Here is a 1,141,615-nt window from a genome sequence, read left to right as displayed (position 1 = left end):
AGCATATTTGCTTTATCAAGTGTAGCACTGAGGAGGAGAGGCAGGTACCTCTATGAGTGCAGCAGGGAGGTGGGAGCACAGGACTTTCTCTCTGTGTGCCTCCCAGCCCAGCAAGAGGTATGCTCACGTCTTGTTTGGGGATTTCCCCATTGCTCTTGACTGGGGAGGGAAGGATGTTGCAGAGCTGCAGCCTCATCCCCTCTGTGGGATGAGGAGAGGGGCTGGAGAGAGCAGAGAGCATGACTTTGGGTACCAGCTGCCTCTGCTGGCTGCTTTGCTCCCTTTTTGCAGATCAAAATCTGCATGTATGTGAACGGATGGGCTACTTACCTTATGCTCTCCTTGGCTTAGCTATTCTTTTCCAGGATTACTTTCTATTCCCTCTTGCTACTAAACCCAAGAGCTTCTCCTCCTGGAACTTTTTAAGAGCAGCAACAATCTGTGTTTCAATATTAATATCTGGTGCCAATTGTCCCATCATCCATCAGTGCATACATCCTTAGTGTGAAGATTTGGATTTTGTTAGCATTTTGCTATAACATTTTAGTAGTTGAGCAGGGGGAGCATCCCTTTTGTCGCATTTAGCAACCGGTTTCTTTTCTTACATTTTTATTGTTGTGTCTTTCTTTAATAAGATTTTCCGTTTTTAATGAGTAGAGCTGCCTTTTTAAAGTCTAATCGTCCTTTAGTAAAATGTGTCTCAGAGGGAAGGTTATTTGGTAATAATATTTTCAGACTTCACACTGAAAATGAATGCCATACCAAAATGGTTGGGATCGTGCCTTATATCTTTTTCATGTTAGATCTTCAGAGGCAGCGAGGGAGCTGGTTGCCTGCATGTCAAGGACCCCCATGGCCTCTGAGCTCCCCAGCAGCCCCACGGGAAGCATGAGCAGATTTTGGCCTGTGCTATGCGCCACGTCTGAGAAGTGCCTGGGCGTGCGATGACAAACGATGTTTCCCTGCAGACAGCCTGCTTCTAATAGCTTTTCTTAAATGGCATTTTACCTGCTCTGCCTCAGCAGTGGGATTCATTAACATTTTATTCTTTCGTGGCCCCAGAGCTCGACCCCAGGCTGAGCACCACACACCATCTCCTGTGTATGGTGGGGAGATGGGCTGAGGTGTCCGTGCCTCCTGGATGGGGACCTCTCCTTGGTCAGTCCTAGGTTCAGGTTTTGCACAGGCTTGCGTTTTGTTTTCTTCTGGATGCTTAGCAGCATGTGAGCTCAATAAAGGCGATCAGGAAGCCTCAGCAGGAGGCTGGTGTCAGCTTTACTCTCCTTCTGTTGGGCTGCCTTTTTTGTTTCCCTCTAGAGGCAAAGTGTCCTTGTCTCCAGGTAAAGGCTCCACCTGGAAAAGTCCCCAGAGCAGGCTGCCGTGGTCCCACAGCCACCACAGTGCTAGGATTGAGCCCATGGAGCACCAGATGGTCCTGGCTCAGCCTGCACAGTGAGACCTGGGGGCATCACGTGGGGGCTTCCCATTCCTCACCCTTTGGGGGAAAAAATTAACATCAGGTAAGATCAAAATGACCACGTTCTGCTCACAAAGAAATCAGGCTGTTAGCACCCTGGGTGCAAGTTAGCAACGCTTCTCCTGCAGCTCCTGGAGTGTCTCTGCAGCTTTGGGCACTCCCTTGTGCCACCGCCCCTGCCCCAGCACGGGCAAGCTCACACCTGCCTCTGGCCGCTGTTGTAGGGGCATCACTAAGGGAGCCAGGACTCCGTGCACACAAGTGTTTTGCAACATAAACTGTCCTGAATGGCAGGAAGTTCTTAGAAGGGATGGGAAAACTCTGGGAAAGTACCAAAAAGGAAGGGGAGGCAGAGGCTTTCTGCAGCGCTTGCAAAATCTGAACTGAACTGCATGTAAAGATTGTGTAGCCGTAAGCATCAGGTTGCATATTTTGTGCAGACAATATTGTTAATGTGTGAAATGTGCTAAAAATTGCCTGATAGAAGCACCTGGATATCTCAAACATAAATAGAGTGGATCAAAATAGATACAGAACAGATGGCCCCGCTCCCTCACACCTTGCTGACCAGAATACTGCACCAACACACACAGCCAAAATCTTGCTGTCTTCAAAGCTGATCAACGCTTGCAAAAGCAAGGGTTATCCTTGTGCTACCCTGTGTCTGTAATGCACTAACGCTCCTGTGTACACTAATTAATACATCCTAGAGAGATAAAGTTTCCCAGGCTTGCCTGGGCTTGCTAATGCCCCAGCAAAGGAAATTATCTGCTCTGGAGAACAGGCTCCCAAAAGTCAGTTAAATGCAAAAAAAAATTAAAAAAAAAAAAAGGATTAAAATTGAGCTGAAATCTGATCTGCGATGGAAAGAGCCCAAAGCCCAGGGAGCTGGCTCTGCTCGGCAGCTCCCAGCACCGCCTGGAGCTGATAACCGTGCAACAGGGGCTGTTCCTCGCTCTCGTTTTTACCTCGGATGCTGAGACCAAACACCACCAGGATGGATTAACCAGGATGTAAGGCTTTTCATGCCTTCTTGTATGGTTCAACAGATGTAAAAGGGAATTATCACTTCAACGTGGTATCAAGACTTTTTTTTTTTAAGAGCTTATGGCAGATTACTAAGCCTGAATTCTTGTTTAATTTTAGTGTGTTAATTGATGGGATAATGAGCATTGATTATATGTGTTTTGGCTGCGTCATTGCAATTATAGGCTCTGTTTTATTCATGAGCCAGTCCTAAAGAACGCACTAGAGATCTAAGACAGCTTAAACCTCTCAGAAAAAGGCTCTGAATTGTTTGAGTAATGACACTCTTAGATGGAAAATTAAAGGTTCTCTTTTCCCATGCTTTTTAAGATAATTAAAATCCAGGAACAGTAAGGTGGTGAACATCCTTATTCATTAGCCTTCAGTAATTTAGCTTCTACTAAACGAGGAAAACATTTTAATTCTCTAGGCCATCTGTTGCAGTCTCCTTTGCGTGTCCTGTTACATAAAGTCTCATTCTGGGAAGTCTTGACATCGCCTTGTATCCTTTCCCCAGGAAGGATGTGCTGGGTGAGGTAGCTGAAGCCACCACCTTTTAACAGCCCCCCCAGGATGAAAATAGCCGCTCAGTCCTTTAGATCACTGTCACCCTGTCTGGACACCCCTCGGCAAAGGATGCGCGGCAAGAACGTGCCCAGAGACGGGCGGCGTGACAAGCTGTGTGTTTTCTGGTAGCGATATCCATGCCAACAAATAACAAAGTTCATCAGAGCCCTTCCAGTTCCTCCACTTCGTGGCTGCTCTGCCAGATGGCTCGGTGCTGCTTTTGGAGGCAGGCAGTGTCTGCTCGGGTAAAAACCCAAGCCAAGGCGTGGTGCTGGGCGCTGCCGTGCTAGTAGCTGGGGCACCAGCAGAGCTCTTTGTGCTGCTCTCCTAGGATGATGCTGGGTCAGGATTTGGGAGACACCTGGTTTCCGACTCTGCCTAAAGGAGCAGCTCTCTTCATAGCCTGGGGCAAGTTACTTTATCCCACACCAGGAAGGCTTCTGATTAAAATGATAATGGGTGCTGCTTTGGTGGCTGAGTTAGTCCTGGTACAACATTACATCCCACAGATGTAAGGGGATTCAGGCCCCATCCGAGTCTGGTTTGTTTCTATTAAGTTCTCACAGAAAATAAAGAGCAACTCTACCTGCCAACGTCACAGGGGCTGTTCAGACCCACGTACTTGCTGGTCCCGTGACCAGCAGGTAGCACTTACATTATTGATGGGGCACGGCTGCAGGCAGGCTGCTCACACGGGGCAGAGCCTGAATCCACCTGTTTGCTGTTACTCCAGTTGCTTAGAGATCACAAACAGCCTGCCCTCACGATGTGTGGCTGCAAGGCCAGCGTCCCCAGCACAAAGCACTACTCTGTCAATCCTGCCTCCCCCCAGAAGAGCCCTCCAGCCGCGGCAGGGATGTCCAAGCGGTAAGTGACTGCTCTGCTCTTTGCATCTCTGGTGATTTGTTTGTGAAAGGCTTTATCTGGATCTATTTATCTGCAAAAATGTTATATTTATTATCAATGTCTGCTCCCAAGTGGGAGCACCCTTGGGCAGGGGACGGCAAAGCCCTCTGAGCCCTGGGGACGGGCTCAAAACCGAGGAACTTCTTCAGAACATGAAAGAGCTCCAGGAAGAGACTTACCGCAGGCTGCAGTGCCTCTCTCCAGTGATCAAGTTATTTAATTATCATCTCTAATAAAAACTCCAGGCTACTTGCTTAGGTTAAGAACTGGGAACTGTGTGATGTTGTGTGCCGCTTGTGAGGGATGTTGATCTTCCTGCTGTGAAGGAAAGACAGTCTCCTTTGGGAAGCCCCAGGTTTCTGGGGGATTAAATAAAATAAAAGTGAGGAAGCTTATTATGGAGAAACTATATGCTTGCTCAATTCACCAGGTGATAACTGTGTGTCCTTTCTCTCTCCCTACCAGCATGCCTATAGCCAAGCAGCTGGCATCAATAAAAGGTAAGGGGACCTCACTGCCCCTGGATGCCCCAGCATTCATCCATGTCTCTTCTGCTTGTCTTTCCCTTAAAATCACAGCCCAAACCACCTCTGGTACCTGCTGGGAACTGTGGGCTGGGAAACTAAGGTCTTTAGGATGTGGTTTAGGAGGGGATGAACCCAGCCAAATATTTCAGCCCAAATCCTGAACACACTTCAACACTGGTGTGCAGCTCTGTCGCTGATACTCAGACATGGGCACATCTATTGGGCCACATTTCCCCTGCTGGAAGGCCCTGGGGGTCCCCACGCACCCAGGAGGTGTCTGGAGTGGCCTGTCCCCCGTGGTCCCCAGGAGGGGACAACCAGGCAGGTCTCACCCCCAACCCTGTGTCCCTGCCGGCTCCCACCCTGGCCATGTGAAACCTGCCTTCGGGTGTGTTTCCACGGGACAGGAGGTGTGTTGCTGGCCCACTCCAAATAAAATCTAGGCCAGGTCCTCTGTGGGTACAAACAGTTTCAGGCTTATTAACTTTAATGGAACTACACTGATTTCCACCCACTCAGGATGTTTCTGACACATTCCTTTCAATTATACCTCAAACACTGCTTTTTCTGATAGGCTGGCAACATTTTTCCCCCTAGCTCTAGAAAAAGGCTCAGACCTTGAAAAAGCTGTTGCTACTGCTGCGCTGGTGTATAACAACGCTGCTGACCCTGAGGGCAAACTCAGCAAAGCTGAAACCAAAAACCTGCTGCAGACCCAGTTTTTGAGTTTCATACAGGTGAGTTTGGGTGAGCGGGCATCTCAGGCTCTGTCTCACTGCTGTGTGTGCATCCATCCACAGGGTGATCCTAGGTGAGGAGCTGGTGAATTGGTAAAAATGCCTTTGGTGAATTAGTTGCTTAGTGCTGAGCCTGTGTCTGGTGTGGGGCTAAAGAGGAGCATCAGCAATAAACCATTGTTGACGTGCCTGTTTGTATTGTTGCTGAAAAAGGAGGGCAGTTGTAAGCAAACAAAGAAAAAAAAGCTCATATAATGACAAGTATTTGTGTGTTTATGGGATAAGAAACCCATTGCATTTAATTAGGGATTTGGGAGTTTGCCAGAGTGCTGACCCTGTGCTACAGAGCCATGAGTACCTCGCCATCCATCGCCCTCCCTCCAGTAAAACCAGCAGCCAGCTGTGGTGGAAAACCAGCTACATAAGTAGTGGTGGCTGCAAACTTCTTGCATTTTTTTTCTCTCTTTCTAACCCAAAAGAGAACAGGAGTTTTATCAAGTGGTAGGAATGCTGCAGTTACCAGCTGCATGCATCACTACCAGATTTGCAGTCGTGATTAGGTATCTTCTCGAAGACATATTCTGGATCCAGGAAACTTTGGGGACTAGTTGTTTTCCTGTCTGATTACAATAATATTTCTGTTTGAGTTTCTTGGGATAACTTTAGAAAAACTAATATGCATGTGAACATAAAACCCTGAATAGGAAGATATGAAACAAAAAATGCTGCTGCTTCTTTTTTCTTTACAGATGATACAATAAAAAAGGAATGTAACATCTTTTTTTTTTTTTTTTTTTTTTTTTTTCCCCTCCATTTAAAATTCTCCATAGGGCCAAGAAAACAAACCAAAATACCAGGAAGTAATCTCTTCCCTGGATGAGGAGACAGAGAACAAAATTGACTTTGAAGATTTCATGATCTTGCTGGTCAGTCTCACTCTAATGTCTGACCTGCTGCAGGAGATCAAAAACATGAAAACCACCAAATGACCAGTGCTTTAAAAGAAGAAATAGCTTTGCACTTTACAAGGAAAGCGGGAGTGAAACACGCACAGAGATAACACCGAGTGCCTGAATCCCCTCTGCTGTTCCCTTTCAAATGGAATAAAGTCTTGTCCAAACCCTCCCGACCTCACTTCTGTGCAGAGAAAGTGCCCGAGGGCGGTGTCCTGGCAGGAATGGATGTGAAATAGGGCCGAGGGCTTTGTGTCTGTCCCAGGGGGCTGAGCCTGGGGCCAGCTCTTGCCCTGCAGCCCCCAGGGAGGTCGGTGGAGCAGCACCCCTGGTGGGTTTGCTGTGCCACCTGTGGGGCAATCTGCTGCAGCCTTCAGTAAGAATTGAGTTTGGTCTGTGTGCTTTTCAACTAAACCTTCTGAATGGAGCTTTATTTATTTATTTGTATCTCCTCCTCCAGCTGGCCCGTTCAGTGAGCGATCACTGCAGAAGGAATTTCCAAGTCCAGCCTTTGCAATGCGTCCTTGGTAGAGGTGTGCTCGTGTGAACAGAGGGGTGACTTGGTTCAAAGAGTCAGTCAGCTGGGCCCGTTATTTTCTGAAAATGTGAAGAGGAGAGAGCAGATAAGGTCAGGACCAGGGGAGGTGGGAAAAGGGCAGCTAATGAAGTGCAGGTGTTGGAACTGGGTGGGATCCACCACCCTGCTTGGTTAGGGCCAGGGCCTCGGTGCCAAATGCTCATCATCCTCATGTTTGTTTTGGTTCCTTCCTATGAGGTCCTGGCTCACAGCCAGCATTTAGCCCCCTGTAATAGTACTCTGGGGCACAAAAAGCATTCTCATACCCCAGTAACAGAGCATCCTCGGTAAGAATTTAGCAAGCCTCTGGGCAAACCGACAAAATAGTGCAACTCCTTTCCTTTTCTCCTCTCCCTTGCTGGAAATGGTGACGTTGATTTAGCTTTGGTACATAAAAATATATATAAAACAGGATGGGATGAAAACCTTTGGTGCTCAAAGAGGGAAATTAATGTTAGCTGAGTGACCAGATTTAACTCCTTGGCATGAAAAGGTTCTTAGTGTTTCCAGAAATGAAGAGGATGTTTTGCATTGGATTTCGGTCAAGCTGCGGTAAGAGGACAGCAGCCAGCTGTTTGGAGAGAACAGGTCTGTGTCTTTCTGCAGCTTGGGAAGGAGCTGGAAGAAGTGATGTGAATGGGTTTGGGGATGGAGCTCAGCAGGGAAGGGGCTGGTCCCAGAGCAAGGGCCTGGCCTGACCTGGAGGCTAAATATTCACAGATCAAAGCAAGGCCTAATTCTGGTATCTTCATCCATGTGGGCATCAGAGCTTTGTACAGTTAATGTGTCCCCAGTCTCTTCCCCCAGCCCCTTGCTTTTTGCCCAGGCAGAAGATCTGTGGAAGCTTACAGAATAAGCAGATGCTCCTTCTCCAGGGTAGAAAGATTGAATGCAAGAGTCCCTAGAAGGCTTTTCCCATTACCAAAGTAAAGAAATCGTGGCATAGCCCTGAAAAGCTTGTTTGAGAGCCACTGATGACTTTGAAAACATGAATTTATTAATATCCCTCTGTTACAACAAAAAGGCAAAAGGAACAATATTGTGAAGCCAATTAAGAAAGTGTTCTCTGAAATCGCTAAGGTCCTAACACAGTTTCTGTTATTGTTGAAACATTTCTTAATCTTGCGTGACTTGAATTAATGACTTCAGAGCCTTTTGGCAGATCAATTCACTCTGTCGTCTCGCCATGTGCAAACCCTTCGTATTCTAATGCAGTCCCTGTTGTGCACTAGCATCCAGAGTGCCTGGCTTCCATCAAACGCCTGTTGTGCACAGCACAGCACAAATCCAGAGTAAGAAGTAAGTCCTCAACAGCATAGATATCGAAAGGGTAGGGAAAGAATCAGAGATGCAGAGAAACCAGTGTGTGTTCAGTGCGTGTAGCAGAGCTGGAACTGGGTGCCAGTCCGCACTGGGCTTCCCACACCAGCCTGGCTGGAAGAGCTTCTGAAGGAAGGGAATGGGATGTGCAAGGCTTGATCCACACCTGCCCTTGACAGTCCTGCCTGATGCTCAAAAGCAGGGGCATGCACTTGGAAGAGCCCCAGCATCTTCTTACAGGTAGGAGTAGGCAGAAGTTTGCAACTCGGCTGCGGAAGGTCCTCTTTTATTAGCTCAGACTATTTGTGGCTGCCCCGAGCACTCTCAGCTGACGGCTTTGAAGCTGATCTGGTGTAGACAGCATGTCTGCCTTCATCCTTGGGGAGCTGGCTAAAAGCTTGCTTAAAAGGCTGCTGTTGTGCTTTATTTTGTTCCTAGCTTGCTCCTATTGGAAGCGATGGGAGCTCATCATCGATTTCTCATAGCAGAGCCCACGCAAGTGCTCAGGAGACGAGCAGGCAGCTAAATTGATGAAAACTACAGACTCTTCTGTAAGTGTGAACATCGTATCAATATCTGATCCCGCTCCTGGAAGTGAAGGCAGCATGAAGCAGCTAGTCAAAACCTGACCTCTGTGGGCCTGGGCTGGGATTTTTACAGCTGTACTGCTCAGGTGGGCTCTGCAGGCTTTGGATCTGTGTCTCAAGGTCTGTTCGGAGAAGCCTGAGTCATCTCTGCAGGTCTGTGAGCTTTCAGATGACTGCCAGAGGAGAAATGGGGGTCAGGAGGGCTGGGCTGAAAGCTTCAGCCTCAGATCTTCAGCTTCTGGTTCCAACTGTTGTCTCAGAGAGGCAGCTTCATTCTCATACTCTGATTAGCTCACCTAGAGCTACTGCTTCTCCCCATGAGGCTTACTTTGTATCTGGCTTTAGTACAGCCTGCTGGACTTGGAAGGTTTTGAAAATCTGCTTTAGCCGAACCACTGAGGCACTCTCCCAGGGTGCAGGGGAGCTCTCACAGCCCAGCCCGCTGACTTTCGAGGGGTGAAGCACAGCAGAGGGTTGCACGGAGAGCTTTCTGCCAGGACCCTGAGGCCACACGCACTGTGCCAGCAAATTTTCATAAAACTTTTAGGAAAGAGAAATACGTTCTCCAACGGGCTCACTGTTATTGCACCTTCTGTCCGGGGCCTGAAACCTTGCCTGCTGAGGGACATGTTGCTCCGTCTCTTCTCCCCTCAAAGCGTTGTGTTACTTTTTTATGTAAAACAAAACTTGTCTGGGTTGCACGTCCCCAGCTGGGTCTAGTTGTGTGCCCACAAAAGCACCTTGCCAGCTGCCTGCCACGCGCGCTCCTGCCATGATTTCCACAGGTCACTGTGGAGGGGGCTCAGGTTTGCATGTCAGCCTACCAAGACAGCAGTTATCTCCTCTTCAGGAGTGCTGCCCTGACTCAGAGAGGTGCTACGTGGTGCATACCCTCGGGAGCTCGCTTCAGAGCGGGTGGAAAGCTTTGTCTTGGAATTACGTTCCTTCCGAAGTGCTATGGTTTGTGAGCCACAAAGGAGCACTCTGAAATGCCTTCTGGAAAAAAGAAAAGCTCTTTGTTTCAGGCTCAGTGAGGGAAGCTAGATAAAGAAGAAATGGTGTGGTTTTTTATGGCTTGCTGAACTGACAGCTTTTAATTCCTGCGCTGACTTTTACTGCAGCCAGTGCTTTACAAGGTTTCCAGCAGAGCTACGTCTCCTCTCCTCTCCTTGCTCATCTGCTGCTCCCTCACCCTCCGAGTGTTTATAGCCCTGGTCCCGAGTCCTCCTCCAGCAAAGGTAAACAGCAAATGATGCTCAGCAGCCAGATATATCGGGCTGTCTCTCCAATCCCCAACTGCACAAATCAGCCATTAGATTTAGATAGATTCAAAGCCATGGGACTTATCTTTTATTCATTATTATTGTAGGAGTGAGTTTATGTTATGTGTAGCCATAAAAAGTGCCAGCCCCAACCTCCCAGGCATACCGAGGGGGTGAAACCATGCTCCCCCAAACTGAACCAAGTCCAGAGTTGGGTGTCTGTAGCACAGGCTGGTTGTGCACAGCTGGAGCAGTGCCTCATTCGTCGTTCTTCCTTTCTTTCCCATTCACCCTTGATCTGGCTTTCTCAGCTGCTATGTGCTGGATTTTGATGGTCAGAGCTACACAAGGCACAGCACACGCTCCTGTGAAGCTGCTGAAATCGATGAGGCCAGGACCTCTCATTGGAGGAAAACCGCTCCTCAGGTGGGATGGTTTTCAACCCTCCAGTAAAACCAGCAGTTGAATAAATGCAGAAGTTCATCAGCGGGCAAAACCAAGCCCGTGTTTATCCTGAATGATCAATAAATGACATCTCAGGACCTCAAGAGCTTCCCCACCCTCACAACCCACCGAAAACGAGCAGCCTCTGGGCACCCTGCTGTCACCAGAGCAAAAGAGAACAAGTGTCACGGTAAGTGATCCTTAGTAGAAGTCTTGCCTTACTGCATATGATTACTGCGAGGCTCAATAAGTGTTAGTCAGTGTTACAGAACAATCTCTGAACTCCTTGAAAAGGCAGCTAAGGCCAGCATAGCTTTTTTGTCTGGATAGGTCGACATACACCAGCCCTCTTGAGTCTGTAAAGCAAAGCTGGGTACTGCTGGAGATGAACCAAATATTCCTTCAGTGGGAACAAGGAAAAAGATCTACAGCCCAGCCCTGAGACCTTTCATTCTCCTCCAGCAGTGGGCAGGAGCCCTCCAGTCTTTTCTCTGTTTCCTTTTTACAGGAGTACAAGCATGGTTTGTTTTGATACTGGGGAAAGTCTGTGTCCAAAGCTGACCTATTTCCCGCATCTGCTGGTGGATTATCCTTGAGCTAGTTGTTCTGTGCTTGGGTCCAGCCTCCACCTGATGCTCTTCTGGGGTTTATTTGGAAACCACATGTACTTACAGAGACACATGGGTTAGGCTTTAGATGAGAGAGTTTGTTTCTTGAGAGCTGCAAATACTGCTGTGCTTGACAGGTATGAAAACCACGTCAGGGACAGACCATCGGAGGTGGAACATCCCCTTTCCTCTGACACTGCAGTTGGTGTCACCATTTCCTTGGGTTTGTGCCTGGCTAGAAGGATTTTATAGGGCTTTGTCTAATTAATTAAAGAAAACAAATTGCAAAATTACCTTCTTATTAAACTGCTCTCACTACGGAAATAAGGCTGATTACTTCCTTGACAAACTTTAATTAGGCAGCTACAACAAGCTGTAATAAAGAGCACAAATTAAAAAGAGATCATATTAAAGGTGGCTTTGTCAAATCCTGTATTAATGCTGGGCAACACACACAGTGATTAAATGATATGGAGAAGCTCCTCTTTCCTACTCCGGTAAAAATCTATCATATTCCTGGAGGAAGAACAGTTTATATAAAAACATCACATTAATAGCCAACTCATCAATGAGTGTTTAGCAGCAGTTTCTTTCCATCAGCACCTCTTAACTTGCATTTTTTTGAGACTCAGCCTTTACAATGTTCTTTATCTTTATCTTTTCTCTAAATTTATGCTTGTACTACACATGACCCAAGGGTACTGCAAAGCCTCTGAGAAATAGAGAAGCTTTATTACCTGCACATTTATTCCCCAATTTGTCTTTCCTCTTCTGGTATTTTAGTGCTTGGATTCAGCTCAGCTGAAAACAGAACACAATTTGAGAGCAATTTGCATAAGAATTGTAAGCAGAGGCCCACACAAATTAGGCATTAATTAATGAGCACCTAAAGCCTTCTGCTGAATGCACCCTGAGGAGAAGCAATGCTGAGAGTGCTCAAGTATACGTGAGGGAAAAACAGGTAAGCATATCAATAGAACAAGCAATGCTTAATTCTTCTCTAATATTTATTGTAGCCCTTGGGAGCAGAAGGGAGCTGAGGCTCTTTGCCCCCCAGAGCATGGCAGGAGCTGCCCCTGCAGCAGAGCTGGGTTAGGAGGAAAGCTCGGTGTGTTTCAGGGAGCAGCTGGGAAGCTGGGCTGGGCTGGATGTTGGAGGCTGTGGTGTGGCAGAGGTGATGCCCTGGTGCCCTGAGGCATTGGACGTGTGCTGGAGGAGGCAGGTCTCTGCTGCCCAGTGTGGGATCTGGGGGGGTTTCCCACTATGGGATAAACTCTGCTGCTGGTCCCTTCCTGCTGCTCTGCATGACAGTTTCCCCTGGTCTGCCAGGTGCTGAAGCCAACAGGTCTCTGCACCCTGGCTCCTATCCCAGAGCTCTCTTGAAATCCAGTATTGTGCTAGTCATTCCTCATGCCTATGGTGTTGATCTCAGTGAGAGCAGGGGCATCCATCAGCAGCAGTAGTGAAATATGCTCTTCTGTTTGTTTGTGAGCTGAGGACTAGTTTCTTTGTGATAAGAGTGTAAAGAATACAAACCCATCCATTTTCCTAACTTAGTTTCGTCTTCTCTCCTTCCCTGCTAGTTAGAATCCAAAAGACATCAAATATTTAATGAAGGATGTTTTCTGATGTGTTGTTTGTTCAGAAACTCCTCCACCTTAGAGTCCATAAATTTATAGGGAGAATAATGAGGAAGGGGGCCCTGCTGACAACAGAGACTTGCTGCTTTGCCTTTTTTTTTTTTTTCTTCTGTAATACACTGCTGCATTGTAACTGCATCTCCCTGAAGGTAATTACCACAGAAGCCATCAGCTCACTCTCAAGAGATGCCTGTTCACAGGTGTGCATGGTGGGAGCCCAGCCCTGCCTTCCACGTGATGTGCACACAAGTGAGCTCTGAAACGCTGCTCTGAAATCAGGTCTCTCAATTACTCATTAGTTAATGGCTCCTTGGGGAGGGATGGGCTGGGACTGGGGAACCTGTCTAGCGATACAGGACCAAAACCATAAAGGTTTTATGTGAATTACAAGAACAGAGGCTGCTGGTGCTGCACTATTAGCCCAGCCACCTCCTAGCTCCCAGTGCTCTGCTGGTAGGTGTTTGCCTGTGTTCATGGTGCAGGCTGCAGACCCTCCCCAGTGCCCACCCCACAGCACATGTACCACCCCGTTTCCAAGCCTCCATGCACGTTGGAGCCCAGCTCCTGGCTATCTATGACCATGGTGTTTGGGGAGCCCACCTGCCCAGACCTTGGCCCATCCACTCCCTTGCGTGCCTGCTGGTCAAAGTAGCCAAAGCGAAGCTGCACAGAATACTTAAGCTCTTTTCCAACTTTTTTTTTCTCTGCTTTACTGCAGGGCTCTTAATTTGATGAATTCATGTAAGACATGCTAATGTAGCAGTAAAGACAGCAGGCAAAGCTCTGTCTGCTGATCCCAGACACAACAGACTTCAGCTGCACTGCTGAGCATGGTGCATGCTGATACCACTTAAAAACTGCCATAAAGAGAACAGCAGTGTCTGTGTCTCTGAAGAAGGCGATCGTGGCTTTTCAGTTCTCTTCTCCCCCTGTGAAAGGACTGCGAGCAGTTGTCTGTGCGACAGGAGAAGGCTGTGGGGCTCTGCTCCCAGGTGCTGAGGGCAGGCGCGTGTCCTACCCACGGGTACGGACGGGTCCCCCGCTTGGTGCCAGGCTCTTTCATGCCTGAGGATATCGGGGTTGATGCTGTGTGTCTGCAGCTCAGTACAATACAGCCACTGCAGTGTATACTTTGTGTGAAGTGTAGCAAAAAAAAAAAAAAAAAAAGGCTGAGACCACTTCTGACAGCACCACAGAGTCTGTGTCAGGCAGAGGTGATGGATATAGAGAAATGTTGCTGTAACTATAGTTATACATGTATACACTTCTTCTGTTTGACTTTTTCTAGTGTTATCAGTCCTTGAGCAGCTCAAACTTCCCACACTTTACCTATAGAAATAGAGGTCTGTTACTGGGTTACAGAAAACTCGCTTATTGTGTTTCCAGAAGCAGTTCTCCTGTGGCCACTGGGCATGGCGACGTGTTGGTACTTCCACAGCACACAATAATTGTCATGGTTTGCATGTTGAGAAGCAAACTTACAGTGTCACTGTCTGCTTGAACTTGCCCACAGCGTGTTCTCATGTGATGTAGATTGAAATGAAGCCACCTTGGGATGCCTGTGCCTAGAGAGAGCAGCTCCAGTGAGAGAGGACAAGATTGCTGGGTTGCTGTTTTGAAAGCAAAATCTTGCTAAATTTTTTGCTTAAATTTTTGCTCTATTTTGATAAATGACCTGACTGAGAATGGCTGTCTGCTCATACACAGAGCATTTAGTCATGTGGCATGAAGCAGCATATCTAGAGATTAAGGTGTGTGGTTTTGCAGTGCCTAAATAAGTCACAAATTAGATATTCTGTGTGGCTGCTCGCCCCTTGTGTGCAGCACTCCAAGTGATTACTGCTCTCCTCTTGGTCTAATCAAAGATCCTCAGCTCAGAGCAGGTTTCTAATTGAAACACTTGAGCACAACATATCTCACTAAATTAAATAACCTTTACCCAGACAAATCACTGTGTAGTTTTGAGTCTCATACACAACAGATTTTGCACCTACCCTATGTATTACTTTTTTTTTTCCCCCTTCCTATCTTTGTAAACAGCTTCTCCTGAAAGGTAAATACTAATAACCTGGACTCTGCAATATTGCATCTTCACACAGCTCCTTTCAAGATACCTACTAAAAATTATAGCAAGGCCTTTAACTTTAGATGAGATGCTTGGACACAATTTTGCTGGGAGGGAGGCTGCCCCTTGTCCTCCCTGTGGTTAAAGTGAATTAACTTAGCATGCTCTAACTTAGCTTGGGCTCTAACTCACATCTAAGGATGGCTTTGAAGGGCTTGTGGGCTTTCTTCCTCCCTCTGTCAGGGGCAGGGACATCTCAATCTGTTGCTGAGCTGCTGCAGCACGCAGCTGAGCATGTAAAAGCATGGCAAGCTGGCTGGATTTGCTGAGCTGGGGCTGCAGCCCCAGTAAATCAGAGCTGGCTGTGCATGCATGCAAGCATTTAAAGTCACAAAAGCAAGCTTGTGGCTTGTGCTTGAAGATACGCAGCCATGCTCTCATGCTGCCTTGAGTCTGCTTGTGTTTTAATGCTGCAGCCAGAAGACAGGCTTTATAGGTGGAGGTCAGTGGTTAAAGAGCTTATCCTAAAAGGATAGTAAAGCAGATCTCTATATGCAGGAAAATATTCAAATATAAGGCTGGAAAAGGTGCATAAAATTGTGTCTCAAAAGAGATTCTCTTTGTGAGGTTCTAGGAGGTGGGACCTTGTGTGGAAGGGGTCAGCCCCGTTCTCCCTCTTTAAGAGCTCAGCTGTTTGTTGTCTTGGGAAGAGCTGCTGATTTCTCTCTTTCTCTCTTGGTTCCTGTATAAAGGTGAAACAAAGTGGTGTGTGGCCAAGGCAGTCCCAGAGAACAACCTGCCCAACCCGCGTTTCCTCCCTCTAATAGAGCAGAGGGAGCTGGACTCTCTGCCCCTGCCTTGCCACCGTGGCCATTTGCCGTGCTCGCTGGCCCAGCTGGATGTATCTGGGCAGAAAGGGCTCAGCAGTGCTGTCTGTGCTCCTCTGTGCAAGGAACTCTAATGCTCTGGATAGCAGCAGCACTATTTTTTTGGCCAGGCTTTCCCCAGAATCATGACAGCAGCACCACGGGCTGGAGGAGAAGTGCCATCCATCAGTAACGCGGTGGCAGCTATTGATGGGAGCTGACACGGCCAGGTGATAAGCTGCAAATTAGATCTCTTTCTCAATAAGCAGTCATTTATAAGGCACTTTTGTATCTTTCTTTTTTTTTTTTTTTTTTTTTTAAAGTGTGATCAACAGCTCATCACTTATGGATGGGTATCCTCCAGACAAGGGACTGCTCACAGACAGTTCACTGGAATTGTTCCTGCTTTCTGGTTTTGATCTAAACCATCCGCTGATGAATTAGAAATATTTTTAAGGACAAGAGGATGGTCGATGCCATATTTCTGGTGTAAACTTTAAATAGGGAGGCATGTGTTAAAACTCATGGACTATTTGTGAGCATCTCTCAGACATGCCAATCTTTCCTTGGCATCCGAATCATCCTTAATAATGAATAAAGCTGCTGATATCCCCAAACAAATGTGAGCCTGGAGTTTGCCAAGCGAACAGATGCTGAGTTGCATCCCATTGTATGGTTAAAATCCCCAGAAAAGGTTTCTTAGAAAAACTACTAGCCACATAAAATTGTTCTTGGGGTGAACGTAAAGGGGACATGCAAGTATTCCCAATATACTTTGCAATGGTATAAATCAAATTAAAAATCTGCTGTAACAGCTGATAATCTCTGGAAAATGGCATCAAAAGGAAATGACTGGTCATCTTTGTGCTGGCTTGTTCATGGCTGCCTTGCAAGCTTTTTTTGGTCAGTCTGCATCCCGGTATTGCCCCCAGTTCATACAGAAATGTGTTAGCTCATGGGCAGAGCTTGCTGTGTGCCAAGGTGTGCTGAAGTGTCACCCCTGAAATCCAACCAGGCTGCCTGGGGCTCTGAGTGTGCACCCTGTGTCACAGAAGGACGGGTCTGTATTTCTTCCTTAAAGCAAGGTGTAAAAGAAGTGGCAAGTGCCTCTGGGGTAGTGATCAGGGCTGCTTTTGCCTGGCTGTGATTCACCCCTGCCACTTCTGAGGATCTGCACTGCACCCGGCAAAAGCTGTGCATTTTTTAATCATGATAACCTAAATGAAATTAATGCAGTTAATAGGCTCGTTATCTACTCCTTTTAATAAACTCGGCTTTCTAAATGGCATGACGGACCCCACTGTGTCAGACGTGGTGGAAGTTTACCCACAAGATGTGACCAATAGCCCCTCAAGCAGATGTGAGAGGGTCTGCTAATTACAGCATTGACGGAACTGCTGAAATGTAGGGGTTTTGTTTCTTTTCTCAACCTGATGCACGGGCTGCAGAGCATCGCTCTGTCACCATGTTGAAATGCAATTGTATTCCCCCACATGTGGAAATCCCTGTGTCTTGGCTCCTCCTGGAGCTCTGGAAGCTTTCCCTTCTGACTGCAGGGAGAAAGCAGAGCCTGGGGAGCCTTCCTCTGGTGCGATGCACCTCGCAGCCCCTGCCAGCTGGATAACAGATGTTGTCACCTTGATGTTCAGCTGCAGAACTTGATGGTTTTGTGGGTGGGGGGGAAAGCTTTTTATTCCCATTGATTTGTTTGCTGTGTTTTAAAGGACTGCTGTAGTTCAGTGTCTCCTAAAAGATGAAATACTGCTCGTGGTGCATCCTAATACCCAACCCTTATGCTTGTTTCCGTAGGGTACTGTTTGCTCAGGAAAATGGGATAGTAAAACGACAGACTGTGCTTGAGTGAGCTATTAGGAGAGTGGAGCTGTATCAGAAAAGTTGTATGGGGATGTGGGAGACTGACGGCAAACAAGTCTCTGGTTGTTCATAGGAACTTCTTCATCCGAGATTAATGACAGGAGGTTACTGGCATCTTGCTCCGTACCCTTTTTTGGCTCTGGGACACTTGCCAAAGTTTAGACTCCAGCTCTGAGTGTTGACAGGCGGAGAGATCGCTTCAAAATGTGTTATGGACATAATTAGTTACTGTTATCACAGTTTTCTTAATTAGAATATCATAAAAAGGGGAAGTGTGATGATTTACATGGGGAAGATCAGGAGAGCAGCGATTCTAAAGGCCAGAGACTGAATGTCAGATAGCAGCAGAAAGGTTATCTGCCTTTTGGATGAGTGATGGTGCTCACCTGGGATGTGCAGAGGGATGCCTGGAGGTGCTCTCGCTGGGCACTCAACTTTTTTTTCCCCCTACTTTCCACTAACTCAGCCAAATTGTGCGAGCCTTTGTTCAGCAATCGCCCATCCATCTCCTGCAGAACGGCTCACCCCTGCCAGGATCCTCTGCAATGCTGATAACTTGTAAATGGTAAAAGAAAGCTTAATTTTACAAAGGCAGCAGCTTCTTTCATAAGCTACATTTTCTTCCTGCTGCTTCTAGACAAGAGAACGTAAGACATCCAAGTTATTTATTTTTATAATTATGGGGAGGAACTAGAAACTTGTTCAGAACAAGAAAGGAAGCAAACTGAAGGAACTCAGTTATTTTACTGCTACCTTCCTTGGCAGAAATACTTAGAGCCCTGGCAGATCCTGTGCCTCCCCTCCCAGATCCCTCCTGGGGATCCTGGGAGGCCACGCGTGTGCCAAAATCCTGTCTTCCCAGTGTGTCCCCTAAACTTGGGGAGCCTGCAGCAATGCCAGGGCACGTTGCCTACTCATGGGAGCACCATGAATTCCTCCATGCACCTTGCAGAGAGCCGTGGCACTGGGATGCACAGGGGTTAATTAACCCCTGCCTCCCCTTCTTCCCTTGACAGATTCTGGTGAGACTGAACTTCAGGTGCTTAAAATTCAGTGCGACTCTCCTCCCACCCATCCCATGAAGTAGTGACTGAATCATAGTTCTCCTGAAGGCAGAAGCTATGTTTTTTCTGACTGGCTTTTCCTGTGCATGCGACTGCACCAACTCGCTCCTTTATATGCTCGGCTCCTCCGCCCCCTCAGTGAGCACTCACACACTTGTTGCTCTGACAAGTTATGATTGCAGGAGCCAGGAAGTGTTTGTACCCATCAGGGACAACCAAAACCACTGCTACAAATGCAAAGAATTGGGATTTTGGCTCTGAGCTCATCCCAGGGAAACGTCCCCATTTGCCCTTGGATGAGCGTGGGATGCTGCAGCAGCACCCCGTGCGCTGAGCTCCCAGCTGTGGTGCTGGCACCGCCTCACAGCAGCCCACGGGCGATAAGAAGGCACGGGAAAGGAGCCTGGCCTCATACACGGGTTGCTTTCCTCTGCCACTGTGCTGTTTCTTCTGCTCGGGAAGAATGGAAACGCAGCGCGGGTTAGCAACGCACCAAGCCCCGCACGTTTGTGCGAGGGGCCTGCAATTTTCACATTTAACACTCTGTTAGAGCTAATGGAAAGCTGGTATTTTTCTGTAGGTGTGAAATTAACCTTTCAATAAAACTAAGAGCTATCTCAAGTATTTTTTCCGAGCTGAAGTTTAAAATAGAGCAATTATGAAACTTGCTGAAAGACTGCCAAGTTTTCTTGTTGAAAACTGCTGCAAATGAATTATGTTTCCCTTGTGATTCACAGCATAGTGTGAGGCAACTTGAGTTTGTATTTAAATCTGCTTCCGCTGAAGACTATTTACAGCTTAAAGAAATCTAATTTTTTGGACAAAGTTGTCAGACTCCATCAAATAAAATGGGCTGCAATGTCTGATACTAAATTGATTTTAAAAAGCCATTAAAAAAGACATTGTTTTTATGAATGCCACATGTAGTAACTATATGCCTGTACAACAGAAGAATGTCTTTGAGCAAGAATGGCTGATGCTGAGCAGAGCGGCTCCTGTCCTTGTGGAGCCTGTTGCAAGCAACATGGAGAGGAGTGGAGGCTTTCTTTTCCTTAAATTCTAGCAAGGGGCAGTTACTGGGCCAGCCCCTTATCCTCAACGCCACGGTTTATTATTCCCATTTAGGTTAAAAAAAAAAAAATACATAAAAATAAAATAAAAAAAAGAGAGATGCTAAAGCATATATAGGTTTTGCACTCATAGTGCATAGGCCAAAGTACGCCAATGAGATTGCCATGGGACACTGGAAAACTAATAGAGCTCTCATCCTTTCTGGAAATTCATAGGGCTTTGCATCCTGCTCCTAAAAACAAAGGGTTAAACATTGCAGCTCAGTGCTCTTTTACCCAGTGCCATTCACTCTGGGCTGCAAGGAAGAAATTCCTGGGAAAATGGAAAATGTCAGCTCTGGTCTGTGGCAGTGCCACAGCTGTGGTGTCTCGAGTGAGCTGAGAGCTGCTTCGCTGGCCAGTTTGCTGGGAAAGGGATTGAACTTTGTGAAATTTGGCTCGCAGGATGTGAAAATAAAATGGGTCTGCAGAACGGATTTTAAATAAGGAATTAACATTCGAAATGTTTCTGTGCAGAAAGGCCTTACGTCACAAATATCTTCCTTTTGTGCGTACTGACACCTGCAGCTTGAGTTGGAGCCCCATAAACCAACTCCTCGTGACCTTGAGAGCCTGACAAAGTGATCCTTGCTGGTGCTTGGGGGTTATGGAAAATCCACGTGCCTAGAATCATAAATTCCATGTAATGGCAAGGTAATTCTTTGAGGTATTCATATCTGAGGTTAAAAGAGCATTTACCGATTTATTTTTCTAATTGCTTTCCAAAAATAATCCAGAGGAGGAAACAATCTCCTGCCTAAAGCAGCCCCAGCACTCAGAGGCAGCAGCAGCAGGTCTGAGGGCAGGTGACAAGGCAGCGCCTGGAGGCTCTGCTGCAACTTTTTGCTGGGTTCTGGCACAGAAACTGGGCAGGCTACCTCCTGAGGGTGGAGATGAAGCTTACAAGCCAGAGCTTAGAGCCTTGCTGCTCTTGGGACCCTGGCTGCTGCCCATTGTGCTTTCCCCACTGCCCAGGGACCCTGTCCCTGCAGAGGCAAGGCAGGGTCTGCTGTGACCCCATTCACAAAATCAAGGTATTTTGCCACTCACTATAGCTTAAATAATTACAGGTGTGACTGCTGCAGCTCACACACCACACAACTCTACTTTTATGGGAACATCGTGGTTTATCAGTGCATTGTGACCCAAACCCCATCCGCCTCGCCTCCGGTTTGGGCCAGGCTGGGGCACCACTATGAGCAGAGCAGGTTGGGATGAACAAGGCATGTAGGGCTGGGTTTTGGCTCCCAGATGGTGCTCCCAGCCTTGGTCTTGCTGAAGGACTTTCCTGTGCTCCGTGGGCTGCTCTTTGGTGCAGAGCGAGGTGCGTCTGGGGACCTGTCCTGGTAGAGAAATGTCAGCTCAGCAACAACTGAATTATTTGCAATCACCTCTGTGCCTGTGTATCTAATTAAAAAGAAACCATTAACATGTCAAAGTAACTGATATTCTAGCAATCTCCATAATTATCCTCTGGAAATGTCTGTCAGCTGTACCGGGTTCATATATTGCCATCCACCCTAATGGGAGGTGTGCTTGTGTAATGGGCTTGGTGCTAGCAGCTTGAGCAAGGTGAGGATGATTTACTTCGCTGGAGACCTGTTTTGATAAATGTAATAGCTAGTAGATAATTGATTTCTTGGTAAAATTCGGCTGAGTGTGTCATGATTCTTGAAAAATACAGCCAAGTGGCTTCTAAAAGTGATGAATAATGTTTCTGATCTCGTTTATGTCAGCCTTGCATCAGTGTAGCTGCAAGATCTGGAGGGCGAAGGCTCAGCACCAAAGTCAGCATTGATTTAAAGGATGCTGAAAGGAGGTCTGTTGTCCCACAGCCACCTGCACAGCCCCATGATGGGAACAGGCTCCCGAAGAAGCAGAGGACCTGGTGCACTGCTGATGGTGTTTGGAGACTCTCTGGAGTGAACCAACCACCCAGCACTGCTCCTGAGCATGAGAAACAAATCCTTACATGAGCAGAAAAAAGGACTTTTGTTGTTGTGGACGGTGTGTGAAGTCAGAGTAAATCACAGTGCAGAATTAAAAGCCACAGAGCAATGCTCACCCTGGGGGAGAGCAGTGGGCACGCAGGGAAGTCCAGGTTTTACAGCCAGAATATTGTTCTACAGGAGCCAAACCTCATAGTTGAGATTTTCTATGTACTTTTACCACAAAGAAATTCACTAGAGGTTTTAAAGGATAGAAGTATGGAAGTTCCTTTATATCATAAAGGGAAAAAAAAGTGTGATTTCCCCTCACGCTCATGTTCTGCTAGAGCTGGAACAGCAGGAGCTCTCTTCTCCATAGGTGTTCACATGGGAGGGTCCTGACCCAATGGATAATTCTGGGAAATTACCTTGTCTCCTGTCTGAAATCACTTAACTGCAATAATAGTAAGTTGTCAAAAAGCTGTAACATGTTGATTTTTATTTTTTTTGCCAAAGGTATTTTTGTAGAATGAGCTATGCCTGGACTTGTGCTAGAAACAGCAGCAAGAGCTCATCAGAAAATCCCCATTATAATATTGAAAGTGTGACCATGCTGATGATAGCAGAAGCCGTGGGTTTGAGCCCATCCTGGCTTATGGAGTGTTGTCAGTGCCAGGGGTAGTTTTGGGCTGTCATTTATTAAGGGGGAACTCTCAGCTGTCTTGTCTACGATTCTTTTCTTGCAGCTTGATCATAATCACCAAATTAGCTCAAATTAGTTGCTAATTTTTTATGTAGCCACTTTGTCTGAACAGTTTTCTATTGTAAGATGCAAGAGGGAAATATTTGTGCTGGGTTTCTGAAAGGATTAGGTTCTTGTACAGCTATTAATCTTGGAAGCTGATCAAAAGAAAATTGCATTTCTTATTTCAGTGTATAACACTGTTCCTTATGTAGTTAATAGCACCAGGGGCCTCGTGTTCATGGAAACCTCCAAACTTTTTAGCTGTCAGGTGCCAAGCAAGTAAGATGTTCTCCAGTACACCACCTCTCCCCAAGGTCCTTCAAAATTTCTGTTTAAATAAGAAAATTAATTTTACTCAATAATGCACAGTTGAGGGATTTCAACCAGCTCTCATTTTAGTCAAATAAATTAGCAGAACTCTCTCTACCTTGGATAAAAGAGATTTCTCTGGTAGTGAGTTACCTGCAGGTGCCAAATCCTTCTGGTTTTGAGTTACTTGAGTGTCATCGGTGGGGCCTGGTGGGGTTGTGCTATCTGGGGGGATGCTGAGCTGCAGAGAGGGCGAGTGGCTGCTGCAAGGTGCTTCAGACCTGTCACGTGCATTATTTGTCATCATTATTTCCTGTTCTCACCACCAGACCCTGATTATGACCTCATGTGAAAGAGAGAGAAAAATTCTGCCGGATTAAATTAAGTCTCCACAAAGTGGAGTAGAGGGTGTGCGGTGTGGGAGTTTCTAAATCTGCCACAAAAACAGGGGCAAAAGCACAATATCCATAGAGCTCCCCAGGAGGCTGCTTGGGGAATTTCACAGAGCTTCCAGAGGCAGGATAACTCATTAGGAAAAAAAATGCCTGTTAAAAACAGATCAAAAAAAAAGAATAGATTTCTCTACTTAACAAGGCCAGGCAATATTAATATGCAAGTGCAGGGAAATGGCTAATGAATAGGATTCATCCTTATGAAGGCAATCTATAACCTCTCTGAGTGCTACAAGTGGTGGGGAAGTCACTGCTGAAGTGACTGGAATTAATGAGCCGTCACAGGAATTTTATCAAGTTTTATAGAAAAGTCTTTCACTTGCTCCCGAGGAGATGGATATATTCAGCGAGAGGCGGAGAAAAAATTCCTTTGTATCTGCTTAAAGGTTGAGTGATCATGAAGGCTATAAAACCCATGAGCTTAGGAAGCTCTTGATGCTGAATTTTTATGGGAGCTTTGAACGGCATCAGTCCCATTAGTAAAGAAATACATTTAACCTCTTCAATCTGCTGGTTTACCTCCTACGGCTCCGATCCGTCAGGATTCCTCAGCGCATGAGCGCGTTCAGAATGCGAGCGGTGGCATGAATAGGCTGGACGGGGCGTGGGCTTTGATGGAGGTTTTTAATAAAGACGCTCGTCTGCAGCTTGCACAGAACTGTTATTGCTTAACGTTTTCCCAGGGCCAGGCAGATTGAAGCAGCCTGCTTTACTCTGATTAGCAATCATAATAGTTTTAGAGGAAAACAAAAGCTTGAAGGTCTAACGTGCTGTGTCGGTGACCAGGTGGCAGGTCAGGCTGCCTCAGTTCTCTGCCAGGTATGTTAGGGTGGAGGAGAAGTGAAACCCCGCTCTTTCTGTAGCTATAAGCTGAAGCTCACAGTTGCCATGCCAGGTAGTCACCATCTATGTGTGCTACCTTACATGAACTGGAGGGTAAACATTTATACCAGAGTGGCTGTGCTATCAAGGACAACTTATTCACATGCCTCTTTCATAAAAATACATGTCCTCTTGGATCAGAGCTCACGAGAAGTGCTCGAGTGTACATTCATCCCCTTCTTTGCTGCTGAGTCTTGGTTTGAGCTTCACCCTTCTCTAGAAGTATTTCCTTTGAGAAATTGAAAGACATCAAAGGATCAGGATGTGTTTGTGTATGCATACAACTGCTCGTAACTTCCTGTAGCAACGATCATCCTCTTTTTATTAAAAATCTCTCGCTCATATCTACAGTTATATACATATATAAATTGCATGTAGGAGTTGCTCTCAAGTATCCTAAGAAGAGTGCGGAATAAATAAGGGAGGACACCAGACAGAAATGTGCTTCCCTGACATTAACATTGTGCCTGTGTGTAAGAGCACTACAGATAATCAGACGGTGCAGGCAAACAGCAGCAGTCTTTCCCCTGCTTTTGCATGGGGTCAGTCCTCAGTGGCACAAGGAGCCAGCCCAGGATCTGCCCCAAGCTGGGATAGATCCAGACTGAGCTCTGCTCCAGCACTGTGCTGGATGCAGCAGGGAGCACTGCCAGGGGAAGGTGCTGCTGGCCAGGCAGCCGCATGTAACAGCAGAGACACGGGCAGAGGGGAAAATAAATCCTCTCACGGGGTCTTGATGAGGAAACTAAGCTGCTGCTTTTATTTCTGATATGAGACAGGGCACTTGAACAAAGAGCTGGGAGTATGTAGATAAGAACTGCGTGATACCTGGAGAGCTGGATGTGCAGAACAAGTGAATGAACTCAGGGTTTGCCCCGTCAGCCTTCTAGAGATGCAACTTCAAGGTTTTGGGAGGGTTTTTTCTAATTAGGGAAAAAAAAAAAAAAAGAGGCAGAAGCTGTTTTCATTGGTTGTTTATGGTTTTAGAAGGGAAATGCAAGCTGTTCAGGGAGGATTCTCTGAGGAGTGATAACCACTTTGTTGAAGCTAGTTGTAAAAAGAGAGCTAGCCGAAACACTTTTAGTTAGGGATAAAATAAATAGCTTCCAGACTGAAAGAGGATGCTGTACAAATGGTTCCAGTGTCATCAGCAGCAGATGCTTTGTTCCTGGATAAAAGCTCTAGGCAGTCCCGTCACATACACGGAAAAGAAAGATGCCACAAATCCCATAGACATAACCCCAATGTTTCTTAGTGTCTTATACAGAGAAGAAGCTAAGGCCAAGCACAGGTAAGAGTAATAACATGCCACCATTTACCCTTTGGAGAGAGCATTCTCTACTAGCATTGAAGATCTCTTCACCAGAGCTTGAAGCAAGGGCTGCACTGGAAAACTTCATTGTAAGGTTTTAATAACATGGAAGCTAAATCCCGTGTCAAACGCTGGGGCTGCCTGGTGTTCTGAGATGTCTTTATGCAAAATCTGCTGCCAGTTCAAATTAACATCTCGCATAAGCAGCCCTGGCATGAGAAGAGAAGAACAAGCTGTGGTTTCTGTCCTTGCTCGTGCCCTGCCCTGAGGCTCATCCTCCCGCCCTCAGCCCAGCTCCTCAAAAACTCCCATTCAGCTTATGGAAAAGGCACCGGGGCTGTGGTTTCTGGGGTTTCAATAGGGGTGCCATCCCCAGGCATGGAGCTAGGGCATTTCCAGGCCGCTACCATTGCATTGCTCTGTCCTGTTAAACCTCTCGCTGCCCAGCCTGACCTTGCTGGCAGTGCCTGGTGTGCTCGGAGACAGCTCTGCAGGGTCTCAGGAGCCCACCTGGGCAAGCACCCAGTGCCAGGTGGTGCTGGGGGAAGCTGCCACCCACCCAGCAGGCTTCGTGTCTCTCTTCCCGTGTCAGCAGTGCTAGGGAATACCGGCTCTGGGTAACTGAGACACAGCACACCTTGTTCAGCAGGGTTTTTACCTAGGTGTTGCCTCTGCTGAGCTCTGTGGAGACCCTTCCCTCGTGCCAGGCCTGAAGGACAGGAATCTGCTCTCAGAAACGTGTGCCAGTGTGGGTGGTGTTCCAGGTGGTGGATGTCTGCACAAAAACCGAGCATCTCCATGCACCCTGAGGCAGGGGGAAAGGGAAAGCCCGACCCTGGCCCCCCTTAGAGGCTGGTGCTGGGAAGGCAGGTGAGAGGGGCTGTGCCTACCTGGGGTTGTGCTTAATGAAGTTTTATTTAAAACATATTCTTAAATTTTAGATAAGGATAAATAAATGCTTGGTGGTGCTTAGGGCACCTTCTAGATAGAGTTCAGCAGCACTGAGCAATAACTGGTCCAGTGCTCTGAAGGCACAGAGTGTCACAGGCTTCAGTCTAATAGGAGACCCTGGAGGAAACTTAATGAGACACTTGGTGGCTTTGGGATGTCCCCACCCTGTGCCGGGATGTAGGAGTAATGGAAAGTTAAAGGAAAGCCACTATTCATTAACATAAGGACCTTGCTGAAATTTCCCCAATGCTTTTAGTAAGCAAGAAACACATCTTAATTAACAAGAAGTCGGAAAACTCCCTAAAACTTTAATTGCTGCTCTATAACTCTGGAACTGACAGTCTCATTTTTACCATTCCTGCTGTACAGCCGAATTGTCAGCTGCTGAAGATATTAGTTTATAATTATAACGCTGGCAGTTCCTTAATTATAGGCACTGCCACAACATCATTCATCACTGTAACTGTTTACCTTTCTGATGGGGAACATGACTAATTATTTCTCTTTGGGATCTTCAAATACAATATTGTTGGGCAGTGTACTGTCACCGTGCCATCTCCCTGCCAGTCTCCCCATTGGGCTGGTGCCATGCATGGTGTGAGCACTCAGCGGGGGACTGCAGGCAAAGCTGCTTCCAGAGGGAAAAGTGCAAGGGGAAGGTTTTCATTCACCCAGGGTGGTGCCAGTGTAACACCTGACGTGGTGAATCCTGGGGCTGTTCTCTGACCCCTGCTGTGGGAGGGCAGGGAGGTCATGATGCTGTCCAGGAGCTCAGTTCCTGCATTATACGAAGCCCTACCTTGTCATCTCCCCTTTCACTGCAAAAAAAAAAAAAATAAGAATGCTGCTCATACCATTGCTTTTTTTTTTTTTTAATTTTTATTTTTAACCTGTCCAGTGCTTTGGCTCAATGAGCAGTTGCAGAACTGCATGCTAACATCAGTGGCTGGATCCTGGCTGTGGCAAGCACAGCTGGCACTGGGGAGGGAGGTCACGTCCAGGCGATGCTCTCAGCTCTGCAGCAGCCCCTGGTTCAGGTGCCTTACCATTACCTGAAGGCTAGGACGAGGCACAGAGCAGGTTGGTTGGTGTGCAGGGCAGGAGGGATGTACATACCAGGTACTTTGGGTGCACACCAGGAGCTGCTCTGTTCTGTGGTCCTGGAAACAGAGACCTCGATGCATGTTTCTGGCTCAAACACACCAACCAAGGAGATTTACAGCATTACAGTGAACGCACACAACCTGCTCCTGGTGCACTCGCAGGGAATTGTTATTGAAATTAATGAGCAGAAGGAGAGCTGGGGGCTGGAGCCGGCCCATCGTTCACTGCCCCGCTGCAGCTGACATGGGTAATCAGGGGCACAGCCACCAGCAGGTAGCAATTTGAAGATAACACAACCAGGAATCTTTCTTGTCTCATTTGCACTGATGTATCCATGTAATCAGTTAATTTTGGTCTGTTACTATTATTTCTTGGTGAAATTGCTACTCTCTGCTCCCCATACCCAGTCTCTTCCCCCGCTGCTCCCCGAGAGATGAGTAATTGCGCAGCAAACAAGCAGAGGAAGTTTGACAATGGGTAATAACAGGACAATGCGAAATAGCAAGGTAGCATAACTTTCCAATGCTTCCTCAAGTGTCAAGACAAATAATAACAAGTATTTACTCCTCCACTGGGGCTCTGTTTCTGTATCGCTGGCAGAGGCATGAAAGCGCAGAAGCAGGGGGGCTGAAGGGTGGTGGTGCCAGGGCTGGCTCAGTCGAGAAGCTGCAATAATGTGTGTGAAGCTTTGAGATGTGGGTGGAAGAAAAAAAAGGAGCCACTGAGATTTGTGATTCCCTCAGTTTGAGTTTCCAGAGGTGCTTTTGTACAGTGTGCCCGAGTATCTGCAGGTTATGTGGTTGGAGGGATGTGTGTGCACATGCACCTGTGCCTACAGATGCACATACAGAGGCTAAAGGTCTAGTCCTGAAGAATGGGAACAAGGCAGGGACAAGCAGCTCACAGTTAATATTCTTGTCTTTTTCTTGCTGCTGCTTTTTTTTTTTTTTTTTCCCCTTATTCTTCTCCTTTCAGCTCTTCCAAGAAAATAAGCCCACTGGCTCGCCTCTCTTACTTTGTCACTCCCTGCAGGCAAAGCAGCACTGGAGTGCTACAGCCTGTCTTTGAGCACTCTGCTCTGAGGATCTGTTAGGTTTTAGCTGTCTCTCCCTATGGAGCAGTGTCCCACAGCTCCTTTTTGCACTCAGCCAGGCTTGGTTTGCAGCTCGCTGCACATAGGTTATAAGGTTTTCAAAGTTGTCTGCTTGCTGCTTGCATTAGCAGGAGAAAGTAAATATTCCCACTGCTCTTTAGCAATTCTCATCCTCAGGCACTGTTAATGGCATAAACCATCAATCAGCTGGCAGCAGGCTACAGGGGGAATTGGCACACTTGAAAACACCATGACATTGGATTAAAAAGCATCCATGGGCTAAGCAAAGCCCCTGCCCATGGGAAGAGGGAGCAGGCAGCTCCATGCCAGCAGCATCCCTGCAATCCCTCGCTGCAGCACCAGGGTTGGCCTCGCGCAGCTCAGCCTGCTGTCCGTCCTACAGTCTGAGCTGTGCGGAACAGTTGTGCTGCCAAAATGGCCTTTTTCCTTCCCTTGGGACCTTGCCCTCAAGCCATGCTATGATCTACAGTGTTTTCATTCTTTCTCACTTGGATTTCTTCTTCTGCTGAGTGGTTTTGCAGCCTCCTTGCATGGTTTTCAGCACCCAGAACATGGGATTAGTGTTGTTTCTTTCTTAAGATTTGTTCCTAAGGAGAAGTGCTTGTTGGGTGCTAACTACAGCTGTTAATGTCTAGCAGATCAGCATCATATGACAAGCCTGAAATATATGTGAACTGCTTGGTTTCATTACATATAACATTATTTAGTGTAGGAAGGCATAGGCATGTCAGGGTTAACTCATGTATTTGTAGATTTGGGGTTTCAATTTAGTCCTGCAAAGCTTTAGGGAATGTCTCTGCATCTTGGCACTGAGAGAGAGTGCACTGGAACACAAATCCCCTTTCAATGTCTATTTAAGTTTGGTAAATATGCTGGTTATTTACTGTGTTGGAGCAAGGAGATTATTGGGGGGGTGTTCTCTTGTGCCTTGGGATCCTTTGTCATTGTTTGGTGTACTTAGTCAAGCAGCTGGCAGGCTTGATGAGTTAGACAGCAAGGAGGAGAAAGGCAGAGAACTTGAGCACAATGTAAATACAAATATAATCATATAATCTACCCATTCAAAGAGGGATTTGCTGTCTCTTACAGAATCCTCCTGAATGGGTATTACTGAAAAGCCAAACCCCAAACACACCCCAAAACACCACTCTATTCCCCCAGCTCCTCTGCACTGTGCTGACACCCAGGCAGGTGTCTTGGAGAGCCTGATTCCCTGTCCCCCCCTTGCCGTCACCTCCTGCCCTGCGTGCACTAGTACAGGTAATCTTTTGGCTAATATGCTCTCTGTTCACCCAGGGGCCAGCTGAAGCTGCCTCTGTGTCAGACCTGCCTGTTGGTGCTCAGCAACTTGGGTGACTGCAGATGCTGGCCTAAGGTATGGAAGATGCACATATCCAGCAGGCAGTTTGGGGGTGGTTATAAGCAAAGAGGCCTACAGATGTTGCTGAAGCCCTCTCAGTGGATTTTACAGGGCCTGGAAAGGTTTGTCCTGTTTTTTTTTTTTTTTTTTTTTTTTTTTTTTTTTTTTTTTTCTCTCCATCAATGTGCTGGGAAGAAAGAACCTGCTTTTATGTATGATAAAATGAGTGAAAATGTGCACCTGACAGGATGAGTCCCAAAACACAGAAGTTACTTAATTCTTCCAGTGAATCATGCTGTTGTCAGATATGGGCAAATACTTCTAGGTACCGGGGACAGTAATGACACACGTGGCAGGAGTGGTAGCCATGATACTCCCCAGCCCCCATCTCTATCAGTCACAATAGCAGAGCAAAGCAGAATTGATTCAAAGGCTTTTTGCAAGTTCATGCAGAATTAAGTCAAAAGATACTAATGCTAATGGGGACTTCTAACAAAGATATTGAGACATGTTGTGTGTGTGTGTGTGTATATATATTTATATATATACATGGAATATATATATATTCCAGGCTTCTTATCCAATAAACTTAAATGCACCCACCTCTGAATTTCCACCCGGTTGTGGAAATTTCCTGACCGTTACTGGGAGAAGCTGCTCTGGGCAGTGTTTGTTTCCATATGTTGTGTCTAAACTCGTCCCTTGTGCTTGGTAAGCAGAGGCTTTTGTTTCCAGCTTTAGAGCTTTGTGGTGTTGGGAGTTTTGTCAGCAACAACACAATGCTTTAGGGAAAATGTTTAATTTGGAACGGGAGCTAATGTACGTGGAATTTGGTGCAGCAAGTTCAGTGTGAAGATGGATTTCACAGAGGCTCACATGAGGAGATTTAAGTGAAATGATACTTCATCTGAGGCAGTGGAAAGGTGGCTGCAGACAACTTGCCCTGCCATCTCATAAATTATATGTTGGGTTTTGTTCCAAAAGGGCTACTAATGGGGCCTATTTGTAACATGAAGTACACGCTGTTACTTCCAGCATGTACTTATGATGAAACTGTGTTTTGTTGAGAAGAGCACGATCCTTTTCTCCTCAGAGAAAAAAGCATCATTTTAAAATCTCTCGGTGGTGACTTTTTCATTACAAGGCAAATTGGAAAAAGCATAAAAAAGGTCGTTTAGTTGGTTTTGTTTTGTTTTTCTTTAATGTGAGAACAATTTTAAAAGCTTATGTCTCGGCTGTTGCCTATTTTAAGAGTTCTCACACAGTATAACACTTTCAGCAACTTTTGCCAGGTTTCTCATCGTGATGCTGCAAATTCTGAGCATCCCAGTAACAAATGATCCCCAAATGGCTCTTGCCTTGGCCTCAGGCTGCTGGGGCCGGGTGTGCTCGAGGCAGGAAAGCCTCGCACACCAACACGTTTGTGGGACCGGGCTTGGCCCCACTGCCGTGCTCTGCTCTTCTTGCCCTAATGTGGGAGAGACAGCTGGAGGATTTGCTCTCTGCTCTTTAACTTCAGTGGGAAAATGAACTATTGGTTACAGTCTGCTTATGTTGTGTCCAAGGGTGTTACAAACAGCAGTGGTTTTCGCATGGCACTGTGGTGGTTTTACTGTGCTAGGCAGCTAAACACAACAACCGCTCTCTCACTCCCCCTCCTCTTTCACAGGGAATAATTGCAATCCCCTTTCACACCTTCACAGCGTTTTATATGTTTGAGTGTTTTAGGAGAGGTTTTAGGGTATTTTAGTAGAGACTTTGAAAAAACTAGGGTCGTTTATGTGAGACACTGCAAACCAACCGCGCTGGGTAAGCAGAGAAAACCCAGCGTGGTTTTTTACGACTTCAGGCAGTGGTGTGGGACCGATGTCACACTGCAGGCTAAAGGCAGCACCGGAGCTCAGCTAGGACTCGCCAGGTTGTGGAGCAATGCCGATAAAACAACTTGTTCAGCCTGTTCCCAACGAGAGGCCGGGAGCACAGCAGCGTGTCTGTGGGGAGCCCAGAGCCGTTCACCACTCGGGCAAGGCTGGCGTCTGCTGCCCCCTGCCGCTGCCGAGGGGCCGTGCCGGAGACCCCCCAAACCCCAGGGTCCCCCGAAGACCCTGGGGACCCCCGAGCAGCCTCCCTGCTGGGTTCAGGGCCTCCTCCTGCCTGCTGTCCTCCCACTGCGGTTTGGGCCTGCCCGAAGAGGGCCACGTCTCCGCATGGAGACCAGGGGAAGGTGTGCCAGATAACAGGCTGTCTTGCAGGGGCTCAGTGGTTGGTTTTGTGCTGTTTGGGTGGAAACCGAGCACTCCCTAAGTCATCCTTCCTCTCCGGTACTTCAGTAAATGCTCGCCTGCATGGCGATGAATCATTTCAGGTGCGAATCTCAGGCCCGGCCATGAGCACAGGGCCCAACCCCAGCTTGCCTGGCTCCCAGTAGCTGTGAGACTTTTTTTTGTGTGTGGCTCCCTGTGAAAGCTACTTGAAATACAAACTTAAATTCATTTCAGAATCCTTCATTATGTGTTCCTCGGTTAATACCAGCTCCTGCCATGCAGGTAGCAACACCAGCAGTGCTGCCTTGCGTGAGGACGGAGCCACAGCTCCCATGAAACAAGCACTCCCTCATTTCATCCTGCACAGGGGTGTGAGGCCACTCATCCTCTTCAGGATGCCGCTAACCTGGACAAAGACCACAGCACACTGTGGTCCTTACTTCAGGGTTACTCTTGAATGGGTGGAGAATCTCTTCTTTAACTTGGGGCCAGGCTGCTGAGCCCCCTCAGTGGGTAGGTGCTAGCCCTGGTGCCCCCAAACGCACCCCCAAATTCAGCCATGGGAGGCTGGCAGCAGGCAGCTGAAGGATGCCAGGTCAGGGCAAACAGCAGGGTGTTTGCAGGTGAGCCACTGTGTGTGCTCTGCTCAGGGCACTGCTCCAAAATGGTTTTAACTGTGCTGTCCGGTGCCTTTGGGGCAGGAGTGGCTGTTTTGTTCTGCCTTTGCACAGCGCCTGGCAACACGTGGGCCTGGGCTGCGAGTGGCACTTCTAGGGACATCTAGACATGGATAATAAAGTTTATTAAAATAGACCTGGGAAATGAAGGTTGAGGTAACCCAAGAACATGTCTGGCAATTGGGATGAAGCATGAGAGATACAGAACTTCCCTACTTCTGACTTGTTTTCCCTGGTGTCTGTTGTATATATGTTTTCAGTGATCCATATACTAGTACAGGATTTCCCTGATGCATGTATTCTGTAAAATAAAAAGCACTCAGGTTCCCAGAGCAAAACTAATACAACTTGTACTTCTTTCGCTTTTCCTTTCCCACAAAAATCTTCTGAGACTTGAAATAAAGGAGTGGTGGAAAGGATGGTACAAGTCAGTTGTGACAGCTAGAAAGCTTGCATGACAAATATCTAGTATAATTAATTTCTATCATAAAATTTTGGGCTGTAGTTTTGCAATTTTCTTTACTGTCAGCAGCTGTCTTCAAATTACCATGGTTTCAGAGGGATCCCATCACTTTGCAGTGTGTCACTGTGACCTTCTTTCTCTCCCTTCTTGCTAAATCTTTGTCTAAAAAATTCTGCTCAAGTTACCAATTCTGTCCAGCATTCTGCTCTCCCTCTACCTCTCTTTTGTTTGGAGAGGACAGAAAAACAACATAGAAAATGTCAGCTTGTCACTTCAGCATCTCTTTCTGCCTGTATTTTTGCATCTGTATGGCAATGAAATTAAGATAAAGCATTTAGACAACGAGTAATCTTTCAGCTCAGATAGGGATGAGGCAGATCATAAAAACAGGAAAGATTTCTTATTTAAATGGCTTGGCTATTGAGATCTGGAGTTTATATGTGTACAGATCTTTATGTGTGTACATCGAGAATCAATGGAGGTAAGAAACATCATAGCAGGGCAGCTTTCCAGGCAGGGATGAAACAGTGACAATCATCTGTGCCTTGGAAATATGACAAATTAAAATTCATCAGAAGAATAAAGAGGGAGGCAAGTATGTATTTTCAACTTATGCAGAGCAGATTAGAACCTGGAACTTGTGCTTTAATAACGGAGTGGTTTAAACACTGCCTGGCGTTAGAGCCTCATTTGGTTTTGTTTCTCTTTGGGTACAAAACCAGTGCTCAAAAAGTTAGAGGTATGAATACTGGGAAAAAAAAAAAAAAAAGAGCGAAGATTGTGGGTGTCCCTCTGAGGCTGCATTTGCAATGAATTGATGTCATACTTTTTGTGGTTACTCTCCAAGGCAGTATGGTGACACCAACCTCTTGCTGCCACACTGCTCTAGGGTGAGTTGATTTTCTAGGGCAGTAATTTTTTTTGAGATTGCATCACTGTAATCCAAACTAGAATGTATTCCTTCCTTTGCCATACATTTGTATTGCTTCTCTTGAGTGCAAGTTTCAGTTCTGTGTATGTATTACTAGGTGGGCAGACTGACATGCTGGCATGTTTCTGGTCAGGTTCAGTGCAAGAACCTGAGATTAGTGAGATCAGTCCAAGTTCCCAGAGAAGATACTTGAGTGGTCCAAATAATTTCCAAAGAACAGTGTAAAATAATGAATAGGAAAACATGATTATTTTTTTCATGCTGCTGCTGTTATGGAAACCAGTTTTAGTTGTTAAATGTCACCCACTCCTGTGGCTAACAGAAGGCCTTTCAACAACAAAAAATTTAATACACTTTAAAAGTGTCTTCAGACTTTGTCATTTATGATCCTCATAATTCATGAAGGTGACTCCTCCCTGATTTAGCAATAATTTAGTATTGCTGCTTTACAAAATATTTTGCTGTTCACTGTTGTTAGGAGTGGGGAAAAAAACACAGAACAGTAAATACTTTGACAGCGTATTTTTCATATGAAATCCTTTTTGTTTGCTTACCACCACCCCCGCCCCAGTCTGCAAAACCTTAAGAGCACAACAAGCAGTGCATGTCTACACAGGCTCTATCATATCAGCAAACCTGAGCTTCCCCTGTGTTCTGAGTTGACCAGCTGTGAAGTGGAAGACTTTTGACAGCTTCTAAGTCCAGGGCTGCACCATGCTACTGAAGTTGTATGACTTCTTGTTCAGCTGGCTTGCCTTTAGCAAACTTGGAATGCAAGCAAAACAAGCTCAGATATGTCTGTGCAGCCCAATGCACGCAGATCCACAGCCACTGAGAGTGGGAATTACATGGCATTTAGACTACAGAAGTCCAACGCTCGAGCCCCAGAAATCCCTCTCACCTGCCACCCAGTTTGAGGAGTCTCCGTTCTGTGTAATGTTGTTTTACTTTAACCACATACACTTACATCACAGTCTAAGCAAGATCCAAAATGTGTTCCTTTACCCAAGCCACCGGAAGGGTTGATTTAACAGGTGATTTTAGAACACAGCTAACAGGTACTGACATGACCTGCTACTGCCCCTTGTTCCTTCCCCCTGTCTTACAAAATCTTACAAAGCGTGCTCAATTCTCTTCTCCTGATGGGATGGTAGAAACCTGTATTTCTTACCTCCCAGCAACCTGCTCAGCTGCAAGCTACAGGAGTCCAGGTGGATACATTCCACCTATTAATAACAAAAGTATCTAATATTCTTTAACATTACAATTGTAGCTCTACAGCTTACTTTTGTCATCAGGAGGAAGGAAGGGTTCCACCGTCAGCGTCTACTGTTCCTGTTTCAGGAACTATGATGCATTTCATAATATGTTTAAACAGAGAAAATCCAGAAGCAGATAACAAGTGTTATCAGGATTAGACTCCTGGTTCTACGAGAACAAAGCACTTACACAGCACTTTTAAACATATCAGTTTCAAATGTGACTTTTGACACGGTTGCACAGATTGCTGCAGTTCTTTGCATCGGCTTAAAAAACAGTACAGTACATTTTTTGTTGTCTTACACCCTTTGACAAATACTCATATAAAACAAATAGTCTCTACAGAATTAGATTAGCAAATGCTAGTCTAGTCACATACAAGTTCTAAAACGGCAACTCCTTCGAAAAATTAAGACCTTGGTTCTGTTTGAGATCACATTTGGACTACAGTATGGAAACCGGGACTCGTGCAAATGTGCACTGACACCAGAGCAATATCAAATAACAAAGAGAGCCCTTGCTATTAGACTCATGGCCTGCTAAATAATAGAAGAGTGTTTGTAAACACCTTTTATTGACACTGTTTTGCAAACACCTTAGTTCACAAATACTGTACAGAAGATTCACCCTTTGACAAGAAATGTGTTTTGGTTTACAAAGTTTGTGGACTAACACAAAGTATCTGCCTGTACAGACCTGGAACTATTTTTACCTGAAGCATAAGCAAAACAAAACATAAGCAAAACATTTTTGTATAAAAATTCACAGGAGCACTAGAAAAAGTTTTTAGCTCCTGCTCTTTCACTACTGGCTTGAACACAAAGTGAAGATATTTGGACATTCTTCAGTGGTTTTCACAATGTATCTACTGTTTGGTCTCTGTTTCCATCTGGGTTTCTTGAGATTCTTCAGCTTCTGAAAGTTTTTCATCATCTAAAATAATACACTATCGTTAGTCAAATATGCTTACATTATATTTATGGACTATATTGGGAAAAAAAATCCTCCTGAAGTTTAAGGCTGATATATGCTACAGCTATTACAGGAAAAATTGATTAAATTCTATAGGATCAGTTCAAGCAAATAGTGCCAGACTGCTTCAAATTACATGCCTTATCTTTGTTTATTGATGGTTTATTTATTTCATATAAAGTTGTGCCTTCCACTAAGCTGTTATTTCTTTAACAAAATTCTGGACGCTGAAAGGTAAACCATGCATCCATATGGAAATGTATTTTAGAAACTAATATTTAAGCAAGTGTTAGTAACACTTTAATAACAGTAACCTTCTGCAAAAGTGCACCTAGGATTAACTGTTCATTCTGCTTAAGAAGATCTAAAGGGCCTTATAGAATGAAAGTCTGCTCTTATAGCCACCTATGTATGTTAATCAGGTCACATTCCACAGACTATACCAACTATTGGGTCTTTAAAAGGCATGGCAAATATCCAGCAAACAATATTTAAAACAATATTGCCTATATTAGAGCATGAGCTGTAAACATTGATTTAAAAATATTCTTTGTACGATAAAAGATTAATGACTACATTCCTGAATTTAGCTCATGTTTGACAGTTTTAGTTTTCGCTCTATTACTGGATTCCTGCCTGAGTAGGTAAGTCATTTGGCTTTTCTATATTCCAATTTATTTTTAGTAATACCTCCAATGATACCATGAGGACAGTAACGTGTTCACTATTACTGAAACCTGAATTATACAAGAAAGTTTGGAAACTATGCACAAGATTATTTTTTTTGTAAAACAAAAAAAAAATCACACTTGAAATAGCTATTCTCAACCTCCACATTTTAAAGTTGAAAGAAGTCTGTTGCCTACAGCCTAAGGCTGGTCAGGAGATGACATAGTGGCTACCTCATAGAATTAAAAAAAAAAAAAAATATCTGAATAGACTCAGACTGGAAATAGATGTTGCCGATGCAAGAAGTCACCATCTTCAATTGCACTTAGCCAGTCCACTGCTAGAAGCTGTCATTACTTGTGATCTGCTGACACCCAACCCCTACGTATATCACTTAAGGACACCACTTACTTTCCAATGTTTGCTGAAGCTCATGGATAGTGCTCAGGAGAACATGAAACTGCTTTCTTCTCAGCTCCAACTGGAATGATAAAGTATATATTTAGAAATCTGAGAGCACATACAACCAACCAACTCATAGCAGATTATCAATTATTTATGTTCCTGTTAAATAATTATATAACAATCTCTATGAAAAACCTACCTTATCTTCAACATTTTCTTTAATGTGAGAAAGATGTTGAAGTTCTTTCCCCAAAGCTTCTAGCTGCCTGAAAAGAAATTGTCACAGTATTTTTAAAGTTCTGTGAACGTCTTGAAAAATAAATTTGAACTAAGTAGAGGAAAAAGAACCATTAAATAAATAGCATAGGTAATAGCAATGCAAAGGTAAACAAAGTATAATAAATTAAATGACATACAAGCAAGGCTACTTCACTTAAATGGTTAAACTATAATGTCATAAACTTATAATTTCATGACTTTTATAGAAAACAGGGCTACCAAGCTGGAATACAACTGCACACTGGGCATTCTGCCTGTATACATATTATTTCTTGACCATAAAATAAAATTTAAAGAAGCGGGTTACACTAAACACCTATGGTATTTTCCCAGGCCATGCTAGTTCACAGTTTCTCTATGTTGACAGGAGTAGATTAATAAAAAAACATGGCATCAGTGTGGAGAACATAACTGATAAACTGATATAGCCAACAAACACACACAACACTTGCTAGACTTGACTCAAACACATGGCCAAGTACCTTATCTCTAACAATGGCACACAGAGCAGTGGATAACATGCAAAATTCACAGCAGAATATGTAAAATAATCCATATTTTGGATGATACTGCATGATTTAGCTTATGTCACAGCAAACAAAATTTAATACTTTTATTAGTGTGATCCATATAAATACTTCCTTCTCCAAGCCCAGTTTTTATTTTAATGGAAAATTGAGATAATGGAATTAAGAGATAAAGGAAGCATGCAACATCTATATTCTTTGTTATTATTCTTATCCTTTTGACATGTAATCTGTCAAGACCTCTTGAGGACCTTTCTGCAAGTATTTGATTGGTTTTGATTCCTATTTGGACCCACTGTGGTCCACCAAAATTCCTTTCTGATAGAGTAAATAACATACTGTAAGTTGAATAGCTTTCAAATGCGGAAGAAGTCTCCTACACTCAAACCTCTAGCTTGGCCCTTCTCGATTTCCTGTAATGTCTACTATAATTTATGCTCCATAAGATGAGAACAATGTTTCTTTACAGGTCAGGTGGATTAAGGCTGACCATCCCTGATTAATTAGCAGGCAGAGACATATAGAGGTCAGCAAGGGAATAAAGGCTTTTTTTCTGGAGCACTGACAGCTATTGCAACCAGTCGGGCAGGGAATCACAACAGACCTTCCAGTCCAGAGTAACTCATGATGGTTGGGGAAAAGTTCTGGTTTAGTGCTACCTAAGGATATTGTCTTTTTCTTTTTTTTTTCCTTTTTTTTTTTTTTCCTGAAACTCTGTACCGGTATCTTGAAGGGAATGCTTGAAAGAGGGCTGGATGTCACATTTAAACCTTCCTATAATGGAAACAGGCTAACGGATTATGGACTTATTCAATTATTTCACTAGTATTTGGCTTCTGGTTTCTGAAAGGCTTCTATTTTGCCAAAGGTTGTTGTTTATGCCTTGCTGTCAGCTGTAAGACTATGAGAAGACATGTAATTTTCTAGCTACATCCAAGCTACACCTGGTGTTTTACTTCTTTTACTTTCAGCTCCAGAAAATCTTTGCCTAATCTTCTCATTTTTATATCTCCTTTTCTAAGACAGTGTCATTTCTCAGTGCTGTAACAGCTCTTCTGATACTGCAGCTAATTACACCGTGGGCACTATCATTTAGTGGTTCAGCTCCTGTCACTTCCTGAATTGGCTACTGTGCATTACTCTTGACTAAGTCAATAACTACTTCTCTTCTTTTGTGCTTCAGGACTGGTTGTTCCAAGAAATAGTCCCTTAAAAGCATTAAAAAATTATTTCTCTGAACTTTGTCCTATTGTGTCATATGACCTGCAAAAGCTATAAATGTAACTCTTGCGATAAAGTATGACATTTTTCCTCACCAGACATTTTCTCTAGTGTTTTCAGTGATTGAGTTCAAGACATTGTTAGCAAGGCTTCCTCCACTCTGATTTAAGGCTGGTCTTTCTTGATTAACAGTACTTGATTTTTCTGTACTTCCCTCAAACTGGAGAGAAAGGAAGCCTTGCAATAAAAATACTAGAGGAAAATTTCATCTAGCTTCTGTATGTAGTGTTCACTTGGAGAGGTTAGTTAAAGCTAAAATACCTTTGAAGCAAGTTCCCTTCAAACTTTTTTTTCTATTATGTTCCATTTATAAACTCTGTAAAATGGAGACTCAATCTGTTGTAGTTCAAGTCTGTATCTTTGGCTACAAATACAAAGGACTAAGGACAAAAGGGCATATATTGTAGACACTCTTACAATGCATGAGCATGCTGGTATTTCTAACAATATGTACCCTTCTAAAGAGAGGAGAAAATGACGTTTAAGAAAAAGACAAAATGCTAAATTTACTAGCTGTAAGTTACTGCCATTCCTAGCTTTGCTAAAGAAACTCACACCTGGATGTGTTGCACAAAATTAAAACTACCCCAAAAAAAATCGAAACAACCTGGAATTCTCATTTAAAAAAAAAAATATTGTTTAGTTATTTCCATTCTTAATCAATTGACTTATCTGAAAAAGCTTCACTTGTAATAATTCTTTATTACGAAGTGTCACTTGATAAATGGCATATGCTGACTAATGAAGTGAGAAGTAGCTCAGCCACACAAGAATGGACTGAAATAATCCAAATTGTGGTGGCAAAATCGAAAGAAAAAAAAAACATTCAAAAAAGAAGTGTGTGAAATAGTCCCAGAAGTTTATAGCCATAAAAATGTTTATATTAGGGTAATGATATGATCAAAAAGCTTCATTTTGCTATAAAACACCATGAAACGTGAAATAACAATTTTATTGAAAGAAGACATCAGGATAGGCACAAGTTGCATTTAAATGAGAAAGTAATCCGATGCTACATCTTCAATCATGTAAAGAACAAACTCACAGATGGAATGTTTTTGTGGCTTGATAAAGTTCAAAAGATGATCTCCCCATGATTATTCAAAATGACCCAAAAGCACAAGCAGTGATCCAAATCCAACTATGACACAGGTGGTACTGTAAGTTATAATCAGGACACACCGGACAGCAGGTAGGTCTAATCTACGTGCTAGGGCAGGTTATATTGTGGTATATAAGGTAGTAATTTATAACCGGGCATGCAGGAACAACTACTACAAGGAAAACATAGAACAAGCCTAAAAGCTTTCTCCTGCTTTCTCTAATTCTATCTTACTTGCCTGTACGATATATATTCTGCATAATTACTTGCTGGTGCACTTTAGAGTACTGCCGCGCTATCTCTCTTTCCTGATCAACTTGTCACTGATAAACTGTCGTGCATTTAGATCTGAGTTCACTCATTCACCTTAACAATGGAAAAATTTCAAATACAAAATTATTAGCAATGCTTCTGAATCCATACAGATGGAGATTAATTAAAGAAAGCTCATATGGGCACAATTTTAAAATGAAACCTAAGTTTTTCTGGTGTCAAATTATATAACAGTAAGGAAAGGTCAAACTGAAACCAAGGAAATGTCAAATCTCATGATTTGTAACTTTCTGGGTTATTATACTTTAATGCAGTCTCATACTTACTTCAGTGTTTCATGTCTGTCTGGATGGTGCTGTATTACTTTGGCCAGTGCATCATATTCTGAAAGAAATTTAAATGTTATTAGTCTAAGCAAGTCTGAAAATACAAATTGAAGAATTAAAACTTTCACACCATAGCATAGTACTAGTTCTTTCTACTTCCTGAAAAAGTGTTTTAATATTTTCAAATTTGTATGTAATATGCTATACACCTTAAAAAGTATTTGTGCAAATATACATATTAAAATGTATGTAATTTGTCATATATATTATATACGTATATAATATATAAATGTATATAATTTGTCGTACCATAACATTTAAAAGTAGATGATCACATCAAAAGCTGTTTTAAATAAACTTCAGATATGATTGTAAGCTATTATTTACTCACTCAAACTTACCCAGTACTAGAGCTTTGCAGAAGATGAGGCCAGAAAACATGATCTTTAGATAACTGCACTGTTGCACACTTGGTCTTTGTGTATGATTCAAAAATACTGCTTTTAGATACCATATTTTATATATATATTTTAAAAAATTGTGTTGATAAGATACTACACAAACATTTAGTTTTTTTTTAGAGAAAAATACAAAATTCTACAAGAGAAACAACTGAATGTATTTATTCAATATTTTGCATGTTAAGAACAACATTATGGTCATATAGGCAACTAACATAGACGTTTCCTAATGGTAATATTGTACGTATGCTGAACACCTCATTCAGATAGAAACAATTGTGTAGTAGGCCAAGACTGTATTACAAGGAAATGCTTTAAGTTTCAACTGAAATTACCAGCATATACTTTTAAGAGCAGGGAACACATATGCCTCTTGTACCTGGTTAAAAGGTATTTTGTAAGGCTACCTATGGAGATGGTAGGTGTGCAACTGGCACAATATTTTCAGTGTTGGATATGTCTTCTTTTTTTTTTGTTGTCTTGCTGTTAATAATATGCTTTAGGTCTTATGTCACCTGAATTGCCATTGGATGCTTTTGTTTTTGTTTTTTTCTTTGGCCTGTAAACAACTCCCTGAACTGCTCTTTAGGTTTTCCTGATGTTGTATGTCACCGAGATCTACTGGCTCATCCCCCAAACTTATACTAGCAGGTATGAAACCCACCAGGCTACATATAGTATTGACAATGCTAGAATTTTCCCCTGCATTTTCCAAAATTTATAATCTATTTTCTGGTACAATGTATGAAACCACACAGTGTAAATGTAGATGTTGCTTCTTACCCTGGCGATTTTTTCGAATTCTTTTTGCTTGCAGGATTTGTTTCTTGCATTCAGAAATCTTCTCGTGTGCTGCAGCTATACTATTTTCTTTACCAAAAAGATGTACAGAGTTAGACTGAAGTCAAATAACACATGTCAAAAAGCCATTCTACTAAACTATAAAAATATAAATAGCTGTTTTTGATATGGTGGCCTGCTAGTTCCTTAAGCTTCAAAACTACATACACTTCAATAGATTTAAAATGTTTTTATTTATAAGTATTGTACATGTGGATGAGAGGCTTACAAGGTAATCATGGGTGCTATTTAAAAAGAAATAAATTACTCATCATATGTATATATTACGTTCACCAGAACTGCCTCTAGTTTCTTCATGAAAGAGAAATAGTCAACAACAACAACAACAAAAAAAAACAAATAGTATTTTCTCATCTTTACCTATATCCTTATAGATTTTTTCATAATTTTCCATTTCTCTCAGGTTCATATCATATACCAGAAGAGTTTTTCCCATTGAAAATTCACACTGTGATAAAGTACTCAGCATCCGTTGGTACTGACTGTAACTGAAAGCAGACAAAATATTCATTCCTAAGCAGCATGAAAATACCTGTCTATATAACAAGAAAACAAAGCCTCAGGTAACGTAAGAAACAGTTAAACAGTAATTACTAAACAAAATATTTCAAAGATTCAATGTATAATTTTTGGAAGTGCAGTCAGAAACACTGTATCAAGTAATTCTATCATGATGTTCTATAAGGTTCAAAGTTGGTATTAAAGCACTGCGCAGGCTGATCCAGGCATTGTTCGCTCTGTGACCACCAAGATTCACATTTAAATACTCCAGTGCTTCACTGTACCTGCTATCCTTACCCGGTGTCCTCCTGGAATTTATATCTGTTCTTACAACAGCCCCCAAAGCAGAACACTGTCTTATTTCCCCCACTGCTTTGGTCTGATTTTTAAAAAATAAAGACCAGCAGAAGCAGACACAGGAACAGCACTGCCCTTACCTAGGGGAACAACTGCACAACCACCACCTAAACTATTCAAGTCACGATAGTGCTATGATATCGTGACTGCTGGATCATTAAGCAACAAGGCAATCTTGAGGACATTCAGAGCATTGTTAGATTTCGTGAGGGGGTTGTGGAGTAATTTTTGAACCATCTCCAGCCCTCATCTCCTACCCTAACACCCCGTCTTTGTTCTGGAAACACCACAGAGCCAAAGCAGAGCAGCAGATGCGTACATTTTAACATGGCAGATTTGCTTTTTCAAAGCAGATCAAGCCCCATTTCCCACCGAAACGCAGACTAATTAGTCCAAAACAAAAAAAAAAAAGACAACAAATACCCTTCCTCCTGAGATCCGGAATTGCACCACTTAATGAAACTCTTCACCAACAAATTGATCCGCCTGTCGTCACCCGCCCCGTCGCCATCGATTAGAAGCCGTTTGCGGATAACTTCATCTGAGGGAAAGAAAAAATAAAAAGAAAAATAAAAAGGTTTTGTTGTTTTTTTAGTGCCTGTCCCGGGCCGGGTTAACCCGGGAGGACCCGCGGAGGAGAAGCAGCGGGAGGGGAGGCCGCGGACAGAGGAGGGCGGCCGGGAGGGGGGGGGGGGAGAGAGGTTGGGGAAAGGGGCTGGGGGTTTGTGGGGTCGGCTAGGGCCGGAGGGGGGCACGATGAAGGGAAAAGGGCAGGAGGGAGGGCTCACCGTCGGTCACGGCCCCCATGGCGGCGAGCGGCGGAGGCGGCGGGGCGGCGGCAGGGAGTGAGGTCAGCTCCCACAATGCAGCCGGCGGGAGCGGCCGCCATGGAGGGGGAGGCGGCGGCGGCCGGGGCCTGAGCGGCGGTGGTGGTGGTGGCAGCGCCGGTGAAGGAGGACAGGGGACGGAGGAGGACGGGCGGCTGGGGAGGGCCGGAGGGCGACGTGAGCGGCCCCCTGGCGAGGGGCGGCCCCGCCAGGTGAGGGGATGAAGGGGGAGGGAAGAAAAAGGGCCCCGATTCCAACCCCCCCCCCCCCCCCCCGCCCCGAGCCAGGCTCCACCTCTCCAGCCCCGAGCCCCCCGGCACATGGAGCCCTGGCCTCGACGCCTCGCTGAGCCCCTCAAGACTTCATCCTGAGGCTTTCACCTCGCTGGCTTCGTCCTCTGGGTCCTGTGGACCCCGCTGTGGGGTCCTAGGGGTCGGGGTTCCTCGAGGGTGGCTGCAGCGGGGTGTGGGCATGGAGGTGCCCCTGGGGGGGTGTGGGGGCTGCTGGAGCCCTGGGGTTGTCCCTGTGGGGTGTGACACCGGGAGGGCAGGCAGCAGGGCTTGGAGCAGGACGGCCTGGTGTCACGGGATGGCTTGGGGTGGAAGGGACCTCCAAGCCCATCTGGTTCTAGGGATGCAGAAATCTTTTTTTCTGGTGCTTGGGTGTCTGGAGATACTACAGTGTGACCGGTATCAAGCGTTGAGTTTCAGCTTTTTGGACCACTGACTTGAATGCTTATGCCATGCTAAAGTTGGCAACATCACCGTAATATATGTCCCACTGTAGTAATGGTACAGCCAGGGTTGCCACCCTGGTACTCCCTGATGGTTTTGGCCTCAAACCTGCAGGTCTGAGGGCTCGTTCTGCGCAGGGCCTTGCACTGACAGCCCCAGGGTCATGCAGAAAATGGAGGTAAGAAAAGAACAAAATCACGTGCAGTGTCATCTGTTCTCCTGCTTTTAGAGCTGTGAGTGATTACCGGTTCTTTTTTGTTCTGGACAGAGGCATTTAACAGAAATTTACATATCGCTAGGTGGTTTCAAGCCACTACTTTGCCTTCAACGGTGGTAACTGATCAGGTTCTTTGGAAGGTGCTATTGGGAAAGTGCTTCAGTGAGGGGTCATTGAAACACCAACTGAACTTTTGAGAATAAACAATTTCCAACACAGAAAATCTAGATAAGTAATTCTGTTCTTGACATCTACGTGTATTACTCTATATATGAATCGTGAGTGATATACTTTTATGTGAAAATCTGACTATTCAGTTATACAACGTTTGGTCCAAAGAATGGACCGTACGTACGTGAACTGTGTTTGTGCTACAAAAAAAAAGTTCTTTTCTTCATTTGTTGCCATTTAATACACCTGATTTGACAAAACCCTTTGCTTTTCCGAAGACATCAGTCCCTCTGATACAGCCCTCATACTCTGGCACAGGATGAGAAGGCCGAGGTGAACTCCTCTACACAGGTTTTGTACAGTGCGGTTTGTTGCTGCCTTTCCCTCTTTACCCATTGGTTGCCTCTTGGAACTCGGATCTTCAACATCTTGAAGCATCCCAGTCTTATGAAGGCTTAATATTCTTCTCGACCTTCTCTATGCTCTTTCTGTTTCTACTGTCACGAGAAGTTGATCAGAACTGGAGAGTACTGTAGGTGAGAATCCACAGTTATCTGTTTTGTAAAGTTAGAATACTTTTGTGTTATTTTCTGTCTTTTAATCCAGTATAATCTTCTCTCACTTTTTGTTTGTCATTCCAGTGTTGGTCAGATAGTCTCCCTCCACAATGACAAATTTCTTGAGTAATTAATTTAGAACATAGCAGTCTGTATAATTAGTTAATAACACTGAATTACTTTTATGCCATTCTTGTCATCGTTCATATCACTGATTACAAAATTCTTGGAAGTTCTGTTCTGGGTCTTAAGGAATCAGTATCGCAGACTGATGCAGTAGGAAAAAATGTCTTGCGCAGGGTATATGGCACCTTCCTCCATGCCAGGTCATTTGGAATAAGTACCTGTGTGTGCAAGCTTTCAACCAAGCTAAATATGAAGTAGTTTTTCCTCTTGCCTTGAATTCCTTTATGTGTGCCATATGGTAAGACCTTGAAGCAGCTTATACATAATAATTTGTTACGCACCTGTCCTTGTCAGAAGTGTGAAATGATCCTCTGTAATGTTTCCAGGTAACTCTGGGTATGAGAAGTATAAGCTAGGTAAGTTTAGCACTGCAAGATTTTACACGTGTGTGGAACCGGCTCAGATTTTTCATCATTATCCTTTTTTTTTTTCCCTTGAAAAATGGCTTTTAAGTACACCTGATTTATTTTGTTTTAATTGAGGAAATCTGTTAATGTTGAGTTTCCTTTCTTGAAAAAAATCTCTGAACTTATTTCATAAAGTTTAAATTACCTTTATAACTTCTCCCCTTTATATATAATCTGTGTATATATATATTTTCCAACTGCAGAAAAAGTTAAAGGGGAAGAAGCTTTTCATAATATTCAAGGGTATAATGAGCTATGATTTTTAGAGCTAAGAAAACAGCTTTAACTATTGATGAGGTGGATTTAAAATATTTTTCCTAAGCCACCCTAATAATTTATGAGGTGGTTTTAGGTTCCAGGTTTTCTTCGTGTTGAATAACTTCTAAATCAGACTTGAGTGGCACTAAATCTTACAGAGATCTAAGTATAGTAGGTCAGAAACTACAAGGTATTTTTATCCAGTCCAACCTATATTCTTGTCAGAAAGCCACGCCGCCTTTATTTAGTGAGACCTATTTTCTGTAAGCCTATGTTTAGCGTTACTTTTTACCACCGTCCTTTATTTCTTTGTTGATTGTGTTCCATGATTTTGTGCAAGACAGCTGTCAAACTAACCTACTGGTGTCACCCTCTTTTCTTGTCTTAACTTAGTGCTGTGTTTTCTTTGCCATCGTCTTTGGCTTCTTTAGCCTCAGTGCTTACTGAAAATCAGCAGCAGTGTTTTCAGTGCTTGTCATCCCGTTCCGTAAAAATTCTTAGACACTTGCTGCTAGTTCTGCAGATATGAAAATATTCACTTTTGGCAGATAGAGCTGGATGTTTTCAGTCCAGTGATGGAAGGAAAAAAAAGTAGTAGGCTTTTTTTTTTAGACACTACACAGTGTGGTTCTTAGCCTTGTGAAAAGCTTTCCTAACATGGACCCTTGTGTTTCTGCAGAGCTAGCACATTTTCAGAGAATTACAACATAACAAGAGAAGGGAGAGTAAAAATGCTCATTGCAATTGGAGCGACAATAGCAATAATTAAAAAATGCTACGTTTTGTTATCTGAACAGAAATCAATTTTGCTGTCTACTGCTTGTGTTACCAAAATTGATTAAATGTATCGTTAACACTTTACATTATTATCTGATAGAAGGCTGGTTTTTAAAGTAACCACAAGTTGTGGCTATGTGTTTTTTTTTCCTTGTTTTGCTTTTTTATTTTATTTCATATTTTTTACTTCATTACTGAAACAAACATGTAAAATTCCAGATTTTTTGATAGAAGCACTTTGCAAATACAAGTCATGAAAATATTTTTTTGTGTTAGAAACATTTCATTACTACTGCTGCTTATTTGGGGAAACAAAATTTCTCTTAGTCATTTTTTGAAAAACCAGTGTGCTGCATGGTCCTTTTAAGTAACTTTTTCCTGAGTAAAGGCTCCGTGTCTTGGGGAACGTGGCTTCCACAGGTGGCATTCTGGTGCTGCCCTTTGGCAGAGGTCTTCTCAGGAATTATCTAACCACTCCCAGCATTTCATATCTGGATCCTACTGAATATTTAAGAAGCTTGAAGATCAAATATTGTGTGTTTTAAGGTGATCAGTCACTAATTGAGTAAAACTCATCAAACCCGAGTTGAAACTACGTGAAACTGGAAATTTAGGTGTTCAGTGTGGAAAGCAGAGCTTGCAGGTGCAGGGGTGCTGCCAGCAAAGGAAAGCATTCCTCACAGATGAACCAAAAGGTGCGTTAGTTGTGGCAGTGGAATCATCAAAGCTAAGGGCTTTAGGTGATTTAGGTGGTACGCTACATCGCGATGCTGCTACTGGGAACTCGATAGGCTCCTACCTGGTAAGGACGTCAGGGCGTTGTAGCAGGTAGCTCGTGGATGTCAAAGTATCATGAAACTGCAGCAAGATGTAGTGGATGGTTAGGTTTTGTTTTTAACCTGGAAATGATTAACAGCAGAGCTCTCAGCTGTGCGATGCAGAGGAGGTTCCGCGCTGTGCCTGCATTCTGTGGTTTAAAATGTCTTGGGGAAATTTAGGGTGGCACTTCGTGTTTCACGTATTTTGTAAGGAAGCAGCTATTTACGCTTTTGGAGCTGTTTTGACAGGTTTAGTCACTTATCTAATAGCCTCTTTGTTGGCAGGATGTTTTTAGTGTGGCCTTTATTATTATATTTATTTATTTATATGAAAAAGAGCACATGACAGATTTGGTGTCATTCATATTGTGCCCTGAAGATCACTGATGGCATTGCAGAGTTTTCAGAGGAAGAGGTGGGCGTTGAAAAAGATTTTCCCTCTGACTAAGAAGCAGAATTGTCCTTGCTGGCACTGGCCCAGCTGGTAAACGTTTATATTTAACCGTGCCTTTAAACAAGGGATGAACAACCAGCGGGTTGTGAATGCCATATTTACTCCTGTGACATCTAAATAAATAACTGTTAGTGCTCCTGAGGAAATTTTGCAAAAAGCTTCCGAGGAAAAGCCTCGGAAAGTTTCCTCCTGTGGCAGGCAGCTCGTGCCCGACCTCCATCATGAGCATCACGGTGCCCTGACTCGCCAGGAGAGCTGAATCAGAGCTATTGCGCAGCTTCTGAGTCAGCCCCTCAAGTTTATAGAAGGTGCTTGGTTGGTTTTCTTGTTTGTTCCAGTTTTGTTTTCCTTTTTAGAAGCAGTGCGGATCTGTGAGGGAACACCTAGAAATTTTTACAAGGCTTTGAGCTTGGCGAAGTAAGGCCCCATGCTGTGGAAAGGTGTTGGAAGAAGCACTTTTGTCTCAGGAGATGGAGAAAAAGAGTATCAGGTCTATATTGGTAATCTTGTGGTTCTGATTTTAAGATGGTTTTCTATTTTGCCTTGGATATTTTTATTGTTTAAGGTATATTTTCTTTTAATAGAGTAACTCTGTCCATTTGGGAGCAGCTACAATTTACGGTTCCTGTAAAACATGATACAGTGAAGCACGTGCTCATACCCCGATTTCTGGCTCTGAGCAATGAAACAGGCATGGTACACGCTTTGGTGATGCCTGCTCATCTTTATGCCTTTCATACATCACACGTTGAGTGGTAACACCGTGCTTTGTTCCTGAGCATTGTTACCCTACTGAGAGTGACTGGGAGCAGGGTAAAACTGCAAAGAGAGGCTGAGGCTTTCTTAGGGAGAAGGCAGGCTCTCCTCTGTCTCATCTTCTTTTGTGAGTGGGTCAAGTGTTGCTTCTAAAATACTGCTCCGGTTGCCGTGAAGACAGAGGGTTTACACTGATATTTTGGGAGATGTGCGTGGAGAAGATAAGGGGTCATCTCCAGCGGAGAGTCCCGGCCCCAGATGGGGAGATGCAGGGCGGGCAGCTCCTCGCTCTGCTCCAGCAGGGTGTGCCAAAGGGAAGACTCGGTCTAGCTGGGGCCAGATGGGTGGTGTTACCACGAGAACGGGGAGAGCCGAATGCCTCAGAATTTTCTGGTATTTCATTAGAATTGTACCAGCTGAAGCAGCTTGAAGGAGCTGATGAATCTGCACATTTTCTGCGCAGTAGCTGAAGAAGGAATGTGCTTAAATCCTGCCTATATCCAGAGCTAAGCACCTTCCTCTGGGGAGCATTTTGGATTCACGCTCTCTTGAAATTAGGATCATAAGCTCTTTCTTTCAAACAAGGAGTAAAGGTCAATCTTTGCTTTCAAAACCCAGGAGGTGGTAATGGTTCTGGTTCCCTTTTTGTCATTAGCGGGGCTGTTATCCGCTACAACGCTCACCACATGTGTGGGGGACTTCAACCCAGCCATCCTCCATCCGGAGGGGATTAATGCCCCTAATTCTTTCCATCAGAGTGAATTTTGTAATCACCGGGCTGTAGACTGGTATAAGGTGGTGTTGCTGTTGGAAAGTCAGAGTGAACACGGCTCTGTAGCCCAGCACGTAGTTATGAGACGGCTCAGGACCGAAGCATTTAAGGAAATAATCCATAAAAGCAAACCAGTGGTTTCAGAAGTGCAAGAGCAAAACATGTAAGCGTGGCATGGCATGAAAGATCACTTTCAGATTGAAGATCAGATTCTGTTCAAAGGTGTCTGAGTGCCTTTGTGGCCACTTCCAAATTTTATGTGCAAGCAGGAATAAGATTTGGGCTTGAAAAGTACAGGCAAACTGAGAAAAACACCTTGTGGGGAAAAAAATCTGCTTCATAAACTATTTCAGGGAATTGCAAAAGGTAAATAGAAAAATTAATTTCAAACTTACTGACAGAGGAGAGATTGGCCATAACATACGCTATATATGTGGAGTATGTATACATGTATATTTATTTCGATATATTGCAAATTTGCAATTGAGATATGAAGTGGTGATATGTGTGGCTATGAAAGCAACCATGTATGCAAACAAATGCATATGAAAGTCAATACATTCAGCCCCAAATGTTATTTCTCTTTAGGATTTACAAAACACCCAGTCCAACTTGTATTATGATAATATTTTAGTAGAGACTTGGTGTAAACAAACATTCTGTTTTGGTTTTGTTTTGCAAAACGGTAGTGTAGAATGTGTGAAATCCATGAGGGATTCTTTCTGGTCCTCTGCCTTTTGCATTTATTAAGATAAAAATGTACATGTTGATTACATGTGGATAGTAATGATCTAATAAAAGAAAAAAAAGCAGATAAATTGGATTTTACTACTGATATGAATAAAGATTGGCTTCTAAGAGTTGAAAGTAGAACAAAGCCATGCTACTAATAGCTACAAGTATGCACCTGTGATTTTGTGGTTCATTGTAAATATTTTCACTTCGGTTTCATTCCAAGATTGCTTTGGCAGTTACGTTTATTTAATGTTTTTTCTTTTTTCATTTTTGAGATCTGCTTGTGGTTTTTGGTGTGTGTGTGTTTATGTAAAGCTAGAGCAGTTTTGAACAATATAATATTCTAAAATAAACTTGTGCATATGTATATTAAAGCAAAACATATGGGATTTTTTTTACATGATGTAATGAGTTTGAATTTTTTATTTTTTTTTTTAAAGAAAAAACTAAATTGCACTTGAGCTGCAGCCGCTTTGCCAGGCTTGGAATAGGAGGGTATTTACAGGCCAGTTTCTAGTAAAGCTTTTCTTTCCTACTATTACGTGAAAGACTTGTACAGACAGGAGCAGCTAACTGTAACCGTAGATAAAATGTCATCAAACACATGGAAGGAAGTAGCTCACGAGCTGCTATTTTCAAATGTTTATGTTAAAGAAATCTGTCCTGGTCTTGCAAGCTCTTGAACTTGTTCTGAACTGTACTAGTGAAAGGCACCAAAGTGATTTCAGTGGGATTTTATGCAGTACTAAGGTAAATGACTAGCTTTTTTTAAAAACAAACAAACATTAAGCCCTAATTCTAGAATTAGCTCCTTTTTTTCTTTCTTTCTTTTTTTTTAATTGCGCATAACTTAAACTGCTGAGGTTGTACTTTTCTTTTGGATGAATTATTAACACCATGAGCTGCATCCTGTGTGTCACGATAATAATAGTGCAGGGCTGCGTGGTGTTTACATTTCAAAATAGCATTTATATTTGAAAACATCGACAATAAAATGTACTCACTCTATGTAATATTTTTGGCCCCAAGTGTGTAAGACTGTTGATTGATTTTCCCTTCAAACTGGTACAGTAAAGCACGGTGGTTACTTCTTTTGGAGTAGCAGGCATATGCCACCAGTGATCTCAAGCATTGGCATAGACTTGTAGTACGGCAGTAACCCAGGTATTGAGTTTCCTAATGGCTGGATTATTCATACTGAATCTTCTTTATTTGTAAGTGCCTCTTTATAGAGCCTGTTCCCCATCATGTCTTTCTAGGACTGGCTTCCTAAATTTGGCACAGAGATTGCAACTCTAAGAGAGCCATTTTGCAGCCTACGTTTTCTTCTCTTTCTGCTTGCATCAGTGAGTATGACCGCTGTTCTGGGTCTCTCTTGCTGCTTTTCTGTGGAGATGGGTGCTGCGAGAGGCGTTACTCCCTCGGAGAGATCTCTCTCACTAAATAGTTGTTCTCCTTGGCTTCTGTGCAGCTGCCATTGCTTGGGGAAAGATTAAAAATGACCAGCCCTAGCACAGGACAGCTTCTAATAGTTATGGGTAAGGACAGTTTGTTGGGGTTGCAGACAACATTACAGTAGTGAATATCAAAATGTAATTCTTTTCTTTGACAAAGCTGTAGAAATAGGAAAAAAAGATATTACCTTAACTACATGTCACTGTTGTTAAAGAGGAATGATTTCTGCTAATCCAGTTGTTGATGGGGCCCAAACCTTGCTAGGCTCCATTGTCCTGGTAATTGAGAAAGGGAAGAGTCATTTGAAATTCTGTTATTTCTTTTGCCAAAAATCATCTGTTGTCAAGTCAAAGGTCTTCCCAGACAAGTGTCTGTATTACGAGGAATTGGAGAACCTAAAGCTTAAAGGGTAAAATATGCCTTAGGACTACACGTGCTTCAAAAACTACAAACTGTAACTATTGGGAGGTTGTATGCAAAAATACAATGTGGCTACATTTTTCAAGGATCTACTTTGAAGCTTTCAGTTTAATTTTTGGCTTTTTATTTTTCTTCCCATTTTGCAAGCAGTTTTTTATGTTTCTAGTGCTTCACCAGCTCTTCTTTGTGCACCATCTGTGATGTCAACAGGAATGTGCATAGTTCTGCTGCTGGGCAGTGGGGCCAGCCTCCTTTTTCTATTTGTGCTCACACCATAATAATGACATTTTATTATCTTGGGAACAGGACTTGAGTTTTTAAAGTGATAGGAATATCACATACACTTCTGCTAGGTTTATTTATAAGTATGGACACCACATATGGAAGGAGTGACTATTGTGTTCCAGCTGAGTTTCCTAAATTTTGTTAGGCAATAAATAAATAAATAAATAAGGGTCCTGAGTTCATGAAAATCAGGCTGCTCAGTCTCCTTCTCCTTCAGTTTTGAATTAAAGTATTAATTAATAAAGTATTAATTAACTGCACACTTGCAGGAGACCAGAGTCTGTGTTGAATGAAATTAGGAAAGAGGAAGTGTGGAGATGCCAGTGAAATTGCTTCAAGAGTTGAAGAATGTGACATGTAAAGAAGTGCCTAAAGAATGTAATTCCTTAGTTTAAAGGAGATTTAGGGACTGAGAGAGTGAGAAGACAAATTTATTGCAGAGCATTGCAAAGTGGGGGGTTTATTTTTTTATACGGTATAATAAAAACCCTTTACGCTATGTAAGAAATCCTATTGGCTTAAGTGGGCTTTTGTAGGCATTTAAGTCATTAGTATGTTGGGGTCAGTATGGATATATTTCTTAAAAATGAAACAAGGTTTTAAAATTAACGTTTATGTACGAGAAAGACATTTTAATGTCATTAGTATCTCTAATGCCATCAATGTTAAAGTTTTTGTCAGTGTTTTTACACAGGTAGTCTTATAAAGGTGTGTATTGACTTACATTTTCAGCTGAGGATGAAAGTTCATATTCAGATTCTTAACATACAAACAGTCTTAACTTAGCAAACAGTCAGAAACACAGGATTTACTTGAAAAGCGGTGTAGCACTATTTTATATTGAAATATCATGAGAAAATATATATATTTTCTCCACATATACAAACAACTTGAGTGTTTACAACAAAATGAAATTGCCTTTTCACGTTTAAAAAGAAAAGCTGGGAGACATGGACCAAATGCTCATTAGCCAGAAGGCTCGTTAAGAAGAGAACCCCAAATAATTTTTTAAGGTAGATGTAAATTTCTAGAATATGAATTCTTGCCTTTTTTTAGTGGCTGGGATTAACATTTCTCTCATTGCTGTAACATTTTTCTCCTCTCCTGTGAGCCGGTGTCTCTGACTCTAGATGGCAGTCACTGGTAGGCGGAAGGGAAGGATCACTTCGGGTGGTTTGGCTTGAACCCTGCTAATCTCCGCACTGGCTGGCTTCTCTAGTTGGAATTTTTATGGTGTTGGGTAGCAATAAAACTGTCACCTCAGCTTCTCTCCCTTCTGAACTGAAACAGAGATGCTATGTAGAAAGAAAAAAAAAAAAAGAGGCATCGAGTAAGGGTAACTGAGGAAGTAGTGCAGTGAAACGTTCACAAAAGAGAGCTCTAGTAATACTGAAAATAGTGAAGTGACTTCTTTTTAGATCCACAAGACTCTTGTTCTACATTAACAGGAGCAGATTTCTGTTTGTAAGGGGAGGAATACTTGTCTCCCACTAAATTCCATTTCAGAGAGTAAGATAGTTTGAACAAGCTGCAACCAGGGATAACAGGAGTGGAGGAATGTGTGATTGTAATCTGATTTTAATTATTGAGGATTTCCTCACACTCTTCTGGGCACGTGGTGTTTGAGTAGTAGTTCTCTTCTTGCTTCAGACGCTGTCTTCCACCCCAACCCTGTCCCCCATCCTCCTTTTACAATGTCCATCCTCTCCTCTTAATTTCTAATCTTTCATTCTTTTACAGGTAATCTCTTTCCTTCATTCCTATTAACACTGTCTTTTGACTCTCAACTCTCTCTTCTTTTGATAGTAGGGTAGGCTTCCATTATTTCTCTCCTTTGCTTTACCTGGGTGCTGTTTGCATGCCTAACCAGTTGGATATAACACTGCAGTTATAAAAAAGGCAGCAGCACTCAAGCAAAGGAACAGCAATTTGTCAGTACTCGCTGTGTAGGGATGATTGCATTTCAGGAGATGAATACTGCTTGATAAGAAAGCTATTGTTATAATAAATACAGGTCAAAAGCAGGAATTAATCTATAAATTTTATTGATGTCTGGTTTCAAACTCAGTGCCAAATTACAGGCTTCTTTACGTATGTGCAAATCCCAAGAAACTCTTTGGAAAGCACTGGAGTCATTCTGGATTTACAGAGGTATACTTAAGATCAAATTTTGGCCTTCAGTCTCGATAATTAGAAAATGATTTACTGCTATATTGTATATATGTATGTATACTGCATTAGTAAAGGGGCTGTGATGCTGTAAGCACTTGGCAAATATTCTGCAAGACAGTACTTGCATTAAAAACAGTTACTGCAAATCAAAATACCTTGATTTTTGCTTACTACAGTCCTATCAACAAGCCTTAATTTTTTAACGTACTAGTTTAACTGTGGAAAAATGCCAATTTTTGAAAGGAAAGGCGATTTATTTGCAGAAAAATGAAAAGGCAACTAAGGCTGCAATTAGGTCTTTACTTTTACATTCTTATACTGAAAAATACCATTGGCGCTTTATGTCAAGCTTTGCAGTTCACAGTCAAGTGCATTTCCAGAGACAGCTTGACAAATGTGGTTTATCATTTGTAAAAGAAAGCTTTCTGAGAGTTAGCAGTAATCCAGTATGGTTTTTTGTGTGAGGATCATATGCGGGAGAGACATGATAGAGATAATTTTGGAATTATGTCAAGATTATATGTTAGTATGACAGGTATCACAGTCCCTAATAGATTGCACAGTGCAGAGATAATGAAGAGTGATGCTTTCTGTTCCCAGCCCTGCGCTGGGCCTGGTAACTGTGGCAAATCATTCTTTCTTCCTCGATATCTCTGTAAAAATTATGATAACGATGCGTATTATTTTGTCTTTCATTTTGATATCTAAAATGAATACATAAAAATGAAGTGTTATGAACATGATGGGAAATAAAAGGTGGCAAAATAAGCATCTGCATTACAGACAGCTTTATGCTGGCAATCGGTAACAAAATTACTGATCCTGCTGTTCTTCTCTCCTATTGGGGGTGTTGCTATTTACTTGTTCACAGGAATGTGGAAGAAAAAAATCTCACTATTTCTTATGCTACTCTATCCTTCAGCTTCTCATTGAGAATCTACCATGGTGTTATTCTGCCTTTATTCTTGTCCGTTACCGTCCTCATGAGGGACAGCTAAAGCTTTAGTTAATGGAGGATAAGGACAGAAAAGGTCTCTCTGTCTTTCTTTTCTCTATCTCCTCCCTTTCTATCTCTCTGTCTCTCTTTGGCCATTGAAAATGTAGGTCATATTGCATCACCATAAAATGGAACAGTCAGAAAGGTGTTTGAAAAATGCTGACATCCTTAGCCCCGGGTGCACGCCAGTGTCCTTTGTTTACATTGAGGATGGTGTTGGACCCGAGTAGGAACCAACGTCTCTGCTCAGGTTAGTGGTGTGCTACCTAAATTATGAGTCAGATTTTTAAGATGACTTTCATCTGCCTGCAGTGATATAAAATCAGACAGACAAAATGCAACCACTCACAATAATGATATACACGAGGAGATAATTTGTAATCTTTAATCTGCAATAACCATGACTGTGTAGTTTGAATAATATTATATTTAACAAGAGCTCAGTAATAAATTTTGCAAATCACGTTAATTGTGTGCTCTGCATTGTCTTGATTAGCTGTGCCTTTCTGTCTTGAATAATATCTGTTTATATTATATGTTTATGCATCCTTTGTAACACTATTGTCTTACTCTGTGAACAATTTTAAATGAGCTAATCGGGGTTTCATTTATTTTTAGAAAAATGGAAAATTCTGATGTCCGGAATCTTTTTTGCTTGCTACCAGTCTTTTGTTGCTTGTGTTTCTGATGTAATACAAGTTGTAACTGGTATAAAATGTTCCTATTATATAAAATACTGAACGTAGAATGTGTCTTTTTCTTCTCTACAGGTGTATACAAATACACTTTTTAAAGAAACATATAAATACAATTTCAACTGTCATTATTTATCTTAGCTTGCTGCAGTAAGCTAACGTGTTTTATAGATTGAACTTTCAGAGGGTGACATAAATCACAGTGGAAGAAGTAGGTATTTTGAAATGGAAGACAAGATACCTCCTTATAGAGTATTTTTATTTCTGAAACCAAGTATTTTTTAGCCTCTCTATTCTATGCTTTGTCTGGTTGCATTTCTGCAGTTGAAATGCAATATTCAAAGGCTTCTTATGACTTTGTTATTTGTACCGCTGAAGAAAACTTCTAAGATAAAAGAAAAATTGTTGCAAGATAAAACTAAAATTAGTGATGAGTTGCCGAGGAAAATAATGAATGCTAATCTTTTTTTTCTGTTGTAATTAGGCAAAGGAAAATGACACTAATCAAAGTTAAGATAGCTCAAGTACACTTTGCTGTGCGCAATTATTTTGCAGTTTTTATCAGTTTAGTGTGAATTGTTCCAAAGGCATTGTTACGTCTCCTTTGACTAAGGTATCAGTTATTAAATAAACTTAACTAGTATCTTAATTGACCCTTCTCATTAGCTACGAAAATGCCTATACACGTTTGACATAGTTTTAGAGTAACCGTGCATCATTACTGTGTTTAAGCACTGGATATTCTGTGACATTTGTGTTTTTATAAATACAGAGGAAATATTTAAGTACTTGTGAGAAATATTTAGTATTTGCATACATACTAATTATGAAGTCTTGAGAGGCTGCAACCTTCTAATTGGTATTTACAAAAGTTTTGGTATCTAGTCTCCATTTGAAACATGTAACTGGTACTTTGTTTTTCAATCTGTAAAGATGTAAAGAATTACAGCTCCTAAGGGATGTAGGAGGACCAGTTATGTAATTAGTAGAGTTTGTAGTTCTTTTTTCTTCTTTGACCCACTGATACTCTGTAATGGGCAGGTCAGGAGTCAGTTTCCAGCACAAATGAGATCAACCTCAGAATTGCTGTTTTACTCTTGAGCTACTTGCTAGCCTTAATGACAGCCCATAGCCTCATCCTAGCCATCTCGTGTTCTTTCAACACAGACCTCCCCAACCCACTTTCCTAAGGGGCAGAATAAGATCTCATTAGGTTATGGCCATAAGCATAATATATCAAAAATAAAGCCCAATTTTGGGATGATTATACCTAACACACCTAAATCTTTGTTTACATAAATGTAAATATATAAACATTTAAGACAAAATACAATTTTGTACCTAACAAAATAGAAAGAATGCTCCACAGCTCAGGTGTGTGCTGTTACATATTTCTGAGATTCTGTTTGTAAAGGAGTTAATGGCGTTTGGCTAGCTGAGGCATTTGTTTGGATACTTGCAGTAGTCAGGGATGCTTTATCACATATGTTTACACTTCTTTATTTTGATGAGTTGCTTTGCAATTTCAGTTTTCATGTAACTATATTTCCCCTTAAATGGATAATATTCATTAGTCATCATGACTAATTATGTCCCAGCCAAAGCTGTATATAAAGCTTTTACTCTGCTCGATTGTGGTTTCCTGTATCTCGTAGTATTAAGTAGCAATCACAACGAGATTTCTTTGATATACAGCCATATACACTAACTCCGCTTCATTGGTTTGAAAATGCCTTTTTTCATTTTCTTGGATTGCCACTTTGCCTGTTTTTGTCATCTCTCCATCCTTCAGCCAGCTCTCCCTTTCCCAGTGCACCGAAGTGCCTGCCTTCTGGAGAGTGAGCTCCTCCTGCCTTATTCTCAATCATCCCATCTCTTCCTTACAATACTCTTTGCTGACAGTTGTGGTTGTAATTGACCTGCTGTAAATCCTCAGTAAGAATCATTCCTGTTCTTTGCCACCTATCATCCAGAGAAAGAGCTCTCTTTAAGAGTCGTTAAGCTGTCACTTTATTCTTTTGAAATTTATTCTGTTAACTTCCTTCAAACTCCACTCCAGATGTAATCCCTACAGCAAAATTCACAGGTGGTGACATAGTGTGCTCTGTTCTCTTGTATATAGGAATAAAAATTTTACTGTTCCTTCCTTCACCCTCATCTGATTCATTGTTTGTACTTACCACTTACTTATTGCTCAATTCCTAGATTTTTAAGTCTTTGGAAAGCATTTTATTTTATAGGTAGCTTTTTTTGTTTTCATTATTGTGTGAAGCAATGGAATTCGCCTTTTATCCAACTAGTGCCATTTAAATCAGGATAAAAGAAAAGGCATTTTGCATGCAGAGCTCCCATATCCCCTGAAGAAATTAGGGTAGAGATGAAGGAGTGAGTTACCTTCACAGCAGGGAGATGATATGCTTGAAGGGATTGAGGCTCTGAGGCTGAGCACTGAATGATCTGTAAAGAGGAAGGTCTGTATGAATTCAGTCTTCATGCCCTGAACAGACAAAGGGAAAAAAAGACTTTTGACAAACACCACATTTCCTTTCCCAATGAGCAGCAGCAAGAGTTGAAGAGAAAGTTGTAATATTGTATTATTCAATGAGAGTTGTATGCGTAACAAGGAAATTAAATTTCTGAGAGATCTGGTGTAGAAATTTGTTAATGATCAGTTACCTCAAGTCCTATTAACCATAAAGCAGAATGATGCAGAGGAGAGAGAGAAGTAATACTGTAGTAGCTGTCAAGTGTTGTCCACTGAAGACATTATTTTATTTCACTGATTAACTAAAATATCCTAAAGCTCTGATGTGCTTCCTAGGATGAAGTACCTCACTGAGCAGGGTAAACCTCAGTAAAGGTTAGAAATAGTAAATATATCTGTAGGTGATCTCAGTCAAAGCAGTGTCAGCTGGTAAGCTGCAGTTTGAAAGGAAAAGAGGGTTTTATTCTCATTGCATTAAAAGAATTTAAAAGCATGAACTTCGTTTGCAGACGGCTTCGCAGAGAAGTAGCAGAAGCCAAGAAAAGCTTCGTTCTGCACCTTCCGTTGGGGCAGAGCCCTCCAGCCTGTGGGGTGGCTTGGGTGCCCTCTTGGACTGCATTCCTCTTGTCTGGACTTTAATCCTTGGAGGGGAAAAAAATAGTTCTCTCTGAAGTGTCATGCGTCCCCAGCACTAGATTGGCTTATTTATAGCTAACTTCATGACTTCTAAGAAGATGAAAAAAAATTGCTAGTTTAATTTCAAAACACTTACAAAAAAACAATTATTTGATCTTTAATATAACCCATGCACGAGGACGGATGAAAATAATTTTTAAGTTTTAACTGGGCTTTGGTTTAGCTTTACCAATTAAGCATTGATTTATGGTAAACCAAAGCAAACTGTGCTTAAATTTATGTAAACAGTAAGTTTATAAGCATTAAATGAAAGGATTTAAAACCCCCAAGCTTGCAATAATTGATGTTCCTCTTGCAGGAAGGGCCTCGGTTCATTTGTCTTCTTAATTTTTATTAAACTCTGCATCAGTTATAGAGTGATAGTCACCAATGACTTTTACGTGAGGGATCGTTTTCAGCTATCTACGTTGTATGACATGGGGGTAAAAATGTCAATGACTGCGTACCAAGAGCTCGTGTTGTTGGAGTCATGCTGTATTCTAGAAAAATCCTGAGCAGAAAACCCAGTGCAGTGGTGTTAGCAGCTTGTGATACAGACACAGCCTTCTGCTCTGAAATCTGGTCAGTAATCGGCGATGTGAGTGCAGTAACTGGGCTGAAGATTGAGATTTAAACCAATGCATACCTTTCTGGTAATGTCAGGCTGCCATTTAAAGAGCTGCTCTGTACATAGGAGTGTATAACGGTTCCCTGCTTACCTTTCAGTTTTAACTCCATTGCAGAAACTGTATTTGTAAGAATTGATAAAATGCTTCATATTAGCATTTAAATAGATAAAATCAGAGTTAGGGAACTGAGATAAGGTTCCAAATGTCTCACTGCTGTGCTCCTGTTTTGTTTCAGAATTAATCAGATACAAGTTAGAGAAAGCTTCCGAAATCTGAACAGATGAAGATCAATTGATAAATCAACCCAACGATTCACCGTAATTTCAAGGTACTGTGACATGCTTACCCACATATTTTCCTTAAGCATAATATTCACATACTTTAGAAGTGAGAAGCGTGGAGAACAGGATATTAACAGGGTTGCAAAGCAAGTCTGAAGTGTTACCAGATGCAGTGGGGAGACTTTAAAAAAAAAAAAAAAAAAATGCAGGTGTTTAATATATGTTTCAGTGGGAAATAAAGCGACCTTACAATCAATCTAAAGGGAGTTCAAGCATGGAACAGTCAAACCTCAAGATAAAATCAAGTTGTATGACATATTTTGGTCACTTAGATGAAGTGAGCTGGTCAAGGAAGGTTTGGCATACAGGCAATTTAACATTTTAGATTTATTTATTATATTTTAGAAGGCATAAACTTCTTCTAAATAGTTATTTTGTCTATTTCAACATTTCTGTGGTACTTCAAGGTATTTGAAGGCTGTTATACTCTAGTATAAATCACAGCCTACCGGCTTCGTCAGTGCCATTGTCTGACATGTTCAGAAAATAGAACTGTAAACTGAGGCAAGAACTGTACGGTTACTTGACAAAGAGAGAATTATGATGATAAAGTGAAGTTTTGGCTAAAAAGCTGGTATTGCAGATTATCAGGTACTGCAAATTCATTGATACAGTACCTATTTCTTTCCCTGTTTCCCCGGTGTTTATTTCTACTCTGTATCATCATGCACATTTCACCATTTTGTGTACTTTTTCTGATTAGAATGAAAGAAAAGATTTCATTCAGAGTCTTCATTTTTCTTATGCACAGACTTGGAGAATCCAGCCTGTTACAGTCTGACTAGTATTTGCTGTGCAAATCATCTTTTAATATATTTTTTAGAATAGATTGTAGCAGAAAGTACCATTACAGTTAGCATGGAGCTGGTCTGCAGAATTTATTTAAGTGGCAGAGTTGATCTGAGCTCGAGAAGAGTGAGGAATGTTTGTCACGGTGTGGCTCTTAAACTGCCCCGTTCTCTTGAACAGCTCAGCCAAAACTCTTTTTTTAACCTTTCATATTGCATTTGAAAATTCTTTTTGGAAAGTTTATGTGAAGCCAGGTGCTATTTCAGAAGGAGAAATATTATAAAACTGTTACCTTTGGGTACTGCTTGCAGGATTGTACAATTTTTGGCATGTGGAAATGGAAGGGCATTTAAGTCACATTTGATAAGTAAAGAAGGAAGTGTTTGCAAGGTTTTGTTAGATACAATATATTTTATAAAACAGAGAGTATAAATTTTAGAATAAATGGCAATGGCATACATTTATCATTTGGGTCTTAAAATGTTAAGTTATTTTAATATCACAATGTAGTCGTCATGAAGTTTAGTTAAACTTGTGGGGGTGTCCATTGCATTCTTATCCCAAGTCAGAACTCTTCTCAGATTTACTTACATTTATTTGCTTCCACTTCTTCTCCTCAGAAACAGATACTTCGAGTTAATTTCTAATCCTAACAATATTATTCTTTTCCCTGGTACACATAGGTTATAGTAAGTATCCACAGTAATTTCACTTTCAAGTATATAAGGTAGATGTATTCCAACACTTCTGAGCATCTTCAACTCCCTTTGAAGGGTTACTCATAAATAAAATTAAACACATCAACCTCTTTCCAGGATCTGTGGGAAAAGGGTAATAGATTGTTATGGTTTGGTGTTTGAGTTTTTATCACATGCTGCTCATGGTTATTATCCTGAGGGATCACAGTCCTGTGAATAAAGGGAGAAGTTGGTTGATTTCACTGGAGGTGAGATTGAACTACAGATTACCATAATGCATGTTAGTAACGTATTAATATTTTTTCTGTGGTGTGGCTTAAATGAAATGGTCTGTTTTGTTATGTCTGCGTAGTTTTCTCATCACCTGGACATGATGATTTATATGAACTTTTTATCTCTTGCCTCCCTGCTTGCCCAATTATATTCCTGCACATCTCAAACTGGAGACATATTTTAATACGCACGAAATGTGTTCCTAGTTCCACTGCTGTCAACAGGAGCTGACGCCAGGGTCAGGATATTGCTTCGGTGTATCAGCTGCTTGAGTTGTCATTTCAGCCTGAATCTCATTTACCAACAAGTCTTCGCTGATAGTATTTGTTCTTAGTTTTTAAGTCCCTCTTGATCACATCAGACTTTTTAGCTATAATTAACTTACTTGATTTTCTTTAGTGCTGTAATGCCCCTCAGATCTTTTCCTCAACAGACTTTTTTTATGAATTCACTTTCTTTTTTTTTTCTTCTAAGTACTGATAAAATGACACCCTTGCAGGCTCTCCCTGTCTCCCCCTTCACACTTTTAATTCATGCATCCTTTGCAGTCACTGTGGAAAATCACCAGCGACTCAATCGTATCGTTATCCTTCTGTTCGTAAAAGAGTTCAGCTGCAGACTCATCCTTGCTTTTTCATTCCAGATAAGAATTATCATATCTCAGGTCTTTTATGGTGGTTGTCTCATAGATTCTAACGAAACACCTGACTAAGGTGTTCCCTGTTTGAACAGCTTCCCAGGACCACCTGGCAAAAGGAGGAAACCTGCCAGTACAGGTGAAAAAATGCCTGCAGTGTCATGACACAAAATAACCATCCTCTGGAGTGTTAAGCAGTTGCATGCTGTCTGTAGGCATGCATGTCAGCAGAGCATTACCAGCCGTGGTTAATATGTCGTTAAATCTGTTTAGTGAGCTTTGAAGCTGTGGTTTTCCCTTTTTTTGTGTGTTTCCTTTCCTCTTCCTGACTTATTTCTTTCTTTCCTTTCACAGGCTGTGATGTATTTCTTTGTTTGTTTATGCTTTTTTCACCCCCACTATTTGTCTCTCTCCTCTACGTTATCTGCTGCTTTCTGTTTTCCTGCCTCACATTTCCTTCTCCACTTCCTCTCTCCCTGAACTTAACTTACTCCTCCATGTTTGTTTTGTGTTTTTTTTTTCCTCTCAGCTCTTTGATGAATGAGTTGGGTATGTGTTCTCACTCACACACACAAGCAGCGTGTGGTTGTTTGATCACAATCTCAGTCCCAGTGCTGCTCCTTGTGATGTTTTGCTTCCTTAGTTAAACCCCTGAAATTGTAGCATTTCTGGAAAACTTTGTTCTGTTAAAGGAGTGTGATTAAAGGAGCTATTCTTGACCAGATTCATCCCTCTTGACTCTGGGTGCCTAATAGAGGACCCTAATTCAGGTGCAGGGTCATCCTTGTCTTGCATGGTCTATGGGAAGAGAAGGGCTTCTTCAAAAACCGTTTGGGACCAGGAGGGACCAACCTGATCTCAAAAGTATCCCTGGCTCTCCACTGAGTGCCAAGGGAACTTTGAATGACCACGCTCCTTACCTGGGTGTCTCAGATTCATAACAGTCACCTGTTCAAAGTTTACAACGTTTTGAATTCTGTCCTTCTTCTAATGTGATGGATTTTCAGGGGTTTGCCCCTAAAATCATCAACGCATCCATGTATAGCACTACGGAAACAATATAATTGAACTTGTGTGCCTTAAAAAACAAACAAACAAAAAAAACCATATTCAGCATAGTGGGTTTGTGGAAAAGAATATTCTCTCCACCTCCAGTCCTTTTAAAAGGAGTTTTTCGTCTGTCCCTATTCCTGCTCTCTGACTAATCGGTCTTGTGCACTGAACTGATGAACTGATCTTTCTGCTGCCGCTTTCCTCCCTCTGCTGGAATACTGATGCATTCACGACACAGTGCAAAAAAAAAAAAATCACTACAGGAAGAAAGTTTACTAAAGGACAGCCTGAGGCCCAGGCAGCAGAATTAGATCTTGAGTGGGTATGTATAGGAAAAATAAGTTGTGAAAGAGGGACAGGAATAAAACACAACAACAGGTTTGAAAGAGGAAGAAGATCTTTGAAATAAAGGTACCTCTTTGGCTGGCACTTTTAAAGCAAGAGGCACTTCTGAGTAACTTGATGAGTATCAATGATAGAAACTGAAAATTTGATAATCTATTAGCTTGTTAAAGTACTTAGCTAATCAACAGTAATTTTGCCAAATTAAGCCATTTTACTTTTGTGTCATTTGATATACATACGTCAGTAATGATTAAAGAAAAGAGTCATGATGTAGAGCATTAATTAGATATATCACAGTAAAATCTATTGCTATTAAAAGGCAGGTGTTGGTGTCCTATGGCTCTGTATGGACACCCATCACTACTTGCATTAGGATCAATGTAAAATAAATAATAATAGAGGAATTTTTTTTGTAAATTTGAGAAACTAAGAATGAAGGAAATCAGTAGTAGATTTTTGTTTTCCTGTCTGGTTTTTACACCATAAAATTAGTTTAGGTTCTGCTCAGATATTCAAGATTTTGAATTTCAACGCCTGACAGACACGTCCCACTGATGTTTTTAGCCTTCATTATAAGTAGCTATTTATATTTTTAAGTATATTCTTGGATAATAAAGGAATAGGGTCCTTCATTCATCATTTATCTTTCAGCTCTGGCCCCATAAGCACCTCCTGCTCATGCTGAGACCTAAAATGAAGAGAGAGTCCATGGGTTTGGGCAACAGCAGTTCAGTTAGAAACAGGTGTAACCGACAGATCACGACCCAGCTCCAGAAGCTTTTATTAGTCCTGCTACAACTTCCTGCGATAGAAGTTGTTGTTTTTATCTAAATCTTGTAGAGTTTGAGTTATTTTAAGGAATTAGACTTGGAGTGACAGGGGAGAAGTTTCCCTCGCTGTTCTGCAGCAGATGAGCAGTTTTACAAGATACGTCCTGCGTGTGACAGAAGTTATCACTGGGGCCGAACACTGAATCTCCTTACAATTACAGCCTGTCCCATCCCCTGCCACGACTGCCCGATGTGCTTGTGTGTTCAGCTCCCTTACACGCGCAAACGAGGCAAGGCACATCCCTAGCGGGTCGCGGTGCCGCGCTCCCAGGCTTGTATTTCACCCAAAATAGCGAAGCCTGGGCCGAGCGTGCACGCACACCTCCGCAGCGCTGCAGCGGGGCCGTGCAAACCCTTCTGTTTACTGTTTGGCCTGCGGCTGCCTGGTTTTGCAAATACCAGCATACCACCTAGGGGACTGACGGGCAGCCCCCGGTGCTGCCGCCCGCGGTCCCACGCTGCCGAGATTTTTGTGTGGGATGCAGCAGGTTTGGGTCCCTGCGAGCGGGGTGGGTGCAGGGGGGGGGCACAGGAACCTGGGCAGCAGAAAGGGTGCAGGGAGAGAGCAGCTTGCAATTCATAAATTGATTTATTTTAATTTAAAATTATATTAATAAAATATAAAAATATATTAATAAATTAATATATTTTTAATAAAAATATAAAAAATAATAAAAATCTAAAAAAATAATAAAAATATAAATAAAATAAAATCTAAATAAAATAAAAAATAAATAAAATAAATTTAAAAAATCTAAATAAAATAAAAATCTAATAAAAACCTTAAAAAAAAAAAAAAACTTTTATTGAATATAAATTAAATTGTGCATAATCGCAGAACTTTGTTAGTGACTGTTTCTGGCCAGGAGAGCATTTTTCCCAAAACCTTCTCATTTTTAGTGCTTGACGAGGGGGTAATTAAGAAGAAAAGCAAGTGGGGCAGCAAGGCTGGGGGCCCGACCCGCAGCCCCGGGACCCGCAGCCCCGGGACCCGCAGCCCCGGGACCCGCAGCCCCGGGACCCGCAGCCCCGGGACCCGCAGCCCCGGGACCCGCAGCCCCGGGACCCGCAGCCCCGGGACCCGCAGCCCCGGGACCCGCAGCCCCGGGACCCGCAGCCCCGGGACCCGCAGCCCCGGGACCCGCAGCCCCGGGACCCGCAGCCCCGGGACCCGCAGCCCCGGGACCCGCAGCCCCGGGACCCGCAGCCCCGGGACCCGCAGCCCCGGCCCTAACGGCGGCGGTGCCGGTGCCGGTGCCCCGGTGGCCGTGCCCTTAAGGTGGCTCCGAATTTAAGGAGGCTCCGGCGGGGCGGGGCGGAGCGGGCGATCCCGGCCCAGCCCCAGGCGGCCCCGTCGCAGCGGGGGGCCGGGCGGGTTCGTGACGCGGTCGTTGTTTTTTTTTGTTTTTTTTTTTGTTTTTTTTGTAGGGTCGCCCCATGGAACCGGGGGATCCCCGCCGCTCTTGAGGCAGCGCCGCCGGCCCGACAGGCGCCTCACTCACCTGGGCGGCGGAGAGGGAGGCAGCGCCCCGCGCAGCATGGGCACCCGGCTCCGGGCCCTCGGGCCGCCGCGCAGGTGAGGTGTGGGGGGGCGGGGGGGGGCAGCGGGATTTGGGGCAGAACCGCGGGATTTGGGACTTGGAGGAAAGGAGGGGGGGGGGGGTTGAGGGGACTCGAGAACCCCGCGGCGCCACCTTAAGCGCGGCGCCACCTTAAGCGCCCGCCGCCTTGTCTCGGTGCATTGTAGCAGCGGAAAGAATGTCGGCGCGGGCCGCGGGTGACGTCAGAAGGGAGCAGCGCACAGCGGCGGCGGCGGCGCCCAGGCAGCGGCAGCGGCAGCTCCGGGCCCGGCCCCGGCCCCGGCCCCGGCCCCGGCCCGGCGAGGGAGGCGCGGGCGGAGGAGGCGGGAGCGGAGCCGGCCCCGCCGTCACCGCAGCGGCAATGGCGGCCGTCGGGGAGCGCAGGTCCCTGCCCAGCCCCGAGGCGATGCTGGGGCAGCCCTGGAGCCACTGGGTCGACGCTGCCAAACTGCACGGGAACGACGGTGAGAGCCCCGCGGGGGGTGGCCCTGCCCGGCCCCCGGCCCCGCAGCCCGCTGCCGTGCCCCCCAAACCCGTCCCCTTTTCCCTTCCCAGCGCACCGGGGCTTGGGGCAGCCCCAGCACGGCACGGCGGGGTCCCCCAACGCCACCCGGGTCCCCCAACGTCACCCGGGTGCCCCAACGCCAACGGGTTCCCCAGCACCGTGCCCCCAACGCCATCCCCTTCCGCTCCTCCGGCCCCACGGACGCCGCTTGTCACCGGGTGCCGTGCTCCCCGACCCCGTCACGGCCCCACACCTGTCCCTGTCCTCGTCCCGGGGGGCTGCGGGGGTCCCACCGTGCGGTGTCACTGAGCTCTGGGGGTTTTCTGCTTGCAGGGGCGGCGTTAGAAGAAAGTTTCAAGGAATACGGGAAAAATCGAGAAGCGATGCGACTCTGCCGAGAAGGTGAGTGTGGGGTGTTCTTGACCGAAAGCACCCCAAGAAGTTTTTCTGATGGCGACTCCTGACCAGAGGACACGTGTGGGGGAGAAAGGAGGCTTCTTGTCAGTGCTGGCGCTTCAGTTTGGGCACCTGTGGCCTGGCGACCAGGGACATGATTGGCGTTGTTATTAAGTTAACACCTAACCAAAACTCCGGGGTTGAACGTAGGTCACTTATCGCATGGCGTTTATCGTGTTTTCAGTGGGATTTTCTTTGGCCCTAAGCAGTCCCAAGGAAGTTGCGTGACCAGGGCCGCTAATATCTTCTCTTGAGCCAACCTATTTTCACTCGGAATATAATCCGTGCCGGTAGCTGGACGCAGGTCTCCCTCCCTGTCATGTCAGTGCGTTGTGTTTATTTGTTACTGCGAAGCGAGAGTGACCTTTCACCTGTGATTAGCAAAAGCACACGAAGGGCCGGGTTTGCTTCAAAAGTAGCACTGCTGCTTGAGCTTGTAACCAAATGATGAATGACACCGGTAGGGTATGGTAACTGTGTGGCAGGGAGTGGGAAAAGCAGCAACAGCCTGACTTTTGATGTATAATTTTCTTTCCTTTTTATTTTTTTCTTTTTCTTTCCAACTTCCTAAAACTTTCATGTTATTGTTAGTGCAAGTTCACTTCAGCAGACTTTGTTACTGAGAAGTGCAGGGTGCAATAGGCCTCGCTGCTTTAAATACTAGCTCAGTTACACTCGAGTCACTTATTTGACACTGTTTGAAATGGAAGACTGAGTTTGTAAACTTCCTTTACAGTTGTAGAAAGTGGGACTTGCCAGGGACCTTAGGGGACGATCTGATTCAGCACTTCTCTGCTTGTGAGCTACAAGCAGCAAGTGAAAATTACGGAGGCTGTGCCAGTGTGCTTTAAGATGGGGAGGCAGTAATCTGTACAGAAGCTGATTCAAAATGTCTACTTATTGTAGAATTTGTAACGTTGCTAAAATTTAGAAAAAAAATTATTATAGGACCAGATTCAGTGGGCACTGGGCTGTAAGAGTGATGCAGTAGAATCCTATGCTGCGGTATACAGAAACGTTTGTACCGTTTTGCCATCGCTTTTGTGTGTGTATAAGTTCTTGGGTGTTTGAAAAGCACCTTAATACTTTATTGCTGAGTTCTTGACTAGTATTTCTGTTGGATATTTAATTTATTTTTCTGAATTGGCAAATCACTCGTGCTAAAACAATGCTTGTAACAATAAGCGCACATTATCCTAGCAAAGATTTTGCTAATAAGGATTTTCAAACATTCTTTCTTATTTCTACCTCATAAAATACAAGCATCTAAGGTTTCCAGTTTTTAAAGATTAGCTGGCAGGGTGAGGAATAATCTTTTTTTTTTTTTTTTTTTTTTTTTTTTTTTTTTTTTTTTCCCCGGAGAGAGATCGTGAAACTGCTTTTTTTGCATAGGCTGACCACTGAGACACAGCTTCTCTCTACTGCCTCCAACCATGTGAATTGTAGGATTATGGCTAGAAGGAAGTTTGTAAAAATTATAAAAAAAAAAAAAAAAAAATCAAGATCTAGAAGTGGAACTTAGTAGCTCTGTCAGACATCCAACAGTCTTTTTGACTGCTGTATGACATGTGAATGAGACACTGACTTGGCATACACCTATAGTTGGTCTGCAGGGAGCTCAGCCTACAAATTAGAGCAAAAGATAAAGTTGTGCTAATTAAGTGTGCACTTAAAGAACTAGGGGAGTGGCAAAACGTGCTGGCATGTGTATGCATTGTGTTATCAAATAAGGTTTTGAGAACGCTGTAGCTGGTTTGATTTCCCAGGAAGAATTTTGCATTCAAAATTGAGGAACTGACATTTATTAAGTAATTGGGCTGTCTAAACAATGGATCTTAACATGGAAAATATGAATCAAATTATAAATTTTACCAAATCAATTCAAACTTCAAGATTTTTGTCATACCACACAGTATTTATGTAAGGTTAAATACACAACTCGCTGTATAGAGAAAGTTCCTTCTCTTCAGATTGGGCGTTGAGTCAGAGGCCCAACTCGACAAAAGGATTTCAAGGTTATTTAGACTAATTTAACCTTGTATTGCAACTCTTCCAGTTTGCATAAAAGAATTAAATATTCATGGCCTGGAGAGGGAGAGAAGAAGGGAACATGAATTTACAGTCCACTTATTTGAAGTGGGTTCAAAACCAAGAGCTGTTTTCTTTATTTAACAATTGTCAACTTCCAGATCAGGCTCCCACTGGCCTGTACCCACTGGCTTGTAGCTGTTTCCTTTCCCACATGGTCTTTCTCTAATTTCAGTCTTCTGGTGGGAATTAGCTTCAACATCAGTCTGCCTGATGGTGAGAGATGTGTTTCAAGCTTTCAGGCAGCGGAGCGTGGATCTCCTGAATGAGGAGTGAGTGTTCGCGTTGCCGTAAAGCTGTATTAAAAAGAGGGTTAAAAAAAGCTTGTGCTTTAACAGAAAAGAAGCATGCTTGTTATTCTTTTACAGGAATAAAGGACACGAATATGTAATTCCAGGACATACCTGTAAGCTTTGAAGAGAGGCAGGGTTTCAGGCGTTTGTCACTGGAATTTCCTACTTGCTGATCAGGCAGCTCCTCTCAACGTGCTGGTTGTTGCGTAGCCTGATGAATCCTTAATACCTGTCAGGAATGCCAGTTCCATGGAGGGATCAGGAAACCAAAATTAGTTCAAAGTCTCAAATGTGTTTATTATATCAAACCCTTCTTGACATACCCAAGCTTGCATTGAAGTAACAACTAGAAATTGGGTTGTCTTCCCTAATTCCCTGTGTTCCTCTTGTACTTCCCCAATCCACTGTTCTTATGTGCTTTCTCTTCTGCTAATCCATAATGTACAATCTTTCCTGCTGGGCTCCTTGAAGACCTTCACGAAAGTGAGAATTTCACTGGATGCTTTCCCACATGTCGCTTTCTGAGGCAGTAAGAGTCCATGCTGAGCTTTGATGTAGAAATTAGAACCACGGGAATATGGTACAGACCCAAAGCACTTGGCTCGCTTGTGGTATGGAAAATCCCCAACAGATGGAAACGAGAAACGGGCATCCTTCAGCATGGGAAAATCTTATTTTAAGGTACACTCTAGGCCTTACTTTGTCTTCGTACACTGAAATCATCTCATGACAAACTGCTATCAATGCACGGCCACGTTAGAAGCAATTGTACTGCAGTTATTTTCACAAGTAGTTCATACAACAGAACTTAGCTCATCCCAGCACTTAATTGCTTGCTATTTGCGAACCAGCTGAAGGTGTGACTTCTCTGCCACATGGTTTGCTGCGATGAATAAACAGAAACATGTTGCATTATAGTCTGTAAATGTGTTCTAAAATGAGGCAGAAAATCTAGTCATGTTCATTTGTCTTACATTTTAAAATACGACTCACGTTATGTATACGTGGTTCATCTTAGGGATGCAGTAGACATCAAAAGGAGGTTGATGCTTTTGTACCCTATGACACTTTCTTTTTTGTGTTAAATTCTTAGTGTTAAACTGTCATACTCTGATTACAGCAAACATAATCATTTTTCAGGAGATTCTTGCTGCCCATCGTTGGATTTGGTTTGCTTTTGAAAAACATTTTCTAACCTATTCTTGTTGCAAAGATGATCTTTAAATGGAACTGTGGATGCAGGCGCAGAGTTCATTCACCGTAACTTTGTCAGGCTCCAACAGAGCGAACTTTTGCTTCTTGCAAAATTTGACAACAGGTTGGTTCATTTCAATCTGTGGATCAGGAGAGCTTTGAGTAGAAATAACGTGGCCTAAACCTGGTCCTTGGACTGGGGCTTAGCCCTCCCATGGTCCCTGAGACTCCCCAAACCAACCAGCAACCCCCCACCCCTTCCAGTAAAGTTTCAGTTGCTACCAACTGTCTCGTACGTTATTTTAAAACCCCGCCCTTCAAAAAATAAACCAAAACCCACAAGGCTGTATTAGGAAGGCAGAGACAGAAAAAACATGTGTGCTCTTAGCAAAGATGTAATCATTACATTTGCAGTAATGCTTCTTAATGTGTGCCACCCCTTTGGAGTGGTTGGGGTGAAAGTCTGTCAGATTGCTGCAATGATTTATGAAATAATTTAGAAACATAGGTATAATAAGAAAAATGCTAAGGAAGCGATAGCATCTGAGGAGGAAAATAAAATAGTGGGGAAGAGAGATTGGGTTAGGCAATTTGAAGTTCTTTGAGTGCATGTGTTTTTGATAACGTATCCAGTGCATGCTGAAGTTTTGGGCAGTCTTTACTAGAGCTTAAGCATCTTTTTCTTTCTGTTACACATACAGACCTATTTCTTAATTTATTTTTCAATTGTGAACCCCTTGGTCCTATCTATATCTAGTGCTTCAGTGGTACTGTCACCACAGTTTACAGATAACTGGCAAGAAAGTACAGGAAGAGGAGGAAGGTGACAGCGTTTGTAACTTAGGTCATGAGCTGGGTTTGATCAATTACCATTGAAAGGCTGTTGCATCTTGTCTGACAGAACTCTTTGTCACCCTTACAGCATCCGTAAAGTCTGGCGGTGATGTAGCAGTTTGTACTCGAGGCTCTGAGGTTCCCGAGGAGGCTGTGGAGGTAGATGCTGAGGAGACAGCTGTGGTATCGTAGGCTGAGGCTGGTTCAGCGATGGTCCCTGATGTGTTAGGTGTGCTCGGAGGGCTCACAGCTCAGAACTGGTGCTGTCTGTGTGGCCGGGTGGCCTGGTACCACTCTTACAGTTTTTAGACTATACTTGTCTTACTTAGTAAAGCACATTCTGAATTTTCTGTGAGAGCACAGACTGTCAGTTTTTGGTAGGTGGCTTCAGAAGACTTTGTTACCATAGGGATCTATCAGGAGAGCAGGTGGGAACAAATTCTGTTCATCGTGTCACCTGATAGCAGTTGAACTTCTGGTCACGAACAGTTAGTATGTCCTGGGGAAGCAGAAGGGGGGGAAGGAGGAGGGCAAAAAAAAAAAAAAAAAGACTCTATGAACCTCTAGGGCATTCAGCAGACAGCAGAAGCTTTGGGATTTGATTATATTAATTGTTATTAATGGACGTTAGCAGAGCTGTGAGAGTACCAAGAACGGTGTGATGAACTCTTGTTCTTCTGGAGCCTGTGCTCAGAAAGGCTGAGCAGGGAAATCCAGGGCTGGGCCAGGAGGGTTCCCTGGAAGCATCTTTAGCACATAGACAGACCCAAGGTCTAGAATTTTCCCAGCAGCAGGTTTAATAAATAATTAAAGTGTTGGTGAAACTTTTATTCCAATATTAAGTTGTAAATACAAGTGAGAGACAGCATCTTATTTCAAATTTAAATTTGTTTTTATTCAGCCTTGGGAGGTGCTCTACTGAGTTGATTTTTGTTGTGTTAAATCATGTCAAAGATACTTAGAGGGCTCTATAGTCCTTGACTGCCTGCTAATACACTGTGAGAATTTTTAATAGACTGAAATAAATATTTCAAGGTAGCAGCACAACGTGCGATGCTTCTTTTTTGGCATTCTGCATAGCTATGCTCAGGCTGTAATCAGATAAATCTCTTCTTCATTTCATTGCATCTTAATTGACTATTTACACGAAGAATTTTAAGCATTTATGGACTGATTATTGTAAAACAGTTACAAGGAGACTTTAAAAGTGCATTGAGCTGTTTAAGAAAATTGTAGAGACTTTACGAGAGAGCTTGAAAAACACGGAATTTGAAAGGTTGCTAATTGTGAGAATATCTGCAGTGTCTGGCCCTGGTTTTCTTTCTCCTTGTTATTTTTTTCACTTAAAACCAAGTTCTGTTTACAATATTTAATTATTTCTGGTGAGATGAGTCACATGTTATAAATAGAATATTGTGATGTTAGCCTGCAAGTTAGAACTGTGTCATCCTATGCTGTGAAGCAACTTTGCAGGTTTTAGATACTACCAGAGTATTAGACTGTGATTGCAAGGCCTTGGAGACTTCCACTGGAAGTGCAGCTCCAAAACTGCCTCAATTCATCTGTTAAATTCCCGCTTCCTCACGTATTTTTTTAAAGAACCTTTGAAATAGCTGTCTGTGCACGTACAGCCAGGAGTTCACCCTTATCTACCACTTGTTAAGTTATGTATGATTAGCTAGGCTGTTCCTATGCAGGAGAGTTGATGTCTTGATAATAATTGATTAAGTATTGCTTTTTTCCGTAGTTTCTGTTCTGTATTTAATGACAAACGCACAGTAAGAGAAGAGCAGTGCAAGAAGTATTGCACAGAACTGTGATTTCCATGTGAGCTGGTAACACAACGCTCTTCTAAATAGAGCAGGAAAGACAAAAAGGCTTGGTGAAGGGTACTTCTAACTAAATTGGGTTAAGAGGATGCAGATTGCTCTCTCTCTAAGGTAACTATTTTAAAAGCTATTTCTTCCATTGCAGGGGAGCTAGAAAAGGAAATGCACGCAGTTCTTACACCTCTTCTCACTATGCATAGCCTATGGCTATAACGGCCAAGTGCCAGCTGGGGTTACGTGTGATCTCATCGCTTCTTAGACAGGAAAGATTTCAGCTTTCACAGGTCATGATAATATTTGATTCGTAATCAAGTATTCTAAATAATATTTAAGATGCCTAAAAAATATTTTCTCCTCTTTTAATGAAGGAAATCACCACGGCAGCGTAAGTTGCCCGTATATTGGATACTCATCATGATTCCCTAAATGTTCTTGGGGTGCATCACAGGGATGAATACAGCTTTGCATTTATACTTTGTAAGCAGCACTAAAATCTGCTAATTCAAAGTATAACGGAGAAGAGTAGCATGAATGTAAAACTGGTTGTCATGCAAGGGAAAGAATTTGTTGTAATCAGTGTTCCTGTTGCTAGAAAGCCTCCTGCAATCCAAAGTTGTCCCTGCTTGTGCAGGCTGTGTGTGATGTGAGCTAGGCTGGGTGGCACGCTGTCTCTCCTTGTAAGTTGGGTAACCCCAGACACTCCGAGGTGTGACTTCATCAAAGGAGCTTGCACGCACAGCTTTCCCACGTCACTTGGATCCCTAGCTTTGCAAACAGTCACTTTCCTGGTGAATGTACTAACTTACTTGGCTTGAGTAGAAGCGAAGTAAATACTCAGTTATTTGTGTGTAAACACTGCTGTCGGCCTTTGTGGAATAAGCTGTGCAGGGGTAACCTGCTTTCCCATGAGAAAGATTGTTTATTTACAAGCTCATTCCAGTCCTGATTTCTGCTGTGGACGATAGCTTCAGCCTAGCTAGCAGACAAACTTCACTGGTAATAAGAGGTGAAAGAGATAATTCGTTATGCCTCCCTTCTCTTCTGCTGGGATTACAGCAGTCAGAAAACTTACGCAGTATTCTTGATCTGCTTTTCTCTGGATAAGCAGGACTTTACTTGTACCTTTCATCAGCTACATTTGTAGTGTAATAGAGAAAGCAGCGTTCTCAAATGGCACTCTAAAAAAATGTATACAAAATGATTGAAGTGCTCAAATCCCATAGAGAGCAGCTGTGAGGTTGTAAATCTTTGATGTGCACTTTTTCTTAAATCCAGTGATCGTATGGTTTTATTTGCAAAACAGTTTGGACTATTTGACGTTGGTATGGTTGTCTGAATGTCCTACAGCAGCTTTCGTTAAAAGGAAGTTTAGAAGCTTTAATGAGTTAAATTTGAAAAGTAAATAGTAGACTGAATGCACAGTAAATGGGATGTTTGTTTTCCTTTACACTCACATTCCATTATGTTTTGGCCTTCATAAATGCAGTTTTATGTGTGCAGGGTTTTTTTTTTCACTGGCTGCATAAACTACATAGTATTTGTTGTCAGTGGGAAAACTGGACTGCTGCCAGCTTATAAAGTGGTATCTGGGGATGGGAGCTCTTGTCATGAGCCACTGAAGTCAACAAAGGTTTTGCTTGTGACCGGAGTGAGGACGCGGGATCAGGTTATTGGGCTCTGCAGGCGAGAGTTTGTGATTTTAAGATAGCCACATTCACTAGAATTTTGTGATCAAACAACCAGTAGAGAAATACTTCGCTATGCAAACATTTTAATTGTTCCCCCCTAGACGTTGTAGCCATCGCTTTGTCAAGGTGCCTATAGCCTGAATGACACCTTCTGGCCTTGGGCTCAGGCTAAAACAGCACCAAATCTGCACCAGTTTCCACCTAGGGTGTGGTTCTGTGATCTGCTTTCTCCCGGCAGTGCTGCTTAATGCAGCCCCTCGGTCTCTGCTGAATGAACCATTTGTGAAATAATGGTTGCATTCCAACTTTGAAGTTGTTTTCCAAAACATGATGGTTGCTTAATGAAAAAGAAAAAAAAAACACTTTTCCAGCACATATTTTGTTTGGTAATCCTAAAATCCATTGGGCCATGCTTGACTGTGTATGTTTTCAGAGTGAATCTGATCTGAGTTTTTCTTTGACTGCCTACATGGTTTTATCATATAGTAGATCTTGTATCTTGGTTATCTGTGAGAGTGTTAGAGATGTTATATCAGCGAATAACTACAGTACAAATCAGGATTAGTTATAATACATGAGTCTGTCGTTAAAAGTAAACAGCAAGTAAGAATTAGTTTGCATTGTTTAATGGTTAGTATTATCTATTTTTTAGCTAACGACTGAAAATAAGTTATTATGTCAGAAAACTAGGTATTAGAAATGATTTTTTTCTCTGAAATTCCTGAGGCAGTTCCCGGTAAGTTTGTGAACAGGAGGGACAGCATTCGAATCTAGGTTACTGCTGAGGAGGACTTGGTGTCACCTATGTCTGTCTTTTATCAGACAGATGTTGCAAATGATGCCAAAAGGAAAGAGAGACATCATCTGTATGGTATAGGTAAATGCAAACCATACCAAATACACTTCTAAACGAATCTGTATTGGTGTGGGATATCCAGAGATTTGGGTTAACTGACTTTATTTTTGGTGGATATGTCAAAGGAATGAAAATTGTGCCCAATAGTTGGACACTGTGTGTCAGATAATTAAGACAGCCTTGCAAAATCATTTGGAAAGCAGCTTTCAAAATAAGGCATTTTCCCAGGAAATGTTAAAATTGTCTGTTTCGTTCCTCTTTAATTAAGGTTACTCTTGAAACGTATTAAAGTAGTTTAACTTGCTTCGTACAGCTGGAAGGCTTTGTTGGCCTTTGGTCTGTAAAGAATATAATTCTGGTTTTTAGGATGCTCTGCTAGCTAATTTTTATTTTTAATATAGTATCTGTGTTTGAGTGTCTATGTTCCGCTCTGCTGGGAGAGATCACAGTCATCCAGTTCTCCCTGGTACTACGTGGAAATATTTGAGAGGAAAAGCTTAAACAAACCTCCTGATAGGCAGCATTTACTTCCAAAAAATACTTTAAAGGTGAATTTCAGTGGGGAAATTCATTTTCATGTCTGTGTAAGTTGTGCTGACCCAAAGCAACAGTCTAGAAATCGTGCTTGTTACGAAGCTCCTGTTCCATATTGCAGTTCATAATTTACAAAGAAGTTTTGAGCCAAAGCGAATATATCTGTATTGCTTACCCAAGTTAGTGTAATACATGCTTATGCAACAGATTGTAAATTTTTGCTCTAAATACTCTTTTTCTTGGCTGAATGATTGAAGGGGGACTTTTTATTACTGAGTCCGATCCAGGACTTGGGGAAATTTGTTGTCTGAAGTGCACCTGGTGCAGTTTGTGTCAGGTCGGCGGGCTGGCTGGAGCCCTTGCCTGTGCTGGGGCTCCTGCAGGAGCTGCCCCGATAGCCAGCTGCCTGGTTTGTGGGGTCTGGCCGTTTTAGGGCTGCTGTGCTGAATGGAGCGGGGACAAAGAACCCAAAACATGAAGGCCTCTGTCTGGGAAGTGTCCCTCTGGTTCCCCAGGCAATCAGCTCGTGTCCTGAAATGCAGGGGCCCGCACCGCTGTGTCGTTTGCTGGGATCAAACCAGCGAGTCCCTTCAGTCATTCCTGTGGCCCGAACGTAATGATCTGAAGCGCTGGCTTGATAGCCTTGGAGATAAGAACGCTATTTTTATCCGCCGAGTAGGTAGAGCACGGGAGAAGGGAGCGAAATGCTGAGAGCAGGCTGTCACTGTGCTCCTCCGAGCCTTGTGTGCGACTGCTGGGGATGGAAAAGGATTTGGGGTGCAGAGCTGCCCTTCTCTGCCACCTCTCCAGGATCCTTGGACATAGCAGTGGCCGTGTGCCGGGCTCCTCAGCGTGAAGGCGTGAGGGTCTGGAACACCACCAGAGGCTCCCCGTTGTGGGGAAGGCAAGGCAGGGGGGCTGTGTGCCGGCAGTGCCGGCTTGAGGGGAGCCCCCGGGGGTGTCCGTGCCCCCGTGCTGCCCTCACTGTGCTCCTGCGGTGTCCTTCCCGGGGTGCTCAGTGTGGTGGCAGGGAGCAGGAGCTGGGAGCCTGCTTTGGGAAGGTGGCCGTGTTTGTTTTCAAAAGCCAGAGGCTTGTAAACTCTACGCGTTTTTGAGGGTGTCAAAGGAGCCTGTTTACCTTTCAGTTTGCTGTTATCTTTTTAATCTCGTTCACCGTTGTCATCCTGTGTCATCTCTGAGCTGCTGCACTCACTGGCCTCTCTAATGCTGGCTCCGTGTGCTCCTTGCTGTGTGCTCCTCTTCCTTCTGACCCCGCTCATCCTCCGTGCCACCTCCCCGCAGGCTGGCGGCCGGGCCCGGCTCTGTGACACCGCTGCCCACAGCCCCTGCCCTGGATGTGTCTCCTCTGCTTCCATCTGCACAAGGATGATTTCTCTGGCTTGCTGCTGGTGTAAGCAGGTTTGTTCTTCTTACAGCCTTCTTGACCAGTTCAGGAGGATTTTTTCTCCACAAAAGTAGGATGTTCTACTGCTTTGCTGGCATACAAAAGAGAAGAGTGCTTTCCTTCATCCCCCTGTACGCCTGGGTCTGTTCATGCATGTCCATGTACCTTCCTCCCACGTGTACCCAGAGGACCTCTAGCTGCAGTGGGGCCAGAGGAGAGAAGTGGTCTTAGAAGTGTCTGTCAGAAGTGTGATTTAAACCAGCCCAACCAAATCAGTGTGTTACATAGTCCGAGTAAATTCTGCTTTCCTTTTCCAATACATCAACTGTGTGAAGTCTTACAGTTTACCAGTTCCTCAGGTAGACTTTTGAAATAATTCGGTCATCTTTATTTCTCTAGTCATGCAATGTCTAAGTTTTAAAGTAAGTGTCACTACCTGTGTGTTCAAACCTACTAGAAGTGGGTTAGCTCTCTTACTTTACTGTAACAACAAAAACGTTTTTTTATTTTCCACTTTATCTTTTAATCCTATTAAGTACCACAGTACTGTTGTGGGTTTTTTTGGCTATAGGACATTTATATGCCTGTTGCTGTGCAACTTGCATAATTATTTTTTTTACATCGTATCAAATTAACTGTTAGGAAATGTGTGAAGCAAAGGAAGTAAATTTTAATGGAAGAACTAAAAGTACTTGCCAAGCTGAGAGGGATGCAGAAATGTAAGGTGGTGTTCCAAAAACGACAGGCATCAGTTTCCTTATAGCTGTATGAAACAGGATTGAAACACATTTGTTTCTGAAGTGGATGTTCGAGTGTATGGAGAATGGGAGTGGCAGGGTGGGGTAGCTTTAGGTAACTAGATTACCTATAGATTGCCTAATAAAAGAAAATACTGAAATAGAATTCAGTTGACAGGTCATTTGTATTTTCCTTTTTTTTTTTTTTTTTTTTTTGGCGTATGCTGATGTGCTGCCTCAGGTATCAAGTGCGTGATGCAAAATGCATGCGCAGCATTCCCTGCAGAGGTGAGGAGCGATGCCCTGCTGCTCACCCGGGAGCTGCTGGGCTGCGGTCAGCAGGGAAGAGAGCAGAACAGGTTTGCAGGCGAGCACGGTGCGTGCACTGTGTGGGAGGGAGAGCAATGTCTCACCTGCTTGTTTGGTTTATAATATGGAGGCTGCTGTGATGCCATCGTGCACAGGATGCGTAACTGTCTCTAGTTCTTATTTTTATTGGCTTGAAAGACTTCATCTTTTAAAAAGTTAGATTGACTCCAGTGTTCCTGATGCCACTTCTCGAGTTGACATTCTTTTTAAATATTACGGTATGTTTCGTTGTTATTTTCTTACCAGAAATGACATAGTTGTCTTTACATTGTATTTGTCCAGTTCTCAGTTAGTAAGAAAATGTATGAATCTAGAAGGGAATGCTCCTTACTGCTCTGCTTCCTCAGTTGCTGAGTGCCAGGATCTGGCCAGCACCGAACAGCATTGCTGTGGTGTGGTGTGGGCAGGTAGTTACACAGGGAAAGATTGCAAGAACTTTTGTTGAGCCACACATGCCTTTTTTTTTTTTTTTTTTTCTTCAAAAGCACGTCTAGATAAGAGCTGGGAGAGGGTGAGGAACTTGGAACGCACTAACGATTTGCAGTCATAATGCATTAAAATGCTGCTGCTGCAATGAGCAGTTTTATGTAAACCGTAAGTTTAGATTTAAATAAAACAAACTTCCTTTTTCCTTCTACAAAAGTGCAGCTGCTGCAAAGTTCACAGAGAGCTGTATATAAAAGAAGATTAAAAAACGTGTTGATGTTAAAACAGTAGCATCCTTTGAGGTATATGAAAAGATATAATTTAAAATATTCACTGGATGATACAGTTAATTTTAATTGAGGCTAGGGTTGTGACTAATTGCTTGGCCAGAACTTTTTTTTCCCCACGTAAAAGATCCTGTTCTTCTGCATAGCAAGTGAAGTGTGACCCCTGATATTAGTATTACTGGGTAAACCTCTTTTTTTTTCTCCTTAATTCCATTTTTTATAATACAAATACTAAATTAAACTCAATGTTGAGAGTTCCTGAAGTTATTTAAGGATTAGATAAGTAACTATTTATTTATTTTTGCCACGGAAACACAAATAATAATTTTCTGGCTTCCCTAAAATTGCATGATGAGATCATGTCACCTAAAAATAATGTATGACTTTAAATGAAGATTTGTTATATGGAGAGCGATGACAAATTATATGTTCAGCATTTATGTAATATTATACAAATTGGCTGGAGAAGTTTAAAATATCCTCTGCTCTGAAAACTAATTAATGAGTAAATGGAATAGTTTTTGCAGATGACTGACTTCATTCAAATAGCTCATGAAAACCTAATTTAACAATACAATATGTACAGAGAGATTTTTTTATCTGCTGAAAAGCTTTAAATATGGTACTTGTATTTCATTGGGAAATTTAGAAATCGGTCTTTCTAAAGACAATCTGCTGGAAACGTGCTCACTGAAATTTTTTATTATTCCGTAGGATCAGCTTTGAAAAACTGTTTAATAGTTCTGAACTTTTGAATGAACAATTTAAAAATATGTTTTGTGTTAGATTTTTAAAAGATTAATTGCGTGTAGCTGAACTCACATACAAAGAATTTAACTCAATAGTTGGATGTCTGCTTTAGTGTGTTTTATATATAATTACAGGAACATTCAAATCTTGGCAGCCTAAAATTAGAACCCCCAGCTGCACACTAGGCTGCAGGTGCCTGCGTGCATGACACACTTCTCGCTGGTGATTGCTGCTCTGGCTTTTGCCAGTGGGCATGCTGTAGAAATACCCCAAGACTGCTAAATCTTGGAGAAGGTAACGATTGTCAGGGTTTCATTCTGCAAGGGAGAAAAGACTAGGGGAAGAGTTGCAGCAATCATGTGCTCATAACCTCGCAGAAGGGCTGCTGTTTGGATTTGCTGCTCGGTTATGCGAGGAGGAGTTTTGCTGCCTGCACGATGCTGGAGGGGAAGGCGGAGGGGGTGGTCCAGGGGATGCAGTATGGCTGAGCACGTGGAAAACGCGAGCGGTCGCAGGTAGGTCATCCTCTCCCCTTTCAGGTCTCGTGGTGTGAAGTTCTGCCTTAAATCTGGGGAAGCAAAATAATAAAAAACATACTTTAATTGATCCTCTCGGAATTGTAGCTTGTATTCCTTTAGAAAACTAGGCTGTTTTGTGCTCAAAAAGGAGGCTGGAGAGAAAGGACTGTGCTTTTAGAAATAAAGCGTTGTAATACTAGTAAAGATCTACAACTGATCAAATCTAGTAATGCAACTACTGCGCATGGTTAAACTAGGTTCTGTTTTCTTTTCTCTCAGAGTGAAAGTCACTTCTCTGAGCCAAAACTTTGAGGTTTGGGTATTCTTAGGACTTTTATACAAGCATATGTAATTGCTACATTTGCCAAAGAGGAAAATGCAATAAAAACATTTAATCAAGACTTCAGCTGTTCCCTCCTTCATCGTATCAGTCAGCAACTGCATGGTGAAACAAAGTTCAAACACACTTGTGCTCAGAGCCCAGGAAGAGCTGTGCCTTTCAAATGTCTCCTCAAATAGCTGTGCTTTGAAAACCGTGTGTGCAAAAAAAAAAAAAAGTAAGCTACATAAGGATGCACAGGGCGGAGTTGGAAATGAATTTGAAAGTTGGTAACTCTGCAGAAAATACTTTGGTAGCACCACTTCTCTTTGAGCCTAAATCAAGCAGCTTAGGGATCTTCTGGCTTTTCACTTTGGCAGTGTGGAGGCTGGGAACATCCATTTGTTTTGCTGTATTTTGTATTAAAAGTTCTTTTTTTTATCAGAGGCAACATGAGAGTAAGTTGTGCAGGCGAGGGTATTTTGATTTTGTTTTAAAGTGTTTCTATATGTAAATGGGATAGTTTTATGGTTAGCTTGTTTGATTATGCATTTATTCTTTGCAGGCACATATTTGTTGTGCCTGCATGTATGGTTCATAAAATGTGCTCTATTAATATGTATGTGTACGTTACTTGGAGCTCTGCACATACACCCTCAAATATGCATATTTTACTAGTATCTCTTATTTTGGTTTAAATCTTGCATAATTGGTCACCAGGCACTCTGAATATTATGCAATTTTATTTATTTTGATCATGATATCTCCTTGGGAATACTCTTCCTTCTTATTATTATCATCATCTAGCATAGTACCCAGTTAAAACTCCTTTGCCAGTAGTTTAATTTCATTTTAACATTGATAAGTCCACAAAAGCAGATGTGTGTTCGTGAATGATAAGTAGTTGGGTCTGTTTCTGGAAAACAGTTTGGAAAAATATTGGTTAGAAAATAATATTGTGGTTGCAGAAAGTTCAATGTGTTCATGAAAGGTACGTTTTGAGATGCTAACTTAGATAATGTGTGGTTGTTTTATTTTTAACATTCATATGAGTTAAAATGAGGGGGCTATGTGAACTGTTGGAGCTTTAGTTAAGACAACTTACCATGCAGTTGCTGTTTTTGTGTGGACAAGGCATAGCCTGGGGACAGCTCTGCTGTAGTGGTGTTGGAGCAGAAAGCTCAGTGCCCCAGGTTTACATCTCAGATCCTCCTCCCACCTGAAAATTGCCTGTTATTGACACCTGACGTCAGCAACAGATCGTGCTGACTCCTGTCGTGCAGATTTCTTGGCAGAATTGTGGCTTTTTGGACTTAGTGTAAGCCGTTAGTCTGATTTTTAACCAAGCTCAGCCCTGTTTGAAATCTGCCCTTGTGCAGCGCAGTCTGTTTCACGTGATCCTAAATGCCGCCTTAGTCGCCTTCCTTCTCCCTCCTCATGCCTCTTTCCTCAAATCACAGGCTTTTAAAAATTGTTGCTTGGGAGTTTTGTTTGCTTTCAGATATGAAATTGACATTCATGTTCTCCACAACTGGAAAGGGTAAGGCAGGAGAAATATTTTATTGCTTTAACAGGATGAGGCGGTACCTGGGGCAAGTGTCCTAAGCAGATTATGGGAAGTGGCACTACAACTTTTTTCCTTCTAGGTGTCAGCTAGTTTTAAAGGTACTGCACCTGTGTCTGAATTGCCCTGCCAAAAGTTATTTTAGTATTATTTTTTCCTCCCCTTTTTGACATTCTTTCAGACGTAAGTGATAGATTGTGTTATCTTAAGTTCTAATAAAAGCATGCCTTTAGAGAAAGAGATATAAGTCCAGTTAAAAATTATGTTCGTACACATTGTTTTACCTTAGCATGTTCAAGACAAATTTTGTTCTAACGAGGAGAAAACACAACAAGTGTGGAGTAAATGTATTCAAGATAGCTTTTGTGTACATTATTTGAACTTTAAAGTTTTGATTCCATGAAGTAATTCAAACAACTCAGATTTGGCAACATTTCAGAATAATTGGATATATGTGCAGTTTGTGGACATTATAGCTCCAAAACAATTCCCTGATACCTTATTGGAAAGCCTAGTAGATCAGTGAAAGTTGGGACGTTTACTCAAAGTGGATTTGGATCAGGCCCCAGTAAAAAGAAAAACAAATTCTGTGGCTGGGGAATTGTCAAGATAACAGGGAGTTAAAGCTGTTTTGAGCGTAAAGTTAGTAATCTAGCACAGTGCATTTTAATGGGGTTGCATCTGATATGAACTGGAGTTGATGAAAACACTCTGGAAGTGTAATGGGGTTGGTGCTGTGCTTCAGGCACGTTACGCTGTGCTGCGGACGTCTCTGTAGTCAAAACTTGTTACTGTCCGCGTTGGGCAGCAGCATGTGAAATGTTCCTTGTCAAGCAGTACATGTGTGTTATGATAAATCAGACACAGACATTTAAAAGCAATTCTCCTAAGCAGATGTTTGTGCTGGGAATGGATAGGGAAGAACTGAACATTAGCAGTGGTCTGTCTGGAAAACATTTATGCAGTACTTTTATGTATTCCTGCCACTTTTTTTTTTCCATCAAGCTTTCTGTTCTTTTACCATAACTCCGAGAGTTTATCTTTGCCCTTTCGTTTCTGTCCTCAGTAGCTTTTGCTTTCTCTTCCTGTGTTTCACTTTTCACTCTCCTTGTTTTCTTAACTGTGGTGAGCAGACTTCTGTAAAATAGGAAACCTGCCTTCTGGTCCCTGAAAACAGCCAGGATTTGGGCTCCTTTGACTGTCTTTCTGTAGAGATTACTGGTTTGGAGATTTTAACCTCACTTTTTTGTGATGTTTTTTCCATGGTAATCCCAGAGCGGATGTTGTCTCACTAAATGCTAGGAGAGGTGCATTGCACAACAGTCCCAATCGAAAAAGGGACAACTTTTGTAGGAAATTGGGTGAACTTGAAGGGTTAAAAAAAACAACTAAACAAAAAACTGTGCAGTGGAGCTGTGTTAGTCACTGAATTCCCTGATTCTAGTGACTCAGTAAACGCAAACTGTCGCCCTGTTATCGAACTGCATGTTGCAGTCTGTTTTATTTGTTCTGTTGTCTGTGACGTTAAGTAGTAGAACTGAGAGTACACACACAGGTACTTTTAGTGACGATGAGCATCTGTAGTGTTACAGTCCTGAAGAAGAATGCTGAAAACCCAATGACATTGCTCACTGGCTTGTGTGCTTCCACGTGCCGGGGTAGAGGAGGAGATGACAGCTCAGGGTATGAAAGTCTTTCAGAGTAGATATGCTGAGCTCCTTGTTACTTGACGTACGGTATGTCAGGTTGTCTGTTATTATTGTTTTTCCTTTTTTATCAGAAAATGTGCTGACTTGGCCCTTTCTATATAAAAAGCATTTCCCTTATTACATAGTCAGCAAATAACGCAGTTGAGGTATTTCCGAGGCATCAATGGCACGTGCTTGTACTATTCTTGGGAAAGAGTACAGGAATATATCGTTTAAATATATCTCCTTTTAAAACACTGTAGTTGAGTTACATTTAAATGAATTCTGGAGGTTGCAGTGTCCAGAGGTCTAATGTTATGGAGGTAAATGAAGTCATTTTTCTTTTAGTGCTAATAGAATTAATGCAACCAGCAGCTCCTGTAACACTATTTGTGTGTTGACACCATATAAATACCATGTTTATGAAAAATAAATTGAAAGGCTGAGGTCTCGCTTTAAGTTTCTCGTTTGACCTTGAAAAACATTCCCAGATGGAGAGAGTTAAATGAGGCCAGCTCTGAAAGAGGAACATATGAATCATGGTTGCTAGGCTCTTCCATCAGAGGCACGGGCTTTACATTTACAGCCAAGTATTTCAAAAAGTAATCTTTCAACTCAGAGGAACAGAGCATCTGAAATGATACTGGTGAAGTACCATAAACTTCATTAGACTTTTAAAATAGTGAATTTGCATGTCGTTAAGTGAAATAGGTATAAAGTACTAGGAGAATATCAGCTGCAAGACTTCTGAACTTGTACGAGGGGCGGGTTGTGGGGGGAGCAGAAACATTAAGCATCCATCTCCAAGTTCTGTTAAACTCTGCTGTATATCTCTAATATGTGCAAGGAATATTTCTTGTCATTCTCCTAGCAATTCCAGATCGGTGTTTGCTGCATTGGAGCGCAGAAACAGAAATAAGACTTTGCTGAACCCCGCTCTTGCTCTGCTTGACTAGAATGAAGTGAGGCACATTAAAAACGTGGGAACTTACGTGCCTAAGACAGGCTCTGTTGGGCAATGTGGATTCGGGTCGGAGCTCTTTTCTAGACGTCTTAGCTGGTCTTGGCTGGATAGCAATCTTTAGAGTGTCAAACCCATTGTTAAACTAATCTTTGGATCTCCGGGAGGTGTTCGTGCTCCTTGTTGCCCACTTACCCTTTGGACTGTCTGTGTGCGTCCGTGCAGTGCTCAGCATCGGCGGGTGCCATCCTTGCTTGGAGCCCTGCAGGTTACTCTAACAAAAAGATTTTCTGGCATCTATCTTAAATAAATGCTTTGATAATAAAAAGCTATAGTTTATTTACCAGGTAGGAGAAAACAAGGGATTTGCGTTGCCTTTTGGTACTCCCTCGCTGGCTGCATTAAATGATGCTCGGTTATCAGTGGTCGTGGCACTCTAGGGGGAGGAAGGTCTTTGAAACTGGCTCCCGTGGTCTGGCTGCAGCCTCCTGCCTGACTTCCTTTGAAATCACTTGTGATTTTGTGTGTGCAGCAAATCCTTTTTTCTGTGTCAACTGGTTTCACTGTTAGAATTTGATCTTTCTTATGAGTTTGTGTATTTAAGCGTTCTGGCAGTGGTTTCTATTGCTTGGAGCTTTGACTTTAAAATTCTAAAGAAGTGCTTCTTGGTGTAGGGGGGTGCTTCTAAACGCTTCAGATTTCTTGGGATCCCGAAACTGAAACGGGAAAACACTTGTTTACACCGATGTCTGCTAGTTTGCTTCACTTGTAGTGTAAAATGAAAGCTCTGTATTTCCAGCAAATCTTCGTAAGAAGGTGCTTGAATAGAGAGAGCGTGACTAATGCCAAGGAGGGCTTTGTCTTGGAAGATGCACAGCAGTAGGAAATCCTTCTCTTGGGTTAGAGGTTTTATTCCCCCAGCCTTGCGATCTGTATGAGCTGGTGTAGAGGCCGTGAGTTCAGTGTTGTCTGAAAAGGCTTGGTTATGGGAGCAGGTTACAGGGTGTGGATTTACACTTCGTTAGATATTATACAGTAGTAGCCTGTCTGTGTGCTATTACCAATGTAAATAGCAAGCAGTGTACACTGTTATTGTCCCATTCATCACGGCGTATTAGGAGTCAAATGGAAGTGACCGTGGAGTATTTGTGGAAACTTTCATGCAGGCGTACCCAAAGAACTCCTGAATGCAGTATTAACCAAAGGCAGCTAGGTTTATACACATATATTTTCCTTAACCAGCTTAATGTTAAATCACAGAAAGTAGACATTGAAAAACAGAAGTTTGCTGTTCCTATCTCATTTTCTCCTGGGGGCTGCTTACAGGGTTTTGCCTAGTTAGCAGTAAGATAGGTGTGCCTGAGGTCTTGAACCATTTCTCTTTGCAAAAATATCATACAAATGAAAAAACAATGGAAGACTCAGTACTCAATGAAGTGCAAATCAGTTTATAACTTTTTTTTAATGTAACCACAATTGCTTGAGAAGTGCCTGTGATTTAGATAAGCATAGCTGTCATCTGTCACAGCCACTTAAGACGTCCATGGTCATTGTATTTGGGCCCAAATGCAGAATCTGGTTGCAGCTGTTACTACAGGTATGGTATTTAATTGTAATATCGTGCTGATAAGGTTCTTGGAAAACCTGGGAGACCTCTTTATTTTTTTTAAAGAGAAATAATTAATTTTTTGAGGAAAATGGTTATCACAAAGGGAGCCCTTAGTTCTGGAAGCTGTTCAGTGTGGGTGCATTCTTTTGTCTGCGAGAAACAAAGTGGAGTCGGGGGGCTCTGCAGGGATGACAGCATTGTGCTGCCGTTGTTTACCTTGGGTTGTGTCACATTCATTCTTAAAATGTGTCCTACTCCAGTTATTTAACAATTACTCTTTCATTCATGAACAAAGATATTTTTCTTATCAAATATAGCATGATGCTAAAAATGCACATAGACAAATTAATAACTTCAAAACGAAACTCTGGGGTCAGCTCTAGCACACAGGTGCATAAATTTAACTTTCTTAATTTCTAACTTACTGTTAACTTATAAATTGATTGCTGAGTATTCTTAGAAAATAAGTTTTATTATATTGGTCTTAATTAAATAGTGCTGTAGATCTTAGCCATGCTCTTTGGCAGTAATGAATTTATACACTATTATGTGTACAGTTTCCTTTTTTTTGGTCTTCTAGTGAATAATATTTAGTTGTATTAATGCAATAGACCTTTAAGTTTTATAGTGAATGTTGTACATAATGCCTCGGTAATCTATGAATGCAGTTTTAAACGTTAAACTGTACTCTAAACAAACTGTATTCTTAAAAACAACATCGCAGAAACTTCTTTTTATTAGTAAAAGTCTGCAAGTATGTGTGTTATCTCCAAAATCCACACATGCTCAGACATACTGTTATCTCTCTATTTCTCTCTCATATAGCTGTTACACAGATCTCTGGCAGCAGATGGCTGGACTATAATGCACTGTTAAACAAATAAAACCATTAGGCATGTAATACTGCCTGGTAAATGACTGTTCATCTAAAATGGTTAAAAAATAAATAAATAGAAAATAAACTTCATTTTAGAACTCATTTAATGAAATTGGAATAAAATTCAAACCCGTTTCAGCACACATAAAGCATCCCCTCTTATGTTGTGTCTGCCATTTGAAGTCAGTCTTTTATTCCGTTCTTACATCTGGTATAAAATAATAAGTCCTAAATCAGATTTCTAATAAATGTTTTCTACAAATAATCGCTTATTTTACATTTATCTTTGTAGGAAGATTTTTGCTTTTGTAATACTCCAGCACAAAATTATCCATTGCATTATATGCTTTTTTCTCATTTTCAAATTTTAAACAAATGTATTAAAATTATGATTCAACACTAGTGTCATGGCTCTGTAATTAAACTGTTCTTCAATAATTGTAAGCAGCTGAGAGATATGCCATTTTGTCTTTTTGTTTTTAGATATGCCAATATTTGGTCTTTGCCCGGCTCATGATGATTTCTATTTGGTGATGTGTAACCACTGTAATCAGGTCGTAAAACCACAGGCATTTCAATCACATTATGGTAAGTGCTTAACTATTTTTAATAATTAAGGGTGAGGTTAAATCAGGATTAAGCCTGGCAATTTTTTTTTTAAATTGATGGTACATGGATCATTACGTTATAAATAATGTCAAAGAACATAACCTGTGTTTAATCATTTTATATACATTGTAATGCAGTTACGTGAAGATCTTGTTTCTTTTTAATTTTTTAATGTCTTGAAACACTGCAAGCCTGCAGTTCAATTTTGAAATGGCATATATAGTGTATTTCACAGATGGTTTGTGCAGTGTGCTTGTGTCTGAGTGTGTCATTTCTCCATGTCTATTTACACTGATTATTTCTACACGAGGTTCTGTTGCAGTGTGAACTTAGCTAAAAGCTAAGCTTACAAATTCTGCCCTATAACATAATACGTTTCCAAAGGAGTAGTAAGCTTATTTATTTATTTTCAGAAGTATCAATCTGTATTTGTTTTAATGGTCAGATGGTTTTGTATATAAACTGTGCTGGGAAGCTCTCATGTTGGTTGGTGCTAGCCAATGTTTACAGAGGACTGACAAAACGTGAAGTACTATGCAAGTTCAAGTGTTCTCTCACTTCCTACAGAATGTAACCGGGGGAGGTAGGCAGTTCTTCTTTTCCATACACCTCTCAAGCCTAGTAGAAATTAATATCACACATTTTCGTGTCAATATTTGAATAGGAGGTTCTCGGTGTTCAGCTTTTCGTTTCTTGAGAAATCGAGGAGATGTATTGGCACTTGGTTAGGAAACAAAAGATAGACAAATATTCTTCTGAACTACTCCCTCCTCCCTCTGTGTGTGTCTGTTTGTGCGTGTTCCCTTTCTTCCAAGCTTGTCTTGCTGCTTAAAAGGATAGAAGGTGCTGGATATGGGTGGGAAGCCTCTCCCAGAGCTCAGAGCAAGGCATAACTTTTCTTGCATCTTAAATACTCCAGCCCTTTGGCAAGAGATGTACTTGCTCCTGCTGCTTCCTAGAGACTGGGAAAGAGTCTTCCTGTGCTGTGCAGAGGGTGCGCTGCTTATTCCTTTCCACCTCTCCTTGGTTTTTGTGTTACGATGCCATGTGAATTATGTCCCTAACCTTGCTGCTGGATTTCTGCAGTCATGTTGCACAGAGTGACTCAGAGAAGAATCTGATAGGTGTTGTGACATAATTCTTACTGGTTTGCTTGTCATCTATGGATGGCAGTAGTAATAAAATAAAATATTAAAAAAAATAATAATAATAATAAAAACTTGTCTCCAGGGCTGCAGGGAGCCAGGAGAACAGAAGGCAGCATGCTTTTCTAACGCTGGGTGCTCTAAGCCTTTGTATCAGCTGAGAGTAAGTCCAGTCCTTGCCAGTGTGATTCCTCACCTGTCACTGAGTATCAGTTTGGGATGTCCGATAAGTCCTTCTAAAATATCATATTAAATTGATTCTGACAGTTAAAAATAAATGTATGGGGGAGGACTGGACGGTACCCAGTTCTGAGTGCTGGCATATTGAGTCTTCCGTCTCAAGGTCAGGAGTACAGGGCTGGCGCAGGTTGGTACTGATGGAGAGCTGCTGGCATCTGCAGACTCTTTGGGCTGACTTTCTGAAATGAGTTGATCTCCAACCACCCATCTTTGTAAGGGGGTATCCATGCTCTAGGAGCCAGTATTGCAGCTGCAGGCATGACAACCTTGTGGGCAGATTGAAGAAAGAGTTCAAGAACTGAACAGGCACAGCATTGCTCCTTGGCCATGGCTGGGTGCTGTAATGCTGCTTGTATCAGTGGTAAACACGTTACAAGAGGTTTACTTTATTCTAATTCAAACCCTTCTGTAAGCAATACTTGCAATTTGAAAGGAACAGAGTAAAGAGGAAAATACAAAGTGAAGGTGTAGAAAACATTTGTAAAAGATTAAAGAAATACTAACGTGATGTTTCTATTCTGTATCACATTGTAGGAGCACGATCTCTAAGTAGTAAGGTTTCTCGAATGTAAACCTATTAATGGCAGATTGATACTTAGAAGTGTAGAAGGAAGGGATAGAAATGACAAGGTTATTCTTAGTATTTCTTAAGCCCATTCTGAACAATGAAGACGCTAAACAAGTGCTGCAGCTTGCAGAGGAAATGGGAGGAGCCAATCTGATGAGAAAAACAGGCTTGGGTGGGGTGTAAATTATTAAAAGACCTTAGTTTGCCAAACTAATAGCCTCAAAAAGGTAAGAGGGCTGACTTTGATTTTGTATAGAGCTATCAATCTTGTCTCCTTTTTTATCAGTCTTCACATTCTCGAAACACAGTTGGCCCTCATTTTACCAAACCGAATGTGAAAGCTGGTAATAGGAGAGGTGATTGATTGCTTCAGCAGTGGAGTCTTTTGCTCAGTATACTGAGAGAAGGAAATTACTCAAGTGCTCAAAACATAACAGTTCTCCTAAAAGAAAAAGTACAATATCATGATACCAAGAGGGGAAAAAAAAAAAAAAAAAAGGATTCACCAGAGTCTGTTTTCCCTGAATGAGGTCTTCGTCTGTGGCTTTATGTCAGAGATTTAAAAAGGAGCGATTTCTTTTAGCATGTTCTCAAAAATCACAGTGCATCACTGAAGCTGTACCTTTCTGTAACGTTCTCAGTCTTCAGAAGTTATTTTAAATTGTTACCAGAGAAATGATAATCTCTTAAAATATTCTACAGTTTGCAGTGGTATGTGTTGCTTGTACTTGGTGTTCTTTAAAATCTGTCACATGGGGTTTTCTGAATTAGAATATTCTCTGTTAAAATGTCACTTATGTCAAAGGAATGGTAAACAAACTATTAACTAAGCCTAATGAGCTAATTAATTTCTTCCAAAGCATATTTGTGATAAACTGCTTAGGTAGGCTGAAAGTGCATTGCAGGACATTTAATAGTTCGCTTTTTTTCTAGAGAATGTGCAGTCAGAAATAATTTAAATGTAAATATCAGAATATTTTACCTGTTCAGTAAAATACTTTACTGATACAAGTCACATATATTTGTATAAAACACGCTTTTATATTTCATGTTTTTTAATGCAGCTAGAAGAGATACTAATTCAAAATTAAATTTCGCTTGAGGCAATCGAAGTATATGTTTGGAGTATGAATTGCCATTTTAACAACTTATTCTGTACTATGGATTTATGCTATCATTGATTTGTGAAATTGTGTGGTGTTTGGTATGCACGACACCGTGTGTAGTGGTCAAAATCTGTCAGCAGTTTTTAAAAGCAATTTGATACCAAGAATTATCTCAAGTCCACTTCTGATATTCCTTCGATATGGATGGGCCATTATTAAATGTAATTGCCTACACGGTAAACAGCCTGTTTTTAAGTACATAGAGCTAGATTTCTCCTGGTCTGTGTACAACAGCTGCCTGCCAGCATGCTCAAATTGCTTTCCCCTCTTGCTGTAGGGCGGTAGCAGGGCAGGGGAGCCAGCCGAGGAGGGGCTGGCCGGCTTTTCAGAACAAATCATCGCTCTGTCAGACCTCAGCTGCTTCATCCGCGGGACTGAACAGATGATTTCAGGACTTTACTGCCAGTATTCTTGCTGCTGCTTTTTGAATGGCTGCATTTTTGTGGTATCAGCATCTTCCTTGGATGAGTCAAGATCAATCAAAGGTGGAGGACTGACAAAGCTATAACGTGCAGGCTTTCTGTCCTATGGGCGAAGCACCTGAGATCTCTTATCATGCTGTCCTCTTCTGAAAAAACACAGTGTTTATCTTCAGTTGCATTTGTCAGGATGGTGCCAGCCTCTCCACCTTCCATGCAGCATATTCTCTCCTCCTGTATTTAAATTGGGTGTGTTTCTGGAGTGCATGCACAGTTTCCACTCGTACTATGTTAATTCTTACAGTAAACATGACTTTGCTGTCTGTCAAATTGCTCACCCTCATACTTGTCTGGAATACCTCCTTGGCAGCTAGCAGGATATGTCTGTGGTAGGACCAAATGTGTTCCTTTTGTTTCTTCTCTCTTTTTCCCATTAAAAGCCATTCTCTTTATGTAGATGGTTGCTGTATTACAGCAAAACATTGCTCTTTGTGGAAGCCATTGCTACAGCTAGTTCAGGTAGCTCATGGAAACCCTGAAGCGACATGTTTTGGGGGCCGTATGACCTTTTGCTGGTATTTCAGCCGTTCCACGGGTTTATCGTGTCTCTCTGTGGTTATCAGCTTCTCGTCTGGAAAGAGCTGCTTCTTTTCACCATCCGTGCTGGTTTGTGGCTCAGAGGAGCGAGGAGATAGCTCGCTGGTGTGGATGGAGCATCAGTTTAGAGATACAGATTTCCTTCCCTCTGATTTTTCCTTTTATTTCTTCCTTCTTCTGCAGAGTTTCTTGGTTCACTTGTGCTTTGGCTTCTGCAAACATGCAGTGGGGTTATAACTTCCCAGCAATCTGTAGGAAAACATAAGGAAGGCTACCTGTGAAACATAAGCTGATAGCGCTTGTGAGTCATGCGGTGATTGTGGAAACCATTAATTCAGCGAGCACTGGAAAGAGACCATTACAGTGTGTCAGGTTGTTGAGTCATTAAAGAGCTATGCCCAATGTTTTGATTAACTTTCATAGGTTTGGCATGCAGTAACAAAGGTGAGCACCTACCTGAGCATTGCTTTCTGCTGCTCTGTGAGCCAAGGGGAAACTCCTAAGCATTGGAGTTTCTGCTCAGGGCACATTTCAACCTGAAGGAGTAACGACACGGATTTGCACACCTGAGCTGTCTAGGAGGTGGTGGGACTGGAATAGAGAAGATCAGCACCCAGTCTTATTCTCAGCCTGGAGAGACGAACAGGGCAGATCCTGGCAGCAGGGACAGACGTTCACATGCTTGGATCCAGAAAATCACTGTAAAGTCTCACACAAATCTTTCATCTGTGTGTACCTCTGATTGTATAACCATATTCCTTCCTCCCTCCACCAGTTCTCACACCCACCCTTAGTTAGCAGGCTTACTGATATGGCTTGTCATAAGTAGTGGTGGTTTTTTTTGTTTTGTTTTGTTTTTGGGGGTGGTGGTGAGGGGAGTGTTAAGTGCTTGCATTCAGAGGGTGATAGTTGTTGTGATATTAATTGGGATAAGTGATCCGTTTACTATCCCTGATAATTGTCTGTTGTTTTTCAGATGTTATATCACAACTAATTTAAGTATTAAAGGCTCTGCAGCATAATGCACTTGGTTTCTTTTGACACAGTGTGAATTGAATATAAATTTGTCCTACCCTTTTTTTGTTATCTCAAATTTGGCAGCAGCTAATTGTTCTGGAAATCTGACATGAGTATTTAATAATAATTTTTTTTTTGAAGTTCTGCAGATGCTGCATGTTTAGAAAAGTATAGAGAGACTATCTAGCAAGTACTACAATCAAAGATAAAGTGTCTGTACAAGGCAGCGTTTGATGTAGATATGAAAAGAAAGGAATGTACTGAATCCTGTTCCAAAATCATTGGACCTGAGGATCGGGGTGTGGGGGGGTGTTGTTTGGTGGGGTTTGTATTGTTTTTTCTTTTTTATTGTAGGAGATTGCAGGAGCTCATCTGTGTTTTGGAAAGATAAGCCTTCATTATGGTTTGCATGCTTTTGGCAGCAAGTAATTTGTTTCAGTAAATAAGTGTCCAGTGTTCACTAATGACTTTTAAAGCAGTATGAAAATGCTTGATATAAATTATAGGAATCTTCATGGGTATCGGTAATCTTCTACAGTAGTCTAGTAGCCAAAATAAAAGTTTGATATTATCTGGTTGTTTCACAGATGTGCTGGAGCAATCTGCCAAGCATATTGCCAAACACGCACAGGTGGCATTTGGCGTATTATAGCCTGAGTTAATGTATATGATTTAACAAATTATCATTGGCAGCTTCATCAGCTTCTGTTCAAACACGGAGCCCTCTTGCAGCAGTTCACACAGTCTAAATTCCAGCAGTTGAATCTGAGTCTCTGGGTCCAGCAGCAACGAGTTTAATTTCTTGGCAGGGATAGGTGAAATTCTCTTTTGCAAAAACTTTTGCAAGAGTTGTCTTGGCATATTCCCAGAGAGGAATGGGCTCAGAGGTCAGTACAGGATTCATCCCAGAAAACTGTTTCAATTGATTATTTACTAATTTAAAATTAATGCATCATTAAATAAGAAAGTGTTACCACCTGGAAAGAAATTGTAAATATGTTTGGGGTTTGCAATGTGTACCCCAAAACCTTTGCTGAATGTGTGAGTTGGGATTTCAAGTCACTAGCACTTCTGCCACACAGGTTTTCAGGAGTGAAGAAGTTATGCCCTGTGGTTAATTGTACCATTGCAGGCAGTTCGTGTGCAGCAAGCTATTTGTGTAAGCATAATGGCTGTGGTCTTGTTTTATTACATGAAAACAGAGGGAGTTTAAGAAGTTGATGGCAGTTTTCTCTTAAAACTTCCTTTTTTTTTTTGTGGGCACCTAGATCTGTAGAGCTGAAGATGTAAAGCAATAATTAGTATCAATAAACGTTAAAATTATGGTGTTCAGCTTCAGATTAAAGGAAGAAATTTGTTCAGTTTACCACTTAGGATGTAACTCATTCTGTCTACAGCACCACATGTGCTGAAATACTGTGAACTTTAAAATGTTCTGGTGTGCTTTTGGCTTTTCTTACCTTCGGTTAGCATGAACCAAATTTCATGCTGTTCTGCCACAGCAGAAGGCCAATGTGCAGAAATTCTTGTGTTTTGTTACTGACTGGACAGAGAATATCTTTGCTATTCCGTTCTCACTGAAAGGCTGAAGTATGTTAAAACAAGGCTAACATAGATAATTACACAAGTGTTACATGGGAACCCTGCTCCTTTATAAGAATTACCTTGCTAAGGATGCAGGGACTGAGGCAGACTGCTCCCTTTTCAAGGTAGACATCAGCACGGGGAGAACAAGCAGAAAGAAAGAGAATAAAGATAGTTATCTTTGTGGGAAAAGAGGAAGCACGGCCGTGTTTGCTGCTGCTGTACAAAAGTACTCGCTCAGCGAGAGGGACCAAGTTAGTGTATTGATTGACAGCTTTAGTAAGATCTGAAGAAAACAAGTAGTTCTCATAAAGCAGCTGTTGAGTGTATTTGACTTCAGTTTCACCTTGGAAGAAGCCAGCTGGAATAGTCGCGTCAGGCTTATGGTTAAAAGTGATCCAAAATGAGAAATAACACACCTAAAATTCAATGCTAAGTTGCATCATTCAAAATTCATTTGGCCCGTGGAGCAGAACACAGCCCTCAGAACTAGTTCAGACTTTCTGCAGATGCAGAGAAGGCAATTCTGCATCGGTTTACATGCTCCACATCCTTGGAAGGTTTCCTGCCCAGCTAAAAGGGCTCTTTCTAGCGCCTAAGCCACTCCTTCAAGCTGGAGCTCGGCCAGAGGAGGTGGCATGCATTGCGAGGGCAGGCCATGGGCACGCAGGGCTTGGCACGGAGCCCTGAGCTGAGCACAGAAGAATGAAGCTGCAACCTGTTTAGGAGCTAGGGAGCTGAAAGGAGCCTGGATCGGTTTTTAAAAGCAGGATTTCTGCTGTCATGGAGGAGAGCTGGGAATGTGTCATAGCCATCGAGATGCGAACTGGGTGCTGGGGGTAGAGTGGGGCTAGTAGTAGTTTAATTTCAAAAGCCAACCGCATGCAAAGCACTTACTTATTTATTAGGACTTCCCCGTTTATTTTGAGGGAGAAGTTTGTGTTCTCATGCAGTGAGTAGATGATTCCAAGAATTGCAAACCTCAGATGAACACCGCAGCTCTTCGTAATTCCAGGGAGGAGTGTTCTGGGAAGCTCGTAAAACAGTGTGGAGTATTGAACTGTCATAAATAATATAGTTTTTCTTTTTTTTTTTTTTCATGACAGCACCTAGTTTCACATTGCACAGATTGTACCTCTCATCCCACCACCCACCTCTCAAACAACTGCCACGTTTGGAAGAGAGGGGATTTGCACTTAGCCTCTTTTTCTCTGCGAGCACAGCTATGGGTGGCAGATAGGTAATCTCAGCAGGACCCATCGGTCAGGTTAATTTTTTGCCAAGCCACCACTGCTCCCAGCATCCAGCCGTGGTGCTGGAGGAGGGCTGGGAGCTGTGCAGCACCTGCCTGAGGGCGCAAAGGGGCCGTGGTGGCAGTGGCCAGGCAGCACGGGCAGGAGGATTGCAGCTTGGCAGAGCTCTCCCTGCAGCCACAATGAAGTGGTGTGCAGTCTGGGGGGGGTGTCCGAGGGGGGGGAAGGAGAGAACACAGGGGAATTGCTAAAAAGGGAAATGTAAAACAAAGAGCCGAAGTAAAACATAGTTAAAAAGAAATAGATGGAGACAATAAAGAGGAAGCTAAGTAAGGAAAGTAGGGGAAAATGACCTCATAGACGGGAGCACAAAGTAGGTAGATTGCTGAGTTCATTACTCTGTATTGAGGGAAAAAGTGGAAGAAGGGAGAAGAAAACAGGAGAATTTTAACAAGAGGAAACAGAAGCTTTTTTAGTATTTTTTCTCTTAATGTTTTGGCAGCAATGTGTACTAGTGTGATTTGTGTAATGGCACTCACAGATTTGGTGTGGTTTGGTGGAGGAAAAAAAGCAACAGTTTTTACTTGGGACACCGCTCCCAGGTCTATGAGGTACTGACCATCAAGGAGGGGAATGAATAAATGCACGTGTGTGTATGTTGTCTTATGTTTGTTTTCTTCCCACACCCTCCTTTTTCTTTTCTGGATTTCTTATGTGTATTTTTAAAATCTTTTTTTCTATAATCTAAATAATAATTCTTAGAGGTGCATAGCATGTGTGTAGCTTTCACGCTGCTTTTGCAGTAGAACAGGAGGAGGAATGGCCACCAGTTCTCCAAGTGGATACACTTAAAATCTAACATTTGATACACAAAGCCTAGAAACTAGATTTCTTAAGATGTCACCAGAAGAGGGAGTGTGTAGCACCTTGTATATGGTGAAAATAAATGTATTGATGAGTAAAATCTATGAGGAAGATAAATATGCCATGAAATTGTACATAAGCGTGTGATGCTGTTGTTGACTGGATGGTGTTATCTGTTTCAAGCAGTAACAGCCAAAATACCTACAGCAAACCCTGTTATCTGCTGTTCATGGAACAACATCCCGAGGTACTGCTGGTGTAGAAAATTGAGATGTTTACCCTATAACTTACATAGATGTTCCTTTGCTTGTGCAGCAGAGCAACAGCTTAATCCTTTGAACGACAGCCAAGTGATGCAGGAGGAGAAGCCATCAGTGCCTAATACATAAGCTCCCAATAAACTCGCCTATTCTGCTCCCACGTAAACATTCTGCGATGTCTGAGGGAGCTGCTGGCCACAGAGATTACAACTGCATTCTAACTAGTTTCCCTAGGTTGTGCCAGAGAAAGACGCAGCATCATCAAGAGCCTCTAGTCCTCTTTCCTGTTCTCTGTTCCACCAGTAATGAGTTGTCACTGTTGGCATGAAACTCTCGCTCTTCCTGCTGGTTTCTAAAGGATGCAATTGGACAAGGCTCCAGGAGAGTTAAAGCACTTTCTACATAACTGGGTTTTTCTTCCCCATTTGGTAAGATTGTCAGAAAATCTTTCACTCAAAATTCTATATATAGTAGCTTCCCCAAGGAAGCCTTCCCTTTTAGCCAGATGATCCTCTAATGTTTCTACCCCGTAGGAGTTTCTTCCTCCTCCGGGCAGGAGTTGCATTGTGCTGTCTCCTCTGCCTGTGACCCTGCAGGTTCCAAAGCAGCTGCTTGTCGTGTCTGGCAGCCAGCAGAAGCCCTCGCTTCTGTGCTGTATTGCAGCTAATCCTGTGGGTTAGGTGGATGATGTACCCCTTAAGCCTTTGCAACTTGGGGTCTGAAGCTTTCCAGTGTTGGTGCTTTTATTTGTAGAGCTGCATTTGAGCGGATCAGAAGTTTGGCTTGGTGTATCTGGATGGTTTTAAAAGCTATTTGTAAGCGTCTGTAGATACTCACGTGGAGTTCATGACTTGTCTCCTTGCTAAGAGGAAAGCTGGCTGTGCCTCCTTTGTTACCACATGGCTAAGGCTTTGTTCGAGTTAGGCTAAGCATTTTGGTGTTCCTATAACTGTCAGCTGTATTAGGGTGAGCTTAGTGAAGTAATTGTTTTCATTTCTTCCGTATGTCTAGATCATAATGAGAAACCTTACAGTACCACTCTGGCCCTTCTCATTATTGGCGTGGGACTTGTTTTCTTCAGTTTGGTTTTGATTTACAGTCTATGACGAGCCACTCGTAACCATATATATGCCTGGAAGTGTGCCGTGTTGGCCCTCTCCTGCTCTGTAAGGTCAAAGGAAAGCCAGCTTCTGGAAATACTGATGACTGCTTTGATAGCCACAGAAATGTTATAAACCCATACACTCAGGTAGTATTGCAAGGTGTGATGGTCACATCTCAGTTGTCACAGAATGAGAGTGACAGATGGCATCACAGTTTTGGTAGTGACCAGTTCCTTTTTCTCTCCAGCCAGCTTTCCATGGGATTGATCAATATTCAGAACAAAGATGAGTACTGACGTTTAGGACCGTACCCATCGCTTTTTTTGTCATCAGGAGGTAGCGGGGGCAGCTGGATGCTTGACAGCTACTTAAGATGAACTGAAAGCCCTGACCAGCTCCTGGGCTGCTCGCTATTTCCTCTGCCCTGTCCCAGTTGTCCAAGTGGCGGCACTGAACAATAGCTGTGCTTGTACAATTGAAATTTAATGTACCAAATGTCTTTCTCTGTTTCTAATCTGTGACAAAGGCACAAGTCTATACAGAAGGTATTTTCAGTCTGTGCTCTGTGTACACACATACAATATGGGTAGCATTTATTTTTTGTATTTCTGATAGAAGCAAGCACCCTGTGTAAGTGGTGTTGATGCGAAGGCATAAAATGTTGTCACTTGATTGCGTACCGAGAAGCCTGTCAAGTTGTTCTCTGTACTCAATTTGTGCTCATTACATAAAATGTAATCCATTTTGTTTTGGACTCGTTCTGCTTTTCTAAAACCCAAGAAACCTCTAAGCACTCTGGTTTGGAAAAGAAAACACCAGAACTGGAAATCTTGCCAGATGTACGTGTGTTTTCTGCAGCACATAAGACGTGCTCCAAAGCAGCAGCTGTGCCAGATGAAAACACGCTGATTTCCAAACCCCTTGCCCCACGGTTCCGGAGGGCTGGAATGTCATTCATGATGCTCCTTCAGGGTGCTTCTTTCCAGCTTTGGGGGAAAAAAAGACACGCAAGACTTCAGAGACAAGTCAGTAGCAGTATGTTTTATATAATCCTGCTGCTCTGTATGCTGAGGTTGCTTTCAGGGTGTCACAGCGTATGGCAGGGTTCATTCGGTGCCTCCCCCCGAGCAGCACCGTGGGTTTTCCGAGTAACCACACAGGAGTTCTCAATTGACCAACTTCAAGAAGTTTGGTGCTGGCTCAAGGCCTGTCATTCTCTTCCTTCCAGGAAGAATAATAATAGTAACCAGTAACCAAACAATCTCTGTGAAACAAAATATTTACAACAAAATCATTTTAGAATGTCCTCAATGTAAATCTAAGCAGGCTGCAGTGTAAGCAAGCCCAGTTCATGCCGTCTTGATATCAATCAGATGAAATTCCTTGGAAGTCCAAATTTTTACGTATCCTTCAAAACTTTTAGGATCTAGTCAAAATAATCGTTACCGCAACTCCTGACCCGGTTCTTTGTCATTGCCAGCTGTTTAAAAGTTGCTCTTGCCTGTAGCCCTTTCCCTGTGATCAAGTCGCTTTTTAATACGTGCTAGTCCTCGCTCTGTTAATTGCTAGCTTTGGCACAATAAGGCATGTGGTTTGTGGGGCTGTCAGGTCTCTGAACTGATCATTTTGCTCTTTGTTAGGAGGAGAGCAGATGGTAGGAAGGCTCGAACCGAGTGGTCGGGATTGGGGGAGAGGGCAGGCACACTTTTTGCTGTGGCAGGACGAGCTTGCGCCAGCCAGCTCAGAGTGATTGTGAAATTGGTGCCTGAGATTGCTGAATTTTTAGAAAGGATAAATGAGTTAGTTCGTGTGCAGTGCAGATAATGAAGCCTAGTCGTCGCTGCCTTTGTCCTGTGTGTATTTTGCCATCACTTGCCCTCCCGTTGCAACACCTCCTGCCCCATGCGTGCACACAGTGTCAGGTTGCACGTTCTGTTTTGCATTTTCTTTCTTTTTTTTTTTTTTTTTTCCCACCAGTTTAATAAGACATTTGCATGCCAGGATCTGTGGGACCTGTGTCGGTAGTGGAGATGCTGGGGAGCACGTCAAATCCAGCTCTCAGTTCTTGATAAAATGCATTTATTTTAAAATACAGAACAGAATGCTAAAATGTGGACAGTGGAAGGAGAAATGGCAGAGTGGCATTTGCCTCGCTTTACAAGACCAGATGTGAAAATGCAATGTAAATTAAAGTTAAAATCCTTCAGCCAAGCTGAAGAAGTATTTTCATGGCAATGCAAGATATGCAGAACATTTCAGGTTGTAGCATGATTCGGGAGGGGGCTATTTTTTAAGGTTCTGCAGTACTCTTCCATGCTGGATGTGTGTGCTCAGTGATGGCATCACACGTGGTATAAATACTTTACGTTTCTGTTCAGTGAGTGAACGTAGAAAGGTGTGGTTAACACATTTCCAGTTGTCCTTCTCCTGGGTGATTTTGCAGCAGCAAAGACCTGGAAATTTGGTTCCTGATGTCCAGCAAGCCACCCTGGGCTGCTGCCCTCCCTGCAGGAGGCTGACGCTGTGAGCTAGCAGGCAGCAGTGCATGCCTCTCCACAGCCGTCTGTGTGTTCAGGCAGGTGGCTGGATGTGCATGAGGCATCCTTGCAGCTTTCAGGGCTAATTTTAAGCCTCTGAACTTGGATATTCACTGTTGATTTCAGTGTTTGTATTGAATCAAATGATGTTGCTTCGTTTGTGTTTTTTTTTTTAAATGACTTTTAAGTGGAGTTGCTAGAAAACAGAACTTAAAACCTTTGTAATATTTAGACCAGGAAAATGATTTTAGCATTCCCTTGCCTTTTATAACAGGCTGCTTTTACTTCAAGTAAAATTCCTGCTGCATTTGTCAGAATACACATTCCGACTTGTCGTTTAGCTGTGCCACACGCGTCAGTCTGCTTCAAGGTGAAATCCTATGAATGTTTACTGTATAAAGTCGCTCAGAAACCTTTGGTCCTTGGAAAACAATAAAAACACATGCAAAGATGGAGACAGCCAGCATGTATGCTGTGACATAGCAAAGCCTAAAACCCCACTGCATTTTCTCAGAAGTTGTGTGCCATCCGATGGGCCATCACAGTTTCCTCTCGGTGTGAATGTTCCATCGTGCCTCTTGCTTCCATCCCGGCCCTGCTCTGACACCCAGCTGCTGGGGTTTCTTAGCGATCAGACTCTTTGTCCTCGCTCTAACTCAGAAGGAAGACAGCTTACTACACTGTGCAGTACTGGAATTAAAAGGCCTGGTCCTGGTCGGTTTATTTGTGGAACAAGCAACCAAGTAAAAGTTACCCTCTTGGTCCCAGAATGAGAATAGACCAAATCAAAGGCTAAGGAAGGATAAATTCCAGTTGGTAAGAAAACAAACACATCAGTGCTGGTTTCCCACATGGTAGTTTCAAGTCAAGAATTTTGTGAACCACTAAAAGCTGTTAGGGACTTACCCGGCTTTAATTATAGGCATCACTTAGAATAGCATACAATAAAAACAAATCCTCCAAAAGCACGCGTGACTGGTGCTAATTTTGACAATGGAAGGAGATGTTTTTAAAACAGCGCGGCCCAAGGAGCTGTCTGTGTGTCCCTGAGCTGCCCTTTACTAGTGGATGGGCGATGGGAGCTGTCAGCTTCTCTTGAAATTCAGAGCGAAAGGGGAACTGATGGCTATCTCAGAGCCTCGCTGCAGAGGCATGGGAAAGCTGCTATTTGAGCAAAGTGTTTGAGGACGCAGTATGCGTTTCTCAGCTTGTTAATCGGAGGTGCAGTCTCCGGGCGTCTGTGTGCTCCTTTAAAAAAATAAAAAGCAAAAATAAATGCAAACCAACCGCCCCTCCTCAAGCAGTGCTCCCTGCTTCTGTTGGCCTGTTCTTTGCGTACGAGCAATGCGCTGATACCGATAGCTGAGGGCTTTTCCTCTCAGCAGCCTTTCTATTTCAGCAGAGAAAGGGTTGCTCAGCTTTAAACGTGACTTCGGTGAGTGAGGAAAGGCCAGAAATTTCAGCTCGGGTTATGGTAATTTAAAACAAGAGCGAAAGCCGCGTGAGCCGTTTCTTCCTCTTTTTTTTTTTTTTTTTTTTTTTTTCCCCTCAGCAGCTCCGCGTTTTGTTTTGCTTTGCCTTCGGCCGAGCGCTGACCTGTGAGGGAGCCCTGCACCCACCCAAACCCTCATTTGGGGGCTTCCAAATCCCAAATCCCCCTCCCCAGGGCCGCGGGGCGGCACGCGGGGGGCCGAGGCCTCTCATGGCGGCCAGGCCCGGCCTGTCAGCTCGCTGTGGCGAGGGGAGAGCGGCCTGAGGGCCGGCCCCGCCGCCACGGCCATCTCCGGGCGCCGCCGGAGCTAACGTCACCGGAGCCGCTTGGCCAAAGTCCAGCAGCCATTGGGGTCGTGCTGAGCCCTTTGGGGAGGGCCCGGCCGCAGCCCCAAGGCCGCCGTGTGCCAGCACCCCAGGGTGCTGCCCCGGGCTCGCCGCCTTCGTGGTTTCCGGAGGCTTCGCCGCGCTGCCATAAAGCTTTAATGGGTGCAGGGGGTTGGAGGCACGGAGCGGTTGTTTCGCACCGATTACGGTTGAGCGGTGTTAATGAGATAAGCTGCAACGAGCCTTGTCATGACTGAAAGCTGACCGGTGCCCACAGTCGTTCTATCAGGGTAAAATAACATCAGGATCCGACTTACAACCCCAAGACATCATATTTATTCTCTTTTCACTGATATTGCAGCCTGGGCAGTGAAGTTCCAAGAGAGTTCAAAATTTGGAGAGGTGTTGGACTTTTGAAGCATCTTTTGGAAAACCATCACAATTTACCTTACCTTAGGTTTGCACCCTTTCTTCCTTCACCCTCTTGAAATGTCGGTTTTAAGCTAAAATCTTGCATTTCAAGACCCAAACAGAAAACTCAGCATTCACCAGCATGCAGAGCCCCAGGCCTGATCCCCCGCACCCCTCTGGCTTCCCCCCATGGCATTTGGGTGCCCGGCCATCGCAGCAGCTGCCGGGGCTCGGTGACACTCCTGTCCCGGTCACCCTATGGAGCTCTGGGCTTGTCACAGCTACACAGCACGTGGTCGGTGCCGAGCACATGGAGGCAGGTGTGAGGAGCCTCGGTTGGTGTCTCTTCGTGTCTTCAGCCCTGGGGTGGAGTGGCTCTTAGAGTCGGCATTGTGGCTACTTCAATGCATCCTCGTACGCTTGTTTTTTTTACTCTTACAAGGCTTTCGTGTCAGGTGGCAGTGGATTTCCCTGGTTATTCATGTAGTAGAACATAAGAAAAATGTGTTCAGTGTCTCTTCTGTCCTGCAGCTGCTTAATGACAACACCGAGGAATCACATTTACTGATACCCACTTCCTTATACTCAGGACTTTGTCAGTTAGGCCATCAGCCCCTTTGTATTTGGGTTCTCTAATAGCTTTTAAGAAGTTTTCAGCCTCAGCGCATTATTTTGTATCAGAGCCGAGTCTGACAGCCAACCTGCGAGGATTAAAGTTGGCTACATGTAAAGGAATAGCTGCAGGCAAAACATTAAAATTCTGTAGTGTGGTGTGAATAGGAGCATCAGCAAGATGAAAGCCAGGCAGGCATCTGAACATGTGAAGTCATACGAATACATTACACCAGTAGCATAACATTATGCAATGAGGTCTTGTAAGAAGCTGTGTTGATCCTGAATGGGAAGAACATGATGGTAAAGGTGTGTCCTGACTGCTGGGCAGCAAATGGAAAATCAGGAAATTATGTGGGTCTTCTTACCTTAATTTCTTATTCCCATGCTCTCAACACAGTTTTCTGTTGAACTTCTGTTTATTCACCTTTTTATGAAACTCTGGAATAATGCCTCGTATTTTTAACTTGCTTTATGCCCGTTTTGAAAAATTGAAGTGTTTCTTTAATGTCACTTGGGTTAAACATACATGAGACTCTTCCCATGAGTTTTCCAGCTGTATTTTGGAAGAAGCTGACCAGTCCTGCATCTTGGTATGATGCTGGGTTGTACGGCCTACCTCTGTTAGTTTATGCTTTTGTTTATTATAATTTTAGTTTCTCCAAAGTTTATTCTAAAGAACAATTTTTAACAGCAAAAGTATGGTTTATTCAGCACCCATTTTTTAATCAGACAGCGCAGGTATTGTCATGTCGTCAACGGGCTACGCAGAGATTAGTGCTTATAGAGTGGACATTATAATCTCTGCATGGCCCGATTACCATCTAAGACACTCTGCTGTCTTTCCGTAATAACTCTGTGATATTTATATTCCCGTGCTTGGCAGATTTAGAAGCCAGCTACCTACCCGGAGGTCTAGGGCCAGTTCCCTGGTGAGAAACCCATGCTCTTGTCAGCCCCTTGTCAAATGGCTCAGGAAAAGTGTTCCAGAATTTCATTCTTGCATGTTATGCCTTAGTCTTTTTGAAATGTTAGGGCCCTTGCACTTGGGTATGCCTGGACAAAGGGGGATAGAGAAAGGTGGAGTGAAGTGTGATATGTCTGGAGAAACCACCAGCCTCTGGCACCTGCTTTTGTCGTGGCCCCATTTTGCTTGCGGTTCTGCTCCATCAGTAATTTAAGGTCCTGCCTCCATCAGCTTTCCCACGTTGCTCTTGAGAGTTTTACTCCTCTCCAGGAGGTTCTGAAGAGCTGAAATGAACCTGACGGGAGTGTCGCTAATTGCAGTTCACCACTGTGGATGAGAGCAGTAAGGCAGAAGGGTGCAAAGCAAAACCCTGGAGCCTTTTTGCTGGTTTGGGCTAACAGCACTGCGCTGGTGGGTGCTTCAGAGGTTATTTCCCATCTCTCAGGCAAAACCCATATATCGTAAAGAGTAATCTTAAATCTTGTTGAAATTGACGGCAGAACTATTCATGTGCTCTGAATACAAGGCTTTGGAAAGGATTAGTAAGAAATATGGAAAAATTGAAAAACTGGCATTAGTGGTGTACAGCGCCTTGTGGGAAGGAAGCGGTGGAAGAAGGGATGCGCTTGAAGGCTGTTTATTTAAATGCATTTCAGTGTTGCTATTTTTGTTCCGTTCTTAATACTGCTACTTGCAATCTGCTCCCAGCTCTCCTTTCTGTGGTGGTAATCTCGGGGGGATGGAGGGTGTGTTTGGTTTGGGGCAGTTTGCTGCAGTTTTTGTAGTGGAGAAAGCCATTTCTGCTGAGTTAGTGTTCTGCGATCAGAGAATTACATTGTCCTGCCTGTGCTGTAGTTATGTTCATAGCATTTAAAAAGCATTATTTAAATAGCCTCAGTTATGGTTAAGGAATTGTCTCCTTTTTGTCCTATGATTTTAAAGCATTAAAATTGGCGTTTGGATTCTTACTGGGGAAAATGAACTTTCTCCTACTCCCTCTGTTTTCTTCAACAACAGCAATAACAATGTAATCCTGCTTACACATCATTTCATACTCCCTTATCTAAAACATTTGCACAGCGATCACTTGTGAGTGGCTTTCACTTCTAGTAAGTAAATCTCTAGGAAATCTTTAAACATAGGCATTTAGAAATCAGAGAGCAATTGCTTTTGCAGTTTTGAAAGCAGACAGTGCTGCTCAGTAACTACTGTAATGAAACAAGCAGAATAATAATAGCTAACACTTGTATTCTGATTCTGCTCAAAGGGATGTGGTTAACTAACTACCCATCAAAACACCTCTTGGGACTTGAGTAAATAATTTCCAAATATTCAAATTTAAACGTTGGGAAATTTCAGAGGGCTGAAATAGCACACCTGATGCGGTGCAGCGAGGCCAGGGAAGAAGAAAGGCAGCGTCCTTCTCAAAGAATAGTTTGCTGGTTCCTGACTTTGCTCTTGTTTCCAATGTTAAGTGCTCTGGTAAACTTGTTTTTAAAAACAAACCAAAATGAAAGCAGAGCAAAAACCTTAAATACATCATTCAAAATGGTCAGTGGCTTTTGCTGAATATAAGTTTGGATTTCATAAGGAACCATAGTTAAGGGTGCTGGACCATCATAAACATGCAGATATGTTTTATTGAGTTGTCTTAAAGCAGTGCAAGTTAATATGGAGGGATTTCAGAGCTGAAACGATACACAAATAATGGATTTTTAGGGTATGCGAGAGCTTTGGATTCTGAATTGTGCATTTGTAACCAAAGCACTTCTTTAAAAAATGAAAATAATAATAATAAAAAACCGACTTTGTTCCCTGTAATTATGAATTTGCATAATAAATGTAAATTCATAATGCACTCCAATTAAAGCAGAGGCAGATTTTATATGCTCTTTTGGGAGACTTGTGTGTGTTTTTGAGATGATTGACAAGGGAATGTTTCAGGACGTCTGGAACAATGAGACCTTACCCATGCTTAGGAGTGCTGGACAGCAGAGCAGGAAATAAACACACTGATGCTTCTTTCAAACAAAGATGCAGAAAACAGATGACATGTGAAGCCTAGTGTTGATACCGTACTCATATGAGAAGTAAAAACATCCTCCAAACTGACAAGTAATTTTGGAGCACACCCAGTCAGGTCTGATGTGTGTGCTTTATTTGTCTTTGGCTTCAGCAAAGGATTTTCTGAGAGGAAAATGATTTTCTGAGCTGAGGGAGTGTAAATGTTTCATGCAGCATCCAAGTTGAAGCCTCCAAAAAGTGCATCAATGTGAAAGAATGTTTTAAAGGGAATTTTAAAAACTGCTCGTTTCTGCAGTTATATTTTGCTCTATAATGTATGATTTGACCTTAAATCCTATTTTTGCCTTAAGGAGATGGTTTTATCTTCTTAGGTAGTGCCATCTCAATGTAAATGTAGGACTGTCTTTGTGAGAACAATGCTGTAGCACCTGTGGGGCGCAGGTGCTGTGTAAACGTGCAGGAACCAGCACCTTTTAACCCTCTGCTAGGCACAGCAAACCTTTTAATACATCAAGTTGCAGAGGTGAACCTGGGCTTTAAAATAGCCTCTTCAAAATTGGTTAGGCATTGCATTTTGGTGGATTTTTGAAAACATCAAGAGACATACTTTAAGTTTTATTGTTGTCTCCTTAATTGTCTCGTTACGGGATGGTATGACTCACAGGCAGTAAAACATTCTCTGTATTGCAACGTGCTGAATAGCTTCAATGCGAGGAAGTGCGAGACACAAGGCTGCAGCAGTATGGCTAACGTGACCGTAATCTATATGAGAGATATTACATAAAACTATTTCTTAGATAAGCACTTTATGCCTATTACTACTTATTTACAATATCCAAGAACTCTGGTGGAGATAAGGAAGACCATTGTGGTAAGTGATGGAAATACAAAAAGACACGTGATGCGTTTGGATGTGCCGCCCTGACTTGCGTTTGGCATGCTGCAATATATTTATATACCTCCTTCGTTAATATTTTTTTCTCCTGCTAGAGGGTTGTGTTTCTGTGAATGGAGTGACATAAGCATGCATGACTCTCAGTCAGCCTGTCTTTGTGGTTTTGCTAACGCTGAGCGTTAAACAATGATATCAGCTGGTTGCAAGCACTATTCTTTTTTTTTTTTTTTTTTTTTTTTGAAACAAGAACTCTCTCTAGAGACATGACAGATTGTACTGGTGCCAATCAAACCGTGGCAGTCTGTCGTGCTGATAGCTTGCGCTCTTTAAATGTTCTCTTCTGCAACTTCCTTGCTGGAGAGAAGAATCTGACTTGGTTTAGATGCTGCCTAGTCAGCTAGGGGTGTAAGTTCAAACACAACACAATTGGATGTGCAGTGACCTCATCCTGACTTGAGGTGCAAACACAACTGATCAGATGATTAAAGGGACATCAGTGGAAGATTAGGGCGGAATCCTTGGTATCTGGGCCCAACGATTAGAGCAGGATAATGAAGCAGCAGTAAGGGAGTGAGCAGCAGATCAAGATCCTGCACGGGCGATTGCTCCCAAGCAGCTGCATGCTGCCAGGGTGGCATCAAAGGACGAGTGATTTGTCTGCTGGGCTGGTGATTGGTTTAGCTCCTGCCTTTCCTCTGTAAGATCTTCATAGACCTGTTTTTTTCTTTTTTTTCTTCAAGTATTTTTATTATTTTGTTATGGTGAGGTCATTGTTCAGCACAGGCATTTAGGTTAGGGCTGCAAAACGGAGCTTAGCTGGCTGCTGCACTAAAATCTGTAGCTGTGGTGAGATCCTCTTTCAGAGCAACTCCCAGTGCGGTGGCTGAGGACCTGAGCTGGCAAACAAACAAACAAACCAAAAAATGCAGGAGAGGGTTGCGTCTTAAAAACCCCTTTCAGAGCACAGGACTTCTGGTTTCCCTGGTCAAATCAAAATTTACTGCTCAAAATTCTCTTCTGGATCTGTGGCCTTCATTCATTTGTTGAAGATGTGGTGTAGGAGTGGCTCTTCTGCCTCCCTGTATGTTCCTTGTGATAGCGTCCACTTGGATTAAATTCTTCCGCCGTTAAGAAGAGTGCAGCCCAACAGTGTGGGGAGCTCCCTGACTTCCAGGCCCCTGGCTTTCATCTGCCAGTTTCAGTCTGTGCTGTGGAGGCATGGTGTCTGTGCCTCGTGATAAAATGTCCTGCTGTGAGCATTTTAGAAATACCTGCAGGTAAAAGATTCATCTAGCTGCCAGGCATGCTGGAATGGCAGCGATCCTGCACATGCACAGAAGCAGAATTGTCAGCATCTTGCAGCTTTTAATGTTCAAAACTTCAGCAGCTACAGACCTCGGATGTTTACCAGGCTGCTGCTGCACTTGTGTAAGTCACCTCTTCTCGCGTTCTCATGTCAAATCTGATCCTTCTGGAGCAATTAGAAGATCAGGTAAATTAGTTCTCCACAATTTCCGTAGAAATGTAATATTGATACTGACACAAAGTAAATTTTATCCCCACTTAAATGATGTTTGTTTTAGTAGGACTGCACTAACTGAAAAGTCAAATAATAGATCACTATGATGGAAAAAAATTAAGTAGCACTTCTGTCATGCTTTTACTTTGGTCAAGACATATGTTAAATAATAATTAGATAATCATGAACTTACACTTCGCTTCGATGCACATGTTTAATTCTATACTGAATAATGCTCTTACACCTAAACTAACCTATGGTAAAACTGTTTTTCTGAATGTTGACTGAAGTTACAACGTATTTCATTGAACTAAACTTGCTTGTGGTTTGAATGGGTGTGCTTTATTTTTAAGGATGGTTCTGCTAGCGCTGGCACAGGTCAGTTTGACTTTTTGCCCAGTACTTACGTAAGAAGACAGTATAAAAAAAAATGGGTTTATGAAACTTGATCTGTACATCTTATGTTTGCTGCCCAAAGCTATTAATTGATGCACACTGAGCGAACACCACGGGGCTCTTCCTAAAGTTTAGAAACTGTAGTGTATTTGTGAATGTATTGCACGTCTCCTGCAAGTCTGAAAGAGCTCAAGGGAAACTTTCCAATTCTTTGTCCAAAGCCGAAACTACTTCTTCCTTTAAAAGCAAACAACAACAAAGCAAAGGCAAACAAACAAACAAAAACAACCCTCTGAGATCTTAGAGCTTAGAACCATGTCAGGCAGGTGCAGTATTTGAGGGATCACTGCCCTGTGTTACAAAAAGCAATCATGGAGTTAAAAAGGAAAGAAAACTTTTTTTTTTTAAGAGTTATATGAAGGGAAGGGACACGGATGTTAACTTTAAAAATCTGAAAACTGAACACCTGGAGGTAATTATTTTTAAATATTTTCAGGCTGAGTCAGAGTTAATGGCAAAGGGGAACTACATAAGAAAGAACATTGGTATTCTTCAGGTATTTTACGAGAGATTAAACAGATCTCACTTAAAAACATGAATTTTATAAAAAGACTGAAGCACTAAACATGTTGAGCAAGCATTTGGCAGGGTTCAGCTGTGAACGGGACCGCTGTTCTTTCCCATGGTCTTCTCCCAGGCAGGCAGGCACTGCAGCAGCCCTGCAGGTCGGTCAGTGCCAGACAGGCCCAGGCAGGTCACCAACAGCGAAAGAAGAATGCTCACAATCAGTTAAAAACTCTTCTTTTTTTGTTGATAGACTTATCATGTGGATCGATAACACAGATTCGTATTTTGCCCAGTTTATTCCTAACGGAGGGAGGCAGGGAGGCACTGCGCTCAGTCTTATTCTAGCTCTTTTCTCCTCTGCCAAGTTTTCTCCAAGGAAGTAACACCCTTCTCTTCTTACCAAAGGGGAAAAAAAAAATCAAACTCCCAAAGATAACGTTAGTGATCCACTGGATTGTTAGAGATTATTTGTAACTCTGTTAGGTACTCAGACTTCAAAATGTATAAATATACAGAAGGTGACAGAGTATTGAGCAAGTTTTCTCATTATCTCACAGGGTAATCTCCCGGGGTGTAGCATCGCTGAACTAATGGCCCCCAAATAGCAACTTATCAAAGCCGCTCAGGGATTCTTGCCATTGCTATAAAAAGACATTTGGCAATAAGCTCTATGTCATATTAGAAGCGTGGTCATTTACTAGAATATAAATATGCTAATGTAGTAGAGAACTCTTCAATGGCATATGGTCCTAAAAATTCAAGGAGACGATACTGAATGCCAGGGATGCCAAGTCATCTGAAACCTTACCACTTTAAAGCAGTTATTTCTTGAGATAAAAATTACATTGCTGCATTTGTTATGTATTTATGTTGGGCATTTCGCCTGACCTCTCATAGCTTTTCGTAAATGCTAATTAAGGAGAGATGATTCTGTAGCTGAAGGCTCGTTAGGTAGTTTATGCCCATTTCACAGACAAACAGAAATGTGCATCACATGGCTCAGTCTTGGAGACCATTTCTTGACTGAAGTTCTTGGCTTCCAGTCTAAACTGTGTTTTTCATCTTTTTTTTTTCTTGTTTTCCCTGAGCTAATGAACATATTTAAAGTGCTTTTTCCCAGCTCTGTATGAAATTAGCTTGCCAGGACTTCAATTCATGTGCCTACATCTTGTGCTGCTTGAGCAGTGTGGCTTTTTGAATGGACCAGAGTGGTTCGGGGCTGATGAAGTCTTGTTCAACAGCTGCCAGCTACGAGTGGAGCCCCGCTCAGCCACCATCTCAGTGCCCTCTGATAGCTGTATTTAGGGCCAGAGGGAAAAAACAGGTCATATAAGCAGAATAGGGATGTATTACTTTACATTTTCCAGAGTGCCACAGACTCCTGTACAGGTTGTGCCAGACATGACTTTCCCTTTGTTGTAACTTGATGAGGAGGCTGCTTCCTCGACAGCTTAAGTAAATTCAAGTCAAAATCTGTAAGCTGTGTCTGGGATCGGTGGTGGGTTTGGGCACCGTTAATGATACCAGGTGGGAAAGAGGTGTTATCACTGGCAAGGAGAAGGTGCCTTTGGTCTTCACAGAGGGATCTGTTAATTCTTGGTTCTCTCTTAGATCCGTGGTTTGCGTGTACTTGATTGCCAGAGAGAAGTCTCTGAGCAGGAGTTGATGACATGCACAGGTCATCTAGGAATCACAGGTGTCCAAATATCAGTGGAGCAAATGGTCAATTACCATGTCCGTTTGTAGGCAGAGCCAGGTACTCCAGGAAGCTGTCAAGCGTACTGTGACTGAGAGTTCATTGTTGCAAAGAAACGTCTTTAAAATGTGTGCTGTTTTAACTGAAAGGGTGCTAAGATATTGCTGTTAGTGGCTAATGGTTAATGCCAGTGGTATAATGTTAATTAAATCATTTCTTCTCCAACATGTTCGTTGATGGAACCTGAGCATTCAAATGTTCAGATATACTTTTTCATAGCAGCACATCCATTACTGGACACAAAACTTAAAGTTTTTGCTCCAATATCATTTTGCCCCCTGGGTGACACGCTAACAGGTAATTGTTACTCCTTTAGGAGATCTGATATTCAGGCTTGCTTGGCCTGAGGATAGGGGTCTCTTTGCTTTGTGCGTCGGAGGTCTGGGTTTGATTCTCACTTTCTTGTTCTGCAAGATGGAAAGAGAAAGTGAGGAGCGTATATTAAAAGCTGAGCTTTAGTGGCTGAGGAATGTAGCTCACAAAGTTAAAAGAGACTCCTGTAACTGACTGGGGACCAACAATGAATGGAGCCTCATGGTTTATAGTGAGGCTTGAATCCTCTCTGCTCCGTGTGTGGCAGAGGACCTCCCAAGCCAATAAAGGAAAAATGTTAATGGAGTAAACGACAACATGAAGTATTAAAGAATTGTTTCTGCATGGGCCGTGGGAGTTTAAAGCCCCTTTTCTTTTCTCCTTTTCAGAAAGAAGACACAGCTCCTCCAGCAAGCCGCCTTTGACTCCTCCCTCCTCTTCAGTATTTTCCATCATTTCATCTTTCCCTTCAAAAAACAAAGGTAGCAGTGGAAGTGGTAGCAATCGTTCATCCAGTGGAGGTACTAGTGCATCGTCATCATCAAATTCCAAGTTGTTGAAATCACCCAAAGACAAGCTGCAGATCAGCGGAAACAACAGGTTAATGCATCCGGTACAGCATAGCAAAGTTCCCCATGATAAAATGTGAGTATACATTTTGACAAAGAATTACATATTACTACATGTGTAGAAACTGCTGTATCAGTAGAATTTGCCTTTGTTTCAGAGGACTTATGCTTTGAGAGAGACCACTTAAAACTCCCCCAGATCTTTTCCAGTAGCGTAGTCTAAGATTATAGCTATACTGATGAAACTGTCGAATGAGACATTTGCAAAGATGCAGCTTGAATCGTTATAAATAAAGGTCATTCTGCTAGGGGGTCTTTATTCTTTGATCCAGTCTGCATATTTTCACTGTAAGTGAGTTTCTGAAGTTTCTGTTGTCTCTGAAATACTTCCAAGGAAATGGGGACAAGAGCACAGAAGAGATAGTGGACATCACAAAAAATGTGAAAACAAATAAGAGAAAGAATAAAAATAATAAAACTGGGAATAAACAACAAAGGTCTAAAATTGAACTGTGAACAGATCAGTGTTGAGTAATATGTTTTAAGTACTTCTTGTAATTTATGACTCATGATACTATCATTTACAATTTTTCCCCTCTTTGTTTTTCATAAATAATAGTATGACTCCATCTGTCAAAGTGGAAAAGATTCATCCAAAGATAGATGGTGCCCAACTGAAAACTGCTGTTGGTCCAACTTGTTCTACTACTGTGAGTTCCTCAATAAAGACTGGCCTTAATTGTCCCTCAATACCAAAGCCACCCTTGCCTTCCCCTGGACAGATACTGAATGGTAAAGGTCTTCTCTCTGTGCCTCCATTTTTGGAAAAGAAACCTGAAGAAAATACGAATAATAGGAAATTTTTACATAAAAGATTGTCAGGTAATTGTTTTTAAATATTTTTTGCTATATTGTTCTTATTAGTGTATGCGTAAAAATACGTATGTAAGATATAAAAGTAAATATTTACTTCTGAAGCTTATTTTGTATAACATTAAGTTGTAATTATGTACATTTATGTACTGGAATTTAAATTTAGCTTGATGTGTTCATAAAGGATGCAATCAACATGAAACGTGTCTATTGCTTTCAGAAACCATCCAGGTGTTACAGGCCTATCAGTTCTTAGTTTTAAAATGTGTTATATTTGAAAACAATTTCCAGTATGGTTAAATTTTCTAAAGCAAATAAATGTCAGTATCTCAAGATGTCTTTATGAAAGCTGTTTTCAATAATTGGCTTATTTGTGCACCTTTGACAGAGAGAGAATTTGATCCTGATATATACTGTGGTGTCATTGATGTGGAAACCAAGAAACCCTGTACTAGGTCTTTGACATGCAAGGTAGGATGTCTTAATCAGAATAAAATTTTGTAAAGTTCACATTTAATTTCCCAGGGAATGTGACAGAAAACTACTAATTTCTCCTGTCAGTAATTGCCACTGTAAATGGTCCCTCTCAAAGCATATTATCTAGGACCATGAAGGAATTGTTTTCAAAGTTAAGCCAATTGTTTATTCAAAAACTTACTTCCCACAGTAACCTGGAGATCTTTATATTTGTGTAAACCTTTTACATGGATGCTGACATGGAAACAATTATGTTACTCCACATGTATGTACTAGAGGGGGCAGCATGTTCTTTTGAGGGATGATCTTTGGGTTACAGACCATGGATTTTTAAAAGTCCATCGTAAGCATTAGAGGCATTACTTGTTTATGTGTGATTCCAATAAATCAAGCTTCCCCCACTCACACCCTTTTCCTTTCCCCCACCGCAGCCTGCAGCAGATACTTAGCAGGTATTTGTGCAAATGCTGGTGCTGCTGGATTTATCTACACAGCTTACTCAGAAACGAGCCTTCTGAGAAAGCTGCAGAGTATGCCTGGAGGTCAAACTCTAAATTAAACTATCTTTTAAAAACTTTAGATCAGTTTAAATGTGTTCTTTTGCTGAAAAGTCTTGGAGAGTAGGGTGTATAAGTCTCAAAGAACGCAAAATCCACATCCTATGCAATTGTGTAATATTTAGCCTTTTTTATGCAAAGCAGCTAAACTGTCGGTAGGGGAAGCATCTGGTAAATAAACCACCTCCAGAACAAAGGTACACGAAGCTGGCACTAATGACCTGCAGGAACTGAACTTGAACACATTGCCCTTTTGGAATTACAGTGGGGAGGCAATCCTTTTGCTAATAGAGAAGGGGAAAAGTTTCAAGACTTTACAGGAGAATTAGAGAAACCAAAATTTTAATAGATAAAAGAAGTAAAAAAGTTTCTCAGCAATCGCTTATATTGCACCTACTCAAAATATTTTTTTGAGTTGCTATTTGTATCTAATTTACATGATAATATTTTTACCTATGAAAATTAGCCAATCAAACCTTTTATGCCATATGAAAATAAGGTATTGTATGTGACTTCAACAATTCAAAAAAAAAAAAAAACCAAAAAAAACAGGTTACACCTATCTCACTTTACCTAAAATTTGTACTATTTATGTCCAATTCTGTGTAGAGTTTGGGATGCTCAAAGTACTTAGAGTTCTGTCTGACTGTGGATTCTGCTGTATTTTTTTGCATTCTGTAATACCTACTCTGTTACATCGGAAGATACTTGTTTTCAAGGAATATATTAGTAAACAGAAGGAAGCAAATAATTTTTATAAATATTTGTAGTGTCTCCCGTTATAAGTCTGAGTTAAAGTTTTAAGTCTGATTTTAAGTTTTTTTGTGTTAAATATTTTAAGTAAAAGTAAATATTTGGTATTTTTTTGGTTATGCACGAGGGTGAGAAGAATAGATACCATATTGGCAATTAAAATATCAGAAACAATGTTAAAAAGATTTGAATTCCAGTCTTAGAGTAGTTTCTTTGGTAGTGTCTTCTTTAAAAAAAGAAAAGGAAGAACTTTGGAAGAAGTTTTGAACTCAAGTTCTGTTTTTCATTATTTTGTATCAGGAAGACATGTAATCATCCACCAAAAAAAAAGTCCAAGTTTGTTTTATAAGTCATTCTTCCATTTATTTACTAAACCACAAATGTGATTATTGTCTGTATTCTGGAGCTCTAGACATGTGTTTTGAGTGTTTAATTTCCACAGATCTAATAGGCTGGGATTAATGATTTATTCATGGATTTGCAGACACATTCCTTAACCCAGCGGAGGGCTGTACAGGGTCGAAGAAAACGATTCGATGTGTTGTTAGCCGAGCACAAAAGCAAAACCAGGGAAAAGGAACTTCTTCGACATTCGGATCATCATCAGCAGATGCCCCCTCTCAGGGAACCACATCCCTCACCTACTAAAACTTCCCAGGAGCTGCACCAAAATTCTCATGGAGTTACTCTTACAGAATCAAAGCCTTTATTACCTAATAAACCCAAACCTCACCCCCCCAGTCTTCCAAGGTAAGACAAATCTGCGTATCCAATAGTACGAAATTAATGCTGGTGGCTTCATCATGTGGATTTTGAAAGAGAGATAGGGATCTGTTGGATGGGGTAGCATTTTTGCTCTAGGCCTGGTGACTGTCTGTCTGCAATTAGCAATTATATGCTGGGCTGTAACTCATAGCAAGGAGGGTTTGGAGTCTGAAATAGCAGAGGCTGACTTGCATCAATTAAAGCAGTTCTGCAACAATTGGGCAATTCTGCTTTTCCAGGGGTACAATAACTCCTGGCCTTTCTCTCGGTAGATGTGTTATGAGATTCTTGAAAATATTGGGCATCAGTTAATGTAAATTTCCTTGTGTCAGTGTTGAAACACCCACAGTGAAGTGCTTGTTGACGAACCTTGCCTCAATAACACCTTTACTGCTTACCTTGCCCAGGCCTCCAGGCTGTCCAGCCCAGCACAGTGGAAATGCCCCTAGCGATTCTCCTTCTGTCCACGAATCCCCTCACCCTCCCTTGCCTGCAGCTGAGCCAGCATCTCGGTTATCCAGTGATGAGGGAGAATGTGATGAAAAAGAAGAGCCTGTTGAAAAACTGGATTGTCACTATTCAGGTCATCATCCTCAACCAGCCGCTGTATGTTTGAAGTAAAAGTTAACCTTGGTCTTTCACTGTCTCTGAATTTGTAAACAAGTAACTTGGGGGGCTTAAGGGTGGTTTTCTATTGTTTGTGGGTGGTTTTTCTTTTCAGATTTTAAGGAAATTATTTTGTTGGCTAATCAATAGTGATGTTATCAGTGTATTTGCAAAGTAAACATGCCAAAAAATATGTTTGGGCCTCCCTGCTGCCATACAAAAGAAATGAAATTGCCAGAGTACTGAAGATGAAATTGGTATCTGCTCTATAGGGCTGTAGTTTTGGGGTAGGAAGGCATATGAGATTTCCAGGAAATAACAGCTGTGGAATAAGGACATGCAAATACTGCCTTTTTAGTGAGATTTTGTTACGAGACTTCTTTTTCCCCTGACATTTTTACTCAAGGTGCCAGTTGTTGCAGTGAAGGTAGCGATAATGTGGTTTTAAATATTTAAATCTTGACAAAAGCTGGCATATATGGTGTACTTTTTTCAAATACAAAATATTGAAATATTTCTACATTTTGCAAAACTCGTAGATTCATTTTTTGAAGTATCAAATACTTTTTTATCATTGGAAGTTGTTTCTTGCATTATGCTAACTGACATCTTTCATGTGAGCCTGATCTATTATCATTGCCTTCAACAAAATGTTAACAGGCTACTTGAAGGAGTGAACCATAAGGTGCAGTAGATGAACCTTCCCTCTAATTTCTGTCTTCTTAAGCCATTTACTTTATCTAAAAGCCTAGCCTTCCTTTTTTTTTTTTTTTTTTTAAACTGGCTATGAGCAAATAGCTGACAGCTTCTCAGAAGGGAATGTTACAAGTGTGTATATACACCTGAGTGTGTACGTATACACATATATATAGAAATGTGAAATACACTATTGTCCTTCCCTGTTTTAATCAGAGGGATTCAAATCTAATTGCTGCATTCATCATAAATATGGGAATTTCAGATGGGGGAAGAAATGATCCCAATGTACTAAGGCCAAAAATTCAAAATAGTGTTTGTAATGTAGAAATTTGAAATCAAATGTGTATATATATATATATTTTTTATCCTGGGTTTAAACATCTAAAAATCATATTAGTCTAGCATATATATTTTATAAACAAGTGTGTTGTTGTTCAGAGAAGTTGTCACTGAAAGTAGAAAATGCCAATAAAAATCTGTCTTTCCAGTTTTGCACATTTGGTAGTCGGCAAATTGGAAGAGGTTATTACGTGTTCGACAAGCGGTGGAACCATATTCGATGTGCACTTAACTTCATGGTGGAGAAGCATCTTAATTCTCAGATGTGGAAGTGAGTAAAAATGGAAGAGTTCTGATCCTGGTAGTTGTAGAAATATGTAAGGCCTGCAATTCTAGTTACAGCAAAGTGCACTGTCAGATTAATGAAGATCAGAGGTTGATAGTGTATGCTTTACTTTTTTTTTTTTCTCGATAATTAACTATTGGTAAACTATTCTAGTGTCGTTTCAATCTCAATTTACAGTCACCTTTCATCAGTATTTACTGGACTGGGTATTGTTCCAGAGAATGGTTGCTACCTGGGTTTTTGTTTTTCTTTTTACCCGCAGGAAAATTCCTCCAGCATCTAGTAACACAACGTCAGTTCGTGCCCCACATCGGACAAACTCGATGCCTGCTTCACAGTACGGTGTCAGCGCAGCAGGTTTCCTCTTACCCACCACGGTTATGTCATCGCCAGCGCTGGTGTCTCCTTCCTGTATGTCCCTGAACAGCAAATCGGTACCATCACACGGAACTACACTAAATGCAAATCCTGCTACTCTGGGTGCAGTGGATCCTGTCTGCAGTATGCAATCAAGACAAGTGTCTTCATCCCCTTCAACACCTACAGTGCTTTCCTCTGTACCTTCACCTATGCCCAGCAAACCTCAGAAGTTGAAATCCAGCAAATCTTTTAAACCTAAGGAATCTTCTGCTGGCAGTGGCACCTGTAACAGTACCGGCAGCGTCAGTAGCAGCGGCGGCTCAGGAAAGAAGCGTAAAAACAGTTCCGCATTGCTAGCACCTTCTCATTCCACAGAGTCCTTTAGAAAAAACTGTGTGGTTAACTCTGGAAACTCTGGGACCTCCTATCATCCATCGGTGACGTCTTCGTCCCACAGTGTTGGCCTCAATTGTATGACTAGCAAAGCTAACTCTGTTAGCCTCAAACATGACCAATCAGGGAGGGGTCCTCCTACCGGGAGCCCTGCAGAATCGATAAAAAGAATGAGTGTGATGATGAACAGCAGCGATTCCACTCTTTCCTTAGGGCCATTTGTTCATCAGTCCAGTGAACTGACTGTAAACTCGCACAGCAGTTTTTCACATTCACATACTTCCCTAGACAAACTAATAGGAAAGAAAAGGAAGTGCTCACCTGGTTCAAGCAGCATAAACAGCAGCAGCAGCAGCAGCAGCAAGTCAAACAAAGTTGCCAAATTGCCATCGGTGAATAATGTTCACGCAAAACACACTGGTGCAATCCCAGGGACACAAGGACTGATGAACAATTCTCTTCTTCATCAGGTAGGAGCTCTTGTCTGGAAGTAAGCCAGTATGAGTGTGTCACTTCACGTGCTTAGATCCAATGTGTTCTCTTAATAAGTAATAGACAATTCCAGATGTTCTTCAGGTAAAAGACAGTTCTCTTATTTATTCAGTACTGTTTTTGAGTCTTTTTATAGTACATTTGCACATGATTTGTATAAACGCTTGATTCTAGTAGTGTATGTTTGTTTATTTACTTATTTTAAAGTAACCTTAAATATGACATCCCAAGTTCCCATAGACACTGCCTCTGAATCACTCTCAGATGAAATTCAGTTCTCGCATTTAAAAGTAAATAATAACAATAAAATCGTGCAGCCAGCCGTGGAACTGAGCTGAATGTCTCAGCTGAAAGACTTGTTTCTGTGTCAGTAATAAACATGCCACAAAGTGGAACATAACGATGCTGATAACAGAACTGTGATACTGTGATAAAATAAGCCTATTATCCCAAGGTGTCATTGACTAACTTCTTAGTATTAACGAGATTAAATGTTATAAATAAGATATAAAAGATAGAAACCTTTTTAGTCTGTAAAACAAACACTTACTATAAAGGAAGCAGATCTCATGAATATGTAACTTTTTTAAAGTTAGTTTGAAGGCTTGTTCTTTTAAAGTGATTGCACTGGGAAAGAAAGTTCTCGATATACTAGAATGAATTTAGACACAACTTGAAGGGTCATTTGGAGGGGTAAAATGATTTGATGTAGCTTTAAAAGAATACTGAAGATGGAATTTTACAGAGCAGATATGGAACTAAAATTTTCCGAAGTGTAAAGCAAGATACTTTTTGTTTCCTCTGGGACTAAAGCACTGAAACCCTAAAAGTCTCTGTGTGCCTGGAGAGGTTAGGAGGTCAGTGAGATGTTTTTCAGAATAGTTTCTGAATTTTCAGTTTCAGCCATAAAGGAAGATTTTCACCACTTGTGTTTTCTAAAACAAACCAAAAAAAAAAAAAAAGAAAGCATTCACATGACTAAAGAAACCTTGTTTTCGGCCTTACCTGATAGTTACTGCTTCAACTGTGCAATAGAAGTAAAGGAAAAATATCATTTGAATGAAGGAAGGAAATAATTTCTAAAACTATTACAACTTGAAAAACCCCAGCTTGAGAATCGTAAAGTTTTCAGTGGTGTGCCAGTTTCTGCCTGCTGATCCTCCCCAAAATATGCTCTCATTGTCCAGAAAATGTCTTTGAAGGGCATCTGCTATAGCAGCTTGGCTCACTCACTCATCCTTCTCTTCCATTTATTTGCTTAAAAGCCAAAGGCGCGTCCCTGACAGCTGACTAAACCATGGTGAGAAAAGAACTGGACACTTTTCACTACAAGCAAAACCTCCATCTGGAATTCTGGACTCCAAGATGCCTTGAGTTTTCCCAGCTTCCCATGGTCCTCAGGTGTGGAAATCTACTGGACTGTCACTCAAACAAGGAATTTCCCTGAAGCCATGTCTGTAGCAGTGAATATACTAGAAATGGACACTGGATGAAGTTCAGCCACATAATTGCTCTTATCAGTGTTAACGGTGGTCTGGACTAGTTTGCTACAAATCTGTGAGATTTTCCTTACAGGAGTACATCATCTTGCCACTATTTGACATAGATTGGCTGGGCAAAAGAATGTTTTCTGGGGGGCAAATAAACATTACTGTGGACTTATTTTTATACTGATGGTGTCTTTTATAGGTGATAGCTACCAGACAGACACTGTCAACAGAGAGGACCCCGCAACAAGGGGGAAAAAACAAACGTGTGAGGCACAATGGAAAGAAGCCCTCAAGAAGGGAATATGGCTTTAGTGTTTTTATAGCAATGTTCCTTTAATGGAATATAAAAATAGCACAATTCAAAAAATAGTCTTTGTTTTGCCCAGCCTTTTGCAAGTAATTTGGGATAAGAAGCTATCAGGAGTTAAAAATATAAAATATATTAAAAAAAAAAACTTTTAAAACAACAATAACAACAAAAAAAAAATCAAAAAACTTGTTTGAGGCCATTGCTTAAAAAGCAAGTATAAAAAGTTGTACTTGTGAGATACAAATATTATTTTCTATTCTTTTTAATAAGATTTGATTGCAGAAGAAAATTAAAGTTAATTGCTTTTTAAAAAAAATCCAAAAATATCAAACAAAGGCAAATAACCTCTAAAACTATATGCCCAAAGAACATATTTCCTGACCTATGCTGTATACCATAAGCCTTTGTTATTTTAAAAAATAACAACTGTATTGGTTGAATTAGGCTGGATTTGCCTTCCAGCCTGTATAAAAAATAAAAGAAAAAAAAGAAAAAAAAAAGAAAAAAAGCCCTTTTAAAACTAAGTATTTAAAGTATTTAAATATTTTCTAAAAAAAAAAAAGTAAAATAAAAGTCAGATATTTTATGCCTTGTTTGTATAACTAAATCATTAATGTGTTATGCTTTCAACCACTCAGTGAGGGTTTCCAAAATTCTGGAGCATTTGCCAATTTGACAGCCGAGTTCCACGTAAAGTGCAGCTGTATGCATCCCCGTCAGCTCACACCTCCCGAGGTTTTACGAATAAAGGGGGCTTGACACAGTTTTATATAGTCCAGTCAATTTTTACAAAGTATTTTGTCTTGCTTCAAAACACCTCCAAAGTGAATTCCGCTAAAGGGCTTATTGTAATAGGATTTGGTTCGTCTGGATGTTTTTTGTTAATTTTTTTTAACGTCAGGTAAAGTCTCAAAAACTGACTCAACTTTTATTAAGGGGCAAAGCAAAGGAAAGCAAATTACTGACCAAGAGGATATTTTTCTGCCTTAAAGGGGCACCAGCTGTCGCTGAGAACAGACAATCTGAGCCTGTCCAATAGTTCCTGTAGCCCAGCCTTCCCCCGTTTCTGGTGGCAAAGAGTACATCAGGGAATCCAAAGCCACTAAGAGTAGCAGTTGCTTAGCTGTTTACCTACCGATGCTTTCAGTTTCACCCGAACTTGCTACAAAATCCTTGCTATACAGCAAAACAACAAGAAGCCTCTATGCAGACACTTTAGCTTTTGAATTGATGCGAAAGATGACATTTAGAAAGCAATGTGTATAGACTCTTATTATGCAAACTTTAATCAAAAAACCAACAAAGATATTTTCAGGAACAAAAAGATTCATAATTAATAAGATGCCCTGTTGAAAGGATTGTTGCTGTGATTGGTTTAACATAAAAGGAGCCAAAGTAACATGCCACAAAATGAAATCAATATTTATTAAATCCTGCCCGTTTGGAGTGAAATCCGTGTTCTGATGAAGTCACTGGGGCAAAAATTTCACTTCAGGACAGTCTCAGTCACAAGTGCAATTTGACTTGATCGATGTAAATGTAAAGGAAAAAAAAAAAACTTGGCGAGAAGGAGCGCCGGGGAGTTGGTGACCGAACTCTCCTCTTTTTTTGAAGGTTCTGTTGATCTGAAAGCATAATGGCAAATTCACGCCCGTTCAATAGCACGCAGACCTTTTAAAAAGCTAATTCCTGAGCGCTGTGCTCATGTGGAGCCAGCCTCCACAGACACCTGCGTTGTGCAGTTCGAAGCCATTGGGAGTCGAGAATTAGAACATCATAAATTCTGCCTGCCCTTGAGCACAGACCTGCTCAAATATTATGTTTTAGATCCTGGTTACAAGCAGAACGTTGTTCCTGAAGCTTTTATTGTCACGTAGTTCTTACTGTAAATAACTAAGGAAGCTGAAATGCATTTTCCTTGCAAAATTGAATTTGCAGTGGCTGGGTTGTTTCTAGACAGATTTTGGTATTAATTTAAGAGATACAGTTTTTATAGTCTTTCCAACTTCTCGTTATGACTCCTGCAGTTTTCTTAACCTAAAAAATTGCTGCAATGATGAACAAAGAATTATACAAGAAAAAAAAAGCATACTTTTGTATCTTTATTTTGGAATTTCTTGTTCTATTATAAATATTGAAGTATCCCTATTTCAGAAGACATATTTTGTTAATTGATTGTACATATTTAAATATGTATTTTTGCACAGGTCTTTTTTTCTTATATCCAGTTTTGGTACAATTGAGATCATCTAGTATTTATTTATTAATTAATTAAAAAAAAGAAAAGGAAAAAAAAAAAAAAAGCAAATACCTTTTTATAATTTGAAGTGGTTCACTGCCAAGCCAATAGTATACCATGCCTACTTTTTGCAACGGGGAGGGGTGCCTCCGTTTTGTGAAAGCTGTGTCCCTTCTCACGTCTCGGGAGCTCTTGCCCAGGTCCTGCAGCCGGATCCAGGCGGCGGCAGCAGCCCAGGGAGCCTGCCTGCAGGGCCTGCGGCCGCAGGGTGGCTGCGGCGTTGCTTGGAGGTTGCCCGATTCCCAGAAGACTCCGTTTAGCTAAGTGACACACTGCTTCTCTTTTTGTAGTGCTCGTGTGCGTGCGTGCGCGTTCGTGTGGGTCTCACGTGGTTTAAAACTAACGGAAAAACTGAAAGTGCCTGATCTAACTAGTTTTAAGCTTGGACTGTTTAGACAGCTTCTCCTTAAAAGACTTGAATGTTCAGTTGAAATTTCGGAGCTTGCTTTTTCCACCTATATATTATATATGTGCGTGTGTATATATATGTGCGTGCATATATATACGCATCCACGTTTATACATATATTTTCTAAAATAAGATGGGTTGACAAAAGGAAGCAAACGATGCTGGTAACTTTTGTACAATGTTTTAATTGGAATACCTTGTGTCGGAACAATCCCATTGATAACGCGTATTTGAAATAATGCCAAGGGTTTGAAACGTGGTTTTAACCAGCAGTTTATTTATCTGTCCCATTTTGGGCAGGGAGCAGAGAGAGAAATGTAAATGAAATAATTTAGAAAATGTTCAGAATACTTCATATTCCAGGAAAACAAAACAAAAACCAAGTAAGTACCTCGGAAAACCTTTTTACAAAAAAAAGATGTGATTTCCAAATGACATTTCTAAGGCAGTTGTCTTCCTGTAAGAGTTCTCTTGCCAAGGAATCTCTCATCTTTCACTCATTCTGTCCTGGAGGAGGGAATTGGGCTTGGAAAGATTCTTAATGTTTCACTGTTCAGCGGAAAATAATCATTTTTACATTTTGTGCAAGATATTTTACGTTTTAAAGATAATTTTAAAATGAGCACTACATAATGTCAATGTGAATGTAGGCCTTGAAAGCATCTTGCTCTGTGTTGAGCCTGGTTCTAAAAGCAATCTCCTGTGTAAAATGTGTGAATAGTTTGATAATTTGTATACATAATCAAGAGCATCTGATCAGCTGAACTCTGTGTTGGCTGCTGTATAGTACATGAACAAATGTCATGGGATAGAAAAAATTACTTTGGATATTTAAAAGAAAAATAAATATATAGTCTATTTGTTTTGTAACAAGTTTCTGTAAATAAAATAATTTATACTATTTATAAGAAAAAGTTGTGCTTTGCTTCATGAAAAAGATTAGTTTGTTGAACAAACATGTTACTAAACAAGGCAATAAAATTAGGACTTTTCAATAAATGAGGTTGGTTGCATGGAATACATTATATGTTTCTGCTTCGTTATGAAATCATTCACCATTAAAGGAAAACATTATCTGTGTCGGTGCCTATGTGAACTAATTTCAGAGAATTGGGCAAATCCTGTCCTTTTGCCTCAGCACTGCGTCAGCTGCCCCAGGAGTCAGCCTGCTGCAATCTGAGCCTGACGTCCTGCGAGGTTTTGTGGCATCTGGGTTTTGAGAGGTGCCGGGAGTAACGCCGTGGTTTTTTCCCCTGCGAGTTCTGTCGCTGAAGGCTCCTGCTCTTTGGTTTTCTAAACAGAATAACAAGAAACAGCTTTTACAACACCAAATACTGTACATTGAAGGGTTGTGGGTTTTTGTTGTCGTTTTGGTTTGTGTTCGAAAAAAGCATCTTCCATTTTTCCCAGTTCAGGCGCCCAGGGTGTGAATTCAGCAGGTTAAATGCTCTTGCAGGCTTTTCTCTGCATGTGACTCAGGACGATTGCATGCGGTGGATGACTTCAGAGAACAGTCTGCAAAACCGGTAAAACTCCTGTTGGGGGGGTAGAACGTGCAGCCAAGGCAATGGGGTTTTTGTTTGTTTGTGGGGTTTTGCCTTTTTCTTCTTTTCTTTTTTTAACGCTAAATGTTTTCTTTAGTATTTGGGATAAATGCTGCAAGCTATAAGTGGGGGGTCAGGCAGCAAGCAGGTTCTGCTTTGTCTTTTTATACTGAGTACTTTTAATATTTCTCTATTTACATTACCTTTTGTATTGGCTGATTTTTTTTCGCCTTCCTGCAAATATGTATTTTTTCCTAGCAGTAATTCCTAGCTTCTGCTCCGTCCTATAAACTATTGGCACTGAAGTTGTTGTGCTGGGCTCTACAAGTGACTACAGCGTGAAGCATGCAGGAGACGTGAGTTCATGCAGCAGAGCTAGCGCTCCTTGGTTGTCATCAAATTCAGGCAAGTCCGTAACTGAGCCATCTGGTTCAGGATTGCAGGATTAACTCTGCATTTAACTGCATTTAAAATAGGGTTCTGTGTTCCCTGATGCTGCAAGGTGAAGAGGGAGGAAAGGTGAGGTCTGATTGTGTGTTGGAGGTGTCCCCGCCCATGGCAGGGGGGTTGGAATTCGGTATCTTTAAGGTCCCTTCCAACCCAAGGCGTTCCAAGAGGAAAACGTTTGCATTTATCCCATATTATCCCATATAACCGAGTTCCAGGGAGCACTGACTGCATGGGGAAAATTGCAGCTTATAATCAGGAAGAGTTTTTTGGTGGTGTGGAAGTTAGAGCCCAACAGTTGATGCGTGTTATGCAAATCCAGATGTCAGAGAGTCTCTGTGCATGCTTTTGAGTGCACGTACGTATTTTAGGTGGCTGCAGGAGCATGGAGCTGGCCCCAGCCTCTGTGAGGCACAGCGAGGCCAGCAGCGACCGCACCGGCCCCTGCTGCCTCTGCACGCTGCTGCCACTTCTGCCAGCTACTGAGCCAACCGATACAAGAGCCTGCCTTTGGCTTTATTTAAATGCAAATTTCTGTTGGGTCATTATTATCACGTTCTGCTGCAACAAATAATCAAACACACGTGGCTTGTATGATCCACCATGGGACTCTTAATTTGACTGAATGCTTTTCTCAGTGCTTTGGCTGAGTGCTGCATTAGCGATTGGATTTGTTCCTAACAACCAGCGTGGGATCTTTGTCGAAGAGAAGCAGTGTGTGCTTGTTTTATTTGTGTTGTTTTTTTTTCTGGCCCACCGAACTTTAGGGGACTCTCAAATACCTTTTCTGAAGTTGTTTAAATTAACCTGTATTCAAACTTCATTGTGAAGGATGAAAACTTGCCTGAGACATGCAGTCCAGGCCATGCTGTGTCCGAGCCAGAGATAAATGGCTGTAGTTGACATCTGTCACCAAATTCATGGAGAGACTTGAGCATCAACGAGGCCAGCAGCACACCAATGCTTTGGTTTAGCTGCTCTCCAACTGCTGGAAGTGTCCATCCATCTGCAGCCCTTCCTGAGCACAACAGGTAATTTATTTATTTTTTTCAAAAGCAAGTGACTTGTCTGAGAGCCCAAACTTTGGAGCCCAAACTCCAGCAAAAGAACAAGCGGAGTCTTTGATAGTCCAGCAGACCGGTGAGCCGAAGGATGTTTGCACACAAACTAGATTTCAGCTGTTTTGTAGAAGAGCTTTACCCACACAACCTGTAACACCCCCACCTCTTTTCCCTCCCTCCCGTGTTCCTGTGGTTTAACAGCGAGTGTCTTGCAGAGCGAGGCAGAAAGCATCGCTGGGGGGGGCTGCAGCTTGGTATCAATCTCTGCGTCTGGCTACTGCAGTGCTAGCGTCAAGTCAGCCTTCCAGAGGGAAATTGGAGAATGGCGTTAGTTCAGGGAGCTGCGCAGGATGAAATTACAAGACAGAATGTACAACTTTTGCATGTGGACTATAAATCCCCAGCAAAGCGTCAGGGCTGAGGCATGACTGGGTGTGTCAGAGATACAATCTGAATTAAATAAATTGAAAGAAATCAAGAGATTAAATAAGTCAGAGGAAAAAGTAGCATGATCATTGGACAATGAAAAAAAGTCACTTCAGGTTTTAAAGCAAGCAGAAATTCTCTCACTTCTGAGTGATATGGAAATTGAAGTAGGCAGTTAAAAATAATAGAGAACGTTATGCCCTTGATCATGGCTCTCACTTGATAATTTCAGGACCAGACCACCCTGGATCTCCCAGAACTCCTACTATTTGAAAAAAGGCTGACTATGTAGCAGATGATCACTTTTTCTTCTTTCAAGAGAGCAATGTAAGTAGCTGCTCTTGCTGTGTATCCAGCTGTGGACTCCAGGAGGTGTTACCTTTCTCTATGACCGTCCATTATTTGACACGGCTGAGAGGCCAAACTGCTGCCAAGAGTCTTAAAATTCTTCAGGTAAAATTGTCGTGACTATTTCCTGCCAGCTCTTGCCTAAAAAATTTTGTTAAGAAGCCCTGCAGGTTCCTTCTAGTTCCTCCTTCACAGGACTAGACTCAGATCATAAAATGACTGAGACAAGTCAAAATCTTTCTGAAAGGGGGTCTTTAAAAATCCTCTAGTGCAATTAGCATTTTCCTAGATAACACTAAGATCCTTGCTAGAATTAATTTATTGGAGGCAGACAAAAAAGACAAAACTATATTTATTCATTAGCACCTGTCAAGAATGAAACCATAACCCTCTACAGTATTTGATCAATTGCCTTAACCTGCAGTAGTATCTTGTGACAGCTGCAGATCGCTGAGGAAGTAATTTCAAATGTAATGCTTTGCTAATGGGCTAGCTTTCTTTTCAACAGCTAAAATGCCACGGTAAGGGAGAGGCTGTTTTAGTTCAAGGTGTTCCCAAAATTATAGCCTTTATGGTTTTCATGGTTGTATTAGTGCTCTACCAGTCATTTGCATCCTTAATCCTTTTCCCTTACACTGTAATCTTCTCATAGCAAGAATTCACACTGTCTGGATAGCATTCAAGCTCAACTACAATTTTTGGCTATTATTATGCAACTGTTTTTCATTTTTGATTCGAATACAGAAGTCTTAAGAATACAACCGTAGGATTGCCATTAGTTCTTTCTGTTCAGATCTTGACCTTGCTTTGCTATTAAATATTGAACACTGACTGTATAGTGGCAAGTAAAGGAACAAAATATATTCCAAGAGATCAATTGTATCATACATTTAATAAATGAACTGGGATCCGTACACCAAAACAGAACATCGCTTACATAATGAAGTGGAAAGTAAAAACACTACCTCTCCTGCTAGTTTTTTTTTTAACCTACAGTATACCAAGTTATACAATATATTTATAGGATACCTCCAAAATGTTTTAAACATCTACATTTTCCATTCCCTCGCATTACAAAAATTACATATTAATTACTCTGGAAAGTTTCTGAACTCTGTTTAGCAGCAAATCTCCTTTCTTGATGGTTTCTTGGTACTGCCAATTCTTGCTATCAGGCCTAAAAATTGTGAGAAAAAAAAAAAAAAGTGTTTAGATTTGAGATCATGTTTTACATGAAGAAACTTCCATTTATGTAATTAAGTGTGATCAAAACATACAGAATTCAAATGGGGTGTGAAATATGATTTCTAGGAATTGATAACGTACCTGTTAGTTTCTACAATCTCATTTACTTTGTCTATTTTGCAGTGTAATCGCCCAGCTGCAATAAATCTTGAAAGCTCCCTAAGAAAAGAGAAAAAAAGTTGGTTGAATGATACTTCACCAAGGAACTGCAGCCTAGCAGCACAGAACCTGCTCACATTGATAGCCTGCTGACAAAACAACACTGGCATCACACTATTTCTGAAGCAACAACCTATGTATTTTCATAAGGTAGCTTACACACCCTAATCTTACTAGTGCTTGGACATGAAACAAGAACAATCACTACAGCAAGCTGAATACAAAACGTCTTAATATTTTATTCTCAGGCCAAAATCTCACTCGAGTTAAAGTGAGACTCATTTAGCTTAGCATCAATTACTGCTCAAATTCAAAGGCAACAGTCACAGAACACACATTCAGAATTTATCCTGTAAATATCTTCACACCAGTCAATTCATTATAAAGGTCCCTTAGTAGTTTCTTATTTTCTACTAGTTCTAAATATACTTGTATAAATACGCTATACTTTTTAATACTTTTAAATACCTTTAAAATATACTATAATCAACTGGTGGCTCACAGCTCATTGATGTAAACAGACAAAATTTCTGGGATATACAGTAAGACAAGTTACAACTAATACTAAATTAACAAGAAGCTAGTATAACTTAAACATTTACCTCTGAATTGAATGGTATTTGGTTTCTCTTGAAAAACCTATTAATTCATTTCTGAATATTTCAAGTAGTACTCGTATTTCTGTAACACTTTTCTATGTTAGAAAATCTGAAATGTCTTTATGAAAGAAGAATGATTCCTGTGAAAGCATTTGAAACAAAGCGTTTCACATACATAATCAAGGTAAAAGTCAATCTCTCACTTCACAATAGTTCTCATCTAAACTAACTCGCTTCACATTAGTTCTCATCTGATCTAAATCTGACTTTCCCTTTTTTACCCTAGAAAAGGAATTAGAAACTGAGACTGCAATGTATGTCTGATTTAAGTGAAAAAAATCACGTCCTGCTCATGTACCAGAAAGCAAGCAAAGCTAAATGAAAGAGACGTGTACAGTAGATAAAATACATCATTCCCTGAAGTTGAAATATTTACTTTGGCATATCTGTGAACCAAGTTGTCTTCTAAAATATTAAGTTTCATGGCTTATGAAGGTCCACAGAAATATCAGTATAAAGAACAAAGCTACTAGTTAAAGATTAGTTTCTCAAATGGCCCTCAGAATGAAAGAAGTACTGGAAGAGTTGTCAGGAGAGACTGCTCTCAAACTGTTTTCTTTACTGAAACAAGATTCACTTATTTTTCTATGGAAGGAAGAGCTTGGCTAAACTTGGCAGGTTTACAGTCAAACACAGATTTTTATTCATGAGATCATTATAAATAATTAAAATGTGTAAAGTGAGATCTTTATAAACGTAAAAAGCTAAACAACTTACTGATCTATGAATTCTACGCTGACTCCAAATGCTTCCGCCATGTATCCTAATGTCAACGACCGGTAAGACTCAAGGAGCTGGCTGTATGCATGGATTCTCATTTCCCGTACATAGTATCGATAGTGAGGTGCAAACAGCCAATCTTTTTTCATCTCTTGCTCTACAATAGCTGGAAGGAGGAAAAAGAAGAAAAAAATCAATTTCTAATCTGTAAGAAATGTAAAATATCGTTTAGGTAAATTAAATATATATAACACCAGTTAATAAATAATCTGTGTGATCAAAACAACATTGCATTCTTGCATACTTCTGAGTATGAAAAGTATTCTACACTATGCATAAATAACTGTGTAAAACTGTATTAGTTCTAGAACCAGAAGCAGCAGTAAGATGCAAACAATATTGTGGCACAGCTAATTTGTCAGCACAGAATACTTCTAGGATGTCAGCAGCTCTCTCACGTGTACTGCAGGGGCATCACCTCACTAGAAGTCAGGGCTGAAGCCTGCAGCCACGTTGGTGTAACGTGGTGCTGAGATGCAAGCAGTCGTTGGTGTGTATCTACCTGAAGAAATGTTCTTACCCAAAGCTAGGTAATCAAGTAAGACTGTCTGGTTACAGGTAAGTTACTTACAGGGATTTCTAGGAACTATGACTTTTTCTCCTGCTGACACTTCGTTCTCAGCTTGTGGCAAGACCAGCAATAGAAAAACACTGGCCTTCATTTTAATCTCATCAGGCCTCGTCTTCCACAAAAGGAAGGGTTCTTTTTTGCTCTTTCTAAATACCTGATTTTCTTCTATTCTAAATAAAAGAATTGCCAAGAACGGAGAAAGTTTTCTGAAAAGACTTTCTTAAGCATCACCCTTTTACACACAAGCCAGACCAGAAAGCCTGGTAGCAGCACTTTCATAGCAATGAAAACTTCACATGTAATTTCTTTTACAGTCTGAGATTTTGGCGTCTTTATAAGGCCTGTAATTTATTTCGAAGATCAAACTTTCAAAACTTTCCCGTTTGGCCTGGTTTTTCACATAAGAGGGTGCTCCACAGCTAGGTGGAAAAGAATTTGAAAATAACCAGATGTGACCTTTCATAAGGCTCACTGTATGTGAAGATATATTTTTAAATTAGCAACAAATTTCAGGTCACTTTTTAAAAGAAAGATTTTTTGTTTTCTGCATAAAGTAGCTCTAGATCTAGACTGTAGCTACTCCACAGAAGTTGTGAATGATCTGAAACGAGCAACTGTAGCACCTGAAATACTGTTGTAAGAAACAACTTACCTAGTGACTGGAAAAAGGCTGCATAACTGCATTCGTAAAGGGAGAAGAGATACTGTCGTACAGCAGGCAAACTATGTAACACTTCCAGAATCTCTGCTCCTTTAATAACCTGAAAGCAGAAGAAGAAAAACCGCATTTAAATACTATTACTTTCAGCATGGAGATAGGAAGAAAGGCTGGGTTTGCTTGAACCCATGCTTACCTTTTCCCTAAGGTCAGGCCTGTCTAATGCAATCATGCTGACATAGACAGTGTATGTTACAAACGTTTTGTAATCCATAAGTTCATAGGACGTAAACGTTGAAACTGTGTCGAGGAAGAGCTCCGCTGCCTGTTTGAAATCTCGAATAGCTACACAGTACAGACCCTGGTACACTTTTAGACGATTTCTCCTATCCCAGTCCCCGCCTTCTTCTATTAGACTTAAAAGAGAAAAAAAAAAAACAAAAAATACTTATGTAAATGTATTATGGAATAAGTTATACGAAACATGTACAGTGAGTCAACTGACACTGTGATTTGAGCAAGAATAATCTACTTTATGGCACAACTTGCTGAAACAGACAAGGCTTCATACATCTGTCAGGGGCAGCAACAACACTTCCTGGGGGCAGGAGAAGCCAGCTGCTTTTGCACAGTGCACATCTCAACTTTAAAAAGTTTACAGCTTCTAAAGTTCAGACAACAGCTTTCTGAGATGCACACACAAATATTACTGCAAACCTCAACCGTGGCAACATACTTCTGCTGCTAAAATCAAAGCTGCCCAACTTGCAGCACATGAAGAAATTGTAACAGCCAAACTTTCAGGCATCTCATTAACATAAAATCAATGTGACCAGAAGCAAGAGCACAGGCCAAGACAAAATCCGTTCAGAAGGCAGTGCACGAGAAAATCAGTGCCCAAGGAGCAGTGTAATGGGGAAGAACCTCTAACATCACCTCCCGAGGCACCAGCACACACTGGAAGCTGCAGCTTGCTACAAGAACCAGTGAAACGTGAAATGTTGAGAACAGAGAGGGAACAGCTAGCAGTGGAAATGGGGGAAGGACAGCTGCACCAAGCACGCCGTGCTGACACTGGGCTCTCGCTCCCAGAGGAGACCCTGGCATTTTATCAGCCCAGCCGGATGGCGCTGGCGTCAGCTGAGTTCAGCTGAGTTCCTGCACTGCGCTTTGTTGTGTGGGGGAATCACACCCCAAGCTGTTTTCTAACAGCTACAGAACAGAGCAGTGGGGGGTACAGCTTCAAACCAAGGCAGCTGCTAGAAAATAACCGAAATAGAAATATTAACTTTTTTTTTCCTCTTCCCCTTCATAAAAATCCATGGTCTAGGAAGCTCTGTAGTACAAGGTAACACTGCCCGTTACTCTGTGACTCTGTCTGTCAACCAGCTGTTGTCACTGTGTGATAGTGAGGTGTTCACCTTCCATTTCTTCTTCCACAGTTTTTCTGAGCAGCCCCCCAGCCCAAACCATACCTTTTGGCCTTTTCGATGTTCCGCGTGATGAGGTCGTTGTCCATGTAGAACAAGCCAATTCTGAGGAGATAGAACACGATATCCAGGCGATGTCCCAGCGCCACGGTTTTGTCGTAAGTCTTGCGGAAGGCAGTCAGAGCTCCCTCCTAGCAAAGCATTTCACAGGGTAAGAACTTGAAACGCAGCTGGATTCATTGCAAAACATCTGTCAAATGTACATGCATTGTCTTCCAGGGACAGTTCTGGCAGTTTCACACAGAACTTTAACGCTGCGTATTCTGAATAATCTTAAAGAATCAAAGTTCAAACAGGAAGTTAAAAAATGTATGAGGAATGGCTTTTTTTAACTCTGAGGACTACAGCAATCAAGACTGTAACTTGAAATTAAGTTGCATTGTGTAACTAACTTAGGAAAGCCTAAAGACACAAGGTAAATGAAAACTAAAATCTACAAATGGAAAATAAACGTATCCCTTTTCAAGAAAAAATGTTTTAATAGCCTACTTGTTTGTTACTTGGTAATTTACGTTTCAATACCCCCTCTTCCATCTCCCACTCACAGAGAAACCACGATGCCAAACCAAACGTGAAGCCATCAAGCCTATGCCAGGAACCAACCTTGTCCCCGATCCTGCACAGGTACTCAGCTTTGGCCATCATGGCATCTCGGATTTCACTCTCCCCCAGGATCTTTTCAGCATCCTCTAATTCGTTATCAAGACGTTTCAACTCCTCCTCGTTAGCTTTCTTCATCTTGTTCAGCAGCTCCGTGTCTACCTGCCACTCAAGAGACTTGCAGAGCGCTTCGTAATACGGAGCCATGTCTGAAAGAAAAGCCAGGATGTTTGTTACTGCCTGCTGCGACGGGTGCGTTTGTGCAGCAGGGCACTGACGGACACCACAGCAGCTCACCAGTGCCAGCTGGGCTCTTTCTGCAGCCAGGTAGCTGTTAAGTCCACACAGCCAGCTGCGCGTTACCGAGATGCTTCAGCGGGCCTTGCCTCTCCTGGTTGTTTGTTCTGATCCTTCCTACCAGGGCTGCTTTTACACCTCTCCCACTCAGCACTTCCCTTACCATTTATTGAACCCTCAGCACACCCCAGGCACAGCTCCTTCCTCCTACACCACCAGCACCCCACTGAGAGCACTGAAAACCAGGGACGGGCACCGCAGTGATGCCTCCAAACCCCCTGGACCCTTCTCCTGACAGCACCCCAATCCTCCCTGCTGCTGTTGGGCTGCCCACGTTGGGGGCTGGTGGTGCCCTCCAGGCAGGCTGTGGGCACACAGACAGACACACAGATCCCCCAGGCCACCCCAGGGATCTCCCCACCCACCTCCTGCTCCTAGATAAGACACATCCACCCCCTGGCTGGCTGGCAAATGGGCAGACAGACTGACAGACCCACAGACTGTCAGACAGACAGGCAGGCTGTCAGATAGCCCATCAGACAGACTGACAGACCCATAGACAACAGGGTGTCAGTGCGTCAGACAGACTGACAGGCTATTGGACAGGCTGGGAGGCCGTCAGATAGACTGGGAGATCATGGGACAGACTGACACATTGTCAGATGGACCATCAGACAGAGGGGCAGGCCGTCAGACTGATCCTCAAGCCATCACACAGACCGGGAGACCGTTGGACAGACCAACACACTGTCAGATAGACAATCAGGCAGACGGGCAGGCCATCAAACAGACCCTCAGGCCATCAGACGGACGGGGAGGCCATCAGACAGACCGACAGACCGTCAGACTGCCCCTCAGACCGCCCGTTAGGCTGTCAGACAGACACACAGACCAGAAGACCGACGTGAGGCCGCCCCTCAGCCCGTCACACCACCCCGCAACCCCTCAGCCCACCCCGCAGGCCCTTACGCACCGTGCTGCCTCACGGCCGCCATCAGCTCATCCCTCGCGGCGGGGTCGGGCGCCCGGGGCCGGAGGCTGAGCAGGAAGCGGAGCTGCGCGATGCGCAGGTCGGGGTTTTTGGGCAGCCCCTCCTCCTCCAGGTTCTCCAGCGGCATGGCGGCGGGGCCCTGCTGAGGCGGCGGCGGCGGCGGCGCGGCCCCAGTGACTCAGCCGCGACTGCCGGAAGCGGCGCCCCGCTTCCGCTTCTACTTCCGCTTCCGGCCCCTCCGCGCGGGTCCGCACCGCCCCCTGCCGGCTCGGAGGGAAAGGAGGGGGCGGGGGGCGCGTTGCGCATGCGCAGTGTGGAGGGACGGGGGGGGAAGGGGAGGGGGGGAGCGGTGCGCGCGCACAGCGCGGGCTGCAGGGGGCGCGCGCGCACGCGGCCTGAGGGGGCTGCACTGAGGGGGGGGGGGGGGGGGACATGGGGACGGTGCCCACAGCCCCTGCAGCCGCCTCAGCGGCCTCCTGCACCCCATCCCTCAGCCCCTGCGCTGCCCCTTCCTCATGGGGCAAGTGGAGTGTGGAAATAATAAAAATAAATCGAAAAAAATTAATAAATGTTTTTGCGAGGTGGTGTTCTTGTGGCGCGCCGTGAGGGGAGCCCGGGTGCAGCTCAGTGGGGTTTTGATCCCCAAAGTGTGCCCCCACTGCCTCGCCTTGGGACGGGGTTGGGAATTTGGGGATGTTTTTTTGTCAGAAATAGCGGGGGGGTGTTGGGATGGGTCGCCCAGGGAGGTGGTGGGGTCACGGGGCCTGTGGGGCTGAAGGAAAAGGTTGGACGTGGTGGGAAAAAAATAAAATTCCTTGACTGGTGGTGGGAAAAAATAAAAAATAAATCAGCTTGTAGCCTTCGTGGTGGCGGAAATAAACTCGACTATGTTACCCAAGAGCATATTTGTGGCTCAAAAAGCCAGAAGGCAGACAAAAAGGGCTCTAAAAGCCCCATGTTTTGATGCCATCACATGCTGTGCGGGACTGTGACTCCTGGCTTCTCCACCACACTCCCACATACTTCTCATTTAGCTTTTTTTAGCATTTCTCCATCTCTGTGTTAAACACTTTGTTTTTATCTTTCCTGGCCTCGTGCTCTTTCGACACACCACAGTCCTGCAGGGCTGCTGCCCACCGCTCCTGCTGGGTCTCCCCATCAATCCCTCTTTGTGGGGATGGTGCGGTTCAGCACCGCTTGCCGCCCTAAATCAAGGCCCTTTCTCATCCTATAAAGCAAGGCGAGCATCAGCCCTCGTTTTCCCTTGCCTGTTTGTCTCTGTCATCCCTAACAGGATAACGACGCGGCTGGAGCCGGGCTGCTGCTCCTGCTTAACCAAGGATGCTCCTCCGGACATGCTTGGCTCTTAAATGATGCCTTTTGCTGGATCTGAGCTTTAAAAACAGTGCCTGGAATATTTTGGAGTTGGGTTTCCCTTCTAGGTCATGGAGAAATTGGTTCCTCCACTGTTTTAGCACCGCTTATTCCCAAGATTGGTTCCTTTGCATTGGTCATGAATTATTTAGAGGTTTGCCAGCAGACACTGTTGTCTGCCGCATTTTTGATAAGTGCTAATATTTGTTATGTTGATTCTCATCTTTTTGTTTGTTTGTTTGTTTCTCATTTAAATTGCTGGCTTGCACTTCTACAGCGTTTTACAATAAAAAAAAGGAGAACAAGTGTTTGGAGTTGGGCAATTCCTTTGTTCTTGAGGAGCAGCCTTTTTTTTTTTTTTCCTGTTTCTTTTTTTTGACTTGCAATCTCTTTTGTATTGATTGTGCCATCAGGAATTGCTTTGATGCTTTGCAAAGAGCTGTACATTGCAGTAATGCTGATGATATTTGCCTGGTGGCCTTTGTGTTTGCTCAGAAACCTATTAATTACTTGGTTGGTTTTTGTTTGTTTGATTAGGACAGACACCTTTAGACCCCCTGCAAATTATTGTGTTGGAATCTTGTCCCCAGATATGTCTCAGGATGACGTGCTCTGGAGCTGTGGCCTGCTGCATATTGCTAGTGTGCCACGGTTAGGAAGAAAAGTCTGGCTGGATCTCTCTGACGAGTCCTGTGCTCCAGGCGCTCTGCTCACCCCGTGGGTATTGCTCATGAGAGACATCAAGCTGAGGTTTGGTCACAAAAATTCAGTTCCTAATAAAGACTGGTCTTTTTTTTAAAGACCGTGCAGAACTACTGTGGCTCTGGTCACTTGTACTGTCTGCCCAAATCCCTCGCCCTTCTAATCCTGCTGCATTTTGGCATCCATGATGCGTTGTGAAGGGAAGAGCCAAGGTTTCATTACTGTGCCACATGAAGAAGCTTTTCATTTTCCCATTTCTGGATTTGCCACCTTTTACTTGGCCCCAGTGTCAGTTGTTAGGAGCGAGAAGAAAGTAAGGGAGTCGATTTTTAATTTTCTTGGGCTTAGTTACTGCTGAAATGTCATGTTTTGTTTTGTAACTGTATGAAACACTAGTTAATTAAAAAAGCCAACACTTCTCGTCTGTAAATATTTGCCTACACTTTGCATATTTATGTATATTTAAGCAATAACTGGGAGTAAGGGAGCCAGCTGCACGCATGTGACATTCACTGCTAAACACGGAAGGAAATTCAGAGAGAATATTTGGGTCTCAAATATGAGGAAATAAGGCCCCGTGGTGACTGTAATTCTCGTGTGGCCTTACAGCATTTAAAAGGATCCAAATTAATAAATACAGGAGGTGTGTTTTTTTTTTTTTTTTTTTTTTTTACCAAATGGACCTCAGCTGACTGCTTCCTTCCCAGCAAGGCGTGGTGGTGCTGTGGGCAGCCCCGTGATGGCCAGCAGAGACAGCAGGGCTTGGCTGCAGGCTGGGAAGTGCACGTTTCCACACCTGTGCCATGTCACCGGGCACAACCTGGGACACAAGAGGTCCCAGCTGAGCATCAGGCAGCACTTCTACATGCCGAGGGAGCTTTGGGAGCAGCGAGCACCCCCACAAACACCAAGCTGCCCACCCCAGCTCACTTGCCCCCTAGTCAGCTCCCCTACCACTCTCTCCTCTTTCACCGGCCATGGCTGAGCCCAAATATCACCAAATGTCCTTGCTTTCCAACTACAAAAGGAGTGAAGGGTCCTGTGAGTGGGCTGCAGTGTTTGTGCTGCAGCAAGGAGCTCTGCACACACCATCCCACCGTAAGCTGCAGGCTCACCTCCGTAGTGCCAATTACACCTTCTTACCTCACTTGAAGCCGTGCTGTGATCCTCAGGCTTTTTCATCTCGTCAGCTGGGTATCCGTTTCACTTTAATTGCTGCCCTTTATTTATTTATCTGGGTATTTTCAAATCAGTAGATCCTTCCCTGTTAGCGCACCGGGGGTGCTTTGAAGGGCAACATTTCCCTTAATCCGCGCATGAAGTCTTTTTGCAGAATTAAATCAGGGAGTTCCAGCAAACAGCCAGCTTAGAGGGAAGTTAGTACCCCGGGAGGACAAAACGAAACCACATCATTAGTCAGAGATGTGGGAAGCTGTTAGCATCTAATGGCCGTGAGACATCACAGGGCAGGTGGGTGGCTGGGGCTCTTCCTTCGCTCCACCACCTGCAGCAGCCCTGGGCACAGGGGCTGGCAGGGCGCTGAAGCTGTTGGATGCGGGTGCTCCAGGAATCTCCTGGGCAACTCCTGTTTAATAGGTGAGAAAGCACTTTTATTTGTTGCCAGGAAAGCATTCAGGAGGAGAAATTTCCTGGGTGAAAAGGGTGGCGGGAGGCAGGGCGTCCTCCTGCCCAGAGCCTGGCCCTGATTTGCCATGCAGAATTTTGGACTCTTGTCATGATCCAGGCTCTTGCCCTGAATTTATGCCATCATCAAACACAGCACCACTGCACTGACATTTGTAACAAACCCACGTGCAAATGGTTTACACTTGAACCCTAAAGGCTGCCTTTTATTTCAGGTATTGTGGCTTTTAACGCAGTCAGGTGGAGGCTGGTGTTGTGTGGCTGCTTGCTAACTGTACGAAATGGCAGACCGTGAGCCTGAATTCCAAAATGAGGTCCACTGACTGCATCTTTTCTCCTAAATGCAGATTTACTTTCAGAAAATTGGTGTTTTGGAGCGACCTACCGGTGCACTTGTTTCATATACAGCAGCAGCACCTGGGGTGTAACCAGCGCTGCTATGGAGAAACGATGGGAATATTCACAGCCTGCTGGTGGACCTGGCCCTCGCCTGCCCACGTGAAGCACTGAGATCGATACCTCCCACAGCCTGATGCCAGAGTTTTGTGGGGTGTGGGATAAGGTCTGCTGCCTTTTAAGACATCCCATTGTTTGCAGAAATCCACAAATCTTCATTAAGGTTTGTGGTCTCCAGCTGTGTGCCTGTGTCTGCCTTTGTTTTTTAGGTAATTTGTGCTGTACACTTTCACCAAATGATTGCTTTTATTGTATGCGGTTCCTTCTGCTGGGCACTTCTCTGTTGACTATGATTACTACCACGTCAACTGCAAATGCTCCTTTACTGTATAATTAACTTTATCTGCTTGGCTACAATGCCTCTCCCTGGTAATTACACACACTTCAGCTCTTTCATTGCATTTCTACAACTTTACGAAGTGCTGTGATTACTCTTGCCCGGTCTCTATCCAAACTGGAGGGTTTTCACGTCTACAATTACATCTTTTTCCTTGCAGCAGCCCTGCTGTAGTCTGGATATTGATGACGGTGCGTACCCGATCTTTAAATAAACCATCTGTTTGGACATTGGGCTTTGCATATGCTGGTAGCAAAAAGCTCAATCAAGTCCTCGGGTTGTTGAATGGTTGGCATTGTAGTTAGACCTGGGGAAATTTGAAATGGAGAGCAAGAATTTAAAAATCTTTCAGTGTTTCTGCTCCTTGGGATTTACTCTGTTTTCCTCCTTAGCTCAGTCTTATCAGCCTTTTTTTTTTTTGTATGGTGCATTAGTGACTTTTGTCCTCCATAGATTTTTTTAACCTCCTTTTTCTCAAGGTAATAGTCGGGTGCAATCATACTGTCTGCCCGTCAGCCTGCGCTTCTGCTCTCTAATGGATTTTAAACCTGGGTCAACTTGAACCAGATTTGTCAGCTGCCAGGAGGCCTCAGCAATGCACGATTGCTTGGATTTAGGTGCCAGCCAGGTGGGACTGACCCAGGCCAGGAAAGGCGCAGGGGTTCTGGCTAACCCGTGCCACCCTGCCCTGCAGCACCCACATCTCCGCCCCAGCACCAATGATTTCTGTGCAGCCCAGGCTAATTTTGTGGCCGTGGCAGGGAAGGGAAATGTGGGCAGCCATCAGGCATGTAGAAGGGAAATTAGGGAGTGTTGCAGTGGTGGGGATGGGGCAAACTGGGCAGAGGGGGGTCTGCGGGAAACCAGCCGTCGTGGGCGAGTGCGCACAGAGCGGCAGCTGACACCGTAATTACAAATATTGACGTGCTTTGCCAGGTCTTTTGCACAGCTTCTTTTCAAACACGCAGCCTCGTTTTCTTTTTCACTCTTTATAATGACAGGTCATTTTCACATCATGCGCAGAAAAGCGCTCGGCTGAGGAGTGTCATGTAACTTCTATTTAGATCTCGTAGCAAGTCAGTCAAACACACATTAATCAAGGGAAGCAGCCTTTGATGCAGACATGACTGCAGCGTTTTATCACGGTGCTGTCTTTTAAAATAAACACCGCGGTGAATGGATGCAGCCTGAGCATCCTGCTGGATTCACAGGGCACGATACCTCTCTGACCCATGTGGGAATTTGGCTCTGACCATCGCTGAGGACGGCTGCTGTACCTGGCAGCACCTGCTGGATGCCCACTGATGTGAAAGTCAAATCAGCTGAGGAAGCTGCTCCTGCTCCTTGCCCTGAGTGCTCTGAGTGCCAGGGTGGGGATGGGAGCGAGCTACACCTGCACAGCAGTGCTGCGAGGGAAAGTTTGGGTTTAATGAAAATAGATGGGTTATTGCTGCGGTGCTGCAGCCACCTTTTGGTTTCGGGTTTAATCTTCTTCAGCAGCAAGTTGACCTTTTAGTTCCTTGTGCCATCTCTTTGTATTGTAACCACCCTGAAGCAAAGAAACCGTGGTGGTACATCATGAACGAGCTCTTAGTGCCCTGCAAGCCCCTGGCTGGCTGGGTACAGCCCGTCCCCCTGCTTAACTCACACTTTGCAGCTGACCTACAGCATTGCCTGCTAGGTGTTGTTATTTTTCTCTCTGTTTCCATTTCCCTTTCATCCCTGACTTTCCCCTCCCCATCTCTTGCTCTCTGTACCTTTCCTTTTCCCTCGTGCTTTTTGTGCTTGAGGGTGGCAATTCACCTTGCCTGGTAAAGGAGATGGTTCTCCTGCTGTCGCCTCCTTTCAGCGTGCAGTTTGGGTTTATCATGTAGTGTATCAGATGCTATATTTTACACGGTGTGATTTACAACTCCTAAATCCTCCTGGTAACTCACATGAGCGGGGCGTGATGCCCAAGCCCTTCTCAGTTGTTCACCCTCTGAACCAACCTTTTTTTACCTTACCCTCCAAAGTGGTGTGGCAGCTACCAGTGCATGGACACCCATCTCTGCCACAGCATTATTCTCATTTATTCGCTGTTTATTGCAATTTGGCACAAAAAATGGAACGGGATTGTCCTGGCCCACAGCCAGCAGTGCGTGCTGAGGGGTGGCGCAGCACAGCCTGCTGCTTCTAACATTTTCCAGGTTAACGTTTTTCCCTGGTACAATTTAATCCCTTCCTCTCTAAAAGCATAAATCGCCTTTAATGCTTTCCTAGCGTGACCTGCACGACAGCACCTCCCCATCTTGCCCATTTTCTCCCATATTCACACCAAATCCTGCACTGCCACTGCTTCCAGCACCATCCCCATTATGCTGGGGCTCCCTCTGGGGCTGTACCTGCTGCTCTGCTTTTGGGGCTGGCACCCAGAGCTGTCCCCTTATTATGTTCCCTGATTCACGCCTTCCCCTGGATATTTCGGAGCTCTGGCACGAAGCCGCTCTGAATTTGGTGGCTTGGCTGCAATCTGTGCATGCTTCTAGTGATGGCCATCCCTGCTCAGATGCCATTTAGCCAGGGGTCTGACCATCAAACAGCTGGCCTGCTTGTCCAGGGCTTGGGCTGCAGTCGGGCTGAGCTCCCAGAAACTCTACCTGCCTCAGCCTGGGGCACCGAGCACTTGTTCTCTGCTGGCATCCTTCTAACCACATGTGTAGTAGCACTTATACATACACAGCACACAGAGCTATACATACAACTATACACACTGTGCTGTATACATGTAAACACACGTATGAATATATCTATCTGCAGATATATATATATATATATATATATATATATATATATATATATCTGTGTACGTAATAAGCTTGGCAGGAGTCTTACTTGCATTTTTTCTTACTCACATTTTTCTTTTCCCTTTCAGAGCATTTCCCTCCTGGAATTTTCTTTACAGCTGAGCCATGATTTTCTGTTTTGCTTCCCTTTTTCCCTCTAGACTCTATTTTTGAAGAACATCTAAAATTACTAAACTATTTATTCAATTGACTTTTAATGTCTAGAACCTTTGCAAGGAGACTTTCCTGTCTTCTTCTTTTTTTTTTTTTTCTCCCAGCTATTTTCAGCTATCTTTTTCCCACCTACCTTCTCTGGTGTTTTGTGCCACTTTACTTGTAGTTTCCATGACAATTCTCCTTAGAGTTGGAGGCAGCCTTGTCCTTGGTTGCTGTTTTGTGAAGCTGCCCTTGCTCATGCCCATCTAGAGCCCTGCCTGCAGCAGTGCCCGCCTGAATTCCTTACTTCCACATCCCCTGTGTGTCCCGGCAGTGCTGTACGGGTGCAGAAGGCTGATATAACACATATTGCATTCAGCACATTGCCTTGGAAGTGATTTGGAAGGCAGGGGCATAGATTAGTTGAAGGAATCAGCATGTTCTGGCCTTTGGAAAGGACACTTGAGTCACAGAAGGGCTGTTAGGATGGGTTCTCTTCTCCTGGCGCAAGGAAACTCGCTGCCCCTACTCGAATTCCCAGCAGCATGATATTACAGGTGTGCTCAGCCTGGTACAAACAGCTCCTGCCTTATTGCACAGCCTACTCAACCTTCCCATATGCACCCCTCCCTGGTCGTTTCTGCTCTTGATGCTGTTTTTTCTTCAGCTGGCTGTTTCCTTCCATTTTTCTGCGCACTGCCTCCCCTCGTGCTTACCTCCTCCAGCCTCCCCGGCTGCCCCCAGCTTCCTCCCGTGAATCCACGTCAGCATAACCTAAAACACACCGCGTGGAAGTGGGAGCCCAGAGAAATATTTGCTCTGGCTCTTGGTTGCACCCAGAGATGCCAGCGAGCTCGGAAACAGGTTCTCAGCCTGGTAGTAAACCGAGCCTTTCCCGTAAGCTGAAAATTTGAGTCTTTTGCACACGCTGCAGTCAAAATGATTGTCAGCTCAAACAGCGCCTTTTAACCAGATTCAAAGGAACGCATTCAGAGCAGATTTGGAGTTTGCCCCACGATCAAACTAATTACAATTACCAGCCCGTTACTGAAACAGAAAACACCCAGACTGCCACAATATTTGAAGCACTTCAGAAAAAAATGCTTTAAAGGCCAAAGTGATCATCTTTTAAACAGTCTTAATTGCCTGGAAGATAAATGGAAATGATGTGCTGGGGGAAGGGGAGAGTTCAGATAATCCACGTGGCTACGACGAAGGAGGAGGAAAGGGAGGAGGCTGCGATAGACGGGTGAGCCACCCCGGGGGGAGATGTCTGTCCCCAGCCAGCTAGAAAAGTCTGTGTCTCCCCCTGCAAAGCTGTGTCCTCCTCCAGCTTCTTTTTGGGAAATGAGTTTTCAATATCAGGTTGGTCAGGGCCTTGGCTTGTTCCTCCATCCCCAGCAGGTGAGCTCTGCTGGCACTGGGCAGAAGCAGCAGTGCTGGGCTCAGGGGAAACTGCCCACACTGAGCCATGTCCCTTGTGTCCCTCATGGCCCACTTGGGGCTCAGTTTTGTATTCATTTCTAGTAGAGAGGATGCCCTTTCTGCCCCTGAGTTCACGGCTGGATGTGCTCTATCAGGAATGCATGGGGCATTTTTCCAGGGAGCTGCTGTTTGCTGCATGCCCCCTGCCTCCATGCTCCCGCTGCCTGGGGCTGGACCCCCAAAAACAGAGCAGCGGGGAGTGAGACATGGGATGAGCCTGGGAATCGTGGCTGCAGCTCCCAGTCTGCATTTTTCCTCTGTATTTGGACTCTGCCCCATGCCCTGTGGATGCAGATCCAGGCGGTGTGGTCGCGGCTCGCTTCTCCTGCCGAGCAGTGGTGTTTATGGCTGGTTTTGGCACACGGGGCTCGTCTTGGCTTCACCCCAGACATGAGGTTTGGGGATGACAGTAACCTGCAGCACGGGGCTTTGTCCGAAGGTCTGGGAGCTGAGAAGGCTTGATCAGCAGTGGGTTCACCTCCCTGGTGGTGGGGTCCAGGTGTAGCTGCTCTGCAGTCCCCTCCTGGCATCTCATTTTATCCCAATCTAGGCTAACGATGGGAATGTTCTGGACACTGCAAAGAGATGTCTTGGGTACACAAAGCCACTCACAAGCCTGAGAAGAGAAGAGGGAATTTTTCATTTGGCAGAGAGATAGGCATGGTGAGCGCTCTTGTTTTTAATAAGCTTACAAAGCTCTCTTTAAAGCCAGGGCTTTTTTTTTCCATCCTGAACACATGAGGTATTTTCATTTCATAATGAACGCGTGTTATGTCCAACTTCCAGAAAGCCTTTCACATGAAAAAAAAAAAAAAAAAAAAAAAAGCAAAGGCTTTTTTAGATGCCGAAGTGAACGGGGTGGAAGTAATCATGAAACCAAATGCTGGGATATTTGCTGTGCGCTCAGAGATTGTGTGGCATCTCACATTGTCTGAACCAGAGCACCGGGTAATAATCATACGTGCAGATCTCTCAGGCTGGGGCAACAGGGAGAGAAGCCAATCTCTGCGTCTCCACAGAGCTGGAAGAAATCTCGGATATTTCTGTTTGTCTGCAGAACAGCTGGGGACTTCTCAGACATGAATCTAATTAAGCATATTCCTCACCACAAACACTTCAAGTCCTATTTCTGAGATCCGGATGTCTGTCCAAAATGAATCCTTAGGAATATTGCTTTCATGCAGTGTGTGTGTTTGTTGTTTTTTTTGTTGTTGTTTTTTTTTTCCTTTGGTCTGGGTGAAATTAAATTATATTTATAAGCTTGGCACAAAATTTACTGAAGTCAATAATACTGATTGATATCTGGCCATCAGCAGAACGCCCTGCATTAATAACAGCGGAGTTTAACACTGAGGGCTGGGGAGGCTGCTCTGGAGCCAGCCAGGCGGGGATGACATATCCACGTACATGCATTTTACACACCCAAAATGCTCAATCCTCTCCCCACAAGCACATCAACTGCCCCTGCTTGCAGGCAGTCAGGGGAGGACCAACCCAAAGGCAGCATTTTCTGTGCTCACCACAAAAAAATCTTTAAAATACAGCATTTACTTCCCGAGATGCAGGCACTGCTGGGGTCTCCCTCTCTGGTCCCTCGCAGCTCACCTGTGAGCCGAAGAGGAGGCAATTAGTGTAATTAGGGCTCGTTCGAAGTTTCGCCTTGCCTGCATTTTGCTCGTGGCTCATTTTCTTGTGCAGTGTTTAGCAACTGGGAAAAAAAAAGAGATAGAGCCCTGCATGGGTTGAGGCTCTAAAATGGGGATCTCTCCCTTAATAATAATAATAATAAAAAAAAAACACCCATTTTTAGAGAGAATTAATTCCTGGGTTTGCCGAAATCCTCCCTCAGAGGAGGCGAGGCTGGAGGGCGGGGAGCCCAGGACATCCTCCTCACCTGTGATTTCACCACTCACCCTCAGGTGGGCTTTCCAGGGCTGGTTCCTTCACAGATCATTCCCCTCTGGATTTTTGAGGATTTGGAGGAATTGTTTCCTCCTAATATTCCAGGGAATAAATTTGCCTGAGGAAAAATTCCGGTATTGATTCACTGAGGTTTTTATCCGTCCGCCTATTTCCTGCTACCTCTAATTTCATTCTTAAGCCATCTGTCACCAGGCACAAGGCTTGCAGGAATCCAGCCCTGGGCTCCAAGTCCTGCTTCATGATGCAGCTAAACTGCAGCTGTGGCGAGGCTGGTTGGTGCAGCCACATATCCTAAGCCCATCAAGGGGAAAAAAAAACACAATAAGCTTTCATCTCATAAGCTCCTCCTTGGGTCTCTTACATCCGAAGTTATTTGTCTGTGCTCCTCAGTGTGGTTTATGTTCATTTGCATACACGATGTATAGCTGCAGCCGGTGAATTCTCCTGGTACGTTTCCACTCTCGTAAGAAATGTGATGGGAAGTGGAAGATGTGATCATCTCTCTCCCTAGTGGCACCAGTAAATATCACACATATCAGATTAAACCCTTGACATTTTTCCAACAGTGTGAAATTTGCTTGAAGATGTTGGAAAATGAGTTATAGATGTGAAAGCAAGGCTCGGGAGATGAATGCAAACACGTTAACCCTAAAACCGAGGTGAGTTGCTCTCCCCGGTGTCCTGGAGCATGGGGAGAGGAGCTGGGGGGGCATGGGGTGAGCCGTGAGACAGAAATGCCCCCAGCTCTTGAGCAGCAGTGGGTGGTGAAGTCCTGCCCTAGGGTGCTGAGGGATGGACGCCAGCAGCAGCAGGGCCAGTGCCTGCCCCAGCAGCACAGCACTGAGTGAGCAGCGTTAGCAGAGCAAAACCTGGGAGAGCAGAGAAATATCGAGCATTTCAAGGAAGAGGCTGATCTTACTGCAGAGGAATCGTGGCAGCAATTACAGCACTGAAAGTAGCTCGATGCCTCTCCTAAATTTCCTAAGCACTACCCTGTTGCCCCTTTGGAGATGACCGAGAAGGACCCGATACCAGCTGCTACTTGTGAGTGTGCTCACGAAAACTGCGGCTACTTACAGTGCCTGGGAGCATCGCTGGAGTTTCCATGGCGATGCCCAGGCTGGCTGCAAGATGCCAGATGCCTTCCTCAACCACCTCACCGTGCATCCCTCCCCAGGGACACGACAGGAGGAAGCAGGGGGCTCAGGGGAGGCAGTGCTGCTGCTGGAGGGCTGACAGTGAAATCAGAGTGGGTACCGGGTGCTGGGCAGGTTGGGAGGGCACCTGAGTGCTGCAGGTTTGAGAGGGGGGGAGGCGAGCCTGGACCTACACCTGCAGACGGAGATGGGGGAGGAATTCACCACGCCGAAATTCAGGCCTAAATAGCCTGGTGGGATGCTCTCGTGTTGGCCCTGCTGACCTGGCCCGGAGCTGCTCCTGGGTTTTTGTGTCCTCCTCAAAGGGGCTGTGGCTGCGTGGCAGGCGTGGAGTTGACAGAAATCAGCTGAGAGCACGCTGATGGGTGGCACTGTAAAGGTGCCAATTTTCTCAACAAACAGCCCCCGGACAAGAAGGTGAGGGGGTTGCACACAGCTAAGCTACTCGCAGAGCTGGCGTTTGGGGACACGGGCCCGCTGCTGGTACCTGACGGGAAGCCTGTGCCATCTCAGGGGCTGGGAGATTTCACTAGTAATAAATCCTGGCCCTCACCTGAACGCAGGATGACTGCGTGTCCACCTGCACACCCGACCCCTTCGGCTTCGTGTGCTCACAGCCTGTGTTTGGCAGGTTTAGGTGTGCCAAAGAGAGCCGACAAAGATAACACCTGGGGCACTGCACAGCGCCTGCTCTGCCAGGTCCTGCTCCGAGGCCACGACCATCCCCTGACATACAAAGTTAGTGCAGCTCCTACTGATTCCAGTCCTCGGAGTGAAGGTCAACAGTACCTTTTTTTTTTTTTCTTTTGAGAGCAGTAATGGAAAAAAATCTTACCAGATATGGAAACAGGGTCAGAAAGCCATGGATAAGTGGAGCAGAGCATCAAAAGAAATGACAGGAGACCTAATTATGGGACTGAAGGTATGGCGTGAAGGAGATAAAAATCTCACAGGAACTTGTGTCTCCTTGTATTTTTTCGAGAACATGAAAAGCTCTTTCCTCTTCTTGCCTCAGCCTTTTAGAGATCAGTACATTTTTAGCTGAAAGTTGGAGACGGGGACCAAATGGCCCAGGAATTAAACAGCAGATTTCAGTTGTCTAGGAACAGCTGGAGAAGTGTTAGCATTTTCTTCTCCATACACAGGACGCGATGACTGACCTTGAAAATGTAGACGAAGTCAAGGGAAACAGTTGGGCTTTTTTTCCCACTTTTCCAAACTGGAGTTTGCAGGCACCAGCACCACATGTCCAACAGAGCTTTCTACCAGCTACCCACTCCGTGTGCTTAATTTAGGACAAAGTTATGTAGCACCGAGCTATTATATCTTTAATGCCTCAGTGAATTCATCCTCGTGCTTGTCCTGCTGGGCTGGCGTGGGCCACGTTTGCACGTTTGTATTTGCACAGTGACAAGCAGGCATTCACGTTCCTGCCTAGGAGCTTGCCCGTCCCAAGGTTCAAATTTGCTCATGCAAATGGGGCAGCACAGCGGGGGCAGCCAGCCGTAACCCCCCTACCAGAAATTCAGCCTTCTGAAAGCCTCAAATTCAGGGACCCAGCATCTGAGGGAATCAATGAAGAGTGAGGTTGTGTTGAGAAAACATCCCCCTGACCATGCTCTGGGGGAAAGCATGAGGAGTGTGAGCAGCATGGGTGGTGCAGAAGGGCCCAGGCGCCTTTCCCTGCTGCATGATTTAACCTCACCTCCCTCTATGCTCCGTGCAGCCACCTCTCCTCTGCTCTGCAGGCAGGCAGGGCCCTGGGATGCTGCTGCTGGCTGCAAATCAGCTCTCTCAGGCCCTTGCTGCAGAAGTAACCGTGGAGCACCAGCGAGAGGAAGGCATTACGCTGCGGTATGTGGTCTGCTCCCACTGCTCGTGAGGCTCTTCCTTCCCCGAGGCGCCGCGAATTAATAACGCAGGATGAAAACGAAGCCAATGTGGTTATCAGGGCTATTAGATGAAAGCACGTCGGGAGCTGATGTGGCTTTAGATATCCCGGCTGCAGCCTGATGCAGTGGGTAATGGGGAAATCACTTCTCTGGAAGAGCACACGCGTGCCGGTGGGAAGAGGGTGCCCCGCCGTCCCCGGGCCTGCCTTATCTTCAGGAATGAGTGCTGTGGAATCCAGCTCCGTGTTGGTGAAACTTGATTACTGCCTTATCAGCCAGTCCTCGAGGGATACAGGCATGCTGTTATTAAAATATGTTATTTCCTCGCAGCTCCTCATGTAAATGATAGGGGCCGCGATGCAGAACCGCCTGTGTGGCTGCGAGCGCATTGTGCTCACCTCTGCAAATGCAACCCCATCTGTTTCGGAGCTGGAGGTGGGTGCTCACTGCAGGGCACTGCCTGCCTTCTTTGTCTTTTGCAGCAAGACGTGCTCTGTGATGGGGTAAAACAACCAGCCCGGTGCTGGGGTGTCCCCGCGCCCTGCCAGCCCCATCCCAGCAGCCTGCGAGCCTCAGGCTGGTCCCCAAAACCATCCTGCAAACCCCAGGCACTGCCTGAACATCCCCAGACATTAATTTCCTCAAAAAGGAAAACGGTTTAAAACATTTTCATTTTGCCCGTCATGTCTCTAAACCGCCTGCAGATTTCATCAGGAATTTGGGGTTGTTTTGACCTGGAAGAATCAAAGCATCTCGGCTCTGACAAGCCGCCGTACTTTGACTGACGCCAGCTAAAATCAGCTCTTTCAGACTAAGAGATTTTACAGTGTCATTTGCATACAAACAGGGATCCAGACAAGCACCTGAAAATTTCTTGCACATCCTGACACTTGAGACGAATACAAGGCGTTTTACACCAAGAGCCCAGCGGATGCTCAGCAGCATTGATGTCCTCATCACCATTAGTTTGAAACTCGGAATTATGAAAGCAATTCCAGGAGACTTTCACCTTTCTTTCCTCCCCCCCAGCCAGGGGCTGTTCGAAGTGAACAGCATTAAAGCTGGAGGCCTCGGGGGCTGCCATAAAGCCTCCACGGGGAGCGGCGCTTGTTTGCTCCAGGTCTCCGTGCATCCCAAATCAACTTCCTCGCTTTGCATCTTTCACCACCAGCGATCACCTTCATAAATATGCACAGAGCTGCTTCCTCTGAGCACTGGCCCTCAGCCAGCACCACCGGGCCAGGTGGTGGAGGCAGGCGGGGAAACTCACCCCCACCGTTACAGAACCTGAAGCAAACTGTTGGAAACGTCCCTTCCCTTCCCTTCCCTTCCCTTCCCTTCCCTTCCCTTCCCTTCCCTTCCCTTCCCTTCCCTTCCCTTCCCATTCGGCCCCAAATAAAGGCAATTTTACACCAGCACTCACTTGGCTCCCCTGTCCTGCCCCTGTAGCTGCGCAGCTGTTGCGAAACGCGACATGCAAATATTTCGCTCGACATTTTTAAACCGTTTTTACAAGGTTCTATGAATTTAGTAAAACTCCTTAAATATTCATAGACCGCTCACCAGCCACACCATCTGATGAAGGATGGAGCAGGCTCGAGGGGAGGGGAGGAAGGGGGGGGGAGGATTTACTATTTTGAAGAGTCATCCCATAAATTATTCAAGAGCTCTAATGTGACCAGCTGTATTTACTATCAGGGGCCAAGAGCTCCCAAGGCTGCTGCCTCCCCACTCCGACCAGAAACCTCCCTGCATCGCCTCTTGGCTCAGCGTCAAGGGGTGATCGAACCCATCCGGCTGGGGCTGGAGGAGGCTGGGGGCTTCTTCTGATTCCTCCCAGCCTGGTGGCGAAGCCTTTCGCTCAGCATCTCCCCCCACGTGCCCCTCAGATGCCAAAAACAAATGTACGAAAAATAAATAAATGATTAATTAAACTCCACTTATCCATTAGAAATGATGTCATTATATTTAATTATTTTTTTTTCCAAATGATGAGGCTCATTTATGAGCAAGAGAGGGGCACCTCCAGCCCCATGGGGTACCATGGATGGGGTCCTCACCCCGGCAAACCCCCCCCGTTTGGCTCAGCAGGCACACGAGCCCTATCCATCGCCGTGCCCTTGTGCCTTGCGAGCGATCGGGAGCAACGGCAGCACCTCCAGATGTTTTGTGTACCCTTCAGCTTTTGTTTATTTGTTTTCTGGGCTGAGTTACTGGGCATACGGGCAATGTAAATAATGAATATGTGATGAGCAGCAAGAATGGATGCTGCCCCTGCCCCGCTGTTCCAAAAAAACTCATTAAACCAAGTACCAAAATAAAAGCTGCTTCAGCCTGCTCCAGCGCCAGCCGTAAGAGTGCTCGTGAGCAAATAATTGACAATTAGAGACCAACTTACAGAAAAGAATTGCAGATTTAAATAATCTAGGATTTTTAATCTCCTTGTGGGTAAAAACATAATTGTGCTGGAGCTTTGAAGTTGGGGAAACTGAGGCACCGAGCCCTGGCAGAGCCAGCAGCTGGGCAGGGGTGGCCAGGGCCGGCTGGCTGTAGGGCTGGAGCTGTTACCAGTCCCTGCACATGTTAATTTATATAAATACAAATTTATTTATACGTAGCCTAATGTACACACAGCCTGGCCGTGGGGGTGAAGCTGATGTGGGATCATGGCCCAGGGGACGGGGCGCCGGGCTGTGTGTGCATCTGGGTGTGTATGGGCACGTGTGTGTGTGTGTGTGTGTGTGTGTGATGGGCGCTCTTCAGAGCTTAATGCTTTATTTAGGCTGAATTAGCTCGCTTCACAGGGCTTTGTTTATCCATTTTAATAAATCAGGTCTTTCAGCTAAATCTCACTTTAAGAACTGATCGTAGCCAGAGCCTCCAAGAGCGCAGCAGATATAAATATTTGCTTTTACAACGGGAAAACTCTCCTGGGAGTGCTTCAGCAAACGGCTGCGGTTTTTGCCTAAAACAGGGATGTCGGTGACTCGCTGTGCTGCTAATAAGGAGGGGAGCAGCAGCAAGGTGGAGCAGCAGGCAGGAGCTCTCGGGTCACCGCTCCCCCCAGGTGGAGCAGCACAGGGGGATGCACCCAGCCCAGTGGGTCCGTGCCAAGAGGCAGAGACTTGAATGATTGAAACTTCATCCTTTATTCCCTTCTTTTTTCCTGCTGGGAGTTGCAGATGGGCATTCTTGGCACCAGCTGTGGCTCTAGTGGTGTCTGGATGTTTAGCAAGTGAGTGTCAGCATCCAGCAGTACCTGACTGGGAATAAAAGGCTTTTATTTAATTTTAATTTTTATTTTTAGTATTGTAGAATAGAAATAGCTGTGGAAAATAGCTGGTATTTCAGCGTGATGGCTCACAGATACTTTTGGAAACAGGTGCCAGCTCTCTTGTGGCTTCTTCATGGCCCTCAGCATCCCTGGCCACCAATTCCCCCTTTCCCCTTGTACTCAAACAGGACCTGAATTCCTAAATAGATTTAAGGATCTAGATTGAAAGTAGGCTGCATAAAGTCTACTCTTTAACATCACGTCAGGTGGTGTGAGCAAATGGGATATCCCCACCCCCAAAAAAAGAAAAAGGCAGGGCATTTAGACTTTAAAATAGCGCCCTGGAATTGCTCTTAGCTAATGAGCTTCTCCTGGCTGTGGAGGATGGTAACCTAGTAGGAGGCAGCAATCTGCAGAATGAGGACAGCCCAGTCCTCAAAAAAAAAAAAAAAAAAAAAAAAAAAAAAGAAAACTGTGGCAGCAATAGGCCTAAACGGATTTTTTATTTATTATTTTCTTGTAGCAGGGCTGATTTTGTGCCAGTCTGACCACAGCTAGAGAGGACTTCCTTGGCAAAACCCCTACACCAGCAGCATCCCCGCCTCCCCCACCGCCTGGCACTCATCTGCATCAGCTGGGGCCATGTTAACCAAATTTTTGGAGCTGGGGAAGACAGAAATGACCATGAAGGTGCCCCAAGGTGCCCCCTGCTCCCCAGGCTGCCGGCAACCTGCAGGCAGCAGGTGCACGAGGGTAACCCAGCGGGGCCAGATGGCGAGGGAGCAGAATTTCACGGGCTTGTAGCTCCAGCCCTCAGGCTCAGTGGGTTTGTCAGAAATGGTTAATCATAGCCTGAACAAGGGGAAGAAAAAAAAAAAAGAAAAAAAAAAGGATGAAATTTTCTTTTTCCCCATGTGCAGAATTGTATGGGACTTCTGGAGCCCATATGAAGAGTAAAAATGATTCTGAAGTTGGGTTTAGCTGGTTTACGCTTTTATTGCTGAAATTCAAACCGACTTGGGGCTTTCTGCCTTCCAAAATGCGGTGTGAGGTCTTTACGTTGGGCTGGCAAAAGGCACGACAGAGGGGAGCATCGCCAGAGCTACCCTTATAGGAACAGCATGGGAAAAGGTGCAGCCCTGCCGACGGTCAGTAACGCTTTAACCCTGCTGGACAGCAGGCAGAAGCACTTACTGCTCAAGCTCAATTTTTGGAGAGGCAACAAGCGGTTAAACAAGCCAGCGAGGGATTAGTTCTCTGTCATTTGCCGAGCGATTCAGGGTTTGCTGTACAAACAGTGGTTAGTCCTCAGGCAGCTCAGCTGCACGAGGTACTTCGGGCTGATAGACAACATTCATTGTGCTTTTAATCAGTGACAAAGAATTAAATTGTACATATTAAAAGCCAATTATATAATAACCTGTAGTTAGTGTCATACTTGTCACTGAAAGCTATACCCCTACCCTCCTTACCAGGCCTGTTTGGGAAAACATGCAAAGATCTGTGATCTGTCTGAGGAGAAGGCTGTTATTTATAAATTACAGGTTGAAATCTCGCTCGGCACAAAACAGAGCAGTGCTGGGGATTTCAGCTGAGCTGCGCTGACTTGCCCCAGGTGAAGATCTGGGATTTTTAAACACCAAACCAGCAGTGGGGGCAGCAGCCCTGGGGGCAAGAGCCTCCTGCCTTGGGTTTCCCTGCCCACCAGAGGAGTCAGGGATGGGATGGAGCTGATCCTCACGCTATAATTGTTGATCCTCATGCTTTAATTGTAGCACTGACCTGGTGGAAATACAGCCCCGTACTCCCCAATTAACCATCACACCTTCAGAGTAAAATCATACTCATGAGACTCTTCCCTTTGGATGAATACTTCCATTTATTCCAACTGGAAAAAAAAAAAACATTATTATTTTTTTTTAAATATACTTAAGTGTCATTTCTTTTTTTTCTTTTTCATTTTCTTTTTGAAGGAATAATAATTATCACATTGTCCTTTACAAACGACAAAAAAATTCCTAGCAATAGTTTGTGGTGTGGAGACATCCAGCTTCACGTTTTTCCTGCAGCTGCTGCTGTGGGCAGGCAACGCCGGGTCCCCGCGCTCTGCGGGGATGCTCCTGCAGTGGGGAGGAGACGGGGCCCCTCCATCTTCCCGAATTTCCACTGGGAGGTGGTGAGGATGCCAGAGACCACTTCCACAAGCGGCATCACCTGTGACCCTGCTGCTACCCCGATGGCTGAAAGCACACAGAGGAAAAACTCGGGTCCACCAGAACACAGCTGAGCCCCGCTGATGTGGCTCTCGACCAGGGCGATGCTGTCGGTGGTCGGCCAGGGCAGGAGCAGTTTGCAGCCGGTCTCTGAAGTGTTAGGCAGTAGGCAATACTGAGACTTCCACTTGGTAATGAACAGCAGTTAACATAACCCGGAAAACTAGAGCACCATAAGACAAGTCTATATTCAAAACAACGTCATGCTGACATCACACAATTGCACCATTTACACTTTTATTTACTCCAAATAATAGTTCAACGTTTAGTAACTTCAGCATTCTCTACAGAGATGTAAAATTCCTTCTCCAGCTTTGGTCATTTACAACTTTGCAGACATTTGGTAGTTCTGTTCTTTCCTATTTAACAAAAAAGTCACTTTTGCAGCTGTCAGGACTCCTGTATTTGACTGAGAGTGTACCTAAAAACCACAGGTGTGAGCAGACTTCAAAGTGCCACCTAGGCCTCTTCAAGACTAAATGAATCAGCAAATGTTCTCTTTATTTACCAGGAACAAAACGAACAGGAAAAAAAATGGAGTTTAAAAAATAAAACAACTACTCCAACTCTCACTAATATGCTTAAGAAATTTGATGATGAAATGGAAAGTTGAGGGGGGGCTAAAGTACTGTTTGTTCAGCTCTGGTGGGATACAGCTATGGATGTGCATGCATTTTCCCAGTGACTCCTAAGATATAGAAATTCCTCTGATATTACAAAATACAAAAATATTTTCTCCAAACTCTCATTTACATTGCATTTACAACAACCATGGAAATAACTTAGGCTCCCACGCTGTCTGAGAGAGACAAACACGTAACAAAATTGGGTAATGGGAAATGATGGTGTGGTGGAAAGCAAGAGCTACCAGCGGATGGATGGTGATAGCCAACAGTGGCAACAAAAACGTACGGGCAAAGAGAACTCAAGGGGTGGCAGTACTCGGGAGAGAGAAGAGAAACTACTAGGTAAATATTACAGGCTAAAGTGAACTTTTTTTTGTTTTCAAAGTAAGATGTGCAAAATATATTCACTGTGCCCACGATTATGACTATTTATAGAAGCCAGTCTACAACCTTCTTACAAATCCCTACTCCTCAGGCCTTTTTGTTACAATAAAAGCGCTTACATGGTCTAGAACAGTGCAAGTTTGTGAGTTAATCTACATTCTCCGAAGGTGCCCGGCAAGGATGCCATTAGGATATGATACAGTTTTTGCTCTTCTGTCTTTTCCGGCTGTGCAACTGTCCTCTGCCGCCCAAGGTGGAAGACTTGGGCATGCTGTAGGAGCCGTACTTGTGCAGGAGCTCCTCGCTGGTCACGTACCGGAGGCGGGCGGGCTGGGGAATCGGCTCCCCGAGGAAATAGCCCTCGTTGTCGGACTCCGAAGAGGAGGAGCACGTCGAGCACCAGTCGTACTCGGCGAAGTAGGGCCCCCAGCGCTCGCCCAAGTGGTTCTGCAGGGCGAGGTCCGACACCGTCCTGGGACAGTGGCCGTAGGCGTCCCTGCGGGGACCCTGCTCCAGGCTCTCTCTGCAGCTCCGCTGGTGCACGAACTGGTCGTAGTCATCCCTGGCTCGCAGCGAGGGCCTCTCCTTCAGCCGGCAGCACTGCTCGCTGGCCAGGTGCAGGGCGTTATCCGAGCGGGAGCGCCGGGAGCGCCGCGAGCGGTGCGGGCGGTAGTGCCGGTCATCGTCCCGCAGGGTAGTTCGCCGGCGCGTGCGCTCGCTCATGGGGGCATGCCTCGCGCCGTCCTGCGCCCCCAGCTTGCCCCCGGGCACCCCGCTGCCGTAGTCGAAGCTCTGGTGGAGCCGGCCATGCGCCGGCCGCTCGCGGTAGCCGATGGGGCTGGCCAGGTCGTGCAGGTTGGGCTCCAGGTCTTGGTACTGCTGCACGGAGAGCAGGCTGCGGACGGACTCGGCGCTGCGGAACTGCACGGAGGAGTTGAGGGTCCCCATGTTGCTCAGCTTCTCCGAGACGTTCATGCCCGAGTCTTTGCTCAGGTCGGGCATGGAGAACCTGGAGAGATGCTCCTGGCGCTTGGCTCCGCCGTCTGCTGAGAGGCCTTGGTGGGGGAAGGGGAAAGGGAGGAAAAAAGAGAGATCAGGAGGAGAATTTCCTGTCACCGGAGATGCAGGGAGACGTCTCATTTTGGCCTGAACCTGTGGGTTTTTGCTTTAAAATAAGCTTTGTTTTAGATGTTGTCCTGAAGAGCCCTTCAAGAGGATGCTTTCTGTTTTATTTTATTTTTTAAGAGGAGACAGATCCTCCTTTAGGGAAATCACACCAATTTAAGGTGTTTTGAGTAGGACTCCAAGGACTGTTAGAGGCTTTTCGCGACTCCCTTCCCCATATGTCTGTGCTGTCTGCGACTTGATAGGAATAACCAGTGATGCCAGCACCGAATTCATGCGTCAGAGGTAACCTGAGGCCTCCGGCACGCTGAGATAAATAGGGTGCCATGATCCAGCACCCACACCTTGCTCAACACTGACATGTTTTGAAGGACCGGGCAATGTCAGGAGCAGCCAGAAACAGGGACGCCGACCAATTCAGGCTCGTCACCGAGCTGTGATGTCCCCAGGCGGGGTGGCAGGAGCAGCCTTGGCCACGCTCAAGGGGCTCCCCTCCAGCCCCAAAGTCCCTAAGGCTGCCACAGAGAGGGGGGCTGCCTGCTCTGTACCATCTCATAGACAAGGAACTCAGTGTGCACCATGGTTCCCTAGGTTCTGGCCTGTTTTCTGGGTGTTTTCTGACTCTTTTCTGACTGCCTCCACGTTGGCTTGACAACTGGCAGCAGTAAGCTCTTGCATTACAAGCTAAGGACAACACATTTCGCAAGCTGTTTCAAAGGAAATACATTTCATCCCAAATCAAATGCAGAGTGTTTGCTTTGGCACTTCTCTCCCCGTCACTCTCTGGCAATCTCCCTGTGCGGACCGAACGGGGAGCGCTGTGCACCATCAGCAGGATTTTCAACATGACGCACGCCCCTTGTGCAATCATCAAGAATTTACGACTTGGTAAATTAATTAAAAAAAACAACAACCCAGCCCACAATTCAAGAGTAAATTCTTTCTCCCTTAACAAAAGCTGCTTGCATTTCATCAAGAGCTCAGCTCTACCCGCTGCCTGCCAAAAAACGAGCAAGAAGAAGGGCTGCTGTCACTACCCCTGCTCACAATCCACTTCGGCGTCTTCAGGACTTGGCCTTAAAAAGACCTACAGATCCTGCAAAGTTGGGCAAGGCTTTCCTGAAGTGCCCAGCCCAGCTGAATCCTACCCTTGGGGGCACCAGCACGAGCTTCAGCACTCCAGCACAACCGGCTGCCAGTGTTTCAGCCTGGATCTGGCACTGCCTGGCTTTGCTCCCCAAGTCCCAGCCGCCGGCACCATTTATGAAGCGAGACTCTCTGCTTGCTGGCTTTCCTGCTTTTAATTGGGAAGCTTCCAGTTTTCATCCCAGCAGAGCAAAGCTAAGCAAAGGCAATGCCTGAATGCCACGGGAAAAGGGAGAGGCTGAGCTAAGAAAAGCAAAGCTGCGTTTTGTTTCGAGGACGCACTTTGCGCACCAGCTTCGTGCCTTTATTTTTTGCTGATCTCAGGTGAGTTAAACCAACCCTGCAGCTGCCCCCCGCCTCCTCTGTTTGGAAGCAGCCCCGCACGAGGCTTCCCAGCCTGCTGCTGCCTTTGCAGCACCGTCTGTCTCGTGCCACTGGAGCAGCTGCCTTCTGCGCTTTGCTCCCGGTTATGCCATTTGGTGCGTTATTCGCTTCGCCCCAGTCCCCTCTGTGCCACCGCAGAGGAGCCAGCGAGCCCCCCATGAGGGACGAGCACCCTCACAGCATGAGCAAAAGCCTCTCCAAAGGCTGGAGGAGCAGCGGGGTGGCCAGCTGAGCCGACCCAAGCGTGAATCACAGCTGCCGACAGCCGAGTTTGGCCTTAATCAGCTGTGTCAGACAATAGCTGATGCCAAAGAAAATGAGCCCTGGGTGACATTCATGCAGCCCCTCATTAAGAGAAGCAGCGCAGCCCCGTAATGAGGAAGAATGACACGGGTGCTCTGCAGAAATACAGCCCTGAGCACCGCAGGATGCTTGGGCAGCGGCAGCAGATCCATTTCGGCAGCAGCGTTTGCAAGGGGCCGGTCTCACCCTGCTCTGCTGGGACGGAGATTTGTCCTGGTGCACAGCCAGCCCCTGCCATGTCTGCCACAGCACCTGCACTTTCGGCTCCTCTGGGTCTGCATCCAGTGAAAATAACCTGAATGTGCATGGAGAGGCTCCTGAGACAGGAGAGAGCTGAGCAGGATTTCCAAACTAAGCACCACGGCACTGGCCAGAGCCCTGCACGCAGGAAAAATATTCAGAGATGTTCAGGTTGAGGTTTTGGAAGACCCCAACCCCTTTTCGGAGGTCTCCAGACCCTTGCAGGCACCTCAGCAGGAGCAGAGCCTTTTCCTTCCCCTCTTCAAAGTGCTGGTCAGCGCTCGGGGAAACTTTTGTACAAGGGGCTTGTGCTACATGCACAGCCCCGAGCTCCCAGCATAAGGTTTAATCAGCAATTATTAGGCCCAAGGGATGGTTTTGGCAGTTCATCCGGATGGCCTGAATATAATTAAGCGCACACATTATGAGGTCTTTAATCACTGGGAAAACATTGATTGTACCAAGGCTGAACGCCGAGCCGGCTCCAGGAGGGAGCGTGGCCCCACCATGCAGAAGGGGAAAGCACCCAAGAGCTCCGAGTTTGAGATTACCAAGCCTAAAGGAAATTTGCTTAAAAAGCACCACAAATATAATATATTTCCCCACTCGGCTGGAAGCAAAGCACAACGGGTGCCTGCCCGTGGTCTGTCCATGCTCTGAAACAATCCTGCCCTCCTCCATGGAGCTGTGAAGCCTCAGCGAGCCGGGAGTGCTCCAGCCTGACTGCAGGGAGTCCAGGGGACAGCAATAACAAATGCTCTAAAATGTTTGATCTAGAAAACGTGAGCTAGGAATAGCGTTTGAAAGACCAGGGGTTGTTTAGTCTAGGGAAGAGGAGGCTGAAGGGGAATAGAATAACAGCCTCCAAACACTGACAAAACGCTTGCAAAGAGGAGGGGAACGCGTTGTTCTCCAGGTCTGCTGAGCTCCTGCAAGGAAAATTTCAGCAGTAAAAGTGGCCAGAAACCTGCAAAAATAGGATGCTGGAGGGCTGCTGAGCACAGGCAGCTGCTGCTGGTCCTGGCACCCCGTGCTGATGGCTGCAGGTCCCCGGGGATGCTGCTGTGGTCCTGTGCTGCCCTGACCCTCCCCTCCTGCGGTTGTTTAGCTGCAGCACTGCATCGAGGCCCGAGCTTCTTGAGTTACCAGCACTTATTTACAGCCACTGCAGCTCCCCCTTAATGAAGTGTTTCATCTGGGAACACAGCTAATAATCCGATCGAGCCCTAACCTGGAAGAAAGGCAATGCGAGAGGGGGACCCTGCCACGCAGCGGGTATTTTTCCAATAAGGAAACCCGAGAATCTGTTCCACGGGGCTGTGCGGGAGCCTCGCTCTAGCCCGCGGTGTGAGCTGGCTGCTTCTGTACAAACCTCTGGCCCCTTTCCAAGGGTGCAAGCCCGGGGGTGACACAGTAACCCAGAGACGGCTCCCACGAGGCTTTCCTTCTGCAAAGGCACGAGTCCCCAGCGGTACGTGCAGCAAATGCACAACACAGGTTTTGGGATAATGCAGAAATCCCAAATGCCATCAGGGGCTTCTCCCCACCACCCATCACACCCCAAAGCTGCTGCTCCTGCTTTGCTGATGCCGACCACGGCCAGCCCAGGGGCTGTGGCAGGAGGCGATGTGCCCGGCTGTGAGCACAGTGCCGCTGGCGTGCCCGTCCCTGCAGCTCGCGCCCGTGGGCACAGCAAGCTCTCATCCTGCTGCTGCCCGCCGCTGCGTGGGGCTGCCAGGCTCAATATTTCACGCCGAAGCCATGGAAACGCACGCGTTTGGGATGAACACAAGCGAAAGCTGTAGCTCGTCTGCGGGCATGCGATTTAAAGCTCGGGCTGGCTACGGCTCTGGGAACACAGAGCGGGTTTCTGTTTAACATTAGGGTTTGCTCGGAACACGCTGTACAATCCCCGCCCCGACTGCAAAGGTTGCCCCTGTCCGATCGGGTGCTTCCAAGGAAAATACAACAATGGAAGAAGCAAACCAGCAGCACCAAGTCCAAAGAGCTGATGTTGCTTGTACGCATCACCTCCAAAACCTCGCCACAACAAAGCACCGCAACACGCTCACGTCTCCCTTGGCTGCATTATGGGCTTTGCTAAACCAGGGCTGCATTAATTATGGATTATTAAAACACCAAGCAAATGACAGCGGAGGGGCTACGGCGAGCACGTAGGCTTGGTGTGAGGCTGGAAACGAGGCACCCAGGAGGGGAGGCAGCTCCCGGGCCACGTTACGCTGAGCTCCCCGCAAAGCTTGGCTCATGCAGGGCGGCACGGCCACAGCCAACAGCCCGTGCAGAGACAGCATCGTCTGTCCCTGCGTGGGGAGAATGCAAAATTTGTGATATTGCAAACAAACAGGGCTCTCCTTGCCTGTACATTTACCAGGGTGCAGGCATTTACCCGCACATCACAGTCCTCAGCGCCCCAGCCTCATTGAGGTGCCTGCACCAAAACCCTGCGCCCGGACAGGAGAGGTGCTGTGTGACAGGGACACGGCCACGCAGGAGGGGATGGCGTGGCACACCTCGTTCCCCCATATCACAGCCCTGTCTCTCCCCTAACAGCAGGCAGGCACGTCCTCCCTGCCCCTGCAACAGGATTTATTTTAAGTTCAACCCCCAGCACTAAAAAGGGACTTAAGGAGAAACAGCCTTCCTGGGGATTTGTTTCTAACTCAGCCTCGCTGCGCTTCTGACCGGCCTTGGGGTGGTGCAGAAATAAAGCAGAGCCCTGATAGAACTGGAAGTCACGCAAAGTAAACAGGGCTGCGAGGGAAAGGCCAGGAGCCCTGCAATTTGGGGGGAACCACAGCGCTTGCCAAACACATCACGGTCCCAAGGAAATCTTCCCATGTTGGGCACATCCCTCCCCAGCTGAGCAGGGGGAGAAGCACCCAAGGGATGCACCGGGGGAGCTCTGATATCCCCCTGGCACTGGGGGCACAGGGATGGGGACCAGCCCCCAGCCCCTGCTCGCCACAAGGACCATCTCCACCATCCCCAACAGCGTGGGGGACGAGACATTTGCTGCCAGGAGCAGCATGGGCAGGAGCTGCTCCCAAGCTCTCAGTGCAGGAGATGCTGGGTCATTGAAATTATTTTGGGAAAACATCCCCCAGCCCTGGGAAACACCTTTTTTTTTTTTTTTTTTTCCCCCTGCTTTCAGCCTCTCTGCACAGGGGTTGGAGACAGGCTGTGCCAGCAGGGAGTGCAGCGCAGCCTTGCAGGGACCAGGGCTGGCACACACACATGCAGGCATTTTCTCTCCCCACTTTCTGCCTGTATCACAGTTGTTGTTTAGTCCTGGAAAGAAAAAAAAAAACCAAAAACTAACAAGCTGTTTGGGGCCTTCGAGCATCTCGTAACAGAGGAGGTACCAGGAATGTGTGCCATACACGTGCAGTCACACTGCACCCTGTACCAGCACCAGTTACATTTTTTTTTTTTCTGGATTTATGCCTGTGACAGATGAGGGGAGGAAATGAAGCTCGGCTGTTACCCTCACCCAAACACGTTTTCTCAAGAAATACATCAAATCCCTTTCTCCTTTTGCACAGAGCAGCGTCACCGTTCAGCACAGCTCCCCGCCGCAGCACTCGTGCTCTGCACGCAGCTCGGCTGTCACCGCAGAAAAACATTCAGCCCGCAGGTACTTGCTTAAGGGGGCTATTTGACCAGGTGGCATTGTGTGGAAATGACTGCTGGGGATCAGCAGAGATCAGCTCTTGATTTCTGATTCAGCTGCTAGGCACGCACAGCACTTGCAAAACCTTTTTAGAGGGCGATGCAAGCACCCCACAACTCTGGGCACACCTTGAACACTGGGGTTGGTGCTGTAGCAGACTGAGCAACTTTTGGGAAAAAAATATAAAGGGTAATATAAAATACAGCAAAAATGAACTTGGAGAATGTGCTGAGAAATGCTTTCAGATCTCAGCTGAACATCCCGGAGCAGGCGCTGGCCCCAAATCTCACTGGAAAACCCCCGTGTCCCTCGCTGCCTCTCCCCCAGCGCTGCCTCTGCTGGCACCTGGGCTGGGGCAGGACCCGGCCGCCCAGAAGGGGCCGTTCAGAGCCTGTTGTAGCCTTCGGCTGAGAGCTGAGAAGGGATTTCCAAACTACAGCATGGGAGGATGGATGAGATGAGCCCCAGCAGCAGGAAACTCTCCCCTTTGCCAGTGTCCAAATCCCGTTGGCGTTCACGGGGATTACACAAGCACAAGCAGAGGCCAGCAGAGATGCTGCCGGCTAACTCCAACCCAGAAACAAAGCCCGGGGAGGGCTGTGCTACCTCCGACACTCGGGCACCTAACGGGAGCCTGCTGAGGCACCACAGCGTGGCCACAGAGCACAATGGAGCAATTCATGGGTGAGTGCTCGGGAGCACAGGATGACCGTGGCGCCGCACATCCCAGCTAAGCCATTCGGGATCTGCTTTAGGGCGACTAAATGGTGTCTGGTTGGTAAGAGGCTCCCCAGGACTTCATTTCACTCCTGTCCAGAGGACAGGAACCACCATCAGACACCCGGTTTGTTACCCACCCCTACTGACATCTCCAGCTAATTATTAGTTAAGTCATAATAGAAACATCACAGCAAGAGCTGCTGCCAGGGAGGAACCAGTCAGCTTTTAATACACACTCTGCAGGTCAGGGACTGTTTGCTCCCCATAAAAAAGAGCGTTTCCAACCATGCCATAAAATATTAGATGGATTCAGCGCTAATTATTTCATTTTATAAGGTGGAGCAATGTGCAGAGTTAGGAACTCAAAGGGAGCTCAGAGCTGGGCAGGAGAGAAGCTGCCTGCAGAGGCTGGGGCGTGCTTCACAAGGGTCTGCAAACCCGAGGAGATACCGTCAGCCCCTGCCTGCCTTCTGAACATAATTTACAAGATGTGCATAGGGAAAAGCATAGTGTGGAACAAGCGGCACCGCAGCCTGGTTTGCTTTTGTATGGTGTTTGCCATGGAGCTCGCTCTGAGGGGACAAGGAAAGGCAGTGGCTGTGCCCTCTTGCAGAATTTAGGCTTTGCACCTGGCTTCAAAATCCCACGCTCCCACAGACCTTGGCCAGGTCACCAAGGCTGTCCTCAAAACGCTGCCAACCAAGTGGGATAATTCTGGCTCTGTCCCCGATGCTCCCCGCCAGCGAGCACAGCCCTGGGGAGCTGCGGTTATTAGCACAGTGCCCCTGAGCCCGAGCTGAGCCAGGTCCCAGAGCAATGACAATTACTAGATCTTACACATTAATAAAAACGTTATCACCTCCCTCTTCAGAGGTACCGCTCGCATTCGTTACAAGCCTCATCATGCTGAGCAACTCCTCCGAAAAGCAGGAGAGAAGGAAGCAGTTTGCACTGCACAGAAACCTACTACAACCACACGACGAGGATGCCTCCGGAAGATCTCTCCTCCAGGATTCCCAAACAAAATACAGAACGAGTTTTCACTTTAATATGAAAGATTTGCTACGTTGCTCACCCCTTGACTTGTACCTCAGAAAACTTGCTACACTTCGGCTCCACAGCAGGAAGCAGTCGCTTCAGTGTTCAGACGTTGCTCACTGGAACTGGGTGTTGCTCAAGACTATTTGTACCGGCAGGGTTTACACAATATGAGTTTTCAGGAACAGGAGCAACTTCTGAAATACGGGGCTTTGTTTAGGAGGGCAATTCCCAGCTCCCTCTCCATTTCACATCTTATTTTCTTTTTTTTTTTTTTTTCTGAGGCTGTTTGAGCAAAGCCCTCTCCAGCTCGTCAGCCTCTCCTCTCCCCCCATGCTCTTAATGTTTGCTGTTTAGGGGGATCCTGGCTCATTTCACATCTTGCCACGGGGCTGGCAATTTCCCTAAACAAACACACCGAAAGCTATGAATAGGGCAAGGGTGTACCCAAAGCAAACCTGCCCATCAAAGCTGGGGGAACACCGGCCCCAGGTTCACCAGCACGGGCTCCCCAGGGCTAGTGATGCTCCCTGGGGGGGAACCCCTCAGGACCAGGCTCCTCCAGGCTGCTCACGGGTGGGGGACAGTGAGGGAAGGACTCGATTTTGTAGGGGCAGGAGCAGGATGAGCCTGGCTCCAAACAATGCTTGGCTGGAACGGAAACACGCTGGGGAATGGTGAAGAAGGAGCAAGCCAGCATCTCTGGCAAGGAAACCAGGCTTGGTATTTTCTTTTCTGAGAAGTTTGCTGCTTAGAGAGTCCGAAGCAAACGCCAGCTGTGTCCGGTTTGGGATTGGGATGTACTGGGGAGAAAAGAGCTCGACACTCATGCGAGATGGGAAAAGCATCTCGCCTGGCTTTTTCCTGCAGTCGCAACAGCATTGGAAGAGGAGAAAGAGAGCTCCATAGAAATGAGAAGGAATTTGTCTTAACTAGCCGCGAGCTTGATGGCTGCCTAACAAGCAAAAGGGGTTGCAAAACTGGGCCTGTTTCAAAGCATTTAAAAATATTTTTAGCCCACAACGGCAGCTGACAGCAGTCCTCAAAGCGCTGAATGCTAGGATCTGTCTCTGCTTTAGCAGTTGGCCTTGATTTTTCCTCCCTCTGCACAAAAGGGAGGATTAAAGAGCTTGCAAACATTTGTTTTGAGCTATGCAGAAGGGCCAACCAGCTATAAAGAGCTGCATTTGCTAAACAAGCAGACCAAGTGAGACGGGGCTGCCATGCACACTGGGAGTCGGGCAGGAGGCCGGTGGCCCCCCGTGATGTCCCCAGGCTGCCACCCACACCAGTGCCAGCACGTCTGGTGGCTGAGAGCAACGGGAGAGGGACGGGAACACTTGCACCCCACATTAATTACAACAACAAGCTATAACGAGCCCAGCTGATGGGCTGTGCCCACCCCCATGTGTCTGAGCACAGGGTGAGCAAGCACTTTGCAGGTCCCCAGGTCTGGTTTAGGGGAAGGAGATATGGAAGACACCCGCCGTGGTGACCCAGCACATGGGTCCCATCACACAGAGGGGGACAGGAGCCCGGGGTGACGTACCTGTGGCATTTGAAAGCGCCAGGGACTCCATGGAGCCGCGGGGAGTCTGCTCGGTGGGTGTCAGGTCCTCCGTGAACTTGAGGGCGTTGATGGGATGCCGGGTGCGGCACTGCGGCGTCGGCATCCCGCCTTCCTCCTCCTCTTCGTACTTGGGGACTTTGAGGCTTCCTCTGGTCTCGGGGAAGCTCTGGTTGGACATGTCGCTGTAGCTCTCCTGCGAGCGAAGCCGCCCCGAGTAGTAGTCCTCTCTGCAGTCCTGGATGAAGCTGCCGCCGTGCCCCTTCATCGCCAGCGAGGAGCTCCTCTTGGGGTTGCTGAAGTGCTTCCCCCATAGATCTGGCTGAGAGCCCGGGACCTGGCCGGGGTTGTAGGAAGTCCTGATATTGCATTGGCTGAGAAGCTGCAGCGGGCTTTGGGACTGCCCCTGCTCCATTTTACTCCCGTAGTGGTAGAGCTCGTCCCTGCTCCGCCACACGTGCTCCCTGTTGAGGCTGGGCGTCTGGCTGGCCAGGCTCAGCAAGTCCATCTGCAGCGAGAGCGGGTCCACGTCGGCGGAGAGGCGGCTGGAGGTGACCTGCAGCTGGCTCAGCGCGCCCTCCTCCGCCTTCCCCTTGTTCTTGCCGATCTTGGCGCTGCGGCGGGACTCCTTGGCCCGGGCGCTCTGGAAGGCCGAGTCGGAGGAGTCGGAGCCGTTGGGGTCGTCGCCGACGCTGCAGGCCCTGGAGCAGAAGATCTGCCCCTGCTTGGGCAGGAAGGGCCGGCCCAGGAGGGATTTCTTGCACTGCGCGCAGCAGAAGCAGGTCTCGGTGGCGTGCCAGTGCTGGCCGTCGTACGTCATCTGGCCCTGGTCGATACCTTGGGGGGAACCAGACAAAAAGTCAGCCCTGTGCCCGTCCCAAGGCTGGGTGTGCTCACACGGCACTCAGGCAAACCGAGTGGCCCTCCTGTGCCAGCAGCACCTCTACCCGTGCTTGCTCTCACAAACCCTTTGGAGGGGTTTCTGCAGCGTGTGAAGTTACGCCCGTTCCTAATTCTTTGCAGGTTGCAGGCCTCTGCTAGGGACTTACTCGGTGCTGGGAAAGGCAGCGGAGCCGAGCCTCAAGCCATTTCACATTAAACGGGGATATTTCCGATCATAAAGCATAGGAATGCGAGCTCTCCATAAAGTCCTTGAAGCCAAAGCAATAATACGCTGCCTATTTAAAAAAACAAAAAGCCTCCAACCGAACCATAAAGAGGGATCTGTGCTGCCTCGGTAAGTGCCTAACAGAACAGATCCCATCCCTGCCCCTCGCTGCTCTGCTCCTGACCGCCTTCCCAGCCTGACTTTATTCTGGCTGCTGGGGCCCCTTCCCCAGATCGGAAAGGCAAGAGCCTGCCCAGGGGATGTGAGCGCGTCCCCTTGCCTTTCCCCCAGCCAAATTTCCTGGCTTGCCCCTGCCAAGCCCCTTGGGATAAGGGAACGAATGCACTGGGGGCTGACAGAGAGCCTGTCCCCAGCCAGCAACACCCCGGGGCTGGCTGCAGGCACCGGCCAGAGCCGCTGCAGCACGTTTACTGGTATAGATGCAGCGCTCAGTCAAAGCCATGAGCAGAGCTCCCGAGGCTTCAGTTATAGTATTTATTCGCCTGTTTAAGCTGCCATTCTGGGTAAAAGCCTCCATTACCTGAGAAACTGCTGCACAAGGTGCAGGCTGGCCAGGGCAGCAGCGAGCCACGCTGCACGTGGGCACAGCTCGTGCCTGCATGCACGCTGCAGCCACTGCTTGCACACACTGCACAGCAATAACGAGCAAAATGCCTTTGTATAAAGCGCCCTTGTAGCCAGAAGAGAGAAAAGACAGCGGGTGGGATTTCATCAGCTCCTTTCTCAATGATCCAAAGCCACCCCTCGGAGACAGGGGCACAGCTTCCGTGCTCAGTAGCTCTACCAAACAACCCAGTCCTCCCAAGCACATGCCTAACTCTAATGTATGTGGCTGCTAAGCACAACAGCTAGAAACTACTCAGAGCAAGCCGCAGCAAAATGGCTGCAGTCCCTCATTGCTAGAAACACGCAGATATGCAGCAAAATGGGAACCAGAGGGAAAACCTGGCAGCGAGCGGGCTCAGCGCCGATCCACCGTGCCAGCCCTGGCGAAGGGGAGCCCGCAGCCCGTGCCCACACCAGGTAGCAGCTGTCACGTTTACCTGTTACAGGCTCTTTTCTTTTATCGAGGCCTGGCAGAATGAAAGCACGTCTGCCACGAGGAAGGGGATGCAAACTAACTGGGCTCGGTCCATGCAGGGCACCGCGGTGGAGCCGGTGAAGGGGATGGAGGGGAAAACAGTCAGCAGATGGGGGAAGCACGAGGGAAGGGAGCGTGAGAGGCGTAACAGCTGCTTCTTCACTGCTCTGCAGCTGAGCTTTCGGGATGGATGTGCTATAGGTCGCAGCAAACACGTCCTCCAAGTGTTTTGTTGAAGCCCTGTGTCTTCCCCCGTGCCATCTGGCCACCGCACAAGAGCAAAATGTTTTTTTCTCTCCCTGCAGCCCGTGAATGATTTGAGCGCTGCGCAGACACGTGAGCTCACCTCAACGGACAGACAAAGGCCACCCTGTGCCGTGCTTCCAACTGCAAACAAATGCTTGGCCAAGTGGCAAAGTGAGCACAGAGAGCAAGGCTGTGACAGCCCAGCTTGCTGCCCCGTGGCCATGTACCGGGGTGACAGCTAGCCCCAGTATAAAACACACCCTAAATCACCCCATCTCCCTGTGCTAGGAAGGCAGGTCGACTCTGATCCATCACTTCTTTCCATCTGAGAACATCTATCTGTGGGTTAATTAAAAACAGCAAACACAAACAATAATGATGCCTAATGAGCAACCATCTTTCCCGTCAGTAGCTCATTAACTCGTGCGAGCCTTCAGCAAGCTCGGCTGGGCGGAAGCTTCAATCCAAAGAGCCAGGCTGCTGACAGGAAAATGAGTTTTAGAAGAAAAATGCACACGTTAAATTCGGCCAGAGGAAGCTCTCGCTCGTTCCAGCAGCTCCTGGGGCTGCTGACAGCCCTCCTGCCACAAAGAGGGATGCAAGCGTGTCCTGGGGAGGCGCACGTACCGATGTGCTGGGCGCAGGTGTCGCAGTACTCGGCGTAGAGGGACTCGAAGCAGCTGCAGCAGTAGGGCCGGCCGTCCTTCATGATGTACCTCTGCCCCCCCAGCACGGTCTCGCACTCGAAGCAGCAGAAGTGCTTCATGTGCCAGTGCCGCCCTTCAGCCTCGGTGCACTCGTCGGCAAAAATGATCTGGGAAAGACAGGTGGAGAAGAGTTAAGTCAGAGGAGGGACGTGGGATGCGGGCCCCAGTCTTGGTGTCTCCTGCCTGTGTGATTTGGCTGTGCCCCTTTCCCACACAACCTCTAAATTTTACAGCTAAAAATCTGGGTCTGGCTGCAGGCAGGCGCACCCATCGGCTCTTAGGGAGCAGCACCCAGGGGAGCCTCCTGTTATGATGCAAATACACCAGGAGGGTGTCAGTGCACGGACCAGAAAGCGTTAACACCCAGCTCACGGCAACGCATCCTGGCGCTGCTCGTAAGCACATCCATCAGCAGAAGGGGTCGATCGGGGTAATAAACACACTTATATACAACCTATCGACCCGGGGGACTTTTGAAGAACAGAACAGCCACTTATTAAAACACATCTACCCGTCTCTCAGACAGGGGCCTGAATACAAAGGATGATCAAAAGGACAATGAGAAGTGGCAAGTCTCTGGAGGGAAGGGAAGAAGTCGCAACCTGGCTCCTCACCATTGTCCCTACCACGGCTGCCACCTGCTTGTGCCGAAAGCTTTCCCCTTTCTGAGCTTCTTTCTCGCATGCTTCAATGGAAGAAGCGTGTGTGAAAGAAGCAGCTGAATGAAGGACTTGTATGAGAATTTGCAAGGATGAAAAGTACATGAAAAAAAATTACCCAGCCTAAACCACGGGGAAACGGGGCCAGTTGTATGGTTAGGAGTTGTTTTTTCACTGGTAACGTTACAAATTTAATTGGATACATACGTCAATGTTCTTTAGATTTGAAGCCTTGGATTTTTACTATTATACGCTTGCATAGATGGGACTTGCTATTTTATAGTACATATGGTTTTCCACACTATGGTTTTCATAACTTTAAAAGCCAGAACAATTTCCTTCACCAGCCTTTTAAACAGAGATTGACACTTGAGAAACGTTCAGAGTCAACTCTGCACGGTTTTCTATATTCGTTTTGTATTCCATTTGTTCAGCTTCCTATATCCCTTTAATCTCCTCTCTGAAAGCCAGTTTCAGCTCGGCGTGCACTCAAACACCAATACTTGTAAGAAACACAACACTCATCCTACCAGGGGCTTCTTCTGGGGGGGAAGGAGGAGAAGGAAGGAATGGCACACACACAACCAGGCTAAAATTACGCAGCATGGGTGGGTGTGTTGTTACTGGAAACGCTCACGGAAAGCCCTCCCCGGATGTCTGTGCGTGAGGACCTGTCTCAGAACAGCCCCAGGCAGATTTCAGCTGGAAATCCCACAGCAACCCCAGGATGCCAACTGGAAACCCCAGGAAAGGCTTGGATGAACACTTGGCAAAGCCAAACCATTGCGTTTTGTGTGTGCTCCCCACACGCACAGGGGGAAAAGAAATGTTTGGGCCATCCCCGTGGGCAGTGTCCATACCGGGGTGCATCTTTCAGTGGGCAGTAGTGGGATTTTGGGGTTGTGTGGAACCCTTTGGTCTGTTTTACTTTCAAGAATCACTCAAGAAAAAACTTCACACCTTGGAAAAAAAACATGGTACAGAGGTAGGCAGCTGGGATTTTAACAGGGCTTGCGGGCTCTCACCTCGTCACACGCTGCGCACCGGGGCTTGAGGCACTCGGCGTGGTGCCTGCCGCAGTAGATCTTGCCGTCCTGGTAGAAGTAGATCAGGTCGACCAGCAGCTCGTTGCAGACGCTGCAGATGAAGCAGGGAGGGTGCCAGCAAACGCCGTGCCCAGCTCGCGAGGCGAAGACGGCCATGTCCCCGCCGTTGATCTGCCCGCCGCACTGTTGGGAAAGCCAGGGTATGATATGGGGCTGGGGAGCCTGCTGCTGCCCGTCCCTAATGAGTTGCTTTTCCAAAAGTGGCAGCAGAATGTGCTAATTCACTGCTCAGGGAAAGAGCCCCCTTTCTGGTGTCTCTCCATCCCTTTTCACCCCCAGGATCCCAGCAGCTCCCCCCACATGAAGCCAGGAGCTTTGGGATTAGCCAGAGACTGCTCTGGTCCCCCAAAACCATGGGGTGCTCATGGCACACACCTGGCTGACCCCAGCTTTGGTTACTGGAAACCCATCCTGCTCACATCGCTCCGTCAGCCGCTACCCACCTGCTCGCAGATGGCTCCTGTCATGGTTACAGGGAACGGCCGGACGTTGCCTCTCCCTAAGTTTTCCCTCTTCCTCTGATTGCTGAAGAGTTTGAGCTCTCTCTTCTCCTCCTCATCCAGCGAATTGCAGTAGCGGACCTAGAAAACAGAAGCAACGCTCGGTGCTCCGAGCTGCGGTCCCATGGGCTCTGCAAGCCTCGCTAAGGAGTGCGAGAAAACACAGCGCTACCTCCAGAGGTGGGATTTCAGCAGGAATCCAAACCCTTCCTGAAACAACTTCAATGACAAACAAAAGAAAAACAACCAAAAATGCACAAATGGACCTGGTCCTTGCCATGCAGGAGGTTGCTCTCCAGCTGCTAGGTTTCTAGGAAGGCTTGGAAGTCTTAAGTCCTATCCTGACCCAGCAATCGGACTGATGCTTTCCTGCTTCCTCCACCAGCCACCTTAAGGCAGAGGCTTTATAGCAGCTTCAAAATGTTTTGTTGGTGTTTCTTGAGCACAGGCCCTGTTCCCTGTGTAAATGATGGAGTGCCGGCTGTTTGGGACCTCCTACCATTATTCTGATATCGGATAAAGTTTGCATGCTTGCAAAACCTCCTTGGAAGGCACTAAGTGAAATAAAAGGATATAAACAATGAATGTTGCAATTTCCCCGAAGCTTATAAAACTGTGAGGCTTCTCTGCGTATTTTCACCCCACAGACCTAGCTTTTGGCTGAGCAGATCTCAGAGGAGAACACCAGCAGGGTCCCTCACGTGAGCACACCGCGACTTTTCAGAGGAACAAAACCCAGCACAAAGGGGAACTGGATGTAAAACCTGCCAAGGTGCAAGGAAGCAGCACAAGCTCTGTGTTTCTTCCACGGCTGCCAGGGAAGGCAGGCGGGCAGGTTGGGGCCCGAGGGTGCAGGCGAAGCCCCTGCCCGCTGCCTGCAGCTCCCTTCCGCGCCGGCAGCGCCGCCGTGCTCCCGTGGCACCCGGCCACGCATGGGCGAACTCGTTAACGTCTGACCTAGATGCAACAAGCTCCCTGCCTGCGTTTCCCAGAGCGGATTCTTCAAAAGGAGCACGAAAAAGTTCTTTGTTGTTGTTGTTCACACAGGGAAATGCTGCGGGCTAGCAGAAGCCAATGATGTCGCTGATGGAGGAGCACGTCAGAGACCAGAGCCTTCTCGCTTGCCTCTTGCGAGAGGCACTGAGGTGTGTTTGCTCTGCTGGTGTTGACTCAAACCCTGACTTCCCAGGCTCACAGGCTCTCTGCTCGCACTCGAGAGCCAAACACCTCCTCGCTGCATGCGCTCATGAGCTGGAAGCAGCGCTTGGGAAGGGCTTCTGTAACTTTGGATCTGGCCTCACTGCTCCGAACAGCTCTTGGAGCCGCTTCCAGCATGGCTTTGGCCTCCACGGGCTGAGAAAGCTCTTTTGTGTCAAAGATGTGAAGAAAGCCCATTTCAAGAATAAAAGCTGAAGCTTTACAAACAAACAACTCCCAACCTCCAATGGAACCCCACCAGGTAGCAAACGCGTCTGTTTAAACAGCAATGTCACCAAACTCCAAGTAAATCCCCCAAAAAGCACCCAAAGAGCTGCAGAGAAGTCCAGCCAAGCCTCTGACCAGAGGGACCCCAGGAGGAGCACCCCGTCCCCTCCAGCCACCCCGCTGTCCCCGCGGGGCCGCTCACCCCCCTGGCTGCTCACCTCATTGTCGTGCGGCGGTAGCTGGTGCAAAAGCTGCTTGATGCGAGATTTTTCCCCCGGGCTGTTGACGTAGGGGACCTTGTCTTCTGGGAGGCAGCTGTAGTACTGGTGCACCTAGGGAACAACAGAGGGGATGGCGGTGACACTCCTGGCCGAGCCGTGTCCCCGCGCACAGAGCAGCCACCCCCGAGCGCAATGATTATTTCTCGTTATCTCAAGCGGGGCAGCCGCACGCTGCTCCGTTTTCCCTGCCTTTTTTTTTTCCTCAAAAGAGGGCTCGGAAGGGCGGCAGCCCCAGCAGCTCGTTACCGTTTGCTCCGTCAGCCTCCAGAGCGTGAGCATGCTTCGCCGGCTGCGGGGATGTGTCGGCACCTGCCTCGGCAGGGGAGGTTAAAAAGGCTGCGCCCCGGCAGCCTCCGTGTTGCCGGCTATCTCAGCCTCCACCTCCATCAAAACCCTCCGGGCCTTTTCTGCTGCAATTTGTGGAAATAAACAGCAGATAAAATCTGTTGGAAGGCTTGCTTTTATTTATTTATTTTTTTAAATTTTTTTTTTTCCTCTTCTCTTTCGTCTTGGAGCACGTAATTAAGATCAATTACTGTAAATGCAGCACGGTGGGGCACGGCGTGCCCCGGTGCAGGAAGAGCCTGGTGGCAGCCCGGAGAGGAAGCACACCCTGAACTCCAGCGTCTCTGCTCCGGCTGCCACACCTGGGACGTGAACTCTAGGGCCGGGATGCAGCTCCTGGGATCAGGATCAGCTCCAAAACAGCCATGGTGGTGTTCAGGGGCTTGGAGGAACCAGGAGAATGTGAAGGTAAGGGAAAGCTCTCACTGCGTGGCTGGGATCAGGGGTCTGTGCAGCCTCAGACATCTCGGGATGCTCGGGCAGGAGCAGGGGGACGGATGCCTTCCTTAAATCTGCACTCAGCTAAAGAGACGCAAACTGCTTTCCCAGCACTTGCAGCTTTCTGCCTTTGTCACACTGCATGAGTCCCCCGATACGTTTCCTCTGCTTTTGAGCACTGCAGAAATTCATTTCAGAGCATCTGCACTGCTGGCAGATTTCACAGCCCTTTTTCCCAAACGACACACGCTTTGCAGTGGCTTCACGTGAGCTTTTGTGCTACCGGCACGGTTTGGGCTTTGACCTGGGCACCCCCACCTGGGCTGGGCTGCCCCAGAGAAGGTCGTTCCTCTGCTGACACAACCACACAGCATCTGCGGGATGTACAAGCTACAGCCGGTCACCGAGAGGGACAGGGCTGGCAGGAGAGCTCACCCACGGGCTGGCAGGCTTTGTTCATTTTTATTCTCGGCTATATGTCCAAACCCAGCACTATTCTGGAATAATTACTCCGCATTCAGCTGTCTCTGTTCTCATTCAGAGCTACCTGCAGGCAGAGCTGCAGTCGTGTTTGCAATTGTTCTTCCTCTCAACAGCTCCATTTTATGATTCTTCTCTGAACCAACACTAAGATATGACTTTCCCTTCATTGGATTTTTATGAAAAAGGAGATTTTTAGCAGATTTCCACCCGTAACTCTGCAGTGCTGACAAAAGGAAATGCTCGTGTCCTGAAGCTGAGGAATGCACTGAGCGTGTGCCTCTGCAAACCCCTGAATTTGCTTTGCTAAAGCAGAGCAGAAACAGAGCCACCAGCTATGGAAACTCTCAAAGCAAGAAGCACGGCTGCTAAGTATTTTGTTATGTTAAAAGGGGAACAAACTACGTACATTAGAACACTTACTTTGCATTTATAGACCATCCTTCATCCAGGGACATCAAAGCACATGAAAAACACTTAAATTCTTATGGCGCACTACACGAGGGAGCAAATACATCCACTGCAGAGCACTGTTTGGGGCATAACCATGTGAAATGGGCTGTCTGTGTTCATGCACCTTGTCCATAGTGGAGCTCACAGCTGAAAATCTGAAGGTGATGCCCCCCCTGCCATTCTTTTGTCTGGCTGCCAGGCTCCAGCTCTTCCCCACTGGGCCGTCCTGGGTGCCCCAAATGCCTGCTGCCTTCTTCTGGGCCAAACTTTCCACGTGCGGGTGGATGGGCTGCTCAGGTCGCTGGGTTTGTTTGTTTTCCTCGTGACAAAGTTCTTTTCCCCCGTTGAGTCCCTGAAGTTGGCGGGGACCAGAAACGACTTCTTTTTGCAGAGCTGCCAAATGACATCAGGCTGCTCTGGTCCCTACAGTAACGAGCTGTAAGACGCGCGCCCTAGGCAAAAAAAAGCAGGGATGTGTGTGCTTTGTTTTTTTGTTTTTTTTTTTTTTACCCTTGGCAGCCCAAGAGGCCAGGAGCTGCCTCCCCACAGCCCGGCACGGCGCTATGTATGTGCACAGCTCCTCTCCTGCTTCCGCTGGGAAGTTTTCCATTTAATCCCATCAGGTCTGCGGGAACTGGCTCCCATCGCACCATCAACATAGCTCGGCAGGGATGGGCGATTTGGTTTGAAAAGCAAAACAAAATAAATACTGCAGGCTCCAACCTGCGTTGCGTTGCCCGGAATAACCCGAAAAGTTTGCTTTGGATCCGCATCAGCCAGCGGGACCTGCTCACGGAGGGGCTGCAGAGGAGGTGGCTGCTGGTCCTGGGGCCACGGATGGCAAACAAGCCCTGTGGCTGCTGGCCAGGACTGCGGGCACGTGGCTGGTGCAGATGCTGGGTGACAATAATCCAGGCTCCTGCCAACAAAACCTCTCATTTATTGCTTCCTGGGATGTCCCCGATCCATGGGACAGGGCCACAAGTTGCCATGGTCCTGGAGCGAGCAGCCAGTGGTTGGGCTGGCACAGCCCGGTTGTGATGCTCAAGAATAGGGAAAAATAAAGGAAAAGGGGGATTTTCAGATAAATCTGGCTTTTCAGAGAGAAAGGCCTGCAGAAAATGTTAACTCACTGGAAAACTAAAACTGCTCCGTCTGCACTTTGCTTTTGTACCAAAGGTCGGTGTTTTCCATGAAAGTCACTGCTGCTCCATCGGTGCCGGTTCAGAGCACACACACACAGACCCTCGGAGCCCCCACAGGCAGAGGGCCCCATCCAGACCCCCCAGGAATCAGCGGACGGCTCTTCACTGACCCCGAGGGCTCTGCAACATGAGCTGCACCCAGATAAGGACAACAGCACGGGGTGATGACTCAGGATGGATAACATAACCCTTTTAAGTCGTGCGGTATCCAACCGCTTTATTATTAAATACTTGTGCAGTACAGCACAGCAGCTCAACTTCCTGCTATTTCCCCTTGCAACAGGCCTATTTTGTCCACGATTATCCTCACAAGCAGCATTAAAACACACAAACCACGTGAGGGGCCCTGCTAGATTTCCTCCTAGGCTTCCTCGCTCGCCCCTCTGCTCACATCTGGATGGGAGAAACCCTGGAGGAGTCTGGAAACCATCAGGCCAAGTCAAAATAAGACTTCAGAGTGGGTCGGGGGCCCCAGATGCCATGAGGATGGGGTGGCAGGGTGCAGGGTGAGCCCCCTCCTGCTGCAGGGAGGTCTTGGTTGTCCCATGAGCACTGGGACATGCCCCATGCCGTGAGAGTCTGGGCACATCAGTCGCTCACCTTCCCACCCACCCTCCCCATCCCAGGGTGTTATCTTCATCTTTAAAGATGAAAGAAATTACCTAAGCACCCTGTGTTTTAACGAAGGCATGGCTAACAAACGCGGATACACATTTTGGAAGTTAACAGCTCCTTCAAGCTAAAAGAAGGGGAGGGCAAGACAGAAACCAGGAGAAAGGAAAGAACATAACGTAAAACGAGGGTAGGGAAAAGTCTTTAAAGTGGAGCCAACTTTATTCAAAGGCATTGAGGAAAGTAATTACATTAGTTTACAAATGCCTTTGTGTTCTGCAGCCTTCCTAGGTTTGGGGTGTGTTTCCAGTTTAACTTTTACAGTTTAGAAACCTACCCTGGCCCTGCTAAACACAGGCATGGCTGCGGCTCCTGCCGGCGGTCCCACAGGCTCCTCGCCAAAGACAGAACACGCCCAAGCACCTTATGAGCAAACCCCACTGCACCTTCTCCAGGAAGGAAAACTTTGCAAGCAACCTGTGAATCTAAGCCATTGACAAAGGATCTTTTTAATAATGAATTAAAAGGGGGGGAGGAAGGGGATCACTTTTTTTTAATGCTGTGAATTGCTGGGAAGCAGCACTGGGCACAGCCCCTCGGCAGCGCACGCTTAGGATGCAACCAGCACAGCCACCAACAAGAACACACCTCTCTTACAACACCTCTACCCCGAGCACCCACCCAGCAGGGCTGTTCGGTGTGACTGTACCGCTGGATGGACCACAAAGGAGCACGAGGTGTCCTGGCACGCTCCGTAGAGGTGCTGAGTTGCTGAGCTACAACAGCTCCGGCACAGCCAGCGGGGCCGGGACCTGGCACTGACAAAACCAGCCCTGCGAGGGCAGGATGCAGCAGCCTGAGTGCAACGGAGAGCCTGGATGTTTTCTCCAAAGGGTGACCCTAGTGGGGTCAGCAGGGCGGTGGGAGATTGGGGGAGATGTGATGAACTCCAGTGAAGTGGGGAGAAGGCAGCAGGCGGCTCCAACAAGCCCGTGCTGGCCTGAGTGAGCGGGGCTGTGCTGCCTGCCCGCCCTCTCCTGCCCAGTGTGGGTTTTTAACAGCACCGAGACATTAAATGATCTTTTACATTGAGAACCTGAAAGCTACAAAGGAACGAAGCTGATGTCTTCGATATTTCTATCATCCCTGCTGGCCTGCCACAGAAAAAGAAAGGTGAAAAAAAAAAGAAACACAAACAAGCCACACATAAATAACTCTGAAAGCATCTGCAAAATTTTGCAAGTGCTTGCAAACAGCCCTCACAAAAGAGCTCTACAGATCGCAGACGTGTACAGCTAGGAAACAGGTTCCGCTTGGCCCAAACCTGGCACATCCTCTTTTTCTGTGGCCGTCAGGATACAAAGCACTTATTTATTCCTGGGAGCAAAACAATCCTCGCAGTGAGGCCGGGTGCTCCGAAACAAAACAGAGAGGGAGCACTGCAGGCAGCTGGGGCTGGTGTGGGGATGCAGCCGGGCACGTCCTGGGACAGCCGGACATCCCATGGGATGACTGGGGCAGAAAGGCTGCTCTCCATCCTCCTGTGCCCACAAGCAACCTACTCTGCAAACAGGGAACTGCTGTTGGGATGCAAACCATTAAAAGGAATCTCTGTATGCTTATTATTTAAAACTATCCATTGCTTCTTCTAACTGAGGAACCCCCAGGGAGAGTGTACAGGCCTGTGTCTCCAGGACTGGAAATTGTGCTGGCAGCTGATAAGCACCACAAATGAAGAGAGGTGTTGGGAAAAGCACACAAAAGCCTCAGGTGGGAGAAGATCTTTATCACTCCCCAAATCCATGATCGTGCTTGTGTGCTGACAGCAAAGACCATCCACAGCGCCAGGCGGCCCAGCATCCCGCCGTGCTGTCCCTGTGCCTGCCGCCACGGGTTTGCTCTTGCAAACCCACTCCAGAGTCATAGGGACAAAGGCAGAGAACAAAGAGAAACAATTCCCATAAATTCTGTTTGTTCTGGCACACTTTGCAGCTCTCCGTGCGCTTCTCTCCCATGGCTAATGGCAGCGGATCCATTTGAGTGTTGCTGTTCCTTGGTTTCTTGTTGAGAATGACATCAATTTCTGTCAGGCTTTTGGAGCAGTTCTTGCTCTATAAAAGATCCTGCAGAGACATTGCTTCCTGCTGGCATTAAAGAAGAACATTTGAATCAAGGACGTACATCCACAAGTTTTAGACTTGTGAAAGCGCATGCCATGATTTTCCTTTTTCTAAGCAAAAATGGAAATTGGATTAAACAGTCAGAAGCAGTGCTTTCAAAAGCTTTTGATGGTGGTCTTTCGGCTGCTACGTGCTGACCAGCAGCCCCGCTCTCACACCAGAGTCCCTTGGAGCACCAGCATCTGTAAGGATCATCTGCTGCATTGATTATAGCTGATAATTCTTCTGGGTATGCTACTTAAAATGCTCTTTTAAGTTGAGGGATAGCATGCTAGAATAATGCTGTAGCAAGTACAAGCTGTAATTGTACGCTGGAATAAAGCTCCAGATCAAGAAAGGGCGAGAAGGTAAAATGCACTCGATCATGATACATCGGCACAAGTGAGGCACACGTCCCCCAGAGATAACGGCCCAGATAACTGTCTGTCTTTTACCACTGAGGTGGTAAAAGTCTTTATTTTACCACTGAGGTGGTAAAACTTGGTATTTTTTAGGTACGGCGTAAATGCGTATCCACTACAGGTTTGTCTCCGCTGCTTACTCACTAGCAACCTGAACAGCAACTCATAGAGCTTGGAGGTTTTGTAACTCAGGTATGTGCTATAGGCCTTGCAAAAGCTCCAGAACAGGAATCAACACGTACATTAGCCCCCGAATAAATTCCCCTGACACCTACAGCCTCACACCACACTGCGAAGCTCTCGAGATCCTATCTCCCGGTGGCTGCCTTACAAGAAAATGGCCCCCTGAATCATAATGCTGCTAATATTAGCACAGATGAGATTTTCTTAACTTTGAAGGAATTTGATTCGACAAACCGTGCTGTCAGCAAGAGGGAATTAAGTTCTTATGGCACATACAAGGGTCTTGAACGTTGGCGTGTTGGAGCCATATGGGAAGCCACACCGCAGCTAAGGCAAGGCACATCTTTTGTTCCATTTGAAATCTGTGCCCGTAGCCAGCTGCTCCTATTACGAAGACACAATAAAGGCAGAAATCCTCAAAAATCCCTTGTATCCAGAAATTCAAGTTGGCACGTTATAACCTCTTTGGATTTCTCCAAACCACAGGCCCGAGGAATTCAATGCTGCGCATTCACATGTAGTTGCGCATGCCTTGCCTACAAAATGTGAAAAACACATTAGAGAAGTGTTTATTTTCAAGCATCTGCCCCAGACTGGGTGTCAGCGTGAGGAAGGCCCAGCTCGTGGGCCACCAGCCCCAGCAGACACGCCGGCTCCTGCAGCCGCCCTCGCAGGCCTCACAGCCAGGCCCATCTTGGGGTCACTGGGATGGGTTTCTATTGCTGGCTGCCAATTTCAAGACTTTCACGCTTTATCTGACCAGAGAACTGCAGGCAGGCAAAAAGAAGAATTTCTTCAAACCCCGAGCTTCTGTTTCTCCCTTCGTACAGCCGTATTTCTCCCATCTGCATCAGCGTCTTCCAGAAGAGAGCTCCCTCCTCTACCACGAAACAATTTTTCATCAGGGTCCTGGTACAGGTGGGATGAGAGCTCACAGCAACCTCCCGGCCACCCTGGGTAGCCAACTGCTATTGCAAGAAACCACATTTTCTGAACACATTGTAATTTATGGAGCTCACTCTTGGGTTTTTACCCTCCGCCTTCCCTGTTGGCAGGTTGCCGCTGAGCCTAACACCTCTGATGGTTTGAAACCTCTTCCAATTTCCTGCCTGAATGCATTCAGAGCCAGTTTATATCTATGTTCGTGTGCCAAAGTTTTAGCTTGAATAACTGCTCTTCCTCCTGTAATACATAGGGAGTGATAGCAGCCTTTCGACTGGGGAGGCTGAGCAAACCAAGCTCTTCTGGGCTCCACAACACAATAACATTTCCAATCTCCTTCCAGTTTAAATTTCTTTCCTGAGCATAGGTTTCATAAATTTTAGCCCATTTTCCAGATGAATTTTTACCATACCTTATGCAGTTGTATTTTAACATTTTTATATCACTACCTTTGTTACAAACATTCTTAGAAATATATAATAACTGTTGTGTAAAGCACTCTGTAGTCCTGCAGGCTGATCAGCTATAATAAAAGGCATAACTTGCAGCTCTGCTCTTCAATGCAACAGCTGGATCTGACTTGACCAATGCTTTTTTTCTGTTCAGTAATGGGCATTAAGTAATCAACACGATTTTCACACAGCTGGCACGTACCATGGACCAGCTGATCACTCCTAAATTACTGTCCAGGAATCCAGTGAGACCTAGCATGCTTGGGTTGATTCCCCTTCTGATTATGTCTAATAAATATTTTAAGCTACAGATAGAAGGGACTCTCCAAATTCTGAAATGACCCACTGAAACTGCCAAAAACCGATGTCATATTTGTTGGCCAACTTCCCCCACTGAAACCCTGTAAATTGCTGCGCTGAGTGAGACATTGAACACTGTCTCCCAAGAACAGCGAGGTAGGAAGGCTGTCGTCCAAGTATAATAAGAAAACTGCATTAGTCTTTCAGGGGACTACTTACCTCCCCAGCTCATATGCTGCGTGGAGATTTTAATAAAGTAGAATATTGCAGAAAAAGTTGTTTCATTTCATCTGTTTCATGTCAGAGAAATACGACAGCGAGGCAATGGAAGGTAGAGAAAAATTCATTGCCTGCAAATGTGCATTTTCACCCCAGCCTGAGAGCAGTGTCCCCATCCTGCAGCTGGGCCCACCACCAGCTGCTTGATGGCAGCTGCAGGCTTCGGACACCAGCCTTCGAGAGGCTTTGCATCACGTACGCACGCTTGACTCATCGAACAGAAAGCCACATGTCTGTCTGCAGCCTTGTACAGCTCCAGCAAGTCGCTGCAGAGGTTCCTGCTCACCGCACTGCGCCGGGCTGTGCAGGAGGCCAACCCCCCCAGCGCCCCGGGGCACCTCCAGCATCACTGTTATCTACAGGAGAAGCTCAGGGTGCTGCTCGCCATGCCAGCACCATCACCACTACCTACAGGAGAAGCTCATTGTGCTCCTCTCCACACAAGGACAATGCCTGACCCTTTGTGGCTCTTCCATAGCCAAACCTTTTGTTTCCCTAGAGGCAAGATCCCCAAAGGGCTGGTGGATGAGCTATGCTGGAAGGATTTCAGTGCCTGTCTTAGGCTCTGCTTATGGCTGCTCTTCATCTATCTCCATGGTGATTAGAGAGAGGCCTGAAGTGGTAAATCTGCTGAAAGACCCAGCAACACAGATAGAGAAGCGTAGTTAGAAAGCTCGTGTTTGTATTGAGGAGCACAGTGACCTCTGAAAGAAACAGGTGCTGGAAGAACCTAAAAATACATTAACCTGGGTAACGCATCAGACGTCAGTACCTACTGCGAGAACTCATGGACTTTTTTTCTCCTGAGCATCCCGGACTCCCTGAGGGGAAATAATTTCTTAAATATCACCTCAGGGATCAAAGAAGCATCCACATCTACTGGCATATATCACCACTGTGCTGGAGATGGGTCTCAATTGCTGTCCATGGCATGCTGCAATCATCAGATAACATGTCTACGGGGTCAGGTGTTGCCTGTTGCTAAATAGCTGTATTTCTACACAAAGATAGAGTGACGCAGGACACCATGGGCTCCAGAAGCCACTGGGCCAAGGGCAATGCTGAGAGCAGGAGGCTCCAGCTTGGGTATGGTCCTGCAAGGAGACTTCTGAAATGCACCTGGTTCGTGTCCCCTCAGCCTGAGGGACAGGCAGAGCTCCTCCAGGATCATTTGAACCTGGCCATGCACCCAACCTGGCACCTCCTGGGAGGCTCCCAGGGAGCCTCCACCACAGGGAAGGGAACAGGAGACAAGGCTACTGCCTGACTGCCACGGCTGGTTGGCACCAAATGGTGCTGCGGGGCTGAAAGCAAGCACTAAGCCAGGCTTGTAAAGACAAGAGGGGGAAAAAAAAAAAAGAAACCTAAACAACTGGATTTTCTCTAATCAGACAGATAATATTTACAGCCTATGGGTGGTGCCAAAATATTTCAGGAAATGCCTAAGCCCTTTGAATAAATCTCAGGAAAACACGGGATTTAAAGACAGTAACTGTAACAATAAGAATGAAAGCCTTCTACCCTCTCCCAGCCTCCTTACATGGTTTAAAATGATTGCCATAGCAATTATCAAGGCTAAGCTCATTTTGTAGTCCCCACTGCAAATTAAGTTCTGAGTTGAACATGTAAAAGATCAGCATAAAAACTAAACGAATCGTGTAAGCTGCACGGAGCAGAAATCAATGCACTTTCCACGCAGACAGCATGCTGAGGTCTAATCCGTCCTGTTAAATTCCTACACAGAGATACTTGAACTTCATTAGAGAGATTATTTCCCATAAGTGAAACTTCTTGCCCATTTTTAGAGTGACCTGCAGGCTTTGTCCGTCTGTGCTGGGCTTACTGCAGGGGCACGGTGGCCCAGGAGAGCAGAAATGTGTGCCAGCTGCCCCAGGCACACTGGCATCCCACCACTTCTTCCCCATGAAACAGCAATATGCCTGTCTGTACCTGTTCCTTTCCACAACCACAACAAAATCCATCCTGAAAGTATTTTGTTTCCCCCCTCTCAGTTGCCAGTTACGCCTACAGACACAAAAAACCCAAGTCCCCTGAGGACTGCATCCTGACGTCACTACCTTTGTGCGTTCAGACCAGACCTGCATCAGAAAGTTTCTACAGCACACGCAGAAACAGAACCGTATGCAGGAAGTGCTTGCTTCCCTAAAAAATTAGGGCAATTATTTCTAAAGAGCGCATTCGCACAATATATTTTGGCATCTTGGCGTTACAGTTACCTGCTCAGGTTTCAGGCCGGGGGGCACCCACGCATACTCCTCCAGGGCACAGCCCGAGTCGTCGTCGGAGGTGGAATTCCTCTGGAAGTCGAACATGAGCTTGGTGACGGTCTTCTCCATCTCCAAAGGCATAACTGTCACAATGTGCTCTTCCTGGGAGCACTTACAGTGAAGGCAAATCTTCCTGCAAGGGGAAGAGAGAGAAAAAAAGAAGAGTTCCCCTGGTGAGCTGCACTGCAAACGGGAAACAGCCGAGATCCCTGCCAGCCGCTGGCCTGCAGCTACTGAGCTCAGCCACTTTTTTTTTTTTTTTATGCTCAGGCATTTTCTAACAAAGCATTTGTCCCTCTTGCACGCAGGAAATAAAAAGTCCGTATTTGCTATAACAACACTTGGCAATTCAGCTGAGTCAGGCTGTCAGACATTTGGGGCTATGTAATTGCTCGTCCCTCTGCTGCTCTGCAGAGAGCATTTCCAGGGGCCACGCGCCCGCCTGGCACGGACCGGCCGGTAATTGCGGAGCACTTACCAAAATTAGGACAGCCAAGCTCTTGGCTAATGCATAAAATGGTGGATTGACTGGGAAGCTGTGAATGACAAGTCCTTTTAGCATGCTGATAGCATAAATTTGCTTATTAAAGTAGCATAAAAATTGATTATAGTCTGAACATATACAGCTAAATTAAATTAAGGGAGGCGACACAAGCTGCAGTCGCACGCCAGCGGGATGCTAACGGCCCAGCTCGATGGCACACGCCTCGGCTCAGCAGCACATCAGCTTGCTCGCTGCCCAAGACACGTGCAATGCTATAATATAATTTATTATAATAAGAAGTACAGAGAGAGCAACCAAAAGGTTGCCATTTAACACACATTAGCTTAACTCAGTGCAACTACCACCACTTAACGTTTCTTTTAAGTGTGTATTCCTGCAGCTGGTGGTCCAGAGGAGATTTTTTCATGGGCATGGACCCAAGTATCCAGCTGCTCTGCTGCTAGAACACCCCAGCCATTCACCAGGGGTGATAGCGAAGGACAAAGCAGCCTGAAAACACTCCCCATGCCCCCAAATGGGGGTTAGAGTGCTGATAAATTGCTTTCTATTTCTGAAAATACAATGCTCTTCCACAATGTGGGTCAATGTTATCTATTTTAAAGTAACCGCGCAGGGTTCTGAATTAATTTGAGCTAATCAAACGCTGCTGACTTCTGAGGAATTGGGTGCCACTTCACGTGGGCAGCAGAAGGGGGAATCAGGCCCACATTTCAGAAATAAGGTAACAGACAAAAAGCAGGAGAAAAGTTACTGCGACCACTGCAGCTCTCTCTGCTGTAACACTGTAATTCCTCTGTCCTCCAAAGAACATTGGAGGGCAGGAACAGTTAAACATCAGGGGCTTTAATTTTCAAACACCTTTCCTTCTCTTTAACCACCGCGCAAAGGCCAGCAAAGCATACCAGTGCTCCGATCCAGCTTTGAGTCTAAATTTCCACTTGGCCATTACAGCACAAAAAATGCACTCTAGCAAAAGTCAAGAGGCTCCGTTCAGTCAAGCCAGGGAGATTTGCCAGATTTTCCCATTTCCTGCCTTTCATCAGATCTAACGTACACACAGACCCAAACGCACCCCGAGTGTCTGGTTTGCGTCCAGCCAGAGCGTCTCGGCATCGCCTCCGGCCGTTACCTTCAAAAATAATCAAGGCACAATTTCATGCGAATACTTTAATTAATCAGCTACTGTGGAAAGGCTCTCTGCCACAGCAAAGCTGCCGGTTCCTTAGCCGTTTCCATCTCATTTCACAACACGATTAGCAGCAGCTCGATACGCAACAAGATGTTAAAAATAATTAATAGCTCCAGAGCCTCACATTCGGGGTTTGCGACTCGGGCAGTTATCCTAACGGAGTTTAGGGCTCCTTTGCCAAATTTAATTTTCAGGACATCAATCACGGGCTTCAAAAGGAGACAGCCCAGCAACGTGTGCTCAGAGAGCTAATGAGAAAAATTGTGGTATCAGGTGGCAGGGTGGAGAAAACGGCACGGGGAGGGAGGCTGAGCGCAGGCAGCCTCTGCCCCGCTGCCGCCGGGATGTGCTACGTGCCAGCAGCCACGGAAGGATCAGGAGAGCCAAGGATGAGAAGGACACATGGAGCCCCTTGTGACGTCCCCAGGCCGGGACAACGGGCTTCATAAAAACTTTGCACTGTTAAAAATTGAGCATGGGGTTTCTGCAGCCTCCCTGGGCGAACCATACAAACTTGAAGATCTTGCCCTGGAGATGTTCAGTACTCCTCCTTTCCCCTCGTTAAAAACAGAAGATTAACAGTTTTAATTACAAGTATTTTCTTTATGTTAGGATATGCTGTTTCATGGGAACAATACTCAGCATCCTAAGAGTATCTTTCTACTCCTATGATATGGTTTCCATGACTTCTTCACATAGGTCTCACTTATTCAACTTTACTTGATCATCTTCCAGCTCCCTATAATTAAAAATAATTCCCCATAGCGAAAACTTAATATAAAAATGTACATTTCAAACGTGAGATGAAACTGCACAAGCAATATCCCCAACCACAACTCAAAGCAGGAGGGCGTTAAGCGAGATAACGCCGGTGCTCGATCGAGTGAATAGTGACCAGAGCAATAAGATGCTGGTGCTGCTGATGCCCTGGTGCTGAGCTGATGGGTTTTGGGGACACGTGGGGCCACCAGCCCGCCCTGCTGCTCCCTCTACCACATTAGGCATTACTGTGGCCACAGGATGAGCATCCAAGCCCGGAGCTGCTGAGCACTGCCCCGGCATGCTGCATGCCTTTCCTTATACAGGGTGCCGAGCTGCACGTCCTGCACAGGGACAAACCCTCGACTTGGCCAGCCACCAGCCTCATCTGAACACCACCACCTTGTCTGGAACAGCTGCTGCTCCCCAGCTCGGCTTGCAGCGTCAGCCAAGGAGCCCGATGCTGCTGGGGGCGAGAGCAGGCAGCTGCTTTCTGTTGGTTGGGTGGTGTTTTTTTTTGAAAGCAAGAACAAAATCAGGCCATTCGCTCCCTGGAAATCCTATCTTCATTCCTGAGCCCTTCTGCCTTGCTCTCAGCCACGCTGGGGTGGCTCGTGCTAGCCCCTGAGAAAGCAGAAAGGATCTGCAAGCCCCTCTTGGGGAAGTCCTGCCCCAGAGTAACAGAGATGCGGAGATTTTGGTGCTGTTACTGGAAGCTGGGAGCATCCCAGAACCTCACCTGACTCCAGCGCTGAGAACTAGCAAAGAAAAGGCCAGTGATGCTCTGTTTTCTAACAAAGCAGGGAGAGCTGACAGCACTGCTAACCTCAGGCACGGAGAGCAAATCCAGGAGCTGCCAACCAAGAGCAAAGAGTAGAGGGACCGTGCTGAGGGAGGCACAGGCTGTGGAGCATCCTGGCATGTCTGCTCCGCGTGGAGCTGTGCGTGGGACAGCTCTGCAGCCGGGCTGGGAGGGGAGAAAACTGGGAGAAAATGACATTTCCTGGTTTCAGAGGTAGCTGGAGAGAGGCCCGCCTCGAAGTGACTGCACATGGCACGAAGCAGTGGCGGCTTGAGAACAGATTGAAAAATTTGTTCTGCTCAGGGTCAGCAATTCAACGGGTGAGGTTACAAGATGGACGCGTTTGATTTTGCGATGGCTGCTTGGTGCGGTGCTCCTGGCACCGGGGAGGCTCCAGCCTGTCCCATTACCTCCCCACCCACTGCTGGCACACACTGTGTCCACCAGCCCTCAGCTGAGCCCTCTTTCTACAGCCAAAAACAGACACAAAAAGGGGAATGTAAAGGAAACGGGGCCAAAGAGATCAAGTGGAGAGAACCTGGCTGTAAAATCTCTCTTGCTTGGGATGCGGAAGCATGCTTCCAACCTAGGTGCACATCCATGAGGTTCAACACGAGTCCAACTGACCAGTGAGGTCTCTGGGACAAGGATCTCTCTCGTTACACACAGCAGTCAGCCAATAACACAGCAAATGGCACCAAAGCACTCTGTGCTCAGTTTAGGACAGTTTAAAGCCGTGGCAGAAACGTTAACATTCTTCCTGGACAAAGAAGGAGCTTGGCAAACAGCTCCTATCATCTACCCGCACTGCTTATCTCTGTTCCTCACTCGTTTCTTCTGTGATGGAAATAAATGGGTTGTACCAGGGAGCGATGTGAGGAACAGAGCCTTGTCTGCAGCCGGGCCACGAGACACCTGTGCTCCGCTGTCATGAAGGATTTGCATGCATTTGTGAGCACATTAGCATGCAAGATTGGGAATCCCTCAAAAAGCAATCCTCTGCTCAGCTCGGATGTGAGGTCTGAAAAATAATGGGGCGATTCCCTTGCATCGTGGCGCAGAGTGATTTTTTTTTTTTTCCCAGGATTGAGCCATCATTCTGATTGCAATCAGCCCTTTCGGCCAGTTGTATGTCACGAAACCACAAGGCTTCATAGGAAAAGGGAGAGGCTGCGGATTTGGGGCAGCTCATGTGACCCCTGAGCCTCTTAACAAGGGCTTCTTAATGTCTCTGCCTGTTATCTCCTCCCTTCATTTGAGAGCTAATGAGGCATCCTCCCACCCTGAGCGAGCTCCGGCTACACAGACCCATCTCTCCAGATCCCACAGGCAAGGCAGACATTTGTCCTGACTGAGAAACGAACGCAGCCCCTCACTCCTTCACCTCTCCTCCAGTAAGGGCAGTGCTCTCCCGTTTTACAGATGGGGAAGCTGAGGCACGGCAGCAGAGCTCTGCCCACAAATTCACCACGGCAGGCTGAAAGAAGAGTCACTGACTGGCACCCCACGTTGGAGCTGAAGCTCTGCATCCTCCTCCAACTCCTCGAACACACATATTTACATTACACATAACCCTGGGCAGCTGCCCAGAGGTACCCAGTGCCCACAGAACCCAGATACAGAAGTGCCATCTCTCTGGACAAAACGTTTCTGCCACTTCACACTCTTCTAGACCCACTTCAGCCAGGAAAAACAAACACAGCTATCAGCAGGAATGAATTGCAAAGACTTTGTGAGACCCGGGTTGAAAAGGAAGCTTCAAAAAAGCTTTTATCTGCAAAACCGGGGTGCACGAGGCTAATGGGGTTGTTAATTAGCCACAGGCATTTACAGTAGCAGCAATCCAAAGTCTGAGGACAGGGTGCCCTTGGTGGCCTCTAAGTACAGCTCGGTTGACCCTGGATGCTTGGATCAAGCAGTTGGCTTAAGAGATCACCATAAGGCAGCAGCAAGAGAGCAGGTAGCACAGTAATGCCACAAAGCCAAGGAAGGGAGAAATAATCCAGGAACCAAACTACTCCTAGAGCTGCAGCTCCTCCTGATCTCAGTGCTGACAGCCAAGCATGCACAGGCTGCACACCTCCAGAAAGGCTTGCAGCACATTGCTTTATTTTATTTCCCTCCGACCTTTGTGGTGCCAACAGCAGCAATTGCTAAGGCACTCGGGCTGGTGTTGAAACTTTTATGACAAACCCCATTTCCACTCCTGGAAAAATTCTCCCCTCCTGGCTGGTGTTGTCCATGCTCGGTTTCAGGCTGGAGACTAATTTTACTTTTAAGACTTGGTAAAAATCCTTTACCATTGCAGGATTTGCTGTTGCTTAATTAAGAAGGAAAAAGAACTACCCCCCAGTATTGCCAATTTCAACAAAATATGAGCAAAGCCAGCCTAGGATGGTTTTCCACTTGGTCTGCCTTCAGGGTGAGTTGAAGAAGCAGGTGGAGCATCTGCACGTGGGTCCTCACTGCTGCCCCCAAATCCTGCTCCCCTGGGGCATGGCCCATAGCAGGCTCCGGTTTTGGTGTCTGTCACCTTCAGTGCCACGTGGTGGACAAGAGCCAGCAACACACAAAGCTGGGCACCTCCACGATGAGACCAAGAAATTGGGGCAAAACAATACACAACGTACTGGTGGAAGAAAATAAAACCACCACCATCAAATCCCCAATCTGGGCTGTCTTTGTGCATTCCTAGACAGGCAGGGTAGCAGGACTGCATCCAAAGACGTGGCCAGAGCTCTCAGCAGCACCACGGGACGGATCAAAGCACACCAACCTGCCCATGCTCAGGTGCCACCCTGTGGCTACACCCAGCCGGAGGAGCTGGGGTGCTTTGTGGGTGGGTGGTGGAGCCCAGGGGTGCTCCAGCTCTCTCCAGTAACACCAGTCCCCTCCTGAGCTGGGCGAGGGCCCCAGGGTGCTGAGCACGTTCCTGATCCTGATCCAGGCTGCTCCCCTGAGCTGCAGCCCCACCACTGACCACAACAGATCCAACACAAAGATGATTAAATTAAGGAGTATAAATAACGTGGCAGCCCTCAGATGAAGTCTGGAGTTCTCAAGATATTTTACAGAGGATGCAGCACTTTTTTTTTCCCCGTAACACAGGTTAGACAGGGGTGGGCTCCCTGCGAGCCGGTGCGAGCTGCAGACCAAGCGAGGGAGAGAAGAGCAAGATGTGAGCCCCATCCCTGGCCAGGCAGGCCAGCAGGAGGGAAGGTGTCCAACAGGCTGCTCTGACACATCCTAAACGATGGAGGCAGCCTGCCAGCTCAGGCTCACATCTCAACATATCTGTTTGTTGTTTTTTTTTTCCCCCCTTAAAGGTCCAGCTCTTAGAATACAGAAATGAAAACAACCGCCTGTTTTTTCCCAGTCACGGAGATGAAATGCAAGGCGTTAGTTTCCAAGTCAGAGAGCACAATAGGCTCAGTAACGACCCCAAAGCTGGTAGGGAACCAATCCTGAAGATAATCTCATGATTTTGGGAAGGGAGCCCCAGGAAGGGGGCTGGGGACGCCTGGAGGGGTTTGGTGTCCCCTGTGGCAGGACAAGCCCAGCCCCAGAGCTCAGCTCTGCCTGGCAGGGACCGAGCCCTCACGCTGGGCTTTGCTCAGCATCGCTCCCTGCCCAGCTGCCCAGCACTGCCTACACCACAGGTTATCTTGTTGGATTTTTAATTACATCGTTCAGCAGCTTTGCAGCCCAACGAGACACAGAGCTGCATCTCAATGGGTTTCTTTCCACTGCTCACCTGAAGGAAGAAAACTGCCTTCAACCTCAGGCTCTAGCAAGACACAGCCTCTACCTCTGGATCCAAAACCAGCACTCCACAAGCCAGGGAGCAGCCTGGCTCTGCTCACCATGCAGATCCTCACAGTCCTGTCTGCGTAACACCAGTCCCTCCATGAGCAGGATTTATCTCCCCGTCCCTCTCCCTTCACCCACCAGTTCTATCTCCTGCAGTGGTCCCCGGCCAGCAGCGAGGCTGGAGCAGGAGCTGCGACGTGCCCCTGGCTGTCTGTGCTGGCTACAGGGACATCACCCACTCCCATTTGCAACATGACACGCAGAAACCAGGGGGGCAGCGAACCCCTTTCAATTTCAGCACATCCCAGGCTGCGTGTCCTAGAGGGAAAAACCTGACTGATAGGCAAAATGCTCAGACACGGGATAAGCTACGCTCGAAATTGTAATTATTTCAATAGCTGAGGCTTAGACAGCGTCCCCCGAGAGAGGCAGTGCTGACCCAGTTGTGCAAGCAATCGCTGCCAGGCTGCTGTGTGTGTGTGTGCCGGCTCACCCCAAGCCGGGCTGCCACCAGCGAGTGCAGGAGGCTGGGTGGTTTTGTTCAGCTCCATCCGCCTGGTATGAAACAAGCGGCAGGAGAAGATTAAAATGCGAAGGAAAACACAACCTGGTTAGCTGCAGATAGTTTTACTTGACAAATCTTTATCGTGGGCTCAAGCCGGCACCCTTATAAACACAAGGCATCGATGTGAGATGTTCGAGTGCTCCCACAGCAGGTGAAAAAACAGTGGAATAAAAATAAATCAGATAAGTTACAAGATGAGGGAGCTAAAACTGAAAGGATGACACTGCATCTGGTGCGAATAATTATTTTGGCATTATTCTGCCCAGTGCTAATCCTCAACAGCTCGAACAGATTCAATCACTGTTTAACCAAGGAATCATGACTACAAAACAAAGAGTAACTGGATTAAAATCTTTCCATGGTCACAGGTCACGTCTGTGTCACATCTGCTTAAAATGTTCCTCCAAGGAATAGAAAAAAAAAAAAAATTTGACTTTAGAAGATTGCATCGAAATACACAGCCTCCAGGTTTCAGTTCTAACTTGGTTTATACTTAGGCATTCTGGCATTGAAAGGAAGGAGGTATTATTACTTCAAAACTGTCTGTTCTCAGGAATCCAAACCCAGCACAATAAACATCTGAGCAGTAATGTCATCATCCACAATACCAGCCTGCACACAGCCTGCTCAGAAAATGCCCAGAGAACCCAGGCTTCCTGAGGCTGCGCTTGCCAAAGCAATAAAATTAGCACTGAGAGATGAGGATTTTTTTAATACTTATTTAAAGCCAGCTGAGCCTTTCTGATTATTTTTAAAATGAAAAATCTGTTCGAGTGGCATCACCGCTGCTGACTTCCTGTGGCTGCAGCAGTGCAATTTAACCATTAACCTTTTACATCCATAAACAACGAGAACAGCTGAAAAAAACCCCACAGCCCCTCTCTAAAGGTCGCCACCAACTAACAGTGCGTGGAGCAAAGTTATCAGGCAGCTACGTGCACGCACAGAACACCGCTCATCCCTCCTCCCTTCTGCTTTCCTTTCCTCCCAAAAACACACGACGACTCCGAAGCTGTTGCAAAAAGGCAGCCTCTTACCTGTCCCCGCCGACGACCGTGTTAGTTGTGACAGCTCGCTTTGGGCTGGCGAGCTGCTCCCCGGCACGCCGCAGTGCAATAAAGCATCCTGGATGCTCGCAGAACAGCGCAACAGCCCGGCCGGGGCGACGGCGAGGCAGGCAGCAGGGCTCTGCTTGGAGCACTCAGAGCAGGCTCGTGCTCAACGTGGTGTAGCAGCGGGGAAAATCACCCGTGGAAAACCGCGCCGCTCCTGCCCCACGCATCAAGCTTTCACTTCCATTGCCTCACTCAAATCGCAGCTCTGGGGGGTTCCTCCCTCTCTGCTCCCAGCCCAGCTGAATCCAGCAGCCCCCGGAGCTGCCTTCTCCTCGGTGACCCTTGGTGGTGGTGCTGGGATGTCCGACTCGCTCTGCGAGCGCCGGGCACTAAGGAGCAGAGATGCAGCCCGCCGAGAAGAACTGCGGGAGCGGCGCGGGGCTCTGCTGTTGCATTGCTCTCCTCTGCTGCATGCTAATGAGCAATGATGTCAGCCAGCCAAAGGCACCGCATCCGGACCGCGCGCCGCCACGCCACGGCCACCCTCGCATCGATTTACATGGCAATCAGCCCGCTCCTATAAATCAATAAGCCCTGCGGGCTGCTTTGGGAAAGGGAGAGCAAATCCTTCCCTCTGGCTCGCATGTGCGCCTTTCAAAGAGTTGGCTCCGCACCAGCCGCCCAAATTGAATGGTGTGAAGACGCTAATTATCCTTCCCCAACCATCCTCTCATTTGATGCTGACCCAATCGCAACTTGCTGTCAAACTTAAGGCATGGCTTCATAGGTAAGCGGGCTATTACAGCAATGATCTGCTGGCTCTGAGCAACGGATCATTTTTCTCCTGGCTTTCAGTGCCCTCTTAATTATTTTCTGCAGTCACTCGCTACGATTCCCCACTGGTTTTTCAGACGCCGCCTGTTTGCGCACCAGCAGGGCTAAACATTCTGGGAAACGTGAGTTATTAGCGTGGCGTTTCGGCTGCCGCATATTTTAATGCATTTTCTCTGCTACAGCCCCCAGAGGTGCCCCGTTCACACCTTTTTTGAGCACCTCGGGCAGGCGCTGCAGCCCCCAGGAGCAGCTGCCCCAGCGGGGATGCTGAAGCCTCGTGCCCCGTGGGGGAAAAGCAAAGGCACGGAGTGATGGAGCTCCGCTGCTGGGAGCTCTCAGCTCGTTGCTTGGGAATAAGGTCGCAAACGAACCTGTGGTGTTTGCAGAGTGAAATTTGAAAACCTCATTTCCGGGTTTTGGGATGATAAAAGAGGCAAATAAAACGTTCCCAATGTGTATTGTTTCCACGGCGTGCTACTCGCTTCCAGGGCCTAGCTCCAGCTCTGCGAGCCCTCGCTTTTGGCAACGCTAACCGTGTTTACAGAACACAGACGGGTGCAGAAACTACAGCTGCAAGTCTTCCTCCAGCCTAAAAATGCCTTAAATTATCATTATTAAGGTCATAAATTAGGTTTCATTACAGAGCATTATGCTCCAAGTACGCAGGGCGAGCCCTTCAGCCGGGACACCCAGCGCAGCGCCGCCCAACTCGCCCGGCACAGCACAAGGCACAGGACAGACAGACAGACAGGGGAAGTGCAGAGCCCTCACCTGGCTCAGGCACCACGTTAGACGAAGGGCAATATTCGTGGCCATTAATTAATTAATTAACACTTTCTTACTCCCCTCTCTTTCTGAATCAGAAGCAGCAAGTGCAGGAGCTGATCCCTGAATCTGTTCCTGTGCCCAGCCGGGTCAAAGCTTCCCCTGGTGGCAGCAGCATCACCACCTCCTCTGCTGAGCGATGCCAAGGAAGATCCCCTCCGACCACACTTGCAGGAAAAAAGCCCCCCCTGCCCTCCAGCCTCCTAAGCTGGCACATTTTGTCCCCTCCAGCTTTCGCCGGCATTGCAGGCAGGCTGTCAGCTCGCCTCTGTCTGCTGAGCGTGCCAAGGCCCCAGGATGACGTATTTTCCTCTTAACTTCAGAACATGTTAATTAAAATACAAAGGAAGTGAGACAAAAACCGAACGGGGCAAAAGCAAATAAAGAAGGCTGCTTGTAAAATGATAATGTAGAGCAGAAACTCTGCAGAGCAGAAATTACCCGTGTTTACTGTAACAGCCTTCCCTGGAAATACGTTGTTAAAAGCACACGGCAGTAATAGGGGCTGCGGCTAGCACAAAGAACGCGCACCACTCAACATGACAGGTCCTGTAGGTGCTAATTTTCACTGAATACATGAGTAAAACGCCTGCCTTTATCTGCATTAACTTCCGAGGAGCGAAGGCCCCGAGCTATAAACACTCGGGAGCAAGGCGTCAATTAGTGCACTGAGTGCCACTCGAGCAGGGTGCGAGCTCTGAGCCCACCTCTCATACACATGCTCCGTGCCACTTGCTCTGCAGTAGCTTGGACACCCCAGAATCAGCCTGGCACAGCCCCGAGGGCAGGGAGATGGAGGTGTGAGCCCCAGGCACCCAACTGGGTGTCCTACAGCAGAGCTGAGTCCTGCAGCACGTTTTGCTTGGCTGTCTTGGCCAACTGGGTCATCCCAAAGGAAGGGATCTCAGCAGAAACTGCAAACTTTTAAGTGTAAGTTGATTCACAAAGAAGCTGCAGGCTTTTAAGTTGATGCACTGAGATGAAAGGCGGGTGAGAATCATGAGCTGATGTAAAGGATCAGCCACGCCACTGCTTACAGCATCTCAGCCGCACGGCTACGAGCGAGAGTGCGGTGTCTCCGAACAGCGAGCCTAATCAGTTCCTGGCAGACTTCCTGCTGTGATACTCACAGGCCTAAATATCCCCAAAATCCAATGAACGGGCTATTCTGGGACAAGAAATCAGATTAGAAGATGCCACTTGTGGACACACAACTGTCTTTGGAAAGTGGAAATGAGCCTTCCTGCTCTGAGAGCTGCCAGCGCGTTGGCAATTGCTCCATATTACTGCTACCTACTCAGCGCCTGTGAAAAGGTCATGTGTTGGAATAACTCCAGAAGGCACGCAGTATTTCTTGATGGATGCCGCACATTACGCAGGTGAAATGGGTGTTTCATTAAGCAGCAAGGTGAGGACTGAGCCGGCGGAGTGTATTTCTGAAGGTCACATGAAGGACTTGCATCATTACAGGGATGGATGCTGACAACTACCCGCAGGGAAGCGAATACTCTGAACAACCCGAGGTAAAGCCTGAGCTACTGAAATAGAAAAGCAATTGCATCAGAGCAGGAAGCCATGCTCAGGTTCAGAAGTGTGTGATGGCCAGCTCTGCTCATAACCACAGCCACTTCTTTCTGCCCTTTGCTCCAGGTTTTAAAGGCAAAGACCCAAGCTTTAAACTTTCTGACATTTGCACAAACTCATCCCTACAGCTGGTATGAAAAGTCGCTGTAAAAGAGCTCGCATCTTTCAAGTGCTGTCTTCTTTATCACCTTGGCGTATCGATCAGCCGCCAGGCTCCACGTGATGCTGTTTGTGATCACAGCGAGCTACAAGGCACGGCCACGTGCAGCCACAGCAGCCTGGCACCCTCAAGGTCACCGGCTGCTAAACCTGATGGATGTCAGGTCAAGTTGCCTTTCTGAATTATTTAGTGAACATCTTCTGCTTGTCAGGGACGTGCTACCACGGGATGCTGTGCAGGCTCCAGCTTCTGCCGTCCCTGAAAGCTGCCTGTGGGACAAAGGCTGTCCCCCTGCGCTTCTGGGCTGCTCAGGGACGGTGACACAGCAGGTCAGCAGCTCCCCTTCGCCAAGCCTGGCTTTGTGCACAACAACAGCTTATTTTCCCACCTCCTTCTACCCACAGAAATGCAGAACTGGATATGCACGGTGTTCTTTTTCCCCTCCGTTCCCACACTCGCCCTGTAATTTGCACAGCAATCTCCACTCTCCCAGCCAGTGCTGGCTCCGATGCCAGGACGGGCTGTGCTCCACGCAGTCCCAGCACGCTGCCTGGGGCTGGGGACATCTGGGGCACGAGCAGGGACATCGTCAGGACCTCACACCCAAGGCCACAGGGCAGCAGAGCAAGAAGCTCTGCAAACACCGGATACCTCTCAGTGCCAGAACTGCGGATGCCTCATCTCCAAAAAACTCTGAACAAAAACAGGGTAGAGGCAAAGGAAGTAGCATCCCATGCAGAGCGTTAATCCCAAACCCCAGCCTGCTCGGCTCTTCCCCAGGACTGCCGTTCGTACCTTCACGTGGCTGCTGCCATGCGCGAGACAGACACGTTCCTCCTGCTGTTCCTGCTGCTGCGCTTCACTTATTTTTGGCAGACGCACGGGTAAGGATCCGTGCTGTCAGTCTGCAAGGAGGAATTTAGCTTTTAAAACCGTATCGAGCCCGGCAGCAGACGACACAGAAGGGGAGGCAGAGCCTGTAAGCACCACAGACGATTTCAGACAGCTATCGGTGCTCCCTGCTAATTCAGCCAGCGAGACAGACCCGACCCTCACCCTGCACATGCAGCCCACGTGCCTTGGCACCCCTGGACCACACAAACCTGCGATTTCAGGTGGTGAAAGGTGGGAGGACCTGGCACTGTGCACACACAGCCCAGCGAGCACACAGCCTGGGTGCACACACACTGACAGTGCACCCCGGTGCTGGAGCTGCAGGCTGGGTTTCCATCCATCGCCGTATTCCACCCCCCCTTTTTTTTTTTTAATCACCTTAATGCAAGAAGCTTTACACAGCTTAACAACAAAAAGGCTTTTCATAGCCTCTGGCTTGAACTCTGCACTACTACGTTTTTTACTTTTGTATGTTAAAATCAAATTTGTAACAGAATGTGAACAACAATCTGCATGCTCAAGTTTTGTTTCTTCCCCTTTGCCAGCCTGACAGCATTCTCATCTGAAGGCTTTTTAATAGTGTCCCTTAATAACGTCTACAAAAACCTCATTAGAGCACTGCATCGAACCTTAAGCTAAATCAACTCAAAGCACTATTTTTTAATTAAATATTTTTCTTGGGGCCTTTCCACAAACAATAAAGCACTCAGTGAAAATATGCTACGAAGGAAATCCATAAATCTTCAGCTTATCTTGCGGTGCATTTTCCAAAGATCTAAACCTTTGATCGGTTACACAAATTAATTTTCCATTTACAAAAAAGAGAAGATGTGCGTACAGGATAACCCCGCACTACCACGTACCTCAGCAGCAGCTCAGGGCTCCCTCGCTGCAGCCCTTCTCTCTACCTGACACTGCCAGGGTCGCTGTCATTGCAGAAGATTTTTTATTTATTTAATTTTGCTTCAGACCTGTCTGATAAGGTGTTTTGGGTCAGCAGTTGTGCCCTGAGGGTTTCATGTCTTTGCTCACAGCGCTCCCTCAGCATCATGCATGAGAAGGCTCTGCCCCCGCCCGCTCCCCCCAAAACCCCATTATCGCAGTGTTTTCCTTTCCCTGCACGTTCAACCATCTCCATGCTCAGCAGCGAGCCTTGAGCCAGCCCAGGGCCCTGCCCAAGCAACATGAGCAGGGTTTGTACCCACCAGACTCCAACCGTGCCAGCCTTCCCTGGCTGGCAGCTGGATTTTGGCACTGCCCCTTGCCCCAGGCAGCATGCTTTGGCCAAACTGCCCCAAAACAACCCGTGGTTTAAGCTAGCTGTGTTTCTGCTCTGACACGGCCAGATAGGAGTGCTTGCTCCCTTGGCCAGCTAAGAGAAGAGACCTGCTTGGTCCCCAGCTGCATTAAATGCAGCGAGGTAACGCCAGCACATTTTAGATTCATCTCCTGCTCCTGTAACATATCACACGTCTGGGAGGAGAACGTGTGTTTGTCACAAACATAAATGGGCTTTCATGATGCCTGTGAGTCTTTTACATTTCCAAGTGGATCTGCAAATGCAGGGAGATCGCCTGTGGTCAGGAATGTGGTGGGTCCTCACGTCGGGTAATGAACAGCCTCTTTAACGCTCAATGGGAAGAGAGGTGCCAAAATGGGTTTTGATTTCCTACCCTGACATTAAATTAAATAAATAAATAAATAAAATACTGGCAGCTCAACTTAATTTCACTGTCCCCAGCCCATTCTGGACCATAACCCCCATGCACCCTGCCTGGAGTGCACAGGGCAGGTCAATACCTTTTGGGATACTGCAAGGCTTACAGCCTGCCTGCCCTGGTATGAAGGCTGGATGGAGCCCACGTGTCCCTGAGACAGGCTGGCATGGGATGCAAATGACAATAGTTGTTTGCTATCCTTGCCTTTGTTTTAATTAGGAACAACAATTTGTTATCATGGCTTGACATTTGCTCCCACTCAGGAATAAATTGTTTCCTCAAATGATACGCTGAGATTACAACGGGTTTTGCGTGTTTGTATTGGTTTTAGTAGCTCATAACAAACCATGAAATTCATTACTCTTGCCACAAGCACCCATGAGATATGCCAACCAGGGTGTGATTTATACAGAGCTCGACTCACTGAAATTAAAAGGTTTTAGTGTTGCCTGCAAGAACTCAAAGATTCAAAATTTTATACAGCTCAGTTACAAAAAGTCTCGGGTTCAACCTATTCCATTGTTTTATCTGCCTAAGGAGCCTGAGCATTAAAGTCAGGGTAAAAACAATTCACTAGATATTAATTAAGTGTAAAATTTGAACAGTCTTTTTAGCGATAAGCCTTCCGGCCTGCAAGTTACTTCATTATCTTCTTTAACCGCTTAGATGCTATGTACAGGAAGGTACTTACCAGCAAAACTTCTCCGCTACGAGATAATTCGGCAACAACGCTGAAAGAAATCACTGGAAACAGCCCGTGCCTCGGCATCCTTAGCAGAAAAGGCCTGTCAGTCATCTCCCAGCCCCGTTCCTCAATGCCACGTCAAGCCTCGTACATCAAGCACAATACACAAATCGCCAGCCCCATCAAGACCATTAGAGCTGCTCAGCCCGTCACGGAAAGGTCAGGCTGGCGCTGGCGGCGCGGGATCAATCACAGCCCTCATCAAAGGCGGCCACGGCCGAGCCCGCGAGAGCGCGCAGCTGGAAACTCCAATCCCCCCCTTTTCTAAGCTGTCATCTTCTAAACCGTTTTCCCTTATTGTAAAACACGGCCCAGCTTTTATCTTATCGCAATCTACAGGGAAAGGCAACTAAACCAGCTGCCGAACAAGCTGGGGAGAGCAGGACTCCAAGGGAGGGATTACGACCATATCAGCCTGGGTTGAGCAGGGACGTGGCCCTAACTCCAGCGCAGCTCCCTGGGAGGCTGTGGGGTCCCAGCCCTCCTCGCTGCCCCTTGAGATGTGCACAAGCAGCACACAGCCCTTGCTCCAACCACCCTTGTGCTGCTAAGCCTGGACTTCCAGATGGCGCGTCCCAAGCAGGAGGTGTCCTTGGAGCATCCCTCCACGCCTTGTCCCCACTTGCCCTATATAACAGACTGGAGAAAGGTCAAAGCCACCTTGCAAGGAGGCGCCGGCTGATGCCACGATGGCAACAACGAGGCACAGAGTGCAGATGTCCCCAGCCAGGGGACAGCACGAGTGCCCTACACTCGTGCAGGAGCATTAGGAAGACACAAACATCACCGTGCCGGGGTCCCCAAATGGGAGCCTGGGGTGCAGAGCTTGAGGGCACTACCAGCACTGGCTCACCAGGGCAGTAAAACTCAACCACTCGCATTTGACGTGGAGACGAGAGCAATATTGACTGCTATTGCTCCCACCAGCCAGTACTTGCTAAGCGGGCTGAAAACCACAGGCCATTTCTTCCCTTCTTTTTATTTTTTTCCTACCAAACCCTGCTGCATGCAGCATTATCTTCAAAGGGTAAAGCAAACATGTTTGCTAAACATTAGCAGACTAAATACATCAGCCCTTTAGAACCAATTATTGCTGTTAGAGATTTAGTGAGCCTCATTGTTTCGTGGCTCAGAAAGCATTTTCCAGGCTGCTTTGGAGCAGGCTGTTCTTCAAAGCCAGTAACCCCCCGACTCGCCCCCCAAATAGAAACCAGGTGGGCATCCAGAGGAGCCATGGTTTCTTTTTGTTGAGATTTAACTTGCATTGTCTCCTTGCAACAAAAGAACAGCTGCAATTTTGGGGGTCAGGGCGCTCGAGTCCAAAACTGGGGATCAAAACCCTTTGCTCCGCTGTCACACAGGAGGCAGAGCCAGCCACATCTTCTGGCAGAAGCTGTGCCACGTCTCACCCTTCTGTGCCCTTATTTCAGGGTAAATCAGCTAATCCCCAACATCCCTCCCACGTGCCAAACAGGATTATTCCCCCGCAGCAGCACAGGGAAGCAGAGGGGGAGGGCAGCTGGGCTCCCCGTGGAAGGAAACACTCAAAGATGAGCAACCACGGATGGCCAAGCAGACAGATGGGGGAAGGAAAAGGGGAGCTCACGGTACCGGTGAGACTGTTGTAATTAGTGTAATAAGCAGCAATCACAGCTCAACAGCTGCCTTCCCCTTGCTGAGCGTCTGCTCCACGCACCAGCACAAACCCACGGCCAAGGAGGATGCTGACACTCGCTGTACTCTGAATATCACCACTTTGAGGAAGTTTTCACTTGATTAAGTTTTTTTTTCCAGGTGAAATTCCGAGGGAAGCAGCCTTCCTGCTCTCCCAGCCCCTGCCCACCTGAGCAAGCAGCACCCCGTGTTACAGCAGGGTCACGACACCAGGCTCGGTTTTGGCATTGACTGACTTCGCATGGGGCTTACAACAAGACCTCATCGCCCCTGAGCTGAGACCAACCTTTCTGAAGCCCAAGGAGCCTCAGAGAGGAACCATGCTACAGAAAACAGCAAACCATGGCAAATCATTTACTACAGTTCTGCCACCAGCCTTGCCTCCGACCAGTTTTAGGGGCTTGCTGGACTGCAAACGCAGCGAGCACAGGCACGGCCAAGACACTTGTGTGACAGCTATGGGTCCCAAAGGGCAAAATATGTCATGACTTAGATGCAGGCTGCTTCTGAGTCCCTGGGCACACTGTGAACACATCCCCAGGGAGATCTGCTCCTTCTTGCTTCCTTCTGCCAGCCCTTTGTCTACAGGGATGGACAATGGGAGCTGTCAGATGCTTGGGCCCTAATGGATATTTTGGCAGGAGTTAAGCATGGAGCTCTCACTGATTTTTAGTGGGTGTTTGGCACCGATGAAGTGCCTAATGTGAAGATGTTCGGAGGTGTGAGCTCTAAACTCTTTATGTGAGGGTCTGTTTCCCACACTGTGGCTCCTACAGTGCTTCAGAAAATGAGCGCGCTGAGAAAACAAATAATGACAAGCTCGGAAAGCAGAAAATGTTTACACCAAGGAAATTTAACCCCTCCTTTAAACAAGCTCCAGACCAGGCTGGGCAGGAGAGCCGAGGACTAATTGCAAACAGGCGGCGAACTGCTGGAACCAGCACGTCAACAAACACCATGCCGAAGGGTTAAAAAGCATGCAACACGAAGCCAGAACAAAGATTTCTTTAATTTCCCCGTGCAAAGAAACACGTTCGTATTTTCCCTGACAAGCGGCACGTCAAAGCAAAAAAAGAAGAGCAAAAGAGCCATTTCTTGTGACTTTGATCAGCCTCAGCTCCCCAAAAGCGCCGCAGGTCACCGCGTGTGCAAGGCGCAGCCACGAGCAGCCTCCCCGTTAATGAAGGCTAACGAGAAGCTCTGGCGGCAAGGTGAGCCCTGAGTTAATCAACGGTGGCTTACGCAGCGTGCGCCAACACCTCGGCTTATGCAGAGTGACAAAACACGACACAGCAGCAGCAGTGAGCGGTGCTCAGCGCTGCGTGCCGGCGGCGGCCGCGTCATTTTCCTGGTGGCTGCAGGGAGGGAGCAGGCTTGCTCCTCGTGCTCGGGGTGGGACGAGCCGTGCTGTCGGGAAGCAAAGAGCCCCACATGCTTGAGCCTTTCGGTTGCAGCTTTGCTGTAAGGCACCAGTGGAAATTGATGGGGCTTTCAAGTGCATAAATGGATGGTGGAGTCAGCCACAGTGAATCTAATTAGTTGAGATCAGCATTTATTTTATACAAGGGGCGTTCAGGTAAAGCAGGTATTTTCCCTTTATCTGTATACGTGCCTTTTACGCTTGGCAAATAGTCCACCAAACCCATCTCCTGATGCTCTGAAGCTTACACCAAGACACATTTGTCCTCCCATGCAGACAGCTACAGCTTTGCCCACGGGTGCAGCCTGGGCTGGGCACATCTCCTGGGGCAAGTGGTCTACAAGCCATCACCAACACAAGCCCGCATGTCTGAAGCCCACATCTGGCACATCTTTGCAACCAGTACAATCCAGAACAAGGTATCCCGAGACCTGACACAAGACCCTATTTCAAGGAAACGTTTAACCTGCCAGGTTGCTGATGTTTCAGCCCTCCCATCGCTGTGGGAAGTCAACGCCCCGTGCCGTGATCCTGAGGACACAACAGCCAGCAAACAAATGCAGCTCAAACACTCAAGTGGCTTCACTTGCAAAACCTAAGTGACGCTTCAGATTTATAGCACCAGAGTAATTTGATGCCTTCTAGCCTGTTAATGAATCAAGCCTTAATACCGTTTTATCATCAGATTTAATCTTCCCGGCACCATTTCACGCCCACGGATAGCGCACTCCCTGTCTTGGTACCTTGGCGGCTGTTGGACACAGCCCCCGAGCAGCAGCTGACTCCCAGCCCCACTGAGAACTCAATCTCGGCTAATCCCATCCCTTTAAAGCAACTCAGAGTTGAGCAATCTAAAAAGGAGACAAATGAAGTCACTTAGGCTTATCTCCCTAATTGCCTGCCTGTGAATCGGGAGGGCTGGTGTCAGCCACCTGCACTCACGCAGCATGGAGATGAATTAATGCCGGGCAGAGAAATCAGGCCTTAAATATTTACCGTGAGCATTTTCAAACCTGTGATTGGAAGTACTGAAACGCTAGCACTGCTGCAATGCCAGATCCAGCCGTGGCTGTGAGGAACACGGCCTCACCTCCCCTCTGCTCCTGCACCATGTCGGGGCCTCCTCCTGCCCTGCCCAGTGCCAGAGAGGTGGCAGTGTTAACGAACACTGCCCCATGAATATTTAATGCACATTTTCCTGCCGTCCTGCTGTGATAAATGGCCATCTCATTACGGATTACCTTTCCTTCATTTGTATCTCGGTGCAGAGTATCTGGAGTTGGAACTACGTACGGGCAACTGAACGGCTGGAGACATCAGCAGATAAACCAACACCAAGAGGGCAGAGCCCAAACACAAACTTCAGGGGAACGTGAAGAGAAACCCAGCCTGTTCAGAGCAAACATTTCATCTCTGTCACCTCCCGGGATGCACAGAGAAAGGCCGAGGGAACAAGACAGCACTGCATTTTCTTTTTAGTGCAGTTATTTGTCAGGTTTTATCATCCCTTGGCTTTTTCAATTGCACGTGGAGGTCCCAGCCCCAACGGGGGCATGCCACCCGTGCCACGTGGACGTGGCCATACCTACGTACCATGCCCACAGCTGGCTCTGCTCTGATACCTCCACCCAAAACCAGAGCTGGGCTGCTCTTTCCACATCTGAAACCTGGGAGCGTGTCCATGACTGGTGCCAGGTTATGCAAGCAAACCAGGAGGGACGTGGGGAGGGAATGGGGATTGCCCCACGCTCTCCTGAAGGAATCACCATCACTATCAGGTATTAATACACTTGCCACGCTCAGCTGGGGCACCCAAGATACAGCTGACCATGAGAACACACCACCACGTTTGCAGTTGCAGTCATAGCCATAACCATTTAGGAATCCAGATGTAAAAATACCATGGGGCCACGAATTCACACCATGAGGCTACAGATACAGAAGACCCAAGGGAATAAAGCTGGGGTATGTTGGAACTGTCGGTAATTCTTCCCAAATCCATAGTTTTGTTGGCACGGATGCCAGAATTTAACCAGAGGGCAAGCATTTAGCTCTGTTTTAGCTGGAGAGTCCCAGCTGATGTCTCTCCAACGTACACATGGAAGCAGCCTCGTTACTCAATCCATCTTTCAGCGAGTTCTGCATCAGGGGAGGTGTGAAGATAAGGCTAACGAGGGCAGCGTCATTAACACACAGCACAAAAGCAAGAACAAATAGGCTCATCTGAAGCAGGGGCTGCTGCTGCATGGGTCACAAGGAGCCTCCGAAGTGCCAGAGCTGAATCTCTCTACCCTGAGCGCGCAACAAGTGGTGGTGGGTGGGCAGCACTGGTGAAGAACTGGTACCAACTGGTGGGGCTGCACTCCCAGTGCTGAGCAGGGACGCTGGGTGGTCAGGGTAGTGCTGGGCTTGAGCTAGCATGTGGGAAACATAAAGGAGATAAAAGCTGCTTTCTGGCCTCCAGACCCAGCCCTGACCTTTGCAGGGAAGCAGAGGCTTCAGCCTCCCACCTCCTGAGCGCCCTGAGCTCACCAGGATGCTCGCCCTTGTGTCCTGGGATGTGAGCTTTCCCAGAGGAACGCTCACCCTCCCACACACAAAACACACCCCAAATCTCCACCGTCCTGCAAAGTGAGGAGCCTGTGACAACCCCACTATTTCAAATACTTGAAATATTTGAGCAGGTTTTGAGCGTGAGCCCATGCATTCGAGGAGACCACTTCTACACAGTGCTTTGTCTGCGTAGCCCTGCCGTCAGGAACAAACGCATATCCACACTCAGGTTTTAAATTCCCTGCTGCTGGGGGAGCAATGCCCCGAGGAGCACTGATGCCCATCTCTCAGTGCCACACCACTGAAGGCTGACATCATTTCTATAGCCAGCCTGAAACAGCCGGGTGGGTTTCTAGGTCGCTAGTCCTCATCTGTGCCTTCCCTCTATTGGAAAGCCCACCAAAGGACCCCAGCACAATGGGTTTGGCAGGGGGGGAGCCCAGCAAACTGCCCCCCAGCCTAGGAGAGCTTCGCTTGGGCTCGCTTGTGCACCCAAGTGAGCTGGCAGCTGCCTTTTGGAGAGGAAAAAGACCTTTTGAAAGGGGAAAAAGAGAGAAGTGTTGTGTTTTTTTTTTTCCCCTTCTTCTTTCTCTGGGTGCACAAACAGACTCATTTAAGGTGTAAGTAGATCAAGTAGCTAATTAAGAAAATAACCGATAACTTAATCAAGATCATTAGGGGAATCAGCATGTTGCTGCCATTATTTAAATGGTACCAGAGCAAAAATGTGCCTGCACAACCAGAGCTTTAAAAAAAAAAAGAAAAACACCTCGGGGAGGCCGGCTCTGCCAAGAGCCAAGCACGGGGAGACTTCCACGTAACACTGCTCGCTTGTGTTACACCGAAAGCTGCACACCATCTGAGGCTGCTTCAGGAAAACGCTCAAATCTCCTGGTAATTTCCTGCAGACAGGACATTTAATCATCCCCCGGCCTCCACCGCAAAAAATCGCGAGTCAATGATTCACACTTCCAGAGGAATTCACCCCAAGAACAAGCGCAGTCTTCTGCTGCGGGACGCAGCCCCTGCCTCTCCCCGGTGGGGGGGAAGTGACTTTTTAACAGAAATACAGCCCGGCACGTCGGGCCCTGGGCATTCCTCTCCTTCGGCATCTTGTGCTGACTTTACTGCTCAGCAGGCTCCTCATGGGAAAGGCTCTGCACCTCCATGGGGACGTGGTGATGCACCGAACCGCTGGACATGCTGCACCCATCCTTACTGAATTTATTCCCACCGAGAATTTTTCCACTATGGCACACAAAACTAGAAACATACATTTTTCGCCACCCAAACTCACCCAATTCCTTCTCCCAGCCAGCGCCACGCTCCTGTGTTGTGCCACCCTGTTATTTTAAGGCTCGCTCCCCCCACCATGGGTGTTTGCGTTTGCTCAGCACCCTGCCTCTCCCTCTAATTACTCCACCAGTTGCACGGATAAAAACATCTGCTTCAAGAGAGCAGCACACAAATAATTTGCACGGCCTAAACAAACAGAGGATGTTGGTAAACAGCCCTGCAGCAGTCCAAATGCCGCAGCCCAGATCCAAATTCCTGCTCCTCCTTTGCAGGAATCCTTTTTTCTTCCCCAACCCAACACGTTGTTTGTCACTAACCGGCGGGGCTGTAAAACACAGCTTCCTCTCTGCTTAATTCCCAAAGTATTCGAAAGCAATTGAATCCAGCAAGTTTGATTAAGGGCTTAGAAGTCTTTGTTTCACTTAAAAGAAACCTTTGTTTTGCCTCAAAGAAATTGGACGTTTTCTCTGGAATTTACAATAACACAGGAAAAAAAAAAAAACACACATCCAAAAGTTAAAAATAACCCTTTCCCCTCTATTAAACACAGCTGCCAAAGGTTCAGGATTTGCATTTTGTCATGCCACACAAACCCTTGCAGCAGCTGAGAAGACACACACCACATTTGGAGACCAAGTGCTAAAGATAAGCCTCAGACTCCCGCAGGGTTTCGCACTTCGGATATTTTAAATGGGGTTAAAAAAATAAATAAATAAATAAAGGAGTGGCTCAGAAGCAGCGATGCAAAGCCCCGACTGTGTCACCTAAAAGCTTTACGGTGTCCGTGGGTTCAAATATGAGCATTGGGGTATTCCTGGTCCCAGCTCTGCCCTGGCACATTGAGGCCGTGCCTGGCAGTGAGCATTAAAAGCCATGGATAACGCAGCGCCGAGTGCTCGCGAAGGCAGGCAGAAACCTGAGCTGCAAAGAAAAATCATTTCCCAACGCAAACATTTGTACAGCATTAAAAGGGCTTATCCTTTCATATGCTATAAATCGAGCGTGATTACTTACCCGGGCTAAACGGGCACGCACTTCACACGCCGAAACCCCCCCGGGTGATGGGCAGGGGAAGGGGGGACGCTGGGCAGAGGTGAGGCGAGCGCCTTCGCGCCGGGACTGGGGCGCATCCTGCCGCGGTGCCCTGCCGGAGGCTGCCTGTGAGCCAGCAACTGGCTGAGGTCATCTGGGGAGTTAAAGCTCCCCGGCTGCCTCCCCAGCTCGCAGAGCGTGACGCCCACCGGAGTTTTAGCTTATTGGTGAAAATCGCAAGCCCTAATCCAATCCTGTCCCTTTACCCAAATTTAGCTCTCCACGGAGCCAACATCCCTTACGGTTTTGACTAGCGGTCTGAAAGCAAAGTTACCTCGCCCGGGTATAAATCACGTCAAGAGAAGCAATAAAAAGCCCACGCTCAATTTGCTTCACCTCTTTCTCCCCAAAGAGCTCCTCGTCTACCTACTTCGAGGGGACCACAGCCCCGCACGTGCCTCTGCAGAGCGCCAGCAGCCCAGCCTCTCCGCACGCATCACCTGAGCGCAAGTCAACAAGCCGAACACCGCCGTGCCAGGAAAAACAACATTTATCACAACGCCTAAGCAGACGCTGACACATCTGGGTCACGACCGCATCACGCACGGGGAAGGTTTACAGAAAGTGCACGGTTCCCGAAGTGGTACCGAATTTCACAAAGGGAACTGCTGAAACGTAAAGGGTTCGTGGCGAGTAACAGCCCGGCGGGCGCACACATATGGTTTTCCTTTCTGCCGCCTGGCGCAGACGCTAAGCACGGCACACAAAACCAAACCTCGGCTGCGGCGACAGCGCAGGGAAGCGGGGCCGAGCTGGGGGCTGCTGGAGGAGGCTCGGGGGCCACGGAGCTGCCCCCATGCACGGGGGCTTCCTCCTGCGGGCAGTGACCAGGGACCCTCGGCTCTTTTGCGAACAATGGGTGGCAGAGGATGAAAGGCACGCATGCAATCGTGGATTTCTGTGCTGTTACAGATGTGTGGAGCTGGAGGAACTCCAGGACGTGGGCCAGCGTTTGGGTAAGCTCCGAATGCGCTCACACAGCTACCTCCTAACGAGAGGAGCTGCCTGAGCTCCAGGCTGCAGGAGCCAGGTGCAGGCAAAGCTGCCCTGGCCATCACAGGGGTTAGGGCCTGAACGAGCTCTATTCATGGAAAGCAGAGCTTCCAGTAACTCGGATGCAGCACTTCCAAAGGGTATTCCCACTGTAAGCCTAGTAAGTCCCTTTGCATTAAAAAAAAAAATCCCCTTTGCAAGCTTCAAACGTGGAAATAATCAAGGCATGCATTAAAAAAAAAAAAAAAAAAAGTTATTTTGCACTTGGCAGCGCTAAGCTTGGAGCCATCCCCATCAGGAACGGGACCAGAGGAGCCTGGCAGCCGCAGGGAGGGCTTACGCTGGTTCTCCAGGAACAAAAGCAGCTCACACAGCCCAGGTTCACCACGTGAGAGCCTAATTAGAGACTGAAGCCCACACAGCAAACAGACAGACTACAGAGGAAATTGGAGTCTAATTTACATGGAGAACGATTACTTACTGCAACCAATTAGTGTCAAGCTGACTGACAGACTACCCAAAACAGGCTTTCCCTGCCCTGCCTTGTACTGCAAGCCTCAGCTTTCCTTGACACTTTATTTTCAGGAGGTGAGGGGCAGCACCTTGCCATGAGACACGAGCATCCCCCCAGCAAACACAGCATTGGAGCTGCCCAGGAGCCACTAGGCATGAGCCAGCAGCAGCAGAGAACAGAGCAATGTGCTCTCTTTCCTAGTCTTTAAATCCTTAAATCACATCCCAAGGGTCCCGACGAGAAATTCGTCATTCTGGGGCAGTGTTTCCCTTTTCATATCCTGCCTGCCTGCATCTGGAGCCTTCAATCCCTGCTGTGCAATCACACAGGGGACCTGGAGGTAAGGTTTGTGTCCATGCAGCAACACAGCTTGCAAAGTGCCCAGGTTGCAGTTTCTGGGTCCTGACCCACGTTGCTGGCCTCTTCTGCTGAAGACAATGGTATCACAGCAGTAAAAAGGCCTGGTGCTTTGTCATTCTCTACAAAGGAGGTAAAAAGACACCCTGTCTCCAGTAACAGGACTTCTTCCAGCTGCTAGCAGAGGAGCAGACATGGACAGAAAAGCTGCCTCCTGGCTCGCACAGCAGTGCCTGCAGCACCTGTGCCGGGGAGAGCATTGACCTTGCTCAGGGCAGTCTTCCTCAGCTGATAGCTGCCTTGGAAGACGAGGATTTCATGTTTACCAATGTACAAACTGCTTGCTCATACTGCAGAAAAGCTGTCCTTCCTCTGCACTGAATTAGTCCAAAAACTGGTAAACAGACTTAAAAAAAATAAACTGAAGTACACACACAGAATCAAACAAATGCTGTTTGCCTTCCATTCATTGTTAAAGAAAAAATGCCTCGTTCTGTCACTATCATTTTCCCCTTCCCAGAACACGAACAGGACTAATTGCCGTCCTTTGCTCCACGCCACAGACTGCACGTGCATTTTGAACGCCCAGATTACAACTTGCTGCATTGTCCTAAACAAACTTCTTCTAAGGACAGGCTCTAGGAGCAGCCTCTTCACTCTTCAGAGAGTCTTATTCATATTCAGGCACGCAGGGGCTGTATTTTTGTTATTTAACACAAGCTAATCAACCCGTCCTTTTAGATGCACCAATATAAAGCATATTTAAGGACTCTAAGGGTCTTTTGTACAGATAAGACACATTACTCTTTTCATCTCCGCAGGCTACACGGATATATGGTATCTTACAGGAAACTTCTGTAAAAAGCGAAGTGGGAGGAATCGCTTTGTGCAGTACCTGTTAGCTGCTTGTGTACCTGGGGACAGCCAGGACCTCAGGTGGCTCAGCACCAGCAGGGACACTGATTGCAGTTCACCTCAAGTCAAAGGCGATAAACCAATTTCCACCACAGGAGCACCGTCAGGAGAGGTGATGCCCGGCCACCTCACCTGCATCTCCTGGGGACAGCCACCACGAAGGCTGTGAGTTGTGGTGGCCCTGCTCCCCCTCGTTAAATCAAATCTACGCTAATTATCAAGTAGATGCAATGAAAATGCGCATGTGCTCACACTCCCCAGAATTAGGCTCTTAATCTTCTGTTTATAATCAAATTCACCTCCTTCACACCCTTTTTTTCCCCAGGAACTGACTCGCTGCCACTTTATCTGCAGCCCTGAGAACACCAGGCTGCTTCATTTTTGCTTTCCCCTCCGGTGCTACTCCCTGGATCAGCTCTTCAGGGACGGGGCTCTGCTGGCTGTAATTCCCATTAATTCCTGCTATGATTAACAGGTCAGCTCGCAGTCCTCTGATGACGGCGGGGTCCAGAAGTGCAACTCTATCAAAATTATCTCCGCATAAAAGACAATAATTAGAGGAGCGAATTCCACGCTGAGACTTTATCGGCTGCGCACTTGCTGCTCGCTTTTTGTGCTGCTGCTACTGGGTTTGGAGAGGGGCAGGCTGCAGTCTCCTCGCTCTATGGCAGGGGTGCAGGCACACAGCTTTCTGCAGCAGTGGGCGAGATGTTGATTACCAAAGGGTGGAGAAAATCACTCCAGGAGGCGGTAGGGGCAGGCAAGGAGAAATTAGAGAAATTTTCTGAGTGCATCCGCGCCGCTCCCATCAGCGCTCGTGGAAATTACGCCTGCTGATCAAGTAGGTGGCCTTCAGGAGGCTGCTCTGAAATTACAGGGCAGGGAGGGGATGAAAGGCGAGAAAAGGGAGGAAAAAGGTGCAAAACAAATTAACCCCCAATGAAGGCTGCAGAAATCGTTGCGGCTGCCTGGGAGCGGGGCACAGAGGAGCAGCTGCTCCCTGCGGGCATCCCCGCGCTGGTGGTCAGTGGGGAGATAAAAGGCGGCAAGACCAGTTGTAAAATACTTGTAAAAATGCTTATGGGCTCAGGCCCTTTGAAGCCACCTCGAGCTCTGCTAAATCGCTTGTTTTATTTGTGCTCTGCCCGGGATTTGCTTGGGTTTGCGCTAACCGTGTTTACGCTGAAGCACAGCATGTCCGAAGGCGGTGCGGATCTGAGCCCAGCTCCAGCCTCACCCCGTGCTCCGAGGGGGTGCTGAAGCAGCTGAAGTGCCAGGTGTGGGCAGCACCACGTCCTTCTGCCTCCCAGAGAACCTCAATTCATCTTTCCAGAGTAGCCTTTCACTGGAAGCCTCTGTAGACCACCCTTCCCTCTTCCTTCTGGCTTCTCCAGTAGGTGTAGGGGAAGGGAAGCCGAAAGCACCTTCACGCCACCTTCCTAGGCCTCTGAAAACGCAGCAGCAGAAGCCATCGCAGTAATAAAAAACAGAAGGAAAGGCGAGAACTTCGGTCACAATCCTGACCCTGCAACTCCTGACAAGGTGACAGGTTATTAAGAAATATCCATATTAATCCCAACTGCAAAGCGCTCCGTTCAGCCAATTAAACCGCCTGAATGGCTGAGCGCTCCCGCAGACCTTTGTGCTCCCCCTCCCCTTTTTTTTTTTAAATGCCCTCTTAGGGAAAGGAATGGCTTCTGCAGAGATGAGCTGCCCGGCTCCTTCCCGCCTCGCCATGTGCGTATAAAATGTTCTTGGCTGCTTTCAAACCCTGCACATTAATCTACGCAACAGAGCCTGTCTCTTCCAGCGTCTGAATGATTTCTCTTTGGGGCGGGTAGGACGGAGCTGTTCCACTTGGCATCACATCCCCTCCCTGCCCCCTCCTCGCCTCGCTTTTTATTTTTTGGTACCGCCAGAAGAGCTCACAAGACATCTCTCCGAGTGTGTGCGAAGCTGGAGAACATCCTGCTGTAGGAACACACAGATATATATATCTGTGAGACAGCTACGATGCCCAGGAACGAACCAGGAGATGAGGCTTTTAATGCATCACGTTATGGAGAATGCAGCCCCTCCCTTCCTGCAGCTTAGGACTTACTCCTTATTTCTCCCTCAGCCATTTCTTTGCCTGTGGCTGAACCCAGAGTGACAGGGAATGTTTCCTGAATTAAGGCTGCTGGAAATGAAATAGAGGAGAGGTTTATTTGTGGCCATCACCAGAATTCCTCCCCGCGCAACACAAGCCCCACGGTCCCATCTCAACTAGCCTCATACAGTGATAAACCCAAACATCCCCACCACACAAAGGGCTGTCCGGTACAAAGCCATGCCACTTTTTATTAACACCATGCTTGGGGCTGGGATTTTCACACCTGCTTACCCCAAATTTCTGCTCGTGAGGATCCCGGCTGCTCCTGTAGCTGCCAGTGAACCCCTCACTGGCTGCTTCACGGGGCCTTCAGGGGCAAGGATGGGAAGGATAAAAGTTGTCTAAGGACATTCAAGCTTTTCTGAGCAAGCACCATACAACCAGTCACTCCTGGAAGCCCAACCCAGCTCCTACAGCACATCTTGAACCTTGGAAACAGCCACAGGAACAGCGAGCACTTTCCTGTACTTCTAAATATCCCCAAATCCCCAGCCTCTGGCGCTCTCACAATAATTCAGCACACAGTTCTCAGCACTGCGACCCCATAAAACAAAATCCATATGGGGCCTGCCCCCGCCAGCCAGCCGATACCTGCCAGGAGCAGTAATCTTGGTGACACCAGATCTGTACAATAAAGAAGCCCGTTTCACCGGGGCAGGGTTTTCCTATAACTAAAATGGAAACAAAAATTGGCTCACGAAGACAAACGATGCCTGTGACAGTTTTTTTTGCTGCACTTGATTAAATACAGCACACAACAAAACCATTTCTCCTCCTCGAACGATAAACTCCATAGTCTAAAATTAAGCCCAGCAGGGTAAGATCCTGTACAGATTTCGAGATATTGCAAATTTCTTGGAAACCCTGACTGCACCGTGTACACACACTGCAAAATCACTCGAGAACCTCTGGCACCAAATATAAACACAGCAAAAGCTGAAAATCATGTAGGGTTTTTATCTCGATACAGCCCGTACCACTGAGTACAGCTGTGGTTTGCCAGTTCACAATAAACCACGCTTTGCTTTTGATCATTTTGGTGTGTAACTGTGGATGCGAACGTAAGATATTATCATAAAAAGAAAATGGGAAGGAAAAAGCACAATTAAAGAAGTGTGCCAACCCGAAACACGCTTTCCGAGGGGTATTTGTAGATATCAGAACTGCACCATTTCTCTTCAAGACAACCAATCCTTTTCATGAAAATATAATAAGCCCTAGAGAAATTCTGGTTGATCGTTATTAAATGGACAGCCCTCATGCATTTTTTCAGTAAAATAACTGAAGCTTGGCTTTAGCATAATCCTGCAGATTATTTACATCTTCTGCAGTTTTTTCCATGGCTGCTGAATAATCAGAGCTTCTTAGAAAACCTTTGTCAGAGAAACATAAATCCTTTTTCCCCCTTCTTTCCTTTCTCTTTTACCTGTTTTTCTGCACCCCTTCTCACACAGGAGCAGAAAGGAGGCCAAAAGTCCCCTGCAAGTAGGCCCAACAGATACCCCTTGCACCAGCTGTGAGCAGTCAGCATTCCCCACGCCATGGCACTGCCCAGTTTTTGGGGGCAATTCTCTTATTTCTCCTCAATACTCAGCTTCCAGAGCCGCCCCATTAAATGGGAGCTTGGGCTGCCTTTTAAATGCATTTTCTTCAAGAAAATGGGTTAAAAGATGGCAAAACTGTGCCTCTTCTGATGGCAATAAGAGGAGCTCCATCTCCTCTTCAAAGGAAGGGCCTTAAAACCCACTGGAAATGACTTGAATATTGGGTGCTTTGTGGGGGAATCTTGCAGGGATGCTTCAAAAGAAGCTCTTTGCTTTCTTCTTCAGGGTCTGTGTCATTTCCAGTCACACAAACTCCTTCCTTCCTTGCTTTTGCCAGCTACAACCATCCACCACAAACGGCTGTGCACAGAAAATGAAGACAATTAAATACTCTTAAACAGTAAGGGTTGCAATTGGCATGTTAATGAGATCTTTACGCTCCCTAATGTGCTTTCTAAAAATAAAATTACACCTAGGTATAATGCTCTCACGGCTTCGGCATGCCCAGGGAACTGTCTGAATGGAAATTCTCTAATAATTTGGTTGTGCAGTCTCGAAACCAGCCAGGCCCTGCCAACGCCCTGCAGATGCTCCATGCACCCTCAGAGCAACAAGGGCTCGGCTGCTGAGCAGGGTCCCAAATTTTGCCTCATCTCAGGTCAATTCGAAGCCAGGAGACATGGCACTTGGCCTGCTCAGAGCCTCAGAGCCAGGGGTCACCTCTTAGCACCACCAGGCCCAGGGCTCAGCCCCACGGCAGGGTCGGGACCCAGGTCTGCCCCCGCACGTGGGACATGCTCCTTGCCACCCCACGGGGACCTGGGGGGTCCCATCCTGAGCAGCAGTGGTTTGAATTACACAGCAGCCTGCTCTGCAGAAGGCTCGTTTGCAGTAATTAGAAGCATGATGTGGGCGCAGGGGGGGACTTCAAAGCACACCGGTAGCAGAAGTCTCAGAAAGAGTGGTCAACGAGCAAAAATTCGTAAGAGCCCTCAAGCGTCTCTAAAACCAGAATTATACAGAAATCTTTTTTAGGGAAAGCTGTCAGGTCACTGCAGAACCCGCTCCAAGGAAAGCTCGCGGTCTTTCTTCCTTTTTGTATCTTTTAACTCATGCAATTCGCACAGGCAGACACATGCTCTGCTTTTCCTCTGCCTGTCTCTAAAACCGAACACAAACAAGGGCTCGTGTATACTGAAGTCTGTAGGAAGCTTAACATTTACTTGGCTTTTGTGTAAACACTTACGTGAATTACACAAGTTTCAGCCAAGAGGCTCGGCACCCCATCGTGCAGAGCCATATAATTCATTACAATTAAAAGCAGAGAGTGAGGCAATCAGGCTCGCCTGACAGTGTGCTGTTATGGATTTGCTCTTCCAAATGGCTTCCAATTTGTCTCCGCAGCAGCTCAGCCTCTCCAGGAAAAACCTCCCAGAGCATCCCTTCCAGCCCCATCCTGCACCACCATCCATCCCCTCTGGGAGCTGGGTGGGGTGGGGTGGTTGCACCCAGCTGCAGCTGACGGATGGGGAGGTAGGACCAAAGATGCTCAACCCAAAGATGCAAGGAAGGTGTGAGTCCTGCCCCCACGGAGGTGAAGGTGTCCCCACAAACGCGTTTAAATAACAAGAATCAACAAAAATGATGCAGAAAAACATGCATCACCCTCAACTGCCAGGCAGCGTGTATTCCCCAAGTCTCTGCCTTTCTGATTCAGTATTCATAAGATGCTAAGCTATTATTACACTACCCTACGGAAAGCACTGCGGCTTACGGTGCTGCAGACAAGTGGTGTTATCACTTGGTATTTCTTCTTTTGTTATTACAGTGAATCTTCCTACATCTCTGAAAATAATCCAATTATTGCTTACCACTGGTAAGGTCACTGCTGCTTTGAACAGAGATCTGGGTAATGCTCTGATTACTCTTAAGCAAATATTGCTAGGACTTGGGCAGAAATTTCAGAGAGATTGAAAATCCATTTTACTGGAAACCACAGATGGAAAAATATTCACACTCTAGAGGATATAAACAAAAAAAAAAGGCATCATTTCTCAGCTGTATTAGAAAAATATTGGTTTGTCTGAAATCAAGAGAATGGATATATTCAGCTATTAAAACAATATAATTTCTCATATCATATAACCGTCAGAATGAGGCAATCATTAAGTCTTTATTAAATGTTCCCATACAGCCTCCAAAGTGTATTGAACTACTTAAAGGCAACGCATGGAAAACAGCAGAGGGTTTGTATCACTTGTGGGAATAAAACTGCTCACAGAGAAAGGCAGATATCAAAGATCAATCTGTAATAAGGAAAAGGCAGTTAACATCCCTCATAGCAGACTCAGAGATTATTTTTCTGCATTGAGCCAACTAGATAAAAGAAAATTCACCTGAAACGCTTATGATGCCAAAGAAAAGGTGTCTATAATATGTCTTTTGGTGCAATTAATCATGGGTTCTACACTGTCAGACCATCTTTAGGTAACGACAAAAAAAAAGGGGGGAAAAAAATAGCCAACCCTTTTTTGCCTTAAGAAGGAATTAATCACGTTGTCACTGAAAGATGGTTTTTCTGCCATCACTTTTCTTGTACTGGCCAACTGATATGAGAAACAAAACCCTGCTAGCGCTTGCTGTCCTGCTGACAGAGAGGAAGGATGCTCAGAATTAACCCTCACGTCTCCTCCCCTCTGGGAAGGGGCACATCTCAGCGACTCCACCAGAAGACCCCAGAGCACAGGGGTGGCTCTGGACCGGGGGCAGAACAAGGACCGCCAAGGACTGCTGGGGTGCCTGACCCATGTGCAGCTTCTCTTTTCCTCTCTGCAGTGGCATCACTTGCTGTACAGTGATGTTTTGTGGCTCTATCCCACGGTTGGGATCTGTACCACGTCCTGGCTGAGCCCCCTGAAACGCCACCAAGGCCGGGGACGGTGAGCGGGCGCAGCACTGCTCCAGCTCTCCTAGGAAACCTGCTCCTCCTGCCTGACACAGGGACATCCCCAGGGACAGGAGACTGTGGGAAGCACGTCAGTGCCTTTGTCTCCTGCCTTCCTTCTAGGACCAAGAGGGGGAACCCAGCTGGGCCATGCGTGCACGGCAGGGGACCGCTGCTGGGGCATCCTCTGCAGGGGAGGATGCGCAGGGGACGTGGATGCACAGGAACACGCAGAGGCACAGGGACGCTCTCGCAGACACGCTTCAGCTGTTTTCTATTTTGAACAAATAGCATGAAGAGTACAAACACTATCTAGCAGCAGCTGCAGCGACACGGGGCTAAAGACTCGTATCTCGTGCGATCATTCCTACAAACAGATAAGTTGCCAACTAATCCTCCCTTCTCTGAGTAATAAACATATTTGCATTTTTTCGTGGCATAAGATCTGTTTTTTTGAAGAGAAAGAATCACAGAAGCAGCAGACAAATACTGAAAACTGAATATTTAACAAGTAAATTCTGTTTATGCCTTACGAAGAGCACCGGCTATTTTAAGCACCTTAGATTGTTAAGTGAAATATCAGGAAATACAGGAGAAAAAATACACAATGCTTTGTGCTCCGTTAACAGGACTAAAACCCAGCACACAGGAAAACACACGGGGATGGATCTATAAAACCTTCCAGCAGAATGACCTCCAGGTGAGAAGTGCATTAAGATAACTGTATTCAAGATTTCCGCGTCGTCCTGCACAGCTCCCTCCCAAAAAACAACCTGGGTGAAAGAGGCTGAAGTGATGGAGGGCACGAGGTAAAGGAAAAGGCACGCAGGGGTTGAGGAGAGGTCATGGCAAAATGACAAGCCACGTAGTGCCCATCGTTGTCTTGGCATGGCACAGCCTTGATTCTGCTAGGTTTCCCAAGGAAAAAAAATAAAATAAAAATCAAGTGGAACATCAAAAGTAAAGTTGGTTTTAGTAATTCCGGCTTACAAGCAGCACTTGGTAGCGCAGGCTGGGCACAAGGACTCACAAACCAATACCTGAACCAGAAGGACCCAGGGAGGCTCGTTACGCTCACGTTTGGGCTGCGGCTTTGAAGCAGAGCTGCTGAAAGGAAAGGGGCCTGGGGAGCCTGGCGCAAAAGGAAGCGGGCCGGGCGGATCCACGCAGAAACCCAAGGCGGCTCATTAGCGTGGAGGCGAGCATTGTCAAAGAGCTCACGTCTGCACCAAGGCACGGACCTGGCGTAACTGAGCCCTGCTCTTTAACCGGGGTTGAATTAGGTTTTAGCACACGGAGGTGAGGCAGAGAGCACGGCACAGAGCTGGCTCTGCAGCAGCCGCGGTGGCCAGCAGACCTGCAACAGTCCGGCACCAAACACCGAGCATGCAAAACAAAAGGATTAAGTTTCCTCTTCTTATGCTCGATCACAGCCCTGCCAGCACACACCCCTTACACCCACTGCTCCCCCAGTCTCCTGCTGCAGGAGCTCTGAGCTTTCCCGACGTTTTGCTTTCCATTGTTTCGGGTTGATTCAGTCAGAACGGCACACCCCTGCAGGGCTGCGGAGGGAAGTGTGAACACCACCACCCCTATCCTATTAAACACTCAAGATTTGGGGACTTTTCAAGTTGGACTGGACTAATTGCTACGGGTGACAGAGCTCTGCTGGAGCCAGCAGGACGTGGCTGCACAGAGCAGCTTTTCCAAAGCGCAGGTATTTTCTCTCCCTGCCCTTCATAAATCTAGCCAAATAATCCGTTTATTTGGCGTGGAGCGCATGCACGGTGAAGTAACGCCTCTTGCGTTATCGAGGTTCTCTTCAGGGATGAGTATGTCATTAATCACCGCTGAAGCCAACATTAAAATGATATTGATGTTAAGAATCCCAGGTGTCCCATTTGGTGCTCATATAACATATGGTACATGTGAATTTTATAGCTTTTGTATTAATCTGCCCAGAATGCCATCACTTTGCAGGATTTCATAAAATATTAAAATTACGGAGGATAATTTATTTTACAATTCCAGGCAAAGGCCCTGGGAACCATGAGAACCTCCCCATTAAATTCACACAGGTCTGCGACTCACAGCCCTAATATCTTGCATCTGTTTGCTGAGCGAGAGAAAGACGCGATGTCTTGCAACTCCATTACGTGATGGATCAGTCTGAATTTGCTTATTAAGGTTTCTACAATCCATTATCACTGCAGGGGAGAGGGAGAGAGAGGGGGAGAGAGACACGACTGACTAAGGATGTTTATCAAGCCCCATGAAGTCCAGACAGACACTCCAAACAAATACTCCGTAGTCACTGCAGAGAAGTGCCGGGCATCTTTATTGACAGCCAAACCATGAATCACGCGGCTGGCTTTTAAACACCCAGCAGAAGGCTATGATGGGTAAGGACAGCAGAGGAAAAGACTGGATTTTCATGTCTTTTGATTAATGTATCACCGCTGCAAGCATTTCAAAAGGACTCCATGCACCTGTGTGCCAAGCACTATTTGTAGCATCCAAAGGTGTCCGAGATGCTCGTGCACCAGGGCACGGAACCCACGACAGGGTTAGGAGGCAGCTCCCTGTTATCTGTCCAGTTACTCGTGGCTGGGATTTGTGTTGGAACCAGACTCACAGGGGCTCTGGTATGGGCTGCTAAGCACAAAGTCAGAAGTGACATGATACAAGGGTGACTTCGTGCCACCCGATGGCAATCCCCACTGCACGTGCTACGCCTTTCGGAAGCGGGCAGGATGGAGCTGGCCGGTGCCAAGATACTCCCTGCTATAATGATTACTGGAGGGAGTGATTTCTGCAATAGCTATCAGGAAGATTCAAAGCCAACAGCTGCTGTGAACTTTGAACAACCACAGAACTCAATAGCAAATCTCTGATGAATGTTTAACACCTACAAATCTATTTTCAAGATCAGGAATTGGTATAGAGCTAGTAGCCTGCTGCAAAACTACGTGCGCATGAGACACAAAGTCAATATTTCAAACAACTAATCCTCCCCCAAAAAAAGATGGCTGGAAGGGATCATGCAAGGTCCTTTGGTCCAGCCCCATGCCCCAAGGCTTCGGTGCACTGACTGCAGAGGCAATCGCCCACGCTGCAGGAAGAGGCAGGGGAAGGACTCAACTGCAACGCCACATTGTCAAGCACAAGTGTGGAACTGCCCAGGTCGCACCTGAAAAAACAGTTAGTAATTCTCATACCTTAAAAGCAGCACACGCAAACTTCTGCAAAATTTATGATTCCCCTGTTTATCGTTGCAAATGTGGCTTATTGAAATCCTCCAAGTCTTGTGACCAAACAAATCATCCTATAGAACACAAACTGAAAGAAATGGATGTGGCTGCATCTGCTTAAATGAGCACACAATTGGTAGTTACTAAGCATGCAATTATGAAAATTTGAGTCTGTATTTACAGAGATGTTTCCCATTAAAAACATCTTGGTAATACCAAATATTCTTGGACCGCTTCTCCGCAACGTAAAAAAATCATGTGCAAAAGTACATTTTACTTCCAAGACACCATAAACATGAACGTCAGAAAACCAATATTCTGAAAAGGGAAGTTCAAAGCTTTCATTCTTGCCCCAAATGGCAGCAGTACAAACAAATGTGCAAACAACCACAAAACAGCGCGTGTGTGTCCAGCAGAAAGATCGGTGTCCCACAGCCAAGATCGCAAACGATAAGGACAGTGATGACGATAAATGAAGTTGGACCAACAATGTCTGTGCTCTGAATTACACTTGGACTCTGTGACTTGCAGCTCCCATGGCACACACGCTAAATACATGGACAATTTATCATGGGGACATGTGGATCTGTGTATCGGTTTCAGAGGTACGTATGTGGATTCACACGAGCAGACAGAGCGCGTGTACCCCAGCCAAGACACTCGTGTCTCTCTCATGTGCACTGATGGGTGGAACAGGCTCTTCAGCACACCGTGTATTTGGTTGATTCACCCATAATTAACATCTGGGTGCCAGAAGAGAACGAGAGCTGACACAAGGCCCGGGACTTCCAAAACTAAGGAGCTCTCTGAACCCTTGAAAACTAAACACTGAATTAAGTAATTCATCCCTCAACCTGAAAAGGAGTTTTCATTTCCAGTTTAAACACGTGTTAAGTTTTACAGATGTGTTTGCCCAGGGTTTTGACCCAGCATCTCAACTGGTGAGAGATGACCCAGCAGATTGAGGAATCCACAGCACTGCCCTGCACCACAGAAACAAGGAGATTTTGATTTAATGGTTGTTCTCTGGAAAAAGAACAAGTGGAAACATTCCCATTAAATTAAACGGGGCTAGAGAATAACAAAACAAAACAAAAAAAAACCTCGCATGCACCACCAAAACTCTACAAAGACGCAGATGGCCACTGCAGCTCAGCCTCCCTTTCTCCCGTGTGGGATGCTCGTTGGAGAAACATCCCCCAAGGGACAGATCAAGTCCCTGTTCACAGTAACCCAACCTGGGGCCCTGCTCCCTCCCCGGGGTGATCGCAGTGCTTCGCTGGCTGGGATGCAAAACTGTAACTGGAACCAAAGCATCACGAGTCGGCTTCACAATTTCATTTCTGGGAACTTCCCAGCAGCTCTGTCCTTCCCTATTTGACAGCCCCATGCTGCTCACGTGTAGTTTCATTGATTCTCCTTGTTTTTACAGGTCCATCAGACATGACTAAAAGCAGGAAATAGATAAACGCACCTGGGAAAAAGTCATTACCATCCTTGTAACACCCCCTCAGACTCTCCTTGCCGTGCTGTATTGGAGGACACCACATGCTCTCTGCACGCTGAGCGTTAAGCACTGCGGCAAAGGAAATAATCCTGGTGCTCTAAGCCACAGCAAATCAATCTGGATTATCCCATTATACTTGTCCTGAGAAATAAGGAGGCATTTCTCTGGGGCATTACCCACTCCCTGATGCCCTGACACCTCCCTGTGTTCAGTAGGGCTGGTTTCCCCCAAGCACAAGCAAGACCCCACTGCCCATTGCTCTGGTGGGGCTCTCATCAAGCCCCCAGCAGCAAACAGGGCTCCTGCTTCATGACATTGTTCACGGCACCTCCACCACCAACATATCACACCATCACAACTACTTCCACAATGCTCCAAAATTTTGTATTTTTTTCAGAATTCCTGGCTGGGGATTACTGACCTCACATCACAGCCTCAGCCACCACATGCAATGCACAAGCGAGGTGTCACTGCCTGGTGGTATAACCCCACGGCAAGCAGACACGACCCCTGCCAACACCTGGAGGAGACACAAGGCTGAAGCTGGCACGATTTGCTTTCGAGCAGCCGCTGGGGAGGGAAATGAAAACACAAAGTGATGGCACGTGTGACCGGCAGCGCTGCTCTAATGTCACGGTGAGCAGGAGCACGCACACCCCTCCCCTGCGAGTTCACTGCCACGCTTTTACACCAGGCTACTTGGGATAGTCTCCAGCCACCATAAACAAGCCTTTTGTTCGCCAACTTAATTAATGCCTCAGCAGCGATTAGCAGAATCTGCTTTCACCAATGCTTCTTAAAACCAAGGCTGGAAGAGCAGTTCAGCTTATCCCAAAGTAGATTTGCTCCTCCCGTGCTAGGCAGAACACCAACACAAGCCTTTGAGATACATTTTCAATCCCCCTCGAAGAACATATTAACCATTTTGGTGGCTTACATTTCAGTTAGGAAGAGTCCCCCTCCACATTTAAACCCAATTATCGCATACCAGAACCCAAAGTCGCTTACGTGGCCTTGAGAGCTTCATCGAATGAGGAAAACAAATCTCACTGCCATCAGAGGAAGGATGCTCTGAATTCAAGTTTTTCAGATGCTCTGAACGTTTGACATCAGGAATGCAAGTCAGTAAGTCAATAACCACAGGGCAATGCTCCGGGTCTCCCAAGAACTACAGACCATTCACCGACAGCAAAGCTTGTGTGCAGATTTTCCACGCAGTTCCTGTGCTGGATCTGCCTAGCGTAACTGTCTCAGGTGATTTACATAGGAGCTGAAAACCTTCCCAAAACACTGAAGCAGCACTGTCCAATTTGTAAATACCCCGGGCTCCATGGAAGGTTGTTAATGTTAATACAGGGAATCTGTTTGATGCAAATGAAAAAAAAAATTCTCATTACAGAGTTTCTTGTAATGACAGTGCTCAAATATAACCACAACAGTCTGCTTTTGATTAGAGCAAGCCGTTTAGTGCCGCCGTTATTATTTGTTGTTTCTATGGTTCCTTGGGTGTGCATAACTCTTCCCAGACAGACACAGGGAAAGGCTCAAATGCTTCTTCACTGAAGTAACAAATTCTGCTGCGTTTCAGCAAGGTCAGGCTTCCTCACCGTGCTCCCCACTCATTTGTGGTCCAGGGCAGGGCTTGGTGGGTCCAGTTCAGACTGGTCAATTCTGCTTTCCTCTGCTTTTCTATGTTCTGCTTGCTTTGTTGTTGTTGTTTGTTTTTCTTTTGTCTTTCCACCTTCTATTCCCCCCTTTCCTTAGGAGCAGGAGTGGGGTTCCCTTACTCATTCATCCCTATTGGGAACTTCCCGTGCTGCCCTATCAACTTCCAGAGGAAAGCATTCCCAATTTTATTACGGCTGAAAAAAATCATTCCCACCTAAACGAGAATTGTTTCATGTTTGTTTAAATCAGCTCAGTGTTACGGACGTACAAAAGCTGCTGCCCAGACGAGTGCATCAAATTCAGCACACGGTCCCCATCCAGCTACATGGGTGGCACAAGGCAGCACTGCAGGCTGGCAAAGCCACTTTCAGCCATCACACAGCGACATTTTCCTTCAGTTTCCTCAATGTCAGGCTTATTTTGATTTAAAAAATAAATAATAATAATTAAAAAAAACATCCAGCAATCTGTCAGGTCAGAGCGCTAGAAAAAGGAGTTTGCATTTAATTGCCCGGCGGTGGCTAACAGCCCCACAAGCATCTTGTGTGCCCAGACCTGCGACCTCAGCTACTTGGCACGCACTTTGTTTGGCTACAAGAGACGACACCAGCCACACAAAAGCGACTGCACAGATCCGAGGTCAGTTTGTGCAGTATTAATGAAGCAATATAGATGATAAGAAATACATCCAGTGCCTGGATATCCTGTATGCTCAGGGGAACCCGGCTCATATTAAACAGCAAAATAGTGATCTATTGTGCAGGATGCACGTCTGGAGGAATGGCTTCCAGATGGGACCACACCACTCAAACGGAGATTGCAAAAAGCCCTCTTTTTAAATGAAATAAAATAAAAAAATACATATATGCTACACATACACATCGCTCACATTTTTCCAAATAACATATATACATTTCCATATAACACCTCCCCTTTAATTTGTAAGTCTTTTGTACATAGATTATTTTTTTTTTTGAGCCTAAGGTGTTTTATTGTCACAGTATAGCTGTGACTTTATTATTATTATTATTTTTACCTTAGAAGAGGCTAATTTAAATGAGAATCGCCACACCTTTCTTCTGCCCTGCCAAATTCTTTTCCCAGCTCTCAGGACGGCTGGGATGGATTGCAAGGCTGGAGCTCAGACAGCAAGGAAAACAAATGTAAGTGGTTTTAATTTTTATAGTGCTTGCATGTGCAGTGCATAACCCCCTATTCAGAGTAAACAAAAGCATTGCGGAGCTGGAGGGGGTGATAATCAGAGTACACAGATCTCAATAAATACGTCAAACTATCAAACTGCCAAGCTTGGCTCTTTCCTTAGCTATTTGAAAGCAACCAAGCAAATTCTCGGAATTAATCAAAAATCCTTTACAAAGGCCATATAACAACGAGGCTGGTAATAAATCACATCAGCAAAGTATCACAGAACAAACTGGCACTTGTCTTTTGGAGAGACTGATACTGGGGAAAAAACGCTGTTCTCCACCCTCTGTAAACATTATTAAAAAGTTGTTTAGTTGCCATTGACATATTGTTCACAAAGCTGTTGAAAGATGGCCCGCTTGCCAGCAATGTAGGGAAATGTTCAGCGCAGGCTGAAGCCACACCACGAGTCTGGGTCCCTGCTGGCGGGCACCAGCGCTCCTCTGGGTGCCGGGGCCGAGGACACCCAACAGCCACAAGCCAATTTTACCTCTTACAACTCCAATATTTGACTCCTGCTCTTTTTTTTTTTTTACATCTGTTCACCATGCCCAGTGATGTGCTTATCGGTTTCATTTAAACATTATTTACCTCTTGAACATAAACAGTTTATCGCTCGAGAGCCACTCTACGCCAAACACGGGCTGCGAGCAATATTCCACCCTCTCACTTATGTAAATACCATTTATTCACAGGAGGCACAAAGAGCAGTGCCTGCGCCGGGGCCCGCGAAGCTGTGCACCCACAATTTGACAGAAAATCTGAAAAAATGGGGAAAGGCTCGATGCAAAATCAGCAGCAGGTATAAATCAGGAGGGACCCCCCCGCACCACCAGGGCACGTCGCAATCCGACGCTCGCTGCGCACCACAAGCCACCCACCCAAAGGCACTAAGCGATTTCCTGCAAGTCCCAAACAGTTCTGAAAAGGCATTTTTCTGGGGGAGAAACGTCAGATTATGGCAAAACGGGTATGGATTTTTGCTTTGTGGCACTGTTTTGTCACAGTCAGGCGGAGCCTGTCAGGAGGAATCTGGATAAATGATGGCTAAAACACTGTGACAGCCAGGTTGTGCTGCTTAGGTGGTGGAAATTGGTATTCCCAAGTAAAACGGTATTCCCTAATGACTGATAACACAACTGATACAAGTTCAGTGCCAACAACAAGAAAAAATCGGTAGGAAAAATTAATTCACATTCTGTCTAATCTCCATTTACTTTGCTAATGACTCCAAACCCTTCCCTTATTCACCTGCCTTACTACTTGTTTACTAAATACAGCAATAAAGAGTTTTTTTTTCCCCATTGTTTATTTGTATTTCCTATTAAGAAGAAGGCAGAGCCTTACAGAAGGGTAATATACCTGGTGGCTGCTGTCAGCAAAACAAGAGCTGCCGCAGCTGCCCGCAGCCTGAGCAAGCTCCAGGCAAAGCGCCGTGCGTCGGGGTGGAAATCAAGCGAAGTCGCGCCCGCTCACCACATTCAACAACATCCTCCGTGCAACCAGCTTGGCAGCTGGTGGAAATAAAGCAACCTCTCACGGACCTGCCCGTGGCAAAGCCCCGAGTGGGGTGGATGAACGCCCCGTGAGTCACTTCGTTACCAAGGCTAAGCGCGAGCTAATTAATTGACTGTATCTGTTCCCCTGCTCTGTATTTATGAAATGCAATCTCCCCCAGAAAGGCTGGCTGCCTTGCAGTTACAACATTCAGATGTTATAAATCCGCGAGCCAGAATCAGTAAACATGATGCAATTAGAAAAATAAGTTGATGTGGAAAATCAACTTAAAGGGTCCTCGAGAGAAAAAGCACTTCTAGATAAAACGCCTCATAAAAACGCACGCGATGGTGGCCTGGCTGCAGCACAGCACACAACCAGGGAGTACATTTTACTTCGTCCTGAGTGAATCACACCCTGAGACAGCTCATTCTGCCTTCCCATCACAAATGGGTAGCAGAAGTACACGGCCCTGGACCTAGGCCTGCTTCTCGAGCTGTTTTACCCAGACTGGACCAAGGATTTGTGGCCGTATTTATTCTGTAGGAAGACTTCTCTGGCTGTGCTTCTTGCTGTTTGCCAACATTTTTTCTTGATTTTACTGTCACGTTAATTCTCTTTAAATCCCATTATAATCACCCTTAATCCAGCTGCCTGGATCCCAGCATTCGTTACCTTGCCATTTCCCCTACGTGAGGTGTGAAGCTGCCTCATCCCACCCGAGTCAGATGAGTTTCTAATTGCAGAGCCATTCCCAGGCTCTTTGTTTCTACTTGCAAAACAATTTCCAGTCGGGAGGCAAGTAAACCCTTGCACAAAGCCTGCACTTTCACACGGTCAGCACATTTCTTGGCTCCCTCGGCAGCTCCCCAAACCACTGACCAGCTGCCTGCCTCCTGCAGGACCCGACACGAGAGGACAGGTCCATCCCTCGGTGGCTTGTCCCACTTCAGAAGTCTCCAGATACCTGGGTGGGCAAACCTCTCATCTCCTCAGAGGGCTCCCGTGAATCACAGCCTCTCATGCAAAGGCTGAGGTCACTCGGAGAGAGATCAAGAAGCATTTTTGGTTGCAAGATCATCATTTCGGGACACTCTGCCCTACATCTCCACCAGCGGGTGTGGAGGCCGAGGGGCGGGTGTCTCTGCTATGGGAGAAAGCCCAGCTGCAAACCAGGCACCAAACCAACACAAGACCAGGGTGACACCCCTACCCTTAAGACCTTGTAACCCCCTCGAGGAGAGAACAGGTTTATCCTATTGCTTTGTTGGGTTACACTGTGCAACCAAAAGCGGTCAGGAGCGCTCTCTTCTAAAAGAAACCCATAAAGACCACAGCAAACATCACCGGGCTGGGGCCACAATTACTGCCCTCTACTCATCCCCAACCCATGCTCACCACCCCACACCCCTCGAGGAGCCGATTTGCACATCAGGACTGGGGATTTGGGGGATTTTTTCCTTTCTTCTGGCTCCGAGCGATGCAAGGAGCTGGCTGAGCACTTGGGCAGATTGTTAACCCAGCGCTCATGCCAACATGTGTCAGACACCATGGCAACTGGTGCGCTAAGCTAATTATGGCTGTACACAACGCTTAATAATGAAGCATTATATCGCCTCATTAGAGAGCCTTTGCCTGGCTTCGGCCCCGCTCCCCGTGCTGGCTGCAAGGTGAGGCAGGCACCCGTCCGCCAAAGCTCTGCGATGCTGGGGAGGGGCACCCGGGCACAGACCGCTCCATCCATCCCCACAAAAGGGGCTTTGTGGGTGACAGGCACCCCGTCGAGGTGACAGAGCCAGCAAACTCTCCGCTGCTCTTCTAAAATACACCCGTGCCACAAGACAAACAGACAGGGGCGAGCTCCGGGCGCAGGTCCCGCTGCCCACCTCCCTCCCCAGCACCATCGCTGCTCTCCGTGTGTGGTCCCCGTATAAGCACCATCTGTCTCGAGTTTAGCACAACACCACCGCAGTCCCAGCAATTAAAACAGCCTGCCAGAGTTAAATCCTAAATAAATGCAAAGTCGAGTAAATGATAGGCAGAGAAGATAAATAGGAAGGGGAAGCCCAAACACCATCGGGGTTGGCATAGGGGCTGGGGCTGATGCACAGGAATGGGACCCATCCCCAAATCCCACACCCACTGTGCCTGCAAACCCTGGGTACAGCACCCCGAGGCCATCCCAACCCTTAGGATCCAGGGGTACAACTGAGACACACCCAGAGACTCAGCCCCTCATCCTGCCACTGCAGCCTGTTTGCTGCCTTCATCATCCAGAGTGAAAATCAGGCGCTGTTTTGAAAAGGGAGCGAGGAATAATGGGCTGGTGGTGCTGCGTTCATCTCTGAAATCCAGGTCAAATCAGCCCCAGGTAGAGTCATTTCCCTTCCTGGCCATTAGAGTGGTGACAGCCCCGTCAGGAAATCGCTGGCTCCTTAATGCCGATTGAGCTGTCCGTGGCTGCCTGCACCTCGCTGCAGCAGCAGCAGCTGGGGGGTGAGACAGAGGCTGCAGAACATCACACGTGGAAATGCAATTTGCTGTGAGTTAGGGGAAAAGCACCATCAAAATGCAAATCTTGTTTGTTCAGGAGCAGAACGAGTTTAAAGGCTGGAACTCCAGACACAAGGAGCATCACCTGGATGTTCTCATCCGCTCACCTCTTGCTGACAAGAAAGCGAGCGGCGATGCAAGGCGAGTTAAAAACACAGCCACATGTGGGCAAGACATGAAAGCGCAGCCTGGCCCTCCCCACATTAACAGGAGCGACCGGAGCAACGTGACATGAAACGATGCCCTCGAAATGTAAATAGGGAGCGACCATCTGCGTGGGGCCAGGAGATGAACTCGGCAGCGCTCGTCACCACGCTCGTGTTACCAACTGATGTGGTTTCCAGAAACCCTTACTGAAACCCAACGTGCAGCTGACCTCGATTTACTTTCTCCTGCTTACAAAAAAAGAAATGCAGAAACAAGAGTTTCCTCTGCGGCTCTGCGAAGACTTGAAAGGTAAAAAGGCGATGAAAAGGAGCAGGGGTGGATGGGGTTTGGGGAGCCACAGACAAACGGAGCACACTGAGCAGCTGTCACAAAGCATCGGGCACTGGGCCAACCCGCCAGCTCCCCAAAAACCCTGCCAAATTCGCTGTCAGCTGAAACTGCAAGCCACCGTGTGCCGAAGAGCCTGCAAAAGACCCTGCTGCCATCCGTGCCCGGGGGGGTCTCATGGCCAGCTGGCTCCCCGGCTGACTTTCCCTGCTCTCAGCTCCCCCGTGCGAGTGCCAGCAAAGCTTTGGGGCACGGTGGGGTGCTCGTGCATGCCAGGATGCACACACACACACACAGGCATGCTGCTGCCAGTGCTGCACAAGCATGCTGAACAGCTGAATTCCTGCATGCTTCAAGACGCTGAGCCATTTGGAAACACGTCTGGAGCAATAGGAACAACCTCCACGAGCAGCCCTTGGTCGGGAATGAGCAGTGCTGAGGAGTGGGATGGGGCTTGGGGCTTTGGGGAGTAAGAGGAAAATGGAACAGCCCTTGTCTGTCTTTATCCCTCTATCACATGAAGCTCCTCTGGTGCCCGCTGCTCACACCACAGAGCTGTGTTCACCCAGATGAGAGCACTGTGCATCCTCTCGGAGCAGCAGTCCCCCACTGCAGGTGTCCCACCGACTCCAGCAGGAAGGGGACCGAGCCCTGACCCAGGGGATGCAGGTGGAGGCTGCTCGGTGGGGATGCTTCAGATAAACATCGCATAAAACAGCTCGACCCCGATTCCTGTGCAGCAATGCATTGGCTTGTGTTTACCACCCACATACCATTTTATTAAGACATAATCTCAAGTAGGAATTGTTGCCATTGCTGAAGTTTATTTTAACATATGGCTAACCGAGACGAAGAAAAACACGTAAAATACATTTTAACGTGCTATTCTTGCCTAATGGTTTTTTATAATTTTTTTTAATGCCCAATATATATTTACACATTCCAAACACTGGGGGGGATGTACGTTAAAAAATTATATCAGTCACATGGTGACTGCTAAATGAGAAAGGTACTGTGGTTCCTTTGTATTAGTCCAGAACCACTAGCACTGTTCTAATTTTCAATAGGCAAAAGGCAATTTGTGGTTTCATAAATTCTGTGCAAGACATCATAATTCTTACCTGGTTACGGCTGTCAGATGCTGATACACCACGGTGAGGGGTTTTTAAAACCAGAGATGGATGTCTTGTAAAAAGCCCAAGGCATTTAAAAGGCAGAAAAATTGTTTCAGGCCAGAAAAAGCCCAGTTCAAGTCTTGGTTGGGGTGAGCTGCTTTTGCTACAGTTCAGCAAGGTATTTAAACACGTGCCTAATACGAAGCCCAGGCTGTGCTGCCTTTGACAAACCACCCACGTGTGCGACTTCAGGCTCGTGATGTGCCACTGAATCACGGCCTCAGCACACCAACAACACGAACCCGTTTGCAGAATTGGCCTCTCTGGAGAGGTGCCCCCGAGCAGCAGGCTCTGCAATCCCACCCACGAGCAGGGGTTTCATGGGGTTGGGTTCCAGAAACCAGGACTGACCGGCCTCAGGCCAGCACAGCCAGAAAGGCAGCGACCTCGCAGGGCAGCCTGAGCTTCCCCCGACAAATCATATGGACTGCCACGACCCTCAGAGGCTCTGCAACTCATCCGTACAATGAATTATTGACTTAATCAAGGGTGGCAACGAGTCTTGTTCCTACCACGAAGCCATAAAAACATGGACACACCAGGTGGAAGACGAGCTCCTAACGCATCAGCTACTACACCCCGGGGCTTTTTCCAGCTCCGGGTAGCAGGACTGGATGAAGTTACAGCAGAACACCCCGAACAGCCCCTGCTTTTCAGGCTTGGAGGTCCACGGCCCTAAATGCATTTATCCTCTTCTGAAAGCCCACTCTGCAGAATTTAATTGGATATATTCTAAAATGTCAGCTTTGTTTCTTCACCAATAAAGCAGAAAGCCACTCTCTCCCATGTTTATTTGAAATAGGGATTTAGCGGGTATTAAACGCGTCCCTCTCAGCTAAGGTTCCAGGCCAGGGTTTAAGTATCTGTGTTACGAGACGAATTGGAGTTTTAACTCGCAGTAAGCACATTCTAAAAATGGAATAAAATAATCAAGTCCATGTGCAAATCTCTGCCCCCCCGGTAACCCTCCTGACCCCAGCACAACCCACGCTCTGACCTGCACGGGACGTTCACCCCTGCCCACTGTATACGTGAATTAAAACAAGCCAAGAAAGCAAAGACGGAAAATACTCCCCAATTTTGTAGTTTTCAGCTGATTTCCCTCAAAAGAACAGAAGGGCAGAGCGACGGGGGATGAACTCGGAGCACTCGGAAAGGCCGCCGTGCACACTCGCAGCACTCTGTACGCATTATTTACATCTCCGCTCGCATCCTGTTTTGATGCAAATCTCAACGTACTTCACCCCGTCTGCAAAACCAGCAAATTCCTGCAGATCTGGCAAAAACACTTAGGCCTCTGCTTAGCTTCGAGGCCAGAAGTTGCTCAATGGGGCCATTCATGGGCCCTGCAGGGGCTTCGGTGCTTCCCGCACCCAGGGGTGCTGAGCTCTGTGCCTGGAGGTACCCCTGAGCTGCTGGCACTACCCAGCCAAGCAGATATTTTCACCTACATGCCCTTTGGCTTTCTCTCTCCCTTTGTGCTGCACATGACACGATGGCAAAAAGAAGAAAACCATGAAGGACACCAAGTTCTCGATTTGTTTCGAGCTGGTTGCCTGAAGGCAGCGGTGGCTCAGCACAAATAACAAGCAGCAGAGGAAGGCATCGCCCATCCCATATGGAACAATGCTCCTAAAGTAGCATTATTCCTGGAAAACACTTGAGATTAGCCTCATGCCAGTCACGGGGTTATCATTTTATGATGTGTCTAGTTTCTTTTTTTTTTTTTTAATAAGAGAAAAAGAACCATAACTTTTTACGTTCAGTGAATTGAACTCCTTATAATTAGGGTTGCTGGTTTCCACGGCAACGAGGATCCAGCTCCGTTTTATGGGAAATACAAAAAGAATAGCTACGCTCCAGCTGTCAGTGTGGTCCGGGCACCGCGAGCCAGCAAGGGGACAGTGCCCAGGATACGGCAGCGCTCAGGGCAGCCCCGCTCCGCTCCTGGCATCACCGTGCTGGAGGAGATGTGTGCACCAAAAAGCCATGCTTTTGGCCAAATTCATAGTAAGAAGTGGAGATTGTGACTTCTCCATCCTCCCTGCTGGAACCCAGGGACACCACCAGACCTCATTTTGGAAGAGCCGCATTGCCCCCGCCCTTCCCCAAGGGCTCCACGAGCTCCTCTGTGATGACTTCACCTATAATAACAACTTCCAGGGCCTTGCGGACTTCAGAGGAAAATAAAATCCAGTTATTTTTTTTTTCCCTTTATAGCACTCTTATTTTAAGAATTTGATGTGGGTGTAAAAGAAAAAGACACACCTATCAGAGCTGGAATAGAGCGCTGGGCACGGTGCAACTCCAGCAAGCAGGAAAATGAATCACACCAGTACCTGCGCCGACTTTCTCAAGTAGTAATTTGCCTGGGCCAGGCTTCCGTAACAGATGTTGCCTTATATATGTAATTTTGTGTTTTGTTTTTTTTTTTGTTTGTTTGTTTTTCAGATATGTGAGGAAAAAAAAAACAATATAATATTCCTTATCAGCAGGCCAGCACTGCTCTGCACACATCTGTAATGCTGAAAACAAACACGGGTGAAAAATAAGACAGGAGATGCAGGCACTCAGCAGCACCATGAAGCAGCACTGAAGGCCTCGGTTTGGGGAGAAAAAGAAGGATTTTACCAAAAATGGGCCATAACAGACATGGACTCAGTGTTGCTTACAGTCCACCATGAAGTCTGCGCAGGCCGCGTGCAGGAGATCAATGCCAGCATCGACTTTCCCCATCGGTTTGCGGCAGATAACGCCGCCGCCCTTCGCGCCTGATTTGATTCCACAAATCAATAGTGAATGCTTAAGAACGGAGCTGGCTGGAAAAGGCTTTGTTTGCAAATTTCCATGGGGAGAAAGGGAATTTTCTGTTATAATTTCAACGCTGACTTCTCAAACGAGCAAGCCCTCTTTAAACCAAAGCTGAGCACCTGAAAGTCTGAGATAACCGAAGGTTAACAAGTCTCTTCTGAAAATTTGGAGCTGATTATTTCCTGGGGGGTTTCTCCCTCTCTCCCTGCTTCTGGCAACCCAGTGCCAAAGCCTGGCACGGGCAGGAGCCCCTAGCCCCTGGCTGGACCTCATGCACCCAGTGTAGGCTGGAGGCAGCTCCCGGCCTCTGCCTGTCCCTGGAGCTGGGGAGGGAGATCGTTTCCAGCTGAAGTGCAAGAGACTCACTCAGCTCCATCGTGCCCCAGCGTCAGATGTCAGGCCAGGGCTGTTTATGCAGCCAAAAAGCCCGCTTACATCCGCAAACTATCAGTGCTGATAGCATCTCTCTCAAGCACAACAACTATCTGCACAGTGCTGGAACATCACTTGTGCCTCTCTGCTGAAGAATGCCTGCAATTTTTAAATCCTTTCCAGGAAAAAAACTTATTTTTTCATTTTATTTCCAACCAACTTTTTTTTTTTCCTATCATTGCGTTGTCTAGGAATCTTAATTACAGATACACTGATGAGGGGGTCAATTCAGTTGCAGCAAATAAGCTACCACCACTACAGTACATTGCTACACACCAAACTAAAAAGGCACAGATAGGACATGCCCGAAGTGCCACAAGCTGGGGGGGGTCTCCCCCTCTCATGCCTCAGTTTCCCCACTTGCATGCAGAGGATGGTTGGACTTGCTGAAGGAAGCCAAGCAAGTCCAAAGCCAACGAAATGAGGTGGTGCCCACCCAGAGGCACTGATGCTGGAGATGCCAAAAGCGAGCACGGATTTAAAGGCAGAATGGGCAGCTCACGGGACAGCAAGGCACCTGGGGTTACCTAACACCTAAAATCACGCCTGGCTTTGAAAGTCCGTGAGCTGCATGCAGCTCCTCTGGGTGTGGGAGAGTCACACAGCCCTTCTGGCTGCTCCCCTCTGCGCGGCGCTGCCGCCAACCGCACCGCTTACCTGACTCACCTGCCCTGCTCCCAGCTTACGCACAGCTCCCTGTTCCAAGAACAAGAGCACTTCACAAGGCACAAAATTGCTGTTTGTTTCTCTGGTCTTTTAAACAAGAGCTTCAGTAGGAAGAACAGGAAGCCTACATTGGAGGAGTCATTCCCAGGGACCCGACAGACCTGTTTCTTCCCCCCTGAGCTCTAGCAGGCTGCAAGCACCGAGGAAGTTTTGCCAAGGAAGTTTTTCAACCTAAGCCTAACATCAAATAAAGCCTAAATTCATGAGACACTCTTAAGTGAACCCAGCAGGGACATAACGTGGCGTGAGGCATTTGCAAAATTCACTTTGGAAACGCGCAGAGGTACTCACGAAGACATCCACCCCAATCAAAGTGATTTATATTTTTCACAAGTGAGCAGTTCGCTTACTAGGAAAGAGACAAGTTTAATTTTTAATCCAAGTTCCGTCAAAACAGTATTTTCTTGTTGCTATGATGGCTAAGGGGAAAACCTCTTGCTTCAAGGACAAGCAGTTAATGGGACTGCTGCATGTCCCCCAGAAGCAGGGGCTTGGGGAAGGAATGTGCATCACCGTTGGCTCTCCGTGTCTGCTTTGATGGGGATTTTTTAAAAGGCTACGGTGAAGCCAAGGACTAGGGAGCCTCTAGGGAGCTGGGGAAATATCTACAGACCACGGGAGCCTCATATGGATGGAGCCCTGGGGATGCTTCCCAGGGTTTCACACCAGGCTGCGTGTCCCCATACCCGCTTGGCGCACCTCTGATCCGAGATGCACAGCGCCGGGGGAGAAAAGGACATCTGCTGACCATCAGCAGATATGGCAGGATTCCAACAGCAATAACAGAACGGGCTGAAACCTATAACCGCTTCTTCTCCTCGCGCTCCTCCTCCACGGCGACCAGCCTCACAATGCTCAAGAAGTGCCCCGATGAATAAATATCTTCTTTTCCTTAGCAACAGTTAGCAACGGAGTCAAGCTTCTTTTTTTTTTTTTCTTGCTCAAAAGAAACACATCTCGAGCTAACACAGATGATTTAAACGGCAATAAATATAGGACGTGGGTGTAATCAAAATCTCCGAAATGCAAATCGCACTTTTTAGCCTGGGTTATTTTAAAGCACGAGTAGAGCTGCCAATGAGCTGTAGAAACAGAGCGGAGAGGGCTAGGGGGGTAAGGAAAAACGCTGCAACATTTCTGGGAGGACAGAAAGATGCCGTCCAAGCAAAACCCAGCCCGGGAACAGCGATAAGATCCCTGATATTTGTCTTCAGCCTTTAGTACAACTTGTGTTGCTGCAACAGATTTCTCTGTCTACAAACTGCAGAGGTCTGAGATAGTCAAAAATCTGTTAAATGCATAACCCCGGCGCACAGAAAACGTATTCTTTTCACAGCTCTATTCCTTTAACAGTTCATTTAAGACGTCTGCCTTGCATTTTTCCATTTGGTGTTGGGAAAATGTTTTCTTTCACCTGGCATAGAGCCCGATTCAACAGAAAAAGAAAGCCCTTCCCGTTTCCATGGGGCCCTGCAGTATAAGGCACCGGACTAACTTTACCCCGAGCTGGGCACCTTCCGGCTCTGTTCCTGGGTATTTTGTGCCCTGCTCTTCTGCCAGGGCTCTTCCCCCCTTGCCATTTAGAGGTTCACTTCATCTTTTGATGGATTGCTTCATCCTTTGATGGATCACGTCTCCCGTTCCTGATGCTGTCAGACAGAGAAATCCCATTGCAGCTCGCCCCATGACACTTCCCACAGACACGGGATGGTTTGGAGATTTAAATGAAACCTCACTGCTCCTTCAAGACCAATAGCATTACTTGCAAAACAAAACCATGGAGTGGTCAATTAAAACACAAATTCTGGTCTTAAACGTAGCTCTTTGCACAACCTGCCCTCCCCAGCTGTGTTCCCATAACTTTGTCCCCTAAAGTACCATTTCATAGTAGACGACCCTTTTCTTTAATTCTCTGATGGTTATAAAGACCACTTCACCGCCATGCTGCCTGCAGAGATCAACAGCAGCCTGCTGTCAGCTGGTGTGGCATGGACCCATGCTGCCCATCAGAGATTTGGGTGGTGACCATGGTCACCAACTTGGATCTTGCGGCAAAAACCTTTGTGTTTAGAACACCACATTTCCCTTTCCTTTTTTTAAAAAAACAAAAACAACAACAAAAACCCTCCCATCACATGCCAAGCCAGAGCACTGATAACACATTGCTGGAGGGAAAGGTTTGAGGGAAACAGAAGGGCCTGGCAATTCGATGGGGAGAAGACGCTCTGCAGGACACCTGGCTCCCAGGGCTGCGCGTGGGATGGTGAGGGAGATGGTAATGGAGCCGGGCAGCCCTGGTGTACTGAGCCTTTATTTCTCTAGAGACCCTGAGAGATAACAGCATTTGGTTCATGCTCTCCGAGTTTTTCAGGATAAAAGATTGTTTCAATTTTATTTAATTTTTTTTAAATTGAAGCTCGAGATTGCAGAAGGCAGCTCCATAGCTACAGACACCCAGCTCCCCTGGCTGAGACTGGATAATGACACAACCCCTTCCCTACCCTGCTTTATTCCAATAAGGGAAATATACCCGGTGCTTCTGTCTAAATAGCTGCCAGCTTCAGAGGAGGAGAAGTCCTTGACAGATGCTGTGATTAACGGGAGGCCGATCCCCATCGCAGCCACGGTCAGGACAGCCGGCTGCAATGCCTGCTGCGGGGCCACACAGACAGATTTACAGCTGAAACGATTCGGGAGGAGGGTGTCAGGCAGCGCTGACCAAGAATCAGGCTGCTTTATGTTTATCTGTAATATGTAGATATTTAAATCCCTAAGCCTGAAGTAAAATAATTTAGAAGCTCCAACTATAAAAGATCAGCTCCCAAATCCTCCTCGCTTTTCAATCCTGGTCTCTGACACATTATACTCTTTCTGCATTTAATGTGCCCTTAAGGTGGGGATTAGGTAGGCATTTGATTATGTCTTTTATGTTTATAGCGATTCATTTCCAAACCTTTACTAACTTTAATTAAATGCTACATTTTCACTGCCTCGTCCTGAATTGAGAGAGAGCAGGAGAGAAAAATCTGTCCTCAGACAGAATTTACATTTCTAAAGCACCTTGTTCTGTGCAAGCACCTTGGGGCTACTGCATGAAATCGTTCTGAGCTGCCTTAAGATGTATCGGTGCAGACATCAAAGCAGCTCTAATACCAAGACTCGCACAGACCCACAGACATCTGAGATCACTGCATTCGCAAGCAAGAAAAGACCTAAAACAGCTCCTGCCAAAACCAACCATCGATCCCCTCAAAAGGCGGCCACGGGGAGAAGAAGAAGAGTCAAGCTCCAGCAGCACTGACCTTCACCTTGGAGGAAGGGGCAAGGGATCAAAGGGCATGGCAGTCTGCACTGCACTCAGCCCAGCCTCACACCCTATTTCCGAGCCCTGCTATCCATGGGAGGAGGCATCATCATGCCCCCTTGGGACCCGATGGGTGCTGGGTGACCCCAACAAGGAGACTCAGCACAAGGGAACTCGTCTGAATGAGGTCCAGAGCTGAGAAAGACCACGCCACCTCAAAAACAATGTTCCTCGAACACTGATGCTCCTAGTGGTTGGAAATTTTCATGCCATTTGTCCAAAATCTGGATTGCTCTCTTACGTTTGCTTGCAGTCATGGTCACCCCACCCTTGGATCAATGCAAGGCCAAGCGGGGTCACGCATTAATTCACACAAGGCACACTCCGAACTCTCTTCCTTCAGCATTTAGGAGCAGGGAGATTGGATTCAAAGCCAAATTTTTAACTACAGGTTGGAAATCAGGATTTTGTCCCATTTTGAAATCTGGGTGCAGCAGAAAGCAGATCAAAACCCCACAGACCTGGTAAGATTAGCTGAGCTCGGCAGCTTTGCCTTTTGGGGCCAAGACATAAGAATGACATCAAATTTTTATCAGCTAAGAAATTCAAGCCTAACTTGAACACCACCGCATCTCTGCAGCCCATCGGAATACATTCACACTGTGCAAGGAGAATACTAAAAAGGTTTAGTGAAAATCTCGCAGGTCGGGTAGCTCCAAGGTTGAAGCTGCAAACAGCTCTTCACAGAGATGCACAAAATGCTGAATCCGTAGCAAGATCCCTGTTTGTTCTGCTCTCGTGCAACTCCCTGTGTATCCCTTAAATGATAATAAAGGGGTTCAGTCTCCAGCAATGCTGCACCTCACTCTCCGTCTCCCCATCCTGTGTGCTTCAGGGTGGCAAAAGGAGGCAAGGTCTCAGTAGCTGTGGACAGTGCATGAAATCCACCCAAGCTGACACGTCGCCCCGAGCCATCACAGCCTGCTGCAAGTCACCCAAACAGCTTTGGGGGTGATTTAAATCATTGATAAGCCTTGTGCTCACCCTCTGGGCTGGGCTGAAATTTCACCCTTTGGGTTACCATGGTTAGAAACACAGCAAGTGTGCGTACCGTCCCCAGGTTGCAAACTCATCCACTGCTCACATCAAAATGGCTCAGCTTTTCCTGGCTTACACAAAGGCATTTCCCAGCGAGAACCACCATCAGGGCGAATTTTGGCCTTCTAGCTGCAGTTCTTGCCATTTGAGAGCATTAAGAAGATGTAAAGCTGTATTTTACCTTGCTGAGAGCGCCTGGAAAAGGCCAAATATTTTTTATTCAGAGGCTGTCATCACCGGTCTCACATTGGAGATCACAAGCCAGGTCCCTGGGAAACTTAGGGCACGTCTCCCAGTGACTTCCCCAGGGCCAGGACTTCACCCAAGCCTGGAAGAGTCCAGGCCAAAAAGAAAGCTTAGACAGTCACTGCGTGCACTCGGAGGGAGTGGCTGGAGGAAAAGCCAGCGTTTAACAGCGCTAGCAGCCCTGCAAAATTTTACAATACACAACCCTCACGTTAGAAAATCCATTTCTTTCTTCATAAAATATATGGGGCCTTTCCACAAGCTCCTTTTATTGGTCCATTTGGCTACTTGTTCCTTTTATGAACTGCTCGAGTTCCAGCATCAGCTGGAAAAGTCCAGGAGGCAGCCGGGCTAAAGCAAAATGATGTGCTAGGCACTGGTAAAAGCATCCCTGCTAGCAGGATTTGGGCACCACGTGCAAAAGTGCAGGCGAGAAAAGGCAGCAGAAAGGGCAGCTGGGTTTCATCACCTGAAAAGAAGCACACAGCTTCTCCTTAACCTATTGCTTCTTACTGTCTGCAAGGTCCTGGAGGTGCAATGCTGATGTGAATACCCCAAGCCACAGCGCCTCTCGCCTCAGTGCGAAATCCCCTCGGCAGCAAACAAGTGGTTAAGGCCGGGGATATTTTTACCAGCCTCCCATAGCTCTTCCATGGGGGTCCTTTAATGGCTACAGTTAAACAGCAATCTCGCATGGAGGTCCACACGCTAACATAACAACATATTTTAACTGTGTATTTAAGCAGTTTCATTTCTATTGACATTGGCTAAGGTGAGCCCTACGGCTCGAAGGTCTCTCGCACGACGCTGGGCTGCCCACGAGCACAGCCGTTCCGACTGCGCGCTGCCAAATCTGCTCCGACGACGAAAAGCTCCTGCAAAACACGCCGCAACCCTCATTTCTCAGCAAACTGGCTGCCCGAAGCCCTCGGGGTGCCCAGCAGGGTGCTTCACAGCATGGTCAGGCCTGGATAATGACACGTAAAACCTGCAAGGTGGGAAAAGCCAAGCGGCATGGGCAGAAATGTGCAGCAAACCGAGCTCTCGTGTGCCTGGCTCCGTGTGTCTGCCCCCCAGCAGGGCACACACGGGGGTCCCACAGTGCTGGCCATGCTGTGGCACCCTGCTTCTGCTCTTTGTCCCAGCGCTAGGGCTGCGGGAGGTAATTCCCAGTGCTTCCCAGGGACATGCAACTGGTGGGACTGGACGTGCCAGGCTGATCACCCAGCTCCAAATCTTGAGATGTGGGAATTGCCCTAACGGGTCCAACCACCGTGTCCCAGAGCCCCACGGCAGCAAGACCTCCGGCAATGCTGCCTGTGGGCAATTATCTGAGCTCATCAACATCACCGTGCCTCTGCACCGGTGAGAAAGTGATCTCCAGCACGCAGGGCAGCCTGTACCCTGGAATTTGTCATGCACATCGTGCCTTTGCTGCACCGAGGTCTTGCAAAATAACAACACAAGGGTGAAAACTGTGTGCAACAACCCCTCCAAGATCCTGCTGCAGCCCTCTGACAGGGTCTGCTGCCCTCCCGGATAGCAGGGTCTATTGAAAAATCCTTGCTACTGTAATCTTAGATTACTCCATGACATCCAAATCTTAATTAGCACCTGTTATAAAGCCCCTGCAACATTTCCATGTGTCTCTGATCTTCACATTCCACAGACACCCAGCAGCAAAATCCACCTGGCTTTGTATTTTGCATAAAGCGGTTATCTTCAGCTGCATGCCCTTTCACTCTACTGGCTGTCAGGACCCCAAAATGCCCACACCCCTGGTGCAGTATGGAGATGCTTTGGGACATTTTGGGAAAGCCTCATGCACCAGCACCTCCCACCCCAACCGCTGGGACATCCAGCTCTGCCACCTTGTGCAGCCACGGAACTGCTACCCCCTCCATCCACCAAACACACTGCTTTAACCTTCCTTAAATCACTGAAAATCGCCATGGGGAGATGAAAACCATCTCAAGGACTTCTCCACCAGCTCCATGCTGTCAGGAGCGAGCTCACAGCACTGTGAGCTCCGCACCAACCCAGCACCAGGCTGAGCACCACTCAGCACAGAGTGCACTTCAACTTCAGCCACGACCACGACCACTTCAGTTTTATATTATGTGCTAGGATTATTTTTATATATATGCCACCCTATGCTTTTTTATATGCACATATATATGGGCAAACACACACAGAGTATTTAATTTCTGCAAAACATCGTGTGAGCCCCGTGGTTTTCTCCTTCAGGCAGATCAGTTTCCTCCTCCCAGCTCGACGATGCCGAGTGCCCTCTGCTGTACACGAAGACAAATGCCTCTTTGTTTAAAGAGATTAGTAGTGTTTAAAATAGGTATAACTTTACTTTGGACAAAATATTTATGAAAATTACGCGTGAGCACTTCCAGCGTGACACGCGGGGCTAATGCCACAAGACTTCTGCTGGCAGGCACCGAAAGGCTCGTGTCTCCTACAGGTTGCATCGGCAGAAAGTAAATAGTCTGCGCTCAACTGCGTGGTCTGCAGTTTGAAAATGTTTTATTTATACATTTGAAAATAGCGCAGGGAAATCAGAACAAACAATATAGCTTTATTATTCAGGCATTTATCAGATAGCCTTCACACCCCACTGAATCCCACACCTATTAGAGGTACAAGCTGGAACTATCAAATGGAAACGTGAGATCATTTTTCTTTTGTAAAACACCATTGTTCCTGCTACTGGAAGGAAAGATAATATTAAAACACATTCAAATATATGTATTCGAAACCTCTACATCTTGTAATAAATTATGCACTCGATATTAAAAATCTGAGCTACACCACACATACCTGGCTTAGGAATATTAACTTTTATCGCCTTCTCACTTCCCAGCCCTCCTCAAACCTGACATTTAAAGGGTCTGCACAACCAGCACATGGCCTTATTAAATCTGTTTTCAGATTTAATAAGGCACGGACGCGGATTCGTGATGAATGTTACCATTTGTTTGGCACAGGAGAAGGGAAAGCCGCTCAGCCTCGCCGCCCTCCACCTGCCTCTTCTTCACACGCCGGGTAGCCTTGAGCAAAAACTGACTCCTGCCGGGTTGTGGGGTTTGTAAAATCAGGAATTAAAGCTGCACAGCACCCAGAAATCCCGGTTACCTGCCTATGCTGGCGATGCCTTCTGCTGGGAACAGCCTGAGACTGAGGACAGCCCCGCGCACGGCCCTGCTGGGCCACCCGTGGGCGCAGCTCCCACCCTCGGGGCCCGCGGGCGCTCCCACGCAGCCGCCCCGTCCCGGCCGGCCCTACACGGCCGCACCAGCACAACGGGTTCCCGTGACTCACCCCAAACCCTCTCCATTCCCAACACTCGTGTTCGCTTCCCAGCTCACGTTTCCTAGAAGCAGCAGTGCCCCGAGACCAAGACTCCTCTTATAAGCGTGCCCGGATGAAGCCGATCAAGAATATATATATATTTTTCAATGAACTCATTTATCAATATTTTTCCCCAACCAAAAGTTGGTATTTTTTACAACTTTTCATCTTGCTAGCCTAAGTGATTCTCGTCCCAGTTTCCCTATCTTGGTTGGAGGCCAAGCATCGCTGGCTGAGCCAGAGGGAGAATAAAAGCATCTTTCTAAGACACTATAAAAAGGAAGAATCGGATCCTGGCAGCCCATTCACTATCCTGCCTTGGGTATTTAAGGATCAAACATGCATTTGTAAGCTGACAGAAGGTAAGAGGTGGCTTTGAGACTTCATGGCGTCTAAAGAACCCTCTGAAAACAGCTTTTCACTAGCCAGGCAGCACAAGAGAAAACGAGGAGCAGCAGCACATCCCCAGGGACAGCAGGGCTGCCGGCCACTGCCGCTGGCACACGGGCACGCCGCGCTCACGCTGCTGCTCCGCTTGCAAAGCAAACAGCTGAAGGCAAGGAAATGGGAACCACCCAGGACACTCTGGGGAGGTTTCCTATGGTTACTGCTGCCATGGAAATATTTTTTTGTTGTTGGCTCGATCTAAATAATATCTGGCTCCTCGGCTACAGCGCGCTTCTCGCGAGGTCAGCTTGACGCTTGGACAGCACGTAGGAGGGGAGCGCCTTACACAAAGTCCCTCGTGTGCCACGAGGGATGGACACAGTGCAACGAGAGCCACTGGCACCAGCACCCCAACACCAAGGGGTGACTGCAGGGAGCAGGATCCGTCCCCGAGCTGGCACAGCTGCCCGAAGCTTCACCCTGCTGGTGAGGCTTAGCCCCACCATCGGTCTCACACCCAAGTTGCTCCGGGTTTTCCTGCCTGGCTCCCCGAGGCCGATGGCTTGGTTTCAAGGAGAAGAGGAGGAGGAACCAAAATGGGGAGGGAGGGAGAAAGACATCTTTTACTAATTGCTCCCAGCTGTGGCCAAGCAGCTCCCATTTCGGCTGCCAGGAGCTGCAGCCGGCAGGGAGCAGGCGCGCCCGCTCTGCCTGCGCAGCAAAGGGCTCGGGAGCAGGAGGAACCCCTCGTGGGGACTCTCCTCCATCCGCAGGCTCTGCATAGGGATTTCAGTAATTATATTTATACACTCTCCTTATCAGCGAGAGCAGCCATTATGCCTTTTATCATCGCGGCAGCAGCATCTGCACAAGGGCAACTGATAGGGGATGAAATATTTGCTGCGATGGCTGAGTACAAAGTGCCTCCCTCCGCGCTAAGAATAATAATTGCAATACTTAGTGCTTGAAGTGTTAAGCCCTGCCATCAAGGCCCTTTGGAGAGCCACACACGGGGGAAGGAACAGCCTCTCCAGTGGCAGAAAGCAGCCTGAATTTTGTATGATCCTCTTGGACCAGCGCTGGCCTCAGCCCTATTTTGGTGAAGCTGAGCAAAGCTCTGGCTGTCGGCTGCCTCGGGGCTGTGCACACCCAGAGCCCAGGAGATAAAGGCTCTCTGCAACACCAGCCTTGCTCACGAGGTTTACCCCCAAATTAGTTTTCCTCACATCGGCCGATTCTGCTTAATGTTCCAAATTCCTCCAACATTAGATAGTGACCACAGAGCAGAAAGATGTGGCACACGCGGGGAAAGAGTCCCCAGCCTGGCCTTCCAGCCTAGGAGATTATTCATCGGAGAAAAAGTAAATATCCAAACGAGCGTCGTGAACGGCAAAACCATCTGCCAAAGAGCTGAGCTGATGCTATCTGCCGTCCTTAAGCTCGGTGATATACTTACAAGCCAGACAATGAAAATGCAATTGATTATTTGAAGAGTGACTCACTGGTGTAATAAGGATGGATTACTGAGGCGGAGGTGGGGGGGAGTGGAGAAAGTCTTTGAAAAAAAATAAAGGCCAGCAGATTGACTTTTTAAAGGCAAACAGAAAGGGAACAAAAACCAAGGGCAACTCTCGAAAGGGCTGAACAGCCCTCCACGGGGGAGAGCAACAAAGAGGAGGGCAGTGCTCTGCGGGCACCAGCCCCATAGCTGCAGCCTGAGCTGAGCATCTCGGTCACCAGCCCCCGTGCTCCCCGCCCAGGTCTTTCCCAATCGGTGGCCAGAGGTTTTTTTCTCTCTCACGACATGCGGCACTTGTGATAAAAGGCCTGTTGCAACCCCTCTATTAAAGGAGTAGGAGGCTTTCCTCCCTGCAAAACAGCCTGCTGGGCACGTGCCGCACGCCCTGTGTGGGTGATCGCAGCTGCACGTGGGGTCCCTCTGGTGCTCCCCACGCTGTGACCCTCAGCATGGGGAGCCAGGGACACATCCTGGGGGGAGAGCAGACAGGGCAGAGGCTGCAGCAGGGCAAAAAAGCACAGTAAGGGGATGGGGACCACTGGACCGAGTGACCATTCATCCCTCACCCCCCTCCTCCTTGCACCAGCCTGGCAGAGGCTTCAGTGAGCGATGTAAGGCATTAGCTCAGTATGGGGGGCTGCACGGGGACTGTGGGACCCTCCCCACCCAGCCGTGACAAGCTGTTAAATCAGCTCACCGCCTCCCACTAAATCACGCCCGACACAGCACCCGAATTCACAACCGCAGCCTCCAGCACTGACAGCTGTCTGCTTGGAGGAAATCCCTCGTGCAAGCCAATCTACCCTGCCCCTGCATTTTGCAAGGTCCGTCTCAGGCAATTTCATCCAGAAAGGCTCCGTGAGGGAAACGTGCTTGCTGGTGAAAATCAGCTCAGCTCCACGGCTGAGGGTTGGACCCAGGCACTGAGAAAGTGCTGGCTGCTGTGCTGCTGCCTTCAGGATGGCAAACACATTCACACTCGCACCAGGCAGGTAACATTGCACTCTTTGCATGCTGAGATGCAGCTCTACTCAGTTTTTCCAAAAACTCAATAAAAAACAAACAAACAAAATTCTATTACATGTATGGGTTTAGTCTAGGAATAAAATATCAGGTAAAATCAGAGCTCACTGTTTTTCCTCTCTGCCCCCTCACTCATCTGGTACATTCAACAGTCACCAAGAAAACAGAACAAACCCCAAAACCTAAACCCACATCAGATTATTCGTGGTTTTTCACCTCCTTTACAAAACTAGAATTGCAAAATGATGCTTCAAAACACACAGAAAACACGGGACTTTTTCTAGGAGAAACTCTGCTTTTCGGGCTTCATGGGGCCACCCGCAGCAACTCCAGTTACACCAGCTGCAGACTGGGGCTCTGTGTTGGGATGAAATTTAATCAAGAAGTGTCTCCAGCTCCTTTGAGCTGCTGCAATACAATCCTGAATGACTTGTAAAGGACTTCAAACATGCTCCTCGGGCTTGCCCGGAAACAAGTACGTACCTCACCTGCTCTTTTGTATGTCATGTACAAAAAAATTAAAGAATTTATTTTGGGCTTTTTGCCAGCCGCAAAACTGCCTCCAATATTGTAGTGCTCTTAAAATGGATATCGTGCCTCGCAGCCAACACAAACAGGATACCTTATCAGTCCCGGCTGTTTTAGGCGCTGTTTCAGCAGCGGGGCATGAAGATGTGAAAGGAACAGGCCAAAAAATCTCCTGGGAATCCCTAAACTTGACTGTTTGCTCAACATTTATGTAAAGAAAGGTTGTCCCAGGGTGGGTGAAGGTGGAAAACTCATGGAATCCTCACTCTCAAAAGCGTCCAAACTCATACCTCGATGCCAGGCTGCCCCTTGGCACGGTCCTTTGCAGCAGGACCACGTGGGCAGGATGCGGCCACTGCCCTGCAAGGCTCCCAGCCTCCATTTGGTGACCTCAGCGGGACTCAAACACCTTCAGGGAACTCGGCCTCTGTCCCAGAGCTCCCAAGGCTGGAGCAGAAGCAAGGACATCTCTGCGGACATGCAGCAGCACCTCCCACACAATCCATCACCAGTTACATGGCTCTTCCCCTGCTGACACAGGGGTGGAAAGCTCAAAGGAAAAAAAATCACCCCTGATTTTTCAAATGCTTGCACAAGTGCAGGCAAATGGGACAGCTGAGGTCATTTAAGCCAAGGGAGGTGCAGGCTCCTGAGCCCAGCTTCAGCACAGGCAGGGGAACGGCAGCTGCCCCTCCCGAACCTGCCCTGGCCCACGGCTGAAGGACACTGGCTTTGGCACTGAGTCACCTGGCAGGGAGCGACTTCCCCGTGCCCAAAGTGCTTACAACAAAAACCATCATGAGCAAGCTAACCACGCCATCCCCTTATGTGTAAGGCCTGGAAATCAGCAGGCAGAAGCCACCTGAGACGTGTTTGCACCCCCTCCATCAGCTTGATGGCCTGCTCTGGGACCAGGTGACTCCAGCCCACCACAGGCCCCATAGGGACAGCAACAGGCCCCACAGGGACTCACCTCCGGAGCAGCACACAGCTCCCTGCTGGCAGAGCTTGCCTAGCCCAGCAGGTTCCCTGCTGCAAAATGAAAAGCTGAATAAAAACCACAGGAGCCGACGGTGCTCGCTGTGGAGGCAACACAAGCATAAAGGCTGCCCGAGATAAGGTATGGCTATCCTTGCATCTCCGAAGCCTTTCAAATAAACACGCAAGGAAGTGAGGAATATCTGAATCCGAAAGGAGGGGGAGGCACAAAGCGTGTTATTCATGAAAGGGAAAAGCTGGGGCCGTGTGTGTGAAAGATACATAACCTACTAAAAATGCTGGAAACATATGGAAGCAATAATCTGTACTTTTTTTTTTCCCTGAAAAAGAAGTAATAACAAATGCTTCAGGGTTCGGCGTTGCTCGTTCCTGTGCTACATACAAACATTGCTGTTTCTCTGGACGAGGCACGAGTCACCAGGCCGATGACCTGAACCTGCTGGGGTGCCGCAGGGACGTCCCAGTGCCAGGTGAGCATGGAGCCAGGCAGCACAGATACACACAACACAACGTACACACACACACAACACACACACACTGCTTCCCATCGCGCCCACAGCCGTGTTTGCTGCTCGCCACGCAACAGCGGATTGGGTCCGGAGGAGTGGGAGCTGTGCAAACACACAGGGCAAAGGAAATAAAGAGCCACTGCCACTAGCAACTCCCAAGCTACAGACAACAAAACAGAGGCATGAGATGCCAAGCGACCAAGCCGCCATCATCCAGAGACTTAAAACATCTCCAGGGTTCTGGCCGACCACCTCATTTACCAGGTTCCCCATCCTACTACACGGATCTCCTCTTTCCTTGCCCATCAGCTCAGCCTTGTGCACAGGTTTTTGTTTTCCAGTCATCACTCAGGGCCCTAAGTCCCCATTATCCGGGATTCCCAGGCAGTCTCTCCTGAGAAGCTCACAAGTTTGTCCTTGCAACGCTCCCTGACCTGATGAGGCCAGATGTCATCAGACTTCTGTGGCACTGGCCGCAGAGGATTACAGCGAGGTGCTGAGTTATGGAAGCCAAGAAAGAGCAGATCTCCTCCTCGTCCAAGTGTGTTTTCAAGGGATGAAGATTACACAACAGACACAGGGAAAAAAAAGACTCCAAGGAAAGATACAAAACACCATCTCACGTTGAAACTAAGAACTCAGCGAGCCAGTTTTTGTCCTTATGTCATGTTTGTTACTGTTATTTAACCGCTTCTGCGAGCGAGAAGAATAACTATGGCAACAAAGACTTCTCCAAATGTTTCAAGACAATTTTTAAAATCATCTTATCTGCCACAGCCTCTGAAAGCCTTCCCTCTGAAACCAGCAGCACCTGGCTCTCTGAAGGCTTTGCAGACCAGGTGGGTTGTGTCCATCTTCACATCACAACACAGCTCCAGCATGGTTTTGAGACCGAGCTTTGCTGCATCCATGCAGCATCTGGCATTTTCGGAGGAGGCAGAGATGGGGGAAGAGCCAGGTTTGTTGAAGTGGCAAGAGGAGCTCTTTGGGAAGGGCTTCCTCCAAGAGACCGTATGCACAAACAAATCACACCCGTGTGCTGAACACATGCCAGTCATCCAACACGCAGAGCCCAGTGCCTTCAATACAGCACCAAGTTCCTAATACGACTTTGCCCAGGATAAATCCCAAATTAAGTTCCTCACAGCAATCTCAGCGACTGCTCCAGTCGCTCAGCTGAGAGCCATTTGTCACCTTTAAGGCCTGGATGCCCCCACTAATTGTGCTAGGAACTGGCTGTAAATTCCCTTCCCTCCTCCCAGACCACCTCTGGGCAGGCTTTTCTCTGCACATTATGTGAAAGCCACTCTTAATGGCCATTCAGCCACCCAACTCCAGTGACAGCTTTATTTAAAGCCAAAGCTTGTTAACAAGCTGAATGGCACACAGCTTAATGCAATGCAGATCTGATTAGAAAACAGCAACCGGACTCCTAAGGAGCTGGAGATTTTGATTGAATTTGATTTCACTTTTTCCACACAAAGCCACCTTTCAAGTATCAACCTGCGTTAATGGAGGTCTCGTTATGTGTTCCCAATTTCCATCCTCAGGACCACAGCCCACACAGAACTCCTCAGTCCTTGCATATCTTACTGACAGGCTACCCTAAAATAAAGCAGGGGGATCAGAGGAAGGAGTCATTTCACCATTCGGGCCACAAAAAATTGCAAGTTATTCTGGTTATAGTTTGACAGCTGCATCCTCACAGACTTCATGCTCAGGAACGATGGGATTCAATCCTCAGCCTTTCAAAGGAATCACTTGCCTTCTCCTCTTCGAGGCTAAATGATTTCAAACTGAAAATTGAATTGCTGCCTTAGAAGAGGCAGAGGTCTGCAGGATGCAGGACGTTTGGGAGCTTCAGAGGGGTAAGAAACACAGCAGGCTCCAGTCTAAACGTGCCTGTAAGCACTTGGGGTCTTCAACTCTTTGCTTGCACTGAATTAATGTAAAACTTGCAGCACACAAACAAGAAAATTCATATGCTACCCTGAGACATAATTTAGGAGCAAGATTTAAGAAGATTCAGAAACATAGTCCAAAGCCAGGGATATTTTTGCACTACTTGGGCATCCCCTTTCACCTTTTTCCTCACATCACCTACAGCACAGAGACTGGTTTTGTTCTGAAAAGAAAATAGTTCTGCAGAATACAATTTATTTTCAAGTGGTTTCCTTGGCTCAGGAAGCATGCCTGTGCTCCCAGGAATGATAAATTCAACCAACGCTCCAAGCCATCTCTCCATCTGAGAAAAGTGGCTTTTAAGAGAAGGCACAGGCACAGAAATCTTTGGCGTCTAATAAAGCAATTTGCCTGCCTGATGGATTGGCTGCACAGATCATACCTAAAATCACAGGTGACTAGAAAGCTCAGCCCTGCATAATTAGATATATGACAATGCGTGCATCATCAGCAGGGATGAGCTCTGGTCTCGGTGCCTAAAAGCTCAGACATTCTTTTCTTCCTGCCTAAAGCATGTCACCAATTCCCATCTTGGAAGCAGAAAGCCTGATTCCCATTTCTCAGCAAAACTCTACCATTAAAGGGATTATGAAAAGGCTTATGAATCTCTAGTGGTTAATTGATCTGCGTTTGTATCCTTAATCTGCAGATCTCCTCTCAAACCATTGTTTTCTTGCAATCCCTTTCTGCTAAAGTGTTGAAGCGTTTGTGAGCACCCTCAGCAGGAGCTGGAGGCACCATCCTGTGTGCACCGGCTCCCGAGCAGGTCTGTGACCTACAGAGCTACCTGCTATCAGCAGTCTGCCTGCTTACCTGTCCTGAGCACTAATAGACCGCTGGCTAATGAAAAATGGATCTCCTCCCTCTTCATTGTGTTTGGGCAAATAGGCTGCCTTTTTGTTTTAATTGCACAATTACTCTTACATCGAGGCAATTAAATGTGAATGCATGTGCAGGGCTCTCAGCTTGTCCCTCCAGAGCGAGGCTGAGGCGTGCATCTGTAGGATGCTCAGTGGGACGCAGAGCTGGCAGCACCCATCCTTCAGCTGCCCTGGTGAGATAACCCCCTCCTTCCCTAGAAGGATCCATCTGTTTTAACCAGAATCTGTGCAGTAAGTGGGGAGCCTCAGGAAAGTGCAGCCAAGAGGCGGCTGCACATAGCTCTGATGGGCTGAAGCCTCCTGCACGAGCGGTTTTGCAGGATCCTGCAGGAGAGGCACAGTGTGCTGCTGCAGAGGTCACAACCTGCACAGAGCCACACCACCACCTTGCATCTGACACCCCCAAGAACCTCAGTGGTGCCTCTCCTGCTTGTTTGGCCTTTGATCAGATGGTATCATGATAACATGGTATCAAAACCTTGCTTAATTTTTCAAAATTAGGTGTAACATAATCAGCAAGTCACAGCACCTTATAATTCCTCAGGCCAGAGGAGAAATACCTCTGGTGACCATCCCTTTTCTTCTTATCCTACATTTTAAAGCTCTCCGTGACACTTTCAAGGCACCTCTGCGACAACACCTGCTACCCCAGACTTCAGCTGCAAGGAAACCCGTGACAGCTCCTGAAAGCATTTTATAAGCCCTTAAAATTGGAAGAAGACACTCAGGGGTGACCTTATAAATCCATTAGCGCACACGTGGCAGACCCCGATTAGCAGGAGGCTGTCAGGAGACTGCAGCTCCCGTGGCTGTGACACTTTCACCTTCTGAAGATCTGAGGTGGGACGTGGGACATCGGAGGAGCTGCTGGCACCTGCAGAGGGCCCGGCTGGGGACCGTGGTGAGGCTCATCCATCACCTTGCTGCCGCACCAGCCATGTGTCCCCAGGGTGGACCTCAGCCCAAGGACCCTGTCCTGCACTGGCAGCAGTGCTGATTTGCAAGGCTGAAGCTTTAGATGGGGTTCAACACTGATAAATCAATCCAGCATCCCTCTCCTCGCTCTGGACCCATGTTTTAATCTGCAGAGACGCAGCTCTGAGAAGTAGGGCACACATCGGGAGAAGTGCGGCAGATGCTGGAGAAAAGGGGATATCCTATGAAATAAGGCTAAAAGATCACCAAGGGCTCTCTGTTAATTCTGCTCCAGCACCTGGAGCCCCCAGTCCAGAAAATTTAATATCACCAAATCCCAAACCACCCATGAGCAGGAATTCATCTCCAGACAGCACGATGGGGGGAGATGAGGCAGCTCCAGCACGAGGCCAGGGACCCTTGTGCCTCACAGGTACCAGCAGTGCCAGCTTTATGAAGACACACAACACAGATAGAAATACCTGTTCGTTCTCATGCACATGCCCACACCCTGCTGGGGCTGGGGGGGTCCCATCCATTCCAATAGCTTAAGGGGGGTAAAAACCCACCGTGGGGGTGTGGGGAGAGGCAGGAGGTTCATGAAGCCTTTTGGGGCAACCCCCGAGGGTCCCCCCACAATGTCCTCCACCCATCTCAGCCCTGCTGTCCCCTGCACAGGACCCAGAACCAGCAGCAGGAGCCCCTGTCCGCGGGGATGCTAACGGGGGCACTGGTGACCGCAGCACGGGGCACTGCACCCATGACAGACACCAGCACACCCGTGGGCTGCTCCAGCGGGATGGAAGCACCCACCTGGGATGGAGACCCACCTACCAGGGCAGGGGGCATTCACACCAAGACAAGCACACCCCCAAAATCCCTATTTGCACCCCAAGCAATCCTCCATGGAGCCATGAAACCCCCCTGCTAGCTGCAAGCCCTCGGTGGGTCAAGCTCCCACTGAACTCCCATGGGTGATGGGGATCAAAGGGGGGGGTTCCCACCCACCCCTGGGTGCTGGGGGTCGAAGGGGGGCTGCCACCCCTCCAAGGGGAGCCGGGCAGTGGGGTGTCACCGAGCCTTACCTCCACTTGTGCAGGGCGAAGCCGGGACACTGATCCCCGCAGGTGTTGCAGGGCTGGCCCCGCTCCGGCTCCCCCGACGCCGTCACCTGCAAGAAACGCAGAGGTCAGCCCGGTCCCCGAGCCGGGATGGGGGGGGGGGAACAGGACATGGACGGGGACACCGCGGGGTGGGGGCACGCTTAGGAAAAAGAGGGAAAAACCATTAAAAAAAAAAAAAGAGAGAGAGAGAGAGGGGACATTTAGGGTGGCGGGGGCAGGACGCGCACCGGGATGGAGCCACAGGTTGGAGGGAGGGGGGGGGGCTGAAGGAGGACACCCCCCCAGCCCCCCAGCAGCACCTCCACCCCCCCGGGCACTCACCGAGCGGCCCGAGAGCCGCTTGCGGGAGCCGATGCCGAACATGGCAACGCCGCCGAGCCGAGCCCCAGCGCCCGGCAGCGGCCGCCCCGAGCAGCCCCCGGTCGCTCCCCGGCTCCGTCCCCGTCCCTCCGCCGCCTCCGCCGCTCCCGCCCCTTCCTCTCCGCCCCCGGCCCCGCAGGCACCGCCCCGGGCCGGCCCGGCCGCCCCCCGCCCCGCCCGGGCTGCCCGCCCCGCCCGCTGCCATCATTCCGCTCCAGAGTGAACGACCCCCAGCCGGCACGGGGCGGGGGGGAAAAATAGTTGGAGAGCCGCGGGAGATGGGATCCTGCAGAGCCCGGGGGGGCAAATGCTGAAGTTACAGCTCTGAGCAGGCTGCGGGGGGGGTCCTGGTTTAGGTTAAGCAGGGAGCGAACAGCCCGGGTTCCTGCTGGGCTCCTGGTCCCCGCCTTGCTAAGTCTAAAGGCACCAGGAGGAATGCAGCCGTGTAAAATGCGTTTGCTGCTTGAGATCCCAGGTGGGACACAAGGCACCTGTTGCACCCCCTGAGCTCCTGGGGCTGGGGGCTATGGGGCCGGGGGCAGCCCGTGCACCAGCTCTTGTCATCTGTACAACCCCCTCCAAAGGGATCCCCCCTGGCCAGCCCCCAGCCCGTACCCCTGGGGGCTGCAATCTGGTGTAGGGCAGAGGAGAAGCGTGAGCAGCAGACGGGTTTCGTGCAGCAGAGATGCCTCGGGAACACTCAGAGGGAGAGGGGAAAAAAAAGGCACTCATCCTCGCCGGGGAAGGACCAGCTTCACCATTAACATCTCGCAGCCTCACCCCAGTGGCTGTGGCTTTTTGCAGATCCTGTCATCTCCTTCCCCTCCTTCCCCGCCGCTTTGTTCCCTTGCCTTGCTGCTGCACAGCTGGGTAAAGTCGTGAGGCTTTGATAACTCTTCATTTAAGCAGTTTTCATTTTTTGTCATTTTTTCACTGGTATCTTCCTTGCTAGGAAACTGAAATGAGGCCAGGAGCTGCATGATTGGCTTTTGAATGTCTCTGGCAAAAAAAAAGTTTCAGGGTGATTTTCACTCTTTCCTCCCATAAATGTTGGGCTTCCTTTTAAAAATGAAAAAAAAAAAAAAAACAGGGAATTTTATCATGGAAAACGTTTCCTTTTGCATAAGATTTCTGCATGTCAGTGGGAAAAACTGACATTCCCTCCTCGTTCTGTTCTGTGCTTGCTATTTTTACCCCTCCAAAGCCTTCCAGCTTCCCCTCGTTGCTCCCTTCTGCCAAATTTTCTCATCATGTTCCTTCTCAGTTTCCCTCTCAGTTTCCTGCTCATATGGTGGTGCAAGAATATGTCCTAAACTCTCAGGGATGGAAGCAAGCTCTTCAAATACACACACGTTTTGTCACAGAGTGGGCAACTGCTTGCAGGCTGGGCTTTGAGCTCGGATGAAAACATCCCCAGCTGCATGGCGTATAGGGTACGGTAATATCAGGGGTGCAGAGTTGCTGTCATCTCCACTGAAGGACAACAGGATTTTAGGGAATGCGCATCATGCAAGAGAGGACCTGAAATTCGCCAGCACTTGGGGTGTCTTGCATAAGATTCAGAATATTTAAAACTCCAATTAAAACTGCTGAAATAAAAGCATTAATGGATACAGGACTTATAACAAGACTCAACGTGCTGTGGGAAATGCTTTAAAGGTGACCTGCAAATCCTTTTAATTGCTTTGCTGTTGCAAGAGGTGCTGTGTGCCCTCAATAACAGGGCTGGCGAGGACATCAGCTCTAAGTTAAAAACAGCAAAAGTAAGTCAAAGTTGGAGGGTGAAGTCCTTGGAGGTGTGGCTGTGCTGAATCATGGCTCCCGTCCTCTGATGAAGAGGCAGGTCCTGAACTTAAAGCAAGCAGAGCTGGCCTCCTGCCCTCCATGGTGCCGAGGTGGCCACGGAGCCACCAAAACTGCCTGGTGACCTGCAGGGCCTCTGTCCTCCAGCATCAGTTCAGCTGCAGGTGCTGGCGGGCAACTCCTCAACACCCAGGGAAGGTGCTGAGCATTAAGACTTGCACCGAGGTGCTCGGAGGGAGAGGGGAGATGAGGGCTCAGCCCTCGAGTGCAGAAAATATAGATAAGAGCTCAGTGCTTCTGCCCTGATGGTCCTGGAGGGGAACGTGGGGAACTCACATACACCCAGAGCCATAAAAAGGTTCAAGTGCCGCAGCCCCCAGCGGAGGCTTAGCAGCTTCCAGGCTTCTAAATACCTCCTGGGGCCGGCACTTAATCTCTCTGACCCAAGGCATCTGGGACAAAGGAGGGTTAATTGTCCGTGCGAGGTCCAGGGCTGTCAGCAAGACTTAACTCGCATTTTTGGGATGCTCAAATGCTGCATGAGAAGAGAGTCAGGGCCAGAACAGCATCTCTGGGATGTGTTCGGGAAAGGGAGGGGAGACATTATCTCACTGGCCTGAATGCTCCTCTTCTCTTTCCTCCCCCAGAAAAGCTGCCGAGAGCGAACACAGCTCAGGAAATAAACTCCCACTCCCTTGTGCTCAGCATGTTCGGGGGGATGATGCGCACAGGCTGGGAGGGCAGGGGACAGGCACACAGCTCCAGGCCTACCTGTGCTCTCACACTACCCCAGGAGGTACTCTCAAAAGTTCCTTTTTTTCTTTCTTTCTTTATTATTACTATATTTTTTTTAATATGTACACCTAGATCTTCCTCCTGAGAGAAGCCTCAGCTCGGAGGTGGGGGCTGTCAGATCCTGCTGTCAAATAGACTCAGAAGCAGAGACATGCAGATAATATATGCCAGACAGTTTGTCTGACAAATTATTGTTTCTGCTGCCACTTAAATTGTTCTGCTCGTCATCTTCCCCTCCCATTACTGTTTCAACCAAACCTGCCTAGGGATGACACTTCGTACAGCCCTTCTCAGGACTAAATCAGCCTGAATCTCATTTTCCCCTTTCATGCTCGGCAAGAAGGACCATTTTTCTTTTTGAAGTTATGGATGGCAGCAGAAGTTGGGAAGAAGAAACCGGTGATGCTGCAGAGTTGTTCTGCTTGCCTGACCCTGTGGCACGTGCCCGACCCAGCAGCTCTGCACGAGACCTTGGGACAGCAGCTTGAGCAACAGGAGTGAAGTCACCTGTGGCCAAACCCAGGGGACACACAAGAAGAGGAGCTGCAGTAGCTGCAACCAGTGGCTGAGAAATATGGGGACAATGTGCCCAATCTTATGGAGCCAAGAAAGTTTGCTAGCCTCTCCAGAAGAGTGCCCCCAGCCCTTCTCGTGTCTTGCAAACTGTGTCTCCTGTTAGGAAAACACCTCCGAAATAGCTGTAGAAAACTCTGAGCATCCCTCTGCCAGCTCTGCCACCCCCACGCCTGCTGCCCTGGCCATCAGCACCAGCACCACCAGCACGGCCCCCTGCAATCAGGCAGAAAGCAGAGCTTATTTTGCCTACTGGACCCGTTTGCTTCTCCCCACTGCCGTGTCAAGGTAAATTTGGCTGCTAGGGACTGCTCCATCAGTCCCCTTCTGGTTCCTCCTGCCGGCAGCCTGCGCAGGTGAATTACAGCTCAGCGTGGATCCTGTCACCATCCAGTACCCTGAAGGTGATAAATGGCTGGCTGTTATTAGGCAGTTATTGTCTGAAGCCTTTTGACAACAAAAGGGGGGCTTGGAAACTGGCTCTAAATGCCACAGCTGCTGAAGACACATGCTAGGACCAGGCATTTATTTTCCTGCGCAGTTCTTCCCCCAGACCTCCTTCCTGGGTAAACGTGCCCCCATGAGGGCCTTTTAGGAGGGAAACCATTCAGTGTTTCCGCTCATTCCAGCTTCAAGATTTGCAATTACTGCAGGCAGAAAAGATTGCACAGAAACCCCAGTTTGAGGTGGGGATATGGAATTTCAATCTGTGCTGTGCATAACAGGAACCCGGGCCGGGATGAATCATGCTATGTTACTTCACTTTGATTTTTTTTTTAATTTTTTTTTTTTGCACTGCGTAGGTTTTTCTAGGGCATATTCCATCAGGCTCATACTGGTCAAATTTACTTTGAACATTTATTACACTGTTAATCTGTGGTACACATCTTTCAGATGTCAGAAGCAGTAACAAAGTGGGTTTAGCATCTTAACAAAACCCTTCCATCATTTCCACAGATCGCCGCACGTTTGCAGAGTGCTCTTTAATCACAGCCATTCGACCACTGCAAGGATTTTTTTTTGTTGTTCTATTTGTCAGTTCTGAGGTATTTTGATTAAAACCGCACCGAGTAATTTCACCTTTTCTCCTTCATCAATACAGTAATTTGTAAATATCACATGAATTTTTTTTTTTGTCCTCCCACCCAGGAATGCAAATGGCCATTATGTGCTCCCAGAGGTATTGCCAAATAACCCTTCTCCTTTTAACCTTAGGATTTTATTGTGTTAGTTGCTAGGTAACTGAGTAAGATTTATAGTCATCTATTGTTAATTTTGAAGGAGTCTTCAATTTCCCTGTAAATAGCATTTAGGAGTTGGACTCCAAACCAATAAAACTTGCAACCTGGTCCCGCTATGCGGAGGCGAGCACCTGCTAGGAAACGCGGAGCCAAGTGGAAACACAAAGCTCCCCCCCAAAAAAATAGAAAGAAAAAAAAAAAAAAGAGAGAAAAAAAAAAAAAAAAAAGAAAAAAACAAAACACAAAATCTCTAAAATCTGTGCTGTGGGGTTCAGAAGGTTCCGCACGGGTGCTGTGCTCGGGGGAAGTTAACTCAAGCTTCAATGCCCTCTGGTGCCAGCACGGCGAAGTGTTTGCTTGGTGTGGAGCGCAGCCCCCAGCCCACTCTCTGCCCCTGCTCCCACTAACATCAGCCTTGCAGTTTCTCCCAGAACTGCATTTCTTTGCTGTCAGGCTCAGGAACCCCTGGGTGCAGCTCTACCTCGAGGGACAGGGGTAGGTTAAGCTGCTCCGTGCCTTCCCCGAATGCTGCTCAATTTGAGGCTAAGCAAAGCAATGAAGTGGGTCGCTGCCAATTTGTGCAGAATCTCCTCGTGCTATAGCAACAAGTAATTTTCTACTATCCCCCCTCGCTCCCTTGAGCTCTCGTGTGATCCATCAGGATTATTTGCTTTGTGCTGTAAAGCCACACTCCTTCAGTGCTACTTTAACTTCTCAGGACCATTCCTGAAGGTGAGAAAAAGCAAATGTGTTTGGGATAACTTGTGGAGAAGTGAGTAAGAGCAACCAAGGGGGAAGAAGGACTATCAGGGGATGAAGCCATCCTGTTGTTTGCTTGCTATGGTACTGGAAGCACCGCACATTGTTCTGTGCTCAAATTAACCAGGCATTTGCCATCCTACAGGTGGAATACCTTATATATATATTATATATATATATATTTAAATGTTTTCCTGCTTATTCTCATTGGAGGAAAATAAAATAGCCTTTTTCTTCCCTTTGTGCAAGATTGAAGCTGTTGATAAATGGGGGTATGAGATACCTGTGCAAACCAGACCACCAGTGGTTTAGAGGGTGGCAGCTCAGAGCAGGCAGAAGTCAGCTCTAAGGGAAAGCTCAGAGAAGCAAGGGTCTTTTCCCTGTTTGCCCTCTTCTGGGCATATTTATTTTGGCAGGTTTTTCATTTGTGTGATTTTTCCCTGCTGAAGATGGTGATTTTTGGCCAAGGACCTACTCACTGTTTAAGGCTTACAGTACTCCCAAGGTAAATGCTTCTGCATTTAGGCTCCTGAAAGGCCCAAGTGTGATGAAATGGGAAAAAGCCATCAGTGAAATCCAAACACAAGTCATATTTAGAAAGCTTTACGTACCACTTGCATAACACAGAGGAAAGATGACGAAGAGGAGGAAATTATCAGATTATCTCGGGCACCTGACGGAGGCAGCCCCTCCCAGGAGAGCGGCGCAGCAGTGCCAGGAGCACCCGTGGCTTTTCCACAGGGAGCAGCATGACGCTGCAGACATTGACGAGAGCACTGGAAGGACTTTAAGACACCCCAAATCATTTAATGCAGTGTAGTCAGCAGAATTTAGAAATATCTGTTAAAAAAAATAACATAAAATACCACTGCATCTGAAGGGAAGCTTTGTGCTGGCACAGCCACCTCTCCATCCAGGCAGGGGGAACAGAAGCGAGGCACAGCAGCCTGGTCCTGCTCTGGTGGCCTTGCTGAGGTTTTTCTCAGCTCAGCTGTGCCATTGTCCCTGGTGCTCTTGCCCCTGAGGTGCCAGGGCTCAGGTGGACCTGAGAAGGGGGCAGCTAAGCCAGGGTGAAGTTAAAACACAGTGATAACTTTCAGCAGCTGAGATCCAGTGCAGGTGGGAAGAAAGGACACTTGGTGCTGCCCCATGGGGCAGGGCTTGGACCTCCTGGGCCAGCAGGCAGCCTGCTGTGGTGGCTACCAAAATAGCAGCTTGTCCTACACCATCTGCGGGCTGTTATTTCAGAGATTTTATGCCAGCTGAGCTAGCACAGGTGTGTTTTACCTGCAGCTGAATCTCCTCAGGCAGGACCAGGCTGCCCCCGACAGGGACTGGTCTGCTCCAGCTGAGCTGCAGCAAGGCACAGGCCTCAAGGGCAAGTGTCTAACTGCATGGTCCCAGCACCACAGATCTGTCCCCTGGACTCAGCAGAACTGAGGTTTTCCCAGTGAAAATGGGTTGGTGTACATGGCCGGGCCTCAACCACAGCACCTTGCCTCCAGTCGCCGCCATGGCTTCGCAACTAAAAATGTATTTCTACCTCCCCTGCTTAAACCAGCACCTACAGCAGATCTTCGTGCACTTCCAGCCAACAGATCACATCTCCAAACACTTCAGAAGTAGCATTTGTAACCAGAGAGAGACAGAAATCATTTCATGGAAATTTCACAGCTTTGAATTTTTTTTCCCCTTTTATTGAAACAAACAAACCAAACTTCCCCCTAGGAAATAAAGTACAAAGAGCATATGTGTTAGGTCAAAACAGTGTTCTGTTCCCATTTTGATTTTTTAAAAACTGTGCCTTATGTTTGGTAATATAAAATAGCTTAAAAATTAAGCCAACTTTGAAGTGGAAGTGCAGACTCTTCTGCGAAGTCCAAAAATAACTTCTCAGCATTCTTCATCTCACTGTTGGTTGCAAAGAGAGGTCAGAAACTTGTCAACTAAATCTGCTTCTGGAAGGCTGCGATCCCCATTGCCTGGATTACTCTATAACAGGCAAAAAATACTTGGAAAACACTGGTGTGAGCCTGGCAGGCAACGCCAGGGCCTTCTGCTCCTTCTCCTTCACAAAGCGAGCTGCGGAGCTGAGGCCAGGAAGAAGCTTACCAGGGTTAGCAACTTCGGGATGAACTTCTTTCAGAGCCATTTCTCTTGATGCCAAGAGTTCAAGTGATGGGAGAGCTGAGCTGGTCAGCTGCTAATGACGGTCATTGGAAATCATTGCTGGTTTGTCTGAACGCCTGTCCCTGGGAGAGGGGAGCACCGCCTCACCTCTGCGTGCTTCCACATGCAGAAGTGCGTCCCCTGAGCCAATGCTCAGACCGCTCTCGGGAGGAGGACTTGTGTCGGAGAAACCAACAGACCCACTCTGTAAGTGCCTTGGTAGAAAATGTCCTTTCCAAGCCAGACTGCCCTCCTTGGTCATTTCTGCTGCTCCCCATTTCTCAATACACTTTTCAAAGCACGCCTATGCAGGACAAGACAGTTTTCTAGTGAACATCCCAATTTAAGTCTGGCTCTCTGAGACGGACATTTCCAACAGCCTTCAACAAAATTAATTTAGTTTCTCCATAGAAGAAAAACGCTCATTATTAGGACAGAAGAGAGGGTTGGAGAGATGAAGCGATCGACTCCATCTCTGAAGCAATTAGTCCTGGTAGGCTGTACAACAGGGCTGCAAAAGAGCACTGTAATTTTCACAGAATTACCGGACCTCAGAGTCAAAAGTGTTTAAATAACCCCCTCATTATTTAGGGCTGGAAAGTTAAATGCTATTCAGGAGCCATGCACAGCAGCGTGGCTCCACGCAGCCCACATTGGGAGCCTTTTTAGTCATTTATTAAAGATAAATGATAGCAAAGAATGACACCTTTGAGGTATTGGTGAGGTACTGAAAGTAAGAGCCAAGGTTTTGAAGTACTTCATGGTCTGTTTTCTGCATTTGATCATGGTTGGGAGAGTACAAGAAATGTATCCTCTCTCTCTGGAATAAAAATACAGAAGCAGAAAAAGGCTGGAGCTGCTGGTATCGAGAGATCTGCTGCATCTTCTGAGAAAAAAAAAAAAAAAGAATCAAAACAAGATGAACATACAGAGAAGGGCAGAAAAATGCAAACTCCTCACTCTGACCTGCAGCCTCCAAAAACCTGCCAAACTTTGGTGCTCAGAGCTGGTGGGGTGGCAATTACATCCTGCAGCTGATCATAGTCAGGCTACAGATCCTCAGCCTGACTCCACAATTCTCCCCAAAGCAGCTTTATTAGGGACTGCTTTCTTTTTTTTTTTTTTTTTTTTTCTTTTTTTCCCCTGATAATTAGGGCAAATTTCCAACAAACCATTTATAGGTCTTCCGTTTCCAGGTCTATTTCTACTTCCATTTCTGAACCTTGTTTTTTAAACTGTAAATCTGACTTGGGGCTGTGTTGACATAAAATTGTTTATAGAAAGTTAACTAATTAGTAACACTAATTGGGACTTATGTTGCCTGCCACAAGGCAGAAATAGAGACCTTCAGCTCAGAAACAAATGCTTTTCTGTCAAGTGAATTTTTAACCAGTAACCATGTTTTTTTTTTTTTGCTAGCAACACTGAAATTACCAAGTGAAGAGAGTTGCACCACAGTCAGAATTTGCTAAGAATATGTAATCTGAAAATGGGTAATGATATGTTATAAAGAAAAGTATCCTTTAAAACATATAATTGCCGATTTGCCATGATGACAATAAATTAGATTATCTTTTAGGAAATAGTCCGGTCTATTTATATCTCTACTGCTACGTAATTGCAGAAAGCCTGCTGCTGGAATGTGCTTTTGCATGTAGCTTAGCTCCCAAAGCAGAACACACACTGCTAAAGAGAAAGGCTTTGGTTTTCCAATATGCTAAATTTGGCCTTCAAACCTATTGGTGAATGTGAATGGAAACAGCATTGGTTATCAATCAGGGTTATCAATCCTGATTGATGGAAAGCTTTGGGCCATTTAGGAGTAACTATTTGAAGACAGTTAATACAATTAAGGAGAGAAGTCTGGGGAAATAGCTGTGGGGCTGAGCTGCCTCCCTGGCTGCTCCTGGTGCTGGCCAGTGTGGTGGTACCATCACGTCGCTGAGCTACAGGGATGGATGACACAGCTCAGCGTCCTCTTGGAAAAGGCAGCTGGCTGCAAGCCCGAAGGAGAACTCTGACACGTCACCATTTAGCAAATGACTTCTGTGGGATTTCAGTACGTGCTTAAAGGCTCTGGTGAGCCACAGCTTCAGGTATGTGCTTCTGCTGCGTTCACACCATTCTCACCCTGAGATGGGGCATGTCAGAGCTGGACATCGTGCGATCACGGTGGGTGGGAACAAACCTGGGAAACTCTGAAGCACCGGGACCTGTGGGAGGTTGAGGGACTGGCCAGGAGTGGGGGGAGCTGGGAGAAAACCTAGGCTTTTGTGATTGCTGCCACATCTCTGTTATTGTCTGTTTTGTTAACATCAGAAAGAAAAAACTAAATCCACGCAGGGAATTCTGCAGGAGCTGTAGTAGATGACAGCTTGCCAGCTTGGAGGAAATCATCCTGGCTGTGTGGAGGCTAAAAGGGCTCCCCAGGAGGCATCCCTGTTTACCATCACCCCATTTGCAGCCTGTAGCACCCAGCCTAAGGGCAAGCCAGCAGATGCCAGACTCTGGCTGCAATTCGCTGCTTGGTTTCCTTCCTGGGAGTTGGTCCCCATGTTTGCCTCCTTTTAACCCAACTTTGTTCCACATACATTTTCTTGTAGACTTGAAATGATTTTTTTTTTTCCCCCAAAAAATTCTAAGTTGATTTATTTTTGCAGCATCACTAGTGGGTCCGGTATCCCAAGTCATTCTTCAGGCACATTTGTAGAATGAGGGGAACGCCTTGTACCTGGGGCTGTTCCCCCCTGGACAAGAATTGGGAGCATCAACCCAGGACTCTGGACCGCAGGGCAGGGCTCTGCACGAGCAGCATTCCTTACCCCCCTGCTCCTTTCACACGAGACAAGAGAACAAGGAACCCAAAGCCTGGGAATAAAAACCAGCACAGAAATGGATGTTTACCATTCACTGTATTATTCCCTTGTGTACAAAGTATTTTGCCTCTATAATAGCACACAGGTATTGAAATACGATGGCAAATGCAGAAAGACCATACAGACATCTCTTACAGGTCTCTTCATTTCCTTTTGAATATAATCAGAAAGAAAAGAAATACTGTACAGGAAAGTGCTCGCAAAACAAAACAAAAAGTTTGTAGAAAAATAATGGCATTGATATACAAAACCCAGAGTTGTTTCCTGAACAAGAAGCGTTGAAGGCCTCTGGTCCTCAAAGTCTGTTCCTATTTAATGAAGCCCTTTAATGAATCATAATCTAGTGAATCAGTGATCTATCAATTCTTCCCTTATAGTTTATTTAATATTTTTTTAGGTTTCTCTTGCTCTGTTATTAGCTGTTATGAATCTATATGGTAGACAGGAATGTGTACAGGTCAAAATAATATTTCTTTTTATAAATAGCCATTCACTTCATTACAGAAAATATAATAAGCCTGTACTTTCTAAGCACCACTGTTTCTCTCTAAAGTTCATAGTGCAATTTTCCCTTTTCCCCTACAGAAGTTATACATGAGCAATTATCATTAAAAAATCTTTATTCCGTAACTATTGCTTTTCCCTTTTTCCTCTCCCTTTCCCTATCCCTTTTTTCCCTTACCCTATCCCTTTTTCCCTTTCCATTTTCCCTTTTCTTTTCTTTGACTTTTGAAATGGTATTTTTGGCATTTTTCTCAGAAAGGCATAATTCCTCATTGCTACTCATAGCCATACAACATAGGTGAAATCAGCCTTAAGATATGATCATATCTACTTATTTTATGTGCTATTAAACAAAACAAAAAACAAAAAAATCACCCCAAATGATGAGTAAGATAGTCTCATTCTTTCCTCTAAGCCTGAATATTAACGAGAGCGGCAGAGGCACGCATGGGTAAGTGCCGAGCACCGATTCTTTAGCTGCTGCCTTTTAACAGGACCCTGCTCACACATTAGATGTCTACCGATTTACGTGAATATATCAATACCTGACTGTCAGGCTGACGGGTTTCATTCTGCAGGCTGAATACATGCATTATGAATCCAGGGATCTGACAATTTATTGCTATTGATCTGACTGTTTTGTAACAGACTGACTGCTCCTCCTCTGGGGAGCTGGGTAATGGCAGGTAAAAGACTTGCAGAAGATCCTGAGGATGGGTTTGTTGAGCGTTTGCATCCAAAATTGAAAGATTTAGCCAGATTAGCAGACAAGACTCTTTGGTCTTCCAAACTGCTGGCAATTTTGTGCTAAAAAGCTTCCTTTCCTTGTACTTTGTGCTGCTGGCTGCCCTGACATACGGCAGCGGGGCAGCGTCTTCCTATAACTAAGTAAAATTGTGGAGAAAGAATTAAGAGACATAGTCATAGACTACAAAAATAATCTGGTCACATCACCCCCGTTCAACGTGCTACGAAGCTCTGCGAAAAACGTGGCATGCCGCAAGCAGCAGGCTATGTACAGGCGGAGCTGCAGTCATCACACAGCCGCGGTGGTGCCTATGGGAGCTTTCCCCTCAATTAAAAATAAAATAAAATAAAAACAACAAAAAAAAACATTAAAGGTCTGGTTGTACATTGGATTGCGGACAGCAAAGAGCGCAGATGCCCTACCAGGAAGATACGAAGCAATACAGAAGTAGGCGTAAAGCAGGCTGTTTTCAAAGGGGGGGGGCAGAGTTATCTGCAAGTACACGCTGATCTCGCTGCTGCCGCCTGCCCGGCCCTGCGTGCTTGCAGATGGGCTGCCAGTGAGTAGGAAGCCAGGAAGCATTGCGGGGCAGCAGGGCAGGACGTGCTGTCCCCAGCCCCTATGTGCCCTGCTCCCCCCAGCCACGCAGGCAGGTGCTTGCGGGTGGTGGGAGCGCAGCAGAGATGCTTTGGGCTCTGCGTTTGGATTTTGTGACAACGTCCCTAATAAGCTGCGGTGCTTCTCAGCCTTGGGAAACATATGGGCTCATCAGCCTGCCTGGATGAGTTAATACCCCGCTGCCAGATGGAGCCAGGAAGCACGGTGGCACATGCAATTAGCAGAGAAATGTATGGTGTTTTTTTTTTTTTTTTTTTTTTTCTGAAAAGCGAGTTTGCTTCGGAGCCCTACCAATAAAAGGGGCTCAGCTGAAGATCCATCTGCAGGAATTTTCCTGAACCTGGGGTAGATCTCAATCGATTCGAATCGCCTGACAATTTTTCTGCTTTCTTCCTTTTCTCACTGATAAAGGCACTGGATTAACTAAAACTACAGAGCGTTAATAAATACCATGTTAGCACCAAACCAGTGCTTTAGCACTGGCCACAGAGGTCATGTGAAATTCAAAACATACCTAAAAGATAAAGATTGCTAATGCAACTAGCACTGTATTCATTGTCATGTTTTCCTTGAGTGCTGTTGGCCTAATCACTAACATCAAATTTAAGCACGTCTTGTCTATTTTCCTTACAGAAAGACAGATTGAAATGCCAAAAATACCCCTATGCAGATTGTGTAGCACCGTAGAGGGCCAAAGCAGCCCGTAACTGAAGGAAAATTACTGATTGAAAGTAAACAACTGAATACAGTGACAATAAAGTATCACTTGTCATAATGCTACATATAATGTAGAGTACGCAAAATGCAGTGGTTTGACTGCAGGATTTAACAATAAAAAATAAAAATAGTAAAAGCAGCCTTAATATAATGATTTTACGTACAAAAATATTAAATCAAAATAAATAATTCCAAACATAAATATTATACTGTACATTAAGAATATGCGATCTATATACACACATAAACAGATAAAAAAGTGGAAGGCAGAGGTATTGCATCGCTATCCTTCATCCATCTCGTCTCCGCGGGCTGCTCCCAGACAACCTGCAAAGCACAGATGAGGAGCACGTCAGAGTCAGGCCATCAGTTTTGCCTTCAAAACCTGTAAGTGGTGAGACCAGTGTGGGATCTGAGCTGAGGCAGATGCCAGCAAGGTGGAAACGTGCTTCCCTTTGACAGCATCACTCCCATGGGCATTACTGGGAGCACTGGAGCTGCTCCTGCTGCCCATGGTGCGCTCGCTGGCCCCATGTAAGAAGCCCCTCACAAAGGAGTGTGCGTCCATCAGTCCCGTGGGACTTTTCAGGCATTTTTCAGATTATCACTGGAGCAAGTCTCCAGAAGATGTGCCCCAGACCTGAGTGATGAGCTGGCTTTGGGGAATGGGAGCTGGATGCTTTGCAGCCATTGCCTGCTGTGTGCCTTCAGCAGGACATTTTGGGGAAGATTCCCCTTTGCTCTCGGCAGGGCACTTACCATTGCTATAACACCTGGACATCGAGGCCTGTTCCAGACGATGGAGTACACTTCCCACAGTAACCACCGCATTTTCCCACTACTTTGGTACCATCCTGCAGGCAAAAACAGAAGCAACATCTCATGTAAGGGCTTAAGAACTCCAGGTTGTGAAAGAGCCAGATCTGGGTTACTCCAGCCAGGGCTTTAATAGAAAATGTCTTGGAAGAAAAACAAACAATGCCTAAATCAATCTGCAAAATTACAGTTATATTTAAATGTATGCAAATGTAATTCCCTTTAGTACTGCCAGGTCAGATGGTGAACACAAATAAGAAAGGGTACTTTTGATTTATTACACTGCAAGATGCCCAAGGAGAAGGCCATTTGGAGGGATATCTCAAGGACATCTGCTTTCTCCAATCTGCCCTACAGTGAGTAACTGCTTGTTCCACTGTAATGAGTGGAAAACTTGGATCACGAGAGAGAAATAACACATCTAGACAAGAACAGCACCTTGGTGGTGAGCGAGCATGTGAAGGACACAGAGGACATTTGCAGACATTACCGAGAAACATCTATTTGGAAGGTAAGAGCTGGCGTGCCCCCAGAGCAAGGACATGATGGGGATGCGGTGAGGCTGTGCCATGTGCTATGGTGCTGTTCCCCATCAGCTCTGTACCTCCAAACCCAGAGGAGACCCAGGAAAACGCAGTCCTGGGCTGGCCAGGTCTCCAGCAAGCATGGGGTGACTCAAGTCACAATTGATGCCAGCATCGGCAACACCTCCATCTGGCCTTCCTCACCCCACCTCTGCACAAGTTTTCTCCTCTTGGTGACTACCATGGACAGACAGTCCTTGAGGGGAATTCAACCCTCAATTATCAGAAAATTGGGCTTAAGTGCAGGACAAGCTCACACAAAGCATTTATTTTTAGGCGAGCTCCCTCCTGCCCTTGACACTATCGATCTGTGATTGCAGCAGGCTGCTATCATCTCTTCTCGCTGTCCCTTCCTTTCTTCTGCTCCTGCTGGCAATTAAACCCCTGGAGCAACGCTTGACAGATGCCACTGGGTGAGGGAGGTAAGAGCTGTCTCTTAGCCTCCCTCGGCCCTTAAAGCTTGTTTTAATTCTGCCAGCCGTGATTGTGTCTGCCCTCTGCAACCCCGAAGGTGGCTGCCCGAGCCTCTCCTCTCTGAAGTGGAGAAGAACAGCAAAGCGCCAGCCAGAACTAACATACGGGGTCTGTGCAAGTCCTCTTACACCTGCACCAGGGCACAGACCAGAAGGATCCAACCCCTCTGTTGAAAAGGCTCCTTTACTAGCCCCAGTACTGACAAGGCTCATGGGCTCGAGGCAGCCCAGGAGAGGACATTTTACAATCTGCTTCTTGTTAAAGGGCTGCAGTGACCTCTTTAGGACAGTTTTAACAGGGGCAAACGTTTTGGGAACAATTCCTTCCCAGGGTGCACGCTTCATCCCCACTCAGCATCCCTGCCCCAGTGCCCCCAGCCCTGCCTGCCACAAAATGCACACACTATGCCCACCACCACAGCCAACTAATTACAGATAGGTCTGCCCCACAGCACTCACAGTGTGCAGATGCAAAGCTAAGCAGGCTCACTAATTAACTGCAATAACCTGGATCAAGTTAAACCCACTAACATCCTCCCCACTACAATTATGGGCAACACTTTGTTTCTAATGATCGATGTCAGATTTTTGTTAGCATCTAATTGGAAGATGTTGCCACAAAAGATGACGTGGCCATTAGAAATTTCCCACGAGAGGGCATAACCATAATTAAAATTGCAACTTACTGGGGATTTCTGAATTTCCGACACTGCGTAATTCCCTTGTGAGAGCCACTTCGCTGTTCCCGTTAAGGACAGGCCTGTCCCATACAGGTCTATGCTGAAGCGACCCTAAAAAGCAAGCAGACAAGCCTGGTTATCCCAAAGCCCTGTGCCTCAGCCACACTTGCCACAGCATCACTTCTCTAACAGGATCGTGTCAGCAATGTTTCCAATTTTTCCATTGCTCTGACAGTAATTAGCACATAGTGTACAAATCACAGCATGTCTCAGGTCAGGAATTTCATTTTCATTTGTGGCTGCAAGGAAGGAGGGGCTTTTGCTTGGTTTTTCACTGCTTTTTCTCTTTTCCGCTGCTTTTTCGTGGTTTGCCGATTGAGGGCATTCTTGGCTTTTCCACGGCAAGCTGCGGAGCCTGATGTGCTCCAGCGGCAGATGGAGAAGGTACCCCAGGAATGTGCTGCAGCTGCTCTCACTTCTCCCTCCTCAACTGGAGAGGGCACACTTGTCCTTTTTTCTGTACTTTCCACTGAGCCTTTTTTTTTTTTTTTTTTTCCCCAGACTTCAGTAAAATCAGAACTCTTTCATTTATTTCTTAGAAATGTCCTTCACTTCATTTCCCCCCATCTCAAAATGCACAAAATGGATAGAAAATTCAGGGCTATGACTGCATCCACCTGAGATCCCCTAGAAGACCCCAGCCTGGCCCATTTTGGGATCTCTGGGCACACCCCGAGGCTGACCCATCGTTGTACCAGGTGACGCTGCGCTTTGCTCCCCATGATCACTGCCCTGGCAATGGAGATGCTCTGCGAGGAGCGAGCTGCCTGGTTGGGAGGATGGGCATTAACATTCATGAGCCTTCCTGAGGTAAGAAGGCAATCCCTAAGCTGCTGAGCCGTGCAGAAAAGTGCCAGAAGGAGATGGAGAGGTTTGCCCTCTGCCGCCTTTTGCTGCAGCTCCTCACCTAATGCCCTTTGCCAACAAGGTCTGCATAGTCCAAGGTATTGGGCAAACACATCACTCATCATCCCCCAGCTCCACAAAAGCGAGGTGTGCCAAGGACAAAGAGCGAGCCACCTGTAGCACGGTGTTAATTAGTCTCCTAATGACTTTCAAGAGCACATATTTCTTCCAAGCAACTGAGCTTGACATCTTGCATTACCTCCCAAAGCAGCTGAGGATGTGACTCAGCCTGTGCCCGGCTGCTCTCCCTACCTTCAAACACACGTGCACACAACAGCCCTTCTCCCTGCCTCATTTCTTCTGCTTTTTCTGCTTTAATGGTGACTTTCTCAGCACCCTCAGGGGCAGTAGGCCCTGGGAGATGTCCCTTAGCTAGTTCTGCTGCTTGTCTGATAACACCCTGGCACCTTCCTAAAGAAATGGGAAGAGCGGCCGAAGGGAAAAGTTTCTGACTGCTGATTTGAGAACGGGACACTCACTGGAGTCTGCTTGATGTGATCAGCAGTAATTAATAGAGGGCCTGGACATGACAAATGGCACCAATTCCTGTGAAACGCTATTGTCAAATACCTGCGGGCATTTGGCTGCGCTGTAGCAGTCCCCAGCAGTGGCATAAGGAACAGGTCGTCCATCATGCGTCCGTGCAAACTGTAAGTCAGTTGCTGTGGAGAAGAGTTGGTGAATAACATGGCAAGAAAGACGCAGGGAGAGACAAAATACATGTGAACATGTTCTTTGCTAATGTTTGAAGTCACTAAAGCTCATTTCACGCATTAATCTTGAGAGCTGAGACCTCATCTGCTGGATTTTTAATATTAAATCCCCAGTTCATCCCACACAACTCCCAGCACACTAGGACTGAATTTCACAGGACCCTCATATGCTCAGTTTTATGGTTGGGTTCAAGATTTAGGGCCTAGGTATAAATAACAACAAAACCAGAACCTGTGCCTTTCCTTTTGTTTCTCTATCGGACAATTTCCCATTTTGATGGGGCAACTTCTAAACCTTCCTTTTGAACAAAGCCAAACAACTGTCCCCAGACTGCCCCTAGCCTGGGTGCTCCAGCTCAGGTGTTCAAAGGGATTTGAGGTATTTTGCAGCGATCTGAAGTAAGTGAGACTCCTTTTGATGGGGATGCAAGATAGCTCCTGCCTGACAGAGGTGGGTGCCCAGCTCCTTTTGAAATGCAAAGGGAGCTGGTATCAGATTCCCTGAGGGTGGCTCCTAGGAGCTTTTACAGACTATTAGAAGCTTTTTACAGATTAATAGATGGTGAGGTCTCATGTCCTGAAAATAAAGTGATAAAAAACCCTGTCACATAGAGAGTCATTTTACAAGGAAGGCCTTTGATTTGCCAAAAAACCTCTGCTATTTACTGAATGAACCAGCAACAATTTGTTGCATTTTAAAAACGTTTGCTGGAAACTAAGAGCATCCTTGGAGCCAAGGGGGCTGAAAATGTACCTGAGCAGTGGGGATACCTCCCAGCTCCCTCGCATGCTGGGTCTCAGGGTACCACTGGTGTTGCACAGCTACAATTACCTTCCCCTTTGCAAACCCACAGCCCCCTCTCCATCACTCTCAACACCAGTTATTTTACCAGGTCTGACTCTGCCAGGAGCCTCTTTCACCTTCCTACTGCCCCAAGGCTGGCACCGTGCATCTCTGATGTGCTCAGGCTGCAGCCTTTAAGTGCAAAGGTGACCAGGTCCAAAAGCAGCTTTTAATAGGAGAGCTCAGGAATAACCTTCACTAGACTACTTCTGCTTGCTTGTAATTACAGCTACATTTATGTAAAATAAACATTGTTTTTTAATGGCAAGGCCCTGTTTTTTACTCACTTATTATTTGCATAGTGTTCAGGTCCAGCCTTACTTTGCTGAAGGTGGAAAACCCAGCTGCTGTGTAATCTTTCCTACACTGGCAGTCTTCTCGTCTGCTCCCGTTATATGGACACTCAGTCGGGTTATGCAATCTAAATCAAAAGAAAACCCTTTCTACTCATGACAGGAAAATATTGCCATAGCAAACAAAAACATTGGAAAGCTCAGAATTAAAGGCATTTCTTACCTGTATCCATACACTTCTGAAAAATTCTCTGCATCCCCATTTACAAGGGTCACGTACTCCTTTGGGCTGTCAGTCTGCATCCCAGAACAATACACCTGAAAGAGAGAAGCCGTAATTTTGTCAGGCATCACGAGCAAAAGGAATGCCTAGAAAACTGGAGGTAGAAAATGCAAGTGGAAGTGAGGAGCACACGCAGGGTCCTCTTGCACCTTTGGGAAATGCATAAACCATCAATCTGTTGCTGAAACGCACCTTTAATGTCTTCCCTTTGACTTTAAGGAAATATTCACCATCGTCAGTGACACCTTTGAGACTTTTAACATCTTTGCAACTCCTTGGTAATTCACCTGAAACAAAACAGAAATACTTACAGTCACTGAGCAATGGTACATCAACATTTCTTTTATGAGACATCCACAGCCTAAAGACAAGATGTTTATTTTTAAGAGAGCTCCCTGAAGTGCCTTAGTGCTTTGTTGGATGGCCCCAGTGCTTGGAAATACAGCACATCTCCGTGAGTAAACAGAAGTTCAAGGTGCGAGAAAAGGAAAGAAAGGTGCAAAGCTGCAGACTCACAGTCATGGACGTTGTGACACATCCTCCTCTCTTCGGGTTTCAAATCCGTGTGGCACAAGCTGCTGAGCTGGTCATCATTTGTCAAGCACTGCACTGACCGGTGCATGACTCCAACGCCACAGGTCACGGAGCACTGCAAGACCAGACAGAGGTTCCTATTTTATCTCAAGGGCTTTTGGGCTCTGGACTAGAACAGAGGCAGCCAGTTTCCCTTGTATAAAGAGACAGCAGCAGAGGTCCCAATCCCACAAAGGCTTAATTTTAATCAGACAAGTAGTCCCTTTGATTATTTAATCCTTTCTTTATTATCATCATCCTTAATTATTTCAAGAAGACTATACTTCACTTAGCACTTACATACTTTACTGTTTGAGACCTGTGCTCAAGCAAAAATGTTCGTTTTGCAGGAGGAAGGTTGTGCAAGGAAGAAACGTTCACCAGAAGTGGCATAGAAGTGCTCCCCTGCCACTGACAGGCCTCTGAGCAACCATGACAGAGTTTGTTGTCTTCTAATTGTACCAAAAATACACAGCCTGCAAGCTCTATTCCTCATCGTCTGGAAAAATGACTAAACTGTGCAAATTCTGGGTCATCCTTCCATGGTCCAAACCAAGGCTGCAATACCAGAGGCCACTGGAGGTCCTGAGCAGCTCAGCCCAGCTGGCTGCTGCAGGAGGCCACAGGGTGACCTGAGAACTGAAAATCAGCTGAAACAGGCACCAGCTTAGGCCACCAAGAAAATGAGGGTGCTCATCTGTTTGGAAATGCTTTGTGTGCATCAGCACGCTGTGAAGGAGACTGCCTTCAGCAGCTCGCGCCATTCGCAGCTTGGCGTTTGCTCTTTATCAGTTCCACATCCATAAAACCTCACGATGGAGCAGAGCAGCACGCTCTATTTGTCCATCAAAGGTGATGGTAATTTACACCGAACCCCTCAGAAAATCAGAGGTGAGAAGGGTCACGGCACTTTGTAGTCCCTGGGATGTTCAGCAGCCCCAAGCAGGGATAGAGATCTTGCTCTCTGAAATGGATACTCTTCTCGACAGAGGTGCATTAACGAGTTGGGTATTTTGCGCTGAAGTTCTGGGGGGAAATGCCAATTAATCGAGGCTGAGCTCTTTGCTGTAACTCCTCTGCCCTGACTCGCAGGGAGGATCTGAGGCTTCCTGTGGGGCGCGAGGAACTAAGGTTTCAAGCAGCTCTGCCATTTACTGTGACAGCTTCCACTGCATTTTGCTTGACTTGACCCTCATTGCCTTGTAAAGGTTTGACAAATTCCTACAAATGCCTGAGCTGGGTTAATAAATCAAATTTATGGGAGAAACACCACATTTCAAAGAATGTCAGAAGCCCAAAGAAGTGAAATGTTATCACCTTAACTAAAATCTGATCTTGTAGTTCAGGCCCCAGAAATGGGTCGGCACAAATAACTTTTACAGAAAGGTTAAGTTCCTTCCCCTGCCCTGTCCCAGCATTTGGAAGGAGGAGGAAGAAGGTGGGGGGAAGAAAGAAAAATCCTTTTAAGGCTCAAATTACCCATCTTTTGGCCTTCTGCTGGCTCCCACATCTTGCTCACACACACGGACAGGCAGGATCAACTCCGGCTGCCAGCTATACATCACTCCTGCTGCTCTGGAGCAAGGGGTTCAGACCCTTTTTTGGCAATGACCCCACTTTCTGACTAAGCATTCAGTATGGCTCCAAATTTTAGCTACATCTGTATTTTTATGGAGATAATGACTTTCATGGCTGCTGTAAATCCCCCATACGATGGGGTTCAGCGTGGAGCAGCAGGCCCTACGCTCACCCTACAACACACCACGGCGTTTGGTGTGTTCATCTACACAACTCTTCAACATCCCCCTGCCAAACCTTAGGAACGTGCCCCCTGTGTAACAAAATAAACATACATATAGATAAGTTTGCTCCAGTTTCTTTTGGGTAAAAAAAAAATAAAGGCACAAAACTTACGCTTCCCCAGTTGCCAACACGCCAGGAGGCCGAGACGGGGCACTCGCCGAGGTAGCAGGGCTGGATGTTGGGCGGCTGCGTGCCGGGGCAGTTGACCGTGTTCTGGTACCCGTACTCGTAGTGGTCCTTGCCGGTGTAAATCTCGCTGCACGATACCAGGCGCTGCTTGTAGCCCTTGCCGCACGTGACGGAGCACTGGGAGCAGAGGAAGCGCCTGTCAGTGCTTCACGCTTGTGGTGAACAAGACAAGGTGCTGCGAGGGATCACTGATAACTATTTAACCCAGCCACGAGCACTGGCTACACGTGGCTGGGGCCTGATGCTGCCTTTGAGCCCCAGTGCCTCCCTGCACTGCTCCAGGACCCCCTGCCCCGCATGGGCTCCAGTCCACAAGTTCCCTTTCCACGAGCAAAGAGAGGAGAAGGGGATCCTGAACTCAGAAATGTCTCCATTATTGGGGTTTTCTTTCTTTCTTTCTTTCTTTCTTTCTTTTTTGGCCATGGGGTGCATAGAGAAAGAACACAGTTAGACTGACCCTGAGCTGCAGGTGCTTGGGAACAGCTGGAAAAAAGGGAAGGCTTTCCTTGTAAACTTCAGCTCTGCCTGCCCTCGCCCATCGCCTCATCTTCATGGGGCTGAGGGTGCACAGATGGGTTGTGGGCAGAGGGGCAGGGCTCATAGGCACCCTAATATTTCTCTCAAAACACCACCCAGGAGACTGGGCTGCTGGAGACATTCCCATCTCCGCCTCTCGCCCTCCTGTGCTATCTCGGGCTGTGTGCCTCTCCTCCCCCTCACTCCCGGCATGTTTGCTTTTTCCCTTCTCTTGCTCTTTCTTTTTAATCAGTGCTGTGTCAGCAACTGCCTCGTCACTTCCCTCTGCTGTTCTTCCGAGTGGAAACTAATCCTTCGCTCGCTGCAGAAGGAAACAGCCTAAGATTAGCCTGGGTCCTCCCGCATGGAGCGCCTGCTGCGAAGAAAACCCATCTGTTTCCCTTGCCAAGCCCTCTCCCAGTGTGAGAGCAAATCTGACACTGAGGAGGATGTGTCCCCATGGTCACATCCAGGCGTGCCTTTCCAGACATGGACCCTGCACCAGGCTGCAGACTTGTAGAACCCCGGAGATCCCAGGACGAGGTGGGAATAATAATGATAATAATAATGATAATGATAATAATAATAATAATAATAAATGGCACAAAACTAAGGAGGGTGCCTGCTGGATGTGATATGCTTTGGGAGAAAATTCAATATTTTGTTGTCTCTCGCAGTCCTTCTCCACCTGTCCAGCAGGGAAATTGCACGGAGAAGCAAACCAACAAATAATCGCTTAACCACGCAGCGCTGCCCTGCCACCTTTGATTTGGGTTGCAATATCTCAGCGAGGCTGGCGGCGAGAGGAGGAGGGAGCGGTGGGGACAGGGATGGGGACGGGGACAGGGACTCACCTCCGACCACTCCCCAGTAATCCAGACGTACTCGCAGGGCGGCAGCTGGCAGCTCTCAATCTCAGGGGGCCGTTTGCTGGCGTCGCAGTAGGCGCTGCTCTGCTCCTGCTTGCTCTCGTCCATGCAGACCACCTTGCGGTACCGAGACGCCTCGCCGCACGTCTTCACGCACTGCTCGCGGGAAAAAAGAGCTCACCCAACGCACCAGGGACTGCAGCAAATCTACCCGCACCCCCAGACCAAGTACATCCTTCCCTCACCAGTCCGAGTGAGTCTGTGGCTCTGGGCTCGGTGTGGGCATCTCGTGGTATTAATTGGGGCGAATCTAAGGATGATTGTGACAAATTGTCCCTGATGCAAGGAGGTGCCAAGGCAAAGTGTAGGGATGGGGAGCAGAGTATGGATGGGGCTGGTGAAGGATCCAGCTGTGACAGCAAAAAGAGATGCAGAGAGGCCACGCCAGGACAAGGGGGGGAAAAAGGGGCCAAGCCCCATCATTTTGTCCCCTACTAAATAGAGCTGCTGGGAGAAAGACAAGGCAGCTGCCCCGTGCATGACACAGGCCGTCACGCCTCTCATTGTGCCTTGCGAGCACCCTTCTGCTTCCTTTCTTTTCTGAGCGTTGCCCTGACCCACGCTGAGAGCGACCCAGGCTGTCCGAGCACAAATGCTCCCCGAGGTCTTCTGGGGACATGAAGGGCTCGACTCTTCCTCTGTGCATCTCAGAAACACAGCCTGGCTGTGAGGCTGTGCCTGCCACCCGCAAAGCCCTTGCAATGCTCCTGGGAGCAATTTGTCTTGCAAAAAATACAAATAAAACGAAATAAATCACTGTACGGTGACTGTCCCAGTAAAACCATATTTTCTTAACGTTCTCATCTGTAATAGGCTTCTAACGCTTTCAACTAACTGGATTAACAAAGAGAAAAATGCATGAAAGCACTCATTTTATGGAACGTGCAGGGAGCTTCTTGCCCTAAGGAAAGGATAAGACGTCCAACCAGACCTTCGCTATCAGCACAGGAACACTGTTTGAAGTCACCTATGCTTGTAGGACCGTGTCAGCTTTATCTAGTTACAGCCTCGCCATCCGAACACTGCTTTCAGCAACCTGAAGCAGCTCCTGCTCTCCTGGCTCACCTGCAATTAGCAAGATCTTGGAGAGTTCACCTAATTGCAAAATGCAGGAACCTCAGGCCCTGCTTTCTGTAATTAGCTGTCAGGATGAAGATGGCAAATTATTTGAGGGCTTTAAAAATCCAAATCAATACACAGCATAATATTTGTCGTAAATACCCAGTAAGCACGTAAGCCAGGGGGCAGGAAGGGGAGCCAGCCCTACAAAGCAGAGCTTATTCCAAAGGAATAACTCAGCAGCTCTTAGGCAACAGTCAGCACTGCAAAATCTGCAGTTTGCAAGAAGACCCCAAGGGCTTCGTGTGCTTTCAACCTTATTTACTCTCTTACTCTAAGTCCTCGCAGTGGAAGTTGCTTCTAGGTCTGTGCTGAAACACGGCGGTGGTATGAGGGCTGGAGGAATTTGCTGGAGAGTGATTTAGTCAGAGAGCAAAGAAACTTTGCTGTATTTGCCCATCTCTGATATGTTATGTAAGGAAAACATGGAAGTGGGTTATTGCAAATAACCCACGTGGCTTCCCTGAGCAGGCACTCACTGCAGCACAGCATGGCTACGGGATGCCCAAAGCTCCCTTGATCTCATGTTTCCCCTTCCTCACGTAAATTTAAGCCTAAATTTGATTAACTTTAGGTGGGTGAACAATCTCTTTGTTGTGAAAGGGTCTTCTGACACTGGCCAGGACCAGCTCTCACATCCCAAATGAGCCCATCCTCGTTTAAAACCATTGACTGCTGATGGGAGATTGGCACTCTGAAACATATGCCACCCTCCTTTGTTTTTCCTCCGCAAATAATGGTCATATGGATCACTAAAGCTGCGCCAGCTCTGCACATCTTGCTACCATCAGTTAATTGAAGTTTGATTATTTGTATTTTGGGGGATAATTGGCAATTAAAATAATTCCACTGAGATATTAAATACAGTACAAAGACAGAGAGACCATAATAAAACAATTCAAAGAAACATTGCAGAGGTTCCAATCAGCCACAGCAAGGTTATAAAACATAACTCCCAGAGAAAATGGGCAGCTCAGCTAGCACGGAAAGGTTGTTTTTGTCCTTTGGAATGGGGACAGATTTTGTATGAAATCTCATGTTTGTGACTGATCGAAACCTCACTGAAAACAGCAGCAGCAGGGGTCAACAGGGATGGACAGCAAGAACTTCAAAACTGGCTAGGCATGTGACAGTATTTGTCTCTTTTGCCCCATTTCCCAAAATCTGAATTGTTTTCCTGGCAGTTCAAATTAAGGACTGTTTCAAGCAGCTCTGCAGCTATTTTAGACAAGTAATAATAACAAAAAATTTTAGAATTCCAAAGGCATTGCTTTGTGCAAGCATTCATTGTGTTTCTTGTTTTTTTTTTTTTTTTTTTTTTTTTTTTTCCCCTAAATCTAACTCTGAAACACAGCTGGGAAGAAACCCGACTTCAGACATCCCCTGGGTGACTCTGGAATCCAAATCATGCAAGGATGGCTTAATTTTCCCCAAAAAATAAAATGTCAAAGATTCAAGAATTACATTGCAGTTTCCAGAGCTGGGCACTGTCCCTCCCCACAAGCTCATGTAAAAAATCTCTCTATCCACCACTTTCCCCTCTTTCTCTGTGACCCTGCCCTCGGCCTTACTCTGACATTACCCAGGCCCCTTCTGCTGATGTTCTCCTCCCTGGTGTGGGCACAGCTAATTAATGGCCATACCATAACAGATCAGTAAATGGTTCCCAATAAGTTCCCTTTTACTTTTCATCAGTAAAAATGAACATTTTCTAAACAACAACAAAATGGAGCAATAAAAAAAAAAAAAAAAAGAAAACCTCTTGACATATTCCCTTTAAAGATAAGAAATCAAGAACAAGACAGTGCTGGGATGTTATTTTGCATCCTGCCTTTCATGTCAATTAGGGCTCATTGCTCAGAGAATGCTAATGCAATCTGTGTCTCCTCACTACAGATAACTTGCAGCCAGGGCTTACGGCTGGAGAGGAGGTGAAGTTGCTTTGGGTACATCAGAACAAAATAAGAAGTGCTCAGAACTGTTTGGGATCAGCCAAAGGGGGGAGCTCGCATCGGGTGACGCTTGCATGTTTCTATTAACCATCGTTTATGGATGAGGAAACTTTCAAGTCACCCCGCTAACAAAGCTCCCCTGGAATAAAAAGCTGGGTAAAACGTTAAGGATTTCCTTGGTGCAGTGCGGAGCCCTGGGGCTCCCCTGGGTCCCCCCCTAGGGCTTGGGGTGGGGGCAGGCAGGGGACTCTCACCACTGGGTTGAGAAGCTGCAGAACTAAGGGAAAGGGGACCGAGGGATGGGGTGGGAAAAGTGGCATTTTGACTCAGGCGCAGCGGAGGGGAGGAAGCTGAACTTGTCTGCGATGTCCCGGTGGGGCCGAGGCGCAGCAGCAGGTTTGTTGGATCAGCAGCAGCGCGCTGAGCACGAGCCAGCAGGGAAGGAAAGGCTTCAGGAAAGCACATGCTGCTTTCACAGAGATTTCTTTTTTTTTTTTTTTTTTCTGGCTGCAGTGCTTGTTGCATAAAATGCTTTTTCATTCATCAGTAAATTGTCTTTTCTTATCCTCCCCCTCTTTTACCTTCTTCTCTTTTTAAATAGGGGCTCTGGAAGTGTCTGAACAGCGAGACTTTGCACTGGCAGCACCTCCCCATCCTTTGTTACTGGAGCTGGAGGCCCTGTTTTGCATTTCTACCACCTGGGCAGGAGAAGGCATCTCAAACAACTTTGTCCTGCTTCAGGATGCCCCCCCTGCGCAATTCAGGAGCAATATGAAAGCAGTCTGAGTGCCAAGGAAAGCCGAGCCCCTGCTTGATTAATGTTTGTCCTGATCCCCAGCTGGGGTGGGGGCTTCTTGCCTCCAGGACAAAGGCATCCCTAGCATGGATGTGAGGAGTGGATGTGTCCTGCACCACCAGAGGCAGCTCCCCCAGAGCTGGTCCCATTCCCAAGGCTGGCAGCACCCTGCACCGTGAGGAGGGGCCTGGGAGAGCGGTCCTTTGTCCTCCAGCCACTCACCTCCTCCTTCCCCAAGCGCTTCTGACCCTGCCCAGCCTCTCCTCAATAGCAATTTGGGTAGCCACGGACCGCTAGCCACCTTCTGAGGACCACCAGCACACCACCAGCCCGTTCCCCAGGACCACCAGCAGGCAGCTGGGCGCACGCAGCCTCTGGCCATCCGTCACCTGCACTGCCGGGCGCTCTCTGAGCCACCCCAGCTCTGTCCCTGCTCCAGGGTGGCTTTGCTGGGACCGATTCTGACCACCATCACCCCTGGGAGACCTCATTTCCACGCTGCCCTTGCTGAGCAAGAAGCTTTGGCAGCATCTGGGGCAGCTCAGTGACAGCACCAGCTGTCAGACGGAGCTGGGGGAGGAGGGACGATCACCAACATCCACCAGTTCTTTCAAGAAGTCTTCCAGCCGAGGAGCGTCACAGCCCAGCTTCACGAACCAGACCCAAAATCCACTAAATATTTGCATAAGTCCCAGCCAAACACAGGGCAGCATGAAGCAAGAAACTAACTCTACCGGGGTATTTCTCCACTCCCCCTCCAGCAGAGCGCGGAAAGGGGCACAGCCAGGGTGCATTAGCATCTCTAACTTTTTTTTTTTTTTTTTAGCAAGCCCTGCTTGCAACCCCAAATCCCCACTAAAAGGAGGGCACAGGACCCAGACCCCCACCCTCCTCCAGCATCGTCTCACGCTCGAGAGCCCAAGGGAGGCGGCGCAGGGGGCCCCACTTACCGCTTGCCATTCACCCGCTGCCCAGCGGTGCGTGGGGCACTCGGGGAGGTGACAGTCCCGCTGTGACGGAGGCCGGCTCGCCGGGTCGCACGCTGCTGCCTCAGCTGCTGTCGGGGAGCCACCGTGGCAGTGCACGGAGCGCTGCTGGACACCACGGCCACAGGACACCGAGCACTGGAGGAAGGGACGAGAGGTGAGTGGCGGTGGCCGTGGGGCTCGCTCCCTGCTTTGCCTTTGGCAAGGTGCAAACGCCGGAGCTGAAACTTCCAGGCATTTTGCACCGCTTGCTTCACAAGGGAAAATGTTTGCAAGGGCAGAGCAGAGGCTGGAATTGCTGCTTCGCTGAAGCCAGTGGGAATTTTGGCCTCTAAGATAGGAGCGCCGTTAAATCGCAGCAAACCAGAGGCAGCACGGCTCCGTGCGTTATTTCTCATGCATTCTTAACAAAAAGGAAGAGTTCAAAGTACATCGGCTGCCACCAGCATCATCAGAGTGGGCTTTAAGGAAAAGCAAACTTGAATGATACGGAAGGAAAGAGTGCAGCAACAAGGAGGTAAAGTTATACAGCCGGAATTCCTTTCAGCATGCATCTAAACATGCACAGAAGTCAGGACATGCTGCATGATTGTGAAAACAAATGTCTTTTTTAAACTGGCTCCTTTTTCCTCCCCCCTCACATTTCCTTCATTATACTGTGGGCACATTTCTGCCCACTTCTAGGCACAGCGAGAGCAGCCTGAATTTCTCTGTCTCAGACGTCTTCAAATTATTTTCTGCACTGCAATGCTTTTAACAGCTTGTTTTTTTTTTCTTTCACTCAACATTTCTTATTGTTGTGACTGCATAATGTAGCATGTTTAGCAATACTTAACTTCTCTCTGCTATGGATTCTTTCTTGCTAGATGTTAAAGTTTATTATGGAGGTGTGGAACAGAAGGGATCGGTGTTTATAAAAGAAAGTGTGCAAAAATCAAAGGCGTTCATTTAAAACACAGCTATTACTATTAACTTTTGCTGAATTAACAATTAGTATAAGCATCCTTATTAATATATTAGGAGGGACTTAGCAAATGAGATGATGGCCCAGTATTTCAACAGCCACCAAAGTGAACCTTCTCAAGGCAGGGAATTTAGCGGCGCATAACAGGGGAGCAATTCTCTCCTGTCTAGTTCTGGGGAGTATTTCTCCGTAATGCTTCGCTATGCAAATACCCCATAAAGCCAAAAGGACCTCAGAAAGCTGACTGAAAACTTTCAGCTGGCTTCAGAGATTTGTAAGGTGTTTTTTTTTTTTTTTTTTCCTTTGTGTGTGTAACTTGGAAAGCAGCAGCTAGATTTCTGTCACTGCTGATGCAAATGCTTCCCATATGCTGCGCTGCCTCCCTGTGATTAACAGCGCTGTTTGTCCTCCGCATTCCACACGGGATGCTTAAACTGAATAATGGCAACAAACTTGCAGAATCATACACACCAGGATGCAAACCATGCTCTAAAATGCCTTTCGGTTTGCATTTATCACCCACCTAAGAAGCATGGGTCCGGGAGCCCCGTGGTAAGGGAGGTGAGCTGTGCTGGGGCTCTCCAGCACAGGTTTGGAGAGTGGGATGGTGGTCCCTGGTGGTGTGAGGCTCCAGGTAAAGTCCTCAACTTGTTCTGCTGCATGCTCAGGGTGAAACTTTCCCCCCACCACGAAGCTGAGGAGGATAAATGCTGCCACCCAGCCCCATGCGCAGGTGGCTGTGCCATGGGAGCACTGCACCAGCACAGGGAGTGAGATCCCTGGGACCCTGGGCCGGGGCTGCTGTGTCCTGAATGTCCCTTGAGAGAGATGTGCAAAAACCCTCCTGCAAAGAGCTTTTCCTTGGCTTCTTGGCAGCGGGCACAGAGAGGCTTCCCCTAGCCAAGGGTTCAAAGGCTCTCTCAGGGCACGCAGTGGCCCAGGCACCACAGTGCCCTCAGCGCTGCCATGCCCCGGTACCATTTACATCGGGCTTCGAAATCCCAAAGAGGCATTACAGAGGCATGAAAAGGCAATGTCTTGAACCAGTTTCATCCCGACTGCTTTAATCCATAGCACTGGTCAGTGACCTGTCCTGGGCAAACACAGCCAGCTGGCTCTGCTCAACGCTACAAGCAGAGCAGGCCTGAAGCTATCCAGGTTGGGGCAGCCAGCTTGTGCTGTACCCATATCTTCCTTCCCCTATGGGATGCCAGGAGCCAGGCAGCCTCTTTGTCCTTCCTATGGAGTCTATACATTTCCCTAGGAATGCTCCTTTTCCTACTGAGCAAGTTTTCTACCAGCAAGCTGCAGAGCGCTAGCGCAGCCGTGGAGAAGCTCTACGTTATGAAAACACAAGGCAGGATTTCAGCCTGTAGCTGAAATATGTAAATGCCAGACAGCAGAATAAATATTGGTATTTTTACTAAGTGAAAGGTAAATGGCCATAATTGATAGCATTTAGGAGATACAAACACATTAAATCTGACATTTTGGTGCTAACACAAGCAAATTTAAACCTTGGAGAAAAAGACTTTTTTTCTTCCCTTCTGATTATTAAGAGATATTAAAAATGGTTTGCTGTAGGAGAGCAGATTCATAACAATCCAGAAAAGAATTACCTAGCCGCTGAATACAAAACATCCAGAGAGAAAAGCACCTGGGAGCAGAGCGCTTGGCTCAGACGACTGCTGACAGGGATTTGTTTTTAATCTTTCTGAAGCATTTCCCAAAAGGAAAAGGAGAAAAAAAAAACTAAAGGCACGTGCAGCACATGTTCTGTGCATCGACAGGGAGGATGCACTTGTAAAGGAAAACCTTGCCTTAGTTCTCACACACACCTTTGCTGGCTTACCCACAACCAAAGGTGCCCAGCTCTCAGCAGCTTGGCTTTGGGATTATTTTTACATGGCAGTCAGGCCTTCAGAAAGCTCGTTTAATAATACCTAAAAGCAAACTGACCGGGCTCCTATGAACAGCTCCAGTGTCACTGCTGATGAGGAAGGTGATGCCACACTTCCGTGCCCATTTAGATCCTGACCTACTGGCTAGCAGGGTGCTGAGCCCCTGCCTGTTTCATAGCCTCACCAACAAGTCTGGTATCTCCATCCAGCTCGGCGTTACATCTTTTGCAAAACCCCGCAAGCCGTGCACACCTCTTGCGGGGACAAGCACGCTCCTCTTAGATTTGGCAGAGGGTGCCCAAACTGCTGTCCCGTTTCCAACAAATGCTTTGGAGGAGAAACGGAGGGCAGGATAACAACAAGCCCAGGACCAAGCTGGTGGAACCACCGCAGCCGTGCTGCTGCCTCCTGGAGCCCCTCTGATTTTCCCACCCAAAGACAAGAGCTGAGTTGCATTCAGCACGCTGTGCTTCCTTCCAAACTACTTCTATTTCCTCTGAGGGAATAAAACATAATTAAACTACCCCGGGCAAGCTGTGTCCGCTGCATTTGGGGTTTGGCTTTGCTACTCATAAACGCTTTGAGGCCAGGGTTGATGTTGCAGCGGGTGCTTCCACGCCGAGCACCCGCAGCACCCTCGGTGCTGAAAGTGTGCTGGGAGCGCGCTGCCTGCTCCTCGCTGCTCATCAGCATACAAATATTCCTTAATTGCCTAGTCACAAGAGATTACCTCAGGCCATAAATCACCTCGTCCTCCAATTAAGTTGTGTTTCTTTCTCCACTTGCATAAAATTAACTCCAATCATGCGGAGGAATGTTGGGAATTTTGAAACACTTACTTTTATCAATTAAAATTAGCGCGTTTTAAAGCAATCGACAGACCATTACATTATTATGTTTACAATTATTATCTGTAAAAAAAATTTGCTTTCAGCAGCAGTCACTTTAAATAAGGTGCAAATAGGATATGACAAGTGCATATAATAGCCTTCTATTTTCAATCTAGCTTCCTATATGAAGTTGAGGGTTTAGTCCCGCAGATAATAAAGCAGGGGGTTAATTGTCAACATGGGAGCAGCGCTCCCATAGGGTGGGTGCCCCGGGTGCTCTCAGTCAGTCCTGGTGTAAAGGACCTGGATCTCAGTAGCTGAAACTCCATGGTGAACATAGACTTATCCCTTAACAAATGCAATGGCAAACACTGCTATTGCATGAATTCGAAGGTAAGCATAAAAAATAAAATACAAGTCTGAAAACAATCATAAAACATCAATGGGTTTATTGCCTTTCTTAATAGTCGACATTAAACAACAATATGCTGTCCTAGTCCTAACGTTCGCCTGTGTGCCAGTAGACACGTAAAGGATTTATCTTTTAGGGAACTTGCACACAGTGAGAATTGGTGTTTTGTACCTGAATGTAGAAGACAGATCGCAAGAGAACACGATGTTTTACAAGGTAACAGTTCATTTAGTCTGGGATTTTCAATAATTCTGCTGATTAGCACACTAATGAGGTAGACAGAGAATTGAGGTTCAGAGCTAAAAATGTGGTGCAGCAGATTCAAGGTGAAGACAAAGACATTATTTTCAGGAAAACAAGGATTCAAGATATGCTTTCAGCAAACAAGATGCTTAATAACTCCAAGCGCTTTTGCATTTCCAGCAGCCTCTGCTCTATGCATCAGTGCCTGACTTTTTAATGAAGCAAAATTAAGTGATGAGCTTATTAGGAAACAAAAGGTAGTGAAAAGCATTTTTAATGAACAGCTCTGACTGTTCTTTAGGCTTTCCCAGGAAGCTGATAATAAAATTAATTTCAGATTTCTCAAAACTGAGGAAGATTTTGCTTGGGATGTGACACATTTAAATAATGACAATATTAAAAACATGAATAAATAGTAGATTCTCTTTAATATTACATACTGTTGGCTTCTCTAGCCGGAGCTTAAAATATACAACAAGGAATTTGCTTTCAGTTATACACTAAAAACAAGCTGCCACGGTTTCAGCTGGTACAAATCAGTGCTGCTCCACTGCTGCCTATGAAGCTACACTGTTTTACGCCACCTGAGGAGCTGGCCCAAGACTTTTACCCTTGTAAAATTCAAGAGGACAGAAGTGACGGGAAAACCAGCTTCTAACCAACTTGACAGAAGAATATCAAAGGGTGCAAAAGGGTATACAACATGTCTCACCTGTCCCCAATCTCCTGATTTCCACTTCGGACATCTGCCCCCTCTGCATTTCTTTTGCACATTGGGCTTAGCAAGGTGCTTGCAATAATCGTCTTCTATATGCCTCCCTTCCTTTGTCAAACAGTACACAGTGCGGTGCTTTTGGCCCCTTCCACAGGAGACAGAACACTGTAAATATAAAGTAACAACAAATCAGCTCTCACACAGGGCCAGCTACGCAGTTCCACATGGGCCATGACTACACAGGGCATTTTTGTTTCATCTGGACCAAAAAGCACATCCCCAGGCTCCCGGCAGCTCACACAAAGTTCAGAGGGGATACGGAGGGGCAGAACATAACCTGGAACTGGAAATGTTCCCATTTGTACTTCACATCTCATGTTTGTGGTCAAAGCCCCCCGAATGCCAATATCAAATTGAAGAAAAGAAGCTGGCATTCAGCAGGGACAATGGGCTTTGGGGCTAGATTCCTGGCACTGCTCCTGTGGTTTCAAAGGAGCAGAGTCATCTTATGGGGATCAAGGTGGGAGCCCTCAGTATCTGCTCAGTACTTGAAAGGGACCATTTCCATTTACCTTGATAAAAAAGGGGGTCAAATGTTGGTAAAACAGGAGAGTAAAGTGTGATATACACCTTCAGAGAGGGAAGTAACAGCACAGAGGACAAGGCAGAGGAGCAAAACGCAGTCTTTCCATGCTTGTTTTACCCTGTATCACTGTAGACTGATTTAATTTTTTTTTTTTTTTCTTCTGAACAAAGACTGAAACCAGGACATGCTCATCCTGAAGATTTATGCATTTTGAAAACAACTCAGAAGAAGGCAGAGCCTGGAGAATCAAAGCAGAAAGGAAACCAGCAGGTATGTTAGCTGCAAGCTTTGTAGTGAAGCAACGAATTTCAACCTCCCTCTGCAGGTTCACTGAACTTTTTCAAATGTGACCATTTCTGGCATGCAAACCCCAAGCAACTTCACTTTGATTTCAGATTAGTCTCCTCCAAAAGATTTAGGAATCAAAGGGGTCTGGAATCACGACAAGAATTTAATATGACAGTTTCTTGTAGAACAAGCCTCTTACTCAGCATGATGCACCCAGAGACTCAGTTTCAATTTCTTCATTACACGTTATGCAACTCATTACGTACTGTATCACAGGCATCTTGGCTCAATCCTTGAGCACAAACACACTGCTCCAACCATCTCTCCATATAAAATGCTCTGCTTCCTTTACAGAAAGGAGCAAACACGCAGAGATAAAGCTTCCTTCTTCTTTTTGAAGCTACTCCATCAGTATATTTGCTAAGAAATAAATTACAGCCCAAGCTCTTCCCTGCCTATGAATACATTTGAAACCTAACAAACTACAGATTATATATGTAGCAGTTCTGGAAAATCCATTAGACCAGAAATTGGCACTTGCATTGACAGCCGTGATTATTTTAAATTACAGCACTACTTCCAAATCGCTCAGCCCCCATTGTGTTAAGAGGTATACAAAGAAACAGTGAGAGAGCAGTAACTTGCTCCAAAATGAAAAAGTTCAGGCAAACGTGGAGAGAAAGGGATGCAACTCATAAGATCAGATGTTGCTGCTTAAAAGCTTATGTAAAAGCTTTACACACAAAAGCAATGCCCTGAAAAAGGCAGTTTTCCTGTTGTAAGACCACTACCAGAGGTAGCCAACATCCCTTGAGGTCAATGGGATTTCAGGGACCTTTAGGAGGTCAGGGCAGGACCCGAAGACCAACATTCAACCCTGCACTGGAAAACAGAGGAAATGCTGTCCCTTTGTTCCAAAATAAGACTTTCACAAATCACTGAGTTTCATAAACTTCACTTTTTTTTTTTTTTTTTAGTATCAATAGGAAAAAAAGATCGAGTTACTGTTATTCTACTTTTATAAGCCTTCAAATCTCATCAGGAGTTCATTTTTTCATTCTTTCAACATCTCTCCTCAGGCAACGAACATCAGCAACGAGAAGAAAACATCAAATCCTAACAAACTAAGTTATAAACTTCTAATACGTCCACCCCTTTAATGTCTTTGGGCTAAATGCCAAGAGTGGTACTTCAGAAAAATTCAAGTGCTCCTCAGTGCTCTCTGTGCAGGTCGACACCACTTTAAGGTGACAGTGAAAACTAAAGCATAAATTCACACGCTTGATCAGGGCTCTGTCTTGTCCCACATCCTGAGACAGTAAAGCAAAGTGCATGCTTTCTCTAATTTAAAAAACACATTGGGCCTGGTACTTATTGTAAAAGAAGAATAACATCGTTTTATAACACAAGTATGTTTCTAGGGACCTGAAGTTGTTTGATAAACATTTAATCTTGCAAATAATATGGTACCAGTAATTTCCAAAATTGCTACCCCCTTCTACAAATTGCTTACCTTTGGTGCGGAGCCAGATTCTGACATTTATCTTGGCATCTGATGCCATAACATCACAGGGCTACAGGCACATTTTGGTGCACTTTGAGGCTGAGACATAATCAGACTAATTTTGTTAATACTTGAATGTAATTCTCAAGATGCTGCAATTAATCATTTCTATGTCTGCCTTTAATGTACATTAAAGTTAGGCAGCTGTACGTTTTTAGATCTAAGACATCCCTTTGGTTTCACGCACATGTGAGTTATGATCTCATTTGCTCTGACAGACAATAGAGGCTGAACGACCTGATGTAACCAAGAAGTAGAGACCAACAATTCCTCTGCAAAGGGCCTACCTCGTAATTGCCTTCTAATTCTTCTCAGCTATTTCCAGCTTTTATTTGGCACGTAGATTGTAGGCATATGCGAGCCACATGCACAAAATAATTCGGCAGTGCTTAATCTCACTGCCACGTGACTGAGGGGAGCAACGCACCTAGCTACTGCGGTCCCCTCATCAGTTACTTCTGACCCTGGAGGAGCTTTGCATTTCATTAGCAGGGCTCTTTTCATCGCTGGAAACGCTTACGATATCTATCAGTAACAATGCCACGGTGAGGTAAGCGCTGACCTTGCCTTCTTTAAACATTTGAAAAGCACAGACAAAAACACTCCTCTCACCGACTCCTTTCGTCCTTTCTTTCTTTCCTTCCCCCCCTCCCTGTGGAGAATACTTCAAAGTGCTGGGGGTGGACGGGTGGCTGGCTGTGGAACAGCAGCCTCATCCAGGGCTCTTTGAAGCCAACAGCAAGGCTCCTACTGCTTTCAGTTCCCTCTGGATCCAGCCCCGAAGGTGCAGCCAAGGTACTGTATTGACTTTGTTCACTGACCAGCTCCCTAGAGTCGGGGATCACGTGCGCTCGGACATGCCCATGGCCAGCCTGCCTCTGCCAAAATGCTTTAAAACATCACTCTGAAATGTTGTATCCAGCCTGCGGCAGAGGCATGGCAACCAATATCAGCACCCCTGATATTTGGGCCTGCGAGGGCAGCTATCCTCTCCCTGGTGTGCAGGATGGTGCAAAAACAACGCGTGGTGGTCGTTATTAACGCGGCACATAAAGTAACAGAGAAGGGCTATTTCAAAAAACAAGCCACAGCAACTGCGGTAAGGACGCTCGTAAACCTTCCTCTTGCAATCATCGTTATTATCTCCTTAAAACGACCGCAGTCACACCTGGTGCTTTACATGGAAAATAAGAATAAAAGGTCCCTCCTTATAGCATTAGGATCAAAGCTTTTGAGCGCAGATTTAGGGGAATTATGCTTATTGGCATGTTCACAAAACTGATCACGCAAGTACGGTGGATTGGCATGCTGCTGATTTCTTCAAATAAATACACCACTTAGTTTAAATAAATGCAACAAAAACAGTTTAAATAAATACAAGAAAAATATTTCCGTACCAACTGTTTCCAGAAAGGTCAGAACATGATGCTAAATCTCTCCTGCAATGCATTGCTCTGTTCCAGCACACGCTTGTATTTTTGTTTCCACAGAAATTTGTTTTCTGTTTCAGAGTTCAGGAATGAAGAAGATTTTGCTACTTTACCAAATACGTGCAGGTTGCTTTATACTAATCCTCACTGCATTTCGTACTCAGCCTTCCTGGAGGATGAGGGTACACCTTGTTGAGTAAGGCCTTTCTAGAATAAAGCGGCTGCTACCTGATTCACTGGGTTAGGAGCAGGGGAAGAAAAACAAGAGGGAAACAAAAAAAAAACAAAAAACAGAATATACACCGCACCCAAAATGCTCTTAAAAATTTGTACAGTTTCTGTCTGGCTGGGCCCAGGTTCTGATCCTGTGCCAAGGCTGTGCTGCTGACAGCATCGCCAGCCCCCAGCACCAAGGAGCAGAGAAGCTCTGCTCTCATTAACTTTGTGCACCAAATGTCTACCTGAACACCGGGCAGAAAGGCAAGTAAGTCACGAATCTGGGTAAATTCTCCACCAAAAATGGAAACTTTCAGAAAATGCTGCCAGACTGCTTTTCCAGGCCCTGTGCATCAATGAACGATTTGGGAGGTATTTGAGATAATGAATGTAAGCTGTGGTGATCACCAAATGAATTCCCCAAGATAGGTATGCTCAGATAGCTCGGGAAGGGCAGTGGAGGGGGCTGGGAAGAATTAGACTAAAACGTCTTTATCAGATTCTGCCAGGAGCAACTTTTCAGAGGAAATTAAAATCAATCCTTCTAGATTTAGATTTCCACACATTAAGGATTATATGGAAAGTGAGCGCTCGTAAGTAAGCCCTCATTCATCCTTTCCAACAGTCTGAGCTGAAACATGTGCTAGATGAAATAAAACAGAAAAACCACTGAGTTCTACAGCACTGCTTCATGCTCTTACATCCCATCTGCATTAGGAGCTGTGCTCCTGGATGTCAGCACACTTCTCCCACTGCCAGCAGAGTCCGACCATGCACCCTCACAGTGACATTTCAGCATCCCATTGGTATTCATCAGCCTCCTGCTACAACTTATGCTGCTGCTACCAGGTTCTGGAAACTTTGGCACAGCCCCATGACGTCTGTACCTCTAAAGTCTCTCGAGCACAAAGGACATCAGAAGAGACACCACCAAGACAAGCCTGGATTGTCCCTCGCCAGCTGACCCCTTACTGGAAGTCTTAAAATGCCCGAGCCTTTGTGTTATCCAGCACCAGAGGCTCTGTGGCATGCAAACCAACTCAATTAGCTTCAAAGCAACAACGCATTTTAGCAGGTAACTCCTTAGGCATTGGTGGGACAAACACCAGGGTGCTGCTCCATGTCACATATTCTCCCATGGCTGCAGCACTTTAGGAGCTGTTTAGGAAATAGTTGCTCCTGGTTTTGCCCTAGAGTCTGGGAGAACCTTTAGCAATGCCCAACCTGTGCTGGCTCCCCAGAGAACTGCGAGGACTAAAGAAAAGGCAACACTTAAGGGTAACACTTAAGATTGAACATCCTGAGCACTTAAATCACTAAAATAATTTTTCCAAGTTGCAGAACCTTACAGGATATATTGGAAACAGGTACCTGCAGAAGCTGCATGAATCTCCCTTTTACAGCACCCATCTGCTAGGTAGCACCTTGTCCCCCTCCTTCTCCCACTCACACTGTTGTTACATCCCTACAGAGACTGCCAGGTGCAGAAATCAGCAGGGCTGTGGGAGCCCGCTTTAAAAGCTGCCTCCCTGCCCCACTCCAGGCTTTTTAACTTAAACAGCAAACAAGCAAAAATCACCAAATAGAGTCTGCAGGAGGACTGACTTGAGGAGAGACTTTTCCTCAAATTAGGAGGAAATGTGTGAGCTACCCGAGGAAGCCTGCATAATGGGATGTGGAAGGGGCTGATGGAGCCTATTTTCCATGCTGTGCCACTTTTAAAAAAGTAGCAATTGAAGCAGCAAGCAGCCTCGGCTAACTGACACCTCGGTTTTTCAGTGAGCAGTTGTATTATAATACCGCTTAGAAGTGCCATTCAGGGATAGGATTTCTCAGTGTTGGATGGAGAGAAACACAACATAAAGAGTTCCTCAAAGAATGCCAGCCCCATTTCACAGGTGTGCATCACACCGGGTGCCTGTAGGAGCAAGAGGCTGCTTCTTACTCCCCAATTTTATAAAGAAAAATCTTGCCTTAATGCACCAGCGATCAAACACTTTGTCAGCCTGCATAGTCTTGGGCATCAGGCAGATTTTCCTGCGTGCTGCTGGCTCACGCGCCTTCCTGTGAGCTAGTAAAAATTAAAACATGAATAGAGCGTTAAGTGCCTTTGGAGCAAGATTAACTGCATTGTTTTTCCTTAATGACTGCACAAATCTGTCACCATGAAAGTTAGAAACACAGTCAATATCTTTATGCTTAATATCCCTCATCATCACACATTCTTGCTTCTAAATGCTACAATCCCTAGGATCTGAGCGACAGCAATTATTGCAGTTTGGGGTATGCAGTGGGAACCTGGCACATGGACAAAAACACAGGCAGACTTCCCAGCTCCCAGCCCAGGGACCTGCGGGAAGTTGCTGAACTTCACAGCTCATCTTTGGAAGTGTTTCTGCTCGGACGTGTCTGCTGCAGTCTGACAGATTGCAATCACTGCACATAAAGTGCTTTGCGAGACAAATGTTCCCCAAAATTGCCATTTATCATTTGTTTCTCCTGTGTGTGTGCATGTGTGTGTACAGCAGGTCTGCCCACAGCCACGGAGGGGCCATCCATGACCCGGAGACCGAAGCCACTCCTCGCTGATCAGCAATCCCCAAACCTTTTGGTCAAGCTCAGGCCAGCTGTGCGTGGCCTGGAAAATAACCACCTCACTGAGAAAATGTGTAAGAGGGGAAGTGTAAAAGGCAGCCAGGGAGGCACACGAAATGCAGCCTTCCCCTCCGTGGGGTCCTGCAGCCCCCTGCTCAAGGGGCATCGTGTAACATCCCAAGGGGAGCAGGGGCAGAGGAGGGACCTGCTCACTCCAGGAGGAGAAAGGTGAATATTTTCAGCAGGTTAGCACAGAGGCATGGATTGGACTATTTGTAGGGTAGGAAACATCAGGGATTACTGATGTAGTTGCCTGCTCTGACTGGGAAAGACACTAGGAAGAGATGCAGCACCTGGGGGTGTGGGGAAGAGAAGAGGTTCAAGACACCAGGAATTATGCTTCCTGAGGCCCCTGGTGCAGCGAGCTTCTGCTGCTGGCAGTGACAGCAAGAGAGGCTTACGAAGAGCAGATGAGCTGGCTGTTTTCTGCAGCTCATACCCTGGCATTTCCTTAGCCTTCAAACCCTGGACCTGGGTTTGGACCTGGGGGGGGTTGAGAGACCACTGCTACCTCATCATTTTAGTTCTCCGTCAGCCTGAGAGATGTGAAATTTAACCACCAGAGCAGATCCCACCAGGTGCAAAGACAAAACATGAGGATTGCAACAGCAGAGAGCGGCTGCAGGAAATAACCCCGTGAGGTATTGATGCAGCAAAACACCTAAGCACATGCTCAGAGCACCACAGCAGGGTCCCCACCTAAGGCATAATGGGTGGGCTTTGGTGCTTGTAGCCCTGCTCACACAGCATGGCACAACGGGGCAGCAGAACTGAGCCTACACAGCTCTCATCATTTAAGGAGAAGAGGCAGCAAAAGACCACTGGTGATAGCAGGCAAACAGCAAGAAGGGAATGGAAAATTAAGAACAGGGCAGGAGGAAGGCAGCAGGCAGGCACGGCTCTGCCCCTCCAGCAGTGCTGGGGCTGGGTGAAGCTGGATAGATGGCACACAGTACTGCAGGGCTGAGGCGGGTCTGGTTTGCTTGTTTTTAAACAAAGCAAAGAGGTCTGCACTGTCAAAGGCCTTTTTCTGACGGGGGAGCCAAAGCAGACAACTTTTTGCCTTTTATCAGCTCACCAGAGAGCTGTCCCTGCAGTCAGGAGGTCTGCCTGACCCCAGAGAGGAGACAGACAGGGAGACAGCAGCTTTGGTGGGCCGGCCTGAGCAAACAGCTCTGAGATGGAGACAGATTGCTAAAGATATCCATAGGCTACAAAGTCCTTATTTTGGTTTGTATCAGCTTTATTAAATCTGCACTGCATCTATTTCTACATGTTTTTCCAAAGACGTGCAAGCCACACACAGAGCATCCCTCTGCCTGGGTTACGGGTGCTGGGACCTTCTGTGCAGCCCTCCTCTGCTGCATTTGTCCTTCCCCCCAAGGCTCCCAGGGGCAGGATTGTTATTATTTGTTTTCTGACAATCCCTGGCACTACACAGAAATACAGGCTCGCAGCCCCAGAGCCTGAACCAACATCGTATGAATGAAGGAGAGGAAGAGCAATGCAAAGCGCTGGCTGACTGCAGAGTTCAGCGTGCCCATCACTTCATTTCCAAGGATGGCTTTGTTATTGCAAAAACATGTGTAAAGGATCATGCCGCAGCTCAGTAATGCTGCTGTCACAGCAAATTCATCTTCTGCAGAAGAGAGGAGGAGAACAGCAGAGCTATATACACTTACAACCCAATCTGCCCCTGGTTATCACTTGTGCCTTAGCAAGAGCTGACACACTGCCTGCTAAGAATGTTATCAGAACGACGACAGGGAGAATATTGCTGTTGAACAGCCTGTTTTCAGCAAGCTTCACGGGGAGGGCATCTTGTAAACAACGGGTTGGGGTTTTGAGAGAATTAAATACAAATAACCCAAACTTTGCATCGTCACCCGTTTTCAGGTTGAAATTCCTGCGTGCCAGGCAGCAGCCCTCATGCTCCCACATCTCCAGAGAGACTTTACCATTACCTACAGCCCTGCACACAGCCAAGGAGCCCTGCAAAGCCACCAGCACCACCAGCTTCCAGTGCTGGCTAATAGGCTACAGCATCTGAACCCCAAACTGCATTCCCATTGACTGTAACAGGGTTTGGATTCTAGCCAGTTCATATTCTAATTATTTCATTACAAGCTTCCAGTTCTTCACCGTTTGATCAAAAGGTCTGCCACAAATCATGATAACCAGCATTTCTGCCTGTTTGATAAGAGCCAGGGAGCACACAGCACAGCTTCCCAGGCACCACAAGCTACCCAACCACTGCATTAGCAGCTCCAACTCTTGATACCAAAGAGCGATAAGTACTCGGCCGAGCAGATTACCTTTAAAATTATAATACTCTTTAGGAAGTAAGCCACCCACCCATTGTCCACGGGTCAAATTCAAATGATTACTATCCCACCGCAATGAGGTCCAAAGGGCTGACCCGCCTGACCCAGGGCAGAGTGCTGTGAGATATAATTGTGTTTCCTTATCTGTGTCTGTTTCCTAACGTGGAAAGACTGAGCAGCCCACGACAAGGGAATTTGGCGTTACTCACAAGTTGTATCAGGATACAGTGCACGTTAGCGTAAACTCTCCAGCACTGAAATTTCACAGAGGTTATGGCAAGGAGCAGATTTGCTCTGAGAGGAATGGTTTGAGATTTGGGTTTTAAGGGAAACCACAAATAATACTCCATGAGCATCTCCCTCATTCTGGAGACCATGGCGAGATTTCCTCTCGTTATTCAAGAGCATGTATAGACATCTGTGTTTGCATCATGAGGCATTCAGAGGAGAAAAAAGAGTCTCTGTATCCTGGTGACAGTCTCTGCACGTTTTCTAAAGCATCATTTTAATAAAAAAGTCAGGTCTATCACATGGCTTACAGTTCTGCAGTGTTTAAATACATGTTCTTAAGTAAGCAAGGAAATAAAAGTATCACCTCCCCTCAGTCCTCTTTGAAAGTACATTATAATATCAAGGCATCTCACCAGTCTCCTATTATAAAATTATCATTTCCATACAGAATCTGTTTATTCATTTAATAATCTTTTTAAAACCTGGATTTAACCAGCCAGATAAAATCGTTTGTTTACTGTATAAAACTGCAGTGGAATTTTGCCTAAGGACTGAGGGTTGGACTCTTCAGATTCTCTTGGCTTTCATTTGTACGTATTTTATAGCACTTATTTCATTCCAACTTGTGTGAAGCTAAGCCAATCAGATGCTTGCAAGAAATTAGTTTAACCAAGCTTCATGATTTATACACTTTTAACTGTTTTTTTTTTTTTTTTAATTATTAAGAATGACAGTTTCTGTTGGAGAACAAAGCAAGTAAACCATTTCAGAAAATTTAGTAAAAGTTACCAAAAACTAATTATATGATCTTAATTTAGCAAGACTCAAGAAATCATTATACAAAATCATTTATGATTACATTCTACTTGTCTTTAATTTTTTCACTGTTCAACATTAACATTAAACATTGTAAATGTATGCAATATTTATATAAAATTAAATAACAATATTGGAAAAATAAATACACTTTTACATAAATACATAAATCCATACTGCTGAAAAGTTTCAGCTAATACTATACTCTTGTTTCAAAAGTGACCAAAAAAATATGGTAGTGACACTCCATCCAAACAGATGAAGTACGTACAGCTACAGAATGATGTTTGCAACCTTTGACAGAACTAAAGCAAATCAGGTGCTTCCACACTAACGAAAAAATTTGGACGTTGCTACCTACAGTAGTAGCACGAGGTAGACATACACATAGAGCATTTTGCAGGAGGGACACGATGCCCTGTTGACCCCATAGATAAAATGCAGTCCTCAAACAGCTCTGGGGTCCCCTACATCAGAGCCAAATGACACTTGGGTAGCAAGACCTGAAAAACCAAGTCACTTCGTGGCAGTGACTGGAGCTGGGCTTGGCAGCCCCTGCACTGGGAAGGGGAGCGAGGGGGTGCTGAGCACCAGGGTCCACATCCCCGAGGGGAGATGGGAGGAGATGCTGTGGGAAGGATGCCCCTGCCCCGACATCCTAGCTCTTCCCAGGAGACCGGGTGAGGGACAACCCACCAAGGTTTATACAGGCAAGAGATTTAGTAGAGGCAAAGGAATTTTTTCTGGTTAAAAAAAAAAAAAAAAAAAAAAAAAAGCAGAACAGCCAAATACAGGACTGCATCCTGCATTAGGAATGCACCCTGCATTTTAAGCAGAGGAGCAGATGCAGCCCTCCAGCCGTGAAGAGGCTGAATGCTGAGTGACACCAAAACGCAACACAACTCTGTCCACACCTGTGGTTCTTGCAAATGTCCCAGCACGGGTAACAAAGGCTCGCAGCACTTCTCAGCTGGTAATGCTTCCAGAGAGCTGCTGCACGGGTTGCTAGTTCTGCTTAGCTCGCCTCTCTCATTTGTAGCACCAACTATCAGCGTACAAGTGATACATTAGCACCTCAAATGAAACATTTCATATCACTGTCCCTTGTACTGGTGAAGCACCGTATGAACACTAGTCCAGCAGTTTATGGCTATTGCATATCACTGAGGTATGAGAAAAATATTGAGAAACGTTACTGAAGGCATCCGCATTACTGAAGCATCCACAGAAACTAGTGAGGTTATGTTCTAGCAAGACGGCTCATCAATCAAACCATGACAATTAAGGAAGTCCGATACATTATAAGAGAAAAAAGGCCTCTTTGTAAAGTGCTTTTGAGTCAAATTATCTTTTTTCTTCCTTTTTAAAAAAATCTTCTTGAAAAGCTGTTATTGCAAAACACCCACTAAAAGTCGACATCTGTTTGAAGGCCCCTCCAAAACGGGCAGGTCCATGGTTTCCAGCACACCAGAGGTGCCCCATGTGGCACTTGCACTGGCACAGGGGCTGCTGCTCTGGGCAGGGAGAATTTCAAAGCTGCAGGACTCAAAACAACATCTTAGATCCTGGCTCAGGATCTAAAGCCACTGCAAGAGCATCTCTGTAGAGGAGTCCCAGCCAGACAAACTCTCCAGCAGCAGAGAGATGCGTGAGGATAGCTTACAGGTGCCTCTGCGCAGTGCATCACACGTGTTTTATATGGGAGTAGAAATACAGCACGGGTGTGGATGCACACGTTTCTATATAAGTGTGCATGGGGCAGCTAGGGACATGCACATGCATCTCTACACACTTGTACCTGCAAGGAAGCTGATGCCATTTAGGACAATTTTAACCCTGTCAGTTTGTGTTTGGCAGAGAACAGGCAACTTGTAAACCAGTAGGCACACGGTGCAGTGTTGCCATTGAATGTCAGCACAATTTAACTTCGATGCAAAGGTACTGCTTAAATGCCAGGTTTAAATCCGTATGCAAAGGACTCCGTGAGAACCAAGACTCATAATGCACAGCACTTGCACGGTGTAGCAAAATGGACGAAGTTGACTACTTAGCAGAAAGTGCCTTTTAAATTAAAGGACTTGAGCTCCCCTAATGTAAGCCCTTCCTGAACAGGTGTTATTCTGAATATATCATCAATAATCCTCTTTAAGTGCAGTTTTAAGACATGAAGCATTAGCACCTTAGTTTGAAGCAAATTAAATTGGTTGTTATGGGATATCCACAAAACGGTTCACAAAGAGAAAGAGTTTATGGCCGTACCGAGCTCCAAGGACCAGCGCTCCAGGCAGCATCTCTAGGACAGTCGTGCACATTGCACTGCTCTCTGTCCGGTGGCTTGTCAAGGATTTCGCAGCTCAGATCCGTAAACCTTTCTCCGTTGGGGCGCTGACACACCACGAGCCGCGTTCTTGTCCCTGCCCCGCATGGCTTTGTGCACTGGAAGTCAGCAGAGGACAGAGGATCACCACCTGGGCACCCACAACTCTCTCGAGCCCCCAGGGTTGTTTCTGTTCCCACCTCACCCTCTCCAGCCATGTTCCCCCAAGCAGATGAGGCATCAGCTTCTCTCTCCCCAAAGCCATTCACACCGCTCCACAATGAAATTTCCAGACCCAGCAGGATTATCTGAGGTTAGCATATCCAATTGCTCATCTTGGATGAGTTTTCAGAACAGAGCAGTGTTTTTATTACAAAGAAAGGCCTTTGATTGAACTAGACATATCTCAAAAAAACAGAAACCTCAATTTTTGTTTCCAGGCAAAAGCAAATTCTACAAATGTTTCCCATGACAAATGGAATCAAAACCACCACCAAGCAGTTGCTAGGGTTCACTTGTTTATCAGAGGCTGCCTTTCATGCTCCAATATTTCTAATTTCTAACCGTGATTTTCCCCTTCTCCCCCATTTCTCAGCCATCCCCTAGCAAAACCCTTCCCTGCGTAGGGAATGATGCACTCACCTCTCCCCAGTTGCCGTAAGCCCACTGAGGACAGGGGCCGGACTCGCACGATCTCTGCTCCATGGGTTTGGTTTTCTCATCGCAGTTATTCGCGGTGTATCCATTTTCATCCTGGCATACCACGACCCGCCGCTGGAACCCCCCCGCACATGTGCTAGAACACTGCAAGACACAATTGCCCATAGCTTTTCTGAGTCCAGGAATAATTGAGCACTCCCTGCTCCTTCCCAGCGCACCACACCATGGGAATGCACAGCTAGAAATGTAATACAGCTAACAGGCATTATTAACTTCAAAACTCTGCTATTACTAATAGCAGTGCAATGACTTAGGTGCTGACTAGGCAAAGAAAATAAACACGAGCCTGGTTTTGAGCAGGTGAGTAATCCCCCCTGCCTTTAACGCTGTGTTTAATATCACATTCATGTTTAATTCCCTTTAGAGATTTCCATGATCAAGTGCTTCAAACTGGCTGGGGGTGGGCAAGGAGCTGGCATTAAGGCTCTGCTGTGCTTTGGCAGCAGCTCTGCACAGCTGTAAATGCCCCAGGAGGCAGCCAAGAAACAGAGGCTGGCTTTTGCCTTACGGAAAATGATGCTATCTGCACACAGAGCCTGGGCAATGTGTGCTGGGAGAGGAGGGGAAGCGATGCCTTCACCCTGCTGCAGCACGGGGGGGAGCGAGCAGGGAGCAGCATGCAAGGAGAGGGGTCCCTCTTTTTCCCTGCATGGTGATGTTAATAATAATAGTCATAAATAATAATAAGCCTGAATTAGCCCTTGAAAAATAAATGGAAATAAGAAAATCCTGGCACTTACAGCACCCCAGGGACCGATTCTCCACTGATTGCCTCCCGGTATATGTGCACGGTTTCGGTTGGGGCTGCCTCCGGGGTGCAGTTTCAGGCGATGATCCGGATAGAGGAAAGGGTGGATGGGCCTGCCGTAGTCGTGGCTGTTTGGATGACAAGGAGACATGGAGCAGTCTTGCTCGGTGGCAGGGAGGTCGTCTGGATCGCACTCACTCCTGTCCACCAGCTGGTCACTGTAATTGATGCAGATCACTTGTCGCGTTGCCTTACCTTGACCACAAGTCACCGAGCACTGCATTACAGTGGGAAAAGGAGACACAGTCACATTTCCAGCTTTGAACACCGGACCGACCGCTATCACTAACAAAGAACAGCTGAAAACCTTAATCTCCCCACTTTATAAAGGGCCGAGCGCGACAGATTAATGAAGTCTATTTCCAGCAGCCAGGCCTACAAGGCTCTCCTGCGAGAGGCAGCGATGCTTACAGAGCTCCACTCCAAGGCCTTCCACTGCCCGCACGGTGTCACGGTGCACATTTCTGTGGCTGATGGCTTTGGCAGGTGGAAACAAGCAGACTCATCGGCCACGGAGCCCTGGTCATCCCGACAGCTGACATATCTCATCCGCGTCCCTTTCCCACACGTTGCGGAGCACTAGGGAAGAGCAACAAGCACTCCACTAGAAAGCTTCCTGTTATATGCCACAAGGGCTTTGGAACTAAAAGCCAGTCAAATGCACTTAAAAATATCACAGCGTCTACTGTAAAATAATCCTGAAAGTATTACGACACACGCTTACCGGTGTCCAGGATCCAAATCTCCACTGAGTCCTGTGAACGCCTGATACAGATCTCTTGGCTTCAGGACTGTTTGGATGGGGAGGACATGCTGCTATCTCACAGTCCTGTAAGGGAAACACAGGAGGGGAATAATGCAAGAGATGGAGAATTTGTGGATGTTTCAGTTAAACCACCTTTTCTTCAGTGCTTTCTCCTTGTATGTTCTTGCTGAATGAGCAAAATTTGGAATCAGTGCCCCTAAAGGCTTCATATGCAGCACCTCAGTGGACTTTTAAGTTATTAAAAACTCTAAAATTGGGATCCTCATAACTAAGTGCCATCTTCATGCATTAAAAACGGATGTTTTGAGGCAAGAGATGAAAGTTCATTAAAAGAGCTCTGGTATGAAGGCATATCTACAAAGCAGCAGCTTTATCTCCCTTCAGAGATCCCAAACTCTTTGTTACAAACTCTTTGTAAAAAAGGTTACGTTGTTGAGCTGATTGCAGCCCTCTGGTTCCCCATAGCCCACCAGGCTGCCCGTAGCCACGTCCTGATCTTCTCCACACACTAAGAGAGTGAGGGTTTGGGGAGGGAAATGTCACGTTCAGCCTCGTTACACTGTCTCGCAGGGGGCTCCAGTCCTTTCTGGCCCTCCTGGGAGGTTTGGCAACAGAAGTAATGGACAGCCAGGACTTGACTCCACGAGCCTACAAGTACTCAGTGCCAAACAGGAAATTAAAGTTGATCTCCACTACAAGAGAGAGATCACCCGGCCCTTGACAAATGGCCTAAGTCGTTTCCGCATTGCTAAGATTTTAGTCGTGCTGGAGATGTGCGCGCCAAACGGTCCCATGTTACTGATGCCAGGTGGCACAGGAACAACAGGATTTACCTGGGTGTCTGTTGGCCTGGTTGCAGCATTGCACTCGTTATCATCCACCACTGACACGTAGGTGCCCACGACACACTTCACCACTCTCATCTGGTAGCCTTGGCCACAGGTCACTGTGCACTGGGAGAGGGCAGACAGGAGAAGTGCTGGGTCTGAGTAGCTGCTTTGGTTAGAGAGCGTTAATCAGCCCAGCCTGTGTTTAATCATGTTGCACAAGCAGCAAAAATAAAACCCAACTTCCCTTCTGCTTTCTCTCTACAAGTTTCAGCTTTAAATTAGGTCAAAGTTTTAATTTACTGCGTCCATCAGAGCCTCACACACTTCACTTACTGTCCTCAGGAATGAAGGTGTGAGCGTTTAAATGATCTGCTCTTCTGCACACAGTAAATCAGTCTGGTAGAAGCTGCACCATATCCTTCTTTAAAACTGTCCGTTCAGCCCCACAGTAGCACAAACAGCTAATGAATATTTTTGCTGATGGGCAATAAGTCTGGCTGGGACAATTGGCTTTACTGCTGTTTTTTTTTTGTTTGTTTTTAAGTCAAAAATTACCAGCTTTGTGGAAAAGAAGATGCCAGAACACTCCAGAGAAATGAGCAACTTGCATTTGAACAGAAAAAAAATCTGTTTTAATAACTCCCCCCAGAAACTGGAAAACATTAAAAGCAACAACCACTACTCAGTGGGAGCAGCTTTTTTTTTTTCGGTGAAAAATTAGGCCATGTATTTGTGTGCCTAAACATGGACTTAGAAGTGTAACCTTAGCAACCCTTGAAAATCATGACCAATTCAGTATGACACAAATCAAATTTAGCACGATGGGCAGGTGTTATTACTGCTGCCCCCAAGCGAACGGAGGGTGTGCACATTTGTGTGTGCAAATCCATTCACACAGTTATCACTAGGATAAATCCTTTGTGGAGGTACCTGGCCCCAGGGCCCCACTTGCCACGCCGCACACTCCTGCTGCTGGCACGTTTGCACTGACTCCGGCTTCGTTTCAGGGTCACAAAACCTGTCGTTTAACCGATCTTCTCCAAACTGGCACCAGGTCTGGCGATGCTTGTGCCCTTTCCCACAGGTGACCAGGCACTGCGAGGAGGAAAACATGAGCTCAGGTGGTGCCCAGGCAGCACCTCCCTGGAGCGTGAAAACAGACCCGAAATCATCACTTGAACACGGCTGGAAATATGGCTCTAGCCAAACACCACGTGTGCTGGAAAACACACGAGTGTATTGCAGTGACACGGGGCTGCTTGGGCGTAGGAAGAACACAGTCATGTGGGGAACTGCACCAAGGACGGGTGCCAGTCCATGGAGGCTTTTCATTTACACTAAATTCAGCAAGTGGATAAATCCTGGTGTAAGACTGATTTAAAAATTTCTCAAAATCAAGGTCCGCATACCATACCCTGGCATAACGCAGTCTCGTGGCTATTTTCATCATTTTTTTTTTTCCAAACAATAGTTCTTCCAATGTGCCAAAGGACACGGAGAAAAGCACAGCAAACGTGAGTGCCAAGCAGGATGGCCAGAAAGAGACAGAGACAACGATGCTTTCCCCCCTGCCAAGGCAGATACAACTTGGCTCCAGGGATGACTACATCTTCCAGCAGCTCCCAGCAGCTGTGAGATGTAGGGCAAAGCTGCAGCACTGCCCTCTGGGGCTTCGGTAGAACACAACAGTGTGCCAAAGGCTTGTAAAAGCAAAGCATACTTGCTTGCTTCTGAGCATGCATGATAAAGCTGTGTGTGAGAGCCTCTTCCAGCATCTCTTCCACTGCCACAAGCACTCATCCCAGCAGACAGGTATTTTGTGGAGAACAATGGTCAGTTAACAGTCTCCATTTCCACTTAATTTCTTTCATTATTTCTTAAAACGATACATTCATAAAAATGAGAGCTATTTGGCCACAAAGGTGACAAGAAGCCTTTGAAGACTACTTCCTACATCGCCAGTCCTGCTGCAGATAAAGCTTATTAAGGCACGGCTTTGTTGCATTATGAAGGACACCAGCTGCAGTGAAAGCAGCAATGGTAATAAAAGACAGGGAGAGAGCTGAGCAAGATATTAGTAGGGTGAAATCCTTCCCTGCGGTGGCAGCCAGAGCTGATAGGGTACGGCACTCAGGCAATGCACACAACACAACAGGGACGAGCAGAAGAAGAGGAGATGTCTCTCTGCTGGCAGCAGTCCACTGATGTGAGCCCGCCATCCCTTACCTCGGACCAGTCGCCAGTTTTCCACTGGGGGCACAAGAAGTCGCTGCAGCGCTGCACCGTCAGCTTCTCCTGCTGGCTGCACTTGCTGTCGTCCAGGACGTCGTTGTAGGTGTTGACACACATGGCCCGCCGCCTCCGCGTGCCCCCGCCGCAGCTCTTGGAGCACTGCAAAGAGGAGGCACTAAGCAAGCACGCTCTGCCGCCCTGTCACAGGCTGGGAGCCCGCTCATCTCCTCCTTTCTTGCAGTCAGGACTACAAAGAGACCGCGGAAAACCTCCACAAGAACAATTTGTACTCCAAGTAACAGGCTATTACTTTATATATTCCTTTAAAAATCCAATCTCGCTAAGCTTAATAAAATCTTGCAGCAATGGGTTTCACAAATTCATCTCAGGTTATAACCCCATTATTACTTTTACAAGTGTTGCCTTTCAGTTCCCCCCGATGGCTGATGCTTGTTCTCATTTTACAAGAGATTAATTCCCTCTCCCCAGCCCACCCTCCTTCCCCGTGCTCTCCCTGGAACGCTCTGGGCTCATGATTCTCTCCGTGCTGTGTCTGCACTCAGGAATATCCATGCCCAGCTTCCTGCTGAAAAGGGTAAAGGGGACAAATTTCAAAAGCCCTCTGCTGACGGCAACACAGCCTCCATTAATCTCAGTGGAAAATAAGAAGCATTGGGCTCACTCGCACTGCAGAAACATCAGTGAGAGCAGAATGGCTGTGGACAACTTTCACAGCCGTCTGTAAAGCAAATCAGCCCCAAGCGAGGAGGCGAGGGAGGCCGGCCTTACCTCGGTCCAGGCGGAGTACCGCCACCCTCCCACGTTACAGTCTCCCGTGCACTTCTCCCTCGTGCTCGGCTTGGGCTGGCTGTTGCAGAAGCGGTCGTCGACCTTCTCCGTCTTCCCCTCCAGCCTGTTGTACTTGGAGCAGTAGATCTCCAGGGTGCGGTACCCCAGCCCGCACTGCGCCGTGCACTCGCTCCTCCTCGCGATGTGCCACCTGAGCCAGGGAAACCAGCCGTCAGCCCCCGCGCCACAAAAACCCGCGAGGGGATCAGAAAGGCGTTATTAAATGGGAAGTTTTGACTCTTCCCAGTGCTCTGTGGTCTCCAAGCACTCCAGAAATATTAGGTAATGACCCCTGGCATTACTTCTTGGAGGGAAGCAACAGTCCCCAGCTTCTCCTTATAGGAAGGAAGCCATGCTGTGGTCCTGTGGGGAGGGAGTGCATGGCCAAGCACAGAGCTTTGACAGCTTTCTGCTCCACATACCAATGTAGGAGAGCCACCTCAGCCCTAAAAACCAGAAGCTGAAAAACACAGCATCGGAAAGTGACCCGACCAGGCTCGAAAGGTGTGAAAAGTCAATGCACCTGGCATGAGGCCTTCACGAAAGCTTCAGCTCCCTGAAGCGCAAGCGTGTGACTGCCACAAGGCACCCAAGGCCCAGAGGTGCCGGTGGGGATTTGGGGTGCTCCCCCCAGCCAGGAGGGACACCCAGCCTGTGCCTGCTTCCCAGGATGGGCAGCATGGGGAACTCCTGAGGACCCACGTGGGGATGTTTTTGGGAAGCAAAGCCCCTGCTTCCCTGACTGGGTCAGTGGGGTGTGTGAGCACCCAGCGCCTGGCAGGGGCAGCTCCTGGGGAAGGTGGCGGTGACATCCCTGTGGGGCCTGGGGACCTCTGGCCACTACAGCAGCCTGTGCAGGCACACAGCCCCATTCCTAAGCCCAGAGAGCAACTGCAGCAAAGCCAGGAGAAGAATAAGATCAAGGGGATTTAGAGTCAATAGCAATCACAGGAGCCCTCGCATCCCTGCCTGCTTTTCAAACTTGGGCATTTCCCCTTCTCAAGTTTCCAACCTGTCGCAATGGCAACAGCTGTTACCGCGACAACCCAGCCTGCAGCAGCTCCGCAGCCGGCTGTTTTCACCCCAGATTTAACAAAGCAAGAGAAACCCCTCAGAAAACTCGGCAATGCAAACTGCAACGCCAGCAGCCGCTTAATGCCACCATATTTAAGCTCCCGAAAGGAAAACAGATTGCTGCTTAAAGGAAAATGGGTTGCGATGATTTAGGCCACACTCCATCGATTCCAGCTCACCAGGAGTTGTCTGGGGACAGCCCCAAACCCACTCCACACTTAAGCTCACTCCTCATTTGAGGCAAAAAACCCAAGCCTTAGTGACCCTTTCGCTTTGAGCACGTTTTTTCTTTGCAGGCTGCTTGTAGAACAGTGCTGAGCATTTTCTCATCTAAACAGATGCAAATTTCAAGCACTATGCTGCACAATGAGATTTTTCAACATTACGTGATTGTTTAAAAATGTATTCTATAGTTAACACTAATTTAATTCAACATGAGAAAACTGCAAATGTAGAAAAGTGCCTCCCAAAACACAGCTGGTGGGCATCGACCCTTCTTGGTTGAGAGGGAGGCAACTGTTAATCCTTTTTTCTGGTTGTTTTTTAAAACCTAAGACAGGCTGCTGAGAAAAGGGATTAAGGCCAGAGGTGAAAGGAGAGAGGAGTAAACAATAAATATATGATGTAATGTATATACATGAGTGAGTAGAGTGCACCTTAATTCACACTCCGTGCCACAAGGCTCAGTTATCGGGTCAGGCTGGGGAATTCGATCACATCTTTGGTCTGACACTGTGAGCTGGTCTGACTCTCTTGTACACACAGGTTTCCTTTTTCTTTCTCCTACACAGGAAAAAAGAAACAAACATGTTGTTTGAGACACAGGATAGCCATCAAATCAGTTGTTCCTCTACCTCCTTTGATAGCAGTATTTAAGAGACATTTAGTTATGCTTTTAAATCTCCTTCAGAAAGAGAAGGAACAGGGGCAGGAGAGCTGCAGCACGCTGCACTGCATTTAGCACGATTTGCATACGTAGCTGGGAACTGCTGGGTGATAGACCCAAACCAAACACCCATGCCTTCTGCACCCTTAGGCAATGCACAACCTTTTCAGTGCTCCAGCTGCCTCATCTGCAAACCAGGCTGCAGGACTTACCTAGCTCAGAGGGGGCTGTGAGGTTTCCCTGCTTTGCAACCGAAAAACAGCAGCAACGCAGTGCTATAACTTGCAAACTGGTACGGGGCACCACAAGCAACCTACTGCCGTGGCCAGGGAAACGCTCAAGCCCATAATATGAAAATCTCCAAGGCAGCAAACGGAGAAGGATTCATCAAGGGTGCTGAGATACCAGATGAACCCACTTCATCTTCTTTAAAGCCTTCCCAAGCACCTACCTTGGCAGAGCTTACTGCAGGGCTGCCAGGGGCCATAGGCATTCCAGTAAAACTGCTGAGGTTTGTCTTCAATGGGGATATTAAAAGTGTAACGAACGTCAGGATTGTACAAATTGCCCACTGATAAAACCTGAGAGGAAAAAGGGATAAAGCAGAGTAAACTAACAGACTTCACCGCCTACTGTTTTCAGTCCAATAATGCTCGGCAGACTTTTCCACACGCACAACATATACTTCACCTGAAGTGTTATCTCTTGCTCAATCCGATCTGTAGAATTAATCCTTTCAACAGTATTATCCGATCCGCTGTATTCGATCACAGCATTCCCAACTTTGATTTCCCTTTTAAACATACTGACGACAAACTCTCCATTTAATATAAAGTCTCCTTGACTGTTAGATAAGGCTGCATAGGTGCAAAAAACAAGAACTAAAGACGCAGAATTAACTCAGAGGTACATAATAACGTGGGTCATGTGCTCTCAGTGCTCCCTTCCACTGGATTTGGAGGAAAAGTCAACTGGCACCCTTAAACAGAAGGGACGTAAAGAGAGCAGCAGAGGTCTTACAGACATCATGCCTACTCCTTTTTTCACTGGAAACCTCATTAAAATGAAGGCTGAATGCCTGAAGGTGTTCCTAAACAGCTCACCCATAACCTAGGGCGAAGAGACACCGAACAGGCGTGCCAAGCAGGCTGCTGTGGGCTGTCTGGATCCCAAGTATAACGCAGAAACAGTTCTGCCCAAACCTTTTCATTTGTCGTGCAGATAGGGTGACTTTCACATTGCTTCCAGGTGTGTTCTTAAGGTAAATTTCTGTGCCCTAATTGCCTAAACTTCATTTTCCAGTGGATAATTACCACAGAGTTTGGTCAGCATCTCCCTCCCTCCTCCCCTCTTACTTTTTTATTATTCCAAATCTTAAGGTATGTGAAAGCACCGAAGGCTTAAAGCCTAAATGCTTTATAAAAGGAACAGTTTCCTGAAAACAGCAGTCTGCTGCACAACTTCACACTAATGCGATTATGTAGCTAATTTCCTAAGTTAGTTTCCCCACCATTTCACCCATCACAGCTACATTACTACAAAGCCTCTGTACTGAAAAAATCCAAACTTAACACCAAAACACCAAAGGGAAGCTTTTTACACCAAATGAGGAGAGATAATGAAGCAAAACACTGCTTGGTTGCTAACAATCATAGATGGAGAAAAACTTAGAAAGCAGACTCTATACTTAACCGAATTCCATACTTTGGAGGCTTTAATGTCATTAGGCAGTGGTAAAACTCATTAAAAGATTCCTTCCCATTTACTGTATCTTCCCCCAACAGTAGGTACGCGTCTTGGACTTGATGACAACATCAAATTCCTCCTAAATTGTTAAGCAACTACAGGGTTCACGGTACTGAGGGCCCGAGATTTCACACTCAGTGAGCTGCAAAATAAGTGGACACATGCACGCTTCTCATTTGCTTCTCTTCAGGCCTAATATGAAGAGATGCTTTCCCAGCAATATTAAAGCAACATTAAAGAAGATTTGACTTCATTGCTTCCCAAGAAGATTAAGGGCCCTCCAAGAAGAGTTGAGAAGTTCTTTGGGGCTCCTTCTGGGGTGAGCTGCTCTGAATAGGCACCACATGGGGACGATTGCTTTTCTAGAAAAGAAGAATGATGAAACCTTTCTCTCTCCCCCAGGACAGAAAGCTATCACCCCTCAGTGGGGTTTTCTGATGTGCATCCGTGCTGCCCCATTTTGGTGCATTGCTGTGAAAGCAAAGACTGTGGCAGTGCAAGGACAGCCTGGGAATTGGTGGGGCAGTTTCTGCCTACATAAGGGGTCTGGAAACATGGACAGCCTTTCAGAGTGACAGCCAAAACTACACCATGGTCTCCTCTACCTGCTTTCCAAGTGGCACAAAGAAGGGAGCTTCTTCACCCCCCAGCCTGGGCTGGGAACCCCCAGTCCCACTCCTAGTGCACCCAGTTCCATTGAGTGCTTAGGCTAAGCTCCACATTTTGGGAAAAGGTGCCAACAACTCATGGATATTGCTGTCCCTTCATCCTCTCTTCAGTCTGTGGGAGTTGTGTGTCCCTGCTTTTGAAAGATACAGCTCGCTCCCTCTGTGCTGGTGCTGCTCTGCCCTGCTCCTTGCTCCCCTTGGGTCAAAGATGCTCCTCTCTGCACACCCCTTTCCCAAAGCACGCATGGAAATCACCACAAAACAGCAGCACCAGCCTGTTTTGCTGAGCTGTCTTTGCAAAACAAGGTGCAGCGAACTCAGAGATCTAATAAATAAGTGACCCCGAGTGCCTGGTGCCAGGCACGGGGTGTGCAGAGGAGGGGACACAGAGCCAGAGCAGCCAGCCTCCCCCACGGGCTGCCAGCAGGCTCTGAGGGACACGGGCAGGACTTGCTGGCAAACCCATTCTGCTGTCAGTAGGGATACAGTCAGCCACAACGTGTTGTTTCCTCTACTGAGCCCAAGAAGATCATGCTACAGATTACTGCCTGGCATGGTGAAAAAAACAAACACATGGCCATGTTAAAAGCTGTGTTCATGCAGCAGACTGGTCTAACATAGTACTGCAAGCATTCTTCATTTGGCTCTAGAGACGTGCCTACAGGTTAGAGAAATCACTCTCTGTGAATAGCCAACTGCCACAGGCCAAGGCATTGTTAGGACTAAATCAAATCAACTTACTATACAATACCGGCTGGTGGGGACAAGAAAGGCTCAGACTAAGTGAAATCAGAATTATTCTGATACTGCAATAGAAGATACTTTCTACCCACATCTTTCTAGGTATGTCACATTTACTGCCCAGCCAAGGCATGGTGACAGCAGAGGAGCATTAATTTGCAATTAAGCCTCCATCAGAAGTCCCAAGTCTGGCTGCTCCCCAGCTTCGTGCCTCTGCTGTCACCCCACAGCCTGGGCTCAATCGTCCCTCCTAGCCCCAGAGATCCTGCAAGGGGATGCTTCCTATCACCTGAGAGCCTCCCTGACGTTGCTGCAAGGATGGCAAAACCAAAGAGCAGGATGCGGCTGAATGTACTTGGCTGACATACAAGATACATTCTTGAAAAGAAAACCTCCTTTAAATTAATTCTTCATCTCCCTTAGCAGAGAGCAGCCAGCAGATATATCAACACGACCAGAAAACAGAGCCAAACTCGGGACTGAAAGACGCACTGCAACTCACCCAGATAGTTGTCATCCTCTGGTTTCCCTGAGTAACTGTGCTGACGCACATCAATATTTGTTGCACCAGCTGGGATGCGGACCACAACGTTATAGCCTAGAACAGATTTAACACAAAGTCTATTACACAGGCATTTCATTTGCTTTTTATGGGGGGAAGGGAGCTGAGTGAAATTACCTCACATTACACAACCCAATACTCTTCATTTAGGGATAGCGTAAATAGATATAAACTGGAATTTGCTATAGCTAGAAGGATTTCGCATTTTCCATCGGTGTTTTTGTAGATTAAGTGTGGTAATGGCTTTTATAGACCCGCATTTTTCATGATAAACTTTTTAGCAACAGATTCTTACCATAATGCACCGTGTTAAATGTGCCCGCAACAGTTTTGCATGAAGAATTATCCCCACCACAAACACCACATTTATCTCTTCTTGCTTTTGAATTCAGCACATGATCACATCCAGCTTGCTTTAAGAGGAAAAAAAAAAATTGAAAAACGAGATTGAGCAAACGCAGACTGGAACAGCATTTACAAACCTCCAAATTAAGCCCCACAAAAGCTTTGTGTGGAGAAGGCTGCCGCGGGACAAATTGCTTTGCTTCCCCACGTTTCTGCGCTGATTTACAGCGCGGCCATCCCACGCTGGTTACAAACAAAAAGCAAGGCTCGGGAGCACCGTTTGCACCCGGCAGTGCCTTAGCTGGAGGAAACTTCTTGCAATTCGTCTTTCCCATAGAGAAAAGTGCCCCCCCAACACACAAAATGGAGACCATCATTGCAAAGGGAAGGGAAGATCATTACCCGGCAGAGGCCCTGCACACAGATGTCGTTGGTGTCGGGGCCACAGGGCGTGCCGTCGATGACGCGGTCCCGCAGCTGGTAATACGCCGTGTTCCCCGCCACGCGGCAAAACAGCTTGCACCGATCCTTCATCAGGACTGGGGAGGGAGGAAGACCAGGAGAACATGACCAGCTTGCCATCGTCCCGATGGGCCACCCGGAGGAAGGAGCCCGGCCCCCGCCACTTACTGCCGCTGTATTTGGGCACCCAGCGCACGTTGGTGGGCAGCCCGTTGATGTTGAAGTGTTTCCCGTCGAAGTCAGCGCACTGCTCGTCCCGGAAATCCTTCTTCAGCTTCGAGCAGGGCTCGGTGTTGCAGGACTTAAATTTCATTCGGCGCCCCACACAGTATTTCCCACCGTTTTTAGGCCTGCAGGAAAAAAGGGAAGAGAAGCTGGCTGCACCATCCCATCAAGGCTGCATTTACCGGTGCCTCCTGCATTGCTTTCACCTCTCCTCCTGGCCTCCTGCCTCTGACCTCCACCCCATCAAGCTTCTGCATGTGGGATGCGGCGCAGCAGGGAGGTTTTGTCTTATTAAAAGCCAAAACAAAACATGGAAGTGATGCTAAAAAGGGATGGAAAAAGGGAGTGTTTGCCCTCCACAGCTGTAGTAAGAGAGGAGAGGAAGTGCAGCATTTTCCTCCCCAGGTGGAGATTAAGCTTCATGCCGAAGGATCCCCATAAGGGGAAGAACCATCCCTCCACAACCTCATCGGCCCTATAGATTTGGAGGGTTCGTCTCTGATCTACTGGCTTGCAAATAACTGAACATCACAGCAGAGAGCTGCTTCCCTGCAGAGGCTAAAAGGCCAGGCAGCACTTAGGGATTTATAGCCCAAAATTGTAGAAATGGTGACACCAGACACTTTTAAGTAGCTTCCTCTGACAGCAAGTTCTGGACAGCAAACCACTGTGTACATACAGGGGTATCTACACACAGCAAGCCCACAGGCTCCTACAGCTCAACACAACCTTTCGGTGTCTCAAAGTACAGGCGCATCACCCACCTGGGAAGCCCAGCAGTGCCTTTCCTCCCACACATAACATATTCAAAAACTATTTGTGACAAGCAGCAGAGTTCCTGTGAAATCCCTCAGTCCCACCCCAAATACAGCCGGGTATGATTTGTCCTCAGGCACAGCCTGCAGCAGGAGCGCTAACACCAGCTCCACCTGCTCCGAGGGCAGCTCTCACGTGCCGCCTGGAAACTCAGTGCTGCCACTTGCAAAGCTTCCAGGTGCCTGCAATTAAACAAGTAACAGCGACACAAAGCCCAGCCGACCACGCAGCACTAATGATGGATTTCATTTCACAGACTGCTCTCAAACCACTTCTCAGTAGAGTGAGCCTCTTCTCCACCTTAGTTATTTGTCAAACCAACTCCTGCCTGGCCCCCTCCAGCCCCAAAGGGACATCCTGACCATCTCTGGAAGCTTCCTAGCAGCAGCATGTTCCAGGCCTTGGTGAGCCAGAATCATCCATGGGGGAGTTAATAGGATTCATCGTTTTTGCTTTGAAAGCATTTATACCGCAGTAGGATTGTTGCAATCTGACAAAGCCTTTAAATAATGCAAACATCTAACAGACCTTTTCTTAAAAAAAAAAAAAAAAGAAAAAGCTTGCAATGATGACATTTTTATGGTAACCACATGGCTTCCAATACAAATCAGTTTAATTAATATGAGACTTCTAAATGCTGTTAATTAAGAAGAACGTGCAGGAGCCTTTTTTCTTTTTTAAAGGGTTATGTCTGACATGATCTGAAGATCCCAAGCTATACTTTCCTTTTCTCTAGACATGACACATGAGATTGAGATAACATTGAACACATGGGCACACCACAAACTGAATGATCCTAAAAGTTACCATCGCGTTAGAAACCATCAGCTTGGTAAGTGTGGCAGTAAATCTCCCCACAGCAAGCATTTGGGGCTTAAGCACACTCACATTTCAAAAATAGCCCCAAACCACTCTGACAATTTTAGGGTGTTTTTAAACCAGTATTGCCTTTCACAGTCTGGGTAAACAAAAAGAGCTGACCCTGAAAAATAAATCTGCCTCATGTACCATCAATTTTTAGTGCTATGAAGAAATGCTGGATTCTTCAGCGCTGTGTAGTATTTTTATGGATCATCAACACCGTACCGCAGGGCTGGGAGGGAAGCAGTGCACACACAAATCTCCTTGCCCTGGCTTGATTTCCCTTATCTCTGACCCATCTATTTTATCAAGTAATGGCCAGTATCAGACCCGCTTCCATTCTGGCATTGCTCTCCTTAAAAACTTCACAGCCCTGCTTTGCTGACCCCTCAGCTGGTGATCTACTTCAAGGCACCCTAGGAAGCCTCAGGACACGATCTGCCAGCCCATTCATCCCCACACGTGCCCGCATGGCCAGCTCAGACAGCTCCCAGCACAGGTATAGACTTTGGTGATGGACTAAAACGCAGACGTGACCCAGCTCGCATCCAGAGACAACACTCACCCATGCAGAGAGGCACTCCTGAACACAGGGCTCCTGGCATTGACATTTTGAGAAATATGCCTTTCCCCCATCATTCTGTAGCTGTGCCTTGCTTGGAAAGCAGGGCTTGCACCACAAACCCTCTACGTGACGTGCTGCAGCCTTTGGCTCTGTCGGGACCATCCAGCCTCGAATTTCCACGGGACTGCTCTGGGATGGGTCTGGTCAGTGAACACATTCCTTAAACTTGTGTCTGAACACAGGCTGCTTCCTTTCCAGAGGCCCACAGCTTCCTACAGCCCTGCAAAGAGCTCAGCCCTGCAGGTATCAGAGCAGCATACAGAGGCAGGAGCTGCAGCACAGTATGGGGAGGTCATTTGGAATGCCAGATTTAGCAGAATATTTTATTGGCATGCAAGATGCCACCCCAGATCCTGGTGCTGAGAAAAAGCTTAAAAAAAGGGAAACAGTCTTTGAATGTAAAAGACTTGAAAAGTATTACTCCAGGTTGGTTTTGCTGCCTTTCACAAAGCACAAAAAGCAAAGACAAAACCTGCTCTGTATATTTTTGAGGTACTTTGAAAAGCAAGAGAGGCAGGCATGTTTTGTTCTTGCCTCATTCACTTGCATCATCTCAGCACCACGCTAGCAGGAGGGAGGATAGCAGGAGCCCACACTACGATGACAAATTTTGGAGACAAAACAACATATTCGGCACAAAGCTGTGTGCATGGTGCTACAGCAGATGGCTCCCTGCAGAGCCCTTACGAGGCGTTCGAGAAGGGGCCAGCATCAGGTCCATAGCTCAGGACAAGGAGCTGGAAAATAAGCAGTGGGAAGCGTAGGGGATTTTACAGGCAGCTTGGTGCCTAGTGGATGTAGGTGTTTTTGAAAGTCCCAGGCAAAGCAATGTGCCTCACAAGACACCAAGACACAAAACAGATGCTATAAAAGAAGATGGAATTTAAAATCCCTTGGTTAGCCTTTAGGACAAAGAAGATTTTCTATCAGGAAAGCTATCAGTCCAAACAGACACTGCTCCAGAAAGCAGGAATACATCTCGCTGACAGCATCCGAAGGTTTGGCTGCACAGCTATTTCTGTGCACAGAAAGGTATTTCATTTCTGTGTAGCCATGGCTACTGGGAGACCATATGGCACGTGCTGACTCAGCACAGCGAGACAAGAACTCCTTCACACTTGGGTGTTTCTTGGCGTTGTTTTAATTCACGGGCTGGTGTCCGGCTCCCTCAGCCTCATCCCTTCTCTTCCCTTTCGGCACTTGGCCAGCCCCTGCTGTTGCCATCACTGTCACTGCAGGCACAAACTCTCCCATCAGCACTCCTCCAGCATGGGCTTCAAAGGCTCGCAGCAGGTTTTGCAGAGGGATGAAGAAGCCGTCGCGCTGCTGATGGCAATTTCCTCGGCAATAAGCCGTCTGACACCAAAGGCGAGAAAGCACAGCGAGCCTGTGTGGCCTTTTACAGCCCCTTCCTCCAGCCAGCCACCGAGCTGTCTGCCCTCCATCGCCTTGCTCTGCCCCAGATGAGAGCCCAGAAAGCATCCTGCTCACCCCTTCTTGCTCTCAGGGGACAAAAGGAAGCAGAGAAACCAGCACAGTTCACAATTTGTGCAAACACTCTGCTTTCATACCAGTTGCTCAACCCGTTACTAGTATTTCACAGGCCACACATTCATCTCCTCAAAGCCTGCGGCCAAATTCCCTGCCATTTCAAATAGCTCAGGATTTTGCGTTCCAGGCTGATGGCAAACATTTTCAAGCACCACTTTTTAATGGGGCACAGATTTCAACTGAGGTTTTGCTAGTCTGCGCCAGCTGACACATACCAGCATAAAGGATCAGCTGCGAAAGCAGCCAAAAACTGCAAAAACATCCAAAGCAGGAGAAAAATGGTAGAAAACCACGGAGAAGATCTGGCCTGCAGGAATAGTTGCAAAAGCAGGGCTAAAATGGTGAAAAATGGACAAATAACACAGTACATAGTATCCCCGGACTCCTCCTCTCCAACCAGCATCTTTCTGACCCACAACTTTGAGGAAAGAAAAACACCACTGGGACTAAGCAGGACCCCAGTTGTACCCACTGGGAAAACAGGAGGCAATAAATAAATGCAAATACAACAGCTCTTTCCTTTTTTCTCCCCCACTCAATGGAACCCCTTTTAGCACACTTTACCCCCGAACAGAGCCGGGCATCCCTGTCTCAGCACTTACTCGGGCCGGTTGCATTCCCGTATGGCCGTCTTGATGCCGCCGCCGCAGGTTCTCGAGCATGTCCCAAATGGGCTCCAGGTCCCCCAGGCTCCATCCACCACCGGCGCCTCTCGCTCCTTGGGCACACACATCCCAAAGCGGCAATGCTGCGTGCAGAGAGATGGGGAAGGGTTGCATCACATTCCATTACTAGTTGGGTGCCAGAGACCAGCCTTAAGCCAAAACTCATAATGCAAGAACTATTTCACAGTGAAAAAAAATGAACTCATTTACTTGTTTCTGTCACCTTCCTTTTTTTTTTTTTTTGAAAATCCAGGGCTTGATTTTAAGAGTTCTATAGCAGAGCAAACACACAGGGATGGCTTCAGGCAGTGATTTACAGGAGGAGGATTGAGGACAACAACATCCACCAAATACTCCCTGTTTGCTGGTGCCGAACAGCACGGCAGCGCTCATGGCACTGGTGTTTGGAAAAGCTGCTTATCTGATTTCCTTGAGAGCAGCAGGAACCGCAGAGTGTCAGGAGAGGAGACAGACCACAGGGAAAAGAAGAGAAAAAATGCAAACCTCTCCACAGCTGCACAGAGCCCAGAGCAGAAGAGAGAAAGGAAATTTCTAAATCCAAAGGGCAAATTAAAAGTAGAAAAATTAATTTCTCAGTCCAAAGTACTTTTTTTTTTTTTTTTTTTTTTTAAACTCAGCCATAACACGGGACTTGCCAAAGCCTGGTCTGTGCTTGTGTTTTCCAGCTCTAACCCTTGTTTTCTTTTGTTTGGAAAAATGGTTTAAATTATCTCAGCAAGCCCCTGTCCCTGATTTTTTATGGTATTAATTGTGTTTCTTTGGGGTGTGTTTGCTAGCACAACTACAGAGACTTCTGGGCAGGCAATAACTAGAGGACAGCCACATTATGGTACTGCTGATCGAAATGGATGGATGGAAAAATGGCGTTTCACTCTCAACGAGTAGTTCTTGTTAATGCAGATTGACACCCATGGACATGCCTATCTGCTGGCAAATGCCTAAATCATTGCAGTTATATGAAGCCCAAACGTTGCTGATGGCTCACAGATTAGAAGAGGTTAGAGACTTAAAGGAGAAAACACAGAGATGCATCACTAAAATATTCCCTTACAGTAATTCTCCACACCTGAAGATCTTCATGGAAAGGGGCTGAATTTACTGATGTGCTGCATTTATCCATCCCCTTCACTAACACCAGAACAAGGTTGCATCAAGACACACCACAAGCTCACCCCCTTTTAGACATCCTTACAGAGCACCTTAGGGAAAGCTATCTGGGAAAACACCAAACGCAGGGGGCTGAAGAACAGGATGGGGGCCCCCATGCCAGTCCTGCACAGGGACTAAGAGGTCCGATGGCTATCGCCAGTGAACAGAAACACACGACATCAATACAGCAGAGCTGTCCCAGCAGAGAATTTCTTGCAGAAATGTTGATGCTCCCAGCTAAATATATAACCGCAGTCATGCTTGGCACCACTGACCCAGAGAAGACGACCAAATAGCTAACTAGTGAATGTGCACAGCCTTCGGACCGTGACATGACTTAGACGTCTCCCATCCCATGGTTGAGAATTAACCAGGAAATCACCTACATCTCTTGGTTTTATTTAAAATTGTGGGTTTGAGGGTGATAGGAAATCAAGTGGGGAAAAAAAAAAAAAAGAGCAGCTGTTTTAAATAAGCAGCAAGATTATCTTATGGAAACGCAATGGTGTTTCTTGGAACCACGCTGTGAATAGTCTGGCTGTGCAGCCTTCATGCCTTTTGTATTTTAAAAATAATTTCTATGTTGAATTACAACAGAAAACTAAAAAGTCTGCCAGGGTTCTCTTTCCTATGAGCTTACAGATCAGACAATGAAGAGAATAAAAGAGTTTTTGTCTGGAGCAAGTTCAAAATAACTTAAACGGACACAAAGTTGAACAGGAGAGCAATAGCAGGGACAGGAGACACTATAACAGACTTTCCTTTCCTTTGTCTTGCCACAGGAGTCCTAGATAATTCACCAAATCCAGCTCCCATCCACGGGCTGACTTTGGCTGAATAGATTAGCAGGGGGCAGACAAGTGCTGTGAAGCTTCATGCATGCATAACATATACGCTACCTGCTGCCCAGAAGGCAGGAGACAGAAATGATTACTACCCGTCTACTCTTCTTTTACCATTCTTTAAACAAACCTGAAAACCGCAAGAGATAGAGGTCCGAGTTTATGACCCTCTTTATTTCCTTTCTTTGTGGCACAGTGATTTATTTCTTGCCCGTAATGCACTGGAGCTGTGAAATACTGTAAACCATTGTGGCTGGTATTCACCCAAACACCAGGCTGAGTTTATTCCTTGGGCCAGCGGTATCAAATTCAGTGTCCTCACATGCAAAATATGCATAAGCTAACGCTCCCATGTTGTTTTAGTATACTTGATTTAAGAATAAATGCGGAGCCTGATTAAATCTACATCCCAGCAGTTTTAGCCAGACTTTTCTAAGCTATTCAGGCTCCCTCATTTCCAAAGATATCTCCATAAAAAAGGCATGGTATTTTCTCCATCTGCCAACCCATATATCATGGATTTTAAACATGCAGACTTGCAGTAAGGCATTAGTCAGCAAGCAGCAGTTTGATGGGGCTCCTGGCCACAGCAGAGCACCAAAATAGTGATTTATTCCAAGGAAAGGCACTCCAGACTCACACCTCAGCACTTTACAAGCCCAAGAAAACACTCAGGAGGAGAGAGTTGATGACAATCCAAACTTCGAGCTTGAATTAGATCAACACAGAGATATAAGAATTACTCCATAAAGCCTTTTTTGAGAGTACATTCAAACGCCTAAGCACGATTGGACTGTGTTATCCTTTCTTAAGAGCCCCTCCGCTCTCTGCTGGGAAGTTCAGGTCACATTTGTCTAAATTTGTCTAGCCTTGTCAGACTGGCTAAATTTGTGGAGTGAAATGTTTTCCCTTACATAGGCTTCAAGAGCCATGCAGATGTACACGGCCTCTCAGCTAATGCATGCTAACTCCAAGGAAGTGCTAATGTGCTGAACTGCAGATGCTTGAACAACACTCTGGTCCCTATCTGAGGGTAACAATGCTGGTCTGAAAAAAAACTGCAGCCCAGATTTTCAGCCTCAAAATAGTCATTTCTGAGCTTCCAGCAGTGACCAGCACTCACAAATGGAGAAGTTGAAGATACAAGGTCTAAAGTCAAGGAGACTCCAGGGATGCCTAAGTATTGGTGTGCCACTGGCTCCAAAGAGTATCACAGGAATAGGATTTCCAGACACAACTCTAAAGCACATTCTCAACGACAAAAGCAAAAGTGTTGACTGCTCTTTTCCATGAGAAAGGAAGGCAAATTGATACAGTGCCTGTTGCTTTGAATGAATTCAGTCAAGTTTTGTTGAACAAATGACTTCTCAGGCATATATATGCAGCAAAAGATTAATTCAAAAAAAAAAAAAAAGATCTACAACCTTTGTTTGTTTTAGTTAGGATTAGAAAACTAGTTAGAATTTTTCTTCAAAATATTCAGCAACTCAATTAAAAGAAAAAAAAAATTCCTCCTAGCTACTTTTCTTGAGATCTGGACAACTGAAAACTAAAAACTTATTCTAGAAGCCACAATACTAGTGGCTTCTAGCTAACATTGCGCATACAAAGTTTCTATGAATTACTGCCAAAACCGTTCCATACAGAAAATGTCAACCAGTTCTATATTTTACTCATAAGTTGTCAAGATGAGAAGCCAGTTGGCAAATTTACATTATGCAAAATTACTAATTACTCACATCAGATAGGAAATTTCTAATAAAAGCTTAGGGAAGCTTTACAAAAGTTTAATCAAGAGTTCATTCAAGGGCATTAAATTAAAAACTAACATAAGCACTCCAAAAAGAATACCTGCTTTAAACAAAGTTATATCAAGCAATTTTAATCACGTTATGAGGGGTAGAGTTGACTCCTGCGTACCAGGATTATGACACAGAGCTGGCTCTGGGCTTCCACACTTGCAGGCAGAAGCTGTGCCCCATTCAGCCATCGGGATTAGGATGACTGTGACAGACATGGGAGATGTACTACAAGGCAAAAACCACCAGGTGTTACAGACCTTTCCAGGCTCACATTCTGTCCCATCTGCCCAGGGTGTGTGCTGGGTACGACATCCTTTGTGCGCGCCATCAATGTTAATGCACCAAAGTCGCCGGCACTGCATCTGCTTAAGTTATTGAAAACATCAAAATATTAAATAAATTCTTCCCACATGCCCTACTGGATAGAGAATCCTTTATGAAATTATCCCCCTGGGATTCATAATTAAATCAGAAGCTTGATGATAGCCTGATGGCTCATCCCACCCCTGCAGCCAGCAGAGCCAACAGCCAGCTGGTAGGAGCATCCTTCGCACCAGCCCCCTGCCCCTTTCACCCAACTCTGGGAGCCTTACTTTGCTCTGGCAACACCAGCAAGACCAAGGTGTGGAATTGCACTTACCATGTAGGGGCACACTTGGGATCCAGGTCCAAAAATTAACTCGCATTGCTTATTGACATCATAAATCAGCCCAGGAAGCTGCTGCGGCAAGGCGTAAGTTCTTGATGAAGGCTCATCAAGCAAACACTCCCCGTAACCAGTGCTGCAACACAGAGCAGAACAGCATCAAACAGGAGGTGATGAGACCAGAACCCACTGCTTTTTATCTGAGTTAGCCTTAGGGCAGACGGGCACCACATTTACCCTATTTAACACACTACAACAACCGCTGTGGGCTTGAGCACAGGGGTGTAGGAGGCTGTTTACCCATTCACCACCCCCTCCTCATGCTGTGCTAACAACCATCTACCATAACACAGCCAGCTACCCTGGCAAAAGCGTGTCTGAGCGTGCACAACCTGCACTTAGCTGCTGAGCAAGCACCGATACACATTTAGAAATAAAATCATTGATTAGCAGAAGCAGCACCCATGGGACAGAGCCCCTGGATTTGCCAGGACACCATCAAGGGTCTCGCTCTGTTCCCTACCACAACTTGTGGAAAGGCATCACAGCAAAACAGGTGATCACCATGCGTCAAACTGACCCGAGGGCTCCTTCAACAGTGTTTCCACGATGGACTAGTGCCAGGGCTTTCTCTTGACCTGTGGAGCAGAAAGGCAGATGCAATCTGCCTCCCAAAACACAGCTCCATATCTGGGCCACAGGGCTTGGAAAACTCACTCTTCAGGTTAGAGGAGAACACGCATTCCTTAAAAGCAACATCCATGGGGGAAGACTTACTCCTCCCCTTTGAGAGGCCAGTCCTTGCCAGCTTATCACGAGGCTGAACTGGCAGGGACTGGATGCCAGGGCTGCATTCCTGCCCTATGTAAAGGATGCGTGCACACACAAATCCCTCTCATTTCCTCCAAGCTCTGCACACCAGGGTTTCAGATTAACTGATGAACCCTGTGGGACACATGCACATGTAAAAACAGCCCGACACACACAGATGTAAGTCCTTACTCCAGAAACTCAGTGATGTATTTCCTACTGCATTTTGACCACATCCAGGGATTGGTGTAGAAGTTCAGTGTTGGTGCCATAACATGCTGTTGGTTTTTTCCTCCATCCTCTTTGCACTTGTGATTGTCATCGTGTGGCATGTTAAACCTAAGAGAAACACAGCAGTGACAGCTTCAGTTGGATAAATGACAAAGTATGTAGCGTAGAAAGATCAACAGCACAAACTAAATATAAGCAAACCTGAGATTTTTCCACAGATAGGCTACTGGTAGGCATTACAGCATAAAAACAGATGATTCGTTTAGGGACATAGGGACCCTTTTTGGGGTAAGACACGACTTCAGCTGGGGCTTTCTTTTCAGCTGATGGGCTTAGTCCTGCAGGCAGGCACCTGGTCCTACCTTTGTAATAGTGCAGCCTCTCTGGAATTGATCCAAAGAGCCAAGAGATGATTGGGGGAATAGGTCTGCAAAGGAGAGGGATGGCTTGAGCCCACGGACAACCAGAGCCTGAAGTCCCTCGTGTATGTAGGCAGCACCCTGTGTTGGCTGTGTAACGGGCTGCACTGGGGATAGACTTGGCTCCTACACTTTCTTCTGCAGGTTTCCAAAATGCCATCGAGCATCAGTATCAGCACAAACCCACGTGAAGCTTGCAGCACATGACACATTGAGGAATGCGGCAAATACGCAACGGAGACAGAACGGCTTAAACCGCTTTGCTGTTTGAAGTGGAAAAGGGGAAATGACCCAGTGTGATCCTGCGCTCGAAGGCTGGGGAGTTTACATCCCATTAAGATTACCTCCGGTGAACCACCTTGCCACTCTGCTCCCTGCAAAAGAGCAAGGAGGCATTTCCTGCTCGGCTAACCCCTCTGGGGCAGCGTTAGCGAGGGAATTAGCCACAGGTTGGGTGTGGGGAAAGCCAGGCCTTGGGGGACTTTCTGTTGGGAAATCTCATGTAAATAAATACTACTGCGATTCAAAATAGAACGTTTCAGGCAGCCCTCTGTGCAGAAAAAGGGAGTTTAGGACAATGAGCGATCTGTGCCTGGGTACTCATCCATCCCACACCCACAGCTCCCGCTGCAAACCAGGTGGGAGGTGGTTTCGGACTGATCCAGCTGCCTAAAAGGGCTGGGGACAAGGGACGATGTGACCTAAAATGACTTCTCTTATAACTCATTCTCGAAATCAAAATGAGTTAAAAGAAATTTCCATTGGAAGAGGTGAATCTTCAATGATGGCATCTCTTCAGGGCATGTCAGTAGCATGAGATTTACCTTGGCAAAATGGCTCAGCAGGTGGGTTGGGCTCGTTTATACATCCCGATCAAGTGCCACATACCCTGGGTAGCTCCCCCTTTCCTGCAGCTGCTGGCTGCCCCCAGCAGCCCCATGTACAGTTGAGGTGGCAGGCTGGGGACCTGCTCTCAGAGACTTCAGTCCCAAAGGCCAGGTGAGATGTCCCTTGCCTTCATCCTCCCCGCAGCACCTCGGGATATTTCGTTAGCTTCCCCCCCAGCTTGGGGTACTGTCACTCATCCGCCCCAAAACATGGATCTGATGTTTTTGCTGCTCTTGGATAAGCTCCACAGCACTCCACTGCCTCCAAGTCACACCACGGCTTAATCCTCCTCGGTGGTATGCCTTCTACCCAAGTATGTTTATCTCCCCTCAAATAATTCAGCTCAGCAGGTACTGAGTCCTAGCCTGGCTGGCAAGTCCCAGCTAGCATAAATATCAATCTATTTAAATGTAAATGTATTTACATAAAACATACACATGGCCAAGTTCATGTGCTATTGTGAACGCAGTGCTCAGTCCATTATCTTCACTAATTGAACAGCTCCTGTAGGGGTCACAGACAGTACCCAGCTCTGCCAGACCTAGGAGAGAACAAAGAGGCGTACAATAGAAAAGGAAGCGTCACCCATAGTTTAGCACAGGCAACTAACATTGTCACTACAAAAAAAAAAAAAAGTTTTTAAATTACACAGAAAAGGTTTTCCTTACCCAGAGTATCACACTTGTCGTGCGCTCTACAAATGTCCTGTCTGAAAGCAGAGCAGACCTGACATGTTAGTTTTCAGTGCAGCAGTGAGATGAAGTACAAGCACAATCACAAAAACATCCACAAGCACTTCTTGCTCCTCCAGCGGGCCTCCTCGTGCTGCTTTGTCACATTGCCCAGTCAGAGCCCGACCCAACCAGGGGGTTTCACACATGTCGATACCCTGGGCAGTCCTGAACCCAAGTCATCTACTGCCATGGGGGACACGTTATCCCAGTTCTGCTTGTAGTTACACTACTTCAACAACTGCATGTGATTATACCCACATCAAACCGAATGTTTCGCACAGCTACAGATGTTACGTGCTCACAGCCTCTGACTGGCCATGGTCTTCATGAGAACATCCACCATACCTGGTGACAAGGACGGCTGTGTCGTGCTGAAGGTGACTTCCTTCGGGGTGGTTCTGGGATTGCTGCCACTGGCAAAAGTTTTTTAATGTTGTCTGGGCATTGTAAGATATTGCAGGACCATCCTAAAAAGCGATACACACAAAAGCAGGTATTTAGTTATTCATCTCAAGGCTTGCTACAAGTGTCACTGTCAAACAGATGGAGAAGAAAAACACTTCCTTTACCTGTTCGTTATGTATCACGACCAATTTCACAATAACAATATTAATTAAATTTCCAATGCTTGGGTCTTTGTAGATAGAAGCCACCTATTTTAAGAAGAAACAGAATTATTCAAGGAAACAAATAAGACAACACTTGCATATTTTTCATTTTGCAACCTTTTTTCTCCTGAGCCACTCTTCTGCCCTGCTCTGTGCTCTGATGCTACCTGGCCCTGTATGTACCCACAAACTCACTGCACACCTTGCAGAGACCTCCTGCCAGCAGCACGACATTATATGGAACAAGCCACTGATATTGCAGATACCCAACGCTTCCCTTTGCTTTACCACATCACCAAATGACAGCATCATTCTGCTCCAACACCCAATGACCGCTGACCATGACTGTCAAGAGCAGCTTATTCTCTCAAGTGCCACATTTTGACATGGACAGTTTTAGACCACAATATCCATGGTGCTTCCGCACTCAAACAGGATGAGAATCCCTGCAATGACACGACCAGGTTGGATGCTCCCTTCCAGTCACCACATATCCATAAAGCTGCCTGTCCAGGGACTGCACAACTGCATCCTACTACCAGCAGCTACTAAAATGCTTGTCCTCAGCCTGGAAAGCCAACCCTAGCACTGTGCTGAGGACCAAAGTGATCGCCATCTCTTTCTCCTTTAACAGCAAGGGAAGCCAAGCAAGCGCATAACCTACTAGCATCCATCCCTAGGAAGGCTCAGTCCACAAAGCACATTTTTAATTTAGCTGCTATTTGATGTGAGCCTAAAAAAGGAGAACAATCTGTAGGATAAAGGGAGAGGTGTGGAAAGGGTTAGGAAATGTGAATGGTCTGGGAAGGAAAGCATCACTTGGAGTCTTCCAGCCAAGCTCTACCAAGCTTTACATTACACCCAGCTGAGGCAAACTGATGGTATTCACATGGCAGGAAAGAAGTTCTTTGGCCACCAGGGGTGAACCCACTCCCCGCAGCTGCATACTCACTATTGACATCAACGTTAAGACATAGTGCTGTAGATTGGCTCCATGGTAGGCGACCATCCTGCTGTCAGCCACCACCATCACTTCCACAAACCGAGGGTAGGAGAGAAACCGCTTTGTTCTTCTGTGGCTCTTCTTTTCACTGATAGTCCCGGTCTTGTTGCTACCCGCAGAAAATGAGTTCACTTCCAGGCTGTGCTTTAACATCTCCACGTCGGATAATATGCTGCTGTCTACCCACTGCTTTCTCCAGTGTTTCCGCTTGTTCTTTTTGTGACTATGTTCATGATCTACAATTAAAAAGCAGACACATAAAGTACATTCTGGAGTGAGTAGAGTTAATATTCCAAGCATTCTGTCAAAATACCTATTGACTTCAACCAAGATGTAGTAGGCTTGCTCTAAACAGATAACCAAAAGAGAAGCCTTGTGTGGAAGCCTACCACATAATCCAATGTCTTTAATTCTTAAAGACTGAAGCCAACGACACTTCGGGTAAGGGCTCTCCAGCTGTAGGAACATCCTGTGGCCATGCAGGAGGCCCCGAGCCCGGGCTGCAGCAGCTCCACTCACCCCAAGCCCGGTGAGGGTAATTAGCCAAGGCGGTGGCAGCGTGAGGATTCTGGGCACGTCCAAGGTGGCCAGGAAACAGCAGGAAACAAAGGTCCAAATCCTGTATTTCTAACTCAGGCATGAAGGACAGCAGGATTTGGCCTTCATAGTGAAGCAATTATATATGATTTATTTCTGTCTCTAACAATAACATGGCTGGGCTTCAATTCCCCCCCTCCCTTTATTATTCTGTGCTACAGGAATGGTAAAGGTCATCTAATAGCCAGCTGCCACTGGCTAAAGAATAGAATTCAGGAAGTTTCACATATACTGCTTTTGATATTCAATTAGGCCAAACATAAAAGCAGCCTGAAAATATACTCCATGCTGACACAAAGACGGCAAAGCGAAGAGGGAGAACAGGCAAATAAAACATATGGAACGTGTACAATTAAGATTTACCATCTGATTAGTATGTAATTATAGCATTATTTAAATATAAGAGCAAAATCAGTCTTATTTGATGCCACTTAATTTTTAATCATTTCATCATAGGAAGTTGCTAATTGAATGTGATTCATCCACGAGAGTCTGTTCGCTTCTGCATTTAATATAAAGCCAGATCTGAACTACTCATCTAAGACTCCAGGCTACAACCCTCACGGTCTTTGTAGCTTTAGTTTAATTTAGTCATGCTGGTGAAAAATATCACATTTCCTTATCTGACCCAGTGAGTAGGTTAGAGGAAGCATAATATTAGGGAACAAAGGAATATTCAATGCTCAAACAAGATTTAAACGATAAGAACTTCTTAGCTATTTCTCATGTGTGGTTTCCTCCAAGGATATTTGGTAATAATTTCCAAAAAAAGAAATATGAAATATATTCTCTAACATCAAGGCAGGCAAAGGGGGTTGGCCAGCATCTAGCCATCTGAAAAATACTGTTTTTCCCCCACATGTACATAGGCAATGGATTATTTAAGAATTAAATTCCGTTTACTCTGCACTACCTAAGCCCTGTGAATTCCCCTTTCTTGATACAGTCCAGACCACCTTAATACAGCGGAGAGTCCACAGTTATTTGAGTAAGAATTCGAGAAAGCCAATGGCATTTGTGGTTATAATTGGATTGCCCTAGTTCCTCTGCACTAATCAATGCCGTTGTGCTGGCAAGGTTGTGCTCTCATGCTGGCACGGCTTCGTGGGCAACCGTGACATTATCCCGACTTGTGCAGTGCCAGCGCAGGGAGCCAACCGTGCATACAAATAGCTTAAAGGTGAGAAGACGACCAGACGGTGGAGAAAGTGCTAACCTCAGCCCTCCACCCAGTCCCCCGCATGCTATGGGGCTCCTCTCTGCACCCTTGGCTGGTCACTTAAATTTCCGTATTAAATTACTGACTTCCAGAGGGATCGGCCACTCGAGGAAAAACACATTAAGGATTGAGAGATGCTCAACGAGGGGGCTGCAGCGAGGCTGGACATAGGGCTGCCACGTGAAGGATTGTGAAAGAGGGAAGTGTAAAGGATTCTTTGAAGTGACACCCATTATGTTGGAGGTACTTAAATTAATTTTTATTTACCAGGCTTATGTTGCTCAGGAAAAACAGGAAAAAACACCTTTTCTTTCCCTGTTACACAGGTCTCACAGTGCTTCCTCTCTCCAACACACAGCTCATCCCTTCAAAGCCCAACATATTTTTTCCCACGTATGAAGTCACTCCAACACTTACAGCATGATATCTGGACACCGGTCACGCACAGTATGTTTGCCAACCTAGTTACTGTAAAACCAAGCTCAAGCGAGTGGGGATACATTTCATGTCAAGCCCCTCCTGGACTTTGATAGTAGTGAGCTGTTATCTTCACCCATCTTGCGTGTAACTACACTCAGAGGTGGTGCACATTCACCTGTAAAAGATTAAACACTAATGGCAGTGTACTGCTCTCAACCCAAGCATGAAAACTCCCACCAGCCTTACTGGGAGTCGCACCCAGGGACTGCCAGCACTCTGCTGTTGCTCTCTCTCACGCTGTGTTACGATGGCCACAACACAACAGGAACACTTTTACTCAATGGTGTGTCCTACTCCTACTGCAGTTTAATTAAACACAAGTGAAAAACTCACATCATACAAGAAAACTGCAGTCTTATACCACCAGCTTCCATTGCAACTCCGAACACCAAAAAAGGGTGTGATATTTTTCCACATGCTTTTGCTTTTTTTTCCCCCCCTATCATGTTAATATATTAACAGAAATCAGGAAGCAAAATGGTCTGCTTGGCAAGCTCTCAATCTCTGCAAATGACCTGAAAAACATCTACCTACACATGGCAGTAATTGGATGGGTTTAAGTACCAAAACATTTTCCTTAATTTGCAGAAAAAACAAAACCCCAATGAGTAGACAAACACTTCAAAACCACGCAAGCTGCAGATCAATAATTCAAGTACTAGGCTAATCTATGCACTGATTCAACAGTTAATATTCATTTATGAGATGGCTAAAAGGCTGCTGGAGTAATGCCCATTTTATTGCTTGCTTTACTAAGACAATACATGGTAGTCATACCATCTCTAGACGGGTGCATGATCTCTCTTTTTTTTGTTTATTTGGTTTATTTTTTATTTTTTGGTTTATTTTTTGCTACGTGAAACTTAAAAAAGAGGTCTGATCCTGTGATATTCACTGTGACAGGGATATTCCTTCTCCCTGATGGCATCTTCCAACACATGCTGCTTGTGCTTGCTTAAGATGCCTCAGCCCTGAGCCCATTGAGCTGATTTACGGACGAATCCTGGTGATTAATGGACTATCCCAAGGGAGAATCAGGCCCTCCACGAGCACTTTGCCTGCATGAAAGGGTGACAGGGCAGAGCCAGGGACTGCTTTTGAAATAGTAGCTATTGTTATGCTAAAACCAAAAATTAAAAGAAAGGGCGATCGCTTATCCCAACAGTTCTAATCCTTTCCATTTCTGCATTAACTTGTCCTTGGAATAGAAAGCAATTTGCACAATTAAATAAGACATGTGACAATGAAAGCAATTCCAGTTCAGCTCCAAGTTCATGAGAGCTGTACATAGCAGGGGAAAAATAAAAGGAGAAAAAGCAGGAGAGGGAAAAAAATGTCTATTTCTAGAGCTAATAACATTAATGACCTCTCCCTGCTAGAAAAGGAGCATGGTCCTTTCAAATCAGCTTACTCTTGTGAGTTTTCTGAGCCTGTGACCTAGAATTTTTAACACGAAGTTTGCTACCCTGTGACTGGCCCAGAACACTCCTAGAACTGCTCTGATCCAGCCCTGCAGATGATAACACCCTAGTTTGGGAGTTAATTATTTATTGCACACCTTCATAAAGCAGATCAAAATTCAACGGAGCTCCCTGAGGGCAGCATGTGCCCTGTCTCCCTTGGCTCCAGCACAACCACAGCAGCAAACCCTGCCCTGATACCTTGGTACAAGCTCTGGCTACAGTCAGCTTGCCCAAATTTGCTGCCTGTAGCATTTACAGCTGCTGAAGCAGCTGCCACCCCTGGAAAGGAGCAGCAAGAGGCGAAACTGATTTTCTGCATGCAGAGGTCAAGAACGGATGACATCCAACCATGCTCTTCTTGCCAAGAAATGGGATGGAAACTGCCTCCTCGTGAGGTCCCCCACAGGTCCTGAACTGGACCAAGGGACTTCTCTAGCCCTGGGTCTGCAATATAAGCAGGAGCTCCATTTTCATTCTATATCAACACATTATATACCTCTATCTATAGATTTATCTACAAATACATCTCAGATGAATGTATAGGTGGACAAACGCTCATTTCTGTTACCATGGGCATGTTGCTGGTGGCAGAAACCCCACACTTACACCAGTACAACCCAGAGCAGAACACCCTTTGCTGCTGGCAGCTTGTTGCTCTGGATTGCCCCTTGGCTTTGCATCCAGAGCTGCTGTCACCAGCAGAAAAGGAAAATAGTTTTTACTGGTAGAGGTGAGATTAATGACCTGCACCAGGAGAGAAATGAAGGGTCCAGGTCAGCCAGGATCCACAGAGAAGGGTACTCTGCACTAAGGGTGAAAATGAAAATTTCCTTGACTTTTCTAATCCCCAAACCAGAAAGTGCTCAAATGCAAATTAATCTGAACCACATAACTGCCAGAAATCAACTGGAGTTTCAAACTTTATGAGCGAGAGCTGGACAAAACCACATGAATCAAACTTTTATGGCTGGAACTAATGAAAATGCAGTAAAATATCAGACCTTTCATAGGTGCCATTATTAGAGCAATGAAGGAGGGAAGCTTTAATTTTCCACATTCATACTTCCCTTCAATTAGGAAATAACCTTGGAACAGAAGAGCTCCCTCTGAGCCTCTTCCAGAAGAATCAAAATATTGACCTTCAAAACTAAATTTTTTCTTTGCTGCTAAGAGAAACGTTTGCTTGCTACCCAAGCATACCTGCTTGCTAATTTCCTTCCCCTCCTTCCCTTTGAATTTCACACTTACATGACTAAGTGGCTTCCTAGGTGCCCGACTGGAGCCAAGCCAAGCTCCTTAGAAGGGTCCGTGCCCAGGAGCACCTGGGGCTGCAGTCAGTGCCCGCTTCCAGCCCACAGCACACAATTTGAAAGACCATGGAGCAGTCCCATAAGCTGTTTCGATGAAGCACCGGTGATGGCAGAAGGAGCAGCCCCATCTCCCTTCACCCTCCGCATCTCCGTCCTTGGAGGTGTCAGGGCTCAATGAGGCAGAGCTGAGCTAAGGCTGGCTGTGCAGCACTGCCAAGTCCTGCTCAAACCAAGCAGGATGCTGACTGAGGTGAAGTCCAGGCCTCCTCCAAAGGGCATTTCTGCAAGTCTGGGATCCTACTCATCTCCCAGATGCCCTCTGTCTTCTCTCCTCTCAGTGTCCCCTTGAGCTCACAGCCATCCTGAAGTTCTCCATTGCTATGGCTCTTAACTCCAAAGACGCACCAGTTATGCTCCTCTCCCCACAAAAATTCATGCCTTTTCTACAAAACCCTCAACTTCAACTGCCCAGCACGTGAAACCTTTTCCTAGCTCCTCACCATGTGACAGAGCAGCTCCCCCAGCCCACCCCCAGCCCTGCTAAGGGACCACACGCTGCAGAGGAGGCCAGGAGACTTCAGCAGAGATGCTGAACCCACCTCCACCTCTCAGCTGGATCCTGCCTTTTGTCCTGCTGCTTGAACCAGACAGCTTGAGAACCACGGGCTCGCAGTTAGCACCAATCAACTTCCCGTTGAAAGAAAAATATTCGCTGTTTTTACACCATCTGAGCACCAAAGACCACACGTACTCTAGACATTTCCTTTCCCAATGATGCATGAGAGGATGCATTCCAGCTTTAAAGAACTTTTCTCTGCCTAAGGTAAAAACTTGTATGTGAAAGCAATCAATTTTGCACAGCAGACAGAAACTAGATTAATGAACAAAACAATAAATTGCCTTTTTAAGGCACATGCGAGTTAAGAATGTGGGGGAAAATGGTTCAAGATCGTCTTACAGACAAAATAATTAAATAACTGCATCTCACAACTGCAAGGCACAAAAGCATTATTGAACTGATAGAGAATTGGTTTACAGGATGGCTGACAAAGTTACAGTGCTGAAAATCACCTGTACCAGTTCCATAACCCACAGGTTCGGAAGGAAAAATAAACAGACCCTGCAGAATGACTAGAAAAAAAAAAAAAAACATTGAAAAATACTCTTAGAAATCACCCTGACACTAAGCCCAGTGTTTTATCAGTGAGAAGACACTTAGCCAGGCTGTGGGTCAGACCAGTATGTACCACAGCCACGGAAACACAACCAGTGGCATTTCAGCCTGCCAGGAGACCAGTCATGGCCAGTGATGCCACACCAGAAGAGCTGAGTGAATGAGACCACAAGCAGACCATTAGAGAAGAGACTCTCCTGCATCACTCTGAATAAACACATTTCCTGTTTGGTGGCTGCAGCAGCAAAACAAAGATTTCAAAGCTGCCTTTGCCAGGCTTAAGAGGTTGAAACAAAGCCATGGTGACTGACAACAACTCATTTACACCCATTACAATGGTTGTTGCAAAAACGACTTGGTGCAAAGATGTTTTCTTGCTTTGATTTACCAAGTCAGTACAGCTCTGTGATTCATGCAGGCAGCAGAGACCCCACAGCAGTAATTAATTACACAACGTGGATGTTGCCACTTTGAACACGCACAATACACAGTGTTTTCCGTCTCCAGCATCCTCCAAAACCTGCCTGAATGATGCTACTGTATCTGGGAAGGTGACAAACACGTGGAAAGCCTACAGCACATCAACACAGCGGGACCAAACGTCACTTCAGACAGCCAGATCAGTCATTCACTAAGGACATGGCTTCTCCAGCGGACTGACACCCAAGGCAGACCATGTTCCTGTGGTCACAAACACTCCACCACTGAGAAAACTATTGCTAGCTTTATGACCTGCCCCTAATTTTGCATCAGGAGAGGAGCAACCTAGTATTGTATGCTTGCCCTGGAGACGATAGGATCATTAGGATGCCAGCATGTTATTCACACATGTCCAGCAATACCCCAGACTGAAGTATTCCCACACCAACTGGAAACAACACCGAAACCACCATGCATCTTTGTGCTGGCGCTAAGTAAAAGATGAAAGGCAATATCTCACCAGAAAGAGAGAAACTCTTTCTCTAAATATAACTCCATTCATTTACCACGTCTAAAAACAAAACTCACTCAATAATAATTTGTTTAGTCCCAGTGTTGGTCTTTAACCATTACAGAATTAACCTTTCTTGCCCGGTGGATCTTTGACATATTTTCAGTGCTGAGAGTCACAACAACACGCATGCACCTTGCTTCCAACACTCAGAAATTTTCACACAAAACCGCAATTATGGGATCTGCATCAGTGTAGGTAATCCAATTTAAACCAAAGTCTGCCTAAAAACTTACTTCACTTGCCAACACCACAGCGAGATAACACAAAGATTGCAGCCCGATCCCTTTCCCAAGTCAGTATGGGAAAAGCTCGTGTCGGACATCCCAGGCCCATCTGACCAGTACTAGTTGGCTGTTGCTGCACTATTACCTCAATGGGAGGCCAGAAATAGAATTAATTACATTAGCATACAGGATCCGTGACGTAACTCTCTCATTTGCTGTTTTCGGGAGGGAAGGAAACCTGAAATAATTACTCGCTGGCTATAAATTACAATCCGCTTCCTTACAATGAAAAACTTTTCTGAGGCAAAGAACGAAGTCAATGCATTACCCTGAAGCCAAAAGCAAAGCTGACAGCTTAAACAGACTTCTGAAAGAGCTCAAGGATCACTCAACCTGGAAGCAAAGGCTTAGGAAAACCTCCCCGCAGCTCTTCTGCAGCCCCACAGTTACGTGAGACCCAGCAGTACAGAAATTGCCTGAAGACCTGCCTGGAAACCAGACACCTACAACACGAAATACCACCGGATTAAAGACTTGAAAACCAAAACAAGAACATGGTTGGAGGCAAGACAAACAGTCCAAAAGAAATAACAAAAAATGTGAAGCAGCTTTACCCAACAGTGTGATGCAAAGCATCCAGGGCTTCATGACTCAGAGGAGTGTCAACACTGAGTCCCGTGGCAAAGGCATTCAAAGTTTGTGCCTCAAAACTTCTGAAAAATCATTATATAATGCAAATAAGTGGTCTGTAGAACGGGTATGAGATTTTCTACCACTGTTTTCCAGTGGTGCTGTTTCGAACTGTGGGTGCGCACCTCAGAGCCGAGCATGGACAGGACCAAAAGCTCACAGCAAGAGATGGTGTTATATGGAAAGGGACAAAGCCAGGCGTTAGCCACAGCATCCAACTCCCACCACATCCCTCTTGGGTCCCTCCGGTCACAGCACCACCGGCACAGTTACAAACCCACACCCTTGCACCCTCCACCAGGCCACCCCTTCCCATCACATGGGGACGCGGTGGCAGGACCACCTCCCGCTTGCAGCACAGATCCACCACTGCCTTCCCACACAGCTGGGTGGCACAGGAGAGAGACAACAACCACCTCCAGGGCTGAGCGGGCAGGTGCTAATTAGCACATGGGAACAGGATTGCAATCATGGAGCTGGCAGCACCAGGCACCGGATTGCTCAAGACACAGGGCGGCACCCCTCTGCTCTGGTGACTTCCCAGCACCGTGCTCAGTGGTAAAAGTTGTTAAAGTTACTACGAAAGGGTAATCTATTACGAATTACTCATTAATGCAACTAGGAAATTAGTGACATATTACTGATTATGCCTGTGTCACGCTAGCTCAGCCACAGGACCTGGTTCCCACTGCCAATTTGTCTTGTGCCTATTACAGCCACTTTCCCAACACTACTCACACACACTGAGCTTCTTTTCCACCTCCTTGCTCAAACAAGTACATGGGCCGTGACTTTTGGGAGCTGTCATGCCTGCTGCAAGAGCCAGAGAGCAAGGTGCTGCCTCCTGAGCTATAACACCTTGCAGCTAAATGCCCAGATGCAAATCTGAGCCCCTTCTGCACTCATGCAAATAAAACATTGCAAGAGCGAGGAAGGCCGGGAGCTGGGCAACCCTCTGCAAGACCAAACCTTGGGGGGTTTCACGTGGAATCCAATGGGAAGGTCTCATCAGGCTGCTCCTGGCAGGAGGTCAGGCCAGCCTCCCGACAGCATCCACATCACCCCAGGATGCAGCTCCGTGCCTTTTATCATCCCAGTCAGATGGTTCCTCTGCAGGGCTCAGGAAAGCCCTGCTCTCCAGCTACGCAATGAGCAACTTCCTCCGCTTTCTTTTTTAGGAGCTGAATATCTTTTCTCTTCCTCCTCCACCTCAAAAGAGCAGATATTAATAATGTGGATCGGAAGAGCTTGCTATCGTGAAGCAATGGGTGGTAGCGGCGCTGCACCTAGTGACATCACGCAGGCTGCCTGGCCAAGTCTTCATCCCGTCAGGGCTATTCAGTAAAACACAGCTAATTATTCCGCCAGATCCTCGGCCAGATGACAAATTGATTCACGGTAGTAACTAAAAGTAGGGAAGGAGGAGAAATTGCACCATTTCCTATGCCTGAAACTACATTACCCGTTGCCCCAAGGAAAACTTTTGACAAAAGTTTTTATTGCAGCTGTTGAACTATACACCAGACGGCTGAAGTGCACTGCCAGGAGACCCCAGTGGTGTGCTACACAAGTTTATATGCAGAGCACAGCTTGCATTTGAGATCCATCAGCATCCAGAGGAGAAAGATATATTTTTTTCCAAAACATCTGCAGAGTCTCGTGTATAGGGTACCTAAATAATTACCAGAAACTGCTAATCAAAAGTTAACAAAAAGCAAGCACCTGTTTCTCCATGTTGACCTGACGATGCTGAAAACTAAAAGCAATGCAAGGGAGGCTGCTGGAAATGAAAGCTTTTACTCTATCAGTCAGCTCACAAGGGACACTTTTTCTGAATTCCACCAGAAGTCTATAATTACATCATCACGGCAAGGGCACACAGTATGCCGCTTATTAATCATTTCCAGGAAGAACACTATCAGAAGGCAATTCTTAATAGCACCGCTGCCTGGCAAGGCGCTCTCCCTTGCTCACTGCAGGGTGGGTACTTAAGACTTCCCTCGCGTGAATTTCCTCTTTGAGCAAATTAAGATCTCTGCCAGGAAAAGCCTGCAATGCAAACGCACCTTTTCACACGTTGCTCTGACAAAAGGCTGGGTTCACACAATGCCCTACAGCGATACCAAACTCTCACAAAACCTTTCTTCTCTGCTAGAAGTGACAGACACATCCCATCAGAAAGTGCTAGAGAACTGCTAGAGCTTGTGTTTCCCCCCCTGCTCCCAAGGCACACGAGATACCTTCTCTCTACCAGCCTCTGTCTACTCTACACTTGCTCCTTAAATGAAGTGACCAAGACTTGTCCACCACACACATATAACCAAAGCAGCATTCCCTTTCAGGAACAGAGACAACAGTACAAGGGGAGGAACAGATGGAGAGAAAGCAAGGTGATCATGGCCACCTGGAACCTACTCCTGCATTTGAGAGGCAAGACCTCCTCCTTCCACTACAGGACAGAGCTGAAAACAGATAAAGAAAACAAAGACAAGCAAGAGGCAAAGTTTGCTGGAAAAGAGAGGAACATGGGTACATGTATGTTATACCATTTACTGAATATTATCATCATGAATCATGATCCAGAAGAAAAATGGAAGCTACAAGACAAATGGGGTGAAATACAATGGACTACACAGAGTCAAGTCCGCAAACGATTGTCAGAGCCCTCCCAGCTACCTTTGGTTCAATGAGTCCTGTGATCTGCTGCTCCATTCCTCCAAGGGCTACTGATGAATTGTGCCAGATTCCGGGTTTCTTTCCAACTGTTCTGAGTCTCCTGCATCTGATCTCAAAGAAGGGAGCAGAAACAGCTGGAAGAGAGAAACCAGAATGGCATAGTCCAGCAGCAACCCTTGGAAGAACAGACAAAAACAGCCTTGTGAGAGGCACCATGGTCCCCCAGCACACACGTTTGTATGTGGACGCATATCCACACGTCTTCTAGGAGAAGAAGCACGTTCCTAGTGCATCAGCTCTACACTGTCACAAAGCACCAGAGCTTCTGACTTAGCTGAACCACCGACAGCTCAACAGCATGGCCACGATCCACAGTCACGGGTGCCAAATGAGTCACACGTGCTAAATGCAGGCCAGGTTTGGCACCACACTTCTCCTCCGGTGGTACTCTTACTCCCCAAGCAGCTCCACCTGCTCTGCAGCACGTGGGCAGCTCTCAGCCCACGCAAGGGAAGGCAGTCAAGGTCTACTCTGTTTAGGCTCTAAAGCTCCTGTGGATCTAGCTTCAGGCCAAAGGAAGAAGGAGAAACAGCAAGTGAAACAGGAGACCAAAGGAGCAAGCTTCTTCAGAGGGAACTTGGGTATTTGCTGCCAAAGGAGAGGATTAGTTGTGAAAATCAGGAAGTCAACGAGGCAGGGAGCAGCGGGAGGCCACTGCAGATAATAGGGACAGTAGGAGCAAGGCTATTGCTCACCAAGGCACGTGAAGGGGAGATGAAAAGGCTTGTGCTCTTTCATATGTGCAAAGACTAGAAAGAGGGAGCGAAGAGGTCAGGAGACGGTGCTGGTGGAGGAAGGGCCATAAGGAGAAAAAGAGCCTTTGAAAGTGAACCATGGAAAAGTGATTAATAAGGGCAGAACTGCCAGGGTTGGTGTCAGTACCTTCTCATTTCCACTAGAAAGAAACAAGACGTTGCAGCTTGTGCTAAGATCTGGGGAGGGAGGACCAGGGGCACAGCGAGACCAAGACAGAAGGATGTCATTAAAAGGACAGAAACAGAATTTCAGACAGAGAGCAAATCAGATTAGGATGGTTAGGAATTACGTGGAGGTGGGGACAGAAAGCAAGTTTAAAGGCTCATGGGATATTTATAGTGAGACAGCCCAGATGATCTCCTGCCAGGAGGGATGAAATGGAAACCATAACATTTTTCCTGACCACAACTTCCTTGTAACTGATTACTAGAAAGCACAGGCGCATCACGTCTCTCCAGGACAGCAGTACCACTGCGAGCCTCTTCCTAACACACACCGTACCACTTCTAAAAGGATCCTCGACTTCACATCCTTTCTGCCCTACATCAACCTGGCGACTTTTTACTGCAAATTAGCTCCCTTTTACAAGGGCCAAGTCATTAAGAGCAGAAACAAAACGAGTACCTGGAGTATCACAGGTCTGCCTGTCCCTTGAAGAGTTGGTTGGAGGCGTTCGCTGTCGGTAGACTAGGTGTGGTTTTTTGTGCTCTTCCTCATATTCCTGTTCAAGCGATAGCAGCGGCTCGACAAAATAGTCCCCATCATCAGACTTGAACGTGCCTAGCTGAGAGGGACCGGAGAAGGGCAGGCAGTCAGCTTTGGGCAGTGATGAGCCCCAGAGCAGGACTACCCAAAGCAAGCATGAAAGGAGGGTCTGCAGCAATCCCATGAAGACACGGCTGGAGCTCTAGCTCCCACCACATGGATCACACCCCCACCAGGCTGCACTGCTTCCTGCAGCTGTCCCGATGAAACTTATGGAAAGCAAGCTACTAATTTGTAGGAGGGAGCGTGGCAGAGGGATGCCTGCCAGATCGCATGCCAGTGACCATGCCACTCCTGCCCAAGGGGACACGGTGCTGCAGGGCACGTCAGCACAGCCCCACCACATTGTGCTGATTTTCATAAAGCAGCTCTCCCTGAAACAGGCTTTCAATTCACCCATGAGGATCCAAGGGAGGTATCCAGCCAGTGTAGCCCCTTGCTTATGAAAAGACACCAATGCTCCTAGTTGCACCTAAGTACGAATGCGATTTGGTGGGTTTAAAAAAAAAAAAAAAAAAAAAAGGTAAAGAAAAAGAAAAGTACAGCCAGGACAAAAAGCCATCCTAGGCTGGGAAGCAGGGCTGGCAGCAGGGATGTGCTGCTGGGAGGAAGGCCTGCCCAGCCACACACGTGTGCTAGCTTGGCTCAGCCCCCAACCTGCCCCGTGGGGCAGCACTGCTGCATCAGGATGGATCCTAGGGGTGAAGGGCTCTGTGGGCTCGTGCACCCTGAATAACCCCTAGTCCAGGCAGGGGCCAGCAGGGACCTCCCAGAGGGGCACCTGGGACAAGCACATCCCTTCCTGTGCATCACTGGTACCCTGGGGTGCAAGGATGCTGGAGGGGTCAGGGAGCAGCTCTGCTGGGGAGCTTCTGCCCATCCTTCTGCCAACATCCCCAGGTGCAGAAGGGCACCAGGACAGGCTGCAAGGAAGCCTGTGTTCCTCTCTCCTCGGGTCATGCCCTTGTCCCGAGCTGCAGGAAGGCTTTGGGGTCAGCACTACCGGCTCCCCCAGCCACCCCTTCCCAGACCCCAGCAGCACCCCGTGCAGCAGGACGGTGCCCTCCCCGCTCTCCCTACACCCGACCATCACCTCCCTCCCTCGCGGGGTGCCGCTGGGGGGCACTTTTGCCCCAAAACCCGCGGAGCTGGCCGTCCTCACCCCATCCCCTGACCCCGACGGGCTACAAAAAAAAAAAAACGGGACCGGGCGAAACCCCAGCGCGGGGCGAGCGAGCCGCCCCCATCCCGCAGCCCCAGCCGGGGGCGGGGGCAAGGGGCCGGCCCCAGCCTTTCCTAAACCACCCTCCCTCCCCCTGCTCCTCCTCCTCCTCCTCCTCGCTTCCGCCGCGGCGGGGCCGTGCAGGGGCTTCTCTTACCATCCCGGAGCAGAGGCTGATGACGGCGGTGTGGCGGGGCCGGGAGTTGACGTGCCCCCGGTAGAAGCAGTGCTTCACGTCGGTGTCCGCCGCCTCGGCGTACAGGCGCCGCTGCTCGGCGGAGGGCTCGCCCAGGAGGCTGACGGTGAAGAGGGGGGCGATGAAGGCCGAGCTGGCCGTCAGGTTGAAGAGGAACTGCTGCCCGAAGGCGGAGAGCCTGTAGTGAGCCTTAGAGGAGGATGAGGAGGAGGAGGAGGAGGAAGCAGCAGCCGCCGTCCAGGCGTCGGGGGCAGCGCCGGCGCTCCGCCGCCTCCTCCTGAAGTGGACATCGGTGGGGAAGGGCTCGCCGAACTCGTCCACGCGGGTAGGGGTCACGATGTCGTACTCGCTCAGCTTCTCCAGCAGCTTGGCTGCAAGGCAACGGAGGCACAGACCCCTGAGCGCCTCGCCCCCCAGCCCCCGGGGCCGGCAGCCCAGCATCCCAGCATCCCACCCCGTGCCCTCCCAGCCCCAAATCCCCGCTGCCCCGTACCTTGCCTGGGGTGCAGCTTCTGCCTCCTCGCTGCCGTCCTCAAGCCGTCGATGAAGAGCGTGCTGAGTGCCAGCGCCAGCGGCGCAAGATGCATGGTGCTGAGCGCTGTCCTCAAGAGGAGCGCAGCCTTCCCCCTGCGGCGGTCGGGCTCTTCTCGTCCTCTTTTTTTTTTTCCTCTCCCTTAGTTTATTTTTTATTTTTTTTTTTTTTCTTGCCCCCCCCCCACCGCCGCCCCCCGGTGCGCTGCCGGAGCCGGGCGGCGTTAGGGGCGGGCGGGCCGGCGGGGCGCGGGGCTTTTGGGGCCGCGCATGGGGCCGGGACCGCCGGGCCGGGCCGGGGGAACCGGCCGCCTGCCTGCCTGCTGCTTCTCCCTCCCTCCCTCCCTTCCTTTCCTCCTCTCCCCCCGTCGGGCTGGTGGACGGGGCGCTCCCGGGAGCCAATTTAAGGGGGCGGGCTCCATAGATCAAGCAAGGAGAAAAGAGCCCGCCCTGGACAGCCCTTCCTCCTCCCACCCCCACGCCCCCTTCTTTTCCCCTCTCCAACATGTCACTTTCTTTCATTCCCGAGGAACGCCGGAATCGCAGGGTTTCGCCGAGAAAAGCCCTCACCGCGGCTCCGAGCCTGGACGGGGCGGGCGGGGGGCTCGGGGGGCAGGGAGAACCTCATCGCCCCCCCCCCCCCCCGGGAGCTAAGAGGGCTTTTCTTACCCAACTTGGCCTTTTTCTTTCTTTTTTTAAGACAGCTCGAAGAAGCAGACACGGAGAAGCCCACGTGTGGCACTTTTTATAGCATTCGGTGTCTCCTGCGTTTCACAGATACGAAGCACTTGAAGCAACTTGGGGCAGGGTTATTTTTACGCTGGGCAGTTTTCAGCACCCTGTGGGAAAAGAGAGATTATTTCCTTATCTGAGGCGGTTGGTGTCTTGTTTTACAATTTGGAAAATTTCCATAAAAAATTAAGACATCCTTTAGAGCTAAGTGCCACTCAACATTGTTTTCTGCCCTTTGTCAAACCTGTTTAGTTTTTTTTCCCCTTGATGGGGAAGGATGCTATGAAACTTAAAGCCTATAGCAAGGCAAAAGAAAAGAGATGGTTGACAGCTTGACTTGCTCTTCCACAGAAAATGTCAGGTTTTTTTTTTTTTTTTTTTTTTTTTTTTTTTTTTTTTACTTCACTCAGTTCTGGGACAAAGAGCAGCAACACCAGTACTTCCTGCAGAAAGGGAATTTACTTTCAGATAATAAGTTCAGAATTCACTTCTAGACAAAACAGCACCTCCTGGTTCTTCTAAACCAACTGCTGAAGCCCTACAAATCCCAAACATTAGTGGTAAATTATTTTTTTTATACAATGAATGCAGAAGCCCATGTAAGCAGATCATCACCCACAAAGCCATCGTCTGTAGCTGCTGGACAAGGAGGGCTCCTCGGCAGCCCCACAACTGAGCACAGTACAGGATCTCCACATTGGTGGAGACCCGCATGAGCACATCCCAAGGGCACCCTATGATGGCACATAACCCCCCAATATGCCTCCGTTATGCCTCTGCTTATAAACCATGTTTAATTTAAGTCTAGGCTGCTTATAAGGTAACTGACCCATGTGCCTTCTGGTGCTCAGCAGAGCCTGACTGCTTCCAGACATGAGTTGCCTCGTGTGCGGTCAGATCTGATGGTGCTGGGTCCCACTGCATCCACCTTTAGGATTGATGAGGGGACAGCTGTGGCTGCATGATGGTCACAGCCTCTAGGGAGCAGAGGTGTCTGCCACGGGTATGGAGGAATGGGGAAGTGCCTCTCCTGGTAGGTGTCACCTGCAGCCAGGAGCAGCTCTTCAGGATAACCAAGCATGGGTGGATCTTCAACACTCACCAGCTCGTGAACAAACCTGCACCAGGTTTGCTTTCAGTGCTGCAAAGGGCCTGCACGGTCACATCTTCCTGTCCCAGCAGCCAATTGCTCACACACACACGTTAAGAAATCTGCAGAATAGAAAGACACCAAATTATCCTAAAACAGCTTCCATCTGCAAAGCCTGCTGGGGCTACCGTGCAAACCCTGGCTAGCATGGCCTCTCCTGGCTCACCATGAAAGTGTGGCATCCCCACCCTTCCCATGCTGAGCAGGGTTCTGATCACATCTGAAAAGCCAACGAGGTTCTTGGGCTGCTGGAAGAACAAAAAGGGGAATTTTGAAACATCACCACATAGCAATGAGGCTTTCCTCTAGGCTAGTCCTCTTGGCTTTCTCTGCCTCATCATCAAATAAATGACTTAACACGTTGCAGTATCTGCTCCCTGAGCTGTTGTGCTGGTCTGCTGGGAGCACACCACGTGTGACCGAACCCCTGATGGTGTTCCACCACCTTCTCACCATTTCTACACATGCCCCAAAACTTGCAGGCTTCACATGCGGAGGGATGTGGTGTGATTGAGCATGGGTGATGGCCCCGGTTGTGACGGGCAAGGGGAGGCCATATCCTGCACTCAGGTGGGCACAGACACGTACTGGGAGCATTGAGCAACACCAGGCTACTGCCGGTCAGCGAAGGAGTCAGCAGGAGCAGGACAAGCAGCGGAGTTGCCTGAGGAAAGAGTGAAAAGCCGAGCATAGCACGGGAGCTGAGTCAGAGGGGAGGGGAAGAGGATTACGTGGAGCTCATCCTGCGGTGTCCTGGGTGAGGGATGCAGTCCTAACTCACTTCCTCGCCCTCCCATCAGGAGAGTGTTGGGAAATGGTCTGCTGTTTTATCAGAGTGCCCCCGGGGTAAGGGATTTCACAAGCACCCCGCATCCCACTGGTCCCAGCCTAGCCTGCCCCTTGCACCAGGTTGGGCATTGGCAAGAGCTAGTGCAAAAAATCTATCAAAGCTTTACTTCCTTGCTCAGTTTTCTACCAGATAATCAGCAAATTTAGCTCTGGGGTTGGCGTCAAGCTGCTCAGGAGCTGGCATGGGGTGGTGTGGCCGCACGTACCTGTGCCTTGCGGGGGTCAGATGCCTCCGTTTGGTGCTGGCGAGCTGGATGGAGCCAGGCTGGTGTGTGAAGAAGCATCCTCAAGGGTTCTGTCTGACCTGAAACCTTAACACCTGCAATCCAGAACAGGATCGAAATGAAACTTTCCTTCTTCAGAAGTGGGGAGCTGCCCCATGGAGTGACCACAATTAGGTCTCACTTCTGGGGCAGAGCTGGGGAGTGTACTGAAGTGTCCCTGGGACCAAATTCAGGCTTCGTGATGGCACTAAATGGTCTGTCCTCCCAGGAGCACGGCATTGCCTACATACAGCGTTGTTTCCATTGACAGGCAAAAAAGTTGTATGTTGTGCAGCGTTCTGAATCTTTACAGCTGGAGATTAGAAAGCGTAGAAGGAAAGCTGTAGTGTAAGTAAATAGATGATGTGGAGTTTAGAGGAACTAAGCTACAAACTTAAATAACTTTCCTATTAGGAAGGATCTATTAATACTTACAGTATGGTAATTGTGCAGGCTCCAAAGTCCTCAGCCAGTCAAAAAGTAACCCCTCAGAGCCCATACCTACTCGGGGAAAAATCCCCTTGAAACACTGAGAATTTTGCCTTCATAAATACTGCAAAAGTCGAGCTGCAAACGCCTCTCCTATAAACTACAAAATGAGAACTCGATCCCAACAGCAAAACTTCAGTAGGAGAATTCAGGCGATACACGCTGCTGCAAGAACATGCTGGAGGAGACCAAACCTCCTGCAGGCTTTGCGCTACATTTCACCCTCCTCACCATTTCCTTTTCCTCGTAGGTGAGCACAGTTCCCAGACACTGATCTTTGTTCTTTGCCGCTCTGCCTCTCCGGGTAAGCAGCATCTTCCTTTATCTGCTGCATCCATTCGCTTGCCCAACAATTATCCCGGGAGGCAGACAGTTTCTCTTTGATAGCTTCTCTTCAATGGCAGCAGATAACTGAAGAGAGCAAACATTTTCTCCTGGTGTCTAATCTGCATGGTCAGAAAGTGAAAGATTTCATTCCCTTCAAACAGCTGCTCACTGCCCGGACCTCAGCCTCGCTTGCTTGCACTGCCAGCAAAGATACTGCTCTGTGCTGCTTTTCTCACAGATTTGGAAGATGTTCTGCTCACATAAAGGGTTCTCTTTAAAGGACATTTTCAGCAAACATGTCAATGCTTTTTGTTTTGTTTTAATATTTTCCCATTTATTTAGAGGGACTGAGACTTACAGGTTCACCATACAGTTAATGTTCAAACTTATTTTCAGTGCCAAGCCAACTCTTTCTATCCTGATTAAAAGGATTTAAATATACTGAGTAATTCACCTACAGTAGCTGCTTCAGCTCCTGGTTTCTCTGTTGGGCTCTGTGTTCTCACCCTGAGCCATGCCCTGTGCAGCACGCTGCTGCCGTTGAGGTCTGAGCCATTTGGTGGGTTTGGGGTTTGCTCCTCAGACCTCAGAGTGCTGGATGGTGGTACCTGCATTTCCAAATTCAGCTCAGTCCCATCCTGGTGCCCTGAATACCGCGATGTGCACGTTGAGGAGACTCATCCAAGATCACACAGGCAAATAAGACCCAGATGTCCTCCAGCCTGGGCTGGGGTCAGCGGGTGCAAGTCTGGCGCCTTCCCACCCAGCACGCTGCGTGTCTGGGGGAGAAAAGCTGCGAGCAATGGGAACACAAGGAGAGCTGTCCTTGTGTCCCTGCTCCTTCTCTGGGCTGGGAACCAAGGCTTGAGAACAGAAGGTGAAGGAGGGAGAGAAAACAAGTGTCACAAAGTGCTCTGTGAGGAAGCACGCCTCTCGGTTTTTGATTTGGAACAACGTTGACCCTGAAAACTCATTAGGAACTAGGGACTGCACGGGAGGAACAGTAAAGCCCACACGGACACTGCAAATGTGTGGGATTTTTGGTTTCAGATCAGCATGGATGGACGTCATGATCCCTTGAGGCTTTCTGACTGAAACTGCTGGTTCCAGCTCGCCCCTCCCTGGCTCCCAGTGCTGCTGCTGACCGCTTGCACGCTGCGCCCTGTGCTTGCACCTCTTATCTGCAGCGGGGGACACGCATGCCCAGAGCAGCCCAGCTCCTGGGTCCCACTGCTGACTTGCACTTACAGCCCTCATCCCCTACCCTCGTTACTGCAGGCAGCAATCTGGGGCAGGTCCCAAAGTAGCTGGGAAACACTTAGCACTGCATCTGCCCGGTTTTGTGCAAATGAAGCCATCGAGTGAAACATTACAGTGGTTTATCCTTTGCGTTTGACACGCCATAAATCAAACAGGACCTGAGTGCACTCCTTTTGACTTTTGATATTGCAGACATGTGCATCTGCGCTAAGTTCCAGGTGCCTTTGCCAAAACATTAGCAGTAACGCTGGGAGGACCAAGCAGAGCAGATGTTCTGTAACCCCACACCAAAAGGCAACCTGGGAACATTGCAAGTCCTGCAGGTACAAAAAGTTTTGCCCTTTGAGCCACGTATTTACATTCATATAAACTAATTATCACAACAGCTCTGCAAGGTATCACCGTCACCTTATGAAGAGGAGCCTGAGATGGTCGATCTGGCACAGGACACGGAGCCCTGACCCCGTGATTATTTCTACCCTCCCACACCAGCCTGCACAGAACGTAAGAGCACAGCTTAATATTTCAGTGCAGGCATCGTTAAACTGTAAAACTCTATTTTAGGAGGGTTGTTTTCATTCTTTCCCTACATAGTAGATTGTCTCCAGAGATAATAAGATACGAACCTCTAATAGAGTAGGGAAAAAGCTAAACAGCTTTACAGATACCAAGCTCTTTTTCCCTGAGGGTGTCACAAGGTAGCCAGCTACAAGCAAAGACACCTCCCTGGGGGAAGCGTTGGCGACATCGTATTTGTATAGTGGTAGGAGCTGTGTCCTGGTTATACAACCACCAGAAGATCATCAATAGCTAAAAAGCATTAATGTTAATGGTCATGTTAAATGTCTGCTGTCAGGTGCCCACAGCCTTGGTTTTGTTACCTGACTTTACTGTCAACCTCTACTTGGGGTAACAAAATTCCTGCTTCCCAGTAGGAATTCAGTGTTTCTTAAACGATGGGGTTCAAGAGATGTTAAGGAACAGGCTCAGAATTTGTGGGACGCAACCAAAGGAGAGCAATTTCTGGCTGATCTGCAAAGCTCAAACAGTTGTCCTCTCCTGTTTCCACCAGCCATTTCTGCTCCATGCCTTCCTGCCTTCTCACTCACTAAATACCTTTCCTGATGGCAAAGGCTGTGTAGGACTGAACCTGGAATCCCCACGTTCCCCTCGCAGGTGTGGGGAGAGCTATGCGAATGATGTGAATTGGCTGCAGCCTTCCTAACCACATTCATGTCGTGCCACTCAGCCTGGGCTGCCGTAGAGCGAATTAATGGAGTGTAAATCCCTGTTTGGAAGTGCACTGCCTCTCCTGCTTCTCCCTGTAACTCCTTCACTCCCTTTGCAAACCACAGGAGAATGAGAACTCCCTGGGGAACCCCGGCTGGACATCTTGCATCACGATAGAGAGAAGTGGAGTATCCTCGCAGCCAAAGCTGCCTGGCTGACAGTTTCAGAGCTCGCTGTGACACTTCCAAGAGAATCCGTAGTGCTGGGACTAAAGCCTGCTAGAAACAATCTTCTTTTAAAGTTACTGTATGGCTTGGCTACAAAGATAAGGCACCAGATGGCTTGGGAAGAATTTTTAGGAGACAGTTGTGCTGGTATGCCTGGAAGGATCTCGAGAGTTTACATTTACAATAGAGTACTTCTTTGGAGGCGAATGTTTGTCAGGATCGTCAGTTTTAATTACCCAAAATGCAGGCTGCTTCTAAATGCAGCCAGTCAAGAGGAGGATTTCTTCTTTATATGACTTTTTTTTTTTTTTTTTTTTTTTCGCTCCTGAAGAATATCTGCCTTTAACTTTATAGGTAGCAGACTGATTCACGGAGACTAACGTTGAGCAGTTTTCATGCTAAATGGTATCCTGCAACATTTTCTTTCACTGATGAATTATACATTGCAGAAAAAGGGACTGCATTTTATCTGTTTTCAACCAACTGAATAAGGTGCCAATTGTGTCAGCTTTAAGCACACACAAACATAGATCAGTCCCCAAATTCCCCAGGCCTTTAAACCAAGGTCCTTTTGGTCAGAGGAAGGATGACCTGGTAGGATCGCTCTCCGTGAGGATGCCAGGAGAAATGAGCACCATTCTGTTTGGGCCTTGCACGCCTGCAGATACAGCAGCACAACTGAGGAGTTAATTTCCTGTCCTACCATCCAGGAGCACTGGGATACACATGCCATATTTTTCAGGCCTCTCTGCTTTCTGTATACACTAGAATATAAATAACATTACTGGATGCCGGTGATGGGAATCAGGCTCGAGTTTTAAGCCAGCTGTTTCCACGTTTTCTCCCTGTGTTTTATCAGCTCAATTCTCAGATACGTCTAACGTTTCCATCCAGAATTTTTAAAGGGAGGAAGCATGACTTAGAAATCACTGTAACGTGAATGGCTCTGTTGACTTAACTGACGTTGTTTTGACATGCCAGGGCCTACCGAGGGACCAAGACCCCTTTGTGCTAACTGCAGTACAAACACAGGCCTGAAAACGAAGCCGGTATCGAAGTTCCCCTGCCTTATCACACTCGGTTAATGCATTACTCCATGCTAGCTAGCCAGCTGAGAGTGGCATTTGTTACAGGGGGAGGGCTAGCTTGGACATAGCGACACCATTGTTTCTCTGCACTGTTTTCATAGCAGGTTCCCTGCCCACGGCCCTTTGTAACTGAAAGCCCATATTCAGAACAGATAATTGTCCAAATCTGAGCCATTTCGCCTACCAACAAGGTGGGCTTTTGTGTTCATACAACTCCAAGGCAGGGAGATACTAGTCCCTGGCCGAGAGCCCTAGTCCCATCATAGCTTGTGAGCCAGGCTGGCATCTCTCAGCACCCACAGGTGAGGCAAACACCACAAGAGCCAAAAGGGCATCCTCGAGCAAGCAGCGGTACTGGGTTCATGAACACAAACTCATGCTTATCTTGTGTGGTTCTGCGAATCAACTAACTCCTCAGAACAGGGAGGACATAGTTTTGTAGCCCTAGCCAGGTACGTATAAAACCATCTGGTTAGAGCAGCATCATCTAATTGATCACATGAAATTTGTCTGAGCACTGCAGTGGATGGAAAACAGGGGCAGGAATCAGCAGTTTTCAAGACCTGACATGCTTCTACCAAGAACTTCAGGAAGGACCTGGATTCACCACCTCTCTGCTGCTTTGGCAGCTTCATGGGAGCACGGACCAAGAACTGTCCCCGTGTCCCTTCTCCCCTACAATCCACTGCACAACACAAGGAACAAAAGAGGAGCTTCTGCATTGCTTAAACACACAAAACCTGCTGTCTTGTTAGGAGCCATCTCATGCCAACTCCAGGGCATGCCAGTGGTGACCACATGACAGCAACAGCATAAGAAGGTGGTGAGCTTACAGCAGTGCCTCACCTGAGCACCAGTCCATCTTCCAGGGATGCGCCGCTGGGTGATCCATGCCAGAAGTGACATCTTTGTGTTCTTCTGCTGAGCTGCTCCAAGAAAAGAGGTATCTGAGTCCTGCCTGGGGAGATGCACACACCACTGTAACTCTCACCAGTTTGCAAATACAAAGTTCCTGTTGAAAAGCTCAGCCTACTGTCCGATGTTGATAACAAATGTGATAGCTTAGCACCAAGCACCCAGAGCAGACATGGCCAGGGAAGTCTCAGAGTAACAAAAAATCCCATAGTGTCAATGGCTATTGTGTACAGCCAGACTAGGATTGCTACTGGCTGTGAGCTTTTAGTGAAAAGGGCTGCGAGGATTTTGGTGAACAGAGCTACAATTACAGTTCTCAAGGACAGAAATCCCTTTCACTTTTCTGCCCCATCCCCTGAGTCTCTGTGGATACCCTGCCCTCTCCTTGCATCCTTCCTTCAGGCCATGTGTCATCTGCCCAGGTCACCAGTGAGTCAGGTTCCTGCACACAGAAACCAGCTCACCTTACTGATGGCTTTTTCTTCCTGCATTCACTGAAACCTACACAAGTAGATTGTTCTTACTTGGCAAAACCTTAGATATGTTGAAACCAATTTATTTGACCCAGCAAAGAGCTACCAGGAAAAAAGACATTAGGGTGTGATACAGTGACTGGGATCTCAGTTACCAATGTCAGTTACCAAATATGTTTTCTTCTGAAATGCTTTAGAAGCTTGCAGTTCCCTAACCAAGCCCTTCAGCAAAAGGTCACATTTTTTTTCTCAATCTTGGTTTAAAAAAAATGCACAAAAGCAAACAGCCTTACACTGCTGCTGAAGGTGTCTGGAGTACCCTGCAAGCATGGGTTCAACCTCATCCTGCCATCGTGCCACAGCAATGAGCCCCCTGGCCCTGGGGGATGTATGAATGGCACGGCACTTGGGAAAATTCACACAGAAGATTTTGCAAGCTCATTCGCTGGACGAAACTTTGCCCTAGAGACTCGAGCCTCCTACAACTGTGAGAAAGGAGGTCCTTTTTAGTTTATAGCTAAGGTCAGTGGAGGGCCAGAGCAAGGAAGTTTGTATTGCAGCAATTTGTACCTTATCTTGTTTATAGATGTAAACAGAAGGTTTACGCTTCCGTTACTGGACTCTCCTACACCAAAAATATTCAGTGCACAGAGGAGGGGAAGGATAGGCAATGTGCACACACATTTCTTGAGCATATTTTGAGAAGCACAGTTAAAGTATCTGGTGTTTCTGAAGCATGTGGGAAGTAGGATGCCCTTGCAGTGACTGAAAAAAAATTATTAAAATCACAACCAGCCCTGCCTCCCCCTTCTGAATAAAAAACCAAACACCAAAAACCCCCAAACCAACCACAACCGACCACAAAACCCCAGCAATCTCCTTGTGGACTGCAGGGGTCATTCCAGGATCTCCATAGGGTCTGGATGTAACTCAAGTCTCATATGGACTTGGGTCAACTTCCATTGAAGCCAGGAGTGCTTTCATGAGCTTTAGGTCACTCCCAGTTGCTTCTGAAGTCATTGCCCAGGCTTTTCTCATTTTAGTCACAGTACCAAAGTTTTGTACCGTTTGAAAAGCTCCAAAGCAAGGGACATATGGAGCCTACAAAAGCATAGTTATTGTGCTAGCTAGCTCCAGTCCCATGCCAAGCAAATTATTCATGCGTACTCTGTGGATAGAAGGCACAAGCTTTCATGTGGTTACATGGATAAAAAGGGAGGAGAATTTGGGCCACTGACTCAGCCTGTCAGCAATGTTTCCCCCCTAAATACAGCCATGGAGCTGCAAAGCAGATTTCTCACAGCACTGACGGTGGGGTAGTACTCTCTTTGGAAAATGTGACCCCTTACTTACATGCCACTTGGAAATCGGTATCATGTAAGGGTGCCAAATGCTTCCCAAAGTAAGGCCTTTTGATTATAACCTTTCATGAAAGTGACTGATTGAACAAAAGCAGCTTAGAGATAGCATTTCAAACAAGAATCAGACAGCTTGTCTGGAACATAAGCAGTAGCAAACTGCCCAGCCTGTTAGAAGAATGGCCGTGCTATACGATGCTGCACTCCTGCATCCAAAAGGAAACCTGACATTCAACAGGTGTTCCGCTTCTTGGGTAGTCTCATGGATGGAGAGGGAGTTTGAGGAGACACGTTACAAAAAGGTCCTTTAAACGTACCTACTTTTCTATTTCAGGCTCCATGACCATTTTTTTTTCCCCCCACTGTCAGTGGATTTTATTCAATTACCATTGCAGTGGGCACTGCAGAGTACGGGGTACATTCCTACTTCAGTTGTCTTTGTATCCACTTGGCAGGAATCCTGAACAGCCAGAAAAGCAGACAGTTACTATTTTCCACCATTTTTACATTCCCTGTAGAAATATTTCTTATTTGGCCTCACCACACTGACCAAAAAAACACAAAACAACAAAACTAACCCACAAGCAACAACAACAAAAAAAAACACCCTTATGGTCTTTTCATAAAGGAATTAAATTCACTCTATTATTCTAGTTAGTGGAAATAGAAAAGCCAATCAGGTGACTGTAGTGGTAAAATAAAGCCAAAAGTAGTTCATTTCAATCTTTGTTCTGTAATACTTACATAATTCAGACCTGGAGACAAAAGCACTAAGGTCATGGATTAACTGTGGCTTAAAGTTGAAAATAGCCTGAGGAAGTAAGGATGACAAAATAATTACTAGTGGGCAAATCATATGTTAATGGGTATGAGAATGATTTAGTGTATGACATTTAATCAATGTAAATGGAAATGTAGTCCTAAAGCAAATTTAACTTTTAAGTCCTCCATGGATATGTGTGTATATATATATATATATATACATATATATATATATAGCTAGTTTCTATAGCTGAAATAAATCTACAAAAAATTTAAATCAAAGTTTCCATATGTTGAAATAACTCATTTTGTCGTAATCATAACAGCTGTTGAAATAGAGATAGTGCTCATGAATAATGCTTTAAATATTTGCTTTGCTCCATGATGTAGAAGACTAAAGCCTGCACCATTCAACTGAGGCACCAAACAATAGAAAAACACACTATGCAGAAACCCATTCCAAAACACCTGTCAGGAACTGCACTTTTCTAGATAAAACATCATAGTTCAGAGGTAAATCATTTTGGCAATTCACTTTGATATAGCATTTGAGGTAAATCACATCAAAGCCTTCCTGTGAATACCCAAACAAATTAGTTAAAGTCTATAATAAAAGCTCTGGCAGGGTCCATATGCACCAGTGCTGGAGGTCACGAGACACCTAGTAATGCTGCATTAGGATCCCCTACTGCAAGCAGTACAGCTGGTACAGTAATAATTACTGTGCCAAACATAATTGTGGAGATTGCAAGAGTGCAAAATGCAGGAAAATTAGAAAAGGAATGCTGTGATGAGAATGCCATGCAGTTGTTCCCACTACACACGGGGAGAAAATTAGATTTCCGAATAGAGGCTGAATATTCATTTGCCAGATTAACAGCTCCTGCCTGCACTGAAATCAGCCCTGAGAGCCCATGGGATGTTCAGAGCTGGGAACAGCTGAACACACCCAAGAAGAGCAACCATTATTTTTCTAGTGCTTCTGCAGTTAAAGACATTACACCTGGACATGTTTTTGTTGGGTGGAAAAGCACACATCAGTAAAAATGTTCGTGAACTACGACTGTAACTGAACAGACCACCTCCAGCTGCCTCTTGCTCAGGACAATTCCTCAAAGGCAAGGGCCTACTCTTCGTGTTTGGGACCTACTCTTAGAAATTCATCTTGCCCTGAATTCTTAGCTCAGAGCAGAGAGTTTACAGAGAGCTTTTGGTTCTTTGTAGCAGCGTCAGCAATAGAAGAAATAAAACCACTGTTTTGGGATAATGCACCTTCTTTTATACAAATGTTTCATCTTGAACTCTTAAGTAGGCAATAAAATGATAATCAGTCATATAAGTCTTTTTTGTTTAGGTTCACAGCGTACCAGCTTACCACATACATTCCCCACATTCAGAACACCTAGAAACCTCTATTTATCAGTGACCCATACCAAAGTACGTGTGCCATTTGCTTCAGAGATCATCTATTCTGAAGAAGGCTGCTAGCCAGACCCTGTGAATAAGGTGCAATTGATTATTAAAAAATAATTGAAAAAAAAGTAAATTCAGAAGTGAATTTTTGCACACTGTTATACAAAACCATGCTTTCTTCATTCAGATATAGGGCAGGACCTTATGGAAATACCCACTGAGACCTTCCCTGCTGCCTGCCTTTGGATGCCAACACTGGGAAGCGGACGAGACATTGCGCAGCGTGCTTGTACACACAGCACAATGTCTCAGGCTTTTCCAGGGTGTTTTACCTGTCCTTCAATTGCCCCTTACAGAAGCAAAAAGACTGTTAAATATCCGCAGTACAACATAAAGACTGCTTAGCAGGCTGCTTCTGATTCCGTGTGTCCTAGGAGCCACATAATCCCATTGAGTGTTTTAGCTGTTCCATAAACAAATCAGTAGCTCTGTACTCTTCCTTCTCCAGTGACAGCAGATATTAATGCCTTGAGCATGCTGCACTCAGCCAAAGCAAGCATTGAAAGTGTTAACTCAAAGGCAGGATAATGTCCTATTTGGTTAAAGCAAAAAGTAAATAAATACAGGATTTACTGCAATTTAAGGCTTAAAATGAGATCAGATGCCTGTCATCTCCAAACACCTCTCAATCAGCAAAAAATAATCCTTCACAAAATAGATTGTTATTTTTGCTGCAAGTTTTTTTCATGGAGAAAATGGAGCCATATATTATTCCTCTGTAGGCTGCAAGTAGGCGAAGCATAAACTCAGCTGAAAACTTATCCAGGGCTTCTGGCAAGTGCAGGCCAGAAGTGTGTGATTTGTGCTGCTTACCAGATCTCTGCAGTTCATGAATCCCAGATGATGTGCGGGGGGAATCTCTTTAAATGGACGTAGGAAGCTAAAACTGTCAGCAGCTAATGAAGAGGGCAGGGAAACGAAAATGGAGCAAAAGGGAGAGTGGGTCCGGCGCTCTGCCCCAGCCACGCACAACGGAGAGCTTGCTCACGTTGATGGGAATTACTGCCTTTGAGCCACCTGACTACAGGGTTAATTTTCTTCCCCTCTTCATTTCAGATGAGAGGAGTCAACCTGACCTTTACTGTCAGATCTAAGAGAAGCCTTGAAAACGAGAACAGTGAAGCAGTCCAAATGCAAACACTGGCTACAGTAGACCTATTTATAAATAGTTTAGAAGAACACCATGAACTGCAGAAGGAGGGGAATTTTCTCCACCTCCCCCCCCCCAAGTTTGCTGCCTCGGTGAACATAGCGGCATGCTTGAATTTGCTTTCTTACATACCAGGAGGCCTGCAGCAGAAAATGAAGTTAAAGCCACAGGCACAGCCCCTGATTCAGCTGTGTGGCACCAGCTCCAGCTTCACTGTGGCGCACGAAGCTGCACAGCAAGCCCCTTGTCCCAAGTGCCCCCTCCAGCACAGCCCTCCAGCCGGTGCTGGCCATCCTCCCTGATGGGAACGGCCAGACAGGGCTGCCCAGGGGAAAGTCCTGACCCAGGTCAGCCAGCAGGGAGGAGATCTGCCTCGAAGGAGAGCCTCCCAGGCTGCCTCCAGCCTTCCCTTCCAGCTCTCTCCAACCTAAAATGTTTCTCTTTATAGGGATCGTGAAGAACAAACAAGTAAGCCCCTCAATTTAGCTGTGTGCCCTAGCAAAATGAAAAATCTGAAAAGTGGAAAAATAGCCCAAAATAGCCAGCGCAATCCCTTACAGATTCTCGTACCAGTTCAGATTTATCATAGCTTGAAACACAGCTCTTGCTCGCGCTTCTGACTGGCACACTTTTGCAGGGCTGCTACTTTTACTTGAACCTTGGCCCTACTCGGGCTGTCTGACCAGATGGCTAACCCTTGCTTTAAAGGATGTCATAAGTAAAAGCAAATGCTGACCTTGCGAAGCTTTCTTCTTTGTACTTTTTTTTTTTTTTTAACCGCAAAATTACTTGGAAAAGTAATCCAATAGATTAAATTTCCCTTTCTGAGAAGTGTCACCCAACGGTAAGTCTGTACTGACGTCACCAGACAGATGACACAGTTACTTCGATGTGGCTACTTGGTCAGGGGAGACCGTTCAGATACTTTAAAAAGCATTGCATGATGAGAGATAAAAAAAATAACAAACTTCCAGACCTTGTTATTCTTTCCTTTTGCAGCTCTGGCATTTTTTATATTATTACATTATCACGGAGGTACAAGGGAGGTTTGTGGTGCCTGACAAAGCTAGAGCAGATCACACAGAGCTGGCTGGTTGTACTTTGTATTATTGCAGAACAATACCTAGCTACCTGCAATTATTAATCTTTTCCTCTCCCACCTGCAGGCATCCCAGGCTCTCTCTTACCCTCATCTGAATCACTTCACATGGGGATATAGGAGGACTGGTAACAGAAATCAGTTAAAGGTGAGAGGCAGAGAAGAAAAAAAGCACCTCACTGACACATCACTGTAAACAAAGGTTAATCCACCTGCCCCTCTTTTGCAGGTCACTTTTAAAGTAGAGGGATTTTACCAACCAGCCATTTCCATTTACCTTTATCTTCTTTTTCCCATCTCGTTTCTTCTTAAACCTCTTTAACAAAGTTCACAGATGATTTCAGGAGCCAGAGACATGTCTTCATGTTGGTATTTCATAGCCATCAGTAGAATTGTTTTCCATTAACTCATTTGGTTGCTTCTGAACTCAGAAAGTTCACAGCTGTAGAAAGGAATAAAAATTATATAGTTAATATTATTATTTTTTAAAACAGTAGTAGTTGCAGACAGACTTTTCTCTCCAGCTGGCTGCCTGAAACAGCCCGTTCCATTTCACAGGAGATCTTCAAGCTCAGCTGAAAGGGTCATTGAACAAGTTGTTGGCTACCTCAGAGGCAGACTTGCTCTTCTAAGGTTGCTGTGTCTAAGTTACATTTATTTCTCACAGGTCCACTGTTGAATTCAAGTAAAATAAGACAAAATGTGTAAAGAGGAGAACCAGGCTCACCGTGCTGAACAGATGTGGCAGCCCTCATTTTGGACAACCTGCTGGTGAGGAGGCAGAGTCCCCAGAAGTTCACACATGGCTCTGCAAATCAGCTCTAACAGGGACCCAGTAACCCAGGGGTGACAAGGGAGGGAGCCCCAAAACTGCTGTGCCTGCACCGAGGTCCCAGACATTCCTGGCAAAGCACCCCTTGAATTGGTGGTCTTTGGATTAGGCTGATTTGAGAAACAGCTGGAAAGGTGAGTGTCTTTAATTAAGTGGACAATAATTTATGAACTGCATTGGATGCCTCAATGTAAAAAATAAACTGTTTATTAATAATGGTTTTAAGGCTCAGTTCCTGTTTTTAGCAAAATAAATTCAAGTAAGCAATCCCAGCTGAACTTCTGGAGGGAGGGAGTTTACAACAAAAATTAAACAAGTTAAAAAAACAAAACAAAACAAGAACTACACAGCAGTTACTTGTGTTCGTTTGCCACCTATAAGCTTTTAGGAGGAACCTCATGCAACTCAGCTTATACACTTTCGTGAACAACTACCAACAAGCAGCCCAAAAAGCTCTCTTTTCTTATTTTCTTGACATTGTAGATATATTTTACACACACACACACACACACACTTATTACTGATGCAAGGCTTCTTGGTACTGTTCTCCAACAAAGAATTTGGCAGCTGAAATGTACCCGGCTTGTTCTGCCTAACTCTCCCAAACACACCACACCAGACAGAAAGACCAGCAATTACATTCCATTTTGTTGCTGAAGAAGGATCAGTTCCCTGTGATATTTCAAATTCCTTCCTTAACCAGGGGTAGATGATTTAGTGCCAGGCATTCAGGGGGATTTAGGTTTGCAAAGAAGCAGATAGAAAATGTATAGGAATTTCTTTAATGCCAGGTGCCAAGGGAAGCTGGACATCTGGGGAGAATTTTGAGATTTGCTCTGTGTGCTTCTTTCTCTCCTAATTCACCTCAACAGATTTAGTTCTCTCTGCCCCAGCTCTTCCTTTTCAGAAAAATGGCAAAAGCAGTCATTTCCTCCCTTATCAGGAAAGATCAGGAGAGCAAGGTGCTCCGACAAATAAGTCAGCCGAAAAAAGGAGACAGAGGAAGGAAAAGTTCAACATATTGCTTCTCCCCTTTACCATCATGAATGATTTATAAAATACTTGCTGGCAGAAACGTATGAAGAGAACATCAAAAATTCCCCTCACATTAGGCTATGCTACCTAGAGCCTGTATGGCATCATAGCTTCCTGTACATTGCCTTTCTTTTTACATTTAACAACAAATGTTGGTGCAGACTTGGAGCAGAGCTTCAGAACCAACAGTGGTATTCAGCTCTAACCCCTTTTCTCAGCAATGATATATCAAGCAGTTGGTTATGAGGGTCTATGAAACCACCGAGCTGAAAAACAGCTCCTATGTGTTCCCTGCCACACAACATGCCTGGCATCTAGCACAAACACATTGTTTTTTAATCAGTCTTCATTACAGGACCATTACAGTCCAAACATCCATGTTCTGGGATCATGGAAACATTACATTATATCATGATTCTGACTCGTTTGCATTTTGGACTTACAGAAGTCCCTGCCCCAAACCAGTGGTCTCTGGTCACCATCCCATCTGATGCCAGAAACCTTTCTCTGCCCTCAAGCTTCTTTTCCTTCTGTCTTTTAAAATTGTTAGTAAAGAAAATACTGGAAATGCATCTTCCAGGGCAGTTGCACAATATTTAATAGAAATACCATCTTTGTATAGACAAAAAAAAAAAAAAAAAAAAAAAAAAAGGAAAGAAGAAAAGAGCAAAAAGCTGGCATGCGTTTCTGAAGGTGAAGTTAGGAAAGTATTTAACCACAAGCCAATTCACAAGAAACAGAGGCTGCTAAGCCTTGTTTCCTTTGGCTCCCTGGCTCAGGGTTGGGCTAACCTCTGGACAGTAAAAATCAAATCCAAGCATCTCCTACAGAGGAAATATTCTCTCCTATGAGTATTCAGTGTGGTTTGAGATTTCCTTGAGATTACAGGCCCTTTTTTCCCCCCCCTCTTGTGGCAGGGGGATGTGTGAATTTCATCTCTCCTTTCCTCCACTGCTTATCTTAATATTGCTGACATATCTAACTGTCAAATTTGTACGAAACTTGGCAATGTGTTCAGATGTAGAATGTGACCAACCGTCTGATGGCAGAAATCTTCTCTTTAGGAAACCTTAAAGAATAAAAGCCCTCTTTAACTATATAATAAGTAGTTTGACATGTCTACTTTAGCTGTGTTGGCTCTACTGGTGATTCACGGGAAGTTACTGAAACAAGTTCACAAAAAATGATGCACAACATGGGAACTGGTTGCCAGTACTAGGGGGAATAGGTAGAATATTAAATGACAGTCACCTATCAGGCTAGTAAGCACAGAGCTTGGCATTCTTGTAGGAAATACCATCAATCTCTGATACAAGACAAGGGACCACAGAAGACCTTTCCTTGTAGCTATAGCACATGCAAAGCAGCAAAGACATTCTCTGCACCTGAATAACGTGTTTCTGAGTAACATTTCCAAGTGAACAACCATCAAGAAGTCCAGACATTGTCCACTTTCTCCCCAGGATACATCCTGCGGGGGTTTCCTACAGGTCATTATTATGTTATCTGCTGAGCCATAAGACAATAAGCCAAGCCAGAGAAATGCTGCCTAGTGAAATGTGACGTGAGTGGAAGATGCATCAATTTGCTACTTAAATAAATAATTGTTTAAATATTTAAACAAAACTTTTGGTTTAAGAGGAAAAGCTCTGTGAGAGAGAGATGAAAGCTGACATTTTCTGGACCGACAACAGATATAACTACTGATCCAAAAAAACTTGAATGCGGGAATCACTGCCAGGTTCCTGTTTGGGTGGATAATGAATGGCTAAAGTAGTTAAGTGAAAAGAGATGTTACGCGATGCTAATTTCAAAGCTCCCAAAGAACATAATTTGACTTCTTTGATCAAGTGAAGAAAGAAGAAATCCCCACCTTGGCTCTCCCCACAGCAGAGTGGTTGTCTTGGCAAAACTGAGGAGAGATGGCTAGGCTTGCTCCAACTGGTGCCTGCCCTCTCCTCCAGGCTCTCCATCTGACCTTGCATGGGAAAGCCTCAAGGCAGGAGAGCAGTAGCCTGAGTCGGAGGAATTTGGTGAAATCTTCCAGGCAGCATTACGCACCTGCACCCTGAAGGTCAGGTTTTGGAGGCTTATGCTACATCGGGAGCCATGGCACGTGGATCCCATTTGCCATGTGATGCCAGGAATCTGTACAACGAAGCCCCAGGTGCCCCTCTGAAGGTGAGGGTCAGACAGGACCATTCTGCTCTCTAGACTGCACTAAGGAAGCTTGGTGTGCTAGCAAAAAACCCTGCAGCTGGGATGTAGCTCTAAACATTAGCAACCAAATAACCAAAGCATGCATTATTTCACAATCCTCTCTCAGGGTGATGCCAGAGTTCCAGGAATTCTGTTGTCCCTTCCTTCATATGCTCACCAGAACATCTTATCTACCTCAGTTTTACAGGGTTTTTACTTCCCACATCCCTTTCACTCCAGCTGTTTACCAGACTCCAACCATGCTATAAAGCAGAGCTGGAAAAACAGGTGAGTGTGTATCTTGAGGGAGTGTAATTGGTGACTGGAATACTGTCAATAAAAGTTATTCAGCTATTGTTCATTCAGCATCACACTCAAGAGGAAAAAAAAAAAAAAAAAGAAAAAGAAAAAAAAACAGACCTTAGGTTATTTCATAACCTTATAACTACTGTTAATACTAACGGAAACATTTTACTGCGTATTTCAAAGTCATCTGCCAAAGTCTAAGGAAAGATTCCCACTGCTTTAGAGTTTAAAGCTTCAAGGCAACCAAAGCTTTCAGAACAACTTGCAGACATCCACTCTGTCACCACTGAAAGGTGCACTCCCATTTCATGGAGGTTCATATTCCAAAAATCAGACATCTTTGGCTCAAGCAGAAGGTACGCCTGCTCAGTGGAGATATGAGCTTTCTTTCCCCTTTAGAGAAAGTTCAAGTTCGTTTTCTGGTTCTGATTCAGCGCCATTACCAGCTACAGCCCTAACCCATATCACTGTGTCAGACTACAGACCAGTCTGCAAAAGCATCTGCAGCCATGTCCTGTCTTTAACAAATCTGAACACCAAAACCTTCAGTTTTGTAAGCTATCTTCAAACTGAGCAGATTTTACAATCTGCAGCTTCAAAATATCTCATTGCTAGTATGTCCACAGATTAGGCTGGAATATTAATAACTTCACTACATAAATCCTTACAACCTTTTTAAAGTCTAGCTATCTTCCACAAACAAGCACTTCTCAAAAGGTTCTTGTTCCGTTGCAACAATATGTACTTCCTTAAATAATGCAGTGTTCAAAATCCCACTATATTTTTAAAGGATATAAAATGTTTCACATGTCAAATTAGAAGTTACACAGAAAACTTCATATGGACCATCTGGGTTTGACCACTCAGTTAATATTCATTGCTGGAGTCCTGGGTCACAAAATTCTATTCATTTCAAGAGCTGGCTAAAACTTCACTTGGATTTTATCCTGTTGGCTTGAGTCTTGTATATCTTGTACAATTTCCTGGCTGTGTAGATGACATGTTGCAGCAGTAAGCACAGAACACATAGAGGAATAAAACTGAGCAGTCTTTGGATACTGGGACGGTTTTCAAAGGCCATTGCAAATACACTCAATCTATCATTTGCTTTGCATTTCTCTAAAACATGCATATTCCCCGGGAAATATAGATGATGATGATGATGATTATTATTATTATTATTTTATCTATTTATTTTGTGTGTGTGTGTGTTTTCGGGGGGAGAGAGGGTGGTAAGGGGAAATGGAAGAGGACAAGGGAGGGATTTAAGAAAATCTAAGTATTCAAAGTGAAAATTAGTATTGTATAAATAACTATTATTGCTAAACAACTATTCCCAGGCTGAACATTAAACATTTTTCTACTAAGTATAAACCAAGCTGCTTAATGTAAGTATAGTTGAAATAAAACCTTTTTCAGCTAAATATTTTTTTTTTCAATTAAAATAATCACCCAAGCTGTGAAATACAACAATAAATTTTACTGGTCTGTCCATAAGGCTGTCCAAGTCATGCTGTGGAGGGTGTCACAGCTGATCGCTTCCCAACAGACACCTTACCTGCTCTCAGACACCCTGGTGATGGAGCCTCACACCCTCCAGAGGCAAACTACTCCTGTTCCCAAATGGCCTTGAAGTTACAAAGCTCACCCTGTGGCCTACTCTGAGTTTTCCCTGCTACATGTTAAGCCCAACAATTCTTGCAGCATTTCCTATAATGATTTCTGGTTCTCTGCCCTGCTTCTGGAAGTGGAGAGGATAAAAGGATAATATGTTAACTGTGAGATGCTTAGGCAGGCGAGAAACTCTCCCTGGTGGGCTTTCATAGCAGGCTGGCTCCCTTTAGAACAATGGTTGTGTTTAACCTCACCATGCCTTGGTGCCCTACATCTCTATTAGTCCTTCAGGGTGGATGGGTCACAGAGATGAGCTCGCTCTCTTCCTTTGAGATGATGCTCAGGGCCAGGAACATATTTCTTAAAACAGTTGCTAGTGTAAATCCCAGGTTTCGCTCCTTGGTCCCTGTATAACACACAACACACATTCAGCTGGTCAGTAACATGGAGTGTCATGTGGAGTTAACGAAGCACAGCATCAGAAAGACCAAACAACAACAATCAGCAAGAAAAGCCTTGCTAGAATGAAACGTCTTCCAGACTGAAGAGCTCAGGGAACGTTATCTTCAGCAAATTGGGTTTCTTAGTTGCTTTGATCAAGTGAGTTTCAAAGGTGATTACAGACCCAAAAGTGTTTCCCTAAGCAGTATCCTGTGGGATGGGGAAGGCCAGAATTCAGGCAGAAGCTTTCTCCTGTACAAAAGCCTTGCCACTGACATTGTCAAGGGATCTGTTGCACTCCATTGTGTCCATAATCTTCAAATTAAAGCTCCCTAAATCCACAATAGTCTAATAAACCACAAGCCTGTAACAGCCCCTTCAATTTTCCACGTTAATAATCCATGGATTAAGAGTCTCTCTGCTGCTACAATAGACAGAACTGATCTTCTCTACTGTGTCAATGACCCATGAATTATAGGGCTGTGTCTCAGATGGTTAGATAATGCTTCACTCAAGTCCCTGAGGTAGATTTTTCTAACGCAGCACATTCAGGACTCTTTGGAGTAAAGGCACGTTGTGGCATTCTCATTTTTGGGGACCGCTCTTCCTATTCCTCTTGGCAGGATCCCTACACAAAAACACAAACTCTTTTTATATCATAGCCATCCATTTGTTTTTCAATAAATGGCCCAGTCCCCTTTCATTTACAACTGAATATTTAATATGGCATATGAAAGCTGAGTAAGAGACACAGTTTCATAAGTAACTAATGAACTGATGCAAAAATCCTTCAATTTTCTTGTAATAGGGTCTTATAATAACCTAGAATATTTTATACTGATTTGTGGTTAGCACTTCTTAACACATTTGCATCACTTAATAACCCTTTATTATATCATTTGGTAGTAAGTACGTACAGCAGCTACCACGGCAGAATCAGAGGGCAAGAGGAAGCAGAGTGGAGTCACTTCAGAACTGCTCAAACCTATCATCCATAAAATGCTCATCGACTTTTCTGATCAGGAGCAAGCAAGCTTCTTCAACAGCTGCACAATTTCACCTCTGCAAATACCACTGCAGTCGGCAGCCCGGGCTTTGCATATGGATGGCAGCGCCCCGCCAGCCACTGGCATGGAAAGAAATGTGATGGGTAGGAGCAGACAGATTGTCTCCGTGGCATTTCCGCTGGGGAGCACAGCCCCGATGGCACGTTGTCTGCCAGAACAGAATGCCAATGCGATTTTTCCCTTCTCTTTTTAAAAGCAGAAACCTGCACATCGAACTGAACGCTGCACATATCATTGCACATTGTAGCAGGGTTGTTAAAGACAAGGAATGCCTGTTAGGTTAGCCAGCCATGTCTCCATCAAAGCCTGGCTGTTCCGTACCATTTCTTTTACAGCATTTTGTCCAGACTCCTATTACCTGGGACACTTAAAACTACGCTGTTAGCTCGGATGGGCATGGGAAGAGGCTCTGAAAGTAATTGATTGCTTCAATCTCTCATCTCAAAGCATACTGGATGAGAAGCTTGGTTTTCTCTTGCCCTTGCTGGGGCATCTGGTTAAATGTTAGAGCAGACAGTGTTTCTGGGCAGGTAAAACTGTGGCCATGACTTAAGGGCCAGGGTGATTCCCAATAAAGAAGGATCCATTACTGGCTGAAGAAATGTTTTCTAATACTCTGTTTTTCCAGAAAGGCAGTGAAGATAAGTTTTGTAAATAACCCCTAGTAGCTATGAGAGTCTATTAAATAAAATAGTCCCAAATAAAGACTTGTTAACATCGATTCTGTAGCTTCTCTCCACCGTTAAATCTTTCAGTGTCAGAATAAAGGTCAGTGCAGCGTAGGCAATTAAAGTTACAGGCAAAGTAGTAGTGGCAGCCACAGCAAGAGGGCAATAGGAGTATGGAGCAGTAACAGATGATGCTTTTTTTCTGGTTGTATAACAATTGTGAAAACAAATGTTGAGCAAAAGTAAGGCAAGTCCTGTGCTGCTGGCTACCATGTATGATGTGTTTCTGCTGCAAAAACTTGCACTGCCACAAGTAATTGGGTGCCCTTAGTTGGCTGCCCGGTTTAGAGCTATCAGAATCTCACCCTCTTATTTCACCCTGGTGAAGATTTTTGTGATTTACTTTATTATCCTTTAGATGATGATAAAACAAGGCTCTGAGTTGTCTCTATTTATCTAGGGCTGCAGCTCAGATTTGTGAACCCAGATGTACTAACTGGCAAAAACAACTGACCCATTTGCTTCATGGAGAGGCACTACAGCTCTGTCCTCCATTCATTTCCCTTTGCAAACAGGTGTAAGAACAATAAGCATATTGTCATTAGCCAACACACAGAATAAACAAAAGAAACAAGCCCATGCTAGCTGGTCCACGTGCGGCAGAAAGTGCTGCTTTATCTCCTGCTATTGCTGGGACCTGTGCAATGAGCCTCCCCTGACCATGACACAATGTCCGCATTGTCTCCCGAACCCATCTCAGCCTTTAAATCAACCCTGTAGTATTGCTCTTGGTTGTCACGCTGAGCGCAGTGTTTCTCTTGTTATGCTATTTGTACAGAGCTGACTATTTTTCCATCAGGGAAATATCAAACATCGAGCATCTGAAGTTGCAGGGGGCCACTCACTGGGGCTGGCCTCCCTGCCGCAGCCAGGGGGTGACCCGCCTGTACCCCACTGGGAACTCCATGCCCAGGGTGGTGGCCCCAGGACCTTCTGGTGATGCAGGCATGAGAAACATCTAATGCGTTTACTTATTCAGCCCACGTTAGAGGAGTATTGCTATCGTGAGACCTACGGTAGCGTTACTATTATTCTCATTTTACACTAAAACAGTAAACCCAGCGAAACGAGGACAGTGCAACGGGTCTGTTGGAGCTGGGGACCAAAGGGATGCCTGAGGACAGCCTTGGATAACCCCAAGCCCCCCGCGCTGAAGGGCGCCGGGCATGGTGTGGGTTACACGAGCCTGCACACCCCTCTGCCCCCCTGCCTCCAACGCGTTCCTGCCTGCTCTCAATATCCACACAGCTTGTTAGCAGCCCCGCGGGGGTCCCTGAGCAGTGAATGAAGGTACGGCAGCCGGGACCGTGCGATCATAACAAGCAGCCCCGTTTCTTCTGCCTCTCAACTTCCCTCCTAAGCCCAGGAGGAGTGGCTCCCGAGGAAAGGCCATGAATCTTTTATTTCCCTGACCAGAGGGTGGTTTTGCATGGCCTAAGCTATCCACATTGTTCTCCGTTACTAAGGCAACAGGTACCTTACAAACGCTGGTAATAAATAAACTCATACAACTCCGCGGTCTGCTTCCAGGGCAGCTTAATAACCAGCGTGGCCGCTGCCGGCTGCCTGTCCCCCGCTGGGCTGGAGGAGCACTTGAGGAAGCATTATCTGCCTTCCAGCCCCGACGCCGCGGCGTGCACAAAGACGAGGCGCTGAGCTGGGAAGCTGGGCCGCTATCAAAAGGCAAAAGGTTTCGGAAAGCTGCGGGGAGGAATGGGAATAGCCTTAGGATGGTCATGGCCAAATGGGAAAGAGGAACAGTGAGAGGAACCCCTGGTCTGGAAAAAGATATTCCAGATATAAGATATTCCAGATAAAAGATATAAGGGCGTGCTGCAGCACTGCTGCCTTCTTAAAAGCAGCAAAGGATCCCTAGTGCTCGCCATTCAGAGGGAACACATTGCTTTTCCGCTCCCATACAGAAAATCCCACAACATAGGCTCTTCAGCAGCAAGTTTTGCCCCCCCCCCACCAGCATCTGGAGCTGACGGATTAAGGACTGTTTTGTTTGTTAAACTTCCCCTTGCTCCCCCCATCTACTGCCTGATACTTGCGCCCATTTACTGAGTGAACACATCGTGTCCCCACTGCTTTTGCAGTGAGGGCAGGGTTAAAATGCTTCACTGGTCTCCTTAATCCCTCTCACATGCTTTAGTCAACACCAGTGGGGGGAGAGGGACAGCAGGTTTTGCCTCTGTGACTCCCCCCTTTCAGAGGTCAGGGAGAAGAGATGAATTCAGTCTTGCACTTGTGCTGGATGGGGTGGGAGCTGCTGAAAAGTCACAGAACTGCAAGCAGCTGGGGGCCCCCGGGCTCCAAAGTTAATCCTGCCCCTGCCTCAACGCTGTCTTTTTTTCACTGCTCAGCACCATTTAAATCTTGAAATAGATAAAAAAGCAAGTGGAAGTTTAAAATACTGATTTCTGCTTCTGCCCAGACCTGCTGAAGCATTAGTTCAGTGATGGGGAGATGAGCACTGTGTAGGAGAAAAAACCACCAGGTGAGAGGAGCAATGCACACAACTGTGTGTTGTGGATGGTTCCTTCTCAGTGGACCTGATATATCCGTGATCTAACTCTGGAATATCCTTTTTAATAGCAATTGATCTGTCAGAGAAACTGTGCAATTAGCCTTATATCTGTGGACCGAAGGTAGCCCGAGAAGAGCAGGATGGAGCTGTACAACATGCTAATGGGAGCTCAGGAGAGACAGAAACCAAAACAGCTCAAAACTTAGTGACCAATCTTCAGTTCCTATCCCTCCCCCCATTTCATTTTTTTTTTCCTGTCTCTTTTCCCTACCCCACTTTTTTTCTCCTGAAAAAAATCTATGGGGCATATATTTCAATTATTTTATGCTTGCTACTGGTCAACCCCTTTGTCCTGATGATCTAACAACAACAGAAATAGCTTAAATGCTGTATGTTTAACTTCCTTCCAAAAGCAAAACACAGGATGGGTAGTGCAGCCCTCTCAAAGAGCTTTACAAGCACAAAACGAGGACAGCTTTACAGACCCCATTCCTGTGCTGGATGACTTGCTGCTGCTGCGCGACAAGGGTCTTTTATTGAAATCCCAGCAGAAATGTAAACATTTGAAATAAAGCTAAACAAGAGTTTAGTTGTTGAGGAAAAGACAGTCATCTGTCAGCATTTGGCAAACACGCTTCTCTTAAGAGTGGCCTTCCGCGAGGCTGGGCTGGGACTTCGGCGCTGGATTTAACTGCTCCACTCTGAATCCCTTCTACCTAATGAGAGGGCTCCCTGCTGTATCAAATTTGCAGCACTGTTGGCTGCTGGAAGCGTTCTTCATTTGCCAAGTAGCTCTTAGGAAAACAAACCCGGGTTCCAAGTCTCAGGAGCACCAAAATATGCTACTGAAGGAGTTTGCCTGAGAGAAAACACTGCGGGCTACCACCTCCCTTTGAATGCCATTAGTGAGTGATGTCTTCCCTCTCATTATGCATTCGCTGCCTTTCCATCTTGCCTTGCCAGAACTTGTATTCACCATCCTCTACCCAAGCTGACCCTTCAGGGGACGTGTGGAGACACGTGGAACAAATAGGTGGGCTGCCAGGCTCGGAGGGCAGTGCTCAGTGACTTGATGCTTGACTGGTGACTGATCACCAGTGGAGCTCCTCACACCTTTTTACAAACAAAAAGAATCACAGGGCTTCTTCTCATTTACCAAGTCATCCCCTCGAGCCTCTGTGTGACTTGCCAACCCAAACACCTGCTTCATATGGGTAGGGTGCAACAAATAGCTGACCCATATCGGTAATTAATCCTGAGGGCACTTGGATTTTTCAAAACATAAATGCACCTAATGTTCTCAATAAAAACAAAAAGCCCAAACAATCCAAGCCTTCTTGAAATTGAGCAAAACCTAAAGCAGATGGGTAGACAACAGTTGCAAAACAAACAAATATTCCATGGTTCAGCTGAACTTCAAATAAGTTCAGCACTAAAAGCCTGAGTAAGCAAAGATAGTGTGTTACCTTTGGCAATCTGCGGGGCTTCAGTTTTGCAGTATCATTTCTGATCTATGCAGCCTGCTAATCAAAAGTGACTATTCAGATTCTAATCAAAACAAACCTCAAGATTACTTCAGATGTAAACCATGGTTGAGACTGAAACATCAACTGCTCAAGTATTTGAAAAAGTTCTTTGTCTGCACACCCTAGCTCAGTCCCCTCACGCTGACAGATTATGCTTCAGTTTTTGGTTACATGAAGTGTGTGAAAACTAGTAAGAAGAAAGCATCCTACCAGCCCCATTTATAGCTCTGCTTTATCAGAATGACACAATTTGACCTCTCAAAGAGTAAGAGACAGTTCAACGTGCCCAGGAAATAGCAAGACCAGGACACACTTAAAATCATGAGATGTTTTTTTTCTTTGTGAGGTATTTGTCATAAACAACATTAATACAGGACTTGAAACAACGTGATCCTTCACTGAAGAGTCTTAAGAGCAGTTCCAACTTTCAATAGACAATGCCTTACCCTCCTATAGCATAAACCTCCCTCCTCAAGATGTACTTTTGAGTCATTTGTTATAAATTTTAGTTTAGAAACCATTCTTTTCTTCTCCTTCACATTTTCAGGTGCTACCCAGTTTCTCTGGCAGACGAAGAGCAGTGACAGCACAGCTTATAAATAAGGCAGAAGTGCTCTGGGAAACCCATCACTGGGATACATGGAAGAGAAGGGAAGAAAGAAAGCACGAGCACTTCACATCCTAGAGGAAACTAGCATCATTGTATGGGCCCTTTACACCATGATTCCTAGAGGTGTTGAAAGGCACAGGCAATTTTGCCTGGAATGGAGAATGGGGAAAGGAATGATTAGTTACGGCCCATGGTAGTGCATCTGATCTGCCTCAGACTGAAATGCCTCTTCTGAGGTTCCTACTGGGGTGGTCCCAGTGGAAATTCCTGTTGCTATATATTTGATGCTTCCTTTTTTTAATGCTTTTTGGTATCTACCAGCAATATAATGGCTCACCTGCACAGATATATGAGAAGACACGTTTCTCCCCACTGTACACCAGCCCCACTGAAGGCAACTTAAGGCCATCTATAGCACATCTCAAACATGCATCTTTTTGTCATGAAATTTTATGCTATTTTGGTACCAGCCTCTGGCAGACACAGCTTAAGTTTCAGCATATAAATCAAACTCCTCCACAGCCTGTCAGCACTCACCTTGGCACACAACTACTTTTGTCTCAGGGACTTCTTGAACTCTGCAGCCTGAGTCTACGAAAATCTCCTTTTGTCCCCTAAAACTTAGGGGAAAGATAGGGTTACACTTCTTGTGAGGTGTGCTGAGAGTACACCCTCCTAGCAGAAGTGGGCACTGAGAACTCTTCAGTGTTAGTATTACTACACCAGAGAGTACGTTACTGCTAGGACAAAGTCTAAAGCACACAACATGAATAGCACTGAAAACGTGAGATGTCTTCACTGAGTTCAACTGTTTTTTTTTTCTGGTTCTTGGCCATGCTTGCAACGGACAGTGAAAAGCAGGGAGAGAAGATACAACTCCCCTTTCTCTACAAGGATTTCATGGATTTCCATGAAAAAATGTTTCTGACAGTTTCACTATCCCTCCTAGGTCTCTCCAGTTGACTCTAAAAACTCAGTTTGGAAGTGGAAAAGTGGTATCCTGACCATGACATGCATTCCCTCAATGTACTGTATCAGAGTGCAAAAGCCAAGAGAAGAAAATGCTGAAGCCCTTCATCTATCCATCTCACTGGCCCTTAATTGTTTCCCCGGTCTTACAGAACCATTTAAGTTGGAAAAGACCTTCAAGGTTATCAAGTCCCACCATCAACCTGACCTACCACCAAGTGCCATCACTAAACCATGTCCCCCATCTCAAATGCCTCCAGGGAGGGGGGACTTCACCATTTCCCTGGGCAGCCATTCCAATGCTTGACTGCCGCATGAAGACACTCTTCTTAATATCTGATATCCAAATTCTTCCCAACATCCAGTCTAAACCTCCCCGGCACAACTTTAGAACATTATTTGCTGTTGTAAGACATCGCTAGAGCACTGCCTGTACTCAGAAACATTGCATACATCCACATGTATAAGAGCTCCTTTGATCTTCAAAAGAGCTCTGCTCCTTTGATTAGGAGTTTATCAGTAGCACATAATCAGGCTGCAGACACACACACTTGGTTTAGTCTTAAACCATTTTGTTTGCAGGTACATAGCCAGCAAATGTCCTTTAAGCTGTATCCAAGTATTTATTGAGATAAACTGCCTTAGCTTTTCCAAGAGGCAGTCCTTCTTGACAGGTGTAACAGGTTGAGTTTCTCAAGATATCAAGAGCCATCACAGCTAATAAACTACCTGCTCTGTGACTTTTCCCTCAAGATGAACTTTTAGATACTCCATATCCCGTGTCAATCCTGAGAGCAGTGCATTAAACATACATCATCTTTGCATGTGGTTTTGCTCTCAGACCACGTATAAGTAAAAGCATGTCAGAAAAACAAAAACAAAACAAACAGTAAAATCCAGAATTGGGGGCAGGAAAGGATGTCTCCTCTTTTGACTCACATCAGGCTAAAAACAAAAAGACAGATGCTAACCTGGAAACTTTCCTCATAGACAAGTACAGCCTGTAATTAAAAAGAAATTTAATACCTGCAAAGAGAGAACTGAAAAGTACTGCAGATGTAATTAATTACTTTGTGTCAGTATTTGGTAGCTGATTTGATTTCTGACTCATATGGAAGCGCTGGCAGGGCAGTTCAGAACACCTGCTGCTATTTAGGCAAAAAAAAAAAAGCATCAAAACAAGGGCAAAAAAGCAATCTGTTATTCCATGTCTGCAAGCCCACAGCTAATGCTCTGAAATCCATTAGATTTTAATAGCATCCAGCCCAGCTTCATTAGGCGGAGATGAAATTCTGCTCAAGGTACACGTGATGAAGTTTCATGTCCCCAACACTTGGAAAAGAGGGACTTTAAGCAAGCTCCTCTGGCTGTGCCCTGCACTCTGATCTCTTCCTGCTCTCTCCAGTTCATCACTGCTTTCCCCAGCTTTTTTGCTGGTATGCCAGAGTCACGAGCTCTTGGCATTTCTTTTCTGTAGGCAACATCGAACCAAATACAAGGATCCTGTCTAAACTGGACTTTCTGAAAATTTTCTGAGAAGTATTCAGAATCAAGAGAAGGAAGAGATTTTTTTTTTTTTTGAAAGAGTAAAAACCCCTTCCATAGCAGCCAAGAGCAGACTTTTTTTTTTTTTTTTTTTTTTTTTTTCCCTCCAAAAGAGTGCAACATGCTGTTCAACACATCCAAATGCCTCAGAAAACCTGGCCTCCATTATGAGTACTGAACACCTGGAACTAGCCATGCTTGGTTTTGGATGTCTGGTCTCAAAAGCAAAGATAGCTTGTGCTGTTGTGGGTAATTCAGGTTTGGAAGCAGAAGCCTTGTTTTATATGAACTCCATGCTAATGGAGAATTACTTCCAGTCTGTTACAGATTTCAGCACTGAAATTAGGTGGCTTTCTTGCCAAAATCAGGACCAATGTGATTCCAATAGAATGGGTCTGAAGAACTCCAGCTCTATTATAATACTGCATTATAACTTGCAACCAGCTTTTACATGTTTGGGGTTACCCAGAACTACAAATTGTTGTTTTATCAGATACAGCTGACTGAAAAATGAATAAAAAAAGTCCACTCCCTCTTTCCTCCCACTCTGAAAGCCTTTAAAATACAGTGTTTCCCGGAACCTGGCTGGCTGGAGGGAATTGGCAGAGAGGCTCATGCTGTATAAAATATGGAGGGACAGCTGTGCAGCTGATGGCTTTAACAGATACAATGGTGACACGAGGATGACAGCTCTATTAGATTTCAGGAGGTGATGTGTCACTCGTTCAGTAGGCCACTCCACATCTTCATAAAAAGCACTTTTTATGGGGTGAGACACGAAAGATCCTGATAAAAAGCGACGTAAGAATGCTAGCCGGCCATAACCATGAACTCGATTCAAGATTTGCTGGAAATCACATTAAATGGGAGTTCAAGGCTGCAGATGAGCTCTGTGGCATTCCCAGTTGGCAGAAGGGCTTTTTTCTTTGCAGGCTGCTTCTCCTGGGTACACCCTTTCTCCTTGTGCTTGCACACACACGTAGGTGCCACTCTTTTCAGATGTCGGGGACTGCCCATCACCCAGAGCATTGCTACACGATGGACATTTAGAGAGGATCCAGGCCTGACCTAGTAATACCACAAGAGCACTGATATTATTGCTAGTAATAAAACACAGGATGGAAATCCACACGATCTCTGGGGCAGGAACAGCCCCATTCCAAACAATGCCTTCTCCTCCATGCTATTAATTTTAAGTACTTGGTTCTTGCTCTTTGCCTGTGACCTTCTTCCACTTCAGCTTGTATTTCCTTTGTGAATGGATTTTTCAGCTCTCGAATCCCAGGTGTTTCTCTTTCTTCAGCTGAAACTCAGGCTGTGCATCAGGCAACCATCATGTCTTGGCAATGGTTTGCTGGGTCAGTGGAGGAAGACCCTCAGATCCAGATTTTTGCTATTAGAGTTGTCAGTCATACAAGTCCCTAGAGACTGCAGGAGTATGGAAATGAAATCTACAGATTGAATTATCCTGCCTCTTCTCTCTCTCTCCCCCCCCCCCCCCCCCCTTAAGTGCACATGTGGCCTTGTCATATTGTCATTTTTATCATTGTTAGTGACAGTCCTCTGCAAAACACAGGACAAAAACATCAAATTTCATACTCCTGCTGGGAACTGAATACCAAATATGAGCTCCCCAGATTGCAGCAACTTATTCTACTTTGTCCATTGCATTGTGAAAAAGAACATTTATGTAGCATTTGCAATAAATGTAGCTAAAAAGATAGATATTTTTTTTCCAGCACAAAACAAGGATGGTTACTTATTTCAGATTCCAGTGATACTTAGCTGAGATTCCTTAAAAATAATAATAAGAAGAAAATCAGGTCAACAACTCAGAGCACAGAAGGAGAATTATGCCACAGGCAATAATGTATAAAATGATGCCCTGATATCAACAAGTGGGGCTACCTGACAACATCTACACCCTGCCTGACAATTGGTCAGGCTGGAGGGAAAGGTCCAACTAATATTGTCACTCTGACCTCTAGATCACCGTCCTCAGCCAACCACACTGAGGGATTATTAACAAAGACACTTACAAGAGCCCCTGGAGTTCCAGGGCATGAAATATATGGTTGACAACCATGGAAAGAATGATGCTGTTCATTTTAAAGACAAAGTTCATTTCTACCAAACTTTCAGTCCAAAATGTCTAGCCAACAAAGATGAGACAGAGACACAAACCCACGAAAGCCTCTGCTTCACATTCATGAGTATTCAGCAATCTCATTTTTGCTAACATTAGCACAGCACCCTATTAAAATAGACAAAGAAATCTATACAGCTTTTTTCTTAAGAAAAAATAGAAAGCATGATAATAACCAGCTGCATGCAAAAGCCGTACAACACACCACGCTATGCAGACCCAGGCGTATGCTGAGGACAGCTACCGAATATGGACTGGACTTCAGTACCTCTGCTGTAGGCATACAAGGCCCAAACAGAACCAACAGGAACCAACAGTTTTTTTGGTTTTTTTTTTTTTTTTCTTTTTAATATAAAGTGAATAACCATCAGCCCAGAGTTTCAGGTGCAATGAATAAGTTGTTTACATGATTTTTTGGTTGCCTAATTTAAGCCCTCCTGAAGGACCTAAGAGGCTGGAGCACTCCATCCTTGCTGAAAAGTTTTCTTCAAGCTGGATAATCTTAAATATTGTAAATAACTCACAGACACAGAGGAAAAGGTACATCGAGGAAACGGTTAGTGTGCCACGAGGCTGGGTTTCCTATGAAACTCTAATAGCAAAGGATAGGATTTTGGAGGAGAAAGACAATCAGTGGGCTGAGGGCTATTGCCTTTTTCCCAGGTCACCTGTCTTTTTTGTTGAAAGTCAGATCATGCTCACTTTGTCAGGTTAAAAATCAACATGAAGCAGGTCTTTGTAACTCAGAGCAGCAAATCTGAGCACCCTACATGTGGACATCAGGAGTCAAGAAACACTTCATTAAAAATGTAACAGGTTTTATCTTCTATTCACTGCCTGGGACTTTCATCAGTCTCAAGAAGGACAAACATCTTACATTGATAAATGACTTCACCAAGTCAAGCCTGACAGCTAATACTGTTGTGTCTCTGCAGCTAAGCAATCAATCTGGCATCTTATGTCAGCACTAAATATTCATGTAAAATTGAAAAGGAAATACTTGAAGGAGTTGGCTCAGAGAAGAAAGCTAAGCTCGCTTCTAGGTTTCATAAGATGTTCTCCATACAACCTCATACAGTAGAAACCAACTGCTCCAATACACAGCAAGCTTTAGAGCTCATCTCCGTGCTGAAAGTACCACCTAATGCCAATTCACAAGGAAGAATTATATATGTAGCTCTCTCTGATGTGTCCCTCGAACACCTTGGTGTTGAATGTGCTCTCAGCTTCTCCCACCATTTCCAGTATTTGCTGAACCCTGGTACTGAAAAGTCCATTTTTTTGGCAGGTGATATACATATAGGTGTTCTCTGTCTATGCTGAAGAAACAGCCTTAACCCATTATAAAACTTAGTGCTAGATCCATTGTGGCAATTACAAGACATCCAGCTCCACAGCTTAGTCAAATCTACTCACTGTTGAGGGTTGGGGATAATGAGGCAAATGAAGGGAGTGCCTTGATTAAATTCCTCACCTGATGTGGAATGAACACATCCCACTTTTCACCCTTCATAATAAAGAATTTCTTTCCCAATTTCTGAAGTTTTCTGAAGTTTAGACGGGCACGCGGTATCAATGTTAATACAGCATTAGGGATTTCTGCATAGCGACTATGTTGCTAAATCATTTCTATTCTGCCTCCTGGCATATGCCCAACACCCACATTTATTTCTGTATAAATTGTAATTTTTATGTAAGAATTGTACAACTGTAAAGTTGCATTTTACTTGTAGTTTTGTATACGGCTCCGCTGGTGCTGGTTTCTTGAAGAACCCCTGAGTATAAGTAAAAGAAACATTGTGCAAAATGTCAAGGTTGTTTTAGTAGTACGTTTCTTTTCCAGGGTGGATTGCAGGAGAAAGGTATTCCCATGGGAAAAAGAAATTGAACATATGTACTCAGTAAATTCTTGATGCTTTATGAAAAACCTTGGCCAGGATACAACCATGGCTAATAGCCCAAAGTAAAGCTAGTGGGGAAAAAATTCTCATCCTCAAGCTGAATGTTTTAAAAGTTGAACTTAAAGCCTTCTGAGTAGACATCCAAACCACATCAATTATTTCATACACAAGTAGCTAGATGAAGAGTTAAGAAACTAACAGACTGAAATCTACCCCCGAGTCTTCAGTATTATAATTATAACCTGAAGGTATCTTACTACTCTTACACTGAGATGGAGTGCTGCCTTTGCTATGGACATTAACAAAAAGAATAACAAAGCATATTCAAAATCAAATGTATTAATCTGAAACAAACAACAAATAACCCACAAACATATGACATTTGAAACCAGGCAGAGGAAAGGTTTGCATTCCTTCCCATATGGGATGTCAGTCCAGCCTGGGAGCCCAGCCCACAGCGAAGGATTGGAGCATGAATCCCTCTTACTCCCATAAAGAGCAGTAGCACCATTTTGAATGAAAGTGTTTAGATTTTTAAATGAAATATTTTTGTGCTCATAGGAAATAAATTTGGACTGTTACAATAAAAGTTATTTTCTATTAAGGAAGCATTTTAAATTGGGCTTTTTACCAGCCACAGCAGAGCATTGTTCCTTCCTGCATTCTATTTGTAGCTTAACCCTATCTCCACAAAGAAGAAAACAAACAAACAACACCCAAAGTCTTCTCACAAGAAACCTCTCTCTTGGCTTGATATCTCAAGAAAAAAAACCTCTAGCAAAAGAAAGGAGAAGAGCTATACCCATTTACAGCAACTGAGATTTGGCCCTCAGACATGCTGAAATCAAAAACACACACAGCAGATGCAATTTTGTCTCACAGCAGAAATAAATATTCAACCTACTACAGGAATGTCCCTATGGACAACTTTTCTAGAAATAAATTTCAACCAGAATTCATTTAGTTTTGCAACAGATGCTTTGAATTTGAGTCTACTTGCTCTCAAAAGAATGAGACAACAGCTGATCATAAGCCATATTTTTCTATCCTCATTCTCATATCAATTTATAAACTGCTGAATGTAGTTAAGATTAGAATTGATCTCCTATTTCGGATTTACAAATTACTTGGAAGGGTTCAGCCTGCCCTGACTTCATTTTGTTCTGTCACTAAGATGATCATTAACTACTGTTAAAGAATCACTGAATAGTTTCTAGAGGTTGTAATATAGCTATTAAAAGCTTTCTGGATCCGAGCAGTAGTTATTCAACACCAATCTCTCTCTTGACAGGCACCATATAGGCAGATGTCAAAAAGAGCCGCGTAGCTGATGACATTTTTACAGAATGATCTGCTAGAAGGAGTAAGGTTGTGCACCTCCAGCATTTGAGCAGGATCTAGCTTGGGATGCACAAACTGGAGGTATCTCTGATGTTCCACCACAAGATCAATGTTTTGTGCTTTTAATCGTTCCCTTTGAAACATGAACAAATCTAAAGCCTCTCAATAAACATTGTTTATAATCTTGGGCAGAAAATGTAGGAGTTAATATGCACATAGCAGGGGAGTCTTAAATATGTATTCTACTCCTGTTTGTTTGAAAGGGTCCTGTTAGTAGCCTTGTTCTCTCTTCTTTCAGTTATTTGTCAAAGGGAAACATTTCTGTGAATGCCACCAGCTGTTTTATATCCTAATTAGGGGATAGGTTTGTTATTAGTACTTTAAGAAAAATATATTTTACTGATAACTACAGAGTAAATATTTATGCCTGATAGTTGCTAGAAAGAAATAGTTCGGAAACAGCTTTAATCAGTTGTTACTCTACCTGCTAGCAGCATAACTCCTAAAAGTATCATGAATGCTAAACAGAAAATCAGTGATGAGAGCAAGGGAGTATCTATACTCTCTTCACAAAGAGAGACTCTAGCCCAGCTTTTACTGTACTCTGTAGTTGTTGTTTTTGTTTTTTTTTTTTTTTTCTAATCACAGATGTGTTGAAATGAAAACACTGTCAGTGAAAACCAGATGACTGCCGTCTGTAGTAGCTTGTGTGTATATCCTACCCTGAAAATGAGTTTGTTTCAGTTGTGCTGCTGTGAGAGCATAATGTTAGCAAATCTCTTTGCTAGGAATTTTGCAAAACCAACATATTTCAAGCAAATAACAGAGCATACTAATGAAAGACAATACCTACATTCACAAAACATTTACCTGAAACTGAAGTCCAGATACCACAAACACCAAGTTAAGTTTATGCACACTAGAGGCGTACAGAACTCAGGACCACCATGGTGCATGAGCAAATTGACTCAAGTGACATTTCAGAAAATAGCTCTTCATGAATTTATGGTCATTTAAATCTAGAAAAACACTCATTTACACCATTGCTTTTAAACGTCTATTTAGGCCTAAGTAAAGCATGCTTAACTGCACAGGGATGAAATCTGATTCAGAGACCCCATGAGATAAGAAAAACTTAACAAGAAGCGATTCACTCACAGTTGGAAAGTTGTTTATAACTGAACAGTGATATACAAAGCTTGTTTGCTAAAACTGCTGAGCAAAACCATGGCTTGGTCTTATCCTATTTCTCATAAAAAAGAGAAAACAAAATTCAACCACAGTCTGGTGACATTCTTGGGTTATTGAAAACATGAGTGAAAACACGTACTTAGACCATTTCTGAAAGTAGGAATCATGTGAGGGAAGAAATCAGAATCTTCAAAGGAACTGAAGATCTCCTGTGGGGAATTACTGTATTTCTCCCCTCTGCAGATCTTTGTGCACTGAGGATGTTTGTCTGAGAAACTTTGTGCCCCACCAATTACACTTTTAGAATGATTTAAAACAGAGAAATCAAGAAAATAAGTGGGAATTAGTTGCATTCAAGGGAGATAACCTGCTCATTGTGATCCCTATCAATCACAGCATAGCTCAGCTCAGTGGAGTCTGCAAACAAAAAAGATCATGGAAGACAAAGCTCCTTAGGAACAGTTCTCATGCCAATACTTGCTGAATGAGATCACTTCAATACCTAAGTTCTGGTAAAACTTGCTATTACATTATTTGTTATATAAGAGCATCTATGTAGTGCACATATTTAAGTAATCTAAAGGATCAATACTGTTGGAAAATCTGCTTATACTTCTCAGCCATACATTTGTGAACATAAAGACTTAACGTAAAGATGAATTATTTTGTGCTAGAGATGATATTAATGCAAGGTATTCAAAAACATCCCTTCATAATCCCCTGCAAAGATGCGTGCTGTTCTTGAGTTTCAGACTTTGCTGTAATGTAGTCACAGAGAGGCAGGTTTCCCACTGATGACAGTGATAGCAGTGGAAATTTTATTTGAGTAGGTAACTGTAAAACTGCGTAGAAATCTTGTTCAAAATTCCTATCCAGCTAGAACATCTTCATAGCCAAATAACCTGCAATTGTGCCATGTGCTCAAGCCAGGGATGATGAATCTTGTTGGTTTGATTAGATTTGTTTGGCACAGGGAGCGGACCAAACAGGAGTAACTAATGAGAACAGACATGCTGTCCTCAGCTGTAACCACAAGCACATTCGATAGGCCTCATCCTGAGAACAACAAATAAACCTGCTTGGAAGTCCCATACCTTTAACAATAGATAAACAGTTTTAGACAATACAGTTATATTGCCATCTGGAGCTTCCTTGTATAAGAGTCTGATGGCAATGGTAACCCCCGCTAGGGTGTGTCTGGACACTACCATTATTTTATACCATCCTACCATTATTTATGCCCATCCCAAATTCTACACAGCTGCAAAGAATGGGCCACTGGTGACTGAAGACATGATTGATTTGCATTGACAAGGAAACGACTAAACAGAAAACAGAAGAAAAAAGTGCAGCCCTCTGACTGCTGCTGAAAAATTATCGCTACACAAAGCTTTTTTCCCAAGAACATTCCCATCCCAAAAAGTCAAAATCATGGCTTTCAAATAACACCTCAAGGCAAGCCTTTGTTGTTCTTGGAAGCTGTCACTCAGAAACCCCGACCTGGGCCATAAGGCAGTCCAAACTTTTGGCTTCTGGGCGGAAAAGATTTCCAACCAACTCGCAGTTCACAGGTATCTGTCATCACTTCCCTGCTCCACGGATCACCACTTTTATTCTCTGGGAGAACCTGGTTGTGCCAGGTATCTCCAGCCCCGCATGTGCACAAGCTCATCCTTCCTTTACAGATAAGGAGAGTGCTCTGTGCAGGGCTATGGCACAATCATGACATTAATTCCCTCTCCTCCATCCTCCTCTCCATTCCTCCTTGCTCTCCCCTTCTCTCAGGGCTGTGTTCCCCTCCCCGGAGATACGTGGTCACATAACACTGGCATTCTACACCACCAGAGCCATCTTTCACAAGAAAAGCTTTTCACCCATTTGCACCTCATGTAAGAAACCCACGACCAATATTTCCTTTTCTAATTTAAGTCAGGTTTCATTAAGTCCTTCACTTCTGCCACCTGAAGCAGGAAGCTTTGAACAAGGTATTATACATGAAAAATATTTTCCCTTCACACCTCACAGAATAGACTGCTGACTTAATTTAAAGAAAAGAAAGAAATCAGTAGACAATGATGCTATTAAAAAGTTCCCTATCACTGTAATTTGAAGGCATTTTCTAAATGGATCAAGAAAGCATAACAGACAAATGGCTGAATAATACTTCAGACAACTGTCTAAACAAGAAACATTTTTCTTATTTTAATCTGTGTGATGCATACACAAGCATTGATAATGACTGCAAGGAAACGATTTCTGTAAGTACTGCGTGATAGAGTATAATAGAGTAAATTGGCTATTATTGGCTGGGATTAGGGTCGGATGGGTACCTCGGGATAAAACCCCCAGGATGTGGCTGGACAAACACCAGGCACAAACACATGCAGAAATTCCACGAAGCACTTTATTAGCAGGGCCATTCACTGAATGGCAGCTGATAAGGTTTTCAATAACATGGACACTGCTAGTTGTATAATGCTCTGTAATCTAAACATAATTAAAAGTGTTAACAATTTTGTAGCCTTTATCTGCGCACATTTTTCCCACATGCTTTGGGTGACCGGGTCATAATCCAAAGACAAGCAACTCTCTTGTTTTACACTATTAAGCTAGCAAGCTGCAATTTTTTTCCTGTGCTTGGAGGTCATTGTACCCCAGGCAACATCTCTTGTCGGTATCTTCCACAAATCCAGGATGCACCAAAACAAACACAGATGGATTACATGGTGTCTATTAGCTCAGCATTTCTCTTCCTTTCCCCAGATGCCAAAAAATAATTAAAGAGCATTTGTGTGCGAGTGGTGGTAATGAATTCATATAATTTGGCAATTATCTTGTCAGCTACCTTTATTAGATTCTCAGTACTGTAAATTGCTTTAAAGTATGTGCTATATGGCTCAGCTATACTTGCTACACCATCTCCTACAATTGCACGCTCAGAGATAACTTTTAACAGTAAACAGATTTTAGTGCAGTTCAGGATATATTTATGTAAGAGCTTTTTTATTTGTTCTGTTTAAAGGATCTAAATCTTCTTTAGGAGGTTAAGTGGGATTTTTTGCTTTGCTTTTTCAAGGAGAACTCAGTTCCCTTCTAGCCATATACACAAATAAAGCAACTTTGAAAAATGCAGTGTTCCAAAAATCTACCCTTCAGGCATCAATAGATATACCAGATTTTTCACTGGATTTAGAAATCTGGACCAAATTATGTCACCATGAAACAGGGAAGGAAGTGAAGACATCTGATCCTGTGACAGCCCAACTTAAAAGATAAGGCTTCAATCCAAAAGAGAAGGCAGTGGGACAGGGGCACCAAAGCCTGTATTCCCTTGGTAGAGTGCCAGAACTGGGAACACCAGAGCCGAAAAGTGAGGTTTTATAGAGAACAGCATTACTTTTGGTAAATCTGCTGGATTCATCAGAATTGATGAGCTTCATGTAGTGTAATCATGATCTCAATGTACCCTAAAATAAATATATTTCCTCCTAAACCAGTGAATATGAAAAGCCACAACAGCAACTGTGAAGTGTTCGGTTAGCTCTGTTTCCCTCATTTTAACTACATATTTTAAGGAAAAAATTACCTGTCTCCAGCTTCCAACGCTTACCGACACACTGAGATAGACCATGACAACAGCAAAGCCAAGCTCCTGCTGTCCTGCTGAGAGGCACACAGTGTGTCTGAGCCAGTAAAGCCTACTTCAGTGCCACTTGGAGAACTGAAGGATAGTTGGAGGATAATTACTAGCTCACTTTAATTTGCAAAAGCTTCTCAGGAGCCAGGATAATTGAATGCACTATAAAACTATCTGAATTGTTTGAACATTATATTCATACTCTAATGGGCACATAACAAACGCAGATGTGATTTCAGGTATCTACTCCCCACTCTCTTAACTAACACCTACAAACATGCAACATTTTTCTGTTCTGTAGCTTTTTTTTCTTTTTCTTTTTTTTTTTTTTCTTCTTTAGAAAGAAGAGAACAAAAGTACTACTTTCCCCCATGGAAAAATTTCCTTCCTGGATTGAATTCAGCCACGTCCTTTGGATGCAAGAAAATTACACGTGTGAAGGGCAAGTAGAGGTTCTCGGAACTGCACAAAAAAAAAAAAAAAGCAAAGCAATTTCAAATGTATTGATCACTGCCCTTCCTATCTCCATATGAAGCACAGAAGTGGACACACCACACTTGGTTTCACAATGAAGCACAACTGCAGCACTCAATTTGCAAGCCTTGATTTCACAAGGCTGGCAAAAGCACATCACAGAAGCTAACATGCTCCTCTCATTTCTGTCCGTGTTTTGCTTGCATAATGCCACACACATAAGGACAACTTTACAGCCAGGCTGAGACACCTTTGCCAGCTGAATAACATCCTCAAGCATGGGGTCTTGCATCTCCAGCAACCCTAGACAGGGATTTGTGTACCTGGCATCAGGCAGAGACGGTGGGTGACCAGACTGCTGGATCACACAGGCAACCTGCAGGCATTGGTGGTCACCAAGCATGCAGGAAAATGTTGTGTTATCCCTACCACAGGTAAAATGGTAAGGATGAAAGAAATTACCATAACAGTCATTGGTGCAATGGGAAGCTAGAGCTGGAAGTCCCCCATGGACATATCTGACCATGGCTCTTTGAGGATATGACCAGCTACAAGGCTAGCAGGGATAAATCCTATGACAGATCCCTCCAAAGTTCAACTCATGGATTTACACACAGCCTGTTCTCAAAACATTACAGCCATTAGAGGAGGTTGAGATGTTAAAAATCATGGCAGAAAGATGCTGAAGTTTCATAAACATACAGAAAACATACTCGCAAAGTTTATAACCAATAAAGTTCAAAACAAAAGTTAACAAGAGTTCATTTCAGATATGAAGAAATAGAATTGTTTGAATATTTGATGGGTATTCATGGAAATTTTGTAACAATACCACAGACTTTCCCAACTTACAAATGAAGTGATAGAACTTCTTTTTTAGATGGACTAAATTGTTATCTTTATGTGACTTTTACTAGTGATTTCTATGGATTGTCTGTATGTGAAAGATTTAAATGGGGAAAGAAAAAAAAAGACCTATTACCAGATTGGCCAAAGTGTTTTGTTTTCTTCTCCTCCCTCTTTCAAATGTTCTTTTTTTTTTTTTTCCCCCCTTCCCCTTTCTTCAGTGGGAATGGAAACATCCCTGCAGAGACAGTCTCCTGGTCAGAATGCAAGCCTGAAATTTAGCAACTTTTGCTTTGAATTCCTGCCCTATTCCAGGAGAAGCAACATTAAGGTGACATACAAGTGAGTAAGGTGCCCAGTCTAAAGGTTCTTTCCATAAATGGTTTAAAAAAAAATTCAATGAACTTTTTTATTATTTAAAATGCCAGACACCTGATGTTTCTGGTGTCCTCGATACTTCAGAAAAAAATCTCACTAGGACCATACCAACTTCAGATATATATTTAGCTACCTAGATAGCTATACTTCCAAAATACGTGGGTTCACTGACATCACAGCAGGCTCCAGTGCCCTGACCCATACATATATTTTGTGTTTGAACAGCATCACATAATTTCTAGGGCCTGGATCCCAGTGTTTCCACTTCCAGGTGTGTGCCCTAACCAGTACATTCCAGACTTGATTTCATTCTTTTGCACTTTATTTCTCCTGGTCTTCTTATTTAATTTCACTTTATTTATTATTTTTATCACTTATAATTTTCACTTATTCAATGAAAAATCAGAATAATTGTAGCTGAAGAGCTTCATAACAAAATGGCTTGGGCAGCCTTGGGAGAGGCAGAGACAGGAATGTCAGCCTCCTGTGGGCTGAGTGGGGACCTGCTGAGCATGGACCCACCAACCAGAAGGAGGACCTCCCAGCCCTGGAGCTGGTGGGTTTAATGGGACCTGGCTAATGGTTGCCTTCTCTGCTACGCTACACAGGCACAACAACTTCTCAGAGAAGTTTAACAGTAGATTATTTTCTGTACGATATCTTGACCACCCAAAAATGTGGGTATCATTGTTCACGTACTGCGTTAAATGCTGCTAATCCCAAAGGCTAATCCCAAAGGCAGTGCTTCCTCCATTTGTAAAGGGAGGAAATATTGCAAACTAAACAGTTCAGTATTTTCCTTGGCATCACTCGTGTGTAAGCAACCACCACTCAGCACTGCCCAGTCAACCCCATTTAGTATGACACTGTCATGACTGGATATTTCACAATAAGAACCGATCTCTACCAGTTTGCTCCTGAATTTCTACTAAATTCAAGCTCAAGCCACGTTGTGTCTAATCCCCAAAATGTCATTGCTAATTACAAGTCTGTTAATGCAGCCCTTAAGCCATTGAGCTTTGGCTGCAGCTTAGCGCATCCCCCCAGCGCTGATGCCACTTACTGTAGCTACATGAACTGCCTGCAGAATCCTGCCCCGGGATAAAGAACACCCAGGTACTGCTGCCCCCTGTCCCACCGAGATAGTTGAGGTGGGAAGCCCTGCTTTAGCAATACCATTGCTTGGAAATGGGATTAAGGGGAAAGGAACAGCAATTGCAGAGGCTCTGCTAGAGGTCAGCTCGCACATGCTTCCCTGTATGGATCTGGCAGCCTCAGAGAGGCAAATACCTAATCACAGCGGTATGCAATCTGTATGGAAAGTTCAGACCAGATACAGTTACACCATCAGGAAGCAAATAATCGGCGCTCATTTGCAAAAAGCCACATTAGGAAGGGACAGTCCGATACCTCCCCAATGATTTATAAGCTACAATTGTAATTACCTCTTTGAAACAGTACAGAGAATGGCCTTTCACCAAATGTGCACACAACACCCAGTCATCATTTCTACCCTTCTTGAAGTAGAAAGGGCAAGGAAAAAAAAAAAAAAGAAATGATGATTATTTCATTCTAACAACAAAGACCTTGCACAGAGGGAAAATGATTCACATTAATTTGGAAGTGGTGAGGGGCTCTGGAGGTAACAGCACTGCCTTTGAACCTGGGGGAAAAAAAATTAGGATCCTGTCTAGTAAGGAAAAATACCTTCCCCAATGCCAGAGACATCTCAAGGTGGACATGACTAGTAGCTCCTTGTCCAGATAGCTGAAGCCTTTGAAGATGAAGGCATTAGCTGAGCTCTGATCTGGAGCTGTACCACTTTTTGAGTGTTTATTTATGTTGGTACATGAAGAATAGACGAAGAGCAGCCAGGAGAATGAAGTAGAGGAGGAGGGAAAAGTCAATTAAAGTGTACTTAGGAAATTGCTAAAGAGAACAAAACAAGTCAGTGAGGTAAAGAAGGGGCAGAGGTGAAGGTCAGGACACGGTACACAGCGTAGGACCTGGGCAGAGGAAGCAGAGATGACTGTAGACCACTGAGTCACGGGGCTCCCCAGGGCAGCAGGTGCAGGGGAGCTGTGAACTTCAAGCTGATCCTGCCATGTAGGTGGTACTCCCCTGGAATTCCCTTTTCCCTTGAAGAGGAGGAGGGGACTGGAGCCCAGCCAGCTGCACAGAGGCTAGCCCTGCAGCTCCTGGCCGTTGTGCTCCAGCAGCCTGGAGGATGGCTTGCCCCGGTACCAGTGACTGCCTTCACCAACCAACTTCACTCAGCAATTTATTCAAGATACTCCAAAGGAGAAGGGCTTTTTATCACGTTCCGTAGAGAAACGGTAAAATACCAACAATTTTCAAGTACTGTGATGTTAGACTTACTGTTTGAGAGTACATTGCAGGACACTCATCTGTATTAGGTATTTTCATTGGTTTTGTATTATTTATGCTTATTTAAGACAATAACAAGGAAGGAGTTTATTCCTAATATCTCTTCTTTAAAACAAAGATTTATGACCAGTATTTTTCCCCCATCCCTTTCTGACACAGGAGCTAACGGGCATTGCCTCCCCAAGCCACCCAGACTCCATGTTCCAGGATAACAAGAAGAGCTTTTCTTTGGGGCAATGAAACAACTTGGAAGCTGGAACTGGTTGAGCACAGAGAGGAATGGGGAAATGGAAGAGAAAAACTACAAGTTGCTTCACATCCTCATCCCTAGGGCTCATGAGATTTCCGGAGATTTAACGTCAAATCTACCTTCGTTAAACTGAGATAAGAAAGGATATCTCCCCTGCCTGAGAGGCAGCTTCCTTCTTCCTCCATACCACCTCCCAGACCAGTCAATTAACAGTCAAAGTTTGACGTCCTCTGACATCCTACAAGTGCCAATGGCATCATGAGATCTACATGGATGTCCCCAGAATGCCTGCAGCCCCAGCGCAAAAAGGAAGTGGGTATCAGATCCATTGCACAGAATCAAACTTGGCTTCTGGCTGGGCACACCTGGAAAAACAAAACAAAACAAACAAAAAAAATGATGGAATTTTCCTTAAATGGAGGGTTGGAATTCTTAGAACACCATGGTGAAACTTTCGCACTCAAATATTTGGCACAGAGCTATTTCTAGACTGATAAAGAGCAAAAATGCAGGGAACATCAGAGAAAAGGTGGATTTCCACAGCACACTGAAAAGGAGAAAACCCCTCACGAACACTAGAGTAGGGCCTTGATCTGGGCCCAAACCAAAAGCCCCCATACTGAATATTTCTGCCCAGAACCGATTCCCTAAAGCCCAGACCATTTTTCCCAATTCTCTGTCCCAGAGATGCAGAGGTTTCCCCATCCTGAGCAGCTTCTGCAGCACAGTCATGCCTGGGAACAAGGGGTCAGGCTGAACCAAACCAACACAGCAAGCAGAGGACATGTTTTTAGCATGTTTCACCTGAGTGCAACACCCTCTTGTTCAAGCAATGCCATGTGTATGGACTCTGTACCCCCACTTCATTTGCTAGCTGTGAGTCAGGGAGAAATACAATGTCCCTTGGTTTTAATTAAAACGAAAGGTCACGCAAAATCCAAGATGTCAGGCAAGGCTCAGAACAGAAAAACTATTAACAAATGCAACTGAATTAGCAGTTCTTTTCCCAAAGACCACACAATAAGGTTTTTTTTTTTCCTTTTTTTTTTTTTTCTCCCTTTTCATGGAAAAAGAAAGAAAAAGAAAAACTCTGCTTCCCTGGTGTCATTAAGCTGATTCAGAACCAGCTCCTGCTGCCAGTGACTTCAGCTAGCAGAGGGCGGGGATGTACTTTAACAGAAATTTCTATTCGTAATTTGCCTGAGGTTACATCATTTTCCACAGACACCACAGAGACTGTCCAGGTTACCAGAAGACTGAGACAGCTGCTCAGGAACAGCCTCATATATCCCTAATGCTGATGACTTTCTTTGATTGTGCTTTTTAGGGTGCAGAGGGCAGATTCATCCCAGGCCCAGGCTCTGAATGACTGCACAGAGAACCCCTCTCTGTAGCCAGCACAGAAGGAGATCCCTATACTAGTTGTGCCATCACTGGTCCTTGGATGTCAGACTTCACCCAGATGCCAAAAAAAAAAACCACCTTAATTTTTCTTAAGCAGGGTGAAAGTGACCAGCAGAAACAGGATGACCGCTCTAGCTCTGAGGACTTGCCTTTCTGTCCCTAGTAGCCTGGGTGACAAGCCTGAAGTTAAACGTACAAGTTAATAGTCAATTCTCCACAGACACTTTGTCTTGCTTGCATGCGCTCAGAAGTCAAGCTTTGGAGGCCCACTGCAGTGCCTTGTAAATATTACTCAGGGGTGCTATTGAATAAAGTCATATAAAAATGCACAGGGCTTACAGCTGGACTGTGGCTTGTTTCTCCTAACCCTTACAAGTCAGAAACAAACTCTGTGCAATTAGAAAGTAGGAAAAAAATCAGATTTATTCTGGCACCCGGAGGCCTGTGGACATAGCTCAAGAATATGAAAAATTATGTGCAAAATTCATACAGGGGCATAAGGGACTCTGAATTAACCATGAAAAATGTCCATGCAGTTCCACAACTGCAATGTGTACAGCGTGAGGAGGATGAAGGGGATGTTCTAGGGCAGGGAAATGAAAGAGGCCACCGAGACTGAGGGGAGTGGGGGGAGGCTGGCTTGAGGATGCATTTAAAATTAATAGAGTTGATGAGAGGGGGATCTTCAGCACTTTCCTTTACTTATCCATCTTGCCTCTCCTCAGCTGTCCTGGGACACTCATCAAAAACACCGAGTTCATGGTGGATGAGTTAAGACTACAGCAAAAAACTCCAGGCAGACACCTTTATTCACAACTGAAGCCAGTTTCCTTTAACTACAAGGCAATGCAGCCTAACACCCTTTTAAATTCACACTGAAATCACCCTAATTGGGTCACCTGAGCGCCCTCATGCAGACAAGCCATTCTAGAGTACCAGACAGATCCTCCAGACAGCTTTTCACAGTAACTGTCGCTCTCACAGCTCTTTGTGGCACACGGAAAACTTCTTTTCACTTGGAAGGAAGCAGAGGCTAAGAAGAAGGGTAGCTCACTGCCAGCACCCAAAAGGAGGTGAGCCATCTATTCACTATTCTCTGCCTTGCTGGGAAATCACAGAAACCCCCTGAACTTGTCCTTGCTCAATGACCCACTTGCCGGGAAGACTGCTCGCCCTGCCTGGGAACCACTGATGCAAATCGTCAGGTCCCGAGGCAGCTGCCAGCCTGGCCTGACCGAGGGATAAATAAGGCAAAATAAGCTCAAAGCAAGAATCCGTGACCGCGTGACATTTCCAGATTGACTGCCAATGTATGCGTCTCCAGCAAGGTGCAAACAAGCGAATGGCCCTTCCTCCTGCATGTTAAGTGCTCCTGCCTTTGAAGATGAGCAGGAGCTGGAGACAATGCACCACATTATCTATCGCTCATTTAAGATGGATGTTACAAAAGACTTTGGAATTTGTCTTCTTTTGAAAAGTAAAAATATGGTTTTAATATAAAATGAGGCTTCCAAACCAAGATTTTACCCTGGACAGAGCTAATTCAAGTGCTTTCCGGCCCTGAATTCCCGGTGGGAGAGAGAAAACTGTTGAGTACAAAACTACAAGCACTGTTAAGCTGGGACCTCTTCAGATAGCTAAGAAGTGAGTCATAAGAGACACCACCACTAAGCTGGTCATTCATCAAAACCAATCTGGCCACAGACACCACAAGTCTTGTTATCTCGCTGCCAGACACTACATTTCCCATATCAGTCTGCCTTGCAGCCTGGTCTCCTCACGGTCTCACAGTCTACATCATTTTGCTCTTCGATGGATTTCTTCCCTCCTTTCAAGCACTTTCACTTTATCCACCAGGTAACAGAGGAGAATGCGCAGAGCACGTCTGCATTTTTAAAAATTAACTTACTGGCTCTTTGAAAAGCACAAGAAGGTTTTGCTAGCTATCTTCAGGCATAAAGAAATAAATGATTTGCATAAAAGCAGCGACCAGGTTCATGTTACTAACTTTCCTCCTCTTCTATTGAAAAAAGTACTCAAAAAAAAACAACCAAACCTACCACAAGCCAACAAACCCCACATCTTTTAACCAGGTCTCTTTTCTAAAGGAGACAGAACAGCATACAAATTTGGAAAAACAAAACAAAAAACCTACTCCTCCCTAAAATTAAAGCAGTAAGCAGATAGTTGCCCCCAGATGAGAAACACACTGGATTTATATTAGCCATGTCACTTGGTGCATGATTAGTGAGCCGGTGGATATTGCAGCAGTGAGACAACTGCAATAACATACACAGAACTGCCAGGAAGGAAGTTTTATTTTATTTTTTTTCCTAATACAGACCTAAATTGTACAAGTGCCTCTAGAAAGAGCCTTTTCAGAGCATCCTGGAGTTTAAGATAGCCAGTGACATGTGGGCAAGCCATTATTTGCTTGCACAGTACTAAATCAGACATCCTGAATGGCAGCTCTTTGCTTCTTCAATTTTCAGCTTTAGGAACCAATTCTGCTTTTGCTTCTTGCATTCAACAAAGCCACAAGTTGCTCTGTGCACTCATCCAAGATGTCTCAGCAGCTCAGCACGCACATCTTCGAGGCACCCCACAACACAACACGTGTCCTTGCGAGAGGCTCTGGGTAAGCAGCAGACAATAGGCTGCTTGCTTTCAAACCTCTCACTTGGAATGATTTCCACCCAGAACAGCTTCCAAACGCTGCTTTTGCTGACTGCAGGGGAAAGAAAATAACTCCCAAAAATATTTGTACCAGTGTTCCTGCTCAATTTGTCTCAAATGAGAGCAACCGTAACACAAACACGCCATCTTCAGCTGGGGAAAGTGGATATGGCTCCAGCAACCAGCACTGTGCTGAAATCATCTTACACCCACTGACACACGGATCCAACGCGTTTTCCATTATGTTACAGCAACGGATACAATTTCCATTCCTCTTTATAGTGTCTGTGCATATCTGATTAATTCTTCTTTCTCACAGGAAGTCCAGCAGCCGTAGACTACCGTTTTATTAGGTAGCGTATATCCAGATGATTTCAATAAAGCACTTAAAAAAAAAAAAAAAGAGGCCAGTTTCCTGGTATTACAATAAAAAACTACTTGGAAGGAATAATTTCAGATGATAAATCTGCTGCTATTCATCAACTTTTGTATAGCTGATTAGAAACAGTGCATTGTCCCAAACATGTCCCCTCCGACTCCCTGCTGGGAACACTGCAACGCCCAGAAGTACAGACACGAAACACAACCCCCCCACAGAGATACTAACATGGGTGATAAATTGGTAACATTCAACAGCTTTTGCACTAGATCTCTTGACTGCTTGCGTGTATCCTTTTATTACACGTATCTATAATATTTAGGTCCAAATATGTCAGTCAATCTCCTATCATCTTGATTTTTTTTTCTTTTAATTTTAAACTGTCAAGTCTGGAGAAATCAGAACAATCCACTGTCTATGTCAAAACCATCAAAAGCTAACAGAGTATATTGAGGACAGTGACAATAGTGTCGCTGGTACACACAATGGAATCCAACTACATCCATTATAAATAGCCTATTCTAGCATGGGTCTAACTGGCTTTATTTTTTTTTTTGTGCAGCATACTAACATCTTGCTACAGCAGTATACAGGGAAGCACACAGGCAATGAAAATAAGAGCATGAACATGTAAGAGGAGGGGAAAAATAATAATAATAAAAAAGATAACCCACGAGCATTATGACTGCATTAAAAATGGGTTTGTGGCAGCCTCACTCTTCCGTTGGTGTTTGCTGCATCAGTGCTTGCAGTTCAGAACGTTAAGCTTGTAAACCCACGAATTGCCCCAGAGATAATCTGGAGGACAGAGCACTGCTAAAGCAGTGTGAGATACTTCTCCCAAAGCTGCCTGAAATTCAAGAGGGGAATTAAGAGTGACACATAGGTGGAAAACATTTCACAGAACAACCATGCAAACACACACAGTCAATTTGTAGGAAGAGAAAAGCAAAGCTCTGCTGGCCCACGAAGAAATGGTTTTGTGTGTTTTAGTAAACACAGACATTCACTATCTCTCATTTTCCATGCAACACTGTCCCCAAAATTTCTGCAAATAGTTTCCTGCTTTGACCCCTTTACAACACCGCTGATGCTTCTATAACTCTGTACATTGAACTCCCAGACCCAAAACATGAATGTAAGTGATGAGAGAGGGTGAATCAAAACCCTACTTTAATGCTAAGCTTAAAATACTTGGAGTCAGGGGGTCTATGATTAAGTTCAAATAGCCTTTAAAAGTATTATTACAAAAGTTTATTTTTATGACAAGAGGAAGACATCCTTCCTGCCCGCAGATACAAAAAGAACAGAAAGCAGAATAAACTGTGAAATAGGAGTCTCTGTCTAGCTAATAAATTAGTGGCTAAATTCGTGGGCATGCAACTCACATGCATTAGCTCTTTGGATATCCAAAAAATACTAAGTCTTTGAAGAATGCCTGATATCACAGCATGCAGGCAGAATGCAGTACATGCATCTTTCTGAGCATATCTATTGTATCTTGGAACGCACTGCTTTAATTTAGACTTGAGTTAGATGACTGTTTATGTAGGTTGCAGCTCTGGGCCATCCTCGTAGCGTTGAATGTTTGTGGTCTACTCAGCTTCCTGTGCTTCTGTCGCTTCTCGCTTGGCGCTTGCCATGAGATGTGTCGGATACAACATCTGTGCACGTAACATCAAAGATCCACTATAGTTTACATTCTGGTGAGATGAAGTAAATGCAAGTTGTTTGGGTCTTTTTCAAATTTATTTTTCCTCCTCTTATTTTTGCTCTTTAGAAGAGAGCCACCGATAGGTCTCAGTCTAGTGCCAGATTAACATAGCAAAATGCAGTGGTTGTCTGCCAAGGTTGTTGCATGTTTTCTGCATTAGAGGGGGAAAATAATAATAAAAAAGTCATGGTACATGCAGTTGTAGGGGACCTTTGCAGGAATAGATTGTCTATTTAAACTCCAAAATAGAAACTAGCCTAGCAGTAACACTTAATTTCAATTATTATTTCTCCTTCCAGTTCCATCATTACACAAGTTTACCAAGGAAAAAGCAAATTTATTTACATAAATGTCTGCAGTAAGGAAGAGGAATCCTTCCACACTTACAGGATGAGACAACTACTTATGAACTGTTTTATAGAAGGGAAAAAAAAGACCAAGCAGATCAGATGATAGTCTCAGATTTAAAGTGCCGCATTCATTGCCCTGTCCTTGATTAGGGACCAGCATATTTTGATGAATCTGGATGTGACTCCCACTATTGTCATATTGCTAGAATGAGAACAGTAATATTACTCTACCTTCTGTATTAGAGAAAAACTACATTAAAGTCACAGATTCTCAGATATCTCAGTGATGGGAGACAATACCAGCAAGGACTACATGGCACGGTGTCTGTCCCCTGTTTGTGCAAGCAGTTCATACCAAAGTTGACTATTTTCAGGATATCTTCAGAAGTTATTATCAGTAAAAGACTTTTTGGGATACCATTTATCAGTAGAGGGACTAGTGTTAAAATGAACAGAATTGAACCACTTAGGGCTTTAACACACGACCTATGTGCAGTGTGTCAAAGGAGTAAGAAAACCTGCAGCATGCAAGGGAAATGCAGAGCTGCTGCCAGCAGCCTCGTCCATGCTGCAGAACCACCGGTGTGAATCCTACTAGCAGCAAGTCATGGGCATAGACACTCCCAGTTCACCATTAATGGATATACTCAGGAGAGTGTGCTTGGATTAAGAGTTCTGCATTTCTTGCTTTATCCACAGCCACATTTTGGTTATCAGGGTTAGGCTGTTCAAAGGGCAATTTCTGGCTATTTTCACATTACCAGGTACTGTAAATAAGAATTGCAATTCCTTAGCTGCATAAATCCCATGCTGACATGTGCAAAACACTTGTGGCTTTAAAAACAAACAAACAAAAAAACACAGTGCCTGTAAAGTCTAATTCTTCCTCTTTGAAATTTACATTTTCAATATAAATTCCGTTCTTCTTCCTCATTTATATATACACAAAAATGCATTTATTTCTATGTGCAATTATAACTCTCTCTGAAATTCTCTTTTCAAATGTAAAACAGGAAAAAGACACTGATTCAACACAGAATATTGACATTTTATTCTTACTGGTCTGGATATCTGCCCAAACAAAGAGCTGGTTAAAGGCAAAATACAAAGAACGCTTTTGTGAGGGGCTAAGTTCACCTGGGAGAAGTATTAATGAAGTCCCACAGGGGTGGGACTCAAGCTTCCCTGCTTTCAACTAGAAAAGAAGCCAGACTGAGAACACCAAGTTCCCTGCCTTCCTCACCCCTTTGTCTTGAAAACTCAAGAAGGAGTGCTAACGTAATTGAGAATTAGGGACCTTTCTGCCATTAATCTATCGGGTCTGTGATGAAAGATGTTGGATTTTCAGACGGCAAGCCAGCTACAACATGGCCCTAAAACAAAAGTTCATCAGTGGGTCATTACAAGAGGGCTGTTAACTCTGACAGGAAGACCTTTTTAAAGAAATCAATACCATAAGCAATAATTACACATGGTAGCAATACAAGTGGCTGAACTCAGAATATGGATGTTTTAGTGTGTATTAAGGCATTAGATCAATTTTCTTGCTACTACAGAAGACAAGAAACAAGAGCATTGCTCTACCAAGAGATGAATGTCTACTCCCATCAAATATCATCCCTGGCTTTACTGTGCAAAATATAACTCTCCTAATGGTTAGTTATTCATCAGTTGTGGCAGGAAACGTCTTTCTCTGACCTCTTACTTTTGATATTTAGTTTGTAGCCTAAAGTTAAAATATTCAAATATCTTTGCTTTAACTAATTTTAACTTTTTTGACTCTTAAGGTACTCTTTGTCTTAGCTGTTGCATCAAAGCATGCTCAACATTTTAATTGTTATGGAATACATATTTGTAGATGGTAAAGACATGACGCAGGCTTCAAGATGTGCTGGCAGCACCAGGAGAGCCAGGCTGATAACTTCATCCTTAGGACCAAGGAACTGTGCAATGCCTGAGCTGCTGAAAGCCTTGAATCAGCCTCACCCACCTGTGGGACAACCATACCACCCGCTGTGATACGAACACAGCCCTGCTCTCATCAGAAACAAGTCCCATTTCCAAGGTTTTTGTACTATAACTTCTGCTCCTTCTTTAACAGGAGCATCAAAACTGCTCCCTGCGGTGCTTTTCCTGTGCAAAGCACAAAGAAATCCACGCAAGATATGGGGATCCAGCTACTTTATCAGCAGTCACAGCTTTAACGAGAGGGGCAAGTTTCCAGATCATCTCCTTCATTTTGAAGTCCACCACTTCACACTGCCCAGCAAATCTCCTTCTCCATCTCTGGAATTACGTTCATTTCCAGCTACACAGTACATCATCACAGCTTGCTGAAGAGGGCTGTGAATCACAGCTACTACAACAGTTACAGACACCTACACCTCTGCCGAGCACAAGCTGCTGACACAACTGCACACCTCTCTCTTGTAAAGGCTAAAAATCACCAGTGAATGATATTAAGAGTACATATCCTGCATGGATGAGTGAAAGCTAGGAACAATTAAGACAAGTTACTGAAGCAGAAAGATTTATAGCATTCAGGAAACCAGTATTTTGCAGCAGACATTCTTCAGACTTGCATAAAAAAAAAAAAAATGAAGTAAAATTGTTTTGATGAACCAATTTCTTTTTCCCTTTCATACCTCCCCACCATACATATGCTACCTGGGTTTTCTACTACTTTATTTCCAAGAAACTTAGAAATACTGGGAGCACACCAATACTTGACACTGATGCACTGTCATTTCAAGTAATACTCATCGCTCAAGACAAATACTGCAACAATGACCTTGTAATGTGCTTTTAAGAGAGGATCACGTTGAATGAGCACTGTAAAGGCATTTAGACTGGACTTGAAAAAGTGAAAATTTCATAGCTGGTAAAACACTTTTGCTCTGAGTAGCTTAGTTCTTTTTGATTGTAGAACTAAATCAAGATGAATCTGGTTAGTGTTTCTAGATAAATTATTCTGTCATTTAAAAAACAAGTCTGTGTAGATGTAATTGAAGGTTACTACTTTCTGAAACATGATAGAGGGTATAATGACTCCATTCTAGCTACACTAAACAGGCAGTCTGTTATAGTAAGTCAATATAACATTAAACAGGATATATTATACTGCCTTTGTTATGAAAAACCTATAGCAAGAAAAAAGAAGCATTTTTTTTTTCAAGAAGCATAACTCAAGGCTTTCTGCAAAGACTCCTCAGAAGAACTGGATAGGGGATAACTTTCCAATTCCATCAGCTCTCTAGGTTAAACACACACACACATTCATTACCTTGGATGAACACACATACACAGGTCTTCTGTCTTCACGTAGAAAAGGGTGCAAGGTCACCTAGGTGCTAAGCTTTCTCTTGGAAACATAGGAATCCTTTTTTCCACTCCAGCCTCAACTCCCAACCAAAAGGATCCCCCACAAGAGCCACCTAGTTTCCTCAGCCTCCTCTCTCAGAGGAGAAGAGCTGCGTTTATGTTAATCACTGAGTGAAAACACCTTGACCTGCCATTCAATCTGAAAAGATCCCACTTGCACAGAGCAGTGAGGGGCTACAGGTGGGCAGCATTGCCTCCTGCCTGATGGCCTTCCCCATAGCCACCTGCTTCAGCACACCTACAAACACATCCTGACAGCACAGCACTCGTACTTGAGCAAGAGCTGCTGGTTTGGGCTACAGGCTGGTTAATTCTGGCTAAAAAAAAAAAATAATAAAATAAATTATGTTAAATAAACCCGAGGTTCCTTGGCATCTCACATAAATCAAAGTAGTAGGCCAACTGCTGCAGCCTGCGCTCTTCACTCACTCCAAGTAGCAGCCAGACCAGAAATCAGGTGTGGGTTTGGCTCAAAGTACCACATATGAAGTCTCTAAGTCTCTCACGCGAGTTCTCCAATAGTTCACCAAGAGGTCTTTAAGCAAAAACTTGGGTGCAGACTGTGGGAACCTCACACTTCAGGTCTGGATCCAGATAGCGGCCATAAGCAAATGCTTTGGCTGGCAAATATTCAGCAAAACACAAAAGCACTCCAGTCAACAGGCATGAACTGGAGTTGCTTTGGCTGAGATGCTTAGATGAATCGGTGGATCAGAGAACATGAGTCACCCTAGCTGCCATATAAAACTTTATAATATAAAAAACTTTATAACTAACTTTATAATTCATACAAAACATGTATGTGCACATACATGTATGTATTCATATAAAGTATATAAACTAATCCCCTTTTTGACCAGGTTGGAGACACACAAGAAGCTCTATACGTATCAAATTTAATAAACACCTTGCTTATATTACGAACTAGGATTTGTCCTGCGACCACTTTATTAAAATTTCAGTGCATGGCTGTTTAAATCATAGCAGTATCAGCACAAGCTTGGCTTTCTTGGTTTAACCTGAAGACTGATGGATATTCTCCCAACTCTTGCTGAAAGATTTTATTTTATTAGGTCATATTACAGCCCTATCTTTTTGCAGAATGAAATAAATTCATCTCCTTGGTGATGGCATGCATGACTGGCATGATGCACTCACCAACATCTTGTAGACAGCTGTGAACATTTGCCACTGTGCCAGTTAATCTATGATAGCATCAACAGAGAGAGAGAAACAAAGAAGCCAACACAAAAAGCTCTATTGAATAACATAATAAATGAGTGATGCAGGTGTTCTGTGACTTGGTTTAATTTTTTCAACCTTACTGAAAGGTAACACTTGAGTCAACAGTGGCCAAGGTGTTTCCCAGTTACTGCCTCCTCTCGAATGGCAATGCACAAACTGTGTGTTTTACACTCAAGTACAAAGCTTGTGTATACAAGCACTACTTTATTCATGGTATGACTGGATGGATGTTGGTTTCTAAAATGGCCTTCAATGCTCTGACTTTGATGATTTTTGCAGGAATTTTTGTGGCATTAAAAAAAAAAGATTGGATTCCAAGTAACCATTAGAAACAACTATAATGTCCAATGAACAAAATGGCAGAATTTAGAAATCGAAGCCTAAAGCTCACTAAATTTAATGGGACATAAGCACGTGCTAGTTACTTTGCTGAAAGGGGGCCTTGCAGTTGTAGCTTAATGAGTTGCTTTGTAAGCTCTAAGCTAAATGGAGCTTGGAATCTTTAATGACCAATCTGTGTAAACAGCAGCTACTAAATTACATTTTAATGCCCTGATGATCTTTTAATTCAATAGACAAATGATGAGGTAATTTTAGCTGGCATCATAGCATTAATGCAGCAGGGAATGCACACTGGGAAGAACAAACAGAGTAAGCGAGCACAAAGGATGAACAGTATCTGGTACAACTCTGGTGCTCTGATCTGCTTCCCAGAAATCAGATATCCAACATTTGTCCCAGTTTAGAATGTACCTATTTTAGCAGAAAAGCAGCAAGGTGGTACTTTAATCATGAGGTACACTGGCCCAGGGCTTTAGAGCAATGTTTCCACTAATGCTGAAGGATGCAACGTGATTAAAGCACAGTATTGAAAAACCATCTTGGCACGCTCACAATGAAAACTGAGATGAGAAGGCCCAGCCTGTTAATATCACAGCTGAGTCAGGAAGGGCTGTGCAAATGAGGGGCAATGGAGCAAGCTGGCGGTGATCAGCACACTCAGTTACAAGTCCTACTGCCCCAGCCACGAGATTGGGTTAGTTGTCAGTCAAGTAGTGAAATAAACTCTTTATGAAAAAGGTGCGGTTGAAGCCACGATGAAAGCAAAGCTGTGTACTTGCAGAGCACTGCAGTGTCTTTAAAGAAGTGCCGGCCATTCTCTTGGGGTGTGTGAGCCAAGAGCTCACCTAGGGTCTGCATTTAATCTGCTTATGTGCTTACAGCAACTGCATGTGTAGCACAGCAGACTGCAGGTGCAAATGCTTTGTCAGCCCACACTTCTGAAACCTGGCCACAGCTCTCTTCTCTTTAAAAGACATTACCATCAGATCCTACTGCAGATGCCAGCTACCTATAGGGTCGCTTAGTCTGGATCAGGCATGTGAAAACACTTCCAACACGTGTTGAACTATCCCCAAGGCTCTCTTACCTGCTGTACACTGAAGTCTCTCAGTTCAGGCTGCTTCTTTCCTTCATCGCAGCCCTACCTTGCCTCCTTCTCCCCACACCCAAACTCTTTGATCCCTACCAGACTCCTTGGTGCCCTGAAGAGCTGTTTCGCTGGGTGATGCTACACTTCAGAGCCTCAGCAGGTCTGGCGCTGTCTCTCTGGGACTTGATCAAATGCTGTTTTCCAGCCTCGTGATCTCTGAGGCTTCCCTGAATAAACTGTGTCTCAAAATATTTTGTCACTTTTCCCGACCTCAAGGAAATCCATGAGCATGGGAGGTCAAAAGACAGCATCTACTCTCTTATGCAAGTGGAGTTTAGGAGAGATGAAGTCCCCGGTGGTTTATATGGGCCCTTTCAGATATCCAGAGGGGTTTGGTTCTGCCCTGTCTTGCCCTGAGATGGGGCCAGTTCCTATTTCCTTTGATCATGTTCTTCCTTTCTCAGGGAAGAGAAACCAGCAGTTTCTTCAGTACCTCTGCACTGAAAATATCAGCGTTTGTACTGGCCAACATCTGAGAAAGCTTATTCCGTTGCACAGGGGATGAACATTGTTGCTTACCTGTTGGAAAGCAGATACCAAACTTTTATTTCTCCAGTTGCATTTCGAGGCAGCTTGAGATGGAAAAAAAAAAAAGGGGGGTCTGTTCAGAAGTGCAAATGTCAGCCTTTATGAACTGACTCTTGCACAGGCAGGAACAGAGGGGCCTGAAGAGATGAGCTACACATTCCTTGGAAGCTGTAGGCTCTTCATGACTGGCTATTGACACAACGTGGCCGAGGAGAATCTGTGTCAGACTTGTCAGCGTGTTCAATGGACCTGCGGGAGAGACCTGGATCCCTGAGGGAGGCCAGGAGACACAGAGGAGGCCAGAGCGAGGGCAAGCACATGACTGAATCTGAGCAGCATTAATCTTTGAGTTGTCAGTGCAGCAGGCTGTGTTACACACAGCAGTTCCCTGCTTTGATCCGTTTTGATTTGTTATTGGCTTAATACCCTAAGATATTTTATGTATCTTTCAGCCTCTTCATTCAGGGCTGATTTATACCATCCATCCCAAGAACTAGAGCAGGAAGCCAAAGAAGGGTTCTGAATCTGTGGAAAATGCATTTTCAGGCTTTTCAGCACATCTCTCCTTTTGGAAAGCCTGCTCCCTGAGCTGGCTGGCCACATTTCTGCTGTCTGGCTCAGGGTGCCAGCAGCTGCCCTTGATCTCCCAGCTGCAGAATGCTTTCACTCTGGGTAGACGAGCTGGCCTGTCCCAAAGCACTGATAATGGTGAGAAACTTCATTTTGATGCTCAGCTAAGTGGTTCCTCCAAGTAGGTAAGCTATTCTTTTACTTTTCCTGGAGTTTTTTTTTCCTTTCCTTTGTGCGGCTGCTGATCGCATTCTATGTTGGTTTTTATGGGTGCATTAATGCCTCTTCTTTGAAGGTTTGCCAGTTCATTATTTAATGGCTCCATCAAGACTAAGGGAAACTCTTCCTCTGCGAAATAAAGCCAGACAAGGTGCAGAAGGATAGTTTTTCCATGCTTAAGGTAAGCACATTGTGATGTTGTGCTGCAGCCATGCCCATGCCTCCTCTTTGCTGCTGGGGGTGACACCTCTTTGTGCCAGCAGCCTAGGCAGTAACATCGCCTGTCCTAGAGGTTTCTTATCAGCAGCCTTCACTTCCTTACTGCCCTCAGAATGGTTTGATTATATTTCTGCAGCCTAATTTTTTCTGCTTATCAGATGACAGTCCAGCTGGCAGGAAAGAGCTTGTCCATTCAAACATGCAAGTGTGAACGCAGCTGAAGGGTTGGCAGTCCCTCCTATCTCATCGATTCATTGTATTTGGGTCTGGCAAATTCACACTGTAGCTCTTCCTTTGCACTAGTTCCTGCAGTCACTGAAGCTTTGGGACAAAGCAAAGGTGTTCTCCATGCCTCTTGCACCACAGCTCAGAGAGGGACCACTTCTCCATGCCCTCTCCACAGGACGTACTGTGTTTCACAAAGCTTATGCTTCTGTTTGCCTTTTGCTTCCTCTGTTTGACCTGTGTTCTTTGCTTCTTGGGATCTCTCCACTTCTCTCCCAGGGCTGCTGGCTCTCAGGAGGCATTCTTCCAGGGTTAGAGCTGCTCCTCTCCCCACTGTCTCCTGCACAAGGGGGTCCACACTCCATAAATATGCTCTTATCTGTAGTTAGCAGGATTTTGTGTTTCCAGACCTTTGGTTTTAGCCGCTTCTTTGCTGAAGCTGAAAGCGTCGCTCACCTCCTCTGTAAGACCAACGTGCTCATGGGAGTCCATCACATGATGGGCCCGCCCTGGGCAGCAGGTCCAGGAAGGAGGGCGCTCACCCTGAGAACAGCAGTTTGTTCAATTTGTCCTTATCTCCTCGCCATGAGATAAAGATGGGACAACAGACAGGGTTTTTCTATCTCCCCCAACCCTGTTGTCAGTTCCCGCTGCAGACTTACCTCTTACCACAAGGCACGCATACGACTTTTTGCCTGGTTGTCCTGGGAGGCTGAATCCCTTGAGATTGCCCCTTTTCTTCCCATTCTGCCTTTTCTACTTTCTAGCCCTAGGTGCTGCTTTGTGTTTTGAAAATGGAACTTCTTTAGCAGGGGATTGAGGCACATGTGCCAAGCATGGAGGTTCCCAGGACTGCTAACCTAAACCAGCTTTCTCAAAGAAAAACACCTACAGACTCACTTCAGCCACTGCTCAGCACACAGCCAGGCCATCCACAGGCTGAATCCCCCAACCAGGGTCTCCTCAATGCCTTTCCCACACATTTCTCACCCCATCACAGTTCATTAGCACAAGGTAAACGATGACCGTGGTCACAGAAAGGCTCTGGAGCCCTGAGCTGCAGAAGTGCATGGAAGGAGCATCAGTTCACTGATGGTCTCCAGCTCTGGTGGGCAACATCAACAACTTTCTCTGAATTCTCTCTCCCCACATGTGCATAAATGTGTTATTACTTACATCCTGGCCTCTGGAAGATTTGCTTCCTAAAGCTACTCAGTCTGCCAAAAAACCTCCCCAAATTTAAGTGCTGCTGCTTAAATTGTTTTGTTATTTATCAAAGGCTACTTATGATAGAAGGAGGCATATGATAGAAGAGAATTATGGTCTGCATTCAACATTATTGTATAACCCCCTCAGTTAAACATCATTTGGATGTTTTAAAAACTACTGGCAGATTCCACCAGAAGAGCTGTCTGTACCAGAAGAGCAATGACTTGGGGCTGCCACATCACGTGCCCTTTGTACATTCTGCTACTGTCAGGAAAGATGACCTCAGACTTGAGATTTTGGATTAAAACAGCACCCAAGCATCAGAAATACTCTAAATTCAAACAAACTTGGGTAAGAATGTTCAAGGTGCCTCCTCCAGTCTCTAGAGATGAATGAAACGTCAGTGGATTTAGATATACACTTCCATCTGACCTCCCTGGCCTCTCAGAAACTCACACCACCAGTATACGACTCTTTTCAGGAGTGTCCCTGTGTCCGTGACTTGTCTCTGCACAGAAACCAGCCCAGCAGGAGGGAAACTGCTCCAGAGCCTGTCCCACCATGCTGGCTGTGGGCTGCTAGCTTACAGCCTGTGCACGGCACCATCATAAACTGAGGCTGTTCTGGAGGATGCTGCTGTGGGAGCACATCTAGTTTTTTTACTTATAAATATAAAATAAAAGCATTCTAAGAGGACATAACCTCCTATTTCCTGGCATATGCATACATAACCAGAATGCCCAAGCAGAACCAGTGACTGGCAATCAGGATAGGCTGATGATACAAGTTAATTTTGTCAGAAGCTGTCTCCTGATTGCAATACAGAGAACGGGGAGCTTTCCAGGACTTTGCATGTAACAATCATCAAAAAGCAGACAAGCAGTGAAAGTGAAATACTCTGGGAGACTTAGCAAACAAAAGGCAAAATTAACAGTCATCTCTTTCACGGCCATTAGCAGATGAATTGAAGTTTTAATTAGGGGATGCTCTAAATATTTTCAGACAAATATAGCAATACTTAATATATCTTCATTTCACTCAAAATACAAAGGTTATTGAGTATAACAATATTTTTAAGGCCCTTTAAATTATCTTCAGTCAAAAAAAAATCTTAAGGTATAACAAGAAATGACAGTAGGGATGTCAATTTGTTATGAAAGAATAAAGACTTTGCATGCAAAACCCTGAGCTCTTTCCATTGTTGTTGAAACCTGTAACAGAGAGGGGTGCTGGACCTGGCCTTATACACCTATCATGGGGACACTGGGCATTACAACTCCTACTGCAACATCTTCAAGTCTAAGTCTCCCCTGGGAACTGACACAGAAACATCAGTCACCCCTACTACTCACTCAGCCAAGGGGGGTTCATCTCTGCTATAACAGTAGCTAGTTAGAGAAAAAGCACACTTTTATATTTAATGGCTCTATGCGTCCAGGGATTTTTGATTTTGGAACTTGGTTCTCATTTTCCAGAAAGCCATATGATTTTTTCTGCACTCTAAGCACCCGTATTTAATATAAAAAGTAGAATATCTTTTAAAACAGAAACCAGCTGTGCAGTTTATGGGTATCATCATATGGCTCTGCTTTTTGTTTCTTTACTTAACTGGAGTTTGGGGTTTCCAAGTTGCCAAACTGCTAACACTAGTAAATGGAGTTTATTAGAGACAGTGTTTGTTGAACAATAACATTTTATATAGTCTGTCACTGTCTAGTACCTTAGATGAGTTACACATTTTGGGTCTCTATTTTTGACTTGATTATTTTGGCACTTTAGATCCTGTTTTCAGCAGTGTGCTGAAAAGAGAAAAATCAAAGTCCTGATCTCGTGCTTTCTTATGAAACTGCAAAACCCTTCCCAAGCAGAGTCACCCAAATGTCTGAAGAGAATCAGGTCTGCAAGGGTTAAACCCGGTGTTTTTTGGCTGAGCTTACGCAGCAGGAAGAGATTGGATGGCAGTTGAAATACCTCCCCAGGAGATGGGCCCCTTTGCCCAGTTGTAAAAGATAATGGGTCCATCAAAAGACTGGAGTGGGTGGGAAGGCTGAGAGAGGTGGGGACCCTCCAGCAGTGCTACTGCCCCCTCCCAGAGCCCTCCTCAGCTCCTGCCCCTGGAGCTTTGGGGCATCACTGCAACAGGAACAAACCACACTTGTGGTCTAGGGCATCTCTGGAAGTCGCTCTCAGAAGGCTGAGCTAGCATTTTGCTCCAACAAGCATCAGAAAACTCAGACCCCAATGAACGGCCAGAAGCGAGCTCAGCTTCTGCTTGCCCCATTAGTGGCTAAAGAGCTTGTATAAAGCACGGGGATGAATCAAAGCAATTGAAGTGTTAGGGGACAGATAAAGGGAGGGTCATTCATGGCAGCACAGCTCCCCATTTCTTCCATGTGCTCTGCAAATATTGCGAGTCAGCTCTGGTAGATATCTTTATCTTGTTATCTGCTGCTCTTCTTCCTCTAATCACAAAAGTCGTGCACAGCCAACTCAAAACAGCAGGCTTGCTTTTAATAGCATGTTAGTAACTTCAAATATAATTAGTGCTCCCTTTCACCAAGGTTCCCCCAGGTACTGAAGGAACTAAGCTTTTAAACAAACGCTCTGTGGGTGCAGCGTGCGGCCAGCACATGGATCAGGGGTTACACTGAGTTCCTCCCCGTTCAGGAATTATGGCTTCTTTGACTACTGCTAACTCAGCTCTGAAGGAGGTGATTTATCTTTATGGTTCATGAAAATACTTCTTGAGAAATTTCCCTTTTCCTGTCCCCCTTTGGAATAACCAGATTGCAGCATGTCTCATTTAAAAACAAGTATGGCCTGGAAAATAATATCTTTGGATTTCCCCCACTCATACTTTCTACTAAACACAATGGCTTCACTCCCAGCTTTAAATTAGACAAGTGCTATGTTAGCAGTATACTTCACATACAGACTGAGAGCAAGGCATAAATAATTCCAGCAAATGTGCTCAGTAGACATTTGTTTGCCAAATATAAGCTGTTGTTAGAAGGTAATTTTGATTCCCAATTTTAAGAGGCCCTTGCCAATAGAAAAGGTCTCACTGCTTTCATTTCTTTGAGTTATCTCTAAAAATTATAAAAGTTACTTGTACCATGAGTTTACCTTATGTTTTTTGTTTAAAGTTTGTAAAAATATTCAGAGTATATATTTTAGCCTGTGTACCTTAATCAGGATGTATGACTTGTGCAGTGAGCAGTCACTCTGCTAAAGCAGCTCTTCATCTATACCTTTGTGCAGGAGGATGGAGTGCATCTTTGGGTGCTCTGTTGCCTTTCTACACAGCTATTTGGTCACTCTTCCTTAAATAATTACAGCACACAGGTACAGAATTCACAAGTCAGGAATCCATAACTAAGCACTGTTCAGGCACAGAACAAAAGGATTGTCTGTCCCCAAATTATTTTTTTTTTGAAAGGGGAATACTAAAATTCTGATCCTTCTAAAAATCATATACGCCTAACAATGCTGTACATGCTCCAGTGGATTCAATAAAGACAGTAACCCTGCAAGAAATGGAACATATGAATGCACTTTTGCAAGTCTGAGGAATGAGGAAAAGCAAATGTATCCCCCTGGGTTTTCGCAATCAGATAGCATGCGTATTAATAATGTGCAATTCCCAACACAGTGCGTGGAAATACATAAAACCATGAACCATTGGAGACGGGTTCCTATAGGCAGAATTCCCTTGCTCTCCGAGGTATATCCATTGATATCTACAGACAAATCAACTGTAACAATAAGAATGTTTGGCACAGGCTTCTAGCAGCTAATGGATAACACAGACCACAAACCCTTCCCTAGCCTTTTGTTAACTCTGGAATGCTGCTCGTCACTGGAGACATCCACAGCAGAAACATACCCTGGGGCTAAACTGGGAGGGTAGCTAGAGCTAACCCATCTTTGTCTATAGAAACCTTCAAGCCACATAAATGTGTTTTACAGATGTCCAGTGGTAATTTACTCAAGCCCAGAAGAATACGCTTAACAGCACGAAGAAGGGTGCTGGGTTTAATGCACAGCCAGCAAGCTGCATGTCACCACCACCTGCAGCTAGAGCAGACACTGGAGAGCTTTTTATGGCCAAGGGGCCTGATCCACTTTTGTGGGCACAAGGTGGTGCCAGCCCCACCTTTCCCATGGTGCCAGGCATTGGGTAGCATGAAGGGGTGATCCTGCCTTACATCCTGGGGTGTGCGTGCTGCTGCTGGAGCCACAACCAAGTTTTGGAGCAAAGAGAGCAAATGTGGCAGGGACTATCATGCTCTAAGCAAAGAATATGGGGGAAAAAAGGATATAACTGTACTGGGAACTAGAGAAACAGAGTTATCCTGCCCTGTGTGTCTGCCTCACAGCTCAGCTCTAATCGACAGAAAAGTTTGAGCCTTCCAGCACAGGCATTTGTGTCCTGCCAGAATCTGGCACTGAGCTTGGAAAGGGAAATTACTAGTCCTTTCCTGAAAGTTAATTACTGCTGGTTAAATCCCAGATAAAATGGAGAAGACCTGTCAAGAAGCCATGAGTACATTCAAGGCCAAGTTTCTACAGGTGTCCATGCAGTTACAGTCAATTTTGAGTTGCCACTGTACAGAGAGTCCTGGAAAAGGGACACCAGCTATTGGGAGTTAAAAAAATCAGTATAAAGGAAGCTATTAATTTCATGTCCATTTCCTAAGAACATTGAGTCTAATTTGTGAAAACGTCCCTGATACCACTTGGAGCAAAAAGGGTATTTGAGATACATGCTGAGAAGTTGGATGAGCTCCTTAACTTCCCCCCGGCTTCTGGTGAGATTTACATCTTTCTAGTAAAGGATACAGAACAATTTGAAGGGTGAAAAGGGGTGGGGAAAAGACTTGTTAGAAGATTAAATAAATCATTGAGCCTGCCAAAGCTGACAAATGGACTCAAAGCTCAGGTACTCCTCATTGGAATGAGGGATCAGGCTTCTGGTTAGCAGGAGCGTCAGTACCAGTTTGCAGGGTTTTAGGATAATGCCAGCAAGCAGCAGAGACCCCAGGTTCTGCTTAATAAAGCAAACAACTTACAGAAACCCACCCTTCTCCAGCTGAGCCAAAGTCCACGGGCCTCTGCAGGAAGGAGATACTAACAACCAACAATTTAGAAAGGAAAAAGGAACAGTTAAATGGGAAAAGCTTGCTCTGCCACGACATGCCCCTGCTCTCGCCCACGGAGAAGTCTGCCATTGTCTCCAGGAGGGCAGGTCTCCGGCTTGTGGTCCCAGGGTGGGACAGCCAAGGCAACCTTAATGGCTCCTAAAATGTCCCAGAATTGGCAATCATTTCCTCTGCCCATGCCTATTCAATGCATCGCTGAGCAAGGTTTTCCATCCTTAGGCTGTCTGACAATACCTGGTGCAGAGGGATGATGTAATGAGTGCCTCTGCACTGAAGAACATGCTCAAAATTATTAGCTAGTTCTTAGCTTGAAGATTTTCTGCATCCTGGGTCTAATGCTCTGCACTTTCATCTCTGTAGTAATCATTTCATTATCAACCTGTGCAGCAATTAGATGGGAGATCTCCAGTGTCTGGTATTTCTCTTGGTGAAATGTATCTGCAATAATGCTTCCCCTTCCTTTTTTCCCCTCATGGTAATCCCACTAAATTTCATTTAAAACAATATGGCTTTCTTGGTATAAAGGTGATACAAGTAATAAAACATTGGTCACTGTTCATCTCCCACAACAGTCAAGCATTTAGAACCCATTTAATTTCTTTAAAAAAAAAATAAAGAGAATGAACAAAAATAAAGAATTTTTCTATTTAGCTTTTCGTCTTTTGCGTATAGAAACTTGAAGGTCATGTTTAAACCCAAGATGAACTCAACCGTGAAGATTAAAAATTGTATATTGAAAAAGAGATGCCAAGGTTTTTAGGGAAGCATGAACACACTAAGAAGCTTGAAGTTATGTGCAGAACAGCAATAAAGCAGCATCTTAACAACAATGCTCTGATAACACTGCAGGAGTCATTAGTTTATAATAGAGTTTATTTCAACCTTACGTGAAAAGGTTCAGCAACAGAGTAGCTATAGCTATCAATTTCTGAAAGAGCTACAGAAGTTTTAGGGAACTTACCTGTAGGTGAGTTTCCCCCTGTAGAGCTGTTATTAGGCAAAATAAATTCACCTGACACACTACACACAGTACAGGCATACAAGGCTGAGGTGAATGAGGGTTATTAGAGCAGTCAGAAGGTTTCTGTCCTGATGCATCTCTCAATTAGCTACAAACCTCAATGCACTGCAATCAGAAGCTGCAGGTGATGGAAAGCTTGAGCAGTCCACAAAAAAACTGCTCTATTGCTTTACAGGATGATCCCATGAAAGCACCATAGAAGTTTGAGAGGCTATAAGAATATTTGTTTCAATATCTTTAAGCAGAGTTGGTGTTTATACTGCTGCTAAGCCTGTTAGAGTATTTGATTTGGAGGCTGGGACTCCTCCCATGAAACATCTACACTACAATGTCAGTTCATCACAAGTCTTTGTGAGAATGTGTTGATGCTGATGGCCCTTTCACCAGGAAAGGTTCCTCAGCTCCTGGCCAGTATTCCTCAGCAAAAGCCAAGAGAGCCTCACCACATAGCAAGGAATTTCCTATTTTTTGGTCAGATCATCAGGAACGTGGGAGAACCAAATTCAAGAGGCTGCACTGTGACTCAGAGCCAGCTGCACCTCCCAGATCCCACGCAACTGGCCCTGCCCTCAGGCTCTCCATTATTCCTGAATAGGCCTCTTTCAATCTTTTTTATGCTGAATCACTTGGGAGACCTTGAGTTTGTGTTGGTGCAGAACAGAAAAATGTCTAAAATCTGGAAAATCTTTGTATGTGGATAGCCTGTTTCTCTCCCACCTCTTCACATCGGTTTCTTTTTCTTTATGCCATTGATTCGACAAGAATTGGAGATTTTGAGGGAAACTCTGCATCATTGCTCCTCTTCACAACCGCATTGAGAGCTGCAGCATGCCAACCAGACCAACACTCTGGAGTGACTGCTCTGTTAACCCACACTGATATCACATTGTTTTCCTTCTAGTCTAGTCTGCCTAGAGGAATCGCTCCAAACCCCTCGGGGAATCTGCTTGTTGCCTTCAGTCCTTTCTTTAACAAGGGACCGATCACCCCTAGCTGGGTCAGTCACATTTCCAGCCCCTGATTTGAGGCTCCTCCAGCAGCTAGTAGCTTGGCACACAGCCCCAAAAAGCCTCCTCCCGTACCTTGGCAGCGATGCCTGAACACTTCAGACATGCCTGGCTTCTCCTCCGGGGAGCAGGGCATGACCAGGCGTTGCAGCCATAGAAAGAGACAGGCGTGGGGGAGGCAGGAGAGGGCTTGTTGCATGTCAATGAAGGGAAAAAACTTTGTAACTCATTAAAAATCTCTTTGGAAGGCTCTGTTCAGATTCAGATGATTCCTCCGGCACGCAACCAGCGTCGGACCCTGTTGTTTCTCTCCAGTTGACAAGATCATGGAAGGATAAAGTAACGGAGGTGGAATCAGATGCTAGTAGCACTGTCATCTTTCACTTAGTTTTCCAGTCAAAGCTCAAAAATAAAGTAGAATTCTTGGGAAATGTACCTTTCCAGCTGTGGTGTCCTCAGATGTGTTGTCTAGACCTGTAAAAGCATCTCAGGTTTGTGGATTTCCATGGGAGCTGAGACACTACAAAACCTTCACAACACCTCACGTTAATAAAAAGCCACGGTTGTCTTAGAAAACTCAAGCCTAGAGAAGCAAAAAAGATTTACTTTATTAGCCTTTTTCCCCTCCCAGCAAGATGCTCTTGAGTGGATCCTAAGCTCTAGGAAGGTTTATCCATTTTCAGAGGCTGTTTCAGCTCAAGCCCTTGGCTACATTCATGCTTCATCAGCACGTGCAATTGAAGCACTTGCAGACATGATTTAGTTTTCCACTAGCTGTCTCCCATACTGAGAGCACTGACTCAAAGTCAGAGCAGGTATTAGCTCAGATACTGAAACCACACAGTGAACACCTAATTCTGGTGCTTTATTGCCATTGGGGCACAATTTCAGGACAGTATTTTGTCCTGAATACATTCCACTCCACTCACTCCAGCTCAACTCCTACCCATCGCTTCTTAGATGCCCTGAGATTTGCTCCATCACTATGGAGCTGGAGGGGCAGCAGCATCAAACTAACCTCAGTGACACACAGCCTTCTTCCACCCCTTTCACCCAATGTCTGCTACCAACGCACTTCCACATGATGGGGAAGGGATCACATGCTTTGCACCTCTCGCAAGGCATGGTTCGTATATGGGAGAGGTAAAAAGAGAGAAGAGAAAAAACAGCCTCAGTTGAAATCAAAGCTACTTTGTGTCCAAGCAGAGCATGGGCAGAGCACTCATGGCTACATCCATCCATGAAGCATTTCACAGCAAGGGCCAGTGCAAACATCTAGGGACCCTCTTGTGCTCACCGTGCTGATGGATGGGCCCCAGCTCCACAGAGCTCACCTTACACACAGTCATGAGAACTCCATTATTCTGCAAGGTTTTACTTCTGGAAATGCCGCAAGATTATTCCCCTCCTTCTCCCATGAAAAGCCCAAAGCCTCTTCTCTAGAAACCACAAAAACTTCCTCTGTAACTCCCTGCACCCTACACCAATGTTATTGCATTACTCCTGGCACAGGGAAAGAATGAAAATGGGCAAGGGTAAGATATCCGCGTGTTTCCTCCTGGTCGCTTTTGCTGACTCAGAAATTTGAGAACAACAAGCAGCAGACAGTGTAACCCAACCTTATCGGGCTGGAATCCAGTTGCGTGGCTCGCGTGGAGCATTTCTAAGGCAAGCTATCGCTCTTATTGTTTATGTTGCATCACAGAAAACAGCTGGAAAAACTGTAAACTCCTTGATTTTGATAACTTTATAGAAAGTTAGTTGTTCTACTTGAGAATATTGCACAACAGTGGCAAAGACTTTCTTTTCTTAAGCTTACAAAAAGAGAGGGGAACAAGGGTTTTTCTTTTTTGTGTTGAGACTGCTGCAAAGGTTCAGACTTGTTTAAAAAAAATAGAAACACTGATGGCTGCCAACTACAATTGCCAAAAATGTGCTTTCAGTTATTAAAGTCCTAATGAGGTAAGTAGGGGGAAAGGACAGTTTCTTATTTCTTGCTCATGACAAAAAGAGAGAGACAGAGGAAGAAAAGCAATAGCCTAACTGGTGCTGAGGGGTGCAGATATTCCATGACCTACTGGAAGAAGCTTTAGAGCTATGAGTGCTGCAGTACCAGCCATGCTATTTTTTTCCTGAGGAAAAAACTTGCTAATAACAGTAGCGAGGTATTGCCCTGTCTCCAGAGAGGGCAGAGCACATACACAGCATTTTTCCTGTGGCTGCTGAGTGCCTCCTGATGTGTTAGGAGAGACTTGAGCATGAAGGGAGGAAAGCAATGAAAAGGCAGGTGAGGAACAGCCACATTTTTTCATTTCCTGGCCACAGCTTATTCCCAGCAGCCCCAACGAAACATGTTACTTCTCCTGTGTGACTAACACAGCCACAGCTCAAATCAAAAGGCACCTGGACTATACAGCAAAGCCTAAATCTCCATACAGCCAGGGAGTCCCTGTGGTGAAATAGGATGTGGTCTTCCCCTTAGCATCCACAGTCTCAGGAGTAGGGTTGAAAATTGCTGATGTAGGTCTTTATATGAGAAAAACACAGCTCTGGATCCCATTAGCTTTTAGGAGTCAACAAGTGGCTAGGATTTTTGGAGAGTTGGTGGCAGAGGTGGCTTCATGAAGCTGGAGATGGCTTTTGTTGGAAGCCACTCTAGGTGGAAAATGCAGCAAGACATCACACCACATGCACACTCCAACAGCACGGAGACTTCTCTGGTTACACTGGCCAATGCAGGCTTGTCCTGCAGCTCTGACCTCCTGTTTGCAGGTATTTTTGCCCCCTGAGGTGGCCCAAACAACAGGCACACATCTGCTAGGCCAGCAGGCAAGGAGAGCCTTCACTGCAGAGCCATGATTCCACCAGCACATCAATACTCAGGGCAGCTTTTTAAATGGCATATTGTTGGCTCTGCCTCCGCATGAAGAGAGAGAGGCCAAGTTATAATTCCCCAGCCTGTGCTGCCTAAACACTCCCTTCCCTGCTTAGCCAGCCTGCACTTGCTTTGTCCTGTAAACGGCAGCTTAGTCTTTTGTTTCAAGGTTATTCCTAGAATTAGGAACTGAAAGTGGCCCAAGCTATTCAACCATCTTTTTACAATTACTCAGAGAAATGCTTTTGGAAATACAGTTTCCTAGAGTGGCTTGAGGTTTGGTTTCTTATTCCTATTTTCATTTTGGCATTGACTAACATCTGGACAAGTATGTGTGTCTGAGCTCACATGCTGGTCTTTGCTTGGGGATTTGTCCCCATAAAGTGAGGCAGGAGAACTGATTTGCCATATGTTTTTTGCAACAACAAGATGAAGCATTGCTAACAGCAGACAGCCTCCAGGGTCTGAGCCCTGCAGCACCTGGAAGCAGAGCCAGGATGGGAGGAAGAGGAAAAGATGGGCAGCAGCCACTTGACTCTCACATTTCTGCCTATAGGGGATACAGGGGGAAGGGGCAGAGCAAATGCTGACAAGAGAATAAGCAGCAGATATAAATTAACCCTGGAATCATCTCAAGTCCCATACAGTTTGTAATTACCTCTCATTTTCCTGATCCAAACATTCACTCCTCTGAAAGACCCTAATCCATTACCTGCCACGTACTGCCCCTTTGTAATTTCCTCATCTGTGCTGCAATGCTCCACTAAGCTTTGATGTTCTGGCAAGACCAGGGAGGCTCTGAAATTTGGGATTAGCAAACATCCGCAGGCATGATGTAGGCTCTCCAGCATCAGCACATGTTCCAGCATCTGAGTCTAATAATGGCATGCCAAAATTTGCAAAAGACAACGAGGCGATTCCTCTATTTTGGGTGGCAATACCTGGGCCAGGAGCAGTACTTGAAACCAAAGCAGGCTGGAAACACATGTAGCATCAGCTGCTGCTGCTCTGACAACAGGATGTTACGGACCCTGCCATCATCTGGATGCCTCCATCCTAAGGAGAGTCAGTTCAGTTAATACTGAAATTCATTCTAGGGAAAAAGACATTAACCCTTGGGCAATGCTGCCCCAAAGAGGCAACATTCTGGGTGTGTGTCTGCAAGCTTTTTTTTTTTTTTAAACAAAACAAAACTGGGAACATGTTATTCTTGAAAAAATTGTACATAAGATCTCTAACTTGTGATTTACATGTCCTGTTCAGAGACGGAGAAGCAGTGCTTGCAGCGTGATAGGCTTTTAAAATTCAGCCGCTCCCCAAGATGTTTGCAATGCTGTCTGTTGACTCCTAGGTGTGCACACAGCAGCTACAGCAGGCATAGAGCCTGTTTGTGTGTACATCTGGACTGAACAGCAGTATCAGAGAAAAAAACACATATCACACTAATCCTTTAAACAAAGTGTTCAGCATCCCTTGCATTAAAAGAAACCTCTGGAGATCCAGAGTAGTAATCATAAACATGAGTAATTGTCTCTGAGCTGAGAAGGTGCCTTTGCTGAGCTCTGGGCTGGCATTAAATATATGTTGCCTCAGACTGGGGTAATGTCTGTTTATACAGTTCAGAGTGAGGGGGTGTAAGTAGCTCTCCAATTTTGGGATAAACAGCTGCAAACAAAACAAAAAATAGTTTTGTTTTTGACTAATTTGTATTTTCTGAGAGCATGGGGCTTGTTCCTGTTGTTGCAGCTGTAAATTTCAAGGCAGCTGCAAGGTAAAAAACTGAAATTGTACAAGCAATTAGCCCATGGTAATGTCTAATCGCTGCTGGCATCTGAAAAATATGAAACAGCAGGGACAGTTAACTTTGAAAGCCAACTACTGCACAGATGCAGGAACTATGTTCAGGAAGTTTTACTTGGCATATTGATGTGAATTGTAAGAATTGGCTCAAAACATGGTGACATAAAGGCCACAGAACTGTAGAAGAAAGAATCATGGCTCATCACATCAACATTTGAGTACAGCTCCCAGGAAACCTATTCACATGAATCAAATGGTTCTTAAGGGTCATCAGTCTCCACCACATCGGTTAGAAGATAATTATTCTCAGCTGTCCTGAGTATGCCTCAACTTCATGTTCTTCTTAGCCATGAAGACTGCAGGTGTGATCCTGCATTTGCCACTTGCAGGAAAGTTTTTTTCCCCCTTTGCATGGGCTCTGCATGTGAGCAGTGGCAAATAAACATCACTGTATGGCCACAGCCACCCATCTCTGACCCACAGGTACAGGTCCCTGCCACAGCAATGCCATCCAGGAGAACCAAAGCATCCCCAGGTTAACAAACGTGGCAAAATGTCAATTTGTTTTCACTCATTTGGTGCTTCATGACTGCTGTGATCTCCTATGGAGCAGTGGGGTTGGTGCCGAGCTCACCACATGAAAGAGCACTCCCTGATGCATGAGGATGCTGCTATTGTTTTTCCTCACAAAATTGCAGATGTGGTTTTATTGCTGTCTCCAGAAGTGTGCCTCTTGGAAAGACGTGCTCCAGGATTTGGAGATGCAGCAGTTGATTCCCTACTTCTCAGAAGTAGCTGTTAGCTCAACTGCTGGAAAATGTTGAAAGGAATCAGAATTTTCTAACTACTGACCTAAGAAAACCAAACATTAGTGTTCTGGGGGCAGATAACACATGTACACAGAGCACAAGGAACACCTGTGTCACCCCTGTGGTGGCACAGGAGCCAGCTTCAAGGAGAGGAACTTATCAGTCCTTTCTGCTTCTGGTCTGACCCAATGCTAGCACCAATCTGTGTCAGAACATGTCACCTTCCATAGCACACTAAATCCATTCTGGCTTTATTATTACTTTTTTCTTTAAAAGTCTTTCCTGCATCAATTTAAATCAGTACAGGCTAATGAAACCAATGAGGGCATAATAACACTTCTGTATCAACTGCTAGCCCTAAATTTTCAATTGAAGAATGAAAAAAAGAACAACACAAAGACAGCCACCTAAAATTGCACTAGGAAGTAGAAAAGAAGTTAAATTTCTCTGCAAATCTCCTACCTGCTCTATCTCTCTGATCAGAGAGGGTCAGAGCAGCACTGCATCCAGGAAGACTCCTCCACCAGCAAACAGCAGAGGAGCAGGCATGAATGCTTTTAAAGGGTTTCCTGTGGCCACCTCAGCCCCCTGATGCTCTGCCACAGGTGGGTGAGCAGCAGGCTGCTCCCAGCAGTAACTCGTTAAGCACTGCAGTGCATCACTGGGGCAGGTGCAACCTTCCAGTAAGCGGGTTCAGCTTGGTTTGGTATCTCTGGGGAGCAATCTAGATAAAACCCATCTTTTCCAGTGAATGAACAAGGTGACATCTGGGTGTCACTGCATCCTCTATGATCCTGAGGGTGAGGTGTCTCCAAATGTGCCTCTGGAGCCCTTCCAGCTCTATCAAACACAAGAGATGCACAGGGGCAAGGAGCTGTGTGGTCCCCTCTGCCCCACAGGCCAGCAGGGTTAGCCCTGCTCTTCCCAGAGCCTGCAGCAGGCACAGCTGCAGCGTTGGTCTGCAAATCCACTCATGCACCAAATGCACATCCCAGCAAAGCGTTCCCAGGGGGAACTGGTCACTGGTCGGGTCATGAACGGCAATCAGAGCAAACAAGAAGTTGAACGGGCTTTGTGGATGGATGAGTCCCGTACTTCATCACTATCACTCTGGGGAAAATTAAGAGTCTGGGTTGCCAAAGAGCCCTTCCTCGTAATAAGTACGGGTCATTTCTTGAGCTGATTGCAAAGCTTAATTAAAATAATTTGATATATATATATGCATATCATTTACAGCTTTAATTTCTGTCTTCTGGGATTTTTCTGGCTTATTTTTTATTTTTATTTTTATTTTTTTTTAATTACATATTTGTCTTTCTCCCTCAGCTGTCATAAGTTTTAATGACTCTGTAAGGCTGAAAGTGGGATTCAACCCGAGCATGTGATGGTTTCGTTAACAAAATAAAAGTGGAAAAGCATCTTGCAAAAATTGTATAGAAAGCCACTCTGTATATAGTATTAAATTTCATTAACTCATAGTTGGGTGTGTTTTCAGGGCAGAGAAAAGGAGATGAAGATCTAAATACATTTTACATAATCCTCTAACATCACATAAATCATAGAAGCAAAAACCAGCTCCCACAAACACAATCTGAAAATGTATGTAGGTAAATCTGGTGGTTCTACAAATCTGATGGGATTTTGCTGAACAAGTCAAATATGCAGGTTCAAGGTTGGCTGAGCATCAGTATTATGTTCTAGTCTAGCCCTACTGTCATATATTTAATCTCCAGTAATTAAACTTCTAAATGAATCCATTTCACAAAACCTACAGTGCATAGAGTGAATCGGTGAGTAAATTTTCATAACCTCCTGTCTGACCCCAGATTGGGGTGGAGCTGCTCTGTGCAACGGCCTATGGAACAGATAGAGATGTAACTGTCGAAATAAAGGCAAAACTAAAAGAAAAAATACAAAGAACTCCCTTGGGTCAGTTTTCAAGTTCTTCCTTTTTACTAAAAAACAACTTCTGAACACAATTCATATTGTTTTGCAGCAGTTCCTGATTAAAAAAAAAAAATATTAGGCAACTGATTAGAAAATTCTAATTAGAGGTAAATATATATATATATTACTGCCAACATCTGGGTGCAAACACAAGAATTCACAGTGTGGCAGACATGGAGAGAGCTGTCAGTCACCTGGACCACTTGCTTTAGTGATATCAGATGAGTTTCACCATGGCCAATTCCAACACGGAGATCTGGGAGCAGGACAGGAGGTCACTGCTCCCAGGGAGAGACCTGCCATAATGATACAGCAAAAAGGGGTTTGGGTGGTCCTGCGAGGGGGCACAGCCTTACCTGGGTGTGTGGGAGCAGTTCTGCAATGCTACGGACAGTGCTGATGAAGCTGATGAAGGGTGTAGCAAAACAGGAGGTGTTTTTTTACAGGAGAGGAGGGCAAAGTGAGCTGAGGGAAATGCTAGCTCGGTCCTTGCTTAGAGAGCTTGTTCTTTGGACTAAGATTCAGAAATACTTTGACTATAGGGCAGAAGAAACCTTGGGGAGAAAATACCAGAGGCTGAAAGACTATTTAATAATGAGGGAAGACAGCAAGAATGACTGGGTAGGGACTGAAGCCAGACAAATTCAGATGAGAAATAAGGTATCACATTTTCAAAGTGAGAAGGATTAACTTTTGAAATGAACTACCCAAAGAAGTGATGGATCATCTGTCTCTTGGTATCTTTAAATCCAGACTGGATGCCTTCCTGGAAGACATGTGGAAGCCAAATACAGCTTTCTTGCTTTTCACAGGGATAGATGGGTGAAATTAAACGTCCTGAGACATGAGGGGGGTAGTCTGGGTAATCTAATGGTCCCACCTAGACTTTAAACTCTCCTAATGTGTCAGTCAATGGACATATTAATACCCTTGTTTTAAAATAATAATTTTAAAAGAGAAAAGTTTCTTTCCCCCACCCCTTATACAGCATGTCCTGAACGCATCCAACACCTACGCCTCGTGTATCCCAAGGTGGCACGTACCTGTCAGCTCCCCTGCAATCAGCCCTCCCTGGTGTATAGGTCCTAACTCCCTTTAGCCCTCACTATTAAAAAACACTTTCATCAAGAACAACACTGGTAAGAGCTTTCAGTAAATTCAAGCAAAACTTAAACTTCAGTAAGAGTATAATAAAGAGACACCTGAAAGAGTGTGGAAGTGTGCCCCAAAAAGGCAGCCGTCTAGGTAGGCTCTGCAGCAGAAAGGTAATGCTTCCATCAGTGATGCAGAGTGGCAAACCCAAAAATTCTTCCTCAAATGTCCAGAAAATTAGCAACATGTGGCAAACAAGACCACGTAGTGCTACCCCCTCCCATGTTTCACTTCAGTTTTTATTCATTCCATGTGTTGCTTTCTTGCCATCTAGAAACTTAGATCTCATTTATCAGCATTTTCACATTTCACTTCTGGACACTGCTATCCATGCATTATCCAACCTTTTTATCTTGCTGTTTGAACTGTGTTCTGCAGCTCTGTTTCAGTTTTACCATTCATTCATCAGCATGAAGTTAAACAATTACTAAACAACTTGGGTAGCTGGCAAGCAGCGAGGAAGCTAGATCCATTTCTGCCCAGAGGGAAGAAAGATTTTATACAATAGCATGGCCTTTGTTTTGCATCTCATGGGCGATGCTATTGATGTGAAGGTTATATCACATTATGTGCCAAACCACTTGAGCTGGTTTCAGATTGCAGCTCCCCTTGGGGTATTTCTACTCGATATATAAGAAGATAACCAGATCTGCTCTCTGTCCACTCCTAGCCTGGACGGTGCTTAGTCAGCTCCCCCAGACTTGGCAAGCTGAAGCGAGAAAGCAGAGCTGCACTCCCCCCGTTATTACCATTTTATCAATGATCATTCCTCTTAATGCTTTGGAGCACATCGCAAAACAATGAGCAAATTGCTTGTTTTCCTGCGGTGAACAGAAAGCAGCTACATGACCGTAAAACACAATGCCCTGTATGTGTCAACGTATTCTGCTTGTGTCTGCAGAATAGCAATACGTTGTTTCAGCTTTAATTTCTGACCACAAAACTGTTGGCTTTCTTGCTGCAAAGAAATGGATTTGGGTGCATGACACAGATGCAGTTCTGCTTCCCACACATTGGGAACATTGGGATTCAGGGAGCTGACTTGTGCCACTTTTTTTTTAATTTTGTTTTATTAGCATTATCCAGTTAGTATTTCCCACTACTAGGAAATACAATATAGATAACGATGATCTTAACTTTATTTTATACACCCTGATTTTCCCCCCTAAGCTTTATTTTATATTGTAATTGCTTCATTCTTGCTCTGTGCTAAAGTGAAATATCAAAGAGATTTTTGCAGAGCTTTATATCTAGTGGAACGACTGCTGCTGGTATGCTTGGGCAGAGCATTAACTCCAGAAACAAAGTGTGAAGAGGGGCCACCCTGCTCAGGGCCACTCCACAGGCATGTCCGAGCAGCCACAGCTCAGCAGACAGGATGTGTGCTCTGACCCGGGGACGCTGTCCAGACCTTGTGCTTGGAAGAAGATGGGAACGGGGTCCACAAGGAGGAGTTTAGGATTTTGTTGATTTAACCCTCTCAAGCTGTTTAAAAATAACATTTCCTGTACTTAAAACATATCTCTGCTAATCTGGCGTCCCTTGGTCTTTTATCACATTTTTTTTTTCTTTGTTGGGGTTAATGAGCTCTCAGAAAACAACTGGGGGCATGTAACTGCTCTAGCATGAAGCTTTGGGTTTAAGGGACTGGACCTTGGGGCCCCTCTGTCCAGGAAAGATGCCAGATATGGGCTTTTGCCTTGAAGGGTATCCAAGAGATGCAGAGATGGTTATGGGATCAATAACCAGAGAGGCTTTCTCTAGCATGAGGGGCCGAGCCAAGGTTAAGCACTGCTGGAGAGAGCCAACATATCCAATTGGGGTCTGGTGGCAGAGCATTAGTGTCAAACAAATGTCATGTGTGCTAGGGCAATGGGGTCCGTAAAGGTTTTACGCTAGTGCCCCGAGTCTGGAAATTTAAGAGGTCATCTGGAGACTACAAAGGGAAATTACTTAAAACTTGAGGCCATTACTAAAGGGCTGAACTGAAAACCTTGCTAAAGAGCCACAAAGCGCTGACAAATCCTTCATCTGAACTCCATGGTCTGGGCTTATTGATGGCCAAAATCAGAACTGCCTTTCTTGTTTAAAAAATATGCATGTGAGTACCTATCTCAGTGCAGAAAACTCAGCAACTTCAGGTCCTGTTTCTGCTCATTACAGGCTTTTTTTTTTTTCCTTTTTTTTTTTTTTTTTCCCTTTCCTGCTGGAACTGCTTAATTTGTATGACCAGCAAAGCATTCACTGGATTAAAGCGCCTGCCAATATAATCTAGTAGCCTGGACAACACCGGGGAAATGGAAACCCCCATGCAGGTCTCCAAACCAAGCACAACAAGGCCTCCTGCATTTCAGGGAGGCATCACTGCAGTTTCTGAGCCAAAAGTCCATCCCGAGGAAGCGCTTCCCACCGACGTGTTATTGAACCTGGCACGTTTCCATTAGTCAGTCTCACGTAAAGAAACCCTGGTGCAGGGGGGTGCTTCTCAAGGGCTCTAATCAAAGTCAGCAGTAAGGGGACCATGATTTCATCCCACTTCAAGAACAAGTTCAAAGGCATCTTAGACTCAGAGCATCTGCTAGAAGAAGATGTGGCCAATATTTCTTAGCAATTAGACTGTGTTGCTTATCAGAAAATGCAACAAAATAGACTTATTCTGTTTTCTTGCCTCCCCCAATACATTCCTATTGTTTATTTTGATTCAAGAAGAGAAACAATAGGAAAAAAAAAGTTCACCAAATGTAAAGTTTGCTGATGTTTTTCACAGAAATATTTGCCACTGGAGGTCAACTCCACGTTTCCAGCGGTAATTTAATAACCCGAGTCTATCATATTGGAAATCCCTCTGGACTCTTAACAAACTAGGCAGACATTCATGGGTCATTTTAGAAACATCAGCGTGTACTTTGAAGATGACTCCAGAATCCCCTCTGTGTTATAGATTCTTGTTGGACAAATTGTCCCTGAATCTATTTTTTTTTTCTTTTCCGCAGCGTTATGAGAAAGCGTTGGTTTCTCCAGCTAGAAAAGTCTATCTGTGGTCACACAACAACACTGACATTTGGCAGAGCACAGCAATATTCATTGAGAAAACAAAGGAATAGACAGGAAGCCACCTGAGGAAGATCTTTTTACTGAAAATTGTCCAGGATAACAATAACATTTAAAAATCACTCAGAAAGCAAAACCAATGCTAACAATAGTTTAACCGAGTCCCACTGCTCAGCCTGCCTGAAATGATGATGTTGCATTTTTTGAATGTCTTTTACTTCTTTCAATGTGCATGTTTTTGTGGTGAATTTCCTTCTTTTTATCATAAATTAAAAAAGGAAACTTTTTTTTCCCCCCTCAAAAAAATGATGTGCTCAAACCTAAGACAAAATACTCGTCCAAGTCAATGCAGGCTGGATTTGTCAGCCTCTGGATTACACGGGGCAGCAGGCAGGCAGAAGCTGAGTGAGCATGCAGGGTCCCTGTTGGAGATGCTTGAGGCCAAGTGCTTTTTGGCTAGTCCAGAGTTTGTTGACTCCTGGAGAAGAGCCATGGGGCAGCACCACTGCCTTTTTCGATCAGAGGATCTGGGCAGGAGCCAGCTGCTGGCCCAAAAGGAGAGGAGCAATTTTCATCCTCCCTCATACCTGTATCATGAGTAAGCGTCACCATTAATTTTCTTGCCTCCTCCTAGAGCAACGCACACATCTAATATATATTTTTTTTTAGTAGATGAGAGGAGGCCCTATAAAATGAGCATAACCTCTAAAAAAACCTCCCTGCATTGCTCCAGACAATATGCAGCCTTTTTGGGATGAGCTGGCTGTGGACCTTGGCTGGAATAACACTAATAAAACAAGAGCCCAGGCATCCTCCCGCTGCCTCAGGAAAGCTGTCCAGAAGCCAGAGGTAAATCCGCCGCCTGCGGCTGCTGCCCGAGGGGTGTGTGGTGGTCTGTCTGTCTGTCTGTCCATCCCTGCTGGGAGAAGAGCTCCACACAGGACAGATGGCTTTTGTTTAGTGGGTGAGGACGGAGTGGGTTTCTCTGAGGCAAGAACTGGAAGTGTGTCCCTGGATAGTCTCTGGAAGTGCATGGGTGTCTCTGCGGGCTCTGAGTGTCCAGATCCACAACATACTTAGGCATATGTGTAACCAGACATGGTGTCCAACAAAGCGCTGCCAGTTCCAGCAGGATCCAAACAGCTTCCAGGAGCCTAACTTTCCAAGAAGTTTTTTTTTTTCTTCTTCTTTTTTTCTTTTCTTTCTTCTTTTTTTTTTTTTTTCTTTTTTTTTTCTTTTTTCTTTTTTTTTTTTTCTTTTTCCTTTTTTTTCTTTTTTTAAGACACTGAAACCACCTCCTTTCCAGCAGCTGGACTAAACTCACTTTGAGGTAAGGCAGGTCCTACCCCTCATGAGGAAAAGTATCCATAAAACATTGTAAGAGATTTTGCACGGCTAAACACTGCCCAGTTATAAAAACAGAATTAATTCAACTCCAAAAAGTTGTGAGAAAGTCTGAGCAAAACCAACAATGATTATAGGTACCTCCTCATACCACAGCTAATTTCCAGCAATTCCACTGTACATTCCTTGGCCAGCAGAGTTTATTGAATAACGAAATCACCAGGTGACACACAATCAGATTGAGAAGCCTCGAACATGAATGAATACTGGTTTCCTGGTTCTGAAAGGAATTTAATCATGTAAACTTTCTACCACATTCTAGAGACAGCTGAAAAGCAGTGATACCCTTGGGCTCATCTTCGTGGTACTTTCACTGATACTGAAGGAAACCCAAGCTGCTGCCTGACAGGTACTTGAGCACAGGGCACAGCTCCTACAGATTTGGGAGGAAAAAACCTCTTCTTGTCACCATGTAAAGTAGCCTTTTCTGGCTGGGATTCACACATCATTAAAATGGACACATCATAAAAGCAGACACTTCATTAAAATCAGAAAGATGTTTAAAACTGAGAGTGTGGGATAGTTTATTAGAACTTTACAGAGAAGAAATCAATCACAATCCTAATAAAAAAAATATTTTTTCATCTAGTAGTATCCAATACACATTGTATTGTAAACAGTGTTTTCTCTTATATAAAGACAGTGTTTCTCAGCAAAAAAAAAAAAAACCACTTAATTGAAATAATGACTCACATTTCAGCTGCAAAGCTAGACATGCACATTTCTTTATTGTGCCAAGTAGGCTAGAAACTAGTTAGCCTTGGTATGTATTAGAAGAACATGCTTAACCCACAAGTCAAAGCAAACAGGCGAGTTGAATTATTTTTGTGTCCCAATATTCACTCATTTAACACATGTTAAAATGAAAGTGTATCAAAAAGTGTTCGTGATTCATTTATAGAGTGAATTTACCCACATTCTGAAATGATGCTGGAAATTTTAAAGTGTCAAAGCATGCATTTACTCACATATATTTTCCTTCTTATATTTCAGAATGCAGACTACGCCTAAATAAATGACAGATTTAATCAGACAAGTTTTAAAGTGAAACCATGAAAGATCTTCCATTTTGTTCTGAAAACCATTGTAAGAGGAGCTGCACAGTAGCAGCTTGTGATCTGCATTTCCTTAAACGTCGCGTCAAGTGGTTTCCATGCAGTTGAATAGTCAACACAAAATTTGGAGGAACCCCACTTGTCAGCAATAGTTACTAACTGAAAAATTTTTGAGCTTGGTAAATTAAAACTTTCCTTGCCGAATTTGCATTTTTTTCATGTTGGGGAATGTTCACATTATTCATTCAACTATATCACATCTGATAAACATACTTTTCCATAATACCTTTGAGGCCCTCCTTAAAGAAACTACTGAATCAAAGCCCAGCCCCATGAATTACAGAGCCATTGCACGGGAGCTGGTGGGGCAAGAGCAGCGCGAAGAGGATTCCTGCTTTCCAGCAGCCCATGCTTGTGCCAGATCAGTGACTGCATTACCATGGCCTTCTGTAAATAGGAAATGTATTTCTTCTCCTGGATTATATGGCAGGGAATGGGAGATTTGACTTTTAAATGAGGGGAAAGTAGAAGGCTAAAGCCTCCAAATCCACACAACTGCAAGGGCTTGAGTAATGAGCCCACGGTAGAAATCCTTGCGGAGACACACTTCCAACAGGCTGCTTTAAAAAGAGCACTTTGCACATTTGTCATCAATACAGCCCAGGTGCCCTACAGAACAGCAATATCTTGCCTTCCAGCCTTTCCAGGGAATAAACACCAGGCCTCAGGTGGGTGTTAGCTGGCGATGGATCTGCGCCCACCTACCAGCTGCATCTGTTTATGGGGGATCTGCTCCTGCTAAACACAACGCCGTGATGCTGCTGTTACACACCATGGGTCAGCAAAGCTGGCATGAGCCTTTCCTGCCTCTCCATTGCTCAGCCCTGCCAGAGCAGCCTGCATCTGTTAGCCCAACTGATACCTATTAACCTGCTGCCCCAAATGCAGAGGCACCCGTGCATTCTGCAGGTTAATCCTTGCAAGGCATCTTAACGCGCTTACAGTAATTTTACAGTAATTATAACCAGCAGTGCACAAAACAGCTGGCAGGAGGTTTGTGAAAATAATGTCTGGGCTTTTGGGTGGGATCACGTGGGCTCACAGAGAGGAACCAAGGGAGAAGAGGGTGGTCAAGACCTCTCCGCTGACATTTCTGCACTATTTGGCACAAAGAGTCAGGAGCACAAGACAGACCTGCGTTAGGATACATGGGGTCACTGCTGTAGATGGCACCAAAAGTGACCAGTCTGAGCTGCTCAATACTGAAAGGATCTTCATTGCTGGGATCTTGTCTGAAGTCTGCTCTTACACTTCTGGCTGTCAGATTCCACTTAAAAACTGTGTTTCATTCTCACTTTGTAGATGCAGCATCTGTCCCGCTTGTTCTACTGGGGGGAGGGAGGGAGGGAGATATGTAATTAAGTGCAAATAGGGTTCTCATGATGCAATACAGACTCACATAATACTTCCCAGGTGCCACTGTCTCAAACGACTTGGCAGGAGTTTCCCGGTTGCAAGGCGAGGATTTAGGAATAGCAGCGAACTTGTGTGGTCCTGCAGAGCACTCCTCACGTGCACTGCTCCGACACCGCGCTCGGGAACAGTTCTGCAAGTCCCCGCTCATGGCTGGGCTGGTATTTTGAAGGGAAGTTTGTTCTAGTTTTTGTGCTCCCCCTGCGCCTTCCCTTAAGACAGCCTCCACTTTAAAACCAAATTCCCTGAGTTTATCACAGGGTGATAGTGCTGTCAATCCGCTGCAAGCGGCTGGTTTGTGTTGGGTTCAAGAAACACAGCATTAGGACTGAAAAAAGAAGCACAAAACAAAACAAAAAAAACACAACCAACCAACCAAAAATAAATAAATAAATAAATAAATCACAACACCAAACCTTAAGAAAGCCTTACGGAAAGCGTAAGGAGTACAGCAGGTTGCATTAAAATACATGCTGGCGATTTAGGAGGAGCTGACTCGTTTGCTATTTGCAGTCACTCAGAAAGAGGGAGAATGAACTGGCACCAGACTAGGATGAGGGATGTGGCTACTGAGTCTGCAAAGAGGCTGAGAATGGGCCATGCTGCAATTTCCACCTCTCCCAGCACAGACGTTTCCTCTCTGCCATGACTGTACTGGGTAGCATGGGCTTATTTTTCTAGCAAATTCTCAGTTGATGAATTTCAGCTGCTTATCACAATCTTTGCCTTTTGGCTGGACCCCAAAATCATTCAAGCAGTTGGCAATGGGAATTGAGATAGGTACTATGTTATTTATTTATTTTAGTAAGTAAAAGTACAAGCCAGTGATTTCTCTGCAAAATGATTGCTCATCCCAGACTAAGTTCCTGCTACTGCTGCTCCTGTCTCAGGCGTGGCAGGTGTCTCAATACATTGATAATACACTGCAAACTCTGACAAGGAGCTTTATCAATCAAAACAAGCCCCGCTGTTCAGCCTAACAGGAAAGTTCAATCACTCTCCTCCGGTGGAATCCGTCGACACGTAATGCTTTCAGCCCAAGATAATGTTAGGCTGCAGATTTGGATCTGCTCTCGCTGCTCCGGGGCTATTTATATCTTTGTACCTCGAGGGTTTACTAATTAGCAGCCTTCTTCCACACCCCTTGATATCATTAAAGTAATCTCAGTGTAAGCGACTACCCTCTGATGATATCTCCGAGGGAGTGGAGAGCAGCTGGAATCGTTTGAAATAGCATCGCTGGAGCGCTTCTCCCCAAGCAGCGGCAGCAAGACCGCAGGAGTTTTGCCTATGCGAGCACAGCCAGCAACACACTCTGGCTTGCTCAGGGTGGCTGCTGGGCTGTGACAGAGCTGGTTTCAGCTGGGTCTAGGGTCTGTAGGTACTAAGGGGGTCAGCACGGGCTTTTTCCAGAAAAACTTTTGAGAAAGCAGCTGAGAGCTCTGTGCGGCCTGCCTGGAGTTACTCAGCGGTTCCCACACTGTGCAGACTCTCTAGGCACCAGCTTCCCATGTGGGAGAGCTGGGATAACTCATTCAGAACCCAAATCTGGTGAAATCTCATCTCAGGTAGTGTCTAACAATGCGCTGGGTGAGGTTTACTTAAACCACAGAGGCTGCGTTTTTTTCCACATTACTCGCTCTGCTGCTCCACAACGCGGGTTAATTTAAAGGCCTGTCACTAACCGAGCAATGCACCCAGCACAGCACAAAGCTGGAGATGGGAAAAAGTTTTTTCCATGCTACAAATGCGCTTCAGACCAGGGCGACTCTGCTGCCTTCCGATTGCAGCTCCTACTCAATAAATGAGCCCTTGTAGGAAAACATGCGGTTTCCAATAGCCGCTTTGATATCTGCCATTAATTCCCTGCTCTCGCTTGCGTGGTCTCTTAGCAACTTCCTGCCCTTTGCTCCTTTTTATTCTTGTTCCTGTTCAAGCACTTCCTTTTGTTGCCGGTCTCTTGCTCCCCTTCAGGACCGCTTTAGAGAAAGCTAATAAAATCCTTCTGCAGATAGAAAGAACCAGATACAAACGGCTACGCGAGCGTATTTATGTTTATAGCACGAAGCAGGAGAACAGGCTGTCCTGGGTTCTGGTTTCCAACTGCAGCATAAATCCGTCAGCAAATGTGTTACAACCCCAGAGAAGGAAGCAGAAACACAAGAGCAGACACTGCAGGACATCCACTGGAGCTGCGGTTTGGAGGTCTCCCCCTCTCTCTTAATTCTTGAAGTGTGAAAGATGCTTTCACCCTGAATTAAAAGAGCACGTTTTATTTATTTATTTGATGGTGACTGTAGAAAGGAAGGAAGCAGGGGCCAATACCAGCACTAAGGACCGGGTACCATGCTTGAAGTCCTCCTTGGTTGTGAAAGTACGTGGTGGCCCCAGAGTAGTGTCTTGTGCCATACATAGAGCTTACAGCCCTGTGCCCAACCACCCAACTGGTATTCCTGGGAACTCGCCTTCTGGTCCCACCTTTTGATTTGAGCAGTTACTGATTCAGGAATATCATCCCCCCCTCAGTCAACCGAGGAGATTCATCTAACTCATGAACACAGAGCTAACTTCCCTTTGCTAGGCTTGGTGCCCACTCTGGTTTCTCTTTCACAACCCTGTCTCAGGATGGTAACAATTTCCTGCAGCAAGCAGCTGTTTCCAAAGGGAAAGCTGGCACAAGTGGCTTCTCAGAAGAAGGGAAAAGACATGACTGTGCTTTTCTCTCTCTCTTCCTCCCTCCCTTTAAATGTTTTGTATGCAGAGCCATGCTAGGAACAAACCTCACGACAAGCTAAGAGGATCACTTTGTCTGACTCAGGGAGTCCATCCCTGTTCTGGTGGAAAGAGATGACAGCAACATGTGCAAGAAAGCCTGGCTGAGCTGAAGCCTTAATGCGAGATGTTCACATCTTAATAGACTTTGAGATAAATGGCCTTTTCTCATCTCCCATATGGTTTTGCTTTCCATGCAGCAAGTGAATCATAACTCTGCCTGAAGGAAAGGAGCTGTCCGGCCACAGAGCTGGGAGCAGAGGGAAGGGAAGGTAAAAGGACAGGAAAATCGGAGGGGGAGAGAGATCATCACTGGAGAAGTCATTGTGCTAACAGGGAATGACAAGATAAAAATGATGGAAGAACTAATGAGCGGTGCAGGAGGCAGAGGAGAGCCTGCCCAACAGTTAGGGTGAAAGGCAGTGAATTTGTCTGCAAAGTCACCATCCCCCTGGGGTGCTGCACTCTCAGCTGGGTTTGCACCAAGCACCCTCACCTTGAGGGACAGAGAAGAGCAGGCTTCCAGCCCCATATGGATCCATCTCACTCTCCCCTTTCATAGTTTCTATACTTTCCACTAAACTCCTGGTTTAGCCAAGAATGTAAATACAGGCTTTCCTGGAGCAAAGTAAGTAAATCCTACAGCAGTCAGCATGCTCCAGGCCAAATGCATGCTTAAGCACCCTGCTGGTTCGGGGTCTCAGGGGAAGGGTTTGAGGGGAGGTTGTCTAATTGCCACTGACGTCAGTGGGAGTTTTGCTGAGGATGTCACTGGGGCCGTGATCTCATTGTTGCTCTTGAAAAAAACAAAACTAGAAGCAATGCATGAATGGGCCGTGCTCCAGCACTATACTTACACTACTAACACTGCGTGCACTGAGTAAGTTGGGAGCTCCAAACAGTCTTTCACCCTAGCAATACTTTATACTCTAACATATTAGTTGTCAAGGTTAAAAAGATATAAAACATATTAAAAGCCAAAGCTAATGCACTCAATGAGAGGGCAGATCCATGCTTCAAGAAGTCTTCAGTTTTATAAACCAATTTAGGCCAGGTCTATTAAGAGCTTTTCCTGGTGACAGAGTGAGAGCATTTTCTCTGCTATAATCATATCAGCCTGTATTCTGGGTTAATGGAGATGAATATTACTGCCAGATTTTCTTCTTTCCCTGGATGTAATCTAATGCCAGATGGTTCTGAAGGGGTATTAAATCCCCCATGTGCATGACCTCCCTGAGGTTTTTATCATTAGAACCTTAAAATAATTCAAGGAAAGCTTTCCCAAAGCCTGATCATAAACCTCCTAATGAGGCACTGAAGTCACAAAGAAAATCCTCTTGTTAATTCCTGTTTGGTGTTTTTCCCCCTTTATGACAAATAAGCAGGAATTCGCAGTAACAGAGATGCTTTTAAACAGTTTCAGTGGAAAACACATAAAAATGAGCATTCAGGTTAACAGTTCAGGTTCCCAGCAGGGTCTGGAGATGCAGTAACTGATCAGCCATCTTCAGCCTCTAATGCAGGGCCCAGTAACGTCACCTTCCATCACAGCAAGCACAGCTCACTCTGTCAGCAAGTGACTGCTTTATTCCTGAAGTAACATAACACCTAGTGTCAGAATAAATATGATCCAGTGTCAGACGAGGGGCTGAACTTGGACCTCATCTACGCAGTAATACGAGGACTAACATGAACACCATCTTCACCCTAACTTGAGTTCAGCTACAGCAGCTAAGTTCCCAAAGGTTTTCCTCAGAATTTCCTGCCCCTCATCTGCACCGGGTGGATGGTGTGTTTTAATGATCTTATGTTCAGTTTTCTGCTTGCTGTTTACTGCATGGCACTGTGCCTTACTTCTGTGCTCATGCAGCAGTCAGCGAGACAAGATTGTTTGGAGCCTCATGGGCTTTCTGTACTTCTCATTAACAGGTCATCCAAAAAGCAACATAAGTATTCCTGCAGTTAGATCACATGCTGTGAGGATAGGGAGGAATGAAAAATAATCAGATTAAAATAAAGCAAAAAGCTACCACTTTCACTAATTTTGGGGTGTCCAAATCAGCCAGAAACCTTGGTTTTTTTTTCAGAGGCTTTTATAATTTACATATAAAACTCACTCTTTTATTAATACCTATTGCAGCTGGAAATACTCAGTGCCTGCAAAACCCAACCCTTGGCCAGAAACACAAAAGTAGGCTTCAGGTAAGTGAGAAAAGTGAATCCAGTTCATCAGGGTAGCATTCAAGTGCATAAGACCTTAATCGTGGGATGACCTTGCCTTGCCCTGAAGCCCCAGATTCACCTCCCATCACATAGGGAGGGGGAATCCAACAGACAGCATCCTTCCAGGATTCAGAGCCACTCAGGCCAGCAGAAGGTAGCAGAATAAGCAATCAAACCAGCCCTCTCCCAAAAGGCAGGAGTACCTGATCACATCCCCAGGCTCATCTCTCTGTGCAGTACATAGTTCCCTGGACAAGACACATTCTTGCAGGCTGGGCAGCATCCCCCTGTCCACACAGTGTGTCAGCAGGCACCTGCCTTATGTGTTGGCTGAGATGCAGGCAGTCTGGGGTGTTTAGGGATGGACAGGAACCCTTTACCATGGCAAGGGCTCAGAGCTGAAGCCATAAGCTCCAAACAAGCACTGGTGAAAGCAAGATGCTGATAGACAACAACTTTCTTCATTAAACTCATCAGTGCAAGTCTGCTCCTCTTACCTGCACCCTATTCTGTCCTCACCCCTACCCTTATCCCTATTTCCTAATTTACCCTAATTCCACCCCTGCCTCATACCCACTCTTCATGTCCAGGTGGCCCTCCCCACGCTGCGTCCAGCCTTCTCTTCTACTTGCTGCTCACTTCATTCACTCTCACTGTTCCTTATTAGCCTCGTTAGCAGCCCTTCATCTCACAGCATCACCTCGGAGGCCCATACTGACTCCGAGCCTGTTTTGCTGTGGTCCACCCCCTGCCCACTCACCCCTACTTCTCTGTCTGTTCTGCTCACACATCTCCACTGAGGGCAGCCTGTCCCACCCAAAGAGGTAACAATTTTGTTGGTAGGATAGATTCCTAAAAACTTTAAGGCCAAAGACTTCTCTGGGATTGGAAGATATCAATGGGGAATGGAGCATGACCAGGCCTGGCAGCATTTGTCCCCATCACTACTTTACGTCTCTCCCTGGACCAGAGCAACAGGGGCAAAACTGAGGACAGAAAATGGTAACGACACCATGCAGAGCTTTTCATCCTGCAGCCTGTGAAATCCTGCCCTGCATCTCATCTTTTACAGCCGCCTGCAAGTTATTCGTTCTCAAAGCCAAAAAAAAAAAAAAAAAAACAAAAAAAAAGAGTTGACGGTTTCTGTCTGCTCCTCGGATGCCACACTCAAAATGAAGAGAGGAGCAATGCTGCCACCAGCCCTCGTGGGGAGGAACCTGGTGGGGCAGGGACAGGGTCTGCTGTGTCCCAGGGGCCGGAGATGTTCCCTGCTCAGTGCCCCTGATGTGCTGGGGGGGCAGCGGGGGCTGGAGGACTTCTGCAGCACTGTGGGGACAAAACAATTTTACTAAAAAAGGAGCTGCACTCTGGCCAGGGCTGGCTCTGCCTGCATCCCTGCTGAAGTTGTGGCTACATGGGAAATATTAGCAAATTATAACATTTCCCTTTATAGCTGTGCTGCAGACCGTGTTTCCACATTGCTGCAAAGCCTGCTTTCCTTTGCTTTTTGTCCCTCAGTGCAATTTGACAAGGTTTTTTTCCCCTTAATATGTGGATTTATTTTATGTCACTGAGCGCTGGCAAGGACGGAGAGACTTTTAATTTGCAGTAATCTGAATTCTCGAAATAACAAGCTACAAAGGTCCATGATTAAATGTGGAGCGTAAGATATCTGCAAGAACAAGTACTCTGTGTTCTTTAAAAGATCGTTTAGATAATAGTGACATAACCTGAGTACCCGGTCGCGGTCCACTTTAATCAGGAAATATGCCTCTGGAGCAGAACCATCCAGCCTAGGAAAAGAAACAGAAGTAAAGCCCCTACCAGTAGGAGAAATTAATGCATTCCACTTCGACAGAGATTAATTATTATGAATCAGGCCAAAAATACATTTGCCCCAAGTGGGAGTACACTCTTTTCTATTCATCAAGTTGCTTTCAAATAATCATTAAACATCTTAAGACAGAAGACAATTTTGCTAACCCAAAATAAACATTGCTAAAAGTTACAAAATGAGGAATACCTTTTTTTTTTTTTTCTTTTTTTTTCTTTTTTTTTTAAGTGTCTGCAGCATTTTGACCAAGGGTGGTTGCTTGCAAGAAAAAAGATAGACAGAACATCTGCTAGAGAAAATGTGTATGTATGCAGAGGACTCTGCTAATTCCAGTATATTTCTTCTTGCTTGCCTGTCAATGGTGATTTTCCCATATCATTTTTAATTCCTTGAATTAAATTTATATTTGCTAATAATTTTGTCCTGTTAGAGATCTTGACTATAGTCTCAATGACATCTCAAAGGGTTATAAATCAGATTTAAAGGACAAAAGTCACTTTTGTGGTATTTTGCAGAAGGATGATGATGTTTTTGGCTGTTTGGGACAAGCACTTGCAGGCTGGTTTATTAACAGGGGGCCTGGCTCCCTTGCATCACTGGTCATTTACACTTGATTTTCCATGTGTCTCTTGGTAGTCCTCAGCAGATTCGTCCTGGTGGCAGTGCTCTGGTTGGACATTCCTGGGTAAGGGAATGTGCAAGAACAACAAGTTAGACAAAATAAAAGAGGAGGGGGAGAAAAAAGAAAACAGAATGCAACATTAAAAAACAGCAGGAAACAAGTGTTTTGCCAACTGGAAAGTATTATTATTTTTTTAACTGAATTCTCATATGCAGAAAGTTTCTCCTGTGAAGCATTCCTCAAACCATTGTTCCACATCCATGGCTCAATACTTCTGGTGGACCAGGAATGAGAAACTTCTTCCCTTTGGCTTTGCAGGGCCAGGGTGAAGTGCAGAGCAGGCAGATATCATCTATTATTTAACCAGCAGATCCTGTGATGTTAATGAGGTTGATTCCACAGCTACCTTTATCTGGCAGAGTAAGAGATGGGCCTCTAGCTAAAGCATTTTCAGCAGTCCTCCTTTTCTTCAGTATTAGACTGTTATAATTTAAGGTTTAGTACTCATCCAATCTAAGCAGTGCTGATAGGCAGTGCTTCCACTGATGCTTTTTCCATTACAAAATAATGTTCTACCCAAACATACTTTGTTTGACACCAATAAATCAGGGCAGCTCTTTTAATCAGATCTTAGATTGAACTAGGCCAAATCTTTTTTAAAGCTTATAATATTTGGTGACTTTTCAAAGAAAACCCTTCTTTATTTTTTATTCTGTTTTAGTGGCACAGCCCAGCACTCCCTGTTCCTGGCAGCAGCTCAGAAGTGCTCTGAGAAATGCATCTCTTGTGGCAGCTTTGACCCAAATGAAATCGAGAAACCTTGGAAATCTCACGGGAGATGGATTTTTGTGAGTTTTCCAATTTAAACAGGTGGAGATAAACTAAGATAAGTGTCTGAGACAGATCTGCAACATGTGGAACGTTCATCTCTAACTAGAAATGTCTATTTTTATGGCCTTACCCCCTTTTTTTTTTTTTTTTGAGATAAGCCTACAGACACTTGATTAATGGCGGAGAGAGTAATGTAAATGAATGAATGGGGAAAATAGATGTAGTAGAAAGGAGCCTTCATTCTTAACTCTGATGAACACTAGCTTTCCAAAGGTGAGATTATTTTAATTGGCCAGCTAACGTTTCAGGATGGGTTTGAAATAACAGGGAGAGGTTCTCCAATAGCCCAGCAGTTCTGATGCTTTTCCGATGGAACAAGGACAAAGAGAAGCAACACATAATGGTTGTTTCTGTTGCTTAGATATTTAAAATGTGTTGCTTCAAATCAGATCTCAAGTTCTTCTACCATATTCACTATGCCAAAAAGAGAAACAGACATCTTTGTTTTCAGAACAGCTTTCTCAAGTCATACCACAGTTTATTTTACGGCTTCAATATCCTCTATATTTCTTTTACTCCACTTCTTCATTATGAACTCAACATTAGCAAGTGTTGCTAAGTAACATCCTTTAGACCCCTATAATTTTGCTACATGACTGCACTATAACCATACATTAATACTTCGTAAAGCAGTAACTATCAGCAATAAGCACTATATTACTTTAAGGGAAACCACAGTATGTTCTCATTACAGCTGTATGTGCCTCTGAATTGCACCCATCAGCAGGGTAATTCACCATTGCCAGAGGCGAAGGTGAACAAGTTCCCCGTTGAATTTACAGAAATATCGAAGCTTCTCTCAGGCAATGGATTTATGCAATGAGTTTAGTTGTGACTCATTTCCCTTGCATATTAAAAAGGAACTGCATCCACAGCCACTAGCTGCATACCTCCATGGGTGGGGGTCTACTCCCATAGACTGCTTCTCCTGTGTCATGCCAGGATGTCACCACGGAGAGTTGACAGAGGAAGAACACCATGGGAGGCTTGGTGGTTTGGAGCACTGGTCATGGGTCAGCCCCTTGGGCATAGATGGAAAATGATCATTAAGTGCAAGAAGTCCTGGATAAGGTCACCTACTGAATCTTGATATCCTAGAAGGTTCAACACCACAGGAATCCATTTACCTAAAGACAAGTGGCACAAAAAGACATATACCAAGAAATATTTTAGCTTAACTCCTGCCTTTACTGATTTGCTGGTGTTAACAAGAATGGACAGCCTGAAAACCCATGTCTCAAACAAGAGGTGATGATGGTGCTGGGGTGGTGTAAAGCAAGATGCTTATGAGCTGGGTGCCAACACACACAGAGTTCAGAGAGAGTTTTCTGCCCGCATAAAATTTGAGAAGTCAGACATATAATTACTGGAGAAAAAATATCATTTTTCATCCTTTTCATTCTGTGGTAAAAGAAATTAAAGGAAAAACAAATACCTTTAATAACTTCAAAATGTGCTTTGTCATCAATCTCAATTTGGTGTAACCAGCCTTGCAGGAAGTTCAAAAGCTGCAGTGGAACAAAAGTGGGCTTCAGGGACACTGGACATATCAGAAACACAGTTCAAATTGTGCCAGAAATTTAATGATATTTTACCATAAACCTAATTTTGAAGTGGAGACTTTATGCATTCATGAGCACATGTATATTTATAAATGCACACATATATAGAGGACTCATGGGTGCATGCTGCTGCATGCGTGTTCTGACACAAGCACAAATTTCTCTGACAGCAAAGGGAACAGGGTTTTTCAATAACTATATCATAGCTTAATTTCACGTCCAGCATTTCCCCTTTTTTGCTCAGTTGAAGGTCTAGTATTGACACATTTCATTATGTAATTCAGGTTCTCTCTCTGTCAAGGAACAGACTGCTTTGCCATGTTCAATAAAGTAATGAAACATTGAATAAATCTTTCTAGTGGAATAACTACATGATACTAAACCAAATTTTTATCTTATCCTCACCCTGTACTCCAGTTTCTTTAAATGTATCTTTGTAACAACTAAACTAGCCATAAATTAGTCATGATGATATTACAGCTGAATTTAATTTTAAAGTCTCTCAGCAAGTTGTTAAGGGTTTCTTGCCTAGGTCACTCCTGAGGAAATTTGAAAACTCTGGTATGATTTATGAATATTGCTATATTGCTAGAGTATAAAAGGCTATGGGGAATACAAGCACATAAACCTCTCTTTAATTCAGCTCCAATAAAAATTTCATTTCTTATAGCAAAATAAACATGTAAATCAATGTTTAATGATTCTGTTGTTTTATTACGTAACTTATTATTTGCCGTTAAACATCCGAGCCAAGTAAAATCTGGGGCCCTGCTCATTTTTGCTGAAACATAATTAGTTAGCAATTAGATCTATTCTGTAGGGGTTGCTTTCTTCAGTGGCAGTCATAATATAACATAAGAGAAGACAGCCCAGGAACAAAAGGCCTGGCTTCTCCTTTCCCCCATGTATAAACATATTAGCCCTATTATTAGCCCATTTTTCAACATAAACATCTTTTGGTCTGAAATTTACTCAGCTGTCTAGAGGATAATTACTTCCTTAAAATTACTATACCATCAGTATTCAAGTTCAGGGATGCTCTTACCTTGAGTCTTGTTGTGCAAGCGAAATGGACATTTCAACTTCTGCTCGTCTCATCATGCAGCCTCTCCCTTATTTGGGAAATAGTCCCACTGATATTCATCTCCTTTGGGTAATGGGGCAGTAGATAGCCATTGAAGGAGAGAAATTAATAACTTTTTGTTAAAAGATGTGAAATTTTTGCCATTTTTGCCAGACTTCAAGAGATAATGATAGAGTTTCTTCCAAAATAAACTAAAATCACAAAGCTCATCACACCTCTAGACTTGTATTAATCACCTGCTGAAGTCCCAGATATGCTTTAAGAAAATGACAGTTTCCACAAGTAGTAACACGGGGGCATTTTGCAGGATCTGGCCATTTCCATCCATAAGCACCCAGGCCTGCTGGCTTTTGCAATCCCATGCCATCACAACATCCCTTGCCCTGGTGAATATGTAACTTCCCAAGCTAGTATCATTTCTAACCTATTGTAGGGACACGTACCTTAGTTTCTCTGAAATATTGCACACACTTCTTGATCACTGGGATGCAATAATGCCCAAGCTTAAACAACTTTTTTCTTGGCAATATTGTTTGACCTTAGGTGAGTCACTTAATCTTTGTTTCTGTCCCTGTTTTGCTGCCTATAAAAGCAGGATAATATTGGCTCAGCTAACCTGCTGAACAAGGTGATAGTCTACACAAATAGCTGAAGTAGGATTAATGTTTCTCAAGTACCCAATTGCTGAAAAATGCTGTCAGTCCAAAGTGTATGCTACTATAATTATGGTATACAATAAAAATCAGACAGCTAGGCAGATCTCCTTGTGCCAGCTTTTATCTCTGCTACTCAACTTTGCACGTACATGTTCAATGGAAAAAAGATTTGAAAATTAAATTGCCCTTGAAACTAGACTAGAAGCTTTCAACCAATGGCTGGGGAATGTCTATCAACATCAGTCTGGGCTATTACCAGTTTCTTCCAACTAGCTGTGTCTGATTCTGCTGCTTCATGTGCCAAAATCCTCATTTTTTACTGGTAAAGGATGAAGGGACAATTTTGAGAAAAGGGCTGTAATTGGTCAGGGTGCAGCGGGGTCTGAAGAGACCCATCAGGGTTTGACTCACAGCATCAGCCAAAGCTGCATGTCTGGGGACGGCAGAGCAGTAGATGACAGCAGTCCTGCCATCTCCACGCACCCAACGTCCCATGCAGGGCAAGGGGGTGCGGTGTCCTGCATTGCATCCTGCTCGTCCATGAACTAAAATATGTCACTACTCCATTTGGCTGGAAAGTCCAAGCAAAAGCGTGACTGCCCCATCTTTTTTTTCATCTTCAGAGAAAATATTTTTTTGAGGTTAACACTACATGCCTCATATGAAAACCTTCCACAAACCTTTGTGCAGTATATTCTGCAACGCAGTGGGAGGAGCGAGTGGCTTTTCAGTACTTGTAAGAAAACAGAAAAATGCTTTTTATTTTATGCTATAAAGTCATCAGAAAGGGCTGAAGTTTTAAAGCGAATGAGATTGCACTTATACTAAGTGCCTGTCACCTCAACTTCCCCTCCTGCTCTCTCCTGTGTCTCTTCAGCTGTAACTTCCACCTGGAAAATGCCTGGCACATTTTGGGAACAAGGAACAAGCAACAGCCTGGGTGCATTTCAGATTTCAGCCACAGCTGCTCTGAGGCATTTCTGGAAAAAAAAAAAAAAAACGTTGGGAACAAAGTGGAACTAGGGGTGAAGCATTTTATTTCCACATCTCCTCATTTTCCTAGGGAATTCCTTTGGATTTCTCAGGATCCACCCAAGCAATGTTACAGTGCAGCTGGACCATGTTACACCAACCTAACCTGTGCCCCCACTGCCCCCCAAGTTTATGCATCTTTAAGCAGAGGACAGCATACACAGCTGCTTTGACGAGCACATGGATTAATTTGATTGCATGCGACTTGGTTATGAAGGTGAAAAAAAACACGGGCTCTTAGCTTTTGGTAAAATGAACAAAAAAAGAAAAAACAAAGGAAACAACAGCCTTGAGATAAAAAGCCCTAAAATTCCAGAAAATGTCAACTCCAAGAAATGTGGTGGGTGTGAAAACCACAAATTAAGCTTTACATTCATATACAGCATCTACGTTTGTTCCAAACAATGCTCAATGGGGAGAGCTGGGAACCCCGTGAGCGCTGCCTCCCACCGCGGACATGCCTCCCATTCCTGGGGCTGGCCAGCACCCGGCCTCGCTCCACATCTCCCACCTCCACCCTTCCCACGGACCCTTCCCATGGCCATCCCTCAAAGCCACCAGCCCTTCCCCACAGCTCCAGGGAGGAGTTTTGCTTCCTCTTTGCAACCCTTGCTCCAACAGCTGGAGAACATCTCGAGGCACGGTGCAAACTGCCACCAGATCAGATCATTGGGGAAAGCTCTACCCATTGGTGTGCAGAAATTTTGGGAGAGCTGTGGAAGTCATGGCCCTGCTGCAGATCTAACTGAACACTGGGGTTGGATCATATCTATAGCCCAGAATACAGAGTACAAAGCCTTCATCCAGCACAAGGAATGAGATGGTAATTAATTCCCATTTCCTATAATGTCAGGAGAGGAGGGAAAATGTCACCTATATTTGTTAATAATTGCAAGATAACATTCATTTAAAAAAAAAAAAAACACAGAAAATTACTCAAATTTTCAGATTGAAAAATAATTTTTTTTTTCAACAAAACCTTCTCCAAAGTTTGACCAACTTTTTTTTTTTTTTTTTTTTTTTTTTTTTTTTTGAGCAAAAAGACTTTTTGACTAACTTTGTTCTTAAGGAACAAAGATACAAATCCTGTTTAGCATGTGCATCCTCAGCTCTGCAAGACCTCAGTACCAGCTGAAGATTTACAGAAGCTATAAAGCACAGAGTGCTTTCGTGGAAGAAAGTATTTTGAACAGGCTGTGTTTTAAATACATACAGTCAAAGCATCAGAAACTGTTTTAAAATAAAAGCTTTATAAATATTTGTTTTAATGCAATTGGCGTAAGACCTCACTGAATTAGTGAGTGGAAAAGAATATTCTTATATAAACCTACTTTTTCTATGACTTATGCTGCTTTTGGAAGTTAATCTAGATGTTGTTACATCACGCAGAGAAAGCAACTGCAAAGTAGGACTTAAAATCTTCAAACCTTTCAGGAGACATTACAAAATTCACTGTAACTGTGGTATTTGTGAAAAGTAAATGCTTGCCCACCTTCCAGACTTTCCCAGTGAGGCTGCATGGTAGGTGTGCTCAAATTTTTCAACTGAGCTTCGAGTGGTGTGAAGTAGCTACTGAATTGCTGGCACAGAGAGAGCTCATGTTGAACTAACATGAACTTCATGCAAATTTTTTGAGTTTGCCAGAGTTGCCGTTTGGGGTGAACTTGTAGTAACAGGCTTGTCGGAGAGCTGCCAAGGGAGCCTCTCTAGCAGGCTGCAAGCTGTATCTGGAGCTGCCTTGGCTTGAGTTCGCTCCAAAGCTAGGACAAGCTTGTGCAGCCCAGCTATAAACTTTTAGCTGGAGAGAAGACAGAGAGCAACCCAACAGCCACAGAGCAGCTGAGTGTCAGGGCAATCCCAGAGCAAGGCCAAACCTTCGGAGAAGCTGCAGAAGTGAAAAGTTTACTGAGACCAGACTGGGTGGAAGCCCGTTTCAGCTGTGCAGAGGAAGCCGTGGACTCAGGAGAGATGGTTGCTCATTTTACTATCCATTTGGGATGCCTATAGCTACAAAGATGTTCACACCCTGAGATGAGAAGACCCACAACCTCCACAGAGTCATGCACCTGGGCCTCAGCTCGCCTAGGATGGTATCTCCATCCATTGCAGCAGTGAGGCAAGATCTCCAGGGAGAAATATCAACTTTAACACACCCCAGGAAAAAATGAACCAAAAGCCCAGCTGGTCAAGCCTCACCAGCTGCACATCTGGGTCCAACAAAGCACACCACAGCCCCCAAATTTTGTCTCAGAAAAGACAATATTGTAGCTCATCTCATTTTCCAGCTCTCCCAAGAAAAGAAACTGTTGTTGTTCCCTTAAGACATCTCTTTCCTGTTCACTGTCAGGAAGATTTACCTGATACTTTGCCAAAAATCAGATAACAAATGGCCCATGAAGTAAATAATACAACCAGGCCAGAAAGAAAAGAGGAAATGTCTAAAAGAAGAAAAGGGACAAATGAGTCCCTTTTGAGCTGCAAAGAATGCACCGAGTTTGTGTCTGGTACATTTTGCTTCATTTCCAGTAATTCACGCCCTGCAAGATTTCTAGAAACAAATAGATCAAGCATTTACCAAAAAACCCACACTAGCTGAGCCACTGCAGCCAATGAAAAAGTGGATCCAAGCAAGCAGACAGAAAAACACAAGATTTCTAACAGTTTTGACAGCCAAAACTGATTGTCACTGGGCCAACGCAAAGAATTTTCCCACTTCTGATTTTGAATGACAAGAGCAAACAGGATCATTTCTTCTGTCCCTGAACTCTCTGTCAGTAGGATTCCTCCCCCCACTGCAAACCTCAGCCAGCACCTTGGGTCAAGCTCTGTATTTCCTTTTAGGAGCTGAGCAGTGCTTAGTGCATGGCTGGAACTAACCAAGCATCCAAAGGCAAGCCAGATGAAGTTGTGAAAGTAGCAAACCTCTCAGCATCTCACTATGACGTCCCCCAGCAAGGAGATTTTTAGGTGCTCCAGGAGAGACAGAACATATACTGCTGGCAGAGACGAGGCAGCCCAGGTATGATGTTGGAGAGAACTTGGGAGGAGCTCTGAAACAGAAAATCTAGTCAGAGTGAGAGTGGGAAAGACAATAGGGAGACAAAAAGAAAACGAAGAGTGGGTGAGAATTAAAAAAAAAAAAAAGCTGCATAAAATGAATATATAAATGATAATAACAAAATAATGCTCATTCACAGCATCGTTATGAACAAGCAGTAGCTGCTTATGAGCAAAGTCTTCCCAGGACCATTTCCCACATCTACCTTTTCCATTAAGGCAGAGTAATTGTCTGTGGAGCACACGCTGTTCATGTGCATATGCCCAGCGACTGTGAAAATCAAAACTGTGTCTGTTACACAAATATTAGGAAATGACTCTCTAGATAAGCTGTGCATGTATTCGCAAGTAAAATATGCGGCCATACCAGTTTGTGCACACAAAACACACAATTTGTACGTGCAAATAGGAGCTCCAGGCAGGTTAATACTTTACAGGAGACCAAACTCTGAACCAGCAACACAAATCCATAGGAACAGTCACTACGGCCACATCACCAAATAACAGCATAACAACCACCGCGAAAAAGCCACATTTAATTTCTATTTGAGCTGGTTTCACAAACCTTCCTCGATTCTCTCATCCGTGAGTAGATCTCAGATAAGAACTCTCTTATCCTGACCATCAAATGCATAGCATGGGAAGCTCAGGTTTTATTAAGCCCTATAAACTATCACATTTCTACCCCCTTCTGACAGAAGTCACTTAGAAAGTTAAAAACTGTATCAGTAGCAGAGAGTTATTTCCCTAATGAGGTTTTCATGTAATTGGCACTTTCTTGTGATTTTGGTGTAAAGAAAAAGACTCAGTTTCTCACATATATATGCAAACTTTGGGTCATAAATGCCAGCTGATTACTCGTGGTATTCTTCTACAGCACAAGCTGACAGTAAATAATAGCAAGCTTTCTAGTTGTTGTGAACAGACATTACAGCTTATTAAATCAGTCCACTGTTAGCTCAGCAATTCTCTGTTTCTATACAGTGATTTTTTCTGATTAACAATGTCCATATCAGTCTCCTGGGCATGGTTCGTACCAAGAAGACATGCTAGAAAATTACATTTGGCCTCTGCTTTTCCATCTCTTCTCAGGTTTTGTTTTCTCTTAAGTTTAAGAAGTTTTTGATTAAAGAAATTATTTCCGTTCTTTGGGAGGTTGAATCAAAAGTCACTAAAATCTCCGAAAGTCCTTTAATTAATGTACTGGGGCTTTACATTAGACTTTCAATTAGAAACAGTAAGCACAGGAGTATAAAGAAACAAAAGTTAAGGGGCGGGTGGGCAGGAGGTGGAAGTGTTTCATGAACATTTACAAACCTCTAAGGTTTCATTTGGCTTTATGTTAACTTTGGGTCAAAGGTTTGGGTCAGCTTTTATTCTCCTTGGTCCCCATTCACCCTGATCTTCTTTTCCAGAGCGTGAATCCTGACAGATGCCCTGTGAAGAGAGAAAAATCAGTCTGAAAAGCTGGACTCAAGCTAAATGACAGGGCACCTATTTTGCAGTTTGTTTTCATGCTGCAGCGCCTGCAATTCCCTCAGCCAAATCAGCACTGTGTTTGAGTGTATCCTGCTGATATTTTAGCAAAATGTAATAAGAGTCCATATGACAATTAGTGCTGCTGCTTGACATCTCCTGCACACCACCTCAATGGTGAAAAATGGCAAAGCTGAGCCTTAGGATGGTGCCACTGCCAAGACAAGACAGCTTTGGTTGCCATCATAAAACTACTCAGGGACAGTATTTTGCAGAGCAGAGGTGAAAGGGAAAGCCTGCCCCAGGGAAATGGATGGTTTGTCCTCCAAAAGTGGCTCCAGGGTGGCCCAGCCACCATCCCACCAGCCTTGGCTTCACGGTGACAGGATGGGGCTGAGGCAGTGAGAAATGGGCTTTGGCATTCAGGACTAAGTGATACAAATGATGCGAGTCTGTAAGGAGAGATAGTATCTTCACATTAATTTGTTATTATTATTATTATTTAATTTTCGGTTGATATAGTGGGGAAATCAGAGCAGCTTCTGGCATGTCTTCTAGCTAACTTCAAAGGTACATACAAGGGGAAAACAGTTACTGAATTTAACTAAATTATGCTAATCAATTGGACAATTTGAGGGAAAATAAAAAGGTATCAGGAACCTGGGAGGAAAGAAGGATGTTTGCAAGCAGAGATGATGAAGCGTGTAGCCTGGGGGCACAGCAGGAGGAACAGGTGTCACTCAGCCCTCAAGCAGGAACTGCACGAACAACTCATCTCCTTCTGCTTCATCCCCAGCTCCCTGCCTCTGCCTTATGCCCCCATCCATCCCTGCCTCAGCAGCACCAGCAGGGCCTTTGCAGGTCTCTCTAACCCTGGCTGAGAGCTGGATTAACACCAAGCACCTTCTGCACCACTTTATGCAAGCCTTCCACATGGGGCAGGCGTGTTACTCACACTTTGGCTCGATGGAGACTTCCCTCTTGCCACAGGACAAGCCAGCTGGGCGCTTGGCAGGATGAGCGCAGTCCCACAGCCTCGACTCAGAGGCGTTCCCACTTTGGCAAAGGGTCGGGAACGTGGCCACAGAAGAACAGAGACCAAAGCAGGTTCCCGACCTCCTTCGGCAGCAGGGAGCACAGGGGAGCAGGTCACAACCATGCAACCTGCACGGGCAGGGCGCTGAGCAGCGAACGGGCTTGTTCCTCCCAGTCAACTTTTCCACTCTTCCAGCTTTAACCTTTCCTCCCTCTTTTTCTCCATTCTTGACACGCAGACCCAGAGGATTTTTTTTTTCCCTCTTCCATTTCTGTCAATAACACACTGTGTTTATGCGAAACAACATTACTCGCCATGGTTTTGAAATCAGCTCGGGGCATAATCGCTGTCTCGTGACACCTATTTTGGAGGCTGCATTTAGGAAACTTTTTCATCCATGAATATTTGAAGATTACTATATTCAAGTCACTTTCAAACATGAAATGCTTTTGCATCTCAGAGGAATTACACTGTAGTACTATAATCCTTTATATTAATCATTTCCTTTTCTGATTTAAATTCAAACTATGGATTTATACTTTTACTTCTCATCGATAAACAGCACTTTTCACATTAGCATGCCCTCAATGATGTTGACAGTGAACAACAGAAAGTAGCTGTACCTTTTATGTCAGGACTTGAAAAAAATATTTCCCAGGTGTTCTTTCCACTTTTATATCATTTTTAAACTCTCAATATTCTCTAAAGTTTCACCTTCTACAGAACCTTCTAAATTTTTCAGGACTTACCCTTTTCAGACACCCAAGTGATGTCCTTGTGGAGTTGATGACGACTCCATGGGTCAAGGCAGCCCCAAACACCTGGCAACTTTTTCTCCCTTAAGACTATTTATACGAGAATTATGAAGCCCTAATTCAAACAGAGGGACTGGATGCATTTCACCGCACACATAAAAGTAGCTCCATTGTAACTAACTAGTAAGATGAGATAATTTAAAGCAAATATTTCCTTTGTCCCATACAAATAATAATATTTTCAGTGTTCATGTTCAAGTGGCTAAACAACAAAAATAAATATATATTTTTTTCCATAATAAAAAGTTATGTTCTTAGAGTAAACAGCAACAAACCAGGCTGCTGGAAATTTGCTTGCTGGCAAAGGGTGCAGTGGAGCTGTTGGGGAGTTTTAGCCATGAGTCAGGAATACATGGGGCAACCTGGGGAACTCTGGAAAAATTAAAAGTTCTCCTGAGAAGAATGCATGTTATTGCTACTGATTGACTCCAAACAAGAAAAACTGCAACAATTTTACCAAACATGTTCTCTTGGACCCCATTGATGCTTGGGAAGGTGCATTTCCCTTGTTGCTGCCACATTCACCCCCATGATGTGTTGAACCCAAGAGGTTTGTCTGCGTTGTGGTGCTAGATTGCTCCTTATACCCGCTCTGAAAGCAAAAACTGGCACTGCAGCAAACTGCAAGACAGCTTAAGGCCCATTTTCACAGCTCTAATGAGATATTTTCCCATCAGTGAAAATCAGGGAAGGAGGATTCAACTCTTCCTTTGTCTGAGAATCAATTCTTTTACATCCCATAGGCACAGTTGCTCAGGGTACACTCAGAAGACCCTAGTATGTTCTCAGCTCAGTTCCTGAGCATGCTTACCTTTAAAAACATGAACTGCTTTTGGTGCCATTTGTGCCTGATTTTTAAAAAGATTTTTTTTCCAATTATTTTTTTCCCCAATTAAATAAGCACATACCTGTATGTATTCCCACACTTCCTCGGAGTTTTGGGGGAATCACAGGTAAATGGCTCTTGATGAAACACAAGCACCGTGTACGGGTGCAGGATTTCAGAGCCAGCTTTCCGGGATTAGATGTCCCTGGCTAACCTCAGCTGTTCGGCATTATTTTGGAACTTGGCCCTGGCAGGTGAGGGGGAACCACCAGGAGGAGAACAAAAGGGTTTCTCTCCCTTCTGCCCTTGCCTCCTCCCTTCTCGGCCTTGGGCAAATGTGGTTTTAATTCAGAAATACAAATGTCTTCTCCAAGTTACACCAGGGAAGAAGTAGGGGGAAAGGACAGCTGAAAAAAAATCAATTGGATTATAATTTATCAGGCTTTTTTTACTGTGAAATTGAGCTGGAAAGTCTTAACATCTGCAGAGATGAGCAAGTGGGTGAGCTGGAGAAGGGCTGGGGGTGCTGGAGCTCACCAGCAACGTAAAGTACTTCTCTGCTACTCTAAACCAGCCTCTAATTTTTGGTTTTCTTTCTTTTTCTTTCTTTTTTTTTTTTTTTTTTTTCTGATATAAAGAAACCTGTGATCCAACGTAGCCAGGAGTCTAGGGACTGAACTTGGTGTGCTTTGAACAAAGGGTGGCACTGAAAGCTGCTTGTGACTGTTAAGTGGTTAAGAGCCATTTTTTTCCCCTACGTTATCCCCCACCTTGTGCTTTTGGAAATCTCCAGGCTGGGAGCTATTTTTGTTTCCTGCAGGTTATGACAGCCACAAAGCCAAGGCTGCGTACGTGCTACAGCTCTGACAGCAGACGTGAATAACAGAAAAACGCTCCGAACACAAGAAGCCACTCGGCGCGCTCGCTGTACTTTCCTAATGTATGTGACATTGACATAATGCGCCCCGAGGCGTCTTGGATCAGACAGCGTTTTCCTGTTCCACGTGCTGGTTTTATGAACAGCAATCAAGTTGTGAAACACATGTAGGCAGCGTGTGTGGCAGGCGGCCTCCTGTCCCACGCACCAGCAGGACGCAGAGCCACAGTGAAGGCACTGATCCTGGCCTGAGCCCTTTTGGCCATCACAGGACATGGCTTTGGGTCCCCAGCAGGGCTTGTGGTGGGGCTACTGGGATGCTGCTGCAGGGTGATGGTGTTACCGTGTCATTTTATCTGTCTGTGCAACACAGCAGCTAAAAACTGATTTGTGATGCACAGATGCACAACCATGTACGTTGTGGTAGGGCCGACCCGTGAGTTGGGTTTGTTCCTCATCACTATGCAAAATTTTAAACTTATTTCCCAAGCACACAGGTTGGACAGGAGCATCGCAGCTCGGCAGAGACCAGCACAAGCCTCTCTTTCCTAGGCTGTGAGGCAGCATCCCATCAGTCTGCCCCAGGTCTGTGGTAGTGAATCACCAGCACAGACAACCACGTCTCTCCCTCCACACCCCCGTCGTTCAAGAGGAAACATCAATTTCTATATGGACAGGAAGCAGGACTAATCCCTTTGTGATTTCCTCCCCTAACCCCATTTCCCTGACACCCCATTCCAGCTTTCATCCTCCTATCTGGGCTATTTAGTCTAGAGCAGGGAAGGCGGAGAGGAGACATAATAACAGTCTTCAATTATGTAAAAGGCTTCTGCAAAGAGGGAGGCAATAAATTGTGGTCCACATCCACGGGGAAAGCACAAAATGTAATGGGCTCAAACGCAACAGGGGAGACTTAAGTTCAGCACTATAAAAACTTCCCTGCTGCAAGGATCATTGGGCACTAGAGATCACTTGGGGAGGCTGGGGGCTCGCTGCTGCTGGCAGGGTTAGAGAAACACGTTAAACAAACAAGTGTCAGGAATGGTTTGTGTAGGGTCAGATGAGATGATCTCCTCGGGTCTCTTGCAGCCCTGTTTCTTTCGTGCTGCACTGATAACAGTCCCAGCTTTGTTCCATGGAGGTTGTCCACAGCAGAGCCACAGAGATATCCATCACACAGGGAGGAGCAAGTGCCCCACCATGGCCTGCAGCTGGCATGCCTGTGTGTCAGGCTCCTTCCCTCATAGTCTCCTATGCCATAGTCTACTGGTAGAGCCTGGTCTTGCACAGCCCTTCCAAGAAGCAGCATCCTCCAAGATGCTCTCCTCTGATAGGCACTTCTTGCCAAATCAAGCTAAAACCAGGACCGATCACATGTTTACTCAAGGATATCCTTAAGTGCTTTGCTGGACTGGGGCCTTATCCAGCTACATTTCAGGCTCTGGAAGGTCAGTAGGGATTGATTAACCTCTCTGCATGACCTGGGGGCTGGACGTCTACATCTGTCAAAATGGAGACATTTTACTGAAGATAATTCTTCTCTGTTTCAGATATCTTAGGCGGTAAAGCTGGCCAGTAACACCAAAATCAGAGAACAGCCACTACTTTCTAATCAGCAAAAAAGATGCAGATGAATCTTAACAGATTTAATTTATATCATTACTGCTGATGAAGTTGGTAACCTTTAGCAAGGAGACATGGATCAATAGCTATTAGAGAAGCAGCAGCTGCAGATATCTAAATGGGCATGGACTAGGAAGTGAGGTGTAAAAGGTAATAGCAGAATATTTAAACCAGATGAAAGCTATAAGGTAGGTTAGTGACCTTGAAAGAACCAGATAAGTAAAAAAGTAGAGAAGGGCAACAATGATTTATATACTTGCCCTGCACAAATATTACAATGCTTATTGAAGGGTGTAGTAAATTACGAACAAAGTAGAGATTTATTAGATTAATGGCAAGGGAATTTATACAGGAAGGTTTGCTTCTTTGGAAAGTAGGTAAGAGAAACAAGTTTTATATTAACTCTTTTGTTTCTAGGCTTGAACATATTTTTTTTAAATATATATATATATATATATATATATTTTTTTTTTTTTTGCCGTGGAGTAACCTGATTTTTACTTGATCACTGCAGATCTGTTTCCAGATCCTTTTGACACTGATAAAGCTCAATGCATGGAAAAAGCAATGGACACCAGGAAAGGGTACCCATAGAGGTGGAGGTACTAAGTGATAAAATCTGGTAGCTCACCAAAGACTTGTTTCTGCCACTGTGGAAACGAGGGAGTTTGGGGTTATTCAGGAGGTTCACTTTAACTCCCAAACCTTTATCATGATCACTCTGGTGATGTCCAGACCCACCTTGGTCTCAGATCTCACAGTGCTGGTATCTAAAACAGATAACAGAAGACAACCACTTCATATAAGTTTTAAATCTAACAAGGCAGGGCAAAGCTTGGTAGGAGAGCAAAGGGCCACAGCAAGGTCACACCAAAATGGGCAGGGTCCCTGAATCTCATTTCTCCCTCTGATGCCACATCTAGGGAGAAGTGAATGAAACCTGTGTGTACAAAAACAAACTTTTTGAATTGGCTTAAGTAATTCTATTAAGGAAAAATAAAAAGAAGAATTAAAGTGCACTCTAGAGAGTTTTTAATATACACAGTTCTGTATGTAAAACACATAATTAATCTTAGCCTCTTTATATCAGTGGAAAATACAAACCGCCCAGCACTCATAGTTGCATATAGAAACATATTTATAATTACACTAAGTCCCCACATTGACTTTCACAACTTCTTTGACCACTGTCATCTAGAAAACAGCTAACTCTACAAGGAGAGCACCGGGGCACAGTCTGACCCCGTTAATCAGGGCACGGTCAGCTGCATTACGGGGACACACACCCCAGCCTGCTGAGCATTAGGGGCCATGATTGCCTTTTGCTGCAGGAGTGACTGGCGATGCCCTCCTCCAGCCCTGAGACTGCATTTAGTGAAATCGGTGGCCAAATCCTTACTGTTGTCATCGGGGTCAGGCCTGAGGAGCTGGCACTACACAGTGTGCTGCTCATTATTCTCACCTCACCATGTACAGGTGACCCAAAAACCTGATCCACAGCCCAGCGAGCCCCTTTTGGGCTTCACTATGCTTTGGATCAAGCCCCAGGAGAACAATTAGAATCAACGAGCTCAAATAAAAATGAATTATTGCGAGCATATTTCTAATCATTTTTATTTGTTCCTCTTTGCTCCCTGTAAGAGCCCTCACCCAGGTGTGATGCAGCCAAAGGAAATCTTAGCTAAAAGAGGATTGTGGGTTAATATTCATACTCAAAAGATCTGCTAACAGGGGAAAAATACGATAGCTAAGAAAAAAATATTCAACAGCAACACCACCTGCAGAGAACTATTTTTTCAGGTAGGATGGTGCAGATACAGCTATTATGGAAACATGAACCTTCAGCTCCTTTACATAATTCTGTTTTTCCTTCCTTGACTTGAAAAAGTGGAATATGCTAATAATCCACTCTAATTCATCTCCCCTGAAGTTTTGTTTGAGCAAACTAACTCATTCTACTTGAACTCCATAATTCCTATGTAATTATTTTCAGTTATGTTCTCTTTAAGTCTCCACAGGCTTCTAATGAATTTAAGAAAACGTATGGTCTCTTGGAATTACCTGCTGTAGTTTCCCTACTGGTGTAAGCTTGAATTTAGGTGGTGGCTAAGCTCATTTTCAAAAATCATTATTAAAATTCTCTGCAGTCCATGGTTGTGATATGGACAAGAAGTTTTCCCCCATGCACTCCCATGTCTCATCCTAAACCATTCTGGGCTCTAGTATGTAAAGACTGGAGTATTTCAACTCTTTATTATTTTATTTTTTCCTGAAAGAAGGAATGGATAAATATATATTTATTGGAACCCAGCAGCCACAGTTACTCCTTAAAACCATGCCCTATGATGTGCATGTGCAGGGAAGGTGATCCCATGGGATGTGGGTTGGAGAACCTGAATTAATCTGGGGAACTGAAAGCTAGGATGGAGCCCACTACTTCCATTCAGCAGTGACACTGCCTGAAAATGTGCTCTTTTGCCATGAGAAAAGGCAAAAACAGAGGCACGAGAAAAAGGAGGACAACTCCTTTCACCCCACGCTCCCTCCTTCCCCTGCTGCACCTCCATGAGAAATGGAAAGTCCCTCACACCTGCAAGGTCTGCCAGTGGCCTCATTTCCTCTCTCCTCCACATCCTCCCACAGAAATGGCTCTATCTGTTCCACAGAAGTAACTCAACAAACTTTTCAATGAAATATTTCAAGATCATCTGTATATGAAAGCCAGGGATTTGTTTTCCTAAGGAATTTGCATTTTCTGAACATTGTAGTAAACTATTTTTAAAGGAAATTTGTAATTCTTTGGGAAATCTATGCCCTTACAATCTCATCTTCCCTGCAAGCAAGCCACATGCAGATGTATTTATTGGAAGTTCAACGTTTGTATTTATTTTCTGACTTAAACAGTAATTAAAACAAAACAAAACATCTCAAATGTTAAGATAAACTAAAACATTTTGGTCTGATGGTGCAAAAAGTGTCATGATTGCAAAACAGTGAAATACTCACCCAAATAAGAAATTATAAAACATTGATATAAACTATAATTTGATATAAATTATAAAACACTGATATAAAAAAAAAGTAATTTGAACTCATCACAATGAAATACAATAGTCAATACCACCTTAACATGAAACATTAAAAATGTCAAAGTAACACCTGTCTGTGAAATGCTTGATTGTTATGAAATTGTTTCCTACAGAAAATGGTCCCACAGAACTTTTTAACTCTATTTAATCAGTGCAGAAATCAAAGAAGAAGATTCTCATTTCCTTTTCTAAATGAAAAATGTCCATTTCATGAGGGAAAGGTCAGCTGTTCAACAGAGTGCTGGTGCACTTTAAAAAGCTTGAAATCTGCACCTGGACTTCCTCACATCCTCAATATTCCCCTCCCTCAGCCCGGCTGGGAATTGCTGTTTAATACCACATTTCTTGTTCTTTGTACCTCCATTACTCTGCTAGCTGCATCTTTCTTTAAAAAAAATATTATTCCTGTAGCATTTGTTGCATTATATATAATAAATACTGCTTTATGTCACAATCCCAGCTAGACAGCTATAGTTGCATTAAATATATACTGTGACAAGTCTAATTAATAGCCATCCAGCCACATTACAAATAACCTCAAAGTCAGTCCAATGAACATTGCAATAAATTCAGGTTTGCCTGAACATCTGTATAAATACCAGTAATAAGACAGACCAGAAAGGCCAACTGGACTAAATAAGTTTGATTTTGGAAAAAATCTATAAGCAATAATACTTCATTCTCCTTAGTGGGGAGAAGTATTCAGCAAAGAATATAACATGAGCAAAGGGAGAGGTTCCTGAACATACTGCAGTTTATTTAGATGAGAAAAATGAGGTATGCAAAGCAGGACGTGTTTAACTAAATATCTATGGAAGTTGCACAATCTTTGCATGCGTTAGAAGAGGAATCACTTTGTCTATTAACAAGCTCCTATTGCCAACAACATTACCAGTAGCTGCAAACATCTACTGAATGAGGCAGACAGATACATTTTTTTTTTCCTGGGTGGGAACTGCAGCCCAGTATTGTCTGCCAAATCTTTTGGAAAATATTCCAAGTATTTGGCTGACTATTCACTAGCCTTATCAATACCGCCACATCAGCACTTCTTCACCTACCAACCACTTTTTACTGCTTTAGACTGACAGAAACCAAGAGCACTTCATGCAGCCCCAGCAGGAAGAGGAGGACTGTCCCCACCTTGCATGCTGTGACTGCTGAGCCTCAACAAGTGCCATCTGCACCCTGCTATGTAGCTTAAGGAGGTAGGTTGTTCGTCTGTGTTTTACCACATAGAAAACATTTTGCATTCCCACTGCTCAGGTTTAGACAGCTTTAAGATCCTCCCTGGATTTGCTTTCCCATTAACAAAAAGGCCATTCCCCGTGAGCTGTAATGACAATACTCAACACAGTTCTGTGTTTATTCTCCTCTGCTTAGATTAGATTCTTTTAGTTTTAGATTTGTTTTGGTTTGTTTAGGAAAAAAATATATTCTGTTCATAGGAAGCTTTTAGTATCACTCCTGGTTCCCTAACTGTCTCCTCCTGGAGCCCTGGGATCAGGAAATAATGCTACCAGTTTCCCCCCATGTCAGTCCACTCAGAAAAAAGACAAGTTACACAATAGCTCTACTGTTGCACAAAGCATGTTCATAAGCATCTGCATAATCCAACATTTTCCACAGGGTGAGACTAATGGGTCATGTAGTCCACATCAGTTCTGGTAAAGACTGTAGGGGCACGGTTAAAATATGAGAAACAGGAAATACTTCTTCCCCATTCACCGTCACCCATCATTGATTCACACTGAATCAATATCAATCTGTATTCAAAATCAATCTGTATTCAATAGGAACCGAAATAGGATCAAAATCAATCTGTATTCAATAGGAACCGAAACCTTGGGCAGAGCACTGCTAATGGGAAAACAGCAACTTTCCAGGAGCCCATAGACCATGGCAGTAGAATGAACCATACATGCTTACGTGGAGAGCACAATAACACAATTACCTTGAGAGAACACAATTACCTTGTGTTCTGTTCCTTGGGACAGCACTACACAGTGAGTTTGAAATCCTCATCAGCTGTGTCATTTGAGCTTCCCAGGAGGTGACATATCTGCAAGAGAAGAGACCAAAGCTGTTTGCCCTGATAGGTAATTCCACTGTTCCTTCCTTCTCTCTGTGGCTGCCCAGCCTCAGACTGCCCCACACATCTCTCCATGGGATGCAACATTTGCTTGTATTTGACAATGTCTTTCTCCTCTGTGTGTGTCTGGGCATGGAAGGAGCAGCCTTGGACCTCCTCAGGTTTTACATGGTGGCATCAAAATCAACAGAGCACTGAAGGGTTCTCAGTAAAACATGGGACCAGCAGATTTTAGGCAGAAAAACTGGGGACAGAAGACCATTTTTTTCCCACTGATTGCTTTATAGCAATGTCTTATTAAAAGTTAAGTATAGATATAGGGAAGTACAAACCTCAATTAATAAGTCAGAGCCTGCATGTATCTAATTATATTTATACACCCTATTGGCCCTAACTTAAAAATTTTAGTCCTAGTACCAATACTCAAGTTTGCCTGGAAAGCCTCAAAGCAATGATCACCAGTGAAGTTACTTGTCAGGCTCTCAGGCTCAAACAGTCCAGGTTGTTCTGTCTGTTATCAGAGTTTATTTTTTGGACATTTAGACTCCAGAGGCTTCCTGCTGCAGAGCAGTAAGGCAACAAGGAGGATCCACTGATTTGTGGCAAAACACTTCAAGATGGGGAACCTTCTCAGTGATTTCACTGTCTGTCTGTCACCACGTGACATGTTGCAAAGGTTAATTTGTTTTGAAATTCCCATTTTTAATTTGCATTACTGATCAATCTAGCAATTATAAATGTTAATCTATTCTTCAGTGGACTAAAATTCAGATATTGAGACTGCTGCAATAAATAAGAATTCCATCACTTGCTGTTATTTATTAAGAATTGAGCAATACTGAGAACCCACTGAGTCAGAACAGTGAAATAAGCATGCTTTCAAAACACACCCTTAATTAGTTTCAAAGCAGGATGGACCAATTTATATCACTTTGATTTAAATCAGTTTAGTTCATTGTGATTTAAATCAGAACCAAGAAATCTGAATTCAGATAAGTTCAATTTGTACTGCATTTGTGCCTTTTAACAGATATTCAGAAGAAAAAGTTATTCTCAAAGATTCACAATGAACAGAAATGCTTAATTGCAAACAAGGGTAGCTTTGATATTATAGTTAATGCTTGTTTTTGTTAACTAAGAGAACACATTAAGACTATATGTACATCAATATGTACATCTGCATTTATTTTCTCTTGGTTTTTACATTTGTTTTAGGAGAAAATAGGACATGACATTTTTAGTCATCCAATTACCTTTTTAAAGTGCTTTGTGTCATGCTGCTTCTAAACAGAAGTATACAGAGAACTCTTTAAAAAGACCTAAATTGTGTCATGAACATTTTAGGAAATATTATTTAAAAAAATAATTACATTTCAAGGTAATTGATGTACCTAAGAGTAGAAATAGCATCAGCAATTAACCATCTGAGCTATTTTTTTTTACGTGTTTCCATGTTCTCTAAGATCAGAATTGATCGATCTCAGACTCCCACACACTCATTTTACTCATAAGATGGAAGAGGGTAAACAAATTTTCCTGTTTTTTCAACTGCTAGTTGTTTTCACAACTTGCAATATTCTAGTCATTACCTGATGGAAAAAGAATAAAATAAAAAGAAAATGTTCCTTTTGCACCTGCAAAAGAGGCTACATCTGTCAAAAGCTAGTTTATTACTCAAGAAGCTCCAATTCCAGGTGTCTAGCTAGTAATTTCCCCAGTTTAGTGATTTGACATTCTTCAGAATTTTGGCAGTGAGTATACACTCTCAAAGGTTATTTTTATGGAAGGGTTTATTAACATGAAAAAAATAATTTTATTTTAGTCGTTTATAATGAGTTTAGGCTGCCATCATTCCAGAATACGTCTTAAATTTTAATTTTAAGAAGAGAAGTATATTAATTTAAAAATTAAATGATGAAATGATGCATGTTGTAAAAATACACAAAGGTCATCACTAAAGAGCAACTGACAGAAGGACAAGAACCAGAATGGATTAATTCACATCTGTTTTAGAAGGAAACCCCACAGAAACACTCCGGATTCCAATTTAGATTTATTTATTTTGTCCAGAGGATTTCCCTCCACCCTCAGATGAGAAATGAGCCCATCATGATCTGAGGCATCATTTCCTTCATCAGAAAGGCTTGCTGCTCTACAAACATAGAGCACAGACTCATCCTACATTGACTTTTTTTAATTGCTTCACATCCCACAGTATCTTTTTCAGCCTTGAGGATGCCAGCAGGAGGTTTGGTCCTTAGCCCTGGAAAAGGACAAGTTCCCCAGGAGAGTAAGAATTTGAAACCATTTTAATTCAATAAACTAGTTTTTACCCAGTTTTGAGCAGAGGAATATGCATGTCAGAGCTGAAGAACGCTAGGACCAGGGAGGAACAGACCTGCGATGGAGCAGGACACCAAACATCCAGCTAATATTTCTATAAGGCCCTGGAGAAGTACTTCCCAAACAAGCAAAAACTTGAATAAAAAAATAAATAAACTTGCTAAATAAATAGAAAGCTTTACAAAAGGGTAAAACATTTATGTAGAATAAAATATTTGCTTATTCCATCCTCCAGAACAGACACAGACTAAAACATTGTACTCCAAAAGTGGTAATTGAAGAGCTGTCACCACACTGCAGCTAAAGACATACACCTATGCCTTCCCCTCAGCAACATCTTCTTTTCAGATGAAAACCACCACAGTTTACAGCCCATCTCTGCAAGTCTCAGGCTACCCAGAAATGACAACTTAAATGTGCAGATTGGACAGAAAGTGATCAGCAAATATCTATCAATATATTTGATATATATCTATCAAATATCTATCAAATGTCTTTGGTGAGATGTAACGTAAAGGGTTCATACAAGACCAATGAAATACTTTAAAACCTTAGAGAGTAGCTACAGGTGTTATGTCTGCTAAGTTATCAGGTCTGCAAAGCTTGCATAGGGGAATCATTGAACAATTTTGCAAAGGAGGCTCTTGATACACAGATGTAATTTCTAATGTTTTAGGAAACATAGGAAATTCCAGCAACCATTGAATCAAGTCTGAATGCCTTTCTGAAAGATGTGCATTAGTCAAATATAAACCATTCAGTAAATATATGGAAAAAGTAATGCCCTGGAAGAAATAAACAAGTGATATATACCGCATCAGACTAAACAAGCTAGCTGTTCTTTCTTGGCCATGCACTACCTTTTAAAACATTGGAAAATGATCATAAAGAAAAGTTTGAAAAATAAAATAAAATGGAAATAAATGGTTTGTTTTTCCTACCACTCATATCCTCTGACTGTGCACTGAACCAGTGCACAGCAGCCTAGAGCCTGACATACCATCTTGCTTTAATCTCTTCCTGTTGACAATGAAAAATGTTATACAAATGTTATACAGAAGATATACAATATCTGGTCATCAGGAAATCACCTCCCCGTATGAGGATTCTTCGTCTGTGCAAAGCTAAAGCCAAGGAAAAGAGCCTGCCTGTCCCAGGCAGCACACACTGAGCCAGGCAGGGATGCCCAAAGAACCACTGTGCTCCTGGATCCTCACGTTTGCAACAAGCTTGGCATGCTCCAAAACAGCCAGTGCTCAACTGACAGCGAACGAGGTATGTCTCATTCCCACCTGAACCTGAACTCAGGTCAGCTCTCCTGATGACTGTGTTGTTAAAAATCAGCTGGGTGTAGGAGCTAATCAAGATGCCTATGCTAGTTGGATGCTTCACCTCCTGCGTGGGGAGGGAAAATGAAGAGAGGAAAAACTAGCTGACAACAAGAAAATTGAGAAGCGGTAACTCATACAGAACTGGCCCAGAAATAACCAGATTCCAAACTCCTTTATTTGTTCCTGGACTGGGTCCATTCTGACCAGATAAACTCCTCCTCAGTGCAATACACAGCTTTGGACATTGCTGTAATGAAGTGATGGGTCACACTGGTGCTATTGCATGCAGGATCTATGAGAAGACATCGCCTGAAATTGGGGAATGGAGGGGGCAGATTTCAGTTGGGCTATGAAAACAAGTTTGTAAGGCAAGTTTAAACGTGTGGGATGAAATCAATCACGTTAAGGTGCTCTGCATGGGTGTAGCTCTGCTCACCTGAGAAGGATTCCAGCATACCTCAGTACAGAATCTGATCAGTTAGGAATTAATCCATAGAGCAGGTACATCTATTAACAGAAGCAGGCACACCTCCTACAGGTAATTCAGCATATTTCCTCTCCGTCCCTGAAAAGAAAATGTTCAGTGCAGACACAAAAGCTGCCTACCCTGTCGATCACCTCTCCTCTCCCTGCTTGGCATGTTACTCACATTCTTCATTCAGCAACAGATGTGCATAGCTGGTCAAATACTCAAAGATGTTTGTCAAAGTTTTCCTAAGGCTTTTCATCTCCCTGCTTTCCTGTGCCCAAATATAAGTCACCTCTGCTGGCTTTTGAAGCAGATTAATTCAGAGCACAGCTACAGAACTGGCAGGTAATCTGTTAGCTGGAGCTTGAAGCGGAGGATTTTTCCCTAACAAGAACAGCTAAAGGGTGGGAAAGGTATTTCTGAATTAGCACATTTTAATCCAGGTAATATATTTCCTAGAGACATACCCCTCTATTGCAAATTCATGGGAAATTCTTTTATTGGATGTGATCTGAAAAGCCACAGGAGGTGGAGGAAAGCTAATCAAAACAGAGCGTATCTCAAAAGCACAAGGGGACAGTGAATTGTAGCCTTGAGTTTTTGGGCCCTGAAGCACACTGCACCTCAATATTCCATGGGGAAAGAGGGAAGAAAGCTTTTACTAACATCACTCCTGCTCATCCCTAGCCTTAAGCAACTGGATAAAAAGGGTTTTGGTGGCCCAATCACCCAACTTTTGCTGCAAAATGAAATGGGAAATGGATCATATCCACAATATCTTGGAGTTTTCTGTAAAGATGAACTCCACAAAAATTTTTAACACGAATCTCTCTCAATTATTATTTTTGTTTAATTTGAGCTGTCTCCTAGGAAACAGTCCACCCCTTTCAGCATAAAGGAGTAGAATGCCACATGTGGACAGGAACTCCTGATAACCTCCACCCCCAAAATGCTCATCCTGAAACAGAGGAGAGAAGGAAACATGGGACCTTATCACTGCTGGCAGTCAGTGGGACCCTGGCTCCTATTTTTGTTTCAAGAATCTTCATACTAAATTTATGCCCAAATTATGTCATGTAATATCAGGCCAAGTAGATGCATGGGTTGTGAAGTGAGGTCAGGGCTTAATTTCACACATCGTGGCCCCAAGTCCCAAAACAATTTAAGGATGTGAAAAGCTTTCTTACCTCAATGAATGGGAACATTCATGTGCATGAATTCAGACAGGTAAGATCAGGATCTAACTGTACAGAAGCAAAATGATATAATGGAAGTTATTTACTATAAATACTTTTTTTTTCTTTTCTTTCTTTTTTTTCCTGTTAGAGATAAAAAACAACAAACAAACAAAAATAAATAGAAAGAAAACAGGAAGGGAAGTTTGAATTATAGCTATTTGATGGGTAACATTTGCAGAAGACAGGTTAATTCTTGTAATCCACTGATATCGTCAGCAAAGGACTAAGTCAAATATGTTTTTATTCATCTTGTATATCTATTAATACAATCCATTGCAATAGTTATTCAATATTTATGGCATGTGAGTTGCTGCATATTTCATTCTCTTTTGAAAACTGGGGTAGTTGAAATAGAACAGAAATTCTTTTTATCTGACAGAGCTTTAATCTTTCACTCATCATGATTTACCTGAACCATGGTTTGAAAAAGTAAATAAATTATTTTTTTTGCAAGGTAAGGAGTTCCCAAATTAGAATTCTATAGTCATGGTTCTCAGTTATGATACACCTGCCACTCCTTATAAATAATAAGCGTGTGAAGATTGTTTTTTTCACTGACTGCGTTATTTTGAGGAAATAGCATCCACCCTGCTGAACAACATTTAAAATCACTCATACTGTAGCCAAAGCAGTCACATTCCACCCTTTAGGAAGTAAAATAATCACTCGCAGCAGCCAGGAAAGACTGTCTACTCTACTTACAAGAATACACATAGTTTGTGGCTCTTCTCTCTTCACAACAAGACACACAGATCCATCCTGGCACCTTCTGGGTCCAAATATCCCAGAGTAAAACAAATTCCCTAAATCTTTAGAATATACCTGGTCCTGTACTCTGTTCTTTCATCATTTGACTCTCACTGAGATTTGTAACCTAACAGCTTGTTTTGCTTGGAAATAAAGATCCACCTGAAAGTTACCTTGGAGGAGAACATCTGCAAATATAGACCTTGAGAGAAAATCACCCACCTTCTTCTAGGTGCCAACCACCTCCAAGCTGTGGGCACAAGGCTGGCAACTACTGTGACTGAAAAACCTTGCTCCTTGATGCTAGCTCCTGAATGGAGATGGTCGTATATTTGTTAAGACTGGCTCCAGGTCAAGGATGAAAACACAGATATTGAGAAGACATCAGGAAAGCCCAGGTAGAGCTAGCATGATCCACAATGCATGTTTCAGAATCAGCTGGCATTTTAGATTTCACTTATTTCATATGGGACAATTCAAATGGAGATCGTATTACAACCTTAAAAACTGACAAGAGAAACAGGTGACAGCTCTTAGTGCTGCTGTACCATAATCCATGCTACCCCAAAATACCCTCTGAGGCAAGAAACTGAAAAACCCCATCAAGGAAACAGCTCCATAAAACAGAAAAATAAAGTATAAACAGAAAAATAAAACCAGACGCCAATATGTACCCAAAGGAACTATTAAAAGCAAAATGTTTGTCAGTATAGGATGCTCCACTGCACACATCTGGTGCTCTCAGCAATACAGAACATTTCTTTAATTGCTACACCTGAGACCAAGAGCAAGAAATAAATCTAGGGGCTGATCTCAATGTATTCTGAGACAGGTGGAGATGAGTAGCAGCATGAGGATTTCATTGTCAATAACCAAGCAGTTATACATTACTGCATTAAACAGATATGTTCAGGATACAGCTATGGGTCTATAATTTGATGTCTGTTTTTCAGTTCCTTCTGGTGCAAGACTTTGTAGGGATAACTGTGATAAGCTTCTCATTTGGTGTATATCCTTCAAGATTTTTTGCACATTCCAAAATACCCGTATACAATGTCCAGTGGCAAAGGCAATAGACTACAAGTCAGAGCAGCTGTGCTGACTCCAAGCTGCTGCTTCCTCTCACGGGGTCGTTGCATGTCGCTGAACTTTTCTGTTCCTGTTTTATTTACTCAGACTGCAAGCACTGCTACAAGTTTAGGCAGCACCTTGGATCTTCAATGTCTCTAGGGCCCTTAGAAACGTGCTGCAAGTTAGTACCATCCGTTCAGAGTCACAGCCTCACCCCTTCTGAGCAATTGTGAAGCCAAAGTACTGATAGAAACAAAAGGATCCAAATATAGGCAGCAAAGCAACAAAGGAGGCACCTACCACTCCTCTCACAAGTCATACTTCTAAAGAAGAAAACGAGCTACTAGAGCTACTAGTCCTCTTACTCAACATCTATTGCCTTCACCTCTCAACAGGGTGATGAGAGGTTTCCTCAGTAGTTTAGTGAGTGGTTGGAGTCTATACAAAGGGTACTTCAGACACTACTGTTAAAAGGTTCACATCCTTATTAGAAGTTATATATTTTGCTCTGAACCCAAGCCAAATACTCTGAAATGGACTATAATTTCTTTCAGGCCAACATCAAGGTTCACCTCTTCATAATGACTCAATTTGCTAAAGCTTGTCCTTTCATGAGCAGTAGCACGATGTTTCCCCTTGCCAGATGCTATCATTTCCTACACATTTTCCAGCTCCACTTCATGTAGACCCCATTTTAACCCAAATTTTGAGTTCTCATCCCTGTCATTACCCATATCAACAATCGCCTCTCTTGAACTATGTCTGCCTTGGAGGATTCTTGTCCTCTGCAGAACTGAAAGTTTAGCCGTCCATTGCATTACGGCACATTTAAGGTCTGGAAAAGATACCAGGTTCCCAACTCTCATTCTTCAGGTTGGTACTCAGATATGTGCTCAGAGCTAAGTACGTTCTTATAGCTTACAAATACTAAGCACATGATTAAGAAGTATCGTTAAAACAGTCACTAGCTTTGAGCAAACATGAGGCAGTTCAAATAGTCTTTTCCATACAATTTGCCCTAGTTTGACACAATTTATTAAAAAGAAAAAACCCTTGATCTGAAAAGTGGAATGGATTTTTTCGTTATTATTATTTTTAAATGACAGAAAATTTTCCCAGGTATGATGGCCCATTGCTGTGATTAATCACAGTGCAGCCAGAGCAGAGGACTGTGTGGAGTGCTCAGCAATCAAAGCCATCAGTCCTGCCTGTTGTGATCAGATTGCAGTTTTTGGCAAGCGTGGGCATCAGTTTCTTGATTTCATCTACAGAGAACAAGCAGAATAGGAGATCAACAACTCCTTTTATGAGCACCAGTGGCTCATTTTATCTGCATCTGTTGGATGTCTATACCTCTGGAACTGTGCTCTGCAGACCTTACCAAGTTCGTATTGGCAATGTCAAAAAAAATGTTACTTTAAAATCATCAAATCAGGACAAACATGAGACTTGCTGATCATTCCCTTTGATGTTCAGGGAGCTGAAAAAAATTTGAATGTGATGGGATTTGTAAGGAATATCGTGCTTTTTATTCTTTTTTCTTCTTTTTTTTTTTTTTCTTTTTAAACACAAAGCTTGAATTTTTACCCTGAAAAATAACATCAAGCAACTTTAGATGTACTCTTGTGCTGATTCAGAAGGAAAGGAAAAAAAAATCAAATCAATACTGGAACTCGAAAAAAAAAACAAAAACAAAACAAAAACCAAACAAACAAAAAAAAAAACCCAACACCCTACTAACAATCTTACCAAAATGAAAACCAAAACAGCCCAAAAACCTATCTGGGCTGGTCTCAAAATCTTTTCTTGCAATATAGTCATTACACAGTATCATATTTTCAAGCTATGTTTTATATACATAATATTGAGCATGCACAAACTATGCCACGACAGTCAAAATTAATGAAGAATGCATATATATCAATGTCACCAAAGCATATCAGAATGAAAAATTTCATTTTCCTCCATCTTCCAGAACTTCATTCAGTGCACTTCCAGACTACATTTTTTTTTTTTTTTTTGTAATGTACAATTCCTCTATCCAAAGTTTTGTGATTAGTTCAATGACATGGTAATTGTTTCTTTCCTGTTTAGAAATATCCTGAATAGGATGAAGTTCAATTTCTGGCTGCAAATACCTCTTCATAATTACCATTGTGTAACTGCTTTTTCTAAAGGATTACATTAAAATTATTTTAGGCATCTATTTCAATTTTATTTAAAATAGATTTCCTGAAGCTGAAAAACCTTTGCATTTACTTTTGGCCTTCTCCTCATTACTGCTTCACGTGTAATGATGCCATAATGATTCACTGCTTGATGTTCTCCAGTTTCAGACTTATTTATTGTAATTGCCTAATTTCTTATGAGAAAGGCAGATAAGGAAATATTTCAAGAGGCTTGTAAATAACTGCCAAGGACCACAAAACTGCAGTTTTTCTTAATTTATATCTAAAATGTTTTGCTGTGCTAGCTCAAATAATGTGTTTATATAATTTTTTTCAGTGCAGCTTGTGTCATTCATCACTCATTAAGCACTATGAGCTACGCATCCTGTTTTAAAACTTCAAGGTATTTTTCTGGTTACCATTACCGCAATGCATTGTATTTTTTTTTTTTTTCCTTGAAAACCAGCAGTAGGGTAATGACGTGACTTTGGAGAAAAGACTCTCCTTTTGATTTAACTCCAGCTATTCTTACCTTTGAAATAAAAAGGGTCCCAGTCCTGCACAGTTGCATGACTCCTTGGTTTCCCAGTGCAAATGTAGTCAGGGTTCAGTCTTTTCTGGATTTCAGCTTCTTGAGAGTTTCACTTATGAAATATACTTTTTACTGTTTTGTAGTTTTTGTTACACCCTTTAAAAATAGTCAAGGAGAAAATACCTATCCTGAAAGCATGACCTTGCAATATTTTTCCATTCTGCCTTCTAGCTCTAGGAGGGCATACGGGCTGGCTAATAAACGCGGTTTCCAGCACCATGCTGCTAACATGATTGATGTTGCGGGTGGCAGTGCTTATGATAATAGGGAAGTTAATGAGAAAAGCCAGGCTGGTTCATGTTTTGTAAGACTCAAAATAAAACTCAGCATTTGTCAATAGGGAAGAGACAAACACTGAAAAAGAAAGAAAGAAAGGTTACAGTCCAAAAAAGCAGGTATTGAAAACAAGAGAATGACACTGTCCTAGCTAGAAATATCGGTGAATAGTGTTGTATGTTGGCCTTGTGCAATGATGTCTTGTTTACATGGTTTATATTAATATCAGTTACTTCCTGAACCGAGACTGAGGATGTGTTGAAGTAAGGATTTGTGAGGATATTTAAAAATAGGGTGAAGAGACAGAGAGGAAAGATCGGGAGTCCAGAATAAGTACTATTGAATTTGTGTGGCACTGTGCAGACTTCTAGCTTGTTCATAGGTGAAAACTGCAGACCTTATGAAAGGAATTGTAGGCAAACAAAAACAAAAAGAGAAATATATACAAAAACACACCACCACTAAAAAACACTAAGATTTTAGTCACAGAAGTGTGGTAAATCTGGAGGAAATATCACAGAAGTGATAAGGCTGGCAATTTTAAATTCAGTCCAGTCTGCCTTCTGCATCTGCAGAGCCTTGCTTTGCAGAAATAACCATGCAAAGACAAAGGGCAGGCAGGTAAGACCCTTCTCTTCAATTACCTATGCACACAGCTTTGCAGAGATAAAATGAAATGGTGTGTACCTTTTCCAGCAGAACCCAATGGGAAATACGGCTCTGGGACAGTCCCCTTTCCCTCTCCTTCCCCTGCAGATAGAGGTCTAAAAAATAAATTCTTTAGCTAGAACTATGGCTAAAGTTCACCCTAATACCGTTACGACAGGTTTTGTTCTGATACATGTGGCAGTCTGCTACTTTTGAATCTCCCTTTGACTAAAGCTACTTGTTCTCAAACACTTGACATTCCTCTTTGTAAGAGAACCATTGGGTTGGCAGAAACTCAGTGAAAGATAAAGGACCACATCCCGAAACAATTCTAACATGGTAGAGAGAGAGAAAAAAAAAAAAAAAAAAGGATGGGTGAGCAAGTTGAAAGATATGGATTAATTGGTACTAAAGGGAATTAGTATAGATAAAGAGGAGAATAAAAGGAGTGGTTTGTCAACATGGATGGGCCTTGAATTGCCTTAAGAAAGGATCTGTACACGCATTCCTTGGTTTTCTACTTAGTCATTAATTACTTCTTGAGTCTTGCAAATACAGGCATGCTTACACTGTGTAACACAGAGCTGTGCTGGAGATCCCCAAGCCAGATACACAAAGAAACTAGCACATCTACACCCTGCAATGCTGTGCCACACAGACAAACTCAATCTGGTCACAGAAACAGCATTACCTCACAGGAACACTTCACCTGGGCACAGCACTGTACCTGGACCCACAGCACCCAGCTGGAGCTAGGCCAGCTGTCTTCACAAGGAGCAACGTGGTACAGCATGGAGACATTGCAGGGGCTGAATGGAAGAGCACAACACTTTTCTTCAAAACATAGAAAATAATTAGGCCACCTTGATGTTTTACAGAACTGATTTGTAAAGGAAACATCCAGGAAAGCAGGATGGTGCTGTCTGGACAGTGAGACAGTCTTACAGTGGATATCACTGTAGATGTCAGCAAAAGTCCAGATCAAACTGGTGGCAGTCGTGCTGCCTCCCAGCCAGAGAGCCTTTCTGCTCACCAGGACCACACAAACAGCAGCAAGAGATGCAGCAGTGAGCCGGGACCTGCCTTTTTGTTCAGTTACATTTTCCACTGCTCTCCTTGGGAACGTGGCAGAATGAGGCTCAGATAACATCAGGAGTTTCTGCCACACCGCCCAGTATTTTGGCCCACGAACACCTTGCAGCCTTGGTTTTAGTTCTGTGCTGCTGCATGAAGATACCAGCACATGGTTCCCACAGGCAGGCTCCAGAGGCTGCCTGTACTGTTCTGCAACAGCCTTCAGGGACGTGAAGTCCCTGAGAAAAAGGAACAAAACTCACAGCCTTTTCCACTTAAAAATAAACCAGTTAAATGAGAGGAAGCAGGGCAGGTGGCTCGTTTCCTGTGAGCAGCACGGCAGATTGCAGGGCGAGCCCAGGCTTCGATTCATGGGCCAGGTTGGAGTCATTGTCCCCATCCGCCCGCGCACAGGAAGGAGAGCCCAGTCCCATTTGGCACCGCCCTGGGCACCTGAAGTCTCAGCAGGACTTAAAAATGCCATGAGAGCAAGCCTGCTTCTCCCCATTTTGCTCTCCTTTGCTGGAGTTTGACCACCAGCATGCTGCGTGAGCAGAGAGAGTTTATTGTGGCACTGTGCTGCTGCAATAAACTGGCTCAAATATTCCCAGGAAAGACAATATGAACAAATCACAACACGAGCACTTAGCATGTGTATGAGAAGTCGTTGATATTTCCCTCTTCCTTGGTTCTAGTCAAAAGAACAAGCACCAAAACCTGAGAGGCAAATCACTTCCCGTCTCTGCTGCTCTGTTTAGGGATGTGCTCATCTAGAAAGCCATGCCAGGGGGACACTTTGTGGAAGTCTCTTGCTAAAATATGAGCAGGAAAGTGCTGATGTACAAGGAGGCCCCTCCTCCCCATTTAAAAGACATTTTACAGCCTCCTGCATGTTTCCTTGAAAGAGCCTTCCCTTTCCATCAGTCTTGTTCTCCATGGCAGTGGCTGATAAATTAAAAGGGTGACATGGGGTGATCAGCCTGTGTCTCCTCCCAGCCTGGCTTGCCTCTGCTTGATGCTTCTCAATGCAGGGAAGCTACTGCCCCACTTCTGGCAGGGAACAGTCCACGCTGCCATAAATCCAGACGTTCCCAGCAAGATCAAGAAGGAGGGCGGCTGTGGGAGGCCTCAGTGGAGGCAGGGGAAGCTATAACAAACATGTGAAAATTAACTGGATGCATGTTTACATCTGATACGTCTACACATATGGGCACAGGCAGTCGTGTGCTTGCTCGGCCCTGGTTGGGTCCCACCAGATGTGAGCCTCTTGCAGCTGGGAAATGCCTTTTGTGTGTGTGGTGTGTGTGTGTCACTGAGTCTGAGTTAAGCTGCATCAGCGTATAAAGCACGGCTGCAGAGCTCCCAGCCTGGACTGCCTCGCATCCAGATGGAGATGATAAAGCAAATGTTTGCACCTGCTCATGTGGACATACATTTAGAGGTTTTGCTGACACAGGTTCAGTGAAAAAAGCAATGGGCAAAACTCTGCCCCCACATGCTTGCACAGCTCAGTAGGGTTCAGATGTATTCATCTGGTCACTTCAGGATGTCACACACTGCTTTCTGGCAGCTGGACCAAACACAAGACAAGCATTTCTTGCTCCTGCCTTTCAGCATCGCCTCCTCCACTTGCTGCAGAGGTTTGTCCTGTCCATGCCAAGCACCATGCCCCAAAGCACCATCACTTGGGCTCTGGAGGGCAGACAGCAGCAACAGTTCAACTCCTTTTTATCCACTGCCAGAAAACAGCTTCAGAATGGGTCTTCTACTGAAATAGCTAAATTTTTCATCTGTAATTTGCTTGTAATCTGAGGGCAAGGATCACAAGTCTTCTTACCTTTGCCTTCTGGTGCTCAGCTCTGACTATGCCAACTTAAAACACCAGTAGAGTAAGACTCCTTTCCAGTGCTTATGGCTGAAGAACAAGCCTAGATTAATTTAAGTGACTACTTTACACTTTAAGCTTACAAGTGGAAACTGAGCATAGTGAAAAAGAGAAATCCACTTTTCCCCATAAAGATTTTTCATAATATTTCTCAGAAAAAAATCTAAACTGATGACAGTGCAATCTACTTTGTTAGCTATGACCTTGCACTTACTATTTTTCTGTAAATAAGAAAGGGGAGGGCAAGGTTCAGATTTATTTAGTATTCTTCAAAATTAAATACATCACCATGCAGCTATGTGAAAAAACAGACCCAAGATTTCATCAGCTTCTCTCTTCTCCTCTGGAGGATTAATAACTTCTCAAGCACGAATTATTGTCTTGTTAGCACCATCTTATTAGAAAAAAAACATTTAACTTGTGCACTGGGTGTTAATTTTTTGACAGTTTGTTACTTAAACAGTGAGTAGTTACTATGTAAAAGAAAAGAAAACGGGGAAAGTACACTCAGGAAAAATGTCCCTACCTACATATGACCTTCTGTACAACTGCCTGATAAGAAGCCAAATGAAGCAAGGCTTCATTACTCCTTCTGAGAAGATTTTCCTGTGAAAATAGATCTCCTCACAGTGGGTTGCCAGCTTCATTATTAATTGCCATACCCTCACATTCGTTTTCTATGGACTATGGCACAATTATGGCCCTGGTGGAGTAGGTCTGGCCCAAGGGGGAAAAACTGGTGGGCTCAAGAGGGGCCAGGGCAGCTGCAGGAGCAGTGGTACGGAGTCAGGTCACCCGCCGGATCCACCCAGGAACAATAATGGCAGAGCTTGCAGGATGCAATCAAGTGCATTCTTCTCCTGGGTGATTAAAGAAATATTCAATTTGATGCAACTGAGGTACAAAAGCTCTCTGTATCCTTCTGCAAAGCACAGATGAATGCCTTGCTTTAAACGCTTTGCAAAAAGTGCAGTATGCCAAGGACATATCATTTACATGGAATCCAGGCAGCTTCATGAAATCACTGCTTGCAGATAATTATACCAAAACTAATGGGAAATAAAAAAAATATATCTGAAGGGAGTAAGTCAACTTCTCAGTTACCAAGGTTTATTTTAATTCCCCCAATGGAAACCTGTGGAGGTTCTCTAGGAATACCTCTTCTCTATTAATGCAATGAATCCAAAATGAACACTTAAAAGAACACTTCCTCATTCTGACTTGGTAACTGCACCCAGTTTAAAATCTGAAAACAATATAAAATTGATATAAATTGACTGTCAATTAAACAAGATGAGATATGAGTGACAATAGGCAAAAAATTCAAGCAAGCTGTGAGTTTTCCTCTCCTTGTTTCGCCAAGGCTTCTGCCCCCTGAAGTCTCTAGCAATGGTATAAATCACATCTCTGTATCTTCAAAGTGTGATTAAATATCCAACATGAGAAAATAACATTGTACATCACTTAACAGCAGTTGTGCCCTGACATATTCAAAATCAATTATCTTTCACATCATGCAGTCTCAACTTTTAGCAGTTATTTGTGGTGCTAATTTGAGTTGTCCTGGATAATTAGAGGATCTGTATCTCCATCATTATAAAAAATTACTTTTGCTGGGATTTGCGCAGGGGTACTAACGGCATTACAATCATAGCAATTTTAATAAAGGCCAGATTATATCTAGCCCTAACACTCCAAATCTTTAATGAATTTATCCCACAATATCCACAGAAGATAATTAAGTAAATTTATCCCCATTTGCTGTCAGTGAGAAAGTGAAGCTCAGAGGTAACATGATTTAGATGCTCACAGGCTAAGCACCCTGCTTACCTGCATTTCTTATGCACATATACACTGGGAAAATTAACAAACAAACAAACAAAAACAGAAACAAACAAACAAAACCCACAAGCACAAGGATAGTGGCAGAGGAAAGGTCGGACTCATCCTGGAGAAGACCTGAGCTTCTCACACCAATATGCCCTTGTCTTTAAGTAGTGCAATATTTCCAGGGCCGGACTAGTTTAAACAGGGAGGATTCATAGGCATGAGTCCCAGCTAAACTATAGTATATGGTAATGAGGAAAAATAAAAATTAAAAGCCTGTTGGAGTTTTGCCTGCAGCAGGGGAAGGAAGTTTCCTGACAAGGGTTATTGTTTCAGAAGAGTTTGATGAAATAATAAACAAAATACTGCACTGCTAATGATTTCTGTAGATCCATGATGCCTTGCAATGCAGGGGAGTAGGTATACTCCCTGCCAAGGAAGGGCTTCCTACATAGTTTCAATCTGAAATAACACACACTCCTTTATCAATGACAAAAAGATAGAAGGCAATTCCTCAGCACAGGGCTTTCTCTAGAGAAGAAATGGCCCCATCAATGTTCAAGGTGTGTGAGAGATTCAAATAGTTTTACCACTCAGGCTTCTTTTTCAAGTTGCATTAAATCTGCCCTGAACCAATATTATAAAGGACAAAGGTCAAGGCTTTATTTATATAATACAAGGATGTAATGCAATAACCGGCTGTTTAAGACACGTAACTAAAAGATCAGGGACAAAGCTGCAGACAGGATGTCAGCACTGCACAGGGAATTAGCCATGCAACTCCCTCCTATTAATTACAGATACGCACATCCGAATCACCATGCATCACGATGAAAACGTACCAAGCGATAACTATGATTCATACTTTACCATTAACAATGCAGCAAAAGGTGAAAGAGGATGGTGCTCTTCCCGTACCGTTAAGTAACCATAGCTCTATGTTCTTCCTATGTCCAACCTGAAATGGAACAGCAGCCGTGGAACAACGTGGTAGGAGGTTATTTTCATGACCTCCTATAAATGCCATTTTTTGAAATGTTACTATATAAGGTATAAGTATTCCCATATCAACTGTCAGGCACCAATATAATATTTTTCTACAAAACCCTAACAAAAATTAAATATTGTTACAACTTGCAAGATAACCAAAAGTACATTGTGTATCTTTGTGTCTGCCAGAGGCAAAAGGATTTTATAAGCTCAGAAAGACTTTTAGAAGTTTAATTTCTAAATCCTTTGTGCAAAGTAACTTACTTGCTTAACATGGGGCATACATGTATATTGCAACTCTACTCACAGTGAAGTACATCTACAATTTGGAGCTCACCATGAATTTTGGATACAAGAGTACATCTTAGTTATGTGACATATATCCTCTTATCAATGATCCTGTCCAAAAAAGTTTTAGCAACAATAATGAAGAGAGAGAAAAGTTTTCCTATACATTAATATTGTATATAAATGGCATATTATCTAACTTATTAGGACCAATTGCACTCTTAAACATTCTTGCTCAGTTGTCATTAACACATGTAAAGGATGTGCATACAACAGGCTGAACTTGATCCCTGAAAACACTTGTGATTGGATTCAGTCAGAGAGCAAGGAACTGCTTTTGCAAGAGATGCCCGCTCTTGCAACAAAGTTCCTCAGGTGTACAGGGTCTGCAAGATGTTGGTTCTCATAGTAAAACTGAGATGTTTGAAAGTTAACAAAAAACTGCTCAAAGCATGGAAAATGAGCATGCAACACAAAATTATAAAAATTTGATTGAAATGTCTCTGACAACATAGACATTTCATAGACATTTAATTGCTTTGGTTGGGTCTGCTGTAAATGCTGGTTTTCTTCTTTTCTTTTAATGGATTTATTGCATCTAATTTAAATGTTGAATTTCTGGTTTATGCAAGACTGACACAAAGACAAAATTCATCTAATTGTAATAGTACTTATCTAAGGCTTTACTGTATTATTCTAAAAGGCTGTTGGCATTTAACTTTGTCCTCATGACATCTGTAACTAATGCAAAATTGGAGCCCTTATAAGGGCTTTAAAATAATGTTTTTCAGCATTAACTGCCAGGTAGCCTTTTTCAAATGTTTTCCATGCACTTTCTGTTCTAGATTTGGAAACTGTGGCTCTTCATGTAGTCTCTAACTGATGGAAAAGATCCATCAAAGCTCTTCTGGTAACCAGGTGTATCCTATTTTCCCGGGAGCAGTGTTTCTCTGGCAGTGAAAGATGGCTGGTGTTCTTTACCTCAAGTGAACTGTACCCTGTAGGCCAGGAGAAAGCCGAGCCAAGAATCTGCTCTTCAGCTGAGCTGTTTTACAGGTGAAATCACTGGTTATGGCTTGCATTCACCAGCTGAGACATGAAGGAGTCTGTGCTTGGAATCAGGAACACTTTGACTGTTCCTGGTCACTGCTAGTTTGGACCAGAAAGACACAGGTCCAATATTCACTACTTGTAGGCTTTGCCCATCTCTTAAGGCAAAAAAGCCCCCCTTTCACAGGACCCCTCTCCCAATACATGAAAACTGCAGTACTGCAGTCCTGATGCTTCACCGCTAGTGACAAAGAACATGGGAAAGAGGTTTCTTCTGTTCACTTTCCTTGCCCCAATAACCAAAGATCAGAAAACATTCTTAAGGATGTCATTCACTGATGTTTCTATAGCATAGCATTCAATAGATAAATTTCAATATATAAAATCAGACAAACTACTTACATACTTCAGTCCTAAGATTTTATTTTATTTTAGCTCAAAGCTGGTACCTTCAGGAATGGAAATTGCGTTACCTTTTATGCTTTATCAGTCTTTGCTAAGCAGACAACAATTCTGCAAATTTCTGAATGAACTATAAAGTTTTTGGTCACTGCAACTATTTCATTATAACCATGTCAGCCCAGCTTTGAGATGTAAAGACCTTAAAAGTGATTGCACAATGTGATTACTATAAGAATGGTGAAGCGTGTGTAAGAACAGTGGTTTTTCATGTTATAACTTAGTTCCTCAGGATGGGAACATACTCAGCTTCCTGTTTTCTTGACAGCTGAAGACGCAGAGTGTGCAGTAGAGGTTGACTGAACCCAATCGAACTTGTCCTTTAATTTCTGTAACTCATCTCCTGTCTCAACCTGCTAAGGAAAGTCTCTCAACAATGACAAAAGTCTACCCTCAAGTTACCATCTCTTGTGCTCTGCACCTGTGAACTGAGGCTCTGCAATATGAAGCACTCACATGAGACTTCGCTGAACACGTAGCGTCTCTTGGTAGAGATGAAACTCACAAGTCCAAACCATCATTCAGTGAACTCTGACAGCTTCAGGCTGCCCGGGTCCTGTGCTGCATTAACCCATGCTCAGAAAAAGTGTCCCACAGTCCAGATCACTGTAAAGGGAAAAGCCTTTCCAAATGAGAACACACTGCTCCAAGGTTGATTCCTCCAAATAAAATAGGAAGGTAAGCCACAAATTTCTGATCATGCTTTGAAATGCATTTCAGCCAGTTTCCCATCTGTTTATCTAAATGTGAGCCATCATGCAGATTTTAAACAGTCTTTAATGAGCTCAGTGAAATTGCCACACGTGTAAGTGATCCCTGTGCGTGTGTGTATAAAATGGAAGGATTGGGGCTGCTGTAACCTATGTTTAAAAAAAAGGGAGAGATGAGAGAAATGTGAACATAGGGAAAGGAAACACGCAGCCTCAGAGAGAAATGGATAGAAAAGACAAATAAAAGGTTCTTTATCATTGCTCAATACTAAAATAGTTGAACTTTTCACATGACAGATTTAAACACAACATTGGGAGAGGAAATTATTATTCCAGCTCTTTAGAGAGAAACCCAGTCCCAAAATAAGACTGCGTAAGTAGTGGGAAACCCCTAGTGACTGGGCATTCCCTAACTCAATGCCTGTCTTGTGTGTTTTGACATTTTGGGGGTTGCACTTCTGCCTGCATGATGAAAAACACAAAGGGCCTTGTGTTTGCTTTTGGCCTCTGGCTGCTATTGTAATACACAATAACATAAATATTGCTAACATTCTTTCAGCAATACAGAGCACATCTAGGAAATGAACTGCAAAAATCTGGACTAAGGGTCCAGTGTGTCCCAACCAACAGTTCATCCCTCCTCCTTGAACAGCCATTACAAAGGAAGAAGAAACAGAAGTGGGAGCAGAAGGCAGTGACAGAAGGAAGATGGGAACAGACGGAACTTCACACAGATCTTCCAGCAGTTGGGTGCCTGGGGGCAGTGGAAGAAAGGTCATAAAAAACAGCCAAACACCACCACAAATCAAATGAGCATCAAAAAGTTTATTTCTGGACAATATGGGTGGATGCAGCACAAGGGGGTAGAAGAAGAGTGACATGAACATCTTGCTTAAATGAACACATCAACTTTTTTTTTTTTTTAATTGAAATAAAATCTAATTAACTGCAATGTGTAAAATAAATTGAGAGCTTTTTGGCAGGGGGGAGGCAAAAGCTACTACTTTCCAGGGGTATGCTTTATTACTGCCTCTTTTTGAATTGCAAACCAGTCAGCTCAAGGGGATTTAAACAAGACCACTGTAAGAGATGTTCATGCACTCCAACACCTTAGAAGAATAGGGAAGGCTCCTTCTAAAATGCCACTGTGACTACATCTTAGGAAGCTGGTCCAAGCAGGGACACAGTTCCTTGAAAACCTTCAGAAAGCGGATTAACCTCTCCACACTGAGACACAGAAAATCTAACGAGATGCCCCAAAACTGCCTTCCCATTCTGCAATTTTAATTGGCACAAACATGTGAGTAAGAAGTTCTCCTGCAAGAACATGGGTGTAGCTGTTTGTGACATGAACAGTCTGCTTTTAGGGAGGGCAAAATCCTGTCCTTTCTGAAATCAGCCACGTAAATCCTATTGACTTTCGGAGGTTTCCAGTTTCAGCAAGTAGCACATAATCCTGCAGCCCTGAAATCACGACTGTGCAGATACACCACACGAAGCGTTGTTTGAGTACTGTTCTTTGTTGGACTTCTTAATCCTTCTAGAATGAGAGGTGTTTGAAGCTGCAGCAGTTTAGACGCTTCTGACTCCTGCGTCCAGCTCCTCTGTGACCTATACAGTGGTGATATTGCTTATGGTTGTTTGCAGGTACTGGAGAGCAGTTCTTTCACCTAGGAACGGGAGATAATCCTGGCTCTCCTCCATGCAATATAATTTAATCCTCTCTGTCCAACTTTCCAGCTTTCCACATCCCTGTATATTTTTTTTACTTGTGTAATGATCCATGCCTCCCCAGTTCACCAATCTTCAAATTTCTTCCAAGTAAAAAAAAAACAAAAACAAAACAAAAAAAACAACAACAACATAAGACACTGTAGCACCCACATGGCTTCTGCACAGGTACAACATGAAGCAAAACCAGGAGCTCTTCTCCATGCTACATTCACATTGGAGCTTACAATCCTACCTGGTTTGGATTTGCCCAAGGACTGGGTCTGTCCTTGGACCACCCAACCACATCAAACACTGCTTCTACAGACAGAAGGTATGTATGAGGTTTGAGCAGCACACAGGTGCCCATGGGGGCATCACAAAGCAGCAGCAAGGCAGGTTAGATGTGGCAGAGCAGCCACCACCAGCACCAGGCACCTTGGTGCCCTAACGAGGCAGCAGGCTCGCGCGTTCCCCATCGCAGCAGAGCTCCTCGTGCAGAACCATCACCACAATTGGAAGTAATTGGAGGTCTTTCCACCAGGCTCAGCAGGGAAAGCAAGGAGTGAAAGGGCATAGGTGGATGGCTGCCGGGGCTGGCCACGAGCCCTCGGGGTGGGGGCACGCTGGTGGCAGGGCATGGAGAAGGTCGCAGTGCCACTGCCTGCTCTGGGCTGCCCCTTAAAAGCAGAATGTGAACCCTGTGCTTGCCAATCAGCTGTAACCATTAAGACATTAAAATAAACCCAAGCAAAAGTGTTGCTGACATCCTAGATTATATAAAGGGCTGGCTTTAGTGAGCAGCCTTGCCTCTGTGTTGTTACAGACTCCCTTCCACCCTTCTTGCTCCATTTCTCACCCGTGGCTGTGGCTCAGGTCTCATAATAGAAAGTCCCATGCTTGTCCTGGTCTCCTCACCACACACAGAGCAGGAATTTGGAGCAGGGTTATTGTTTGGGGTACTTCAGGACTCAATGTTCTCCTGAAGTGGTTTTTGTTTCTTTTTAAAAGCATTATTATTTAACAGTTTGATTAAAAATAATACTGAAGTCTGAGAAGAGGCACTTGTGACACACTAAACTGACCTATTAAATTCCAAAACTCTCCACTACACAGCCCGTCAAGCAGACGTTTTGCAATTGCATTTGCCATGAACAGGTGGAAAAGTATTCGCCTCAGGCCAGAGGTGAACACAGACACAGAGGGGGCCAGAACGCTGGTGGCTCTTCGAGGAAGCCATGGAGCTGGGTACCCTCAGCCCAGGATATGTCTAAGCTCACCCCGCAGAGCTAGAATGGCCAGGAGGCTCCAAGCCAGCAGATATTAGAAATCCAAATTCACCAGCAGCTTACCAGGCAGCTTGACAGCAAACCAGGCAGGGGCGAGTGCTTCAGCACAAGTCAGCGGGAACAGTATCCCTGCTTTGGTATCAGCTAATCAGTCTTCTCCTGAAGGTGTTCCTTACCATTCCTGCCATAAAGCTGCAAGGAGGCTGCGGAGGCAGCCCCAAACCCTACTTTCTAGAGCTGGGTGTAGTAGACAGCAGTCATCTTCTTGTCTCATACCTGAAACATTTCTGTTTATTTTCCCCAGGAACTGAATATAATGCACACTGAAGCAACTGCAATCCATCCTTCTTGCGCTGTTTTTAGTTTGTGACTGCTTTGTCTCCATCCTTAGACAAGACAATATTATTAGGGACATTTTATAATAGTTATCTTTCTAACTCTTACGTGACTATTTACTGCCATAGGACACGGTTGCTTCATACCCAAATGTTGTGGTTTAACCCGGCCGGCAGCTAAACACCACGCAGCCGTTCGCTCACCCTCCCCCCTCCCTCTCTGGGACGGGGGAGAGAAATGGAAAGTGAAGCCCGTGAGTTGAGATAAAGACAGTTTAATAAGACAGGAAAATAATAATAACAAAATAATAATAAAAATAATAACAATAATAATACAATGATGATAATAGGAAAGTAATAATAGTATGTACAAACAAGTGATGCACAATGCAATTGCTCACCACTCGCTGACCGATGCCCAGCCTAACCCCGAGCAGTCCGGCCCCCTCCCCCCGGCTAGCCACCCCTATATATTGTTTAGCATGACGTCAGATGGTATGGAATACCCCTTTGGCTAGTTTGGGTCACCTGTCCTGGGTCTGTCCCCTCCCAGCTCTTACTGCACCCCCAGCCTGCCCGTTGGCAGGACAGAGCAAAAGGCTGAGATGTCCTTGGCTTAGTATAAGCACTGCTCTGCAACAATTAAAGCATCGGGGTGTTATCAGCACTCTTCTCATCCTAAGCCAAAACACAGCATTCCACCAGCTACTAGGAAGAAAATTAATTCTGTGCTAACTGAAACCAGGACATCTATCCACCCCTTATTCCATACCATTTATGTCATGCTCAGGTTACACTCTTTTCCATACATTCTAATTAGTCACCTATAGTAATCATGGTAGTGATAACATACAGTATAATATACTATTTAACATGGTACAATTCAGTTCATGGGCTATTCTCACCCAGTATTAAATCTCCTTGAGGTACACACCGGACCTCTCCGTTCTTTTGCATCACCCACCAAGTGTATCCAGGTCCCTGAGCGAAAACAATTCCACGAATAGGTTTGCCTTTTCCTGAGGCAGGAGTAGCCCAGACTGTTTTACCCAGCATATTTTTTACATGCACTACAGGAACTTTATCCCCATCTACAGTACGTAACAGGTTTGATTGGGCAGGTCCAGCTCGGTTGGTAGATCCCCTAGTATTGACTAACCAAGTGGCCTTTGCTAAATGCGTATCCCAGTTTTTGAACGTCCCAGCGCCCATTGCTTTCAAGGTAGTCTTTAACAGGCCATTGTATCGTTCAACTTTCCCGGAGGCTGGTGCATGATAGGGGATGTGATACACCCATTCAATACCATGTTCTTTGGCCCAAGTGTCTATAAGGTTGTTTCGGAAGTGAGTCCCATTGTCTGATTCTATTCTTTCTGGGGTGCCATGTCGCCATAGGACTTGCTTTTCAAGGCCCAGGATGGTGTTCCGGGCGGTGGCATGAGGCACAGGATATGTTTCCAGCCATCCGGTGGTTGCTTCCACCATTGTAAGTACGTGGCGCTTGCCATTGCGAGTTTGAGGGAGTGTGATGTAATCAATCTGCCAGGCCTCTCCATATTTATATTTCAGCCATCGTCCTCCATACCAAAGAGGCTTTGACCGTTTGGCTTGCTTGATTGCAGCACATGTTTCACAGTCATGAATAACCTGTGCTATAGCATCCATGGTCAAGTCCACCCCTCGATCACGAGCCCATCTGTATGTTGCATCTCTACCTTGATGGCCTGAGGTGTCATGGGCCCATCGGGCTATAAATAATTCACCTTTATGCTGCCAATCCAAGTCCACCTGAGCTACTTCAATCTTAGCAGCCTGATCCACCTGCTGGTTGTTTTGATGTTCTTCAGTAGCCCGATTTTTGGGCACATGAGCATCTACGTGGCGTACTTTCACAGCCAGGTTCTCTACCCGAGCAGCAATATCTTGCCACAATGCAGCAGCCCAGATGGGTTTGCCCCTACGCTGCCAGTTGTTTTGCTTCCATTGCTGTAACCATCCCCACAGGGCATTTGCTACCATCCATGAATCGGTGTAGAGATAGAGAACTGGCCATTTTTCTCGTTCAGCAATGTCTAAAGCCAGCTGAATGGCTTTCACTTCTGCAAACTGACTCGATTCACCTTCTCCCTCAGCAGCTTCTGCAACTCGTCGCGTAGGACTCCATACAGCAGCCTTCCATCTCCGATGCTTCCCCACAATACGACAGGACCCATCAGTGAACAGGGCATATTTCTTTTCATTCTCTGGCAACTGGTTGTACAGTGGGGCTTCTTCAGCACGACCCACCTCCTCCTCTGATGATATCCCAAAGTATTTGCCTTCTGGCCAGTCCATGATCACTTCCAATATTCCTGGGCGACTGGGGTTTCCTATTCGAGCCCGCTGAGTAATCAATGCAACCCACTTGCTCCATGTAGCATCAGTTGCATGATGCGTAGAGGGGACCCTTCCCTTGAACATCCAGCCTAGTACCGGCAATCGGGGTGCTAGGAGGAGCTGCGCTTCAGTACCGACCACCTCCGAAGCAGATCGAACTCCTTCATATGCTGCCAATATCTCCTTTTCAGTTGGAGTATAGCGGGCCTCAGATCCTCTGTATCCCCGACTCCAAAACCCCAGGGGCCGACCTCGAGTTTCCCCAGGTTCTTTCTGCCAGAGGCTCCAGGTGGGGCCGTTCTCCCCGGCTGCAGTGTAGAGCACATTCTTTACATCTGGTCCTGTTCGAACTGGCCCAAGGGCTACTGCATGGACTATTTCCTGCTTGATTTGTTCAAAGGCTTGTCGTTGTTCAGGGCCCCATTCAAACTCATTCTTCTTACGGGTTACTTGGTAGAGCGGGTTTACAATCAGACTGTAATTTGGGATGTGCATTCTCCAAAACCCCACAACACCTAGGAAAGTCTGTGTTTCTTTTTTGTTAGTTGGTGGAGACATAGCTGTTATTTTGTTGATCACATCCATTGGGATTTGACGACGTCCATCTTGCCATTTTATTCCTAAAAACTGGATCTCTCGTGCAGGTCCTTTGACTTTATTCTGTTTTATGGCAAAACCGGCTTTCAGAAGGATTTGGACTATTTTCTTCCCTTTCTCGAAAACTTCCTCTGCTGTGTCACCCCACACAATAATGTCATCGATGTACTGCAGGTGTTCAGGAGCTTCCCCCTGCTCTAGCGCAGACTGGATCAGCCCATGGCAAATGGTAGGGCTGTGTTTCCACCCCTGGGGCAGCCTATTCCAAGTATATTGAACTCCCCTCCAAGTGAAGGCAAATTGTGGCCTGCACTCTGCTGCTAGAGGGATGGAGAAAAATGCATTAGCGATATCAATTGTGGCGTACCACTTGGCTGCCCTCGATTCAAGTTCATACTGAAGTTCCAGCATGTCCGGCACTGCAGCACTCAGTGGTGGCGTGACTTCGTTCAGGCCACGATAGTCCACTGTTAGTCTCCACTCGCCATTAGACTTTCGCACTGGCCATATGGGGCTATTGAAAGGTGAATGGGTCTTGCTGATCACTCCTTGGCTCTCCAATTGACGAATTAGCTTATGGATGGGGATCAGGGAGTCTCGGTTAGTGCGATATTGCCGCCGGTGCACAGTTGTGGTAGCGATTGGCACTTGCTGTTCTTCGACCCTCAGCAACCCCACAACAGAGGGGTCCTCTGAGAGACCAGGCAAGGTAGATAATTGTTTAATGCCCTCTGTCTCTAAGGCAGCTATACCAAAAGCCCACCGGAACCCTTTTGGGTCCTTGCAATATCCTCTTCTAAGATAGTCTATGCCAAGGATACATGGAGCATCCGGGCCAGTCACAATGCGGTGCTTTTCCCACTCATTCCCAGTCAGACTTACTTCAGCCTCCAATACAGTCAACTGCTGAGATCCTCCTGTCACTCCACAAATATAGATGGGCTCTGGTCCTTTATAGCTCGATGGCATTATAGTACATTGTGCACCGGTGTCTACTAAAGCCTTATACTTCTGTGCGCGTGATGTGCCAGGCCATCGAATCCACACAGTCCAATAAACTCGATTGTCCCTTTCCTCCCCCTGGCTGGAGGCAGGGCCCCCCTAATCCTGGTCAGAATCTTCTTTGTTTCTGTGTTTGAAGGATTGTCTGCTGGAAGTTGGAGCAGCAAACTTTTCGGAGAATCCTTTTTTCCTGATTGTTTTCTTTTGCAACTCACGTACCCGTGCCTCTAGGGTCGCGGTAGATTTTCCATCCCATTTTCTCATGTCCTCTCCATGGTCTCGTAAGTAAAACCACAGGGTGGCACGGGGTGAGTACCCACTATATCGTCTTCCTTGTGTGGATGAACGCCTACCCCTGATAGCTGAGACACTGCTTTGTACAGGTGCGGAGGAGAATAATCTCTCTTCAAGTTGGTGAAACTTTTCAGAAAGTTTCTCCCAGGTGTTCTCTTTCGGTCGTTGGACACTGGTTGGTTCAGGTTGGGGGGAAGATAGATTCTCTTTAAGTTGGTGGACCTCTTCAGACAGTTTCTCCACAGCTGAGACGCAGGCCTGTAAGGAAGAGGAGAGACTTTCTTCGTACTGCCGGAGTTGTTTAGCCGCTTCATCCACTGTGGGTTCCTCATCCTCTTTCCAGGCCATTACTGCCAATGAGCTGGCATATGATGATGGTGCACTCCGTACAAACTTCCGCCACATGGGTCGTGTACACTTGACTTCATCTGGATCTTTGGATGTTTGTGTCTGGTCTGGATCCTCATAAATCACTTCCCGTACGGCTAATTCCCTCAGGTACTGGATTCCCTTCTCCATAGTGGTCCACTTGCCTGGTACACATAAAATATCTTCCTTGAAGGGATACCTTTCCCTCACAGCTGAGAGGAGACGCCTCCAGAGGCTGGTGGGTCGTGCTCCATCTGCAATTGCTTTGTCAATGCCGGCGTCTCGAGCAAGGGATCCCAACCGTCTGGCTTCCCTGCCGTCTAATTCCACACAATTGGCTCCAGAGTCCCAGCACCGGAGCAGCCAGGTGACAAGCTGCTCACCTATACAGCGACCAAAATCTTTTCGCACATCTCGTAGCTCGCGCTCGTTTAGGCTTCGCGTAGTTACTGTTGCTCTTTCGGCATCCTCATCTTCCTCCTCCTGAATCCTTGATGGCCCAGCGTCGTCATCATCTTCGTCATCTCTATACTTAGTTTTGGCAGAAGCCTTACCTGGATTGGCAGAAGACTCTCTGCGTTCTAAACGACTTGAATTTCTGTACCATATTTTCACCTTCTCTACAGGGGCAGCTTGCACTGCTACTGCTCGTTTCTCTGACTTTGTTACAGGGTCTGCCACAGGGATTGGAATACCCTCTGCAGGGTCAACTTGCACTGCTACAGCTCGTTTCTCTGACACGGCCACAGGAGCTGGAGCGGCTGCAGGAGCTGGAGCAGTTGCAGGAACCGGAGCTGTAGCGGCTACAGGAGCTGGAGCTGGAGCTGGAGCAGTTGCAGGAGCTGGGACTGGAGCAGCAGTAGGAGCTGGAGCTGGAGCGGCTACAGGAGCTGGAGCTGGAGCTGGAGCAGTTGCAGGAACTGGGACTGGAGTAGCGGCCGGAGCTGAAACTGGAGCGACTGCAGGAACTGGGACTGGAGCGGCTGCAGGAGCTGGAGCTGGAGCGGCTGCAGGAACTGGAGCTGGAGCGGCTGCAGGAGCTGGAGCTGGAGCGGCTGCAGGAGCTGGAGCTGGAGCGGCTGCAGGAACTGGAACTGGAGCGGCTGCAGGAGCTGGAACTGGAGCGGCTGCAGGAGCTGGGACTGGAGCGGCTGCAGGAGCTGGGACTGGAGCGGCTGCAGGAGCTGGGACTGGAGCGGCTGCAGGAACCGGATCTGGAGCGGCTGCAGGAGCTGGGACTGGAGCGGCTGCAGGAGCTGGAACTGGAGCGGCTGCAGGAGCTGGAGCTGGGGCGGCTGCAGGAGCTGGAGCTGGGGCGGCTGCAGGAACCGGAGCTGGGGCGGCTGCAGGAACCGGAGCTGGAGCGGCTGCCGAGTCCACCGTAGGGGTCACAGTGGCCGTTGGATCTGTCACAGGGCTTGGAGTGGCCGCAGGGTCTGTCACTAAGTTGATAGCAGTATCAATGGCAGCTCGATAGGCATGAGCCAGGCCCCAGCACGTTACAATGATTTGTGTTACTTTAGAACTGCCAGAATCATGACACCTTTTTTTCAAGCATTCTGCCAGTTTTTGAGGATTTTGCCATTGTTCAGGGGTGAATTTCCAACATACTGGGGGTGCCAACTGCTCTAGATGCCTGCCCATATCCGCCCATACTCCCTGCCACCCACAACTATCCTGCCCCCGGGCAGATCTCCAGAAGAGCTTCCCAAGTAGTTGTTTAACTTTAAGCAGAACCTGAAGTGCATTCATGAGGCAGAACAACAAGACTATGGTACTCTGAGTATTCCAGAAATATTCAATATCTTGGAGAGCTATTGTGACAAGCTCAGGGGATAAGAGGGTGGTGAAGGAGGAAGGCAGAGTGACCCAGGAGGATACAGGGGTGGTGAAGGAGAAAGGGAGAGTAAGCAAGTAAGGAAAAATATCCTCCCCTTTCCCCTCCACAGATTGACTCCTTAATGGAAAAAAACAATAGGTATAATTGCTAATAGTTTCCAAGATACAGTTTCCAAAGTACAGAGTCGACGATGTTACTGAATACAAATAACAAGTTAGAGTCATGACCACATATTTCATCGTCTCATAAGCCATTGCTACAACACACAGCACCATAATGATCTGAAACCAGGGCCCGGAGAGGATAAACAACACGACAGAGAGTAAATACGGAAAATAATGTACTATAATACTCAATTTGGAAAACAGGCGCAGCAAAGTTGAGATTAAAGCAATCAGCATTATGACAAGTGACTATTAAGCAGGTCTAATCCTTACACCAATTTTAGTTTAACACACTCTGGTCAGATCTGCCGTTATCTCAACCTTTCGGGCCCCACGTTGGGCGCCAAAAAGGCTGTTGTGGTTTAACCCGGCCGGCAGCTAAACACCACGCAGCCGTTCGCTCACCCTCCCCCCTCCCTCTCTGGGACGGGGGAGAGAAATGGAAAGTGAAGCCCGTGAGTTGAGATAAAGACAGTTTAATAAGACAGGAAAATAATAATAACAAAATAATAATAAAAATAATAACAATAATAATACAATGATGATAATAGGAAAGTAATAATAGTATGTACAAACAAGTGATGCACAATGCAATTGCTCACCACTCGCTGACCGATGCCCAGCCTAACCCCGAGCAGTCCGGCCCCCTCCCCCCGGCTAGCCACCCCTATATATTGTTTAGCATGACGTCAGATGGTATGGAATACCCCTTTGGCTAGTTTGGGTCACCTGTCCTGGGTCTGTCCCCTCCCAGCTCTTACTGCACCCCCAGCCTGCCCGTTGGCAGGACAGAGCAAAAGGCTGAGATGTCCTTGGCTTAGTATAAGCACTGCTCTGCAACAATTAAAGCATCGGGGTGTTATCAGCACTCTTCTCATCCTAAGCCAAAACACAGCATTCCACCAGCTACTAGGAAGAAAATTAATTCTGTGCTAACTGAAACCAGGACACCAAACATCTTCAAACAATATACTATGGTAACACTTAATATTCTGGCAGGCTGTATAGCATCTATAATCCCAAGTGGGTCTTTGAGTATGTTTTATTGATTTGCTTTGGCTGTACGTGAATAAAGAATCAAGGATCTATCCTGCAGCTTTATTTTATGTTGGTACTGAATGACAGAAAAGGGAACATTCACCCCAGTCAGAATCAGGTTCTCAGTCCTAGAGCCAACAACAACAAAAGGTTCAAATACGACCTCTGCATGAAAGAGTCGTCTGAAGAATGAGCTATGCTAAAACTCAGCCTCGCATCTCCTCTTGCAAGATGTGCACGCTCCCACTCCCTTTCTGGAGCTCTGCTCCTACCTTGTTCCTGCAAACTCAAAAACCAAAATACAACAGGAGAGCTTTGATTGATTTTTCATGAGATACTCTGCTTTCTCTTCTGTCACAATGAATTCCTATTTCCCAGATTTTTCCAGCCTCTGTTTCCCTCCTGTGAGTCCATTTTAGCCGACCTCCACTCTTCCCTCTAGTGCCTGACACTGCTCTCTTTGTCAGGAGAGGCGCACGGAGTTCAGGTTTTCCCCTTTCCATTCCTCTTTGGACCTGACACTGCTGCTGACCCCTGCTCAGCCTCCTCTTTGAAGTGCTTTCTCTGCTCTCTGCTTTCCCACCAGATCGTGTTAACCCTCCTCCTCTCCCCACTCCATCAGTTGGCTTCAATAAGTGAGAGGGGCTCACTGGAACCTCAGCTTTTGTCTTATCAGTGCTCTTTCACTTCTCATAAAATCCTACCCACCTTCCACATAAAACAGTTTGGCAAAAAGCAACCACTGGGGAGGCCTGGAAAATGCTGCTAAATGTCACGCAGGGAACACCACTAGCTGCATGAGACAAGCCAGCCAAGCAGGTCTCACATTTGACCCGTGCAACTGCACAGCGGCTTCTAAAAGCAAGAAACCCAGTCCCCCAAGACGTGATATTAAAGTGCTTTTTATGACATGTGCTTTAAACCATGTTATTCTTATGGGACTCTACATCATTGCTCCGCTATACTGTAATTTTAATAGAAAAAAAAAATTAAAAAAAAAAAAAAAAAAACAAATTTAGCCTAAGTATAGATATCTGATTTGACTCAGTCTCCTTGGTGCTACAGCTCCTACCTGATGGATGTTCAGGTCAAAACAAAAAATGGTATCAGCACAAAGAGAGTGGTTTTGCTCTCCCATATTAAAGACTCCTGAAAGCTTTCCAGATCTATAAATATTCAAATTATTCCCACAGAGTGGCAAGAAAGAATGATTTGTATCCTTCTAGCTTGTTGTGTTAACACATTGCCATTTTTCAGTGTTTCCCAGTTGGGTAAATACCATGACAAATAGAGGAACCCCCTGCAAGAGAAAATACATTTTAAAGTTAATTGCACCGATGTGTAGTTTATAAATACTTGCAATGGTGCAGGGAAAATACCTCTATTCATCCCATTAATGTATATTGAATACAAAGATAACCAGCCTCCATTGATGTTTCCCACACACAAACATTATGAAGAAAATTTCCAGCACAGGAAAAAAAAAAAATGAAGAATTGTATATGTTATATGAACATGCATAATCATATAAACAAAACCACTTCAAAATAGAAAATGTTACTTTAATTACATTATTAAAGCTTGATTTATTTTCTATATCTATTTTGCTAGAAAGTTAAAGATCTCACAAAATCTGAGTCATCTTGCCTGGGGATCAAAAACAGAAAGAAAATTGAGAGCTCAGTAAATGTTATAACCTCTTAACCACTCTGCAGGCAAGAACTGATGATAACACTTAAACAAGAATGCACAAACATTATTTTGCTCAAAAATTGCATTGCAAAGATAAACGATAAGAACTTGGGAATACCCTGCTTAACACAGCAGGCTGAAGGACTTGCACAGATCTCTCCAATCGCCAAAGTGCTTTTCGTTATTGTTTTCTAGATCATTTGCTATTTTAAAGGGTTATCATAATTCCAAAATCCAGCTCTGGCTTCTTCAGTCACCACCTGAGAATAGTGCAGCTGCACTTTGTTTGCAGAGAACAAGCACATTTCCACACATGTACGTGATGTACATACACACGTGGCTCCACAGGAGCAGCATGTGGACACAGAGGCACAGTGTTCAGACACGCCTCTGCGCGTAAGGCTGGGCTGGGCATTCCCCCGCCAGCTCTGGACAGCTTAATCCCTCTGTGCCATGCTGCTGCACCCACAGAGAGGCAACAACCACCTCACCCTGCTCCCAGCTTTTCACTACCTTGGGCATTTCAAGGAGCAAGAACCTCTCACCTAATGCAAACGGGTACTTCTTCCACTTGCTCATTTTCTTGCTCATCATCATCATGCAATTAAAGGATTTCTGACGCAAGTCATTAAAAATCTACCCCATGAAGCAGTCCAAAACACAAACTGTTCAAAAGCGAACTGTGTAAGCCCCTCACTTCACAGCTACCAGCCTGCTTATGTGCAGCAACATCTCACCTTTAAAAATTAGAACACCTTCCCTCCCACCCCATCATCCATTCAGCTGTCTTGCTGGCAAACTGCTCAACAAAAAAGAAATGAGGTTGGGGACAACCTTCATTTTCTCCCTGTAATCCCTGAGAAAAATCAATGTGGCCAAGGCCACTGGTGTGGCTTTCCCCAGAGCAGATGCTTGAGGTTTGCAGGAGCCCTGGCTGACCCTCAGCAGAACCTCCTCCTCCCAGCTCCGTCAAGGATTTTAGCAAGGTGAATGCTTGCTGTTATGGATCTGGCTAACAGCCACCACTCATTTTGCACTGGCCATTAAGCAGCCTGCAGGCAACCCGCATGGATCCGAAGCTGTCACATATGTTTGTTTTGCTGGGGGATAAAGCAGGTTGGGAAGGCTGGCAAAACCCGTGTTTCTCCTCTGTAAACAGAGAACCCTCCCATGCTGGCTTATAAATTTCATTGCACCATATTCTCAAGGTCTCAGCCCTGAGCTGGACAGAAAAGAAGCAGCTTCCTCTCCCCCAAGCAACTCGCCAGGCAGCCACGTCCTTACTGGTGAGTTCAGGGCACCAGATGAAGGCAGAAACCTGCAGCCAAGACCAAAGGGAGCTGTAATGGGCCATGCTCTGAGCCGTTCCACTACAGCATGAGGGAAATAGCTTTCAGGAGCAACAAAGAGCATGTACATTTTGTACCATGTTAAAGAGGAAAAATAACGACAAGGAAAAGAAAAGCTTTGGTTGTGAAGGATGTTCCAGCAGAGGTGATTAATGGTGTTGAAAGAAACCCCAATTGTTTTTTCAAACTTCTTTCCAATTAGCCACAAAGTTGCTCCCTCTTTTTTTTTTTTTTCTTTTTATTTTATTCCTTCTTCCCTTTACCTGTGTTTGACTTAGAGTTAAGGTTGGTGATTTGTATTATGACAGCAAAAATAAAGGATCGGCACACTGTATGCATGCGGATTTAAAGCATTGCCTTTGATGGCTCATTAGCTGCATGTGGCTACATGCAACACTGCTCGGCTGAGATATATTGCCCAGGATTTAATTCCAGAATAATTTCAAAGGCATTAAATTGAATGCTTGCCCTTTTCACCATGGTATTTAAATGGTACTTTGTATGCCAAGCTTAAAAAAAAAAAAAAAGAAAAGAAAAAAAAAGCAGGGAAAACAGATGCAGTACTGTTGGAGCATGTACTGAACTTTGTTAAAATGTTAAACATTTATTAGATTATTTTTTTTTTTTAAACAAGATAGTGTTAAACCAGTTGTTACTTCAATTAACTTTCTTTGCTACAAGGGAAAAAGGAGAGGGGTTTTGCTAACAAACAGTGCTCAGAACTAGCGAACAGTGTCTCGTTTGTTCAGTAAGGCTTAAAGACGAGAACGGTCTCAAGCTGGAGAAAAGAGGGAAAAAAAGAGATGTGCACATTTGTGCGCTGACTGAGCAGAATAAGCCAGACAAAGCTTCTCCTACAGTAGTGGGGAAATCAAGCCCCAAAGCGAGCTGAAGGTCATGAGCCTTGCAGCCCTGCAGGCACAGCCACGGCTGCACCAGTGCTCACGGGCAGAGCCAGGGAGAGCGCTCAGCTTGCAGCCTCACGGGGCAGGCAGGGATGGGAGCCTGCCTGATGTGCCACAGCAATCCCCCAGGCCAGGCTGTGCTCTCAGTTACTGCTGATCTCCAAACCCTGTTAAGACCCTGCATTTTCTCATTTTCCCTCCATTTGCCTCGTCCCTGTAGTTTCAGAAATGACTAGTGGTAAAAAGTGAGAAAGTTCACTTTATCGATTTTAAGGTCAATCTTTCATTTAGAATTGAAACAAACTCCAAAGCACAATTTTGCTTGAGCTTTCAGTAGGACATCTCTCTGCCTGACTCCCTTTGCCTGCAATGGTTCACGCTTTGGTGCAGCTGGATATGCAGTCACAGCAGCCTGACACCGTGCCCATCTGCCCCATCCCTTTGTCTTTATCAGTGTTCCTGCATCACAAAGAATTCAACATCTCAACATTTGGATGGGAAGCGTTGGTGCAGTGCTTTATAAACAAGGGAGCTGCTTGCAGCATTTTATTTTACACGTGGACATTAGGACAAAAACCCAAAGGCTAGAGCTGGTGGGTCTACCAGAGTCTGAGCATTGGTCATTGCATCTGGATTTGAAATTTAACACTGTTTTGGAAATGCATGCAATTACCTAGAACTGTTTCCATGCAGCAAAACTCAGATGCCCTACAGCAGTAATACGCTGCAATTACAGCCTCAGCTGCAAGCCATGTTTTACTGCCTCAGACTTTTAAGCAGCCACTATCAGAAAAAGATGCGAGAAGCAGAAAAATGTTTGCATTTTTGAGCACATTTCAGAGCCCATCTGCCAGAAGTAGGGTTTTATAAACTGCACCGCAGACTCACAGCTTATTTTACACAGATAATGCAGTCAAAGAGGGGGGTGGTTCCCAGAAAAAAAAGCGGAATTTGTGCTCTTACAGGAATCTGTCTTAGAGACTTCCTTTCTCTTTCATATTTAAGATGACTGATGGATTGAAAGCTTGAGAAACAGAGAGGTAGATAAATGGCAAACTCCCAGCAGCACTGCTGTCAGTCTCAGAGCACCACATCCACATTCGCTCTGCTTCATCCCCTTACCTCACAGCACAGGGTCCCCTTCAAGGCCCTCCCCTACCATCTCTCTGCAGACCCAGTTCTCTTCGTGGAGTGATCTCATCCCTTGATTTCCCACTTAGAAAATTCCCCAGGCAGCATGCGTGGATGTTTATAATCGCAGTTTATAAGAACACCACTTTCCTTTACATGCTTCTTAAAGCCTACCTGTGTTGTGATGCCTTACTGAGAAAAATACCAAATGATTTTTTTTCCCTTTCTTCCTTTTAGTTGGAGTTGTTCTAGGCATAAGATCCTGGTCCTCAATGTTATTGCAATACAAACAGCAAATACAACAACAACATCAGAGATGTACAAGAGACCAAAATCCAGATCACAAAGACCAACTTTTAAAAAGCCTTTTAGTCCAAAAGAAAATACAAAGCTCAATAGTTTAAAGTCAGCTAACAAAACTATATTAACAGTTACCAAAACTCCTCCTTGTGCCTGAAAGTGCACACATTCACACACACATCCTTTCCATTTCTGCCCTGCACCGAAGGAAGTGCAAAGCAGCAAATCCAAACACATGTGCTGCAGCTGGCTCTAGCCCTCTGCTGTGCTCAGCAGCAGGGGCGAGCACTGGGGGCAGAGGAGAGGTTGCCCAAAGTGCCCTTTGACTGAATTCTGGTGTGTGTATACAACTTAATTGGGAATGTTGCGTTACCTGTATCCAGGACATAGCAATAGTTGTATCAGCCAGTTAGTGACTAATGAGAGCTTTTCACCATTAAACCATTTTATCATGTGCTATGGTTTGAAAAGAGACCTGACATTGCTCAGCTTCTCACAAATGTGCAGAACTGAGGCTGGTCCCTAGAGGATAGTGCTCTCTAGTTAGGATTTAAATACAACACACACAACTTTTAGCGCGCCCCAATGCCATGTCAAAGGTATTTCCTCCTTTCACCCCAGTCACAGGATTTTTCAACTGGAACATCACACACAGGCACAGCCTGTGGTACGTAATGGCCCTGCAGAGTTTTCCCGAGATCTATTTCATGCACTTAAGTAAAGCTTCAGCTTCAAATAAGCAGGGTGTAAAGTCTTGCTTTTACAAGATTTCATGTCATGCTGAAGCACCAAGGACCAGTGTCTGGGGCAAATGATTTACTGACGTGGGGTTATCCAGAGGTTTAATTTGTCATGCCTCTCACCCACACACTTTGTTTCCCTCTTCTCTTTATTAGGAGGCAGCACGCTGCACACCACACCACTGGCAGTCAACGCAGAGAACAGCTCCCCTTTGCACAGCAGCAATTCATTTTTCTCAGCTTCCCTCCAGCTAGATATCAATGATTCCCCAGGATCTGCAAAGCCTCTTTAAGAGCCTGTCAGAAATAAGGGAGCCTCCTTTTTCCTACCGCTCAGTTAAACACAGCCTCTGCATTTACATTACCCAGATTTGTGCATCAATCTCATTCCTTCGACGTTTATAAAATATTAGGTGTCAGTGTTTTAATCCCATGATCTGCCAGCCACAGTCCCATTCATCTGCCAGGATGTAGGCAGCCCCATTGTGTGAGCAGACATAACCTTACATCTGATCTGATCCATCAATGCCTTTACTTTTGGAAGCTGGAATATTCCAGTGCCTACAGACCAGCTCCTGTCCTGTACCTCTCACTGAACACGACAGCTGGGAGTGAAAGAGATGCTCAGGAGATGAAGTGAGACCTCCGAAATGTTTAGTTCTCAGAGCAAACCAATCAGTTTTAAAACATTTTATCCAGCTATGGATCCTTCCAGGGCTGTGCAAGAATTTGGCCGCCAGGAGTTGGACAGTCTGACATTTCCATGCTTTCTCTGACTCACTCCTGTAGGGGATTTGCACCATGATGTCTTCATCCATAGAGAAAGCCACCATACATCCTCTACCATAGTGGACGTACAGGGTTTATACCACAAATACCAGGCATCAGGCAGGGGTGTTTTCAAAGAGTTAAAGCTCCCCAAAACAGGCCTTTTGCTCAAGGATGCTGCTTATTTATTTTACAAGGATATGCTAACAGTTAGGACAAACTATCACGTTACAAATATGCACTTGCATGCAGTAATATGAACCATAGAAGAGATTAATTAGGGATGTAAACCTAAAATAGATTAAAGTATACTAACCCAAGCATCATTTCCTCTACAACCTGCCTGATTTTAATCTCAGCTCACTCTATAAAAGTGTTTTTCATGGGGTTTGTGCTTTACTCTTTTGTATCCTCCTCTAACAGGTACCTCCACAGAACAGCTCAAGCAGCACTGTCCATACTGGCAAGAACCAGCCCTGTCATGGCAGTATGTGTGTAAAGGAGATAAACACGGTGTAATTATTGATTTCACCTTGGGCTTCCAGAACACACAGAGGGGATTAGTACTCAGCTGCTCTAACGCCTGAGCTCATGTAGCTTCCTCAATTAACCTGCAGAAGTAATTTAACAACATGTTCAATGAGTCCCAAAAGTAAACGGCGGACACTTGCTGCACGCTCAGACAAGACTGCGGCAACAGAACCCATGCAGGCAGATGGCAGTGACCAAACCCAAGAGAAAACCTCTGCTGAGCCCCGAATCCTTCGCCTGTTTGCCTGTGATGGTTATGATAATACCACAGCAATACCTCAAAGTCCCAGCTGAGGAACAGAGCTGCTAAATACCGCAAAGCCACAGAAGTAACAAGACTGTCCGGATGCTGGACAGCCTGCACTCTGGGGAAATGAGGCTGGGTGGAGCAGGAGCCACCCACCTGTCCTTCCACCTGGGGACCGATGGCTGGGGAGGTGCAGGACCAATCCTGCCCCGTGACCCTCAGCCACGGCTTTGCTCTCACCTTCAGCACAGGTGGAGCAAGGCCTAAGGTGAACCAAGGAATCTGAGCATGAGAGAGAAGGAAACGCTGCTCTCAGGAGCTGCAACCTGCAAGTCCGAGGCATCTCCTGGTTGGTGGGCATGCCTACCTGCATGTTCTGCTGTCACTTTAGGGGTTTTTGGCTTCACCAATTGCTTTGGGATGCCCTTTGTTGCCTGTCTCATATGCCCACAGGTCATCGTACGCAGAGAGAAGCAGTGAAATTGTTTCCACACTTCTTATTAGAGACTTTCTCTGCATTCATCTGCACTTTATATCCTGTGGCTCGATGCCACAGATTTGTGATAAGCTTAGAAGCATCTCTTCCTTACAGCTCAGATTCCTTAATGTGAAATAAGAATAAAACAGTCCACTTCAGTTCCAAAACCAGCCAGAACATTTTTCTTTCAAAAACAGTAAAGTAATTTTAAGATATTTCCTTGGGGCAGTGGAAATATGAAATACAGCAACCTCCAATTTTAAAGTAGACTTTGTTTTACTTTATTATTTTTTTTTTTTTTTTAACTGTGAATGGTGTGACATATACCAGCCACCATTACAGACTAATAAAAGGGAAACTCAATTTTCTGTCACAATGAAGATGACCAATAAAGTTTTAAACATGGACAACACCCATACAGTTCTATAAAAACTGAGCAGATTCATAAAGCTCCCTTTAAAAGCATATAGACCCTCACTGAAAATGTTCTATAGGGTTATAAATTATCCAGCTTTACTGTAGAAGGGATATGCTGCACATCGCGATACTCTCTTTAACGTTGCCTGAACTACCCCTCCTAAAAGGTTAGGAGTTGCTGTCTGGCACCAGGGGTCATTGGGCAACAGCAGCCTGCCTGCCAACACAAGATGTCTTCAGAGCAGAAAGCAACACACCAGGAGAACACAAGAGGTTAATTAAATTAAAGCAAATATTACTCTGCATCACACAGCAGCCTGTAGGGCTCATCTGAAATCACAATCATTTGGAAAAGAGAGTGAATGACTGCCCTGCAGTCTAAATGGAGAAGATGAACATAGAGATGAGGGAAAAGCACTGCCTAGAGGCCAACTCAATATGGCGACTGACTGTAGACTGCGTGAGGCCTGTGCATCCTTTCTGAATTTAAAATATTTTGAAAATGTTTCAATTGAAAATTGAAATATTTCTTGAAAGCGAATGGGTGTAATTCTTAGAACTAAATTACCCATAAGGAGAGAAGCCAGAATAGAACAGGCAGAGAGGTAGCAAGGGAGTCAGAGGTGCAGGAAGCTCAGACATCCCCAAAGAGCAGAAACTAGACATGCTTGGTTCTTGCTTGTCTACAACAAGAAAACAGTGCACCACAAAGTCCACTGGCACCAAATGCAAAGGGAGGTGTAACATACCTGCATATCAGAACAGCTTTGTTGCCTGAATACTTAGAGACAAGTGGTCAAAATACCTTCAAGCAATGATAAGTTTCTGTGAGGCATGTCAAGGTGAAGGAGACAAACAAAGCCACATTTTGTCTGGAAATTCAGAAACACTTCCCAAATCAGCAAAGAAAATTCTCTTGGAATATTTTAGTTAGAACCCAAGGACCTCATTAAGTAAGCTACTTTAACATGCTTAAAAACCATTGCTGTATTAAGGCCCAAATCAAGCCAGGTATTGATGAAAGGTTAATTAGAGAGACAGATTATTTCGTCACTTAGGAAAAAGGATGCACAGAATTTACCATTTTGCAGGGCACATGGAAGGCTGAGCAACCCAAGGCTTTTTCTCCTCCCTGCTATTAGGGCTGTCCCATGCTGGATGCTTGGAGGTCTGCCCCACATTGAGCCATGCTTGCTTCATAGCAGGAGTGGTGTTTACCCCACTATGACTGTTAGAGCACTATGTCATATTGTAACCATCAGAAAAAAAAAAAAAGGTGCCTTAAAAAAAATAAAAATAATTAGAGGCATCAAATGTGCCTTTCTGAAAGTCGACAGGACTTTCAGACTCCTTCCTCCAGCACCAGTCAGTACAGCCCTTCCTGAGAGCACCAGCAGCATGGGCTGCCTGCTCTGCATCAGCCTGCATCCTCAGCAATGTGCTGTGGGCCATGGGGACAGCACTGCCATGGGCAGAGCTTTGGGCTGAAGCGTGGTTAGCATTATGGCAGCAAGAGACTGAATGAGTTTTCATCCAAGCCTTGGTCTGAGCCAGGTACCACATTTTCTCTGCTGAAATGCCTGAAGTCTTGCTATCTCAGTAGTCAGTGCCATGCTTCACTTCAAATTGACTCATACAGTTCTTGCAGTATAGGAACAAGACTTCATCATTGACAGGATGCTGATTCATTTCAAGTGGCTAATGATAGACTGGAAAATAACTAAATCTGAAAATATCTGAAATTCTTATCTCCCTGCATTAAGCAATCAAGAACCATAGCTCCTTAGCTACACTCTTACCTACTTTTTTTTCCCAGTAATGTCATCTTTTTCTGTCAGGGAAGATAAGACAGATCTGAATTCTGAGATTTATGCGTTAAGTCACTATTGAAAAGTTCATGATAACTTATTTTACATCTCTAGGCACTGAATTTTCAACACAGAGATAGGCCTGATATTGCAAAAAATAAACTAATGATAGAAAAAATATTCAAGAACACGTGCAAGAGCACAGCATTTGCACTAGAAATAGGTTTATGAGAGGAAAGCTTAATCAGAGAAGCAGAGTAGGACACAACAAGCATATCATCAACTCACATCTGCAGATACGTAAGGATGAGGGCACGCAGCTTGCTGAACCCTTGGTACTGCTGCTGGCTACAGACGTGAGGTGGCAGGAACATGCTACACCCAGCTGGTGTAAGGACTCCCCTGGAAATAATGTGTGTCGTTGCTGAAGCAAATTGCAATTACAAGCCCAGCCCTGTCACTGCTGAAGGGATCTCAGCACCCGGGTCACTCAACACAATACTTTGATGTATAACAGTCTCGAATCCAGGATGCAGCAAGGGTTCACAAGCAACAGTAACAATCAATAAAAGATTCTGTTAGGAGAAAGAAAATAACCAGCCTTTGTTATACGTATTTGTATAATAGGAGAAAATGAAAATAAAAATACCAGAAAATGTTTGCTGCTGAGTTAAAAAAATGAAGATTAAACATTTGCTTTATCTGTGGCTGCTACACTGGGGCTGCTGTAGAATACCATAAAGAAAATTCCTGCTGAGAATTCAAAATATGCCTTCCAAACAGAGCAAAAAAGAAAAAAGCAAGACTGATTTAAAGTATTCACGAGAAGTAATTGCAAGCAAAGAAAAAAATACAACCACCTGAACTGCAAACATAGGCCCTGAGAAGGAATCATCCCCTGAGAAGCTTTATTGGTTATAGCTCTCATGAAGTCCTTACACTTTCCCACTCCACGTATGAATGCAAATAGGCCCGGAGGGTGCTTGGACAAAGGGCATCCCACCAGGGCGAGCGGTGCCGTGGCCCTGCACGGCGCGGATGACGTGTGCGTGCCGCTGCGCCTGCCCGCCCGGGGAAGGCTGCTTTGTGCTGGAACAAGGATTCTCAGCATGGGCTTCGCCAGCCGGGGCCGAGGAGCTGCGGCTTTCCTTTACTGCGAAGGACAAAGTCCTCTTCGTAAAGCACGGCTGAGACGGGAGGAAGTTTCAATCAAAGCATGGGAAAGAAGAGCTTTGCTGTGCAAGAGGCTGGGAGGCGTTGAATAGGGAAGGCAGGGGGAATAACGGCCAGCTAAAGCAGCAGAAACAAGAGGATGAATGCAGCCTCTGCAGAGACAGTGCTTCACCAGCGAGATAAGGCTAAAGGGCCGCATTTTATTTTAACTTGTTTGGTCCCTGACCAAAGAGCTATAAATCTAAAGCCCCGGCCGACATGAAATAAGTTTGTGTTTCCCAGTTTATTGAACCTCTCGCTAGAAAAATGAAAACACCGGGAGAGACCCGGGCACTCGAGCAGAACTCTTTGCGATAATGAATGCAGTGTTCGGCGCAGAGGGTAGCTTGCCAAGGAAGGTTATCAAAACCAAAGGATAAAGACAATTTTAAAGACACATCTGGACACTGTTATGACAAGACCACTTTGAAGCACTTTGGGATAAAGTTTTAATGAAATATTCTTAATGGGAGAAACTTGCTAGGCCTAGTCAGATGAGAAAATGCCACAGCTCCTTATCTTGGAGAGCAATTCATCACTGAGGCCAAACCCCCTACCTAAGAAACATCAGGCTAAGGAGATGCTAGCAGAGAGAGACAGGCAGTGACTGCCTGCTGCTATTGTGAGCATACATCTTTGGCATCAAGGAGAATAAAACACTTTTTTTCCCTTATTAAAAGAAGTATTTATTCATACTGAGGGGTTGGTTCCCCTAGGAAAAGGCACTAGCACCAATGGAGTAGGCAGGAGAGAGGGACAGTAACAAACACCTACACATCCCCCTCTGATCCTACCCACATGCCAAGGGAGGGGATTCAGCGGAAAGAAAAGGAGAGGTCTTATCAGAAAAGCAAGATGAAGGAAACCACTGAACAACAACATGCAACCACTCTTCACAACCCCAAGCAGCCTCCAGAAGCCCCAACCCACTTGATCTGGCAGCCAGAAGCACAGCGATCCCCAGGACACTAGGGGAAATTAGAAAACATCTGGCTTTATCTAAACACTCATGATATATAATGCATGCAGGGGTTACGGGCCAGCTCTTCGGCAGAGCCTGCCTAACCTAAGCAAGACCTGCAGCTTCCACAAGCAGAGGCCAGACCAAGTCTGCCCTCAGAGCACACAGGCCATGATCCAGGTCCAAATTTCACAGGCATTTGGTGAGGAGGGAAGGGCAAGGAGGAAGACCTCACCACCCACCCAGCCCCTTCAGGAGGGAGCTCAAAGGCTTGCAGCTCTTCCCAGAGGGTCTGTCAGTGTTTATGAGGTGCCCCTGCCAAATCTGTGGAAACAAACCCAGCTCCCCTCTAGGTCTGCCAACAAGTGCTTACGGCATGGCAGAGATGGCCTTGAATCCAACAGACAGCTTGAGCCTCCCACTGTACTTTATATACATTTTTTTAAATGAGTACTTGGGAGATCATTGTTGCTGGCTGAATACCGTTATAAATCGTGTATTACTGTTTTTCACAGAGAACCACTATAAATCAAATCCCTGTTTCAGAGGCAGAGAGCAGCACAGCACTCCAAACCACACAAAAAGACCACGGATCCCAATATACCTATGAACTTCAGCACTAAATTTATGTTCATCGGGAACATTTTTCACCAGGGACAGCGAGACATCCACATGCCCTTTCTGTGGGTGTCCTGGGATGTGGGGTGTGCGAGCACAGCAGGCAGCTGGCTCTTTGGGGGAAATACTGGAGGGCATTTCTCATTAAGGAGATGTTCCTGTAAATAAAGGAGACTACTGTATATCATCTCCCACCCGAGGCAGACGCACTAACATGGGGCTGAGAGGCAGGGCTGCTCAGGCTCAGAATGTGAGCTAAATCCTGGAAAGGGATCTGGAAAATGCCACAGCTGACAGCAGAGGGGAGGTGGAGGAAGCTGATGTTAAATCACAGAAACAGCAGACTGCATGTGGACGGCATCACACTGTGGCAGAAGAAAGTGAGAGGAACTGGTATTCAATCTTCATCATTAAGCACTCACTTACTTCTCAAGCACATGCCTGGCCTGAGAAAAGTCTAGCTCAAATTCTGCCATCAGCTGCCCAGGTAGAAGTTTCCTCAGAGTCCTACTTACTGCACATTTATTCAAGGTAACAAGCCTTTCCCTCCACTTCAGGGCACCATTCCCCTTCCACAGACATATCTGGCTGGAAGGTGACCTCAGCGGGCTCAGCTGGAGTTAGCTGGTTTTAGAAGAAGAACATTATCTTATTAAAATCACCAGAAGTTTATCCCTGTGGCTTTCAATAATCAGCCCAGAAGACACTTTAGGCCCTACTGCTACCCTTCTTAATCCTGTTGAGCAGCATTCTTCCTTTGCAATTGAAATCCTTCTTCCACACAGGAGCAGCAGAGCCAGAGATGAATCCTTCCTAACTTCAGCCACCTAAATGCAAGGCACTTAATGTAAAATCACAATCTATGCTCCCACTCCTGTCAGGCACTGCAGAGAGAAGTCTTACATATATAGGTTTTAGAAGACAGCAAATCCTACCACACGAACTCCACTTTCTGCCACTGCACACAGAAGATGCTGGAAGCTTATGGTAACATTACTGTAACACATAATAAAACACTATTTCCACATCTACTGAAGTTTAGCACACACATTTGCTTTGTGAATCCGAAGCCCTAAAAACAAAAATATAAATCACTTCAGCCACACAACCCCTCTCCAAAGGCCAACTGACTTCAGTTTATTCCAGAAGAACAGTTTGTACAAATCCAATTAGATAATTTACAAGTTTTAGAGCAAAGCCCTGATTAAAATAAAACATAGGCATGCAAGACTGCTGCAGAGAAATAACCAGTGTGGGATGAGTACAATCACACGATGTTTCCTACCAGTACAGTTCACAACTGGATAGAGGGTTCAGCCCCTTACCCACTTCATGCTTAAGTCTTTGAGACAGCCAAGGGCAGATTTCACCTTAGAAAAGCAGATCTCTTCTGTCTTAATAATGGGTTACACAGAGATAAACACATGTTGTATATATCCCTCATTCACTTAGTAGGACATCATGGCAAGGAATCCCAGTATGTCTCAGCTCTGAAGGTTTTGAAGTTATGCACTCCCAGGTAGCTCACAAATACACTGCCATTATTATTATTATTATTGAATGGTGGAAAAGGTGACTTCTTAGTTGCTTTTCCTGCACTGCCACAGTACTCCGTCTGTTCCACATCCTAGCACTAACAAAGCAATTTAGAAGCCCTTCTCTTCAGCACGTAGGACAAGTCTTCTATCTGGTTTCGGTGATTGTTGCCTTGCCTTCCAGGGATGTCACATCATCTCTTCCCCACAGGGAACAGAGAGCATATTATGCACCTAATCCACATTTGCCAAAAGAAGCATACCTTCCACTTATTGCAAAAATTTAATATGTAGTAGCTAATTTAATATACAGTATACTACCTGCTTAGAAATAATTCCCCAGACCCACCTCTGCCAATGCTAGGAGCACTTTAAAGTCCAGGGAGAAGTGCAAATTCTAGCAGGGCTGAACTCCAGAGAAAAGCAAGTCCTACTCCTGACAGAGCTGGAACAAGAGGCAAGGGTCACTAAGACTCAGTCAGGGATTTCATATGAAATAATAGGCATAAAACAACAGAGCTCTGGTTGATAAAACCTTGCTACAAGGTCATACGGCAGAAAAAGCGTGATGGATTCTGATCACAGTAGAGGAGATAGGTGTTTCTGTGGAATCTTGTGAAATGTGGTCACGTACAAAGAACATGAGACTGGCTGAATTGCTAGAATGAGCATCCACAACAAAGTGACTGAGATTTTACTTCAAAAATGAGCTTTTAAAATAAATATAGCAAAAGGTTTTCATATTTGAGCAACAACCAGATGAATGGAAAACAGAATATTTTTGATGAAAGCTTTGGATGCAACACTTCAACTTTCTGTTTAGGAATAATAACAACAGCAATATTTAACTTCTGTACAAGTATTACATATACCTTAATGCTGAAGATGAAAGGGGAAAAGAAGCTAATTTTCAAAGACCACCACAAAGGATGACTGAAGTCTCCATTGCAAAAAGTCATAAAACTCCATGTGCACTTGGCCACGAGTGTCAGCCATGCTTTCTTATTTGTCAAATATAGTCTGGATTTAACTGTGATTCTCAAGTTTCTGCCAAGGTTTATAGAGAATCTGAACCTCAAATGTAATGAAAGAAGGTTGAAAGAAGAGATCTGGCAACAACCTTTCAGGTTTTATTCAAGTAGTTCTTTAATTATGGAGGAAAGTGGACCTGGACATCTGTCAGCACTTTAATATAGTGTCTTCAAGTGTGACCATACTGTTTAACTCCTTCGAATCAAATGGAAATGTTTATTTTGTAGTGCCACTTGAAAGAATTAACAGACTTCTTTTTGCCAGGCAGTGATATCAAGGAACAGATTAATCAGAAATAAAATCTAATCAGAAATAAAATCTAATTCAAAACTATTTAAGATCAAACCCCTCTTGAAATGTTGGTTTCTGAACAGAGAAATTGAGATCTTCATCAGCTCTTCTGTCTTCCTAAGTGCTTTTCTTTCTTCTGTCCCTACAGACCTATTTGTCATGTCCCACTCTTTAGAAACTTACTTACCCTTTTTAAGCACCTTGAAATGAGTGTCTTACAGATATTTAGAAGAACAAGGGTAGGACATTTTTATTCAAGCTGGAGTTACTGACTTAACCCATGCTTAACTGCCTCACACAAGACTAGCTCTTTTAAGTTATACAGACAGGTCTAATAACTTCATGGAGGTTAGGAGAAGGCCTTTCAGAACCATTATTCACTGAATACAGGAGAAAGTTTGTTGTTTGGAGAAGAACCTGTGTGAGCAGCAAAACTATCCCTTCTGGCTGGGTAATCTTCCTTTTGGCAACAAGGTTATCCTGATCCACCTCACCAGTGTCTGCTTTTGGTGATTTGACCTAGACCTGACTGGTTCTCTAAGCAAACTCTTCTAGCTTTTTTCCCCTGAACTCTATGACTTTCTGAAGGTACATGCACTTCCATGCACCATTGCTGTCCATCCTCTTAAGTGTCCTCCTATTCTTCAGCTCTCTTGGTATTACAGCTGGCACATATTCGGTCCTCTTCATGTCCTTCCCATCTCCCATTGCACTGGACAGATGTCCGGTGTCTGGGGAGGGCTGTGCCTTCATTATTTCCTTTTCAATTGTTTCTTTTCTATAAAATGAATGCCTTGGTCTCCTCTGATTCATTCCCCTCTCTCCTCAGGGATTTTATGTCGTAATCTGATTTTTGCAGGCAAAAGAAAATTTGAAGACAAATCCCCAGTGGAACTAATTTTCATCGCCTTTGGCTCTCCTATAATTGATTGCAGCTCTCATTCCATCACTTTAATGAGGGGGCCGAGAGCTCTTTGTCAGTGGATGGGTTAGGAGATCCTCAGGTTTCCTGATTATACACTCTATTAGGAATACAGTGCAAATGAGCAATGGGGTCCCCTCCTTCTTATCTAGTAATGCCCAGGATATTCAGATGAGTTTTTCCTCCTTCAGCACTTGCTCCCATAGGTTTTGAGTAAGCCATCCTGCAAGGATAGAGTGCACATCAAGAGCACTAAGCATCCCCCAGCCACGCAATCACACATTCTCCTTCTACTGCTGGAAAAACTGTCATGATCCTCAGGGCCTGGCCCAAGCCATAGTCTGGATGCAGAAGGTAGGACACACCACAGAGACCTTCCCTTGCTCCACAGACCTGAGCTCCTTCATGCCCTGCTGCTGTCCAGCTGCCTGGTCCCCGCTTTCCTCCTACCACACAGGAGCTCTGATAATGGGAGATGAGGAGGACAAAATCTTGTTTTCACCACCTGGCAGGCTCAAATGATACTGTTTCCATGGTTATTTCGCACCATAGTTTCTGTATGAAATATGTTGTTTTCTCTCATTGACACCTCAGGGGGACACTCCAGCCAGTAATGCTGCCTCCAACTTTCAATTATCAAAAGCAGTTAGAGAAAGGCTCTCCTTTCTTTTTTTTTTTTTTTTCCTTTCACAACACAGATCATCGTTTTATTAATCAACAAATCTGAGGGATGCTGTAGCTCCTTGCTCATCCAACAGATTCAGCACGCTATTATAAACCAATAAGTAAAGTTGGAGACATTCAAAACATTGCTCTTTTGGCACGATCAAGCTCTGAGCTAGGTCTTCAGATAGAAAACTGTTGTCATGATGCTCATTGCAATCAGACTCACCGTTTCATTGCTGCTGCTTCAAAAAAACAGAGCACACCAGAGAGAACTGTAGTAGATTCTTTTAAAATATAGTCTCAGAGCAATTGAGTAAGAAGTTTCCAAGGTTTTTGCTGTCATTTCTAACTGTGACTGTATCTCTCATCACATGCTTTGCTTTAAGCAGACTGCATTTGTAACCTGGTGAAGGTAGTGCTTTACTGGAATGATTCAGCCTGACCTTCGAGTGCCGTTCTGGGGGACTGGAAAAGTTGTGTGGCTGATGACACTTCAGCACAACTCACGGTCTGGAGTCCTGTCTGGTGCACGCATTTCATACACACAACATACAAACAGCAATACCTAACACCTGTCTTTTGTGGAACCTTTGCTCCTTAATTAACTGTACAGACTATCACTAAGTGGTCCTTACAGCACTGCTCTCAGAGAATAAAGTGACACAGAGACAATAATTCAAGAGAAAAGTCAAATGGATTGTTCCAAGCAAAAAGAAAAGAAGTACCCAATCCTGGATTAAAAACCCCGAGGGACCTGTCCTCTAATTAATGATATGCATCCATATATGACTTACTAGGAACATTTTAGAAATTATAGAACATCTTGTTACTTTGAGATGCAATACATTACTCATTGCATGTTTCAGTCTATGACAAATGCTTTTAGTTTCCACTGTACAAAGTCTATAAATACGTAAAACATGTTATTGTAACCAGAAAAAAAAGAGAGAGAGAGAGAAAATGATACTGTTTCCTGCATGCCTGGTATTTTTTCTGGGAATAAGAATAAAAAAAAAAAGGAAGAGCTGAAAGACCGTATGAGCAGTATTATCCCCAGCCTGATCCCCACTGTAGCCATCAAACATGCAAGCTAACATTGGCACTACATTGTGCTGCTCAGTACTTTAATTTTAATGCACCAATATGTTGCACTTGAAACATTTTCTCAAGCAGTTCAAGAGATTAACATCTCTATTAAAAATAATCACAGGCAGCATTTTACACTGATTGGTGAAATAGCAAGATCATTTTGTGTTCACTCATATCTGAAAGTCTCTGAAAGCGAATCTTGCATCTTAAAATGCACTTATCTTTATAAATTGCCAGTAAAATGTTTATGCATGTAAGAGAAGAAAAAAAGGCTCCAGTGTTAGCTCTGCTCTAAATAATTAACAGTAGCAGGCAGAACTGAGAAGGCTGGCAGTGCAGATGTTTCTCCGTGTTGTTAGTGCAGCCAATGGACTGCAGATTTCCCAACTCTTCTGGTACTTCAGCTGCTTTCAACAACTTCACATGCCAGTAATGGGGGACAGTAAGTTTGGTCCACTGTGCCGCTTTGAAAACCTCCACCCTTGACTTGAGAACAAATAAAACCTCCGACTTTTAACTTAGTATCTCTCCCTATGCGAATATAACAGCTTCTCCCAGTGACAGAAATTCTGCTGTGAGTTGTGGCAAGCCTTGCTTGGCTGAAACCTACTGCAAACACACACTGTTTGAAGTTGTTACACACAGAGAAGTTGAAGCCTACTGCTGAAGCCAATACAACTGAATAGCAGCATAATAAAGAAAAAACATAGAACTTGATTAGACGCACTTGTTTTCTTTTTGCATGTACACACCCTGCTTAAATCTATATCAGCATAACCCAGTGACTGCAACAGTTGTACATATTTACATTACGCCCTGATTTTCCTTCTGAGCAGAGATCATCTCTATGGAATAATCCAGCCCTGCAATTTAATTATTTTAAAAACACACACAAGGCACAGCTAGGAGGGCTTCAACTCCCTGTGCAGTAGCGAGGCTCCTATTACTTTGTCAAACAGAGTAAAGCATGCACACTTGCTACTGTAATTTTACCATTAAATTAATCGCATCATGTCTAGTGACCCCACCCAAAAGCCATGGCTAGAAGCTACAAAAAGACTCTGCAGTACTCACAGGCTGGGAAGTACCCCAGATTCGTGGTTATTCTGCTGCAGCAATGTCTGAGCTGTTGACTGCTGTGCACCACACTCTGCTGGGATGAATCCTGCCTAGGAAAGGCAAGCCCTTGTCACCAGTCCTGCTGGCTTTACATCACTACTCAGAAAAACAGGTTCTCTGGCAGCTAGCGATCCTTATCTGCATGGATTGTTAAGGGTAAAGAGCCATTTCCTCTTTGCAACATAACTAGATATGTCTAAAAGCGTAAACCAACTTCAAGGGACCCAGTAGGAGCTTGTAGGAGGACCCAGAGTCTCTCAGAGCTCGCTAGTGACAGGAGAATTTCCTCTTCCAGAGTCTAGCTGTTCCGCATCTACTTCTATTGCAAAACTCTGCAAAGGAGAAGGCTAGGTCAGAGCTCAGCTTCAGACCCCGCAGAGGGGCAAAGATGAATTGCACAGCTTCTTGTAGATTTAGGACACAAGAACTCTTCTACTTCCTCAGTATCAGTAACAAAAAGAGGCACAGACTTTTGTTGTCAATTAAAAAGTGAGGTATTTTAAAGCTCATGCTTAAATAAAAAAAGAATCAGAACAAATATACCAACGCGCTATTGTATATAAACACTGAATTCCTAGATCACATCCTGTTAAGCACAGCCCCTGGCAGAGTTTACATAAATCATGTTTACCAAATTAACATGGCACAAGTCAAAGCAGCCATTACAATTTCAGTCATTTTTCACTCCTAAAGACAGTGAGGTGACTATATAACTGTTGCATCTGATCTTTGAGACAGCAAGAACCCTACCCTGGTTGGAAGACTATGATTTTGTTTGCTCTGGCTGAAAGATTGTTGTTCTTGGTATCTGCCTTACCTTAAAGAAGAGCGGCTCCTAACATATCTAAAACCAAAGTCAGAAAGAAAGAGGGGAGAAGATGTGTGGGAACGTAACACTGATGCGCATTTTTCTCACAGCTTAGCTAGGGCCCTACCAAAAAGCCACGGAAACTACCAGAACAAGTGTTTTGGGAGACTTTTGTCCAGAAGTTCCCCAGGGTCTCTCCCCCAGCAGATATAGGTCAATAGGAAATAGTCAGCATTCATTCAGGGTTATGCATTGAACTGATTGCTTCAGTTCAATTGGAACTCTTGCTTCCACACAACCTTAGCTGATACCTTGAGGACAGAGGGCTCTGGAAAGGAGACCTGGACAAACAGGGTACCTCCTCACATCATCTGCCCTTTTCAGGTCTTCCAGCCAATTTAATTATGCCCCTCATGGCAAGTCTCAGAGAGAAGCCGCAAGCCAAGCAGACAGCAATTTTATAGTCAAGATAATTTCTTCAAAAATGTCCACAAAAATAAAACCAGAAGCAGTAACAAAAGACAGAAGCTTGGGTCAACATGCCTTTTTTTACAAATAATCCATGTCCTGTAATGTTGTTTAGATTCCCAGAGGTGACTGTAACCAGACACAACCACAAACCATCCTCCCTGAAGTCATGACATATCTCCTGATGTTCCAGAGATATCGGGTGGGACCAAAGATAGGAAAATAGAAACAAAACCAAAGACCACCCCCTAGATAATTTGTTTTTCCACAAGTATGTTAAGTATACAAAATAGAAAGCTCTTCAAGAAAATGAATCTCTGTCTCTATGCTGAATGCAAAAAATACAAGATGATTTTTTTGCTGAAGAGAGAGACGTACACTCTCCTGTAACCTACTTTGATTTAAGCTAAGCTCATAAAGCCAGCATGGCTGTTTATTTCTAAGAATCATGTTTCAGTCTCAGAGTATTTTCTTTCATGGCCTAAAACACCTTTTTGCATCTTGAGAAGTAAATACAGAATTACTGTGCTGTTGAGAAATACATTCAGAAAATATTTCTCACAACATTTCGGTAACAAAGCAGGAGCTGAAATGTCAGCCATTTACAATAGCTCAGAAAATAACCTTTCACTTCTGGTCATTATAGTCCACAACAGAGAAATGGCACTGGGCAAGTGTTGTTAAAGACTAAAACAGTGAGCAAAGCCCAGCCTTGACCAAACCTGCCTATTCCTCTCTGAGGCAAATAATTGAAGATAGAGCTTCGAGGCAAAAGAGCATCCACTTGAACTGAAAGAGTCAGAACTGACAACTCTGCATTTCTCAATCCTCAGCTCTTTTTCATGAAGACCATGCCTTGACAGAAGGCAGTCATTTCTGGCGTAAGCTATGAATGAACTAGTTCTTTATCAGCAATTTTACAACTCCCTGTACTTAGGAACAAAGTGTCCTGAAAAAGAATTGCTGCGCTAGTTCTCTCTCCTTGAAACTTCCACAGAGAGCAAAAATAGATGTTTTCAACATGGGGTAGGAAATAAGGGTAGCCATAGATACCACATAATTTCTCAGCTTGGGAACTATTATTTGCTGGGCCATACTAAATTAACCAGGTGTAAAACAAAATATCTAAAATATTAAATGGGAATCTTAGCTCAGTCTTAGAACCAGGGCATAGGCGGTAAGAGAGCACAGGAAATGGACACTACTCAATCACATAAGTATGTTTCAGTCCACATCACTCAGGTTTTACCACAAATAAAAAGACAAACATCCAAATATTTAGGTGATTATCTGTGAATATTTACAAAGAAAAAGGACTTTCATATCTAAAACACTGTAGAAGAGGAGGAGAGGGACCTGGAAGGATGTCATGCTGCAGCAGTCCCGCATTAAAGCGTTCTGCCTACTGTTAGACCTGGCTGTGAAAACCAGCTTGCCTCTAATACCTGAGCTGATCACTTCTGTCAAAGCTACTCTGCAGCTAGAGGGACTGGTGAACAGACAGCTGAAGGGCAATGCAGCAGTCCTAAAGTCAAGCAGGACACAGGACTTTGGCCCCAGCATGATCCTCTGCACAGGAAGAAAGCTGTTCCAGATCACTTTCATAGTGAGGATGATCTCAAAGCAGCAAAGCAACCATTTTTGTCTAAACTCAGGAATCCCTTAAATCCATGTTTTCTGCATTAAAAATAAAAACACCTCCAGCAGGTTCAGCAACAGCACAGAGAGAGAACTCAAGAAGCCAGGCCAGAAGTGGAAGGAGGGGAGCAGAAATTACATTTGCAGACCAGGAAGCAGATGCTTCTGGCAGAGGTTCTGCTCAGCCACCAGAGCGCCTCGAGGAGGATTACGCAAGAAATAAACTCTCCGCTTAAAAAATGTAAACTGATAAAACAGCCTTGCTTTGATGCTTGCTCTGCAAGAAGCATTTCAGTGGAATCAATAACGCAGCGTTGTTCTCTCACTGCAGTGACACTGCAGCGTCTGCAGAAATATTTTCACATTTCAGCTGTACTGTTTATTCCAGAAAGTGAAAAGTTTGTGGTGATTACAGTCAAGAGATGCAATCTATGATGGAACATTGCTGCAACCACTCAGACTTTGTCATGGTATGGATGATAGAGGATTTAGCCTTCTCTAATGAACAGCATACCAGATTTATGTGCATATTGTATTTCTCGGTAAGAATGCCTGACTTATTACAGAAACCACAGACAGATCCAGGTGGAGAAGCATTCAGGATACGACAACCACCTATTGCAGTTTAGATCAGAAAGGAAAGCAGCGGCTGAGCTTAGTGCATGGAGAAAGAGTCAGCTTTAGTTTATGGCCTTTTCAGAGTATCTTAAAAAATATATATTTATTTTAAAGAAGTCCTAGTGCATCACTGGCAGCTTTGCCATGCCAAAGCTGTTATTGTTGGTAAAAGGAAATCAATGGGGAGTGTAGAGCTGTAGATGAGTAACAAAAGAGGGAGGATAGGCAAACACAGGACACAATGAATTTTTGAGTGCTCTGGATTTTGAGCAGGCCTAGTTTCTGTTGAAGTTTGTCTCACTTTGGGCACTTTTCCTTCTCCCAGCCCAATTCCTTTACTATGTCAAAGGTACAGTATGTTAATATTTATCCCAGAGACAGGACAAACAAGAGTCTTGAGTCTTCACTGTCTTTATAATAACATTTTTAATTAAAACAAACAAATAAACAAGCAAACTAACAGAAGTTTTATTTAAACTAAGGGGGTTTCAAAACATGCATTTATCACAGTCAGTACCTGGGTTTATTTTCCAAAAGGGCTGTTGCTAATTGCCAAAATGTATATCTGGACAGAAAACATCTCACTTGCTTTTCCTGGTAGCCTTCTGTGATTTTCCTTTCCTCCCTCATTTCCCTGTCCATATGTACTTCTGTAGAAGGCTGCAAAACCCCTCTCATCTGGCACTTTTCACCAAGGTGACCATATCCTACAAAGGATGAACCAGGATGGCTGCACCAGCAGCTCAGCTACAGCATCTCTGCATGCTTGCACAGCCAGGCACTATATCCATACCCTTGGTGATCTCAGGCCTCAGGACTGCTAGTTCAGCTGGATCCCTGTTAAACACTGTCATATTTTCCATAGCAAAAGAAAAAAAGAAAAAAAAGCAAGCACTTCAAGAGATAAATACCTGAATTGGATAGCTCAAATTAAATCAGGCCACTGTTGAGAGAGGAAGCTAACAACTAGCTAACATCTTTGGGTGCTCTAAGCCTACCACATTAGCCATTTCATTCCCCATATTTGAAATATTTTCTTCCAATGGTTTCTGTGCTGAAGTAGCCAATGTGATTTATCAAAAAGCAGCAGCAGAAGTCAGCTGAGGAGAAACCTTCTTCCAGCACTAAGGGTAGTAGCAGCACCAGCAGAGCTCTCAGTGCAAACTCTTTTTCTGTACATCAAAACAAAGCTGTGACAGGGTGCACAATGTTCCCACTCTGACGTTAGCAGAGATTCTCCACACTACTTATGTTAAAAAATAATTTGAAAGGAAGATTGAAGCATGCCACTACGACACTGTGTAGTGTTCCATCTGGGAAGCAATGAATGAAAGAAGTTTCAGCTACATCACATTTCAATTGTTTCCATTTAAAGTTGTCTATAACTTCCAGTTAGAGAAAAAAAAAAAAAATCAGAAGTGTTGATTTCTGTGCTAACATTCATCAGATCCAAACTTCAGCTTTCTCTCTCTTTTTTTTTTTTTTTAATATGTCATTACCATCAGCACTCCAGCAACTGAGTGAGCAACACAATACTGCAGGAATAAGGAAAAAAAAAAAAAAGAGAGACGCTGATGACAGGACAGGCAAGAAGTTTTCCAGCTTTTCCTCTTGGTTTTAGAGCCTTTTTGGGGCTTTCCTTTTAGCAATAGAATCCTGTTTCTAGCTTCATTGATTACCTTCATTTCCAAACATATTACTTTTAATTTTGATCTGAGCTTCTAACTGGAAAAATAGAATGCTACACTCCAATTTCTATTTTTGTTTCTTGTTGGATCACACCCTTTCCACAAGTTTTCTTTCCACTTCTTCCCTGAGCTCTGTTTTCTTCCTCCTTTCCACATCTTATTTTCTCGTTGTTCTATCTGCATTTTCATTATTTGATGTTCCCCCTCTCCCTCCATAGATCCGATCTTTACGTTTCACAAGCCAACAGTTAATAGCTCCACTTTCACTTACCAATCCCTTACTGCTGACACACACTCCGAGAACATGTGCTTTCTGCCTTTCTTTGTGTTGGTAGGAAAGAACTGCTGTGAATGCTGGCTCCATTTATTTACACCGCAACGTGACCTCTCTGATCCCAGACAAGTTACTCAGGATTGCTTTTTGTGGCAAGAGGTAACACCACCTTCTCCCTGTTCTATTTTGACTTCTTTGCCTTGCATCTCCCTCTGCTCCAGCTTCTGGGAAGGAGTCACAGCATCGTGAGAAACGAGGCACAGCTCAGCAGTCTGAGGCTGCACAGTGAGTGCAGAGTCATGGGCTCCCTCCAGAGAGATTTGCCAATTTTTATTACACAGGAATAGGGTAAGTCAACACATATGACCTCAGCAAGCCATCAGAAAGTACGTGGTCAAACTCAAACGAGGTCATTGAATTCTGAGAGGGACTTATTTCCCTCTCTCAGTGAAGGAAAGGTCAGCTCCCTTGGGGTGGGATGTAACTCAAGTACTGCCCAGATGTCCATGGGAATTGCATCAGTTGGGCTAGCATACAGCACTTGTAACAGATGATGACAAAAGCACTTGGGAACGGGCTCTGAACATCAATTCTGCATTGCCCTTTTGGGTTTAAATCACGCAGTTGCCGCTTCATACTTTATGTGTATTTTTTCCAGTGGTTTGTCAGTGCATTTCTTGCTGCTGTTAAACGATATTACTTTGGAGGTCAGCTAGAGAGTCTGTTTTCTGACATTGCTCGTATTTCAGTGTGCGTCTCTGCTTCAGTTAGAGATAAAAGCCCACTACGCTGCTGTACTCAGAAGAGTAAAAAGCCTATCCCAGCTATAAAGGATTTGCAGCTGGCAAAGAAGTAATATGGGGAGCTCAAGGTGCTTATCTCCCACGTATGCATAATGTACTCTCCCCTCTTTCCTACAGGACCTGCCAGCTCCCCTTCTCCTCCTCCAGGGATCAGCAACAGGTAAAGCCTCCCAAAAACCAAGTCACTGCGGTAAATAAATGGGCTCCCCTATCAACTGCACTAGTTCCTTACAGCTTATTCACATTGCATCGCAGGCCAGCTCCAGACCTCAGGCTTCAGAAGAGAATAAGGGAATCTAAGCCACCACTGCACACCCTCAGATACTCCCACTGGAGTGCCACAAGCAGCAGCTCACAGTACAGTTCCTCCGAGGAAGCAGTTTCTGAGCTGTACTTGTGTTACACAAAGCCCAGGTACTTACAAACTAGGGCAGCTAACATTAGACCACGCTGTAAATTATAAATAGCTCCCTCTATAGCTCTGCCAAGATTATTACTCGCTTCCAAATGCACGATTTGAATGCAGCAACGTTGCAGGAGGGAGGAAGAGCCCGTGCACTTTGCAGTTCAACCAATCTCCACACAGCTGACACTGACTGGACAAATAAGTGTCATTCTGCATCACACAACTGCCTCCTGACATTTGCAGGAGTTTCCCCTGCTACATTGCTGCGAGTAGCAGAAATACATTACCCTCTGCTGAAGGAGTTCTTCAGCAACCTGCACCTATTTTGGTTGGCACAGACCTCGGCTCTGGGAACTTGGAATCTCGAGAGAATTTGCTTCTTACACATTACTGGCACAGCTCACACAGCTTTCTGAGTCCCTTAACAACCTCTCCTTCCCTCATAATTTGTTTTCACAAACATTTAGCCAGATCAAGACCCTACTTGGATCTCTGCAAATGTTTATCACAGTGCTACGTCACCGCTCTGTGGTGCTGCCCAAGAGCTTGCCTAACGTCTGACTTCTGAGCAGGCATGGCTGTTTATAAAAGCTTTAAATGATGCACGTAGTGATGAGATACATTGAATTCAGCACTCTGTGTCCAAAGCATTACTATTAAAAATAGCCCAGACTGCATCACCGCATTTGTTCTGATCTAGAGAATTCATGCGCTCTCTGGTGCCACCAGTAAATTATTGACTGTTTAATATAATAGGTGTCAGAATAATTTAGAGTTTAATCTACCTAGAGTTTGATGTAGTATTTAACTCTTTGATGCTTTGGGTCAGCCTCTCCTTTATAAAACACTACCCCTGTGCAGAGGTGAGGGGGACGGGTAAAGAGAAAAGAGTAGTGACTTCTGGTCATCTTCTGGGTCTCTGCTCATCCAGCAGACTTCTTCTCACGATGACTGCAAGCCCCACAGCAGCTTCAGTGCTGCTCTAGACAAGCTCCTCCATGCTTTCTGCCATCCCCAAGGACCCTCAGAGAGACCCAGTTGGGGTCTCTCTCACCATAAGGCTTTTTCCTTTGGTCTGCCACATTTCCAGGAATTTCACACTGGCAAACTTCCTTCCCCAAGCTGCAGTAGAGCAGTCAATTCTTTTTCTTTGTAAAAATGTCTAGTTAGATTTTCACAGCTCTCCTGAGTACTTTCCACTGGATAATTAAAAACACAAACAAAAATTAAAAAAGGAAAACCCTTCTCCATGGATCTTCCCATACTGAAAACATTCACTGCAGATGTTATTTCCTCTTTCCTTTTACTCCATTTTGAATTACCCTCTAGAAGTCTCCTTTGCTACCTTTTTCTCTGAAAAGCCTTGCATCCCCCTGACCTCCTTTAATCTTCCTGCATCTCTTGGGGGCTGGAGAGCACTGCAATGCTTTCAGGAAACACTGTGCTCTTGCCATTTCTAGAGCTTCACAATTCAACCAAACTCACCATCTCAACTCAGTAAGAATCCTGCTGCAAAGTTATGTTATTGCTACTAGGTTATACCAGGTTACGTGAAAGAGACTGGTCCCAAACCTCCATATCTAATTCATGAGCTATATCAACATACTTTAGGGCTTATGTAAGATTTAAAATAATCTAATCTCACTTACAGATGGCTAAGAAATGTCCTAGAAGAGGTTTCTGAAAAGTCCCACAGTTATTTTCTCTGTGTCTTACGTCATCATCTAAGAAATCCTGACTGTTGTTGCAGCAGACTTTAGATTTTATTATTTTTCGTTTTTAAACATTCTGTCCATTCTTCAGTAACTTCCATTTGCTATCTGTCTTCCCATTTCCATCTCTCCTTCCAAAGAGATGAAGGTGGGGGGAAAAATACACAAAGAGTGTGATTTTATGAGTACCACACCACAGTTCAGGGATACCCCTTTGGCTAGTTTGGGTCACCTGTCCTGGGTCTGTCCCCTCCCAGCTCTTACTGCACCCCCAGCCTGCCCGTTGGCAGGACAGAGCAAAAGGCTGAGATGTCCTTGGCTTAGGATAAGTACTGCTCTGCAACAATTAAAGCATCGGGGTGTTATCAGCACTCTTCTCATCCTAAGCCAAAACACAGCATTCCACCAGCTACTAGGAAGAAAATTAATTCTGTGCTAACTGAAACCAGGACATATTACCACTAGACAGCACCAAGATGTTGGTTCTGTTTGGAAAATGACCTCTTTCATCCCCAAAACAGTCATAGCCTTTTTCTACTTGCAAGATGTCCTTCACAGCAGGCCACTGCAGGTATCACATCAAAGACACACGGGGAACTTGAGCCATCAGCACACGGCAGGTAGAGTTGCTGGTGGAGGAAGCCCTAAGAGGTCAGGAAGCCAATATGAAGCCAAAGACAGTAGGGCTTTTGTTGCAATATTGCAGTATCTTCAAACTGCAGGAAAAGAGCAATAAACACGCTCTTTCCTCCTCTTCAGGAATCAGCGTGCCACATTTGTGTGGTATTTGTTTGTTTTTCCCAGACCATATGGAATTCCTTCCCTTATTTATGTATTTTAGATGAATCTGCTAGCAATAGCTATTCAATAGCTACAATCCTAAGACAGCAGCCACGTAATTTCATTTCCAGATTTGTAGGAAACCACCACAGATGTAGAGAGAGCACATTTCAGTATTTATGAAGTGCTGCCTTTCCATAAAGAGGGAGAGCCTGGTTATCATCATAACTGTTCATTAAATCCAAAACACAGTTACAGGTGAACAACAATTAATCCAGAACAGTAAAGTTTTAAAAATCTATCACTTGCAGAGCCAGGCTTACATCCCCATACAGTAATCTTAAATACACCAAAGTCACAGAGAACGCTGGAAATTTCAAGATTACACCTGAACAGGGCGGCTAGCACAACTCCTAGAGAGCTGCTGGGCATGCACAGGTCATTAGCAGCAGGAATCATGTTGGTGTAGTGAACTGCTGGTGTGCAAGTCATCGCAACACATGCCACAAGAAGCCTTTTTCTTGTATTCCTCAAAGAAACACACAACTGTTGCAGAGCAACTATAACAGGGGAGATGTTATCAGTGCTGTGATTCTTCAAGGAGAAATGGACTTTTATCCCCTCAGCAGTTTCATATGAAAATACAAATTTCAACTTATTCACAGTAGACCCTGGGCAAGGTTTGAGGGCTATTTTTGTTTGTTTTGTGGTTTTGTTTTATTTTGGGGCAGATACAATAGAAAGGCATGTGCCATGGACTAGCTATTGATGAACTCCATGGGTTGTTTATTTCCTACCCCCTTGTGCAAATCTTCTACCTTTTCCTGATGCCGTCACCACTGCACTGTGGGATACCAATACCTCTTGTATTGGTATCCCACATTCAAATGACATCAGACTTCTGTTTGATCTGACAGAGCCACTGACATATCCTCATTGTCTTTATTCCCTTTCTAAAAGGGATTTTTTTTATTTTTTTTTTTGTCTGACCCCCAGCAGCCCTCCTACAGGGCACAAACAAAAACTCAAAAAAACAAAACCAAAACAAAAAAAAACAACCACAGTTTTCCAACCTTTGGCTCCTGTCAGTGCTGATTTGGTGCAGGAGGTAAGGTGATCTGTGAAAGATATCCTCAAGCACAACTGTAGGCTCCCTGGGACTGTCAGAGTCACTCTTACAGTGCTCAAACCCACACAGCAGGAGATGCCTGCGAAGTGTCAGCCTTCCTTCTGGCTCAGGGCCACAAGTTCAGGGAGATGAATTTGGGGGAAAGCTGTGACTTATAAGAATATTCCCTAATTAACATTAAATTCTACACATCAGACTACAGCCACACATTTGCATTACAGGTCATGAGGCATCCCCTACATATCAGGGCAGGGGAAGAAAACCAACAGGGACTGAGACAGAGAGGACAGACAGCACCTAGACTTTCTATCCCAAAGTTAGTTCTAATGCTTAGAGGATTTCTTATAGTTTAGGACTCCTGGGGCAGTCTGGTGATTCAATATCCTATCTCCTGCATGCTAAACATTTTGTTTCCGAAGAGAATGAGGAGCACCTGTGCAAATAAACCCCCCAGTTTCTGCTCCTCCACCCACCTCCTCTGTAGCTGTGCCAATAGGGCCAGTTTTGTGTGTCCTCCAGGAAGCCCCATCATCTCTTCCTGTCTAAGCAGCCTGATTGCATGCATCCACCTTCCTGCATCCTGGTAGGCAAACGCTGTGGTATGGGTGTAGGAGAGAAAGAGACAGATCCAGAGGGGCTTGTTAGCAGAACCACAATGCCACATTTAGCGCTCACAGGCAGCTCTCCTACACCCAGCCTGGGATGGTGTTACAGGGACCCTGATCCATCTCTATAAGATAGAGGAAAGTTAAATTCTCAGAGCCATATCTCCTAGAGGAAAGGAGGACGATGTGGATGCAACCCCATGCTTTGAGATATGACATACCAGAAGCCAGCCCCAACTGGAAAATACACGCTCAAGTCCTGCTGATGGCACTCTGCAGTTGCTGTCATTGTGCATGCAAACACAGTGACACGAACCATATTTACAGACATTTTAATTTTGTAAATACATTATTTTGCAGCCAACTTTTTTCAGTACAGTAATTAGACAGAGATTTTCAGAAATGCCCAGCTCCCATGAGTATTATACTAGAGGCTACTTTGTGCCTGCAAAAATCTCTACTCTCTCCTTAGTGCCTGTAAAGCTCCATTTTGCATTGGATTCCTAAATACGAGCAATTATCCTTGCCTTGGCAGTAATACAACTCTCACGAAGAGCTAGGGCTGCTTTGTCTCCTCACTCCAGTTTCCTCCCATGGAGCTATTTCTTTAATACTAGTCTCTGTACAATGCTTCCAGAACTTGTGCTACTATAAAAATCTTACTTCAAACCACCTGACTCTTATTTCCCTCTCCCTAAATCTAAAAAAAATTGCTTTATGATATCTGGGGTTTATAATAGATGGGACACATGCCAGGGGGAACAATAGGAGGAAATGAAAGATGAAATTATTAGCCAGGAGTTAAACAGGAGATGAAATTACTCTGAAATGTTTTGGATATGAGAAGGCCTTTATTTTTGGAAAAAGCAGGAAGATTCTCAAGACTGGTTCTGGGTGGGGAAGAGCTCCTGTTGAAGAGAGAGACAATTGCTATCCTCCCTTAATCCTTGCTGTTCCACCTCAGTGTATTTTAAGGATAATTTCTGTTCTTGCATGCCCAATACATTGTTTCTTCCCCCACACCCCTCTCTTGCCTACAATTTGACAGAGTCCATAATAAAAATGCTAGTTAGCAACAGGATGGACAAAGCCATACTCAACAACAGAGGAGAAAGCAAGGGTTTTGGAACACAACCCAAAACTAGCAGCCACAAACTTCCCTGGTTTGATCCCAATCTGGGCTCCACACAATTCAAGCTTGTCTAGTACTGGGGTACAAAGCAGGAATTACACAGCCTTCACTCACTGTTGTGCTGATAAGATGACATTGCTGGACACATCCTCTCACCCTCCACAGGTCAGCTTCCTCATGCTGAAGGAAGACATACACTTTTTTAATTGTTTCTCCTCCTTCTCCCATTTAAAACCTACTTAGCAAGTTGGAGAACATCTGTGGCCATCATGCACTCATGAGAAGCTTCTGTGGCTAATTTTTTATCAACACCCTGCCCAGCTGGTGGCATTGGAAGAGGAATTAATTCAGAAAGCTCGGCTTCAGTGAAGGAGCTCAGATCTGACTGCAAATAAGCACATTTTAATAATAAATTAAAGCACAAAACTCTAAATTCTGCCTTGTAAGGTTGCATGTACAGGGATGAGGGAGACTATCCCCCAAAACTTCATAGATGTTTAGCATGAACAACTGTCCCAAAAGCTTTCATGCTAGTGGAGCTCCACTTGGTAGAGCTGCATTTAGAAGGTGCTTGAACCTTGCTGTAGTAGCAAAACACTTTCTGATATGCCAGTATGAGGTTCCCACAGCCTTGCAGCAGAAAAAGCTGTGATCCTATTTTGTCTTTGGTTTCTCCAGGAATACATATTTCATTTTCCTTCTTTCCTTGTTCAGAACAAGTTCTAGGAACATACCAATATTGAACAGGCAGACACAGCCCATGTCCTGCACAAAGAGAAACAGTAAGACCCCCAAACCCAGCAGAGTTCCCCCAAATCAGCCAGCCAAGCCCACCGTGACTGCAAGTCTCCCCCTCCGGCTGCTGTATGCCACACCACTTGCCCTCTGGAGCAGCCCAAACAAAACCAGTCAGGGAGGAGAGAAAATAAAAGGCAGAATTAGGTGAGCTGGGCACTTTTCAGACAGGTTGGAGCTCATTAAAACAACGAACACAAGCTTAAGTGCAAAACTTGTATTTCTTTTAGTTGAAACTTCAGGTCAGGATAAAGTATTTTTAAATGAGCCAGCAGATCAGCTATTTTACTTCCTATGCTATTTTTCATGCTGTGTTATTGATTTTATTTGGGCATTGCAGATTTTTTTCTGTACACTGAGTTTTTAAACCTGTTTTTTTTTTTTTCTTCTGGCTCATTAACGATGCTACCCAAAGTTGAGCTACAGCACCAGTTCCACTCAAGTTTCCGTAGAACAAGTGGTGGTCAGGGTCACCTTCATTTGACACAGAAAGTAACATTCATTTCCCTTACAACCTGCTATAAAAATAATAAAATATAGCTATTACTATTAATCTTCTCAGCATGGTTGCTGAATGGTGAAGGCTATTTAAAAAGTTAAAGTTATTGTTCTTTTGCTGAAAGGTGGAATTCCAAGAAAATGTATATTACTCACTATTTAAAAGTTAAAAATTATCCCAGATAGAATTTTTTATCCACGCTGAGAGGCGGGAATTGAGCATAACAAGGCATGTTCCACTACTGAATAGTAGGTTTACAGCTACTGCATTAAAGGTGACTCTGCCACGCTGTTACAGTCAGCACCAGCCCTGCCCCTTCTATGAGCTTATGAATCACAATCACTTTTTGGTAACCACCTTATCATTCTTCTGGGGAGACATCATATTACCCCAGCAATGTCTGCTTTATGTACCACAGTGATAGATCCATTAACTATTCAGTGCCTTCCTATTTTCTTCTGGGCACTGTTGGCAGCAAGCAGAAGCTCTGGGTATTTTCTGGCTTTTGGTGCCTTTGTAACACCGTGCTCCGAGCCCAGTGCTTCCTCTTCACAGCCAGAGAATGAATCTGTTTTACAAAATTTACTTGTAATATATCCTCAATGGGCTTTTGACCTAATGTTATGCAAATCTTTGCTCCCTTAGAGAAGAATTGAAGAAAATAAGCTGAAAAGTATTCCAGACAGGAATGTTACGTGTAAAAAATACATTAGAATTGTTTAAGAGAGGGCATTAAGGATGAATATGAAATAGAGCATTATTTCACATTAAGTAAACACACCATCTCTGGTGCATACTTAATTTACCTGTTGAAGCTGGCAAGTGTATGTTCTTGTATTTCTTAGCATTGCTCCTGGCAGTATCACAGGCTCAGCTTTGGTTCAATCAGTGTCTGTGAAGAATATGTCACGATTCATTAATGGTCGATAAGTACAAGAGAAAAACTGGATAAAGACTCAATGACTGGGCCAGTGCTCAGCACAGGAGCTATCAGAGCACTGTCACTTCCAATCTGATTGGAAATATGGTGCTCAGTTCAGTCAGGCACCACAAGAGAGAAAAGCAGCTAAAATGGAGCAAAACCCTCTCCCAGCAGCATCCAGCTTTCCAGATTTTGCAAGTCCTTTATCCTCACAGTAAAGCCACAAATGGTGGTTGATCTCCCAGGGTTTCTTTTTGTTGTCTGTGGTCCTTCTCTGCATTTCTACTGAGTGTCACTACAAAAGGGGTGTGACAGTAGTCATTCAGTCCAGCGTCATCGCCTGTTGGGTTTGGTGGGCAAAGCCACAAGTTGCATCTGTCCTGGAACCCCCATTGTCTGCAGGGGTGGAAAGACTTAACCATATGCAATATCTATGCACAACAAAACCTGAAAATCCATACCAGTCACATTTCCTCAATCCTCCCTCAGCCATCTCACAGATTTATAAGCCATTTTTAAATGATTTTTTCATAGGAATGCATCCTGGCTAACACTGCCTCTGCATTCAGCATGCTGCTTTTGATTTAGTCTTGATTAATTATTTTTGTCCAGCCATTCAAAGCACACTCATCAGGGGCGCTGATTTATGGCACAGGGCATGAAATAGCCAGATTCTATTAGAAAGATTTGCAGTTACAAGACTGAGGCATTATTTATTGGGGCTTCACTACTAATTGGTAACTTTCTGCTCAGCACCTGTGAGCGGGCAAACGGTTCACGTTATGCATTCACTGTGGTGCTGGCTTCTTTTATTTACTTGTCTGATCTCACTAGCCTTGAACAAAAGGCCATAATTATGGGTAGCTAATGATACAAATTTAAATAAGACCTAAACACTCTCAACAGTAAATGGAGAGGATGCGAGAGAGAAGAATTTCTGAGTTACTGAGCATACCTAATACCTGGATCAGGCCAAAGAACGCAGAGTTTATTGACTTTTGATTTAATCAGCCACATGCCCAGAAATAGAAGCGTTGAACGCTAACTTCTGCATTTCACAAATCAGCCAAAAAGCTTTCCAAAGATGCTCTCTTGAGCTTTCTTGCCATGTTAAAAAGTGCTGCTCCCCAATTTTCACAACCTTTATTTTGGTGGGAGTTAAAAACTTACGCATATTTGAGCGCACATCATCTCCATCCCTTCCCTCCCCGCCTGAACCAACATTGCTTGTTTGCCCACCTCCTAAAAACAAGCCAGTGGCATCTGCATTTCCTCTTTGGTCCTGCAGGAGTGTGAATGCTGCAGGAGAAATGTCTTTTGTAATTTCTCAGGTGAAGGTATTGAAAAAAGGAAAGGACTGTGCATATGAGAGGCAGCGGAGGGGCTGGTGGGAAGTTCAGGAGGCCAAGAAACTCCAAAATTCAAACAGTCGGGTAAAGCTCCAAACTGAGGTCACGTAGATGAGATTTTAATCTTCTGGCCTGTGATGCTGCTCTTCTCTGATGACCAGCAAACTAGAGGCACCGTCCTCAGTTTATTGCCTATACTGAAATGTGTAATTTCTGATCCAAGTCACAAAGTATTTGGCTATTTAAATGGATTCACAGTCTAACTTGTATAAACTCAATTGGGAAACTGTCCGTTCCTTGGTTAAGGTATTGATGACCAAGTTTAGACTCAAAGCCATGCTGTTAGCTCAGCAGCCCATCACATGCTCTGTAGACCAGCAGCTGTCCCGGATCAGTGGCTCTGGACAGTCACACACTCAGGCACTTCATTTCCCTCTCCAACACAAAGCCTTTAGCACCACATGCAAAAGGAAAGCTCTGGTCCGAGGGAGATACTAGTTTTAGCTCTGCACCTTGCCCTGAGGTCCCATAATTTTTCTTAACCTAAACAGGACCGGCTTCTTCCCTGCTCAGGAGCCCAGTGAGTAACACATAGGAAATGAGGGGGAGGACGCTGGCAATTCCATGGCATCTTTTGTAATAGATGGGGTCTTAACCCCAGTGTCCTGGATAAACTCCAGTTCTGGTAATTGCATTCTGCATAGTTAAAATCCCCCTGCAGTTTCAAATGAATCCATTATTCTTCACTTCCTTTCCTAAATTGCTGTGCAGCTTTGCTTTGTGCTGCTGAAGAGTTGCTTTGTTTCACCTGAGGGATGATGGCATTTCACGGCTGTATGAAGTGGGCCTGAGCGCACAGTTTGTACAACAGTCAGGGAAACACTTTGGGATTATTCATAATTAATCCCTGTAAATGAATGGGTTTATAACACTGGGTGAAGTGGTACAAACACAAAGCACCACTTCTCTCTGAACTTGGAAGCTGGTAATATAAAACCTATACAGGCAGTAAAAGACAGAAGTTTCTAAAATTCCCCTTAGCCAGCTAAGCATGCAAGCTTCAAGTGACTGTCTCAGTCTTTACTTTCCCATATTGTTATTGATTAATTGCTTTACTTCAATTTCCTTGTTCTAAATGGAAACAATCATAACTCCAATCTCTGGCTGCAATACAAACTGAGTTCAAATCTTTAAATTGTATCTGTAGGAGGAGGCGACAGGGAGTAGAAGGAAAGATTTTATTTTTTAATCATCAATTTTCAGGTGTTCCAGGACTTATTATTTTCACCCAGATGTAGAGAAACCACAGGGCATTTCTGCCCCAGTCAAACCCAGGAGATGCCTCAGCATCACAAACTTGCTCTGGCATGATCTCATTCCCAGCAGCGTGTGCTGGTAAGAAACACGAGGATATTCCACAAACAGCAAAACATGCCAGTCTGTCTGGAGTTAAGTCAGTGGCCTTTCTCAGCTCCAGCTGGTTAAGTTATAACTTCATTCCCCTTTAGGATTTGGGCTAGTCCCTATTTCACTCAGTGCCTGGGGCTTTGTGAGAACATCAGACACCTTCTGAGTTTCTAGCCTCTCCTGGAAGGAGACTGTACCACCTAGCAGCTGTCTCCCATGTGGGAGATGCTTTCTAGGAGCCTTAGCAAGGGAGAAAATAGTCAGGACTCCCATCTTTGGGAAAAGTATCCTTTAGCTAATATTATTCTCTTTACCCAGGGCTATTACCCAAAAAGAAGGCCATTAAGCGTAAACAGATGCCTTCTGCCCCTTCTTTCTCTGCAAAGCAGGTCAGTCCACCCCTGGATTGCTTCAGCACTGTTTTGATGCATGCTAGGAATGAAATCAATAGAAAAGATTACAGAAAGTCATGTATGATGTGGAATCTTGAAGAGAAAAGCTTAATCTGAAACAGAAAAATGACTGCCTAGGAGCCACATGTGCATCTCATTTGGAAAAAAAAAATCTATACTGTTATTAAAGTAGCCACGATGAGAGCATTAGCTACAAATTAGGTATGTGTACTGGGGAGCAAGCTTTCTGTATTGTATGGGGGGAGTAGCGTGTCTTACACTATGAGACAAATTAAACAAGAAGCTGAAAGATCTGAGTGCTAGGCAGGGGTCAACTCAGGACCCAACTGAACTTCAATGGTATTTTATACATAAACAGTATTTTATGCACAAACCACATCATTTTAAGAACAATTCTCTAACAAAGAAAATGACAGAGGAAAAAATAAATTCTTTCCTTGAAGATCTGGAGGGGCAGGGGACCCAGAACAATTAACAAACCACAGCTGACAGTGTTCCTTCAGATGCCACAGAAGGCATTCATGGCACTGCTCCCTTGGAAGACTGCAGGATCTCCATGCAGCAGCCTGGTGTCACTACAGGGGAACCCCAAAGCCCAGCTGTGGGGGACTGACCCCCCTCCCTGCCCAACCCACAGCCTTTTTCTGCAGACCCTGCAGCAGCTGGGGCTGCTGCAAGGATCCCTTCTCCCTCCTCCATCCCCAACCCCACACTGCAGGGAAGCAAAAATAAGCAGTGATTTGCTTCCCACGTGCTCCTTCACCATGCCACCCAATTTTGCTCCCCTTCCTCCTTCAGGAAGGAGGCAATATTCCATCATTATTATACTAGCTTAATATTAGCTTAAAAATTAACAGAATCTTTTAAGATGGCTATGAAACCACATGGAGGGAGCTGGAGGACTTCTCCCCCAAGCCCTACTACTGTGAAATTTTCACAAGCAGCGCTTCAGGGATTTTGAAATCTTTCCAGATTTTTTTAAAGAAACAAAACCGGGAAATGAGTAGTGTGTTTTTTTTCCATGTTCCTCCCTACCCTTCTTGTCTTTTTTTTTTTTTTTCCCTCCAGTGAGAAAAGCTTGAAAAATAAAAAAGAAAGGGAAACAGGAAGATAATCGAGAATGGATTATTTTGATTAGAAGTCCTGTCCAATCTTTGATGCAAGAAAGCCCTTTTACCAGCAGTGCAGTGGTGGAAGGATGGAAGACAAGTTACAGGAGTACAGTCTGTGCCTCCAGCAGGGTTAATTCAGCGAGTTAGCTAACATCATGAGAGCGGGATTTCGGGATTTACGCAACCACCCTCTGTGGGAATTGCATGCACAGCCTGGCCTCAGCACCCAGCCAGCAAGCCAGGCAGCAGCAACTCTCAAGGACCCTGAGTACGCACAGGGATTTAATCTGCAAGCATAATAGCCTGCAAAATCCTGACCAGGACATGGAATTGAGGCAGTTCGTCCCTCATGGGACAGCTCACAGTGACATCATGGACATCCCCAGGGAGGGCTGCCTGCGAACATGGCTCTGAGCACTCTCTATATTGTAACCCACATCCAGCTGGGAGCACACCCAGGCACGGCTGTGGTCTGCGGATGGACTCACGGACAGCTGGACAGGCACTTGTTCCTCACACACAGCCCCATGGCCAGAGACCCTCATCCAGCCACTGCACTGCAGAGGGACTGGCTGCCAGCTTGTGGTTATTGAGAGCGTATTAATCACAAAACTCGTTGCCACCACTTGTAGGCATCAAAAGGACCATGTAACACCTCTCTTGAGGCTTGTCTGCTTTTTTTGTTTTGTTTTGTTGGTTGAGCATGCCAGCAGTAAAAATATGCATATTGTTTAAAATGTAAATGGATTCAGATTTAACTATCAGACTCTGCTTGTTGCTATGCCTTTATGCGCAGGATGGAATAGTACCTTTATACCTACTATTTATTCTACATGAAAGTATGTAAACCCTGTGATCCATTTAAAGCTGAAATCTTTCTGATAAGCTAAACAGATTGAGCTCCATAAATCTCAAACCATAAGGCACATTTTCCTGTCCTCATATCATTACTATGGCTCTTTCCGGCATCCTTTCCAGTTTTGCAACATCCTTTCCGAGATGTGGAAAGCAGAACCACGTTCACTATTTCACTCTTGCCAAAATAATGCAAGAGACAGAGGTAAAACCACTGTTCTCCTACATCCCTGGTCTCAGCAGAGGCCAGCAGTCAATGCTTTATATCATTTGACTTGCTTTGAGAAGACAATTTCCATTCAGAATTTCACTAAAAAATTCATCTGTTGATTTTAAGAGCTGCACCCTTTATAGGGTGTCAGTGAAATAACAATCCCTGATCCATTAAGGGAAATTGTTTTGAACCCAGACAAATTAAAATGACCTTGTTTAGCAAGTACATTTAAGAAGACATCTGGCATGCAATGTTCCCCCCCTTGCTTTCTTTAGAGAAAAATCCTATCTAAGCATATGCCGCAGGAAACAGCACAGTAGTATTTTGTACTACATGAGACACTTCTTGTGCATTTAAAATTTTCCCTAGTGGTAAGTATGAATTCTCCTCCTTAAATAAAGGAACTTGCCTTGCAGTCACAGCAGCTGTCCACACAACACCCACTAATATGTTGCTGAAAAGAGGTCACCTTTCCCTTCAAAGGGAGGTTCTTCAGGAATCTCTGTCCTGCCATCACCTGATTCCCTGGAGGAAAAAAAAATAAATATATTTATATATACACACACATTAAGAGACATATTTACAAACACCACCAATTCAATTTCAAGCTGTTAGTTCAACACCCTGGCAATAAAAGAGCTGTAAGAACAATTGCTTGTGAGAAGCCCTTGCACAGTCCCATGAGTACTCAAAGCTACTTATTTATGATCAGGACCATGGAAGAAGAACAGAGAAAATTGCACTTACGCAGGTTCCTTAGAGAAATCCTTTCTCTGTAAGAAATGAACATTAATTTATTGTGTTAATATAATTCAGGGTCAGTCTTTAAAGCAGAAGCAATTACCCAAGGATGGAAATATAAGCTATTATATATATTGAGCAGACAAAAAGATGTGTTCTTAGAATCAGATACAATCCATACTTAAATATCCAAGTCAGGCACAAGGATCCCAACAAGTACAATTTAAGAAGTAATTGAAATATCAATATATATATATATCTTCATAGTATTTTACTTGCAGTCAGATCATTATTGTAGCATCTGTCAGCTGAGCTGCCAAGGAGATCTTATGTGAGTGCATTCCATAATCCACGCTGACAAAGCAGGTTGGCTGTACATAAGTACAGCACCCTCTGGGGCCAAAAGGGCTCTCAAGTGGCCACACCATTACAGACCAAAATTACTGCTGAAAATGCAACCCCCAAAATCCACATGAGGAACCTTAAGTAAAGTTAGAGAAACAGAATAAGGAAGTAAGTAGAAGATTCATTTTTAAAGATAGTTCCAGACTCCAGAATTCTCCCTCAAAATGCAAAGCAGGTATGGGCATGTCCTGTGGGCAGCAGGCTGGGGAGATGGTGCCTGGAGCCAAAGCCCTCCTGCTCGCCCTGCCACGGCAAACATGCCAGCTCCACAGATGTTGCTCTCCACATCAAGATGTACACAGTAGGGAACAGAGCCCAAAGAGGAGATATATACACATATATATATGTAGAGTACAGAGGAAACCAGTTGGGTATCTTTTGTTAGAAGTTGTGCACAGTCAGACTAAAGAACAAAGCTTTGAAGAAAAACTTTGCTTGTTGAAAGACATCTCCTTGCTGACTCATTCCTCAAGATGTACACACTTAACTGCAGCCCTGATACAAACCACTCATGCTGTGCAGCATCCAACCCACTCTGATGATAAAGCAGAGTAAGTAGTTGTGCAAGTAGCTAAGGAAAGCCATATATATGTAACCATAATATTGCTTTTGTGGCTTCAAGGGGCATTATTCCAGGATATGGTCCCAGAGCAGATTCAGGGAGAAATGCCCAGCTCATGCTTTGGCCAGCCATCATCCTCAAATGAAATAGCCTTGAAGCACAATTGAGCACTCTTCATGCTGTTCCCACAGCCTTCAGAGCTTTGCGTATGGAGATATCTGGACACCCTTCTGGGACAGATTGGATACCCAGACACCTTTGGAGTTGCCTAGACTTTCAGCATAGCCTGATTTGAAGTGTCCAACAATTTCACGTGGGAATCATGAGATCTCCAATGGGGTCCTCTGGGAACCACTGCAGTACAGATACTAAGCAATAGTGAATAAGCTGCTCTTCTAGTGTGTGTACTACTTTTTCAAAGTGAGATTTGTTGATGAAGACTCCATGACAGGAAAGAGATAAGATGACTTATAAATATTTATCATGTTATTCTTTCTATTCTCAAGAAAGAGAATATTCTATTTACTGAGAAAATAGTTTCATTAGACTCTGCACAAACCAATTATATGATGCTCATCATCTTTCAGCTTTCATAAGTTCTTAATTGCTGTGGGAGAAACAATTGTTAAACAGCTATTTCTATATGATACAGATATTACAATTGTTGCGCCAATAAAATCCACAGTATATTTATGCCATTCCTCTTAAACTTTGTCCTCTTGGAATACAGATATAGTCCTTGCAAACTGTCCAGTTAGCAAAATAGATGCAGTTAAAGTAAAAAGAATGATGTATACATATATATGCACTGAATACAAAATATATGCATATACATATGTAATTCCCTAGTGCATCCACTTCCTTCTCAGCTAAACCAGGGAAGATTCTAAAGGTGTGCTGAAGCTTAAAACTATAATTCTTCCAAACTGAATTGCTTCAGGCTCTAAAATTTCAGGAGTTCATTAAAAACATCATGACATCTAAAAATAATAACTAACATCATTTTAAAGGCTGCAGAGTTTTAACTTGTCTTCTGAATTTTGCCCCTGCAGCTCTGCATGCTCAGCTTGCTTTCTGGAATCACTTAGAGCACTAAATATTTACTTCTTTCCTCTCCTTTAATGAAAAGTGGTGATTCTCATGAAACACCACAACTAAGTAACCTTGAATCACCCCACCAGTATCAGAAGCAGCAAGTTCCGAAGAACTTAAATTAGTGACTAACGAACAAGGAAGAGTCACCGGCAGCTTTCAAACAGGACACACTAGACTGGAGGTCATTCATGCAAACCCTGCAAGACATCTATTGTGGTGAGGTCCTTAAAAAAGGAGCTAAGGAGGCCAGGCTGTTCTGAATCACAAAGAGCTGATGGAAGTGGCCTGCTGATGGAGCCACAAACACTACTGGTGTTCCAGCCCCACAGAAACAACAGAACTCTTCCAGTGCAGCTGAATATAAGAAAAGATTTTGCGTTTCCCCAAACAGGACCACAGTTGATGCACTTTGACCAATCTTTTAGCTATTAAACCTAGATAAATGTACCGTCACTTTCAGGAGTAGCATGGTACACAGAGAGAGATGACAGATCTCTTTCCTGCTTTTCTTTTTTTAATAGAATTGTAATAATAATTCCATCAACTCATCAACTGAGGAAAAAATAATTCTAGATAATGAATAATATTTCCTGTAGTGAAAACCGTATATACAAATCACTTGGGAGACAGGAGAACTGCAGTGCAACTTCAAGGACCAGTGTGTCTTTGGAAACATGCTGCATACCATCAGGAGAAAAATGGTCCCAAGGAAATCCAGAGACACCACCACAGGACCCAAACCTGTGGAATGGACACACAGAAATACATGTAGGAGAACAGGAAGTCAAAATAGTCCAAAGACCTGACTCAGCCAAGAGCATTTGCCAGGCCCTGAAAGAAAAATCACTGCTCCTAGCAGGCAAGCTTCACCTTGTCCTACCTGAACAAATGACATTCACTGTCACAGCATATCAGAGAGGATGAGCTGGGGGAAGAGCGTGATGAATTGCCATAACTGAAGGAAGAAAAAGGCACCAAATTAGCTGTCGAAGAGCAGGACCAGAAGACTACACCCAGGATAAGCCCATGCACAAAGTACAGCTCCCAGAATGAACTTCACCACCCATTCGGGATGCTCCAGGCAGTAAACCCACAGGTGAACCCCAAACATCCCAGGGTACTTCTATCATAACTGCGGCATTAATCTGCAACACTCCCTGTCCTCTTACATCTTCTGTCAGGCAGTACTTTCCCTTGTTTTTCAGTCTGTTGTGTAACACCACTCTCCCTGTGACACCTACAGTGAGCGGAGTGAGTTGATACCACCGGGCGCTTTGTAAAGCTCTGCGGGATGCTCTGGGATGCCAGCAGCTGCACACAAGCAAGAGCTTAACATTGCTGGCACACTGCCTGCAAATGGTGGTTGCTAGGAGGCAAATATCATATTTAGAAACCTGAAAAGAAGCAACAATTTCAGGTCCAGTTCGAGGCTCATTGAAGTCTTTCTGTTGACTTTAAGTAGGATGTGATCCGTCCTTTAGCAAAGGCACTGGAATTTTTTGAAGAAGTAAAAACGGACGTCACCCAAATGACTTCAGACAACAAGGGCAGACAACAACAGGCTGGTGGAAAGCGAGAATGACTGAGGAAAATGAAAGGCAACAGCAAAAAGCATTACTGAACAAAACCCCACAAGATAAAGGATTTGATCGGGAGCAACAAACAATGAAAAGCCATATGAAACATGTATTATTCCAAGGCTCCCCCACCAGCATTAGATGTGGCAGAGCCACCGGGATTTTTCCACTCCCTCCATCACGTGGCCATTCTCACCTAACAGCTGTACCTGTAAAAGCTGTATAACACTGCTGCTGCCCTTCGGCCTTTCTGATCTCCTGCTGTGGCACCTTGTGGTGTTTTTAGATGCCAGTGTGGACTAAGGGAGGCTTAAGGTTTGCTAGCAGAAGGTTTCTAGTGCATAACATGATCTCATCATGATCCATACCCCTCTCCACTGGGCATTCAAAACCACCCCAGGAGCCCCTAAGAAGTTGCAGCTGTTTTGTGGAAGCACAAATGAGAATAAAGAAAAATGTCAAAGTGGGAAAAAAAACACCAAAACATCAGACCAAACACACTCGGATAAACCTGCTTTCTCCCTGCCTGCTGTACCACTGCAGGACAAGTCCTTTTATTCAGCAACCTCTAAGGGCTCTGTACTAGGAGAACCCCATTCAAGCTCTCTCTCCCTGGCTCGGCTGAGCTTCGGCTGGTTTCCAGCTGCTCCCTGGGAGCACTGGCCAGCACAACACCTCCATCACTTTGGGGAAGACCTCAGCCCCATCTGTCCAGGGGGCTGTCCCTGAGACAGAGTCAACAGGCAGGACACCACAACCAGACACCTGTAATTGGTAAAGCAGTGTTGCCTAGGCCTCCTGCCTTCCCCCAGTAAATAAGTCTCAGGTGAGGCCAACCTAGCAGATGCCATCCATACTCACTTTGGTACCTCTGTTTCTTTTTATTTTATTTCTTCTGACTTGTTTCTCAGTGAACACTCAAGTACAGTACACCCAGCATTATGTGCAAGGCACCCAGGCTCCCCCAGCTGCCCTAAGCACAGCAGCATTTGGCATCATAACCTGTTTTATATCTTGCTATTATTTTGTTTATTTTCACTAAGAAGAAGAGACAGAGAAATAGCATCAGTCTGAAGCAAGACATACTTTTTTTTTTCTTTGATAAGAGTGTAGCGGGGATGAAAACATATTGCAAATCTATTTAAAGCATGATTTTCAGCACCTCCAGGAACTCCCTGGTGGGATTTCAAAGTCTTCGCTCACTGCAGAGGTATTCACACCCACTCTGGTTCTCCAGGGAGGAATAGTTTCCTCAGGTTTTGACTGTGTTCTATGAAAAGGGCACACCTCTTTTACTAGTGGGGAAAAATAAAATAAAATAAAATAACAGATACAAACAACAGCAAAACAAACAAACAAATAAAACCACCATCAACAAAATCCCCCAAAAGAAAAACTCACTGCTGTGATCCTCACCATGGGGGTGAGGATGTCATTTGAACTATGTCAGACAGCACATCCGCCACCCAAGGACTGTTCCTCTATTCCTCTAATCTCTGGAAACAATATAATAACCATTTCTTCAATATCAACAAAAAACAAGCAAGGAACAACCAAGGGTAAAAGACCAGACAAGCACAAAAATGCAATTCCTCCTACCAATAAAATCTATGAATTTTAGCAGAAGTGATACTCAGTTCCTCACCCACAGAGCTCCAAAAACTTGCCCAAAATGAGTAAAACTGCTGAATTCTGAACATTTGAGTCTTCACAACATGGGTGGGGAATTGAATCACAAAACTCAGCTCACCTGCGTGGGTCTGAGAGACTCAAGCTTCGCAGTGCAAACTTGGTGCACTTTTCCCAGCCTCCTGCAATCGTCTCATCTGCACATTGCCATTGGCTGCAGGAAGCTCACACACGTCCTTCACCTGGAGTCTGGTCAGTTGTGACAGTCAGCCAGGAGAGCCTTTACCTTGGTAAATCAATAAAGGGGCCAATAAGCTTCAAACAAGCTGTTATAAATATTAGCAGATAATTTAAAATTTTGTGGATGAGAAAAGTGAAAGGCAACGTTTAGTGATCCCACATCCAAGGAATCCATTTGTGGAGACACCCGATAACCCACTCAGGTGCTAGAAGACACAAACCTCTGTCTCACCAACGCTACAGTCCCACAGCTGTGACCTCAATTCCATGATACCTGGCAGATGGGGAAGCTGCAAGGGGAGCAGACCTGTGCCTGTTTTCCCATTTGGACCTGCTAAGGCTGCAGATGCTAAGCAAACCCCGTGGTCCCCCAAACCCAACTGCTGCCATCTGAAGAAAAGTTATAAGTGGCTAAGCAGAGGCTCCTAAATAAGAATTAAGTTTAGATTGATTTAGATAGATATTACATGCCAATTTATTTTAATATAAATTGATTATTTGGAATGTGTTCATTGAAGATTAACAGCCCCTCAATGTGATATAAATGCATGGCTAATTATAAATCCAAGCTGTCATTATTAATATTTCTAACAACCAATCTGTAGTCAAAAAAATCACCAATTTTAAGTCTCCCACAGTCATGGAAATTGGAATGGACCTTGCTCTGTCTGAAATCAATCAGCCGATGAGTGCCTGGCTGAAGTCAGAGCTAGGGAGCTGAGATTTCTGAGGCCCACAAGAAAACTAGGAGCTTGGAGTCTGATTGAGCTTTCATGCATTATATGCAGATATATATATACATATATATTTTAATTGGCACTTCCAGAGGGGGACTGAATAAGGTCACAGATAACTTGCTGCAACTGAGATATAGAGATGGGTCTATGAGGGTTCATACTCTGAGCACAAAGAGCAATGTAGTGCAATCCCAAAATGATAGGCAATAGGACAAGCAGTCCCTGTGTACAGATGAGATTTACTGAATTAGATGTACCTAAATGCAATAGATTTCCACAGAAAAACAACTCTGTTATAACTTCCATCCTGCACATCAGTCGAAGGAGCAGCAATAATTTAATACACAGCGCTGACAATTCTGCACACCATAGCGCCTTGCTGCTGGGTCACCGCCAGAAGGAAGGTAAATGTGCTTCTCTGAAGAGACAGCATCTCACAGCAAATTTGGACCAAATGAGGTTTATCAAGCACTGGCATGCTCAAGACACGCAGCAGGCAAGAGCCGTTCCCACCAGACTGAGGGGCATCCAGAGGGAGAGCAGGAGACAGGTGCTAGTGGGTGAGATGAGCCTCCCTCTGCTCCCGCATTGGAAAATCCATTTGTAATAACGTCAACACAGCCACAAAGCCCCCGAGCACCAAGCAGTGGCTGTGGTGGGCTTGGGCTGGGGCTTGGCAGCTGCTGAAACCCCCCAGCCACCATCCCTTCCCTATATCAGCCCCTCTTGCAAAAGGATGCAGCATTCACTGCAGCAAAGAGGGGATGGGATGCTCTTCAGTCATGTGCAGGGGCTTTATGGAGCATGGTGGAAGAGTCCTGGGACATAAATTTGGGCCACCAAACTTTCTGGGGAAAAGGATGGACTAATAGCCCTTTTCCCTGGTGTGGAGGATCAGAGTGACATGGGCAGTGGTGGCGGTGGCATTGCCAGAGCTGCCTCAAGCCCCCTGCTTAGGACAGCTGGTGGGGGCTGGAGCTACACAAGAACTTCCCAGTGGAGCTTTCGCTTCTTCCTTTTCAGCAGAAACTGCCAGTTTGACCATATTGACACATTTTGTGTGAACATCTCGCTTTCAACTCGCTGTCTTCATCTGGGAGTTAGCAAACCATTATATTTCCATGCAGCTGAAACATGTCCTCTTGGCTCTGAGTTGATTTTTACATATTTGTGTATAAATAACAATTTCTGTAGTGGTTTTATTATGCATAACAGTGATTTTTTTTTAGTGTTTCATTTTTTCATGCAAGATATTTTGAGCAGACATTTTCAGGACATGATGAAAGCCTGGGCTCTCTCATGCTGCAGTTTACTTTACAAACAGCAGTTTGCAATGGGATACGCAGTCCAGCGTAAAAGCAAGGAAAGGCTTTTTTATTCTGCTAGTAAACCTGTTCGACTTCTTCATCTAGAAGAAGCTAAATGCAACATATGAAAAAAAATATATATTTTTTTTCCCAGAGAGCTGAGGGGGTTTATTACTGTTCCTTGCAAGCACTTCTAGATTTGTGATCTCGTGACTTGTGAATCTCAGTTGTTTTGCAAGAAAAAGCTTTCCCTAAAAGTTGCCAGCACTTTTGGTTTTATTCCAAATCAAGAACTGGCACTTCCCCAACTTTAATTAATGGTGGTTATTTTTTGCCATCTCCAGGAGTAGCAAAACCACAACAATTGGCCCAGAAGTAGAGCAGAAACAGTTTCTGCTGTGACCTGCTAGGCAGTCACCATTTCCCCCATCATCCAGGAAAAAAAGTAAAAAATATTTAAAAATCACATAAGCCTTAATTTCTTTCTTTCTTTTCATTCTTTTTTTTTTTTTTTTTTTTTTTTTTTTTAGTGCAAAATAAATGTTGTACTAAATCACCTGTTTATCACTCACCAGGCATTTGCAAATAAACCCAGCCTCAGGTTTCAAGCCTGTCAGAAATTTTCCACCAGAAAACACTGATTAGATGCAAGATGCTCTGTGGGAACGTATTGATTCTGTCTGACCTTTGGGCATAAACCAAATCTGACTTTTTACCTGTCCATCTCCCTTACTTTCCTGTCTTCACTGCTGCCTGCCTGCCAAACAGCAGAGGGATGTGGCTGCTGGGGGGCATCCCCCATCCCACCTCCCTCCTCACCCCCAAGCTGCTTCCACACCTAACGCACAGGGCAGGATGCACGTTTGTCTTTGCTTTGTTTTTCCAGGACAGAGTGGAAGGAAGCTCCATCCAGACCCACAGTCTCCCTCTACCCTTTAATCTTCAGCCAACGTAGACAGTGTCAGATAGTCTCCCAAACCTGGAAGGACAAAAGCATTACTCAGAGCAAAGCTTTATGGCAGTTGCTTGATGTTTTGCTCATCCAGAAACTAAATCTCTACCAAAAAAAAAAAAGAAATAAAAAAATACATCTTCTATTATAGGCCACTGGCACATCCTACAGCAGGACTGGATACTGCAGCAAAGACATAGGACTAAAAGTATATTTTAGACTTTAAAAAAATACATTCAGCTCAGAAAAAAAATCATCAAAGCACCTTGCCTGGTTTAAAACCCTATACATTAACATCTGGCTGGTTGGTGTCTGAACTCCTGGCAGCCAAAGGAGGTACAATTACCATCATCACCGCACTGTCAACCTCTTCTGCTTTGTTGTTTGCAATTGCAGGCAAATGGGCTCCACAGCCCCGGCAGCCTCCCCAGCCCTGCCTGTGCACAGTCTGGCGCTGCATGTGTTAGCAATGAGCCTCGGCAGCCCATTCTCAGAGCGTGAGCTCACTGCACAAAATGAATCTCCTCCCTTTTTTATCCCTTGGCAGGGCAGGAGGCTGCTCCTGCAGCTGGGCTGGAGAGCCCAACCACTGGCTCGGGGTCTGGTTTCCTGCTCGGGGACTTGTGGAGGGAGGTGATGGGGGGAGAGGGGCTCAGGAGCAGGCACCTGGAGGAGATGGAGCTGGTGGCAAAACCGCAGTGATTCCCTTGCTTAGAAAAAGTCATTAAATAAATAAATAAATAAAAAATAAAAAAGCAATGAACAGATAAGATGTCAAATAGCTCTGATGCTGTCCCAGCGATAATATCAGGACTCATATTTATGCTCCATCCTGCCAACTCATGTGCCCCACCAGCCTGCTCCGCTCGCAGTAGCCAGGGGTCTGAGCAAGGTGCTGGGACATCACCTCTCTCCTCACTCCCCCCGTACCCATGGTTGGAGTTTACATCAGTCCTGGTGAGCAGAGAAACCTCTGGATGCCTGTGGCCACTTGTCTGAGCTCTGCGGCCCATTCGTCCAGCCACAGCCACCTCTGCACCTTGCAGAACTGTTTAGACTTTGGTGATGTGAGGACTGGTTTGCTGCCCCGTGTTGATAAGCCTTCTGCTGTCCATCTGCCCACTTCATCAGTGACAGGGTTATCTGCAACTGTGCTGGGTTTATACTAGTGCCAGTATTTTCTAGGCACAGTACTGCAATTGTGAAGTGTGAGCTCATATCAGCCTTCCCTTCCTTGAACTTTCTGTCAGTACACCAAAGAAAAGAAGGGAAGATTTCACTGCCATATTTATGTAAAGAAAAGTAATTAACCTCATGGTAGGAGTGCAAATCTCGGATGAGACAGCAACACACTTAAACAACAGGCACAGCCACCCGGCCACCCAGAGAAGGGGCCAGGTGACAGCGGTCACTGCGTGGTGACCCCTGGGAGGGGACACAGTGCCCAGGAGCTGTGCCTTGCACACAATGGTCATGGATGCTGATGGTGATGGCAAAGCTGGAGCTGAGACTCAGAACAGCTCAAATGGCTGTGGAAAAGGCACACTTCACAAAATCAGACAATCGTATGCTGCTTTGCTGAGGGCAAGCAGATATTGAGCATTTTGAGAGCTGAGGAGCAGTGGCCCTTTGGGTGTCAGAACAGCTTTCTAGCAGCTTCATAATTTACATGAACTTTTGAATATGATTTCCTCAAATCAAATAACCTGCACAAAAGGCTGCTCTGCCTGGTGGCACAGAAAGCACAGCACGACCTGTTTCTGGGGCAGGTACAGCTGCTTTGCGCTCTCCAACTGGTGCTCACCATCCTTAGCTCCTCCAGGGACACAGCCCCGTCCCAGCTGCCCAGGAAGCCACACAAGTGCTTTCAGCTGTTCAGATGGTTGGTGAGCTGATCAGTGTCCAGTCTCAGAGAGTAACTTGGGTCAGGAGTGAGCTCTTCACACAGTTATCTCTATCTTTTGCCCTATTTCTCTGCTCCAAGCAGAGCTGGCTGCAAAGGTGGGTCAGGTTGCACAGGGTCCCACGTCAAATACCTGAGGACCTCCAGGATCCCACAGCCTCTGTTCCAGCATCTGACAATATTCATCATGAAGATTTTCCATACATCTACTTAGAGTTTCCCTTACTGCTACTTCTGTTTCCTGTCTTTCTGGATACACTCTTAGCCTCCACAATATGTCCTGCTATTGAAAGATGAAACACTCTACCAAGATTTATTTTTATTTTTTATTTTTTTTTATAATGAGAGGAATTAGTCACATTTCTTCAAAAATGGGGTAATGTGGGATAGTGATAGCGGGCTCATAGGAGTTTTTTCTTCCAGCAAAGCATCCCACACTGCAGCAAGCACAGCACGGGCGAGCCACACACCATGCAGAGCACATGTGTCAGAGGAGAGCCAGCCCACACTGCAAGCGTTGATTACTGCTGATGGGATAACTTAGACTTACTTAACTCTTTAACTGCTTCTACTGGCTGGCCTTCTTGAATATTTGGTGATCATTAGTAGAAAAGGAAAACAAAGTAAGACTCCTGCCCATTCAGTCACCCTAGTTGTGAGGGTTTCCCAAATTGCCAGGATTTTTCTATCTGTTGTAAAGCCACAACAGGTTCCCACCAGGATTCCTCCTGCCTCAGCCCCTACTACTTCATCACATCATAAGAGTTAAAATTACCCCCTTGAAACCTGTCTCTGAAATTAAAACTCCAAAAGGGGACGCAATTCTTCTGCAGCATTGTGTAGGCATTCATACGCAGTCCTCTCCCTCGTTGTAATGCAGCCCACCTGCCTCAGAAGGCAGCTTCAACAGGCAGGACTCCCACAAGCACACTTAAATCTGCATTAGCTGCCTGTTTATTCAAGATAGAAAGTTCCTAGAAATAGGTTAATTGCTTTTCTTTAATTACACATTCTCTTAATAAATGCCAATAATAAAAGGGAATGTCTGCCCTGGAGATAAGATTATGTCACATTCATAACTCGGCTGTTTGGGATGGCAGATAAATGCCTCAGCCATTTTGAAATATGAATTTGTCATTCATGAGAGCAATAAATAATGCAAACAGGATATGTGGTTACACTGACATTATCACCTCATCATTGCTTAAAGCCACCCCGGGCACGAATATGTGGCACTATAACCCCAGACTCTTTGATAAATTATTGTCCATCACAATCCCATCTAGCACAGGGGAACGGATGAGCATTGGAAAGGTTTTATGGTTGCAGCTGCAGTATTTTGTGGCTGCAATACAATTACTGCAGTTATTGCTGAAGCAGCAAGGGATGCTGGAAAGTAAGGGAAAGTCTGCATCCTCCTGGGAGGTAATGTGTAAAGAAACCTTAACGAGTATACCCCATGGGGGATTTCCTACCCTGCAAGTATTTAAACTGCTAATTAATTCCTATTAAAACAAGGTCTTTTGTGTACATCAAAAAATGGTGCCTGAGGCTTTGAGCCTGCAGTGGGATCTCCTAGGACTTTGCACCAGCTGAGTCTGTCAGGCTTGGCTGAGGCAGTATGACGTACCGAGGAGTTTTTTAGGGTCCTCCATTTTGGGATTGGAGCACCGAGCTCATGTCCATGCCTTAAGTCCATTCCCAGGCATGATCCAACCACCAGAAAATGAGACAGCACAAAAGCAAGCGGTCTCCAGGCACAGATAAATTATGCATGTCTCTGCTCAAGCCTTTGCGTGTGCAGTATACATATTTCAAGATTAACCACCAGCCTTACACATACAACCACTGCTTTTAAAGCCCTGCTTCCTTGAAAACAGGGGAAAAGTTAGAGATAACCCACGCTCTCAGATCATTCACAAAAAAAATCAGAGGCTGACAAAGGAGCCTCAGAGGCCAGAGGGCTCCTGGTAAAACAGGGCCACGCTGGGAAAGATCAGGTTACTGGAGCCCTGCTGAGATGTGGTGCTGGCTTTGTGGAGAGGTTCCTCTCCCCATCCCTCCTCCCCCTGGGTGGATACCTTCAGCACTGCTCCTTTTATATGCTCACAGCAGTCTCTGTGCATGTATTTTTTTTTTTTAACTTCTCCTCTTTTATTGTGCTGTAAAAGGCACTGAGCGACAATGAGGTTGTCTTTTACTGGCACAGTACGGGGCTGCAGATCCCTGTGTTGGACCAGCCGTGGCCTTTCTGGTGTCTGCTGGGTGGTGGCACAAATGCTCCGGCAGAGCTGGGATGTCTTCGGTGAAGGACTGCCACTCCTGCCCGTTAAATCCAGATGCAGATAACGGAGCAGCTCCTCTGCTGAGCTTCCAGACAAGTGCCACCCCTGTGCCCAAGGTAGGATGGAAAGCCCAGTGCACAGACAGACAGCAGACTCCCATGGGAATCCAGGGACTGCTGCAGCCCCAGCACAAGACTCCTATCCTGTAACCCCATGCTCAGCACATCCCCAGGCAGCTGACACCAAAGCAGCAGATGAAGGTGGCTCTGAGCTGGCTACCTCTTCCACCAGCCACCGAGCCTCACCCTGCCGCTTCCTCAGCAGATGCCTCTTCACGAACAGGATAAATTAATCAGCCATAAAGTGTTCCCATGCTAATAGCACCCCTGTGCGACTCAATTCAACGTAATACTGCCCTCTTGTGCCTCCTCACTTGAGGGGCCTTTGCCGTTAGATGATTGCTTTATTTTTAATTGGAGGGATGGGCAATCTACAAAACCAGTTGTTGGTAAAGCGATGCTGATGGTTTTTTATCCCAAGACATCAAACAGTTCCTGTTTCTTGTCATTCTCAATGCATGAGTGGGCTGCGTGGTCCAGATACCCATCCACTCAGGGTAGGGAAACTGAAAAGACAGGTAGGGAAAATAAAAAATAATCACAACTCAAGGTAAAGGAACAATGGAAAATAGAACAAATAGAGAACTGCACTATTTTGAAAACACTTGACTCACACAGGTTATGTTAGACCTTTTGAAAGCACTGGGTAAGGCAGGAAATAGCATTTAATTAATGTGCTTTTAAAATTTATTTCTTTAGAGTCACATACCGAGCAGAAAAAAAACGTCAATCCATCACAATTAACATTTTACCTAGAAATAACTACAACCAGCACAGTAATCATGGGCAATATCATGTCTGGGCTAGAGGCTTTTTCTCCATGCTGTCTGCAGTAGATGTGGATGATGGGCACTGAAGCATTTCTGCTGGGGATAAAGATCGTGGTAAGCCTGTTACACCTTGGGGAAGTCATCCTGTCCCTGAAGCCAGGACTCCACTGCTTTGCCCACTTGAAGGATGCTGACCGAGGTCATCCTGGCCCTTGGTCCCCTGGATGTGGAGGCGGTGTGCCCCCCCAACCCACTGCCCTCCTTCCCAGGCCCCTCAGAAAAGCCACAATCGATGTAAAAGCAAGCAAGCCTGCAGAGAGAGGCTGTGTAAGTGCAGAGGCACAGGAGCGAGCTCAGTCTGAGCTCCGGGCTGCAGTATCTCTCGCTCCTGAGATTTGTTTGCAAGGAAGCAGCCTGTGCTTTTATGACACCATCCAAATGGCTGCAAACATCACCTTCTTCTTCTGTGGAAGACACATATTTCAGGTCTGATTTCATTTCACTGTTTATCCAAACTGGCTTGGACAGCAGTCACTTCCTAACAGAGAGGGGCACGCAGTGCATGCAATGCAGTAACCATAGCGTTGGAGCAGAAAGTCATGGGGAGATCACTGGAGGAGGAAGAAATAAAGGAAGAGAGCTCAGAGAATAAAGGAAAATTGATAATGGCACAAGGGAAAAGGTGCTTTTCTGGCACAAAGCTGAGTTTGTCTTGGGTGTTGCTATTTAGCAAATTACTTGCATAAGCAGAAAAGAAAAAAAAACATGGAAAAAAAATACAATAGGTGCCAAGATACAGCCATGGGCATCCTGCACCATGTTCTGAATGGTTTTAGAACAGCCTGTCCTCGCCCAGGTACAAAGCTAGCTGCATCTGTGGCTGTGTTTTCATGCTGTCACCTCTAATGTGCTTAAGTACGTGCTTACCACCCGTGCTGAACAAGGCTACCTATGTGGACCTGTGCAAATGTTTTCTTTCATACAATCCTTTGTCCCTGAGTCCTTTGAAGAAGCCTCCAGGGAACAAACATTCATTCAGAAGGGGAAAGGACTATAAGAGCACTTCAATCAACGGCCTATGAAATATGTAATCACTGAAGGTACACCAGCTTACGCTGGCTGAAACAGGGTGAAGTTCATTTGCTCCGGTACAAAGCTGTAGGAAAATACCAACACCTTTCCAGAGGATTCAAAAGCCAGGTTTCTGTATCCCTCTTGATATGGGAGCAGAGCTGCCAGGGGTGCTCAGGCACCCATCCAGCCCCGGTGGTTCATTGCTGCTGCCTGCAAAACTGCCTCACGGCTTGGCAGCCAGCAAGAAGAGGACAGCTTCTTCCCTGGCATTGCCCAAATTAAATATTGAAGATGTTTACGTTCGGGAAAGATGTGGCTGAGGATTTGGGAAGCTCTTCAGACATTATTAAAATGCACTAAGTGGTTTGCTGGCAATTACCTAGTGTTGTCACCGGCTGAGGCTGGATGTGGCATGTCAGAAACTCCTGAATGCATTTTTCTAAATAAAACCTAGATAAGAGAAGATGAGAAGTTTTTTGACCAGGAAACTTGACATTTCAGTGTTGACATCTCCAACTAAGTATTCGTAATAAAACTTCCCAGGAAAGACAGACAAATTATGTTGTGAAGCTTTTACCGGGCAGAGTTTAAGGTGTCCTTGTGCGAACTGATTTAAAACTTCTGCATTCTTCTTTTTGCACCAGCCAGAAGTAGATATTCCTTCCAAAGTTACCAGAACTCTTATTACATCAGGGAGATTGATTTTTTTTTTTTTTTTTTTTTTTTTGATAAACCAGTTACAGCAAAATACAACGTTGGATGAGAATACAGCAGAGAATGACCTACCTGGCTAAGATTTAGTCCCAATAAAAGTGATGACATTCTGGAGAGCTGTTGAAGCCCTGACTAATATTGTATTTTCTTTTCCAGTTGAGGGTGTCTCGATGTCACAATGCCTGCTGTGGGGGTTTGTGGATCCTCAGCTGCTAGAAAGGGTTTTTCAGCAGCAATGTCCTGGAACATTTCCACTTAACTCCTGCTGTCTCCAGCTAGCGATAACTCTAAGAGCGTGCTTCAGATCCTGAACTTACTGCCATAAGAGTAGCATTCATCAGCTCAGGTCTTGAGCCAGTAATGTATTTTTCCTGGGGCTACACCTTAAGGCAATCTAGAAATGGAAGACAGTGAGGATACCAACTTATTAAGTATGGTATTTTTTTTTTTTTTTTTTACTACATTGAGGTTAAAGTAAAAAAGTCCACTGGAAATCTAACTTCTGCTCAATTGTCTACACCAGGTGCTTATATTTTTTGCAAGTGTACACTAGATCACAGCCAATGGGGGGACTGCTAGAGAACACTGAGAAGCCAGACAAAAGAGCAAAAATTATTATTATTGGCCAGAATTAATTTTGGCAGGAAATGAGAAACGTGTTTGTAACTGTCCTGGGCTGGACCCACTTCTGACTGAGCATTGCAAATAGGTAGTTTTAATACAGAGACTGATTCACTCATAAAGGTACTTTATGATGTGCTTGCCTCTGGCAGCAGGGGACAGGATTCACTGACCCCAGAGGGCCCTTGCCAGTGCAATGCTCAAACTTCTGGCACTGGTAAAATTTCCATGTTGGGCTCTCGGTGAAGAAATACACATTAATCATCAGTCCTTTAAAAGGATCCTGCACTGCCCCATCATTTGAGGTCCCAGCCCTATCATCAGAGCAGGATTGGGTTTGTGCTCATGAGCCCACGAAGGTTTCCCTTATTAAATCTCAGAGGAGAGCATGGACATGGGAGCCCTGCAGCAGCACAGGAGCTGGGGCGGGTCTGAGATGGGGCTGCAGCCCCTGGGGATCACAATGGACCGGGGGTTGTCCACCAAGTGGCTCTGGAAGCTGCAATATCCAGCAACGTGCATCAACCCACAGAGGATGCATCGCCTCTTTCCCTTGGCATGGAAAGAGAAATAAAAACAAAGTCACCCCAATGATATGGCGTGAAGGCCTTTCTAAATTGAATTGCTCTTCTCTGGAAGAAAATAAATATATATATATATATATTTATACAGAGAAAGGAGGTAATTTCCTACAGCTAGACTTTGCCAAGCACTGTGAGGAATAACTAGCAAGAGAAATCCATCTGTAAAGCCACGATGGCTAAGAAGAAAGATTTCTACACATGCTAACTCCACCGTGGCTGCATTTATAGGAATTTGAAGTGTTACTGTGTGACAACAGAAACAGCAATATGTTGGCAGACCTTTTTTTAATGTGTTAAAGGGTCATTAATCATTTCCTAGTGCTCCAACAGTCAAATGTACTTGATATCTTCATTTACTTAGAGTGTTCATACCAGCTTCTCAGCTATCTTCATTTCCTTGGAAACAGCTGTTTTGCCTGCTAAGGAAAACAAAGTAATATTTAAAAAAAAAAAAAAAAAAAAAGGAAATGGGAAGAGGGGAAGAGAAAGTAGAAATACAATAAAGACAAGTACAAAAACTTGAAGGTTCTCAGTAAATACAGACCTCTATTACTTACATGCAATCAATAAGGTCACTTGTGTACTAACTCATAACAAAGTACAGTTGACAATGTGTTATTTTTCTGCTGGAGAATATAATGTGAGGCTGAGCATGCTAATGACTTTTGGAAACGGGCAATGACAAAGATTGATTAATATCAGTTGACAGCCTGCTCCACAGCTCCGAAGCAGGAATAGCAATGATTGATTTGCCAAAATGTGGGGCACAGGCTTTAGATTATAGAAAGGCTACATCTGAGCTCTATCTGGTTTCAAAATATATTTTAAGGGCCAAATGTTTGACAGTAGTTAAATGCTTAAAGGAAAAAGCACAAGTGTAGCAATATTTTCAAAAGGCAGCTTATTCTAACAGTGTTTTTTCATTGTCTAAGTACCTTTACAAGCCTGAACCAGTAGAATGTTAAGTTCAGGAGCAGAAAGCCTACAAAAAACACTGAAACAAAAGAAAACAATGAAGGGTACAGCTGACATAACTGACTTAAAAAATATATATATATCAGAGAGACATCATCACCAGCTTAATGCTGCAGGTTTCAATGATAAAAATCTCACCTAGCAAAGAGTCACTTTCTAAGAGAATGAGGAACAAGATGAAGTACCCCCAGCAGGCTGTAGGGCTGCTTAATCACCAAGCTGAAAAAGCAATGCAAAATAAATACCACACCCCAGGCCAACAGGGATCCCCACGTTTTTAGGCAACTGTATGTGTGACAGAACGTGCTCCCCCGGGAACAGCAGATGAGGAGATGCAATCCCATCCTCACCTTGTGGAGGGTGAGGGGTGGGAAGTCTTGTTGAAAACCTGACGCATCCTTTGCATTTCCTCTTACATTAATGAGTTCAGCTTTTTACTAAGCACAGCACAGCCTGAGTGCCCTGAACCTTAGAAAAGCCAGACCAATAAGCTAATATCTGTACTCATGCACCATTTATAATGATTTTGTCTAACGCAGCATGCAAAAAGCAGGAGAGAAGGATGGAGAATTTCATGACAGATGTCCACCAAAATGCTAGTCTTCATTAGGGATGTGGTCATGTGTGAAGCGCTGAGTTAGCTGACATGATGCTGGCTGTTTTCCCTAGACCAGGCCAACTTGCAGCCAGCACCATATCAGCTGATTACAATTAAACCCTGCCACTAATTAAAGCAGAGCCTCTAAAGCCATTCCCTTCTCCTAGCACTCCCCTCTGGATGTTGCAGCCACTGCCTTTGCAATGTAACACACCATCTCGGTGGTATCTCACAACGTGACAGACTGCGATCTGTGTGGTGCAGACCTCATTAGGAAGAGAAGGCATTAAGACAAACAACAACAAAATTGCATTTTCACTGAGCACAGAATCTGCTAAGAAGTGGACAAGTGTTTGACTAGGGGAGCTTGGGGGTTTCCTGGGCTTCGTTCCAAAGTGCATTTTTAAATATGAAGGGCATTGTTATTTTTCATAGAAAGTCTTATGGAGAATTCAGCAAGCTCTCAAGGAATTGAGGTTGGAAGTTTCCCTTCCCATTCAGTCATATCAGAGAGGCTCTGAGTTTGGGGATTTATGACTCTTTTGAACTGCGTGACATTTACCTTGATGCTTCCAAAAAGAAAAGAGACCCTCCTTCTTTGAGGCCAGCTCGCTTATATATCAGTAGTATCTACAACTGATAGATTTTTCTTAATAAAGTGTTTATGGTGTGCAAAGATAAGCCAGCCTTTTAGGAGGACCAGCCACCCTTAATTAGTAAAGTTTGCAAAGAAATCTCCATTCTGAGTAAGATGTCCCTTAAATAGGGCTCCACTGATCACACACTAAAGAGAATTGATGTGCCTGTTCCAAGGAGCAGGTTCCTGACATAAATGACCCATTTGCAGAAGTAGCTGTGCAAGAAATTAGGATTGGCACCAACTGGCTGCAGCACAACACGATTTTTACTGCTTGGTTGATACTCATCTCACCTTCCTTTGCTCCTCTCAAAGTCAGGTATAGAAGGTCTAAGTAAGCCTGCAGAAGGCTCCTGCCACCTGTGGATAAAGGCAGGTGTCCTCAAAGGGGCTTTGTTTCTCTGACCCTAGGAGAAACACCTCATTTAATCATGCTAGTAGACAGCTCTGCATTTACAGCAGGAGGAGTTTGAGTAAACCTATCCAAAGAGCTCAACTTGCAGCACTCGTGCCAAAAATCAGTCCTTTTATAATGGAGAACCTGTAAACACAGCTACCAGTTAAAAGGCTGGGAGTCAAATGCTCAAATGAGACCCATCAGAAGACAAGGGGAACAACCCACAGAGGACACAGCAGGAGGTGTTTTTTTTTTTTTTTTTTTTCTCTCCTGGAGCCCACCCTGAGGTCCCCTTGGCCCCAGTGCAATCGCTTGCAGGTGCATTTGCAATACAGAGCTTTCCCTTGTGTGCACCAGCAGTTGGCTCTGGTATTACCCCACCTGTATGGAAATGTATGTGCTGACATTTTCTGTCCTTCTTGGTTTTTAATCTCTCTCCACAAGATCAAGCCTTGGAGATTGAGCGGACAGCTTGATGGGCAGATACTGAGACAGGAACCACTGATGCTGCTTGCACTACTGACAAGAGTAATTAGCCAAAATTCAGACCTTTGGAAGTTGTTTTATTTAAGGGGAAGTTGATGGGTCAGCTAACTCCGCTGCAGCAGTGACTGCAAGAAGCCCAGCTTGCTTAGAAAAAAACAAGCATCATATCACTAAAAAGTAAACCCTGCTCTTGGCTCCAAAGCTCTTTCTGGATTCCCCTCAATACACACCGTTTCCAGGTGCTCTGTCTCCCTTATGCAAATCCCCTCATATCCCACTTTGCAAAAAGAGCAACCACCTAAGCCCTGGGCTTTCCAAATCCCAAACGAGACACATTTTGCCTTTTTTTCAGGGGTGGGCAATGCAGGTGGTCACTGTCTCATACAGCTGTCACTGGAAAGGTGGTAGTTAAATCCATTAGTCTTAATAGGATTCAGCTCAAATAAAAATAAAATCATACAGTGCATTATTGAAAAAAAGAGCCTTAACCACAGGAATGTTTAGCACTGAAATCATGCTTTCAGGACTTTGTGAGCTATCCCTCAAGTGAAAATTCACTCAGAAATCAATAGAATTGATTTTGTCTGTGCTGGACACTTTTCATGTGGCTGCATCGTGGATGCTAATTGACAGGTCAAAATCTGTACAGGGAGTTTGTGGGAAAACATCTTAAAAGTTTATATTTAAGAGACAAAAATAAATGATTATAGATGTCACTCTAGTGTTTAGTACCAGAAACAATCACAAACAGTTTTTAATATTTGAGTTCAGAATGAAAAACTACAGCATAAAGACCACTTACTCCCCACTGCCATAAAGCTACTCAGGGCTCAGATTCCTTACCCTGAATTAAATAGATGGGAAAGGTCAGGAAGAACATCAATTACCTTGTTTTTCTAAACCAGATACAAGTTTTAAGACTTTAGGAGAAGAACTTTTGCTTTCATTTGCACATCCCCATGGGAGAAATGTTAGTATGCGGCTGCTAGAAGTGGTGACTAAATCAAAATGTTTGTTATCTTTACCATTAGTATCTAAACAGTCCACAGCAGAAAGGAATGAGGTTTTTTGATGCCTAATCAAAAAGTTTGTTAGCTTCTACAAAATGTACACAAGAACAGTTTGTATGGTAGAACCCAGTTAAGATCTCAGATGGGAGTGACATTGTCGCTTGCTTTCATGCACAAAAGGGCATAAAGTTCCTGTTAATGGAGAAGAACAATTATCTCTGAAGTGAGTGAATCAAGTTTGAAATACCTCTGAACTACACAAAAACGATGTTTTAGAGCCTTGTCCTCGTAAGACATTAGTGATCTGAGACTCTGGCTTTCAAGATAAAAGCAAATAGCTGACCTTTATCAGCCTCTGCTGATAGCATCACATGTGAGTGATTTAACTGTAAGATTAACCAACGTAATGAAGTGTTTTAACTATCATGTAAGAGAGACTTACTGTGATGTATGGTATGCTTTGCAAGCACTTATGTGAATAATGTCAGCCAGTTTGTCTAAGTAACCACTGAGCTGTCCTCCCATATTGACTGAGAGAAGCCCAGTAAGCTCCTGAGAACAGGAAAAATGTGACTGTAACGCCAAGGGGCTGAGGTGTGCCACTGCACAGAGATGAGAGGAGAAGACCTGCAGGGAACCTCAGTGTCTTCAGGCTGAACAAAGTGGATTTTTAATTTACTTTGTGGTCAAGACAATTAACCTGATTCTTAAAATCAAAATACCAGGCTTAATCCTAGGGGAATGATGAAAAGAGCACAAAAAAAATGTATGTAACACTGAAGCAGAAGTCAAACATGGTAGATATCACCAGAAGAAGCTGCGTGGTAAGAGGAAACAGCTGATGGGATGATGCTACAAACAGATCAGCCTTTTATTAAAACCAGCATCCCTCTCTAGCCCTGCTGTACACCTTCTAGGTCAACACGCTGAGAAGGCGTGAAGTGTCACCACACAGAAACTTGTGGTGTTTGCTGAATGATATGCACCAAAGTTTGGAAGGTGCCCAAGTGCTCCTGGAGGGACTCCTCCAGGAGCGAGCTGGTCCCGCTACGTGGGGGTGCAGAGCTCCAACGGTGAGAGAAGTTATCCTGAGAAATGAGTAAAGACGACAGCTCCTTTTTAAAAATAAACATCTTTCTGTAGAGCAGCTTGGCGTGCAGGCTCACATATTTGTGTGTATAAATAGCCACTGCCTAAGCTTGTTTTGGGCTCTGCTGCCTCACATACATTTTTATGAAGCGGTTCTCAAGCTGGGAGGGTATGAGGGGTGAGGAGAGAGGGAGGGCATTTCCTGGGAACTGCTAGAAGCACAGTTGATATACACCCAAAGAAAGCTCAGGAGGCAAGGTGGGGACCAGCATAGTGCTAGGGCTGGAAATGTCTGGCTGAGAGGAGGAGGAAGGAGGGGACAGACCGGGCAGAGACTATGGCTGTTGGGAGACCTTCAGCCCTGCTGTCCCATTTCCCAGCACCCAGGATCCTACTGACAAAGGCTGATCTTTTCTTCCTCCTCTCCTACACCCTCTTTTTACTTCACACCTCCTTTCTATCTGTATTTGGGTGCCAGGGACTCTTCCAAGCTTCCCAGTATCATCCCACCCAGGTACATTCAAGCAGTACACACACACCCCGATAAACACCCCTAAATCAGAGAGCAGGGGAGGGGAGACAAAGCAAAGACCTCTCAAGGAACAGTAACACAGGGCCCAGGGCCACCAAACCAGGGGTGGCTGCAGTGAGTCACGGTGCCTGGAGCAGGAGGGATGCCACAAAATGGGTGCAGGATGTCTCAGGTTCTTACCATTCATCTTCAACCTTGTGGTGTTTGGGATTCTTGAGCTTTTCAGTTGAGCTGATTATAAAACCAACCAGCTGACCAACAAACCCCCCTTAATTTCAAGAAAGTAAAGAAAATCACCTGTTTATAGGGTGCCAGAGAAAGCTTTAAATTTTGACATAGGAGTCCAAAGACTCAGAAAATACACTCTAAAGATACTCAACGCTGGCTGAGTTTTATATCACATAGTCAAATCTTTTCATGGTTTCTGGTGACTGTGCTCATGATTTTTGCAACCTAGGACTGGGGTTTTATTTTTTCTCACTTCCTAGCCTCAGGGAATCACTTAAAGAAACACTGTGATGACATTTCTATAATGGGGGACAATCCAGGGCTGGTCAGGCTAAGCAGCTGTGCCTCCCTGCTCCCCTGCTATCTTCCACCTGGCTGAGTAATTACCATCCTGCATTGCCTCTTGCTCAGAGGATGACGTTATTCCCCCACTGGATAACAAGGTAAAATCAACTTTCCTCACAAATCCCATTACCTCCTGTGATATCCTCTCAGAATGCAAATCAACAAGTTCAGCAGAACAGAGCCCAGCAGCAACCCACAGCCTCCGTTCCGATTGCCTCCTGGCTGCAGGATGAGACAATTTGGATTACCAGGAATCGCCTGGGCAGAGCAGAGGAGCAGGGACTCCGACTCTTGTGAGCCCTCGTTCCTCAGATCAAACAGGTTTGATGGGCAGTTAATTAAAAGATAAACTAGAGGCCGTAAAACGCCAGACTAACCTTTGAAGTATACAACTCAAGTTACAATTAAAGAGTGACCGTAGTTGTCAGATTTTCAGACTTCATGGGCAATACACTCCATCATTATGGATAAATTGACTGGTGAGATCAGTGGCCGCTTCGCTTTTCAATGCTGCTGTAAGGCAAGCTGGTTCAAGTAGTACCTGCCCAAGAGCTCATATGTAGTGTTGAGGTCTCTTGTTCCCCCAAATCCAAGGATATTCACAGATGAAACCGCAGCTGCTCTTTTCTTCTTCCAGGACTCCTGTTCCCAGAAGAAGCCATCCTCTCTCTTAGCATAAACTTACTTCTTTGATGGGCTGCTCATTCCCCCATGCCCCAGGGAAGAGCAGCCAAGGAGAAAAGCTCATTTAAAAGATGTATGTCTGAACACTGGGCGTGCTGTTAGGAACGTGCTGTGAAAAGTGACAAAGAAAGTAACTTCAATATTATCTGCACCGAGCTCTCTTTTTCCCAGCACAGTGATGTAACCATTCCCTCGCTGTGAAATGCTGGCTGAGACAAGGTACTAGCAGTTTTTAAAGACTGATATTGAGATTAGCTTCTGCTTCTCCTCCTGCATCTCACACCCTGATTGTTAGTACTCGCTGCTTTCTCTCTCAGGAAAACCCCAATGCCTTCTCCCAGCTACACAACAGGACAGATGACTCTTGCACATTAACACCCAGCAAAAATATGTTTTTCTTAAAGGGAGACACTGGCTGCACAGGGAGAGGTAGAATCTCTTACGAGAACAGCTGAGACAGTAGGAAAAAGGAGATCGACACTTGGATTAAAAAGCCCCTGAGATCTGCTTCAGCAAAGAGGTCTTATCCAAAATAGCACAGTTTGCAAAGTGTTTCAAACCCTTTGTCCCCATGCCATCCAGCCCCACATGCAGGGTCCTCACTCCAGCATTTTGCTGCTCGCCTCAATTGCATTTTTCACATATCTGGTGCTTAGCTGTACTTTTCTCCAGTGCATCCTCTCACTCCATGCCTGTGTGTATTTACAGCCTGCTCAGAGAATGATTTACATTAAAACCCCTGTGTTAACACTGTGAAGCCTATTGCATGGAAAAGTCCAGAGCCATAAAGCATTTACAACATAGCAAAAATGGTTTCCTAAATCTCTGGCTTGCCTCAAGCTATGGAAGAGACTATTTTTTCACTTAGTCCTCTGGATCTGTTTTTTGCTCCTTTTCTCTGGCTGAGTAGCTCCACTGTAATCTTGGAGGAATGAATCATTATCCTGCCTTGATAAGAAGGGCAGAACCACTCCCCTCAGCATGTAAAATTGAAGTCCTGTTTGATACAGGAGCTGTGATACTCTTTATACATTTCTTTCAGTAATGACATGTTTTAAAAATATTAAAGGAGCTAAAGATGTTAGAAGTGTCTGGATGATGGCAAGCTTTTTGATAAGTTAATTTTGTATTCAGAACCAATAAAGCACTGGTCAAAGAGACACAGGGTTTGGATTTACCCTGGATAATTCCTTTGCCATGAGACATTTCAAATCAATTAATTCTGACCGTGCTTAGTCATTGGGATGTCAGTGCTAACACACTGCATTAATTGAAGCATCAGAGAAAAGTATTTTGACTTTAACTTAACAAAAGATGCACAACCTTAGCCATAAGCAACAGGCAACGCATTCATGATGCAGAAGTGAATGCAAGGGCTCAATCTGAAAAACATTGTTAGCTAACGAGAGGCTGTGAGTCGATACCGTCATGGGGGAAAATAGGCCAGTGACTTGTGGGGAGGGGAGAGAAAGAGAAAGGAGGGGGGAAGGAGCCTGCAGAGGCTGGGTTTTGTGCCAGGGCACCTGGCTGCTGCTGGGCTTGGTGTGCCCCAGCCCCGCTGGGGTGCTGGCAGCATGAGCCCCTCTGAAGGTGGGATTTCCCTTTGACAGTACCCAGCTACAAAGGAAAATATTTTGCGTTTAGAGGAGAAATGGATTAGAGGCACTATCTGGACCAGCATTGTAGAAGATGTATGTATTTCGAGCAGACAATCAATTCAGAACAAGTCTTAATGAAGGGTGGGAGGTTTACCTGAAGTTTGTCTCCATTCCATTTGTGTCATCTGAGGTACTGGGAGCTATTTAAAAAGCAAGTAATCTTCTCCCTGTTGAAGGACGTACATGCAGCCTTGCAAAGCTCCTTTATCTCCCTATTGCTATTGCCACACAGAACTTAATTACATTAAAACTGCTCAAAAAGTTGCCAACAAATTGTCTGCCCTGGTTACAGCAATATTAGTGCATTTGATCCCCTTGAAAACCTCAGCCTTTCTTCTCATTGAAAGGACTTGAGCACATACCTGCTGGGCGAGAAACAAATCAGGCAGACTGAATTTTTAGGCCTTTGAGAAAAATCTTCCAAATGTTCCTTCCCCTGAAAATTTCCCTTGAGTTCTGCAAAGAATTTCCAGTGCGATCACGCTGCACACAAACCTGGCACAGCAGGGGTGATCCTTACAATTAAAGAGCACGGGGCACGGTGTCGTGGTGCTATTAGCATTTCCTTCCCAGCCAAAGCATACACCAGCTACAAATGTAAAATTGCTCTTTCCCCACTTCATAGCACTTACTCTGGGCCACGTTCAGCCCAGATGATGAAGAAGGCAGCACAAGAGCTGCAAAAGAACATGAAAACAGCATCAGGAACTCCCCTTAACACTCAGTGCGTTATTCACATGAGAGAGTTTATGGATTGAGTTAAAGACGACTATTTTTAAAAGCATCCTAGTATCAAAAAAAACTCATTTATTTTTAACTTTTTGAGTAGGATGAAAGGTGATCAGATCCAAATAGCAACCATGAAGTCTGAGCCTGAAAGCCCTGGGGCCTGTTGGTACTGCAATCGTTTGCAGAGCTGCAAGTAATCAATCGCTCTCTCCCGGTGTTTACTCAAGGGGAGTTGATTGATTACTCACTGCTAACATGATTGCCAAAGCTGATAACACTTTTCCATGGACAATTCTCCAAAGATCCCAGGGTCTGAGGCTAACAAGTGCTCTACTGATGGGAGGCCATAGAAGCAGGGCAGCAATTTTGGGGTTGTTTAGGTTAACATTATAGCTGTGGTGTTCGAGTGGTCTGAGACTCTTGAAATGCTCAATGCCTTTGCATGGTGTAAGGCAACATTGAGGTCTCGTGGCCGACACCACACCTGTGGCAGAGAGAAACAGATCTCCCCTTCCTTGCATGTGGCATTTTTAGGGGCATCCTGCCCATATGTTTTGCAGAGGGACAGAGGGTTTGCTGTCTTATCCTCATCCTACCCAAGGGAGCAGGAGGCAACTCTCCCTTCCCTCTTTAAATCCTCACATCCAAAGCACTCCTCAGTAAATCGTTTATAGTGCAAATTTTACTGGTACTACAGAAACCTAGGACCTCTGTATTCTTAATTATCTATTACCTCCCTTCATTATCTTATTTGCATGTGAAAGAATACATCTCTTCCATTAATCTCTCCTGTAATATCTATACTTATTTACAAATGGAGAGAGACAAGTTCTCCTCCAGGCCATATGACGGATGGTACGAACTGACATCCTTTGTGACTGTTTCAAGCCTCAGACAGGATGACGCAGAGGCTTTGACTGCAGCTCCCTCCCCAGTTAGAGATGCTTGCAGGCAGAGGTGAAGCCCAGGGGTTACAGCATATTTATTGGCGAATAGATAGCACATTGTTCCCCTAATGCTGTTGTCAGGAAGTGGGGATCAACAAAAGCATCTTCCCCTCCCCTCTCCCAATCAAAGGCACCAGATAATTAAGTGAACTCATGCCATTTTCATGTTTAATACTGCCTGTAATCTGAAACCCTGGCAAACAAGTAGAATAACCCAGAGTCTTTCTGGCAAGTGGCACAGACAAGACAATTGAACTACTCCCAAGTGCCACAAGCTTTCTACAAGAGCCTTTTACAGGACACTATTAATTGGGGGTGCAGAGGGAAGTGTTGGCAGATACTGATGATCAGAAAGTGCTACAGGCTTGATTTATATGGATTCTTCTGCCACTTTGAGACCAATTCCAATTTTAAAATTAAATATCTGTTTCTCTCTGTTGTCTTTTCAGTATTTTATGCAGCAAAAACAATGCCAACAGACCCAGGGAGTTACTAAAAGGGGATGTTGATTAAATGTGCACCAACAGGCAGAGCACAACATGAACTGTTCCTCCAACCAGATTCCCATATCATTCCTAACAAAGAAAATTCAGTATCTGCTTTCCAAAAATATTCTGAGAAAATCTATATTACTGTAATCTGACTGCATTTCTTAAGGAATGAGCCCAAACACCTTGAAAAAGCTCAAGGGATCCAGAAGGGGTGGATGAGCTCCCATCATTTCCCACAGGCTTCCTGCAAAGCTTGGTCCTCAGATATTGCATTATGCTGAGATTATCTAGCATTAAGAATCCAGGTCCTTCTTACCACGTGCCTTTTTTCCTTGCATATTTAGAAGAAGGTTTTTAAGCAGTAACAGTCTCATTATAAGTGTGAACAAAAATAATTGCACCCTTTATACATTACAGCATCTGAAACAGATTAAAAACTTCTGCTATCTTATAGCTGCAATGGAAGGCAATGCATTAAGAAAGGTGATGGGAGGCTGTGAATGGGTACAAACAAGCACCTCCAACTTTTCCCAAACAGCTGGACATCACCAGTTCTTTGTTTCATTCCTTTTTTTTTTTTTTTTTTTTTAAATTTGACCTTTCTTTGTCCTGCTCTCCCAAGAAATGGCCACATTGACTCCAAGTGACATTTCAATCACAGAGGTAGGTCTCCAGTACAATACGTTATTAAAATAAATAAACTAAACAAACAAAAGTCAACAACAACAAAAACACTAAATCAGAGAATGCCCTAAAACTTTAGATGCAGCACTGATGCCATTGATCAGGAAAACAAAATCCATGCTACAGACAGACACATTGACTGGGGTTGTCTTGCTGAAAGATGAATGGGGAAGAAAAAGAGAAAGAGGTTTTCAAAGGCAAAAAAAAAAAAAAAAAAAAAGAAAAAGAAAACAACAACAAAAACAAACAAAATTCAACAAGAGTTCAGCTGAAACACTTCCATTTCTGTAAAAAAAAAAAAATAAAAAAAATAATCAAAAATCAAAAAACACCACTACCTGTTTCTCTTGCCCAACTGACACCATGTTCCATTTCAATATTTCCATACATAATACTACAGATGATGAAAACGTGCATGCATCATGCCAAAGCATCACTGTATGAACATGTTTACTATTTAGCAACGCACTGATGGGGCAGATCTCTTGCAGCTATTCTCCTTCTGATGATACAACTGAAAACTCCAGAGTGAATGGAAATATGCTGCAGTTCATATCAAGGAGAATAGCAATTTCCACCATTGTTTTTGCTATTCTGAATATTCATTAAGCTTTGCTTAATCATCTGCCTGTCTGTTTAGCAGCAACATTCTCAATAACTATTTAATTTAATGATCAATTTTTTTAAAAAACGAACACTTTAATTACACACAGTTGCTGGAGGCCCTGCCAACAATCAGCTGAGTTTTAAAGCAGCAGAAGAAAAAGTACTGGGTGCAAGAGGAGCCTTGGCAATTTCTGTCACTGCGAGGATCACTCCAAAACCAGCATGACGCAGAATAGTCAGAAAGGGATGGATGTCACTACATTCAACTCTAGCACAGTTTTTAGCACACCACAGAAAGGCTCTGCAGACTGCAGCATCAGATAAGATATGCAAGACTCTGAAAGAAAATGGCAATCCTGACATTCTTATTTGCCTGTATTACTTTCTCAGGTACTGACAACAGCATCCCTCAACCTCCTGACCTCCTGTATGCCATCCTTGGATTTGAGCTGCATGGCCACGTAGTTTTGCAACTCACCAGGTCCCCAGCTGTGGGGAGACATCAGTGAGCATCTCACGGGGTCTGCCAGCTCCTTGGCTGATGGGAGCAAAGCACCCCCTTCCTCCTGGCTCCCTCAGGAGCAAGGCAGAGGTGGGCTTGTGCCAAACACGCAGCTGTGACAGAGCTGCCCCAGAAAAGCAACCCCACATCACGATCTCCCAGGTGGTAGAGCCCCCTTGCGATGCCCAGCCAAGCAGAGTCCTCTGAGGCAGCAGCAATGCCCCAGGGCAATGGCAAGTCCTAGTGCTCACTGCAATTCCTGCAGCCCAGCATCACAGAGATGTGCCAGCTACGTTTTCAAAGCCACATGAATCCAAGGCACCAATCCTAACATCCTCTATAGGAGCAGCTTTCATGCTCAGGATCTATTCCAATTCCATCTACATTTCAGTTGAAATATCTCTGATTTCAATGGAGACCATCCTGATAAATGCCAACGTATACAGACACAGAAGCAAATCTTCCCTGCAATCACCCAGGGCATCCAAAACCAAGAGGCATCTTGGCAGGATACACGAACAGCCTGATTGTGTCCATTTTCAGGGAGGAATACATATGTATAGCACTGCGATCCAGCTCAGCCTCTATGGGATTCGGCTCTGCTTGATGAGCAATCAGCCTGCTGCGGGAACAAACACATGATGACTGCTTTCAGCTGCTAATGCCACTGCTTTTTCTGGAGCAATAGAGAGACCTAAACTGCAAATTCGCATCTGGCCTTGTTGGAAATTAGCTGGGAATAGAAAGGGTTTGCAATTAGCTCTTGGAAGGATCCACACTAATTCACAAGCACAGGACAGGACACTAGAGCCCGCAGTGACATTTCGGGGGGACCTGGTGGTGTGCCTGTAATAGGGTGCTTGGTGTATTTATTTTAGGGAAAGGCTATCTTCTTCTGTTTGGCTTCAGATGCAAGGCTATGAAAGGACTCGGGAACAGAGATATTCCAAACATATGCTGATATTCATTTTCACAGCAAAATGTGATTTGGTTGCAGTTTCCCACTGTGTGCACTCACTTGCCATAAATGTCACCAGGATCAAGATTTGCCATGGTTATTTTTCTTTTCTATTTTCAATGAGAATTGTCATTTATATTTGAACACTTTTTTGATTCTTGAAATTTTATAAATTCTTATTTTGCTAAAACACCTGAACATGTTTAAAAATTTTAAGTTTTCATAAAGAAAAATAATTTATTAGAACTTCTTAAGGAGATCTTTACTTTTAACTGTTAAAACCACAATAAATTAGTTTCTACCCAGTTTATCTACACATCTTTCCTGGGCAGGAAATACTAATCCGACTCCTGAAAAGATGAGGCAAATTTTAGTGGTGGTCAGGTGAGAATAAAAGTATATCTCCCTACTTTTCAAGCAAGTAAATCTTTTCCTCCTCTCCTCACCTTTACATTTACATGTGTTGTTAGGAACATAATCATGACTTGCTGCACATAAATACAAGCTGCAAATCACTGTCCTGGGAGGAGACCACAAGCCTGGAGCCACCCTGCCTCCTGCTCTTCCCCGGGGTCAGGTCCCACCACGCACTGCTCCTGCCTCCAGGCTGCTCTCGGTGTCACACCTTGGCTCCTAAAAACTGCTGTGGGTGATGGCCCCAATCCATCCTCTGCTGGAAAACCTTTTCTGACAGCATCATTGGAGAGTCTGGGAAAGGGATGGGGGCAGAAAAGAAAACCCCTCTCATTCATATTTCTACTAAGTATTTTGGAACCCTTTGCTGACTCATTTTGCAGTTTTGCTTGCAGCAAATTCAAAATTAAGTTACTAGAGAATAATGACCATTAAGTGACTGAGATTGCTTTATTTCTCTGAGCCCTAGCAACAGTGATTTCGCTCGCCTGTTGCCATAACAACTACGGCATGCACATCAAGGTCACTAAGCCCACTTTGCTTCTTGCCTGTAGCTATGTCTCTGATGGCTTATATGCCTCATTTTTATTGTAGATCCGTATGCAACGAGTAGGAAGAAAGGGTACATTTCATCTTATGAGTAAACACGCATACGATGAGCTTTTCTCAAGGTAAGAGAAAATGGACAAAAGATGACACTTATGGGAAATGTTCACTTCATTCTTAATGGAACAGCAAATCGTGAATATGTAATGCATATGTGAGGTCCAAAACAACTAATACATAGGGCTTAAGTTCTCTTTTACAAAGATGAAGAAAAATTCCTTGAGCAGTATGTTCATAGGGTTGAAGTGCCTTGGCTTAAAAGGGGATCTACCAGCCTGCCCCAGGTCCTTAGCACGGGGACATCAAGGGCCCTGAAGAGCCACCTCAGCTATTGAAGAAGTCTGACCTCAGTGCTAAAATATACGTATATACTGAAGTACAGCTTCGATGGAAATGCCCCATTTATTCTACTGCTGCTCACTGAGACACATTGCTTGCACTAGGCTGGAATGAGAAAGCAGGGAGAGGGCCACCGAGCTGGCTGGCTGATGAACTACAAAGCCCCAGGTCAGGCAGGAAATCACTCACAACACCATTTTCCTTAGTTATTCCTTTCACAGATTTTAACGGATGCAATTTTTACTCCAGAATATTTACACCACTCACATCATTTTCATTGTATAGAAAGGTTATAAAACATCTTTTTAATACAAGCGAACTGCATTCATTTGTCTCATAAGTCAACTAGAGGCATTTTCAAAGGAAATTCTAAGCTCCTACATTACCAGAGCATTTTTTTTCTGCCCTGTGGAAGGAGAGAAAAGAATTATTGTCTCTGAACAATATAAATGACTTTGCCACCTCTTCTTATAGCTAGTTGATTAGAGCAGCCAGGGAATGAAAGATTTTGCTGTTTATCTGTCAGCTTTACACCAAAAACTGCAGCAAAAAAAAAAGATGAAATGTCCAGAATTGCAGAAGGATTTATGAGGCACTAAATACTTCTGTGAATCAGGGCTGAAATGTGATTTTATATATGCATGTGTAGTAGCTGGCGATAGGACAAGATAGATAGACAGATAAATGTATGCAGGCAGATAGGTGGATAGACAGGCAGACTGGAGCTGGACCACAAAATGTCAAATTTCTATTTTGATTTATTTACAGCAGAGATTCTGGCCCAGCTCGCCTGGCATCACTGAACATCTTGCCAGATAAGGCGGATCAGTCATCTCATACTCCGGGTAGGAAACAGAAGAATAAGAATTTCTGAAGATCATGAGCCCAGCAGGCCAAGACAAAGATCTTACCATGTCTGGGGATGCCCAAGAACCTGGCTGAGCAGCAACAAGTAGTTTTGGTGTTTATAGCAAGGAATAGCTGTAAAAGAACTGGCTGTCTTTGTTGGTATTCTACACTGGCTGATATTCTTTATAAAAGTTAAAAGGCAAAGGTATTCTTGGTAACAACTGCTACCACAAGTGAGTTCAAAGCACTCCGGGAAATAAGGCTTCCTAACAAGTTAAATGCAGCTGCTGAATTTAGAGCTTTTGGGTATAATCCCATGGTTTACGATGGGACACACTGCGCTCTTCAAGAGAGGGTTTGTGACAGCAGTCGTGCCCCAGCAGGGCACATCCCAGCCCCGCAGGGCCAGGGGGCTGGGGACATGGAAGAACTGGTGCCAGCCCCTTCCTGGGGCCCAGGGGGAGCACAGTGTGCTGGGGTCACAAAGGCACCTGTGTAGAGCTTGATGGAGCCCCAGGGAGGTGGCAGGCAAAGGCTAGGGCAAGGGCAGAGTCTGTCCTGCCAAGGATATACAGGGCTGCAGAGAAATTGGTTTCCAGAGATTATTTATTCATTTGACCCAAGTTTCTTCTTTTCTTATGTTGTCTGATTTAGTGGATGTTCTAGACAACCAACTCCAGGCCAGTTTAATAATTCAAAGTCCGTTTGATGTCCTCATTGTTCTCTATTTACAGGAAAGTCCTTGGCACATCCACCCCAGAGCCCTGGCGGACTCCAGGTCCCATCAGACACACAAAAAAAAATTAAATAGCTGAAAGAGGCACAAAGGCTCAGTGCAAGTCTGAACTGAAATCATGGGAGCTTGCCCAGCTTGTGTTTGGTGAGATGCAGCCTGTAAAGCTCCAGCTGACTACAGGTATTAAAGACGTGGCGTTTAATGCTTTTTGGCAGAAAATAAGCTGAGATGTATCTCGGGGAAACAGTACATTCAATTGCTGCAGATTCAGTTGCTTTCCACAAAGCATCTCCTGTTATTGCTTTAATAACCAAAAAGGAAATCCTGTTAATCATAAGTTGCGAGGTTGTATGAGTTGACAGCTGTGATATCCCAGCTGTTGATAGCTCTGCACGGGCACAGTGAGATAGCAGATAATGCACGTCGTGATCTTCAACAGGGAATTGAGTCAGTTGCCTTATTCTCATCACACACACACACAAACACACACCCCCAAGAATGTCACACATCTTTCTTCTCCTGGTTATTACACACATATCACTCCTACAGGCAGATGCCAACATACGATTAAGGACATACAGGTGTCGAGCATGGATTACCATTTCTTAGTTTAACAAAGGGCTATACCAAAAGAAAATGAAGCAAACAACAAGTCAACCAGAAAGAATATAAAGCAAATAACTGAATTAAATCCATCTCTACTGGGGTGAACTCAACCTGATTTTTGCCATTGGGACACACAAAAAAACAGCACCAGCAACCTCAGTTGGCCTGCAACTTCAGTAACCTTTTCTTTTAGACAGTTTTTTAAAGCACAAAGTCCACACGTCAATGAAAGCACCAGTATGGCAAAATTAGTCTGGTTTTGAGACCTGTTTGTAGGAAAAAAACCTTCCTGAAATGGTGGCTAATAGAAAGCTTTTACATCCAAGTGCACATCCATTACTGCACATGAAAGTAAAAAGTCATCTTGTGCAAACTGACCAAAGCCTGACGAATATTTTAAACCCTTTATGGTTTTAAATGACACCCAGCCATCTTATATTTTCACATCAGTTATTGCTGCTGACACACACAATTTGTTAGCACACTCCGGGTCACGAGTCAACAGAGCACCACTGAATTACAGCGGCTAGATGGGTTCTTCTCCTCCTTGGTTATACATTCCGTGCAGCTTTTGTGCTGCAGGACAGAAAGGACGTAGCCTACAGCTCCTGTAGGAGCTATACAAACAGAGGTGACAGCTGCCCAGGAGGGTGGTGGCTAATGAACATGAATGGGGACCCATCCTTCTTTCTTTGAGCCCTGGAACGTCTCCCAAGGGCTCCCGCAGAGAAATGCTTTCTATCTTTGCAGAGACCTCAGGGCAGTGCTTTGCATCCTCACCCAAATGAGGGAGAACAAGGCCCCGCCACAAGACAGCTCAGCACCCGGGGTGTCAAGGTGTGTCCTTGGTCCTCTGAGCCCCGGTGGTTCTGCGCTGCCCAAATTGAGGAGGAGTCCCCCAGGAAAAAAAGGCTTCATTTTAATTATCTCTGATTCAGCCTTGCAGAGGTTTTGCAGCCCCAAACTTTACATAATACTTCAAGATTAACTGTGTAATAAGAAGAGACTTGACCTGGAAAAAGTTCCAGATTAGGCAAAATTTATCTTCCCCCCCTTCCCATCTTGAGCAAATGTAGTAAAGATAGGGTATTATAGGTACAGTTCTGCCCAGAAGCAGTAGCTATTAGTCACCTCATTATCGTTAGTCATCTAGAATAGCAATTTTTAAAGACCTCTAATAGCTCCATCTGGTTGTTACACCACAGCCTTAAAGGGGGACTCAGTGCAATAAAACAGGCTCCCATGCTGCAGGGAACCCAAGAGAAAAGTCAGGGTGAAATAACAGGAAGGAGCCAGCAGCTAAATGGCCATCTAGGCTGCCCACCCCCATTTTCCCTTCTGTAATTAGGGAGAAAATACATCAGCCCCTTTTGTTAAGATCTGGGTAGTTAAAAGGTCTGCTTTCCCCTTGGGGTGATGGCCTGTGGTCCCCTTCCTCCCATGGGCACAGCCTGCGGTAGGGTTTCTACTCCACCCAAGGGCTATGTGGATCCAGACTTTCCCCAGTACACAATTCCCTGCAAGGAGGAAGGAAAGAAAGCAGGTTCAGAAATTTGGCTCTCCCTCCCTTCCCTAAATCAGCTTTTTTTTGATTAACTGAAAGAGAAAACAAGTCTCCAGAATCTCATCAATTATCTGAATAGGATGGAAAGCAGTGACATCAGCTGCTAATGAAGTAAATCCAAATTAAGCCACTGCTTTTTTTAATATATATTTTAATTTTATTATTATTATTATTTTACACAAAAGGGAGACCATCTGGCGTTCACCACTGAGACCATTCAAGCTTCCAATTAATCTCTGCAGAGCGGCATACCTCCTGCTTGTTCTGTGAGTGACCATTTCTGCAGCCCCGACCATTGGTATAGAAAATAGCTTGTTGAATGAGCCGCTACAGAAATCTTCTTGTCACAAAGAACTCGTTAGGTCAGCAATAAAGTGATTTATCAAAGGCTTGGATTTCAGCCACCAGCTTCACTTGTACAACAGACTCTGTTGCAGTGCTTCAAGTGAAGGCTTACAAATTACCATCATAATCCCGTAAGTATGCCTCATCTACACCAGCTAGTTCCTGACCAGCAATGTGAAGACCAAGAAATACAATCTTTTTTGACCTCTATTATATGCTGTCAGCCATCCAGATGTGATGCAATGAGTTGAGCAGATATTAACACTTCTGAATGGCGAGGAAAGAGCTTATAGTCTGGAAGAGATGCTGGAAGCAAGATCGCTTTGTGTAATCTTAATTTTTCCTGAGCCAGCCACCACGAGCTTCCTTTGCCAGATCACGCCAGCCCTTCTGCAAGGAGCCCTTGGCAGGGAGGGATGGTCTATCAGCCTGTGTCAGCCACACAGCAGCTGACCTCATATAATCCAACTGTGCTGGATGGTATTTTCAGTTCCCTCAAGTTGCAATCTGCCTTTCCTGAGACATCAGCTGTGTTTTTGTGCTAATCCCATTCTCCCTGATCTCTGCGGTGGGAGAGCAGAGGGAATAAGGTGGGGAAGAAGGGGAGGATTTCCTCAGAAAGTCAAAAAAAAAAAAAAAAGCTTCCATAATCTGGAACACAGGATCAAGTTCATCAACTTTTTCAACCCATCACATGCGCAAGTGGTATTTTTCCTTGCAAAACAGACTTCATCTTCTTACCTAAGTCACTTTTCAGCAAGAAGAAAGCCCACAGCTAAGCACAGCTTCAGTAGCAAGCCAAGGTGACTCAAATACAAGCCCACACATACATACTGTATTTACATTTTCATCCTCTGCTCTGCCTCTGATCCTTGCCCACCATCAGCTGGGTCCTGCTGTCTCCTCACCACCTTTCTCTCGCCTCTACCAGTCGCTGCCATTGGCATTTTTCCCCTTCTGCCACCGTGCTCCTTCCCCTCAGGGCATGAACTCGGTTACATCAGCACTGAACTTTCAAACCCGTAATGTTCGAGTGGATTCAAAATTAGTCAAAACAAGCTCATCCATCAATGGCTTTTCATGTCAAGAGCTCTTAGGGCAGGGCGGGGGTGGCAAGCGGGGCCGCAGTGCACATCCAGGGAACAATGAAAATGTTGTCAAAGAGCAATTAAGTGTGCTCTTGTGACAGGTTGGCACCGCAGCTTTTCGAGGTGAGAGAAGTCATGAAACATTTACGGTTCACCCAGCACCACCAGCAGCAACTGCCTTTTGCATACAGCCTGCATCTCAATCAGAAGGCCCAAACCTGTCTGGTACCAAATGATATTTGTGTTTTTTAAATAACATTGATCGCCTTTGATTACGAGTTTTCAATTTGCTGAGTCAAATGTCATATTCTCTATTGCTGCACAGCCCTCTTCTTTGCACTGTGAGCATTAATTAGACAGATTGAATTTGTTATCATGTATCTGAGCTACCAAGCATAAACATAAATAAAACAACTTCTCTCTTTGCTAATATTAGTCTAAAATCATTTGTGGTTACCCAAACATTCAAAAGAAATATGATAATGACACTATCTTGAAGAGTTTAATCAGAGTCAAAACCCCTTTCTAGGCAGAGGAATATGCGCTCCCTTCATTTTCATGGCTGTTAATGTTATTTCCATGCACAGCGAATGCGGCACTTTAACACGAGAATCCAGCTGGATTCAACTGCTGCAATCCTACCTAGCAAGAAAGTCAGGGGCTGAATCCTAAGAAGCGATGAATCAAAAGAAAGCAGCTGAAGAGGCTGCTCAGCAAGCAGCACATATTCCCACTAAGACCTGAGCACACCAGGTAAGATTTCCAGAAGGTGAAGGCTAGAGCTGTAAGCCAGGTATAAAAATGGAAAGAAAAAGCAGCATAAAGAATTGGGTATCTGAAGACTATAGAGTGAGCTGAGGCTCCCTGCATGGCTGAAGGGCTGAGTATGCTATTGACTGAGCTGGCTGAGGGTTTTGGACAATATGGGAAATCAAAGAGATGTCAGGGAGCTGGAGAACTGGCATAGTTCTGCATCCCCTCCTTTCCAAATGAGGGGAGCGAAGCATAAATTCAATAGAGAAATGCCCATGCCTTAAGTGCGGGGAAAAATGCTTTTGTGTGAAGCGTTGTGGACAAAACACACTGAATGAAAGGCTGAGAGCCAGCGCCTGAATGCAGTGCCTACCTGTGTGGGAACAGCTCCGTTACTCTCCTGAATAGGGCACTGACACACAGAGGGGACACCAGCTGTGTCCTTTGCCACCCTCCACAGCTACAGACGGAGGGCAGGTACACAGCAGCTGATCTTTTGTGTCTAACAGCACAAGGCAGACTAAGCAAAAGGCATTCTCCTCCACCGGTGGAAGTTGGTACCAAAGTCCAGGCTTGCTAGGTGCTTGATTCAGTCCTTAGCCAGCCCATGAGATACCAATGAGTTCGTCAACACCCAATATGCCCAAGTGCTCAGAGAAGAAAGTTTCCTTTCAGCCTCTTTTCAGGGCAGGAGGAAAGGGAGCATAGTTCTGGTCTCACTGTGCCACAGTACAAGAGTTACACAATGCCAGAAACAAACCTCTCTGGCAGAGATGGGGCTGGAAGCCATGGCTCCATGCTCGATAGCCTAAGCATAAGTGGCACTGAGCCCTAGCCCTGAGCATCCATCACCACACAGAGCTGGGACGGGCCATTACACTTTGCCCTCTGCCCAGCCTCCTCTCCAACGATTCTACAAGTACTGATCAAGTCTGCACTGTTCAGCCACAGTTCATAAGTCCTTCCAACAGCTCGCTAAAAGAAATTTCAACTTGTTTTATGAACCCATCTTCTATACATTTACATACCAGCAAACTAAAAGTGACACAAAATTAAAAACACTTTACCTTTATCTGCAATTATCCCATTATAGAAGCAGGTGAGTGCTGCAGAGGCAGTCATCACATTTTTACGGCATAACCACTTTAGATAAATGTTGCAGGGAGGCAGGTTTCCCCTTTGTGGGGAGATAAAGTGGGTCCTTTTAGAGCTTTGGTTAGTTTGTGACAGGAGGTCAAATGGAGATGTGAGAAGGCTGAAGTCAGTGTTTCCAGGTGACCTGCATTTTGCCTTCAGGAAGTTTCTCTTTTCCCTTATCATTGCTGCCTTTGTCACCTGTAGCAGATTATTCAACAGATGTTTTGTGGTTTTGTCTCTGAGCCAAGATTCATCTTCCTCCAGGACAAGCAGACAACCCCAGAAAAGGAAAGGGCACCTGCTGGCCTCACCTCTTTGTGGCAGGCTCCTCCACCTCCTCCCCAGATGGTACAAGAAGGGCAGCTTTTATCCCATAACACGGATGAGAAATGCACCCATAATACTTCTCGTATGCCAGGCTGAGAGATCAGCTTAGAGATGGGGGAGGTAAATGTAGGAGATGCAGACTGAAGAGCATTAGTTAGCTAGATAGATGAGCACAGTGAGAAATCAAGTAAGAACTATCCAAATCACTTTTGAACAGCCCCAGGCAAACACGAAACAACTTAGCCCAAAAATCATCCCTAAATCTTTTTCTGCCTACTGCAGGCTGTCCACTTCTGATATCACAGTGGGTGTTTCCAGGCACTGAGCTGTAGGGGAGAGATGGGCAGCTCTGGCTTTCAGGAGGACACTGGGGGGGCTTCCTTGTTTCCTTGCAGAGCTGGCAGTGCCATGTTCTACAGCCCCACTGCTGCTTCTCGTCCTCACTGTGGGTGACAGGACTCCTTTGGGGCATCCAGAGCAAGAAGATTTACTTCTTGCTGGAGCTTTCATGCTCATTTTTGTTTCAGAAATATCAGAGCAATTTGGTCGTGTTTGTACGGAATGTTACAATGTTCTGGTCTCTTCCCAGTCATGCAAGCTGGAATTTTACTTCGCAAAAATAGGACAAAATATTTATTCCAGCCTTCCTCATGGAACGGAAGCCCCCCTTCTTCTCACCTCTCCCAACAGAGCCTCAGTCCAAAGGGAAAACATCCTTGAATACCCTCTCTTCCTTGATGAGTGCAGAGCTTTCCCCATCTGCCATCTGAGCACAGACAAGAACCCAAGCCTTGTGTCAACATGTTCCCAGCCTCCTTTCGTAATATGGAAATGACAGTGGTTGCTGCACGCAGAGCTGAAATCAAATGAATAAATGAATGTCAGCAGACTGTGGGTAGAGGCGCAGAGGTTGCATAACAGAGCCACGACAAGTGCACAGATGCAGTGCGACCGAATTGGGTGCTGAGTGGATCGTCAGGGCTTGTTTCTGAGGGACGCACCTCATCATTTCGCAGGCACAGCTGTCAGCCGATGAATTATTCCCAGGGAAGGAAGAAACAAAGTCCTCTACCCATCCAGCCACTTGTGCAGGCCACTTGGAGGGAATGTTCTGTGACATCTCAAGGTAAATTGGGTGGTGAAATATTATGGAGTGGTTCCTTCTCCCTGCAGGATGAGTGTCTGGAGATATCCTACAAAATCTTTACTCTGTCAGTGTCAAACTCAATAACTCTCAATAACGTATTACCAGCTGCACATTAGCATTAACATCACACTGCAGGCATGACTACATGGACAGGGACCAGCAGACCTGTGCTCCTTGCCCTGGCCAGATGAAATGACTTCTGATCCCGTAGCAGACAGCCATGTTAGCAGGAAGACAGCTTACTCGAGAAGTAAGGCCAAACTTTTTGCCACTGTATGGCTTTCTTATTGCCACTGCTCCTATTTGCCTCCCTGTCAGGTGTCACTCCTGCCAACAAGCCCTCTAACCTGAACTGGAATGCTTGCTTTTTGTCCCTTTCACTTGCAGCAGCAGAGGAGACGTACATGAACCAGCTTTGCCTCAACAAACATGGCAACAAATTCTTGAATAAACAGCACGCTCCCGTGCTTCGTCCCCCCCCACAGAAACACCACTTCAGCCTCTTTGTGCTGCTTCCCCTCCCAAACTGCAGCAGCAGCAAAGCAATCAATGAGAGAGTGAAGTAGTAGCACGTAAAGCAGACCTGCTTCACTCTGAACAAACACACAAATAACCTCCAGTTTCAGAAGGAGGAATGCACAAACACTTAGGAGATAATTCCCAAACCCAGCAAGACAAAAACTGAGTTAAAAGACTCAAAACACCTGAGCAAGCAAAACAGTCTCTTATCCCTCACTAAAGCAAACACAAAGACAAATTGCATTCACACTTCAACCTGGCAAGCCAGCCATAATATATGGCCTGCCACAGCGATGATGATTGTTCTTCTGCTCTCCACCTCGGCCTGATATGCACTTGGCAGATTCATAACTCCTTCAGGCTCTCCAAGATAAACACATGTGCCTGATAGGGAACTTCAGCTATAACCTTCCTGGAAGCATCCGATGCCCCCATGCCTGGCACAGAGGAAGATTCGGGCCTCACCCCAGGGATGTGGCTTTGCTGGTCAGGTCCAAAAGGGTCAGAGGGTCCTTGTGGTTTGGGGAGTTTCTTTTCATCAGTGAGGATGGGTAGGGGCACAGGTCGCTGCTGCCTGTGGATGCCTGAAGCATCCTCCAACATGCCCATCCCCAGTCCCATGGTGGGGGTGCATTGTGTTGGCCACCAGCACATGTAACAGGGGTATCCCCTCCTCTTGCTGGGCTCTGAGCTCACTGATGTTTTTGGCAGCCCACCTGTCTTCTCCTCCCCTAATCCCAGTAGCTGAGGAGCTCCTACCCTGCCTGAAGCCTGCTTCCCATGTCCAGACCCAATCCACTTCAAAGGCTAAATTGCTGCAAGGGACATGCTTCATGGGGGGAAAAACCAAACCACTGTCACTCAAAGGGGTCAGGGAGTTTAGAAAAGCCATCTTCCCCTTCACCCCTAAGCCACGGGGGATTAGCAAGCAGCATCAGAGACTACTGAGGTGGGAAGGACACCCACAGCCAAAGGCTGCCAAGAGCTGGGAGCACACGGGGGAGCAGCCTGCAGTTAGGTGAGGAGCTGGTGGATTTAAATCTTGATTGAAGGAACACTTCAGATTCACTTTTTCGGTGGTGGGAGGAAAAAAAACAACAGTCTGTGGCTGCGTGTAGCATGTGGAAAATCCTGAGCGGGAGGACTGGGGCTGTGTACATGCACGTATCATACAAAATACGTAGCAGGTGTTGAGGGACCAACCAGCTCACGTGGAAGCAGGAATCTGCTCAGAACCATCACGGCTCTGGCTGCAAGATGCCTCTGTCCTTGTGCAGAGAGGGGTGGGTGAGCTGCCCCCAGCCCCATGCCAGTCCCCACGTTATTCTTGAGCCAAGCCACACAAATCTCAAGTTACTAGCCACCAGAGAAAGGTAAAAGACAAAAAGAATAAAGTCCCATCCAAAGAAGAGCAGGCACATTCTCACTAGCCTGGTACACAAAGTCTCTGTGCCCTTCAAGTTTCTCACAAGAAGCAGAAGTTATGGGGTGCATTTGTGTTGGCAGCTTCTCAGAGGCGCGCTGGGGGAGGGCCTCCCTTCCCATCGACTTCTTCTCTGTTTCTGAAGAAAAACTAAATCCCTCACCTTGTCAATATCGACCCTGATGTGTTAAGGGTCCATTTGTCAGGACTAATATATCGCTGCAGTGTCAGCATATCAGGATTTACGCTCGTCTGTAAAGATGGGTTCATTTCAGAGACCTATGGAGCTTTAGTTACTGGGCCTTGGCCTGCCCTTTAAACCCCATTTCAGTTAAAAATACATAAATAAATAAATCTGTAACCAGCTGCAGAGCGATGTGGAAACCAAGGAGCTCATGGTCAAGCAGCCTTGTACTCAGCCCAGCACAAGTGTCAATGCTTGCACATCTTGTCCCTGACTCCTGCTGTAAGGATAAGTCCTATTTAAACACAAAAAAAACACCCTGGTCCTTCAAGACCACACTGTGAGGATCAGGCTGGGTCTGCAGGGCATGAGCTTCTCCATCCCTCACCATGCTGCACCCTGTTGCCTCTGCAGCTGCTCCGATTTACACCGTGGTCTTCCAGAGCAGGATCAGGCTCGGCAGCCCCAGTGGGTTCCTCGTAGCAGCCCTGGAAATGGGCGGCAGCCAGAGGCAGCCCCAGCACATGGCTGGTAGGGTCTGACCTAGTTTTAACCCTGCTAAATATGCAAAGAAAGAAAACGAGCGTGTGTGGGGAAAAGGAGGGCAGCACAAGGTTTTTTTCCATTTCCTCGTCACTTCTCTGCTGCTTTATCTACAACATTCATATTTTCATTCCACGTTGAAACATTTCCACTGCCATTTTTCTTTGTGGGGTGCTGACAGAGGAAAAACACAGTTACTCTTGAAGGGTGGGCTGCTTTTGTGTATCTGTGTGGACAAGCTTATAGGAAGGTAGAATTTTCAAAAGTTTAAAGTTTTGGCAAAATATAAGAACATTTGGAAAACTGTTTACTATCTATTGCAGGAAATCTCTCTTCAGCTGTTTACCTTTCCAGTTTGCTTGTTTTTTGCAGTCTTTTTGTTCTTAACTTAGTCATCAAGAGCTAAATGCTACCCTGACTATCATTCTGACAGGCCTTTCTTAAATTATTTTTTAAGAGAATGGATTTTTATGCACTTGGTTTTATCTTTATTGCAAAATCTGCCTTTCCCTCAGTATTTCTGGTCCACTTACACCACAGAAAATACTCAAACTTCAGCTTCTCCTTCTGATTCTCTTTGAACTCCAGACCATTCACGCAGTACATAACTACTTCATTGCTATGGAAACACTGTTTTACTTGGACCACCCCACACTGTTCTGTGCACCTGGTTTTTGGCACCTTAATTTCAATACAAAATTGTGCTCGCTGACAGCACAGGAGTCACTGAGGGTACATGTGGTGCACCTTCCTGGTCTGCATCCTGCAGCTCATACTGAGCCCCCTCAGCCAGGATCTCTTGATGCCCACGATGCCAGGATGTCCTACCAGCCTGGTACACACCTGAGCCTGAGCCATGGAACATCATGGCAAGACTGGGAACATTGCCCAGCACAAGGACCACGTGGCAAAATAAAATGTAGAAACCCTCTGAATATTTGCTACTGGCTAACAAGAGAGAGAAAGGATAATTCATCTAATGCAATTAGGTGAATGGACATCTCCAGACTAGATCCAGTTTCCATCCCCAGACAGCAAGCAGAGATGCATTGGGCAGACACCACGAAGAGGAACATCATGGGCAGGGAGAGGCCAATAACAGGATACAGAGGTACAGCCAGGTTTTGAATGCACTCATAGTGTAAAAGAGGATTTGCCACTTGATAGCACGTGTGGAGCAAGTCTTGGCAGTGGAGATCCTTGTCCAAATGGTTAAGAAAAAGCCAAGGATAGAAAAAGCACGAAAACCATTAATCAGTAGACCACAAGTGGTGCTTTTTCTGGCATAAGTTGAGACAATGCTGGTCATTATGACTCCAGTGAACATTCCAGACCTCAGAAAGGTTCTTAATTAAATGATTACATCCCTGACTTCAACATAACTCAGGCACATGCTTGTATGCTTTCCTGAGCAAGGCTTTTTTCTGAATCAGGATCTCCATGATTGCAGTCAACTAATTATTTGAAAAGCATTTTCATCTGGGCTCCAAGCAAGCAAATTAAATACGATTAATGTGGGTTTGGCAGGACTCCATGCAAACAAAAGTTGCTCTGTTTTTGCGCAAAATTGGAAAATTGTTTTTTTGCTAATAGAGCCTGATGTATGAAATCTGCTTGTGCAGCTTCTCAGTATTTTCCCAGCTTCTCCACTTTGCTGCAAAACTGTTGATGCAATTCTGCTGTGATAAATGAAGCCCCAAATCTTACAGCATCCTGCCTTTAGTACAAGACCTTGTAGGAACCAGAGACTGAGAAAGAATGAATTGCTGCGGTTTGCAGTAAGAGTTGATAGAGACAAAGAGCATGCTGAAAATAAAGGAATCAACGGTATGCCACTTTATCAAAAGAGATATACCAAGACAGTGATATAAATCACGAGGTGTTAGCAGCTATGGGATAATTCAGGTAGGAAGGTGAGCAGGAAAACATAAAACAAAACATCTCCATAAGTACAAACACACACTGAAAAACAGACTTCATTTTGGACAAAAGTAAAATCAAACATACAACCTTTTTTTTTCTTTTTTTTTATGAAGCCCATAACGACAGTCTGCTTGTCTATTTACTCATTCATTATTTTACTATGAAATTCACTCGACTCTTCTCTCCGAACAGCTATCATTATGGATAATTTTTCTCAATGAAACAGGGACTAAAACAAGTCTAAGCCTGAAGCCAGTGGATGTCCATTTTTTCCTACTGAATTTGAGCACATTGTTTTTACAGAAGAAATTTTGAGGTGAAAATCATGAAACTGCGTTGCTGTAATACATGTCAGTAAAAAGGATAAGTAATTTGGAAAGACCATGAAGCTATATCAGAAGAAGGAGCTATTCATATTAAATCTTAATTGAAATAAGGAGAGCCATCCTAATGAATGAAATCCGTAGTAAGCAGAGGGACACGAATTTTTCCCATACGTTGAAGCAATGCTATAACAGAAGCAATGGTCATAAATATTAATATTAGTTGCATACAGAGTTTAATCTCGAAGACAGAACTTCAGGCTAAAATATTTGAGTCGGTGCAACGACACAGGGGATGGCAGTGTTAGTTACTGCTCTCAGCAAAACGAAGAGTTCCTCCTTACTGGAAATCTTCATGGGGAAAACCCACCCATGCAGGCTCTGGGATGTCCCAGAGGTGTGCACATGTGTTCGGGAGCGATGCAGATCTGCGTGCCCACCCATTTAGGCCACTGACTGTGGGTGTAAGGGCAGCCCAGCTGCGATGCACCCCACAGGTACGGGGTCCCTTGTGCAGGCTTGGCTTGTTCTGGGCTCTCAACACAGGCTCTAGAGAATCAAAACTGTGTGCGTGTTGCCGTGTTAAGCACCTCAGAGTTGTTTATCATTTGCATATTTTTGCATTGTTATTGCACAATTAAACTGAAAACTTCCAGACTGAGCTGTCCCAAAGGCACAAGGAGCTTCGGCTGTAGTCAACTTTCAATCCTGTTAATTAGGCAGGGAAAAGAAAATGTTTTTGCCAATGCATGCCACACATTAGGAAAGTTTAGTTAGCAGTTCCTCTTATTAAAAACTAAACTTTTCAGGGTAGCAAATGTATATTCAGTGATATCAAGTATCACTTGTATAAAGGGATACTTTCCAAGAGCCACTGAAGACCTGTTTCAGACTTTTTCTCTAAGGTTCCAGCAAGAAGATTTCTTTCTGACATCCCCAGTATGTTGTCTAAAAATACCTGTCCCATCCAGTTATCCTTTCAAACAGAGAAGGGACCGGAGAAGGAAAACAGATGTCTGATGCATCCTCAACAGTACAGCCACCTCAGCAAGAAAATAAGAACACATGACAAGAAACATATGCCATATATTTTCTTATGGTCTTTTCTTTCTGTTACTGCTATTAATACCATGTTAATAACTCACACTGGGACCATCTTTAAACATCTTCTAACCATTCAGTACATTTCACAGAATAATGAAGTCAGTACTGTGAATCAGCCACATAAATCTTACGACCGCTTTTAGTTTTTTTATGTCACATCTGGAAACCCACAGGACGTGGTACTTTGGTGCTCCTTCAGAGAGTGATTCTTGGCTTTGTCTGTGTCCCGAGGTTGCCCTCTCCTCAGCTCTCCATGCCTGTGGTTGGGACCTCCGTTTCCACTGAGGAATAGGAGGGGACTGTGCTGACCGTCCCTGGTTCTGTACTGTACAACTGCCTCGTGCTCTTGGACGTTAGCCCCGCGTTGCACAACTGCAGCTCAAAGGTTACAAAGACAAGGGCTTTGCCAGCAGACTCAGCACTTCAAAGCAGTGGCAACAATTGTTGGATCAAATAGAGAAGAAAGAAGTTGCCTGGGGGTCCCCCAAAGCAAACTGGAGTCTTAGAAGCAAAAACAGGATCCAGAAGAACTTTACTGAGAAACAATGAGCAAAAACGGCTCGTTTATGTAGAACAAAAGCCCGAGTCCTCAAGAAACTCTCCAAGTTGCTTCCGTATCCAATCAATATTTTCTCTAGCACATATGGAATGAGCCTCAGCCAACTTCCTCCCCCAGACATTCCTGTTTCCGACTACCCTCAGACAGAAGCAAGATCACCAATTCAACGGATCTCATTCATACTTAAAGGCAGCAGCTTGGAGGAACAGTCTCACCATCCAGTTTTCCTGACTCAACAAATTACTGCAGATAAGCTCAGCCCCAAATACACCCAAATGTACGCCCTTAGCTCACAGCAAACACAAGTTCACGTCACTTAACCTCAGTCCTCTAATGACAGACAGAAAATCTGAAGACTGAAATTTCTGAAAAACAGCAAAAGAAGGAAAGTTAAGACTGGTTGTAGATGACACAGGAGTGGAGATGAAGCCTGGTCTGTGAGAGCCACATAAGCAATGTCTAATTCTGTTCCATACAAGCCTGACTTCTTGCAGTAAGCACCAAAGTCCCATCAGCCTAGGAATGGACCCAACAACCTTGGCTGAGGCACAATGCCACCAATTTGCAATTGGTTGGATACGACCAAAGAAAACACTCAACCAAAGTATTTCTCAGCAGACCATTTTCCGCTCTTCTCTCCCTCTTGCTGCAACAAACCTCCCCAAAAGTTCTCTTTTAAGAAAATATTTGTTGCAAAATTAAAGTTAATAAGACTCCTTGAAGAGAAGAAACCGCCTCCATTTCAGCTTCAACATCTTGAGGCTCAGACAACTCTTTGAAACGGAGGATTTGCAATTTGCACGCTGACAGAGATTTGCTGAGGATAACAGCCCTCCTCAACTCCCCCACACCTGCCCAGACAGCCAGCAACATTGCTGGTGAGTGTTCATCTCTGCTGCTTCAGTGTGGGGTGCGTTGATTTACCTCCCGTTTTCACTGAAATGGGTTTATGCAGAGATGTCTGATTTGCTCTGAAATGGAAGCACTGGGGCATGCACTACTTTCTGCTGACTGGCCAGAGCTTGTCTGCTTGTGCCCAGATATGCAAAGTAATTTGGGCACTAAAGTCTGCTGGAATATGGGGGTTAATAATTGTTAGTGGATAACAATTATACATTTTTTATATGTATTTATATAAAATAAACTATAGCACCATAAACTACTTATTATTATATTACTTATATAGTTAATAAACATTAAAACTGCCTGAGCCCAAACTCATGTGTAAGCCTCACTTCATTTTAATGGCATTTATACCCTAGTATATCCTAGATAGGATGTACTCAGAACCATATCCACTTGTAGGTATTTAATTGAAAATACAGACACCATTCTGCAGACAACTTCTTACATTTTGACTGAATTTGTTAGTTTGTTTTTAGAAACAATCCTGCAGCTATCACAATTCCATCTGGGAAGGAGCATGTGTGCTGTCTCTCTCTCCTATAAATATCAAGAAACATAATGATTTAAAATATTTTAGAAACTCTGTGTCCACATTTAAACTTTGCATTTTTAAACTTTGATGGCCATTTATTATTTAGAGGAGCACTGAAAAGGGTAAATTTCACATCACAGCAACCTGTATGCTAATTGCCAGGAGTTCTTTTGAAGATGTGGTTTGGGGGCCTCTAGTAGGAACTTGGAAGAGGAGAGGATGTCCTACAAAGGCTGAGCCTTTTTTTTTTTTTTTTTTTTTTATTCCCCAGTGTGTTGTACAGGTATAGCACTATCTTGCTACAAGTTTATGGTAATAAAGGCAATATGGAAAAAGAAGTAAAAGTGTCTTAAATTCTGAAAAGCAATCTCTGACTTGAAGTTAGGGCTTGTGTGGCAGATTGTCATAATATGGTCAGTTTAACCATTGAATTTCTACATGCATTAAGCAGCAGTGATTGTGGCAGCACATATTTTACACTCCTTTCCATCCCGAGACCCCACAATTTTCCATTTGTACGACACTTTACTGCCTCTTCATTATATACGCAGGGAGTAATGCTGATGGATTAGCATCACATCCAACCGAGATCCTGGCATCATCTCAGACTCATGCGATTTACAACAACTGCTGAGTAAATTAGGGTACTTTTTTAGTTCCTAGTCTTTTTTTTTTCTTTCTTTTTTAAAGATTTATCTTAAAAAAAAAAAAAAAAAGCAACCTCAAAGGTCTAACAAGCACACATTTACAGATGGCAGCAGCAGGTCATAAATGACATCTTTTCCTGGTACTATTTATGAAAGCCAAATAAACTGAACATATTATGAGCCATTTATAATATTCTTCGGCAGAACAGTCAGCCAAGAGACAGAGCTGAAAGCCTGTTGTAACAAAAGGTATCAAACTGAGGAGGAGAACAGTATCTATAATTACTTCTACGGTGATAAAACAAGCATAGTACAGCAGATGGATTTAACACAAGATCACTATTAAATAAAACACTGGCTCGAATGCCAAGGAATGAATATTCAAGGAGGAGGGAACTCAGTGAAAGCGAATAAAGGCAGCAAACATAGTGCAGCTAACTTAGAAGTTCCTTCTAACTCCAACAAAATGATCAAAACCCACAGAATTCTTCATGCTGGTGAACAGCCCCTCTGCAGACAAAAAATAAAATAAAATAAAATAAAAAAAAAGGTACAGGATCCTGACCATGTAACACTAATAAGATAAAAAAGATGTCAAAAAAAAAAAAAAAAAAAAAAAGGAAAATAAAGAGAAACTAACAATATCAAGTTGCTGAGATTTTTCACTTACCATTTCATAAACTTTTCACTTCTTCATCAAAAACAAGCTTTTTTTATTGCTGGAAAACAGCAAAGTTACAGTCTAAAAAAGCGTTTCTTTTCATTTTTAGAAGTTTTGAAAAAATATAAGTATTTCATGGTCAGAAGTAAAGCTGGAATGAATTAAAGGGAATAGAGTTGCCCCATGGAATACAGAGCTGTAATGCCCTGCTTTAGAGCAGGACTCCTTCTCAGTGGGTTTGGAAGCAGTAGAAAGGATGCCACCACTAGAAAGGCATTATGAGCAACTGCATATTTTTTTCTCCTCATCTTTCAGTATTTTTTAAATTAAATGTTTTGTAATATAAAATTTCAGTGTTATGTAATATCGTCTTTTACATAAAAAACATTTCAAAAGCTTAAGACTCACCTAATGAGTTAAGCTCATTTAAACTATGCTATTACGTGTTCTTGGAGAGTGTAACCAGTATAAACAGCAGAAGATACAAAGTCAGGAATAATGTATTCCATCGCAATATAATTTCATAGTAAAAAAGCACTGGGCATCATAAAAGATTCAAACCTAAAATGCCCATAAACTTTCTCATTGATCCAAACACACCCTCAAAGACTCAGACCACCTTTGCAGGCACCGTGACGGATATAAAAACTGTTCACTGCTGCGTGTGATGATCTTGACGGACCGTGCATGTGATGATCTTGAACAGTGACACAAAAGCCAGGCGTAATAACAAACCCTGCTCCACCTAAACACTTAGCTTCTGATTATTCTAGGGAAGAAAATCTTATACTGGAAAACTGGGAACGTTTGCTTTAAAGCTTGTCAAATGGTTAACGTATGCAATGGAGGACCCTCGGAAACTGTAACCTACCGTTTACTAATTTAGACAGGGATGAGTAAGTAACATTAAGTTGTGGCTACTCCTTTATCTTATCACTACACTCGTATGTATGCTTTGTATGGAAAACTTTATTTGATAATAAAAATAGCATTCACAGACTTTCTCCTTCTTTGTTGCTACATCATATACATAGTGTCTGTTCCGAGGAAAGAAGCTTGTACTGGGTAAGTCCACATCTACTCATCCTAGTGTTATGTATAAACCCAGTAAGTCAAATAAAGCTATGAACAATGTAGTATTTATATATGCATAGTGTTTTATAAAAAAGATTGGCCCACATACTGCTTTTCATCAACACCGAAAAGAGCATTGTGTCTATAGCACATTGCAAGAAATGATGATTGAAGAACAGAGACTGCATACATGTGCTTAGTAATATATAAGCAGGCCCACCATGAAGAAAGAAATGATATTCAAACCAACAAAAGCTTTAGAATTACTTATATAGTCTCCCATTTTAAAACAGCTTTACATACCTGATTCAGTTTACATTAAAATATATCCCCCTGAATCAATTTGTTCCATTTTCAGAAATATAAACACTTAATCACATTCCTCACAGCTAAATTTTGTCATAAATCCTCTTTTATACAAGAAAAAGGCAACAGTTTTGTTTTGTTTGTTTTTTTCTTTTTTTTTTTTTCTTTTTTTTTTCCAACAGGCTCTATTAATTACAATTTAAACTGTACACACAATGATCGGCCATCTTCTTTCTTGGTTTTGTTTTTACAGTACCATGGCAACAACAGTGATAGACTTGCAATGTTTTTGTGTTCATATGGAAAATGTGAAACAGTATACATGTACACACCAATGCACTGTAAAAAGCAGCAGTTTACTTTAGTGGTCCAACAGTAACGGCAAACATTTTGGCTCAGCTAGGCAGTAATCCATTAAAATCTTATACCAATGCTACAGCAGACTTACCACACAACTTGCAAATTTGAAAATACAACTTAGAAACTTGCAGGTTTCCCTTTTGCTGCTGTTCTTAGACTCAAATTTACAGCATATAACCAGTATGGATAGGCTTCTACAACCAGGTTGTCCCACTGATTGCCTCTTTTTGCCCGTGTTTTTCCTTTGATGCATCCTTTTTTTTTTTTTTTTTCCTTTTTTATTTTTTCCCCCAGCAAGTGCACTCCTTTTGTCTCAGTAAGGATGAACCAGTAAACTAAAAACTTAAATACCAAGCAAGAAGGGGAATTTTCTGAATTTGGCAAAGTAAGAAAAGCCCACTGGTTTGGCCTGAGCAGAAGGAATACACCCGCTCCGAGGGAGGACTCCGCTCCCCACCGCATTGCGCCTTGTCCCACGATCCCGTTCCCTTCCCTTGCTTCAAAGCAGACAAACAATACCATGCATGCTCGGGTTGCTGTCCATATACATCTAGAAGATGAGCAGGGCTGCGGTGGCTGCCTTAATGACATATCGTTAAGTGTTGCTGAGGCTAATGAGAGATCAACAGTCTACGTTAGTGTGTGACACAGGCATGGTGGTTACCAGTCTTTCTGCCTTTGCGCATCCTGTAGAGGGGGCCTGAAAGTATAAACTGTTCATGGAACAAACTAGAAATTCCTCATCGTAAATCATCTTGTGCTGTGTGGGTTTTGTTTTTTTTTTTTTGTTCTTTTTTATTTATTTATTATTTATTATTATTATAAATATCCTTCATTGAAACAGTAGTCTCTTCAAACAGTTCTTGCAATTTTAGGAACATTTTGTCTCTTTCTTTTTTAATTCCTTCAGCAGGAGCGCTCCATTCCTACTGAGATGAACAATTTTCTTCCTTCCCCACCCCCAACCCTTAAAAAATTTTCTACATACAGTGTAGCAGTGAGTCACTAGAGAACAGTCTGGATCAAATTATTCAAACTTGGTCATAAAATCCTTTACCTATATTATATTACTGGCTACCCCCATTTACTATAGTGGGGAGGGGGGAAAGTAGCCCGATAAAGGAATTACTCTTAAGAAATCTACAAAGAATGTAGAAACAAAACTTTATAATCCTTTAGGACCAACATTTGGCAAGTAATTAAAAAAAAAAAAAAAAGAATACACTGAAAAATACTTTCTTTAATATTATACATCAGGCACAACACTTTTTTTTTGTTTGTTTGTTTGTTATAAGATTTCATCTGCATAAAAGGTTTGTAGGACCAGCAGGTGCCGGGTGTCTCCTCGCCTTGCGGAGGCCGGATCCTTCCAGCTCCCACGCTCTCTCCTCTGCTCCAGCGGTGTGGGGCAGGCGATGGGGACCCCGGGGGACCCCTCAGATGCTGAGGTCGGTGCTGCACTCCTTGTAGGGCCGCCTGCGCTGCTCGGGCAGGTGCCGGCGGCTCGCCTCGTGCTTCCAGCCGGGGTCTTCCCTCTCCCGGTGGCCGGCTCGCTCCTCCCTGAGCCGTCTGTCGGGCGACCTCTCCCTCCGTCGGTCGGACGACTTGGCCCGCCGGTCGAGGGAGGCCTCTCTTCTCCTCTCGGGCGACCTCCTCGGCTCCGTGAGTCTCTCCAGCGAGCGCCGGCGCCGGCTGGGCGACCGCTCCCTGCGCCTCTCCGGGGAGAGGTCTCTCCTCCTCTCGTGCCGCTCCCGCCTCTCCAGGGTGTTGTCAGCGCTCCTCGTCCCTTCCCTCCGCTTTTCGGGAGACCTCCTCTTCTGCCCGTTCACCACCGCCCTCTCCGGCTGCCTCTCGCGCCTCCTGTCCGGCGACCTCTCCGTCCTCCTGCCTGGCACGGTGTCGTTGGATTTAGAAGTCCCATTCCAAGTGTGGTGTTCATTGGGATGTCTGCTAACCTCTCTGCTGCCTTTTAGGTCTCTAACGTAAGTCCGCCTGTCCCCATGTTGTGATGATTTGTGAAGGTCTGGTGGATAACTGGACTCCAATGATGGGTGCTGCCGTCGGTCGGATGGCGCGGGTTTCATTTCCGATACATTTTGTGAACCTGTGGCGGGACTGTTCCTGTCACTGCTGGGGTCTGAAAGAAAATAACAGCAAAGCGTTTGGTACCGAAGCCTTCTGCGGCGCCGTGACACCACTTAGCACTCTTCAGACTTCATTAGTGACAAAAACAAACAACTGTTAAAGCAGTCAGCGAAGGCTAACCGGAGCTTTTGTTAATTTAACTGCGAACAACGAGAGTTACAGGTTAGTACTGGTGCTGCTCTGTTCATTAGCCGTGTTTTGGTCCAAGCTGAATCGCCTTTATGCTCTTCTCATCATGGGGCATTTTACATTTCCCCCAAGCCCAATTCACAATGTTTCGCTCACACTACTTTCTCTACAGTGGGGTAAAAAAATGTAGTTTGGGTTGTTGGATTTTTTTTTTTAACAGTTTCCAATAAAGAGGGCCGTTAGGAAATGATTTTTTCTTTTAAGTCTTTTGAAAGCATTGCCTTCCAGTTGTGGGAGGCTTTGTTTCAAATAGCGGAAAAAAGCCACAGAAAACAGATTTGATTATTACGTTTTGACCTTGTAAAATAACGTTTTGAATGTGTGAGAATTAGACTGTAATCAAGCAATTTCCATTTTACTTAATCTCACTTAATTCTGCCACGTTATTAGAAGTCCTAGGGTAGATTTTGGTTTTGCCACAATGATTCAACAAATGATGACAGAAGGTATGATTTTTTTTTTTTTTTGTATCAAAGCAATGGAAAGGTATTGTAATATGTAGAATGGCTTTGATTAAAACCTAATCTCCAGTTCATTATTTTCCTGTAGCGTTTCAGGTAAAATACAGCTGAGCTACCTCTGTAACAAACTGCAAAGCAGCAGGATAACCCCCCCAAACCCAAACCCCAGCCCTGCACTGTAGCTTAGCTACAATCACCCTCGTCATTTGTAACGGATGTTTATGAATGATTCATTAGAGACACGGCAAACATGAAGGTATCTGTGCTGACTTAATGTGAGCATTTATTTTATTTGGTTATCTTCTTTCTAAAGTAACTTCTGCACGGCAGCAGGGCCGGTGTTAGCTACACTCCCTGCGTGCTCCCTGCTGCTTGCACTAACCTCGAGGTGGGCTGTCCCACTGGCAATGACCAAAAACCCTCACAAACACTTGCGGGGACAGAAATTTTTCTGCTTTTCTCCTTTTTGTTTTCCCTCCCCCATGCCAAACACTGTGCCCGCTCCTGGCTCCTGTCACCACAACATGTCTCCCATCTGGTGGCATTTCCATTCCTTAGCTCGGGAGGGTCAGTGTGTGCGTGGGCCGTTATTTTGGTGATTTCCAGGTGAAACCCATGGTGCGACTCACGTGCGTGCATTTTTGCTTATTAGCTTTTCCAGGCAGCCGCTGGAGGCCCACACCGCTTTTCCATGGCTGTAAGCACGCGGCTTGTGGCAACCTGGCTATGGCACAAGGTACAAACGAGGCTTACACGTGTTGAGTGGTGTACTTACAATTCGGGGGACGCAGGGTGCTCGGAATGAATTGCTGTACATATAAAATATAGCGAAGCGGAAAGCAATGTGAGGGAATTAGGCCACAGCACAAAAACACCTAATATTGATTTTAGCTACAAACCGTAGTTTGATTATGGCCCATAAGGTAGAAGCAAGACTCCCCGAGCTTGTCATTTCTCATACATGCAGCGATATTAGGAGGTATCATCGCTGAGGAAGGAAGAGCCCAGCACCAAGAAAAGTAAGAGAAAGAGAAAGAGAAAAGTAGAAAATTTAGATTCCCTATATTAAAGGTGAAAGAAAGAAAAATCTTCATATTTTATCTTAGAATAAAGAAAGTTTATTTTTCCAGTCAGATTGTCTAGGCTTCACCCAAATATAAGGCTGCAAAGACAGCAGTTGTTATTATCGTGACATAAAGAGACATCTAAGAGGTGATTCATTAACCCAGACAACGAGAGCATCCATTCTAAAAGACAGCTGGAACAGCGACACAGAATGTCATAGAAAAAACATTAACAATCAAACAACAACGAAAAATAAAGTCCACCAGAGACCACAACATTAAAAATAAGTACAAAACTCATTACAAAAATATACAGCCTCATAGAGAAGCACGTTCCAATCGAGTCAGAAAAATATTGGAACTTAACATTATTAGAGGAACCATTTGTGACTGCAGCGAACAGAACGAAGAGAGGAAGGAGTCCCAAATGTTACAAGGATATTCTTTACAGTAGTGCGGCCCCTGTATATTAAATCCTTGCTTGGAGAATGAACATTTTAGTGGTTTAGCATTAGCCAAAATAAAATTGGTGTTGGATTTTCATCCTCAGTGCAACAGACATATGCTTTGAGATGTGAAGCACTTAATTTACAGGGTATGTATGCAGTCTAGCATATGATACAGTACTGTACATCCGAAGGAGTATAGGAAAAGACAAAAGTAGAAAGAACATTACAGAATTTCAGTGCCATCATTGAACCTTCTGGTGTGCTATTTATATTACAGAAGTGTAAACCCACAACTTCCCTTCCGTATCATTAAATACTTCAATTGTTTGTTGGTTATACTCTGAATTGGTCATTTAAAGTTAAATAATGAACAGAGTGAGCAGAAATGCTCAAACTTGGTACAGTAAATAAAAAGAAAATCTAGTTCATAAATTGTGCAGAAGGATTTTGGTTTTGTTATTAGGACATGGAGTGAATGATAAACACAGAACTTACTGACACAGAAATAACCCAAATAAGGGGAGAAAAATATAAAGGACATCCCTTCAATCATCAGTTTCTATAGAAACCTCAAAGACCTTTGGTTGGGAGTAGCCCTCCATCGAGGGCACAATATTTGACAATTATCTCAAATAAATAAGACATAATTATAATATTAAATAGTGTGCTAAGTTAAGCCACCCAGCAATCCAACCTCCGGGGGAAGAAAAGGAATTCTAATGCAATTCTTAGTAAGAAACAAGGACTGAGTGTTTCCCCCAAGACAGACACGAGAGCACCTTTTCATAACCTCCACACCTTTTCAGACCTCACAAATTAACAAGTTGAAACCAGCAGACTGTTTAAAGGGGGAGAAAAGGGCTCAGGAGGCCAAATCAATATATTTTTGTAGTAAAGCTTTTCTTATTTTTTTTTCTTAAATAACTTTATAAATATTTACATAAATATTAAGGGAAGGCAAAAATCCCATAAGCCATCTTGGCATTCATGTCTATGGATACAGACAAGAACTAAGAGAAAAACCTAACAAAAAATTCACTGCTTCAGAATAACAAATCAGGATCCCAGTTTTTGCATTGATTAGAAGTAGAGACCTATTTGAAACAACAATTCAGCCGCTGAGAAACAGTTTGGCACAGTTCAATGACATTCCTTGTTTGGCTGGACAAGACAATAAGGTTTTTTGTTTTGTTTTGTTTTCCTCTCTGATCACCAAAAATACTGCTATGATGATCTTGCCTTACACTGCGCCCCAAGTCCATGGAAGCAAGCAAAGGATGAAATGTGTAGAAAATTCAGCACAAGCGAGGCAATTAACCATATGTTGCAAAGGTTGGTAAGACACTGGTGAGAAAGGAAAATAAAAAAGAATTCCCGCTTCAGATCTTGAGACAAATCATTCATGGAGTGATGCCAGGGAAGAAAGGAATGTTTTCATAGTTTGACCCACCATATTCTGGGACAGAGCCATCTCCACGTTTCAGAAACAGGCGGACCCTGCGGCCACCATTTTTAATCAGTTCGATGGCCCGAGCGTGCTTCATGTTCTTGGTAGTTTCCCCGTTGATCTCTAGGATTTCATCACCAATCTGTCAAAGCAATAAAAGAGAAGAGTCTAAGATTAGAAAGAAACCTGCAAGAGGGCCACCACCAGCACATCACATAGAAGACGACATCCACAGCCAATGTGGAAGAGGAAATATGCAGCAGGTAAGTCTATACATGCCAGACTCCTTCCAGTGGCAGCTACTGCCACAGCTTTGAGTCCACAATAACCAGCACGCAGGGCAGACATGAAGAAAACAGAAGGCCTGAAGTGTGGAACTATTTCTCTGCTGTTCCATGAAACCACCATGTGTTTTTGTATTGCTTAATAACTAGATCTATATTAGAAGCATTATTTTACCTTGATTATTTTTAAGATTTTTGTCAAACTTGCTTATTTTACAAACTGCTGTTACCAGCATGTTCAAATATTTTTGGGGTCCATTTCTCACTCGGATACTGAGAGCTGGTATGAACCAGTAAATCTGCTTTTGTAAACATAATTTATCAGGATAGAAAAACAGGGCTTGGAGGAGCTTGTTAAAGCATTGGCTTCCACACAGCAGCAATGATTTATTTTCATCAGCAAAGGTTTTGGGCTTATAAATCTAGCCCCAGCAATAGAATTTTGAAAATGCCCCGTGTGTGATTTATTTGGAGAAGACAAAGACATGTTGTAAAGTTATCATGCGTTCTCTATCAGAGTAGCATGGAGTACATAAAACTTGGCAATTAACTTTTTCTGTAGGCATTTTATAACATATGACCATGCTATAATGTTTATAATTTAGGTGATGTGCAAAGTTAACAGCTAGTACTCATTAAAAACTATACCGTAATTTTTTAACCCAACAGTCAACATATATGAATGGTCCCTCACCACTCCACCCAGCAGAGGAGAGGATCAGGTAGGACAACCAAATTCTCTTTTCATGGCTCCAGCTTTAAAGGAGCTGGCAAAGACTGTGACTGTAACATTTTCATTACCACGCATATCTTTGTTAGGCTTAAAAAGTCAGTTTATATATTAGAATTTGGAAATCTGGGTTGAAACAAGGATGGGGTGAAGTCTTCCAATGCACGCACACTTCTGTAGAATGTACATAAAGAATGAAAGAAAAGTCACTGATAGAAGTAGATCTATTGCTCCCTTGCTCCAATTTAATTTTCCCATTAGCTGGCACAGCAGAAGGCGTGCCTGTAGGGGAGAAGCAGGGCATTTATTTTATTGCAAAGCAGTGTGTTTTTTAAATCTGTTTGTGCATACCCTCATCTTCCCACATCTCTCAGCTGGACCATCCTCAGCTAGCCGCAGCACGTACAGATCCATATTATACTCCCGGCCGCCTCGCAGGCTGAAGCCAAACCCTTTGGCTCCTCTTTCCAGCTCAACAGTGTAAAAATCTTGGTCCTGCTGGAGGGAAGACAACATATGTGCAAATCAGCAGAAAGTTAAATGCTTCTCTATTTCTCATTTTGAAATTATTCAACCAGTGAACGTTATTATTTCTGGAACTCATTAAGTACAAAAATAAAATCGGTGGAGTTTTCACACACACGAGCATTTCCTGCTTCCTCAGTCCCAATCTGCAGAGGAAGACTAGGATGACCTCGCTCCCAGTGTCAGGCTCTAGTTAGCTGGTACATGGGACGGGTCTACGCCATGGTGCTGTCTTCTCCTTTCTGTTACCACCTCTTCTATTCCTTTGAAAGAAGGTCAGAAGCACAGGCACTGTTTTATTCTACAACACAATGCTGTTGGCACAGGGATGTTTTGAAGTCTGTAATGGACGAGGTTACTTCTGGGATGGCCAGCGGCAAGGAAAGATAACAGTGGAATAACCTCTCTAATAAGGTCCTGTCTGCAAAACCAGGAACATGTCGGCTATTGCCCCTTATTAAGTTTTGCTCTTTTTGTTCTCTGATTTTATCATTTGCACACAACAGTACTTTGTGGAGAGCCCTCTCAAAACATACACTTCCACAAAAAAAAACAAAACAACACAAACACAACACATCAATTATTACTGTGGTAGAAATGTTAGCTTTTTTTTATTATTAAAGTCTTGATAAGAATGCATTGGAAATGCTTGTCAGATGAAACAACAGCAATACATACTAAGAAACTAATCAGCAAATCCCAGCAAACAGACTGAGGGAGAGCAGCCTCCCAGTAGGAATTTTCAAGGGAAACATTTGAACACAGCCCTTCAGCAGGCTGGAAGCAACAGTCTGTGGTATACAAAGCAATTAGGAAGGCACTCCTTACCTGCGCTGCTTGGGGCGGTTTGAAATCAAACTGGGATTCCTGCTTTGGTTTGGTGTTGTTCCTGCTGCAGTGAATGAAACAAAGAGGGAGAGGAAAAACACAGCTCATGGAATGTGCAGGTGATTAAGAAGTAACCAAACAGAGCGCATGGCAAGATGCTCTCCTCAAGGAAAACAGTCTGACCTGGTCTCCTGCGGAATTTGCTGAGGAGTATGTGTGGTGGTAATTGTAGCAATTTTTTCTGCATTGGTCAATAAAGTAGCATTGGACGATTCTGCAAAACAAATTTATTTTATTTTTTTTTTCATTATGAAGGAAGACCATTGGCTGTTCACTGAAAAAAAATTTTGCAAAGTAATTTAATTGGAAAGCATCAGTATGGTTTTTTTTTGTTTGTTTTTTAAGAACTGGAAACTGGCTCAAAATTTCCCAAATCCCAAAATAGACAGGACAAAGTCTAAGCTAAGTCACAGCAATTATGTATATAAAACTGTACAGCACCCCATTGCACAGAAATATTGGCCTTTAAGTTGCCCACTGAAACTTAGCACGATACGTCCCCCACAGAATCACAGAATGATTTGGGCTGGAAGGGACCTTAAAGATACACTATATCAGGCTGTCCAAAGCCCCGTCCTCAAGGGTCTGCTTTTTCTGGTTATCTGTCATCAGATGTAGAAAATCACTTTCTACCCTTCTCTTCTGTGAGATAAAAAAAAAAAAAAAAAGAAAGAAAAAAAAGAAAAAAAAAAGCTTTCCAAACACTAAGCCCTTCTAAACACTCCTAACAAGAAGCTAGGAAACATTGTCACATCACTGCTGTTGTTGGAGCCTATGCTCTTGAAAATGTCAAGGCTTTAGTGAAAACATCATATTTAGTTTCATCACTGAATAAGTTAACTAGAAAAGAATGTGAGTTCCAGAAACCACCACGGCCAGCCACCACAAATAGTGTAGAGCAGGGAGTCAAATATTTCTATATATTTGTATAATGCATACATAGTATACTTATAATTTATTTTTACACAAATGAGGCTTTTTCAGTAACCAAATGCATCACCATGATCATCAATCTAAAGGGAAATCCAAAGACACTCCATTGGAAAAAAAAAGAAAAATTTAGAAAATAAAATAAATTCTGTGTTAGACACAGAACAAAGACTGACTTGTGAAGGAAGGGTTGAAGAATGCCCTGTCTGTTACGTAACAGCACGAATTCCAAAATTCCAATCATTAAAGTCTCCAAATATGGACGGTTGGCTGGATTAATCTTAAAGTAGCAATAACTATTCCATGGATTATGAGCTTAGCAGTACTTCCTCCATCACAAATTGCAATCAGTAGGATTGAGATGTGGCTTTTATCTAATGCCTTACAAGGTGATATTGAATATGGCTAAACCCCAAACTTGCTGAAATTTGTCCTTGAAATGCCCAAAGGTGCACACAGGGATGTGGAACTGCCTGCACCAAATGCACCAATGGCTCTGGGTACCATTTAAAAAAAAACAAAACAAAAAAACACTCATTAAGAATACAGAGAAGAGGATTAACCTCAAAGCTTAATTTACGCCATGATGAAGGACTCCCAGCCCAACGTCAGCACGTGCAAAAGCCATGTTTCTCCATGCAGAGCAGGAGATGCTTCCAAGAGAGTTCCTCACTCCTGCTTTGGGGACAGGGAAGGGAGCTGCTGTAGACATGTGCTAAAAGTGACCATCTAGCTGCTCCTCATCATACAGCATGGCAAAATCATCCTCTTGCGATTTTGGAGCTTTATCATAGGCTTCAATAAATACAGAGTTAATTTTTAAATTTAAAACATTTAAAACTCTATTTAAAATTAAGGTCATGTGAATGTCATTAGCCAAATTTCAGCAACACGGTTTTGGAGGCAAGGCCTGGAACACATGCACATGGAACTCAACACATTTTCCAGAAATCCATGTTGCATCAATCCGGAACTGAAAATAGTTCTGAACAGTTTCAAATTTTGAAATGTTCTGGAGTGCCTGCAGGTCAGCAATTTCCGAAAGCATCTTCCCCCTCACATAGGAGTTTGAATTCAGAGGAAGAGTCAGTGGTTATACGCTTAGCAATTCAAAATGTTGAATGGTTACCTCGGACAAGGATGGGCATGGGGACTGGGAAACCACAGTCAACAGGAATGCTTGTTCATTAGGCACAGCATTCCCAGTTAGAGTCACTGCAGTGACAAGCACTTGATCTTTTGTGGAACAGTTCTGCACACAGGACATCCCCACTACATGCTCTACTGACTTCATCTAGAAGAGGACCATGGAATACAACTCATCACAGAACACTGATCAATACTTTTCAAGAGCAAAATCTAAGCTGAATGCACAATCAGTGGTTAAAAAGATGCAGCCTGTTTCTTGAATTTCTCTAGTTCCAGTCCCTCTTAAAAAAAAAGGCATCATCAGATAACAGAAGCAAAAACTGGGTGGAAATATCTTGCTCTCCAGAATAAAATTACAAGGTTTTCTACCCTGCCCTTGTTTGCCTCATAAGCTCCAAGCATCTGGTAATTCACTTTATTGACTATGGAAAAAGCTCCCACTATTAAACAGAGTCCAGCTGTAATACAGATCTGCAGAATTGGGAGGAAATGGGAGGAAAAGTGGTGGTCATGGGTTTACTTGGATCTGGGAACCTATTTTATTTCACGGATTTATTTCAGTTGAGAAGGAACCTAAAAGAGCTGAAGGTTTTTCCTTTCTATAGCCAGTGCTTGTCAAGGGAAACTCAGGAAAAGGGAAAGAGAAAAAGAATTTCAAACAGATGGGTGCAAGGAGAGCACAGCTCCTTTGCCTGCAGCATTGTGCCCAAGTTAATATGCCCAAACCCATAGCATCTGGAGCCATAACATCTTCCAGACCAGAGCTGGCCTGCATCCAGTGGCACAGAGAGCAAGAGAGGCTCCTGGGTCTGCCTGCACCTCTTGGGGCAGGCACGACCAAAAGATGCCTTTACAAGGCGGTGCTGTTGACAGCTGGCTTGTGTGAGGGGGAGACGTCCCTGTGTGTGGTTAAACTGTTGGATTTCACAAAACAATTCTGTGTATTTTGTAAAGATGCCTTGATGCTAAAATCTGTCTCCAACTTCAGAAGGTCCTGAAACATGGTTAAGTGTGCTGTATTCACCCAGAACAAAGCCCCTGAAATCCTCCACAAATATTTGGAGATGAGATGAAGATGGGCTTCAAAGAAAGAGCAACATTCCTCCCCTTTAGTAGGTCACACTAAGAATACCAAGTAGAGCAACAACACATCTTTGGTACAGATGCATCTTCACACCACTGTACTGGGTCTATCTTTAGCCCACCCTATCCCATGAGGCAGGATTTGTGCATCATTTTTGCTCGTGTTTTAGACGCAGGACACATGCCAGCCACCATGCAAAACTGGAGAAGAACACAAACACAGGAAAGGTTGTCTCAATCAATAACAGTGTGTTCTAAACCCTACAGATTTCACCAATTTCTTGCACTGTTCTGCTCTAGAATACCCAGACACCAGTGCCTAATCTACGGTTGTTTTTTGGGGGGGGGCTGCTTGTATCCTTGTATCAGCCATGCTAACCCATCATAATGCCATTGCAAATACACTCCTGTAGTGGTCTATGAGTTGACTATCACACAGCAAAAACCTTTGAGGGTTTTAATAATGTTAGAAGAGATTAGCAATGTGAGTTTATTGTGAGTCTTGTGATGAGCTTTAGTTTCACCTTTATGTGAGAAGCACACATTTTCTTCCCATCAAAATACAATGTTAGACCCCTTAGACTTGTGAAAAAGCACCCCAAAATAAGAAGACAACTACAAAAATAAAACAACATTGAGACTGATTCCTTAAATCGCATGTTTTCTGAGCAAACCTCTCACCATGTTTCATGGTTGGCCTTACTAGCTTTTGGAAATTAATTGCAGATAGAGCTGGCAATCAGACTTTGAATTTACAGGACTCAGCAAACAAAAATGCTCAAAGCCTGCATTCCTACAAGAGAAAAGAGTTGACTCCTTCCCAGAATTACAGCTCTCCATCTTCTCTAGGAATGCCTGATGCATTCACAGCTGCAGAGCTCCCTCCTAACCTAAGCAATTTAACAAGGTATTTTGTACACACATTTGCATGAACAAGGCTGGCTGAGCATTCCTGTCAGGATGCTATGTTCCTCTTGAAAAATCCCAGTGGTTTCAAAGTTATTTCATATGTATTCTTTTTTTCTTCAAAGCTTCATCTGCCTAGATTTTGATCAGATACCAAAATAAAGGTAATGAACAACTTTTCTCCTGGTTCACCTTCCAGAGCTGGCACACACGGGCCGGCTCAGCCATTAGCCTGATTCACAGCCATTTTATTCATGAACATTTATTTTGCTGGAAGCAGTAAACGATCACATCCCATTTGACCTGGTTGCTGGTAGACAGTAGGAAAATAAAGCCTTCATGCAAAACAGATCACCCTAAAGAGAAATAATTTATAACCAGATCACCTCTGGTCCTGCCCTGTTTGTATCCTAGAGCTAAACATAGCACAGGTGTGCTCTGTGGGATAACCAAATCCCCGTTTCAGCTTACTACAGCCATAGAAAGGAGAGTTAACAACTAGTGAATGTTTCCCACAGAAAATCACATCATGTAACTCCTCCATCCTGCATTACAGACACCAGGCTCAGTTCACAGCTTCCCTCCGGTTCTTCGGAAGCGGTAAGTGCACTAGTGCTAGTCCGAACAGACAGAGTGACAGCAAAATGCTTCCTGTCAGGCTGCAGGATGAAAAGGTCTCCTTCCAGTAGTTCTTATTGTGAAGAGAAATCTGCAGTTCACTCAGACTTTCTCAACCTTCCTTTCAAATTTAATCACACTTTCTCTACGTTTAACTGAATGCAAGTAATGTCCTGTACAACTCTAAGAAATGCTCATTAGCACTGCATCTGAGCTATCAAATTCTATACCCACGGATTTAGCTTTAAAGAAGAGCACTGTGAAAGGATTTCTGCCAAATGAGCACCCTCTGTGAACCTGTCCTCTGCAGAGCAGGACAATGAACAAATGAAATTCAGACAGTTTGGAACCAAAGCAATTTTAGCTCTGCTGCAGATGCTTCACGTACGTTTCTGCTCTATTCTTACTTGGCATCGCAGGTAGGGATTAATTTCATGAAACTGATATATAATGCAGACCCTCGCTTTAACCAAACAGCTCAATGACCTGAAAATAGTACCAAGTGTCAGCGTATTGCCAGGCATCCTGCACATTCCCTCTCATCTGAAACAATGCGATCTCATCCAGGGGAACCCTTATGACTGTCGGCTGCGAGCCCACAAGCAGCTCCGGAGCCATTGCCATTTAATAAAGTCATTTGAAAATGTACCGAGATGGCTTCAAAAAGCAACTTATGCAGAATAAAAACAAATCTTCTTTTCAAACAGCTTAAAACATGACAAAGTGTTTATCTCTTTCTGTGATCTCTTTATAGCCTGTGGAAAGCTTCAGGGATCCCGTACATTACTGAGCATGCAGTGATTCTCAAAAATCCCGAAGCTCCATTATTAACCTAAGAATCAAATCAGAGAGTACTAAGATATGCATCAAATTTATGGAAGAATTTAAGGAGATACATGGAGGAACACAGTAAAATGGAATGTAATTATTATTTTTTAAATCAGTATCCTCCTTTAAAAAAACAGGGCTCCTACTTCTATAGAAAGAAAAGGGGAATAAATCTATGGGACACTCACAGCCCCCTTGCTACTAATTCCCAAATCAGGAGTGGAAATCCTTATGCTTTTGCAGCTCTGACTGACGTGAACAGCCCAGGAACAAAGCAACAACAGGGTGAGATAACACAGCAGGGAACAAATACTTTACCATCTCCTGGAATGATGCGCAGAGTAACGGTGTTTCCCGCTTCCTTAATGAGGTTGACGATGTCTGAATGCGACTTGTTGGTGATGGAGCACCCGTTCACGGCCAAGATCCGATCGCCTACTTTCAGCTTGCCACAGCGGTCTGCGGGACTCCCTTCAATTATCCGACCTATTTTGTGAGGCATGGCCACACATGCATTTCCCGCTTTTGTATTGGTTTGGGGGTTGTTTTTGTTTTTGTTTGGTTTGGTTTGGTTTTAATTGTTTACATACGTGGGAATTACGGTGAAGGGGAAAAGGAGAAAAAGGGTTGAAAAGGGAAAGAGAAGGTTAAGGGTTAATTAATTAATGCATCAAGCAAAAGTTATTATAGGATAGCTTTGCTGCCAGTGTTCAAAACATTGGCAATCAACTAGTACGAGTGCACAATACTCATTTTACAAAAAGGTGCTTGTTAACCCTCAAATCTCCCTCCCCCTTGATCTCTGTTAATACACGGTGAGCTTTTATGATCTACAACTACACTTAGCAGCCCCACAATAACCCAAATCCCGATTTTATTTTTGCACCAGAGACACAACCCTCTTCCTCCAAGATTACATCGGTGTCAGCCTGTCAAGTCTTTCCTTAAATCAACTGCTGTTCAAGCTTCTGCCAATGTTTTGTTCTTTCTCAATTCAGAAAGATAAAATCATTCTAGTCCGAGGAGGGAGCGCGCCTCCCTTTCTACCACAGAGACCCAGTCTGCCAGCGCTGGATGGGGAAGCGACATGAAACGGTTTTCTTCCATTGTGAACAAAGGTACCACCAGGGAAGGCACAGGACCACTACAGATGGGCCAAGACTGACAAAAGGTAACCTGTTTGGTGCAGGCATCCACCCCAGCCCCTGTTAACCACCCCCCTTTTACGATCCAAGATGGTATAAGGGTGGGAGCGGGGAAGGAATAAGGACCTCCTGATTTAAATACCTCTAAAACCACACGCAAAACCAGTGAGATGCCCGGCACGCAGAGCCAGAGCACTTTAGGATGAATGTGTTTTGAAGACAAAACTCCCCTCCTGTTCCATGCAATTGCTTGGCCCCAGAAACGCAGGGTCTTCCACAAAATGCAGATTTGGGACACAGGAGCTACAGAACAGCACTCAGCTAAATCCTCTGGGCTTTTGTACGGCTTCGTTACGTGGGCAAGAGGCCCTCAGGCATGCAGTGCGTGGTGAAAAGCATGAGGTATGCGGAGTGGTCATCTGATACTTCACACATACATACATTCACCCTCAAGATGCACTTTCCCATCTGTGCTCTAATCTTTATTTGATTAGTAGTTTTAAACGTTGCTGCATGACAAAACCAGAAATGGCATAAAGAAAAAAAGGCTAAGAAAAGGAATATGAAGTGAGAGAACAAGGTTGGGAAGATGCAATGAAAACGAGCAGAAGGTGTTAATACCATTTGCAAATGGTGGGGGATTTTTTATCCTTGTTTTACTGTGATGTTAGAAAGTTTCCCTCTGTGGTGATACAGAAATCCATCCAGTATAACAACTGTTTTGAGGGTATCTGAAATGAGCTCCTGAATTAAGGACGGAGTTCCAGCTCTGGCCAAATCCACGGGAAAATATATGAGAGCCCACACCAAAGTGACCGAGGTGGGTTTTAGAACCAGTTTGGCCCATCTCTGAATACTACCTATGACAGAAAAAACTACAAAGCAGGCACAGAGCAAGCACCACACAGCAGAGGGAACACATCTCATGCAGAGTATTAGAAAAAGAGCTGAACACAGTTGAAAAAATTAAAGGAAAAACAGTCACAGATCAACAGATCTCCATGAGGAGCCCCTGCACAGAAAACTTCCAGTTAGAGAGTATCTTGGGCTAAAACAAACATAACTCTTTACAATTTCAGGTCAAGGTTTCTCTGCAGAAAACAGTTAGAGCACAGCCTTCATACCGTAAAAGTTCTTTACGCATGTTTGAAACGCTTTCAGAAGATAAAAGCTCTCTCTCCGTTTTAGACTGAGTTCAGCTTATCCAATATTGCATTACACCGTCGTGTTTGGGCACCGAAATTCCTATCCTGGATGCACATTTCCAGCCACGAGGCCAGCACAAAGGTAGCCTAGCACCTGAGAGCTGATGGAACTCACTCCTTCAGGTCTACACTGGATAATTTCCCCTTGCACCCTCTGCTGCTACGGCTGCCCCCAACAGTGTTTAGAAACGCTCTGTTTTGTATCGATGCCTGCAAAGGAGGTGATGCTCCCTTGATCCCTTGTGCTTTTACTAGTGTAAGGGCTCTGCCACTGGGTGATCAGGGGAAATTTCAGTGGAAAAAAAGAGGGGGAAAGGCCACTTTTTGCCATACGCACTTGCCTGCCCCGGGAACGTTCAAGCTGTACAGGGAGACTGCAAGGCATTTTGTCTATAAAACACAACCCCGCTCTGAGAGGCAGCGTAAAAATGGCCAAAGCATTTGTTCTGCCCTTCCTTTCCCCCTCCGTCCATAGCACATGCCACAGACTAAGAGGGAGAGAACGCCTTCTTTTTCCCCTGTAAAGTCAAAGTGGATGCTGCCTCTTGGAGACCATAGGAAGGGAAGGAAGTGGCATTTCTGACTGCTTCCTCCTTGCAATGATAATTCTGCTCTAGAGCAGGCTGTCCTGCGCACACATGCAAAACCAGCTTATTTGTGCTTTGCAATATATGACTCATTTGTTCTGTAAACAGAATGTCACCTCTTTACCTCTTTCACAGCAACACCTGGAAACAAGTGTCTGTCTAGCACAAGAGACAGCCTTCAGAAAGAAACCATGACCACTGCTCTAAGTGCAGGATATCAAGAGTGACACTGCATGAACCTTGTTCCCTCTTACTCTCAAAAAATGGATTTGGGAAAAGGAGACACAAGGTGGAACGGGTCAAAAAAACACTTTTTTTTTTTTTTGGTTAAACAATATCCTCCATTTAATGTCTCACCAGCAAGCACTATTAATTAAAACTTTCCAGCCATCAGCAAGCTCACTTTGTAATGAGGATCGGAATAACCCTGATTGCCAAAGAGAAGTTAATCAGTTTAGGCATTACTGCTTTTAATGATGGCTCAGTTCCACCATCAGCAGACACACTTCCTGCCACTTGCTCCCTTTCTGCATTACACAACAGCATCTGTGCGGGGATCCCTGGCTGCTCTCCTGAGAGCAAGCCCCAGAAAGGTGCCCAGCTTGCAGGGACAGCCCGTGTTTCGGGGAGCACCAGGAACTGCCACTGGTGGCATTTTTGCTCTTCAGGATGGGATTTCTCATTTTACTTTTCTCGACTCAGTGCTGAACAAAACCCAGGAGGCAAACACCTACCAAGTCTCATTCCCTGATTAAGCCATCAATTACACAAATCAGGTCATACCCATGACTTTTAATTAAACATCCCCACTTGCCTCCTTGTGCTGCAGCACCCAAACCTGGGTCTCATTCGAGGGCCGCTGACAAACCCCAAGACTTACCGAACGTCGTCCCCGCCTCCGGCCTGCTCACCGACGAGACGATGACGAAGCCGAAGCCCTCGTTTTCACCACGGCGGATTTCCACATCATAGGGCTGGACCACGGCACTGACAACGCCGCTGCCTCCCCCGCCTCCGCTCCCGATGCCACTGGTGCTGCCGCTGCCCGAGCTGACGGTGTTGAGGGAGTTCTGGCTGCCCTGCGGCGTTCGCTTCTCCTCCGTCAGCGAGGCCGGCTGGTTGCTGCTGTGGTGGGACGAGGCTGGGGATGGGACTTCATTCTCTGCCTTGGGAACTGGGGAAGGAAAGGGAAAGATTGTCTGAGCAAGCTGCATTTTTTAATGCTTGACAAGTGCTGCACACTGAGAAAAAGACAAGAAGACAAAAGGAGAAAAAAACATAGCACCTGCTTTAATCCATAAATCATGACCAGTGGCTCTGTCCTCCATCTCCTTTTGGATGTCACCACAGCTCTGTTCAGTGACAGCGCTGGCCACACACCCACATCCACTGCTGCCTAGGGTCATGCAGCCAAAACCTTCCACTACCACATCCCCTCTTCAATTACATACTCTGTATGTGCACAAGCCGTGGGGAGATACAGTAATACCAAATATTCATCACTCAACACTTGGGTATTTTTTTTTTTTTTAACTCAGTGCTATCAGCTGGATAGCACTGAGTGTTTTTAATTAACGTGATCATGATTAATAGTAACTACCCACATTAAAACAAAAGAACTGTGAACTAAGCTTTTCTGGATGGAGGAATCAGCAACTTTCATCTGTACAGTCTGGCACAGTTGGGGGGAACCTTTAAACATTATTAACATTAATATTAAACAAGTGTTTAACAGCAACTGAAGGAGGTGGTATTAGTTTAAAATCTAATCAGCTAACACAAGGCTTGAAGAAATCTCAAAAAATCTCTTAGTCCACACTCTACTCAAGTCCAGGCCAGCAATACTTACTGTCAGTCCTGGCAGATGTTTGTCTAATCTGCTGTTAAATATCTCCCCAGGCAATCTATTGGTTGTAATATCTAACTTAAATCTTCTCTGCTGCAACATAAGGCTATTATTTCTAGTTTTATCTTGCAGGCATATGGAGAACATATTATTCCCTTCCTCTTTGTGGCAGCCTCTTATAGTCTTTGGGAGTTTAACACCTCCTCCCCCTTGTCTGCTTTAGGCTAAACAATCCCAATTTGTTCGATATTTCCTTGCAGACCATGTTTGTTAGAGCTCTCCTTATTCTCCCTGGTCCTCTGGACTCCCTCCAGTTGGGCCCCCTCCAACTCAAACATGTCTTTCTTGAAGTGCTGGACCATGTTGCAGCTGAGAGATCATCTGCTGGGAAATCAGGAGAGTTCCCCACTGCCTGCATTCCAGCAGCGTTTGTCTTTACCTGAGCCAACCCCAGGTAACAGTCGTGGCCTACAATAATTTCCACTCCTTTTTACCCAGCCAGTTCTCCACAGTCCATTTGTGCAGCAGAGAGCAGCATATTGCACTTGTCCCCACTGAATGGCTGACTCCATTAATCAACTCACTTCTTCAACTTGATTTTTATTCACCAGACAAATTGGAGATCTTAAAAGCAACAACAACAAAAATGGATGTCAAACACAAAATCTAAAGCTGTAAACTCATGATCTAAAGGAAAAGAACTTTTAAAACATTCTTGGAAGGAGGTACTTGTTTGCATTTATATACTCAAAGTATGTTCTAAATACATAATATTCTACATATTAAGAAGGCGTTCTACATATTAAGAATGCATAAACATTCCCCGATGTGAATCTCAGGACAAGGAGTACCCATTTAGATGAACAATCTTTTGCTATTGGCATACAGATGAACAGAGGAGTAAGGGACCAAAATTCAGGAAGAGGTTTCTCTGCAAAGTTGTGCTGGAATTTAAAAGCCTACAAATATAAGGTGAAAAAAGGGTTCCTGAATAATTTATCCTAGAGTAAGTGTCCACATTTGAAATGATTCGGAAATAGCTCAGAACAAGCCCCAGAATGAAATATCAAGGGTTTATACCAAAACCTCTCATGCATCTAAATCTTTTATAATTTCCAGCCTGCAGGCTTATAAAACTGGAAAATGCATGCACAAAAACAATACCAAGAATTCAACTGCCCTTCCCTTCCTCTCAACTCTCATCTCCTAAAGCTTGTCTCACAATGGCAGCTCTTTGTCAGGAATCAAAGACGTGCAGCGTGCACCACACCTACCATAACTCAGCGTACCCGAGCCTTCTCTGTTACAACGAACACTCAGTCCCTGTGCTACCTGACTGGATCAGTGATGCTTACAGTTTTGCATCCTGCAGTGGAGTTGACTACATGGCATCACCTCACCTGAAGCTTCTCCTGAAGCTGGGACATCAGCCACCACACACTGATCCCCTACCTTGCTCTGCCCCTGCCTCCTCCGTGTGGACTCTGCAGCATCTTTTCCCTCCCTCCCTGTTCAATGGTTGTTATCAGGTGTGTTGGGTCTGTCTGAGCTGGAGTCACCTTTTCCCTGCAGCAGCCCGCACAGTGCTGTGCTCTGCACTCGTAGCTGGAACAGCACTGATATCACTCCAGTGTTGTGTCTATTGCTGCGTAGTGCTGGCACAGCATCACGACTCCTAAGCCCCCAAGAGCCAGCAGGCTGGGGGTGGGCAAGTGATGGGGAGGGGACATTGCCGGGGCAGCTGACCTAAACCAACCAAAGGGATATTCCATAACACCTGATGTCACACTCAGCAATAAAAGGGGGGGCTCTCGTGGGGGAGGGGGCTGTTCCTCCTGAACAACCACTACGCGTTTGAGGCCCTGCTTCCCAGGACGTGGCCGAACACCGCTCGCTGATGGGAAGTAGAGAGTAATTTTTTTCTCTCTCTCTGTGCTTCCGCGCGGACTGATTGTTTCTTTTGTATCTGTTTCTCCTTCCCATTCCCTTTCCCTTTAATTAAACCTTTCTCATCTCAAACCTCGAGTTCTCTGTGTTGTATTTTCTCCCCCTCCTTCTGAGGAGAGGGGGAGTGAGAGAGCGGTTGTGGTGGAGCTTGGCTGCCCACCTGAGTAAAACCACCACAGTCCTTTTTGGCGCCCAACGTGGGGCACGAGGGTTGAGAGAAAGGAGGAACGTTGCACCCCCATGCTGCGTCTCGAACCCGTGACCTCAGATCTCTCTCCACGTCGCGAGGTCAGGGTTATGCAAGCGCCTCAAGCTGGTGAGCCACCGCCGCCTCCTCTGTGGTGGTTTTACTCAGGTGGGCAGCCAAGCTCCACCACAACCGCTCTCTCACTCCCCCTCTCCTCAGAAGGAGGGGGAGAAAATACAACACAGAGAACTCGAGGTTTGAGATGAGAAAGGTTTAATTAAAGGGAAAGGGAATGGGAAGGAGAAACAGATACAAAAGAAACAATCAGTCCGCGCGGAAGCACAGAGAGAGAGAAAAAAATTACTCTCTACTTCCCATCAGCGAGCGGTGTTCGGCCACGTCCTGGGAAGCAGGGCCTCAAACGCGTAGTGGTTGTTCAGGAGGAACAGCCCCCTCCCCCACGAGAGCCCCCCCTTTTATTGCTGAGTGTGACATCAGGTGTTATGGAATATCCCTTTGGTTGGTTTAGGTCAGCTGCCCCGGCAATGTCCCCTCCCCATCACTTGCCCACCCCCAGCCTGCTGGCTCTTGGGGGCTTAGGAGTCGTGATGCTGTGCCAGCACTACGCAGCAATAGACACAACACTGGAGTGATATCAGTGCTGTTCCAGCTACGAGTGCAGAGCACAGCACTGTGCGGGCTGCTGCAGGGAAAAGGTGACTCCAGCTCAGACAGACCCAACACATCAGGCAGCACGGTTGTTTTGGGAAGAAAACAAAATACACAGGCAGTCAAACACAGTTTCTGTCACTGTATGGATCCAAATAAAAATGATATGTTGCAACTAAACAGTTCCCCATTTCACCAGAAACCTTCATGAAGGCTGGAAGACAAGTGAAATTGAGAGAGTCTTGACTAGAAACAAAATATTTGATCAAGAACAAAAAAGGTTAAAAATATCCAAAAGAGAAAGAGTAACACCGCATCCCCTGAGTTTTTCCAGTACTACAAGGAGAAGCTTTTGTTCTTTAAACTGTTGGCCGAACAGATGGAGTCTGGCAAGAAAATCTAGCCCGCTGAGCAACACTGCAGCCTACCTGTGTAAACTACTTTGCGCCTGACAGTCAGATTGACGTGACCTTGTTTGGCTGCCTGTTGCATAAGCTGGACCACGAGCTGGTGCGATTTCCCAACAACGGGCGTCCCATCCACACAGATCAGCTCATCACCCGATCTCAGGCGGCCGTCAGCATCAGCAGCACCCAGCGGTACAATGTGACCGATGTAAATCTGGTGAATTAGCACAAACAGGAGAAAGGAAAGAAAGAAAGAACGATAAATGAGAACAGAAAATGCTCGACAGGCAGCTAGAAGCGAGTGGCACACACATTTAGTAGGGGCCAAAATTGTTGACAACTGTCTGCTGGTCAGGAGTGTTGGTCCTGTGGAAAACAGCTCCACATTAATCTAGCCGTATCGTGAAAATTGTAATCAAGATAGTGACATCTTTTTCCTTTAGGCAGTCTTCTCACTCTGCTGACAGACAGCCTTGGGAAATGCATTCAATCAGACAGTAACCAGAGACGAGGATGGTTAAAAGCACCGGGAGCCTTGTCAGGGAGGCTGAGATTGAGTTGTCCTTTCAGTTGCCTCTAGGGTTTACAAGTTCAGTCCCTTCAGCCTGTCCACCAGTGCAGTCTTGGTTTATCTTCAGTGAGTTCAGAAGGGTTGCCCTGGCACGAGAGGCATTCATGGTTTCTCTTTCCATAAACAGGCAGAAGAATTTTAGCAGGAAAATATTTGGAAATTTATGCTGCTGCTATCTAGATTTGACCTGCACAGTGTATGATACCTTTCAAGGCACTGGATTTTCGTAAAGAAGCTAAACAAATGCAAGAAATGAAATTGAGTAAAGAGAAGGACCACCACTCTGAGGTCAAACAGTGGAAACTACTTTTAAAACTGATCAGGACAACCTTTCCTCAATATCCAGGCAATTCCAGATGTATGTGTTTTCATCTGGGCTATCGCAAAAACAAGGAATAGCAGAGGAAGTCATACCCATTTCAAATGTGGGGGTTCAGTTGTTTTTTGGGGGCACAGTGGGGAGAAGATGTGAGGTATAAAGTCATGGCCCATTGATTATTTAACTAAAGATGCCACAGTGCAGCTCTGCATGTTTGTGTGTGCTACTGCTGTGATTCTGGAAGATATAATGACTTAAAACAAGCCAACTTCTAGATGTACTCACAGGTTCTCCAGGCTCATTTCCACCCAGAATCCTAAATCCAAAACCGGTTTCCTTTCTCCATAGAAAGATATCCTGCTCTTGATAATCTGGAACTGAAGGGAAAGAGGGAAAACTGTTATTTTTAATCAAAAACACAACTATAATATCAGGACTACTCTGATGTACGTGTAGAGGGATCTGTTGCACAATTTATTCATTAAATGAGGTGGTCTTGAACATTTAGACATAATTAAGAACATTTATAAGTTTAAGTAGCAAACGATTATTAATTAAATCACAACTAAAAATTATCCCATGGTTTCTACTTTCTAGGTGTCTAACTGTGATTTTGTTTATCACTGTAGTATTTCCTTCCATCAATATTAGCATCATTACCCAGAGCAAGAGCCTCTTCCAAATCATCAATAAATGATTGTGCACGACAGAGAATCACTCTGCCAGAAACAATACAGCTGCCTCCTCTTTCACATGAGACAAAAGAGCTACTTGTTATGACTTCTACTGTTTAATTAACTTTCAGAAGCATAGTTTGCTATCTGTCTACTGACACTGCTTTAAATAACTATAGGACAGATCCCCAACTAGTGGAAAACAGAAGGGGTCCTCTCAAAACAGTGCAGCTCTCCAGACTTTCATTTGCTCATCTCCAGGTTTTATTAAACCAATGAACAGACAAAAACAGCTGGAAACATAAAAAAGAGACCAGCCTTACCTACTCATTATTATGGAACACCAGCAAGGTTTTTACAATGAATATTGCATACCGTGAAGTACTAACCTTGAAGTGTAGTTGAACAGAAATATTTTACATTAACTTATTCATGGTTGCTTTCATCCCTTTTTTAAAAATGCAAAATTAATTGCTAACATTAAATCATATCAGAAGACAACTTCAGGTTCATTTAATATTTATTGGTTAGTATCTATAACATTGACTAATTTTGTAATGATCCCCTCCCAGAATTTATAATTAACGATCAAAAAAGCTATGTCTTTACAAGTCAGCTGCCTGTATCTTTAGTAAAGAAACCAAAGCACATCATCCGGAAACATAATTTCAGTACGTGCAACTCAGATACAGGATGCAACACATTCAATAAAACACGGTCTGGTTTTCTGTATCCATGAGCCGATTAAAGGGATGTTTTCCACTGGCATCACCGAGTGCCAGACTGGGCCCTAACTGCATTTAACACGGTCAGTGCCTGTTGGTTTGGGTCTGCTCTTTTGGGGCTTCTCAGTGTTAAGACTTTTCTCTAGCTCTGATGCCTTTTCTTTAATGACTCACCAGTAAGTTTAAAATACAATAGGAATTCAAGACCTGGGAATGCTAAAAATTAAAAGAGCAGGTGAGTGCTCAGGCACACCTCTGGTTTGACATATTCATTCACATCGGTTTCTAGCCCTTGGTTTTACATACAATATTTTCACATATTAATTGTTTGCAGTTATAAACTGAGCTTGAGACCTGTGCACATTACCTTGCTGAGCTCGAGGCTAATTTTTGCCCAGCTACAATTACAGAGCACCCAGGTGCTGGACGCGCTGGAAGCCCGCATTGTTCATCAGTTAAAACTAGCAGGCTGGAGGCAGCTTGCCATCCCAGGGAAATGCGGCACAACAGCAGAACACAGACAATGAATTAATTGCTGTTTGTCACTGCCTTCAGCGAGTGGGAGCGTGAAGAGCAGACACACTCGGAAGCGCCTCTCTAGCACTTCGTAGGCTTTTTTGGCAAAGGCTGGCCCCAACCAATTAATAGCGCGTGTTGGATCTGTCAGAGGCAAAATGGCTTCTGCAGAGAGCTTCAGCGTGGGCCCGTTTTTCTCGGCATCTCTCAACACCTTCCCATTTGTCAGCTCTCCAGCCTCCCTGAACGATGCCGTATGCTCCCGGTTCGGGTACCAGCTAGCCCATTAGCGGCTGCTGCAGATAGCGGCAAGCCGAGGTGTAACGCCAAGCCACAGACAACTCATACGGACCCCAAGGAACAAGTTCAGTCCCAGAATGCTCCTTCTGCTGGGAGGATTACAGAAGGGTGAAACACAGATACAAACGTACAGACAGCACACGTTTACAGAGCGTGAGTAGGAACCCAACAAAACTCCTTTTACCGCTTTTTGCTCCAGCTCTGCAGTATGGTGATGCACTGAGGGAACCCCATCCACCTCCGTGCTTCCATGCAGCCGAGGTAGGACCACCTGCCGCTAGCTGTGGCCACGCTGGAGAACCACATTAGGTTCTCCACTATTCAGTAGTGCTTCCCAGGAGCCACCTTCCCTACTTAGAAAATTTCATAGTGGTGCGGAACTGATACATTTGCAATGAATGAAAAATGGCCTCCAGGCATCATTCATAACATCTATGCACCTTGACCTGATCTCAAGCTGACTCTTTCAGAAAAATCATGTACAGAGCCCAAATGGGTAAAATTTGCCAGTCTGCTCACCCTGTTCTAAAACAGACTGCTTGGAGAGCATCGCAAAAGTGCTAAGAAGAGTTCTGCTGGGGCCAGAAGACAGAATGGAAGGGGAGGCGAGCGTCGTTTCATGATGGGAACAGGAAGGTGATGCCCCCACTACCGCTGCCTGCGGGCTCCGCCGCCAGCCAGTACACAGTCAAGCAAATACTTTGCACCTCCACGGCTAACCTCGGCGCACGGCCCCGCCAGATGCCCGCGGTGATGAGGAGCCCCCCGCCACAGAGCAGCAATGACACCAGAACAAGACATCACAAGACACAGATACATTCTCGGCACAGTCTTACATTCTCCAAAACTCGTGGAATTGATTTCTCTCTCTCTCTCACCCTTGCTCAGTCCAGTTGCAGGCGAAGGTGACATAGCTGTAACATTAATTTTACAGTTTTGCAAAGCTTAATGTATCTGCTTTCTTGTTAGTTCATTTAATTAATTTAGACTGCATAGATAGTGTTAGGCTTTCATGCATGTAATTGTTAAGGTTATAGATACTATGGATAATTACATACCAACTTTCACGTCTATTTGCACATGTCTGTGTACATGGGATACATTATACACACACGTGAGTTTATACATTTATTCACATGCATGCAGGTGTATTTGAGAGACCTTTTTTGTTCTCAGAGGAGGAATCTATTTGAGAACACCTCAGAAATACTTTTCTACCAAAAAATATTCAAGATCATGACACAATATGTTTTCCAAATGGAAATCGCTTTCTCTAATGTTAGAAGAAATTCTAAATACATAGTGACGAACAATGAAATCAGTGGTTAATTAGCAGTGTTTTTAATTAAACTTCTCCTATCCAATCTTTAGTAATTATCTCACATTATATATATAAAAAAAATCTCCCTGGTGTGATATCAGTTTCATGAAAACACAGATTCAGAAATAATCAGTATGAGCTTGCTTTAGTCACTAGCTCATTGGAGGCAGCAACACTTTCAGTGACTCACAGCTTGGCAACGTACAAAAGTTTTAAGGCCCAGATTCAGTGAAGTATATAAGGACAAGCTTGAAATTATGAGTGAACAGTCTCACTGGAGCTGATGGAGAGTTTCAGTGCTGAAAATTCCTGTGATTTCGCCGTAAGTCTCGTGAGATCCCGTATTCACTGGAGAGCCCTGCTTTCTAAACTATCTCACTGCAGGAAAATTGCAGTTTTTCTTTCTTTTCTTTTTCATCAGCCCTTCTGATTGCACAGAAAGCTTTAGAAAAGGCTGCAGCACGTTCTTGCCAAGAAGACCAAGTCCTACCACTGAGGTCTGGGAAGATGCACTGCCCTGGGCTGAGCCACGGACTGAGCTGGTGCCAGATGCACATCAGCAAAGCCTGCTCACGAGCCAGCTTTGTAAACTGCTCTGCAGCCTCTGCTGCTCCTGCAACATGCTGTGAGCACTACGGTCCTTCCTAGCAAGGCATCCTCTAAGGGCATGGCCCCAGCTGCGTGCCCAAGTGTACGATTGTAACCATTTGTCTCCTGCTCATGTAATAAAAGGACATAACCCTACCAAAGGCCCTTTACTAACTATTGTCTTTAAAGTCAGCCTGATCGGAAGGCGACTGCAATTTCCTGAGAGTATTTTTCTTTTCTATTTTAATGCAGAAAGTATCTCATGTTTGGTATCACTGTGCAAATATTTTTAATTCTATGTAATTGCTGGTGAGTGAACGCTACACACTGGGGTTGTGCCTTGTTTGTATTATTTTAATTAGATTTGGGGAGAGAAAATCCTAACAAATAAATTATGTGCCTGAAAATAAAATTCAAATATTAAAGATAAATTAGAATATTTTAAAAGCTTTAAAAATTATCTATAGTGTTCTGCTTTACTTTTAATTAAATACTTAAGCCCTTCAAAGGGATTCATTAACACATCTGCAATTCAGATTAATTCATTTTGTCACTGCTGTTTTGACAGATGGCCATATGTAGGATACGGTATTTTGCAAAGCAATCAGGCCACATGAGAAAAATTTGACAACAGATTGTGTTAATCTTTAAGGAAGTTTAATAATACATTGAAAAATAAAAAGCATATTATAAAAATGTATTCTCAATAAAACAGTACAAGATTTCAGAATTGTGGTTCTTTGGTAAACTATTCAATTACTGTTTGTCTCACCGAGGGCTCTTCATGCATGTCATTCCTGGTCTTGGAAGTGCTCCATTTTTCAAACCTTAAGGGTTCATCCTTCTCTCTGATTCATGTACACATCTCCCGTGAGCGGCAATGAGTTACCCATCAAGAGGAGCTCAGCCAGCTGAAACTTAGCACCAGCAAAGAGTGCATTTGTTATTGCCACCAAATGATCTGTTTTCGGATTCACTCAACACAAAGCTGACTATTCTTGAAAGTCTTAATCCAGTAAGTATTGCAACTCGGGGCCAGATTGCAGCAGAGCATTTGAGCTCAGCCTTAGCCTTAAAGCATCCAAGTCTCTTTGGGTTTACAGCTTGAATTTAAGCCTTCCTGGACAGCAGCCTGAGTCCTGAGCATCTTGGGGGCCTGATCCCCCCCACTTAGGGGAGATGCATGTGAAGGAACTTAAAAGTTGCAGTTCTCGTCTGCTGCCATTCAGCCAAAGTCCAGACATAGTCCAGACATGGAGCCAGTCCTCAGCTTTGCATTATTAATTCTAGCTTATTTTTTCTCTCTTCTATTTTTTTTTTTCTTTCCCAGGCAGCATCTGTAGCTCTCCTCCACAGACTCTGAGCACCTCCTGATATTAAGATGCATCAGCCAAATCAAAACCTACATGTTTTTACAACAGTATGGGCTATTCAGCACTTTTGAACCAAATTCTTCTCTACCAATGGCTTCAGTGAGACATGCCAGATAGGTCAAGTATAGTCTTTTTTATTAAAGAGTTCCAAAAAATAGAAAGGAAGAACATTCTTCACCAATTCTGAAAAATTAAATTGTTGCCTGTGTGCTTCCCATGTCTACATCATTAACGTTAATAACAGTGGGATGCACTCCCAGTTAAAAAGGCAGTAGGTGGTCATTATAGATTCAGTAGTTCTTAGAAAAATCCTGGAGACAATGTATTCATACGTTGAATTAAACCTCTTTATATTATTATTTTTAGAGGGAAAAAAATTCTGGCTGAGCTGTGGCTAATGAATTCACCTTTTTGTGTCAACTGCACTTGAAAAACTGCACTATGTTCTCTTTATACTCAAATGATTTCAGAAATGGAACTAAATAAAACACTGATGATGATCTAATGCTCTGAAATTCTCTCCTCCACTTCGTCATACACTTCAACACAGAGGATTGTTGCTGTTTTTCAATCCACTTGTTGGGGATTCAAAAACCTGCCTCTCAAAAGACCATTTTATTATCCCTTTCAGGCTTATTGAAAACGTAAAGCAATGAATCAACAGAGAGCCCCTTGGACTGGGCAGCAGGGAGAGCTGACCTGGGGCTCCTTGGGCACCAGGCGCTTCTATGGCCCACCAAAAACCCCCGACAAAAGGATTCATCAGCCAATCTCAGCACTGGCACAAGGATGGCATCCTACTACTGCATAACAGATACTCATTTAGCCCTGCTTATATCTTCATCAGGAGAATGCAGTGTCACACCTAGCACCCAAAGCTATGGACGTCAAGGGAGAGAAGATGCCATCTGCAGCCCCAAAGCCAAAGGAAACGGGTCCTCAAGAAAAGACGCAACAATATGACTGAAAGAAGGAACTGGGGTTAAACTGAGCTGCAGCTGGGTGAAAGCACAAAGAACACCACACGTGGAGCAGTCAGCGAAGCCCGAGGCCTAGGGCTTGGTTTCTTCCATCTCACAGTCTGCAGTGCTCCAAGAGCCACACAGCTGGTGCTTGGAAAGCGAGTCTCCAAGGGATGATTCACATTCATAACAGAGCAGCTAATAATTGCCCACTTCTCATGCAGACCAAACACGGGGAAGGAAACACAGTGGCTCACCCCAAGCCGAGGAGGTGCTGTGTTTCAGCTGTGAACCACGGTCTTCATTCATGAGACTGGGGAGCAGGACGAAAGGGAAGGGCTTGGTGAAGGAAGGAGCAAGAGCTGACCACTGGCCTATAAAAGAACCCCCCAGTCACACTATGGGATCAGACTGCAACAGGAAATAAAGCATGTCCAGCAGCCTTGTTCACTTAGACCATCACTTTCCTGGTTTTCTTCACTTTTTGTTAGGTGCAGCAGAGCCCCATCACGAGGTAAGAGTATAGATTAATCCCCAGGGTACGAGCTTCACTTCAGCTTAGGGGCTGAAATCCATAGGCTTTTTAGTGGCATGTGCATACAAGGAGACGTGGCCTCACAACACTTCTGACATTATCCAAGAAATCTCTTATGCATGAAACTAGCAAGTCTCAAAAAACACCTTCCTGGGAAGGAAATGACAACAGGACAAAAGCGGTAGAAAAGCACTGATATTCAAACAGGGAGGTCTCATCTGGTAAAAGAGGCAGGAGACGAGGACTGAAGCAACAGAAGAGGACCGACCCTGCTGCACAGAGATGCTGGCCATGACAAGTTGCGAGAGGGAAGCTGAAGGAGCACAGCAGATCCAAACTAGAGCAAGGCCTGAGCAGAAAGGGTCACGGCACAGGGAGAGATGAGGTGTGGGAAACCAGCAGGTGAAGAGATGGTGAAACAGGCTCTGGAAGGGCTCTACTCACAGACAAGGATAAAACCTCTACGAGATACCTGCAGCCATCGAGGAAAGAGTGAGGATTTAGCATGTGGAGGTGGCCACAGAAGATGACGGCCTGCATGTGCCCTTCAGGATTTCTCCATCTCAGCCTCAGGATTTTATCAGGAAAGAGAGGCAGGAGTTAAGGCTGCTAAGCTGATACTAATGACTAATTAGTATGAGTTAAACTGTTAATTAGGAATTAGCTAAGTAGCTGCAGGGGGTCAGAGGCAATGGCAGCACGGTGCCTACAGGAAGGCGAGCTGAGCAAGGGTGATGCTGGTGCCATGGGACAGCCTTGGCTTCGGCCATGTGGGCAGGGAAAAGGAGGAGCTCTGCCAGGCTAAAAAGTCACTGCTCCTCAGCTCTCTGCCCTTTTTTCTATTTCAACGAGCTGCATGTGCAAGTTCATTCTCTGCACTTCTCTGCAGATCAGCATGACCAGACACAAGAGCCTGCGTGGTCAGGAGTGCACCTAGTCCCTGGAGAGGGAAAGGAAGCAGTGCACAGAAGCTGAGACACCTACAAACTGCATTGCTGAGACATTCAATCTGAAGAGATGCGTCCTCAGCCAAGAAACTGTGACTCATGATTTAATTTTTTTCAGGACATAAGATTTAGAAGTGATTCATTTGGTCAGAAAAAAACAGTCCTACCATTTTTCATTCTGGGGTAGTGTTCATCTCAGACCATTTCTACCAATTTCCAGTTAGCAGAATAAAACCAAACTCCAGGTGATACTCTCATGGCACCAAGACTTTGAATTTCCCTTTACAGTAACCAAAAGGACCGTTGCTTTTGGAAATGAACCTAATACTCTTTAACTCTTTCTTTAAGAAGACGTTGCAGATTTGATCATCTTCAGCAGCGCAATTAAAGCAAAGCCAGCATGTTTATTTTGTTTGTGGAGAAGAAACTGATTGAAACCATATTTATTGCCTTGGAGCAGAGCCAAAGTCCTGCTGAACTAATAGACAAGTGTGCAGATTATTAATTGCCATAAAAGCCATTTACAACATTCATTTGATAGCTGTATTGCTAAAGTGTCTACTCTGGTTAAAGTAAAATGGCTTAGCTGGATTTTCTCCTCCCTAGAGTGAGACTGGAAAGCATCTGACAGGAATTTCAGCAAACTAAACACTTCCCCTCCTTACTGAAATTCCTGTGCGTATCAGTCAATGAGTCTTAACCCCAGAAAAAGAGCTTAGGATCTAAATAACAAACTTTGAAATTCTCCTCTGGTTTCATTTAAAAACAAACAAAAAATAGGGAAAAAATTGTATTTAATTTTAATGGGATTCTTAGAATTAAGCTTTGGACTTAGTGCCCCTTCCTGGAGATGACCTAAACTCATACCTCACCAGAAAGGAAGCTGCACCTCTGTGAGGTACGAATCACTGACAGAGAACAGATTACCAAACCGAAGCCTTGTATCTCCAGCACAAATCTAAAAGATGCAGTTCTTTGCAAAGAAAATAGAGAGAGAGAGAGAGAGTGCAGCTGCCAGAGCCGTAGCCTTAGCAACCACACCTGTTTCATACTCACGTCGGCTTTCATACATGCTCCTGGACTGGGCCCAGATTTTGAATGGATCTGGCTTTTTCTGCCCAGAGCCGTCCGGTTGATCCGCGGCAGGCGGCTCGGCGGCGGCGTAGTCCGGCAGCACCTGCGCGCTGTGAACGGGGGAAGCGGTGTGCCCGCTGCGGTGGCTCGAGACGCTGTGCTGAGAACTGTTTTGGCTGTCTTTCCTTTCAAGTGGTTGCTGGAAGGGAGAAAGCGAGAGGAAAGAGAGAGAACAGACGGTTATTGGTCTTTGAGTGGGTGTTTTCCATCAATTTTTCTCCCTTCTTTGATCAGGGTTTCTGCATGCACAGAAGTAAATATATAAATCACAGTTTTGCTGCCACCAGTTAATTCTGGGTACAGTTAAACTCCCTGATGGCAGATTTTGATAGACAGACTGACAGAAAGAGATATGCAAAACAAAGTCATTTATCATAAAAACCATGCGGTTCTGCATCTCGCACATAAAACAAATCTAAAGCTCATTACAGGTTACAAGTTTCAGAGCACTTCTTTTTTCCTACGGTAAGTCAGAAAAACTGAATCACATTAAGGTCTAACGTGAGCTTGCAAGAAAACTGAAAAACTACCAAATTTCACTGGGAAAGCATGAACAGTCCCCCTGAAACAGATGCAGGCACAGTCCTTACTATGAAAGATCACTTTTCCTCTGTAACCCCCACAACATGACTGGGCTGTCAACAGAGTACCAATTTCATGTCTCTGCTCCCCAGAGCATCCCGAGGATTACAGCAGACCTTCAAAAACACAAAAATATCTATTTGCTGTTTGATTTCCTTGTTTTAACTGAGCACTTCAAAACAGGGAAAAACGCATCTGCCTAAATTCAAAGCTTATTCAACAGCAGTGTGTCAAGAGCTCTGTCTGCTCAATATTTAGGTAAGCAGGGTACATAATTCTGAACTCAAATTCACACCGGTGTGCTCAGATGAAGCACAAGTCACATTTGCATCACCAGAATTTGCGCTGCTCAATATGCAGCAAAATCCTCCCTCAAAAAGAGCTCCCTGAACCGTAGAGCAAAGGCTTTTAAATACTCTTTGGAGATGACCTTGGGCTGGAGCGCAGGTCGAGTCCCATGTCCCAAGTGCACAGGGAACCAGCACGATGCTTGCACAATGGCCACGATGCCCTGGCTACAAGGGGTCACCCATGCGCTACCTCAGGCAAATAAAAATAAAATTAAAACCTCCTACTGGCAGGTGGTGCCTGAAAACATTGCAACAGGAGCCTCTCCTTTGAGAGACCCTTCTGTAAAAAAATAAGATGGGGTAGGGAGAAGAGCTAGTGGCAAACAGAGCAGGGAAGCACGGGGGCTGAAGTGCACATGGGCCTGGGGACCCACTCCTGAACGCTGAATGCAAAACCTTGGATGGGCAATGCTCCATCACAGCAGGGCTGAACTAATTACAGAGGAGAAAGTCACCATATCAAAGCTACCTTTTTCAGTCTTAACAATAATCTTTTCTGTTTGTTTTTTTTTTTTTTTTTTTTTTAAATTGCACATATTTTGGGGCTTACGTTGAGAAAAAACCACAGCTCCAATAGCCCAAATGGCTTTGACATTGCAGCCCCATATTCACGTTGTTGATCCACCACTGGCATTTTTTTAAATGATGTCTCGATTGACTAGAATGTGAAATTGCCTTTGTCCTTTAAAGTAATTTTGAACAAAACATACCTGCTGTGATTACTCATCCACAGACTTTCAAATACAAATATCTGAACCAATTTCAAACATTTTTAGCTTTTTAAGTGGTAAAAGAAGCTAATTCACATGCAGCCCTTCAGTTTTTAAATGAAGCAGTTTAAAAACATCTATGCTGTGGATAATCACTCCTTTGTAACTTGAAAAAGAAAAAGAGACCAAAAAACCACACATTACAACTCTCCGTTCAACCATCTGGATTGTTTTGTTTGTTTGGCCAAACTACTAAAATAACGAAGAGCATCCTGTGAAACTTCAGGCCAATGTCACTGGAACTAGCTGGGTTACAGAACTCAGAGAAGAGGGACTCAAATACAAAGCTGTATTCAGCCCTCGGGGAAATGTTGGGAACTCTCTGAAAACTTTCTGATCTAAAGAGAAACAAAGTTTGAACTTTCAAGAGTGCTCTCACTTTATGATACGGAAGGTCTGAACACTGAACAAACTATGAATTCTGGTTTCTATTTGGGCTGCAAATGGAAGTGTCAGCTCAGCTCAAGCAAAACCACCTCTAATTAAACCCGGGTTGCAACTGCAAATACACAGGCATTTTCCAAGAAATAGGGAAAAACTTTTTCAGAGGGACAGTTGTTTTTCCAGACAAAAATACTTTTAAAAGCCTGAAATATCTCAGTTTGGGAGTTGAAGAAGAGAGCAGAGAAAAGGGAAGACAACCATGGAAATCATGGATATATGTAATTAAATTGATTCAAGAGAACATTAATCAACTCTCACATCACTAGATCAGGACACGAACATCTCTTCATGTGCTGTTATCAGGTTCAGCTCTGAAGGAGCTCCTGAAATGGGGTGTGCCCAGATGATGGACTTTGTGCCTTGGTGCAAAGGCTGAGTTTTCCCAAGAGAGCTGAGCCAACTTCACGCTGGTGGCAGGATGGCTCTGCTCTCCTTCCTGCCTTCTTCTAGCTTTGGGCACATCCTCCTGGGTCCAGGTCTGACTGCCCACATCGAGCAGCTCCCACACAGGCAGAAAGCAGCCAAGCCAGGGCCAGGTGAGCAGGGGCTGTTTGGGGCCAGACCTCTGTAGACCTCACCCCGTGATGCTCTCGCTGTCCACCTCTTTCAGTGCAAAGAGAAGCTGACCAGTTGAACTGTGCTGACTTTGACAGCAGCTACAAAAGCACGGGGCACTGAGCTACCCACGACACCAGGACCATCCCTGACTCTGCAGTGAGAAGAGGAGGCAGCAGCGGTCCCTGTTTGGGACACAGGAGCCTTACAACAGGACTCCTTGCCCCCGCCATGAGTTCCTGAGCACTGAGCACCTCGCCATCCTCTGATGACAGGAGGGAAGAAAAAAGCAAAGGCCTTCAAATCTTCAGCTGAGGAGCTGTTGGGCTTCACAGGACACAGGAGGAAAACTGATTACCAAAGTGTACATGAGCCTGAAAGACACTGCAGATCCCCACATAGCAGAGCCCCATTTGTCATTCATGCCAAACGGACATGCATGTAGCTGTTACTTTGTACAGGGACTGCTAAAACAACGGAGAGCCATGACAGGGCTGAGAGGTGGCTGCAGGCAGGGCTGGGGCACTAACGGCAGCCCTGTACGGCTGCGTCAGGCCGAGAAACCCACAGCAGGGAGCGTGTCCTGCAGCGAGCCCACACCAAAGGCTTGGCATAGGAATCCCCAGGCACGAAACCACAAAAAGGGAAGAGCTGCTGGCTCCCCCGGCATTACAAGGTGGGGAGAAATGCTCTCTGAACGGAGAGGGATGTGTCATATTGTGCTGTGAAGCGATTTCTCCTGACAAAAACAGGACACGAAGCGGAGCCCCAGGTACTGCCAAGCCACCCGAAATACGCAGCAAGTCTCTCCGCAGGGACAGGCTGTGCACAGGAACTGCACTTTGGGCCACAGTTCAGCCAGGCTGACATTGTACCGAGAGAAAAGTAAGGTTTTTGGAAGGGCTTGGCACTTTCTCTCCCTGCAGTGATCTTGTCTGCTGCTGATCAAGCCGCAGAGTTTGTGCTCGAGAGCATTTTGGAGAAGAGCTGGTGCTGGCGGTGACAGCAAGCAGAGCTGGGAATGAGAATCTTTGCCCCCTTGTGGAGTGTTTTGATGCAAGCAAAAAAAAAAAAAAAAAGGGAATAGAAGAGAAAAGTTTGTTTTCATCCACGTTATACCAGGATAATTGCAGGGGAAATTGCTACGCTAGACAGAACTTTCACGCTGAAAATTTCTATCCCCAGACAGTCAATACAGAAGTACTGGCCATTTGCATGTAAAGATGAATCAATGGGAAACTGGAAACAAAGCAGCACAGAGAGCTGCTGTGGATCCATCCTCGGGAGCAGCGTAGGGGGAAGGAAGTGCCCAGTCCCTTTTTTGGCTGCAAACTTCAAGATCTGGCTCTGAAGATACATATATTTTAATCTAATTTGGCTCTTTCACCAAGGTTAAAAAGCTCTCCCTAAAATAAAAGAAACACAACAAAGCTCATCAGAAGATGCACAGGCTGAAAAATACAGCCCAAGAAAACTGAGCTCAAGGTAGCAAACTATTCCCAGACCTTGCCACAGCTCTAGCATGAAGAAAACCTCACCAGGGGCCTCCGACACCTCTTCTAAGCCGGGATGTGCCCAACAGCCTCAAGTCAGCCTTTTGGGAACACAGGACTGGGGCTGACAGCTAAAAATAGGGCTTGCTGGAGAAAGAGACAGCTGCAGGCAGTAAGTCAAGAGTGCACCAAGGATTTGGGAAAGGACAGGGGGTAACAAGAGCGGGCTTCTCACTTGAGCAGAGAGGAGCAGAGGATGAAGACCTGAGCTTGTGCTTGGCAGGGAACACAGCAGTGGGCAAGCCTGGCTCTGCTCTGCCAGGACAAAAGCGCTTTTCCTTGCCTGTGGGTTCCCCGAGGGGCTTTGCTGCAGGTTTTCTGCTTGTCACTGATACTGGGGATGGAGGCAGCGGCTCCACATGCCCACTGTGCCCCCACAAGGGGTGGCTGCTCGCTGGAGCTGCCGCGCAGTGCAGCAGCGTGGTGGTGCAGCGGTGCAACACGGCGCTGCTAATTACCGATGCAAATGATCCGGCGGGCAGGCAGCGGGAATAGGAGGCTCTGCTTTCTGTGAATCCTCAGCTTCAGATGCGACAGCATCGCCTGGGGCTGTAGCAAAATTTACTGGAGGGAGCCTCGAGCAAGGTGATGGGCTCAGGAGAGGCACGCGAGGGGCTGCTTCCCCAGGGCTGCCCAGCTCCTCCGAGCTAGCAGCAGGAAGAAACCTGCCATTGCAGTGCTGCACCTGTCTGCAGGCAGTGGCTTTGTTCCCCGAGGCTGGATTACCCCGATTTCACTGCTGCTCAGACTCTCAGGGAGCATCGCAGCCCCCCAGACAGGTGTCTGATGGCAGGAGCCCACTCCCAGACTCTGAACACACCGAGACTCGCTCAGCAGGGCTGGTTTCATGCCGCCAGACTTCGAAGTGAGTGCAGCAGCTCCCGCTCCGACCGGGGAAAAGTGTGCAGGCAGAGAAAAGAAACGTGCCAGCCGCGTACATCTCACACGCTGGCTTCTGTCTTACCGAGGGGCTGAATTAATCTCCGCATATGACACAGAGGCGAGCGCACTGGGTCTGACATGCCCGCGATTTGCGAGGGAGCGCACCCCGCGCTTCTGCCTCCCCGCATTAATGCGAGCTGACAACGGCACAGGCCTGGGCTCACGTGACTTTAATCAGCGCTGCCCTAAGCCATCAGAATCACATTAATTATTTCAGGGCTTTCTTTTGGGAGGAACGGAGACCTCGTACGGAAAGCGGGAGCCTTCTGCTCAGACCCTCGGCGAGGCTCGCGCCCAGCTCTGCAGCAAGGCGGCGGGCGCCCAGCTGCGGGTTTTGGCACCCGGGGGGGGTGTCGGTGAAGTTTCGCACGGTCTCGCAGCACAGCAAAGACCTCATGCACTCTGCTTCCCCAGAGCTCTTTTTCTCCCTCCCTCTCATCAGCAAACTGGAAACTTTCAAGCTTAAGTGCTCCACTCCCTTTAAAAATAAAGCATTTCTTTTCGTTGCATATAAATAGCATGTTAATTTTTTCCCACAATATCATGCACGGAGCTTTAATGACACTTTAGCTCACAGCTTGCATGCTATTAGCTAACATGCCATCCGGCTAACAGCTTTACATGGAAATAAGATCAGGAGGGACAAGGAAATGCCCAATTTTTTTTTTTCTTTGCAATAACACAACTCACACCTGCAGCACGATCCTGCTCAGAAGGAAAATGCCTCCAGAGCAGGCACTCGGAGAGCTGCCTGCATTCACAAGAAACTGCAAACACGCTCCGGTCGGGCTTTGTCTTTCTCGGCAAGGTACCCGCTGTCACATTCTGTCAATAATTCAGCCAAGGGTGCTCAGGAAAACTCAGGGAGTTAATGGAAAAGGTCAGTGCCTACAAACACCCGACAGAAACCGCTATCTGGCAAGAAGGTGGAGCCTCCCATCTTTCCAAAAGGAAACAATAGCTCTTTTTTGGGTAAGTTAAACAAGAGAGAGAAGCTCATCTGTCAGGGAAGGGGATCTGTAAACCTGAGGCTTTATTTGCAAACCAGCCCCTCTTCTGCACTGCATCCCGCTCTCATCTCCCCATGCAGCACAAGCTGTGCAAGGTAATCACGGCTGCAACAGAAAGACAACTTAAAGCAATCAAAGCCCGCAACCAAAACCATCCAAACTCACCCCTTCCTCCCTCAAAGCAGACAGACAGACAAAAATAATAGGTGGGAAAAAAAAAAAGTGCTTACCGACTTTGGGCTCTTCTTTGGGACCGGCAGTCCTGAAAAATGGCAACAAGGGAAAAAAAAAAAAATGAGCGTTAGCAGCGAAACGTTACCTTCCCTCACAGAAAAACCGCCTAGGTGTTTTCATCCGAACGTGGCCATCTGCAGAGTTAGGTCAGCTTTCCCCCTCGCGCCGGAGTTCCCAGTCTGTTCATATCGAATCAAAGCCCGGGGAGAGGCAGCGCGAGCGCGAGACGGGAGCGAGGGCGCGGGGGGAGCGCTGGCGCTGCATTAGCTATGCTGCCTTGTGCCGCAGCAGCCGGCAGGCTGCGAGAGAAACCCACAGCCCGCGGCAGGCACCGAGCGAGCCCCAGCACCCGGGCAGAATCGCCAACGCTCCCCCCTGGCTTAACGGGAGCCTGGGCGCCCAGTGAAGCCAGGGATGTTTGCCTTTTGACGCGATCGCCTTGTCGATTTTTACCGGGCCAATCACAGCAGCGCAGGGGGAACAGGTTGATTTTTTAAAAAGTATTTCTCTGGAAATAGATTTTTCTTTTTTTTTTTTTTTTTTTTTTGGATGGAAAAACCTACATCAGCTCGAGCTGGGAGGTGCCGGCTGGGCAAAGGAAAACAAAAGCACACAGGGGAGTGAGCTTTTATCCCTAAAAGCGTGAAAGCCACTGAGAAAACATGTTTCCTTCCTGTCCATCCTAAGTACAAATCTTTGAAGCCAGAGATTTTATCTGTTAGCTACAATTTCAGGGAGCTGTGGCTTGAAAGCAACACTGCGACTGCCCTGACCCTGGGGGGGTGCTGGGGAAGAGGGGGGCTTACACAGGTTGGAGGCGATGCTAAGGAAGGAACAACTGGGATGGCAAGAGAAGGTTTGTTCAAGGACAATTCTGCGTTTTGGAGCTGCCTCTTACTCGCTCTGTGATGAGTGTGAGCCAAGGAACTCAAGTGGGATTTGTACCGACTACTTCTGCGTGGCTCCGTTCCTAGCACAGGAGACGCTTGTCCGGGGGATTTTACCCCCAGTGCAGGAAGAGCTGTCCCCTGGGCACACCGCACAGCGTCCTCCTTCTCCTCTGCTGCCGGAGGAGAGGGAGCCCCCCCATTTTGCTCTGCGTGGCACTCCAAAAAAGAACCATAAACTAAAGCACAGATTACCCTCCACACTAAGTGCTCAGTAATTCAGACGTCTGAAATCTGCTTTTGTCTTTAGGATGTGATTTATGTGGCATTTATGCCACATTATGTTTTCTACTTCATGCATTTTGTCTGTGCTAAAAACCATGCCCTCGTCTAACTTTTGCACAGAGAATAAAATAAGTGATGCAAGCGAATTACAAATGTGCCTGGGAAGAAGCTCATTTTAAGGTAATTAGGGAAATGTTAGTTCTGAATAGGGAAGATCCACAATTAAAAACGATAAACAGAGCTCACTTTGCTGCCTGCTCGCAGACAGGGATGAGAACTGCAATGAGCATTTTAAATGAAATGTTTTCTGCTCTTGAGGAACATCCGCGCTCTGCACGTCACTGCGGAGCACTCCCAGGCACAAGCAGATACCCCTCCAGGCACTGATTGATCGAGGGACACGGGAACATCAAAACTGTCTGAACTGAACAACTGAGGCTGCAGCTCCCTTTCTGCCGGCCGTGACTGCGTTTGCATAATGGACTTCAAGAGTAAAGCACTAACAACGTGCATGGCAAGACACATTTTTAACAGGCATCATTTATCACAGACGGAAGCACACGGACAGGAATTCTCTCTTCCCCCTCCTTCCACATGCATGCACACACGTTTACTCTTCCTTTCCAAGAGATGCTCTTTCCTATTAAATCAATAGGTAGGACAGAGCTCCATGCATGCACGCACCCTTGGCAGAGCAACACGAGCCTGAAGAGGCATTGCAGCAATTTCAATGTTCCTTGCAAATTACAAAGCGGAGATGCAGCTGAGCTGTTGGTTCAAACTGTACCAGAATTTAGGGTATTGCATCACAGCCATTAAATGTTAAAATTTACTAACTACGAGCTACTGAGCAAACCTTTTCTTCAAAGTTTGTCGTTAATTTGAGCTTTTCCAATCTAAAAGAGATGGAAAATGGTTGAAAAATGATGGAAAATGCCCACAAGGCCACTGTTTGGCAGGTCCTTCAGAGGCTGATGTATCTTAGCAGTGTTCCTGCTCTGTACCAGTGTTTGCTGCAGAATTTGCAGTAATTGACTTTTTACTAAAATGAGTGGCTGCAGAACACGTCCACAAATACTGTTAGCTTTTCGTGGGACAAGCTTACAGTCAGGGGAATAACGTGCCTGTACATTTCCCTGTAACGAAGTTATTTATTCACCTAATTAGGGACTCGGTTCTTGACGCAGCAGGCCAAACGAGCAAATGATAGGTGTAACATGTAGTTTTCATGCTCAGATGATGGAAAGGATGTGCTATTTAACAGTGACGAACGCAAAGCGCTTGCATAAGCCCCAGCTCCTGGGAGCGCCACAAGCAAGAAAATGATGAGCTTTTCCAGAAGCTTATGGCACACGCAAGTGCCCACGCCTCTGAATTCGGGGTGGTGTCAGCTCAGAATTACAACGTTCATCTTTCTGTTACATTAACCGCATCCCATCGCCGCCCAAGCACTGCTCATGCTGTGCCTTGCCTGGCTGTGCGCATCCTGGAGGCTGCCCATCCGCTCCTGAAGCCCTCCCACGAGTTTCCAGAGGAAAATGGACCACACCTGGACTTAACACTTTGCATCTCCCAGGCATTTTTGCCAGTTTTTGGTGCTCAGAGTCACGTCATTCACATCTCTAGATAGACAAGCCACAAGGCTTTGCTACCTCTCCCCCCCTCAAATTTGACAAGGGAGCAGTAATGGTTGTACCAACACTGTTGGCAGCGTGGTTCCTCTGTGATTTAATCCACGTGGACATCTCCAGCCAGCACAGTAAATGCATCTCGTAATCTTGGGGGCTTTTGGAGGTGCAGATCAGAGCAGTGCAAGCGAGCGGGGCTGGTGTCATCACAGAGTTAACAGTGTTTTACAACAAACCAGCACATCTGGTAAACAATGTCAATATGACCCAAACCCCCTTGAATGGGCTCATTGTAGCTACTTACAGAATGTGACTGGAATTAAATTAATTAGAAAACACAAATTACTCTCCTCTAAATAACAATGTAATAAAGCAACTGCTTAATGAAAAATACCAGTGATCAGCGAGCAATCCACAAGCACAAAAAAAGGGATTGTAATCACACTAAATTCGCAGACTCGTCAGTAAGGGAAGAAAGGCTTCATACAAGGTTAGTCAAAAATGAGTCAGATGCAAGGATCTAAATTAAACTAATTATCACAGAGATTATTACATTTATCTTAACAAAACCTCTCTCTTTTTTCTCCAGTACTCCCTAAAGCTCTATGTACAGCTGGCTGCATCCATCTGCTCAACTATGTTTTGTAACGCAGGGAAAAAAATGCAAATCATGAAGCGAGTTTTGTACCATGACTCCAGCACTCTTTATGCCTTTACCCATCACGGGCAATATTCTGCTGCGTGACACCGAATTATGCTGTGAATGATGCAGTGCACGCAGTAAGGTCGCAGTAAGTTCCTTTCATATCGTTCAGCGTGTGTTAATTCTGCAGGCTTCTGCAGTAAACCTTTTGGTGCTGGGAAGCTGTGAGTACCCCGATCCTACATGCTATGGGATCATGGGGAAGCCCAGGGACGTAACGGGGAAGTCACCCCCAGGTGTTGCTGTTTGTAACATGCAGTGGTCCTCAATCTGTACACGAACATTTTTTCAACCCTTTTGTCTTTATGCAACCAAAGTAGCATGGGCAGACCACAACACGTGGCAAATTGTGTTTCATTGAGCACGTACAGAACGCGATATTTAACTCCAAATCTGTACCATAACCTGGGCCGGACTCTGGTGACAGACCTCAGAAGACCACAGATGTTCAAAAATTACCCAGATGGACACCAGACACATCACATTTGAGACACAGTGAATTAAAATGATCAAAGGCTGAATCCGAAGGAAGACATCCAGTCATCACCTCTGTACAGCTCAATTATGTGAAGGTCAGTTGGAGGGAACACTTCTTCTACCACCAACAAATATATATATGTATGTATATACATGCATAAAACACACATATATATATGTTATAACACATATATGTAGATATATGTATGCACACATAAAATATAAGCATATATTTATGGTATTATAGGTATATTATGGTGTTATAGGTACCTATACCTATGCATATATAGGGATGTATTTCAACAGGGTTCCAGCTGAACTTATTCAGTAGCAGTTTGCACAACCCATCCACAGGACAAAGGTGCTTGAAGTCGCTAAGAGCCCACCCAGAACCTAGATATATCATCTTATTTATTGCTAACAATCTCTGTGGCAACTGCTCAACACTTTTCAGTCTTTGCGTGCTTTTGCAGACAACGAAACAGAACAACTGGGAGAAGATCTGTGCTTCCCAGGACTGTTTAACATTTCCAATCAGGACACCCTGTGGACCACCTGCATCCAACAACAAAAACGTGGTAGGTGAGTCCAGGTGAAGAGGTCACCCATTTGGTTTTGCCTTTATGTGGTCTGCAGCCCAGAATGCACAACAGCTGAAAATTAGGGGGAGATGAATAAAAACACAAGAAATGAAAGATTGCAGTCGGTGTCACAAGGTTAACATTTGCAGAGAAAATATTCCTGCTTGGGAAAAAAATAACAACTAGCTTTCTAAACACTGTGCTGAATAAAAGCCAAAGGCTGTATCAAAGGGAACAGACACTGTGAAAGATGAGGGGTAAAGTACCGGAATCAGGGGGTGCATAACTGTATATGGCATTGCACATTGATCGCTATTTTCTGTGTGCAAAAGAAGGAACTCTAAATAATTAACACTAATGGCCATTAGCGTTGCTGGGGGCAGGGGAGATGAGGTGGTAGTGACAAAGCAATCCCTTTGATTCTGTATAATCCACTGCCAAAGAATTTTTAATAAAGGACAAAAACTATCTAACAAAAAATGGAGGGAAGATGATCTTTTCCAGAGTGAACAAAGATCAAGGAAATGTGCCAGAATAATTGGCAGCAAGAGACCCAAGTTTGCACACAGCTGTAAGGAACTCCACCAAGAAGAAAACCCCTACCTTGTCCCTGGCCAACTTTCCTGCCCATCATTGTGATCTGCATAACAGGAGCATCGCTGTGCTAGCAAAAAAAAAAAATCAGCTCTGCAACACGAGCTTTAAGTGAGAGAATAATTTACACTGAAGGAATTTAGCCCTGCCATAAATCAAGTTTGGTAGCTATCAAATAAAGTGAAAAATGCCACGTTTCTGATGCTAATGTTGAATGCTAATGCTAAGAATGAATTGTTTTCAAGAGACCATCTCGGGCATTATTAACCCACTGGCACTAGCAAAAAGCATAATGAGGCATAGTATATTATCACCATTAACAAGAATTTCAGCTTTAGGTGCTCTAAAGATGTTTAATTGTATTAACTTCAATTAGTCATTCTCGGTCAGGATGCAAAACAATTCCCTTCATTTGCAAATCCAGTCATATTTGCAGCATCTCAAACCAGAACCGACTGCAGAAGTGGTAAAGAAGATATAGGCCAATAAAATGCTATTTAATTACTACGAAAATATAAATTTAACTATGTAGTAAGATACATACGGTAAAGCCAAGACAGTAAGATAATAAAGTGATTGAGAATTAGTGCAACCATTACCCATCCAGCCAATGGCTGGAAGCATGTCAGCAGTTGTTAGAATTTTATTTATGAAGCTCATTAAATGAAGAGTTTTTCCTAAAGCTTGAGCGGTTGAAGTCATTTGCTTAAATGAAAATCTCTGTTAATATTTAAACAAATACGTACATACACATTAAATTTGTTAAACCTCAGGAATTTGAGAAGGTGAACACCAAAACTGTAAAGTAATTAGAAACCTTCATGTCCTCTATATATATGTGCATGTGTACATAATATAAATTTACACGTGTACATAATATAAATTTATATGTATTTCCATATACTACAAGTGGCTATGCATGAAGCTACTTACCCTTTAGCACAAGCCCACAAAACCTACGACTTGCATCCTTTACTTCCTGAAGTTAAGCGAAATAAACCAGGGGTTCAATTTCTAGGTTGGAAAGGCCCAGTCCCAAATGCCATCTCCTCAGCTGACTGTCCCAGAGCATGGCCATGCAGGCACCAAAGGGAGGTGGCACTTGGAAGACTATCTCATGTGCCTCCCCGAGCTTAGCACGGAGCACACTGCTGGAGGAAAAAGCTTATTTTGCTGCTGTCACATCCAGAGCTATCTCCCGAGGGCATTTGTCTTCAGACTTATTGCAGCATGGTTACAAGGTGTAAATCCACATGCTCAAACCTGTTTGGTTTATGGCAGGTTCTCATATTTCATATTTGGTCAGCAGCTCGTACAAAGGGGATGCCTGCAAATAGGGCCCTCCTGGCATTAGTTTGCTGTTGCTATCAATAAGTAACATCCCTTAGTAATACGCTAATATTTACAGAGTGTTCAGCCAGATTCTGTCCTGGGGTGTGCACACACAAACACTGCACACCAAGACAGGATTTTTACTAGAGAACAGATTTGCCATGACTTTATCAATCTAAAATACAGTTTTCTATAAAAATAAGTCAGTAACTCAGTATACTTCTATGTATGTAGCTGTGTATCTCAGAAACTAACCCTTGAAGATAAAGATGGAGTCAAAACTTCTGGGGACCCATCTCTGCCTGCCACATCCCTCCCAACATCACCTCCCTGTGTCCCCAGCATCCTTTACCAGCTGCTCCAGTGCCCTGAAATTCAGCCTCCTCCACCCAGTTCCTCTGGTTTACCTGCCTGTCAGCTCCCCCAGTCCAAGACACGGCACGCTGCAGCCTCCTGACAACACAAAAGGCACTGCTTTAAGAGGGGCATAAGGCTGGTACAGTCCTAATTACTACCACCATCACACCTGATCAAGGAAAAAAAACACAGAAAGGAAGACAAAGGAAATCCCGATGCTGGGTAGGGAAAAAGAAATAATAAAAATCCACAATTAAATTCAGAAAAGACTTAGAAACACAAGGGTATATATTTAAAAACAAGCTGTCTCAGAACAAAACCATCCACTAGTACATTATAACACTATCTTTCTTCCTCAGTTTTGCCTACCTGCTACTGCTTTTAATGACTCTCCCAATGTAGTTAATTACAGTGATAAACAAAGCCCTTTCTTGGATTTCTGATAGCTCATTAATTCTGTTATGACTGGTTATTATACTGCCAAATCAGGGCAGCAGCCACCGCACCCACCTGCAGGGTGGCTGATAAAAACTCCTTATTTACAAGTACACTCACACCCAAATGCCACACAGGCAGCACGAACGGGTAGGAGGAAAAACTGGGCGGAATAAAACCCTCTGAGCTGCACAGCTCCAAGTCTGCTCCATTTCCCGCTGTGCAAATCCTGATGAAGATGTGGGAGGCCCATCTCTAGCTAAATCTGCCTTATCTAACGCCTAGTACTAGGTTCTGCTGTGCCACCTTGTGTTACAGCACATCACATTTGATAGAAAACAACGCTGCGTGGATTTGAGTTGCTCCATTTCTACCACTTCAGTATTTAATACCAAAACCAAATCAAAACATAAGGCGAAAAAAAACCCTACAACTTTCAAAACCTCAAGCTGGGGAGAACAAAAGGCTTTGGGAAGCATTTCAGAGCTCTCGCCTTTCATTTGCTAAGCAACCTCCAGTTTTGTTCTCATCTAAGAACGAGCAGCTTTCTGAAAGATAAGGTGGTTCATGCAATAAAACATCCCGATGAGATTTCAGACATTTTTTTCTCCCAGCATTCAGCGATTGCTTTGGTTTCCTTCCCGATTTTAAAGCAGATCCAGTGCCACAGAAAGGCAGCCAAGTGTATAACGTGCACAGCGCCGCTATCATGTTGTCGGCGTGCAACATTATGCGAACCTGAAATGATGTTGTTAATCCAAATATGTTAATTGCTCATCTCCTTAATAATCAAAGTACAGGTTTGCTCCTGGCCTCCAGGCACACTTCATGAAATGGCTCCAAACTTTAGGAAATTATCTCAGCCCTTAAAATTAAGGCAAAGCGTGTTACAAAATGCCACGCAATGAATCAGCAACTGCTCGGTGCTCTTCTGCCCTTCCCGGTGGCTCTGGAGCTCGGTGACACACATGTCTGGGGGACACGAGATACGGCACAGAAAGGCCGTGCTGCCACAGAAATGCAGGGCAACTGATGCAAAACTAACGCTGACCCAAAAAGCAGATTTCCGGCATCTCTCCATTTGCTTACTCATTTCTAGAAGAGCATCAGTGCAAACGGAGTTAATGAAGGGTGGCTGAGGGGAAAACACTTGTGCCTCCAACGTCCTACAGATCAGAGTCAGCACTTTGCATGCCCCACACCAGCAAGAGCTGGAAATTCTGCAGGCAATTAAAATGTCCACATTCCAGCAATGCCAATTTTCCTTCATTATCAAAATTGCAATAAAATATATGGCAACAAAGTTGGTGAGGGATCTGGAGAACAAGTCCTACGAGGAGCGGCTGAGGGAGCTGGGCTTGTTCAGCCTGGAGAAGAGGAGGCTCAGGGGCGACCTTATCGCTCTCTACAGATACCTTAAGGGAGGCTGTAGAGAGGTGGGGGTTGGCCTGTTCTCCCACGTGCCTGGTGACAGGACGAGGGGGAATGGGCTAAAGTTGCACCAGGGGAGTTTTAGGTTGGATATTAGGAAGAACTTCTTTACTGAAAGGGTTGTTAGGCACTGGAACAGGCTGCCCAGGGAGGTGGTGGAGTCACCATCCCTGGAGGTCTTTAAAAGATGTTTAGATGTAGAGCTTAGGGATATGGCTTAGTGGAGGACTGGTTAGTGTTAGGTCAGAGGTTGGACTAGGTGATCTTGGAGGTCTCTTCCAACCTAGACGATTCTGTGATTCTGTGATAAAGCTGTTGGTTTTTGGAGTCGGGTGCTCATAGGGAAGATCTGCACTGTTTGAAGTTTCTTAACCTTTGGGGTTTTGAAAAGGCAATTAATATGAATACTAGAGGCTTGGGATAAAAAGACAGAATAATACTTAGTATTTTTTGTATCTGGAATTTTGGGGCCTTAAACGAAGTGCTTGGGCTTACTGAGGTTGATATTTGAATTTGTCTCTTCCTATTTCAACTGGATGCCTTGCACTGAGAAACTCCAGCATGACCTGGTAAGGCTAATTAATTAGTTCCTGCAAATGCACTGTTTGTATGAACATTAGTAATGCACATCGAACTCTAAGGTGCCTCGACAAGCTACCAACAATTATCCTTTGTGGCTACAGGCATTTGTAGGCATTCAAGACCTTGCTGAAACCCTACTGCCTCCTGGAGTCTAATGGGGGCCTTGCCATGAACTTCAGCGACACCAAAACTTCATGGTTTTGGTAAACACAGTTGTCCCAAGCCTTGCAAATTCAGATCATCAAACCCAAACGGTTAATGTCACTAAGATTAACACCTGTAAAGCACTTTGAAGGAGAAAAACACTGCATAATCCCCAAATATTACATTATTTATAAGACGACCTGATTTTAAATGTAAAGTTTGGCTTATTTTTATCACAAAGAAAAACAAGTTCCTGCTAGCTTGCTTTACAAAACCAATTACCAGTGATCAGTGTATTGTGCTGCATAACAATACGCTGCATTGCCCCAAAAAGGCACATCTAATGCTCCGGAGCTGTTCAGAGGAAAATTAACTTGCACAGTGCATCGAAATGCATGCATATAAGCAATCCTAATAAGGGCTATGAACTTCAAACTTGTTATTAAAAATACCAGAATGTGTAACGTTTCCTTTATTTCATCTTTTCTTGACTTGAACTGATTTTTGTACCTGCTCCTTGATATACTGGTCCCTAATCAGAATAAGACTGTAAGGGAATGGTAAATGTGACATCAAAACTTGCTTTAAACTTGTTTTAAAGTCTCATCAGCTTTTTTTTGGCCTTGTTTGAATATAATTTTGCTAAACAGGGAGAAGAGAACAGTAAAGACTGACTCAGTAGATTGGAAAAAAAAGATGCATCTACTCCCAGTTAAAGGTTCTCCAAGCTCAGCTCCTCTCCTGCACCGCAACTCATGGAAACCAGGCAGCTTGTGTGGAAATTATATTAAACTTGATGTAGTGTTTACACAATGTGTTTGTTCTAGGATTATCTGTTTTTTGAAAACAGAAAGATAACATTGCAAAATGTTTAAAAAATATTTCATTTTTTATGCATTTGGTAGACAAACTTAAAAACTTTACTTATCTGATTTCCTTCCATGAAGGCAAATCTATTTAAAGGAAATAGTAACAAAATTAAACAACGGAAAGTGATCGATAGCAGATTTTTAAATGCCAAGTAAGTTCCCAATTAAATCAGGAAATAGTAAGTCTGGAGTCATAAAGCAATGGCCCTGACATTACAAAAAGGAAAAGAAAAATAGAAAAATAAATCCTGGCATTACATATGTACATATATTTCTTTAAACATGCTGTGATTCTCATTTTTAACATAATTTACTAAATAAATATGTGCACCTGTGAGCTATCAAAAAAAATATATCCCCACCTGTTACTTCTGGATGGTGTTAGTAGCACTACAGTATCAGGCGTTTTACAGTGTGCGTGTCAAAATAACCTGCACGGAGTGACAAACTGCTGAGAGCCAACAGGCGTGATGGGAGACACCTGAGCAGAAGGCACTGGGAGCACTGGGAGCTGGTGGTGGTTGACAGAAGGGAAGGAGGCTGAGGCAAGAAAGAATTGAGAAGACTTGAAATGGGGTTTTCAGAAGCGTAGAGGTGAGCTGAGCACACCGTATGGCAGAGAGGAGTTAGGTCTGCTCCTGCTTCTGGTGAGGGAAGATGCCACAACGTGGTGGGCTAAGGGGTAGAACGAGAAACCCACCGCCAGGGAGGGCTGCAGGATGATCCTTACCGGCAGCTCTGAGCCCAGAGAGGTGGATTTTCATGGGGTGCCTGCAGATCCAAGCATGGGACAAAGACCCCAGTATAGTGCTCTGCTCCCTCTGTGCTGAGAACTGAAAACACTGCTGGAAACCCTGAACTTTTCTTCCCTTTCCAGAAGCTTTGGCACAGGCTAACACGCTCTGTGGCAACGGTCATCCGATTCCCAGGTTGTGATTTTGTCCTAAAAACAGTTTGGACTCACTTTTCCTCTCCTTCAGCAGCTGCTAAGGCAGTTTGAGATTTTCTGGCAGCTAGATGCAGGAGTGGCATGACTTTCATCTCACTCTTCACTGCAAGCCTAAAGGGCAAACAGAAGTGAGTGGCTTGTTCAAAAGAGTTCAAGCCTCTACTGAATAGCTGATTGCGACTCTAATTACCATGGTTTTGCATCATTAGGGATAGCAACTGAAAAGGAGCTCTAATTCCAACACTGTGAGATTAGACTTTTTTTTTTTTTTGGCTCTTACCACTCAATGATTGCTTTCCAACACTTTTGGTAGGGACAGGAAGGTAAAGTTCCCTTTCTGTGGGGGTAGAGGGATCTCAATAAACAAGGACAAAGACAACATTTTCACTTATAAAATTCAGACAGATAGGGGTTTGTGGTGGGGGAAGAAAAAAGGGAGGAGATGTCCTCTGAACCCAGCAGTGGTAATGGATCTTACTTGGTTTGGGTTCTTGTGCTCAGTGTCGCTGTAACTTACACCCAAGCATTGTAGCTTGACACTCCAGATCTCAAAGAGCAATCTGATTTCAATCACGCTGTTATAATGTGCGTGCAATTATAAGTTGTTACGATATATTGTTTGTAAAGCTTTCCCACCGTGTCTAAAGGATCTTCTAACCCTCTCTGCCCTGGCTGGGGGGAGCTTGAAGCTGTAGCCAGCAGCACAAAGAAAAAGATGAAAATCTTTATATTACTATATTACGTTTCAAGGGCCTAAACACAAGATAAATAGAGAAAAAAAAAAAGTCCTTCCATTTTAGGCTACTGAAAGACCCTTCGAGTCCAGAGCAGTGGAGTCCAGCACTCATTTTTGGCACAAGAGGAAGGAGTTAACTCCTCTCCATGGGAAGTGGTGGAGGTTAATTAGCCTCACACGCCAAGAGTATCTCTGGAACAGCAAGGGAGGCTTCATATAGCTAAGCAGACTTAATAGGTTTATTGCTTTCAAGCTCTGTAATTTCGTTCCGTTGCTACAAACCTCTCCTGTAGTTATATGTATCGCAAGGACCTTCTTAAGGCTGAGTCAAGGAGCAAACCAGCAGGGTGATCCAGCACAGGCCTCCCCACTCCTTCCTGCCTCATCTCTCCCCACAACCATCTTCCATTTAATTCAACCTGAAATTGAGATTTCATCACTGACTGCTTTTACATGGAGGTTAGCACTCAGGTGCCCACTGATGGCATTTACACAGGTCAATGCTGCTCAGTCTCCCCTTCCCACAAAACACATGTGGTTCTGAAACTCCAACATCTGTACCATTTATGTCTCAGAAGACTGATTTCCGTTCCCTGATTTAATGTCAATTTTGCACTAGGGAAACTGCACTGATCTGCACGTCACATGTGAGTGACATCTCAACTGCATGCTTTTGCTTTGATCTCCAGTGAAGTGGGAACACACCTTTGAGGGGATTACACAGATCAGGCTCAAGGTTTATGCTACTTTCAGCCTTCTGGTCAATAAAGATGCCAGCGAGCACCAACCGTGAACGCTTGGAGAGGAAACTGTCCAGTCAAACCTGCATGCAAACTGCTCAGCCTAAGTCTTGTAACCCAACCCAACGCAGTCACAGTATTGTTGGATGATTTGTACGGAAGACTAACCTAAAATTGAAAAAAACAAAACAAAACAAAACAGCAAAAAAACACCAAAACCCCTCTTTAACCTGAGGTTATTTGCAAAATACATAAGTAAAACATGCAGCTACTTTCACTGAAACAACTGCTATTTCTTATTGACCCAGATAAATACAGCCCAGTAGTTTTTGCAGAGTAACTTCTGAAACAGCTCCCTACCTGTTCTTACAGGCAGCTCCCTGGAAAAGAAGTCACTTGGGAAGCAGGGAAATTATTCTGACAAAATGTTGCTTTTATTATAAATGGAATCTATGCAGAATAGTGAGGTATTTGAGAACTGCTGATTTCAGTCAATTACTCTGCGTTGACAAGATTTCAATGAAAAATGGATTTCAAGCAGCAAACATTCCCTTTTTTTTGGGGAAAAGTACTTTGTTTACTTGGTAGGTTCAATGTTTAAATAACCTTTTTCAGTTACAAATACTCAAAATAAAGATGTGCCTTTTGTGGCCTTGTTAACAATAATTCTTCAAAATAAATGAGATGTGCAGTGCCATTGTGCATCGCAGGGACAAAAACATCTCCTTAATTCTGCATTTTGTAACCAATAGCGCTGGCAGCTTTATGTATTCAGGCCTTGAATGGCCCTCCTGTGCTGTCAAGCATCTCTTCCTCCGGTGCAAGCACCGTGTCGTAACCCCTTCAAACCTGCTGAGCTTCACCTTCAGCCAGCAAAGGCTTCCTGCCTCCTCCGGCCGGACTTGCAGTCTCTGATGGGTTGGCACTTTCTTCTTATTACCACTTTAAATTACTCATGGCCGAACAATACCCATTTGCTCCTCAGCTAAGATCTCCTTGGTTTAAGAATCTTCTATCTCTCCCGTCTAATAACTACAGACAATGATTTTCCCCCCTCTGTCCCTTCATTTTGCTAAGCAAAGGCAGATTTGCAATCTGCTCTCAGGTACAGCCCAATCGGCCACCCTGCCCCTGCCTCTGCTCCGAGTTCACCCTTCCTCAACCCCTCAAATGTTGAAGTCCAGACTGTGAGATGGGCTTAGGGAGTTTTTTCCAGCACTGTGTAGGGATGAAATAGGAAGACAATAGGAAGAATATAATCACACCCTAGGGAAGGGAGGAGAAAGGGGAAAATAAACTGAAAACAGAACATAGGTAAGGCAAGTCTTCCATGGGGCCTCTCAAAAGCAAAAAAATGACATGACATCATCCCTCCCTTAATATACTTATCCCCCCCCAAATCTCATACGACTCCCTCAAATGATTTTCAGATGCCACACGAGCAGCTGAGCATGCAGAGGGGGCACTGCAGCTCCATCCTCCCTGAAGCCATCCCCGTTTTCCTCCCTCGGAGCACCTGCAGGACTCGCCCGCTCCCCCAAGGCAGCATTACAGGAAATATTTCCCAAATATTTCCCAGGCTGCTCTCGGCGGCTGCGGGTTTGCATTTTAACAATTAAACCTTGTTGTAGGGAGCGCATGAGCAGCTCGGAGCAGGCAGAGCTTTTGCTGTGTATTACCCGTCTTTTGCTGATATTTTTCTGCCTGATTAGTAATCACTTCTGACAAATCCTTTCGTCGGCTCTGAGCACCAGACGTAGTGTTACAGGGATGCTTCGTGCACAGCCTGGCTGCATGCAAATGCTCGGCTAATGCAAGGATGCCTGGCAGCATCTGAGCACTTTCTTCACTGGACACCAGAGGGAGGAGGAGGAAAGGACAACTGACTGAAGCTAAAGAAGGAACAGCTTCGGGAGCCCTGAGTCAGGCACAGGGGCCAACAGCATTTCTGTATCTGGATCACAACAAACAGCAGCACGTTGTCTGGGGATGGTACTTCTGCGAAAAGACTTGGCAGAGGTAACACAAGGCAAAATTTCTGGAGAGAGGACCCAAGTGCAGCAGCACTGAGCACTGAGTATGTTTTAGCCACCTCCATCTCGAGCTTTTAGCAAACCTGACTGGTTCTGATGGTGGGCTGCTACTGCTGAGTGTATTCTGCTGGGCTTTGGTGCCACAACCTCCATGCCTTTCAGTCCAGTTTTCTACCGGGGAGGGAGAAAACCACATTTCAATGACTAACTGGATCCAGGGCCACCATGGTTTCAGAGTCCTGTGTCATGAGAGCACGCAATTTGGAGCTGCAAGTGCTCTGCACCAAGAGAGAAATGTCAGGACCTTGAGGGAGGGGGGGAGGGAGCTCAAGGAGATTGATACGGCACCTACGTGGGAAGGGGACAGCGAATGTTCAACATGTGTTTAGTGTCTCAATTCAATAAAAAATATATGAGATTCAGCAAGATTACCAGGGAACTATTTACTATCCTATTAAAACTCTGCTTTTATTTCCTCATCAAACCTTTTCATTATGCCTTCAAGGCACAAGGAGAATTATTAAATGTCAGCCACAATTCAAATAATTAATGTATGGTGGTACCAGATATATATGTGCTCTCAAGGAGGATTAATAATAGCTGCTATCTTTCTTCCAACCATATTTTTTCCAAAATACATATATTAATCATGAGACTGCGGTCCATTTTTTAAACCTATCTGGTATTGAAAGTCTCTAAGGAATCCACACCTCGAAAATTGCAGAACTCTTAATATATTCTGTTCTGTACTTTTTAATTTACTACCAAAATACAAAAATACAGTAGGCACTTGCAAAGGAAGGCGTATAAGAAAGGCGCTGCTTTCTCCGGGCTTGCTATTAATTGCAGAATCGGTGCCCTCCATTACTTGAAAGGACTCCAAAAACAAACCAGAGGTGCAAATTCAGAAAGCAGAGTGCCTCCATTAAATGGACTGGCCTTGGTCGCCAACTGACTACAACCTAAACACTTTGGGAGGGTTTTAGAGAAGTGATTTCATACCCAACCCTCCCCCCAGGGCTGCCTGGGGCTGTGTTCAGCACCTGCCTCTCAGCTTCCCTCTGTCCCTGCAGTGTGCCCACATTGTCTGCGGAAAGCACCGTATGGACAGGGAGCACAGTGGGGCCGTGGCTTTGCCCCCGTCAGGGCCACAGGGCCAGCATCAGGCTGATCCCTCCTCACAGCAGAGAGCAGAGGCACATGGGAGAGCTGACCCCTCTTGTTTTGGTTTTGTGCTGGGCAGCTGACCTGGATGTCCCCTGCAAGCTCCACACTCCTTCTCCCTGTAAATTTAATCTGCCAATTCTAAGCATACTACGTGAGGTGGGGTGTGCTGCTTTACCCTTACTCTGTCAGTGGCAGAGTGCTCCTGCAGACGTCCAGATCCCACTAGCAGGTTACCCTGCATGCCCATGCCTGGCATTTTTGTACCAGGACTCTTATTTTGGACTCTTTTTGTACCTGCTGGTGCCCTCTCAGCAACGCAAGCAAAAATGAGCTCAGCTCCCAGTTGCCAACAAATAAATATGGCAAGAAGAAACGTTTCAATCACTCGCAACTTGGAGAAGTTTAACTTCTCTGCCTCCAACCCCAACTGTACCCCAGTGAAAAATCATTTCCATAGTGAAAAGTCCACAGGTATCTGGCTTCAGACACTGCAAATCACAGAACATATTACAAGCTTTTTTCATCCCTTAAAACAGCTCAAGAAATGTCCTTGTTCTTTAAATGAATAAAGTTTTATGAGCAGATTGAGGTTTGTAATGTAAGTAAAGGTGTAGCCATACCACCCTCTTGCCCCCTACCAGACGCTGTGTGTAGTGCAAGTGCACACAGAAACTAATGCACATTGCCTTCAGAGCAGCATCAAAACCCAAATAATTTTAACCATCTATGTGACCTAACAACTGCCAACATGTGGCAGATCCTACACCTCAGGCCACAAAGCATTTCAGCAGAGAGTTTTAAGAGAGCAGGTCTTTCGTGACACGCACTTTTCTTGTTTAATTCAAGAAGAAAGATTTGCAAGCGGTTTCGAAAACGTACCTCCTCGCTGCACCAGCAACGTGACTTCGCTTCCCTTGGGACATTCAATCAGCATATCCACCACCTGGTTGTGCGTGAGGCTCTGCACATTCTTCTTGTTCACTTCGACTATGAGATCGCCCTCCTTCAGGCCGCGGCACCGCGGGCTGTCCACGATTTGTTTCACTCTTTGGCCGCCCCCGCCGGGACTGTCTGCTATAGTAAAGCCAAAGCCCATGGGCCCCTTCACTATATGCACAGTTATCAGTTCAGGCTGCGTTGCTATCGAGGACGCCAAAGAGACCGTGTCATTGGGGTAGCCGTGGGGTCCGTTGGAGGAGACCTCAGCCGGGCTGCTGGGCCTCGCCTCCTTTGTGCCGTTTACTTTCCCTGTTTTACTGCTGTGGCTAGCCGGGGAGTCGTAGTTTTCCTGCCCGTTCACAATGATCGGCTCTTTGTCCAAAATCGCCACGGACGTCACCAGGCTCGTGTTGGGGTCGTCGGGGTCGAAGGGCAGGGGGTAGCCGCGGCACAGTTCCAGGTCCACGCTGGCACCGATGGGGATGGACTGGAAGATTTTCACGACTTGAGCGTGAGTGTGCCCCAGCACACAGGTGTCGTTCACGCTGACTATGACGTCCCCTGTAGAGGACACAGACAGATAGACAAATGCGTACAGCTGCTTCACGTTTGTGCAGGAACCTGAGAAATGGAGCCTGCGAGCTCTGATCCGCAGCACCCACAGGTACCACTCTCAGGTGAAGAGCAGCACCCAAATACTTTGCAAGGAAAAGAAGCAGTCACATTTGGGCAAGTAAGAATTATCTGCACATAACGGGCTCACTGCTAAAGCCTTCAAGTACATAAATGTTTTTGAAATGGAAAGTTGAATTTGGCTCATACAAAAATTAATAAATTCAAGCGACAATATATAGCCCATTTAGCAGTTATTGTGAAGCCCCAGCTCTCACTGTTACACCCTGTGCTATGCTGACATATGATAGAAGCAAAACTGAGAGCGTATGAGAGCTGTAACAGAAGGCTCAAATACCAACTGCTCAAAAACACTGCCACGTAGCATGTCTCAAGCATACTTTAGCCTGACATCTAGGTATGATTCACTTCTTTAAGGCTGTGGCTGCAAGACAGGGATCTTTAGCATGCGATGCGCAGGTGGGCACTCCTCTGCCCATATCCTGAGAGAAGCTGGGAGAAAGGGTGCATGCCATGGCAGATAAATACAACGTGCAATGATGCAACCCTACACAAACACCGCAGATTTAGAGCATATCCCTCAACGCATCCCGCTTCCTTGCTTGCTAATTGGAAAGCTGAATGCCCTTCCCCCAAAACAAGGTGAGGACTAGAGGTTGTTAAGAATTGCACATAAAAACATCTGAAAAAACATAAATCAAAGTGGTGGTGGTGATTTGATTTAAAGTACCTGTTTCCATTTTGCCATCCAGGGCTGCGGGGCCGTCGAGCACCAAACTTTTGATCTGCAGAAATTCATCTGGCTCATCTCCTCCAACGACAGTGAAGCCAAACCCCCTGCTGCTTTTCCTTAGCTTAGTGTGGATGAACTTCCCTTTCAACTCCGAGGGGTTTCTCGTAAAAAATGGTTTTCCTGTGTAGGAAGTTTGGAAAATCTATGAACAGGCAGGCAGGAGCATTTGATCTGTTTTTCCTCTGTCCCTCACCGTTCTAACAAGTGCACAGACACAGCGGTGAGCCAGGCTGGGACCGAGCTTGGCTCTGCTGTCCTGGCACCTCATTGCACTCCACCTGTTTCCCTGGGACCAATCATGCAGTAAAAGGAACGAGCAAAAACCTCCTATTACCAGCTGCTTTGTTAGCTGTGCTTGTGCATACCAAAGACCTGAGGCTACACAGGGGGAAAAATGCTTTTTTGGGGGAATAGAATATATTAAAGCTGGCAATGCTGGCATAGATACATGTCTTATCTCTGTCCTGACGTGGTGACATCCATCCCAGTAAGGATGGGAGGTGGGCACAGCTGCCCCCTACAAAAAAATCTGTAGTAAGAATCTCTGCAGAGATTAGTACCATTTTTTTCCTCTCCCCTTGGCCTTCTCCCAACCTACCAAGCAAAAAGCAGCTTCCAAGCAGTGGCCAGACACTGCTCAGCCCTCCAGCACAATCCCCTGCCCACCCCACCATCGCTGCCACCCTATGACCTCTGCTGCAAGGGCAGGGAGGTGCTGCTGTTCTTCAGACACTGCCTGATGTCTGACTCTTCTTTCTGCTCCTTGCCTGTTGCGGATGAAGCACTGTCGTTGTGAGATGCGGATCAAAGAGTCCCTGGGACTGGGGGGGCTGTGCCGGAGGCTGCTAAAGCTCTCCGGGAGCACGGTTAAGAGCAAACAAGGCGCTCCAAAACCAAACGCGCATCCTCACCGAGCATGTCACACAGCCTCGGAGAAGGAGTCAGAGCTGCTGTACGTCACAGAGCGAACACCGAACACCTTTGCACTTTTAATTGTTTTTAATGCTTAGAGGGGAAGCGACTGTGCCACTAAGCCCTCTGGTGACAGCTCCAGGAGCAGCAGCGTGTGGCGCAGCCAGGAGAGCTGGCACACGCTCAAAAAACCTTGGCAGCACCGCCGTGGGCCTCTGCTCAGAAAGCAGACCTTGAGGGAGGCTTGTAAGCCTTTGACTTGGGTTTTGGGGGGGAATAAAAATGTGCATTTGAAGATTATTCATGAGGGGGAAGTGCGAGGATTCGCACTCTTCTGCCTTTGAAGGGTAGCGCAGAAATCCCGCACACCGTGGGCAGGCCCCAAGGTGCAGAGAAGCGCCTTGATCGCTGAGTGCAGCCCAGCCCCGCCGGTAACAACACAGATGAGAGGCAGCACGTAGCAGGGCCTGGTCCTCTGCTAATTTCTGGTTCAAAAGCTGAACAGAACAGGCAGAGCGTGCCAGCTTCTGCCTACAAACACAGCGTGAACTCGCCCTGTAGTAACAGCGGGTGGTAGCACCACAGGCTATGTCCCACCTACAGCATTTGGGAAGGGCTCACGTTTTAAGGGAGTGTATCCACAAAATCCCAGCTGGAAGAGAAGTGCCAGAGGCACAGGGAGGGTTCCTTGTGCCCACATCCCCACCAGCAGTGCCACTGGTGGGAGATGGAAACCCCTGGGCACAGGGCAGGAGGACAGGGAGCTGGAAATAGCTGCTGTGAAAGGGGGAGCGAGAGAAGGAGGAGCAGCACTGAGAAAGAAAGAGGAAGGAATGGAAGAGAGAGAGCCATCAGTGGGTATCAGGGCACATCACTCAGAGTGGTGCTGAGACACGCTAACACATTCCTGGAGTGTTGCTGTAAGATTTCGGTGGATGGCAGTCAGGAGCGGGTAGAGAGCTGAGTGAGGCTCCTAACGGGTCCTTTGCTTTGTCATGCACGGATGCTTGGGCAGCCCTTGCTCCTTTCTGACAGTGTGAAAGGCAGATGTGGCATTTGGAGATGTCTCCTTGAACAGGACCAGCTGTTTGGGGGCACTCTGATGAGATAACAAACACCAGATGCCTGGTGGGCAGGGCACTGCCCCCAGACCTCCTGTGTTTTTCCTTGCTGCCAGTCTGGACTATCCTAACACACTCTAACACCCCTTGGGAATGTGCTGGGGGATTTGGATACTGTCAAATTGGGCACATCTTTTTCAGAAGGTCAGATCTGCTGCCACCTGTACAGAGAGCACGTCCTGGCTCTTCATGGCAGAAAAGGCACCCTGGGATGCCACCACACCTGCCAGACTTGTCTTTGGAGACCACAGCTGACCTGCAGGGCTAGAGAGTTATTTCCCAGCTCCTGGGGACTGCCTCAATGACATGCTTCTGCGTCCCCCTCTCTGACCTTCCTGATCCTCTGGTTCCTGCACACCAGGGCAATGCTGCACACACACAATGCAATTTAGGTGTCACTAAAGATGCAGCTTGCTTACAACCACTTGTAACCAGAGAGCACTTGTACTGCAACAGGTACAAGTGAAATTCTGCCCTTGCTGGCAACCTGATCTAGCAACATTTCTGCTCATGCTGTGAATCCAGGAATGATTCCTGTCCTGTCTGGCAAGGTTTTTAAGACAAGCCACTGGTCTGTGAGGAGCTGGCCATACACAGACCACCAACACTAATAAAAAGGGCTATCGTACCCTACAGTGCTTGTACACATTTAATTCAACTTCAAAGTAGGTCCACAGTGTTTAAACCTAGTATCACTCCCTTCTCATCACTCCCTCTGAGCTCCTACCCCTTTCACATTAAAGGCATTCAAACTTAAATTTTCATGTGGATGTCTGTGTCTTTGTCATATTAAAATATGGTAAGATTTTGGGAGGGAAGGTTGCCCTGTATAAACAGGAAAAAAAAAAAAAAGTTTGCTCTTGATCTTACTATAAGAGCCACACTCTAAACTCAGCAGTGTTGAGAAGAAATAAAAGCCTAATCCTTGCTTACCCATACAGCTCTGTAGAACAAGTTCTCCTCCCATTTGAACTTGCATCCACCAGCAGCAGTTGCTGTTAAAACCCACTGATGTAACTCATGTTTTCATGCCTTTTTAAAGACTTGGAACACTACATGGGAGAACAGTCACAATCCTTTTTTCATGCAGGTAATCTCATTTGCCTCTTGCATTTGGCAACAGATGTCGTCTTGAAACAACTAGTCTCAAAGTCTAAGGTAATTCAGATGAGCAGGCACATACCCTGGTGTATGACACTAGTAATGGAGATATTCCCTTTACTGTGGCTGAGGGAATTGAATTTGTGTGAAGAAAAAACTTGTTGCACTTTTACAACTCGTTCAACAAGGTTGTTACCTTGCACTGGTGCTTCCCGAACTGCCTCTTGGTTGTTTGAAACATGGTTTGGAGCAGCGGGTGGTGGGAGAGATGGACACTCCTCTGTCCATTCTGGAGGGGGCAGAGAGGGAAATGTTACTTGTTTCACATCAGCACTACGAGTTCGTGCATGTACACACACTGGGAGTGTAAGGTTTGAGCACAGGAAACATGAGAAGCATGGCAAGAGTGGAAAGAGTCACGGAAAGAAGAAATAAAATGAATGGGATGTTCAAAAACCTGTTCTGGAGGACTCTGTGTCCAGGTCAACTGCTGGGACACCCTACCTCACACTCATACTTGGGACTTCATTTGCATCTAGGTGGTCTCAGTATTTATATTAAATCTGTTCCTCACAGCCCACATCTGTTCACCCTGACTGTTAAGTAGAAGGGATGATATTGTTGCAAATGGGGCCACAGAAGGAATGCTGAGGCCTAAATCATCCCAATTATCTCCCCCCTTTGACAGGAGCCATTGTTGAATGAGGGGTGGGAACGCTATGGAGGTACCAAGACAAACCCACAGGCATCTCACTGCATTTGAGCTGCTTTTTTTTTAAAAAAAAAAAAAACAAAAGGAATAAAATGAAAACTAAAACAAAAAAAAAAAGGAAAAAAAGTGAAAAAGCGTTTTGAAATCACAAAATTACTTCAGATGCTCGAGCTTGACAACATCCAAAATCTTTGGGTCAAGAACTCCCCCATGCTGAAAGGCTTCTCTAGTGTACATGTAAAATGCCCACTCCTCATCTCCTTCAGTAGACTACAAGTCCCAGTGCAGATTGGAACAACACCAGCTATAGCGAACAACTTGATACAGCAGATGAAAGAGGAAAACGTGTGCTTTCATTATTTCTCGGAAGCCTAGAAACTTCCCAGAAATAAAGGCTATTAAAAAAACCTCTCCCCATTACAGGGCTGAAAGCTAGGACATTTAAGTGGTTAGATGGTTTAGATTTTCTTCATCTTATGTGAAGGGCATTTGCAACTTTTCTACACACGTCGTTTTGCCTTTTAAAAGCTCTAAGGTCACAAAACGAAGGGCAAAAACACTGGCATGGTGCTGCCAAAGTGAGGGAAGGCACATTCCCCCATGAAAACCCCAACCACCGAGCCCTCGGCGGTGCCAACCTTCGGGTGGCTGTTGCTGTTGCTCAAGCTGTTTCTTCCTCTTCGCTTCAAGAACTGGGTTTTCATATTGTGTCTTCCGGTTGATGTGGCTGGGGAAGAAAGAGAGCAAAGAATTAGGAAATCCTTTATGTGACAAGCAGGCATGACGGTCAGGTATTAAACTTCTCTGAGGAAAGGAGTAAAACTCCAAATGATACGAAGAGCAGCAATGCTCACCTAGTTGTGCCAAAAAGCATATTTAAGAAAACAAGCGGATTCCAGTCTTGATATGATGCACTGTCTAATTCCTTCAAATACACTAAAATAATGATCTATTCTGTAAAATAGTGAGATTAAAGAACAAAAGGTGCCCTTGCCTGATTGTATTTTAAAGGACAGGCCTATGTCATCCCCACTTTAATCTGATTCCCGGAGGTGCAGTCATTCCCTGGCTCACTGAAGTTAAAAAAAGAAAAAACAAACACAAACCCAATACCTGCTAACATCTGCCAGCTATCTGATCAATGCACACTATTAATAGAGTGTCTTAAAAATATCTGCCGGGATGCAGGCTATGGGCTGAAAAGCTGAGCTCTGAACGGATCAAAATATTCAGAGTTGGCCACCAGCAAACACTCCCTGTTGAAACCAGCATTTGGTGAAACACCAGCTGCTCTCCTTCAAGGGCCATTAGGGTGCTTTTGACCCTTACAAAGTGTTTAGAGCTAATACTTCTTACCAATTTCAAGAAGAAAAAAAACACAACAGAAGAGTAAAAGTTTCTCCATCACTACAAACAGTTCCTACTGCCAGGGGACTGGCAGAGTTAATTGTATTTGCTTAATGCCCATCTTTGTGTCCAAGGCAAAGTTTACATTTCAGGACTTTTTTATTTTACAGTCTCTTATCCCACAAGTCTTTATTAAAAAGCAAACACATTTTCAAGTAATTATGATACAAGCACTGTAGAGTGCTGCTCAGAATTTTTCTGCTAAAGAGCAATATTTAACCAAACAAAGAAGCAGGTAAACCTAGTTCATGAGTTTTGTAAAAGGTTTCCAATTTCAAGATAGCTTCAGAAACTTAAGAATAATTATAAGGATTTCAAAAAATGCTACAAAATTTAAACTTTTTCATCTTAAAGTTGTTTCTCAAAAAACTATTAATCAATAATAGAGGAGTGCCTGAATCGGAAGGGACAGAGACAAATGCTCAAATAACGAGTATCTTGCTAGCTTATAGATAGTAAGTAAAATAAACTTACGTCTCATTGCTGTTACTTTTCTATTTAATTACAGCAGTAAGGAGTGCCACAGAACTACCAGGCACGTATATATAAAGTGACAGGAAAAAAGGCTGGAAAGACCTCTTGGCACGGCATTTAATAGCCGAAAAATATTCTCAATGTCTTTGGTAAATAAATGTCAAGCCTTAATTACACAGTTTGCTAACCTTGTTTCCCTAGGCACAGATGGTGGGTCAGAACTGAGCCAAAGCAGACAGAAATTGTACTCCGTGTCTATTCTGAGGGCTATCGTAAGCCACCCTGGTAGACAGGAGCATACACATAATTAAAAATTCATTTTATGGGGTCAATGATGAAACAAAACTCAGCTCTCCAGTTTCCCAAGGGAAGCGGTCTGTCATCTAGATGGAGAAGAAGCTGTTCTAATTCCGGAGAGCGTCGCCACGATCCCATGACTCCAGTCACAGCAATGCAGCCCCATGCAAGAACCTCTGCCGTGGCTGGGCAGCCACACGGGCTCCTCCATTCCTCCTCGGGAGCCACTTGAGGGGAATGGGGCAGCCTGGTTTACCTGCTGGTATTGTGAGCAGAGTGCTGGATGAAGGGGATCGAGCTCAGCTGACTGCATGCTTGTCAGTGCTCTATGGATGAAGGCATTTTGGGCAGTGCTGGGGCTCCTGCACACCCTGCCCCTGGGGTGCTCCTGCCTCCCCTGAGCAGAGCCCACCCGAGGATGGGGAACACAAGGCAGAGGAAAGCCTTCCTCCGCCCACCAGCCACCCCAGCCCCGGACAGCAGCACTTACTCTACATAGTAGACACCATATACGGGATCCTCAATTTTCTCCCAACCAGCAGGCAACTCTGGAAATAGAAAAAGCATTACTGAAGCCTCCATTGCAGGATCTTTTTCTGGCAGGTACCTGCTCTTGCTCAGCATACACACTCAGCAGCAGCTCAGATAGTGCTTCAGACACTTTCCAGAACGATCACAGCATTCTTTAAAGGCTGGCGTAGCGCGGCACTGACATCTCAACCTGCCCCATCGGTGCTGTGTTAGCGTGGGAAGATGCCCTAGCCAGTCAATTTTAGATTTGTTTTGTGCATCAAATGAACAAATGATCAATAAATTTCCTTTCTGGGAGTGCCTCAAGTACCCTCCTGGCTTGACCATCACGGGCAGAGTGGTCCTGGGTGGAGGCACTGCAGCAGAAATGGATGGATACAGGCTACAGGCCAGATTTACGTTAATACCAGCACATGAAGATGGGTAAGACTGCAGCAGGCAACTGTAGCAGGCTAACAGAAAGAGCACTTTTATCTTCTGTACCAGGGCAGAGCCATTTATGCTCACCACTGCTGATAAAATTGTATTTTTGACACATCTCAGGGATTTACATTGCATCGCTCAGCCCCAAGTCCAACGTGAACGTGCATCTTGGAACGGGACAAAGGGGATTTAACGTAAACTCCCAGCATATGGAAACCACCCAAGTGGGGCTGGCACACACAGATGTATTTCACTGCATAGTACTTAATGTAAAAACACATATTGCCATAATCACATGTAACAGAGATTTCCTTTTTTAATTAGCATAATTAACAAAAAACAGTTCTGAAGATGAAATTAACATTTGGAAATGTATCCACTTTTGTTCTTGTTGATTTTCTAGACTGCATATAGTACTTTAGCTATAATTAGTGAATGTAATAAAATCACTTCAGCATCCAACGGAGGGTTATTAAAGCTGTATGTATTACTTAAGGGCCTGATCCTTGTCCCACTCCTTTGAACACAATGTTCCCATTGGCTATGGGTACTGAAATAATCACCAGATAGAGTGGTACGTTTATGCAATATTGTAATTCAACTCAAAAGAAAGCTCCACCATGCTATGGACTGTGCAAGTGTGGTCCCTGCCCCACAGCCTCTGCACATTCATTCTTTTAAAAAGTCATTGTCAGATAACATAAGTTCACATATCTGATGCAAAATAATTCCTCAAAATTTATCACTAAACTGACGAGATCAACAGAATATAATCAGTGTTTGTTTATTATCAAATGCAAAGATTTGTTTTCATTAATGGTATCAATTTCTCAGCCAATACAATCAACAATGGCCCATTAGTTAGAATAAATGTAATTATCTAATTCTGCCTTAACAGACTTTAGCTCTGTTGCCATAAGGATAGAAACATCTCCAGACTGGAGACGAGCAGAATCTATACAAACACACATGGACTAATTACTCAAAGTTTATATTTGTGTTCGGAATTGGCTGAAGATCAGATGAAATTGATTTCAAGGTTTTTGCTCCACATGTCCCTTATTTGCAGATACAAGGTAGGTTTTCCATTCTTATCATTATTTCATCCTTACTGGGTTTACCATCTTTGGATTCCTTGAGACATAAGCAATTAAATGCAAGCCAGTGCTAAGTTTTGGGCATAAGATAAACTACACAAGTTTATCAGAAGACTGATCTGAAATAAATGCTTCAGAAACTGGTTTTTCGCCACGCCATGCAAGGAAGAAGACTGTATGAGAGCAAAAGTTAGAAAGCAAAAGGCCAATCTTGAAAGTCTTTTTGCAAAGACAGCTCTCTGGTTTGCAAAGGAGTCCCGTATGGTGAAAGCATTCCGGGGCTGGCTTAAAGAGTTTCCGTGCAGCTAAATTAAGACCTAGCAAGCAATCAGGAAAATTGCAAGTTGTGGCAGCCATTTCATTCTTAATTTGCACTGCGGTGAAAGTAGTATGGTAACAACCAAGCCGGGGGTGGGGTAGGGTGGAGGGAATTAATGGGGGAAGGGAGATGTAATGTACAAATGCCTTGAAGCCAGTTTTCCACAATTTTGCTTGCTTAGTAATTTTTGTTGATTTTGGACTATTAAGTGCTTTTGATTTTTACAGTTCAAACAAAAATGTTTTGCTTTGCTTCTGTTCACAACAGGTTTTGGTATTAAATTTTCATTTTCCTTTTCTTTTAAAGAACTTTCATGGAAAGTCAGAAAATCGGCACTTTCCTAACCCCCAAACTGGTATTGTGCCCAAATCCTTTCAGTCTCCTGGACAGTTTTCTATCTCTGCAGCTTCCCATTTGAGGAATGTGTGTCTAGGTTTCCAGAAGTAGCAATACGAAAAACCTGCAATTCTAACACATTACTTGTTGATTACATAAATGCGCTTTTGGACTTCTAAAAGCCTATGAAATTTCTCTAATGTCAATAATCTCCAGAGCCATTTAAAACAATAATTTCTATGCCATGTTGCAGTCTAGCTTCTCAGCTGCTTTAAATTATTCATCTCCCTTCTCCACCTCTCCTGCCAAACAGAAGATGACCCAGCGTATTGAAATTTTCATAAATATAAGATTTCCAAAAACATTTTGCATCATTAGGAGTCTGAGTGAACCACACAGCTTTTAATTTGGTACACCCACGCAGCACTCTGAGGTCTCAGAGAATTCGTCAGCAGATTGGATATTCCAATATTGGATATTGTCCATTCAGTGGACAAATATCCAATCTCACACTTTTAAGCCTGGGGTAAATACACAGATTCCTACTGAGATACTCTTGTTTAGTATCCTACCCTACAGAGGGGATAGATGGAATCCTACAAAGTAACTCCTCCAGGGATTTTAGTCACTTCCATACATCACATAAAGGAGCTGGGGAAGACTTCAGTGTACCCAGTTTATACTGCTCCCCATGTCCAGGAGGATCTGCCCAAGTGTATGACAAATTCTACTCCAAAGACTAATTTTTTATGTCAATGTTCTGTCAAAAGAGAGGTGATAACATAAGGAGAGGTGATCTGTACCTCCATATTCATTCCATCTCTTTCATAAGAAAGAAGGTATACAAATGTTTTAATTTTTGATTTTCTCATATTTATAAAATAAACTGCAGATATTATAGAGAGTTAAATATCCAGCAGCACTACGTTCACGCTAAGCACTGATGCACTTAGTGAGTAGGCCATATGTCTTCATGTCCCCTCACTAACTTTGCTGTCACTGAACCATTTGAAAATGTCTTTCTTCACACTGCGATATTTGCTAATCTCAACAGCCTATCAATGGGCTGTGACCTCAGTAGAGCTTATCTGCATTAAAACAAAGAGAACATCTCATGATGTTCAAGCAAAACACTTGTGTGTTTAAGTGCCTGCAGAACTGGGGTCAGGCTTATCAATTAATGAGTTTCCCTGCATCTGTTTTTCAGCCTTTCTTCTCATGCATTATTCCAGGTATATTATCTAGGAGAACAGTTCCTGGAGAAGTGTTAAAAGTGAGTCAATAGCTGCTGGCTGCCAATGCCATATCAATCACACCAAAGCGGGAAGCAGAATAACTTGCAAGTCATTACAGAAAGTGGAGGTTAATTCTCTGGTAATACAATCCTCCAGTATGCAGAACTATAAACTGTAAATACAGTCCTCTTTAAAGCAATAACAGTGGAAACAAAATCCTATGCAATCTCTTATGCCTTTCAGCTTTCAAAGTGCACTAGAGCATAGCTGAACAGAAATAACAACTACCTCCACCATCAGGATAACAGAATCTCAGCGCCGCTGAGATTAGATATCAAGACAGCACACTTCACAAAAGGATGCAGCAAATAAAAATGTACCACATCATCGGAAATCATCTGCTTATAAAATCACCTACTGAGGCAAAATGTTCTGCTATTTCATTCACAAGCTCAGCAAAAACAACCTGCGTAATACTTAAACTTCTAAATCACACTTTGTTTCTATTATCTAGCAAATACATTCATCCTTTGGCTATTTCAACTTTGGCACCTTTGAACCTTTCCCTGAAGCCAGAGATACCAATGTAAAAGTCCCTAACTTCTGCAGAGTCCAGAAAGAAGCAAATCCAAACAAACTTTGTAAAATTAAGGCCCTCTAGCTTTCCTCACACTCTGAATCAGTACAAAAACTACTGTAGATCTGAGGCTAGGGGAAGACTAATACCTTTATGGGTTAGGGAAGTTTCGTTGCTAAATTAGACTTGTTGAAATGAAAAACAAAATTGAAAGATGCAAAATGACACAAAGGAGAAAGCAATTAAAGGCTTAAAACTGTGCAGTTGAAGTCAAACATCAAAACAAGAGATGGATGATTTACCTAGTTCACTGTCCAGTTCCTCCGTGTGTACCCCTTCTTCTCCAAGGGAAGAGCAGTAAATGAGACAGAAAAAATTAAAAGAAAATTTCAGATACCAGCACCAAGCAAGAAATTCCCTCCAGCAAACAGCAGAACAAGCACTAGTTTTCCAGATTGAGCCCAAGCTTTCCATTTATCACATTCCAGTGACCAGAATATTGATGGATTTCATGTATATAATGAAAGAACTGGTTCTCGCGTTAATAGAATATATGTATCAATTGACTATATTCATGCCACGCATTGATGTGGCAAGGTAATACATCTGTGTTCTCGCTGTAGTGAAGCTTCTCCCTCAGATCTGCATGGTCCGACCTTCGTAATCTTTTCTGTAGACACAGGGATCTATCAGAAGGCCAGACCTGAATACCAATGAAGAAATCTGAGAGAAAAACCTTGTATCTAAATAAGAACTAATGCAGCAAGGTTTTCAAGAATGTACGTAAATTTGTGTGCATACGAGGTCCAATTGACTTCGCTGTAACTACTGGCATGATTTAAGATAGGCACAAAGCAAAGCACCTCGTTTAACTGGAGTCACAGGCCCACACCAAAGTCCAAATGCACTGGTGAGGCAAAGATGGGAATTCTCCAGTTTTAGAGGCACCCGGGACAAAGATCACAATTTTTGAAACACACAAACCCATCAATATTCACCGTTGCTCCATTTATCATTATCTGCTCCATATTCATAAGTTAACAGTGACACAGATGATTAAAGTATTGCTTAGCCTATAAATAATAATAATGCAGTCAGAAAATGAAGGATGATGACAAACCCAGAACAAAGATGGTAAAAACAATCTTGGACCTAGTACAGTAAGGTATGAGCCATGTAAATGAATGACAGAAGCAAACAGAAGATGTAGTGTCACGGCACTGCTTTTGAAAATTTGGATACCTAAAAAACACTTCCACAACCTGCAACAGATTCTACCCAACAGTTGTTTAGGAACATTAACATGAAATATGAACTGCGATTTCCTTTGATAGCCTAAACAACTCAAAACTACCAGAACTTGCCAGGGACACATGTCCAGACGAAGAAAGAACACAAGACAACTGCCACCAAACAAGTCTGAAAAAACATCTCACATTTATAAAAACCACAGACAGGATGGGGTCAAGCCCAAAAACTCACGCACACACACAGAACACAAACAAAATGGAGGCGTCCCACTGACTTCAGTGGAAATATGCCCAACAGCGACCCTTGCCAAAAAACGTCCAACTTCCATGATGCAGTACAAATAATTTTCTCTCTTTTTAGTGCTTTGAAATATAATTATTCTTATGTGTGAAGCAAGACTGGAGCAGCCAAGCAAAACAGCGCAGTGCATGGCTGCACCTAGGAAGCAACTGTTTCAATTACTGAATGTTAAAAATATTCATTAATGAGCAACTTAGTGAATGAAATGAAGGGGCACGTGGGAAGATGAAATTAGCTAATTTTAAGGACCTGATAAACAAAAATGCTGCAACTCTTTAAAATTATGAATTAAATACAATAAATTACCCAGCTGCATGTTTCCAATCCCAATTAAATAAATTATCCCAATGCTTGTCTGGTAATTGCTGAGAGGACAAGAGGTTTAGAAGACTTTCCCTTCTGCAAGGGGACGTAAAACTGTTGAGTGGAGTTGCTCAGCCGCCCGCTGCCGGCTCATCCTGCCAGCTGCTCCTTGTCCTGGCTCAGAGCACAGCACGGGCCATCACCAGGGCTATCGGTGTAGCAGGAATCTCACTGGCACAGAAAGCCAGAGCAGAAGCTGTGCTTCAGGGAAAACTGCCCTCCAAAAGAAAAAAAGCTTGTGCTGAGACTTTGCAACCTCCTCCTTAAATTGCCAGCAATGCTTAACTGCAAGGAAGAGGGAGCTCTGCCTGCATATGCTCCGATTTAATTTGGTTCCCGTTCTGATTACTCGCTGACATCTCCATTTTTAGGCCCAGAGCAAGGCCTTCATTAATCCAGCTCCCTCCGCTCGCTCCTTGACAGCTGACGCCAGCTGCCGAGGATGTGAAGCAGGCGCCTGAGCTCAGCATGCCTGTGCTCCATCTGAGCTCTGAGCTCTTGCACATCCTCGCAGGTTGGGTGCAAGCCGCTGCGCTGCCCACAAGGAGCTGGTGCCCTGCTTCATCACGGCAGCAAAGGCTGCACAGACAACTTCTCCCATCCTGCAAAATCTCACACGTGAGAAGAGGAGGAGGTTGGAAACGTGCAGAAATAGTAACAGCAGGTCTGGGGGCCAGGTTTGATCCTGCCGGTAAAATCGTTGAGCTGAGTCGGTCCTTTTCCAAAATAAAATCGTAACTCGTAGTGAGCTGACTCACACCAGTAGGAGGCTAATCGTATCACGAACATTAATTTTACAAGGACAGCACAAACACTGATGAGATAAACCTTCCAATTTTAACTGTCTACCATGATAGCATTGTGTTAGCTGAAACTATCCACTAGAATATCAATGCCTTTTCTGGTCAGTAGACCAAAATTTCCACATAGGTTTTTCCCAAATGTCTGAATTATTTTTATCACGAGTCCCTTTTTCTTCCAGTGCCTCCTTAAGGATGCAGGGAGAGAACCTCCTTTAGCAGTCCTGCATTTGGCTGCTCTACATTGGACAGTGGCTTGCATTTCCAACATCTCAAGGAATACAAAATTACCTCAGTGCAAATTACCAGTGGCAAAAATCTACAATTTCAAGCGGAACTTGTTTTCAACAACCACAACACTAAGTGCCCTGTCAGAATTTAACAGTAGAAGTGAAGCAATTGAGTTATTTTTGCTCAAACAAGGAAATAAAAACACAACTCTTTCAATTCATGTAAAACAGGCAGTTGAAGCGTAACACAATGGAGCACGCAGAGCCTCAGCCGCTTTCCTCCTACGCAGCGATCCAAGGAGTGAGCGCTCGAGAGCTCCGAGGCTCGTTCAGCACCAGTGACTATTTAAATGCCTTTGCAAAAACAGAGAGGCCTCTCACTTTGACCACCACTCGCTGATTTTTAATAAACGATCTGCCATCTCGACGGCTTACACACACACACACAGTGAGTTTACAACATAATGAATATTATCTCTTTGTACTTATAAACCATCTTATGATCATTTACACATTTCTGAACACAGTACCAAAAAGGGAGAAAGGAAAGGGAGAAAGCCAAAGGATGAAACACATCATTATTTAACTATTTTCAGTCTCTTACCATCATCTTCACATTCTTCTAGAGGCTTTTGCTGTTTGTTCAGGCACCGTGGATCTAGCCAAGATGTTGTTTTTGTATTATGGCTGGAAACCAAAAATGGAAATATGACCTTTGTTAATAAACCAGAGCTGAAGTATCAGTGACAGAAAAGTATATATCCTCCTTATTATTCAACAGACCTGAAGGCATGCTATTGCCTCAGAACAAGCAGCACTACAAACTGATGTTCTGCATACTAGTCTACCAAAATGCACGAATTTTGGCATTGAAATAAAACAAAGGTGAAAAACAAAAAGCTAAAATATAAAACCCAGCATTTCTGACTGGCAGGATGCATGTGAAAGCTGCCAATACTATAATACGAATTTCCAAACTTTAGTCTTTGGTGGTTTGTTTCTCAGCTCCAGGAGCTGTCTCATGAGCCATTTGCTTCTCGATGAAAAGACAGAAGAGAAATTTCCCTTCCACAGGACGCAGTGACCTTTCTCACTGCAAAAGACCTTTAACATTTGTTTAGACTTGGCCCATGCATTAGTCAAAAGCAAAACTTCTACTGACAACTTTTAATTACACACACAAAAATGTCAAAGCCTTTGATGGAAGTCAAACAGCTTCACTTTCAACTCTTCCTTCTCACAAGTCCCTTGGCAGTACTGTGATGCCAGTCCCAGTGGCGAAGGCTGCATTGCCACAAAGCTTTAAATACATTTTCTAAAACTTATTTTCTCCCTTCATTTAATTTGCACTTGGAGACAAGCTTGTAATACAATGCCTCTTCTGCAGCCTGATGTCATCTTAGACCAGACCTGCAAAGACAAACCTCTGGTCCCCGAGGTGTCATTTCTCTAACTTAGCCTGTAACACTGCTTAAGAGCTTTAAGTTTCGATACCATCGTAATGCTATTTACTTCTCCTTCAAGGTCTCAGAGAGGTTTACAAACTTAACCTTAGGCTGACAACAGGCTCATGACATAGGAAATGCTGTAAAGAGGGCTGTGACCCCTGAGGAGCTAACAACCGGCCAGCAAGCTTGTATTTTACTCCCAGAACATGGACTGCCCTGCTCCTAGGACACGAAAACATAAATACAAGGTCCTTGTTTTACACATCCTGCTACTCAGCCCTCCCAAGGCAGGGGAGCAAACTCGTTTAATGCTTCTGTACGCTTCAGAGCAATTAATCGCCAACTGGAAAACTGAATGGCAGAAATTCAGCAAGTCAGGCAAATTAGCAGCAATAAAGCAGAGGGGTTCTGACAACTTATAAATAAGCAAGTCTGTAGCTGAGCTGCGAAAAAGGGCTGTGGGAGGAGAGCAATTGAATATTTACATACTTCCTGAGACTTTGCCTCGCTAACCCGAGGCTCACAACTGCGTGGTTGGGTGAGGCACCGAGCATTTAGCTAACCACCTCTCAGATCCCACGCTCAGGGGACAGACCTGTGGAGTACAGGCAGGGTAACGAGGGGCAGGGATACTTGGCGTAATGCAAATCCCAATTAATGCACCAGAGAAACGCATCTCAGGGGCCAAATCGCTTCAGCTCCAAACCAGCAGGATCTGCTATCCGACACACAGCTCTGGGCCCCGTGGACCTGTGCTGGTTCTGTGCAAGCAGCTCAGCTGTTCCCGTACTGCTCTCTTCAGCACCCCGACTTGATAAACTCAACGTGCTGCGGATGATGGTACAGGCATCTGAGCCAGCTTGGGTCCACACAGCTCATTAGCTTGCTCTCTTAATTTGATACAAATCAAAGTAAATTGTTTCTAGGCTCAGGCTGTCCTTAGAATTAATAGAACTGCAGCCACTCAGCGCTGCATCCGCACTCACACTTCCCTGCACGAAATCACCCCCTGTGCATCCTCGAAATGGTCAATCTGCACTGCAGGGTGGGAAGCAGTTGGTGTGCTACCAGATTCACATCAGACAGCGAGATGGGTACGTAGGCTCTGCCTTTCCATCGCCTACACGATTCTCCTGCAAAACGTCTAACAAATTAGTTGAGGTGCTTCATTCCTGCACGGCTATCAGGCAGCGTGCATGGGGAATACAGCAGGGATGGATTTTAGTTTTGGGGAAACTGGTGGCAGCAGCAACACCCCTTCCTGAAGCACTGGTGAGGGAGGATGGCAGGACCCACGCGGGGACACAGAAGGGAGCAACCGGCTGCCTGGCAGCATTTGGCACTCAGCATCTGTCCTCTTCCAGGGGGGAAAATGGCAGGCTGGCTGGGCGATTACTCAGGCTGTGTTATATACATTAAAGCCAGAAAGCACGTCAAAGAATGAGGCACCCTGAGGACAAAATGAGGGGCAGAACACCGCGTTCAGGGTAATGAACGCATTTCAGTTTCATCTGAAATGCAGCAGATGAGGATTTGCATTGTGCCTCCCAGACTTTGGCACGCAGTAGGGCTTGGTGGAGCCTCTCAGGTAACCGAGAGCACCCTGGCCCTTTTTGCAGCAGCTCTCTCCCAGCTGGTGAAGAGCTCAAAATTCCCCCAGCTTCTCTGATATTCTGGCACTCTTCTCTAATGAGTTCTGCTGCCACTGCAGCCTAAAGAAAACCTGCTCTGATGGACCTCTCCTCGGCTCCCTGCAGAAGTCCTCTCTCTCCATGATGGGGCAAGAACTGCTCAATACAGCCCTAATCCCACGCAGCTCTCACAGAATCACAGAATTACAAAATATCCTGGGTTAGAAGGGACCCTTAAGGATCATCTCCCAACTGCTTGGAAGGATGGAGGCAGAGGGGTGGTTCTGTGTGAACTGGTCACCGCCTTCTGGTGCACGCAGAGGCTCAGTTTCCAGTACCGCGTCACACAGATCATCAGAGCCCAAATCAATTCCTCACCCCTTCCTCCACCCGCACAGCTAAGGGCTCAAGTTTCATAAGCTAATTGAATTTTAATGTCTAGCTAAGCTCTGTGCAAGAAATCTCTTCTACTAACAGGTCCCATTTTATAAGTTACTTCTATCTCAATAAATCTAGACAAGTATAATTAGGGACTATTATTTATGGCATGAAAAAAAAAATCAATATCATCATAAAGCTGCTGACAGCGCAGAGCTTTTAGGCGAAGACTGTAGAGCACCAGGTGCTCCTTGCTTTTCTGAACTCGCTGTGCCTACTTTGCACAGAGCTGAGCCTTCCGCAAACTGCTGCAGCATGTTAACATCTTCGGCCCGTTTGCTCTGACAAGAGGACAACACACAAAGCCCATTCCCTGGCTCCGCACGTGACCGGGGGAATTCTCTGCTGCACTGCACACAGGGGCAGGCTCCAGAAATGAACTCTCAGCCCTTTCAGTCGGGACCTTTCATTCCACCCGTGAAAACAACTGGCTCGTATTTTCCAAGGGTCTGGTGCTTTTGTAGCTGCCCTCATCAAACAAGCAATTGCCCGTGGCTTTGAACTTGGGAGTCATTTGGATGCTAATCCAATCAGGAAATGCAAAAGCCCTTCACAAGCAGTGAAGAACTTTAAGCTTTGCAACATTACCGCGTTCACTAAATATTTAATACACACACAATGCATCCACAGAGGTTTGCTTGTACCCAGTGGGAGGGGGAGAGGGATGGAATTAGAATAACAAAAATGTGCTTTACTCTATAAAATAGACTTCTCCGTTCTCGGTGTAGGCCATCTCCCAGTTTTCCGGCAGAGGACCTAGGTTGTCCTCGGCAGAAGGAGGTAGGTATTGAGGGAGGTTCTGAGATGGTTCCGTGGTGGGAACGTTGGTGTGGCTATCAAGCACGGACGGTGGGGCTGCCTCTCTTACGATATGCGTGTTATGCTCGTCTTGGTCACCAGACTCTGCTGTGGATTAAAGAATTTTTCAGTAAGATTAGTTACAATTATTTAAACGCATACATTTTCAACTTTTTTTTTCCCTCCTCCTATTTGCTTCTCCAGGTTTATCCTTACAATTTTCCTCTCCTTGCTTTTAATTCCCACGACACAGAAACAGATGAGCTGAGGGCAGAGACTCTGCAGGCTTTTTGCAGTCAGGGATGAGCTTGCTTTGCCCACACACACTCTGCCAGCCAGAGCCTTGCCAGCACAAATCAGAGCTTGTGCTCTGCTACCGAGTTCGCTCTAATAGGCCCTGCTGAGGCACCGAAGTCTTCCAGGCTGTCTGAGGCCAGGGCTCACTGATGTGGATGTGTTCAATGGGCTCTGAGCAGGCTTACAGGTTGACTCCCGCTGCGCCAATTGTGGCACGGGGATTAGGAGAATAAAATTTCCTATTTGAAGAATGATCAAAAGGAGGTTTTTTAAGTGTACAAGGTAGCCAGAAGCTCAAAGCCAACAAGATAATGGTGAACTTCTTTTGTGCATTAAAAAAAAAAATAAATTAAAATGGATGTCAGCATCCACATCCACACGTTGTTCACAAGTGCCTGTTCTGACTGTCTAGAAAGGTTCATTACACGGCTCTTCACTGGATCCATCCAGCCAAAGTCACTCAGGAGTATTTGGCCCTCCTCCCTTTACAGAAATATTTTTCATGCCTATATCCATGCTGTTTTGAGCTATATACATGAAACAGTGCTGCCCATTCCCTCTATCCCTAACCACAGTAAATGCTCCCACAAACCAGGTCTGTTCTCCTAACACCTTCACAAACAAACTTTGGCAACAACAGAAAATCCCAAATTACCCATGTCTAGCAAAGTTTTTTTTCTGTTCAGCCCTTGAAGGTGTTGAAGAACAGTGGCAATCCTTCCAAATCCCCTGAGACCACCAGTCTGCAGTACAGCCCAGGGGCAACACGCGCTGAGCATGAGCTCGGTGTCACGCTGCCAAGTCCCCAAGCAGTGGGACCAAAAGATCTCATGGCTAAGACCTCTTTTGTGCTCTCCAGACAGGAGACATGACCTCAGCTCAAAGCCCCTAGCCTTGTTTTTTTTGGGGACCATTAGCAGCAGCTCCTGCACTATTTCTACTCCATGTGCTGCCTTGGTGAAAAGATGCTGAGAATAATAAGCTGGAAGAAGATGGAAGAAAAAGACCTAGACTGTTCCCGTACCCTCAGATGCCTGCTTTCTAGCCTTCCTGTTGTTCAATATTTTAAGGTATAAGCTGACAAGAAGGAAAAAAAAAAAAAAAAAAAGGCATGAATGAATCATCACCAGCTTAAGACTGTGAGTGTAAACATGCCAAAGCCTGGAAAACACAAGTCACTGAGAGGTCTTCTAAGGAAGTGGGAGCGTTTTAATATGGCTAGCACACATACACATGAAATAAGCATAAGGAATCGTTTTGGTATAGGAGAAATAAGTCTCTTTTCTTGATTCTGTGCTCATTTCATGGAGGCAAGGGGCCAGGGTGTGATAACTTTGTGACGAATGAGCTGCATCTTCCAGTATTTCATCTTGTGAAGAAAAACAAGGAAAATAAATGATGCTACAGTCAGTTCAGGAGCAACATGCTGAGATGGGCTGAAAGGAGGTCAAAAAGCATCTCCCACCAGATTCTTTCCAAAATCAGATCCTGCGACAGGAGCTGAGATAGCTGCCATGTCACAACATGCGAGAATTACCATCCGGTGAAAAACTTGGTAAAGGAGCTGGTAAGCAGAGACAGAAACTCCGAGCCTGGGAGGGATTAGGGCAGCCAGGAGTGATTTGGGTTGGAAAAATGTAATGGGTAACAGCCAAGTGGAGTACAACCCCAAAATCATTTGAAAGTTTGGCCTTGAGAAGAGCAAAACTACATCTCAGCCTAAATCCTTCCCCAGCTCTACAAGACATCAGAGCCAGGATTCTGGTTAGTAGGAACTGGCATGATAGCTCCTGTGACTAATTCGAAGCTGGGAAGGAAAATTATGGAGGTAGGAAGCGACCACAGCCACAATGGGACTGAGATCTGTGTTCAGCAGGACACAGTAGGACACAAGACCTTCAGAAACACCGAGCTTGCACCTATCCTTCGGACCCCACTTCCACAGCAAGCAGCCCTCAGTTTACTCATAGGTACCTTGGAGAAGAGGACCTGTAATTAAATGCAGTGGGCATCTGTAGGTGCAAGGAAGGGGACAGAACAGCAACATATTCTGGAAGCAGCACTGATTGATTTCAAACACACCCTGCTTGAGCCATTTCATACCGGTTTTAATGGCTGGAGCTCAACAATAGGGCATCTAGTCCTTAAACTTTCTGACCTTGGCTGGGGTTGTACTGAAAACTAGCTGACAAAGCTACAGACAGAAATGAAGTTCTGGGCTAATTTACAATGTAGACAAGTACACCTCATGTAGTATGCAAGATCACGTCAACTCAGAAAGTTCCTGATTTCCAGGGGGACCCTTACATTTCAAGCTGACTGTCCACAAAGTGATGTTCAAAATGATGACATGTTCCTTGACATCAGAAGTCATTACATGCTTCTTTTTAAGAAAAGCCTCCACATTTGCAAGTAGCAGAATGATTAACTCAGAATATAAAGGGATTGACAAGCGTTACCTTTAATTTCTACCAGACATCATTTCATCTTTCTGTACTTAAACTTGTCATTTGGCTCAATTGAAATCTACACTGGAGTAACTGAAAGCAGAATCTGGCTGACTGCAGTCAATGGACAGTTTCTGAAAGAATATGAACATGTCCTTAATGATCAAACTGCACAGTACTAGGTAACAGCTTTTTAAAAAAATCTCAATTGTTCACAGTTAGAGAAGTCTACTCAGAGATCTAGCAGTTTCCTATGCTTGAGGACTTCAAAATGCAATGCCTCCCAGGAAGGAAAACAAACAAACCAAATATGAATTTCCTTCATACTCCTTCTCAAATTCTATCTGTCACTACCAAGAGCTATCCAGCAACAAGAAGAAAACAAAACAACCAAAAGGTAACTAGTGGATGGGAGGTTTTTCCCACTTTTTCTCATCCAGCCCAGTCCCACAAGGCCATTTCAGAAATCACAGCTGTGGATATGAGCGTCCACACCTGGACACCTGCCATACAGGTAACACTGGCCAGTTCCTTCCAAAACTGGCAGCTTTGCAGGAAACCCATTACAAACAAGCAAACATACAAACAACAATAACAAAAAAATAAATTAAAACAAAATGAATGAAGCCAAAATAAAATAAAAACACATAAACCCCCCTCCATAAACCTTCCCCATGTGTCCTAACTGATGGACTGCAGTATTTTTGTTTTACCTGTGAAGCTACTGCTCATTTCAGGTACATCATCCTCTTCCTCATTCTCTGGGTGCACTATGCCAGCATTTTGCATATCATTGTAAGACTTGGTTCGCTTTGGAGTCGACTGCTTGGAGCCAGACTGCAGGTTTTGCAGAGCATCGGTGGAAGTCACTTTCCCACTGAGGGGCTGGCTGGGAGGCTTGGGCGTTCCATAATAGTTACCTAGGCAATAGAAACACATTTGCATCTTCAAAAGGGAACGGTTTAAAGCAGCAAGATTTCTGCTTTATTTCATTTTCATTTCCATCAAAATCTCTGTCCCACCCCAGTAGTAAATAAGCAAACAGACAAACTGACACACGCCGTTCCCATTTTTTTCAGGGCATATTTCATCTCCAGATCTCTGGAGTGGACACGGAAATATTTCTTGCCTTTTAAGTTATTCTTGTTGAATCTAAAAGGAGAAGCAATGGTAGCATTGTTTAGGTGCACTGAGCGTACAAGGGCTAAAACAAAAGGCAGCCGTGGTGAATACCAAACTTCATCTCATTACATCTGAATTTCAATTAGTAGCCTTTTTCCATGTGCACCCACACAAAGCTGTGGCAGATCTGGAGTGAGCCCTGCAGAAAATAAAAAATTCATGACTGCTATCACCCAGCGAAGTGATGAAAGGCTCGATGGCCTGCTTTAATACACAGGTTCTTTTCGGGTGGATGTTGCATTTAAAAACACAACCCAGCCTCTCTCGAAAGGAAAACTTTGTCAAGGGAGAGGAAAGGAAAGGCACCGCGTGGCACTGCTTTCTTCAAAGGGGAAGCCCAGCGGTTGGGTCAACTTGGGTAGAAATGGAGACCTTAAAAACTTGGGTAGAAGTGAAGACCTTAAAGGAAAATTGGGAGGGACAAAGACACACCGCAGTTGTGCCAACACACGGCTGCTGGCAGCTGGCACCAGAGGTGGTGTGAGCAGCTCAGGGCACTCAGGTCACTGGGAGATACAGGAGTCCGGGCCCTACTGCAAGGCTCTTCTTCCTCCTCTGATGGAGGCTTTTTGCACAGAGATCTGGGACACATACAATTTCCGAAATCTTCCTGTTCATTAATTATAATTATGTTTTATTTGCCACCTTTGGATTCCAAAGGTGGACTTAAATATCCTCCCTATGCTCTCTGGCATGCCACAACATTAAAATATGCCTTCCCATTTAGCTTTGTATAAACCCACGCTGCTATTGCAGCAGCACAAGATTCTTCTTTAAAATACACAGGTACATTTATTTACATTCCTCATCTATCTCCATAGGTTATGCATAACACGACAGCATTATTTTTCAATTTTTCAGCACGTAATTACATAATATATTAAATATCCATTCCCCAGAAAATGCACCCGTCCCTTTATTACTCCTATTACACTAGATGGAAACCACATGCCAAAGGCACATTATTCAAGGGCACTTTAAAACCCCACCTGTGCTAAAAAAAGATTATTTCATTTACTCTTTATATCCGCGTGTGTATTTTTGTTGCAGAAGCCAGCCTCAGCGCTCGTACTCTGCTCAGCCCACTGAGCTGCCTTTCCTGTTTGAGCCTCCAAGCCCCTTATAGCCCCAATGCTGATGGAGTTGCCTGCTTTGGGGTAAAGCCCTGGGGATCGTGCACATCCCAGCACTCCCAGATCTCAAAGTGCAGCTCTGGAAAGTCTCCAGATCCACCTGGAGAAAGGGAGACTGGGAAGCACCCAGCTCAGGCTGGCAGAGCCCAGCTGGGGAAGGCCACGTTGGGCACACGTTGCTGCCTTCCCCAGCTGCTGCCTTCCAAGGGGAGAAAAAGTCTTACAGAGCCGATGCTGGAGGAGTCGGGGAGCTCCTCACTCAGTGTTTTCACAGCCCGAGCACCGGGACAGTACCACGTGCAGGTTTGTCTTAACAAGGCGTGTTCCAGCCTGTGTACAACGGCGTGGGTTCAGCTCCACAGGAGCAGCGACGCTCCGCAACGCTTTCATCCTCCCTTCGTCATTTCAGAATCTTAAATGCACCTCGTTGCATAATTTATAGGGAGGAGGAAATGACTTCTTCTGGAAAGTCTCTAATGGGGATGGAGGCTACTAAAGCAGGTTGCAGTCTGTGCTACAGAAATGATTCTTATGCTCTACATAGTGCAAAACTATTTTATGCAAAAAAAAAAAAAAAGAAAAAAGAAAAAGAAAAAAGGAACAGGACAGAAAGAAAGCAAAAGGAAAAATACAAAGGTAGGTGGGAAGAAAAAAGAATCTACCCTGCTCCATTCCTATCCTCTTCGGCATTTCTCCAGACAAATGCTGCTGCTTTTTTTGTTTGCTTCTGCTTTTTCAAAAAGTAGGTGTGTTTTGTAAGGATGTTAACTGCTAAGCCCACAGATCTACGTGTGCACAAGAAAGATGAGAACAGCTTTTATTTATGGCACTGAACATCAGTATTTTGGGCAAAATTTACTTCAGGTCTGTTGTAAATGATTACATCCTTTTGCGATGGATGCAACAAAGTGACTGAAGAGGGTACGTGGATGTTGTTAGTGTGGATTTTTATTTCTCCTGGACAAAAACACAGCACAGATGTTACCACTGCTCCTCCAACTACAGACCAATAGCTTTGAGCTTGTTCATTTTCAGTTCCTCTAGTAACAGGCAATGCTGGGCTTCCTACCAGTCCATGGAGAGCTGTTCCTCAGGAGAAAAACTGGCTTCTTCAAAGTATTTCAGATTTGCTTATTCCAAAACCACCAGTCACTCTTCAAACCCGCCATGGCTGTTGGTACCACTGTTCGTGAATTATTATTCTATACAAAGGCTGCGTGCTGTATTAGGGGAACCCTGCAAATATATATGAAGGCATACAGAGAGTAAATATGAATTGGAAACTGAGCAAGGCTGTGCACGCGTGGGTTTTGTTTTGCAGAGTATGGGAAAGGCAGCCACCGGGGCTGAACTTTGCTTTTCCCTCCACAGGAGGCAGATTCAGCCTGAGTCAATAGTGAAAAAAATCACAGCTCTTCCCTCAGATTCCCACGAGGAGATTCAGGTTTGGCACACCACACAGCCCACGATGACGAGGTGCAAAAGAAAGCTCCAACGCAGCTTCCAGGTGACAGAGAGTGAGAGGATGGGAATATTCCCTCTGCCTGGTGTCTGCTGGGTGCAGTCAGACCTACTTCTCTTTGCTAAGCAGCTCATTTGCAAGGCGCAGCACGCGGGCCTGGGCTCGGGGGCAGACACACCAGTAGGAGGGACTGGCACTTAAAATCATCATCAAAACGCGTGTTTAATCCTACAGAATTATAAAGAGAAAATATTTACCCTGTGACTCAGAAATCCAAACGTGCACCATTAACAACTGACAGCAAACAGCCCAGGAAGAGTTTTTAAGCACTCAGACTTGACATCATTTGCTCGAATTAAATCTGCCAATGTTTACGAAAAAACATATATTTAAAAATATGCTTTAACAGTGCTTTGTGAGCCACTTGTAAGCCTACAGAAGGGGCTAACTTCATAGCCAGTGTAATTTGTACTGAATATCCAATCAGCTCTAATTATTAACAGCATGTTACATGTGCATACACAAGCATCTGTCAGCCCAGAGCATCCCAAAACATTCCCAAAACTCCACGCAGTAGTTGAGGCAGGACTGCCCGGGTGCTGGGCTCCCCCGTGGTGCCCCTAACGGGATGCGTCAAGGCTGGAAAAGAGCAGCTCAGCTCCTGGGCAAAGAGGAATGGGAAAAGCTCCCTTCCCACGGAAATGCCAGTTCTGAAGCTCCTGGGATGCCAGGAACTTTCCCAGGTCTGATTCCTATGGGAATGGGGCTCCTAAGCCTTACTTTCCTCATGCACGTTTGGATCCTGCCTGCAGTCACTGAAATAATAGCTAATAACACATTCCCTCAGCAGATGCACATACTATTAACTGAATTCCTCGTCAGCACCTTTCACTAACCCTTATTTTATTCGGTCCCTTGGTGCGTGAAACAGATTTAACCACAGCTGAAGTCTGATGGCAGCTTTTGCAGCCAAAACCGTGACTTAATCCAGGTAACTCCAAAGCACCACTCGGGAGAGCACACAAAACTACCAATAATAATGAGGAAAATACAATAGCTATTTGGAAGGAGCTGATTTCTTTTCATCTCCTTATCTCTAAGTGTCGGCAGCTTACACGTTTTAGCATCACGCACAGTAATTAGGCTTCGGTAACAGCTAATCACAACAAGACGACGAGTTCTCATCATCAGAGCGCTTCTTGCTCCGCCAGTTCAAGCGGTGTTCATAATCAATGAAAGCGATCTGCAGCAGCTCCTATCCTGTCCTGCAGTTTATGAATTAAAGTAGTGCTGTCGGCCCAGAGACACCGCGGGTTTTGTTTGTTTGTTTTAAGTTTTGGAAACCTGGTGGCAATGAAAAATGTATCTTATATTTCGAAATAAAATAAAGCAAACATTTTTATGAACTGCTTCCCTGAAGGGCAATAAACACGATCTTAAGTTGTTTACTTGACTTGGAATTTGAAATGCAATTCATAAAGACAGCTAATTGGTGCCTTTTTAAGTTAAAATAACTGAATTCAATTCCTAAGAATTGATGCCTATTACCATTCAATTCACATACAGTTAGCAGGACTCCTTCCATCCAAAATGCTGCTTTTGGAATGGGGTGAAACGTACAAGAAGACAGATGCAGATCTAAAAGAGCCTAAAACTGAACGGATGGAAAATCAGGTGTTTCACCTTGCAGAGAGGCAAGATGAGACCGCAGAGGCAGCTGGGGTGAAGACAGGGCAGCAGAGCCAACGTGGAGATGTGCCAGAAGGTAGCGGAGTTGCACGCAAGGTCAAGCACGAGGCCAAGCATTAGTCCTAATGGTACAACACCAACCGAGGAACGTGGTCCCAGACCTTACATTTCAGGTACTTTAGTCTGTAAGTGTTGGTTTTGCTGCAACTTTTCTCTTTTTGGGGAGAGGGGAATTTGTTTTGATTCTCTGTTGCAAACAGATTTAGGACTGGAAGCGCATTTGTCTCAGGAAGGCACAGAGTGGAGTCCTTGTGGTCCTGAATTTACTGCCGCCTGCTGCGAGGCATAATTTTGCAATTATAAAACAAACAAACAAACAAACAAAAATTAAGACACTTGAAAGCCTCTGTGTAGTGTAGAGGACCCCGCGTCCACAAGAAGTGCATCTGATCTTCAAAGGAGTTACCAAGGACTCCATTAACAGCTCATGTTTTAAGAAGCAGTTTGCAGCAAACTGCCTTCATGCAAACGCGTATTTGGGGAAAGAGACTTGGAGATAAGCAATAAAATTAAGCAAGGCCTTGACATGCAGACTTTAAATGTAATTATTAATGTAATTGTTTTCTTTTCTGAGATGCAGCTCCTCTTCTCCGCGCTCTACAAGAACCAAAGCAATTGACCCTTCATTTTAGCAGAAGAGCCTCTGCTCATCTAATCCAGCAAGAGTGCTTGTGTCTGATTAGCACAGGATGAATTGGTTCCTGGGAGCAGGGCTCCTGCTACAGTGTTTTGTCTGTTCTCCTTCCAGATCACATTCTGCTACAGATTTCCACATTTAGATGACAGATCTGGCTGCTGTCTGCGGGATTCACCTAGCTGCAACTGCACATTGATTAGCAATTGCCTCGAGGAAATTCAGAGTATCCAGGCAACCAGGAGGAGGCCTTGGATACAGCATCTGGATTGGAAGCAAAACACAGACAGCAGAAGATCTCGCAGAAATTAGCCTACAATATATGCAAATCCAATTTGCTCCAACTAGCAGATTCTCTGCCAATTTTTGCAGTTATTATTGGTGAGGTTAACTGAAAGATCAGTCTGGATTTCTTGTTAAGTTAGTAAAAATATTACAATGGGCACATTTCAATTTCTGTTCGATATCTAACACATCCTACAGCGAGTGCCTTACAGGCAATGACAGCACGGCAGAAAGTCACCTACAGATCAGATGGGTCTCATTTATTTTAATTTTCCCTGTGTATAGATATCTCAAGGCATTGCCACATGTTACTGCTAGCACTCACATGAAGCTCTAGCCAAGTGCATTTAATGCATGGAAAATTTCTAACAAGCCAAAACAAAGCAAGGACACTTCCAGTAACACATAAACTGGAAGATACTGGTGGTATTGGGCGTGAGATGGATGTGGAAGCTCGGGGTGCTTCCTGAGTTCAGCTATCTCAGAGTTTCTGCTGTATACACATGCAAATAGATTTAAAATATTCATAGGGAACATGAGTGTGTGCTTGTGCACGGTACGTCCAGAGAACACAGAAGTGGCTGGCACACACCCTGCCTAGCACAAGGATGTAGGAATCAAGAACATGCCACGCTGAGCCACTGCAACATGCAACCCTTCTTGCAAATGCTTGTATGTCTACATGTATTCCCCCTGCAGAGGATGTGTCCTGTTAGCACCTTGCCCCTCCGGAAGGCAGAGGCGTGTGAGTTGCAGCTTGCAGTGCCAGGAGAGCTCTGCAGCAGCAGGGGGATGCTGTGAATCAAGGAGGCTGCACTGCCTCCTGGCACCGAAGGGCTGCTCAGCTGCAAAGCGAGCTGGATGCCACCTGCCCCAGAGGTGTAGCAAGGTCTAGAGACAGTCCTGAGCAAACACAGCCCCAAGAAACAATGCCAAAATGTGCTTGGGCTGCCATCTATCAACAGTCTTCTGCAAACAGCCTTCATTAATCAGCACTTCAGATTCTGGTTAAAGAGTAAATAGCTTAAAGTAACCTGACTCTAACTTAATACAAAAAGCAAGTGATGCGCCATACCCTTTTTGTCACAGGCATTTGGAAACTGCCTCTACCCCAGAGGGTTTTAAGATATATCAAGATATATGTGTTTTAAGATATATCAAGAAACAGTAAAAAGCAGGACTGTTGATGAATGATTTCAGACAAAATATTGGAAAACTTCCCATTGCAAGTGCACAGAGCGAAGCCACACAGAATTTCCATGGGAAATTCAAAACCACTCTAAAGCCCTATCAGAGATCTGAATATTTGCTTTTCGAGAGAAAGGGTTCCTCAGCCACAACTTCAGCTGTTTGTAGAACGAAGCATTGTTATCCGATGACACTTCAGTATAGCTGCACTCATGTTTAATGCTGATAATCACGCCCAGACAAAAATGTAGACTTCTGATTCTCACTAGCAGTTTAAAAAAGGAGAAGAAAGCAAGGCACAAAGCCAAAGGTAAGAAAGGCATCTTTCTGCACAGATGCTCGTAAGTGGGTATTGGACATGATACATGGTAATGGTGCTGAAGGAGCCATTATGATTTATTGAGTCAATCTGCGGGATGGAGACATTAATAAGCAGATCTTATCTCGTTAAGCGGAACATGTTGTTCCGCTGCATGGGCATCCCCAGCATCTGCCAGCCCTCCTCACCCAATCTTGTCATGTTCTGCACGCCGTGGACACAGCGCTCGTTTCAAGGTTGTACCGAGTTGGCGAGACCCACGGGCTGCAGAGACGGCAGAAAAACAGCAAGGAAAGCCCAGACATTTTGGGAAGGCAGCTGGGGGAGCAGCTTGGGAAACCCAAGGAGAGCTCGCCCATCAGATCTATCAGGCTAAAGGCATCTTGATTTGAAGCATGTTGCCGAGTACACCTCTCTGCTTCTGCTGAAACTCTAACTGCTCTGTTAAGGTAATTTATTAGGCTCATTAAGTACCACAATCGGAGACCCTGTCTACAGTAGCTAGTTTTATACACTTTAAAAACGTTCGCAAGTCACCCCATTACATCTTAGTCATGAGGCTAATGCAGATTACTTATTACTTCTCTTGGCAATCACATAACGCTGGTCCTGAGAATGAAAGATGATGCCTTGACAATAATACTCCATAATGTAATAACCCTTCACATGTTATAAAGTGCAGCACTTTTTCTTTTGAGGATCGCTAAGTGCTGGGCAGGCATTCATTAATTCAGCCGTGCCAGACCCCAGCGACACGGCCATCCCCATTCAAAATTCGGCCACCATGCCAATGTCCCGTGTGTTCCTGCCCAGTGCCCACCTCCCCTGCTGCACCCAGCTCCAAAATCCCATTGCTCCCACCGCCTCCCTTCTATCCGTAACACGAGATAACTGGAGGCACAGGACGGCTGCTGAAATATTAATGAGGAGAGAAGTAAGTGTTGTTTTAATATTCTTCAGGCTGGTAACCTGAAGTACACAGCTGTTACCTGATTTGGCCACTCGGCAGGCTGGGGAAGAAATGGGAATAAAACCTAGGAGCTGTGTCTCCGCTCAAAGCGGCATTCCCTTGGGGTCCCTGGGAGAGCCCGCAATTCAAATGCAGAAGTAATTGCCAAATAATTAGTAGCCTACACAATTACTGCCGTGCATCCATCAGTATTTTATGCCCTGAAGGATCAGTCAATAAATGCCCGAGATTACAATTATCTTGGTTTCCTATCCACCAGAAGGCCCAGGTAATGTGCAGTCTGAAATGATTTTTTCTTCGTAATGGATATTGTCAAGGGGAGTTCCCAGCTGGCTCGAGCACGTCACGTGCAGCCTCACCAGCACTCGGGGGGTGCAGAAGTGACCAGTGCTGGTACATCACAGCTTTGGGCACATCTTCCAGGATTTCTGCTCCATGCAATCAAAACGGGGCTTTCGTAAAGGAGAAAATCAGACGTTTCTAGCAGCATCTCAAAACTAGATCTGAAAACCTCAGGAACTAAGGCTTTCAAATTCACCCCCCCACATACCTAATTATGATTTTAGGAGCATTTTGGGTGCAGACCACACCACGGTGGTGGTCAGAGAAGAGGCTGCCGTGCCTGCTCTGCATTTACAGGGACATGAATCAAAAACTGCCCTGAGGAACACATTTGCAGTGCACCAGAAGAAATACTACTGATATTATGCAGCCCAGTGGGCAGGCAACACCTTTTTTGTCCTCTTCAGCTTGCAGTTTCTCTTTGCAATTAGAGCACTTTCAAAACCTGATACACTCTCCGACTATTTTGTGGTTTCCAGCTGTTCTCTTCTGCTTGCTCTTTATTCCTTCCAAATCAATAGCATCCCTATCAGCATCAAAGTCCTGCATTTTACCCCTCCTCTGAAAGTTCCCTGTTTTCTATTCTTTCTCCCCAGAAGTTCTCTTCAGTAGCTATTAAATGCTTTTGTTACATCTCCTGCAAGGTTTTTCCCAATGATAGTGCTGGTTTCTGAGTGGCTTTATGCCTTCAAAAGGCAAATGAATGTCATCTGGTAATGTCAAAACGTAGCCTTGATTGTTTAGGTCACACTTTCTCTCCAGCTGCTGAAATGATGCAGAGAAATAAAGAGCACGACTACATCCAGCTCCCACCCATCATCACATGAACACACAGAAACCCCAGCCTCTGCTCCCAGCACCACGAATAGCGGGAGCTCCTCGAGAGGAGGATCTTCTTCCTCACCTGGAACACTGGGTCTGGATTTCATCAACATTATTCTTGAAAACTGCCAGCTGTATTTTAAGGCAATTGTGTCTTTCCCTCAGCTGTGAAATGCTTCTATCTTTCTGTGCCTTCTTACAAGCCCATTAGTTCATCCAGCCCCACCAAACCTGGTTTAGATCTTGAGTCAGAATTTGCCCATTCAACATCTCTGCTCTCCATTTCGTGGCTTAGCCCTTGCTTCATCTCTAAATCACCAAATTGCACTGTAACTGAAAGCAACCCTATCCCTGCAGTTGTTGGAGTTGGGCTCAGTACTATAAGTAGCATTACTAATATTAAAAGCCATGCATTAAAGGCATTATTTTATTGTTCTCTGGAGAGAAACAGGAGAGTATTTCCTTTTGTTGAGTTCTATCCCTCTGGTTTAGAATAAACTGTCACTGGGAGAGCCAAAAATACAATCAACTTCACCATGGTGGTGCATTAAAAAAAAAGCAAGCAAAATGCAGCATAAAACAGATGAAAAATAAAAATAATCTAGGACTATAAAGCTAGACTCTGAAGAATACCCAGACATCAGAATTCTAACTTTGTGGTCTACATTTTTGGGGATTTTTTTTTTTTTTATTAAAGCAAAATTGCTGGTGGTTGCAGCTTGAGTCTTAACCACACCATATTCTAAGATCTAATCAAGATCAAAACTGTCTTGATCAATACTCTCGTAAAATAAGATTTCCAAAAAAATAAAAGGACAACAAAGCCATTAAAGAAATCTCAGAAGACAACAAAATCATTTCTTGAAGCTGTAAATGAAAAATGAACTTTATTTATTTCACATTACTATCAAATATTGATGTGTCTTGACGCATATGTGTATACACACATTGTCATTATTTTCTTTATTCTACCTGATTTTTCCCTCATGGGCCAGTTCTCCAGAACCACTAAGCATCAGCATCCCTGATGTCAATGGGGAAAGAAGCTTCTCAGCACTTCGGACAAATCAGTCCCTCCAAGCTGACACTTCTATCACCCACAGAACCAAAATACCCATGAGACTTTCAGAAGTCAACCTCAATGCAGCAACTCGAAAGAGCTAACCATGAAATCTAAATTGTTTAGCTGCTAAAGCATATAATCACATAAGCAATGAAATGACCATGCAATAGCTGTCCCAGATGGGTACAGCATTCCCTGAAAGCTAATGCCCAGCATCTCCCAGGAGCCAGCTTACAGCCAGTTACCCATTTTGTCTTTCCAAGTGGAAAGGTCACCAGAACAAACATGATCAGGAAGCAATGGCAAGGCAGTTCAGCCATCTATTTCAAGCACCACGACAAAGAAAAGTAATTTAGTGTTATAATTAGAAACATGGAGAGGAAAAAGCTGATTTTGGAGAAGTGCTGCTGCTGGAACATTAGTATTGGTGCTGATAGGGCTAATCAGCTTGGAGAGGTGGAAGAGCGAAACCAAATAATGCATTTAGCATCTTCACGTAAACCAGGTTTGACACCACAATTGTCTGTAGTTGGGATTAAGTGCCAGGTTTAAAGGTGACCTTATAAGGGAGTTTTTAAAGAAGTAGGCTAGACAGTGTTTCAGGACTTTACTTTTAGAGCTCAAAAAACAAAAGCCACATGTCCCAATTTTTTTTTCTTCATATTTGATTACTACTTTTCAAGGAATATCAGCTATTGGTGTGTAGTTCCCATTTTAAAACATAATTCATTTATCTTGTTAATGGCTGCAAGAAGAAGGGTATTTCAACTCCTAGTTATGACAAGAGCCACTTCACTTCTTGCGAATGACATGCATGAGCTGAAGTGCACAGGAAGGACTTTCAAACCTGTAAGGCGTTTCTTTTGTGTGTATGATTCTATGATTTTCATTAGCTCCCCAAGAGATGCATCTGAATGTTCTCTGGGGAGGAGTAGGTGGAAACAACACAACAGAAGTAGTTTTCAATTTAAAGGAGACAGAGATTGCATCTTTAGTTATACAAATCCTATTGTGTAGCTAAATTTGGCCAATTTGCCTCACATTTTCTTGGGAGGCAAAGCCATCTTTTTCCTTCTCTCACCCTAGTGACATTTCAGTGCCCCCTTGGCTGTCTCAGTGCTGTTGTTTGCAAAGCTGCGCTGTCAAAAGAATCAACACAATGTCTCAGCTTAGAAGTAATTATCCAAGAATAAAGAAGAAAAAAAAGGCCAAAAACAGTGCACCATGTAGTTGCATCCTGAGACACATTTGGGCGAGGAAGGATGTGTACATAGGGAAGAAGACAAAAAGATTGAAGGGAAAAGAGAGACAGCAGGAGGGAAGAAAAAGTGAATAGGAAGACAGGTTATAGAGGACACAAAGGAAAGATGCATTTTCATTCACTGCCACGCTGCCTTCCCTCAGTATTCTGTTACCAGATTTCATCTTAGATCCTCCTGGCCTACTGATGTTAATCTTTTCAGGTAGTTAACTCAGTAGGAAAAGACAAAACACAGCAATACTGAAATTCCCTCTCTCTGTGTACCGTCAGAAAATGGAAATGGAACGCTAAAACAGAAAGCAAGGTCTTAACTGTAGCTGGTTAATTTGAACACGGGTGATGCAACTCAGACATCCTACCATGCCTACTTGAAGTGCTTTTTCTCTGCCTGTGATTCCATACCTTCATAGGTTCCTACTTCCAGAAGGGTCCCACTTCGCTCCAACTCCAGAAACTTCTCCACAGTCAGAAAGTTATAGTCCACACCAGGCACTTCTCCTTCTCTCGGAGGGCGAGTTGTGCCTGAAAGAAGAAAAAAAATAAATATTAACGTGTTAATTTTTCATCAGGTGTTAAAAGGGACAATAAAACTGATTATAAAGATGGAACAGTATCCAAAAATTACAATTCTATGATACACAGAAAGCAACGCCAGGAGTCCAGTTAGGAACCCACATAAAAACAGGATAAGACATACATTTCTGATGATGGTACTAGTTTTCCACCAAACCACAGTAGTTTTGATATTCCCAGAAAGGCTTTCTGGCAAAGAATTATCTTGTACCACATGCAGAATCACAGCTGGAAGAGTACGGTATCTGGGAATATGCCAGCAATTACCTTCCTGCCATTAGCAGAGTGTGACTTCAACTTTGATAAAATTGCAATTCGTATTTTCAGATAAGGCAACTTCTGTCTTCCATTATTTCCGTGTCGCTTTTTCTAACCATATATTCTTTTACATCACACATTTCTTCTCCCTTATTTCATCTTATTACTTTATGTATGGTTTTTGGTTTTGATTTTCATTCTACATTAAAAAAACACCATGAGGCAGTTTGGATGCACCATTCGCATGCACCCACTAGAGAAACTATCTGGAAATGCTTCTCATAATTCACCTACAAGCTCATCCCGGTTCAAGAAATACTCTTCCTTTTAAGTAATAATTCACACTGAACCTCTGTCTAGCACTCAACAATTTAAACATCACCCATGGAGAACAGGGCTCTGATCATTGCTGCTCTGCCAGCTCTGAAACCCTTCCCTTCCTACCAATTTCCAGCCCTTCGAAGCATGGTGTAAGATGAGTCATTTCACGACTTTTTGCTGAGATGGCTTGGGCCACCGCATTTTAGGTCACTGAGCACAGTGTAATTGATTGGGATCCATTTCTGTTCAATAGCCTTTATTTTCCTTGACTCCAGAGACTAGGAAACAGCTGAATTCTGTACATCTGGGATTAAATACCAACGACAGATTTAAAGACACCGGTGGAAACTGAACTTTAGAAGAAAGAATGGTGTTAGAAGGTTGCAGGTGTCTGATGGCTGTGGCCGCAACCAACCTGCTGGCTTGGGAGTGACTTCAGAGCTGTGGAAACCATACCTAATATTTAATGAAGCGTGATTTCTCACTTCTTTAAGGCTTTCCCAACCCCTGGGCAGTACCTGTTCAGTGCATACAGTTTCTTAAACCTGCTATAAAAGAACTGAAGCAAATATAAAGAAACTGAGTTTCTGGAAACTAATTGGGAAGATTCCAGCTCTCAGAAGTTAAAAGAGCATAAATTTACCATGCCTACATCTGGCAAATGTTTTCCTCAAGTGCCAGGGAAGCGGAAAATCTGCTTATGCCCTATTCATCCGAGAGACTGCTCAAGAGGTCAGTCTTGATGGAATGACACCCTCGAAACACTATCACTAGATTAGTTTCCTTGATAGACATCCACTTTCTCCAAAATCCTCCATTTCTTGTTTCAAAATAGAATCTGTCTCTCTTTCTCTCTCTCTCTCTCTCTCTCTCTCTCCCCTCCATCCCCTCTCTCATTTTATTCACCGTCAGCCTTCAGATAGCCTCTAAATTCCTGTGCTTTTGCTATCATTCCTTCTCTTGGAGCCGCGTGAACGGCTAAAGGCAGGAGGAAGAAAAGCAAAAAAGGGGACGGAGATGATGATGGATACCTCCACCCTACCAGCAGGACTATTCTTTCCTGTTTGAAAGGATTCAACTCGGCATTCTTTGAGTTCTTGAATTCCTACAACGATTTTTACCAAGCAGTTTGCAGCAGAGGACAGCTGTCTTTCACAGACCTAGACCAGAGGAGGACTGGGCCTGCACTGCATGCCCCTTGCTGCCTGAGCTGCTGCGTTTCCACCCAAGCCACGCCGCCGCACGCCTGGTGCTGCTGTGGATGTTCACACCGTGATGAGCCTCACCTGGGCATCGTGGGTCTTGGCCTCTGTTGGGTTCCCCTAAACCAGGCCCAGAAGAGGGCAGAAAGATCAAAAAGCTCCAGCAATATGTCCCTGGATGTACTGTAGCTGCCCCACGTCTGGAGCACAATGGAAGTGAGAATCAGACCCCGTGATGCTCCTCACCCTCGGCATCATCCAAGCGTCACCCCGAGCCACGCGAGCCGAGCGACAGAGACTGCGACAAACTTCTTCCCAGTAACTGACAGCACACGTTCATAAAACACAGAGATCAAGGAACTTCAAGATTCATTTTACTTTATCTTTTCGAGTTCTCATCTTTTCTTTATCTATATCTTCCCACGGAGAGTATTTATTAATCATTTTTTTTTTTCCTTCTGAATTTTTATAGCAGTGAAATTGCAGTCAGCAGTTTACTAGTGCTGGCTGCCTATTTGACATGACAATTATATCTCTGCCATAATTCCTCTGAGCCATTTTAATGGATCTATTTGTTTCATCTCAGTGTTCTTAATTTCCTGAATATGTTCAAGTCAAAAAATCGCAGATGTGCTTGCTATCAGCGCGATTGCCTGCAACACACGCTGAATGCATTAGGAACGCCAAGCCAGGGCGTAAAAGAAAAACATTACATCACAGAGATAACATTTGTCACCTCCCGTTGGGCTCCGGCAAGGAACAGGGGGGAAAATAAAAACAACACTGCTTAGGATATCTTATCTGGACCAAGGCGAAAAACCCAACAACTTTCCATGTCGCTGTCTAGAGCGAAGATTGCTTGCAGATGCTCGGGCTGTTATCCTGCTCCACATCTGAGCAAGTGTTCCTGAATGCGATTCAGAAAGGCAGGGGGAAGGGAAAACCCGCCTCCGTTTTTCTTGTAGCAGAATGACAGGCTGCCGGCTGGACACACGCCTGGCAGATGGCATTTCAAAGAGTTTTCATGAACCATCTGGGATGTGTACAATGATTACAAACCACACTTACAACAAAGCCAGAAGGGCTGCTTCGCGAGAGGGGTGGGGGGAGAGGGCGGGCGGAAAGAAAGCCTGGAAGAAAAGACAACCAAGGGGTGCGTAACCCAACTCGGGGACTTTTCCCAGGAACGGGACGCTGGGAATAACCAGCACCATCCATCCCGAGCTCTTCTGCAGCCCCAAACAACCCTGCTGCTGCCCAGCACCGTCGCAGGCTGCAAGCTGCCGTCAGAGCTTTCTGCTGATAAACTCAGAATTGTAATTAAGTCTCTCGTTATTAATGTGATTTAATTATGTGCAAAGCATTGAGTGTGTCCGCCCTCCCCCCGTTAAATTGCATTTCAGCGTCCTTACTACAGGTTGGTCATCGCTGAAGAAGAGGGCTACGGAGGTGGCTGTGTATTTTATCGGAGCTAATAGCAGATCAGAGCACTGCTAATGACAGGATTAATTGAGCGCAATGAGTGCTGCAGACAGCCCAAACAAGAGTTAGGTACTCCATTAGGAAAGGAGAGCCAATCATATCTAAATACGTTAACCTGCCTGCCATGTTTGCACTGAAATATTAAGTGGCATCAAATCTTATTGCCATTAGGTAGCAATTTAGCTAATTAATTTGAGTTATGTCCCACTGCGTGACTAGCTCAGAATTGCTAATGCTACAACACGAAGAAACCGAAGGAGAAACCGAGTGGTTACTGACTCCTTCTGTACATTTAATGATTCATAAACTTTCACAATTTGGCTAAAATGTCCCACAACATATAAAAGTTGGTATAAAAATGAATGCAGAGTGGAACTGCTCAAATCTTCTACGAAATATGGCTGTTGGTTAGCATTGCGGGTCTCACCTTCTCTCTGGCTCTGGGGAGGTAAAACTGCATTTGGGTGGCCCTGATGGGAGGTGAAATATCTGCCGATCTGTTGCTTTGGTTGTCACGCTCAAGCTGGTGGCATCCTAGATGATCCATGCACCATTAATGGCCAGGGCACAGAAAAGGGATCTCCTCTTGGGCTGGAGACCACACCTGAGAAAGTGCTCACAGACACAGGTGAGCTTGCCCGAGGAGAGCCCCGTGCTGCACTAAATTAATTAAATTAAAGCTTCTCATCCATGCCCAGAGTAACCGGACTACGGCTCAGATGTACTGATGACAATCAACTATTACTCTGAATAATTTAAGTGCCCATTTAAAAGACAAATAGCTACTGTTATTATGTTGCCTATCAACCATGCTGACAATTACCCAACATGAGCCTCAATTATAGCATGGCCAGATTGTTAATATGTGATTCAGGGGCTGTTTAGCTCCTTATCAATCTACCATGGCCTCATGTTAAGCTGTTAATAGCCACTGATGCCCTGCTGCTAAATTAATCAGAATCTTGCTTATTGTAACCTAAAAATAAGACTTCAAAGAGGCCACAGTCACTTCAGTTTTCTCCTTAAAAAAAAAAAAAGAGGAAAAAATTTTTGAGCAGTAATTCTGTAACCACGCATCCAAACAGCCTCTAGCGTGTTATTGAGAAGTTAACTTCTCCAGGGCAGAGCACCTACATCTCCCCATTGCATTTCTGCAAGCTCCTTACCAATCCCACTGCCTGGCAGTGATATAATGGTGAGCCTCCAAAACACAGCTCAGCAGACCACAAGTCATTTTACTTCTCGCCTCCACTGTCCAGATTCTCTTAAAATGACAAAATGTGGGAGTTTTACACTGAGGGTACTGATGTGGCTGCTACAGGCGTATTTTCTATTAGCCCCAGCCAGTGGTGGTACCACAGGTGAGGGAAGTGCAGTAGGGAAGGTTTCGGTGCACGGTGTGCAGGGATGTCACCGACTCACAGAGCTGCAGGGCTGAGCGCTGCTGCGGGGGTTTGCCAACAGGCTGCCTGCAGGCGGGCTAGAAGGAAGGATGCTGCTCTTGCTGTTGCTCTTGCAGGCTGATATTTCTGTTCATTCAGCAAGCGATTCCTCTCCTTGCCTACCTCGAAAAAATCTTCAGCTGCTGAGGAAGAAACACGCTAGGAAAAAAGCCCCTCTGTGCTCTGCGCAGTGCTCAGAGGTCACCTTCTTCCCTCGTGTCACGAAATAATTTGGAAAGCCTGCTCCGGCTCTCCTGCATCTGTCACCTCCAGTGCCAGATAACTGGAAGGCAGGGCAAACTCCACAGATCTGCTGATGGCAAGCGGAGGAGGGAAGAGACAGACAAAACCTGGTCTGCCTCCAGAAGAAGCAACCTGATTAGCGGCTGGGCTGAAGGCAGAACTTATCTGCAACACCGCGTTAGAAATGGCCTTATCTACATTAACAAAAAATGAAGCGTAACCTGTCTGTAAGCAAACGCTGTACACAGAGCTGCTTCATGCTATAGATTCCAGGGGTTATCCAAACTAAGCCTGCTGACGTTATTTTCTAACAGCAGCAGAAGGAACTGTGTTTGGACACAGGTACGTTGTCCATTATTCAGGTGCCTGTCCCCATTTACCTAGGGTAAGGGGTGCAATTTATAGTTGCAATTCCAGAAAACATGTAAATTTTAGAAAGCCTTAGTCTGTTACAAATCAAAGATGCTCAATTTAGAAACACAATTTTCTCTGGAAACTCCAAACTCAAGAAACCCATTCTGGGATTTTAAATGTTGTCTGTCCCTTCTCCAGCCATCGTCTCGATACCTGTGAGCCACACAAACGTGACAAGCATCCCAAGCGTCTTGGTGGTGAAGTAGAAATTCAGTCCAAAGGAGAACGTGCTCTGTCACTAGACATTAATTCCCAGCTTTGTTAATGATGCATGTGCAGGAACAGATGCTGATTGACTCTTCCTGGCCACACAGACGACTGCAGTACTACAAGCAAAATTTCTGTCAGCACAGTCTGCAGCAATGACTGATTAAACCCAGAAAGCAGCTGACCAAGACAAAGCTATCTTTCTAGAGAGACATTTCAGAGAGAAATGAATTTCTTGCCTACAGTTTACATTTTTTGTCTATAAGGAAGATGGAAGGGATTTGTCCAAAGAGCTCGCTATCTCCTCCTGCTCCCACCAGCCTCTCCAGCAACTCTCCTGGGGCAAAGCTGGATCCCTCAGCCTGGGGGGATCCCCTCTTGCTCAAAGGACCGTGCTGTGCACACACCAAGCAATGAGGCTGACCCTTGGCACACGTAAAAGCTGCTCTCCCTCTTTCTGAGGCACTGCTGCATCTCTCAGCTCCTTTCTGAGGAAGAAGCACCGCCGGCCTGGAGCCTCCCTGGAGAAATGATTCAGCCAAGCCGCGCTGCAACGGCTCGGGGTTTGCACACCCTCAAGGCAGCACGTTATTTTTGTCCCTTCTAAATCTATTCTTGGTATTCCTGCGGCCCTCACTGCCACTGAATGAGAACACTGATAATCTTCAACACATTTATATCTGTAGTGTTTGGAGGTAGGGAAAGCAGGTTTTTCTTCCCTGTCTTATAGCACCAGGATGAAAGATGAGCCAGACCCAGGCTCTCAAAGGACTTCAGGAGCCTAATTCCAGAGAAATCAATGGGGTTTAGGAAACCTTACATATCAGGGCCTAACAGATTAAAAGACAAAAATAACTTGCTGCTGCTTTGGGGCTCTGCAAGCTTGTGAATGTGCAGTGAAACACCGTGCCGTGGCTACGCAAAGCCAATTCGAATACGGGGTTTTGTTCTGGACCACAATATCAATTCCAAGAAACTGATCATTATTCAATGACCACAAGATGTAAAGGTTCAAAAACTGCCACAATTCCCAAGAAAGCCACTTAAACAGGTCTTTTTCTAAGGATCTTTAAAAAAAAAAAAAAAAAAAAGGTATTCTGGCAGCGAATAAAACATAAGGAATGAATGTTCTCATGTTCGCAGCAGCAGCAGCTCGCCTTCTGGATCCCTCTCTTTGAGCGATTGCTGTTACCTCAGACACCTGCAGCCGAATCCCTCTCATTTCCCACAAGATGGGACACCCACCAAGAAGATTAAACTTCGTGAACTAATGAGTTTGCCATTAATCCTGTGCTCATTGAGTCCAACAGCATGACACCCACTAATTTAAATTGCGAGCGCCTGATGAAAAAGCAAACGATGTACCTACGCGGTGAGAGGACCTCAGATGTAACTAGGCACTGTTTTATTCTAATATATGGATTAGTGTAATAAAGTGTAATTTTATAAATCAATAAAGCTGTAGTAATGAGATTGCACTGCAATGTTCTGCTTTTAAAAACTGGCAAAGAAATGAATGAAAATTGCCATTGGTGTAAGCGTGTGTGTGTGACTTGTGGGAAGTGAAATCAGCTGAAAGTAAATTAGCAGTGCGATTATATGTTTGCATTTATATTCACGTTCTCTCATATATACATTTCTAGAAGTCTAGATAATGCTACAACCGTGTCTCACACCATTACTTCAAAAGGTCCACCTTTACTGTCTGTAAGAAGTGTTGCCATACTTCCTGCAGCAGGAGAGATTTTGACTACTGCGTCCAGCCGTGCACATCTGTACTAAACACAATGAACCAAAGGTGTTGGGGTGGGTGCTCTCTGCCACCAGCTGCTCAAAATGACTTTGAAGTCACAGGACGTGTGGGATGCAGGGTAGTTCCCATGAAAACAGCACTTTTAAACAAATACCTCATTGGGTTATTCACACTTCCCCACTGTAAGAAGTCATGTATCTGAAAGCACAACCTCTCTCGTAGGAGTTATCATTTTTTCTCATGGCCATTTGCAAAGCTATCCGATTTCTACGAATTGCCAAACAGGAGGTGTTGCCCAGGCTGAGAATTTTGTGAGCCAAGGAGTATTGCCTTTTTTATTTAAAACCTGGATACTAAGGAAATTTAATCTCCCCCAAACAAGGTAACCTATTCTCTATTTTACTCCAAGGTTTCAGTGTCCTGTGGACAGATACTGGAATTATGCTCACGCTAAATTGGGTATCCGACACAGACCAAACACCTGCAGTACTTCAATTCTGTTTATATCCAAGAACAATATTTACTCTTGACACCTATATACATATGTGCAGATATATCCATGAAAAGACATTCTGCACTTTAGAGCCACAGCAATAGATTATTTGATGTCCATTTGCTCAGCTGCTTCACCAAAGATTGCTTTCCTCCCTGGCTGTTTGTCTTCTGAGGCCGTTTGTGCTGCTGAGATAAGTACAACACAATGTGGGACAGCCCTGCTTGGGTGTGATAGAAAACTCTTTTTGTTGCCCTTAATTGCCCTTCTAGCAGACCTTCAATTTGCATTTAAAAGTCTTAATAAAACAGCTCACCTAACAGCATGTGCCTATAACTAGATCAGTTCATTAGTCTAATCTTTAGAAATTCCACCATAGAAAGAGAGAGTTCTATAAAACCAACACGTTTATCTCTGAGATGCTGCCTGATGTTTGTTTCTGTGACCAAATCTTCTCTGACCATGAAAGAGAGAGCATCCATCACACTTCCACAGGACATCAATATAGTTATTTAAAGCAGTCTTTTCCCTGAACAGCAGACACTGGAGATACCGTCACCACGGTGTATGTTTTCCCCTAGCCCAGAGCTGCGAAACGCTTTGAACCTAATGGACTTCCAACCGTGATAACCTCATCACACTCTTACAAAGTCACAAGTCTCCTGTGGCCCTTCGATTTTTGGCAAGACAGAAGTCTGCCCACGTACCAACCCTGGGCTAAGACAGGTCTTGTTCCCAGATAAATCCTCTCCAAGCCTTGCTTGGTGGTATTCCAGCTTCGTATTCATTACTGACCAAAAAATGCAAATGCATCAGATATAGCAAGAAGTATGCAGATTATAGAAACATGCAGTTATAGAGCCATATGGATGCACTTACTGTGAAATGCAAGGGAAGGACTAGAACAGACAGCAAATCCACCCAGCAATATGCCCATTTAGGCACTATTCCCTATAGATTCTGTCCCTTAATTCTACCTGTTCTTAACTGCTACCAATTTTTCTCTCTCTCTCTCTTTTTTTTTTCCCCCAGTAGCTCTGTATGCCTAGCACGCTTTGGTTTTCCATGATTGCTAACGCTTTAGCTGGCTGAATAGATTCTTCTGGTTTGCTTTCTGTAACGTTGTGATTAGGTGACTGCTCAGGATGCTGAAAAAATGCCAAATGTTCAGGAGTTGATTGGTGTTTGAGTTTAGGATTCATCCCCATTGATAATTGGAAGCATTAGAACATGAAAGAAAACAAATACATTAATTCTAATTTTTTCTTACCTCGCTGAAGTAAAAACTGTTGGAATATTTTACTGGGTGCAGTTCCCTTGCTGTAAGTTCTACACTACCAGTTCTAACACAGCAAAAACTTATTAGTCCTTACAGCTTTGTAAGAGCAATAAAATACTAGAGCAAACCCAAGTTACAACACATATTCCTCATGTTTAATTAAAGCATTCCCCAATCCAGGAAGCCTGCTGGTAAGTCAGCACACACCTCTGCGGTCTGAAGCTATCTGTCACACCACTGATAACACACGCAGCCTTCTCCATTTGTGTGCTTCGGGTGAGGTTTTTTGTTGTTGCTGTTGTTTCGGTTGTACACAAATAATGAAAACCTCGCCTCCCAAACCTGTCATCACCTCGGAATTTCACAGGATGTGTACCCACGGAGTGTTTTACAGCGCCTTTCTGAAGCCAAGCACCACCCTTACAAAATCCTCCAGTGCTCAGACTGGGGACAATGACACAGTGTTTGGCTTAAATGGTCTTTGCTTCATTTCATCTGATTACTTCTAGTTATACCTTCTCTCTGTTAAATGTCCCTGCGTAGGCATTTAGAGCTCTGCCTTCACACAAAACAATCAGTCCATCACATTACACGCTTTGCCATTTTATTAGCTTCTCGCAAGTCATTTTCTACAAGTGGCCCCATTTTAAATGCCATTTTAAGCCCGCTTGCCATTTTCCCAATGCCCTTCTGGTACGGACTGCCCAACAGACAATGCAAGACAGCACACAGAGCTGTAACACCAGCTGCTCCCACCTTCACCGCAGTAATTCCAGAGTATCTGAAGGTCCCCACTGTCACTGGTTTGGATCCAACATAAATAAGCTGCACGCAACAATTATCCTCGTGCAACTGTTTGGCAGCCCAAACAAAATGAGCTGTTCCTTGTCCCGCGTCCAATTCCCAACAAACAGAAGCACCACCAGCTTTTAGCTCATACCTGTGTCAGGTTCACGCAGAGAATAAAGAAAAAAAACACAATTAAACCACGATTACTTTTTCAGCTTAGACACGGTCAGTGGAGGACACTGTGATCAGGGGTGCTGAGAAAACAGTCGGCCCAGAAATTTGCTTTCTCGCAGTACTAGATCAGCCAACTCCTGCAAAATGAATGTCTGGAAATACACAATCAGATCTCGGCTTTAGAAAAACTCTATAATGAGATTCTCTCCAAAGTCCCGATGTGTTACTTGATTTAGAGGACAGTCGGGTGATTATCAGAGACAGAATGCTTTTCTTCAGCACAAGGATGTCATATAGCAGATAAGACTGTATCAAAAAATAAAGTTTAAACCCAAACTCCAGCACTTACATTCAAAGCGTGAGGCATTTATCCTGTGACAAGCGCGTTGAGTCCTTCAGATGACTGATGCAGGTGACACCACTCTGCCAGATGGATGCTGGCACAAAACCCTCCTGGCACTCGCTGCAAATCACCTGCTTAGCTTAAAGCACACAGGTGCACGCAACAGCTTCAAGGCTAATTTCCATGCCTCGTGTTAAAGATGTGCTCAAGTTTTTGCAGGATAGAGGCAATAAATGTTCTGAGGATCTAAAAAATGTTTCTCTCGCCCTGCCAAGGAAGCGTTGTAGTAAAGCAAAAGAGCACCTGGAGATGAATCCCGGATACCCCTGCAACTGCAGGGTGAGGGGGAGCAGAGCCCAGTGGATGTGACAGATTCATTGCTGGCATTTTAAATATTTTAAATACCAACAAAATAGCCCCCTAATATCCACCGCAAAATCTGAGCAACTCCCACTTGTCGATATATTCAGAATTCCTTCTGCAAGCTTGGAAGACTGAAACTGCGCCCATTTTTTGGATGGGTTACGGAGCCACGCAGCGACTGTGCTGGCAGCCCCAGCTCTGAGCTGACGGGGAAGCAGAAGAGCAGCAGGTCACTCGTGCCCCATGACTCTGCGGTTAGCAGGCTTTGTTTGGGGGCTAATGGCATTACGTGCTCCGTGATGCTGATCTGTTGAGATAAAAGTGACAGCCTTCGGTGACGGCTTCATCAGAGGGAACTGCTGACTCAATATTTAGGCGTAGCAGCAAGAGCTGTTTATGTGCATACATTGAAAAACAACAGATGACTTGTAGAGCAAAACACATGGGCAACATTCTCTCTCTCGAGGCAATACAAAAGAGCCAAAGTAGCTAAAGCACATTTCCACAGTGACTGTGCAGTAAAGTAAATTAGAGCTCTATATAGCCATCATCCATTATCCCATATATTTTTAGCAACGCTAAGATGAATAACTGCAAGGAGCCAATGAAACCGCATTACAAAGAAATATACGTCCTTTTGATAAACTGCCACTCCTTCCTCTCAGGTCACTTCACAACTCAACAGAAGATTAAAGTTTGAAACATCCACTATAGCATTTTTCCTACTGCTATTGCCATTTGTTTAGGTTATGCTTCACAATTTTTAGATGAACGAATTACATTCATTATCATTTCTCTCTCCAACTGTTAAGCCAAATTAAGCTACTTCCAGAGGCTAAGGAGAAAGTGCAATTATTAATGCTTCCAAACATCCATTTTGGGGCAAAAAAACGTGGTGAGGGGAAAACTGCTAAGATTTGAAAAAACATTATTTGTCTATCACACAAACACTACACTCTCCCCTTATTGCTGTAGCTGTCTCACCTATAAGAACGTCACTTGAGATAGGTCAAGACTGTAAGCAAGCGTATTTGAAAATCACAGCTCTGAGACTTTCGTCAAAATACATTAAAAGTCATTAAAACTTGTGCTTCCTTGGAGTCAACTCTACGTGGTTAGCACTGCAGGACCAGGAGGAACTTCATCTCTCCTCCAACCCTCTCGGTTCTTCCCAGGCCTCCATCAGAGCCTACGCAGCTGTGATTCAGAGAGCTGAAGCTGATTTCCTGAATCATTTTGCTCAATGGGAATCTCATTTATTATTGAAAATAACAGAAACTTGACCTTCCCTGGAGACTTTTACAGAAGTTCAGACCAAAGGTGAATTTGTCCAACCTGCATAATGCAAGTCAATTCCTCCCTGGGTGAAGCAGCATTCAAAGTGAACGAGGCTGGCAGAATTGAACCTTTTGTGCATAATTAATGTAACCATCGATCAGAGAAAGCTTAGATTCAGAATTTTTCTGCGAGATAAATGCACAAGGATGAACTACACTTTTAAAGAGTTTAACTTAGAGAAAGTGTCTTCGATTAACCATTCTCTTGCTGTTGCAAACTTCAGTGGACGCTTTTCATGGAGCACACGTGGGTTTCATTCAGCAGAAATGGTTGACAGTAAATGATGCCAGTTGTGACTCTCGCTTGTCACAGATCAAGATACAATACCCCTCGAGCACAAATAAGTGATTTCCTGGGCTATTCTCCACTTGGTATGTGTAAGCAATTCCCATTAGTGTCAATGGGAGTTATGCATGCGACCATGAGAAGTCACCAATTAAAGCTCAAGTGCTGAAGATATCTACAGGCTATTTGATGTACTATTTCATGATCTTTAGCTCATACTCCTTATCTTTTGGGGAAACATGGCTACAGGGCTTCCACAATGTGTGAATTTACAAATAATAACGTATTAATCCAGACTGGTATACGTGCTAACCAGGTAGCAATGGTCACATATTTATATAATTGGATTTATAAAACTGCTCATTCTCAGCCAGACAGCACTTGCTGTCCCTCTCCCCAGGCCTAATGATAGTGCAAAGAAAGATAAGCTGTTAGTAAGAAGTCTGTTTTGTAAGATCTGTATTACAGACACAGCTCAGTATTTCAAGGACTGGCTGATGTCTACTTGATGGCATCCTATTTTTTCATGCACCTTTCCCATGCAAAGGACTTCAGATTCTCTGGATGCTATTTAAATATCTAGGTAAAGGCTAGGTTTTCCAAAGCTCTGGACTATTACAAGTCACTTATGGGCAAATTTTCAAAGAGTTCAGCATCACAAAATACAGGCTTGGAGGAAGACTGGCTGCAATAGCAGACAGTTGTGATAACCTCAATACTCCAACGTAGCTATTTCAATTGTTGATACAAAATCCTATAAAACTAGTTTGTCTCTGGGGCTGGGGGAGAGCAGAAGGTAAGGTCACTGCGAAAAAGAAAGGGGCCTCTTTAAGAGACACACATTTATCTTAGGAGCGATGCTTTTTTCTGATTTTCTAACTTTCAGGGCAACACCAGCCCTTCTTTCCATCATGAAAAAGACAAGTTTTGAAGTAAACGGATGGTCCACCGACAGCACAAACCAGCAGTGTTAAGGTACCATTAGTAGAGAACTCCTGCTGGCAACTACAATTGGCCCTAATGGCCAGGCTCTTGGAAACCACGAAGGACAGAAAGCCGACCCTCCCATCACACCTTTCAGGGATGATGCCTGGGCAGAGCAACTCTTGCCATGAGGTACAGGAATGGACTAAATGACGTCCTTCAAGGTCTCCTCTCTTTCTGCAAATCACAAGAGCTGGCCACACTGGAATCACGTACTAAAAATTCCAGGAGGGAGGCAGAGTTGTTCTAAGTTACACGTGTGTCAGAGTTGTAGTAAAGTGTGCTGCTAGAACAGGATTATTATTATATATTTTTTAAATGTATCCAAGCCAACTCATTCATCTGTTTATAGAGTACCTCTCTTAAATGGAGTTTTTACAAAGGGTACATCTACATTGCAGTCACTCGAGGACAAAGCTCAGCAGCCAAGTATTTATGGATTTCTTAGGGCAGGTGCTGCAGCTTGCCAAGGGCAGGAGGCTGTGCAACTGGATTATGAGCAACGCACCTTCATATCCAGCCAGGGATCTTTACACACTTCTGATCACCACTTAACAGTGCAGACAGACCACACGCTCCCCTCCACGTGCAGGCTTATACGGATTCACGTTGCAGATCAAAGGTTTAAGAGTTCAGGAGATGCTGAGTTTCCACACGGGTGAGCTTGATGCCGCGTGCTCAGGCTGCTCCCTGCTCCCTCCCCATCCCCTCCTCACCTCCATGTGCCCCTTCCCTCCTGGTCCTTAGACACCTCGTGGCCTCCCATCTCTGGCTCATCCTTGCATCACTTCAGGCAGCACAGCCTGGCAGCCCTCGGTAGTTGCATTTGGATTTAAACAATACCAACTAATTTTAAATGATGTTCTGTATAACCTTGGAAACAGCTGTGCGTGATGATCGTGGTCCAGGCACATAAATGCTTTTAAATGACGATGGAAAAAGCTTGTTTAGAGAAACAGAAATGCATTAAATGAAATGAACTGCCTGTGCTGTTCAGCTCTGAGCGTTGTGCAGAGCTGTAGTTTTTTGGCCCAGCACATCAGGAGCTTTTACTGGAGGGGTTCATTATATTTCTTTTCACAGCAGTTCAAGGAATGCCCCCTTCCCTCCCACATCAAGTCCCCCCAGTGAAAGCACAGGTGCTAAGATCTGAAACTTTTCCAAATGGGCCTTCGATTAAAATCTCCTGGAAGGAAAATGTTCAAGTTGCCCATCTTCAACTTGTCTTTGGTCTCAGCATTTGCTGCCCTCTTGAACAGAAACAGGTGGGATCAGAAGGAAAAACTTCTGCTTTTTGTATCACTCCAATTATGCCAGCCCTGCCCCCATCATACACTGATATTTCTGGAGCATGTTAGGTGTTAAACATCAAATTCTCCCTTCCTTGGCCTCTTCCCCCTCTGTGCAAAGGCTGAACAACCTCCTCGAGTGTCTCCTGGAGACTGGAAATGCACCTTAGCAGAACGTGTGGTGGTCTGCAGGTGGGACCACAATTTAGTTAGGAGAGCAGAGGGAAACTCCAGGGCTAGGCCATCCCTTCTGGGAGAAGAGAGCCAGCTCACCAAGAGCCTTCTAGGCTATATTTTCAACTCCCCTTCACTGCAGACCCTCCCTGACTTCCCACACCTCCACCTGCTCCACATTATGGTTTGGTGAAAGACGAAGTTGTGCAATATGATTAAGGGCTATTTTATGGGGTTTTCTCATTTTCTACAGCCCAGGCTCAGCAGCAGAGTTTGTCACGGGACATCAGAGCATTACACACCTGTCATCACCTCCTAGGTTTTTAAGAAGGTCTCACATGGACAGCCTCCTGCCCTTGCTTCTCTCTTCATGCATCTCCCAAAGGGAAGACAAATGGATAATACTCAATTACCCTGCTCTGCATGTTTCACCTCTCTTCAGCTCAGTGAAAATAAGCAGGACTTTACTGCACGAGCCTAGGTCCCCACAAACACACAAATAAGGCTCAGTGGCGTGAGACAGGAAAGCATTACCCCTCTGAAGCTCTGCTGACACACGGATCTGGGCTTCATTATCACCTCCGGAGTTCAGAGCACTGCTTGCTATAATTAGAAACGTGCCAAAACTCGGGCAGAGCATTGCAGCCGTCACTGGTCACTCTGCTGAGATGAGCCTGATAACCAGCAGACCAGGAGTCCTTAAAGAGAGACTGAGTCCCTCCCTCTCCTCCTGTTTGAAAAACACCACACTGAATGTTTTAAAGACCATCGGGTCGGTTCACACTGCTGAGACCCCAGGGGCCTTGGCAAATGCCAAGCTACTGCTCATAATTCATGTCATAAATGGGGCTGGGGGTAGCAGGAGGGGGAGGAGAGACTGGGCAGCGAGAAAAATGCCACTGGAAACTTCAGGAAAAAAACGCCATGAAAAGCTGACCTTTGCAAAACAGACTGGCATGCCAAGTACCATTTTCATAACTGATTAAATATATATAAAAGATTGTATACAACCGTATTATTAGATTGTTAAATATGTATACTCAAATGTCTCCCGGAGTAGAATAGCTCTGCAGGAGCCATTCCTCACCCTTAGTAAATATTCAGGACGTTTTGGCATATTTGCTACATTTTTAAAACTGGAATCCTCATCTATTTTTTCCATTTGTTACACAAATCTGCAAATACTGTTGGGTCTGTGCACTACTGATCTTTCCACAGCCATTCTCGTCACTAACTTCAGATGCTTAATACTTTAGTAAAACTGTAATTGGCCACTGTTCATTACGAGCTTTCTAAACAGGAGAGAAATGTTTATTGCTTTAGGACCAAGTCCCGCGGCGTGGTGCACACCACCCGGTCTGACAGCGAGCAAGGTTCAAGCTCAACAACGTGTTTAACCAACTCACATCCCAAAGAGGAATTTTTTGGTCTGGGTTTCCATAACCATTTAAGGGCTGATTGCACTCACCTTATTTCTCACCACTGGAGCAGCCGTACCGCTAAAGTGAGTTTTTATATTCCACATTTCAAGGTACCGAAAGTAGGGGGCTCTAACTGAAATGCTGACATTATCCAGCTATGGTGGTGCAACCTCTCCACCATAATTACGTGCTGTTGGAGATAATAAGGGCTGCTGATTCAGGAGGAATATCTGATTGGGCAGGAAAATGGAGAAGTGTTGGATAATCTATTTCCTGAGTGGCAACAGCAGGCCTAAAGAGCATAAGCAGAGGAACAGAGTTGGTAAGGAAACGACAACAAAGTCCAATCACGAATCCTTAGAGATGCTCTTACTCCTTTTATTGTTCATGTGATTGCAAGAGACCTAAAGGACTCATTCAGGACCTGTGTTAAAAGGACATCACCAAGTTCCCTGCGCGGATGGCAGGGGAAGGTTTGATTATGTGGCTGAGACGCTGGCTGCCCAGGTGAGAGAGCAGAGAGCACTGATTTTCAAAAGAACTGCGTTCCTCCCAGCCCTCTTAAAAATCAAATGCCTTCAAAGTATCTCAAATTCAGCACCGAAAATGAAGGCACACAGAAAAGACTCACAACATGCATGCAATGCTACTTTTAAAACTGTCTCAATAACCAGCAAAAATTGCCTTGAAATTACTGATATTATAAGGAAAAAAAAGCCTAATAAAACCGATAAAACTGTTTCAACTGGTTATTTTTTGTTTAAAGAGGGATGGGTAGGCTCTTTCTCTCCTTCCTCTTCTTTGTACCTTGGCCTTGGGGGTGGGGTGGGGAAGGGAAGAAGACTTTTGGTGAAAACTGTTCAGCGATTTTTATGTATTCCCATACATCTTCTTTTACCAGAGCTCCTTCTAACTACCTACACACCGAATTTCCCACAAGATGATAAATATCTCTAAAGCAGCTTGCTCGATTGATACAAAAAGTTCCAAATGCCACACTGTGATTGGCTCTAATTACTATTAATAAATGCATAATGAAAGTTGATAAGATTAACAAACCATTCGGAAAATTTCTTACTACATTCACTCTACAGCATGAACTCCAAATTAACAGCAAGGCCAGCTGGCTATTCATAATTCCCAGATTAACAAAATGCAAGCAGCTCGCACAAGGATGAGCTTGGATTTTGCAAAGCAAAATTTATTTTAAATATTTACCTGGGTAAATATTTAGCATAAAAGAAAAAAAAAGGTAAAAGTTTCTGTTTGCCTGGGATGGGGTGTTATGGAAACAGATACAGCGGCTTTGCAACGTTTACCCCAAAAGGAGTGCAGGCACCAAGAGATGGGAGCACATCGCCCTTTCCCACCCAGCGGAACAGATGAGCCCATTGGTACCAGTTTGAACAACCTGGTCCCTATCTCCTTCCATCCGCCCCAAAGCCACCCCAGTCACTCACTGCAGGGGGCCGGGGAGCGAATACACACTTTCTGGTTGGCTTCCCATGTGCCGGATGCTCTAGGGCATTTCCAATTTAATATGTATTTCTTTTTAAAGTTAGTGGGATTGAAATAAATCCATACCGTTTGCCAATTCCCAGCTTATGTAATCAAAGTCAACTGTGCATTCATAAATTCCTCCCTTCTCTGCGAGCTAATCTGACAGTAGTGGGGGGTGGGAAATGTAACGGGGAAAATATTCTCCTGTGGCACTGTCTTGATTTCCCCGGGAAAATAAAATGCCTTCGGTTTATAATGGGCTGGTAATGAAATAAACATTTTGAAATCCATAAAGGAACCTCAATAATAAGGTCTTTAAAAACTGCAGGCGCAGCCAAAGCAAGAAAAAAAAAAAAAAGGCAGAAATATGCCTGAAATTAAGTGGAGACAAATCACCAAGCCACAGACACGGCGAAGCCCAGCAATAGGCTCACCAGGAGAGGAAGGGGAGAGGATCCATTCAGCAGCGTAAGCTCACCCAGCCAGCATCTGCCTCCACCCCACACTAAACAAAACAAAGTCACGGCAGCTCCAGCGGTGGTCACTTACACAGAACACCTAACTGGAGCTAGGTGCACAGGAAGATCGGAGTTTTAAAGCTTTTTGTCTGCTCGGCCGGGCTCCCTGGTTAAATAAAAGTCTGCTGCTCCTCCCGACTGCAAGCCAGGCATTTGCATGGCTTAAAATGGCTGCAGCGGTTCAGGGCTCCTCCAACTTCTTGTAGGCAAGACCGCGGAGCACGGGAGAGGGGTGTCTTTCCTGGCTATACACTATTTTAAATTTAACAAAGCCATTGTAATTAGTCCCCTGAGTACCCCTCCAGTCACAGCTTCAGCTCCCAGCACTTGCTGTATGCTATGCAGTAATTATGCTACCAAGCTGTCAGAGCTTCCTTATCTGCATGCAAATTAGTTCATATGCTATACATCTGCTATAATGACAGTATTAAAACAAGAATTTTATAATGAAGCCGTCCTCTTTACAGCAACACAGCACAATTACTTTATTAACATCCTGCATATCTACGTCTGTAACCGCTCCCAGTCAAGCAGCCAAATTTTCCCTTCCTCCGTGCAGCGACATCACCTCCACCTCTCTCCCCGCGCCTTTCAGCAAACGCAAAGAACAAGGACGGGAATTTCTCAGCTACCTCTGTCTAACACCGCTCCTTCATTGTTCCCGGGGAAGTACCGCACCAAATGCCATTAAGCGCGACTAGGTGAATAAATATTCCCAGAACGCTGCGAAAGGTTAGGAGATGAAACAGTCATAATCAAATCAGCAGCTGCTCGCTCCCAGCCTTGACATCAATCATCGGCTGCTGCCGGCTGCGAGCGCCGCGGCCAAACGGCGGCGGGAGGGGGCCGCATCCCCCCGCCAACACACTGAGCAAAAAGAGGTGCCAAGAGCAGAAGGAAGCACGGGGCGAGCAAAACCTCTAAGCGGGCAACCCCGCAGACCTGGTGCCACCATGGAGGGCTTCTGCCTGGCGAATGCATGCCGGTGCTGGAGGGGAGATTGCAAGGCACCGCTGCCTCTGCCCCTCGCCGCGGTGTGTGGGTGCTCCATGTGCCTGCCGAGCATCCTCGCCTCGCAGAAACATTGGTGTTGGGACACTTCAGTGGGTCACGGACCTCTTCGCCAGCTTGGGTTTTGGAAGAAGTGTGCGGTTCTCTCTCTACAGAGCTTGTTCACAGTGAGTGACCTCAAAGAAATGAAATCGATAGAGGACTTCACTAATTTCCTGGTGGGCATTCCATGGTTCTTCATTACCTTTTGAGCTCAGGTGCTTTTTTTCCCCTTCCCTTTAGCTGTAAGCTATGTGATCAGCCCTAAACCTTCAAATAAATATTTACATGTAATTTTCAAATACTTTATTTTTAGCTCGGTTATTAACCTCCCAGTTTGCATTACCACACACCGCTGGTGCTTTGGGGGAGCTGCTGGGATCACCACTCCAGCCCTCTTGCAGGGGCATACCCTAGACCCAGGCAGCTGCATCTCCAGTGTAATAAGGGGAGGTGATTAATAACAGGGGAATATCAATTTAGGGACACTTCTATAAACTGACATAGATTACTTGCATTTTTGACCAAGTGGTTACTCTTTGTAAGTCTGTTTGGGGATACAACAGTTGTGCTTTGTGGGTATCCTCCCCGAGCAGGAACAGAGGCATGTGAAAGTTGAAAAAAATAATCAACTTTTCCCCTTTTCATGTTCTATTTCCCTAAGCACCAGAAAGGTGTGGGTAGGTCTCAGCCAAAGTTTGAGCACTACTTTGTTCTTCATGCAAATCACCTCTTTCATCAATTATCTTAAAGCCATTTATAAACATGCCGGCCGTTTCAAAGCCAGGAGGAGATAGGTGAGAATTACCATGGACAGCACAAAGATACTCAGATAGGGAACAAACCCAAACGTCCTTTTGAAACCTGTACTTACAGCTTCAGTAAAGCTCTAAGTATTGACACCGCTGTGCATAAAACAACAAACAAAAGAGCCAGGAAAAGGCAGGGAGCAATGCTGCTTTCTCCCCTACAAAAGCAGGTTTTATTTTTGTCAGCATAACCTGTAGTTTGCTGGGTTTCTGTGAGACCAAATATTTGATCAATTTATGAAAGGGATGGTATCATGTGTTTGCCTGAAAGAACGGGGTCACCAGATTTCACGACCCTGGAGTTGATACCAGCACTCAGTTCCCATGAGAGGAGTACCAAATTGCCTTTTTCCTGGGGGAGAATGGGAAACAAAATCAGGATATATCCCCGTCCTCCCACAGCTACTAACAAGACCTTGTGTAGCCTTTGACACCACCCCATGAAATAACACAACACAAGCCGCCTTATTAGCGCTCAGTGTGCTCCTACCCACACGGGCTGCCCTTTCAGAGCAGCCAGTTTTGCAACGAGCAGCTCAGTCTCATCTGCTGGAAATCTCTCCTGCTACTCTTCTGACACCTCTCTCTTACAGCTGTTATTAAGGGTAAGCTCTGATGTCCCTTAGCGTCCATAAAAAAAACCTGTCATTAGCTCCAGTGGGGTTTGGGTCACGTCCTGGCGGTGGCATCCATCTCACCTAGCTTTCAAGATGATGACAAGGCAGGCATAACTCAGCCGAGCTCAAGCTCCAGGCTCCCTGTGCTCTCCAACGCTCATCCAGAGCACCGCTCACCCCATGGTGGGCATCCAGGAGCATCAGTTTCTCCTCATTGGCCTTAAAGGCCTTCTAGAGCTTTAGTCCAGATGTAGACATCTGCAGGCAGGTGAGACAAAGCCCACCTTAGGAGCACCATCACCCAGCATCATCAACCCGGTGTCAGCAGCCCAGCCCCCTCAGAAGCAATGACTTTTTAGGCATGAACCCCTCCTTGCTGCTGTTATGGCTGCAGGCCCCTCTGTAGCTCACCCGACAGTCTCAACTTCTTCATCCTATCCCTGGGCTTGTCCATCCAGTCTCCTCTTCCTCTTCCATCTCTTCTCCTGCATCTCTGCACATTCCTTCAAAGCCTGTAGAGTTTTGCAGTCTTACCAGTACATTCCCCAACAACTCCCTCATCAGAGCCATGAGCCTCTGGCAGCTGAGTTCCCATTGCCTACTGATGTTTTTGTGGCATGAATAAAGAAGGAATACTGCCATCAGCACCGTAATCTGCTGCCAAATAAAAGCACACAGAAATCACCTGCAAGGTGTGCTATTTTAGACGGACTGGTAATGTAGGTCAAGTTTTATTTAAAAAAAATCCTAGCGATGTAATCTGTAATGGAAAAGTTCTCCTCTGGGTTGCATCTGTGTTTATTAAGAAGACTCGTATGAGTTTTGAATCCATGCACTACTGTCTTTCAAAGGAAAATCACATAAGCTTATACGATTCCTGTTCCCTGATAACAGTGCGCCAACTCTACGTTTGCAGCCATACATCTTGAGAGATAGTCGTGACGATGGAAATTATTTTTTTTTTGCACCTTAAAAAGTAAATCTGATGGTGAAAAACCACCCAAGGCATTTGAGAATTAAATCTGGATCACTTCTCGAACCTGTTACACTTCTGGCTGCCCGACTCATTGAGGTGAGTATTGTCCAGGCTCCTCTTATATATAAACTTTCCTGAAGGCCATGGGAGCCAGTCCATGAAGAATTTAACAGTTTTCCTTGCAGCTTTGGCATGTTCTCTCCCTCATGGTAGCAATATTGATCCATCTGGAAAACTGTAGTAGCACAGCCAGACTGCAGAAACACCGCACAACCACCTTGATGTATTGCAATACTACGGTGACCTTGTTTTCAACATACTGTCATATACTTAGCGTGTACATGACCCATATAATAATGTAGGGTTTGGGCTTTTTTTTTTTTCCTTAAACAATTGAGATTGCTATTGCTCCTGAGCAAACTTTAATCATTATAGTATTTTAATTTTGTAATTAAAAAACACAGAAGCCAATCCCAAGCTGGGAGTACGATGGCTGCGCTTCACAAAGGAGAGATCTGACAAGGGATAAAGCAATTTATTCATTCCTCCTTCCCTCACCTAGATATTAAATACTTCACAAAAGACCATCAGCAAGAAACCCAATTTGTAGCCACTAACAACCTTGGCAGTGTCCTCTGTAGCGCAGAACAGCTGTTCAGTTGATGGGCACCTTGTCCCAGCAGGGAAAGGTAGAGCTTTTGCCACTCTAAATGTTTCAGCTTTTTGCTTTTCAAGCTCTTGCTTTGTGCCTAGCTTGCAGGAGAACCCTGGACAGAAATACTGCCACCAAGACCACAAGGACTGGTAACCTGACAAATTGCTCTGTTCTGCCATTTGTCTCATCTTAAAGGTACTTAAATTCAAACAAGCATTTACATTACAAGCAACCTTTGTTGCTTTCGAAAATTTAAGGAAGCAACACGACCTTTGCTGAGACTTTAAGCACTCGGATCCAGCTGCTGCCATTTACACTGACCGTAACCCAGCTGTGCTGCAGCTCCTCACTGCGTGGTCCTCCTTAGACCAACCACTCAAAGCCTGAAGAAATAAATGAGAAAATCCCCTTTCATTCTACCTTTGCACTGAGCTAAATGCATTTCAATGCTCACCTGACTATTCACTTTCTAACTGTAATACCTGCACAAACATTTTACATCCCATCCTGCAGCAGAAGAAGAAAGGACGAGCGCAGCCCCTTCCTCCTGCAAGCTGGGGAACACACGAGCCCACAATCTTTATGTGGTGTGTCTGAAATTTCTGTTCCTGAAACGCTTTCCCAGACTGCTGTTTATCAGCACATTCAGGAAAAGCAAAGTAATGTCAATCTCAAAAGATCAAAAAACACGGTTCTCAAAAACTGGTTTGGGTCTCTGATTTCCAAATTCCTTCAGCTGCTGCAGTGTGTGTGCGATGCTTTGTACTTCTGGCAAAGCAAACAACGTTAAGAAGGGGAATTCTGAAGGGCATCTCACATCCCATCTCTAACCATCCAAAATGGGTATCCTACCTGGTAATGTTCTTTGTAATCTTGCTGGAGAAGAAAAGTAGTGTGCACCTAGAAACCTTTCACAGAAAGCCTGCATAACAAAGTGACGGGTCTTTTCCCCGCACCTAAATGAGAATTTACAAGACACAGGAGGCACAAAGTTTGTCTACAGCCCTGCATCCAAGTAAGACTACCTTTTAGGAATTACACCAGACGAGACTTGTATTCAGTATTTGAAGCTATAAAAGGTCATGCAGATGATGACGGGAAATACACAGCCTGAAATCTGGTTTAATATATTGCAGATCCTGCTTCTTAGTCTTCAGGAAGCTGGATGATTTAGTAGAAATCTGAGGGGCAAAAGTAACAGTTTTGCTGTTGTTTATTACCTTGCACTAAGTGATTAATACAGTGGTTTATTGCCTTAGTTACACAAAAGACTTGTGTGCCAACTCCTCAGGCAGACAGAGAAGCACCACGTTGCTTCACAATTAAAAACACCATGGAAGAGAGCCAAGGGTGAAAGGTAGAGAAAATCCTAATCTCACTCAAGCAGGAGGAATGAAAAAGCAGATATGGCACAGAAATCTTTCTACCTTTCCTTCTGCTGCTTCAGAGATTGCAGACAGCCACACCAAGCTTACTAGGAGTCCAAGCAATGGTGAGAAAACCAAAGCAGAACCTGTTAATGCCTCCTGCCTGAACAGAGGAACCATCACACATGGATGTGAGACATTACAAAGTCAATATACACCTCTCTTACCCATTGCTATTTTATCTTAGGGAATATCCACTAGCAACTTATCCCACCCATCTGCATCTAGCCGTGTTTCCACATCCTCCTGCGTGCCATTCTCTGTGATGCCCTAAAGCCAAAAGACCCCCCTGGATGGTCACTGGCTTGTCAGGGTGCCCAGACCACCAGCTACTGTCCCACAAGTAGTTTCAGAGTCTCCTCCTTCCTGTAGATGTTGTTGGTCACCTTGTGTACAGGTTTTGTGCTCTCTGAGCACCTGCAGCACCAGGCATGGCTCTGGGCTGTAAGCAGTGTGCCCTTCCCAGCCTGCTCCGTGCTCTACCAAGAATGTAAAATAGAGAAAGAGTTATACATGTAAATCCTCCATCCAGTATGCACGAACTGCCTTCTTTGGCTTTAGGTGTAAGCCATACTCAAAGCAACATGCCTGGAAATCACACAGAACGCCGGCTCACTCAGCAGTCGTTGCAAACACGGATAGTCCTTATTGACCAAGCACAGCTGGGGATGCACTGGGCACTCCCAGCAGTGGTCTCTGAAGCCCTCTGCAGACTCGATTCTACAGCGGTGCACAGGGAAAATACAAAGACTCCGGTTTAAATAAAAATAAATGCACTATACCAGACTACAATTTTGCATTGATACAAAAAAATCACTTAAAATACTTTAAAAAAAGTTTTAAAATGACAGCTTTCAAGGTTGATTGCACAGCCCCTGCTCAAGCCTAGATGTGGGCCTCTCAGAGGATAAGTAAAAATTTCCAGGTTCATTTCCTATCAACCTAGGAAACTTGAGATACCCCCCATCTTTGCATCTAGACAAGCTGTGTTTGGTGCAGGACAAATCCACTCCATCCTGTCCTCAGCTCTGGCACATTGAATTTCATAAGGAAGAACGATTCCCAGCTATCTCTGTGACCTATAATATTAAAAATGTCACATAAAAGATTAATTTGTTGGTAGAGAGCAGAAAAGAATCTTCTTTTGCCAGAGACAGATTTTTCCTTTTTAAGCAGATGTCACCAGTTCAAAGTCCATCTGAGATGTTCAGTTCAAACATATATTACAAATTTATCTCAGCTATCACTACCGTATACTTGCTATACAATTCACACACAAACACATATTTCACTCTACATAAGGATATTTAACACAGAGAGGCTGCTCTTCTTCTAAAGCCCAGGATTAATTTATATAATGCACCTTTAAAGTCATTTTTTTTCATGCGCTTGGCTTTGGGTTAATTCCTGTTAATAAGGCAAGATGTTGCCAACATGAGTTCTAGCTTGGTATGTTTGCTCACTCCTCTTCCCTGCAAAAACCTGCAACTGAACCCCCAAAACGGCTATGCAGAATCAGCATGGCTGCTGCTTTCTGATCAGAGGTCATTGTGAAGAGATGACCTGTGGTTAAGCAAAATCCATCAACCATTTGCCCCTATAAAGAAAAATACCATGAGGAAAATAAGGGGATTTTATGACATCAGTGGAAAAGCCCAAGAACATGCTTAATGCCATACAGCTCCGCCAAGGTACAAACCTGCAGCAACTGCAGTTAAAAAGCAGGGCTTTGGAAGCCAGCTCGAAGGATGCCCAAAGGTGCTCACCTCCCACTGTCCCCAGCTGCTCCTGCAATTCAGTGGCAGCCAGGCACCTTGGCACCTTGTCCCCTGCTCTAACTTCTTCCACATATGTTCTCTTCAAAAGGCATTTTAAGACCAAAGGACGAGCCAAAAACCTGGGGGGGGCTTTTGATCACTCCCAGCGTGGAAGGTCTGACATGGCATTCCAGTTCCTGCCATTGCAGCGAATATGGCCACAATAAGACTCCTTATTGTACCTGGAGAAGCCTACGCTCACAATTCCAGTGAGAGAATTGCCACTACACATAGGCTGGGTTTTCTTGTTTTTTCTTCTCTTCCACACTCCCTGAGGTGTAAACACATCCCTCCTTGAAGAGATCTTGTATAGGACATGACTCTATTCTGAATGCTATTATACCTTGTAGCTTGATATATTAAAAGTGGCTGAAACTCTGGAAAAGTTTTTAAAGAAACCGCTGCTGCTGCTGGTCAAGGTTATAACCTACATCTACTAAATAATAATTTGTGAACTATGGAATATCTCTTCCATGTTTCTCAATTATTCCCAATACTCAGTCCACACAACTAGATTAACATAAAAAACGGGCAGCATCAGAAAGCTATAAATTTTTACAATAAATCAGCCACTTCCCCTTCATTAGGCTTTGCACAGTTCATATTATTTCCTTTCTGGAGAAAATCATGACTAGTTACTGTCTGCCTTCAGAAACAAAACTATCAGTAACATTTCCACAGGGATCCTCTGAAATGCATTTCTAATAACGCACAGGTTAGAAGGTTTTCAGCGTCCAGCATTTAAACTTTATGGTCCCGATGACACTGTGAAAGGCACATGTGCTTAATAACAAATCTTGCAAAGAAACACGTCTTAAAACATGTAACCGCTTGTTTAAATATAGAGCAGACGTGAACTTGGGCACTCACTTAGTACAGAGGAACAGGTTCTATTTATTGCTCCAGCAGCCAGCCTTAGTGCAGGAATGACTGACTAGGCAGATAAAGGCTCTTACCCTGGGCTGGGCTGTATATAGCACTTCATCAGTACACTTAGGGCACTTCACTAAAGCAGGGATGTATTGTTATCCCTATTTTACTGCAAAGGAAAAGCTTCCCAAGGTTACAAAAGAAGGTCAGAAACTCATATCTGCAACCACCACCTAGATACAGTTAATTCCCATGCTTTGCCCATTAAGCCACAATGTATGAGCTTCACAGTCTGAGGTTTTAAGTAAACATTTAACTCATTTCTCAACGAACCTATGAGCATTCACAGTACTTTGTCTTCTAAATCAGATTCACTTAGGCTAGCCTCAGCTGTGTCCGAGTACACGCCACTGATGGCCCAACTCTACTCTCTGGAAACACAGGGAGGTGGAGTTACTTTTGCTTAAACTTCACAGGGAATACACAGGGCCCTGATAGATCTCACTTAAATAGGTCAATCAAGAATTATTTCATGTCTTGACAGTAGAAATGTAGGCAATGCTTAGTAAATCTCAACGGAAGGAATAGCACAAAGCAATCTGAGTTAGGGTGATGCATATAGCAACATGGTCCTTGTGGATGAGACCTCCTACCATTCCCTGCAAGGGAGGTGACACACAGAAGATGTCACCCTGGCTGGACCACGGCTCCCCTACACCTCCATGCACCACAAAATGGGGCTTGCAAGTCCCGTTGCTCTCCGTCACATTCATTTTGGCCAGACCAGCCAGAGATGGCAACCCTTTTTGACCTCCAAAGGCAAAAGGAAGCCTCAGAGCACTTCTGATTAGAACTGCACAGCTGAAATGTTCCTTGTAGTGACTGTTTTCTTTGGTTTCTGCTGGCAGACAGCAGTTCGCTTACCTTCACTGCCTTCCCGGCTCCTTCAGCAGGGCATCAGCCTGGCAGAGAGTCCAGCCCCAGCACTCACAGCTGACTGCTTGGCATTCCCTCCTCTGCCTCAGTTTGCTTTCTTGTTTTATCATGCAAAGACTAATGAGTTCATTTTAATAAAGTGCTGAGCAGGCTATTTGACACAAGCCTCATCTTCCAGGCGGTGCCAAATTCCTCGGCTCCCGCTGAGCGCCAGGCCATCGGTGCTGCTTGGCTGCGGGGAGCGGGACCGCGGGGCAGGCAAGAAACAGCAATGCCATTTCTGGGGCAAGGCAGAGACATGTCCTACAATTAGTGACGTGCTAGTAGTGAGAGACAGAGTCAAAATGATGAAGTGAAAAGTCTACAAAGGAGAGCTACAGCCTTTATTTGCAGCCCTCTGCTTCACGGCTCAGCCACTGCAACTAGGCCTCAAACCCTGACACAGCCATCACTCGAGGGCTGCATTTTCTACACCTTTTATTCTGAAACACAGCAAGGAAACAAACGAACGAGGAACAGCTTTCGCAGAGAAAGCAACTGAAAGCCAATTGTGCCAGACATCTCTGCCCAGACTGCCTGGCCTGTTTGAGCCGCGACGGCGTGGAAACAAAACCTAAGTGCATTCAGCACAAGCTCGCATCCCCGCATGCACAAACTCACACCGACACCACCGCGGCGCGCAGAGGAAATGGCTGTGATGTGAGCATTTGCCAGGAATCACCGAGGAATAATGGAGCCTCTGTTCCCATTTCCAATCAAGAAAAGCTCACGCACCACAAGCACCTCCGCGCTACCAGCAGCAGATCCAGCACATAAAGCTCTTTAAGAGAGCTGCACGGGGAAGTAGTGGGGAAATAGGACACTCCAGACTCTCCAGAGATTGGTTTCTATTTTCAAGGCTTTTTTTCATTTTATTTATTTATTTATTTTTACAAGCAAAGGGACTACAGAAAGGTGTTTAAGCTACTACACCCGCGTAAGTAAAGTTTACACGGTTTGCCAAGGTCGGAGAGCATCGTCTCACAAATTTTCACAGCCTGCAAACAACTTCACAATTCTAAAAATATCTGTGTAACTGTCGTGGCAGGCCATCAAACACTTGTATTTTTTCCTATACAAAATTGTTTCCAACATACTCCACCTTGAGAGCTAAAGCACGTTTTCGAAAGCAAAATCCCTGTATCTCAGCAAAATAGGAGACCTAAAGCAAATAGCTTGTGCAATCACCCTCAGACATATGGGACCTGGGAGTGGTGAGACAACTCCTCCCCAGCAAGCACAAGGCATTTCACACTGCAAACCATGCTCTGGAGAAGGCTAGGGAAGAGTGGAAGGTCAGGACCCACTTACAATAAAAAATCAGTTTGCAATCTTAGTTACAAAGTTAAGATACTATAATACATTTTTAAGCAACTCATTACCAATTTATTAAAACACTAAGGCTTCTTTGAGATTGTTAGAGATCATTGGTTAAACTGCTATTTAACAGTGCACTGATTCACAGCATGGGGAATTCATTCTTATGCCATTACAGATACACATACAGTATGCGTGTATATATTACATTTCATTTTTAAAAAGTGATTTTGCATGCAAAATAAATAGGCTTTTTCACATCTTGTCTATGAACTAGATAAATCCATTTTCAAATAACAAACCTGTAACTTCCTGGAGCAGTAAACAGTACTTCTAAAGAAACATAAATATTATTTTGACACTTGGGTACCTCACGTAGCAATAAACAAAGCCATTAATAAAGGCAAGAAGGCATAGCGCCATGCTTCAGGAGATGCCAGACCATCACCTTTTTGAAAGGGTCAGGTGGCTTTAGAGAGAGGCAACAACCTCATTAAAGCCCTATGTCTGCCTGGAGATTTTCTCATTTGTTCAGGCCGAGAGATGTCTCGCCTCCTTTCAAAGGATTAACAAAGAGAAGAGGAGCAGTGCTTCTTTGTCCAAGTTATTATATTTAATAAGAAAAATAAATACTAATTAGAATACAAACCAACAGCAGTCCTGATGAAGTGGAGCTGTTTTTCTCCCCCATCAATCAACAACTGGACCGCAGAGACGGGATAACCACACGGTAGAAGGTCTCATTTAATTGACTGATACGCTGGAAACCTTTGACAGAAAGTGGTCAGTTTGAACTTTGGGCTCAGTAATGAGCTCTCAGATTTTCCATTTGACAGAATGGACTGCAACTGTCCTGCATGACTTCATTTAGCTTCATTTCATAATTACGAGCCTGTTCTTTACTATTTTTCCCCAGCTTAAATACTGCTTTTTCAAAGCAATGCCAGGAAAAAAAAAAAAAAGAAGAAGAAGAGAGAGAAACCAATTTTAATGAACTCATGCAAATATAAGCCTGGTGAAATGAAATCACAGACCTAAGCAGAATACTGCATTGAACACATTTGTATGTTTTATGCAAAGCTCATCTAAATTTGAGTAATTGAACCTAATTTGGCAATCTGCACAATCAGTTTGCAAACTTCAACCACTGAATTTTAAGTATAAGCCTGGAAGATCATTAACATTTGTATTTATCACAGAGGCCACGATCCAGCAGAGTTCTAAAATCTGTGTTCAAGTGTTTTGAGCAAGGTCTTCGCATACACATGGCATCTAAGAGAGTATCAGGAGCTCTACATACAGAGAAAAGTCTTTGATATGTTCAGATCACACGATTTTAACCTCAAACCAATCTCGAATCTCAAACCAAATGTCAAATCTCTGAAGATTAAGGCTAGGAGCTTTCCTCTAAAAAGCCTAGCATCTTTACTCTCCTTCACCACTATCCAAAAAACATTCCCCTGATCATTACCATTGCTCTACAGCTTTCCATCTCCACCCCCTCCTCTTCTGTAAGAGCCCGGTTGCCTGCTGGTTCCCTCCTCAGGCAGATATCCAGCTGGCCCTTTTCCTTTCTGCATGCACCCGGACCCCGTTGAGCAGTGGATGACTGGACGTGCTTCCCATGCTCCAGGAACGTGGCGAGAGCACCCAGCTGCTTATTAAAGGGCAGTTCTCCCCTGCTCTCCCCAGCACATGTTTTGGCTGCAGTAAGGGTTATTTTTCATTCGTGCCTCCCCTTTCTTCAACAAGAAAAATGCAATAGGTCTTGAACTCATAAAAATGTTCTTGCTCCAAATAGCTTAAAATACTTTGTAGGAAGGAGAACTGTTTCCCATCCAACTCTATTCATTACTTTTTTTTTTCTTTTTTTTTTTTTTTTCTGAAGGCATCTCCTCAAAGAGAAGGCGAAGCACATTTTTCAAGGTGAAAACTGCCAGTCTGAATTTGATTCAAAGTCTGAATCCATTTCCATGGGAAGCTTCACAGCCACTTACTCAAGTAGAGGAGGGTAAGCAGCCTGGGCTGGTATCATAAACCCTCTCCACGCAACCAGAACACCACCAGAGTTGAAATATGGTTGTGTTTCAGTAACATGGGTTTAAATCATAGGCATAGCCAAGATTTATTAAGGCAGAACTGAGCTAGAGCACATGCGAGTTCAGTTTCTCTCCATGTGTCCTCGGGAAATGTGTTAATTGCTCACAGCTCTAACACAGATTTTCAATACATCTGCAAGACACAACAACACACATGCTAGCATTGGGGGGAAGGGGAAGATCTGATTCTTTCCATTGTACAATCTAGATATTCAGCACATTTCAGCATCACAGCTTTACGCCTTCCCAAAGCTCCCTTTCCTACCGCCCCGTCCTTCCCTCCAGCTGGCACAGCGCTGCACCCCAGCTCCCCACCCGTCACTGATGTGGAGGGATGCAGCTTGCCCTCTGCACTCCTCCTGGGGACTTCTGATCAGGGCAGGGTGGCAGAGGACAGGTGGAACTGTGCAGTGATGAGCAAATGCTGCAACCCCATACCTCAAATCCCCACAAGTCCTGCCTCCTCTATCTCTGATCAGTAACATACACATTTGATCACATATCGATGCTGCAAATTAGATTTTGTATTTTTGTAAGCCTTCTTAACAGCTGTGACTTGAAGCAATGCTATTTAGGCAAGAATTCAGAGGAGCAATTCCCCAAATCAGGCTGGCTTTACAAAGGACCCCTGTTTCTCCAGGGGCTTCTACAGTGTAGCCAGTTACAGGTATCTACATTCCCATCACACTCCTGTTGTCAAATTCTCTCTAATTAAACTGAGAGCAGTAAAATCACGAGGAGAAAAATTCAAACTTACTTGGCCACAAAACATTTCATGCCGATTGCTGCTTAGGTGGAAGGAACCATGTGCTGGAGATGAGCTCAGGCCAGCTCCAGCTGTAAGCACACCAGCATCCCATAAACCTAGGTAGTTCTTCCTATGGAATAAACTAACCACCTGAACCACACCGAATGCTTAGGACATGCTGCTCTGATGGCCAGGACCTAGCAGGCCCTCAGTAAGTGTGCAAATGAGAAGCTATCGGGTGCTCTATCAGCATCAAGTCCAGGACAGCCCATCTTCTGAAGCAGACCTTTCCCCGTAACTGCAGAGCAATCCAGCTCCCTACATCCCAGCGGCTCATTCATCCCAGCCTGCCAGCTTGTAGAGAAAGAGCTGCGGTGGTGTCACGATGGTTTGAAGTGGGAGGTGTCACCAGGACTGAACTTTAAAGATGTGCCTCAGACTGCTCCTGACAAACACTGCTCTTCGCATGCTGAAGCAGAGGAATGACAAAGAGCAGCTGCTGAAACGCACCTGGGCAAAACCCCTTTGTGAATCGCGGAAGCACAGCCACATCCAAGGGACACGAACTCCACCGGCCAACATAAGCCTAACTGACCACGTTGCACTCCCTCCAGCCCTCAGTGTGTGCCTGTGCTCACCAAACTCCCGAGTTTGATCATCAAACCCGATCCAAAAACACCGAGACTCCTCCCTTCAGTGAGGGCTCCACCAGGTGTCTTCATTAATCGCAGCTGACAGATTTTAATTTGGGGACTTCGGAGGGAGAGTGGAATGGGGCTTCGTGTCTTGTTTCATACGAGGAGACGACAACTCAGATCTGCAGTGCCTGATTAATATTTTATGACTGTGATCCACTGGGTATGCGGTGTAATTCCGGTGGCTTGTTTTGCTCTACGTCTGCTGCATCTCCAATGCTATCTGCAACAGCTTCGTGGAACAACACTGAACAGAGGTTTCAGTCCTGCAGGACAGCACCGGCTGACCTCTCATTGCTTCGTGTAATTCGGAGGGAGCAACCATTAAACAGGAACTGAAAGCGCTTTTCAACTTTTACAGGGAAAAAAAAGGCACCAGAGATTTACATATAGATAGCATTTCAGGGAAGAATGATGCTGATTTCTCCCGCCTTGCATTTATTTTCCGAGCCAGCGTATCGGAGCGGTCAGAAGCGAAGCCTGCGACAGGGCACTGCTGAACACACATCTTCGTGTCCTCACCAAGAGCTCAGCGTGCTAACATTAAAATGACATTAAAACCCAGCGCAATCAATCAGAAGAGCTAATGACAGCAAAACGCATAACCTTAAGCACAATTCTGCAGCCCAGATCCATCTTAAGCCTTTGCCCCGAGGTCCCTGATCTAACTTTTTAGGGAATAAAGGGCTAACTTAAAATTTGACGATGGGGGGCATGGCAGGGTCTGTCCCATAGGCAGGCAGTGGCCACAGCCCAGAGGCATTCGAGGTACCAGTGCTGGTAGGTCCCAGACCTGCTGCCTGCGGGGACACAACAGCAGGGACGGCTCTTCTGAATCACCAACATCTTCACACAGCTCGGAGAGAAAGCTTTCTCGTTTCCTTGCAACCTATGAATAGGGTGGTTTGTTTTGTGTTTCTTCTTTTTTTAACCCCCCATTCAAAGACTTCTAATAGTATATTACTCAAAAACTCCCATTCTCTCCTAGGAATACAAGCAGTGCTTGTTATGAACTCTGTCCTAGGAAGGTATGTGTCGGTGAAAGACCGGGATATTTCTTGATCTCCAGTCTCTTTATGCAGCTTAATGCTAATGAAAGGAAACCATTTTTTTGCACACAGTGAAAGGGAACAGATGGTGTCACAGTTCTGCTGTGGAATTTAAGCAGTGACAACCTATACAGCAGATCAGCATCACTGGCAGAACTCTTTTCAGGCAGCAGCATGGAGGGTTTATTTTGTTTTATTTTTTGTTACTACTCACTATTTTGAAAGTCTTTTTCTTTCATTTTTTACCATGAAACCTGAGGAAACAGTATGGTAATCCCACCATCCTGCAAAACCTCAGAAGAGGCATGATGACCAGCATTGTGAAGGGACAGCTGAAAAACAGCACCTCATATTGCAGGCTATGATTTTCCAACCATGCATCTATCTAGACACCAGTCGCTGGAGAGCAAACCAACGAGGGCTAAAAAGGGACACTGCCAAGCTGAAAATCACTCCTCTGTCTGAAATGTGGTCCCTAGTCTAATTATGCCTGCAACACAGATAATGGGGAAAAAAAGAGGTCTTTTTTTAATTATTTTTCCATAGTTTTGTATTTTATACTTTAAGTTGGCAATATTCTTTGTGCAGTTCATCTCATTGCTTTGTTTCTAGGCTCACTTGCTTTCATCCTGGGGAAAAACAAAGGTGAAAGAGCACAGAAATCACAGCTGGAAGTTGACTCTGAAATACTGGATTTTAAAGGGACAGAGATTTCACATAATTTGCTCCTGTTTTTGCTTATTGCTTTGTTAATTACATTTTTCAGACCCTACCAACAATCAAGGCAGACATATGTTTTATATGCGGATCCTACTAGAGGCATCTGAATGCCCACAAAGCATCCCCCTCTGGTGAGGCAGCCACATGCAGCCTGAAGTGTCAGTTTTTAGTATTTTTATTCTTTCAGATTTATCTTCTCTCAGCTTACCTGAACTGCCTGTATGAGTGCTTTATACCCTTACCACCAAACAAAACAGATGATATGCTCATCCTCTCCATGATTCACATCGAAATTGCCAATCTCAGCTCACCCCATATCCCACAAGAAGAAGGATTAACCAGGCAGTCGCATCCTTGGAGAAGAACAAACCTCAGGCTGCAGGAGGAGGAAAGAACGGGAGCTTCCCAAACCTCCGACCCCCTCCAGGAATGTCTGGACCCACTCCACTTGGGAAAACAATTTTGCACAGGGGTAGATGATATGCAGCCAGAGTTACCCTATTGTAAGCCCTGCCATTATGGTCACTGAAATGAGCCTGAGAAAACCAGCTCTTAGACACATCTAGAAACTCAAAGGGTCCTTTGGGCACGTTGCCATTTGCAATGTGCTCAGTTCTCACAGTGGGGGACAACAGCACTCAGCCCGTAAAATGCTGTGAAGCCAAATTAATACATTCAGCTGTGAGGTTGCATAGATGAGGGACGTGAGATCCAGAGGAGGCAGAGCAGGAGGGGCACCATCATCCCAAGTGCTCCAGTCTTCAGTGGGGAGTGGGCTCTGGCTTTGTGCTCCTCTAGGTGTGTAACACATCAGGCTCTAGAGCTAAGGGGTAGCACAAAGGAGAAGCTCCTCTCTTCAATGCACGTAAGGCCCAGCCCCAAATTCCCCGACTTGGCCAGGAGATACATGCATACAGGGGGTTAATTAACTCTTTGTCATTAAGGGCTGCTTCGCAGACCTGGCGCCTCCAGGAGCAGAGCCCCCAGGAGCCATTCCTCCCACAGCACCAAACCACTCTTGACTTGAGAAGTGACAACCTTTACAGGAAGGACTGAACGGAAACCCGTTTGGGATGGGAGCACTTCAAGGGTGGAAAAGAGACGAAATATTCGTAGGGAGTGGATTCTGAGCTCGCAGGAGCTCACGAGATGCAGCCTGCTGAGGGACACGTCTTGCAGGGAGGGACCACGCACCACCTCCCAGTGCCTCCTCCAAGCAGAAGTGAGACACTCCAGTTATAAGGCATGTATAGGGCATTTCTTAAACACATCAGGTACAATCACCACCGTGCACCAAAGCACCCGCGCTCTTGTGGCAGAAACTCAACAGCTCTTACACAGCAAGTGTGAAGTGAAGAAGCAGAAAGAGAGGAGATTGTCAGTACCTAGGGTTAATCCCTGCAGGTAATACCCACTCCGTTAAATCGTGCAGCATTTTCCAGTCTGCAGATTCTCAAAATCCCATTGAACATCTCTCTCCCGGTGCAGGCAGCCCCATCTGAGCTCCCCCCAAATTCTGCAGGGCTGTGTGTGCAGGCAGCAGCCGGTTAACTAAAGGCTGCTGGTGCTACCCCGGGAAGCTGCAGGGGGGTGGGCGAGCCGCACAAAAGCTCTCAGCACAAAAGGCCATCCTTTTCATCCCTTTTCCTTCTCCATTTTCTCCAGCTGAGCCATAGCTTTATTCAATCAAGTGTTTAAAAAAAATAGATGCAAATGTGGGAGGGGGCCTGACTTGGAGGGGGGGGGGGGGATTACACAGGGGAACAGCTAATTTAATACAAACACTCAGATTTAGAGGGTGAGGGGATGGGGGGGGGGGGGGGGGGGCTTCAGCTCTCATCTTCTCCCTGCTTCCAAACGAGCCCTTCAGCCCACTTCCTGGCACTCGCAAAAATCCATGCAGCACGCTACAGACATTTTCTATTTTTTTTTTCTTTTGTTTTTGTTCCCCCCCCCTCCCCGGAGAAGATGTGAGGTGCCCGACACCGAAAGGACAGCGAACATCTTTGCATTCCCAGCCGGAGCCGCACAGTGCACATAATCACATAAAAAACATGGCTGGCTGGTGCATCGACAGATGCAAACGAGGAATACCAGACTTAGCCTTATTTAGATCACGGCAAAATTAAACGGGGAGGAGGGGGGGAGGAGAGAGAGAGAGAGAGAAAAAGGGAAATAATTGTGCCTGTGTAACATGGCTGCACAATTTTCAAAGCCTCACGCCTGCCAGCTTGCAGGGAGCAGGGAAAATGTGTGCCTTGCTCTGAAGGGAGCTGTTCCTGCCACCCTGCAGCACAGCCCCTTCCCTCAGCTCTCCGGGCAGCATGCAGGCATGCCGGCCGGCTGGGCGAAAACCAGGAAAGAACTAAAATAGTTTACCTGCTCAGTGCAACTTCACGGGAGCCCGGAGGTAGGGATTCCAGGAGAAACGCAGCACGGAAAACAAAAACCTGCTCGGATCCTTCTGGCAGTCCACGGTCTCATCTACATGCGTCTGAGCGAGCCCTCACCAGCAGCTGCTTCTTTTATCAAGCCCACAGGCACGGCGAATTAGTCCGGTGAGGCAGTTCGGTCAATGTGGGCTATTCACAGCGTGGCTGCTGGGCGAGCAAGGCTTCTCCTGTCCCCCTGTCCCCGGGTAGGCACCCGCCCACCTCCACATGGCCCTGGATAAACACGGCTCCCGCAGCACCCACGGCGCACACCACATGATCCTGGCAATCAGCGGCGCGGGCAAACGCCGCCCGGACCTCTCGCTTCGCCCCAGCAAGATGCCAAAATCAGGGCAAAAAGGCAAAGCTGAAAGGAAGGGTTTATTTGGAAGGCAAAATCCTTTTTTCCCAACTCCCCCTGCCTTTTCTTTCCCCCCTTTCCCTCTGTTTTTGTTTTTTTTTTCCTCTTTCAAGAAGAAAAAAAAAAAAAAGCGAATGCAAAGACCTGAAGATTGGTAATATCTTCCACATAACTCAGTTCTGAAAATGAGGTGTCACTGACACAGTGTCATTCAGACCTCCAGTGGGCACAGAGCATCGGGCAGAGATCCCGGATCAAGTTCAAGATGCTCCTGGAGAGATGCTGTCCACAGCCAGCACCTCCCTGCTCTGTACAAAGCCACAGATTTTTGGTGTTGCTTCACAAAAAGAAAACATGACGAGCCTTTTTTCCTTCTCTCCCCACCAAGAACCAGTGTAAAATATTCATACAGGAACCAACACACACACACAGACACTGAAATGCAGCGCAGGGAGGTGGCAGCCGGTGCACTGCCTGCCATCCCTGGAGCGGGGAGCAACCCTGCTGGCCAGGGCACAGGCTTCAGATACACCCATGAGTAGGATCCCCGAGGTCAAACACGAGGAAACATGTATAAAAGCCTCTATTCTACCAGTACACAAAGAGCCTTTCCCCATCCCAAAGGTCCTCTTGGTCATCTCAACTCTCCCTTCGCCAAGGAGGGCACTGAGTTGGGAGAGTTCCCCCAGCAGCCTGGCAGATGGGTGCAGGCTGCCTGCTTCTCATCAGCATTTGCACTTAACCAGGAGTTAGCACAAACCACAGATAAGCACTCATAAGGTGTTTGATGCTTAAAAAAAAAAAAAAAAAAAAAAGCAGGCTTATCAAAAAAGCAAATATTAGGAATACATCATGGCGTAACAATGCCCGCTCTTGTAGTTTGCGTAAAATCCTGGTTCCCGAAGCTGTCACACCCAAACCACAAAGACGCGGAACTCCTCAAAACCTGCTTCCCTTCCTAGAAAGGGAAAGGAGCTCAGTGTTTTTACAGCTCTGAAGGAGAAGTTGTAAACTGCTGGAATTCCTCAGTGGCTTAGGAGAAAAAAAAATAAAAGGCAGAAAAAAAAAGAGAAAAAGGAATAATTCTGTAAGAATGAAAGCAAGCAAGCTGGTGCTTTCCTTTGCCATGCCCAGCTCCTCAGGACCTGACTCAGATGCTGTAGGGCTGGGGCTGAGCTGCACACAAAGCTTTACCCAGGCCCCCTGCCCGAACCTGACTGTGGGCAGCAAGAGAACACCGTGACAAAGGAAAGAGTGAAGCACGGAAAGCATCCTGCAGTGGGTTACAGACTCATTTCAGGCTTGGTGGATGAAGTAAAACAGAGCAAGAACTGGCAGGGTAGGGAGGGAGTGGGGCCTTCAGCAATCCCGAAAGGCAAAGCTGTGCCATTGCTCCCCAGCAATTTCCACTCTCAGCCACGAGCTCTTACCTCTAATTTGCTCCTGAGCAGGGCGGTTTGGTGCCACCCCTTTGCTCTCCTGCTCCCTCATTACTTCTCTTGCCTGAAAGGTGAGAGGAAGCAGGAGGCAGGATTGAGGCCGTTTTGGGATTGCATTGTGGAGAATTTTAATAAGCTCAGCGCATCGCTGTCCCACGTGGAAGTTCAATCCACGATCCAGCCGAAGGGCAGCCTGCACTGCCCTCAAACCTGTAGCTGCTGCTCCTGGAAGCACGCGAGCAGCCAGGGCTCCCATCCTTGGGAGGTTCCTGCACATCCACCCGCAGCCATGGGGTACCACACTAGTCCAAGGAGGACACGAAGCATGTCCCGTCTGCTCTGTTTGGCAAAATAAGAGCACAACTGACACCACCACGGGAGAGATGAAGGATGCTGCACCCCCAGTGCCTCTCCTGGCGATCCCATCACAGCCGGCACCCTGCAGGATGGTGCCTTCATCTCCCCCCACCTTTATGCAGGAGTCGCTGCTCGGCATCCCGGGGATCGCAGGGGACTCCGGGTGCCCACAGCACAGGGAAAAGGCTGGTTAAGAGTCAAGCAGGAACAAAAGGTCGAGTATGCACAATGCAAAGCTATGCAGGCCAGGTGTGATGCACGCAATGCAAAGTACAGTTAGCCAGCGACCTGTTTTCAGGCTTAATTAGAATTTAGCTCTGACAAAAGGCCAAACCATCCTCCCATTTAAGGCAATAGAGTTTGTCATTATCCTTGATGGCAGCAGGACATGGGACATTAGGATGAAAACCAGTTCATTTCATCACCTTGAATGGGTGAAAATGAGAGCCAATTCTTTACGGTCCCATTTTATTCCTAGAACTTAGAGCAGTGCTAGGATTTAGCTTTATATTTCTTAAAAATTACTTGAGGCAGGACAAAGCGATGCCATTTCCCCCCTGTACATTTGATCACTTGTGGAGGAAATGCAATTTAGTCCTCCAAAAATCCATGCTGAAATCTTTCTCTCCCTCGGACCCGTGACAGTGGCAGTGTCACCCTGGCACAGACAATGCCCACGCCTCTTCACTCAGCCTCCCCCTGCCAGAACACTGCTGCTCACCACCTAGTCCTGGAGCTGGCCCAGACTCTGTAGTAAGGAACAAAGGTAGGAGAAAAACACAGAGACAGCCATAAAGCACTCTGAAAATGTGACTTCAGAGGAGAACAGTTGGAGTCCACATCGACAGGAGCCTGTGTTGCAGAGGCAGGAAACAAACAACCTCACCCTTTGAAGCTGGCTGCCAGCACGACTGGTGGGTTCCCAGCTCCTCTCAGTCTAATTTGACACCGACTTCACTGGATTTATTCATTTCAGGGAGAACAGGAGAGGAAAGAAAGGGTAAAAGCCTGGATCAATGTAGTAGGGACAAAAAAAACTCCAAAAAAATAAAATAAGAAAGGAAGGAAGACCTCCATTCATCACTTTGTCCATACACTGGTCCTTCATAATCCGTTTTGTCGCTGAACAAGGAATGCAGGCGTGTATCCTTGGAGAGCAAGGCATGCTCCTCTGAGGGCACCACGCAAACTTACATGAATGAGGCACAATTCTGAAAGCAATAAACACTGATCGGGAAACTGTTATCAACTACGTGCATTGTTACTGCATTGTTCTTCACCTGCATTGATTTTAGGAAGGGACCATTTAATCCACGCTGTATGAACCAGGCCTAACATTTCAGTGGGTTCCTCTGGTACTGAGCACTGGCAGATCAGACTGCAGAACCATTACCAACTGGAAAAATATATTAAAAAGAGAAAAAGAAATCGCTATTTTGATATTCCTCCATTTCTTTACATAGAGTTTCTGGGAAATATGTATTCTTGTGACTTCCTCTGAACAGGAATGTTTTTAATGATAAATAGAAATATACTGAATATAAATCTTAAAAACGTCTAGTTCTCAAAAAGCCCAGTAAGGCACTGACTACTCCACGGAGCTCTCGTACATTTGTATACCTCAATGGGAATTTTTTGTTTGCATTGCAGGAGCAGAAGCACAGGAGTTCTCAGGCTTACAAAAGTAAAACGTGTTATTTTTAATCTTCTAAATGGATTTGTATGATAAAAACAACCTTGAAAGCACAAAGTATCCCAGTTACGCAGTTTCTAGTTGATAAATGGAAAAAGATCCTTTTTATAATCACAGAACAGCAAGACATCCTTCCTACCAAATAAAACTTTCTATTAAAGGAAGCAGCGCTTGCTCACTGAATCAGAGAAGGATTTCACCCAAGTGGTCAATGACGACTATTTTAGCAGCACACGTCCCACAAGCACATTAAGAGATGCTATATTTACCTGTGTGTGAAAAATCCCTTCCTCTCTCACCCTCGCGAGAGGCAGCCCCCTGAAGAGCGAGAGCATTCCCCCGCCGCACCGGCAGGCAGCCTTAGGTCTGGGGTTTGTAGACGTGAGTAGGAAGAAGGATGCTTGGGGATCTTTTCCAGTTTCCTGGCAGTGTTTATTATCGCTGCATCCCGGCTGGCTGGGATGGCAGAGATGCTCTGCAAAGCATCGTTTCCGGCTTGCTCGCGTCTCTGTCTCTCGCATTCGGAGCGAGGACTGATCAGTTTTCCAGCCCTTAATAGATTCTGGCACAGCCTGGCCTCTGCTATAAACAAATAGCCTCGGTGCATGAAACCCCTGAAGACTGATTAAAAGTAAGCCCGATTTCATCCGCACGGGTTGCGTGTGGCCATCCCCGGCGTTAACACACGGCCCTTTGTTCTGCCTCGCTGGAGGGCAGCTCGCGCCGCGCTCAGCTGGGGCACCTCCGAAGGTAGGCTCCTGCCAGTGACACGTGTGATTATGTCACTGGCACTTAGCAGTTCTTTAACGCAAGGAGAACTGACACCAGCAATACACAAATTGATCCTGCAGATGTGAAGCGATGCCATTAGGTTTGGGGAGGAAGGTGGTGGCCTTGCTGGCAACGTAGCCATGGGGGTTTACATGGGATCAGGGGAAGAAAGCACCTGGGCTGAGGTGGCCACAGGCGATGGACCTTAAACAACTGGATTCGCTTGGAAAGAGATGAGTCCTAAGCAGGCCAATGCTGGTTTTGGACAGAAGGTGATGGAAAAATTGGAAACATTCAGGAAAGGTGAGAGCAAAGGGGCCCTGGGCCGAGAGACCCTTCCACCAAGTCCTCGAGACCCCAGGGGACTCCTGCCAAGGACTGTGCTGGGGGGAGGCCTGAGCGTTCCTCTGCCTCAGGCCACTTTCCTGGCACTGATTTGGTTCTGTAGGGTGGGAAAATTCTGTCTGGCTTTAGGGTCTGGTGAGACACCAGCACACACACACCATCCCCACGGGCACCCCAGTGCCACTGCTCCCTGCCAAGGGAGCTGCAAGGCTTCACTGCAGCCGCAGTTCTGCTCCTTGCCCTCTCTTTACTGGCCTATGAAAAGGATAATTTTAAATCCAAATTAGGTGGTGCACACTGCAGGAGAAACCCCGCAGGTAAAATGATGAGGATACAATTTTTCCTGCAGTACTGAGACATTAAAATTTAAGCCCGACGTTTTTGGAAAGAAATGAGCTGACGAACAGAGGAGGCAAGTAAAACCATCCCCATTCCTCCCCCATTTTCACATCTTCCTTAAAAATAAACAAACATAAGAACAGAATGAGCATTTGAAGAAACGACAGCCCCGGTCAGGGCTCACTTCGTTACACACCAGCAGCTCTGGCTGCGGACCCTTGGGAACCCACCTTCCTCATGTCTGCTCCTCGGGGTGCTGTCCCTGTGAGCTTGACCAAGGCTTGGCCACGCAGCCAGCTGACATCAAAGGATCCACTCGATGTAATTTATTCAATTTTCAACTATTTCATTTTAATGACCACTGCAAAGTTGTGCTGGAAGACTCTAGATGTAAGCCTAAAGCGGTGCAATTCAGATCACAGCTTCCAGTCTGCCAAGACAAACTGTCTGCCCAGGCCAGCTCTAAAATCTCATTAATTTTAGACTAGCATGATGCTTCCTACAAGTAATGGACACCTGGCAGCAATATACTCATGGCTCAACCAGCAGCGATCACCAAAATAAAACCAGAAGAGCAGTTTGCAGTCCTGGTGATCCAGCTGCAGTATGCTCTGCCCCTTTGGACTCAATGTGAGCGCCATGCTGGGATCCTGGCTCGCTCCTGCAAGGTAGGAGCCAGAAATCCTGCTACAAACCCTGCAGCTTCACGAGCCAAGCTGCCAAAAGCCGCAGGAGTTCCTCCAGCAGGGATGGACGTCTCCTTCTCAGCAAGATTTTGAGATTCCCCCATACACACATATGCAAGCAAGGTGACTTCCCTGAGCGCAGACGAAGCAGGGAGCTCGTTTGCTTTCCAGCTCCCTCACTGCCCCCCTTCCCGAGTTTCTTGTTCCCAGCTCGTGCCTACAACTTCACACCTCGCTCATGGAGTCGATGCTTTCTAAGGCAGATTTACACCTTGCCGAGCATGCAACACAAGCAGACTTGGTGTGTGCCACTGCCAATAACAAAGCTCTGCAAACCCGTGAAGTGCAGACCAAATGCCACACCAGGAGACACGTCCCATAAGCCATTCAGAGGCACGGTGTCTGCTCCTTCGTGCCATACAGCCAGGCTGATCCTGCCTACAGGTCCCGGCAGCCCCCTGTCAGCTCACACAGACCGACTGATGACACCCCTGCCACTGGTGCCTTTAACTCCCCCTCAGAGCACCGTTCTCCCATGGAAGCCAGTCCCATCGGAACATGGGTGAGATCAGGCTGAGGATTAGAAACTGCACCTCTTGCTTTCATTAGTTAAGAACATGCAACACGCATTTATTCTTTTATTTTTTTCAACCTAAAGGCAATTTTCCTCAATTCTGCTGTCAAACATTAGGCACTAAATAGCTTGTTCTTTCAGCTTACACTTGGGTAAAATAATAACAGCAAGCCCGTAAATGGAGTATTGACTCTTTGGGATTCAATAGCCTTTCTGCAAGAACCCAACAGCATTCCTGCTAACTACAAAAGACAAACACAGAGGGACACAGAGGAGGGGAGGTCATTTTCCTGCAGTCAAGCAAGGCCAGCGTGGAGATTCGGACCTGTGGCTCTCCAATCTCACCATGCCATCAGCCTTGGCTGTATTCTCCAGGCCAGCAACCTACAAGCCCTGAGAGCACAGGAGCGAGGTGTGTGCAGGACCAGCCGCTCTCAGCGTGGGCTGAGCCAGCCTCATGCTTCCCCATCCACCAGCGCCCCAGCAAACACAGGGGAAAATAACGCTGCCATTTGTGGTGTGCAACACGGGATCGGTGAAGTTTCAAGAGATGCAAAGGAGGGTGATTTCTGGCACCAAAGCCAGACTCCTTCCATCGTCTTGTTTTCAAAATGAAAGCCTCAATCTGCCTCTGCCTCTCCTCTGGCACAGCCCGCTGCATACAACAGTGGGGATGCGAGCACGGAGCGACAGAAGCCTGCAGGAGGATTTGTTTTATAGCCCAGCTACCGACCAGGTTGCTCTCTGGAAGACACTGTACAAACAAAGACTAACAAGACTGATTCCTGCTCCAAGGCACCTACAGTAAGTAACGATGATCCTCTGCCAGTTTTTTGTGCCAGGAAAAGGTGCAGTGACTGCGGTACCTCACACGGCTGCTGAGTTATGAGGCAAAGTCTGTCTCAATGAGAACCAGGAGCTTCTCAGCGAAGGGTTGAGCCTACACCTCTGCAGTAGGAGAAAAAAAAACACCATCCTGCCCTTTTAATTCTGTGATTAAATTAGGCCAGACCTAACCCCAGTGCATAAAATTGTGTCAGACTTGTCAGTAGTTACACAGCATTTACCTTTAAAAACAAAACTCCAACAAACATGGCCTAAGGGCCTAAAAAACATAGATCCAAACACGAACGCAGAGCAATTCACCCAATATTTTACATCCAAATGCTGACATCATTTAATGCATGATAGCTGGGAAGTAAAATATGTATCAGTGTGAAACTGATAAGCATTGTATGTGAGCTGAGACAAACAGCACAGCAACTGATGTTAAGGTCATTAGAAAAAAATAAAACAAAACAACACACAAAAGTATTTGTTTTAAGTGTTAGAGCAAATAAAGGTGAATTATTTAGATCAGCATGATTTTTAAGCTGACTCCATATCCTGCTGTAACTGTGCTTGCTTGGAACTGAGATGGTTTCCTGCTCGAGAGGAAAGCCAGAGGAAAAAGTGAGCACCTCCGTGGGTGGTGAGCGGTGTGACAGCTCTGTCCCCTGCCTGCTGGGCATCTGGGGGACCGCACATCAGCCTTCCCTGCCAAGCTTCCCATCCCAATGGTGGACTTCATTTGGAAAACTGTGATCCACTGGTGAAAAGCACCAACCGGGTTTATTCATCATCACGTTCTCTTCCTTCTTCCAAGTATCCCGTTGCTAATTACAAGGCAAAGAGCTGGTTTCACACCTGCACAAGCGGCTATCCCACAGCACCCGCCCTTTTAGAGCAAAGACAAAACCACACAAAGCCAACCCCTGGAACAGAGCGCACGAGGAATTGGGGTGGGAAAAGGGCTGCCCCGTTCCCATCCCCGTGGCCACCCAGGGGACAGGCAGCCCAACCTCCCCGCACTCCGCAGCTCACCTGCCCCTCGTGGCACCCCGGGGTCTCAGTACCCCGCTGGCGGTGTGCAGACCCTGGATCCCATAAGCTTGGCTGACAACCTCAGCCTTAGTTAACTGCATCTTTTTGAAATCCCGAGATGTGTGGGAAGAGGCGGTGAGAACTTTAAAAAAATTGCAGTACTTTGATCCTAATTAACGGAGTTGACTGAAAGCAGAATATGTAGAGCTAATTTTCACAATATTTTTCCACCATCCCTAGACAGAGCCTTTTTCCTGGCACTGTTTAAAATTAATGAAGTAAATATGTTTGCATATTTATCTTTTCATTACATGGAAACAACAACAAGGAAAACAGATTGAACTGATAGCAGAATTCTTCCACTCCAGAGCAGTCTGGATGTGGTTTTTGTTTCAGTTCACACAATGCAGCCCAAATCAAACAAGCAATGCGAGTTCACTGGCCATGTAAGTAATCAGTTTCATCCAACAGAGCTACTACAAAATAGCTGCTATTGGAATTGACCCCTTCATTTTATTTCTGTCTCTGAGGAGAGATACTGGAGCAGTTTTCAAGGAAGACAATATCCTTCCTGAGGCCTAAAAAACAAATCACTTGCCAGTTGTACCACACCAGCAACAACAAATGTCCAGCAGTCAAATGCTACCATGTGGCCAATACGCTCGTGTAGTGGAAAAAAATAAATAAATAAAAAGAGAAAAGACATACAGATACAGGTTCATTAGGATTATTGTATTAATTCCTGAAGAGATCTCTCTTGTTTTTTCGAATCTGCAGCCTGGAATCTGCGAACAAGTGTCCGAGAGGTCCGGGGTCCCTGCTCCACTCTGCGAACCATGGTGAGGTCGGGATTCCACGTGTGGGATGGGAACAGAGGCACCCGCCTGCAGGACGGAGCTGCAGCTTCAGCAGACCGTGTGCGGAAGAGGCTGCCAGCTGTTTCAGAAGTCACCCCTCCTTACCCAGTTTTACCTTGATTATCACAGGTACAATAATTTACTAAAACCAGATTTTTTCTTCCCAAGGGTCACAAAGGCTAAGTAAATGTGATGGATTTTGCTCTACTCAATGATTCCTATTTATGCCTTGATTATTGCATCGATTGCCATTACAAATGGTGAGTACCCGTGATTGAAGCGATAATTAAAAAGGCAAATCATACTCAGCAGCCGTTCCCCTATTACTGCAGAGCTGTGGGTCTTGGACCAGACTGTTCACAGCACTGACTGCAGGTGCACACGCAAAAAGCCCTATGGAAACCTCAGATTTCAGGGACTACGGGGGAAAAATAAATAGAAAATAATCATTATCCATTCTTCATCACCACATATGAGAGAATTTATCTAGCATGAAGAATTATTAGGTATTGGTCTATCTGGAAGAAAAGGGCAGAGGAAACTTTCAACACCAGTTATGGCATTTAAAGTGAGGAATTTGGTTCTGCTTTCAAGTCTGTGATACTGTAGGAGAAATCCTGCTTTTGAAAACTTCATCTGCCCTACAGTTTCATTACAGCTTTGGAGCTGGAACTGCAAACACAACTTCACCAAATTTTTACTTCCCCTCCTAACGGTGCCATGCAGATGCCAGGAGCTACCTCATCGTGCACAGAAGACAAAACCACCTTCCCTGCTTCCTAGCTCATTTCTGGCCCATCAGCTAGGAAGAAAGTTTTAAAAGAAACAAAGGTCAGTTGAAGATGACCGTGTTCAACAGACACTGAAAGAGCACATTTCCAAAACCCTGTTGGCTCTCTGGACACAGAACATGTCCAGAGATGTATCACCCTGCATGTCTGATCTCATTAAACTCGAAACCTTTCTTATTTCAAATTCTGTTTCCATTTTGTGCATTTGTTTTTGGCTTTTTCCACACTGCACTTTTGCTTTCTTTTTCAGAGTAGGAAGGAGCAAGACTATTTAAATGACACTGTGGTGAATGACACGGTAACTACAAAATCCTTTATTAATCTTTTGCCACAAAAGCCTAGAAAACAGCGATGGATCTCAGAAGTAAATGTTGTCTATGTGCATAAAAGGGTTTGCTCTTTGAACTTCACTGAGATGACACAGTCATTACTATATAAAAGTGTGAGCATTTTCTGATATTTTGCAACAATTGTCAAGCAAGTGAAAGCTTTATTTGATTTTCATTCGCGTGTAAAGACGAGATTTAGTGCTCTTGTGGAATAGACTGTGTCAGAAGGGTTTTAAATTGTAATGCTATCACTTTAACATCTTTAAGGCTCTTTTTAGAAGATAAACTCATCTGCCTGTAATGACTAAATGACAGTAATGGAGAAGAGCTAAAGATTTTCTTATAGTAATAAAAGGGAATACTTCACCCAGAGAAAGGAAAGAGAACTATGCACTTCCCAGAAACACTTTCAAAAATATTTCAAAATAATGGAAAAATAAATACATATACTATATTTACACACACGGAAGCTGAACCAGGATGGATGTAGGTCTAGGTTTCTGACAGCAAGCATCGCTTCAGAGCAGAAAAGGAAGAGATGAAAACTCTCAGCAGAGCACTTCTTGCTGTAATACAGCAGGTGACAGTCCTGGAACTGGGGAGAGCTGCTGGCCAACGCTAGCACTGCGTCAGCTTCCAAAAATAATAAGTAACATGCTGTAAGCTCCCATGATACACAAACAAAACCATCTCAGCTGAAAGCCCTCAAAAAGAAACACAGGGGAAAAAAAAAACCAAACACGTTATTTTCACTGATCCTCTGTGAAGCATCCCTGGCTCCATACAATCTATTTAGCCTCCATGTTTTGCTCTCTCCTGTACATCCACAAAGAGGAAGTTTTGAACAAAGTTGCTCCATTCTTCCACAGACATGAATAGCATAACTCTAAACAAAAGGTTTTTGTGGGTGCATAGCCACAGTTATCTACATGTTTCCCTGGCTGCTCAATTTGTGAAACTATTGTCATTAGAAAAATTGCTCATCAGTCTTATGTGGTGCAACAAACACAGAATAAAATGTACTTCAAGGCATGATTTGCAACTGAAAGCCAATCAAAAGGCAATGAATAGCTCCAACAATGCCAAATGAAATAGCGTGGCTGTGTCAGCCAGCACACAAACCAAATGACATCTGGTGGGGAGAAAAAATACACTCAGCGAACTACAACTCCCAAAGTACTTTGCAGAACATTTATCCCGGAAAAGTCAGATGGCAGCTACAGTTGGACCACGAGGAGAATTTAAAAATAAAAGGAAATGTGCTCTTTTCAATGCCACGAGATAGCAATCCCGATATAGACTGTCTAAAAATGTCTTGGTCCTTTAATTAGATTCTTCATTTGTTTGCATTATTCCATTCAGATTCATCACAATAGCTGATCACTTAGTCAATACTTTCCAAAAGCAGAACTCTGTTTTGCATAAGCACCGATGCCAAACAAATCTCTCCATTTATAAAATAACAGTTGCAATCCTTCCTCCCCAACTGAGCGCTAGGACATAAATATGCCCATTTAATGAGAATGCTCAACCATGAACATTTATTAAAAGCGCGCTGGATGTCAAAACGCCAGCAGAAGCTGAAACATGCATCATGATTTGGGTCCTGTTGTCAATACTTGCATGCAAAAGTAAGCGGAAGATTTTCCACTTTTCATTATTCCTGCTTAACAGTTATCACATTCCCGGTGTGGTTTTGTTTGTTTGTTTGAAAATAATCATATGTATTTTCCACAGAAGATTAACTGATATTTCGTGTTATGTGAAGTACAATCGCGTTGACACTGCCATGTCAGGTCCTGATTAGCAACGCTTTCAGTTGAAAAAAAGCCACCTTAAACCTAACAAAAACTCACGAAAAAGCTATCCATGCATCGTTTAAAACATCTGTACCTTTGGGGGACCAGAAAACAGACCCTTCGCTTCCAGCCTGTCACAGAAGGCCAGCTCCTTGCACTCAGAAGGGATTGATGTCCGTGGCCTGGGATGTTGGCCACGCCACAACCACAATGTTCTCCTTCTGGACCCTGCATTTTTCAGCATGGACATTTCAGAAGGTACAGCCAAGGCAAAGCAGTGTCACAGGAGCTCACTGTTACTCACAGCAAGCCATACTGCAGCCACTGTTTGTCACACCATTATTTATACATGCAACTAAAAAAAAAAAAAAAAAAGATTTTTTTTTGTTTTCATTCTTGACTCTGAAGAGCATCATGGTTTGGAGAAAATAAATCTCTGTAGGTGTCTGAGTGTTCTGGGGAAGAGAGAGGAAGAAAATAGTGGAGTCATTCTGCTGGGTTTCTTAAAAATGATCTGGTATTATCAAATGTTACCATTACCTGGACATTTGTGGGTGGCCATGTTTTACAAAACAAAACAGATGCATTGAATTAACGATGGGAATGGACAAGAGTAATTTATCAGGAGCACTGATGAGCCCTGCAAATACTAGGTTTCGGCGATGGACAGCCCTTGCTTGCGAAAGACTTCCAGGAGAGGCGCCACGCTTCTCTCTGAATCCATCCCACCTTGCAAATTGGGATTTTCGGATTCAGCGGATGTTGGCCTCTGCTCACCCCGAAACTAATGGCAAAACTCCCTTTGCACTGAACGGGGAGAATCAGCCCAAGGAGCACAGCTCAAAATTATAGCTCCTGGCTTAAAGTTAAATAATAAACCAATGGTTCTTACTAAAAACTAAACTAACAGCCACCACAGGGGCAGGAAACGTTCTCAGATTTGATCAGGAGGTCACAGATGCTAGGAAAATGCTACTTCCACATTTTCCTTCAAGAAACACAAGGTCAGAAATTAACAGCTGAGAAGCAGCAAAGAGCACATCTCAATTTGTGCCATCCCTCTCCTGTGCTCGCATATTCCTCAAACCTGCTTCCGAAAAGACCTTGCTCCATGCAAATACAATCCATTATGTCAGCGCAATTAAACTTAACGGGATCGTAAAGTCAGCGAGCATCTGGAACTATTGATAAGGTTTCGGTTTATGGACACTTTGGTAGGGGAATTGCCGCTTCCTTTTACATAATGATGCAGCTATTAAGGATCTGGGGGGGCTGGGCTCGGGGGCTTTTTTTCTCTGCTCTCAACTTAACAGTTTGCTGTACCTTCATTCAAACATGCATGGGAGATCAGTGGTACTGAATTCCTTCCAGTTTTAATTTGGAAATATGGTGTGTGTGCTTATACATATATACATATGCGCACATATATATATATATGTGCATTTAAGAAAGCTTCTGAGTGTGTGTGTAGATATATATATATATATATATATATATAAAGGAGCTTTCTCATCAGTTCAACAGCTTGTCTTATCTCAATGCCTTGGATTTAAGAGACAGCTCACTTTGGCCATATGTTTCGGTTGTTCCTCTCACTCCCCCGCTGTCTTTCCACACATACCATGACCGTGGACAACCTCTCCTTAAGTGGGCAAACAAATGGTTTAGCTCAGATTTGCACAGTGTCTGCTGACTTGTGTGGGCTCTAGCATCCAACTCAGCTTCATCATTTCAGGCAAGCGCATTTCTGACAGACACCATGGTAATTAGAGCAGCTCGATTTTATTAGATTGATGACAGATGAAAGGCCGGGATCACAACTAGCAGGAATCGGTGTTGCTGCCCTGAAATCCATGGTGCTATGCTGGTCTGTGCCAGCTGCAAACATGACCCCAAGTCTTTTACATTGTATTGTAACCCCCTTACATAACGAGAATTTAAAAATTAAATGCTTTCAAGCCTGTGTGTGTGGTCTATAATCTAATTGACCAGACATTCTTGCAGCCAGTTTCCACTTTCAATTGTCTGCCCCAGCAAATGGTTTGAATTCACAAAAGAGAAAATAACTGAATTTCAGCTGAGGAGGGGCCTTTTTGTCCCTGTACAGTAATAAATAAATAAATAAATAAATAAATATAAAATTGCATCTTTTGGGACCTCTGTAGGTACCAATGGCCCTGCACCGTTTCTCCCTCATATCCTCATATGCGTCTGAAACTGTTCCATATGAGTCTCCTTTATATCTGGCATCCCAACCATATGGGCTCTCTAGAGTTCAAATTGGTGCCGATTTCTCATAAAAATAAATAAATAAATGCAAACCCAAAACCACAGAACTTGCAGATTCAGATCCAAGGTCCATCAGCAGAACCCTTGTTTGAGCAGCATCCTGCTATAGGCACCAAATTCTCAAGGACCGAAAGCTCGAGCATGGGGATCCTCAAAACAACAAGATCTCGGAAGACCGACGGCACGCGTAATGCTGGGGAGGATCCTTAATGAAAGGGAGCCTCGTCTATAAAGCCGATCCATACGAGGCCTTGTGGCCCCTCACCTTGTCTTTCTTAGCCCTTCTTCAGCCAGCAGCAGGACCCACCAGGCACACTCACACCCTTTACAGCTGGAAGCAAGATTCCCACTAACACCGCACCGGGGTCCTGGGAGAGCCTCTGGCATGTCCCCACGTGAAGTGGTGACCTGGATGTGCAGGGATGAGCACGGAGGAGGCCTTTTCCATCAGGTGGGTTTGTGCCTGTTATTATAACCATCAGCATTAGCAAATGTAATCAAGCTCCCGTCTGACCTCGTACCAGAGGTGAGCTGCATTTGTTTTGACCAGGCAAAGAAAAGAGGATAAAAATCCATTAAAACGAACCCTCTGTAAGAGGCAATCGAGACTATCCCATTTATTTCAAGTATACATTATATCACAAAACATTTCAAGGGCTTTCTGAGGCTTGGTCTATTTTTAAAGACTTGCAGTTAGTCAGAGATGAACCTCCCAACACTCAGCAGCTTGGTATGAATAAATACGTTTTCCCAAGCCTGTGACCTGACATAAAACAGGCTGCAGCGATCTGTGCCAGCTGAGGAGGTTAAGCTAGGAGACAGGCCTCTCTTGTGATGCACGAGGGTTTTTTGCTGTTACAACTCAAGTTTAGAACAAGCCAAAAGAAAGAGTCCTTTCCGCAAGAAGACACCACTGCTAGAATCCAGCCTGATCTCTCCAGACAAGCAAAGAGCGTTTCACCCAGCTATCCCTCTACCACATCTATAACTCCAAACTTTAACACGGCTGTACCTTTTAAGATGATGTTTTTGCATTTTGATGCCTCCAATAATGGAACAATCCGACTCAGCCCTTCAAAAGTTTGCTGGGACCTATTTTTCATGTAGTAAAGCAACAAAACAAAGCCAAGACACTTCATCAACTCAAGAGATAAGCAAGAGGATTCTTTCTTTGTTCTTTAAACCTTTAGCTGGTGCTGTGCAAATTCCTTATTTACAGGACCCAGGTATTTCCCCAGTAAGGGGTGCTGAGCCGAGGGGTCACCACCATCAGCTAGAAGCATCAGTGCAGAGCCTCTTATGCAAACAACCACACGTGCAGATTACAGAAATCTGTGCTAACAAATTGGTCACACAACAAACAAATTAATTAAACCCGAGCGACGAACACACATTACAAATTAACTGATGGATTATCTCCAAAGTGCTCATCTGAAGCATTCGGTACTGGGTGGCTTGAGCCAGAGGGTAAAAATTGGCAGGGATATTTGTGGTGAGTGGACACCACCCAGCAGCACCACAGCCAAAGACCTTCCTCCTCTTCCTCCTCCTCCCTCCAAAAGCATTTCTGCAGCCTCTGCAAAGGAACAGAGACCTGAGGCAGCGCTCACCTGACACCAAGGGGAGCAGGTTTCAGGTAAATGCCCCATCCCTGTCATACCCACAGAACACAACCATTCCCTATGAAATCCTGAAACCACTTACCAGATGTGAATTAAGACAATTCACGCTTGCACGACTTGTACCTGGAACGTATCACGGCTCTAAAGGCAACTTCTTCCCCTCCGTTCTCCACACAAAGCTGCTTGTGTGCACATCAAAAACTACCGAGTACTAAAATGGCAGCGTGAAACATTCCAAAACAAGTTGCTACAAGCTCTCCATAGGTATTCTGTTTTCCAGCAATATTCTCTTGCCCCATAAAAGACAGGTTTTGCATACCAAAAAGACACCTGTCTGCATTAAAAATTAACTACCTGTAAAATTACGTATTTTTTTTTTAAATTAAGTACATTTTTGGCAGCAGCAGGACTTGACTTTTCTTTTGGCCACACTTCTGTAACTTGCAAATGTTTTAACCGAGCAGGGTCATCGCTAGTTTAACGTTTTCATCTGGGTTTACAAATAAATAGCACAAAGTTCACAGGAAATCCTAACCAGTTCCATAGCAAAGGAATTATGAAAGTTTGGCAACTAGCAAGTCTACCGAGTAACTTTTTGTTTTTTTAATATTCTGTGTAATAAAAAGTACAGCTTTATGATCATTTAAATCATGATCATGTGTGCTGAACCTCACTAATACTAGCTGAGCTGTATGCTCCAGTGCCTTATATTTTTTCCAGCTGGAAGATGGACAGAGCTGTTTGCTGTTTGATCTGGCCACAGCTGATATCACAAAGGAGAAAATAAAAGGTGAGCATCAACCACTTGGCACAACATATGGGAAAGAAGAATTTTCCCCTGAAATATTTTGCGTGTGTTGACTTTGAGGCTGAAAAAAATGAATTCCACTGCTTTTTCTTTTCAGAATTTGGATGACAAAGTCAAGATGTTATCCTGGTCATTTTCTAAAAAACTGCACACAGGTAGGCTTCGACTGCAAATTAAGGCCTAAGCACTGAGAACACCCTGTGGGGTTCTGAGCTTTGCAGTTTGGATGCTATTAAAAAATCCCGACATACTTGCTAATTTTCATTATGATTTTGGGATTTTCAGTGCCAGTCAAACCTGTCAAACTTTCCGGCGTTCTGGTGAGCAGCAACTTCACGTGCTCAGCAAGGCTGAGCTCACATTCAGACAAGCAGGAGGATTTTTGTCTTTCTAGCTTTGTCATCACAGTCATGACCCGATGCAGTATCACTTTTGCTTAACATTTTCCAAATAAACCATAGAAAATTGCAAGCTATTTAGGAAAGGCAGTTGAGGTGATGATTAGCTACTGAAGCTATTGTAAAAATATCAAAAGCACATAGGCATGATTTAAATGTGAAGTTCCATTTTGGTACTAAACCACTCAGCTTTCATCTGACAATGCAATACTCAGAGACACAAATTAGCCTTTATCTATAATTACATGCATGCATTTACCAAAAAATAAATATTTTGAAAGATATTTTCTGACAAAACAATCCTGAGACAAAACAATGAAGCATTCATTTCAGCTTCTGCCTAGCTAAAGAAGGTAGAAATGGTACTTTGAGGTATGGTTCCCAGGCAAATTGCACCCAGCGCAGCTGCTTCACAATTAGTAGGCTTTTTTTTTTTTTTTTTAATAAAAAAAGCACAATCTCTCACTTCTTTCATCTCAGGGAACAGACAAACAACTGAACTTAATGGCCATGAGAATGATGTGGCCAGAACATTGCCTAAGCATCCCTGAGTCCCAGTGACTGACAATGTGTACTCGCAGGCATCATCCCTGGCTTTACTTCGTTTTATTTCTGACCAGGTCTTCTTTTCTTTGTCTCAGTTATTTTTTTCCTCCCTCCCCCAACCCTTTTTCACGCGTTTCCATTGGTTCAGAAAGACTTTGTGTAGTCTCAACCCAGACCAGTTTGGGTAAAAGATACACAACAGAGCTGTCCTTTTTAACTTTGGCTTCGACAATGAAAGTCCGATTCCCAAAGCCCCATCCAGAACACAATATTTTGCCAAGCGAATGTCTGTTTTCTTTTCATTCTATAGGCGGCACCATAAAAGCTGCACTTCAGTAATTACACAGTGCTTTCCATCCATCGATCCCAAAGAGCTTGAAAAAAGGAGCATAGCATTAATCTCAACACACGGTGGCAGAAAATAAGGCAGAGAGGGAGGACTTCTCCCCACTGCTTGTATTTCAGGGGGTGCACAAGGAAGCGTAATGCACCAGGAGCCCTGCAGCACCAGGTCTCCCACACGGTACTGAACAAGGGAGGGTTTACTGGTGCACTGGAAACTCACCAATGGAGCACGGACCAACATGAGCTGGGCAAAAACCTGCCATGAGCATAGCACTGCCCTTCTTCCCTTTCACTCCTCCTGTCTTTTAGGACGATAACAGATCAGCAATTAAAGCAGCCAAGCAGTGGCTGTGCCGTAGGTAGGGTCGATTCGTAGTTTGCCACGGTCATTGTTATCCTGGGCCAGCTGCAGCACGCCGAAAAAGTTAGACCGATAAATTTAATATCGGGTGGCATTTAAGCCGCTGACAGCCTATTAAGCCAACCGTGCTGCTGGAGGATGGCACTTAATTACTGAGATGGTATCGGACTGCACAGTCAGCGTAGCGTGGTACGTATTGGTTTGCAAGCAGAGCCCCCAAAACTGTTTTTAATACTACTTTAAGCTAGAGAAGCTTTGAATACAGGAGCTTTTTAGTCCTGGTGCTGCAGAGTTGGGGCAGTCAGTTGCAGAGCCCAAGTTGTGGCCACACCAGCTCCCACCTCATTTCTCCAGAAAGAAGGATTACTCCTTGCTGTTGCCTCCTGTAACGTTCTGAAATTTATCTTTTTTTCCCTCTTTTTCTTGAAGCATAGCAGACATTCAACAAAATAGCTTTTTGGAGAGAGCAAAAGTAATTCTCAGGATTGAGATAACAAACGGGAAGGATATACAAAGGATCAATCATTGCACCCAGCGAAAACGCTTTCCTATTAAGAGAGCTTGCGGTACCTTAGAGAGGATGGGTGATTTTCTTCCTCCCTGTGTTTTTTAGAGATGGATAAATGGATAAACCTGCAGCACACAGAGGCACAGGTGGCCCACCAGCAAAGCCAGGAAGCTCAGGGTGAACAGACATCCCGGGGATGTTCCCCAGCCAACACCAGCCCATGGCAGCCCTGGTCCAGCCCAGCAGCTCCCCCAGCACGCTGCCAACAAGCACTGCCCTCAATCTGGGGGCATAAAGACGGGGCTTGGGAAACCGAACTGGTACAAATCACTCAAATCACAACTGGCAGCGTCTGAGCATCTGTTTCTTATTGCCTAGATGCATCTGAATAAAACCAAATAGGGAGGAGGCGTGAGCCAAGGGAGAAAAAACAGGTTTTAACTCAAACATGCTTTCTATTTCAGTAAGAAGGGCAGCCCACGGCTTACTGGAATACACCAGGCTCCGTGTAGGAGGAGGTTCAAGTACCAAGGGGATGGTCAGCAATATAAAATAAGTAGGCTATAAAAATTAATAGTGTCAAGACTCATTTGAATGCATATTTGCAAAATGCATTTAAAATAAGTAACTCCTGAGGGAAAGCTATCAAAAAATAATGTAATTAGATACGAGGTCAGGAAAGACATCAAAGGAGTTTAAGATTTCTTCCACTCCACCCAAGAATATCCAAGGAGTAGAGTTTCAAAGCCCAAGGCACAAGTGCAATTGTTTGTTCAGGTGGCAGTCACACCGCTGTTATTTCTGCTGCTCTAACAGAGCTGCAAACCTCCAGCAGCACCAGTGAGGGCAGCTGCCTACCAGCATATGGTGAATAGAAATATTTACTTGCTTTTAAAACGCTCTTCTCAGGTTATAGACAGATGACCAAACAGGTTACGGGCAGAAGACTGAAAGAAACCAAGTTACCCCTGGCCGTGAGACAGCATTAGCATCCCCATGCAGAAGCAGAGCGTGAGCTTTTAGAAAACAAACATTTAAGGCTAGAAAATAATATATTTCACTTTGTATTTGCTCAGGACAAGGAACACATTCGTGGCTAGTTTTACAGCAGCTGAGCTGATGAGCAAAAGCTCATCAGGCCATGCCAGACCAATCAGTTTTGCCATGCAAAGATACCCGTAGTTTATGCCATCGTTTGTTCTGGTGCACTCCTTCTGTATCAGAAGTGTTGTTTGGAGCAGCGGAGAAGTCAGAAAAGCAAATTTATTAAGCACTATGAATATGGAGAGAAACAGAGTAAATTTGATGCACTGGTAAAAGGAGAAAAGGGATCAGAGAACAGTTACCATAAAACCTCATTATGAAAGCACCCATGAGAGCCATCGGTTTGCACTATTACTATATAAAGCCTTTTTGTTATAATGGGGCTATCTGAAATAGTGCTTAGTGCAGTGGGACACGCTTTAACTTCACAAAGAATGTTACAACAGGCAACTATTTAATAAGGCTGCTAGAAGATCAGGTCAGCAGGTAATTCGCCAGGAGTGAGCCACTTTTAAATATTTTAGTAAAAGAACACACCGAGATAATAACATCTCATTTACCAGCTTGCCCTTCAAGATGATATAACCCTACTATCTCTTTTACAGCAAAGCAGACCTTTTCGAAGAAAGGTCCTTCGATTTAAAGATCTCCCCATGGCGACAGCGTGCCATTTTGTAGCTCGAGATGCAAAGCTTCTACATACAAAAGCAACGTTTGGGCGGCATTAAAATTTCCCCTTGCTTTGTGTGTGTCAGACGCAGCCAGCAGCAGTACCTGAAGAGCTTGTTTCACACACACACACACTTACGGGCTTCTGTTTGCAGTCGCTCCTATTGCAAAGTTTCCCAAACTTTTAATACCACGGGTGGAATCTCCTACAGCTGTTCTCTGCCCCTCCGTAACAGCTTGTGATCTGCTTCGGGAGGAAAACGGGACTCTGAAATTTAGGGGTGGTTCCTTGCTCCTCCCTGCCTTTATAAAAGGGGAAAAAACATTGTACAGAAGAAATGCCTGCTAAAACACAGCCTCCCAAATTAGGTATTTCTGAGCTAGAAAAGGCCACAGTCCAGGTTGCTTGAAATGGTCTCTGATTCTCTTTGCACATGCAAGTACTTCATAGAATTTCTCCACACTGATGCTTGAAATCAGTATTTCACTTCTACAACCCGCTTCTCACTTAATTCATGCACAGGGGAGAACAACAAATAAGGCAGAGGGTTACCAAACGAAGAAGGCAAGTTTGAGCACAAGGAAAGCTGTTAACATCACACATCTGTTTGACGAGTCTTGGCCAGGTAAAGGCAGAATACACTGCATAAATTAATCAAAATCTGGCTGCCCCAGTTCTGCGATTTCCTAACCTCAAAACCCTGTGCTCTCTTCAGAGCCAAGCCTGTTCAAGTGCTGAGAATGAAGCAGACTCCCAGCAGCAATGCCCCAAAATATAAGCCTACCATTAGAAGGCTGAATTTTCCAAAAAGACCTCTATTGGCGTAACAAGCTCCCTAATCAAGTTAATACTAACTCTTCCATTTCCTATTATATAACTTAGAAATTCAAGTCAATCACGCTTAGCTTGCTAGTCTTCTAGGACTCTCCTGAATCCAACAGCATACCTTTAATGGTACATTTCTTTATTTTGGTTAGGTTGGCAAAGCTCCGCTGGCTAGTTCCTCCTTCACCCCTCCTGCAGGGATCCTACTTACCCCAAACACCGAAGCAGGAACTTAGCAATGTGATGTACTGACCAGACAGAGAGGGAATGGGCTTTGATTTGCCATGCGATGAACTCGCTGATAGTAGAGCACAGAGCAGCTCCAAAGCAGACCGCACTGTCTCGGAGAAGCACGAGGAAGATGAATAGAGGTCACCAATATTTAGTCACCAAGACCTTTATAAAAGTCAGAATTCTTAGACTGCAACGACCCAAAAAGGCCACTGAACTAATAAAACAATGGAATACATGAAACATGAGAAAGAGAAATGGGGAAAAAAATGAAAGGGATCCATCCAGTTGAAAGCTAAACGAGCTGATGATAAGGGGAATTAAACGCTGTGCTGGACCCTGGTAACCCAAGGAGAATCTGAAACTTCAGATACCGAGAGTAGCAGTGCTCAACCTTCATGTTCCCCAAATCACACCCGCCTAAGAAGACGAGTTGTCTCTAACAGGTAAGCTGCTGCTTAAGAGTGATGATAAAATGAGCTCGAGTACTCAAATCCCAGCATCACTGTCTTTCTAGATCCCTTCCAGCTTCCCAGCGGTTTAGCACCGTGCGAATGCTTTCTGGGGCACTCATCTCCTTCATGACAACATCCTCTCATCACCAGGTAACGCGTGACATTCTCGCTCACAGTCCCAGGAGCGAAGTGAAGGATTTAATGAGCACAGCATCTGAATCACTTCCTGACTGGGGCTCCAAATGAGTCGACTTCATCTTCACCAGCAAAATAAATCTAAGGTTCTTTACAAATTAAAGTCTTTGTGTGAAAAAAAGGCAAAGGAGTTTTAGTTCATGCATCTGAATGTGGAAAATCCTTGATTTCCCCTAAGAGTTAGGATGACAGATGATCAGATGTTAAAATATTGCCTTGTCTACACTAGGACACTAGCAATTGTCAACTGAACTATGCTCAAAACACACCTTTATCCAGCCAACAGCGCTGTGCGAGTAGTTTGTGCTGCTATAGACCCTTCCCAGCCTTTCCTAAAGAAAAAGGGCTTGGCGTCCTCTGACATCCCACTCTCCTCAAGCCTCAGGCTGTCCTTGTGGACCCTAGAAAAAGAGAAGAGGAGACTTTTTCCCCCCCCAAGCCACTTCCCCACCTTTATCATGGCTTGCATTCTGGTGCTGAGCTGTTAGCACGCCATCAAAGAAATGACACACCATTAATCACCGCCGCAGCGCTGACAACCAGTGCATTTCCAATGGCACCTTCTACACGACTATTATTCAGTCTGCTCCCCATTCGTTTAGATTAATGTAGAAGATTAACACCAGAATGTCCTCACTGCTAGCAATAAATGTGCCGAAGACTCCTGGTAAAATTCATACGCAGTAAAGATGCAAATGGCTGGAAGAGAGAGGAAGGCTTTTACTTTTTTCACCCCAATATATCATGATTTTAGTAATAGTGTTCTTGCAGAGCTTTTATTTTTTATGCCTGATCTTCATCTCATCTTCAAATGCATTAAAGGCAGTGTTGAATGCTAATGGAGAATAAAATGAAATAAAATTTCTTGTCTACAGTGGACCAAGAGCTTCCTGACACAGATGGAGCTGGTGGCAACACCGCCGATTCCAGGTGGGCCACCGCCTCTGTTGGAGCAGGGAGAGCAACGAGCTGCTTTTCCATACAGTAAGCGATAGCCACAGCCACATCCCAGCTGCTGACAAGACTACTTGATTCACCTAGCAGTTCTCCCCCCATGTAATGACTGGAAATTTGCAGAAAGTATATAGCAAAGTCACTCAGGCGCAGCTCACTTGGGGCTGGCTTCACACATGATATTGTTGGGAATTTTGCCTCATTCGCCTCAAACTGCTGGGTCAACTGTTTTTCTTCTTGGATTTCATTTTCTTAATGAATCATTTGAAAGCCTATTTGAAAGAAAAATATATCCAATCTCTTCCAAGGAAAAATGTCATAAACACCCACATCTTACATCAACTAAACATTATGCAATTTCTAAGGAAAGTTTTTACTTAAGATTCTGTGGACTCTCTGGTTCATGACACTTCATGTTAGCAGTTAAATACAAGCGTGAGTATTCCTTCTACACACACCCACCATATGTACACATCCCACACAACCATGTCTATACAGGGCACATTGATATTAATATATTTTATGCAAGAATGCTAATATTATAAGGAAATGAAATGACCATTCCATGGGTGAAATCAGTGTGTGTGGGGAACCGAAATTCCCAAGGCTAACACCCATCTCCCTGCCTTACATATGCTTTTCTACTGAATCTGAAACATGGTCAAGTAGGAATTTTGAGATGATGCTAATAGACCCAAAGGAATAGTTTTTTTCCCCCATTAGAAAAGACCAGAGCACATCTCCTACAAGTAGACGCAGCTCTTAAAAATGATAATATAAAAAAAGTTTTAAAAAATCGCTGTTGCTCCCTACATTTCCCTGTAGGAACTAGGAACATCCAATAACTTTCTTCAGGGGAACAATGTTAACTACAGTCATTGCTACCAGCTTCATCAGCTACATCTCTACACATTTCTACATGTGGCAGAAATTCTGCTTTTCTCTGTTTCTCTCTTTTTTTTTTTTTCAATCCCAGATGGGTGTAGATGAGGGGTTGATGTCATTTCAGCACATGCCCTTTCCTCCAGATTTGATAGGACTGGGATTCCTGAGGACATCCTGCATAGGCAGCCATTCCTTCAGATGGAGCACAACAGATCAAGGATGTTTTTCCTACTTCTGCAGGTTTTGTTTTTCAACTAGAAGAAACAAAACACATGCTTAGGAGGAGAAAAAGAGAGGACATTTGATCTGTTATCTTCTACTAGTCAGCTGAAAATCTACCAGATATTATCAACAAGAGAGGAAAAAAAAAATCTTATGTATGCAGAACAGCAACCCCAGGATTAGCTACAGACAGAAAGACCATATAGGATTAGCACAGTGAACCAGTCATCATGCTTACCAGAATATTCACGAGCAAAATATTCAGAGGATTTCAGGACAGGATTTAGCAGAATTTGACTGAAAACAGCACCGCACTCTGAATAAGCTTTATCAAACACCACAGCACCCAGCATCCCCTGACCAAAGTGACTTAAAGTGCATTAATTTCAGAAACATTTCGGGCATAAGCATTTAAAGACTCGGCGCACTGGGAAGGACGGGAGGCTGTCAGAAAGGTGTCTACACACAAGCTTCAAAGTGCAGGCAAGAGCCTTACCTACAGCACATGAAGTTTTAACTGAGTGAAACGCAGGGTGAGTATTATTACTGTCAGATGCGGAGTCAAGAGCCCAACACCATTTAATCAGCTTCTGCTGCTGAATTAATGGCTTTCATTGTTGCTTTTTTCTTTCTGCAACGCTTTGACTGCTCTGACAGCCTCACTTGTGCTACGGCTTGTCAATAACGGAGGAAGGGACACTCTAAGCTTCAAATTGCAGGTTGGATTACCTGCATTAGAAGAGTGCCTGAAGAAGAAACTTGCCTGGAAAAGGCTCACTTGCTGGCTCTGCAACACTTCAGCAGCGAGGAGCTCCTGGAGCGGCTGCCGGAGCTTTCTCAGCAGCTCTGCAACAGTTTCCCAGGAGGAAGCAAAGCACCATTCTGGGATCCATGCGGATCCATCACTGCTTCCATCTGACAGGAGCTAGCAGCAGGCAATGCGGAGTGCAAACAAGCTGGCAAGGGAGAAAACACTCCCTGCTCCTCAGCACCACTGAGCAAATCCTCACTCTCTGCAGAGCAAAGTTACTCCTCGGTGCATTTTCCCACGTTGCAGGAGGAAGCACACATCGACAAGCAACAGGTTCACAATCTGGCCCTTCACTGAGCCAGATCCTCTGACAGAAAAGCCATTCGCAGCAGACTGCAGCCTCCTAGGAGTCAGACTTTGCATTTTGCCCATTTTTCCTTGTGCACTGCAGAGCTGAAAATGAGCATAATTGGCGATATAAAGCCCAGGCTGCTGAAGCTAGGAGTTCAATTTAAACACGAGCTCCATACATACACGTGATGTGTGCTAAAAGAAGTCTTATTCACCTTCTGGGCAAGCACTGCCTTAAATTCAGACCCATTTTGGCTGCACGTTCAACCGCTACACTTGTAAACCACCCCCATTTACATGCACACAAACTGATATCTGAGCAGCTGGAACACAAAGGGGAGGGTAAATAGGGAGCAATTGATAACACCACCGATGCTGGATGATACCATAACCTGATCCAGAGCACACGGGCTTGGCACCAACGGCTGGAACGCGCTCTGCAAGTGCTGCTGGCAGCCCCAAATGCTCACCCTCTCATCTGGCTGCCCAGTAACTGCCTTTATTAACCTGCAGTCTTGGCCGGCCTTTAAATAGGCACAAGAGCCTGCAACCATTCCAAACTGCTGGTTTATTTTTCTGAACTCCCGTTGGCAGCTTACGCAGCAGTAAGTGACCGAAGGTGCTCAAGGACTAAGCCCTGGGTTGCGGTGACTTCTCCATTCACCCGCGGACGAGGGACGCAGCAGAGGCAGCAGCATCGTGCGGTGCTGCAGCTGCTGGCCGTGCCTTACCTGGCCCGTGGGCAAATGAAGCTGACCACTCTTCATCACACACAGATACGTTTAAAGAAATAAAGCAATAATAATGCCAGTCTTGCCTAGAAATTCCTCTGGAAGTCCTGGGGAAAATGAAAGCCCTTCCCTGTCTAGCAGCGAGCGCAGATCAACAGTTAAGTGAGCTCCAAAGGCAAATATTCCATTTGCACGGAGATGCAGCGTGCCATAATACGAGCAAGGAACAAAGCCCCCTTTCATACCGCTGACAAATACAGTATAGCATGTCACAAATCACAAGGGGAGCAGACAACACAATGGCAGCAGTCAAACGGGTGTCTTTTTATTAAGAAACACATGTAATAATGAGAAATTACGTACACCTTCCCCCCTCCCCCACAAAGCCTTCCACAATTACGCTGGCTAACATGGCTGGAAGTATTCACGGGATTGACTTCTGCTACCCACAAAACTATCTCAGGGAGAGGTGCACCCAGCAGCACCACAGGGCACGCACAAACACCGAAACGGGTGTTTTGTTTTTACACACGCTGTACATCTTGTTTATTGCAATGCGCACACAGCTTCTGCTACTCATTCACAGTTGATGTATTTCTGGAGGAGCTAAAGAAAAAAAAAAAAAAAAAGCCCTTTTTAACTCTCTCGCTGCCGAATCTCAACTGAGACAGCATCTCTGCCTCCTCCCCTCTCGCCCTCTGCCCTGACAGCCCAGCCTCCTCTCCAGAGATTCACCTCCCAGCCCTCGTGCCTGTTTGGTTCAGGGATGTTGTGCAGAAAAAAGGACCCTCGGGACCCTGCTACACCTCTAAGAGGTGCCCAGCCGCTCTCAGCCTGTCCCCCCCTTGCTTGCCAGAGCTGGCACTGGGGACCACTGCCCATCTCGGCTCACAGCAGCCAGCCCCTGGCCCCACAACACGACCCCAGGATCAGAACCACACCGATCCTTGCCTCCTGCTTCCCTCTCGGCGTGCCCGGCCATTTGGGGAGCAGCCACATCTCCCCCCCAGCTGAGAGCATCCCTCTTGAGGTCTCCTTCCTGCCCCCTCCCCAGCTGAGGCGCAGAACAATGCGGGGACAGACATTTAGCAACACCTGCCGTAGCGCATTAACATGCACGGGGATGTATGGATGGTTTTTCCCATCCAGCACTAAGACCGCATTGTTCGGGGCGATCCATCAGCGGATCGCTCCCCCCCCCCCTCCAGCCCGCCGCCGGCCCCACAAGCCCCCTTCTGACATGTCCCCTTGTCTCCCAGCCCCTGGGCTGACGACCACGTTTAGGAATGCACTTCATTAAATCGGAGCTGCCCCATTGCAACCTGCAATGCGGAGGCAGCACAAAGCGCGCGCCACGCTTCCTCCCGCATTTCTTTCAAAAGCCCCATTGTTCGCCAGGCATCTGGTCCTGATCTCAGCCTATTCGTGCCCGCTGACCCCGCTTCTCGCCGCGCACCCGCTCGCCCAACGGGCCTCCCGTAAAGCCTGCTTGATGAATTAAAAAGCAGCACCAGCCATCTGGCCTCCCAAGGCTGGGCTTCGGCTCCCCGGTCCCGCAGCCTCCCCAGCCTCCCTCCGCCGGGTTCGCTCCGCAAACACGGACCCAAGCTCGTCGCGTTCACCGCTTTTCGGTCCTTACATCTAGGAGAAGGAGGGGGGAAAAAAAATAATAATAATACAACGGAACGTTCTCACTTGCCTGAGTCCTTCGAAATTCAAGCACAAATACAAGATTAATCCTTCCTTTGTGAGGTCTTGTCTTTAAGTCGTGGTATGTAATGATCCTCAGCACTGCAGCAGAGGGGAATAAAAAAATGCAGGGATCATAAGCAGGGGGAGGACAGGGCTTACTTACATCAGGGTTTCTGCCACATGACAATAGGTTTGAGAGGGAAGAATAAGCTGGCAGCAGCAGCTGACAGTGCAAAAGGGAGAACGCAGAAGCCTGCCTTTTATATTATTGGTGACATTTCTAACACATGACAACAATTTCCATCTGTATTTAAGCTGGGAGTGTGAGGAAAAGAGCATTACATCACGGCTCCTCTATTCCTAGGGGCTGTGGAATATGTAGGCCAGAGGGATTAAAAAGCACCTGTATGCGCTGGAGATCTGAAACACCCCAAGGCAGATTTCCCCCCGCCACCACCTCTCCCTCACCCTTCCTATTTCTCTGTCACCTCCACGGAGCCGCTGTTTGGGAACGTGCCCAGGGAAGTGCAAAATGGTATTGTCCTACTTTGCAAGGCGCAGGAAGGGGGGAACGATGTGAACACGTATTTCGAGCTGTCTCTCTCCGTAGGAGATACGGCACTCGTTTTTGCAAGCAATCAGACAAAACACAGAGCATCTCGCTGGCTTCCACTGTGCTCGTCCCAAGGGCTTCGAGTTTCTCTTAAAGCACCGACTTTCATCTTCCTTTTAAATCTGCAGGGAATTTCAGTGACAGTAACAAGGATTTTTTTTCCCCCTCTTTCTTTTAGAGCCAACACACACGCCTGCATCTTTTTGAAAGCAAACATCAAGAACGGGGGCCAAAGATAGTTTGGAAGAAGCACTTGACTGCTTCAGAGCCAGCAGGTGTCCGTCTTGGACGCTTTCCACCTATCTCGGAGGACAGGATTGCTCAAGGCAGCACCGAAACCCTGGGGGAGGACAGCCGCACGTGGAAACCTGCTTCCCCAACAGCTTCAACGGGGGCTTCTGTGGGTCCTGAGGGCCACACAGGAGGTGCTGTGGGGGCACTCCAGGCACCTACTCCCATGGGACAGGGTTTGGGAACTATGGGGCCAGCCCTTGCTGCTGCAAGAAGTGGTTGTTTTGAACCCTACGAGCCGTGGTTTGCAAAGCAGCTCGGTACGGGTGGAGACACAGGCAACAAGTCCCAGATTTTGAGCACACGCATATTAGGGCCAGGAAGCATGAGGAGGAAACATCCATTGTGGCACCAAACCCAACGGCGCGAATCCTACAGCTGCTCTGGCACAAGCACCCGGCCCTCCCAAGTGCTTGAACCAGGCAGGGGCGAGATGCCACCTACCACCTAGTCGTTAAATCTCATAGTACTTCCATGAGGGAAAAGGACCCACACAAACAGGAGGATGGCCTGGCTATCAGAATACACCACAGTCCTTTTTTTTTACAGGGACACGAGCATCTCCATGAAATTACTACCTGGACAAAGGTGCTGGCCCATAAGTCTCTTGCCTAAAGAGAACAAGTAAGAATTGTTTAAGGAGCTGCCTTCCCTGCCCTTCAACAACAGCATCCATGGGTCTGAGGCTGGTCTTGGTTGGGTGACTGGTCAGCTCACAGCCTCTGTGGGAAGTCTGAAGCCTTTCGTAACGATGAGTTTAGAATGCTGGATACTGTAAATTTAAAGACTGCACAAAGAAAATAAAGAACTTAATTCCTTGCCTCTTCTTCACATCCACAAAACAAAAATTCTGCCCAAGCCATGCTGAAACACTCCCACCAGATGATGGTTCTGTGAGGGAGCAGTTAATTGGGACATTCTAAAATATAAATAAATGCTTCTTTATTTAAAAAAAAAGAAAAAGAAATGGAGCATTTTACATTTATTCAGAGATGCAATACCCCAATCATTTATGAAAACTCTTTCATAAGATTTAGAAGGGGGGAAAAAGGAAACAATGAAATGACTTATTTTTAATCTGAGGTTTAAAGGCTTTTTCTCTATCCAAAAAAAAAGGAGTCCCCCACACAGAAAGAAATTGAATGCAAACCTCTGTTTCTGTATCATAAAAGCTCCTTCGAGCACCAGAGTAATCAATTTCTCAGAGCCTGTGTGGTCTACAGCAAAAGCCAAAGAAGGTATTTAAGTTTATACAGCCTTCAGCATTTTGATGGCTTGCTTTTGAAATATGACATGTTTAAATTTTATATCTTTTTTAAAGTTGGTTATGTTTTTAGAAAGTGGTTGCTGTCAGTAGAAAAAAAAATAGAAACAAAGGAGAATAAATGAAACTCAACCTGGTTTTGAGCTGTTTGTACATTTTAAAATCAGAGTAACTCAAAGCTCTAGCAAGAGAACTCTAAGAATGGTAATTACAGCTCCCTTCATTACATTACATCCAGACTTATTTTAGCATCAAACACTTTGACTCATACCAACAAATAAAAACAATATTCATTAAGTGTGGTGCTCCAATGCCAAACACCACCAGATCAACATTGATGCAGATTTACAGAATGAGTAAAGCAAACAGTCGGTCGGATGCGAGAGAGCCCTGCACCTTTTCTCGAGCAGAAAGCCAAAGGCAAATCATAAATCACTTCTGGATGGGGAGAGGAGCCTGTCCTTACAGTAACCCCAGCTTCCCACCATGGAACAAGACCATCTTGAGACGTGGTTTTACAGCTGGGATTTAACTCACGGGGTGGAAGAAGTGTGAGATAGAGCACTCCTGTAGGTAGGAACAAACCTCTCCAACAGACTTCTCAATCTTTCATCAGTGCGTTTTGGATCCAATTCACTTACCATGTGGGAACAGCAAATGGGGAACAAACTGTGAATTCAAATAACTGTAAACTCAGCAAGATGTGGAAATAAAACACAGATGGTGCACTTCAGATTAAGGGTCAGTGTTTCAGCGTCGCTTTCCACTTTTACATTCTGATAGGTGATGTATAACAACCACCTCCTCCTTGAGACAGCACTCTAAATAAAGTGTGACTCACTTAGGGAAACACAGAGGCGAGCGATACCTCCAAGGAAGCCTCCCTGCCGAGCAGGAGGAGCTGGAGGTACTTTGTTAGGCTGTGGCTCATGGGTTTTCCTCCTTGAGGATTAACAGTTGGGAATGGAAGTCATCTGTGCTGGGTGGACACAGCTGAATAAAGCATCTTGAGCTTTTCCAAGTCCCTGGCATGCAGAGGTAGGGCTGCTCTGCCTGGCATCCATCACAGCCCCTGTCACAGCACCTACCTGGTCTCCTCCTCACCATCTTCATCTCCAGCAGCATTTTGCAGAGGCTGCCCTGATACCTGTCTGCAAGAGCCAAGAACACAACCACTGCTACCAGCATCACGCCATGCACCCCTTACACCAAGTGCCTGGTACTAAAATATCTCGGAGGCTCACGTTTGGCTTGCCTGAACATTGGGTTCATTTTTCTTCTGAGACTGATTTTGTCCTAAATCCCGGGAATGGAATTTAGGATGACTTTATTCTTGTTGTGAAGTGTTAATTGCACGCCCAGGGCCCTCTAAGAAAGGTTCTGCTTGTAAGCACAAGTTCAAAGAAAAAAATAAAACAGTAAGTACAGATTAGATGACAGAAGAACTATAAATCTATAGGAGCCTGAAATGTCAGATAGCGAGGAGGTAGTAGTGACTGTAAGGTGACTATTACCTTCAAAATATGCCGGAGGTTGTTTATCAGATCAGAGTTAATGAGGGAGAAATCTAATAGTACTATAATATTAAATTTACCATTTTAATGGTATCATCAATGCTCTGTAATGTGGGCAATTTACAGACTGTCTGTCAGCGTGATGTTCCGCCGTGGTTAGTTACACGGCAGCGGCACGATCACGTCTTCACAGCCCTTCCCTTCCAGAAAACGCTGTGTGCTGAGCAGGGCATTGCAGGAGCCTGAGATAGCAATGTGTATGCATATTTTAATCACAGGAATACAAAAATGGGAGTGCTATTTATGAAGGTTATAGGTTTCTTTTATTCCTGGAAGACCTGGGGTCAGCTCCGTCCTGCTGTTGAGCGCAGCCTTCCTACTTGTGCACCGCCATCCAGCGTCCTCCTGGGTTCCCCTTGACTCTTGCCTGTCTGCTTTTCTCAAACCTTTACACAGCTGGAATTAGGAGGGCTGAAAATAACCTCACAATCTAAGCACAACTTGCAGACCTCATGCAGTACCACCCCAGCCCCCAAAACAAAACCAACCAAACAAAACCCAACCACCCCATAGCTTGGAAGAACATGCAAGAAGATGGAGGTAAGGGCTCTGAAACTAACAGGTGAATGAGAAGAGCCACAACATCCAGTTTTAATCTTTTCCTGACTAATTCAAGACCCGTGAACAGCAGGAGACGGTAATGCTGTGTTTATTAATAGCCACCTCCTCATGTATTCAAGGAAGAGTTTGCCGGAACAGCTTCTTAATTTGGAGTTCCTCCTTCCTCCGCCACCTGCCCAGCCCCTCGGTTCTGAGGTGCACAAGTTCAAATTTCTCACACTGCAAGAATTACCTGCATATTTTAGCATATGGCAAGCAGCTTTAAAGGAGCATACTGTAGTGGCAGTATTGGAATGCCATCATGGTCTGAGATATAAACAAAATTCTCAGTTTATCCAACAGGAGATCCTGCTTCTTCCTACAGACCTCCCTTGACTAACACCAGAATCTGTTTGCAATAGTTTTATTTATTTTTTAATTCACAAACGAAGTGTTAAACCTGAAGTTTAAAGAAGTGCAGGTAAGGAACAAATGATGAAGAGTAAAATAACTCAATGGCAGCTAATGCTTCCAAGAGTCTGATGTTTTCCTCCACCTTCAGCTCCACAAAGACCCTACAAGTAGATCTGCCAGACCTGTATCTACCTGCTTACTCAGTGATACATCTCTCATTCTGGAGATACATTAGCCTTTCAAAGAGTCATTTATTAAACATTTCCATTTAAATAATAATTTTCACAATTCTCAGTGAAACAGATGTATTCCCTGTTAAATCAGTAATTAAGAGCAGCCTGGGACATTACAAAGCCCTGTGAAAGGAATTCAGGGAACTAGTGTCCCCCTTAAACAAATCTGTTCTGGCAATGACCCAGGAATCTTGTCTTCATAACTCACAGCTCTAATTATTCAAGAGGACATTATAAAAGAAGGATATATCTAGACTGTTATGACTAATAGGAAAGATTTATTTCTCCTACAATAGGGGTAGAACTAGAAATATTTGTTCTATTTTTTTTTCTACCTTCCTATCCACTGGGAGCTAAAAAAATAATAAAATCAATGAAGATTAATTTACAGAGTTATTCCTAGTAAAGATACTGGGTATGAGTCTCCCCAAAGAAAACCAGCTAGCAGAAGCTAAACAGTTTTATAAATGCTCACACAGCTAATCTCCTCTCTGCTGAAATAAACAGAGAAAGGATTAGAGAACAAATACAGCACACTTTACGTGAAGAAGCATGATAATGTTAACAAAAAAAAAAAAAGGTAATTGTTTGAAGATGAAATGCAGCAAGACCGTATTCACCACCAAAACCACCAGGAGTTAGTATCTGCCATTGCTCTCCTGGGCTCAGAGACTGCCATGGTAGCAATATATGTGACTGGCAATCACACAGGCATCTCCTTCTCTGGCATGCCACTGGTTTTGCCCACATTAAATTGCCGGTACTGAACTGGACCAGAATAATATCATATAAATGGGATTTTCAAGTGCCCTTTAAAAAAAAAGGAAAAAAAAAAAAAAAGTAGTGACATCTTTAACTAAGGAAGCATGAGACTTTCGTATCTATGAAACAACCACACAAATCAACACACCCAAGTACAAACATACCTATATAAAGCGATGGTGACTGTCTTCTAGAGAGTTAACCGTGAAATACGAGGTGTGCATCCCAAACACAACTGTGAGTGCAAGAACAGGTTCAAGAATAGGCATATGTTTGATTTTTCCTAATTCTAAACTGCTCACTTTGCCTGGAAAGCTCATTATGTTGGCTTGTACTACAATCAATACACTGTAAACTGCGAGCAGATACACAGGAGGAGTTGAAAAGAAATTAAACTGCCTGGTTTATGGAATCAAAAGCTGGGATTTTGCAGCCATCACAAGAGATTTAAGCAGGACACTAGGACATCATGTTAAAAATTTGGGCAAAAGGACACTCGTCACCGTTGCCCACACACTCTTCAGCAGATCCTCAGTCCGTGACTTTTGGAGATATTGTGGTTCTTCCATTCTATAGTTTAAATTGTGATGGCGAATGAAACTACAGCAGGATGGAGAGGGTTTTGAAGTGAATAATCTGGGGCGACTCATCTCCACCCCTTCAGCCTCCCAACAGCAGTACCTGCTTTCACCTCTCATTTACTCTCAAGCTTTCCAGGAGACTCACAACCTTGGAAGCCTTTCCATTTTAAATCATATGCACAGACTTCGTTTGCACTACCGAAATACCCACTCACAGATGCTTTTCTGTAGTACAAGGCAACTGCAATGAAAAAAAATGTGAAATCGAGTACATTGGGGACTAACAAAGAAAACAAAGAAAACTAGCCATGTAATCTCTTCCCACACTTCTTACCCAAATCTCCTTTGGCAAACAGCATGGGAGAGCCTATAAGGCTGAGCTCTTCTGCTTTGTACTGTTCTCTGGTGCCTCATGCAATTTCAACCGGGTGCACAGCGAAACACAAAAAAGCTATTCCTCACAAATGGGTAAGCAGATGGAGCAATATTTGCTATCATAAGTGCTTTTATTTCCAAATGTAAAAAATAAAAAATAATATACCGAATAGTTCCACTGGCACAAAATGCACTATTGATCTAAAAGGACAGAGCAGATGGAAAGAAAAAAAAAAAGGTCTGAAGTCTCCTAGATTCAACAGAAATGACTGTGTATAGAAAGGACCTAAACTACAGATATATTGGTCCTATTGTTCAAAGCACGGCATTTTTCTCTCTCAGAAGTGAAAACACACCTGGTTCACTAGCTTGTGATATAATTGTATCCCTGGAAACTGCAGGGGACTCAATTCCGCACTCCTGGGAACCCGGCTACAAGAATTTTCTAAACCCGCTAGTTGTACCCAAGATACAGTCCCTGATGAAAATAAAGGGGAAAAAGTAAATTTGTGCATATTGGCTGGCATGGAAAATCTCGCTCATGCTTCAGAGTTAGATAACTGACAAGGAAGCGTTCCTGAGAAAAATGATCTTTACATAACGCCGGTACCTGTACGTTGTGCCCTAGTGATAAGGGTTCTATTTTAAAAACATTTCAAACTTTCTGCTCACACAGATCTTGTAAAACAATTAATTGCTCTTCCTGTGGTAGGAAGAGATCAGCCCACCACTCATCACCTTATCAGTGTGTGCTTTCAGATTAATATTTCATGGACACTGCAACTTTTTCTCATTACAAAAGCAGAATTACATTTCTAGGAAGGGAACTGCAACAAAAGGTACTTGGATAATAAATACGGCTGCAGTTCTGGAAAGCTTTTGAGAATTCAAAGAACATTTGTTTACATAAACTGATGATTTATTGCCTGCAAAGAAAAATAATGTGCACTGTCAGTGATTCTATTTATCCTTAATAAAAATTAACAACCAAAAATAACTTCAAAATTGTGACTCAAGTATCCCCGCATGTAAAAGCACGTGCACTTGTAACATAAAGGTCTTTCTGCTTCACTTCAATGATTTTTCCCTGTGTATTGATATTCTGTTATACCCAATATTGTACAGAGAAATACTAGCTGTAAGCTGGTTTGCATGTCCTCCATCAGTTCATTAACAAGTTCAGAAATCCTTGTGGGGAACCCAGTGCTAAGTGGTTCTCTGCTAGTTGCAGCTGATGGAGGTTACGCGTGTAACAGCTTATCCGACTCCTGGAGCATCTCAACTACCCTTTGGTATTTTAATTAGCCATGAAAACATTTACTCCAGGTAATAAGTTCTACATTCACTTACTAAGGTCTTTCCTATAAATACCATGAAGTTTCCTGGGTCAGTCTTGCTGGCTTTCCTTAGCAGGACACGCTCCCTTTGCACCAGCAATCCCTTGGAATAAAGAAACTCAAAGTTGCCCCCGAAATGTGAAGAACTCAGGCCAGCCAGGTGCCTGGCAGTCACTGCGTTTTTTCTGAGCCTCCTTACAGATCACTCAACACTTACACTATCGATTTTTTATTCGTTCCTTCCCATTTTGCTCCATGTTCCCCTCTAAGACTAACCACAGCGGCTGTAATTGAAGACACGGGAACAGATCAAACCCTGGGAAGGCAGGAGAAGAGGCAGCAGAAATGAAAGCGGTATCTCTCGAACACTAAACTCTCCAGCCAATTAATCCCAGGGCATATACTTGTTTTGGGAAAGTGAATCAACTGTTGAATGATGACCTCTCGAGGTTTTAAACGTCAACTTTAGGAAGAAAAAAAAAAAGAAAAAGGTAACTACAGAGCGTCTAGGCTGACATCTAACGCTTAACTCTGGGCTAGGCATTACACTGTCCTTATTTCATCAACCATCAAAAAGACCTTGCTTTTCCCTGAGTTTTGATGACCGCAGCCAAGCAAAAAAAAAAAAAAAAAAAAAAGAATTGCACCATACTGAAATAAGACAAATGCAGAATATACTTGAATAGGGATCTATTGTTTTAGTCATGCCTGCAGTGGGTGCGCTGCTTTGGTAAGTTAGGGTGCAGATACCAGGCTGCAGATATCTGTGCACGTTACTGAGGACTCCAGAAAATGCAGAATCGAGTAAAAGTGCTCAGGTGGATCCCCTTCCACCCCCAAACACACGCACCGATAAGCTTTTATGGAAATAATCTCTGGTTCTTCTTCAGACACTGGGAAAACCGCTGTCAGGTTGTTGAGAAGAAGCATCTAGGACAAATGGCCAGTGCTGCTTGTTTATTTTAAACAGATGCCCTCTACCATCATTTCAAAATGAGGAAGATAATCCTGTCTGTTCAGCCTTCCGTGAATGCTGCTTTAGACACGCTGCTGCACCAGGACATGAAAGGAAGCTGCCATCCCATCCCTTCCTCAATTAACACTACCGCAAGGTAAGGCTGCTTGGGAACACCTATTTCGGATGCAGCAGCACGGATATATTCTTACATGCTCTTCCAACTAATCACATTTTCCACTACGCACACCTTCACATGCACCAATGTGATTTTGAGGAGTTCTGCTTCTAGAAACACTGTGAGAGCGAGAGGCAGGCTGGCAACACGCTGCACCTCCCGGCCCCTCAGCCTGCCCCACGCCAGGGGGGACACAAATCCCATCAGCTTCTCTTAGCACGGGTGGACCCCATCGCACCCCACGCAGTCGGCAGACCTGCCCTTTTGTCCTCAGGGTTTTTTCCAGCTCAACTTCGCCAGCCTAAGTGAAATCCACACTAAAAAAAAAAAGCCGTGGGCAATGTCTCTGCATCAGCCAAAGCACTTTTGGTGTAGTCATGGCCAGTCGGTAACCGTGACACCGTTGCCAAGTCACAGTCTACTCCAAGCTCAATGGAGCCATTAACTAGCCCACAAACAGAGCATTATTTCTGGTGGTCTACATTAGGCACGTCAGAAAACCGGAAAAATGTGGTGCTTCAAAACGAAACGAGGCCAAGGGGACAGCGAGAGCCTGCCCTAACATCTTGCTAATCTGGATGATGTTTTAAGAGTTGTTTTTTGTTTTTTTTTCTGGTTTTGACAGTGGATCCTATGTGCAAGGGATGAGAACAGATATTTGGACGTGTAAAGAGAATAACTTTGCTGAAGTTTAAGGTGCTGATTTCTTTGAGCAGAAGACAAAAATACTATTAAAAAGTCTCAAGACCCAGCATGTGAAGTCAACAGTGAAATGAGAGCATCAGGAAGAAAGTGGAGGAAATAGCACACGGTTGGTTTAGCTAAAATAAAAGCCAGCTCAGTGTCTGAGCAGCACTGTTTCAAAGACTTGTGCATTGTAAATGCACGGCTTCATTAGTGTCTCTGCACCATCCCCGTACAGGAACGTGTCCTGCCTCTCTTCCTTACCCACAGTCCTAGATTACGACGCTGAAGTTGTAAAACCCAGAGAAGAATGCTTTGTGACTGTGAATAAGCCCGTGGGTGTGGTGTGATAGCAAGAGCAGAGCGCTGAGGATGGCACAAACACCAAACCTGGAGGCCACCTGGAAGCTTGTCACAGCTTTGTTTACTACAGATCTTTGCAGGAAAACTCAGCGTGATGGGGAGCGGGGAGCTGAGGGTACCAAGGGCTGGAGGAAGCGTGCTGGAGGGCAGAGGGATGAGTGCTGAGGCTGGCCAGAGCTGGGGCAGGACTGCGTGGGGCTTCCCATCTGAGCTAATAGAGGCATTTGCAGATGCCTCTTTATGATTTCAGCTTGCAAAAATAACTGTGCATTTCATCTACTTTTTGCAATAATAATTCCCATTTGGGTGCATTCCTAGGTCTCATTTCTTTACAGACAGCTCCTGTGTTTAGGGGTGAAGTCTCCTGCTCTCTCAGAAGCCCGTACCTGTGTCATCCATTTAGGCAACGCTCACATTGTCCCAACTCCATGAGAGCAACTGGAGTTGCTCCCCGTGGAGCACAGCTAATTCCTAACCAACTCCCCAATAACAGGCAGGCGGCTGTGCGGGAGCCAGCAGCCCTTGGACCTGAATCCCAGCCTTGACCAAATGAGCGAGAGCTGAACCGTGGGGGAGCCTAACTAGAATTTTTGGGGAAGAACAGGTTAACGTTGCCTTTCTCCATTTTGCATTTAGTAATTATCACTTCATTTAGCCCTTCTATTAGTGCAACAAAAAGCAGCTGGCAGGCCAAGCACGCTCAGTCCAAGTGACCTTGTGTTCTTGTTCGTGTTTACCACATAATCAGCAGAGAATTCCATTTCCCAAATACAAGACTTCATAATCCATTAGCACTAGAGATTGGTCCAGGGCTCTGGATTTACTGGTCACGTGCACCAAGGAATAAAAATATGAGTGTACAGCTAGATTAATCTCCAGACCTGTAAAGCATTCCAACCCACCATGCCTGCAGGAGTCTCATTCAAATTCACACATGAATATTAGCATCATTCTTAAAAGCTACCACTAATGCCATCCCCACGGTACACGAAGAGAAAATTAAATGTTACCTGCTTTACAACTCAGCAAGTACGAAGACACACGGTAACCGAACTCCACTTCTCAGATTTTCCATTTGTCTCATAAGCGGAACATGAGTACTGATGTTCTTATTAACACACCAGCAGCACAAACCTCCTCCTCCTATTTCCAGGAGGCAGCAATCGCTTTCACCGGTCTTAATTTTAAATCAAAAGTCTTTAGCAAGTCCAAGCAGTTTAGCTCACCATCAAGTTCAATAAATCAGAGAATAGAATCAATGGAAAGCATTTCAAAATGTAACCTTGGTAACACACAAAATGCTTCCACAGTACTTCACTCATTTGCTTTATTTGCTGCTTCAGAAATTAGAAATTGGGATGTAACACATAGGCAGAAGGACGTTAGCATTAAGACATTGCATCTACCGAGCCCAACACTGCGTACGTTTTCCTAGAAGGCACTTTCCCCATTATACCTTAAAAACCTGCAGCCAGGCAAGTTAGACGACTGAAAACTAATCATATTTCATGTTAACAAAATGGAAAATGGAAGTATTCAATAGAAAATAACAATCCGTATTTATTCTTTACGTCCACGCACAGCACTTAAGAGGTAATTTGGTCCATGCTTTCCACTGATAAAACGAGAACAAACTCAACAGCGATATACAACATCTGCCATTTGAGGAATCAACATCTATCAGCGCTACCACACAATTCTAGCTGTGGCCCTACACAGTTCTCCCATGTGCAACACTCAGATTGAAAACAGCTATTACTCTACCTACCATTATGTGGTATTTGTTGGTAAATACTCATTTTTGAGTGGCAACATCATTATTCAATATTTATACAAGTCCTCCAGTATAAACAGCCTCTGATTCATGAGAGATAGAAAGCTTAAATATGTTTTGCTGCTCAATTCAGCATGCTATAACTAAGAGTTTACTAGCTCTTAGCCAAGCCTGATCTAAAAGGCTTGCCATTATCTTCAGAGCTCATCAAGGTCCAAGCAGAAAAACCTTTTGTTTTCAATATCCTCTCCTAGAGGTTGGAGAATGGTGCAACGAAATAGGATCTTTTTCTGCTCTTTGTGCATCTTCACCAAAAGCTAAGCACAGGCTGATTTGGGGTAAAGATTCTGAACTTTTAAAGTTTAGCACTCTCTAAACTTCTCAGTTCTCCTGCTGGTTGGTTTCTGGGTGAAAAAGAGCATTTCCTTCTTAGCTTCACTTTTGCTGCTTACCGCCTACGCGAACTGCAGATGACCTTCCAACGGTGGCAGTGCCCTCTTTCAGTGTGACCCAGCCACAAAATGCTGTTCCATTTCACACATTAAATAAGCATCAGAAATAAAGTTTTGCTAACAAAATAAATATAAAAGCCACTTTTTGTTCACAGGTTTCAAAACAATAGAGGAACATGCACCATAATGATATTAATGAGCACTTTCTAAGGCAAGAACTCTCTTTTAAAATCTTTTTTTTTCTTCACAGTAGAGCAGCATCAGAGCCCTGTAACAGACCATCAACTGTTCCAAAAAGGTCATCACAAAAGCCAACTACAAGGATGAACTGGTTTCCCTGCCAACCCTATCTCAACCCTTTCTGCTGTCACACATGGAAGTTTGTTCTATCTGAAAACTGAGCTGTGCACACCGCCACACAAAGGCTGCCTCCAATGCATAAATCCACAAATAAATGAATAAATAAATAAACCAATTAAAATTCCACTCCACGTAATCCACCAGGTCAGTGTTTTGTTACTTACAAGGCACAGCATGGCGATAAAGGTTATCTCTAATAGTCTGCTGTAGATCGTGATCCGGCGATCCCTTCTGAAACCTCTGGTTGAGATAATGTCTCAGGTCTTTGTTCAGTCTGCTTCCTGCAAAGAAAACACAGCCATTTATTTATTTCTAAATGCACACAATTAACATTTCCAATTCAGGCAAATGTTAGGCTTCCATTCAGAGTCCCCTAAATTATGGCATGCTGACTTTACGAGCGGAGGCTCATCTTCCTCTACAAATGGCTAATTACCAAAAATAACTCGCTGTAAACAAGAGGTCTCTCTTGCCTCGTAACGCATCTTTCTTCCTGTGGTGCTAAACAGATCATGATTCCCTTTTATCACTTATTTGTCTGAGCAAATGGAGAAAGACAGATGACGTGGAAGAGATGAAAGATAATAAAGGTAGAGGATTGTTTTTGCAACCCACTGGAGAGTGAGCTGGGCAGGGAGATGGAAAGGGAAGACTGCTCCCATCAGAGGTACTAACACAGCCAAACATGGCACAAAATCAAAGATGAGCTGTACTTTGCACTGCTACCTACCCTGCACACAGCAAGGGTTGGGAAATGACTGAAGGAGTTAAGAGCACCCAAAGTTCTTTAAAAAAAAACAAACAGAATAATATCCAACACTTCTCACTTGAATTTGTTTCCCCATTCAGCTTTGAACACTTCCATAAATATGTGAGAATAAAGACAGATGAGCTAAAAACAACAACAACCAAAAAAAGCAAGACTTTGTTGTAAATGAACATTCAGCACCAAATCTTTTCTTGTAGCAGAACATATGAACTGGAGCAACTTAATGAAGTCTTTTCCCAGAAATGAAATATTTCCAAATCTGAAATAATGCTGACATTAATTTGACTGAAAAGCAAAAGCAATCCCACATAAACCTACTGAGAATGGGGATAGAAACCCTTTTGTTCTTAGAATAAGGAGTGGAAAAGTAGTTCACACAGGCTGCGGCAGATCTGCACCGTGGGTGCAAGAAGCTTGTAGAGAGGGGTTCAAAGGGAGAGTGGGAAAGGACACAGAAGACGGAGCCATTGCAGGAAGGTAGCAAAAATTGTAGGAAATTTCTTGAGCTGAAAATGAATTGCTGGTGGCTGGGAGAGGAGTAGGGGACTATCAAATATTTTGCCGGTATCCTTTCCTTTTACTAGGCATTTGTTTAAGGCCGCAGACTGAGCTAGAACACTGGGCTGCGTGGACCTCGGGGTGAACCCCATGAGCTGTTAATAGGGTCTTTTACAATTTGCACAATCATTTTCTTTATTGGATTGTGAACACGTAATGCAAAGGCCATCTCAATATTTGTTGACACTGCACTTAACATTACAGTTGCAGATTCCTGGCTGGAGCCTCTAGGAGCCACTGCAAAACAAATCAAGAATGATAATACTGCAACGTAGTGCGGCTGGACAGCGGGGCTGCGAGGCAAATGAGGAAAATAGTGCAGGCCACTGAATGAAAGGGGCAGGAGCAGCCTGAGTAATGAGGATCTGCAACTTCTCAACAGTAACATCAGGTTAAGAACAAGCATACAAAGAACAACAGAAAATTAATCTGAAAAACTGAGTTAAACTCTAAAAAAAAAAATAAAAAAAAATCACAGGTGATTTGTATTTTTTGTATGTACATTCTCCAGACAGATTTTTTTTTTTAATTGAAGGACGGCAGGAAGGAAGGAAGACAGGAAGGCAGGTTTAAGCAGCAGCCCCTTTCCTAACAAGAAGCAAAAATTTTAAGACCAAGATGCTCATTACAGAAATGGCTGAAACAACAAAACTGAAATAAAGGCCAATAAAGCTGGCTCATCATACCTCCTGGCTTACCCCAAGCAACAACCCTCACTCCAAAAGCAGTCTCTGGTTATTACATTAAAAAAAAGATGGTTTCCCACATAGGATCATGGGTTAAAGTTTTCAAATTTCAGACCTGACCTTCCAAACTCCAGGTGGTTGATGTGATACCAAGTCTTTTGACTCCAGAGAGAGGTACGGCATGAAAAGGAGCACCCTCCGAAATAATAAACCACTTTATCTTTCCATTGAACAGTTCATATTTTTCTCTGCACACGATAGTAAGACAAGGTAGTTACTCACAGCTAAAAACAAACAAACATGACAAGCACCTTGGACACGCTGCAAGGGAAGGAATTAAGCACTGAGCTGCACGTTATAATTTAGGCTCTCTCCTGAAATACTGTGTGATTCATGATTCAATGATTTATGTCACAATAATGTCTAGAGGTGAAAAAGCTCTGCTGAGATAGGCTTGTTTGACTACAAAAAGCATGCAATTTACTGATGATATCTGCCTTTATCTTCCCTCTGTGCCTATTCCATCGAGTTTCTCAGTCTGTTACGGCCCCCACTAGAAAGTTTGGCTCCGTGGTGATGCAGTAGCTGGGATCTCCCAGCTGAGTCACCGCTGTGCCAGCCAAATGGCATTGCAAAAACAGGGGGGCTATGGCAATGCTTGCACACTCATCCCCTCAGGGAGCTCACAGCGATGCCCATTTCTATTACATTCAGTTGAAACAGGTTGGAGAAAAAGGGAAAAAAGGGAAAAAGGAAAAAAGAGAAAAAGGAAAAAAGGTCACATTTTTGTTGCTAAATTCCAGAAAATTCCAGATGGAAAAAAGGCTTCCCGCAGCCCTGACTATCTTGGCTCAGCAGCTGCTGAGCCCCCAGCTGTGGATAAAACCAAGCTCACCCCATACAACCCACTCCAGAGCATGGAAAACGAGCTAACAGGAATTAACCCCACACAGAAAGCTGTCAAAAGGCCCCACCCTGGAACATGTTGGATTCTTTACCATATGAAGTGTTGCGGTCCACCCTGACTATCTTTTCCAAAAATCTGCTCAGCCGTGGAAGGGCACAAGGGCTCGTGCCTGATATTGCCATTCTTGAACAGATTCTAGCGCTGAACTCAAATTTGAGAAGTCTGATTCATTTATTTCTAGAGCCAAAAATATAAAAACCTGCAATTGCTGAGAAACAGAGAAAGATGCCCGTGACATCTCTGCAACCTCCCATGTGCAAAATGCAGGAGGAAAACTCACTCCTGAAGGGCATCCCCCACCACTGCTCCCTCTACCAAGTCTCACCCACCGATGGCTCCTGCCCCTGCACCATGCAGCACCAGGCTGGGTGGGAAGGCAGGTGCCCAGCACCATCTGCCTCCATGCAAACATCCTCCCTTTGTAAAATCTGATTCCACGCATAAGTTGTGCTAAGAATACACCTGGCTTCAGTTTCCTTAGAGATGAGCTGTGCTAACTGAAAGGATAATACACTTTCAAACACTCCTCTGTTTTCAAGGAGATTGGATCTTACATTTGCTCTTTGGAGAACCTTCCTTTTCTTCTCTGATAAGCACATGTAAGGAGATCCTACAGCGATAACAGCAGAGCAACAAAAAGATGCAATCCAGAGGAGACAGATCCAACCTTCCTGCTGTTGGAAATGCAGGAAATGCCACCAGAAATTCATGCTGGAAAGGCATTTATTTGCCCACAGAAAAATTAACGTGTCTTTTCTGTAATCAAAATCAGGGAGTTTCAGAAAAACAGACATTTAAAAAAAAGATCAGACGTAAAAAAAAAAAAATATATAAAGATGCTACCCTACCAACTTCAGCAAAAATCATACTTTGAAATTTAAGAATTACAACATGTTGCAAGATTGATTTTTGTTGCTGAAATATTTTTAACCCCTGGAACAACAAAAGCAGTGCCTTTCTTTATAAGAGTGAACCAACTTTCCGCTGTTACCTGAACCCTTCTTTCCCTTTGAGTGAAACAAAGGCAAGTTACTGTATGGCCATTTTTCTCAATTATTCTTAATTATAATAGTGCATTTCAGAGCACATCAATCATCCTCCCAAACCATTACACCACACTAATATCTCAGTAACAAAAACTAACCCCAAGGGGGAAACAAAACATCTCCCATGGAAAAAGCTGATACTGCTGACATGGAGTTTTCTGAGAAACAATAAAAAGGTGCTGCTCAATTGTGTGAAGAGAGATATATATATAACCTAAATCTTTTTGTGATTAATGAAAAATATCGACTACTTCTAAATACACTTCCTTCAAACCCTCAATGATCTGTCACACACTTGTCCTCCAGCAGTTACCCAGTACTGAAGTCACTGGGGGAACTACGCTTTGAGTTCTGCTCTGACTTTTGTTACTGCAATTCCTGGTTTCTGCAGGGAGCAAGCTGCACACACCATCACCCAGCGCTGTCTGTGCTGCAGGAGCTCATCCATCTCCTCCAGAGCACCGCCACCAGTGAGAAGCACACAGACCCGGGGGGCTGAAAGCTTCTTGCTTTATCAGAATACAGCCTTCCAATAAGGAAAGCAGACTGCATAAGTGACCAAGCAAAATCTGCTATTTTTCCCAGCGAAAAGCTGTGAGTGAACATCGCCAGGCTGACAGCACCTTCCTGCCAGCTGGTAGGCAGCCTATGCCAGCGCTGCGCAATATGTATGTGCCGAGGATATATTTTGAACTCATGTTTTATGCATTTGGAAACTGGTGTTTCTTAGTTTATGTTTATATTAATTACTGCAGCTGTTTTTATCCCATTTGTGCGTTGAGATGGTCAGAGCTAATCCTGATAAATAGCCGTAGTCTGGCAGCGCCTATGGATGCGTGTGCCACGATGGATCAGGGTCAGGCCCGGGACACGGTGGTCTCTGACCTATATTGCACTCCCCTAAGAAGGTTTACAGCAGTAAATATTTCAGCTTTACCCTTCTGTGGAAAGGCTACCGATTGCCACATTCACAGTGGCTGATTGCATCTGAACTGGAAAAATGCATTTTCCATTCCTGAATTGCAGCAGAAGCCCCTTTTCTTGTAGGGATCTCCACTCAGAGGCATCTTTAGCGAGCGATTCTCTGTGGGCAGACAAAGACCATTTCAAAACAACAGGACCATGAAGCAATCAAAGGTTAAAGGCCTCGCTAAAGGGATAAGAGTGCAATAGAGTCATCTGGATTAAGACTCTCTCTTGCCGCCTGATGTCTACATTGAGGGAAGGATTCAATTTTTTAAAGACACAAAGATTGCACATGTTGGATTTGCAGTATAAACCCCCGATTATAACATACTGTATTTTATCTGAAGATCTCTATCTGAAGATATTTAGCAGCCATTAGTAAGTTATCTTTATTGCACAGGAACAGAACGCTGCCAACCAAATGCAGAACTACAGATAATTAAAAAATAATAATAATAATAATAATAAAATAATTAAGTTATTTTGATCTTTGTTATTTTAGAGGTGTGAGCAGAGAACCTGCAGCTCACGTTTTGCAAAGCAATGAGGGGACTTGCAAACTCACTTGAGTGACCTCCTGGGCTGGGTGGCTCAAACCATGCTCCTACCTCCAAGGTTGCTGCTCTGCCAGCACACCAGACTCAACACAAACTCATCTATACTGACAGCCAAACAGGCTCCCCTTACATTATACAGTGTATTAACCTAAGCTAGTCTTAAACCCATCACCCTCTTAAAAACAAATGACACGACCTAGGTCGTTGTCAGTGTTTGGGTTTGGGTTACGGGTGGGGTTTTTGTTTGGTTTTGTTTTGATAAATGCTAAAATATTAATGAAGTAACTAAAGACAACTTCTAAATGCATTATTAAATTATTACTGAATACAGGGAGCAGACAGGGCTCCTGGGAAGCAGAAACCACTTAAAACTCTTCCATACAACACTTTACACAAGAGCAGTGCTGGCATCAACCCTGCATTCACCATCATGTCTTACTAATGCCTGCAACGGATTTTCTTCAAGTCCTCCTGTAAAGGCAGCCCTGATACCCACACATTCAGTTTGTTACTATCTGGAGAGATTCATATTTCATTGCCGGACCAATTAATACAATAATTTTCACAGTAAAGTCCACCAGACTGCAGCCTGTCTTAGGAGACGAAATGAAGGCTGAATGGATTTTTATCGTTTAACAAGACTGCGCTGGTAACCACACCACCATCAAATCTTCCTAATCCCAGCAGTTGTTACCCAAATGATAATATTTTGTGCTATATCATTTCATTCTGTCCCAGCCTTGTCTTCCAGCTGCTGTCCAAAAGTGATTATAAATAATGGGGCTATAAAAGCCATTCAATAATTAGAAGATTCATTGGCCATATGCCAGCAGTGACAAAAGAGAGTGATTTATGTAAGACGAGTATGTCACATCTGCCAGATCACAGTTTCATTACGCCTGTGGCTTTAAGGTCACAGTTAAACACTCTTCCAACAGCCATTTGTCAAGGGGGTGCTGGGGAGAAGAGGCCAAATAAATCACCACCGTTTTGTTTGCTTTCTTGTTTTAACTACTAGGTAAATAAGTAAATAAAGTCCGGTACCTACTTTTGTTATTCCGTGTCTCCCGTGAGGTCAAAGACACAAGGATATATACTAAGACACAAAGGATTCATTCATCACTGCTGGCCAGAGTTCAAACAAGATCACAAAGCAAAAACATCCAGTTCAAAAGCCTCAAGTATTCACAGGGCTTCTTAAATACAATATAATCTAAGCATGTTCTATCTGCCAGCCACCCATGAAATGAAGGCACCTTGTAAACCCACAGCATGTTGGTAAATTAATTGCTATTACATTTTCCTAACACAAGTAAACTTAAAAACCTTTTATGGCTCAGCGTGCTAAAGATATTTGAACATTGCCATGGGAGTTCAGCTTAACAGTTAACACGGCTCAGCAGACACCTGATTTGATTCCAGTTCTGTTTTCCTTTTTCTCCTATTAAAAACAAACAAAAAACACTAATGAACTTTTACTGCTGCATACAAACTGGTCCCATGCAGCCCAGATGTTGGGCGTCCAACAAATGCTTCAATAGCCTCATCTGTCATGGTCAACAGTTGCTTCCCTACCAACGTGGGGTCCCTACTGACGAACTCTCCTGGCCTGGGGTACAAACGGGATCTCTGTGGGACATGTTAAATACAGCCCCAATCTTACTTCAGTTTGTATCAGTCTGCTACAGCCAGACTCAGATGAACTGCTCAGCTCAACCTCTGTTATTGTAACAAATCCATACCACAACCAAAGCAAAACGACTGCTCATCCCCTACCTACCTTCCTGAGGTAAAACATAAAATACTTCCCAATTTTTCTGCTTCAAACCCACTCAGAACAACAAAGCCGCGTCCGATGCAAATCCTTCCAGTGGAAGGAAATTATGATAAACTGGAGGGCTGTGCTGGAAAGAACTGCAGAAAGTTCCAGGATGAACAACCTCCACGGCAATAAAACCCAGCTTTGATGGAGCACGGTTCAGTCTCCAGCAGCAGCCCAGCTGCTGAATCAGCAGAGAGCACTTCAGTGCAGCCAGTTAACTCCTGTCTGGAGAATGAATAACACTTGTTACTTTATTGCTAACAGAAATTCTTAAAATATTATTTTAGGTGTAAGCTGTGAATCTGAAGGAGATGCATTCACTCCAAACTTTCAGGGCGTGCTCGGAATCGGGAGCAGGCGAGGGCCTGCTTGGCACCGCACCTTTTGGTATCGCTCCCCATCTGCATGGGTGAATGAACCAGCACTGAAGTGGTAATTCAGCATTTGCTGCTAAAGAAATGCACTTAACAGATCATAAATCCCTGGTGAAACTGTTCTACAAGCACCTAACCTAATCTACTGTATTCGCAGGGCACTCCACATTATTTTCTGTGCCTTAATAGTGATTCATATTTCTAGTGTGAATTCAAACAAATAGCCTTTCAGCTGAGTCGTGCCAAAAAAATAACACAGAGCTCAAGCTCGGAGGCTGAAAAGCAGAAGTATTCTCATTTGTACACCAGGCCTGAACGTTGGGAAGCCTTGTGACAAACACATTTCTGTTGCCCCTGGCTGGATACCAACAAATGCAGCAGAAGGCCCTGCCTGTCTCCCCTTCGGCCTTGTCAAGCTTCCTGTGTCCTCACAGTTTTCATCACGAGCTTCCCAAAATTTAACTACAGCTACAGCCCTGGGTCCCTTCTGGGGCTGTGCAGGTCAAGTTGTCCCCAGGGCTGGTTGGTGACAAACTGCCAGGGGCTGCTGAAGCTGAGGAAGAAAATAATTCTGCTGATCTTTGCCCCAACTTTGCTATAGAGAGTGGCAGGTTTCCATGCAGAGGGGTCCTAACTTAAAATAAAGGAAAGAGGAAGAATTTAAGGGCATTTTCTGCTCCTCTCTTCTTAAAGCATTCAATATCTTTTATGCTCACATGGAACCTGTAGCACCAGGACACTGAAAAATTACATTTCTCCAGGGAAAGTGGCAACTGTACCTACCCAAGAAAATCAGAAGGACGAAAAATCTAAGATTGGGATAACACACGTAAAGCCAAAATAATGGGAAACTGCCTCTGAACGCGCCTGAACTGGTCGGGCCAAGGGCCTCACTCAGAAGCACGGCTTCCCTGCATCCACACAGGAGCTGGCAGACGCGCAGCCAGCCACAGTGCTGCTCGCCTACATCATGGTTAATGATTACCCCAACTAATTACAAGCTGGAGGTTAACCACTACTACTCTATTGACTCTCAGCAATCCAATTTTCCTGCCTCACGGTGTTTTCAGGAACTGCTGAAAAAAACCTGCTCTTGGTTCAGATTTTTTTCCTTTTTTCCTCCGTTTTTCACTTTGAAGAATCCACACCAAACACGTGGCAAGGAGAGAGTCAGAAAGAGTCCGTCCAAGAGGCTCACGGCCCATCTCTGCTGAGCCTTTCCCAGGCTGTGTGAGCACCCCAGTGATCTGCTACAACCCCATCAGGAAAACACAGCCTGCATGGGAGCCACCTACCAGCATTTGTCACCGACACCTACTCCATAAAACGGGGCTGCAGGAAGCAGCCCGGATAAGGGAGCATTGTTCCTTTTGCTTTGCTCCCCCTCCAAGCAGCCTTTCCTTTCCTGGGAGGCAGGGACAGAACAGGAGGCAGCAGAAAATGGGCAGGGGTGCAGAAGGAAATCTAGATAGAGCAACAGGCACAGGGAAATCTAGATGAAAAGCACTTGCAGTCTTTCAACCAAAGGCAACAACCCGTTTCTGGAAATTAGATGCGTATCTCTCCGTGTCTTCTGAAAGAAGTCACCATATGTTCTAAACGTAGGATATAATATTTGAGCTGTAAAAGCCAAATCAGCTTGAGAAACAGACGGTATTACAATGCTTTAGCAGAACAAGACCCACATAACAATATGCCAAACTCATTTTCTAGAATGGCACTAGGAAAATATTTGCAAAATCTGCAACCCATTCCCTACATACAGCACTGGATTCTTTCAGAAAACGGGGGGAAAAGTGACATAAATACCAGTATCTGGGATTTATTTACTTTTATTATTTTTTCTTACACTTGCTCTTCACTGTAACTTCAGCATGGGAAGTGGGTTTTGGGGCTTTTTTAAAAACAACAACAAACTGATTTCAAACTCCTTCAGCAGTCAAGCTAAGGCCATTCTCATCCTTACTTTTCTGCTTGGCTGCTGGAGGGACACACTCCCGTTGCCCTGCCAGTTGCCAATGAATTCTAATCACAGCTTCACGGGTTTCTGCTCTGCCCTCACCAGCTCCCAGGCACACGTCAATACTACCGGCCTGATTTCCAGAGGTACTGAGCACATGAAATCCAATGCTAAGAGTCAGTGACAGACAGACAATAAACGCACACGTCGACAGAGCGCGAGAATTCTGATGCTTCTTATATATTTATTTATTCCCCTCACAGGCATCAGACAGAAAACATTGGCCTTCTTGGAAGAAACAACCTGAAAACCACAATGTGTCTGCTGAAGCTCCATCCAAACCATGTGCCAATTGACAGCCCGTTCCCTGCTGTGGCTGGATGATGTCTCAGATGCACCAATTTCTCAGCAAAGAAAAAGAAATCTATGAATTTCTTTCTCTAATATATATACTTATTTATTTATTTTACACCAAGGGCCCCAAGTTGCTTTTCCAACCCACTCTAGCAATTTCTCAGATACCAGATCAGCCAAGAAACCAAATCAGAAAGGAGACTCACTGTCGTCTCGCAGCAGCAAGCAGAGGTCCTGTTCCTACTCTGTTATTTTCAGAGAGTGAAAACTAACCCTAACCTTAGGTGAAACTGCCTTTTTTTCCTTCCTTTTACTATATAATTACACATTTGTGGAGGTACAGAAGAGGCACCAAACCACTAACATACAGTACATGAAAGAAGCACAAAGGCAACAACGCTCTGTGATTTAGAAAGTTAAGCTCTCAAAGCTGAGTATAATTAAGAGCTAAATCTGCTGGGGAAAAGCACATTTAAACAGAAAAACATGTATTAACAGTTGGGAGTTGTTGAAACACACTTTACAAGAGGCACAAGAAGCCACAAAAATCAAGTAAGAAGGTCACACCGGTTAAAAAGCCAACCTGGCTCGCAGGGAAAGAGACTGCAGCTTTTTTTAATTTCATATCACAGACAGAGATAAAACAAGATCTAAGAAACAGGACTGACTCTGTTTAATTATTCTAACTGCAAATATCTTTGTTTTATTTTTAGGCTACTATTGGAACAGTTTTCTGATGGTTGGAGGATATTCCCCATCCCTGGAAAACCTTACATGAAGACTGAATAGTTTTTTTCCTGAAAAAATACATTCAAGTTTAAAGAGGAATTGATTTGAACTAGTTCTATAGTGTACTGACCTATAGCTTGGAAATCTGATTTAGAAAGACAAATGCTGAGCAGGGTAGGTAAAAGATATGGAAGAATACGAGATCCAGCAGCAACTGAAAGGAGTTTGCAGCAAAACGATGCAGCGAGCAAAGGCTTCAATTGCTCCGTTGACCAAGAACCTACACAAGTTCAGGAAATCTCACTGGTAAAAGGAAAGCGTTAATGTGCTGATTCTGTTATAAAAGCAATTCAGTACACAGCATTATGGATCTCCCTTTTGTGGAGAAAATGGAAATAAAATTTTAAAGTTTCAAAAGTTTTAAAATTTCAAAGCCTGGACAGAATAAACGAGCTGGCTGAAGCAAGCAGGAACCATGGCAGGCCAGTTTGCTATGAGTTTTAATACAGTACTACCGTGTCTTCTTGCTAAAACTCAAATTTTCAGATGAAATAAAGTAAATGAGGGCAACATTGCTGTTAACTCTTCCACATACAATCAGATAAAACAAAAACAAAAAAAAGCTCTGATTCTTGGGACTCTCTTCCACCTAGGACAATCCTCCCTTGCTCCAACTGCCCCGTTCAAGGCTGTTCAATGACAACTGTTAAAATACTGAACTGCTTGCATTCAGAACCAAAAAACAAATTAACTTGCATAGCCCTAGTCTCCAACATAAATGTAATACCTCATATAAAGTAAGCTTGGCAATTAAAAAAGAAAATGTACACAAAAAAACTTACTATGCTCTGTAGAAAAAAAAAAGTCTTTTTTTGCCTTGGTTGCAAGGTCTTATTTTCTTAATGTGTTTATAGGAGTGCCTGTATCATGTTTCTGTCACCCTAACTTTTCCCCTCAAGAACCAAATATGAATATTACAGATGGTAAAAACCACATTTTCTCAAACAGGAAAAAAATGTTTATATGTGGAATATAGCAAAATATATATTTCCAGAGACAACAGCTACAAGTTTTAGATTTATTAGTGGAGGGCAGGAATTTTTAATGGAAAACACATTGTTGGGGATAAGAATTTTAATTGCAAAGCAACAGTGCACAAATGGCTCCTTTAGATGCAAAGCAGAGCAGTTCTGCAACAGAATCAAAAGGACATGGTCTCTTTTGGTGAAAAATTGAATATTGAATAAAGAGAGAAAAACTTGACTTGAGTGTATGGCAGGCTAGACATTTTCCATGGGATGCTTTTGATCATCAAATGGCATTTGTCAAAGTGAAGGCATTCTGTAGGAACATGACACTTCTGCAGAAATTAGGCTTAGCTCTGATGGTGCCTTTTCAGATTGTGTCTCAGTGTGCCAGGCTATCCTGATCCTGGTTTAGGAATATGGGTTCATAAGTTTCCAAACTTGGACAAGTCAAGCTCTTCTGTCCACGTGCCTCCTATCCCTGTCCTACTCACAACCCTCAGGAAACTCATCCTGCAGGAATAACCACCAGCATGCTAATCCAAATGCAGTGGCTTAAAAGTGACACCTCCAGAATGAAGTTTCGTAGGTTCTGGTTTGGTTGAAAAGGAACTATCAGATACTTGGCTCCTCAGCTAGGCCCAAATGAGGACTTTGGACTTCCTTTTGTGAGCACGTCCACTTAGCTGCAGGCATCTCATTCTGCAAACAATTAACTGGAAAGTGCAAGCCCATCAGTTGTCAGAGTAACAGTTTCCCACAACTCAAAATGGAAAGAAACACTGGTTTCATTCCCATTAGATTACTGTATCTAGTGGTGGTCTCTCTCTCATATATCCACAAAGAATGGCTTTTGTGAAAGATAAAAAGGAAAAGCAAAGCTGAAGGGTTTAATAGGGCTCTGCTGCTGGCTATGGCTTTGTAGTATTTCTCCCATTTTGCAGGATGCAAGCAGAGTCGAACAATCTTTATCCCCATTTTTGCCAGGTAATGGTCAGCTCTCCAGACTCACGTGGGTCTAACCAATTTGCAATTCTGCTGGGAAATCTGCACGCTCAAGCAGCAGCTTTACTGCCATTGTCATTAAAAACACAGATACTGTGAGAGTGCTGATGACCCAGCTACAGACAAGAGGTACAACAGAGAGCAATAAAAATCAGCATTAAGTGTCTAAATACTAATTCCTCCTCCTTAACTTATTCTTATTATTTTGGAGAGCTCTCCTACTTCCTCAGTCAGTTTGCTAACACGTAGCTTCCACTCCCACTTAATCAAATGCATTTGGAGGTCTCGTGCACTGGTTCTGAAATGGAAAGCTCTGATCAGCTTAGCCTCCAGTTCATTTTACACTTCTCTTGCTTTTCCGAGTGTGCAGTGAAGCTCTAGAAGTCCTACAAAGATGGACTTTTTGGAGCTTCTTGTACTCTTTGTCACACAGCCTGTTTGATAGGTTTGGAGATTTCAAAAAGAGGCTTCAGCAACTGGCCCTGTTGTGAATCGATGCTCCCCTGTTGCTGCTTTCCACATCTGCACAGACACAGAAGCTTCTTTCAGACAAGGCTGGAGGTACAAGGTACATTGCTGAAGGTACAAGGTACATCCCAAGTTGCTCTATAAACACCATCCACGTACGCCCAAGCCTACACCGCCAGCACATAAATGGCAGCTGCATCCACACAGGCTGACAATTGATTTACCCATAATTTGCAACCCCTTTCAGAGGAACCAGACTTCCTAGCAATCAATGAGAAAATAACCTTGTTAGCAAATAAGACAAGGTTCTTTTAAATTAATCAGTCTTTTTCATCCAAACAGTACAGATAATGAAAGAGATGATATTTTACATGACCTATAAAGAATAGCGTTTCTATTTCAGGCTGTCTTTCAGTAAGGGTGCCATGATTATGTTTTGTTTACTGGACAGAATAATCTCTTATTTGTTAAGACTCGAATGCAATTTTGTACAGTACAAAATTTTATCTTCCATTGTCTTAATTATCATCTGGAGGGTTGAAACATGAGACGATGGCACAGAGCGAAATGAATATTTATGTGCTCTATCTGCAATTTAAAGAGAAAGGACTTGGAGCTTTCTCTAGCTCACGTGCTGAACGTCCTGCATCTGACCGGTGAGTTGTGTCTGAACTCAGCGTCTGGGAGAAAAAGGAGCAAGTCCCCAGGAGCAGGGGGGGAAAAAGGGAAGGCTTGAACGGCGAGCAGTGCACGGGAATATTGGCAGGTTGTCCTAGGGAAGATCAAAGCGAGCTGATTTTTAATTAAAACAAACATAATGCAAGGCCTGACCTGCGCAGAGTTATTTGGAAAGTATCAATAGGGATTGAAAAAGCCAGTGCTTACAGATAATGCTGCGTCGGTTAATTCTGCTGCTGCTTCACTGCTGTATCAATGCTGACCTTTCCACGTCTGAAGAAGGCAATGTTTTTAACTTTTTTTTTTTTTTTTTTTTTTTGAGAAGAGGAAGGAACTGGTTTGGTTTTGGGGGCTTTTTCAGCTCCATAGACAGAGAGGTAAGAACTGAAAATAATCAAAAATCAATCTCAAAGAGAGAAATATCAATTAGCATGAGGTTAATTTCTAGTTTTGTGCTAATATGACAACCAGGCTATGCTGACAAAGAAAAAAATCTGCATTTTAGAGAAAGAGAGTTTGCATGGCTTATCAAGATAATCCTTTTAGTTTTAATGCAAAAGGAGAGAGAGCTGCTTTACAACATGTGCCTCTATGGCATCCTGCACAGAGAAGATGAAGCAAATGTTTCAGGTTTGACTTGGCTCTTGTGGGCTCCAGAGGTAATCGCAAACACAGAAATAACAAAAAAGATCTTTTCCCCTTTGTTCTGCTTCAGGTCATGACTACTCTGAAGCCAAGCTTGCTTGCATCTAAACAACTGTTTTTTAGGTTTTCCTGTTTGGGGTTTTGTTTGTTTTCACTACTATGCAAAATCCCTCAAATGCCTAATTCTGCTGTAGCAGCTCCAAATTCAATCAAGTGGATTAACTTTATGCCCACCTAAGCAGTATGCAGAATAGGAAAACAGCCATCGTCATGGTGTACCTGCTGTGAGCTGGGCTCACTGAAGGACAAGACAAAATGCAGACAGCACTGTGCACTTACCAAGGCTCGGATAACCCACCTGGGGCAGGAACAGTCACTGCCTGGAAGGCAGCACATGGGGCACTGCCCCGTCTGACTGATTGACCCGTGTCACCCTTGGCAGCCCAGCCCTAAGCCTTTCCTTCCATGGCCAGCATCACTACTGGAAAACCCCACGCTGTCCTTCTGCCCACCCCAAGCAAGCTTAAAGCTCCAGATCACCAGCACCTGTCCGAAAACTCTTATGCAAAAACCTTTTCACTACATTTCCAAATCTTTTACATACAGGGAGAAATGTGAAGATCTTATGTTTATTGGACACCATAGGACACACATGTTTGAGCACCTACAGATAAAAATATTTGTATCTGTGCAATGCCACCTGCTATAATCAAAGAGTAAGGCCACTCAAAAACATCCATCTATGCAGACAAAGGAAAAGAGGAAAAGAAGAGAGAGAGAAGGAAAGGAATGGAATTCACAGGCAAACAAAATAAAATTGAGAATGCAGTAAGCTGACAGAGGTAAACTGGAGGCAAAACGTATCTGATAAATGCTGAAATCACACTGCCGAGCAGATTAGTGCCTACCGAACAGAAGGACTGAAGAGCACAATCACTCCGGCATGATAGCTATAAATCAGAGCTTAATGAAATGATAAGCTATTTATGCAAACTATTCCTGGCTACGATAATTCATTTACACTAAGTGAAAATAGACTCAAAACTTGTCAAAATGCAAATACAACAGTGACCTACTGACACGGGTCAAAATGAGAAGGGAAGAACCAAGTTCAGGACCCAAGGGCTACAATTATTGCAGTGTTCTTCTATAAACACGTCTCTTTTACACTGTGATTTTCCATCAAAAGGCAGATCTAAGGAACTCATTAATAGTGAAGAGAAACGAACCAGACGTTGCTGAAAAGGAAGTGAGAAATACGCATTTAATAATTTGAATTAAGATTTCCTGCCGGAGAATGCCTTTATCTTTCCAGGCAAAGTAGCAAAACAATTTTGCAGGAGAATTTAATAGAGAAATATGGCACACAAAAGGGCTGCTTATACGCATACTTTGGTGGAAGATCCAGGGTAGAAGTAAGTCCTCCGGACAAAAATGAGTATTGCGCATCAAACACTGCTGCCAAGTGTCATTGCTCAGCTATGAAATATGTTTAAATCTGTTTCTAAGGAAAGCCACATTGCTTCCCCAATAAAAAAAAAGAAAAAACAGTTATTTTTATGTTACTACAGTTATGATACACCAAACATAAATAAGCCTGTGCCAAAGCAAAAGGAAGCACTTGTGTCTATAGTTTTGAAAGTCACTGATCTGGTTAAGACAGTGGTATTTTGACCACCGGGTTTAATTTTGAAAGGATTTAAGCAGCTTTACTGTCCAGCAGCCACAAATAATTCTGTGCTTGAACACTTCTTACAGAAGTACATGAAGCAGAGCACCAAAGCAACACGCAAAGTGCAGGCCATTACTCTCCCCAGCTTTATTACACAGGCAAATTAATGTAAGGCAAACAAATGGTACAGCTCTATTAATCCATCTAGCTGACTTTCTTTTGATATATATATACACACTTCTTTCTTTCCCTGCAACATTTTGGTTCCCATAAGCAACACAACAAATTGCTTTGATTTTCCTATGAACAGGAGACAAATGGGTTAGGTGTTCTCTCCGTGCCCAACAGCACATAAGCAATAGAAAGCTTTGAGTGCTTCTGCAGTTCTTCAACAGCCTGTTTCACTCAGAATTCACCTTTTCCTTCTGCCCGAGCACTGCAGGCAATACATCTCGCACAACAGAAAGAATTGCTCATATCGGGAGAAGATTGACTTAGCTGACCGCAAAGAACTAAGCTGGGACTGCTGCATGCACACATGCAAACAGACACAAAACGTAACTCGTTTAAGTCCCATCATGTTTTGTTACATTCAATAAAGAACACAAAATGGGCAAGAGAACTACTGGTGCTCAAAGAGAAGCTAAAAAAGACACCCGATGGGTTTCAGTTCAGTTCTCCCAACTATTCCAGGAACTTATTAAGGAGAAAGGAATTATGTCTGCATAACCCAGAGGAGAATCACAGCAGCACTGCAAGCTGCCTGCATCGAAGGCAGCAGCCTGCTGTGGTTGCCAGAGCAAGGAAACTCCTTCTCCGGATGGTGTCTTCAACAGCATTTTCCTCGTAATTCCTCACAATGGATTTTTTCTGCCTTTGCATTTTACAGCTTAAAACACTACAAAGCTTGCCAACTCTACCTTCATTTTTCCATCCTGGAAGATCATTAGAAATGACCAAAACTGTCCTGAATAAATGAACTCACCGCCATCCCATCAGCTCCCATTAAATGCCACTCTGAATGTTCTGTACCCTGAAAATGAAAATTGCACCCAAAGCCTTCCTCTTCCAAGTCCTTCACCTAACCAAAGCAGCGGGCTTGACATTTGGCAAATTCCTGATCCCCCAATGGATTCTCAATTAACTATCAGAGGAACCATCTCTGCAGTCATGCTGCCAATATGGTGCGTGTCACAGGCTTGTGAGGGAGCTGGAGAGAGAAAAGATGAGAACAGCACAGCTTGTCATCACTTCCATAATTTCATTGAGAAAATAGTTCAGAAATACAAGACTGAACAGGCAGGCTTTTACAAAGACGAGGCTCTTTTTGTTCAGTACCCACAGTTTAGACAGAGGGTAACGCAAGAAATGCTAATGGCTGAATGTCTTAACTACGTGGAGGTGCTTCAGTGCATCCGTTTGCCCTTTTGCTTGCTGCAGTTTAGAAAGCTCCAGACTACCCAGTGAGTGACAGTGGTCCCAGAAGGGTCTGTAAGGAGAGCAAAGTCTCCATAAACTGGTGAGCTTCAAATGTCATGCTCCTCTTGCCAACGTGTAATAAAATGCTCCTTTACTCATGGAAAAATGAAAATAAATAAAACTCCTCTATTTAGGTACCCAGTGACCACAGAAGTAAACAACAGAAGGTGAGAGAGATACAAGTACAGAGGGTGAATGCAGACAGTCTTTAAATGGAAAATAATCCTTTTTTTTTTTTTGTCTAAAGGAGATTAGATATTTTTCTGACTACCCCAAATAAAGTTTTCCTGCTTTTCAATTTCTCGTGCCATCCTTCCCTTTTCCTACCCTCCTGGCTGCTCAGATGAGAAATTTGGTGAAGGAGCAGCCCTCCACCAGCATCACCCATGCAGTACCAAGCACCCTGAGCCTGAAACGATGCCCACAGCACCACCCACAAGACAAATACACGCACACGTCTCCTTCACACCATTGCACCATGTCCTATCTTTTTCTTCTACTTAAGGTTATGAGCTCATTTTGGGGATAGGCTTGTATTTGTTCTAACTTCTCCAAACATTACCAGACATTTTAGAAGCTAAAGATATTAAGAAAGCCAACACGCCCACTGCTGTGCATTCTCATGTGACGAGCAGAAATAATTTAATTGCTCCATTACAGACCAGTACCAGACCTGATAGCCTGGTTGCTTTGCTGTACAGCACCTACAATAACCACAAAGAGCAGTAACTGTCGAGAGTTACTGTTATTACCGTATGTAAAGAGCAGAACAAAATTATTTCCCATCAGTTCTGCTCTGAAGAGAGCACGATTCTAGGATTACAGCTTTTGTGTTGAGCAGCACCACTGAAATTAAAGGCAATTCAAAGCAGAACCACCTAATAAAATAATGAAGAAAAAGTAAAATAAAGCCTGCTGTAGCAACACAACCCAGCAGACCACAGAAACCGGCTGAAGTACAAGAGGAGAATGTGTTCAGCACGAAGGCTGCAGAAGGTGGGTGAGATGGCTGAGAAGACCACGTCCTCTCCCAAATAACCCAGTCAAGCTCTGAGAACAGAGTGAAAATGCAGTAAATTTATAACACGGAAATCACATTTGTTAATTCATTGACAAAGAAAACCTAACACCAGTACATTCAGCTCCCTTTTGTGCCTGTACCTTAACATTCACTGTGGTTATCACCTGTTACACAATGCTATCTGCAATGTACACACATCCATTAATGATGTGGGGAAGTATTCCTCATTCTACACATGAAAAATTTTGATTTGGAAGACAGAAGGAGTGCCTGCAGACAGAAGAGCATAAAACAGCCCACTCGAGGCATCTCAGTCACCTGCACCCAAGCACTCTTTCCACTCTTGCCCTGGAAGAGACATTTCGGAGAGCAGCACGGCTACAGCAGGCATAGGGAGTACTCAGGAGCCACCCAGGGAACAGATCTTTCCTACGATGTTTTGTGAACACGCTCTTCCATTTAGATCCCATCCCCTCGTTGTGGTTTTTATCGCACAGCACTATAATGATTCATTATGCTATAAATTATTTCAAGACCAAGGAATAGGACCATGCATTGAAACGCACGGGGCAACCATGAAAATCTCAAAATCTGTCAACAAGTGAAGCTCATTTGGAAGAAATTGAGCACAAAGGGCAGCTACGAAACCACACAGCGCAGAGCAGCAGGGAATCGGTGCTACGGCATGAACTTGAAAGTAACTGTCAGGGTAGCGTTTCTTGTGATTGAAAGCCATACAAACCCTGGGTCTTGGGGGTAAAACAGAGCTGTCAGCCCGGGACGGGAATCCAAGCAGACCACATTGTTACTGGGTTCAGCCTGCAGCTAACTGGGAAAATTGCAGAGAGAGAGGCACTGGCACACTACGTCTAGAAAGGGAAGGGAATGAATTAAGGTTCAGATTACGTCTTCTCTTATTAACAAAACTAGACAGCTAACCAAGTAAAATAAACCAATGGCAAAGGCAAAAACTAGAAAATTCATCTTTTTAACTGAAATGTACAAAACCAATCCTGTAACAGGCATTACAAGTGCAATTTTCCCCCTTTACAGTGACTGGGAAGGAATCACTCTCCAGACAGCACCATGCAGAAAACACAGAGATGTTCATTACTGTCACAAAGTCAGTATTTCTGCCCCTTCTTACTTACAGACGAGAAGTCTTAGGAGGTTCAGCTACCCGCTTTGGCTACCCAAAAACTTACATGAGCTACCAAGAAGTCATGTTTAATAGACCAGCTTTGCTACACTGCTGTTAACCTGTGTAACTCTACATTACCTTAACATAAACTAGCAGGAACACATTACATCTTTAAACAAAGCCATCAGCTCCCTCTCCTTTGCTAGAACAAATTCAGCCCCTTCTCAAAATACCAACAGGCCAAGACAGATGCAGACTCTTTGAAGAGACTGATTCATAGCCTACTGCCTCAAGGATTTGTTAATTTATTCATAACTTGAAGCAACCTTTGATAAAACTTACACTTTTTTTTCCCCCTGTAATGCAAACTATCATCTTCTGGATTGCACACACAGTTTCCCACATTTCATTCATTTCATTGTAGACAAGGGGCTTTGTCCTCCTGAAACACGGCTGGGAATGCTTTGGTTGTCATTCTAATTCTCCAGCAGCTGCAGGAGGAGAACCGCTGCTATTCCAAAACAAAAGGTTAAACATATGTCTTCTTTTCTGGGTAAGCAGGTTAAGCTGAGACTATTAAAGTTTTACTGCAATGGCATCCATTTACAGCAGCAAAAATACCAAGGAACTGAATCTAGGCCACCACTACACATGCACTGATACACTATTTAATATTCTTTTCAGGGCACTTCTAAGAACATTTGATCTCTTTGATATCTTTTTGACGGTGCTTCTTCATTAGACTCATTATCTAAAAATATTTTAGATTTTGTTTTTATACACGGAAATTTGTTGTGAAACCAACTTAAATACTGCAAAAGCCACTCGGTATAGAGAACTCAAATATATGAACCTCCCGAAATTCCCCCTTTTGAATACAGCAGTTTGAATTGCAGATTGGATGAAAGAAAGATGACTCTAGGAGCACAGAGGTGTTCTTGCTCAGTAATAGAAAGTTACTTTTCCCTTTCCCCAGTAAAGCTTTCACCCTGAAGAAGCCATTAGGGATCTTCAGTCTGCATTTAATAATTAGTTTGTTTAGAGGTTCATTTCACCGAAGAACCGCAGCCTGTGAACGAGCAGAATAATCTTCCAAGCTTAATTTATTGGCAGTGATTTGTTTAACAGTGACACTTACAGATCTCAAACCTTTTTAGAAGTAGATGATCTGGGTAATACGTCTGCCACACTAATGCCTTGGAATTTTATGGGGCATACAATGATTTTCTTCTTTTACACATTTTCCTCACATGACCACCTGTGGCTATCGGGTCACTGGTGCTTTACTGTGCTGCTGCCACCTGGCAGCTACCTGAGCAGAACCAGAGGACCGGAGCAGCTGGATTTACAATTGCAGCCAAGATCATCATATTCACAAACGTGCCAAGCTCCATCCTACAAACAGCCCCGTATTCAGTCTGTGCTGCCACTAGGCTGCTTCACAGTTGTCTCCTTCATATTTTCAGCCTCCGGGCCAGCCTGGGCAGCTCTACACTACCGGACACTGGGAATCCTGCAGAGAGCCCAGAGCCCTGCACCTCAGCAGTCCCCACCCCTCTCAGCCTTCAGGAGGAAGAGGCTCTTCTGCAGCCTGGAGAAAGGCAAAGAAATCAAGTTATTGGGAAGCCAAGAGCAGAGTCATGTCTGTGTCATTAACGTGAGTCATATCGTAGTTAGTCCAAAGTGTTTCCACTTAGCAAAACCCAAGGGTGAAGCTCTGAGCCAACGCTTTTTGCTGTTTGGTACCTATTATCAATTCAAATCAGCTTAAACCGTAACAACAAAGTCTGGAAGACCCTGTCTAGGGAGGCTTAGAAAAAACTCTTCCTTTATACTCTTAAAAAAAATAATATTGAGCTGCTTTGGAGAAGCCCAGGATGGGAAGAGCAGAGCTGTCATCTGGTAGAACTGGGACAAATTAACATGGCTCTGTCAGAAAGCCCAAAATAGGACCTCGTCTTATGTACGGTCTCAGACTGTCTTAATAGCTTCTTGCTCTCCTAAAAGCTTATAGCTCAGCCCAAATTCCACACACACAATTCTTCATCCTCCATAACGAGATGATTGTTGCATCATTGAGAAAAGCAGAATAAAGAATTCGGGCTTTGGTTATGAAATATTCTAACCAAGAATCCAAAATGATTAAACCCAAGCAACATGAGAGAACTGATTTACTCTGCATTCATGAAATGTTAAGTCATTTCCATAGGAAGTGCAGAAACATCCTTAACAGCTATGCTACATCTTCCCTTAAAAATCCCCAAACCTGTCCTTGGTCTCCCTGCACAGATGCTCTCAGCTGAAAAGAATTGAAGCTGGGCTCTAAGGACTGGTAGAGCAGAAATGGTGAAGTGTGTGAAGGTGAAAATAAAACCAGTCCTGGCAGAGCATCAGCAGTTTAACTGAGAGCATTGCAGTTGCATAGTGATCTGGTAATATCTGTTTACTAAATAAACTCAAAGCTTACAGAAATTTCTCTGCGGGACTTTGTCGATGTAATGATTTTTGCTGTTGTGAAGAACTAGCACTTAATATCAGAGGATGCCTGCATCCGACTATGCTGCTGGTAGGTTTTGAAGTTACGAAAAAATAAAAGAAACCAAACCAAACCCCACTAATATTTGTCTAAGCGTGACATGAAATTTTCCCACAAAAGCAGCAATGTCATTGTGGGGCACCCTCTACAACAAAGCAACACCGCCTATACACTGCCCCAAAGCATCAAAAAGTTAGTTTGGCAGCTGTACTTGTACCTGTGACTGTGCCCAAACCCACAGCCCAGCAGTGCCCAAGGATGTTCCCATGCCCTGGATGTGGCTCTCTCTACTATTAAGCTGTTACAAGGTCCCTGGCACAATTTTGGCCTGTACCAACCACATATTCCCCTGCAATCCCAGGCAGAGGTTGAGAGCTGGCACCATTCCCCGACCTATGGGAACATTTTGTAGGTGAGAGACAACGCTATGGATGTGGGTCACTCCAGACCAAACATTCCCAGGCACGCTTACTAGCAGAGAGGTAACCTCTAATAAAATATTAATTGCACAATAAATATGCTGTGTTCCCCCTACACACACACACAAAAGTTTGAGGCACTTCACAACAATGGAAACCAGCAAGTGTTTTAAATACGTTCCGAGTTCACGCGATGATAGCCATTTTCCAGCGTTTATCTCTTGGAGTGCCCTAGAAATTCAAGCTAAATAAACAAAAGCTCCCATCACACAAAGTGCTCTGATAAGTAGCTGCTGAAAACTTCAACGCTTCCGACTCACAGAGCTTACAGAAGCAAAAGCATTTATATTCTGAAGCTACACTTGTAAATTGTTCAGGCATCGTACCATGACAACAATCTTATAGGATAAAATAATCTTTAATAACAGGGAGAGTAAGTCCATATTCATGCTGCTTTTTTCCAACGAGCATCAAAGCTGGCTGTCCCTGGGACTCAAGTATGGGATTTAAAGCCCTAATGCTGCAAACCCATGCATGTGTGAGCAGTAGTCCACGAACAAGGTGCCTCACGTAACTCATGGGTTTTCTGTATCACAGACCTTCACGATACTCCTTCTGGACGTACCTCACACCTTAATTTAGCCTATTATTGTCAGCAGTGCTCCCTGCAGGAATCTGCCAGGAGCAATCTGCAGGATATTTGGCAGTGGTGCAGATGGGAAGCGTTTCCAAATCCTGCAGTACCCAGCTGGACCACACCGCAGCTGGAGAGAAGGAAGGGATAACAGACAACACACATGCAGACAGATACCACACAGGGCTTGCTACTGGTTCCAAAAAATGCAGAAGTCCTTAGGTTCCTGTTGCATGTTGGACAACAGAGGAGTGTCAGGATGCTCGTGGCACCACTTGGACATTGCCAAATCCCAAACGAGGGCCCTGCTGTCTTCCCGGCCACGCCGCTCTCAAGGCTGTGCCTCCCACCTTGGCACCCTCCTTCAGGACACTTCATCTCCCCAGACCTGAGCCCAAACACAGAACTGGGTTCAACGGGAGCTAAACTTCCCCTCAGCGAAATTTCAGCACCTGGAAGCCAGGACACTGCAGGGCTTTCAGCAGCGCTGTTGTTCCTGGAGAACAGCAACATCTCCGTACAATAGAGGCAGCTACAGAAAAATCAAATGGCTTTTTTGCAGCCTACCCATGAAAAGAATTGAACCACAGCAACAAAGAGAAGAACTTATTACCATGGTTATTGCTGCTATTTCTAGACAACGTGAATGGGCTTTTTAGGCTTTCATGAGCGAATTTACAGACTCTGGGGCAAGCACACTGTTAGTAATTGCAGTTGCATTCTGCCACTCGAGTATTTTTGGCAATTGAACTGTCAGAAACCATTTGATAGAAAAATGTCTCCACATCATTAGTGCCAGCAAGGAGGATATTATGGGCCAAAGTACGAAGTGAAAAGTACTTCTGCCTTCACAAAGTGAATCTTCTGCAGCTCGTGGATTTCAAGCTGCAGCCCCCCTTTCCCAGCCCTTCGCGGGATTCAGCTTTGAGGTTGTCACACGTGCCACCCACTCCTTCAAAGGGCTTTTTGGTTCCGCACAGCAAAATTTCAGTGTTCTTCATTCAAACTCAATTGCTGTATCCCCTTTTCCCCCCTCAAAGCAGCTGATTTCTGGTACACCACAGCCTTTCCTCAGCCGATCACTGCAGTCTCTGTTCTCGCCCTCCTATCTCTAACAAAACATTTTGGTTTTCAAAACCGTGTCTCTCGGTGAAGCCAGTATGAGCTGCAGGATGTTCAACATGTTCGAAAATTGGATCGCTTAAAAAGGGGGCTTTGGAAACACATTGGAAAGTCCTGGGCTGGAAAATTAGAAACTAAATAAAGTCAGATGGATTTTATACTCCTCAGGGAGTCTTTTCAGATCTCAGTGGTTCTCATTTTCCGTATTAAAATAAATAATTTATTGTTGCTTTTTCTTTCTTTCTTTCCTTTTTTTTTTAAAAAAAAAAACTTAAAATGCAGCAATTCCAACTGTCAGACTTTTCCTCAGCTTGAACATTCAAAATGTTCTTCAGCAGTTAGGTACCAACTCTTTTCACTTCAGCAGCTTTCTCTTACTTCCCCTGGAACACGAGCACATTTGTCAAGATTTATGAATCAACAAGTCCCCACAATGAGTGCCTGGCTCTGCCCACAACAGAACTGCCCATCTTCGTGTCCCCTGCTGTTTGTTCCATGCTTTCACCTCAGCTTTGCTTCGTTTCTCATCTGCTGCACACCTCCTGGACTAGCAACAATTTTCCTTTAAGGAGTGTGTGCGCTCAGCAGTGAATTGTAGGAGCTGTAATCAGCCAGAAGCGCATCCATTTCCATGTTTAGCCTCGTAAGGTTGCAGATGGGAAAAATAGGTGTTTCCGTGAGTTGCTTATGCTACCAACTACTCACATTATGTCTAATGAGAGTTGTGCAAGGGAAAAATAGCAATTTTGCCCACTTAAAATTAAAGCGCATATATTATTAAATCAATTATACATTAAATAAAGTACCACTTAAACTCTGAACAAGATAGACAAAACAATGGCTGATTTTGCACCTGCACACCCTAGGAAAGTGATACCAATGTAAAATGAAGAGGTATACAAGATTTAAATGCCTCCAGGAGAAGAGACCTAGCCACCAGTGATTACACCTGTCACTGAATTGCACATTACAACTTCCATCCATATTCCACTGACAGTGATTGAACACCGGGTCTCTGGCAGTAACTTTTTAAGCCGAGGAACTTTAGCAGTTGATTTAAGCACATTTCAAACCAGAAAGGCTTTACAGTGTCTTCATTGATCACTGGGGATAATGCTCCAAAGGCAAGATGCTGCCTTGCTGCCAGCGGGATGAGCAACTCTGTTGTTTTGCCTTATCCAAAAATAGTTTTGAGCCAGGGAAACTGGATAAACATACCAGGAATCGAGATGGTATAGTCAGTTCTGCCTCAGACTTCTCATAGAGGGTTAACCTCCTTCAGCTTCAGCAGAACAGAGGCGACGTTATTTCCAGGCTCAGGTGGTGACATCTCGCTACCACTGCATGCTCGGCACAGGCACACCCAGCCCTCACACCTGCCTTCACCCCTACCCACCAGTGCTGCTGCAGGGGGGAAGATAACACAGAGGTACACTTGCCTGAGAGCTCTGCTCCACCATCACCAAGTGCCATGCACAGACAAAACACCTGAGCTGCAAACCCCAAGGTCGGGAGCACGGCTGCCTTTGCCTGCCTGCCACCGAGGCGCATTCCTGCGCTCATTATGCCGGGGAGGAGTGCGGCCCCTTGCTAAAACTAACATACAAATATACAAAGATGGTTAAACAAATACAAAAACATTCAACGCAGCGCCTTGCAATTCACGTGTACGGACACAATTAAGTTTGGATTCTGAGAAAAGAATTAAAAGACAAAATTAAAATTCATAGCGCTAACTGCAGACTCCACCGAAATTATATTTTAAACAGAGGTGGATTGAATCAAAATACATAATTCACAATTTCTTCCTAATCCATTTCAAAGTGAAATATTAATCAACAGAAATATTTCATTCTACCGTTAATTTCTGTTTCTCAGAAAAAGCACCCTTCATTCTTCTTTCCTTTATGGCTTTGCAGAGGTGCAGGGCTCAGAAGCGCCCGTTGCCAGCTCAAGGACTTGGCTCAGCCCCATGCTAAGCACCTTCAAAACCCAGCTGTGAATCACCCCAAGTTTGGAACTGGAACAGAAATGAATTTACTTACAAAAGCAGGGTATTTTCTGTACATTTCATATCTTAAATTGCACGTTACGATGCTGCAATGCATTTTTCAAATTCCAATAGCATTATGCCTCTGTTACGAAATTGGATCTTTTCCAACCTGAATTTGTTAACTTAAAGGCCAACGCGTGCAAATTAGTTCAGGTTAAATCTTTTTTTTTCTTAATCATCCTTAAAAGCTTGTCTTAATTCATTTTTAAACAGCACGGCCCAGCATCATCCCTAGGGTTTTAGTTTGAGTTAGTTATCTTGGAAAATATACAGCCCAAGAGCGCTGGACATACAGAGGGCAATATCTGACATTAAACCGAGATTACTGGGCAAGCAGCTCCCACCGAAATTCTCTATACTAAGGACTATGGCTCCTGCCTGGCCATTTCTATGCATTTTAAAAACACTCCCATCTTTCAGATCTTTGCAGAATTGCCTACAAGCCATCAAATGATGATTATGCCCCTTTAAAATCCTTCTACTCTCTTTCACTGTATCCTCACTGTAAGATGCACAGCAATTGCCGTGTTACATTTCACACGGGCCTGAGAAGTAAAAATTGCCATTTAAAGGAGGTCTTCTCCATGATTTTATTAGTGTCATCCAGAGTGATAACATAGCCAAATTCCCCTTTTTGTCAAAATAAGTCTTGCTATTTGCTGTTACCAACCTCCAGAAAACGATGGGAGGAAGAGAACTGCTGCTGTTCAACACTCGCAGATCATATGCGTGGCTAGCGCTGTGCAACCCTAGGCATGCTTGAAAGATAAACTGCGATTTTTAATGTACTGCCATCAGGTTTTCACTGAATACCCTTCTCAGAATCCAGAAACAAATGACTCTTTGTTTGGGAGCCTTGTGATCAATTGGATGGCTGTTCCGTGGCTATTTCAGTTATGCTGGCTGTGTGCTTTGCTGAGTACATGGCTTTGAAGAAAAGACATCTGTAACTAAGGAGAAATAGCTGATTAAGTGCCCTCTCCCAAACTAGCATGCCATTATTTATCTTGACAGACAGCCTCTCCAAGGAGGGAGGCAGAAGCCAGCCGGGCTCCCAGCTCCTGCGGGGCTGTGCTCACACCTCAGGACCCCGTGCCCAGCTCCCCTCAGGTATTGCTCTGCACCCACGGCCACCAGCAGCGAAGGCAGGAGCTGCAACAGCCCAGCACATCAGCCGATGCTGCTGCCACAGCCAGGAGAGAGCAGAGGGTCTGCAGACTGCCCACTCAGCTCCATCTTTCTGGCCAGACACCTGGAAACTCTTCCCTAAGAGGCCGGCAGCTGCTGCCCGTGGGGCTGGCTAACAGCTCTGGCAGCACCAGAGGGAGAGATGCCACAGGCCACAGTTCAAGGAACCTCTGCCAGCGCTGCCCTCCCTCACCAGCCCCGTGCAGTGCTTCCCCCAGCCTTGGGGCAAAATGCTTTTCAGGTCTTGGTGTCTGCCCCTTTCCAGAGGATGTTTGGTTGGAGAAAGGACCAGGCAGGGAGCAGACCCCATCCCTTCAGGGAGCTTTTTGCCATTTGCTGCTGCCAGGCAGGCCGCAGCCTTACACGCTGGGCCTGGTGCAGCTGATGGGCATGAACGCTCCTTACTTAGCAGCACCTTCCTCCTCCAAGTTATTCATCTTGTCAGACTCGAAGCCAATTACTAACAAAATTTTTGACATGACGAATGTGCCATTAGCTCTGCGTGAAGGACTGACAGAGTCTAAAGCAGCAAACTAGCACATGAGGATGGGGCGCTCAGCAGGAAGAAGCTGCCCCTGCTCTCGGCACTGCGCTGTCAAGAGCAGTACCCGAATGGTGGACCACAAAAATCACGCTACAGCAGTCGGTTTCCAGACAGCCCACTAAAGCTAACCTCAGTTAATAGAGAAATGAACTCTATTAGTGACTAATTAACTGATAAACTGGACTGCTCGGCAAAGAGGCCTGATCTTCTTGATGGTTTCACACGCACCAGAACAGCAAGCCCCGGTATTTTTCAGGACCTCAAGCACAAATTGCCACGCTACAGATTTGAGTCACAGAACAAGGTGTGAAAAGTCACTGAGTTTAACTTCCCACCCCATCCAGTGCAAGTAATAGCAAACAAAATACTGGAATCTGCTCACACAGACGGTTACCACAGCTTAGCTGCTGAACCACGGGCACAAAATTAAAGCCAGTATCATGTCTGCCAAACGGCACTCACCATTAAACATGTAGCTCCTGATAAAGGAGAAAGAAAGCTGTGGTGCTTTTTGACAACTGAGACTAACATTATACCCAACAGGAAGAGCACAGAGGGTGCTTTGGAGAAATCTTACGCTATTTCTGGGAAACTATTTGCAAAAAAAGTCAGTTTTTGCCTGCTTGTGTTCAGCACAAGCAAAGATAGCAGGACACCGCATCACGCAGCAGTCACTGCTGGCAGCAAAAGGCTCAGGTCTTGCTTTCCATCCCTCCCTGTTGAGCGCGTTTGCGGCATCAGATCAAAGTTTTCAGTCCATATTCCATGCAGCCCCATGCTACAGAAGAAAAGCAGCTCACTGCTAGGGAGCTTCTTTGCTGCACAGGATTTATACTTCCACTCAAAAACTTTTGGGCATCCATAAATCAAGAGAGATTGGAAGAAAGAAGAAAAGCCTGAACTAGACCAATGCTCTACTGTTTGCTAATTTAACTTCCAGTTTCTCAGTTACTAGCCTAATTCAGAGACTGCCATCAAAAACACCATTTCATTTATCTGTGTCTTGCTTCAGATTTTCTTAATGTACTTAACTACAATCTCTCACACACAGAGTGTGGTTTGGATAAATCCTGTAATCAAATCAATCTGCTAATTCCACTGCAAGCCAAAAAAAAGGGGGGGGGGAGAAAATCCTAAAACTTTTCATTACATATTTCTCTCAAAAATAAATCACCACCTAATGGATTGCTAAATTCATGCACAAGTAAATTACCAGCAGATAATTAAGAATTAATAGCCTTGTGCGATCAGAGGTTGTTATTCATAATGAGCTGACTGAGAGATTACGAAAGAATGCTTTTTCTATAAAATAAATTGAAATATAAATGCTCGTACACCAGCGTGTGTGTGCAAAACTAATAAAGAACACCAGAAATGAAGTTGCATTTACTTATTCTCTCCATGGCATATGAGAATTTTAAGCAAACAGTAGTCTTATTTCTGTATTTGTTTACACTGCAGCATTACAACTTTTTTGTTGTTAGCTGTAGCCACAAACAGTGAATGAGTTGCTAATGCTAAAGAATGGCTTCAGCAGTTTCTCGTGATAATCTTGTTATCTCAAATACCCAAGACAAAAGTTCATACATGGAAAAAAAGTGCAAGACTTACTCATACACACCATGCAAAATCCCACCAAATAGGTTTAAAGATAAACACATGGGTACACCCAAAACATACAGCACAGCATGTGCCATTTTGTACAAAGAGATGTTGAAGAACCTTTCTAATGCACCTTTAGTTGTGCCAGTGTACCTGTGCCAGTGTACAGGATCATGCATCCAAAACCATCACACCGTCACAGTAAGACCTTGGGTGCCCAGGTGCTGCATTGGCAGATGCTGATACCTCTGCCAATGCCTTCAGAAACTGCTGTTGTTCATCCAGCTCAAAGTATGTTTAGTAAGGGACCGCGGAAGTTGCAGAGTTTTTGTAAAACGCAAAATAAATCAGCTCAGCTTCAATAACCTCCTTTGCAACAGCTTGGCACCCCGCACGGACAGCTACAGGGTCTCACCTGGAGACCAGCAATTCCCTCAAGAGCACTGATTTTGCCCACAGGAATACAGCCCAAGGGTAAAAGCCTCACCCAGCCTAAGCTGATCCAGCCCACGCGGCTGCCAGAAGCATCGGGCCCCCTTCTTGCCCCTTCCTGTGGTCCTTCCTTGCCTTGGCTCTCCCAGCTGGCAGAGCAGCAGGGCACGAGACAATGACAATAACCCAAAGAGGTTCATTCTTGGTCAGATCAGGAACCAAACCTGCTGTCTCTGTGGCCAAAAAAAAGGCAGGACTACCCCCTTTAAAAAACACATTCAAACACAACAGCACTGTCATGCTTTCTGGTGCCAACTCTACAGCTGATCTAAAACAGCCTGGGAGAAACTTTCAGACATTGTAGTATTGTATTGCTTCACAACATACAGCAATGCTCTCAGAAACAGGATTGTTTTTTTCTCTATATGCCTGTAAGTCAGAGAGAACATTAACTCGCATTTACAAAAGACAGAGCCCAGGTCTCTAATTCTGTGCTTTACCCTGCTCAGGCTTGTGACCTTTTAGACCAAGATAAGGGAACAAGAAACAGAGTTAAAAATGTGAGCTTTAAGAAATAGAATTTTTTTTTTCTCCTGATTTTACTGGAAGACCATCAATATTGGATGAACTCCTTTAGATGTACTGTGCCCAGAGCCACTGAATACCAAATGCTACAGTAGCTGTGCTTCAAAGAGAATATTCTGTCATAAGCTGAGTTTTAGCAAGGCCAGCTCCAGATCAGACCGCTGCCAAGAGCCTTGCCAAAAAAAAACATCCATGAAGGCCATGCCTCATTATTTCATGACGACTACTGCTGTTCCACAAACCAGTATTCGTATGGCAGAAGTACAGGAAAGCATCAAACACTACAGGACACCACAAAGACAAAAGCAGTAACAGAGGAAAACACACTCATGGTGTTGCCAGTAGTAAGGGATGGTTTCATCCATGATTTGGTGTTCCTCTTAGAAGATGCTTGCATGCAGCTGAGGACAGCCCACCAGCATATTTTATGAAGAAATATGTATTTTATATATAATATTCACTTCAGCTCTGCGTCGGTATCCATTGGCCCCTAAGCCGGTGGAAAAGGAAGAGACTGCATGCAGCACAGACAATGCTGTCTCAATTAACTAATTAGATCCAGAACCACAATTAGAAAGAAAGGCAATTCTCATTAATAGGCCAGTACAAAACTTCCTAACCTACAATAATTTTTGGCTGAGGGAGCACAAGGAATTTCAAAATGTTTTCCGTTTTCTGTGTAATCTCAAATTTCTGGTTTCTACCCCTGTAAAATAGGCTTGTGTGTGCATCAACGCTCTGCTGCTCTGGTAAATCAGCCTTAAAGGAAACTGTGTCCAAACAAAGAGCAGCAAAGAGAAAACACTTCCCAGTCGCGGTAAGCAGAAAGCATGCTCAGCCTGGTCAGGGTCACCGAAATGTTCATTGAGAAAGAGATGTGTTCCTCCCTGGACCTTTTTGCTTACCTCCACCTAATTACCTGAAACAGATTACTTTATTGATCCATTTTAGGAGCAGTTCTTTAAATCACCATTTAAACCACAGGCATTAAGATTTCTTTCGTCCCTGTAATTTAGCTCCAGGCCAGAGAACAGCTGAGCTTCTGCAGCCCACCACATCAACTGCTCTGACCAGCAAACTGCGGTGTGGCAAAGCTCCTAGTCTGCCCTGAAAATCTTCTCTTTTCTTCTATAGCAAATGGCCAGAGATACTCTGCCACATAAAAATTCTGGGCTTATTTTCTAAGAAAGCTGGTTGATCTAAACAACTTCACCATTCTTTCTGTAACTGCATTTCTCGCCTAGTTAGATGAAGCAATCGATTGTTTGCATCCTCCCATCCATCCATCTCCCAGTACAATACAACAGAAGTGTCAAATAAGATTTATTGCTATGAAATTATAAGAGCAATTCTAATCAGCCCTTACTATGGAAATGTTAGCACAATTCTGTTTTCCCCTTTTCTTTTGCATGGTGATCCAGCAAACTGTGAGTAAGAGGGGATCTCTGTAGGGCATGGCTCTGCCCCAAACTCTGCCTTGACCAGCTGGGTGATCCCCAGAAAGTTACTTTGTTTGTACATCCTTCCATAACCTTGTCTGCAAAAACACAGGTATTGGTACTCTTCCCTTGGCACACTAAGATTTACTGATGATTTGTTGGGTTTATTGTCCTTTGCATCCAGTTTTTTCAATGCCGTTGAGGTGAGCCAAATACAAGGAATGCAGCACGAGTCAGGGCCACCCTCTTCTTCCTCACCTCCTCCATGCCTCCGAATCCATAAAAAATTGCCAGAGGATTTGTGGTTACAAATATGTTCTTGACACACCTGCACAAAACAATCATTATTAACTCGTGAACTGGCATTTTAGCAGTGTTAGAAGCTTGCTTCAGTTGCCTCAATTGTTGTTGCTGTTATGACACTAAATGAGCGAGAAATCTGATTAATTGATTGCCTGTTAGACATTCTGCATTGTCTGTGCATATACTTTTAACTTGGAACAGCTTCCTCCTGTGCCATAAATCTAAGCCCCAGTTTATCCAGCAGTATTTCTTAAATATCTACTAGTATATAAACATACACCCAAGTAGTCTTCTGAAAAAGGATGAGAAATGTTAACAACAATAGAAATGTCATTTATTAGCATACTAAGGATGTCCCCCAAGCTCTCCTAAGATTATTTTTCATGCCAGTACCCCACTCACTAGGCCAGCGCCTTCATCTCATTGCCCAAGCAGACGGGAGGGCCTACAAGCATGCAGCCAAACGCACAGCACTGGAAGTGCAGAAATTTCAGGGATGAAACCAATGCATCAATGAAAACTGTCTTAAAACCTTTTAAAAAAAGCTGTTATGTGATTTAACTTCTTGAATTTTCCAGAGTGTGAAGTAAATGAGCTGGTGTATCTCCAAGCCAGTGTTTCCCATGAGGTCGCCATATGAGATAACCAGTACAGGTAAAATGTTTTCACGGCCTGGAGTTTCTCATAAACTGTTTCTGTGAATCCACCTCCAGACCAAAAAGCCAATATAAAGTTGGTTTTCTGCCCACTGCACCCCTCACCACTCGTTTGATATTTATTTTATTTTTAATTAAAAAGACATATAGTCCCTTCAAGGGCACTAAAACAGAGCAATTGTTTAGGAAAAAAAAAAAATCAATATAGGCATGGTTGTAGCTCCCTCTGCAAAGCTTAATTGCTGACAGCGGTTCTGCAGCACTACAGACAAGAGCATGAAGAGATTCCCAGTGCCTCACACAGCCCACGGGGGCAGCCCTGGGGTATCTGCCTTTGGGCTTCCATCAGCATCTGCTCCAGCCCTATAAGCTGTCCCACTGAGGAGTCCTGAATGAGGAAGTCAGGAGAATGGGGTGGTCACTGGATGGTACTGAGAGACTGAAACATTGCTGGAAGAAGCTGGAAATGGGAAGAAGGGCCTTGATTATGAATCTGGCTGGGCAGGGCCTTCAGTTACAGGCCGTAAGGAGGAGGGAAGTAACAAGCAGACATGAGGGGTAGCTGACACTTCCCTCTCTTCTTATATGGCCTCCTCTGAAGAGCTCAACAAGAGCCATCCTACCAGGAAGGAAAATGTGGGTGGTTCAGAGGAAAAGCAGCAACTAATAAAGTCCCTGGGATTCATCAGGCAGATGTGGGTGAGACACCTATTCTGCTGGCACAGACATTGATGCATTTGGCTCACTGCTGTTAACGCTTCTGCTGCCAAATGAGACTGACTTTACAACTGTTCATTTATATGTATTTATATACTAGAAAAATATTTATAAAATAAAATATATAATTTTTATATATACTTATATACTAGAAAAACTACCTGTTAGAAAGGAAATACACAGTGCATGCCATGAACACGGTAGATACACTCTTCAACCAAGTACTGTCTGTAGTTCAGCACCATCTTCTCAGCACTGAAGATACATCTCTGAGATTCTGTGCTTTGGGATATGTGCATAAACGTGCACATTGGGGCTGCATCATAATAGGTATTCTGACACTACTGCACTATTTTAAGTGACATAGCACAATAAAGTTTCATTGCAACTCACTTGATCAATCAAGCAGAAACTGCAATATTTTTAATGTTTGCAAAAGCCATCAGCAGACTGGAAGCAAAATGCCTTCACATTTACCTTGTCTACATAAAGATACGTATACATTTTTAACTGAAAATATAGGAAGCTATTATATAAAAGTGTCCAAAATGTTTATTTCCTAAGGCAGTATAAGGCTTGTTTCCAGCAGCTGGTGACCTCCACAAGAAGGACTTTCAAAGAATGCAAGCAACTGAAATGGTCTGTTGAAATACTGAAGAAACCAAGCCATTTTTTCCAGACATGTAAGATGAAATATACCGCCTCATTGCAAAACGTTCACATAGGAAACAGTAATAAGCTACAGCAGCAAATCCTGCTGCAATTATAATTAGAGGGGTCACGAGTGAAAAAGGATGACTGCCAGCACACAGCAAGTGCAGTAGCTGTGGAAGGACTGTATGTGATGGCTCAGGTAAGTCCTCTCTGTTTTTAGAGACCAGCAACACCTCAGCAACACCTATAGCACAGCTTTCTCACCTAGAGAAGACACAAAACTCTGTCTTAGTCCACACAACAAACCACTGAGGCCACCACCACCGGTGCATGTTCTGCCCAGCTGCCATCCCCAGCCCATAGGATGGGCAACCCTTTGTGCGTAGCACAAGGCATTGGCAAGATAATTGCATTGACTGTAAATACTGGGGAGACTAAGCTCTGTTTTTGCTCTGTTACAGCAGGTATTCGCCTGTACAGCGGGTATCAAGACACCCATGATGGGCACCACCATAAGGCTAATGAGCCAAGGGGAGGAAAGCCACAAAGGCATCACTCCTCTGAGACCTCTGGTTGGGTGTGTGAGATAAATGACAGCTCCAGGAGCTAAGCCACACTTGTATTGTGCCACATCCATGTGCTTTATATACTAATACATGATGCAAGTAATAAAAATGAGATTTAATTAAAACAGGGGAGACTCCAGTAAAAGTTTTTAAAGAACACTGAACTTGCACCATTTCTTGCAAAGCTAAACTCTAGAGGATCATCTATTTTTCCCCCTTCAAGCTGCCCTTCCTTTCACCCTGCCTTTTATGAGGCCCCATTTGGAAAGGTGAGCCCTGAACTCACAGACTCGGTCTTTCATGAAGCCCAGAGACAGAGCAGTTCACTCGAGTACAAGCCGTCAATTCTGGAAAGAGACCTCTATGTCTGGATCCGAAAGGGAAGTTGCTAAACATCTTTCCAAAAACAACACGCTTTAAAATGTGTGCTTAATGTGTGGATTAAAGGGAGCTGGCCTGTGCTGCCAGCTCGAGGGGAAAATAAGAGCTCTGACTTAGCAGTTTAGAGCACATTAATGTAAAAGCCGCAAGGAAATCTTTCGCTTGCATGTGTGGCCAGGACATGAACATAGGCATGGTTTGTGCTCCTTCATTTGCGGTTACCAGGCTGTGGGGACTGAAACAGCCAGCTAAGGTGGTACTTCACATAGCTGGTCCTCGCTACTGTCACCGGTCAATTGTTCGGGTGGCTTCAGGCTGATGCCACGAAACAAAAATAAGATCAATGCTTGGTAAATAATTTAAACATGCAGCCATCAAAGTGGCAGTGTGCCTCCCTGGAGGCAGAGAGAAAATCCTTACTGACCAAGAGCTATATGAGAACTCTTGTCATCCTTAGTCTGGTCAGCACAACGGGAAACTTGCTTTTGGTGCACATTTCAGATACTTTTGCATGTGCTTTTTGTTATGGGAAATCAAGTAGATTCAGTGTTGACATTTAGAGCTAACACAGAAGATTTGCCCTTTCGAATCTTCTAAAAGTCATGGATAGGTCACTTTGGCTAAATATTCTGTGCCTAGGAGTTCTGCTTAAAACACAACAGACCGAGAAGTGTTATATCCACAACACAGAAGGAAGGACCTTCAAGTGACATTGGGAGATCTGAATCCGAGAGGCGCAAATGAGCTGAATCAGTTCAACTGGTATTTCTTTACATATTGGACTACAAACTCCCAACATTTACATTCCTTCTGAACCACTGACTTGAGCGGCACTATACCTAATTTAGTCAAGTTTGAATGAAAGGCGAACCAAGAGCAGTTTTGTAAGGCGCTCCTGACTTGACTTTCAGGTTTCAGCCATTCAGTCCAAGGATATGACATGGTCATTATTTTCCTTAAATCTTTCTATCTTAATCACTACACTGGCACAGCTCATGAAATAGCCCTAACCACAAGTCATGAAGACAGAAGCTACTCCAAACATGTTTGATTTATTTTGAATACGGGATTTCAGACTGCAGACACAGAATATACCCAGGCAATTACAGATTGATATAAAATAAAATAATACTTCTGATCCCGGCACATTGGACTGCAAGTCAAGATAGTCACATCTCCATATAATCATTTAAGGAACATCATGTCAAAGGCTGCCAGCTACACCAAATCCAGTCTCCTGAAATTGTAGGTAGCTGAAGTAAGGCATTTCGCTTTCAAGAACCCACAAGATACCCACTCTCCACTACTACTCACCACAGCAAAACCTCTAACAAATGTCACGCTTTTAGTGGCACAGGGCTGGCCACAAAATGTTTAATGTGGCAGATGAAGAACAAGGAAAGGTCAAAGGCAGTGCCAGGATCTTACATTCCTAAAACTTCAGGTTCATCTGGGTTGGTTGAATAACAAAATTGATGTAAAAGCTCTTAGAAAAGGCAGGTTCTCAACAGCTGCTATAAAAACATGCATAGGGCAGTCTCATTTAAGGAAGAAAAGAACTAAGAAAATTTCCCCTTAAGTCTTAAAATATGCAAAATTTAGCTTATCTGTAACTCACTGCAGCTTTCTGAAAATCAAGTATTTTCTATTGTTTAATGCATATTCTTTCTTCATGTGTTTGATTTAGTAAAAATCTTACAGAAATCTTAACACTTCCCTTGCGCAGCATATCCATGTTCTGCAAAGCCCTGCTTGAACTGCAGGCAGCCAAACTCTGGCACGGAGAGCCAAAAGCTGAGCTGAACACCAGCCGTGGTATCTTCTGTTACGCATATGCAACAAGCAAGATAGGCCAAAAAACTATAATGTAAGAACTTACAATTTCTAGTCCTCACTTTAGGAAGCTGATCATAACCCTGGACATCTGAGTTCTATTTTCTTTACTACCAAATGCCTGAACATGTTGGACTTCTTGTGTAATTTTAAGACTTGAATGTTCCTTGCCAAAACTGAAAAAGAAGACATCCTGTTGAGGCTTAGCATTTGAGACTGGTATGCATTTTTTAGGCTTATTTGACAAGCTACAGCCAAACTGATATCAGTCTTCAGCCTTCTGGGAAACACAGACCTCTAGGGAAGATGAACATTACAAAACTGAAAGACTGTTCGGCTGTTGATATGGCATTTGGAAGGCCACAAGAGTAAACATCATTAGCTTGATAAAAACTCTAAGTGCATTGTAGTAACCTGAAAATGGGATCATAGCACTAATAAAATGGTGAGAATTGCTGTGATCTGCAAGCACACATGAAGCAACAATTCTGAAAAGAAAGCTATGTATAAGTTGTTTCTAAGTGATGATCTCTTTAAAGTAAAAGTCACTCATTTAAATTAGGGCTCAAATATAGTTCAGTAACCAGAGTGTCAGGATTTTGATTCTGCAGGGACAACATTGATGATGTTTTAATTAAGTCCTCTGCTAATCCCCGAGCCTTGAGTCTCAGTCTGTCTAATTCATCTGAGAAGGGTGATGTATTTCAACAAGGAAAGTCATGCACCAATATTAGATATGGGTAGAGTTGCATAGCTTTAATTTTGTTGAAAGCAAATTTTTGTTGAATTATATATTCAATTACTTTGGTAAGGATTTTTATCATGTCTCAAGAAACTCACGAAAACAGGCTTTGTCAAGTTAACAGTATTTTTCTTTGTTGCTGAAAACACAATGAAATTAGGAAACTACAATTAGAAGTTTGGCAGCTACAATCCTCATCAGCTTTCCTTGGCTGCAGTATGTTTAAAATCCCCCAAACAGTTTGTAAGAACTTGTGCAAGTCAAGAAAACATCCAAGTAAGATGATTTTTCCAAAATGTTTTTTGGAAAATGGTTTTGTGTCCATGAAGACCGTTTGACCAACACATCTCCCTGAAATGTAACTTAAATGAAGAGAGGAAAAACATCCTCAGATACTCTGTATTAAACACGGAGAGAAACCATTTAACCACGTCTGGCCATCCTTTGATCTGAAGATGGCTTGTTTTAAATGTCATAGCCACAGCAGCGCCCAAATATCCCTCAGAGAGAAGAGCTGCCTTGAGGGCTGGGAAGCCCATGACTAACTGATGATCTTTCATTAAAGAAGCATGTTCACTGGGAATGAAAGAGAAAGATACATCCAGAGACAGGGCAAGCAAAGAAAAGGAGCCGGCAAGCTCTGGTTACTTTCTTTCTCTCTTGTTCAAGCCTCTTACTGAGACTCTGGCACATCTGCCATGAATACGCACACACCCAGAGCAGGAAGGCTGATTTTCCTCCTCCGTGATCCTGTAGAAAACCACACCGAACAACGAGGAACACTGACAGGGCAATCTCTGTGAACAAGATTTCTCATCCATGTTGCCCCTCCAGCAGTCAAGAAACAACTCCTTCTCCAACAAGAATTTTGCAACTCCTACCGCATGTACCTAAACCCCGAAACCATTTAATCAACATCAGACACGAAGCTGTAAATCCAGGCACCACAGAAGCGACAGGTATGCACGAGTCTTCCTGCTGTACCACCGGGGGTTGCATATTGAGCATGATTCGGAGGAAACACAGACGCATTGCAGATCTGCTGTGGAAGACAGGAGTCTGAAGAGGAGCTCAGCATTATCAGGGAAGATTTTTTTTCAGGGGCTGGTGAAATCCTCAGCGATCAAATCGTGCATAGGGAGGCTTCTGCTGGTGTCTTGGTGCTAGTCAGGGAGCAGAGAGGACTTGGGGGTGAGGGTAATGAGACATGAGACAGAAGAAAGTAGAAGGACAATTGCAATGATGAATTGGGGATGTTGTTGTATTGGAAGTCTAGGGAAGCTTGGATAAAGACTACCACGGTTCACATGCACACTCTCACAGGCAGCGCTAGTAAAGCATGCTGTGGCGACTCCCCCCACCTTCTTAAAAACAGTAATAATTAAGAAGTAACTGTGATATGCAGTTACATTTCAAGAAAATAGCATGGTTTCAGCTCTCCAGATGGTGCAGTGTCTGCTAGGACTTCAGCTTCAGCCCCCCTGCAAGAGCCGTCAGACCCCTCTCCATCTGACAGCCTTCGCTCAAGCAAAGTGGGACAAGTTGACTGAATCCAAGCAGCAAGGAAGAGGCAGGTCTGAGGAACAGACACGCAGCACTCCTCGATCAGCAGCTTTGCTCCACAAAACAGACCTGGATCAATCTACACTGATAAGCCGTAGATTGTGGGCATTAAATTCAGCCACGTTTCATAGCAGTCACAAATGATTACGGTGCAAAGTCAACAGTATCGACAATTACTGCAGTGCATGAATTTCAAGACCTCTGCTGCACAATTTGGAGGTTACCGCTGCAGAGGCGGCTCCATTTGTGCAAAAGATTTTTAGATATAGTTTTAACAAACCTAAATTTCAAGGCTGACAAATTCCTTTTACCAGCAAATAAAATTGATTCAATGCACAATTTGAACGAGTTCACAAAAAAACAATGCTTCTCTGACTCGGCATTTAAATCCACAAAATTATTCAGATGTATCACCTTAAAGTACTGCCAGTAGAGTCCACACTTAATTTTATTATGTAGTATTTTTAGCAGAACTCTACCCATATAATGCAAAAATCTTCTGGAAACTCCTGCACTGAGTCTGGCTCAGTTAATGCAAATACATGACAAGTCTGCCTTGTTTGTTCCTCCCTAAATCCTTCAGGTTAGTGGTGCCTTTAAACCACTCCAGAAAAACACCTGTATGAAACCTGCTCTTCAGGCATCCATGATTTCTGTTCCTACCACTTTTTCATATGCAGAACTTGCTGTTTGCTGTGACCACAGTGACTTCCATGGCTTACTCAACTCCTAGTTTAATGCAACATCGCCCTCTTATTTCTCTTTCCCTCTTCACTTTTGCACAGGCATCAAAGCTGCAGTCATCACCATGGAAACTAGCTGGAGAATTAAAAAAAAAAATTAAAAAAAATCAACATGCCTCTTCCAAAGCTAGTACACTGCCACCCACTGGGTACTGGTGTTAGGGAGCCTCGAAGTACAAAGCAACGTGGCTCAATGTAAGCAAATAACTGCTCGGTGCAGCAGCCTGCGTTCAGACCCAATACGTGCACTTCCCATCCAATGGCAGGATTTGCCCTCAGTGCCGAGGTTGCCCTGGTGAAATTCAAGGTTAATACACCCAGCTTCTTCCCTACTGTTGCCATATAAGAGATCTCTCTTGTTTTCATGAAAGTTTAATAAGCAGTGTGTCTGTGCAGGCTCTGCAATGGCTTTCGTATTCCCGGAGAACAGAAACGAGCATCCTGGAAAACCAGACCCATGCAGTTCCCGAGGGAGCTGAGGGTTGGGCTGTAGGAGGGAGTAGGCCCGGAACCTGCAGCTTCTTTTTGCGAGGTATGACATATCCAAGAGGATTTGGGATTTCAGGGAGCCGGCTTTTGTTGATCCATAATGATTCTTTACTGGCCAATATTAACTAATAATCAGGTTTTACTTTTGGAAGATCTCCATGGTGATCTGAGCCTGCTGACATCAGCTGTTTTTTGGTGTGGATGTAAGAAAAAAAAAAAAAAAGATGGCCTAATTAAAGGGGAAACAACCTCAAAAAATGAACAAAGGATGAAGAACTCATTTCTGTGCTGTAGTTCGGTCCTCCAGACAGAAGCAAAATACTCCAAAGGAATCACTTATGTAGCTTAAGACAAACACCCTTGACTTTAGAGCATGCTCTATCATTTTTCGAAAAATAAATCAAGCAAGCTGACAAGGAATATATATATATAAAATCCATAAGTCCCAAAGACCAGAAGAATCACAGTAATTTTTACAGTGGTTTAAGAGATTTTTCAGATCTACTGCAGTATTACGTAGTGGCTCTCCAGCTCAAATCTTTAAAAGGAGGGAGGAAGAAAAAAGGGAAGGTGTGCAGACCTGATCTGTTCTGTTTGCTGTTCCAACAACTTACAATTCAAACTACTTCTCATCAAACTGCCAAGATTTTCACAAATTTCAATGGGAATTTTTCTATTTCATCTTGTTGCTGAAAATGATTGGATGTTTTCTGCATGATTTTTTCCCTTTTTAATAGGTTTTACAAACACATGCGGGTGCTTATTTCAAGCTGACTCTCCAGAAGTGAATTAGTATTTTTATCAGGCACAAGCCAAGCAAGAAAATGATTTAAAGTAGCAGGTAATTACACCAATAAAATATTTATGGAAGCTGATTATGCCAAAACACTCATTTATATCTCAGGATATTTGTATTTTATATAACCAAGAAAAAAAAAAGTTTAGGAGTTCTACAAAGTTAGAGTTCACTCCTTTTGGAAAATAAAACCCAGGCAATGATTTCCAGAAGGCTGACCAAGTGCAAGCCACTGTTTGCAGTAATTCTTATAGTGGGGAAGGAAAGCTATGAAAAATCTGTTTTCTCCAGCCCTGTGATAGTCCTGGAGAAATAGTAATGTCAAGTCATCCCCGCTACAGTGTCAGCACAGAGCCCTGCTGTGATGGATGGTGCACCAACAGAGGCTGGGCTGGTGCTGAGACACCGCTGGAGATGTGATCTCCACCTTCCCCTGGCAGCCTGAGCATGGTCTTGGATTTGTTGCCTCTTTTATTCTGAGACTGGCCTCTGCAGGACATGGCCTTTTAGTGGCCTGCTTCTGGCCACCCTGCAACCAGCTTTCCTGAAGGGGGGCAGAAGACAAGGACAGGCACGGCTCTCACAGTAACAGCAGCAGGAAGGCTGAAAACCACCCTCCATATGTCCCCCCAAAACCAACCACCACCAACTTTTGCTCTCAATACTACCAGCTGAAATGAAGCAATAATTTTGGCTGTGCGTGTTATTTGCAGAGTGAGCAATAAAAACACTGCCTCTCTATTGAGGCTGCTGTAGAGGTTGGCATCTGCCTTCCTGTTGCTTCTAATCTTGAGGCAGTTATCTAGAGTTCCAGATCATTCCAGACAACTCTAAAGTATTCAAAATACATCGGTAGATTTAAAAATGGGGCTGTGTTAGGCCTGTACTTCCCATCATGCAGCAGGTCTTCCATGAGCAGTGGGTTTTAATTATCTCCCCCTTCCGTAAATGTGTCAGCAAGACCAGCGGAAAGAGGTTTCAGGTCTTTATGAAGGCTACATGTTTATATATTGTGTGGATTTTCATACAGATGCTAAAAAAAATGGCAAGCATTCCCCCCATATGGATCAACAAATAGTTATCTGGGAGCGAAGGCTGGAGCAGAATCACATTTAATCCATCCTAGACCTAACGCCACCGTTTATGTGGCAAGCTGCAGTGCAGAAAAGCAGTTTTCAGGCCAAATACAGTCCCTGTGCCGGTGCCAAGGCCAAAGGAGCTAAAGCCAATGGAGGAGTTGCAATTCTCCCCGCGGGGGCCTTTCACAGCAGCCTGCAGACACCAGATGGGAAAACACCACTTTGTCCAGGCACAGCTCCCGCGCCCTCCGGCAACCCCAACACAAGGGGATGTGCTGCCGGCTGGACTACCAGGCTAATCCCTGCCCTCCTGCATGCAGCCTGGAGAGAGAGCAAAACAGAAGCTTAAAATAAATAAATAAACAAATTCAAGCATGTCTGGCTCTGTTCCCTTCCACCCTCCTGGCAAAGGGAGCCTGGATTGCAGAGAAGCTCACCCAGCCACCACCTTGGGATCCCTGAACCATCTAATGAGCTAGCCCTCCAAAGAAATATTGAAAATATACATACACAGATGTGTATGTATGCATATACAACTTTTTTTTTTTTTTTTTTTTCCCCCTGAGTATTTCCTTTGCCAACATAGGGAACAAAAGCAAGCACCCTCCTGGCCATCCTCTTCACTGCTGAAAGTCACTATGGTTTCCCTCTCTAAGTACTGTGCAGATATATCGGGATGAAAATAAATATAAGTGATATAGTCATTCTAGAAAAGTACATGCAGTGAAAATTACACAGAGCAGTTAGAGCAGTCCCTCAGTTCTGCAAACTGGAGTGGTTACGGTAGCACTGCCCAGAAATACTGCTGAAACAAGTAACGCATCCAAAAGATAAAATTAATTCAAATGAAATGAAAAGCGAGTTCCAAAACTGGGCAAAATGAGTAATGATAACATAGAAATTAAAGAAACAGAAACAGAATTTACACGTCGTAAGTTTGGAGGAAAGACAGATGCCAGTACACGCGTTAAATACTGTGACACTTCCCCAGAGAGTTCTGATAATACTTCACCCTTAAATAACACACTCAAAGTGCTTCACAGACATTAACTAATTAATCTTCAGTCCTCTTGTGGATGGAAAAATTATACGGTAGGGGAATAAGGTCAGATCTTCAGAGGAGATGAGGCTGAGATTAAACAGTCTGCCCCCAGGCTGCACACCGATGTGACAGCAAAGCTGTGGCTTCCACATCCAACATCTGCCCCACCAAAAGAAAGCCTTTAAGAGCAAACCTCACAGCTCCAAACATCTCCAGCAGCTGCCCAGACACAGCAAAAGGCTCAGGCTGGGTCAGACATCTCCCCGTGTTCGATGGCAAGCCCATAAATATGTGTCCCGAGGGACAAGGTGTTAACTGTGTACCCCCTGATCTCTACTCCCTCCTGCTGCTCCACAAACCGGTGCTGGCAGCAGGGCAAGGGGAGGTTTCTGTAGCACCCACCTCCATGCTAGCCCTTCCCAGTGCTTCATCCTCCCCAGTCTGGATTCCCAAGCACGAGGCAGCCATCGCTTCAGCTTTGTGAGGCTTCAGGTTCCTGGAGCATGTTTTACAAATAATATACATGATGTGGTGCAAATTGCAGCTGGGCAAATCCTACCTGCCGGTGCATTTACTGACCAGGAGACTGTGAAGATGAACGTTGAGGAGGTGACTTCCAGGAATATGGAATACCCATAGGCATAGAGGTTGGTCAGACATGCTCAGTCTTTTGGGAATCAGACACTTCCCAGCACAACAAGAGCACGTCCTTGGTGCAGGAGGAGATCGACCCGCACATCCTGCAGCACAACTGCTCACAATGCTCAAGTCAAACCATCACCTCTCCAAAGCACGGTACAACGCATCAGGCAGGTCAAAATTAAGATTTATCCTAATGAAGGCCACTCTCCAGAAAGGACGGGGTAATGGCAACATTGCCCTCTGTAAGATGCCCCAAAGGAGGTTCAGGGGCAAGCCACAAACAGCAGACCTCCTCCGAGAGATGCTGCAACTGGCTTCCAAAGTCCACTACAAAGTGCTTCCAGAGCAAGCAACAAACAGAACAGCTACACTAAAGTTTTGCTGCAGGCTCTGAAAAAAAAAAAAAAATCAAAAAAAAAAGAAATCAAAGAGTGCTGATGGCCTGGCCAGAGGACACTTTCTCCTATAAACAAAGCCCAAAACCAAGTTCTGCTGTTTGTTGTGGCATTTGAACGGCTCCTGCCAGAGCAAGGGCTGCTAGTTTCACCTACAGCTGCAATGTCACACGGTATCGACCCTCAGCTGTTTTAGAAAGTGCTCTGGAGTGCTTTGAAAGTAGTAAGGCACCATTTAAAAAGTTCATTGCTCATTGCAGTGCTATCAGAAGAAGAATCAATTAAAAGCTCGGCTACTGCAAGCAGCGGTGAGCCTGCTAATCCCCGGCTGCTTTTGTGTGAGGATCTGGGGGTTGGTTTTTGAAGTAAACCTGTGTCTAAACTCATAATTATATTAAGAAAAGGTAAGTGCTAGAAAACAGCTGGACATCCTAGCTCTAGCAGCAAGTTATTTAAGAAGTCAAGGGCCTAAATGGCATTATTCCTTTGGATACTATTTTGGGGAAGAAGGGGTAACGTTAGGCTGCACTGCTGCCAGCCCTTCTGCAAAGAAGCAACGCGAAAGACTCAATGAACAAGAAGATTTACTTAGAAAGCAAAAGCAACAGAATTCCATATATTGAATTACCTCAAGAATTGAAGTGATGAACACTGTGCAAACCAGAGAGAAAGCGCAACACAGTCACACAACCCAAGGTGAACTGCAGCAACACAAAATACCGATTTAGAAAAAGAACAGGGAGCAGAGAAAAGGCATTACTGCAACCAAAAAAAAAAGTATTTCATTTATTTTTCACGTTTCGACCAATGCCATGGAACTGAGCAGAACTAGATGGAGATGCCCCTCGCTGTCCTGCTGCTGTGGGCAGCCAGATTTGGGAGGCACAGAGCCGAGAAGGGAGCAGCGCCCCGTGGGACGCAGGCAGTGTGCAGGGTCCTCGTCCGGCTGGGCAAGAGAAAGGCTGGGAGAGGGAGAGGACAGGGGGAAATCTCCCACCGACACAGGAGTGGAAGGCTTGGGGTCAGCTGAGAAAAGGTGCCCTGGGTGGAGACAAATATAATTCATAAGCAAAGACAAGGCACTCGCTAGACAGTGATGGCAGGGAGGGGTGAGGGAGGGCACAGAGCTCTGACGAACTGAAAACACACAAAGACGTAAACAAGATTTCAGCTTGAAGGAACTGGCAGTCCCTCTCTGTCACTGGCATTTACGTCGCATTTCCTCCAGCTTTTATAAAACCTGGCTCCTCTAAGTCACCCTAACTCACTCCCCAGCGTTTCCACACGGCTCCCTCAGTGCGGGCAGCCTGAGGAGCAGTGGTCGGGCACCTTTGGGCTGGAAGGAAATGTTTCGGGCACGGCTCAAAGCCTGGGGGAGTCGAAAGAAAGAGCTGAATTCGGCCTTTAGAAGGAACAGGATGTCAGGAGAGTCACATGAATGCCTAAAACAACTTCTCGGCTTAAACAGAGGACGCATACGCCCCAGTTCAGCCATAGCCACTAGCTGGAGCAGGCTGCTTGTAATTAATAGCAGGTGCTGGCTCACTCTTTTGGCAAGAGAGCAGACGTGAGTTGAAGTTTTAAGATACGAATGCACTGTTTGCCTTTCCTCGTAAAAACAATGTTCTGCAAACTGCTGTCTGGGACCACATCTGTGCAAACACCGCACGGGGACCTGGGGGCTGCGCGAACGGCCAGCACCACGGGAGCCCTGGCAGCAGGGCAGGCGGTGGGCACCCAGGGCTCTGTCTGTGGGCACTGGGGCCAGCAGATCAAGGGAAGAGGTTAATCCTTTTAAATCAGCACTCGTCAGGCCACAAACAGTACGTGCCACCTCTAGCCTTGAATGCCACTCATCAAAGCCCAAGTAGTTGCATAGTGTGTATGCTTATATAGGCAGCTTGTTCCTAAAACACTGAATTACAATGCAGTTGTCAAAAATTTAGAAAAAAATATATACAGTAACTCACAACAGTACTGAACACGGCCACAAGAACCCAAGTCTTTTTTTTTTCCCCCACAAACTTCTACAAAACAGGATTCACCTTGGCAAAAACAAAAGGCAAGACCTGTGTAAACCAACGTTATCCATTGAGTTTAGGAGACTCTGCAGCTTTATGGCCAGCTGAGATGAACCATCCAATGGACTTATTTGTACAGCTGTCCAAAAAAAAAGTGATAAATTAATAAAATCAGATGCCTTGTACAAGCTACCTCAGATGCTATGCCTTGTTCTGCAGAAGAACATGAAGCAATGAAAGAAAAGCCACCTTTAAAACTACACTGATCTAAAAAACAAATTACTAAATTATTGACTGCAAAGTGTCTTACATTTTAAGCAGAGATTACAGACTCTGGACTAGTCTTCCACTTAATTTAGACTTCCACATCCATCTGATTTAGGTTTTAGCACTGCAAGAATAATCACTCTGACTTTCACAATAACTACCTTTTGTTGTTGTTGTTTTAAAATGCATCTCAACTAGATAACCTATGGTTTAATTAAATTACAATTGAAATAGCATTGTAAGAATCCAGACCATTTAGTACCTGGAACACTAAGCATTCATTCTATTCCATAAAGAAATTAATTATGCAAGAGTCATTAACAACAACTGTAATTCTTTACGGATTTAAATTCTGTTTTCAAATGGAAGAATAAAGTTCCCAGCTGATCTAAATTCCTCTAGATTATAAAAATGAATTAATGATGATAATATTCCATATGTCTAAGAATTGGTGCAGGAATTAAGTTCTTTAATCTAAAGGCAGCGGTACGGATAGTGAAAGCTGAATAACCCATTTCTACCCTAATAACTTGCCATACTAATGCCTGGAGTATTTTTGCATGAGCTGCAGTCCAAGGGCAGCCCTGGAACTGACTTCCAGAAGGGCAGAACGTGGCTCTGGCCTCTCAGCATCACGGTACCTTTCCCCTTCTCTGCAACAAAATCCCAGCTGTGTCCAGGTGAAATTCTTCCCAGCCTGACAAAGAGCAAGGATGATAAGAAAAGAACTGTAAGGAATGATGAACGCAGTATTTCAACATTGGGCACCCTGCTGTTAATTGTCATCATTCCCTCCACAGTTTACGCATATTAGAATTATTCTGGCACTTCTCCGTCTGGGGAGATAGCTTGAAAGGGGATAGGCAAAGGGAATCCCTGCAGCACAGCAGGCAGTTTGTAAATTCACATGCTGTATCAACTGGGCAGAAGAGTCAATTTTCCAGATATATAAATCTGGGTTTAACCTCTGCAAGGAAATATATGCATCTCCATCCCCCCTTACCACATTAAAGGGACATCTCTGCTGGCTAGCAGTGACACGAAGGGAATCAAAATGAAAATGCAGACCAACTTCCAAAACAGCATAACCCCCATATAACCTTCTTCGCCTGAGCCCAGGGCTGTGTTTTGGAACTAAATGGTAAAACCTGAGCTTTGCTGAGGACACTGCTCTCCACTGCTGAAGCCAACCAAGCACACAGGGCTCGTTTTGTTTCCAGGAAAAAGACAGTGATTAATTAGAATGCAAAAGACGCCTTCCTGCCAAATATTTTCCAGCCTTATGTTCATCTAAGAATAATTAAGGCTCGCCCATATCAACCAAGAGACTTCCAGCCATTCTCAACATGACATCATCTATCACCCAACAAAAGTCCCCGTTTGCCAGGGAACAGATTGCAACCAAGTAGACGGGCTGCAGACGAGCTGGGAGTTTTACTGGTGTCTAACTAACAGCTTCTCTGATGTAAAAGGCCAGTGGCTGCTCTCTTTACTACAGCCATGCCTCGTTAGCCTATAAACACCACCAGCAGTGGCTTTTAACAGGCATTACTTCTTGGCCTCAGCTGCTGTTCATTGCATCCTCCCCTGGTGCGGGGAGGGAAGGGGGTGCTCTGCAGGACAGCGGGTGGGATGGAGACCCCAGCACTGCTCCCAGCTCAGGCTCTGCCATGGGACCTTACAGACACCAGCTTAAATCCCACTTCACTTCCATGAGAAAAGTCATGCTTCAAATTAAGCACATGCTCAGAGAGCTTTGCTAATGAAAATAATCATAGCCACGGGATTATTAAGGAAGGGCTGGGGGACCCGACACAGGTGTAAGCAGGAGCTCCCTTGCAGGAGCCCACTGCTGCACCAGGGACCTGCCCTGCAATTTTGGGGCAAGTTTCTCCATCTGCTTCTACGATTCCAATGGTGAACTCCTTCCACCAACCCTTTTGATGTTGAAAGGCCAAGAAACGTAGTCACATTAGGATTAATGACTCGAATTAGCTCCCTTGCACCTGTGCCTCCCTGCACCCATAGCAAACAGATGGTAGCCTCACCTTTACAAAGTAATGTTTGAGGGTTTCTTTGGAGTGTTTGTCCAAGAAAAATCTTTTCTCTTCTCATCTTAACAAAATAAGCTACTTAAGAAGGAAAAATGTCTCCCATTGCAAAAGTCTCTTGATATAAAAAAATGCAAATTTCAAGCAGCTGTAATGCAGAGAATCAATTTTAGCCTTCCGGTGGCTACCTTCCTGCAAAGCTGTATTATTTCTCAAGTGTCTACAAGAACCAGATCACGTTTCTAGCTTTCCATTCCTCTCCTGTGTAATGAAGAGAATCATGTATATTGCTCTCATTTAATTTACCCTAGAAATTCAGAGTTATTGATTGCAGGTGGTAGACTTCCTAGCTATAGGATACTACGAGCAGCATTTTTAAGCCTTTTGTATTGCTCAACCGTGATGCACAACAACAAAAAAAAGCAAAATGAAATTTTGAGGTGAGGAAGTATACAGCTGTGGAAATGAAATACTGAGTGGCAGTAACTAAATATACAAAACAACACAGAGCTGCAGGCTGCCCTTAGTGACATTTATTTAAAGAAATATCTGCACAACCGTCTCTGAGCAATATCAGAAAGGTCTAGGGTTATCTGATAAAATTTGTACACAAAAAAAATAATTTAAATACAGGTCTACAGAAGGACCAGAAAATACTCCTTAATTTGGATGGTATTTCATAACAGGTATTGCAAAGGGAAGGAAAGAAAATCAGAATTTAGATGAAATGTTTTGTTTGGATATTCAAAAGCAATAACATAATCCAGAAAGCTGCCAAAACACCAAAAAAATTATTAAAAAGAAAAAATAATGCTGAATTAAGTTTTTGGGTTTTTTTAATTTTCATTGTGATGAAAGATATTAGTGTGAAGACATTCAATTCGCAGCAATCACAAAATGGTTCTTCATTATTTTTCATTTTGGCCACTGAAAGAAGTTTAGTTATTAGCATAGCACTAATCTGAGAGTATTTGTAGACAGCCCTATTTCAAAATGAAGACGTCTTTGATCTGTTCAAGACCATGCCCTGTGTTTCCCTCCAGTTACTTACAAAGTCTGGAATTTGGTATATCTGAGGTCAGCTCATTCTGGCATTGAGAAGTCAACTCTTGCAAACAAAGCAGCCAGCCTGCCTTTTCACTGGTGTTTGCGATGGTATGGAAATAAGCAAAACCACACTGATAATTCAGGAATTTTATTCATAAGGTTTTCCTTTCTTCAGCAGTCCTAATGACAACATCAAAATGCATGCAACTAGCTCCAAATAAGTAAATAAAAGGGAATCAGTCTAAAATACAGGGTTCAGAAAGTAAAATTAAGTTGCCTTCTCATTTCAGAGTTCTCCATAGTTCAGAAACTGCCTTCTCCTAGAGGAAACTAATATCCTTACATAGTTTTACAGTTTTAGGATCCAAGCCTCTTTAAACATCAGCAACTCACAGCTGACGTCTAATATTTTTCCACTTACCTTTATGAAAAAGAAGATCATGTTAGATTTTTGAAAAATAGTTTCAAGCTTTTAAATCAAACCTCCTGTGTTTAGTCCCATTTTTCTGCTTTTAAAATGTGCATAGAACAAGTATGATGGAGAAACCCATAATAATCACAAATGAAACACTGACATAATGATATACAGACAGAAACAATTGGCATCTTCGTGGCTATTTTTCATGGGAAATGTTAGAGTATTTTAAAGCCTTGTAAATGATTCTTTGTTTTCAAAATACTACAGGAAGATACATACTGTTTATTTGCTTCTTGCTGTTTCATGTCATCTATCAGCACAGGAATGTAATGAGGACACAAGCCACTGTAAATGCTTCAGTTATCACAAAGGTTGTTTTTTGTTTGTTTGTTTGCCAGAAGTCATGAAATCATACATTACATTGGTTTTTAACAGTGAACGTGTAATCAAATGTTTGATTTGCACTAGAAGCGAAGACTTGTTGCTGCTTTTCCTTGGCAACCTGCATACATCGTATCAGTGTAGCATCAGGGTGATTGCACTTGGAATAGAGGGAACAAACCCAAGCAGGTTGTACTCACTGATATGTTACTGCCCTTCCCTGAGCAAACCCAGCTAACATTAAAAACCAATACAACTGCTTCATGTAACATCTCCCCGATATGCTCTGACATCTGTTCATTAGGGCTGGGATGTCACATCAACTATTTAATAGCAGTGTCTTCGACTCAGCAAAAAATTTATTGTCCTTTTGGGATCAATATATGCAAGAACAGTACGAAGTTATTAAGTAAATGAAAGCACTGTTCATTTATATTTGGATATTTGCTTTCCAGATCTACAACTGACCACGTATTAGGCCAAAACAAGCAAACAAGACTATGGCCTTACCCACCCTAGCTTATTTCGCAAAGATACTATTTTTTTCCTATGTATTGGCTTTGACAGGCATCGGCTGAGCTCTTTTTGTGCAACTTGTTCAACCCAGAAATTTCAAAGGCGCAGTCTGGAGCAGCAGGCATGAAAACTGCCTGTCCAGCTGCAGCAGGATTTCTCCAAGCGTTGTGAGGAGCAGCGCAGTCTCACTCATACCACCCCAGTGGCACTTCCAGCTGTTCAGATATGGCAAGTCTTAGAGTTTGGCAAGAAATTTTGCCAAATGCACATTAACTCTCGACTCATCTTGGGAGGACACCTGATTGCCTATGCAAATCAGGCTGAGAGACGTTCACCAACATCTCCCTCTTTACCTCCACTGCCTTTTTAAAAATTCTTCACTGTGTTAAGAAGGGATAAAATGCCTTACTTACAATCAGAGCTCCTAATTTTGCAGGCTAGAATGCTTTGCATGATGCGGTAGCTTACAAATGAATACATGGAGCCAGCATCTGTCAAATCCCTTAGGCAGCCTTGCTTAACGGAACGCAATTTCTTACCTGAAAAACATAAATAAGCAACACACATTTACATTTTATCCTGCATAACTTAATATCTTATTTAGTACCTTAAATCACACATGAAACTGGCTCTTCCCATTAAGCATGCAAAGACACTGCATCACCTGTTTAGACTGCTTTTAAAACGAACAGTAGTTTCCAATTAGAACAGTTCAGATGTAAATATTTACCCCAAATACGGAGACGTGATTAACATTCCTACCACAGGCACAAGCTCACTGGAGTACAATACTTTCCAGAATTACCCTCAGCTTACAGACCCAAGTCATTTGATCCCCCAGACACAAGGAGAAATGGGGGCTGATCTGAACAGCCCAAAGCCACCACCTGCAGAGCTCGTAAGGGTCCTCCTCCCCGTGACAAAAGCCCCCTGGGACACAAGCCCCAGCACAGCACAGTTTTGGGGAGCAGCCACCCAGCTCTGGGGCTTCACGCATCAGCCCCAGCTCTAAGACACCAGCCTGGCAGGGGAGGACAGGCAGGACACACGTGTGGGCAAGGCTCAAGCAGTGTGTAAAGCTTGGCGCACAGACCAGCACCAAGGAGAAACCTGAAGTAGCGTTTTAATTCTCCCCACTCCTGTCCGGTCTGCAGTCCCTATCCACTGGGATCAATTGGTATCAAATATGAACCCCATCCCCGAGGCTCTGCTAAGATAATAAATATGTTTGGTGCAAGTCTCAGCAGTAAATCAGAGCAAACTTATAAGCCTAGAATGATCCAAACTCCACAGGGGTCTAGCAAGAATCCATACAGTTGTCATGAGGTCCTTGGCTGCAGTCACAGATTGATTATATGCATTTAAAAAAAAAAAAAAAAAAAGGTATTAATGTATAAAGCTTCCACAAGGGACAAAACCCACAACAGTAAAAGAGAAAGCGTCAATAAAGCACGAGAGCTTTTCATTGACATCTTCAAGAAGCAATGCAGAGCCAAGTCAAACAGCCAAAGAGCAAATGCCTTGGAAACGTGCCTCATCTCACGTGGGTCCACCAAACTATCTCCCCCCTCCTTACTCTTCCTTCTCAAAATACCTTCGGCTGTCAGAGGAAATGGAAGAAAACTTCAGCAAGCCTGGAGTTAGGATCTCGGTGCACACACCAAGTAATCCTCAAAAAAAACTGAATAATATCTGATTTTCCAGCAGCTGCAAGCAAGCCACCCCAGCTCCCTGGTAGGAAAACTATGTTTCAAAGGCACTGACACCTTGGGATATGTTAAATTAGATCTTTGCCAGCAGCATTGATTTCTCTTGAACATAAGTGGGAAACAGCACCTTGGAAAGTAATGATGCTAGTAACCACACAAGACAGATACAGGCATATACCTGTATATGCCTGTGTACAGGCATATACAGGTATACACTTCCATATACCTTCACTACTTCAAATATCATTTGTTTTTAGTGAAATATGTTTTTTACTAGATAAACCTTGACACAGATATTTGCTACTCCATTACTGAAAAACATATTTTGAAGCCTGAAGAATTACTTCTCAGATTTGGTAACTTTATACATCTGCACTACTATCCGGTTAATAAAATATGGTGATGGTTAGAAAGAGAGTTCTGAAAAAAGAGAGTTCCTAGGGTGGAGCTGCAGGAAGGATTTCCAACCCTCCCTCACAGCTCTTCAGCTCTGTCCAGTTTATTCTCCAGAAAGTTTTAATTGCTTTTTAATTATGCAAACACGCCATGGGCTTTTAAAGTAGAGCATTACCTGAAGCTGAAAGGAATACGTACCCATCAACCTACCCCAAGTGTCTGTAAAGCAGTCTTATGCTTTATATGTGCTCCTCGTATGAGAAGAAGCCATCCTGTATTTATTAAACTGAATCAACCTGACTGCACAGGAAACTTGGGAGAGCTCCCCCAGCCCATACCTTTAAATGTGAATTTCTGGAAGTAACCAGAACCGTATCTGCAAGTGAGCCGTTCCAAACACAGATTTCCCCAGGGTATTTAAGAGTGCAGGAGGAGGCCCAGGCCAAGATATTTCAGCAGCTTTCTGACAAAGCTGCATTCGCAGGGCTCTCCAAAGTCTCTCCAAGATCAGCGAACATCCCTGAATCCTACCAGGTCAGAGCTGATGCGTTTCATTTTCCCCGCAGGTTTGGAGCATCAGCCAGCATCCAGACAAACATCCACATCAGGATGGCCCTGCGGTCCCTGAGGCTGCCCAAAACCCTCTTACCCGTTGCACAAAGGATGTTTTTATGGGGTATTGCAAAAATTTGCCAGAGGAGCCTGAGACAAACCAGCCCTGCTCCCTGTGAGAGCAGTAGCAGGGAGGAGAGGGACTGACACCGCCAGCTCACACTGTGCCCATGCCAGCCCTGGCTGAGGGGGTGAGCACCAGGGAGAGTCCTGCTCCCCCAAAACAGCTTTGATGTACAAAGTCCTTAGGGCTTCAGTGCAAAAACCAAAGGGAACACAGCCCATGGAGAGACTTTGTGTTAGCTGATCTTCCCCAGACTCTTCCAGTTTCTTTGGTGATTTAATGTCCATGAACATCCCGGTGATGAATGCACTGCTTATACCAGAAATTCGGTAATAAAAGCAACATTCTTAAAAGAAAATTGAAATGATTCTGATATACCTGTACGGTTACAGCACAGGGACTTGGGAAAAACAAACACCAGCGACTGAAAGAGGATACTTCAATAGTTCAATAACAATACAAAATAATTAGGCTTGCTTCCATCAGAACATTTGGACGAGTGCAGCTGCTGCAGGTCCTGCCTGGCAGCTATGTTATCTTAACAATTAGCTACAAGACTACGGCCAGAGCCAAGAAAGTTCGTAATTCTCTATGTTCTCATGGCATGCAAAGCAATAAAAGAAGAAAAGAATCTTGACATTATTTCAAAACTTTAAAAGCCCGCCCCATTTGGTGCAACAGTATGAAGAGCTTGTTGGAAAGCTCGGTGTTATTTTAGCAGCAGTAGCTTTTGCTAGCAGCTTTCTGAACACAGCTGAATGGAGAGGAAATTATTTTCCTAACATTTACTTCTTCCAAAGGCTAAAAAAATGTCATGGCTAAAAAAGGCACGACTGCAACCTCAGGTACAGGCTAATACCCATCTTAAGTCACAGCTAAGGGTGCCAAAACCTTAGGCAAGTCATGGTTTTACCGGTAGCAAACAAAGAAATGTCAAAGGAAAGCAGCAAAAGTTATCTGCAATCCAATTCATATCCGAGAAGGCACAGAGAAAGGTACTTTGGGAATTCATTGTTAGCCAGCTTCCTGCCGTGCACACTCACCACTTCTCACCGCGTTTCTCACCCATGCCTGCCCAAGGCATAACCCAAGTTTTGGCAGAGTAAAAGCACTAGAAAAATACCACCAAACAGAAACTTTATGCACCAGAACTCACAGCCCTAAAGCTTCAGGCAGACTGGTCCCCAGCATGGGGCCATAGCGCCAAGACCTCCAGCCGGTGTCACTGGCAACAAAGAGCTCTCAGCTGTGGGCAAGAGACACCAAACCATTTCATTACTAAAACCCTCACTCCTCTCTGTTCTGAAAATTCAGTAATTTCAAGAATCAAAAAATCTGACTGCAAGCATTTATGCACCACCCTAAAGCCCCAGAATTGCTGCCCTTATACCCCAATATTGTCAATAAATTACCCAAAGCCCAGGACGACAGAATGAGACACGACCTAGCTGATGCCCAGAGATCCACTGCTAAGGAAATAAATTTCCCTTCACTGCATGAAGTTCTAGGAACGTGCTGTTAAAGTGATCAAAAGCTCCGTGTTGGTGCCACTAAATCTCTGAGGGTTGCCATTTTGGGTGCCTATTAAAGGTTTATATTTGTGTTATAAATCATCTTGCTGCCTTCCACAGAGAGCGATTTGAACGCTGAAATCACACCCCCTAACTAGTGTTTGTATGAAATTTAAAGGGTGAAGAACAGTAATGGTACTATTAAAGACACCTCCTTTTTGAGTCCTGAGAATAATAGCATGCTGCAGAGCCATGAGAAGAGAAAATGATAGCAGCATTAACCTGTAATAATTACACTAATAAATGGAAAGTAGCACTGAAGAAATTATTACAGGGGAAGACACTAAAATTTCTGTCTAAAGCACCAGCATAACCTTTCAGAGGCTATATTTGCAAAGTACATAAATAAAAAGTTCTAGTTATTTCAAAGGTTACGATTATCACCTTCCCTTATTTAAATTGACACCAGTTATTACCGTACTTTCTCGGTCCAGAGTCTAAAAAATAAAAAGGAATGCGAATTGTAGGTATAAAGTTATAACGTTATTTGTTATTACGCTGTTATTAAGGTGCTAGTTACTGAGTTTGGGCTGCTCTTCCTCTCCCTGGTGCAAGATTCAGCAGCGAGCAGGAAAAGCCTGACGTTAGCACAGAATTTGCTAGCAGATTTTCAACTTCCCACATTTTAAATGCAATAGAGCAGAGAGAAGCAGAAGCACCCAAGCCCAGCACCAAGCCTTGGTGCCACAACCATGGGTACCAGCCCTCCTGCCCCAGCACCTCCCCTGCTTCCAGCTGAGACCTTGCCCAGGCAAACCTGTTAAAATCGGCACTAAATCAGCTCTGGGACAGCAGCAACCCTTCATGTAAACCCAGCGGGACAAGAGGCATCTCCAGGAGTCCCAAAGGAGGGAGCTGCATGCAGCTAAGGCCAGGGACACCCAGGAAAATCCGCCCCCCCCACACAAATAACTAAAATTATTGATGGCTGACAGTTGCAAACCCTGTTTCATGTCAATAGCAGCACAAGACGGTTTATACAAACCAGCTACCATTTGGATGATTTGCAATAAAAAAATCAAAATAAAGGATGATCAGCAGTATGGCATTTGTTTATAAACAACTGGTGAAAACTTCTGCCTCTTATTCAAAGAAGTGTAAAGGCATGCAGGGCTTGCTTGCACCTTCACTTGCTACTGACATTGTCTGCATCAACAGCTGCCAGCAAAATGCAAAATAGAGGAGGAATAACAGACAAGTTGGGCAGTGCAACCAAATTTAAGGAGTTTACACTGCTGCCTTCAGCTAAATATCACACATTGCTATTCACCCTGAGAGGTAGCAGCAGACATGTGAGCAGACACCAGTCCCAAGACAGCCAGGCATATGACAGAGAAAAAGGCAAAGTTCTTCCATGCTTGCTTCAACCTCTACCTATATTTAAAAATAATAACAATAAAGAAGAAACCAAGTGTAGCCTAACTTAAATCTCTGTGTTTTACTGCCCCCCAAACAACAGCAAGTCTGATTCGGAGTGTGGGGGGGAGCACAACACAATGCAAAAACATATATTTAAATGAAAAAAGAAAGGAACCATGGGCTAAGCACAATGTTAGTGCAAACCACAGATCTGAACACTGCATAAACAGGCACAAGAAGGAGAGGATACAATGTGCATCCTGAGTGCTTGGAGGAGCCAGCCCTCGTGTTACTGCACCTGAAGAAAATCAGCCTGGAGAGGTCAGCGCAGGGGTGTCTGAAACACCTTCTGGTCTGACAAGCACTATCTGTTCCCTCTGACTAATCTGACAGAAAATCTTTTGGTTTTTAAAGAGCCTGGCCCATTGCAAGCGTCAGTAAAATTAACCTTCAGCGTCAGAGCAGGGCCTGGCCACAAGCCAGCCCGGCTCCTACAAAACAGCACCCGGTGCTTGCCTGCTCTTTGTTGTTACAAGCAACTGGCAGATCTAAGGGAAGAGACAAAAACCTGGAGATGAACATTTCTTGGCCGCAGTGGGAGAATCCACAGGGTCCCCAGCAGAGAAGACACTATTTCGTGAGGACTTCTGGGGCTCTGGTGTCTCCGAAACCCACCTCACCACGAGGGGCTCATGACCCGCTGTGAAAGACTTGGCTGAGATGAATTCCTCGTGATCTCTCAGGTGCAAACTGAAGTCCCACTGTGTTATACAGAGGAAATATTCCTCAACATGTCAGTTAAAAAATAAGATAAAAAGTCAACCCATCAGACAGGGACCCACCTTGGTAGGTCATTGTCTTATTACTTGAGACAGGGCTACATCTTCTTGTGCCTGTAACATTCACAGCCAAGCAAACTGATTTTCAATGTACACCAAGAGTTAACGTTTAGCTAAAAGGAACAGGAGACTGGGTGAGGTTATGGAGCATTCCCAGATCTCTAAGGCCTTCTGCAGTAGGGTCTAAGAAAAAGGACCTCCCCACTAACCAGCCAGGAATAAGTCAAAATAATAGTAATAAAAAAATAAATAAACCAAGGCACTGTCAACAGCAGAATCTGTAATTCCCTTTTACTTTTCTGCTTACTTGAAGAGGGAAGGATCTTCCTTCTGTTCAGAAGAATAGCCCAGAATGGAGCAGACACGAACAACAACCCGTTGGGCTGAAGACGACTAGCAGCATATGGGCGACCCAGCTCAGGGATCAAGTGGTTGTTCTGCTCTCTGCTTCTATAAAATCTTTTCTCTTGCTCGGATTTGAAATTCAGAATAGCTGCTCAGGAAACCTGAAGACAAAGCACCCACTCACAAGTGACCCTGTAACACTTACTCCAGTCCCTCCTAACCCCACTCATAAATCTCAGGGCTCTGAGGAGAGGAAGGTCTGCACAAAAAAGACAGGTGAAAATGAGAATAAGATAGATAAAAGTGATGAATCACTGGGAGAAAAATAAAGTGTGTGTGTGTGTGTATTAAAAAGCATTTAAATATAGGGGAAAAATCTATTTAAAAATGCCACAAGCTCACTGTTCCTGGTACTGTTGTGTGTGTGGCTGAGCTCTACCTATGCTGTCCGTAAGCTGTTGTGCGCACACTTGAGTGCCTTTATGTTTGCTACAGCTCAAGCCACATTAACCTTTCTTGACTCCTCTCCTCACCACCCCAGCTCCTTTCTAGCACGCTGTTTGCAAACAAACCACAAGCGATGCCAGAGAGCCTCCTTGGAGCCTGCTCTTCTCGAGAGCCCCCAGCGCACGACGCACAGCCTGAGCGGAGCAGCGACACGCGTGTGCCAGCGTGGAGAAACTGAGCACCAGCTCCTGCTCTCATCATCACAAAGAGGATGAAAGCGCACTCCTTACTCCTCCCCAGGTGAGGGATCCTGCCCCAGGTTCAGCTCCCACAGGTACAGGGAACAGGACCGTGAGCAGATCTAATCACAGCCCACGAGCAGACAAACAGGCATCACAGAGGAGATGATTGCAAACATGCCAACCTGTTTTGACAGCAGTAGTGTCACCATCTTCAGTTTTTATTCTTTGCTGTGTAAGCAATCGGTTTCACCCAGCTCCAGACAGGCGGGCGGTCCCCTGGGTCTCTGCAGATCCCAACTCCTGCAGCTTAAAAAGGAGCAGGGCTGAGCTCTACAAACAGAGCTAGGAATTGTGGCATGGCTGGCCGCTGAAGGGTTAAATCAGAGCAGGCAAAAATCCCAAACAGATTCAGATTTCCCGCAGCTGCTTTCAAGCTTCACTCCCCCTCCCCTTTTTAAGGGTCTGTTTCGCTGTTTGCTAATCATAATGGAAGCTCAAGCACAATATTGTCTTAGGTTGGAGAAGTACTTTGGTTTTAGGGTCTCTGTATACCAGCACCTAATTATAATTATAATCAATGGGAGGGCTTATATATACACAAACAAACTTACATATATAAATCAATACAATTGCATGGGTATCTTTATTTGCAGCATCTATACTGCTAACTCAAATGGAGCCGCAGACAGGCGACCATCTCATTTGCTTTTTACTCTCATCAAGGCAGCGATCCCACTGCCAGCCTGTTGGGGAAAGCCCTGGTGCCAGCCCAAGCCCTTCTGCAGGTACTGGTCCTGCTCCGCTCCTGCTCCGGGATCACATTTTGAAAGAGTCAAAGCAGGAGGGATGAAGGACTGGGAAAAGCTGGGTTTGGCAGCATGGGGAGTGCTCAAGAGCAGGGAACCCAGCATGAGCACCTTGGCACAGGGCTGATTTTATATACCTGGCTTCTCACATCACCGAAATGCGTTCCCGAAATGGCAAACCCAGCCGTGCCTCGCTGCCTCCAGCCAGCCACCGGCCAGCAGGGCACCTCGACAGGTGTTTGAAGTTGTGCTTAAATCCCAGTCTAGAGAGAGCTCCGTCACACGCTCTGATGCTTCTCTCAGCTGGGAGGAAGGTAAATACACATTTAATATTGTTTGATGAATTGGCACCCAAAGCAAATAAAATCTATTTTGCCGAGTTTATGTTGGGACTCTTGATTATTTAAAAAGAGGCACCTCAGGGAAATCTTAACCATCAAACGTGAACGTCCTTTTCTTTAGCAGGTATCTGCCTGTTTCAAGCTGGATTTGCAAATATATCAACCTTTTACTTTGTGTTGTTTTCAAGCAGAAAATGGAGGATAAGTGGCAAAGACTTTCCCTGCATCCCAGAAAAAGAGAAAGCAGAACCTCACAGGACTGGCTGTACAGCCAGGAAAGCTCCTCACAATGCACTGACTGGTGGCAGGAAGGCAAAAATCCATGCTGGGCTTCAGCTACACCTCTGGGACACATGAACTAACCAAAGGTTTTAGCATCTAATCTGGCTGAGCACCCCGTAGGACTTACTTGTCCATTAAACCAGGTGCTGCCTTCATTTGGCTGCAGACAACACAGCAGAAGGAGTCTGCGAGCAGAAATACAAAACAAGCTATTATAGATTAAATTAGAGCACCACGACCAGGAAAGGAAATCAAAATATTATTTTGGCTTGCCATTTTATTCATGGGAGATCAAAAACAAGAAGCTAAAATCCCAGTATTGTATGACAAATGCGTATTATTGCATTGCTCATCTGATATTAATAAAAGAACACAAAGCTGAGAAATCTACAGAATAGCTTTAAGTAAAACTGAGATTACCCACTGCACTGGCCAACATCATCCTCATTTAGAATAAATATACCACACCAGAGACAGCAAATAAAGCACTTTTCTAGAACTCAGATTTATCTTTAAAAAAAAAAAAAGTTACAAAACGAAGCTGGTTAAAAAACAGAGCATTAAACAAAACCTCACATCTCTTGCCATTGTATCAGTTTGCAAGATGACAGTTTTGTTGGCACGGGCATAAGGGCTTTGGGCACGCATACCACTCAAATAATGAAACCCAGCTTCACCCATCGGACTCAAGAACAGGGAAAAAAAGAAGAAAAAATGATAATGAAAGCTGGTGCCCCTCAGTTCAACCACAGATTTAATAGAAACCATGCTTCTGTGTTGCCTACAGCCAGGAACAGATGAAAGGCACTTGCGCGATTAGTTAACAAGTGGTCATTTAATCTCCCTGACAAACCCTCCTTCCCAGCTCCAGGTTCTCCTGTTACCACTGATGTTTGACTGCCTTGTTCGACGTGGACTCAGCCCTGAACATATCACACGAGTCCGCATTCCTAGGAAGAACACGGATCCTTTTACTTGTGCCAGCAAAACCAGCAAATACTTCACTGACTCGGGTATTTTCTTCCAATACAGACGCTGGAAAAAGTTGTTAGAAGGTGGAAATTCACCACAAATCCATGACTCCGTGTGAATTACTCTGCTTACCACACTGTAAGTGCCAGAGAGCTCTTTTATTTATTTATTTATTTATTAAAGACCAGGAAGTTATTTTGATTCATCTCCTATTTACCAGAAGGAAAAGCTCACCGTGGGCAAACTTTCAAGAGCATTTGGTATATGTGTTCTCTTCAGTGCTTATGGCTGGGATTAACCTTGAGTTTACAATGCTGGTCTTGACATGTAAAGCATCCTTTATGATTACAGACTTAGAGATCACAAGCTATTTTAATTCTAATTTGAGCCTCCAAATAGGTCTTGCCTTTAGTTCTCGCTCTATTCTCAACTTCTGAGAAGGTTTCGCATTATAGCAACGCATAATTTGTAATAATCACATTTAAGCCACATTCTCTTAAAAGGGAATTTCTGGCTCTACAATTCATGGGATAAAGCGGGGGGAAGAGAAAATAACCTTTTGCTTCCCCCCTTATCTAATCACTTCATGAAAAATTACTCAAAGGTGCCTTTAAGGCCAAGGAACACACTCAGTCATTGGGTTTCCAGGCATTGACTTTTAAATGGATTGCTTGGAGCAGTGTAAATTTCTTAAATTCCACAACAGTAGCGAGATCCTGAGTCTCCCTTTCATCTCAACGACTCAATTTATGCTCCAGCACACTTTACTGCAGATATGACCTCTTCCATCATGAGCCAGTGACGCCGGCGGTATTAATGCAAACAGCCTGGCTCTACAGCTGCATCGGAACCGATTGATTCAAGCCTTCCTGAATTGACATTAGAAAATCCCAATTAGCCCCCAAGAAAAGTTTAGAGGAAGTATTTTTAGCCGTCCTAGACCAAAATAATCGATGTTTCTTATTTGGCATTTGTATTTTAAGTTCAATGGCTCAAATACTGATGACTCAGCGTTTGGTCTGCTGAATCAGAAGCAGTTGTATTTTGATGAGCGTCTTCCCCAATTAGTCAGCCTGGTAGCAGATACAGGTTTGGGGCACGGTTTAATGAGACACTGGAGCAAAAGATTAAGTATTTGGGTAGTTCAAATCTGATTTATCAAATCTTTTATGAACCTGTCCGCACTACATAAAAGCTCCTGCTTAGAGAAACAGATGAGCAATCTAAGTACAGGAATTACTTGGCAATTCTGTGTAGTTTCTTTTTTTTTCCATAAGAGTACTGCTCCAAGTCACAAAGTGAACTCCCACTGTTGCTCCTTCCCCCCAAGAATCTCATTTAGTATCCAGATCTTTGGTTGAATTAGTGTTTTTCAGGCCAAAAAGTGAAGATTTAAGATGCAAACTCGCCCTTCCTAAGGATAAATGCCCACATTTCCCAAAATCAGGGAGCACTGCCCAACCCGTTATGGAGCACTACTTGCCACAGGTTCAGAGGTAGGAGGGTCACAGAGCCTGCAGCACACAAAATCTCCCACTGCATGTTAGTCCTCTTCTTTTCAATGAGAAAAAAAATGCCTCCCCAAAATTGCCATCCAATTAATAAGTCTGCCAACTCAATTCTCCCCCCTGACTGTCCCTGACGTGAACAGTCAGAAGCAGTCAGTGACACAGTCTGTGCAGCACGTATGTCTACACACAGCGTATATCCCACTAAACCAAGGAGAATGACCACAGGCCCCAACTTTCACAGCTGCACACCTGCCGGCACCCCAAATCCCCAGGTGTTTCCCACCATTACCTGGGGACTACAGGGAAACCTTCCAGCCGTTGCAAAGCCACTGCAGGGAGACAAGAGTCACAGAGGAATATTTACCTTTGTTTATTTGCGTACAGGACTAAGCCATCTATGACAGCTCTGGTTTGTAAAAGGATAGTCGCAAAGAAATAAAACCACTGTGCAGAAACTGGTGCTCACCACAAGAGGGCACTTGTAAAGAACCTAAAGCTGAGAAATCTTAATATCAGATGCAACACCAGCACTGGGGATGAGAGAGGTTAAGTGCTCAAACATCCCCGTGACAGAGTGATCACCTCTGCACCGGCACTGCATGGACACTTGGGTTACCTTGCTCAGCTCCTGCCTCCTAGAAACACCAGCTGCTATCTCAAAGTGCTCCGAGTCAACTCCGCATTTCTCTTCTTAGCGAGCAAACAATCTGTGCAGGTAAGTTGTACTCAGAAGTATCAACATTAAAAAAATTATGAGAAAAGCTGCATTCACCTTTCCTTTAAACTCCAGAAGGACAGGCGGTACCCTGCCAGCTGTACTGCTGGTCATGCTGCAACCCTTCCTGCAGGGCAGAAACACGTTTCTGTTGTGAATGCTGCACCTTAGCAGAGAAAGATCTGCAGGAAGGTCATCAGTTTGTACCAGGGTTCTGTAAATTACCGATTCAGACCTGCTCTTTTGCTTCACTTCTTTTAAACACAAGACAGTCCATCACCTGCTTTAGCAAATACTGGATTATAACGAAGCTGTTGAAAGCTGTAAGGATATATATTCTTTATTCACAGCACTACATATCAGAAATATAAAGTTTTGAGGGAGCGCTAATATTTAGGAAAAATATTACGAATAAAAACTTATCCCCTTACAACACAATATAACATCACACGTTGTTTTAATAAGCTGCTGGGGAACACTTCAAGTGTATTCGACCTAAAAGGAAAAGGATATTTTATTTCAACCCCTTTAAAAGCCCACATGAATCCAACAGGTCCAGTTGTTCGCCTGTTTTGATTAGGGGGAAAGCAGTGATACTCCCCTCCGGCAAACACGGCTGCTCAGAAAGGGAGCAGTCGATACCAGCTCCAATTCCTTACTCCGTGCCTTCCCATTCAGGGTTTTCCGTATCAATTTGCCTGCTAATAAACCTTCTGGAAACGTTTCAAAGACATCTTGCTCTCTCCTCAGCTGCTCTCAGATTTCTACAAGGCTGACATCAGGCCTATCTCTAATGAGACAATTAACAAGGATTCCTTTCTACTCCATGCCACCACAAAGCCTGTTGATAATAAAAACCCCGCTGATAATAAAAACTTGGCGTTTCTGTCAAACTTTCTTTCTGCTGAAATATTGCTGTGCACAACGCTGAGGAAAGCAGCCGATATAATTCAGCTTGTAAGGAAATGTGATGAATTCAGCGGGACTTCCACACCGGAGCAGTCATTCAGACTTATTGGCAGAACGATGAACCCGAGCCAAAGCGAGTAACAGCCCTATTAGTGCTAAGATCACCTCGCAGCAAAGGGGGGTGAAAAAACAACATCTGGCTGGCAAAGATAGAAGGCTGATGCTCAGTTATTCCTTACAATAGGGCTGCCAGAGGACGCCTCCTTCCACGGCAGATCCAAGGGCACAGCGAGAGCTGCCCCAGGAGAGCCCAGGGAACTCAGCTGCAGTGTGCCACTTCTCTGTGGGCTGTTCCCCTACCAGCAGGCATCTACAGAGGGGTTTTTGGGAGCTGGTGTAGGTCAAGGTCAGTGAATCCTATGCCACGTAGCTCTATGAAGTCAGAAATTATGTGAATGAAAGAATTAGATAATTCTGTCTCCTACAAGGAAAGAAAAAATCCCCCAGTGCAACTGCAGAGCTCATTCACCAGCTCCAGGAGATGGTGCCACAATTTAGAGGTCACAATCTGCCCTCCCTCCCTTCTGGACCTACTCGTGTCTCTAAAGTGACCTTGCAGTTTGGAGCCCAGGAAAGATCCTTAAGGTGCAGCAACACCTCACTGCGCTGATTTCAGGGCACACCGCCCCATTTAACGGCTCGCCCTGCTTCCCTAGGAGGGATGCAAGAGCCTCTTCACAAAGAATTTCTACTTTAAATAACAAATCAGAGAACAAAGCGCAAACAGTATTCACCAGCTGGGAGCACTGTAATGGCACAGCTTCCACGGACCTCAGGCACAGCACCAAGAGGATGCACCCAGTGGGCACAAGCTGCTGGACTGGTGTCCCCCAGCAAGGGGTGCTCCCACTTAGAGCCTGACAAACTCAAGGAAACATTACATAGCGTTACAACACAGGATGTTACTTGAATCTTTAAAGAACCCTGTAGATGGAAGATTACTGCTAAATATAGGTATACAAAAAACAGACTGACACAGTACTGAGCCCACGTCCCTGCTTGCACAGCGTGTGTTTGACCTTTGGAGCTGATTGCTGTTTTCCCAGTACACCAGCAGCAGACTGGGTGAGCAGACATCCTCAGTGCTCAAACAGAGCACTGCAGGAGCTGACACTGCACTGCAAATCACAAATTCAGCACAGCCCGTCCCTGGAGTGGCAGCGGTGCTGGCTCCAGAGGGAGCCACTGGCTCACTTTTGTGGTGCCAGCAAGAGGCCAGCGCACAGAAATCAGCAACTTCACAACCAAAAGGGCTTTTTAAATGAAAATGCAGAATGCCAGGGGAGTCTTCTCTTCTGCGTTCCGTGCTGAACAGTGTAATGACAGCTACTTCCAACAGTAAGTGACATCCATCATGTGTTTCACTATTGTGATCAAACCAAATTGCCCGCATTACACAGAACACAGTCAAGTGCTGCCAGAAGATAGTGCGGGTGCACGCACACGTGTGCAGCGAGATTACAAGAGCAGTTTTCATTCCACAGCCATGCTGTGAGTTTGAAAGCACCCTTGTTGAAAGAACTAAAGGGAAAACAAGCAGAACACATTTTGTAAAAAGAGAATTGAGAAGAAAGGCAGTCCACTGGAAAGAGCTGCAAATGAATGCAGATGTAAGAGCATCCTCTGCTTGGTTCCTTAGAGACACCTGCAACATCTTTTGTTTGTTAAACACAGTGAGGTCTCCTTTATTAAAGGATTGAACCTTGCTGAACTTGGACTGTGCTCAGTCGAATGACTTCTGATCACAGGACAGGGAATTGGGTTAGAAATGAGCAGATAGGGACCATCAGAAAGGAAAGTCTGCAGACCTCGGCATGGAGCGTATGGCCAAGAGCTCATTTCCTTCTCCCTGACTCCCAGGTGAACGAGTACCAGAGGAGCAAGTTTATCCTCAGCGTGATGACAAATGGGGTCAATTCTTGGAGACGTCTCCAAGGTAGCTGTAAGCCAGCTTGTTCAAGCAGCTACCAAGCTTCCCAAGTGCTACTGCGTGCACAAAGCTCTGCAGCCAGCTGCAGCACCCAAACCAGGCTTCAAAGAGCACCAAGTTCATGCCGTAAGTCAGAGCAACAACTGGGCTGCGTTAGAGATGTGCCTGGGGTCACATACCTCCCCCCAAAGCTTCCCTGCGCTCACTGCCCCTGCTCTGAGGAGGGAAGGATCCATCTCAAAGCTGCGTGAGCTCTAACCCAGAGCACAGCGTTTGCCTTGATCTCCTCTCAGAAGTCTGAGTGCGGAGGGGTGGGTGAGTTATGGGCAGACACAGTCCAAATACATTTTCTCTTTTGCAGTGGTCCAAGTACGGCTGCCAACTAAAATCAAAGTTCCGTGGTTTTCTGTCTGCATAGCAGCAGTCAGCCTTTGTGAGTGGAAACCAAATCCCACAGCCACACAAGAGCCAGGCTGGCAAAGGCTCTCCTTACAACAAAGCAAGGGAGCGCGTTTTGCAGATAATAAAGCAACGTGACGCAAGCTGGAGAGGCTGGTTTGTTTTATCTCTACCTGCTGCATACCAGTAAAAACCAGAAGATGTGCATCTCAGCTCACTCGCTGGAAGCCTAATGGACGCAGGTTTAACGTATCACTAACCAGGAGCTGGCAAACAAGCACGCTGATGTTCTCAGAGGATTGCCAGAGGAGCGCTCCCATTTTATGCTCTGTAATCCACCCGGGCTGCCGAGAGCAGTAGGAGGGGAGCGCCCAGGTGCTGACTTCCAGCAAACATTGTGCAGGCCAAATCTTAACCTCCTCCACTCCTGGGGACATCAGCAACCTCCAACACAGCCTGGGAGCAGCACGACCAGCAGGAGAGGCCCATCAGGAGATGCTTGCAGCCTGGCCAAGCTAAACTTGACCGCAGCAAACCTCGCACACATCACAAGGAAGGATTCGGGGGCTGGCTGCTCCCTCTGCCCTCTGAGTGATTTTGGAGCTTTGCTCACCACCAGCAACTTCATCCCCAAGAGGATTAGAGGACAGGAGCCTGTGCCCCCTTGCGATGCTCACCCCTTCCCATGGAAACCCTTGCAGGGCGAACAGCTTGCTGGCGGCTCCAGCAGCATCTCGATGCCTGACTTCCACCACTGGTGCAGGCAGGAGAATTGGAAGTGAAGCAAAAGCAGCCCACGTGATGTCCTGACATGCAGCCAAGGCAAAGCCTATTCCAGTCGTTATCTTCTTCACCAGCTTTCTTCTCGCATCAGCAACCTTCCCTGCTCTTCTCGTGCAGGAGGGAACAGAAACATCGCCCCAGCAAATCCACCCTGCGAGGGGAGCGCGGCCAATCCCCAGCAGTTTTGTGTAATGCAATGATAGTGTTCCCACAAAGTACCAGATAGCAATACCCAAGCAGCTAATTGCTCGCCCACGGGTAAAGATCTGCCCTGAAAAAAGGAACAGCAAAAAGCACCCCAGGAGCCATGGCTCCTTGCACCACTGCCCTGTCCTCGGTCCCCTCTGCAAGATGAGGCAGGGGCTGCAGCCCCACGCACAGCGTCTGGCTCTGTAACAGGTCAGCACATTTGGTTTTCCTCAAATTAGAGCTGTTGTGACTCAGCACCGTTTTTGCTGGGGTCTGTTACCATTCCCTGCACCACGAGGAGCATTTGGGACAGAAATTCCACAGCAGAATTATCCTACTGGCTGGATGCATTTACTGTATCCAGCAAAATAAATAAAATCAAATAAATGCAAGCACTCATTTTTAAACGAAAAGCTGCTTTTACTCAAGCAAAGGAGATAAAGACAGCAAAAACACATAAACAGGAAAAACTAATTATACAAAATAAAAATCCTTTTGAACAGACTGGACGGTCATTGGGAAATAAAACTCTATTCTTAATGTTTCAAAGCGCCTGCTATGTCAAGATTATTGCCAGAAGAAAGGCTGCTTACAAAGATAATTTTCTTTCATTAATGTACAACAAAGTATTTATATGAAGAAGTTCCAGACACAGAGCAAGACTTTTCTCCTCCCTCTACCACCAGCGTGCTGTCGGATCAACCCTCCTTAAAGGCACGCTCTGCTGAACTCAAGGAAAACTGAGGAGGTCACAGGAAAAAATGGAAAAAAAAAAAAAGACAAATGAAAAGCTCGGCTTGACGTGTTAATCTGTTGCTTTAATTATTGTGTTCCATGTCAATAGGAGAGAAAAAGAAGTAAGACTACAACAAAGCTGCGCGCCCTGGATGCGGCGTGCTCAGCAGGACTTCTGCCAAAAGCAAAATGTTTTTATCAAAACAGCTCCTGATTAAGCTTTCCCCCTCTGATAGTCCTGGGCATTTTCCTCTTGATTTAGGGCCAAATCCACCACCCGTTCCAAGGGTTACCACTCTCACAAGCCCAATTATGGCGCTGTCTGCTCAGAGCCGCGACACGTGGACTCAGACATACAACAAACTCCAGCACATTCCGGCAGTACTGCACAAGAGTCAGATAAGAAGGTATTCCTTTGACTGTGTGAAGTCATTAGTAGCTTAAAAACCTGCAGCAGACGTGAGACTTGCTCATCCTTTGGTGAGCTCAGAGTGTGAGCAGGCTGCGTGCTCCGCTGCCAGGAGCCGGGTCTGCCTGGCTGCCAGCCCTGCAGCGACGGGCTGCCACTTCAACCTCCCCATCCACAACCCGGGAGAAGAGAGCAGCCTGCATCTGAATGCTATTTTTGGGTGACTGACAGCTTGAGGCCAAAGAAAAGAAACTCTTTTGTACAGTTTGATCCGGTTTCTTGTAAGCGACCTCATTCCAGAGGCAGGTATCTGGCTGGTACTCGATGCCGGAGGGAACTGCATTCATCACTGACGCCTAGCGCAGTGTGCACCTTACAGACACTAAAATTCACAGCACTCCTGGGGATTAGGTGACTCAGCCACACACCTGAGGGCCCCCCAGGGACCACCCCCTGCCCTGCACCTTGCCCTGATCTCCAGGCTGCCTGGGTGCTCCCAACCAGCACCTCCTTGGCTTGGGAGATTTCCCCCATGCTGCGATCAGACCCTGGAGAATGGGAGAGGAGGACGGGTCTGCATGCCTGCAGCACTAAAAGCAGCAGCTTTGTGAGCAGTAATTTGGAGAAGCAGTGCAATGAGTGGTCCTTACTTCTTCCCCAGCTATCCCATTTCCATATCCCACCCCACCTCCCAGAGGAAGGCAGCAGAGCATTTCCCAAGAGGGAGCAAAGAGCATTCCTCGCAGCACCCTTCCTTGCTAACAGAACTGTCCAAATTTGGTTTTACAGCCCAAGAAGGGAGGCAGAGATACTATATCCCACCTTCTTGCAGTCAGGCCCTTCTTGGATGGTCAGACCCAGACCTCCTCCCCACGCCACAGCCTGTTGCCATCAGCTTACGCTACCTCTCCGTCAAGCCGCGCGGATTCATTAGCGCTGTAATGGCTTTCGTTATCTGGCTGTTTGTTCTGCAGCACATCTCCGAGGTATAAACCAAGCCTGGAAAGAAACTAATTAGCACACACAGCCCCGCAACGCAATCCACAACGTTAACAGCCTCTAAGTTTTCAGGAGAGAGCGCAGGAAGCGATAAATGCTGGTACTCCGAGAACTAATGAAAGCCCTGGAAATGCCTGTGGTGGGGACACCCTATTGAATAAGGATTTAGATTTGAAAGGCCATAAGGAAAAGCTTTTTAATTACAATAATATATGTAAAGACAACTGTTACTTCGGCACTGTGCTTGTTTAAGGCTTTATTGTTAATTAGCTCATACAAAGAAGCAGAAGAGATTTGAGAAAAAAAAAGAAAAAAAGGTTATTTGCTCTAAATATTAACATTTGTCTGTTAATTTTGATAGGAGCTCATTCACAGGCTGTGCCGCAATGGAAGACTGAGGATGGGAAAGTTTTCCTCTTTTCTTGCTACAGCACAGAATTTGAAACATGCAGATTATGCCATGCAGACCAGACATAAATATTGCAATTATTTCCTTTAATGTTTCCAATTAAAGCGTTGGCAAGAGGGTGGAAAAGCAACAGGATATCACCAGCGTTCAGCTGGAGCTCTGCTGAAGGCCAGCCCGCCCCATGACTGCAGCTCCTTCTCTGTCCTGCCTGCTCGGCTTCCCGGGACCACTGGTACCCAGGCTCCTGACACCATCTCCTGATAAGCCTCAGCCTCCCCGATGCAAAGATGTTTGGCTACATCCTCCTGGGAACAGGGAGAAGGGTTTGAAGAAGAACAGGGTTTGTTCTTGGGCACTTACTGTATTTGAAGCAGTACGAGCTGTTCTTAACAGCATCTTCTGCATGTAAAGCAGAGCAAACAGGCTCAGGAGGCAGAGCCACCTGCTTTGGTACCTGATTTTCAGGGAACAACAAATTGATCCTAATGAGAAGAGTTCACAACAGCAAATGAAAGGATAAACCAACTCCTATTTCAAACAGCTTCGCTGCCTTCTCATCGCAGCTTTCTCTCTGAAGAGAAGTGCCAACGTCAGCACAGCCTGGGGAGCACAAGAAGCGGCGTCGAGCCCTGAAATCCAAATAAGCAGACACAGCAGCAGTTCTTACGCCGATCACCACCTGTGTTCTCATTGACTGCTCCTCTCCATTGACAGAGACGATACCGCAGAGGAAAGGAAACCACAGCCAGGCCACCACCAGCACAAAAGGCAGCAGCAGGTACCGGCACCTGCAGCTCCCAGCTCAGTGCCGGGTACGCACCACCCTGACGCAAACCACGACTTTGGAAGCAGCTTGAGTGGAAAAGCATGGAAATCTAGCCCAAAGGAAAAGAGGGGCATTAGAGATGGAACAGATCTGCAGGTCTGCTTGCAATTGAGCTGTGCAAATCTGGGCATCTCACTCTCCATCCTCATGGCTTTACCTCCTCTTTCTACTTTTCCCAAATCTCTGGCATTTTACTGAGATTCTTGGCTGTTCAGGAGCATAAGCTTCTCCTGCCCTGTATTCCTGGGAGTGCCTTGACCCCTCCCTGCCAACAGAACCTACAAGAACAGAGGAAAGCAATTTAGACACCGTTTGAAAAGCAGCCTGCTAAATATGGTTCCCATTCTTCAGTTGTCTAAGAATCTGAAATGGAGAAAGGCACCTCGCCTCTCCAGACACCCGGCTTCCACTGAAGCGTAGCCACAGAAAGGTCTCTTGCTGTCTGTTCAGTCTGCCTGCCCTGAGCCGATACAGGATAAAAGCTTCAGAAATGGCATACGCCGAGCACTATCGCATAGTCTGTGCCTTACCAGTAGCACGAACTTGAAAATAAGTCAATATTAACACAGAAGACTCTGACAAACACTGCATCTCTCTTCTTTCTAAGAGTCAATAGCAAAACTTGTAAAGCCAAGACCTCATTTGAAAGGAACAAGCTGATGGATACCCAAGGGCTGGAGCAGATAGACCTTTGTTTTGTGTTCTTGTTTCTAATCATGCGTGCGGCAGGGACAAACCCTTTACAGGTGCCCTCTCCACCTTCACCTGTTTTTGAAGGAACGGTCGGCACAGCTCCCATTGACTTCAGGGCCATTACTGAAAAAGTTCTGCTAAACTACCAGACATTATCAAAGAGCTTAGAAGTTTTCATTGAATGTTCCTAACACCGTACAGCGATGACCTTGAAACTAGAGTTCAGTACCACACCAGCCTCACTCAGGATCAGCTCGTACCTGGTTACAGTAGAAAAAAGGCCCTGAGGAAAATCAGGATCTTTTGATGCACCTCTGTGTCACTTCAACAAATAAAGCCATGCCCTAAACATCTGACAAACACATATACAAATGCGCAACCTGATCCCTTTTAGATAAACCTGTTAGTCACCAAGACGTGCAGCCTGTCCTCCTGGAAGCACTTGGGCATGTGAAGAACAAATCGACTCTCACGGCACAGACATCAGGCTGCTGCTCCACCCAGCATCACCGCCTTCATGGAACCGATTCATGGAGCCAGTTGCAGAGCAGTAAGGCAGGGAGAGCAAAGATGACAGCTCTGCTTTGCAGTGGAAGTCTAAATAGCAGATCCTGACAGTAGGCAGTGCCTTTGGAAAAGATAAAAGACCCAGTGAGGTCTCAAGGACTGCACCAGTTTTGTGGTTTCTGTCAGAAAGCTCCACGTGGATGTACATCACTTAATTTATTCCTGGTAAGGAAGCCAACAGCTTGCTTAGGCCGTGTTCTTTTCTACCAAAATATTTTGGGGAACAAGATAAAGCACAACAGTATTTGCTTTGTTATTTAACATCTCTTTAAACAGTCTCTGAATTTACCCTACTTTATCTCCTATGTAGACACGTTTGTTATCTGTGTCCCTCTTCTCCTTTCTTTGCACAGCTGACAGCCCAGGGATACGAAAAGCCAAACTTGTAAAGCCAAACTTGCAGGGAAAGTCAAATTCGTACCCCTTGCACATCATGCCCAAGGGGTGTCCCAAACTCAGATTTGGGGGGTTAATTTGTTCAGGCAGCAAAGTAGAAAGGAAAATTTATTTCAGGTGCAAATACTTTGATATCTCACATTTCTGCAGAATAAACACTACAGAAAGGTAACAGCCAGAATCTGCATTTAGTAAGAACCTGCATTTTTCACCTCTGGCCATTCAGTTCTAACTCTAATGGCACCGTCACAGCTGCAGGGCAGTTTAGGCAGAGCTCGGCTTGTGGATGACTGCAGGACATCCCCACAGCTGGTGGATGCAGGCACGCCAACATCCCGGCTCCTGGACATCTCACAGGTAGAGGGAGGCACCACAAGGAGCTTTCTGCTGCCCACAGAACTGCCCTCTGCATGGAGGTCCATAAGAAAGGAGATGGAGGAGAACATAAGACCTCACACCAGAAAATTACCCGCTTCCTTTTTCCCTTTGCATGCTAGGAAGCAAAGGAGGAGCCCTGAGCAGAAGCTCACATAAGCCTGTTTCTACCGTTAAAATATAATGTAAGAGGATAAAGAATAAACAAACTGCACAGCTTCTCCCGGGATGAGCTCCCGCTCGCTGAATATTTCTTTGTTCCACAGCAGAAGCAGAACGAGGAAACCAGAAATTACTTGCCCAACACCTCACCCATACACCTGGAGCCACTGATCTAGCAGGGAGAGCACAGGCACCAACACGGCTAACAAGCCTGTGTTTCACCCTCACAAAGAGGGCAAGAGGTCTCAGTGCCGTGAATCATTCCTCTTCCTTCATTTTATAGAGCACCTTGATGTTTAATGCTGCTCAATTCCCGTCTCCACAGCAGAGAAGCCTCTTCTGTAATTGCTGTTTCTCTCTGATGATAAAAATCAGACCCAAGGTCACCACGAGCACCACATAACAACCTCCTGCCTCCGCACCTCACCCGCCTGCAGTCCTGAACATCACCTCTTCCCTCTTCTCACTTCTGCTGATGCTGAACTTTCTGAAAGAGCAGCGGATAAGGACCCGACATGAGTTTTTTCGGACACAAGATGGAAATGAGCTGACTGAGCACCTCAGACACAGGGAGACGTGCATCTTCACCTAAAAGGGGAATGTGTTTGCAGCCCTCTTCTTCCCAGTTCCATTTCACCTCTCAAGGAAAACCACCAAAGAAAGTTTGTTCCTTTAGGAATCAGTCTCACATAAATAAAGTAAGCAGACATTCAATACACCGAACTTTTGCTTTTCACAAAATCGGGCTACTGCCCAGATTTGAAGGAATGATGCAAGTTTGGCACCATGAGCCTGAAGAAATAGTTTTCATGTGATAAAAGTATCCTTTACAAAAAAACAGTGTTTGCCATGGATTGCATCTAATTCTTGCAAAGTGTCTGTTTTTATTAGTTTTGAATACACTCAACTTTCCTTTGACTCATTTTCCTTGAATGCTCCTTCTCTAACTGACATTAAATCTCTATTTGGACATTTACTCACTTAATTTGCCTTAATTAAATTGAGATTACTCCACTTAGGAAGTGAACTGAAATCAAATTAAGGCAACTTTAATTCTGAAAAAGTGTGCAAACACAAACGTTTAATGAGGTTTAAATAATCCTTTTTAAATTCACACCTTCAGTTGATTTAATTCAGCTTTCCTGTGGATCCCTGCACGGGCATGTTCCGTGGCAAGACGCATCTGAGAAAAACAGCGAGGGGAAGAACACCACCCACAGAAGGCAAAGATAAGGGCAATGCCGACCGTGGATCTTCTCAGCAACAGGATGAGATCACTCGTTTCTCTGCTTGGAAGTACCCCGCGAACAAGCAGGGCATGGGAGAGGAGTGGGTGCACCCGCTCATATCCTCAGCACAGCTTTTTCAGCACTTACTCAGGAGGGCAGAGCAAGGAGAACAGACCTCTGAAACTTCTGTCAGATGAAAAAGTGGGAAATTACAGAAAAAGGGACATCAGCAGCAGCCAAAAAACAGGCAAAAATAAATTAAACTTTACGCTAAGGTGTTTTTAAGGGCTTTAAAAGAGTGTCCAGGACCTACAGAAGGCAGTGACATTGTGCATCGCTGCTGTGATGATTGCATTCAAACTGAGGGACAGGACAGAGATTTTTATTTGAAATTCCCCCAAACTAACAGGCAAGGCTTGGTAAGTAAGACGAGACAAGCACAGCACATTTTCAGCAGCCCTTTGATTTTGACCTGCAGGTCTGGTATCAGGCCATCTATTATTAATAGCTGGTTGTGGCTGAAAACCTTTGGTTCACTGACGTGAACACTGCCCCAGTGGTTTGTCTTTTTAGCTGTCTTGAGCGACCTCTTAGCACAGGTAGCTGCTCTCAGTGCTTGGGGGCACGTTCTCCGAAATCCTTCCTGGCTGATTTCTCAAGTTCTCCGGCCATCATTTCTCCTGTTCTTGTGCACTCTCCATCTGCCTTCAGACCGTGAGATTTATTGTTTTCCACTTCCCAGCTGGATCTGCTTTTTCTGAACCCATCTGAAGCCAACCCCCACGCATAACCTGTGGATATTCATGAGCACAGGCTGCAGGCTGCTGCCTGCTCGAGCACAGCCTCCCCATCAGTGCCTCCTCCTGCCCAGGAGCAGCTTCCGACAACCCTCAGCACCTCTGCGGAGGGTGACACACGCAGGGCTTGCCAGTTCAGGCAGCACTTGCCAACAGCCAGCTCACACAGCTACCTGATGTCACCGTTTTCCCACACCTCTGCACTTTGAAACAAGAGCTGGAGAGAGCCAGCACCACAGAAAGGTTTGAGCTCGAGCTGGCCACATGGGCAGCACGGAGCTGGATGCATGCACCTGCGGTGGGGTGAAGCAAGATGCCAGCAGCAAGCACGGGCACATGTCCTCTGAGCCCTGCTTTCACACCCAATGTGTGCCTGAGTGTGAAATAAATCCACGTACAGCCCTGGAAGCAGAGCAAACTGCACACCTTTGATTCAGCAGCAGCTCAGACTGTCATCATGCAAAGATTTGAGACTGGCAGCAAAATAAAGCTCCAGTGGTCATACAAAGACTGTCACACGCACATTCAAAGGCGATTTCAAATTAGGTGAATAATTCCTTGCCTAAACCTTTCTTTACATATAACGAATTGCTGGGTCCAGTTCAGGCATTCACATTCCAGCTCAGAGCAGCAGAGGATTTCGGCTCAAGCACGGCGAGCAACACCAGGTTTGTGACTGGATCACTTGCACCTGCACAGTCTTGTTTGTCACAAATGTGAGCCCTAAGTTAACTTTTGAAAAGAAAGAGACATTGGAGGTGAGAAAGTGAAATAAAATAGCTTTCAGGACAGTACACAAGTGTTCAGCCCCTAAACAACCCAAGCACACCTCTCGCTTGCACAGACCCCAGCAGGCAGAGATTTCCAGCACACCCAGGACACCGGGATCACATTTCCCCCACAGCAGCAGAGGCACAATCGATCGATTTGTACCAGCAGCAGAAGTTACAGCGGGGAGCCACAGGGAGCAGGTTAATGTGAGACTGTAGCAAAGTAACACTTGCTGCACACCAATTAAAAGCAGCCCTCGCTGGTGTTCAGAATCCTTTGCAATTTATTCGAACAAAGTTTCCCTTAAAAGAAAAAAAAACACATTACCAATTAAAATCCCTCAGTTTTCAACAGGAGCTCAGCACCGCCCCTGGGTTGCTCTGGAAGAAGCACTCGCAGGCTGTTTTGCACCTCTGCAGTGTTTATTCTTTTACATCGATGTGAAGATCTGTCCCTCGCAGTGACCAGCATAAATAAAACCCCAATACTTTGCAGCAGTTTCCATACAGGATCTCAATCACTTTGCACATGTTCAGGAATTAAAAGCCAGCAGCTCAGGAAGACAGAGGCACACGGGATGCTCCGTGTCACCGCTACCCAAGCATCTCTCAGGGAGCCAACAGCAAGGTGGAAAAGCATCACACGCAATCCCATAGATGGGATAATGAAGTCACATTTGCCCAGACTTTTGGGGGAAAACAGTGAAATCAGAAAGGGCACTGAGCTCTGCATCACTCACCCCAGGTGCTAACACAGCCCCGTGGCACTGTCACCAAATGGCCAGGGCTGAGCACCACTCGCTGTACCACGACCCACCCCAAATCCCAAACCCAGCGGGCACCTCCTTCCCCGGCACACAAAGCCCTCTCCTCCCAAAAGCGAGCATGTTTTAGTCTGAAACACTGAAACACAGGGCCACAGGAAAGCAGCCAGCGTCCCCTGCCCAGCTGCGGGCCTGCCAGGCTTCCTGCCAGCACTCGCCAGCTTGCAGCAAGGCAAAGCCGAGCCCGTCAAGATGGGCAAGAGGTCCCAGACAGACGGGGCTGCTTTGGGCACAGAGGGAAGCAGAGCTCGGGGCTTTCTTCTGGCAAAGGCCCCTTGCCACAGCACTCGTGTCTCACAATAAGAGAAGCCCCCTGCAGAGGGAGGCGAAGGAGGGGCTGCGTCCCACGACACGCTGCTAAAGACTTCCCGAGACAAACCCGTGTCTGGCACCTTCCAGTGAACCCCTCGCTGCCTTTCAGACGGCCCCAAAAGGCTCTCAGCCACCCGGCAGTGACTTCATGGGGGGGAGGAAAAAAATCCTGCGAGGGCCTCGTGAATTAGGAGGAGGCTTTTGCGGAGGATATTAAATCTCACGCTTTGGGGATTAAGACAGTCTTTATCTGTTAGAGATCAGGATGTGGCTAACAGTAGGGGACAGATTATCTGCATCTGCCGACTGGGGAGGATTTACACCTTCTGAAGCATCTGTGCTGGCTATTGTCAAAGCGAGCCTTCAGCCTAAGCCAGCACACTCCTATGGAGGAGGAAAAAAAGCTCTCCAGGTTGCGCACAAAGGCCTCTGAGTGGCAGCATGTGAGAGTTTTCAAAAGGCTATCGATGATTTGGAGGAACAGAAATGAAATATTGATCGTACCGGGCCCTGCAGAAGTTAATTTTTTGACAGCACACACGTGGGCTGGCCCCGGCTTGTGAAGCCAGCCCCAAAACACTCGCCTGGAGGGCTGCCGTCTAACATCAGCCCAGAGATCTGCACGGCGGGCAGAGAGCCCCCTGAAAACACCCCGAATTTCTACAGGATTCCTCTGTTGGGAAGATCTTGACTCAGAAAGGAGCTGAGACCTTCCCTCGGTCCCTGCCCCCTTGAGGAGGGGATCCAAGATCGCTGCCCTCCGTCCCTGCTCGTGTGCAGGTGACAGCGCACACCCTGCACAACGTTACAGCAATCGTGCAGTGTATTTACAAACTCTTTAAATTTATTTACCCCAAGTTCTTCAGCAGCGTCCCTGCCAACTGGATGACTTGTATGCATTGATAATTACAGCACCGCAAACAAACGGCACATTCAGTCTCCAGGAAGCTATTCCAGAGCTACCTCAGCTGGCATGGAAATAGATCAGTCCAAATATTCAGGAAACTCATCTCCCAGCAAAGCTGATAACCACACGCTCGTAAAAAAAGTAAACGTTCAACCGGAGTCAGTTTTGTAATATATTAATTAACATAATTTTGGTCTGCCGTGACAACAGGCCATCTGCCTATGCTGGCATTAGGAGAGAGGGGGTCGGGAGGCAGCTGAAGCACGGCTGATCCCCACCTGAGCACGATGCAAGAGCCACACGTGTTGCTGGAGGGTCCCTGCCTCTGCTCACCCACTGCCCTGGCCCTGGGCTCAGTGCATCCTGGTGCTCAGCAGCCTGCACAGCCCCACAAGCCACGCCAAGATCCCAACTCAAAGCAAATCCATAGGAAATATCATCTGGAGAAACAGCCCCTGGGACTTCCTCTGTAATAAATGAAGTGCAAGCTTCACTGGCAGCAGCTATCATCTCATTTATCAACAGAGCTGGCCTAGGAGCACGGGACTTCTGCCTGTGCACCTCTGCAGGCACAGCTGTGTCCGACAAACTTGCTGAGCTATGACAAACCGGCAAATTTGGACTTTATTTTTCTATTATTATTTCAAAGGAATGCAAGTGCCAACAGAATGCCATCTGTTTGTCAGGACTGCCTCTACCTTCACAGTAAATACAGATGAGTACAAATGGATGAGGTTTTCCCTAGTTATTGTCACTCACAGTAACTCAAAGTGATCCTGGACACTGCTCCCAAGCAGCACCTGAATCTGCAGGGCCCCAGGTGAACAACCACCCTTTTGGCAAAGCCAGAATTTAGGAAAGTCGCCCACATTCAGGGCAGCACAGATCCTGAACCTGAACAAGAAATAACCACCTCAAAGTTAAAAAGCAGGTTCATTTACTCTGCTATTTATAGCTTAATTATGTAGATGAGCAAGCTACTTCCAAGTGCGAGCTGGTAAGCTGCAGCAGTTTTGTAAACAGAAAATCTCTGGGTTTCGCAGCTCGGTCCCCAGCTGTGAATCCAAGGTGGGGAACAGGCACCAGCTTCCAGCCCCGCAGCCAGCACGGCTCCTCCAGCTACCTGTGGCCAGCTCCCCTGCAGCATTTCACGGAATTGCAGCTGCACCAGGACTCAGCATTTACAGCAAAGAGTCGGTCCTGCTTCCCCGTGGGAGTGCAGCCAGCGAGAAGTTAAACATTTGCAGAAGATGGTTTCGAGTGCACCACACCGAAACCCACAGCGGGGTTTCGAGTGTTGCTCAATGTTGACTTTCCTGGAAGCTGGCACCCCGCGGCTCGGAGGTCAGCCAGCCTCTGCTCACATCGGGCTTGCCACCCGGTCCCCGCTGGTCCCTGAGCCATCACAGACCCCAAATTCTCCAGGGAGAGGCACACACCCCATCCGTCATGGGTCTGAAGGACGGCAGGCAAAATGACAGCGATGGTTACTACCAAGTGTAACCACAACCTGCGAATGTCTCCAGGCTCTGCTACAAACCAGTTTCCAAACAAACCCTTACAGCGCTGATAAAGGTCACTTACCAGAAATCAATATTTGGAAACAGGCTCCTGAGCACAGCAGATTAACGCCGGTGACGACGGTATTTACTTTCATTAAGAGCAATATTTGCAAAAACGGGACATTATTTTGTGCTACGCATGACACATGCGAGGAAACCTGAACTATTTAAATGTAAATGAGAACATTCATATTTGACACCAAGACTTGGCCATTCGTTATTTGCCAGAAATATTAAAGGATTTCTATTTACCAATTCCAGCATGCAGCGAACCGTGCGTGTTTTGCGCCAGATATGCAAACAGACCCTGCCTTAGCTCTCGCCTGACCCTTTTCAGCCCCGCGTCCCCTTCCTGCAGATTACATTAATCTTCTTGTTTGTTCTTTCTTTAATTAAATGATACAATCTTTCAGGCAGTCTGCACACAGATATCAGCAGATAAAAAACTTAGAGAAACCAGGCGTGCTCGCACGAAATCTTTACCATGTTAATTAGCCCCCACAATAACCATGAGCGTGTACTCAATGGAAAACCACACGCAGCCAAATGTGCACTGAAGGAGTGGTTCAAAGCATGGTTTGAAGATGTGGCGTTCACCAGACGTACAGAACAACAGAGACTGAAGGTCTCTTCTCCTGAACATCCCCTGCACAAAGCAGGTGCAGGCAGAGCAGGGTGCTCAGGGCCGTGTCCAGGGGCAGAGGTCCCACACAGCCCCTCTGAGGCCCTGGCCCATCTCACCACCCTCGTGGCAGCCTTGGAACAAACCCAGATTTGAGAGGCACATCTGTTGCTTCTCATCACCCACAAGCCTGGAAATAAGTGATAAAACCACAGAATCATTCAGGTTGGAGAAGATGTCTGAGATCATCCAGTCCAACCTCTAACCTAGTACTGACAAGGCCACCACTCGGCCACGCTATGAGGCTCTACATCTACACGTCTCCTGAAGACCTCCAGGGATGGTGACTCAATCCTGGGCAGCCTATTCCAATGCCACCCAACCCTTTCAGTGAAGAAATTTCTCCTAAAATCCAACCTAAACCTCTCCTGGCACAACTTGAGGACTTTCCCCCCTCGTCTTATCACTCGGTGCCTGGGAGAAGAGCTGAGAAAAGGGCTATTTTAGGGAATTTTTGTACAGACACATTAAATAAACGTCTGCTCAGGCAGCAGAATTAAAGTTGATCCTCTCCGGTAATGAGGAAAGAGTGGAAGATGTCTCCTTCCGAAGACATATCAAAATACTGTGCTGTGACATTTAACATAAGGACCAATTTCCTTTCTGCAGCACCAACCTACAGGAGAACCGCTCACCCAAATCAACAGGCTTGCTAGGAAAAGACTGAAATTCATAACCAAGAAAAGAGCTGATAAGCTCCTAGACAGCCTGGATGGATTTTGATGGATGATGCAGAGTCGAACAACAAATTTAAATTTGTTTTCTCTCCTTCTTCAATAAGATGAGTAATTACACTATAATCTTTGAGAAACTGGTCACTGCAGCAATCCAACCACCACCTCTTAGTTGTTACTCCACAAAAATGATTAAGGTTTTTTTTTTTTTTTGATTTAACGAATGAGCCTCTCTCCTGCCTCCACTAATGATGTTTCAAAAGAGAACAATTTTGTCTTTAAGTAAAAGTTACAGAAATTCTTCAAAGTGCTGCCTCTCTAGCAATTAAAAAGCGACAGCCTGCTACGAACAGGAGGATACGTGCTATTTTTGTATCCTGCTGAAGAGGTAACGCCATGCCAAGCCAAAGCAGAGCTGGGGCCTGACTAGCACAGACCCAGCAGGTGTGCAGAAAGGCCTGAGGCCACCACCACCAGGCAAGGCAGAGCCTGACCAGACTCCACACCAACCTGCCCCAATGTGGGGAGATGGTGGGACTGGGCAGAGGGCATACACATATGCTGGAAAGCCAGCTTAATAAAAGGAAAAGATGTAAACCAACAATTTCTGGCATTTTCCTGTGCACTCACTCATTACAGGACCAGTCTTGATGAACATTTTAAGCAAGGGAGAGCCAGACCAGCTCGCACTGCTCCTGGACACCTGCCATAGCCCTGTGCCAGCACTGGCACGGTGACCCGCACAGATTAGGGTTCCTTACAAAGGCCATTAACCACCACAGCAGTGAGGTTGGGAGCGAGAAAAGGAAAATTATTTCGTCAGTTTCTGTAGCAGTATCACATATGACATGACCACTCCTGGCGTGTAGGGATCTGAAGCAGTGACCATAAGGTCTCCCCCAGGTCCCCGTCTCAGGCACGCGGCAGAGGCAGCTCGCCCACAGCAGCTAATGAAACGCCGATGAGATCTGTCTTTATCCTTCACCAAGGGCAACAGCTTAGTAGCTCAAGCGGATATTTATTCTGCAGTCCAGACGGCTTTCAAACAAACAGAAGAAGATTTGAAAGTATAATATGTTATTGATTAACAAAATTATGAACTTTTAATGCTTTGTACAAAAGAGCAGTTTGCATTTAGTGCTGGTGCTGTGATGTTTGGCCTTCCTCTCAGTTCAAGGCACCGCGTGTTTTTGCTCTTAAGGACATTGTTAATTTGAAATCTAATCATTTGGAGAGAAGTAATAAGTGCTTTCAAGAGCTTTCACAGTCACATTTCCAGAGTCTCACAAAACATTCGGAAGCTTCTTCTCCCAGAGCTACAGACAAACAAGAGAACAGGATGAATAGATCGGACCTGAAGGTACCACACTGCGGTGGCATTTCTCAAACACAAATGAAGAGACGACAAAAGGTGGTGTTTCGACTTCGACAGGACTACTTGCTACCTGTACCAATGCCACTTGTCGCTTAACAAGCGATCTGCAGCCCTGTGTGCACTGCGTGTCCCTCACCCCGGTCACAAAACACCGGGGTCTCGAGACAAAGACGTGCAAAGGAGCTGTCGGCCCTGTGCCCAGCTCCCTCTCCTCACAGCAGAGCACCTCTAACACCTCTAGTAGCCACCTCTATCACCTCTAGCAGCCACTTACTGACTACCCACCCCATGCCCATCAGCACGTGGCCCCCACCCCAGATGCCCAAGCTCACAGCTAGATCCACAGCAGCATGCTTATGCCACTGCGCCACCCAGATAAGTGGCTGCAAAAGAAGAAAAAGTCTCATGCTCTGCAGTATTTCTGGTGATGACATGACTTTAAAAGTTTAAAGCACGTGAATAAAAGATTTTGTGGTCAGACAAATGGCCCATATGCTAGCAATTAAATTATATATATATATATACACACACATATACATGGGCAATATGGTTGATTGTCAGCTACCAGAATACGAATGGAGTCTTTGGAAAACTTTGAGCTGACTTTGAAAAACTCAGCCACAGCTCCTGGCTCCTCCACCAGACCCAATGGCCGCCCGCTGTACCCCAACAGGGCTCCAAAAGAACGTCCTGATGCCCCCAAATGGCACCACGCCAAAGCAGGGCTGCAACCACGCATCCTCCCCTTCCAGCAGGGAAAGCTGCGTGCCGCTGCCCATGGCACAGCCCCAGGCGGTGTCTCAGGGCTCTCCCACCCTGCACACACCCCCTCCTTGAAGAAGCCTTCACACATCCTTTGGGCTAGAGTTTCAAAGCATGCCGTCCCAGCCCAGAGCTTGGTTTTTGCTCTTGTCCAGCTGGCTCCATGCTCTGCTCCCTAGTGCCCAGAGCGGAGACACGAGCCAACTGCAAACACAAACCAAATCCCTTCCAAGCTCCTACTTGCTTTAATCTCTTGCTTATTGCAGCAGGCCTGAATTTACAGATATTACTTGCACAGAACAAGGAGTTGGGATTTTTTTTGTTTACATATATTTCAGCTAGCCAGACCCCTGTGTTTTCTGCACATAATTAACCGTCACTTCTGTCCCTCACTCAGACCACACTGCTTCGCTAATGCACGTCATTAACGAAAGCATCAGTTGACTAAATTGATATGCTCCAAATGCCACTTAATCCTCAGAAAACAAATCTGGTAATAAAACTGAGTCTACTAACAGGTCACTGAAGACTAAGCCAAATTCACGGGCCAGCATTACCCTGAATACGCATGCTGTCACTTCACACGCTGACATATTGGTGTCACCCAGATGTTGCTGTTTGTAGCACTTGTTAAGACAATAGTGACATCTGAAATAGATGCACTGAAGCTCCTCATTCATAAACACAGGCATAAAACTACTCCTAGTCACTGGCTCAGCCCCTGTTTTGATTTCCAGCCTACAGCCTGTATCTGTTTCAACTTAACTTCGCGTTTCACATTGTGGTTGACAAATAAGACACGGCACAGCATGACTAAAAGCTTCATCTTTTTTTTCCCCTTGTCGTACACACCACCTCCCTCTGACACAAGCAGAGAACTGAGACGAGCCCCACGCAAAGTCACAGAGGGGCTCCGCAGCCAGGGCCAAGAGGGGCCTCGCAGGGACAGCCACCTTTTTCACACCAGAGCCTTGAGCCAGAAACACCAAATCCCACCGGAGAGCTTTCCCATTACATCACAAAGTTGCCATTTGCAATCCCGTACACAAAAGTGAAATCATTTCCTTTTCATTTCCTGAAGACAGAGGGGGGAAAAAAAAAAATCTCTCCGAAGGAAGGAAGTATTCATCTTATAATTAGTTCGGATTCACGCAAGTTCTGCAGAAAAGTACAGCCCCTGGTTTGCAGGTATGTCATTAGCCGTGATTACTTGGAAGATCCAGTGAAACTGAAAAATGAGATGGTCAAAGTCCTGGGTACAGAAATAATTGCTTTTATGTCGGATTGCTTTGTTTAATTTCAGAGAAAGGTAGGCTGTGATAAATTGTACTCCTCACAGTATTTCCAAATGCGCGATGTTACAGTTCATTTAAGCTCCCCATCTTTATCTGTGCCTCTCCTCAATGCCACTCAAGACCTCGTTTCTCTTCCCTTCCTACACCAAATAGCCTTCGTTACCGTGGCTGCTGCAAAGAAACTGAAGTCTGTGTGGAAGCAAAACATGCAAAAACGTAGGAAACCCTAGCCCTAGAACTTGAATTCCCTCGGCCCCGTTGCACATTGTTTGAACTTTAACACTTCCCCAGCAGAACTCAGCATGCAATCGAGGCAGTTACTTGGCTCACAGCTGAAAGTTAAACCATTCCTCCCACCCTGAGCACAGAGCAGCCCCACAGCCCCGCCTGTAAATGAAAGGCTTTCTGCTATTTAGCATACAGGCAAACACGTCTGGCAAAAATTAGATTTTTAAGAACATGGTAACCCTGGAAATTCTGCTGGGGCAGTGAGGAGACAGAGCAATTAAAGGCAGCCCGGCTGGTTTACCAACACGCTTTGGAGTTCCCAAGGATTTACAGAAGCACTCAGATCAAACTTCGGTGTGGGTTTTTTCCCCTTCCCCCAGAAAAAAAAAAAAAAAAAAAATCAGTTATTTGTCTCCTCAAAACACAAAACGAACACAACACCGTAACAAGTAATGAGATGAGGAGAGATACGAAATCGCTGATGGATGCTGCTGGTAAAACCCCTGTACAAGACTGCCTCCTGCTCTCTTCAGATGGTCTTTACCACACTGGGACCATTTGTTAGACCTCAGCCGCTGCCAGGCGGCCAGACGAGATCCCTGACAGTAACAGACCTCGTTACGCTCTGATTTATGGCATGAGACCTCAGAGGGGCCCAGCACACGAGCTGGAGGAGGGCGGAAAAAAAACCCACATTACCAAATCCATCCAGAGGTGACATTTAATAGGTTTGTGCATTTTATAGTAGCTTTAAGTGTGCTCGTATAAGAGGCGGAGAGGATATACTTTTTCAGAAGGAAAATTCATTTCTTCTCTCTCCCAGCCCACTTTATTACCCAGCTCTCCACAGCAAGTGCCCTGTCTGAAGGCCAGCAGCAACCTCCAGGGGAGCAACATCTGGGCACAGACACCCCCAGAGCGAGATGCTCACAAGTTTCCCAAACTAGATAAGGCCAAAGCACTTTGCTTTAAGCCATAAAGATTTTACACCAGACAAATATTGAGGTCACGGCAACCACCGCTCCTTTTGGCTTGTTCCCCACACACACACCCCCCTCAGGCCTGGCTCTGGTTCGCAGAGGCGGCACAGGGCCTGCGCGTGGCGATGTGAAGAGGAAAATTCAGTCAGAGGGCAGCAGGGCACTGCCACAGGATGCACAGAGGAGCCGTGGATGCCCCATCCCTGGAGGTGCTCAAGGCCAGGCTGGATGGGGCTTTGAGCAGCCTGATCTGGTGGATATTGTCCCTGTCCCTGGCTGGGGGGTGGAACTGGTGATCTTTGAGGTTCCTTCCAGCCCAAGCCATCCGTGATCTCCACACCCCATGGCACCGGCAGGCCTCGGTCCCTTCTCCCAAGGGAAGGGCTCTGCTGCCTTGGCTGCTGCTCTGAAAGCCCGGTGACAGGCGAAATTTTCCAAAGCTTTATTGAAATGAACTGCTATAGATCAGCCAAGAACACAAAGTGAGAACACCCCACACACCAATCCATCCTCTAAAAAACAGGACCCACGTGGGTGTTCCCAGGTATTACTTAGCAATATAAAGCACCCTTTCTACCTAATACTTCACACAGAAGTTTAAATTGAACAGGAATCTATGAAAATTATGGACCTGGAGGTAGTGGTAGGGAAACAAAGCAGGATGACAGCTTCATGTTTTAAAAAGCGTGCTAGCAATCTGGGAGGAAACGTACACGCTTCATTTTGTCCAAACCGACTAAGTCACAGAAAATGCAATTTATTTTCAGCATGCCACACAAAGCGTGTACAACTCTGCCTAAGATCCTTCCCCCTCCCCTGCTCCAAATGGTTGGGAGCCTTCTACCAAAGTTAAAATGAGAATGATGCCTTTAAACAGCTTGTGTTTGCAGGACAGAATGGAATCAGCAAAAACAAGTCCAATTAGTCAATCATGCTGAATTGGTAACTAAGAAAAAAACAACATGTGAGAGCTCTATTTTAATTTTATTTAAAGTATCAATATTTACACATCTTATTACAGAAAGAATAAAAACTTGTAATGTTATTGCTACATATTATTACAGCAGTGACAATCAATAAATTCTTACACACTAATTACAGCACTTGACTACAGCACTTTGATTAGGAAAAAAAAAAATCAAATCCCAGCGAGAAGAAGTGGGTAGGATTTACAGCTCCCTAATAGCGGTGTTACGAACAGCATATTAAATCTCAGACAGATGTTTCCCTCAGCAAACAAAGAGCTCAGTGACAAGACCTAACACTTTTTTACACCACAGAGCTGTACTGCTGCAGTCTGCACCACCAGGCAGGCAGCCAGACATGCACAAAACCATGCACATGCACTTTAAAACCACGAAACACTGATTTCGAAGAAATGTCACCACAGATCAGTGTTCGGTTCAAGGCAGTACATTTAAAAATAGTACGTTCAGTTTTGTAAACTATAAAAAGTTAATTTGCACATAGCAAAAGAAAACCTGCCAAGCATTTTGCTGCAGCCAGGGAATTTTGTTTTGGTTTTCCTCCTTCATCTTTCCATGTAGTGGTCATAGCCAAAAGTTACTGAAATGCTGAGACTTTGAAGCTGACCTTTCTACTAGCCCCCAGTTTCGTATCTGAGACAAGATGAGGGAAGAAAAGAACACGGAGAAAAAAAGTGTGCCGAGTCTCTGCAACAGCTAGGGGGCTTGCTCAGTGCAGCAACAGTCTGGGTGGTATTAAAACATTTCAGCTAACCTACTGCAGCCTGCAAATCTAGTTTAGCACTGAAATGCATTTGGTCTTCTCTCCAGGTACCTATTACTGTGCTGCTTATGATAACACAACACTTGAGAAAGGCTGACAGACATCCCTTAATTAAAAGGCACTGAAAATGTACTTAAGGCAGCGCAGCTGACCACAGAAGAAAAATCAGTGTTTTCCATCACAAGCTTGAAGTGCTTCCATATAAAGGCTACAGATTGCCTCTTCCCCCAGCTTTTAACTGAAATTAGTTCACTTTCATACTGCCAGGAACTGCTCAAGGGTCAGTCCTATCAGTCCCATCCCACATCAGCTCTTCAGCCAGAGGCTCTGAGAGGAGAAAAGCAAACCGAGCACCCAAGCCACCCCTCTCTAGACATCACCGACCACCACCTCTTCTCACAGCTGGGCCTCTCTCAGCACAGCGCTCTGAAGCTGCAGCACCCATCAGCGCCATCACCATGCTCCACCCTGATGCTTTGGAAGCCTGATCCCACCACTGCTGAGAAATAAATGCTGCCTAAATTCAGGGGCAATGGTGGGGATTGAATGCCTCAACTTCTGGGTGGGACCCGAGTGTTTGGGTTGCACAGGTCAGGTTTGATGATTTAACAGTTCCCCTGACCTTACAGATGATCAACTACGTTAACTAAGATTTTAATCAATAAAACACATGCTCAGAGCAGTAACAAAGGATCTTCTGAACCTCAACTTGAACGTCCTTTCCTAAAAGGAACAGTAAATATTTTTAGAACTATATTTGCAAGAGACAGAAGTGATCCAGAATTGTTATATTAAGTCTCAAGACTAAGCATCGCACTGTAGGAAGGATGAGATAAAGAAAAGGAAGAGATCTATTTCCTACGTGAAGGATGTGATTGTAGCTCTGGCCACCTGGTCTGAAACTTAGTCAGGCTGAAGTTCGGCTAGCAGATAACGAATGTGGTATATAAACAAAATTCCTGTGATTTCTGGTACTTACGTAGTCTAACAGATATAGGACATAGATAATGTCTAGATAATGGTGTATTTTACCTGTACACTGTATGAAGACAGATACGCTAAACATACAGATCATGCACACACGTACATTATAGTGTGTAACACTTATCTAACATTTACTTTTGGATAGTGGCTACAGAAAAAACATTATTTCAGAATTGCTTTAGGTACAAGTAGAACCGTCGCTAAAGGAAAAATGCAATGAAAAATAGGTGCTTTTAGACCACTTGAAAAATCATCCCTTTATCTCGCTGACACGGTGATAGGTGATGCTGTCATCTGTGAAGCTGAACAGTCTGATTCGGAGAAGGTGCCATGCTTCACTTTTGCAGCATGAGCCATTTGTTAGGGAGATAACGCATCAACATTTTTTCAGGAAAAAAAAGCCACATTCAGCTAATTTAAAATCCAACAGCTTTGTTACTTCACTTGAATCCTTAATCACCATGTCTTTCAAACAAATGGTCCTTGCTCTTCACTTCTCCTCTCCCAATACTCTGATATTGAAACTTTTAAGCTGGTACCCGCAGCGAGGGGATGTCAGTGTGCTACGGCAGGCCTGGGTTTCCCACCTCATTTGTGACCAGTGCCAGCACCACTCCAAAGACACAGCACAGGTACAGATGCCTCACGGCAGGCTCCTGCCTCGCTCTGCTGCCACAGAAAGGCTGCTGACTGATTATATTTGGCCCTCAGCTGCTTGCCTTCCCTTTCACTGGCTCCAGGACCCACCTGGGCAGTGGCACAGCTCCCCTCCCTTGCCCACACATCCTTGCTCTATGCCATTTATGACTGTTTTGTAACAATAATTGATCTGGCCACTTTTACAGCTTGTGCTGCTCGTTCTTCATTAAGTACACCTCTCCTTGGAAAATGCCATTTACTCTCGCAGGATCACCAGGCATTTATTGCTGGCACAGACAGCAGCCCATAATGTTGACAAATGCTCTAATGATTGGTAAAACACTTACTGGTATGGCAGGCTTTGGGTTTAATCTGCAACATGCTGACAGCACGTGGTGATAAATACTGTATTTATTTGCACTCGAGCAGCAACAACACACACAAGCGGCCTCTCCATGCCCAGGTAACATCAGCTGTAGCCTGAGGACACTCCAGGTCACACATCAGTCACCTCCCACACTCCCACATCTCCGTCTCCTTCAAAGGAAGCAGTCGAGATTCTCCACGTTGCTTTCCCATGGACATCAAACTCCAGGAGCGTAGATGGTGAGGAGTTAAAGCAAGTCCCGACGCATTCTCTTCTACGAACACTGTGATTCACCAAAGCCAGGACTGCTCACAGCAGCTTGTTGCTTTAGAGGAGGAAAGTTCTTCATTTTACAGAGAATTTCTGGGAAATGGCAGGAGAGAGAGGGGCTCGTTCCTCTGCTGCATGAGAGGAAAGGGCCCAGCTCCATGCAGTGCCTGGCTGAAGCCAGAAACCCTCAGCAGGGCTCACAGACCATCCTATAACAAGCTGCTTTGTGCCCTTTCCCCTCTTCACCAAAACATTTCAGGCTGCTGTAATCCTGACGTGGAACAAGGGCATTCCTGAGGTCTGAAAAAGACCTCTTAAGGGAGAGGGAAAAAAAATCATTTCTTATTTTGCCGTCGCCTGCAAACTAATCACAGTGGTGCACTCAGAGAATATCCTTCTGAGTTTGCTGCTATGATGAGTCTGTGTGTGCCTGGTCAAGTTAAAGCTTCTCAGAGATAAATCCATGCCCCAGTCCCTCCTGCACAGCTAAGGATGGGAAGGAGAGGAGAGGAGAGCAGTGCTGAAGTGTTTTTGTCACTGTGGCCAACTTGGCCACTCCAGCAGGACAGCAGCCCTACTGCTCAGCACGCCCAGGAGAAACCCACGTGGGTTCCTGGCTTAGGGATGCCCACAAGGACAGCCACACAAAAAGCTGCTTGAGACAAAGGTCCACAGCTGGGTAAACTCATAACATGGCTGTACAGTAAAGAAAAACAGATTTCCTCATGCAACGCTGGCTCCCAGAGAGCTATCTTGGGGCGGTAATTGATAACAGGTCTATGTTTCAGCAGCAAGCAGCAAACAAATGATTCAGCCACTTTTCCCACAACATTTTAGTAGCATGGTAAGTTCAAAGTACTTGTTAGGCTTTCTCAAGCTGCTCTCTGCTATCTGAGCGCTCACCCTAAAAAGTCAGAATAATTTCTTCTCCCCCTCTTTTTTTTTTTTTTTTTTTTTTTTAAGCATTTGGGAATGTCTGCCTTCACATTTTGCCCAGATCGAAGGGCAGCCGTTTCAAGCCATGGCAGGACTGAGAAACCAAGCCCCGGGAGCCCTGAGAATTTGGCTATAGCCTCGAGCATCTCTGCCAGGAAGGACCACGTTACTGCTATAGGCCACGGGAAGAACAGGGTGCACAGGGAAGGGGCAGGCTGGCAGCTACTTTGTCTCTTTTCTGCTTTTTTCCTGGGACAGCCTCAGAGAGTTGGTAGAAAATAACAGCAGTAACCAAACAGCCTGAAAAGGCAGAACCCAAGAGAAGCAGAGCTATGTTTCTCTGAAACGAGTGGATATTAGTTTTCTGACAGTTTAAATATTGTATTCTGCTTACTGACTGTCAGTAAATTTACAAATAGTTGGCAGCTTGGCTTATGACCAGGACCCAAAGGAATGTCGACTGCAGCAGTTTAATGGCCTGCTCCTATCAGCAGCAGCAGCAACATTTAAAATACTTCTCATTGCTAGTGAGTTTATCTAAAGAAAAAGAAAAAAACAGCCGAGGAGATGTTAGTTTTACATTTTTCACCCTGCTGAGGCCTCATATTAGATCATTATTCATCCCACACACCCCCAGCCACTTCTCCAAAGCTTTGAATTCTGCTTCTCTCCAGCTGCGAGAATTGCAGACTCAATGATGAAAATAGACAACCTCTGGCTTCTTAACAAACAGAAACATCCCTCAGTCCCTAACAAAGCTTTATCCAGTATTTAAGCACCAATGACTCAGCGATGCTGCTGAACCAAGCCTGGATGGTCTAAGATTTTCCAAGGTTCTTGATGTCAGAACAGAAAATGTGCAGACATACAAAGTCTTAAAAGAGACCGGTGCTTCTAACGCTTGTAGGGCTTGCAGTACCCCCGAACCCCATTCACCAGCCCCATATAGCAGAGCGTGCTTCTCCTGCAGCAAGGTACTGCAGCTCCTGTCCAAGAGGCAGCAGCTTCGTGCCTCGTGGATTCCTAGGCTGTCCTCTCCCCTGCAAGAGGAGCAGCACAAGGATCACAGAATCATTAGGGTTGGAAAAAACCTTCATCTTGGCCAGTTGTCCCCAACCAAGGGACGTGAGCTGGCACCGCTGGATGCCCAGGGCCATGTTCCTCCAGCAGCAGCCACACAGGTGAGAAGCGAGCTCAGGTTCCCTTCCTGGACAAGATCCCCACTGAAAACGTTCACTAATAATGCTGACAACGTGGATTACTTTTAAATGGCATCTCCATCCTGTCTAAGGGTCGATCAGTCCACAGGGATGAGCTTCTGCCAGCACCTGCTTTGCTCCAGGGCCACAACACCTCCACCAGCAGAGCTCTCCAAGCACAAGCTGCACCTGCATAGAGAGCATCCCAGCGAGGATATCCCCACTGGAGAATTATTTCCTTCACCATTGCTTCCTCCGTGAATTTCTGAGGCTTGGCCCTACAGGCTGCACTCGGCAGGCTAAGCTATGAATTCCACTGCAGAGAAATAAATCTACAGAAAGGGTCATAGTTAGTTAAACTCATCAGGAGATTGCAGAGGGTGAAGCGAGTGTGGGAAATGCATCAAAAAGGAAATGGTATCAAAATAAATTCAGGATGCCTGCCTAGGAATGTGAACCGTTGCTTTCCATGCAATTATATAGGAGACAAATCATAACTCTAGCTGAAAATGTAAACATCTCTATAAGCAATAGGGGAGGAAAAGCAGGGTATCCAAACTAAAAGGCTCTCACACCATTAAATGTAATCACTAAGTAACTATTAGCCAGTCTGAAAAGAAGATGAAAGGATAATGGAGGGAGATATGGGCTGGCAATTACGGGGAAAGTGAAGTGAAATAGTCCGTATTTATTTTGTTTTTATTAAACTTGCACAAATATTAATAGCCAGATTGTACTGGGAAAAAAAAAAGAAAAAAGAAAAAAGACAGAAAAACCAACCCACCTAGGGGCTAGACAGCCTTTCCCCGCATCCCCAGAGACGAGGGCAGATGCAGGATGAGCCTGGCTGCAGAGCACAGCACGTCACATCAGGGAGCACAAGCCACGTAGCTGGGTGGGACACTGCTGCTTACGCTAGCCACGTCCCCTCGGAGCAGATTGCAAAAGGCCCGACAGCATCAGAGGGGCATCACAGCAACAGCAGGAACAGGACTTGCTTCTGGTAGGTCTAGGCTTTGGGATGCACTTAAGTAGACAGGGGGTTGTTTTATTAAAACATATTATAGATATTATCATATCTAGGTGCAGCCATCTGCACAGGGCATTTCAGGGGATACAACCACAACAGGAGGTGAATGTCTCTCAGAACTAAAGCCTTGGCACCATATCCAGGTGTTACCATTGCACTGCTGCACCCAAGATGAGATACGCAGGACGGTAACGTGCTACAAGGCACTGCGGGACAGCTTCTCACGGCAGAGAGAGGAGCAGCAGCTGGAGTTACAGCACACCTCTTAACTCTGCCTCCCACAAAACCCAGCAGTACATCTGAATCAACACCAGTACTCTTCCCAGCATCAAGAGCATCTCCAGGATTCACTGATAACGTGCCAAGTAACGTTATTCTAGCTGTAAACCACAGCAGGGTTCATTTTTAAGATGTTGTAAGAGAGTTTGCTCATGGAGCATGGTGACTGCATGAGAAACATGTATTTCAGAGCACCCGTTTGGCAAAGGACTCAGCATGGATGTTTCCAGGAGCACTTCTTTAGATAGGGGGGGATACTGAGACTACTGCTATGTCTCAAAAACCCTAGAGCAATTTCTGTCAGCACCTCTGGACCACTTAGAGGTCGGCTCAGAGGTTGCCCTCCATGCCCACCGAACTAGAAGTCACAGCACGAAGCAGCATTAGCACTAGAACAAAAATCCATATCTCAGTACAAAGCAGGAGCTCTCCAAGACAAGGCTTATCTTTGCTACATGCTGGTTACCACCTGGTATGACAACAGCCCAAGCTCTTGATTGCGCTCACAGAGTTGTACCAGTGAGTTATATTTCCCCTTTCAAAGAGATATACAGAGGAGCCACCAAATCAATAGACTGAAGAAAACATCAGTACTATTTGTAACTCTTTCTGGCCATTTGCTGTTCTGCTCAGAATAGCAACTGACAGCTGTAAAAAAAAAAAAAAAGGAGTATTTGGGTAAGTAAATGGAGACAACGTAAAATCGTAGCAAGCCAGGCACTGAGGTTACCTCGCCAGTATGGCACATACTCTGATGGCATGCTGTCAGGACAAGACTTGTGGATTATATACATCTCCTGCAGGAATATCAGCAAAATGATAGAGTTATTCAATTATATTTCCCTGTAAAGGATATTGCTTTCCCACAAAAAGCTGTTTCTTGTCCGGGGCACAAGAAGCAAACAGAGATATATTAAGACATCTGCAGAAGATGTTGGGAAGTCTTTGCTACAGGTAAAATTGGATTTTTATCACTTGGCAATCTGAACTCTGTTGCAGACCTTCCATTAATGGCACAAAAATGGTGTGTTGTTTTTTTTTTTTTTAATGCATCGTTTTTAGAACACATTAAAGGTTTCAGCAGAACTAAAACGAGCCAGTAATGTCAAAAGTGTATTGCTTCACAGAAGCAATGGCAACCCCAGAGCCGCAAGTCACAGTGCCCACCCCAGCACCTCTTCTTCACAGGGGTAAAGGCAGAGCTTGAGATTTCTTCTCCCTTTGCCATTCTCAGCATCAGTCTCCTTCCCTAACACCCAGTGCTGCTTCTTACTAGGTCTACCCTATACATAGAAGTTGTATTTTAGTTCTTTCATTGGAGGGTATGTGCCAGTTGGAAAAAAAATAGTTTAACTTTCAGGCTACAGAGGGAAGAAGAGGGGAGAGCAGATCCCCAGTGAAGCATTCCCCAAAATGAGCCCAGTTACTCTGCTACACTTGGCAGTTCCTAGAATCCACAACAGCACATATGGTAATAAACACATTTATTTAAAAAACAGCCAACCTGGGTTAAACACTAAGCTTGGACTCAGAAGCTGTAAGTCTTGCAAGCAAAGGACCAGGCTTCGGTTCTTGTACTCTGCAACCTCCAGATTCAACCTCAAGTCAGTATTTTAGAAGTAATCTCAAAATTAAGAGAGCTTGCTACTGTTTTACCCAGGCAGGAAACAGAGCAGGAGCTTAACTGCTAAATAAATGATTATTTGCAACAATTAGAAATAAAAATCTAGTCTTTCTGGAATCCCAGTGCAGCTCTGGCAATACGCCCCAGGCTGTGCTGCCAGCAGAGCTGTGAGCAGCAAGCCAGATTCACCAGAATAAAACCTGATCAGATGCTGAATTAGGTATTCTGCAAGGACCTGAGATCTTTTTCCGCTTTCATACAAACATTTCAGCCATATGCATTCTGCAGCCATCAGTTTTGGCAGGACTAATTCCATATATATTTTTTTAATGACTTATTGGGGAGCTTTTTCTTGGAGCTGCAGTCAGTGGATATAAAGAATGGCCTCCTTTCACGAGATCAGAGATGTATTTGCACATAAACAGCTGAGAAGAACTGGACTCAACAGTCTGCAGATGCCCATGATATAATAAGAACAAATAAAAAGCTTATGACACTGTAACTCTGCACCAGCAGCGACATAAATCCTGCTGGAAGCACTGGAGCCCGCTGGCCTTTGAAATCACTCACAGGTTCTAAAATTCCTGGCAATGCACTGCAGGGATGGTATTAAAACACAAAACCTTCCTGCCAAACAAATACTGAGGCAATAAATAGTGATAGTAAAGCAGAGACAGACAGACCTTTGAATCCATTGGACAAAAATGTTGGAACCTCGCAGACAGCATGAGGGCCTGTGCACTGCCCCTCTGCAAGCAGCAGCCCATACTGGGAGCATCGAGGCACCCTGCAACACCCTCCTCCCACATCCTTCCCCAGTCAGCATCACCCTGGCTGGAAGCATGGAGAGGAGGAGGCAGAAACGATGGGAAAGGAGCTCTCATTTGGTGCATAGAAGTCATGACTAACTTCTCGCTCCCTCATCCAACATCATGCTCCCTCCCAAGACTTTCCATGTCAGCGTGACACAGATCTGAACCAATACAGAGCTTCCACCGAGCCACAGCAGAACATGAATCACTCCAGGAGCCTTTAGCATTCATGGGCAGGCGCTTCCTACATGAACTACAGCTACACCATCACCCAGCTGGTAATTACTTTCTAAACAGGCTGCAGCACAGACAAATCTGTGATTAAGTAAATGCTAATACAAAGAACAGATAACCCTTGGTATGAATCCAGTGACTAACAGAAGCACAACTGGAGCAATAATTTCTTAAATATCCTTGCAGTAATCCTACAACAAACACAGCCTGCGTAGCATACCCAATTGTAAAACGCAAACGAAACTCATTTTACAATCAGAATTGAATGGAATTCAAATACAAACAGTCATTGAAACCTGAAAGCCTCTAAATTTCCTTCCTCTCAAAGAAAGCAAGCAAATGTGTTTTCTTTTTAGCTGAATGTGTTTAACAACCCTCTCCACAAACAAGCAGGAGAAACGCTCCATGGTCTTTTTTAATATTCCTCACCACTGACACTTTTCTTTAGTAACTAGCAAAAGCCATGTGGTCTCTAATTATTTCTGTTTGGGTTTCTTGGTATTTGTTTGTTTTTCCCACTGCAAGGGCTGGGGGGGGTTCTTACTGTGAAGTCTTTTCCAACAAGACATTTCAGTCTGAAACTCCGATCCCTCACTGGAGATGTCAAGTTCGGTTTGGTGAGCACCCACGGAAGCAGCAACCCAGAAGAGCTCATTAAATCACCCCCTTAATTCACAAGGTGACACCAAGCAGAGACCAGGACAAGGACCTAGTATGGCACAGCAGTCACTCAGAAACATTAAAAGCATTTTACACATCCAGGTCTAATCTTCTGTCAATATTTATGAGTAACAGATTCGTAAAGACTTGCAGCGCCCAGGGATCCTGAGATGATCTATTCCCGTCTCCCTGTGTAACACAGGCCACATCACATCAATCAATTCCTCCTTGGCTTGTGCTTACACTAGAGCATTTCCCTACACATCAATTGCTCATTTAAAGCCTCCCCGACAGAGAATCCACTATGTAACACTTGATAAATTGCTTCAGTGGTTAATTACCCACCCTGTTAAAAAAAAAAAAAAAAAAAAAAAAAGCTTATTTCCTGACAGTGTATTAGTTCTTAAAACTGTGGTAGTTTGATAAGACTGACTTTTTTTTTTTTAGCTTTTAGCTAGTGAAGAATGGACTAATATGAACAAAACCTCCTATTTTTATACATTTCAGCAAAGACGACGTCAAAGAAGTACCAGATGCATCAGAAAGATGGGGAAGGGCTGTTTCAGGAGACCTCCTAGAAGGATGGGCAACTACAGACTGAGTGTGAATGACGGCTGTCCAAGGCACCACATCGCTCACCCCAGCTTACCCCATTTACCACCTCAGCAGGCCCGCAGCGCGGCCTGTGCTGCACAGGGAGCAAGCAAAGCTCTCCAGGAACGGCAGGGCACTTGACACTAGGTCCCTTGGCCAAAAATCACATTTGCCAGGATCACATTTGTGGTCACAGATGCCTTCTGGTGCAGTTTTGGGACAGTTGCTCTTAAAAAAAAAAAAAAATCAAGTTATATACAAAATGGTTGAAGGCCTCATCCAGAGGCCCAATGACTACAGCAGAGATGAGTTCAGCCAAGCTCAAGGATTCTTACCACATCCAATCAACCTAATGAAGTAACACTTCGTGTTACTGAATCAATGGAAGAACCTCTCTCAGTTTTGGCTTCTCATACCAAGCATCTCAGCAAGCAAAGAGTTACAAGTTCATTTTCCTGCATATGTCAAATATTTGAAGACATAAAACAAGCCAAACATGTATAAGCTTCTTTTGACACATACAGAAAACACATCATACTTAACCTTGGCAAATAAAATGATTGGGCCTAAGCCAGCATTTTTAAGACTTTCAAGATCAAACTCTTCAGTGCAGCGCCTAGGCCATTTATAATAAGAAAAAAAAAGTACAAAAAGGAGAGAAAAAGGAAAAGAAACAATTCTTTACTGACCACTCCGCAACATGCAAACAGCCCAGATCCCTGTCATGACCACTACTTCTCAATATCAAGGCACCACAAGCTTCAGTCCAGGTTTTTTTTTAATTATTATTATTATTTTTTAATAAAAGAAGAGGGCAAGATCTCTGACAGTACTTCTCTGTCACCAACCTGAGCCCAGTTCCTCAGTGGGTTAAGACGAGCCTGCAGGAAGCCTCTTAGAAGTGATTTGGCCTCTATAAAAACCCTTTGTCTTCAAAGTCTGGTATTATTTTTAAATCCTGACAAGAGATCCAGACATGATAAACACTATCTCAACCCAGAATCCCTCTGATTGTTATCAAAGGAATTACTTTATATAAAGTTATCGCAATTGTAAAACGCGAAGTTTGAAGTTAATATGATGATGCCTAGAAGTGATCGATATGGCTGGTGAACATCCCAAACCTTCTGCCAACTTGTTCTCAGTGTAAATACATTAGAAAAAAGTTGCTGCACAGTTTTAGGCTGTCAACAGATTTTATCCTAAATAGTTTTTAAGCCAGTACAAACAGAAGATGTGTCCAGCTACACTTGACTTCAGGTTTATCTGCAGCCAGGTAACATTTTACTAATTCTAGGGAGAATGAACTCCTTCGTACCTGCTGTCAAGTTACAAAGCTGTAAAACGCTCCGCATGGCCTTATGCCAGGCATCCTTCCCCAGCAGAAAAGCTGGGAGAGACCAGCAAAAAAAAAGGAGGCTGCAGAGCTCAGTGCTTCCCAGAGCATGTGAATATTCATCCAAAAGGTCAGGTCTATTGATCACACACACAGGGGTGCCAAGAGGGCCAAGAAACCCTGAGCTCGCTCACGTGCCTGTCGGAAATTAGGCTGCAGAATGCAAGCGGGGTAAAAGGTTAATGGAAGACAAGCTGAGGAAATAAAACAAGGACACAGATGACTGTGCCACAAGGTCCCAGGGCCAGCTATCCTGGCTGGGGCCCTTTTCCCAGATACAGGGCTGCAACAGGAGCTCGGAAAGCAGGGTGACACAGGGCGCTTTCTTCCTATCAGTAAGGGAGTTCAGATGCTCTCACAGGCCCTTTCAGTCACCACCACCTAAACCCTGTGTAGGAACAGAGACCCGTGGAGCTCCCAGACTGATTTCACTGGTTACAGACTGCAGACCCTTCGAGTGTTACCTAATCAGAGTATTCTAGCATACATGAAAATAACTAGAATAAAATTTAAAAAAAAAAAGCTACAACCACAGCATGCAGGAGGAATTGCACTGTTTCATTAATTTGCTCCCAAAGTGCCAGAAACACACAATCAAGGACTGTAACCCGAGAAGCATTTAAGGATACAGACTCACAAATATCTATGCCCTATATAAGCTGCCGTTGGACCAGGCGTATGTGGTGGGTAGAAAAAAAAAAAACGATCTGAAACTTGGAATCACTTTTTACAACTGGCGTGTTAAGGCGACAGACTTAGGAAAATATGAACACAATGCAAGACTAAGCCCAACAAAAACCCTCGCATAGCTCTCAGCAAACACTCGGCCAGTGCTTCACCAGGTGAATGAAGTTACCCAGCTGACAATTAACAAACTGAATACATCCCTGTAAAAGGCAAGCAGAAAGGAATTTTCAAATATATCAATGCAAAAAACTTGGCGACATATTTTCAGTTTTTAACAATGCCATATATTTACCCATTTCTCTACGGTATACAAAACATAACTCAGTATGAAAACAAATCACTGCAAGTCCCAGCAGATTAGCAAATGTCAGATCAAATTAGTCCTTCTCCTGGACTACGCAGGGGCCATACAGATTCATCACAGTCTAACAGATTCTTTGCTTTCTTGATGTGAATAGGTCAGAACAGCCCAGAGACAAAAGGCAGCAAGATCAGAAGGCTACAAGTGCACAATTTTGGAAGGCCATTTATTGCTGGGCTTTGCTTTAAACTCATTCACACAGAAGTGCTTTGGGAGATGCATAATGCCACAGACGATAGCGAGCATCGAGGGAAAGTACTTTTGTGTTCTCAAATCCCTTTCCCTGCAAAACCCCACGGACCTGACTCTAACAGGAGCAGCACACATCCCCAGCCTGCAGAACTGCTCTGCGTGTGCAAACATCCCGGGCAGGTTTCAGATTACCGGCAGAAATTAGAGAGATTCCTGAGCGCTGCACAACACGGACACATCCCTGGAGCTACATGCAGGGCACATGAGCACACCTCTCCAAAGCCTGGGCTGCTCCAGCGCCTGACCTGCCGCTCCCCACGGGACACCGAGCTGCACATGGCATCGAACGGAGCCCAGCCCAGGAGGCAGACACACAAAAACATGGGGGCTGAGGGGAGAGCCAACAGCGTTACTTCAAGGGAGAAGAATCCACCCTACAAAGGATGGAACTAGGATGGATGGACCAACAAGAGAACCCAGTTTTCCCTGAGCCATGCCAGCTCTCCCGCTGTTAGGCAAGCCTGAAGAACAATGCAGGATTGCTGCATCAATGCCATGGCAGCAGAGGAATTGCAGAAGACCCCAACACGAGCCCAAGACACCCTTGTAGAAGAAACCAGTCTGTGCCTGGCTCCAGTGGGTTTGTCACCAACAGAGACACCGCTGGGAAAGCGAGTGGGGTGCAAGCAGCCAACAAATGCGGGCAGGACTTTTAGGACAAGGTAGCTAGCACCTTTAAAACCCAGCACCCTGCCTGGCAGAAGGGCTAGGACACAAACACACATCCCCCCTTCCACCTGGTGGGAAGAACCAACCCCCCTGCTGCCCTCCTGCCGGGGGCGAGGGGCAGGCAGCAGCAGGAGCACGCCAGGCTCAGCATCCCAGCCCTCCCCAGCATCCCACGCCACTGCAGATCCAGTGCCTGAGGCAAAACTTACAGCACCTGCAACTATTTCAAAAGGATTTACAGCCTCACCGTGCCACGGCCGCCAGGCATGCCCTCTTCCCTCCTGGGCTGGATGCTTTCGCTCGCGCTGCCCCCAGCCCTGCACGGGACGCTGCCCCAACAAGCTCGTCCCGCAAAGAATTTCTTGCAGCTTCACTCAGAGCTGCAAACACTGACCTTCTCCTTTCCCAGCAGTCACCAGGGAATCGTTTGCCTTGTCTGATGAGATAATTAGGGGCAGGGAGGGGGGGGTGGGATAGCATTTATCACCAGCCCTTCAAAGCAAAGAGCAAAACCCACCCCAGCACCCCCTCCTTGGCCCCTGACAACCCCTGGCGTATGCAGGTGCAGGGAATTAGGCAGAACAAGTCAAGGCTCAGCTCAGTAAGGTATTTAAGCCTGTGCTTATCCCAATGAACTCCAGGTTCTCCCAATTTCATTAACCCTACCCAGAGCCCAAGGACAGGCTGCTACATACCTCTGCTCTTGCACTGAGAACAGGAGCTTTGAATTTAGGAGCTCACTGCATGCACGGCCAGACCGATCCTCGCTGGGACAACCTGTGCTGAGAGTCCTTCAAGTGCGGACTTCCTCCATCTCCATCGCATTGTATCACGAGTTAATGACTCCCAATTACATAAACTGTTTTTAAAAATCGTGGTACAATTAGTTCCAAAAAGCACGGAAGTATCCGACAACTTGGATTCTCATTAAGAAGACACAATTACAAACAAGAATCGAGTTATTTTCAACAGATAGCAGAACACGCACTGTTTATAAAAACAATTGTTAAGTTTCTGTGAGACGGGATCGTCTTGTGCTTTTTATTTAAGGAACACAATGGTAAAAGAGCTCAGAACCACTACAATATGTAAAGCCGCTGTGCTTGGATGCTTACTTTGCCTTTTAGAAGGGAAATCAGGAGCACAATAACGTTTTATTGTTAGTCTTTTAAAATACACAAGCGAACAATAAAATGCTTAAAAACAATTTCTTGTAAACAATGCTAATAGCAAAAGCAAACAATACCTTAAAACATAAAATGAACTTATATCCTCCTACATCCAGTTATTACTTTGGCTGGTTGATAGGAAATAGAATAAAGTATTTATTAATGTTCAAGTCATTTAGGAACTGTAACCACAGTGATCTGTAAGTAAAGACCAGGGCAACAGAACCCTAAGTTGAATATTTAGGATCTTGCTCCTAGGCACACAGGGAGAGGGTTACAGGACCGCCCTTTCTGGCGGGCACCTAAAACCCGGGTAAGAATTTCAGTATTTTCAAGGAAGCAAGAAATTAAAGAGGATTTTTTTACGGAAAAAAAAAAATACCCAACAGCTTTTCTTGGTAAGACTTGCAGCTTGTAAACCTGATTTACAAAACCTAAGTTTGAGCCAAAGCTGCCACTGGCACCGAGCGCGCAGACGTACGCCACGAGTCAGGCTGGCTGACGGAGAACCCTGCCCTGACAGCCAGCAGATGAGGAGCTTAATTAGAAACAAACCAAATTAACCCGAGCTCTCAAGATGGCTCCGAACGATGGGCTCTGAACGGGGAGTGAACAAAGAGCAGCGAGTGCGGGATGCACCTTGAGAAAGGATTTCTCCCTCCCTCCCTCTTACTCAAGCCTCTTCCTTGCGTCCTAGGGAGAGGAAAAATAAACCAACCAGTCCCAGAATCCATTTACTCTGCCTGAACCAAGCTCAGCACTCCTTACCTGCCTCCTTTTCCCACTCCCTTACTCCGTTTTGGGATCCCCACAGACCGACGGCCGCTGCTGGAGGAGGGTGTGAGCACGGCGCTCCTCTGCCCGTACCTGTGTGCGGGACACTGAGCATGCTCCAAATCCCTCGCCAGCCAGGTTTCAAGGGGAAAAAAGATTCCCTGAAAGCAGCTTAGAGATGTCCCAGCACCAGCCGTGGATGAGCTTTATCCTGGATCCGTTTCAAAGCATTTAAACTGCAAAGGGGATAAAGCAGCAAGCAAATTGCACACAAGGAGAGCTTGTTTTAACAACCGGGTCGAAATCAACTCATACGAACAAAATGCAGGAGATCGGGGTCCTGCATCAGGCACTGCCAAAACACACCTGCATGTCTGGTAGTGCCTCAGTTTCCCACCTCTAAAGAGCAGCTGGAAGTGCTGGGCTTAGCCCTTCTTCTGCTTGCCTTGCCTGTAAAGCATTTGGATAACACACAGCCTTTTACAAGGCACTTTTACAATACCTAAGACAACAGGGCCCTGACCCCTGTTAGAGCTGCTAAATAGTCTCACATTGCTTGCGTTACTGTAAACCCAGAGCCGAGGCGAATAAGGAACGGCTCCCAAGCGGCTGTCAAAAAAGCCTCTTCCAGGATCCCAACAGTGACGGCAATATAAGCAAAGCTGCCGGAGCCAAGACGTGAAATCTTATAGATCGGGAAGGGAAATGGGCAGGAGGACAAAAGCAGCACGCTGCTTCCCCGCGGCTGCAGGAGCACACTGGGCTCGGGGACTACCGCTTCCCTGGAGCTGAAGGCTGCCAGCAATCTTGCACCAAAGCCCGCTCCAATTTCCATACGCTTTCCTTATGTTTCCTGCACTCGGCAAGAAAACCCATTGCTCTCACCGCCCGTTTGACAACAGGATCCCCATGACGTGTCTGTGTCATACCGAGGATGAAAATCCTAAACCTAGAGCTTGTCATGCACGTCCTGTCGATGCAGGACACCGCTGCCAGCTTCGCCCTATTGCATGCTGACTCGCATCTCCAGCTGCAGAAATACCCGCTCTTTGGTGCATCTGCCTCGTAAATAATGCTATTTTCCCAGGTCTTCCCAGTGTGCAAACATGCCCTTGCAATGGAGCAGGGGCTCTGGGGGTGCAAGAGCAGTGGCAGTGCAGCCAGCGGGGTAAGGAGCCATGCTTTCAGTACATATGAGAGTAAGGGGAAAGGATTTGCTCTGCTGCCTTCCCCGTGACTGACAAAGCGAGCGCCATTCTTTGGAGTCACCTCTTGCCAGGGCTGAGACTGCAGATTGGTAAGCCTAAAGAAAGATTAAAGCCAGACTGTCTTTACTGTAAGATCATATGGTGATTATGGTCGAGGCCCTTTCTGTATAAGCTCTTGTTTTCCATGGCTTGTAGCTTTCTCAAAAAAACCCAAAACCTTCAGCTTGAAATTCCTTTTAAACAGTCTTAGCCCAAAAGGATGCTCCAAGAGTTTAAAGGGTAGGTGTTTGATCGGTTGTTTGGGCTTCCAGAAAAACAAAAGACACTGTTTCTACCAAGTGAAAACTGTTCATTCTCTTATGCTCTAAATATTTTTATAGGTAAATTTTAGATTTTCAAGCCAGACAGGGCCCATCTGACTTTGCAGTCCATAAAGGAAGCTGTATTCAAGTACAGTGATTCCCATACGGGATGGGAAAAAGGTTACACTGGTGGAAGACTTTGGCCACGTTAAGGTTTTGGGGGGCTATTTATTTTCTGCTGACTGGTTGCTGTTTGGTTGGGTTCTTTGGTCCTAAACCAGTACCCCCAGCCATCACACCCCGAGCACACCTCTCGGTGCCTTCATCTCCAGCTTCTACACCAGCAACTCGACAAAGAAGCGACCTGCCGTTCTCCAGGGTTTCGCCTTCAAAAAGTCCATCACCGCAGTGAATACACTTCTATCAAGTGTGGCAGAAAATAAACTTCAAATCTAATCACATGCATTTGTGAGAGGAGCTTTAAACACGCCAGGCTGCTGCAGCCCATCCAATCCCAATGAGCTGGGTTCTGAGCAAATGCAGTGCTGAACTTCTCCTTAACGACTTCAGTGCTGCCAAGACCGATGATTTTCACACATATCTGATGGTTGGCTAAAAAAACTCAGCTCCTGGAGTCATGCGATAAAGTAGAAATATGCACTTTTATTAAGTAAAAGCCTCTTAGATCATCATTTTTGCCTATGGAATAATAATAAAAAAAAACCCTTTACATCAGAAAATACGAAACATCCTAGAGCTAAAAACCCCTTACAGTCTACCTTTGCTTCCAATATTGGGGCTGAGGGGTGCTTAGGTAGCTAAATGATCTTTTTCTTGAGCTCAACTCACAACTTCCATGAACATCTAAAATATTTTTTTTCAGAAATTTATGCCGTGTGTAATTCTGAGCAATGAATAAATTCAGGGAAACGAGCTCTCCACCATTACTTCGATAATATAAAACAAGGTGACATTCACAGGATAAAGCCCCAATTACTCCTTTAGTTCTTCCTGGCAGGACAAAGCGCTCTTTTTTTAAAATGGTTAAAAAGAGGGAAAAAAAAAAAAAAGAAAAGGAGCACAATCTGAGGAGCAGTAAAGGCACAGAAGAAAGGGTCCATATCATTTTAAGACCTTTGCCCCCAAATCCCAATTTTTCCAGAGAGGTTCCAGGCCCTATCCCCTAATTTTGGAGGTGAAACTCCCAATGAAGGCCAACGCAATGTTGCCCGCTGGTGCCTGCCAATTCTCAACCACCTCCGGGAGTGAAGCACCACCAGAAATAAAAAATAATAATAAAAAAGGAATGCCCACACCCCCAGCCCAGCTCATGCTGGGGCAACACAGCCCTGACAGAGCCACAGCCCCCAATACGCTGGGGGAATGGACCAAAGCTTCTCCATCACCTCCTGACCCACACCCAAAGCACCTCCAACACTGCAGGAGGGGATGGAGAGGCAGCTTGGGACCCTCCTCTTCCTCACAGCCCCCCCCACGCGCGTTTGCTGGGTTCCTCCTGCAGCAGACAGTGGCTCCAAGCGCTCCGTGTCCTCGCATCAACTCTTCACCCCGCCTCATTAAGATGTTCCTCCCCGCTGCCCCTTCCTCCACAAGCACTAACAGGCTTGTTTGCAAATCCAGCGCACGCTCGGTAGAGCTGAGCAGGCTTTAAGCGCTAATATTCTCATGCATATACGGAAAAGCAAACTTTAGTCTAAACAGAAGTGGCAGCTCCTAATTTAAGGATCTGCAATTTGACTGCTAGGCACAACAAAAATTACCTATTTCCATGCAGGCAAACAGGCTGCTGCAATGCCAACCCAATGTGCAACTGCACAGAAAGGCTGCACAGAAAGGCTGCCGTCTCCTGCCCCGTGCAGCCAGAGCCTGGCTCCCCTTTACCGTTAACCCTTTCTGCTTGGGCTCGCTCCCTAGGAGCCCCTGTGTATATTTTACAGATGAAATTCCACTCCCTCTGCTAATGCCATCGACCACTCGCCAAGTGGAAGGCATGATTTAAGTTATTTTATAGTTAGGTTGTCTGTCAGGGTAAGGGGGCGGGTGGATGGGGTTGCAGGCAGGGACCAGAATCCCATCGGATCCTAAATGCAGGCAGAGCTGCTCGTCTGCCTCATCCATCTGCTTTTATTAAAAAAAATAAATAAATAAATAAATAATTCTTCTTTAAATGTGTGTGCATATCTCTGAATGCCTACACACATGCCCACAGACATCCACAACCCCCCAGAATGCAGACAGGTACCACGTGCACCACCACCACAGGTAACAGGGAGCATTTCGTGTGCCCACCACCAGCAGACTGAGCAAAGCTCCCTCGGACAGCCCCGCAGAGGTGGCTGCGACCAGCGGGCTCCCCACGATGCCCAAAGCTTTATCCGCTTTACCCTTTAACCTGCTGAATTGCTAGAATATGGTTAGCTGCTCCACCCCGAGCCCAGATCCATAATCCCACTCCCGGCAGCTGTTTCGTGTGCCGGGGTATTTCCAGCAGATGTTATGGCTGGGTAAAACAACCAGGATTTCCAAAATCGGGGCCAGGGGAGGCGATGCAGAGCCCAGCCCCTGCTCCCTGCTGCAGCACCAACACGCCGATCAGCCACACGGCAGCGGCCAGGGCTTGGAGAAATGTCAGCCTTTCCTTAGTGGCATTAAAAAGACGTCAGCTTCCAGAGAGTCGAGCAGCAGAGACTGAAATTCGGTGTTTAAAGGATGATTAAATATAAGTGATTTAAATTATACATTGCAGTTGCTGGAACTGCCACCGTTTACCACCCGCCATCCATCCCCGTCTCCTGCGACGCTGATTGCTGTCCCCTACGAGATGATCATTTTCTTACAGGCGCTCAAGCGCAGAACCAGGGATTTATGAATTGGAGATAATTAAACGGGTTTGCATTACAAATAGGGTAAAAATGCACATTCCGTGGGCCACCTGAGAACACTTCACAAAGTCAAACCGGGCGTTTTCACACCTGACAACCCGCCTGCTCTCTGTCGAGGCTGCTCACCCCTGAGAGGTTGGTGGGATTTTCCAGACAGGGACAAGCTCATAGCCAACATTTTGTAACCCCCGGAGCTCAAAGCTCTCTGCAGAAGAGTCGCTGACCCCTCTCCCTAGGTAGGGAAACTGAGGCACGAGTCTTGAGCAGCCCTGGGGCAAGCTGGTTGCGATGGCCACCACCAGCACCATGCTGCTAGCCACGGAGGTCTCAGCCCTGCCCTGACACAGCCACGTCCCATCTGGTGGGGATGTCCCACCCCTGAGCAACCCGTGTCGTGCTTTGTGCTGAAAGCCCCAGCACCTGCGAAGTTCCCTGGGCTTCAGCTGTCTCAGGAGGTGTTTGATGCAACAAGGCGTCAGCACTGGTTGCTTCACAGCGCCTTTGATGTGTTGCAAAACGCTGTTCTGGACCCAAAATAAACCTGGCAAAACAGTCAACGGAGAGATCCAGTCTCCCTTCCCAGCCCTGCTACCAAACCACCCTGGACACGATGCAGAGCAGGGACAGCGAGAGCAGAGCCCCACAAAATCCCTCCTGCACCGTGGGCTCGTGCAGGACGCCCCCCTCTCCTCCTTCTCCGTGACAAGTGCACGTGTGGGTTAACCCCTGCCAGTACAAAGGCAGACGGTGGAGCACAGGCATCTGATTAATTGCAAAGAAAAGCCCTTTTAAACTGCTTCCCTCCCCCTTTCCTGAAATCTATACGCCAGAAAACGCGGCATCGATCTCGCCGCCTGGCAGGAATGAGAGACTTCTGAAGCGCAGAGATCTCAGGGAAGGAGTCCCCAGGGGATTTTTTTCGCTCAACCAAGGGCCCTTACAAAATGCCAGGAGGGAAAGGAAAAAAAAAATAAAAAGCCTAATCCTGGATCTTCACTGTCAGCTCGCTTCCCCCTGTGCTCGTGGGAGCCCAGAGCATCGCGGACACGAGCAGAAGCTGAGGCTCGGAGATGCTGCGAGGCGAGCTGTGCCCGCGGGCATCGGGCAGGGGAGAGGAGATGCAAACAGCAGCAAATGTAAACAGTGACTCATGGCACACAGCAAATAAACGGTGATGTAACGGCTTTTGCAATTAAAATTCAAACAAAAATGACAACCCCACAAGAGGAAGGGTGGTAGTGGCAGGAGGAGGAGCGGGGACTCCCCCACGGTCACCTCTGCTGCTGTTGTAATGCCCCAAAGGGGAGCAGCAGACAGGAACAGAGAGGGCAGGAAATACCTATGGGACAGCAGCAGTTCCTTGTGATCTACAACGGTGCTTGAAGCTTTCATGGCTGCACCGAGAGCAGAATTTATATCCCAATCCCACACCACGGCCCACAACACTGCTACTGGTTTTGACCCCCAGCCCCCGAAAGCCCCGGTAGCAACTGATGGGTTCGCAACTAAAACAGACCCTGCTTGGGGATGGACAGGGAGCAAGAGTGGGGGAAAACTTTTAATAAGTGCCACAGAAAAAAATCCCACACCTTCCTCGATGTTTTTGTCACTGCCTGACGTGAGCTGGGTTTTCCCACAGAAAATGGGCACTTCACCTGCTTCCTACCCCTCCGAGGTGATGGTGGGGTAGAAAGCAATTCTGGAGAAATCACACGCCCAAACCCTCATGGAGATGGGTTTAACACACACCACCCGTGGCAGGGACTCATTTAACTGCTCTGCAAATCCTCCCATGAAGCAGAGCTGCAATTTCTTTTGCTCCTGCTTCATTACCCTCACAGTGAGAAATTCTCCCCCCCAACACTCACCTTGAATATTTTTTTCCGGCAAATAAAGGTATTTTCCCCCAATGGCTCCTAAAAACGGATCGTTATCCTTTTTACAGAAATCTTTTATGTGTCAGAAAATGAATTGCCTGCACTCAGGCTTGCATTTCCAGACACAATTCCTTCAACCTCCCCTCTCCAGCCCCATTTTCCAAGCCCCCAATCTGTGTGGCTCATCTCCAGACGGAGCAGTGTGAGCTTTTTTTTTTTTTTTTTTTAAGTCTTACAGCACTTCTGTCAGGATGACTCAGAGCGAGATGTGAGCCTTTTTTCAGCCCTCGGGACGCTGCTGACTCGTGGGAGCTGGCCTTCCCCAATAGCCTCCCTCAGCACATCCCTCCCAGCTCCTCCTCTTGCATTTGGCCATCGGGCTCCTGCTCCTGGCACCTTCTGCACCTTCATCTCCCCTGGGCTTCATCTTGCTGGGGTCCGACTCTTTTTGCAGTTCACCAAGATCTGAAATTCTGCTCATAAGCCTTGGTCCCATCAAAAGCCCCTCTTGTGCACCCATTTAGTATTTCTTCCATTCAAAGGCAAGTTGGGCAGATTTACCATTTTATTTTATTTTTCCTCCCCAGTTAGTTTTTCCTTCAGACCACATCCTCCTCCTCCTCTCTGATCTTCGCAAATTCCTCTGCAACCAGGCTCAATTTCTCTGGTCCTGCACTTTCTGGGTTGCCCCTTCTCCTGTTAAGGCCTGGCGTGGATTTTGCTCTGCTCCTTTTCCATCCCCACCACATCCTCTGTGAACACTGATGGCAATCACCAGTGGTTCGGTGACTGCCGAGAGTGTTTTTTTTCAGGTAATCTAGGGTAATTTCATCAAGCCTGGCCAACAGGAGTATTGGATCATCTCTTCCTTCTCTATTCACAGTCCCTTATCACTCCTACCTGAAAAAGTTACGTATATGTGAACGTAATTAATGTTATGTTTTGTGAGGACTGAAGCAGAGGTGGCATGGAGCACATCTGCCTTTTGCCACCTCGTCTCTCCAGGCTTCCTCTGTTCCTCCGTGACCTTTCTCGCCCATTCCATATTTTTTTTCAAGAGCTTCCCCCAGCTTGGAAGCCTTTAGATAAAGAGCTTTTCCACTAGAGGGCACAAAGACAATTTCTCCTAAATGAAAACCGATATTAGAAGGACAAATAATATAACTGTTAGCATCTTACCAAAGGTATCTCAAGCACCAGAAAGGAACACTTAATACACTGACTTGTAGTCCATACTCTCTGTGTTCTGCCACCCAACGCCTCTAACATGTACAGATTGAAAAACCCGAAATGCAAAAGTGAAACTCCTTTAACAAGGTCTCCTATACACCACCAGGCACTTTGTCTAGGTAACTCCACTCTGCCCACAACTTCTTGTTAGCCACAGACAGCACTGGAGACACAAAATCCATCCTAGCATTTTCTAGGCTTAACTTACCCAAATTCAGCAGTAAGTAATGGGACTTTTTTACGCTGTTGTTTCCTAGATCAAAAGAAGCTCTGTGCTAGCAAAGACCTGCTATTTGCAGATACCTTTAAATCTTGATAAGTCACCTCCTGACCTGTCTTGGGTAAACTAATGAGATTTTAGCCTTTAAGGCTCTTCTACACAAGGCAGCGTTTCCAGCTTTGAAGCTCGTCTCGTGGACTTCTCGCTGGATGTATCTATAACCCCGACACTTTAACCAGCTCCTCATCAAGCAACAGTGCTGTGCTGTAAAAAACCTACAAACTCAACAGGAAAGCAACCGAGCCAGACATCTGATCACACAAATTCAACAAGCAAGACAGCGGTGACAATTTCAGCGCAACCCTGAGGGTTCAGGGCACCCCCAGCCCCACAGCAGCTCCAGGTGCAGCCAACGTGCCCGGCACCTACCTTGCTGATTCCCATGCTTCTGACAAGCCGCTCTTTTGGCACGCAGGCTGAGGAGATGCGTGAGCGCCTGGCAGCCCACCCGTGCCCGCAGATCCACACGCACACCCACGCTCCCCTCCATGGCAGAGCGCAGCCCGACCGCCGCAAGGTTTGCCGTGCGCCCTGCCCGCGGAGCTGCGGTTACTGGAAGGTTTGGCTTGAACAGAGCCAGCCCGGAGAGTTTTGCTAATGGAAGAGGGGAGACAATAGCGACACGCAGGTGCTTCCTCCCATTTAAAGTGTTTACTTACGCGGCTCAACACAGTGACGCGATTGTGAACTGGATCTGCATGCCGGCTTACAGAGTTCAAAAGGTAGCACGTAGCAAAAGGAACCCCAAAATACTGTTTATTAAATTAAATGCTGAAGATTAAGGATTTTTGCTTTCCTTTTAAGCTCCGCTTCCTTTCCCAATGCCGAGTGAGAGGGTTTTTCCAACCATACAATTAAAGCAGTTGTAAATGGGAAGTGATACAGACTATAGCAAACCAAACAAAAACAACAAGAGCAAAGACTTGATCAGCACAGCCCCGCTGTCTGTGCAGCAGGATCCCTGCGGCACGGAATGGGCAACTCTGACAGCTACTGGGGAGGGCTGCATTTGAAAGTAACTGCAAGAGAGGAATCAAAAAGTTGAAGAGCAAAGGTACAGCATAGCTAAGCCACAACACAGAGTTAAGGAAAACGTCGGTCTGAGAGAGGAACAAAGGCCTATTTGTTTTATGAGATAAAGCAAGCAATTCAGCTGTATTCCACGGTAAACCATTTGGCTTGGGACCGAAACGGGGGGCGAGGGAGGGCTGGGAAGGAGCATCTGATTCTAATTTGGTTGTCCTGAGTTTACATTACACGAATCAAGATGTTTTCTAGAGGTGCCAGGCACTCAAATCCATGGTTGGGCCTTGTACATAGGAAGTATCGGATGTACTGAACATCTTGCAGTTCCCTCTACAGCCAGTGAAGGCTCAAAGATACTCAGCACTCAGCAGCAAAATAACAGTAATAACAAAAATAGCAACATTAAGCTCAAGACACTTTTTCTGGTAGCTAAATAAACTCAGAAATCCACGTTATAGGCAGCAGTTTGTAAAAATCTCGGTCTTTCCCTAGCACAACCTTTTTACTGCCCAAGAAATTTCAAATGAAATAGCCTCGTATCCAACATCATGCAACTTAAGAATTGTGCCTCATTTTCACATAAAGCTATACCAAAAAATGCCAGACACGATGCAAGCAAAACTACAAATAATAAACAGAAACAAGTCCTTTCTTCTGAGTGCCACGTTCTCCGGTCCGCTCCCCACAGTCAGTGCCATTTTAGATGTGCTTCCATTGATTTTCCTTCTTGGTGGGAGCAGGCTGGATGGGATTCAGCACTTTGCTCCCTGCTATCATTTTCCGTGATCCTGCGGGATGATTGCTCCGAGAGGATGAATGTCAGCTGCAGACTCCTTCCACTCACTATCATCAGTGAAACTAGAAATGGCAATTAAAATCCTTCACCCCATTGCTCTGTCAGAAAGAAAGCAGCAAGTGCCACTTCCATTGATGCAAGTAGCAGTCACGCAGAGACCTAAGATCAGCAGGTTAATCACTGTAGAACTGCTTTCATGCAGCTCCACAACACTGTGTCCACATTACTGAAATAACATAAGAACATGGGCAGCTAAAAACAGCTGCAGCAGCTCATGAACTGCACTGTTCACCACCAGTTTGGACCAAACCCATCCCACCCGTGCTGAAACAGCCTCTCAGCACTCTCCTCCCCTCACCCCACGCTCCTCATTTGAAACAGCAGACGGGGTTCACAACCTCTCAAACCTCTGGCAAGCAAAAGGCAAATGAGCATCTACGGTCTTCTCTGATTTATCCACAAAAATGAAGGCCAGCCACTGCCTGCGCTGTGTTATCAGACATGAAGTCAAAGCCAGGATAAGTGCTAAGCAGTCGCTGTCCCAAAAGAGCCAGTCCCACCAGGTGCAACCACCCTGAATTGCTTCACCAGCCCTACCAGCAGCCCCGCAGGAGGGGAGCAGGGATCTTGCGAGGCAGCAGACTGGAAAATAGCACTCCTGTGTCTCTTATTGCTGGTTTTAGTCTTTACAAGAAAGCCATGTGTTTTATTTTTATAGCTTTTATCCTACTAGCTTTACAACACATGGTTCCTGAAGGGACACAGGATGCCGTTGCTTTAGAGAAGATCCAAGAGAAAAGCAATTGAAAGCATTCACTGAAAGAGAGCATGAGAAAGCAAACAGGTAAATATAACTTCATTTACCAGTGGTGGCTCACAGATGCTCAGGGATGCTAAGACTGACCACGTACTGCCCTGGGCAGGTGGAAGGACAGCAAGAGGAAAGGCTGTCCCAAAGCTCTGGATGTGACAGAAGAGCAGGACAGGGTCCTGCTGAGCAGCCTGGAGCCCTGGGCTGCTGACAACTACAGGGTGTTGGCAATGCCCAGCATCAACCAAAATGCTCTAAAACTGCCACTCCACTAGCATCTGCAGCCCACGGGATGGTTCATCTCACCTCCACTTTGGTCATAGCACGGCTAGGATGTGCTGAGCAGGGAGGCCAATGCGTGGAAAACGTCCCTGTGGAGGCCAGGACTTGTGCTGAGGCTGACCTCGGACACTTGCTGGGCCCACCTCAGCTGGAAACTCCCCTACAGATACCAGCTGGAAGAAAACACCTCTGTGAAACACATACTTCTGCAAAATCCCAAGTTGTTTTTTTATTTGTTTGTTTGCTTTTTGATTTGATTTGTTTTTGTTTTGTTTGTTTGGTTTTGTTTATTGACTGAGAATTAAAAAAAAAAAAGTTCAGCCTTGAAGAACTGCAGCCTGAAGGAACTGAATTCTACAAGCAGAAATGGCACAGGAGTCTGAAGCAAACACAACCGGAGTTGGCAGGAATAACAAACTAAAGGTTTTTGTTGTGGCAAATAAGGCTATCGAAAAGACCAGCAGTAACACCGTGTTCAAAACTTTGCTACATTACTTTTATGATTCCTACCAGCAGCATGCAACAAAACATATCTAAGCTGGGATCAATTTCTTACAGCCGTATATAAACATTATAGGAATTTTGTCCTCTGCAATACTTGTTGCTCTCTAGGCTGCAATAGATCAGTCAGTTACAGCCCCTCTGCCTCTTTGTCTCCTACCTTGCCATCACGAATCACAGCTTTTATTTCTTTCTCGCTACCAGCGCAGCCACTTTCAGCTTCAGCACACATTTTAAATGTAACCCGTAGCTAAACTCTGCACAGAATGAAGCATTTAACATTCGCAGGGGAGGAGGGGAAAGAAAAAGCTGGTTTTCAAGGTTAACGCCAGCTCCCCTCCATCCCCAGTCTCTCCAGTACCAGGGAAGGGAGCTGTGGTAGGCAGGAGAGGAGCGGGATGCTCAGCCCCAGGAGGGCCACATGTCGTTGAACATCAACTTGCCGTAGGCAGAGACCTTCCGGGAGATAAATCCCTTCCCTCCAGGCCAGGACTGCAGCCTGGCCCTGCCCTGTGCACCTCACAAGCAGGCCGAGGCGTACCCAACACCTTGGGTCCCAAATTTTAGGGACACCTGAGAGGGGACACGCTGCAGGGCCAGGCCTGCACCAGGCCCACAGCCATGCAGAGAGCTGTAACAGAGACGTGTGCCCCTTAGTGATTTACCCTGGAATATCTTTGGACTACATAGAAGTGGATTTCTTTCCCTACTACCAGATGTGTAACGTGAAGGATGCTGTGGAGCAGCGCCCAGAGCCCCCAGAGGCTCTGCCACTGGGAGGACCCAGGAAAAATAAGCCAGCCTTGACCCGGCACCAGGGGAGGGCGAGAGGAGCACATGCGTCTATTTTATTTCACACTAACCTCCATCTGACCAGCTAGACAAATAAATCTCCTCTGCTTGTCCTAAGAACACTTCTGGGGACCGGGAGAGAATTTGGAAGACTCCACGGTTAAGCCACGAGCTCAACAACTTTCAGGAAACGCAGCATTAAGCAGGCAAACTGCCTCCAAAAACAGTACTCCAAGTGTGGAAGAGAGAAAGAAAAGGTGCTTAGGGATTTGGTACATGATCGTGATGGCTTAAATCCCTCACGGGCAGAGGAGCGCTAGGTGGTCCCAGGAGAGCCCATCCCAAGGCAGGAGGAGGCACAGGGGAGGGCCCGGTGCCTTTATGGTCAGGGAAAGCAGCGTGTGCTCTGCCTGCACCGACACGGGGCTGCTGCCTGATTGCAAGGATAAACAGAGCACGGGTATCTATGACACCCGGCCCCGCTCCAGGAGGCAGCTGGCACGCCTGGTTTCCAAGCAGGGCGCACTTACTGCCATGCTGACGGCTGCGCTGTTATTGTACTTTTGTCCTCTTTCGTGCATGGGCTCCCCAGGGGCAGGGATTGCACCTTGCCTGATGTATTTACAGCATCTCACGTGCTAGATTCCCCTAACACTTCGTTACTGAGGCCATTCAGAAACCGCTGTCACGAAGCTGCTGTGCTTACACCTGATTCCAGCTTCCTCTTGCTCAGATCAGCATAGCTCAGACATTCACTCATCACTACAACCCCATAGTGCCAGGTCAGCTTAACTGTGCCAATATTCAAGTGAGCTGGATGGAAACCCTATAATTTTCTAATTCTTTTAGTTAAATAGCTGCCTTCTCCTGATATAAGCAACATATCAGCTGTGTGAAGACTCCCTAGGCTAATACAGTGTCAGCAATGTAGGCTTGTGCAAGAGGTGCAGTTCAGCTGAGGGAAGGAATGGAAGGAAGCCAAGCCCTAAATCCTCAACAAACCAGGTTTTACAGCTGAGAACAACTTCAGTCTCACATTCCCTGCAACAACACTGCGGCAGAGCCATGGCCCACCTGATGCTGAGCAGTGGAGCTGACCCAGCCAAAGGCACATACATCAGGGCAGCTCAGAAGAAGCACAGAACAAAAGTCAAACAAAACTTTCAAGCTGCTTAAGTCATCCCCCTTTGGAGGCTCACCTGCCCTTATAACCTCCTGCATATCCACCACAGGGCGATGCTGCGAGCCTAGGGCACAGTGTGCTGCCCACCGCCATGGCCAGGGCTGGACCTGAGCTTCCCACCAGGATTTTCGGCTCAGAGCTCTGCAGCACGGCGAGCTGCAGGCGAGCAATGCAGAGAGGGAGGCACCGCTTCGGTGCGCTGATCCAGGCAGACAGCAAGAGGCAGGAGGGGGGCGAGGGGGCGAGCACTAGAAATTCCTTTGACAGGGTGAAAAATGAAAGCAAAGTGAAACACAGCTCAATCTGTCAAAACAAAATCACAGCAAGCCCACTGAAAAAAATAAAAAAACGCGGCTCAGCTCACATTCTGTAGTAAGCAATAGCTGCTACATTTGTTTTCTTGAAGATAAGCAGGTGGGTCAAGTTTGCCAGACAACACACTGACTAGATCTGAAAGGTAATCACAGCAGAAAAGCAACCTTTCAAATTTTGCAAAGGTTCTAAATACAAACAGGGACAAACTACGGACCTGCTTCCACCTTGCAATTCAAAAAGGCTTGCTAAAAAGTTCTTGGAGTTGCACTCTTGGGCCGATGGACGGCCTCCAGGGTGTCTGCTCCAGGCAGGCTTCTCCTCTCCCTCGAGCACCAGCCAAGGAGGAGATGAGGCTCTTCATAGCTAACAAATCACAAATAGGCACATGGCTAAAGATCCCACACAGTGCATTTTTGGCCGCAATGGTAAAGGTCAACCTAATATTCAGAGTACAGAGAACCCATTAACCTGGTAAGAGAGTCCTAACAACGTTACCCTGAGGGTGTTTGCAATGGTGAGACAGCTTGTAATTAGCTTAGGTGGGCCAACCTAATTATTCGTGGCCTGAAGAAGTGTCTCCCAGTGCAAGAGGGGTACAAGATGTATTTATAGTTCTTTCCTGATAAGCTTATTATAAGCTTTCAGAGATGAATGACCTCAGCATTTCACTGCTTTCTTGCAACCTGGAGATGCGCACCGGAGCCAGGAGCACACAGCTGGGGCTGCGTGGGGTTGGAAGTGAAACAGGAGAAAAGAAAACAAGAAAAAGCAGACTTCTGTCACACTGCAGTGTGAAACTGCGATCTGCTGGCTTCATTTTGCAATGGACAATTATATATGATGCATGTCCATTTTATATTAACGTTCCAACAAACATTGCCATAAAACCCATTTTAACAAGGCCTCGAGCATTAAAAGTAGGAAATAATGTAACAGAAACAGTTAATATAGACGTGCAGCACCCCATATATACATATATATTCAGAGCTGTATTCACACTTTAAAAGCTTGGTCATTCTTCCAAATAGAGCAACATTAAAAAAAAAATAAAAAAAGCAATTTCCCAATATTTCCATTCCATTTGCCTGCTCAGATCTTTATTTGTTGTAACAGGCCTTCAGGTACAGACAGAAATTAATCTATTTCAAACTGGAACCTGGCAGAAGAAAGATGGGAGGAAGGAAAAGATACCAAAAAAACAAAAGTTTCATTTTTCTGTGTCTCATTTATTTACTTTTTTCCGGGGTGTCTCCTAACATTGCTTAATCTCCCTGGTGCACACAGCTTTGCCATTTGCATCTGCATCGCTTTAACCTCTCCTCCTTATCACGGCAATCGGTTGCCTATTTTTGCAGGGGCTGAAATCCTACCACTTCTGTGTTACCAGTTCCCTTCCTGCTCCCCCGAGGTTTCCTCTTCCATTACAAATTAACTCCTCCGTGCTCCAGCCCTCCGCCTCAGAGCCTGGTGGCAGGTTCCTGGATTCCCACACCACCCTCGCGTAAAGTGAGAGCAGCAAGCCTCCCTTGGCATCAGCAAGTTCGGGCCACCCCATTTAGGCAAATATTTTCATACATGCATGCCACATTTCATAACCAAACATTTGTAAGTGCGGGGTCGATCCTGAGGAGCTCTTTATCACACTGACTTCAGTTGCGTATTCTCATTCCAGTATTTTCACTGATTAAAATTTATCAGATCATCAGTGTTTGGTGAAGGAAGAAAGGAAGGGGTGCACAGGTCACCAGTAATGCAATTTGAACTCCATGACCTTCTTTGTAAATTTTCACAAAACCTAACAGAGGCCAGCAGTAACGAGCAGCTCTAATTAGTGGCCTGCTGCTGACCTCCAATAGCTCCTGCATGAGCACGGGGTGAACCTGGCTCCTCCTTGGGTCCCTGATGGTGGAAGCTTGTCCAGAGGCTGCGGGCACCAGGCTCACCTCGCAGAGCAGCCGGCAGCTTCGCCTGCACTCGGACACTTGTAACTTAACTCGGCCTCTGTGGAACAGAATCAAGAGGGAATTTGCGAAGAGACCACAGTTTCCCTTGGATTTCTCTATTCTGCTATAAAAAAATAGCATCAGAAGGTGCAAAACCACCAGCAAAAAATAGTAGATGATTTGAACACCTCTTCTTTTCCATAAGGGTCAGAGAGTCCAATGATCTCAGTATTTATCGAAATGCTCCTAATTACACAACTCCTTATTGCGTTCATTTAAACGCTCTGCCCAATGTGCCAATTAGTGTGATTTACCCGCAGGCACGTAGATCACCTGAGTGAGACCTGGGGAGTTGCAGCTCCGCGCGGGGCCAGCACAAACACCACACATACGAAGGCATTTGGGAGGGTCTCCCATTTAACTACATTCTCACTGTGAAACCTCCAAATCTCAGGGACTAGCCTCAATAGCAATCACTGCTAGAGCCTGTGCTGGTTTATCTTACACCAGGTCGGGCTCTACCTTTGCAGACGTCTGGCTGCTATACATCACCACTCACGGTGACTCAGGGATGAGCCCCAGACTATCTCGGAGAGGATCTCCTTCCAACAAGCCTACCTGGGCATCCTGACCCTGCACAACCTCTCACCCACAGCTCTAATTCTCAACCAGGCCCGGTCCCACGTGGTGATTTGGGTGCTGTGTTATTTGTACTATTCAGTCTATCAAAAACCCTGCAGCTTCTTCCACACGGACTTAGTCTTGCGAAATAGTGCCCCAGTTCTCAGAACTGAGTGAGGATGAAACAGGATAGGAAAATAAATCTGCTCGATAAATGCACAGCGATCTCCTCACGCTCCTGTAAAGCATAACTGGAAATGACATGTATTTTAAAAGGGTAAAATCTGGGAACTGCCACCCAAACTGTAAATGACGCGGCAAACCCTGCTTCCTTCCTTCCCTGCGGCCAATAAAAGACGAAACTCTCCAGAAATGAGTCACCTCCAATTCCCACTATCAGCAAGAACCTCCAAAAAGTGCCTGTATTCAGTGATACCAACCCCCTCATAGCAGTCACAGAAACATAGGGCTTTTAACCAAAGAAGTGAACAACGCCAGCCCCAAGGGCTCACGCTGCAGTGCAAGAAGAGATGCAGCTCTTGCTCAAACCTCTCTGCTCCTCACCCAAGGAAGAGAAGCTGAAGAAGAAAAGAATGGCTGCTCTCCTCAGTATTTCTCCCCTTAACTTCCAGCATTCACCACGTTCAGATGCCCTGCGGGTTTGCTTTGCTACCGCAGCCACGTCACACAGGCAGTCCTTGCTGCAATCTTCCAGCACTGCCCTCCTGCTCTAAGTCAGCTGTTAGTAGGGCCATGAGAAAAGACATAATTGTAGGTAAATGTTTTTTGGGGGATTACTCTCCCCCACCTGCTCCAGCAGCATCACGGTCCCCGCTGCTCCTGGCACCGGTTGGGGTGCATCTCGGGACCTGTGCGGAGCAGACTCAGACCTGGCAGCCTCCTCAGCAGAGCCTGCGACAGCAGGGGGTGAGTTGTGCCAAATGCTCAGCAGAAATTTTAGGGCCACCCGAGCTGAGCAACCGGGATGAAGCCTGGATATAACATACATCAGCAGAGCCTAAAAATGCAAGCTTTTCCACTTCCAAGGCTGCAGCTCTACCATTTCACACACAATTACAGCGTTTCTTAACATGCACACATTGATGCATAGCAAATTGCAACAAGAATAATGGGAGGGCAAGAAAACAATGGCAAATTAGCAAGATAAAACCAACTGTGACAGCATGAAATTGTTGTCACTCCTGGATTAGCCTCTAATCCATATATCAGTCACTCTGGTTTTTGGGTTTGTTTCCACAAATTCTAGGGAGGTGAGCTGAGAAACGTGGCATTTTTCCCCTCTGTACAAACGAAAAACTGATCTGTGCTGCATATTTTTAAGATTAACAATCCAAGGTCAGCCTCTTGAAAGGAGAAGTAATGGTAAAATATTTTTCCAAACCATGTTTCAGCAAAGGAGGAATTTCATCTTGACGTAGAATACTTGTTTTTTAACCTAGATAGGCTCTGGGACTTTTTTTTTTCCTTCTTCTTTAACAGTATCAACCAACAAGGACTCCCAAGGCCTGATTAAATCCCCACCCTTCAGTCAAATCCTGGTTACTGAAATGACAAAGGTCAAGGGATACAGAAAAAAAATGATGGTCTCATGATGGACAGAACAGGTGTAGAAATTTTGCCTTATTCTCATCTGTAAGAATGTGGGGAAAGGCAGGAGAAAAAGCATCCTTCAACTGGCAACAGCCCACTGGGTAATGCAGAGGCACCATCGTTCCCCACGCCAAGGCATGGGTCAGAACCAGGCCCTGGAGATCCAAAATAGTCTGTGGCTTGTGTTTATATCTTGCAACAGAAATACGGCTGAACAAATACCTCCAGAAATCGCCGATCTCCGCAGGCTCCAAGTACGCTCACAGAAACTTTTACATGCCGAGTTTTAAAGCATTAGAGCAACAGAAGAGGGCAGCGAGCTTTTAAAACCTGTTCCCAGGCTAAAACCCTCAATTATGGAGTGAGGCTAACGCAGACAGAGGTGTTTACAAGCCTCTCCAACGAGGATTTTATAAACGGAAGAGCCGCCACAGGCTGCACGGTAGCCTTGAGAGTTACAAGCGGGACACCAGGCTCTTCCTGTCCCCAGAGGGGACCCATCCCTCGCAGGTCGTTTCAGCCTTGCACAGGAGTGTTAATTCGGGACCGATGACTCACGATTCCTGTTTTCCAGAACGTTCAAACCAATATTGGGAGGAAACCTGGTGTGGTTTTTTTCTCCCCCTGTAGCTGAGCGGCTGGGTAAGAACAGGAAAGACAGGAAGGAGTCAAAAATTGAGCAAAAATGGATAAACAGCGTCGTGAGCCCTTCCTGAGCCTCTCCAAGCGATGCGCTGCAGGAGGTCCCATCCCACACAGGTTGGAGGCAGAGGCTGTGCATCCAAAAGCCAAAAGCTCATGTGGAGCGAACCGAGGACAAACAGCCCCAGCGGACAAACAGCACCGAGCCTAATTTCACACACAGCCTCTTGTCTCGCTCCTGGGAAAAATATTTTCCATTTTGAGGTTTTATTTAGCCCAAACAAGAAGCCTGGCGGTGCAAACACAAGTACACAAAGTGGGAAACAACAAACACAAATAGGACCAGGCAGCGGGCCACCAGCACAGCCCCGAGGAGCCACAGCAGAGGCAAGGACCAGGACGCGCTGGGCTGTGGGCTCCAGGAGGCCGGCCTCTGCCTTCACTGCTCGCAGCTGCTGCCAAAGCTGGGAGCATTTCATTTGTGCACTCTGCCAATTAAAAAAGCTCGTCAGTAACCGGGCTGGCAGGTGGAAACCAGTCAGACAGGCCTGTGGCCTCGCGCAGGCGCGCTGGGCCGGGATCAGGCCTCCCTGAAGGCTGAGCTAAGAGGCGGGTTATGTGTAGGGGTGCGCAGGGAGGCTGGGGCTCCCGGCTGAGGTGGGAGCACTGCTCCCCAATTTCCATGGGTTATCCTCCCCGTGCCACACATCTCTCCACCCAGCATCCCGAAGTGCTGACAGGGCCCAAAGACGTAAACGTCCATGGTCCCTCCAGACCTCCCGTCAGCTGCTTCTCCTCTCTGAGCAGCCTCACCTTGTGTGAAGACGTTGCAGAGGCGGTAATAATTCCTACCAAACGTGACATTGCCTCACTTCCTCTGGAAAATGGCGTCCCAGCCACTCCCTGCCCGCCTGGCTGCGATCTGAGGCCTGGAAAGCTGCGGCTGCTCCCATGGCTGCAGCCCCCCAGGGCGAGCAATTCCTGCAGAAAGCATCTCCAGCATCCCTGGGATTAAACCCTTTCAGCAAAGATGAAATTTCTTAAAGTTTGCATTTTTTTTTCCAAAGCTCTGCAAGTCATTTCGTTCCCAAAAGTTGCCCTCGCAGGCTGAATTTGTGGGAAAAGCGAGATCTTGCACACAAAGCAGGCTGGGGGCACTGCTTCCAGCCCAAAGCCTGATCCATTTTCCCCCCTAGAGGCACGGTTAAGCACCCACATTATGCAGGCAGACTGTTGAAACCATGCAGATGGTTGTGCCACCCCAATTTCCTGAGATTAATCCTGTTTCAAACCCTTATCTAAATACAAATAGGAAAATATACAATCAAGCAAACATCAAAAAAAAAAAAAAAAAAAAAAAAAAAGGACTTCAACTTGGCTGGACAAGAGCTTTATGAGGAGCAGCTGTTTTTTCCCCAAGGTTTCTGAATTATTTTATTAGGATTCCAAGAGCTCTTAGAAGAGGCTGACAAGACCCCATTAAATCACCTAACATTTAACAGTCCCATTTATTACATTTTGCCTTTCCCCCTCCTCCCAACGCAAATCAATCTCTTTTTGTGTGCGTGTGCTTATTTCCCACCCTCGCTGGTTCTGCACATGATGGATTTCTATCACAATGTTGGTTGGGGAGCACCTCATCTATTAGAATGCCATCAGTATCTGCTCCATACATGATGACTTCTGAGAGGAAATAACATTGCTTTATTTTTTTCCCTCCCTCTACAGCTTCACATTTTCACATTTTCTGGCCAGGAAAAGGGCACTGTGCTCTCAGACTGGAACTGATAAACACACCATGGAGCAAAGAAAGGCCTGAAGGCTGAATGAGCCAGTCTTAACTCCTGCGGAAAAATGCCTTTTTTAAGACCAAGTCTGAAGAAAACAGTACCTCGGGAATATACTGAATGAAGGACGAAAGATCAGGTTTTTTGTTATTTTGGTGCCAACTGGAACCCAACCGACTTTCATCCACAAAGTTATTATAAGCTAATGAATGAAAATGCTCAAACAGGAAGCACAGCCAAAAAGCTTGTTTCAACCTCAGCAAAACCTGGCTCAACATCTCTTCCAAACAACCTGGAAACAGCTTCCAGTGCAGGAACACATCTCCCTCCCCTTCAGGAATGACATTTGCCCCAAGACCAAAGGTTCTGCCCTGCTATCAGATGTCAGACCTGTGTTCCCAGCCACAAGGCAGCAACTCCCATCAATTCAGGCACAAGGTGACGAACAAGCTGGGCGCGTGGCACTTGCCTTAGCTGGGAGATATGAAAATGAAGCAAGCGCCATCAGATGTGGGATAACTGCTGGAAGGGAAGTGTGGGAGAATTCAGGACATCCACAACAGTGCATTGCCTGGTATTCCCTGGTTGGACACACTCGGAAGTATCCCCGCTGCTGTGGTCTCCTGCAGAATGTGCTGCACTATGGTGACTGCTGTGGAGAAAGGAAGGAGCAATCCCTTCTGGTGTACAAACCCACGATGCTTCATGCTAAACATCACTGCTGACAGGCGAGAGCATCCAGGCTGGACCAGAAGAGGACTCTGGATGGAGCAGGGATAGCAACATCTCCCAGCACGCTCCAGAGAAAACTTCTTAATATCAATTTATATCCTGAAGTATGAATCCCTACCCCTTCCAACATTCTTAATTTCAAAGGGCTGTTTTTTTATTTTGGGTGGGTTTTTGCCTTAATCTCAGCTGCTCCAACAGTTCACATACACTATTTAATTACTGGCATCGTCTCAGACGTTGAATTTTGGCCCTCAGTAACATCCTGCGGCAAGAAGCTCAGCAAATTACCATGGGGAAAACATTCCCTGATTCCTTTGGAGTGCAGCATTAAGGCTGCATAGTAAAATTCCCAGAGGCCAGGAAATGAAAATATTAAATATTCTAATAACATCACTAAAGAAGTAATGTTTTACATATATGTCGTTCCAATCAAATATTTTTCCTGCTTAATCATTTAGGAATGATTAAACCTCAGTGCAATTCATGCTGGTGTCAAAGGCTCATACACAGAAAAAGAGAAAGGAAGGACTGCACACAGAAACCCTGTACAGGATATAACATAACCAGGCAACCTCTACTGCAGACACTTGAATTTCACATTTTCTGGTTTTGTTGATTCTAACTAGACAAGCTTAATGGCACCGTAATTATATAAATTACCTGGCATATATAACACTGCATAAATACATGATAAATGAACCGCTGCAGAGGAAACACCAAAGAAGTATCACAACTAAGCTTTTCTTTGGTTTTCCACCTAAAAAAAAAACACAAAGACCATGCAACTGCAGTAAAATATGATGAGCAAAATCAGCCTCTGTAAGAAAGCCTTCTTCCTGCAGACCTTTGCTTAAATCTGGATAATTAAGGTATTTCCAAAGGGACTGCAAACCAACTTAAGGAAGGGCACAGACTTGAAATATATACATATATTAAAGAAAAATCAAACCATAGGCTTTTGATTACAGCCAGACGAATAAAGCATCTGACTTCAGTCTTCAAAGACAAGGAAATTCAGAAATAACACTGACTCTCCTATTACTCATCCCGACTGTGCTTGGTTGTTAAAATTCACGCAGGCCACCCAAAGTTAAGAAACCTCCAGAAAAACGTTCAGCTCAAAGGGAGATGTTAAAAAGAAGCCCAAGGCAGGTTATGTGGTGGAAATGTAATGCACAGCATCCTTCAAGAGTGTTGTATGTGCCATTCCTGAATTGCAACAGTCACACTCATATGGTTGTAATTTACAAATTAACACTAGGTAAAATAAGAATTTCCTCACACCTTGAGCTGAAATACCAGATATTCTTCCCAGAGTTAACTTCATCCTTCCTTACATTCCTACAACTGATTGCCATTTTTTATGGCAATAGCATATTTTTGGCAAACATTTAAGCTCTTAGCTCTGTTTTGCTTACATGTACTTTAGGAGGTAGCTTGATGTGCATTGATACCAAAATTCTCACACACAAAAAAAAACCCACAGCACTTGACTGGGGCTGAGCTTTCCAGATCAAGGCTGCAGGGAGGTAAGACGGATGACTCAAGGCCGGTATGAGAGGGCTGTTAATTACAGCTCTCACGTACGCAGGATCGTGCCTGTACGAGCCTTTCCGAGGCTTCCTCATCTACGGGTGCAGGAGAGGAGTGTTAGTGCAGATGGAGCAGGCTGCGAAATGTGAAACACAGATCAGCCCCGTGACTGAGGCCTTCCTCCATCATCTCCCAGACCAGGAACCATACCACTACAGCATCAAACACACCCTTAAACCTGCCATGATGCTTTAGGCTACAGTGGGCACAAAACCAGACCAAAAGGGCTGAAGAAGATCTAAACCCCATCAGCCCACTGGGACGGCAGCAGGACAAAACACCCCAAACTCACTGTCCCCATCCCCACCCCACAAACCGGTGCATGTGGCTCCAACCCCCAAGAGACTTTTCAAGGTGTAAAAACCTGTCTATGCCAGGAGATACTGAAGCTTTATCATCTCCATTGACTTCTGACCATGCAAGGCCCTCATCTACATGGCAGCCGTCTCTTAGGTGAGCACCGCTGCAGCTCCTCTCCCGGTGGTTGCTGCACTTTGTTTAGGTCCAATGTGAAGAGCAAAATCAAGCAAAATCACCAAGTGCTGCTGGAACTTGTACCGATTTGTAAAAAAAAAAAAAAATGGCTTGGAACCAACGTTTTCATAAAAGGTGCTCCTGCCTCACCCTTTTCCTGTAGGGAAAGATGATGACAACTGGAAATAAGAACGGTTTTGAGACGAAGTTCCCAACAAAGTAGAAAATCACCTGACAAAATCAACTTCTTCCCCTATCGTGCTGTTCGTGCAACAAACCAATGCTACTTTCTCCTGCCCATTTTATTTCCTCGCCCACCGCAAGCCTGAGTGTGAGGACAACTGTGCTCAGCTCAGCTACTCTGTGCCCAGCGCTGAGCTAAGCATGGTATTTGCCTTTGGAAGGGGGCAAAGCTGTGCCTGCAAACATTAGAAAAAATAAATATTAAACATTTAACATTACACCCTATATAATATATATTAAGATCTTAAATATTAAATTAACTTACACTGAGCTTTCGACCCACTGCAAACAACTTTTCAGAGAAGTGGTATTTACATGACTAGCCAACAACTTTAGAACAAGCCCGTAAAGCAATTAAATGCTGCTCCGCGGCGCGGGTGACTCAGTGTCATGGATCATCCAGTGCCCAAACTGTGAAACTACTGATTCCAGTTAAAGGCAACAATCTGGTAGTAAATACAACGTTGTGTCCTGGCTGACAACTGACTGGTATCATTAGGAAGTATGTGTTGTACCAATTACAAAATTAATTATAAAGTCGTGTCAGGTCACTCAGTTGGAAAACAATTATTTCCCTTCAGGACAATAAATGAGAGCCGGTACCCCACCTTCAGCAGTATGCAAACTGCGGTGGATTGCTTGGGACTAACCCAGCTCTCTTTAGTGCTGGCAGATACCCCAAAAACCTCATGGACTTGAGATGAATGCGTGTCGCCCTGGAAGAATCCAGTCAGGCAATAAGAAAACACAGTGGGTGAAGCAAAAGCAAAGCAAAACTGCAGCCCAAGTTCTAGTTTACCAACAAGTAGCCAACAAGTTCTAGTTTACCTTCAGCCAAGGCAAATTTGAAACATAACAAGCACGAGTTATTGTCTGGTTATCAGTTACGGTTCTGGGGCTAGGCTGGTTGACGGACTTTCTTTTTTAGCAGTTTTGTTGAGACAGTACAAGAACTTTGGTAAAGTGTTGGTGGTGTCATTGTGCTGTGACAGAAAATCTGCACTATGTATTTCCAGGGTAAAATTCTCACATCTCCCCTTCAGAAAGGATCTTGGTCCTTCTCTGATCACTCCAGGCTAGCCTCAGCTCTTCAGCCACAACATCTACTTACAGAAAGCACAGCAGCTTGACAACCACGTGCGCTTATTTTCAAGAGTGCAGCGATGAAAACGGACAAGGAACAAACAAGAGACAACAACAAACACCAGACACTTCCTCCACGCACGCTTTCCCCACCAAGCACCCGCAGCCTGGCACAGCTGGGGCCGCTCAGAGCTGCACACCGAACCTCCCCTGGTTACTCTGGGGACTCGCTTCTCCATCACCTGCTGCGTGACAAACAGCACAACAAAACAAAGCTGGCTCCCAGGGAACGGTACAGAGATTTAATGTGTGTGATATATGCAAAAATCAATAAAATATGCACACATATGTACAGGGTACGAGCTGACATTTCCTTAATGCAAAGAGCCCGGCCCTGACGCTTCCTGAGGCTATGGGGGAATCTGCATGGTGTGGATGCCACCTCCTCAGCACAGCACGCAGGTGTCTCCCTGGTTTTCCATGTTAATTCCTGAGCCCTCGCCTCCGGATTTGCCTTGGCTTTGGTATGCAGCTGTCATTGTCCAGCACTGGCTCCCGAGGCTGCTGCGGATGTGCACATCAGGCCTATTTCAGGGGAACCAGTTTGCATCTCAAAGCACAGCAGGTTTAAATCTTCTGCCTCAAAACCCATGAAAATCAATTAATGTTATGCAAACCTCCCTATTTGAAACCTAGATAAGAGAGAAGTAAAACTCTGCTTGCTTTGCAATGGTTAACCCCCCCCTCCAACACCATGCACGCTCATCAGTTAAAACAAATAAATCAGACTTACTTCTCCAAGCCATAACAAAGCCCAGAAGTCTGCAGACTCGGAGCAGCGTTAGAGGCAGCACTAGCATTTTAGCACAGTTGCGGGGAGCTCTGTTTATATAAACACCCTCCCTGTTTCTGCTGCAAGTGCATGGACAGGAGCTCTCTGCTACCTGCCCTGTCCTTGGGACGCAGCTCGCCTGCTTGTTCTGCTTCACCCTGCGACCTGGCTTTCCTACTCGAGGCTGGACTGGCTTCAGCTGAACTTCACCAGAGGCCCCCAGGAGCAGCATTTTACAGCCTTGCTCTATGTGTTCTTGGTGCATGCTCCTGAGTCGCTGACACTGCAGGGAAGAGGCAGAAAGCAGCCCAGCCATCCCCCCGGCACAGCCAGCCCGCACTCCCGCAGGGATGCTCCATGCTTCCAGCATCCCCATGCCTGAGGAGAGATGCACCAAGGGGCTGGGGAGTGCACAGAGCCCGTGGATGAGACAGGCAGCTACAGGAGGTGATGCCACAGCAGCCTCTCTCAGAATTAATAAATTGCAATCCTAGTACCTTTCAGTCAAATGTGACTTTTCCTTTTTTTTTTTTTTTCTTTCTTATTTTTATGTCATCCTTAATTCCCCTTCCAAGCACCCTCCAGCACATCGTGCCATGTGGGAGCCAGCGTGCAGGCAGCAGGAGGCTGTTCCCACATCCCCTGGGCGCATGCACTGCCCCATGCTCCACAGCTCACAGCCGCTGGCGAGCAGCAGCAAGAGCAGCACATATCCAAAATCCCACTGGCCCCACAGCTGCAGACAGGCTTGCATCTAAAAATGATTTGCAGTTCTTGTCATGGCTTTTACCTTTTTTTTTTTTTTAATGTAAGCGTTGCTATCTATTTTCCCATTTTGACATGTTTTTCACAGGCCCGTCTCTGCTTAGGGGAATGATATTTGTCTTTCCTACGAAATTTTACATTTAAAGCTTTTTCGCAGTTTTAATCAACTGTCTGCATTAATTTCCTCTGCAATTCAGACAAAGTTTGTTTGTATCAGTTTCTCAAGCTATATTCCCTCCTGCTGAATAAGGCTCGAACACACTCATTTCCTTATGATGGATTATTTTAATTAGATTCTAATCCTCTTTGAAGTTTATGTCATCCCTGGATGGCTTCCACCTCTTTTGGAGTTTCACCTTTTGTGTTACCTTGCCAGGACGTGGCTCCCCAGCAATCCAGCTCTCTGTAGGAGCACACCGGAGCAATTCCAGTACCTTCCTATCAACAAACACTCCGTTTTGCAAAACCTACTGGTTTATCTGGTTTCGCTGCCGAAACTTTGGCTGCAGCCTAAGCTGCTTTAGATGGTTAATAAAACGTTGCGGGTAGACCAGATACATGAAAAGTATTTAAATCCAGCGTGGTGCAAAGATATTATTTACTTTCGAGAGTCCCTGCTGCTCGTATCGCTGAGGAGGGCCTGCCTTAAACAGGGAGAGGTGAGGGAGCAAGGAGGGCTGCGGAGGGGGCTGCTGCAGGGCAGAGAGCTGGAGGAGGAGGAGAATAAGGAGGGAGGTTATGGAGAGCTTTAGAAGAGGCGATATTCGAGATGTTACGAGAGGAGATAGCAGGGAGGTGTGGTGCGGGGCCTCCTGGGAGGGCAGGCCGGCAGCATCGCCCTCAGCCATCGCGCGGGGCAGCTGCAGGGCCGTGTGTGAGCCGTTCAATATTAAACACGTGGGGTGCCAAAGCCTTGCAGGCATTCAAGGACTGACCAGACAGGCACTTGGACTGCAGATCCATGTGGGATTCCTGACCAGAGCAATCCCTGGAATAAGGAAACCCTCTGGGCTGAGGGAAGCCAGGGGCTGGGCATGTCCAGGAGCCCACGGAGCTGCCCCCAACCCTTGCTGCTCCCTGGCTGTCCATGTACAGCAACAGAGGCTGCAATGGCCCCACAGCACAGCCACTGTTACTAAGTTATGCCCTATAACATCTACTTTGTCTGTATTTCAGCCCTTCAGTTGTTATTAATTTCCAAAGGCATTCTGAAGATGTTTGAAACACTCACACAGCACAAGTTTATCCGGCAAACTGCCCGGCCAAGATCTGATATTAGCAAGCGCTTCACCAGCAAGTCCAAGCGTTTTTGTTCACAAGCTTCCTCGGAAAGAGAGCAAACCACAGCCGCCATTCCAGGAAGCTGCCTTTGTGAGGAGGGATGGAAACAAAGCAGGGGGAAAGGGACGGTCCTCGCATTGTCTGACATTTTGTGGTCATGGCGTAACCAGACGGGCAATTCCCGTGAGAGAAGTCTACAAAGACATACTGGCAGGGTAATCCTAATTAAAAGAAAAAAATCCTAATGTACGGTCGCCACATTTAGCCTCGCCAGGACAAAAGCATGACCAAGATTTGTAGAACTAAAAACAATTGTGCTAGCCAAGGCTGATGCATCTTAAATCTTCACGCTCACAGAGGGTAGAGAGTCTAACACTCTTTGTAAACCTTTGTCTTCTCCTCACACCAGTAACCACACATCTGAGATCCCCAAGTCTTCAATCATTTTTTAAATTCCCGACTGTCTGTAGTTCCTAAAACCCCAAGTAAACACTGTCTCTTGGCTTGCCCATTTGCAAGAGAAAGTAGCAGCTTTTGTTGATGAGCGATAAACTTTGTCAATACAAGGGCAGGGGAAGAATGGACCAAATGCATTGCAGGGCCTTCAGCTAAGATGCAGAAGTAATCGCAGCTGACAAGCATTAATATGCTAAACTTAGCAACCTCCTGTTTAATCAAGTTTTATCAAAACTGCCATCGTTTTGCACAGCTCGAAGAACTGGGTACGTTTCTGGGATACTTGAAGGATCAGTGTAACATAGATCTAAAAATGTTGAAATTAAATGAAATCAGTTCTAACTCCACTTCCATGAATTTTCTGTAGTGCATTTTCCCCGCTTGCATCTCAGCTTTATTTTTTAGTTATTATTATATTTCTGTAATGAAAAGATTAACTTTTCCATTAACCGCAAGTAAATATATTTTAACACTTCAAACTGATGAATCTGAGGCACAAATCACTCCAGCTCTGCCAGCCTGGTAAAGTCATTCAGCCTCAGCAACAAAAGGTTTTAATCAGATAGCCAAAACTTTTGTCCATCAGATTGAGATTGGTTCTGAAATGTAAGACAGACTTTGCTCTTTCCCCCCCTCGCAGAGCCAAAAGCACAGAAAGCCTGAAAATTAAAACCTGCTGCATTATTCTGCAACATGGTACAAAATGAAATAAAAAGCCAAATGTCTCTTTGCATTCCCCTCCTCATCAAGCTGAATTATTTTTTTAAAAAACAGCAATGTAGTCGCAACTCAGCCTACATCTCCAAAAGCTAAACAATTATGCCACAATAGGGGTATTTTGTTCGCTCAGAAAAAATCGTCTAATGAAAAACTATGTTGGTGGTTGAATCCGTTTCCTTTAGGAGGAGTTGGCTGTAATCACAGTGGGACTTGTGGTTTCAGCTATTCATACTGCTCATAGCAGTTTCTGTTTTTTCTCAAAGCAATGTAACCCAGCAACACAGAAAAAGCTGTGATTAACTTCTTCTGAGATACAAGATGTCACAGCAATGCAAGTCGCCTCTTCACTGAAGAGAATCGTAAATCTCAATTGCTCTGCCTTTACTGCACAGTCATCTCGCATCCCGGACGGAGTCTGAAGGGGAAGTTACAAGGCACTGACATTTTTTCTTCTACTCCAGCACAAGCTGACCGTGGGCTTGCAGCTCTCAGACCAGAGATCGTCCTTCACAGCTGCATCACTGGGAGCCTAATCCATAGTTCTGGTTCCTCGCCAACCACAAGAGAGCTTTAAAATTAACAAGCATTATATTAGCTGACATAACCTAATGAATAGCTATCAATTGTCTACAAACAGAAAGCCTGCCCTTTTATTTCTGTGTAAGCGTACGTATGCGGTGGAATGAAACTCATAGGGAACGTCTGTGCATCGAAATCTTAAATAAACTATAACCTCTTTAAAATAAAGCTCTAGAAGCTGGTGTAAATCCCAATAAATTCAAAGAAGTCTAAGAGAATAAAAAAGAATAATATTAAGGAAAAAAAAAAAAAAGAGGAAAAAAAACTTTCCCCACTGAGATCATCTTTCCAAAGCAGAGAAGCTGCCCACAGAATTGAACTTTCTGAGGCTCTGCTGGGCACGTGGCGATGCGAGGATCCCATCACCCACCCAGCGATGCTGCAGAGGACTCATCTGAGAGCTGAAGGGCAGCCAGCATCTCCAGACCCAAGCAGCTGCGCCAATTTTAGGACTAACTCATGGCAGCGTGACAAACGTCGGAGCTTCTGCAAGAGCAGGCGTGCAGCAGCCGGCCACGTGCCCGAGCAGGACCGCAGCTCTGCGGCCACATTGCCGAGCTGTGCACAGTGCGCTGGGACGAGCACTGCCTTCCTCCAGCCAATGCTTAGCTAATGAATGCTCCGATGCAGTCATTTTTTTATGCTCTGGAAGACTGTTTTGTTGTTGTTTTTCTTTAAATGGCAGGTTCTGTTATCTCCCGTGAATTTTAAAATTGGCCTTTCAGCTCTTCCATTAATACCAGCTCGCCATCTCAGAGATGAACTCCAAGCGACACGAAGAAGCCATACTTTCAGCTCAGGGCAGCTCTCTGACAAGGCACTTGACGTGGCCTCTTTGCATGTCTCTGGGCAATTTTTTCCCTCTTGCTGCAGTCTTGAACTCGAGGTTTCCAAACTACTCTCCATCAGCAGTCGTTTATTATTACTCCGTCCCACAATGTCATTTCCCAAGCACCCAGGTGCCACAGAAATGAGAAAGAAGTAGGCCATTCCCTGCTATCAACAGCTATGAAACATCCTGAAAAAAACTGTGAAGGTTAAACAGATGGGCACAAGTTGAAAGCAAAGCAATCCTAGGGGTGAAAAGCACAACTTTGGGTTTTGCAAAGACGATCTTTTCATTTCTTTAAATAAAAATAGATGGGAAGCCAAGAATAAACTTATCACAACCAGAGTAACACTGAAGAAAAATCTCCACCATCAAGACTACAATCCACTGCTTGCCTGCTGCATCTGCACAGAGAGGGGTCTGGTTCCTGACCAGGACTCACAGCACTTGTGCCTCTAACTCTTCACGTTTACCCCTTCCCTCCACTTCCTCACACAGCAGCACAACCTGTCCCTGCTGAAATGATGCCAGCTGAGAAGAAAAAAACAAACTCGAAGCAGGCAGCTCCACAGAGTCCTATGACACGTGGGAACAGAGCATCTCCATCCATCCGTGCTCCCCTGCTTAGGGAGCGATCCTTCAGGACCCAGCTATCAGCTCTTAATGACTAGTTTTGTTACTTACAGGCCCCACAATGAAACAGGGGGTGGCTGAGGTTGCCATGCTGTGGTAATAATCAAATATAAGGGGATTAGAATCATTAAAAGCTAATCAGGGTAGAATTATATATTTTTAATTAGCAGCTGCTGTGCGGTTAAAGCGCTTGAATCCCCCAGCTGCTTGCTGGTAAATGCAACCAACACAACGCTATTTGAAGTGCAAAATACATACTTTTACATGGAAAATATATTAAGGAAATAAAAAAATTGCTTTAAAAATACTATATGTTGTAAAACCTCATTATAGATCATTCTTTTTGCTTTTCAGCATTGGAAAGATTTTTTTTAAGGCCATAAATTCTCGTATTTAATCTTATTCTGAATACGGGCCAAATATAAAAAGGGAATCATTTACAATACATTGTGTATATTGTTTCTTCAAACCACAAAGTAGTTGCCCGTAAATCCTCCAGCATTTGGTATAAACATATAGTGTTTGTCTACTCATTGTAAGTCTAGAAAAGGACATATTTCTGCAGAGCCTTAAGAGGTATTCACTTCATGAATAATAGAGACTGAATAAAACTTGTCATTTGGATTTTCTTGTAACAACACACTTTAATCCAAGATTCCCAAGCACAGAAAAAGATCTCTGTGGTTTCTGTAACCACCCCTGCCCATCCCGCTGTATTTTTAAATTATCTTTAGTTGCATTTTAGCTGACAACCTTTCTACACTATCACAGAGAGACTCCACCAGGCACCAGTCTCCAAAGACCTTGCTTTGTTTAAAAACAAAGCGAACCCAACAGCCAGTTCATCTGAAAAAAAGCTGGTTTTGTTCAGGGCGTTCAGCTCCAGGGAGGCTGATCAAGAGCACGCAGATGCTTGCCAAGAAGAGTTGCTCTCTTAGCACCTAAATCTGGCAGAAGTCTACTAAAAAAACCCAAACAGCAAAGCAGTCGGTCTCGTCTTTGAACAAGTTCTTCAAGTTTCCAGTGTTAGACCAGCCTCCTTCTTCCCCAGTTCAAGAGCACTGTGACATTTTGCTCTAATACAGGGCAGGAGCAGAGCTGCACCTGAGCACAGACAGGCCCCTCATTTCCAGCATCTCCCAGCTCTGTTAACCGTCCCTTCCACTAACAAAAATGCCAAACACAACGTGCTGGTGGGAATCTGCTGCTGAGCCTTCCCACTCACCTTTAAGTCATGGTATCAGAAGGCATATTCACACAGAACTGAGAAGACTCACAAGATTAGCATGATATTGTTGCACGTCAACAAGTTTTCTGCCCTCTGCATCACCCCATTTCGACCAGACCACGTCGGCTGTCCCCTGGACACACTGCCTGGGACACAGCGACTTTCTCCAAGGTTGTAGCAGCTCCCCAGCTCACAGCTACGAAAAACTAGTCTTAGGGGATGAACAGACACAATTAGGCTCCAAAGCAACTTCTTGAGGGTACATCTTGGGGTATGCCTACAAGGTTCAGACAGGGCTGAGCAGCTAGCTTCAACTCCATGTCCCATCCACATGGCCAGAAGGGCTCAGATGACCACGTTGACGAGGTGATAAGCACGTCTCCAAGCCGAGGCAGCCCAGCTCTGGAAGGCTTGTTTCTGGGTCCAGCACCACCCCATCCCATGGTGATCAGGCCCTGACAGCGATGCTCCACATGGATCAGGCCACCCGCTGCTCCCTGGGCCTCATCTTGCATGGTAAGGGGGGCACCTCCCAGCCTCCACGGCCTCTGAGCACTGTAACTGCTGCAGCACATCTCTCACTGGGGATCAGGTACAGATTCTGCCACTACAGAAGGCAAATATCCTCAGATTCAGCAATTTCTGGAAAACTATTTCCTCTGAAGTCCCTACAATACAATTTCTTGGCTGTTAACAGAAACTGTTCCCTCAAAGAGTTTTCGAGTCCTGAATAACATCCTCTGCCAACTCGGGAGACTTTGACTAACTATGAGGAAAAGACAACTCAGAAAAGCCAAGAACTATTATTTGACTTCAAGACCAAATACTCCTTTGTTGACTCACACTAATAGAGCCAGCCCTGGAAAAAAAACAGGCCTCCTCCTCGGGTAAATCATCCAGCCTCGCAGCTGGGTGTTGCCGTCAAGCCAGCCCTCATCACCACCACCCAAAGCCCTGGGAGGGCTCTTGGTGCACTGCCTTCAGACAAGGGTTACCAGTGATGGAAACAGCACAGGAGACGCTACTTACTTTCTACTCTTCCCTCTCAAAAACACAAGTTAGCCTTTGAGCAAGTGCAAAATACATTCAAGAGAGGAGGAGCTGACAAAGACAGCTATTGCAGCCAACATATTAGCATCACAAATGTGGCACTTTCAAGTCACAAGAACAGATCCACCACCTCTGACAAGAGGAGATGTGCAATGGAATCAAAGACTTCCACCGAGCTGATACGCTGAGCTGAACCCAGGCAGGCAAATAGCAGGCAAAATTAATTGCCTGTAGCATGACACAGCTGCAAAATCCTAGAGGTTTTGACTGCTTCGCAGCATCTTTCTTTCAACTCTACCCCACGCTGGGACTTTAATCTGCAGGGCTATAATGGTACTATCAGCAATGTTAGAGGCGAGACTAAAAATAAACATGGGACAAGAAAAATGCAGAGCTCCTCCTCCCTGCTGGATCTGGAGGGAATTTCCTGAGTCAGTCTGACTGCTCTATCCCTTGTTTACTTGTTACTAAGTATGAATTTTCACAGCAGCGTGTGTGGTTTTCACTGAATTTTCGAAGTTAAAGCCAACAGGACTCTAATGTCATAACAAAGCTAAACATCACTAACCCCGTCTGGAGGGTTGGGATCCTCGCTGCTTCCTTGCCCAGGCTGCACACTGCATTTCCAGTCAAATATGGAAGTGTTTGGGGCAAATACAGTCCACTGGGTCACGGGATGAAGGACACCAGCTCCCAGTGACCTGCAACATGTCCATCACCTGGGATACCCTATTGGACCCATTAGGTGTGTTTACCCCAGACAAAGAAGGCATCACACCGTGTTCAGAAGAGCTGGAAGGTCTGTCCTTCTGCACAGCACCTCTCCAGAGGTCCTCCCAACTGCTCAGCGCCATTTCAGGAAGGAAGAGTCAGCTCCTCTCCCTCTGGCACCCACGGAGCACACAGCAGCCGCCACAATTGACTTCAGAGCTATATAAAAAGTTGGCAAAAAGATTTGTTTATGAAGAGCTAAAAATTAAGTCTGACTTTAAAATAGTGCAGCCACCAGTAACGGCTTGGAGGGTCACATTCTTCTTCCATCTCAGCCTCCTCCCCTCTGGGACCTCTGCTTTGCCGAGAAGCTTTCCCAAAGCAAACTGCAAACCAGGCAGAAAACCCCACCGAGAGAAGAGGGGAGCAGCACATCCCCGAAGAGCTGAAGGAGCAGGCTCACACATGGATGCCCAGCATTTCACAGAGGACTTGCCATTTGTTCAGGAACAACGCTGCAGCAGAGTGCATTCCTACTTGCAGCAACTTGGTACGTTAGATAATGCAGTATTTCATGAAAATTTTAGGAAGTGATTGCAGGCTCCTTTGTGCTCTCAAACTAAAACGCACACCTTTTCCATTTCATGGCATGCAGCACTCCCTGTACCCTCGTTCACCTTCCCTAGCCCCTGAGCATACACAGGAGGAAAATACAAGATTTCAGCTTCGCAAACCTCCAGCCTAAACCAACATCCTGTAAAACTATGAGTTAAATGCAGGAGCACTTCACTTCCAAACCGCAAAGGCTGTAATAAGTGTGGGTTTTAATTGGCTGGTACAGCAGCTACGCAGCCAGAATCACAAACCGGCAATGAAATCAGCTCTTCTGCACTGCCGATTGCTAAACTTTTGCCCTTGTCCACAATGTGTTGTGTCACAGAACTACTTCAGTACCCATGGAAAGAATTAAGAAAGCACTTAAGAAAAATAAAGTGTTAGCCCCAAGCTAGCCAGCTGGCATTGCACCTTACATTTCTTCCCCAAAAGTTTCTAGTTGTTCAGGGATCTATCCCTGCCCCTACAGAGATGAATTTCCACCATGCAGTATACAACATTTTCCGTAATAAACTTCTAGATCTTATGTATAATTTAAAATCTGACCCTTTAGAGCTACTGATTTCAAAAGGCTTTGTACGTACTTAAAAATCTCATTATCTAGAATTAGAAATGAGATTCTTTGAAAAAAATTAGTCCCAAGAGACAGAAGCAGTCTCTATCAAGCAACTGCTGCAGGTTTTGAGGCTTTATTTATTTAACACAGCTTTCACAGTTATTCACATGCATGTCCAACTTCTGCTTTATGGGGTCACAAAGCACACAGCAAGCTCTGTGACAGCTTGCATCTAACTTCAGAATATTTGAAGAAAAGCTAGATGAGTAAGGAACAAGACTTTACAGCAAAGCCTTCCTTTTATCTGGCGCAAAAAGCTTTGAATCTCATAAAGCAGCTGTAGTAAACTTTAAAGCCACGGTTTTTCACAGAGTTAGCAGGGATGCACTGCTACTACTTGCTGGGGTTAATGGAAGGTTTACAGTTTACTTCCTCGCTCTCCTTAAAACCATCTTGTTCCTGAGTGAAGAAACACACACCAGGTAGAGTAAAAATAAATGACAAAAAAAAAATCACAACAAGAACTTAACAAAGTACACATCTTGTAATTCAAAAAGCTGGCTGACCTAAGTAAAAGCAGCACGCTTGAGAAAACCAAGGCAGTATCCTTGTCCAGGCAGATGAGGAATTGCTGCTATCGGCCTCTCCTCTTGTGAAATCCTGGACGCCAGGCGCAGCCCTCGCGAGACGGCTTCTGTCTTGGCTGAGCCGGGGCTCAGCCCGGAGCCACGCGGTGCCAGTGGGAGTGCAGCACTCGAGACGAAACGCAGAGCACAACACGAGCACCTCGGTTATCTCACTTGTCAGCCACAGGCGTATATCCTGCTTTTACCTGCACAACTTCATTTTAAACCGGGTCTTGTCCCCAGGGCTCCATAATAAAGAAGTTGCTCACACAGCGCATCAAGAGTCAGAAGTTTTGGACGTGTCAGGGCAAACCCCACCAAAAGTAACTTGGTCTCATACACAGATTTTACACTTGCTTACACGGCACTAGAAAGAGGTGCAGGAAGGCAGGCTGCACAGACTCCTGACCCCAGTGATGTTAAATGTTGCTTTTTTGAGGCTGGAAGGAGGTTCTGGGAAGGAAGGCAAATCAGAAGTGGCATCTTTGGAAGGGGGACAATGCAAGAGCTACGCCCTGGCGGCTCCAAAAGCACCTCTCTCTCCACAGAAGAACAGGTTTTGGTGTTACTCAGTATTTAAGTTTTGCAACAGCTTTTATTCCAGTTAAAGTTTCATGAGTATCCATTAAATTTCAATGCCCTGTGCTTTGCCACGTCCATCCCCTTTCCCAGCTGTTTTACCCTATTACTGAAACTCCCACTAACCAGGTACCTACAGCAGCCTTATTTTAAGGGCATTTATTCCTGCATTTTGGTGCGTGCTCTTGTCCTGAATTATTAAAACAAATGCAGGGAGCTCACTTCGCTCTATGCAAGTAACAAGGCAGTTCATTAACGCACCGCCAGTGGAATATTAACTCCAGTGTTTTGCTGGGAAAAGACTGGAGCGCAGGAAAGAAAAATGGTTGTCAGAGTAAATGGGGCACTGTTATTAAAGAAATGGGTTAATTATCAACCACAGGCATGAGACTGTGGGAACACAGCAGCAATCTGGACTGGCTTGTTACAATTCTAGGTGTTGGACAAGCAGAAAGTGACCCAAATGTGTTGCAAGAAAAATGCAGCTGGTTTTGTAACAGGTATCTGTGGGGATTTGGGGTGCTTTTATTAGCCAGGGGTGCAAGAGCCAGCAAGACAGGTTTAAGAGCCGCTACAGAAATATTTTATGGCTGGTACCAGGGAGCTTTGCAGGATTCAGAAATGAATCAGACATTTCTTCCCATAGCAAGGATAGCCAAAGGCATAATCTGATATTCAAAAAAATGAAAAAAAAAAAAAAGAACAAAAAGAAAGAAAAGAAACAACACTATGAACAAGCAGCGTACAGCCTCCATGCTTCTGGGCATAAAGTGCCCGTCTACAACAGACCAGGATCATCTTTCAAGAAGCGCTTTTCTAACCAGGGGGTGCCGGTTTCTAATGCTCCCTCCTAAAATATGTTGTATTAGCCAGAATCCACAGCAGGAAACCGACCGAAAGGGCCGCTCACCTCACTTGCGCAGTGACGCATCCTACAGCAAAGAAAGCAGCAGCATTCCGGCACCGAGTTAATTTCCTGAGCCAACACACCAGGAGAAAAACAAAGCCAAGACTCAGAAAAAAAAAAAAAAGAGCAAAACGTGCAGCAAAAAAAAAGTAGCAAAAAACACAGCAACGTCAATAGCTGCTAAAAAGTCAGTATCACATCAGCTCAAACTGACCAAAACTGATGGGCTCATAACAAACTGAAAAAAAAAAAAAAGATTATTACAAGAAAAGTGGGTATAAATAGAAGTGCCAGGATGTGACATGCCTGCCAGTTACAGAAAAGGCATCTGGATTGTCCTCACATCGCCTCTTGACCGCTGCCTAACTCCGCAAGCATCCCTCTTGAGCAACAGGGTTTTCTCAAGCCGAGCAATGGGGTAACGCTGACTTCTCTCCACCCGATGCCACCTGGGGCAAAGAACCTCCCGGCCGGCAGGGATGGTTTGTTCCCTCGGCTTCAGCAGCTGGGGCACAGCCCAAAGCCACGCCGGGAGCACGCCAGCAGCAACCTGGCTGCAGCCAAATTAATTGCAAGTTAATACGATGGTGCAGCTCATTCCGGGTGAAGTGAAGAGCACAGAGAGCCCCAAATCAGCCCGGTGAGGCTCCAGAAATACCATTTCCACTTTATTTTCGGAGCCTGCCACTTGGTCAACTGAGGAGCCCTGCTTCTCTTCTGCCCCGCAGCCAAGGCTGGGTAACACATCCTCACTGGCTACACAGCACACAGCTCTGGGCAAGGTCAGCCGAGCACACTGGATGGCTCGAAATCTCTCTTTTCTTTAAAATAAGAGAAAAAAGGCTTTTCAATTGAGCAAGTTTCACTTCTACGGCAGCTACAGCCAGCTCCGTGGCTCTGTATGTGGTACCTGCCCAAGCGCATCCTTCTGGGAAAGCGGCAGCAAAGGGAAGTAAGTGAAAACGTTTAAGCAAAAGCTCTTTTGTCATCTTGTGAAGCGTTAACACTGCTCAGTGCTTCGCTGTTCTACAGGACACCACAGCAGCCTGGACGTGGACACAAGCTTCCCAGCCTGCATTACAGATTTCATAAGGCTCAGCACAGCGCTGCTGAAAAGCGAGAACCTCGCAGCGATCCTCGTCCGCCTTCCCCGTGGTCCCCAGCGCCTGAGCCGGGGAGATAGTTGACTTTTCATGTCTAAGCTCAGGCACTGGAAAAAAAAAAGTCCCCATCCAATGGGAAGTTGAGGAAAACAAACCCGAGCAGCTGCGTGTGAAAATTACATGAAGGCAAAAACCACTAAGTGTAAGCCTTAGGACAGAGAAACATTCAGTCAAGTGCACAAATGCCTTCCACGTGTTCGGGATGGAAAGAAGCTGAATTTTTTAAAGACTAACATGGAAACTGCTTTAAGCAATTTGTCATTTTCAATAGAGCTTCTGCAGCAAAAGAGAGATTTAGACAAGTTAAACAACTTCCTACTGGAGTGGCTGCATGCAATGCTTAAACTGCTTCTTTCAGCCTTCTTATAAAGGGAATATTTATAATGTTGCCATTCAGGAAGACTTTGGAACATCACTGCCATTTGATTTTACTTGCTAAGAGGAAATGCAGGGCTGAGAGCAGGGGAAAACAGCAAAAATCCCATTCTGGATTTTTTTTCTGAACTTCGTTTCAGGCAGCCTGGTGGGTGGGTACCAATAAGGAGGAATACTTCACCTATACTTTCAAATGGGGGAAAATGGGGATATTTTCTGTAACAGTGGCAACTTTAACCTCACCTGGTATCACCTGGCAAATACGCCAGATACAATCTGAAGGAGAGCTCAGTTTGAGAGCATTCCTGTGCTCAACTTGGACTAGGGACATTTTTTTATGGCAAAACATCCTCCGAATGTGATGCACTGCAAGCACAATGCTAAGGTCTCTTCTCCATTAGGGACTTTGAGGACTCGCACACACACAAGGAATATTCCTCGCTGCTTCTGCTGCTGGTCCAGACACCCCAGCACACACGGAGGAGGGGAGATTGTGCAGGCAGCAGCAAGGTTGGCTTGTCAGAAGTAACGCGAGTTACTGTACCCAGCATCTCCTGACAAGGGCTCGCAGCACGGGGCGGATGAAACCTTCCCTGCCAATTCCATTGCGCTGTGGAAAAAACACTTGTAGTCGCAGCCAGGGGCAAGATCGCATTAAGGCAGAGTCCACGAGGGCAGACGCTGTGCTGAATGAAAGAACAGTAAAATAAAATAAGAGGATAACTGGGATGAGCCAGCACAGGAGCCAAGGCTTCTTGGCTTCCTCCCGTGTCCTTGGGGCAGAACAAGCAGCGCACAGCAGCCACGGTTGTCACAGCGGTCACAGCGTTCAGCAGACCACAAGCACGGTGCTGGGTCACGGCTGGGGTGCGAGGGCACCTCCAGCAGCCCTAAAATCCAGCCCGTGCTCCAGGTTTGGGGATGTGCTCCAAGGGCCACATGGAGCCAGGCACCAGCTCCACGAACCCAGCGCCAAATGGGGTTTGGTTAACTCACTGCAACCTCTGAACGTCAGCGAGCTCTCCAAGACTGTGACAACTTGCCCGGCTTTTATGCAAACTGCAATTTCCACACTGGTTTAGACAAGCCTCGGCACCGCTTGTAGCATCTTTTGCAGGCAGCCTGAAGAAGCCCTCTGTGATGCACGGTGTTAGCACACGCTGACGTGTAAGCGCCCTCCTTCTCACCGGGGCTTTGCTGGTGTGGAGCAGCTTCAGCAGATCCAAAATCACCCCCTAACTGCTCACCAGTCCACGAGGCGACCGAGATAGCCTAGCCCAGATCAGAACTAAATAAAAAAAGACTGCAGTTAGCTCCTGGAAAAACTGATACGTGTGTAAGTAATCGCTGGAAAACTGGCAGCAGAAAGCAAAGCGAAATGCAAAAGCCACCCTGGCCAGTCCATAGGTCATCTCCTCTGCAGATAAAATCTCAGCTTTGAAATGCTTTGTGAGCACAGCAAGGACCCAGGGGGGCAGGCTGGATTTTCCCTGGGAGCAGCCCAGAGCCAGGCACGGCGGTGACAGGGAGCTGAGATCGGCGGGGCCGTGGCCTTGCTGCTGGCATCCCAGCCAGGTGCTTTGTGCTTCTTCCAAATCACTTTGAGACCTCACAGACCTCCCCCTCCTGCTCCTCCTGTCCTATATCCAGGCAGGGACAAATCCCACAGGTTTACGCACTGCCTGGCCACGAGGCCCCAGCTTCCCCAGACTTGTCAGACTCCCGTCATTTACCCCAGCCTTCGGCCCTTCTCCCACCCTCCCGAAACCAATCACAGCCGGTTAAAGTATAACTTCCACCTGCCTTTGGAAGGAGGGAAGCCAGCGCAACTTTACTGCCTTTAAAGGGCTGCCAGCAGGGCGAAACCTTCCCCAGATAAGGTGGAGAGGAGTGCTCAGGTTCGCCCTCCTGAAATGACTCACGGACAGCAGCCAAAGGTCGCGGCAGCTGCCCCAAAGTGCCTGCCAGGGAGCTGTCCTGTCCCACCGGGGTCTCACAAGCAAAGGGGTTTGCATAGACACCACGTTCCCACAGGGGACTCGTTCAAGCAGCACTGATGGTTTCACCAGGGGAACAGCACTTAAAGGGTTTTGAACAGGACCGGAGGCTGCTCGTGCATCCCATGCAGGAACACGCAGGGGAACTGCTCTGGGTCATTGCGGGCTGTTCTCACACTGCCCCTTTTCAGCTTCCAAACAGCCGTTCCACCAACTAATTTTGCCATTTATTGTGACTTTCACAGCACTGGCTGTTTGACAGCTGGAGCTGCCGGAGTCATGGGGTGAGTTTCCACTGAAAAGGAAAAAAAAGAAAAAAAAATAGAGAAAAGCTTCCAGAACTCCTTACCGAAGCCGCATTTGACAATCAGAACACCAAAGTGCAAAAATTAAATGTATCTACATAAACCCACACCGGTCACATGCCCGAGGAGCCTCACCCAAGAATTCTAACTATTTCGATAGGTGATGCACACAGCTTCTGCAGGCTCCTCCTCCTGCCTGGGTGCTGAGACAGAAATTTCCTCCGTACATAACCTCTCCGGGAAGCCAACCCTTGGACCAGCTCAGCACCGCTGTGCTCAGCGCCCTGCCTGGCTTTTGCCCCGTGCAGTGATAAAAGCTGGCAGCCCCACGAAGGATTCATGCAGGCGATGCTGTAAGTTCAGGCAGGAACACCTCCGCGGGAGTTTAGGTCAGTGATCGATGTTCTCAGCCGGTCAGTACTTCTTCATTTGCAAAAAAAAAAAAAAAAGGGGAATACAGCTACGGTGAGCATAGCATCATATTCTCCGGCTTGGATCTCCCTTTGGAAATGGTCTGAGTGACATCAGGAGCCCAGAGCGCACACAGACCACGCAGAAGCTGACAAACTGCTCGGCACCTCTGCTATTTGCACTTACAACCAATGCACAGAATTTGCTGGGATATGGGCAGAAGGTAACTTAACCAAAAGGAAAAAACAAAGCCAACCCCCAAGAAGCAAACAGCTTCTTATGGACTTGAAAAAACCCCAGCCTGCAGTCCTCGGAGTGCCCCGTGAGCACGGCAGAGCCAGCGGGCTCCTCTCCACCACGGAGCTGAGCGAACTAAGACCACATCCTATATTAGTCACTCTATTGTTTAAGGAAAAATGCATCCCAGAGAAAGAGAAGGACACAGCTCTTTGTTTTGTATGAAATTAATCCCTCTCTTGCCCCGAGGCCAGAAGGATGCCCGAGCAGCACCGCCAGCTGCTAAAGCCCCTCAGCAACACCACCGCTGGCCCTGCATGGGGGATGCTCCATGGGGAGACACCAACGGCCCCAAATCCAGCGGGGGCACAGGGCTCTCCCCACACTCGCTGGATGCCAGCTCGCCCAGGCCACGCCGTGCCACGCGTCCCCAGCTGTCCTCCAGCAGCAGCCCCAAGCAGCACGAGTTATTTTAGACACAGCATCCTCACCGGGTATTCCACTAGATTATACACTGACGCAGGCATTTAGGGTGACCAGAACAAGACGTTTTTCCAAACTGCCCAGGGACAGTGCTCTGTAATCAGCTGGAAACAGCCACGCGCCTGTCCAGCCCTGCACAAAGCATCCCTGCCTCTGCTCTGGAGGGACAGGCTTGCTGCTCACAGCAGATCCCCTTCCCTTCCTCATCTCCCGGTTTCAGGCAGGAGATGGCCTCAGCATCAGTGACACATCCAGCAGCAAGCAGGGAAGGCTCTGCTGATCCCAACACTTCCAGCTGCCCAGTGCTCTGCCTTTCCTCCAGCAACCCTCGGCCTCCAGCAAAGCCCCAGTGGGCTGTTCCTCTGCAGGCCTGAGCCCCAGGAGCTCCCTCCTATATCCCTGATGCTTGAATTGCCAACTGGGAGCAGTGCGTGCACCTTTGGGAAAGGAGGGACACGGCTGCTCTTTGCAAATCCCCTGCTATTTATAAGAGAGTTTTTCTCACGGTTATTCCGCAGCCCAGGTCCTCGCCTCCCCAGTTTAACCTGTTTGGAGTTACCTTATCCCCCTTTCACTTACGCATCCAAGTAAATAAATATATGAATACCATCAAGACATCCGTGTCTGTCATCAGTTTGGGCTAATGCCCACTTAGTGCAGGATCTGCACCATGGGAACACGAGAAGTTTCTCCTTCAAGTTTTTTTTTGAGAGCGTGGTATCTGCACAGCTTTGTTTGTGTTGAGGGAGTGGCTGGATTTTCGGCAGCCTCTTTTTCAAAGGCTTTTTGTTAACAACTAAATGAAAAACCCCAGAGTTGAGGTTTTCCCCTTAAAAAAAGCCACTGTGATTAGGGATATGAAGAAAGAGAAGCCGGCCTCTCTCTTCCCAACCTAATTGTACCAAGGCACTGACTTTCGGGTTCCAAAATTACAGATGTATAATCCAAGACAACCAACTCTTTCGTCAAGGATTAGCAAAACCATGTAAAGCTGATTCCTCACTCAAATGCCTTGCAATTGTAAGTGCATCTGTTCCACAACAGCTTTCTTGTTTGTTTTTTTTTTTTGTTTTATTTTTTGTTCTGTTTCCCTTTCGAAGACAGGACACTTAACGTTGCTTTCGCACCACGTAACGAGTGATGTTGTTTAGTCTAATAAAGGCCGCTTAATGAAAACCAACAAATATTTTTACGTTTCTTTCTTTTAAGTTATGGGACAAGCCTCTGAAATATAAAAACAGGAACTGTTCGCAGTCAAAAGCCAAGACTGTAAAAAAGTAACCCAAAACATCAGGACCTGAAAAAAAAACAAAAAAACAATTTTGTTTCTGAAAGGTTTACTAGGGGCAGTTAAAAATATATATGAAGGCTTAAAGAAGATTACTAACACAAAACAGTCCAGCACAAGTGATGCCAAAGCCAGCAGCAGGGACTAGCAGAGAACGGTGCCATCATTCCAGCAGAGCAGCTCTGGAAGGCGCTGCCAGCGTCAGAGGAGGATGGATGGAAGGTCTGACCTTTGGAAAATGAAAGGTGGATCTGGACAAAAACAGCCCCGCTGCCCCGAGCCACGCTGCTCTGACAGGGCCAAGAAGGATGCTGGCCCACCTAGCTGGTCTGGAAGGAAAAGTGAAAAGAAAAGGGAAAAAAAAAAAAGAATAATCCAAGGCTGCCAGCATACCAGCCCGGGGTAAAGGCTGCCAAGCTGCTCTGGAAATAGGCAGCCTCTGCCACGGCTCTCCATCAAATCAGCAGAAAACAAATTCTGGCCAATAGCCCAGGCTCAGGTTTGTTGCCCAACAGCAGATCCTCGCAGAGAAGCCCGGACTGAAACTGGGGCACGCATTTCATACAGGAACCTCCAGACGGAGAGAGAAGCCTCAACGAGGGGCACAGCTCGCCGCAAGCAGTGGTGCAAGCCCTAAGCACGGTGAGAAAGCAAAATATTCAGTGTCAAGAGACAAAGGGAATGATGATAGCAGTGAAAATGGTGTTTTCCAGGAGCTGCTCCTGCACTCAGCAGTGCCGTCGCTCAGCGCTGAGATGCTGCCGCCACCGTCCCACACGTGGTGCCTCTGGTGACAGCGGGGAACTTCATCCAGCACAGTAAGGGTGATAATGCTCAGTTTCTAGAAGACTTTTTTTTTTTTAAGCTAGAGAAAAATCCTGCAGAAATACAGACCCAGAGGATTCTGGATTTTGCTGCTCCTGGAGCTGGTACTGGAGCAGGAGGGTGCTCGGGTATGAGGGCTGGTGCTCAGCCCGGTCCGTCTGATCCCAGCGATGAGATTGCTTCTACAAATTCATGGCACCTGTGCACACAGAACCACTATTCCATGCTTTTCATCACAAAATTTAAGTCGCTCGAAGCCCACACAGATCAAAAACCTGCATGCTTTGATTTATGGAGTTCCAACTGAACTAAGAGATCGTGGAGAGAAAAAAGAAGGAAAAAAAAAAAAGCTGAAATAACTAACAACTATAGCATATGTCCTGAGTAAAGAATGCAAATAAGAAACTTCGTCAATTAAAGAAACAAAACAAAACACACATCAGTAGAAGTCCTAAGGATGCCACATCTGCCCAAACTCGGACACTGCTAATTCAGTAGAAAATGCCCCTGAGGCAGCAGCATCTTCTCAGTTTCCTTCAAACTGTGCGATGCTGAAACATGCCAAATGAGGAACTTGTTGGCCCAGATCACCCGTTCTGCACAGCCACAAAAACGCTGCTCAGAAGATTTTTACAACTTCGTGTCGCTGCCTTTGGTAACCGTCTCCCTGCGTGCACACCCACTGTGAAAAAGCAGGATACGTCTCAGGCATCAGAGAGACAGAAATGGTCGAAGATTCATGAACGATCACAGCCTGGACCAGAAAAAGATGACTCCCAAAAAAATGAAACATGTCGAGCTCTTGATGGTTGGGCCTTCAAACCTGCGAAGAGGCTAGGTTCACATTTCCAACACGGCACGCAGAAGGGGAATCTTAAACCTCGCAACAGCAGCTCGATAATTCACTCATGCAGAAGTTGTAACTGTCTTAGAAAATACACTGAAACAGCGCACAGGATGGTGTTAACATCTTATTTTGCAATCCTGTTGAAAGACTGCTCGTAATGAGACTTTAATTGTGATTTAATTGTGCTGTGATCTGACTGGCCATGAAGAGGGAGCCTGGAGTCCCATCACAATGGGTGGAAGGATTAACCTTACTGAGGAAAACATAATCCCGTTTCATGCCATTAAAAGCCTTGTATTAATTCCTGAGCATTTTTATGGCACAGGGACGTGGCAGCTCGGCTCCACTGCCCATCTCGCAGCTCCGTGGAGGACAGGCACCTAAATCCTGACAAGTACCAGACTGTAAATGCAGGCAGGGCGAAGATAAGGTCTTCCTACCAGCACTATTTCAACAGGCAGACATACACGTTTCGTGACTGTTAAACGAAGTAGCACTTTAAAGAGCGAAGATGACTGATTTGTAACAAAATATACGAGAAGCGATGCGAAAAAGAGATTCTGTCTTCTTCTATTTGACGTTTCGGTAGTGACTCGCCCTGCCTTGCGCTCATCCCAGAGGGTCACTGTCGAAAACAGGCCTTGTAAATCTAACACGCATGAACATCTCCAAATTTCTGGATGGCAAACCTTTCACTCCACTTCAAATCCACTTAAGGCCTCAAAGAATTTGGGTCAGCCGGAAAAAACGCTTACAGAATTCACCGTGCCAGCGAGCGGCACGCGGCTGCCCCACCAACAAAGGGAAACACTTTTTGGAGCTCACGCCTGATGCCGCAGAAACCAGCTCCTGGGAGCGATGAGGGCTCACTGCATTTCTCCCCATCTACTCCGGCAGCTTTTCCCTCGAGCAGAGGCAGCCATGTGCCCCAAACAGCCCGCATGGGCCCTGCTGCAGCTCACGGAGGTGTGGATGCAATGCTGGGCATGGGCATATCACAGAACCACAGAACTGGAGGGGTTGGAAAGGACCTCAAGAGATCAGCGGGTCCAACCCCAAGTGGTGTTGGACTTAGTGCGAGGTGCCCAGTGGTGCTGTGCTGCTTCCCAGAGTTGGCAAAAGTACTGGACGCACACAAAGTTACAGATACACCAACCTTTTTTATGTTTTTCATGTTCTATAGTTAAAAAAAAAAAAAAAAAAAAAAAAACTAAAGGAGTACACTGCTCATCTCACCAACCCTCTCCAGAAAAAAAAAAAAAAAAAAAAAAAAAAAAAGGAAAAGGCCCAAAGACCAGCTCATGGAAACTTTCTGGAAGAAGCAGTTTTTGTTCACGTTGGTCGATGAAGCTGATTTCAACACTCGGCGCTTGGCTCCTGCAGCGAATGCCAGCCTGACACCAAAGTGCACAACCACTGCACCGAGCCTTACGATTGATCTCAGGGTCAAGTTAATGTTTGAAAAGAAACCAATGCAGCTGATAGCACACAGTAAACAGTGACTGTTTCTGTTTGGGATCACACCTGCCCGTTTGCCCTGAATGTGGATTTAAAAACCCAACCACGTAGCTCCTCCCTGCTGTGGGAGCTCTAAAATACCAGGGAAATCATTAATTGCGTGAACTGATTGAAATATCTCACGGCTTCAAAGCAACTGGTTATTGAAGGCTTAGGATCCTGAAAGAGACTTTTCAAGGAAGCCAGGAGTTGAACAAAGAACTGAGAAACATTTTAAGTAAGTGTATGAAAACATGGGCTTTGACAGATCTCCTCACCAAGCATCTGGCTTGGGAGCATCTGGCACAGGTCATCGAACCAAAGAGTACAAAAATACAAGGCCATAAGCTAAAACTTCTCTGAACGCGTTTGTGCTTCCTTCAGAGGGAGACGAAAACCCCAAATATCTTTCCTGAAATGAAACACGATCAATCTGTGGTAGGCACGGCACAATGAAGTTCTGCTCTGTTCTGCCCAACTCTGCAAACCGGGACACATGAAAAAGAAACAGGGTGCCTGATTTAAAATACTGCCACTTCTTCCTGACTTATCTCAGCGAGCTGTTTTGGATGATGTGAATTACATTCAAGGAAACCACAATGTTAGCAACGCAGCCGAGAAACCATCGTGTTAAGGCACTGCAACTCTTCCACGGGAACACACTACCACGGCTCCTATAATCCAATCTATTAATTCCGTACTCTCTGACCAAGCAATAATAACATTGCATTTATTAACTCCACAGGAGTTAATTGCCAAATCCAGCAGAATTTAGGCACAGATGTAAGCTGGAAACAGTCATAAAAGCACCGCGTGTTAAGGGAGGTTTCTTTCACACGTTTGACAGTTCTGTAAGTTACTAAGAGACATGACAGCAGGTTCTTCCTCTCTCTCCCCAAACCCAAGCAACTCTAGCAGTATATATTTTTTCTCAAATATAATACCAAAAAAGGGCACATATGGGGAAGAGAAAGGAAAAAGCTTTAAGTTCTTCATTTTTCCTCACTCTCACAGGGTAAGAGAAGGACCAAGAAATCCCACACGAGCAATATTAAATGCAGTTATTCCAATTAAGCCAACTCATATACGTTCCCCATTTTTGTACTTTGTGGGAGCCCATTCAAAGTTACAACTCACAAAAGCAAAAGAAAATACTGGACGCGGACCTGTAAGTCTATAAGCCTGACTTTAATGACAAAGCAAGTGCACGGCTTGTTCAACCTTTCTTTCACATCCCAGCCCCTTGCCATCCACTCAGCGCAAGGTCAGAACAGTTATTCTCTCTGTTCAGGCTGGCAGATGACTGACTCATTTTGAGTAAATTTCCTGTTTTTCCAGCCTTGTAAATGTCATACGGAATAGACCAGGCAATAAAACGTGTATGTTTCCAGGCTAGGATTGCCCTAACACTTCAGCACCGGCTGACTGGGCACTAGGAACTGGGAAGAGGAGAATCAGAGCTAAACACGTTTACAATTTCATCTTCACACTCCTTCGCTGTCTGCTCTATTGCCACACACCTCCTGTTGAATGACAGCCGCCATCCCCATAATGAGGTTTTTAATCAACGTAGAAGCAATGCATTTTAATTAAAGCCCTCTCCTTTCCTACGCATTCACTCCTGATCCGCGAGGGAGTTCCCTGCTCCGTGCAGAGCAGCGCACGGACGCCCAGCTCTCACTGAGGGAGGCACACGGAGAGGCTTTCAGACCACAGAAGTACTTAATGACTGAAAAAGGGGGATTTCTGTGAAGGAAAGACGGAAAGAAGAGCAAACACAGCCCTGCAGTAACCAGGCTTGGCTCGGGACGAGGGCGGCGCAAGGCTCAGGTGCCTGCCCTGGCTCCGGGCAGGGCTTTCAGCCTTTTCTCCCACGTTCCAGGTAAGCCCAACCAGCATGCTGAAAGCCAGCTGCCTGCCTCTCGTTTTGACCCTCCCAGAGCTAAGGCACATTTCCAATCAAATTCTGTCCTTTCTGGTGTATTCCTGTGACAAGTTTCTATTTACACTAAGCAGCGTTTCCAAAATAACCCAAAGTTTAGTGGCAAACTCCTTGCGGGGAACGACCCCCACACCTTCCGTCACCCACCGCCGCCGCTCCCGTTGCAACATCGCAGGCTGCATTTTAACACCTGCTAAAGCGATCAGCACACAAGAAAACCTGCCCCATTTCCTCATACTTTTCCCCAGCTTCCTCTCCCCCTCCGTCCTGGGCGCTCCCCTCTTCGCTTTCCAATCAAGCGGAGAAAACGCAGGAGGGAGCACAGGCATTTCTCCGGAGAGGACAGTTTTCTTGGAGGTTTTCTCGGAGGTCTGGCACTCGGCTGGGGCCATCCCACAGGCTCCAAACTTCCCAGCAGAGCCGTGCTGAGGGGCTGGAGCACCTTCACCTGCCTGCTGCGTGCACCCTGGCTGAGGGGACAGGGACCCAAAGGGACAGGGGTCCTGCCATAGGTGTGTGGCTGTCCCCTCATTGCGGGTGGCAGCCCACCAGCACTTTTTGGAGCAGGGTCAAGCCGGCACCCAGCAGCATGGCAGCCCAGAAGGATGCTCGGAGGCGGGAGGTGGGCACCTCTGCCCACGTTGGCCCCAGGACCCCCAGCAGTGTCCTCATGGTGGAAGTCACTTGCTGGGCTTTAGGGCACAACTCCGGGCTGAGTGAGGGTGCAACATCTCCGTGGGCACCTCGGCGCACGGCCACGGGGAGCACAAACGTGCCCACGGGGCCACGCGTGGCTCCCCCAGCCACTCCTAAAGCACCCCACGGTGCCACGAAGGGCACAACCACCCTCTCCACCCACCCCACCACTTCCCCCTCGCACCTTGTCTGACGGCCTTGACCACGATGGGCTCCTGGCAGCTGCGGATCACCTCCAGCACGTCGTAGCGCGGCAGCCCGGAGACGCGCACCCCTTGCACCTCCAGCAGCAGCTCCCCCTCGCTCAGCGCCTCCTCGCCGCCCCCCGCCACCACCGCGCCCGCGTAGGGGAACTCGCCGTGCTCCGCGCCCCCCAGCAGCACGAAGCCCAGCTGCCCCCCCGGCCCCCTGCTCAGGGCGCACTGCCGCACCCGGCCGGCCCAGTGGCTCTTCTTCTGCACCACCCGCGCCATGGCGCTGCGCGCTTAAGCAGGTGCGCGGGGGTGCAGAGCCGATGCTTCATAGACCAGACGGTGCAGAGCCCTGTGCTGAGCTGAGCCGAGCCGTGCTGAGCCGTGCCAGCCGCTCAAGGCATCCCCGCCGCCGGCACCCTCCCCAGCGTGGCTGCGCGGCCGCGGAAGGGAGCGCGCCGCTTAAAAAGGAAATATAAAAAAATGGGCGGGGGGGGGAGGGGGGGGAATGGAAAACGGAAAATTAAAAATCGGAAGACGGGAGGTAAAAGTTGGAGCGGAAAGGAAAAGTCGAAACGAAAAAACGGAAGGGAGAAAAAAAAGAAAAAGGAAAAAAGGAAAATGAAAAAAAAAATGGGAAAAAAAAGAAAAATGAAAAAAGAAAAAATTAAGATAAAATATTTAAAAAATAAAAATTAAAAAATTAAAAATAACAAAAAGAAAAGAAAAAAAAAAAAGGAGAAAAAGAAAAAAAAAATTTCAAAAAAAAATCACAAAGTGCTCCGGCAGCAGCTCCCCAACAGCAGACCCGGCTCCTCCTCGCCCTCCCTCTCCCGGCCGCCCCGGCCCCGCCGTGCTCTCCCCCTGCCCCTTCCCCGTCCCCGCTGTCCCCGCCCGGTGCCCGCCGTCCCCCCGCTTGTTTTGTTCCCCTCGGCTCCGTCCCGCTCCGCGCCGCCGGCGCCTGCGCCCTGCCACGGCCCGCCCCGGCCCGGCCCCCGCCCGCATCCCCGCCCCCGGCCCCGCACCGAGCCCCCCCGCCCCCCCCGCGGTTGGCCGGGCCCCCGAGGGTCGGGGAAGGGAAAAGGGAAGGGTCCTGAGCTGGTCCCGGGGGGCTGCAGCCCCGGCGCGATGCCCACGGTGCGGGGGGACAGTAGGAAAAGTTGCCCGCGTGGTGCCAGCGCTGCGGGGATGCTCCGGGCTCTGCTCTCCGCTTCTGGGGGCTTCAACTTAGGGCAGCACCGAAGTTTGGGCAGTTTGGGTTCCCATTCAGTTGGTCAGAGCTATGCTGGGTTGGAAGACAGGCATCTGTCCCTCCACCCTTGCATCCATCCATCCCGCTGCCCTTGGCCCCAGCTCTCCAAAGTTACCCAGAGCCACTGCAAAAACTCCAACAGGGGAAATAAGTGTGTGTGTGTGCAGCCAGCTGTCCCTTCCAGGTCGTGCTCCGTGCTTCCAAACCTGAAAGCCAGGCCTCGTTCCGAGCGGTTTATGCATGACCGAACCCCTTCCAGCAAGGAATTCAGCTGTCAGATGTGAGCCTGCCCTATTTCGCTGCTCATCGGGGCTAAGAAGTGACCCAGGGAAACAAAGAGCCCCGTCCTGCTCCCCGCGGTGCCCTCATGGGCTCCCTGCTGGCACAGCCTGGGGACTTTTGCTGCTGCCCACATTGCTCTCACCCCACATCTTTCCAGCCACGCGTGTACCCAAATGATCTGCAGTGGTGGCAGCTTGGGGCATGCAGACCCCAAAAGTGGGTGACAGCAGTGCCTTCCCTGCCCTTCCAGCTGTCCCAGAGGAAGGAGGGAAGCCTGTCCCTCACACCCAGCATCCCCATCACCACTTCCCCACAGCCAAGCTCCCTCCCACAGCTGCCTCACCAAATCCCCAGTGCTGCAGGCAGCGCTCTGCAGCCACATGCTGCGGTCAGGGTGGCACAGCCACCCCCAGACCAGGAACAAGGACGCTCTGCCCACTGCCACACAGCACAGTTCACAGGATTCTCAAGCTCATGAAGTTGGGAATGAAGGGAAATGCAGGAAAAAGTCCTGAAATCCAACTTCTCTGCTGCACCCAGCGCCTGGCTCCTTCCAGCTCTCTGGAAGGTTTCTTTCTACTCAAGGCTTTACCACTTTTCACACTTAAAGCTGAGCTGATGCTCTAGCTGGCAGCAGCCGTAGCTGCCTTTCAGCTGCTTTGGCTGGCTTTGTAACCAGCTACCCAGTTTGTCACTTTTCAGATCAGGGCACGCTTTTTATGTTGCCTTGACCAGTAAAAGCTGGATCAGCAGTCAGGCTAAATCCTCCAGGGAATAAAGGCAGCAGCGTGGCCGAAGGGAAGGGTTTATGCCTCAGCTGCATGCCAGCTGCAGGTTGTGTCACTCGTCTGAGGTCACAGCCCAGGGAGGCTCCCTCCTGCTCACGGCCAGACCTGGGTGTGACATTTTTATCGCCATGGGATGTGATGTGGCAGCCCCACAAAGCCAGAACTCAGCTGGGACCCATGTGAGCATCGCATGCGTTGTGACTGCCCTGACCAGATCCCGCAGCACCACTCCTGCCTCGGGGGGAAATAATCAAAAAACACCATTTAGAAAAACAATTTAATAAAATTTATGATATGACAGATTTCTGAGGGCCATTTTTTGTTTGCTCACAAACACTGCAACAGTAATGTACGTGTGATCTGTACCTGTCCTAATCCTACCGCTGTGCTCACATCTGGGCCGCCATGTTCCCAAAATTGTTCTTGCCAGTAATTAACAAACCTGCAAAGCTTAGCCAGAAGTTTCTCTTGATTTTAGAGCTGTCCCTTCAGTTTTCTTCCATGCATGCTGTGTTTGACTGACTTCCTTCCATCTTCTGCCAGCTGCATCCAGTAGGGAACTGCAGTTCTGGTTACCTGCCCTGCTTTTTGCAAGGGTCTCTAAGTGCTTTATAAACGTTAATTAACAAAGCTTCACCTGGGATGATGCCTTCTTCCTCCTTCAGAGGAAGGCTTGCACACTTTGAGCCCCTCTGCAAATACAAAATAGCAGCTAAAATGGTTCTTTCAGAGAGGATGTTGACCCGCAGTCTTGGTCTCATAAGCATCTCCGAAATCTTACGCTGTGTCCTGGATTTTACAATGGGTCAAAGTTCTCAAAGTTTTGATGAGAAAAACCATGGTTTTTACTTGTTTTGGGATGAAACATTACATTCAGTTACTGAGAACTTTGTGGGTTTATCAGAGTTCAGAGCCATACAGTCCCACCAGAAAGCATTGAAAAAGATCATAATGATTAAGGCTATAAAAAAAAAAAGCACAGATTACTTAATACAGCAGAATTCATTTTTAATTTCCAGCTAAAACCCAAACCCACTTTGACATCATAGGCCTGGAGGCTTCAAAAACCCTGAGCATATAGACAAAAAGAGACTTTAAACAAGGTCTAGCCTTCCTGACATCAAGGCTTCCTGTCGGTACACTCATGCTGCTAGCATCTATCAGTAGGAAAGTCATGGTTTGCTGTATTTCCCAAACAGGAATTGCTGTTCACAGCAATCCCAGCACACTCCTGCCAGAGAGAAGTTTTCTGCATGGAGTCCAGGTTTCTCTACAAGCTGGTACTGCCACTCCATCCCGAAAGGCAACGCCTTGAACAGGACTTCACCAGCATCCCACTGGCAGGGATGCTGCTCCAGCCCATGGCATGTACTACAGGACACCGAGCAACTCTGCGACCGCAGGATCCTAAGAAAAAGGCAGCTCACCCCTTGCTGGGATCCACCACATCACCTTTCTCTACAAATTTATTTCAATAATTTCACACACAGCAGCATATAAAGCTGAAGATCAATCTCATAACCATATTAAGACACTCCGGGGTGTATTTCATAGGGCCATTAATATACTTTTGGGTGGTTAAAGTCACCCACAGCATAAATTAATGGCTCCATAAAACATGCTCTGTCATATCGTACAGCTTAAATAACACAGCAGGCAGGGCATCTTGGGGATGTTGTCACACTTCTTGGGCAAAACCCAAGGGCAGGGAGCAGCCACCTGGATGTGGGCCTCGGGGTGACCCGCAGAGAGCATGAAACCAGCATTCATCTTAAAGAGCACGATTTTTTTTTAAAAAAAAATCCTACACATGAAGGAGCGTGGATCTCGTTAACTTTCATTAGCATTTGTGCCCCTGAGTTCATTAGTTGCTTTCAGACACATCTTCCCTGCAGAAGCCGTTGCCGTTCCAGGATGTGATTGCCGTGGGTGCGGCTGTTTGGCAAGGACCGAGTCAGTCTGTTCCCAGCCTTGTAAAGCTCCCAAGAAGTCCAGAGCGGAGGGGATAGGGCACAGCCTGTTGGTTATATTAAGGATCAGATTTACTTTGCGAGGGAAGGCTGAGCCTGCCACATGTTTCAACTTTCCAAAAGAAACCTGAAGGAAACCTCCCCACGGTATCCATTTTGGGCAGCTTTTGTGGGAGTGGAGGTCTGGTACACATAGGAGCATTTACCACTAATAGTTTCAAAATGGAAAAAAAAAATCCTGACTTTTCTAGTCTTTCTTGTCTGTGATCTCGTCACAGAAGGAGCAAGTTCCTGCCCCTAGTCTGGTACATATTAAGTTTTACCACTTCACATTCTTCTCTGGGAATTTTTCTTTTGCTATTTTAATGGGCCCACATGAGCTAAGAGGGACTTTTCAGTAGACAATAGCTTTGTCCTGCTAAGATAAGCTATCCTAGCTCATCTGTGTCAGCTGATAAGCCTCCCCCTTTCTGCTTCTGGAAAAAGAAGGGCTTACCTCTGATTTGTGCCATTAGAACTCAGCAGCAGCTGCCTAAGACACCAACACTGCCCACTTTCAGTTCAGACCCTGAAAGTCCCATCCTCTCCTTTGTTCGTTCTCAGAGGTGTCCATCTCATGAGTTCATTTGACAATAAAACTAGACACAAAGGCTCTGCTTCTCCAAACTAACTGGCACAGAGGACTCAGGCAGTACAGTGTCTTGCCTGCCACCTCTCCCATGCAGGATTTTTTTCAAATGTGAAGAGTCAAAGCCCAGAATATTAATAGCAATACTATGTACAGAACAAACATTAGAAATCCCTTTTCCCTGTAGAAAATGACAAGGAGGAAGATTTCAATGACAGAGAACTGGTTTTGTTCTTAAAAAAAAAAAAAAAAAAGTCCAGGTGCCCTCAATACAATTAAAAGAGAAAAAAATTAAGTTGTGTCTTGTCATCATGAGGCATGATGACAAGCCACGACAAGGATTTGGGGAAGAGTTCCCCCAGAGCAGTACCAACGCACCCTTTCTTCAGCAGTGAAGTAGCTGGGAGGTCCCTCTCTGGGTCACACTTGTAATTCTGGCAAAAGCCACAACAGACGAGGCAGCAGCACGGCCCTGATCCTGCAGCCATCTGGGGACTGGCTTTGCTTTGCTCGTGAGAGTGATTTACAGGCATCAGACAAGCCACATGTGTAAGGCTGAGCACACACATAAATGTTCTCAGAAGCAGAGCCAATTAACACACCACAAGATATCATTCAGTGATTTGGAAGATATACAACCCTGTCTTGCTTTTTGAAGCAGCGAAGCAGAAGAATTCATTGCGGTGTCTGGTGTTGTATCTTCACAGAAATGGCCCTGATCTACTCTCTCTTTGCTGGTCCTGTAAAAGCATCTTCATGCTAAAGCAGCATCTACTTCACATTCAAGCTTGATCCAAAAAAAGCAGCATCTTGGATGCGAGGCGCTACCCCTGCAGTGCCTTACCCCCTATGGAAAGATTATGATCATCATTGCTATTTATATACAATAATGGCCAGAAGCCTTGGCTGGGATGAACGGCTCCCAGGGCTGACTCTGGTGAACATCAAGGGAGATGCTCCTCTTCTCCAACCAGCTCCAAAGAGGGACTCGGGGCCTGGGAGCAGGTCAGTGGCAGTCAGGCTTCGGATTCCTGACTCCCTGCCTGGTGTCCTAATATTAGCTCGCATTGTCTCCCAGACTGGCGTAATTCTTTCACATGAACCACAGGCCCAAATTAGCATGTCTCGCTGCATAATCTGCCAGACCATCCTGCGCGCTAAATTAATCAGGGACTGAGCAAACATCATGGGAACAGCTCTCGTATATTGTATGTGGGCTAAGCTATTCCTACAGCATTGTTTGCTTTCTATTTTCCTAGCATCATCACCCAAGTACGTTGGGCCAGATCCTGGAGCGTTGGCTGTGCGCTCCTTCCTGCTCCAGCCCCGCATTTCTCTGCAGCACGGTGAGGAGATGAAAGCCAGCTCTGCCGGGAGCGAGCTTCGGGAAGAAGTGCTAACAAATAAACTCCAGTTGGGCGGCAGATGAGCAAAGCGAGAAGCAAGCAGGAGCGCGAGGGCTTGTACGAGCGCCAGCCTGTCCTCACGGAACATGCCGGCCCCCTCGGTGTGGTATTTACAAGCTTCCTTCCTTATTTCGCAGTCAGCACGCTGACAGGTTTTCCCTCCATCACATGGACATGTTATCTCAGGGCAACTTATAGCGAGATAGATGAGACCAGTGGCCTCCTCCTGCCACTGGTCTCATCCTCCTCTCACAGAGCTCACCCAGCCTCCTACCCCTGTGAGGCCTAAACCAGCCAAGAGATGGAGGAAATGGCACAAAGCCCCATTGAGGCTCACCCAGCCCACAGGTCACTCAGGAAATAGTCATGGCCTCCTGAGCTCCTCCACAGGTGATGGCACTGGAGGTCTGGCCTGCGGTGTCCTTGGGGTGCCCGCCAGCACTATAAGGCCGCTAAGTCACGGGACTGGTTTTGTGATGTGCCCGCAGGGCCTAGGGCAGCAGGAAGCTGAGCAACTGGTTGAACGCCATCTCTCCCTGGCAGCAGCACTAGTGCCGTCAGCCAGCCGTGAAAGATGAACCGCGTCCCTGGCAGGCTCCATGAGGAAGCAGCCCCACCTTGCTACTCGGACCAGCGGAGGTTGAGGCATCCACAGCCTTGCCCGGCCCACTGCCACCTGCCAGACCCATCACAGGCAGCTACAGCAACGGGGACAAACCCAAATACTGTCATCACACTGCAGGGACAGCTCAACTCCCCATGCTGAGCCCTCAGCACGAGGTCACGGAGGCTTTCCACAACCCCAAGGCTGCAAAGCCCAATGCAAGAAACCCATCCATATGGCACCAGGAGGCTGGAGACTGCCTCTCATATATCTGAGCCACATCTCAGCACTATTTTACTCTTCATCTTTTTTTTTTTTAACTGCAGTAGAATTAAGTTTTAACACTCCTGACTTGTATCAAATGAGCTTTTATTTGAAGATCTGGATCCATGGAAACAGAACCGCATTGCACAGTGACAGACAGTTCACTGCCCAGCAGAGAACCAGAACTGGGAGGAAGCAGCCCACCGGAGGATAACCAGCCAGGAACTACTGGTGCCTGCTCTTGTGAGCTGCTGCTCCCCAATTACTCCTTGTAGACAACATCTAAAACAAGAGAATCATCCTTGCACTCTTATGACATTGGTTATAAAGCTGCTCCTGGCATATACAGTCCTCTTTTCCATCGCCTCTATGTGTCACCAGGCCCTACATACAGCTCTGCTGGCTGGAGATGAGTCGTGTTCGTCCTCCACAGTATGACGGGGATTAGACTCAAGGCAGAGTAGAAGGTTTGCTTTGGACGAGGTCCAATTTCAGCATGTCGATAACTTATAAAAACACATTGCTATCCAACCAAGCAAGTTTCAGTTCCTGGATGATTCAGCAGCAGCACTACAAGGAAATATGGACTTGAAAAGTTCCCCTAGGAATTCCCACAAAATTCTACATTAAAATAAAATGCTCTCAGCCCAGCAATGGGGTGGAAAATGGAAAGCACGATCCTCAGCTGCCATGTCTGCAGGGACCCCTAAGAGCTGGGAAATGTTTATTGGAGTTTCAGTGAGGGGAAGAAGAATGTTTTGGGTAAGAAGGCGGAAACCAGGTAGGGGAAAGCAGCTGAGCAGGAGAAGGAAGGAAAATACAGCTCAGGGTTTAGGTCTGGCCAATTTGCAAGGGCAGCAACTTTGTTGTTACTAAAAACATGAAAATCTTGTGAGCAGGTAAGAAAGAAGTTGCAGTGAGAAACCTTTAAAAACTGTATTCGGAAGGCAGCCTGAGAAGCTTCAAGTATAAAGATGTGAGGACAGCTCCAAAGCCCATCTGAGCACTTTGGGCTTTGGATGAGATCCATGCCTATTTAAGAAAAAGAATGATAAAAATATAGAAGGAAAAGTGCCACACAACTGCCCAATGCTAATTAATTTCTGAAAGGGCATGGCAAGCCAAAGATGAAATATTCATCTCCTCATCTGTTCTGACCTCTTCCAATTCATTATCCTAATGTTAGCTTCAGTGCCACATTTAGCTTTTGCCTGCATGCAAAGTCAGCAGGGACTGGGCGGCCCTCGCTCAAGGTGTAAGAGCTCTTCTGAACACATTTCAACGGGAGATGTAATGAAGGGAACTGAGAGCTATAAAACCACTGCAGTAGCTTTAAGTTACTTCAAACATTGTTACTGGAAGAACTGCTGTTTGCTTGGAAACACTCTCCAAGAGACAGCACATCCCCTACTCCCCTCTTTTATCATCAGACCCTAACACACACTTGCCCCGTTATGCCCAGAAGCGCTGTACAAGGTCAGCTGGCAGCTTCTGAGCATCCTGGCACAGAGCAGCCTCTTCCCAATGTGCCATTTTCCAGCCCATGCTGGGCACAGAGCTTGTGTTCACCAGTGTGCAGCCTTCAGGGAAGTGCTCAGCATCCTCCACAACGACCAATTCCATCCTTCCTTCATAAGGCAAATCCACATACATCTCCCTGAGCAGTACAGACCCAATCCTCCATCCTACAGCCCACAGGACTCCCACCAGCCAGGGCTGGCAGTGGTCCTCAGCCTCTTGAAACCCCCATGTATTTCAGTCTTCCTGCTTTTAATTGCTGCTCAGTGCTGACATTTCAAAAGGATGCTTCTTTGCTCCCTCTTTTGTGTAGAGCCTGTTTGTATTTTTTTGCTCACTGCTGTCTCTTCCCCGGAGCCCTCACTAATGAATGCAGCATGCTGATGACCTCTCCATTATAAATAGTTTAATATTTTTAAATAAATATGGGATGGTGCCATGATTGTGTGGGTATTTCATCTAGCCTGCAGCACAAAGAGCTGGAGCTGACAAAGACAACCACAGCTTTATTTGCCGTTCTGTTGCTTATTTGTCAGAGAAAGCAAGGAGAAGGGGCCAGTACCCCGTACAGCAACGGATGTGTTATTATAGATGCAGCACAAGGAGCTGCTCCTCATCCCAGGGCAGCAGATGGATGCAATAAAAAGAAAACTTTCTGGTTGCTATTCAGTTACTCGAGATCTACTGTGCTGCAGAGCCATTAGCCGAGCCACAGAGTGAATCAGAGGAAGGTGCATGGCAGGGGGAATCCTGTTATATGATTTTCCACTGCATTGCAACAGAATTAACACATTAGCTTGACATTTAGCTGATATAATTTATTCCTAATAGGGGAGCGAAATTTATCCTGAGCAGTAATACGAAAAATCAAAAATCAAACCAAACCAAAAGCGACAATGGAGAAAAGAAAGGGAAAGAGCCCAAGTTCAGGTCAGATTTTGCAACATGTTAATTAAGTTTTCAGCCCAGTAACTTCTGTTGTCCTAATTTCTCTTCCTTCCTTCTGGGTGCATCCAGATTTCCTCTATACAGATCACGGTGGGTTAGATCCAGGCTCGCTCATCCCTCACCACCAGCTTCTCAGGCAGTAAAAGGCTCACAGAGAGCTCACCCAAATGGTACCCAAGGGCTCCTCCACACAGGCAACTCCCAGGTGGCATAAAGCCAGTCCTGATGCTCCACATCTTCCATTCCCAGCCCACAGTTTTAGCAAGACACGGGGTGTGAACAGGGACTGCTGCCAACCGAGTAATCTACAGCAATGCAATCCCTCCCCATGGACAAGGAGGAGCAGCAATAGCTGATACCAGCTGTTCCCCAAATGTTTCCCCCAACAAGTCTGCTCCTGGGCTTGAAACCCAGCTCTGAGTGTTGAGAAACCCACGTGTGGTCACACATCTCCTGCAGCCAAGCATCGGGTAGGCTGGTAGCTGCTCAAAGGCACTACCCCTACAGCTGTGGCCTTGCACCTTTTGCAAGCCACAAAATGCAAAGAAACTCCTTTCCCCCCAGGTAGTCACCTGAGCTCCCAAGTTGCACAATAAGGTCCCATCAGGTTGGTTTTAACCTGATTGATCCCAAGCTGAAGCCACACAGGTTTTCTGACTCTTCCCTGTGCCACTTCCCCTGATGGCACTGTCCCACCAGCACAGCACGAGAGAGGGAGGAGGGCTCCTTCAGGCACACCACAAGCAATTTTACTGCTGAAATGGGGAGCCCTGCATGCCCAAACACAATGCTTATGCATGGCTTGGGACACAGCTGTCACTATTAGGGGCTGCAGAATAAGTGGGTGCCCTCCCAAGGAGCCCATGCAAGCACAGGCAGCAGCAAAAGCTCTGGTTTTCCCAGATTTAGGATAAAAGGAGGAAGAAATGTGTAGTGGAAGAGCCTATTTTAACAAATCAGCCTTACAGAGAGCAACACAAATCCTGCCTCTGCCTGAGAGCTTGGTGTGAACCCAGCTCGGGAGGACAGCAGAGCTATAATTACATAATTGCCTCTAAAACGCATTATTTATTAAATGCTTTGCGTGGTGCCTCAGCAACTGGGGGAGGCAGTCCCTGCCCCAGGCAGGACCCTCACACCATGCTGCCCATCACTGCAGCCCCCACCAGGCAGGGGGTGGCAGCCCCCAGGAGGTGACATCCTGAGGGGACATGCAGGTGCCTGCAGCCCTCACATCGCCCTCTCCTCCGCCTCCCAGAGGCCAAGCACTTGCATTAGTTCTGGTTCACCAACTGCCTGGATGGAGATTTTATTACATAATGTATGTGTGCATACACACACACAGCCCTGTAGAGCTAAACCTCCTCGGTGAGACAAGGTGGGTGTAAGTGCTCTGTCATTAACCAGCGAGGGGAGGGGGGACCATTGATTAAGAAAGGGGGGAAGATAACAGCAATAAACCTTCTTCCCCACAGAACCTGAACCACAGTTCACAAAACATTAAATTTCTAATTATAAAACCCAGGAAGGTTTAATGTAAGAAGTGACTTGCGAGACAAAGTAGAGAGTTTTCTCTCTTCATTAAAATATCCCCTGAGCGTCATTTCTTTGCCCTTAATCATGATCTTTAAGGCTTCCACAGGCAGGTAGATAATTAACACAAATCTCGATCGCACAGCTCTCAGCACTGCAGCTCTGTCCACCAGCCTCAGGTATGGCCAGGCAAGGAGGGCAGTTGTATCAGGCAGTGCCACGCTGTGCCCGAGGCACCCACGCTCTCCTCTCCCACCCCAGGTGCTGCTGGGCTCCCTCCTCCTTCCAGCCCCATCTCTGCTCTTTGCCTAAGAGACATCGTGATGTTTGTTCTGGGCCACCAGGAGCAGAGACCCCATCCCAGAGGGAACAAGGTGTGTTTATCATGCACAAGCAGTCGCCGCATGCACCACTGAGCTCCCCTACACGCACAGCCAGCAACGAACTCATTTCTTCCTGAAGCTGAGGATGAAAAATAGGATGTAAAACCAAATTATACTGTTTATGTACATAATTCCCTGTGCATATGGATAAGAGCACGCCCGTGGCCTATCCTGCACTGCATCTGATTCTCATTAGGTGCCTGCGAGCCCTGCTCGGTGGGGTTTTATCGCTCCCAGTGACACAGTTACAGCAGGGCTGCTCGCTCCCCACGTCTGCCCTGGCATGGCTGCTGCCTGCACAGCCTGATGAGAGCAGATCCATATCAACACGGCTTCTTAAGTGACAATCCTGTTGGTTATGGGCTAGAAATAAAGCCAGAGCTCTCCAAAATGAGTTCTGTAAGTTGGCTGCTAGGGTTTTATTCACAGTAAGTGGGAGCAGAGCACAGGAGGCAGAGTCTGGCTTGGCCCCACAGCCCAGCACCAGCCTCCTGGGAGGGTTACTCCTCATCCAACCACAGATACGGTGTTTGACTCAGGGGGCAGCTTTCCAGCACAAGACATTTCGCTAATCTATTTTTCTTTCTATGAATTCCAGCAATCCCCCCTCCTCTGTGTGCTTTGGCTGCATCCCTGTACAAAAGCAGATCACAGCACGTTCCTGGGTGAGCAGGTACAGAGGCACACAGGGAATCCGGCTGAATGGGCACTGAGCCTCAGCTTAAAGAGTTTTAATAGCTTGTTCTTCAAGAAGTTGATGTGAAGAAAGAAATTAGTGTTCTGGGATGGGCAGAAAAGCAGACTGAATTCTTTCCTACATTCTTTGTCACCTTCAATTGAGAGGAACAATTTCAGAGCCCTTGATGCGTATCAGAGACATCTATCCTGCTGGTGATCTTCCTTGTAAAATGCAGATTCACCTGGCAGCAAAAATCCCTGCAGTAATCAGCAGGAGAATGATTTAATATATTTACAGATATTTTTTTTTCCTCCTTCTGGTAAAGGAACTGGAGAATTACAGATTTACCCTAAACCTGAACTTTTTATTAACTCTGAATAGACTGCCAGAGTTGCTCCTATGGAGCCAAAACCTTAGCTTTCCTCTACTGATGCAGCAACAAAATGCACAAGTTTAAACAGTTTTTGATGCACAATTGAGAAACCTTAGCAGTCCTGATTCTCTTATAGCCACCAAGCCCCTCTAAATAACAAAACAGGCAAAGAAGTAGGTTAATTTCTTACTATTTCCTGGCTCGTGAGAGCAAAAAGGCCATGCAGGACCACCACAGCACCTCCTAAACCCCACAGATTCACTGAGGGTGCAGCAACTTCTGGAAACATCCCCAGTGCTGCCCACTTAACTGCATCAGAGCCTAAAACTTGCAGAGAATCCCCTTCTTAGTACTATTCCTGCCCTAAGGAAGGGCTTCAGGGTACCCTGCACTGCCTTTATACCCCTTATCCACAACAAGCCTAGCACCTGGTGGCCACCATTAATTCCATTAAATTTATAAAGCAATTAAAACTGGGTGAGCAATGCCAAAAAATCTCAGTGAAAGTCCTCTCAGCTTTTTAAGCAAATTTATTCCAGCTGGGTTTGTACTTCCAGCACACCAGCATCCCACACATACCCCAGCATGGGAGGTCAGAGGCACAAATGTTTTTGGAAGGGGTGAATTTTAAGTGAGAATTAGAAGATGTATGCAAATTGTGAGCTGAAGAGAGGGTCTGTGCAAGCAGGAAACACTCACAGGCCACGTGAGTTAACCAGCTAATTAAATCAGCACAGCACAGAGTCTGTGAATGAGCTATGGGTCAGAGAGTATGGAAAAAAGCAGACATGGAACTGATTAATTGAAGGTAGCTGTGATCTGTCTACCACTAATTCAGCTGAGCAATTAGAACTGGGCAAGGAAATGGTTTTGCACTTGGAAGAGTTGGAAATATTTCTTTGTTTTATCTCGGGACAAAAGAAATGTAAACTGAAAAGGGAAAGAAAATTCAGACAAAGTCTGGCCTGAATCTGTTTAGATTAGTTTCCAAAGTGCCATTTCCACTCTGGCCTTATTATAATTCCTGCTTTATAATTATCTTACCTCTGAATATGAAAAAGATGACTCAGGCTGGCTATCTGGAAAGCAATTTCATTTTAAACGTTGAAAATATTTCAAACTGTTAACAAAAAGCTTTATTGAAACCTGTCTCCTCAAAGTGAAAAAGACATTTTCAACAAGTCAGCATTATTTTTTTGGAGAAAAAGTCTTCCAGCTAAAAATCCTTGACCCCCTCAGTCATTTATCCGTTGCATATTACCAAGCTCTAAAGGCAAGAGCCTTGGAGAAGGTCATGTTTTCTTAGTTATCTTAAATGAGACACTCTGTCAAACAGCACTTATTAATTAGCCAGATGCTGAAAGCAAAATATGAGTGAGGGAAGAGGGACTGGACAGTCACAGTCCACATCTCCCACACCTCCTCGATCCATAACTTTCATTTTGTTCTTCTTTTAATTATTTTAGTTATCTTTAATGATATAAATTTAAAAAAAAAAAAAAAAAAAAAAAAAAAAAGGCATTCCTCCAAAGAGAAGACTGGGGAAATAAGATTTCAATTGACCCTCAAAATCCTTTTGGGGTGACTCCATTTCCCATGACAGAAGGCTCAATACAAGCAGGGCACTAAGGCAATAAGATTCCCCAGCCTCTGAAGACTTCAAGTGAACAAACGTGCTGTTAGCTCTGGAGGACACACTGTGTAAGGACCTGGCCTGACCCTCAGTAGAGCCCAAAGGAGAGCTTCAAAGGGATGTTTTGACACGTAAAGATAAAGTAGGCATTGATTAGGGTTTATTAAGACCTGAGATGACTTTGGCACAAAAAGGCAAGAGCAGATTAGGCAGTTGTGATCATTTTGAAGGTTTCTCTGCCATGTCTGATTGACATTTAATCAAGTCGTCCATGCAAAAATGTTTGAGTTGGTTGATTGAGTCCAAAGAAATGAAAAGTGTTGAACTTCATTTGAATAATGCTGGTGTGCAGCTGTGCAGTTCTGAACGGCAGGATGCTGAAAATGCCCCCAGGAGCAGGCTGAGACACCCTGTCTCACATTTTTTCTTCTTGATTAAAAGTTGAGTTCTTATGTGTATATAATTCCATATATTTCACCCTGACACCAAGGTTGAACACCTTCACAAAGGTGATTAACAATTTTTTAGTTGCTTCTTTGGTTAAGGTAAATGAGAAAAAGCTTCAACCACCAACACCAGACTGTGAAAGATCGATTCATCCTTCCTTTCTGGAAGCTAAAAATTCTCAACTTTTTAATAAATGATTACTCTTAAAAGGTTCAAGGATCTCAAATCAATTTAATTAGAAACAATAAACTTAATTAGACCTCAGGGTGACCCTGCACCTAAGGCGAATGTTTGACTAATGGGTAAGTGTCTATCAGAGGCCAAATCTCGTGCTGGCCATGTCGGCAAAAGCATCAGAAAGGCAGAAAAAGGCCGAAGCAGAAAATCTCCTGGTAAAACACCATGTAGGCACAGCCTTCACTGCAGTGCAAAGCATTTGGGAAAGTGTCCCTCGGGGGAAGAAGCCCAAAATCATTCCCCAGACACCCCATGGTGCTGACAGGAGTCCTGGATCAGTCGTGGCAGGACGAGGTGGAGCCTGGGGTACTGCTGGCTCCAGGAGAGGAGCAGGCAAAGCAAGGTGCCCTCACGCCCAAGGGCTTCTCCTCTCCCTGCAGGGACCCACAGGCTGCACGGCTAATCCCCTGCATCTGGTCCCCGTGATGCATCTCCTGAGCAAAGGACACGACGTTGTGGATAACACCGAAATAGCAACACGTCTCAACACTTGGCGTGCTGTTGGAAAGGTGACTTCAATTTCCTCTTCGGCCCGGGAACGAAGGACCAGCAATTTGATGATGGGGAGCTGTTTGAGTCCTGCCTGGCAATAGAGGAACTGGCAGAGGCACCACCTGGCTTCGTGCAGCAAAGAAACAAGGTCAAGGACTCGGCTTATCCCATCTGTGGTATTTTTACACTGCAATTTATATTACAGGAGGAACAAGAGGCCCTGTCAGAAACCAAGACCCCATAGACCAGGAGGAACACAGGAGGAGAGGCAGCGCGTACCTCAGAGCCGCTGTGCTCCAGCTCCAGCTCCCCAAGCCCTCTCCAGGGAGGGCCAGGCAGTCACTGGGATGTCAGGGGGACAGTGGACCTCAGATGGACCTCACACTGCATCTGCCTTTGGCCCCCACCTACAAAAGGCCTCACGGCCGTGCTGAGGAGCCACCAGTGTGGACAGAGCTCCCTGGACACGGGGTGGGGAAGAAGGGGGCTGCAGAGGCATGGCGGGGCAGCAGAAAGGGTGGGAGGCAAGATCCAGCTCTCCTCGGCTCGCTGGGCTGACAGGAATTTGCTCCCTGTTCCCTCGGCACCTTTGCACTTCACTGCCGGTGTCGTTATTCTGGCCTCAAGCCTCTGCGATGCTCTAAGCATCCTCCTGCCTGAATTATGCCCGCAGTGAAAAAACAATTTCCACTCCCAGTTACATCAATATAATCCTTCAAAAGATGATTTCAGCTTTGCATCAGTGCTTTTGATAGACATATGCCCCTTGAGCCCAGCTTGGCTGTGACTCAGACACGGATTTCAGCGGTGCTGCTCTGGGAACACAGCTCTCCTCCCAGCCTGCAGGCTCCTGGAGTCTCAGCTGGTTTGGGGAAAGCTGGGGCTGAGGACACAAAGAGTACAACCTGCACAGGAGCGAGGAGCCGTGCCTGCAGCACCCTCATGGTCGTTTCAGCCCATCCCATCCCCACAGCATTTAGGGAAGGGCTCTGGGCTCCTCATTCACACCGACTACCGTGGGGTTTCTCCTGGCACCTCTTTATGCTCAAGGTGTATGAGCCCTGTGTGATCTCACTATCAATATATAAACAGAAGAAACATTTTAACAATGCACAAAAAATAAAACAAAGCAGTGGGTTTGTATTGGAGAGCAGTCTGGCCCTGCCACTTTTAAGGTTGCACCTTGTACAAAAAAAAGTTAAGTAGGTAAAGGCAAAGATGTTTACTGCAAGCACAGCCCAGAAAGATTTTGAATTATGTATTTTTTTTTTGGCTGGTTTATGAATCCTGGTTGTTTTGACATGGATCTTTGCAGTGATGTATGTCATTGATGAGATATTTGATGTAGTCAGCTCGGTAAAGCCAAACTCCCTCTGAAATGAAAGTGGGGTTTGCCTGTACGACAAGAGTGTTTAACTGGCCCTAGAAACTTGGGATATTTTTATAGGGTAGTTAAAAAAATAGAAAAGGAAAAGACCAAAAAAAAGAAAAACCCCCATATTTAGTGTATGGTCATTAACAAAGTATCCCATAGGTAGAACATGATTTATTGAAAACTAAAGAGAATGTCCTGGTTCTGCTAGAATGGAGGGTTTTGTTCTACTCAGGGCACTTTATATGAAACAGATGCACAGCCGATAAATCAGGCTGTCCTGCAGTAAGGATAGACTGCATTTTCTGTATAATTTACCTTGCTCTCTCTAGGCAAACATTAGGGATGAAAATGGGGCTACTCTTGCTTCCTAAAAATCATTGATTATTATTGTTGGAGGAAAGAAATCCTTTGGCTTGTAGGATGCAGCAGTGGGAAGAATAGTCGATGCAAAGCTCCCTACAGAAATCACTTCCAGAGCAAGTGTTTGATTAAAAGATGAAACAAAGGGAATACTTGAAATTTACGTTCAGAAGGACATTCTGCTTTCTCAAGTTTTGCTTTTTTATTATTATTATTTTTCAAATGGCTGCCCCCAAAAGCAAGCACATTCAAATTTTTATCTCCAAACTTTTTTTTTTTCTTTTTTTTTTTTCTTTTTGGCAACACCGTTAATCAGCGCTCAGGCAGCCTGCAAAGCTCTGTGAGGTTTGGAGTGATGCTGCGGGGAGATGCAGCGATAAAGCAGCAGGACCCAGCAGCCGAGGGAGGAATGGGCTTTGTTTGACAACTGCTCAAATATGTATACAGAAAGCCATAACGTGGGTGGCTTTCAGACAGAGTTTAGAATGCAAAGGGATATTACAGTTTTTCAATAAAACTCGTGAGAGCGGTGCCATGGGATAGGATTTCCTGGAGTTTTCTGCTTACGAATGATAAATACGTAAGGCACAAGCCAGAAGTTCACCAAATGCCATTCCTACGTGGCTTTGTTTTCAAATGCAGCATTTCCTTGCCTCCCTCCCCACTACGTTTATGTAGCTTTGTGGAAATAAGAGTTATTTTATGGAAAATGCCAAGGACGGAAGGCGAGGCTGGCGGGAGGGCTGCGCTGCCCCGCGGAGCTGCACGGAGCAAAATCCTGAATGGAGCCGAGCTGGGTGTGCGGCCCCCGCTCCTGCCTGCCTCTCCCCTTGCTTTTCTTCATTTAAACTGCATAAGCTGCAGATGAAAAATATATAAATAGTGATCCTATATATAGTCCCCGGATAAAACTGCAGTTCATTTATGACAGCTGACAAATCTAAAATGGGCAATGTAAGTGCATTACAAAATGATGAAACCTTAAGTTCTCTCCCCCCCAGCCATAAGGACGCATTAACATTAAATTACCCGCTGAATAATGTAATCTGCTGCAGTTTTCTGCCAGTTCAGAAATACAGCCAAAATAGCCCTTTCCCTTCTATTTACAGATGGAGCCTCGAAACCGATCTTCCTTGCGGCAGATACAGCATCCACTCACTTACATTTGCTCAGATTCAATAAAATCTGAATCCGGCTGAGTTAAAGTTGGTTCGAAGCATATTCTTGGTTTCAAGCCATACAAATGGCACGCATGCCTAGGCTTAGGCCCCTGCTCATGGGATTTCGGAGGTATCAGACTACAGATCCCTGGAGCTGAGACTGAAATCAATACCCAGTACTTGTGAGAGATGTAATGGATTCAATCTGACCAAGAATTTAATTGCATTTTTCATTATGATACAGCCTTTTCTATGTCTGGATGCCTTTGTGTTTAGAAAGAGGATTTTGGAGTGTTACAGAGAGGTTTGCTGAATCTTCCCAGTGATCCTGATCTTGCTCAGGACACCGCACAGCGGGCTCTGGCAGGTGGGCGGTTGGAGGTGTGGGGTCTCTGGACTCCCAGAGGAGAAGCAGCCACATCACCTTTGGGATCTACCATCAGGACCTGATTTCAGGACATGCTGGCAGTAGTTCTTTTTTCCCTGCAGTCTCGTTGTGGCATGGCATGAATGGAAAGATGTGGAAAAAAATGTGTATGGTGAAGAAAAGGGAGTCTGGAGAAGTTTGTGTTTGTCAGTTCGTTTTCTCTCAGGATATTATGTATGTCCAAGGGATCCTATGGCATTTATAAAGGATATTTTGAGAGCTGAGAAAGAAGGAATGGTTCCTCTGGTCTTGCCATTGCACTTGTGAAGAGCTGCTTCTTCACCTGATGGGTCACACTCTGCTTCATGGCACTTACACCACTTAATACGCCAGGGTCCACTTCAGCTCAGGAGGGCAGTTAATGATAAAAATGGAAGCCATGATAAAAATGGAACAACTCTCATCTTTTCTCTGCTGAGTCCTTCAGGATTTGGCCAGGATCTCTCCAGGGCACTCATTTCATGAGCATCCCAGAGAAGGCAACTGATCAGAAACCCCAAGAGGAACCCCCCTAAAACAGCATGTGCTTGGATCCCATAACCAACACCTATTTTTCTAGAAAACTCAAAGCCATGACTGCAAAGAAAGCCAGCTATCAGACTTTCTTTTTAAGCAGCTTTAGATCAGGAGGGAAAGAAACAGCATCATCCCATTACAAATGGAGTCTATTTTCTCTGGGGGAAAAAAAAAAGAAATCACTTTTATTTCAAAAAGTGCTGTTCCGCCAATACTGCTCCTGTTCACAAAGAGGAGCTGTCACACAATTCAAGCTAAAATTGGCATCGCACTAAAAACTCAGTATCAGGACTTGAATGAAACCGATCTGGAAGCACTCACAGTATTACACTTCCACATGCAGTTTTCCAACTCCTGATGTCTGCACAGCATCGATCCCTCCAAGGAGTTTGTTGTCTTCTTCTGTGGCAGGGGCAGATGGAGGAGTGAAGAGAAGAGGAAGCATGGGGCAGGTTTGGGGTGGTTTTGGGGTGGTTTTGGGGTAGCACAGGCAGCTGGCAGGCTGCAGGGCAGCAGGCACACAGCTCAGCTGTGCTGTGCCCAGGGCACTGTGTCGCCATCCATCAGCACCCTGCAGGGAGGGAGCAGAGGTCTCTGAGTTACTGAAATGAAGAAGTTATTCCATGGCAGTGGGATTCAGGAAGGGAGCTTCCCTTCTACTCAGCTACCTGAGTTTGTGGAGGACTTGAAGGTTGTTTTTTTCCACATTGGGAAAAAAATATTATAATTAATATATTATAATTCATGATTGAAATCTACATATCTGTGCTGCCTTTATAGGGTGCTGTCAGCAGCAAGCAGCGTTCAGGGGACAGTGTGTCCTGCCCAACAGATGCCCCCGTTCTGCTCCGTGCTCCTGGTGGCCGCAGCGCGGGCTGCTGGAGCTGCAGGCACCACGCAGGGTTTGCCCATAGGGATGCTGATCCCAGTGTAATTCATCCTGTGCCATCAAACCAGGTTCCTCACAGGTGGTGGTGCCTGGGGACACTGTGCAGAATGTGCTCCCACTGCGAGCATCCTGCAGCCCCTCAGGGACACACTTCTTTTTGACTTTTTGGGCTCACAAAACTCAGGTACCACATTGTCACAGAGCAAATTAAGCTGTGATCTCTCCCTCCCCGAGCCCTACATTGCCAGCTGTTTTCAATCCATGTTTTTTTTGCTAGCAGTTCCACGCGATATTGCTGTCATTAACACTGCTCACCGGTTTATAAACACGAGCGTTTATTTATCAAACTCAAGTATCTGCTTTGGGCTTCAAACCAACCCCAGGGTTTTGTCTGATCCTGCCAGGCTGTGCTGGGGGCTGCCCCACTTCGCACAGACCAGGGCTGGGCTGCAAATGTGCTGTCACCTGTTGGTGCTATTCCTTCTCGATGTACTTTAGGGGTTTCCTGTTGATGTTTTGTACTTGCAAATGGCAAAAAAGAAAGGCAGACTTTGAAAGAGCTTTTAAAGACAGCATGAGTAGGATTTGATAGCCTCATTCATATTATTCCCCCTCAAAATCCCATTGTCTGCCTCAAACATACTCGATGTCTAGTCCCTCAGGTGCAGGTGAATACCCATCAAGGCTGGTTGTGTGGTCATGCAAGTGTCAGAAAAGGAAGAAAATTCCCTCAAGAGCCGTGCCAGCGCTGGCTTACACCCCAAGCACGACATTTGATTATCCTGCATTTTAGCGCTGGCTGCAGTTCCAGATGTATGCAATGCCACGCCACTAGGCTCTTCCTAAGTATGACTTTCAGAAAAGATTTACAGTAAATCCACCAGGACGAAATAAGCAGTTAGTTATGTCAGCTCTTTAATCCAGCTACAGTAACCAACACCAGGAAAACTGTCTTTAAATGCTGCTGCCTCCCTACAGGCAGGCAGTGAGAGCCACGGCTCTGGCTGGGACAGCAGGACAGACAGACCAATGCTGCAGTCTGCATTAATGCAATTTAAAGCAGATAAACATAAAAAAAAATAGGTGTGGAAAAGAGTAAATCATCAGAATTTGGAGCGTGTTGGGAGAAAAGAATTTGTGGGCATCCTTTCCTGTCTGCAGGATTGCACTGAAGTGCATGATAAGCCAGCTAATAATCCTCGTGGTAGCACAGATCATTTCCTCCACCACTGTCTCGTGGTGTCAGCACCAGGCAGCCTGGATGCACCTGAGAGCATCTGCTGACTCCTGGATGACCTCGTGCATTCACGGCTGCCCAGCGGCTTAATGCAGTGCTACTGGCCGGAAAATTAACAGGCCAGTGTGTGCGCCCAGCTGGGAGTCCCTCAGTGGGGACTTCTCACCTTTAATGTGGCACTGGCGTGAAGCACGACCTGACACACAGCCGCAGAAAGGTCTCCAAGACAGCCCAGACGTGCAGGTGCTGGAAACTGAGACAACTGAGACATTACCTTCAGCATGATGCCATCTGCCAGGAGGTTTTGGAGCTGAGGACAGGGGTGCGTTTGCCACCAGTGTGCTGTATCGCTTTCTAAGAAATCCCATCCCTCTGCGCTCTCATTCAGCGTAAGGAGCCTGTTCGGTCTCCTGCTGCTGTTTATTCTATTTGTATTGACTGCAATAACACTCTGGCTGGACCTTGAGAGGGGCTCTGTGATGATGCAGGAATTAATCAGCCCCAGACAGCCCCCAGAATGGCACCGCAACTTGTGGGTGCAGTGGGCAGCAGCAAGCCGCCCATGCCAGGGCTGTCCCAGAGCTCAGCTCATACCAGGGTTTTGTCCCTGCTGTGTCTGAACATTTCCCTCACAGGAGGAGCCTGGCAGCAAAGTATCTATCCTTGTATCAACCAGATTTTGGCTTTTGAGTAGCTCCCTTTTCTGTGTTTACCTGCTCCCAGGAGTGCTACGGGGCTGGGCGCACCCTGAGCACCCTGCCCATAGGCCGGGCATGAGCGGTCTCTGCATCTCCAGGGCTGTGCACTCAGCAAAATATATTACCTGTAATAATGTGCCTCGTATATACAGCTGCCTTTCTGGGTATATTTTGAAATGTTTAATGATGTGTGCCTGAAATGTAGTGATATCTTCCTAATGGAATGCAAGGCGGAGGAGAGCTCACGCACACCAAGACATCTTATCTGTATCGGCAATTAAGAACCTAGAAATTAAAACAAAGTATAAAACCAAAGCTTTTTAGTTAAAGCCATGGGATTTGAGCCTGCAATTCCAGTCCAGTCAGGTTTTCATAAGGCTTTGTTGTAGTGAAATCCAGATGTTAGGCAACTCTACCTATTAGATATTCGGTTCTTGTAGGCCGTGGGCTTCTCAGTGTTTTTGTGTCCCTCAGCTGTCTCAAAGTGCATGTATTCATATAATTATATTGCTATAGATTTTTCTCTCAAGTCTGCGGTCCTGTTTTAAATTAAAATAGTCAAATGCCAATTGTTCGAGTTACCAAAAGCCATTGTACAGACTAGTCTGGACACGGCACTAACATTTGTTCCAGGATCTTAACCTCAGCAGTTCACCTGCATCGTGACTCCAGTCCCTGTGGAGTGTCTAAATCAACCTCACTAATGCTCCTAATCAATTTGACAGCCAATTAATGAGTTCAACCACTATCGCCAATGCTATACCATAAAGAAATCCATGGCTTTAGGTGACAAATGACACAAGACTGCACGTTCTCCAAGAAATATACAAGCTAGATAAAAAGTCTAAACCTAACTCGGTCAGTTATGATGTTTGCTTTGAGAAAAAAAAAACAAAACAAAACAAAAAAAAAAAACAACAAAACAAAACAAAAAAAAAAAAAAAAAAAAAAAAAAACAGAAAACCTGGATTGCATTAGATTATCCAGCCTGCCAGGCCATGCAAATATATCTATATATCTAGATGTCTAGATATATAGATATATATAATGCTGCTCTTTGATTTTGCCAAATTACCTTACTGGATTTCCCTCGTTTTAAGAAAAAAGAATCCAAAGGCCAAAAGTAATCCAGTCTCATCAATTTATTTTTTAACACAGAGCTCTCCTGATAACCCTTGGCATATTGCTCTTACATGGTCAGAACAAGTGAAAAGAAAGACTTCCAGCTTCTGGCGAAGTTAAACCTCTTCCATTGCTCTTCAATACAGTGATAAATTGCTTCTCAATAAGAAGTTCACAGCCTGCCTCCACTAGGCAGAAGTATTATTTACATTCTTCCTCAGAGAACTTTAAATTAAAATCATTAACCACCTTACATGATTTAAGCCGCAAAGAAAACAATGTATGATTAAAAGTAGGTCACAGGAAAGTGACTGTAAAATTGAAATATAAATGAGCAATTTCAGACGACTACCCTCATCCCGCCATGCTTTGTGGTGCGTATTTCACCCTCCCCCAAAGTTTTAATAAAGGCATTGTACTGTCAGCACTTAGTAAATATTAAAATAATAATATATGCCATAATTACTTTCCAGACATTACCAACGTGTTCCGATCTGCATGGGGCTTGGTTCTCAAATTACACCAAAACCTTGAAGAGGAGAAAAATGGTTTCCTGTTCCTGCACCGCTGCTGCCGGAGCCGGGTCAGCACAGGCCTGGGTGCCGAGGCCCGTCCTTGTCCTCAGCCCAGGGGGCAGATCCAGACATGGATTGAGCAGTTGGAGTAGGCTTCATTTCGGCTGTTCTGTGCTCCCTGGGGCCTGGAAGAGAGGAGATTATACTTACAGAGAGACGTTAATGCTGTCCCTCCCAGCTCAGAAGCACACCTCGCAGTGTTCTGGGCATGGATTACCTGGTTGGAAAGGCCGTGTGTCCCAGCTGGGCCTACAGCAAGCAGCTGCACAGATCTGTCAGGGTTTGTTTTTAGTCACAGAAATGTGTGTTATAATGTCATAAATGCACAGAAACGTGTGTTATAAACGGGATGGCCCAGCGTTTTGGCTCCACCTGTGCCAGCTGCAGGCTGCGTCCCTCGGCTTTCCTTTTCCTGTTTACTTGGGACAGAGCCATTGCTGTCACAGTGTGCTGCAGGGGCAGGGCAGAGCTGAGCTCGGGAGCAGGGATTTTGGAGGAGATAAGCAGTCGGAAGAGGGAGGAGGGCTTGCAGCACCGCTGTTTGTCAGGGCCCATCACCACAGACACACGGACCGGTGATTAATTGGGCAACTGGGGCATATCAGGCAGTTTCCTGACTTCTCATTTGTGTCCTGTTATCACGCGGAAGCTTTCGGAGAAGGAAACTAAAGGTAAGAGAAGAGACGCTGAAGCCCTTAGTCAACAGGAAAAGGCTTCCAGTGTCAGGGCTGCTGCGGACCCCAGGGTCAGCATCCTCTGGGCGAGCGTGTGCCGCGCTGCTGCGCACAGCTGGAGCCACAGACACCTTGGAACGATACCAAAAAGCCCAGCACGAGCAAGTCCTGCAGGAAGGTGTTAGCGGAATAACGTTCTGTAATGCCAAAGGGGTCAAGAAAAGCATTTCTTCTGATTTCTTTTTTTAGGTTACGTATTATTCCCACACCATTGCCTTAGATGCTTGAGATGGAAATGGAAGGATATTTAGATTGAGTAGTTTGGGCTAGAACTAGAGGTAAATGAAAACACAGGTTCTTGTTGTACATCCCCGTTGCATCAGGCATCTGCAGATGGGGCCTCAGAGCAGCACCACTGCTGCCAGGGCAAGGGGCAGTGAGCACGGGGGCTTCCTGCAAGCCCCCAAGCAGCACTTTGGGCAGCACTTTGGGAGACAGGAACCAGGCTGGAAGAGGAACACGAACAGACCCCTCCTGGGTGAGAAGGCACCAAAAAGGTCTTCAGCATATGGGGTTGTTGGGGTTCTCTCTCATAGGCAGAATTCCTCCTCGGGGCAGTCCTGGCACCACGGCGGTGTCACTCTGTGCCTCTTCTGGTACGCGGGTCTGGGAGCACAGCTAAAGAAATGCATCGCCATTCCAGCTCACCTTTGCAAAGCAGTTTGCTTTTTAATTTTGCCAACTTTATCTTACATTCAGTATCTAATGCAGGACAACCCCATTTTTAAAAAGACTTAAAAAGAAATGTGTGTGTGCTGATATGACAAATGTAATAAAACAATAGTTCTAATGGGAAGAAAAGCCAACACATTTGCAATTTTCTTTCCCACAATATGCAGTAATTCAGCAATCCCATCATGAGATAAGAATTACTTTGAGAATAATTTTCTTTTAATAGCTCTGTCTGAAACAAGGCAAATTTCTTTCCTAGTCATTACAGCTTCTGGCCTGCAGTAAATGGCTGGAGACTGAGGAAGAATTTAAAGGAAGAATTTAAAGGAAGCATCCTGCCATCACATACACAAACAATGCATACCATGACCATTTCTTCAGCAGATTTAAAACAGCATTCCCCATCCTTGGCCATGATGCTACTTATGCACCACCTATTTAAACAAAGACTTGGAAACATTAATGCACTGAAAGATTCACTAATTAATTTCACTGATTTACGGAGCATGGGAGCATGGGCTGAAGCAAGCGATAACACTGATAGCAATAGCAAAAATATTTATTTACAGAGACAGAAAACCACACATGGCCAATAGAGCCAAGGATTTATGACTGTGGGGTATCTGGTGTGACATCTGATGCATATCTTAACAAGAATGAATGCCAAAAAAACAACACAGACTATTCCATCCAAAGCTACTCCAGTGTTACAATCCAGGGCCACAGTCCCCAGTCCTTGCAGGCGGCAGGAACCAGCTGGAGGACCCAGAGAGGCTCTAAGTAACAACTGCTTGTTTCAAACAGGGATCCCGAATGAGATGTGAGATCTCACTAGCTGTGTTTGACCTCAGGGCTTCCAACGGCAGCTTCTTCAGTTTCAAGTTTCTGTACCTGTCACACCTAATATAAGCTTTCATTCTTTAAGTGCCCACAGATCCTTAGCCCTTTTCAGTGCGAGAGATTGCTTTGGAAATGTGTACCAAGCTGCTGGTGTGAAGTTCAGCTCAGAAGCTTTTCCAAAATCCATGAGTTATTTAGTGCCTACCTGCAGAGCTGGCTGGGACCATCTCTGTCCCACTTTGTCCCAGAAAACCACACATGTTGTGACCACCTGCCATGACTCTGTGAGCTCCTCTCTGTATCCATATCACAGGAATATGATGCATAACCAGAAATACCTGCAATCAGCCCCAGCCGTTCTCCACACTCAGACTAAATTTTGCAGTCCTTGATCTGGAAAAAAAGGGCAGCATAACCAAGCCAGCAGCAAAAATTCCCTCGGTTATCCCCAGGTCTGCACGGCTCGGTGACTGTGCACAGGTCCTGATGCACACCCAGTGATGGGGTGGGTCACAATGCCAGGTGACACATGCAATTAATTGAGCTTAATGCTTAACAGGAACAGCACAGGAGTCTCAGCTTATCCAATCGTCATTTATCAAGTTCCTCTCTCTCTTCTGCTCCGAAGTGAAAATTGGTTTCATTGCATCATCTAATTGTGATGGATATTTTTAGATCTGCAATTTATCATATGGAACTTGTATCTAATGAGACCACTGTTGTTCTTCCCAATACAACAGAAGGACAAGAGCATCAAACTTTCCCAGACACTGCTGGCACAATGAATGAGACCAAAGGACTCCTTCCCTACGGAAATGAATAATTTTAATACAGTTGATTTTTCTTTTTTGTTTGTTTCTTTTTCTTAGTACAAAGATTTACAGCTTTTATTTTGGCATTCAGCAGAGATTCACAATCCAGTTTTCAGCTGTGATCACCAACTAAACTGGATTAAAGCCTGAGAGCGTTACTCCTCTTTGAAGACAGAAGGGGAGCCATCCTTCTGTGCACAATACTTTTGATCCTAATCTTTGAAAACTTCAAGCACAAAATACCCCATTATCATGCAGAAATTATAACTGGGGCATAGAAGGGAGCTGAGCATTTATATCATAATGTAAAAAAATAATGTAAATAATCAACATTTCTTGATCTAAGGCCACACAACTTCCTTAGAGTTTGTGATAAAAGGAAAGAAACTGTGACTGTGTTTAAAGAGTCCAAGCCAGCCCCAGCTCTGCAGGACGCTGGTCTCAAGGTGCCACCAGCCTTCTTCCAGGGCACTGGGCAAGGAAACGAGGGGGCAGACTGCATGGGACATGTGATGGTTTCTTTACTTGGTGTCAAACCAGATCATTGTGTCTTCTGTGATCTAATAAAGAATAACACAGGCATTTTCAAAGTAAAGCCAATGCCTGTGCTGGAAGAACACATTTTATTTCCCATGAGCAGCCGTTAGAAGCAAAAATCCTTGCAGTGGCTGGTTCCCACTTCACTAATTCAACAACAAGCCACAGAAGACAAAATTCACGTCAGAAGTTTGCCTGGGACCCAGAAAACGGAGGGAGCTCTCATGGAGGGCTCAGGTTTTCTGGAGGGAGAGTAACGAAGGCATTACACCACTGCCTAATGCTTCCCCTCCACATCACTCCAAACCAAACGCCAGGCTGTGGCGGGTCAAACTTTTGGGGCTGTACCACCTCCAAAACGAGTCCAAGCAATCCTTGTGGCAGCAAGCAGCAGGGGCATTCATTCATGTGCCCCATACCCCAGAGCTTCGTCCATGCACACGGGAACATGTTCAGTGTATACAGCTAAAGCAAAGCAATTCATTAAAAAACACAAAAAAGCCCAACCACTGTGCTGAATTTAATAGCCACAGTATCTCTTGGACGTGGATACAAGAAAACCATTGGATTAATTTACTGATGAATCACAAAAACAAATCTGTATGATATTTCAGAAAACAGAAGACTTTCTTAATTTAAATTAGGATCATTCATTTTCCTGAGGACCATGGGAAGAATGCTTCAGAAAAGCAGAGCACCCACATCCGTTATCTCTAACTAGGGCTGCAGTTACTCAGCAGTCCTACAAACCAGGGCATATATTTATTTCTCACTTTAATTGCTGTTTTAGTTTCTGCGTTATTGATGATCAGCACAAAGTGTCCAAATATGCCTCCAGAAAAACATATTCCCTTTAATTGAAGAGCTTAGAAGTTAGCGTTCAACCTGCCCGTTCAGAAATGCGTTTGCAACACTTGCGGGATAACATTGCTTAGTACCCCAGCTGAAATACATGTTTTTATGGCCAGGCTTGAACTGACATCCCGGTTTAACAAAACTTCCTGAGAATCAATAATAATTGACAGAATTTGCATCTGTCACAGCTGGTACAATACCAAATTCTCCCTCGATCTGTTAACCCTCCTGCATGCCCGAAAGCCCTGCTCATGGCTAAGCCACAACGCTTTTGGCACTGCTCGGTGACTGAGCACAACATCGGTTACCATCAGCTCTGCTACCAGTAAAGGACCACCCCCATTCCCCCAGTGAGCACCTCAAAAACATTTCTGGCAGCAGTGCTCGCTGTCCCGGCTGTGTCCCGTGAGCTGAGGGCTTCTCTGATGCATCAGTTGGAGCATCGGCTCCCCAGGGGCACCTGAGGAATCGGCTCCGTGGGGCAGAGCAGGGACCCAGCTCTGGATTCATGCTGGGCTGAAGGAGGGGGGCTCATCGTGCACCCCGCCTCGGCTCTCACCCCGCTGCTGCTCCCTGGCCTGGCATGCACTAAATCAGTTCCCAGAGCATAATCTGTGAGGATAAGCAGTGTCATTGCTGTCCAGCTCCCAATGTCTTTTGAAAACCTTCATCTTATATTCAAGCAGTAAATAACCCAAAGCGCACTAACCTGAGGCTCCAACCTGTTTTCTGGTTAAAGCTCCAGATACATTTTTTATGGAAATCAATAAATACACCGCCCGCTGGGATCAGTGGCCGAAAGCTGGAGGAGGACAACGTGGGCAGGCACTAAACAGTCACTCAGCAGTTTGCTAAAGATTTTTTGCTCTCGCAAGGAGAACAAAGCCGCTGCAGAGGCAAGCTGCAAGCTCCCCCCGGGCTCTGGCGGATATTTCATGCAATATCTGAAGGCTATCTAACAAAATGACTGAGCTCTGAAACAATGCAAACAAACACCAGCCGTGAATTGATCAGAAACCTCCGCACATCCTCTGATCTGTTACTTACACAAACCTTTCTAAAGGAGAGGAGCAGAAACGCAGGTTATTAATTCACTGCTGACAGAAAGCAGAGTCCAGCTTCCTGAAGATTGCTTGGTTGGGGGAAAAAAATAAATACAGCAAAATGTTTCCTAGATGAAAGATTTGGATTATTCTCTGCCTGTTAATTGGTTTTTGTATCTAGCGCACACTCTCCTTTTCATAGGAGTGCTGTCAGATAGATACAATGGGGAAAAAAAGTTTGCAAATGCTTTTTTTGGCTTCAGTGAGTCCCTGCTGTTTATCCCAAGGCTCTAATTCAGCCGGTGGATTACTAGTTGTACTCCATTTGTGTTCACAGACCTTGCTTTCTAAAGAGAAATAGTCGTGTGCACTGGTACATGCATGCACGTGCACATCAAGCAAGCTAACACTTGCTGTGCTGCTCCTCCACGTGATGTTATTTTACGTAGCACAAGTGGCTGATCCCACACTGCAGGGATCTGAATGGTGTTCCCTGGGAAAGGTCTGTGCTCCGCGTTGCACTGAGCTTTGTTGGATGTCTCTTTGAAATTGGTGGCATGGAAAACTGCCCTCCTTTGGGATAAATACAGAAACATTTCGCTCCCGATGGGGCTGGAGGAGGAACCACTGCCTGAATGCACACGGGAGGCAGCAAGACAACGTGTGAGCAGGGGGCGGCTGCCAGATAATGTTTGCCTCCATGTGAGAGAGCACGGAGATAATGTCACTGGAATAACAAACGGGAAGGGCAGGAGGGTTTGGGCAGTGCGTTTACTAGCGGAGGCTTCCAGCTACCAGCAGACTGTGTTTGCTGATATTTGAAACACGCAGGAGTCAAGGCAGGCATATGTTTGCATTACTTTTATATATAAATATAAAATATCATTTTTATTTTTATATATACATGCACACACGTGTATATATATATTTATATAAAGAGGATGTTTTGGCATCTCGATAGATGCTCAGTTTCTGGCTCGCCCGATGCCTGCAGCCTGCATGGTGCTGCTGCCTGGAGGAACCACCTTGAAGGGGGTCCTCTGGCCGCCAGCCCCCTCCCTGCCATTGCTCCCACAGGGAAATGAGAAAACACAGCTTTTGGGGAGGCCTTGTGTGTGAAATTGTTGCTCAGCCCTTTTGGTGAGAGAAGGGAAACGTGTCGCTGGACATGAGGTGGTAATGGAAACAAGGAGCAAAGTCTGTCTAATGAGAAGGAAAACACAGAATGTATTAATTTAGGCCTCCAGAAATTACTTTGCTGAACATACTTAAGGATTAAATACAGGTGTTAAGCCCAGCCATTCCCACAGTTAATTACGTGCTCTCACCTACTTGCATAATCACTGTCTGTTTAAGGTTTTCCCATATTGCCTGCTATTACCATACCCAGGCAGCGATTCCCATACTGGTAACCTGATCCCTATTTATACCATCCTGCTAAAGTACTAAGTGGTACTGCTTTAGTCTGTCCCCAAATCAATTCCTAATGTTACTGTAGGAGCAAATGTAAAACCTGATGTATTTTTCCCCAAAGGTTAATATCATATGTTTCTGATTGAGCAAGAAAAAAAAAATCATTTCCTTACAAGATGGATTTTGTTATGTCTCTTGTACGGGTGTGGAGGAGGGGAAAACCCTCGGGGGATGTGTAAGAGGACCGAGAGCCTGCGTCCTGGTGTCAGCCCCAGCCTCGGGCGGCTGTTTCAGAGAGCTGCCCAAGAAACTGAGCCCACTCGGCGCTTTCTGCCCACGCTGCAGCAGACAGGTGTCCTCACTGCAGGTGACAGCACGGCCAGCACCAGCGGGGAGGTCAAATCCGGAGCTGGCACCAGATAGCACATCACCCAGAGGGACAGCCCGGCCCATGGAGACAGCCAAAGTGTATGGCTGAAGCTTTTTTTTTTTCCTCCTGCTCGGACAGAAAGGAGATTTTCATTTTACCTGGAGGTCTCCACATCCAGCAGGAAAAGTTGCAGCTTTGCAACCGAAGTGTTCCCAGCTCCCCCCAGCATCCAGGATGTTTCACTGGGAACAAGCAAGCAAATGCCTCTGCTCTGCTCCTGCTGCATGAATCAGCCAGTGCTTCTTTTCAATATGCTCCAAATTGCATGATCGAGTACGGGTCTTAATAGCGAAGTGATGATTCATTTATGATGGCACCAGGACAATCCAAGTGAGTCTTTACCTTTTATCCTCAGTGTAATGCACTCCATCTATTACCATTTCACCGAGATCTGAGCAAATTCAATAATCAGATCAGTATTCAGCGCTCTCTATGCACAGAACTGCTACTAAAAGTTTAACGAGGCCAGCCTTTTGCATTACTTTCTAACAAGAAACACAAGGCAGCCTCGGTTCTGTGGGTGTTTTCTCTCTGCTGAATGTGCAGGGCTTCAGTTTTACGTTCCGGAGGGCTGCAGAAGTCCGTGTGTGCTTTAACAGCTGCGGGGGGAGACAGGGAGGTTCGGGGGGGCTCCAGTTGTGCCTGGCAAAGCCGCTGCTAGCAGCACGCTGGAGAAACACCCGGCTCGTCTCCAGCTGCTCGGCCCCATTAAAGCAAAGCTCAGATACATTAAGCACATTCCTGCCACGGCCTTCCTGTGTAAGCAAACGCAAGTGGGGAGAGAGGTTACGCGATGGGGAGCGGGACACCAGGCAATCTTTTAGCGAAGATACGAAGAGTTAGGGAATGCTTGAGTTACACAAACATTCCTGAAATAACAGGAAAACTTTAGCAGATGTTTCCTCGGTCTAATTTTTCCCCCTTCTCCTCGTTTTGTGTGTGGTTTTCAGCTCTCTCCGCTTTCTAAACCTCCTTTCGTACGAAGGGCCCACATTAAAATGTCAGGTTTTATTTTTCCAGAAGACAACTGCCAGAAATGAAACCCTAAATGCTCATTTCGGAGCGAGGCAGGGATCTCTCGGGAGCTGCTGGGAATCCCACCCATATTTCTGATTAGATTTTTGTCAGCAGCGTAGGAGCCAAATTCTCAGTTGCCCAAAGGCTTTCATCTAGATGAGAATCAGACTTGGAGGCGTTCTGAGGTATCAAATCGTATTCACTGTCTGCGTTAGTTATTGGCAAGGCGTCTGGAAATACCTTGGGGTTAGTGCTTTGATTAGAATTTGATCATAACTTTATAAAACACAGATAGAAATGATCGCGGGTTTGAGCCAAGAACTCAGCAGATTTGAGGGAAAAGTGGACATTTATGTGAAGGAGAGGAATAACTTTTAGCAGCAGTTTACACAAAGAGCTTTAGAAAGGATCAAAATCTTTTGCTGCACGCAGCAAGGCAATCCCTGACAATTCAGGATTAGGCAAAGCCTTTTGTAGGGTAATTACTCAGCACCTTCCCAGCACATCTTGCTTGAGCATCCTGTAAAGCTCTCGGTCACAGCTGGAGCTGGGATACTGATGGATTACAGCCTGATTTTGAGAGGTTTATGGCACCTGGGACGTCATTTCCTCCTGTTGATCAGCGAGGTGGCTGTGGGTCAGCCTGGCCCTGAATCTCTCACCCCAAAAACTCCCTTTCCAGTGGGCAGGTGCAGGCATCATGAGCTGTTTGTGTACAGAAATACAGAGGGGGTGATCGGGGTGGGAGGATAAACTCTACAGAGCTGTATCATAAGGGATGTCATAGGAACACGCAGAGGGGCTGATGCAGGCTGCTCCTCCCTGCGTGCCCCTTGGCCAGACACTGCCAGACGCTACTCTTCCCCCTGACTTCTCCCCCTCTCCCACCCCTTTCCCCACTCTACTCACAGCCCGTGCTCTTTCCAACAAGAGCCACCTCCATTTCATCCTCGCTCAGCAGAAAGGGTCCTTCATCTCCCCCGTGATGAGGTGTAGCACACACAAAAGGCTAATCAAAGGCATATGATGAAACCCTGCCCAGTGAAGAAGGCTGCTAGCCCTGTGTGCAGACACAGCAAGGAACAGGGAGTGTTTTCCAGGCTGCCTTTTCCCCACAGCATCCTTGAGGGCTGGAGGTGTTTGGGAAGCAGGGAAGGGGCTCCCGGACAGGCTGGGCTGCAGGCGGGTGGCTTTGCCCTCTGCTGGATGAAGCCAGACCTGCTGCAAGCTTTCTGCTCGTGGATATTCAGGATCTGCCAGATGGGGAGACTGCAGTTAGAAAGCAGTTCCAGCCAAACAAGCATTTTCAAGCTTATTGTCTTGCTCTGAAAGATAGCTGCAAATTTTCATCCAGGATCTGAATTGGTCAGGGAGAGGATGTGGTAACTCTGATGGAAGGGACTGGGAGATACAGCAACTGCACTGCACAATAAAATAAATAAATAAATAAATAAATAAACGAAGAAGAAGAACACGGCAGGTTGCGTCTGGTGTCCCTTGCTATTGAGCATCCTTGCTTTCTTGCAACCTAATATACTCATACCAATTTCGAGTGAGTGTATCAAGATGGCAGATCCAAAGTGCATCTGAAAGGTATTGATTTAAATACAGCAAATCAAATACATCTTACTTTGAAGCCTATTTGCAGTAACAGGATATGCCATCTGCTTCTCGCAGGGTAAAGGCTGGAGAATTCACTTCTAGAGACGTGGAAAAGACAGGCTGAGAGAGCCGGGGTGTTTGGCCTGACGAGGAGGAGGCTCCGGGGAGTCCTCATCAGGGCCTTTCAGTACCTAAAGGGGTATAATAAAAAGGATGGAGAACGACTCTGTACCTGATGGGTAACAATAGGACAAGGGGGAATGGTCTTACACTAAAAGAGGATAGGTTTACATCAGACTTTATGAGGAAAATCGTCACTGTACGGGCGGTGAGGCACTGGCCCAGGCTGCCCAGAGGAGCTGTGGCTGCCCCATCCCTGGAGGTGCTCAAGGCCAGGCTGGATGGGGCTTTGGCCAACCTGATCTGGTGGGAGGTGTCCCTGCCCGTGGCAGGGGGGTGGAACTGGGTGAGCTTTGAGGTCCCTTCCAACCCGAGCCGTTCTGAGATTCTGTGAAATGATTTATCTGAGGTGCCCCAGAGTGGCACTCAGAGGTGACACAAGGTGGTTGAGCCCACCCCCTGCCCCCACTGAAAGAAAACTGCGGTAGCTGTGCTTTCTTTTCATTCATCAGCTCAGAAAGAAGCCAGAGAGGAGAACACAAATGCATCTGGGGCATCATCTCCTTTTGGCTGGTTGCAGCCCAGCGCCATTTCAGAGAGCTGCAGCGTGAATCCATTATTTCATCTTGGCTACGCTGCACTCAGGAAGACAATAACATTAATTTTTATTGTAACAAACAACCTTAATTAAAATTGCAAAATAAATACATAGTCGTGAAGTCTTTTTTTCTACGCAGGAGCTTAGCATTAATCTTCATTATTGTTATTAAGTGTTAGGGGACAAGAACATTTTGATGAATAATAACAGTGCGTCCCCAATCGATGCATATTTAAAATATATGTTTACAAAAAGCAGTGGCATGAACATACGACTGGTGAGCTCGGAGGCTGTTGTGGCCAGATAGATTAATGTCAGTAATTCATCATGTGCCGTGGGGATTAGAGAGACGAATAAGGATTCTTGCCATGGCTCTGGCAGGCAGGCAGCGGGGATGTGCCTGGTCCATGCCCCGAGCTCTCCGCTCTCACGTGTTGTCCTCAGAGTCGGGAGGTGACGTTCAGAGATAAAGCAAGCCCAAAACTTTGCTCTCTGTTTATGGCCAATCACAATAACTGTTTCACAGGGAATAAAAGCAGGAATAAATTCTACGTTCTTTTGCCTGGTTCTCAGAAGAGATGAAGCACAGCTTCTGGACCTTTTTTAGTGATTTTCAGTTGGAAAAATGGGAGTTGATATTCATTTAATACAAGTTACTGTCAGCAACAACCCTGATCTCAAATCAAAGATCTGAACTTTCTTTAAAATGGTTTAACCTGGGTTTGTAGGTGAGGGGAGGACCCAGGAGCAGAGGCTGCAGAGATCTCCTCACATCTCCCTCCTGAGCCCTCCCGCACAGCTGCAGTGCGCTGGCTGATGAGAGCACCTCTTTTTTCAGACTCTGCCTTTCCCACTCAGCAGGTAGATCTATTTAAAGCGCAAAGAGGATTTGATCCTTTCTCCCCTCTTCTTCCCTCTGTCATAGCCCGTTTGGTTTTGCGGTACAGTCATTTGAGAAGTTTTGCAGTGGGGTCAGGCTGTGGGTGCACATATCAACCCCAGAACCCCCCCTGCATCTGCAGCGTACAAGAGTCACACCACTGAAAAGGGATTAAATCCCCTGATACAAAAGATAACCTGACCTGGCCAAAAAGGGCTCTAAAAAAACAGTTAACAGTGCTCCTAGTGCAGAACGCACCTCTCAGTGAGAATCCCCTGCCAGAAAGCAGTGATTCATGGAGAAGTAACAGCCACTGTGCGCCTTATCCTCCCTCGTGCCAGTTAATATGAAGCAGTTACACTGATGAATCTCACTGAGAATCTCTTTGCTGCGCTATAAATCAGTGTAGCTCCACTGAAGAGATGGAGCTGTGCATATTTATATCAGCTGTGCAGCCAAACCTGTACATTTCCCAGAGAAACAGCAGGACTTCAGGCAGCAGAGTGGGACCTTAAAGAAGTGAACCAGAACAAAACCCCCAAATGCAGGGGGCACAAAGAGCACGAACCAACAAATTTAAGCAGTTCCGACACCTGCCCCTACCTTTTGACACAGACAGGTCACTGGCACTGATGTACACCACTGATGTGGGAATTTTGCCACAGATATCACTGTGGTCAACTCCATTTGGTGGAGCATCAGTAGGGAATAAATCCAGCTAAATCACACCTGCAATTCTCTTTTGGAAACCATGAATGTGTTTTACCCAGCACAGCCCTCCTCCCCCAGAAACACACGGTTTACATGCCTTTGGTATCTAGCATGGTTCATTACTCAAGGTAATTTATGACATGTTTATCCTGCTTCAGTACATCATTTTGTGATTTTCTGCAATAAAACCATTGCACTGACTAGTCTTGGTTCTTTATTACATTTGAGGTCACTTAAAAGGGTAATTTCATCTACTGAACATTAAATCCTGCAATAATTCAATACTTCCAAGCTCTCTGAAAGCAGTGCTCTCCTTCTCTTTCGCAGGATCACGTGGCTAGTACTGAGAGTAGACCCAAACGGGTATGGCACACAGATTTGGTTGGAAGAAACTGTCATGGTTGTAAAATACACCTGGGTGGCAATCTCAGAAATGCTGAGCATGGTTAAAAGAGCTTGTATGGATAAGTTGAATGCCTGGTCTTTTATTAACAGATGTACGTGCACCCCAGTGGAAGATTCACAATTTCGAAAAGGAGCTTTGGGGACAGACCATTGTCCAATGTCAATGGAATTTCCCTTCCAAGTTACAGGAGAGCTAACCAGGCTTTGAAGCATTTTCCCCATCACAGTTTCACAGACAGAACACTGGGATCCCTTGATATTCTCTAATCTTGATGAATTTTGCACTAAAATGTTGAAGAAAATGTAGCTGCACAGAAACTGGTTAAGTAACAGCACTAAAAGGGCTTTAATATTGCACCACACCAGCCCCACAAGGACTCCAGGTTTTGCCTACACTGGAGAAGAGCTGCAGGTGTCCCAATTTTGTCTGGCTGGGGAAAAGCCTCTGCTTTAGCAGGCGTTGCAAGGAGAGGTGGCCTTCAAGGGACCTCAAAAATCAGTGGGGCTGGGCTGTGGAGGTAGTGCCACAGACTGGCGTGCAGCTGGGAAGAGGAGAAAGCCCCAGCAGAAATTCCCTGGAAATTCTGAAATTTGGCCTGACAGCTGAGCACACCCTAAATGAGGACCCCCGAGAGGTTCTGCCCACCTCTACCTGGTGGCAATACTTCTCACTACCCTGTGCTGAGCAGCCCGGGGTGCCTTCGTGCAGAGCTCAGCCACATACAGTCTGAGAGGAAAATGATGCTGAGCAGAAAGCTGGAGCGTCTCCAACGACTTGAAGAAGCTGCAGTAATACCCAGAAATGTGCTGATTGCAAGGGTTGGTGTCTGGAATATGCTGAGGCTGGATGCTGTGTGCCTGTGCCTCATTAAGGAAATTTTTTCCCTTGTAGTTGGTAATACAGGTCATTAGACCCCAGAAACAGCTTCTATTCCTTCTGCCCTCTAAGGGTTTCCACTACCTGTGTTTCTCCACTACTTCAGTTCTTTCTCTACAGCTCTTTTCTTTTCCTTCTAACACCCGTATTTCACTGCTGCCTCTCTCTGGCCTTTCCTCAGCCCAGGAGGATGCAGAGGATGTCCGCAGGGAACATTTTGGAAGCTCGTCTTTGCCATCTCGTTCCCTGGCCGCTCAGCCACGGGTCTGTTCCGAAGGGGAAGGGGTAATCACGGGAGTGCTTGGCCAGCAAAGAGGCCAGAATAAGTGGATGACTCGGATGCTCTGGAGAAATAACAGCCATGACCTCTGCTCTTTGGTTTTCCCAGCTCAGTCCTTTGCCATTTGATCCCTGCACTTGTCCCAGCTGTAAGCCTGTGGCTGAAGCAGCTGCGGGGTCCCAGCACAGGAGAATTTGGGTGCGAGGATTCGTGGGGGATCTTCACTTCTCACCCATCACCTGCAGCTCCTCACTCCAGGGGAAAAGAGCAGCCTCAGGCTTGGACTTTTGATTCATGGGAGGAAGAACCCAAACTCACTCTGCTTGTTGCAGCTGAGTTGTTAGTCATCAAAATAATTTGTGCCCGGACTCCGGTGATTCTCATTTTTTGCTGGAAAAGCCTGCATTGCTGTTTCCTTCTGAATTTCAATTGGGTGTCATTACTGTGCATTGCCCACCTTTTGCTCAGGATAGATGCTTCTCATAACATGCTGGAATTGCTCGATGCAGTGAACTTATTCTCTTTAAGAATCTGAATCACACTAAGTGGCTTTACTTACCATCTGCTTTTTTGATTTGCTTACTCTTCTCCTGCTTGTACTGTCTGCAGGAATCATTTGTTTCCCTGCCTATAAATTAGTGGTCCAGAAAAAAAAACCTGCAGTGTTGTCAACAGATTACTGAAATACAGCTCCGAGAATGGACCTACAAAAGAGGTTGGAAGCAAAACTTAGCACAGAGCCAAACTATCTGGAATTGGATTTTGAGACCAAAACATTATAATGAACACAGAGAGAGGAATAAACAGGATCATTTATTTTATTTGATCATTAGCAAAACTCTTTGGTTACATGCGATAATTACTGGTGAAGATTTACATGCAGAGTGTGTGCCAGAAAATGTTTAAACCTATTTCTTTGCAGCAGATCCACTACCAGCATACCAATTACATGACATAAAATGCATCACACTCTGAGAAATCCCCCAAGGTTTTCAGCAGCCTAACCTGCGAGCCTTTCCCTGCTCTGTGCTTGGGATCGCTGCCGGCCGTACTGATTTGAGCAATGAGTACACATTCTCAGCAATCTATCATGTATGTTTAGAAAATTGTTCCTAGAGAAGCTTATAGGCTAACCTGGAAATGAGAAGTGACACAAGATCAAGATCTTCAGTCTTCTCTCTGGTAAGATACTAATGGATCATAATGGGCAATTTTGTGTAAGCAAGGCTTTGGAGACTTCTCCATTAAGAACCTTCCTTATCATGCTGTGTTTTAAAAATGCAAAGTTTAGAACTTTGCTGGAGTTTATGTCCAATAAAACAAGGAATGGAAACCCACCTTTTGTCTCTGAGACTGCACCACTCTAGGGGTTGGTTTAAAGGTCATTAACTAAAAGACATTGTGTGACTTCAGAATTTGGATGCAGTGGGTGAAGAAACAAAATGCATTAAGGTAGATTCAGGGAGGGAGGGAAACATCCATGCCCAGAAGCACACAGAGATTCACCTTCAGAGGACATATCAGCAAGTGAGAAATGCTTCTACCCTATCTAGAAGAAAACAAAAAAACAAAACACATTAAGACTTTGGCCATGCAGCCTTTGACAAGAAGTCCCTTCCACATTTGAAGGCCCCTGGCTCTCCTGCAGGCTCAGGGCAAGGAAATGGAGCGGCAAGAGGACGATGGGCTTGACAGGTGTCCAGTCTTGTGCCAGACAACTCATCTTGCAACTGAAGTATCTGGGTTAGAGAGCCCTCTGCCCACTTGGAAGCTCTGGATGTCACTCCAACTCCTGAGGCTTTTTCCAGGTGACCCACAAAGGGAGCATGCTAAAGACACCGGTGCCTCCGGACAGGCAGGGTGGGAGCCAGAGCCCACCCAAAAGGACTTCAAATGCCAGTGGGACAAGGTGAGGGCTGGTGCTAGGTAGAGCCAGGTTATTAACAGGCTGTGTGCCGGCAGAAATGGAGGCAATTATGGGAGTCTTTTGTTGTTTTGGAGGTTAGAATCCATACCTTAACTTTTCCTGGTTCTTAGGAGGAGGACCTAAGATCTGGATCACACATCTTTTGGTTTGAGCCCTAAGGCTCAAGAAAACATCTTTTTCAAAAGTTTTCAGTCCTTCTATTTATTAGAATCAGCATTTTATGTATCTAGAGGAATGATTTAGCAGAAGTGGCCTGGGAGATCAGAAAGACGAGAAGAACTGAGCACCATCAGGAAGGCAAAGTGACAGGCTGCTAACAGCTGAGTGACATTTTGGAGCTCTGCAGCCTGCAGAGGGAGAGGGTGTGCTGACAGCAGCTGACGTGCCCTGCTCTGCCTGAGCCTTACCCCAGCCCCTGCTGACAGTCATTCCCCGTCAGCCTGCTGAATACGTGCCTGGCCTTTCTGGAGGAGGCGTGAAGGCAGATGGACGTGAGGTTTGTCAAGGACACTGCTACGTAGCTTCAGTCTGCTTAATTCACATGCCTTAAACACACCGGGTTGGCGTAGCACCTGAATAAAGCTGCTGGCTCCAATGTTTCTTGTGTTGCAAAGACGTGGCACTTTCATGGCATGTCTTCTTGTCTTATGATGCCCTGGAAGAGGTGGAAGTGAGGAAACACAGCTAACCTTGCCAAAAATGCTATAGCAAGTCCCTGGTGGAAGGGGGGGAAGGAAGGACTCAATCTGTAGTCACACGTCCTTCAAAAACCTGTCTTAAAGCATTTTACAGCCATGCTAGATCCTACAGGCATGCTGAGTCATGGGCAGACCTGCATGGAGAGTTAGCATCAGTCTTTTTTCAGGACTTACAACACAGTTGGACCATGGGCACAGTCTGGATTGGAACCCCATCATGCTGGACACAGAGCCCAGAATCCAAATGATGTACCCAAAATGCCAAATGGCATCCAAAATGCTATAGGTGATCCAAAATGCTATAGGTGAACAGAGCATACGTAAGACTTGTTGCTTAGGTTTTACCTCCCAGCCAAACTTTGCTTCATTTTGTGTCATTTCGTTCTCTTGCACTATCTTTGTTCATTGGAAAGGCACATCTTGTGCCATTTTCTCTGTTCCATTTTAGTCCTAATATTGCTGGTGGAATGGATTAATGGCACACTATTTTCTAGACTAGTAATCTTTGTCACAAAAGTGAGTGAAAGCATACAGTGAACACAAAGATCTATCAGCACTGCTGCCTGACTGATGGCTCACTCTGATAGCTAATGCTGAGATGAGAACAGAAGATGAAAAAAAAAAATCCTTTCTTATTTTAATACCAAGAACAGTACATAGTACCTGTATCCATCTTTTTGACAAAGACTGTAATGAAAATGGCAGCATGCTGGAATGGCATCTTACCGCTGTGATGGGCTGTAATTTTAAGCCCCTCCATGGGCACTGTAGACAGTGGCCTCTGTACAGGATAAAAATGTCCATCACTCACTGTGCATATTGCATCTTGGAATCACCTAGATGGTATTTCAAGCCCCTCATGCCACACAAACTACAGCATATCCCATTTTCTACAAGTTAATTGATGGCTTTCATGCCAAGCCTTGGGACCAGAGCTATTTTCATTTCTACAGGTGTGCAGAGAGGATCATATCTCCATTGGGTAGCCAAGGGGTTCCCCTCCTGACTTCTGAACCCAGCAGTTTCAGCAAGGGGCAAGGCTGGCCCAGTACACCCCTGGGTTTGGCAAAAACAGCCTGACCCTAACAAAAGCCCAATGGGCAGCAACACCTACAGAGGACTCTGTTTCCAAAAGGGTCGGGCATTTGGAAGCAATTCAGGTGCCTTTGTAAAGGATTTGTCCTAAGCATTTAAAAGACCTGAGTTCACTAATCCTCATGTGGTTGTTTCCTGCTTCAAGCAATTTACATAGTGATTAGACCCAGTACTCATTCTCCTCTCTAAAACATGTGGAGGACACGGCCAAATGAGAGGGGAAATTTGATTGCTTCATATTTCATCTGCCTGTTACTATCAGTAGGGAGCAGCTACGCAGCCTGGCAGCAGTCTGCAGAGGGCCTAAACCACTCCAAAATTAAGAAGACAGAGATTCACGTTTCTCCTGACTCCTCATTGTCACAGGCCAAAAAGAAAGGAAAAAATAAAAAAGGAAAGAAAGAGAAATACAAATTAAGAAAGAAAGAAAAAAGAATATAATTTGTTTGCGGAATATTTGTGTGAGTGTGTTGCAGAAGGTTAATTGGAAAGGGTGTTTCTATGCCAACAACGGCTGAGAACAGACGGCCGAGCCCTGAGGAGCGCCCGCCCCCGGGCAGCCATTTTGTGTGTAGGGGTGATGTGGCCCCATGGCTACCACACAGAGCGGGCTGGCAAGAGATTGGGCTCCTGGGCCACAGCCAGCCTGCCTGCAAGGCCAGAGGAGCTGCTTGGCTCTTCCCCTGCCCAACGTTGGTGTGGCAGGCCCAGCCAGAGGGTTTTTGTGCCTTCTCCTTTGAGCTGGGGCAGGCCCTTCCCATCCCACACAGGGCTGGCAACTCCATGGGGGCATTGGCTTGAGTGGCTGCTCCTCTTCTCTAGCAAGGGAAGGCCCCCAGGGGATGAGAGCAGCCTCCTGGCCTCAGGGATTTTGTGATGTGTTCTCCAGGCACAACAGAGCCCTGATTTTGTCTGCGGGCTCTGGATGCAAATATACCAATATATATTCATTAACAGGTTATTAACCTGTGAGATACGCAGATCATTGTTCATCTGCCTTAACCTTCTTCCCTCAAACATACCTGATTTAAAGTCTGGGGTTGAGCACAAGCAGCCTTTTAGAGAGAAATCATTTCAACAAGTGCGTATCAAAGCTTTGGTTTAATTTCAAAACAAAACCTACAATGAAAACTTGGCTTAAAACTACTCAAACAAGGCCGCGTGTGTTGTGGTTCTTACCGACTCATTTTTCATGCAAGGACCGTAATTTCAGCTGGCTCTCAGGACTGTCATGGGAGGAAACCCTGCTCCACACACTTTTACATTCAGAGACATTTGAAATGCAGATGGGGAACAAGACAGCTTAGTACAAGTAGACACAAAATGGAAGCATAAATCATTTACCCTAAATTTCTGGGGTGAGATACCTAATCTTAGTGGTAGATCAATCTCTAGGATATTCAGGTCATTGTCTCCTGGCTGAGATCAGCATTTAGGGCCTTTGCACAGGTCTTCAAAGCTAAAAAATGTGCCCTGTAAGGCCAGCTGAGGCCTTGCAGCCGGACTGACCACATCCCTTGGATCAAAGTGCATCTCTGAACTGCAAGGGTACATTAGTGGGAAAAGGATGACCATCCTCGTTGCAAATTCAGGTGGCAAAAAATAGCTTTACAACATGCGTCTAGTGTGTCCTATTATAGCACTAGAAAGAAAATTGAGCATTTAGAGTAGCTGAGTGATGCATACCCAGCTAACTACAACCTCTCTGCAGCAGCGAGTCTTGCTGCTTTGTAGCTGAATTCCCCTGAATCATCAGACGAACAGATTTTCCCTCTGGTTTGCTCAGGCAGGCTTTTACACGTGCCCACCCCATGTCTCCAGAGCCTGCTGGGAGCAATGGACACGGCGAGCGCTCACGTACTGGTCAGACACATGTACAAGCTGCCCCAGGTCTGCATGCTGATCAGCACATGGCTTTCAAGGCACCTTTAAAATGAGGGCTTACTTTGTTCAAAGAAATGGCATAAACTACCCCAGCAAAAACACACTGACTACACTTACAGCCGCAAATTACCTCTAGGACTGAGCTACAGATAAAAATTTTGCCAGCACAGCAATGCTCCTTAAGGATTCACTTATTTTTTTTCTGTGACATGCCTGTGCCAGAAGAAGTCATGAGAATGCAGCTATACCAGCATAAAATTCCTCTTGCCAGCATAGAAGTATTGGTCAAAAAAAAAAAAAAAGGAACCCTTAACTTTTATTGCTTTCCCAGAAAGAGTTTCCAGTGTAGGCTCAGCTGCAATTTGAGCAGTGAGGCCAGAGCAATCTGCTAGCTTTGAAATCACTTCTCCCAGCGAGGCACCTCGATGCGCACTCATTCTGCGCAGGTTCGTGCTATTTGCAGTGCCCCGAGGTCATCCCATTTCCTTGTTTGCTGATGCAGCCAGAGCCCCTCCGCCAGAGCTCTGCACCAAAGAAAATGTGCCAGACAAATAATTTCGGAGATGAGCAACTTCGTTTGTGCTTGAGGAAATGACTTGTCAGAGAGTTGCAGAGCAGTGAGTGCCTCCGGCCCCTGCCGCAGCCTGGCTGGGCTCAGGATGAAGCTCAGGGTCCCCATGGCACCAGCCCCATGGGCATCTGTTGAGTAGCTCTGCCCTACCAGGCAGTGGTTGATTCAGCCCTTCATCCCAGATTTATGTCAAAGGCTCTGTGAGCTAAGGACAGGGCCCTGGAGATGATGCAGGGCAGGGGCTTGAGCTGAGGCCTGCAGTGCTCTGGCACCCGCACACACAGCCAGGCCAAAAGCCAAAGCCCAGTGGCAGCTAAAAGCAGCCAGGGACATCCCAGGCAGCACGAGTTTCTGCAAGTGCTGTACCAACCAAAAGAAGGGCAGAGAAGATGGGGTGTCCTGCTAAGGGGAGAACGCTGCTGTGACTATTACATTTTGGGAAGGTCTTTGGCAGCTGTCTGAAGGAAAAAGTGGTTTGTGCAAGACTTGGGGTGCCATGGACAGGCTGCTCGGGTGGCATGAAGCGGAGCTGATGTGTGGAAGTCAAGTGATGGCTATGAGGTTTGTTCTTGTGCTGGTATTCAACTCAGACTCCTGCCTCACCCCACCGCCCTAAAATAACCCTTAAAGAAGGGAAGATAACAAGGCATTTAACTTGCACATTAGGAACAAATTGCTGGAGCTACAATAGCTATCCACCAGAATTAATTTACAGAGAGCTGGGGGAAGCTTTTCCCTGGAGACTTTTAAGCACTAGCTATGTGGCATCTGCGACAGCAGCTGGAAAAGCTGTGGCTGGCCCTGCCATGGCACAGGGAGATGTGCGAGAGGACCTGCCCTGCTGCAATACCCTGAAACCAAAGCCCTCCCATGGCAAGTTTTATAGGAATTGCCAAAGAAATTACCTGAACTATGGGACCACCACCCAAGACTCCTGATTCTTCATCACGGTTTAACCCTGCTATGCTGTGAGCTCTGCCAAGCACCCGCTCACAGTGGTCAGCTCTCGAGCAGCTGCCCAGGGACAGAGAGGGGAGGCAGCACGTGTGCCTTGCTTGAAATTCCTCAGGAACAGGCTCAGATGCAGCGCCTGTGCTTTTGGCTGTGCTCTCTGGATTGTAATGTTTGTGTTTCTGTTATCCTCTAGATGCAGGGCAATAAAATTAGCATCCACATTCAGATTTATATCCCAGTAAAGGCAAGTTCCCTCTAATAAAAGCAAGCTCATTTATGAGACCAGATTTCAGGCATGACTTGCAAGAGGGAAAATAACATCCTGTGTAATTCTAATGGCTCATACCTCAGTGGGCAGATGCGATGGGTGTTTTTCTGCAGCTCTGCTTCTGCTGTCAGCCTCTGTCCATACAGGGTCTGTGGGTCAGTGACACTCCTGGGACAGTTTCCATTGCCCCTTCCTGCCCTGTTTAGCCTCCCCTGCTCCACAGCCACCAGCAAACACTTGGGCAGCAGGGGGAAGGAGGCACCCAAGGGTGGCTTTGGCCTGGCCAAGCAGTGGGAACAAGGGGACACCTCACAGTACTCATCGGGACAGATTTCAGCCTCTGACACAAAGAGGGTTCTGAATTATGGAACAGGAAAAGCACAAGCAACCAGAAGACTAAAAGCCGCCATTTCTCTCTGTATTTACTATACCAATAAAATATCTTCATAGCAGCTGGCTGCAATGTAAATCCTCCTTAAGGACTAACGGCCGTACTGGGGACCATTAAAAAAACAGCTCCATCATTAAGGTTTTTGGCTGGGCGGCTGCTGATGCTGTGACTCCGAAAGCTGCACCGAGCTGCGCTGAGCCTGCCTTGCCCTGGGTTTCACCCTTGTGCGGCAAACCTGCTCCCTGGCAAAGCACCAGGCTGCAGCTGGCTTTTGGGGGGCATTTTTGCACTCTGATTCATGAGAAAACAGCTAAATCAGCTCCTTTTGTTCTGAAAGAGCCCTCTGCAGACTGGGTATGGGGGCATCCTGCAGCCCAGCACCCTTCTTGTGCTGCAGCACGGCTCCCTGCTGCCTCTCTCTGCAGTGACCATGACATGATGCTCACCTGCAAACACTGCCCAAGTCAGGCTTTCTCCCCGCCAGCCCTGCAAACCCTGGATATATTTATCAGGGCCTTTGCAATGTAGCACTTTAATGGCTACATTAAATTAAAAAAAAAAAAAAATCAAATACCACCTGAAAAGCAGTTGATTAGTTGCAGAATCTGCTCCCTTTGAAGTAGCAACATAACCTTCCACCTCTCTCTGTTCCTGGGGCATCTGCCTTTAATCTAACATCTCACAAGCTTTCAGAACAGCGCCTGTACTCACAGTGCCGAGCTCCTGGGATGCTGCACTGAGAGGGTGCCCTTCCAATGCAGAAAGGAGCAGAGAGCCCTGCCTGCCTCACCACATCCCAGGGCAAGACTTGAATTCTTAACGCACACACGTCTTGGAGGCTGCCAAAGGGCAGGTGGAGGGCATGCAGAGGAGCACAACAGGCGTGATCAGAGCAGAGAGGCAGGGACACTGCTCTGTTTGATGGCTTCATTTGGATTTCACCCATGTAGAAAGATGCTGAGAGAAACAACAATTAAACCAAAACACGCTGTGGAGACAGGAGCTGAGGGCATCACACTGATCAAACAGCACTTGCCTCTCTTGTCCTTGCAGTGCAGCATCCTTCCTTGTCGGTTACTCCAAGCAAAGGTCAGGGATTACCTTGCTGCACACTGGGTCCTGCAGCATTTTGGCACACACCTCACCAAACCCACAAGCAGCTCCCCCCAGCTTTTAACCTCCAGCAGGTCAGGTGGGGCCAGCTGGGCTGTGGCTGACCACCTGCACTCGTTTGCTTATGCAGAACAAGCACCTCTGAGGGCTCCTCGCTGCTCTTCAGCGTGGCTGGTGCTGGCTGGAGGGTCCAGCAGACAGTGTCGAGGGGAAGGGACAGACAGACAGTGCGGTCCATCTTCATTTCCCCCATCAACAGCCACAAACGAGGCTCTCACCACAAGGTTACAGGTGCTGAGGAGCCAAAGGCTACCGACATTTGCAGTACCATGTACCATGCAGCACCAGTACCAGCCTTTTATTTTGGGGGTGATGCTGCAGATGGACAGCCCAGCTCCCCGGGACTGCAACTCTCCCAGTGACTGGAGCTGAGCCCCGTGAGATGAGGAGGATCGATCACAGAGCTGTTGGTTCACATTTATGCTTCGCAATCTGCTGTCGAGCAGGGAAGCTGGCACAAGTCACAGCTCTCCTGCAGGACTCTGGCTGGTGATTGCCTGGCAGGATTTAATGAGTTGTGTTCGTGAGATCTGCCCCAGCCTGCACCTGCTGACCTTGGCCCCAACACGTGCAACATTATAAATGAACGCAGGCTCACAGATCCATCACTGCCTTCACCTAAGAGCCAGCTTATCATCCTTCCTGCTCTTCTGGAGGATTTCTGTGTAATCAGCATGCTGATGCCTGCTTGCTTTCCTCAGATACAAGATCATCCGTAGGAGAGACAAATGAAAAGTAGCTGCATCTTCACGCAGGAGCTCTCCTTCTCACCTTGTCTGGACAAGGATCTCCCTGCTCCTCCAGAGGTCTAACGGAGAAGAGGAAAGCCTGCGTTGCCCGTGATGAACCAACGAGCTCTGATTCCTCACTTCTCCAAGGCCAAATCACACCAATTCCTTTCTTGAGAGAAGAAATTGCAAAGATGAGCTCAGCCCTGGTGGGAAGATGAAGCAAGAATGGCCATTTCAAAATGGAGCTCTTTGTGGGGAAAAAAAAAAAAAATAATAATAATAAAATCTACTTCTGAGTTGCCACAAGTGACAAGGAAAATATCCTTTATAAGGAAAGTAAAGAAAATGTTGCCTTTGAGCCCTTCTAAAGTGGGAGCGCAAAGGTAGCCACCCGAAGAGGTTTCACTAAGTTTTAATTATATGGGAAGATTGAAGGCCTGGTATTATTATTGCTGAGATATTTGTGATACATAAAAGGGCCACGACAGGGTGGGTAGGCACGTGAAGGACCCACTCCAAATGAAAGTTCTTTCACTAGCGTATGTAAAGATCAGCAAAAGTGCGTTGCATGCTCCAGGACCGTGCGGGGTTATTCGGAGGAGGACAGCATTCATAAAGACAGGGGAATTTTCCTTCCTTTTTAAAATCATCAGGTCTTTGCTACAATATGTATTGCGTTCACAAACAGTGATGTCTCCTGCAGGACGTCCCACCTTGGCTGTCAGGAGTTCTGGTTTGTTCCCGATATGACCGAACTCGGTCGTAATTCCAGCAGGCACCATCTCGTGTCGGCTATGCTTAAAGTATTTCCTGCAGGGAGCTCGGATGCTGTAATCCTCCGTTCGTACAGCCGACCAAAGTTTTCACCTTGATCGTTAGAAACCCCAGCGCACAACAGATGGCTAATTGATGCCACGCAGCGTGGCTTTACGCAGCCGATCTTCTGCCTTCTTCCTTTTATTCATTTATTTGTGTGTGTGTGTGAATCTTTTAGAATTTCAGACGGGAACTTAGTTATAAGCCATGCAGTAATTTTGCAGGTGAAAAGCCACGAGCGCATCATCGAGAGCCCAACCTTGTAATTAAACGTTTTCCTCTGAAGTTCTGACCTGATAAAACGTTCCTGCATTTCCACGCCTGGCGAAACTCATCATGGGAGTAGGCAGCCGTGAGATTTTCTGGGTCTGCCTTCCAAGCTTGGCTAATCACACAATTTTAATAGCAATAAATCACTCTTTCAACAAAGGGCTGTCTCTCCAGCGGAGACGTGCAACTTTTTCTCACACAGGTATGGGTTTATCACGTTTATTTATAGGCATGCTCTATAAGCTTCGCATACTGCAAAGCGGTGACTCAGCCGCCGTGCCACGGGCACACAAACGTTGTTAATAAAACCTTATTCTGCCACAGTTAGACAGATTATGGACAAATGATAAGGAGGTATTTGCATACGAGCAATCCCATCAGAGGTACCTGAAAGAGGATCATATTTTCTGGCAAATTAGACAAGCCATTTCCTCTGGAAAATAATCTCAAATTCAGGTGGTTTATCACAACGTGCGCTTATGCTCTCAGATGTGGTAAATGCCAGCCGCGAGCAGTCACGGCGGTACTTTGTTTTGACAGTCCCTGGGATGTGTCGGGATATCTCCAGAGCAGGATTTACAGCTACCAGGGGCTGTGCCCGGGCAGGGGATGCACAGTGGTACCCGACGGGCCAGTGGTGCCTCCTCGGCAGGAGCTTGGCTCCGTTTAGCCCCAGCACAGGCTGCAGGGCTAGGAAAGCACTTGCTGTGTGCTGGAATATGTGCAACTGCTGCTCTTAATTTCAGGGAGCTCCTTGGAATTGAACTGCAGTCATGGATGAGTATCCCTCGACCTCCTAAGCAGCCAGGTCTTTCCAGGATCCCCGGTGCCACCCCGCTCTTCCCAGGGCTGTGCTGTAGGAGCAGTGATGATTCCTTGCGCAGGGAAGCATTTCTCTTTGAATATTTCCTCCCGGCTTTGTGGCAGCAGGATATCCTGATAAGCCCCCAAAATCTCGCTGCCAGCGTGGGAACCCAGTGTGAAGACATCTGGCTGCACGGTTATTCCTGTATGGCAAGGCTCTGCTGCACAAAGGAAACCAGCCAGCAGTGCTGATGGTCGTCAGGTCCCAGAAAAATCTCTCTGTAGGGGTGCTCTCAGTACCCACCTCTTTGCAAGCCTAATAAGCACCACCAGCATAAGAAAACCTACAAAATACTAGTAAACAAGGCTTGCCAGGAGGGAGACAGACTTTCCTCCTTTTCCCTCCTACTCCCTCTCTGCATGCAGGCAAAATTTAGCAGTGAGCCAGGATTTACAGCTTTAATTATGAACTTTAGCCCAAGCAGTCCTTCTGTAAATATCCTCGCAGGGGAAATGGAGAGGGGGACTTTGGCGTGCGCAGCGAGGTGTACAGCTGTGCCTCCGGTTAATTGTACTGATTTTGGTCCTTCGTTAAGTTGATTTCATTTGAAGGGATTTTATCTTCCCCCCTACTGCTGGTGACAAGCAAAGAAAAGGAAAAAAAATTGTCTCAATCTGTCTTTTATTGTGTTATCCAATAAAATAGCAAAAATTAGCCTCAGCATCAGAGATTAGCCTCCATCCAGCTCACACACCTTAATTAAACATGCTGAGCTCTGGCTGGTATCACACTCAAAATGTTTTACACCGTTAAAAACTGTTCATTTGTTTTGCTGCCCAGTCGTCCTCATTTTTATACATAAAGCCAATCAGGACTCGTAGCAACAACCTTACCAGGATGGTGAGCCACCACTTAGAAACCTTCTTGCTCGTTTCAAAGAGAAGATTTTGGTAAGAAAGGGGTATTTTGGCAAGAAATCACTTGTGAGCCATTTTGCAGAGAAGCAGTGTGGACCAGTGCCAGTGACCAGTGGTCTTTGCATTGAAATAAAGTGCTTTGGGTGTGCATCTCCAGGGAACAACAGAGTAATGTGGGCTCGTCCCTGCAGTGATAACCTGCTCCCTCACAGCACTCTGTAGCACAGCCGTGGCCAGTGCCACGCTGACACGCTGGCTCTGAGGAGTCAAAGTAGGAGCTCAAGCCATGTGGGAGCCCTTTGTGGTGTTGCCCATGCAGAATTTTTAATGAAACATGCTTTCTGTGTAGGATTAGGTGTGACTGCGTAAAGGTCTAGTGGTACCAGGAGCTTTGTACAAATGTGGAAATTTATGGCAAGATGCTTTCATTCCCTTTTGCAAAAGTTTCAAAAGATCTGAAAAGGCAAGGTGCAGGGTAAGGGGAGCAGCTCAGAGGCAAAAGGCAGCCTCAGCATCCCACTGCCCGAGGCAGAGAGCGGAGGAGGATGCGTTACAGCATCAAGCAAGCAGGTAAAGCAGCTGTGCTGGCCTCGGGCTGGCCACACCAAAGTGTGTAATATGGCCACGATCAATTTTGGAAACACATTTTATCATCTTATCTATTATTCATTAGACACTACAGCTGGGTTGGCCGACACCATCTCGGAGCACATTGCGCCAGCCCCAGCCCTGCTGGGCAAACCACCCTGTGCCCAGCCCCAGCACAGAAGCAGAAAGCAGCATTCTGGCTGCAGAGGGATGGCGTGCTGGGAGGTTTCACTGTGTCACATTTGACCTTTGTGGCTTCCCTAATAGATTGTTCTTGTCATCAGGACCTAACAAAATGCATTACTTTGCTGGCATTCGCTGCTCAGCAGCAAGTACAACTCTTAACCCCACCAGCTACACTTGGGGGTCCAGCGCTCTGATTTAGAAAGTAATTTCAGAGGCTAAAAAGCTTATTTTTCTTTTTTTCCTCCAAAAAGATTTAATTTTAAATCTCTTTGTAAGAAGGCATTTACAGCTGAGCAGTTCTTTTAAACTACAGTTCATTCTTGATAGGAAGGAAATTGAAGTGCATTAGAAAACGTTCAACCAAATCAGCATTCTTAAATACTGGTGTGCAGGAGATAGGAAAGTGCCTTTCCTACCTACGTTATCTAAGAAAGGCCCCCAAGGGCTTCTCAAGCCTTTGCTCTGCACCTGTTTTGTGCTTCCTCATCCCAAAATGTCCTCTTTATTATTCTCTGAAGACTCTCAGCTCAGGGCTTATTTATGTACGTGATGGCCCCACGGCCAGAAAACACCAGCACCAGAGCATGTGTGAAGATACTCTGCAGACATTCACCTTTACCTCTTCTGAAGTTAAATGCTTATATATACCTTCACTCTTGACACCTCTCTCAAAAGCTGGCATGAAATTGCATACAAATGCTGTATTTCTTTTAAATTATCTGGAAGAAATATTGTATTAACCGGAGTTCACTAATGCACAGCCAAAAGCTGTCATTAAGTGATACATCATGCATTAAAGATAAAGTTATGGGCTCTAAAACAGATTTGGTAAAGGAAAATTTAACTTACACTAAATTACCTATGGAAATAACTCACCTAAACACTGACTTAATTCATTATGAATGGTGCCATTATAATAAATATCAGATATATTCCTAATTGCCTGGCATTTATCTTCGGTTAATGACCTGTAGGAAGGTTGTTACATAGGTTCCATCCTCTGGTTACTGCAAGTGGAAGTATTCACCGGGCTGGCTTGCAGTCTCACTCCTCATCCTGGAGAACAGGGCTGGGAAAAATAATAATAATAAAATTAGCTTCTGTGAGTAGAAGATAAGAGGAATCCATTCACTTCCCTCGTGAGCGTTAGCTTTGACACGCAAGTCACCAACATGCTCCTCAGCCTCATGGCTCGTACTGGGAGCAGTGGCACTGCCAAATGCTAGAGGAGAGGCGTGTGCTTAGCTCACAGCCAGGTTTGAGCCGTGGCTGTTCAGCCTGGAGAAGAGAGGGCTCGGGGATATCTCACCCATGTGGGTAAATACCTGGGGGGGAAGTAAAGAAGCAATGACCAAACTCTGTCCGGTGGTGTCCAGTGGAAGAACAAGAGGCAATGTGCACAAACTGACACACGGGAAATGCCACCGAATTCCACGTAAGGAGCAGAGTCCTCACTGTGAGGGTGGCTGAATGCTGAAGCAGGCTGCCCGGAGAGGTCGTGGTGTCTCCACCCCTGCAGACGTTCAGAACCTGACAGGACACGGTCCTGAGCAACCTGCTCTGGGTCAAGGCGACCTCCGGAGCTGCCTCCCAGCCACTCTCTGGTTCTGTGATGTTCTCTCGCTCTAAGGCAAAACTTCTATTGCTTTCAGCAGAGGAAATTTTACCTGAAAATGTTGCTGTCATTATCTAAATTTCTACCAGAAATTGGGGTTCCTTTTTTTTAGGAATGACGACCATCTGTCCTGATTCCCCGAATGAATGCTTTTACCTCCTAGCCTCAGGCAGAGTAGGAAAGAAGCAGCAAAGCCAAAAGCAGTTTGTTGTTTGCTAGTGTCTGACTGAGTTCATATCCTTTCCGAAAGTCCTCAGCCCTGTGTATGCTGACTGTTCTCCTGGATATCCTTCCTACGGGTATAAATGTGTTTTTTTAACACACGCCAATAAATTCTTGGCCCAAACAAGAATTCCTGGGGGCAAGAAGTCCCTGAAAACGTGTTACTTTAATACCGTATATATTCCCTACAAAAAGTCTGAGTCCAGGTGTGATGGATTGTGCAAAGATTTGCTTGGATTTTTCCAAAAAAATGTGACCCGAGGCCTCGGGATGGGGGAGAGTTGTGATTGAAGCGGTGTGGTTACCTGACCCCTGACAGAAGACTGCGATCCAGGCAGAATGACAGCAGCCGCCTTTCGCTCCAGCATCGCTGTTGTTCTGGTTTTATTTAAATTGGAAAGGCGAGAGGGCTTGGGAAGCTGCCAACGTTAACGCTACAGCCACTGACAAGGTAAAATGTGCCTTGGGAAGATATACAGCTCTCCTTTCACAAAGGTGGCCGCCTGGCTTTAAAGTTGAGGCTAAGCATCCCGGCAGAGCAGATCTGGGGAGCACGGACTGCCCTGGTCCCTGGCCTGGGAGGTTGGGCAGAGATTCGGCACACCCCTGCTGCAGGAGGGGTGGCGAGGGGCTGTGATGCCCTGCGTGGTTTAGTTGCAGCCCACACAGAAGCTTGCTAAACTACGGCTGATGCTCAGCTTTATTTCTTTGTGAGAAATAGCAGCCAGTAATGAAGCAGAGCATTTAGTCGATGGTAATAAATAAAATTAATTTCTTTCTTAACCAGAAAAATGGAAGGAAAGAAAAAAAACTAGAACTACAGGTAGGTGATCAGGCTCTTGTTTTTTTTTTTCTTGGAAAAAGTGACAAAAAAAAAAAGAAAAAAGCAAGGAGTTTTAAGGAGTCAAATGCACACCCCGAAGCTCATTAGTGTGGCAGAGCTGGTTCCTCGCTGACTTGGCTCTGCCATCACACGTTTAAGCCTTAAGCCATTCTCTATTAGACATGCATTATGAAAGAGACTTTACTCCTCTGACCACATAACACTTTCTTTCCTCTTGCTTCAGCCTCCTGCTCTTGGCAGGAGCTGAGTCTCCTCCAGGAGCCGTTGTTTCCCTTCCCCTGCCCAGGACTTGCTGCCTTTCTGCTGAGCCTCCCGGCTGCCTCCAAGGCCTGGGGCTGAGCCCTGCTCCCCCTGCAAGCCCCCTGCCCCTGCCAAGCTGCCCCGGGGAAGGGGCTGAAGCAAGCACAACTTTCCCAGAGTATTTCAAGGCTTTTTTGCTCTCAAAAGCAGCGGGGTCTCCTGGGATGTGTTACTCTCTCTGTCAGTGGCTGGCTTGGCTCCCTGTGCATGCCTTGGTGGTTTGCACTGTCCTGAATAATGCCGCCAAGGGACCTGCTGCTTGGAGAGCCAAGGAAAGGTAGAGAGCCCAGGCTGACAGCATGAACCTATCTGTGGCCCATCAGCAACTCACTTTGAGACTGGGGACTCTCAAGATCCAGTCATTGATTGCTCAGAAAAGCTTACATTTTCTGTAAAAATTAAAACGGGTGACTGAGATGCCATGTAAGCGCTTACTGGCTGCACAAAGGCAATGTGCAGGGTCTGTCAAGAACAGACCAAGCATCTAGGGACGTTGCTGGCACTGCTTGGTTCCTGTGCATTCCCTCATTAGTTCTTTGTACGCTCTTCCTGCAAGTGACTGCTACCAGGGCGTGGAAGGACGGTGCTAACCAGTGCTGACTTGGCTTCCTCTGCTCTGCGCCTCATTACTCGTAGCTCTTGGCACATCGATAAAATGTTATCTCCCAGATAAGCCGAACACAGCACGCTGTTGTCTTGACTTGTGCACTAATGCTTGGCCTCTGCTGCTGTGGGAAATAGCAAAGTGGGAAGGGTACATTCAGGGACACGACTAAATTATCTCCTTGGAGGCACTGCCTGGCACTAGCACCGCAACCACTGGTGCCTGGGGGGGGTGTCCTGGCAGGTGCTCCCTTCCCTGCTGGGCACCATCTGATTCAGGAGGACACGAGGTGTCCTGGTTTGACAGCTGAGTGACACAGGGAGGGCTCAGGACCTGGTGCAACAACAGCATGAGCTGCATGGCAGTGAGGTGCTGCAGCGGGTTGTGAAGGAGCAGGCCTGAGGCCATTTGGCTACAGCCCACTCTGAATGTGTGAGGAGGCCCAGGACTGTGCTCGGGCTCACCCAGTACACAAGTGGTGGGAGCACCTGGGCTTCGGGGAGGTCCTGGTTGGAAGCTGAGGCTCACCAGCACATTTTTCAAAGGAAGCTTTGGAAATATATCGTCAGTATGTGTGTGTGCCAGGGGAGCAGCGCAAGCCAGCGCCTGTGTGCCCTGTGTGCAGCTCCTGCGCTGGCTCCCCAGCACGCACACCAGGCGCTCTAACAAGAAGAGGATCTTTTCTGTGAGCCTTTCAGTGATCCGTGGCCGTCTGCGTGAACACAGCAGGAGGAGCAGCACAACCATCCGCAGCACTGACAGCAACCAGGCTCGACCCATGAGTGCGCTGCGTATTTTCAGCGAGGACCGGGAAATCAGTTTACCAAGGAGAAAAACCAAACGCCTGGTGTTTAAAACCCTTGCTTTTCACATCCTCCCTGGGGCGTGCCTGCGGGCCCTGAGGTGTTCTGCCTTTTATTTCAGTCAGCTCCCCAGGGGCCCCCAGGCCTACGAGGCCTGCAGTGCCACCATTAGCCCAGGGCCCAACCTGCCACAAGGCCCACAGGCCATGGGGGCACCGGGAGCTCTGGGGACGGCTGAAATATTTCAGCCCTCCTCCAGCAGAACCACTTCGTGTCCTCCATGGGGGGAAGAAAAAAAGGAGAATAGCTGCATAAATTACCAGTGGAAGCAATTTCTTCCCTGACAGTCCGCTCTGCTCCTAAAGGACCAGTATATACTGATACTAATCAGGCTGCCTGCTCGTGTAGGGAATTTCAACACAAGCAGGGACAGGAGAGGCTCTGCCTTCAATCGGGAGGAAAATCTCCTCCAGTAGAGATTGCTCCCTGGTGGCATGGGCCCTTTACCCTTCTTGATCAGAGGAAAAAAGTTGCTCCTAGGCAGTACCTGGTTACCTCGGGCTCTGTTTTCATTGCAGCAGCACGGGGCAGAGCTGCACTGGGCATTAGCAGTGCCAGGAAACATAACAGTGCCCTTTGCAGCTTTCCTCTCCTAGCCCAGAGAGAAAAGCTCTGGTAAAAAATGAAAGCACTAAGGAATTGCAGGGGCTGGTAGGCTCCTTTAAATCGTTTGCAAGCCCTGCAGAGGCAAGGGCTGCGTTCTATGTTTTAGCACCTGCAAAAACCACTCAGATCAGCAACTTGCCAGAGCTACAGAATACATAAACTTGATGTTTTTGCATCTCTTTAGTATGTGTTCTTAGTGGGAACCAGCTGAGGAAGTTCATGGTTGGTTTTTGTTTTCCCCTCTCAGGAAAAAGTAGATGACAAAATCTCTCCCCTTATATTTTTAAAAGGAGGCTAAGAGAAGCCACTTCTGTCTCCTGCATAAGCCATTCAACACGGCTCATTATTTTCCACATTCTTTTATAAATCTCTAAAAGTAACGATTGCAGCTGGAAAAAAAACCTGCTGCCTGCAAACCATGAGACACTCCTTTGGGCTGACCTGTCCCCTCTCTGTGCCCCAGCCTAAATGGCAGTGTATTGATGTCTGTGGACTTGGAGTGAAATCAAGCTGTGTGTCAACTGAGGTGGGACCCAGTGGCCCCTTTGGGCCACTGTTTTTTAAAAAACACTGTTTTGGTCAGTATTGATTGCTATTTTCTAGCCTTCTCACAACTCATAGGGGTTTGGGGGATTTCTGGGGGATCTGGGATGAGAAAGAAAACTAAGAGCCAATATTGAGTTGCGCTGTCTGAAACTGAACGGCCAGAGCATGACTTCAGCATGGCACAGCCACATGTTGGGTGAGAACATGGTATTAAGGCTTTTTTCCTACTTGGGCACCACCTGCTGGCATTTAATTAAATTAGCATCAGCCAGATATTAAACTCTCTGCAGTCCCTGAGATTATGCCAGGTTTTTTTTGTTTGTTTGTTTTTTTCAGATGAAGCAAACTAGACAGGAGCATGTTACATGGTCTGAACTTTTGGGTAGACCTGTGCGGTGTCAAGAGTTGGACTTGATGATCCTTAAGGGTCCCTTCCAACTCAGGATATTCTATGTTTTCATCACCTTGTGCAGACCCAATGCATAGTTGACATACCTATAAATATATTTTTATATATTTATATCTCCTTGCACAATCTTGTGCTTTTAAAGTTGTGGCAGGGAGCTCTCATGGAGATGTTTCTCTACATGACTTGCTGCTGACAGCCTGCAGGACCTGCTGGGAGCAATGTCTCTGGTGGGACCACGCCAAGGCTGTCCACATCACTGCCTCTGTCCCCACAGCACCTGCAGCCCTTCCCTGCCCTGCAAAAACAACCAGAAGGACAAAAACAGGACTGGAAATAGCCAGGGCTGCTTGACTTCCTATAGCCCCAAACTACAAAGTCACTCGGCTGAGAAATACTGCCCTTGCTCACCTGGGTGTAATAAATGGCTCAGTCTTCAAAATAGGACTATAATCAAAGTTTACAATTTATTAAAGGAATAGAGGTAAGCAAACAGCACTGGGTTAACCACTCTGTTTTTCTTAGACTTGTGGCTATACAAGGGTATGTAAGACAGAAGGTCACATTCATCATACCATGCGGCCCTAGCATTGTTCCACACTGACACGAATCAGACAAACATATTTCACATGGGCATCCCAGAAGCTGCAGGGCTGGCAGTCACAGCACATCACACCCATTGCTCATCCCAAGGTATTTCCTACTCAGCTTTTGGCTGGGAGTTTCGCAGCTGGTTCCAAACAAGCTGTTGTTTCTCCATATTGAAGGAGAAATGATAACCAGGGCTTGGATTGAGAAGGCTGAGAGGAAATGAGAACCGACATCCAAATTCCTCATGGCTTGCAAGATGCGTGTACACCACAGGAGGAGACAAGCCAAAAAATTAAAAGCTATGCTTGCAAGAAATTGCACTGAGAGTGGAAAAACCCAACTATTATTTTCACTGCAATCTGCTGTTGAAGGCTCATGGTCTCACTGGTTCCCCGGTGCTGTGGGAGAGCTGTGTCAGGTGGCTCTGCAAATGGAAAGAAAAGTCCTTGGAGATGCATGGGAGTGTTTACACATTACCTGCCTGCAGAATATAATAAATTTTATAAACAGGGTTGCTTTTGGGAGCCCTGTGCACTTGGTTATGTTCGAAGCACATCCACATCACCTGTTTCAGCAGCATCTTTCCCAGAAGCCTTTCAAAAAGGCAGAGAAAGCCTTTACAAGAGAAATAATGATACTGAATTTTAACAGAATTTGTTACTAAAGAGGAAAACACATCTTCATGTCCTTCCTGCAGTAATAACAGTCCTCCAGCTCTTAGAGAAAAAATGAAAATGGAGCAGTGTCAGCAGTTGCATTTGTGATGAAAATCACACCCCTGTGCAGAGGAGCGGGGGCTTCTCCCGGTCCCTGCAATTCCCTGTGGGTCTGACAGAGCTGCTTACAGAAACACAGATGGAGACATCGAGATGCAGAATCTGGCAGAGCTGTGACTTCTCCACATGTTGGAGACATCAGCAGGGGTCAGGGGACACCCTGAGCTGAGCTGCCCAAGGTCAGGGCTGGGGGAAGCAAGCCCCTGCCAGCTGCAAACCCTCCTCACTCTGCCTGCAGTGACCAGCACGGGCCAGGACCCAATGTGCCCACAAGGTTGCACCCTAAAATATGGTAGAAGGATTTTAAGTGTGGTTTGTGAGCAATAAGGCTTCCCCTGCGCTGGCTCGGTCTGACAAGCTCTCCCTATACAAATTTCAAAGAGGGTTTTGCCCTAGTGAAAATACAGTGAAAGGCTTTTTTATATGCTTTTTAAATCCTATGCAATCAAAAAGCTCTTTGAAGCTCCAGGAGCCTGAGACACTGTCTAGAAACATCTGCTTCTATTTTTCTGCTGGATTTTCCCTTGATGGGAATCAAAACCAATTGAGCCCTGGTTAGGGAGGAGAGGCTGGGCAGTGCTGGGCTGGACCACAGCACCTGCATAGCTCAGCATCACCCGGCTTCCCAACACCAGGCTCAGCTTTCACCGCTGCTCTCCTCCACAAGGATCAGCCTCAGGAAGCTTTTGTCTCCATTCAGCCCCACTCGTGCTGACACAGAGCTTGATGGATGGCAACACTGGCTTCAAACGTGCTCAGGGCTGCCTGCCCACAGCCCTGCCATGCCCAGAGCAAGGCTGATGCTGGCCAACCTGGGCCACGATGGGGATTTGAGCTCCACGTTCCAGCAGGCTGGAGAGAACATGAGTGGATTTGTCATTTAAAAGCATTTCACAGGAGGCATTCATTTTTCAATGAAAGAGCTGGGAGAAATATTACAAACTGTGAGCATTACTTTATGCTTCTTTCACAGCAGGCCTGAGCCATCTCATCTGGCACCCTGTGAAGAAATTATTTGAGATTTTCTAAGAAAACCCACGGCTAATGGAGCAGCTACCTTGCTGCTTCTCCCAAGAGGTAATCGCTTAATGTGAACGTCTCACAGCCTTCAAAGAAAAATACAATCACCAGGCCTGCGGGTCATCATCTCCAGCCCTTCTCTGCCTACAGATGCCGCCAGTTTCTAGCCCCACAGATGTGTCCTCCCCTAACCCCATGGCCTGCTCCAGGCCCCACACTGAGCTTCCTTCCTTCTGGCAGCTCCATCCAGCCCCACTGACACACAGCATGACAGCCACAGGGGAGAACAACGTGGCAGGGTTTGGAAAGAGGGGTTGGAAAGCTCAATGTAAAATCCTGTGCTTGGCTTCAGGGTGAAAATAGCCTGCTCCCCATTCACTCACTGGGTTTCTGCCCTCCCTACTAGCTCCAGGAGGAGCATCAGAGCACCACAGCTGTGTAGTTGGGTGGTGGCTGTGGCAAAAGTGGTGATTTCCCATTCAAAATACATGCGGTTAATGGGAAGAAATTTGCAGAAGAGACTTGGTAGTGGAACAGGAAGGTTGTGAGAAAGATCCAACACCCCCCAGCAACACCCATACAGAAAGCCGAGGGAAATCGTCAAGGCCTGAGGCTGGAGATGCCACAGGATTTACAGTGCAGCACGAGTGGCATCTAGTGGCAAGGGACAGCGATGCTTTTCTTCGGCAGAGCAAAGTCTGCTTTGGGGTGAAAGTAATGACCAAGCCCAGGCACGGTGCTGGGTTTTCTCTCCTTACTGCTCAAGTCTGGAGCCCAAACTGCAGTTGGCCTGCCTTCAGGAAACCAGCATTTTCCACTAAAAATACGTCCCCAGCAATTCAAGCAGCACTGGGCTGGGGGGGGTGCAATAGGTTCCTGAGAGCCCCCAGGCTAATTCAGGCTCCTTTTTGGGACAAGTCAGCAGGAGAAAGGCTGCTGCTCCCTGCACCAAGCAAGGCAGCGTGGCCAAGGATTTGGGGCAAAAATACAACAAAAGCAGTCACATGCATTAGCCCAGAGCTACAGACTAGGAAGGATCCCTGATCTGCACAGAGCCCTGCAAGCCACCTGCCCCACCAGGGCTTCAGCTGCCTTGCTACAGGAATGGGGAAATGAGAGGTTAGGAGGGGTGGGCTGGCAAACAGCTCTGGAGGAGCCACTCTGCAGAGCAGTTCAACCGGAGGAGGTGGTGAGCAGGTGTTTGAGGTGCCCCTCACCAGTAAGATTTGGCAGCAGGGCACTGCATTAACCCCACCAGCTCTGCCTGCATGCAGTCAGCAGGTTTTGCTTGCAGTCTCACCCCCCATGGGGTTTACATGTGGAGGGGAACCCACAGTGCCTCCAGGAGCCTCATTTTCCAAGAGACTTTGTATCTCCATGCTCCGCTCAGAGCTAAGTAATCCTTGGCTGCATGTTATTAGGATCCTCAGCATTTCCTCCTGTAAGTCTTGACAGCATGCTGACAACTCAATTTGAAAGCCAAGGTGTTTCCTTGACGTGGGACTTTTTCTAAATGGGAGGCAGAGTACATCAACCCGTGGCACAATTCATTACCCTCATCTCAGCATATATGGCACATCAGGGAGAAAGCCATGACGTTTTGATTTATACAGGCTAATCAAGGAAAAAGCTATTAACCGAAGGGCAATGGATTATTAAATAAAATGACGGAAGAAACAGGATGTCAAGACACCAGTTCTGACTCTTGGAAAATGGAACTGCTCTTATCTATGCCAAGTCCTCGCTGCGGAAGTTAGAGCCACCTCTCTAGTGGAGATACCCTCACAATTTTAAATACATTAAGGACCTGATCCTGCTCCCATTTAAGCATTTAGAGCATGGCAAGATGATTGCAAGTCTGAATAACTTGACCCAAGAGCTTTCTCTAGAGTGCTCAGTAATAATGAGCTCAGAGACCAGGGCCTGGCTGCTGCCCTCCGCACAGCTCTGGGAATTGCCTTTGGCAGCAGGGTGAGCTCTGCGGGGCACAGGCTGGAGGTCTGTCCCACAGCACATGTCCAGGCACAAGAACAGGGGCCATAAATACCACACTTGGCATCTCCTTCCACCCTGAAGTCTGAGAGCTGGGCAGCATCACAGAGGATGAGAAGTGTATAGTGCAGGTAGGACAAGTGCAGAGAAATCCCAGCCCAGGGATGACTTCCATCACCGTGCCCTGTCTAAGGGCAAATTTAGGGTGTCCTCTCTTCATTAAGAGAGCCTTTTATTACCACCTCAGCCCTGAGGAAAAGGCATCCTCCACATCCTGCTCCTGAAGCTCTCCCCCAACCTGGCCAGAAAACAGCAGCCCCCACACTGCCTCCCACTGTGACCGAGACCCCGGGTGCTGGTGCCTGATTTTCCCAGCCCACTGCACTCCCAGTGGGTGCTCTCTGAGCCCTGCAGCAGGCTGCCTGCCTGAGCCTTGTTATTCAGCAGCAACCCACTTAGAAGAGCCAGAGGACAGGGACTCAAGCAGAGCTCAATATTCTCCTACAGCAGCTTTCAGGAGCCTGGTGTTGGTGCATGACAGCCTCTCCTTCACTCTTAATTAACACAGTCTGTTGTTTGGCTAGGGCTTTCTTTTCTGCTTATTTTTTTTTCAGTTTGTTTTCCCATTTTGCTTTTTAGCGCCTGTTCTTCCTGCACAATACAAACAGAAAGCAGAGGCCGAGAGGCCAGGCCCTGCAAAGGCCCAGCCCAGAGACACCCACAGAGCTGCAACCCTGACACCACTCCTCCAGCTGCAGGTTCACAGAGAGGCAGCTCTGAGCCATGCTTGGCAGCTTGCAGCAAACAACTCAAGCCACACACAGAGCACGGTGAGCAATCCCAGACCCAGCAGAAGCAGCAGCTTTGCCCTCCCCGCTCACCCCAGGGAGCTGGTGGCACAGCCCTGAGCCCTACCAGTGCTCTGAATGCCACAAAGGGCTCCCTGAGGACGTTCAGCAAGCACACTGCAGGTGCAAAGAGGAGCTTGATCCCATCTACTGCTCTTGGAGAAGCTTGCTTAGGAAAATTCCTTAAGGGAATTGCCTGAAATCCCATTATACAACCCCCTTCCATTCTCTTGCTTAACCTGTTGGTGAATATTTCCCTAAACATGGGCTGTACATGGGGGCAGCTGAGGTGCCAGCAGTTCTCCAGCCTCTGTGGTCTTGAATTATCTCAGAGCCCTTGGCTGAAATAGTGCTTCAGGACCTGCACCATGGTACCCTCACTATCTCTGTTAGGGAGCTCAGCAGCCACATCGCAATGTTGCCTCTAGACTCCAGATTATTAACTCTGCAGATGCCCACCAGGTCACATTAAGTGCTCTGCTGAGGTTCAGACAGGAACCTTCAGTACTTACAGTGCCCTTCTGACCTGGACCAGAGCTCATATTTGCCAGGACACCCTCCAGCCAGCTAACCAGTATTTAAGACAACTTCAGCCAGACACAGCACTCTATAAAGCTCCTAAGCAGAAGTAATAACAGAAGTGACTGTTAAAGAAACAGAGTAAACAAAGTTTTTCCTACCTTTCTGTTCTACCCCTTTATCTTACTTTCACCTAAGTTTCTCTTTAGCTTTCTCTTCTTCTGGTGGGTTCCATTCTTTCAGGCTGAGGCCCATTACTCTTCTAACTCTGTCCTAGTATCCTATGAGCCAGGAAACTTCCCAACTTTTTCTTCCCCCCTCTATCCTACACTACTTCTCTTTCAAAAAGTAGAAAAAACACAACCCTTCCCTTGAAGCCCCCTCCTCCCCATCCTTTTAAAGGATTGTTGTTCCCAGCCCAGGCAGCGAGTGGCTTTGATTGCTGGTGACTGGGATCAGCTGAGGAAGGGAGGGATCCGTGATTCATCACAGATAAAGCTAAGTGCAGATACCAGCCATTTTTCTTCTATGCCAAAAGCTTTCTGTGCTGGGGGCAGCTGCTAGTAGGCTGCCTGTGCATACAGGGATGCTTTCTAAGATCAAGGTGAGTAGTAAAGCTCTTTTTCTTGCAGTGAGTGCCCTTCAGTGTGAAGGAGCTGAGTGCTTCTCTGCATTGATCCTTCTTTTTGCACAGCAAGATGATCCTGAGTCTCATTGGTGTATTCTTTAGATGAAAGGCAGCCTCTGTGTTTATGTGGTGCTAACTTCCAGGTCTGCAATCCATGTTCTGGGTTGTGCTTGGTTGCTCATATAAGGTTTCCCGATATAAGTTTGTTTCCAGATTTTCATGGCTGGCTGAATGTATAGATATACTTGTGGCTTTAGGGTAACCCTGAAGCAGAAATGTGTGATGAGCAGTAGATGAAAGCTTGCCATCCTGTTCTTCCTGTGTGGTGTCCAAGGCACTGAAGAAAGCTCTTGCACGTTTCCAGGTGTGGGGAAGTAGCTTCCACTTAATACAGCAAATGTAGGCTTGTCTTGGGTGATTCACAGAGGTGTTTAGTTATCATATCCCTCTGTTGAAGGGAGTAGGTGGGTTCTGATAGTGCTCTCTCCCCTTTCTATCAGTTTTCTTAAGCTATCAGCCTGAACCCTCCCATGGGTTTTGAGCTCTGAAGTGACCATGCCCAACCCAAGCAGTTGGGTGGCCCCTGGGGGCTGCAGGAGCAGGGGGTGATGTGCTCAGTCAGCTCTGTGTGCTGAGGGCACTAACAGAGAAGTGAAAGGAAGGGGAGAGAAAGGTCAGGAAAAATCCTGCTGCTATCAGCCCCAGGCTGGTGGGAATCATCTCTGAATGACCTCTTGGGTGCCCCCTACTTCTGGGTTATCTGTGGCAAAGGAAAATGTTGGTGATAAATCTGTCAAGCAAGGTTTTCTCCAAAATCAATGAAACTACTTTCCCCTGAAAGGGATTTCTTGGATACTGCCACAAAGCTAGCATCAGGAGAGAAAGAAGCCATCAGGTTTAGATGTCAGCAGTGTCAGTTTAATGCTAGAGGGAATGATTTGCCTGCCTGCCAGTCCTGAGCTGTTTTTTCCCTGTTGTCACACTTCTGGCTGGACCAGAAGATGCTTGCAGAGAAGTTTAGTCACACAGGGCAGCAAGAGAGGGATGCCTGATGTGGTTACAAGTGGCTCTTTCCAAACCCAAGTATGGGTTGAGATTTCCTGCCTGTGTCAGTCCTGGCTCTAGCCTGGGTGGGCAGGCGATGGGTTTCTCGAGGAAAGCTCTCCTCCCTCTCTCCCCCTGTACTGTGAAGGAGCAGAAGGCTCTGCTCTCCAGAGACCTGCCCTTTTGCTTTGCCCCTACTGCTTTGTGGCAGAAATACTTCAGTTCTCATGCTGGCACAGCAAAATTTGCTTTGGCTCCCACCAGTGGGCAGTTCTAATTTTCAAATGGCCTCTCCAGCCTGCGGAGGATGGCTGGGCATGCTGAGGATCACAGTGTGGCTGCCTGAGCTGGAGACAGCTGAGATGTGTGCTCTCCGGTAGGCTGTGAATAATTCAAGTGTGCTGAAAATGAAAGGCAGGTGCTCTAAAAATGGTTCAAAAGCATCGGTGCCTTCTGCCTGAGGATGTCCAGGCCCCCTTACAACATTGTGAAATTGTCAATTTGAAGCAATAAGATACCTTTATGGCTTTAGCATCAAAAGCGATGTAATGGCTCTTTGCTGTCAGAGGGTTAAAGGCTTTCTCTAAACTGCAGTGTTTTCGGGGAAGATGTGTGTAACAAGCCTGGCATGGTGCAGTCTGTCACAGCTCATTCAGTATCTGCAAGGAAATAGAGCTGCCTGAACAGTTCCTAATGCAATCTTCTAGTTGAAAGCGCTGTTACAGCACACAAACTGGAAGGATGGCATGGGGAGGGTTTTAAGGCAACTTCATTTGGAAAAGGCACAAGAGTTTTCTTGGGTCAGAGGGAACTTCTCATTGTTTTGTGTTTTCTTTTTTTTGTTGCTTCAAAATTACTTTCCAAAGTATAATAGAAAATGAATGGCAATTCAATAAAAGTCAAAGCTGGAGAAGGCACCTAATTTGGAAGCATTTAACATTTCAGTGGCTTCCGTAGTGTTTTCCAGTTTCCCTGCAGCAACCTGGCCAGAACTGAGTCCCCTTCCCCTTCTCCCAGCCCTTGCAGGGCTTGAGGACCCCTTGGTACCTCATTGCATCGCCTTGATTTTGCAGACTGTCACTTAAATAGCATCACTTCGGCTTCCTACACCAGCTATTATTAAACTGGCTGAGCTCCAACACCCCAAGCCTAGCTGAGTTTTCTATTCCAATTCAGCTGGGAAAACGATGGCATTGTGCAGCCTTCAGCCTGCCTTCTCTTTGTGCGCGTCTCAGGAGGTGAATAACTTATGATAATGTCATTAGCGAGGGGCCCAGGGTGATTGCAGTGTGCGCCTCTCCCCGCGAAGGAGCCGCAGTCTGCGGTGGGGTCGCTAGGTGGTAGTCTCAGCCCAGAAACGCTTGGAGCTGTGGGGACTGTGAGTGTTGGGTCTGTGTCAGTGGGATTTGCTTCTCCCAACGCGCAGTTTGAGAGCAGCTGATGGGGAAGTGTTATTCCGAGCCGAACCCTTCGCAAGTTCTGAAGCTTGTAACAAACTCCTGGATGATTTCCAGAAAAGGCGGGTCTGGAGCCTGACGATTTTTGTGGTCAACTATTCCTGAAAGCACCAGTGAGATCTCTATTTCTGATGGCGTGAGCACAAATTCTGATTTATTTTATTTTATTTTTTTAAAGCCCAGTCCCTAGATACGTTGATGCCTGGAGTCAATGGGACATTGAAGACACGGCAGACCCCCCCCCAACCCCCCTCAGTTTGGAGCAGATGTATGAGCAAGTATTACCTAACACTATAAAAGTGTCCTAGATTGGCTATTTTATAATGCTTGTTTTAAATTTGGAATAAACAAGTGTTGACATACAAAGTCATGCTAATTGTATCTGATATGATTACTCAGGTATAGTCAGCTTTGTGTATGTCACAAAGTACCCACTTGCTCAAACTCTTTGCTGCTCGGTCTCTAACATGCTCTAAGTTCAAGCCTCTGCTCCGGAGGAGGCAGCCCAGAAGCTTCAATTTGCATCTCCTGCAGCCAGCCCAACACTGCAAGACATTTCCTTTCATCTGCTTTTCCCCTGAGAAGTCAGAATCATTAAGGCTCAGTACCGCAGGTATATTTATATGAAATGAAATCTGCATATGCCATAAACTTTCAAGAACAGAAGAATCAAATATAGCAGCAGTGAAGCAGAAGAGGCTCAGTTGGCTCCGCTCCCTGCTGACCAATATTCAGGCTATGTTAGATGCCCTGGCTAGGGAGGGGACTTCTTCCAGCTTGCTCTGAATCAAAGAAAAGATTCCCTTTGACAGTGATGTTAAGAAACACTCAGATGTGTTCCTACTTGTTTTGTTCAGCATGTGTTTAAGTGTGAGGGGAAAATGTGGGGGGTGGGGGACTTGGAAATAACCTTTTTTAATTATGAGATATCAGATTGACTGAGAATTGAATCCAATTTTCACTCTGATGGACTGGGAATAGAACGCAAAGAGAAATCAGGCATATATTACTTGTAACTTGACTCTTTCACAGTTTCAACAGATTGCAAACTAGTATTGATTTCTATACATAAGCTGTGAACAAAAAAGAATTACAAAACTTTTCAGCAGCCTGAAAAGCCAATATCGACCAACCTAGAATGGCATTTAGGAGAGCGATGCTTAGCTGATGAAAATAAATGGCAGTAAAATAGCTTCTCACTTGTAATTTTTATCTAATATTGTATCAGGTCTGTAATCCTTTGCAAGTGTCATCTAATGCATCACTGGTGACTGGAGAAATGTGTGGAATAAATAAAGAGGATGCCTGGATGTGGAATAGCTAACCACCTCCTATCTTCTTGAAAGGCTTCAGTTTGATGCATGATATTCCTCTGATGAAAGTATAAAATCTACTCTGTTCCCAAAGCTAGTCTTATTCTTGAGCTCCTGTAAAAGCAGCGCTTTGACACCATCCATTTATTTGTCTCCCTGCAGCCACAAAATCATGTCGCTGTGCTATGGCACTGCTAACAGGAGTGGCTGTGGGGTTGCGAGCATAGATTAGAACCTTTTCTATTTTAATATTTCACTATTTCTAAATATCCAAAGCAGAGGAAGGGAGCAGAGGACAGAGGATGGACGTGAGCTGTCAGGCTGCTCATGAAGGGAGCTTTCTAGCAGGAAGAGCACAGCATTGCATACAGGTGTCTGGGATGTTGACATTAAAAGCTAGGTCAAAAAGCCCCAAATAAGACAAACGTTCCCCAGAAGAGGGTGGGAATGGCTCCTCTGGAGATGCCTTCTCTCTGTTGTCTGGCCCCAAAATATTACTGCCCTAGCATATAACAAGCATCCCTAGTTTTTAAGGGGAAAGGAATGAGAATTTTTCTATCACAGGCCAATCATTTTGTCTTGTTTTTATGCCATGTTTATAGAATCAGAATATCCCAAGCTGGAAGGGACCCACAAGAATCATCAAGTGCAACTCCTGGCTCCACTCAGGACCACCCAAAAATCAGACCATGTCTCTGAGAGCATTGTCCAAACTGTCCTTGAACTCCAGCAGCTCGGTGCTGTGACCACCCTGGGGAGCCTGTCCCAGTGCCTGACTTCACCCTCTCCTTCAGTGTATCTTCACCCTCTTGGTGAGGAACCTTTTCCTGACATCCAACCTAAATCCCACCCGTCACAGCCTCATATCATTCCCTTGGGTCTTTGTTTTGGTTTCTCCTGCTTTGGAGTGGGAGGACAGGGGGTGGTCATCCGCAGAGCACAGTGTGAGGGCTTGGTCCATCTGAATGTGCAGCTGCAAAGACTGCTTCCTATGAGTGCCCTGCTATGGAAGCAAAGAGCCTGTGGAGCAGGTACCAGGTCTCCAAATGCTTCTGCCAACAGAAATTACTATTCATCATATTAATTCTGAAAGGACATAAATTGTTGTCAAATACAGGGGGAGGTTTCTTGCAGTAGGATATTGGTGTTTCTAGTTCAATGCATGCTCTGCTGGACTGGAGCTTGAATCTTAATCTACTTCTGGCCAACTGCAAGCAAGAGTAGCTCCATCCCTTAGGTTAGAAACATTACCACTTGACTGGTACCTTAGTTTGAAATTAAATTAAACTGAGAAGCAGGTGTTGCATATGACCAGACAAAGAAGAAGTTCAGCAAGCCTCTATCTGCGTCTTCAGATCAAGATGAACTTTGATAAACTTGGTTATTAAAAAAACAAGCAACGTTTTTCTCCCTCATCTGACTTGCAAATGAAGCTAAACTTGCATTATCAAATCTGATTGGAATTTATTTTCAGCTGAAGGGTTCACCACAGACTTAAAAGACTAAAGCCAAGATCGTAATTGCATATTGTGGGCTGCCCCTGCTGCAAAAGTTCTGCTGATTTCAGAGCAAAAATCTACTTAGCGAGAGAGCTTTTTGTGCTAAATGAATAGTTAGAAATGCAGTAATTGATGTTTCTCATTCAAATGCAGAAAGAATTTTGATTCAGATCCCTCCTCCCTCCCTTTGAAATGCTATTTACCTACATCAGAGTCTAATAAGGTTAATGCGCTAGATGTTCCCCCAGTGTAAATTGTATCAGTAGGAAGAATGCTGCTTGAATAGAGTCCTCCAGCTCTATTCATTTGCTTTCAATGTGTCAAATTAATTTTGCCACATGGGTAATAAAAGCTGTGCTTCTGTGTATTTCTGTAAACATTGTACGATTTAGAAAGTGTTTATGATTTCTTTTAACAATGAAACTTAAACTGTGCGCAGTCCAATATCAGCAAGTAATTTCAGAAGCGACTGAGGCATGTAATTGAGTTTGTCAGTGTAATTGTATTTTGGAATAGATAGTGGTATGGTTTTTTTAGTTGCTAGTGAGTCTCATATTTAGTGTGCTGATTAATTCTATTAGAGAAGTTAATTAGACTGAGGAGGTGGGGGTGAGAATGGATACAAATCACTTTAAAGCACTGCATTTAACTTGGAGTTGATCATTCTGTGTACGGAGAAATGATGCTTCTCCCTGTTTTGGACTCACGTGTGTGATTAGAGCTCATCAGCGCAGCCCTGAGCCTGCCGACAAGGACAAACGAGGAGTATGGATACAATTTTCTCTCCTTTCAAGTGTGAACTTCCAAATTGAGGCACTGCAGGGTACGGAGCTGACCTGACTTTAAAACAAGAAGCTCCTGTTTGCTCCGTCATAAAAAACAATTACAAGATCTGTATTTCTGGCACAGCCTCCCCATATTGTTTCCTGTAAATAGTAAAAGGCAATAAGGAATAACTAGGCACCACTTAAGGGCACTCTGCAAGACTTCAGAGAAGCCTGGGCTCAAGTCTTTGCATTTCAGTTTTCCAGGATGATGGAGGTCTGGCAGCTGTAACATCTGCCCCTGAGGTGGTATGAACCGTTTCTGGAGTGCATCAGCAGCTTTGGGATGGTGAAAGGAGAAGGACAGGCATTAATTCTCTGTGCCTGCTGACTGGGGCTGCACACAATGTGCACCCTTAGGAGCAGCACAGCAGGGGAGCTCAGCCCCAGAGGAGCTGATGGGGCTCTTCTGCACCTGAGCTAGCATGAACCAAGCAGCTGGGATTGTAGGCAACAATTCAAAGAACCCTTCAACGCCTCTCCATCCCCACAGCACGCCCCAAAGCGCTTCTAGGTGTGAGATGAGAGGGACTGAGGAAAGGGGGAATAGGGAATTGCAACAGCCTCCTCTAAAGCCAAAAATATGTGAAATAAATCCATAGAGAATAGACTTTAAGAAGCTGTGTGCAAATTGAGTCACCTGGAATACTTCCAACTAGACAAACACATGACGCTAGCAGAAGAGCATTAAAACATGCCTTGAGACCTCATCTGAGCCGGACAGAAGTCAGGACCCTTTATAATGCACATGTTGGAAGCCTATGTTATTTTCTGGAAAAAGTCTCTGCCTAGATGTGGAGGCAGGATAGCGTCAAATGAAGCAGTGGTCAGGACTATACAAAAGCCAGGTCAGCTGTCTGTACCTCTTCAAGCAACTTAGATATTGTGTCAGGGAATTGCTCCCAGCCTGCATGCTCGGGCCATTATAATGCTGTCAGTGAAATTCCTCTTATCTTCTGCCTCCTTCCTTGCGCAGATTATGCAGCCATGGTCAGCACAGGGCATATTTTAATAAGATTCAGAGTGGTAACATCTGGCAAATTCACATGTCATATGCTTCTCCTTCCCCGCGTACAAACAGCCTGTGTTCCCAGGCTTTTGTTTCCCTTAGATAATGGCTTCTCTGCAGCAGAATACCAACGATAGGTTATCTGCCAGGAGTGGCAACGCACCTCCCGATTGCGTGATACGAAGAAATGATCAGAAACTTTCCCTGTTGGGAAACTTCGCATCGGAAGGTGGCTGTGATAAGTTTAGTGAAAGGAGAAAGGCTGGCAAGGTTCCCTCGCTGCACAACAGGAGGAAAAGGAAAAGGGCCCTGGAAACTCTCAGGAGGGTGAACGAGAATGTCTTGTCATCAGCCTCCTTCCTCTGGTCCTGGGAAGGACGCTTTGGCCGCCTCTCACCAACGGGACGGGCTGCACAATGTCAAAGACAACAGTGGAGATGGAGACTGAAGGCTGAAGTAGCTCAGTAGAGAATTAAAGGTGTGTGCAGAAGGGCAGCAGCGTGGCTGTCTGGGGGTGCCGTGTGCTATTCAGGATAAAATGACATCTTTTTGCAGGGGCAAATCATGTGCTGACTACTGGGCTGGGGCTCAGCTGTTGGGGATTTCCTCAAATGCTCAAATGAAGTCAACAAGATCTATGAACCTGAAAATATTTGGGTACTACTGAGGCTTTCAATACTCTATCTCCCTTTTAATATCACTGCAATCCCAGCCTCTTGGGATGAATATCACAATTTTTAGTCACATTTCGGGATTTATTATAATCCAAAAATCAAGCATTGCTTGCAGATAAGGCTTTTACCACTTGTGCAAGCTGGTGGAAGGAGCTGCACAAGTCCCCTCAAAGACCTCAGCTTTCTGGAGGCTGGTGAGTCTTCTGCAAAAAGGTAGTGGGGATTCCAAGCTACCAAAGCCACATAGCCATAGAAATAATGCTGGGTAGTTTGGGATTTCTGATGCAGACTCTGTGGTGCATGGACAACTTGGTTTCTTTGCCCTTTTCTGAGTAGCTAAAACAGCCTGAGAGAGACTTTTCCTTGAATTAAAGGATACTAAAACTGAATTATAGCAAGTACACAGCACCAAGCACAGCACACAGCTTTTTTTAAAGCAAATGTCATAATTTTTACAGTTTACATTTAAAAATAGCTGTGGTTTACATGCTGAAATTCAGCTGTTCAAATAAGCCCTTAAGCTCCTTCCTTCAGCAGCACCTCCCTGTAGGGGCACAGTTACGGCTGCGGTGTCACCGCCAGCACTTCCCATCAGCCATGCTCCTGGGAGCCAGAGAAGGAATTGAGCTGATAAAAACTAGGAGCTGAGCAAACAGCTGGCAAAGAACTAATTTTCTAAAATATTGCTTCTTGTCTGCATGGAAACGCTCGCAACTTGTTTCTGCTAGGAGGCTGATGGAGCTGAGCGGTGGAGGTGAGGGTCAGGGCCATGGCCATGCACCTCCCCTGGGGCCGGGGCTGCCGTCCCTGTGGCAGGGGTGTCGGGACGGAGGATCTGGGGGGCGTTGGGAAGGGACCAGGCAGCCTCACGGTTCAGTTTGGGCAGGGTGTGGTGTCAGTGTCCAGCTCTGAGGAGGGGGGGAACAAAGCATCATGAAATTTGAGGAAATACAATTGGAATTCAGTCCTTCTTTACATAGGCCCAACAAAATTTTGTTCTCTTAGAGGACAGCCCACTGTGTATTTTGTTAACCCTGGCTGCAGCTTTTGGAAGAGACCAGGTCTGCTAATCCTCTATTTAAAAGAGAGGAAGGCACTAAACCACCAGGAGAACGACTCAAGCAATTTGGTTGCCCAAGGAACCCACTCTTTGGGAATGTCGGGGTGCTCCCCTGGAAGAGTTTGGTACTGCAGAGCTGCCTGGGCAGTTTAGGGCCATCCTGTCGCAAACTTTTTCTTAACTCTGCTTCCTGAGTCAACTAAGTCATTGCATCAGCCCACAGAATGAGCTGAGAACAGATGTGAGCGATTCCAGTTGTCAGGTCACTGGACTGTAGCCACAAATGCAGGCATAATTAAGATTTTCCTCCATTTCTCTCATGTGCTAAATGGAAATATTAGATTAATTCAGCTGTGCTGTGAGATGAACTGCAGAGACTCTGGCAGATATGCTCACATGGAAAAGGTCACCGTGTTGCCATTGGATTGTTATTTCACTTACTTTACCCAGTAGTTAAAATGGACATTTTGTCTTTCCCAGACCACTCATCCCCAATTGTCCAGGCAGCCAATAAGGCAGGATAAATGAGGATCACCAGAAAGTTGTACTGCTTAAGGCTTTCTATCATTATGCAAAATCTACAACTTCATTAATCACTTTTCTCTTAATGAATTTGGGGACTAGCGTTTCTGCTGCTAAGTACTCAAAGGAGTTATTAAATCTCTGGCTGTCTGGTTCCCCCATCTGCTTCCACAAAAATTTACTGCAATTAGTATTTCAGCAAAATTTCTAAAAATGGCCAGATTTCTTAAGAACAGGGAATGCTACTGTAAGCGTGAAGGGGAGCTTATGGTGTATGAGTAGCAAAAAATGCTTCTAAAATCCTCATTAAAACAGCCTTCCCTGTATTTTTGCAAGAGGGTCAAAGCAATAAAAGTGTGCCTGACAAAATGAGGAGAGGCTGGAAAAACTGCTGCCCATCCAGGTCCAGCTGTCTGCTGCTGGCGAGATGTTAGGTTAATATTTAATTCATTTTCATTTTTTTTCCTGAAGGAAGCAGCTCCACCAGCCCACGCAGCAGCCAGGGAAGTGGGCTGGTGTCTGTAGCACAGCGACTGTGCATGCAGAGGGGCTGTGGGGCACCGGGGTGGCAGCTGGAGGCAAGGAGCAGTTCTGGGGCATGGACTGGGCACAGGACCCTGCTTCTTCACAGCCCTTATCACTAGGCCTTGGGTTGCCTCTGAGATTTTACTGCACTGAAGCTGTGACTAAATCATTGCTGGCCCATCCCTGGCAGAAATAAGCTGTAGGAAATAATTCTGTGCTTGTGCAAGACTGTGTCAGGAGCCCTTGCCTTCATGTGTGCACGTGGTGGGTGTTGAAGAACAATGCTGTCACCTGGAGAAGGGCCGGTGTCACTCCTTCCATTGCAGGGAGATACGCTCATGGTGTGGTCTCAGGGATGTCCTCTTGCTCTGCTCCAACTTCACGGTTCTGTTGCAGTTTGTTCTAAAATGGGGACAAACAAGTTTTTGATGGCCAAGAGGTTGTTTCGTTTCTGGTCTCTGTCTGCAGGCCTGCTCTGCCATGCTGTGCTCCCGTAGTACATCCCAGCCCCTTGGGTGCCATACGCAGCCACATCGCCGACATCCCCCTGCAGATGGCCTCCCTGGCTCAGCCACGTACCTGCTTAGCTTCAAATCAGAGGGATCCACGAGCCTTTATTTTTATTCTACTTATGCCAGGACACATTTTTGCAGGGGCTGAGTTTCCATCTGCATTCCCCAAGAGCGGGCCGGGCCTGGTTTCTCAGGAAGGAAGAGCTGCGGGGTGTTGTCTGCGCTGAGGCAAACCTGGCGACCCGCGAGGGGCTGGCTGACTGGAAGGGCTTGGCTCGGATGCGCCTGGCTTGCCCAGGAGAAAGATAATAAACAGAATGAGGAGAGCAATTGCTTTAATAAATAAACTGGAACATGTGTGCAACTGATACCGCCAGGGGCTGATATATGCCAAAAGTCTGTTTTTAACATCTGCTCTTCAGCGGCCTTAATATGTTATGACCAGATCAATATATCTTCTGCTGCTGGTGTCAGCCTCCCGACAGCAGCTAGAGACAGCAGGGAAAATACAGGTAAACAAGCATATATCCATATATATATGCCTTTTTGTACATAAATACCCACCAGTGGAAGGATTAATAATGTGAAACGGATTCAAAATGGTGCTTAAGCAGCCCATAAAAAGAGGCCCTATCGGCGGCCCATATTTGTTCCCTATGTTTTGCACAGCACAGAGGATTGTTCTGATGTCGGCAACTCAAAATTCCACATGGGGCATCCATAGACACAACGTGTTCTTTACCATACTGTGATTAAAGGGATTTTTATCTCTTGCCAAGGCTTTTATGTGCTGCAAAGGTTGGGGGAAGCAGGTGAGGTGCTGTAGGCCTGGCGGTCATTTTTGCAAGCACTCCTGCTAGCCTGCAGCCATGGGCAGGGAAGGGCAGAGATGAAAAGGGGCTGAGCAGGTGGATGTTCCTGGGCTGTAGTTTTTAACTAAAGACAGAGTGCTACTGGGGGAGAGGAAAACAAGAAATCCTACAGGCAGGAAGAAAGCATGTGAAATTATTCAGTGCTTGAAAGTCATGTGGATGAATTGACTGAAAAACTTTGAACTTACGTGTTATAACAGAAACCAGGACCCTACTGAGTAGAAAAGTAGTGAGAGAAAAGCTGTAATCAGCTTATATTTTAGGAGACTGGCAGGTCTGAAAGCCCTGGCTGGCCTAGTCATCTGGTAGATTGACTTTGGCAAAACCACTGGACAACCACCTGCGCCGTGGGGAAGAAGCATCACAGGGCTATGCCTCAGCCTCCCTAGCTCATCCTTCAGCCCTTGAGCTTCAGAAAGGACGTGAGAAAATGGACTTCTTTCTTTACTCAACTTACTCTGCAAGCTTGGGGGGAGTCCATTGAAGGACTCTGCACAAAGATTAGTGCTTGGCCTGTAGCATTTAAGCGGAGCTTGTTCATTTAAGACATGATGTTGGCTTGGATGAGAAGGAGGTTGTGACCTCTTTGAGCCAGCAGCAGTTCTTCTGACAGAAGGTGCTAAATAAAAGAGACTGCCACTGAGTGTATTTGAAAGCTTTGCATTGAACAATGTGAAAAATTCTTGTTATGACCCGAAGCACCTTTACATCAAGAGACCTGGGCACACATGGAAAATAAGGTCTTCTTTCAAGTGCTGCCATCAGTGGATTATATAGGGGTAGCTCTAAAATTATGCTTCATTTACTGCAGACGTCTGATTTTTTTTTTTCCCCCCTTAATATTGCTCTGAAGTACCTAATCTAATGACAGATGTGGACTTGGAAACGGAGGAACTTTCAGGCTTTTGTGTTTATTTAGTCACTTAGCAGAGCACCAGCTGGAAATGGTAGATTTTGGATCATTTTTACTTCTACCTAAATAGCAGGGTTCTTTCAGAAAGTCAGGCACTCTGCTGGGTATTACTTCAATAACTGTTCAGTCCCATGTTCCCTTTATTATAGCTGACATGTGTAACTGGCTCCTGTTTCTTCCAGGAATCCAACCCAAAGTTTTCAGGAAGTAATTCCTTGGATAGCAAACTGGCTCTGGTTGGCCCCAAAGCCCTTCCAAGGAATCACAGGTGTTGGAATAAAGGAAGGAAAGCCAGCCATAACGGGGACAAGAGTCCTTGTAAAGTCAAAGAAATCCACTTGTTTGATCATGTGCTGATAGGAAATCAGGAGGTGATCCTCAATGAACGTAACAAAGACTAAATTAAAATGAAGTACTGATAATACACCAGAGCAGATAAAATTGTAAATTAGGACCAGAAAACCAAGGTCTGCCTTAAAAGTCAAAGCAGAGTGAGAAATATAACACATTCAGGTTCTTTCTATATTTGATTGCAGAGCTTTGAGCTTTTCACTCAAATGAAAATGAAGACAATATGAAGACTATTCTAACCAACATCACATGTCCCTGAGAAATGCAGGTGTTCAGGAAAAAACACTGAGTTGTAGAAGGGCTGTAGTAAGTTTGCTAGAGCTGGCAACTCCATTTTGATGTCAGCCACTGCACTGCTGAGGGCAGATGTTACAGGTTGAGTGCTTCCCACATGCTAACATCCTCAGTGCTCTGCCAAAGAGGGGCTGAGCTGTCTGAAGATGTCACTGATGCTGCAAATGTGAGGCATCATTGCTTTCTCAGCTTCTACCTCCAAAGTCTTCCCAGACAGAGCGCTCTCAGCCAAGGAAACCTTGAATTAAAGCCTGCCGATCTGCCTGCTCTGCATGCACTGTCTATAGTGCTTTCTAACATCTACCCCCTTTCCCTCCTCCAGAATCATATTTCCTATAATTTCAAGTGTGACTTTCTGCTGGGTGAGGATTATGTGAGAGCTCTGTATCAAAATCTCTTCACATCTTTTGACCCCGCTGTGGGTTTGGGCGCCCTTTGTGGAGAAGGTGAGAAGCCTCAGAGACCCCAACACAAGATGCAGAAACGTTTCTGAGGGGATGGGAGCTAAGGGCAGCATTTTCTCTGCCAGTGAAAGCTGATGTTGGCTCCTGGGAAGCCAGGCAGCAGAGGTGACCCCTGCCAGAAGGTTTCATTGGTTCCCCTGCCATGGCTGGGATCAGTTTGGTGTTCGCAGGGGAATCTGAGGGCAGCAGCAGTAGGTCTGCGCATTGGGTGTTCCACTGCCTCCCCTGCCGTCATTACGCTGGTAATTGAGAAAAAAGAAGTGACTTCAGAATTGTTTTCCTGTCAGAAACACTTTATTTTTATTCAATTTTATTGGATTTCGGTTTCGTTTCCTCACAGTCAGTGGGGGGGGGGGGGGGGGCACAGAAACGCCCCCCGGCTACTCAGGAGTATTCGTGGCCAGAAGAGCGGCAACCACCTCAGATCCCCAAGCAGCACCGCTGCTCGCACGCGACTCATCGCTAATTAATGGCTCATTAACGCTCGGTGCCCGTTACTGAGGCGCTGAGGCCGCTCCCCGCCATCCGCGGCGGGGGCGCATGCGCAGCGGGACCGGCGCCCACCTGACCGTGGCACGGGGGCCCCAAGATGGCCGCGCCCATGCGGGGCTAGGCCCTTGCGGGGACCTGAGCCCGGTTCCCTTTCCCCTAGGGCCGTGCTGGGCAAGGCCGGGCCGGGCGGTGCTGCCCCGTGCCGGGTTGTGCCGCCGCCCCCCGCATATGGAGCCGCGGGAGTCGTGGGCGGCCCTGGCGGTGAGTGCGGGGGCCGAGGCCTGCCCGTTGCCATGGCGACGCGGGGGCCGCGGCCTAGGCCCGAGCTGGGCCTTTGGGGGGGGGCCGAGGGGGACACAGGGCGCGGGGGGGCCTGGCCTGGGGGTGCGGGGGGGTGCAGGGAGCCCCCTGTGTCCCCGGGCCGGGCAGCGTTTGGTCGCGCTGGGTGCTGTTAATTGGGGTCTGGTTCCATGTAAGGGCAGTGGGGTGCCCGCTGTGGGGTGTCTCCAGCTCCTCGTAAGGCTAATGTGACTGACAGCCAGGGAATTAAATTATTTTGATTGTCTTTTTGCCTAAAATAATTTCTGTTCTACTGCAGTTATAAGCACGCTGGTATTGGCACCCTCTGGCAGGTGCGCCCCTCGCTGCTTCGTGCATTTAAATGGCGTTAAGATGCAGGAGTTTGCAAAGTAAAGAAGCAATTAGTAACTTTTGATTCATGCTTTAGCAGATGGCTCGGTTAAATCTGATTAAATCTGATCAATGCTATTTTGAGCAGATAAGGATTTTGATGAAAAAGAGTGAAGAAAAATCAATGCATGCAAAATAGCCAAATAGATTAAAAGAGTAATTAACTTATTGATTAAAACTCCAGTAGTAGCAACTCAACACCTCTCTGAATCCTCTGTTGGCACTGGAAAAAAAATCAGAGTAACACAGGAGAAAGTGATTTGCTTTCAGACTGAGTTAAAAACTTCTGATAGTTTCTTGCCTGCTGTCTATATGCGGTAGATTTATGCAAAGTGTGTCTTGTTCTGAACAGCATTGAATAAATAACATCGAATATAAGGAATTATCACTAAATATTTTTTCCTTTTTATTTTATTTTTTTTTCCACTTTATTTCAATCCCTTCTTCTTGCTGTTGGCAAGTAATTATTTTCTACAAATCAGCCACGTTCTGGGGAAACCTAAAACCAAAGTCACCTAGAAATACAGATGCTGAGAAAACTTGAACTTTAGTTGAAATTATTTTGGGGGGGGGGGGGGGGGTAGTATTAGGAATTGCTTTAGAAAAAAAAAAAAAGAAAACCTTCCACTTTTTCTTATGGCTTTGGAAAAATCGCTTTCATATATATTATTATATATTATATATGTTATATATATATATATGTGATATATAAGCGATATATATATTATCACTTTCATATGTTATTTTTTTCTATGTGCTCACATCAACAACAACAAAAAATTTTTGCTTTAGGCTTTGTTCAACAAAGGAAAAGGGTGGGCAGGAACACTATAAGTACGAAGTTTGCTAGGAAATGTGAGTGTGCTTTCTAGAGATGCTCACAGGGAAGCAGAATTGCTTCTGTCCTCCCTGATCTTATCACACAGTTTCCTAGGGGTATTGGTGGTTCTGTGCTGTGGCATTTTGATAAGTGACATTGGCTGTCTTGCTTTGAGGTTTGGTAGATAAGCGCTGCTTTGCTTTGCTTGTACTCTGCAACATAATGAGATTATTTTGAAAACACCTTTAAATGGTTTAAAGGTTGTAATCTCTCATTATAGCTGTAGAAGTTGAGGAGATCTGTGTGGGACTATCAGTTTATAATTTGATCTCAGAAAGGATACTCTCGGTAGTGCTTTGGCTTAGGCATGTCTTGGATGCTCACATAAGCACTGCAGCTTCACGCCCATGAATGTTAATGCACTTTGTGATTTTATCTTGAAGGCTGGCGGAGTTGCTGGTGTCTGTGTCGACTTGATCCTTTTTCCTCTGGACACTGTCAAAACCAGACTGCAAAGTCCCCAAGGATTTTGGAAGGCTGGTGGCTTTCGTGGCATCTATGCTGGTGTTCCCTCCACTGCTATAGGATCCTTTCCAAATGGTAAATCTTGGTCGGATTGTGCTTTATCTTCCCTTAAGTGGGTATTTGGTAGCACAGGACATTCATGTCAGTGGCTTCCTCTACTGCAGGTGACAGTTTGGATTCTGTGGGACAGTGTCCAGCTGTGAAGTACAGCTTCTAGGGTTGTATGACACTGAACAGAATCTCTGAGCACGCTTGGAGTAAAGGCTGCTGTGTACTTACTCTGTTCTTGTGTTTTGTCCTTAGTGCTGTATTTCAGCTGGGAACTTGCCTGAACAGGAACATTTGCAAACATGCAGCTCGTATCTGAGGTTTTCATTGTGGGTTAATTCCTCCAGTTCAGCTCCAAGCTGTAGGGAACTTCTCTGAAAGCTTTGGCAAAGAACAGTCCCCTGTCAGTGGGACCTGGAGGCTGTGTTTGTGCTTAAAGAAGCCTGTCCTGGTGTCGCAGGCAGCGTACGTCTCTAATGTGGGTGTGGTTTGGTGCCCTCCTCCACTGTGTTTTTACTCTCTCAAACATCTGCATGAATCCTGCTATTGTAAGCATCATTCTGTGGTGGGAGCAGTGCATAAGTGATTGGCGTAGCCCAGCAGTTCAAACCTATCTTAAATAAATGAGCTGTAAAGGTTAACAAGTGGGCAAGTAGCTGCTGATGTTAAATGTTCCCTGCATGGCCCTTATTCCTTGGAAGTGTTCCTGGATATGCCTTATGAGCCACTTCTTACTTAATCAGGGCACCCAAGGCATTTCCAGGTGCCAAAGAAGACTCAAGTTCTGCTTGCCGTGGATGCTTTTGTCGTGATCTGGCCTTCCATGGTGATGGAGATGAATCAGAAAGTGCTTGAGCACTGGAGGTCTTTGAACTGAATGTCCTGGGGATTCTCTGCACATCTTTTCCTCCCTGAGAAACAGCTACAAATCACTTAAAATGAAAAGACATTAGGAATACCTTTGAAACTGCAACATTAAAAAAAAAAAATTAATACTTCTCCCTGCAGAGAAAAGGCATCTAAAAATCCTAATGCCTTTGTCCATTTTGTCTTTGTAGGGAAGGAGAAAAAAAACACCAAGCTCTGCTGTCAGTAGTAAATGTTAGGAGAACTTTGCTGACAAATCCCCTTACACCTTCAGATGTTTGATGTCCTTCATAAGATGATATAAAAAATTCAGTTCTTTATCTTGTCTGCTCGGTTATCTCCTTTTGAGGTGATAAGCATCTTTTGATTAGCAGAAGGCAATTCACGTAGTCCTTCTTTACAATTAAAATCCGTTCCCCCGCAAGACATGTCAGTTTTTTTCAAGATTTACATCTTCAAAATCTGAACTGTGTTTTTATCTTTCCAGCATATGACTCAAAACTGAAATTATCGTTAGGAGAAGAAGTAACCCTTAAGGTACAAGTACCTTTGCAGTTGACTTGCAGTGAATAAGTGCACTTTTTCTTGTTATGTTCAGTTTAGTTTTCTGTGTTTCTTGTCCACTGGAACTTCAGAAGAATTTCTTTCTGGAGCTAAAGTGTAAAATGCTGAACTAGGAAGAAGTTACTGATAACTGCCACTGAAATGGTTTTGCAGATTGCAGTGTAGCAGGTTTGTATCAATTATTTTGATTATTTTTGCTTCTTTATTTAAGGTCACCTGTCCAATTCAACTGGGACAGAACAGTATCATTTCTACCTTCCCCTCCACAGGTATGAAAGATTAGGGTTTTTTCAAAACCTGTTGGACAGTCAGGACTCATTAACATCTCCTTCCTTATCTCAAAACTACGTGCTGCCTGAAGCCTTCGCACCTTTGGTGTCAATGGGAGATGTGCCCACTAGGAGCATAAACTGCTGAAGATTTACCTACAGATTGTTTTCCTACAGTGTTAGAGTTTTGGGGCAATATATATATATTTTTTCAAATGTGTTTTTAAAATAATAGGTGACAGAATTCACCTCTAAATGTTCTAGTTCTATGTTCTAGGGCTAGTTCTATGATGAAAAAATGGAGGGACGGTTAAATGACTGAATGTATGCTTGAATTTCAGCTGCTGCGTTTTTTATCACCTATGAGAATGTGAAATCTGTGCTGCCCCATGGCTCTGCATCATACTTGACTCCAGTAACACACATGGTGGCTGCCTCCTTTGGGGAAGTGGTAAGAAAGAACTTTATATGTTGTGCCTCTGTGGAACGAGAAGAAACCATTCCATTACGGAACTCATATTTGGTGTCATGTCTTTTCTGACTGCTGCCCATATATGCACTTGACAGTTCTTATAATACTTCTTTTTTTTAATGATGTGCTGATATTTGTCAGGATTCTTTCCAAGTGTATAAACAAGTTCTTAGGCTGAGCTTGCTATGTCAGTAGGAACTGTGCATTGCTCTGAAATATGAATCCACCTTCACACTGTAGTGGTTGTGTGTCAACATTAACTTTCAAGAAGGGTTTTCTTGAGTTCACAGCCTTTCAACATCAGGTAGGGTAGTCACGGAAATTATTTTTGTTTTTAAAAGGCTTTTGCATACAACACAACTGTCTTACAGTAGTAAAGCAGGTGGGTGCCATCATCTGAAACCCATGCAGCTTAGGTGGTAAAAGTCTGTATTCATTAATTAATATTTATTTTTCTCCTCTTCCCTGAATGCATTCATAACCAACACCATTTCCTGAAAGAGAGTGTCATGCTGATGAAAAGACTTCCTAGTGTTTATAAACAGAATCTTCTAGTGGATGTACATAGGACAGGATATGGCAACTGGCAGCTGTGTAACTTCACTTACAGACTAATGTATCTAATGTACAGAATCATCTAGTTTGGAATAGTCCTGCAAGATCACAGAGTCCAACCTCTGACCTAACACTAACCAGTCCTCCACTAAACCATATCACTGAGCTCTACGTCTAAACGTCTTAAAGATCTCCAGGGATGGTGACTGAACTACTTCCCTGGGCACTTTTCTGACAAAGCCTGTGTCATGGGTAGGCAATGATTTTCTTTCCTTGGAATGGGCACCTTTTAGTGACGGTTTTTCATAGTTTCTCTGGTAGCAGTAGCCCTTAGGTTCGTGTGTTGGTTGGGTTATTGCAGGATAAAAAGTGAATAATGAAAATCATGTCTGTATACAAGCTTTTTTAAAATGTTTTTCCACCCACTCCTTGGAAAAGTTGCTGTGCTTCTTATCCTTTAAATTCTAATTACTTTGTTTATAGCAGGATCTGGAGCTGCAAGTAACAACTTGCTTTGCCAAGGTTCAAACAGTACTGAGAATAATTGAGACCAAGTTCTATTGAACACTTTAGATGATCAATAAGAAAGGTCACCAGAAAAGCTTTGCTTTTTTTTTTTTTTTTTGATACCTAGGTTGCCCTTCCCTTCTTAACAGCGTGGGCTTTGTAGAATTTAGTAGTGGGTGGAAGTAGTTTTTTGTTTGTTTGCAACTTACAGTATCCAAACAAATAAAGTAGAATCATTTAGGTTGGAAAAGAATTCTAAGATCATCAAGTCCAACCATTACCCAAGCGAGCAATGTTAAACTATTGGACTGAAATAATAAAATACTTCTGCCCTCTTGACTTTCCAATATGGTATATTTAGGCTATTTCTTATCTTATACTGACCACTCTTTTTGATATATATTTTATTATTTTTTCAATTGCTTTTATGATTTTTTTATTTATTTTCATTATTTTATGTATTTTTTTGTAGAGAGGAGGGAAAAGTTTTCAATACTAAAGTAATGTCAAGGGTACATTTAAAAGTGACTTTATATTCCAGATTAATATCCTAAAAGTATTTTCATCACCAACATGCCATGTCAGGATGACTAGACAGCATGAAGAGCCACAGAGCTGAAAGTTCAGCTCTGGGAAGGGGTAGTATGGGACAGAAACTAGAAATAACTTCCTGTCTAAATAGTCTGCAGCAAGTGTTGAAAAAGAACACTTGTTGATGTGATCAGTCACTGACCAGAGCTTCCATCCTGCCTGATCCGGACACAAACTTGTCTATTGGCAGATATCAGAGATGCTTTATCCACACTGTTTTGCGATCCAGGCCTAGAAGCTGCCTTTCCTTTGCAGTAAAATTCACAGACCAGCTTGAATATTACATTTAAAAAAACTAATTCTGAGGTTGCTTGCAAACAAAAAGAGCAGAGCTGCTTTGGGTTAGCTGAATCCAACATTTTCCACGTTCAGCAAAGTCCATCTTTCTCTAGATGTCCCTCTTGTTTTTAACTGCAGGGTTGGAACTGTGCCTTGGCAGTGGTCGGGTCTGGGTGTTCAGCTGTAAACAGTCCGCTGCTGTGGCTGCCAGCGCTGTCCCCTCCTTGTTCCTGCTTTTGTCACACTGGGTGTTTCCTGGCTGCAGTGATGAGGTGGGGTGTGGGCTGCCTCCCCACAGGTCAAGGGGAGGGCAGCGGGCTATACAAAATTAATATTTCTGGCTCTTTTGCAACTTAAACTCAGCCTGTGATACGGGGCAGAAAAACGGTTTGTGTCTTTGGTTCCATATTTTGCTTTTAACTGAGGTTTTTAATCTCTCAGGAAGCTCGCTGCTTTCCCTCCTTCGCACGTAGCTGTGTATTTATGCTCCTCTGAGTGGCTTGGTCCCAGGCTGCAAGGAGTGCAGATGGAGCTGTGCCATTTTGCCTTAGCTCTGCGATGCCTTGCTATTATATCAGACTGGCATAGCTGCTTCCCCTGGGAAGCAGTTCAGCTATTCTTGCTCTCCGTGGTTTCAGCTTTGATTCCCAAGTCATTTTTATTCTTCTGTGGAAATGATACTTATCAGACTGAATGGGACTGAGACAGTGAACTTAATTTACCATACCAAGCACATGAAGATAGGTGAATGCAGCATACCCCTCCTGTAGTATAATCATAGGCAGGAGTAGATAGAAGATGGTAGATTTAGGGCTGGGTGGGATACGTTTGTGTCGCCTCCTCAGGCGGATTCTTCTTGATCTTGATTAGAGTCTGTGCTGCTAGTTTATGATGTTTAACTTCAGGCAGTGCACAGACTTTATTTCTATGGAAATCCTACAAAGGCTGTTAGAGGTTCTTCACCGCTCTGAAATTCCTTGTTTGCTTGGAACATCACGGAACAGGTGCCTTAAGCTTCCCTACTGCTGTTTCAGAATCAAGCAAAGTGGTGATTGGGCTTAGGAAGAGGTACCAGTGTTCTGTTATAAAATCCACTGAAAAATTCTCTCTTCTTTTGCGAGTGGGTTATTTATAGTATACCTCCTCTGCTTGTGAGTATCCTGCAAGAAAACCACAACTGGGTAATTGAATCAGCAGCAGCCAGAGAAAGGTCGGCTACAGCTGACTCCTGTGCGTGATTACAGAACCTGCTGCCTGACTGTTCCAAGGTGGTCTGTGTTTGTGTGATCCTTACAACTCAGGCAGGCACTGCTTTCATTTTTTTTTCAAACTGAGATGCTGCATAGTTAAATGAGCTGTTCAGGGCAGTCTTTATCTGTGCCTTGTGTGCTTGGCTCTTGCTGCCCTAAGGCCAGAGAAATGTGTGGTGATAGCCTTGAAATGGCAATCTGACTTTATGGTGTGGAAACTGTGATGTTGTCACAACCATTTCTCAGCCAATAAGACTTTGCTTTTTGCTAGCTTTTCTTCTTCTCTTGGTGTGCTGAGAGAAATAAACTGTAAAATATTGAGGCAGGGACTTAGAGATTTGCTACAGCGAATCTGTAATAAAAATAACACTAAGCAAGATCTTCTTACAGTTGTTTTTTAATAAAGTCTTAACAGATCAATCAAGATATATAAACTCTTCCAAATTGCATCAGACTGAAAGTTATAATTATAGTTTTATTGATTAGTCATTACGTTTTAATCAAGGTATAACCACTGGGACTATTATTTTGTCAGTTGTTTTCTTGTTTTGTTTTTGTTGAATACATACTTCCCTCCTTTGTATACTTAAATAATTACTTTGATATACATTGCTTTTAAATGTATAATAATAAGCCAAAGGTTCGGTCGTGTTAGGATTCCCAAGACATCTGTTTGCGTTTCCAAGCTGTCTTTTTGCAAAACAGAAATTTGGATTTAGATCGAGAAACTGGGGTTGAATTTCCAGGTTTGCTGCTCATTTACTGGTGAGCATAGATGAATTGGCTGCATTCTTGTGCATTAGTAAAATGTGCTAAGCCTAAAGGTATGTTAACGCTGACTAATCTGCTTTGTATGTGCCCAGCTAAAAATGATAAAATAGGTAAAGGCAGAAAAATGAAAATGCTGCATCAAAATATGGTAAAATATATGAGAGAAATTGGTTAAATGGGAGCTCTTTGGTTTTTGTAACAGCCACTCTTCCCTACTGCTTACAGCCTGTGTAAATTCATGGGGAACAGTCCCCTGGAGCTGGCTTGGTTCAGTATAGGCTGAGGAATAAAACCAAGCAGTGAAGGGGCAGTGATTGTAGTGTTTTGGTTTTTGTTTGTTTGGTTGGTTTCGTTCCTTTTATACTTTATAATTTAGGAGAGTAACCTCATCTTCAGGGGTGGGATTTTTTACAAAAAAAAAAAGTACACGCATCATCTGCCCCCGTTAAACATAATTATTTTTCCTATAACTGAATCTTGCTGTATAGTAACCCCAAATATCCCATAATACAAGAAAAAAAATACCAAGACAGAGCCCAAACCGTAGAGGACAGCTATGCAGCGTATCATTTCATCTCATCAAGGAAGAGTGAAGGTTGAAGAACACATGAGTTACCAAAGGGATTAAAAACCTCTTAGCGTACCACTTGCCTAACTGTGAAATTTGGGGGTAGGAAACACACTTACTGCATCCAGGACTTTGGAATTTTTCATCTTGACTCGGCATTGCCCTGCATGTTTAGTCTGCCTGTATCTTTACGGTGAGCTGCCAAATGCGCTTGGAAAACATGATATCATAGGGGGTGGAAAGGAAAACCAGATGTTCGCAAATTTTACTTTTCATATTCTAAGGCGGTGTAAGGAACCCTGAGGTGAAGCAGTGTTTTTAACCTCCCAGCGCCCACTTTTAGAGTAGCAGGCTGCTTGTTGTAGATAGAGTTGGTGGAGTTTGTAACTGCTTTTAGCTGTGGTGTAACGTGGCAGTATGTACATGTACTATTAATTGCAAGAAACCTTGGTAATGAGAAGTTGTGCTCTGCCCCCACCACTGCCGGCATCCTGTAAGTGTGGTTTTATGGGGCAAATTTAAGATTGTCCCAGTTCAGCTGATGAGGTTTCCTTCAGGAGTGCCAAAGTGCTTGGATTCAGCACAGTTAATTTTACATCCTGCTGGCTTTCCATGGAGGTGAGAATAAAGTCATTTGGATCACGTTCTAGCAAAGCTAGCTGACAACAGCCTTTTCCATCTAATATTTAGATATTGTTATGGTTACAATCTGAGCTTTGCAAGATATTTAGTGAAAGTTTAGGGCTCTTGCTTGTAAATACCAGGTCTACCCTTACCATTTTTCTGACTTTTTATTTTGGATTGGGCTTTTTTGATAGCTTTGTCATTGTTCCTGCTCTGTAGGAAAGCAAACCGCCTGACTTCTAGCTCAATTGTATGAGAAAATATGGGGGAAGGACTTAAGACCAGGATGGGAGGTCGATGTCCCATTCTTTTGGCGGCAAGCATTAGGGTGCTGCTCTGCAAGTAGATTGCTGAAGTTACTGAGCTGCTTTTGTCCTTGTGTACGTTTCCAGAGTACTTCAGGAGAACAGTGCTGGAGATGTGCTGACACTGCGGTGCTGTGAGATCCCAGGCTGCTCGCAGGAGGGTGGTGTGTCTTCACAGGACGCAGCAGCACGTGACAGAAAGCTCAGATCCTGGAGGCTTCCCAGTCATATCAGAGATGCTGTGCCTGCGTTAATTTGCTTGTTAATTTTGAAGCAGATGTAGGCACGATACGTTTTAAGCTCCTCAGCTGGCTTGTTTTCATCCTGCTTTGGTGTCTGTGCACTGCGCTCCCTTGGGTCATATAATTCTGGACAAGCTTTCAGGTGTAGAAAGCAGTTTCTGGTCTGGCTCCAAGAATGCTGAAACTTGGGCTGTCTACCAGGCTTTGCTGGAGCAGGAACCTCACAGGAGAAGATGGAGAGCTGAGCTGAGGTCTTCTGAGACAGCTCTGATGTTGAGGTAGGGACTGCTCCCTCCAAGAGTGATAGGCTTGGCTGGCTTCAACAACAAGCATTTTGGCACAGCCTCACACTTAACCGTTTTTCCAGAATTGAGAAATGAGGGATGCGGAGTACATTTGAAACAAAATGGCCAGAAGTTTGTGGCTTTACTGGGGTGCGGGGATGAGAATGGCTGACTTGTCATACTCCAACTAACTAAATGAAGTAACGGGAGAAATGCGTTCAGGAGAGCAGGAACTGAAACCTAGACGTGCAGCTGGGCATTCAGTTTACCACCTCATCTTGGCTTAAATAAGTAGGCAGGTGGTATGGCATTGTCACCTCCTGTGGCTCCACAGGGCAAGGTGAGGACAGGTATTTCAAGGTGAAATTCCACCCTCACATGTGTTTTGCAGCTTATTGCCACTTAAGATACCTGTGTGATAAGAGCAAAGTGTGTGGTTCATCTGTGATTGGCATCGGACCCTCAGTATTAATAACTTGGAATTTTTTTTTATCTGCTGTTGGGATGTGTCAAATAGAAAGGCTTCGTAATGCAGGAATGAGCTTTCTGGGGAATTCAGCTAGCTTTCGCTACTCGTCTTAACTTGTTTCTTGGGAGAAGCAAGTCCAAATGCAAGCAAGTTTACAGTTCACAAATCGCAATTTTGTAGAATGACATTTTGAGGATACTTTTCATTCAATTAAAAAAGAAGGGAAGTGAGTGCTTTGTATTTTAGGCTTCCTTCTGAAAAAAAAAAAAAAGTATGCATTTAAACGTGATGTTGTTTGTCTCTCTCTGTCCACGTATCAGCCCTTTCTTCTTCCCTCTGCTGTGGCAGTGTCTTTCAAAACTGTTAACTAGTTTGAATTTAATAGAACAGCAGCAATTTCTAGAAGTGTATTAGTATGGATTCCATTAGAGTAGCTGGCTAGATCAGAGAGGAGAGTTGCTATTAATGCCTGTTCTGAGGAGAAGACTGAGGCTTGAGCCAGACAGATCCACAAAGAGTAATGTCATGAAAGCATCCCCAGCAGGATAATTGGTTTGGGCTTTGCAGCACTGTAAGCCCTAGAAGACCGGCTTGCAGGAGTCAGATTTAACAGAGATGAAACAACCACTCACGTCAGACGTGGAGTTAAGGTTTTAGCTGTTTGAGACTCCAAAAACTAACATGTTGGAAGATGTTGCTTTTCAGTTCAACAGGCAAGTTGGACATTCTCGGGAGAGTTGCATCTAATCAACAATTATCTGCTGGAGCAAAGAGGCTATTTAGCACTTAACGTGTCTAGACTTTGGGGTAATGGCTTTGAATTTTTAAATATCCTTTTTCTAAGAACCGAACTAAGAAACTAACAAAATTGTTTAAAAATGAAAAGCTCCATTTTCTGCTTTGCCTTCAGTCTCCCAGCCAGCATAGTACAGGCTGTCAGACCATAATATTCAAAGTATTATCCTAAGTTTGACTGTAATCAGTGTCTGACAGGACTCCTTCCACAGTTCCTATGTGTTTTGTGGTTTTATTTTCAGTGATCAGGGCCTGTCATTTTGGGTCTGTGTCTCTGTGCTGTCTGTATCTGGATGCACACAGGCAGTGAGCAGGGGAATGCGCCGACCCTGGCAAGACGAGCAGCGGTGGGGAGTGCAGCAAGGTATGTGGTCTCCTGAATTAATCACGATGGGTTTTAAGATATTCGTAAATTAACCTAGGTGAGGCCAGGTCTGCTATACAGCTGCTGCAGAACCTTTGCCAAGCGCGTATGCAGAAGCGTAGCTGAGCAGTGGCTGGAAGCTGGTTGTGAATGTGAGACTGGTGCCATTAAGAGCTAGGGGAGAAGGAGTGCAGTTAGTGGACGGAAACCCAAAGCTGCAGCTGGAAATTGGCTGTAAATAGAGACAAATAGAGGCATGATTCACAACTGCTGCCAACAAATTCATCATACAATTACAGACTGAAACAGCAAAATAAGAACTGTCGAGCACCTAGCCAGCCACCCACGCTGATCTTTTTTTTTGTATGCTCCATGTTAACTCCGTGTATTACCTCTTCTTTGTCAGCTGGCCTTCCTAGATCACTTCATGTTACCAGTTCAGGTCAGGACTTAAAGGACATGCTGTTTCTACTTACAGAGTAGAAACTGGAAGGTTGTCATCTCTTTGCTGGGCCTCACCATCCCAGGGCTGATACTCAGCTGATTTAAAAATATTTGTAGCTCGAAGTCCATGACTGTAAAGGAAAATTAACTTGGCTTAAAGAGTATGCATGAGAAATAAATAATTTAAAATGATTTCCTGATGGATTTCCTGGCTTGCAACTTATTCTGCCAGACTCAGCTTTGGAAAGGGCTGAGGGAGCTTAAAATAAGGGACGTTTATTCCAGTGTAAGGTTCTGTACAGGGTTTGTCAGCTATTTCTGAACAGCTCCATATGTGAACAAGCCCGTAATTCTTCAGGGGAGAAGGCTGTAGGAAAGACTAAGGGATCAATTAGAGGAAAATACTTGATAAAATACAATGTAGTTGAAATTTCCATGTTCTGGGCCAGCGTATCCCCAAGAGCCTGAGCAAGCTGTAAAATACTAGTCATCTTTCAACAGGAGACTTAATGTGTTTTCAGAAAATATTGCCTGTGTTCTCTTGCCTGGAATCTCATTAACGTTTGTCCTCCTGTAACACAGTCTGACCCCTCTTGGCTCTCTGGAAACAGTTTTGTGCTGGATGGGATGCACCACACTGCTGTGGAAGGGAACTTTTGCTGAAAGAACCGTTTGGCTGGTGGATGTAATTAGTTTAAGTCTTTTAAAATAGATTTAGCAGGCTCATGGTGGTGAAAGTGTTGCTAGGATAGGTTGGGTCGTGCAGACAGTTCCGTATGGTGAATTCAGGGCCTTCCACTCTTTGGCTTTAAGGCTTTCTGTGTTTAGGAGGGGTAGCAACTGATGATTCAAGCATCAGCCTGATTAATGAAGATAGACTGGGATTTCTAAAGCTATTCAAGTGTCTGATTTCTGCCACTCAAGGGCTGAATCCAACTGTTTGTGACTCAGGAACTTCAAACTCTGTGGGACACTTGGTCTGTACTGCAGTGAAGAGAGCTGAGCACCAATTTCTGCTGTCTGAGGACAGAAGGTACCGGTCAGTTACCAAGGTGTAGCTGACAAAGCTGATGGAGAGGTAGGCAGGGAGACTACAGCAAGAGAGGTAGGGCATCTAGCTGAGCAATTGAAGAGCCATGTTTGGGGAAAGAAATCTGAGAGCCCATGCTGAGAGGGCTGCTGAAGCATCCAGCTGAGGATTTCAGGCAGTAGGGGTGAAAGGGCTCAGTCAAGATGGCCTGTGTGAAGGAAGAAGCGTGTGGGGGTGTGGGTGATGCCCTGGAGGAGGAAGAAGGGGGCTCTGGAAAGCATTAATAAGGAGCTGAGTTAGCTTTGACAGTGACGAAGGACGAAACAGCACCCTGCTCAACAGTTGGGCAAATTCCAGGCAGAGCCCTCGAAGGTGGAAAGTTGGAGGAAGTCAAAAACATTTGTGCAGAAGCTCCAGTTTTCCAAATGCCTGTGCTGTTCAGTCCATGCGCATGGTCTCATCTCTGAAATAGTATGTTTTTAAGCCCTGGGAAGTGCAGAGATCTGAGGGATCTTGCTGGGTGAGATTGCTCTTTGAAGAAATGTTTCCTGCCAGCATGCAGGGGAGCTGCAGTTAAATTAATGAAGGCCCTATTGTGTTAGTCAGAGGAAAAGACTGGACTAAGAGGTTGGTGTTGTCTGAACTTTCCTATCCAGAGCCCATTAGTCAAAACTTATTCTCTCTGTGGGCTTTAAATTAGGAGTGGAGGCGCTTGTTCATGACCCCAGCAGCTTTGCACAGGACTGAATTTAACTCTGCTGGAAGGGCACATCCATGCTGTGTGTGAGCGTGGGAGGGGAAAGTAGGATTTAAATATTCTGAGGTTTCATTTTGAAGATGAACACTTTTTCTCTGGGGCTGGCACTTAAAGCAGAAACTGAGAGCGCACAACACATGTAATGGGCAGACCCCGTTGTCCCCGGGGACAATTTCCTCATTAAAATAGGTGTTAACGCTTCAGTTCTCCTCTTCCATTGTGCTTTAGCAGGTAGCAGAGCCTGCTGACAAGCACGTGTGGAAGGGCTTGCCTGAGTTTGTGATCCACAGCAAATTACAGACCATGCTGATGCTTTTTTTCTGCTTTGGTCAAAAGGGCAGCAATTATTTAGATGAACACTTACTGGTGTTTGAACCGTTAAGGGTCTGTGATTGCAGCAGTTCAGGCTTCTCTGTTCAAAGAAAATATGAGACCAAACGACAAATGTGTATTTCATTTATCCCTGTTCTCCTGTTAATTTTCATGGTGGTGGAAAGGTTACGGCAGCTCACCTTCTGACTGCAGGTACATCCCTTGCTCCCACCTCCGCTGGTACTGAACGTTTCCAATCCCAGACTTGTGGCCAGAGTTTAGAAACAATTATCTGGAGGGTAAAGTACTTTGCTAATCTCATAACACTGCATTGAAAACACTCGTTTTTTCTTTTCAGTGAATCTCTGAAGAACCAGCTATAACTTCTCAGTATTTGGAGAGGCATGGGAAGTTGAATATGAGTCTTGTCAAGAGACAAGCCTTAAACCAAGATGGGGCATCTGACATAGAAATTGAGGTGCTTGTATTGTGTCATGTTTATTAACCTGTTTCGGGAAGCAGCATTTTTTTGTAAACAAACCAACCTGAACTATAAGGTAGCTTTTGTTTGCAGGAGTGCCACCAAGGCTAATGCAAAATGAATTTAAAACAAAAGTAAGCTAACAAAACCAACAAATCCAAGCAAACAAATGTATTCTGTTTTTGCTTCTTCCCTTTGAATGGGGTTTTAGTGTTCAATTTTTCTTGGCTTTTCTGCATTGTGTTGCTGCAGGCAATCTCTCTGACCTTCAAGAACGGGGTGGAAGATTAGGGTTTTGTTTCCAGATTGACTACAGCCTAAACATATGTCCTTTGATAACTCAAACTATTTGTCGTCATTTCCCTGCAGCAGCTTTTTCTCCTGAGTGGCTTAGTGATTGTCCTGGGATTCTGAGGGTTGGGTTGAAGTCTGCTTTCTGGATATGAAGTTGTGTAGTGTCATCTGTTAGGTTCCTATTTGATTAAGAACAAATTTATGCAAATGATACCTAAGAATAACTCTCCTCAGGTATGTTCCTTTAGTTCTGTCTGAAGTTATTAAATTATATTTATGTGGGGAACATCAATTAAAACTTCCCAGCCTACTCAGACAGATAAAGTTATTAAAATTAACCTCCTGCTCAGGAAAATTAAAAATCCTTTGGAAAGTATGTTCTAAAGGGTTCACAGCCACAACACAGACAAGTTTTCTGGAGCTTATCACCTGTTTCTGTACCCAGTTTTCAAAGCAGGCTTAGGCATGGAGGTCAGAGACTTGTTGGAGTCGCCGAGCGCACGTCCCTAAACCACCAGCCACTAACGTGTTCCAGAAAACTTCTCTGTCCTCAGACTGCTCTTCTCTTCTCCCCATTTGCAGCTGAATAGCTGGCTAATTACAGCATGGAAAAAAATTGGTCTTGATCCTCACCCCGGTCCCTAACAGTGCAGAGAACAGATCAGCGTGTTAGCCAAGAGCTCAGCAAGTGCCAGCGGCTTTGCAGATTGGGCTCTTGGTCTTTGCGCTTTGGTCTTAAGAGTATGGGCATTATCTCTCTCTTATTAAAGTGCTCAGACTTTAATAGGAGCTTTAAAGTACGTGAGCCAGATCATCTGCTGTGCAAGGTCCATGCCAGGCTGCAGAAGGAGATGTTTTCTCAAGCTGCTCCACTTAAAGGTACAAAGCTGTGAGTTGCGGTGCACCAGCTGTGTCGCCAGATCTGAGAAAAACCTGCCCTGCAGATACCCAAAGGCATAAACCCTTACCAGCAACTGTAACACCTGCTCTGCATTCTCACTAATGTTTCTGGATGGAGCTCCTGCACAGATCAAGCACGCAAGGTTAGTATAGCTGCCTGAAAACAAATGCACAAACGTGACATCGTTGTCTTGGATTCTCTACTCAGTCCTACAGAAAAATAAGCCATGTAGAAAATGATTAGCCAGGGGCACAAAGGGTGGAACCAAAAGGCTGATAATTTACCTGAGATTTATTAATATTTGGGTAATAAAAAAGATACAGTTCTGAAGACCAGGAGGAGTTGTGCTCTTTTTTGTAGCATGCCTTATTTTCTTTTACCTACAGCCACATAGAAATAGATTTCTTTATCTAACTTATTATCTACTGAAACAAGCTGTTTAAATCATTATGTATAAAGAAGCTTTGTGTTGATTTTAGTGTATTTTTGAGACTTTAAAATGCACTGGTCATTCTCCAGGGTCAGTTGACACATTGGTCAGAGGAAGCAGGGAAGTCTGGTTCCAACATAAATCTGACCAGGAGATGGCAGCCTTGATGCACGCAAGGAGTATCTGAAAATAAAAATGCTTTTTCCCAAACCGACAGAGGAAAAGAAATTACCTTCATTTAATGGGAAGATTATCTAGGTATTGCTAAGTCAGTATAATGTTAACAAAATAATCCCATTTTAGCTTTTGTCTCTAACTGGCTAATGCAAGTCAGTTGAATTAAAAATGTACGTAGGTTTGCATCTGAACACTTGAGTCACAGGCTTGGCCTGGTAATGATTTAAGACAATGACTTTGAAATTCAGTACTCCTCTCCTTCTTGTTTGTGTTTTTGTTCAGAAGCGTTTGTAGTGTTAAAAGACTGGACAGATAATAGATGGTAATAGTCACTTTGGTTTACCTGCTGTGTAAACAAATAATAGCAATGCTTTCAGCTGCAAATTAGGGTTTTACTCAAGCTTAGAGCTAAAACTCCTTGAGCTTCTTTTTCATCGTTTCTTTCCTGCCCATGTAGTACATGTATGTATACCTGTGAGATGGACTGAAAACTGGAGAATTGTGTTAGCAGACAGGGAGAATAAGGAAGGACTTCATAGGGTGGTACTCATTGATGCCCTGAACTTGGTCCGTAGGATCTTCATTCTGGATTTCTGGTCCTGTCGACAGGCAGGAATTGTGCTCGGCTCCAGAGCTAGCTCGGAGGAGTGAGCATGGCCCTGTCAATTGGGTGCTGTTGTCGGATGCCTTAATGAGGGCTGAGGCAGCTGAGGGCCTGCTTCTGAACCCTCTGCATTGCTGGCTACGCAGTTGTTTGACAGAAGCTCGTCACTGGGCCATCCCTCAAACCAGCAGGATTCACCAGGACTGGCTGAGTTTGGCAGGTTGTGTCGCACTCTTCTGTGGCAAGCTACAGGCTACACCTATGTGAACAGCAGTGAGTAAAAAGTAACCTGTTGGGTTAGACTGGGTACGATTCTTTGCACCCATCTGTCCCAGCCTGCAACTTTATTTCACCTTGTGTGTTGGTGAGACGTGATAATGGCCTTCCTACTTCCCTTCTAAAGAGCGGCATTGACTGACATCAAAAGGCTGTTTGAATCCTTATTGCTGGTAAGGTGCCCCTGTAGAAGCAAGCAATTAAGGTAGCACGCTGTAAGTTTGGGTGCACGCTGGAAATGTCAGCGTGCAGCCTGACGTGGGCAGTTGAGGCTCGCAGCCTTTCTAGCCCCTGAAGTGCCCCATGGAGGCAATCTGACGGAGGAGCCTGGCTGACACGAGCCTTTAATTCCTTTCATAACAGCACAATGTAATCACTGCTTTTGTTCTTGTGCAGCCAGAGATTCCCTTCTAAGCTCAAATTCAAATGGGAGAAACATCAAAGTTAGTTTGAAATGCAAGGCACCCCAAGTAGTCCGGGGAAATGGAGCCATCGCTTTGTAGCCACCCTTCTCTTGCCGAACCAGCAGCACCCAGGTGTCAGAAAGCCACGCCGCCTTCTTTGTCTGCTCGTGGCCGACTAGATTGTTTTCATCCCAGCCTTTTTAAAGTTTTCCTCCTGCCTCCATATTCTTAAGGAATAAAAAGCTAATATAAGGACAGGGGGTGTTATGAAGCATGAAGTTCTATAAATATTTATGCTGAACTATCAAAAAACTTGACAGTTCTTATTTTCTTGACATATTGGGGTCACTTGTTATTTTTGACCCTGAGGATTGAAGAGCACATGGAGTTATATCTGTTTGTAATGACTTCTGGATATTGTTGTCTGGTAAACTTGTAGGAATATAACAGGATAACAGACTTTTTCTTAGTCTCTGCGAAAATGGAACTTAAACTTTACACAGTGTTACCCGCGAGTGATCATTCAAGTTACATCGCACTTGTGTGTCTGTGTCTGGCACTGAATTCCTGAATTTCAACTCTTGGTGGCATACATGATCACCTTTCCTGCTAGAAATCAAATTCACCGCAGTGGGTTGCTCGCCCCAGCCCAGGAAGGGACTGAAGAAAACCGAAAGCCTAGCAAAGGGCTGTGGCATCTCCGGTGTTGTGCCACCAGTCCCAGCACTGTTTTAAGTATCCCTGGGATCAGCTGAAGACAACAACTTCTCCTAAAAGTTTACGTGCTGGTGAACAGGCATTTTGTAGAGATGAGGCTCATAACTCTGACACCTCAGTGTCCTCGTTTCTCAGAATTACGTGCATGCAGTCTTAACTCTTACCTGAAATTGTGGTGGCAGGTGAGCATTTTAAAGCCAGGTTTAGCTATTTCATAAAAGCTAGAGATTTATGGCAGTAGCCACATTATTTCGTCCAGCTACAAGGGCCTTTCTTGCCTAGTTAAGTTCATTACATAGAAAAGAATCAGTCTGATGCTTCACCTTGAATGAAGTCCGGTGTGTTTTAAGGTAAACCTTGAGTGTGTTGTGTGCATCTAACACTAACTGGAGCGCCTTTTGCTGTCAGTCACTAGAGGGCACAATGGAACTATCTACGAAATTTGTTCTTCAAGTCCCAGATCTGCAGATTAGATCTGTGAAAGTAGGGGAGATTTTCCTGTAGCTGCCAAAAAACAGGATGGCTTCAAAATTTTGGTTTCATCAATGATTTGTCTCATCCAAACCTACTTCTGTTTTGGAGGTTAAAAACTGAAGTGTTATTATCAAGGGTGCTTAATTTTCTGTTAGTACAGTTTCACCTTCTGGAAGCATGTAGCTCTGAGAGCAAACACATAAGCGCCTTATAAACAGCTTTTAAGTTCAACTCATATAATTACAAAAATTATTTCCTGGTTTCTCAGGTTTCTGTACTGGGAACAAACTCCAAATGCGTCAGCTGTATGAAGGCAGCAAAAGGAATTGCTCCCTGATTGTATCGCTCTTTTGCAGGTTGCGTGCCTCATAAGGGTTCCATCTGAAGTTGTCAAGCAAAGGGCCCAAGTTTCACCTTCTGCAAGTACCTTTCGGATTCTTTCCCACACCTTGTACCATGAGGTGAGTTCAGAGCAAAATTTCAAAGAAGTTGCTTCATTCTTCCCACTGATGCTGTACATGTGCAGAAGCATTACTACAGTTTTATTCTTTCTCAGCACTTTTCCAAAAATTCTTCTGTTCCTGGAAGCAGTAGGCATGTTAATGTTTAAGGGAACCAAACCCCACACCTTCCCCATGTGTGTGCACTTAAATGCGCACACGTGCAAACTTTAAACAACTTTTTCCTCCTCCTTTTATATTGGGCACCTACATAAGAGGAGGAAAAAAAAAAAAGTTGTGAAAAGATCTACTTGGATATATCTAAACAGCCCTTGTCTGTGACAGCAGGACATCAAGACCCTGTATCTGAGGTTTGCTGGCTGGTTTTTAGTTTTTGAAGGAGGTTTCGGGGGAGATATCCCAAAGGCTTCAGAGAGGCTTCAGGAGAGAAATGAATGCACTTCCAGTATCGGTAACTTTTGAAAAATCAGGATTTTTGTCATCTCTTCAGTACTGTTTCTTTCTGGAAAACCTGCATGCCACTGCTTTTACTGCGTCTCAAAAGGGGCATTTCTCAAATTCTATCCCATAAGAGAAAGTGACTCCTGAAGATACTGTGGGGAAAAATGTTATACAAGTTTCCATGTATAAATGCCAGGAAAAGGAGGACATATATATGACCCTTTAATGATTCAGTTGTTTTTTTAGTTGCTTGCAAATGAATACTATTTTGATAACCCTGTATGAGAGGGTCCCTGGAACTTCACTCTGTGATTTGGTCGTTCTGCTCTAAAAGCTGGTGCTCTCCAGATTGTACTCTTTTCTCCTTTGTAGCTGACCAAAGAACTGTAGGATTTGATAAACATCCAAGAAACTGTCCTGTAAGATATTAAACCTAATTTTATATGTACATTTAAAAAGAATTCTTAATTGTTTTTCATATTATTAGCTGGTTAAAAATACAAAATATATTCATAAAAGCTGTGAATCAAAGGTAAGGGGTTGGATGTAAGTTGTCATCCTGTGTGTTCACTTTAGGTAGGCTGCTTAAGCAGAAGAGGAGTAGTTTCAAAATATATGGAGGATAATGGATGCTTGCCCAGGATTAGTCAAGCAGAACTTGGAGTAATGTGTTTCTGTGCTATCTTTTAATTTTAACTGTAAGGTATATTTTCTTCTCTGTAACTGATTATTGTGAACAGTGTTTAAATGCTTTTTGAAATGAACATAAAACTGCCCAGCACTGTAAATCACTGAATACAGTATACAATGCTATAATCAATATAGTCAATTTGTAAGAAGTCAGGTCTGACACTAAGTAAGGCTGCACTGCTTGCCTTGTAATCACCAATAAATTGTGGTCTTTGACAAACTAATTCCCTATAGCTGATGCTTTCTTTTGTTGGTTTACAGGGTATTCAAGGACTTTATCGGGGTTATAAAAGCACGGTATTAAGAGAGGTAAAACACTTATCTTTCCTTCTTTCTTTTTTTTTTTTTTTTAAACATTGATTCCTTTCCCTCACTTTTTTTCTGTTCACTAACAAGAGGTGGTGGTAGTACTAGTAGAACTGAGATCAGTTGCCCTAACCATAATCTGTAAATATTAGCATATTTCATTCCAGGTAAGTTACCAGCCTGTAATTTAAATAATTACTGATGACATGCCTTAGAGAAATCTATGATACATGCAAAAAGTCAGCTACCTTCCTGCCTCTTAATTTTGTTGCTGCTAAATTGTAAAAGAATGGAAATATATGTATTAACACAATGAAAACCATAAAATTAAAGCACTGGAAACTTCAAGTCTCGTGGTTGCATCATGTGAAGTATGTAATTCAACAATGGTGAACTGGTGGCATCAGGCCAAGTTTGGCACAGATTTAGGCTTTCTTTAAATGTGTTTGTCAGCAGATGCCAAGAGATTATCTGTCATCTGTATATAGGGAGGATTGTGTGCGCTTTTTTTCTCCTGAATGTGTGAAAGAAATGCATTTAGTCATCCAGCCTGTGGATCTGATATGGCATTACTTAACTGCAAATCAGAAGTACTTCACTGGTGGGAAAAATGGAGCTAAAAATATTTTGGCCTGCTTGGCAGTAAATAGTTTCTAAACTTAAAATCTCTTCATAAACAGACTACCAATTTTAGGATTAGTGTCATGGAAGTGTTTGATATGCTGTGTGGACCGAAGGCATTACAAAAGAAATAGAAAAGTTCTTCTGTTGGCTTTTGTGACCCTGGTTTGGACCCACTGAAAGTGGTGGGCGGGCAGAGGCTCTGATCTTGCTGTGTTGTTTTCATGGCTTCAGTTATGGATTTAGTTTGTGCTCAGTGCTGGCACTCTTCTTGTGCATCTGGAACTGTGGCACCTGAGATCTGCCCACAGCAGTCCCCATGCAGGCTGACAGCCTTCATAGCTCTGACTTTTAGATCTTTAAATGACATCTGTGTGAGTTCTTAACAGCTCTCATTTAGGACATTTGATTGCCCCTATGATTTCCCTGAACCTTTAACTTTTTTTTTTTTTTTTTAAATTCAAGAATTTCCTAACGTTAATGCTTTTATAAAATGTACGTAGTCTTCTCTAAGCTGTTTCAGGTTAGCCAGTAGACAGATTTCTTTTGGCCTTTAACATAAACTGATAAACTCCCAATCCAAAACAGCTTAAAAATCACATCACAGGTGGTAGATCATCTTTTGACAAAGCAGAGTTTTCTCCATGAGTACCTCAAATAAAGAGGCAAGGCTTGATTCGTATGAAAACATAGCAGCTATTTTTCAGAAAGGGTTATTTACTTACAGTGTTCAGTGTGGCACACGGGGGTTTGTTCTCTCCTTACATAGCTCAACTGAATAAACTAGGTTTAGATCTCTGCTTTTTTTTCATTTTTTTTCCCTCCAGATTGGTTGGATGTGTTGCCATTGATAACACAGGTAGTTGCAGAGGCTTTTTAAGCCTTCCTTCAGTAGCTCTTCTTTAAAAAGCCTTTCTTTTTGCTGCAAACTATTTTTAGGGCACTTAGGTTAGCCAGTTCTTGTTACAACGTAGGATAAAGATGGATATTACCTAAAATAAGAAATCCCAAAGTGCTGAAAAATGACAGTGCACTTCAGTTTATTTGAGCAGTTCTGAGTGTTTCAAAAATTAGTTGCTTTTGCAGAGATGACACCTGCTTTTCTGAAATGTATCCCGCACCATAGCTTCATCCTGTACTTATTTTCTGGCTCACTAAACACATGTTATTCACTCAGATTTCATTTGGCGACGGGCAAAAAAAAGGCCAACGAGTCATTTTGATTTCTCTGAGGGGTTCTGAATAAATGAATAAATTTAGGTGCCATTGAATACAGATTTTGCATACTAACAGGTAGATAAAACACACGGTTACAACTGGGTGCTGTTCTCCTTAAAATTTGTTTTGACATATGTCAGGGTGGTAATTAATTTGCAGACCATATTCATGGCATAGTGTGTGACCCTGCTGAGATAACTTTGTTTACTCAAAATGGCAGCACTTTGTTGGAAATTTAATGGGGGTCCTCTCCATTATGTATATTCATAAAAGATCCTTCAGAACTGATTTCTGTTGAAGTATTGCTTTTCAGGGGAACCTGTCCGATAGAATGAGAAATAAATGATCACCAAATGAAATGTGCTTTCTTTTCAAAATGAAACAAATCATAAGTGATGTCTTTAAAAATAAAATAAAAAAAATCTTTGAATTTAACAGCCAGTTAAGGCCATTGCATTTTCAGACACTAAATACATAAAGCAATATCCATGCAAGTAGGAGCTGCATGCTGAACCTCCAGCTGGAACCACTCTAAGCCTGATGTTTAATCTTGATATTTTCTCCTCTATTGAAATACACTTCCTTTAGGGAAAGTCTTTATTTTCAGATAAAAATCTATATTAATTTGTTATTGGACACATCCAGGTAGCTGCATGACATCTGTAGACTCCAGCTGAATTTTACGCTTATAGAGTTCATTTGTATGTTTTGTTTTTTTATTTAGACAAAACCCTTTGTTTAGTTACAGCAGAGCGGGATTTTGGGTAAAATGGTTTCAATGAACAATTTTTCATTTAAAAAAAAAAAACAATAATGGAAGAGGCTGTGGATATTGATGCTTCGAAGATGGCGATGTTCTTGCACAGACAAAATTCTTGAGCCAGATTTTGAGATGTTGGTTTTAGCTGTTGCATCAGGGTAAAATTTTGCATATTACATAAAGCAGGTATCAGTGCCTGGACAGAGATCTGCTTGCCAGTTGCTTGGACTTAAATGAAAATGAGTTTGAATGTTTATAAAAGGAATGCAATCTTGAAATCTCTTCAGTTTTCCATAGCATTGTAGATCTTTTCAAGGCGGCCTTATTCTGTTCTGTGTAATTTGCATTAGCTGCTGTGCTACTTCTGTTCTGGTGTGAGATGGTTGTTTCACCCTTCACTTTTGATTTTCATTCCTTCTCTTATCCCCCTTTATCTTTTCAACGGAATACCTTCTATACAGACAAATATCAGACAAGAAGGAAGATGGTTAAATGTGTAATGCTTTTGGAAATATCTTTGTTTGAATGAGTCTCAGTGGAGGATAAATTGTGAAGTTTTGGCTGTGCTGTTTTCACCTGCTCTGAACTAATCCTAAAATCTGAACGAAAACAAGGTATGGTGCATCATTCTTTTGGCAGTAGTAGTCTGCAAGAGACATCCGTGTTCCAAGAGGAAAGCTTTTGTGACAAAGCACAAAGTGAGAGTATGGTTATTAAGCTGTTCAATGAGACTTTGAAATAATGGCAGAAATCTGAGGCTGTGAAAAGATGTGGAATTCCCATGATGTCACTTCCAAAGCAAATCAAAGCGAGAATTGGCCTTTCTTGTGGTCACAGTATGGCAGCGTTCACTGGTGCGCAAACTGGATCGTGCTGCTAAGAGCAGTCAGCGAGCAGGTAAACGTCGTCATGTTTTCCAGAAGAGAGTTCATTTGTAAAATCTCCTGCCATCTTATAACAAGGCAGGAGTAGGCTGTAAATGCACTGTAAATCCTCTAGAATTTCTTAATGGGAATGTAGTTCTGCTGCTGAGATCTTATATAAGCAAATGGAGCCAGATTTTTAATTCCTGCATAATTCATTTTATTAACTATGACTGAGTAGAACATCTGTTAAAATTCCATAATGTTCAGTTCATGGGAAAAAGACAGAAGCCCCTGAGTTCCCTTTGGAGTTTATCCATTTCCATTAATGTTACAGGAGCCTAGCAGATGTCTTAAAGGACACTATTATGAACGGGAAGACAACGCAAGAGAATGAAGTGCATTGTCCAGTTCCACCGTGTGCAGCAGCTTGCTGGACAGTGAGTCACGTTACTCTCTGCGTGTTTGTATGAAGGGTTCAGCTTTGCACAGCTGAGAAGTGCCACACTTAAATGTGGTGTCCCTCCTGTTGCAAATTGCTGTGGAAGTGTTTGGGAGAACTGAGTGGGTGCTTTGGTTTAATCTAGTTTGTCACTGCTAAAAATATTGCAGAGGGATTGGGCCCTAACTCAGGATTAGGCTCGAAAGGAGCTAAAATGGATATTGAACTCGTCCTCCATCCCTTTGTCTTTAAGGAATCAAAGTTTATAATTCACGTATGACTTGAAAGGAGGCAGAGAATTGCTTTCAAATGGCAGTCCTTGCCGTGCAGGTAGCTCTGCTTGTTGTTTGTATTGCCTCAGAGACTTCTCTGAGAAAATTTGGGCTCTTGGCTTGTATTGGCCTCCGTTCAGGGGGGCAGTAATGGTGAGTCCCTGAGCAGTGGTGTTTGAGAGCTCATCTCAGGGCTCAGAGTTCGACAGATAATTTGATAAATCTGAATCCACTCTTGTGTAGCATGCTGCTGATCTTACTGCCAGGGAGGTAACCTAGCTGTGATTTCTGGGAGTCCGAACTTTGAGAATTAGTACAGCTGTAGGTTTGGCTGGGACACACACGTTTGTTTGTTTTCCTTCGGTGTGTGCAGGTTGGAGCCCTGAGTGAGCACAGGCAGATCCGGCTGCTCTGGGGGGAGACAGCACTCTATGCCATATTCATTTGGGGCAAGAGGAGGAGAATTAGTTAAAAGTAAACCACTGCATTAATGAGTGGCGGCAGTGCTCTGACAAACAGGCAACAAGCTCAAGCTTTCTCCAGGCTCCAAAACCCCAGAGGTAACGTCTCCTGAGGCAGAGGTACTGTGGGCAGTACAACTGGTGGCCTGTCACAGTGCCCCCATCAACGGGGATGGGGAGGAATGCAGTGCAGCCTGTGCAGGTGACTGACCAAAACCCCACTCTTAACTGACTTACTACCAGGGAGAAGGTGAGAGGCACTCTGAAACAACTGGAAGCAAAATGAGTCTTAAAGACACACCTGCTGCCTTTCCCTAAATTTAAAGGGTCAAGGAACAAAGGATGCTGAAAAGGTTATGTATAAAAATGTGGAAGCCAGCTGAGATATGTTAAAACATTGTTGACCGAGCAAGGGAGGGGATCTCTGAGGGCTGAGCTCGATAGAGAACAGTCTGCAAACAGGGAGCCTAGTTTGTTTATCCACCAGAGGTAGTTTTGCATGCTTTTCTTTTGTTAGGACATCTTTATATAAATATCCTGTTCTCCTAGCTGTTAGATTTTTTTTTAAAGTTTATCTCTGTTGCTGTAGGACAGAAAGAATGTTATTAAGACATTCTTTTTCTTGCACAATTAAATCTTTGATCTTCTATCATTCTCTGTATTACAGAGCAGATGTCGATTGAAATGGGCAAACAGGACACTATCTTAATACAATATTTGGAAAAATAAACATCCTCTCTAATGAAATATGTGCAGTATCTGTCTTTTGTTACTTTCTGGAAAACTGAGTTGGCTTTACTTTATTTTGGGATTCTAGAAAGGTTAGATTTAACCAGGAATTTGCCAGGCAAGATACGTAAGACTGGGGGTTTTGCCTTGTGCTGAGCAACCAACGTTTCTTAGGCTTGGGTGTTTCTATGTAGAATAAGTCTCATAGAAGGGTTGGGAACTATAAAATGGATTAATTTAGTCCCTGCCATGTGAGAAATTATGCAGAAGTTATGCAATGTGATTAATAGGAGGAAAGTTGGGAGGGGAAAAAAGAATCTCTCTGCTTCCTCCTGCCCATAACACCGCTGTGTTTTGGAATGTGTGTTACTGGAGTTGTACCAGGTATCTGGTAGGACACCTGTATCTTCCTAGATATCGATACTCAATGGATTTTGATTTTGGAAGGTATGTAAGGGTTAAAAGTGATTCTTGCGGTATAAGAGCAGGAGACAGCTCCGTGCTCTGGTGTAAAGGCTCAGGCACATCCAGGTGCTCGGGACCTGGAACACTAACAAATGTACAAAGGAAATAACTGTCCTTCGTTTTTGTGTGTTATTCATCACACTCCTTACTTTCTGCAGTCACTGGAGTAGTATTCGGAAATTAAAACGGAGATCTAAAAAGGCTTTGTGTAGGTTTTGTGACCTGCTTGAATGGCAAATAAACTGGCCAGGATGGGCAGAGATGGAAAGCAAATTCCCTGTAAAGTTAATGTTTTTTTTTTTTTTTGGTTAAGCACGTGCAGTGATCCCAGATTTGCCAGTTGAATGTGCTCTTTCTCAGGCTGGGTGCAGCATCCACGTTCATCAGTTAGAAGCAGAATGCAGCCATCCTTTCTGCCCCTGGTAAATCAATTTTTACCAGAGCATACAATTAATAGGGTCTCTGACATCAGTGGATATCTTCATCTGAAAAGAATTTCATATATGCAGCGTGTTTCTATATTTGGAAGACTATAGCCTTGCATCTAGGCTCTCCAAACAGACAAAACACTTCCAAAAACTGTGCAGTAAAAATGGCTTATGTGGTTTGGTAATGCAGATGCTTTCCAAATGGAAGTGTATGCAAGCAGCATCTTGCAGGAAGCATATTTCACTGCATGCTTGAAATAGAGGTACTGTTCCCATTCTTTTTCTAAGCACCTTACTAAAGCAAGTGATGTTTTCTGCATTGTTCTTGATGTAAGGAACACATTTTGTGGGTCAGTAGTGACGTTGTGGGCAAGAACAAGTCGGGAAGAGGAAGATGCTTGACTCTGGTTTTTCTTCATGCTGTAAAATCTTCGGTTGGTTGTTGGCTGTTTTTTTTTTTTTTTTTTAAACAATCTAAGAACTGTGCTTTGCATTGGTTTCCCATGAGTTTTGTTTGGCAGTGGTTTGGAGAGCATGCTCCATGTGTTGGTTCCAGTGGAGAATGTCCATGTGAACTTTGTTTCCCCACCGTAATAGGAGGGAGGACAGGCAACAGATAACTCCTCATGGTTAAAAGGAGGAGGAAAGGCTTAAAGTAGTAAAAACAATAGGTAGCAAATAGAAGCAATTATAGAAGATACTTAACCTTATTTTTATTTTTTTATCTGGTAGTATCACTGGATGAATAACACTGATGTTTTCCAAAGCAAGCTAAGGGTGTTAGAATTAATGGGATAACTCTGTATCTTCAGATACCTGGGATATCTCTGTATGGGGTGTCTCTGTACCATTACAGCCTGGTGGCATGGCACTGAAGGCCTGTCATGTCTAGTAGGATTGGAAAGTTCTGCCTACTTCTGAAATTTGACTGCCCGTAACACTTGTGACTGTTTAACGGCAAAAAGAATCGTATAAAAACTTGGGGAATTTTTGGCTTAGTGGCCGATCCCAGTTTTAATTCCACAGCTACATTCCTCTATGGGCAACTGTATTTTGTCTGCCTGGATTCTTTCTGTAGCTCTCAGCAGGAGACGAGGGTTCCTGCTTTTCTACGCTGTGCAGTAACCGTGCAGATGGCTGATGAGTTCCCGGGCTGGATCCGGTGCAGGCTGCATTTCGTTGGTGGCTGTGCTGAAGCAGGTTCTTATCTAACTGTAAAAAGATAGGGGCGCGTGTGTGGTATAGCTGCTTGTATAAAATCTGAACAGAGACACGCATGCATATACATGTAAAAAACGGCGTTGTTTTTAATAATTCCTTATCAAGGGTCTTGCACTCTCTAAGGCAAATCGTCCTCTCAGTGTGCATGATGGGTCTGGAACAGCAAGCAGTTCGGCAATATGGGACATGCTTTCAAGGATGAAATTCTTGCCTGAAATAGACGAAAAAATGACTTTTACAGTGGAAGATTTCCATGTACAGAACGATACTACTGTCACTATTAACAGCAATTATCTGGTTTTCCTACTTGGGGCAGCTATTGCCTGGTTTTCTCTACATCTGCTGAAGAACAGAAAACTCAGCAGTCCAAGATCAAAAGCATTTTCCCCAAATTCCTTGCATGATATTCTCTTAAGCAGCAGTTCTGCTTTAACACAAAAAGCTGAGTGTCTGCACCCTCAGGTCCCGAAGCACATCTCTTGACCAGAGCACAGTCCTGTGGAGCTTTCTGCTCAGCCTTGGGCTTGGCGCTTAGCACTTGGGAGCTTCCAGCCCCAAGCTACATGGTGACTGTCTTCTTGCTTTCTATTTTATCAGAAAGATGATGATTTCAAATTCTGTAGCATGTGGAAATAGTTCAGCAAGAGAAAGGTCTGCGAGCATTTCCTGGTGAGCTCTAGTGACTTGTTTGGAAGAGACCCCCCGTTTCTGCTAGGAGGTTAGCATCTTGGTGACTTAAAGCGCTGCAGAGTGGTGGGCTCTGAACTGCAGTTTGGAGGGCCTGATGTGGACCAGCTTCTGCTGGGTCTGACCCAGGATAAGGAACTTCTGGCAGTAGGATGGTGCAGACAGATGGAAAAATCTCTTCAATCATCCCAGCATTGGTTCTAGGAATCCATTGTCCATACCCTTGATATGAAAGCTCAGATCTGCACATTTCCATAATACCGTGCCCGTCAGCAGTACTGGTTTTGGTGGAAACCTCAGTGCTTGACTTACTGTTTGTGCAGATTTTTGAAGGCAACAGCAATCGTGATTTTCATCTGTAGGTACACCAACAGAACTGGAGGGATGGAGCTAAAACATGCAGAAGAGAAGAAACTGATTTTAATTTAGATTGCTGCTGCTGAAACCGGGCTTCATTTAGCCATAAATAATTCCACCCAACCCTGATGCGTTGCTAGATTTTAAATTCTTTTATACGTTTATCTGTACACATGCACGTATGTATGGATAGAATGCTTGCTCTGTTGCTTGTTAGATTACGTATGTGTACATCAAACTAAGTATTAGGCACCAACTGAGAGATATGAAGAGTTGAAACTGAAAACCCAAGATTGTGGATGAAGGTGTGGAAAAACAGAGCAGACCTGCCGCAGAGCTTGTTTAATTTAGCACGATTGTGGTAAATTCCGTGTTCCCCCATTCCACGTTTTGGAAGTACGGCACTTGTGACAGTTGGCTACAAGAGTGGCTCTTCCAAGTGGTTAAAGCAGGTGACACCACAAATTTCTTTTGAAAACCCAGCTTATTTTTATCTTGCAGGAAAGAAGTTTTGATTCCACTGTTGTGAGCAGAGGAGATGTGACACCCCCCCATCCCAAAAAACAAAACACAACAACAAAAAAAAAAAAACAACCAAACAAACAAAATGCTTAAAGCCAAAGTCATACCTAGCCTCAGAACATTTTAAGGGCCAGATTCAGCTGGTTTTAGCTAACCAAATAGATCAAACAACTTGCTTATTTATTTTTTTTAAGGGATATTCTGGGAATTCACTAGCAATCAATCCTTATAGTAAACATCTTGTCTGGTTAAGGGAAAAGAAGTTAATTTTGGGCATGGGAACTTTTGCTTCTGTTTCAAAAAAAAAAAAAAAAAAAAGAAGTTGGAGCACAGTGACCTTTCTTGGGTCTCTCCCTTGCTCTGTGCAGACTGACTGAGCGCTATGAGCAGTCACACACTAGAGGGCACACAATGCCTGTGATTGCTGCAGCGCCAGCCCAAGGAAATGCCTCTTGCAAGGGATCCAATCTTAGGGTGCCCTGTGGAGCTTGGAATTGACTTTGCTTTAATCCTGCCTCTCAACCCAGTTGCAAAGGAAACATAAAACTTGAAATGCTGTTTGTTTTGTTGACTCTGGGGAGCAGTCCCATTGAATTTCCTGGGACTAAAAAAAAAAATCTTAAGGATAGCCAGGGACCTTTATGGCAGTACAAATACGGGGCTGATACTTTCGGTTTGATTGGTTGTGCTTTGCTTTTTTTGTTTGTTTGATACCAGGTGGCTGGTTCCATTCGTGCTTGTTTAGCAGGAAGCAGAGGGCTTCTCTTGCCCTGCCTGGCCAGGTGAGCTACCCACTGTGTCCAGGACCACAGTGATCAGCCGCAGTCACACCTTGAGAGGCACGTGGCATCTCCTGTGAGGCAGGAGGAGAGCTGCCTGTGGTTGCAAGATGCAGGAGCAGCACTCCCTCATAACCTGGGTCTGCACTGTGCATGGGATGCTTCTGGTCAGGTATTTGCAGTTCGGAAGAGCAGCCTGGCTGTGGTTTCCCTCCAAGGAGGAAGGACTCTTGGGTCTTTCCTAAGAATTTCCTAAGAATGAGGAGGCAGATTGGCTTGGTCTTCGCACAGAGTGAAGAACTGGAGGTGTAATGGGAGGGCTCGCAGTCACTGCGTCTGTAACTGGAAATGCACGTGGGGGAAGGGACGGGATGGATGGTAGCATGACTTTCATTATTTTTATAGAAATGTAGGCAAAGCAGGCCTGGTGCATATGCTGCAAATGGAAATGGTGTTATTAAACCGGCCTCTTATCTTGCTTTTACTTTTCTGTTAATTTTATAGAAGCCAATAAAGTGTAAGCTCTGCAAATTTTCTTTTTATGCGGGTTGAATAAGTGAAAATTGTATTCTTGCTTTTCAAAGCCAGCAGGCCTGGCTACAATAAAGCAGAGCTTGGCCTGAACATTTTGGCTTCGAATGGCAGATAGAGCAACCCTCAGGTCACTCTACCAGATCTGGCTGTTCCAGGCTTGAATCTTTCCCAGTTAAATACTGCCAGTGATGCACGGTATGTGACACGGGTGAGTTTGTCATGAGTAAACTGAGGCCCCTGGATGCTCTTTCAGACAAAATAAACCCCCAAAAAGAGTAAAAACATAAACCAGGATACTACCCCTGCGTTCCACGGGAGAACAGCTAGTACATTGTATTCTGAATTTGCATTTGACATCGCACTGTCTAACTTGAAAAGAGAAGAGCCATAAAGAAGTATCCCTACACATCTAAATAAGTAATGTGCTCATACCTCAGTGGGAGGTTATCTGCTTCATTCCTGCTTTTGCTGATATGAAATCCTGAAGCACAAGAAAGTGTTTTAGGAGCCTCATGAAATATAAGACTCCGAAGCACTTAACTGAATCTTGTCTTGTAGATTTTAACATACTAAATGCCAATTAAAGCAAAATTTGGCCCAGTGTAATCTTGCCACTGGCTACATACCTCACAAGTTTGGGGTGTTTTTTTTTTTCTTTTTTTTCCTTTTTCTCCAACTCTCCCAGCATTTTGCCTTCTGGCCTGTACAGCTGTGCTGCTGGTATACTTTCTATTTCTGGAAGTGACCCATGCAGTTAGGTCAGTTTGTTTTAGCCTTGCTCCTTGTTGCTGAAGTAGTATAGCACATTTCCCCTCGCTGCATGAAAGCCAGAGTAGACAATCTTGATAAATATGATTAATGGGCCTCTTTGCTTTGCTCTGCAGCTGAAGGCTTCTTGAGGTTCTGTCTCTGCTGGGCTACAGCTCCCCAGACTAACTTTTACATAAAAAGTATGCCTCAGAGTCAATGATGCCGTTAAAAATATTTTTATTTGCAGCTTTTGCTATAGGAAAGTCTTTGCAGTTGAAATATGGTAATGGGGTCTGAAGAGGTGGTAGTGGCAGGAAAAGCAATTTGTAAGAGTGGGTGAGGACTGTTTTTTCCACCTCTGTCGTGTTATCTGAAAGTTTGTTGGTTACATTTTCCGTGGCTGAGGTTAAGTTTGGGGTTAGCGTGGTATTTAAAGCCTTGCCCTGATCAGTGTGATGCTAACTGTGATAGTAAATGGCAGCTTCAAGGTGATTATAACTTGTTAGGAAGCTGTAACCTACAAACATATTCAGTGATGCTCATTTCCAGTAACGTGACATAAATACGGTGTTCATGGAACTCGATAAAAATTATCTTGTGTTGTCCCTTTTGTCAGAAGGAAAAGCAAACGAAGGGGCATGTTATCTTGATGAAAAATGCTGTCCAGAGACTCCAGCACCTGTGTGGCCGCTTCTTCAGAAATGAGATTAAAGGGTACAGGGGGAGCTGAGGGGGAGCATTGATGTGAGTGATAAAATAAAAGCGTTACGGGCACCAAGGAACATGCAGGTTGCAACTCTTTATTAGCAAACACCCGTATTAGTGAGGATACTTTGCAAATTCTCTTAAAAAGGAGAGGCTGAACTCCTGTCCTGCACATGGGAACAGCTGGCTGCAGCGCTGCTCAATCCATCCCTGCTTGCCTGGAGACTGCTATGGGGTGGGAACAGCAGCCTCCTGAAAGGAGCACGTCAGTTCTCCATAATTGAGTACAAGTCTTAATAGCAAATAATCCTCTTGAAGTTGTGTTTTTTTCCCCCTACTGCAATCAAAGGAGAGCTTTGTTAAGGCATTAACTAACAAATTAGCTGCTAAATACTGGTAATAACCTATTTCCCATAGATTGCTTTTTAATTATACCCTAAGCTGTGTGATTCCTGAAATCGCTTCTTAAGCAAACCAATGTTTGTGGACATTTCAAACCACTGTAACTAAGTGGTAAAAAAACTCGCTTCTAAAAGTTGTTAGTGGTATCAGAATACGACTTGCTGATATATTCCTGTCTGCAGAAGAAATACGTTCTCAGTGTTTGTTTTTATTAGTATTTTAATTTAAACATGTTATGCTGTGCTGTGAATCTGTTGTTTTAATTTTACTTCTGTGTACAATATGTGCCCTCATCAGATTTTAGCATAGATATTTTCCCTTTAACTTTAAAAAAGAAACTTGCTGTGAGGGAGGAGGACTTAACCACTCTATTTTATATAAGTATTGGTTAATGCAAACAGTATTTATTTTGCTAATTTGTGTCTCAGCAATCATTTAGAAAATTAAATGAACTTTGTTTTATGGGAGGGAGGGGCATTTTTGGTGGATTCATTGCTTTTCCTCCCCAGATTTCAATAAAGGCAATACCTCTTCCAATATATCATCCTCCTTCCCTTCAGAGCCGACTCTTCTGTTAAGGGAGCACAGCCATCAAAACTGGCAAGCGTTAAGCTTGATAATTAGTTCAATATAGTGACCAATTCTGTGAATTACGAGTTCAAAGCAACATATGGACATGGATGAAATCAGATTTTGGCATTTCTCACTTAGATTGTTTCAGGACACTGCTGGAGCTTCTTTGATCTGTAAATAACAACTGCAGTTCAGTGCCTTACTTAAAATACATCAAACGCATTCATGACTTTTGCTTTTAGATATAGACCTCACTTCTAGTTATAGTTCTGAATCAGATTAATGCGGCTATTCATGTTTTGAGATTTCATGGAGAAAGCTACCAAAGATAGCCCTTTTCATTCTTCATGTTTTAAGAGGAGCAGCAAACACTTCTGTCTGGATCTGTACCCCAGACCAGCTCAGCAGCTGCACTGGGAAATGAAAAGCAACCCTCTCCTGGCTGCAGAGGGGCTGTGATACTGATGGCGATTGTTAGCCTTCCGCTTTCTCAACAGTATGAAAAAAAAGAAGTGAACCAAAGGTTTGTTTTCACTCTACCATTTGGTTACCTACTGCACTAAATCCATTCCCTCCTGTAGTTTGCACAAGGCAGCCTTTTTCTCAGTCTTCAACTTTATCCATGATGTTCCCTGCAGCAGCCAGGAGCTGGAGATACCCAGGCAGACCCTGTTTGTTACTCCTTAAGGTATACGCAGGTGCTGACCTAGTTCAATAAGCAACATTAACTAACAATAGGTAGTTAAATGTGCTACCTCTGGGGGCTGTGTGATTTCTTGGTAGCAAAGGAATGAGGGAATTACTGATACTCAGTGTTTTTACCATCCGCTTTCCAGCTGGGTAATTCCATTGTTTGTGATTCAACTCCCACTGTTTTGCTTAGAAAAATTCAGCGTTTAGCTGTAATGTGATGTATTATTTTTTTCTGCTGCATAGTTAGCTGTGTAATTACCCAAATTCCCCACAAATGATTGAGTTGTTTTCATACTGCTTTGGGGTCTACATAGATCAAGTTCTTGTCCTATACAAACCTTAATCTACAGCTTTGTATCCAGTGAAAATTCACTGCAACCCTCCGCCTCCCCCCTCCAGCCCATAAGCTTGAAATGGAGCAGAAAGACGAGCTTCTCTTCTAAGGAACCCCGTCCCTCTTCTCTTTATAGTCCCTTGATAAGATGCCAGATAGCTGTCACTTGGTGGAGCATTTATTTCCGTGGGTGGCAGATGGTAAAACCCAAGTAGGAAAGTTGGCTTTGGCTGATGGGATCAGCTCCTTGTTCTGGCCAGTCCCGTGTCTTGTCTCTCCTTGGGGCCAGATGGGGAATCCTCAGGGAGGGCAGGAGGTAGGAAAGATACTGCGCTGGGTTTGGGGCTGACATCTGGCAGCTGTTAGAAGGCAAGTATTCACCTTCCCTTCAAGTCAGTCCTTGTTACTACCAGCACCCCAGCAAAAAAAGACTGAAGAATTAGGTAGTACAAATCCTAAACTTCTACATTAGTCATTTGAAATGGATGCAGCTGGCTCGGAGATGGCTTACACCAATAATTGATTTGGAGGGGCAACTTATTTAAAGTAATCAGTGGGAATTCGGTTCTGGATTCACAGCTCTGTCACCAGTAATCTGTATTGCGTTGGTTTTTTCTTGTTTGTTTTACATGTAGGTATATGTTTATTCCATCCCCTTGAGTTTTATGTAGTTAAGAGATGCCTATTCTGAATATTTAGAGACACTAGCAGTTATTTACAGAACACGTAGTTTCTACAAGAATGAAATCAGAAACTGAACTCCGGAATTTCTGTGGCAGGTCAGGCACTTCTGGCCTCAGCTGTCGTTGACTGGAAGAAGAATAAAGCTCTCGGTGCCTCTGCAAAGCACTGCAGCAGTCTGTTCCCTGATGTTATGATACGTGTCACATGCTGCAGAGAGACAATATCAATATGCCTGCTGGATAAACGCTCTCTGGATAAACTCGGATGTTATTTTGTCTCCTCACTGTGCTTTTTATGATCCCCATCTCTCAGATTGATGTGAATACGTAAAATATGACCTGCTTTAAAAAAAAAAAAAGTGTCTAACTGTAATGACCAAGGAAAAAAATGCCTGAGAAGTGAGCAGAATCCTATGGTGAAGTTTCAAACACCAGCCAACAGAAGAGTCCTGATATATTTGTTTTCATTCCTGTACTTTTCAGAGCCTGTTTCATGATGGTTGACGCTCGATTCAGGATTTTAGGAGGGCGCTTGAATAAGGCAGTGTGATTTGTGCAGTTTAGGAGGCTGGGGAACTACAGTGGCTTCTGTGCCTGGTGCCTGAGAGCAAACTCACCCTGTCTAGATGTTTGGGATGCCTGTGAGACAAAACAAAGGAGAGAAAACAATAACAGTTTGGGTAAGGAAGAAATACTTAAAAATAAATGTTTGGGATGGGCAAACCAAGGGGAGAGAATTCTTCCTGAGATACTGCAGGGCTGCGTCTTGTTCAAAGCAGTGAAAAGCAAGGTGCAACAGATCCGTAGTCCTGTGTTTTCCTCTGACACCTGAGTCAATGTGCTGCACAGATCCACACATCAGGTGAACAGAAATTGTGCAGTGAGAATTTATCCGGCCACTAACTTAACCTCTGACTGACCCCAGCAGTGGTACAGCGTTACAAATGTAGTCTTCAAGGAAGGATGAACAAATTTCTTAAGCCATTGGGCACAAACAAAACACTCAGATTCAGTCAAGAATCCGTCCTCGTCCCATTCTTCCCTCACCCCTAATGCCCTGGGATGTATTTATTGCGGCCAGTGCTAGGAAAACTCAATCTGCCTATTTGTGTCTTCTGCTCAGAGCGACTAGAAGTACCTTTCCTTTTCCAGTTTTGTCCAACTCGTCTTCAGTTCTGTGTCCTTTAAAAGATTTCCAGACCACCAAGTGTGAAGGCTCTCGGCTCAGCGCATGAATATCCGTGGTTTGACAACCTAGCCCCTTTTCTTAATGCACGTCAACAGAGGGAGCATCAAGAAGGGAATGTAAAGCATGGCTTTCTTTACAGCCCCAAGCATCTGCACCAGCAGTTTAGGAATTAACTAATTCAGGCCACAGGAATCCCGTGTGTTACCAAGGGACCCAAAAAGAGCGCGTACTCTCACCGCTGATTTCGTTTTATGGTCGTGCCTCCCCAAAACTACCAGACGTGCAGAGCCCCCACTGACAGTGGGGAGGGAGCTCAGTACTTCCAGAAACAAATAAGGCTGCTGAATTGTTTGAATTTAAATTTAGCTCTTCAACTTTTTCATATATGAGTTAGAAATGTTTCCTTTTGCATTAAAGAAAGTGTTCTCATGGCCAGATTTCCTTTCTTTGCAACTTCCCCTATTTAAAACTGAGGTGGAGAAGTTGGGAGTGGAGCTGGGTGATGTCGGTAGGAAGAAGCCAACGCAGGTATCTAGTATGAATATTCTGCTACCCGCTAAGTACAAATCCTGCCTGGATTACGTGGCATACTTACAGGTGTTGAAGCTCATGGATTAAGATGTGGACATTCCTCCCAGCACTGACTCTCCCCCCTGCCCTTGCTTGGCAGGGCGGATAGGAAGAAAAATTGCTTATGATGGTCAGAAGTTATTTTGAATTCTTGTGTCAGGGGCTTTCCTGACTGTTGGAGAGCTTGTGACAGAGTAAACTGTATTCTGAAGTTTATCCTTCCAAACTGTAAGTTGCAGCCCTTGTAGATGAGCGTTCCTTGATCTGCCAGTTGCCGTCATCTCCTAAGATGCAGTTTGCTTTGTTTACCTGAATGGAAAGGTAGGATTTTCTCTTGCTCCTCCTCTCGTGTGATTTTGCAATGTGTGGAGAAAACTACGAATATGAAAAATCATTTTTATTTTTTTTTCTTAGAGGCCTGTTGGAGAAGGGCCTCTGGGTAAATCCCATCACCACCTGGAAGCCTGGGGCCAAGGCTGGAGCTGCGCCTGTGTCTATAGATCCCTTCTGAATGTTTAATCAGCCACATACATCACGCAGCACCGTGTGCAGCATGAGGGTATGTTTAGAGCCTCCCCCCAGCTCCTAAGGGGTGTTTCTGTGCACATTCCTAGCATAAAATGAGGTATGGAGCCTCGGCTCCTCTTGTCGTGTTGAAGTGCGGTGATATCACGGAGACACGCTGAAACATGGGGCCACTTGTTGAGGTTAATGTTTGATCTCTCAGTCCGCTGGGAAATGCTGATGTTGAAGTGGTAGGGCCTAGGACAATTTAAAATACTCATTTTCCCAAGGCCCATGAGTTACCAACACAGGGAGTGCTTTTACTGTTCTGTGTATATAAAGAGAATTCCTTCCTCCTCTCTGAGGGCAAATGTGACCTTGATTAAATTATTTCTATTTTTAATCAACTTTAAGGTTCCTGGAACTTCTGAAGTTCTCAGCAGCTGTTCCTCAGATGTCTGCTGATCTGTCAGTCTCACGGATTTCCCTATCTCCCTGGGAGGACCGAGGGCTCTGCACGTGTCCTAAATGGCCAGCAGTACCCCATTGTGGCCAGGAAAGAGTAGGTGGTGCCATGACCTTGGAAAAGGGCTAAGTGAATGCTATGTCTACAGAGCTTCCCAACAGAGAGCATGTGTGTTAGAGCCTTGTTAAAGAGCACTTCAGCTTTAATAGTTGCACTCTGGTCCTCAGCCACTGGATCTTTATTGTGCCGTCAGTCTTTCTTTTATGCAACAGGTTTCCTTTGAGGGCAGAAAACAGGCACAATCTTTTAGGTTTTTGCTTTACCCCGTAATCCAGCGCCACAAACCAGAAATCCTTGGAGTTTAAGCAGCTTTATCATTTATTTACACAGGTCTGCAGTTACTTCTTTGTTGTTTCTTTTTTTTTTTTCCTGTTTTTTTTTTTGTATGGTTCTGTTCTCCATAGGAAATTCTGAAAGGCTGTTTAGTTGCATGCTTAATGGCTTCCCTGTACACTTGTGTGTCCTCTGAACATGGTGTAAGCATGTCCAGCATCCTATTCTCACGGCCACAACACCTTTTTTTTACTGAGGTACTATAAACAGCAGAAACATGCTCTCTATGGACCTGTAATCCGCAGCATCCCTGCTGTTCCCGTTGTGCTGACTCCAGCCCTGAATGTGTGTCCCCCATGCTCCCCCCGTTCCTTCCAACATCTGGGCTCTGTCCCACAGCCCCGAGCTGTCGGCCGTGCAGATGATAACACCCTCTGGGGTGCGTCCCCAGGTGGCTGTGTGCTGCTTGCTGCCTGTGCATACCCACCGATTCCCTGGCTGGCAACCAACCAGGTAATGGTTGAGCTCCTTCTGCAGCCTTTCCTGCAGAGTAGGGTGGCCAGTTTGGGTCTCTCTGCTCAACCAAAATACCTTCAGATGTGTTTGAGATGCCTGTTGGATGTTCACAGAAGTTTTAGGAGCTCTTTAGCCCTGAGATCCTTACCTCTGTCCTGTGTGCCTAAAACTAAACACTGAGTTCAAAAGCTCAGGAGAAAGAAGAAGAGGGCAATTTCACACACTGCTTCTATCATAAACCAGTCTGAAAATGAACCTCTGTAGAGGCAGCTGCATGGGCTGTTCAGTGTGACGTTTATTAATATCTTGTTTCATTGCTTACAGGTACATCAGTAAAATAACTTTCTGTATTAAATAAATCAAATTTGTTGCAGCCAGATTGTAAGGATATGGTGGAGATGGAAACCGTAGTACCAATTAAGTGCTATTATCCAAGCAATCAGCTCAAATCTTACCACCCAGACGTTGTGTAGTTGGAGCCAGTGGAAGGCAAAACCCATGCTGAAATCATGCTGAAATTTGAATCAGGACCACGTTACGGTATTAATACTTGACAAAAACACTGAGTTTTACTGTAATAAGCAAATGTGGTCATTTATTGCATCTCAGGTACCCACTGAAAATCCCTGGGCTACAGTCCAAATACCTGTACCGATTCACAAATGGAAGGTATGTTATGAGAACTCCTGCAACCACTCGGGGATTAAAAAGGAGGAATACTTATCAGTACAAAATGTCCTTAAGCTTCATCAGCACAGATGTCCTTTCAGTAATTGTTACGGGTAGTCTGCCAGCAACAAAATCATGATGCAGGACTGAGATACCGCTCTCCTTTTCCTGGTAGATATAAGAGCACTTAATTGGAGGTTTAGCTATGGAATTTTCTCTCAACGAGCAGAATTCCATAGTTTATTGTAGTGAAATTCCTGAAATAGCAAGAAAAAAGCATATAAAAGGCAGCTTAAAGCAAAGATAATAGAATTGCATGCTGTTGTGTGTGCATTGGGTTGTAATTGCTCATGGTGAATCAGACTTGCACATCCAGTATATTTGCAGAGGTGAAGTTTTGCCGTTGTTGGGTTATTTTCAATGAATTGCATCCAGACCAGTTAAGTTTTACAATTGCTTGAGTGGCCTTAGATGTCTTTTGCTTGTGTCTGATCTTTGCTTCTTTGGTTTCAGGCTTTAGCACTGGTGGTCAGGTTTGATGTCAGTCTATCAGTGTTATTTCTGCCATTGGTGATGTTATTTCTGACTGGAAACACTGCTCTTTAATTCTGTCAGAGGTGTTTCTGTAATTAATTTTATACTGCAGCTTAACAGCAGTTCAGAGGGTGTAAAGCTCCCAGTGGGTTTTAGTTCTGTTGGAAAATGGATACTACAGTTTGGATCAGAGAAAGTAAAATTGGATAGCGTTTTGTGATAGTAAAGCTTTTCTGTTCAGTCACATCTTAATATTCTGCATTACTCAAAGACTTGTGTGCAAGCATGCTTTGAAATATTGCATTACAGTAAAGAAAAATCACAATAAAAATGCTCTTTGCTGTGTGTTCATAGCTATTCTGCTCTCCAAGCTTGTGTTAACCTAAGTGTGAAGTGCTTGAGTGGGATGTTTGCAGGATCAGACCGCTTGCAGGCATGTAGATGGGAGATATCCTGGCCTTCTTTACTTGATGAAGCATGTTGAGGGAACAGGAAATTACCAGTGCCCTGTCTCTCCCTGTATTTTTCCATTAGAATAATCAGGAGAACAAGTTCGTTGCCTAACAAGTTGTCCTTTAACAGTAACGAATTGGCATTAGGGAATCCTGCTGACCAAAAATATTTGGCAGGTTTTGAAAACCGAAGTGTCATAAATATGGGCATGGTCCAGATGGCACAGCTTGAATAAACTTTCTGATCAGGAGTACCTTTGGATGGAAGAGAGCAGAATTTAGCTTTTTAGCATGAACCTTACCCCAGTATATCCTTTCATGGCTATGCTTACACGGACAGAGAACGTTTTGATTACCAGTGCCTATAAAGAGCAGATGGTGTCCTCTGAATGCGTTTTAATATGAGCAGGTATTGAGTAGGGATTGAGACTGTGCGTATTTTAAATCAGCTGTGTCTGTAAACCCCATTTCAGCATTACCTGTGCTTTGAAGAACTTGGGACATTTAATATGGCTACAGACATCCCATAAATTCTTATCGACACCACCTGCCTCCTCGTGCTGAGTTCCTGCTGTTACAAGCAGAGCTTTGATGGATATTTAGATTGCACTATAAAGTTCTTGCCTTCTAAGATATGGGTTTTTCTCATGGAAAAAGCTTTGTTTCTGTTCTGAAACACACAGGAGAAAAGGATTGTGTTATGCCCATGGCTAACCGTTGGTGCAAGTGGAAAGGGAAGGAACACTTGTTCCTGGAGCAGTGAAGAGCAGTGAATACAGTTTCCTAATATCCCAAAAGCTTGGTCAGAAACAAGTTTAGTGCATACTTAGAATTTTTGGCACTGAAGACATCTCTTTCCCCAGTTCTGAAATGACTGCACTAATCATCCTCTGATGGATATTGTTCTCTTCCTTATGTGCCTGTTCATCTGGGGACCTTCCAGACACCCCATTCCCCTCCACCTTCTCAGCCGTGTCCCATGTTGTGGTGAGCAGTGCCTGGTGCTCATCTGGCCAGAGGGTTTATCATTTCTCATCCTCCTCGTCTGTCTTCACAAACGACCTCTTTGTGAGGCTTTCTGGCAGACAGCTGGTTGATCAGAGTTGACTTTAGGAGGTGTTCCCTAGAACTTCCTGGAAGATCTCATTATTTAATGGTTTAATTTAGTCTTGAGGCACTTGGTTTCCGTGGAAAATCTCTGGTGCATGTGTGTACACACAGCCCGGTGAGAGGGAAGTTGAGATCTTGCAGTTCCTAGCAGTGTTTGTGTTACAACGTCAGGATCTAACCTTTTACAGTCCTAATAGAGGGCTCAACGAGAAACCTGGGGCATGTACATGCTGCGTGGGGCTTTGAAGCACAAATGGAGATGTGCAGCAGAACCTGAATTTCCCTTGTGTCGGGGTTTAACCCAGCAGGCGGCTCAGCACCGCACGGCTGTTTGCTACCACCTCCCCTCCCAGTGGGATGGGGGAGAGAATCGGGAGGGAAAAAAAGTAAAAGCTTGTGTGTTGAGATAAAGATAGGTTAATAAAATGGAAAAGAAAGAGAAATAATGATAATAATAATAATAATAGAACGTCCAAAGCAAGTGATGCACAATGCAGTTGCTCGCCACCCGCTGACCAATGCCCAGTCTGTCCCTGAGCTGTTTTCTCCTTGGGGAGTTTTTGCTTCTTAACGCAACAGTAATTACAAATGGAAAGGGGTTGTGTCTTCAGGCACACTTCACATGTGTTTTCATTGCACATCTGAGCTGGCACATTTTGTTTGGTCTTTCAGTCACTGCTGTAACATGAACAGTCCCTATGAAAGTGCTCTCTGCCTGTTTTTCTGGCTGTCCTCACAACAAAGGGCTGTCCCTGAGCTGCACATCTTCTAGTTCAATGGCCAAGACAAAAGGAAACCATTTTTTTCCAGATGTCAGGTCTGTAAAGATGGAGTGCTGTCCCGAGGTTACGCCGCTCACTTCCTGTGTGCTCGGTGAGTTCTCCTGAGGGCCAGAGCACCTTCATAAACGAGAGGCTGTCCTGCTGCCTCCCTCTAGGGTTTTGTTGGGGACTGCCAGCTGAGCACACCCATAGCGTTTTGCAAGGCACTGAGGGTTGCAGATGTCACGCTGGCTGATTTTGCTGATGATCTGCTCAGAGATTCAGTGTACATATATGGTGACTTCTCTCCTGCTCACTTTGGAGCCCCAGAATAACACAGGCCTGCTCCTCCAGCTTCTGCACAACGGCGTGCCTGAGACTACGCAGGCTTGCACTGGCTCTTAGGGTTATACTTGTTTCCCACAATTTTCTGCATGTTTGTCTCTAAACGAACCATGAAATGATTCAGTGCCCGCATGTGGTTTTAATAACGAGCGTATGTGGGCAAGCGAGAAAATACAGAATGTTCAACTGGAAGCTTCCAGCATACAAGAGGGGTTAAAATCGAAGGAGGTTTGTAGTGGGGTGTTTTTCGGACTTGGTTAGCTACTTTGGGGTTGTGTGACGTTTCAAATGAGGCTTCTATCTATAACCTGGTAACAACGACAGTAGTGGAAAGCTCCACACTTAATCGGGGGCAGGTTTGGAGCAATAAGCTCCAGTTTGATCTCTGAGCAGATTGTTTTTCTGGAAAGTCTGCGTGTTGTTGTTGTGTTTTTTTTTTGATTTGTTTTGTTGTTGGATTTTTGAGAGGGAGAGAGAGCAAGAAAGTGCAGCAAGTAGCTTTCTGATCTTGCTCTATCTGCGAGTTCTGTCAAGGGCCTATACTCATTTAATAGGTCATGTTAGACATACACATCTTAAAAACAATCGTTGTAGGCACATTCTGGATTCACATGGGTTTTTCAGAGTGCAGAGCAACCCTTTCCTTCACCATGTATCCTGTTACTCAGAATGCTTCTGAAAAGACTTGAGCCTTTCATTCTTACTTTGTTAGAGATCAGCATGTCCCCAGATTTTCAAAATTTTTCTCTTTTCTCCCACCTCAGAAATGTTTCATCCTCAATACATAACTGAAGCGAGATTGTGACACCCCACCAGCCCAAAATCAGAACAAGAAATTTCGTGCTGACAGATGTAGGTTTAAAGTTGCCGTAGACTTAACCAGCTTTTGCTAACAATCTGCCTTAAGCTTGTTGATGAAATACACGGTGAGACTGAGACTGATGTCCTCGTGTGTGAAAGGGAGGAAAAATACTGGAAAAGGCACAGGGAAAAAAAAAGATAAATAAAGGCAAATATGCTTGGATTTTTTTCTGTGAAGGAGAAAAGAAAGGTCTGTTCCTATGCCTGTGATTAGGAGGTGAAGAAGCAATGACTGAAGTTACTCTGGGGAACTATCCAGCCACGCAGCACCTGAGTTGATCATCTCTGCAGCCCATCCATCACAAGCAGCCATAAAATGAGGTTAGACAAACATGCTGAGAACAGGCTTTGCCCTTGATCAGGGGAACGAAGGGCCTCCGAATCCTGTTTTCCCCATAATAATGTAATTTCAGGGAAAAGCAGGTGTAGTTGTACGAGGTGAGCAAGAAGTGCAAGGAGGCAGAGCTACCTTTTCTTGTGACAGCAGTGCCACACACCAGTTCCTTGGGTGGTTGTGTACAAGGGACTTTGGTAAACCAGGTGGAGACGGTCTGTTAAATGTGTTAAACTGAGTGGCTGCACCTGTGACTGGGAGAGTCGTTTCTCTGTGGAGATTTGTTCAGTATCTAGGCGGTGTGTCAAGGTGGCTGCTGGTGTGGAGGTGTGTGTAGGAGCTGTGCTGGCCTCTTGGATTGTTCTCACCGTGATCTTTGGGCATCGAGCTGCTCGCAAGGGGGAGCCCCACTGCGCACAGGTAGGTCTTTCTGCTGTGCTGTGAGGAGCTTAGCTCTGCTGGCAACTCCTCTCGGTGTGGACATCTGAAATGGCAGGTAGTGGTAAAATTTGCTATAAATCCTGCCACCTCTGCTGCAGAGGGGGCCAGGTGCCCTGGCCTCTGAGTACGAGCTAAGATACAGACCTGCTTACACTGCTCAGGGCTGTAAGGGCAGGTTAGTTCTGCTTCTGCTGCTGTGCTCGTTGCCTCTGTGCATACAGACCTAGCAGCTCCACAGGCAAGAGCCTTGAGATTCCTTCTCAACAAAGAGTAGAACCTGGAAGTTGTTTTCTGCTCTCTGCAAGGTGCACGCACCGAGGCAAATCTGGCATAACAGGAGGAAAAACGGGTCGTCTGTCATTTCTGTTCAGTGCCTAGTGAAGTTACTTCAAAATGAGCACAGAAGGGAGACTAAAATCTATGACTGACATGTTAAAAAACTTAAAGCATTTTTGGCCCAGAAGTTTTAAAACGTTTGTATGTCATTGTGGTGGTTTTACAGTCATATAACCTGTGCTTTGTGAGCACAGACGACCGCAGGAGTGTGCTGGGGTTGAGGAATGAGCACTTTCCCCGTGGCTGCCCTTGCTTTCTACCCATGGACCCAGCCCCAGGTAGTTGATCGGACATCTTACAAAGCAGAGGCTACAGCATCGAGTTGAATATTGCCTGTTCTAGAGGGGAAGTGCAATTCTCTGAAGCACAAACATCCCAAGGTACTGCAGATGATAACACCTGTATGCAGTTATTTTATCTCTGGGCTCATCAGGCTTTAGGAGCGGAGCCATATCTTAAAGGAGCTGTCACGGCAATCCTTGTTTGCCTTCAAGGTGTCTCCTGAAGTGCTCCTGAAGGTAATTAATCACCTAATAAAATACACTCTTTGACAGTAGGTGGAATTTGGAAATTAATTTGCACCCCTTAAATGGGGCTCCTAAAACTATAATTATCACGAGAGGAAGAAACGAGCTGTGTCAGGTGTATAAATGATTTATCTGTTGAGAATAAACTGTCACCACAGTGGCACTTAGGCTTGCAGCGTCTGTGCTGCGTTTCTTTTAAGTGAATTGAGCGATGATACTTGCCTTCCCTGCTATATTTTTGCAAATCCTGGGGCAAATCTTCCGTTGTTTGTGAAGTGTTTGGAACAAAAGAGACCTGCAACAAAATTTTAGCTGCTTTTTCCACATTCTCCATTGTGGTGATCAGTTCTTCCTGCTGCCCCATCACTCCCTGTGCAATTCCTTATTCCCAGAAAAGCCTTTGGCCTCCTCAGAGGGCACCACCCACCTTGTGCAGCTGGACATTTGGCTTTCTCCTTCTCTCTCTGAACAGTGGGCTTTGCGAAGTGGGTATTGGTAGGAGCACCAGGAAATGGAAACAGGAGCAGGCAGAATCAAGAAAATTGTGAGAACAGGCACATTTTAAAAGTGAATCACTTGCAAAAATAGTTCCTTGATTTTGAAGGTAAATACCCTGGTAAAAAGGTGTCACTCAAGTGCCTGTGCACCTGAGCGTCTGAAGGTTGGATTCAGTTGTGGAGGTAAAGGCTGCTTCAGCGTAGCCTTTGCTGTGGAATTACCACTAACGAGTGCTTTAGTTGCTACATCTGAAACGTATTTGCTGCTGACAGTGTAATTTGCTGGCTTCAAAGTGCGTGTGGTGGGCTGATCTAATGCATGTAGTTTGTGTGACATGGAAAAAATAGGCTCATTATTACATATTAATTTTGCATTATTGGTGCCTTAATTTCAGAGAAAGCCCAAGAGGATTTCTGTTTATTCGTGTCAAAATGACTTCTCTAACGTACACGTTAGCCCTCTAGGAAGGGCTGTGCCTGATTATCTCCTCCATACATGTTTGCCCAAAGTTAAGTTGACTTGAAAAATGCATGAGGGTGCTCAGTACCACAGGCTGGATTCAAAATTCTTGCACACAATGGGAATATCTCTTGAGTTTAAGCCCCTTGAGAGAAACCTGTGTAAGTGTGAACTCATGTACAGTGCCCTTCCTATTTAAATTTTCCTGATGTTGTCTCGTAGGGGCAGAGAAGGCTTTTGCTGGAATGCATCACCAACACAGACAAAACAGGCAGAGATTCAAAACAAAACCTCATTTGATGCGATTATACCGGTGTGCCGCATTTTGGTTTCTGGGTACTGACAGATTGCAGACAATTTATGTGAGCAAAACATATTTTTGATTCTTTCTTTTCTCTTAGGAGTGTAGGTCTGAATAATGCTCTGCAAAGTCCTTTCAATACAAACTAATACCTTTCTTCTCCCTCCTCCTCTGCAGTTTTACCGCAAAGTATTTTTACTGGACTGCTGAATTTTTTGGAAGTGTGCTGGAAATATTTTTCATGAAACCGAGTGGCAAAAATTAAACACTCAGGAATGCAGCTGAAGGGGCAGTCCAACTACCCTGAGCATGTCCTGGTTTGCTTGAAATATGGGTGCCCTTTACAGGCACTCAATTCATCTTGAGGCCAATTTTAACAGTGCGCAGTGCAGAAATGACTAACTGTTATGACATGCCCTGAGCCAGCTCCGGTTCAGCTTGTGTAAATTCTACATGTGGGGTGCTTTTGGAGCTGACAGGTGGAATTTTATTGTGATTGTATTTAACTATTCTGCCACAGTAAAGGCTTTTGTCATTTATCTTACTGAGTTGCTATGTGTAGCATGCAAAGGCACAAGTTCTTTGCTTTTTACTGATTTTTTTTAACCAGAGTGTCTTACAAAGTGTCTGGAAACATGGATAGGATCCTTTCAGCGTTCAGTTCCCCACCTTTAACCTGGCTTCTTGGCACAAAACGGGAATGGGGCAGTCACAAAAGGAGCCAAGCCACCACAAAGTCAGGTCCTTTACTGGCATCATGATAGCATTTAAAACTGTGTGTGTGAATCATGTTACGCTGGGAAAGGCATTTGTCTTGAGACCAGCTTATTCTTTGTATTAGGCAATAACATTCCTTTCTTTCCTCTTCCCTTTGGTCCTTAAATAGCGTGTTAATTTCTCTTTAACACACTGTGCATTGCCCAGCTCTTTCTATCCAGGTATGTGCAGTGCTGTTTCAGGGATACCCCATCTGTGACGAGGTGCTGCATTCTTTGTCTTCAGAAGCTGTCTGACAATTTTGCTGAGCTAATTTGGACAGATGCATCCCGGTCAGTCTTGGGGTGAAAGGAGCATCGTGCAGGTATCACAGGGCCTGGGGGTGGCTCCTAGAGTAAGGCAGCGGGATGCTGCAGGAACAGAAGCTGATCTGGAGACCCACATAGGGGCAGGTTTCTCAGGCAGCTACTCAAATGCTGTCCACGAGAAAGGTGCAATTTCTGGAGATTCCTTGTGCTTAGGGAAAGGACTGGCTGTTTCCCCAAACAGCATTTTTGTGTTCGATTCTTTCCTCTCAAGTAACAACCGTTATCGTGAAAATCATTTAATTGCTGCCGTTCTGTTCTCCATCTGGAAAACAATCGTGGAGGCTGTGGTTCAAATCACACGTAGGTAAATCCCCTCTGTAGCTGTGTATCACAGACCTAAGCCCCTAACAGGCGACACGAGCTCAGCCGTAGCACTGGGAGTGCCGTGGATCCACCAGTGACACCAGGGAGCTGGCACATCTGCCCCGTGGCTCTGATGGGCGTTTGGCATGGCTGCAAAATCAGTGAGGGAAAGAAATCAGCTTAGGGGAACCTTCTGGACGCGAAGTGGCCTCTAAATGAATTAAAGCTGTGAGAACAGCGTTTCCCATCCCTTTCCCTCTGGAGGCCGTGCTGCAGTGGGCGTGCAGTTTGGCTTTCTCCTTTCGGTGTCGATGCTTTCTGCAGAAGTTGGGTTCTTAAAGGGCCCATGAGTGCAACAGATGCCGGGCTCAGACCTGCCGCGTGAGAGAGGAACGTGCTGGAACTGGTGGGATCCTGTCCCGGGGCCCTGGCTGTCACGCTGACTGCTCGTGTTTGTCTGCTCCTTGCTGTGATGCTCAGACCTCGTGGAGGAACCAGCAGTGGTGTCGTTACCTTTGCTTATCCCGTTTTTGGTGTTGGAGGTCACTTGGAGTTCTTTATTGTACATCTAGAGTGAGCCACAGAAAAGTTTAGACTATTTTCTTTGGCTTTTCTCTTCATTCACCACGTTGGTTACAACACCAAATTAGCAGAAAACTTTGTTTAGGCGTCAGTTCAACAAAACACTTTGGCCCAGCTCCAGCTCTGGAGGAGCTTTGAGATTAATGAGAGGTTGGGAGCGTAAGGAAGAGTGAGGAGTGCAGAAACTTGTTTGGGTCTGGCCTTCAGTGTTTCTAAAGCAAAATGTTGTTCGCTGTTCAGCAGTAGTTAAAATTAAGCATGTGCTTAAGTGCTTTGCCAAGCTCGGAGGGGATGATTTATACTGGTGAAGTGGAAGCTTAATAGTGTCTGCTTTGCTGATCGCAGCAATAACGGGGATTTCACAGAGCGAGGATTCGCTGCTGTCGTGCTCTGTGCTCTGGTGTCGGGCTCAGGAGATGGCCCAGATCTGTATCAGGGTGTGTGAATGCCCTGCAGGGTGGGCACAGGAGGAGAGCTCGTGTCCAGCCGCTGTGTGAGGGGTGTTTGTGATGTTTTGGGGTGTTTTGGGATGTTTTACGACTCAGCCTCATGGTTCAAGTGACCCTCAAGGCAAACGGAAATAAGGTGGCCGCCTAAAGACAAGCAAACGAATTCGACTGCTTACGGCGAAAGCCTCTTCTCCATAAACAAATTAAATCATTGAGAGTGATGCTTGAGAATGGTGTTTTATTTCCACGGGTCCTACAGTGCTTGTGCTGGGTTAGGCTGCTCCAAGGGAGCCTGCGAGGGATTGTGTAGCAGCCCCTCCTCGCACACTGCGCTTTGTGCACAGCCTAAAGCTTTTCCCCAGCCGCTGGCAGCAGGAAGGCGGGGGCTGCAGCAGCCTGACGACTTGCCCAGGGGCCCCATAACCATGGACTGCTCTGCGTGTCCACACCTGGGCAGGCAGCGAGCTCCAGGCAGCCCCACGGTATCACTCCCAGCTCCTGGGGGAAGCGGTGCTACGGCAGGAGCCGAGCAGCTCTCCTGTGAGTGGGGGGCTTGTTTAAAGAGCCACGGGGCCAGCAGAGTTGGTTGAACTGCCAAAGAAAAAAGAAATTATAAAGGGTAAAATCAAAATAAAATGGGAGCATCCTTCCTGTATTTGTATGTGCATTGTCAAACTGCTCACTTGGGGTTGATGTCTTGTGGGTTTTTATCACCTTCTGTTGTAAGGTGGAATCAGCTCGAAGTTTGTGGAACTGCAACTCAGGGCAGCTCATGCCTTAGGACATAAATGCTGGAAGAAACCACTGTCGTCAGGGTATTATAATGGTTGGTATTGGAGATGTGTTTCAGTTCTTTGCAGAATCGACTGCCAGTGGGCTAACGCCGGCAGAAAGCACAGGTGGGAACTCCTTCCAGCAGTTTGTAAAGGGCAGATCTGCAGCCCTATGGGTGCTGACTGCCTGTGCAGGCTGCCCTGCAACTGCCCACTGACTCTGGCCTGCCGCAGCTTCCCGTTTCCTCTTCACTTCGTTACCTTGTCACCCTCAGGTGCTGCCCCAGTGACTGTCAGCACTTTGCAGGACAAGGCTGCCTCCTCCAGCTGTGGTGCGTGGTGCAGGAGTGGCTCTTCAACAGGCACAGAATAAAGCTCAGCAATGCCCCGTTTGGTGAGAGCCACAACATTTGGAACGTGCCTACACACAAATGTGTACACAAATGTGTAAGGTAACTAAAATATCTTTACATCAGTAGCATTTCCTAAACGTAATATCAATCTGCATTTTTTCTCTCAGCCACATGATGGAGATAATGGTGTGAGATCCATACGCAGCGCCGTATGGGTCATACCCCACAAGGAAAAGCTGCTCAAGGAGAGTGGTTCTTCTCCAGTAGTTATTCTTTAGTGCTGGTTTAGCACTAGCCTTGATGAAATAATTTTCTCATACTTATCTCTGGGTATTGTGTTTATAGCAACATGCTGTTACTTGTTTGGTTCTGCTCTTTTTTTTTCCTTCTTTTTTTTCTTTCCTTTTTTTTTTCCTATAAAAATGCGCAGGAGTGCTGTTACCAGATCAAACACCAAAGTTTGTGTTTGGTTGAGCAGTCAGAAGAATATGCTTAGCTCACATTGATATCATTGGGACCTTGAATTGTGTGTAGACATCCACAGTCAGGGCTCAGATATAGCTGCTAGCGGGGCTGTTGTCCCTCTTTCTGTACAAGCAGGGGATTTTCAGCAGTTTCTGTTTAACAGCTTAGCAAGGGCACGTCCCCAGCTCCTGGTGACACCATGAGTGTGACTCTGTGCATCCTGAGAAGGACGCGGTGGCACCTGAAGGTGTTGGTCCTTGTGCCATGTGCCAGAACCCTTGCGTTGGCTCTCCTCTGCTCTCCAGCTGGAGCGTGAATCCTGATCCCAAACCTACTGAAGCCACGTGTACGAGTTTCCCAGCAGTTTTGATGACCTTTGGATCAGGCCTGTGTGCAGAGGAAGGTGTGGGTTTTCCCATGGAGCTGCTCTCAGTGCCATACCGAGGTGTCCTGGTGAGAGCTGTGTGTTTAATATATTAACAAAGAGCTGCTATGTTATATTTGTAATCACAGTGAGTAACAAGACATTTCTAACAAACCTGCTAGAGACTGAGACAGGTCCAGGGAGAGGGAAACACTTGTTTCTTTCCAGCCTGTTAGTTCTTTGTAGCTGTTACTCTGAGGACAAGAGTTCCCCTGCTGATGTCAGTGCAATTACAGCTGCGCTGTTGTCAAGTTGCTTGATGGAATATTTGCTGGATGAAGCAATTCTCTCACCCCTCTCCCCAGATCCACCTGCCTTAGGGATCAGGCATGCTGCTGGTTTAATTCCCTGCCCAGCTCCTCGTATCTCACTCAAAATTCTCACTTGAGGAGCTGTGCAGCTCTGTGATACCGAGGGTCTGTCAGTCAGGGCACTCTGTGATCAGTTTGTCTGGAATTAGGTTTTGTGTGTTTGTTCTCAGAGGGTCCCGCTTGATAGCTGCCCTTTGCAAGACACTTTTGAAATTATATTTACGTTCAAAATGTTGCGTGTACGTAAAATATACATTAACATACCTTCAGAGTTACAGCACCGGCGTGTCCCACTGACAGCAGCACACAAGCATGCGTGTGTGTGCGCCCACGGTTTATGTAATAGCTTCTCCAAATGCCGGGCTTTTTCCTCAGAAGCCTTTTGCAGAAACTCTGTGCCCCATGCTCCAGAGCTCTGCTTGTAGGGTTTTTTTTTCATGAGAACAAAGATCAGCCCTTCATGGTCCTAAATGCAATGCATGTGCATGACTTAAAGGCATTACCTACCAATAAATAGGAGATTAGCTGTGGCTTGTATATTTCCTGATCAGTTCAGGTTTTTTCAGATGGCTCATTGTTATCCTGTTTCCTTTAACGATGGGACACTTTAATGAGTTTGCCATCTGACATACATCTGCTTCCTGTTAAACAATACCTTCATTCTTCGAGAGCTGCTAAACTCATCTTTTATCCTACAAGATTTTTATCTGCGCCTTGAAAACAGCCTGTACAAATTGGTGCTAGCACACTCGGTTGCTCGTGGAGGGTTGTGCTGTGTGTTTTCAAGAAGGAACAGCTTCCTTTAGTGCTTGTTTGTTGGAGGATGGGAGAATGTGGATATTATTTGTCTGTTCAGAGCCTGGTCAGTCCAACTCTTGCAGAAGTCCGATAAGATCAACTTAGTGCCAGCATCATGCAATTTCTCACAGTTATCCCATCTTCCCAGCAAAGCAAGGGGCTGGCGTGAAAGGAGTTTTGAAGGCTGTTCGTGTTTCTTTGAGGAAGGAGCCTTCAATAGCTAGCTGATGGCCTCACGCGTGTGAAAAGTTAGTGCTCTGTGATCATCAGGCTCCCTTAAATCAATCCATCTTGCATTGAGTTTGTGCATCTGCCTCACTGCTTCCCTTTTCCCCATGTGCTGGGAACGTGCAGTTATGCCAGATCTCTGGCTGTGTCCTCCTCCTTCCCTAACCAACATCGCCTCTCCAGAAAAGCTTTTTTTTTTTGTATCATCTACCCCTTTTGTAGTGGAGGGAACACAGGATAGCATTTTCCTTTTACAAAAACATACCTACTCTTCTGTTTCTACATAAAGCCTTTTCTGTGCTGCTGTTACAACAAGTGTGCAGTGCTGCTTAAAAGAAAATGCTGTTGTATGGGAAGTGCAGTCACACAGATCCAAAAGACATCACTGATAATGGCTTGCGACCAAATAAAGTGTACAGTGTTTTGTCTCAGAAAGAATTTACTTCCAGGCATTCACGTAGCCCAGGTACAAGTGGAATTATTTTGGTTTTAGAGCTGGAGGACCAGTGGAAGCAAGGTACAGATATTTGAGGCTTGGTAGATGTTTAAATCAGAATAATGATTATAATTCAGGGATTTGGGATTTCTCCCCATTTAGAGCTCACAGCTCAGGCAGGGTTAATGTCATTTGCTTGAAAATGAGGGAATTGCGGATTAGCTCAGGTTACTGCTGATGCAAAAGCTAAAACCTCTGTTTTAACGTCACTCCTGCCACTGTAGGGACTGATGTTTCTAAATGCTGTTCCTTTGCTCCCACCAGGGCTGCAGGGCCACACGTCCAGCATGAAGAGTTGGTGTTGAAAATGGAGCTCGAGAGTTTTACCTCCAATGGCCCCGATTTCCCCTAGGGTCCTGCCACTTTTTGGGTTTTGCAGTTTTATAGGAAGGCATTGTATGGAAAATCACATTTCACTGCTTCTCTTTGAGAAACGCAGCCACAAGAAGATCTCTATTGATTGTCGTACGGGTGTTGTCATTTGCTTGAAGACTTTTGATTCTAATTGCATCAGTGTTTATTAACAGAGCCCTACCTCAGTTTTTTAACATATAAACTTGTCCGTTCTTTCACCATGCTCGCTCCTTTCATCTCTCAGAGCTACAGGAACGGCTGATGGCTCTGACAGCCTTTCATTCATGTTAGGATTACAAATTACTTTCATTAGGCTCCTTGTGGAGTCTGCAATTTATCAAGTGGGATTTAGGAGCAGCATCCACTGAAGCTTTGCAAGAAAATCAGTTGACTTTGTCAACTTCAGGACAGCACAGGAGGTGGCTATGCCGAGCTCCTCCACATCTCCACCTTTCGGCAGTGCCGTGGAAAGCTGCAGGCCTTTATACCACACTTTATATAACCGTGTCTATTGCTATGACCTCTGACATGACCGAGGGAGAGGCTTACCTCATTTCATGCTCCCCGTTCAAATCCCATTATGAGGAAAGCGTAGTTAGAGTTGGAACACCAGTTTATCACAACCCAGATGTACCGGGCGAGTGTGTTAGGAATGTGAAGGGGACGAGACACGGAAGCAGATTTGCTGCAATTGTTAACTGAAATGTTTTTGTGTTAGCTCCAGTGAGCGGGCAGGGTTGTTCTGCTTTCCTGTAACTTGAACCTATTTGGAAAGAACCAGTTTTTAAAAAAGAAGCTGATATAAAAATAAAGAAGGAATGTAGAAGGGACTTAAGTAAATGAAAGATCGATCTTCCGAATTGGGTAGTTTGTGTACCCTTGGAAAATGTTTTAATTTTTCATTCTTAGAGGCGGGTTGTTAGGTTGTTGGATTTTTCCTTGTCATTGCAATGGGGAAGCCACAGATTGGCACCTGCAGCTCAGATGCTGTGGTGGAGTGCTCCCAATAAATCCAGGTTTCTGCAACGATAGCATCTCTGTGAGCCTCATAAAAGTGCTCACCAGTGACAGACTGGGTGCAAGTCTGAGAAATACTCAGTGGTGACTGCAGAAAGCTCTTGAAATGAGCAGATATTCTTGCCATTGGCCTCTGTGATACGGGGACTGTCAAAATGCTCCTTAGTAACTGCTGGCTTTCCTCCCATCGCTGCTCATACAGGGAACAGGTATTGGTGAGAGCGTTTCTGGGATGGAGGCACATATTCAGGGGCTTTCAGCGAGCCCTTACAAGGTGAGCCTGTTTCCTTTGCTGGCTGTTTGTGCCAATCTCTCCTCCGGTATTTACTCCAGCGTTTGTAAAAACAGTTCTTCTGGAGAGCAAGGCCCCGCTGAACTGGAGACAGCGAAAACCTGAATAAACAAACATGTGCCACAGATTAGTAAGAACATCTGTAGGTTTTATATTGTTTTGAGAACACATACCACATAGTTTTTCATTTCTTGTGCTTTTCGAGTTTCTCCCTTTCTTTCTGCCTCTGTTTTCTTCTGCTTTTTAAATATATTGCTAATAAAGGTTGGAGGTAGAAAGCACAGCTGGACTCTGCATGACATGCCACTGTTTAATTTCTAGCTCGGAGGATGAGAAGAAGAGTAGTTTTATTGTATCCGAGAAGAGAATAAAGCCACATGCAAATTCCAGCCATGGACATCTGTTTCCTCTTTATGTGAAAGAATTCTCATATTTTGTAGGGAATCCCAGTTTTGAAGGGGCTGATGAGGTTTTTATTTATTTATTTATTTTCTTTTCTCCCCCTCCCCCAGCTCCCCCCTCCCACTCCTTCTCATTGCCGTCCTTCAGCGTGCTCTCCTTGCTCTCTGGCTGCTCTCCTTCCTTCTGGACAGTATCAGCTTGCAGTTTAACGTCAGATACTGAAAGAGGGAATTTTGAATTACATACAAATGGTGCGTTTTGGTTACAAAAATTGTCACCACTACCAGTTTTCTGTATTTACACATCTCTGTGGATGCTAGTTTTAAACTCCTCCTCAAATTTCTCTGATTTACTTAAGCAGTATTTGGTAGGGCTTCTTTTGCTCTGTGATAGATCTTCAGTACTTGCAGGCTGCTGGTATTTTGGAAGTGGAGATCTCTGTTGCTCTAGCTGTGAAGCCTTACTCTTTCTGCAAGTAATTTATTAAAAAATATCTTAAAAAAAAAACTGTATCAGAGGAATTAAGTGAAACTAAAAATACGGATCTGCAACATTTATTACATTGTTAGCTATCAAGTGCTAAGGAACACAGGGACCAGAGTAACTGACAATTTCACTAACCTATAAAACATTTTAGAATAATGATTTACAGCTGTTTGGGAGCTTTAAACTTTTTTTTTCCTTTTGGTGTAAGATTTGCCTCTGTTGAACAAACAGCACAGTTATATAACGTTAGGCCAGACATGAGAACTGGTACTCTCTGTCTATTTTATATTAACGTCGAATGAGAGGTTGGTGAAGCTCGCCAGGGTTTCATATTTGCTGGCAGCAAGTTAGCCACATGTGTGGACCACATTTTTATTGTTGCCTTAGCCTATTTCAGGCATAAATATCGCTGCCTGGCAGGGTGTGATTCTCTTCATTGCTGAAGAGGTTTTCTTTTTAAAAGCAAAAAGGAATCAAATGGCAAACGCTGTAAATGTTCGGACTGAGAAGAGCCTCGAAACGAGCCATTTTGTCACGTCCATCATAGAGGAATAAGGGATGAAAGGCATCTGAGGGATTTTCAGTTGTTGGATTCGTTCCCCTCGCAGAGATATTTCTTTTTGCATATATTAATCCTGCTTTTGGGTGTGGGCTGTTTAGTCTGGTTTCTTAGGGAAACAAGGCTTATGCAAGCAGGGTGGATGCGCGCACCAACACCAGCAGCGTGCGGCTCGTGCCTTCCTGCATGCCCTTGGACGTGTCGGCCACAGAAATGGGGCAGAGAGAGGGGCACATCAATGTAGCTTCCTTTAAGCTTCTTGAAAATAGGCGTGCGAGGGGAGAAGAGAAGGGATGGAGAACATCTCCTGCTGGAGTCTTCTTGGCCAAGGTGCCTCTTTGTCTTTGCTCATGGCGCTTCTTTGCTCATTTCTTTCAGGTTTTCAAATTCTATTTAAATATGATTTATGAATGGTTAGCAGCTGATCCTGCCAGCAGTTCAGGAGGCAGCCCCGTAGCTGTGCAGATCCCACTGACCTCCATCCGAAACCTTCCCAGGCATTTTGGAAGCCTGCAGCTTGTGGGGCGCACGGGGAGCTGAAACCGATAATCCCCGTCCAGTTCCGATCCCCAGAGCAGGACACAGCAAGCAAACACCACTGGTGGCAGAAATCAAACAGCGGTCCTGAACAAGTCTCCTCTCTGACCGAAGTGCTTCTAGCTAGCTCCGCAGATAAAAAGGGGGCTCTGTCAAAAAGCCTCTCTTGTCTTATTAACAGCTGCATAATTTTATCACTCATTTTCAAGTATGAAAAAGCAAAACTTTGAGGCTGCATTTGAAAGCTTGTTTTGTTGGGTGTACAGCTGGATATAGAGCATTTCCTTTTCTCCCTTTTAACAAATTTGAAGCAAATGTAGTGGGTATTGTTTCTCTTTTTTCTATTTTTTGGCCTAGATAATAGAATATTCTGTTGCTTTTCATTTTGCATGGCAAGGAAATCATGCCATTTAACTCCAAATCAGCAGTGATGCAGCAGCATGCGGATATACATACATCTTCTCATAAATATATTACCACACATTACTGTCAAATAGCTGGACTTTTTCACCCAGTATTAAAAACGAAATTTAATTGCTACACTAGAGTTTCAAGGCCCTGATAAATAAGAGCCATGTCTGACCTTTATTGTGGGGTTTTGAGCTGCCACCAGGGATATTGCTCATTGTTCAAGATGACAAACTTCCTCTGAGATTTCAGTTTGTCAGCTCAATGTACAGCAATGACATTGATTTCTTCTCACTGCCATTTCCTGCCTGAATAGATAACAAATTTTCTGTGGCAGGTGTCTGTCAAGCTTAGTTTTGCCTGGCAGATTAACTTAATAGACTCATTTATTAATCATTAGTTGCAACACAGTGAAGGAGACAATACTCCTTAACTCCTGTGTCGTTAAATAGCTGTACCACTTCAGATTCCTTTGTGAAGCTTGAGCTTAGATTTAATAAGCTGTTCGTTTCTCTGTAATGAGTGGCTTTAAGCTGACATTACTCATCTTACAAAGAGCAAAGATGTGTGTGTTACCTGTGACCCACTTTGACTGTCTTCTACTTTTGATGGCAAAAGGTGTGTGAGTGCTTTCTGAGGCTAATAAAATGATGCATGAAGTACAAACCGAAAGAAGGGAGGAAACTAACTCAGCGTGCATCACGTTTGGGGAAGGAAGATGCACACAGGAGAAGAAATTAGATATTTGGAAGAAGGTTTGAAACCGGGGCTGACTGCCTGTTGAAGCAGAGCAGGTACTGCATGAGCACTGAGCAGGGGGCAAACCAGACCTGCAGCTAGAGCTGTAGGGCAGTTCTGGTGTGAGCTGGTATTATCACAGGGACTTCTTCCCCTGAAAAGTCTTGAGATGGGCATCCCGGGATGGAGGTAGTAAAGGCAGAGTCAGTGCCAGAGATGGATGTTGGATGGATGTCAGGGTGGTGAGCAGGAGGAAGAGCCAGAAGAGTTGAGTTGGTTCACAAGACGTTTATCAGGGCAAAATCTGTAACAGAGCTGGAAATGCATGGACACTGCTGGGGACACACGGCAGAAGGAATGAGCTTAGGTAGAGATACAGGGTGTTGGACAGAAGAGCCTCGTCTGTCCACTGATAAGAAGGAAAACACCAAGCTTCTCCCTTTGGGCTTTGGTTGGGCTTGCCACCTCTTCTCTACCTGCTTTTAATTCTCAAGGGAGCGTCTTAATGTGAGATCACGGGGAGATGTTCAGAAAAGTTTCTCTCTGCAGCTGATACCCGACCTGCAAAGCCCCGGTTCGAGCACAGCTCTTTTCAGCTCAGTGTTTGTGAGGGTGTGTTACTGAAGATGTTTTTTTGACAGGCTGTGTTCCTGGCCTTGGGAGCGTGTTACTTGAACCATCCTTATGGCTTTCTTGGCTGAGCATCAAACCGAGAATGTCCCTGCACTAGATCATACTGCTTATTGCTCTTCTAGGCCACCCTGGTAACAATACATTAACCTCTCAGCAGGGAATGTGATAAACAAAGTAAAACTGCTTTAGTGAAACCAGTCGTTTAATGGCAGCCGACATAAAGTGTCCTTAAAGATTTGCAAATGTAATAAGCTGCAGTTCCCTGAGTGAACAATAACTGTTCCTAATTTAGCCAGGCAAGGAACACGCCAACCTCATTTGCTTTCGTAACGTTATGTTGTTGTTTTTTTTTCCCACCTCTGCAGATTCCTTTCTCTCTGGTACAATTTCCCCTCTGGGAGGCCTTAAAGGTAAGTCCTCTTCAATGATACAAATATAAGTTATGCAACTCACAAAGGCTGTCCAGGGTAGCTTATTTAATTTGATTATCGCAATTATGGGCACATCCAAGAATCAGTAAGCATGTACCGTCCTACCTGTGCATGTGATCGTTTGCTTGGATATTTGAAAAATAACAGGGAACACCTAACCATCGATATGTGCCATGCAGTCTACGTTTTACTCCCTGGCATGCCAGAAGTCTTATTTGCTGCCCTAGCTATTTTTGTTGATTGCAGTAGAGTGGGAACTATTGGTGTTGTGTGATTTATTTTATTTTATTCTGGTTTTATTTTAACTGTTCCAGTGTTTCACTCTTCAAGGTAACAGGAAATTGCAAACGATACAGAGCAGACTGATGGAACCTGTTTCTGTGGAGAGGGAGAAACTCTCAGTACATCACCGACACGCTATTTTGATTGGCTGTATATACATTATTTCAAAGGTCATTTAAAGAAGGTGTCAATTGGATGATACTTTAATAGCACAGCCTTTCAGAACGGTGCACTGTTCTCCCACCAGCTGCTTGCTTTGTTTATCATGGACAGTCACTGTGTATTTTTCTGAGCACGGAGTTGAATTTGAAGTTGTGTAATTTCTCTGTTCTTCTGGTTTTCCTTTTCAATGGTGATACTGGTGTGGTCCTCACTGCAGAATGATGAGGGAAAGTCGGGGCCTTTTAGCTGCTTTGAGATCCTGGGTTGGAAACACAGAAAATTATAGCAGATCACTAAAAGCATTGTAGCAAAATACAGCATGTATATGAGGGAGCTGGACAGCAAGCCATGCTCTTCCTGATAAGGGTGCTGGACTCCCGAGAAAGCCCAGCACTGAGACCCAAACTGTGAAGGAGTACTGGGACGGATGGGAGCTGGCGGTGCTCTTCCTTGCTCCTTGCTGCTTTCATTTAGGAAGCAGTGCCGATGTTCTCCTCAGTCTTTGTATGCCTGTCTGGGACCGCAGCTTGCCCCCTCGTTTGTGTCAGTGGCTGGGGTGGTTCTGAGCCCACGTTGGGACCGTGAGCACCTGGAGGTTTCAGGAAGACAAATTAAAGGGGAGTCCACAGGTAGGAGAAGCCTGAAATCCATCGAGAGCTTTCATATAACGGAGCTGTAAGTTGCTGTGGGCTCTGCAGGTGCTCCATGAGCTCAGCCTGCTGCAGTGTCTGGGTATCATCCCCTTGTGCAGGGTAACTTTGGCTGCCTTATTAGGAATCTGTTTTCCTGCCAGTGTCTAGGAACAGCTTTGTGTAAACTCTTCGAAGCGATGCTGGCATGACCCCCAATTGTCAGTGCAGCAGCCTCCGCTGGGAGCTAGAGATGGCAGTACTTAAAGAGAAAAAGTGCAGCCTTCTCTCCAAAACCACATAAAACAGCGCCATAGTGGAGATGTTTTCAGAACACAAAGTTGTTTTAACTAATGTCCGTGTAGCTGCAGCTCTAAAATGTATTGTTTAAATTTCAGGTTAAAGAAGACAGTCTGAATTTAGCTGGCTCCAGGAGGGAGTCCCTTAGGATGAGAGGCATCGGGTTTAATCTAAAGAGGTCGGTGCAGGTTTGAAAAGAAGCAAAACTGGGTTAGTTTGCTCTTTGGACCGGTTGCAATATATTCTTCTGCCTGTGGAACCAAGAGCAGAAATCTGCAGAAATCAATCTCGCATGCTTCAGTCACTTTGGCTTAGCACATGGAGAGAGCTCAAGGTTTGTCACATCAAAGCTAGGCAGTGATGGCAGAAAACATACAGCTCTTAAAAAAATTTACTGTGGCAGTAAAACAAAGGAGGAAAATCATGACGGCCCCAGCAGCTGGCAAGATGTGGCTGGTAGCATCAAGAGCAGCGTGATTCAGCACAGGGCTTCTCCTGGGTGCTTTGAAGGGAGCACAAAGAGACAGGAATTGAGAAGCAATAATAGTGCAGAGGATGAGGCAAAAGGTGCAAAGCCTAAATATACCGGAGTTAGGTGAAGTTGTTGGTTAGTTAATGTCTGAGGGACTTCTCTGCACTATAGCAATGGGGTTACTTGAGAAAGTAAATGCAGGAGTAGCTGTGTATGCATGATGTGTGCGGGTCATCCCACAGAGGAGAACAGAACAAGTGCTGTGGCTGGGTGACTTTAAAGCCATTAATACAAAATTGCACGAACTGGTGGATGACAGGCTCAGTCTTAGAACTCCCCAAACAAGCTAGTAACCATAAAAATGATGAAAATTATCTTTCCATTGTAAAGTTAGCGGAGCATGTGGAAGAACAGTTTTCTTTTCCTTCACATATGTGCTGGCTAAGGCCAGCAGCAAGGTGTTAAGCTTAAAGAAGCTTAATAAAGGCTTTGTAGGCAGCAAATCAGGTGTTCCTGTATCCCATCTTCTCTATCTGCATTGCTCTAGGCTGCTGTGGTTGCTCTTTTTGCTTCCAGCTGGCTTTAGCCACGTAGTTTACATGCACAGTTTTCTTGTGCCTGTTTATGTGGGCCAGCTGTCCCGTGTGAGAGTAAACTTGCGTGCCTTGCACTGGTGTGAAGTAAGGTAGGAAAGGGAGAGAGCACTGTGGGGGTCACTGAACCATCAGGCTGCTTGTGCTGTTGGTGCTGACAAAGGGGTGTGTATATATATATATATATATATAGAGAGAGAGAGAGAGAAGGGGGTGTAGCATCCACTGCTGTAAAACATGCTTAACATCCTTTCCCATCTCATTTCTTAATTTTTTCATATTTCTACTTAGGTAAAGATTACTGATTAAAAAAAAAAAACAAAGGGGAGAAGGAAACTGTACTATGACATGTCAGATGTAGGAACAGACATTGTCATTCTCTGTTAGAGTGAGTTGTGTAGTGCTGCTCTGTCTCGTTATCCCAAGCTGTACAGCTAAAATAATTTTAAAGTCGTAAAGTTCAGGAAAAGAAGAGGGGTTTTAAGTATCATTCACACTATGTTAAACCAGCCCTTGGAGAAACACCATGGCCAGTTACTACTGTAGCAGTTTGGTCAGATATAAGTTATTTTAGGGGGCATCTTGCAGAAATACAGGGCACCTGTTTATTTATTTATTTTTCCAACAAAATAGGGTTTAAAGCAAACTTGCAAAATAGAGCACTGCTGGTTAGTTTTGAGTCGAGCAACATCTTGCCCCAAATGCCTCCTATTTATGGCTGAGTGGAAATGATCAGTTCCCTAGGAGAACAATGCTGCGTGTAAGACAAACCCTTCTCAGGTGGAATGAGACTCAGTCCTCTTGGGTTTTATATTTCTGCCTGTTGGCTGCACTTCAGAGCCACAAAGAACTGCGCCAGTGCAGCTGTAAATGAAGAATGCTCCCTTTATAGACCAAATGTATCGTACGTCTGAAGCAAAGGCTCTGGCAGTCGGTGAGGAGGGAAGGAACAGGCGGGACAGGAGGACACAGGTCTCGAATGAGTAGACTTGGAAAGTACGGTTTGACTAGTTCTTCACTAGCTCCTTTGGTTGGGTTTTGTTTTAAGGAGGGAGAACAAACCCAGTATCCTGGGAACCTTTTGTCTTTTTCATCAGACATCCAGTTCTGAGATGAGACACTTGCAGGTTGCAAAAACTTCATAACATCAGGGTCAGGCTGACTTCACCCTGCCGAACGCTGCTCCTGCACAGGCAGCCCCTCTGGGAGGGCTGTCACAGGCGGTGCTGCTCAGCGGCCCTGCGAGGCGAGATAAAAATCTCACACTGACTGTGCTGAAGGTGGTGGTATGGCTTTTCTGGCACTGGACGGAGCCAGGATTTCCCTTTTAGTCTCAGTGCTGGGCAAAACCCAAAGCTCTCAGACTTTCTGCAGCTCTAGTGAACTCGCATGGTTTTTGTCACTGGCTTTAGCCATAAGGTAATTTTCTCAAATCTCTACATCTCCCAAATTGACAGGTGTTTTACAAAGCCATGTATTTGGTTGCACCTTGAGAGGCAATAGCTGGAGAGAGGGAGCCGAGATGCATGGGCAGATCTCTCTTGTGGGATTTTTTAATGACTGCACTGGCATGTGATAGCTGTGTAAGACCCTGAACAAGCAGAGGAATGCTTTGATGGCTTCAGGCAGAGAACTGTTTGCAGAGTACAGACGGGCACATTTCCACCCTGTGAAATAAGCAGGACATGGCAATAAAGGGAACGGGGAGAGTCCAGCCGCTCTGAATCTGAGCGGTAGCAGGAGGGTGGTTGGGTCAGAGCCCTTATGTTGTTCCCAAACTGCTTTCTGGGTGGAGAGAAGTCTTGGGATTGGGCTTGCATCTCCTGAGGTCCCTTGTTTTCTGTCCGGGTTCAGCTGTCACCCAAGGCACCTGTGCTGGGAGTCAGCAAAGATTGGGAAATCTGGTGTTCAGTATAGGATGTGAACAACTCTGGTGGCAAGGTGGGCTCAGCCCTGCCCATAACTGTCCGTGCAGACAGACCTCGGAGGAAGCCGTGCGAGGACTGCTCAGTGGGTTTTCTGTGAGGGCAAGGGCTCTGATCGTGGCTGAGCTCATTGCACCTGATTTTTAAAGTTACTAAGAATGAAAAGTTTACAGAATGCTTCTCCCCGGGCAGCTGGGGTCCTTGGCTGTAATATGTGTTTATAACTCCACCACTGAAAGAATAAACCACATGCTATTTCCCTCCTAAAATTTACAATCAAATCTGGTGCCGTTTAACAGAATCAGTAGAAAACAGAGGAATGTAGCCAAAGTGGGCCTAAAATGGCTTTCCCGGCTCTATAGGAAGGTGACAACTTTCCTTTTTTTTTCCTGGAGGAGCAGCTGAGTGTTTCTTTTCTGCGGCGTTCAGCTGCATGTAGGTCAAGAGTAAATGAAACCCAGGCCCGGCTTTAAACCCATTTCCTTGCAGGCAGCGTAGTAAGTGTTCTACCATGCCTCGCTCCGTCTTTGAGTAACGATCGGGCGGATTTAGGGATTAAGTCCTAATCGTTAAATAACGCTAACGTGTCTGCCATTTGCTTAGGTGCAGTATCAGGAAAACAGATTTCCACGGCAGCGTTTCAAGGCGTGATGTAACTTGCAGCCAATGCGGCGTGTGCATGCCATTAGCATAACGGCTGCATTTTTCTCACAAAAGAACAATGTACCCAACAGCTGTTCAGCAAACAGCCCCCGCTTTATTAGTGGCACAATAAGTGTCATTCACACAGTCTTTAAGCGCAGCCGAAGGAATGCTATGCACCATCTGCACCGAAGAGAAAGAAACAAATGCAATCCTCACTCAGAGCGCTGCAGACACGTTTGGGAAAGTCAGATGGCCTCGGATCATCAATGCAGCATTTAAAACATAGAAATAAAACAGGCTTGTGCAGTGTGTAGATACAGAGCCAGATTGTGATGCTCTTGGTCATGCCTAGACCACAAGCAGCTCTCTACAAGTTGGAGCTTGCCAATGATGTTTGGGGACATTTAGTAGAATATAGAAACAATTGATGCGAAGGGCTCACCATTTGACTCAGACACTTTGTTCTTGCTGCAGAAGCTTAAAAACCCCTTATAATTCTTCCATGTAATTTATTCACCCAGGCCTGCATGAAATCCACATTTACTAGCAGGTAGTAGCGGTGCATATGTGCAAGGAAAGCTGGCCTAGCTTTGAAGTGATTTCTTAGAGTTGCATTTTCCTTCCCAGCCACATAGATGGCCCTTTGTGCCATGGAAACTGAGTGTGGCTGGTATATTATGTTCTGCCTTGCCATGGGAACAGTGTTTCGAAGACATTTTATTTAACCAGGCTTTTAGCACATCCATTTTGATTTACATCCAAATGGGTCGCAGACATCAATGCAGTATTATATGGGGAGAGAAAGGGAATGAAACGCTTTTAACATGAAAAATATGCTGTTGCGTGTAGGCCAACTTTTGTTCTCTTTCTCTCAATTTATCTAGGATTTGGGTGGGTTTAATTCTAGGGCCAAATTCAGTACTGGCGTAAGTGAGTACAACTCCATTAGTGTGAAAGGAGTCTCAACATTTATATCAACAGTTAACTTAGATCATCGAATTTTTCCCATGTTTGGGCTTGCATGTTTCCTGCGTGATTAATATACACATGTACTGCACATGTGCTGCACATATGCGCGTAAAAATTCACTGGGGATGGCATTTGTCTCTGTGCTTTTTGATTTTACGTCTAGAAATTGCAATCTGCTTACGAATTTCTGCTTCTCCTACAGCTAATGTGCCACGCATCTGTAAGGACCAGCCATGCAGAATGCCACATTGCAAATAAAATACCTAGCAGCAAAGGCAAGCATGAAAATGCTTTCCTTCCTCAGTCTGCAGGACTGCATATAGGCACAAATCAACGTGATTAATTCCGAGAGATAACTCCCCCTCCTGTTATCATAAAGTTGAACACTCGTTGAACAGAGGGGTGCAGAGAAATACTACAGATGCGTATCATCGGAGCGAGTTGTAATATTTACTCAGCTGCAGGCCTTGAGTTTAGAGCATGCCATGAGGCCTGCTTGCCTCTTAGCGTCTGAGGAATAGTGAAGTCAAGGCAGAGATGTCTCGATGTCTGCAGTGCCTCTTGCAGCATTTGGGATATTGTTCTGGTCACCAGGTTTCAGAGACAGATGCAAGTGGTGTCCTGTCCTAGTATCACCATAGCTAAGGTGTCCTGAATATAGACTGAGACCCAACGGTGTTGCGAGCACGAAGCCTTTGAAGGCTGATCTTTTCCCCAAACTTTTACCACAAACATAAGGCAGAGATGACAGATGTGCCCAGGTAAGGAGTTCTGGAGAGACTAAAAAGTTATTGGCCATCTTGTGGCCAGGTGTCCTCAACAGATAAGCAGCCTTCTTGGTGCCACATGTTTGGGGGCACTGTTAATTCCCTCTGTGTTTAAAGGAGATGGTAAACTTGCTTTTTTTTTGTTCATTTTTATTTATTTATTTATTTTTTTGATTGAAAGGTCTTTGATATATCCTAAGTAGAACTTTTTCCAATGTGATTTATGCCCAGCAAAACAGGGTGTCTGTTGTATTCTCTATATCAAAAGAGCTAAATAATGTTTGTAGTGAGAGGCGGAGGGCGCCGGCTTCTGAGACAGTGTGTAATGGGATCATTGGGAAGAAAAGTGAGGCATGGCTCACGTATAAAACTGGACCCTTCTCTGCAAACGTTATCCCTGTGCAGAACTGGAGCTCTGCGTTCAGGCTTCCCGCCGAGGCCGATCCCTCGAGGACACAGCCGCTGTATTGCTTTACATGGCGCGGCAGCGCACAGCGAGATTTACATATATATCACAGAAACGTGTTTACAAAAAAATTAGCATGTGATTGAGCTGGGAAGCTGCAGAGGGCCCCAACTGTACGAGTTTCCATGCGCTTCAGCCAGAAGATTTATTTCCAATTTGTTATTCATAAGGGAAGAGCGAGAGATTGGGATGGGGTCCTTTGAAGTGGAAAACAAAGTCTTCTATTCAGCTTTCAGCTTAATAGAATACACATGACACAGGCTTGGCATGGCGGCCTGCTTTCATGTAATGTGCTCCTTGTCATTTGGCTTTCCTAGGCTGCGAAAGCTGGTGGGAAGGGGAATGGCCCTGGAAAAGCCCCGTTATCTCCTGCCGCCTGCAGGAGTAGTGTGGTGTCGTCAGGTCGGAGCTGGCTGGTGGTGGCGAAACCAGGCCGACCAAGGCATTGTGGTGTGCTGCAAGCAGCTCCCAGTTTGTGTTTTGTGTTCAGAGGGCACGTGTCGAAAAAGCAGCGTAATATCGAGGCTTATGTGGGACTTGGGCAGGCGCTTCGACCTCCTCAGAGGCCCCAAGCAGGGAGCGGGGAGCACGGCTGGCACCGTGACGCGGGGCCGTGCCTTCGACGCGCTGGTGGGGAGCGACCGAGGGGAAGCTGCTCTGTGTCTGTGCACCAGCCAGGATGGTGGGGAGCGAGCCAGGCAGTGCTGCAAATAACCAGCAATCCGTCAGCAGCCAGCGGTTTGGGATAGGTGTGTTAGCCATGTATTTCTCCTCAGGAACGAGGCCAACAAGGCCTGGTTTCGGCAGTGCTGTTATTACCTGTATCCACAGCCTGTAATAGCTCTGCGTTGCCCTGTGGTAGTGGTATCAGTACAGTGCTCGGTGTGGCTCCAAGGCAAGTGTTTTTGAAGACGTTACCAGCCCAACTTACCGTAAAGCCCTGTCAATTAATGCTCTGTGGACTGAGAGAGAAAACATGCGTGACCTTCAGCACGTCAGCTTGGCCCGCGGTGCGAGCGTGGTTAGCAGGAATTTGGAGCAGAGACCTGCCAGGCCTCTTGGCCTCGTGACACTTGTTCCTCACGGCTTCCCTCTCTCTCCCTGCTTCTCTCTCGCTCTTCTGCATATTCAGGTTTGGAGCTGTGGGTGAATCACCGAAATCAGAGATGGAAAGAAATGCATGAAGTCATCTCGTCCTGCCCCTGCCAATGCAGGATTATTCCCCACAGTACAGTCTCGAGTGCCTTCTCCAGTCTATTTTTAAATGACTCAGAGGAGAGGGCTTTCCTCTCCTCCCTGGGGAGGCTGGCTCTGCTGTTCAATAGACCTCACTGTTGGGGAATTTTCTTCCTGTTCTCTAGCCTCAAATCTCCTTTTCCCTAATTTAATTGAACTGTTCCTGGCTCCACCCTTCTAAATAATTTTCCATGTTGCATGACTCTTGCAAATACCTATTGTCAATTTGCAGGCATAACGGATGGGAATTCAGCACAGTTTGCCTTGCTTGGCAGAGGCTCTTTGTACAGAACCGTACTGGGAAGCCAGACTTTATCAAAAACTAGGTTTCAGAAGCACATGCCAACAAATAAGAAATACGTTTTACAACTCTTTGGACAATACCATTGATACAAAACCCCATCAGGACTGAGATCAGGCTTCAGAATGTCTATATTGATGCGCTTGTTTTCTGTTTGTCCTTCAGCAGATCTTGCGTAGTGGTTTTTGCCTTAGAGAAGAAGCTGTTGGGAGTTCTCAGGTTGAGTTATGGATGTGTGCGTTTGGAGAACATTTAATGAAAAAATACAGCAATTCTGTTTTTGTCAAGTGGCTGCAGCAGTTACATTTCTAAACCCTGGCTTTCAATTTGAGGATTCTTAAGTGCTTTTAGTGTTGAGGGAATGGGTTTTGAAGATGGGATTTATGCTTTGACAGTACCTAGAAGCTTTGGAGCACAGCACCCTTTGTCTCAGGGGGCATGTGTCCTTCATCCGGCAGGACTGACTTGCAAGAAATCTGCGTGTCCAAAGGGTGGAAGTTATTCCAGAAAAACATCTCATGGGTTTGAAGAATTATGAATCCCTATTTACTTATTTATGAGATGAAAATCAGTTTCTGCTGTGGGTGACAGCAGAATAGGAACTCATACTGAAAACACCAGGAAGAAGAATGGCTAGCATTAAAGAGACTGAAATCCCTTTAGTGCTTTCGTAAAGCAGAGCTGCAGCTATTTAGCTATGGCAGGATACCAAACAACATTGTGGCTGGCCATTGTTGCTTGAACAGTTTGATTTTTAAAACATTCAACTGAAATATAACCACCAGCCAAGTTGGAAGAAGCGAGTCACAAGGACAGTGCGTTAAATGAAGAGTCAGCAAATGAAGGAAATGAGCTCTCGTGCCCCAGTGGAGCGTGGCTGCATTGCAGACCGGGAGCCTGAGAGCAGCATCTCAGCCTCTGAAGCTATCAGGTTGCTTTCAGGAAAGTTTTATAGTATAGGAGTAATACGGATTTAAAAAGAATGAGATAGCGCCACAGCTATAAAATAAAATTATTGATTTCTCTGTGGTAGGCCTCGAAGGGCCGTGGAACCCATCCCTTTTTGCTAAGCACTGTTCCTGACTTCATAAAACAGAAATCTCTCCTCCAGAGCATTTCAGGAGATGGAAGAGGGTGATGAGGTGAAGGGAGGAGGAGAGAACAATGTGACCGTAGCTGGCATCATCACAGATCTTCCCAGCAAGCTTTGGCCCTTGCTGCTGATCTCAATCAGAGTCCTCAAACTGCATGTTTGACGTGATCCTTAATGCTTGTGTTTTGGAAGACACCGTTCTTGGTGGTGTGTTTAAGTGATGCTATGAGTTCAAGGGATGAGAGCACGGTGTGTGGGAGCGGTGGCAAGGAGGAGGGTGTGTGGTCTCCAAAGACGCCAAGCGAAAAACAGACACACCTGCTTCCGAATGCAAGGGGAGTGATAAGAGTAATTTCTTAATGATGGCTTCTTCAGGGAGGGGCTGGGTTACGAAAGGCAGGGGAGCAAACGGGATTTGTGTCCAACTGGGCTGCGGGCTGCTCGTCCCACACGGGGGTGTTTGGTACTGGGCTGACCTGATGCTGGTTCTCGCATGCTGCCCCCCTGGCTTAGTGTTTTGCTTTGCACCATTTTATCTGCCAAAAAGAAAATAATTTTGCAAAATATTTGCAAAGTTGCATGGCCACAGGCTTAAATGCATACATATGAAACCCCTGAAAGCAATTTGCTTCAAGCCCTCCTCAGTTCCAGACATCTTTCTCACTCCATCTGCTTGTTCAAGTACACAAGTTCCTTGGGAAAAATCACTTATTACATCACTGAAAAATGCCACAAAAATAGCTTTTCACTTAAGTTCCCATCCTCGGAGCTAACTCACATGGGGATCAGATAGATTCAAACATTTAATAACTTTTTATTTTCCTTTCTCTTTAAACACAGGATCTCTGGTCATGGAAGCAGGGTCACGTGGTGGATTCTTGGCAGTCAGCAGTCTGTGGAGCTTTTGCAGGTGCAAAGGATTATATGTTACACTGGGAAAGACTAAAGAAGAAAGGGAAAAATGTGCAAATCTATTAAGTATAGCAGAACAACATTCCTTTGTAATTCAAGTTTGTTTAGAAGAAAACGGATCCAGTTGTTGTTTGGAAGTAGGGAAGTCAGCAAAGGAAAGGGAAGAAAAAAAAGGCTCAAACAGGGTGTCTGTTTGAAAGACAACCAATTTGTTTTTGACAAATTTCTGTTATTTAAAAACCAGGGGCCTGTCAGTCAGGCTTTGCGATTATTTCAAAGTTGATTTGTAAAATCCTCATCCAGGAGAAAACTTTGCTTGGGTGCGGGTTTGTGCAGCTGTCTGCTCTGAGCAGCTCCCCAGGGCTTGAAGTGATTGCAGCGAGAGGCCGTGATTCACCATTCATGTGACAGCTCTGACAGCCATGTAGATTAACTAGAGTCAGGAGAGCAGAGGCTAGCACTGCACAGCCTGGAGGCAAAAGCCTTCCACAGCAAAAAAACAGAGGACGAAACATCTGGGCAATCTCCAGACACTACAGCAAGAATAAAGAGTGGCAGAACACAATACTGCACTATTTATTACCAAACAAGCCAAAAGTTAATTGAATTCTTCGGTAGGCTTCTTGCTTGATTTTAGCCTACTGTAGTTTTTTCCAAAAAAAAAAAGAAGTTGGGGGGGCAATTAATGACTCATCAGTATAGCTGACAAGTTAAAGGGAGGAGAGACTCAACTGTCTTAACAGAGAAAACAGATTAGTAGTTAAGAGATGGATAGCCAGAGCGTCTCCCCAAGGAGCTAAAATACATTTTGAGATTCCAAACCAGTAACAGAATATGTGGAAAAAATAAATCCTGCTTAAACAGAAATTATAACATTTCTTGAAATAGAGATTATCAAAAGCAAAGCTTGTTCTTTGATGACTTGTAAAATCAGAGCCATTACATCGTATGTAATTTTTAAAAATAAGCTCTGTTAGGGGAATTGAAGTATTAATAGCAACAGGATTCCAGCAGAGGCTGAGGCTTCATTTTGATAGGCACTGTAACGACACAACGGAGAGAGCATTTGTGGCTCTAACTGCACTCAGTTCAGTAGATCAGTCATGTAAGCAGCCTGGGAATGGTTTAGGTAGGGTTGATTCTGCTTTGGGGCAGAGAGGATATTTTAGATGATCTGTGGTGTGTCCAGCTGTGTTTTCTATGTTTATGTGATATGAAGGGAGTTTTTGTTCTGCTTAAATTTTGGTCTCCTTTTGGATTTTACACTGACTTAGTCAAATCAGTGCAAGCAAAATCAGAGCACTTGAGTTGAAGCAGATCGTTCATTTCTGTTTGGAAACAAAACAAGCCATCAGGCTAAAAATGCTTTAAAATGCAATCTGTATGTCTGCAGGTGTGATAGGAGATCATTAATTTAGTTCTGCTGATTTCTTTACAGTCAGATTGATACAAAAACTGTGTTCAGGCACGTTCAGAGAGCTGGAGAGGTTATCTGATTTACCCAAGGCCCTGTGGAGTAATTTCCTGAAGTCCAATTTGGTGCCTCAGTTGGAAACCTAGCCCGGTGCCTCTGTTTCCTCCTGTGTATGTCTTGATTCTGACCAGTTGTGCTTGAACTTGCTGCTGTTTGATGGATGGTTGGTAGCGTCTGCTCACTTTCCAGCAGGAATATTGCAGAGGGAGCTTCCAGAGGCATTGTCATGCACGAGCACTTTGCCGCCCTTGAGGAGCCCTAGTACTGGGTGCTCAAGGAGACCCCAGGTCCTGAAGTAGCCCAGAGGCTTCCAGGTTCGTGCTCAGGTGGTTCATGCTCAGCCCTGACTTTGTAGGCTCAATTCCCAAAGCAGGAATCTTTGCAGACCTGCAGTCCTGGTTTGTAGCTCGTGATGTAGCTGGTGATGATATATTCTGTGGGTTATCCTTCCAGCTTCGCTTCCTCCAGTCTTGTTTTCCTTCTTTGTTCTCTCCTTCCCCATTCTTGCCTTTTCACCAGGAACATTTTAAACTTCCTCTCTGGTGTGTCCTTTGAGGGCCTGCTTCAAAGCTCATGAGATTAAACGTTTTCTGGACCAGAACCTTACCTTTTGGTCTCCGTTCCCTCCCTCAGCAGACACACAACAGGCAGGACCTGTATTGATCTAACCCAGCTCTGTCTCCGTTCCGTTTTACCAAAAATATTCAGCTCCATTGCTGAGTGTTGGAGGTGGAAAAATAATTTCCTGCTTTCTGAGGAATGGTTTCCACAGTTAAAAACAATTAACTACCTACCTGGAGCTTCAGATGAGGGAAGCGAAACCAGACCAAGCTCTTTATCCCTTTTTTTCCACCCCAAAACAAAAATCAGAATGCCAGCAGTACCCTGTGAAGAAAACAGGCTGTGTGTGCATCTGAATGATTTAAAGTCATCACGTTATAAACCTCAAAAGGAGAAGATTATCCAAAAAAACAACTTTTAAACACAGAGATGCTATCAAATGCCACCATGGTAGCAGTGGGATGGAGAAACCACACAGACATGCTTTTCTCCTGTGCTCTTTGCTTGAATTCAATACTTTCTAAAAATATGTTAGAGGTCCTGAGGGGCAGGGTAATAAGCTGAAACAAACTGAAAGAGAAGTCCTGTTTGGCTTCCCTTTAGGGCTCTCGCACACATACATGCATGTGTCTGTGTGTTGGTTAGTTCCTAGCTAAATCATAATTGATTATTTGGCGAGGACAGAACAAAGAGTAACAATATATTGAATTCCATCCCCAGCGCCTGTGAAATAACAGCGATTTCAGCCAAAGTGCTGCCAGAGGCCTGACTCCTCCTCGTTGAGCACACATGTGTCAGATGTATGTATGTGATCCGCGGGCTTTTTATAGAAACCTAATAGGCGCGAGCATAAATATCAGAGATCTGGAACCCTCCCTGTCTCATCTGTTAATAATTTAATCCCTGGAGGCCTTGTCCAGCTTTATCATCGTCTTTGGTGTCTTAACTGGAGGAGATGTTTGGAGCAGTCAGGGAGTGAGAGAAGGAGGTATGCGAGCAGTGGGGAGGAACCCAAGGGTAGATCCGGGGTATATTTTAGGCCTGAGGTTTGGAACCAGAACTTGCCTGGTGTCTGAGCTGTTTGGGTACCAGCCCAGGATTTGGCAGGCAGGAGGCAGGTGAGAGAAACATGTCCCCACTCTCATTGCTCTTGATGCTCGAGCCATCCTGGGGCTCAGGTTGCCTGGCTGGACCGCTGCACCCCAGCCCTGCTCTGTGCCAGGGCAGGCTGTCCCAAAGGGGCCTCTGGGTGGCTTTCCAGCAGCTCCTGCTCGTCAAAGCACCATTTAATGTGGTTGAAAACTGCCCCTGCTAAAGACACCTCCTTTTTCTCCCTAGTGTTAAAAAAAAAAAAAGTGTGGCTTGCTGTTAATAATTTATGCCCTGTGGTGAAAAAGTCCCAGGGACTGGAGGTGCAAGCCTAGTGCATAATAAAGCACGAACGGGAGCTTTTTGCACATTAACAGGGAGGGCGTCCCATCACTTTTGTTCTCACCTAATTGGCTCTGACAAGATTACACGCCGTGTCTAAAAGGCTGTTTATAGCTCTGGATAAATTTTTGAGCAGTTCTCAAGATCCCCCTTCAGTGCCTTCTTGGACGGGGCTTCTCAGCCGGAGCTGGTTAAATCCCCGGAGGAGCAGTGCCTTGCCTCTTGGTACGTCTGCTGGTTTTTCTTGGGTCACTTTGCTCTGCCTTTGGCAGGTGTCAGTGCTGCAGGAATAAAGGACCTGGAACAGCTTCTTAAAATCGACCTGATGTCGATATGATGCAACTTCAAATAAAAAACAGTTAATTGAAGAGTTCTGAAAAAAAGAAAAAAAGTAAAATCTTGAAAAAAGTTCTGAAAAAGTTAATTAGGCAGTCAGTCAGTGTAAGGTGTTGTGAGGGGTAGTGAGTAGTTCGTGTTAGACCACTGCTATGCAGTTTTTCCATGAGAATTTGGGATTTAATCCTAAATCAGCAGTGAAGACAGGCAATAATGCAACTCAACCAGCATTTTTTTTTTTCCTTCTCCGAGGGTGGGCTGATTCAAACAAATACATTTTAATTCTCAGACACAAGTTCCTACCTCTTGAGACAAGCCTGGCCTCCAGGACAGGGCTGGTGTTCAGATGAGGGTGCCGGGATCCAGCGAGGTGACAGAAACCTGTGAGGCCTGGCCAGAGGGGTTCCTTGGTCCCTTCAGAAAGGGTGAGGAAAAATTGAAATGATACCACAAAAAAAAGATACAGGAGCTGAAGAATAACTTGTCTTCCTCCCTTCGTAGGATCTTACTTGTGGAGTGTCCCAAGGAGCCAGGGGGCCATTTCCCTGTGGTAGCAGGAAATTCAGCAGGAGCCACCTTACCGCTAGTACCTCGGGTTATTTATTGTTCTCGAGTGAAGTATTTCATTCTGTTCTGATGCTTCTCAATTTTGATTTGCATGTGACAGCTAAAAAGGAAATGCCAACAAGAACCTAGGGGAATATCTTAGTCTCCAAGGCTCCTTGTTCCTATTGCCAAATCTAGGGAAATTGCTCTCTTTGCTTGGCCTCAGCACAGGGACTGTCTGTCTCTAGCACTTCCATCAAGAGCTGGTCAGTGGGAAAGTGTGACTAGCAGGGGGATTTTCTGTTTAACACCCTGCACTTGGTAAATTTGGGGCCGTTCAGCTGACATGTGTGAATATACAGCATCCCTTGTAACTTCTTGGGAGACAGGCGATGAATTTTCCAGTAGTATGGAGTTTTATTTTCCCAACTGAGGAGTTTGTCACTCTGCTAGGAGTATTAACAAGCCAAGAGCCTTTTCCCATGTGCAAATCCATCTTTATGCCTACTTGCTGAGCCCAAGCCACTGACAGATCCTCCTAGGGCAGGGGATAAAAGGAGCCTTCTCCAGGAGCGAGCAGGTGAGTCAGTCCGCCTGCCTGGGCACGGGCTGCCTCTGGAGGTGCCTTTCTGTCAGCTCTGCAGAGGGAGAATGATTAGGAGCATCAGGATGGATGTGTTTGGACCGTGTCTGCCCCCCTGATACTTTGATACCTGTTTTTTTTTGCTTGTTGAGTGGACTCCAGCCTTGTGTGGCAACTCTTGGAGAAGTTGGTGACAGCAGGACTAGGCTAAATCAGTAACAGGGCATGCAAAGATCTTTTGGCCTTTACTGAGTATTGGACAGGCCAGCGCACAGTGCTGCTATTTTGATTGAGTAGACTCTGGTTGTACTTGTTTGGATTTGTTTTATTAGTTTGATGCTTGGAAGCCATCAGATTGTATGTTGAATTTCCCACCTAGGGCAGGTGGAACGGCACAGTACCCGCTAGCACTGCAGCCTGTCCCGGGATATCCATGCAGTAGCATTGAAGAGCTCATTCTAAAATTACTTTGGACATTTAGGGTTAAGACTGGAGGAAATTAATTTTTCAGACTCGTTGCCTGCGCTGAAATGTCGTTCCCAACAAACGCCAGCTTTAATCTGGTGTTTTTGTCAGGCATATGCAAACTTGCATTTAATTTAGCTGCTATCCTGCTGCTTGTTGTGCTTATGAAGCATTTTATTGTTGCTGTTGTCTTTCTAAATTGATTGGTAAATCTGTACCAAATACTTCCCAGTGATGGAAAAAGAAACATAGAGATGTTAATAACAAAAGAGTCTGAGACATCCAGATGTTAGCTGGGGAAAAATGAAAACCAACCAGGCTTGCTGAAGGCATCGGGCTGCGAGTGCTGGGGAACGTCGTATCCGCAGGAATTGGTTGTTCTGATCGCTCCGTCAATGAAGATCAAAGCTTCTGCTAATGAGAGACCTTCAGGAATGAGTGCCTAAAAAATTAACAGGGTCTGATAAGGGAAATTAGCTGTCACCTCCGCAGCCGAGCGGTGCTTTGAGATCTCTGCCCGATACAGGCCCAACAGCCTCATGGTTCGCTGCGGGTGAAGGAAGGACGTCTGCATCCAAACTTGTAAATCCCCACTCTTTTCCATGGAGGTTATTTTTACTGCTCTAAAAATACTTTGCTGACATGAGTACCAAGTTCCTAACCCAATCGTTCTCTCCAAGCCTTTGGGTCATTTAGTCAAAAACTGGCTCACAATGAAAAGATTCGTGACCTTAAAGAAGGTCCAAGAACGGGCTGGAATTTACTTTAACTTGCTCATAGTTTCTGCTTTGGTTTCTTAAACACAACCCATTTTTTCTGCCTTTTCATGAGGTATCACTGCTAGAAAGCTTCCGGCAGGGTGAAGCTGATGGGCTGACCTTACAGGAGCTGAAGCTGCTGCTCCAAGCTGGGCTTGGGTGGTTCAGGAGCTTCCCTGCTCCTCTTGTTTGTGATCCAAGGGATTGCACATCTGCCTCACTGTGCCCTGAGCTGTCCTGGGACGTTCCTCAATGAGCTGTCAGAAGTCACCCCGGGGTGCCAGCTGGCCTCTCCCTGTCTGACATAAAGCAGGGTTTTCGGGTGTTACAGCCAAGGTAACGGGGAGACAAATGCAGGTAGAATCACCAGCCAGTGGGGAAGAGAGATTTTTTTTTTTCATTACTTGACAGATGTTAGAAGAAATGCTTTCTCCCTTCCCGTCCCAAGAAAAGAAGGATCAATTTTTCTACATTCCGTAGAACTTGGAGCAAAAAAAAACCAGATTATTTTTAGCTTATTCCCTGGGCACGCTGTAGGCTTCAGCCCTTGGAATCGCTTTGTTCCCTGCTGCAGCAGACACAGGGTTTATCCAAGCTCCAGAGGAAAAAAATAGGAGGGAACAAGCGAGACAAATTTCAGAACGAGTCTCTCTTTTCCTTCCCTCCTTTTGTCCCTTTTCTCTCTTTGCTTACCACTGTGCTGCTCCAGCATTTTAAGTTCCTTTCTCTTCGTCTGTGCCACAACGTGAATTACTTGCTTGGGATATTGTGAAGAGAGGAGGGACAGCTCAGAGTTAATTTTAGGATGGTGAAATAAGGCAAAGGGAATAAGAACCTGGGAGAAAAACCAGCAAAGCTGGTCCCTAGGTAGCATGAGAGGCCAGGCTGTACCCACAGGGTTAAAATACGGAGAAATAGACACACACATTTGTGGGTGAGACATGCACATGGATAAGCTTAAGATTTCTGGCTTTTGGGAAGAAAGCCACAGCTGAGCTGGCTGCTCTGAGTGAAAGTAATGAGCTCCAAGGGTGACGTTTGGGAGTGATTAGAGAGAATAAAAATGCCTGTGAGGAGAAGATGGCACTTGTGGCAGCAGCCTCCTGACAGTTCCCGAGATCTGCAGGCAGACTCAGCTTGTTGTTCTCCAAAATGCGGCTGATCTTTGTTGGGGATGAGCTCCGTCCAGAGCTGTGCCTCGTCTCGTTTTCCTTGAGGCAGAATCCCAGGTCTAACAGCTGCCATTCACACCTGATCTCTCTGCTGCCTGCGGCCAGCGATGCCCTGTAGCACGCGTGCTGCAGACGCAGAGCATCTTCCTCGCTCGCTCTTTCTAAAATTTGAACGGTCAGGCTTTAGTTCTCCGGGCAGAGCACAGCAGGCTGCATGCACTGACCTTCACCAAACATACCTGGACTCTGCTCCTAGGAAACGTGCCGGAGGCATTAATAACGCAGCAGTGTTGGCCACAGCCATGGGAATTACAGGGAGGGTGTCGTTCGTGTTCAGCCAACAATGTCTCACTTGTGTTTCGTGTTTTGGTTTGCTCAGGTGGATTTGCAGCTGCCGTCACCACGCCTCTCGACGTAGCGAAGACGAGAATTATGTTGGCAAAGGTAAGAGTGGAGGAGAGCAGCAGACATGCCAGGGGCATGGTCATAGCAGAAAGAAATCCAGCACCTAGTAATAATGACTTCAGCTCTTGTCCTTTAAGACAGATGCAAGCAGGTACCACACACAGAATTAATGAAATTGTGTTAATTTCCTTGAATTCCTCTTCTGCTCCCTTCCCAAAGGAGCTCTCTGAGTAGGGCCTGCACTTGTGCTGGTCTCAAGGCTTCCAGGGTCTTACGCAACGACACCCAAAGTTAAACATCCCACCAGGAATTTGTTCCTGTGTTGTTTTGATAATGGTTTTGTGTGTGTGTGTGTGGTTTTTGAGGACAGCTCGGCACTGGATTTTCTGTCTGAAAATTTCAAACCACAGAGCTCATGGTGGCTTAGTTCTGCAGGCCAAAGCAGAAGGACAATTGCTTGTAAGATTAATACCTTTAGTAAGCAGTTAAGTTGCTAGTAAATCTACTATCTCCGTCATTCCTGACCCAGAGCAGAGCTAAGCAGCCACGCAGCTAAAAGCCCTCCGTGGGTGGATCTTCCTAACATCCTCCCCCGCCCTGAAAAGAGACGTTGTGTTGGCAGGGGTCAGGTATCCTGGGCTGTGTGAGGATGGTTTTTACCCTGTGGCTCACATCTTTCAGTGAAGGGCTGTTTATTCTCCGTGACACGTACGCTCTCAGCTGAGTCACACGCAGCTGTGCACACCTCGGTGTGACTCTGGTGTTGCTGTACCTGGTGCAGCTTCTTTGCCTCTGGGCAGCATTGGTGATAAAATTCTAAGAACTGGGTTTCGTTTGTGTCTGCTGCTGTCCTCAGCAACCAGGTCAGCACTGGCAGGGGGGTGATGGTGCCTTGGGATGTTCTGAGACCATTCCAGCAGCATCTATTATTCGTCACTGCACGCTAACCAGATCACACATGTAATGTAATTGCCCTGGTGTTTGTCCTGTTTTTCACCCAAGGTAATTTCCCCATGCAAAACACCACTCATGTTTTTTAACCATTACTTGTAATTTGTATTTTTTAAGTTAATCCCAGGCTGCTAACATGTGGGTTTGAAGGCAGTGAGTAGTGAAGTCACTTGGTGGTGCTTTTAGAGTGCGTTTTTATTAACGCCTTAGTCCAGAGTCAGCTGCTGGACGTAAAGCAGAGTGTAGTGCAGAGGAGACTGCAGCCCCAGTCCTGTAATTAACGCGCTCTGTGACCTTGGAGTGATTATTTTGTTCTTTTGTGCCTACTTTTCCCTTTCTGCCCTTTGCCTCATTGCTGGAGACAGTGAGCTTTAGCCTGTGCCAGGAGACCCGGACCGTTAGGACTCCTGTAGCTGCTGTAAGGGGGACACACAGCTCGGTAAATAACCAAACCTCTCTGGCAACAATTTTCAGACTCTGCTTTTTTTTGGTGCAGGCTGGTTCCGCCACGGCTAGCGGGAACGTGCTGGCTGCCCTCGGAGGCATCTGGAGGACACAAGGACTGTCGGGGTAAGGCCACGCTGAAGCAGCACAGCTCAGGGCTTGTCTCTCTGCCTGTGGGGAGGGGAGGGAGAGGACAGGGCAGTCTGCTTGTATTTAAACGATGTCACACAGGAAAGATTTGTAATTGCTGTACACAGGGCCAGGGAGCACCCCTCAGGTAGGCACAAACCATGCTGGGTCAGTCTGAGGTCTCTCCGGTGCGGTATCTTCTCTTTAGCACTGGCTGGGAGCAGTGTCCATGGAGGAGCACAGAAATGGTGTTATTTTTTATATTTCCCTGGTAGAGCCTCTAAGGCTAGCTCCAGACTTCTGAGGCAAAGGTGGCTTTGTGTTCAATAACTCGTGATGGACTCACCTCCGTGAACACGTGTGTTGTGCACAGCACTGTGGGGCTGTACACCGGGAGCACTCCCAACCTGGCCTCGCCGGGCAGTAACTCAGCACCAGAAGTGTCTCTAGTGCAGGGGCAGGAGCTGCAGGAAGGCTGGAGACATCTCGTTCAGCTCAAGCTCAAAGAATCAATCTGAGCAGCCTCAGAGCAACTCTCCAGCTGCTTTCCTGCTGTCACTGGTGTGTAGAAATGTTGGTCTGGGTTTCTGCTGACTAGTATGAGAAGTTGGGGTGATGCTGATCCAATCTCTCACCTGCCCTGCTTTACTTCTGAGAATGAGAATCACTCTCCTGACCTTGGAGCAGCGTCGTGAAAAAAAAAAATCCTTTGCAAGTGTTTGAAGAACATTTTGAGAGCTTTTGAAGAAGGTGTCAGGGGCTTATAAATTATTATTAGGTTTTACAGGCACCTGCTTCATTTCTGTTATCCTGCCCTCTTAGAGTGCAAGTCAGGGTGCCTGTTGGCCTCTCGTAGCGAGCACACGCAGCGTGACACCTTCACTGCAGCCAGCTCAGGCTCCTCCAGTCCACGAGGTGTGGTTGTGCTTCCTTTGGTGGGGCCCGTGTCCCACCTGCCCTGGGGCTGGAAGAGAAATGAAGGGTTTTAGAACCCTTCTTGGTGCTTTTCGCTGTCATTTTCATAGGCTTTTCATCCTCTTGGTGTGGCCGATGCTCTCGGGGTGCTGCTGTGACGTTTGTAAACTGCTGCTGGAAGCAGCGTGTACGGTCTGGCGTGGTGGGAGAGGGCTTTCTCCTCACATCTGATCTCTGCTCTCACGGCTAATAAAAGTTCAGCCCTCTTTCTCCACATGTGGGAAATAATTCAAAACAAATTGCAGGAAGTTCTGGACACTCAGTGCAGGAAGCCGTCCAGCTGCGTGCCCCCAGCAGCCTGCACGGAGAGCTGGGCTCTCGGGTTTGCTCCTCGAGGTTCCCCATCTGTGGACGAGCTTCAGGTCCTCCTGGTGGGCTCTAGGGCTTGGTTTCAGGGGGGCTGAGAGAAGCGAGGCCGCTTGTGCTACCTCTGGAAGTCGAGCACCGAAGGGCATAAACAGGCAGGGGGTCGGCAGGGGAAGCAGAGAGCAGAAAATGTGCGTTTGGGTTCCCTTCAGGGTGTTTCAGCAGTGCCCTTTTCTAAACAGCCCCAAATTAAACTCTGCCTAAAGATAGTACCCGGGGCCTGGGACCAAAGGGAACGCAACGCAATCGAAATCAAAACAATAAGTGATCTGGAGAAGAAGGAAAATGTAAAGTAGGCCAAGCTGCGTCAGCTACAAGGAAAAGGAAGAAAGTCTTGGGAAAAATAAACGCTGAGACTGCCATGCCTGCTGCCAATTATAAATCTATTAATCAAAAACAATAAAAATGTCAGGCTTTTTTGGCTAGTTGCAACACGAATTGATTTACGGCGTCTCTAATAAATCTAGTATTTGAAGAGGAGGAATTCTAGGGGCAGAAAGATGCATTGCTTATTGCCACCTTATTAAAACCAGAGCGCGGGGCTCGGCTTCCTGTTTTGCACCTAGTAAATCCCCCTGCTTCACGCCGCGAGGCCTGACGGGCCCGCTCTGTGCCGGGACAGCCTGCAGGACACGGAGCAGGGATGAGGTGGATGGATCCCTGTGGCTCTTCGCTCTCACCAGCAGGGTGATGGAGCCCTCCCACCTGCAGGTTGCAGCTTTTCCGACTGCTTTTCGTGCAAGGAGCGCTGTGAAAGCCGTGGAGGAAGCTTCCCAGCTCGGTGAGAAAGCCAAGTGCCATTTGACCGGTGGGAAAGGATTGTGGAGCTGTGCCCCACAGAGGAGTTTCTGATAGGGCCAGCGGGAAAAAAAAATAGAATAAAATTCATCAGGTGATGGGGCAGATGTGGTTCGGAGGGGTCCGCTTTGGGTCAGACCTGCAGCAGAGGGGCTGCGGGGGACAGATTCGTGGGGGCAGGTGAGGAAATGGAGCAGGGCCAGGGATCCCGGGGGTTATGGCCAGCAGTGGGTGCTGCCAGGGCTGCAGCTCCCGGGTAACTCAGTTATCTGCCCCTGTTTGGTCTTGAACGTGCAGCTCTGGTGATGCTGCTCCTGCGCTGGGGCTGCCTGACGCAGCGGGGTGCTGCACCGGAGGATTTACCCCACCAGCGCTCTGTCCGTACATGCCTTGTACAAATTACTCTGGTTTAAAGCTGTCATTATGGTAATAGACCCAATTGCTGTCTAGTAAAGCCATAAAATGTTTCCATCTGCCCGGCTGCTCCAGGCTCCTTAGCAAAGCTCATTACAGCGGAAAGTGGAGTTCCCGCAGGCACAGCTCGCCCTGAGCAGCGCAGTGAGAGCTGCTGAGCACCCCGGCTGCTCGGGGCATGCTTTTTCTCTCAGGGCATGGCACGAGGGCATGGCATGAGGCCCTGAGCTGGGCAGGAGCAGTGGGAGCTCGGCGGCAGAGCCCAGGGCAGCAGCATTCCCGTACAGCCCATCTGGAGCTCGCTGCACGAGGCCTCCCACGGTGCGGGCGCTCAGTCGGCAGAGGAAGCCAAATAGGTCCGAGCCTGGTGTTTAATCCTTGCTCGCAACGAAGGAAGCCTGTAATGAAGCCTGTAATCCTCGGGGAGGATACGCCGGGCTGTCGTGGAGTTATTAGACCAACTGTGAGCTTAGATGTGTAGGGTGATGGGCTTTGCATCAGTTCCCTGTTAACTTCCAAGAGCTGTTAGGATCAGGCACCTAAAACCCGTCATGGCTGATCACGCTGTGTGTTTTTGGGGGTTGGCCGTGGTGCTGGGTCTGTGGTGGGGTAGCTCCTGGCAGAGAGAGCAGGTCCTGGCCTCAGTGCACCTCTGCTAAGGCTGGATGGGGTGGCGGGACACAGGGCACTTCTTATCTGAGACGGTTTCTCTTGGCTTTGTTTTCTGAAGCCCCTGCAGGCAGCCACACAGCAGCCACTCACCCTGAAGCCGCCTTTCCTTTGCCTTCAGCTTGTTTGCAGGTGTTGTCCCGCGGATGGCAGCCATCAGCCTGGGAGGGTTCATCTTCCTGGGGACCTACGAGAAGACGCGCGAGCTGCTGCTCTGACCCAGCTCCTGCCTCTGTCCTGTGAAGAGCCGGAGGAGCCCGGCCGTGAGCTCAGCCTTCCTCTCCTGCCGCCTCCTCGCCGTGCCCGCAGCAGCTGCCGAGCAGCCCGAGCGCCGCTCTCGCTGTTAGAGAAAAGTAAATCCTCAAATAATCCCATTTCCCAAATGTGAAATTTTCCTGCACGGAAAGTGAGTGAAGTCATCGGGAGAGTCGTGCCAAAAAAAAGTGATGTTTGGGGGGTAAACAGCTAATTACGGTGCCTGAGAAAGGCGTTGGGAGAACTCCTGCAGGGGAAGTGTTCTGCAAACCTCCGGATGGCGGGGAGGCTGAAATAAAGCAAGTTTTCATAATTCGGTGGCACCTGCCTCGTAACGCGGGGAGGGTTTTACTGCTGGTGGAAGGGGCCGATAGAGTTACGGCCTGCTGCCCTCCTACAGCACTGAAAGTATTCCGGGTTGGGAGGGCTCTTTGTAAAAGACAATAATCCATTTGTTTCTGATTTGAGCCATATTTGTGAAAGTTTATATTCCTGTTTATACCTACAGGTGCACAGCAAGCATTCCTGCCTGGTCACCAGTGCAGCTTTATTAATTAGACTCACATTTCTCCAGTAAAAGCCCGGGGTTGGATTATTTTACAGCTGTGCCTCCGCAAAGACGTGCAGTTGGGCCTTTTTTAGGTCTTCCTCCCTCAGCAGCTGAAGGAGCAGGAGTTTGGAAATGGTAAAGCCCAGGAGGGAGGCTGGGAAGGCAGGGCAGGGAGAACGCCCAAGTTCTCCTGGCGAAATATGGACGGACCCAAAGGGCTCAGGGGGCTGCTGGCAAGCAGAGGGAACCTCTGGTGCTGCTCTCCTGTTGGGAAGGAGGAGCTGTGGGGCCAGGCTGGTGCTGGGACAAGCTTGGTGAACGGGTGGTGAAATTACTGGGTTAAAATGATCACCAGAACACGGGGGAAAAAATGATCGGCCAGGGTTAGAGCACCTTGGGGTGCTCTAACTTAACCTTAGGGTGTGCTCCTCACTGGGAAGCCGCCCAGGTGTAGGGAGTCTGGGGGCAGGGGCATGGGCAGAGCCTCAGCCCGGAGCAATGGGCAGTGCTGCCCCGAGACACAGCCATGGGCATCGGTCATGAGGGGGGCTGTTTTATTGCCCTGTCATCCCCTGACACAGCCATCAGGCTTTGTGGAGTCCAAAACTTAGAAAATAATTGACGAATGAGTCAAATGTGCGAAACAAAGGCCGTAATTCTTACAAATTAGCTTCAATTAAAATGGTGAATTTCAACCCAGTCCGATCTTGGCTGGTTGCGTCTCCCAGTTGCCCTGGCACAGCACAGCACGTCCACGGCTGTGTCGTTTATGAAGCTTTATGTAGAGCAGGCCTGATTTTAGGGGCACGGGGGGTGGGGGAGAGATTTATTACCTAGTCTTAAAAGTGAACTCATATTTTCTGTTAAAGCTCTTCAAGCAGCTGAGGGGGCTAGGGCTGCAGTTGGGCTGTTTAATTACTTGAGCTGAAAGTAATCACGCCTCGTAGTCCTCGGGTCCAAATACTGGGTTGTTGTTGTTGTTACTTAATATTTACATAACCAGTTTTGTCATCACCACTTAAAAAAAAAAAAAAAGCCAAATTTTTGGCAAACAACAGTGCATGGGGTGGGGGGAGACTGTTGCAATGCTGTTGTATTAAGGTTGTTTGTCCGTGCTAACTTATTAATGGCTGTGCGAATCAGCGTGTGCTCCTGCTTTAGTTTGCCGAGGTTGAACACGCAGCAGGTGAGGCAAGGCTCAGACCCCACCTGGACACGTGCCTCTTGCCACACAAAGTGGCGCTGCCACCTGAGTGAGACCCAACACCTTCCAGCTGTGCTGCCAAAACCAGGTATCATATCCAGGCTGGCCTCGCCGACCTGTTCAGCATTTCCAGCAGCCCCCACGCTGCTCCCTTGTCCCTCGCGCTGACAGACCGGCTCTGCATCTCGGCACGGCACCAGGCGAGTGGTGGCGAGGGGCTGGTGTGCACGCAGCTGGCTGAGCCCGCTGCAAATGGCACCTTTGGTGATGGGACTAGGGGGGAACTTGGCAAATGCTCCTCGGTTGTTTGTTTTCTTTTCCCATCCTGCCTGTTTGCCTTGAGGTTTAGCCACGTTTTGGCTGTTATTTCAAGTTTACTGAAACTTGAAAAATTCATTTTATTTTGTTACTGAGATAATGTGGATAAGAAAACTTGAAGCTCAAGGCAGCAGCTTCTTAAAGGCTCTTGCTTTTCCATTTTAAAGTACTTTAATGTGTTAAGGGATTTAGCAGTGTAGTCTCAGAAAAGCTGCATTATATTCAAGGTTAGAATTTGGAGAAGGAAATACTTTATTTTGTAAATGATATACAGAAATTGAGTTGAGATTTTAGCTAGAGCAAAAATTCATGCTTATCTCCAAAGCTGCCTCCGGAATTTCTGTAGAGGGTGGGGTTTGGATTTGAGCAAGCCAGAGGTGTTCAAAACTGCAGCTGACTCTGGGGCTGTCCTGGCCCTGTTTTTTTACACACTAACCCACCCCCATCTGTTTTGCTCTCAGTGCCAAGAGAAGGGTACTTGCCAGATACTTACGCAGCTGATATCTTAGAAGTGTGTTTCGTATGAGTTCTTTATTGTATCTTTCAATGCAGCCCCCAAATTCCACCCCATCCACAAGCCCGACTGCCAGAATCTCACGCTGATCCGCAGTATCTGATGTTAAATTTGGGGATCTAATTTCACAAGCGGATATTCTGGCAGTTACTCTGCATTTTCATTAGAGAAAGACAGAAAAGAGTGTAGCAATGGATTAGAATTTTATTTAATTTTCAACTGAAACTCCCAAAAGCTCACTCAACAAAAAAGCTGTAATATTATAAATGAACCTTTATTAAAGACACTTCAATGCCATTTGTTAGACACTTCAATATCTTACATGTTTGTCAATGTACAACATTGTACCAAATTTTCTAATAAATAAATAACTTTGTACACAAAAGTAATACTTCCTCTTTCACATTGCCTCTTAGAAGCAGCAAATTCACATATTTAGTGGAAGTCATAACGTTAGGCAGTTAACTTTATTTAGAAACATCATTTGCAAATGTTAACGTGGCAAATATGCTTTGTGTCTGCAGTGGTGATGACGCGTCGCCAGCCCAAGGAGGCAGTTGGGTCGGTCTTTCCCCCTCTTCCCGGTCCCACTGTTTTCCCCTTGTCAGTTGGTTCCTTTAGCCCTTGACTAAAGGGAAAAACGCGCTCGGTTTATAATTGTCTAACGTCCTCTTCCTTTTCTTGGAGTAGGCTTGGCACTCAACATCGTTAGCCACCTGTCTCAAAGTGCAAATGCGTCAATGGTCAGGACTGGTACAGACAGGTACGTGGCTCAATTACGCCTTGCTTCATTAACGGGGGGCTCGGGGGGATAGCTTGCGGCCAGACTCCCCCCAGCTGCTAGGCAAAAGGCAGAGGTCCTTCCCTGAGGGGAGGTGGTGGCTTCTTGAGCTAAGGTTGGGCATGAACAGCTTAAAATGAATGGGTGCTGTGCTGGTGCAGGGCAGCGTGCAGCTTCTTTGCGTGGTAGGGCTCAGGCAGATCCAGAAGTAATGAATCTGAACCCCAAATGCAGCCTTTCTGCCCCTATTTCTAGCGCTTGTTTTGAGCCACAGCCCTAACAAAGGTGGATTTCCACTAGACTCTGCTTCAGTGGGACTGGCGTTTGTGTTGCTCCTAAGGAAAAAAGTAACAACTCCCCCAAAAAACCTTTCCCCAAAGTAGTCATCACCAGGGTTAGCAACCGCGTATTAGCAGAACTCAAATTACAAATAGCTGGAAGGGAGTCCTCCATCCACAGGTACCAACAGAAAGCAGCCTTTCTAGGAACAAAAAGCTTTGTAGTGAAGTTAGACGTGACAAAGATCTGTTTCACCAACGTAGGTATTTTTTTTCCCCCGTTCATGGATGAACTTAAAAGACCACATAAAATATTTGGGACATTTCCATTTAAAAGAGAACTTTCAACCCTAAATACACAGTTTCCCTTCTAAGTGAGGGTATTTCTGCATTGCTTAGCATTGCTGCACGGAGCACCGTAATTCATTTGAGGCGGGTACATTCACATACAGAGTCTGGCTGCAGCTCAGGGTAGTGGTGTCAAACAAGAAAGCCTAATGCTGGGTTGTAGGAAAAAAAGGTAAAAGCATTGTATGAATTCATGGCACAGCTGTTGGCCTAGGTTTTGTTGTCAAAACAGCTGCACGGGTTCAAACTCCCTCCAGAATAGATGTGTTTTTCTTGGGTAGCAAATGCATTGTACTGGCCAAGGTTGTTCCTTCTGCTTCACAGGGCCAGGCTGGCTCACCAGGCGCACCTTGTACAGGTGAAGCTGTGTCCGTTCGGGGGGAAATGTCTGCACTGGGCTCTGTAGGTGAGCAGGGCTGTAAGAGCACGTGTGGGCAGATAATGCCTTCTGCTAGGAGGCTTTTGCAGGGTGCAATGTCTGGGACCACCCCACAGTTTACTGCATGAATTATTTATTTTGGTAATGGCTGTTCACCAGCCATGATAGCAGGGTAGTTCTGGGGCTCTGCCCTGTTGCTGAATTATTTAGTGCTGCTTGTGTGGTCCACTCTAATGTAGCACAGTCACAGTTCAAATACTAATTTTTCTGCAATTTTGAAAACTAAGGGAATTTAAGTTCTTCCACAAACAGGAGAAAATCAGGTTGCTATGTAATTTCTCACTGCTTGTTTGTTTTTTTTCGTATAAACTTCATTTGAAACAGTTGCAGATCTCTGTTTAAACGTGTTAAGTGCAATAAATTTCAAAGGGGAAGGAAATTTGTGCTAAGTAACCCAATTGATCCTTGATTTAAAGGAACTTCCATTGAAAAGAGGACAATCCCTTTGGAACAGTCTGGCTTTTTAAAGTTCTGCTTATGCATTTAAGGCACCAGAATTATTTCTCTCACGAAGTTTAACAGCAACCTGATACTGAAAACAATATTGCCAAAATTGTAAAATTTCACTCAGTTTTCCATGCACTAAAGATTAAAATAGCCTCTGTAAAAGATATATATATATTTATATATATATATATATTTATATATGAAAACTCTTATGTACAATTGTATCAAATACTTTTCTCTTTACACAATAATCCCTTGCATTTATGTGCTTCATATGCAAGTCAACTTTTGAACGCTTCATACTTCTCAGGGAAGTTTTAAACTATGTACAGACAGATGACGCTCGAACAGGAGTTTGTTCCCCATACAAGCTTGTTTCTCATACCTCAGCTGTGTTGCCTTTGACAGGTCATCAGTTCAGGATTTGAGGTAGAAGTAAGTAGCCTATATACTCTGTGCAAAAAATAATAATAATAATAATAGCGTGTTTGTTAATTTGCACATGGCAGTCTGTCCTCTCAGTCTATCGATCTGTTTGGTGGCTTGAACTCAGGAATGGAGTCGCACGCCGTGGGTGCGTAGCCGTTGGACAGGAGAGCCTGTTTCACTTCTGCTTCGCTCTGCAAGTCCAGTAGTGTTGGGGAAGCTTCAGGAAGCACGTTCAGTTGCTTTAGTGACCCTCCTGATGGTGAAGCTCTCACCAAATTCAGGTTGTTAAGCTCTGAAGGCTTTGCTACTGATTGTGAAGAGCCTGCGGAAAAGGAAAGAACCAGTGTGGTTAGCTGGTGGTTGGAGCCAGCTGGCTTGGCCTGACAGCGCGCCTCATAAAACCAACCCTGCCACTGTCATTCATACTCTTGAGCCAAGTTTAAAAAGCTGATAGAAGTTAAAAAACAGGGCTCTGATGTAACCCCAGTGATGCTGTGGAACAGCTGGGGAGAGAAAGGCATCCCAGGGGGGCGACGTACCGTGTTTGTCTGCTAGCAGCGGGCTGGTTGTGCTCCCGGGCCCTATCCTGTCGTGGTTGCTGGGGTACAGGGTCCCGTCCGTTTCCGTCCTCCTGCCGCTGGCGATCCCATTGCACTGCTGCGGGTGGAGAAGGCCGGTGCCTGCAGCCCTCTTCCTGCTCCGCTCCTTGCTGCTCAGTGCGTTGTGGTAGGTGTTATCCAGAGTCTTAAGGCCTTCGGAGTAGTACTCCGGCTCCCTGGGGTAAATGTGGACGTTCATGCTGTCCGTGCTGCCGCTGCAGTCCGCGCACACGACTGGCAGGCCGTAGCCTGTGCGGGAGGAAGGGAGAACAGCAACAAACAGGGGTCAACCAGCTGGAATGTGTCAGCACCGGAGCACACAAATTGCGGAAGGAAAAGGCAACTCTGTTTAGCTCATCTGTCCCTCAGCAGTGTGGGAATCTCTCACTAAATAATATGGACACATCTCGGGTTTTATACAGGGCTAGTAAATACTTGTGGTTTTCGGAACTCGGTAGCTGTCCTATCACAAAAAGTAGTTCCAATTAATGCGTTTATTTCGCAGCTTTTGTTTGGTTGGTTTAACTCCTAAGAAGTGATGACTTTTTTAAATAATTGTGTGCTTATTTCTTTTTTAAACTTTCTAGTCAAGGCAGAATTAGAAAGTGAAACTTTTCTATAAGTGTTTTATAATACCAAGTTACCTTTCTTATTTTTGTGCTGCTGCTTTACAGAGATCACTGTCAAAATGTATTGTTATCTCAAGATGCTTTATTACTGCTAGTGGGAATAACAGATGAGCAGAATTCAAAGCAGCAAGATGAAAGGAGCTTCTAAGGTTTGAAAGTTAACTTTCTTAGTGCACTTGACAGCTTTCCATTATTCAACTTTACAGTTTCTCCTGGAGAGAAAATGTGTTTCACTGGCTGTTTTTCAGTGGACACTACAATACAGCACAAGAACACAAAACTCATCCTAAAAATAGAACCAAGAAATTGGCAAAGAGAAGATAATCAGGTGGAGTGCCCAAACCAACATTTACATTTTGATTTTTTTTTTTAATGCTGAGCTTTGAAGTTGGCAGCCCCTTTAAAGGTCATGAAAAATTTTAACACCTTCAGTTTGAAAGTGCTTTCAGGACTAGCTCAAATCAAAATACCGATCAGCCAGCTGCAAGCCATGGCTATCATGAGCTTTAGTCTGCCTCTTTCTGATGGTTCCTCAAATTCAAACTATCCAAGTTTGATAGAGGATCAAAGCAAGCAGGAGAAAGTAAATTTAGTGTACTCACACCTGAGAATCATTCTGGGCTTTTTTTTTTTTTCTTTCTTCTGAAGGTAACAATTTCTTGTCTTAATGCTGTCTGACTTGGAGGGCTTTCTGATCTGTACAAACACGAAATACCTTTCCAGATTAATGGATTTTGTACCTGTCTTATCTGGAACAAGCATTCCATCAGCCATGTCTTCAGTTTTCCAAGTGTCTTTATTATAGCCGATACATAGCTTTGGCTGTCTGCAGCCTACAGTGGGAGCTTCAACATCTGGACACCTTCCAGCATCAGTCTGACACATACCTGCAACAAATGAACCATCTGGCTTAGGATTACAACCATCTGCCCTCAGCCAAATGGCTGTTAGCCTCATTTCTAACATACATGTAAAAACTCCAAAAGGGAGAAAAATAGCAATGGAGGTAATAGATAAGTTTAAGTTAATGTTTAACAGAATAAATGCTGCATAATCGTAGGAGAATCTTAGTTCAGAACACTTACCTTTTCCTCCCTAATGTACTGTGTTTAAATACTGTAACATCCCAGCATTAATTTCTAAGCCCGAAGGCAGGGACAGGCAATGCTAATGTGTTCTCTACTAGAGCTTAACCAGGGGTAGCTCTGGTGCCAAAGAACTAATCCAAAATTAGCAAAAAGGTACTCCTTCGGGCCTGACTGAGCAGTTTCTGAAGCAGTCTCCATGCATAAATGTAGCTATTACTGGGAGAGGGTGGCTTTGTAAAGCCAAAGACAGATCCTTGTTTTGCATAAGTGCAGTAGCTGGAGAATTACATGGTGAAGATCTTTCAGATAACTCTTAACAAGCACTAAGTACTTTGTACTATGATTTTTCCCTCCTCATATCAAATTCAGATACAGCATTACAGAAGAAATAATTAAACTGGTTCTCACCATTGCTGTCTACGTGCCCGTTAGGCTGTTGGTTATCTACTCTGACGACCGCTTCCTGCCTGTCAGAAAGAGTCCCTTGTGAAGACAAGTAGCTCGGCACGTCTGGAGGCACAATAGTCTCATCTAGAGCAATGGGAGTAGAGAAATATGAATTCCTAGTAGGACGTAAAGGCTTCTGCTTTCATTGCATCTAAAAGCACATATGCAAGAGGAATTTGGGACCAAATTATTATTGTTTGGGACCATGCTATTTTCCCTAAGTGCAATGAATTAGAGTTGAGCTGCCAAAATACCCCGTGCCCCTCAGAGTCCCTGCTCCTGCCTTTTCAAAGCCCGAAGCTGGGAGGTTTAATGCCGCTAAGCCATTCTGAATGTTTGCATTTGGCACGGTCAGTACGAGGTAGGTTGCAGGGGAGCTGGCTCTTCAGAACATGCAAATCCTTATCCCCAGAAATTCAGAATGGGAGACCGAGGACTTGAATCAAATGAGGCAAAGTCATAAGCAACAGACTTCTGGGGAGCAGGCATTTTGATTCACTTAAGCAGGCCGTCTAAGCCCCCCCTTAGCTACCCTGGGCTTTCCCCACTTCTTATCAGGCGATTTCAGTCATACAAACACCAAAATGCCACACACCTCTGTCATACAAACACCAAATGAAACTCAAATACACCAGGACTGAATAAAAAGGAAGAGAAAATCCCACCTACTTACTTACACATTGCACCAGCCACATGGTACCCAATACCTCCTACCTAGCTCATGTCTCCAGAACACCGTGCCACACTACTCTAAGGCTAGCAGTAACACAGCAAGGCTGCAAAGCCAAGAAGGGAACGGAAACCCTAAGCTGGTTCTGCCACACTTCTGTACAGAAGCTGTATAAAGTTGAGGGCAGGAGAGGTTTTCTTCACTGCACCATTTACTTTTAGTGCACCAAATGATCCCCTTTGAAGCTCAGCAGGAAGCAGTAAACACCGCTTCTTCTTTGCCCAAAAAGTGAGGGATGCCCCTCATCAGTAGGGTTACAACAGCTCTTACAAGCAACATGGAAAAGGGTTTTCCAGCTTCCAAGTCTATTCTTGCCATGTTTTGAATACAAAGCCTTTGAAAATACAGATTCCCAAGAAGACAGGTTCCCAGCATCATGGGCGCAATCCAGACTAGACTGTCTCGAGAGTTAGCATTTATGGTCATACAACATCAAAGTAGCAAAGCAAGGGAAAAAAAAAAAAAAAATACTTCCAAGTGGAAAAGACCAAGCTGGAGAGCCAGCCAAGGAGAGAAACACAGCTCTAAGCATGTTTCAGCAGCAAGCGAATGCTGGTTCCAGCTTTGGTAGCCACGAGAACCACAGAGATAAGCCAATTGCTTTTCCAGTGTGATTGTGGCTACCCGACATGCCAGTCTGACCTCAGTGGGAAGCATGACAAGACAAAAGATTAAGGAAAGCCTCAGCAGGAGAGGAGAGGTACCTGTGTTGGTGACGCTGTACTCCTCGCTCTTCTTCCTGGTTTGGTAGATGATGCAGACCCAGACCAGGGAGGTGAGCACGATGCTGCACACCACAGCGATGGTGATGATGCCCACCGTGGTACGGTCCTTCCGACAGCCCAGGGACTGCAAGATGCTGACGTGGCTGTGCGCGCGCTCCGTCCCCAGGGTGTTGGACATTTCACAGGTGTATTTCCCAGCGTCTTCCAGGATAACGTTCCTGACGATGAGCAGCTGGTTGCCGGAGGTGAAGTGATGCCTTTCCGTCACCACCAGGGGCTGGTCGCCTTTCAGCCAGGTGATGCGCGGGGGTGGGCTCCCCGTGGCTTTGCACTGGAGAGCCACGGTCTCACCTACAGACACCACGTGGTCCTCCAGCGGGTGGATCAAAGACGGTGTCTCTGCAGGGAATAAATGCCAAAATTAATTATTGTGGTGTGACAATTTCTTTTAACAGTACTGAACGCAACTGGTGTTTCTGCAGACAAATACACAGCAATGCGCTGTGTGGCCATGGCCCAGGAGCACACCACGACAGGTCACAACCAAATCACAACCAAAGCCTTCTCTTAACCAGCTGGCGTTGGTCTTCCCAGCAAAGAAATGCCCCAGGATCAGGGGCAATGGCTGACACATGGATAATCGGGTAGGGCCTGAGAAGAGGAGTGCAATTTCCTCTTGAAGTAATTTTCCCAGCCAGGAAATAGCGTGGTTAGAGGGGCTTCCCTGGCACAAGAGGAAATGTGACTCAAAGCTCCTTTTTTAATTAGTGGGTATTTTTCATTAGTTAACTACAGTGTAAAAGGATGAAATAAGATTAACACAGAGTAAGTACCACCTCTGTCCCATTTCTGTGTCTGCAACTGCCAGAGAGCCTGGACTGCAATCCCTTCCAGTTCCCACGTGGTCCCTCAGGGGCACTAAGACATCTTACCCAGGACAGTCAGGGTGGCGTTGGCCAGCACAGACCCTGCGGGGTTCTGAGCTGTGCAGCTGTAGACGCCCATGTCTTCGATCTTCACATCGGTGATGAAGAAGACGTCATCGTCGGGCATGACGTGCATGCGGCGCTCCCGGGCGGCGGGGAAGTCGGTGCCCCCATCTTTCTGCCAGGCAATCTGTGGGGTGGGGTCTCCTTCAGCCGCACACTCCAGCCGCGCCGTCGTCCCTGTCCGGCTGGTGATGTCGTGGGGAGTTTTGATAAAGGAGGGCAGCACTGGTGGGAGAAAAACAAGAAGAGAGGTGAGCAGTTCCCTGGGGAACGCGCCGTCTTCCAGGCAGTTCAAACTGCTTTGGTTCCCAGGCAGGACGTGGATGCGGGTGGCTTGTAGACATCTCAGCTGCTGAGGGCTAACCCCACATTTCTACAGCACGTACCTGGCCGAGGTGCCCCCACACACAGCATCGTTCGAGCTGGGATCAGAACTGATTTTCTTCTGTAATTAACCTGAACCAAACCCCACTATCCCTCCTACAGAGAGCTTTCAATCACTATCATCACTCTTATTTCTATCCTTTTTCATTCCTATGGGCAAAGACTCTTTTGGAACAGCCACAGACAGGTGACTAACGCCACTGAGAGTGTGCAGAAGTGCTTGGCTGCATGGCAGCCGTCACAAGCCTGGCCCGTGCACCTCACACAGCGTTTCTCAGCACCCAGCGATGCAAGAAGCTGGTGTGAACTGGCTGGGAGCTTCTCACCAGCAGGAATGGGCCCTCAGGAGTAACTGAGGGTTACAGCCAGCCAAAAGCGGGCCCCAGAGAACTGAACCACCTCAGGGTGAGGGCAGGAACCAGAAAGCAGCTTTCTACTCACCATTAACAGTGAGCCGGGCCTTGCTGGAGTAGGTGGAGCCGAAGTGGTTGGTGATGATGCACTGGTAGCGGCCTTCGTGGGCGAAGGTGACGTGGCGGAGGTGCAGGATGGTGGTGTACTCCATCACCTCCCCGTCCTTCGCCCGCACGTGGGCAAAGTTCTCAATCTCGGCGTTGTGCAGCATCTCGTTGTCCTTCTTCCACGCAAACATCATGGGGGAGCTGCTGCTGCTGGCAGCCGAGCAAGTGAAGCGGATGTCCTTGCCGAGGACTGCCACCGTTGTCTCAGGCTGGATGATGATCTGAGGCTTGGGGACATCATCTGAGGGACAAGAGCAAGCACGGTTAGTGCTGGGCTGCGAGGGCAAACTGGGACAGGCAGAGATGCAACAGAAAACGAGTGTGGAAGTGCACATTACTGCACATCTGCCCGTACATCCACTGTTGTGTACACCAGAAAAACTGCTTGCTCTTACACAGCTCCACCTTTGGGACAGCGCAGATGTGCCGTGCACAGCTCCAGGGCTCTGTTCCTCTGGTTTCTGCTGAGATCAGCGGAGTCAGGCAGTGGCTCAGAGACCTGAAGCACCCTGAAGGTGCCCATCTCCCCTCACCAGTGAGGCTGAACCTCAAAAAGGTCTGCGCTAGGACAAAGCTGGAGGAGAGAGCAGGGGGGCAGCTAAAGCACAGGGCTGCAAATGCCACCTCTGCGGATAAGGCTCAGGAGCCTGGTTTAGGATAACTGCAGCCTGCACTCAAAACAGAAGCAGCTGTATTCGCCTGTCACCCGTCCAGGGTGGAAAGCTTTGTACACTCTTGCTCTGCCCTGAAGACTGTTGGTTTTAGCAGGGTTCCAAGCAGATTCATTTATTAGATTTCTACAAATGGTGTAATTTAATATTTGACTAAGGTTTAATTAAGCAGCCAGGCCTCTGGAACCAGGAACACTAGTGTGCCTGGAGGCCTTGGAGAAGCAAAACTGTCTTCACTTTGTGATGTTGCTGTGGAGATGGAGCCTTCGTGATCGTGTCTTCCCCGCGAATGCAGCAAGCCTCCCGGTCTCGCTCTGACAGAGGCTATATATCAGCCCTAGCACTCAGACCTGAGGGACGTGGGACAGCAGCTGGAACAAAGCTTTCGCTCAGTTTTTAATGCAAGTCACGTGCTGAGCTGAGCTCAGTGGTGTGTGCAGAAGCTCAGTTCTCCATCCAGCAGCCATGTGCAGCCCCACCTAGGAGCCACGATGCTTGGCACCACTGAGCAGGGACTGGCTCCCAAAACCAGGTGTTTATGTAGGTGAACACCATTTAGATGAAAAAACAGCAGCAGAAGCAAAAAGAAGATTATAACGCAACTGTTAGTGGTCGGTGGGTTATGTGTGACACCTCCCTGGACCAATAAAAGGAGCTGCAATGGAGGGATTCTGCTCTTCTTAACACTTTGCTCTTGTTTCCAAGAGGGAGGAAAGATGAGCGAGGAACACAGGGCTACACAACAAGCTCAAAGCGCCGCCGCAGGAATAAAATGATAGCTGCAGTCTTGGTAATATCAACCCAAGAGGACTGTGCAGCTGTGCTGCCCCGTTCAGAACTGGAACAAGCATTAGTCCCTTTTGATTTAATACTCAGGGAGCTCTGTACGGAATACACTACATGCAAGCAATGCGCTGTGTGGTTTTGGTGGGAAATAAATTGTAGCCAATGACAAATTTTTAAAATGCAGGCTTGGGCTTCCTTTGATCCCATTGAATAACAAAACAAAACAGAAACCCTCTCGTAATAACATGCTAGTAGTCAAAGAAAATGTTTCCCAAGTGAGTTCTGCCCTTCATACAACCTCAAAACACACAGGCAAGACTTACCACACACAAAACTTTCTGGCAGGACGGCAAAAATGCTCTTGCTCTTCAGTGACTCAGGATGGGCGCAGGTGGCCACCACGAAGGATTGCAGCTCCTTCTCCACTAACCACGGGGGCAACCACTTCAGCTGGCAGTCGCAGAGGAAGCTGTCGCTGTTTATGTGGCTGCAGGGGAACAAAACCAACACGAGCCTGCTGTGACTCCTGCGTGGAGAGAAGGCTGCAAAGCTCCCGGCCCTTTCATGTTGGTCACATTCCTCCCCTCCCCTCAGCATGGGTGGAAGGAAAAAAGGAGCGCAGGGCTGTCCTCAAGGCAGTAATGAAGCAAAATACATCACACATTTAAGCAGCGTTTCATCTCTGCATACAGCAACCCAGTCCTGTGCCCCCTGGTGCCTTATAATTATTATCCACTTTCAGAGTGGTCCCCGGCAGCAGGCAGTGACCAGTTGGGAAACAAATGGTACAAAACCATTTCTCAGCATCCTAACAGTAACTCAGCAGCTTCTGTTAAAAAAAATAAATGGGAAAAAGATGCAAATGAAGGGGAGCTTCATTTTTGGAGCTTTTTTTTTTTTTTAAATCTGGGCCAAATTGTAGCTCAGCATAGCTCTGAGGGTAGTGGAGAGCTGCATGTTTACATCAACAGGGAATTCAGAGTGGTCTGGTTTGGTCTAAGATCCTAGGAAAAGCCAGGCTGATCCCTCACACCAAATGCATGGGGTGCCCCAGGGACTTGCAGAGAAATTGCCCCGCAGTGCTGCAGGTTGTGCAATAGCAGAGAAGCAACAGCACAGCAGAATCCCAACTGCAGCACTGTGTGGTAGGAAGGTGTAAATCTCCTCCCGTTTTTATACCTGAAAATCTTGGGAAATCCTGAAGAAACTAGCCCTGAAAAGTGAAAAGGAAGAAGTGGACTGGAGAGGGATGGAATGAGGGAGCACAGGGATTTGCCCTTCCAAACTTGTCTGCTTTGCTGTCCTAGACAGATGTGCTGCCCCTAAATTAGGTGATGGCATAAACACTGCTGGCTAGCTGGGAGAGGTCAGAGAGACCCTTAGGATTTAAGATTTTAATAAAACGTATTCTGCACTTGTATGTCATCTCTGAAAGCCACCTTTGCTAAGACATAAAGGCTCCTTCACAATATCTGGCATCCCACAAGCTCTTCTCTAATTAGATCAGATTTTTTCCTCAGTTTTGTTTCAACAATGCAATAGATGCAGCAGATAAAGTGGTCAAAGAGGCAGTGAGCGTGCAACGTTTGTCTTACTCCACAGTCACAGGTACTCACTGTCCTTGCTAGCATTACCCGATTCCCATTTTCAAAGTCAGGAAGAAGATCCTGAACCTGCCCGAATACCAAAGAAGTGACTCCTTGTTCCACAGACTTTGCACTACTCCAGAATGCAGCAAATGCACTGACGTGGATTAAATATTTATAGAGAAGAGGAGGAAAGGAAACCAGGCAAGACTAGAAACAGTGTCTGATAACAGCACGGAGCCCAGGCTGGAGCACAAGCAGCAGCTCTGATAACACATCCGTATTTTTACACCAGAAGGCTGGATGACAAGCGGATTCAGCTCAAATGGTGCTTATCACTGAAATGTCAGTGCTGTACGCGGACCCTAAACATAGGCACGGCAGAGGAGCAGATGGGCCACTGGGATTAAAGCTGTGACGGCGTGAGAAGGAGAGATGGCAACAGGACCAGGGCTGGACTTCCTGAGCGGAGATGAATAATTGCACAGATGCGAACCTGCTGGAGGAACCTGTCTCGATGATCTAATTTCACTCACTATTAAATGCAAGATGTTCCCATGACAGCTACTCGTGTGTAAAAATACCCCGCCGAGGAGGACAGCGGGAGGAGGATATAAATGAGTGGTAATGTGAATAACACCCCCTTGCAAACAACGTGCTACTTCTCACGTCCAGGGCAAGAAAAATCCATGCCTCCTTAATGGTGTGCACAGCACAATTACTTACAGCTGCCGCAGGCTCTTCATCTTAGCAAAAGCGTCTGCTTGAATGGAGCGGATGGCGTTATCTCCAAGGTTCCTGCAGAACACAAACAGAGGTGGTTTGAGCAAAAGGGATGTGACAAAATCTCTCCGTATTTAAGCAAAGACTGGCAGCAGGAGGTGAGGTGGCGGCTCCTTGTTAGGACAGCATGCACTCGCAGCTCACAGAAACAGCTTTCCACAAAATGTTTTAATATTGAACAAGTATTGCTGAGCAATAGTAAGGAAGCAAAAACCTCAGGAATAAATCGCCAAGTCAGTCCATAGCCCACCTGCTCACTACCCTTTCTCAGTCTCAGCTACCTCCATCACCCGGGGCTCAGAAATTCCTCAGCCCTCTCAATAACCAAAGATAGTCAGGAATGTTGAATCCCAGGCCAGACCTTCAGCAAACGTAAAGAAAGCCAATACTTGCACTAAACGGCATCTGAGAAGTTATTTGAAAGTGACTTTGAGAGGATATTAGAGTGCTTGAAAAACACTGCAATGTTTCCACAGGAAGGTATTCTTAAAAGCTTCCCTTGCAACTGTCGCTAATTAAAAAAAAATCCCTTGTCCTCTGAAGGAGGACAGTGTCAGATTTAGGGTGAAGTGCGGGACAGACAAATGCCAGCACTGCTTGCAGAAGAAATCTCAGTCCGGTGTTAGTAAGGGACCCTTTATTGCAGGTGGTGCCCCCCAGTCACAGTCCTCACCCCTCAATATGCTCTCAGTGGCCACACCATTTCTTAGGATCAGTGGCCAATGTGACATCCAGAGCAGCATCTCACGTACTCTGACTTGTCTTAGTTCAGAAAGGAAGCTATTCATGAATCGCTGCTGGAGTCATCAGCCTTGGGACAGAAAAAATATTACACAGCAGCAGCCAAAAGGCACTTCTTGCAAATCGCTCTTAGGCAGCGGAGCTGGACGGGGATGTTTGGTGCCTGTATCATAGGCGCTCCTTTGCCAGCCTCCAGATTTAGCAGGAAGTCTGGGCAGGGGAAGAGGAGGGAGCCCTACATCTGAAACCGCCAATTTTCATCGCTAACTGCCTGCAAAGAAGCAATGTGCAAGGCGATATTTATCCAAGAACAAATCAAAAAATTAAGAGCATGCAGATTTGCCATATGTTCTATAACTTTGTTCCTGGCACAAAAAAAGGCCAAAGTTGAGGCGGACTTATAATGAGAAGGAAGCAGGTGGCCCCCACAAATGGACTGGCTTCTCAGTTTACAAAGACGCTATTAAATTGCTAGCAGATCTCTCAAGCAGCTACTTTTGGCAGCCCCCCCTTCCCCAACTCCAAGGCATGGTGGGTTACTCACAGGTGCTCCAGGGCCTCCAACCCTGAGAACGCTTTCTTGGCCACCGACTTGATCTTGTTTCCAAACAGAGTTCTGCAGTTTCCAAACATCCAGTGCCAGATAAACAGAAAGCAAACGGGGAGAGGGAGGCAGAAAAAGAAGGAACACAATTAGCGTGGCTTTATCTGATGGACGCGCTCGGTGCAAGTCCCAGGAAATCTGAACTGCGTGCAGATTAAGAGGGCTGCAGTGCACTCGCTTTCCCGCTCCTGAAATTAAATCCTTTTATCTGTATTCGAATTTAATAGTGATGACAGCACAAAAGGGAATGTGCCGTATCACGGAAAGAGGCAGGTTTGCTCCCATGCTTGGAAAGGTCCCTCCAGTCTTTGATGGCTGGCTGTGGACAGGATTAATGCAATGACAGTTTAACAGGATTTGGGACTCTCCCTGCACCACTTTTCATTTCTGACTTCTTCCCAGGCAGTAGAAGAGCAGCGATCTGTTCGCTGCAGCTCGGCCTGATCGGGTATCCGCATCCAGGGGCTGCCTCTGGGCTGCGTGCTCACAGCACCTCGCCCACGGGAGCGCCGACTTCCTTCCTTGGCCTCTTACAAACACAACATTTTACACAATAAATAAGAGCAGAGCGGTGAGTTCGAGGGCCAAAGGGAAGAAGAGAAAAGGCAATAATGCACAGACAGCCCTGAGCTGAGGAGCACGCCTGCCTCCATCTGTGGCCGCGGAGCCTTCCTCCCCACCGGCCGAGGCAGCTGCAGGCAGCCCAGCCCAGCCCAGCTGCTGCTGGCAGAGGTACAGGGCTCTGTAAATATTGACCGGTGCTGACTGCTCAGGGGCAGGGTTCATGCAAAATGGATGAGCCCCTCAACTGTTTAAAAAAAAACATCCACCGATGTCGTTAATTAGGAAATTCTTTCCTTCCCCCAGCTCTCTCTGTGTGAGGTTTGTCTTCCAGGTGCATCTTTTACATCTTTTATCCCCCCCCTTGCTTCACACGGTGTCCAGCACAAGTCACTGCTGACAGCTCCGCTAAAAGGACTGCCACGTCAGGTGCTCTGCTTGGTTGGGTTTTCCTGCAAGATTCTTCCCTCAAACACAGGGTGCCACCTACGTGCTAATGAGGCTCCAAAATTGTGCTCACTGCACTGCTCGCTACCAGCTGCAGAAAGGAGGCTGGGGTACGAGATGAAACGTGTGGCCATTATCTGAGCTCATCCATTTGCAGGAGCTTCTCAGGGCTCTCCACAAAGCACCATCCGAGTGTTGGGACAAGCTGGTGGCTTGCCACTGCCACCCAGAAAGAACAGCTTCTGTGCCACACCGAGCAGAAGGAAAAATGGGGCTCAGCAAGGCTCCAGAGAGCAGTAGCCTGCTCTAGGAGGGGCATTGTTCTAAATACCTAGAGAGCTGTCCTGAGCATCCTCTTACAGCTCCAAAACCAGCGTATCAGAGCTTCTCCTTACTGCGTTTTACACTACATCAGTGTATAAAGCAACAGCTGTACACAAGCTACATACACAAGCTTTATGCAAGCTATAAGCTTTATACAACACCCCAAGCAGCAAGGGCTGTCTGCAGGCACGTGTACCTTCATCTGGTAAAAGGTATCTTGTCTTAATGCAGGCTCTGAGAAGCCCATTAGAACAGTTAATAGGGTAACTCACTCACTGTATGCACACGGGCCACATGGCAGCAGCCAGACAAACTCATTTATGAACCATAATCCTGAACGAGCGCTGTGCTGGGTTTGGATTTGATAACTGGAGATTTCTGCGTGTGGTTTACAGCAGATCTTGAACTTTGAGAATCTGAGATACCGATTCTGTCAATTTACCCATCCGGGCAGAGGCAAGCAGGGAGCCTGGGGGGTGGATACACCCATCTCTGCGCTGCGTGTGATGGTGCCTACGCTTTGATGGTTACATCCATGGGAAATACACAACGCACTGGGAATGACACTGCGCTCCAGCCAACTCATTAAAGCCACGATGCCTTTCAGACCTCAGACAGCCCCTTCTCTGACTCGGGGGCATGCTCTGAACCCAGCGGCCCCCTTCAGAGGGAGGCGCACACAGAGCCACTCAGCCCAGCCGCGCTCCGTGGAGCTGGGCACAAGCGAGCTCTCCCGGTGACTGCACGAGTGTAACTGCACGCCAGGCACGCAGTTCATTAGGAAGCAGCATTTTCTTCCCCCAGCCAGTTCTGCACCTGCAGGAAGACCTCGGTCACTGAGTGAGCCGTCAAGAAAGCGGGTGCGTTGGGCAGCTTGAATAATTAGGGAGCGCGGCGCTCCCCGGCGAGCCCACCGATGCTTTTTACGCTTCGGTGCTTCTTTGACTCTCCCTTTCTTGCAGAAACGTTTTAATTTAGGCCTGTGCTCTCCAGCCTGGAGAGCTTCATATATAATTCAGAGAAGGCTAAAGTGGCTGCCCTCCCCACCTCTCAGTTTAACACCTTCATTTCAGCGAACAGCCCTCTCCTGGCTAAATCCTTTCAGAGGCTAATCTGTGCCAGATCAAAGGGGAGCAGCTTTTAAGGCAATCTCCACAGAGCTGAGGTGATTATTAATTCATTGGAAGGTCTCCTCTGAAGTGCCCATTTATTTTTTGTATGCTAATGCATTTAAAGCCTATTGACAGTTTAAACACAGGCTTTAAATCAGGCAGTGAAACCTCTGTAGAGGCTGATATTTTACTTTATTTAAGAAAAAAAAAATCCCTGCAAGAATAACACTCATTTCAGTCTTAGAAGAAATTACATGTTGGGGATTTAAGTGCTGATGAGCTGGAGCAGAGCTGTGCAGATCCCTCTAAGAGTGAACACCCCCAAGTCTCCAGAATGCTCCGGAATGCACTAATCTCATATTCCGAGGGGTTTCCAGCCCTACAGTGACCATGAATGACTCCAGCGACTTCTCTGCTCCTCTCTCCATCCTATGGCAAGAAAACTGGCCACCTTCCGAAGCCGCTGCTGTGCTGGCTGCTGTCAGACAGGCCACAGCTCACAGGGATCGAGAGCTGCCCTGCCCTGAGCCCCACGCACCCACCCCGCACAGCCCTGCAGGCTCCTGCCCTCCTCCCGCACCTCCTGGCCTCTGCCTGACCCCCCACTCATTCCTCCTGCTTGCTCTCCCTTGTCGAAGCAGCACAACTTTCAGATTCAGTCCTTCAGCCTGCAATTCCCTCTGGACAAGGCCTCTGCTCCCACTGCCCCTCCGGCCATTCTTACTGGTTTCAGCAGAAGCACCAAAACTTTGGCAGCGTCAGCCAAGCCACCTCCTCCCCCACCACATCTGCCGCCTCTGCCTTTTTTCTGGCAGCTCGTGGGAATATCTCCTGACTGCCCGCTCTCCCTCCCACACATCTCTCACCTCTCTGCCTGCCTCCCCCTGTCCTCAGCTCCTTCCCCACCTTTTGCCTCGCTTTACTTGTAGCTACAGCTTGGTTCCCCTCTCCTTGGATCCAGCGACTCCCCTCAGCAACGATCCCATGCCATCTACGTCTGTGCCTTCCATTTTTCCTCCTCCATCTCAGCGTCACATCCCCACCAGCCCTGCCACGGCTCTTCCCACTCCCCCAGGAGGCTGTAATGAGAACAGGACAATATACCGCCCGCCAGGATTCATTCTAGCCATCTGCTCTCCATCGAGGTACTTTTACTGCACCTCTAGCTGTGCCATCGCAGCATCAGAGACAGCGTGATGGGGGGGTGCTGAGAACTTAAACAAAGGCAAGAGGTAATGATTAGAAAGGCTCTTGATTTGTCACAAGCCATCAGAGACTTCCCTGACAGCGCTGATTTATGTAACTGATTTCAAATGGAACACGAACAAGTACAGAGCAATGTGAAAATACTTGCGAGGGCCAAGCAAGCAATAAACATTTGCAAGGCGCATGCTTGCCTTAGGTTTCTTTTTATCTCTTTAAGAGTCTATGCCCCATGGTGCCTTTTATTGTCACTGCACATGGAAGCAAGCCCAAAAGATCATTCTCAGACAGAGTATCCCACAGAAACGAATCCTGCTTCAACCCTCTGTTGTAACAGGAAATGGTAAGATTTTTCTCTTCTGTTTATTGTTACTCGCTGCATCAATCACTGCTTCGCTGAAGATTGCAAGGGGTCTTTTGTTGCTGTGTGCTTTTGGAAGCAAAGACCAGTTGTGCTCAATCTCATATCTGAAAAGAACTGAAGTTACTCTCCCTGGTGTTTCCTCCCTGCAGCATCCAACACAGTAAGTGATGGTCACTGCCTAGGATCGCCTCCTGCCTGCTTAGAAACACGAGTGCTTGATAACCCCATCTGTACTCCTGCAGGGAGCCTGCAAAACCACCATGTCTCAGATTTTCTGTTGATTTCTAACTTGTTCCAAGGGAAGGAAGACTGCAGAGGGGAGAGACCCGACCCACACAGGCACACAACTGTTTTGCACAACTTCAGAACCAGGGATACTCACAGCTTGCTCAGGTTTTCTAGGCCTGTGAAGGCTCCGTTGGTATCTTCTATCGTGCCTGAGATGTCGTTGTGGTCCAGTTCCCTGGGGAGAGGACAAGAGAAAGCTCATAATCAGTGTCTAAATCCTAGGGTCATCATTCAAAACAAACAGAAACTTTGAGAATGGCAAAGAGCGAGCTTCCCATTTCCTCGTGACACTCAGCAGAAAAAGCTGAGTCCCGCAGCAATAACATAAAAACTGCTTTTCCTGCACTGCCCCACGTTGAGTTGATGTATTCTAAAACCAGCTTTTTTTCTAGCTGAACCCCTCTGCTTCTGAGGCAACAGTAGCTGATAGCTACTGTTTAAAATATGTAGGTTTTAGACCTTCTCTGTATTTCTAAGCAGGAGGAAAAAGAGCTCAAAGTCCTCAAAGTAAACTGAAACAACTGAAGGGAACTGGTAGGTAAGATGAGGTGAGGAAAGACCTACATCAGCGTTAAGTCTCCGATGGTGAAGTTTCACTGCACACAGATGGTGCCCACTGAAGGCAAATAATTTCTTCATTTTCTCACTCAATTCAAATTCCACCAGGATAGAGGCCACATTAAACCTGAACAGCAAAGGTTTAACAGTTGTCCCTAAATGCTACCATCATAAATTGATAAATTTGGCTATTCCTGTCTACAGTTATTTGTCTACAGCCATATCTTAGGAAGATGACTTGGTTCATTTTCTATGAAACTGCATTTTTTTTCTGGCAATGAACTTGAAAGCTCAACAAAGGAAAACCCTATCACTATTGCACAAGCCTAACTCTGTGTAACTGTTGAAAAAAAAGAGTAAGAATTCCTTTTTCAGAGTTCGCTTCTTTTGGCTTTCAAATCCACCATCAATTATGAAAGTCAAAGGGGTCTGAAGAAAAACAAGCACACAGAACAAACAAAAAGATCCACAAAAGCTGTTTAAACAGTCTGTTTAAAAATCCTTCCCCCCTGCGCTTTGGTTCCAGCTAGAAATGAGTACCCAGCAACACAGACAGAAATTTATCATTTCTAATGGTAAGTAAAAAGAAAGGAAAAAATAAATAGGCTTTGTTGGTTTTGTTACATCATTCAGATTTAAAACCTAGCAAAAACCAACAACAAAGCAAAATCATCCAGATAACCCCCTGAACCCTCAGGTGCTCTTTCGCACCTTTTGAAGATTATTATCAGAACAATCCCAGTTTAAACATACCAAAACAAAAAAAAATCTAAAACAAAGCCCCCTGTATTTCTTAAAATGCCAGGCACAGGTATCACAGTACAACTTCGGGGCTATGATGCACAAATACACAACAAAACATATGAAGAGAACAATATTAATCCTGAACTAACCCTGCAGCTTCGGTATGCACATGCCTTTCCTCAGTGGGGATGGGGCTGAGCTTTTTGCCCTCAGTACCTAAGCTGGCTGTGGGCTTTCTCAGCCTTGGTGTGTGAATTAAAGATGTGAAAGGCGATGGCCAAAAGCCACAAATCCTCTTTCTCAGCTGCCTTCAGCGTGCGACCTGACTGCCGTGGCCCTGGGGAACACTCGCCTTAGCCAGCATTATTACGGATGTCAGGGTGATCTGTGGGTATGTCTATGCCAAGAGGATGGAGAAAAACCCAACGCCCCAGTGGGGTCTGGGCACAAAGAATGCTGTGGTGGCAGAAGAGACAATGCCAGGAGAGCTGGTTTGATGTGCTGACAGTTACTGTGCTATCTAAGATGGGTGAGACCAAATATATCCTCCCGGAGCTGAGTTTCTACCCTTCCCCTACAGTTGCCAAGCCCATGCCAGTTGTTCTGTTTGTCTGGTTTTTAAGGAAAAAATCCCTTCTCAGACATTTGTCCTGCTCAGTTCCACCACTGGCTACTGGTCTTTGGACCAGCGAAGCCTTTCCCATGGCAAAGGCAGACAAGTGGGAACAGCCCGCAGGAACCCTCTGACATGCACTTTTATTAATTGACTGCCACACATTGTGTTTTCTTGAAAAAGGAAAAGAAAACGGTATTGCTTGTTCATCCAGAGGCAGCTCAAAGGTTTAGTGTTAGAAAGGAGGAAAAAAACCTTCCCAACAAATGGGTGAAAATAAAGAGAAAAAAAAAAAAAAGAGTGGGGTACTTTGGCCTGGCTCTCTTTGTATTCAAACTCCTCTCCCAGCCCCTGTTGCCAATTTCCTATTCTTTCTGGCTGGCTGAGCTTGAATGCTCGAAGCCTTGTTAATCATTGTGCTCTGAGGTCTCTAGGCCTGACCTCTATTTGAATAGCTCCACATTTCAGCAGTTTCACACCCACCAAAGGCTCCCCAACAATGGGCCATAATTAAAGCATGCTCGGGTCTTTTTCACCAGGTGCAGGACCCAATGGGCCTTTCTCTTTATTAAATTAGAGCTCGCTCACACACTCCCTCTCCTCCTCCCCCCCCTTAGCCCTGAACATAAAAGAGGCTCCACATTCACTGCCGAGCAAAGGGACCGGCCAGCTCCCCTTCCCCTCCATTTTTCTTTGGAAACCTTTAGTTCCGGTCTTGACAGCTGCCTCCGAGAAGGCCCTTTCTGAATGCCCAGTGGCTGAAAGGCTTTGGCTTAAGTTTAAAAAAAAAAAAAGGCGGGGGGGGACAAACAAAACCCAAACTCACTTTCCAGTTACTTCCTCCACTGTGAACTTCAATAAAGGGAAGAGTGGGATGCGAGAAGTACTGTAAAGAGGGGAGATCTCTCTGTTCCCATTTCCTTTTCATTACCCAGACCATAATGGGCTTCTGAAGAGGAATAAAGGTATCAAAGTGTGTTTTCTTCCTTCTGAAGGAAGAATTAAATCAGCCTGCTGAACTCAACAAGTCTGGAAGCTTGGCCAGTTCTGTAACTCGGGTGCTGGGAACTTGGTGGGGTTTCAGGTGAAGGCGCCGAGCGGGCAGCCTCTGGAGAGGGGAGGGGAGCAGCCAGGAGCTCCTGCGGGAGCTTTTGGGGCTCCCTAATTAAAAAGCACCCTACAACAGTGAGTAGTCCAGTTGCAATTTACTACTCTTAATTAAAAAATAGAAGTTCATTGAATTTGAATAACGGGTAAACACAACAGATGCTCAAGACAACGGAGCTGCGTGTAGGGGAGTTTGCAGCTGAGAAACAGCTGCAAAGCAAAGAGAAGGAGAAGAGTTTGGAAGAACATAAACTGTAGAGGGAAGGTGGGTATTGCATTATCTGACAAGTTGAGAGCAACTTACAGGACGCGCAGGTTTTTCAGTCCCTTGAAGGCACCTTCTGCAATATGATTGATGGAGTTGTGGCTCAATCGCAGTACGTGCAGTCCCCCGAGGTCTGCCAAGCTTCCCTCGTCCAGCCTGGTTAGGTTGTTGTAAGAGAGTATTCTGAGGAGAAAAACAACAGCCCCATCAGCCCAACCAGCCTTTTCCAAACTCCTCTGCACCAGCCAGTGCCTGCCTCCCACACCACTCTTACGAGAGGCGATGTATACGGGGTGGGTACATAACAACCTGATTAGGAAACAACACTGCAGCCTGCAAATATTCCCCAACGATACCATGGGGCAGGAGGCATTTGGCACCCGCTTATAGGGAAGTCTTACAAGCATGAGTTGGAGGGAAGGAGGGAGAGAGGCTCCTCCAGAAGTGAATCAGAGCAACAGCCTAACACAGATGCTGTTATGCTGGGGAGAAGCTACTCTTTCTCCATGGACTGCATGGTGACGTTAGGACCTGGCAGCAGCACCCTTCCTTAGCCCCCTGATATATAGGACAGGTTTAATTAGCCCCATAGCATTGAGATATCAGCAAGGGATATTAGTCCTGGTTTTGTTCAATCCTCTCTCCTGCTTGGACACCCTCTGAGGCTTACAGGAAAAAGCAGTCCCTGTCTTCCCTCTGCCCTGCGAGGTGGGGAGTGCTGCCAGACCGAAAGATTTTGAAGTTCGCATGCACCCTTGGCAGGGTTCAGACCTGAGTATTCAGGAGGTGCCTTATCGGTCCGCACTTGTGCATCGCCAGCCCCAGGCACCTGGGCGTGGGTGTCTCCACCCGAGTCTAGAGCCAAAAGCATTTCACCACAAGGCAATTGAATGCTTTCTTTCATCCACAGGAAGGAGGCATCTATCCACCGTACACCAGCCGCCTTCCCTCCCGCTCCCCTCTGTCAGGGAGCATACAGTCTGCCTGAAATCATCACCACTTACGAGTGCCTAATATTGGAGGGTTGCTTCTTTCAGCCATCTCTTCCCATTGGTTTTATTCTGTTGGTTTTTGTTTTCAGTGCTACTCTTGTTGCAGTTTGGAAGCTGGTAGGAGAAAGCTGATTTTCTCTCCCAGCCAAGGCACAGATGAGGCTTCTGGGACTGGATGCTGAGAGTAGGGCATGGGGAGCTCCCTGCTACTGCACACCCCTCACACAATAAGCAAAGGGGAAAGCCACGGGCAAAGTCACCGGTCAGTGATCCTCAGCCTGGAGCACTCAACCACAGCTCCTGGTGCCCTGCACGAGTGTGCCCAGCTCTAAGTTGCCTACAGGGCAGGGGTTATAAAGCTATCGTTCAGATACATCCTGCCTCTCGTGTTTTTTCTCAAGTGTCTCTCTACATAGGGCAGTTACATAGGATTTTAGGAAATACCTTGGTGACCTGGGAGCACAAGTCTTTTCAGAAGCTGTGAAGCACCAGACAGCTAACTTCAAAAAGTGGGGTTGTGCTGCTTTGTATAAGCACTGAAATCCTTTATTATACAAGCAACAAGAAAAATCTGAGTTCCAAACCTCCAAATTCCTTTTCTAGTCCTTTCTGCTAGTAACTCTGCTTAAAAATGTGTCTAGGGCTTGCATGAAAGTCGCTGCAAAGCCAAAACCTAAGTCAAAACAGACACATACTCCTAAGCACTGCGAATGTCATTTACTTGGCAAACAAGCTGTCTATCTTTTAGCTGTGTGAGTGGGCAGAGGGCAAGCTTTGGAAAAAAATCAGCAAAGATTAATGAGTTTGAAGAAGGTATGGGACAACATACTTTCATTCCTAAAGAAGTTGTAGTGTTAGTTATGAAGAACTGGCATCTGGTCAAAATTATGTCCTCACCTGCGATTAAAGAATTTGGCTTAAAAAAAAGAAGCGTTCAGAAGTAATTCTAAACCTGGCTGAGGAAAAAAAAATAGCTCCTTTTGATTCTACACAGAAGGGTTCCTGCTACAACTGGTGAAAGCATGTTCCCATCCGTTCCTCCTGACGTCACCAGGACGGATGGACAGCAGCAGCCTTCAGCGTCTGTCTCAGTGGCTGTAACCAGCTGGGAGGTTTCAGGGGCTGAAGCACCTGGCAGCGGCTTCCTTCAACACATTCGGTCTCTGCTTCCTGCCAGTGGGAAAGGCCAGTTTGCAAAAGAGTGCGTTCCTCTCCTCGGCAGTTTGGATTATCTGGGTTGAGAGAAGCCAGCAGGTCTCTGCCACTGCCCCTTCTCATCTCTCTACCAGAGGGAAATCACTGGGACAAACACATGGAAATACCTTGCCTACACACGGCCCTTTTAGCCTGGGAAGGAAGTGGAAGAGTGACCCAAAAAGCAGCCTGCCAGAAGCGATACATGAAGCAGTTAACTGGAAATCTGTTGTGCAGCTGCAGCTCCTGCTGCCAGACAGTTCTGGACCAGGTACGTCTACCTCCTTTCCTTCCCACTGACCAAACCATAGGTAAGAAGCGAGGCTTCTTCACCTTTCTGAAGAAAAAAAAAAAAAAAAAGACCCAGAAGCCAATTCATCATTTACATCTGATGAAATTGTATGCTCCCACTGTGGATTTTTCCATGATACTGATGCCTTAGCACCTGACCGGCGAATACAATCAGCCCTTTCTCGTGCCCATGAGAAGGCAAGAGATCTCTTTTCTTGTTGCATTTTGCATCAGACTGAGACTCGGAGTCATGTTTTCTCCTGACAACTGAAGGAGAGGCAACTCTTCAGATGCTCGCCTCCTCCCTCGTCACAGATCAGCGGAGGTCTGGGTCTCTCTTTTTGTCAATCAAGGACTTTGAAATTCATTCCTGTACAACCAGAGGCAATATTGTCTGATAACTGAAACCCAGCAGATTTAGTAATAGGGGAGGTGAGCAAAGATCTTTTAATAAGAACGTAACAGACACATTCAAAGGAGCGCACAGCGGCAGTCTAGATGTATCTAGCGCTTCCTTTCCTCACCCTTCAATTTCAGAGCAGACCTCTCCTACGAGCACTCTCTGGCTGTGGGAGTTTCAGTTACGGGTATCTGATAGCTCTCTGTAGCAGCCTTACCCTAAAGGCAACATCTGCAACAGCTTGTAATATTTTGCAGAGATGTGTGCTAACACCCGCATAATTACCTTTCGGATCTCAGCTCTGTCGTCCCTGGCCCCACACTCTAGCACAATCCTGTTTGTCAGGCCAAGCATGCCTCAGTGGCTCCGACCACCAGCCCTTTTCCAAGTCTGCTCCATTCTGCACCGGGGCAAAAAAGCAACCAGGTTGCTGCAGTGACTCCAAACAAGCTCCTCTAGGCCAGAACAGCTGCCCATGGGCACTACTTGTGGTAGGAGATCCCAATCCACATGTGACATAGAAAGGACTCGGCACTAGGTGTAACCTTTCATCAATATCTTAAGGGTTTGCAAAGACAGTGTCAGGTAGAAGAGACAAGCACAGATCTCCCTGAGAGAATTTTAACGTGAGCAATGCAAGGCACAGATGGGATGCACCCATCCCATCAGAACTCATGCTTCAATGCAGACACCAGACACTGGATCCCAAAGCAGAAAGCTCCCAGAGCTGTACTACTAAATCAGTGTAGTGATCTGGTAGTGATCTGAATTTGGCTATTCCAGGGATCTAGCTGTGAGTGCCTTAACAAGGTAGACTCCCCTCTTTTTGATGCTTCAGACTTAAGCAGGCTGTGGTTGTTTCTAATCTGTTCTCTTGAAGACTTCTGCATTGACTCTGCCTTAACGTAGTAAAATATCAGTTGCAAATCTGCACGTGAACTATGGCTGTCTACAGCACTATGCAAAGGAGCCCTTTAGGCATGGGCAGTTTCACAACAGTTTGAAAAATTAGGTAATTAAACAATCACATATGTATTAAACTAAAAACAAAAGATTTCCTTGTGCCAAAAGAAAAATCCCCATTTGAATGAGTATTTTGGGTTCAACAAAAGATCCCAGTTGGCCACTGCACTACAGGTTCATTCTACAGCTTCTAACCTCAATGGGATGGCGTGTCATGTCCAACTGCCTTTGAATCTACATGCCAAAAAGTGAGGGACTCACAGCTGGGTATGCAGTTACAGACCCTTAGTCTGAGTACAGAGGGAGGTCTCTGAAAACAGGACGTTGCTTTACTGTACTGCTTGTTGGTGGACAGGAGAACCCGTAACAATGTTTAACAAGAGATTTCCGAGCATCAAGCAGAATGAATTGCAGTTCCACTAACCACATGCGTCAAGTTCTCCACAGAAAAAAAGTGAATCTTTCCACAGTCCCACCGAGGGGATGACAGCTACTTCTGTAAATACTGCAAGCATCCATGTGTGTCTCCTCAAAAAGGCATTAAGCAGTGCCACAGGCCCAAAAGGCGCCCTTGTGGGGCTATCCACAACAGCACGGCTTTCTTTCATTTATCAAAGAGACCATACTCACAGCAGGAAATCTCAGGAGAGCAAAGTCAGTGTGTTTACTTTTCAACAACTGAACCCTACAGGAAGGGTAAAGTGTAAATAGGAGAAAGGACAACTGCCTTTAAAGGGCCAAACCTCCGCTGGTTAAAACCAAGAATATTCTTTGTAAATACACAGGACAAAGCAAAGCTTCCTTCAGGCTGTACAGTCATTATATGGCAAGCAGCAGATGTCTTGTAACTAGCTAGCTAGAAAGTGTTGGCAAGCCCCAGATCACAAGCTCTCCACATCTTTTGGCACTGTACACTTCCAGTATACAATAACGTATATGGTCAAAAGTATTTTAAACAGGTGCTCTGAAGGTCATAACATCATGAATAACAAGGGCACCACTTGGAGGCTGCAGTTCCTGCATTTCTACATGTTAATACAGTGGAAGCCGCAGGCCATGTGATGGGGGAAGAGTCCTTACCTTGCCTGCCAGCGTTACATTAGCATCAAACCCTGCCCAATGAATCACGAGGGGAACCAACTTACAGCTCATGCAGCTTCTGGCAGAAGCTCCAGCCATCGGGGTTGATGCGGGATATGGAGTTGTTGCTGAGGTGAAGCTGGTGGAGAGATGAAAGGCCGTAGAGAGAGCCACTGTTTACTTCTGTCAGGCTGTTATACTCCAGGTGGCTGTAGAGAAAAATCAGAAGGAATCGACAGATAAGCAACACTGGTCAAATGCTGAAGAATTCCCAACAACGAAGAATCTCCACTAAGAACTGGGGTTTTTGCCATTCCTACACATATTTCCTACATACCTATGTGGACACACCCACGCGTAGGCATTTCATGTGCAAGAAAGGATAGAAATTCAAGAGCAACACAAGCAAAAGGTCTAAGGTATTCACTTAGCAAAAGGCTTTCTACCACGCACTCCCACACAACCTTGCAGTACAAAGGCACAACTCTCTGCCACCATCATAGTCAGGAGGCACCAAGCTGGTATATTCTGAGGGCTTAAGGCCCAGATTGAGGTGTGACTGAGGTACGCTCCACTGCACGTAAACTGGGCTTAGAGCATCCCAATGGAGTTTGTATTTGCAGAGTCTCAGCTGCATGACAGCAGCTTCCAGAAACACACTGCCTTGATCACTTGTGACCCCGCAAACACACTTGAAAGCCAATCACATTGCAAGTTTCAAGCATTTCTCTGCAATGACTGTTCAGTGTGCTCTCTTGTATGGAAAGAACGCATCACTAAGATAGGCTGGCTTGGTTTCTAGGTTTCCCAAGATGCAGAATAATCAGGTCTGCAGCACATAGTTTCCATGTATCAGTTGAAAGAAATTTGCAGAGCCAGAAAGGCTTTCATTTAAAGCCCAGTTGGGAACTTACGGAGTGTTCAAATCATCAAACTTACAAAGCAATACTGCCACAGCTTGAAAAACTGGATTTTTTTTATTGAACACCTGGCACTGAGCTGACAGTGGGGCAATGGGACAAAGGCTGCTGTAGCACTGCAGTTCTGTGCATGCAGGACATAGAAAGAAACATGAGGACTGGCACTCTGAGGGGAGTCCTTGCTAAAAGAAGAAAAGGACAAGATAACAGGTGAAGTCTAGGCTGTTTAAGAGAAAAGAATGCAACTTACAGAACTTGCATCTTGGCTAGCCCCCAGAAAGCCCCATCAGTCAATTTGCTTATGTTGTTGCGCTGGAGTTTCAGGACTTCCAAGCTGTCCAGTCCCTGGAACGTCAGGCCTTCAATCAGGCGGATGCGATTCCGGTTCAGCTCCCTAAAATCACCAAGGCCATACAAGTATATTAAATCCCAGCCCTTTCTCACGAAATCGTCTGCGCAGCACACAATGGGGACAGCAATGCCAACAACTCCTCCATCCACTTTTCCCAGAGAGAGCAGAAGCGCGCCGGAAACTTTCAATCCCCGAGCCAGCCAGGGAAGTCAGCTGGGTGTGATCTCTTAAATAAACTCACCCTGGGACAGACTCTCACTACAGAGGAATTACAGACAGTGCGGCAATTCCTCTTCAACCCTCTTCTCTCTGAATATCTTTTAGGCCATTTATCCTTTTCATCAATTTTCACACTTCACCTTCTCTCAAGCAGAGACACCATGTGAACAGACACAACTAAACGTCGGCATCGTTTTCCTTACAACCCACCGTTTTTACAGGACTTGTAAAAACTGTGCTCTGAAACAAATGGGTGCTATATGAACTGGGAGCCTAAGAGGAAGCTTTATGGCTTAGTTTGAAAGGAAAGCTTTCAGTTCCCTTTACAAATTTCACATTTTTCCCTATTATAAGAAACTAATAAAGACTGAAACAAGTTGTTCCAATAATGAGGCAGTCAGTATTCTGTGTATACAAAGATCTCCAACTTGGTTCATTAAATTTCTTTTTTTTTTTCCACTGTGTGAGTGGGAACCCCTAAAGCTTGGAAGCGTGGGAATACCTTTATTTTTTTTTCCAGAATAGCAATGGGAACATCATCACAACCCCCATTCACCAACCCATATCAAACAGTATCATGGATTGCTAGATCAAGGCATGCCAGGTGAAATCCCAGTTCCATAATGGCAGTAGAGAAGTTCACCAACACAATGCATTGAAGTTGAAGATAGAGCTTTGCAAATGGATGTCCTTTTTGCAAATGCAAGACTAACCTAGGGGTAGTTCCCTACTTGGTGTTTGTGTTGAACAAAATGATGAAGATTACCACATCAGAAATTGTTTTGGAAAAGATGACGAAGCCGTACGAACTCCAAGCTTACTTTTTTTAAAAAGTAAGCTTAAAAAAACAACATTGAAGTTGCACTGAAGTTGAGTGTAATTAAAGTCAAGTAAGCAATTAGAAAGTTTTTAGGCATAAAGACTGTTGCCCTAACGCACTTCCTAGACTGAGGTATGCCTTGCCAGAAAAAGAACTCTACACAACAAATTCTACAACACATCAAGTCTGTATAACTTGCTATTCGTTCCTGTTTATTCACAGGGTTAAACAACCAGCTGTGAGACTGTCCCAGGGTCTAAGAATACCAATCACTCTAACTTACAGTGAAAACTGCTCCTAAATAGATTGAGTTGACCCTTGGTTTATTACACGTTTGCACAGGACGCAGATGAACACAGCGTATTACAAGCTCTCAGCTAATGGACAGCAATTTCCAACTGAGGGGCAACAGACTCCTAAGACACACATGTTCTTGTCCTACACTGTTCAATCCCAAATTGGCTATGAATCCTACAAGTATGCAAGCACAGATGCACACCCATTCCTTAGACACGTCTTGGTTTAAGGATCTGCTTCTCAATCAGAAGGCTGCTGTTTAGAGGCATGAGTTCCAACAGCCTTTGTGGAATTTTTGTTGATAGACAGAAGTTGATCTTTTGCCTATCAAAGTTGACAGAAAGACCACAACAGGTCACAGGCTGGGACCATTTCTCCAGCAGAAAAAGCAGAAGGGAAAAGTTAAGCCATTAGAGCTACTATTTACACATAAAGCATTTTTATAGTTGCAGATGTCTATGTGTCTCCACGCAGCTCCTGCCCTGCAGACTGCAGGCAGGACAATAATTCTGTGTGTGTTAACTCATCTAGAGTGTTATTTTCTCTGCCCAAATATCACTGCAGTTTAACAACCTTCCGCCATTGCTATTTTATTGCCACATAAAGATACCTGTGTGGTCTTGAAAACCTAACATGGTGGCTGAGCTCTGTCACTCCCAACAGACGCATCCTTCCAAACCTCTCTTGCACCACAGACACCAGCAGCGTTCAGGGGAATGGATTTGTCTTACCCTGTCAATGCACAAGACGCTGATGCCTGCTGCTGCTCCCATCCCTCCCCACCTGACCAAAAGAATGGCCTGAAAGGTCAACAGCTACAAGACAAAAAGGACTCTCCCAGTATGTTTTACTCGGTGCTGGCAGGGCACCAGTGCATAGCTTATTCTAAGTTTTACAAATAGCAGGTAAGGAAGGGTGACATTTGGTGCATGTATCCTCAGGGGCATTTTGTCTCCATAAAGCATGGCTAGGTTTAATTAAAACACCCATTTCTACTCACAGTTGTATTAGCCTGGGTAGCCTGAACGCCTTGACAGGAAGCTGAGTGATCCTGTTTTTACTCAGACGAAGTGTTAGCAGGGACCGTGACAGACTATCAAAAGCACCAGGCTCCAGGGTGCTGATTCTGTTGCTCCCCAGGTAGCTGCAATAAATCACAGCAGAAAAATGAACAGTTCTGTCAGAAATCTCCTTTTATCAGCATTTAGTTGGTCTCCAGACAGGCTGGTGAAATTACAGAGGTGGCTTCAGTTCCCTTGGATTTCTGGCTGCACAAAAAGCACAGTGCCTTTCCCAGAGCGCTGTGACGAATGTGGAGAAGTGCAGTGCAATTCCCAAGAGCTCTCCTATAACCTCCTGCTTCAGAAAGTTTGGAGTGGAAGCCAGAAACCAGAGAATATTCTAGTGCGGGATGACTCCAGCCATTCCCCATTTCTTAAGATTTTTCCCTTAGCATCTATCCCAGGGCTCTTTCTTACTCGCACTCTGGTCTTAGCACAGAGGCTGTTCTTACACATTAACAAACAAACATCAGGTACAACACACACTCTTATGTCCTCTTACAACCAGAGGCAGTAACTTTTGTGCAGACTTTAATGCATGCAAGTCATCCGTCTGCACCTTTTCAAATTTACCTAAAACACAGCTCACTCCCACTTTATGTTTCTCTGAATAGGCAAAAAGCTCTGTGGGGAGGGCATTACTCTGCTTACCCCCCCCTTTTTCTTCAAATTACCAGTGAGAGATTTCTGTTCTTAGCCACTGAGATTTCACTCAATAACCGCTTCAACTGTAATGATGAAATAATCATTCACCCTCCCCCCTTCCAGATGCAAAGGGGCTGATCTAGGAAGCAGCACCTACAGATCCCACACTGGGGAAGAAGATACTGTTCTGCTGGAGACAGCTCTGGCTTCTAGGCTTCCAGTGAAAACACCAACACCTGGAGGATGAATTCCATCTTTTCACTGCTACAACATTCCCGTGCAACACAAACAATAATCTGCATTCTTTATGGGTACGCCAGAAACCCAAATGAAAAAGCTCAATAAATAACCTGACAGTGAGGACAATGTGCTGCCATCTGATTCTCCTCTGCACTTAAAATCCTGATGAATAACCCCATACTTTTTGTGTCGTTCCCTTTCCTTCTTTTAAAGAAGGTTTGAGGCCCTTTTCTCTGCTGTGGTAACTCAACAAAAGCAGTTCCCAACAAGAAAAACTCACAGCTCCTTTATGTGAAGTCCCTGTGGAAAGCAGCCGTTTCGGATTTCCGTGATGTCATTGAAACTCAGGTCCAACGTTTCCAGGGTAACGTAGGGCTTCAGTTGACTTGCTTCAATGCTACGGATCCTGTTGTGATGCCTGAAATGGTCAGGAGGAGAAATGGAGTCAGTTTAGTTCTCTTGGAAAAACAAAGAGACTAGCAAGGCTGCAGCAGGCGCTCGGGCTGGCCGCTGAGTTCACACGTGGTGATTTACAGCACGTCTTTAGCAGCAATCCTAGGAGAAAACCATGCCAGGGACACCTTCCCTAACCCCCATGTCGTTCCTGTGACTACAGAGATTGGGTCTCAGACATTTGCAGGCTTCTGGACAATTTTTCTCTTATGGTACACGGCTTTCCCTTCTCCACAAGTCCTGACTCAAGTCATCAGTTCTCCTTCCAGTCGTTTGGGCTTGCTCTCCTACAAGCCTGCACTTCCAAATCAGACTCATTACATGCAACTTCTGCAGGGCTGGATTTTAATCCTGCAGGCAAGCAGCACTGAGCAACAGTTTAAGCAAACTGCCCATGTTTTTACAAGGAGGATGGGATTTTCAGAGCTTTCTGCAAGAAACAGGTAAGCACATACAGTCTCAGGAAAGGTTACAAAACTTCCCTAATTCCTAGGGATTCTTCTGAAAACACTCAGCTTTGGACTATTTACCATGATTTGTAACACACAGAAATACTGTAAGACGGGTTGTTCCTGCAAACATTGCCTCATCTTCTGCCACCTCTGTCCCACTGTGTGATTAGGATGACTCCGCAGTACCGCAAGCTCTGCCCAAGCACTGCCTGCAGGATCAGACCCTGTAACAATCCTCTGCCTTATCAGCACCAGCCTGAAGGACTCAATCTGATGTTTTTCTTTAGAGGAGGCAGTGCAAGCTCTCCTCAAGATCTCCACAGCTGTCAAACAGTTAATTACCTTTTAGACCTCATCTGTACTCAACAAGGTCTCACTAAAAAATCCCCGAGTCCTTTCCTCTGACTCCTTTCTGGCCTGAATCAGCGGAGAGAACAGTAACCAATTAAAAAAAAATTCATTGTGCATTAGTCACCAGAAGTAGAGCACATGCCTGATGTGAATTTAGACCAGTCATTGATATTCCTGGCAAGGCTGCGAGTGAGGCACTCCAAATAGAGACGCTCAGCAGACACTTGAGAACTTGCTGAATAATAAGAGATAGCAGAGAGGGTTCAGACAAGTACCGGGGCTTAATCCGGCTGCCTACCCGCTGCGTAACCAGAAGAAGAGACAGCCGCCACTGAAAGCGCTCTCGAATGCAAATTGGGACGCCCTGGCTCTCCTGACAGAGCATCAGCTCTCTGAAACAAAAACCTGCTCCCTGAGCCCACCGCAGCCTTCAAGGCACTGGAGCTGCCGGGTGTCTGGGAGCCGGTCTCCTCCTGCCTCACCCAGGTGTTCAGAAAAGCCCCCCAAAAATTCCTATAGCACGTAGCAAGGGTCCTGCTCCCCACACTGATCTCTCCTAACCCACTACTAAAACCAGACTGTTTCGCTGCCACGTGTGCTGGTAACAGAAAGAGGCCATGAACTGCATCCCCCTGACAATTTGCTCTCTGGAGACTCACCCTGCGAGCAGCGCCCGATGCTCGCTCACACCGGGGAAATAGTCCCAGAAACGCTGCTAGGACTTTAAATGCTACTTAGGTAATTCAGTGCAGGCTCACAAGTCGTTAAGGACAGATTTTACACCACTACAGAAATGCTCTGCTAATATGGTGCAAAAAGGCCTCAGGAAAATCAAAGGGAAGTCATAGTTTAAGTCCCCAAAGCGCTTACTCCGTGGGTTACGGGCATGCAGGCTTTGCAGGCACAAACAGTACAAAAAGCAGTGATATGACCAGTATTCATTCACGGCTAGAAATGAAGGCTGAATTTTCACACCCACACCATGCAGAGGAACAGAGCTCCGGTGGGTTTGTTAACAGGGTGACTGAAACAGGAAAACTCGCTGTGCCCAGGTTTTTGTGTCCTCCATTAACTGAGCACACGGGTGAGAAGGATTTCATTTCCGTAAGGACTGGTTTTTCTTTTGCAAGGCCTCCATAGGTAAAACTCGCCAGTTCAAAAATTTCCATCTTTTTTTTTCCCTTCTCAAAATAACAGAGGCTGTTAAATGAGCGTGTGCGACCTGAGTCAGGGAAGTACCTCGCCGCAGACATCAGCGAAAGCAAAGCCCAACACGCTTTGGGAGCTCTGCTGAAGAAGGGGCTGCGAGTTCAACTCTGATCTCATCTGGGCTGCGATGGCTGAGCTGAACCTGGCTGTAAATGCACAGGAAATGAAGGCTTGTACAAATGAACACGAAGAATCCATAAACTACCTGACAAATCCTGCGCGGGGCAGCTGAGGCTGTAAGAGCACGGAGTGAGTTTGGACACGAGCTGTTCCTCAGAAGCCAATGTTATTTTTTTGGAGTATTAATATTTCTGTGCTTTAGTTGCTCAACATATATCCAGCCTGCCTGCCTGCCAGATCTCCCAGCCCTTCCCGGAGGACTGAGTTAAAGAAGGGAAGGAAAGGGCAGGAAAGAGCTATATTGTCTGAGCCACGCTCGCAGTTTCCAGGTGACTCCTGTCCATTTGCCTCTCGCTTTGCTTGCACTGCAGCTGGCAGATGAGATGGATGCGTTATTTCACACAGGAAAACAACAGGCTGCTTTCTCTCCCTCTCCCTGTCTCCTTCAAACATGGGCTGACTCCAAATGTAGCTCTCAGCTCCAAACACCATCCCGGGCCAGTCCCAGCTGGGGAATGTCAGACAGTTTGCTGCAAAGTACTGCACCCTCTCAAAGCACTGCACTTCAAACAAAAGCAGCCCTGCTGACTTTTCCTATACACAGCATGTGATATGAGCGCAACGTAGTCCAAACCTTCTGCTAGCTTGATTACATTTCATTTTTCATTCTTACAGTAAGAGCTGAAATGTGATTTAACCCTTCCTGTTAGTACTTGGATCCTTTCAGCTTGTTTCCCTTTGTTCCCAACTCTTATCACAAAGGTGTTTTACAGACGGAAGACGAGTGATGAAGTTATAACTTTACCTCTCTCCTTTGACTGCACAAGGCCGGGATTTTTACTGGCTCGCTCCTTGGTTTACAATTCCTCGGCTTCAAAGGTGACAGATCAGATTTTAGTACCAATTGCTGGACCGGGCTTTAAAGCACAAATTACTGGTCCTTCCACAACCAATTTGCCTCCAGGTGTCTTTTCCTCTCCCCTCTCCTTAGGTATCACAGCCTGGAAACAGATTTCCCCGCCTCGCCTGGGCCAGCGTTACCTCAAGAGTATAAGATGACAAGGCCTCAACGCGAGATTGAGCAATTAGAGCCAGGAGTACGAGCCAAGTCTCTTTACTTTCTATTCCCAGCTCTGGCACTGACTCATCCGCCTTGGGCAAGTTTCTTAACCCCTCTCTACCTCTGGGTTATCCATCTGCGTGGGAATGCACTGCCGGCCTCAGCTGCTGCACGACTGCCTCGCCGAGGACCAAGGGCTTGGAGTGAAAGCTGCTCTGGTGAAAAAGAAATCCCAGGGACCGAGGAGCCCGAGTCCACGAGGATTTGCTCATGAACAAGGGAGGATGTAGTTAAAAGGGTTGCATTTCCCAGCTTGGTACCCTCATTCCAGGGGACACCCATTTGCTAAAGCAGATGGGCTGTAACAACCCAGTGCTGTACACCAAGGTGACTCGAAGCCAGCGCTGGGTGGGTTTAACACCACGAGCTGCACGCACGTGGCAGCTCCTTGGGTCAGCAGAACCGAGCCTTCAGCCACCACCTCTTGACCCTCATCCACACCACGAGGTGCCGCAGCCCCTCAGCCCCTGTGCTTTGCCCTGCTCCCCAGCAGACCCCTGGGGGTTACTGGGGATTTGGGTTAGCCTCAGCCAGCCTTTTGCTGAACCGAGCTGATGCAGACAACGTCGGGAAGCAAACGCATGCTCTGCCCTTCTCCAGGCTGCTCAGAGACAGGAAAAACAAGCAAAATGTTCCAGCGAAGCAAAGCGTGTTTGGGTTTGCTCTAAGTCAGGAGGGAGCCGAAGGGGGTGGCAGGAAAACAACAGGTGGCGCAAAGTCAAAAGCTTGCAGCATTTCCAGGAATCTCAGCTTGTATTTTAGAGGTAAAGTTACACTTTAATCCCGGTGGGTTTCCTAGTTTGAAGCGTCTTTGTGAATATTTGTTTGATAAACAGGCTGTGAAACATTTTCCAGTAGACCTAATAGAAGAAGAATTCACCTTCCTCTTCGCAGCAAGCCTGTCCTTTGGAGTACACTAATCAGTTTAATTTAGACCATGGCTTCAAACCTCTTCTGTGAAATCGATGCAGAGAGCAGTGCAAACACGCTCCTTTGTTGTTAGAGCCACATTTACTTCCCCTCAGCAGCTGCCCATTAGAAAGCTGACAGTGGAAAATCAAAGCAAGCAGCCCCTCAGATGGGAATGCACGAGGGGCTTTGCTCGGACTGATTTAAATACAATCGGCACAAAACCCTCCTGGTTTAGACAAAGCTTGAATTAAGTCTGCCTTGGCTGCTGGGAGCCTGCAGCACAACTGCGTGGTGTGAAGTGAGGCTAGAGGCAGGGCGCAGTCACATGCCTGGCCTTCATGTCGTGTCAGCTTACAGGGCTGGCTGGGCTCGCCGAGAAAAAAAGAAAGCCTTAATACAGCAAACCTATTAAACCCACACCTGTTATAGGCATCAAAAATAAAATCAAGCTTCAAAAGAGGCTCCACACCTCGGTAAGGCTCTATTAATAACGTGAGCACATTCTCAAAAGGAGCATATAAGCGAGATCACAAGGCTACAGCCAGAGATGGAGAAGTCCGGAGTTCAGTTAATATTTCCACATTGGGAAAGCAGTGAAAAAAAAAACAGTGCTGGAGCCAGAAAGAGTTATGGGGTTTGCTACCGAAGGACATGCGAGGCTCGGTGTCACAGACAGGCCACGCAGAGAGGGCACGGCCAGAAGCGAGATCAAAGACACGGTAACACAAACCGGCTCACACACACCATGACTAAGTGATGCCTGGAATTACCTGCCCTCCTCCTCCTCCACCTTCTCAATTCAGGGAAGACAGAGATTTAATATCAATCTTCCTAGAAACGCTAAAGAAGATTTAAGATACGGGTTCCTAAACTCCCACCTTACATCTGCCATCTGATTTCACCCCGCTGTTCACTACACAGAAACAGCTTCCTGGTGGAAGCTGCCTGAGCAATTGCCCTGAAAGGATGAAGAGCAGCCCGTAATCTGGAAAACATGGTAGTGCTTACAGTGGCAGAGAGAGAGACATTTCTGTTCTTGTCACATCATTATGCTCTGTAACTTAAAATCAGCCCCAAGTGATTCCTCTTATGGAAATACGGATAGAGAACATTGTTGTGACTTTATTTGTATAGTTTATCAGCATAAAACTTGCATGATCTTAACATTTTACTCCTGAAAATGCTGTGTCAGAGACTTTTAATCAAAAAAAAATTCCTCTGTTGTATCAGGACTTGTAAAAGTTCTACTTCGCAAGGGAAAGGCAACAGAGAACGGGGCAAATGTGCAGGTGACAAGCTGGAAACCCGCAGCATGCTGTCCCCTACTTCAGTGCATGAGACCTTCCCCTGAAAGCCTGAGCTGCCCAAAGCTCAGCCCTAAGCCCTCGGGCTTCCCAGCTGCCCTGAGAAAGCTGCTGCCACTTTGCACTGCCACCTCAGCCTCTCCAGCATCGCGCATGATGCTCAAGGTCTGGTACCCCGACAAGAAGGCACATTTTTAGCTGACCCAACGTGTGCTGAGCTTGCTTAAGCGAACAGCCCCGCTTTTTTTTCTCTCCAAAGTAACGCCACATGCGTTATTCTCTGGGCAGGAAGCAAGGACGCATGGAAGCAGCCCCCACTTCTCTCAGATGCTCTGAATCACTCCTTCCCCGAGGAGTCCTGGCGGAGCCCCAGGGCCGCCGCAGCTCCAGCTCTGTTTGTTCAGGTGCCGGCCGCATGCGCAGCGAGAGCAGAGCAGCCGCAGGCCAAGCAGCCACCACATTTTGGGGTCAGACACAAAAAGAGAGGGGGAAAAGAAAACTGCACGGGGTTTACAGGCATCCCAACCTTCCCTTAAAGGCTTACATGGTCTGTCTGAGACTGCGTCAGGATCTTCCCTCTTGCTACTTCTCCTGCAGAACAAGGCCTTTCTAAGGCGCAGCAAACACAATCTGTGACCGTTTCAGGCTGTTTTCACTTAAAACCATCGTATGTAATTGTACAGAACAGGCTGACAGAGCTATTCCAGCCGTACCGAACAATGGCAGGAAGTCTGAAGGCATTTCTCCATCTGCTGATGTACTTACAGGGTGTTCCTTCACCTGGTTACATTCCTGGCCTGTGTTGGTGCTTTAGGATGGAGAAGCACAAAGGCTGGGACAGACGTGGGGCTCAAAACCATACGTACCCTCTCTGGATATTTCTGCATTGAGAACATTTATTTAAACTTTCTGTTTGTCAGATAACCTTATGCTGTGCATTAGATCCACTGAGGTGACTGATATAATTTTATAAAAGCTTTCTCCCTCTCTCACTAGACTTCTTTTACTCTCACGAGACTTCTTTGACTTGCCACAATATGATTTTGGGTATTTTTTTGTCCTAAACCTTCAGCATTTAATCTATTAGCAGAGTAAAATGTGTGGGGCAGGCAGGATTAGAGGTTAGTCATCTTTAAAAACAGAGGCTGCCTTATCGACTCAGCACATTACACAACCTGCTGTGACATCAAAGCAAATGAAGATTCCTGAAGACCAGCCCGTCCCTGTTACGGGCACAGCCGTCCCCCCACCAGCAACAGGGTGGTTCCACATGCACCAGTCTTTCTGCACGATGCTTCACGAAGATAGCACTCCGCACGGGCTTTTTAAATGATGTGTTCACAAAGGGAACAGACCCACAAAAACGCTGCGTAAAGCATCTCTCATTATTTGCCACGACCTCGCCGTGAGGAGCTTGCCTTATCTTTTCTGAACTCAACACCACAGAGCACAACCTTGCCTCCCCGCGTGCAGCTCCACCTCAAAACCTCTTGGCCAGAGCCCTGGCACGAGGAGGGCAAGCACCTCTGAGCCACTGGGCATAATCGATGGTGGTTTTGAAACAACCAGCTTGTGAGCAAGCACAGCTGGGCCAGCGTTTAACCCCCTTCTTCTCCAGCTCTCAGACCCATCCACTGCTCTCGGCAACCTCCATCTCCTCATAGTCCCCAGCCTCTGTCTGGAACAAGCACTAAGGAAGGATGAAAAGGAGAGCAGAGGCTCTGCTGAGTGCTGAACCCTGCTGAGAAGGAACCGAAATGTCCTACAGGAATAGGAGGAAGAGTCCTATGAGGTAAATGGCAGATTTCATACAAGGAAACCACATGGCTCTGCACCACCTATGTGAATGAGGCTGTGGGGCACTGCACAGGCTGTCTGAAGGGGCTCAATCAGTATTTGAAAGGGGTCGTTCAGCTGCTGGCAGATGACAGGTCGGTGTTTTCATGCTATACACCTTACATATCTTATCACTGGCCTCAAAGTGGAGTCCTACCTGTGACAAGGAGGAAGAGACAGCGAGAATCAGAATGAGCCAGATGTGAATTGAACTCAGAGCAGGGGCTAGGACAGCCACCCTGCCCCATCCCCGGCACAGACAGCATCTCCTTTTTGTTGTCACTGCAAGCAAGTTTTTGCAAGCCTCCATCTAATCAACACGGGTAGCGTTTTCATTTGAAAGCCAATAGGGCCCAGGATCACACGGCGTGTAGGCACTTTTATCCTTAAATCCTGATGCTGATTTTAGTTCCTCTTTGTGTAATAAATGATCAAAGCAAGGAAGATCCACCACAGCCTAGCGAGTGCATATGTTTTGTGGGTGGCTTTGTTTTGCTTTTGTCTCTCCACAGGAGCGAGGAGGGGAAAATACACAAGTGGAAAAGCAATTTAAGTGCAAACCAAATGTAATGACTCTGCCCGTGATGCTGGGACATAAATCCAAACTGTAATTGCATGCAGACGGCTCGATAGCATGCACTGTTGGTGCCTGAATGCCACCAGGACGTGACACAGGCTCTTCCCATTTCTGACAGGAGCACAACAAACAGGTGAATTTAACCACACAAGATTTTTGTGACCCTGACGCTGAGGCAGGTAAATCAAGGACAGTATTTTTGATCTGTCTGCTCCACAAGACCACAAACCTCTCGGAGTCTAACGGCGCTTGCAGCAAACCCTTACAGAAGGCAGCGGTTGGAGGAACACGCGCTTTTAACTGGCCAAGCAAACTCCTGTTAACACTTTATAGATGTAGATAGGCTGGCTGGTTAGGCTGCTCCAACATGACACACACTTGTGCTCTGTTGAAAGGGCTTATCTGTCTTGTCAGCAAGGTCGCCAGAGCAGGGATAGCCTCTGGGCAGGCTTCGCTGGGAGCTCCACTCACTGAGACTGTTCAGCCTGCAAGAAGGAATAGCTCCTGTGTGGAAAAGCAACAGCCAAGCTAGGAAAGAAAACAGCTCTTCTTAAAAAGTTGAGACACCTTGTTGTTAATACAGCATGTCAAGTGGGAAGGATGGCTTCGGGAAACTGCTGAACAAGATCTCGGAAGATCCAGGGAAGAAAAATTGAGCTCTGAAGCAGAACTGGTACTGTGCTAACCCAGGCTGGTGTAAAATAATAGCTGTCCAAGCTTCCCTAGAGCAGATCTTGGAAAACCAATGGTCAAAATCAAAAGCATTCACCACCACTTAGCCAGTAAGTTCTTCAAGTCACTTTAATAGGACCAGTGACTTCTTCAGTTCCTCTTACGTTGAACAGAAAGAAGTCTGTCCCAGGAACATAATCAGCGGAGGCAAAAAGCTTCAGTAAGGAAAGGAGCTCTTTCTCCAGGGCACTGAAAAACTACAGAAAGTCCAGCCCCTTTCCCTGGTTGTTTATACTAATCACGCCCCACTTCACCCTCAAGCAGCAATTGCTTCCATGCAGTGTGACCTGAAGTAAGCACTGGATTGGGGAGGGTATTTTAAGCCTAAAAACAATGAGCCATTCAGATTCTTTCTTTTGCCATTTACTCTTCTTCCCTTCTCCCCAACTTTTTCTCTTCAGATCCTTGACCACTAAAACACTTCTTTTCCCTTGCGTGCTCCTGCTCTCCTCTTTCACTTTCCAGCTGCCTTTGCCATTTTCCCCGATGTGCAATTGAACATTAAATGGTTTGACAGGCAGAACATGTACTCACCCAACCACTTACTCCCAATCAATATTCACGTGGAATTCCTGTTAACAAGCAAGAGTTATGCACACACTTGGAAGGGAGGAGGGCCTCTTAAGTGATTGTTTCATCCAAAGGCATGACTGATCATTTTCCTGTCTACCTTAATAAGCAGCATTCAGATTTTCCACCCCGCCTACCACCAGCAAGGCGGTTTGTATAACAGTAAGATCAGAACTCTTAACGTGATCCCTATTGTTCATCTCTGCAGTTACCTGGGGAATTTAACATGGGTTTAAAATATCAGAAAATCCAGTGTATAGCCAGCTTTTATTCGGTTAAAAATGCGCCTTCTAGAGATTCTTTGCTAATCTTTTCCAACCCCGACATGGCAGGATCCCACTTTAGTGAGCGCTGTTTACACTGGTGGTTCTTTACTCTGAATTACGCACCGCTCCTCGCGCTGCCAGTGGAAGCAATGATGGAAGTGCCAAGCACCGCGCAGAGCAGAAGGTAAATGGCAAAACTGATGTTTTAGTCCCCGGGCTTTGAACCACGTTCACTTTTTAACACCTCTGCTGAAACAGTTTTCGTCTTGTTATACGCAGAGGACCTAAAAGACACTGCCTGTTCTCAAGCCTTCCAGGACGCTTGAAGGTAAACAAAATGGATTTTGAAAGCACTTACGGCACCATACTTTAAAAAGCCCGTTCTACCCCTGTTCCTGCTCCTACTGCTCCCTGTGCATCTGCTTGTGGCAAAGGCAAGCGAGGCAGACCGTGCCCTGAGGAAGCAGCACTGAGCTAAGGACCAGCACAAACCACCTGACACTTACGGACTGATAACGGGGACTAACTGGGCAAAGTAGAAAGTCTGGAAACAGTGACACGCTGGTATCTCTTCATTTTCTGCAATTTTGTCACGAAACTGTGTCAAAGTTTCAAGCTTTTGGAGAGAAGAGAAATGAATAGAGGATTATACATTCATAAATACTTTAATTTGCTTTTATTGCAGTTGCAACTTTGCTTTTACTCGCCCCTGAGCAAACTACATTGCAGTTACTAGCATTTTTAGGCAGGAAAGTCCAATATGCTAAAAAAAACTTTTAACTCAGCAAGTTATTTACGTTTGAAATCTGCTCAGCCTGAGAAGCCTAACAAAGGAGCTGCCTCTGCAGACATGTGCTTTATTTGCCATGTGCCATGAGACTGTCAATCTACCACGGATATTAATAGTAGTAACTTTGGGCTATTCTAAGGTTCAAACATGAGGCTGTTTTTCATAATGACCTTAACAAAAGATCATGGTCACAAATGACCCCAACAACTAATCTAGGCTTGAGCTGCAGAGTTGGGAGCCATCCTGTGTGCTGTGCATGATGCACCTGCCCTGGGACAATGCACCAGAGGATGCTTTATGTTCACCAGTTACATCTGCCCTGGGGCAATGCCCCATCTTTTGGCTATTTTTTAGGATATAATGAATATATGGAACACGCACTTAAGATCCTGTTCCCATATTCCAACTCCTAACACCTTGTGCTCCGTCCCAAAGGACCATTTGGGTCATCCATCCCCTTCCTCCAGAACAAATCCTCACCCAGCACAGCCAGCTAAGCAGCACACAGACAATTCTCTATCTGCAGAAGCTGCCACGGCTGCACATGAGAGTTAAGCTCACTAGTGAAGACAAAATAAAGTAGCCTCAAGGGGTAACTGCTATTCCAAGAGCTGCCACCAACTTTCACTATCTTTTTCCTCTGGCTGATGTTCCCATTGCTCTGTATCTGCGCAGATTGCATTCTGATGATCTTTTATCGGGTCTGAGGACCGCGTGTTTCATTTCTGCTGCTTTTCTAGCAGAAGTGATTACTCATTTCCCTGGAATAGCCTCAGATCCTTCGCTGTTTCCATGCGCTCACATTATATGTGAAAGCTTGCAGAGGAGATGCAAATGATTAGAACAGTTCCAACAGCCCAAACAAGAAGTCAAAACAGTGTCTCTCCTGGTGCATGGGAGCATGTGATTAATGAGAATTTCCTCCACTGGGAAAGGCTCTTGCAGTCTTTGGCCTCAAAATCCAGCGGACTTTACACACCAGAGCCTTGCCATGAACTCTGAGCAAAGCAAACACGAGAGGTAAGTTTACGAGTATCTTATGCCTGTGTGCTGCTTGCACCCTGAACATCCTGCCTGTTGCATTCTTTCTGTTCACCTCTCCACATCGATATATTCACATTTGAAAACAGCAGCTGGGCAGCACAGCCTGTAGCACAGCCCAAAACCTCGGGATGAAGTCTCCCTCCAGCCTCTGAGAGCTGCCTGAATAAACACTGGAGAACTGGTCCCTGCAGACATTACACCGACTGAAAACTGAAGCAAGCAGAGGCTGGGGGGCTCCAGGAGAGCGAGCTATGTCTGCTCCCACTGCTGGATCTCGATCTGCATACACCACCTTGCCTTACTTACCAGGGAAAGCTTTCTGTGTGCGAGACACTGTGCATCAGGGCAGGCAGCACGGTTTTCTGGGCTGCCTGAGCCCTGTCCTGCACACAGGCAGAGCCTGCTGACATCAACTGGACCCCGCACATGGCTGCATCTGACTCATCTGCATTTTGTGCTTATGAGCACAAAACCACTTGCTGCGACCCAGATGGAATTAACAGAGTATTCTCCTTATTTCGAATTCTTAGATCATCCTTTTCTTACTCCAGCAAAGACGACTTGCAGACTAAGTCTCCTGGGGGTCACGGCAGTTGTTGTGTTTGTACAGCAATTAGCACAGCAGGATCCCAGGCCACAACCGGGCTCAGGCTGCATCTATATGGCTGCGTTTGCTCTGGCCTCAATTCCTCACTTCAGCCCAAACCTTCCAGTTTTCAACACCACCTACACTGACGCTTATATGCGAGTGACCTCACATCTCATGTATGGACCAGCTCAGACCTGAGCTGTACGCTATGAACAGAATTGATGCTGCAGTTTCAAGCCCTTTTCTGTAAGGGCTACCCTGAGCAGTCAGGAACCGAAGCAGCAGTCAGGAACCGAAGCAGCAGTTCTCCTGGTACTCAGCCAAGTCTTTGCTATCTAACTTGAAAACCAAAATCACACTTGGCTCTGATGGGGGGAGTGCAGTGACCAAGCACCGTTTCAGCTAACGGAGCAGGACACTCTTGTCTTGGATGAAAGCAAAGCTGCAGCTCAAGGAGTCTAATGGACCACAGGGGTCTTCAGAAAGGCTCTGCAAACCCCAGACAACACCAGAGAAGCAGCATAACAGCATGAACCTAACAGTTGCTTCCCCAGGCACTCTCTAAGAAAACAAAAGTCAACAGCTCCAGGAGGAAGATCAACTAAGTCTATGTCCCAATTCTGCCACGTTAGGGATCCCCGCGGCTCGTCAACTCATCCGGTACGAAGTGCGAACGATGTGCAATGAAAATTAAAGCTAAAGTCAAGCAAAAAAAAGGCTCATGTTAGAAGTTTAACTAATTCAACCAAGAACTACAGTGAAATCCCAACACTTCAGACAAAAAGCTCTTACAAACTGTGCGGTACAAGCAGAAACACTGCTCCTGATCCAGGAGTTACTGCTCTTTGGCCGGTATCACCCCAGGCATCCAGAAGGAACACAACGCCTCGCCCCCCTTCCCCAACACCCTCCCAGTCCCTTCCAACACACCTCGCATGTTCCCTGCCGCTCCCAGATCCCAACTCTCCACCTATTTAGTTCTCAGTTTTATGTGATCTATTTCGCCTGTGGCACAGTAGATCATTTACCCTTCTCCTATTAGCCCTCTCTGTTTAATTACAGTTTAATGTGAATTGATCTTTACATTAATGAGCCTGTAAGGAAGATTGATTTTCTTCAAGAGACTTTTATGCTCAGTTTGGCAGCAGAGTGGTCCTATTGATTTCGCTTTCCCCAGTAAATAGGCACAGAGTGTTGCTGCATCCTCTGTGAATCAGCTAATCCTATTTCACACTCTTTTGCTCAAAAAAAAAAATCCTTGCTCCGACTTCCTTGTTATCTGTGTTTATTCACAGCGAGATCATGGGGCCAGAGCACCTCAGACAGCTTTGGCCGTTGCTTACACACAGCGACTGCCGTGGGTCACCATCCCTTTTGTTCCTAAATGGTTGGGGGCTTAAAAGACTTGCAGTGAAAGAAACGAAAGTTATTTTTAAGTGTTTAATCTGTTAACTTCCTTAATTCCTCGCCAGCCAATTCCTCGCTGTTTACCACGCTTGCTCAGAGCTCTGGTTAGCAGGCTCTGCTCCGAGCTCTCCAGCCGCACAGCAGCCCGTGCCTGTGGCCGTGAATCAGGATGAATCAGGCTGGCCACCTCAAAGCCAGGGCAGAGGATGAGGATCTGCCCCCATCGGCCCCTGAAGCCGCCCCAAAAGTCCTTCAGCCCTGATCGCAGCTCAGCTCCTCCTCTCGTCCTCCACACGAGCAAGGTTAGAGGCTCTCCACTCAAGCTGGCCGGGAAGTTGAAGTCAATAATTAGATTCAGATCTGCTTTAAAGAAATGATTTCATCCATCCTCTTCTACCCCCCCCCCAGATCAGGTCACAGCTTGAGAAAAGTCCTCTCAAGAGCCTACAGAGTTAACACACTTGAGCTGCAGCAGAACATTTGGAAGGGAAATCCTCAGCCAAGTGCATGTCAGTGAAAACATCCTGCCATCAACTCCCAAACGTCCAAGTCTAGGAACTGTAGCTAAATTACAAATGCTGTGGGAATTTCAGGCAAGATTCTCCTCTCAGCTACTCCGATGTAATTTCGGAATGAATCCAGATTCACAGTCTCTCCCCCTCCCAGCTGAATTTCCTGGCTTTTGTTTGCACTAACAGATGTTTGCATTTAATGTCTGTCTTTATTTGGTAACCAGTACATAGATTATTTTTCCCTCCTGTTCTATTAAAAGCCTTATCAAGTCCCTTATGTTTGCTCTCGTTGAGATGAACGACTTTGGCAGTATTTTCAACATGCGAGGCAAACTGACTCTTCAAGGAATAATTAAGCCGAATTAAACTTCATGGCAGTATGTTAAGGCATAGCATGTTTGATGCATATGTCATCCTTGCATCCATCTGCAGCCTGAAACATCCAAAGGTTTGCAGTAAGGCTTGAGAATGCTCTCCCCTACAGATTCCCACATGCTTGCATATGCATAACCAGCCCACGGTCCACAACACGAGGTCAAGCAAATCTGGAGTGATGAAGACAGGTATAGGGATCCCCAAAATAGGTAATGCAAAGGGACCAAGCTCGTTGAAAAGAGCTTATATTTGAGTTTGGCAGCATGCAGTTTCTTTCTCCCAGCATCAAGAGGACTGAAAGTCTCTTCCCCAGCTTAGGAAGAGCTGGAAAAGAAGCAACTTGTTCACAAGGACCGTTTTGAGTGACAAATATACAACCACTGCTTTTATAATACATTCACAGCCCTTTGGAAATACTTAACCACATGCAATATACAAAACCTACTTCAGAGGTTTGTGAGGTAAACACACTTCACACATTTATAAACACTGAAAAAAAAAAAGGAAATGTATTTATTTTTCTTTAGCAGTAAGAATACACTGTAACACTATATACTCAAACATAAACCAATTGCTCAGTACACAGTCCTCATTATGAGTCTTCACCCTGGGTTTGGTTTGGCAACCTCCCCAATTATTACTTCATGGATGTGAAGGCCAGAAAGAACCAGTATGATCATATAATCCGATTCCTTACATCACACCAGGCCAGAGAACTTTCCCCAACACTTTGTGTACCGAGCCCATTAACCTGGAGTTGAACCAAAGGGCCATCTTTTAGGAAGCCATCCAATTGATTTAAAGACTCTCAGAGATGGAGAAAGCCTCACTTCCTCAGCAAATCATTCCGATGCAAGTTAGTCAGCAACATCAATTAAAGCAGGTATTTTAAAACACCTTTCAGATTTTTACCTCTGATAAAAAATAAAAGGAAACGCAGGGGTAAAAAAAAGTGTGGCATTCTCTGAAATAAGCTAAACAAGAGATCCTTCTTGCTAAGGTATGACAGCAGCATTACAAATCCCACTATCGGAGTTATTTATGTGTAGCAGCTGAGGAAAGCAATACAGATTTCTGGAAAGTGATACTGAGCAGGTCTGTTTAGAGTACCGTCCTTTTATCATTTGGCTTTGTACCTTCCCCTTCCTTCTGTACCACTCTGAAATTTCAGAGGAGACGTAAATCCGCTGCCTTCCACCAGTCAGTGTCACTCCTTTCCAACCGCTTATTTCGTTTCAGGAATAAAAAGGCAAAGCTCTAACAATTTGGTCCTTTGCCAAAGGCTAAATTAATAGCAAAAATAACAACAGGGGCTTGTGAAAATTAGATCATTTATAGACTTCGTGAGAAAGAAAAGGCGTTTTGAAGGGCCTAAAAACTATATCCTGGATGGCAAATTGAATGCGAGCTTTCCATCCATAAATCAGGTCTCTGAAGTCTTGGAATCCCAGCGCATGAGCTGAGCCATTACACACTGGGTTATGCAGCAATTCGGTGAGCTCAGCTCAAGTGGCAAGCAGATGGCCTCATGTCAGGGGACGGTGCCTCAACAAGGGACCCTGCTTGGAGGGAGTTACTGCACGGCGCTGCAGCCAGCAGCCCCCAGATCACGAACGCAGGCTTCACATGCGGTCACACGAGCACGGAGAGGCTGCGGCAGGAGGCAGAAATCAAACAAGTTGGTTTCACACCAACTGCATGCGACACATTCGACAGGTCTGATAACTGCTGAGACACAAGCCACCCCTCCACCCAGGAGGTGGAGTGGTTACGTACCAATTAAACTGAAAGACACTCGCTAGATTCAGCGCTGCTGATAGCACGGGAATACTTTGGCTCTTTGTAAGCTCTGTAGGAACACACCATGCCCAAGAACCAGATCAAAGGCATCATATCTCAAATGAAAGCAAAACTTGCTTCATGCCAGGAGAGAGAGATGGATGCCAACTTTAAGCTCAGATCCTTAAACTGAATTAAGGGAATGAAGGAGTTCTTCTGCTTTGCATATTTTAACACTGCCTAATGGAAAAGCAGGAATGGTGCCAATTCATTTCAGTCAATTCTGTCCTTGATTTAAGTAATAGGAATGTACTTCTAGCCAACTGATCAAGGTTATCTTGGAGTAATTCAGAGCCTTTCAAGTCATGAAGGCATACTGGCACTTTCCACTATGAGGAGGTGCCCAACCACTGCAGCTACGAAGGGGCAGGACACCTGCCTGCAGCTGGATGCTTCGAGGCCATGCACAATGGAAGACATCGCTCAAACTGCTCAGGCTCTTTGCTGGATGCCATATTAGCTATAAGCACTTCCCCTTCCCAGGAACTTGGGAGGTATCATGCATACCTCAGCAAAATTCCTTCTTGGTGTGCATTACAAGCAGACACATGCAAAAATAATTTTAGAAATCCACACTCTTAAGGTACTAAGAAGTCTGATATTATGTCTTTATTCCCTTCGGCAGTGTCCCCAACCTGAGATCCTTGGTGGCAGATGTACAAGGGTTCTCAGGTGTCTAACACTTCTGCAGGCACCTACACTACTGAAGTTAGCAACTTCAAAGTTTCTGCAGACCTAGCCTTGCAATCACCAATCACTCTCTCTCTCAAAGAAAAAAAAAGTTGAAAGAGACCATAAAAATGGGTCTGGAATAAGTTCCCTGAAAGATTAAGACATGAAGGCTTTAAGTAAAAAGAAATAACCAACACAGCACCAGGAGAAAAAAAGAAAAATCAATAAAGAAAAGGTAAAATTATATACTTCTTTAACAGTACAACTACGAGACAATGGTTGAAATCCAAAATCAGACAACGAAGAATAACAAAATATTTTTACTCAGTACGTGACTAACCTGTGGAAGTCAGTGACGAAAGTTACCACTGACCATAAGTTTTCAATGGTTAGGCAACGGATGAAGTGTTAGTGAGACAAACGAGTACAATCACAAAAATAACAAAACCATCAAAGAGTTTCTGCCTTCCTCCATCAGCAGGAATGCAACAATGACAATGTGCAACTTCAATGTGCATTTCTGCTAGGAGCATCTTATTCTGTAACTATTTCCATGGCTGCCCATCATGACATTTCCACAGGCTGTATGGAAGCACTGCCCACTGTATTTATCTGTGACAGGACACCATCCAATGGACCCTTCATATTAATCACAGCTATAATCATTTTTCATTGGGGTTCTGCTGACATGCAGGCCAAAAGGTGATATTTCAAATCAATTAAAATTTGCTAAATCCCAGACAGCTCCACTCCAGCCAGATGCAGAAACCCAGACTGGCACCGAAGTGACTTTTAAAACTCTAGAGACATTTACACAGACTTGGCTGTGCTGACTGATGGACATTATGGTTGCCTACTTTGAATCACTCCATAAAATTAAGTATCAGAGAAATGATCTGCACTAGAGTTTGCAGATTTCTAATCAGCCTGCAAGCATTATCTTGTGCCCTGCGTGTACACGCTGTATTAGAACAGCACGTTTATCACACACGATCTCACAAATCTCAACTCCAGATGTTTCTTAATTAAGGTATCAAGCCTGATAGCGAAATCTGAAGAGCTAGCAGAAGCGGGTGTGACACACGAAACTCTGAGTAGCAGTTACATCCACCCCACAAACAGGAGCAGAAAGACAAAAGTAATGAGGCCACAGCAACTCACAGGTGGAGGGCACGGACACTGGAAGATGCAGGTCCCAGGGAGGGAATGGTGGTCAGCTCGTTGTTGTTCAGTCTCCTGCAACAAGAAGAAATTAATCGTTTAAGCGAGAAGCCTACAAGGAGGTGTGCATGAGTTAGGCATCTGTCTTCACTGACCCACCGGGAACACCAGCTTTTTGGCAGAGGTCTCCATCACAAGGGGTTTATCTGCATCTGAGTTTCACATCTTCATTCCAACTCTTTAATAACTAAATGAGAGCTTCCACAACCGTTCCCACAACACCTTCTTTAACCAAGCCAGACTCTGCATCCCCTCCCACCACCAACTCCATGCCCGGCCAGGCCATGGGGGTGACATGGCGGCCCTCAGGCCGCACTGCTTCCTCCCTGCGCCAGGCCTGGCTCTGGAAATCCCACAGGGAGCAGCCCCACAGAACTGGCCACAAACATGCAAAAACTGGCACTGGGCACCAAAAGGCCACCAAACCCAAGTGACCAGCTCCATCCAGTCCCCAGCGGCCCCACAGGACTAATAGCAATTGCAGACTGGCCCCGCTCCTGGAAAGGTGGTTACAAAAATGTCCCCCCTCAATGGCCTAATGTTTGAAGTGTTTTTCTGACTGAAAACAGATCCTCGCCATGTGACCGGCTCTTCCTTGGTTTAAAGAGCCCTTGTTTGTACGGTGAATTAGTCAATTAATTACTGTAACAGTCGCTTGTCTGGCTGCTTGAAAATTACCTAATTTCTTAGCCATCCTGCTGCCCCCCCACCTCCACATGCTGAAGCCATTAAACCCAAGCCCCTTCCAGACAGAGCTGGGCAGGGTGGCAGCTCCCTGGGCCCCCAGCTGTGCTGATCAGCAGGGCCTTGCCATGTCTTTGCCCTCTGCTTGTCTTAAAACTATTCCCTTTCCCTCCACAGACGAGGCTCAAAAGCACCCCGACACTCGCGGGCCATGCTCCCCAGCCACCCCTTCCCAGGAAATCCTGAAAAATCACATCCAGATGCATCCAAACACAAAGCAAGAGCGGAGGAATGTGGTGCAGCTGAGGGGTGCTAAACCCCGGGCATGAGTTGGGGCAATCCTAAATTCTGGTCTTGTTCGGGGATTTTTTTTTTTGGCACTTGAAAAATATCTTTGGTGGGTCGGAGAGGGCAGTGATGCATCTATGGCAGAACTTCCTCCTGACTCCTCCGAGAGCAGGAGCTGTATTTGATTTCACGAGGAGTTCCAGGTACTGCTGGGATAAAAGCTTTTCTCAGCCTCAGCTCTGCCTCTGACATTATAACCCTACCTTAAAACGTAAGGGAAAAGAGCTGGAGGCACTGCAATACAGCAAGGAGCTCTACTTCACAACTAAAAGCTCATTGTTACTGATACCACAGAAAGGTCTAGAGCTTTCGACAGTGCAAAGCAGGCTGGAAAAAGCATTGAGATGCATATTTTACATTAACATCCAGCCCAGCATCTTTCTGAAAGCCACACAAGGGGACAGAGAATTGGGCCCACAGCCCAAGGCTCCACAGCCTGGGCCAGCTCTGGTTGTGCAGCTCTAACACCAAACAGTATCTAACAAGTGTCCAAACCCTCCTCTGACGTAAGTGTGATCTTTCAACTATCAGTGTTCTATCAGGTCCTTCTCGGTTAAACAGTGCAGTCAGAAAGCAGCTCTCCCACCTCATTTTCTCTTGGCTTACAGTCACCAGTTGCTGATGCAGAGGAGACAGCCAAGCTCTGAATTTCTCTGGGATTTCCCTTTCCTCTTTCCCCTTCCCCCATGGAAGAGCAACAAAATAGTAAAAACAAAGAACAGAACAACCAAGCTCAACAAAATTAAACGTTCTCCTTTCTCCTTGGAGGACACAAACCTGCTGCCCCTGAATGGCAAGGGAAGGCAGGAGGGGACCACCTGTATAAAATATTTAGCCCGGTTGCCAGACTGGTGTCAGGCTGAAATGGAGCCTGCTCAAAAATAGCACAGCTCTCCAGAGCTTTCAGTGAAAGGCACTTTAGAAAATAAAAGGTGAGTTGTTTGTAGAGGAATTTTAGCACAGTTACTACCTCTTTGTTACAAAATGAGCTTGGAAAACCTGAGAGCCCTGTAACCATCACTCTCATGGATCCCATATGACCTGAGAAAACCCCACAAAGGACAAAAGGGCTGCCCCACAGTAACATCCCCCTCCTATAATTGCAGCCAAGGCACAAGATTGGGGCGTCTTTAAAAGGGAACCATGGAAGGGACATGGGAGAAACTACAGGTGTCCTGAATGAGGGAGGTAACATCCTGCTGCAGCCTCTTCTACCTGAGCTTTCACCAGCACACAGCTACGTATTCCTGAGTATATGAGATCCTGAGGTTTGTATCACTGTGAGCTACTGAATTGCCTCCTGCACAAAATGAGAGTTCAAGGAAAAAAAAAAAAAAGCTTCTAAAAACAATCAAAAAAGCCAGTTGCCTATGTACTATTTGCTTCATTACAATCTTAGCAAAGCAAAACAGTGCATGCAAGATAAGCTATGAGCTTTAGATCTCCATTTTTCCCTGAATTTTGTGAAAATGTCTGCAAACAAAAAGTTTCCAAAATATATGGCACTAATTATTCACACACACGCAGAGCTTTGAGCCCCATCTGTAACGCTCAGGAATCAGAGGCTCCATGTTTGAAGCATCATGGGAGGTTTCAGGTCTTATCAATGCATCTATTATTTGGGGCAATCTCATTCCCTGAGGGTGACTTGGTTTGCCCAGCACAGCGCGCACAGCAAAACACTGACTTGCTCTCAAGACATGCCACAGCATGATGCTTATTTCATGAATGTTTGTAAAGTGCTTAAAAACTCAGAAAGAGATGCTCTGGAAGTACAGATGTGGTTCTCTTTGTGAAACGCAGTTTATTTCAGTGGTCTGTGGTTTAGCTGTTATTCAAAAGCAACCAAGATTGGTAGATAGGGCTTTTAATAGAGCTTCTCCCTCACACTTTCCAGAGCTTGCCTTCCAGGCTTTGCTCCAGACCTCTGCCTCCCTTTCTGTCTCCCATCTGACTGCTCCCTCTCCCTCCTATCCACTTATCCACTGCCTCCCTTTTCCCTTACCCTGCCTCTCTAACAGCAAGCTGCTGTTATCCGCACCACCACTCCTCAGGCTGCATTGCCTACCTCCCCCAAACCCTGACGCTTTTCATGTTCAGTGCAGAGCCCACCCTGCCCTCAGTGCATGCAGCACTTTGTACACGGGGGCTCCCTACCAGAAGCCATACAAATCTCCCGGCTTCGTGCTCCCAGTCACACACCTGCAGGCACTTCCACAAATAAAAGCTATTGCTAAGCCACAATCATGTTAGGATAACTCGAAAGTCTCATGGGATCAGGGCTGTGATTCTATTCTCTAAGCACAGAGCAATTTAAGGCTTTCCGCAGTTTAAAGAAGACAGGTCCCATAGGCAACAGTTTGCTCACCTCCATCACTTTCTTTTCCCTCCCCTCCTGCTCTCTGAGGCAATCACAACGAGCTGAACCTGAGCACTGTGCTCACTCCCCATGCATATTCCTTGTTTTGTCACGATCCCCAGCAAGTCCCTGCTGTTTGTTTAAGCAGGGGAGCCACACGCAATCAGGCAGGTGGAGATACATTGCATTAATCCCCACAGTCCAATCCGGCAGGCATTAGGCAGGCAGAGCTCCCACTGCTGCAGACTGCTTTGCCTATTTAAGGATCACAGGATCTGGCCCCTCCGCAAGCCCCAGAGCCAACACTTAATGAAAACAGACAAAGGACAAGAGAAAATGAACGATATACACAGAGCACAGCATTGTTTCTGAAAGGAAATGTTTTTTCAGTTTCCCATGAGGCATCAGTAGCTCTTCAAACACAGCCCAAACCTCAAGTATGCCAGCAATTCAACATTCAAATGAGAGCTCATTACCTCAACCCACCGCTTACAATTTTAGTCACTTTCGTTTTTCAGAACCCAAAATCAGAGCTCCAGAAATTGCTGCAAATAGCTGACAAGCACAGCAGCCCTGCGAGCGCAACTGCTGAGCATTTACGCAGGTCAGGAGGCAGGACACCCTGCCATTCATTCCCCAAAGCAAAATTTCCTTCCACCAGCCAGGGGACCTGTTCCAGCCAGCCTTCGCTGGCTCCTCTTCCCCCACCACAGCAGAAGACAGCTCTGCTGTTTTTAGGCTGTCCTAGCAGACTTCAGACAGAATTTGTCCTCGTTCCAAAAGGAATACAAATGTCTAAGAAAGGAGGAGACACAGTTAAGTGCTTTGTTATCCACTACACTACACCTTTGTTTCCTGGGAGATTTGGGTTAGGTTGGCATCAGATATCACAATCCAGGCTGTTCTGCCTTGCTTCAGGGTTATCCTTTCAGCAAGGAGCTTTGTGTGTGTGTACAGGTGTGTTAGCTGAACTGCTCCCTCAGAGCATTGCACAAGACAGAGGGAAGCAAACACCAATGATTTCCAATAACAGCTACGCTGCTTTAATTGGTTGTTGTGTTTGTTAATTGATTAGTTTTAAAAAAGCAGCACAGGTACAATATGAAAAAACTCCACACCAAGCCAGATGTGCTCAGTCAAACTGGCTAAAGGCAGATATCTTCTTGGGAAACTATATACAGTTTCCTGCAGTACAACAAGCTGCCCTTGCAAAATAAAACTAAAGACTTACAGTTAAATACTTACACTTCCTGCAGGTTCAAGAGCTCTGCAAAGGCAGAAGGATCAATCTCCGTCAACTTGTTGTAGCTCAGGTTTCTGTTAAAGTAAGAGAGAACAGGATGAGCATCGCGCAGCCACTGTACTCAGCAAAACACACTCATCACAATTATTCTGGATTGCACTGGGAATTGGTAGGTTGTGGGGTTTTTTATTTTAAGAGTACTTAAACACAGTAGGGCAGCACTTTTCTGCTGAATATGAGTTACTTTAGTTCTGTGATCAGAATGTTATTTAGCTTGCCCTAAGCCTTATGCTCTTTTGCATTAGTGTGATGTTAATTTGTCTTTATATTAGGCAATTACATTATCATCCTTCTATTGGTTATTCACAACCACACAACTAATTACAGATGAATAGGACATTTCCTGACAGACTGAAGTCTGAACTGAAACAATCAAAAAAAGCTTATCCTAAATATTTTATAGCTATCATTACAGAGGGTGGTTTTATGTACCACTGTGTATCCCATACAAACAAAACACACATATAGGTAGGTACGCTTCCTATGTGTCAACATAAATATATTTTACATTTTCTAACAAGCTGTCATTAGTATGCCACTCAATGTCATCAGCATCAGTGATAACAGCTTTCAGCTGGTCACAGCCCTACAGGTTTTGTACCTCAACAACTCCAACCCACGAACTACAGACAGCACACGTCTAAATCAGGTTATAGCACCTTGCTGAGGCACAGGTTGTATTATCTGGAAACAACCTGATGGGAGAGCAAATATAACAGGCTTCTGGAAAAAAAATGTACTGCAAGGATGGCTGGGGAGAGCTGAACCAACAAAATAATGCTAAAAGTGGCAAGAAAGCAACACCAAAAGCAAGACCTTTGCTGTGCTCTGCTGCAACAGCCAAGTCCCCTGCAAGAGGCACCCTGTCAGCACACCACACACAGGTCAAACCTGCACTTGGGGACTTACAGGAGAGCACAGATCAATTAAGACCAAGTGACTAATGATGCAGAAATTAACAAGTGTCCTAATTAATGTGATGTATGCAGTGTTGGCATGTTACTGTGAGTGTGTAATCTAAAGAGGGAGGAGGCAAATTGATGGGCGGTAGCAAGGAAAGCAACCGCAAGGAGTTGCGAGAAAATTGTGAGGGGGACCTGCTTTAATTTCATCCTGCTCCACACCCTGCTCTAGGATATTATCCTGGGTAAAACTCAACCCTCCTGTCTCCTCTGCAGGGAGGTTACACCCTCTTATTGCACCTCTGAACACGACCCAAAAGATTCATGGCCTGATTTTAGATAAGCCCTCAAACATTCAGCTGCTTATTCAAACCACCGAGCCAGTCTGACTGGAAAACTGGCCAACCTTCCCCGCTTTGTGTATTTTCTCTGTTTTAAAGCTGTGCCTACGGTACCCAAAGCGGGCCTGGAGCCTGAACAGGCCCCAAATCTACAGGGCCGCCCCGGTGGGCCTGAGGTGAGGGACAGGAGGGCAGCTGCCATGGCGCAGGGGCCTCCTGCCCAATGTGCTCCATTGCACCCCAAGGAGGAAAATTCAGGCCTACAGCGACACTTGCAAGTGCCAAGACTTGAAAGATCACCAACTTTGTGTGCTTAGCAGGAAGCGATAAACGTCTCTTTCGAGCTAAAAAGCAGTTATTGATCACCTGCCCTTCCACAACACGTTTTATGGGAAGTCCTCAAAGCATTCCCCTTCACACGGTAGTTCTCTGCATGAGCTGTTCCCCATCACTTCAGAAATACCTTGCATCTTACCCAAAACGTACCATTTTTTTGGCCAGTATTTGCTGTGAAAGAAAGCTCTAGAAATCACCAGCGCAGGATTCCTTTAGCGGAAACTAGGCCTAAAGCAACATAGGAGTATAAAACCTAACCAAGCATCTAGTTTTAAAATATGCTGTCCTATGAGCCCCTACCGTCTTTTAAAACACTCAAGAGACCTTTAAATCAATACCAGCCTACAGCAGATATCCATTTCACTATGAACTCAAAGGCATTTGTCTAAATAAAAGTCAAACTGCAGTTTAAACTCGGAGCGCGTTTGAAAGCCAAGTCCGTATTCATAGCACAATTACGAATTAAAGTGCAATTTGCCCACAGATTACATTACTACTATTTTTTTTTAAACCACACAGCAAAATCAGGTTGGAGCTTGTCCTGTCTGATATACAGGCGAAAAAAGAAAATATAACAGGTAATGTCCTATAGGCTCAACACAGTAGGAATTAAGCAGACACAGAAATATTAGCAACATATTGCAAGGGAGAAAATGCAGCCATGGCGCTAGCCTGAATCCATCTGTTTTAATGTATTTCTATGCCTTCTATTGCTGCAAATCTTTGCATTTTTTAAGGGAAAATATTTATCCTCAAAACACTCCCCCACAATAAGCTCAGAGACTATTTCACAACCCAAGCACTGAGGATCACAGGCACCAAACTGATCAGCTGCACACTTGTCAAAGGGAACAGATCCCGGGCTTAGCCCATGCTCAAACACTGAGTGATGCTGACATGACCTTCAAAAGCTCAAAAGTGAAAAAAACAAAAGTCTTAGCAGATTAAAGGATTTCATGGCCATGGTCTAACATCTTCCAAAGCAACTTTCTGATTATTGTTGTTGCTATTTGAGAAGTTTGAACATCAAAGCCATTGCACAAGCAGCTTTTCAGAGAGCACAGCAGTATTTTGCCTACTCCAACAGACTCTCCAGTGCTTGCTACAGAAATACAGGTGAAGTCCACCTTGTATGCCCAAATCTCAGTTTGCCCCATGCTACTCACTCCAATTTCTATCTGTCCTCACCAAACATACAATATGCCATTCAAAAAATCGGTGGGGGAAATGAAACACAGTAATAGTGTCAGTGCAAAATAAACAGGAGAACTGAAAATAGAAACACCAAAATAAACAGTTTACTCCATTTCTGAGACTTGCTGTATTTTAACTCGCATTAAAATGCCCAGCAATTTGTTGCCTGCAGCATTAGTAAGCAAGGGACGTGTTTCCCAGAACCCAGATCCCTTCACTAGACAGTATTTGGCATGCCAGCCACAGCATGCAAATTGGAGAAAGAATTAACGTGCTCTGATAGATAGATCATTGGGACCAAGAGTCAGGAAACCTCAGTCTGCTCCTGGCTCTCTTAATCTCCTGCTGTGTGACCGGGTCATGTCACATCACCTCTCCAGAGCTTTTGTTTCCACAGCCACCCTTTGTCTGTCTTGTCTATTTAGACTGTAAATAAAATCGAGGTAGGTATTGTCTTGGTTCGCCTGATGCTGATGAAATGAGGGCTCAGTCTTGGTTGGGTTCCAGTAATGCAAATACAGAAGGGAACTCGAAACTTGAGGTCATGGGTGCACGCGGCACTCCCCCAGCGCAAAGCACGGGTCCCAAATGCGTGGCAGTGCATGGAGCTCCGCAGGGGCTGCAACGTGCCCACCAGATCAGCTTCTGCACACCAAGCAGCACAGGCTGGATGGCGATGCTGAGCTTGGGGCATAGCTGTCCCATCATTGGAAATGGTCACACTTCTGCTCTGCTACAACACGGAGTGTGTTCCTTCTCGTGGAGCCCCCGGTCTGATGGATACTCCACTACTGCTACTACTCCCACTACCACTGCACTACTACATGCAGTAGTGCAACAGCTCTCATTGAGCAAATCTTTGCCATCAGTGTTTTAGCATCTTCTCCAAAGAGCCCCGAAAATCCAGAGCCCAATTCTATCCCAGAGCAGGGCTCTCCTGAACCAGATGGGCATTGCTTTGAAGCTACCAGCTCAAGTGGTTCCTAGCGGTCAGCTTGTTTCCCTCCCCACAGTTTGAACAGAAGCTAGTGTAACGTTGTGGTTTTTAATTAAAGCATATTTTGATTTAATGGCATGAGAAGTGTTTGCACTTATTTACCCATTACATGCACTAAGTCTTCCTTGTATTGGCTAATCCCAGACTGTAGGGTTTTCCCCCCGTCTTGTCACTTCCCTAAGATGCCCCTGATGAGGAACCAAGAGCATGTCAAATCAATATGGGAAGGGCCCTCTGCCACCTGTTTTACCCATTCCAGTCTCTAATTAAATAAGAAAGCAGCGCTTGTCTTTATTTGGCATTATGAAAATGGCACTGTGGATCACTGAGCATGGCAGAGACTCAAAGGAAAGCCTTGTTAAGTCACCAGGTACAGGGCCTGCCTCTGCACCACTTCCCAAAAGTCACAGTAGTGCCACACAGCGAGCCGTGCTTGCCACGGATGGGATCAGTCAGCTCTCTGCCCCACGAGATGCCGATCCTGGTTCCCCAGGCAAGGTGCAGGGTACACGGGGAGTTCATGGACAAGTTTTGGCTCTGTGTTGGGAACTTGGCCAGCCTTGGAGATCAGAGGTGTGTGGCTGGCTCGCCAGACAAAGGACTCAGACTCGTGGCTCCTGGTCGTGGCTCACCCCAATGATGGCTGAGTTCTGCTCGGGGAGGTGGAGGCTTCCGAGCCGCACATCAAACCCCTCCATCTGTCAGCGGGGAAGATTGTGTCAAAAGCGTTTCTGCACCTTTTGATGACAGGCAGGGGGAGGAAAAGGAGGATGGCTCCAAGTTCTGCCCCTGCCAACCGCGGCTTTCATTAAACACTTTGTCAACCATTGTCATAACACAACTTTTCACTGCTCCTGCACAAAAGGGAGCCGAGGGCCCTGAACAATCGAGCCCTGCAATATAAATTCCTCTGGCTAATCTGTCGAAAGATAGCTGCCTAGGCCGCAGCTCGCTGAATAGGCACCAGCCTCTTCCCACATGTTTGTGGAGGGCTTTACAGCCCCGGCGTGGAGGCCCCGTGCACACTTGATTGGGTATGAAAAGCATGGCAGCAGCTGAGTAAGCCTGGGGATGGGGGCCAGGGGAGCACATCGGCCATGCAACAACTATACAGCTGTGCACGGGAGAAAGCACGCTTTAATTTCCCTTTTAAACAAGGTTTTGACTCCCAGAGAGATAGCGGAGTCCTCATAAGCAGGGACATGCAAGGCTTAACGCTGAGGCACAAAGCGATCAAAGAGACTGTAAGGGTTCAGCCAGTTGTATGGACTGTAAGGACAGAAAGGAGCAGCTTTAGGGTTTTTCACCCCCCTTCCATGCACATGACAAGCCCCAAACCCACTCGTTTGGGGAAAGAGCAGCTGAACAGCTACCACAGCCATTGCCAGCCCCCACCGCCAGTCCTGCCTGCCCTTTGAATCCACCTGCTGAGCTGGTGGAAAAACACAGCTTCTGCACCCCCAGCTGGCTCATCACCCTCACCCCTGTACCACTGCTCCCAAACTCAGCTCAGAAGGCCTGGGGCTGCAGTGAGCTGAGCCCCTTGGGATTGCTTTTCCAGCAGGAGCCCTGGGAACATCCCAGCCGGCTGCTGCAGGGGCTTTGGAGAGGAGAGAGGGACCCTGGAGGAGCAGGGAAGGATGAGCAGCCCTCATGTGGGCAAAAATCTCCCCATCACAGGCAGATCCCGCCAGCAGCTCAAGCTTTGCTTGTGCCCGAGCTCAAATCAGCAGCAGATTAGCTTGGGTTGATAGCACACTCATATAAGGGGCTTTATGTGCAGAAGGGAGTCAACTTAAGGGCAACCCTCAAGCCATAATATGAGCTAATTTGACAGTGAAGACAAACTTTGAGAGGTCATCCAGACACCCAGAAAGCTGCAGCATGAATCACTCCCTCCCAGCCATGACTAACAATGCTGTCTGAAGGAAATTCCTGCAGCATGATTACCAAAGAATCAATACCACGCCGATCCCAGCAGATGCACGCAGACATTAATGCAAAGAATACTAATTAAAACCACATCACTGAGACCCATTGTATCAGTCTGCAGTTTAGTTTAACTTGTGGTTGAGATAGTTCCCTAATTCCTCCAGCCACCTTTGAATAACTTCAAATAACATCTTCAGCCCCTGCCTTTCCTCCTGCACGAAGTGCTGGGTAGCACCAAGCTGCAGCTGGGCTTTCTCAGGCTCCTACCAGGAAAATTCCCATTCTTACCCATCTCTTAGAAGGGCAGTGTCAGGTTATTTCAGGCCCTGCTCAGTTTATACAGATATGTTTTGACAAAACCTAGGATCCTATTTCTTCCTATGTTAATAACCTTAGCAAAACAAAAGAAGTTTGGCTTTGCTCAGAAGACCGTCTCCTCAAAACACCCCAGATGTTTTAATTTTTTCCCCAAAAGAAAGAGGGTCAGCTTCAACTTGCCCTGTATAAAGGCACATCAATGGCAGAGCGAGGACAGGGAGCAGCTGCTGGGACAGGGACAGGGCCAGCACCTTCCTCTCCCTGCAGCCAGCGGGGTCCCAAACCAGCAGAAGAGAGGGCACAGCACATAGGAGGTGTGACAGCATTCTCAGTTTTCTCTGCTTCTGAAAAATAAAAGCAGCAGCCACGCTGCCTGCAGTGACTAAGGCTACAAAAGCTCCCGTTATGGCTGCATGTTCCTCTGCCCTCAACCAGACAGCCCAGTGAAAGGCAGCATTGTGCGCAGGGAAGCAGGGATGCTGCAAGGCTTCGGGCAGTGTTTAATTGCAGCAATTTTTCACCTTACTTGCTGCTGGTAAGCTGCACAGGCTGAAGGAGACAGGTTCTCTCCAAAACACGTTGAGCTATCAGCTGCAAGAATTGCCCCAAGGCAAAAAAAAAAAAACAACAAAAAAACAAAGAATAATCAAAGGGGCCAGGAGCATCTAAATAAAAACAAACGGATTTAATTTAACATAAAACAACCCCGGTTTGCCACCTGTGGCAGGTAAAGCAGTTGGAAGGAAAATCAGGATGTGGAAGTTCTTAACCCACAAGTAAACCCCACCCTTAATCTGCCCAGATCCCCATGGCGTTTGTTGTTTTTGTTTAATTAATCTGCTGCTTAGTCTCGAGAGAAAGACGTGTCTAAAACCCAAACTGGGGGTAAGCCCCTTGCTCCTCTCTACTGGGGGGCTGGAGGCCCTGCTCGGCCACGTGAACCCAGCAGCTCCTGCTTCCACCACCACATCTCCCAGGGAAAAATCGATAAAGGCCACGGCTCCTGCACGAGCATTTTCAATTAAGGTTCCCCACTGTGTATTCAACATACTAAACCAATTTATCGAGGATTAACAGCTCTGTAATTTACTGTATGCCTACCTTACAGCAACTGCTAAGCCTCCATTAACTGACACTAACACACAAGAGCTGCATTGATAAATCAGCGCTAAGTGCTATTTACTGCTTCGGGTACTGCTGCTCCTGCAAAGCAAATATTTTCACCCAAAAGTTGTGCAATTTTTCACCAGTGCTTGCAGCAGATCAACCTCGAGCCTCCCACTGCATGACCACGCAAAATCCAGCTGTGGGCTGCAGGTCGAGTGCAGATGGAGAAGAGATAACCCAGAAACTCCCCGAGCACTGCTCAGAAGTCTCCGCAGTTCAAGAAAACATCCGAGGCCGCCAATCATTCAATGATATCCAATAACCTGTATTTTTAAGACACATTTCCTACAAAAACACAGAATCGGAGCGTGCTCTGAAACCACGTGAATCCCTCAAGAGCACAGCCATGTCCATAAGTGTTTCTGGTAAGCTCAGAAAAAGTTTTTCCAGCGCTCCACCACCACGGTTTGTCCATCAGAAGCGTTATTCAAACATCCCCAGGCACAGCTCTCGTGCTGCAAACAGCACCCCGGCTGCTGGGGAGGGCGAGCATCAAACCCATGCTGAATTTTGGTGTGCTGCCTTTCCACAGAGCCCCTCATCCTGGTACCGCAGCCACCAGGGCCACCAAAAAGCCACCACGGCTGGCACAGGGCCTGTGTGTGCCCCAGCATGGTCAGTTGTGAGTGGTGTGGGAGGGCTGTGACCTCCCCGCAGTGTGTGCCCAGCACTTCGTTCCCTCGCCATTCTTCTTATTAATAGTTAATCAGGAAGGGCCAATCTCCCCCCAAAAAACACATTCGCTTGGAAGCGGCACAAAGGAATATTTGTGTGCTGGTTAAAACTAGTCAGGCAAAGAGTAAGGGGGGGAAAAAGCCTTAGAAAAACAGCGGGAGGGTTTCTACCGCAGCCCAAACCTCTCCGACGCTGCTTTTCATCACCTCCCTCATACAGAAGGGTGCAAGAGCAGCGAGGCATCCATCTCCCAGAGACAGGGTTGGCTCTCACACATGGCTATGCCATGGTCTCACCTTGATGCTCCTTCACGTGCATCTGCTGCACGGCCAGCTCAGAAATGCATGTGCTGCGACTTGGATTTCCAGCCGTCTCCTGATGCTTGCTGCAAAATGCACCAGCTGATCACAGCCAAAGCAGCCAGCCCAGCAAACCACCTCCCAGTACCGAAGCCATCAGTCCACCTCCAGTTCCCAGCTGGTGGCCGTGACCCAGGTCCCAAGACATTCAGCCAACCCTGCAGCTTCCTACCGTGGGGTAAATCCCCTCCGAGCACAGCCACAATCCCCCTGTGATGGGGATCACGGCGCTGCCCCCCGTGCTGTGCCCACCACGTGGTTTCTCAGTTTGAACCCAAGCCCAGTGAGGACATTCCCTTAAATTTTCAATGCGTGGGCTGCAAGACAAGAGGTTGACTGACTGCAGAGACCCTGCCCACAGAGGAATGACACACGTAACCCCAAAGCCCCACGTCCAGGACCGGTTACCCACGCTGGCAGCACAGCGGGTTGCACGGCCAGCTCTAACCCCCCTGAGGCATGAAGAACATATGGAAGTCAGCTCCCCATTTTCAGTTTAAAAATAGCTGCTTTGTAATAGCGAGCGGCATTTTAAGGGCAAAATATGCACATTTTAAGCTAAAAAAAAAAAACGCCTCAGTTGGCCATCCAGGCTGGAGATGTGTGGTTAACACAGGCATCCACCCTCCCCTCCCGAGTAATCGATGTCCAATGGTAATGCACTCTCGTTCCAAGCACTTTTATATTGCCAATAAAGCACCGAGCAATTTAATGGATTTCTAACCCCAAATTGGAGGCTGTACTGCATCCAACTGACTCAATTTGTTCAGCCTTAGAGGAAGCCCTGGAACAAAACGCTAGAAATAAAACCACATGCACTGATAACATTACAGAAATAGATGCTCGAAGCAGCAAATGTTCTGCCCCTTTATTTTATCTGACCTCCAACCTGTTTTAATTGACCTTCAAGATGGAAAGGCTGCATTTCAAAGCAACCATTTCCACCTAGATCAAGAGAAATAAAAGCCAAGCTATATATAACGTGTTTGCTGCAAAACAAGGCAAATAAATCTACTCAACCACCTTTCGCTTGACAACGAAGAACCAGAAGAGACTTTCAAGTTAATTTACTCCGTATTTTACGTCCTAAGCAGAGCTATTTTCTAGATAAACTTGCTCTCCCCGTACAGCACAGACAGCTTCCTTCGCCCCCCGAACCACAGAGCGCAGCACTCGCTGGCACACAGCTGCAGCAAAGGACTGAAACCGCACATCACAGAGGTGATGGGGAAATTGGGGTTCACAGCACATCCCCTGTTGGGGGAAGAAGAGACAGCCCCAATGCTAGGAGCGGGGCCATATATCAGCACCAACATTCAGTCTTTTGTGTAACTCCGTCAGTAGTGCTTACTGCTGGGACAGCAGCAGGATACCTGTGAGGATTTCAGAGCAGCACAAAACACTTTTCTCAAATAACTTGCATATGTACGTGCCTTTCTGAATGTGCATTTACAGGCACACGTACCACCACACAGACACGTGTGCATCTTCAGGAGTGCAGAGATCACGCACCCATTGTTAGGTACACAGCCAAAAGCTTTATCATCAGAGATTGGGACAGCTCTACAGCTTCTGACAGTTGTAAAGAGCTCTAATAGGTCTTCATTACACTCAGCCACAGCATATATATAATGCCACATCTCTTACAGATGCATTTTTAAGCGTTCAAGAGCTTTTCAGTGCTATTTTTCAGTTCCCTCCATTTACAAAGCCAGACTTCTTCATTAATGCAATTCAAACAGTAGGACTGAGAAAAAGCAAAATTTATAGCTAGTAAAACTTTAGAAAGTCCTTCCCACAAGCTTGCCCTTCCCACTGGAGCCTGGTATCTCAGGACATCCCAGGATTAACAGCCACCTCCATTTCCACAGGATGCAGCTTGTGACTCCCCAGCTGGGTTCAAACCCCACGTTACCATCAGCCAGGCACCAAAACCAAGCACCCTTTGCCTGCAGATGGGGAAGGTATTTTCTGATCCACCAGAGGACAAGGCTGTCACCTCCCTGGAGGTACCCCTGTTTATTATTCATTGAGCACCCTCAGGTTTGGGCAGTTTTGCAGCTGAAAGCGTCCCAGCTAATTCAGGGTGGGCAGATGTTACTGAGGTTGAACCAAGGACCAAACTTTCTCTTCTAGAGCTTTTTATCCTTTGTGTTATAGAGGGCTGGGATGAGAAGGGGAACATTTCCTTAGCCTTCTGCTACAGGAAGCAGTTAAGGACCCAATCTCTTGGGAAACCGCTGGATTCCGGAGGTATTTGGATAAGCTTATTTCAACTTCTTTTAACTATTATTCCTGGAACCACGCTGCTCCACTTGGCGTTTAAGACCAGATGTCTTGCTGTATTTCTGCCCACCAGAAGGCGTGGAGGCTCCAGTCGGCCTCCAGCACAGGGAACCCCTTCACCTGAAGGAATATCTGTAGGAAGGCTTCATCCAACTTCTGCAGGACAGTGGTAAAAGAGCACCAGGTCCTTCCTTTCTCTTTGAGGCTGTCCCACTCAGGCAGAACCCAAAGTCGATGCCAGCTCAAAGCTGCCTGACAGCTCTTAGAATAAGAAATAATCCCAGTAAGAACAAAACTCCACGTGGGTGGCCACCTGGCTGTGTTGCAAACAGAGCTAACACTCCAGTCAGGCCAAGCACAGAAATGCCCTTTCTGCTCTTCCGAGTGGTCCTTGGGAGCCGGGCGCCGTGCCAGGGCGCTCGCCATTCACTGCTCGCCCTGCACCTCTCCTGGTGCACGAGGCAGCCTGGGCTGGCTCCACATCAGCACCTCGCACTCCAAAACACAATTACTTAAAAAAAATAATGAAGGCAGACAGTGCTCTCAAAGTTTGTTATCACTTGGGGAGGGCCACAGGTGCGCCCAGAGCTTAGGGAACTCAAGCCTTGCTCTTGTGAGAGCAGGCAGGTTAACCTCTGAAGGGCAAGGAGAAGGAATGACACCATTTCCTAAGGATCAGGAGTTGCCAGGGTTTGTGGAAAGCCTTGCTCTGAGCACACAGGATGGAAAAGGGGTGGGTTTTGCACACAAAGGAGATGAAATCCTGAGATGTCCCACGATGGAGGACCCACAGCACCTCGCCTGTAGGCGATGAAGATGACAAGTCCAAGGAGATCAAAGGGCAAGAGCACATCATGTGCCTGAAAACCACATGAGAAACACCTACACAACTCACTACCACAGCTGCAAAACCACAGACTTTCCAGCATCACAAAAAGTACAGTTTTCTATCACTGTCAGCTCCTCCCAGCGCCCAGAACCGGATTCACAGAAGGAAGAGGGCAACAAACGGCCCCAGCAAAGCAGCCGAGGGGAGATGCTGCTCCTCGGGGCAGCTCATCCCAACTATCTGCTGGGGTCCTTCCCAAACCAGGCGCTGCCCACGGCAGGATCCTGGGCTCGCCAGCCCCTGACCAGCATGGGAGCCCGCTCCAACATGTAATCGGAGTCCCAAGCCTGGCTCTGATACAGCAACGCCACATTAACAAACGCATTTTCCTCAATTTGTCACAGCAAGCGAGGTATGAAATAAAAACCTCTCCAAATCTCCCAAACACACGGGCTCTCCCCCCTCCCAAGCCTTTTGCAAACCAATGAAAATTGCGTAAAAATAAACTGTAGTGCATTTTATAGGGGCAAATAGCTCTGCTGCAACTGGAAACACATAATCTAGCTTTTCTCTAACAAAACCTCCAGGAAATGGCTCCGCAGAAGTTAACTAAGTGATACTGAGCTTTCTCCAGAGTGTTGTATAGGAAATAACACCGCAGCAACGACTGCCTGATTTAACCTTTTGTCCAGACTACGCTACAAAGCCGTAGCACAGAGGTATCTGGCTGATGTTAACAATCCTCTGGTGTATTCCGCAGGACTGCAGCAGGGAAAGCAGGTTATCTCACACGTGCTCAGCGAAACACCCCCGCCAGCACAACGCCCAGGCAGCCAATTGGTGATGGAAGACTGGATTTTACGATTTTCCCCTTCTGTGGCTGCAGTTGGCATTTATTTTATTTTTGTAAAGACGTGAAGAGGTAACGGCTGTCTGCGAGGAGCAGAGCAGATGATCGCACCCTGGGCATTCAGCCCACCAGCAGTGCAGACACCGAGGAACCCCATCCCTCCAGCACGGCAGGACCAGCCCAGCCGTTTGTTAGGGACCTCAGCAGGTGACCCTACAGCACCTCTGGCTGAGATGCACCATATTTCTCCATCCCACCCCCATGGTCCCAGGAGGGACCGCTCCACACTGCAGTAAGTGCTGCGGAGATCTTTCACTCACCGGGCACCTCAGGAGCAGCGCGTCTGCCAAGCAATCTGGTGTCAATATTTGCTTGGAGCTCTGCAATCCTGATTACATCAGCTGAGCCAGGCTGCCCTCCATCCTTTCTCTCCCACTGCCCACACTCTCCTAGTTTGGGGAACGCATTGCTGCACAGACCTGGAATGAGCTTACTTTTTAGCCTTCTTTTTAGTAGAAAAGAGGAGCTACAGCGTGACGTGTGCACTTTGCCTGCTGAATCCCCAGCATCTCAGCCATCACTCTGCATGAAATATGCTGTCTAGGGAAGAAAAAGGCAAGGAAAAGACACCAAAGCGTTTCCACATTCCCACCAAGCTTGGGTTTCTGTGCAACTGTTAATGTAAGTGTTTAACCAGGACGGGGCTCCCTGGGAGCCATGGGACACGCTGCCTGCCTGCCCAGGTTAGCCAGTGGGAAGATGCTTTGTTTTCTTCAGCAGGCTCGACACAGCCACCAAAGTTGCTCCAAAATGAAAAAAACACACAGGGGCACGAGCCAAAAAATAATCCAGAGCAGCAACGTAACCCTCGGTTCAGGAGGCTCGCACTAAAACACTCGGCACTGATTTTAATACACCAAATTGCCCGCTGGGAGGGAAGCCAGCGCTCAGCAAGAACGCAGCCGGCCTCAGCCCGGGGCTTGCTGGTGTTTTTCTGCAGCCCCACGCTTACGTGGAGTCACGTGCAGCCGATTACATAAACTGTACCTTTTCCATGAACACCTTCTCTGGGATAAAGGTTCTCATTTTGCCCTGCGTAAAACCGCTCTCCACATGCTTATAAGCTTTAATTGCTATGGGAGCACATAAAAAGTGTCCAAATAAGTCTATTTAATGGTTACACATTAACTGTCATACACCTCCGGGCTTCTGTTATCCATATATTTGCAAGATCAATAAACTCCTTATGAGTAAACTTAGGGAAAGAGTTGCTGCTGAGAAATGTTCCATTCCCATTTCCTAATAACTTCATGAAATTCATTAGAAACTCCTACCTATATCTGAAGCTTGCTGCTTGTGGAAAAGCAGGCTGTGCCTCAGCACAAAGAAAAAGAGAAGTGTGTTTCTCCCTCGCTCGAACTTGGACGCGTGCCCACAAGGTAATGCAAGAGCAGAGCAATTCCAGGCTGAGAAGGACTTGGCTAAAGCAAAACGTGTACGTGAGCCTGCAGAGACAGAGCCCCTCCAAACCCACGGAGAAAAGCCTCCAGCGAACAGCAGCAGCCTGGATACCCAGGAACAGAGAAGCTGTTTGCGTGAGGATGGAAGCATAAGAAGGGTTGAGGAAGCCACATCCAAAACACTTACTGGCAATTAAAATGAAGGTATCATTCCCAGTGAACCCACAGCTCTGGCCTCCACATACCCACGGGGCTCTGGCGGATTGATTTTGGTGGCTGCAGCCCATGGGTGCCACAGCAGGGCAGGGACAGCCCCACCAGCTGCACGAGTACAACCTTGCTGCAAGGCACAGGGGTGCTCCGAGTATCTCTGGAAGCAGGTAGAGAGGATTTTATTCACTGTCCTGTGCCTGAAGGGTCATCAGCAGCCTGGTGCTGCCACATTGCTTAATTGGGATGGCTACAGATCATTAAACACCTGCTGAATTTTACCTTGGGCATTTAGAGATGCCCCGAGGCACAGCAGTGGAGCAGCAGAGAGAACGGGGAGAGGGTGAGAGAGGCTGAGCCAGGCAGCCTGAGAGTGATTAAGTGTTGATCAAATCCAACTATTTCATAAAGCTCCTGGTATGCCCGACCAGCTTCGACAGTCTCCACACTTTGCTGTGAAATCCCTGTGATATTTATGAGAAGTCTGTGAACGGCTCCTTTATCGCCTTTTTTTTTTTTTATTCCCCTTTCATAAAGGAAGTGCAAAGCCCCAAACAGCTGGGATGCCCAAGTGCTGTCAGCCCCGGCGTGTTTGCCAGCTGTGCACACAGCATCCCCCAGCACCTCCTGACTCCCATCCTCCTGGGCACAGGTAATGTGCTGCCTGCCTCTCCCTGATCCCATCCCTTTTGCCCCCCCCGGTGCTGTACAAAACCATGCTGAGCACAGCCATGTGCATCCCCCTCATCCCAGAGAGACCCCCCCAGGCAACAGGGAATTTCAGGGGGCAGAGCCACACCAGCATCAGAGTGATGCCAAAACCCCACAAGGGCAAAGGAAGAACACATAGGGTTCCCCCCCAGCCCTTGCCCATTAAAAAAATCAATCCCCATTGTAAGAGTGCAAGCAGTGCCTGTATTTCACACCAAATAACACGGAGAGGACGTCATAAAGATGGAATCGCTTACAGTTGGGAGGGAGGAGGATTATAGAGGCTATTGCAATTAAAAACAAACTAGACAAACAAATAAGCCCCGCTTCCCTCCCCCTGGCCGCCGCTGCCTGCTCCGCACATGTTATCTGCAAACCGCGGGCAAAGCAATTCCCCGCTCCGTGCTATTTCACAATCTGCTCGCTCTGAACCTTACGCTACGTAAGGAATTAAACAAACATTTCCTCCTTTTCCTTCTTCGGGTGGTTTCCCCTCCTCCCTGCTCCCTTTCCAGGGCTGGGCTCCAAAGTCCAGCCCTGCCCGGGGCTGAGGCGTGAGCAGCAGCTGGGGCTCCCCAGCCCCAAAAATCCTCCCCAAAAAAAGAGGAGAGCGATGGGGCTGGGCACCATTTGCACAGCAGCTCGTGATCGCCCGGGTCGATTCCTCCAGCAAACAGGCAGCCCAGAGCCCTCCCAAAATACACCAAGGACAGCCGGGGGGGAAGGAGGGCGATACTAAACACGATGCAGAGATAACAGGCAAACTTTGCAGAAGTCAATTAAAAAGGCGGTCAGCCCTTAAGACAGAAATCCTCAGGAAAGCAGACTTCGCCCGCTCCTTCCACGCATGTTACTTGCTGTTACACGCAGCTGCGGCAGCAAAGTCTCGTGAATAAAAGCCTTTGCCTTAATCTGCTCTTATTTGCAACAGGTTTACGTTACAAATTTGGGGTTTATCTGCCTTGGAAAACACTGCAAGGGGAAGCAGAGCACAAGATGAAGCAAGGGGACAAATGCTGGAGACCCAAGAGCCAGGTTGGTTGATTTTTTTGTGGCTGCTGCTATTTAGTGGCAATGCCTAGTTACGGTTTGGGATAAAGGAAGCTTTTGTTAACTACCTGCTCTCTCCCTCCCTCTGCACCTTCCCTCAGGGTTTTGAGATCACATTAAAAAAACACATCCCAAGCTCCTCAAGAGATTTTTCAGCAAAGCCAAGGCTGACAAGACTTGACATTCCTGAAATGTTTAAATGGGAGGAGAGGGAGAAACAACAACATTTTTTCAAACCCACTTTATACATCAGACACAAGCAAAAACTGGCCCGGGTCCAACTATAAAAAAAATAATATATTTGCGAGATCATCTGAAATACTTTAAATGTTCTGGATTGAAAAAAAGAAATCCCTCGGTGCAGAGCAGATACAAACCCCCACGCCAAATGCTGCACATTCCTGGGGGGAGCTCTGGAGCGGAGCTATAATAGAGCCCATTGACAGGCACCAGCCCTGAGCCCCACAGCCAGCCCCGGCCACCCATCACACGGGACGTGTCCTAAATGCAGCCTGCACATCCCGGGAAAGCTCCACAAGGACCAGCTGTCCTTTCCAAAAACACAGGGATCCTGGAAAATCTTGGCTGGGGGACTCAGTAATACACTTGGGATGAAAGAGCTTGGCGAACTATGGGGCAAGGAGTCAAGAAACCCAATTTCAGCCAATACTGGGAAGGGGACACCACTGTCAGTAGCAGTTTCATTAATTGATTCACACACTGGCTCATTCTGGGTATTATTTCAGGCTGGAATCTTGCTTGCCCGATGCTTCTGGAAAAAGCTGGGTGAGGAGCAGGGTCCCGATGGAGCATTACAGCCCATAACAAAACCCACTGCATGCACTCCAAAAGGTCCCACCACCCCACACGTTGGGAGCAAGCACCCTAAAAAGCCACACGAGGCTGGGAAGCATGTCCAAGGGTGTAGAACACGTTACGGGTAACAGACGGGCACTGATGTCCGGTTACTCATCCTTGGTTTGCATTCGTCATTGGTTCGCTAGTGCAGAAATTGAGGCATCAAAGAAGGCCGCAGCGTTCCACTTGTGCAATAAACTCCTTTCACCAACATCACTTCACACTTTCCGGAGTGCAAAGTTCGCGCTGATATTGTTGGCTTTCTCACTTGCTGCTTTTTGGCACTGGCCCGCCTGCCTGGCTGTTCATTAATACGCCATCAGGATGTGAAAGGCCCCGTTCCGCAGGCCTCACTGGCTGCAAGTCGTCCTCCACCAAGAGCTGTCCGGGGGGGTGACAGTAAAAGGTATTTAGGTGCTCCTACAGGATACTTGAAATTTGAAAAATCAAGTCCTATACTTCTACCAGTGGGTTTTATGGAGTAAGGGAGTGTCACTATCAATGCAGATATACTCGATATTTTTAATCTTTCCTGTGAGGAGAGGCTGAGGGAGCTGGGACTGCTCAGCCCGGAGGAGCTCGCTCTGTAAACACCTGAGGGGAAGGTACAAATAGGACAGAGCCAGGCTCTTGTCAGCGGTGCCCAGTGCCAAGATAAGAGGCAGAGGGCACAAACCGAACACGGGAGGCTCTGCCTGAACACCAGGAAGCAGTTGTGTGCTGGGCGAGTGACGGAGCTGGCACGGGTTGCCCAGAGGCTGTGGAGTCCCCTCCCTGGAGACCTTCAACAGGCACTTGGACGTGGGCCTGGCACCCTGCTGGAGCTGGGGCTGGCCAGATGGCCTCCAGAGGCCCCTTCCCACCTCAGCCATGCTGTGAATCCATGATTTTTGCACAACCTACGGCCTCACAAGCCACAGCTACGGAGCAAAGGCTGTCTAAGTGCACAAGGATGAGAAAGCCACCATCGTTTTTGGTCAAACAGCTGTTGGCTGGGGCTGCTACAGCCACCTAAAAAAGTTGGCCATCAAATCCTGTCTTGTGCATTCCCTGGGAGAACAAACACAGGGTATTACTTCAATAAAAATTGTAACTACACGCTTGAAATACAGAGTACAAACACTAATTGTAAAGAATATCAAAAACTCTAGTTGTTTCAGGCCCTTTCATGCCAGATTAATAAGTTTGCCTTTTTATTTATTTGTTTTTAAAGATTTGCTTATGATGGAGATGAGCCCAACTAGAAAACCAAAAATCAAGAATCCTTGAACTCCGAAGCAAGTTTTATCTGAGCCTGGGCCTGCATCTGCGCTGACTGCGGCACAGCCAAACAACATTTTTCCATCCCTGTTTATCACTATCACCTCGTGCTCTCCCCCCACCAGCACGAGGTCATATCAAGAATTCCTTCCCCACATCCCCTGGTTCCTTAAATTGTTAAGGATCTGGAATTACATCAGTGGGATTACACGAGATCAGCCAAATGTGCACATGCTACGGAGAGAAAGGACAACACGTCTCTTTAAAACCCGAGAGTATTTTTCATTTATAAATAGTTTACATTTTTGGATCCAGTGGCGGACAACCCGCTCGGTCTGTACGGAAACCAAAGAAATATCATGTGTGAGCACTAACCACAGCGTAACTCAGATAATAAACACCAGACGGGCAGCCATATGCAAGGAGGCTGGTGCTTGTGGTAGGGGAGGCAAAGAAAATTAAGAAATTCAGCAAGCATCACGCAGCTGAATGTTGGATTTCAGACGGACTGGCAGAAGTTTGTGGTCCTGTGCCTCCAAGTTAAGCTACAGGAACACAAGGAAGCACGCTGAACCCTGCCTTGCTTCCCTGGTCTCAGTTTTAGCATCTTTCAGGCTTCAGCAGATTGTCACCTCTGTGCTATGGAGTCACAACCAGCTATCTGCAGCACAGAGGGACACAAGTCCAGGAGGTCACACAAAGCATATGGTGGCCCCCAAAGCAGTGCCATGGGCTAACCTGCACAAAAGTTCAAGTTCAAGGTCCAAGCCAGACCTAGTGTACTCTCCTCAATTGTAAGTGAGAGGACTATAAGCAACAGGAACCCAAACCACGTTGTGTCTGGCAGCCACAAAGCCCACGGGACCGTGTTAGCGAGCAGCTGGAGCACAAGAGAGAAGAAAGCAGCATACAAGTGGAAGCTGCTGTGAGCACAGCACCTGAGCCTGCTGGGCCCCTTGGAAGCCTCCAGCCTCATGGGCTTTGCCAAGCTAAGCAAGCTCCCTGCCCCAGCCTCTGCCTGCACACCAAATAAACCTGAAATGGATGCAAACACGTAAAATACTTGTAAAATCATGGACAGTATAGGTAACATCAAACAATAACCCATATCCCACAGAAAAGACAGTCTTTAAAGCAAGAGGACAACTCTTTGCTTGCCAAGCATGGGAACCGGGACCTGGAGCATCTCTACTGAAATCAGCCTGCCAAGGCCAATCTGATGCATTTTATTACTGCAAGGAATTCCACAAATACCCTGGTAACTTTTAAGCAGCAGTGTGTGCTCCTAGGTAGGAAGAAAAAAGCTTGAAAGTATACATTTTCCAGATTTTGCAAACATTTACCAGATGCAAGAGAATTCATGGACCACTCACACCACGCCAAGTGTGCAGACACCAAGCCCAGAAGAGCCTCAGCACCCATCTCCCTCTTGAGATGAAGGCTACGGCCAGATACGCCTGGCCGAACAAAGGTTTGTTTTCAATTATATTTCAGGTTCTTCTAACAATAACTGTGTGGCGTCTGGCACCAACACATCTGAGCCTTTGAAGTGGTTCTCAGGTTCAACAGGACCGTGGGGGAGGGCAAAAAGGGAATCAATCAGCAATTTCGGTTCCAGTCAAGCCTCCTTGCTGAAGAGAAAGCTTTAATTCCACAATCCCTGAGCACACCAGCTAGCAAAACACAACAAAAGCCACGCATTCAGGCAAAATAGCAGTAGGTCTGCACCAGGGCTGCTGCTGTAACCTTCAGAAATGAGGCTGTGGAATAGGTGGAGCAGCAGTGCCGGACACCACAGCCTCCTGTTTCCCAATACCTGCACTGCCTGCGGTGCCAAACCCATCTTCAAAGAAATGCAAGAGTCTTGTCAGGAACTAAGAGATGTTCAATCACTCCTTGAACAGCATTTAAAAGCAAAAGAGAGCAGCCCCCCCTGCTCCATCATTTGCATTTCTGGGCAAAAGTAAAGTTTTTTCCTACTGAGCTCTTCTGCAGAAGCTCACCACGAAGGAGTGTTTGGAGCATGCACGATGGCCTGGACCACACAGGACAGCAGCACTGGTGTTGCAGGGTTTAGGGTATGTGGTGTTTGTGACCACAAGACCAAATCTCTTCTCAATGTGCTTGAACCCCAAGCACGGCTCACAGCGTGCAGGTACACAGCTAATTCCCTTTCACCTCAGTCCATCTTCAGAGATCTAAACCCCTTTTCAGAGCTCACCTCAAACGACATCGGCAAGACCACACGGGAAATCAGTGCAAAGGCAGGGCAAACCTCACTGTTAAAATGCATATCTTCTTTATCTGCTCGGTTCAAACGAGCACAGTGTGGTTTAACAGTAACAAGGTGGCAGAGCGGAACAGCTCCCGAGGATGGTGGTTTTGATTGGAATGATGCTCGTTTCAGAGGAGGGATAAAAATGCCTTATTTATTTTCCCCAAGCCACGTCCAAGTCCTACCAAGTCTTTTTGTTAGGTCAGGCAGTTTCTGGAAGCATCTTCTGGCTCAAAACATCCTCAGAATTTCAAGAATCCGCTCCACAAATCTTGAGGCTGTTTTGTTCAGGAATGCTGACATGTGGGCAAAGGGAAACCAAAGCGTTCCCTTCAACGCTGCAGAAAACTTTAAAGTCTGCCCAAGATGAAAAATGCAGGAGTCAAAAACTTTGAAGGAAGTGTGGGTTTTCTGCTCAGAAGCAGCTGCATTTCAAATCTCGCCCAGATCATGATCTTCCAACAAGGGAGCGTGGCCGTGCCAGGACAGCTTGTGTGCCTAGCAAGGCTGGTGGCCTCCATGCGCTCCCCTCAAAGCGGGGCTGGAGTTAGAATGAATAAATAAAGCAGACTTCCAGATCAAGTTTTCTTGGCCTTCACAAAGCAGATGATTGCGCTGTGAAAAGCTCTTGGCAGAGCTTCTTCCCCCCAGACAGGATCCACCCACTTCCCAACGCCTCGCCGTCTACGGACACCAAAGCGCAGGCATGCACTCGGTCTTCTGCTCGCACAGACAATGCTCCCTGGTCGATAACTGAGGAGGGGACTTGCACATAGATTGAGGCTAACAGCGGTCTGATTGCTCCCATTCTCGCCCCAAAGTCACACCGACTGCACGTAGGTGATTTGGTTGCCTGCCTTGCTGAGATGTCCACTAGAAATACACACTACGTTCCAGATTTCTTCCTTTTTGTGGACCTCTGCCTTCCACCTGAAGGACAATATTTGTGGGCTTACACTACATGAGATGGATCTTTCAATTTTATTTTAAAGTTTTGGGCCATTTTTAGGCTGTACCCATGCTCCCAGACCTGCAGAGGAATCCTGCAGATGTCCCCTCCCACCCAAGCAGGACCAGCTTCACATCTCCCCAGCCCTTCAGGCAGAAGGGGAAGGAATCCTGCATTTCAAAGTCAAAAGGTGCCCAGAGCAGGAAAGCTGCCAGAAGGAATTTCAACTGACAGACTAAAACCTTCACAAAAAGGCACATTTTCAACCCATTCCCAGTCCCACAAAGGCTGTTTATTGTCCAGCATCAGGAACACAGCTTCCTGGGGTTAAGAAGCTCTTCTCCTGCTGGCCACGAGCAGCAAGGTCACCCCGCGGCAGCGAGCCCGAGTGCTGGGCAGGCTGGGGACACGACGGTGTCCTGGTTTCAGAAGGGAGATGTGAGCAAGGATGCATCCTGCCCCTGCGAGGCAGACGGTTTTATAGCCAGGGGTCAGGATTACTCAGGAAACCAGAGAGGAAGTAATTGGAAATTGTTGGACAGGGAAACTTCCACATTTTGTCTCCAAATGTGCAGGCCCGCAGCCTGTGATGAATTCCTCTTCTTTTAGCTGTGCCTCTCCCAAACAAAGCTGGAGCTTTGTGGTTTAATTAGCACGCAGCCCCAGAAGTGTTGGACTGCTGTTTCCTCCCTGCCCAGAAAGGTGAATTTTTGTTGTTTTGACTTTCAAAAAAAAAAAAAAAGTCATGACAAGCCTGGAAGGCTTTGTCATGCACAGCCTGTTCCTGAGCAAGCCTCACACTGGCATTCCTAAAACTTGCACATGGGGAGCTCCAAACCCTCGCCTGGGAGCTGGCCGGAGAGCTCACAGCTGGAGGATGAGGCAAGGGCAGCAGACAGCAGCAAAAGAGCCAGGCTGGGAGCAGAACAGCAGCTAACTGGGAGCACTGGGGCTGCAGGAGGGGACTGGGACATGGTGACAGCAGCAGCACACGCAGGGAAGGCATCAGGGAAAAAGCCTGCACAGTCCAAAGGAGAAGATAACCTGGCAGCCAGAGCAAGCCCTGGGGACACGCAGATGAAGGCAGGATCCTGCTGTCCCTGCCAGCTGAAAGGACAGCTCTGCAGGCTCTCGTGGAGCAGACCACAAAGTGCTAGCACTTGAGACACAAGTGCTGGAGACTGGGAGCAAGCAACACTGTAGTAAACAGCTCCGGCTGCTATCCGGCATCGCCTGGGGCTGCTGCACAGCCTTGTGGCCCTGCATACAAATTCTGGGGAGCCCTCAGAGCAGCACAGAGCCCCCAGCAACCAACCCTGCCTGCAGGGATGCTGCCAGGCCAGGGGGACACGCAGGCGCCCGGGGCCGTCCCATCCATCTGCAGCCGATTGCTCAACACCCATCGGGCCGGGAGGCACGAAAGCTTCTCCTTCCTGGAAGCTCTGCTCCGAGATGGGAGCAGCAAGTCGCCAAAAACCATTCCCAGCTGTGGCCGTCACAAGGGCTTGCTGCTTTGGCTGAAACGCTTCCTACCACGGCCACCAGCGCTGCTGTGTGCAGAGAAGTGACCACGCTGGTCCCCGGTGAGGCCAGGATGCAGGAGATGCCACCACTGGTACCTGCCTCAAAGCCAGCAGAAAACCATGGAGAAGCAAAGCCAGCTGCTGTTTGAAGCACACAGTACAAGCCAAATGTGTTCTGTCAAATGCACACAGCTTTCTGTCCAAGGAGATTAACTCAACGACCAGCACACGTCTCCACCACTGAGTTCGGAAAAAAAATGAAATCAGAGCTCCTGGAAGGGGATCAATTCACCAAGAAATCAAAAGCCAAGCCACTTCCCTGGGGAGCTGGGCCGAGCCCCACGGAGATAAATTCAGACAGACACATTCACCGAGAGCCCCGGAGCTGAAGCAGGGCAAGCACAGGTCCCTGCAGAGCAGAGATAAAGCCAGGCAGCTTCTTGCTCGAGAGGCAGCAAACCAAGCGACACCACTTGAGATGAGAGCACTAAAATCAGGGTGAAGCCTTGGCTTCTTCTCCCAAAGCAAGACCAGCACCTCTCCCATTCATGCAGAGTTGAATTTGCCTGGGCACGGGGCTGTTACCTTCATTAGGCTATTTTCTAGCTGTCTGTAACAAGCAATACATGGAGGTCATTCACCTACTCTTGTGAACAGTCATCCAAACACCAAGCTCACTGAGCAGCTTTTGGGTGGCAATCTGCTCGATCACAAAGGTTGGAAAGTGGGAAATGGGACACAGAAAGGGTTTACAGTCATGTAAAACAAAAACAAAAAGCACAGAACTCACAAAGCAAATCGGAGAGGTCTAAACATGCACATTAGTGGTTTAATGCAGCACTTGTGTGCCATACTCCAGAAATCATCCAAAGACATCCGAAAGCCAAGAATTCTTACTTAGACTTGTTTGGTTTAAGAAGGAAAAAGAGGAACAGAATTGTTTATAGACCAATATAGATAGGAACAGCACAAAAACATGCTTAGCAAAGGAAGACTGGAAAGTACTGTGACACAGTTCAAAGTGAAACATCATATGGTTTGTTTAAATCTCCTAAAACGGGACAAGTCTCCCCATTTTGCCAAAACAAATGAAGCACAAGTGTTGCTCTGCCTCTGCCCCCTGGCTCGAGAGGAGACAAAGGTTTATTGTGAGTTGCACAGATGAACAGAACGCAATGATGCTGCCCTGGCTCCCCTGCAAGGCTACACCAGAGGTGAGAGGGAGGCGAGCAGAGGCCAGCAGCACCACGTCCCCACGCTGCTCCTGCCCACACCATCACCAAGCAGGAGCCTGGAGGTAAGCAGGGAGCCACCAGGTGCTGCCATGGGCATGTGTCCCCACCAGCACCCACACCAAACCCAAAGCAACCACCTCATGCTGAGTAAGGCAGAAGTTTGGGTCACCACTCCAGAGGATTTTTTATATTATTTTAAAGAGCTTTGGTAAAGGAAGGTGGCTGGTGCTCTTTCGCAGCTCTTGAACCCACAGCCTGGCCAAGCATCACTTGAAATAAGCTGTGGAAAACAAAGCAGAGCTGCTCAGGGCTGCTTGAGGCACTGGCGGAGGCACAGCCAGCTCTCCCCATCTTCCCCCAGCTCACACACACAAAGAGGAGGAAGGAGAGGCAGCGATGTTTGGACAACTGGAACATATTTAGGGGGTGATTTTTCACAGGGCCTCCAGCCAGGCAGTTTCCTCTGATAGCCATTTTATTACCCGCAACACACTTCACAGACCAGCAGCTCTCACATCCACGGGGTCGGCTGCCACACTGGCCTGCCCTAACACCATGGGGGACATCACCCATCGCTGCTGCAGCAAGCTCTGCTGATGGGGCACCCGCAGCACCTCCAGGAAGCAGCTTTAAATGCTATCTCCATCTGAACACCTTCCTCCAAACCCCAGGCATTAGCTGAGAGCTCCCCCCCACCCCACAGGTGCCAGCCATCACTTTTTAGGACTGCATTCTGCACTAGATATAATGTGGAAAACCTGTGTTTACATTGGCACATGGCAGGCTAGAACAGCCCCAGCACAGTGACAATTCCCAGCCTGCAGAAAGCATGTCCCCAGCTCCCAGGGTGGCATTTTGCAAGAGGCTGGATAGCAGATGGCACTGATGCCCAGCTCCAGGGCAGCGAGCACGGCCAGGAGAAGCAGCACAGCCCCAGCTTCATGTTCTAGGTCTTATTTCCATCACGCACCTGAGGGCTTGCTCTGCCTCTCTGCAGCAAGCAAGGAGCTGCCAGCTGGAGGTGGTGGTCTAGGGAGCCGTGTCGTATTTCAAGGTTTCACAGCCAAATTTCCACCGAACTCGAGGTATGTGTTCCCTAATCTGAAAGGATTCATCTAAAAATAGGCACCTTCACTGAAAGTGAAGCACTCTGCGCACTGCCTGCCCAAGGGGGTAGGGCTTAAGAAAAATGCATTTCAGACCATACCTCTGCAGATTTCCAAATTTAATGCAATTGCCCAATACAGCCCCAAAAAAAGACCATGATGAAGTCTACAAACAAATAATAATCTCATCATGAACAGCAGTATCACAGCTACCATGACAAATTCTCTCACACACAACACTTCAGCTCCAGAGCTGAGCTTTAGCCAGCTAATGCATTTTCAGATGCAACTTCTGCAAGACACTGGAATACGTGTCTAGATATATTTTAAGTCCACAGCTCTGCATAAAGCTGTTCAGTACATAAAGGACCTCTGAAATACTTCATTGAAGTTCACACAGCACTACAAAGTACAAAGCTGGCACAGCACTGGGGCAAGCAACACGCACCCTGCCTGCGTGTCCAATGCAGGTACCCTGAACAAAGCCAGGCAGGTGGCCTCCTGTCCTCCAGGTCCTACGCAAACTGAAAATGCAACCGAGAGAAGCGCAGCAGACTCCTGGACTTTGGCACAACGCAGTGTCAGCTCTTGAGAGGTGACCCCCTAAAAATTGGGGCCTGCTTCTAGACTCCCCCAAAGTGAGGGGGTTGCAGCTGTGGAGACAGCATGCTGAAGAGAAGAGGGGCACACAACACATTACACACGTTGAGGTCCTGTGCTGGAGATGGAGGAGGCTGGGGTTGAAGGACTTGAACTGCAGCGCAGCGTTTGGTTAACCATTAATGTATGACTCAGCTACAACAATAAAACACATTTCGCCTTCCGTGCTAGTGCAACAGCACCCTGGCCCTTGACTCGGGCCCCCGTGCACAGTAAGGAAGGAAAAAACTACTTGGTAGCACATCATTTAATAGCTGGGCACACCAGGAAGCGCCAAGAAGGGCTTCTCAGCCCTTCCCATCTTCCCTTGGCTTCCTTCACGTGCCACATGGGGCTCACAGCAACACTCCTCACCAGTCTTGGGGTGCTCTGAGCCACCTTTAGATGAAGCCTTACACAAAGTCTGAGTGAGGTGCTAGGTTCGTGCCTGGCTGCTGGGCCCGCAGCCAGGATCTCACCGGGCTGTGCCTTCCCGGCAGCACCAGATATCAGCCCCAAGATATTCTCTGCCCCGATATCAGGGGGATGAAGGGATCACGGTGATTAGGTTAGCAGCACGAGGTGATTGCGTTAAGGGCTGATGAGATGAACTAACTCAATCCGAGGTGTCTCACACTGCAGCCAGCACGATCAGTGCAGAGCCCCGCAGGCCCAACTGAGGGTTTCTGGGTGCGGTTGACACAGAGCCAGGGACAAACACCGGGATTTAACACTGCTGGTGACAGAAACGAGAGCCACCAGGCAGCTTGGCCTTCAACACAAAACCCAGAGCCCTCCTCAAGGGATGGGGGCAGCCAGGAGCCAAGTGTGGGCACAGCCTGGGGGCACAGCAGGACCACCAGGAGCTGCTCTTCACCACAGGAGGCTCAGAGCACCCGCAGCAGCTGCCACCCACGGGAAGGCCATGCCAGCAGGCCCAAAACACGAAGGGAAAGCCAGAAAGCATCTGGGGGAAGCAGCCGGCCCCACAGCTCCCTGCTCCATCCCTCACCCTCCAGGCAGGCACTCCTCTGAGGCCCAGCCACCCCCAGGCTCCTCATCTACAGGGCAGTTTGCACAAGCGAAGACAAAATATTGAGCTGCAACTATAACATCATAATGGTTGTTTTTCCTAGAGAACAATTGCTGGTGTGTTCATTTTTTTTCAGATGCCTACTGAGATGCTCCTTTCCCTGCCCTGGGAATTTTCCCTCCGCCCCCAGCTCCCAGCCCATCCATTCTCCCCTTTTCAGGCTGCACCCATTGTAAGTAGCACTGAATATTAACACAGCCCATTGAGCACTTGCTCCTTTTGTATGGGACCCTTGCGTTTCAAATTGCAGTGGCTGTGGAGAGGAAAAGCCTCAAAGTGATTAAATGCCACCAAGTTTCTCAAAAGAAGCCAGGAGGAGGCAGGGGAGGCTGCAGGGGTCCTAGAGCTCTTCACGTGAGGCCAGGGAGTCCTGTAACAGCCAGAAAGGCTTCTCAGCGGGGATATTTTGCCCCATTGAGGCTGCATTATGCATCTTATGAATCTCACATGCACATCTAATCCTAGTCTGGTCGGGATCACTCCCGCCCCAGCCGTGGCTCAGCCAGGGATTAAGATGAGAAGATCAGACAGCGGTCGCGAAGGGCCTGCTGCTGACTGCTGTTCTCCAGCAAGAGCCAATAAATATCACGGCATGCCGAGGGTGGTCAGTGAATCCACAGACACATGTTCACAGGCAGGGCGGATTGATTTGCAAGCGTGAGCATTTATTCGTGCCTGCGGAGGCATTGCTCTGCGAGGAGAGGCTCCTTCACCACCCCGGCCAAGCGGCCGCCCCAGCCTGGGGGGTTCAACCCCAGCCACCTCCCCGGAGCAGCCCCCAACTGCACAGGGCCAGGCACGGCAAGAAAAGTTACTTAACGAAGATTACTTAATCTTTGCTCCATTATTTCTGCAGGGTTGGAAGCGGGACATGCAGGGAAGCGACTGACACCAAGCCACCCGCGGGATCTATCCCCCCAGAGCCTCCTCTGCTGGCTCTCCTCATGTTTGCGGAGGGGCAGGGGTTACTCAGGGGGCTACAAGCGACCCGTGGCAGTCCCCAGAAGCACCATGCACACAGGCAGCAGCAGAGCAAGCTCCCTACAGATTGCCACCGCATCCAAAGAAGCCACCTAAAATGTAGCCCAGCAGCAACATCTGGCATGCGAAAGCCCTGGTTCAGCAAGGAGTGTAAGTTCATAGGTGATTTTGAGCACAAACATCCTGGTCTCATTGCCTCTAAAAATCTCCCCATGTGCACGTACTCGAGTACAGCAGGGCTCTGTCCCAGGCTCCCAGATCAAATGCACTTTTAGGGCCTGCGGCCAGGCATCCGCAGGACTTCCAGGAGCACCCAGCTCCCCAGAGAGCAGCAGCACCAGGCAGACAGAAAATACCCCTGCAGGAAATGCCTTAGGACAACATATCCATATATCCAAACCCATCTCCCTGGGAAAACAGAGCAGCACATCACCCAAATCCCCCAGGGAACCTGCAGAGGCCCTGCTGTGCTCAATGCCCCGCACCTGCAACCACCCAAGGGCAGGAAGCTCCACACAGAGCTCCCCCAGCATCTCCACCACCAACTGGGAGATGCCAGAGGACTTGATCCTTTCTATTGTTTTGCAAACATAACATTCATGGTCCTTCAGGGCTGCTGTGCTCTAGCTCAAAGCATGGATGAATTCTTCCCTCGTGCAACTTTAAATCAAGAGTAGCTGCGCTCACATGCGTGAGGGCTGCTCCAGAGGGGACCAAGAGCAGAACCGGAGGTGTCTGCGAAGCACTGGGTCTGGCACAGCATCCAGCACAACAGGGGGAAACCCATACATCCTCCGGACACATGTGCCCAGTATCCTGAGCACTTCATCTAGTTGTCTGGGTCACACCACCGCAGACTTGCTTAGGAGATAAACAAGCTTTCATTCCTTCAGACCACACCAGCAACAAGTCAGCTATCGCGCTGCATTTCCACAGCCACGAGCTTTCTCACCATTAGAAGCTGTGCCCGAAAAGCAAGTGCTCTATCAGTAAGAAGCAGAAAAGTCCCTCCTCTCACCACTCCTGAGGAATTAAGATAGCACAGAAAGACAGGAACAGCAGATGCTGCTGATGTGCCACGGCACTGACAGCCCTGCAGCAGGCTTTTCAGAGCATGAAGCGTTTTGTACTTAAGCTCAGCCCTAAAAAGTTACAGCACAGATAACACTCTGCTGTACATCAAGCCTTCAGGCAGAGTTTGACACAAAGCATCTCCACAGTGAGACTCCAAGAAGAAAACGCAGCAGCTGCCGGGTGCAGTCTGACTGGCAGCTTCCTCTGCAGCCAGGGGCTTTTTGCTCAGTGCCGCGGCTCTTACGAGGGCTGCGTGGGTCCTGCATGGTGCCACGTCCTGCACACTGCTCGAGCTGGCTGTGCTCAGAAGTGCACGGCGTGTAACCCACCGCCTGCTCCTTTTCCTTTTAAGAACCCCCATCTGTGCCACGCTGCGCTAACCGTGAGCGACCGCAGCGCGCTCCCCTCGCTGCGCATCACTTCTGCCCTCTGAAAGCCAAGGAGAAAAATTACAACTCCCAGCCCTGCTGCCAACAAAGAAATAACAATAGTTTCAAAAGATCCCACTGCTTTTCCTCAGCACTGATAGTCCTGTTGACAAAATACACAGCGATTAAGTCGGTTCAGAATGCTTCCCAGCGCGCGGAGCCACATTTCCAGCAGCCCAAACAAAAGCTTTACCTCAAACACACTGAGATCCGACCCGAGCACTGCGGCACCAATTAGGAGGAAAAAATAAGATAACTACTAAGGAGGGATTTTCAAAAGCACTCTAATGAAGCCAAAGCACAGCCAGCACAAGCCACTGCACACAGGATTTCTCATCCTCCTACAAGCGATCCCATCTGGGGATGGAGTGTCTGGGCTGGGGGACCCCAGACCCCAATAATCAGCCCCTGGCACTGCTCTGCTAAACGCATCAGTAACCCCCTGCATTAAAAGTTAGCAGTTACGAGCCTATAGCAATCACAAAAAGCAATAGCAGCAATATTACTCTAAAAACCAGAAGTATGTGTAAGAGCTTAAATGGCTGCTTTTTATATCAGCTTGGGAAAAGGAAAAATGCCCCAAGTTCTGAATTGTCAGATAGGAAAGCCATCACAAAATTTCCTCTTTAGCTAATTCGTTGGTTAGCTTAGAATTTGCTAAATGACAAACTGTATTTTGTCTAAGTGGCTAAAAAGACCAACAGCCCACAGGCTGTAGATTTATTTGTGCAATTATTTCACCCATAAAATTTAAACTGAGCTCGGGACATTCAAAAACCCGTTCCACATGAATAAGACACTCCTGGGCATTAGCACTCCTGAAGAAAAAAAAAAACATGACAATAAATTTGTTCAGAGCGGGCTATGAATGCGTTTCTCCGCAGGAACAAAGACGCACTGTCCTGTTTTAAAAAGGAGCGCGGGGATTCTGGAATTATGCTGAAAAGATTAAAACTTCACGGGGAGGCTGAGCAAAGGAGCCGTCAGCAACAGGTGAACGTGGCGAGTCAGGCTTTTACTAGGATGGGCCACAGGCTGCTCTCAGTGCGGCAGCGGGCGATTTCGTGTAAAACACGGCGTTTTGCGGACAGCAGCGAGTAACGCCAGGAGAACCTGACAGCCCCCTAATAACTCTTCTTAATAAGAAGTTGGATGATCTCCAGCCATACTTCGGTGACCGCCTTCTCCTGGCGGAGTTGCGGGGTATCTGTTACAGCTGCCAGCTTTATGGATTCAATAATCTATAAATCTGCTCAAACGGCCGAAAGGCGCAGCAAAGCGAAGAGCCCAGGCGCTTTTCCCTCCTCCTCTTTGGATCCCCGTTTCCAGAGGCTGGCTAATGGTCTGGGACACTTATTTTTCTGGATCTAGGTGCGTGCACAGGCTCTGTGCTCAGATACACGGCAGCTGTCAGAGGGACCGAGCTGGATGAGCCGAATTTGTAGCCCTCTGCACAGCACGGCAGCAGCCCCGGCTTTTGGGGACAGGAGTCCTGCTGTGCTGTGCGTGGGGCTACACTCTCCAAATCGCAGTTTTAGGGGAAAAACGAGCCGTGGCACACACCCAGCCACCAGGAACCCAACCACACGCTCCGCAGCCCCCCAGGACCCCGATAACTGAACGGGAACCGGGGGGCTTTGGGGAGGGCAGCAGCCAGCCCCGCGCAGCTCGGCGCCCCCCGTGCGCCCCGGGGCCAGCTCCGCGCTCCCCGCAGGGGCCGGTTTTGGGGCAAAAAAGGCCGAAAGCGGCTGCGGAGCCGGGGCGGCGATGCCCAAATAAGGCCTCGGAGCCGCCGCTCGGCCCGGACCCGGCCCGGGACCCAGCGGGGGGCGGCAGCGGAGCGGCCCCAGGCGCGGAGGAAGGGCTCGGCTCCCCAAAACCAAGCTCTTAATTAACTAATTTATTTTTTTCCAAGCACGGACACCCCCTCCCGGTACTCACACGTGTCGCGGCCAGCGGGGCAGGTCCCGGGGCACCTCGGGCAGCGCCAGCCCGCCGCAGCCCAGCAGCTCCGCGTCGCAGGAGCAGCCCCCGGGGCAGGGGGCGGCGGGGTCCGCCGAGCCCAGCACCGAGCCCAGCAGCAGCAGCACCGACACCGGCAGCAGCAGCAGCGCCGCCGCCCCTCCGCCGCCCGGTACCGGCCCCGCCATTTTGTATCCGGCACCCGCCGAGCGTCCGGAGCCGCAGCGGAGCAGCGGGGGCAGCCCAGGAGCAGAGCGGAGCCGCTCAGCGCCGCCTCGCCGCCTGCAGCATCGCCAAACCCTCACGGCACCGGCATCCGCAGCCCCTTCTCTTTTCCTCGGCTTTCCTCCTCTTTCACCGCCGCCGTTGGGGCTCGGATTCCGCCGGGACTGCGAAGCGGCGCCGCCGGGACTCGAACCCGCGCCCTCCCGGCCCCGCCGCTCCCTCCTGCGCTCGCCGCGGCCCCACGTTGGCCGCCCCGCAACATGTAGGCGCGCCGCCCCCCGCCCGCCCGCCCATTGGCTGCCGCCCGGGCCCGCGCGCCCCGCCATTGGTAGCGGCTCGCCCCCCGCCCCTGTCAATCAAAGCCCCCGAGGCCCGCCCCCCTTTGCCACTCCAGGTGTGAGCCCCCCCCTCCCCGCCGCGCCGCTCTTAAAGGGGCCGCGCCCACCGCACGCCCCCCCCCCCAAAAAACAGCGATTTTGGGTGTCCCGCCGTGGGCTCTTTCACACGAAGGCTCTCTCCAGCCCTGCTGTCACTTTTCCCGAGTCACTCAAACGGCTGTGCTCACCATACACATGTGTCCTGCACCAGTTGTCCTATTTGCCAATGTTTCACCCCAAACCTAAGCGGCTCCCAAAATTCCCCCCTATTTTTGAAGGACCCCATGTTTTGCCACCCCATTGTGCTGCCCACATCAGTGAAACCACCCTGGCCCTGTGGGAAGGCGATTTTTGGGGTGGGAAGGGGGCACAGAGAGGTGCAAGGGGGCTGTGGGTTCCCATGAAAGCACCCAGCCCCAAATCAGCCATATTATGGCTCATTAAGTAGCCACAGCAAGATCATTTTGGGCAAAACCCACACTAGGGCATTGACACGCACATAAAGGCATCTCCTGAGCCCAATGGAGAGCACCCAAGTGCCCTTGGCCAAGCATGGATGCGGTCCATGCAGCATTTAGGGCTGGAAGCCCCCGGTGTGCCCCATGCCCCACAGCGCCTTCACCCATGCGTGCCTGCAGTCACCGGGCTGTGCCCCATGGGAGGCAGCAGGCCAAAGGCTTCAAGGCCAAAGAAATGGGATGGTTACACCAGGACAGTGGCACAATGCCGAATTCGCCAGCCAGCCTGACCAAAGGCGTCGGGGCCTAGAGGGTTTGGCTGGCGGGTTCCTCATCGGCCGCTGCCGCTCGCAGCGCGGAGCCCCCACACTGAGGCCTGGAAGCGGCTGTGCTCGGCGCAGGACGGGGTTTTGGCAGCGCCCCGAGCCTAGCGTGGAGCATGAAGTCATGTCTGCTCCGTACCCGTGCCTGGAAGCCTGCCCGAGCCGAGCGTGTGGGGAAGAGACATGCCCAAAGGGAGCCGAGCGCGGGGGCTTGAGAGGAAAACCCCCCCCATGGCTCCCTCCATGCCATGCTGTGCCATGCCATGCCATGTGTGCCATGCCATGTCGTGCCATCCTGCACTTCACCCCGACCCAGCTCCATCATGCTCCAGGCCTCGCAGAGGGGCTTTTGAAGCTCCCGGTCATGTGTGACCCCACTGGGTTGAACGTCTCGGCCCTTTCCTGCCAGTTTGTTGTCATCTTTGTTCCTAAAATAGCTTGGTTCCTACTTAATTCCCTTTTTTTTTTTTTTTTTTTTGGAATTCCCGCTTAATTAATTCTGGAAATGACTTGTAGGCAAGGAATGCAAGATGGGAAGCATTGTCATCTACTGACCGAAGAGGAAGGGGGATCACAGGGCAGCTCTTCAGAGAGGCAAAGAGTTGGGACTTCCCAACTCTTGAAGCCCAAGGCTGGGCTTCAATATTCCCGCCTGCAGTCCCAAAACTTGGCAAGGACCTTGTGAGTCAGTGATCATAGCGATCAGATCCTGCTTTGATGATGGGAGGGAAAGCGTGAGAGGAGCTCAGCTTGTTTCTGGAAGCTGTGACCCTGAAGGAGAACCTTCTCATCTCCTGCCTAATCTCTTCTCCTAGATTTCTTACAGGTTCATCAATGCAGTAATTAATTTCATTAGACACAGTGCACTGGGGATCTTCTCGCTTGCTGGGGACATGTTGGTAGTTACAGCAATGATGGGTGCGGGTGTGCAGCCAGGCGTCACACGAAGCCTTTACCGCACTAAAAGTGGTGCTCTTCGTTCTAACTCATGTCAGAGACATCCCTGATGGGCAAACCTCGATACACTGACACGTATCAAATTCACACAAACAGCAAGTTCACCATCACCAGGTGTTACATTCAGGTGGTTTGGTTCATTGTCATTAGCTGAGGAACATGTGCACGCTGGCACAGCGCGCAGCCAGGTCAGGCAGCCAGCCCCCACCTCGACCATAAACAACAAGAAGGAACGTTAGCGATTACGGCCTAACATTTCCCTTTTCTTCCCTTTTTCCTCTTAACAGTCTGCTTGCACAACAACCGTTTGACCTTTGGGACGGCGTTGCACCTGCCAGATGGCAAAGATCACCAACAAACCGAAAGCTGAACTTCTGCAAAGGCTTCATCCCACCAGCGCTGGGGTGAGCAGGCCCTTCAGTCCCACAGAGCCTCACCTTCCCTGGGTGATGCTCAGCGGTGTCGGTGCCCTCACGGCTGACAGCAGGGCCAGGAGGGCCCCTGTGGCAAGCTCACCTTTCAGCAGGCACTGCCTGTATTGTGTGGGTCGGCCCTAAATCATCCCAGGCAGAATCAGCAGGCATTATTTATAGACAGAGGCTTTCACTAGGTAGAACCTGGGGGTTAGGCTTTTGTTATGCTGAGAGAGGAAAAAAAAGAAAGAGAGAAAAGATTCACACTGACTCGGAGTCTTATTTCAGCCTTCGAGAACTAGAGAAAATAGGAGAATGGCTTAGGTTTAGTCCTTTAATTTATTTGAAAGCTGTTTGCAAACTACGAGCAAGCAGCTCCTGTCCCCGGGGAGGGAACCTGGAGCAGGAAGGGGAGATGTATCACAGAAAGTAGTACAGTCTTATAAAAATATACATGCAATTAGAAAATAAACCTTTAGCTCTTCAGTGTGGGAACCCAAGGTTTAAGGCACTTTTATGGAGCAGCTTGCTCTTGCCCAGTGGGGAAGGCCTTATGAAAATGAGAAACGCTTCCGTCTTTCACAGTAGTTTCGAACCTGACACCCAGGATTTTTTAATTATTCTTGCAACCCTGAGCAGAGCCCCTGCTGATTTCATCTCACACGCTCAATCCAGAGCTCTGGCATCGCACCGTGCCACTGCAGCTCTCCCCAAACCCGTGCCACATCCCCTCGCCTTCACACAGCATCGCCGTGCACTGGAAACCAGTCCCCAGCACCAGCTCCCTCACCTCCCCATCGCTGCCTGTGCTAGAGAGGAGTTGTGTACAGCATGGAGGATGCTTCTTCCTCAAGCCTCATTAAATCTAATTAAATAGCTTACAAAAGTATTTATGAAAACAAATTTTAAAATGGCAAAGGCATGCCAACAAGGAAGATATTTCTAATTCTGTCGGTGTCTTTTTGCGGATTTGGACTCGGTTCAGAAAGTGCACACTTGGAAGGTAATTGCTGACAGCATGCAGAATCCATCAAGCTATAATTAACACTCTACTATTATT

General features: G+C 45.5%; 10 protein-coding genes and 12 long non-coding RNA genes across 94 annotated transcripts; 6 read left to right on the top strand and 16 right to left on the bottom strand.

The window, feature by feature from the left end:
- The first annotated feature begins 3,686 nt into the window (after nucleotides 1-3,686).
- Nucleotides 3,687-6,369, top strand: SNTN (sentan, cilia apical structure protein). The gene is made up of 4 exons (XM_005023249.6): nucleotides 3,687-3,937; nucleotides 4,442-4,476; nucleotides 5,101-5,240; nucleotides 6,071-6,369. The coding sequence occupies exons 1-4, from the start codon at nucleotides 3,837-3,839 to the stop codon at nucleotides 6,227-6,229; spliced, it is 435 nt and encodes a 144-aa protein (XP_005023306.2). The 5' UTR covers nucleotides 3,687-3,836; the 3' UTR covers nucleotides 6,230-6,369.
- A 29,548-nt stretch (nucleotides 6,370-35,917) lies between these two features.
- THOC7 (THO complex subunit 7) lies at nucleotides 35,918-44,299 on the bottom strand. Its single transcript, XM_027467760.3, has 8 exons — nucleotides 44,165-44,299; nucleotides 43,800-43,917; nucleotides 42,879-43,006; nucleotides 42,441-42,527; nucleotides 41,197-41,254; nucleotides 37,608-37,674; nucleotides 37,415-37,484; nucleotides 35,918-36,295 (listed from the first exon to the last, which is right to left on the bottom strand). The coding sequence occupies exons 1-8, from the start codon at nucleotides 44,181-44,183 to the stop codon at nucleotides 36,228-36,230; spliced, it is 615 nt and encodes a 204-aa protein (XP_027323561.1). The 5' UTR covers nucleotides 44,184-44,299; the 3' UTR covers nucleotides 35,918-36,227.
- On the top strand, nucleotides 44,270-126,587 carry ATXN7 (ataxin 7). Of its 5 annotated transcripts, none has more exons than XM_038185728.2 (15): nucleotides 44,270-44,415; nucleotides 61,094-61,186; nucleotides 63,649-63,735; nucleotides 67,253-67,400; nucleotides 67,572-67,868; nucleotides 68,243-68,311; nucleotides 89,675-89,779; nucleotides 114,221-114,476; nucleotides 115,020-115,282; nucleotides 115,662-115,744; nucleotides 117,545-117,810; nucleotides 118,233-118,431; nucleotides 119,619-119,740; nucleotides 120,018-120,978; nucleotides 122,266-126,587. In XM_038185728.2, the coding sequence occupies exons 5-15, from the start codon at nucleotides 67,583-67,585 to the stop codon at nucleotides 122,281-122,283; spliced, it is 2,628 nt and encodes an 875-aa protein (XP_038041656.2). In that variant the 5' UTR covers nucleotides 44,270-44,415; nucleotides 61,094-61,186; nucleotides 63,649-63,735; nucleotides 67,253-67,400; nucleotides 67,572-67,582; the 3' UTR covers nucleotides 122,284-126,587. The 5 variants fall into 5 exon arrangements, with proteins under 5 accessions (XP_038041656.2, XP_027323551.3, XP_027323557.3 ...); XM_027467752.3 differs by lacking the exon at nucleotides 63,649-63,735 and adding an exon at nucleotides 52,305-52,391 and having other exon boundaries at nucleotides 44,271-44,415; XM_027467750.3 differs by lacking the exon at nucleotides 63,649-63,735.
- A 3,619-nt stretch (nucleotides 126,588-130,206) lies between these two features.
- On the bottom strand, nucleotides 130,207-137,007 carry PSMD6 (proteasome 26S subunit, non-ATPase 6). The gene is made up of 8 exons (XM_027467749.3): nucleotides 136,766-137,007; nucleotides 135,499-135,704; nucleotides 134,881-135,026; nucleotides 133,602-133,821; nucleotides 133,400-133,508; nucleotides 132,114-132,282; nucleotides 130,660-130,737; nucleotides 130,207-130,510 (listed from the first exon to the last, which is right to left on the bottom strand). The coding sequence occupies exons 1-8, from the start codon at nucleotides 136,908-136,910 to the stop codon at nucleotides 130,414-130,416; spliced, it is 1,170 nt and encodes a 389-aa protein (XP_027323550.1). The 5' UTR covers nucleotides 136,911-137,007; the 3' UTR covers nucleotides 130,207-130,413.
- An 8,374-nt stretch (nucleotides 137,008-145,381) lies between these two features.
- On the bottom strand, nucleotides 145,382-152,329 carry LOC113845096 (uncharacterized). Its single transcript, XR_003500360.3, has 3 exons — nucleotides 152,158-152,329; nucleotides 147,283-147,367; nucleotides 145,382-146,378 (listed from the first exon to the last, which is right to left on the bottom strand). It is a non-coding gene; the product is annotated as an uncharacterized lncRNA (long non-coding RNA).
- Nucleotides 152,330-156,501: 4,172 nt separating this feature from the next.
- PRICKLE2 (prickle planar cell polarity protein 2) lies at nucleotides 156,502-253,746 on the bottom strand. Of its 5 annotated transcripts, XM_027467495.3 has the most exons (9): nucleotides 253,594-253,746; nucleotides 253,234-253,319; nucleotides 185,147-185,330; nucleotides 174,577-174,690; nucleotides 172,877-173,014; nucleotides 172,353-172,556; nucleotides 170,589-170,775; nucleotides 167,488-168,342; nucleotides 156,502-158,346 (listed from the first exon to the last, which is right to left on the bottom strand). In XM_027467495.3, the coding sequence occupies exons 1-9, from the start codon at nucleotides 253,633-253,635 to the stop codon at nucleotides 157,478-157,480; spliced, it is 2,679 nt and encodes an 892-aa protein (XP_027323296.3). In that variant the 5' UTR covers nucleotides 253,636-253,746; the 3' UTR covers nucleotides 156,502-157,477. The 5 variants fall into 5 exon arrangements, with proteins under 5 accessions (XP_027323296.3, XP_027323299.3, XP_021130614.4 ...); XM_027467498.3 differs by lacking the exons at nucleotides 253,234-253,319; nucleotides 253,594-253,746 and adding an exon at nucleotides 208,600-208,793; XM_021274939.4 differs by lacking the exons at nucleotides 253,234-253,319; nucleotides 253,594-253,746 and adding an exon at nucleotides 193,865-194,356.
- LOC140003544 (uncharacterized) lies at nucleotides 159,378-172,712 on the top strand. The gene is made up of 2 exons (XR_011812409.1): nucleotides 159,378-159,886; nucleotides 170,021-172,712. It is a non-coding gene; the product is annotated as an uncharacterized lncRNA (long non-coding RNA).
- Nucleotides 253,747-263,865: 10,119 nt separating the features above from the next.
- On the bottom strand, nucleotides 263,866-339,757 carry ADAMTS9 (ADAM metallopeptidase with thrombospondin type 1 motif 9). 5 transcript variants are annotated; one of them, XM_027468022.3, is made up of 40 exons: nucleotides 339,347-339,756; nucleotides 338,815-339,224; nucleotides 337,295-337,454; nucleotides 324,977-325,263; nucleotides 323,986-324,069; nucleotides 323,762-323,883; nucleotides 323,351-323,391; nucleotides 323,118-323,223; nucleotides 321,337-321,483; nucleotides 320,329-320,470; nucleotides 319,946-320,053; nucleotides 315,812-315,957; nucleotides 311,300-311,481; nucleotides 311,072-311,208; nucleotides 310,620-310,737; nucleotides 310,265-310,360; nucleotides 307,298-307,464; nucleotides 307,059-307,188; nucleotides 306,378-306,504; nucleotides 304,588-304,798; nucleotides 303,793-303,957; nucleotides 302,497-302,661; nucleotides 301,570-301,689; nucleotides 300,695-300,799; nucleotides 300,382-300,549; nucleotides 299,903-300,187; nucleotides 299,085-299,246; nucleotides 298,385-298,561; nucleotides 286,013-286,180; nucleotides 280,915-281,088; nucleotides 276,023-276,193; nucleotides 274,575-274,769; nucleotides 272,604-272,736; nucleotides 272,280-272,374; nucleotides 272,028-272,122; nucleotides 271,799-271,932; nucleotides 270,525-270,616; nucleotides 268,995-269,099; nucleotides 267,195-267,289; nucleotides 263,866-266,762 (listed from the first exon to the last, which is right to left on the bottom strand). In XM_027468022.3, exons 1-39 carry the CDS (start codon nucleotides 339,438-339,440, stop codon nucleotides 267,200-267,202), a joined length of 5,814 nt encoding a protein of 1,937 aa, XP_027323823.3. In that variant the 5' UTR covers nucleotides 339,441-339,756; the 3' UTR covers nucleotides 263,866-266,762; nucleotides 267,195-267,199. The 5 variants fall into 5 exon arrangements, 4 of the variants coding, with proteins under 4 accessions (XP_027323823.3, XP_027323825.3, XP_027323827.3 ...); XM_027468024.3 differs by having other exon boundaries at nucleotides 319,946-320,050; XM_027468026.3 differs by lacking the exon at nucleotides 286,013-286,180 and having other exon boundaries at nucleotides 339,347-339,757.
- LOC110353393 (uncharacterized) lies at nucleotides 279,947-295,718 on the top strand. 3 transcript variants are annotated; one of them, XR_011812631.1, is made up of 4 exons: nucleotides 279,947-280,702; nucleotides 280,791-281,107; nucleotides 286,772-286,871; nucleotides 287,969-295,718. It is a non-coding gene; the product is annotated as an uncharacterized lncRNA (long non-coding RNA). The 3 variants fall into 3 exon arrangements; XR_005269026.2 differs by lacking the exon at nucleotides 279,947-280,702 and having other exon boundaries at nucleotides 280,981-281,107; nucleotides 287,969-289,003; nucleotides 289,114-295,718; XR_005269024.2 differs by lacking the exon at nucleotides 279,947-280,702 and having other exon boundaries at nucleotides 280,981-281,107; nucleotides 287,969-289,248; nucleotides 289,964-295,718.
- Nucleotides 339,039-340,317, top strand: LOC113845117 (uncharacterized). Its single transcript, XR_003500398.3, has 2 exons — nucleotides 339,039-339,178; nucleotides 340,085-340,317. It is a non-coding gene; the product is annotated as an uncharacterized lncRNA (long non-coding RNA).
- LOC140003645 (uncharacterized) lies at nucleotides 340,065-342,617 on the bottom strand. Its single transcript, XR_011812632.1, has 2 exons — nucleotides 340,946-342,617; nucleotides 340,065-340,223 (listed from the first exon to the last, which is right to left on the bottom strand). It is a non-coding gene; the product is annotated as an uncharacterized lncRNA (long non-coding RNA).
- A 5,225-nt stretch (nucleotides 342,618-347,842) lies between these two features.
- On the bottom strand, nucleotides 347,843-354,661 carry LOC106015680 (uncharacterized). The gene is made up of 4 exons (XR_005269023.2): nucleotides 354,507-354,661; nucleotides 350,490-350,556; nucleotides 350,133-350,205; nucleotides 347,843-347,957 (listed from the first exon to the last, which is right to left on the bottom strand). It is a non-coding gene; the product is annotated as an uncharacterized lncRNA (long non-coding RNA).
- A 33,226-nt stretch (nucleotides 354,662-387,887) lies between these two features.
- LOC110351940 (uncharacterized) lies at nucleotides 387,888-413,010 on the bottom strand. 2 transcript variants are annotated; one of them, XR_002400140.3, is made up of 2 exons: nucleotides 412,931-413,010; nucleotides 387,888-388,648 (listed from the first exon to the last, which is right to left on the bottom strand). It is a non-coding gene; the product is annotated as an uncharacterized lncRNA (long non-coding RNA). The 2 variants fall into 2 exon arrangements; XR_011812591.1 differs by lacking the exon at nucleotides 412,931-413,010 and adding an exon at nucleotides 393,990-394,181.
- An 8,354-nt stretch (nucleotides 413,011-421,364) lies between these two features.
- On the bottom strand, nucleotides 421,365-500,250 carry LOC101793459 (uncharacterized). 9 transcript variants are annotated; one of them, XR_011812463.1, is made up of 13 exons: nucleotides 500,064-500,250; nucleotides 455,448-455,504; nucleotides 454,228-454,356; nucleotides 449,999-450,087; nucleotides 445,568-445,706; nucleotides 440,715-441,080; nucleotides 439,601-439,720; nucleotides 438,149-438,276; nucleotides 435,034-435,174; nucleotides 433,500-433,601; nucleotides 432,328-432,400; nucleotides 431,783-432,019; nucleotides 421,365-430,060 (listed from the first exon to the last, which is right to left on the bottom strand). It is a non-coding gene; the product is annotated as an uncharacterized lncRNA (long non-coding RNA). The 9 variants fall into 9 exon arrangements; XR_011812471.1 differs by having other exon boundaries at nucleotides 431,783-431,913; XR_011812465.1 differs by having other exon boundaries at nucleotides 454,249-454,356.
- Nucleotides 470,053-512,922, bottom strand: LOC119718263 (uncharacterized). 3 transcript variants are annotated; one of them, XR_011812462.1, is made up of 2 exons: nucleotides 512,284-512,922; nucleotides 470,053-471,097 (listed from the first exon to the last, which is right to left on the bottom strand). XR_011812462.1 is itself a non-coding variant. In XM_072044295.1 (2 exons), the coding sequence occupies exon 1, from the start codon at nucleotides 476,557-476,559 to the stop codon at nucleotides 473,506-473,508; it is 3,054 nt and encodes a 1,017-aa protein (XP_071900396.1). In that variant the 5' UTR covers nucleotides 476,560-477,744; the 3' UTR covers nucleotides 470,113-471,097; nucleotides 472,559-473,505. The 3 variants fall into 3 exon arrangements, 1 of the variants encoding a protein (XP_071900396.1); XM_072044295.1 differs by lacking the exon at nucleotides 512,284-512,922 and adding an exon at nucleotides 472,559-477,744 and having other exon boundaries at nucleotides 470,113-471,097; XR_005269117.2 differs by lacking the exon at nucleotides 470,053-471,097 and adding an exon at nucleotides 510,903-511,026.
- Nucleotides 512,923-515,185: 2,263 nt separating this feature from the next.
- Nucleotides 515,186-525,788, bottom strand: LOC113845104 (uncharacterized). 6 transcript variants are annotated; one of them, XR_011812603.1, is made up of 8 exons: nucleotides 525,715-525,788; nucleotides 525,517-525,611; nucleotides 525,278-525,410; nucleotides 523,419-523,493; nucleotides 523,224-523,279; nucleotides 520,483-520,508; nucleotides 520,145-520,260; nucleotides 515,186-517,573 (listed from the first exon to the last, which is right to left on the bottom strand). It is a non-coding gene; the product is annotated as an uncharacterized lncRNA (long non-coding RNA). The 6 variants fall into 6 exon arrangements; XR_011812604.1 differs by having other exon boundaries at nucleotides 525,532-525,611; XR_003500371.3 differs by lacking the exon at nucleotides 525,278-525,410.
- A 5,407-nt stretch (nucleotides 525,789-531,195) lies between these two features.
- On the bottom strand, nucleotides 531,196-559,280 carry LOC106015679 (uncharacterized). Its single transcript, XR_002400133.4, has 4 exons — nucleotides 558,974-559,280; nucleotides 537,330-537,469; nucleotides 535,918-536,239; nucleotides 531,196-533,793 (listed from the first exon to the last, which is right to left on the bottom strand). It is a non-coding gene; the product is annotated as an uncharacterized lncRNA (long non-coding RNA).
- Nucleotides 559,281-570,790: 11,510 nt separating this feature from the next.
- Nucleotides 570,791-891,530, bottom strand: MAGI1 (membrane associated guanylate kinase, WW and PDZ domain containing 1). 31 transcript variants are annotated; one of them, XM_027467716.3, is made up of 25 exons: nucleotides 890,628-891,530; nucleotides 739,028-739,144; nucleotides 661,328-661,447; nucleotides 649,229-649,435; nucleotides 645,669-645,879; nucleotides 642,061-642,143; nucleotides 638,815-638,853; nucleotides 634,485-634,542; nucleotides 632,455-632,543; nucleotides 631,301-631,393; nucleotides 627,908-628,090; nucleotides 626,485-627,105; nucleotides 609,672-609,703; nucleotides 603,158-603,374; nucleotides 597,212-597,289; nucleotides 594,446-594,537; nucleotides 593,292-593,484; nucleotides 589,095-589,388; nucleotides 585,596-585,799; nucleotides 579,887-579,977; nucleotides 579,704-579,764; nucleotides 578,702-578,845; nucleotides 577,340-577,478; nucleotides 575,276-575,364; nucleotides 573,526-573,718 (listed from the first exon to the last, which is right to left on the bottom strand). In XM_027467716.3, the coding sequence occupies exons 1-25, from the start codon at nucleotides 890,914-890,916 to the stop codon at nucleotides 573,662-573,664; spliced, it is 3,801 nt and encodes a 1,266-aa protein (XP_027323517.1). In that variant the 5' UTR covers nucleotides 890,917-891,530; the 3' UTR covers nucleotides 573,526-573,661. The 31 variants fall into 31 exon arrangements, with proteins under 31 accessions (XP_027323503.1, XP_027323520.1, XP_027323499.1 ...); XM_027467723.3 differs by having other exon boundaries at nucleotides 638,815-638,850; nucleotides 890,628-891,529; XM_027467715.3 differs by having other exon boundaries at nucleotides 578,702-578,848; nucleotides 579,704-579,767; nucleotides 890,628-891,527.
- Nucleotides 891,531-893,947: 2,417 nt separating this feature from the next.
- On the bottom strand, nucleotides 893,948-903,715 carry LOC110351254 (uncharacterized). Its single transcript, XR_002398439.4, has 2 exons — nucleotides 903,453-903,715; nucleotides 893,948-894,973 (listed from the first exon to the last, which is right to left on the bottom strand). It is a non-coding gene; the product is annotated as an uncharacterized lncRNA (long non-coding RNA).
- Nucleotides 903,716-913,857: 10,142 nt separating this feature from the next.
- Nucleotides 913,858-915,516, bottom strand: LOC110351255 (uncharacterized). Its single transcript, XR_005269163.2, has 2 exons — nucleotides 914,648-915,516; nucleotides 913,858-914,575 (listed from the first exon to the last, which is right to left on the bottom strand). It is a non-coding gene; the product is annotated as an uncharacterized lncRNA (long non-coding RNA).
- A 38,333-nt stretch (nucleotides 915,517-953,849) lies between these two features.
- Nucleotides 953,850-1,050,419, top strand: SLC25A26 (solute carrier family 25 member 26). 13 transcript variants are annotated; one of them, XM_072044538.1, is made up of 12 exons: nucleotides 953,854-953,886; nucleotides 969,689-969,845; nucleotides 971,173-971,222; nucleotides 971,461-971,518; nucleotides 971,860-971,969; nucleotides 987,252-987,356; nucleotides 988,749-988,796; nucleotides 1,026,557-1,026,601; nucleotides 1,037,303-1,037,372; nucleotides 1,045,080-1,045,144; nucleotides 1,046,553-1,046,626; nucleotides 1,049,973-1,050,419. In XM_072044538.1, exons 1-12 carry the CDS (start codon nucleotides 953,869-953,871, stop codon nucleotides 1,050,067-1,050,069), a joined length of 897 nt encoding a protein of 298 aa, XP_071900639.1. In that variant the 5' UTR covers nucleotides 953,854-953,868; the 3' UTR covers nucleotides 1,050,070-1,050,419. The 13 variants fall into 13 exon arrangements, with proteins under 13 accessions (XP_071900646.1, XP_071900639.1, XP_071900647.1 ...); XM_027467909.3 differs by lacking the exon at nucleotides 953,854-953,886 and adding an exon at nucleotides 967,836-967,996; XM_072044540.1 differs by lacking the exons at nucleotides 953,854-953,886; nucleotides 971,173-971,222 and adding an exon at nucleotides 967,836-967,996.
- Nucleotides 1,050,420-1,052,878: 2,459 nt separating this feature from the next.
- On the bottom strand, nucleotides 1,052,879-1,138,321 carry LRIG1 (leucine rich repeats and immunoglobulin like domains 1). Its single transcript, XM_027467906.3, is given in 20 exon segments — nucleotides 1,052,879-1,055,736; nucleotides 1,055,954-1,056,262; nucleotides 1,057,383-1,057,547; nucleotides 1,058,139-1,058,261; nucleotides 1,059,612-1,060,031; nucleotides 1,060,565-1,060,846; nucleotides 1,061,447-1,061,767; nucleotides 1,063,307-1,063,470; nucleotides 1,065,296-1,065,367; nucleotides 1,066,638-1,066,709; nucleotides 1,071,091-1,071,171; nucleotides 1,074,323-1,074,466; nucleotides 1,079,269-1,079,412; nucleotides 1,080,374-1,080,517; nucleotides 1,082,812-1,082,955; nucleotides 1,084,038-1,084,175; nucleotides 1,102,049-1,102,123; nucleotides 1,106,745-1,106,816; nucleotides 1,137,782-1,138,258; nucleotides 1,138,260-1,138,321. Coding segments are annotated over 20 exon segments (3,642 nt in total). The 3' UTR covers nucleotides 1,052,879-1,055,503.
- Between the last annotated feature and the right edge of the window lie 3,294 nt (nucleotides 1,138,322-1,141,615).

This window comes from Anas platyrhynchos, chromosome 13 (genome assembly GCF_047663525.1).
Source record: "Anas platyrhynchos isolate ZD024472 breed Pekin duck chromosome 13, IASCAAS_PekinDuck_T2T, whole genome shotgun sequence".
Taxonomy (NCBI): Eukaryota; Metazoa; Chordata; class Aves; order Anseriformes; family Anatidae; genus Anas; species Anas platyrhynchos.
This window is presented reverse-complemented; position numbering and strand designations above follow the sequence as displayed.

Bases quoted from the DNA above. Each gene is read 5' to 3' on its own strand.
- LOC119718263 (XM_072044295.1), bottom strand. From the start codon at position 476,559: ATGCCATCGAGCTATAAAGGACCAGAGCCCATCTATATTTGTGGAGTG.
- ATXN7 (XM_027467750.3), top strand. From the start codon at position 67,583: ATGTCGGCGCGGGCCGCGGGTGACGTCAGAAGGGAGCAGCGCACAGCG. The intron at 114,477-115,019 runs GTGAGTATACAT...CATAAATAATAG, and splicing joins AAAGTTCCCCATGATAAAAT to TATGACTCCATCTGTCAAAG. The intron at 115,745-117,544 runs GTAGGATGTCTT...ATGGATTTGCAG, and splicing joins CTAGGTCTTTGACATGCAAG to ACACATTCCTTAACCCAGCG.
- THOC7 (XM_027467760.3), bottom strand. The intron at 43,007-43,799 runs GTATTTGTTGTC...GTCTGCTTTCAG, and splicing joins TCCGGATCTCAGGAGGAAGG to TTACAGTCAGTACCAACGGA. The intron at 41,255-42,440 runs GTAAGAAGCAAC...AATTTCTTTCAG, and splicing joins AATTCGAAAAAATCGCCAGG to AATATGATGCACTGGCCAAA.
- ADAMTS9 (XM_027468022.3), bottom strand. From the start codon at position 339,440: ATGCATCTTGCGCCGCTGGCGCTGGCACTCAGCACGCTCTTCATCGAC. The intron at 315,958-319,945 runs GTCTGTAACACC...CTCTGCACGCAG, and splicing joins CAGAATGTGAGCCTGGAAAG to CATTGCCGCTTTGGGATGTG. The intron at 301,690-302,496 runs GTACCTCCACAA...GCCCTCTCCCAG, and splicing joins AAGTGGGGCCCTGGGGCCAG to TGCACAGTGACCTGTGGCCA.
- SLC25A26 (XM_027467909.3), top strand. From the start codon at position 967,964: ATGGAGCCGCGGGAGTCGTGGGCGGCCCTGGCG. The intron at 967,997-969,688 runs GTGAGTGCGGGG...TTTATCTTGAAG, and splicing joins AGTCGTGGGCGGCCCTGGCG to GCTGGCGGAGTTGCTGGTGT. The intron at 969,846-971,172 runs GTAAATCTTGGT...TTATCTTTCCAG, and splicing joins TATAGGATCCTTTCCAAATG to CATATGACTCAAAACTGAAA.
- SNTN (XM_005023249.6), top strand. From the start codon at position 3,837: ATGTGTGGCTGCAAGGCCAGCGTCCCCAGCACAAAGCACTACTCTGTC. The intron at 3,938-4,441 runs GTAAGTGACTGC...TCTCCCTACCAG, and splicing joins GCGGCAGGGATGTCCAAGCG to CATGCCTATAGCCAAGCAGC. The intron at 4,477-5,100 runs GTAAGGGGACCT...TTTTCCCCCTAG, and splicing joins GCAGCTGGCATCAATAAAAG to CTCTAGAAAAAGGCTCAGAC.
- PRICKLE2 (XM_027467495.3), bottom strand. From the start codon at position 253,635: ATGTTCGGCATCGGCTCCCGCAAGCGGCTCTCGGGCCGCTCG. The intron at 185,331-253,233 runs GTAAGGCTCGGT...TTCCCCTTGCAG, and splicing joins TTCGCCCTGCACAAGTGGAG to GAAGATTTGCCTTCACTGTA. The intron at 173,015-174,576 runs GTGAGCAGCCAG...TCTGTTTTCTAG, and splicing joins TACCGCCGCACGACAATGAG to GTCCGCTACTGCAATTCGCT.
- MAGI1 (XM_027467694.3), bottom strand. From the start codon at position 890,916: ATGGCGCGGGTGGTGCAGAAGAAGAGCCACTGGGCCGGCCGGGTGCGG. The intron at 661,448-739,027 runs GTAAGTAACAAA...TTCTTCTTTCAG, and splicing joins TTATCGCCATGCTGTGCCTT to GCACAACTCGCCCTCCGAGA. The intron at 589,389-593,291 runs GTAGGCTGCAGT...TTCCTTCCCCAG, and splicing joins GCGCAAAGTAGTTTACACAG to TTCCCAAGGCAGAGAATGAA.
- PSMD6 (XM_027467749.3), bottom strand. From the start codon at position 136,910: ATGCCGCTGGAGAACCTGGAGGAGGAGGGGCTGCCCAAAAACCCCGAC. The intron at 133,509-133,601 runs GTAAGCATGGGT...TTCTGCTTTCAG, and splicing joins GGCCTGACCTTAGGGAAAAG to GTTATTAAAGGAGCAGAGAT. The intron at 130,738-132,113 runs GTAAGTTGTTTA...CTCTTTTCTTAG, and splicing joins AGCGTAGAATTCATAGATCA to GGAGCTTTCAAGATTTATTG.